Here is a 1,152,746-nt window from a genome sequence, read left to right as displayed (position 1 = left end):
AGAGCTGTACAGCAGAGAAGAGGTCCTCCAGCCAACTTGCCCATGCTGACCAAACAGTCAATGTGGGCTAGACCCATTTGCCTACATTTTTAGAACCTGTCCTTAATTTTTTTATAGAAATGTAAACAATCAACATGGTAACAGGCCCTTCCAGCCCATAAGTCCGTGCTGCCCAAATGCCCCAATTAACCTACAAACCCTATATATTTTGGATGGGTGGGAGGAAATCGGAGCACCCAGAGGACATCCACGCAGACATGGGGAGAACATACAAACTCCATACAGACAGCGTCAGATTTGAAATTGGGTCGGTGCCACTGCAATAGTACTGCACTAACAGCAAACCCTTCCTTTTCATAGATCTGTTTAAATGTCTTCTGAACATCAGAACCATGTCTGCTTCTACAGTTCCCTCAAGCAACTTGTTCCAGACATGGGCCATCCTTTGAATGAAAATGCAAGTCTTTTGTAAATCTCTCCTCTTTCACCTTAAACCTACTTTGTCTAGACCAAGAATTGTCTACCCTGGGAGAAAGAAAGACTGTGTGCATTTACTTTATCTATGCCCCTCATGACTTTATAAATCTCCATATGAACATCCTCAGCCTCCTACACTCTAGGGAATGATGATCCAGCCTATCCATTCTCTCCCTATAGATCAAGCCCTCTAGTCCTGGTGAATCTCCTCTGCACCCCTTCCAATTTATTGATATTCTTCCTATAACTAGGCAACTAGAACTGCACCCAAATACGGTCTTTGTCTACATACACCTAAAACATGAGGACCCAGCTTTTGTGCTCAATGAAGGCAAGTGTGTAAAATGCCTTCTTCACTACCCTGGGGAAAAAAAATATTGGGATAGCAGATTAGATGGGAACATGATCTGGGTTGGGGGAAGAAATCGAGGGGTGGAACAGAAGAAGATTTTGATGTGATCAGTGGTACAGAAGACATCAGAAGTCAGGGACTAATAAGCCTGGGAGAGGGGTGGCATGGAGAATAAGGGTGACATATAGAATTAGGCGTATTGAAGACTTCAGATGCTGGAATCTGGAACAAAAACCAAATTGTTGGAGGAACTTGGTGAATCATGCAGGATCCGAGAAATCAGAAGAATGTCAATACTTTGGAATGGGAACCTGCATCAGTCCCAAAATGTTGAGTGACTTTCTGAGTTCTTTTGCCAGAGAATTATGAGCAATGGGTAGAAGGCATGTGGAGTGGAAGGGGGTGAAGGATGGACAGAGATGCAGGATGTCAACTTGGTGGGCTGATCAATCTTGGCAAAGGGAAGCAGGGACAATCCCTCCAGATATGAAGATAAAACAGCAGCTTACCTTTAAAAAATGAACCCATCTTGGAGAATCTTCACTCAGCAGTTAGTCAGGTAGAAATGACCCTTTCAATAACACAGGAGATGTTTAACTTACAGATGATTAAATAAATCAGCAGTAAAGGCTAGTGCAACCACTTATAGGGACAAGAACATATGGTGCATTTAAGAGCATGTGCCCTATAGCCTCTAAGCCACACATGTCAAACTCTGGCCTGCGGGCCAAATTTGGCCTGCGATATAATTATATTTGGCCCGCAAGATCATTTCAAAAATGTATTAGAGGTGGCCCGCTGGCCGCCGCGCCAGTATAGCGCATGCACAGTAATACAACAAATCCCAGAATGCATTGGCGTCAGCCCGCTAATCGCCCCCACCTCCTCTGTTTACGTTGCAGGGTCTCACCGTGTACTCTGGTTTTGGGGCCTGGCCGGTGTCAGGGGAAGCCAAGGCCGCTTCCCAGCGTCCGGAACCGAAGGCCTCGGGCCTGACCTCGCCAGGACCGTTGCCCACTCCCCCTCCCTGCCGCAGGCCGACCCGCGACTCACGGTGACGGGGCCGCTGATCCGCCGAGATGCCGCCCTGCAGCGAGAGCCAATGTCCCTGCACTGTCGTTGTTGGGGTGTTGGAAGCTCAGTTGGGCAGATGGTCAAGGCCAAAAATATGGGGGGGGGGTCAACATTTACACTGGATTTACGGAAAATACATGATTTTTGGGACAAAAGGGGAGTGGTCAACTTTTATACAGGATTGACTATGACACGTATATAGGTGTCACAAGACGTACCATCAGGTTCAGGAACAGCTGCTACCCCTCCACCAAGACTCCAAAACAACAAACTCAATCAAAGACTCATTTAAGGATTCTTACTTTGTACATTATTTATTTCAGAATATGTAATTTTTATATATTGCACAGTCAGTTTGATTACATTTCTCTCTTTAGTATACGTATCTTTTTCTTGAGTTCAGTTTTTGCATTAACAGTAAGTAGAAATTCTGCCCGGCCTGCAGGAAAAAAAATCAGGGTTTTATGTGATGCCGTGTATCTACTTTAACAATAAATCAGAACTTTGAACTTTTGAACTTTGAAATCAGTTCAAGGGGAGAAACATTTCAAAATTACAACACAATTGTTACTGCCCTGTCTTGTTATCTATTTTGTAACTGACTTGAAACAAATGCTTTACAAACTAATTGTGATGAACAACCTTTATTTTGACCCCATATTTGGTAATCCAACAAATACATTTTCTACTTCCCGTGTATTTTCTTAAATAACTATAACTACTTTGTGGTCAGGTCTGAATTGAAAGGCATTTCACACTCTCCTCATAACCCAGGATAGCCCAGAGCAAAAGAACACTTTGCGGTCAGAGCCATTTATAAAATATTAAGTGATGTTCTCACAGTTCTTACAGGCATGTTGAAAACTATGCACAAGCCTTGGCGATAATATAAAGTAAAATTTGGGAAATGTGGAATAGTTCTTCACTCTTCATACATTATCTCAAAAAGATCAGAGATATCGAAGCGTGAAACAGGCAGCAAACTATTGAACTATATTAATCAATTAAAACAACATTTTTTTCAGATTGTGACCATGAATATTTATTTATCTATCCTTTTATACCAGAGCAACCTGATGTTCGCCAGTCCATAGTGCAGAACAGTGTCAATATGCACGTAGACATAACCCACATATAGATAAATGATACATATACCCAGTACATATGTACATATATTAAAATAAAAAAAATTCTTAATAAATAGTAGAGCCATGGAGAGTGTTTTTGCAGTCATTCAAGAATCTCTCTGCCTGCAGGAAGAAGCAGACGGCAAAATTAGTGCATCACTGTTACAGCGCCAGCGATTGGGATCGGGGTTCAGATCCCACGTTGTCTGTAAGGAGTTTGTACATTCTTCCCGTATCTGCGTGGGTTTTCCCTGGGGGTTCCAGTTTCCTCCCACCTTTCAAAAAAACATACTGGGGATTGTAGGTCCATTAGGTGTAACAGGGCAGCATGGACTTGTGGGCTGAAAGGGCCTGTTACTGTGCTGTACGTCTAAATTTAAAATTGAAAGCTGTTCCTCAACCTGGTGGTTCTGGCACTGATACTTCTGCATTATTTTCCTGAGAGGATTAGATGGAAGATGCTGCGCAGTGGGGGTGGTGGGGGGGAGGGCGGGGGGGGGGGGGGGGTGGTAGGGGTCCTCCCTGATTTTGTGAGCCCTATTTAAACAACGATCCCAGTAAATCGCATCAAATGGGGTGTGATTCTGCTGCTTTTATCATCCTGATGCTCTGCACGATTGAACCTAGGTCACCGAGGTAGAGAGACAAGAGCTCTACCAGTTGTACCAGTCAGCCTTCTTGAGAACCTCATGAATTCCATCCCCTTCATCTCTCATTTACAGCCTCTATCCTCAATAAGGTCTAACTGTAGGGTAGTGGATTTGGAAAGACAGATTTTGTCTTTCAACCATCCTCTGGAAATTGGGATGAACTATATCCTCCGTTCAAATTTTACTCACCTTCCCTAATTAAAAAAGCTATAGGAACAGTTAGACCTTTACTATATAAAGTGCTTCAGCAAGCAAAAGTGCAAATCACCACACATAACAGAGACAAGCACTGAATACATCAAAGCATCTCATAAATTGTTCCCTTGGCAAAATTGAAATGTTCTCTTTTAGTTTGTCCTTCCAATATTAAAATGGTCCATTACAATGGCAGTATGAAGCAGGTAGGATGCTAATACAGGGAGTGCTATAGCTGTATGAATAAAATCTCCAATCTAACGAAGAAAAACATTTGACTCTGCACCTACAAACTGTGAATAAGATGCATGTTGCTTTGTGGCTGCAGCCTACTCAATTCAAAAGACCATTTCTCTGTAACCTTTGGATAATCCATCCATAAATAAATTAGCCTTTCTTTAAAGTGAATGGCACAATGGTGAACACCTACATCTTGCACAATATTCCTAGCATTGATTGGAAGAAGTAACGAAGTAAACAGCATGGACCTCAAATCAAGTCATAAACATGGCCTGGTTCAACTCTGCAGTACACAAAAGTGCTGGAGAAACTCAGCAGGTCACACAATGTGGGATAAGGTAAGAGAGAGAGAGTGTCAGTGGAGGGACCTAACAGAAACTGAAGTCAATGCTATCGCCATCTAGTTGGAGAATGCTCAGACAGATTATTAGGTGTTATTCCTCCAATTTGCGGGTAGCCTTGGTTTAGCATTGAATGAGACCATGGACAGACATGTTGGTGTGTGAATTGGATATGGAATTAAATTGAACTGGATGGCAACTGGGATGTCCCCATTATTACAGTGGATAGTGTGAAGGTGATCAATAAAATGGTCTCCCATTCTGCGTCCAGTCTCTCCAAGGTAAAGGAGCCTATAACAGGAGCACCGGATGCAGTAGATGACCCCTGCAATTTCACAAGTGGTGTTGCTTCTCTTGGAAGGGCTGAATTGGGTTACTGAATAGAGGTGAGGGAGGAAATGTGGGTGCAAATGTAGCATTTCTTCTGTGTAGCAACACAGGGGTAGGTACTGAGGAAGCAATTAGTGGGAAGTCATGAGTGGATGATGAAGGGCTCTGGAGGGAGCAGTCCCCATGGAAAGTGGAGAAGGAAGGAGAACAGAAAATGTGTCTGGTGGTGGGACCATGTTGTAGGAGGCAGAAGTTACAGAGAATAATATGATGGTTGCAGAGGCTGGTGGGGTAATAGGTGTTTGTGTTGCATCTCGGGGTGGAAAGGACCAGGGAAGGTGTGCGGGAAATGTGGGTCGTGGCTGAGTTGATGGTGGGGTATTGTGTGGACTGCTTTCTATGTGATCTGCTGAGTTCCTCTAGCACTTTTGTGCTCCGCTCCTAAAGTTTTATTTTTGGTGAACTTTGGGCTTCAAGGAGGAGGGCTCTGCTTGGTACAGGAAATGAACCACTCAATACTGCAGGGAACATGGTCAGGCCATTTCCTCCATCCCTCTCCTCCATTCCCTCCATCTACAACTCCCACTGCATTGGAAAAGATTCCAATGTATTGAAAGACTCATCCCAACCTGACCACATACTCTTCATCTCCCTCCCATCAGGAAGAAGATTCATGAGTATGAGATCACGCATCACAAGATTCAAGTATGGTGTAGCAGGTGGTGAGTGACAGCAGCGAAAAGGCAGAGACATCAGGCTGAGAGCTCGAGTAACACAACTGCTTTAATTTGAATTTCGCGCTGCAACCTTTAAACATCTCTCTGGTTCCGCCCACAGAGTTCCAGCACTTATGTCATGATGACGTAAGCGCACACATGTCCTCTGTTCTGGACCAGAAGTGACGATCCCGCGACACCATCTTTGCCGTGGCTAGATGTGGCTCTCTTAGCAATCTTTCCTTTTGACTATTATCTGGAATACCACACACAAGTCTGTCTTTTATCAGCGAGTCGGTCAATCCACCAAATTCACACGTTTTGCTTCTGTTTCTCAATTCAGTCACATACTGATCAATACTTTCTTCCATTTTCTTTACACATGTGAAAAATATGTGCCTCTCAAATGTCACGTTACATTTATATATGTAGTATGACTCAAACTGTTATATTATTTTTTCCAGCTTCATTTTGTCTCCTTCTGCAGCAAATATGAAATTATTATACACCTCCAGGGCTTCGTTACCCACAACGTGTAAGGAAACTAATGTTTTCTCTTTATTACTTTTCTCATCAGCTCTGACTGCCACTAAATACAATCCAAGATGCTGTTTAAATCTGTGCCAATTTTCAGCCACATCACCTGTCAGCTGAAGTTTCGCTGGTGGATGTAATCCTTCCATTTTTCTCTGTGTTATCCTCTCTTCACTGAGGAACCAATTCTGAGGTTTTACAACCCAGCGAGACCCATCGGTGATGCTCGGTGTTGAGTGAGCACAGCGAAAAGACTGAGACAACAGGCTGAGAGAGCTCGAGTATCACAACTGCTTTAATTTGAATTCCGCGCTGCAGCCTTTAAGGTTGTATCTGGTCCCTCCCACTGCATTCTGGCACTTGCATCATGATGACTCAGTACGCATACGCCCTTCCAGTCTGGACCAGAGAGACAATCCTGCGGCGCCATCTTTGCCACAGCTAACCCACGTGTGACAAGTGGGGCCAGTTCACCGCTACAAACGTGCATCACCACAATGGTTTATTTCCTGCTTTTACAGTAAAACTACACTGATTTTGCTCCATACCAACTGGTCATTCTCTGTAACTCTGCACTCCTCTACCATGTCTTACTTGTACCAAGTATAAGATGTTGAATTGGGCAGCTCAGCCAAAAATCTCTGCCATTGCATCTTGAGCATGTGACAATGAATGAACGTGAATAGTGAATGGCTAAGCTTTTATTTCGTGGATGGGACTGGGGATAAAGGAATTTGAAGTGATGGCAGAAAATGCTCATCCAGCAGGATGTGAGTGATCAGAGAGATTTCAGATTGCATAGACAGACGAAGCTGTGAATGGACTTACTGGGATGCAGAGTAGGTTGTAATAGTATGTTTAGGAGATGGTCACACCACTAGCAAGAGGAAGAGAAGTAAGGGCAGGCATGGAGTGTGATCATGCCCTGTGGTCATTCCCCTCTTGAACAGGAGCACCATGTTGGATACTGTTGAGGAGAGTGATCTCATAAAATGGTAGCAGCAGCAGTGGTTGGCTCTGATCCAGAGCAGGGGAGGTAGAAGTGACAGTAAGCAGTGGTGGCAGGGTGATTTTTAGACTAGTGATCCTATGACTGCGAGCAAGATTCCAGAAAGGTATGGACTTGCATGATTTATCCTCTCAATTTCTCCCCTCCCTCCCCTCTCAACCTTGGTTCCAGGGCCAGGGATGTCTCAGAATGGCTAAAGAGTATTCTGAAGGGAAAGCGGGCAGAACTGGCAAAGATTGAAACACGTGTTGGAATCAATGATAGAGGTAGAAAGATGAATAACGTCCTGTAGAGTGAGCTTTAGAGAGGAAGACTAAAGGTTAAAAACCTGATGAGTCAGGACCTGACAAAAGTAGATTTGAAACTGATGCTTGAAGGTAAAAGCAGGGGTCTTTTAAAGAGGGTTAGTAACAGCTCCAGGCCAGCATGTGGCCCTGTGCCTCATGTTACTGAGGGTCATGGGGCAATAGAACAGATGAACGTGTGATTTAAGAGCTGGCGCAAGAGGTACTTGCACCTTCATTAGCCACAGTGAGGTGTTGGAAGAAAAGCGAATAGTGAATAGGGTTTCTTTCATTTCAGAAGGGCAACAGAGATAAAACAGGAAGGTCTCAAGGTTGTTGTAGGATAATTACTGGTGAAAATTCAAAGAGCTAGTATTCATTTACATGTGAAAAGTCAGACTGATTGTGGATTGTCACCATGGCTTTGTGTGAAGGAAATTTGAAGTTTTTTTTAAAGTAAGCAGGAATAATGAAGGCAGGGTGGTAAATGATATCTTCTTTGGACTTTAGTAAGATGCTTGCCCGCTTGGTAGAATGGTCCAGAAGGTTAAGGCATGTGGAATGCAAGGTGAGCTGGCAAATTGGATCCACAAATTAGTGTTGGGAAGTGGAGGATAGTTGTGAAAGAATGTTTGTCTGATTGGAAGTCTGGTACTAATGGTGCCCCGTGGGAATCGAATCTTGGACCTTTGATGTTATGATGTATATTAATGACTTGGCATGATCAGTAAGCTCCAGCTAACCCGAAAGTTAATGGTGTTGTGTATAGAGAAGTAGGCTGTATAAAGCTACAGTGGGATACATCAGACAGAAAGTTGAGCAAAACAGTGGCAGATGGAATTTAATCGTGACAAGTGGGAGGTGTTACATTTGGAAAGTCAGATAAATCGTAGGTTAATGAAATGAGGGGCTTTGGGATTTGAATCTTTAGTTCCCTGAAAGTGGTAACAGAGGTAGATAGGGTGATGAGAAGGCATATGGCATGCTTGACTTCATCGGTTGGTGCATAGATTAAAAAATGGGGACATCATGTTGCTCTTTTGCGAAACAATGGTTAGCTGCATTTTGAATACTATATGCATTTCTGGTAAGGCCGTGGTTGGGTTGAATAGAGTGCAGAGTACGTTCACCAGGATCTTGTCTGGATTGGAGAATTTCAATGATGGGGAAGTATTGGATCAGCTTGCTTCATTTTCTCTGGAGTGAGATGACCTGAAAGAAGTACACAAGTTGTAGATAGAAAGGGGAGGTAAGTTCATTTTTCCATTGTAGGGGTGTCAAAAAGAAGGCAGCTTCCTTTGTTTAAAAAAGGTGAGGGAGAATTTTGATAATTGTAGATGAGTGAGTCATGTCAGTGGTGGGTAAACTATTGGAGATGATTCTTAGGGACAGGGTTTATGAGCATTTAAAGAAGCATAGTTTTCTCAGGGATATTCAGGGATTGTGAAAGATAAGTCATGCCTCATGAGCCTAATTGAATTTTTTAAGGAGGTAACAAAAGAAATTGATGAAGGTAGGGTGGTAGATGTGGTGTATATAGATTTTATTAAGGCTTTTAACCAAGTCCCCCATGATAGACTCATTCAAAAAGTTATGAGGCATGGATTCCGTGGAATCTTGTCCGTGTGGATTCAGAGTTGGCTTGCCAGCAGAAAGCATAGGGGGGTATTAGCAGATGGAACATATTCCGAAAGGTTAGTGACTAATGGAGTCCTGCATGGATCTACTGTGGAACCCCCTGCTCTTTGTGACATTTATAAATGACCTGGACAAAGAAGTAGAAGAATAGATCGGTAAGTTTGCAAACGACATAAAGGTTGGAGGTGCTATGAATAGTGTAGAAGGTTGTCATAGGTTACAGCAGGTTATAGGCTGGATGTAAAATTGAGCATAGAGTGGCAGATAGAATTCAATCCAGGTAAATGTGAAAAGATGCATTTTGGAAGGTCAAACTTGAAGGCTGAGTATATGGTTAATGGTAGGTTTCTGTGCTAAGAACAAAGGGACCTTGTGTTCCAAATTCATAAATCACTCAAGGTTACCTTGCAGGTCGATTAAGAAAGGTTATAGTGTGCTGGCCTTCATTAGTCAAGGGATTGAGTTCAAGAGCTGTGAGGTTATGTTGCAGCTCTATAAAACTCTGGTTACACTTGGAATATTGGGTTCAGTTCTGGTTGCCTCATTACAGGAAGACTCTGGAAGTATTAGTGAGGGCAATGGAGATTTACCACGATGTTGCCTGGATGGGACAATGTGTCTATTGAGACAAGGTTAATAGAACTAAGACTCTTTGGAGTGAAAAAGGATGATGGGTGACTTAATCGAGTTCTACACGATTATGAGAGGCATAGATAGGCTGGACAGCCAGTGTTTTTTTCCCCCTGGGGTAACCATAGCAAATACTGAAAAACATTTGTTTTAGGTGAGGGGAGGAAAGTTCAGGGGAGACGTCAGGGGTACGGTATGTTTTTTTTTCACACAGAGGTTAGTGGGTTCCTCGAATGCTTTGCTGAGGGTGGCGGTGGAGGTTAGTATAATATGGAAATTTTAAAAATTCTTAGGCAGGCACATGGCTAATGGAAAAATAAATGATTATGGGTGTGAGGAAGGGAAAGTTTGTTGAGTAGGTTTATATAGGTTGGCACAACATCATGGGCCAAAAGGCCTATAGGTGCTATAATGTTCCATGTTCCATGTTTAGAGAGGAAAAAATTTGAAAGGAAATTTGTAAGTATTTTTTTAAATAGGGAGTGAATGATAACTCTACCAGTGGAGGTGAAAAGATCAGATACAATTCATGAATTCAAGAGGCATTTATACGAACATTTAAATGTGCAGGCCAAAGAAAAATATTGATCAAATTGAGGCAAGTTGGTGTAGATAGGCTAAAGGATTAGTGTGGTCATGGTGAGCTGAAGGACCTGTTTCTGTGCTGTACCCCTCAGTGACTCAATGAAGTCTTTCTGATGAACAACTGAAGCTCTAAGGGGTTTGGATTAACTAAGGATATATCTTGTGTAGACTCTTGTGATTATGTGGACATGCGAGAAGACACACCTTTTCCCCAACTACGATTAGAAATGTCAGAGATGATCCAAATATGAACCCCTGAAATGAGGACAGGACAATGGAAGAAAACTGTTGGAAAAGACCAAATATGACTACTGAGTCACTGAGGAGCACAGAAATGAAAATGCAGCCCAGAAGGCACCATTTGGACTATTTTGGTGCTGTGGCAGAGAAATTTTTCTCAGACTCTCCAATTCTGAGATGACTAAACCCCTTTCAAGTAAAGATTCTTTGTGCAGTGCCATTATGATCACATCTACCTGAATAACATGTTCTAACTCACATAAGAAGGCATATGGTCTGCTGGCCTTCAATAATCAATGTATAGCGTATAGGAGCTGGGAGGTGATGCTGCAGCTGTTTAAGGCATTGGTGAGGCCAGGTTTGGGGTACTGTGCTCAGTTCTGGTCTCCAAATTATAGATAAGGTGGAAAGGGTGCAGAGAAGGTTTACAAGGATGTTGCCTGGCTTACAGCTTCTGGATTACAGGGAGAGATTAAGGAGACTGGGACTTTTTTCATTGAAACATAGACTGAGAGGGGACTTGATAGAGGTATTTAAACTTATGAAAGGAATAGATAGACTAGACATAAACAATATTTCCACCATATTCAACATGTTAACTTCTAATGGTACATGCAATTTTCACATCATCTTTTCCCTCCTCCACTCCTCTATCTGCTTTGTCACTCTTATTCCCCTTCCCCTGCAAATCTAGTTTAAACCTACCAGAGCAGCACTGGCAAACCTCCCCACAAGGATATTAGTCCCTCTTCCAGTTCAGATGCAAACAGTTCCATCGGAACAGGTCCCACCTTCCCTTGAAGAGAGACCATTGATCCAGAAACCTGAAGCCCTTCCTCCTACACCAAGTCTTTAGACATGTGTTAAGCTACATTATCATCCTATTTCTAACCTCATGAGCATGTGGCATGGGTAGAAATCCTGAGATCATTACCCTGGAGGTCCTGTCCTTCATCCTAGTGTCTAATTAACTGGACTCTCCTTGCAGGACCTCCTCACCTTTCCTACTCACATCATTGCTCCCTACATGGACCATAACATCTAGCTGCTCTTACTCCCTCCTGAGAATGTCATCAACTCGATCTGAGTTATCTTGGACCCTGGCACCAGAAAAGCAACATACAACAGAACCACTTATATGTCCCCCTAACTATGGAATCCCCTATCTCTACAGCTTGCCTCTTTTCCTCCCTTCCCTTTTTAGCCACAGGACCAGATTCCATGCCAGAGACCTGATCTCTATGGCTTGTCATTGATAGGTTGTCCCCCACAACAGTATCCAAAAAGATATACTTGTTATTGAGGGTGAAGGTCATAGGGGTGCCCTGGACTGCCTGCCTGTTCCCTTTCCCTCTCCTGACTGTCTCCCATATACCCTTCTCCTGCCTCCTAGATGTGATAGTGTCCCTGTCACACCCTCTGCCTCCCGAATGATCCAGAGTTCATCCAACTACAGCTGCAATTCCTTAATTTGGCTCGTCAGGAGCTGCATCTGGATGCACTTCTCACGGATGAAGTCACCTAGGACACTGCTGGCTTCCCTGCTGACCCAGATTTTGCAAGAGGAGCATTCCCCTGCCTTGGCTGTCATTCCCACTGTTTATGGCTAGATGAACAAAATGTATGATATCTAAAACACCTTCCCTTTCCTATGCCTACCTGTTCCTCAAATAGGATGGCCCTTTCTGATTTCAACTCCAACTATTCCTCACCTCTTATCTGTTCTTGCCGCAGCTTGTTGAGCCAAAGCCCATTGTGAGAACTATCAAAGACAAAAATAAATAGACTAGACATAAACACACTCTTTCCCCTGAGGGCAGGGGAGGTTGTAACAAGAGGCCATGAGTTAAGGGTAAGGGGGCAACACTTTAGGAGAAATATTAGAGGTGGCTTTTTCACTCAGCAAATGGTGGCAGAATGGAATGAACTTCCGAATGAGATAGTTGCGTCAGGGTCCCTTCTGTCATTTAAGAGAAGGTTGGATGTGTACATGGAGGTGAGGGGGTTGGAGGGTTATTGGCAGAGAATGGGAGGTTTGAGCTAGTGGAGTTGTTCTAGTGAAATGGTGCAGACTCGAAAGGCCGACATGGCCTGTTTCTGCTCTGTAAATGGTTATATGGTTATAAAGTACATCAACAGAGATAGAAAGGGCATTACAAGTAAAACCACTCCATAGTTACTCACCTGGCCCAATGAGATGATTATAATGTTGATAAATATGCTTTGTGACATTCTGAGACATCTATCAAAGCAAGTTCTTTATCCTTCTTTCAGAGGTAAGTTTTTAATTATCTAATGCCTATTGGAACTCTAGCATCTGCAGAAATGTTGGTACATCCTGTAGGCATTAGATAATTAAAAACTTACCTCTGAAAGAAGGATAAAGAACTTGCTTTGATAGATGTCTCAGAATGTCACAAAGCATATAAAGTGGCATCTTTCACCACAAGATTTTTGAGGTCCTAATGGATTGGTTATCATGTGGTGTGATAGCAAAATGTTCACAATGATATAGCTAATTTTTTTAAGCTGGTTATCGCATCTGTGATCTCTATCTTGATCCTTCAGAAAACTTAGGCTCCTCAGCAAGAATTTATTTCACGTTTTTACGATTGATGCATGGCTGTGAATTCTTTATTCCTCCCACCACCCACTGTCCTTGATCAGCAATAACTTTCCCTGTCCATCAAGCCCTTGGAATAGGATCCATTGTCTTCCGCTTTAGTGCATCAAATGGTGCCACTTACATTAACCAGTCTGCAGACATTGGTAAACGGATATGAAGACACAGGCTGCGACTCCAAACATTGACTGACCATTTCTACCCACTGATGTTGCCTCATTGAAGCCCGTCCTGCATCTCATTGTTTGTTCAAGAATGTCCGTTCATTGCACCTGACTTTCTCCCAACGATTAGGACGATGAGCAACAATGAGAGGGTTACAAACAATATCAAACTCACAACTGATGCTTAATCCATAATGAGCTCGTTCTCTTTAGTAAAACTTCTTTGCAACAGATCACTGGAAAAGGGTACGAAATTAATGTTAGCTGACCTGATGATTTAATAGCAGTTTCAGGAACAAAGCAAAATATTGTCGGTGTAATAATTTAATTTATGAATTGCAATGCATCAACACTACTCCTTCATTGCGAGTGCTGTTCAAAATTTGATAACAAATGGTGTTTGACATTACTGCATAGAACAAAAAGAAAATAAATCATCTATCGTCCATCATTGAATGAGTGTCCTGTGGGCCATGTGATCTGGTAGGGACTCATGAATAGTATTAGATGCCCTTGTTTTTGCAATGCTCTCTGAAGTCTGAATTTGACTAATGCCATGGAAGACTTCCACAATTTGCATTGTTTTGGTGTGGAAAGAAATTAAATCCATGCCCTAAAGGTGAGAGATCAAGCAACTGACTTCAGTGCAGTTATGGCAAGGCACTTACCTCTTAAAACCACATTAAAGTTTGTCTGCAGAGGGTGGGGGTGGGGGGGGGGGCAATGTGGCCAAGCTAAGGAGCTGAGGAGGTGTGCTTTGAAAGAGCCAAAAAATATTAAGAAGACAGTTAGAAAGCTCAAAACTGGAATTTTAGCATCAAAAATGGATAAAACTAGCGCCAATTGGCCAAGACAATCAAAATCTCAGCCAGGAACATCAAGTGGAAGCCCAATGAGGAGTGACTCAGGAGGGGCCTTGAGACCGGCTGATGCCAACAGAGCTAGGGGGTAAGCCCAAGATATAACGACATCCTGAACAAGATGGAAATTTTATGTACTCGTTTTGTGAGTGTGGAATCAGCAATAATAAACATATTGAAAAAGGTAACAGAAATCAAAGAAGTCATGGAAGACTTATTGGAATAAATGACTTGTTCAGAGGCTGAGCTGGACAAAACAAAAGACAGGCTAAAGGCATCAGAAGATAAAGCAAAAACATGGGAGAATTCCAATAATCAGAGACATGATGACTTCAAGCTCAATCACCAATGGTTGAAGGCAGAACACAGGAAGTGTCAGCTTAAGAAGATAAAGCCTGGTCACTGTCCAGACCACGTTAATGGTGCTGAGGCGGAGATAGCAGACAACTTTAAGTTCCTGGGGGTAAACATCTCCAGTGACTTATCCTGGTCCACCACCTTGATGCAATGGCCAAGAAAAAGCACCAGCCTTTCAGAAGCTTGAGGAAATTTGCCATGTCACCGGCATCCCTTAACAACCTCTACAGGTGCACCATTGAAAATATCCTTTCAGGGTGGATGGAAACTGCTCTGCCCAAGACTGCGAGAACCTGCAGAGGGTAACGGATCGGTCCATCACGCACATCCGCCTCCTCTCCAGAGACTTCATCAATGACTATGATGATCTGGAAAGACTTATCACACTCTGGCCACATTCTCTGCAGCCCCTCACATCAGGAAGGAGATTCAGTATGACATATAACCAGTTCAAGGAGTTTCTTTCTCACCACGATCAGTTTCCTGAACTAGCCACAAAACAGTAAAATGACACTGCCTTTTCTCTGTATCTCACTCTGTAACTCTGCACTCCTGTACAGTATCGTACTTGCTGTACTATGTATGAGATGTCTACTGATCTACTCACAAAACAATCTCTCTCACTCCATCTTGGTAAACATGACAATAAACTTGAACTTAAGTTTTGAACATGGTATGCTGTTTGTTGTTAAAAATAACAGTAGAGCCAATGTACATCAGTCGCACCACTCAGTGCACAGTTCATCAATCATGAAGTAATCCTGCTGCCATTGTTCAGAGCTTTCTTCGAATCTGCCACAGCTTTCCCAAGATCTGAGGACGAATAATGATTAGGGGAGCTCCATTGAGCTTACCAACTCACAGCAGGACAGCCCCGATGGGAGATAAACGCACACATAATTTTAATTGTTGAATTTGCAAATAAACAAGTTCATATCCGAATTACGCACTGCATTATACAGGTACTGCTGCTGTGAAGCAGCACGCTAAACGTTCTGATGGAGATGAAAGGCTTCCTTCTGACAGCTGTGTTATTCTGTTTTTTTTCCCCATCAAGAAAACATATAAAAAACATTATTTGCATGAAACATTAACTTCATTAGGCATCTAGGGAGCAATGGGAAGACTAAGCAAGGACAAAGAAAAAAGTAGCAGGTAAAACCTCTTGCTCTAATGAATGAAACTTAGCCACTGACCCCTACATTGTGTAATTTCTGCTCCTGTCCATACTGGAGGTCAATGAGTACAAACTAAACTCACCATTTCACCCTCAGTGATGATTGGTCTGAACCTTGGAGTGGAGATTTTCTTGGCACCACCTTCTGGCAGGACATCCGTAATTGAATGGGAATGATGAATTGAAGAACTAGAGACAGTTACTCTCTCCTAAGAGGGGAATGGGATTCCTCTGTGAACAAGAATAGATTCGATCAGTCAGCTGGCTTCATTCTATCTCGTAAGGCAATAAGGAAGAGTGTCCACAGCTGCAAAATAAGCCAGATTTTCGATCAGAATGAGCTGAATGAGTGGTCAGTGACTGTCCTGCAACCACAGGGAACTGGAGTATAGGACCTTGTTGAATGCCAGGTTTTGGACATGACATTCCAAAGCCATCAGAACTCATCAGGCCTGTTGCAAAGTATAGGGGAAGCCTTCTCATTGGCTCCATATGAATACAACATCAAGTACTTTTCTGATGACAGCCACTAAATTAGATGAAGGATAGAAGAATGGGCAGTCATAAGAACCTCCTGAGGGGATGTTCTGATATGTATATAAAAAATCTACCATTTGTGTGCAACAACTGTTTGATCTAGTTTCTAATCTGAAATCACTCAGACATCTTTGGGGTGAAGGACACCGGTTGCCCAAAACTGGAGTACATTGCCCCCTGCTATAGCCGTCAACTGAGTGAAAACTGATTCCACCTTACTGCTGATCAAATGGTAAAGCTTCATTCACTCTCCAAGGTCCAATTTATTGATGTCAGCACATCATCAAACGGGTTTTGCTCTGCAGATGAATTAATTTTGATTTGCCTTCGAAAGCTAACATTAAAAAAAATGAAGGAAAAATTATTCCAAATCTATGTATCTGTACAGTGGAACAAAAGGACCTGATTTCTAGCAAATCAGGCACCATTGCCTTGATTTTTTAATCAACAATCTACTGAAGTAAATTTAGCAGGTCAAGCAGTATCTGTCAGGGGTGGTGAGGGGTGGGGGGGGGGTGGTGTGAGAGGATTTTTCTAAAAAAATAAAATTCAGCTACAATTAAAAAAATACATGAAAAGGGAAACTGCCAATTTTTTTTACATTCTTTGTATTGTTTTTTCTTTATTTTTTTTAAAATTTGAAATATAGCACACGATCCCACAGTGCCCAAATTCATCCATTAACTTACTAATCCTGTGTGTCCTTGGAATGCGCCATTTGGAGGAAACCCACACGGACACAGGATGAATGTACAAAAAACTCCTTATAGATAATGGCGGATTCAAATCTGGGTCTATGACACCAATAGCATTGTGCTAATCCAGGGGTCCCCAAATGTTTTAGATTGTCAACCCCTTCAGGGACCACGTAGTCCCTCATCGACCCCCAGGCATGGAATCTCAGTGCTAGACTGGGGGTGGGGGGTGGAGGGGAGATGGAGTGGTGGGCTGGATGGTGATGGGGCTGGACTGGTGGGGGGAGGGACTGGATGGGGGGTGCTGCCAAATGTCCGATTTTAGGCCAGACAGTCCAGCTTTTGACTCCTTTGTCTGTTCCCATATCCCTTAATTCATTGTATTCTTTTTTTTGAAAATTTTATTTTTGATTTTCAAAGACTCATTTTAAATTAAAACAAACAATACAATCTCTTTCAACAACAATATGACATAGAGTCTGTTTTTATCCTCTCCCACCTCCTCCCCAACAACTGAAAATCAAGTCACATAAATTATACAAAAAACACAATGACCCTTACAGAAGCCTAGGAAAAAAACAACCAAGGTGACTAAATAACAAATGGTAAGGAATAAGAGAAAAACAACTAATTGAACATGTTGTCTGCACCACGTCCCACTTCATTAATCCCAATTGTTTCTCTACTGGGACAAATTGTTTCAGTACCCTTATTCTAAAGGGAAATAGTCATATCTGCAAACCAATATATTTCAGATAAGGTTGCCACACTCCAATGAATGTGTCATATTTCCTCCTAAAATTGTACGTGATTTTCTCCAGAGGAATACAACTCTGCATTTCAGTATTCCGTCATGTAATATTTAGTTGGGAGTCAGACTTCCACGTGACCCCTATACATTTCCTGGCTACTGATAAGGTGACCTTCACAAACTGAATTTGATGCTTAGATAGTTTAAAACACACATTCAAAATGTTTCTCAGAAGGTACAATTCCGGAAAATCCAGCTTTGTAATTTTTTGCAGAATGTCCCCCAGGTCCTCCCAGAAGGATCTCACCTTTGTGCCCGGTCAGGTTGGATGGATAAAGATTCTAATCTCCACACCACACCTAAAACACATTTCTGAGATTTCTGGTTTGGATTTATGAAATTTTTGTGGTGTGAGGTACAGTTGATGCAAGAAATTGTATTGCACCAACCTGTACTTAGCATTAATAACTGTTGTCATGCTGCCCAGACACAGATCGGACCAGCAATGCTCATAGATTGTTGTGCCCAAGTCCGATTCCCACCTTTCCCTTGGCATGTTAAAGCCCAGTATCAGGCCAATTTATCATATACTTCAAAAATGTATCTGTCTGTGTCTTAAATACAGTTAATGAGGCAGCCTTCTTCTCTGCTTCCTTTGGCAGAGGATTCAACAAATTCACGCCTCTCTGGGAGAAGCAGTTCCTCCTTATCTCTGACTTAAATCTACTCCCCTGAATCTTGAAGCTATGTTCTCTAGTTCTGGTCCCACCTACCAGTGCAAACAACATCTCTGGTCTATATTATCTATTCCTTTCATTAATTGTTTCTATTAGATCCTCTCTTATTGTTCTGAATTCCAGTGAAATAGTACCAGGTGACTCAATCTCTCCTCTTAGACTAACCCCCTCATCCATAAAATCAACCTGGTGACCTTCCTCTGCACCAACTCCAAAGCCAGTATATCCTTTCCCAAGTCAGGAGACGAGAACTCCATCCAGTAATCCAGGTGTGGCCTCACCAGGACCCTATACAGTTGCAGAAGAACCTCCTCCTTTTAAATTCAATTCCTCTAGCAATGAAGAATAACATCTCATTTGACGTCTTGATCACTTGCTGTACCTGCAAACTAACTTATTGTGATTTATGTAGATACACTCCTATATACACTCCCAGGTATCTCTGCACAACAGCATGCTCCAATATTTTCACCAATGTTTTCTCCATCTTAATTTTCAATGATTTCATTTGAAATTTCGGGCAAGTGTTAGCACAGGACTTGGCACCCTTCCAGTGTTTTACTAATGCTGCAGATATTTTTATAATCCTCTAAATTCAAAACCAGAAACTTCGAAGCTGTTTGAAATTTCCATAGCATAATGATAAAGAAACCAGATCTATTTAATGCTGGTTGGCTTTTCTCTGTCTTGCCTTTCTTACTATTGTTGGGGTAAATCTTGACGTTCAGTGAGTTTTTTTCATTAAATGTTCTTTGACTGCATTGAACTCAATGGCAATTAATGCAGAATTGCACCATTTTAAAATACTACTGTTCAATCACCTATTAAATCGTCAGATTACTTTTCAGTCGAAAGCTCTGGGTCATACCCAACAATGCCAATATCCATCTGTGGTGAACTGCTGAACTACTGTATTCCTGATTACCTGGTTCCACCCCGTCCTGTTACTGTATCTGTAGCCCCTCCCTCCTTTGACCTTGTTTAAAGCCTCTAACACCTTGACTCTTCCCCAGAAAGCCTGGGTCATGGTATAGGATGAGATCCTAGTCAATTGTGAATAAACACCTGTAGATCAGTGATTCAGTCTCAGCCACTTGAGAGATTGAGGCACCATCAGGGCACTTTTCACTACCTGTACTAACATTTATTTGTGGTTTTAACACAATAAAATGAGCTTTGTTGCTGAGATAAATAATCTTTTAACATTGCTGCAACAAAAAATCCAACCTCACAGCAATTGTGAAGACAAGAAGGTTGTGAGGTGTGTGTTGGCTGTGGAGAAAAGAGCAGTAAGGCTGTGGAAAATGAAGAAAGGGTGCACAATGGCATTTTGAAAACTGAGAGGTAAAAACCTGGAAGCCAACAAACACTTTATAATGTCTGTAAAATATGTGAAATGTGGACTTTGGACAATCACCGTGGACCACTCAGGTGAATGTTTCTTTAAGAGCTTCTTTGACACTGTAACAATCCTTTAGTCTTGAAATGAAAAAAAAACTGAATCACTTAAATCATCAGTCTCAGCCAAAGTTGACAAGTATCTCTATGCCTGACTCCAGATTCAATTGCTCATTGCCAGATACATAATAGGAATCTTGATATCCTGTGAGAAAAACCTTGGTTATCCTTAACCCCAAGTGTCACTAAAAGGTGGCCTGACACAGAATTCTAAACATGACCTTCCATGCTAACTATTCCACAGAAGGAAGTGGATCTAGATCGATAAATGCTACACTTGCACCAACACCTCTTTCTTTACCACCATTCGGGGCCCCAAACAGTCCTTCCAAGTGAAGCAAAACTTCACTTGTGAATCTGCAGGGATCATCTACTGCATCTGGTGCTTCCGTTGTGGTCTCCTCGACATCGGAGAGACTGGACGCAGACTTGGAGATCACTTCATTGAGCCCCTTTGCTCTGTCTGCTGCAAAAGCGGGAATCTCTCAGTGGCAACTCATTACAATTCCTTGCACTATTCCCATGCCGACATGCCTGCCTATGGTCTCATGCATTGCCGGACTGAGACCACCCACAAATCGGAGGAGCAACACCTCATATTCCATCTGGGTACCCTCCAACCAGGTGGCCTTAACATCTACTTCTCTGCTTTCTGTGAGTCACCCCCATCTCTCTCTTTTCCTATCTCCATGTTTTCTTTTCTCCTTTCCTCTCTTTCTCTCTTTCTCCCCCTCTCCCTCTGTCTCCTTCCCTCATTCTGCATTTCCAAGGCCATCTTCCTCCATCAATCAATCCTCATCTTTCCTCTCCTATCCCCCTATCCAATTATCTCCTTTTCCCTGTTGGCCTGTACTCCTCACCCCCACCCCATCATCCTTTCTTCCAGCCATTTTATTCAAGCATCTGCCTGCTTTATTGCTCATACATTTATGAAAGACGCAGGGCTGAAACATTAGTTGTATAACTTTACCTCCTATGGTGGAAGCAGTGAGTCCTGCAAAGTTTCTCAAGTATTTTTTAAAAATTCTACCCAAGCCTCATTTACTTAACTTTCAACAATTAAATATCCCCTATAAAGCCAATTAACTTTCTTAATAAAAAAATTAGTAGCATGTATCTTTTGTCTGAACTTGAGTTATACTAAATCAGTAGTAACAATAAAAGGAGAGAAGAAATCAATGCACAAGAGTGCTGAAGAAACTCAACAGGTCACGGGGCTCCCATAGGATGTAAAAGCGAGTCGACGTTTTGGGCCTGAGCTCTTCATCAGGAATCTGGAAAATGGCTAGACTCTTGAGTAAAATGGAGGGGGTAGTTGGGGGGGAGAAGCAGGAGGGAAGAGGGGAAGGGGAGGAGTACAGCCTAATAGGTAAGAGGTCATGCAGATGGTAAAGAGAAAGAAGCTGAGGTGATGGGGAGAAGGCAGAGGGAGGACGGTGCCTCTCTGATAGGAGAAGGAAGTAGGTGGGGAGCTGAAGGCAGAGGTTTAGGAATGGGAGAGGCGGTTAATGGAAATTGAAGATCAATATTGATGCCATCTGGTCGGAGACTACTGAGATGGAATAAGGAGTTGTTCCTCCAGTTTGTGTAGCCTTGGTTTGATAATAAATGAGGCCATGGACAGACATGTCAGTGTGGCAATGGGGCGTGGAATTGAAATGGTTGGCTTCTGGGAGGTCCTTGCTGTTGCAGCAGACAGAGCACGGTGCTCATCGAAACAATCTCCCAGTCAGTGCCAAGTCTCCCCGATGCAGTAAATGACCCCTAAAGATTCGTAAGTGAAGTGTTGCTTCCCTTGGAAGGACTGTTTGGAGCCCTGAAGAAATCATTTTTATTTGTGTGTGGTGTATAAAGCTCAAGGCTTTTGGCACTGCTATTGAGCACATTGATTTGCCTGAAGTGTTGCCAAAAGAGTAAACTCTTGCCCTTGAATGCATCTTATCCATGAGCACACTTTACTGGATTCTCTGCAATCTGGCTAAGTTGGTTACTGTTCTGCATTCAGCGGCAACAGCTCAGTATAAAATTAGTGTGTAATGACCGCACTCTCTACAAAAAGGGCCATTGTGAGACGTACTGACTGTATTTTCTATTCATTTGAAAAGTAAATGGATGCGAGTAAAAGGTTAGAGTTCACTGGCAATTTAAGTATTTTACTCTAACAGGCTCTCGTACTTCTGCTTTAATTCAAGCGTACACAGAAGTGCGAATAATCAAACTGGATGATGCTCATCAGAAACCACAGTACCATGATGCATTGTGCTTGGTTTAAATGGTCATTGAAGCTTAATGACAAAAGACAATTTACATTATTCCTTTTCATTTGTATTCCACAGCTTTCTTCGCTGTACTCTGGCGCTGAGCTCCCTGTTCTGTGGTATTATTTCGATGCAAATGTTATTACACTGTGTTTGTTTTCCTCCTACATCCTATCCTTTACCACTGATAAAAAAGGAAGCCATCTAAATGATCTCTTCTCCCTCTGAAACTAATTGCAACAAATCACAGGTCCAAATGAAAACTACTGATTATAATTAATTAAAAGGGTTTGTTTATAAGAAAATAATTCCTGCACCTCAAACCCTGGATTAACAATTTTTTAATTGCCTGCAAGAAAAACAGCATTTGGAAAGAGGGAGAGGTTGCTTTTCAACATTTTCTGAACGGATGCATTCAAAAAGCCTCAGCCTTTAACCAAATTATGTATACAAGTGAATTACAGGATTTGTAATTCAGTGAAATTCCTTTCAGTAGAACATAATCATCATGGGGTGAATGGTTTATTGAGATACATGGGAGTGCACAGCTAAGGCTACTAATAGAAGTCCTCCAGGGTGTTTGGTGCATTTAATGTATGCACAAGCTAATTTATTATACTGTGACTAATTTCCATTTCTTGTGCTCACACTTGCCTTGCTAATTATTGAGATGTTTTCTTAACTTCAGTAATTATGCTCTGTGTTTGATACGAGCAACGGAGTAAATGAGAGAGGGAGCGCTGTGCAGCTCTCAGACACAGATGCACCCAGGCGAGGTGAAATGCCTGCCAGGCCTATCAAGGACAGCATCCGTAATCACAGTGCAAAGTGCCTTTGATCAACTGCACCAGGCTACACCGCAAGCAGTTGGAGAAATATTTTTTGATAAAACCATGCATAATTAGGTTGACTACCTTAATTGGGAAAACTTTTACCTTACATGGAAGCAATCATGTTGCGGCAGCCTGTGAAGGTACATTCTTGATACCAGGGGGTCTCCATCACAATGACCCCCTCCTGCTGCGCTGAACTGTTACGTTGTGCTTTCACTGGCCACTAGATCTTGAGATCTAAGCATAAATAACTGACAAATCTTGTCAAAGTAACAAAACAGTCCCTTCTTCCTTTCACAATAATAAAGCCCAACATATAAAGTATCTGTGTAAACATTCTTCATTTAGAAGTTTCATATCCTGCTTTAAAATGTGTATGCTTGCACAAGGGCTGCCACTGGGAGAGGTGGCATTTATTGCCCATCCCAATTGCTCGTGAACCAAATTAAAAAGGCAGACAGCATCATAAAAGACCCTCATCTCTCCGGTCACAATCTTTTCTTACTGCAACCTTCACGCAGAAGGAACAGAAGCCTGAAGCCTAGGTTCAAGAATAGTTCTTACCCAACAGCTATCAAGCTCTTGAACTTCCCTCAACTACCCTAACCCCAACCATAAACAATTCCAGGACCACCAAAAGATTCACCTACACTATTGAAACATCTTTTTTCATCTTGTATGAATTGCGATTGTAAATATTTATTTATCTATGCATTTATATTTATTATCTCTTTTTGTGTCTTGGGCATATTGCAATAATTTAGTTTATGCCATTATAATTGGTGTATACTTGGCTGCAGCAATTAAGAATTTTAGTGTATCTAAACAATGCACTTATATGTATGATGATAACCCCTCATCAACATCAGCTAACAGCCAATCACTTGCTATGGATTTGGAATCACACGTAAGATCAACCCAAGAAGTGTCGCCAGCTGCATAGCCTAAAATACATGAGTGAATCTGATTAGTTTTTACTAATAGTCCTGAACTCTGGTGGTCAGTTGAATTGTTTCAACTTCATTTAGTATCTACCTACTACCACTTGAATTCTTTTTCCCAGTTCATCAGTTCAGGCATCAATATTTTAGACCAGTAACCTAGAGTATACTGCATCACTGAAAGCCATACAACCATGCTAAGTTTAATTTCCAAATATGTACAGAAGAGGTCATTTACATCCACCCCTTAACCTACCTAGCAGGTGGAAGAAATCCATTCTCAACAGGGAACTACGTGTGAAGTACACAGAAAGTATACTTGCAGGATTCAACTTGCATCCCTAAATCCTTCAGGCAACAGTACTAACTGCTGCACCATCAAGGCAAAGATATGCCCATCAACAAAGAATCTGCTGCTACAAAGGGAACACATTCTACCTGGAACACTGATGAACAATTAATTGTTCAAAGCTCTTTTATTGTTATGTGAACAAATGCAAAAAAAATTGGTTTCCTCTGTTTTCCCACAAAGGCACGTGAAGTGGCGCCACTAGTCCAGTACCACTATCAAGATGAGAAAAAGAAGCAAAATAGAGTCTCTTCAGAGACACTACTGGGAGTCCATGCATCTCACCATCTCCTTTGAAACCACCGTGTTCTATGCCCACGTAATCTCCATAGTCACACAGCTGTCCGGTCCAGCATTAAGCCTGAGCTCCAGTTCTTCAAGTTACCCTCCCCAGCCCCTAATTCCCAACCCCCCAATACAGTCAGGAAGCTCTCTTTGTCCCTGGTTCTTCGGGATCCCTGCTTGCCATTGACAATTTCATGAATCCTGGTCCTGAAACTGATTCCACACCACCCACCCCCATAAAAAGATCTCCAGCCATACTCTTGCACCTGCACTACTCCATCCACTGAGTGCAAGGTCAAGGTGACTCAACTTCCATTCCAACTTCCTCGTACTTTCAAGCAACAAAAGTAGATCTCCGCTATGTCACCAACGACTGCCTCAGAAAGGTCCCTCTGACACTGTATGAGAGACAAAACTATTTTTTATGCTTCTCTTTCAAGAGGGAAAAAGAGAGAAGCCAGAATTGGCTTCTACTGCATTGTAAATAAAATTAGGTTGTTGTAAATAAAAATTAAAAATTAGGAAAGATGGATCTCAGGGAAGGGGATTTGGCAAGGTAGTCAGTTGCCCATTAACACAGGCAGCCATTGACTATAGTCTTCAACCTGAAACATTAATTGCTTCTCCCTCCACAGTTACTGCCTAATCTTCCGAGTGTTTCCAGCATTTATGGTTTTTGTTTCGATTATCTGATGTGCAGCTTTTGTGATTCACCAAAATTCTAACATTAGATTCATAATTTAATCTCAGTTGTGGACAATTTCTGGAAAATACAACCTGGAACAGCATTAGCAGTGGCTTCGACAAATGCAGATTGATGAGTCTGAACCAGCATTAGAGCATTCTGATTTAAAAAAAACGGAAAGGTGGCTGAAACTTCATAGGTGGTCTTCCAAATGGTATTTGACGAGGTGCCAGAAAATCAGCCTGTCATCAAGTCAAAGAAATGAAATAAAACAAGCTTCAGTAACATGGATATAAAATTGACTTAGTATTGATAGAAATTCAAGGAGGTCTTTTAAATGCAAATATATTTCATCCAACATAAGCTGCAAACTCTAATGCTGAGTGCAGGAGTGAATCATACACAGAGGAATGCAAGGAGTTCCCCCTGTGCTCAGGCCAGTATTTTCATCTCCATTAAAATGGACCAGATCTGACAATAATGTGCTTATAGGAGTGTTTCATCACAGGTAAAAAATATATTCCAAGGTAATTGAGAAGAGTATCATCAAACAAAAAAAATTACACCAAGGAACTTTTATTCAGGCATCTACCTAATTGCCACTTACTCATCGAATAGCTCATGCCCGAAGCATTGACTGCCTTTTGCCTCCTGTGGATGCTGCTGAGCTTCTCCAGCACTTTTGCACACTGCATTAGACCCCAGCATTTGCGATAATCTTGATTAAAACCAAGTTGGCATTTGGCAGCTTGTTCAAAGAAACAGGTTTAAAGGGAGCATTGCATTTTAAATAAGAAAAGAACCATGTCTTGTTTCTTCCCTCTGAGATTTGAGAATCAAGTTCTTCTTAACTTAAACCCACAAATCACTACAACCTCGTACAACAGCCAAAGTTCGCTGTTTGCCTGTTTTAGTCCGGCAAAATGCAAAATACGTTGGATACAAAGTTTGAAACGTAAGTAGAAAAAGCAAAAATATGTAGCAGATCAGGCAGCAAATCACAGATGCCTCTCGTAGAGTCACATAGCATATGACAGGCCCTTAGTCCACGCCAACCAAGTGCACATTCTGAGCGAGTCCCTTTTGCTTGCATTTGGTCGCTATCCTTCTAAGTCCTTCCTGCCCATAAATCTGTCCAAATGTCTGTTGAACATTGTAATTTAATTTCCTCTGGTAGCTCATTTTCCAGATACAGACAGTGCTTGAAGTGGAAAAGTAGCCTCTCCAGTCCTTCTTAAATCTATCCCCTCTCACTTTAAACCTACATCCTCTACTCTGTGAAAAAGACTGAGAGCATTCACTTTATCCATGTTCATCATGATTTTGTAAACCTCTGTAAGGTAGATCCTTGGCCTCCTTCGCTCTCAGGAATAAAGACCCAACCTCTCTCGATACTGTAAGTCATCCTCAAGTCCCAGAAACATGCTGGTGAATCTCTACTGCACCCCTTGCATCTTCCTTGCATCTTCAGGTCAATCAGTTTTAATGTTCTGAGAGAATGGCAGTACTCTTATCTCTTCAATTGAACACTTTTTCATTCATTGGGTTGGGACTATGTCGTCAGTGTATTGTGGGTTAACATGCAAGAAATAATCTCACATACTTGCCAGTCTCATACATCATTATTCAGAGACCAATTTTACATGGAGTGAAATACAAAAGTCTGCATATACTGTGATTGTAGTAAAAACACAGAAATGCTGGAAGAACTCAGTCGGTCTTGCAGTGACCACAGAAGGCAAAAATATCCAAAATGTCTGCCTTCTTCCACAAACATGGCTTCCCCTCCACCACTATCAACTCAGCCCTCACCCGCATCTCCTCCATTTCCTGTTCATCTGCCCTGTCCCCCTCTGCCCCCAGATGCAACAAACGTAGAATCCCCCTCATCCTCACCTAACAACTTACCATCTTCCACATCCAGCACATCCACTGGAATTTCTGGCACTTACTACAAGATCTCACCACCTGATACATTTTACCTTCTTCTCCACTCTCAGCCTTCCATAGGAACCACTCCCTCCGTGATTCCCTCGTGCACACATTCCTCCCCATCTATCACGCCCTCCACCCCGGCACCTTCCCTTTTTGCCTCAGGAGGTGCAACTCTTGCACCGATATCTCCTCCCTCACCACAGACCGGGGCCCCAAACAGGCCTTTCAAATGAAGCAACACTTCATTTGTATAACCACCAGCCTAATTTACTGCATCCAGTGCTCCCTTTGTGGCCTTCTCTACATCGGAGAGACTGGCTGCAGATTGGGGGATCACTTTGCTCACCACCTCTACTCCGTTCGCCCAGTAGCAAACCATTTAAATTCTGAATCACACTCCCATACTCACATGTCTATCCATGGCCTTATGTACTCTCCCACCCTGACCACCAGTAGATTGAAGGAACAACACCTTATTTTCTGTCTGGGCACTCTCCAGTTCTGTAGCATTAACATTGACTTCTCTCCCTTCTGCAAAATTTGCTCACCTTTTCTTTCCCCTATTGACATATCTAGGGTATGGCAGCTAGGGGACATGTCCTGGGTGCCACTTGGAGGGGAGCACCACGATCCTCGCCTCACCTGCCCAATATCCAAATCCATAGCCCTACAATGACTTTCCATCCCAAGGATGCAGTGTGGCCGGGGCTCACATGAGCGCCACGGAGCACCACTCTGGCACCTTACCAGGCCGTTCTAGGCTGGCATCTCATTGTGACACTTCATGGCCACTCAAGCACTACGTTCAATGTGGCATCAATGGGAAAAAAGACCGTCTTCTTTACCCATAATCCCCCACGCGGAGATGCAGGTAAGGAAGAAGGCCACTTTTCTCATTGATCCTGCATTGAGCGAGGTATCAGAGCGAACCCAAACAGCCCAATGAGATGCTGGCCCGGTGAGGTGCTAGAATGGCGCTCTGGTAGCTTTACTCCCAGGACCGGTACTACCATTAGGTGAATCAGACCTCAGAGAGGGCACCGGCAATCTCAGGTCAGACTTTATTTCACCCTGGAAGTGGCAGCAATGTTCATGTTTAAATCCCACAAAGTGCAAGAGGAGAGATTAAGTGCATGGAGTGGGAAATAAAGACCCGCACCTGACTTGCCCAATGTTTATCTTCACTGGGAAACTCCTTGTGTTATCCGTGGCCTGTAGCAGACTTTTGCAAAACAAAGGGAGAGTCTGAGTTTTCATTGAAATAAGTAGGAAATTGCTGCAGTGAGAATTCAAGAGTTCACCCCCAACCCCACATATGCACGCTCTCTTCCCCACTGAAACCAGGCAGAGTTATTCCAGGATGAGAAAGGAAGTTCAGGTACAGGCTGCCCTTCTCAGTTCAGCAGTCAGGCCGGTTCAGCTCGGCTTTGGGTGCCAGAGGGACAGAATTCAGTTGCCTCCGGTGCAATGGCAGTTAACGGCAATGCGTTTGCAGTTCTCCAGACTGCGCATTCTTGTGCCCGGCTCTGGAGTGGCTGGCATCAATATACTGTATATTCAACACTCTGGTCTCTCAAACAAAGCAAATGAGTCTAATTGCATGGCTGGCACAGATGCTTTAAGCAGAGGAGGGGGGAGGGAGGGAGACAGCAAGAGAGACTGCTTCTCCCTGATAAAAACTTTTCACCCGTCTCACTTCTAACCCTTTTACAATTAACCCGGTTGTGAGGAATGGTGATAATTTAGGGAATGGGAATTCATGACATCTGAGAAAGTCCCCAAGACACACACGGCCGATCTTCAAATGTAGTCCAATTGTGCGTGAAAGCCACCCAACTGTCAACTTTATGTGCGTTCTTTTAAACAGTGGTGGGGGGGGGGGGGGGGGGGAAGCAATTTCAGTGCTTGCCAAAGGTGCTATTTTACCTACACTCACCACTGCTTTCCCCTCCCTTTTATGGTTTTCTAGAGCTCCCCTTCCTTCCTCTTCTACCATCCCTCCTTTCTCCACCTATCATCTCATGCCTTTGCCACCCCCTCCCCAGTTTACTATTTACGAAGTGTCAGTTCAGTTGCAGCAAATGAGGATTTTAATGCATATGTCCATCATACAATGTGTATGACAATAAATTCATTATATGTTATTTTAACACTGCATTTTAAAATTTCTGACGGAAATGGTTAACGTAATTTAAAGGTGTAGCTGAAAAGACAAGAAAAAAGCTCAGGAAAGAGACCAAAGCAGCTAAGCTGGCCATGCCGATGCATTGAATCAACCTGAGTCGGCTCACTCTGCCTGACTGAGAAACAATTTGCTCAGTGGTGAGGCAGTCATCTTCTGAATTGTTAATACATGCCATTCTGCATTTGGGGAAAATAAATGAGTCTATTATTTCTAATGGTCGACCAATGAAGCAGTGCATTAGTTAGGGAGGCAGTTAAAGTTTCAACACCTCATGACATGAAGCATTTCCTTTCTGCAAAGGGCATTCTCCTAGCTGGATGATTTCAATTCTATTCATTTTGCTTGTAATGTTGAAGTCAGTGAGGTCAATATTGGAATCGGTTTCCCCATCAGTCACCACATTAAGAAGCTGGTGAGACTCATTCTATCCACAAATAATCAGCCTATTCAAAAATATATCTTAAACAAAAGCTTTTAATTTCTGTTGCTAGATTCTATTTTTGCTCCGTTTGCTATATCTACCCATCATTAGCTTGCTCTGTCCTAATGATTTTGCTCATTATTTTGTTTGATTATGTATATCAGTTTTGGCTGAAATATGTTAATCCTTTCAGAGATGACAGGGAAATGCATGGGTGGCAGTGGTGTAGCTGGTGGAGCTGCTGCCTCTCAGCTTCAGTGACTCTGGTTTAATTCTGACCTCCAGTGCTATTTGTCTGGAGCCTGAATTTTCTCCCTGTAATTCTATATGTTTCCCCTCGGGGCTCCAGTTTTCTCCCTCATTCCAAAGATCATTTGGGGTAACAGGGGCTACTTTAACTTGCCTCTAGTGTATTGTGGAATGCGCAGGGAAATGAGTGGATGTGTGGAGAATAAAATGGGATGAGTATAGGTTTGGCATATAAGAAGATTTCATGGTTGGCATGGATTTGATCAGCCAAAGGTCCTGATCCCACCTAATTTAGTGTCCTTGGACGTGCTTATCCAGGTTACAACATGTGTCAATGGCTCAAACTTTGGTCCACAAGAGATTCAGACAGATTATAACAAATATGATTCTTGTAGATGCAAAAGAGAGTTGGGTGGGGAGGGGGCGATGCATGCTTCACAAGAGACCATCAGAGAACTTGGGCTCTGTCATCTCCATCAATTACTTCCCCTCCTGTGGCACTTTCAATGCAGCCAACACCTTTCCAGTCATCCTTCCTCTCCAATCCAAAGGCCCAAAACTTCATTCCAAGTGGAAGACCTATTTCCTTGCACTTCCTTCAACCTAGATCAAAATTCCTTTTATTGTCATGTACTGAAACACAAAATTTGTCAACTTTTGCCCTCTGTAAAGCCACACAAATATGCACCACTAGTGTTCTCAATGTGATCTCCTCAACTACCAGACAGACCAAATAATTTTACAGAACCCTTGTCAAATAATCACCCAATTCTCCCACTCTCACACGGACCCTTGTGCATTATTATTATGAGGCCAAATGCATGCCCGAGGAACAGCACCTCATTTCCATCTGGGCATGTTGCAGCTTTCCAGATTCAATATCTAATCGGTAATGTGGTCCTGCAATGAGATTTCAGGAAGTCAGGCGCAAAGTTGGATGACAGGACTTCCAGGTGTGATTTCAGGATTGCTCCCTGTGCCACATGCCAGTGAGGTTAGAAATAGGAGGATAATGCAGCTTGACTTGTGGCTAAACACATAGTGCAGGAGGGAGGGTTTCAGATTTCTAGATCATTGGGATCTCTTCCAGGGAAGGTGTGACCTGTACTGGTGGGATTGTTTACATCTGAACTGAAGGGAACTAATATACTTGTGAGAAGATTTGTTGTTGCTGATCTGGGAATGGGGGGCGGGGAGGTGGATTGTGTATTAAACTAGTTCGGCAGGAGATGGGAACCAGAAGAGAATAGAGCAGATAGAACTATAGACCCTTAGAACAATACAGCACTGAAATAGGCCCTTTAGCCCTTCTAGTCTCTGCCAAATTATTATTCTCCCTAGTCCCACTGACCTGCATCTTGACCAATGACCTCCATTCCCCTCCATACCATGTATCTGTCCAAATTCTTCTTAAATGTTAAAATTGAGCCCACATTCACTACTTCAGTGAACAGCTCATTCCACACTCTCACCACTCTCTGCGTGAAGAAGTTCCCCCTAATCTTTTCCCCTATCACCCTTAACCCATACCCTCTGGTTTGCATTTCGCCTACCCTCAGTGGAAAAAGCCTACCTACATTTACTTAATCTAGACTCCTCATAATTTTAAATACCTCTATCAAATCACCCTTCATTCTTCATTTCTCCAGGGAATAAAGTCTTAATCTTTCTCTGTAACTTAGTTCCTGAAGTTCAGGCAACATCTTAATAAATGTACTCTTTCTTTTTTTTATTTATTTTTTTTTTTTAATTTTTTATTTTTCACACCATAAATCACAATAGCCATGATATACACTTTTTCTTTTCCACACATTTACAGTATAAATGTACTCTTTCAATCTTGTTGGTATCCTTCCTGAAGTTAGGTGACCAAAACTTCATACAATACTCAAAATTTGGCCTCACCAATATCTTGTATAATTTTACCATAACATCCCAACTCCTGCACTCAATACTTTAATTTATGAAGATAATATGCTGTAATGGAAGATTTAAACCGTGTTTCTTACTTTTGCAGCCAAGGCTGAGAACCTGCTTGTTGCATATGAATTAGTAGACACACCTAAATTCCACCATGGGGCCCAGGGATGCATATGAATCATAGACATTATCCAACTTCCACCATGAGGCCCAGAGATGCAGTTGTCTTTTGTTGGTCGCAGACTGCCAGGAGACCTTGAAAATAATTAAATCATTTGTTCAAAGAGATAAGATCTGAAGTAAACAACTTTTGGGTAATATAAGCCATGGTCCCACTGCTGAAGTTTGAGACTCTCCAAGAGGTGGCAACATCTCTCAGCAAGAAGAAGAACTTAAAGAGTCCAGCTAACGTCCCGGTCGAGGGAGGTAGAGAAGCTGCTACCGGCGCCCCGACAACCTATACAAGTGTGCAGTCGTTGCCTCACTTCGGCAGTTGGGACCAGTCCAGACGTTGATAAGTATAATTGGGAAGGGCTTGTATATTGTAGTGTGAATTCAGCTTTAGATTTAGTAATAAAGACTTGTATAAACTGAACTGCTCTTGGTGTGTGTCTATTTTTTTTCGGTAGCTCAAACACTGTGACCAATCTAAAACGATCAAAATGAGAGGTATAAGTTTACCCAAGACATATGCCAAAATTTCTCTTTACATTCCTATCTTCTTGTGACACCACTTTCAGGGAATTATGTATTAGTATTTGCAGATCCCTCTATTCTATGCACTCCTCATTTCCCTATCATTTCCCACGTATATCCTTTATTGGTTTGTTCTTCGAAAATGCAACATCTCTCACTTGTCTGCATTAAATTCCATCTGCCATTTTTCTGCTCATTTTTCCAGCTGGTCTAGATCCCTCTGCAAGCTTTAAAAACCTTCTTTGCTGCCCGCAACCCTTCCAATCTTGTGTTATCTGCAAACTTGCTGATCCAATTTACCACATTATCCTCCAGATCACTGATTTAGAAGGCAAACAAAAATGGACCTAGCACTGATCCCTGAGGCATACCACTAGTCACAAGCTTCCAATCTGAGATGCAATCATCCACCACTACTGTCTGGCTTCTCCTGTCTAGCGATTGTCAAATCCAATTCACTAATTCACCATGAATACCTAGAGTCTCAACATTCCTGACTAACCTCCCATGTGGGACCTCATTAAAGGCCTTACTAAAGTCCAGGTAGACAACATTCACAGTCTCTCCTTCATCAACTTTCCCAGTAACGTCATCAAAAAACTCTACAAGATTGGTTAAATATGACCTACCACCCACAAAGCCTTGTTGACTATTCCTAATCTGTCCCTGCCTATCCAAATATTTGTATATCCAATCCCTAAGAGCACCTTCCAATAACTTACCTTCTACTAATATCAGCCTTGCTGGTATATAATTTCCAGTAAAATGTTTGAAGCATTTTTAAACAACCAAGTAACATGAGCTACCCTACAATCCTCCGGTACCACACCCATTGCTAAGGACATCTTAATTATTTTTCCCAGAGGCCTTGAAATTAAGGTCCAAGGGAATATCTTATCAGGCCCAGGGGATTTATCCACCCTTAATTGCTTTTAGACAGCAAACACCTTCTCAATTTTAATCTGTGTGGGTTCCATGACATCATTGCTTGTTTTCTTTATTTCCTTAGACTCTATGCCAGTTTTCTGAGTAAATACATTTAAGAACTCCCCGTTTCTTCTGGTTTCATACATAGCTGACCATTCTGATCTTCAAAGGACCAATTTTGTCTTTTACTATCCTTTTGCTCTTAATATACCTTAGATTTTCCTTCACAAGCAATCTCATGTCCTGTTTTAGCCTTCCTGATTTCTTGCTTGAGTTTTTTCTTGCATTTTTATTCTCTCAAATACCTCATATGCTTCATGTTGCCTATACCTGCTGTACACCTCTCTATTCTTACAAACCAGATCTCCAATATACTCAAAAACCAAGGCTACCTATGCCTGTTTACTATTCTTCTTTAATCTTAACAGGAACATATAAACCTTGTACTCTCAACATTTCACCTTTCAAGGTCCTCCACCTGGCTTGCATATCCTTTCCAGAAAACAATTTCTTCCAATCCATGCATTCTAGATCCTTTCTTATTTTCTCAAAATTGGCCTTTCTCCAGTTTAGAATCTCAACCCGAGGCCCAGATCTATCCTTCTCCACAATTAACTTGAAACGAATGGCATTATGATCACTGGACCCCATATGTTCCCCTACACATTCTTCTGTCACCTGTCCTGTCTTGTTCCCTAATAGGAGATCCAGTATTGCACTCTCTCTAGTTGGTTCCTCTATATATTGATTTAGAAAACTTTCCTGAACAAATTTGACAAACGCCAAACAATCCAGCCTTTTACATCATGAGTGTCTCAGGTAATATGTGGAAAGTTAAATTCTCCTAATATCACAACTTTGTTTCCTGCAGCTGTCTGCTATCTCTCTACAGGTTTGCTCCTCCAATTCTCACTGTCTATTGAACATCTGTAATACAGCCCCATGAGCCTCGGAATCAGATTCAGAATTTATTGTCATGAATAAATCACAAATGTTGTTGTTTGGTAGCATCATGACAGTGCAAACATTCATTTAAACCACCTTACAAAAATAAATAAAAAATGGTGCACAAAATGTCCAAGTAAGCCAGTGTCGTTGGTTCATTGATTATACAGGAATCTGAAGGCAGCGGGAAAGAAGCTGTCCTTGTGCCACTGAGTGCTCATCTTCAAGCTCCTGTTCCTTTTTCCAGATGGTAAAAGAGGGAAGCAGACATGGTCTGAGTGGTGAGGGTCCTTGAGGATAGAGGCTGCTTTCTTAAGACACTGTCTCTTGTTAATAACCTTGATGGAGTGAAGTCTGGTGCCCATGATCCTGTATGAAACAGAAGGCATTATGGTGGGGTGGGGGGGGGGGGGAGGCGGTGGGGGGGTGGGGGGGGGTGGGTGGGAGGGTAGAAAAGTTAGAGAGAGAGAAAAAAAATGTGAGTATGGGAGGTAAGTCAAGAAAAACTTGAGAGTGGTGAAAATGTATGACTTGTTACTCCAAGGAGTAACAACTAGGATATACAGTAATTAAAGAAAAAATTAGTTAAACACATGATGGTGAAAATTAGTGAAATTATTTGAAGAAATAAGAGCTTACTGGCTCACAGCTCCAGAGACCTAGGTTCAATCCTGACCTCTGGTGTAGCCAGGATAGGATTTGCATCTTCTTCTTGTGACTGTGTGGGTTTCCCCTTAGGTGCCCTGGTTTCCACCCACATCCAAGTTAAGCAGTTAGGAAATTAGTTGTCCTTGGTGTGTAGATGACTGGCTGAACCTGTGCAAGATGATGAAAGCACATGAAGAATAAGTTATGAGGATAATTTGAGGAGAATGGGATTGCCTTGATGAGATGGCAAATACTCAATGGGTTGAAATGGCCTCCTCCTACAGAATGAGGAAATATGGAAATAGGCTGGGAGGCAGCTTTTGTAAGTTTGAAGACGACATTACACCAGTTGGGATAAATGACATGCTTCAGTACATTCTTTGGAATGTAAAGCAGATTATATTCAAGTTCAATATCAAAATAATTTTTGCCATCTGACAGTACGTATACAACCAGATGAAACAGGATTTCTCCAGATAACAGTGCATGCACATACAGCGTAGACATAAAACAAAGCACATAATAATCATCTATAATGTATACACAAAATAAATGTCTGAAGATTACAGGATGCTGTTCATCAATTTCACAGACTGTGGGAAGAAGCTAATTCCCAGCCTGGAAGTCCTGATTTTGATGCTTCTGCACTTCCTTCCTGATGGCAATGGGTCAAAGTCAGCATGTGATGGGTGGTAGGGATCCTCAGTAATTCTTTGAGCCATTTTAAGCAATACTCTCGGTAAATGTTGTCAATGGAAGAAAGGGAGACCCCAATGATCTTCTCGGCAGTTTTGCTGATCCCCTGTATTGACTTCTGGTCTGATGCTTTGCAGCTACCATAAACATAATGATGCAACCAATAGGACACTCTCAATGGTTCTCCTATCAAATGCTGTCAAGATGGGATCTGATAGCCTTGCCTTCCTCAACTTCCTTAGGATGTGGTAGGTGCTGCTGAGCCTTGCTGACTAATGAGGAGGTGTCATGAATCCAAAATGGATCATGCTTTGTATGCACACCAAGGAACTTTGTGCTCTCCACTGTCTCCACGATAGAGCCATTGATGTGTAATGGTGAGGGGTCAACTTCATACTCCTGAAGTCCACAATCATCTTTGCCTTGTCTATGATGAAACTCAGGTTTGTCCTCACAACATTTTACAAGCTGTCCAGCTTCCTCTCTGTAAGCTGATTTGTCATTGATGCTGATGGAGTCAACTTGATGACTCTATAAGAACTGAATCTGGCAGTGTAGTCGTGAGCCAACAGTGTTAACAGTAGCATGCTGAGCATACAGGCCTGAGGTGCGCCAGTGCTCAGCATGTTGGGACAAGATTTTGTTGCCAACCCAGACTAATGTGGTATTTCAGTCAAGAATTCCAGAATCTAGTTGTAGTGAGGACAGTTTATTACTAGCCTCTTAGGTATGATCATGTTAAATGCCTAGCTGAAATCAATGAACAGCAGTCTGGTATTGTTTTGTAGGTGGGTCAGAACTGAATGGAAGCTCAAGGCTATAGCATCATCCGTGGATTGGTTTGGATGGTAGAAAAATGGAAATGGCTCCAAGAAGGCTGAAAAAGATGAATGGACATAATGGGGCTTGCAAGAGTAAAGCCCTGAATTCCAAAATATCTTCTAAACTGCACCCATATTCTCAACTGTATTTAACAACTGATTGTTAATTTATATGAAACAAAAGAAAGCGAGGCCTCAAGAAATACCGAAATAGAAACATTTTTAGTGGAATTCAATTCCATTTCTATCCAAGCAGGACGGTCAACTCGATTATGAAATTGTAACAAGAACATAGGTTACATATATTAGAAAGCCCCAAACCACTATTCCTTTCAGTCTTTTGAAGATGAGCTTTATTTAAACAGGGGTGCTTTCCTCGCCATATGTAAGAAAATATAAGCAAATCAAACAAGTTAAAGAACAATTTAGGAATAAAAATTCGTGCAGACTGGAAGAGATATAAAAATTTAGCTGGAATGCTCCTTTTAATAGAATTAATATGACCAATCAAAGGGACAGATAAAGGAGGCCATTTCATTAAAGAGTTTCACTGGCTTAAGTGAAGCAGAGAATATTTCCCTATATACTTATGATTCTTTGTAATTTTTTAACATAACATAACAATTACAGCACGGAAACAGGCCATTAGGCCCTTCTAGTCCGCACCGAACCAAACACCCCTTTCTAGTCCCACCTCCCTGCACAATGCCCATAACCCTCCATCTTCTTCTCATCCATATACCTGTCCAACCTTTTCTTAAATAATACAATTGACTCCGCCGCCACTATTTCTCCCGGAAGCTCATTCCACACGGCTACCACTCTCTGAGTAAAGAAGTTCCCCCTCATGTTACCTCTAAACCTCTGCCCCTTAATTCTTAACTCATGTCCTCTTGTTTTAATCTTTCCTCCTCTTAACGGAAATAGTCTATCCACATCCACTCTGTCTATCCCTTTCATAATCTTAAATACTTCTATCAAATCCCCTCTCAACCTTCTACGCTCCAAAGAATAAAGACCTAATCTGTCCAATCTCTCCCTATACTCTAGATGCTTAAACCCAGGTAACATTCTGGTAAACCTTCTCTGCACTCTCTCCACTCTGTTTATATCCTTCCTATAATTAGGCGACCAGAACTGCACACAGAACTCCAAATTAGGCCGCACCAACGTCTTATACAATCTCAACATCACCTCCCAACTCCTATATTCCATGCAATGATTGATAAAGGCCAGCATACTAAAAGCCTTCTTCACCACCCTATTCACGTGAGTTTCTACCTTCAGGGAATGATGTACCGTTACTCCTAAATCTTTCTGCTCTTCTGTATTCCTCAATGCTCTCCCATTTACCACGTATGTCCTATTCTGATTCTTCTTACCAAAATGAAGCACCTCACACTTATCAGCATTAAATTCCATCTGCCATTTTTCAGCCCACTTTTCTAAGCAGCCCAAATCCCTCTGCAATCCTTGAAAACCTTCTTCATTATCCACTATTCCACCTATCTTAGTATCGTCTGCATATTTACTAATCCAATTCACCACCCCATCATCTAGATCATTAATGTATATAACGAACAACAATGGGCCCAATACAGATCCTTGAGGCACACCACTGGTCACCGGCCTCCAACCTGACACTACCACTCTCTGGCCTCTCCCTTTCAGCCAAGGTTCAATCCATTTGACTATCTTAAAATTTATACCTAAAGACTGCACCTTCCTAACTAACCTTCCACGTGGTACCTTATCGAAGGCCTTACTGAAGTCCATATAGACAACATCCACTGCGCTACCCTCATCCACATTCCTAGTCACCTCTTCAAAAAATTCAATCAGATTGGTCAAACATGACCTTCCTCCCACAAATCCATGTTGAGTGCTCCTGATCAGACCCTGTCTATCCAGATGTTTATAAGTACTATCTCTAAGAATTTTCTCCATTAATTTACCTACCACAGACGTCAAACTTACAGGCCGATAGTTGCCAGGCTCCCTCCTTGAACCCTTTTTAAATAACAGAACCACATGCGCAATGCGCCAATCCTCCGGCACTATCGCCATATCTAATGACATTTGGAAAATTACCGCCAGAGCCTCTGCTATTTTAATGCCAAGTAAATTGATCTTTCACAATCTTAAAAGGAAAATTATAATATGTTAGTATAGGTGAATTTAAAGGGAAAAGTTCATTCTTATGCAGATTTAATTTATATCCTGAAAAGTGACTAAATTGAGAAAGTAAGCATTGTATGGAAAGTAAAGAAGTATCAGTTTGATATGAAAAGCAAAAGGTCATATACATAAAATTCCCTTCTTATTGATCCCTGAAATATCTCTGCACTCTCAAAATGCAATTGCTAGAGGCTCTAAGTCCAATTTAAAAAGTAATGGACTTAGAGGTGTCGGACTCTGGCTTTACCTTACTCTTAATTTAGTCTATGTGTGGTCTGAGTCCAGCGTGTTCTTTGAATGAAGTGATAGGAGAAGGTATTCGGTTCAACAGTCAATTTATTACACAGCACAAGAATAAAACTTAACAGAGCTCTAGGTCAATCGTTAGTTCATAGGTCACCTGCACAGTGAGATACTCCCCAAGACTGACCCCTATTGTCCAGTTGGCTCAGTTTATATAGATCAACCTTATCATACAGAACAAAAGTTGGCTTCCTTTGCTAGATTTCATTATCATACAGAACAAAAGTTGTCTTCCTTTGCTAGATCTTTTTGCATAAGGGTTATCACAAGTCATCTCCTGTTTTGCAGATATCTGGGGTGTAGCACTCCCATCTTAATCCTCCAAGTCAGACTATCCTGTTGATTGGATCAGAAATTAATTCATCCCCAGATATCTCTAATCACCATTCTGTCCCTGTCTGTTTTCTTTAACACCTCCTCATGCCTTAATCTTCCTCCTAGACTGGTTTTCCATTCCCTTTGTTTCTTGCAGGCCATTCTTTGTTCTGGTCTGGCCTGTGTCTCCTGTGCTACTCACCACCTCCTTCAGTTTGAGCATTCCTCCTAAATCGTTTTATGCATTTCCTCTCCCTGTATTTGGGAGCAGACAATTTTGCTCAGCCAACTTTGCTCCATGCTGTGATTGCCACTTAATCACATTCCTCTTTTTCCCTGACTCATGCAGTACATATAAACTTATTAATTAATCATTTCTTCCATAATGTTTTAACCCCTAGATTCCAACAGAGGACAGCCTTGATGGGTACCCCATTGGAAAGTGAAAGGTTTTTATTGTTGCAAATTAGTAAGAATTGAAGCAGTAGGACATGAATATAATAATTTAATCCATTTTATAAAACATGGTCCAAAATTATTTTTATTTCAAGATTGTAAATAGATAATCCCACTCCACCCGGTCAAACACTTTTTCTGCATCTAACAAGAGAACATATTCTGGGACTGCCCAATGAACAATGTATATTAAAATAAGAATAACAACTTTTAATAAAACCAGACTGATCTTCCAAAATAATTGATAGTAAAATCTTCTCTAACCTACGATCCAAAACTTTGGCCAAAATCTTCATAGCAACATTCAATAAAGAGATTGTCCTGTAAGAGGAAGATTTGACTAGATTTTTTTTCCCTTTGTTGCCATGAGGGATACATTAGCCTCATTAAAAGATAGTGGAAGATTGCCCGTTTAAATGAATCAGTAAACACAGAACTTAATTGGGTTAGAAGCAATTTAGAAAAGGATTTGAAAAACTCTGCAGAATACCCATCTGGTCCTGGCGTTTCACGTGTCTGTAATGAAGAGATAGCAAAAATAATTTCATCTTGTGAAATAGCTTCTTACAAACTTAAACGATTATTCCAAGAACATATTGGAATGTTTAAATGGTCTAAAAACTGATCATTAAACTGTTATCATCAATAGACTCAGGGATATAGAGCCTTGAATAGAAATCCCTGAATGTATCATATTACCATCATCCACCTGGATCTTAGTAATTTGTCTCTTAGCAGCAATTCCTTGCAATTGATTGGCTAAGAGCTTGCCAGATTTTTCATCATGAATATATTGACTTTTGGACTTTAAAAGTTGATGTTCAATAAGGTAGTTTGAAAGAAGATCAAATTTAGTTTTACGTTCAACTTTCGTTTTATATAATTCTGGATCTTCAACATATGCATATTGTTGATCTATTTGTTTAATCTGATTAACTAAATCTAATCTTTCTCTATTAGTCTTCTTTATATTAGCAGCATAAGAAATAATTTGCCCTCTAAGATAAGCTTACATAGTATCCCAAACAATTAAACAATAAATCGTTGAAGAAGAATTTGTGTCAAAGAAAAAAATTATCTGCCCTTCTATAAATTTCAAAAATTCATTATCTGAAAGTATCGTGATGGATGATAGGGTCATATATCACTATACTATGATAGTCATATGATCAGATCAATGGATTATCTATTTAACAAATAATCAATGCATGAGTAAGTATGAGGAACAGTAGAAAAAAAGAATATTCTCCCCTAATGGAGTTTTAAAAAATCCCATAGATATGAGGTACCAAAATTTGATTAAAAAAAGAATGAATTACAGAAGCAGATTTGCTCAAAGTAGCAAGTTTAGAGGATTAACAATTTAAAGCAGGGTCTAACCAACAAGTAAAGACTCCCCCCAAAACCAGTGAGTAAAGTGTAGTACGTGGTGCAGTGAATAAAGCACAACAGAAGTTGTCTGTTGTTACCAACAGAACTGTTTAATGGAATATTCGCAGGAGTTTAAATAATTACAGTTGGTGCGCTATCACAATCACCTGACCTCTGAAGTCATTCAACTCCCAGAATTCTTTGCGCCCCTGGTCACCAGGAACTCCTGATCCTGCAGGGGCCTGCAACTATAGATGCTGCTTTAATAATGGAGTGATGCAGTTTGCCACGTAACCTCCTCCCCACAAACAGGAGTTTGGAGGTGGTACTGCAGTCTTATCTATATGGCTAAAACAGGCCAGCAGACGTTCCCTGTGCTGGGGGAATGCCACCCATACTGGCTGATCTAGGTCCACATGTGTCGGCTTAAGGTGATCTACTGAAACCATTTCTTGCCTGCCGCCAATGGCTAAAACAAATACGGAGCCGTCATTCCATACCATCTTGAAAGAACCTTAATATGGCTGTTGCAATGGCGTCCTATGTGCATCCCTGCACAGGAATATATAAAGGCAGTCCTTGAGCTCAGGTAAAATGTATGAAGGCATAGATCCATGACAAGTGGCCAGGGTATGTGTCAGTGTACTCACCTACTCCCTCAAGTGTGTGAGTACCGAAGTGGGAGATTCCTGCTGCCCACATGCTTCCAGAATGCAATCCCCTGGGACCATTGGTGGGGCTCTGTACATCAGTTCTGTGGAGGATGTAGCTAGATTTTCCTTCAGTGGAGTACAGATGCCTAAAAGTACCTAAGGCAGTTCATCTATCTAATCCAGTCTTTTAATATGTACCTTGAGAGCCGTTTTCATATGACAGTGAAAACATTCCACTAACCATTGGACTGGAGATGAAAGGCCATTGACTGATGCAGTTGAGTGTCCAGCCAATGAGCGATTGTGGACCATAACCCAGATGTGAACTGAGCTCTTCTGTCAGAAGATATATGCATGGGTAATCCTAAATACGTTATTCAATTGGCAATGAGGGCTCTTGCACAAGCTGAAGTGGAGGTGTCGGAGAGTGGGACAACCTCTGGGCATTAGTGAACCTATCTACTATGGTGAAGAGGTGAGTAGCAGCCTTGTACAGGGGAAATGGGCCCATGATATCCATGTGGATGTGATCAAACCTGTGGTGCATGGGTGCAAAAACCTGTAGTGGGGCTTTGGTGTGGTGCTGGACTTTTGAGGTCTGGAACTGGATGTATGCCCTTGCCCAAGTGCCGTCCAGCTTGCACAGGCCAGGCCACAAGAATTTGCCCACCATGAGCCTTGTTGTCATCCTAATTGAAGGATAAGCCAAACCGTGTATGGCATAAAACATCTGACGTTGCCACATAGCAGGTACAATGGGCCCCGGTTGACCGGTGGATACATCACAAAGTAGGGAGGCATTTTCTGGACCAAGACGTATGTCCTCCAATTTTAGTCCTGATATGACAGTGTGATACGCATTCATCTCTTCATCTTCCTACTGAGCTGCTACCAAAGCTGTAGTCTATACCGGGACCAGGTGAATGGAGGGAAACGATGGTGGTGTGGAACAGTGTGTTGGCATCTAGATTGTTCCTCCTGGTGATGTGTTTTATTGTGGTTGTAAACTCTGAAATGTAGCAGAGATGTCATTGTTGAGCTGACCACAGTTCTGACATCTTGACAAAGGCAAAAGTCAATGGCTTGTGATCCGTGTAGACCGTGAACCTACTGCCCTTTAGGAAATAATGAAAATCCCATTTGGCCAAGTAGAAGGCAAGGTGCTCCCTGTCAAAAGTATGGTACTTTTGCTTTGGTTATCTCAAATGATGACAAAAGAAAAAGGCTTTCCAAATGCCAGTGATGAGCTGTTCCAGGACCCCCGCCTTCACAATGCCTGTCACATCCTTCATCAGAACTGTCGGCGCATCAACCCTCGGGTGCACGAGCAGAGTTGCTCTCGCTAGCGCTCCTTTGGCAGTCTCGAATATGGTTATGGCCTTGTCATCCCATTTCAGTTCTTTGTGACGTCCAGACAAAAGTTTGAAAAGTGGCTGCATAACTTTGGCTGCAACTGGCACGAAATGATGGTAAAACTTAATTATGCCAACAAACTCCTGCAGGCCTTTAATGGTAGAGGGTCTTGGAAATTTGCAAATGGCCTCAACCTTGCAAGGTAGTGGAATTGCTCCGTGCTGATTGATGCCCATCCAGTTCCAAATTTGCAAATGGCCAAGGAAATCGATTGATGTAAGGCCAAGCTGGCATTTGGCCACGCTGATTACTAACCCATGGTCATCTAGCTGCTGACATAGTTTTTTATATTTTATTTTTCATTTGCATCAATAACAATTACAGTACTTATCTGTAACCTTATAGAATAATACAAAAAAAATGCAAGAATAAATAATTTTATTTTTTATCTCCCCCGCCCTCCCTCCCCAAAAAATTAAGAGAAAAAAAAGAAACAAGAAGGCTGTCTGAATTAATCATATATCCTTCATTGATTAATTAAATTTCAAATTTACAAATAATTTTAGACCTTAAATTAACTAGGGTGAGTTGGGGTGGGAGCAGCAGATGCCGTGGATGAACTCTTACCAATAAAATTCATATAAGGTTTCCAAATCTTATAAAATTTTTCTGGTTGATTCCATAAATTATACGTTATTTTATCTAACGGTACTTCGACACCGTGAGCAGGAAAGGGCTTTGGCAAATACTAGAGCGCATCGGATGTCCCCCAAAGTTCCTCAACATGATTATCCAACTGCACGAAAACCAACAAGGTCGGGTCAGATACAGCAATGAGCTCTCTGAACCCTTCTCCATTAACAATGGCGTGAAGCAAGGCTGTGTTCTCGCACCAACCCTCTTTTCAATCTTCTTCAGCATGATGCTGAACCAAGCCATGAAAGACCCCAACAATGAAGACGCTGTTTACATTCGGTAGCGCACGGATGGCAGTCTCTTCAATCTGAGGCGCCTGCAAGCTCACACCAAGACACAAGAGAAACTTGTCCGTGAACTACTCTTTGCAGACGATGCCGCTTTAGTTGCCCATTCAGAGCCAGCTCTTCAGCGCTTGACGTCCTGCTTTGCGGAAACTGCCAAAGTGTTTGGCCTGGAAGTCAGCCTGAAGAAAACTGAGGTCCTCCATCAGCCAGCTCCCCACCATGACTACCAGCCCCCCCACATCTCCATCGGGCACACAAAACTCAAAACGGTCAACCAGTTTACCTATCTCGGCTGCACCATTTCATCAGATGCAAGGATCGACAATGAGATAGACAACAGACTCGCCAAGGCAAATAGCGCCTTTGGAAGACTACACAAAAGAGTCTGGAAAAACAACCAACTGAAAAACCTCACAAAGATAAGCGTATACAGAGCTGTTGTCATACCCACAGTCCTGTTCGGCTCCGAATCATGGGTCCTCTACCGGCATCACCTACGGCTCCTAGAACGCTTCCACCAGCGTTGTCTCCGCTCCATCCTCAACATCCATTGGAGCGCTTTCATCCCTAACGTCGAAGTACTCGAGATGGCAGAGGTCGACAGCATCGAGTCCACGCTGCTGAAGATCCAGCTGCGCTGGGTGGGTCACGTCTCCAGAATGGAGGACCATCGCCTTCCCAAGATCGTGTTATATGGCGAGCTCTCCACTGGCCACCGTGACAGAGGTGCACCAAAGAAAAGGTACAAGGACTGCCTAAAGAAATCTCTTGGTGCCTGCCACATTGACCACCGCCAGTGGGCTGATATTGCCTCAAACCGTGCATCTTGGCGCCTCACAGTTTGGCGGGCAGCAACCTCCTTTGAAGAAGACCGCAGAGCCCACCTCACTGACAAAAGGCAAAGGAGGAAAAACCCAACACCCAACCCCAACCAACCATTTTTCCCCTGCAGCCGCTGCAACCGTGTCTGCCTGCCCCGCATCGGACTTGTCAGCCACAAACGAGCCTGTAGCTGACGTGGACTTTTACCCCCTCCATAAATCTTCGTCCGCGCAGCCAAGCCAAAGAAAAATACAATTTTGTAATTCTACTTACCGTCTATTCAACCCCACATTATTATCTAGTTTCCACGTTATGGCTATACATTTCTTTATTACTGCTATTGCTACACTTAAAAACTTCCTCTGATAAATATCTAACTTCAAATCATAAATATCCCCTAACAAAAATATTTTTGTATCCTTCGGAACTTGCAACTTCATAACTTTAACCAAAATTTTTTACTTCTTTACATTGCCAAATTGCATGCAAAAAAGTTCCCACCTCTTTATTACATCTAAAACATTGATCAGAGCAATTGGAATTAAGTCCGTGTAAGTTATATGGCATATAATATAATTAATGTAAAAAATTAAATTGTACCATGTGATATCTTACATTGATTGTGTGGGTTACACTTTCATAACATAGTTTTGACTCCACTTCTTGAATTTGTATATTTAAATCTCTTTCCCATCTCAATTTAGATTTAAATAGGTCTTTTTTCTACATAATCTATTGCAATTTTATATACATATTAGGAATAAATTTTTTTATGATAAACATATCTTCGTTTAGATAATCTAAAATTCAGTCCTAACCTTATCTTTGGGTATGATTTAAGTTAATAATAAGAAAAAATAGTATCATTTCGTATTTTATACTTGTCTTTTAATTGGTCAAAAAGTAAAAAAAAAAACCAAAAATAATCCTTTATCCTTTTTATTCCACAGTAATACCAAATATCAAAAAATGAATTAACTGTAAAGGGAATTAAAGGATTTAACTTTAATAACATTCTAGCTAATTGATAATTCTTCATTCCTCTTTTTGCATGAATTCCATTCCATACTTTAAGTATATGTTTCAAAACTGGAGTATCCATTTTCCCTTTCAACAGTTCTTCATGCCATTTATACAAAAGGTGTTCGGAATTATTTTCCCCTATTTTACTCATTTCAATCTCTACTCACGCTGTCTTTTCATTAATCTGATAGCAGGAAGACAAATATCTAAGTTGAGCTGCTTTGTAATAATTTTTAAAATTAGGCATTCATAGTCCCCCGATCATACTTCCATTTTATTTTTTCCAATGCCATCCTAGGCATTTTGTCTCACCAAATAAATTTTCTTACATTGTTATTTAAATCTTGAAAAAACTTTGTTGGTACAAAAATTGGTAATGATTGAAATAGGTACTATATTCTAGGAAAAATATTCATCTTCACACAATTTATCCTTCCTATTATCCATTGACATAGTTGACAGAGATGGGCCCAGTGCTGCTGCCGTGAGTGGCTGTCGATAAGGATGTTGTCCAAATAAATGAATACGAAATCCAGGCCCCGGGTCACCATGTCCATTAGGCCTTGAAATGTCTGAGTCGCGTTTTTTAAACTGAAAGGCTTACGGAGTAATTCAAATAGCCCAAAATGTGGTAATCAAAGCAGTCTTAAGAATGCCTTCTGAGTGACCTGGGATCTGATGGTACCTGTGCACCAGGTTGATTTTGGAGAAAATATTAGCGCTGTGAAGAATCACAGAGAAAACCTGTCTATGGGGTTTCCACTCTCCACTCTCCTGGTGCACAGGTACCATATGAAGCGGTGGTGCCCAAGGGCTATTGGAGCAGCAAAAAATCCCAATATCGTCCATGTGTCTGAATTCATCTTTAGCCAGACGCAATTTATTTGGAGGTAGCCTGTGCACTCGAGAATGCCGGGGTCATCCTTGAGTCAGAATGTGGTGCTCTACTTCATGTTTCTGTTGGGCCATCAAGAACTGCGGAGTAATAATGCTAGGGAATTCTGCTAGGAATCGGGCATATTCATTGCCTGAGAGGTACGGGCAAATCCACAGGGCAAGGCAAGGGACGCAAAAGTCTTCAAATTAATTCAAATTAACCTTTGAGATCTACTCGAAGGGAGAGTGCTCACAAGAAATCAGATCCTAGGAGTGGCTATGATACATCAGCAATGGTGAAGGACCAGCTGAACCATGACGAGCCAAAATTGAGTGGAACTGTCTGTGACCCGTACATCCGGATGCTGCTGTTGTTGGCGGCCATGACAGGAGGGCCCCTTCTTCTTGAGCGTGTGTCTGGGCTGGAGGAGGGAAACATGCTAACCTCTGCACCAGTGTCAACCAAAAACTGATGGTCTGAACGTTGATCCCAGAAGAAAAGAAAGTTGTTCTTGAGCTGTCGCTGCCACTACTCATGGCCGGCCTCAGTGTTTCCCAGATGTGTGCAGGGGAAATGGCAGTGGCAGACTGCAGCTCCTCATCTCTGATGGTAATAGCACCACTGCTCTCTGTCTGCGCTGCTTAGTGTGCCACAACTCATTAGCACGGGCTGCTAAGTGCAGGGGGTAATTAAAGTCTTCAACTGCAAACAGAAAATGGATCTTTTCAGGCATTTTCTTGAGAAAAATTTGCTCAAAAAGTAGGCAGGGCTTGAATCCATCCATGAGCAGCAGAATCTCGTTCATTATTTCAGAAGGAAATAGTGCTGCCCTGTTGTATTGGGAAAGACCAAAAATACGTATGAGCAGGACTTTGATGGCTTCATACCTGTGGTTGGCTGGAGGCTGGTGTAAGAAATCGACAATACTCCCTTCAATGTCTTGGTCCAGCAATGCAATGACATAGTAGTACTTTGTTGCAACAGCATTAATCTGGTGTAGATGGAACTGGGTCTCAGCCTGCTTGAACAGACCTGTGGCTGTGAGATTCAAATACTGGAAGTACTGGAAGTGCAATGGTGTTCTGCGCAAACATAGTGAGGTCCAAAATGTCGTTTGGACCATCGGGGTCACAAATGTATACATTAGTAAAAAATATTTTATTATATAGTTTGCCTGTAACAATAATGTATAGATAATTTTTATCTGATATAACATTGTGATTAATTAAATTAGAGAATCCCCTGGCTTTAGCATTGAGGAATTAAAAAGTTGGCCTCTCCATCTTGACATTAAACAAGAATTATCACAGCTATGAATATGTGTTTCTTGAAAGAAAATAATCTCAGATCTCAGTTGTTTAACATGTGCAATGACTATTCTTTGCTTAATTGGACCATTTAAACTTTTCACATTCCATGAGTGAACTTTGATAAGATTACTCATGTTTTTAAATTAATTTTATAAAGAAAACCTGGCACGAATTATCACCAAACCCCTGGGGGCTACCTTAAAGCTGAGCAACCACACAGCGTACACAGAACTAAAAGCCACAACAACCTTGCAAACCCTTTTTCCCCAATATTTTATTTGGTTTTTACATAAGAATACATACAGAAAAGAGATTAATGCAAAATAATGATACAACTGTAACAAAGTAAGCAAACTCACTGTAACAGAAAAAAATAAATCATGCAACACTATTAATTCAAAGATAAAGTAGAAAAGAGAAGAAAAAACAAATAATAAAATAATTTTATAATCCAAATCCCAAACCATTCCAAAGTTATATAGCTAATATAAAGAGAGAGTACATGACTAGCAAAAATAAAAAGAAACCCAAATCCACGAGAATGGTAGATTACCTACTTATCATTACCATTAAAGGTTATGAAAATTATTCAAAAAGGAGCCCCAAAGATTTGAAAATTTTAAATTTAAAACACTTGTTGAACATCTCATTTTCTCCAAAGTTAAATATGACATCAAATGATGTAACCATTGATTTTGAGTGGGTGGGATAGCATCTTTCCATCTTATCAAAATAACATGTCTTGCAATAAGAGAGACAAAGGCTAATATATGATGGTGAGATGAAGACAATTTTACTATCTTCTGTTCAACCATCTCAAACAAGGCTATTGAAGGATCTTGTGTTAGGTTTACAATAATAATTATTGATAAAGTATGAAAGGCCTCTTCCCAATATTTGACAAGGGTCGAACAAGACCAGAATATATGAATTAGTGAACAGTCTTAATTTCTCCATCTGTCACAATAAGAACTTATATTAGTATAAATACAAACTAATTTAATTTGAACAAATAAGCTCTCTGCACAACGTTAAATTGTAGAAATGGTGACAGGCACAAAGAAACGATGTGTTAACCAATTTAAAAATAGAGTTGAAATACAACAAACAACTAGAATCGGAAAGTTACCGTTTAGAGCAGTAATGAGCCCCAAAAAAGACACTTAACCCCAAAAATTCTTCTGCTGTAAATTCTAATTATAGCTCCTTTTTACAAAAAAGTTATTAATAATGATTCCAAACAATATAAACTTGTATTTAAAGCTACAACCAAAGTGAAAGACAAAGAAATTACATTAAAGATTCACACTCAGGTCTCTAATGCATGTGCATGAATATTCATACACCCTTTACCACAGTCGGCTATAAAATAAAATGTGTGCTTAATGCCTTAATGTCTCAAGTATTTCTAAGCACTAAGTGTCTGAAATAACAAAAAAAATGTGCCAATAATACTAAAAGGGCAATTTATGTATAAATCTCCGTCTACTTCCCATTTAGATTTGTTGGCTGAATAGAACAAACAGCCAAAACACAAACATAGCAAACTTTAAAGATTCCCACGCATAGATTGGACTATATGCGTATACATTATTATAACCATTAGCCTTGTTTCCCACGGTAATCTAATAACCTAAGCACTTAAGCATGTGCAACATTTCATGCGCAATTAATAAGTATTTCACTAAAGTAACAAATACCAATCACTATTATTAAGATAAAATTAATGTATTCAACTTGATACTCATCCAAAAAAGTAATTAAAATGTAATAAAATTAATAGAAAGAGAAACAAACTTAGATAACCACAAACCAAACAAGTACATTACCCCTTCGAATTAGCCAAAGGGAGAGAACAGTCCCATTATGTCCAATCATCATTTTCAGCCATCTTTGCAGGATTCTGCTTTTAATGGTTGGCATTAAACGCTTTAAATATCTGTTTATTGATAACAGTTTTGCATCTTTTGAACAATTGTTTGGAAAATTCAAGTTAACAAACGTTGATTTTTTCAGGTATGTACATATCAGGCATTATTATATTCAATCTCAGATCCCTGATTTTCCTAGAGCTCCTCAGGTGAATATTCTTGATACATTTTTTGGATTCAAACCTTTCAATAAAGGGTTAATATCTGTTATTTATGGTCTCAGGCAAGCTTTAGTTGAAATCAAGAATGCCTGGGAGCAGGATTTGAATTTTTCGCTGTCCAGTGAGATTTAGGACTCTATTTTCAAACTGATTAACATTACACCTTTGTGTGCTCACCACAGTCTGTTGCAATTCAAAGTGGTACATTGGGCCCACATGTCTAAACTCAAATTATCTCGTTTTTACTCAGATATGTGATAAATGCAAATTAGTTGCTGTTTCTTTAATCCATAAGTTCTGGACGTGTCCCAATTTGGAAAGATATTGGAGAGAAGTTTTTCAAACATTATCAGTGATTATCAGTTTAAAATGAGAACCAAATCTTTTAGTTGCTCTGTTTGGAACTCTTGGAGAAGATGATGTTTTACTAACTCCAATTAAATATCGCATTTTATCTTTTACTTCATTGCTGGGCAGACGTGCTATTTGGATTGTGGAAAGATAATACCTCACCTTTTCATGCACAATGGCTAAGGGATGTATTTTCGTGGTTAAATTTGGAAAAAAAATAGATATGCAATTAATGATTCAAACATTAGATTCTAAATGTTATGGGGCCCGTTTATGATCTATTATCATAATCTCTAGGTTCACAATGTTAATACAGAATGTTGGCACTGTGTTGTCCCACTTCAGAGTGAGCAACTTTGTTTCATCAACATTAACTTTCAATCTTGTTTAGGGTCAGGGATTAGGAATTTAAAAAATTTATTATGTCCATTTTTTATTATTATTGCTGTGGTTTGGGAATTTGTATGTAATGATTATTCTTGCAGTACTTTTCTTTGTCTTTTTTTCTGTAGCACATCCCATAATTGTATTGTACAAACTTATTATTAAAACAAAAGAAAAAAATGGTTCCAATGTTGCTGGAAGGTAAGATTTTATGCGTCCATTATCAGATGCTCAAAACACTTCATGACGGTTGAGATCTGTGTCACCGGGTGGTAGTCAATTAGTCCAATCACCATTGATCTCTTGGGCACCAGGATGATGGTTGTTCCCTTGACTCCTGCAGGCACAATGGACTGTTGCAGTGAGATGTAAAAAATACCCATCCTTCAGCTCTACGTCTCTACTTTCTAAGAGGACTGAGGAAGTTCAGCATGTCCTCGTTGTCCATCAACAACTTATACAGGTGCACCATTGAAAGCAGGCTTGCTGAATGCAACAGAGCATCCATCTAATAGACAGGAGCTGCTGCGCTACAGAAGGTGGTGAACACAGCGCAGAACATCGTGAAAACTTCCCTGTCCTCCATGGACTTCATGTATATCAACCACTCTCTCAGAAAGGTAGCCAATGTACTGAAGGACCCATTGCATCACAGACACACTGTCATTTGAGAGAACATAAGCAAAGCTCTGAAGGAAAAGCTCGTTAAAATTTCTTTCATTTTCTAAATTATTATTTTCTGTCTTATTTTTCTTCATCTATAGTTCAGTGAAGTGGAATTCAGATAGATGTGCACAGGCATTCTACCTAACTGGTGCTGTGGGTTATAGAATCATAGAATACTTCCATGCCATCCTTTTTGCCCATCCACACTAGACCCATGAAATCAGAATCCATGTATTCCTTGATTATTTAAGTGTCTGTCTCACTGCCTCTTAAATGCAGTAAATGTAACTGATTCTACCACCTCCCCTGGCAAGGCATTTCAAATATTAATCAACATTGTGTTAGCTTTTCAATTTTTCTCACTTCTGTCACGAAATTCAAATAGTAACCAATTATTCCCACTGAGGAAAGGCGAGGATCGATCATTGTGTTCAGTTTTAATGATATTACCTCCCACCCAAATCCTGAAGGACATAATTACCAAATTCTGACTGCCTCCTGGCAAGAAAAACAAATAGGAATTTACTTTAAATTTTGCAAAGGATAAAACTGCAGAGAGAGAAAAAAAAAACACTTGAAGTAACGAATCCACTTTTAAACACGATTAATGAGGGATGTGCCAGCATATTGCAAACAATCAGAAAAAGATAAAGTAACATATTTAAATCGGTGCTGCTGCTATTAACTAAGGTGGCTGTTGAATAAAACTACCCACATTCTCTAGCAAAATAAAATTTGCAGACATCAAAAATTGCCTTTGGTAAATATACATCGAAGTCTGCGACCCAAAATTTTATTCCAGAGTAAATGAAAATATTCGGCCATAACATTTTATTTTATTAACATTATAACTGCATCAATTCTCCCCAACAAAAATTACGCCTTTGAATTGTTGTAAAGTATTACATTTAATAAATCTTTTCAGAACATTTGAAAAAAATATATAAATCTGTAGCAAAAGGATTCCTTTCATTGGAGCTTCTAAACCATTTAGTTCAACACATGTGGTGCTCCTTCTGTACCATCCAGGTCAATTTATTTCTGCTCTGTACTCTCTTACACAGTCAAACAATAGTTTCTTCAGAAGCTTGAGAGCAGACTGCATTCAGCCTGTAGTATCAATCCAGAGGTGGCCTTGAATGCTTTCTCAAATAACATGTTGTTATTAGAAATGAATTTTGTGCTGACAATGTTCCCTTTATCAGGCAGCAAGTCAGCATTAAGGAAAATTAATATAAAATTAATAACAGGTAGGAGTTCTTCAATATATTGTATTGGACAAAGAATCTGTGTATCATACACCAAGGCTGCAAAATATATGTATATATCTGGAGTACAAAAAATGCTAGCTATGTAAGGGTCAACAACCATGGTTCCCTTCACAATTTTCAGTTCTCATTGAATTCAAATGTACATTTCTCAACATTAACTGACATCTTAGAACAGATTTATGAACTAATATTGTCAAAGTAGATCAGAGAATCATCTCCATGACACACTGGTTACTCTTTTAGTAACTACCCATGATAAAATGCTTTTGTTCATTGCAAGGCTAACAATAGCAACCTGCATCTACATAGCCCCTTCTCTGTGGTTTGGTTAATCCTGTGGAAAAATATTAAATGGAGCGACATCCGACCAGTAGTTTAGCCATATTTGAAAATGATGAACAGCAACTGCTTCACAAAGTCTCATTAAATCCAACATCTTGACCACCAGCTGATCCAAATTCCAATCTGCATGAAGAAAATTGATCCTGGGCAAATCCTACCAAACTGTACCCTCCCCTCTCCCCCCCCAACTAAGAGGACCCCCTCTCCAATATTCCCAAAATCCAGCCTTTACAAAATTCTTTTCATTAAATTAATTCTAGTACTACAGATAAATAATAATGTACAATAATTTATAGTAGGAAATGCTTTATAATGATACTTTCCATTAATTAATGCCACTTCTGATATCAGGAGAGAGAAGTGTGAATATCGTGTAGCCTCTGGATTTGATGCCCCACAACCCGAGCAGTATGCAATGCCAATTGTTCCTTCTGAAGTCCTTTTTTCCCTCCTGTTGTCGCAGCAAGTTGTTCATGTTTGGTGTCACTCTGTGGAAGAGGCTTGTCTGTCAAACAAGAACATTATTGTTCTTGGGGCTGCTTTCTGGAGCAGGGACCAGGAAAAAAAATGAACCATATTCATGATGGTGAAAAAGCTAGCTTTGTGTGTTTTGTTCAGTAAAAGTGGAAGGAAGACAATAAAGTTGATGGGAAATATCACCACAGACCTGCCAGAAGGTTAAAAGGACACTTTTCACCTATTGTGAGTATTTAACTTCTTTAATTTTCCTGACTAAAGAGGACAATTAAAGAAAAAAAAGGTTTCAGAAATGCAAGTAAATTACAATGGAGGAGATGAACAAAAATAAACACTGAGGTACTAAATACTAATGTTTAAAATAATGAGGAGAGAAGGTTGTGACTCTCACTCATGGGACTGTAAAAAATATTTTTTCCCATGGTCTTTTTTGTATACTGTTCCTGCATTATTTTCCAATCAGTTATTCCTTGTCCAATCAATCTCTACACATTCCTCTGCGACTGAAGAATGAGCCTCAAACAGCACATGGACTGTAATATTTCTGCAGATTGTACAGAATAGTGCTCGACATCCCTCGAGAAGTATGGGAAAAGGTTAGATTTACAATTTACTGAAATCGAACCTGTGGGCAATTAGCAGACAATTAGGCTAACCTTTCTCACGCTTCCTAGGAACACTAGGGTATTAAAGCTTAGAGTCCGAGGAGGAAGCAATATGTCTCACACTAAATCAAATTACCAATACTGCTGAATCCTGATAAACCGTAACTAGTGCACCATGAAATTTAGAGCTCGGACCAGGATTATGCTGGGATTAGGCATTCTGCAAGCATCAGACTATAATTGCTTATTTGCAAATCTATGTACTGCCAGCCATCCTTCACACTGCAACTCAATCCAATTAAAAACAAAACAAAACACTTCAATAGATGGTTGAGGCAAAATGGATCAGACTTCTAAAATCTGTAAAATTTGACACTTTGTTTTGGCAGCAATACCAGATTCTTCAGGACTCTAACAAGGATTCAACTCCTGGTCAGTGTTGTCCAAAAAAAAGCCAGTGAAGGTGCCCCTCCCGATCTTGGCTGTTATACATGTCTGATCTCCCCTTGCATCACATTATGATGAAATTCGTATATAATACAGCCAAACAGGTACATAATGGACAGCGCTGCAGCTATACTTTGTGAAGTATCCGAGGAGATTCAGTATGTCACCAAAAACTCTTGGAAACTTCCACAGGTTTACCGTGGAGAGCGTTCTGGCTGATTGCATCACTGTCTGGTATGGAGGCGCCAATTCTCAGGACAAGAATAAACTCCAGAGGGTTGTTAACTTGGCCTGCGATATCACAGGCACCAGACTTTACTCCATCGAGGACATTTACATGAGGCAATGTCTTAAAAAAGCAGCCTCTATCCTCAAAGAGCCCCATCTCCCTGGCCGCGCCCTCTTCATTCTGTTACCACTGGGAACAAGGTACAGGAGCCCAAAGATGAGCAGTTGGTGACACAAGGTCAAATACTTTCCTGCTGCCATCAGATTCCTGAACCTGAATCAATGAACCAAAGACACTGCCTTTCTTTTCATGCTCTATTTTTTTTAATTTATAGTAATATTGTAAGATAGTTATAATATAAATGTTTGCACTAAGATACTGCCACAAAACACCAAATTTCATGACTTGTTCATGACAATTCATTCTGATTTTGAACTACAATTGAATAAATCTATTTGGAACCCTAAGTTAGTCAGACCAAGAGATGGATTTCATATGTTCTGGAATGCACCATTGTAAGGAATGTTTGATGAAGGTTCATGAATAACTTTGAAAAGGGAATAATATATTTGAATTACATTATGGTAGGGGGTGTGGAAATCATTAGGATATCGAAAGGCACAGTAGATAAAGTGGCTTGCCTGATTGGTGCCTGCGTTGATGATCACCAAACCTTTCCCAATCTGTCGGCTTCTTTCTTCCTGATGGAACCTTCTTTGAACATTGATCATAAACAGCCATGGACAAATTAAACCCCAGAGATGGAATGGTTGCTGGGAAAAAAGAATTTGGCATTTCACAAAAATCTGTCTTGCTGAACAGTGATGATCTGTGTTAGTGCACCTCTAACCTCAGAAACTAAGGGAAACACAAGTGGACACTTTCTTGCCCAAGAATTAAGACCACTGCTGAACCCCAAGAGCATGAATTGAAATTATAACCACACTATGTTAAATTCTGTTCATCTAAGAGTAGTAATATAATTAGTTTGCATGAAATAGGACTAGATAATTTTCTTCCAATGGATTGTAATGCAAGTTGTGATATTACCAAATGCTTGTAAACAAATCTATTCTTTGATGATTTTATTGAATTTTAAATGACTATCAGAAAGACACAGTATTCTCTTACCACTTTAATAGTTTTCAAACCAGATATCCTGAAAGGCATTACATTGAATCGAACGAGTGCCAACACTGAGAGTCTCCAGGAACATTTCGTGATTACCCCAGGAACAAAAAGGAAGCCAAGGCCAAGTCTGTCCTCTGATTCCAGTGATCTGTCGACAGTTACTTCTCACACAATGTTATAAATATAAATTATCAGGTTAATACAGCAAAGTATGTGTGCAGATGAGCTGCTCTGATCCATAAATTACAATACTTCCAATCGAAAATGGAAAATGAAAGAGTCTTTCTCTTTTTATTTTTTCTTTCCTTTTTTTCTTTCTTTTTGTGTTTGCAGCATGGTTAATTTATTTAATTTAGAGATATAGGATGGTTACAGGCCTTTCAGGTCATGTGCCTGTCCAAATACACCAATTAACAAGCCCCGTACTTTTTGGAATGTTTGAGGAAACTGGAGCACCTGAAGGAAACCCAGGCAGACACAGGGAGAATATACTAACTCCTTGAAGACAGCATCAGATTCAAACCCAGGTCATTGGTGCTGTAACAGCATTGCACTAACTGTACTCTAACTATGTCACCCTCTCTGATACTGGGGACTTTCAGCATACAGCTGCTGGCATGAAAAAATAAACTAGGTCACATCACACTGCAGAAGCTGCAGAAGGCAACATTTGCGAAGCACTGGGAAAAGTCTCACGGTCATAGGTGATCAAGTGGTGTGCTGGATCATGCCAGTTCACCTGCACACAGAAAGCTCCCATATACTTTGCTGTACTAACCTGATAATTTATTATTGCTACATTGACCGAGAGGTAGATGTCGTCAGGTAACTGCAATTGGATCCTCTCTTCCATGGAATGAGATCTGACTGAACAGACTTGGCCTCAGCTTCATTTACCCTGTGTTGCTGGTAGCTGTGCCAGGGTTAGCACAAAATATTCTTGGATCCTTTCAGTACTGGCATCGCTCTGGTTCAAAGTAATGCATTTCATGACACGTGGTTTGAAAACTATTAAGGTGGTAAGAGAATGCTTTGTCTTCCTGATAGTCATCTAAAATTCAATAGAATAATTTAAGCAAGGAATAGGCTGACAAAATATTGGAAAAAAAATTTCAGGACCATGAAATCACTCAATTGTCGTATCCATCTGACTCACTAATTCCAGTGCCGCGACCACTGATGCACCAATGTTATCAGAACATAAGAAATGGAAGCAGGAAATTGGCCATTTGGCTTATTGAGCCTCCTCTTCAATTCAATAATATCATGGCTGATCTGACCATGGACTCATCTCCACCTACATGCCATTTCCCCATCACCATGCAAAAACCTAAGTAACTGTATCTTAAACATATTTAATGTGGCAGCCTCTACTGCTTCTTTTGGCAGAGAATTTCACAGATTCTCTGCTCTCTGGGAGATGCCATTTGTCCTCATCACAATCCTCAGTCGATTCCCCCCAAATCTTAAGGTTGCCTCCCCTAATTCCAGTCACTGACTCTTCACTGCTTCTCCAGTTCAAGAGAGAATAAAGGATGGACGATAAACACCAGTGAAGACATCATTCCATGAACTATGTAATCCTGCACAGAATCTGCCATTAACCTTCTGACCAGAGTGAGTGACAAATATCCTTGTCTTTCTCATTGGAAGACCATAGTCAGTACAAATTGGAAACGACGTCTTCTCCTCACTGATCATCAATGCAGATGCACCCCAAGGATGCGTGCTCAGCCCACTGCTCTACTCTCTATACACCCATGATTGTGTGGCCAGGCACAATTCCAAAGCCATCTACAAGTTTGCCAATGACACCACCGTTGTCACAGTGAGGAAGTGTACAGGAGGGAGATAGATCAGCTCATTGAATGGTGTAACAGCAACAACCTTGCGTTCAACGTCAGCAAAACCAAGGAGTTGATTGTGAACTTCAGGAGGAAGTCAGGGGAACATGACCCAGTCCTCCTCGAGGAGAGGGTCAAGAACTTCAAATTCCTGAGTGTCAACATCTCCGAGGATCTGTCCTGGAGACTCCACATTGATGCAATCACAAAGGAGGCTCGCCTGCAGCTCTATTTGTGAGGTGACTGAAGAGATTCGAATTGTCACTGAAAACACTCATAAACTTCTACAGGTGTACCGGGGAGAGCACTCTGGCTGGTTGCATCACTGCCTGGTATGGAGGTGGCAACTCTCAGGACAAGAATAACTCAGTCTGCGACATCACAGGCACCAGACTTCATTCCATCCAGGACATCTACATGAGGTGGTGTCTTAAAAGAGCAGCATCTATCCTCAAAGACCCCACCACCACCCAGGACATTCCCTCTTCAATCTGTTATCATTGGGGAAAAGGTCTAGGAGCCTAAAGACGAGCACTCAGTGGCACAAGGACAACTTCTTCCCCACTTCCATCAGATTCCTGAATGATCAAAGGCACTGCCTTACTTTTTGTGCACAATTATTGTTTTGATTTGATTTTTATTTTATTTAGTAATGTCCCTAGATGGTTCTAATGTGTATGTTTGCAATATGATGCTGCCACAAACACTGAATTCCATGACAATAAATCCTGATTTGGATTTTGATTCCGATTATTGCCATCCATCATATTTAGAATGTAGAGCACTGAATGTCAAATCAGGCATGGTATTAAATGGAATACAGATTAGGAACATTGGCATTGCATGGCTGAAGGAGAAGGTGATGGTAGATTTTCTTCAGTCCAAAACATTTCTACTTTCCTTGGTACCTTTGTCATTTCAAAGGGTATCCACCAGCGTTGTCTCCGCTCCATCCTCAACATCCATTGGAGCGCTTACATCCCTAACGTCGAAGTACTCGAGATGGCAGAGGTTGACAGCATCGAGTCCACGCTGCTGAAGATCCAGCTGCGCTGGATGGGTCACGTCTCCAGAATGGAGGACCATCGCCTTCCCAAGATCGTGTTATATGGCGAGCTCTCCACTGGCCACCGTGACAGAGGTGCACCAAAGAAAAGGTACAAGGACTGCCTAAAGAAATCTCTTGGTGCCTGCCACATTGACCACCGCCAGTGGGCTGATAACGCCTCAAACCGTGCATCTTGGCGCCTCACAGTTTGGCGGGCAGCAACCTCCTTTGAAGAAGACCGCAGAGCCCACCTCACTGACAAAAGGCAAAGGAGGAAAAACCCAACACCCAACCCCAACCAACCAATTTTCCCCTGCAACCGCTGCAATCGTGTCTGCCTGTCCCGCATCGGACTTGTCAGCCACAAACAAGCCTGCAGCTGACGTGGACTTTTTACCCCCTCCATAAATCTTCGTCCGCGAAGCCAAGCCAAAGAAAAAAAATAACCAAATGCAAAAAAGTGCAGGTTCCATAATCTGACATATTTTGCAAGTGGGTAATCATAAATAATGCCAACAAGAAGTAATTTACATCAGCTTGAAAGATCACTGAGCTCCTTCTTTCACAATTCATAAGTACCCTGCCCCTGCTTCCTTTACAAATTCAATGGCTGGCTAAAACTTTTCTTTAAAAACGCTCTCATACTTCACATTTCCAAAGGATGCGTTGGAGTTGATTGCTGCTCCCTGTATTGATATTCCATCTCTCAAAACCTCTCTAGTCAACCTACAATATTGATCTGAACCTATTGAATAGATCTGCATAGTTTCTATGTTCTCATTAACTCTGCTTACTGAGTGACCTCCTGAGTATTCCAGTACCTTCAGTTTTTACTCCATATATCTGCTGTCAGCATTTTCTTTGTCATTGATGGCACCATTCGTAGCGATTGCAAGAGATAATGCAGATGCTGGCAATCTGAAATAAAAACAGAAAATGCTAGAAGCAGACCAGGTAGCATCTGTGGACCAAGAAACTTTAGATCTGTTTCCAGCTTTTTCTATTTCAGAATTAGTGTTCCTGATTTACAGTTCATATATTTGACTTGTATTTTATCCAACTGCACATAAAGGGCAAATTAGGATGGACATCAGTTCTTGGTCACATGTACTAAATGTGGGACAAAATGGGAAACAACCCTTGTGTACCACTTGGGCTTGATATTGTCCAAATCGATAGAAGAATATTTTGTTCAGTGTTCTGAAATGGATTAGCACTGCGGTAAACCTCTGGACAAACTCGCATCAGAGTCCTTGGAATTCCTGATATTTCACCACCTGGCACAGTCACTGCTCTGGAATACAAGCTGGGGATCCATTGTGAATGTGGAGCTGGGATCCAGAGGGCTGCCAAGGATCCAAACTATGGCCATGGTTGTGGCTGGAGCCAAGGAGTCTGGGTCACTAGGGGTCAGGTGCATACCTGTGTCTGGAGCTGAGATCTGAGCTGCTGGAGTATTTCTACTCATCAGGTTCACTGGGAAATTTATTATACTACAGCCCAACATTTAAACATTGTGATATAAAAGTGTGGGGCTATTGGAAGTAACATGGAATAGTACAGGGATTATAGGTTAACTGGTAAATTTTGGGGGCAGGAGCTCATGGACTGGAAGGGTCTGCTATTGTGCTATAAATCTAAATTTAAAAAATTAAAGTACAGAAAATCTGCTCTTTCAATACTATCAAAGTCCCAAGTAAGCCAGATTATCACAATAAAAGGCACTACATCATTCTGCCAGAATCTAGGGATGCTGGTCCATCCAGAGTGGCAGAAAATTGCTTCAACTCGTTGCTGAAGCTCTCTGATTTGTGACCATCTCTCAGAGGCTTAGAATTCCATAGCGACTCGGTACTGTCATTCTGGAGAAGTTTACTGACTCGCTTTATTAACTTGTAAACAGAATAAACTGGAATAGAATCAACTTAAAACCCAGGTATTGCACCTCAAAAAAAATACCCTTGCACTCTATTTGGATAATTTGCAAAATTATCAATATCAGAAAAAAAGAGAGAATACTACCCAACTTTTTACTTAAGAAGAAAATTAGAAGTAAAATAATGCTGCCTACCAGACCTGTGGCACACTTGGATACCAAGATGGAAACTGCAAAAAAGAAAAAAAGAAATTTTTTTAACAACAATCCAAAAAAAAAACCGAATCTGGTCTATTGTCATTACTGGCTGAGAGATTGAGTTCACTTCATCAAAGCAGAGCTTGACAGGTGACACGATAGTCTGGTGCTGTGCAAGGAGGCAAGAAGATTAGCGGGGCACTGATATTATTTCTGCCTATCAGAGATTCAGCAGGGAGGCAATTGTAATTTCTGGGCTTATTAGTTTGCACTCTGAGGGAGAAAAATGAATGAGAACCCTTTTGGTGACAGCCAAGCAATCGTGCAGCAAGTGCTGTCATCGTGTCACATGCAGAGTGGCAAGGTGGATTCATCCTCATGCTAATGTAATGAAGTTCTCATCTTCAGCCTCACATACGGAAAGATTTACCCAGAGCCTAATTCAGACACCATCTGGAGTGTTGTTTCTGAACACTAACCTCAGGAAACACTTTTGGCCGGAGATTGTCTCCAGTTACAGGCAATGAATTTGTGCACAAGATCTGTATACTCAATGTGCTCTGTTTTGTGAAATTTGATTCGACTGATTACAAGAGTATTGAACTTTGGAATGGTTTACATTAGTATACCAATTATTGATCTTAATTTTCCCTTGAGCAAGCAAAATGGAAATGCCTTACAGCTTAAGTTCAAGTTTACTGTTGCATGTACCGAGGTACTGTAAAAAGGTTTGTTTTGTGTGCTATCCAGCAAGTCAACCCATATATATCAGTATGGCAAATAAAACAGTATGGAGTGTCAAGCTACAGAGAGAGATCAGCTGGATAGACTGTGGGCAAAATTATTTGAAACACAATCTGCTGGACAAGAGGGAGAAAAAGACTGGTTGATGTTTCGAGCTGAAACTCTTTATCAATACGGATAAAAGAGTAGTAGAGAAGCCTGAGCAAAGAGGACTGGGTGGAACAGGCTGGACTGACATGGTAGAAAAGACGAGGTGTAATGGATGATTAGAGACAAAGGCTGCCATTACTGGAATCTGATCATGGATAGTATAAAGTGAGACTGGATGGAACTAAAAGATGAGGAGGGGGTGGGAAGAGATGGGAATGAAGCCAAAGAGGAGAGGTAATGGAGGAGTGGGGGCTGTGTGGGGGGGGAAGTGGACATAAAAGGAAGAACAGGAGAGGTACAAAAGAGGAGAGAGTAGATTCATCATGTGAAATTAAAGAATTCTATGATCATACTATTGGGCTGTAGACAACCTTGGTGGAATTTGAGGTGGTGTTCCTCAATGTTTATTTTAGGCCTCACTCTAGCAATGGGGAGGGTCCAGGACAGACAGGTTGGTGTGACAGTGGCGAGGGGAGTTGAAATGGCAGTAACTGGGAGCTCAAGATGGGCATTTCGGACGGAGGTTAGATGGTCTGTTAAGGTCCCCAAGTCTGCGTTTGTGTGAATTTCACCTCACATTCACCTGCCTACCTGCCAATCAATCTGTTACGCTGCTGTTGATCAGTATCAGCAACATTGTGCGTCACATCTCTAAGTTTGGTATCAATGGCAAATATTAAAAGTTTACTCTGTATTCCAATTGGTAAGGCATTTGCATGCATATCTTAAAAGGCATTGGTTCCAGGATTCACAGAAACATTTAAAAAAAGGTGTAGGAGTAGGCCATTTGGCCCTTCAAGCCTACACCGCCATTCAATATGATCATGGTTTATCAGTGCCCGGTTCCTGCCTTTTCCCCTACCTCTTGATCCCCTTAGCTACAAGGGCCAAATCTAACCTACTCTTAAATATTGACAAGGAATCGGCCTCAACTACTTTCTGTGGCAAGGAATTCTACAGATCTATCACCCTCTGAGAGAAGAAATTTTTCCTCATCTCAGTCCTAAAATTCTTTCCCCTTATCCTTAAACTGTGACCCCTGGTTCTGGTTTTTCCCAGCATTGGAAACAACCTCCCTGCTTCTCATCTGTCTAATCCCTTAAGAATTTTATGTTTCTATAAGATCCCCCTCAATCTTCTAAATTCCAGAGAACACAAGCCTAGTCTATCCAACCTTTCTTCATATGTAAGTCCTTCCATCCCTGGTATCATTCTAGTGAATCTTCTCTGCACCCCCTCCATGGCGAGGATGTCCTTTCTTGGTAAGGAGACCAAAACTGCACGCAGTACTCCAGATGTGGTCTCACCAAGGCCCTGTACAGCTGTTGCAGGATCTCCCTATTCCTGTACTCAAATCCTCTTGCTATGAATGCCAAAATACGATTTGCCTTCCTCACTGCCTGCTGCACCTGCTTGTCCACTTTCAATGACTAATGCACAGCAACACCCAAGTCTCTCAGCATCTCCCCTTTTCCTAAACATATACCATTTATATAATAGTCCTCTTTCCTGTTCTTACCTCAAAAATGGATAACCTCACATTTATCCACATTATATTGCATCTACCATGTCTTGGCCCACTCGCTTAACTTGTCCAACTCACTCTGCACCCTCCAAGCATCCTCAACCAACCCTGCTACCCAACCGGGTCGTCTGCAGATTTTGAGATATTGCTATCTATTCCCACATCTAAGTCATTGATATATATTGTAAACAACTATGGCCCCAGCACGGAGCCCTGCGGTAGCCTACTAGGCACTGGCTGCCATTCGAAAAAGAACCCATTTATAGCTATTCTTTGCTTACTGTCCATCAACCAATTCTCTATCCACTTTAATACCATACCTCCCATACCATGCTTTTTAAGTTTGTACACTAGTCTTCTGTGCGAACCTTATCAAATGCCTTACTAAAGTCCAGATATACCACATGCACTAATTTCCCCTATCCACTCTACTGGTTACATCCTCAAAAAACTCTATTAGATTAGTCAGATATGATTTTCCCTTCACAAAACCATGCTGACTCCGTCCAATGATACCACTTCTCTCCATATGTACTGCAATTGCATCTTTAATAACTGATTCTAGCACCTTCCCTATGACCGATGTCAGGCTAACTGGTCTGTAGTTTCCCAGTTTCTCTCTCCCTCCCTTCTTAAAAAGTGGGGTTATGTTGGCCACCCTCCAATGCTCAGGAACTAATCCAATATCTAAGAAGGTTTGAAAAATGATCACTAATGCATCCACTATTTCCTGGGCTACTTCCTTCAGCACTCTTGGATGCAGACCATCTGGCCCTGGCCTTTAATCCCTGCAATTTAACTAATACAACCTCTTGACCTACAATTATTTCCTTTATACCCTCCCTCACATTAGGTCCCCTATCCTCAACAATTTCCTGAAGATTAGTTATGTCCTCCTTGGTGAAGACAGAACTAAAGTAGTCATTCAGACAGTCTGCCATACCTTTGTTCCCCATGATTAACTCACTCGTTTCTGTCCACAATGGAAACACCAATAGAAAAGCATTATCTTACATTCCTATTACATTTGGATACTTCCTTTTTATGTGCTGCATTCTCTCATTCCCAATGGAACTTACTGTTTTCCAACACAATTAAGTTCACAAGGTACTAAATTTTGTTCATCCAAACATTCCAGAGGCCAGCCTTTGTGGATTGTGATATAAAACCTTTGCCTTTATTGTGACCAGCTCCACACACCTCTGTGCCGAGCTATGTCAGATTTTCATCTTCTGCTCCCTTATTTATTGGAGGTGACATGCCTTCTGCAGGAGTGTGACCAGTGACCTGTTCATCACTTAAAGAATCAGAATTAGAATTTATTGTCATGAGTATGTCACGAAATTTGTTGTTTTGCGGCAGTATCACAAGGTGCAAATATTGTATGAATTACATTTTAAAAGTAAATAAATTAGTGCAAAACGAAGAGAAAGTGATATAGTGTATGTGAGTCATTGACATTACTATATGTTTGTCTTCAGGCTCCTTTACCTCCTTTCTAATGGTAGCAGTGTGGAGAAGGCATAGCCTGGGTGGTAAGGGTCCTTGAGGATCAAGGCTGCGTTCTTAAAACGTGGCCTCTTGTAGATGTCCTTAATGGAGTGACAACCGATGCCCATGATGGTGCTGGCTGAGTTCGCAACTCTCTGCAGTCTTTTTCTCTCCTGTGCATTGCCACCTCCATACCAGACAGTGATGCAATCAGTCAGAATGCTGACCATTGTAAGAGCTGTCATTACTTTGAAATGAATGGGTTGATACTTCCATTGAAATACCAATGGGGGACATGGAAACCCAACATACTCACAACTCTCGCCAGCAGCTGTTCATAAGCATAGCATCATTTGGTGAGTGAAAGTTGCCAAATTACAATAAAACCATTGGCCAAGGCATAATTTTTTGAAAATAATATATTTCTATTTTGCCAGTGTATTCATCATTGTGGATGTAAATATCAATGATTTATATGACACCAAAGTTGTCTAATGGCTTCTTAACTTTGTTGAGACAGTAAAATATCTTTCTGTTTAACATTGTGATGGGCTGAATGCTTCAGGACAAATAAATGGCCTCTCTGGTGCAATTTCTAGGTAATGACATTTAGATCCTATACGTATGTTCAAGTAAACTCAAAATCTCAGTACTTATTTAAGGATTTAAGTTTCTTATGTTTTTGTACATTGCTAATCTTTACAACATGAAGTAACATATAAAACTAAGCCAAATTTAATATCAGCTCAGAAGGATTGGAGAACAGACCAAAGGAGTAGTTGCTTTGGTTTTCAGGCTTCTAGATCAGTTAGCATTTGGTCAGTGAAAGTAAACTTACAGTGCCCTCCATAATGTTTGGGACAAAGGCACTTTTTTTCTTTATTTGGCCCTGTGCTCAACTGTTTTAAATTTGTAATCAAATAATTCACATGTGATTAAAGTGCATATTCCAGATTTTATTCAAGTGGTTTGACAATGTAGAAATCATTGCACTTTTTATACATAGTCCCCTCATTTCAGGGCACCATAATATTTGGGACATAACAATGGAATGTCTATTAAAGTAGTCATGTTTAGGACTTTGTTGCGTATCCCTTGCATGCAATGTCTGAAGTCTGTGATTAGTAGACATCACTGGGTGCTGAGTATTTTCTCTACTCCAGCCATCTTCAGCCTGTTTGTTTTGGTAGCTTGTCTCTTTAAGTTTTTTTTCATATGGAAGGCATGCTTAATTAGATCTAGATCAGGTGACTAACTTGGCCATTCAAGAACTTTCCAGTTTTCAGCTTTTAAAAAACTCCTTTGTTGCTTTAGCAGTATGTTTGGGTTCATTGTCTTGCTGTAGGATGAAGCGCTGTCCAATGAGTTTGGAAGCATTTGTTTGAACTTGAACAGATAAGATGCTTTCATACACCTCATAATTCATTTTGCTACTGCCACCAGCAGTTACATCATCAATGAAGATAAGGGTGCCAGTACCTGTGGCAGCCATACATGCCCAGGCCATTATAGATGAGGTGGTATGCTTTAGATATTGGCCAGTTCCTTTATGCCTAAACACTTTGTTCCTGCCATCACTCTGATATAGATTAATCTTGGTCTATCTGGCCATCCTGTTTCTGTGGCTAACAAGTGGTTTTTATCTTGCAGTGTAGCCTCTGTATTTCTGCTCATGAAGTCTTCGGCAGACAGAAGAAATTGACACATCCACACCTGGCTCCTGAAGAATGTTTCTGGTCTGTCAGACAGGTGCTTGGGGATTTTTCTTCATGATGGTGAGAATTCTTCTGTCATCATCTTCCTCGGCCTACAAGTCCCTTTGCGATTACTAAGCTCACCAGTACTCTATTTCTTCTTAATAAGGTGATGATGTTCCAAACAGTTGATTTTGGTAATCCTAAGGTTTGGGCAATGTCTCTTCTTGCTTTTCAGCCTCATAATGGCTTCTCTGATATTCATTTGCACAGCTATGATCCTCATTTTGAAAAATGGCACCTGCAGACTCCAAAAGAGACCAAAAGCTGAGAAGCAAGCCAGAGCTCTCTTATCCATCTACTAGTCAGGCAATTAAACATATCTAAGTACTCAAAAAAACCTGTGAAACCAAATGTCCCAAACGTCATGATGCCCTGAAATAGGAGAATTATGTGTAAAAAGGTGCTGTAATTTTTACATAGTCAACGCCAAAATATATATAAAAATATGTATACAAATAATCCTGAATAAAATCTGGAATGTGCACTTCAGTCGCATGTGAATTATTTGATTACAAATTTAAAACTGTGGAGGGCATTTTTACATATATTTTAGCCCCTCAATCAGTCAAACTGCACCAGCTTTGGGTCAGTTAATGCCTCTCTTGCCACTAAGTCAGAAGACTGCAGGTTTCCCAAACCTGCTGAGAGCCAGACCACAGGCCTAGAGATCCAAAAACACGATACAAGGAGCAGGTTCGATGAGCAAAGTAGAGATTCCAGATGAAAATGGAAGCAACAAAGGATATCCCAGCTACGGCAGGGCCTAAATGACATAACCTGCTACAAAACAAAATGCCGTGCAACAGGAGCCAGAAAACCTTCTTCACTCTCAGATAAACTCAATGCCATGTATGCCTAATTTGACCACCACACCGAGGAAGGCCTGCTGCGCATCCACATATCCACTGATGATCCTCTATGGTCAGTATTCAAAGATGATGCGCAGGCTCCTTTCAGGAGAGAAAAGCAGATGGTCTGAATTGAGTTACCTAGCCAACCAACTGGGCCAAGGTATTCATGGACATCTTCATCAATGGGACATGGTATCCAACTGTTTCGCAGGCTGTAGCACAATCAATGACCACGAAACAAGTAGTCAAAGGCTTTATTAACCATAAAACATCTGCATGCCTCTACATGCTGCTGGCTCATATCCAAGGCAGGTATGGAAGGAGGAGACTCTCAGCCTTTATTAGGGATTTCATGTGGAGGAGCTACAGGGATGGACGGCGGGCCAACCTGCACAGTGCAGTGAGGTCATGCCTGCAATATCGTGTTCTACCACACAGGCTTTGATTGTACCGGTGCCCAAGAAGAGTGTGGTAACCTGCCTAAATGATTGTTGACCAGTGGCAATCACATCCACAGGGATGAAGTGTTTTGACAGGCTGGAGCTGAAGCATGTCAGTTCATATTTGAGCAGTGACGTGGATCCATTCTAATCTGCCTACTGCAGCAACAGGTCCACAGCAGATGCCATCTCACCGTCTCTACACAAAACCCTGGAACACCTGGACAGCAAAGGTGCATATATCAGGATGCTCTTTATCAACTACAGTCCAGCAGTCAACACCATCGCCCCCCTCAAAACGGATCAGCAAATTCCAAGACCTGGGCCTCTATTCTCCAATGCATAAATAGATCCTGGATTTCCTCACTATTGAAATCAACAACAACAACAACAACCTCGCACTCAATCTCACCAAAACAAAAGAGCTAAATGTAGACTTTTGGAGGGAAGGCCAGAGCTACACGATCCAGTAATCATTGGGAGATCAGAGGTGGAGAGGGTGAGCAAATTTAAATTCCAGGGAGTCACTATCTTGGAGACATTTCCTGGACCCAAAACATGAAGGTCATCATAAAGAAAGCACATCAGCACCTCTTCTTCCTCAGGAGTTAGTGGAGGTTTGGTATGAACACCAGACACCCCGGCAAACTTATAAATTTCAGTCCATTAGTCCGTGATGCGCAATTTACACCCAATTAGCCTACACCCCAGATATGTTTTGAATGGTGGGAGGAAGCCAGAGCCCCCAGGGAAAACCCACATAGACAAGTGGAAAAAAATACAAACTCCTTACAGACAGAGCAGGATTCAAACCCCGGTCCCGATTATTGGCACTGTAAAGGCATTGTGCTAACCGCTATGCCAACTGTGCCACCCCAAGGTTTTCAACAGATGTGTTATGGAAAGTGTGCTGCCTGGCTGCATCATGGCATGGCATGGGGTCACTGTACCTCTGAGTGGAAAGACCTGCAAAATGTTGTGAACTTAGCCCAGGAGATCACAGGCAAAACACTCCCTACCACTGAAAATAATCTACATGGGATGCTACCACTGGAGAGCAGCAGCAATCATCAAACGTCCACGCCATCCAGATCATTCTGTGTACTTGCTGTCGTCGCCGTGAAAAAGGCACCGGTGTCACAAAACTCATATCACCAGGTTCAGAATTAGTTGCTACCCCTCCACTATCAGACTCCGAAATAGTAAACTCAATCAGAAACTCATTTAAAGACTTACTTTGCAAATTATTTATTTTAGAATGTTTATTTTCTATCTTTCACAGTTTACTTGCAGTTCATTCTTGTTTAAATTTCTCTCTTTTGCATACTTACCTTTTCTTGTGTACATTTTTCGTTTTGCACTAGCGTTAAGTTGGAATTTTGCTTTGCCTGCAGGAAAATGAATCTCAGAGTTTTTTGCAATGACAATATATCTGAACTTTAAACTTTGAGGTTCAAATCCCACCCAGGAGACAAGCACAAAATTATACATTGGGCCTCCGATGCATTATTTAAGTTCAACTGCACTGGCTTTTTTATGAGACATTAACCTACCCTCTCAAAGGTACGTAAGAGATCCCGTGACTATATTTTGAAGAGAAATATCTCTTCTTCAGTTATCTGAACTATCCAATCCAATTTATCCTTCAACCAAATATTATTAAAGCTTGTTATTCTCACCTTGATCAATGCACGTCACTAGCAACTGCATTTCTAAAGCATCTCATTGGCTCAGGAATGAGGGGTACTATAGCAACACAAGTGTTTACCTTTTTCAGTCTTCCTTTAGAGATTTTCCTTATACACTCTCTTATCAGAATATTTGGCAAGAGAAATGAATGAAATTCTGCCAATTCAAAAGATAACCAATATCCACTCAGTAAGATGCAAAACAACAATGAAACGATGACCAAGAAATATGATTTAATTAAATTGGTTGGAAATAGAATTTGTTCAGCACACCACTTGCATCCAATTTTTCATAGTTTTCCAATTTACAGAAACAGACCCACACAGACAGGAGGAGAACGTGCAAACTCCTCACAAACAGCGACAGCTTCAAACTTGTGTTGCTGGTGCTGTAAAAGAATTGTGCTAACCACTTCGCTAGCTGAACTGCACAGATTCAAATCAAGGTCTGATTTCATCAGCAAGGTCAGTGTTTAATGATCATCCCTAAATGTCCTTGAAGATCCACCTTCTTAGACCAATGCAGTTCTTCTGGTGCTTGGTGTTGTGGGGGAAGGAGACCGGGATTTAAACACAGCAATGATTGAAGATCAGTGATGTATTTGCAAGATGGGAATGGCTTGTAACTTGGAGGCGAATGTAAATGGTGTTTTCAAGAGTAGGTCGATGAGGTTCATCAATTTCTCCAAAATCAATGATAATGTTTATGGTGATACATTTAAGTATAAGTATAAGTATAAGTATAAGGATAAGGATCCCAAGATCCTGTTATATGGCGAGCTCTCCACTGGCCACCGTGACAGAGGTGCACCAAAGGAAAGGTACAAGGACTGCCTAAAGAAATCTCTTGGTGCCTGCCACATTGACCACCGCCAGTGGGCTGATAACGCCTCAAACCGTGCATCTTGGCGCCTCACAGTTTGGCGGGCAGCAACCTCCTTTGAAGAAGACCGCAGAGCCCACCTCACGAACAAAAGGCAAAGGAGGAAAAACCCAACACCCAACCCCAACCAACCAATTTTCCCTTGCAACCGCTGCAATCGTGTCTGCCTGTCCCGCATCGGACTTGTCAGCCACAAACGAGCCTGCAGCTGACGTGGACTTTTTACCCCCTCCATAAATCTTCGTCCGCGAAGCCAAGCCAAAGAAAGAAAGAAATATACACCAGAATTCTTACTTGCTGCAGCCAATTGATACTTTTGAAAAAAAAACAACCAAAATATTATACATTAAATTATCCATGTATGGAAAAAGATAATAAACCTAAAAGAAAGACCACTCCAGAGGGGAAGGAGTTAAACAGGAAAGTCTGTGATTGTAACGCCATGCACAAATGTGCTGGAGAAGCTCAGCAGGTCACGTAGCATCTAGAGGAAATAAAGGGAATTATAGGAGGGGTGAGGAAAACGCGGACAGGTGCCTGAATAAAATGGAGCAGGGAGGGGAGTGGAGTGGAGGGGAGAGAAAGGGAGGGGAGAGGAGCAGAGGGGAGGGGAAGAGAGGGGAGTGGAGCAGAGAGGAAAGGAGAGGAGAGGGGAGAAGGAGTAAGGGGAGAAACAGTTGGAGGAACAATACCTAATATTCCGTCTGGACACTCTCTAACCAGATGGCATGAAGTATTAACTTCTCCAGTTTCCATTAAACCCCCTCCCCCACTTCTCTCTCTCTTTCCCTATCCCTTGATTTCCATTCCTTCAGCTCCCCACCCCTTTCTTTCCCTCACCTATCACGTCTCAGCTATATTTTTACTCTTCTACCCTCCCACCTATGATCTCCCATCTTGTTAGCTTGAACTTCTCACCCTGCCCTTTCTTCCTTCCTCCTTCTCCTTTCCCCACCTTTTTACTCAGGCCTTATTTTTTGTTCATAATTTGACAAAGGGCTCAGTCCTGAAATGATAGTTACCTTTTACCGTCTATAGATGCTGTGGGATCTGCTGAGCTTCTCCACCATTTTTGTGTATTGCGCGACATAAGGGAAGGCACTTTCCAGGACTGCACTGAATGTGAGCTTGCAAAAGGCACAGAAACCTTGTATCAATTATGAAAGCAGTAGAAACCACAAACTACCCAACCATGCCTTCCCATTATATCGCTGCAGTCCAGTCCAGGGAAGATTTACCTCAGAACACAGAAAACCAAGTAGAAGGAAGCTTTACACAAGCCCGAGGAAGAAGATGGCCGGGTGGCTTGGGGAAAATAAACATAGCAGCAAAGCAGAGAAGCCCTGAAGGAGGCTAAACATGTGCAACATTAACTCACGTCAAAGCTTAGACTCCACAAACACTCCACAAAGCAGTGAGACACATGACATTTTTTGAGTCAGAAAGATAAGCTTTTGAACATCGACTGAAGTTTTCTCTGGAAAAGTTAAAATCAGGACAAATTTATTGTTGAAGAAATACAAGAACTTCAGATGCTTGAATCTTGAATGAACAATGAGAAGCTGGAGAGATTCAGTGAGTCAGGCAGCTCATGGAAATAAATGACCAGTCAAGGTTTGAGGATTGACCCTTTGTGGACAATGCCACACTAAAGCATTTCATTAATGGAATGACAGAGTTATGATAGGTTTGACTGCAAATCAAATCTGTAAGACTTTTCTTGGTGGTTAGCAGGACGCTATTACAGATCCGATGACCCTGGTTCAAATCCCCCACTGCGACAGTCGGGAGAATTGCACTGGTGTTGCTCAGATATAGGGTCGGAGGAGGTTACCAAGAAAGGGAGAGGGATTTGAAAACAAAGACTGAAGACCGCCACCTTCTGAAATTATATTGTCTGATATTAAATGGCTGAAGAAAATTATTAGCTCTGTATCCTTATCCCCTTTGCCCCTTTCTTTGTATATGCCTTAATGACAATTTTATGTAAACCATGAGGCTGATTATATAATGAGAGTTACTGAGCTTGTGAGTATAACATCGCTGAAATAAATTATAACATTAAGAAGACATGTAGGGTTAATGAGGTACTGATGTTAATTTAACTTCCCTCACACATTTCTTGCTAGTTACCTCTTTCATTGATGACATCTACCCATATAGTGTAAAGTGTGATACTCCCTTTCCAAGAAAAGTCAGGCACAAACAAAAATATATATTTTTTTTGCTTTGAATACAGCACTTTGATTGTGAACGTCTATTATTTTCACTGAAGTGTCAGGTTTTGCAATATAAATGAAACACGGCAACTGTCACAAAATATATTTTCTTCCTTATCATTTCTGCCCTACTTTAAATAATAATTTTTAATATCTGCAGTTTTAGGAATTATTAAGCCTACATAGGAGGGACATCTGAGAATAGTTTTTGGAGATACAATGCCCTTATGCCAGGCTCCTATCAATCATGGGCAAAGTGCGGGGGGACGAAGTCCAAAGGTGAAGTTGCATTCTTTGGATTCTTCACATTTATGACTTCTTAATTTATATTTATTTTTTAAATAGATTTATTTAATTTCGCAAACATTTTGGAGAGAAAAACATGCTTGGAAATTTAGCATACAAAGTGTTAACTTTAGCTGGCAAACACTGACACATCACATAAAACAAGGCTCAATTTCATCGATGGACTGTTTTTAAAAATCATACATAATTTCAATTTATAATAGTCCCTATTATTATTACAATTATGATCCCGCCAACCACTTTTACTAAGTCCCATCTGGTCAATAACCTTGCAACAGTTCACAGAATTATAGGAAACGGAATTCTTGACATACACTGATGCAATTCAATGCAGGGATTAATTTCATCTGTAATCAAATTATTACCCAGTAAATTATATTTTTTACATTCACATGAGAAACAACTTATTAAAACCTGTAATTTACCCTGTAAATGAAAACAAAAAAAAAATCAATTAGTTTTAAGCCTGTAGGTACATTTGAATTTATTAAACAAAAGGTTATGGATTGCAAACAGAACTATGCTGATGTCAGCCATTAATACTTCGTGGATGTAATTGGCTCTGCAAAAGTATTTTATCTCCACAGCTGTACGGACATATGGTCAAGAAATTCTTTGGCACAGGGAATGTTATTACCTTTATGTTTAGTTGTACAAGAAAGCGCTGCCTTCATTTCCTGTTCTAGGGAAGGGGAGCTGAATGGGGGTGGGGGAGGTGGGTGGTTGCGTTGGTGGAAACTGCTATTGTCCATTGATCTTTAAAGCAGCAAAAAAAAATTCCTGCCTGGGTTACTATTTTCTAATGACAAATGCTCCCTTTCTAAATTGCTTGGCTGTTAGCTCTCTTGAAAGTTACAGAATGGTGTGTTCTTCCTCAGTCTTATGCATACAATAGCAGTGTCTGATGAGTTTGGAGATAAATTGTCACTGTGAAGTTTACTCAATCAACAAGTCCTGCTCTTGGTCAAATATTGAGTAGTTGGAACAATCTTTCAGATTGATGCTGGTTTGTTGGTTTTGGTATTTTCATGGTTAAAAATATATACAAGCATTCAAACAAACATGCACACTCAAACCTGATAACATTGATTTGACTGGGACATCACAAAAGGATGGAAATAGCCATTGTTTGAAACTGGTAATAGGATTACGTTGGTTACTAGCTCTATAAATGGGAGCCCTAAACCATCCCTAAATTTTCACCTCTCATGGGGATGTGCTATTGTTACTTTGTACAGCTGACTACAGGCACAAGAAAGCACCAAGTGAAAAAGACCGGGATTACAGCAGTGATGGTTACAATGTACACAAAGGCTGACAGATCAGGAGAGCAAAGACAAGTCGAACATTTCAGTCAAATAGGATAGTAGCGGGGAATTTCACTGCCGCTTAATGCTTATAAATCTCATCTTACCGCCACGGAGAGGACTAATGTGGAATTAAGTGACAAGAAGGGGCACTGTTTATAAAATGGAGCACTAAAATAATATGGTTAGAACTAGTGCCAAAATTATATAACATTCATTGAATGCTCATCTGGTTTTTGTACTGGGTTGTTGCTAGCAAACTGCTTGGTTTTCATAAAACTAAAAGGAGAGTTCCCTTTAATTTTTAGTAATGTGGAAATATCTATTGAAACACATTAAAATGTCTGAGCCAAAGTTCATTAGAAATGAGACTGTAATGGTGTAATGTTTTGTTCAGTCCCCCGCAGATCTGTAGCTGTCCTAGTTGGCCCAATCTCATCACTTTAAATATTGTCACTCTAAACTGCACTTGGATTAAGCCCACGAGCTGTGTGGTACAGGTTTTTTGCCTACAGTTTGATAATTTTTTGAGCTATTGGCAACTTGGGAATTTCCATGCCTTATCACTAGGGTTCAGCTAACTTCACAAGCACTAATCAGAGCTCGAATCATTCATTCAAGGATTGCATGATCATGTTTTTCTTTAGCACTGACAGCTGTCTGGGCTACATTAGCATTGCAGATGAGCCTGTCTAATAGGTTAATGCAGAACACGCGTAAATTAGGTTTAATCCCCAGTGAAATAATCTAACAATTTCAAATTTCTTGATGTTGGGATAGAGACATCGCCAGTGACTCAATTAGATGTAATGCAGATCAAAGCAAATTTACCTTCTGCGTGAACCTTCCCAACAGTTTCGGCTCTGCTGTATCAGTGATAGCTGGCTGACAGGTACGTTTGCAGACATGTACCCAATGCGTGGAGATAGAAAGCAGAATGCCTTAGCAAATCTTTGCTGTCTTTTCTTTGTAATATTTAAGAAAGGACATTTCAGGCATATTGCCTTTTCTGTTTGAAAGAGAGAGCAGACCAAACATTATATAACCCTGTGGCCAAATTAATTCTTTTCTTGACATCTTAATTCCTAACCCCTGTGTATGTCAAATCGCATTGCTCAGAGAAACACAATCAAGCAATTATTCTAAATTATATTTGTTCAAATCAAACTGATTGGTAATTCATTTTTTTAATTGGGTAAGCTAATTAATTTTGAAGATATTACTTATTACCTTAAACATTATTTTTTTTTTTGTCTTCATCTTATCTGCTAGAACAAGTCCACTAATATTTCAGCTTGGTGTGCGCACTAAAGAAGCCTTAGCAACCCATACTATTCTATATTCAGTGATTAGTCACACATTTTTCATTAATTTTGATGTGAGAGCTAATAAGGTAAGACAAGATATCAAGATTTATCCAATGATATTTTCATTTTTCCACCATTTGACATCAATAAACAGAAACTAATGAAGATACATTAGACAGCAGACTGGGAAAAAAAAATGAACCTGGCCATGTCATTCAAACATCTATTCTTTTAAAGATGAAATTCAGGTTCTCACTCTGTATTGTATATCCAAATACAACACTCCTGCACTTGACTTCTGTATTTGCAAACAATAAAGAAATAACAGCACACTATATAATTACTTCATCACAGTTTAAAAAGCCTCATGCTAATTGTTCAAAGAAAATTGTCAGTGATGATGTATTGTATTATATTGAAACAAATCTCATTCTGTAATGGATGAAGAAAGAACTTATATTTTGCTCCAGCCCAGTTCAAAATGCCAACGAAATTTTCACAGATAAATAAAACACAAGACACATCCCAATTTTGATTTGTTTCCACCGTCTTATGTGAATTGCTTTCTTTATTATCTGCTTGAAAAAAACAGTTAATGTGATTATTGCTTCAAAAAAAAACACAAGATGTTTAAATGAAAGCACTTGAATAAAGCAATTTAGTCAATAATGAAGATGATCCTTGCTTTGAGTCAAACTATATCTGTGCCTCTGTAGCAGCAGTCAGGAACATTTAATTTGAAATAGTTGCAGTGCACCTTTTGATTTAGAGAGTAATGTAAATATTTTTTTACATCTAAAAACATACTCAAGACAAATGAGAAGACTCATGTTGCTTTTGTCTGAGATGCTGAAGAGCTCTACAAACTTAAAAGCTCAACCTCAATTAAGCTCATCTTCATCTGAAAAATGAGCAACATAAAGCTGAATACATTAGATAATGCATTCTTGTTGAAGAGCCTACCCCTTAATAGGCACTCGCTGTCTCCCATGTGCACGCATGTGCGCGCGCGCGCACACACACACACACACACACACACACACACACACACACACGTGCATGTGTACTCATATTTTCCCTTTCGCACACGCATATGCTCACTTGCATATTGTCACACACATCCTCTCTCTCGTGCATTCTTTCAGTCTTTCTCACACTCTCAAACATGCACATATACATACACATTCTGTCTCTCTTTCTCTCTCACACACACACACACACACACACACGCGCACACACACACACACACACACACACACACACACACACACACACACACACACACACACACACATTCTCTCTCTGTCTCATACAGGCACATGCACACTGTCTCACACACAGTCTCTCACACACTCTCTCTCATCACTCTCATGAAGTCTCTCTCACATTCTCAAACACACAATTCCGTCTCTCTCACACATGCACACTTTCTCACACACAATCTCTCTCACACACTCTCTCGCAACAAAGTCTCTCTCATACTCTCATACACATACACACTCCTTGTTTCTCTCTCTCTCGCACACACACACACACACACACACACACACACACACACACACACACACACACACACACACACACACACACACACTCAATAATCTTGATTATTGAGCAAGGGGCTGGACTGAGAGGTTCTAAATGCTAATATACTTAAAATTGTTTAGTAAAAACAGTATCAGGTATCCATGTTCCACAAAAGCTGAATTAATGGCAACCTTTTTCACAGTATTGCACACATCATAAACAGGAGAAAGTAACAGAGAAAAAAAAACAAAAGTAACTAATTTAAGGACAAAGGGATGACCTCTAGCATTTCATTAAAAGGAGCTGGATGAAAAAAGGAAGATTGACAGTATTCATCCCCATTCAATTCAACCAACCAATTTCCACATGCAAATTATAATCTGCAGATGTTGGAGCACGATATGTTTAAAATACCATCTCTCTCAATTTCAATCTATCAGAAATTTGAATTTAAAACAACATCAGGCCATGCCTCAGTGTGTTTAATAGTTATCTTGGAACTGGGATGTTATTTATGAACAGCTCACTTTGTTTTCCTCAGTTTAGCTGAATCTCAAGTGTTCACTGCATTGTAAAGGCAACATCATTTATTTTGTGTAAAAGAGCAAAGTTGCTTGTGAATTAACTTGGAGCTACTGAAAAAAAATGTCATCCTCCACTTAACAATATTTATACATAGTGAAAAATTAATTTCTTTATGAGGAAAATGGATATTATCTGTCCATATCTCTGCATTAATCACCGATTAATCACGTTCTGCCATTTCCACTGCTGTTTTCATTCTTTCAAATATGTTTCAATGTCTTTCACTGAGGAATAATTTCTTGTCTAAAAGGTGAATGTAACCATCCCCATCCAACACAATGTACACATACTGATACAATCAAGGAATAGTTATTCCTTGCACTGTTTGCATTGCTTTCTTACAATACAACTGGGCAATGTGATGGAAAAGCCCATTGGGCAATTTTATGTGTAGCAAATCTACAAAATCAACTCATCCTTCAAGTCTCACAGTCACATTTTACAACTTGTCACCAAAGGGAGATCTCAGAATCTGTCAGGTTAATGTCTGAATTTTATTACGATGTTAATGAGTTGCATTAATTATACACTATTTATTCCTATATTTATCATGTGCATACATATTAAGATGAATTGAAAAAATTATGCCGTTTTTATTGAAATCAGTGCAAAAGAATAAATATTACATATGCGTGTTCCTTCATTCTAACACTCCTATTTGCAGATCACAAACAAAATTAGACCCCTGTAAGTAAAGGCTTTTTCGTTAATGTTCATTGCATTTTGCAAAAACTTTTTACAACTATCTCCCAAAATGTGTTTTTATTTCTGAAATTCCCCTCATCTTTTTTTGCGTTGAAGAGGTTTGTTGCTGTGACTTCAGTCAGTCTTTGTGACTGATTCAGTTCCAGAGCTAAATTCAAGCTGCTGAGTACAACCCAAAGCCATCAAGTTACTGGGGAAATTCTCTAATAATTTGATGGAGCGACTTCAATTTCTCTTCGGACTGATTCAAATGGGCTTCTTGTTCCAGCATATTTAAACATCTTGGAGCACAAACAAAGCAAAGCCCTGGTTAGAACAAGCAAGACTCGTTGCCTCATCAGTCATGCCAAGTAGCCTGCAAATGTCAGAGACATACGAACCCAGCAGCTGTCCACAGACAAAATAAATGACTTCCGGGGGAAGAGAAAATTTCAATGTATTCATGGGTGTGTGGTGAAAGGGGCTTTGTCCGTTCTGTTACACAAAACATTAAGGGACCACTTCATGACGATTTTATTTATATTGGATAATTCTGTGAGAGAATCTATTGTTACTACTGACCCATCTGATAGGATCAGCATTTCAGGAGAGTATTTATCAAACACTATGACAATCCTAGCAGAATCACTATAATCCAAGATTATCGAAAGTGAACATTAGCTTTCCTTTTTTATTAGATGCTGACTTCTTCCTCACATTGGTCTTCTTTCACTGTGAGGTGGGAATATTTGGGTTGTTGAAACAAAAGCGGAAAAATGCTAGGAACACCCCGGAAGTTAATTTATTGTCATGTACAGTAAAATTCCTGGAATCCAGCCCCTGTGAGAATTGGTAGATGCTGGATAAGTGCATTTTCCAGTTGCTTTAGATTGTGTGTTACAGGGCTGGTGACCTAACAGCAAGATGCGCCAATTTTAAACTTCCGTACTTTTTACCTATGTATTTTCCGCGATATTTTGTGGTTGCTTGAGGCTGCCGGTGGCTTGAATTCTGGATAGCAGGGGTTTTAATGTATATAAGGGCAATGGACAGATGCACCAAAATTCTTCCTTGTAGCTTACCTGTCTGGCAGCAGCTAATAGGAATTTCAGTGCATCTGTACATCGTACTCACACATCACTTTCATGAACGTCTGGGGACAAAACCATGTTTAAATCGAAGATGGGCCTGCAACTGTTCTCACTAATCCTGCCTCACCTGCTGATTGTTTCCAGCTTTGTTTTGTTTTTTTCTTATTTCCAGCATCTGCAGTTCTTTTGACTTTCAAATCTGGACCTTGGACAGAGCAGTGATTCTGAATGCAGCTTCTGATGCTTTAAGAAGCAGGGCGGTACTGCCATGTTGCTCCTCTCCATCATCAGGCTCCCAATGCACCACTGCAAGATGATCTGCTCCAGCCACCTCATCAACAGAATCAATAGGACTCAGTGAAACCAACTATAATTAACAATGGATGCTCAAATTTGGATTTCCAACTCTCAAACTTCAGACCTTTCACAAAAGTTGCTGAGCCAACTGCATAAACTTCACTCATGAGAGAAGCACTAAGACTGCAGAGGCTGGAATTTTGAGCAGATGAAGGATTGCTGAAGGAGCTCAGCAGGTCAGATAGAGTCCATGTGTAGGATCAGTCAGTCCACCTTTCGGGTCTGGACTCTTTACCTCAGACGGAATCGGTAGGCTTTGCTGAACTCCCTTTGGAGGAAGGAAGAAAACTTCTTCAAAGCAGGCAGAATTTGCAATGGAGCAGGACAACAGAAAAACTGAAGATGAAGAAAACAAAAATATTAATGAAGCATATATCAAGAGCAGGATTTCTTTCCCATCTACTGCCTTGATGGAGAAGCTTAAGCATATGCAAGTTCCCTTCTGCTGTGTATGTTTTCACTTTGCTCCTGATGTGCATCTAAAATGCAAAGCACTGGCCATTCTCAAGGAGTCAGCTTGTGCAGACAACTGCACCCTGAAATGAGAGCTGAGAACTGTGCAAGTTGGAAATCCCAGGCAGCTGCACTAGAGATGGAAACTGGGCAAACATTTCAGATCTTTCAGTTGGAATGATAAAAGTTGAAAGCAGCCCCAAAAAGTGCAGCGTCAGCACTTTTCTACTTTCTCTCCCCCAGAACTAATTGATTATCTCCAGCCTTTGCTCCTTTTCCTTTAGATTCACAGTACTGCACATTTTGGCTTTGCTCCTAAGTCTACCTTCTCCTCTCCACGTTCCCTCTGCCACAACCTTCATCACCAACACCCAATCCTCACGGCGCCGTTTCATAAGGGATGCACCACTTGCCCAATTAAACTTGATAACGAGTCCAGACCCGAAACATTGACTGACCATATCTACCATGATGCTGCCTGACTCGCTGAGTCCCTCCAGCAGCTTGTGGATTGCTAATAATTCGTGTATTTCTCCAGTATTTCTCATCAGTCCTTTTACCTTTCACTTTGTCCTAACCTGGGATCCAAATAGTCCTTCCAGGAGAAGCAGAGATTCACTTGCACTTCCGACTGCATTTGTTGCTCATGGTCTGCTTGAAAAACGGCTTGGCAAGAACACCTTTGTCCATTCCAAAAGGCCATGAGTTTTGAATTAATTCTCCATCCCATTCCCTCCCTGATCTCTTTGTCTGACCTCTACACTCTTTCAATGACATCCAAGGCACACTAGAGGAACAACACACAACTTCAGTATGGACATGTTTTTATCATGGGAATACTGAAGCCAACAGTTTGAGATAATCATCCCTTCCTGATGTAAGGTAATTCACCCGTAACAGGTTATCTCTACACAGCCAATGTAAATATCATAATTTACAGTGTATTGGATGAGAATGAAAAAGGAACATCAGTTAACATCAAGCAATGGCATGGGTGCACTATATTCAGCAGGCTCATTGCTACGATCTTGACCATTCTCCCTGATGGGAGGAGGGGAAAGAGGTGTGTCCTAGGCAGTGGGAGATGTAGATGGTGTCTGTGGAGAGGAGGAAAGTTTGTGTTATGCTCTGCAGTCAGTTTATTACCTGTTTTCCTCTCTTTCCAGAGATGATAAGAAGGCGAACGGTATGCTGGCCTTCATTAACCATGGGATCCAGTTCAAGATCTGTGAGCTAATATAAGACCTTAGACCCCACTTGGAATATTGTTTTCACTTCTGATCAGCAAGGACATGGATGCTGTAGGGGAGATTTATAAGGATATTGCCTGGTTTGGGGTGCAAGCATTATGAGGATCAATTAAAAATTTAAATTTAAAAATAAATATAAATATAGACATTAAAATTTCTATATTTAAAATTTAAATGTAGACATACAGCACGATAACAAGCCATTTTGGCCCACGAGTCCGTGCCACCCAATTTTCACCCAATTAACCCATAACCCCAGTATGTTTTGAACAGTGGATGAAAACCAGAGCCCCCGAGGAAAACACACGCAGACATGGGGAGAACGTACAAACTCCTTAAAGACAGCATAGGTCCCAATTGCTGGCATTGTAAAGGCATTGCACTAACCGCTACACCAACTGCGCCACCCTAGGATAGGTTGAGTGAAGATGCTTTTTTCTCCTGGAGCGATAGAGGATGAGTGGTGACCTGATAGATGTGCATAAGATGATGAGAGGCATTGATCATGTGGATAGGCTGAGGTTTCTATCCAGGGACATAGTTTTTAGGTGCTTGGAAAAAGTGCAGGGGGATGTAAGAGGTAAGTTTTTCACACAGAGATTGAATGATGGTGGCAGCATATACAAGAGGATAATTTAAGAGATGTTGAACTGGGAAAAATGGAGGGGTGATGCAGTAGGTAAATTCTAAGCAGTTGTTAGAGTAGGTTATTAGGTTGGCACAATATTGTGGGTCAAAGGGCCTGCACTGTTCTGTCATTTTCTATGTTTCTTGCCCTCTCTTAGTTTGCTTGTGACATCTGGATTTTCTTGATCTCCAAACTAAAACAAGTATTAACAACTTACCACCTATGCAACTTATGGCCATCCGTACATACGGCCCAATTTTTAAAACAAATAAAGAAAAAACATAAAAACTACACATTTACTGGCAAAAGTCAGGCCTATCTATGGAAAGATGAGGGGTTTGGATGTAATATCTCCAAATTTGCAGACGACACTAAGCTAGGAGGGGCTGTGTGCACTGAAGAGGGGGTCAGGAAGCTCCAGTGTGATTTGGATAAATTGGGGGACTGGGCAGATACATGGCAAATGCACTACAATGTGGATAAATGTGAGGTTATCCACTTTGGTAATACAAACCGGAGGGCAGATTACTATTTGGATGGCAATAGATTGGGAGATGGGGAAGTGCAGAGGGGTTCTTGTGCACCATTCACTGAAGGTGAGCATGCAGGTACAGCAGGTGGTTAAAAAGGCAAATGGTATGTTGGCCTTCATATCAAGAGGGTTTGAGTATAGGAATAAGGATACCTTACTGCAGCTGTACAGAGCCCTGGTGAGACCACACCTGGAGTATTGTGTGCAGTTTTGGTCGCCTTATCTAAGGAAGGATGTTCTTGCAATGGAGGGAGTGCAAAGGCGATTCACCAGGCTGATACCTGGAATGGCAGGAATAACTTATGAGGAAAGATTGCGCAATTTGGGATTGTACTCGCTGGAGTTTAGAAGATTGAGAGGGGATCTCATAGAGACATATAAAATTCTGGCAGGACTGGACAGAATGGATGCGAAAGGGATGTTTCCAATGGTGGGGGAGTCCAGAACCTGGGGCCACGGTTCGAGGATAATAGGCAAACCATTTAGAACCGAGATGAGGAGGAATTTCTTTACCCAGAGGGTGCTGAATCTGTGGAATTCATTGCCACAGAGAGCAGTAGAGGCAGGTTCATTGAATATATTTAAGAAGGAATTAGATATATTTCTTCAGTATAAGGGAATTAGGGGTTACGGAGAGAAGGCGGGGACGGGGTACTGAACTTTAAGATCAGCCATGATCTCATCGAATGGCGGAGCAGGCTTGAAGGGCCGAATGACCTACTCCTGCTCCTATCTTCTATGTTTCCATGTTTCTAAAATAACTCCTCTCGCGAGAGTTTGGAAATGGTGGCCAACCTTTCATGAGAGCTGGCTTTGGTGGCCGCCGTGTTGTATTTGATGAATGATAGCAGGGATACTGTGCAATTCCAACATACGTCCATTTCAAGATACGACCGGTCAGCCAGAACAGAACATGGACATAAGTTGAGGAGTACCTGTATTCCTTTTGACCTCTGTCCTTCCCTATACTTTGAAATATGCCTGGGTTTCTCACTTTTCCACTTTTTCCTCAATAGATTAAATGTCAACTTGCGCTGCCATGTTGTAGCCTCGCTGGAGCAATATTTCCTTCCATCCCTCACTGTTGCCTTTTCCCTGATAACGATGCACCTCCCCCACCTCCCCCACTCTCCTTCCCCATCCACACAGACTATGCTGACTGAGGTGGCATTTTACCATTTTGAGAACATGGACTATGTTAAGTCACATTAGACAACAATTTTTTTTCAAAAGGTTTGCTTCTTGAAAGAAATTTGGGGATTATGATAGAGAACTTCAAGCTGAATACAAAAATAATTTCAGATTTGCTCTCTCACATAGGAAGTTAGAACAATATTAAATGAACCTTTATTGAATTTTGCATGTTTAATTGCGTAATGATGCTGACACACTGCATTAGTTCAACTGACCTAAAAACGCTTTGCTGTTGATTTTCATTTGTACTCAGCATCTGATCCCTCTCATGTCAGTGTCCAATAAGAGACAGCTAACGTTGATAGTTTCCAGTTGCCCTGATACTGCTTTTCCATTGTTGCAATGTCCTGGTGGAATCTTTCAGCATGTTCGTCACTGACTGCATCAAGAGCAGCAGGGTAGAATGCAGTAAATGAATTTTCAATGTCATGTGGCACTTCGTGGTTCTGTCTGCTTGAAGAAGACTTAAAATATGACAGGAAATCACAAAAATAGGTTGTATCTGAAAAAAAAACAGTGATAGGAACATTTTAAGAAGATTTTTGTGAGCATAAAACACACCCCAAAGTGATCAGGAAGAAAAATCTTCACTGTCCAATGTAATGTCTTGATGCTAAGCAAAGGATAGAACACAAAAGCATTGCTCAATAACATTACAATGTTTAGCTTTGCAGCATTAAGATGAGAAAGATTTATTTTAAAATTCTTTCATTATAAATAAAATTTTTAAAAGTTAGGTATGCAGGCATGATAACAGTCCCTTCCGGCCCTCAAGCCCGTGCCGCCCAATCACACCCAAATAACCTACAACCCCGTATACGTTGAAGAGTGGGAGGAAACCGCAGCACCAGGAGGAAAACCACACAGACATGGAGTGAACGTATAAATTACTTTCAGACAGCGCGGGATTTGAACCCAACTCACTGGAGGTGTTGCGCTCACCTCCACGCTAAACACACCACCCATTAATTACAAATTATATTTTGTTTTGAAAGATCACTAATAAAAAATTTACCGTTCCCTCTATTTCACATTTCAGTTGTAAAGCAAATCGGAAAACAATTTACTTAGCCTTTAGCTTATATATAAACAGGCATGACAATGTTGACTTACATATATATACATATATATATATCTCTAATCGGATGGGACAGAAGCAGTAGATTTTTTGCCACGTAACACACATGAATGGTCAGTTTCAGGCCTAGCAATGCATTGCTTATCGGAAGATGCACTATGTTGAGAGTGCTTTCGGTTCCATTGTAATCTCAACCAAATGACAACCTTTGACTTTTGAATGAAGTTCAAGTGTTCTCTTATGAGGAAGGCTGAAAAAGACAACCACTTAAATACCAGCTCTGGAACAAATTCAGATGCCAAGTCACTTGGGGAATGCAATATGTCAAAATACCACCTTGTTCCATTTTCAGAGAAAACCATGTCAAGTTGCTTCATTGGTGAACAAAGGAAAGCACAAATGTAAGAGGCAAAAGAGTGAAGAACAAATTTGGAGAGAAAAAGCATTTTGTACTTCAAGCTTCACCCTGAAACTCCCTCTTTGGGAACAATTTATCATATCTTATCCCATCATGGTTTGATTCGGATTTTCCTACTTGCTTTTTTTTTCCACTTGCTGGTGAAAAAATCTGCTATTTAACTCGGACCGTCTACTTATATGCTTCCATTCAGCAATTTTCCATGCCTTTTCACAAGATAAATCCTGAACATTTGAAATCTATTTTTTGAGGGCTAATTGCAATAAAATTTAAGATGAAGGCTGATAGTTTTTGGATATAAATTAGTCAGCACCAAGTTATCAGTGATCCATGATACCGAGTTGAGGCAAAAGTCATGTTCTCAGTGCAGAATGAACTATCAATGCATTACATTTCAATTAAGTTGCAAAATGTCATGACAGCCTGGAACATAGGTAATATTAAATGTGTTTATAAATTCCAAGTATCAAAATCCCTACAATTATTTTGACACTTTAAATTACATCACCATCAACCCTGTAGGAAATGTAGCATTGAATTAACATGACTAAATGAATTAAAAATAAAGACAGGAAGTGCAGGATAGAGCAAACCATAGAGAAAGCAGAAAGGTCAATTCCCAACAAAACAGGACACTTGAAAAAAATAAATTCTCAGAGGCAACAGTATTTATTTAAAGGTCAGTAAGAAGCTCAGCAGAGAATCCTGTGTCAACAAACAAAGACTGTCACAAACCCTTTAATAAAGGAGCATTCCATGCATTTCAATAGGTTTGGAAAGCATTGCAGGGAAGGTCCAGTAAGGGGCCACCTCACACACAACTCCAGGAAAAAAAAACTTGAGACACTACTGAATGGGAGCAGAAGAATGATAATTTTTTTAAAAAGATCTGACAGGTTTGGCATATGCCAGACTGCAGACCATACCAATCTGCTTCTATAACTTTCCCTGTGAAGAATTTTTTACTCGGCAGAATTGCAGTGACCTCTCTATGTTGTTTCCTTTTCCTTGGGTAAATGATGATGAAGAGAGTTTATTATCATATACAGAACTACAACAGACACACTGAAATTCTTACTTGCTGCAGCCACACAGGTTCATACATCAGAAGCAGAATTTATTGTCACGGACAAGTCATGACATTTGGTGTTTTGTGGCAGGATCATTAGTTCAAGCATACATATTATAACCATCTTATGACATTCTTCTTTCTTCTTCTTTGGCTTGGCTTTGCGGACGAAGATTTATGGAGGAGGTAAATGTCCACGTCAGCTGCAGGCTCGTTTGTGGCTGACAAGTCCGATGCGGGACAGGCAGACACGGTTGCAGCGGTTGCAGGGGAAAATTGGTTGGTTGGGGTTGGGTGTTGGGTTTTTCCTCCTTTGCCTTTTGTCAGTGAGGTGGGCTCTGCGGTCTTCTTCAAAGGAGGTTGCTGCCCGCCGAACTGTGAGGCGCCAAGATGCACGGTTTGAGGCGATATCAGCCCACTGGCGGTGGCCACTGGCCACCGTGACAGAGGTGCACCAAAGAAAAGGTACAAGGACTGCCTAAAGAAATCTCTTGGTGCCTGCCACATTGACCACCGCCTTATGACATTACTATAACAATAAAATAATGGAGCATGAAAAGTAAGGCAGCGTCTTTGGGTCATCGATCATTCAGGAATCTGATGGCAGCAGGGAAGATGCTGTCCTTGTGCTGCTGAGCGCTCGTCTTTAAGCTCTTGTACCTTTATCCTGATGGTAGCAGAGTGAAGAGGGTGTGGCCTGGGTGGTGGGGGACTTTGTGGATAGAGGCTGCTCTTTTAAGACACTGCCTCATGTAGATGTCCTTGATGATCTTGTCTTTATTTAAAAATAAACTTTACTCACAGCAAAAAATGGACATATACTTTTCACATTTGAAGTGTCAAATTCATTTGTATATTTTTTTTAATTGTACCTTAGAGCATCAACTATTTAATTTATGTTTTAAAAATGTGAACATATGGTAACAGGCTGTTACCCTTGCCATCCAAATACACCACCTAGCCTACAAACCCTGTATGTTTATATAGCACCATCACTACTAATGTGCCCCTCCCCTCCAGAGTTACTCTCCCTTCTGTTGTTTGAGGAACTTCTCCATCAGTCTCAGTCCTTGATTCCCAACAGCAGAAGGATCTTAGACTGTGATTCTTTGGTTGAACCAACCCTCAGTGTGAAATCCCATAGCCTGGAATGTGCCAGACAGCAGCATTCCTCACTGACATCCCATGTGCTGGAAGGCCAACGTAGTTCAAGAACAGCTTTAGCCCAACAGGTATCAGGGTCTTGAACCTTCCTGTACCATCTAATCCTCACCATAAACGACTCCGGGATCACTAGAAGATATATCTGCGCAATTGAAAGGTCAGTCTTTTTCTTTCACTAACTGAAACGGTATTTTTTTAAACTTAGACATGGCTAAATACAGCTACATGCCACCCAAATACATCAACTAACCTACAAATCCGTTGCAGCACCTGGAGGGAACCCACTTAGCTATGAGGTAAATGTGAAAACTTCTTATAGACAGTGCCAGATTCCAAACCAAGTTATGAGCATTCTACTAGCATTCCGCTAACCTCTATGCTAACTGCATTCATCCTTTTATATTTATTTCTCTTTCTTGGCATATTGTGGTAATTCATACAATTGCGGATGATGTATCTACCGTACTGGTGCAGCTGCAGGAAAGAGGAATTTCAGCGTATCTGCACTTTGCACTTATGTATATGACATATGCTCTGCCCAAATGTTAGTCCCCGTCAAAGGAATTGTACACAATGTGAAATTATTCTGCAAAGGAACAGAGGAGGTCAGAGCAGTGGTTTTCAAACTTTTTCTTTCCACTCAGATACCACTTTAAGTCATCCCTGTACCATCGGTGCTCTGTGATTAGTAAGGGATTGCTTAAGGCGGAATGTGAGTGGGAATGGAAGGTTGAGAATCACTGCTCCAGACCCAGTTGTTATGGAAATATTTTGCTTGAGAAAAATTGTCATTGGTCCATTTCCTTTGGAGTTATGAAACCGTGCACATAACAAGTCAATTAGGTACAACTAAAACAGAGGTTTTCAAAATTTTTCTTGTTTAAAACCACTTGGTTAGAGGGATCGTTGTTTTTAGATAAGGGGTAAAATAAATATCTGCAAGGTAATTGATATTTAGTTGAAAATGGATGATCAAAATATGAAATTGCCTTCAATAAAATACATTAATGAACCTCGTTTTATAAATATATCAAAATCTTCTTCTTTGGCTTGGCTTCACGGACGAAGATTTATGGAGGGGGTAAATGTCCACGTCAGCTGCAGGCTCGTTTGTGGCTGACCAGTCCGATGCGGGACAGGCAGACACGGTTGCAGGGGAAAATTGGTTGGTTGAGGTTGGGTGTTGGGTTTTTCCTCCTTTGCCTTTTGTCAGTGAGGTGGGCTCTGCGGTCTTCTTCAAAGGAGGTTGCTGCCCGCCGAACTATGAGGCGCCAAGGTGCACGGTTTGAGGCGAGATCAGCCCACTGGCGGTGGTCAATGTGGCAGGCACCAAGAGATTTCTTTAGGCAGTCCTTGTACCTCTTCTTTGGTGGCCAGTGGAGAGCTCGCCATAGAACACGATCTTGGGAAGGCGATGGTCCTCCATTCTGGAGACGTGACCCACCCAGCGCAGCTGGATCTTCAGCAGCGTGGACTCGATTATCAAAATAAACTGAAGAGAAATGTAGAGAAAAATATTTTAAAATGATAAATTCAATGATAAGGGGAACTGGCTAAAAATGTAAGTTGAGATTTATCTTCCTTTTTGAAAGATGTGAATGCTGATGACACTTGCCTCGCTTGTCACCTTGTGCTTCTGAGGTGATGAATGCTATGATGGGAATCTATAAATTTAAATGCACCTTCTTCACAAGTGTTAATGACATTTCATCAAAATGTGATTAACAATCCACACTCCTCCAAGTCCTTTCACATTTATCATGGAGAAACCATCCTTTGCTTGGTTACAAATCACCCTTTGGGAATTTCATGATTGTGTGCTGGGTACACAGGTCACAGACGCCTTCAACGATTTTATTAAATGAAACTGTTCAGCAATCAATGTTGCTGTTATAATCCCTCAGCTGTCTCACTGGTCATTTGGACAGTCTCTGCAGTAATCTAAAATGGTCCAGCATTTTTTCCAATAGAGAGCAACGCTTGTTTCGAAGTTACCATTCACCCAAGCAACATCAGAAATTGTTTAGAAATAGCAGTCTGTTTGAAGTTTTGCTTTGCACTGAACTGATTTAAACCCCTCTTTTTGTTAATTATTGAAGGTCTCATCCTCAGGCTGATTATAATAAATAAAGGATCAATCCTGGTTTGGGAATTTGTCTGCCCAGGAATGCAGAAGGCTCCAGAAGATAGCAAACATAACCAGATCCATCACAGTCTCTGACCTCCCATCCACAGAGGTCCTGCCTCAAGAAGGCAGCCACAATCATAAAGGACTACCGTCACCATGGTCACAACCTCTGCTCATTGCTATCTTCAGGCCGAAAGGACAGAAGCCTGAAGATCACCACCTACAGGTTCAAGGACAGATTCTTTCCAACATCTATCAGCCTCTTGAACCTCCCCTTGTTACACTAACCAGGGACTGCTCCGACACCACAAAAAGGACTGTCTGCTCTATTGCTAAGTCAATTTTTAAATTCTGGTATAATTGTGAATATTTATTATCTCTTTTTTGTGTATTTATTGTCTTTTTAATTCATTAAGTATTTAGTATGAAACTATTTTTCAGTTGTTTTATGGTTGTTCCCCCCCCCCCCTCCCCCCTCCCATAAAGTACCTGTTCAGCTGCAGCAAGAATTTTGGTACATTTGTACATTGTATAATGTGTATGACAATAAACTCATTATTATCATTCCTGGCAACTCCATTGGTAGACTTGTGAAAGCCAGGTGAAAAGGACACAGGTGGATATGCATGGTACTAATCTGTATCTGATGGTGCTGTGCCAACTGATCTTTGCTGGGGCATTTGTGGAACTGATCCATAGGGCTTGATTGTCCTTCGACTAAGGGTGGGAAAAAGAGCCATGAGTTTCCAGACTTGGCTGCAATCTTATAAGGTCTTCATGAAGATGTGTGTGTTGACATGAGTGTTGCCTATAACACCCTCTATAAGCAAACAGGCTTGATGATGCTCTTGAGAAAGGGTCCCCATAATACTTTGCTGCAGTCCACTCGCAATATCAGTTTAAAAAAATCTGCTGATAATCTCTACAAAAAATAATGGCATTTGAATTTTTTTCCTGCAAAATAAGATTGACTACAATTCTATAGTTTGTTAAATATTTTTGGAACATCTTCAGGACATGCAATGAATTATATAAATATTTTTGTTATCCAAATTTAAAACACACTAGCCTTGGCTTTGCATTGAATTGACTGCTCTTGTGTCTCAGGATGACTTAGTAATGGATCACAATGTGGTGCGCTGTTAGCTAGAATCAGACACACACAAAGTAAAACTACAACGGCTTTAATCCACAAAGACTTCTACAGAGCCAGGCTAGCTGTGGCTGCAGCAACTCTGAGTGAGGCCTCAGGAGGCCGACGCAGGCTTATAACCCGGAGGGACTTGATCCATTCAGGCCGACTGATTGACAGCCCGCCAGATGTTGTCCTGTCCCTTTACACTCCTGCAGGTACAGATGTTGCCCCCTGCAGTAGGCCGGTGGTGTACCACCACACACACTTGCATGATTATGAGATGTTTATTTCTCCCTTGCATTTGGATTGTTTTACATGAGTAAGTACGCCCCTGATACAGCACGACAAAATAAAAAGATATGGTTTTTAGACTGCAGACAGGTAACTGCACAATCAAGAAAGGAATGTGCAGGAATTTGGAGTCAATTCCTCCACCGCGATTTATTCTGCAGGATCCCTACAACTGCTTGGAGGAAGCCTGCAGTGTAAATCGCACTGGAAAAATTTGTTGACAGTCGTCCACTCTATAGCATGTCCAACCATTGGGACTGTTGCACTCAGGTACTTGCAGTCTAAAAAGGTGGCCAGTGTGAACGACCACACAGGCAGTAATAATGTTAATTATTTTCCAGGATTTTCCCAACATTGTGGTCTAAAAACCATATGAAGAATGTACATGAAACCATTCTTATTTGGAAGCACAAATATGGACCAAAAATTGCTTCAAAGTATAAAGAAAACAAAACTAAGTTTGCAGAGAGGGAAACAAAGTTGATGTTGTAAGTTGATTACCTCTCTCTCTCTCTCTCTGCAAATGTTCCCGGATCTGCTGAGCAATTCAAATGGCTTCCACACTTTTGTTGATCAGCTGTCTTTTTAGAATCACTTTAAAGCAGGTCATTCAGTGACAATTTTTGGATCACTACCATTGATGGGAGCACAGAACTGTTTCATGAAGGGCAAGACAATTGAGTCCAGAAACAATCCTGCTCTTTCCCCAAGATACATGAAGGTGTGCAGAGGTTGGAACCTGGAGTTAAAAGCAATCTCCTGGAGGAACTCAGTGGCTTGAGCAGCATTGGTGGGATAAAAGGCATGGTTGAAATTTCTGATCAGAACCCTTGGTCAAGATTGAGATTTCACTCATTTCCTTCTGCACTTTCGGTCCTCATGAATGGTTCTGGCCAGTAACTGACCATAAAGTAAGGTAATAGCATTGCACGGTGTCAGGTGAGAGATTACAGGGAAACACTTTCGATCTGTGGAATGTGGTTTGGCAGAAAGCCACCAGTAGTAGGAGAGTTCTGATGTGCACAGGGTCTGCATGGCAAAGTACTGAAGTGAAGTACTGGAAGGTATAAAATGGGGCCATGCCTTTGTGCACATCAAGACTTGTCCTTGGATGGGGTCACAACCAGTGCCAGGTGAACAAGAGAAAATTGCTGGATATATGGGGTTCCCACAGTGTCATATTGCTTTTCTCGAAAAGTATTCCTTTTCCCTCACACGTTTGCATGTTATAAATTAGTTTTATACCCTTTGACACTGTTTTGTGGCTCCTTCAGTTTGAGTTAACTCGTTGCTGAATCAGGAAAGAACTCAGGACAAAAATTGAAATTGTTTCATTGCACCACCCCAGTTGAGGCACAGTTGATATAGCAGTTAGTGCAACACCTTTACAGTCCCAGCGATGATCAGGACTGAAATGGGGTTCGAATCCTGTGCTGTCTGTAAGGAGTTTGTACGTTCTCCTCGTGTCTGCTTGAGTTTTCTCCGTGGGCTCCGGTTAAAACGTACCGGGGTGTTGGTTAATTGGGGGTAAATTGGGCGGCATGGACTCGTGGGCCGAAATGGTCTGTTATCGTACTGCATGTCTAAATAAATAGATAGATAATTTCTGTGAAATCCCAGCACATTGAGTTACATTTAAAAATTAAAGAATCCCTAAATTCTGAAACATTTGAAAACTTTGTTTATTAACAGCTCCAGAATCACAGTAAAATTATGCATTCATCTGATACACTGAGCCACTCACCCACACTTCCAGCTGGCCTGCATGTGCTAACGAACAAGCTCTCACTGTCATTTGCACAAACCTTTGCTGGTTGTCAGGGGGACTTTTGGACTATGGTTGAATTGTTCCTGAAAGGTTTGTGCTGAACATTTATTGCAGCCTGTACATATACAGCATCTATGCCATTTCAATAGCAAGGCACCTTAAACTGTAGCCATCCATCCCAAGGCATTTGTCTGGAGTACTATCATACAATGTTTGATCGATCGGCAAATTATAGAGTATTAGAATACTCAGGTAAATTGTTGATCAAAGGGCGATTTTAAGGAGCATCTGAGAGGAGAGGAGAAAGGCAAAGACATGGGAAAGTTTATGCTGTGAATTCCAATCACATATTTTGAGACTTCACTATGTGGTACAGAATGTCTGTCCTATCTTAAACGATGGTCTTCCCAGCCCTGTTCCAAACAGCTGTAGGTCTCGCAGGTTGCTCAGCTAAATAGTTTGGCTCTGACTTCCTCGTTTTTTTTGCTTGTTGATAACTTTCCTAAACAAAGTGGCCAAGTTGAGCAGGATGTGGGCTTGGCTCTGAGCCAGGGAGAAGACTGGGACGAGGCAACACGGCCAGTTCCGACTGCCTCTTTAAACCCATGTCACGCTTGACAACTAACAACAGCTCTTCTGTGCTTGTTTGAACTGTCCCTCCCAATTAGTGGTAATAAGTAAGTCTGTAAGGATGAGCAAACACAGTGTATTTATCCTTCCAGCCCACTAAATTCCCAAGAGCATAACCCTGCTCATTGATGGAGGAAGCCAACTGCATCTTGTGCTCTGCCAACAAGTGCGAGCAAAGAGGCAAATTAATGACAAGTCATTTGAAGAGTTTGGAAGAAATTATGTTGTGTTGTCTACCCACTGCAGAATTGATTAGTTTGTGTGCGATCAAAGCAGTTGAATCAATAAGCAGACGAAGCATGCTCCAGTCCAATTTATTCACTGCAATGTTTTTTTTGAAAAGTGGCATATAAATTACAGAGTACAAATTGCTGCACTCGGGCCAGGCCTATTTAGCACGACTACTAATGGCAAGCTCTGGGAAATCTGTACAATCATCCATCTCTCTGGTGAATTCAAGCCCAACATACAACCAATGTGACTCTTTCAGCCGTGGTGAAGACTTCCTAATATGTGCCTGCCAATCACTTTGCCACCCGTGTCGACCAGAGTTATGTGCAAGTCGTTCAGACTTCCAATAAATGAGACCATTCCAAACCTTCTGATCAGATGTATAGTCTGACACCAGGAGAGCTGCAGCACAGACAAGTAAGAAGTTACAACTTTCATGCACCTGCTCCCTCACAGGACATTCTCTTCAACGGTATTTTATTGGCTTTGGTATATCCCAAGGTAGAAAGGGCCTCATGTCATGAAGCAAGTCCAAAATCAGAGCAACGACAAATGAAGTTTGCTCTGACTTTTTGTCTTAGCGTCCTGTTCCCAGTCAGTACAACTACCCCTTGCCATTTGAGGAGCTCTGCACATTCTTGATTAATGAAGCACAGGCTCTGAGCAGAACTAGGACTGCATGCAATGGGTTCATAATTCTGATTGTGCATGCAGTTTTCACTTTGAGCTGTGCTGAATTCCCTCACTCCTGCCAAATTCCTATCTTCTAACTAGAAGTGCACATTTTGGACACAAGAATATTGGTGTCCCTGAATGATTCACCAAACACCAGGAATGCCTGGGATAATTCCATGTTACATTTCAAGATAGTCAATGAATGTTAATGATGTCAGAAGCTTTGTTAGGCTTTCTCTGGTCATGGAAAGATACTGGTTGCTGGAAAATTTTGTAAATGCTCCCTTAAATATGATAGTATGATGTTTATTAAATGCAAACAGCACAGGAGGATGTTTTTAAACTGTTGTCTTAAATTTTTCCAAGATGAGGAAACACAGTCTCCAAAATAATTTTACACAGTGTTCAATCTCCAATTTCTTGGCCAAGCTACATGAAGCTACTTTGAAGTTGCTTGACCGAAGTGAAATCAAAATATCAAGGCACTGTGCATGCAGTTTGGCTAGACCGTGTGTAATGTCGACGTACGCAGGACGATGAAGCCAATGGTGAATCAAATCATATTGTCCTACAGCATGGAAGCAAGCCCACTGGCCCAGCTTGCCACACCAAAACTACGTATCCCCTTGCTTTAGTCCCAGTTGCCCACATTAGGCCACTCTCCCATCATGTCGGTATCCAAGTGTCTTTTCTTTTAAAGGAAGCTAATGTACCTCCCTCCACCTCTTTGTCTGGCAGCTCATTCCATATCCCCACCACCCTCTGAGTGAAGAAATGTCCCCTCACTTTATTGATATGCATTCTCATCTTAGATTCTCCCACTCTGGGAAACACATTGCCACTAATTAATGCCTCATGATTTTAAAGACTTCAACAAGTAGGATCGCCTCTCAACCTCCAATGCTCTAAGGAAAACGGGTCTAGTTTTTCCGGTCTAATGTGTTTACTCAACTTCTGTCCTCCGGCAAAAACTTCGTTAACATCCTCTGTACCCTTTCCAACTTTATAATATCCTATAGCAAGGGAGAAAAACTGCACAATATTCAATATTCACCAAGGTTGTGTCCAACTTCAAAATGATGTTCCTAGTGCCCCGACCTTTGAAGAGAGGGAAGGGCAGTGGAGGGGAGGGGAGAGGAAAGGAGAAGAGGGGAGGAGAGAGGAGAGGAGGGAAAAAAGGGAGAGGAGAAGAGGTGAGGGGAGAAGAGGTAAAGGGAAGGTTGAGGAAGTGAGAGGAGAGGATAGAGAAAAGGAAGGGAGGGAAGGGGAGATGAGAGGAGAACAGAGGAAGGGAGAGGAGTGGAGTGGATGAGAGGGGAGAGACTGGGGAGAGGGGACAGGAGGGGAGAGCAGAGTAGGAGGGGAGGAGAGGAAAGGAAATAAATGGAGGGGAGAAGAGGAGAGAGGAGGGAAGAGTGAAGGGAGCTGAGAGCAAAGGATAGAACTTGAAGGGAGATGGAAAGAAAGGGGACAGGATGGATGGGAATGGAGATAGGAGAGGAGGGGAGGGAGCAATGAGAGGGGAGGTGAGAGAATGGGGTGGATAGGAGAGGTGGGGTGGATAGGAGAGGTGGGGTGGATACTAGAGGCAGGGTGGAGAGGAGTGGGAGGTCAGGAGAAGTTTGAAGGAGAGGAAGGGAGAGGAGAATGGGAAGGGAGAGGTGTAGGGAAGGAAGGGGAGAGGACAGAACAGCAGAGGGGAGGGGAGGGGATGGGAGAGGAGAGAATGGGATAAGAGGAAGGGTGGGAAGAGCAGGGATGGAAGGGAAGAGAAGGTAGTGGACATGAGAGAATGGGAGGGGGAGAGGGGAGGGAATGAGGTGCGGAATGGAGAAGAGAGTAGGGAAGAGGGGGAGATGAGAAATGAAGGGGAGGAGGGAGGGAGATGAGAGCAGAGCTGGAGTGTGGAGGGGAGTGGAGGAAAGGAGAGGAGAGGTGGAGAGGGGAGAGAAGGGGAGTGGGAAGGAGAGCAGTTGATGGGAAGGGAGAGGAGGAGTCAAGTGGAGGGGAGAGGAGAGGAGAGGAGGGGGTAGGAGGGGAGGGAAGAGGAAGGGAGGGGAGGAAAGGTGGTGTAGAAAAAATACCATATTGGATTAATCTCTTGCATCTTTTACTTTGGGACCAATCGATTTACCCACACTTTGAGATGGTCAGTATATAGCTAAGCTGCTCGAAGGGTATGGCAGCTAAAGAAGCTTCTTCAGAAAAAAACAGAGTGTGAATAGGACAAAAAAAAATGGGTTATTAATTTGAATCTATGAGAAAGTGAGTTCAAGTCAAATTCAATTTCCATTTTAAATGACTACATAAACCGTTTACGATTTACTTGTATCACTTGTGACACAATGTGAAGCAGACAATTGTATTACAGGTCTTATGAATCGCTGCCAGATATTCATTAGTCTCAGGATATTGTGGTGCATTTAGTTACATAAAACTAGAGTGTTCGGATAACATAATTGCAACGCATTCTCATGTTTTGCTTCCATAGTTTAATAGTTAGTCATCAAATTCTATCTCTGTTCTGTTTAACTGATTGGCACCTATACTGAGGGAGCTGGAATTGTCTATGTGGGTTTAATTTGCCCATGTTTCTCCTTTGTATCTCTTAGAGTGGGATAATCTTTCACTGATACCAAGGAGCCATTCAGCTGAAAGGCTCATCAAACAGTTTTAAGTGAACCTCATCTCATCTTATTTTTGGGTCTTATTCACAGAGGCATTCTCTGTGGCACAAGCCAATAAACAGCGGTTGGAAGTGGAGTGGAATTGGAACCCCTGGCTAGTTTTCCTGTCCCAGTGGAAGTCATAGCAAGTGTTGCACTAACCAGGAACAGCAAATTGAGCAGAAGCTTGAGGTCCAGTTTATGGTTTGCTTTGCTCAGTGGTTCATTTACCCAGTGAAGACTCTTGCTTCTCAATGAAGGAGAAAATCTATGTTCTAACTCTTCAGTTAATACACAACAGTTCCACTCACAAAGAGAACATATTTAATTGAAGAATGCCCTTACTCTCAACTACAGTTAAAAACTGGACCAGTACCAAAACGTGTAGATCCAAACAAATGGAGACTGAAAAGAAATTCAAGCTTGCATCAAACCCAGGTCAGCCACTGTTGTAGCACACCATTTATAGACCCACAATTGTGCCTTAGCTGTCTGGATGTTTAGCTCATGAACTTTTCATCATGCAAAAGTGAATAGCGCTTTCTTTGCTAAAAGGGTTGTCCATGGTTACCGTATCAGCTTGTCCGTGCTTAAAAAAACGGCAAAAGCACCTAAATGGACTCCTGTTTTTTTCCTGTCTTTGCCTCCAAGCCTTATTGTGCATTTTTGTTTTTATGCTTGATATTTATTTAAGCTTAAACTTATAGAATCTACATTTTAGTCAGAAACAAAAGTCACTGAAGGGCAGAAGATTTTTCCAGCGCTGTAAAAGAGCAGAGTTTCAATGACTGTATATGGTTCAGTTGAAAAGTTAAAATAATGGGAAGATCAAAATAAAAAGGAAACTGCCCCAACAGAGTTTAACTAGGTTTTCTCTTTCATTTACTACATTAGTGAGAAGCGACTGTGTATTTTAGTCCAAATTTGCATTTCATTTTATTATATTACTCTGCTATTCTTAACTGAACTTTTTGTTAATGTTCAGCAGAGCTGAACAGCATACATTTTCTTTCCTAAATGATGTTGCTGTGTTAGAGATTACTGAGCCTGTACACTGGTGGAAGGATTAAAATGGAGCATATTTTGCTCTTTAAAGGTGTTGCTCAAGATTAGATGCACAGTAAAGAGAAACTATCTCAAACATTCAGTTTATCTGCAGTCAGCTTTCTGCACCCCAGGCACAGCAACTGCTGCCAGCATTACCATCAGTCATGCCAGCATCTCATTAGTATTCAAAGCAGTGGCATTTGCCAGTCTGAGTGTTGCCTTGGTTACACTGCCCACACAAGTGATGATAAATGGAGCTTTCAGCTTCTTATCCTTCACAAACATTATCAAAGAGGTCAGAATTTCTTCGCCAGGGCTCAAACGCAGTGCAGAGACTGAAAGGGAGCTTGATCCAGCCGACAAGAGTAAAACAATTGGCACATGAGCTGGAGGCTTTAACAAAGATGTCACAATTTTCTATTGCAAAAATAGCAGCCCAGTCAGTCCAGTGCTCTGATATGTCACAGCTTATGATGGAAAGACAGGTTTGTTTATAACTTCTTCGTTAAATGTAAACGTGTATAAAACACTCTTGTAACCACACACTCATTGCTTGAACTCTGTCCTTGGCTCCTACTCCACAGAGAGGATTATTCCAATTCAAACAGATTAAGAGAGCAGTTGCATTGCAGCCTACTAGTCCCTCACCGGCCTCTGCAGAACCCTATGCACAGCTGGAAGACCAGAGTAATACAGGCAGTTGATCATCCTGACCTGTGAGCTTGGAAGTTTGTAAAGTGCCTTCCTATCGTTGACTGCCTTCCAGAAAGTCAGCGTGGGTGCATCAGATCCTCAGCTAAAAAGATTAGAGTCAAAGTTTAAAAATTTACACCTTTTTCAATGAAGGATCTGAATTTGATCTTAAATTCTGCAGCTGAACAGCCAATTCCACGCATACTCCTGAGAGAGTGAGCAGAGCCCAGGCACGTTCCGCTGTAAACCTCATCATGGTCAGTGAGATTGAATTCACACTCCATCTTTCCCTGCCATGCTCTCAGTACTGGATTGAAAGATGAATATTCTCCTGAAGGCTTCAGTGTCATATCTCCCATTAGACACTTTCTGTTTCCAATGTGGGTGAAGGGCTGCAGCCCCAAAACATTCTTTTACTCCCACTGATGCTGCTCGACCTGCTGAGTTCCTATAGCAGCTTGCTTTTTGCTCCAGATCCCAGCAGTCTCTTGTGTGTCCCGATTAAGGACAAACAGCTATTCTGTTTCTTCCTGTGCACTTGACTGAATGTCAAACCATTTTTTAGGTTACAACCAACCATTTGAACAGAGACCATTGCAGCACAGAACAGGCCTTGCATTCCATGATGTTGTTGAGTAAACCTACTCCACAATGATTGAATCCTTCCCTACCTCACACCCATAACCCATCTTTTCCTGACATCTATGAGCCTATCTATGAGTCTATTGCACCAGCCTCCACTACCATCCCTGGCAATGCATTTCAGTCACTTCCACTCTGAGAGTAAAACACCTCTGACATCTCCCTTAAACTTTCTTCCACTAATCTTAAACCGATGTCCTCTGGCATTTTCAATTGTTGCCCCAGGAAAAAGGTGCAGGCTGTCCACCCTATCCAAGCTCCTTATAATCTTATATATCTCTATTAAGTCGCCTCCCATTCTCATCGCTCCGAAACAAGAAGTCCTAGTTCTGTCAAACTTGCTTGATAAAACATATTCTTCATTCCAGGCAACACCCTTAAAAATTTCTGCACTCTCTCCAAAGCTTCTGCCGCTTTCCTGTATGTGGAAAAAAACCAGTTGCAACTGGTTCATCTCCTCCAGCAGCTTCTCAGGATTGTGGAGGACTTGCTTGTACTCCAGTGCTGGTTGATGAGGGCAATAGAGTTATGCCCAAAGGTGAGGCGGTGAGGCCAGTAGCTTGGGTGATAGTGCATCCCTGCTGGTCGTCAGCTGAGAGAGAGTGGTTGATGCCAATCAGGAGGAGGTTTCCAGAGAGGATGCGCTGACAGAATACCTCAAGTCTTCATGAGCTCTATTTGGTTGGGGGGGTGGGGTGTCCAAGGTCGAACCCTTCTTGACAACACACTTTCCCCTGTGGAATGCCAGTCCCTGCTGGCAGGATAGCATTCAATCAGAATGATGGTACTGAAATTTGCGACATCAGCCGAGCTTCTGTGAGTGTGAGTATGCCAAGCCAAGGCTTGTATAAATAGTTTAAGTTGCTCTTCCAATTTTTTACAACCCAGGTGTTTCATGATCACCTCCACTGTTGCTAGGTTTTCAGACATATTTCTTTAATAAATCAAATTTACATTCCCAGCTGCCGCGGGATTTGAACTCATGTCACAGGATCATTAGTCTGGCCCCAGTAACAACTGTTACACTACTCCTACTTTCTATTTATTACTTCAGAATAAATTTTCTTCTTCAGACCTTTACCTTGACCTTCCTTGAGGAAAAGTAATGAAGCAATCTATTGTGAGTGGCTTTTCATAAACCACAGGTAGCTTCATTGGCTGTGAATGGTCAAAAGGCAGCTTTCCACTGACACAATGAATGACATGAACATAACCTGTTACAAAACCAAATACAGTGAAGTAGCAGACGGCAAAGCTTCAATCCCAGAGGAATTCAATAGCTTCTATGCCCGATTTGATGACAGTAACAATGAGGAACCACCCCTGTGCACCCCCACGTCCCCTGATGATCCCATCCTGTCCGTACCTGAGGAGGATGCTCATGCTGCCTTTGGGAGAGTGAATCCAAGGAAAGCATCCAGCCTGGATGGAGTACTTGGCCAAGTAATTAAAATCTGTGCTGACCAGCTTACCAATGAATTCAATGACATCTTCAATATCTCACTCAAGCAGGGTGTGGTACCCACTTGTTTCAAACAGGCGTCAGTAGGAGTGTAGTTCCTTAATGACTATTGACCAGTAGTACTTATATCAACAGTGATGAGGTTTATTGAAAAGCTGGTGATGAAGCCTATCAGCTCTTGTCTGAGCGGTAACACAAATACATTCCAGTTCGCCTATCGTGGTGTCGAGCCCACAGGACCCCAAAACCCAGCAGCAATAGAAATTCACCAAGACAAATGGTTACTTTAACAAAAGTTGCTTTTAATGATCTTTAAACATGAAAATAGAATTACACTTTAACTTATCACTAACTTACTTAACCTAATCCCTTCTACTTCTAAGCACACGTGTATATAATGAGTGTGTAAGTTCAGAAGAGTTCTTGGGTTCACAGTCCAATCTCACTTCTCATTCCTCCAAGTTTGCTGGTTGCACGCAATTCTTATACCATGCACAGAATTTAACATGTATAAAGTTCACCAGGCTTTGGTGCTCAAAAGGTAAATGGTTACCGCTCAAGAAGGTTCTTGTTGGTTTTCAGAGAGAGAATTGTTGTTCCAGAACATCCACAACTGATGTACTTCCATCAGTCACCTTATCGTCTTGCCCTGTCAGGGTTCTCCAGATGATAACCTCTTTCTTTCAGGTCACCAAAGAGTTCCTTTTTGTTTCTCTTATTTCAAGTGAAACATTAGACAGCCAGTCCTATCCTCTTGCATGAACCACAAGAGCTTTGACCAGGCCGTCATCCAAACTGGCTGTGTGCAAGCTTGCCAGCTTGTCCTGGTCCAGTCCCAGCTACTTCTGCTGGCTGTAACATTGTCTCAGAGAAAAAGCCTGTTTGACTCTCTTGGCTTGCAAAACCACATGACCCTCTTACAACAGCAAGTTCTCCTTCCAGACAGCAGAGGCTCCAGCCTTCTCTTTCACCTGTTGCCTTTCGTAAACAACAATCCATTAAGTGAAGTCTCTTGAGCACACTGCAAAGCTCTTGCAAAAGGTGTGAGAAGCCACTATGTCTAGCATTAGCAGAGCTCCAGTATTTCAAATAAGGTCTGCTTTAAAGTGTTTGTATGTGACCTAATCTAACAAACCTTTCCCAATTTATTTCCCAAAAACATTTCTATATACTCTGTCACAGTAGTAACAGGCCTATGTCAGATGCCATCTCATTGGCTCTACACAAAGCCCTGGAACACCTGGACAGTAAAGATGCATACATCAGGATGCTCTTTATCAACTACACTTCAGCATTTAACACCATCATCTCTTCATATCTGATATGCAAACTCCATGACCTGGGAGTTAACACCCCACTGTGTAATTGGATCATGGATTCGCACACCTCCAGACCACAATCAGTGACGATTGGTAAGAACATCTCCTCCATAATCTCCATCAGTACCAGAGCACCAAAGGACTGAGTTCTGAGCCTCCTGCTCTACACAATTTACACCCATGACTGTGTAGCTCATTACGACAACAACACCATCTACAAACTTGCTGATGATACCACAGTAGTGGGTTGTATAAAGGAAGGGGTTGAGTCAGCACACAGGAGGCTGGATAGTTCACCAACAACAACCTTGCACTCAATGTCACCAAAACCAGGGAGCTGATTGTTGACTTCAGGAAGGGAAAACCAGAGGTGTACAATTCAGTGATCACTGGAGGAATCAGAAGTGGAGAGGGTGAGCAAATTTAAGTTCTTGGGAGTCACTATCTTAGAGGATGTTTCCTGGACCCAACACACCAATGGCATAGTGAAGAAAGCACATCAGTGCCTCTACTTCCTCAGGGGTTTGCAGAGGTTTGGTATGACACTAGAAGTCCTGTAAAATTTCTACAGATGCACGGCGGAAAATGCTGACTGGCTACATCACAGTCTGGTATGGGGACACCAATACCCTAAAGCTCTCCAGAAGGTACATCACAGGCAAAACCATCCCCACTATTGAGATCATGTCCAGGGAACGCTGCTGTTGGTGAACAGCAGCAATCGTCAAAGACCTAGACCACCCAGCACATGGTCTGTTCTTGCTGCTGCTATCAGAAAAGAGGTATAGGTGCTACAATACTCGCACCACCAGGTTCAGGAACAGCTGCTACCCCTCCATCATCAGACTCCACAATAACAAACTCAATCAGGGACTCATTTAAGGACTCTTACTTGTTCATTTTATTGATTTTCTTTTTTTATTCTCTCTGTACTGCACAATTTGTTCACAATCTATTTACAGTTCTTTATTTGTTTACATTTATATGCTGTGTACAGTTTTTTTTGCACTACCAATTAGTGGTGATTCTGCCACACCCACAGGAAAAATAATCTCAGGGTTGTATGTGATGTCAAGTACTGTATGTACTTTGATAATAGATCTGAAAGCTGAAGTGACTGCACTAGTATGCTAACCTCAGGGATCTGTTAAACATGACCTGGCCGTCTTGGTCCAGTTCTCCCCATAACATCAGACGACGCTTTCACACATCTGGAGAGCCCATCCAAGATCTCGTCAATCAATAACTTAATATTTTTCACCCTGAGCATTAAATCCATCAGCCACTTTCTCAGACTTTACTGTCACCACTAATGGATGCGTGTCATTTGAGTAAAGGAAGAAGCCTGGAGGGGGCGATGATGCAGTCAAGTGAATTTCTAACCCTCAGTCATTAATACTTCACACTTTATTCTTCAGATAAAATGAAAATACAGCACCTTTATCTTACAAAGGGGTTTTGATAACAATGACTTCTTCTACACAGAGTTGTGGGCATTAAGGGTGAACTTAATTATGATTTAACCCTAACCTCTTCTTTTCCCTTCCTGTGACCTGCATCCTCCTCTTTCCAGCTCACCACCCCCTTCTCTTCCTTCTTCTATTAAAGAGCATCTTTCTCAGCCCTCTGTCCTTCTTCTCCGATCACCTCTCAGCTCCTTTCTCTTCTTTCCAGGTGGGTTATGTCAGGGCTCAGTGACAACAATAATTTTTAATCTACATTAATGACATTTTTACAAATGACAAAGAAGGGAGTGGGTAGTGGAAGTTGGTTTAGACAATGTATTTTAAATGCCCTCCCCTCTCCTGCAATCACTAATCGGTGATATTTCATTCAAACAAGTTTCGAGTACTGTAACATACAGATGAAGCAAGGATAAATATCATGCACACTTGAAGACATGAAGACATGAAGACGTGTTTTTACCTTTCTAGCCTCAACTTTCAACAAAGTAGAGTAGCACCTAGCAAAATGACAGGGCATGGAGTAACATAAGAACTGCAGATGGTGGAATTTTGAGCAAACAATGAGCTGCTGGAGGGACTCAGTGGGTCAGGCAGTATCTGTGGGTAGAAATAATCAGTCAATGTTACCTTCGAAGACCTGCTGAGTCCCTCCAGCACCTTGATATTTGACAGAATGTGGAACTGTTTAGATCAACAGCACAAGTCCAAGAATACACCTAATAGACGTAAAAATATAAAATGCTGGAGAATCTCAGCAGATCAAACAGTGTCCTCTATGTAGCAAAGGCAAAAATACATAAGCAGTGTTTCGGACTTGAGCCCTTCATCAAGGTATGAGAGAATGTCAAAAGTATTCTTGTTGAAACGTACTGCATGTCGAAGATGGCATCCAGATCTGGTCCCTAAGTTCTGCAAAAGGGCCAAAAGATTCAAAGAAATTCATGAGACAGGGGAAAACCATTTGGCCCATCATATCCATGCAAGTGAAAAAATATGAGTTATTTTGAAATCACTTATTTTGCGGCCATTGGTATGAAACTTCTAAGTTGCACCTGAAAGATCATCTAGATACCTTTACCTATCTCCCTACTCTTTTAAGCAGTATCGAAAACTATCCACATCTCACTGACATAATGGGTGAAAGTGTTCTTCCTCCACTTCCCTATAATATTTATATCAATTAACTTAAATCTATTGGTGGCACAGTCAGTGTAGCAGTTAGTGCAGCAAGTATAATCTAACAGTATAAAGCAACCCAGGTTTGAATCTGGAGCTGCCTGCAAGGAGTTTGCATGGATTTCTTCCGGGTTCTCCAGTTTTTTTCCCCATCCTTCAAAAATGTATGGGGTTTGTAAGTTAATTGATTAATTGTATTTGAAGGTTAGGGTTAGGCAAAGGAGGAAAAACCCAACACCCAACCCCAACCAACCAATTTTCCCTTGCAACCGCTGCAATCGTGTCTGCCTGTCCCGCATCGGACTGGTCAGCCACAAACGAGCCTGCAGCTGACGTGGACTTTTTACCCCCTCCATAAATCTTCGTCCGCGAAGCCAAGCCAAAGAAGAAAGAAAAGAAGAATTTGAAGGGAGCATGAGCTTGTGGCAGGAAGGGCCTGCTACCAAGTTGTACATCTAAATTAAGTTATGACTAATTACACTGGATAACATAAATTTTGTGTGTATTTTATGGATTTTCGTCTGCTGATCACCAAAATCCCCTTTAAATTTTCCTATCAAGTAACCTTTTTATATATATATATAACCCATTTTTGTGATTTCCTGACATATTTTAAGTCTTCTTCAAGCATACAAAACCACAAAGTGCCACATGTTATTGGAAATTCAATTTCTGCATTCGTACTTGGATTTCTTCCCTGCAGATCCTGGTGCAGTCAGTGACGAACATGGTGAAAGGTTTCACCGGCACATTGCAACCATGGAAAAGCGGTGTCAGGGTAACTGGAATCCATCAATGTTGGCTGACTATAGTTGGTCACTGACATGAGAGGCACCAGATGCTGAGTACAAATTAAAATCAAAGGTAAAACATTTTTAGGTCAATTGAACTAACGGAATGTGTCAGCATCATTGTGGAATTAAATATGCTAAATTCAATAAAAGTTATATTAATGTTCTCCAATTTCCTACGTGATACAGAAAATATTAAATTATCTATGTGTTCAGCTTGAAGTTGTCTATTTTCAGGAAGAAAACCTTTTGAAAAAAGTTTGTGCTCCAGTGTTTTTGATTGCTAGTAACAGAAAGATGTCCTTCCTTTCAACGCTGCCTAGGCTGCTCATAATTTTGCGCATTTTCATCAAATCTCCCTCAGTTTTTATTGTTTCAAGGAAAATATCTCCAGCATTGCCATTCTTTCCTCATAATCATAATTCTCCAACCTTGGCACTAATCTTACAAATCTGCTTTGTGGCCTCTCTGTTGCACTCAAGTGACCAGAAATGTATATGTTGCAGTAATTGTAACCTAACCAGAGCTATATTACTGTTGCAGTATGAATGCATTGCATAGTTTGCTGAATGTTTTTTTAACCACCCTAACAATCTCCCCGGCAAATACTAACTGTGGATCTATACTCCCAAGTTCCCTCTCTGCTTCATATTTGTAAACCTATGGATACTCCCTGATTCACTGACTTCCTAAAGGTTTTTATTGTTTGCTTATAAATCCCCTTGCTTGTTTTCAAATTTTCAGAGCTCTCCACTTCAAATTCCATTTCACTTGCCATTTTTTTGTGCCCACTGGTAATCATTTTGTAGCGTAGAATTATCTTTCTATCAATCATACTCCCAGCTTCAATATCAGTGGCAAACATCTTAAACCAAGGCTTCTATATTTCATGTTCTAATCATTAATACAGATAAGATGGGTGGCACAGTTCAGAATCAAAATCAAAATCAGAATTTATTGTCATGAACAAGTCATGAAATTTGCTGTTTTGTGGCAGCATCACAGTGTAAACATTTATATTATAAACCATCTTACACCAATAAATATAAAAAAAACAAAAATAATTGTGCACGAAAAGTAAGGCAGTGTCTTTGGATCATTGATTATTCAGGGATCTGATAGCAGCGGGGAAGAAGCAGTTGATATAATGGTTAGTGCAATGCCTCTACAGCACCAGCGATTGGGTTCGGGGTTCGAATCCTGTGCTGTGTGTAAGGAGTTTGTACATTTGTGTGGGTTTTCCCCGGGGGCTCCAGTTTTCTCCCACCATTCGAAATGTATCGGCGGAATAAGTTAATTGTATGTAAGTTGGGCAGCCAACTGTGTTACATGTCTACATTTAACTTTAATTAAAGATAAGATAGATAATGATCCGATCCATTCTCTCACTCAACCACATTCCCCTGCCTTCTCCCCATAATCTTTGATACCTTGACTATTCAGATACCTATCAATCTTTTCCTGAAAATACACCCATTGATGGCCTCCACAGCCACCTGTGGTAGCAAATTCCAGAGTTTCACCACTCTCTGGCTAAAGAAATTCCTCCAAAACTTTGTTTTCAATGGACACCCTTCAATCCTGAAATTGTGCCCGCTTGTCCTCAACTCCCCAACTGTGGGAAACAACTTTGCAACATCTGGTCTGTCCAGACCTTTCAACATTAGAAATGCTTCTATGAAGCTTCCCTTCTCATTTTTCTGAACTCCAAGGAGTACAGTCCAAGAGACATTAAATGTTCCTCATATGCTAATCTCTTCATTCCAGGAACCATTCTTGTGAATTTTCTCTGAATGTTCTCAATACCAGCACATCCTTTCTTAAACAAAGGGGCCAAAACTGTGTCCCATACTTCAAGTGAGGCCTCACCAGTGTTTTATAAAGGCTCAATATCACATCCTTGCTCTTATATCCTATTCCTCTAGATACGAATCCCTATGAAAGGGATAGACAGAGTGGATGTGGATAGACTATTTCCGTTAAGAGGAGGAAAGATTAAAACAAGAGGACATGAGTTAAGAATTAAGGGGCAGAGGTTTAGAGGTAACATGAGGGGGAACTTCTTTACTCAGAGAGTGGTAGACGTGTGGAATGAGCTTCCGGGAGAAATAGTGGCGGCGGAGTCAATTGTATTATTTAAGAAAAGGTTGGACAGGTATATGGATGAGAAGAAGATGGAGGGTTATGGGCATTGTGCAGGGAGGTGGGACTAGAGAGGGGTGTTTGGTTCGGTGCGGACTAGAAGGGCCTAATGGCCTGTTTCCGTGCTGTAAATTGTTATGTTATGTTATTGCATTCTTGATGAAACACAAAGGATAATGTCCAGTGAAAAAAGGTTGCATTGACTCTACCTGTCGTTTCCACAACTTACCACTTCCACAAGCAATCCATTGCAGTTTAGTATTCCAATTCATCTAGCATGAGGAAGTTCACCTTGCTGAAATCTACAAAGATGCTATCATACATTTTGCCCTCATCAACCCATTTTCTTCGCTTCGCAAATAATTCAGTCAAGTTAATAGAGCCTATATTCCTTCGGCAAATCCATTAACCTATGCCTTTACAAAAGCCTGATATCCAGTTTCAAGCTTTGAGGCTATTTTTCTTGGAAACCTTTATACTAAAGAGTTTCTAATGATGTTAAAATGGTGTCACTTGCCTTCAACTCAAGACACCATGTTGGAAGAGTAAGTGAACATATGGCATAGAAAGCTATCAGATCAGTGAAGAGGCTGAAAACCACTCATTTGAACAATGCTGCAATAAATGATTCTCTAAATTGTATCCAAAAATGCAGGGGTGAATCTCATTGTTACGAGCCAAACAAAATCTGCTGGAGGAATTCAGTGGGTCAAGTAGCATCAGTGGATCAAAAAGAATGGTTGACCTTATCTCCCACAGATGCTGCTTGACTGCTGTGTCCATCCAGGAGATTGTGTCAGGCTTCAGATTTCAATATCTGCACACTCTCATGGGTCTCATTGTTAAAGGTCTGAGTAGAATTTTAAACTCTGCTTATACTTCTCGACGAAGGGCTCAAATCTAAAAAGTTGTGACGAAGGTTTCAGGCCAGAATACCCACCGTTCTTTTTCTCCCACTGATGCTGTTCGATCCATTGAGTTCTTCCAGCAGACTGTGTGCTGTTCCACATTCCAGCATCAGCAGGTCTCCTGTGTCTCTCTCTAGTCGATGCTTGCACTTCCCTGTTCACTTGCTTCTACAGAGTGACTGTCCAGACCACTTTTGAAGTAGACTTTTCAAGAATGTTGGTCAAGATGTGGACACTTTGTCAAGGATTCATCATCACCCACCACTGCATGGTCTTTTTGATGGTGGGGATTTGCTTGTATCTGTTGGGAACAGAAGATGATTGGGAGCAGCTCAGTAAGTTCCTGCAGCACAAGGAGAAGAGGGAGGACAACAGAAAGAGGTGGTCTTCCTGAGCACTGCGGCTTCCTGGTGCAATCCCCTCTCTTCTGTTCTTATGAAACTACATGACGTATCTTTGGCAATGGATTGCAAACAAAAGTTGAAACAAATCAATCTGATTTCAGATCCCAATTTATTGTCATGACACGTCACAAAATTTATTGTTTTGTGGAAGCATCACGGTGAAAATATTGATTTAAAACACCTTACAAATATAAGTGAAAACAGTGCACAAAAAAGTCAAAGTATGGGAATGGCTTTGGTTCATTGATAATTCAGGAATCTGATGATAGGAGCCTGTTACAGATAATTACTAATCACTTTCGATGTTTATTTCCTGCTTAGAATTTGGTTCCAATATGATGGTATAAAATAGTGCAATCAATAACTTGTACTATCATGTCATTGATTTCCTAGAACATGGAACACAACACAGTACAAGCCCTTCAGCCCACAATGCTGTGCCAACCAATATCAATCGACTCCACAACAATTTCATCCCCACCAGGAATCTTTTAAATGTCACTATTGTACCAGCTTCACCGCCACCCCTGGCAATGCATTCCAGGTACCCACCATTCTGTCCAAAAAACTTACCTTAGCCATTTCCCATAAACTTTTTCTCCATTTGCCTGAAACCGGAGTCCTCTGGCTGTCCACTTTATCCATGCCCCTTATAATCTTATACACCTCTATTAGGTCACCTCTCATCCTTCGTCGCTCCAAAAATAAAGCCCTAGCACCATAAATCTTGCTTCATAAGACATGTTCTCCAATCCAGGCAGCAGCCTGGTAAATCTCCTCTGCAACCTCCCCAAAGCTTTCAACACCCTTCATGTAATTAGATGAGCAGAATGGAACTCAATACTCCAAGTATGGTCTAACCAGAGTCTTATAATGTTGTACCAGAGCTGCAGTATTACCTCATGGCTCTTGAACTCAATTGCCTGACTAATGAAGGACTGCACACCATATGTCTTCCCAAGTCGACTTGCTTGGACACAAGATCCTTCTGTTCCTTCACACTGTTAAGAATCCTCCTGTTAACCATGTACTCTTCCTTCAAGTTTAACCTTCCAAAGTGCATCACATCACACTATTAAACTCCATCTGCTACTTCTCCAACCAACTCTGCATCTTGCCTATATCCTGGGGTAACCTACAACAAACGCTATATCCACTTGTTAATCATAGTTATTTTGATGTGCATAAAACAGAATCCTTGCTTTAAAAAAGAGGTCATACCTGAGGAAAATTTGGAATAACAGATGTGCTATCAGACATATTATCATCTGATAACATTCCTCAGAGCAAACTGCAGTATCAACCATGGAATATCACTGAAATTGAATCAAAACCTATCTTCAAAATAGTTAGAAAAGGAATATCAATAAATTATTAAATATTTCAATTAAAATTCGGAAGGTCGTGAGACTTCCTTTGCATAAAATCAGGACTGATTTATTTTGGTAAAGATTTGCTCTGTGTATTCTATATTTAACAGCCTATGTCGCTGAAGAAACAGACTCCTGGATGAAAGAGATCAGTTTTAACCTGTTATTAGTGCTGTCAGTCACAGAGACCACAATTTAGTCACAGTCCAGTTCTTCGTAAACACTGTGAAGTGATTGTCAAATAACATCAGTTTTCAGCTGGGAATCTGAAATTCAACAAACAGATAAAGGCTGAATCCTGACCCATTACAATTCACAGTGCCTTTATTGTGTGCCAACTCAAATGGGACAGGTTGTCAAGTATTAAACACAAGCAATGTAAGCCGTGTAATAAGCATTCAATTCAGCAGTCATCTGTAATGAGTAAATAAATTGGAGGGGGTCTTTAAAGTGCTCTCATCAGCTGTCAGCTTCCCCACCCCTGAGAAGCACATAGTTTCCTTAAATCAGCTCTGGACACAAATAGCAGTAATGGTCCCTAATCGCAGTGTGAATATCTTTTTCTTAAGCTGTTAACTGAACAGAGAGGAGATTTAAAATAATATCCACAACAAAGTATTATCAATTGCACGGTTTTTGGGGACTACAAAAACCTTCAACGCTGAAACACAGACTGTTGTGAGGTGAATTGTGATAAATGGATGGGCATTAGGGCAATGGCAGTGAATACCATCTGCAAGAATGCAGAGAAGGTAAGTGATGATATCATCAGTATGCAATGAGGATTTGTTTAGAAGCTAATGGCTTCAGCTTTGGTCTTCTCTTGACAGTAGAAAGCAAATACACACACCTAACAGCAACTTTACCTGAAAGGATCATCAACTCTCACAGATCAGTTGGAGGCACACTGGAGACAACAGATATTAGAATCTGCAGTATCAGTGGGAGAAGTAAAAATGTTGGTGCATTTATGCAAGATACATATGAATATAACAATAAACTCTCATCACTTCTCAAAGAAACATTTCAGACGGGCCAGGTGCAGCATCTTCTGCACAAACCAATCGGCCCCAAACACAGTCGGCGTGATCTGTGGCATCTGTGTACAGAAAGAATGAGCAGAAGTTACAAAGAGCAAGACAAGGTGCAAAAAGAGGGGGAGGAAGAGAAGGAGGCTCCCACTAGGTGGTCATCTTAACCAAGGATGGCTTAGGGAGCAAGTCTTCGGGCTAAACCTCAGTGAGAGCACCTTCACTTGATAAGAACTCTCCATAAAATCTGCCATATAGTCAGGCATCACAGTGCAGTTCTGACTGCAGTACCAGTGGCTATTAAAAATGGAAATAATATTTGGATCATTTAAGATTGAAAATGTTGAGGTTTGTAATATTTTCAAGCATGCTCTCCATTGCCACTGGACGAATATCATCAAGACTGTGTATTTGGAAAGAACTAATGGCTGGAATCATGTTGCTTTGCTGAGATGGCGAAGTTCATTGTGGCTCTCTGGTCTGCTGGTTCCCTGCAACATCGCTCTAATGAAGCAGCGGACCACTTTGTGCCCTATATGAACCAAAAATGACTTTCTAACTTCAGAGACCAAGTCATATGAGATCACATGTTGAGTCACCTGCTCGATACCAGGTCTACGTACTTCACTGACCCATCTGTCCCTGATCCATTACAGCAACAAAGGGGAGCTTCCACCACATTAGCAAGGGCTGTCTATAGATGATATCAGGTGAAAACTCTTGCATTAATCAGCACTGATAGAATGATAACAAGTTCATCGTCATGGGCCTTGAACATTGCACAATATGCACATGTGCACTGAAAGTCTGTAAAAGAACAATTAAATTGTATATACTACATTTTAAAAATGATTATAAATGATAGATAATAAATATTCACAGTTACAGTAATGCAAATGACATTTCAATATGATTCCTTTTGTATTGCTAGGATAGTTTATGATTAGGGTAGTATGGAGAGGTTCAAGAGCTTTTGGAAAAATACTGTTCTCAAACTTAGAGGTGCTGGACTTCTTCAGGCTTCTCTACCTTCTGTCTGAAAGTAGCAGTGAGGTTGTGACCAGGGTGATGAGGGTCTTTTAAGATGTTGGCTGACTTCTTAAGGCTGTGCCTCATTTAGATGTCTTCAGTGGATGGGAGATCAGAGCCTGTGATGAGACCTGGGTGCGTTTGCTTAACTACGTGTTCCTAAGCACTCAAATTACCAAACTAAACTGTAATGCACAAATCAGCATACTTTCCATAATGTACCTGTAGAAGTTTGATAGATTATTTGACAATATATCAGATCTCCTTAGATTCTTCAGAAAGTAGAGGCGTTAGTGTGCCTTTTTCATGGTTGCCTTAATGTGCTGGCTCCAGTTGAGTACTGTGCAAACAATATAAACCTACCACACAAGGGCTATCAGTGCATTTGCCTGGCCCTTTGTGCATATCGGACTCTTGATTCCAATTCTATTCCGAATTCTGTCACAGGTCAAGATCTTCTTGGAAAATTGTAACATCCCTGCAATCTTGGGAATCATTGGGCTCAGTAATTGGGGAAGGTGGATAGGAATCCGGCAAACAGTTTCTCTACGTTATCAGTCATAGCTCCAATAAAAGCAAAGTGTTTTTGCCAGATTTTCAACCACTCATCAGCTCCTGGAATGACAGAAAGTGGCAACTCGGGTGGAGAAGGTGGCGAAGAAGACACATGGCAAACTGGTCTTTATTGGGCTGGGTACCGAGTACAAATGTTGGGAATTCATGATTCATCTATACAAAGCATTGGTGCGGCCGAGCTTCGAGTTTTGGCCACCCAGCTGGAAGAATGATGTCAATAAATTAGAATGCAGAAGACATTCACCAATATGATTTACTCATGACTGTGTAGCCATGTTCATCTCCAATACAATCTAAAAATTCACTGACATCATCACTGTTGGCTAAATAACAGGAAATTATGTCAAAATACAGAATGTAGATTGAGAATCTGTTTGGGTGGTGCTAGAATAATAATCAACAGATCAAAGAAGCTTATTATGGATTTTTGGAAGGCCGAGAGACCACGCATCTGTTTACATTGATGGGATGGAGGTGAAAAGGATTGGTATCTTCAAGATCCAGGGAGTCCATATATTGGAGGAGCTCTCCTGGAGCCAGCACATCAAGGCAACAGTGAAGGTACACCAATGCGTCTAAGGAATGTGAGGACTTGTGGCATGACATCAGATACTCTTTCAAAACTTCTGTGAAAGTGTATTGACTGGTTGCAGCACCGCCTGGTTTGCTAACTCAAGTACCCAGGAATGCAGAAGACTGCAGATGGTAACCAACCTAGCCAGCTCCATCAGAGGCTCTAACCTTCCATCCACTGGAGACATCTATGTGAGGTGCCTCCTCAAAAGGTCAGCCAATGCTATAAAGGACTCATCACCATAGCCACAACCTCTTCTCACTGCTACCCTCAGGTAGCAGGTACAGAAGCCTAAAGTCTAGCACCACTAGTTTTTCTCCAATGGTTTTCAGGCTCTTGGACCTCCCCTTACTTCCTTAAACATAAAAACTACTCCGACACCTTAAAAAGATTTGTCTGCACAACTGAAACATCACTTTTTTTGTTGTGCAACCAGAATTGTGAATATTTATGATCTATCTTTTATATTTATTATCTCCATCCATCCAGTAATTTAATGTGTACAATTGGAGTTGTTTTCATTTTACAAAGTTCTTGTCTGGCTGCCGCAAAATGAGAATTTTGGGCATATCTACATTGTACTTGTGTGTATGACAATAAACTCATGTTACTGGAACTGGAGGGGTTGAGTTATAGGGAGATGTTGGATAGAGTAGGTCTTTATTCCCTAGAGGGAAGGAGGCAGAGGGGTGACCTGATAAAGGTTAATACAACCATTAGGGGCATGGATAAAGTGAACGTTCACAATTTTTTTCACAGGGTAGTTGGTTCTCGAAATGGAGGAAACAGGTTTAACATGATGCAGGAGCAAATTGAAGGGCAATTTTTTTCAATCATGGCCTTATTACACTGCCCTTAAAAGACGGGAATTAACTTCCTTTTAACCACTTCACTTACTTGTGTGAATTCAATGAATCTTGGTACGTAAGTACCAAGATAGGTAGTATCAGAGCTGACATGCTTTGCATTGGCTCTTTTGTAAAAAGCTTACCTGCCTTCCCAGGATGCTGACACTCAAATGCAGCAAGTCCTGTCTCCATTTGCACCGGGATGCCTGGTTCCTATGTGAAAGGTTGAACTGACCCGATTTTTCTTGGTTTAGTGTGAATGACCCCAGCTGGCTTTAAACACGGTCAATCACACGGCAATTAAATGGGATCGCTGTGTAAAAGGGCCACCAGAAAGTGGTTTGTATCCAGAGAAAACATAGAAGTGTGCACAATAACAACATTCAAAAGACACTTGGACAGATTTATGGATAGGAAAGGCTCAGATGGATTTGGAGGCAAATGTGACCGGCCTAGAATGCCAACTTGGTTGGCATGGATAAGTTGGCTCAAGGGCCTGTTCTGTGCTATAAATGAATCTGATTTACATGTTTTGTTAAAATGCTATAATTCCAGCTCAATATCGCCAGTTTTCTGAGAATTTTTAAATCCCAAATGGCACTGGAGGGAGGTGACTTTTTGTTCAATGCCTGGATCGCAAGCAAAAGTAACATTTTCACTGTATCTTGGTACACGTGAAGATAAATTAAACCCTGACATGTTCCTGTTGGATACTTATCTCCCTGCAGATACAGAGCATCTCTTTTTTTCATTGATGTCTCTGTTGCCATTCATTCTTAGACTGTTATACAACAGTGTTTCTCAGGAGTGTTTTTCAGGCCAGTCCCTGCTCCAGCCACAATAGACTTTCCCTTTGCAAGGTGCTGGCTGTCATCAAGCAGTGTACCTTTAACTGGGCACCACACAATATTAGCCCTATTCTTATTCATCTGCTTGTCAAACATAAGACGGAGGAGCAGTATTAGGCCATTCAGCCCGTCAAGTCTGTTCAGTCATTCAAAGCATGACTGATGTATATTTCCTCTTTAAATCGCACCCCCCCCCCCGCCTTCTCTCTATAACTGTTGACATCCTACCAATCAAGAACCTATCAACTTTAAATATACCCAATGACTAGGTTGCCCCAGACATCTGTGACAACAAATTCCACAGATTCACCGCCCTCTGACTGAAGAAATGTCTCCTTATCTCTGTTCCACAGGGACATCCTTTTATTCTTGAGTCAGCAAGGTAACTCTCACATATCAAGCTCCAGAGTACCATTTTCAATCCTGACATCTTGCGCTGTCTGAATGAAGTTTTCATGTTATCCCTAGGGAAGGCAAGTGAAAAGAGAACTAAAGTAGTGTTGACAGACGTGAGAGAGGAAAACTTGTATGGCTACATAAGAACATAAGAAATAGAACCAGGGGGAGGCTAACTGACCCATTGAAACTGCTCCCTCATTTGGCATGGCTGATCTGGTCATGGACTCAGCTTCACCCACTCCCTATTCGCCAATAACCCTCAATCCTCCTATTCTTTACAAACTTATATACCTGCGTCTTAACTGCATTTAATAATGCAATGCCTACTGCTTGCTTGGGAAGAGAATTCCAAAGATTTACTACTCTCTGAGAGAAGCAGTTCCTCCTCATCTCTGTCCCAAATCTTGAGGATACAGGAAATAATGAGAATGAGACAAAAGGATTTGCTTTGCTGAAAGCTGGAATGAATCTGTAGGGCCATATGGCCTCATTCATTGCTACAGTGACTTAGCCTGAGGTTAGCACTGGCCAGACACCAAAATAATTGAAATGAAGGAAGTTAGTGCTTCCCACACTATAATCAATGGGAATAAACCAATCGCATGTCATGATACCTCTGGGCTTTCATCAAAGGGCAATCAAATTTAGTCCCTTAACCGTTTCACCACAGTTAAAGGAAATTTAATTAAAAGGTAACCAACCATTCTAACTCCCGAATCAGAGCCAGATAACATTAGTATTATTATTGCTCAGTCGAGGGGAAGTGAGTCTGCAGGTGTTCAAATGCTGTCTAACCTTGCCACTCCGCTATCTCTTACTCTGCAAAACCTCTCTGCTTCCACCACATGTCCCTGAGTGCTTGCCCTATAATTTACCTCCATTTGCTGTTGACCTTTTAGCTTTGCCTCTTGTTCACTGTTTGATCTACAGGCAGTGAAATTGGTAGGTGTCAGAAATTTAAAAAAAAGACTAAACAAAGCGAAGATTATTTCATGTCAGTCTTAGAAGCATGGTTCATACCTTTTGGGCAACTCAATCCAGAGGCAATTAATTTAATACCATATGAATTAATGAAAAAGTATTTTAAAATTACAATAAAAATATTCCACAACTAAAATTTAAAAACTTAAATCGCCGGTAATTATTTTGTGAAACAAAGATCTTTATGCATCAACAACAAACCAATTATTGTTCACTATTATTTAAATTTACACCCTTGTGGCGGACTACACCACAACTTACCTCACTGGACCGTCAGAGTCACAGGCCTCTGCGGACCCAGGAGTTCCCGGGAGTGGCACGCCCCCGGCACGGGGGGTGCCCACTGGCCAATGCTACTCATGATAACAGGATTGGGGCATCAACTCCTCACTCGGATTCTGAAGGGAGCCAATGTGGCGGAGTTCACCACTACTTACGTCACCGGACCTTTGGAACCGCGGGTCTCCGTGTACCCGGGATATCCTGGGGGTTTCCGGAGACTAATGACTCTAAGACCTCTGGGAGCAGTGTCATTTCTGGGAGTCACCTGATGCGGGGAGCGCGCGAATCTTGGATATTAAAAACAACAATTAGAACGCCATTAAACTAGTCAGTTCATCTGCTCATAGCATCTCGTGTTCTTTGAAGCTTCACAACCTACTCCAGTGGTGACCGGCCACATTGATGACCCCGACAGTCCAAATGACTTTTTGGACCTCACTACAGATGCGCAGAATGATGTTGCGCTCAAACTTGCAGTATTTTGGACCTCGTAGCCACAGGTTTGTTTCAAGCAGGCCAAGGCCCAGTTCCATCTGTGTCAGATTACCACTGACACCACAAAGTTCTACTATGTCATTGCATCACTGGACCAAGACACAGCAGGGAGTAATGTTGATTTCTTATGCAGGCTTCCAACCAACAACTGGTATGAAGCCATCAAAGACCTGCTCATGCGTTCTTTTGGCCTTTTCCAATGCAACAGGGCAGCATGAGTTCTCCATATGGATGGCCTGGGTGAATGCAATCCTTCCGATCTAATGAACGAGATGCTGGTGCTCATGGATGGTCACAGGCCCTGTTTGTTTATCAAGCAGCTTTTTCTCAAGCAAATGTCAGAAGACATCCATTTGCTGCTTCTAGATGATGACTTCAATGACCCTCATCATCTATTAGCCCGTGCTGATGGGTTGTGACAAGTATGGAGGACTTTTGGTTGGGTGTGTAGCAGTGCCTCAGCAAAGGGAACAAACTCTGCCCACTCTGGATAGCGGTGCGGTGTCAGACTCAGCCAGATGCAGCTCAGACAGAGAGCAGTGGAGCTATTACCATCAGAGATGGGGAATTGCAGCAAACCGCTGATGTCCCCTCTACAAACATCTGGGAAACGCCGAGGCCAGCCATCAGTAGTGGCCATGACGGCCAGCCACAAGGGAAACCTCCTTTTCCTCTGGATCAAAACTCAGGCTGTCAGTTTTTGGTCGACACTGGGCCGGAAGTTAGTGTACTTCTCCCTCCGGCCCAGATACACGTTAAGGAAAGAAAGGCCCTCCCCTCACGGATGCCTACAACTGCAGCATCCAAACGAATGGGTCACGGACAATTCCTCTCAATTTTGGCTCGTCGTAGTTCAGCTGGTCCTTCACCATTACTGAAGTATCGCAGCCACTCCGGGGAGCTGATTTTTTTTGTGAGCACACGGTCTTCTTGTAGACCTCAAAGGTCGCCGTCTAGTTAATTCGAAGACTTTCGAGTTTCTCGCCCTGCACCCAACAGTATTGCCCACACCTTATCTCGAATTGGTGATGCTCTTAGACAATGAATACACCAGAATCCCAGCAGAATTACTCCACAGTTCACGACAGCCCAACCGAAACATGGAGTATACACCACATTCGAACTCAAGGATGTCCCCTGCATGCATGAGCTCGCAGGCTGCCTCAGGATAAACTGCAGTTGGCTAAAGACGAATTCAGAGACATGGAGGGAATGGGGATTGTTTGTTGCTATGACAGCCCTTGGGCATCACAGCTGAACATGGTACTTATGGTTTCAGGAGGGTGGAGACCTTATGGGGACTATTGGCATCTGAATGACATCACTAAGGCAGATCACAATCTGGTTCCCTATATACACGATTTCTCTGCAATCCTTCACAGCACTAGGGCTTTCTCCAAAATTGACTTGGTGCACAGGTACCATCAGATCCCAGTTCACCTGGACGACATTCCTAAGACTGCCTAATTACCCCTTTTGGGCTATTTGAATTCCTTTGTATGCCCTTTGCTTTAAAAAACGCGGCCCAGACATTTCAATGCCTAATAGACACAATGACCCAGGGCCATTTATTTTATTTAGATGACATCCTTATCGCCAGCCACTCATGGCAACAGCACCGGGCCCATCTCCATCCACTGTCAGTAGCTAGATGAACATGGGTTAGCAATCAATCTGGCCAAATGCCAGTTTGACCTCACATCAATCGATTTCCTCAGCCTCCTCATTGATCCACACGGAGCAGTTCCACTACCTTCCAAGGATGAGGCCATCTGCAAATTTTCCAGACCCTCTACCATCAAGGGTCTGCAAGAGTTCATTGGCATGATTAACTTTTACCATTGTTTCATGCCAACTGCAGCCAAAGTTACGCAGCAGCTTTTCAAACTCTTGTCCGGCATCCCAAGAAATTGAAATGAGATGACAAGGCCGTGGCTGCATTCGAGACTGCCATAAGAGGGCTAGTGACAGCCACAATGCTCGTGCACCCATGGGTTGACATGCCAATGGCTCTGATGGTGGATGCATTAGGGCACTGCAAAGGTGGGGTCCTGGAACACCTCATCAACAGCACCTGGAAACTGCTAGTTTTCTTTAGTTGTCATTTGAGATCACCGGAGCAGAAGTACAGTGATTTTGACAGGGACCTCCTTGCCCTCTACTTGGCTAAATGGCATTTTCACTATTTCGTAGAGGGCAGAGAGTTCATGGTCCACACGGATCACAAGCCATTGACTTTTGCCTTCGACAAGATGAAAATGGCTCTCGTGCCATATCTTAAGGACTAGATTAGATTGATGAACTGCCTTGGGTACTTTTAGCTCTCTGTACCACGCTGAAAGAGGATCTGGCTAAGTCCTCTGCAGAATTGGTGAACGGAGACCCCCTAACAGTCCCAGAAGATTTCATTCTGGCAGCATGTGGGCAGTAGGAATCTCCCACTTTGGTACTCACACGCTTGAGGGAGAAAGTGGGTACACTGGCGCCTATCCTGATAGCATCTCTTGTGCTCTTCGTTGCTTCACCTCCCATTATAGAGGTGACCCACCACACCTTTTTCTTTCAATCTTAATCACTTTAGTAAAGGTTGAATGGTGCACTCGCATAATGGCAGATTGTGGGCTAGCATGTGTTAAAGTAGGTACACTCACAAATTCTGCAGCATATTTCACTTAGGTTCAAGATTCAATTTATTGTAGTAAAATGGTGTCATGTTACATGAAATTGCTCTTGCCTGCTTAAGGCAGACAGATTCGCCATTGGCAGAAATTGCCTGAAGCGGCTCTTACAGTCAGAGAAAGGGAAGCAAAGGAGTCCCCCGTCCCCCCCAGAGTCACTGAGTGTCTGTAAATTCACTTCCAGCCCTTCAGCAGCCTCTGCGACCACCCAGAGTCAGTCCGAACCATTGGCAACCTGAGCTCCAGATCCAAACTGAGGAAGTCAGCTCATGCCTCTGAAATGAAATCAGGCTGCAAAAGAACACAGCAAAAATATCTCTTCAAAGAATACAGATTTTTATTATAAATGATCAATTCGTATACGGGAAGTGAGTAAGACTAATTAGGAGAGGTCAATTTCTGACACCTGTCTGAAGCCTTTAGCTCTCACTCCAAAGATGCAGAAATGTCATTCTCTATTTATACAATTTTAAATGGGTAAGGGGGTAGAAGTGATTCCCTTCACCTTTAATTTTATCATAAAAAGCCATGTTCTTGGCTGTTTTCTGGTCTTTATCTAACACAAAAGAATGGTACGTGTTTTTGTCTAGTGAATAATCAACATTACCTTGAAGAATAAAATTTTAATGATGTTTATGCAAGCTATCTTCTTACCTGACCTTGTAAAGCACATTGGGTGCAATTTCTCACAGCATGTTTTCAAGGTCATATTTGCAGCTGTCTAACTGTTTTCAGCCATATTATGACACACTAAAGATTTGTCAGCCATCTTATCTGTCTCTAAATGTTAAAAGCAAAAGTTTTAGCATTGAGATAATAAGCTATCCCTCCTTTTTATCATTTGATGCTAACTTACAGTGTGAGAGAGGCCGATACCCATGCCAGTATGATAGTACAGCAAACCTTCATGCAGGTAAAAGCAGCACAGAAGGCAACTAATACTATGGACAGTATCACAATTACATGCAAGATCTATGATCCCCATGATCTTCCGAATATCCACTTTAGCCAAACAAGCCACCCATCCTGTCCTGTGAGACCCTGTCTAAAACTGTCTAAATGATCCTGGATAACCAGTATTGCCTTAGAAATATTAATGGATTCACCTGTGACTTTAGTGATGCACTTATCTCTAATAATAGCACATAAACCACCCTGGGTAGCTAACTGGTAATCTACCGTATATCGGGCTTGTTGTCCAAAAAGTTTCAGTTCCACCAGGTCTCGATTAACAGCCAACAGCCCTGCCATAGTCTCATTACCTGATGCCGTCAAGCCACAAGTGAGATTATTGTGATTCTTCATAGCCATCATCCCTGTCAATTCTCCATTGAATATGTGGCCGAGCACTCCCCATCCAATGTCGGACCCTAGGGTTTTTGGACTATGATAAACCACACAGAATTCTCTTGTCATTCCTCAGGTGATGATCTGTCTTCTGGCTTGAGCATTCTCGAGGTCCTAACGTCCCTGTGACAAGCAAGGCAGGGAGACTGTTTCCTGTAATGGTGGTAGTAAAAGATGCATTAAAAAGAAATACATATCCTTTCTTTAACCTGTCACAGGTGGTGGGGTTTCGAAAGATGTCATGTTATTACCCTGCTGTCCTCCACATGTTTATATCCTTACTTTAACTTGTCTGGAGTCCGTTCTGTTTCAAAATCCATTCTATCACTTGCTGTTTGGGGTAGGGGATTTGAGCGGATACCTCCCGTTGAGTTGGTTAAAATATGGGAATAGACTCAACAGCTATGAACAATCATCTTATCAACATATAAGAAAGAAACAAGTTTAAGTACCTTGATGAAGGACTCAAGCCCAAAATGTTGGTAATGTATTTCTACCTTTGCTACATAAAGGACATGGTTTGACCTGCTGAGCTTCCCCAGCATTTTGTGCTTTTTTACTTCAACCATGGTGTCTACAGATTTTCATTATTTATCTTTAAGTGCAATATCTCTGAAAGTTGCAAGTTCCAGTACCCTCCTCCAGGAATTGAGCTGATGAACAAGGTTGGTAATTCAATGCAGTGCTTTGGGAGTGCTGCCTTGGCAATGGGGCTACCCTCAAATGGGAGGCAAACTTGGGAAGTTCTCTCTCTAGCCTGACAAACATTTAATGCACAACAAAGAAACAAGAGGCTGAAAATGATCCATGTCACATTATTTTACAATACCAAATAAATCATTTTTACAGGCATCCCTGGAAGTAGTTGAGAAAACACCCAATGGAATTTTATCCCCTGTGGATTCTTCAAATATCATTGACACTGAAGCATTATCGAACAACCACTTTAGACTGAGTTGTGATTAATAGGCTTTAATCACCATAAGACATCAGCACATCTCACATGTTGCTGGCCCAGTTCCAAGGCAAGTACTGAGGGAAGAGCTTGAGTGTAACAGCCTTTATGGGGATTCTGAGGGGGGGAGTCACAGGTGAAGAGTTGGACCAGCCCATGCAGTTCATTCATACAGAGAGTACTAATAACTATACAGTTGTTCCACCACAGACACAATAGAAGTTTGCTTTTATATTCCTGTAGATGGAGGACTGGTTGGAATTATCCACCAACTAGCCTTGCCCTTATTTAAAAACAAGCCACAGGGTGCTTGCTGGTTTAGGATGAACCTGCTGCATGCAAAGTTGTGAAGGGTAGCACAATGCATACAGATTTTCAACAGAGTTTGACCTTGGACCTTCTCTTCATCTGGATTAGGAAATGATCACCCTTATTCCATATTTTATTACAACATAGAAGGCCCTTTTAGTCTCTCAAAACATTCCTAGTCAACATTAATTTTCCTGGTAATCTATTCTTCCCACATTCCCATCATTCCACCCCCACCCCCCGCCCTCCCTATGCTCCCAGAATCTACCACTTACTCATGCACCAGGGGCATTTTAAAGTGCTTTATGAAGATATCAAACTGCGAGGCTTTGGAATTCAGAGCAAACCAGAGCTCCTGGAAGATACTCACACAATCACAGAGACAACATGCAAACTCCACACAAGGTTAAGACTGAAACCAGATCAGAAACACTGGTGAGATCAATAAAAGTTATTCAATGAAGTGAAAATCATTTAAAAACTGTATTCCTTAAGAGTCTGAAATGGCTGAGCAAGTCACCTCTTTGTACCATGGCCACTACATTCAAACACAGGAAAATTAAACCAAAGAAATACAAATACTTCAGTTAATGGAATATTGAGCTAACAATGAGCTACTGGAGGATGTCAATGGGGAAAACAGCATCTGTAGAAAGAAATGGACAGTCAACGTTTTGGGTCATGACCGTTTATCAAAACTAAAGGAAAAAGAGAGTGTATTTATGAAGGGACAAGAATCTGGGCCAAGAGTTGACAGTGCATTGAACAGGTGGTGGTAGAGGTGGAGAGGCAGGTGGAGGAAGTGACTGCTGGGAAGGTGGACAAAAGTTAGAAATAAAAGTACAGGAGTAGGTCAAGAAGAGATGGAAACAGTGGATCCAGCTAGTAGTTGGTGTTACCTAATATTAGAAAAATCAATATTCATGATGTCAGGTTTAAGGGTATCCAGGAGGAATAAGATGTGCTGTTTCTCAAATATCCCTAAGATATTCAATCCAACAATGAAGAAATAAAAATCAAACCTGGAGCACTTATCACTGTACAGATCAGTTCCATGATTACATTAGTAAAACAAGAAAATCTGCAGACACTGTGGTTGAAGTAAAAGCACAAAGCTGGAGAAACTCAACAGGTCAACCAGTGTCCTTTATATAGCAAAATATATTACTGATGTTTCAGTCTTGAGCCCTTCATTAAGGCATGGAAAAATGTCAGCTGGTGTTTGAACAAAAGAGTAGGAGGGGTGAGAGGTGGTCACAAAGGCAGGAGGTGATAGGTGGAGAAAGGAGGGAGGGGACAGCAGCGATAAAGGGGTGGAAGGATGCGGGTGTGTCACAAGATAATGTGGGGTTAGACTGCAAGTCCTTACTCTCCTCGAAAAAGTTGAAAAAAGTCAAAAAAGGATGAGAAAGTTAAGAAAAATAGAAGAAAAAAAAGTCTGAAGATTTAAAGAACATTTTAAGATGCCGCCAAAGAAAGAAAAAAACAGCTGTAGCAGTACAAGAAACCAAGCAAGAAATTATCAAGATAAAGAAGAAGGGCCTACCTTGAAGAAGGATCCAGGAGCTGTTCAGAAGGTACTACCCAGGGGAGATATGCTGGGAGCTAGAGAGACCTTTGACACTGATGTGCAGGGTCTCTCCTGACAATGGCTGCACGCTACGGGTGAAGAAGTGACTCTGAGCAAGGCCAGCAACATGTGAGATGTGCTGATGTCTTATGGTGATTAAAGCCTATTAATCACAACTCTCAATCTAAAATGGACAGGAGGAAGAGCAAAAAAAAAGTTTCTAAACAATGATTTATGGTTAGAATGATGAGTAAAATGAAAGAGTCATTTATTTCTATAGGTGATATCAAAAATTACATGGATAATTTCCAGAAATCTATGATGTCATTAAGGGAAGAATTTAAAAAATGTAGAGAGAGTATAGCTGAAAACAAAAATTTTACAAGTGGAAAATATGATGCAGCAGTGGACAAAAGATTTGAAGTTCTCGATGAAAATATTAAAATAATGAATTTGAAATTCAAGGCATTAAGGAAAAATGAAGAAAGTACAAGTGGAAGAGGCTGCAACAAAAGAACAATTAATGCAAAAATTAGATATTTTATAAAATTTTAGCAGAAGGAATAACATAAAGATTGTTGGACTTAAAGAAGCTGACGAAGGACAGGAAATTAAGAAGTTTTTACAGCGTTGGATTCCAGAATCTTTGGGGGTAACTGAATTTCAAGGAGACATTGAGAGACCACATAGAGCACTGAGACCAGAGCCATAGCCAGATCAGAGACCTTGTCTGATACTGGTTAAATTTCTTCCTTACGAAGTAAGAGAGAAGATCTTGGAACTGGTGACTAAACAAGCAAAAGAAAGACAGTCACCTTTGATTTATAATGGGAATAAGATTTTCTTTTATCCTGATATAAGTTTTGATTTGTTAAAAAAGAAAAAAAGAATTTAAAGCAGTTAAAAATGTATTATGGTAAAAAAAAGTTATGCCTTTTTCTTGAGGTATCTGGCAGTTTTGAAAGGTTTTGTTCCAGATGGGAAAAGCAGGTTTTTTTATGGAGCCTAATGAGGCAAAGGTGTATGCTGATTCATTGCCAGAAAGAGAGAGACAGGTGGTTGTTGACACTTGAAAGGAATCTATGACTGAATGAGTCAAGATGTAACTGAAAATTTTGAGTTTAGTTGGGAGGAGGGTTTTAACCTATAAGTGATCTATATATGTTTAAAAGAGTTATGAATGAATAAGAATGTATAGTCATAATGGAACAGGGGGCTCTATTGCATTTCAAGTGAATTAGTTGGGAAAATGGAGCTGACTACTATGGAATCATGTGAACAAGTGTGGTTCAACCATATCCCGTTTAAATCAGGGTTTTTCAAGATGCAAAAACATCATGCGCCTTTGGGGGGGGGGGGGGGTGGATATTTCTTTTCTCTTTTTTCTCCTTTCTATTGTACGCCTAGATTAATCAAGAATATTATGAGATATGTTGTTAATACTATGAGAGTCAGAGGACTGGAAGAGGAAGGGTGGATAGACAATGGATTTTATAAAGGTACTTGATGCCAGGGAAATTGAATTTTATTAGTATTACTATAAATTGAATACAGAATCCAAGAAAATGGGAATAAAAATTATTAATGTACAAAAAACAAAATAGATAGAGCTTTTTTACAAGAAACTCATTTGACAGAAAAAGAGCATAAAAAGTTGAAAAGAGATTGGGTTAGATTGGTATTGGCATCTTGGTTTAATTCAAAAGCTAGAGGTGTATCAATATTAATGCATAAAAAATTACCAGTTAAAATATTAGATACAACTATAGATATAGTGGGAAGGTATTTAATGGTTAATTGCCAAATTTATTCAGAATATTGGACTTTATTAAATGTGTATGCACCAAATGTAGATGATGGAAAATTTCTACAATATGTATTTATGCAATTAGCAAATGCAAAAGGAAAAAAAGAGGGAGATCTGAATTTTACCTTTGATCCAAAATGAGATAGATCAGGTGGTAAAATTATAAAAAGTAAAGCAGCTAACAGGTTTGATGAAAGATATGGGACTTAGAGATATTTGGAGAAGAACTCATCCAAGTGATAGAGACTTATCTCTTTATTCTTTTAGACACAAAACATATTCACATATAGATATGTTTATAAGTCCATGCACAGCTACAAGCTAGAGTTCAAAAGGTTGAATATCAAGTGAGAATTTTATCACATCATTCACCTTTAATTTTGTCAATTGCATTGGAGGAAGAACAAAATATAGGTTATAGATGGAGATTTAATACAATATTATTAAAGAGAAAATATTTTTGTGATTTTATGAGACAACAGATAATTTTTTTTCTAGTAACTAATAAAAATTCAGTAATGAACCAATTTATTATATGGGATTCTATGAAGCCATATTTAAGAGGTTAAATAATGCTATACTTCTAAGATAAAGAAAGAACATATAAAAGACGTAGACCAATTGGAAAAGGAAATATTAAAGTTAGAGAAGGAATTACATATTCAAATAAATGGAGTGAAAAAGAGATTATTTGAATCAAAAATTTTTAGATTTAATACAATACAAACTTATAAAGTAGAAAGAAATGTAATGTGAACATAACAGAAGTATTATGAACTAGGTGAAAGAGCTCATAAAGTATTAGTATAGCAATTAAATCTGAACAAGTATCAAGAACAATAATTTCAACAAAGAAGGAAACTGGTCAAATCATCAATAAGATGCAAAAAAAATGAAGGATGATAAAAGAGAAATATTTATTACAAGTTAAATTACCTATGTTAAATATGGATGAAACATTAGAGCTATCTAATCCTTTTTCTGAGATAGAAATGTATGAGCTTCTGATGTCATTACAAAACAATAAAGCCTGGAAGAAGATGGTTTTCCCCTGGAGTTTTATAAAGAATTTAAGGAATTGTTAACTCCTGTATTAATGAGAGAATTAGATCAAATGAGAGATCACATGATTTGCCAGAATCTTTTAAAATAGCATTAATAACAATTATTCCAAAAAAGGAAGTAATTCTTTACAACCTTCTTTTTATAGACCTATATCATTATTAAATACAGATTATAAAATTGTATCTAAATTATTAGCTAATAGATTAACTAAATATTTACTAAAATTAATAAATATGGATCAAACTGGTTTTATTAAAAATAAATCTGTAGATAATAGTTAAAATTATGTTTATTAAGTGTAGCATGAAATGAATAGAAACCAGCAGTAGCGGCTGTATTAGACGCAGAAAAAACATTTGATAGGTTAGAATGGGACTTTTTATTTAAAGTTTTAAGTACATTTGGAATTCAAATGCTTTTATAAATTGGATAAGAGCATTATATAATCAACCAAAAGCTAAAGTGGCCACAAAAATTGAATAGTATTGCAATGTACTATTTATATATTATTGAATATTTGTTTGTCATTGATACAAGTGATAAATAAAATTTTCAATTAAAAAAATGGGAGGGGGATGGCTGGATGAAGAGAAGGTGGGGGGGGGGGAGAGGAGAGCAGGTTAGCAAACACTGGAAAAATCGATGTTAATGCCATTTAGCAGTAGAGAGCCCAGACAGAAAATCAGGTGTTGTTCCCCAATTTGTTGGTGGTCTTGGTGGTACAGAGCATAAGTACATGGACACACATGCGAGTACGGGAGAGTGATGCAGAACTGAAATGGTTGGCCACTGGGACGTCTCTGTCACTGGTGTGAACAGAGCGAAGGTGCTCAGTGAAGCAATCTCCCAATCTGCACCCAGCTTCTCAGTGTAGAGAAGGCCACAAAGGGAGCAGTGGATATAGTAAATAAATTCTGCGGATACACAAATGAAGTGTTGCATCACTTGGAATGCCTGTTTGGGGCCCTGGACTGTGGTAAGGGAAGTGTGGGTGCAAGTGTGGTACTTTCTGTGGCCACAGGGAGTGTGATTGGTGAGGAGGGATGAGTGCACCAGGAAATCTCAGTCCCTACAGAAAGAAGAGAGGGGAAGAGAGAGGAAGATGTGTCTGGAGGAAATTGTGTTGGATCTGGAGGCTGGTGGGGTGGTAAGTGAGGATAAAGGGGATTCTACATTGCCTCTGGGGGCAGAGGGAGCCAGGGCAGATGAGTGGGAAATGGAGGAGATGTGGGTGAGTGCTGAGTTGATAGTGGTGGAGGAAAAGCCACATTTGTGGAAGGAGGTAGACATTATGGAAGATCTGGACTGGAAGACCTCATCTTGGGAACAGATGTGGCGGAGACTGAAATATTGAGAGAAGGGGAGAGAATCCTTGCATGGGACAGGTTGTGAGGAAGTGTAGTCAAGGTTAATGGGAGTTAGTGGGTTTTCAATATATGTCGGTGATGGAGACAGAGGGATCCAGGAAGGGGAGAGTGTTGTCAGAGATGGATCAGGTGAGTTTGAGATCAGGGTGGAAGTTGGCAGAGAAGTGGATGAAGTTAATGGACATCGAATGAAAATTTTGAATTTTATGGAAATCAAAAGGCCAAATTTTATTTAATTGCATCATATGTAGCACACATGCATGGGTCTACAAAGTTTAACTTCCAGCCCCCATTACTTCTAACATGAATGAGTTTGCAAATTTTTTTTGGAATCTGTCACTTCAAGCTAAAACTTCTGGTTACTAACCATTTTAGTTCCTTTCACCATTCTCAAATAGACCACGTCTGTCTCTGGCCTCATCCATTGGCAGGTTGAGTCAAAACGTGACTTGAGGAACAACTCCATATTCCTCTTCGATAGCCTTAAACCCAATGGTTTGAACATTGAATTTCCCCATTTTGTGTAACCTTCACCATCTATTTGGTTCCACTCTTTCCACTTCTTCTCTACTTGTAGGCTTTCCTCATTTTCTTCTCTATTCTGTTTCTCCCCTTCCCAGTAGTGCCTTTCTCTACCTATCTCTCTTTCCTTCTTCTGTCCAATGCTCTATTACTTGTGAACCTTTCCATTTCCCTCCTTTTTTGATCCCCTTGATATTTTCCTGTTCTACTTTCATCTTGATGAAGGGTTCCGGCCTGAAATGTTGACTGAGCATTTATAATGACAGATGCTGTCTGACCCATTGTGTCCCTCCAGTTTCTCTGTACAAAACATGAATCCATTCCCTTTACAAGAAGCTGATCTGTTTTCTATGTACCAACAGTTATTTATTTTCTGTTTAACTTCAACAATTTTTGTTAAAACCAATTAGTCAAAAAAGGTGGAGGATTAGAGATCTCTCTCAAAGCTCATTCAATGGACCAAATGTGGGTCCCCTGCACCTCAAGTTTCACAGATGTATCACTGGTATCTTATGCAAAAATACATGCTTTGGTTTCTATTGTTACTGCATCTGCTCTCTATTTCACTGCCAGCTATTTCTGAACTTGATGACTGCAGTAAATTAAAATTAATTAATTGAACTGTTCCCTTAACTGCATTACACCAATAAATTGAAATGATTATTCCCCAAAAATGGATTTTCTTCCTTTATGTGGCAAATAGGTAAAACCTGACAATTATAAAATGATCGCCACTCTTGCATCTACAATAGATACTTATAAAAACTACTACCTTATTCAAGATGCAAGAATATACTCAGATCACTGCTATCAGAGAGACATTAAACTTTCTTATGAAATATGAAAAAGCATGAAAATTGATTCTTGCAATTTTTTTCCAACAGCCCTTGAAACTCCCATTACCACCCTAACCACAACACCAGAACCAACAAATATTTGTTTACACCAGTGGTTCTCAACCGTTTTCTTTTCACTGACATACCACCTGAAGTAATCCCTTACTAACCACAGGATGCCATAGGTGCTTTGTGGTTAGTAAGGGATTACTTCAGGTGGTATATCAGTGGAAAGAAAACAGTTGAGAACCTCTGGTCTACACCATTGTCACATCTTATATTTTTCCACTAACTGCAACTGCCAATCTATCTTTTTACACATTATCATTTTGTTTATAATTTAATTTTTAATGATTGTTATTGTGCTTTATGTACCTGTGTAGATGAAGCAAGCAAGAATGTCAGTGCATCTGTATATTGTATAAGTGTGTTTGATGATAAACTCTCATTCACATTTAAGGGCTTCTGATCTTGCTAAATGATGGGTTTCCACAGATGAACTCACCTCTGCTCTCCCCACCATGCCCCTTGCCATGATTCTCTTTAGACCTATTTGCACACCCCATCATCCCTGTGAGTTTGTGAGCATTAAGTCTCTTCTTTTCCTCTTCTCAATGGCTCCCTCTCACTTGTTGTGCCTGTGCAAGCACAGCCCTTTCTCTCTGCTTTTAAAACCACCACAACACTGAAAGGCTCAGCTCAACTCGGCCACCTGGAAGCAGCAATGCAGCTTTCTCCCAAGCCTGGCTCCCTGCCAGTTGCCAGCTGTACCATTGTCCACAACCACCCTCCTTAATCTCATGCACAGTGATCGCATTAACAGTGTTTACAACAACCTTCTGCCCCACCCCCACCCCTCCTCCCACCCTGTACCATTCCCAATTGTCCTCATCTCCTCTTGTTGAATTCTGTTTTGCAAGTTATTAAGCTGGGGAAGTCCATTAATCACAGTTCAGGTCTGGTGTAAGCCCACACAAGGAAGAGAGAGAGTGGCGGGGAGGGAGGGGAAGGGAAGGCACACTCATTCTGTTGAATGAGCATAGACGGTGGTCCATTCAGATCTCTAACGAGATCATTACTGCTAACTAAATACAAACCTGACCCCTTGACCCACTGGGAAATTATGTAGGCCCAGTGCAAGGCACTAATATGGCTCTGCAGCTTCGCCAACCCCCCCCCCCAAACACTCCCTGATAAACAGAAAACTAAATGTGTGATCAAAAGAGGCTTAATCACTGCCGTGAGTGTGATAAACCAAGCCTGACAGGCATTTCTGCAAAGGCCTCAATAGCTGCAAGAGTGCCACCCCTGTGTATAAATTCTAACTGCCATGCCCTATAACAGACAGCAAGGAATTTCCCAACAGTCCTTCCTTGTGTCTAGCAGCAAGACCACCTGGGAGGCTGATTTCAATACAACACCAGACCTCTATTCCTACTTTGTCTCTAATACTCGCTCTCAGCCCTTGCTACACAAATGAATTCTGCTTAATCCACTAAACCAGCTGAGCATTTCTACTCTGAAGGAAGCCAGTTTTGACAAGGGATTACACGCTTTCAGCCCTGCCTAACCACACCTGAAGGGATCCACTGGTAAAAAAATTATACCCTTGTCACCATTTGCACCTATTTGACATGATTCATGTCAATCAACTTCACCTGGACGCGGCTATAAAACAATAACTGAGGTAACTTTCCACCGCTTAAAGCAGAGCAAATGATTGCAATAAGAGACACACAGGAGTCTGCATCTGCTGGAATCTGGAGCAGAAACACTCTGCTGGAGAAACTCAGCAAATCGAGAAGCATCTATAGGAGATAAAGACTCAATGACAATTATTCTTCCACCACATTTTTTTGAAAAATAAATTTTATTCACAATAAAATTATTTACAAAAGAAAAATGTGCAATCTTTTACATCATTAGTATCATATTCATATATTCCATTTCACTACATTGTTACATTCATTCTCAAATTAGAGAATTATGTGCCATTGCCAAAACTGTGGCCTCCTGCAGTTACTCTCCACTCTGTTGTGTGATGGATTTCCCCACTGGTCTCAGCCCCTCAATGTCCAGTAGAGGAAAGGTTCTGGACCGTGATCCTTCCCCATACTGCCTTCATGTTGGCTGCACCAAGCCTCAATATGTCCCTCAGCACATACTCGTGCAACTTGGAATATGCCAGTCGACAGCATTCCCTCACTGACACCATAGTGTGCTGGAAGAACAAGAAGTTTTGGGTAGACCAAAGGGCAAATTTCACTGAATTGATGATCTTCCAGCAGCTCTGGATATCTGACTCTGTATGTGTCCCCAGTAACAGCCCATAAATCAGAGTCCTCTGTTATGCTGCTCTGAAGAAGCCAGTGTTAACAAAGGATTTCATGCCTTCACCCCTGGCCTACAACACCTGAAGGGGGCCATTGTTAAAAATTTATACCACCTGCCACCATGCCTTACATCCATTTGACGTGATTCAGGCCAATCAACTTCAACTGGACACAGTTATAAGATCTCTCCATCATTAAAAAAACTGTCCTGATAATTGGGGTAATTTTCCACCATCTAAGCAGAGCAAATGATGGGAATAGGAGACTGCAGATGCTGGAATCTGGAACAACAATAACTCATTGACAATTCTTCTCCTGCCACAGATGCTGCTCTACCATCCGAATTCTTCTGGCAGATGATAGAATCAGTTGCTGCAGACCCTATCTGATTGCTATTAGCATTAAGGCAGTGTCACTTCTTTCTCTCATAGGCCCAACCAGTCGCTAATATTTGAAAAAGTCACCAAATTAAAAGCTGCTGAAGGAATGCTGTGTTCATTTCCTTGTTTTCAGTTTGCCATCTCCCTGTGATGTGATAGGCCTAAAGGTCAGACCATCAGGCTAATTAAATTTTATCGCAGCCTTTTCCTCGCCTCTTTCTTTCGCCATAGGTGAGCACACCAACAAATGCACACTCCCCAGCCCACACCGCTGAGTAATTAAATGAAGCAGAAATTATGGGAGTTTTGTTTCCCTGGCTTTCCTCTGCCTGCCTGTGAATATGAAGTGTAAATTTGATGTTCCCAATTGACAACATAGGCTTCAAAAACAGAAAGCAGGAGAAATTTAACTCGAAGAAAATGACCTCATGGTTTTGATTGTCTCTGGACTTTACTGGCAGTGAGCAAAAGGCAATGGTGCTTAGAGTATCATTTGCCAATTATTGAAGCCCACATACCTCAGTGCTCAGAAAGAATCACCCAAAATGCTTGCTTCTTTTTACCTTCACAGAACTGTATTAAGCCACTGTTCTTTTCCAAGTGATGATTGATTTGACCAGCTATTTGTTAGTCGGCCAAAATTTAATCAAAGGTCTTTTTCTTCTAGGAAGCATTAAAACACAGCTTTGACAAAGGAATTAGGTGTGAAGTTGCTTTCCCCACCTTGGGCTCCTGTTATTCGTTTCCTGCTCATGTACTAATAGAGAATCCTCAATTACAATACAGCAGCACACATCACTTAAACTCCAGACAGTTGAACTGCAATCACCTGTCAGCCATTGTTAAAATATCTCTGGTTTAGTGAAACACAAAAGCTGTAGATCCTGGAATCTTGAGAAGACAAACCATTGCTGGAGGAACTCAGCAGGTCAAAAGGCATATTACATAGAGCACATTACAGGCCCTTCAGCCCACAATGTTGTGCCAACCTATATAAACTTAAAAAAGAAAATAGATTCTACAAAAAAAAGGATAGAAATAGTCAGTCAATGTTTAGGTTCTGAACCCTATATCAAAGCTAATGTTTAGCATCTGATTCCCATCTTCCCGTCAACACATAAAGACCACAGCTCACAACTAATGTTAAATTTCACTACAGCTTGGTTCTCATACTCATTTTAAACACATTGTCCGTTATTGTGTGCTTAGTAATGAATCAAGTAGGCGGGTGAGGTAAACCAAATAAAAGACTTTACTGAACACAACCAAACAAGATAAACAGGGTAGAGAGAGAGAGAGAGCCCAGAGCATGGCATCTGCTCTCATATAGCACTCAATTCAACTAACGTGCCCTCGTGGTGCTCGTACATGTGCAGTGGCTGCAATGCGCTTGCTGCGGGTTCAGAGCAGCCAATGGCAGCTGCTGTCTATATCCCCTTTCTTGAGCTACCCCCCTACTACCCCCACATGATACAGTGAAAACTTTCACGTGCAACAATATATATATATTCAACTATATACATTCAACCCAGTTCAGTCCCAGTATTTTGAATTCGCCTTACAGTCACGCCCAGGACGTATTTTGTAATCGCCCTCTACTGAAGTGGAGACTTAGGGTACCTTGTCACTATGTGCTGCCACTATGAATATGTCATTTTCCTGTTCAAACCTATGCCAGTTTTCTGCCACACTTCCAACAAGCACCACTGGGTCAGGCCGCCTGAATCTGTCCACCATTATGGCAACTGTGCAAAATGTGGTTGTGGTTACTCACTGCAACCAATTTACAATTGGAGGACTTCAGGCTTGGGATGCTCTTAATCCCACTTCTGATGCCATGTTCATTATTGTGTGCGTAATAGCGAGTTGAGTGGCGGGTGAGGTAAGCCAAACAAAAGACTTTACTGAACACAACCAATCATGATAAACAGGGTAGGAAGAGAGGGAAAACCCACAGCGTAGTGTCTGCTCCCTGCTAGCACTCAATTCAACTAACACGCCCTCGCTGTGCTCACACATGCGGAGTGAACTGTTCCAAAATGGTGGCTGCAATGCGATAGCAGTGGGTACAGAGCAGTCAATGGCACTGGCTGTCTACACACATTGAGGGTCCAGTTCTTATAATCCCTGGAAACTCACCAGAGCTTCATGTCTTTTTTCCTTTGAAACTTACTGGGAAATTTATTTGTATTGCCACCTGAAATAAAGTGAATTGATCATTTGAAAAACACAAAAGCAGCAGATGCTGAGCGAACAATGAGAACTTGGAGGAAGGTCAGCAGGCCAGTCAGCATCAATAGGTAGAAAATAGTCCGTCAATGTTTCAGGTAGGGAACGCTGTTCCCTCTAAGCTGTACATGTGTGTACGCGTGCACACGTTTTGCAACCAGTGCACAAAGGAAATTAATGTGTGCACAAAAGATGAGTGGAACAACAAACTGAACAAAGTAGTTCAAAGTATAGAATAAAAACTTACTAAATACAATACTTCATTGAATGCAATCATACCTATATTAAAACATGCCAATACAGTTTTATTAACCATGAGAGAGAGGCTGTGCCAATATCATTCTTGATTTTTGCCCTCACTGACTACTAAAAAGTAGAGGTAACATTGGTCAGGACCCTTTATCAAGGTGGCTATAGAATTCCTCCAGTTGTCATTACCTCCAGTCTTGATGAAGGATTCCGGACTGAAATCTCGACCACTCCATTTCTCCCATGGATGCTGCTCAACCCGCTGAGTTTATCCAGCAGACAATATTTAGCCTCAGATTCCAGTGTCTGCAATCTCTTGTGTGTTCGTTGAACTGATAAATTGTTGGAGAACAAATAGGAATAATCCAGAAAATCTAATGGTTAAATAGGGATAAATTGTACATTTGAATTATGGATGCATTACCAAATTCAGAGGTGCTAGAATAAAAACAAAGGATTATAGAAATACTAAGGAGGTCAGGTAGCATGAGAGGAGAGAAACAGGGAAGCTTTTCAGTTAATGGCCATTCAACAGAATTGAGAAAAGTTGAAAATCAGACATTTAAACTTCAAAAAAGGGAGTGGGGTGGAGAAATTGAAAAGAATATCTATGACAGGGCAAATACTAAGAAAGACTGAAGTTGTCCAAATAATGAGATGCAGGAGGGACTCAATGGGTCAGACAGTGTCCATGGGAATAGATGATCAATTAATGTTTTGAATCGGGAGCCTTTATCGACACTGAAGAGTAAAGGGCAGATATCAACTATATCAGGAGGTGGGAGAAGCTGGAAAGGTGTAAAGTATTGAAAAAGGTGTAAAGGTGTAAAATACTGATGACAGTATTGGGCAGAAGGTAGAGAAATAGAAAGAAACCACTGGAAGAGGGGAAAGTCAGGGAGAAAAGTAAAAACAAGCGAGTAAAAGAAGAAAAATAAAAGTGGGACCAGATAGAGGTGGGGGTTGCCTAAAATTAGAACAAAATTATGTCAAGACTAAAGCGGTGCTAGTTCTAACTGAAACTGGATAATGAAGGCTTGTAACTTATCATTGATTATGCCATGGAGAAGTAAATCAACTGAGATGAATGAATATAGAGGAGAAAGGAAGCAAAGGAATATAGATCAGTGCTGGAACTGTTGAGATATAAGCTGGAGAACAAAAGCACAATATAAGCTGCAAATCACACATAAAAATAGAGAATGGTTAGCAGGTCAATCCACATATGTAGAGGGGAAACTGAATTACCACTATAGGTTGAAACCCCTCCAGCAGAACTTGTTAGTTCTGTACCAGCTGCAGAGGTTGAATTCAGTTATTTCAGATAACCAATGTCATGTACTGAGGCCTGTTAATTCTTCATGATAAGATAATAGTGAACATATTAGCTGGAGCAGTAGGCCCCTTGAGCATGCTTCACCTTTAGTAGATACAAGCTGAGCTGAATCATTATTCCTCTTTGGGCAGTAGCTCAACCAAGGAATTAATGTTGTAATCCATCGCCAACCTCCTGTCCATTGAAAACATCTAAATAAGGCACAACCTTATGAAGGCAGCCAACATCATAAAGGATTCACATCACCCTGGTCACAGCCTCTTCTTGCTGCTACCTTTGGGCATAAAGTACCGGAGCCTAAAATCCAGCATGTGCTGATTGGGTGTTGGTGATCCTCTTGACCATTCGAGGGTGTCAGAGACAGAATGTCCCATCTTGCGTTAGATGCACAGAATGAATGTATTCCACAAGGTCGTGAGTTGATAATAAAATATAAATAATACAAAAGAACCCATGTTTCTGTCTCACAAAAGAAGAAACATCACATGGTACCAGGAGTGGGTATCAGCAGGTAACATGGAAAGTGTGAAGCCACCTGATGCTGTGAATTGGACTGGGAATGTTGACCATGAATGGCAGTTGTTCATCAGCAATTCATGCAGTATCAATAGTAAACTGGATGCACAGAAGGTTGCACTGCTACTTACCATGGTGGGACTTCAAGCACTAGAAGCTTTTTAAAACATTTGTTTTTGTCAAGGCAGAAGACCAGGGCAAGTTTGACAAGGTAATTGAGATGTTTTATGGACACTTTTCGCCAAAGAAAAGGGAAACATTTGAGAGATATGTGTTTCACTCATGCACAAAGCTGCAGGCAGAGAGCTTTGATACCTTTTTAATGGACTTCAAATTGAAAGAAAGAACATGCAATTTTGGATTGCTGGAAGAGTCAATGACCAAATTGTGTTCAGAATTATTGTCAAGAAAGTGAGAGGGAGGTTGCTACAAGAGATGGAGCTTGTGTTAGCTGGACCTGTGAAGATATGCCATGCCAGTGAAATAGCTCTGCAGCACACAAAAAAGTTTGATGGAGTGCAAGGGCCGGTGAAAAAAAAGGCATTGCCTTAGTCAAGGTGTTTGCAAGCACATATAAACAAAAGAACAAGACATAGGAAGCAACAAAAAAATGGAGATACATTCCATTGTAAACGATGTGGCACTCAACATTCTCCAAAACAATGGAAAAGTCTGTAAAATGTGCAAAGGACAAAATCACTATGCAAAGCAATGTTTTTCCAAAGGGAAACAAAACATAAGTGAAAGTGTACACACTGTAGAAGAAACTGCCCATGGTGATACATTCTTCATGGGCATGGTAGCGCAAGATGATTTCAAACCAACAAACATTGAACAGCCAAGCCTGAACAGAGTTGTGCAGGACAAGAGACGGTGCTATTGCATGCAAATGGAGCACATATTCCTTTGAAGCTGAACACAGAGACAAAGGCCAATTTGATCTGTGAGTGCGACATCAGGGCAATGAAGATAAAGCCACACATCCATCCAAATTCTGTTCATCTCAAAGCTAACAATGATTTGAAACAAAATTTAACCACATTGACACAAAAAGCACATGTAGACACAAGGTGAAAGTTAAAGGTAAAGGTAAACACCTCATGTTTGTAGTTGTCCCAGATAGACATGTACCTGTGTTGAGAAGATCCATATACAATATCAAAGCACTCGACAGGCTGAATCTCTAAAAGAAAAAACTGCAGAAGTAAATGTTTGTGTCATTGATGTTTGTGTTTAACTTTAAATTGAAATTAATACTGTATTACCATATAATGTTGCAAGATTGAACATCTTAAGGAAAGGGGATGTGGTGATTGGGAGTTGGTGATCCTCCTGACAGAATGCCCCACCTCAGATTATATGGATGTGTCCCATGAGGTCATGAGTTGATAATAAAATATAAGTAATATAAAAGTATCTTTATCACAATAGAAGAAACATCACACAGCACCTCTAGGTTCAAGAATAGTTCTTTTTTTTTGCCAACAGTCATCAGACTCTTGAACCTCCCCGTACTACACAAATCCTAACTATAAACTGCTCCAGGACCACCAACAGATCTATAAGACTGTACACAATACTCCAGATGTCAACATGATACTGTGGGCCAAAGGGCTTGTACTGTGCTGTAGATTTCTATGTTCTCTGTTCCATGAGGGGCCACCAATGCCAAAAATAACTGAAATATAATCTACTTACTTTTGGATTTATTTTTACTTGCATTATATAATATAATGTTAGTTCTCCTTATCATTCACACACTTATATACAAGTGTTTTTTTTTCAAATAATGCACTGTTGCAGGCATCTCAGAGGTTTGCAATCACTCAGTGTTTAGGTAGTAAGCTTCTTTAATATATTATTTCTGTTGAAATGGACAATTTCACACCTTCTCACAATATATTCCATTTGACAGATATTTCCCATTCACTTAACCTTTCTCTATCCTGTTGAAGCCATGTGATGTCCCCTTCCTAACTTTGTATGGTTAGTAAGAAGTTGAAGATGCACTGCTGATCCCTTTGGCACACAATATTTATAGCTGGCCATCTGGTAACCCATTTTATGTCCATTCGGTTAGCCAGCCAACCTTTAGCATCAATTCCTTCTCCCAAAATCCACAGCTTTTCAGTGAAGAGAATTTCAAAGACATCACAACTGCCATCAAGAGATTTTCTTTTCATTTAACTCAGGAATGGACGACCCTTTACCTCTGGACTATGAGCCTAGTTTTGGAAGTCCATAACGGGGAAACATGACAAAACAGATGCCAAGCTGCTCAGAACAAAGTAGACCCAATCCAGTTCATCCTACTCCAAGACAAGCCCTTCATCCAGAAAAAAAAAAATCATGGATTTTTGACAAAAGTTTAGTTCATCTCATTTTATTTTAGCATAAAGTCTGCAAGCTGGAATCCAATGAACTTTGATTGGTTTATTTTATTCAATGAAATCAAATGATCCCTTGTCAAAATTATGAAGGGGCTCTCTGGAAAACCTCCTGCATTAAAATCCAATGTGTAAATTTCTGACAAGTAAAGGGAGATTTTTGCACAAATTTTTGGGAAAAAAAGGACTTCTACATTGAACATTCTAGTAGGTTATAATATTGCTGAACTTCCTACATTTCACAATTTAAGGTATGTTGTTGCATGTCACAGCATCATTATTTTCGTACCAAGCAATGCATTCTTGCCATTGATCCAACTCCATTTCGACATGGACAAGATTTTCGTAGATTTAAGCCAGAAATTAGTCTCACAGCAGAATAAGGCTTAGAAAACTAAAATAAAATTCATGTTTTTCATGCAAAGTGCAAATGCAGATGAAATAGTCTGCTCAAAATAGAAATCACTGAACTTTGGCGATGATGTTAATAACAGACTCTAAGCCAAGAATATTGTCTGCCACCATAAGAGGTACAGAATAGCAGCCATCGAGACAGCTTTCAATGTCTCCTGCCAATTCACTGCAAACTGACACTTAGGATAGGCAATCAGCATTTATTAGCTGTGTCACTGGGAAATGTATAAAGAACTCCAATAGATACTTGAAGAGAAAATTGAGCCTGCCAATATTGAATTGTTGATTGCAATGTGCACAGAGATACAGTGAAAAAAGGTTTGTGTGCTACCCAGGCAAATCAACCTCTCCATAGTACTGCAGATAGTACAAGAATAAAAACTTTATTACAATAAAACAAAAATGCAGGGAAGCAAAGCACAACAACTGTTTTATATTGCAGATAGGAGGTTTGCTGGATGAAATCAGGGATCCCGGTTGGTATGTTGCCTCCCAGGTTCCAGGGTCAGGGATGTTACTGATTGAGTCCACAGTATTCTGGAGGGGGAGGGCAAGCAGACAGAAGTCGTGTCTACATGGGGACACATGGCATAGTTAGAAGTGGGGATGAGGTCCTGAAAAGGGATTACATAGAGTTAGGGAAGAAGTTGAAAAGCAGGACCTCAAGGGTGGCCATCTCGGGATTGCTGCCTGTGCCACACGCAAGTGAGGGTAGAAATAGGAAGTTGTGGAGGATGAATGTGTGGCTCAGGAGCTGGTGCAGGGGGCAGGGGTTTAGATTTCTGGATTATTGGGATCTCTTCTGGGGCAAGTTAGACCTGTACAAAAGGGATGGGTTGCACTTGAACTGGAGGGGGACCAATTACCTGGTGGACAGGATTGCCAGAGCTTTTGGGAAGGGTTTGGTGGGGGTGGGGAGGGGGGCGGGGAGGGGGAAATCAGAATGAGAGTATGGAGATTAGGGAGGAAGAACACCTAGACTGGAAGGAATAAAGGAACAGAACAAAAATATAAATGAAGGAAGGAGGAAGGTAAAGGTAGTTGGGAATAAAAGGAATATATGTGGAGGGCAGTCTCTCAAGTGCATATATTTTAATGCAAGAAGCCTAGTAAATAAGGAGGATGAGGTTCAGGAATGGATGGCCACATGGAAATGCGACATTGTGGCCATCAGTGAAACTTGGTTGCATGAAGGGCATGTTTGGAAGTTAAATATTCCAGGATTCCGTTGGTTTAGGCATGATAGAACAGGGGGGATAAAAGGGGAGGAGTTACATTGCATATTAGAGAGAACATTACAGCAGTACTATAGCAGGATGGTTTGATGGGATCATCCAGCGAAGCTCTTTGGGTAGAATTGAGGAATAGGAGTGTATTATAGACCACCAAATGGGCTGAGAGAATTAGAGGAGCAAATTTGAAAGGAGATTGCGTATATGTGTAATAAACACAAGGTGGTGGTAGTTGTGAGAGATTTCAACTTACCAAACATTAACTGGGAGGCCTATAGAGTAAGATGTCTGGATGGGGTAGAATTTGTTAAGTGTGTTCAGGAAAATTTTCTTAATCAATACGTAGAAGAACCGACTCGAGAAAGGACAGCATTGATCTCCTATTAGGAAACGAGATAGGTCAGGTGACAAAGATTTGTGTTGGGGAACACTTTGGGACTAGTGATCACAATACTATTAGTTTTAGGCTAGTAATGGAAAAAAATAGAGGTGGGCCAAAGGTTAAGATTCTTGATTGGAAGAAAGCAAATTTCGAGGCGATGAGAAAAGATTTGGAGGACGTGGATTGGGATAGGATATTTTCAGGGAAGAATGTAGCTGATAAATGGAGAATATTCAAAGGAGAAGTTCTGAGAGCGCAGAGTTGATATGTCCCAGTGAGGATTAAAGGAAAGGTTAGAAACCGTAGGGAGCCTTGGATTTCAAAAGATATTGGGAACTTGGTTCAGAGGAAGAGGGATGTGTACAATAGGTATAAACAACAAGGAATGGATGAACTGTTTGAGGAATACAAGGAGTGTAAAAAAAATGTTAAGGAAATTAGAAAGGCTAAAAGGAGATATGAAGCTGCTTTGGCAGGAAAAGTCAAAAATAAATCCAAAGGGTTTCCATAGGTACATTAAAAGTAAAAGAATATTGAGGGATCAAATTGAACCCTTTGAAGAGGGGGGGGGGGTAGGCTCTGTGAGAAACCAGAGGAGATGGGTGAAATTTTAAACAATTTTTTTCCTTCACTCAGGAAAAAAATATTGAGACAGATGAAGTGAAGAAATATGGTAAGGAGCTCGTGGATAATATAAGAATTAATGAGGAGGTAGTGTTGGCTATATTGAAAAAGAACTCTATGTCCTGACAAAATATTCCCTTGGACCCTGAGGGAGGTTAGGGAACAAATAATGGGGGCGTTGACAGCATGCTGGAGGACTGGAGGATGGCTCATGTTGTTCTGCTGTTCAAAAAAGGATCCAAAAGTAGACCTGGTAATTGTAGGCCTGTAAGTCTGACATCAGTGGTGGGTAAATTAATGGAAAGTGCTCTTAGTGATGATATATACAACTATTTGGAAAGATAGGGATTGATTCAGAGAGGTCATGTTAGATCATGTCTAACAAATCTTATAGAGTTTTTTGAACTCTTCCTCTGAACCAAGTTCCCAATATCTTTTGAAAACCAAGGCTCCCTACGGTTTCTAACCTTTCCTCTAAACCTCACTGGGACATATCAACTCTCCACTCTCAGAACTTCTCCTTTGAATATTCTCCATTTATCAGCTACATTCCTCCCTGAAAATATCCTATCCCAATCCACCTTTTTACTAAAAGGTTGATGAGGGGAAGATGGTGGATGTTGTCTATTTGGACTTTTGTAAGGCTTTTGATAAGATTCCCCATAAGAGTTTAGTAAGGAAGGTGGAAGCATTAGGTATTAATGATGAAATAGTGAAATGGATTCAACAATGGTTGGATGGGAGATGCCAGAGAGTAGTGGTGGAAAATTGTTTGTCAAATTGGAGGCCAGTGATGAGTGGAGTGCCTCAGGGATCAGTACTGGGTCCACTGCTGTTTGTCATATTTATTAATGATCTAGATGATAGGGTGGCAAATTGGATTAGTCAATTTGCAGATGATACAAAGGTTGGCAGTGTTGTGGACAGTGAGGAAGATGATCAAAGCTTACAGGGTGATATAGGACAGTTAGAAGGGTGGGCTGAAAGATGGCAGATGGAGTTTATACTGATAAATGTGAGGTGATACATTTTAGTAGGACTAATCAAAATAGGACATACATGTTAAATGGTAGACAAATGAGAAGCGCAGTGGAACAAAGGGATTCAGGAGTCATGGTACATAATTCTCTGAAAGTTTAATCACATATGGATAGATAGGGTGGTGAAGAAGGCATTTGGTATGTTGGCTTTCATAAATCAAAGTAAAGAATACAGGAGTTGGGATGTTGAAATTGTATAAGGCACTGGTGAAGCCAAATTTGGAATATTGTGTGCAGTTTTAGTCACCAAATTACAGGAAGGATATAAACAGTATAGAGTGAGTGTAGAGGAGGTTTACAAGAATGTTGCCGGGGTTTCAGGGTTTGAGTTACAGGGAACGGTTGAGCAGGCTGCGATTTTATTCTCTGGAGCGTAGAAGGTTGAGGTGTGATTTGATAGAGGTATTCATAATTATAAGGGGGATGGATGGAGTCAATGTGGATAGATGTGTTGCATGATAGGTGATCTAACCACTAGGGATGCCAAATTTAAATTGCATTTTTTTCCTATTTATTTGCCACAATGTTTTTGCTGGTTATTTGAATTCCGGATAATGGGGATTTTACTGTATTCAGTTTGTCTGGCAGGTTCAAGATTCAAGGTTCAATTTATTGTCATGTAATAAAACAGTGTCATATTACACAAAATTGCTTTTGCCTGCTGTAAGGCAGACAGATTCACCATAGGCAGAAATTGCCTGAAGGGCCTCCCACAGTCAGAGAAAGAGAAGCAAAAGAGAGTCCCCCAGAGTCACCAAGTGTCTATAGATTCACCTTCTGCAGTCTTCTTAGCCACAAAGAGTCCAGTCCAAACCATCGGCAACCTGAGCTCCAGATCCGAACCTCTGACATGATCAGGAACCGTTCAGAGCCTTTGGCACCTCATCATACCCGACCTCCAATACCTGATACATCTACAGCCAGTTTGGAGCCAATTTCCAGCAGTCCACAGCCCGGCGCGAGTCCCCCAACGGTAGTCTCCAGCAGCCCACAGCCTCCGTGGGTTCCTGACCTCAAGTCGCAGGCAGCCCGCCTAATGTATGGGTCTTTCAGCTACAGAGCCCCCTCACTCATCCGCTGTCGTGGTCACTGTCCCATAGGTCATCTTCTCTGCTTCTCCTTCTCAGACGGGGGGGGGGGGAGGGTGGGGGGGGGGTGATCTCCCTGTTTCCCGGTGCCCTGCACATCTGCAACCCCTCATGGCTGCTGCTGATCAGAGGCGCTGCCATCTTGGGTGCAGACCCTGTGGTCAAAGCCTGTGTAGAGCTGACGGCAGTTGACTGGGTGTTGGACCCCGCTGAAGTGCTGTATCTCCACGGGTCTGCTCCAATGGAAGCATTGCCATTACAATGGCTCCGGCAGTGCCACCATTTCATGTGGTCGTACAAATTAAACATTTCCAAGATTCTAAAATGCCTTATTGTATCAAATGAAGCATTTTTCAATGAGGAGAATTAAATTAAAAGTTAGATAAATCCACATGTTAGCCATTTTGAACAATCAACACAATAAAGCATCATCTTATGGATAAATGGGAGGCTCGATCAAGAGTGAGGGGAGTGGAAATGAAGCACAGGAATGGGTAACATCTGGGAGTTGCCTGAGGTCAGACAGCATGGATACTTCTTTGGCTGCACACCAGTCTATGGGCATGGAGAGAACAATAATCTTACAACAAACAGATAAGGAAACAGTGAATATAGAGAGAGGGTGAAATTAAGCATGCAATACATAAATGTGCTGGTGAAATTCAACAGGCCATGCAGCATTCATAGGAAGTCAAGGGTAACAATATTTTGAGCCTTCGTTATACCTGATGAAGGGCCCAGGCCCGAAATGTTGGCAGCCCTTTATTTCTTACAAATAGTATGTGATGTGATGAGTTTCCCCAGCACATTTGCGTAATGCACTTGACTGCAGCAGCTGCAGACTTTCTTTAAGTGAACTTAAACATCTTTGAATTTTTCAAATTTTGTCTGAGCCATAACAAAGATTCTCCTTGCTATCACTGAAAAATTGTTATCTGTGATGCTAATGAAAGGCTCCTCTCTCCTGAGGAACAGGCGTTCTGTCTGTCTGCCACAGCCATGAGACTCAGCGGGGCAAGACAAAGCAGATGACTGTGGACTTTAGGAGGGTGCAGGTTGACCACTGTCCATTTCAATGTCTCCATCAAGGAGAGAGTGGAGAGCACAATGCTCCTCAGTGTGGAAATAATGGATAATCTAACCTGAACCCACAACACAACATTTTCTGAGGAGATTGAGATGTGCAAGGTGACCAGCCAGCCCCCATTCTCACAACTTTGTCCAGGAGCACCATTGAGAGTTACCTTTTTGGCTGTGTCATTGTGTGACATGGAAGCTGTGAGGCATCAACTACAAGACCCTACAGAAGACAGTAAAAACCACTGAGAAGTTCATTGGGGTTTCCCTTCCCCATTATAGATAACATTTACTGGGAGCATTGTAGATAAAGGACCTGAACCATTACTGAGGATTCCTACCAAGCATCCTACAATCTCTTTGATCTCTGATCTATTTCCATGAGGAAGGAAGTACAAGAGCATCAGGGCTAGGACTGTCAGAATAGGAAGCAGTTTTCTCCCTCAGGCTACAGCACAATACTCCATCACTATTGAGGTCTCTTTGATGAATATTTTATTAACTTTGAATTATATTTTATTAACTATTTGTGGTAATATTTGGCTTGATGTCATGTGTGTGTCATAAGGATTGGTTATATGTCATGGTCTGGAGAAGTGTTGTTTCGTGTGTGTGTGTGTGTGTGTGTGTGTGTGTGTGTGTGTGTGTGTGTGTGTGTGTGTGTGTGTGTGTGTGTGTGTGTGTGTGTGTGTGTGTGTGTGTGTGTGTGTGTGTGTGTCCTGTACATTCTAATATCAATAAACTAGAACTTGAACATCAAATGAATGGATTCAGAATATTCTAAGATTTATAACAAAAGCTGAGAGATGTTGTTGCTTCAACCCCAAGATTAAATATTTGGGAGTTGTGGTGAATAAAGAATATCAAGATTTATATAATTTAAATTATTTACCGTTATTGAATAAGATTAAAGTTGATTTATGTAGGTGGAAAGATTTTCCATTGACTTTAATTGGAAGAGTGAATTGTATTAAGATGAATATTTACCCCCCAGATACATTATCTTTTTCAATCTATACAGAGTGCAATACCAAATAAATTTTTTAAGGAAATAAATAAAGTAATTAAGTTATTTCTGTGGAAAGGTAAATTGTCAAGGGTTTCCATGCAAAAAATAACCTGGCGTTATGAATTAGGTGGTTTACAATTACCAAATTTTCAAAATTATTATGAAGCTGTGCAATTGAAATTCATTAATAGGTTATTTGATATTCACCAACCCCCAAGATGGGCAAAAATTGAGATGGATCAGATTTTTGAAAATAATATTAGTCATTTTATTCATAAATGGAATCCTTCATTGTTACAAATGTTTAGATTACCTGTGTTATGACATATAATGAATATTTGGTATAAACAAAATCAATTTATAGGTTCTAAAGGAAAAATATCTATAAAATTGCCATTACATCAAAATAAATTAATTCATTTCTCTTTACATAATCCCTATTTGAAAGCTTGGGAAATGAAAGGAATTGGTATGATAAAGGATTGTTTTGAGGCAGGAAGATTTTCTACATTTAATAGATTAAGGGAGAAATATGGCATTTTGCCAAATTCTTTATTTACTTATTATCAAGTTCAGAATTTTTTAAATTAAATTTTGGACAGCATTTGGTTTTGCCAAGTCAAACAAAGTTTGAGTTATTAATTTCAGATATAGGTAAGGGCTTTATTTCAGATATGTATAGGCTGTTACAGGAGAAAATGGAGAAAGTTGATATATACAAGATGAAGGAGAAATGGGAGAAAGATTTAGACATTGTTTTGTCATGGGAAGAATGTGTATTGACAGTGTTACAAAATTACTTAATGTAAGGTATAATATGGTTAATTATAATTTTAAACATCAATTATATTTAACTCCTGAAAAATCGAAGAGATATGTGTTGAGTTCTGTGTTGTGTATTGGCCTATGTGTTGTGTGGTTTTGTGTTGAAAACTGACAGTTTGCCTTAGAGAGTCAAGGTGAAGGTGGACTACTGAGAGAGTGGGAGACGGACTGAGTGTGTGCAGAAAATTATCTCAAAATTTCTGAACTTGGACGATAAACCACCACTGGGAGTGCTGTGGAGTGGAAGAAGGCCCAAAACATGAGTCGATGGCAGCTCCGGCCAAGATCGGGGTTAGCAATGGATGCATCAGATGTTCAGGCTTCTGGGCAGCCGGGGCCAGGGTGGAAATCCCCCATCAGAGGCATCAAGAGCTCCAGTCTGCAGTCAGCCAGTGTCGAAGGTTGCAAAGGCTGCAGTCTCTAGGGAGGAGAGATTCTGATCTTGATAGACACCGGGCAAGTATAGAACCAGTGGTGGATCCAGTGGAGGATAAATTGCAGGTGATGTCCATGGCAAGCCATGTCAAGTGAGGTCCAGAGGTGTGGTAGTGAGAGAGTGAATGTCTGCTAGTACCTTCACATGGTGGCGAGGGTGGTCCATAGAATTTGGCGATAGAATTGAAGAGAGCAAGAGTCCATGTGGTGCAGATACTTGAGATCCTGGTGGGGGCCAAACTGAGAGGACTGGAACCGGAGCTGAAGTCAAGAGATGCAAGACCTCTGAATGTTTGCCTTCCTCCACCAGGAAATCATATATTCTGATGGATCTAGGAGCAGAGTGGGATCAGGTATATGAGCGATATGGTCCCCCCCTTCAGAGTGAACTGTGTGTGAATGCTGGAGACACTGGCCCATGCAGAAGCTGCTATTGATTTCCCCATCCTGGTGATTGATTGATTCCCTCATCTTGACAATGGACTTGGAATGGTTTGAGGTGCCAACTCTAGGTGTCTCAGAAGCACACAAGAGGACCATGAGATTAGTGTCAGCTTAATGTCTTGTCTTCGCACCATCTTTCCCTCAATAAGTTGAATACTGTACTGGCACAGGCAATGGTGCATCTACGCAGAGGAGAAAGGAAATACTTAAGTTCTGGTTAATGTTTTTTTTAAACATCACTTCCATATGGAATAGTCTGAAAACATTTATGGGTTCAAAAAGATAGCATTACTGAACTCCCCACCCCCTGACCCATTGCTCATTATTAAAGCAAACAATTTGTCAGTATAGCATGTCACAATAAATCTGTATACTTACCAGACAAAAAATCTGCACAGATGTCCCAGCGGCAGAGAAAAGGCAATTTGGGTGGATGCAAGCAATCACAAATGATTTGCATTTGTGATTTGGTCCTGAAAATTCCCCGTGTCGGTGAATTTAGCACCAGTGTGTTGCATATTCCTCTTCAGCATGAAGATTCTAATGCATCTCCAAATAAGAGTCACTTCTATTGCAGAAGCAGCAACAATGTGATGTCACAAACCTTATATTGAACTGAAACAAAATTAAAAATAGAAGGAGGATTACACATTTGTTTCATTTTTTTGCAGAGATAAATATTGAGTCAAAGTCAACGATTAAGGCTGAAAATCTTCACTCAACAGAAAATATATTCATTTAATGTGCAAATAATATCCTACTAAGCATTTATATTTTCTTTCAAAGCACAAAGAGGCAATATTGGCTTACAAGAAAGAAATCCCAATACCCCACTGATTTTCCACGTGCCCCATTCTCCCATTAATCACCTATACACCGCAATTTCCAGTGGGTGGAAACTGGAGTGCCCTGAGGAAATACAAGCATTTACAGGAAGAAGATCCAAACCCTAAGCCAACAATGCTGGAGGTCAGGGTTGGATATAGATCCTTGGAGAGATGAGGCAGCACCTTTGGTACCTGAGCCAGCTCCCGATTCTCTCCCTTGGACATGACCTTTAGTGAAAGGACAGAGTAATCAGTGATTAGTAATGAGAGCTTACTGTCATATATGTACAGTAAGTGCAATGAGCAGATGCACCAAATGTTGACTTGCTGCAGCCAAACTGGGACATAAGATGCTCCAAATAAAATGGTAAACATTAAATTATTAAATTTTTCCAAGAAAGAAACAGAGACAGTAATTGTAAGAGTAGATAAATATTCACAGTTACTGATAATGCAAGAAAAAAAATGATGATTCAATTGTACTAAACAGATATTTTGGTGGCCTTGGAGTAGTTTATGGTTAGGGAAAGGATAGCATATGGTTAGTGTTAGTTCAAGAGCCTGATAGCTGTCGGATAGAAACTGTACTTGAACCTAGAGGTGCTGGACTTCAGGTTTCTGTTCCTTATGCCTGAAGGCAGCAGGGAAAAGATGTTGTGGCCAGAGTGATTTTAGTTCACTTAGACTAGAATTGCTTAAAAACAGAACTGCACTTTTGAAGACATTTTGAAATAGTTCAAGGATCTCTTAGCAGGAAAAGGTGAGGTGTGGATGGCCCAGGTTGCTGTGGGCTGCTGAGCACACATTGCATGAGAAATGGCCTTTTTTTTGTCGCTACAGAGCCCGTGAAGGGAATTAGATTAAGTCCAAAGCTGAGATTGGGAACTGGAGAGAGGTGGAGATGTTTATTTCCTGGCATGTTAAGAAATGTCAAAGTTTAAACACATTTATAGCTCTCTCTGAGCAGTGTTATCTGCAGAAATGTGCATTAAACTTAATGATAATAGAAAACAGAATTTGAAACACCCTGAAGAAATCAGTGGAGAAATTTGATTGTTGATTTTGAATCATGCTGATTTGTAAGTGTTGGCTTTGAAAAAATTACTTGTCTTTCCCTGAGTCCTCATTTGTGCTGAACACTTGATTCAGTCTTCTTAAATCAGGCATGTGTAAATTCACTGTGACTTTCCTTGGCATTAGAGATGGAAATGGTCATTTAAAATCTAATCACCATGTGAGGAGCCATCTTTTCTATATATTATCTCTTTTTAATGTAATTTTATGTAAATTATTGCTTTTTTTTAATGAAGTAGCTGTTCAGCTGTAGCAAGTAAAAATTTTGGCACAAGTACAATGTATATGACAATAAACTCATTATCATTATAACTGGGGTGAAACACAAAGTTCTGCAAAGTCTGTGATTGTATTAAAAATACAGAAATGTTGGTGGAACTCAGCAGGAGGTAAAGATAGAAAAATAATGTTTCGGGCTTGAGTCCTTCAAGGTGCGAGTAAAAATCAGGCAGGTGCCCGAATTAAAATAAAGGGCAGGGAGAGGAGTACAGACCAACAAACATAAGGTGTTAATTGGATTATGGATAGGAGGGCAAGTGAAAATTGATTTGGGGAAGGGGGAGTTTGGCTCGGTGAATGCAGAGTGCTAGAAGAAAGGAGAAATAAGTGGTGGGAGGGAGAATAAAGAAATTAGAGAAATCATTGCATGAGACCATGGAGAGACACATCGGCATAGGAATGGGGCAGGGAATTGAAATAGGTAGCCACTGAGAGATCTCCACTATTGCAATGGACAGCACCGAGATGCTCAACAAAGCAATCTCCCAGTCTGTGTCCAGTCTCTCCAATATAGAGGAGATAGCAATGAGAGAAACTGATGTAGTGGAGGACCCTTACAGATTCAGAAGTAAAGCATCCCTTCACTTGAAGGACAGTTTGGTGTCATAAATGTTGATTATGGAGGAAGTGTGGGCATGTGTAGCATTTGCTGTAGGTTCCAGGGAGGTGATTGGTGGGAAGGGAGGAGTGGATGAGGGAGTCATGGAGGCAGAGAACCTTGCAGAAGGTAGAAAGGGAAGGAGAGGGGAAGAGGGGATCACATAATAGGTGGTGGAAATGGTGGGGATGGTATGTTGGATGTGGAGACTAGTGGGGTGGTAGGTGAGGACAAATGGAATCCTGTCTTTGTTGAGCATGAGAGCAGAGAGGGACAGGGCAGATGTGTGGGTAATGAGAGATATGTGGGTGAGAGCTGAGTTGATGGAAGTAGAGGGGATGCCACCTTTTTTGAAGAAGGAGGACATCTCCAATGATCTGGTATGGAAGACCTCATCTTGGCAGCATTATCATTGCACTATCTAAGATGGAGTAGTTTGCTTCTTCCTGGACTCCCAACCCAAAGGTACTGTTGAAGTATCCCAACCACATGAGAGGGTAATGGTTTGACTAGTGGATCACCACAACCTTTTGAAGAGCATTTAGGGAATGGGTTGTGCCAGTAGAGTATCTGCATCCTGAAAACAAATAAAAATAACATTGGACCACAATTTTTTTTCAAAAGGTTTGATTCATGAAAAAAAAATGGGGATTATGTTAAATACCTTCAAGGTGAACACAAAGACAATTTCAGATTTTTTTGTATCACATATGAAGTGGGAGAATCATTAACTTTTATTGAGTTTAGCATGCTACAATTGCATAATGATGCTGACACATTGTATTAGATCAACTGACCTAAAAATGTTTTTCCACTGATTTTCATTTGTACTCAGCATCTGATGTGTCTTGTGTCAGTGTCCAATAGTCAGCCAACACTGATGGATTCCAGTTACCCTGATCCTGCTTTTTCAGTGTTCGCAATGTCCCGGTGAAATCTTTGATCAGCAGGGAAGAAGTCCAAGTGGGAATACAGAAAACGAATTTTCTATAACATGTGGCACTTCATGGTTTTGTAGGCTTGAATTAGACTCAAAATATGACAGGAAATCACAAAAATAGGTTATATCTAAAAAAACAATACATAATAGGAAAATTTTGTGATTTTTAGTGATCAGCAGTCCAAAATCCATAAAATACACCCAAAAGTGTTCAGGAATCAAAATCTTTGTGGTCATAGGGATGCTTATATATACTGCAGCAGGTTATGAATACAGCTCAGGCATCACACACAACCCCTCCACTCCATTGAGTCGATCTACAACTCCCACTGCCTTGGAAAAGCAGCTAACATATTAAAAGACGATACACCATCAACTACTTCAAAGACTAGAAGATATAGAGAAACTGATAGACTTTTATTGACAACAGACTGGAGGTACATCCATGCTGGTCGACTGTCCTGGATTCAGGAGGGGGCAGTGTCACAGTTGCCTTTATTCAGGGGTCTGTGGGAGGAGCCTCGGGCACAGTCAGCAAGGAGCGTGTCCTAACACAGCCGAACATATATACAGTGGTTTACCACAAGACCCATCACGTCCAGGCCGCATTCTCTCCACCACACCCCACTCCGGTCAGGAAGAAGATTTTCGGATGTTAGATCATGCACCACCTGATTCAAGGAGAGTTTCTTTTCTGCCATTTAAAACTCCTGAATGATCCTCAAAATAGTAAAACTTAAACTGCTTTTGCTCTGTATCAATTGATATTTCCCTCTAACTGCACTTTTGCACTGTATCCTATTTTTGAACCATGTACAAGATGGCGAACTAATCTGCTCAAAAAAACACTGTCATTGCATCTTAGTACTTGTGAGAATAAATCTGTATTGAAACATTTGTCAATGACAAGGATGCCCATCATACACAACAGGTTGAGAAAAGGTAACCTGTTTCAGCAGTTTGAATATGAAGCTGATGGGATGAATTTCACCAGGGATTTTCCAAATCATCCACCAAAGACTCAGCAGCGGGCCGGAGGAATAAAGAAAATAAAGCTGGCTGGTCTGCAGTCAGAGAATATTGACCACATTGTTCAGTGTTTCGCAATAGTCATAACAATGGACCTGCAACATCATAGCATGTCTGGAAATCACAGAACCTGCTATATAAATGCAAATTCTTTCATTTATATGCAGTTGGTCAACTGCTGCCCAATAATTAATAAGCTGCTTCAAAGAGGAACACAAAAGTGTGATGGATTGAACAAACATCATTTGTTATTTGTTGCTATCTGACTGATGACCAGGACAACCTTACCGTGCTAAAACTAAACAGGTGATGGTGACAATAAATGACTCAGTGGCAGTGACTTCAGTAGTCACTGAGCAAAGACTGCAGATAAATGAACACATTTATCACTGGGTAAGTGAACCACATTTAGGATCATGTTTTCAGGAATCCAACCTTCCACTGGAGTCATGTATAGAAATGTAGTCCTTGCCTTGCACAAACCACATCCACTATCTAAAAATAATATAAAAGACCAATTTCTTACCATGGTTCCACGAGCATCCACAAGTGACACCTGTCTGGATGCTGTTGTATGTTTCCGCTGTTAATCATACTCTGTGCTGAAACTCATGGTTAGATTTTTAAAATTTATTCTTTCCCACCTCAACTATTCTACGCAGACTATTTAATTTCTCTGTAATAGTTTTTCTTATCCTGACCCATTAATGTCAAGTCAGAGAAGAAACTGACTTCCAGTCAATAACTCTTTAGCTGTATATTCCTTCACACTTTTGAACTTGAGTGAATAAGTCAACAATTTAGGACAACCATGGTTATGCAGTCTTCTACCTGAAAAGATTGGACTCCTAGAATGTGGAGTAGCCCTTAGTCTAGTCCGGCCATCATTCCCACCCAATTTCATTCCTCCAGCTTCCCTCAACTCTCCCCGGTTCTATCAGTTGCCTAGACACCACAGGTAAGTTATGGTAGCCAATTAAACGAGCAATTTGTGCACTTTAAAAGGACGTAGAAGGAAATCAGAGAAGTCAGAGGAAACCTGTGTGCTGACAAGGTGAACCATGCAAACTCCACATGGATCAGGGCTGAACACGGGGTCATAGGAGCAGTGGGGTTCTGCTACTGTGCTGTCTGTAATTGATTAGACATAATCATTCATGTACCACTAAGAGGGCACGAGACTCGAAATGTTGCAACACTGTGAACACAGCTTTGCATAGATAAGAACTGTATAGTCTTGGCAGTAGTAATTTGAACATGGTTCTAGAAGTATTAATACAGTCACCAATATTGTATGGACTTACTGATGTGAGATATTTTTGGTTACTAGCACTGTTTTTTCCAGATTCCAGTTCAATTAAGTCAATTGCAATTTAACACTCAAAATTCATCTGCAATGCAATTTGCAACCACATTAATCTAGCTAATCACAGATAGAGTTCACTACCAGAAGAAACAGTTTCTATTAATGCTGAAGGCTCTTAACTCATGATATTTGAAAGGTCTGATGTCTTACTCTAGCATTTGTAGACAGAGATCAGAATACTTCTACCCAAAACATACCTAGTGTGGCTTAAACTGGGATCCCAATCATGACACCTCCCCCAATATGGTCCCCAACAAAAGGCAATGGCCAGAAATGCAAGAGGAAATCACGCAAATAGAGAAGTGTTTTCCTTATTTATCAAATCCAAATGAATGTAAAAAGAATGAAGAATGAAGATCTGAATGAAGAGGTGGCACCCAACACCTTCCCTCTCCCAAGCAAAACAGCAAGCTCCTTTTGTCTATATTTTCTGTGGTGGTAAGGGTCGAGGTAACAGAATCAAAGGGTTCTAGGAGTTCTAACCAATCAGTTTCAAAGCACAAATTTTATTTACAATTGGGAGCAAATGCAAAACTGGTGACAGTACACAAACAGATCTTGCTGCCATTACTAATGTACAAATTCCTATAAAAGTTATTTGGAACTTCCAGTGTTCAAACAAACAGTACCTGTTACCCTTCCCCACCCCACCCTTGATGTACAGGTACAGCACACCAATTAAAAAATGTATCTAGCTACAGATTATGAGTGCACAAGTTAAACTGGGTGAACCACAATGGTCCTCCAGTATAGCCCACAGATCACAAGTAGGAGTGGACTTCAGATAACATAGGGAAAGAACCATGCATGTGCTGCTTTTTAGTACTCCTGCAGGCCACAATTGGTCATCCTCTTCACGTGGCTTCATTTGAGGAGAATGACCAATTGGAAGGTAGCTTAGGTAGTGGGTGTGTCTGATTTTGATTGTTAAGGGGAAGTGACCCATGAGAGTGAGGTAACCTTCCACGTTCCAAGAGGAAACCTGTGCAGGCTGTCTTTGCACCAGAGAGTTTAATTACATCTGTGAAGCTCCAGACCATTTACACTGCTCTCAAAGTTAAAATCAAGGTGATCTCATTTTCAGAAACCATGCCTGAGGACCCTTCTCACCTGATTCTGCTCATTGGGCTCAGGAGAGGAGGAAGAGCCCACACATCTGTCACTTCTAAAATGCTGAAGTCGAAAGAGTAGATTATTTCAAATTCTAACTTAGGAGTAACATTTCCAATGACCTGACCTGGGCCAACCATGTTAATGTGAGAGTCAAGAAAGCATACTAACACCTTTATTTCTCAGAAGACTAAAAAAGTTTGGCATGTCCCTCATGTTCCTCAACAACGTCTACAGATGCACGATAAAAAGCGCATTTGTTGGATGCATCGCCGGATAGTACGAGAGCTGTTCTGCTCAAGTTCAGAAAAAGCTGCAGAAGCATGCTGTCATACACCTGGTCCTGTGTAAGACAGGCAAAATTAATGATCTCATAGGTAGGGAGCCTATCAGAAAAAGCGATCACTGTATGGTTGAGTTTCTGATACAGATGGGGGCTGAAAGAGAAGGCCACAGAGGGATGAGGGAGGAGTTGGCTAATATAGACTGGGAACACAGGCTATTTGTTGGGGCTGCTAAGGAACATTGGAAGACTTCCCAAGAAATTTTTCACTGTACTCAACAAAAGTATATTTCAGATTTAAAAAAAACAATAGTGAGGTTAGGGATAAACAGATATGAATAATTAAGTAAGCCTTCAAATTAAAAACTCATGCATACAAAGTAGCCAAGAGCAGTGGCAAACTAGAAGAATGGAAACACTCTAAAAAGCAGCAATCACAAACAACTAAGCAGGCAATAAAGAGAGATAGACTATGAAAGTAAACTTGCACAGATTATAATATGTATAATAAAAGATTTTTTTAAAAATAAATAAACCAGAAAAGTGTAGGTAACGAAAGCATAGGCCCCTTAGAAGATAAGAAAGAGAAATTAATAATGGGTAATGTGGAAATGGCCGATGCCTTGAATAAGTATTTTGTGTCAGTCTTCAGAGTGAAAGATACAGATAACATGTCAAAGAGTCATATCAGGGAGGCAATGGGAGGTAAGGACATTGATACAATCACAAACACTAAAAAGGGTAATGCTAGGCAAACAAGTTGGCCTAAAAATAGACAAGTTTCCTGGTCCTAAGTGAATACAACACAGGGTACTGAAAGAAATGTCTGAAGTCAGAATCAGAATTTATTGTCATGAACAAGCCATGAAATTCGATGTCTTCTGGCAGCCTCATAGTGCAAACATTCATATAATAACCATCTTATAACATGACTATAAATAAAAAAATTAAAATAGTAGTCCACGAAAAGTAAGGCAGTTTCAGCAAATGCACTGGTGGCAATTTACCAAAAATCTCTGGTCTCAGTGGATTAGTAGACAGGAAATGTGATGTCACTGTTTAAAAAAGGACATTGACACAAAGTAGGCAACTAGAGGCCAGTTACCTTAACATCCATGGTTGAGAAAATGTTTGAAACGACCATGGAGGAACAAATTGCGAGAAACCTGTAGAGAAATTCTTCCATCAAGCAAACACAATGTGGATTCAGAAAGGTCAGATTATGTATAACTAACTGACTGAGTTCTTGGAGGATATAATGAGCATAGTGGTTAGAGGGGACAGGTAGATGTGGTATAGTTCTATGTCCAGAAGACATTCAATAAGGTGCTGCACAAAAGACTTTTGCCTAAGATAAAGATCCACAGAGTTAGGGGAAATGTACTGGCATGGATAGAGGACTGGTTAACCAACAGAAGGCAGATAGTTGGGATAATTGGGTATTTCTCTGGATGGTAATCAATAGATAGTAAAGTACTGCAGGGATTAAGCTGGCCCACAACTATTCATAATGAACGTAAGTGACTTGGAGGAGAGGTCAAGTATCATGCACGTATGTTTATGGATGCCACTACATTGAGTAGAGGATGTGAAATGTCTGCAGGGAGATATCGATAGGTTAAGTGAGTGGGCAAAGATCTGGCAGATAGAGTAAAACATTGGAACTTGGAGGACATCCACTTTGGAAGGAAAATATTAAATAGAGGATGATATTTTAAATGGCAAAAAAATGGTGCATGTTATTGTGCAGAAAGACTTGTACATGAATCACAATGTTAGTTTAGAGGTGAGGCAGGTAATCATGAAGGCAAATGGGATGTTGTCCTTCATTGATAGAGGGATTGAATATAAGAGCAGGAAGATTCTGTTACCACTGTACAGGATACTAGTGAGACTGCACCTGGAGTCCTCTGTGTAGCTCTGGTTTCCTTACTTGGGAAAGGATATATTGGCTTTGGAGGTGGAGACCAGGTTGATTACGAAAAGGAGGTGTCAACTTATGAGGGTGTTAACTTATGAGGAGAAATTGGGACTATACTCATTTGGAATTTAGAAGGAAGGAGGGGCGGGTCTTATAGAAATATAAAATTATAAAGGGATAAGAAGATTGAAGCAGAGAGGTTACTTCTACTGGCAGGTGAGATTAGAACAGGTGAAATAGCCTCTGGATTCTGGAGAGTAGATTTAGGATAGAAATGAGGAGTAGGAACTGCTTCACTGAGAGAAATGAATCTGAGGAATTCTCTGCCCAAGGAAATAGCAGAGGCTTCCTCATTAAATGTATATTCAAAGAGAAGGGGGATGAAGGGTTATGGGGAAACAGGTGGGTAAGTGGAGCCGAGTTCATGGCCAGATCAGCCTTGATCTTTCTGAATGGCAGATCAGGCTCAATGGGGCAATTGGTCTCCTTCTGCTCCTATTTCTTATTTACTTATACTCACAAGTGTAATTCAGGTCGACCATCTGAAATGGTAGTGAGCTCCTGAGCTTCTTTTGCCTTCTCCATTATTTATCTTTCATTCAATACAGATGCTTTCAAGTTCACCTTTCCTGCCTCTCAGCCACATTTTCCATCTAAATACATACCTCGGATTGGTCTTTCAGTAGAGAGTTTGGCTCCATTTATTATTTCACCATAAACGTGTTCTGGCATCTCAACATTTCTTCTTGGTTCTGCCAGTGCTTGCAAACTTAATGGGAGTTACTGGGCTACTGGAGGTAGCTACTAAAGAATTTTAATGATCGCTGCATTTGCTGTCACTATTACCTCCTAATTTGGGTGCATACCACTCATGCTCAGCCGCCACCAGTCTGTGGTGAGCTTATTTGTTCTAATCTATTTCCAGCAACAATGACCAAGCCTTCAGTTATCCACAGCCACAAGACTATAATAATCTTTACACAGAAAAACACAGATGGTCAAATGCACAAAAGTATTTGCAGGCAAACAACCAGCTCTCTCTGCTGCATGTACTCCAGCACGCCACTCACTCGCCTGTGGGCTGAAAGAAACCAGGAAAGCCTACTTCGCCTACTTGAAATGTGACTGTTTCCCTGGGATTAACCCAATGACTCCAACCTCTCTCCTGGGATGGGATTCATGGCAACACTGCAAATGTTTTCCCTGGGCATAGCTTAATTCACCCACTAGTCCCTGGGTTGGCTCATTCGCTTTTCCACTGTCTCGCTGTTCCTTCCCAATGGACTCCAAAGGAATCCAGAGATGGCAAGAGTTATTAGCATGGATATCAGCACTGGGAGAAGGAAATATATGGCCAAGAGAGGTAAATATAACATTCACCGAAGAGAGGGTTGGAGCTACCATGCAGGAAAGAGGGGATAAATGGCTCTGTGAACAACTCAATTCTTTTCTTCCACTCCACAATCCATTGGGCTGTGTCTCAATCTTCAACTTGCTCTCCATTACATTGCTGGATCATTGTTCATTTCCCCATTGCTTTCCTGGACTGACAGACCTGACCAGGTTACCCCTCTTTTGATAAGGTCCCACACAGGAGATTACTATACAAACTTAAGGCACACGGTATAGGGGATATGGAATTGAGGTGGATAGAGAATTGGTTGACAGATAGGAAGCAAAGAGTAGGAATAAACGGGTACGTTTCGGAATGGCAGTCAGTTACTAGTGGGGTACCACAAGGCACAGTGCTGGGACCCCAGTTATTTACGATATATATTAATGATTTAGATGAGGAAATAGAAATCAGCACTTCCAAGTTTGCAGACGAGACGAAGCTGGGTCGGATTGTAAGCTGTGTAGAGGCTGTTAAGAGTGTGCAGGGTGACTTGGACAGGTTGGGTGAAAGGGCAAATGCATGGCAGATGCAATATAATGTGGATAAGTGTGTGGTTATCCACTTTGGAGGAAAGAATGGGAGGGTTGAGTACTATCTTAATGGTATCCAATTAGGAAAAGGGGAGATGCAAAAAGACATGGGTGTCGCTGTGCATCAGTCATTAAAAGAGGGCATGCAGGTGCAGCAAGCAGTAAAAAAGGCGAATGGCATGTTGGCATTCATATCAAGAAGATTCGAGTACAGGAGCAGAGAGGTATTGATGCAGTTGTATAGGGCCTTGGTGAGACCTCACCTGGAGTATTGTGTTCAGTTTTGGTCTCCTTATCTGAGGAAGGACATCATTGCCATGGAGAGAGTGCAGAAAAGGTTTACCAGATTGATACCAGGGATGGCGGGACTTGCATATGAAGAAAGGCTAGAACAACTGGGATTGTACTCGCTAGAATTTAGACGATTAAGAGGAGATTTAATAGAAACGTTCAAAATTCTTAAGGGATTTGACAAGCTAGATGCAGGAAGATTGTTCCCAATGTTGAGCAAGTCTGGAACCAGGGGTCACAGTTTAAGGAAAAAGGGGAAGTCCTTTAGGACTGAGATGAGGAAGAATTTTTTTCACTCAGAGGGTGGTGAATTTATGGAATTCTCTGCCACAGGAAGTGATTGAGGCCAGTTCATTAGCTATATTTAAGAGAGAGTTAGATTTAGTACTTGTGACTAGGGGGATCAGGGGGTATGGAGAGAGAGCTGGAACAGGGTACTGAGTGGATGATCAGCCATGATCAAAATGAATGGCGATGTAGGCTTGAAGGGCCAAATAGCCTACTCCTACACCTATTTTCTATGTTTCTATGTTTCTCTCCCTATCATCTAGGTTAAGTCACCTGGGGACTTCACAGGACTGTCCAGGTGACTTAACCTAGAAGATAGGGAGGTGGCACGTAGATTTCATAAGGTCCCAACCATTGTACTCAAGTCATTGGAACATTCTGGTACAAATGAATAAGACATTGGTGAGACTAAACTTAGAGTACTGTGAGTAATTCTGGTCACCCAGTTGTTGTAATTTAACTATGGGAATTGGCGTATCTTATGTTCCTAGTTGGCTGCAGCAGGTAAGCATTTTGGTGCATCTGTACATTGTAGGTATATGTATGACAATAGAATCTCATCGTCATCATCAATTAAAGAAAGGATATCAATCAGTTGGAAGGGGTGCAGAGTAGATTCACCAGGAGGTAGTTATAGGAAGAGGTTACATTAGATGGACCTTTTCGCTGGAATGGGCGAGGCTGAGGGCAAACCTTATAAAATCATAAGGGGCGCAGATAAAATGAATGCTCACCATATTTTCCCGAGGTTGAAGATCCTAAAACTGGAGGGCATTGGTTTAAAGTGAGAAACGAGAGATTTAAGAGGAACCAGAGGGGCAACTTTTCACTCAGAGGGAGGTCCATATTTGAAGTAAGCTGCCAGAGGAAACAGTAGAAATGACATTCAAGGGACATTTGGAAAGATTTTTAAAAAAAATTTAGACATACAGCATGGTAACAGTCCATGAGCTCGTGCCAGCCAATTATACCCAATTAACCTACAACCTCCAGTATGTTTCAAATGGTGGGAGGAAACTGAAACCCTCAGGGAAAACACATTCAGACACGGGGAGAACGTACCAATTCCTTACAGACAGCGCAAGATTCTAACCCAAGCCCCAATCACTAGTGCTGTAACAGCATTGCACTTACTGCTAGGTTAACTGTTCAAAATGTACCGGGGCTGTAGATCAATCAGGTGTAATTGAGATTCTTGAGCTCGTGGGCCAAAATGACCTGTTAGCGTGCTGTATGTCTAAATTTTAAATTGATGGATAGGAAGGATGAACATGATTCAAATGCAGCCAACTAGTCCAGAAAGTCAATTTGCATGGCATGGACAAGTTGAACTGTAGGGTTTGGTTGGTATTGTATGACTCTATGAATCTGTGTCTGAGCTACAAGAGTTGTTTATCTCCCTGGATGATTTTTTTCAGTCCTTAGTTCTCTGTGTTTTCCTCTTGGTAACCATCTTGACTGCCCAACCTGAACTGATTGGCTCTCTGTTCCCTTGGCTCCTGAATGGAGCCTCATGCCCTGCTGCCTTGAGAAGATGTTACAGGTCTCACCAGCTTACAATTGCACTGTTCTATATCTTGAGTCTGGACCCACACCATCACAGCCTCATGCTCTGACGTAGCACCCTGTGTCTTATTCTTCCCACAAAGTGATAGGGGACAAATTGGAAACCCCAACCCGCTTGAAAATCTGGGTTGGGATTGGGGAGCAGGAAGGGAAAGGAGAAAATAATCAGAACTTTCTTGACTTTGAAACCTCATGATCCTTATCAAAACCTCAATGATGTTCCAGTATGCAATTCTGCTCCTTCCAATTTCAATGTGACTGAATGCCCAATATTTCAAAATTCTCTGTACCAAATGAAAACAAGTGGAAAATTACAATTAATCAGCCTCAAGTATTGGAATATAATGGAATATAATTAAACTGGATAAGTTTAAGTTTGATAAAGATTTATCAAAACCTTAAACCTGTCTCAATCGAAGTCCCAACCCAAGACATTGACTGTCCATCCTTCTCTATGGATGCTTAATGACTCATTGGGTTTGGTCAGCTTCTTGTGAGATTTTCACAATATGCTCATGGTATATGTACAGTAAGCATTACTCAGTGAAGCAGAGCACTTTGAAAGTGCAATAGAGACAGCTTGTGGCAGAACATTAGCAATGCATATTTACTCCATCAACAGGCTCTAGTTGAACGTATCTGAATTGCAGTTTTAAACAAAATTTAATTCCTAAATGACATGAGGACAAATTACAAACTAAGCAACATGATACATATCCCCTTAAGAATGTAACACTATTGTTAAGCAATACGTATAAGTAAATATATTTCATTCTCCTCCAATGCATTTAAAATGGATGTGCAGATTTAAGACTGAAATTGACTATTACAATAATAAATGTTAATTTTTAATACTTAAAGCATGTTTATTTGGACATTAAGTTAATGAACATCATAAAAAGCAACTGTACCAGAATGTCCAAACTGAGTAACATGCTCACTTGAATAGATTCCATCAGGCCTGTTTTGTGACAGTTATGTGATCCATTAAACATTTTAAAGTCAATTTCTCCCATGATGAACTTCATATAGACATGGATTGCACTAATCAATGGACTCTCTTCAATAGAACACATCTGACCTTGTCCAATGAAGCCTTATTTTGGAAGAAAACAAAGCAAATGTACATTGAACCTTCCAAGGATATTTACGGAAAGTGAGACCAGTCTGGCTGAGGGCCAAGACTAATGGAAAGCTCATTAGCCCTTTGTAGTACAAGGCCCAGGAGACATTAACCCCCCCCCCCCCCCCCAGGATCCCTATATTGTCATTTATTTTCCAATAAGCAATGTGGGCAGTGGTGACAAGAACATTTTTTGACATTGGAATTTGCTACTTTATCTTTCAGAGGGGACAGATTAGTCAGGCAGAGGGGAGACATGAGGTTTTGGCATGGGGCCTGTAATTCCTTGTACATCAAGGTAATAATTTAAAATGTTACAACTTCTTCAAGCTCTGGATTAACTTTCTGACTGGTTTGGAAGCCACCAGCATTTCCCTCCATAGGAGAAATTTTAAGCTTGCCTTTTTGTAGATTCCCACGGTAAAATGTTTTCCAGGTGCTCAAGGTCTAACTTATTTCCTGGGATTTACTTGAAGTAACACATAGAAACAGAATTTATTTTTATACATTGCTGTGATTTTGAAAGGTAAACAAGAGAGACTTCAGATGCTGAAAAACTGGAGCGACACACAAAACACTGGATGAATTCAGAAGGTCAGGCAGCATCTATATAAGGCAATAACTAGATTATCAACATTTCTGGCTGCAACACAAAACATTGACCTCTATTGCAAGTGATGTTTCTTTTATTGTAATAAACAAATTTGGGTTCTTATAAAACAACTATACTTTATTAGCTAAAGTACACACATCGTGTGGAGGCATACATCTTGAATCCCCAAGCTGCAACCAAACTACTCTCTGACTCCCTATAGTGGTCAGAAGGATCACTAGCACTCTATCACTACATCCCCTTTACTTGAGATATAACCATATAACCATATAACCATATAACCACTTACAGCACAGAACAGGCCAGTTCAGCCCTACTAGTCCATGCCGCAGCAAATCCCCACCCTCCTAGTCCCATTGACCAGCACCCAGTCCATACCCCTCTAGTCCCCTCCTATCCATGTAACGATCCAGTCTTTCCTTAAATGTAACCAATGATCCTGCCTCGACCACGTCTGTCAGAAGCTCATTCCATATCCCCACCACCCTCTGCGTAAAGAAATTTCCCCTCATGTTCCCCTTATAATTTTCCCCCTTCAATCTTAAACCATGTCCTCTAGTTTGAATGACCCCCTTTCTTAATTGAAAAAGCCTATCCACATTTACTCTGTATGTCCCTTTTAAAATCTTAAACACCTCTATCAAGTCCCCTCTCAATCTTCTACGCTCCAGAGAAAAAAGCCCCAGTCTGCACAACCTTTCCCTGTAACTCAGACCCTGAAATCCTGTCAACATTCTCGTGAACCTTCTCTGCACTCTCTCTATTTTGTTTATATCTTTCCTATAATTTGGTGACCAAAACTGTACACAGTACTCCAAATTTGGCCTCACCAATGCCTTGTACAATTTCATCATAACCTCCCTACTCTTGAATTCAATACTCCGATTTATGAAGGCCAACATTCCAAATGGCTTCTTCACCACACCATCTACCTGAGTATCAGCCTTGAAGGTACTATTTACCATAACTCCTAAATCCCTTTGTTGCTCTGCACTCTTCATTTGTCTACCATTCAATGTATATGACCTATTTAAATTTGCCTTTCCAAAATGTAGCACCTCACATTTACCTGTATTAAATTCCATAATGTTTATTCTAACAACATGACACACTGATACAGTATTCATTTTAATTTAACCTTCAACACAAACATAAACACAACATCACCAGCACAAACTTTTAAAGTGTGCAGTTCTTTTTTCTTTTAGAGATTCAGTCTGTCAGGTACTTTGATAATGTCTATGGATCTTCTTGTGTTGGCTCTGCTGGTCCACTACTGTCTAGCACTGATGGTATTTCCTCTGTTGCTCTAGAGGCTGGATCTTCTGCATTTGTCTGTTCCTGCAGTGTCTCTTGTATTTTCAGCAGGCTCTTTTACTTCCTCCTCAGTAATTGATCATCCTCTCTTCTGATCGTGTAGGACCTTGGATTTACTTCCTCCAGAACAGTGGCCATTTTGTCCCAAGTGTTGGAATCTCTGAGTTTCACTGTGTCGTGTTGTGCCATTGGCCCTAAGCATCTTGCTGACATGTTATTGTTTGCTTTTTGTGTCCTTTGCAGATGGTTTTGGGCTGGCTTGTTCTCGTTTGGGCCTGCAGAGTAGGGAAGTGTCATGCATAGTCTACATCCCATGAGAACCTCAGTGGGTGACATTCCATGTTCAAGTGGTGAAGATCTGTAACTCAATAGAGCTAGATATGAATCTGAGCCACTGTCTAGTGCTTTCCTAAGCATCTGTTTAACTATGTGAACTTCTTTCTCTGCTTTGCCATTTGACTCTGGATGCAGAGGACTTGAAGTCACATGTTAGAAATCATACTCTTCTGTAGAGTTCTGGAATTCTCTGCAGTTGTAGCATGGTCCATTGTCACAGTAGACCAGGGGTGTCAAACTCAAATTCACGGAGGGCCAAAATTAAAAACTTGGACTAAGTCGAGGGCCGAACTAAATATTTATTGAAAATTTTCAACAACATCTGCATGTTTTCTCTTCTTTCAACATATGTAATGTTAAACTTTTTCTTATTAAAATAAATGTTTAATAATAGTTTTGGATAAACTCTTTCCAGAAGCATTAACAAATGAGAAATAAAATATTCAATAAATAATATTTCTCTATAGAGGATTTGTCAAATGTTGCTAGTGTGCTGTCGAATAGTAAAATCTGAGGGCTATTGAGAATGTTGGAGAATAACATGATTCCTGAAACAATCAAATGGGTGACTGATTGTGGGCATGAACTCTAGCAGGGTTATTTGCCATGCCCTTTTTCCATTGGTACAGATATCCTTTGATTTACACACTTTTCATGTCTAATGAGCTTGTATGCAGGTGCAGGACCATTTTTAACCAGGAATATATTTATCACTGTGACATGAAACTATTGGAAGATCATTTTATCCTGAGATTAAAGTTCATAATACTTACTCAGGCCTGTGTGCGGGAGGGCGGGGTTTGTGGGCGATCGGGTTGGACAACGACAGTGCGGGGGCATCGGCTCTCGCTGCAGGGCGGCATCTCGGCGGATCAGCGGCCCTGTCACCGTGAGTCGCGGATCGGCCTGCGGCAGGGAGGGGGAGTGGGCAACAGTCCTGGAAAGGTCGGGTCTGAGGCCTCCGGTTCCGGGCGCTGGGAAGCGCCCTTGGCTTCCCCTGACACCGGCCAGGCCCCAAAACCAGAGTCCACGGTGAGATCCTGCAACGTAAACAGAGGAGGTGGGGGCGTTAGCAGGCTGACGCCAATGCATTCTGGGATTTGTTCTATTACTGTGCATGCGCTATACTGGCGCGGCGGCCAGCGGGCCACTTCTAATACATTTTTGAAATGATCTTGCGGGCCAAATACAATTATATCGCGGGCCAAATTTGGCCCGCGGGTCAGAGTTTGACATGTGTGCTGTAGACAATTTGAGCAATTCTATGTCTTGCAAAGATTGATTTCATATATTTGATCACACAAGCAGCAGTGCAGTCTCCAGATAGTTTGATAGGTAGTCAATAACCAGCAAGTAACTTTTTCCATCCCTGTGTAACAAATCAGTCTCAACTTTCTGCCTTGGTTTTGCTGGTACATCAGTTATTATCATGGGTTCCTTTGCCTGATGTTTCAAACAGGTCTCACAGCTTGAAACCATCCTGCCAATGTCAGCATTTATTCCTGGCCAATAAGCAGTAGTTTTGGCCCTCCTCTTACATTTTTCCATTCCAAGGTGCCACTCATGGACCCCTTTCAGCATCTCTTGTTGCAGTGATTGAGGAATGAAAATTCTACTTTGAGTAGAACTCCATTGACAACATTCAGCTTTGCTTTGATGTTATAGTATGGTCGACTTTCTCCTCTTGGCTATTCTTCATTCAGATTCTTGATGACCTTTTGTAGAACTGTGTCCTTTTCTGTTTCAGCTGTGATCTGCTTGGATTTCATGTCAGATACAGAAAGAGATTCAATGATTTGTCTCTGTGGAATTCTCATTGTCTCACTCTGCTTCGTTGCCCTGGATAATGCATCAGCTAACACACAAGTTTCCCTGGTGTGTACACCAATTCAAAGTCATAATGTTGTAGCTTCATTATCAGTCTTTGGATTTGCAGTGACATTTCACTGAGATTTCTCTTGATTATGGCTATTAATGGCTTGTAGCCTGTCTCTGCCATGAATGATGGTAGACCATACATATAACTGTCGAATTTCTTGAGTCCATAGACCAGACCTAGACACTTTCTCAATGTGTGCAACCAAACTAGTCTCCAACTCCCTCTAGTGGTCAGGAGGATCACTAGCACGCTATCACTAAACCTGCCATGGAGGTCCTCCAGCACTTTGTATGTTGCTCTCATAATTTTGAAATTCTTAGTTGTCAGTGTCCTGCACAGTCCAGTTGTTAAATGCCAATCTGAAGACAAGTACAGCTGACAGTGAGTGGGAATTTGCCATGTCAGTGCAGGCAAAGGTGTCTTTTTGAGAAGGGGACTGCAGATTTAAAAGAGAAGTCAACAGGAAATGATATCGCCTCCTTGGTTAAAGTACTAACTGGCAAGAGAACAGGAATGAAAACTGAAAAGAGCTTCTCTGCTGGATTACTTGAAAATAAAAATGAAGGAATGAGTTTTTTTTATATGCAAGTATTTTCTTAAGTTAATCATTGTTACCCTGCTTTAACCTGTGACTAACAAAAGCAGTACTGTGCTCTTTTGGATGCTCTGGATCCAGTGGAACCTGGTAAATGATGAGCTCAGATTTGATCATTAATGCAAATGAAAGGCTTTCCATTGCCTCGCACTTGGAGAAGCCATGACAGCCGGGTGCACTCCTGGTATTAGGGTTTGAATACTTTCTTATGGAGGTGGTTACATTATTCCCATCCTTCTTTATATGCTTGTACTGTCCTTTCTCTTGGCAAAGCCCTAACTAATGGCAGGGCTTACAAAAATACCGTACCTATCAATGATTCATGCTTTTCAAGCAAGGAATGGCAAGAAAGCCTCCCTGTTTAGAATACACAAACATTGTTTCTTAGGACCCTTGAGGGAATAAAGAACATAGAACATTGAAATCTATAGCACAGTACAGGTCATCTGGCACATAGTATTGTGCCAATCTACTCTAACAACTGCCTAGACCAATGGTTCTCAACCTTTTTCTTTCCACTCACATAGTACTCACATGCCATTGGTGCTCTGTGATTAGTAAGGGATTGCTTAAGGTGGTATGTGAATGGGAAGGTAAGGTTGAGAACCCAATAAACCCAATTGTTACTGAAATATTTTGCTTGAGAAAAATTGTCATTGGCCCATTTCCTTTGGAGTTATGAAACCATGCACATAACAAGTCAATTAGATATGATTATAACTGGGTTTCAAACTTTTTCTTTCCACCAACATACAACCTTAAGCAATCCTTTACTAATCACAGAGCACCTATGGCATAGGGAATACTTAAAGTGGAAAGAAAAAGGTTGAGAACCATTGGCCTAGAATTTCCCTACTGCATAATCCTTCATTTTTCTCAATTCCAAGTATCTATCTAATTGTCTCTTTAAAGATCCTATAGTACCTGCCTCCATCACTGTGGCTTAAAATAATTAAAAGGTTGTAAGGTAACAAAAAAGTTCTTTATAGAAAGGTTGCCAGATTCCTGACAAAGGGCACAGATCTGAGACATCAACTACCTTTTACTTCCTGTAGCTCCTGCATGTTCTACTGAGTTTCTCCAGAACTTTTGTGTGCTGCACTAGACCCCAGTGTCTGCAGAATTTCTTGTTCAACTTTTCTGGTACACCTGTGATATTTCCCCAATTCTGCACAGTAGGACCGAAAAATAAACTGTGATGGTTGGTCCCTTTCCCAATGACAATGGCTGTTATTCAACAAGACTGACTTGATTTTGAAGTAATTTATCCATTTACAATTCAATTTTGCATTTCCACATACAGATATTATATATCAAACAGCAAGGATAAACAGTGTTAGCTGATTATCTCTTAGCTAGTGTGGTTATTACTGAATGTTGTACCATTTTCAGTGCCTGTGGCATAATAATGAAATCAAATGGCTTACTTATTAAATATTCTACATAAATTCTCCACAATTTTTTCAACCATCAGTAATGGCTTCTCCAAATGTATTAGCACACTTAAATGATTAAATGTGGGTGACTTAAAATGTCAAACTATTACTAGCTTGATGTTTGCTATAGGCTTTTAAGGCAAGGTCATCTTCCTCATGGGGAATAATTTGCCTAATCAGGTGCTTTGTGCCTGTACAGTGTTTGATGGGTGATCGAAAAAGGTGAGAACCCACTTAATCTGCTGAAAGAAAATCACTACCTCCAGTAACAAACACTCGTTCATACTGTTGGCTATTTCAAACAGATACAATGGGGCTCTGTTGAGATCATGCTCAATTGGATTGCCCAAAAACTATATATAACCATAAGCAATGTGGCATTAAATTGCAAATGATTTATTTTTGCAATCCACTCCTCTCCTTTTATTTTCTTCCTCCATTTGCGCTGTGTTCAAATGATCTCTCTTGCACAAATGAGTAGTGAAGTTTCTCCACCTGTAAACCTCAGTAGAAGGTATAATTAAATTAACTTTAGAGTAACAGGCCCTTCCAGCTCATGAGCCTGTGCTGGACAAATATACCAGTTAACCTACAAACCCAATACATTTTTGGAGTGTGGCCAGAAACCAGAGCACCACGTACAAACTCCTTACAGTCAGCCTTGGGTTCAAAGCTAGGTTGCTGGCACTGTAATAGCATTGTGCTAACTGCTACTAGAGGACTATTCAATTATGAGGACCTCTGAGGATGATCACAGACCAGCAGCTGGGTGGCCAACTGGAATGAAAGGGATTAAAAAACAATCTGCTGGTGAAACTCAATGGGTCAGAAGCTTTCATCAGGACTAAGAGCACAGAGATGAGAGAGCCAGTACAATGAAGTGAGAGGGGTTTCACTGTTTGAAATTCCAGTTACTTCCATTACAGGAAGGGTGAGGAGCAGGAAAGGTACATAAGAGGTCAACCAGGATGTTGTAGACACACAGGAGAATGCAGGTGCCAGAATCTGAAGATAAACATAATTCCTGCAGGAACTCTGCAGGATGAGCAGCTCCAGTGGGAGAAAAAGTATGGTCAACATTTAGAGCGAAACCAATATATCAAAACCAGAATGTTACCTGCTTTAGTGGGTTATGGAGAGGGATTGGACAAACTTATGTAGCTTTCTATGGATTGTCAGAGGCAGATGGAGGTTTATAAAATCACAAGAAGCAGGTTGACAATCAGAATCTTGTCCCCAGGGCAAATACGTCACACACTGGAAGACATGCATTGAAGGAGTAAATTGAAAATTTTAAGGGAGATGAGCAAAGAAAGCATTTTACATAGAAAATCTTCATTTCATTGAAGAGGCTAGACACCTGAATATGAAGGGGATGGAGGGATATGTATCAAGTGCAAGCACCAGAGATATAGTTTGACTCGGACATCATGTTCGTCAAAGACAAGTGGGCCAAAGGGCCTGTTCCTGTCCTGGACTGTTCTATGTTCTGTTAAACTTAATCCCATGACAAAGCAGCAGACTTTCAGGTAGATAAAATTTGGTAGGAGGGAGTGATAGCAAACCAGTGATGGTGAGGCAGGGAATGATGCAGCAAAATATTTGGATGGCTGACCGCTGAAGATGGTGCAATGGAAGAGAGAAGGGATTGCAAGGCTTTACTGTAAAAGGAAAATACCCCAAACTCACAGACGGAGTTACCTGCATAATATTCAGCATGAAACAAAAACACACATAAATAATAAATGGTATAATTCAAAGCAATTTTAATGTTCTGCAGTGCAGTAAATTATGACAACATGCAATAAAGCAAGATTAGTTCTTTTCTCAAAGCTGTTCCTTTGGCAAAATATGAACATTTGCTTTGCAAACGCTCTCACATCTTTCTTCAGCTCCAGGGGAGACATTTCTATGTAACTGCACTCCCATCACTTTCACAGCTTGGCTGGATTGCCTGCTTATGCACTTGCTCTCCCCACATACCCATACCCAACACCAAAAGCACAAGTGGGTATCATTCCTTTCAAACTTCACATAGAAACAGAACATCACTGAAACTCCACCACATCTTTTCAATGATGGAGCGAGCATTCAATAAAGCATTGCAGTTGCCATTGCACCAAACCATGCTGAATAATAACAAAAGGGATTGGCCAGCTACCTGTCACTCACAGCTTAGCGTGTTTCAACCTTGTGAGGCAGACGGCTTAATGAACTGTGGTTTATGAACATTTCATGGGTTTCCCCTCGTTAAAAGCTGAACAGCAACTTCGGTGGGCACCAAATACTGACAGGGCTTTAGTTGGCCAAAATGCAGATCGTTAGAACATCTTGAACTTTAGATACCAGCATATCTGACAAACAGCTCCATTGTTGGACTCACCATCAAGACCAGTTTTGTAGCATTGGTGTGCTGGAGAGGTGCTGATGCACTCTCCAGCTGGTCTTCATAGGTTGGCCTCTGTTCATGAAGGACCCCATAAGCATGCTGGCTCTGTGGAATAAGGTGCAGGGAAATGTTTAACTTATTTAAATTTAATACTGTAACAACTCCGTTATTCATAATTGAAGCAACTGGCAAAAAAAATCACGTAAAATAAATTGGTAAAAAATGCAAACATTTAAAATTGGCACCCTCTAGTGGTTAGATCACCAATCCATGTAACACGCAATTTCAAGCAACCAGAAAATTCATTTATCTGGCATCTACCAATCACCATAGGTGCTGGATATGGGGATTTTACTGTATGTTGATTTATATTTAAATAATTTGCAACAACTTAATAGGTTCTTAAATTTTTGTTTTATCAAATACATTTCGCAAGTTGAAAAGTCATTAACAGTGCTGATCCGCCAAAGGTTTCCTGAGTGTTCCAGGGTCAGGAACACCATTTCATTATCTGAGGCCTCCTACCACAGAGCCTGGGGAAGTACCCCATAAGCATGCTGGCTCTGTGGAATAAGGTGCAGGGAAGTGTTTAACTTATTTAAGTTTAATACTCTAACATCCCCGTTATTCATAATTGAAGCAACCGGCAAAAAAAATCACGTAAAATAAATTGGTCTCTGGGAACAGCCAACAGGCACAGAAGGGTAGATTGTTTGGCTCTGCTCATCCAGCAGGAGAAGATCATGCCCAGGAGTTTTACATTCCTCTCTTTGACAAGTGTGCAGAAAACAGAAAGTAATGAATAGACCAGGGCTTCCAAACTTTTTAACTCACAGAACCCTTTTGGAGAGCCCTTGGATATCACAGAACTCCAATCGTCAATTACAGTTTAAAAGACCTGGTATATACACAAGCATAGTAAGAAAGTAAATAAACTAATCAGTAGTGGATTAACTACTACCTAGGCCCCTGGCTGAGCATTAGTAAGGCCCCCCTGACCTTACCCCACAATGGGCCCTGGCTACTCCCGGCACCCTTCGCTCCCCACCGCAGCCCAGTCTGCCCCCACTGTCCCTTGTTCCCTGTCGTGGCCCAGGACACCCCTGCTGCATCAGACACTGCCAGCCACACACCCCTCCTGTTGTTCATTTACCGCAGGTGACAGGCTGGACACCAGTATTTCAGAGTCCCCTCCTCACACACACTGAAAATCTTCATGCTGTTGCCAGCTCCAAGAAACCACCGCGGCATCACGCTGGCAACGGCGCAGTGCCAACTCTGGCCCACAGTCACCAGCTTCACCTGCACAGATTGTCATTTCTTTCACAGAACCCCTATGCCTTTCCACTGAATCCTTGGGTTCTGTGGAACCTAGTTTTGGAAATGCTGGGAAAGACTAACAGCCTGACAGTCTGTGATGCAAACATTTCCTGCATGGTCATGATGTGGACTGAAGTTTCTGGTTCCCTGAGACTGGAAAGCTTAAAGTCACAGGAACAGCATCGAACCAATAATTTTTTGGCTGACTGAAGATTCAATATTCAAAATTCAAGATTCAAGATCCTTATATTGTCATGTAATAAAACAGGTGTAAGGAGGACAGATTCAACATCGGTAAAAATTGCCAGGAGCCACTACAGTTAGAGAAAGAAAAGCAGAAGAGAGCCCTCCATAGTTACCGAGTGTCCATGGAGTTACCTCCAGTGTCCCCACAGCTTCTGCAGCCACAGTCTAAATTATCAGCAAACTGAGCTCCAGATCAGAAAGTCTTCAGCGCCCTTGGCGCCCACTCACATCCCGGTTCCCATACCTGGAAACGCTTTGCCCAGTCTCCAGCCTGGTGCAAGTCCTTTGACTGCAGTCAACAGCAGTCTGCAGCCTGAGTGGGTTCCTCACCTTATCACCAACACCCCATCCCCACTGTCGCCCTCACTGGTCCACTGCCATGGTAACCGTCCTGTGGGTCGTCTCCTTTGCTTCTCCTTCTCTAATGGGAGAGTAGTCTCCACTGTGCCAGTCCTCTGCTTCCTTGGAGACCACAGGATTGCAAAACAAACCACTATTGGCTCTTTGAACAGGCCGTTTAAGGCCTGTACAGAGATGACAGTAGTTGGACTGGGTGGTAGAACCCAGCGGAGGAGCGCTGCACCTCCTCTCCTTGCTCTCTGCAGCTGCATTGTCATTGCAGCAGCTTCGGCAAGGCTGCCAGTTTTATTTTTGTGAGTCATTTTTTAATGAGGGATTATGGTTCAATGATAGGACACCCACAAAATGCTTATAAACCATAGAACAAGGGGCTCCAGTCTCAAGCACAAAGCTTGGATCTGACATCTTGGATCTGATATAAAAGAATGCTGTGACGAACTCAAACTAAATACTCAATGATGCTAAATGATACAAAATTTGGGCTCACTGTTGCAATTCCTCTGAGCGTTCTCTGTTATTGGAAAATCGCTGAAGGTGCATTTCTATTTTGGTACTTAGAAGGATTGGAATATAAAATTCAACAGTGTTCGAATTTCTTGGTTCCTAGGAACATGTAAATGACAAAAATAGAAAGTCTGCACATTACAATTAGAGAGCTCATCTTACATCTGTTGAGTTTTAAACCAGAAGCTTTAAAACAGGTTTGGTTATCTATGATAGAGCTTTAGTTCCTGCATAAGGAGCACTTAGGGTGCAATGTGTACTAAACACTATGGTCACCATGGCGCTGCACATATGTTCAAAGATCATTTGCACATGTCCACAATTGCCCACATTGAAGTCTATTCTCCAAGCAATTAAAAAGCTACAGAAATTGTGATTTTTAAGTGCTAATTTCCCATCACTTGAAAAAAATTGTATTGAGAAATAGGATAAAAAAAACATCCAAACATAACTAGATGAGCCTAATTGGAAGCAAGGCCAAACAAGAGGCAAGGCCAATGTAAGGTGTCCTTTTGAACATTTTTATCCAATAAGATGCATTCTGAAGGTACATTGAAAAGAAAAATACAGCTTCCAATCAACAAATAGCCAAAAATTAATCAATGAAATCACTGCATGAAATGAGAGAGTATGCATTTTGTTCATTTTCGCTGCAATTTAAATAATATAACTCACAATATTGAGATCTTCAAAGATATTTGGATAAAAAGTCTAGAAAAAAATTAGAAGGCACTTCTACCAACAATATGACAGAAATTTGTGTAATTGTCCAAATGAAACTTTGGTAGATTTATTAAATATACTTCAGAAAGAAATAAACTTGAAAGAAAACAATTTCTTTTGTGATTGTTGTTGTTGTTCGTCCTTCGTAGTCAAAGATGTAAGATTGGTGGCTGTGGATCCGGAAGTGACTGGTGAGACCAATCTGGGCCCTGACACAAGTGGATGAGTGCTGTCGTGGCAGTGGATGCTGCTCGGGCCTTGCACACAGCATGTTTTCATTGCGCCTCGATGATGCGCCTGACTTTAGCTGCACGGGCTCCTGTGGTGATCTTGCTGTGCCAAGCTGGACGGTCGAGGGCAAGCATCTCCCACATGTCGATGTCGACACCCAGGCCTTTGAAGGACACTTTTAGGCAGTCTTTGTAATGTTTCTTCTGCCCCCCGACTGAGCGCTTGCCCTGACACAGTTCTCTGTACAGCAGCTGCTTGGGCTGTCGGGCATTCTCACCACATGTCCAGCCCACCTGGCTTGGGCTTTCAGCAGGAGGGTGTAGATGCTGCAGAGCCCAGCTCGTTCCAGGATTTCCGAGTTGAGGACTTTTTCCTGCCACCTGATGTGGAGGAGTCTGTGGAGTAGCTCAGGCGAAAGTGGTTGAGCTGTTTGGCATGCCTGCTGTAGACAGTCCAGGTCTCACTGGCGTAAAGGAGGGTGGTAAGGATCATTGCACAGTAGACCTTCAGCTTGGTGGTAAGGCTGAGTCCTCTCTGCTCCCAGATGTTCTCATGGAGTCTCCCAAAGGTGGTGCTGGCTTTGGCAATCCTGTTGTTGACCTCAGCATCTATGTTCACTGTGCGAGAGAGTTTGCTACCCAGGTATGTGAAGTTGTTGACTGCCTGAAGGTTCTGGCCCTTCACCGTGATGCATGGCTCCTGGTATGGCATTCCTGGGCAAGTTGGTACTTAACTTTGGTCTTTTTGGTGCTGATAGTGAGACTGAAGTTGTCGCAGGCTTGTGCGAAGCAGTCCATTTCACGTTGCATCTTCTGCTCTTTGCTGGCGCTGAGTGCACAGTTATCAGCAAACAAGATGATGACAGTCTCTTGCACCTTTGTAACTGCCTGCAGGTGCCTGAGGTTGAACAACCTGCCATCAGTCCTGTACCTGACGTGAATTCCTTCTTCGCAGTTACGGAAGGCATCTGTCAACATGGCAGAGAATACCATACTGAACAGAGTCAGGGCAAGAACGCAGTCTTGTTTGACACCATTTGTCACTGAGAAGGCATCCAACTCATCTCCACCATCCAGAACTTTCACCATCACACCGTTGTGTAATTTTGTGATTACTGAAAATCTGAAAGGACTTTATAGCTAGTAAACCATCTTGAAGACCAGCAGTAATTAGGAATTCAGTAAATGCAATTTATTTACAGCAACTTGTCCAAAGATCAATCAGATCCTGGCCTGGTAATTACTGAGTAATTGGACCCATCTCTGTTTTGAGGGGGATTACACTTCACTAACAATGCATAACACAGACAACAAAGTGCGATTGTCTCCAAATAGCCATGTGATCATGTACGACTTGGTTTTACCCTACGACAGATACCCCCTTTGCTCTATGTTTACCCTGCATGCCACCTCCTCTTCAACATGAAACTACCCTTTTTTAATCTCTCTTTGCTACTTCTGACAAAGGATCTCAAATCCCGTTCCTCTTTCTACAGATGTGATCTGACCTGTGCTTTCAGATTTATTTCAAATTTCCAGCAGCTGCAGTATTTTCCTTGAATTTTCATTGCCCTGGAAAGTGTCCATAGACTCTGGACGTGCTTCGTCGATGATATATGGAAGAGATCAAGAACAGGGACTTGAAGCATTGTTTCTTGTCACTTCTCACCCCCATACCTGCACATTGTCTCAGTTGTGTTGCATCCAGGTATGGGCCAAGTCATTTTTGAAGAGTTGCAAATGGAATTGAACATTATGAAACCATCTCTACTTCTGACCTTCAAATAAAAGGAAAGTCATCCTTGAAATGACTGAAAATAGTTGGGCTTGGAACATTCCCTGATGAGTTTAGTGCATGTCGAAAGAACCAAAGACTTGTTGATCCAAACCAAGGCTTTTATTAACTAAAAGACTGGAGCATATCACAAGTAGGTCGACCAGTCCAGAATGGCCTGGTCTGGCTAGGAACAATCCTTTAAGACCTGCCAGTAGGTGTGGTTACACTCTCAGCCAACCACAGTCATCCTACATTACCATCTGTACATATGTACATATACACATTGGTGATAGAATCTGTACTATCACAATGAGCTCTTTCAGTCAGAATCTAACTCCAGGTTTATGGTCTTCCAACAACTAACACCATATGAAAACACACTGAAATGCTGGAGGATCTTTCAGCATCCATAGGAGACAAAGATACAGCATTTATCTCCTATAGATGCTGAAAGGCCAGCTGCTGAGCTCCTCCAGCATTTCAATGTGTTTTTACTACAATCACAGTGCCTGTAGACTTTCATATTTCACTAACTATAGCCATCTTCCTTTTTAAAGAATTTAAAAATTTTATTTATTTACAACCAGGAAGGAGCCAATTCCGACCATTGAAACCAGTGGCGCCCAATGACACACAATTAGCCTACCGATTCTGTGCATTTTGAAGGGTGGGTAGAAACTGGAGCACTTAGGGCAAACCTATGCAAGTCACAGGGAGAACATACAAACTCCTTCCATTCAGCATCAGTTTTGAACCGGGGTCGTTGGTGCTGTAATAGCATTGTGCTAACTGCTACACTAACTGTGCCGCTCGTTGTGTGAGGATGGACTTACGGGAGTGGAGTGTTTTCCCATGATAACCATTAACTAATTTTGCTGAATGTTAAAGGCATCCACTCTCACGTCATGTTGGTAGACTACAGCTACCAGTAACTTTGCTGCCTCACAGGTCTAGAGAACCCAGGTCCATTGTGACATCAGATGCTGCCTGTGAAAAGTTTGTATGTACTCCCTGTGTTTGCAAGGGGATCGCAGCCTTCCTCCCACCTTCCAAAGACATGCTGACAGCAATGTTAATTGGGTGCTTTAATCTACCTCTAGTGTATGTGGTTGGTAGGTAAATTGAGAGGGAGTGGGTGTTGATGGGCACATGTGGGAGAATAGGCCACAGAAAAATTAGCATGGAATGGGATTGATCTAAGATCCAGCACTGAATGTTTGTTCATTTGCTGTCAAATGCACCAAGAAGCAGTGATAAAATTTATTTTCTAAGTAGTCCAGCTAGATATCTAATGCATAGTAAAGTAAAACACAGAACGGAAGTGCTAAACCATTTGGAGAGATCAGTTAGTATAGACTAAAGGCACTGTAGTTTAACCATTGTGGGGATCATTCAGGAGTCTGATAACAGTAGAAAAGAAACTGTCCTTGAATCTTGTGGTACATGATCTTACACTCATGAATCTTCTTCCTGACGGGAGGAAGGGTGAACAGTGTGGCTTGGGTGTGATGAGTCTTTTAAGAGTCTTTTCCAAGGAAGCAGTGCCTACAGATGGAGTCGATGGAGGGGAGATTGGGGCGCGGGGGGGGGGGGGGGAAGAGGGAAATTGCATGATGAATTCACAACCCCCTGAAGTTTCTTCCAATCTTGGGAAGAGCAGTTCCCATCCCACGCAGTGATGGATCCTGACACGATACCGTCAACCTGTGGGAGCTGTTGAAGGGCGTGGGTGACAGGACAAACTTCCCCAGGGGCTCTGAGGAAGTAGAGATGCTACTAAGATTTCTTGTGCTGACCTCGATGTTTACTGCTTGGAACTTAAACCCTTCTACTATCTCCAATGACATTGAGGTGAAAATAGTAGAAGACTTCAAGTTCTTGGGAGTGAGGACTGGGGAGTGTGCACTTCTCGCTCCTCTGGAAGTCCACGACCAGCTCTTTGGGCTTGCTAACAGAGGGGGAGAGATTGTTGTCCTGGCAGAATGAGGGAAAAATACACCGAAGAGATTCCTTCAGAGGTAGGGAAATATGAGTAAAATAATATGAGTACATTAAAGGCTGTAATCTCAAGTACATGATGGGAGAGAATCAAGTTTTACATAGACATTACACAAGAGGTGAGATCCAACTAAAAGGTGCAATGATCATTGGATACTGCTAATAGCCTGTCATAGATCAACACTGGCAGAAATCTGCAAATTGTGGGGTCTCTGTCATTCACAATAATGAGTGGGCTGATCCAGAGATTATCTCACCATACCCTTTATCTGTTTATCATAACCATCCTAATTTTGCTTTGAAACCCCCTCAAATAAACACAGGAACAATCAGGAGAAACACAAAACCTGCAGATGCTGAAACCATGACCAAACAGTGAGCTGCTGGAGGGACTTAGCGGGTCAGGCAGCATCCCTGCGTAGAGATAGTCATTTTTGGATTGAGACCCTTTATAAAGCCTCAATGATTGCAGCCTACGGATGCTGCCTGACTCACCCAGTCCCTCCGGTAGCACACAATAATATCCTTTTATTTCTATTCATTTTGAGAATCATGCATATGGACATTATGCAAAGAAGCCATGATAATGTTCCTTGTAAGGTAAAATTGCCCCAGTGAAGTTCAAAATAAGCTTTAAGTATACAGCAAGAACAATAATATCCTCTCATTATAATGAAAAATGGGGTTTTGGATAACAATCTGAAGAAGAAAAAACATTCAAAGCAATGGTTCAAAATGTGGAATGTAAATTCCCAACATCAAACGTACCCACTTTATTCCAGGTTTGCACCACGTCGAAGGAGATAAACCTATATTTGATAATCTGTGAATCTAAGAACTAGATGCAAGTACCCAATATGTGACAGGAACAAGAGATGGTGCATTATCAACTTGAGATGCCCAGTTTAAATGCTGAGACAGTTAATGCATTCTGTGTTCTGAAAGAAGAGCAATTTGTCTTTTTAACTGCTCATTTCTTAGTGATATTGTGTTAACCATCAAGGACTCCTCCTGTTCCCCCCTCTCCACTTCTTGTCATCCATCAGTGAAAAGACATTGAACAAAGGAACACAGGGAAGATAAGAGATAAGCAAATGCAATCAACAGCACTAGTAAATTATCATTCTGTCACTGTCAACATCTCAACTGATTTGGCCTTCCCCCAAAAAAATGCGTGCAGCCTTATTCTTGTATCTGAAATTTTAAGGAAACACTCTATAATTCACATTCTATCATAGTAAACCTAATTGACTATTGAGCAATGAAGATTGCCAGCATCAAAAATGGCTCTCTTGCAAAACTACTAACACTGTGTGCTCCTGCGGTAGATGAATTTCTCTGCAAACATTATTGGGTCAAGCAGGCACAAATCCCCAACAGCAACAACCTGCAAGAGGAACTCAGTGGGTCAAGCTGCGTCAGTGCGGGAAAGAGAATGGTTGACGTTTCAGGTCACAACCCTTCATCAAGATCCTTTATCGGCCCTGATGAAGGATTCTGAGAGGCCGACCATTTTGTTTCTTCCACTGATGTTGCTCGACCCACTAAATTCCTCCCGTAGCTTGTTCGTTGCTCCAGATTTCAGCCGTTGCAGTCTGTAAATGCCCTGCATGTTGCCAACTTCCACCTCCGTTTTGCAGCACAGTGATGCAGCAGGTAGTATTGCTGGGATTCCAGGGATCCCGGTTCAAACTCGGCCTCTAGTGCTTCCAAAACCCTTGTGTGCTGGGTTGCAGGAGAATCAGGATGGAGTTGATTAGGCTTGTAAAATAGAGTAGATCACAGGAAAGGAATAATAGTATTGCTCTGAAGGGCCAAATGGCATTCTTCCATCATAAGGAAATATAATATGAATTTATCTTTAACTTCGATTATATACCATGGTTAGATACTCCAAAATTCATGTTGTGCTGGTACATAAAACATTTCCGAGAAACAGTTTTATTTGCTCACGCAAGAAGACGAAGGATTTTTCTGGGTTGTGTTAAGGATTGACTCAGTGGCAGTTTGAGTTACCTTTTGAATTGAGAGGTTAAAGTTCAAGACCTTCTTGAGAACCCATGCAGGATTTAGGCCTGACGCAATGTGATTCAGAGGCCTTGACATTCTGTCTTTTAGATGAAAAGCCAAGCCGAGGTCCTTTCTGTCTTTCAGACAGAATTGAAAGAACATTTGTTACGATTTGAACAGCACAAGACCTCTCCGGGATGCTTTGCACAGAATTTATTCTTCACCTTTTTTAAAACATATCTTACTTTAGATGCACCTCTAAAAGCTGAAGATGATGCACAGCTATAGCAACTATGGACTTTATTCCCGAGTGTGAAGGAGACTGAGGGGTGACTTTATGGAGGTTCACAAAATTGTGAGCAGCAGCAGGGATAAAGTGAATGCTCACAGTCTTTTTCTCAGGGCAGATGATTTAAGAATAGCTTTAAGGTGAGAAGGGAGAGATTTGAGAAGAGCATTAGAGGTAACTTTATCACTCAGGCAGTGGTCCTTAACTGGAACGAGCTGCCAGAGGAAACTATTGAAGTGGGCACAATAATTACATCAAAAAGACATTTGGACCGATATGTGCATAGGAAGGATTCAAAAGTGTATGGACTAAATATAAGCCAACAGGCAAGCCGAGAATGAAAACTTGGTTGACAGGGACGAGTTGGCCTGAAGAACCTGTTCTATGCTGCATAACTCTATGATACAATGGGGTTATGAGGAGCTTTGGAACATCCTAAGGTGAAAAGCATAATATAATGCAAATCTTCCTTTCAACCCAGACCACTGGCACACAGGTCAGAGGATCATCTTATTGGCATGAAATCTGGTTAAATGAAGATCAGCAATGACCATGCTTCAAAAATATTTTGTTGACTATGACAAGCTTTGGGCTGTAAATATGGCAATAAGTCCCAAATGGCATTGGTTGACTTGAGCAGAATGTACAAGGATATATCCACCCAGTTTAATATATCCTTGGTTTTAGGTTGGCCTGGCCATTTGATCTCTGGGATTGCAGATCCCATGTCAACTGTCCACATCACTGTCATGTTGGCAATGGTTCAGAATTTGAGCCTGAAGGATCAGCCCATAATTATCCAACTTGAAAGCACAATTCGCCAAATATCTAGGGAGAGTTGAAAGAAATGCAAAAGTATAAAAAATAAAATGGGAATAGATACAGAAATGGTAATTAATCTCTCTTCTTGTGTTTGTCTTTAAGCTGTTCAATTATGAAGAATATATAATTTGAAATGACATGTTTTGTTCATCTTAGTCACTCGAGTCTTTACCACCTCTGAATTAATTGGCTACCAGAACATCAGTAATATTTATGGACACTGACAACACTGAATTTTCCATCCCCAACATTGCTTCTCAGAAAACGTATCGGGCACCATCAACATGACCTCATAAAAATCAAATGACAACAAAATACTATAGGAGAATGCTCTTTGCACGCTTTGATCTGGGCACACAACAGGACCAGAAAAGTAGCAGAAGACCAGTTGTTAAAATAGGGTAAATAAAGGTTTGACAAAAATTATGAAGTTGGAATTGCTAACTGGCTGTTACTTAACTTCCGCACTGGCCCTGTGATTGTAAGTGATGTCAGTAATTCCATTTATTAAATCTGATCTACAACTGGTAATGTGAAGCACTTGAAATTTAAGTAATAACGTTTACAATATTGGAGAATACATATAGAAATCAGGTGTTAACCTCAGGCATGCAAAACTATTCATCTCCAAGAGGTAAGAGAGATTAAGCACAAGATTTCTATTCAAACCTTTCCCAAGTTCCTAACTTCAATAAAGCTATCAGGTATTGATTTTTTTTACCTTGTTTCAAGGCCAGGTATGCACGGTAAATCTTGTTGTTTTCAGATGGAAGTTCTCCAAATCCAGTGTATTATATTACTTATGAATTCAAAAGTCATCAGACATTATTTCTCATCGTGCAATCACTATACACATTTATAAAAGCTCTCTCATAAAATATTATTTTCAGACATACAAATTAAAGAGAATTCTGCAAAGTATATATACTCGATAGGAAAGCCACTAAACATGGCTTTTACTTTTCTATTGCACATTATTTTTTAAATCAGAAAACTATTTGTTTCAGGTAACAATATCAGATAAGAAGAAAACTTATGCAAGACTGAGAAAAAGAAGCAGAAGGAGCTAGCTGGCCTGTCGAGCCTGTTCCACAATTCAATTAGATTATGCCTGATCTGGCCATGAACTCCTACATTATCCCCACATCTGTTCCCCTCCACCCCCACATGAATCAACAGGATTCCCCTTGTCCTCACCTACTGCCCCACCAGCCTTTGAATCTAACATATCATCCTCCGCCATTTTTTTGCGACCGACTATGTGATCCCACCACCAGACACATCTTCCCTGCTCCTCCCCTCTCTGCCTTATGCATGGATGCTCCCTGCAAGACTCCCTCATCCACTCCTCCATTTCCATAAATTGCCCCCTTGGCATTTAACCCTGTGACCACAGGAGGTGCTCCACTTACACCCATACATTCCCTCCTCACCACCATTCAGGGCCCCAAACTGTCCTTCCAAGTGAAGGACTTTTGAATCTGCAGGGGTCATCTACTGCATCTGGTCCTCCCATTTCTACATCGGAGAGACTGGATGCAGTCTGGTAGATTGCTTCATTGTGCTCCTTGGCTCTATCTGCTGCAATATTGGGGATTTCCCAGTAGCCACCCATTTCAATTTCCCACCCCATTCCCTTGCTGGCATGCCTGTCCATGGTATCATGCACTGCCAGACTGACATCACCAGCAAATTGGAGGAACAACATCACATATTCTGTCTGGGCACCCTCCAACCGGATGGCAGTAACATTACCCATCCCCATGTCTCCTTTCCTTTAGCTCTAGCCCATTTCACACTCACAAATTGTCCCAGGAGTCAATGGCCAATCAGCCTTTAAAGTATCTAGTGTGAAAGGAAAATATTCTCAATGCCAGTGTCATACAATGTCATTTCATGCCAGGGATTGACAATCTTGACCTCTAGTACAATCCTTGATGTCTGCAGATGCCAGCGTTACAATCAGGCGTGTAGAATGGGTCATTGCATTGTGGGATTGAAATTACCCAAGTTTTTGCATGAGTGCAGGAACATGAAGGAAGAAAATATTAAAATGAAGGTATAAACTTTGCCATGGGAAGTCACAGCAGCAGAGAGGAAAATAAATAGCATGGGAAGGTTGGTAAGGCAACCTTACCATAGCACACAATTTATAATGACCATGGGAAAAAGCAATGGCGGGCCTGACTTCCCAGAATGCCATAAAGCAGAGAAGCCCTCTCCATGAGTGTAACATGCATGCAGCCATGCACACAGCCTTTTCTCTGTCGCACGGAATTCTGGGAGGCCAGGTCCATCATCACTTTTTCCCACAGTATTTATAAATTGACACGATAGTTTCCCACACTGTTTAAATTGTGTGCTATAGTGTTACCAACTTTGTCCGCTATTACTATTTTTATGGCTAGCACTTACCCACAGTCCCTTATAAAGGTTTATGTAGGTCGGCACAAGAACAACACAGGCTAAAGAGCTCATACTGTGTTGCACATAAAGCATAATTAGGCAAGATTAATTTTATTCAAATATAAGATCATAATACATTGATCAGGATTTAAGGCAGGTCCACCATCGCTCGATAGTGTCAATGGTAGAAGGTAGAACAGTTGTAACCCTGGGGACAGCTCCTTGCAAGTGTGAAAGCGTTCAGTGTCCCAGTTAGGAGTGGTCAAGTGTGAAAAGCCAATACTGCATTCCTATCCCGGGACACTGAATGGCTGATTTAGTAGGATGCAAGTGTGAAAAGGACTTCTCCCACTCTCTCTCTCTCTCTCTTTTCCCTTTTCTCCTTTACCTCAGTTCTGCATTCACAGAGCCAATGTCCCCCCCCCTCCCTCATCCATTCTCACCTTTGCTCTCATCCATATCCAATTATCACCTTTTGTCTGTTGGTCTGTACTCCTCCCCCTGTTATTTATTTTATTTAGCCACTGCCTGCTTGTTCCTATACCTTGAAGAAAGGCTCAGGTGCAAAATGCCAGTAAGATGTGTTTACCTCCTATGGATGCTGCGAGGCCTTCTGAGTTCCTCCAGCATTTCTGTGGTTTTACTCAGATCCATCTACCTATTTTGCTTCTATAATCCTTAATTCCCAACTATGCAAAAATCCATCTATCTGTGTCTTAAATACATTCAATGAAGCATCCTCTGCTGCTTCTGTGGGCAGAGAATTCCACAGATTCACTAATCTCTGGGGAAAGCAGTTTCTCCTCCTGGGTCTTAAATCTACTCCCCTTAATCTTGAGGCTGTGTCCCTCAATTCTAGTCTCATCTTCCAGCTACTACACAGGTTCATAGAACATAAAGTAAGAAGCAAGCAAATTATAATGACAACATGGTGGGAATGTGACAGCATATGGTTCAGCCTTTCATGCACTTTACAAGATTCCTGGTTTCCACACTTGATTTGTGCCAGTATTGGAGGCAACGCCATTTTGGAAAGATGATTTTTTAAATCATCCATGGCATCTGCCCACTCAAACAAATATTAGACCTCTCAAAAATAATGCTGATCTGATTACATGTGAATTTGCCATTATGGAACTAAAATAAGACAAATGCTCCTTACTTGACAGGATTAAAATCGAACTATAGGCCCAGGAGACTGATCTCCATTGAAGAATCGTGGACATTAATGGTGCAGAAGGAGGCCATTAGCTCCATTAGTGGTCAGGTCTTCTTCATTCTCCAGGGAGCGAGTTGCAGTCCTTCTGAATTTTTTTTCCCTCTACGCCTAACAATTCAACCAAGATAAACATCCCTTCATTATTGACATTTCTGCCAAAGGTAAAATTCACTTCCTGTTTAATTTTTAATTAAAAAATAATTTAATTTAAAAAATGCAATTTAGAAGTACAGCATAGTTATAGGCTCTTCCAGCCCACAAGACCCTGCTACCCAAATTCATACATGTGACCAATTAACCTCCTAACCCCATACGTCTTTGGAATGTGGGAGTTTCTTTCCTGCCATATCAGATTCCTGAATGAACTTTGCAATAGCGAAATTATATTGCATTTTCTCTCTGCCAACTTATCTCTTTCCTGTAACTCTGCACCTCTATACTCGGCCTCACTTGTTGGACAATAATGAGATGGCTAACTGTACTGTTCACAAAACAAGATGCAGTTCACAAAACTGCATCTTGGTGCATGTGAGAATAAACCTGAACTAATGAACTAGGACTACAGGAGAAAGATGATTGCTCTGGAGAAAGAGCATGAGAGATTCAAACAGATACTTCCAAGACTAAAAAAAAATGGTCATGAGAAAAGATTGGGTAGGCGCCATGATTTTCTTCAGTACAGTAAAGGCAAAGAGAAAATTTAGTTTGAATGCAGAAAACGATGAAGGATCTGGGAAGAGTAAATAGGAAGAACCAATTTCCCTTCATGAAACAAGAACCAGATACTTTAAGTAATCGGCTGAAAGATTGGTGGGGAGATGAGGAAACATTTTGTCATCCGGAGTGGGGTGAGAAGCGGAACTCATTTCCTGTTAAAGGAAGAAGCTCTAGACAGCCCTGACTTTCTCCAGCATTGTGTTTTAACTTTTGTTTTAATTACAGGAACTAACAGGCTGGAGTTTTTGCAGACATTTTCAACCTCTCACTGCATAGTCGGAGGTTCCCGTCTGCTTTAAAAGAATATGATTGAGCAGTCATTGAGATATTTGTCTGAGGAAAATGAATTCTTGGATGTGCAGCTGAAGAAGGGTAGCCTGCTGGAAGATGGGATTGCATGCTCATAACAATGCCCAACTTTTTTACAAGCAGAATGGATGAAAGGTCCAAATACCCTCCTTCTGCATCATAAACTTTCAATTATCTCATCTTATGGAATGAAGAACAAACAATTTTTAGAAGTTGTCCTGCCATGTGGTCACATGATTAAAAAAATTCAATTTCCTCAAATATCTCAATGGTATTCTTTTGAAGCAGATGGGAACCTCTGATTATGGCTGTGGGAGGTTGAAAATGTCTGCAAAAACTCCAGCCTGTTAGTTCCTGGAATTTAAAAAACAGTATAATCAAAATGCTGGCAAAACTCAGCAGGTCAAACAGGGTACTTTATAAAGCAAAGATAAAGATATAGAACCAACATTTTGGGCTTGAGCCCTTCATCAATGTATGTTGTAAGGTACCTTGATGAAGGGCTCAAGACTGAAATGTCGGTTCTGTATCTTTATCTTTACTACATATGTACACTGCTTGATCTACTGAGTTTTTTTTTGCCAGCATTGTGTTTTTACTTCACAATGTCTGCAGACTCTTTTGCTTTACTCCTGGTTCCTGAAATTGACTGCCAGGATTTATAGTGGAAGTAGATATGATAGTCATGTTTAAGAAGCTTCAGGATACACACATGAATATGCAGGAAATGGAAGGATGTATACCATGTGCAGGCAGAAGAGATTTAGTTTAATTTGGTATCATATCTGGCACAGACATCCTGGGCCAATGGGCCTGTTCCTGTCTATTACAGGAGACTGATAGTAGAAGATCAGCCATGATCTAAATGAATGGTGGTGCTGGCTTGACGGGCTGAATGGCCTACACCAGAACCTATTGCCTGTGCTATACTGCTGTATGTTACAGGGTCCTGCATGCCCAACAGTGCCAGCCTGTTTTTCTGGCTGCATACATGCTCATAACAGCAAGAAACTGGGCACCTCTGATGGACCTTAAAAGCATCACAACTTAAAGGGCTGCAGGTGACCAGGCCCATGAGTTGTGGTTACTGCCAAGCCCATACACTCAGCAATCAGGTTCACCAGTACAATTTAATTACCTGGGCTCAGGCTGTGGACAGCAGAAGGCTTAAATGAAGGACTGGACAGAACACCCCCATGGCAATATTTACATTGACAATGAAAAAATATTTCAACATCGAAGCCAGGAGGCATGCTTCCAGAACGAAGCTTCAATGATTCAACAAAGTTGTCAAAGTAAGGTTGCCTCCTTAACCTCAATCAGCTTCCATTCAAACTTCCACCATCTCGAGTCTCCATGCTCTCTTCTCTTTGCTCTCATACCGTCCCTGCAGCTGCACCATACCCTCCTTCTTGGTCTCTGTGAGCAGTTCTGAGTGCAGGGTTAATGTTCAGATGCATACAACATGGGGTCCAAATCCATACATCTCTCAAGATGGCAGGACAGAGGTTGATGGGATAATTAAGAGGGCCAAAGGGATGCTGGGCTTCATTAGTCAAGAGTCGAGAGGTCATGTTCAACTCTATAAATTTCTGGTGAGACCACAGAGAGTATTGTGTTCATTTCTGGTCAACTCATTATAGGAAGGATGTGGAAACTATAGAGAGGCTGCAGAGTAGATTTACCAGGATGTTGCCTGGATTGGAAAATAAGTATTATGAGGCAAGGTTCGCAGAGCTATGACTTTTCTCTTTTGAGCAAAGAAGGATGAGAGATGACTTAATATAGGTCTACAAGATTCTGAAAAACATAGATAAGGTAGACAGCCAGCATTTTCCTAGAGTGATAGTAGTAAATACCAGAGGACATCTGTATAAAGCGAAAGGAGGAAAGTTTAGTGGAGACATCAGGGTAAAAAAAAATAAATAGAGAGCTGTGAGTGCCTGGAAAGCCTTGCCACAGGTATTGATGAAATCTGAAACATGAGGGACATTTAAGAGACTCTAAGACAGGATCATGAATGAAAGAAAAATAGAGAGTTACGAGGTAGGAAGGGTTTAGTTTCTTTTGGTAGGAATATATAGGCTGGCACAACATCGAGGGCTGAAGGGCCTGTACTGTGCTGTAATGTTCTATGTATCTTTTGATACTTATTTTATCTTATTCTATCTTAGCATATTGTGATAATGTAATGTATACTCCTGTAATTGGTGTATCTGTGTGACTGCAGCAAGTGAAAATTTTGGTGCATTGTTCTTTGTACTTGTGTATATGACAACAAACACTCCCCTCATCTCATTACCCTTCTGACACACTACCCTTTATTTGCATAACTCCAAGGCCAATAATTACACTCTAATCATTTTTGTCTTTTTGGGACAGGAGATGGTGAACAACAAATGAGAAGGCACTGTGCAGAAATGTAGCAGGAATTTACAACGTGGAGCAATAAATAGACTGAGGGGAACTTGCACAGCACTCAGCAAAGACCCACAAATCAAAGAGTGGCAGGAAGAGTGCAGAACAGTTACTTGTAAGATGGGGCAGAGGGCTGAGGAGTCACTGTATCCAACAATTTCAATACATGGATAGAATAGGTTTCGAGGGATATGGGACAAATGCTGACAGGTAAGATTAATGTAGGTGAGACATTTTGGTCAGTGGTGGCAACTTGGGCCATTGGGCCTGTTTCCATCCTGTGTGACTCAATGAATCTGATTGATTTATTCCCGCTGCCCTACTGCAATCGACAGTTTTTCCTGCTCCTCACAGAAACAATTGAGTGACATCTACTGGGCATCACCAACATTGGCTTGTCATTTATTGAGAAATTATCAAATTGTCTCACTCATCCCTTAAAGCATTCTTGACTGATCATGCATTGATTAATTCTCTAATACACAAGTTTTAGAACATAATTAAAATCATGCATATTATGATGAATATATAAACAATTACATTTAAATACAGAATCTACAGCCAAATGCACTTCCAATGAAAACGGATGGCAGATTTTTTATATACTCTCGGAACATTGGAAGCTTGTATTAAAAATTGGAAGAACATTGTGGACTGTAGCAGTATAGATGTTCAGCAACATTAATTACTTTGTAATTGTACCATTCAGTCTTCTTCAGTGTCTGGGAATGTCACTGAGGTGCTATTTCTAATTCAATTTTCCCTTCTTCAATCGATTTCTTCAACTAGTATAGAAAATGTTAATCGGTCAAATCCAATGGTTTGTGATCTGCACAGTTTTATCTGTTGACATTTCAGTGCAATGGAACGTAGAACAGGACATCAGAGAAACAGGTTCTTTGGCCCACATACCCTCTGCTGAACATGATGTCTAAGTTAAACAAAAACTCTGCACCCTGCACATCATACAGATTCTTTCATCCCTTTCATATTCACATTGTATCTGCTTCCACCACTACTTCTGGCTGCCTGTTCGAGGCATGCACCCCTTTCTGTGTGTTTAAAAATATACCTATCACTCTTCCCTGAAACATCCCCCCCCCCCCCCACTCCTCCCCCTTTCCCACCCCTACTCATCTTAAAAGCATGTCTTCTCATATGTGATATTTTTTAGCCTGGGAGAAAGTTTCTGTCCACTTTCGTAATTTTATAAACTTGCACCAGTTCACCCTCAGCCTCTGATGCTCCAGAGAAACAGCCTAAGTTTGTCCAACTTCTTATAGCTAATCCAGGCAACATTCTGTTAAATCACTTCTGCACCCTTTCCAGAGCATCCACATCCTACCTGTAATAAGGTGGTCAGAATTGCATCCAGTATTATATGTGCAGCCGACCCAAAGTTTTATATACTTCCTTTTATACTCAGTGCCTGGCCAATGCAAACAGGCATACCATCCTATCTACTAATCTGGCCACTTTCAAGCATCTATTGAATTCTACCCCCAGATCCTTCTGCATATCTATTCTCTTTGGAGCCTTGCCATTAACTGTATATGTTCCCCTTACATTTGACTTGGCAAAATGCAACACCTAACACTTATCTGGATTAAATTCTATGGAGAAACTAACTGAAAGGGTCAACCATAATGCAATGGTCTGAAGCCACATACAGTATAAACTAGACCATGTAAGAAATGTCAATTTCTGTCACTAGAGGACTATATTTAACAATTTTCATTCACAGCTCCTCAAATAATAAGTGGATTCTCCCATTCTCCAAAAGGACTTGGAAAACATTCTGATAAATGACATAACACTTAGACAATGACCATTGAACTGATTCAATTGTTTGATTTCTTTTAGATGTAGAGTTACAGCCCAGTAACAGGCCCTTCCAGCCCAAAAGCCTGTGCCCCACAAATGCAATAATTAACCTACAACCCCCATATGTTTTTGGAGGGTGGGAGGAAACCGGAGCACCCAGAGGAAACCCACACAGACACAGGGAGAGCCCAAACTTCTTACAGACAGTGGTGCTTTTGAAGCCCTGCTGTTTGGACTGTAATAGTGTTGCGCTAACTGCCATTCAAAAAGAGATTATTGTCATTTTGTTTTGTATGTTATCCAAGCAACTCAACTTATTCTGAAGTACAACAAAAGACATGCAGAAGATTGCAGATGTAGGAATCTGAAGCTAAACACACTCTGCTGGAGGAACTCTGCAGTATCAGTGGGAAGAAAAGAATGATCGATGTTTTGGGGTGGAACCCTTCATCAAGTCTAGTGAATACAGAGAACAAAAGAGGACAAGGTGGGAGGACCAGGACAGAGGCCCGGATGGAAGGTGAAGCATGAATGGACAGAGGCAGAAGTTTTGCAGATTCTGGACAAAGGGAATGGGAGGCAAGATAAACCAAGGGGCCTGGTGATGGAAAATGAGTCACATAGGGTGGAGGGAAAGGCTGCCAGTTGGAATCTGAGAAGAAGGTAGAATGGTAAAGAGTCCAGATGGATCTCAAGCAGGACGGGCATGGGGAAAGACCAGGAGAATAGGGCAGTACATTTAGTGTAGCGTTAGCACGCTATTACAGCACCATCAACCCGGGTTTGAATCAAGCGCTGTCTGTGATCAGCTTGTACATTATCCCCATGACCTGCGTGGGTTTTTCCTGGGTGCTCAGGTTACCTCCCACCCTCCAAAATGTTGTAGGCTAATTGGGCAGCACGGTTTTCAATGGCTAGAATTGGGACCTAACATGATGTAGATGAATAACATTTAATTTTTTTTTAAAAAATCTAGTGGGCAGATGAGAGGGGAATGAATGGAACTAAAGAGGAGAAGAGATGAGAATGTGTGGGGGTTAGATGGGAAATGGGGAAAAAAGAAGGGAAGGACATGAGGAAGAAAGAGGGCTCATTACCTCAAGTTAGAAAATCCTTTGTCGAAGAAGCAAATCATATAAAGGGTTAATTAATTGTTTTATGTCTGATTTTTTTTCTACTAAGCTTGTAAATGAATTGGTCAGCTTGAAGCAATAAATACCTCCTTGTAGTTAATTAAATAACCTTTCTTAAATAGGATGCAGGTGCTGGACATGTGATTGTAAGTTCAGCAAATAGCCTTCAGAACCAGCCACTGTTTCTTCTTGTCTATCGTGAGCCCTTGTGTAACTGATATTCCTCTGCAAGTTTGGTCATGTCACCTTGTTTACTGCTGAGTATGAAAATATGATTATAATTTATTATAGAGTAAGCTCTGTACCCTGTTGCAGACTTTCCATGATATCATGTTTTCAATAAAAATGTCTTTGCTGTTTGAAGTCTCGTCTGTGGAATAAATTTCTTCAACAATTGGCTGTAGACTACCCAGATGGAAATGAGTTGTGGTTCTTCTAATTAATGTGGGTCCTCACTCTGGTAGTGGAGAAGGCCCAAGATAGACTGGTCAAAGTGGGAATGGGAAGGGGAGTTGAAGTGGAAGCAACTGGGATGTCCCCAGCATCTAACACTGAGGAGAGTTTATTGTCATAAACATAAGTACAACGTACAGATGCACTGAAATTCCTACTTGCTGCAGCCACACATATACATAATATTCTCCAATGCAATCATATAAATTAAATTACAATATGATAAGCCATAAAAAGAGATAATAAATTTCAAATAATAAATAAATAATATTCTTAGTTGCAGTTAGTGCAAGGAAAAAAATGGTTTCAACACTGCAAGCATATTTTTGTGACCCTGAAGTAGTTTCACTCAGCTTCACCTATCTGCCCATTCCTGAAAAACATTAAGTTATCTATTACTGAAAAATATGTGTAACTGTGCCTTAAATACATTTAATGAGGCAACCTCTGCTCTTCCATTATATCAAAGCATCCCTTGCGTCATCTGATAAATGCAACACTTAATGTGCAACTAGACCACACTGACAAATATCAACACTCTGCCTTGAATTAGGGGATATCAGCAATCTAAAGATTGAACATTCTGGAGCCTCAGAAAATAAATATATTCAGTAAACATTCACAATCGTGCAGACACGTGGAGAGTAAGATCAAGATAGTGCCATCTGTTTCAAGTGGCTGGAGAGTGGTCACTGAACCAATACAGGAAGAACAACCAACTGGTAAAGGGGCTAGACTGAAACTGCCACAATGGAACAATTGCACAATGAATCAAGGCCTTCATAAGTGGGAGGAAGGAACTAGAGGGGGAGGGAGAGTTCTAAAAAAAGACTTTTTTCCATTGTTAAACAGGAAGAGCTTCAAATACCAGCAATTATTTTATAATGTAATATGGAATAATGAGATGTCCCATATATAAGAAATGATAAAGGCCTTAATTGTGCCATACTTAGTAAAAGTGATGTATTCAGTAGTGCAGTGGGTCTGAAATTGTTGATGAATATTTATGCCATTGCAAAATCCCTTGCAAATTAATTGTGAAAAGGCTGAAAAAAATACCTGGAAATGACTAACAAGCAATAATTTCATGAAATGCCTGACTGAGCCCCATCAGATGAATCGTCTGACCTTAAGATATGATAAGAGCTTGAAATAACACTTAAAAAGCAATAACAATTCTGCTTGAATTTGCACTGTGTTGCTCTCATGTTAAAGAGTATATACTTCCTGCCTGGCAGCTGTGTCATGCAGAATTTGAATACAAGGGAGACATGTGGGCTGATAGTACTGTTAGCCTCACCCAATGCTACAGAAGTGTAAAAGAAGTCTGGGCAAACAAATAGATCACAATCATTTTTACAGAAAGGGTCCTGTAATATTTTGTCCATGTTAGTTGGTGGTGAAGAGGTTGAAACGCACACAAGAAAATAGGACCAGCAGTGCACCACACAGCCCATCAACCCTGCCTGGCTGTTAAACATGACCATGGCTAAGCTGTTCCAGGTCTCAATTCCCCTTCTGTTGGTAATTCCCCACAACCCCAAGTACCCTGAACTCTCAAATATTTACTACTTCCCTTTTAGGTACTTCCAATAACCCAACCGCTGCAAACTTCCAGGGTAGGGAAGTACAGAGATGTATCACTTATTCAATAGAAAATTCCCACATGCCTCCCTGTCTTAAATGATGACCCCCCCCCCTTAACTTATGCAATGTTTCTTGGCTACCCTCCATGCTCCCTTCTACATGTCAATAAGATCACCTTTCTTTCAGGATTCAAGATTTATTTTCTGTCAAAATTTATCAACTTTTGCCTGCTGTAAAGGCACCCAAAGAGATGCCACCAGCCCACTGCCCCCTTCAAGAGAAAGAAAACCAAAAGAAAGTCCTGTCAGAGACACCAAGCATCCATGGAATCACCTGCGCTCCTGCAATTTCTACAGCCACACAGCTTCCTGTCCTCTCCAACGCTGCACCTCCAAAATAATCAGGAAGCTGACAGCATCCGAAGCCTCTTTGGGAGTCCCTCTTGCCCTCGGCACCCTCAATTCTGGTCCCAATACCTGCTTTCTATGAGCCGATGTCCAGCAGCTTGCATCCTCCAGCTGCTGAGCCCCTCACTGGTCCACTGCCATAATCACATTTCCTGTACAGTTATCTCCCAGACTTCTACTTCTTGCTTGGAGAAAGGGAGGGGTGTGTTATCCCACTTTAGTTCCTTGCCTTAGTCTTCTGAACCCAAGGAGACAACAACCCCTTGTGGTCCAATGCCAATAATAGGTGTCACTAGCTTGGGCATGGACCTCCGTTGTTTCTGGATGTTTAAAAAAAACATAATTCTCCCATTTAACACGCTGTTTAAAACCTGTATGGAACCACTGGTGTAACAACCAGGCAGTAGTACCCTGTCTCCACTCCCAGGGGTATTGTGCCTCTGCTATCCTGGGCAGTAGGTGCTTTGGAGGAGCAGTACATTGCTACTCTCTGCCCTCCCGATCAGTAGGGCCCCAAGGAGGAGTTCTGTTTCTCTGCTCTCTGCTCTTCCAGGTCGACTCTAGAACTGCTGTCATTTTTTTTCAGATCCAATATCTTTAGATATTCATGATAGGACTATCTTCTCATCCCAGGAATGACCACAGCGTATCTCTTGGACTGCCTCCAATGTTCACATCCTTTCTTAAAGAAGGGGAGCAAAACTGTGTGCAGACCATGACTGAAGCACTGTTTCAAGTCAGAATTAGGGACAATGTTTGAAGCAAGATAACACATGATATGCTCATCAACTGGGGATCAGAGATGTGCTGTGGTTTGAGATGAAGGAATAAAGAGCCTCGGCTAAATATTTCATTCCCAAAGAACTCAAACTTATACAACATTAACAACATACTTAATGTTTTACAAATGATATTGTAATTTAAGGAAACCTTGCATGCACAACAAAGTCCACAAAACACCAATGAGCTAAAAAATAACATAATCTCTTTTAGATGTCTGAAAAATAAATGTTAGTTTGGATGGCAACATACAAATAGAGAATAAGTGCAGGAGAAGGCCATTCTGCCCTTCGAACCAGCACCACCATTCAATACAATCACGGCTGATTATATAAACCTCAGAACCCTATTCCTCCTTTCTCTTCATACTCCTTGAGCCCTTTAACCGTAAAGGTCACATTTTACTAGTTTCTGAATATCTCAAATGAACTGGTCTCAACAACATTTCGTGGCAGGGAGTTCCACAAGTTCACAACTCTCTGAGCAAAGAAGTTTCTCCTCATCTCAGTCCTAAATTGTTTTCCTTTTCCTCGTAGACTGTGACCTCCTTGTTCTGGAAGAGCAAGAGTAGTCTTTGGAATGCAGTGACTGGATAAGAAGGCAAACAGGATATTGGTTAACTATTTCATCTAAAAATAAAGACAGAAATTATGACAGTGCATCACTCCCTCAGGCCTGAGTTTACACTCAAACCTCTGCACTAGAAACTGAATCTATTAAAGAATGAAACATAAAAGTGGAATTATGCCATGGACCATCAGGTCTGCCCTGCCATTTCATCATGGCTCATTTATTATCCTTTTCAACCATATTCTCTTGCCTTCTGCCCATAAACATTGATTCCATTCCTAATCAAGACCTTATCTGCCTCTGTCTAAAATATACCCAATGGTTTGGCCTCCACGTTGACCATGGCAAGGGAATCTATGGGTAAAGAAATTCCTCCTCATCTCTATTCTAAAGGGATCTCTTTGTATTTGAGCTGTTCCCTCTGGTCCCAGACTCCCCACCATAGGAAACATTCCTGCCATGTCCACTCTATCCTGTCCTTTCAGCATTCAATGGGTTTCAATGAGATTGCCTCACCAGATCCAGTTCCAACATTGTCGTCAAGTTTGCAGATGATACAGTCATTGGCCTCATCAGCAACAATGATGAGTCGCACTACAGAAAAGAGGTGGAAAATCTCACGATATGGTGCAAGAGTAACAACCTGACTCTCAACATGGACAAGATGAACATAGGAACATAGGAAGTAGGAACAGGAGTAGGCCAAAAATGGCCCATCGATCCTGCCTCGCCATTCAATACAATCATGGCTGATCTAATTTATGACCTAACTCCACCTACCTGCCTTCTCCCCATATCCCCTAATTCCTCTATCATGTAAAAATTTATCTAACCGAGATAATCGTGGACTTCAGGAGAACCAGAAGCAACAACCCTCTACTACACATCAACAAATTAGTAGAGAGAGTGGAGAACACCAAATTTAACTAGTGATCTATCAAGGACACTCAATATCTCCACACTTGTTAGGAAGGTACAACAGTGACTGCGCTTCCTGAGAAGACTGAAGTTGGCAACCAAGGGCATCCTGGCTGGCTGCATAAAGTGTGGTACGGTTGCTGAAGATAAATGGATCAGAGGTCAATCAATAGGACCATAAGAGTGGCAGAGAGGATCAATGGAGTCTCCTTCCCCCCCAACAACGTGATATACTGGGATAGTTGTCTAAAGAGGGTGTGCAAAATCATTGAGGACTCCTTCCACCCTGCACACAGGATCTTTCAGATATTCCCGTTGGGGAAGAGATACAGGAGAGTCAGGCTGAGGAACAGCTTCTTCCCACAGGCAGTAAGAATGCTGTACAACCAAAGGAAATGCTCACTTTAACCATCTAGGACTCTCATATTCATGAAACAGCCATTATTTATTTATAAATAGAATACTTGTCCTGAATATGTGTTGTATGTGTGTTATGTCTGGTTGTGTGTCAATGTGTTTTGTACCAAGGACCAGAGATCACTACTTCATTGGGTTCACTTATAGATTAAAATGACAATCAACTGAAACATCCCAGAAAGTGCCCTTGAGAGAAAAAAAGTTAAGTGGACCCTTCCACCAACAAATCCATCTAACAGCAGCTCAGAAAGTAACTACACATTCAAACAATCCTGTAATGGTATGGCATTCTGCATCTCTGTCCTCTGTGGATATAAACAACTGCAGATCAGAAACTTACTTGTGCTGTGTTTGTGCAGACAGATTGCAAGGACGGAGGTGAGAATGGTCTCCCCATTTGTGCACCATGTATGAACAACATACAGAGAGCATCTTGCTGTTAAAGACCCTTGTAACTCCCATAGTCAATAGAACTTCACAGGAATCCAGTGTCCACCTTGGTCCTTTTGACCAGGATCCACAGGAACCTCCATTCATTGACATGCATTAATAAAGGAGAAATTATTTAAATAAACATAAATTAAAGAAATTTACTGGGAGGGAATATGTTTTTGTTTCCAATTCTTAATTGAGAGATACAGCTCGGTATTAGGCCCTTCCGGCTCATGAGCTCATGCTGCCCAAATACACCCTTGAGTCCAATTGATCTACTAACCCCATATGTCTTTGGAGCATGAGAGGAAACCAGAGCACCAGGAGGAATCCATACAGTCACGAGGACAACATACAAACTCCTTATAGGGAGCGGTGGATTTGAACCCGGGTTTTGCTGCCATTGCATTACTGTGAGGCTGTTTCATAAACTCAGTTTGAGTTAAACCCAAATTAGTTTGATTATTAAAAAATATTCATTAAAGCAACATCTATTTCACCAGAGAAACAGAAAAGCTGCTGGTGTTGGAATCTTCAGCAAATGAAAGACTGCAGGAGGAACTCAACAGGTCAGGCAGCATTTCAGATCCGATCCCACTTGATGAAGACGACAGGAAAGGGGATCATATTACAAATGTCCATGAGAGAAAGGAGTCAGGGGAGGGGCAATAGAACAGAAGGGTAAGAGGCGGAGGCAAATAGAGGGAGAAACCATGAGGAATGTTGGTGAGAAGAGGGGAAGAAAGAGAGAGGTAGAAAAGGAAAATACGTACAGGAGTAGGTAAAGAGGAGAGTGAGAAACAGTGGAATTGGATAGAGGTTACCTAAAATTATAAAAATCGCTGTTAGGTTTAAAGCTGTCCAGGAGGACCTGAATCAGCACAGTGCCTGAGATGCATTGATCTTCATTCCCCAACTTTATAAGAACTTCTCTTTGCAGCTTTATGGAGTTGGAAGCATTTCCATGATCCTCAGATGAGTCGAGATTGTATAACATGCCCTTTCCTTGCTGCAGTTGTGAATCAACTTATAGAATAAGAAACTACCCAAATTAACGCACCATTTCCCAAAAGTATTCCCAGGACCATCCCAGTTCAACCCAGGTGAGCTGTCAATCAGTGGCTTAGACTAAAGGTCATGAACTCAGGCCAGTGAAGCTTTGATGTTTGTGCCAGCATGTATGTAACAAGGCATTTTTGTGTGGGAAAAGACCACCAATTGCCTTATTTCAGTGTAGGTGGATTATCCTTACCAAAAAATATTCATTAGGCTCCCATATTCCTGTGTTTTACGAGTTTATTGTCAGACTTTGTCAAATGACGTTTTCAGTTTTGGGCTAATCTAAGATATATTTTTCTCTCTTTTTTCTTTAACTGCCTTGACACGTTCCGTGTCATTGAATCTGGAAAGATTCCGACAGGCTAGTTATGTCCGACAGTCTCAGTTCTTGTGTCTGTGGGTGGGTTTGCATTGACAATGCTAATTAAATATGCATGTAGTACAAGGCAGAAGTTCACAATGGTCGTTTTTGCAAATGCCCATACTGATTTACCAGCTGCCTCCAAACTGCTAACAGCATACATGTCGTATTTTAACCCACTCAGTGCCTTTCTTTTAAACATTGTTAAATAACCCTTAAAACTTCCCCAATTATTTTGTGCATCACTCACAATGATGGTGTAAACATGAGAAACATATTGTATTCCTCCTGGACAGCCTTAAACCCAAGAGTGGGAACATAATTTTCTAGTTTTAGGTAACCCCCACATCCACTGAGTTTCACTGTTGCCATCTCTTCTTTAACTGCCCCCTCCCCCCACTAAGTGATCTCTCCCTCAACCTGTGTTTCCACCTCTCCCACCTGATACCTTGTGACCCTTCCCCAGCCTCTCCCACCACTTGATACAGATGATATCTCCCCTTCCCGTTTTAGTCTCGATTAAAGGTTCCCAACCTGAAAAGTTCACTATTTCTTCTTATGGATGCTACCTATCTGTCCAGCATCTGTTTCTTCTTATGGATGCTGCCTGATCCCTCCAGCATCTGTTTTCCAATGGCTGTCTCTTCTGGTTCAAGATAAGTATGTTCTGATAAATTGGTGTGCAGAAGAATAGCCTCTCCTTTTCCATTTCCTGGAATGGCAGACACCACTGAGGATGAAGATTGTGTAGAGAGGAGCATGGGTGGAGGGGAAGAATTACATGGGGAAGAGTTAGTTGAAGGATTGAGGTATTGGAAAGGTGGTTGTGAGGGTGTCAAAGAGAAGACAAATGAGTTTGGTCTGATAAATGTTAAATAACTGGTCGAGCAATAAATGAGCTTGTTGAGGGTGTTGCTACCAAAATGGGGTAGACAATTTTCTTTGAAGATCATTATGTCCTGACTATAACAAATGAAAATTAAACCATTTCTCCAATGTATCCGCCAATCTGTGGCTTGTCTTATGTACTACTTCTTAGGATAGGCAGGCCATAGCTTGGGAGCCTGTGATGTGAATTGACCGAACACTCCATCACAGAAAACCAAGCCACAAGGAATCAGACTGAAGAAATAGATAGCAAACAAAGAATTGCTGGAGGAACTCAGCAGGCCAGTCAACATCCATGAGTAGAAATGGTCAGTTAATATTTTGGCTAGGGATCCTTTATCAAGACGAAGATGGAATGAGTGGAATTACATAAATAATCATCAAACATTACAGCACAATGCAGACCTTTCAGCCCATGATATTGTGCTGACTTATAAATACCAAGACCCCCCTCCCCAAAAAAATGAAACCTTCCCTACCTCATAACCCTCCATTTTTCTTTCATCCATGTCCTTGTCTAAAAGTCAATTAAATGCACCTATTGTTCCAGCCTCCAGTACCACGCCTGGCAACGCATTCCAGGTACTCACAACTCTCTGTGTAATAAACATACCCCTAATGTCTCTCCTGCTGTTGCTGCCTCCGCCGGAGGCTCGAGGTCCTGTTGCTGCCGCCGCCGGAGGCCCGAGGTCCTGTACCTAGGCTAACCTTGGAAGAACATATATAAATAATAGCAGTCCTCTGGAATGTTCCAGAAACTAGCGATAAGAAACTATTGTGACACAGTATTTAGAGCTGGTTTGGTAGGATTGTAGAGCAGGTTGCATACAAACATTTTAAAACACAGAATTTTTGCTCCATAACTGTGGACAGCGGTCGTAAATCTCCAGATATGGTTCGACCTAAAAGGGGAGGCAGGCCTCTTCAGCCCGGTTAAGCAACCTGCATAGGAGGAGGTCACTCCGATATAAAACGTACGACCCAAGGACCTCGCTGGCACTTCCCAGCTTGCTTGGCCATGGCACACGAACCATGGGTGTAAAGGGTGGGGCCAGTACTGCGCACACTGCACTCCACCTAAAAGCTCCTTTGCACAGGCCCGAGGACAGGTCCACGTCCTCCCCTTCAATCATGGGTACTCTACCAGCATCACCTAAGGCTCCTAGAACACTTCCATCAGCACTGTCTCTGCTCCATCCTCAACATTCATTGGAATGACTTCATCACCAATATCGAAGTACTCGAGATGGCAGAGGCCGACAGCATCGAATCCACGCTGCTGAAGACTCAACTGCGCTGGGTGGGTCACGTCTCCAGAATGGAGGACCATCGCCTTCCCAAGATCATATTCTATGGCGAGCTCTCCACTGGCCACCAAGACAGAGGTGCACCAAAGAAGAGGTACAAGGACTGCTTAAAGAAATCTCTTGGTGCCTGCCACATTGACCACCGCCAGTGGGCTGATATCGCCTCCAACCATGCATCTTGGTGCCTCACAGTTCAGCGGGCAGCAACCTCCTTTGAAGAAGACTGCAGAGCCCACCTCACTGACAAAAGACAAAGGAGGAAAAACCCAACACCCAACCCCAACCAACCAATTTTCCCTTGCAACCGCACCTGCCTGTCCCACACTGGACTTGTCAGTCACCAATGAGCCTGCAGCAGACATGGACATACCCCTCCATAAATCTTTGTCCGCGAAGCCAAGCCAAAGAAAGAAATGTCTCTCCTAAACCTTCCTCCTTTCACATTTTACAGATGTCCTCTGGTTTTTGCTACTCCCACCCTGGGTAAAACGTGCTAGCTGTCTACCTATCGATGCCTCTCATACCTCTCTATTAAGCTACATCTCATCCTTCTTCATTCCAAAGAGAAAAGCCCTAACTCTACTAACCATGCATCATAAAGATACATTTCCCATTCCAAGAAATATCCTGGTTAACCTCCTCTGCACCCCATCTCTAAAGTTTCCACATCCTTCCTATAATGAAATGACCAGAACTGAACACATTTCAAGTGTAGCCCAACCAGAGTTTTGAGGAGCTGCACATTACCTCCTGAATCCTGAACTCAATGCCTCAACTAATAAAGCCCAGCATCCCATGGGCCTTCTAAACTATCTTACCAACCTGCGCAGCAACCTTGAAAGATGAAGGGGAAAAGAAACTGGGGGAGGGGTCCAGTGGTGATTGATTTCAGGACAGAAGGTGGGAGAGGTAGAGAGATAGTAGAGGGAGAAATCACTGGAAGAGGGTGGGGAAAGAAAAGTTGGAGAGAGAGAAAGAATAGGTACAGGAATGAATAAAGAAGATCCTGGAATCAGATGGGGGTGGGAGGTGGGGGGGGGGGGGTTAACTAAAGATAGAGAATTCAGGCTATTAGGTTTAAGGCTGTACAAGAGGAATACGATGTATTGTTCCTCAAGTTTACTCGTGGCCTATCCCAGACAATGGATGAGATCAAGGACAGACATGTCATTGTTGGAATGGTTGGAGGAGTTGAAATGTTTGGCTACAGGAAGCTTGTTTTAGACCAACAAACAGAACTGAGGTGTTCGATGAAGTGGTCAATCTGTGTTTGGTCTTAACGATGTAGAGAAGAAATGTTTAGACCTATTTCCAGCCGGGAAGATATCACTGATCAGCAGAATCCAGTCCAACTGGGATCCCAAGGTTTCATATTAATTGAATGATACTGGTTTTAGCATTTCCAAATCTCTGAATATTAAAAGAAGAAAATGCAGCTTTCCAAAAGACAAAGTCGCTTCAGCGACCCAGACTGTGGGGCTTTTACCAGCCATGTGTGTTGTGGTGTGGTGCTAGAGAGCAGGGCTGACCTAGACTGCCATCTGGTCACTGTCTGCCACAAAATAGGAGCTGCATTTCATTGAGATTTTAGTTAGATGGATTAATGTTGACCTCTTATGGCCCTGTTCCCAGGAAGTGGAGGGTTTAGTGGTTTTAAACAGAGCTGTCAATTTACAGACTGCAATTAAGCTAAATAGCGTCAGGTTTATTATAGGATATTTCAGGAACATTACTGATCATATAGGCTCAGATTCTGTAACTGTGGTCATGAATCCATTGACCCTGATCAAGGTGATTTGAATATGTATCCAGAGTTGATGAGGTTGGGGAGGGGGAAGGGGAAGCACTTGAGAATTTTGTCTGTTTTTGAGTTAGCAAACATGGTTTCTGAGGGTTAGAGGGCATGAAGGAGAGGAGAAGAATCCCAGAGGTTTACCGGTAGCAGGAAAGGAAATTCGAAAGGATATGAACATTGGATAAGAGAAGTCATGAGATGTAAGGGAGGTTGGCTCTGAGATAAGCTCACTGGGATGGTGAGTGGGCAGATGGATCAGGTAGGGTGATGATATCAAAGAGTTAAAAGGAGGGTTATTTCTGGTTATTTTCATAGAGAAAAATCGCTGAGGTTTTAGCATTTCCAAATCTCTGAATATTAAAAGAAGAAAATGCAGCTTTCCAAAAGACAAAATCGCTTCAGCGACCCAGACTGTGGGGCTTTTACCAGCCATGTGTGTTGTGGTGTGATGCTAGAGAGCAGGGCTGACCTAGACTGCCATCTGATCACTGTCTGCCACGGATGTTGCTTGACCTGCTGAGCTCCTCCAACAGACTGATTTTTTGCTCAAGGTTCCAGTGTCTCCCATCCCTCGTGGGTCTCTTTTGTCAGATTACCTTCCATAAAAGCACTAATGATATTAAATAAATAGTTTAAAAAATTTTTTACAGTATTTTAAATTTAGAGATTCAGCAAAGTAACTGGCCCTTCCGGTCCAGGAGCCCATGCTGCCCAGCTTGACCCATGTGATTAATTAACCTACTAACCCCGAACATCTTTGGAGGGAGGGAGGAAACCAAAGCACCTGGAGGAAACCCATGCAAAAAAGGGAGACATACAAACTCCTTAAGGACAGTGCCGAACATGGGTCACTGGCACTGCAATAGCATTGTGCCAACACGACAATAACCGTGCCACATCCTACACTAACTGTGCCATTATTATACATAATCAAAATTTGGCTGCAAAGTATCAATCTAAAAAAATAAAATAAAAGATTAATGTTTGCCCATGTTCAACTGAAGTCCCCTTCAGAGTACATTTGATGTTGATTTGATATGCACAGCATAAAATGATAATGATTGTTCTTCCAGTTCAGAACCACCCCATTTACCCAAATGGGCTCCAGTTATCTGACATCAAAAGCCCTGCAATGCTCAATACTGCATGACTTGTGACCTGATGCCGAGCCTATGGTCACTGGACATTGTAGTGCATGTTTCTTCCTCTGATCCACAGACTGTCAAAGATGGTGTTGGCCATGAATCTCTGAGAGAGTGGAATTTTAAAACAGGCCAGTGTATGGATTGCAGGTGTGCCTGGTCATCTCTGTATTAGATGATTAAAGTGGCCAGTCTACATTACACAGCAACAATTCTCATTCCCCAAATTTGTACAAAGCTGCCCTTTATGTTAAAATTTTAATGCAGACAAGTTTATATGTGCTATGTTTTAGTACTCCCAGATCGTCATCTGATTGAACAAGTACAACCTGACGAAACAACGTTCTCCGGTCGTCGGTGCAAAGTATGCAGACACACAATCAGACGTAACACACATCCAGGCATCAATACATATGCAGGACAAGTATTCATATCTATAAATAAATAAATATTGTTTCATGACTACAAGAGCCTTAGATGGTTAATTTAACATTTCTCACTGCCTATGGGAAGAAAATTCTTTTGTTTTATTATTACAAGTAGAATATTTAAAATGTGTCTCAACATAACACTTCAATTGCTCTTGGGAAGAAAGTTGTGCAGAGGAAAATGTTTCTTCGATTTCTGCGGAATCATATTTTGATCATATTTTAAACTCATCTAAAATGAAGCAACAATGTTTTCAAGTTCAAGTCCTTAACTATTATGATACTTGAAATATTCTTTACACAGATACTGACTGAACTACTGAGCATTTTAGTATTTTCAGGTCAGTTTTGATTTCAAGAACCCGTGTCTTTTTTTTTGTTGCCCTATTGCGACTGAGTTCAAGCTGCAACCAATTCAGAATGTTGCAAAGTTCATTTGTTGGTAAAGGTTGCCACCTGCTGGAGAAGGAGCTGCTTTTTTTGAACGCTTACTGAAATTCTAAACAAAGTTGAAACCAATTTTTGCTGCAGAATTCATCAAATGCACAAATTTAAAAAAAATGTTTTTAAGCTGGAAAAAAATAAATTGCAATGAGAATTATATGACACAGATAATCTTGCATTCGTTTGGACACTGGATTCAGACATGGAAAGTTAATTGATGCCTCCCCTGCCCCTTCCCTCCTCCACAGCCTTTTTATTTAGGCTTTTTGCTCATACCTTGAAGAAGGGTTCAGGCCCAAAATGTTGGATTTGTATCTTTACCACCTATGGATGCTGCAAGACCTGCTGAGTTCCTTCCAAAGTTTTTAATTGATATTCGGTCGACTTTTTAAAATCAACTCAAATTTCTGGGTACTTGTGTCCAAATTAGGAGAGCTGTTCCAAATATTGATTTAGTCATACTTACAGAATCAAACCAGAGAGGCAATACATCTGGCTCCTTAATCAATGTCCATGCGTATGTCCTATCCTGCTTGAGGTAGGCACACCATAGTTAGAAGCACCATGGTGTAGAGGCAAGGAAATGGCTGTGGAAATCAATGGCACTGACCTCAAATGCATCAAGGTCAGACAAGGGCAAGGAAACTGTCCCGATTACCTCCCTCAGTCAGTGCTCTGCTGTGCCGAACAGGACTCAGAGAGCAGCCACAGTACAGAAGCTACTTCATTTGAGGTATCCCACTGTCTACTGCGAACATCAATTTGGTAAGCACCATCACCAGCCAGGCAACTTGGCTGAGTCCTGATGAGGGAGCTGCTAGATGTAATCAACATCAGGGATAGACTTTCTGGACTAACACTGCAACTGTGCATGAATAATTAAAACAGAGATGAGGAGGAAACTGCTTCTCACAGAGAGTAATGAGTCTGTGGAATTCTCCCCACAGGAAGCAGTGGAGGCTGCCTCATTGAATACATTTAAGACACAGATAAATAGATTTTTGAATAGTAGGGGAATTAAGGGCTATGGGGAACAGGAGGGTTAGTGGAGCTGAGTCCATGACGGCCAGATCAGCCGTGATCTTGTTGAATGGTGGAGCAGGCTTGAAGGGCCAGATGCTTCTGTTTTTGTTTCTTACTCCCTTACGTTGTTATCCCGAGGCAGATGGTGATAATCCTTGCTGACCTTGAACTGTAATCTGCTGGCTTGAGACAGCAGAGTGGTGACACAAATGGTGGCGCTGCCTCACCGATCCAGTGACCCTGGTTCAACTCTGACTCTGGGTGTCGTCTGTGTGATGTTTGCAGAATCTCACTCTGACTGCACTGGTTTCCTCCCCCCTTCCCAACAACGTGCTGGTTGGTAAAGTGACTGCCCACTGTAAAATGTCCCTGCCGATACACACTGCCGTGGTGGTAGAAATGATGTAGTTGTTGATTATGTGAGAGTATGGTATTGCACTGAGAGCTGGCATAGGCTCAATGGGCATCAAAGGCATCAAGCTATGTCATAAGCAAATATGAAATATGAAGATAGGAGTTCAGAAGGGTGAAAACAGATTTGATTGCAGCATAACATACTGAGGGGTTTTGATTGGATAGATGTGGAGAAAATGTTTCCTCTTGAGGGGCAACATCGAATTTAAAATTTAAAATTAGAGGCCATCCATTTGAAGCAGAAATACTGCAAAACTGTCTCTGTCAGAGACTTGTGTGTCTTTGGAATTCCTCAAAGGCCAATGAACCAGTCTCTGAATATCTTAAGGCAGAGGTAGGTGGATTTTTGATAAGCAAAGAGGAGAAATGTTACTGGGGGTTCAAAGGAATGTGAAGCTGAGTTTACAGTCAGATAAATGAGACCATAGGAATAGGAGCAGAAAGAGTTCATTCAGCCCACTAAGTCTGTCTCGCCATTCAATAAGATGATCTATTTTCCCACTAAGCTCTATCACCTGTTGCTCTCCCCATAATCTTTGATCCCTTGGCTAATCAAGAACCTGTCAACTCCACCCTTAAAAACACCCAACAATTTGCCTCCACAACCACCTGTGGCAACAAGTTCAACTTACACATATTCACTACCCTCTAGCTGAAGAAATTCCTCTGCATTACTGTTCTAAGTGGATGCCCTTCAATCTGAAGTTGTGCCCTCTTGCTCTAGACTTTCCCACCATGGGAAACAACCTTTCTGCATCTATTCCGTCCATGTCTTTCAACATTCAAAATGTTTCAATGAGATCCCCTCTTATTCTCCTAAATTCCAACGAGTACAGGCCATAATCTAACGTTCCTTATATAATCCTATCAAGATTCTTCCATTGTCATGTAATAAAACAGATGTAACATTACACAAGTTTGTATTTAGCCTGCCATAAGGCAGAAAAAGATTCACTATCAGCAGAAATTGCCTGGAGCCCCTGACAGTCAGAGAAAGAGAAGCAAAAGAGTGTCTGACTATCCGTGAATTTGCCTACAGCACTCCCATAGCTTCTCCAGCCACACAGACCAGTCCAAAACATCAGCAACCTGAGCCCAGATCCAAATCTCCAACACGATCAAAAAGACTTCAGCACCCAAAGAGCCTATCCTGCCCTCAGCATCCTGATTCTGAAACCTGGTACCCCTTCAGCCAGTCTCAACCCAGCTCCAGCAGTCCACAGCTTAGTGTGAGTCCTTTGACTGAAAGTCAACAGCAGCACGCAGCCTGTGTGTTGTTCAGCTGCAGGGCCCCCTCACTGGTCCACCATCATGGTCACCATCCTATAGGGTCACTCTGTTCTCCCTTTTACTGATGCCCTGCACCAGTCCTCTGCTTCCACAGAGTCTCCAACCCCTTGAGGCAGCTGCCACCATCTTGGACCCAGACCCCATGGTCACAGGATTTTAAAATAAAAGTGTCAGCTCCTTTACCAGACTGTTTAAAGCCTGAACAGAGTCATCGGTAGTAGATCTGGGCTGTAGAACCCAGCCATGTGGGGTACGCTGCCTCTCAGCTCCCCGCTCTCCCCAGATCCGCATCAATAGCTGTGCTGCCATTACAGTAGTTCCAGCAATGTCACCATTTTCATTCCTGGAATCATCCTTGTGAACCTCCTCTGAATGTCAGCACAACCTATCTGAAATGAGGAGCCCAAAATTGCTCACAATACTCCAAGTGAAGTCTTCTCACCAGTATCTTATAAAGCCTCAGCATCACATCCTTACTCTTATATTCTCTTCCACTTGAAGTGAATGCCAGCATTTCATTTGCTTTCTTCACTGCCAACTCATCCTACAAATTTACCTTAAGGCTTTCCTGCACGAGGATTCCCACGTCCCTTTGCAAATGAGTATTTTCAGTTTTCTCCCATTTAAAAAAGTCTGCCTATTTATTTCTTCTACCACTTTCCAATATTATATTTCATTTGCCACTACTCTGCCGATTCTCCTCATCAAAGCCCTTCTGCAGTCTTCCTGTTTCCTCCACACCCCCTGCTCCTCCACCTATCTTCGTATCATCTGCAAATTTGTCTACAAAGCCATTTATTCCATGATCTAAATCATTGATATGCAACATAAAAAGAAGGGGCTCTAACACCAACCCCTGTGGAACACCACAAGAACTGGTAACCAGGGGGACGTGGCAAGATGGCGCAGAGATCAGACGTGTAATCCCTGCCCTCTCTGGTCAGACTTTTAAAATCCTGTTTTTTAACCCTTTATTTTTAATTTTAAAACTTAAATTTTTAGTTTGATATTTTGGTGAGCCATTATGGCTACTAATGTAAAAAAACTAACTCTCAGTTACAAAAGAAAATACAGTTTTGAAGTGCAGAAGAATTGGGGGTTAAACAACTTGGAACAGCCTCGGATCCATTTTCAGCGATCCCCAAGCTTCAACGATCGCCGGTGGGGACAAAAGCAAAGGTAACAGTTACTCACCAATCTCAAGATGGCGCTGGTTTGACCCATTCTGCAGAGGAAGGAGCGTGCTCTCGAGATGTCAGGCACGAGGCTGGAGGCTTGCTACAAAGAACTCTCCTGTTGGAAGAGATGGGAGCGGGGAGGAAGAAGATTCCGACGGCAGACTATGCGCTTGGTTGATGCTGTTAATTACGGAGAACTCCGTAATTTTATTAAAAAATGGTCTGCGGGGGGACAGCAGCGACGACCCCCTGAGGAAGTCAGCGGGGTCGTTGTTGGGTGTCCAAATTCGCAGCAAAATGACTAGAATGCTACCTTTTGAAGAGCAACAAGAAGAAGACTTGCCTTACTCTAATGCTGAACAGGAAATGGAAGAAGAGCTGGAAGAAAGTGAGTTACAAATTATGGAACTGGATCCTGTAATTCAAACTGCACTTCAGCCTGTTTACATGATGTTTGAAGGTATTGCTTCCTAATTGGATATTATTACTGGTCAATTAAACAAGGTGGTTGAAATGAATACTGATATAATTTCAGACATAAATATGGTTAAGCCAGAAGTTAAAGAAAACTGGGAAAACTTCAAAAAATTTGAAGCTTCTCTTTCTGAATGTAAACAACAGGTACAATCCAATACAGAAACAATAATAAAGGTGGAAAATTCAGTTAAAGATTTAGGAGCCCGGTAAAAAGAATTAATTTAAAAAATGGACTATTTGGAAAATCAAAGCAGAAGAAATAATGTGAAAATTGTGGGTTTGCCAGAAGGTATAGAAGGTCAAGATCTCGTCAAATTGTTTTTTAATTGGATTCCCCAGATGTTGGTGGAAGAGTCCTTTCCTGACGGACTGGTATTGGAAAGAGCACATAGAGCCTTAAGAAGACCACCTTTATCTGTTCAGCTGCCAAGAGCTGTGATAGTTCGTTGTTTGAATTGTTTGGATAGAGAGACAATTCTTCGACTTGCAGTTCAAAATGCAAGACAAAGGCAAGCTCCAATGATGGTTCAGAATAGAAGAGTTTTCTTCTATCCTGATTTGAGTCAAGATGTCATCAGAAGCCGGTGTGAATTTAATCCAGTTAAAGATGTTTTATGGCGTAAAGGTTACAAATTTGCTTTTCGTTACCCTGCTGTGTTGAAAGTGTTTTATGGAAATTATCAGTTTCAATTCTTTGAGAGTGAGCATGAGGCAATGGTTTTTGCTAATTCATTACCGGATGTCAGAGGACAAAGAAAGAGTCCACCATTATCTCCTAAAAGAAAATCTGAGAGACTTGGAAATGGACAAAATGGCAGAAATGGAAAGAACGGGAATGGAAAGAGTTCATCTACTCTTGAAATGAGTTCACCATCTGGACTGGAACCTCAAGGCTGATTTTTTTTCTGTAATATGTTAATATTTCTGACTGGCTGGCTGGGAAGGAGGGGATTGCACTAATTTCTTTGATAGTCATCAGTCACTAGTGGGTAATCCACACCCAGTTTTTTTAGGGAGTTACTACCTTTTCTCTCTTATTAACAAATATTTTTATTTGGAGGGCCTATATATTTTAATTTGAGGGCTCTATATATAAAAAAAAATTCTTCTTTTTTTACTTTGTTATTATTAATTTTGTGACTATTTTTGGTATCTAGCAATTGTATTAGATATGTCGAATTTGAAATTTGCTACTTTAATGTTCAAGGATTAAATAATCCGATCAAGTGTAAGCGAGTTTTGGCTTACATTAAAAAGATGAAGATTGATATTGCTTTTTTACAGGGGATGCATTTGAATGAAAAAGAAAGTATGAAATTGAAGAAGGATTGGGTTGGACATGTTTTTTCTTCTTCATTTAATTCCAAAGCTAAGGGAGTAGCAATTTTGATACATAAAAATTTATCTTTTGAATTACAATCAATGGAAATGAATGCAGGACGTATTCTTAAGTTGAATTGTAAGATTTTTAATGAATTTTGGACTTTACTTAACATTTATGCACCGAATGTGGATGATGGAGCATTTATTTCGGATGCATTTCTGCTTCTGGAACAAACTAATGAAAATGTTCTGGTTGGAGAAGATTTTAACTGTGTTTTGGAACCTTTATTAGATAAATCTCCAAAAAATGTTTAAAAATCTAAAATGGCAATTCAAATTCGAGCTTTGATGAAAGATTTTAATTTAGTGGACATTTGGCGATGTCTTAACCCAACAGAGAAAGATTTATCTTTTTATTCATTTAGACATGAATCCTTTTCCAGAATTGATTTTTTTTTAGTATCGGCACATTTACAGGGGAAAATACTACAAGCAGAATATAAAAGTCGGGTAATTTCAGATCATTCTTTGTTGTATTTTACTTATTGGAGTTCTGAAAAAGTTTGTGCAACTTCTCGTTGGAGATTTAATATGATGTTTAAAAAAGTGGAATTTATTGAATTTTTTAAAAAACAAATTAATCTCTTTCTGGAAGAAAATGTTAACTCCGTTCAGAATAAATTTATATTGTGGGATGCTATGAAAGCTTACTTGAGAGGTCAAATAATTAGTTATACCTAAGGTTAAAAATAATTATTTGACCAAGAGTCTTGAATTAGAGAAACGGATTGATGAATTAGAAAAGAAATTTCAGAGAGATGTGACAGAAAATCAGAAGATAGAGTTGTCTAGATTGAAATTGAAATACAATATGTTGCAATCTTATCAATATGAATGCTTGATTAATAGATCTAAACAACGATATTATGAATGAGGTGAAAAAGTGCATAAGGTACTTGCATGGCAGTTAAAGAAAGAACAGGTATCAAGGGTTATTAATGCAGTTAGACAGAATTCAACTATTACTTACAAACCTCGTGAGATTAATGATGAGTTTTATTCATTTTATAAGAAATTATATACATCTGAGGAAAAACAGGAGAGCAGTTCAATTGACTCATTTTTATCAGTGTTGAAATTACCAGTATTAGGAGAGGAAGATATATTGGAGCTGGAGGCTCCTTTTACTGATTTAGAAATTAAATCGGCTCTGTTGGAAATGCCGAATGGAAAATCACCTGGTGATTATGGGTTTTCGGTTGAATTTTATAAGGTATTTTATGATGATTTATCTAGTGTTTGGAGATGTGTTACGACAGATTAAGGAACATTATGATTTACCTGAATCATGTTCTAGTGCCTTAATTACTGTAATCCCTAAAAAGGATAGAGATCCATTAAAGGTGTCTTCATATAGACCAATTTCTTTGTTAAATGTAGACTATAAAATAATAGCTAAAGCATTACTGAATCGATTGGCTAAATTTTTACCTAAGTTAATACATGTTGATCAAACAGGTTTTATAAAGAATAGGTATGCTTCAGATAATATTCTTCGAGTGATTAGTTTGATTAATAAACATCAACAGTGCCCTAACCATCCGATAGCGATATCTCTTGATGCAGAAAAGGCTTTTGACAGAGTTGAATGGAACTTTTTATTTAAAGTCTTAGAGAATTTAAGTTTGGTCCTTCTTTTATTGGTTGGATTAAAGCTTTATACAATAAACGAATAGCCAGGGTATTGACAAATGGTCAGATTTTGGAAGCTTTTAAATTAACTCATTCAACTCAACAAGGTTGTCCTTTGTCTCCAGCTTTGTTTGCATTAGTAATTGAACCTTTAGCACAGTTGATACGACAAAATACACAGATACAAGGTATGAGAGTTTTAGATGAGGAGGATAAAATTAATCTATTTGCTGTCGATGTACTGGTGTATTTAACAAACCCAGTTCAGTCACTTTTACACTTGAAGGAGTGTTTAACACAATATGGATCTTTGTCTGGATATAAAGTTAATTGAGAAAAAAGTGAAATTTTACTGATAGGTGAAGGAGATTATTCAGTTTATAAGAATATTATTAATTTGAAGTGGACTGATCGAATTAAATATTTGGGTATAAATGTGGATGTTGATTATCAATCTTTATATAAATTAAATTATGTACCATTAATGAAAAAGATCAAAGCTGATTTGATTAAGTGGAAGGATCTTCCTATAAATTTAATTGGAAGAATAAATACAAATAAAATGAATATCTTTCCACGTATACAATATTTGTTTCAGTCAATTCCATGTTTACTTAATAAGAATTTTTTTTGAGATTTAAATAAAATGGTTAGGGAATTTTTATGGAAGGGTAAATTTCCGAGAGTAGCTTTGAATAAGCTAACCTGGAAATATGCATTAGGGGGATTATGCTTACCACATTTTCAAAATTATTATGAGGCAGCTCAATTTAAATTTATTAGTTTATTAATCGATTTTGAACGGCCCCCTAGTTGGGCTAAAATTTAGATGGCGAATATTTCTGAATTTGAAATACATCAATTTTTGTTTTGGTGGAATTTAAATTTATTACAACAATATAATGTGCCAATATAAACATTTAATAAAGTTATGGATGAGGAAAAATAGAATGATAGGTTCTAAGGGTAAATTATTGACTTTAACACCATTATATAATAATCAACTTATTCCTTTTTCAATGTATAATCAATGTTTATTACATTGGAAATCTAAAGGTATAAAAAACTTGGGGGATTGTTTTAAAGAAGGTCAATTTTTATCATTTAATCAAATGAGGGAAGGTTTTGGTATTAATGAGAATTCTTTATTTGTTTATTTTCAACTTCGATCTCTAGTAAAACAAATATTTGGTAGAGATATGATTTTACCTAAATTGACTAAATTTGGATCTTTTCTTGTGATTGCACCAAAGAAGGGATATATTTCATTGATGTACCAAATATTACAGGAGTGTATGGAAAAAAAGGGATGGGATAGATCTAAGATTAAATGGGAAAGGGATATCAACTTTATTTTTTCTGAGGATGACTGGTTAGATATTTGTCATGATAGTGTTACTAGATTGATAAATGTTTGTTATGCAATGGTTAATTACAATTTTTTACATCAATTGTATTTAACACCTGAAAGGTTAAAAAAAATGGTTTTAGTGAATCAGATTCTTGTTTTAGGTGTGGTAATTCAGTTGGAACTTTTTTTCATGCTGTTTGGTTATGTGTACATATACAATCTTTTTGGAAAGCAATTCAATTGTTTTTGGAACGTTTGTATAAAATCAAAATACCTTTGGAATGGATCCAACAATATTTTTGTTGGGTGAGTTGAATCCTTTGAAAGATTTAGGATTAGATAAATTTCAGATTGCTTTTGTGTATTTAGCTTTATCTGTTGCAAAAAAATGTATAGCAAGTACATGGAAAAATGCTAATGTGATTGATATTAATAGATGGCATATGAGATGAAAACTTGTTTAGTAATGGAAAAAATTAAATATGTTTTACATGATAATTATTCTTTTTTTAATAAGTGGTCTTTATATTTAGAATATTTACATTTATATTTATCTTGATTAGATTTTAGTAAATATATTTCAGTTTTCTTTTCTCTCTCTTTGGCTATCCTAAAGAGAGTTGGCTGAAAGGGGGAGGGGGGATTATTATTTTTTTTTCTTTTTTTCTTTTTTTTATATATAAAGAAATTTTTTTATCGTAATATGTATTTTTCTTATTGTATGTAATAACTTTGTCGAATGAATAAATAAAGTTATGAAAAAAAAGAACTGGTAACCAACCAGAATCTGATCCCTGTCTTCCGACTCTTTGCTTTTTTGCCAATCAGCCAATGCTCTACCCAAGCTAGTATGTTTCCTGTTACACCATGGACTCTTTTCTTGTTAAGTAGCCTCATCTGTAGCACTTTGTTAAAGGCATTCTGAAAATCCAAATACACAACCTCCACTACATCTCCCTTATCCAGCCTGCTTCAAAGAATTCCAATAGGTTTGTGAAGCAAGATTTTCCCTGAGTGAAGCCATGCTGTCTTTGGCCTGCCCTATCATGTGCCTCCATGTACTTGGTAACCTCATCCAATATCTTCCCAACCACTGGAGTCAGGCTAACCAGTCTATAATTTATTTTCTGTTTCATCCCTCCCTTCTTGAATAGTGGGGCGACATTTGCAATTTTCCAGTCAACTGGGTCCATGCCAGAATCTATTCCTGAGAGATCATTACCAATGCCTCCTCAATGGCTACTGCTACTTCTTTCAGACCCCAAGGGTACAGTCCATTTGGTCCAGGAGACTTAGACCATTCAGCTTTCTAAGCACCTTCTCCCTTGAAATAGTAAGTACACTCACTTTCCTTCCCTGATACCCTCGGACATCCAGCACTCTGCTAATGTCTTCCACAGTGAAAACTGATACAAAATATGCGGTATGGTTAGTATAGCGGTTAGCGCAATGCTGTTACAGTGCCAGTGACTGGAGTTCAAATCCAGTACTGTCTTTAAGGAGTTTGTATGTTCTCTCCGTCTCTGCACAGGTTTCCTCCAGGTGCTCTGGTTTCCTATCAACCTTCAAAACATAGCGGGGTTTTAGGTCAATTGGATGTAATTGGACATCAAGGGCTCATGGGCTGAAAGGGCCTGTTACTGTGCTGTACGTCTAAATTTAAAATACTCATTTAGTTCCTCTGCCATCTCTCTATCTCCCATTATTATTTCTCCAGATCATTTTCCACTGGTGCTAAATCAACTCACTTCTCTTTTACACTTTATGTATTTGAAGAAGCTTTTTGTATCCTTGATATTATTTGCTGGCTTACTTTCATACTTCATCTTTTCCCCCTCCTTATGGGTTTTTTAGTTGCCTTGTGCAAGTTTTTCAAAATTTCCCTATCTTCCCTCTAATATTTGGTTCGTTTTATGTCCTCTCTTGCTTTTATGTTGCCTTTGACTTACTTTGTCAGCCACAGTTGTGACAATTTTCCATTTGAATATTTCCTCTTTTTTTTTGTATGTATTTATTCTACACCTTCCTTATTTCTTGCAAAAATGTCCTCAATTGCTGTTCTACTGTCCTCCCTACTATTGCCTCCCATCAATCTCCTCTGGCTGGTTCCTCTCTCATGCTAGTGTAATTCACTTTATTCGACTGAAATAATGACACATATGACTTTTGTTTCTCCTTGTTAAATCTCAAATTGAATTCGATCATATTGTGATCACTACTCCCAATGGGTTCTTTACTCCAACCTCTCGAATCACCCAATCCAGTACAGCCGATCCCCTTGTGAGCTCAACAAAAAGCTGAGCAAAAAACCCATGTTGTAGCCTTCTCCAAATTCTCTCTCTTGAGATGCAGTCCCAACCTGGTTTTCCCAATCTACTTGCATGTTAAAATTCCCCATGACTTCCATAACATTGCCCTTCTGACACGTCTTTTCTATTTGCTGTTGTAATTTGTTGCCCACATTCCAGCTACTGTTTGGGTGTCTGTATATCACTGCTGACAGTGAACTTTTACCCTTGCCATTTCTTAACTCAACCCCTAATGATTCTATATTTTTCAATCCTATGCCATCCTTTTCTTTTTCTTTCTTTTTAATATACTTTTATTGTGTTTAATATCTAAGCTTACATACAGTTTTAGAAAAGAAAGCACATAACACATCATTTACATACATGTAAGGACACAAAAAAGATGAAAATAAATCAAGAATTCCTGAATAAACATAAGAAACAAATAATTTGAATAGATTTGTAAAACCATGTTAAACCGGTTTGCTGAGTTAAGCCAAATAAAAAGAAGAAAAAAAAACAACTAAGAACTACATCTAATCTACCCGTCCCTCTAATCAAGGATACCTTGCATAATAAATAAAAACAAAGATGTGGATCCAATGGTGACCCCCAGACATCGGACAGTGAATGTCCAAAGCACACCATAATTCTTAATTCTTCCAATTATAATAAAATTCTAAGAATGGGCCTAGAAGTTTATAAATTGAAACTTACTTTCTTTATCATATTTAATTTTCTCCAAACTTAAATAGGACATTGCATCATAAAACCACTAGGTATGAGTAGGGGATGAATCATCTTTCCATCTCATTAAGATTGCTCATCTGTCTATCATTGTGGTTAAAGCTAAAACTTTTTCCTGAGATGCAGACATAGGTTTATCTTGGTCACGAGAAAAATCAATCAGAGCAATTAATGGACAAGGTTCTAAGTTAAGTCACCTTTTTCTAATGAATTAATGTTATTCCTTAAAACTGAGCCACAGTGACTCTTCTGCTTACCTGCTTATCCTTTTGATATACTGTGTATCCTAGCACATTCAGTTCCCAATGATATCCATCCTTTAGCCGTGACTCAGTGATGGCCACAAACATCCATTTTATTTCAAATGCTGTGTGTAGTTAAATACAAAACATTTAGCCCTGTATTTGTTACCTTTTTTTTTTGACTGTGCCTCATCCCCATGGCTGCAATTGTTCCCCATCTGCCTGTCTTTCCACATAAACTCCCTACCAGTTGTCTCTACTTGTGCAGCAACCACCTCTTCCTCTGCTTCTTCATTGGTTCCCAACCCCTGTGAATCCAGTGAAACCCTCCCCCCACAACCCCCACCACCGCCAACAGCATTAGCAAACCTTCCTTCTGGGATTGTGGTTCTTCTACAATTCAGGTGTAACCCACTTCACTTGTTCAGGACACCCCTTCTCAGAAAATGTTCCAATGATCCAAGTACTTGAAACCTTGCCCTTGCATCATTTCATCATGCACTCATTTGTCTGTGCTACCTGTGTGTTCTAACGTTGCCTACCTCATAGCACTGGGAGTAATCGTGACCTTTCAAAATGGGAAAGTAGGTTTGAGGAGGTGAGTGGCCCTATTCTTATTCCTAATTCTTATGTTTCCTGGACGGTTTTACACAATCAAACTCGGGTAACTCACCCTACCCCTGGACTCTTATTTAAGGGTTTAAATGAATGTTTTTATACTCTTCTAGTGTTCAGTCCACTACCAAAATGAGGCAGATGCACAAGCATTTCTTCAGCCCCCCCCCCCCACATTCCATTCCCCCATCCCAAACCCAACACCATCCATTGGTGACATGGTGTTCTCGACACTATATTCAGTCTTTGTGACCTGTTGATTGGCTCAACTGGATTTGCATCCTTGAGAAGTTGGTCAAATATTTTCAAAGGCTTTGAGATGCGCTGAAAAGATATGCAATGAAGTTGGAAGTATGGCAATGCACAGAGATGAGCCCGGAGCCCTTTGCGATCAGAGTTGGGTATTTTAAAGGAACAATGCAACATTCAAAATACCAAAATGTAAATGAACAGTGTCTACCAATGTTCTGAAACAACAAAAATGCAAAAGAATGGTTCCATCAGTACACAAACAGAAGACTTAGATAAAGTGGGCAATGGCTTCAATGAATTTGGAGGCTTAAATAGTTCAGCGGCCTTATTCAGAGATGAATAAGATTCCTTTGCTCAATCAAGTCAAAAGGCAAAGAATTTTGTGCAAGAATAGAAAAGTGATCTGATAAGTGAAAAATAAAATAGCGCTGGTTTTGTAGAGAAAGTTACAGTGAAAGTGGAAAGAGGTTTAAGCCTATGATAGAGGACATGAGTCCAGGGTGTCGTGACTTAGAATGAGTCACAGAGAAAACCGGAGTTGTAAATGTTACATGTCTTTATTCAGCGGGGCAAGCAGGTATTCTGGAAGAAACTCTCTCAGATGAATCTCGAAAGAATCTCAATAAATTCTCAGTGCATTGAACTTTTTGTATTCATTAAACACAAAAATAATAGAGGGTGATTAAATACAGATTCAACTTCAACATTTTGGGTGTGGGGATTTGTTGAATTACATATTTACAATGGGAGCAAATCTTAACTGATAAGACCATTGCAAATTCATATTCCTTTATAGGGAAACAAAACACACAAAGCAGCCACCTTTTATCACGCTCTTACATAACATAATTTTTTTTACCTTTCTCTAATTTTTCTTCTCCCCTACCCCCACTTCCTAGTGGTCTTTCCCTCTACCTATCTCTTCATCACTCACTCCTTCTGGCCCCTCCCCCAATTTCTTTCCCCTTTTATATACATAATTTCACCTTTTTAATCTGAGTCTTGTCAAAAGGTCCCAACCTGGAATGCTGACTGACCATCTCCCCTCCACCAATGCTAACTGACCTCCTGAGTCATTCCAGCAATTCTTTGTTTGCTGAAGGTTCTGAAGCTTTTGAATTTCTTCTTTCACCACTATCTGGAGTGGTGGATTGATGCAGACAATTCATGCTGCTATCCATGTCCTGGATTGAAGGCACACTTCCAGATTTAAAGAAAGTTTCTTTCCTGCCATTGCCAGACTCCTGAATGAACCCCACACCAGCAAAATAATGTTGCCTTTGCTCTGTTCTAACTGAGCTCTCTTTGTAAGTCTGCATTTTTAATTGTTCTTCTACTGATGTATTATGTATGGGTTGACCAGCTGAACTGCTCGCAAAACAAAATTTTCCATTGGATCTATGTGGCAATAAAATTGAACTTGAATGTAATAATCTGGGGGTGTGAATGAGGCTATCACAGATCATGCCTCCTTATCCCATGAAAATGAGTCACAGAGCATATGGGTCATGAAAACTCAACCAGCGTTGATTCTATATCCACCACAGAACACAGAAGTGGCATCTCAACATGGGAAACAGGTGCAAGAGGGTATTCAGACCTTCAAGGTTGTTTTACCCCACTGTTCAACAGGGTCTTGTTGGATCTTTCAACTCAGCACTAGGTATTGCTTTGTCCACATACTACAGTAATACTCAAGAATGCCTCCATGTCAAGGAGACATAAGAAATTGTAGATGCTGCAATCTACAACGAAAAAACAAACTGCTGGCAGAATTCCGCATTGTGTGATGTTCAGAATATCTCTTAAAAGGCCAGTGTAGTCATTGATAGTTTTGCAGCCAATATCATAAACCACCCACATTATCCTGATCACAATCTCTCCTCACTGCAGAACGTACAGAAGCCTAAAGGTTATGAACACCAAAACATGATGTCAACAATTGTGCAACTTTCCAGAGACATTCCCTCAGGTAATTGTGAAGTCTAACAATGAGACATTTTTCTTTTGTCAGTATACTGTATAAATGGGATGGGTTGCAAATATGTCTGTTGTGCAATTCATCTTGTGGAAATATATCAGGCTTGCCACTGCAGGTCAGGGAACTGGGTTTCTCAGACATCTAATCATCCTAGAAAGCTGGACATGATCCCACCAGTCCTGAGAAATGGAATTTAATAGAGCTGTTTTTAAAATCTAATACTGTTATCAGTTGATAGATTTATCATGTCCTAGAGAAATATTGCGCAGAAACAGGCCCTGATCCCACACTGACCATCAAGTGCCCATTTATACTCAATGTATAATAGACATATCTTCAAAACTTAATGGGGTTGTAGGTCAATTGGGTGTAATTTGGAAGCATGGGCTTGTGGGCCGAAAGGGCCTGTATTTCTACAATTTTAAAAATTTAAATTTAAATTTAAATTTCTATGCACCAAAATTCCTACTTGCTGCAGCTGGACCGGTACTTCATTTAAAAAAATAAAATCCTACTCTAAACCCAGCTAATTCTCTCCTAATTCTCCTCAGCCACCTCCAGATTTTACCACTCATGGTGCAACGTACAGCAGCCTTACAGCTTGCACACCTTTGGATGTGGGAGAAAACTGGAGCACTGGAAGAAACCCACGAGACCACAAAAGAAGTCCTCCAGTCCCGACCACAATCCCACTATGTGTTGATACAACCACAGCACTGGGCTGCGTGCCCACCAGTCTACTGCAGGGGCGACCTCTGTACCTGCAGGTAGACAACTTGGGAGGCTGACTCCACCTGGCTGGCTGTCAATCACCAACCTGTATAAAGACGAGCCGGCCCCTCCCAGGCCAGTCACACACGTGGATTCATCGAGATACTACAATTGGTATACAGGGTTTAAATGGATTAAAGCATGTAGTACAGTCTTTCCTGTATTTTGTGTCTGCTTGCTGCATCACAGCGCATCACACACTCTGCCTCAGAAGGCTGCCCGCTGCTGTGTGCACATGGTCTCCAGTTGAGTCTGCAGTGTTCCTTCTTTTGGTAACTCATGCTCTTGCTACCTGGGATGCTTCAACTGAAAAAAAAATTGGCAAACCTTAATCCTTCAATAAGCACTGTGTCCCAACGTGAGATCAGCACAGGGAGAGCAGACTCTGTTAATCCATTGAGTTTATTCTTGTCTCTCCCTTCCTGCACTTTACTGTCATGGATACAGTGTGGCATATCTCTGTCTCCAGAACAACTGGGAGTGCGAATAACACTAAATTACAACTCTGAAACTATCCCGCCGTACAGAGTTACCGCAACAGGTCCCAGCTTCATGGAACCCCGTAAAGGATTCAGGTCATTAATCTTCAACTTCTGCTCATTAAGATCTTTAACAATTTCATTGCTCTCACTCTTATCATGAAATTAAGTGGAATTATTCTCTCAAAAGCAAAGAGATCAGAGATGGTACTATATTAAAGAAACAAAACTCCAAAATCGATGTAATAATTATTGCAAACTTGAGAACAAATATTATATTTATTCAGAAAAAAGATATGCTGTGCAGTTTTGGCATATTTGTATTCTGCTTTATTTTCTCTCCTTTTGTAATTCTTGCTTTTCCCTGGTTGTTTGCATGAATGAATGAGAGTTTATTGTCAGATACATCGATGTACAGATTTAATGCTTTCCCACAGATTTTAATTAGTTGGCACACTTAGAATGATGGAAACATAGAACATTACAGCAGGCCCTTCAGCCCTTTTAATCTATTATTTCTGCCTAGAGCCACAGACCTGCACCTATTCTATATCCCTTCCCACCCATTTACCTATTCAAATGTTTCTTAAATATTAAAATTGAGTCCACATTCACCACTTCAGATGGCAACTCATTCCATACTCCCATCACTATGTAAAGAAATTCCCCCTAGTGTTCCCCCTAAACTTCTCCCTTTATAAATTTTAATTTAGATATACAACCATTTTTGGCCCACACATCCATGCCGCTCAATTTACACCCAATTAACCTACACCCCTGGTACATTTTGAACAGTGGAAGGCAACCGAACTCCCAGGGAAAACCCATGCAGACACGGGGAGAACATACAAACTCCTTAGAGACAGCACGGGATTCGAACCCCAGTCCTGATTGTTGGCGCTGTAAAAGCATTGCACTAATTGCTATGTCAACCATGCCACCTTTTTCTCTCCTAATCTATATCCTCTGATATCTCAGCTAATCTCAGTGGAAAAAGCCTTCTTGCATTTACTCTATCTATGCCAATCATAATTTTGTAAACCTCTATCAAATCTTCCCTCATTCTTCCATGCTCCAGAGAATAAAGTCTTAACCTGTTTAGCCTTTCCCTGTAACTTAGCTCCTCAAGTCTTGGAAACATAGAAGGGTTAGCACAGTGAGGGCAGCACAGTTAGTGTAGTGGTTACCACAATGCTATTAGAGTGTTAAACAACTCGGGTTCAAATTTGGCACTGCCTGTAAAGAGTTTGTACATTCTCCCTGTGTCTGAGTGGGTTTCCTCCCACTTTTCAAAAACAGTTTGTGGGTCTAAAGGCTTTAAAAAGCAGTGGGAGAGGTAGGTATGCTTTTAAATTTCTCCATTGGCTAATTAGCTGTTGCCAATTAAAAGAGGGGAAGTTCAAGTGTAGAGTGGCCAATGTGTTAGAGGGACTTTGAGGCTTTAGCTCACGAGGCTTTGGCAAGCAGAGTTTCAGGACATGCTTCTTACAGATAAGGTAAGATCAGGTAAGATATTTGCATATTAACAAAGAATGTCATGGAAATGGCAGTTAGAGCAGTGAAATGCTCCAAATGCAAGATGTGAGAAATCGGCGAGAGCACAATTGTCCCTGATAATTATATCTGCATGAGGTGCATCCAGATGCAGCTCCTTAGAGACCAAATTAGGCAGCTGGAGCTGAAGTTGGATGAACTCAGGATCATTCGGGAGACAGAGGGGGTGATAGAAAGGAGCTGCAGGGAAACAGTCACCCCCAAAGGTCAAGAGGCAGATAGCTGGGTGATTGTTAAGAAAGGGAAATAGGCAGTCAGCGCAGAGTACCCTCGTGGCCATTTTCCTCAACAATAAGTATTCCATTTTGGATACTGTTGAGCAGGATGATCTACCAGGGCCACATCATTGTGGTCATGTCTCTGGCACAGAGTCTGGCCCTTTGGCTCAGAAAGCAATGGGGAGAAGAGGAGACCAATAGAGATTGGGATTCAATAGTTAGGCAAACAGATAGGAGGTACTGAGAACGTTCAAGACTCCCGGATAGTATGTTACCTTCGAGATGCCAGGTCAGGGATTCCTCTGATCAAGTCCACAGCATTATGAAGCAGGAGGGTGAGTAGCCAGATGTTGTGGTTCACAATGACATAGATAGGTGTAGGGATGAGTCCTGAAGAGGGAATATTGGCAGTTAGGAAGGAAGCTGGAAAGCATGACCTCAAGAGTAGTAATCTTGGTACTGCAGCCTGTGCCACATACCAGTGAGGGTAGGAATGGGAAGTTGTAGTAGATGAATGTGTGGCTGAAGAAGTGATGCAGGGGACAGAGGTTTAGATGTGTGGATCATTGGGATCTCCTCTGGGGAGGGTCTGACCGGTACTAAAAGGATGGGCTGCATCTGAACTGGAGGGGGACCAATATCATGGCAGGCATTTTGCTAGAGCAGTTAGGGAGAGTTTACACTAGTTTGGCAGGGTGGTGGAGGGATGAAACACTAGGGGTGTTTAAGAGATTCTTAGATAGGTAAACGGATGAAAGAAAAATATAGAGTTACGAGGTAGGAAGGGTTTTGGTTTTTTTGCGGCCGCCGCCGCCTACCTTCTGCTCGGACTGTGGCCGGGGCCGCCGCCGCCTTCCCTGTGCCCGGACCGGGGCCGCCGCCTCCTTATTTCTGCCTGAACTGGGGCCACCGCCTGCTTCGCTCTGCCGAGGCCGGGGCCGCCGCCTCCCCCTTGCCCGGACCGGGGCCTCCGCCTGCTTCACTCGACCGAGGCCGGGGCCACCGCCTCCCCCTCGCTTTTTACATTTTACACCTCAGTTACACAGCAGTAAGAAAGGGTGTGACTCGGTCAACCCCGCCAGAATCCAACCGGGTCCCTGACCTACCTCAGAGGTAGTTAGAGAACCCAATTAAACTTACCTAGGCCATGTCCACAGGTGATTTGCGACCAGGTATGGTCCGATCTAGGAGGGGAGGCAGGCCCCTCCAGCCCGGGTAAGAAGCTTGCATAGGAGAAGGCCACTCCGATATAAAACCTACAACCCAAGGACCTCGCTGCCACGTCCCAGCTTGCTTGGCCACGGCACACGAACCATGGGTGTAAAGGGTGGGGCCAGTACTGCGCACACTGCACTCCACCTAAAAGCTCCTTTGTGCAGGCCCGAGGACATGTCTACGTCCTCCCCCTCCACGTCCTCCCTATCAAAAGATGCTCACAAACTCAAGCTAGCATGCTGGAACATCAGAACCATGTTAGACAAGGCTGACAGCTACTGACCTGAACGTCGGTCTGCCCTCATCGCACATGAACTCCTCAGACTTGACATCGACATAGCCGCTCTCAGTGAAGTCCGCCTGGCAGATGTAGGCATCCTCCAAGAACGCGGCGCGGGCTACACACTCTACTAGTCTGGCAAGCCTATGGATGAACGACGCCTATCTGGTGTAGGCTTCATGGTCAAGAACTCCATTGCCTCCAAACTCGAAAACCTCCCGACAGGCCACTCGGACCGGATCATGTCCATGCGACTCCCCCTTCAAAACAAGCATCGCATCACCCTCATCAGTGTCTATGCTCCAACCCTCCAGGCGGAACCAGCAGAAAAGGACAAGTTCTACACTGATCTGCGCAACCTCATTCAACGCATCCCTACAGCCGACAAGGTTGTTATCCTTGGCGACTTCAACGCTCGCGTCGGCAAAGACTCAGAAACCTGGCCAGGAATCCTGGGCTAGCATGGTGTCGGCAAGTGCAACAACAACGGTCGCCTCCTGTTGGAGCTCTGCACAGAACAGCGGCTTGTCATTACAAACACCCTTTTTCAGCAGAGGGACAGCCTGAAGACTACCTGGATACATCCCCGATCCAAACACTGGCACCTCCTGGACTACGTCCTGGTGCGAGAAAGAGACAAACGAGATGTGCTCCACACCAGGGTCATGCCCAGTGCGGAATGCCACACTGACCACCGGCTGGTTCGCTGCAAGCTCAACCTTCACTTCAAGCCAAAATCCAGGAACAGTAAAGCCCCCAGAAAGAGGTTCAGTGTTGGAAACTTGCAGTCAGACGAAGTGAGAAGAAACTTCCAGGCAAACCTCAAAGCAAAGCTCGAGAATGCAATCTGCCTCACAGACTCGTCCCCTGAAACCCTCTGGAATCAGCTGAAGACTACCATACTGCAATCCACTGAAGAGGTACTGGGCTTCGACAAAAACAACCAGGAAATCCAGGAGCTGCTGGCAAAGAAGTGAGCTGCCCACCAGGCTCACCTTGCAAAGCCGTCCTGGCCAGAGAAGAAATGAGCCTTCCATCGCGCATGAAGCCATCTTCAGCGCAAACTCCGGGAGATCCAAAATGAGTGGTGGACTAGCCTCGCCAAACGAACCCAGCTCAACGCGGACATTGGCGACTTCAGGGGTTTTTACGAGGCTCTAAAGGCTGTGTACAGCCCCTCACCCCAAGTCCAAAGCCCGCTGCGCAGCTCAGACGGCAAAGTCCTCCTCAGCGACAAGATCTCCATCCTCAACCGCTCAGTCCAAGAATCTGCCCTGCTCCAGCTCCCTCAACAGCCCTTAAGGCTAGAGCTGGATGAGGTCCTCACCCGGGAAGAGACATATAAGGCAATTGAACAACTGAAAAGTGGCAAAGCAGCAGGTATGGATGGAATCCCCCCAGAGGTCTGGAAGGCTGGCGGCAAAACTCTGCATGTCAAACTGCATGAGTTTTTCAAGCTCTGCTGGGACCAAAGAAAGCTGCCTCAGGACCATCGTGATGCCATCATCATCACCCTGTACAAAAACAAAGGCGAGAAATCAGACTACTCAAACTACAGGGGAATCACGCTGCTCTCCATTGCAGGCAAAATCTTCGCTAGGATTCTCCTAAATAGAATAATACCTAGTGTCGCCGAAAATGTTCTCCCAGAATCACAGTGCGGCTTTCGCGCAGAGGAACTACTGACCTTTGCCCTCAGACAGCTCCAAGAAAAGTGCAGAGAACAAAACAAAGGACTCTACATCACCTTTGTTGACCTCACCAAAGCCTTTGACACCGTGAGCAGGAAAGGGCTTTGGCAAATACTAGAGCGCCTTGGATGCCCCCCAAAGTTCCTCAACATGGTTATCCAACTGCACGAAAACCAACAAGGTCGGGTCAGATACAGCAATGAGCTCTCTGAACCCTTCTCCATTAACAATGGCGTGAAGCAAGGCTGTGTTCTCGCACCAACCCTCTTTTCAATCTTCTTCAGCATGATGCTGAAACAAGCCATGAAAGACCTCAACAACGAAGATGCTGTTTACATCTGGTACTGCACGGATGGCAGTCTCTTCGATCTGAGGCGCCTGCATCCCCGATCCAAACACTGGCACCTCCTGGACTACGTCCTGGTGCGAGAAAGAGACAAACGAAAAAGAGACAAGAGCAACTTGTCCGTGAACTACTCTTTATAGATGATGCCGCTTTAGTTGCCCATTCAGAGCCAGCTCTTCAGCGCTTGACGTCCTGTTTTGCGGAAACTGCCAAAATGTTTGGCCTGGAAGTCAGCCTGAAGAAAACTGAGGTCCTCCATCAGCCAGCTCTCCACCATGACTACCAGCCCCCCACATCTCCATCGGGCACACAAATCTCAAAACGGTCAACCAGTTTACCTATCTCGGCTGCACCATTTCATCGGATGCAAGGATCGACAACGAGATAGAGAAAAGACTCGCCAAGGCAAAGAGCGCCTTTGGAAGACTACACAAAAGAGTCTGGAAAAACAACCAACTGAAAAACCTCACAAAGATTAGCATATACAGAGCTGTTGTCATACCCACACTCCTGTTCGGCTCCGAATCATGGGTCCTTTACCGGCATCACCTACGGCTCCTAGAACACTTCCACCAGCGTTGTCTCCGCTCCATCCTCAACATTCATTGGAGCGACTTCATCTCCAACATCGAAGTACTCGAGATGGCAGAGGCCGACAGCATCGAATCCACGCTGCTGAAGATCCAACTGCGCTGGGTAGGTCACATCTCCAGAATGGAGGACCATCGCCTTCTCGAGATCGTGTTATATGGCAAGCTCTCCACTGGCCACCGTGATAGAGGTGCACCAAAGAAGAGGTACAAGGACTGCCTAAAGAAATCTCTTGGTGCCTGCCACATTGACCACCGCCAGTGGGCTGATATCACCTCAAACCGTGCATCTTGGCGCCTCACAGTTCGGCGGGCAGCAACCTCCTTTGAAGAAGACCGCAGAGCCCACCTCACTGACAAAAGACAAAGGAGGAAAAACCCAACACCCAACCCCAACCAACCAATTTTCCCCTGCAACCGCGTCTGCCTGTCCTGCATCGGACTTGTCAGCCACAAATGAGCCTGCAGCTGACATGGACATTTACCCCTCCATAAATCTACATCCGCGAAGCCAAGCCAAAGAAAATATAGGTCAGCACAACATCGAGGGCTGAAGGGCCTGTACTACGCTGTAATTTTCTATGTACAGGGGTTGTAGGTTAATTGGGGGTATTTGGGCAGCTTGTGCAATAGGGTTTCTGCCTAAAATATTGACTATCTGTTACCTCTCATGGATGCTTCCTGATCCACCAAGTTCCTCCAGCATTTTGTCCGTTGTTCCTGTTTTCCAGATGCTGCAGTAATTCCTGAAGCATACTGGGGCTCCGTGAATTTGACTCTTCGCTTCGCATCACAGGATAACAGGATAATATTCCTCCCATTAGAACTCATCTTAATCAACCTGAAAGCACGATTTCATGTGAATGATAAACTGAATTAAACGACTGAAAAGTACTAATTGTATCATAATAAATGGCCTCTTTAATCATTTTAATCCTCGTTGATTGCTAAAAAGTTATTTATTTACATAACCATCACATGCAGTGGTCAAATGAGAAAAGACCTGCCAAATTAAAATGCTCAGCTGTGTTAACCGGTAATTATGTTCTCAGAGCAAGACCTGTGGTCAGTGGACAAAAAGCCTTTTGTTCAACTTAATGAAGTTGCTGTGTGATATTTTTAATTGTTGTGAAGGCATATGTGGAAAAAGTAAGGATTGTTCTGTAGGAATCACTTTGTTCAAGAAAATTGTTAAACAAGAAACTAAAATAAATCAGTTGAATGTTTTATTTCAAGTTCAAGTTTACTATCATCTAACTGTACATATAACATCGCTTTGTGAGCTCCCAAGAGGGGGAAAAAAAAACATTGGTTGTTTAATACAATGGAGATTTTACCAATGTAAAATTTCTCCTGTTGCAATACGAATTTTGTTTTCATTGATGGGATAAAATGTTTATCTACATTTATGAATAAAATAAATATCATTCAGATACTTTTCATCTTTGTGAGGGTCATACCTTTGAAGTGATTTTTCTGAGACTGTGCTGCAGACACCAGTAATGTCATGGTTCCTTAAACATTGCAATGAATACAGAGTAGACAGACCATTAATGTTGAAGGTTGTTTATGTTTGGATTGAGGGATTTTTGTGTTTTCTGTGTTCTGTAAAGAGGGCAGAGATCAGTTATAAAGGAAAATATTCAATTTTTGGTCTTTAAAATATAATCAAACCCAATTGGTAAAATGAGCAATGACAGATATATTTTTCTACTTTCCAATATTTATATTGAAACCCACCATTTTATTCTGAAATGACACAAACAGTAGAAAGTAAACAAAGATGCACTCTTCTCTGCTGAATCACTTTCTTGAGATGAAGGATAACTTGATTCCACTCTGGTTTTATTGGTCCTGAGGTGGCAAATGAGGCCCATATTGGAAGTGGTCTGCCACAAAATGGGTCAAGAGGTGCCAGTTAAGGCATTGTAGTGCCACCTCTGCCACTCCACTTGCAGAACGGTCATATAGCCTTCACAATATGTTGTTTCAAGGTTCTCAATCCCAACCCTTTTTTTTTGTTTTGTGGTCTTGGGCTAGATTCCCAAGACTGTGAAGATATTGCATTTCTTGAAAGAAGTTCTGGGCTTTGTCTCTACCTATCTGGTAACCCCTCCTTGTGCGATAGACTTGGGGGCCTGGAGTCAGAGGAGTGAACCATGTGACCTGAGCAAGGTGGGTAACTGAGGAAGTGAGGTCTCAGTGCTAGGGAAGTTGGCCTGGGAGAGGACTCTGAAAGTTGCTTTGTTCATCGCTCCACTCAATTAGGAAGATTTGGCAAAGAAAATAGCTTCAGATACCCTGCTGCAGGTTCTCTGGGTTCAAAAAGGATGTAGGAGGTCAGAGATCAGTTATCCAGTCCTCACTGCTGTTTACATGCTCTCCAACTCTCCCATTTGCCTTGGCTAGCTCTGTCTAATCTTCATGGCTGGTGGAGTGTTCTTCATGTTCTGTCCATGTGTATTAAGGAAGAGCATAGCCAAGGGGACCAAGTTTCCAAAGTGGGGGCATGGGATAGAGGAGGTGGCATCCGTGATCAAGGGTTTTCGATAGCCTAGTGTAGCAGAGGTCGAGCGTGTTCAATCCCGTGGTTTAGCTGTGGCAGTGATCGAGAATGTACAATCCTCTGGTGTGGGAGGAGACATATTGGTGGTAGTTTAGGGATATCCTATTGAAGCTGGCATGGCATTGACTGAGAAGGCACCTGACTGAGAGACAGGCAGAGCGAGAGACCACTGGGGTGGGGAAGTTAGAGAGAGGGAAACCTATGTGTCTAATTATATCTTTAGATGATGCAAAATGAGCAAAGCTCAAGAATGTGAGTGTATAACAGGGCAAAGTTGATCTGATTCATCAGAACCTCACCCACCAGCACAAACTTTCCCGAATTCCATCACTAGCGCAGAGGCTGCTCGATTACTGAAGATTTCAATTTCCATCAGAAATATTGCTCACGGGGGTCATGGCGTGATAGCGTAGGGAGAAGATGTGGGAAGACACCTCCCCCTGGCAGAACTATCCAAAACCCGTTTTAAAATTATTTTTAGAAAGTTTTGAATCTATTGTTGAAGTATCCTAACACCAGCTAGGAAGAAAACAAAAGCTCAACCAGCAAAGAAAATGATTACTAAGCAGCTAACAAGAGCTGAAGAATTTTGGCCTACCATACAAGTGGAGCCTCCAGACTCGATTCCTCCTCACCCTCATCCACAGCGCCAGTCCTCCAGTAGGATTCAGTCTACACCGGTGACGACTTCACACAGTGCTGCGGAAGATGGTGCCGGTACTCAATATCATCTCCCTCTAGACCAAGAAGAACAATCATGCATGCGTGTTATGTCGAGTATGGTCCAGGCTGAACGGGGACCCAACCTTTCTCAGTCCAGTGACCCTGGGCTGACAGGAGCGGAGTCTGCACCCATAGTTGGGCTGAAGCGACTTCAATATCAATGGAAGAGAAGGAAGCAGTCAATAGAGGATTGGAAGAAGAAGACGATCAAGGTATGGAGCAAGAGGAAACTGTTATATACAAGCGTAGGATAAGCAGGCTTTAAAATTTAAGTCTGATTCTCATCATTCAGATTCAACATTACAAATTGATTTATTTTAGCAGATGGAAAATTTATCAATTCAGATGGGTCAAGGGCTTTCATCTGTGAAGGAACTGCTCACTGATATGAAGGGGGAAATAGGGGGAAATATGTTCTATTAAGTTGGATGTGGCAAAGTGCCTGAAAGTGGTGGATAAGGTCCAAGATAAATTTAAGAAGATTGAAGAAGAATTTCTTGATTCTAAAGATGATGTGGAACAATGTAAAGAAAAGATTGGACAGATGGAGGACTCATTTGCTGGCTGGGAAATTCAGAAAAGTGATTTGTTGAAGAAAATTAATGCTTTGGAGAATCAAAGTTGAAGAAATAATGTAAAAATTGTTGGTCTTCCAGAAAATTTTGAAGGTCTGGACCGGATTCAGTTTTTTTCAGAAGTGGATTCCTAAGGTTTTTGGAAAGGAATATTTTCTAAATGGTCTGGAACTGGACAGAGCTCATAAAGCAATAAGAAGGAAGCCTCTTCCTGGTCAAACTCCACATTCTATTTTGATTAGACGTCTACATTATCAAGATAGAGAGTTGATTTTAAGAGTTGCTGTTCAGGATGCAAGAAGTAATCAGTAATAATAGTCTTTATTTATGCTGAATTGAGTCAAGTAGCTATTAAATGTCGTAAAGAATTTAATTCAGCTGAGGCTGTAAGTTTGCTTTTCGGTATCTTGCTGTATTAAAGTTTTTTATGGAGATTATCAATCTCAGTTTTGTAGTAATGATTTTGAAGCTCTTACATTTGCTAATTCTTTATCTGATAACAAGCAGGTGCAAAGTTAAGAAAGGTTTCTTCAACAACCTGTTCTAGTTCTGAAGAGGAAGAATGGAAAGTGAGGGATGGAATGTCAGCAGTTAATTGATATTGGTATTGATGATTATCAAGATCATGGAGTTCTGGAGGAAGCATTTCATACTTGAAATTATTTTAATTTTTTTTTGTTGTTCTGTTCGGGGGAGGTGGTTCAGCTACTGATCCTTCCGAAGTCGTCGTCCACTTTGTGACATTGGTCACTCCCGTATAATTGGGGGGGGGGAGGTAATACTGCTTGCAGTTTTTTTTTGTTTGGGTTTCTTTTATATGGGGTTTCCTTTTTTTTTCTTTGAGGGGATCTTTTGGCCCTGTTTGTGTCGTTGCCATGGGGAGGTGCTTCACCATGTGTGGTAAAATGACTACTGTTATGCTTTTTAATGATGGCTAATTTAAATTTTGAAACTTTTAATGTTAATAGGCTTAATAATCTGATTAAGAGAAAAAGTGTTGGTGTATATTAAAAAATTGAAGGTTGATGTTGCCTTTTTGCAAGAGACATATTTGACTGAAAAGGAACATAGAAATTAAAAATAGATTTGGTTGGACAAGTTATAGCATCTTTTAATTCAAAAGCAAGAGGGGTGGTTATTTTGATTAATAAAAAGTTATCTTTTAAATTGTAATCATTTATTGAGTCAGTTTGTAGGCTTTTGATTGTTAATTGTAAATTTTTTTCTGAGTGTTGGACTTTAATAAATGTTTATGCTCCTAATATAGATGATGAGGAATTTATGTTGGATTTTTTTCTTAATTTAAGCCAGGCATATGATGGTAGGAGGAGATTTTAATTGTTGCTTGGATCCATTATTAGATAAATATCCAAAATCAGTAATTAGGACTAAAATACCCAAACAACTGATGATGTTAATGAAATACATTAATTTAGTAGATATATGGAGAAGGTTAAATCCTAAAGAGAAAGATTTTTTTTGTTTTATTCATTTTGACATGATTCTTATTCTCGAATAGATTTATTTTTAGTATCGGCACAATTACAAGACGGGGTATTGAAGGCTGAATATAAGAGTCAGATTTTATCTGATCATTCTTTGCTATTAATAATGTGTACTGGTTTGGAGAGAATTGAGAATGTTTATCATTGGAGATTCAATTCTCTGTTGTTGAAAAATGCTGAATTTTATAAATTTATAAGGGATCAAATACAGCTTTTTTTTGAAAATAAATATAGATTCAGTTGATAGTAAATTTGTTTTATGGTATGCTTTAAGGGGACAAATTAGTTATACTGTTAAAATTAAGAAACAACATATAGCTGAAGTTAGTAGACTGGAGGAGGAGATAGAGATTTTGGAAAAGGATTTACAACAAAATTCTACTGAAACTAAGAAAGCACATTTGGTTAATATGAAGTTATGATATAATTTGTTACAAATTTATAAATTTGAGAAATTATTACAAAGAACTGGAGGGAGATATAATGAATTGGGCATAAAGTATTAGCTTGGCAGTTAAAAACAGAACAAGCTTCTAGAACAATAAATGATACTAGATATGATTTAATGATTACATATAAACCTCAGGAAATTAATGATGTTTTGGAAATTTTATGAAAAATTGTATACTTCTGAAGTATTGGAAGATGAAGCTAAAATTGATAATTTTTAATCTGATTTGGATTTACCTTTTTTGAGTGATAAGGATATCAAGTATTTAGATACTTCTTTGAAGTAATAGATGCACTTCAATCTAGTGGGAAGTCTCCAGGAGATGACAGTTTTACTTCTAAATTTTATTTAAAAAATTTCAGGACTTATTAATCTCTTTATTGATGGATATATTAAAACAGGCGACAGGGGTTCATTCTTTTCCTGGTTCTTTTTCTAAAGCAATTATTACAGTAATTCTTAAAAAAGATAGGGATCCATTGAAACCAGGGTCTTATAGACCTATTTCTTTAATAAATGTGTCCTGACAATAACCACACGAGCAGTGCGAGTATAAGACAGCTTTAATAAACTAATATGTACACTAAGAGGTCTTGTCTCTCTGCAAGACGAACCTGGAAGGCTAGACTGTAGCTCTGGACTGCTTTGTATACAAGGTCACTGGGATGACCCCTGGTGACCTAGTGGTGTAATTACATATCACCACAAAATGTTGAATATAAAATTGTGGTGAAGGTTCTAGCTAACAGGTTAGCTAAATATTTACCAGGTTTAATTCGGGTAGATCAAGCAAGTTTTATTAAAAACTGATATTCAGCAGATAATATTGTAAAGTTGATTTCTTTAATTAATGCTTCTCGGGAGCAATCTAAGCTACCAATGGTTATTGCTCTTGATGCAGAAAGGGGCTTTGGTAGAGTAGAGTGGAGTTTTTTATTTAAAGTTTTGGAGAAATTTTACTTTGGCTCTTTTGTTTTAATTGATTGGATTAAGGGCTTATATAGAAGTCCTACTGCTAGAGTTGTGATGAATGGACAGTTATCTTCATCTTTTATGTTGTCACCAGCTCTATTTGCATTGGTTATTGAACCTTTGGCTCAGATGATTAGACAAAATAGTAATATTTAAGGTATTAAGGTGAAATCTGATGAATTTAAAATAAACTTGTTTGCAGATGATGTTTTGATATACTTAACACAACCTTTGAATTCTTTGAGGAATTTGCATGATAGACTGGAGCAGTATGGTGAAATATTGAATTGTAAAAGTAATTAGGAAAAGAATGAGATTATGCCTTTAGCTGAAATGGATTATTTTTCGTGTAGGCATTTTGTGAAATTTAAATGGTCAGATTTAGGTGTCATTCGATTGTACCAGTACAACCCAACGAAACAGCCTTCTCTGGTCTATGGCGCAGAACAGTGCAAATTATGCATACAGACATTACATACATACAGACAAATGATATATAAATATTATTAATAAATAGCAGAGTCATGGTGTTTGTTTTATCAGTCATTCAGCAGTCTATTCATGGGAAGAAGTTGTTCCTCAGCCTGGTAATTCTGGCTCTGATAATTTGGTATATTTTTTCCTGATAGGAGTTGCTGTAAGATGCTGCATATGGGGTGGTGAGGGACCTCTTTAAACAACAATCCCAGTAAATGACATTGATGGGGGGGAGGGAGATCCCAGTGATCCCCTTTGCCACTTTTATAGTCCTGTGGATTGACCTCCAATCCGATGCTCTACATCAACTGTACCACTCTATGATGTGGATGGCCAGGATACTTACAATAGAAAGTTGGCAGAATGGTTGCCAGTAGCCTTGCCTGCCTCAGGCTTCTAAGAAAGTACATTTGCTGTTGTGCTTTTCTGACAAGTGAGGAGGTGTTATGTGTCCAGGATAGGTCACTTCTTAAGTGGACTCCAAGATACTTGGTGTTCTCCACTACGTAACTATTAATGTGTAGTGGAGGGTGGTCCTTGATCCTCCTGAAATCCACAATCATCTCCTTGTTCTTGTCCAATTTGAGATTCAGGTTGTTATTCACTCACCATCTCACAAGATTTTTCCACCTCTTCTCTGTGACGTCATTGTGGCTGATAAGACCAGCTACTTTCGTGTTATCTGCAAACTTGATGAATTTAAAAAGGGGTGAGACAGCAGCTAGAAACTGATTGGAGTGTTCTATGGTTCTATCACTCTGTTGGGGCTGGATCTGGCATTACAGTCATGGGTCAGTAGCGTGAACAGGAGCAGATTGAGGACCCAGCCAGTGCTCACCATGTCAGTGGTCAACATTCTGCTGCCAACCTGAACAGATTGCAGTCTTAAGTTCAATTTTATTATCATCTTGCTGTACATATACAACCAGAAAAAATAGCGTTTCTCTGGACCATGATGCACACAAATACACACATAATGTTCAACACCTAATAATCAAATATATACATGAAAATAAAATACCAAATAAATATAGATAAATATATTGAAAAATATATAAATATTTTGGAATAATTTAGTTGTTTCATTCAAAATTACAGGATACAGTTCATCAGTCTCACAGCCTGCAGGAAGAAGTTGTTTCCCAAATTGGCTGACCCGATTTTGATGCTTCTGCGCCACCTTGATGGTAGTGGGTCAGGGATACTGTGAGCTGGATGCAGAGGTCCTCACTAATTCTTTGAGCTCTATTTAAGCCACAATCCCAGAGAATGAATCAATCAAGGTAACGGAGACTCCAGTGATATCATCGGCCGTTTTGATGATGCTCCGCATTGACTTCCTGTCTGATGCTTTGTAACAATCATGCCACACAAAAGACAGGCAGACACTCTCAATGTAATCCTGCAAAATGTTGTCAAGATGAGGGCTGGTAGCCTTGCCCTCCTTAAAATATAAAATTTTGTGTGGATATAGAAGTTAATTGGCCACTGTCATAATTGGTGGATGTAGGACACTGATGCTACTCCACTCCACTGAATGAGAAGTCCTAAGGCAGAATGTAGTCAGGACCTCCAGGAAAGTTTGAGACTGAATACTTCAGGCAACTCAACGGTTTAATAATATGATGTATTTCCAAGTTGCAATTACAGAACAAAGCAGATATATTTCTTTAAATTTGGGAACTTAAAATGAAAATAAATCATTTTAAAACAATAAATAGTATTTAATATATATGTCAATAAAAAGGTGAACAAATGAATGTAGTAAATACTGTTTCTTCTTAGGAAAACAATAAAAAGCTGGAGGGACTCCACATCAAGCAGCATCCAGGGGGTGGGGGGTGTGCCATGATGGTGTAAGGAGAAGATGTAGAAAATGCCTCTCCTGGCAGAATTAATTAATACCCGACTTTTTAGAAACTTTTAAAAATATTGAGTAATTTTAAAACTCAAAAAATCTTTTGCAGTCATCTTTTCAGACCTCTAGAAGATTACTCCAAAATGAATCTAAAACACAGACTGTAAAAAAAAAATGGCTATAACTGAAGATACAGTGATGGAAGAAGACTCAGCCTCTGATCCTGGTTCCTCTCCAGCGATGATCTACTAAACCTCCTCAGGTAAGGATTCAAACTCCAGCGTCACCTTCTCTGGGAGCTGGAGAAGTTGGGTCTGGAGCACGGAAGAAAACTACAGAAATGACTGAAGAATCAATGTGCACGTGCACTACGGAAGTGATTGAGTCAGAGCTTGCAGACCCGACTTCAACTGCGGTAGCAGGTCAAACGAGGGCCAAGCAGAGAGGCCGTCTATAATTTCAACCATTGGCTACATCTACAGAAAAAGAGGAGATAGGAGTGGAAGAGGAGAGTCTTGTGCCACAATCACAGGGAGAAGAATCAGAAGAAGATGGAGGAGATCAATATATTCGAGGTAAAATGGGTGCATATTGTTACCCCCAAAACCTCTTGATCCACAGATTATTGATAACATTTTTTTAAAAATTGATTCATGAAAAAATGGATGCAAATTTTGCAGGTGAAAGCAGATTTTACTACTCAGCTGGGAGCTATTAGAGAAAATATGACTGTAATGAAGACAGATATGGCAAAGTGTAATAAAACTTGATAAAATTAAAATTCAAAATTTTGAAGGAAACTTTCAGAAATGTCATATGGAGATAGAAGAATGTAAAGGTACAGTTAATAAGGCAGAAGATTATTTTACAGGGAAATTCAGAAAATAGATTTATTGCAAAGAGTTGATATGTTGGAAAATCAGAGTAGAACAAATAATGTAAAAATTGTTGGTTTTCCTGAGGATTTTGAAGGCACTAAATCCAGCACAATTTTTTCAAAACTGGCAGCCTGAAATTTTGGGATCAGAGAATTTTCCAAATGGTTTGGTACACCTCTAAGGAAAAAAATTGTATCCAGGACAACCATCATGCTCTATTTTGATTAAATGTTTACATTTTCAAGATAGAGAAATTATTTTGAAAATGGCTGTTCAAAAAACCAGAGAACAACAAAGCCCTTTTAATGATTCGTAACAACAGAGTATTCTTCTATGCGGATTTAAGTAACAAAATTGTTAAAAGAAGAATTTAACCCAGCAAAGTCAGTTTTGTGGAAGAAGGGATATAATTTTTTTTTTCGATACCCAGCAGTCTTAAAATTTTTTTATGGACAACTTCAAGCTCAATTTTTTGTTAATGAATCTGAAGCTTTGGAATTTGCCAATTCACTGTCTAATAATAAGCAGAATGGAAGACAACATTATTCTTCTCAACAAATGAAAGGGGATCAAGACAAATCGAAGACAGGAAGACAGCCGACTGAGGTTCAAGTTGAAATTGATGACGATCCAGTTATGAGAGACCTTGAAGAAGCTTATCATACTTGGTTGACCGATTAAAGCTAAATTTTGATATTCTGTCTGGGGGAGGCGGATTCTCTTTCTCTGCTTTCCTCTTTTGAGGCCTCGTGCCACTAGTGGCAAGAGCCACTTCTCATAATTAAGGGAGTGAGTGCTGACCTAATTAGTGATTTTTTTGGATTTATTTTTCTTCTTTTATTATTTTATTATTATTTGGGTTTCTTACTTTCAATCTTTGGAGCTGTTATATATTTTGAAAGTTAGCTGTGGAGATGAAACAACCTGGGAGGAGAAGGGAGTTGGGTATTTTTAAAATTTATATTATGGCAACACATAGTTTGAATTAAATGGAAAAGAGTTTTAGCTCATATTAAGAAGTTGAAAGTAGATAGTGCTTTCATGCAGGAAACCCATTTAACTGTGAAAGAACATCAAAAGTTAAAGAGAGAATGGGTTGGTTAAGTTTATAGCTTCATCTTTTAATTCTGAAGCACTAGGAGTGGCTATTTTAATTAATAAAAATGTTTCCATTTAAATTACAATCAACAGTTATTGATCCTGTTGGTAGATTTGTTTTGGTAAATTGTCAAATTTATTCAGAATCCAGGATTTTTATGAATGTGTATGCACCTAATACAAATGATGAAAAATTTATTCAAGATGTTTTTCTTAATTTAGTAGAAGTAAATGAAAATATAATAAATGGCAGAGATTTTAATTATTGCTTGGATCCAATTTTTGATAAATCTACAAAGTCTTTAATGAAAACAAAAAATGGCTAAAAGAATATTGATGTTAATGGACGATTTAAATTTGGTGGATATTTGGAGGAAATCGAATCTTAGAGAGAGAGATTATTCATTTTAGTCTTATTGGTTTGATTCTTATTCTAGAATATATTTTTTTTAAATTTCAGCTCATTTACAAGGAAGATTGAAAAAGATATTGGATCCTTTGAAAAATATTCATATTAATACAGTTCACTCTCCTATTAAGGTAATAGGTAAGTCATTCTATCTATTTAAATCATCTTTAATTTTATTAAATAGTGGAACATAATTTAACTTAACAAATTATCTAAATTTCTTTCAATTCTAATACCTAAATATTTAATCGGATTTTGTGTCCATTTAAATTGAGCTACTTGTTTACATCGATCATAATCTCCTTCTACTAATGGCATAACTTCACTTTTATCCCAATTAATTTTATAACTAGATATTCTCCCATAATCTTGTAACTTTTTATATAAAGAAATTAAAGAATTTTCAGGATCTGTTATATAAATCGACACATCATCTGCAAACAAACTAATCTTATACTCCTCCTTATTAACTTTAATTCCTTTAATATGAAAATCTTGCCTTATTGATTGTGCCAATGGTTCAATTGCCAAATCAAATAATGCAGGAATAAAGGACATCCTTGTTGAGCCGATTTTGTTAATGAAAATGAAGGATAAAAAGGGTTGGGATAAATCTAAAGTTAAATGGGAAGTGGATATTGGTTTTATTTTTTCTGAAGATGATTGGTTAGATATCTGTTATGATATTGTAACTAGATTGATAAATGCACGTTATGTAATGATTAATTACAACTTTTTACATCAATTATATTTGACACCTGAAAAATTAAAAAAATATGGTTTTAATGAATCAGATTTGTGTTTTAGATGTGGTAATATGGTTGGAACTTTTTTCATGCTGTTTGGTCATGTATACATATACAATTTTTTTGGAAGAAAATATAATCATTTTTAGAATATCTGTATAAGATTAAAATAGTTTTAGATCCAACAGTATTTTTATTGGGTAGTTTGCAACCTTTGAAAGGTTTGGGATTAGATAAGTTCCAGCTTGCTTTTGAATATTTAGCTTTATCCGTAGCGAAGAAATGTATTGCTAGTACGTGGAAAGATACAAATATGATTGATATTAATAGATGGCATAATGAGATAAAATATTGTTTAATAATGGAAAAAATTACATATGTTTTGCATGATAATTATATTTTTTATTAATAAGTGGGTGTTATACTCAGAATATTTACATTTCAATTTATATTGATTAGATTTTAATATGTATATTTATTTTTTTTAAATATTGTTTCTTTTTTCTTTTTTTATCGCTCTCCTTAGGAGAGTTGGCTGAAGGGGGGGAGTTCTTTTCTTTTCTTTTTATGTTCATGATCATGTTTAATTGCTGTATATGTCATATATTATTTATCTTTTGAACGAATAAATAAGTTTAAAAATAAATAAATAAAAATCAAAACTGTTCATCAGTAGGGGCCCACCAATATTGAAACATTTAATTGGAATAGGGAATAAAACTGATTATGAGATAGGTGGAAAAGAAAAGATTTCAGTGAAAATGCCTTTATATCAAAATAAACTTCTTCATTTTACTGTCAATAACCAGTTTTTAAAGATATGGAATCAATTGGGGATTTAAAAAGTTGAAAATTGTTTTGAAGCAGGAAAGTTTGTATCTTTTAATTGGATAAAGGAAAAAAAAATCAAGTTCCGAGTAATACTTTTTTTTGCTATTATCAGGTAAAAAAAAACCTTTTTATTGGAAAAATTGGGTCATAGTTTAAAATTACCTTGACAATCTGCTTTGGAATTATTACTTACTAAGGAAAAAACAAATAAGTTTATTTCTGAAATGTATAAGTTATTACAAAATAAAATGTCTCGGTTAAATGTTCATAAATCAAGATTAAAATGGGAATCTGACTTAAATAGAAAGATAGATGAAAATGTTTGGAGAAATTTATGTAAGGATAGTATGACTAAGGTTATAAATATAAGATATAGATTAATACAAAATAATTTTCTACATCAGTTATATTTAACCCCTTGAAAATTAAAGAAATTTAATTTAATTTCTTCAGATTTCAGTTTTAGATATGGAGAAGAGATAGGTACTTTTTTGCACTTGACTTGGACCTATTCTGTAGTTAAGACCTTCTGGATACAAGTTAAATTATTTTTGGAGAACGTATTAAAAGTGAGTCTTCCATTTGATCCAATTTTGTTTTTATTAGGGGACATTAAGTCATTTGCTTTCAGATTAAGATTGACTACATATCAAATTGAATTTCTACTTTTAGCTTTGGCTGTTTCTAAAAAATATTTGGCCATCACCTGGAAATCTCATTTAGTTTTGGGAATGCAAAGATGGCATACTGAAAAATGAAATCCTGTATTCCTTTAGAAAAAATAACATATAATTTGAGGGATTCATATCATTTTTTTGTAAAAGTATGGAGCCCATATCTAAAAAGTTTTTGGTTTGAAGATTTAATCTCTCATTCCGCTCCAGTGGGTGTCTTGGTTTCCACAGCTAAGTAGTTGAATATTGTTGTTTTTAAGTGATGGTCTCCTTTCTTAGTGGGTAGAAGGGGGAGGTAGGTGGGTGTTAGTAAGTAGATGAGGGAGGTTGGGGTTTTTTATTCAATTGTATACTTTCTGTATGAATGTTATTATTGATGTTATATAATTTAAAAATTATAAATAAAATATCCAAAAAAAGTAGCATCCAAGGAGAGGAGAAGAAAACCAATGCTTTAGTTATGGAGAGAAGGCAGGAAAATGGGGTCAAGATGAAAAATAAATGTCATGGTTTGAATGGTGGAGCACACTCGATTGGCTGAATGACCTAATTCTGCTCCTATGTCTTATATTCTTATGGGTATGAACCCTCCAGCGTCTCACTGTTTGCTCAAGATTCTTTCATTTCCAGCTCTTGTGTTTCTCTAATATTTTTATTGGGTTGTTTTAACTGCTTTCTGCACATTTGGTGGGGGGTGGTGGGGGGGGTGTGGCGCCTGGTGGCCAAGAATCCACCAGGTGGCGGCAAAGAGTAACATTACATTAATTGGTATCCTCAAAGTGATGTGCAGAATCATGATGTACAGTAGTAAAAACACAACAAAATGCTGGAGGAATTCAGCCAGGCTTTCAATGTCCATAGGAGACAAAGATATAGTGCCGACATTTCGTACCTGAGCCCTTCTTTCAGGAATAAGTAAAGAATAAGTAGAATCTGCAAAAAACAGGAAAGAATAGAGGCTGGCTGGTTAGAGTGGCCAGATGTCCTATTTTAGACTAGACAGTCTGGCTTTTGAGCAATCTGTCTTCCATCTGATGCCACCTCAATCCAGACATTAACTTGCTCTCCATTTGGGGATATAGGGGCAGAAAAGGCAAAGGAGGGGGGTGGGGGGTCACTTACCATATTAAATGCAGTTTCCCAGGGCCCGTAGGCCATGCACAGCCATGTTTCCTCTTGCACGCACGTGCCAGCTAGCACTGCACTGAGTATGGACTATAGAGTATGGGACACCGCATTTAATATGTTAAGTGTCCCCTTCTATGTGCGAATGCCGGCTGGCACATGCGCAATGGATTTGAGTACCAGGGACAGTAGCATAATTAGCGTCACTTCCATCAGAGGGAGGAGGAAGTTCAACGGCGACAAACGGAGGTTCTGGGCCACACCACCCCCCCGCCCAACCCCACAACTGAGAGAGCTTTCTGACATTGATCTTGCATGTCCTCCTTTTTAGGAAATTTGGAAATAGCTAGCCTATGGGTGAGGGAGGAGTCCAGAACAATGAAAGGTGGTCTGATAAGGGGAAGCAGTATGAAGCTGGAGGGTCCCTACCTGTAAGAATATAAGATGTAGGAGAAAAATTAGGCCATTCAGTCCATTGAGTCTGCTTCAGCATTCAAATCATGACTGATTTATTGGATATAAGGGGAGAGGCGAGAATTGATTTTGTCTGTATGAAAGGGGACAGGAAAAAGAGAGAGACAGACCAGGGGGATGGCAATGGGGAAGAAATGGGGGGTGGGGGGGTGGTTGGTGTTAAATCAGAGAAGTCGATATTAATGTAATGTTTTGACAATAACAAATAAATCACACACTTGGAGAGACCGAGTTGGGATCAAAAACATGAAGATACAAAATGATCAAGAAATGCTTGGAAATGTATTGCTTTTTCTTCATTGACATTAGGTCAATATTCCAGAAGTCCCTGTTCTGTTAGTCATCCCTTCCCACTAATCGTCCACTCAGTACCTACTCCGTGACCACAAGTAATGCTGCATTTGTGCCAACGCCTTCTCCCTCACCACCATTTGGGGCCCCAAACAATCTTTCTAACTGAAGCAACAATTCACTTGTGAAGCTACAGGAATCACCTACCAACTCTACATTGGAGAGAGAGAACACAAACTAGAAAATAGTTTTAATTCCACATGTCAGCCCAACACTAACATGGCTATCCATGGCCTCATGATTTGCCATACATAGGCTACCTGAAAATTAGAGGAACAAAGCCTAATATTCCATCTGGGCACTATTCAACCAAAAGTCATAACATTGACTTCTCCATTTTCTTGTCTCTTTCTCTTTCCGTATCCACCTGTCTCCTGTCCTTCAGTTCCCCACCCCGTTCCCTTCTCTTTCCCATTAGAGCACTACCCTCTCCCCTGTTGTTTCTCTACTTTTTCTCTTCTAACCTCCCACCTATATCCATCTATGACCTCTTACCTGTTAGCTTGTGCTCCTCCCCCTACCCCTTTCTCCTTTTTCTTCTCTCCTCGCCCTTCCCCCAAACCCCCTACCTGTTTTTTTCTCATACCTTGATGAAGGGCTCAGGCATGAATCATTGGTTATGTTTTACTTTTTATGGATGTTGTGTGACCTGCTGAGTTTCTCCAGCACATTTGTACATGGCACTACAATCCCAGCATCTGCACACTTTCTTGTTCAACTCCTTGCTCTGTTACTTGAAGGAACCTTCATCACACAGGCTACTGCTGTTCAAGTAAACTGCTCGTCACCACTTTTTCAAGAGCAAATAATTGCCACCCTTTCCAGGACCCTATGCACGAAAAGAGATTTTAAAAGTAAAGGAATTGCATCCGAAGCATGTCACAACATATTTTACAGGCAATGCATAGCTTGGACGTGTTGTCTCTGGATTGGCAGGGAACCAGGTGGGGAGCTGGATATAATAAGCTCTCATCATCATAATTTATCATATAACCTGATTTACTAATATTGATTGAGGGATAACAATGGCAGATCCACTCTCTATACCTTCTCTGCTCTTAGTCAAAAAATGTATCACTTGGAAGTTGCAATTACCTGGGAACTATAAGAAGCTTTAGTTTAAAATCCTATCTGAATGAAGTCACTTCCAAAGGATACGCAAAATGGCACAGCACACACCCACGTGTCTGCACCAAACGCCATGTCCCATCTGAATGAGACTTCTGCTACTTGCACGTGATTACATTTTCTTTATTCCCTGCAAATTCATGAGTCCCTCAAGAAGCCACAACCATGTTGTAATCTGTTTCCACCACTCCTCCTGGAAGTCCCTTCAGGCCCCCACCTTGCTCCATATAAAACAAAACTTGCCCTGTACCTTGAAATACCCCCACCCCCCATCTTCCCTCACCAAGTGTTCCACACCCCCTGAAACGAGCACTGGTTTATCCTTTGTATTTGAATCCCTACACTACATTTTGAATGCACAGTCTTGCTGACGAACAGGAAACAAATACACAACAGAGACACTCAGTGTGCAGTGATTTTTTTTTTCATTTTGAACTTTAATGATACTGCACGGTAGAAAGCCTTTCTGCTCTATAAAATCTGTGCCACCCAATTAACCTATAAATTTTGGAAGGTGGGAGAAAACAGGAACACCCGAGGGAAACCTGCACAGGTTAAGGGAGAATGTACAAGTGCCTCACAGACAGCCTCGGGTTCGAACCCAGGTTGTTGACACTGTAATAGCATCATTCTAACTGTAGCACCCATTTTGGAGGTGGTAATAAGGCTTCGTTGTCCACATTTGAGAGGGGGGTCACGAGGTTCCTCGGGATCTGAAGTTGGATCGACTCCAGGCTCCATGATTTCCAGTGGCATCATGTCTACCTGTAGCCACTTATAAACTGCAGTTGAGGCTCCAGGGGGTACTAGTCCTGCGGTGGAACAGGACATATCCAAGGATTGTGATGGAGGATTCTGTACATTGTCGGTAAGATTCGTTTCTGTGACTTCAACAATATTAAGCCGCTGCTCGATGAGACTGTGGGAAAGTGCTCCTTATTCTCATTCTCAGATGCTTCAAAAGGAGCCACCGCAACATCACAGCCAAAATCTTTGATGGTCATCCCAAATTATCCTTCATCTGCCCTATGACTGCAGTTATAATAAAAACTAGTTGCTGCTGGGCCATTGCGTCGGCAGGACAGGGACACAACTGGTTGAGTTCCTGCCTCACAACTCCCGTGACCGGTACTCTCTGTCTGGTGCTTGCATGTTCTCCGTGCAACTGCATGAGTTTATTCCAGGTGCTCTAGTTTCTCCTGCCTCCCAAAGACATGCCTGTTACTGGATTAACTGGGTGCTGCAAATTACTTCCAGTGCATGGCTGAGAGATAGAATCTGGGTGTTAACAGAAATGTGCAGGGTTAGTGCATGGATAGTGTAAATGGGTGCTTGATAGCTGGCGTGGAATCGATGGGCCGAAGGATGTGACTCTGTGCCCATATCGTTCAAACCAGTAAATAGAGTGGATTTAACATAATAACCTAAGAAAGAGGAGCAGGAGTTAGCCATCTGGTTTGTCGAGCCTGCTCCACCATTCAATAAGGTCATGGCTGGTCTGGCTGTAGACTCAGCTCCACTTATCTGCCTGTCCCAGAACCCTTAATTCCCTTATTCTTCAAAGATTCGTCTTCACACAGATAGCTCACTTGTGGTGTGACCACAATGACACCTCAGCAATTGAGCTGATGTCTCTCACCTAAAAAAAAATCTCCTGAGTAGAAATCTTTGATATTTAAGCACTGCAGAAGGTTATTGATTGACCCAAGCACTAAAGTTTAAATATCCTTAAAAGTGATCACAATATAAAGTCAAACAGTGACTCAAGATTGCAACAATGCAACCCCTACTGCTTCCTTGGGGAGAGAACTGCACACACTTCTTCCACTGAAAGACAAACATGATAAACCATTTATGAAGAGACATTGAACCAAAGACCAATCTGACTTCTTGGGTGGATGCCAATAACCCTGTGGCATGACTCTGGCTAACAATCCCACCTTACATGATGATTGGATTAATCGATCATTATCACCTGACTGTTGGTAGAATCTTGATGTGTGTTTATTGGTGAAAATGTCTTCCATGATGGAAGTAGCTTCATTTTGAAACCAGTCCTTATCCTGCGAGATTCTTTGGGACACCTTGAGATTGCGAATGGCATTTACTTTTTAACCAAAAAATTTGGTGATCAGAAATGACAGAGGTTTGAATTAAGGCAGCTGAACCTCATCATCTAGTCAAGCAGGTATTCACCAACAGATGGATCGTCATGAACAAGTAGGAACAATTTTATAAAAGATCATGCTCTCCTGACTATCCCTTGCCTCCAATGGTGTATTTCAACCATTGTTCACACATTCAGTTACCTCTGTTCTCATGTATGTGTTGTCTGGAATTGGGTTTGACCTTGTTGCCACTGAAACTGATCAAACAGAAAAAATGGGCTTGCTTTTAAAGGTTCTTCTCTTGCTATCAGGGTATGATAGAACCCTTAGATCAGGAAGATATCCATTGCTGTTATGAAAACCACACAATATTGACTGCACAAAGCAATGTCCTATTGATGGACATGTGACAATAGAAATCTACCATTTTGAGAATACTGATTGTGGGGTAATTGTTGGCTGGGTACTGGATGTACCTCCCAACACTTCTTGGAAATAGTCCCTCAGGATCTTTTATGCTGATTTGCTTTTACATTTCCATGGAATGACAACTCTTTTACCTGTGTGATCACCTTAGCACTGCTTTGAAACAGCAGCCTGGATTTTTAAGGGCTCCAGAGTTCTGTTGAGCATCAAAACTTTCATTATAAAGATTGCAATTGAGCTACGGTTGACAGCTTGTAAAAAAAAATTGAAGCACTTAATATTCCTGCAGTAGACAGAACAAAGATGGCAGTTGACAGATCATAATGACACACCAATCTGTGAGCTGATGTCGCTCACTTCAAAAAAAATCTCCTGAGAAGAATTCTTTTGATATTTAAGCACTGCAGAAGGTTCTTGACTGACACAAACATTAAAGTTTAAGTATCCCTGAAAGTGATCACAATATAAAGTCAAGCAGTGACTCATGATGGCCTATACAAAGAAAATTGGGGTAGGAATTTCTAAATGACTAAATGATGGGAACAAAACAGCATTGTGGTTCATCCAAATGCTGTTTCTGAAAGTCATGTAAAGATTAAGATTTTCATTGCGATGTGATGTCAGGTTTCCTTGAAACTGTTCTTGTTAATTTCAGCACAGCATTTTCTGTTGAACTATCACATATTCTCAGTGCTACTGGCATTTAGCCTGCAAACATAATCTTTGCAGTCAATTCTTTACGAGATACCTAGCGTTCAAGCAACGCTATCCAAGTCAGAGGCAATGTTGTTGCTGGGAGAAGGGGTGCAGAAAGTGGTGAGAGAGGTCTGATAGAATCTTTCCAGGGATCAGAGGGACCTTAACAAATTAGCAAAAAGCAATTTCCTGATGAAAAGATAATTACCTTTAACTTCCCGCGGATGCTGCGTGGACCTGCTGAGTTTCTACAGCACTTTTTTGTATGGTACTTGATCTCCAGCACCTGCGCATTTTTCCAAAGAACAAAGACAATAAGTGGTGTACTTTTTGTTTGGGGTTGGGATGGTGGGGAGCACACTTTGAAAGTTAATAAGACCTATATTTTTTCAGACCAGTAAATCTTACAGGTATTGAATTTTGCACTTGGCGCTCCTGTGAAGGCCATTTGGTAGACTTTTGCACTGGAGAAAGTCAGTGCTGGATTAAAGTAAGCACATGACCGGTCCTAAATAGTGCGGGCTGGTGCATTCATGGTGAGTTTCTGACACTGACCCTGCATGTCTACTTTGGTGAATTTGAAATAGTCTTAAATATTCTTAACAAAATGATCACTATATATTCAATGATTACCAGTGGTGAATCGAGGGAACATAGCGCCTATGGCGCCTATGGCAAGCACTGAAATTGTGCCCCCCTCCCTGTTAAAACTTGCACATTTTGAAATTACACTTACACTGAAATTACACTTTCACTGAGATTGCACCCCCTCCCCTCCTCCCCCCCACTGTTAAAAATTACTTCCACGTTTTGTTAAAACAAAACTTGCTGTGATAGTGGCAGCAGCTAGTCAATGCGGGATCAATGGCCATCTTTGTTACCCATAGTTCCACACGCAGCTGGAACCTCTACAGCTCATCATAGCTATCTGCAGCATGCAGTTCCCCCGACATGTAAATGAACAAAATAACCAGCTGGCTGAGGGGCTGAGGTGAGAATTAAGTTTTGTTCTGCTAAGGTGCATTTCCGTTTACATTTTTGTTTTCATCTTTGTGCAGCGGCTATGAGAAACAACACTAATAGTCTGTGTTAATAACCGATTAAAAGTGATAATAGGTTAAAGTCACTAACCTTTTAACACAGACTAATTTTGTACGGTATCTCATAGCTGCTGCACAAAGATGAAAACAAAAATGTTTGTCATGATTCAGACCACACAAACGCAGAGGCCCTCGAAAATCCGGGGCCTATAGCATATGCTACTATCGCTACAACGACAATCCGGCCCTGGAGAAAGTGTAAAAGGACAAACAATGATCCTCAGAGAAAAAATCTGAGGTTAGAACTCTTAAAACATCCAAAAGATTGTTCTATAATGGTTGAGCTGGTTTTCAAAAATATGGGTGTATTTCATCAGTGCGAGCTTGTGGACAAGAAGGGCCTGTTACTGATATGTAAAATTTATATGTAAAATTAAATTAAATTACATTTAAAATTTACTACACCTCTTTTTCTTTTTGGTTTTGGAATTGTATTCTAGGCCCTGAACTTTTACATTGAGGGGCGAGGAAAGAATGAGAAAAAAAAATGGATCCTTCCCTCTCTATTCACAGAGCTACTCCCTCTCCCTGTCACTTTTTGGCTTTTTTTTCCCTCTTGTTCCCTCCCATCCATACCCACCAATGACCTTATGACTGTGACTCTGTGCTCCTCCCCCTGCCCCATCTCCTCCATTTTATTCAGATTTCTGTCTGCTTTTAGCTCATACAAAGGGCTCAGGCACGAAACAGTGGTCTATCTTTACTTCATGGAGAGCGCTGCGTGACTTACTAAGTTTCTCCAGCATTTATTTGTAAACCTCAATATAAATCTTTTGTCTTCTATTAATTAGAGAGGAAAGTTATTAATGGTTTGAATTTAGCTATTCTTAGTTTTCAAACTAATTTTGTACGGCATGAAAAGCCTTTAATTCTCACACCTACAACACCAAAAGTGAAACTTTTCTTGCAATCCTTATCACTGTTGGTTGAGAGGTTACTTTCAGTTCTGTAATCATGGTGGAATTACATCAAGTGTAAAATTATTTTCAAAGGGTTATTTAAAAGAATTTTTAAAAATTAAAGAAAAACAATGTATTCCCAAAGATTTATTGTGAAGACCTATAACTTCAGAAATAATTTCATCATATAAAGCTGTCTGCCTCTTGAGAGTTTTCCCGGCATGAATTCTGCTGAATCTCAATGTCAGGAGATAGCACCAGCAATATTTGTTTTTCCTGTGTAAGAAAATTAATTTTAGCAATGATCACAGCTCCCTTGCTGCCTCTCACATTGTAATTTTGCATGTTTTATTAGTTTGTCATATTTTCAGGGGATGACAGATTAAAACATTTTAATAATGTTTGTCCTTTGTTAAGGACAATCCTCAAGTGCACCAAATACTTTCAGGTGGCAAATGGAAGCTGCAAATGCACAAGATATTTAATAGAATACAGAAACCTATTTGGATAATTTCCTTCATTTTATCATCATTTCTAGCCATTTCTGGAGTATTTTGCAATAATGAATCACATGCCTATTTAAAAAAAAAATATAAAATACAGTTTAAATTATGAACCAACCACTCTCCATATTGGACCTCGTATCTCCTCAGACCTCTCTCTCTTTCTCTCACACTAGTCATTATCTAATAATGCCACCACCACCCCCCCACCCCCCACTAGGGTTCTGATATCAAATTTGCACAATTTACATAACCTTCAGACATCAACACCTACAAAACAGTTAGACTGCCCATTTAACATAAGGAAACATCCCATGGTGAAATGTAACCAGAGCAAAATTGACACTAAGCCAAAGAGACATAGGAGACTGCAGATGGTGGAATCTGGAGCAAACAAAAATATCTGCAGAGGAACTTGGTGGGTCGAGCAGCATCCGTGGGAGAAAATAAATGATCCACGTTTCAGGATGAAACCTTTGACTATCTACACTAACTTGCTGTGTTTAAGTAAGGGTTGACTTGCCTGGATAGCATGCAAATCAATGATTTGATGCTCTATCATGGTCCACGTGTTAATAAACAAATCTACTGCAAAGAAAGTGGAACATACATCTTGATGAAGGATTCTGGATCAAAATGTTGACGATTCTTTTTCTCCCACAGATGCTGCTTAACTGAGATCCTCCAGCAGTTTTCCCAAAGGCAGTCTAGGGATTTGGTAAGAATTAAGCATAATGAGATGAGAGCCTTAAAATAACTTGAGAAAAGCACTCTTGGATCAGTGAGCACAGGATAATGGGTGAATCAGATATACTGTGAGGGAGAAAATAACCAGCTGATTTTTAGATAAGTTGAAGGTAAACAATGGAAGTGATTACATATGCCAAGAATTGAATTTGTAGATAGCTGGAGTGTTCCACAGGGTGCAGCCAGATAGGAAGAATGATTTGAGATAACTGGCAGAAAAAGCAGCAGAGGTCAGGAAAATGATGTCTTTATACATCACATCATGGAAAATTCAGTGCTAGAAATGCAGTGGATTTAAGTTGAATTTGCAAAAGCAAATTAGACAAATGAGAATATTACAGGGTTCTGGGAAAAGAGCAAGAAGAGTAGGTATCTTCTTGAATTGGATGATAGAGGACCATGTTGATGTGACAAACAAGAAAGGGTATCAACGTCTCTACTTTCTTTGTGGAAGTTTGGTAGGTTACCCCCCCCCCCCCCCCACCCTCAACAACATCAACAGGTGCACCATCAAAAGCAGCCTTGCTGGATGCATCGCAGCATGGTACAGGAGCTTCTCTGCTCAAGATCCATAGAGCAGCAGAAGGTGGTGCATGCACCTCAGAATACAATGCAAAATTCACTCCACTCTACATCTCCTGCTTCCTAGGAAAGGCAGCCAGCAATCTGAAGGACTCATCATAACCTGGACACACTCTCTTCTCCTTTCTCCCATTGGGGATAAGATTCAAGAGTGTGAAAGCCAGTACCAGACACAGTTAGTTTCTATCCCGCACCCACCAGGCCCTTGCTTGCTGTGAATTAATTGTAACTCTATATACTCTGTGCTCTTTACAGGGCTGCATGAATGTGAGAGATAACCTGTTAGACTTCTCACAGAAAAACCCTTATCACTGTACTAGGTATAATATGAAAAATAAACAAAATATAATAGAGGGTTAGAGAAATGGGCCTGAATATCACTCTTGTACAGAGGGCAAGAAGGTCAACCTTAGCAGATAATTCTCTGGACAGGTAAGATTGAGAGTGGTGGATTCAGGAAGAAAATGGGAGGAGTTGTTTTAGAGACACAGAGTCTTACAGCATGGAAACTGGCCATTCTGCCCAACTTCCCCACACTAACCAAAGTGTTCTGCCCAGACTAGTCCCACCTGCCTGTATTTGGCCAATGTCCCTCCAAAGCCATCCTATCCATGTATAGGTTTAAATATTTCTTAAACATTGCAATAGTACCTGGCTCTGGAACCTCGTCTGACAGCCCATTCCATACACACCACCCTCAATTAAAAAGTTACCTCTCAGTTTCCTATTAAATCCCTTTCATCTATGTCCTCTAGTTACCAATTCTGCTAATCTGGGAAAAGGAGTCTCTGAGTTCACCCGATCTATTCCTCTCGTGATCTTCTACACTTCTGTGAGATCACTCATCTACTCCTCACCTGCTCAACCTCTCCCTGCAGCTCAGGCTACCTGAGTCCTGGCAATATCCTCGTCAATCTTCTCTGCACCTTCTCCAACTTGACGACACATTTCCTGTAGCATGGTGACTAAAACTGAGCACAGTACTCCAAAGGGGGCCTTCCTCATAGGAAGGATGTGGAAGCTATGGAGAGGGTGCAGAAGATTTACTAGGATGTTACCTGAATTGGAAAATAAGTCTTATGAGGCAAGATTAGCAGAGCTGGGACTTTTCTCTTTGGAGTGGAGAAGGATGAGAGGAGACTTAAGAGAAGTCTACAAAATTATGAGAGACATAGATAGGGTGGACAGCCAGTGCCTGTTTCCCAAGGCAGGAATAGCAAACACCAGAGGACATGTGTACAAAGTGAAGAGAGGAAAGTTTAGGGGAGACATCAGGGCAAGTTTTTTTTATGCAGAGAGTTGTGGGTACCTGGAATGCCTTGCTGAGGATGGTGGAGGAGGCTGAAACATTAGGGACATTTAATAGACTCTTAGACAGATACGTGGATGAAAGGAAAATAGAAGGTTATGGGGTAAGAAGGGTGTGGTACTTCTTTGAGGAACGTATGGGTCAGCACAACATCAAGAGCCAAAGAGCCTGTACTATGCTGTAGTGTTCTACGTTCTATTTGGAAAAGCATGTTGTTAACCATACTGACAAGCTTTGCATGTTGACGAGGGAATCTTATATGCCAGGCCGCTATTCATTAACCAGCTCATTGTTTAATACAATAATTTCCCTGAGGCTGGTGGAGAAGTTGCCCTTGTTGGATTCAAAACCCCTCTCTGTAACTGGATTCTGGACTTCCTAACAGAAAGACCACAATCTATCTAGGTAAGTAGCAGAACGTCGAGCACTGTCACATTGAGCACAGGCGTACCACAGAGCTGTGGGTTTAGTCCACTCCTTTTCAAGCTACTGAACCATGACTGCATAGCCAGATCCAGTTCCAACAGAGTCTTCAAGTTTTCAAATGACACAACAGTAGTTGGCTTCATCAGCAACATTGATAATTCGCACTACAGAGAAGAGGTGGAAAATCTCGTGATATGGTGTGAGAGTCAATGTGAACAGGATGAAGGAGATGATTGTGGACTTCAGGAGGACCAGGAATGACTACTCTCCACTACACATCAATAACTCATTAGTGGTGGCTACCAGCCACCATCATGTCTATCTTCTACAGGAGCTCTATCGAGGCATCCTGGTCAATTGCATCACAGTGTAGTACATCTGCTGTATGTAGAGCATTAGATCAGAAGTCAATCTACAGGACCATAAGAGTGGTAAAAGAGATTACTGGGGTTTCCCCCCCCCCCACCCCCCACATTGATGTGATCTACTGGAATCGGTGTTTGAAGTGGGTTCACAAAATCATTAAGGATCCCTACCACCCCACACATTGCATCTTTCAGCTACTCCTGTTGGGAAAGAGATACAGGAGATTCAGAGCTAGGATCACCTGGTAGAGAAACAGCTTCTTCTCATGAGCAGTGAGAGTGCTGAACAACCAAATGAACTGCTCACAGTAATCATCCGTGGCTCTAGTATTTATTAGACAATATTTATTTATTTGCACATGTATATCTGCCCTGTGTTTGTGTTGCTATGTCTGGTTGAGTGTCTGAATGTTTTGCACCAAGGACTGGAGAACACGGTTTCATTAGGTTGTACTTGTGCAATCAAATGATAATGAACTTGAACTTGAACCATGGACTTAGTTACCTGCAAGGTCATTAGTGTCTTTAATTTGTGGCATGACAGGGATGAAAATTTGATGGTTGTGGTTCAAATATTGAGCTAGAAATAATTAGGAGGTAGTTAAACATTTGAGAACATTGATAAAGAAAAGATTAGAAATGGAAAAGAGTGCACTGCCTGAGTCCACATAAATCCTTCAGAATGCCTTCAGCAAAGCAGCCCATTTGGCACCATCCAAATAGAAGGGGAAGTACTGCGGAAAGAGTGGTAGGACTGCGTGAGAGAGTTGGAGGTACAGTTAGCAATGTGGTTAGCGTAATGTTATTACAATTCCAGTGAACAGGTTTCAAATCTGTTGTTGTCTTTAAGGAGTTTGTACATTCCCCCCATGATTTTCATGGATTTCTTCCAGATGCTCGTTTCCTCCCACATTCCAAAGACATGCGGGGTCAGTAGGTTAATTGGCCTCAAGGTGTACTTGGGCAGCATGGGCTCATGGGCCAGAAGGGCCTGTTACTGCGTTGCATCTCCAAAATTAAAATGAAAATTTATTGGATGTTGCAATGGAAATTTATAACAAACAACAGAGGTTTTCGAAAAAACAAAGATGCCAGATTAAAAGAAGGAAGGATTTGTGGAAAAGAATGGCTTTTCTTTGCTGACTATGAGAAAATCAGAGTTACCCATATTCCCCATTTCAGATTATATATCCATTGGTTAAAATACTTAAAAAATATTATCAGCTCAATGTATACATCATTTTCTGCTTTTTAGCCTGTCCTGAAATTGAATCAAGCAAGTCAAGTGAGTGCAGTATTTGGAAGAAACATATAATATTTCAAATTTTACTACCTGCTGCCCTGCTTTTAAAGCACTTCTTTGATCAGTAGAGCAGCAATTTGAAATCAACAATGAGACAAGATTAGCAATTGAATGTGGTTGGGCTAAAAATAGACCGTGCTAAAAATAATCCAGAACTGCAAATTGTCAAATGGTTCTCCTGAGTTTGTTTTCATAAGAAATGCAAGTACCTGCAGCAACTCTACAGGGTAACTGGTGAGGCTGCACCTGGGTACTGTCTGCAATTCTGATCTCCTTACTTACGAAAGGATATACCTGTACTGGTTTTGGAGGTGGAGCAGAGGAGGTTTACCAGTTTGATTCCAGAAATGAGAGTGTTGTTTACGCAGAGATTGAGTAGCCTCAGTCTATACTGATTAAAGTTGAGATGGGATCTTAGAGAGACATATAAAATTATGAAAGGAACATTCAAGAGAGAAGCAGGGAGCTTGTTTCCAATGGCAGATGAGACTAGAATGAAAGGAAATTCAGGGGAGTAGATTTAGGATGAGATGAGCAAGAATTGTTTTTCCCAGAGAGTAGTGAATCTGTGCAATTCACTGTCCAGTGAAGCTGTAGAGCCTATCTTATTAACTGTATTTAAGACACAGATAGATACATTTTTGAAGAATAGGAGAATGATAGGTCACAGGGAACAGGCAGGTAAGTGGAGGTGAGTCTACAGCCAGATCAACCGTGATCTTGTTGAATGGCAGAGCAGGCTTGGCAGGCAACTCCTGCAATGCGGTAATAACGGCTGGTTACATTGCAGCCTGGTTTGGTACTGTGAGTGCCCAGGAACATAAATGGTTACAGAAGGTAACAAACATCCCCAAGTCCATCACAGGCTCTGCCACCCACCTCCCCCCACCCCCCCCCCCCCCGCCCCCATTCATTCCAGACATCTATTTGTGGGCATTGCCTCTAGAAGGTAGCCAACATCATGAAGGACCCCCATCACCCTGGTTACAACCTCTTCTCACTGCTACCTTTGGGCAGAAGGTACAGAAGTCTGAAGACCAGCACCTCTCAGTTCAAAAACACATTTCCCATAGCTATCAGGGTCTATAAACTCTTAGTACACTAATAACTAATCAGAAAAATACTCCAGCACCCACAAAAGACTATCTGCACTCATGTAACACAATTTCTTTTTCTTTTTAAAGAAATGTAGCAGGGAAACAGACCCTTCCATCCCAAGAGCCTGTGATGCCCAAATATATCGATGAACCAACTAACCCATGTTCATCATTGGAACATGGGAGGGAATCTGAACACGCGGACACAGGTGAATAAACAAACTTATTACAGACAGAGGTGGATTCAAACCCAAGTTGCTAGCACTATAATACCATTACTTGTATTCTTGCACAATGGTATGTATTATCTCTTTTACAGATTCAATGTATTCTGTTGTAGTGTTTTAACCTAGTACCTGTTTGGCTGCAGTATGTGAGAATTTTGGTGCACATGGGCATTGTATAGTGCATATAAAAATAAACGTCTTACTCATTAAAACATGAGTCCATTTCCCTGCCCATGGTGTGTGTCAAACTGCAGAGTCTTTTGATAAAACTGAGACCAAAGAAGCAAAACAGGATGTTACTGGACAACTCATAAAACTTGAGGCCACACTGCAAATGCCAGTAAGAATGGAACTTTTCAGAAAAGCAAATGAAAAATGACACAGCAGTAAAAAAGTAAAGTGAAACCATCTGATATTGAGAGAGCTGAGAGTGCGCCAGACTGGGGTGTATTTTTTTAGAGATGCATCCAAGCAACAGGCCCTTCCTGCCCACAAGCCCACACCACCCAAATAAAGCAATTAACCTACAAATCCTGTGCAGTGCTATCGATCAACTACATTAGACTGAGAGTTGTGATTAATAGGCTTTAATCACCATAAGACATCAGCACATTTCACATGCTGCTGGCCCAGTTCCAAGGCAGGTACTGCACAAGGGATTTGGGTGTAACAACCTTTATAGGGATTCATAGGGGATGAATAACAGGTACAGGGGCAGGCCAGCCCATACAGTTCATTCATACAGACAGTGCTCATAGTTCCACCAGTAGTTCCACCATATTCACCGATTCTTTTGAATCAGAGTCCAGAGGGGTGAAGTGAATCAATGTCCATTACAGGTTCAGCCTGTCCAATGGTCTCATCTGTCATTGTAACTATCGCAGACAAATTCAGATATTTTGTGATACAAACTTGAACTCTGTGAATGATAATTATGTAATATGGGATGCTTTGAAAAGATACTTAGGGAAAATTATGTTTTCCCTTAAAAATCAAAAAGAGATAGATCAATTTGAAACAAATGATGGTTTTTGAAAAGAATCTTCAAAGAAGAGGCTCTGAAGATAAATGTAGACAACTAATTAACAAAAAACTTTATTATAATATATTACAAACACAGAACAGAGAAAGCAATTGCAAGAACTAAACTGAGGTATTATGAATTAGGCGAATGATCACATAAAGTATTTGTATGACAAATAAAAGTGGAGCAAGTTTTGAGAATGATTAATGTAATTAAGAATGACCCCAAAGTTATTAGTTATAAACTTCAAGAAATAAATGGATCTTTAAAAAAAAAGAAATAAATGGATCTTTTAAGAGTTTTTATTCTAAACTATATAGGGTCAGAATTTTTAAAGGATGATAATAAAATAGATAGATATCTATCTCAGATATGTTTACCAAGAACATACAAAATTGAATTCCCACCTCACACAGGTAGAAATGAGAGAGGTAATAAGTTTGTTACAAAATAATATATCTCCAGGAGAAGATTGCTTTCTGTCTGTATTTTACAAAGAATTTAAAGACATTAATTCCTATTTTTATGGAAATGTTAGATCAGGCATCCATAACTCACACTTTCTCAGAATCATTTTCAACAGCAATAATTACTGAGATACCAAAAAAGACAGAGACCCTTAAAATCTTAATCTTATAGACCCATTTCATTATTAAATGCATATTATAAGATTGTTGCCAAAACTCTGGCAAACAGAATGACAAAATTATTACATAAATTAATACATATGGATCAAACAGGCTTTGTAAAAAAAGAGACAATCTGCTGATAATGTGGTTTGATTAATTGGTATTATACATTTAGCACAAAAAAGAGACTTATGTGTTGCAGTGGCTTCAGATGCGGAAAAGGCATTTAATAAATTGGAGTGGGACTTTTTGTTTAAGTTGTTGGATAAATTTGGATTTGGACAGACTTTTATAGACTGGATTAAGGCATTATATAATGACCCTAAAGCTAATGACTAATGGACAAATGTCTGCTCAATTTCACTTGATGAGATCTAGTAGACAAGGATGCCCCCTATCTCCAGCTTTGTTCAAATTAACTGTAGAGTCAATTGCACAGACAATTAGGAGTGATTTGAAAATTAAGGGATTTAGGGTTGGTCAAGAAGAGTATAAAATTAGTTTATTTGCAGATGATGTTTTAATATATTTGATAGAGCCTGAGACTTCTTTGTGAAAATTATATTTTAAATTGGAAGAATGTGGAAAGATTTCTGATTATAAAATAAATTGGGATAAAAGTGAAATTATGCCTCTTTCAGAAGGAGATCATAGCCAATGTCAACAAAATACTCAATTTAAGTGGCCAAAAGATGGGATTAAATATCTAGGGATTCATATAGTTACCAATTTTTTTTTAATTCCAAAATTGAATTATTTATCATTACTTAAAAATGCTGAAGAAAATTTGAAAAAATTGACAATTTAACCTCTAACATTAGTAGGAAGAGTTAATTGTGTTAAAATGAATATATTCCCAAGAATACAATATCTTTTTCAAACTTTACCTATATTACTAACTCAAAAGTTTTGTTTTTTGGTTTTTTTTTTGCAGGAATTAAATAAATATACAAGGAAATTTATTTTGAAAGGTAAAATGTCAAGAATCTCTATAGAAAGGTTAATGTGGAAATATGAATTGGGAGCCCTACAGCTCCCTAATTTTAAGAATTATTATCAAGCAGCTCAAATGAGATTTCTTACTTTTTTTGAAGAAAAACTGGCATGGGTTAAAATAGAATTGGATAAAATAGGAGAGGGATCAGTAGAGGAATTCATATATAAATGGGATTCCAATTTAATAACTGGTGTTAAAGAAACACGATTATTGAAGCATTTGATTAATGTTTGGAATAAGAAAAATGAAGAAATTGGAATAAAAAGGATGTATATCACCTAAGATGCCTCAGATTCAAAATTGTCCTGAACATTTTTGAGAGGATAATCAATTTCAAACTCTATGTTCACATTGATATGAAGGCCTGAAGACAGATATTCAGAGATGTTGACACCCAAGAATTTGAATTTCTTTACTCTTTTCACCCTCAATAAGGACTGGTTCATGTTCTCCTGATTTCCCCTTCCTTTTTCTTTTAACTATTTTATTTAAAAACTTTTTCAAACATGTAATTAATACATAACAATAGAAACTTAAATTTAAGAATGTTTCAATCATTACATGATGGTTATAATCCCTCCCCTTCTCTCCCGCATCTTCCCCACTAAACCCCCCCCACCCCCAAATAAGTTTATATATAAGAAAAACATATAGTTATATAAAAGAAAACAAAAAGAAAAAGTTTCATGGATTGCTCAAAGGACTGCTATCCAACACACAGGATTCCACCAGAGTTCCTATATAAATTAATTTAGAGAAGAGTGTCACAGGTCTCAAGGAGCAGGAAGAATACTACTACATATTTATACCTAAGATTTGCATATACAGGTACCAGATTTACAAAAAAATATACCATATTTATTTCTCAAATTATGTTATTTTCTTCAAGGGAATACAACTTTGAATTTCTGCATTCTATCCTCCCATACCCAAGTTTGAATCTAATTTCAAAGTAACACATTTCAAATGGTATATTGATAATTTTAACTTAGGTCTTGTTCCTTCTATATTACCCTATAAAATTAAATTTTGATTTTGTGGAAATACAATATCTGTAATCTGTTTTTAAAAAATCCCTAAGTCCATCCAGAAAGGTCTTACCTCAGGATGTAACCAAGTTGAATGCAAGAAAATTCACATCTCCTCACCATACCTAAAACATCGATATAATACATCTGATTTCATTCTTGTGGTGTAAAGTATAGCTGATGTAAAAAAAATTGAACTAATCTATATCTTACATTAATAATATTTGTCATATGGTCTCATCAATTATAATATTCAAATCCAACTCCCACCTCTGTCTGGACTTATGAACTCCATGTTTAGGAGTTCCTATTTGTAATAAAAGATACATTGCAGAAGTAAATTTCTTAATATTTCCCCTCTTAATGAGAGTTTCCACCTCACTACGAATAGGTAACAACAAAGCTGGACCTAACTTTTCCCTTAAATATCCTCTCAGTTGAAAATGACAGAAGAGAGTATTTCTAGGTACATGCATGGAAGAGGTATGGAGGGTTATGGACTGGGTGTAGGCCAGTGGGACTTGGCAAAAAAAAATGGTTCGGCACAGACTAGAAGGGCTGAAGAGTCCTGTTTCTGTGATGTAATGTTCTACAGTTCTAATTGTAATTTATAGCAATTTTGCATCTGCAATGCATAATACTTCTGCCACAAAACAACAAATTTTGTGACACATGTTCATGACAATAAACCTGATTCTATTAAGGCTCTTGATTTTCCACAGACCTGTGCTGGTCATGGACTGGTGCAGAACTTTCTTCATTTTGTATTGAAGGGCATGCTGACCTTCAGAATTCCAATGAAAGTGTGTGCTGCAGTGTGCAATCTGTTAATGGGAAGAGATTACAGTGATCAAGATTTGAAAGGTTCTTGATTAGCCAGAGCATCAAAGGTTATGGGGTGAAGGCCGGGCAGTCGAGCCGAGTGGGAAAATGGATCAACTCGTGATTGAATGGTGGGGCAGACTAAATGGACTGAATGGCCAATTTCTGCTCCATGTCTTATGGTCTAAAATCCCTGCCACACATCATGGTGGAGGTAAAGACAGGCATCTGCCAATTTCCTGCCTCCCCATCCCCATCTGTCCATCATCCTCCACCCTTCCGTGGCTCACCAAATCTCTACTGTCTTCTGTCGATCCTCTCCCACTCTCTCCTCATTAGACTGGCTGACTCCTCTCTGCCCTCTCTCCCTCTTGGTGAAGGGTTTTGATCTGAAATGTCAATCATTCTTTTTCTTCCCTGATGCTGCTCAACTCGCTGAGTTCCTCCACCAGATTCTTTTTTGGTCCAGATTCCAACAACTACACTCTCCTGTGTGTCTGAAGATAGGCATCACATTGGGCATCAATGGTCTTTTGATGCTCACTGCACCATAAAAAATACTTGATGTGATTTGTTTATTAAAGCAAATAAAACTTTTCAAGATTGGTTTTGTAAGATAAGCAGTAATTTGAAGAGTGGTCCTTAACTTTTTACAGATACTGCATGACTTGCCAAAAGGTTCCAATATGTTCAGTTTTTATTTTGAATTTTCAGTATGTGTAGGCAATTAACATAGGAACATAGGAAGTAGGAACAGAAGTAGGCCAAAAATGGCCCATCGAGCCTGCTCCGCCATTCAATAAGATCATGGCTGATCTAATTTATGACCTAACTCCACCTACCTGCCTTCTCCCCATATCCCCTAATTCCTCTATCATGTAAAAATTTATCTAACCGAATTTTAAATATGTCTAATGAAGCAGCCTCAACCACTTCCCTGGATAGAGAATTCCAAACATTCACTACTCTCTGGGAAAAATTATTTTTCCTCATCTCTGTCTAAATCTACTCCCCCGAATCTTGAGACTGTGTCCTCTCGTTTTAGTTTCCCCAGCCAGCTCAAAAAACCTTCCTACATCTATCCTATCCATACCCTTCATAATCCTATATGTTTCTATAAGATCTCCTGAACTCGAGCGAATACAATCCTAGACAATTTAATCTTTCATCATAAGTCAACCCCTTCATCCCAGGGATCAACCTAATAAACCTCCTCTGGACCGCCTCCAAAGCTAGTATATTTTTCCTCAAATATGGAGACCAGAACTGGATTCAGTACTCCAGGTGCGGTCTCACCAGTACCTTATACAGTTGCAACATCACCTCCCTACTTCTGAACTCAATTCCTCTAGCGATGAAGGCCAACATTCCATTTGCCTTCTTAATAACCTGCTGCATCTGCAACCTAACTTTTTGTGATTCAGGCACAAACACTCCCAAGTCCCTCTGAACAACAACATGCTGTAGTTTTTCACCCTTTAAATAATATTCAGCTCTTTTATTTTTCTTGCCAAAGTGGATAACCTCACACTTACTAACATTGTACTCCATCTGCCAGACCTTTGCCCACTCATCCAGCTTAACTATATCCCTCTGCAGAATCTCCACATCCTCATTCCAATTTGCTCTTCCACTCAATTTGGTGTCATCCGCAAACTTGGCTACACCACATTTTGTCCCCTCCTCCAAATCATCAATGTAAATGATCAGTTCTGTTGGACCTGCCCCAAAATGGATGAGGCACTTGAACAGTCACCCTGTTCATTCATAAAAATAACTACAAAGGAGACGAGTGATTATGAAGTACACACACACACATGCACTCACAGCATTTATAATTTTTCTCAAATTACTTATGTTCTTTTTATTTTTATTTTTGACTTTTAATTTAATAATACAACATTGTAAACAGGCCCTTCCCACCCATTACTCCCTGCCACCAAATACACCCATGTGACCTATTATCCTACTAGCCTTGTACATCTTTGTTTGTTTGGATGTTTTCATTTGTGTACAAGCGTCTTGAGCCAGGAACATTCAGAGTTTTCATTAAGCAGCAGGTGCATGGGAGCAGCACATTCAATAGGTTTCTCTTGATGTCAACATGATCAAGTCTGCTTTGGAAAAATACATTTTTCACAGAGAATAGTATTGGTTTATGTTATTTCTTTTCTTTCATCAATACCCAGTCAAAATCCTGGAACACCCTACCCAATATAAAAACTGTGTTGGTTCAAAAGCTGGGTCACCACCACCAACCTACAACAAAAAAGAAACTCTATCAGTCCATGCCTTCTTCCAGCAAAACAATCCTATCTGTTCTTTCTCCTCTCTTCCTATTTTCTGTCTGCATTGGCCAGTGCCATCATGGTCATTAGTCTTCATTCCATTAAGGACATTTTTAAAAGACAGTGCCTCAGGAAAGCAACTTATATCATCACCGCCCAGGTCATGCCCTTTTCTCACTGCAACCATCAGGAAGGAAGTTCAGGGACCTGCGGACACACACTCAACATTACAAAAACAGCTTCTTCCCCCCGCCATCCGATTTTTGAACAGGCCATGAACCTATGGACACTACTGCACTTTTCCTTTTATTAAATAAATAAATTATTTATTTTTATAAATCTTGTATGTACAGAATTGTTATTGATAACAATTTTGCATCTTGTTCTGCACAATACTGATGCTGCAAAACAACAAATTTATTTTATTGTTCATGACAATAAACCTGATTCTGATTTTTTTCCCCCAAATGCCCATCAATTCACCTTTGATTTTTTTGGTCACAAGAAAACACTGAGAAATAATATAAGCCTCCTTTTCATGGCCAAATTACTGAAAATGAGTCGGAATATGGGATGGAGATTGAGAACCGGGTTGGGTAGTACCAAGAAGAGGCCGAGGGATTGGGCACCTATCTGCATTGACAGGACAGAGGCAAAGAGTGTTCATACCTTCAAGTTCCTGAGAGTCCATATTCCAAAGTCTTTCTCTGAATCCATCACATTGAGGCAATCATGAAGAGGGCATCCCAATGCTTCTACTTTTAAGGAGTCTGAGGAGACTGGACATGTCATCATATACTTCAAGAAGCACACTGTGTAAAGTATACTGGCAGGATGCATCACAGCCTGGTTTGAAAATTCAACCGCACAGGAATGCAGAAGGTGACAAACATAGCCAGGTCCAACCATCACAGGTTCTGTCCTCCCATCCATTCTGATGCCTATATGAAGTCTGAAGACCAGAACTTCAAGGTTCAAGAACATTTTCTTTCCAACAGCTATCAGACTCTTAAACCTCCCTTAACACTAATCAGGTCTGCTCTTACACCACAAAAGGATTCTGCACTATTGCCAAGTCACTTTTTTGCACTAAGATAACTGTGAATAGTTGCATTTACTTCTGACCTGCCTTGCTAACACTTGACAAGGGCAATTAAACAAGGGGAACAATTCTAGTATTAGCAACCATTTCCCCATTGAAAGAAACCATTAGAATGAATGAATGTTATTCCACTCTTTAAGAAGGGAGAGAGGCAAAAGACAGGAAGCTATAGGCCAGTTTGCCTGATTTTAGTGGTTGGCAACATTCTCAAGTCCATTATTAAGGATGAGGTTTCATTGAACTTGAAAGCTCAAGATAAAATAAGGCAAAGACAAAATGTTTCCTTCAGGGGAGAACTTCACTGGCACATCTGTTGGAGTTCGTTGAGAAAATTATGACCAGGATAGACAGAGAGTCAAAGGATCTTGTTTATTTGGATATTCAGAAAGTCTTTGAAAAGCTGCCACAAATGAGGTTGCTTTCCTATGGTGTTATGGGAAAGGTACCAGCAGGGATAGAGGATTGGCTGACTGGCAGAAGTCAAAGAGTGGGAATAAAGGGGGCCTTCCATGACTGACTACTGGCAGGGATAGATGTTAATCTCACTACTTTTTTTGCATATGTAAATTATTTAGATGACGGAATCGATAACTTTGTGGTCAAGTATGCAAAAGAAACAAAGATGGAATAGAGGGGATGGTAGAGGAAGCAGATAGTCTACAGAGGGACTTGGACATGTTGGGAGAATGGGCAAAAAAGTGGCAAATGCAATACAATGTAGGGCAGAGTATGGTCTCCCCATTTTGTAGTCTAAATAGGGAGATAATTCAGAAAGCAGAGGTCCAAGGGGACTTGGGAGTCCTAGTGCAGTATTTCCCAAAGGTTAACTTGCAGACTGAGTTAGTATTAAGTTAGGCAAATACAAAAACAAATATATAATGCTGAAGCCTTTAAGGGCATTGGTCAGACCACATTTGGGATATTGTTAACAGTTTTTGACCCTATGGATGTGCTGGTGTTGGAGAAGGTTCCGAAGAGATTGAGGAGAATGATCCCGGGGATGAGAGGGTTAACAATGATGAGAAGCATTTAATGGCTCTGGGCCCATACTCACTGGAGTTTAGAAGGATGAGGAGGAAACCTCATTGAGGGACTTAAAGGTTTTTGGGAGAAAGGAGGAGAAAGGAAAAATATATCAGCCATGATTCAAATGGCAGAGCAGTTTTGATGGGCTGAATGGCCTAATTCTGCTCTAAAGTCTAGTGGTCTTATTTGGGTTGTGAAACTAATTCCAGAAATAGCCTCAGGTTTGTCAGTGGAACTTGCATTGATACAGTATGTCTCCTGCCACATTTAAAATTGAGAGTTATGTCGAAAGTTCAAGATAAATATCTTTTTTTAAATTGGTAGGTTTCCTCTGCTGTGGTAATCTACCACTGACAGGGGTGATGATATTGCCATCGTGGCTACATGGGTCACTCTGGAGATAGAACCAAAGTTGCACAGAATCTACAGACAGGAAATCTGCAAACAAGATGCCTTATATTTCAGCTCTGTGGCACCTTTCAAGGGCAGCCTGGAGTTATTCCAGCTTGAAACTGTGAGCATGCAGATCATATCAACAAGTCTGGCCCCCAGCAGTTTTCATCGGCTTCTTAGGACTGATTACCAGAAATCGTTCCTCAAGTTGCTTTTGAGGCACTAGTTCAAAAAACACTTCTTCCTTCCTTCCTCAGCTCCTTAAACAGGATGTGTTCAGGAAGCCCTGGTCCTTCATTTTGATGACAGGCCAGATCAATGCAACTTCAAGATTTTGGAGATTCAACATTCCTCTTATCATGTGCACAAAAAGCACAAAAATAAATCCTTTGCTTCAATAGAAATTTGGATATATAGACAGGAAAGATTTGGAAGGATAGGGACCAAATAAAAGCAAAGGTGACAAGCCTGGAATGCAAATTTGGTTGGTATGGATGAGTTATGCCAAAGGGTCTGCCGATTGGCTTGAAGACTCAAAATGAACCCCAACAAAAAAACTCTGTTGAAAGCAAATTGTTGGGCGCTATTGGTAGCCCCAATAATGACGCAGACAGAACACTGAGGGGAATGATAGGCTTTATTGAGCTAGAGACTGGTGGCCTGCGTCCAGGCTAGGAAAATGAGCAGGAAGGAGAGGGGACTCGACCTTTATGGCCCGGGGTCACATAGGCAGGACTAAAGAAGGAGCTAAGGCAGGGAGAAACCCGGAGGGCAGGCCAGCCAATGCATACAATCATATCACCACACAAATAAATGCAAATATTGGAAATCTGAAATAACAATATAAAATGCAATAATACCCAGCAGTGTCAAGCAGTAACTGTGGACAGAAAAATAATTAATGTTTCAGATCAAGGTTCCTTATTTTCATGTACAAAAAATATACAAAATTTATTTTCTTTTTGTTTGCCCCATAAAACATTGACAAAGAGGAGTTACTAGTCCTGCACCACTATCAAGACGAGAAAGTCTCTTCAGAGATATCGAGTGCCCATGGATCCTGCTATCTTCTCTGATGTCATGGCCTCCTGTGCTCCCCATAACCTCAAAAATCACATAGCTTACTGTCTGGTCCAGCAGTGAACCTGAGCTCCAGACGTCCGAGTCACCCTCCTCAGCCCCTGGTTCTGAACCCCCAAAGTGGTTAAGAAGCTGCCTGTGCCCGAGGCTCACTTGAAGCACTGCTCACTAACTTATACTTTCAGCAGCATGTCCTCCCTGCTGTGTGGACTTGCTCAAGTATTGCAATGTCGGCCTTCTTGCCCTACTCATGAGTGCATATTATGGAGCAGAAGAGCTGCATATTAATTTGGTGCAGCCTCTCAATCTGCTGACCATCAGATGCATAGGGGAAAGGGTCAGTGAAAGGAATGTTTCCTGTGGTGCCTTCATAATCCTACATTGCAGATAAGTAATCATATTAGGATGAAATTCAGCTTGAATTTATTAGTGATTCATCATTTAACCACACAAAATCCTTTAATGACTATGATGTAGTGTATCAAATTCCAGAGCTGTTATTTGATTGACAAGTGTGAGCAATCAAAGACCAAATGTACTCAGTTCCATTTGAAAATCATAACTTGGGAAGCCATAAAACATGAACTGCTTTATGCACTGTTTGCATGCACGTTGCAGGATACGAGCTGATAAGTGTCAAGAGGCACTTGTGTGACACAAGTGAGAATGACGGTCTCAAAAAAGAGGATGACCCTCCATTTTCCCTTGACATCCATCAGCACTGCTATTAACTAGTCCCACTCATCAATATCTGCAGATCACTACTGACTGAGTACAGAATTGAACCAGCCATATAGAAATACCACAGCTACAAAACCAAATCATGCACCAAGTATTCTGCAGCAATCAACTCACTTCTAGATTCTCAAACGTTTGCATCTTCTGCAAGGCACAAGTCAGGAATGCTCTGTCAATAGAACAAAATGCTAATAGAACTGTATGCCTGGAAAAAGCTACCGATTGTTCAACAACCAAATCAACACCTCAACCTCAAAGGAAAGGAAAACCAGAGGTGTATGATCCAGTGATCATTGGGGGATCAGAGGTGGAGAGGATGTGCAACTTCCTGGGAGGGGGTGGGGTTACTTTCTCAGAGGACGTTTCCTGAACCTAACATACTAATGCCATTGTGAAGAAAGCACGTCAACACCTCGACTTCTTCAGGAGTTTAAGGAGGTGCAGCAGGACATTGAAAACCTTGGGAAACTTCTACAGATCTGGAGTGGAAAGTGTGCTGACCAGTTACATCACGGCCCGGTATGAGGGTACCAATACACCTGAGTGGACACAACCCATCACAGGTAAAACTCTTCCCACCATCGAGAACATCCAAATGGAACTTTGCCAACAGAGAGCAGCAGTAATCAAGGATCCACACCACCCAGGACATTCTCTGTTTTCACTGCTGTCATCAGGGAGGAGGTACAAGTACTACAGGACCTGTACCTCCTCATTCAGGAATATTTGGTACCCCTCAACCCTCCTGATTTTACTTGGAATAGAGTGTACACTTGTGGTCTCCCAGCTATAGTAAGGATGGAATTAAGTCAGAGAGATTTACCAGTGCGTTACTGGGACTCGTGCCATAGGGAGAGGCTGGATAGGCTGGGTTTTTATTTCCTGGAACATAAGGGGCTGAGAGATAAGCTTGCAGAGGTTTATACAACATTAATAGGCATAGATAAAGTGAATATTCAGTGTTTTTCCCTAAAACTTCAAAGCATGATCTTAAGGTGAAGAGAGAGTGTTTTAAGCATGGTTAAAAAGAACTTCTATTCATTCAGAGGATGTCTGTATCTTGAACAAGATGCCAGAGGGGTGCCATTTTGATATTGAAGGGATATTTGGACAGATCTAGGAGTCTATAAGCCATCTAAAGGTAAATGAAACTAGCCTAGAACACCAACTAGGACAGTATGGTTGAGTAGGGCCATGCAGCCTGTTGATGACTCGAAGATTCCAGAAACACTGAGTGTCCGTGGATCCCACCACCTTCTCCAATGCTGCTGCCTCCTGTGCCCCATGACTTCCATGGCCACATGGGCTCCTGTCCAGACCAGCAGTGAACCAGGGCTCCAAGCATTGAAGTCACCCTTCCTGGGACCAAACTCCTGATACAATTATACAATTTAGAAGCTTTCAGCACCCGAGGCTCTTTGAATGTCCTTCTCATTATTGGCACCCTCACGGATCTCTGTCCCGATACCTGTGAACCAGTTTCCAGCAGCCTCACTGCTGACATCTCCTACCTGTAGGGTCCTCTTCCCCAGTCCTCCTTGACATGGGGTGTCCTCTAATTCTGGTGCCCCTTGGGGGTCTTCTGCTCCCTTGGAGCCCACAACCCTAATTTTCTTGGCTGTCAAGTGTGGGCACGACCATTTTGGCCACAGACCTCCATGGGTCTACTTATGTGAAAAAATGCCATTAGCCCTGTCCTACATGTGGTTAATCCCGTGTAGGGCTGTCAATGTAACGACCAATCAATGTGGCCATGTGGAGGAGCACAGAACCTTCGCTCCCCACTCCTCTTAGGTCTGCACCAGTGACAGCTCTGCTCCCATTGCAACCTGTTAATAAGTTAGAGTTTGATCCTGTTTTCATGTTTAAAGATAATTTAAGGCAACTTTTATTTAAGTAACCATTTGTCTTGGTGAATTACTATTGCTGTTGGGTTTTGGGGTTCTCTGGGCTCATAACACTTTTCACCCCAATTTCTTTTTATTGCTGTCAAATTCCATTGAAAACAGGGGTGAAACCATTTGCATGCTCTGTTTAACCTAACACCAACACCCCTCAAAAGACCTTGGGACCACGAATCAGCAATATAGCTCAACCAAGACTGATATGACTAGCTATAAGTGTATGAAGTAATCCTTTGAGAAGATTGGCTCAGTGGTGTTGCTGCTGGATTTGTTACCCTTCCAATGACCCCCCCACTCCCAGTTTAATCCTGACCAGCAGAGCTGTCGGTATGGATTTTGGACATGCCCCAACCACATGGGTTTCCTTCCAGGTTCTCCAGTTTCCTTCCACATCTCAAACATGTGCAAGTTGAAATTAATGGTTTTATTGTCGGATGTAGCCAAACGCAGTGCTATTCCCAGGCAAATGAACTCATACAGCGGGTTGTGGAGTATTATCAAATAAACAACAAAAAATAGATCCAAGTTGTAAAGAGCAGTGTAACATGAGAAGTCAAATCATGCCAGGTACATAGAAAAGTGCAATTAAAAAACAGTGCCAAGGCTTAACGTTTTGCCAGTGAGTTACCCATTTAAGAGTCTGACAACAGCAGGAACAAACTATCCTTGAATCTGGAGCTTCACATTTTCAAGCTACTATATCTTCTGCCTGACCGAAGAGGGGAGAAGAGAGTGTAACCGAGATAGCATGTGTGGTGGTACACCACCGGCCTACTGCAGGGGGAAACCTCTGTACCTGCAGGAGTGTAAGGGGACAGGACAACACCTGGCTGGCTGCCAATCAGTCTGCCTGAATGGATCAAGCCCCACCCAGTCGGGTGTCAATCACCCTCCGGGATATAAGCCTGCACCGGACTCCCGAGGTCTCACACCAAGTTGCTGCAGACACAGTCAGCCTGGCTCTGTGGAAGTCTTTGTGGATTAAAGCCTGTTGTTCAGTCTTTACCTTGTGTGTGTCTGATTCTGTCTAACAGCGCACCACAATTTTATCCACAAAATTTTCCCACGGCTACCATGGAAAAACTCCTGAGTGCAGGGAGTCTCGAGGTCAACCCACACCACCCGGAAGCCCAGACACGCTTCTAGATCTGGCAGCATGCAATCAAGGCAATCATCGAGGCACACGAGGACATCCTGGACCCTGATCGGAAGAGGTTGGTCCTACTCCGGTCAAAGCTGGGTCCCCCCGCCTTCCAGGTAACTAAAGGCTGCTCCACGTACAAGAGCACAATGGATACTCTCGAGAACTTGTACAAGCCCCCCATGAATGTGGTCTGTGCAAAGTACCTCCACAACACCCAAGCCCAGCAACCCGGGGAGATGGCTGAGTCTTACCTGGGACATTTGCGAGAGTTGGCTCGACTGTGTCTGGCTGAACCCAGGGTGGGTGTAGAGGAGGTCGAGAGACTGATCCAGGATGCCTTCATCCAAGGGCTACGCTCAAGAGCCATCTGGCAGAAGCTGCTGGAAGACAACATCTATGCCCTAACCAGGACTGTGGAAGTGGTCCAAACCCTGGAAGCAGCAGCCGTGCACGTCGAAGCCTTCGATTCCAGGTTCCCCCAGGCTTCCTCATGACACTCTCACACTGCAGCTGCAGCCCCAGGCTGAGCTGGGGAGGAGAATGTCGCTGCGGAAGGTGCCCTGCGCCAATGTAAGTACTGTGGGTCCTGGTGTGGGTCAGATCGACGATCGTGCCAAAACTGCCCAGCTAGGAACCAGTATTGTTCCCAATGTGGCAAGAAAGCCCACTTTGCAAAAGTGTTCCTCTCTAAACCTGCCGGCAGCTCAGCAGCCCTCTATGACCTCCCTACCTCCCACACGGAACACCCCCCCCCCCCCACGTGCACGTGCTGGATGATGCCATTGTCCCCATGATGACTTGCACCTTCCCCGACTTAGACCGCACAAAATGCAGCCCTGCCAGTAACCGTCGCAGCATGTGCCCCGAGCATCTATACCAGCCCTTGTCATCGCTGCTCACTGAGAACTACAGCGACGTCACTTCTGGCTAACGGTGTGACGTCACTTCCGGCTAACATAATGATGTCACTGCAGCCAGCCGTGTTGATGTCACTTCCCCCAGTGCAGCGGACACGGCTGGGGAGGGAGGCCAGCCATGCAGTGGCTCCCCACGTGCCGCCGCCATCTTGGGCCAGGAAGCTCCCGACATGGAGGGCCCCCGACGACATTGAGAATGACGTGGTCAACACGGACGATGACCAGGCTGCCCTACCGATGCTCCCCACACCTCCGGGTGCCATCAGCTGCCGCATGTCGCACCCAGCGACCGATGGCAACGTGGTCAACATGAGCGATGACCAGGCTGCCCTACCGATGCTCCCCACACCTCCGGGTGCCATCAGCTGCCGCATGTCGCACCCAGCGACCGATGGCAACGTGGTCAACATGAGCGATGACCAGGCTGCCCTACCGACGCTCTCCACACCTCCAGAGGCCATCGGGTGCTGCACCTCACGAGCAATGTTGACATGGTCAACACAGATGCTCCTCATCCCTCCAGATAGCGATGACTCAGACTCCGAGATGGTCCTGGCCACCGCTGACCAGAGACATTCCCCATGATCTCGGGTGCTCGATGATGGATGTGCGAGTCAACGGACAGGTAACAAAGTGCCTGTTGGACAGTGGCAGCACAGAGAGCTTCATTCACCCAAGCGTGGCCCATTCCCTAAAGTTCCACCCCACCACCTGCTCGATTGCTCTCGCCACCTAGGATAAGACTGTTGGTACCCTCGGACGCTGCTCGGTCGATATATCGGTGGGAAGGGAGACTTACACAGGATTCAGGCTCCTGGTCATGACCAAACTCTGCGCACCACTCCTACTGGGCCTGAATTTTCAGTGCCACCTGCAGTGTCACCTTTGCCTTCAGAGGGCCCCAACCTCCACTCACATTGCACAGCATGCCAACCTGTGGCCTCTCCACACTGTGCATCACCCCACCTGCGCTCTTTCTACATCTTGGCTAGGCTACAAGCCAATCACCGCCAGAAATAGGAGCTATTGCGCTTCAGACAGGGACTTCATCAAGACGGAGGTGCGGCGACTCCTGGCGGAAGGCATTATAGAGCCCAGTAACAGCCCTTGGAGAGCCAAAGTCCTGGTGGTCAAAGGGGGAAGTAAGCCAAGGATGGTCATGGTTTACAGCTAGACCATTAATCGGTTCACCCAGCTGGATGCCTACCCCCTGCCAAGGATCACCGACATGGTCAATAAGATTGCCCGCTACCGGATTTTCTCCATGATTGACCTGAAGTTGGCGTATCACCACATCCCTATCCACCCGAAGGACAAGCCCTACACCGCCTTTGAGGCAGACGGGCACCTGTACCAGTTCTGCCGGGTTCCTTTAGGGGTCACGGACGGGGTCTCTGTCTTCCAGTGGGAGATGTATCACCTTAGGAGATGAACCCGCCCCCCCCACCCATCTAATACGACCCGCACACGTCGACCCTGGCCACCCCTCCACGCGGCACCACACCAGCCACACACGCACAACCCTGCTGCCAGGAGTATAAGGGGACAGGACAACACCTGGCCGGCTACCAATCAGTTGGCCTGAATGGCTCAAGCCCCACCCAGTTGGGTGTCAATCACCCAAGTATATAAGCCTGCACCAGCCCCCTGAGGTCTCACACAGAGTTGCTGCAGCCATAGCCAGCCTAGCTCTGTGGAAGTTTTTGTGGATTAAAGCCTGTTGTTCAGTCTTTACCTTGTGTGTGTCTGATTCTGTCTAACAGTGCACCACAGCATATGCCCTTTAATATGTTAGCTGTGGGAGCTGCAGACAAGGTGGATGGAGGGAAGGTGGGTTAATTGGTCAGTACAAAAACAAAGGCGAGAAATCAGACTGCTCAAACTACAGGGGAATCACGTTGCTCTCCATTGCAGGCAAAATCTTCGCTAGGATTCTACTAAATAGAATAATACATAGTGTCGCCGAGAATATTCTCCCAGAATCACAGTGCGGCTTTCGCACAAACAGAGGAACTACTGACATGGTCTTTGCCCTCAGACAGCTCCAAGAAAAGTGCAGAGAACAAAACAAAGGACTCTACATCACCTTTGTTGACCTCACCAAAGCCTTCGACACCGTGAGCAGGAAAGGGCTTTGGCAAATACTAGAGCGCATCGGATGTCCCCCAAAGTTCCTCAACATGATTATCCAACTGCACGTAAACCAACAAGGTCGGGTCAGATACAGCAATGAGCTCTCTGAACCCTTCTCCATTAACAATGGCGTGAAGCAAGGCTGTGTTCTCGCACCAACCCTCTTTTCAATCTTCTTCAGCATGATGCTGAACCAAGCCATGAAAGACCCCAACAATGAAGACGCTGTTTACATCCGGTACCGCACGGATGGCAGTCTCTTCAATCTGAGGCGCCTGCAAGCTCACACCAAGACACAAGAGAAACTTGTCCGTGAACTACTCTTTGCAGACGATGCCGCTTTAGTTGCCCATTCAGAGCCAGCTCTTCAGCGCTTGACGTCCTGCTTTGCGGAAACTGCCAAAATGTTTGGCCTGGAAGTCAGCCTGAAGAAAACTGAGGTCCTCCATCAGCCAGCTCCCCACCATGACTACCAGCCCCCCCACATCTCCATCGGGCACACAAAACTCAAAACGGTCAACCAGTTTACCTATCTCGGCTGCACCATTTCATCAGATGCAAGGATCGACAATGAGATAGACAACAGACTCGCCAAGGCAAATAGCGCCTTTGGAAGACTACACAAAAGAGTCTGGAAAAACAACCAACTGAAAAACCTCACAAAGATAAGTGTATACAGAGCCGTTGTCATACCCACACTCCTGTTCGGCTCCGAATCATGGGTCCTCTACCGGCACCACCTACGGCTCCTAGAACGCTTCCACCAGCGTTGTCTCCGCTCCATCCTCAACATCCATTGGAGCGCTTTCATCCCTAACGTCGAAGTACTCGAGATGGCAGAGGTCGACAGCATTGAGTCCATGCTGCTGAAGATCCAGCTGCGCTGGATGGGTCACGTCTCCAGAATGGAGGACCATCGCCTTCCCAAGATCGTGTTATATGGCGAGCTCTCCACTGGCCACCGTGACAGAGGTGCACCAAAGAAAAGGTACAAGGACTGCCTAAAGAAATCTCTTGGTGCCTGCCACATTGACCACCGCCAGTGGGCTGATAACGCCTCAAACCGTGCATCTTGGCGCCTCACAGTTTGGTGGGCAGCAACCTCCTTTGAAGAAGACCGCAGAGCCCACCTCACTGACAAAAGGCAAAGGAGGAAAAACCCAACACCCAACCCCAACCAACCAATTTTCCCCTGCAACCGCTGCAACCGTGTCTGCCTGTCCCGCATCGGACTTGTCAGCCACAAACGAGCCTGCGGCTGACGTGGACTTTTTACCCCCTCCATAAATCTTCGTCCGCGAAGCCAAGCCAAAGATATAAATCTGGGAGGAGTTGACAGGAATGCAAATTTGGAGAGAACAAAAATGGGAATAGTGCAAGATGAGTGGATATGGATGCTTGGAGGTGGGCATGTACTCACTCGGTGGGCTCAAGGGTTAATTTCTGTGGGTATTACTGTGAATCTAAGGAAATGCAAAGGAAAAGTTGTAACAAGATGTTGCAGCAAAAAATATTTTAAAAATCTGAGCTTAGTGAGTCCATCATGAGACTTTCTAGGGCAAAGCAATGGCATGCACCAAGGCTTTTCCTGTGTACCTGTTCCATTAAACCTTAACAAAGGTGTATGTTTGACCATCTGCAGATGGAACTTTGATTTATGCTGGTTAGTAAGCTTGCACTAATATTTTAACAATATAATGCAGAATCCTGAAATTAAGGCAGGATATGAAGAAACTTATCCCTCATGGAGCCAACAACATCACCGGAAGAACGCATGCAAAGGGACCTGGGGGTTATGGTACAGAGTTCACTGAAGGTGGATTCCCATGTAGACAGAGTGGTTAAGAAGGCATATAGTATGCTGGCCTTCATAAATCATAGTATAGAGTATAGGAGCTGGGAGGTGATGCTGCAGCTATTTAAGGCATTGGTGAGGCCAGGTTTGGATACTGTGCTCAGTTCTGGTCTCCAAATTATATAAAGGATATAGATAAGGTGGAGAGAGTGCAGAGAAGGTTTACAAGGATGTTGCCTGACTTACAGCATCTGGATTACAGGGAGAGATTAAGGAGACTAGGATTTATTCATTGGAATGTAGATGACTGAGAGGGGACTTGATAGAGGTATTTAAAATTATGAAAGGAATAGATGGACTAGACATAAACAGACTCTTTCCCCTGAGGGCAGGGAAGGTTGGAACAAGAAGCCATGAGTTAAGGGTAAGGGGGCAACATTTTAGGAGAAATATTAGAGGTGGCTTTTTCACTCAGCGAGTGGTGGCAGAATGGAATGATCTTCCAAATTAAGCTAGTTGCATCAGGGTCCTTTCTGTCATTTAGAAGGTTGGATTTGTACATGGAGGTGAGGGAGTTGGAGGGTTATTGGCGGAGAGCGGGAGCTTTGAGCTAGTGGATTTGTTCTAGTGAACCGGTGTTAGCTCAAAAGGCCGACATGGCCCGTTTCCGCTCCGTAAATGGTTATATGGTTATTACAAAATGTATTTGTTTTCAGAATATAATGGGTGCATGTTTGAAAAACAAAATCTTTACACAATTTCCCTGACCTTTAAACTTCATTGGGAATATTTTGTTTAAGTGCAAAAGATGCCTTTCTAACATTGAATTTTGAAATGTGTCAAAGTGATACAGAAACTCATGTTTGGTGTTTGAATATAAATGGCAATTGGACAAACAAAATTTGGAATTAATATCATCTTCTGCTCTTGCTTAATCCTTTTTCTGTCTGTCTCCTTTTACTTCTTCTCCCCTTACTTTCATTGGACTTCTGTTTCCATGGAGATTTTCTTCTGACTGTGGCTTGGAACTCACTGTTCAACCTTGAGAGTTATTATAGCACCAATCTAGATGAGCAGCTGTTGCTTGTAGATGCTTGAGGGACTTTGAAAGGAAAGGATACAAATAACACCAAACAAAATATCTAGTTTCTATCTTTTTTATAGACTTTTTTTTGTTGTGCTTGGTCCAGTTAAACCTAGTCTTACAGATGGCTATCTTTGTGACACAATGGAACTAAGCAGAACAATAGTTCAACACAATCTAGATGGGCTGAAGGGCCTGTTTCTATGCTGTAGTGTTCTATGATTCTATCCCCATTCTCATCCCATAAAATAACAACATTCTGACTGACTCCGAGCAGCAATTCTACTCTGAATTATCCATAAAATGCGTCCCCAATACTGAATTTCCAGAGTCCAAGGAGCTGTACCCTGATGAATGAAACATGACGAAAGAAATATATTCCGAGTAATATTTCTCATTTGTCAATTGCACTGCAATTCTAATTTTGATGGACTGACACTGTATCAAATGTAACAGTGGTACAAGGAGGAAAATGGCACTGGCGAGGCAAGGTAAGGTAAGGTCTTGCGAGTTCCTTGAATATCCACTCTTTTTATAAAGTACAATGTTTCTACTCTACTCTCTCTGTATCCTGTAAATTGAGTTCTGCTTTATACTGAGGTATGAGTGTTAGAGCTGACCTGGTAACTTCTCACAGAAGAACCCTTCTCACTGTACGAGGCATAAAGTGTCAATTAAACTTCAATTTCACACCCAAGGAGAGGAGTGAGTGGGCCAATTGCTACTTCATTGCAATTTTGTGTTCCATGTGGTGAGATGGAGGGTGATGAGTTCCACTGGTTATGCAGGAGTTAACCTTGAAATTATTTACAGATGGCACCTAACCTGTAGCTCAAAGATTTCCCCACTTTCTTCCTATTTGAGCTTTTCAAAGAATGGGAACCTCAATCAGTATAAATCAAAGTATGCCAAGCTCACAAGAGTATCCAAACCCTTCATTTGGAAACTCAAGCCCTAATCTCACATCCATTCATTACAGAAATGGGCAAACTATGAGCAGGGTGTGAGGATTGGGTTTAAGTTCAAACTCGTAAAATCTCTCCCATTCCCATCCCGCTGGTTCTTAGAGGATGACATTCATCTCATAATTGCTTTTCCTGAAGCCTAAAGGATTCAACAAATTTTCAGTGACTGAGTATCATGAACCCTGAACACAAGAGAGACAGTAGGTTTTTCACCTAAAGCAGGGATGGGAAACCTAATTAAGTCTAGAGCAGGGGTGGCCAACCTTTTAATTTTTAATTTAGATATACAGCACAGAAATAGGCCACTTTGGCCCATGAGCACATACCGGGGGTGAAGGTTAATTGGGCCACATGGATTTGTGGGCCGAAATAGCCTGTTACTGTGCTGTATGTCTAAATTAAAAATTAAAAGGTTGGCTACCCTTGGTCTAGGGGAAGCAGATCAGGAAGGCAATTATCCTTTCTTAGATACTATACTCGTCTCCTGCGCAAACCTTTCTGTGCTGAAACAGTCCTCTGAATAATACAATTAATCAATGATTTAACTTTTATTTGTGAAATTGCATTTGCAGTTTCCTCACCCAAGCTGAGACATCTTTCAATGTCTACTCACCGGCCAATAGAAAGCTCTCAGGATGTACCCCAATACATCAGGTTTGTTGGTTATTAAAGATCTTTTCAGATAAAACTGACCAACTAATATCCAAAGGAAATTTAAAGGAACCTTGATGTCAGGCTGATAAAAACATTTTTAAAGTTTCAAGTCCTTCTTTAAAGAACATATGTTCTTTCATAACATTCCTTGTGAATTATATTCATCACTTTCTTTCTAGATGTCATGGCTTAAACAAACAAAAATCACATCAAAGCAAATACCAAGCAGGTTGACATTCCACCTATAGCCCTCTTGCAAAGGCTGGACCTGACATTGTTGCCAGATAATGTTCTATTCACTTTTCATTTGTAGAAATGTATCTGTGGAAAAATAACTTTGTCCACATGTTCATCAAATGAAGTGGACAGTATGGAACTTCCTACTGGCCCTGTGGGAGAAAGCAAAGGTGAATCCAACCAGATGGTTCCAAGCGGTCTGTCAAAAACATTTGGCAGAATGCCTCATTGCCAGAACTCAACGACAATAGTGCATTAATTGAATTAAAAAAGAGACAAACATAAATAATAAATATTAATTTATTCTCGTGCAAACATTTTAAGTATATGATCATATGCATGTCCAATTATGAGCCTTTCCCAGGAATTAATGGGGAATTAACTGGGACAGGGTCCAGTGGAAAAAGAAAATTGTCAGCACGCCGGGGATTGATGCCCTAGACACCTCCTCATATCCCTGGCGTCAGCTGATGCCAGCATGCTGATTAAACCAATGGAAAAGGGACAACTTCCATCCCAGGACAGAAATGACGTGATTTTACACATGAGCACATTCAACCATGTACTGAGGCAATGTGCTGGAGTCAGGAGGTAAGGCTGGCTCTCAGCGTGGCTCTTCCTCTCCTCAATTAGAAGTGCAATCCAAATTATTGTAGTCTAAATATCGAGTGTGCATTATAAAAACTGAGTGGAGTAAAATCTGGTGTGCAGTTTTAAAAGATCAGATTCAGAAAAAACAAAATAAATTGTCTGCAAACTAGGGTGATAGAGAAGTGCAAGAGCTACTTGTGCTGAGGTTGGAGGAGGCTGTAGGGCAAGATTTGACGGACACCATTATAGATGGCAGGTTTTATGTGAGGATAGCACCCAAGTTCAGGGAAATTATGTTTAATAGGGACAAGTCTCTGGTATAAATAAGCTGAAGACTCTTAGGAGGCGGTTCCAGTCGAGTAGAAAGAGCAGATTGCACTGGCCTCATTTCAACTAGGCTTATAGTATCTGGGTACCAGCAAGCAAGCTGAGCCCCTTAACCTAGTAGTCAGGGGGGTGCTGCACAATCTCCTGAATACAGTTTGCAACTGGAGGAGGAGGAGGAGGGGGGCTGAACAGGATGCCCCCTTGTACATCATCTGCCCCAGTTGCATCCTCCCTCCACCACATCCACTGCCAGCACCTAGCAGACTGCCAGACGGCAACTGCCCAGAAAAAAGGGACCTCATCTGCTGCTGCACCAGAGGCTGGTAAGAATTGTATCTCATCTGTTCATCATTCCTCACTTGTTTATGAGTTCATGGACATGACATGGCATTTAAATCTCACATGTTGCACTTGTTATCCCGGAACCAAAGGGAGGAAGAAGCGCAGGAAGCCCACAAAATAACTCAGAGGCTCTTGCGTGAACTAGACCTAGTGGACCAGGAATGAGAACGGGAGTGTAGGGAGAGGCAGTCAACTGAATCTGGTGGAGAATCGGGAATGTGATGCCAACAGGCAGGAGTGCCAGGCAAACATGACTGATCGCTGAGATTCAGCCAGAGATATAAGCCCAGACATGCACAAGGAACTTGGAGGTATCGATCGATGTGCTTGCCTGCGTCCAGCCTTGGGCCTCCACCATCCAGTCTCCTTCCACCATTAGCTAGTTTTCTGCATCCTCCCTCCACCCTGCAGCATATGCCCCATTCAGAAGCCCTCCATCATCTCACCACTAGCAGCCATCCATACTAGCATCTTCCAGAACCTGTACCACTCCAAATTCCCTTCTCCTCCACTGCCAACTTCCTGCACCTGTGAACCTCATCTACATGCCCTCAGGGTGGTGATAATGTTGCTGCAGATGACTCCCTCATTTCCCTTTTCCATTCCTCTTACATCCAACTTATGCAGAAAGATGAAGGGTGATGAGAATGCCAAGCAAGCAATTACACATTATAAGATGTTTATTTCAAAATTCTTTAAGCTTACAATTATTCATAGTGAACAATACATGTTGGAACACTCTTCAGACGTAGAAATTTTAGTGCATCCTTCCCAGTTTTTATGAAGATTATGACCATAGATAAGGTCAAAGTGAGCTGGGCACTCTACAAATCTACTTCAACTAATCTGTAAAAGAATGTGTTGTTGAGGGACAGCAGTGGTGTTCATATGTAGATCTCCACACTAAGCATATTATAATTACACCAAACTAAAATGGTTTAAATTCATAGTCTTATATGCACCAGTCTTCCTCTGTGATGGCAAGGCAATGCATCCACTGTAGAAATGGTCCAAAACTTAACATCAACAAATCTTTTGTTCTTTAAAATTATGAATGATTTTATTCTACACACTGCACTTACTTGACTCTGTAGCATCTTCTGTGAAATTGTCTGCACCCAACTCATAAGGCTCTTCCGTAAGGTAAAGAAGCATATTTTTTTGCTTTAATTTCTTGAGTAAGCTGTTTGTGCACATTAACTTTTTGCTGACATTTATCCAAGCAAGACCTAGATAAATGAGCTTAAAAATCATAGCCGCAACACAAAAGTGTCAAGGATCACTTTCTCCAACAAGAGGACTCAGCCATCTATGTCATTACTGATATGCTATCAATAACTTCAGAAGTCTGAAAGTTACCAGATGACAGGCTTTTATTCCCATCAGACTGCACATGCACTCATGTTGCTGGCCTGATTCCAGGGTTTGTACTGGAGGAGGGACTTGGGCGTAACCACCTTTATTAGGGAATTCCAAGGGGGAGGAATCATAGGGTTAGTCAGAAGAGATAGTACAAATGAAACAAATAGCATTACCGTGGTATCTCCACAATTCTATCACCAACTCCTTCACCACTGATATCCTCCAGAATTAAAATTGATCCATTGATCAGAAATTCTACTACATTAGGTGCAGAGGTGGGCTTGATACTTAACTATTTTCCAAGGGCAGGGGAGAGGCTCAGTGAATGACTATCTCTTAACACCTCAAATCCTTTCCAAAATCTATGAGACAACATTATGAGAATGATGAAATATTCTCCATGGGCTTGAATTTCTGCAGCTCCAAAAACATTTCAAAAGCTCACATCATCCATGGCAAAGAACACTCTTGATTGACACCTCACTCACTAGTAATATTCAACATGTACAAAATGCATTAAATATTATTCACCTGAGCTCTACCAGTAGGTCAACACAGTTAGCATAGCAGTTAGGGTGATGCTATTACAGTGCCAGCGAGCTGGCACTGTCTATAATGTGTTTGTGCGCTCTCCCGTGTCTGCGAGGGGTTTTGTTGTAGGTTGATTTGGGTGCAATTGGGTGGCGTGGGTTTAAATAGCTGGAATTGGTTTCTACAGTACTGTGCTTTAAATAAATTTTAAAAATCCTACTTGTGTCCTTTCACACCATGGACATACACGAGGCTTTCAGGAACACCTTGAGCTGCAGATTCCCCTCTCAAGTCATACATTACCTTGTCTTGGGTCTAAAACCTGGACCCCGTCCTTCACTATGCTCCAGCGATACTGAGCAGGCATCTTCACCAGAAAAAATGCAGCAGTTCAAGAAGGTGCCTCACCACCACCTACTCAAGGACAATTAGGGTTGAGTAATCCAGTAAATGCTGGCCTACTGATAGCATTGAATTCTTGACAAAGGATACTCTCCAGTCAACATAAAACCTTCCTAAATATTTCACCAGCATTTAAAATGTCTTACATAATTGTATGTTTCAAGGCACTGTTTTCCCAGTCTAATTAATGCAATCAATTTTGAAAATTAAAAAAAAACTTTTTAATAATTATTATCATTATCATCTAAATTGTTGAGGATAAAATCATTTTATTCTCTTTTGAACTGATTATGGCAAAGCAGGTTTTCATTTGGTCTGTACCAAATAGACAATAGGTGCTGGAGTAGGCCAATTGGCCCGTCGAGCCAGCACCACCATTTATCGGATCATGGCTGATCTTTCTCTGTTAAAAACCAATCCCAGCCTTATCCCCATAACCCTCAACTCCCCTGCCCACAAGAGCCTTAACCAACTCTCTCTTAAATTAATCCAGCAAATCTGCCCCCACTACCCTCTATGGCAATTCATTCCACAGACCCACAACTCTGAGTAAAAAAAATTCTAATTTCTGTCTTAAATGGCCTTCCCTGTATTCTTAAAATATGCCCTCTAGTCCTAGTCTCTCCTATCATTGGGAACATGTGCTCTGATTTCACCCTGTCAAGCCCTTTGATAATCCTAAATACCTCAACCATGAACATAATTCATCAACTTAAAGATATTATGCTTCCTTCAGCACTTGCACTTGGAGTTATGTTACGAGCCCAAAGGACCTCAAAACCCAGCAACAATAAACATTCAACAAGACAAGTGGTTTTTTAAAACAAAAGTTATTTTTAATCAACTTTAAACATGAAAACAGAATCAAACTTTAACTTATCTCTATACTTAACTAACTCCCTTCTAATTCTAATGTGTGTGTAAATTTAAGAAAAGTTATTTGATTCACAGTTCAATCTCATTTCTCCTTCTTCCAAGTTCTCTGGTTGCAGGCAACTCTTATACTGTGCAGAGAATTTAACATGTATAAAGTTCTCCAGGCTTTGGTGCTCGAAAGGTAAATGTTTACCGCTCAAGAAGGTTTTTATAGGGTTTGCAGAGAGATTTGTTGTTCCAGGATTTCCACAACTGAGGTACCACCATTAATCACTACAATATCTCATTGATGAAATTTGCCCCATCAGGGTTTTCCAGATGGTAACCTCTTTCTTTCAAGCCACTACAGAGTTCCTTTCTGTTCCGCTTATTCCAAGAGAAACATCAGACAGATAGAACTTCCAGCCATCCACTGCTTTGGAACTTTGTTTCCAACCAGCTCTTCCTGGCTTGAACTGTTCAGCTCCTTTAGTGTCACACATACACACACTAGCTGGGAGAGCTTGTAACTTGTCTCTCTCTTTCTCCAACTTCCAACTGCCAGAGAGCCCATGTGACTCTCTCACTTGCAAAACCCTCACCTTCTTCAGCAAACAAAAGGAGTTTTTCTTCTTGGTCAAGATGTTGTCTTAGATAAACAAAACCAGGAGTGACCTTTCTGTGAGTACTTTTCAGAAAGGTACTTGTAGCCAGTTTGTCTCCTCCAAAACAATGGTCTTTCATTTTATGACGTCAGTTCAATTAGCACCTACTGATGAAATGTGCTTCGCATTCTCCATTCTTTCTGCAATGTTATTGAATATGAATTTTTCAGTCTTTCAAATAAGATCTGTTTTAAAATGTGTGTATGTATCAAAATCCCAAATATTTATAATCCATTACAGTTGAATTTAGGAAAAGTCCAGAATAATATTTTTCAACAAAATCTTGCACCCTCATAGGTTCCTTCAGTAATAATCAGAAATAATACCTGTGAAATTATGATTGACAAGAATTGTGCATCATTCATTAACTGATTCACCAAAACCTCTTCTTCTATCTAATCGGCCCAGGCCTTCATAACTATGGAACTCCTAATGAACCACTAGGTCAATTTACTCTTACATGCATCCAAAGGTTAAATTTTGGTTTATTTTATCACTAGTACATGACTCGTCTCATAACTTTCTTTTTGTCATATTGGTTCCCTTCATTAGAGTTTCTTGACATTTTATTTCAAAAGATCTTAAATACATAATTACACTACATTCACCTATGATTATGAAGCAAAACAACATAGGAGTAAAATTAGCCCACCCCACCATTTCATCATGGTTGATTCACTATTCTTTTCAAATGCATCCCTTGCCTTTTCCCCGTAACCCATGATTCCCTTCCTAATAAGAACTTATAGACTTCTGTCTTAAATATACCCAATGACTTTGCCTCTACTGGTGTCTGTGGGAATGAGTTCCATATATTCACCACTCTCTGGGTAAAGAAATTCCTTCTCATCTCTGCTCACAACGTACATTTTTGAATTCTGTGGTTGCGCTCTCCAGTCCTCGACTCTCCCACTACAGGAAGTATCCTCTCCATGTCGACTCTATCCAGTCCTTACTGCATTCGATAGGTTTCAATGAGATTCCCCCCCCCCATTCCTCTAAATTCCATTGAGTACAGTCCCAGAGCCATTAAATGTTCCTCATATGATAACCCTTTCATTCCCAAGTTCATTCTCTTGACCATCCTCCAGACCATCTCTAATGTCAACACATCCTTCCTTAGATAAGGAGCCCAAAACTGCTCACAATGTTCTAAGTGAGGCCTTATTAAGCCTCAACATTACATCTCTGCATATTCTTACCCTCAAAATGAATGCTTGCATTGACTTTGCTTTCCTTACCACCACTCTACGTGTAAGGTAACCTTCAGAGAAACTTTCTTAAGGACTCCCAAGTCCCTCTACACCTCCAATTTTTGAACTTGTGGCCCATTTAGAAAATTGTCTCCACCTTTATTCCTTCCACCAAAGTGCATGATCATACACTTCTCTTCGCTGTATTCCATCTGCTATTTCTTTGCCTAATCTCCAAACCTGCCTTAGTCCTTCTGCAGAATCAGTACTTCTCAACACTACCTGCCCTCCTCCTATATTTGTATCATCTGAAAAACTATCAATCACGTCACTAAAATCATTGAAAATCATCTGGTACCAGCATAAATCCCCATGGAACCTACTGGTCACCAACATCCAACCAGAAAAAAAGTCCCTTTTATCCCCACTCTTTGCCTCCTGCCAGTCAGCCAATCTTCCATCCATGCCAATATCTTTACTGCAAATATCATGGGTTCTTAACTTTCTTAGCAGCCTCATATGCAGCAACTTGTCAAAAGCCTTGTGGAAATCCAAGTAAACAACATCCACTTGCTCTCATTTAATTGTCCTTCCTGTTTATCCCTGAAAAAAATCCAACAGATTTGTCAGGCAAGATTTCCCCTCAAGGCAACCATGCTGACTTTCTCCTATTTTACCGTGTGCCTCCAAGTATGCAAAAAAACCTCATCTTTAATAATAGATTCGAACATCATACCAACAACTGAAATCATGTTAACTGGCCTATAATTTATTGTCTTTTGCCTGCCTCCCTGCTTGAAAAGTGGAGTGACATTTGCAATTTTCCAGTCCTCTGGAACCATTCAAGAATCTAATGATTGCCCATATTTACAAAATATTGGTTTACATGTAATGATTGATTCTTTGAAGACCTCACTTCTTGGTTACCTCCAATAGACTTTATTGTATAAATGTTTTTTATTTTCTTGGCATTCTCCAGTTTTTCTTTCTTTCTTTCTTTTCCTTTGGGGGGGGGAGGAAATGAGAGATGTGAGGTTGGGTTGGGGGGAGGAGATGGGATGTTATTTACCATATGTATAATTTCTTTTGAAATAATTTAGAATAGAATGTACTGCAACTATTATTGTGGTTTAAAAATTTATAAATAAAATATTTTTAAAAATATCTAGTGATCACTACTAATGATTCCACATTACCTCTAAGAACCCTGGGATGGAGTCCACTTGGTCCTGGTGAATTATTCACCTTCAGACTTTTTAAACTTTCCCAGCAACTTCTCCTATGAAATAGCAACTCCATCTTCCGACATACTGCTCGTGTCCTTCACAGTGAAAAACAGACACAAAATACTAATTGAGTTTGTTCACCATTTCTTTGTCCTCCATTACTATCTCCCCAGCATTATTTTCTAGTGGTCTGTTCATCCTTGCCTCTCATTTGCTCATGATACCAAAAAAATCTTTTCATCCTCTTTTGTATTTGACCTTTGTATTTCATCTTTTCTCTCCTTATTGCTTTCTTAGTTGCCTTCAATTGGCTTTTAAGTGTCCCAATCCTCCAGAGTCTTACTATTTTCTGCTATATTGTACACTCTTTCTTTCACTTTTATACTGTCTTTGACCTCTCTTGACACAGTTGCCTCACAATTATCATTATAATTTCATTATTAGAGTCTTATCATTCTTACTAAGATACAACTACATAACTGATCATTTTTATTGGAGGGCTTGAGTTACAAGGAGAGGCTGGATGGATTGGGACATTATTCTAAATTTAAATTAATTTAAAAAAAAATTAAATTTAGACATGCCAAACAGTAACAGGTAATTTTGACCTGTGAGCCTGTGCCACCCAATTAACCTACAACCCTCAGTACGTTTCAAATGGTGGGAGAAACTGGAGCCTCCAGACCCACACAGGCATGGGTGGATGTACAAACTCCTTATTGACCACATGGGATTTTAACCCTGGTCCCAGGCACTGTAACAGCATTGCACTAACCGCTCTGCTAACCATACCACTGTCTTGGGTAAACTTATACCTCTCATTTTGTTCGTTTTAGATTGGTCACAGTGTTTGAGCTACCAAAAGAAAATAGACACACACACACCAAGAGCAGTTCAGTTTATACAAATGTTTATTACAAATTCAAAAGCTGATTTCACACTACAATATGCAAGCCCTTCCCAACTATACTTATCAACGCTTGGACTGGTCCCAACTGCCGAAGCGAGGCAACGACTGCACACTTGTAGTTGGTTGTCAGGGCGCCGGTAGCAACTTCTCCACCTCCCCTGACTGGGACGTTGGCTGCACTCCAGAAGTTCTTCTTCTTGCTGAGAGATGTTGCCACCTCTCGGAGAGTCTCAAACTTCAGCAGCGGAACCATGGCTTATATTACCCAAAAACTGCTTACCCAAGCACCTATTCCCAGCACAGCAAGAAAGATAAGCAAGCAAGCTAGCATGCTAGGCTTCTAACGAATAACATAATTTTCAGCTTATCACTTTGAATACAATGGTTTATTTTGCATCAAGGTTTGGCCTCTGACAGTCTGTGACCAAAACAAGCAGGAAGATTAAATGTTCTTGGTACACAGATGTCCTTTCGTCAGATAACTACATCTCTGGCCCCTTGGTGGAATTTAGTTTATGTCTGCTGATTCTAAAACACAAGCAGGTTCTCAGCCTTGCAGAACCCAGAGCTGCAAGTTTAAAAAAAACAGGTTAGAATCTTCCATTACAACCACCCCCTATTCCCTGTAGCGAGGAGGCTGAAGGACCATCTTGTAGAGATTTTTTAAAAATCATAAGGGGTAAATACAAGATAAAATGTACCTTTTTTTTCCCCAAGAGTAGGGAATCTAAAACTACGGGGCATAGATTTAAGATGAGAGGGGAAATATTTAAAAGGGACCTGAGGGGCACTTTTTTCCACATAGAGGGTAATGGATATATGGAATTAAATGCAAAAGGAAAATGATGAGTTTATTGTCATATACATTGTACAATCTACATATGAACCTAAATTATTACTTGCTGCAGCTGAAGAGATACTTTTATAATAGTAGTTCAATTAAAAAGAGGCAAAAAAATTGATAGATAATAAAAATCACAGTTGTCCACTGCAAAGAAAAAGTGAATTAGCAATTGTGCAAATAATCCTTTTGGGGTGTCAGAGCAGTCCATGATTAATGTAACAAGAGCCTGATAGCTGATGGAAAGTAGGGGTCCTTGAACCTGGAGTTGCAGGTCTTCTGGCTTCAGGTAGCAGTGAGAAAAGTTTGTAACAAGGGTGATGGGGGTCCTTTCTGACATTTCCTGCCTTCTTGAGGCAGAGCCTCACATACTTGCATTCAGTGGATTATGTTTGCTACTTTCTGGAGTCTTCTGTGTTCCTGCTGTGACAGAGTATTTAGAGGTGGCTTGGGAGGAATTGCTAGAGCAGGTTGCACACAAACATTTTCAAAACAGAACATTTGCAGGACTTTTGCAGAATGCTTTTTTGCAGAGAAAAAACAAAGTAGCAACATTCAGGAGCTTGCCTGGGAGAGCATGTGACCTTTCAGAACAGTTTTGCTCTCGGAGAGGGAGGGTGCAAAACAGAGAGAGAAGGAGTCACAGAAATCAGTTCCAGAGGCAAACTTTGGAAGGCTGCCTGATCAAAGGAGAAGACTGGTGGTTTGAAAGGTGACCTGAAAGTAAGGGGATCATCTGGGGAACCCTGAAGGGGGCAAGTTTCGTCAGCAAGACTAATTGAGAAGGAATCAGTTGCGGATGTCCAGGAAAAGGAATCTCTCTCTGAAAACCAACAAGAACCCTCATGAGTGGTAACCATTTGCCTGTTAAGCACCAAAGACTGGTGAACTTTGTTAATGCTAACTTCTGTGCACAGAACAAGAATTGTCTATAACCAGTGAGATTGGACTGTGATCCAAATAACTTTTCTAATCTTAAATATACATTACGCACACCTGTGCTTAATATTAGAGGGGGGATTAAGTAGGTTAGGTAGGTTAAGTAATAAGTTAAAGTTCAATTCTGTTTTCTTGTTCAAATATTATTAAAAACTACATTTTGTTTAAGTAACCCTGTGATTTTTGGGGTTTTCTGGACTCCGTAACACTATGCAGTTGAATTCCCACACTAAGCTGTTATTCAATTACTACATTAACTATCGCCAGTGCACCTGTAAAAAGTTTAATAGAGCATTTGATGGTAGGACAAATCTCATCAGAGATTTTAGAACACAGAAGTGTTGGTGTGTCTTCTTCATGGTTGCCTCAGTGTAATGGCTGCAGGAGTGATCTTCTGAAATATGGACTCGCAGGAACTTGAAGGTGCTTACCCTCTCCACTTCAAGAAGCAATAGAGATAGACACACTTATAACATTTAAAATAAATGTATACAGGTACATGGTTAAGAAAGGTTTTGTCCAAGGGCAGATAAATAGGACTAGCCCTGGTGGCCAACTCAGTCAGCAAGGATGAGTCGGTCTTAAGGGCTGGTTTCTGTTGTGATTGATGGACAAACGATGCTATATTCAAGAATAAAATATACAAGAAGATTTTTAAGAATGGTAATTGGTTGCAATTAGAATTATTTGCACACTTGAAGGGGCAAGCAAAATCCTTTCCACTAACTGGATCTAAACAGTTACATCAATAAATTAATAGGCTGCTTGATCCTATGTATTGTCCAACACCACCATGTTTAAGGTCAGTTTCATTTAGAGTATGATTGGGCTTAGCATTCCCACATTGCAGGTGCTTAATGGATAAAAATTGGAATGAAAGAGCTAAGTCCATACTTGACCTCACTGTTTCCAATCTATCCTCTCTTCAACCGCCAATTCTACCCTTCTGTTAGTGTGCATTTTGCAAACATCTGTTGAATTTATAAATACACAATTTGTTAAGTTTACCCTGATTACTGCTTTACTTATGTAAAATTAATGCAGTAATTCACTTAATGAACAGTTTATTGGGAAAATCCAAACAATGAAGGAAATAAAGAATAAAGTTCATGAGAGCATTTTATGTCATAGAATTAAGGAATTTTACTGATATCTGTGTTAAGCCTTGAATGGCTGCAAACTATTGTAAAGAAGGAAAATGTTTCAAATTAACTTACCGGGAAATGAGTGACCATGAGAAACAAATACTTTGCAATCAGATGTTAGAAACTAAGTTAACTGTTACTTGTCCCACTTTTCAATCTTGGGTAATAAACAAGTAAAACTCTGCATGTAACTCGGTGGTATTGTTAAATAAAGCTAAAAACGTTCTTTGTTGTTTCAAGAAATGTATCTTTATAAAAACTGCTTTTGATATAAGAGGTGCATTTGATAATATCAAGCAAGATAAAGATTTAATAGATTGAACTCTGAATGTCAATTAGCCTGCAAGAATTTCCCAATTATGATGAAAATGCATGATGACTTCTTGGTTTATTGAGGTTTTTAATCCCATTAATAGCGAGGGAACAAGGAGCCAATCGTTTACATTCTTGCTGACTGCATCAAATGGAAAATCTGATATTTAGCAGCATGGGTAGCAGTAGATTCATTATTTGTATGCATAAGTCATCAACTGCAACAGTCCCAGACTAAGTGATAAACTGAAGCCTGAGGTATCAATTTACTCACTAGGGAACTCCACAAGTCATAACTTGGAATTAATCTTGTTGAGGTCCTCAATGACATGCTAAGAAATTGTTTCTCATGTCCTGTGCCAGGTTAAATCTGCTATGGGATTTGACTTACAATTGATTTTAATTGGGTCTGTAGATTAGGAAACAAGGTTAGGTGAATGCTTAGTTATTTTATTCAGAATTTAATAGTCTTTAAATGTCTCTGAAGAATTATTATAATCATTCAAGTTTAGTGATGAGCCATCAGCTCATTTTCTGGTATGCTTTTTATTGACTCTGCTTTGGATAACTGCAATCTTTCTATATCCAGAATATTTAAAAATAGGTTTGCATAATCAAGAGCAGGCTTACTTACAGGGAAATGTTTGCAGGATTAGATTGAGTACTGAATCTTGTTATGGTAATTGCACTATGAAAAGGGATGTTTTTAAAAAAGAAAAAGATGAAAAGAAATAGTTATACTTAGACAAAGAGGAAACAAGCAGCTAATTGAAATGGAAATCAAAATCAAGTGTTACGAGCCCAGAGGACCCCAAAACCCAGCAGCAATAGATATTCACCAAGACAAATGGTTACTTAAAAAAAGGATGCTTTTAATTATCTTTAAACATGAAAACAGAATCACACTTTAACTTATCACTATTAACTTAACTAACCTAACTTAACCCCCTTCTAATTCTAAACACAAGTGTATGTAATGTGTATGTAAGTTTAGAAAAGTTCTTTGATTCACAGTCCAATCTCACTTCTCATTCCTCCAAGTTCACGGGTTGTAGCCAATTCTTAAACTGGGCACAGAATTTAACATTTATGAAGTTCACGAGGCTTTCGTGTTTGAAAAGTAAATGGTAACCGCTCAGGAAGGTTCTTGTCGGTTTTCAGAGAGACTTGTTGTTCACTGGACACCCACAACTGATTCCTTTTAATTAGCCATTTCAGTGTCTTGCCGAAGAAACTTGCCCCATCAGACTTTTCCAGATGACAACCTCTTTCTTTCAGGACACCACAGAGTTCCTTTTTGTTTCCCTCATTTCAAATGAAACATTAGGCAGCCAGTCCTCTCTTCTTGCATGAACCACAAGGGCTTTGACCAAGCTAACTCACAACCCGTCTTCCAAATGGGATTTCTCCACAAACTTCTAGAACGGATCTCTCTCTCTCTCTCACACACACACCCCCACAGACTGAAAAACCTGTTTAAATCTCTCTGCTTGAAAAAACGACATGACCCTCTTAGAACAGCAAGCTGCACTCCCAGACAGCATTCGACTCTGAACTACTCCTCCAATCTCTTTTATCTGTTCCTTTTCAAAACAGCAACCCATTAGTGGTCTCTTGGGCACTCCCAAAAGTTTTTGCAAAGGCCCCCCTTTCTTGCTTGAGCAGAGCTCCAGTATTTTAAATGAGATTTGTTTTGAAGTGTCTGTATGTGACTTACACTAAAAAAACCTGCCCCAATTTATCTCCCAAAAACATATCTATATTAAATACAAACACAACATAATCTATCACACAAGGTAAGGCTCTAACAATAAGATCTACTGTTCAATGCAGAGACCATGGTTGAGGTATTAAATAAGGAAAGAGCATCAGAATTTACAAAGGAAGATGATTTTTCAAAGCCGATAGTAAATGAACGTTGTTGGGACACTGGAAAAAAGGAAATAGAAAGGTTTCCTGAAAAACTAAAGCTAACAAAATGCTAAAAATATTCAGCAGGTCAATCAGTATTTATGGAGAAAGGAACAGAGTTAATGTTTCAAGTTGTCAGAACCAAATAAAACCAATTTTATGTTGGAATAAAGGTCAGGTATAGAGGAAACAACATAGGTTGATTATATGATTTGGATCATGTGTGAATGAAGAACACAGTTATGGCAGTGTCAACTAACTGAATGAGAGTGGTAAAGGCAAGATATCCTATCCGACTATGGTGTAGGGGAAACTACAGTTGAAAAACAGAAGTACTGCTGTTGAAGGTGTTTTACAATGGATGTCATAGGAGAACTGAAAGAATGAATTGATAAGATGATTGAAAGATTAGGTCACGTGGGAATCCATAGTGAGTGTTGGTCATGAATCTATCCCTTGAGTAAGTACAGGGAAGGGTCAAAATTGACCAATTTAAGGTGGCTGTGGAATAGAAGTTATTTGAAAAGTAATGGAACTTTCAACATCTGTATAAGTAGAGGAAGCAGCATCAATACATTCCTTATTTTCTGTCTGGCTTTATTCCAGTAAAAGTCTGAACAGCAGTTCATGCCAAGGTGGTTCCCTGTGTGACTGGCTCAGGTTTATAATCAGGTCAGCTGATTGACAGCCAGCCAGGTAGAGTCAGCCCCTTAGGTGGTCTTCCTGCAGGTACAGAGATTGCCCTCTGCAGTAGGCTGGTGGTCATATCACCACATTCACTCCCTTCTTAAAATGAAGTCGGGGGTGGGGGGGGGAGTGGAGTGTAAAACGGTGCTGGTGGTATTTACAGATTCAGGCAGTTCGGCAGCCATCGGACTCTCGGGGACCGTCGCAGAGTTGGCTCCTGGTCAAAGATTAGAGAGGGTGTGGTTTCTGGAGGGTTGGCTGGGTTAGGTGTAGCCGTTGCGGGTGTCGGTGTGAGGAGAGTGGTGTCTATCTGTATGTCTGTCTGTGGGCAGGTGGCTGGGTCAGTCTGGTCTACTAGGAGTGGGGCCCTCTGGAGGGGCGAAGGAGGTCAGCCCCCAAATCCTAGGTGAACCAAGGGTACCAAGGTTGGACCAGGTAGACATGATGCTGGGGGGCGGGGGGGGGTGGTGAGGTTCCTGCTGGCCCAGATCCTGGTTGAGATGGTGTCCTCACGACCATTGGGGTACCTTACATAGATGTACTTCTGGTTGACGTGGAGGAGCACCTGTTTGAACAGTGGGTCAGACTTGTGGGCCCACACGTGTTTGCGGAGGAGCACCGGTCCCAGAGATGTGAGCCAAGTTGGGAGGGAGACCCCAGTCGCCAATTTCCTAGTGAACGAGAAAAGGCGCTCATGAGGGGTCTGATTAGTAGCTGTGCACAAGAGCGACCTAATGGCATGGAGTGCCTCAGGGAGGGCCTCTTGTTAGTCAGCAGACCAGCCTTTGGATCTCAGCATCAGAACTGCCTTCCAGATCACCCTGTTTCGTGCTCCACCTGCCTATTGCCCCTCAGGTTGTAGCTAGTCGTGTAACTAGTCGCAATGCCTCGCGCTACTAGGTACTGGCGTAGCTCCTCACTCATGAAGCTGGACCCTCGATCACTGTGGAATAATGCCGGGTATCTGAACATTGTGAAGATCTGCGTCAGTGCTCTGATAACGGTGGCTGTAGAGGTGTCGGGGAAGGGATGGTGAAGGGAAAATGGGAGTATTCGTCTACGACCACAATTAAGTAGACATTCTTGTCGTGGAAGGCAGGGGGCCTTCAAAGTCCATGCTAAGCCATTTGAAGGGGTGAGAGGCCTTGATAACGTGGGGCTGTGGCGGGTGGAAGTGTGGTTTGCATTTCACACAGACCCTGCATGACTCGGTCATGATCTGAACTTCTTGGACGGTGAAGGGGAGGTTCCAGGACTTGATGAAATGGTACAGGTGCGTGAAGCCTGGGTGACAAAGGGTGTCATGTAGAGCCTGCAGTTGGTCAGACTGCACAATGGCGCAGGCCTAGGATAGGGTTTCAGGGAAGTCATTAAACTTCCCTGGTCTGTACTGGATGTCGTAGCTGAACATTGCCAGCTCCTCTCTCCAGCACAAGATCTTATCATGCTTGATCTTGCCCTTATGGCTGGTGCTGAACTTGAAAGCCATTGCGCATTGGTCAGTAAGGAGGGTGAACCTCCTGCCTGCCAGGTAGTGGCACCAGAGGAGGATGCTTCCATGATCACGTGGGCCTCCTTTTCAATGGTCGAGTACCCGAGCTTGGAAATGTGGAGGGTCCTGGAGAAGAAGGCCATGGGTTGGCCCCCTTCATTGAGGGTGGCCGCGAGGGCAACACCAGAGGCATTGCACTCCACCTGGAATCGGGTGTCCTCATCTATGGCATGCATCGTGGCCTCGGCAATGTCCTGCCTGATGTGAGTGAAAGCTGCTTGTGCCTCGCGGGGGGAGGAGAAAGGTGATGTATTGGGCCAGTGGGCCGACCTTGTCCGAAAAACAGGAGACCCACTGGGAGGAATAGGAGAATAGTCCAAGGCACCCGCGGAGGTCCTTGAGCATGTGGAGGAGGGGCAGTTCCATTAGTGGATGCATGCGCTCTGGGTCGGAACCAATGACACCATGTTCCATGATGTACCTTAGGATGGCGAGACAGGTGGTGCTGAACATGCACTTCTCTTTGTTGTAAGTGAGGTACAGCTCCTCTGCCATCCGGAGAAATCTCTCCAGGTTGTCAATGTGGTCCTGCTGATTGTGGCCGAAGATAGTGACATTATCCAAGTACAAGAAATTCACTTAGGCTGTGCCAGTTTACCATACGGTCCATCTTCTGCTGAAAGACAGAGACCCCGTTAGTGACCCAAACGGGACCCAGTAGAACTGGTAGAGGTGCCTGTCTGCCTCAAAAGCAGTATATGGTTTATACCGGGCATGGATAGGGAGCTGGTGGTAGACCAACCTTATTGTCAAGAAGACCTTATAGCAGGCTGTCTCATTGATCACGTCAGCTATTTGGGGTAGGGGGTAGGCATTCAGTTGGGTGTACCGGTTTATGGTGTGGCTATGATCGATAACCATCCTCTGTTTGATACCCCCTTTCTTCCCGCATCGGAAGAGATGTGAGTTCCTCACTGGGCAGCCTTTGCGGGATTGCCTGATGACCCACACTGGGACCTGGAATACTTACAGGGGCAAGCTGCACCAGCGGCTGCGATCAACTCATCCAAGTAGGGCCCTTTGGTGACATCGATCGTTTGCATCTGCCAGGCTGGACGCTTAGGGAGTCAGGCATCAAAGACCTCTTCATGATGAGCTGCAGTCTCCAGGGAATGGACTACCTCCAATGAGGCAATATTTTCCTCCAGCATCTTCTGTCGGGCACTCCTCGAGTGCAGCCCTCACATACAGACATCCCAGATCAGTTGCTCCACTTCCCCTTCGGTCACCCCAGTCTCAGTTCGGCATGGGTGGGCTAGGCTATGCAGGGCCCCCAGATAGGCATCTATCATCTCACCTGGTTGCTGGACCCTGATGCTGAGCTGGTACCAGGCATAGAGCACGTTTGTCCAGGGCTTGTACATGCTCTCCATCACAGGCTCGCAGTCCTTGATGGCTTGGAAAACATGTGGGCCCAGCTTGGAGTGGAGCACCTACAGCTGTTTCTGGTTGGCGTTGATCACTTCAGCCTGTGTTAGGAAGATCGTCATAATTGCATGCAGATCTCGAAGCGTGCTTGGGCATCTGGGTGTTGGGGCTCCCGATCGTCTGAAACTTCTGAATGGTGTTACGAGCCCAGAGGACCCCAAAACCCAGCAGCAATAGATATTCACAAAGACAAATGGTTACTTAAACAAAAATTGCTTTTAATTATCTTTAAACATGAAAACAGAATTACACTTTAACTTATCACTATTAACTTACTTAATCTAACTTAAACTTCTTCTAATTCTAAGCATGTGTGTGTGTGTGTGTGTGTGTGTGTGTGTGTGTGTGTGTGCGCGCGCGCAAGTTCAGAAAAGTTCTTTGGTTCACAGTCCAATCTCACTTATCATTCCTCCAATTTCACTGGTTGCAGGCAATTCTTATACTGTGCACAGAATTTAACATTTATAAAGTTCACCAGGCTTTGGTGCTCAAAAGGTAAATGGTTACCACTCAGGAAGCTTTTTATTGGTTTTCGGAGAGAGATGCGTTGTTCCAGGACATCCACAACTTATGTACTTCTATCAGTCACTTCAGTGTCTGGCTGACGAAACTTGCCCGTCAGGGTTCTCCAGATGATAACCTCTTTCTTTCAAGTCACCACAGAGTTCCTTATTGTTTCCCTTATTCCAAGTGAAGCATTAGGCAGCCAGTCCTCTCCTCTTGCATGAGCCACAAGGGCTTCAACCAGGCTGTCTTTCAAAAGCTTGCCAGCTTGTCCTGTTTCAGTTCCAGCAACACTGGGTGGCACTGTCAGAGTTTCTGCTCTCTCTCTCTCACACACACACACACACAGACAGACTGAGAGAAAGCCTGTTTGACTCTCTCTGCTTGAAAAACCACATGACCCTCTTACAACAGCAAAACTCAGCTGCAGACAATAGCAGCTCCAGCCTACTCTTTCATCTGTTGCCTTGATAAACAATAATCCATTAATTACATCTTTTAAGCACTTTTCAAAGATCTTGCAAAAGGTGAGAAGCCACTATGTCTCCAGCATTTCAAATAAAATCTATTTTAAAGTGTTTGCATGTGATCTACTCAAACAATCCTTTCCCAATTTATGTCCCCAAAACATTTCTATATACTCTGTCACAATGGTCTCTAACGTTTTACTGGAATAAATTTGTGGTGCACTGAAGTAGCAGCAAGCAACCACTAAACTCAGAAAACACTGTTGAACAGTAAAAGTCTGAACACCAGCTCAAGCCTTGGCTCAGGAGGGGCCAGCTCAGGTTTATATTCAGCTCAGCTGATTGACAGCCAGCCAGGTGGAGTCAGCCCCTTAGGTGATCTTCCTGTAGGTAATAGAGATCACCCCCTGCAGTTGGCCAGTGGTCATACCACTTAAGGCACTTTCAGCTAGGTGGCCTTAACATTGACTTCTATGCTTTCAGCTGAACTTGCTTACTTTCTTTCCTCTCCTTCTTTGCCATTCTCCCCTCCTTTTCCCTTTATCATCCCAGCCATCCCTTCTCCCCCGTCTGCTGCTGTCCCTCCTTCCCTTCTCCACTCATCATCTGCCTCCCTCCCAGCTTCTGTTCAGACGCCTGCCGACATTCTATTATAGTGAGACGTCAGTTAAATATTTTTACCTTGGCTACGTAAAAATGGACCTGCTGAGCGTCACCAGCGTTTTGTGTTGTTACTTCAACTACAGTCACAGATGTACAGGAATAAAGGTGTCGCAGAGTGCCAGAGCAGACCTTGAATAAGGTAACGTCCCATACGCTCGCAAAGATCAGACTGTGTTCATTGAGAATGACAAAATGCTGTGTTAATAAACAGATGGGAAACATACAGTTCTAATACAATCAGCAATTTAATAATAATGAAAAAATAAGCTTCAGATACCCCTCCTCAGTATTTCCAATGCGCATGGTCGGTACTCCACCCTCTAAAAGTTTGACCAGACCTGCTGCAAGTTGGAATACACCAAAAGCTGCAACACCGGCTCGCCACATACGCGCAAGGGCGTCTGACGTCAGCACGCAGGTGCCAGGAGGAGGGGCAACAGGGCGGGCCCGATAGCGGCCAGTGGAGCCGGCTCACCACAGACGCGCAAGGGCGTCTGACGTCAGCGCGCAGGTGCCAGGAGGAGGGGTAACGGGGCGGACCCGATGGCGGCGAGTGAAGTCGGCTCACCACAGACGCGCAAGGGCGTCTGACGTCAGCGCGCAGGTGCCAGGAGGCGGGGTAACGGGGCGGGCCCGATGGCGGCGAGTGGAGTCGGCTCACCACAGACGCGCAAGGGCGTCTGACGTCAGCGCGCAGGTGCCAGGAGGAGGGGCAACGGGGCGGGCCCGATGGCGGCGAGTTCCGTATTTACACCCAAGAGGACGGACAGCAGAGCGCGGTCGGCATCGTTAATAAAAGAGGAAGGGGGTGAAATGGGGGGAAAGGGGAGGATGCATTTGGTCGCTTGAGAACGGCCTCCAACATATAATCCCGCAGTGAAAGGAGGGTGTAGGAGCAGATCACGAATCCAGCGGTCGTTTCTGCCGCTCGGCGGACGGAATGTTTTCCAGAAAGACTCATGGAGACGTCAAGAAATCTACACAGAAAGTTCTGGACCCAAAGAAGGACGTGTTGACGCGCCTCAAGCACCTGAGGACTCTGCTCGGTGAGTGAGGGGACACCTGCTGTGGCCGTGGACGTCCCTGTTGCGGGAAGGGTTCCGTGTGGTTCATAAGCTTGCCCTGTCTATATTCAGTCAAGGGAGATGCAGCCCGCCCTTCAGCCCTGACTGCTCCTCCGCTCAGGTTGGGCAAGGGGCATCGGAACCACCGGGCGAAGCCGGTGGGAGCGCGCATGCGCGTGCCAGCTCGCCTCGGACTTCCTGTCACAAAGATGATCAGCAAGCAATGCTGCTGCCCGACCACACGCTTTGTATACTTTCCCAAAGAACTGTTTCTTGCACCTTCCAATGAGTACCGTTTCGCAAGAAGCCCATCCTGGTGCAGTTCTTTTATTCTAGTGCAAATGGATTGGTGTGCTTGGCCATGTTTGAAAATGTTCCCCGGCATTGATCGGGCCTCAGTTGCACGGTTACTGAAACTCGGACGTAACTTAGGATATTTATAAACATTTGAGTTGATTGTAGGATTGAACAACTGTGGTGAAACCCGTTGCTGCAATAAGAATATGAACGGGTTTTGGTGTACTTGCAGTTTGTTTATGGCATTTTAACAAGCAAGAGAGTAATGCCCGTTGAAAGGAATTGCCATAGATGATCAACCTTGTGACTTGAAATACACCTTTTTTTTTGTTCGTTTTTAGTCTCAACTCCCTGATCAAATCTGCTTCTGCATTTATTTGAATTGGCAGTCAGTTTAAATTTATGCAGGCCACTTTCAGAAAATCCACTTTTTTTTCCTGCTGGATGTTGTCAAACAAAATAGCAGGAGTAGGCTACTCATTCACTCAACCCTGCTTCACCATTTAGTGAAATTACTACTGATCTGATTGCTGTCTTAGCTTTGTGTTTCTGTCTACCCATGGTGATTTTTATCCCTTGTTAAACATTTGCATTAAACGTACTGAAAGGCTCAGTTTACCTTCCTCTTTTGAGGAAGACCATAATCTCTTTAATGGAATTTTAAATACTAAAATCTTGTGCATGAAGAAAGCCCTTCTCCACAACCACCTTCTCAACACGTCTGAGTCCTTTGCGTACAGCCCTCTACAACTCTTCTGAACATGTCTCTCCTAGGTGTCAGTTTACCAAATGTTCTCTGAACTGTTACCAATGTATTTCCTTAAAATATATTCCTTAAAATACTCTTTCTGTAAATGGAGATCATAACTGTCCATAATTCTCATGAATCTCCCATGAAGTATAACCTCACTTTTATATTAATTTTGCTTCACAATAAATGATAACATTCTCTTTGATTTCATGTTCAGGTTTGTTTCATAAGCACAAAAGATGCAGATGCTGGAATCTTGAGAAAACAAAGAATGGGGCTAGGGGATAGAATAGGGCAGGTCAGACAGCATCCACGGTTAGAAATGGTCAGTGATCTTTCCATCTTTCTATAGTCTTGATAAAGAGTCCAGCCCAAAACAAATGATAATTTCTATCCTGGATGCTCTTTGACCTGCTGAGTTCTTCCAGTAATGCTTTGTTTGCTATTTTTCACAATGTACCTGATACAGAGAGAAAGGTTGCAAATGCTGGAATCTGGTTCAATAAACTTTCTGTCCAAGGAACTGTGGGTTAAATAGCATCAGGAGGATAAAATGAATTGTCAACCTTTTGGGTCAGAAACTTTTATTAAGACTGATGAAGTGTTCTGGTCTGAAATATGGACAGTTCTTTTTCTCCCACTGATACTGCTTGATCTCTCTGTCTTCATCTCAGAAGACAAACTCTCTATAGACATTTTCTACAAATCTACCAACTACCTCGACTACACTTCTTCACACCCAGTCTCTTGTAAGGATTCTTTTCTCTCAATTCCTCCATCTCTGTCATATCTGTTCCCAAGATGAAGCCTTCCATTCCAGGTGATCAGAGATGTCTTTCTTCCTTCAAAAACCATGGATTCCCCTCTATCAACATCATCTCAGCCCTTACCCGCATCTCCATTTCCTGACCACGTGCCCCAAGACACCTCAAGAAGAGGATTGCCTCTTTCCTCCTCTACCACCTCACCAGCCTCTGCATCCAACATATTGCCCTCCACAATTTCAGTCACCTGCAGTATGATCTCACCACCTAACATCTTCACCCTCTCTGCCTTCCATAGGGATTGCTCCCTCCATGTCTCCATTGTCCAGTCATCCCTTCCCACTAATCACCCCCTTGGCACCTTCCCCTGTGTAAAGTGAGTAGAGCAGGGGGCTAAGAACACAGCCCTGTGGTACTCTGGTACAGATGGAGATTGTGGAGAAGTTCTTGCCAATCTTCACTGATTATGGTATGGAGATGAGGAAATCCATGATCCAATTACACAGTGGAGTGTTAACTCCCAGGTCTTGGAGTTTGTTGATCAGTTAAATGTTGATCTGTAGTTGATTAATATGCATCCTGATGTGTGCATACTTTTCATACTCCACTCATTACATCTTTCCATTTGGGAAAAGACTCATTTATGCTTTTTGGCCAGTCAGTCTATTATCTATGGCAATCTGTACCCTCTATTTTCGGCAATACTATTTAATGAGTCATTGTTTTAAATACATTTTGGAAATCTAAGCTTAGTACATCTTTTGGACATTTATCCACAGCACAATTCACTTGATTTTGTGCAGAACTGAAACAAATATAGGTGCCTCACCTTTTATCTGGGATCGTCAGGACTGAACACCTACCGTTGTTCAGAATCTTCTGAATTTCAGAAACATTTTGATTTTGGTCCCTTTAAGCAAACACCTCATTCCTAGCCTCTACCGTCTTGCTGCACCCCACCCCCTACCCCGGCCACCTGTTTGTTGGCCCCTTCCCCAGACTATTTATACTAGGCTGGGCTGAGCGTGTAGGGGGGTTGGGGGAAGAGAGGAGGGTGGTGCCATACAGGAAGCTGTTGACCAGCACGTTGGTCAGGTGGAGGTTGGAGGCACGGGGCTCAGGCAAAAAGGCAGTCAGCGTTGGTTACTCAGAGCCAAAGGGCAAGTGAGACAGAAGGCTGGACACCAAGGGCAGAGCTTCAGGTGGAGTGGGTCGTCAGGGGAGTAGAGCCGAGTTGCAAAGGCTTTCAGGCGCTCTATTAGCTTGTCGGCCCGGCTGTCAGGCACACCAGTGCCGTCTATCATCCTGCCCCCCAAATCTAACTCCTGCCGCAGCAGCAGGACTGCAGTGCTGCTGAGCCCATAGTTTATGGTGTGCCACACCGGATTGTGGCGACGGCTCAATGCAGGAACAATGACTGTCTTCCTTACCCATAATTCCCCACACAGGTGGAACCACAGGCCAGCACCAGAATGGTTCCAGTTGTGTGTGGGAAGATTATGGAAAGGAAGACGTCCATTTCTCCTGCATTGAGCCAGCTGCTATCTGCTTCTCACCCACTGTGTTCTGGGGGCCAAGAATCACCTTTCCTTCGAGGGCACCGTTGGGGGTGACGGGAACTGGGGGGGGGGGTTTCTCCCTCTGAAAACAGAATTTATTATGGGACATTAACATTACTTGTGCATAATGTCATCTTCTGAAAAAATGCCTCTTTTTGGAGGTTGCCAGTATTTGGAATCCTGTAGTACAAATTGTAGTTGCACCTGTAGTACAAATTGCAGTCCAAATGTGTTAATTGTGCCTTGATTTTTCTGCCAAATGGTTGCAATTGGCACATGCATATCCCAGCTAGTAAATCTAGTGGGAAATCTGTGGAAACTGAATGAAAGTCGAGGAGTTGCTTGTGATTAAGGATGAAATCATGACATGTGGGCTGACGTCAGATACTTTTTTGAGAGAATTTTAAAAAAAGAGTTTAAGATTCTATTGAGATTTGTGCATTGAAGTGGCAGCATCTTTGTAATAGATGAATACATATAATCTAAGAATAGAAAATAATCTTGGAAGGTATATTTGTTTGAATGGGGCATTTTAATTCCGATGTAGGCTTGGTAAAGCAGACAAGCATGTGCCTGGAAGGTAGTGAACTTGTGAGTTCAGTCCAATTTCCTGCAGCATGTCCCAGAACTAACAAGGAAGCAGATGATAGATTATTGTGCAACGAGTCTGATTTCATTAAGCAGCCCAATGTTTTGTTAACATTGATCAAATGATGATTATTATATGGACTTTTGATCAGAAATAATGGCCATTTCAAGAGAAATCCCTCGATTAATGGAAACAAAAGAAAATAATGAAGAAATTAATGATATGAAAGTGGCAAATCTGAAGATCAAAGTGATTTGTATATCAGGAAGTTGCTTCCCTTAGCTCGTCTCCTGCATTCTGTAACTTCATGAGTTGTTGCATTCATCACTCTTGAATTCTGAAGCCAGCCAAGTAAACCAATATGATAAAAGAGCATGCTTAATGCGTTATCAGACAATAAACACGAAAGTCTGGAGACGCTGTGTTGCAGTAAAAATACAGAAATGCTGGACGAACTAAGTCAGCCTTTTCAGTGTCCAAAAAAAACAAAGATATATTATCAACATTATATCTTTGCATTTTTTTGGATGTTGAAAAGACCGGCTGAGTTCCTCCAGCATTTCTGCATTATCAGACGCATCTAAAAGAGGGCCGTACATGCATATTAACAGCTATGTGATAGAACTTGTGTGCTGTTAACAAAATAAAACTGTCACAAGAAATACATCAGGTAAGACCTTCACAGTCTTGTCACATCTGGTGGCAAAAGATAGTGATGAATTAAACACCTAATGGGAGGAGTTCCCTGAACAACTTCCTCTTCAAAGTTACAAAAGTCCAGGCTATGAGTGCAAAAGTGCCTTTTTGTACTTCTTCAGCCAGCTTAAAATTTATCTTGACCTCCTTGAGTCTGTATTACCACAGACTCTGTTAAAGCCAAGTAACTTCAATTCTTTTGAAATGGATGAATGTACTTAATAGGCTAGTTATTGTGCACCCTGCAACATTGCAGCCAAAAAATATTATTTTTACATAAACATTAGTACGTTTATCTTTTTTTTCGATAATCAAATTGCTTGGATAATTATTGTTCAGATAAATTAATCTCTATATAATCTTGCAATGTACTATATCTGCTCTCTTGTTTTTGCCTGTATCTTGGTATAGTTTGCTCATTTTGATTTTGCTTGGATGATTCATTGTTACCTGGAATAAACTGGTGCTAACAAGGCATGTGAGCATTTCTGATTAAAGGAGATATCAGCAAAGTACCTGTAGTTGCTTGAGTTCACTAAAAATATAGAATAGCAGCTTCTGCCTAATAATGACCTTGATTTAGTGATTGACTGTAAAATTTTAACTCAATGGCATGTGCTTTTGAAACTTGCATTGTTGGTACAAGGAAATACTATCATGACCTATGAACACAAAATATTATGATATTTTTATTTTGATTGGAAATGCAAAGGAACATGTCATTGGAGCTGCCATTATTTTCTGTTAACTGGTAAAAAGAACTATGGTTTTAAATTCACAGGAGTAATTATGTACTCTTCCCACCTCCACACATAAAATGCTTCATGTTGTCATGTGAAATTTTCATCATGTTACATGTGTTGCATGCTGTGTCTTCATGCCAGTTTTCTTTCAGTGCAATACTTGATTGCATTTTCTGCATAAATTAGTATTTCACCAGTATCTGTTGATTAATGAGAGAGGAGGAGGGCTGTTAAACAATATTTATGCTCCTAGTTGTTCTGGTGTACTCTCTGAAACATTTTAATGTATTGGCCTGCCCAGCGATTTGATTTTACTTTCATTGAAGGGATGCATTCATCATTAACAAGAAAGGCAATTTGCCAGACCAAGTAGTTCAGATCTTAAATCAAATTCTCGTATTGTTTATTTTTTTTGAGTACAGGTATACCCCGCTTTATGAAGGTGGAGCATTCCTGAGAAGCCGCTCTTAAACCGAAAATTCATAAAATGAAGACCCAATGACTACTTTTGGAGGCAGTTTTTATAAAAGCAAAAAAAAATTATAATTTCTTCGTATGTGAATTTTCATAAAACCAGTATTCATAAAGTAGAGTTTACCTGTAATACCTAAAATACGAGTCATGAATGCCGTCACATTATGACTGATGAGGCTTTGCTGTGAGCGTTAAATATACAAATTAGTTTCTTTTAATTGTTAACCCAAATATCTTTTGGATTGGTCATGAATTAAAGTGTTTGAAACCTATTCAGTCTTGGTTGCCTGAAGAATTTTGTGAAGATTGTGAAACTGGGTTTAGTTTTGCTTGGTTGCATTTTGGCATGGAGGTTGAGGGGCAAGAGAGAGTACATTTCAGAAATAGGAAATGTACTCCAGTAACTTGGGAATGTGGAAATAAGTTCATATTTCTATTAAGCCAGTTGTTTGAAAGTTATAATATCAATTTTTAAGAAACATCTGATTTATAATGCTAATTTTGGCACATGAAATCAAGTGTTTTCAAAATAAAATCTTTGGAGTCCCGACTCTCAACCCCTCCCCCCACCAGGCCAAAGATTTTTTTCTATTCTACCATTCCATTCTCATCTGGATGCTTGGTCCTAGCTGACCACATTAAAGTCATGGGAATGTGGTCCATTTACATTGAAAGAAACAAAAGATTGTAGAAAACCCACTATATAGAACAATCTAGATCTCCTGTATGCATTCCAGAATTAGTTTATATGTACAATGTTATTAAAATGCCAAGAGCGTTGGGAGTATAAACATGGGGAAAACTTGTTGCTACTGTACAGAATGTTGGTGGGACTATATCCTGGGTATTGCTTACAGTTTTAGATACCTTATTTAAATTGGGAGTATTGCATTGAGGACCATTTGAAAATGGAAATCTTAACAAAATCTATGACTCGTATAAGCCTTGATGAGAATGTTTCCTCTTATTGAGGAATCTAGCACCATTCAGGGTGTAAAGAGAAGATTTCAGCATGTAGCATCCTTCTTTATATGGCTGTACAAATACTAGAGTTGACCCATTAGTCTGCTTGTGGAAGACCCCTTCTCACTGTATCAGGGACAGTAAAATCCCCGTTATCCAGAATTTAAGCAACTGGGAGCCTCAAGCAAACAGCAAAAAAATCGCAGAAAATAAATAGGTAAAAAAATACAAAAGTTTAAGATTGGCGTCCCTTTGTGGTCAGTTTGCCAATTCATGCAACACTCAATCTCAAGTAACTGGCACATTCACTTCTCCAACATATTACCAATCTCCATAGGTGCCAGTTAATGGGGGATGCTACTATGTAATGTGACAAATAAACTATTGAAGATGGGGATGCAAAGAATTCTCAATCCCTGAGAGCTGTGTAGACTGAGCAGATATTTTTTTGAGTGGTAATAGAGTTGAAGGTTATGGGATGGGGTAAATGTAGAAAGGAGAGAAGCCAGGATCAGGTTGGCCATGATCAGTCTGAAGCAGCTGTATTGTCCACTACTTTACAACGTTGGCTGTCAGGCTTCTTGTATAACATCCTGTCCATGATCAGATCTTTAATAATTTGCAAAATTAGAGGACATGGAATGAGGTTAAATGGCAGAATAGGTAACCTCATGGAAGCAGTAGAAGAATTGGCTTGATTGAGATAAGAAAATGTGTTAGTTTCTACTTTTATTAGCTAACTGAGTAAACTATTTTGACTTCAAAAGGTGGTAGGAAATGGGGAAAGCTGTGCCAGATTAACTTTTGATGGATGACATGAAATTCGAGATGAAAGGAAGATGAACAAAAATTTTTTTTTTTTAAAAAAGCAAAAAAACTAGACCTGTGTATTCCGAGATCTCCACTATTTGAGGGTATGTCTTCAGTAGCCTTGTCTCTTGTACTGTAAATTTGCTTCCACTTCTCTTTCAGCAAATTCTCTTTGAAATCCCTCTTCTAGCACAAGCTTTGTCATTTGATTTGTATATTTTTTGATTATCTGCTATGAAGCACAAGGTATAACCTGTGGATACCACAGGTTGTTCTGTCCCTGCAGAATTTGTTGCAAATTGAACAAAATTTCAATAAATCTATTTAAACCTCTCTGTCCTGTCCAGGAGTGATGCAAAAACTGATGATTATCAAGCTTGCCAAAAGGGCCTGATACTGTTTTGTATTTCTAAATTAAAAATCTAATTTAATGTAGCAACTGTGTCGCAGTGCAAAATGAAGAACGAGAAAATGATCAGATGTAGTTGAGTTGGTTCATTAAAAGTTGTTTACTCAGTTGCATGTAGCTTTTGAAAATCCCACACATTTCAAATGACTTCATCCCATTATGACATCACTCAGAACCTCCTGAGCTGCTACCCACCTCCCCCCCCCCCACCAAAGAACCAGCAATAGGAGACTAAACCTCTAGTTCCATTACTGTCCACCGCTCTTGGGTGGTCATTTGTGCCTTCGCATCAGAGGTCATGACAAGGGCCAATCAAGGTCGAGATGAGTGGGCTTTAGTCAGTCAATCATAAATGTCTTTGGATGCCCCGGAATGTCCAGTATACAAGTTGTACAATTGTTTCATAGCACTCTAAAGGCACAAACACAAACTCACAGTCCCGGAGTTCCTTTGAGATGAAGGTTGTTGTTGTTCCATTGCCTTGATGTGGGAACTGGCACCAATTTTCTAAGCAGCTCAGGCAGTCTGCCTAAGACTTCAGTTGGTGACCCCTCCAGTATGTGTGCTGCAAGCACAAACTCCCCAGGTACAATGAGTGGGGCTTCATAAACTAACTCTGCCGATTGAGGAGTTGAGATCCTCCTTGGGCACCGTTCTTATTCCCAGGAGAATCGAGGGCAGCTCGTCTGCCCAATCAGGTTCCTGGAGGCGGGCCATCAGTACAGCCTTCATGTGCCTATGGAACCGCTCGTCAGGCTATTTGACTGTGGGTGGTAGGCTATCATGTGGTAGAGCTGCATTCCCAGCTGTCTCGACAAAACGACCTAGAGTGCAGAGGTAATCTGTGGGCCTCTGTCAGAGGTGACATGTGTGGGTCAGCCAAACCGAGAAATTCAGGCAGAAGTCAAAGTTCTGGCATCTGAATCTGTTGATGAATCCATGTGCCATATGTACATATCAAACTGTTATTCACTGCAGTGAGTGCTGGACCCACGCTCATGGTTCAGGTGTCAAAACCAGAAGGAGGAAGGACCTTAACCTTCATACCCATGCTGACTAGAAATTTGTGCTGAGAGTGTTCATCCCAGACATAAAGGAGGCTGTTATGGTGGCCGTAGCCATTAGTGACGACTGGCCTTGGCATTTTCCCAGAAAAGTGCAAGGGGGTTGGCAGTGGAGAGATCCAGAACCCAGTGTTGATGGTAAAAACACCAGGTGGTTGTCACGGAGTCGTGCTTGTCCGGAGGAACGTGCACCTTTGTCGCCGGTACTCGTGGAGCCTGGGCCTTTGGGAGTGACGCAGTACTAAATCCAACTGTGTCTCAGTGCAAAATGAAGAATGAGAAAATGATCAGATGTAGTCAAGTCAAAGTTCAGTAAAAGTTGTTACTCAAACAGTCACACGCAACTTTTGACGTCGCATTGTGACATCATACATCACTCAGAATCTCCTGAGCCGGTGGGCTGCTATGCTATTATTGAGTGTATATTGAAAGGTCTTCACTATTTGAAAAGTGACAGCCACATAGGATTTTTTTTTCTTGGCTCTTTGACTGATGAATGGGGAAGGCTATGGTAAATGGGTTTAATTGAAAGCAAAGATAACCATTTTAGAACTGAAAAGGATAGAACTCAGTAATTCTAAATGGTGAAAATTCATAGGCATTTGAAGTCCAAAGAAACTTGGGATCCATGCATATTAGAAGACCATGAAAATAATGTGGATGGTTTATAGCAAGCAAACAAAAATGCTAATGAAATATTGGTCTGTAGCAACCCGCGAACTGAGTCGCGACACAGCTTACAAAATGGCTGGCAAATGTGATCACGAGGACCCACCAGGGACCAATGGCTGTTGTCCCTCGTGACCTCTTGCACAGTGGGCAACGGTGGGAATGCCAGTCAGTCAGAGGCTGGCCCTGTGATGACTTCTCTCCTGTCATCAGAGGTAGGGAGTGAATATAAACAGAGCTGGTAGTACAATAAGTCATTCTTTGATCTCAACTCAACTATGTGTATGTCGTTTTTGCTCCACACTTCGCGTAGCACGCATGCTACATTGGTGGAATCCTGACAGGTGCAAATGGCAGTTGGACCTGAAGATGATGGACCAAACACCTCTCCATGTGATCTTACTAAAGCTGCCAACATTCTGTGTGGTTCCACCTTTGACAGATCGCTGACGACGACATCTGCTGCTACTACTATGTAGTGAGCTGGCTTGACCAGGATACTGCAGCAAGGGTTGTTGATTTCCTACTTCAGCCTCCAGAGCAAGGCAAATACAATGCCCTCAAAAAGCTTCTAACCCCCACTTTTGGGCTATCACAGCATGAGTGCACCGCCCATTTTCTGCACATGGATGGTTTGGGGGACAGAATCCCATCTGCCCTCATGAGCGAGATACTTGATCTCGCCGAGGGGCAAAGGCCTTGCCTGCTCATCAAGCAGATTTTCCTGGAGCTGCTGCCCAAGGATATCCAACTCTTGCTCGCCAACAAGGACTTCAGCAACCCGAGGAAAGTTGCAGGCCAGGTGGACGTGCTCTGGAGAGCGAAGAAAGAAAATGGTGCCTTGGTGGAACAGATCACCAACCCCCCACCCCAGCTGGCAACAAAGCCACAGCAGACGGAGAGGCAAGTGAGACACCCCCCACCCAGCCATATTGGTGTTATCATCAACAATGGAGTGCGGAGGCCCATCGAGGTTGCCCACCCTGTGCATTTCTGGGAATCAACATGGCAGACCATCATTAATGGCTGCAGCAGTTGGCCAATGTGACAGCCCCCTCCATGTGTGGTTCCTCGTGGATCCTGGTGTTGAAATAATTGTCATCCACCCCCTTCCCCCCCTCCCCCACCAAATCAAGGCCTACAACTCCCAGAATGCTAAGCCAGGCCCAGCACTGAGGGCAGTGAACAGAACCTCTATAAGAACTGTGGCACCCGCACCATGCCCCTATGATTTGTTGGCCACCAATTTAAATGGACTTCCATTATCATAGCAGTGGCACAACTATTCCTGGGAGCAGATTTCCTGTGCGCCTACTGCCTGCTTGTAGATTTAAAAGGGCGGTGTTTGATGCACGCCAGAACTTTTCAGACCATTCCCCTGGGAGGGAAGCCAAACTACTGGCCTCCACCTTGACTCTGTCATGCTGTCCGATGACACATACACACCCATTCTGGTGGAGTTCCCTGCAATTGTGGCGCCAAAATTCTCCTCCACAGAACTGAAACATGGGATAAGGCACCACATCCTCACTGCAGGGGGGGGGGTCCCCGCTCTATGCCAGGGTGCACCACCTTCCCCCACCGAAAAACTTGCCCTCACCAAAGAGGGATTTAAGAAAATGGAGGAGTTGGGGGTACTGCAGCAGTTGGACAGTCCCTGGGCCACCACCCCCACTCCCCCCACTTTGCAGCAGGAGGGTGGAGGTCTCAATGAGGCCACCACACTGGACAGATGCTCCGTGCCCCATATCTGGTGCATCCGGCCGTCAGAACTACAGTAAAGATGGTGGCCACCAGGTTCATCTGGCATGGACAATGCAAACAGGTCAGTCAATGGGCCAAGCTCTGCCAGGCATTCAAGGTGCAAACTCACACTAATGCAACTCCCCAGCCAGTGTGGTGTAGATTCAGCCACATCCACATTGACATTGACACCGGTTTCCCATGGGGTGAAATACCTCCTCACTATGGTTGAACACTCCACGAGGTGGTCAGAGGCAGTCCCTATATCTGACACGACCATGGAGACCTGACCTAGGGCCACTAATCAACATCTGGATGTCCAGGTTCAGAGTCCCGGAACATCTTGCCTCTGACGGGAGTGTAGTTTTTTTACCTCAGGGCTCTGGGCAGCACTAGCCAAACTGCTGGAACTCAACTCCACCATGCCATGGAATATCATCTGCAGGCCAATGAGTTGGTAGAGCAATTACATAGACACTTAAAATCAGCCCTGATGGCCCGGCTCAAGGGCCCCAACTGGGCAGATGAACTTCCTTGGGTCCTTCTGGGGATGCACACCTTGCCGAAATAGGGCTTCAATGTCTCTGCAGCAGAAATGGTCTACGACACACCCTTGATAATCCTGGGGGAGTTCTTGGAGGCTGGTTGGACTGAAACAGCTGAGGGAAAAACAGCTGAGGGAAAAACTGGATACCTAGCCCTTCCACATCCTCCCGCTGCATGGCCAGCCCAAATCTTTCATCCCCGAGGACTTGTACACTTGCGAATATGTTTTTGTGCGAAGTGGCGCACAATGGGCTCCTCTCCAATATGAGGGGCCGTATAAAGTCATCATGCATAATGAGTAACGTGTGTATTGGACATTTCAGGACCATATAGACATGAGCCAGCCAGTTGAGACACAGCCCCCATGACGTAGAGGTTGGCCGCTTAAAGTGGCAGCGAGCACTCTGATCGCTGGTTCGGGGGGTGGGGTGGTGGGGTCATGTAGCGGCCCGCAAACTGAGTCCTGACCAGCTCACAAAATTGTCTGCTAATGCAGTAATTGCAAGGGCCCTGCAGAGACCAACGGCCATCGTCCTTGGTGATTTCCCGCACAGCTGGAATGCTGGCCAGTCAGAGGCTGGCACTGCAATGAAATCACTCATCATCAGAAGCAGGGAGTGAATATAAATAAAACTGACAATACAATAAGTCGTTCTTTGACCTTGACTTAATTGTGTGTATGTGTGGGTTTTAGTCTACACATCATGCAGTGTGCATGCTACAGGTCGTTGTTTCTTGAGGATGGAAATACAAGACATTTGAAGTTGCTTTGAAGCTGTTCAAAGAATTAAGCCACATTCTGATGAAGGGTCTTTAAACCTGAAACAGTAAATCTGTCACCACTGATATTTCCAAGGGTTTTGCAATACTTGTTTAATATTTCCAATGTTTTTTTAAAATTCTTGAACAGTTTTAGGCATCACATTTTTGTAACAATAAGCAGTTTTTGGATGGAGTTCAAGGTATATTTTAAATAAGGAATTATACCAACCAAGTTTATATTCCCTGAAATTTGTCAAGTGGGAAGATTTGATCAAATATTTTAAAGGTATGTGAGAATGAATACAAATGATTGTACAAGTTGATGCGCTGAAGCAGGAGCATAAATCCTAACATTAGAACAGATCTTTGGAGTGTAAAGTTGGGCAGCAATTCTTCACACCACAGTAGAAAATTGAAATTTGCTTCTATATAATGAGCCCTTTTCATCATTCAATGAGATTATGGTGATCTGTGACTGAATTACAGATATCCAATTATAATATCTTTGTTTTCTTTTAAAAAAAATCGGAGTTACTAATTAACAAAATTTGGATCGGTTGCTCTTTGAAGAAGAAAATTCTAAATTTCTATTTTTGAGTGTTAGGAAAAAACACGTAACTACTTTCAAAGAACGACAATATAGTTTAGAAATTTCCATTGACAAGGACAGAGTATTAGAATTTTGTGATGGTGGGGTGGGGGGGGGGGGTGTTTGCAGCTGGTGTTTGTCATTATCTCAAGTAAGTTTTTGTGTTTCGAGGTGGATTTAAGGATTTATAATGCAAACGTCAATTGTGAATGGTTGTTGCTTCTCTTTGAAAATGCTTGTTGCTTAGTACTTGTCTGACATGAATGCTACTTTCCATTTGCTCAATTCAAAATTGAATATTTCCTTTGACTTCTGATGTATGACTGTTGTTACTGGAGAAGCAGTGGAAAAAGTCGAGCAGTGTGCAAGCATCAGTCAACGTTTCTATCTCATCCTATGATTTACTGGTTATTGGTGAAGGAAGTGAAAATCACTGAGTCAAGTAGCCCTGTTCACCTCTTACAGTGATGTCCTGGTCTATGATAGTTGAACTCCAACAATATTCCATTGTGTCTTTGGTGTGAGTGTAACTAGTCAAATGTTTTTCTCCTGATTTAAATTATTTTAATAATGATACTTGATGTCATACTTGCCTTGACGTCAAGGGTGTTTGACACCATTTCAGCTTTGGCATTCTTGATTATGGGTTTCAGCTGTAATGAATGCTTGAGCTGAGTGATCCTAATCGAGCCAAAACTGACCACTTGATCCATTCGTGTGAATTTGATGCTCTTCGCTTCTTAAAATTGGACCATCCTTTGATGTGTCCAATGTATTTATCCTCTACATCTTCCTTTTGCTGTTTATTTTTCCATTTATTGTTTTGCGTGAGGTGAAAAGAAAACCAGGCTTTTACTCTGAGCATAACAACTGGGACTTGTGACTCCAGAACAAACAGACAAATAGGAAATCATTCTTTTTACTAAAGATCCTTGGAGTGCAATGATATGAGAAGAATGAGTCATTAGGGAACTTAAAGCATGAAAACTTAATAAAAAGAACTTTAAAAAAAAAAATAATTCTTATCAAATTAAAATTTTAGTGAGATGCTTGATGCTCCTTTGGGCAAATTTTTTTGATGTTGGGCTTCAAATTAGGTTGTGATAGCCGAAGGTCACCTCTTGTGATCTTCAGTCTCTTCCTGGACTTTGTCAAGGAAACCACATTGCTGAATCCACATTCAACTAAGTATGTTGAGGGAAAGGCAATGAAAAATATTTTGCCCTTTTCCCATAGGGCAAGAATGATTTGGCTAAAAGCAATTTTAAAAAAATTGATTGAATTTGCCGCATGCGGTTTTATAACTCTAAAGGTCAATCCACCTCTCTTGAATATCTGTGTCAACATTGGTGGGTTGTTCCTCAGATGGATCTAATGTCTAATATGGATATTGAGTTTTAACAGGTCAATAAATCTTTCCCACAGATGTGTTTTTGCTTCAGGCGTTTCACATAAACAGTAATGTCATTATCATTCGGTTCATCTGTGTTTGTGTTCAGATTTGGAAATTGTAGAAATTCCCAATGTCTGATATTGTTCCAATAGGTTAAAGCTTTTTAAGGAAAGAAACAATGGTTCCCTCATTATTATAAATGAGGTTATTTTGTATACCCTGTAAGGTCTTGCTCAATAAATTAAGTTTGTCAAAGATATCTGCCAGATAAAATATGTTCACCTTTGTAGCAACGAATTTTTCTCCATGCTTGTTATATGACAAAAGGAAACAATAGTGTCCCAGAGTGCAACTAAATAATGAAGACCATTTCCTTTGAACAGTCATCAGTGTTTGGAAACGTTCATCATTTTCTTCAGAATAGTCTGTCTTGAATGAGATGTGATTTTATAAAGTTTACAGTCTTTGACAATTGCATGCAAAACATTGAAGTATCCTCCTATGTTTTGAAACCAACAAGTGCTCCCTATGACTGAAGCAATGAACAGTAAAGGCTGAAGGTATAACATTTTTTCAGGTGTGTGATGAACAGTTTGTATCATCCAACCATTGAAGTGGCACCATCAGTTGCACAGGCAACCATATTCTCAAATGGAACACTGTTCTTATTTATGTAATTCTTGTTCTAAAATGGTCAGTCCCTTAGTATTTATTTTAATCCTTCTGGCAAACAGCATCTTCCATCAGCTTATTAAAATGTTTTAATTTAGACAATCAGCACAGTAACCGGCCCCTTCATTCCACAAGCCCGTGCTACCCAATTGTGGTTTTTATTTGAGATCCCTTGACCTTGGCGTCTGCGCACAAGATGGCGGTGCCTGTTAATCAGCACCAGCTGTGACCTAGAGACTTTGGGGAAAGCAGAGGGATTGCAGCAGGGCACCAGAAAATGGGAAGAACAACCCCAGTCTGAGAAGTAGAAGCAGAGGAAGAAGATATGACCCATGGGACTGTGACCACGGAGATGGAAGAGTGCGACTGCTGGAGTCTGGCTCAACCTGGCCGGAGGGGTACCAGGTATTGGAACCCGGATGTGAGGAGATGCTGAGGGTGCCGAAGAGTGAAAGGTTCGGCTGCGGAGCTTGGGTTGCAAATGGTTTGGACTGCGGAAGTGCTGGAGGTGAATTGACAGACACTTGGTGACTCTGGGGGGACTCTCTTGCTTCTCTTTCTCTGACTGTAAGAAATGCAGGAGGTGCCTAGGTAATTTCTGCTGGTGGCGAATCTGTCTTCCTTGCAGCAGACAAAAGGGAATTTCATGTAGGACTGTTCTATTACAATGACAATAAATTGAACCTTGAATCATTTCTGGTTTCTGGCTTCCACCTTGTACAGATATAATTTTCAGAATTAATCTTTCGTATTTTCCCTTTTTATCTTGCAAAAGTCTTTTTCTCCAGTCTCGTCACTGCATTATTCTTAAATCTTTTTCCACCATCCCTCGACTATCTTCAGTCCGGATACTTGGTTGTTAACAATGGTGTCGCATTCACCTTTCAATCTGAATGATTATCACTTGTATAAAATGATCAGATGCTTTAACTGAACCTGATGCTTCCAATATGATTCTAGCAATTTCCCACTTGCCTCTGGTGCTTTTTAATTGCATTTGATAAAAGTGTTAATGTGGGCAATTAAGGATAAAATATGTAAATTTCCTTTAAACCCATGTAAATAATTGTTGAGGAATTGACTCTAAGGTTGTCAAATAAAAGCAAAACCTGTTTTATTTACCTTCCTCATTGGGAAAGATTCACAGTCTTGTTGCTGGCAAAGCCAAGAAGTTCTGTGAAATTATGAATCTTTCCAGAGGGAGGGCGATATCTTAGTCATGAGCAGCTATTGTAAGTAGGTAACGATGTCCCATTTCCATCAAACCAAGGATTGGGTTGTTCAGAACCTGTCCCATTATCTTAATTTTAATATGGAGCGTGGTACAGGCCCTGTTGGCCCACGAGCCCATGCTGCCCAGTTACACCCAATCGACCTACAATTCATGGTACACTTTGAACAGTGGGAGGGAACCAGAACACCCAGAGGAAACCCGCACAGCTAAGGGGAGAACATAATTCTTAAGATTTGGTAGTCTTTTTCCACCCTGATCAAATTTGCACATTAATTTTTATAAACCAATTCTTGACATCTTACCTTTCCAAAGAAATATCACATATTATTTTCAAGTTCGAAAGAAGAATTTTGGTACTTGAATGGGTAGTGATTGAAACAAATATTGTATCCTTGGATAAATATTCATTTTAATACAATTCATTCATCCTATTAACATTATTGGTAAATCTTTCCATCTTTTCAAATCCTCTTCCAATTTTTTATCAATGGCAAATAATTTAGTTTAAACAAATTACTTGTATTTCTACTAATTTTAATTCCTAAATATTGCTTCATTTTGCCATTTAAATTTTGTCAATCTTTTACATTGAGAGTAATCCATGTCCACCATAAGTATTACTTCACTTTTGTCAACATTCACTTTATAACCCAATACTAAGCCATACACTTTTAAAGATATTTCTGGTCTCGTTAAATATACTATAACATCAGCGAATAAACTAATTTTATGTTCTTTATTACCTACTTCAAATCTTTTAATTTCATTATCAGTTCTAATTACTTCTGCCAATGGTTCAATTGCTAATGCAAACAAAAAGGGTGATAATGGACAACCTTGTCTAGAAAATCTTTCAAGCAAAAAGGGTTGTAAGATTTAATTATTCGTAATCACTTTTGCTTTTGGTTGTTCATACAATGCCTTTACCAGTTTATTAAAAAAAGTACTTGGAATCCCAAAAGCATTAAGTGTCTCAAATTAAAAAAAAAATCCCATTCCAATCGATCAAATACTTTCACAATCATTTTTTTAAGTTTGCTCAAGTTGTGTGCAAAATTGTTTTGACACCACTCAACCAGCTGATCTATCTCACTCCTGCAGGCTCCCTCATTGCTATCCGTGATTTTGCCAAAGTCAGTAGTGTCATTGGTAAATTTGTAGATGACATTTGAATTGAGCCTAGTTGCACAGTCAGGAGTGTAGAGCAGTGGGCTAAGCATGCATCCTTAAAGTGTGCCCATGTGAATTATCAGTGAAGAGGAGCCATTGTTTCTGATATGTACTGACTGGTCTTTGGATGAGGAAGTCAAGGATCCAGTTGCGGAGGCCTAGATTTTGTAATCATACTCGGGGTATAATGGTATTGAAACTTGAGCTGTAGATGAAAAGCAGCCTGATCTACATGTTGCTGTTGTCTAGGTGATCCACTGCTAAGTGGAGGGCCAATGAAATTGCATCCACTGTGGAGCAATGATGGCAGTGGGTCCAGGTCGTTACTTAGTTTCAGTTAATTCTGGACATGGCCACTGCTTTTCATCACTGATTTCATAATTTCATTATCATGGAAAAGGATAGGGTCATACAGGGACCCTCAAAAGCCGGGTGGATATTGGATTAAAAACTTGCTGTTTGGATGCTATACACTCTTCCTTTTCTGGGCAATTAAGAATGTATTCTTAGTTTGCAGGTAGCATCCAAATCCCACAAATTATTAAGTAAAAATTTGTCTCTCTCCATGCTATCTGAAGCCTTAATTGCCTCCTGAAGCTACCCTGTCACCTGGATTGGACTTGTGAGATCATTTGGTTGTGTGTATCCAAAAGAGGGCAAATAAGACTATAAGACATAGGAGCAGATATGTAGGGGATGATGTAAGTGATGAGTTTGGGCAGCTGGCTTTTGCCAACGGATATGGGAACTTCTTTGCTGTATTATTTGTTTAAAAAGAGGAAAGGCATTGGCAACAGGGAGTAAATGAGGTGCTTGAAGAGTATTTTTTTAAAAATCCAAGAAAAATTTGTGACTGGCCCAGAGGACCCCAAAACTCAGCACCAATAGAAATTCACCAAGACAAATGGTTACTTAAACAAACGTTGCTTTTAATTATCTTTAAACATGAAAACAGAATCACACTTAAACTTGTAACGATTGACTTAACTAACCTAACTTTACCCCCATCTAATTCTAAATACACGTGTATGTAATGTGTGTGTAAATTCAGAAAAGTTCTTTGATTCACAGTCCAATCTCACTTCTCATTCCTCCAAGTTCCCTTGTTGCAGGCAATTCTTATACTGTGCACAGAATTTAACATTTATAAAGTTCACCAGGCTTTGGTGCTTGAAAGGTAAATGGTTACCGCTCAGGAAGGTTCTTGTCTGTTTTCAGAGAGAGATATTTGTTGTTCCAGGACATCCACAACTGATGTACTTCCATCAGTCACTTCAGCGTCTTGCTGACAAAACTTTTCCCGTCAAGGTTCTCCAGATGATGACCTTTCTTTCAGGTCACCACAGAGTTCCTTTTTGTTTCGCTTATTCCAAGTGAAACATTAGACAGCCTGTCCTCCCCTCTTGCATGAACCACAAGGGCTTTGAATAGGCTGAACTCAGAACTCACAAACTTGCCAGCTTGTCTTGTTCCAGCTGCTGCTGCTGAACAGTAGAACTGAATTCTACTCCCCCCATAATGAAATATTTCAATTTTTTTCTGTACTTTTTAAATTAACAGTATCTGATTTGTATCTGTTAGCTTTTACTTGTGGCTAGGCATCAGTGTGGCTCAGAAGGAAGGACATTGCTACATGATGTGTTTAAATTTAGAGAAGATTAAATGCTCAATATCTGATTTAAAGTTAAATTTTCAAATACTGTGGGGACCCTTTTTGAATTATTTTCAGAATCTCTGATTTGATATGAATTCAAAAGTGTTGACTAATGAGGTCATTTATCATTTTGATAAGGGATTTTTTTCTTCTCCTTGCCAAACAGCTTTGTTTTTGGTAGTGGGTTTAGATCTTTATATAATATTATAATATTTGTTTAATTTTGAAATTAAATGGATGAAATGGTCTAATTTAAGTGTAATGTACTACTTTTTGACTTTCAATATGTATTCCTATGCATTCAGTATTTTTCGACGTGGAACTTCAATTTTAATTACAATAAAAATACTGAAAAAGGACAAGGTCCTGCATGGGAGATTGGTCAAGAAAGTTCAGTCGCTCAGCATGCGGTAGTAAACATTGGCTTTGCAAGAGAAGTTGGAGAGTGGTAGTAGACCATTGCCTTTCTGACTGGAGACCTGTAACTAGTAGTGTGCCTCAGTGATTCGTTCTAGGTCCATTGTTATTTGTCATCTATCTGGATGATGTGGTAAATAGGATCAGCAACTTTGCCAATCACACAAAGAATGGAGGTGTATTGGAGAATGAGGAAGGCTTTCAAAACTTGTAACGGGGTGGAGATGATGGAGAAATGAACTTCAAAATGGCAGATGGAATTTAATGTGGACAAGTGTGAGGTGTTGCATTTTGGGAGGACTAACCAAGGTAGAATATGCATGAGAAGGCAAGGCACTAGGAGTGCAGTAGGACAGAGGGATCTGGGAATATAGATACATAATTTCTTGAAACTTGTATCACTGGTCGAGCTTTTGGCATATCAAAGTATTTAGTGTAGGGGTTGAGGTGTTATGGTAAAGTTTAGTGAAACATTAGTGAGGTCAAGTTTGGAGTATTGTGACATAACTAGACAAAAGATGCTTGAAAGAGTGCAGAGGAGATTTACAGTGATGTTGCCAGGACTTGAGGAAACAAGTTACAGGCAAAGATTAAACAGGTTAGGATATTTTCTTTCATTTCCTGCAGCGTAGAAGAATGAGGGGAGGTTTGATAGAAATTTGACAGTGTACAAAATTATGAAGGGTATTGATAGAGTAAATGCAAGCAAGCTTTTTCCACTGAGGTTCAGTGAATTAAGATCTGGAGGATGTGGGTTAAGGGTGAAAGAAATATTTATAGGGGACATTAAGGAGAACTGCGCAGAGAATGGTGAGAGTGTGGAATGAGTTGCCTGTTGAAGTAGTGAATGTAGGCTCAATTTTGACATTTAAGAAAAATTTAGATTAGTACATGGAGGGAGTATGGAGAACTAAGGTCCAAGTGGAGGTCATTGGGATGAGGCGGAATAATAGGTTGGTACAGACTGGATGGCCAAAGGGCCAGGTTTGGTGCTGTGGGGCTATCTATTTCTATGGTGTTTACTTGGCAACCGCTTGAAATAAATATTCACTTGTAAATGTTTTATTTTTGCACTTTTGCAAAAATAAACCTGAGAATTGAATCTTTGCAGGTCTTTCAAATCAAACACATTATTATGCAACTCCATAGGGTGAATGCAAAGGTAAAGATGTGCTGAATCAGAAAGCTTGTTATTTAAAGTTCAGTATGCAGATACAAAATACTAATTGTTGGGAATCAGAAATAAAAATGTAAAATGCTGGAAATATTCTCATTGGACAGCATCATTTGGAGGGCAGAAGCATTGATGTTTCAAATTTATGACATCTGAACTAGTGAGAAATAATCAATTTTAATGCCTTGATTTTTTTTTGGATACATTACTTATGAAAATCAAATCAAGTCCTTGCCAATCTCCTGGAGCTTGCTCTACCATCTTCCTTTCTCAGCTCTAATAGAAGCTTATCAGCCTAAAGCATTCCATAATTGTTGCCTGATGTGAGAATTATAAACATTTTGGGGTTTTTTTTTGGTTGACCCTATTGTTAACATCATCAAAATTGATGTAAAGGGGACAAATGAACATTTACTTTATGGTAAAATTTCTATATTGGTTCAAGAAATGGTACTGAAATGCTAGAATAGCGTGACTGAAATATCTGATATTTCTTGCACTTGTTCTCTCAAACCATTCCTACCAGCCTGAACAAGAAAAATGTTTCCCTTGTCATTACCTTTTGCCCTCCAAACTACAAATTCAGATTTTTTAAAAAACCCACAAAAGAACTTGCCATTCTGCTCTTCCTTTTCCATCAACCACTTTCTTCCTCCTGGCATATTTCTCAATGCAGGAGATGCAAAACCTGCCCTTTCATGGTCAGTATGCAAACGAAAGATCAATTTACTTGTACACCTTCCAATTTAATGTGTTGCATTCAGTGTTTCATTCCCTGTCTTCAGTCACCTGTATTTTTCCAACAGTGCCTCCAAAAAGTTGAAGACAACACCTCAACTTCTGTTGCAAATCTAGAGATAATTTCCAGTAACCGTATTGTTTACCCTCTGTCAATGTGGCAGTGTCTTTCTATTTCAATTGTTATTTTCTTTTTTTCACTAACTTTCTATTTGAAAATGATTTTTACCTGATTTCTTCAGTATTTATCTTTCACAGATATTCTCTCTGCACTCTCTCTCCCTCTGCAACATAAAATATTTCCACTTCTGGTGAAGGGTCTATGATCTGAAATGTAGACACTGTTTCGCTCTGCACAGATGTTCCGTGACTTGAGTTTTTTTTTATTTCCAATTTTTTTTGTGACATGTACTTTATATAAAAAATACATGGTCTTGCTGCTCAATACAAATTTGCAGTAGAAACTGATTTCTAAGAAACAGAAATTGATGTTATTTTGTTAAGAGATGAGTCTTAGAACTTGTTTACATTTTTTCTTTGGCTTGGCTTCGCAGACGAAGATTTATGGAGGGGGTAAAAGTCCACGTCAGCTGCAGGCTCGTTTGTGGCTGACAAGTCCGATGCGGGACAGGCATTACATTTAATATGCAGGGAAGATTTGTTTTCTGTTTTCTTTCTGTGATTGCAAATGTACACTGCCTTTGTACCCACAGAATCACAGAACACTACAGCATAGAAACAGGCCATTGACCCTTCTAGTCTGTGCAAAATATTATTCCACCACTCTCAGAGAAAATGTTCCCCCAAACATTTCCCTTATGCCCTAAAGCCATGTCCTATTGTATTTATCTCTCCTACTCTTAAGTGGAAAAAGCAGACTCTCATTTATTTGCTGACAACAGTGCCTCCAATCTTAGTGTCATCAGTAAACTTGCTGATCCAATTTCATCAAATTATCATCCAGATCATTGATATAGACAACAAACAACAATGGTCCCAGTGCCGATCCCTGAGGCACCCCACTAATCACAGGCCTCCAGTCTGAGAAGTAATCATCTATTATCACTCTGTCTTCTCCCATTCAGCCAATTTTGAATCCAGTTTACAACCTCTTCATGGACAGCTAGTGTCTGAACCTTCTGAACTAACCTCCGAGGTGGAACCTTGTCAAAGGCCTTACTAAAGTCCATGTAGGCAACATCCACAAGATTTGTTAAACACAACCTACAACCTACAAAGCCATGCTGATTATTCTTAATCAGCCCTTAGCTGTCCAAATACCTGTATATCCTATCTCTCAGAACACCCTCCAATAATTTACCTATTATTGATGTTAGGCTCACTGGCCTGTAGTTTCCTGGTTTACTTTTGGAGCCTTTTTAAATAGCTAAATATTTTCATTGTTCAGCCGTTCGCACAAATGAAATATTTAGAAGTAGGTTCTTTATTTTATTAGATCATCTTTTCTATTTTAACCGTCCTTAAGCCTGACAATTTCTCTTGAAATTTAATAATTATATTAAAGTGTGCAACCAGCTGCTGGAAGTGTTCAATTGTTTGAAACATAGTGACATGATAAATGCTATAAATTACACAGTTTCATTTCTGTGTGAAACCTTGTTATTTAGCAGATATATATTCATGCTTTTGGGAATATGGCCTTTCTTGTAATGTCATTAGTAATTGTATATGATTATACAGATTTGTATCTAACCTAGTAAGTCAATTGTCAGCAATTGCTGTGATTGCAGGTTTAGGGTACCTGAAGGAATTATTTCTGCTTCACTGCTATGAAGCGGGACTGCTATTAATTCATGTGACTTTTATGTGCATTTGTTTGGAAGTGGTTTAGAGTTATTCTGTGGGCTTTTTTTATGACTAGATGAATTAGCACACAGAGCATGAGTGTTTATAAATGCACAAAAATTAATAAACTGGAGTTGGAAATGAGGGTATCCTTGCTTTTTCAAGCATTAAAATTTCAATGATGATTTGAGATGACTTGAAAAATCTAATGTTTTGCATTATTCTATTATAAAGTCTGTTGGAGTTCTGCAAAATAATCACATGCATGAAGCCACAACTTGCACAAGCTCTGAAGTTATTTCATGTACTTCTACATTCCCATGAAGCAGGTTCTGTTGATGTGCAAAATGTGCCTTGTGTTATGTACAGATGTTCTCACCAAATGAAACAGATGAAGAATTTATGACCTGCAGTGGAAATTCCAACTTCCCAAATGGCTTTATAACCATCGTGCACAGTATTGGGATAGGTCCATCTAGCCTTGGAAAACCAATTGTCCCTGGAACCTCATGGTTTTCATTCTGTCTCATCTGACCTCCCATTTGTAGGCTTGCCAACAATTCCCAAAAATAACTTGGTTAATCTTGAAAGAAGCATCTAGTAGCATCATTTGGCAGAAGAACATGGGGACAAAGATCTCTGTGGAAATTAGACAAAGGATTTGAGTTGCTCGACTGTCCACTCCAGGGCCATCGTACAGGTTGTGCATGCCCAGTTAAATCTTATTACTTAAATCTAGAATTGTGCACAGCTCTTTTATTGGACAAGGCTGGGCACTTTTTTTAAAATCTTAGGACTCTGGGTGTTTCTGGCAAGGCCAACATTTATTGCCCACCCATATTTGCCATAAGAAGTTGGCTGTGAGGCATCACCTTAAATCACTCCAATTCTGTTGAAGATGCTCCCGCATTACTTTAGGCTAGGGATTTTAAGGATTGGGACCCACTGATGATATGTTGCGTACTTATAAGCTTCTGTGCATCTTGTAGGTGACAGATTCACAGTCTGTTTTCACTTGGCAGGACTGTTTGGGGCCTCAATTGGTGGTGAGGAAGAAGTTGTAATCCAACTGTCACAGGGTTAAGTACCGAGTGGGAGACTGATGGGAAGTGATAAATGGTTGAGGGAGTGGAGGAGAGAATGATTCCCCACGGAAAGAAGAGAAGAGAGGGGATGTGTCTTGTGACTGGAACACATAAATTGCAGAGAATGATGTGTTTTATTCTGAGGCTGTAAGGGTAGTAAGAATGAGGAGAACTCGGTCCTTGTTGTGAATGGGAGGGGGTGTGGGAATGGGTAAGGGGCCAGCATACAACATATTATTCTCTGCAATTTCTGCCACCTATGTATTCCTTTTTCACAATTCTTCTGTCTCTGCTGCATTTTCTCCCAGGTGGAGGGTTTCCATCTGAGATATCCTCCTCCAACAAGAAACCTACTTCCCCTCCACTGCCATTAATTCAGCCCTTGACTGCATCTCCTCTATTTCCTGCACATCTAGCTTTCTACTTCCACACTCTTCCCTCATGCCAGACAAAACAAGGACAGTGCTCACTTGCTGCATACAGTATTCCTGATGCACCTTCATCTACAACAGGGAGACTGGACACAAGCTGGAAGATCACTTCATCAAGAACCTTCGCTCTGCCTGCTGCAACTGCAAGGAGCTCTGTGACTAGCTTCTTCATTTTTACACCCCATTGCTACACTGACATGTCTGCCCATGACATCATGTATTGTAAGAGTCAGGTCACACATAAATTGGAGGAACAACACCTTGTATTCCAACTCAGCAGTCTCCAACTAGACAGCATCAATTCCTCCAATTTCCAGTAACCTGCCATTCTCTTGCTTTCCCTCATCCCTCTAATTCCCTTCCTCAAGCTCCCCAGCCCCTTCCCTTTCTTTTTCCTATTGGAGAACATCACTCTCATCCCTCTGCCCCCTCCCCATCATCTCTCAGCTCCTTTCTCTTCTTCCCCCATTACCTGTAATTCCCTATCACCTGCTTGCTTGTGCTCCTCCCACTCCCCTCCTCTCCTCTCCACCATCATAATCTGGCATCTTTCTGATTTTCAACATGTCGATTGCTTTCCATGGATGCTTCATGTCCTGCTGAGTTTCATAGAATGTAACTGCACAACACAGGCCATTCGGTCAAATGATGTTGTGCTGACCTGTGTAAATCTACTCAACAAACTAAACCTTACCTTACACATGACCTATTTTTCTTGGAACCATGTTCCCCTCTAAGTGTCTTTTAAATGTCCTTACTGTACCAACCTCCATTACCATCCCTGAAATGCATTCCAGTCACTCACTGCCCTCTGTATTTTAAAAAAAGAAATGTATCCCTGGTGTTTTTCCCCTAAATTTTTCTCCCCTTGCCTTGTACACTCAGGACTGCACTAGTCTCACCCCAGAATAAAAGAGCTGGCTGTCCACCCTATCTTTGCCTCACATAATCTTGTAGATCTCTATTAAATCACCTCTCATCCTTTTTTACAAAGAGAAAAGTGCTAGCTCTGACAACCTTGCATCATTAGATACGTTCTCCAATCCAGACAACATCCTGGTAAATCTCTGCACCTTTTCTGTACATCCTTATATTGAGCAGAACTAAACTCAATATTTCCAATGTATTCTTTCTTCTCAGAATATTTTTTATTTTCTAACATGTATATTAGTGTGTTCTAACCAGAGTTTTATAGAGCTTCCACATTACCTCATGACTCTTCAACTCAATCCCCTGTCTAATGAAGGCCACCATACCATAATCCTTCTTAACTATGTGGCAACCTTGAGAGATCTTTGGATTTGGAACTCAAGATCCATCTGTTGTTCCACTCTGTTAAGAATCCTGCCATTATCCATGTACTCTACCATCAAGTTTAACCCTCCAAAATGCATCATTTCACACTTATTGGGCTGAGCTCCATCTGCCACTTTTCCACCCAACTTTTATCCTTTTGTAACCTACAACCTTCTGCACTATCCACAACACCCCCAACCTTCATGCCATCTGCAATCTTACTGACCCATCCCTCTTTTCTGGTTATTTTAAATTTCACAAAAAGCAGGGATCCCAGAATAGATCCCTGGGGAACTCTTCCAGTCACTAACCTACAGGCAGAATACATCTATTGCTACCCTCTGCGTTCTGCAAGTAAGCACTCAACCAAGGTTCCATGGATCCCATGTCTCATGATTTTCTGAATGAGTCTACCATGGAGAACCTCGTCAATTAACTTAGTAAAATTCATATGCAGCATGTCGACCACCCTACCTTCAATTTCTTTTGTTACTTCCTTAAAATTCTCAATTAGGCTTGTGAGGCATGACCTAACCCTCACAAAGCCATACTGGCTATCCTCGTGAAGACTATACTTCTCTAAATGCTCATTTTTAAAAAAAAATGTCATTATCCAAGCTTCTTTAGCCAGGAAGGACACAAAACTCATTGTCAATGCCAAAACAACTCTTCCCTCCCTTCCTGTAGTAACTTGCAGTATATCTCATCCTGTCCTTAACACTCCTAATGTGCTTAAGAAGATTCACTAATTCCTCTTTCTTGACCTGAACATGCTCCAGCACACAAGCTTGTCCTCTCAGTGAACACTGAAGTAAGTATTCATTGGGGACCTCCCTTCCCTCCAGGTACATTTTGCTGCCTTTATCCTTCAACTGCCATTCTTCTGTTCTTCATATATACATAGAATGCCTTGGAGTTTTCCTTTATATTTCCAGTGTGTTCTAACCAGTTTATTCTACTTGCCAAGGGATACTTGTGTCTCTTTCCAGCTCACCCAAGTTTTTTTTTCTTGTGTTCCTTCCTGGCTGTCATATAATTCTCAAGCCCTTCCTGTCTTATGTTTCCTAAACCTTGTGCGTGCTTCCTTCTTCTTCCTAATCAACTGTTTCCAATCTTTTGCCAACCACATTTCCCTTATGCTGCCGTCTTTTCCCTGTCTCTGGAACCCCACACAAAAGTGATCCCTAAACTTCCTCCATGTTGCTTGTGTGGTGTTCCCTGAGAAGATCTGTTCTCAATGTACTTTTCCAACTTCCTGCCTAAACTCATCACAACTAGCCCTTCACCAATTAAACATTTTACCATTTTGTTTGTTCCTATCCTTGTCCCTATGTAGCACTCCCCAGGACTTTTGTCACTGTATGTTATTGGTGGCCATAGTTTTCAAGTTGCCATTAAGGGTAATTTTTGAGAACGGGTAAATATATAGTGGTCTGTAATAATCTTCAAAATGCCATCCCTGTCGTGTCCTTCTACCCAAATTTTATTCATGTTAAATATAGGTGTATTTGTGAATTTGAAGTACAGTGGGTATTAAAGGTGGACCGGAATTATAAGAGGAAAAGGGGAAGTTTGCTGTCAGATGCAATCAATTTTTTGCAAACATTTATTTATTTATGTGTATTTTTCTGGTTTGCTTTGAGCACCTCTTTGATTGTAACTCTATCCCTATTGACGAAAATGCGGTATGTCACTCCCAGGGCAGGCTGGGTCCATGTTCACCAGCTGGAGTATTGGACTGGTCTTTGCATAATTTCTTGTCCTACAGGATTTTCAAACCCAACTAATTGTCGTCTTCTTTTATCTTTGTAGCATAGCCAAATGTTTGGCGTGCAGGATGAAAATAGGAAGAAGTTGTTGTCTGCAGTGTGAGAACCAAAAGCTTACCTTTGGTTGTGGAGGGGTGGCATCCCGTTGGTCTCTGCAGACATCGGGGGTGTTCCTAATATCATTAGATTGTGCTAATTCTTGATGTCTACTGGGTGCGGGAACTGGCACGTGCATGCATGCAGTGCCGGAGGAACATGGCGGCTCACGCATGGTTGGCTCAGTGCCATCGAGAGAGCAGTTTAGCAAAAGCCAGTGCGCCCTTCAATAAGCATGCGTGCTTCACTCTGTGCCTGCATCTAGTGGTTGGAGCCAGGCGCCTGCTTGTTCAAAGGAGCACGTGCAGCATTTCGGTAGCATTTTAAAGGAGGTTCTTCAGCCAGCGTCGGCAGTTTGGAATCAGAAGGAGGGCAAGTTAGGGGTCTAGAATTTCTATTGACCATGTTCAGAATCATTTAATTATCAGTTGAAATATCCTTTAGGCCTCTTTAAATGTGGTGTTATTAAGAATAAAGGATTGAAAATGCAACTGAATTTGCATTAGAAATTATTGGAAACGCGTCACGGATAAACACCTAATTTAGCCTCCAAGCCACTTCAATAAAGTCGCTACACCCAGCACTCTAGTTTTTACAAGGTGTTCCTCTGTTTTTACCAGGATAAGGGTGTGGCTGAATTGGTAGGTCCCTATCAAATATAAGCAGTTGCTTAAAATACAAACACAAGGATTGTACTGAGGTGGTTTATTGTCCTTGAAGCAGAGGAAATGCTTGAGTAGTTCCCATTAGATTAATGATGGATGAAACATAAATGATGAATTGTCTTGTTGAAAATTGCCACTAACTCTTGTGCATTGCATAACAGGAAAGTGTGGAATGGTGAGATAAGGATAGTTTGCCAGATGTTGCTAAAAAGGCAGTTTTTCACGACTTCTTCAATCAACAAATAAACTTTATCATGTTTGTGTTCATTGTATATTCTTTCCAATGCAAAATCATCTGCATTACTCAAGTGCTGTTTGAAGAACCATTTCAAGTAGTTAATAAACAATGAAATAGTTTTACAGTAAAGAAACAGTCCCTTCTGCCCAACTTACCCATGCTGACTAATCTGTCTATTCAAACTAGTGCTATTTGCCTGCGTTTGCCTATATCTCTCTAAACATTTCTTATCCACGTACCAGTTGAAGTAACTTTTGAGTTTCACAATTGAACCTGCCTCTACCACTTCCTGCAGCTTGCTACATAGACCCACCACCCTCTGTGGGAGAAAGATGGCCTATTTAAATATTTCCCTCTGATCTTAAATCTATGCTATCTAGTTTTAGATTTCTTCACCCTGAGAAAAAGACTGTGACTATTTACCTTAACTATGCCCTTTGTGATTTTGGGGAAATCTATAATCCCCCCCCCAAGCCCGCTATGCTCAAGGGAGAAAAGTTTTGGCCGATCCAGCCTCTCCTTGTAATTCAAGCCTGGTAGTTCTGATAATATTCTCACAAATCTTTTCTGCACTTTTTAAGCTTCATTATATTTTTTTTCTATAGCTGGATCACCAAATTTGTGCACGATATTACGTGTAGTCTCACCAACATCTTGTACAGCTGTAGCATGATTCCAAGATTTATAAAACACAAATGATCTGAATTGGAGTTGAGCACCAGTTAACAAATGTTGTTTTCAGTAAATACACTGAAGTTGAGTGTAAATTTTGTAAAAGAGGCTCCCTTTCATCAAAATCAATGCAAACTGTTAAAGGAAATAAATAACTTGGTTCAATTTGTTATCTACACCTCATGGAATATCACATTTATGGTTGTTTCCTATTTGGGAATCCTTGTTCTTTTTCCTTACTCAACCTTGGATATTTCAGCACTAACTGGAGAAAACCTGACTTCTCTAAGTCATCTACAAGTGAACTTTCAAGCCTCTTTGTTTCATATTTGCCAAGGTGCTCATGCACTTGAGAACCTGCTGAAGCACTTCATGTATTCTTGCTGCAATGTCAGTACAGTTACTATGCTATTGTTCTTTGCTATAGTTTACTGTTCTCAATTGCATGCACTCATGAATATAATTGGCATGCGACTCAACAGGATTGCATCAAGTATTAATGCCCTTGTTTCAGCACGTTTCTCTGATCTTCAGAATAATGCTTGAAAGCATAAACACTTCATCCTCTGCTTTTCTGCATGGCCAATCTCCCTCCTATCATGCAATAATAGTGTATTTGTTTATAAAAATTTGGCCAAACGAAGCAGGTTCTTGTTTTGCAATCGTATTTCAATGCAAAAGCTCCTCAATCTCAAAAGTGCCACTGTGCAAAAGTCCATTCATTTGCTTACCATTCAAGAAATTGTTCTCATTACCAGAAATGCACTCAATGAATCGAAGCTGCAAAGTAAGCACACTTTTTCTTGGTTTCTGAAATCTATATTGCAAGTGGTATGGCAAGTGTAGTTTCTGTGGTTGTCAGAATTCTGGAACTCTAAACAGATTTCTGCTCCTCAATCAAATTTCTCATTATTACTGCACTTTGACTTTGTTTTCTAGCCAAGGAGCTGCTTTGGACACCACATTTTAACTGTTTCTAGAGTTTCAAAAATAGTCAGGATAATTACTTTTTTTCCCTGCAAAGAAATCCACATTTTGTAAATTATATTCCTCCTGCCACTTTTGCCCAAGGATTTGCATTTGTATCTTTGATTAATTGTATAGATTCGCTATGGAGGTCCGTGTGAAGAATGGTTGTTTTCTTTCTTGCCACATCCCGAATTGCAGTTAAAGAAGAACATCTGCAGATGCTGGGATCAAGTGCAATACACAAATCTGCTTGAGAAATGCAGCAGCTCACGCAAAATCCGCAGGAAGTAAAGGGCGACACGGTTGAAGTAACAGTTTACAGCGCCAGCGATTGAGACCAGGGTTTGAATCCCAGGCTGTAAAGAGTTTGTATGTTTTCCCCGTCTCTGTGTGTGTTTTCCCCGGGGCTCTGGTTCAGGGGCATAGGTTAATTGGGTGTAAATTAAGCAGCATGAACTCATGGGCCAAAATGGCCTGTTACCGTGCTGTATGTCTAAATTTAAAGTTTAATTTAAATTTAAAGGGTCTTTGGCCTGGGCTTTTTGTTGGGAATAGGAAAAATGAAAGGCAGATGTCTGAATAAAAAGGTGGTGGGAGAGGTGTGGAGGGAGCAAGGAGATGGAGGAGGAGTGCAGGTAAGAGATAATAGGAAGGCAGAAGAGTAAAAATCTGAGGTGATAGATGAGAAGGCAGAGGGCTAAAAGAGGTAGTTCTCTTTAGGGGAGTGGGTAAGGAACTGGAGGAAAGGAGACAGAGGGATAGAAAAAGAGGGACATAGTGGAGGTGGTTAATGAAGACTGGAAAAGTCAATGTTAATGATATCTGGTTGGAGTCTGCCAAGACTGAATAAGATATTCCTTATTTCAAGTGGTTTTGATTTGGCAATTCATGAAGCCATTGTAGGACATAGTGGTGTAGCATTGGTGTGTGGAATTAAGCCACTGGGAGGTCCATGCTGTTTCAGTGGACAGGCCAAAAGAGTTCAATGAAATTAACTCCCAGTTGTATCCAGTATCCCTAATGTAGAGGAGGGTGCATCAGGAGCCCTGGATGCATTAAATATCCCTGCAGGTTTACGTGAAGTATTTTCATGTGAAAAGACTGGGGTCCTGATTAGAGGTGAGGTAGTGTGTTGTAGATGCAATTGTAGCACTTCTTCTGGTCACAGAGGGCAGTTTGTGGGAAGTGATGGGAGGGAAAGGGAATTCTGGAGGGAAAGGTTCCTATGGAAAATGGAGAGGGGAGGATGTGTCTGATGGTGGAAATCCTGTTGTAGATTCAGAAATTAGAGTATAATAATTTGGATGAGGAGGGTGGTAGGTGAGGACAAGAGGTATTCAGTCCTTGTGGTGTCTCTATGTGGAAGGAGTTATTGCAGATGTGTGGGAAATGAGATGTGAATGAGTTTATGGCAGTAGAGGGGAAGATGCATTTTTTTGAAGAAGGAATTCTGGAATGGAAAACCTCATCCTGGGAGCAGATGTGGCAGAGTCTAAGGAATTGAGGGAAGGCTATAGAATTCTTACAGGAGTCAGAATGAGAAGAGGTGTAATTGAGGTAACTGTGGGAGTTGGTGGTTTTATTGAATACGTGGGTAGATAGTTTGTCTCTCAAGATGGAGACAAACAGATTGGGAAAGAGGAGAGTGTTGCCAGAGGTGGACCAAGTGAATTTGAGTTCTGGTTGAAAGTTGGCAGCAAAGTGGATAAAGTTGATGAGCAGGAGGCAACACCAATGTAGTCGTCAATGTAGCAGAGCAATACTAGGTGTGTTCAGAAGTAGAAAGAAACTTAGAGCAAGTACATAGTGCTCTTAGAAAGGAAGTTTAGTCATGTAGCAGCACAGTTTATGCAGTGGTTAGCACAAAGCTAATTACAGAGCCATTGATCAAGGTTCAAATTTAATGCTGCATGTAAAGAGTTTGTATGTTCTTTCCCAGTCTGCATGGGTTTCCTCTGGAGGCTTTGCCTTCCTTTGATGTTCCAAAGACTTGTGAGGTTGAGTAGTTTAATTGGTCACATAGGTGTATTTGGGCGGGGCAGACTCATTGGTCCGAGAGGCCTGTTACTGTGCTGTATCTCTAAATTAAAAAAAAACTTTCAGGGACAACACTTCATCCCTCCTCATATTCATTAAAAGGAATATTATGAATTTCTTGGTCTTTATCGCTCTTTCAGAAACCTCAGGAGCTGTTGTTTGCTTGATGTGACAATGCTTTTTCGTATTTTTGAATGTGCATGGAGTTTGTTGCAGGGATGGATGACAAGAAAGATAATTGACAAGATGTAACTTCTGATATTCCTCCATATAATTTGTAAGATTACTTATTTCACTTCGCGAAGTAGATTGGATGACGGCTTAACCAAACATTTTCATTGTGTCTATGGCTTCAAGCTCGAACTTCAAGCGGCCAAACATTTTAATTCCCCCTACCATTCTTATGTCTGTCCTCTGCCTTATCCTGTGCTAGGGTTGATGCCAATGATGTACATTTGAAACAGCAAATCATATTCCTCCTGGACCTTAAATCCAACATATATTAACATCAATATTTTTTCCTATTTTGGGTAACCCCAGGCTTCATTCCACTGTATCAATCTTTCTTTTAACTCTCTCTCTCTCTTTTATCTCTCTCTCTCTTTTATCTCTCTCTCTCTTTTATCTCTCACTCTTTTATCTCTCTCTCTTTTATCTCTCGCTCTCTTTTATCTCTCGCTCTCTTTTATCTCTCGCTCTCTTTTATCTCTCGCTCTCTTTTATCTCTCGCTCTCTTTTATCTCTCGCTCTCTTTTATCTCTCGCTCTCTTTTATCTCTCGCTCTCTTTTATCTCTCGCTCTCTTTTATCTCTCGCTCTCTTTTATCTCTCGCTCTCTTTTATCTCTCGCTCTCTTTTATCTCTCGCTCTCTTTTATCTCTCGCTCTCTTTTATCTCTCGCTCTCTTTTATCTCTCGCTCTCTTTTATCTCTCGCTCTCTTTTATCTCTCGCTCTCTTTTATCTCTCGCTCTCTTTTATCTCTCGCTCTCTTTTATCTCTCGCTCTCTTTTATCTCTCGCTCTCTTTTATCTCTCGCTCTCTTTTATCTCTCGCTCTCTTTTATCTCTCGCTCTCTTTTATCTCTCGCTCTCTTTTATCTCTCGCTCTCTTTTATCTCTCGCTCTCTTTTATCTCTCGCTCTCTTTTATCTCTCGCTCTCTTTTATCTCTCGCTCTCTTTTATCTCTCGCTCTCTTTTATCTCTCGCTCTCTTTTATCTCTCGCTCTCTTTTATCTCTCGCTCTCTTTTATCTCTCGCTCTCTTTTATCTCTCGCTCTCTTTTATCTCTCGCTCTCTTTTATCTCTCGCTCTCTTTTATCTCTCGCTCTCTTTTATCTCTCGCTCTCTTTTATCTCTCGCTCTCTTTTATCTCTCGCTCTCTTTTATCTCTCGCTCTCTTTTATCTCTCGCTCTCTTTTATCTCTCGCTCTCTTTTATCTCTCGCTCTCTTTTATCTCTCGCTCTCTTTTATCTCTCGCTCTCTTTTATCTCTCTCTCTCTTTTATCTCTCTCTCTCTTTTATCTCTCTCCTTTTAACACTCTCTCTCCTTTTAACTCTCTCTCTCCTTTTATCTCTCTCCTTTTATCTCTCTCTCTCCTTTTATCACTCTCTCTCCTTTTATCTCTCTCTCTCCTTTTATCTCTCTCTCTCCTTTTATCTCTCTCTCTCCTTTTATCTCTCTCTCCTTTTATCTCTCTCTCTCCTTTTATCTCTCTCTCTCCTTTTATCTCTCTCTCTCCTTTTATCTCTCTCTCTCCTTTTATCTCTCTCTCTCCTTTTATCTCTCTCTCTCCTTTTATCTCTCTCTCTCCTTTTATCTCTCTCTCTCCTTTTATCTCTCTCTCTCTCCTTTTATCTCTCTCTCTCTCCTTTTATCTCTCTCTCTCTCCTTTTATCTCTCTCTCTCTCCTTTTATCTCTCTCTCTCTCCTTTTATCTCTCTCTCTCTCCTTTTATCTCTCTCTCTCTCCTTTTATCTCTCTCTCTCTCTCCTTTTATCTCTCTCTCTCCTTTTATCTCTCTCTCTCTCTCCTTTTATCTCTCTCTCTCTCCTTTTATCTCTCTCTCTCTCTCCTTTTATCTCTCTCTCTCTCCTTTTATCTCTCTCTCTCTCCTTTTATCTCTCTCTCTCTCCTTTTATCTCTCTCTCTCTCCTTTTATCTCTCTCTCTCTCCTTTTATCTCTCTCTCTCTCCTTTTATCTCTCTCTCTCTCCTTTTATCTCTCTCTCTCTCCTTTTATCTCTCTCTCTCTCCTTTTATCTCTCTCTCTCTCCTTTTATCTCTCTCTCTCTCCTTTTATCTCTCTCTCTCTCTCCTTTTATCTCTCTCTCTCTCTCCTTTTATCTCTCTCTCCTTTTATCTCTCTCTCCTTTTATCTCTCTCTCTCTCCTTTTATCTCTCTCTCTCTCCTTTTATCTCTCTCTCTCTCCTTTTATCTCTCTCTCTCTCCTTTTATCTCTCTCTCTCTCTCCTTTATCTCTCTCTCTCTCTCCTTTTATCTCTCTCTCTCTCTCCTTTTATCTCTCTCTCTCTCTCCTTTTATCTCTCTCTCTCTCTCCTTTTATCTCTCTCTCTCTCTCTCCTTTTATCTCTCTCTCTCTCTCCTTTTATCTCTCTCTCTCTCTCCTTTTATCTCTCTCTCTCTCTCCTTTTATCTCTCTCTCTCTCTCCTTTTATCTCTCTCTCTCTCTCCTTTTATCTCTCTCTCTCTCCTTTTATCTCTCTCTCTCTCCTTTTATCTCTCTCTCTCTCCTTTTATCTCTCTCTCTCTCTCCTTTTATCTCTCTCTCTCTCTCCTTTTATCTCTCTCTCTCTCTCTCCTTTTATCTCTCTCTCTCTCCTTTTATCTCTCTCTCTCTCTCCTTTTATCTCTCTCTCTCTCCTTTTATCTCTCTCTCTCTCCTTTTATCTCTCTCTCTCCTTTATCTCTCTCTCTCTCCTTTTATCTCTCTCTCTCTCCTTTTATCTCTCTCTCTCTCCTTTTATCTCTCTCTCTCTCCTTTTATCTCTCTCTCTCTCCTTTTATCTCTCTCTCTCTCTCCTTTTATCTCTCTCTCTCTCTCCTCTTATCTCTCTCTCTCTCTCCTCTTATCTCTCTCTCTCCTCTTATCTCTCTCTCTCCTCTTATCTCTCTCTCTCCTCTTATCTCTCTCTCTCCTCTTATCTCTCTCTCTCTCTCTTATCTCTCTCTCTCCTCTTATCTCTCTCTCTCTCCTCTTATCTCTCTCTCTCTCCTCTTATCTCTCTCTCTCCTCTTATCTCTCTCTCTCTCTCCTCTTATCTCTCTCTCTCTCTCCTCTTATCTCTCTCTCTCTCTCCTCTTATCTCTCTCTCTCTCTCCTCTTATCTCTCTCTCTCTCTCCTCTTATCTCTCTCTCTCTCTCCTCTTATCTCTCTCTCTCTCTCCTCTTATCTCTCTCTCTCTCTCCTCTTATCTCTCTCTCTCTCTCCTCTTATCTCTCTCTCTCTCTCCTCTTATCTCTCTCTCTCTCTCCTCTTATCTCTCTCTCTCTCTCCTCTTATCTCTCTCTCTCTCCTCTTATCTCTCTCTCTCTCCTCTTATCTCTCTCTCTCCTCCTCTTATCTCTCTCTCTCTCTCTTATCTCTCTCTCTCTCTTATCTCTCTCTCTCCTCTTATCTCTCTCTCTCCTCTTATCTCTCTCTCTCCTCTTATCTCTCTCTCTCCTCTTATCTCTCTCTCTCCTCTTATCTCTCTCTCTCTCCTCTAATCTCTCTCTCTCCTCTAATCTCTCTCTCTCCTCTTATCTCTCTCTCTCTCCTCTTATCTCTCTCTCTCTCCTCTTATCTCTCTCTCTCTCCTCTTATCTCTCTCTCTCTCCTCTTATCTCTCTCTCTCTCCTCTTATCTCTCTCTCTCTCCTCTTATCTCTCTCTCTCCTCTTATCTCTCTCTCCTCTTATCTCTCTCTCTCTCTCCTCTAATCTCTCTCTCTCCTCTTATCTCTCTCTCTCTCCTCTTATCTCTCTCTCTCCTCTTATCTCTCTCTCTCTCCTCTTATCTCTCTCTCTCTCCTCTTATCTCTCTCTCTCTCCTCTTATCTCTCTCTCTCCTCTTATCTCTCTCTCTCTCCTCTTATCTCTCTCTCTCTCCTCTTATCTCTCTCTCTCTCCTCTTATCTCTCTCTCTCTCCTCTTATCTCTCTCTCTCTCCTCTTATCTCTCTCTCTCCTCTAATCTCTCTCTCTCTCCTCTAATCTCTCTCTCTCTCCTCTAATCTCTCTCTCTCTCCTCTTATCTCTCTCTCTCCTCTAATCTCTCTCTCTCCTCTTATCTCTCTCTCTCTCCTCTTATCTCTCTCTCTCCTTTATCTCTCTCGCTCCTTTCTCTCTCTCTCCTTTTATCTCCCTCTCTCCTTTTATCTCCCTCTCTCCTTTTATCTCTCTCTCGCTCCTTTTATCTCTCTCTCGCTCCTTTTATCTCTCTCTCGCTCCTTTTATCTCTCTCTCGCTCCTTTTATCTCTCTCTCGCTCCTCTTATCTCTCTCTCTCTTATCTCTCTCTCTCTTATCTCTCTCTCTCCTCTTATCTCTCTCCTCTTATCTCTCTCTCCTCTTATCTCTCTCTCCTCTTATCTCTCTCTCCTCTTATCTCTCTCTCCTCTTATCTCTCTCTCCTCTTATCTCTCTCTCCTCTTATCTCTCTCTCCTCTTATCTCTCTCTCTCCTCTTATCTCTCTCTCTCCTCTTATCTCTCTCTCCTCTTATCTCTCTCTCCTCTTATCTCTCTCTCTCTCCTCTTATCTCTCTCTCTCCTCTTATCTCTCTCTCTCCTCTTATCTCTCTCTCTCCTCTTATCTCTCTCTCTCCTCTTATCTCTCTCTCTCTCCTCTTATCTCTCTCTCTCTCCTCTTATCTCTCTCTCTCTCCTCTTATCTCTCTCTCTCTCCTCTTATCTCTCTCTCTCTCCTCTTATCTCTCTCTCTCTCCTCTTATCTCTCTCTCTCCTCTTATCTCTCTCTCTCCTCTTATCTCTCTCTCTCCTCTTATCTCTCTCTCTCCTCTTATCTCTCTCTCTCTCCTCTTATCTCTCTCTCTCTCCTCTTATCTCTCTCTCTCTCTCCTCTTATCTCTCTCTCTCCTCTTATCTCTCTCTCTCTCCTCTTATCTCTCTCTCTCTCCTCTTATCTCTCTCTCTCTCCTCTTATCTCTCTCTCTCTCCTCTTATCTCTCTCTCTCTCCTCTTATCTCTCTCTCTCTCCTCTTATCTCTCTCTCTCTCCTCTTATCTCTCTCTCTCTCCTCTTATCTCTCTCTCTCTCCTCTTATCTCTCTCTCTCTCCTCTTATCTCTCTCTCTCTCCTCTTATCTCTCTCTCTCCTCTTATCTCTCTCTCTCCTCTTATCTCTCTCTCTCCTCTTATCTCTCTCTCTCCTCTTATCTCTCTCTCTCCTCTTATCTCTCTCTCTCCTCTCATCTCTCTCTCTCTCTCCTCTAATCTCTCTCTCTCCTCTAATCTCTCTCTCTCCTCTTATCTCTCTCTCTCTCCTCTTATCTCTCTCTCTCTCCTCTTATCTCTCTCTCTCTCCTCTTATCTCTCTCTCTCTCCTCTTATCTCTCTCTCTCTCCTCTTATCTCTCTCTCTCTCCTCTTATCTCTCTCTCTCTCCTCTTATCTCTCTCTCTCTCCTCTTATCTCTCTCTCTCTCCTCTTATCTCTCTCTCTCCTCTTATCTCTCTCTCCTCTTATCTCTCTCTCTCTCTCCTCTAATCTCTCTCTCTCCTCTTATCTCTCTCTCTCTCCTCTTATCTCTCTCTCTCCTCTTATCTCTCTCTCTCTCCTCTTATCTCTCTCTCTCTCCTCTTATCTCTCTCTCTCCTCTTATCTCTCTCTCTCCTCTTATCTCTCTCTCTCTCCTCTTATCTCTCTCTCTCTCCTCTTATCTCTCTCTCTCTCCTCTTATCTCTCTCTCTCTCCTCTTATCTCTCTCTCTCTCCTCTTATCTCTCTCTCTCTCCTCTTATCTCTCTCTCTCTCCTCTAATCTCTCTCTCTCCTTTTATCTCTCTCTCTCTCCTCTTATCTCTCTCTCTCTCCTCTTATCTCTCTCTCTCTCCTCTTATCTCTCTCTCTCCTCTTATCTCTCTCTCTCTCCTCTTATCTCTCTCTCCTCTTATCTCTCTCTCTCTCTCCTCTTATCTCTCTCTCTCTCCTCTTATCTCTCTCTCTCTCCTCTTATCTCTCTCTCTCTCCTCTTATCTCTCTCTCTCTCCTCTTATCTCTCTCTCTCCTCTAATCTCTCTCTCCTCTTATCTCTCTCTCCTCTTATCTCTCTCTCCTCTTATCTCTCTCTCTCTCCTCTTATCTCTCTCTCTCCTCTAATCTCTCTCTCTCTCCTCTAATCTCTCTCTCTCTCCTCTTATCTCTCTCTCTCTCCTCTTATCTCTCTCTCTCCTCTTATCTCTCTCTCTCCTCTTATCTCTCTCTCTCCTCTTATCTCTCTCTCTCCTCTTATCTCTCTCTCTCTCTCCTCTTATCTCTCTCTCTCTCTCCTCTTATCTCTCTCTCTCTCCTCTTATCTCTCTCTCTCTCCTCTTATCTCTCTCTCTCTCCTCTTATCTCTCTCTCTCTCCTCTTATCTCTCTCTCTCTCCTCTTATCTCTCTCTCTCTCCTCTAATCTCTCTCTCTCCTTTTATCTCTCTCTCTCCTCTTATCTCTCTCTCTCTCCTCTTATCTCTCTCTCTCTCCTCTTATCTCTCTCTCTCCTCTTATCTCTCTCTCTCTCCTCTTATCTCTCTCCTCTTATCTCTCTCTCTCTCTCCTCTTATCTCTCTCTCTCTCCTCTTATCTCTCTCTCTCTCCTCTTATCTCTCTCTCTCTCCTCTTATCTCTCTCTCTCTCCTCTTATCTCTCTCTCTCCTCTAATCTCTCTCTCCTCTTATCTCTCTCTCCTCTTATCTCTCTCTCCTCTTATCTCTCTCTCTCTCCTCTTATCTCTCTCTCTCCTCTAATCTCTCTCTCTCTCCTCTAATCTCTCTCTCTCTCCTCTTATCTCTCTCTCTCTCCTCTTATCTCTCTCTCTCTCCTCTTATCTCTCTCTCTCCTCTTATCTCTCTCTCTCCTCTTATCTCTCTCTCTCTCCTCTTATCTCTCTCTCTCTCTCCTCTTATCTCTCTCTCTCTCTCCTCTTATCTCTCTCTCTCTCCTCTTATCTCTCTCTCTCTCCTCTTATCTCTCTCTCTCTCCTCTTATCTCTCTCTCTCTCCTCTTATCTCTCTCTCTCCTCTTATCTCTCTCTCTCTCCTCTTATCTCTCTCTCTCTCTCTCTCCTCTTATCTCTCTCTTCTATCCAACACTACTATTGATTGAACTGTTACTCTGACTCCCCTCAGCTTTTCATTGTGTGCTCAAGATTCTAGAACCTGTTCTTTTTATGCTTTAAGGAATTTCGAAGGATTATGTATTTATGTGCAATATAAATGAAACAATACTGTAATCATAAATCCTGTGTCAGTTGATTCAAATAGCTGTATGTCAAATGGTGTTGCATAGTTACTGTGCTGCATCAGAACGATCCCTGGTTTTTACTGGATTAATTTTAATGATCAAATGTTTCTTGGATTTATATTCATGGTGTCTGTCTTGAGCTTTTCAATCTCGTGATGATTTCCTCTCTGCCTCTCATTTATGGGAGTAATGTACTTGTGTTGCTTTAACATGAGTATTGACCAATCCTATTCCTATTGTTGAAGACGAAGATTTGTTCAAATTTTCAAAACCGTTAACTTCTCGTTTGTTATGATTTCTAATTTGCTTCAATACCGTGGATGATTTTCTGCAACATTGGTATAAATTTCTCCATTTCACCATGGGCATATGCTAAGGAAATAATTTTTTTCAATATCCCTGAGCATAAAGCCTTCCAAAAGATAGTGGTCACAGCCCAGGACATCACAGGCAAAACCCATCCCGCTATTGAGAACATCTACAGGGAATGCTGCTGTCGGAAAGCAGCAGCAATCATCATGGACCCACACCACCCAGCACACAGTCTGCTCTTGCTCCTGCCATCAGGAAAGAGGTATGGGTACAACAAGATTCACTCCGCCAGGTTCAGGAACAACTGCTACCCCTCCATCAGACTCCTCAACAATAAAGTCAATCAGGGACTCAATTAAAGACTCTAAAGTCACATTATTGATTTTTAAAAATTTTCTTTGTATTGCACTTGTCAGATTGTTTGTTATCTGTTTAGTTCTTTATTTGTTTACATGTATACGCTGTGTCCAGTTTTTAGCACTACCAATAAGTGGTGATGCTGCTTCGTCCATAGTAAAAAGAATCTCAGGGTTGTATGTGTATCCTCAGCCTTTTCAGGGATTCTAGTAGGTATTGTTTGGTTCTTCTCAAAGTGGGCATAAAAGGTGTTCAGCTCATTGGGTAGTGAAGCCTTGCAGCCATCTATAGTGATTGCCTTAACCTTGTAGGTTGTAATGGCCTGCAGTCCCTACCATAGCTGGTGTGTATCTAGTTTCTTCCAGAATTGCCACTTTGCTTCGGAGATGACCTTCTGTAGGTCAGTCGTACCTGGACTTGTAAAGATCTCGACCCCCCAACCTTAAATGCCTTTGTTTTTTTCCCTCAGCAGGTTACGGATGCTCTGATTCATCCAGGGTTCTGTTTGGGGAACACCCTGAATTTGCGTATGGGGGCTCACTCATCAACGCAGGTCTTGATGAAATCGGTGACACCTGTTGCATATTCATTCAAGTCTATGGCTGTTTATTGAATAAGTTCCAGACCATTGATTCAAAGCAATCCTGCATACACTCCTCGGCCTCCCTTGACCACACCCTTGCCACCTTCACTAATGTTGCTGTGGCCTTCAGTCTCCTTGTATGCTGGTAGTTGAAGTACAGTCAGGTTATCAGACTTGTTGAAGTGCAATCATAGTATGGCTTGGTATGTGTTTTTCATGGAAGTGTAGCAGTGGTCGAATGTGTTGGTTTCCTTGGTCTCGCATGTGACGTGTTGGTGGTAGTTTGTCAGAGACTTCTTCAGGTTGGCCTGATTAAAATCTCCCACAATGATCGGAAAGGCAACTGGATGTGCTGCCTCATGGCTGTTTATCTCAGTGCTCAGTCCGTCCAGTGCCAGCCTGATGTTAGTCTGGAGCGGAATGTACACTGTAACTAGGATGGTGGCGGTGAACTCCCTGGCATGTAGAATGGGTGGCATTTGATTGCCAGTAGTTCCAGGATGGGGTGCAGGACTGGAACATGACCATCATGTCTGTGCACCACGATGAATTGATGATGGCATAAATGCTGTCTCCCATGGTTTTTACCGATGCCAGTGTTCGATCAGCGCGATGGAAGGTGTAGTAGCCCTTGAGCTTCAGTGCCATGTTGGAATGTCCATGTTTAGCCATGTTTCTGTAAAACACATCACGTAGCACTCCCTGATGTCTCTTTTGATGTTGGCCAGGAGAATGGTAGGGAGCGGAAGTCTCAGGTTCTGGCATCTGAGCTTGACCAGTACCTCCCACCGCATCCATGTGGTTGGGTCTTCTTTACCTGGCTCGTGGCTCTGCTGCTAGAATTGTTGTTGTATCTTCAGGAGTTGTTGTACCTGCTTGAGCTGTTTTAAACTCCCACTGAGTCTTAAATTGAGATGTCTTAAATCTATACCCACAAAACTTGAGGCTATGTCCCCTAGTTTGCATCTAACCTGCTAGTGGAAAGTACTTTCTTGCTTCTATCTTATTTGTTGCTTTCATAATTTTGTATGTCTCTGTAAGGTCCCGTCTCATCCTTCTAAACTTCAAAGAATATAGTTCCTTGCTGTTCACTCTTGTCATATAAGGTAACTTGTTAATTTCAAGAGTCAACAGCGTGAAACTCTTGTGCACCATCTCCGAAGTCAGTATACCTTTCTCAAATAAGGAGCCAGAACTGTCTATGATACATTTACAGCAGAATCTCCTTGGGTGGGGGAGGGGGGAGAACCGGCAGCGTGGGTCATGGGGGGCGGGGGAAGGGAGAACCGGCAGTGCGAGTCGTGGGGGGGTGGGGGGAGAGGGGAGAAGGGAGAACCGGCAGCGTGAGTCGTGGGGGGGGGGAGAAGGGAGAACCAGCAGCGTGAGTCGGTGGGGGGGGGGGGTAGAAGGGAGAATCAGCAGTGTGAGTCGTGGGGGGGGGAAGGGAGAATCGGCAGCGCGGGTCGTGGGGGGGGAAGGGAGAACTGGCAGCGCGAGTCGTGGGGGGGGGAGGGACCGGTAGCGAGAGTCGTGGGGGGGGGGGGGAGAGGGGAGAAGGGAGAACTGGCAGCGTGAGTTGTGGGGGGGGGGGGGAGAAGGGAGAACCGGCAACGTGAGTCATGGGGGGGGGGCGAAGGGAGAACCGGCAGCGCGAGTCGTGGGGGTGGGGAGAAGGAAGAACCGACAGTGCGTGTCCGGCAGCACAAGTCATGTGGGGGTGGGGGGGAGAAGGGAGAACTGACAGCGCGAGTCGTGGGGGCGGGGGTGGGGTGAAGATGGCAGTGCGACTGGAAGGGGGTGGGGGTGGATATGGCAGCACAATTTGGGTGGGTATAAATATGGCTTTCCGAAATTCGGGACACACTGTCCCCCAAGGGTTCCGGATAAAGGATTGTGTACCTGTACACAATTCCTCTTGAAATGAATGCCAACATAGCATTTGCTTTCTTCGCTACCAATTTCACCTGGTCATTAACCACGGGGACACCCAAGTCCCTTTGCACATCTGAGGTCTGAATTTTCACCCCATTCAAACAGTATTCTGCTTGTTTGTTTCCACTGCCAAACATTTCTCTATGTTAAATCACATCTGCCATAATTTTGCCCAGTCTCCTAATCTGTCTATATCCTGTGGATTTTTTTTCCTCTGTTAAGAATAGAGGGGTTTTCTCATCTTTTGTCCTCTTTTATAAGCCACATATATTTGTATTGATTTCTATGATTTTTCGTCCTGTTTATTTTGTTGTGGTTCTAAATTCACAAATAAAATTTTAAAAAAGAAAAATAGTTGACTTGTTTCTATCAACCTATCCAGTAAATACTTTTAATTTTTCCAGTCTATCTTAGCCAACTCACTCTTCATTTATCTATAATTAACTCTATGTGGATTAATATCTAGTTTCAGATTCAATTATGCCGCCCACTAATGCAATGTAAATTTCATCAGTCACTATTCCTGTCAGGATCCATCACTATAATTCTAATTAACCATCTCTCCTTTACAAGACATGATCTAAAATAGAATGTTTCCTGTTTGGTTCATGGCACATTTTCTTCCAGACACTAATGAAATGAAGAATTTGTCAATCTTCAGAATGAAATTAAATGCAGTATTTATATTTGGGACAACCATTCAATTGCATTTAATCCTTGGATCCAAATGTTCAGATGAGCTGAGGGTCTCAGAAAGATAAAACCTGGGGAAGGAATGGCCCATAATTCATATTGGTATGGAGTCTTTGTCCATTGGAATCAGAAACCACATCTCCTCACTGGCAATCAACGCCAGTGCACTTCAAGAATGCGTGCTTAGCCCACTGCTCTATTCGCTGTACAAACATGACTATGTAGCTAGGCTCAATTCAAAAGCAATCTACAAGTTTGCCGATAACATCATGGTCATCATCTGGATCACAGATGGGAATGAGGAAGTGTATAGGAGGGAGACAGATCAGCAAGTCAAGTGGTGTCACAACAGTGATCTTACAGTCAATGTTACCAAAACTAAGAGTTGAGTGTGGACTTCAGGAAAGGGAAATCAGGAGAACATGAACCAGTCATCATTGAGGGGTTAGCAGTGGAAAGGGTTAAAACTTCAAATTCCTGGGTGTCAACATCTCTGAAGATCTGTCATGGAGCCTTTATGTCGATGTAATCATGAAGAGGGCCTATACTTCATGAGAAGTTTGAGGAGATTTTGTATGTCACCAAAGACTCTTGCAAATTTCCACAGGTGGATCATGGAGAGCATTTTGACCGGTTGCATCATTGTCCAGTATGGAAGTGCCAATGCCCAGGGTAGGAAAACTACAGGACTCGGCTAACACCATTATGTCCGACAGTCCTCACTCTATCAGAGATATCTACAAGAAGTGGTGTCCTAAGAAAGCAGCCTCTATCCTCAAGGACCCCCACCACCCAGGCCATGCACTGTTCACATTGCTACTATTGAGAAGGAGGTACAGGAACAACCAGCAGCACAAGGATAATTTATTCATCTCTGCCATCAGATTTCTCTGTACTCCAAGCCCTCCAGTAGATGATGGCTTCCCGGATTACCTTCCCGATGACTAAATAGCCCACCAAGGCACATCGCCTTAATGTTCCCTGGGAGGTGGAGCTAACAGATGCTCCCGTAAATGCCCACTCCATGACAATCTGCATCCCCACACCAATGATGTGCTACTGCAGCTGGCCATGTCGGCCCCATTTTAGGAGGGCAGGGAACCTGGGCTGGATCATAGTCTCTACCTGTTCCCACAGTATGGTGCCATAATTGACCCCTTCTGGCAGCACCCACAAGATGTTGGCAATCATCTGCTGGTTAGACAGACCATCCAGGGTGCCTGCTTCCTGATGAGAGAGAGAGAGGAATTGGGAGCCCACTCATTTCCCAACTGAAGCAGTGGGATGGCTAAGTGTTCACCTGCCATTGGACGTATCAGTGCCCTTGCTCAGTTGGTCCCTTCTCAGAGTAGTCCTGGGACTCAATTATCTCACAATGACCACCTACATTCCCACCTGAGGTGCCTCCATTGACAGCTACCTCCCTGTTTTGGAGATTCAGTGGGTGCCCTCATTGCAGATCTGGGACTGCATGGTCACTGGTCATTGGTAGCGAAGAAGGCTCGGGCACGCAGGGAGAAGGAAGTATGTTGTGGGATTCCTTTTCTCAATACCCATCCCCTGCTGGACAATGTGAGCCAAACTAGTGAAGTTCTTGCAGCTGCTGTATTTCAATCAGTTTCAATCAAACCTCCATGATTTTAAATCCTAATTTGGTCACTTGTTCTTGACCAATCTGCACAGCCTCTTGCAGTTCCCAACACTCATGTTGCAGGGATCCTATCTCCCTATCTTCCTGGGTCCTCTGACTACTTAACTCAGATATGATATCCCACTGGTGTCTAAGTAGGGATATCAGTAACTTTAGGGATTCACTATGACTTCTCCTTGGCCTTGGGAAACCCCAGTAACTCCAGGTGGGAGACCACGTGTTGCCCTATCTTCTTTTCCACAAGGGTCTAAGCTGTCAACACAATCGACTGGTATGACGTGGCTTTCCAGCCACATGGCCAAATGGCTGAACCCCTGACGATCATCGGTACACCCGGGGATTTTATAATCCGACCCTAGGTCCCGAAGGTTTGCCTCCTGCTGCCTCCATTTCTGAAATAAGTGATGTGGTCTCTGTCGGTGAACAGGTACACAATCGTGCAGTCACCTGCAGGATGCCCACACACACACACAATTAAGACTTCATGTGTGTCCAATTTTAACTCTTTGAACCCTGCTGGCAGCACCATTTGTTGTGTTTGCATAGGTTATCAGGTTCAGTGGATTCACAGAGCTGAGTCTGGACACTTGTATTAACACATGGGAAAGAAACAGATTATTAAATGGTACACAAATACTAATTCACATAAGCGACGGTACAGACATTCATCTTGGATTTCAGTTAAACTCCGATAACGGTAAACCTATATTCGTCCCCGCTCACTCACAGGGACTCCTACGCACATTCCCGGTTCTCTGATCAACAGGGGTGCAGCTGCACTGCAAGTATTGGTCTATTGCAATACTACAGCTCAGCTTCAGTGTAGTGCACACTTCACTCGTGACCCTTACAGCAACGTCCACAGTAGCAACCTGACGTGGAGTGGTGTCCAGAGCTTGGACCATGAGGCAGAGAGAGCAATTGTGCTCTGCACTGGTGCTAAATACAGTGGTAATCTGTGCTACTAGCCAGTGATGACCTTGGGTGATTTAAATTAGCAAGGTATGCACTGATTAATGGCTGGAGTCCAACCTTGACTGACAGGTGATGTGATTCTAAATAAGTTTCAGACGGGGACGACACGTGACTACCCGCAATACACACATTCCAGATAGGCAAAGAGGCACACCTCCACACAAAATTACAGACAAGTTTTTTTTTTATAAAGAAATGCATTTTAAAATATAGATATCACTGGGAAAACTGGAACCTGATGTGCCACTGTAATTGGCCTTGATGGGGGAGGGAGGTAAGTAGTGGCATGTTTCTAGTGATTTTGAATGGTGGAAGTTTGTTCGGTAAAGATGCTTCCAATACAGTACCCTTGGGTTGGGAGGTTGAGAAACTTTATTTCATGCGTCCTATAAGCGGTACAGATTTTAACCAAGCAAGAACACTTTTTTGATAAACACAAATTAGTAGATGCTGAATTGTTGAGCAAACAAAGAATTGCTGGAGGAACTCTGAAGGTCAGGCAGCATCTGTAGGTAGAAATCGTATATCAACATTTCACGTGTGAACAGTTTCTCAAGCTGGATGGTTTTTTTTTGTCCTATTTTCTTGAGGAAAGTATTTAATCACAGTTCTGATTTGTGCTTTGAAAACAGTGAGTCGTTTGGGGAGGGGGGCGGTCAAGCTGAAATGCTTGAAGAATGATGATCTTCTTCAGCAGAATCTGAGACTCCTTACTTCTATTCTGATTTTTTGGTCGATGAGGCCAATATGTGACCAGCAGGTCTTTCTTAGATAGGATAAGCAATGGCCCAATTGGGACAATGAGTGGTTTGTTTGTGAGTTGCTTCCATTGCTTTGGTAGGTCTTCTATGTACCCCTAACACATGATTGAGATGCTTAATATCACCCTGAAAGCTCCTGATGGAGCAGTCACAAGATAGAGACAGAGGGGCTACTACGTCAGGATGCATTGACTACGTCCTTGAATCTTCTCTTTGCTAATCTCTTCTTGTCATGATGTCTGGAAATGAGTGTCTATTTCAGAAGACTGGTGATAACGTCAATGTAGCTGACTGAGCTGAACTTGGACCTCAATACTGGAGATTGATAGCCTGAGAGAGTTCAGGGAGGATGCGTTCCTTACCCTTCCAGTAAATATTATTGAAAAGGCAGAATTACTTTAAATTTTGATGCTCTTGTGTCTGTCTGGTTGCCTCTTGTATTAATTGGTTTGAGGCATGATGGTTCTCCTGGCTGCTCACCATATGCATGAAATGCACTTAATTTTATTTCCAATATTCAAGAATTTCTTTTATTGTCGTGTAATAAAACAGATGTAATATTACATGAAATTGCATTTAGTTTGCCATAAGGCAGATGAAGATTCACCATCACCTCAAATTGCCTGTCACTCCTTGCGATTAGCGGATAAAGAGTCCCTTCAAGGTCACTGAGTGTCCTTGGGTTCATCGCCGGTGCTCCCAGAGCCTCTGCAGCTACACAGACTTCAGTCCAAACCATCAGCAACATGAACTCCAGATCGAAACCTTCGACATGATCAGGAAGTCTGCAGTGTCTTCTGCATCCACTCGCATTCCCGGTTCTGATACCTGCTACCCCTTCAGCCAGTCTCCAGCATTCCGCAGCCTGGTGTGAGCCCTCAGCTTGTGTGGGTTCCTCACTTTGAGTCACCACCAGCCCACTGTCTTCGCATTCTTCAACTGCAGAGCCCCATAGGGTTGCCTTCTCTACTTCTCAAACAACACTGGGTGGACTCCCTGTTTTCTGGTTCTCTGGATCAGTCCACTGCTTCCCTGGAATCTGCAACCCCTCGAGGCTGCTGCAGAACACCGGCGTCGCCATCTTGGGCACAGATCCCACAGTCACAGGATCTTAAAGATGTGACCGACATCAACCACATGAAACATGGTGAATGTTAAATGCAGGCTTTAATAGAGTGATATATACAGCTAGGTCTTGCCTCTGAACAAGCCCAGGTCAGAAGGAGGAGCATGAGCTCTAATTGGCTTTATATACAGGGTCGTCAGGTGGTGGCCCTTAGTGAACTAGTGGTGTAATGGCATATCACCACATTCACACCCCCCCTTAAAGGAATTTGACCACTCCCCTCCCCCAATCCCTGGCAAGTTCATAAGTCCAGGATCTGGCGGGCTTTCCTTAGTCTCTTGGACCTTCGGGATACTGGGGCAGGGGAGATGGGAGGTATTGGGGACAGGGGGTCCTGACGTGGGGTGGTTGAGGGTGCAGGGCTGCTGGTTGGCTGCAGAGTAGGGGTATGCTGGGGGAATGTAGGGCTTTCCGGATGGGTACTGGCTGTTGGTGGTGTTTCGGTCAGTGGTTTATTTTGGAGTGATATTGATGGTCGGTTGTCCTAGTGTCTGCTGTCCTTGCTGGTCCATCGGGGTCCATGGGGTCTGTGATCCTACCTTGTTGTACACGATACTGGCCGGAGCGATGTCCCTGAAGGCTACCGAATCTTTCCGTCTGTCCCTGAATGTGACGACCACGTAGTGGGGGTTCACGTGCCTCAACTCTACTGGCTCCACCAGCAGGTCTGTTTTGTGGGGCCTGCAGTTCTTCCGGAGGGGCGCCGGACCCAGTGTCATCAGCCATCTAGGCAGCACCATGCCTGTCATGGCTTTTCTTGAAAAGAAAACAAGCAGTCATGTGGAGTAATGTTTGAGGCATTTGTGATGTTTGTGAGCGTATCAAATGTAAAGCCTCCGGTAACACATCCTGCCATCTTGCCACAGTTAGATCTTTTGCCTTTAAGGTCAACAGTATTGTTTTACAAATAGTGGCATTTTCATTTTACAGTTGCCCATTACCCCTGGGGTTGTAGCTTCTAGTGCGGCTTGTGGTGACACCTCTGTTCCGTAGGTACAGCTGGACTTCTGCACTCAGATGGAACAGCCCTTGTTTACTGTCCTTACTTCCTCCACCGAGAACGGGAGATTGTGGATCCTTATGAAATGGAGCAATCTAGCGACCCTTAGGTGGCCCAGCTTATTGTGCAAACTCTGCAGCTGGGGCTTGTGATTGAGGGCCGCGCAGATGCCCCTGGACAGTGCATCTGGAGGCTCATTGAGCTTCCTGGGCTGGTATAGAATGTCGTAATTGTACGTGGACAATTCTATCCTCCTGCGCAAAATTTTGTTGTTTTTTTTTATTTTCCCCCTGTTCTGGTTGTCGAACAAGAATGCCACGGATCATTGGCCAGGTAATGACTCCAATGCCTTGCCGCTTCTACAATGGCCTGTGACTCCTTCTCCACTGCCGAGTGTCTCACCTCTGACCCCTGTAGGGTCAGCGAGAAAAAGGCTACTGGTGGCCCCTCCTGATTCAGTGTGGCCACCAGTGCTACATGTACCATCTCTATTTGGAAGGGGATCGTCTCATCTATGGCCCGCAGGGTTGCTTTTGCAATCAGGTCCCTAATCTCTGTAAAGACTTTGACAGCCGCTGGGCTGAGGGGAAACGCCAAGACTTTTATGAGCGGGCAGGTCCTGTTGGCATAGTTGGGAACCCACTGTGCATAGTACACGAAAAGTCCCAAACATCTCTTTAACGTTTTCTGTGAGTGAGGAACTGGGAGGTCTAGGAGTGGGCACATGTGGGCAGGGTCCGGACTGATTTCCCTGTTTTGAACTACATATCCCAGGATGGCTAGTTTCTTAGTGCTAAAGACACATTTGTCCTTATTGTATGTTAGGTTACGTTCCTTAGCTGCCTGGAAGAAGTGCTTGAGGTTCATATCATGGTCGGCTTGAGAATGGCTGCAAATGGTAACATTGTCGAGGTAAGGGAACACCACCTGGAGTTGATACTCGTCTACTATGCGGTCCATTCCCGCTGGAACAGTGACAGCCCATTAGTGATGCAGAAGGGGAGACTGAGAAACTGGTACAGTCTGCCATCTGCCTCAAACGCCATGTATATGCGGTCGCTCTCGCTGATAGGCAACTGGTGATACACTGCCTTGAGGTCTATAGTGGAGAACACCTTGTACTGCGCAATGCTGTTCACCATGTCCACTATGCGTGGTAGTGTGTAGGCGTCCAGCAGCGTAAACTTGTTGATGGTCTGGCTGTAGTCGACCACCATCCGCTGCTTTTCCCCTGACCTTACTACAACTAATTGGGCTCTCCAGGGGTTGGAGCTCTTCTCTATAATGGCCTCTTGTAGGAGTCTGCGAACCTCCGCTCTAATGAACTCTCTATCCCACGGGCTGTAACTCCTGCTCTTGGTGGCTATTGGCCTGCAGTCCGGGGTGAGATGAGTGAATAGCGGGGGAGGTTCTACATTCAGGGCTGTCAGGTTACAGAAGAAGCAGCGGGGGGACGGGGTCCATTATAAACCATTGTGATGCTCTTCAATTGACATTGAAAGTCCAGCCCGAGCAGGACGGGAGCACAGAGGCGGGGGAGAGCTAACAATTTAAATTCCTCACACTCTGTGCCTTGTACTTCCAACGTGACCTTGCAGAAGTGTGTCACTTCAGCTGTGTGGCTGTTGGATGCGAACAAAATCTGGTGGTCATTGGAGTATGTGTTTAGGGCAAGGTGCTCTACTAGCCCCCGGTCTATGAAACTTTCAGTATTCCTGCTGTTCATCAGGCAATTTACTTTCAACCCATTAATTTTAATACTAAGAGTCGCATTCAATAAATCGCATGGACTCGCCTGGTTCAGACGTAGAGAGGTTATAGAGAGGCCAGCATGGCATGTGTGCCGTTCTGGTATTCAGCATCCTGATCATAGTAGAACTCTGGGTCGTATTTCTCCCCCGATGGTGATGTCCTCTGTCCTACATCCATTGTTCAACATGGCTGGCTGCACATGGCACTCTGTTTCTGTCTACCTGAGGAGGAAGAAGAAGAGCTTTCCCGCCTCTCATTTGCATGAGAAGAGACTTTGGAGCCTTAGGGATTCTGCAGAATTTTTCATAATACCCTTTCTTTCTGCAGATTGAACAGCTAGCTTCTCTAGCTGGGCAGAGAGCTCTGGGGTGCTTGTGCAGCCCGCAAAAGAAGCACTTGGAGCGTTCCAGTGGGGATACTGCTGCTATATGTTGCCCTTGAGCAGTAGTGTTCCTCTCCCTCTGCAGGGCTAATGAGTCCAGCAAAATATACTTTTCCAGTTCCTTTCTAGAATCTTCTAGAGCCTCTGCGATAATTTCTGCCTCCTCCAGCCTGATTCTCCCCTTTTCTAGCAGCCTCTGCTTGATCTCAGTAGATCTGACGCTCGCTAAATCCTGTCTCTTATGAGTTCATTTGCATACTCTTGAGCAGATACAATTTTAAAAGTACACTCCCTAGCTAAGTTCTTCAGGGTGAGGATGAATAACAGACTCCCTGGCTTGCTGCAACCTGGTCATGAGCCTGTGTCTGGAGTGGAGCTTGCTGTGCCCTTTATTATAGTGTTTCTGTAAGGTGCTCATAGCCTCTTGATAGAACTTAGCATCCTGTATAAGGGAGTACGGGCGATTTCCCCCAGCTGTGCTAGCAGTAACCTAAGCATTTCTTCCTCCGACGCCCCATCAACCCCCACGTAGTTTAGGAAACACGTCTGCCACCAGTTGAAGTGAGTGCTTGCCACAGGGTCCTGGGGTCCAGTTCTAGCCTGTCTGGCCTCAGCACCTGGCTGAACTTGAGTCTCTGATTCTGTGGCTGTGGGGGCACATACCGAACCTGATGCCTTCCCTACGTGGCCACTCGATCTTGGGGAAACAAGGGCACCTTTGGGGAGTCGGGGTTAGCTGGGGTTGTCTCTGGGGAAGCGGGCTGTCCTCGCAGTCCTGGCGGTAGATCAAGGTTGGGAGGGATACTTGCCGTATTCCTTCTGCCCGGACTTGTCACAACCCTTGGCTATCGAGCAGGAGCCTAATGGGCTGCGTGGCTGGACCCGGTCCTGGATCGTTACTTAACAGACAGGATTCTGGGCCGTTCTTTACTTGCTCCCAGGTGCTTCTGTTTCTCTTGCAGTCCTCGGTCACTGGGTGAGTCCCTCTCTCCGCTGCGGCTTCGGTCCTGCGGCTCCCCACCTGGTCTGTTCTCAGCTGCACGTGCGTGGGGGACATCTCCATATTTGGATCCTTACATCTGGTTTCGGTCAAGTTGGGAGCGTGGGCGAGGACAGGAGTAGTTTCCATCCTGGAGATAAATCACTCTATTAAATTGCGACTGACATCAACCACACGAAGCAAAATGAAGGCTTTAATAGAGTGCTATACAGCTAGGTCTTGCCTCTGTGTAAGCCCAGGTCGGAAGGAAGAGCATGGCTCCAATCGGCTTTATATGCAGGGTGGTCAGGTGTGGCCCCTGGTGACCTAGTGATGTAATGGCATATCATTACAAAAGTAAACTACCATTGGCTCCTTTAACAGGCTGTTTAAAGCCTGTACGGAACTGTCAATAGTTAGACTGGGTGGAAAATCCCTGCGGAGGAATGCTGTGTCTCCGTTTCCTGCTCTCTTTGGTTCCACATCAGCGGAAGCACCGCTATTGTAGCAGCTTCAGCAGCGCTGTAATTTAAAAAAAATCTCACCCTTATTCATGGGTTCCTTGTTCGTGTCCGTTATCAGGTTCCTGGGTGATGTTCAATTTAATTCTTAATGGCTGTGACTCCACTTCACCTGGCTCATTGCTCATTTGTTAACTTATCGGTTGCTGTCTTTCTTCTGTTGCCCCTCTTTTGTCTCTTATCCCTCAGAATTGCTTTGATCATGACTGTCAAGGAACTCCAACAGCTGCTCTCTTGAAAACACCTTCCCTGCTCTACTTGGAAAATATTTCCTTGCTGCTTTGATGAACATGCACAAATTTATGAAAATAAACTTGTTTTTGACAGATCTTTGGCTTTTGAGGTTGTAACTTGCAGCATAGATAGTTATATTCGGTTTTTTTAATGGAGGGCTATAATTTGTGAAGTATTGCACTGATTAATGCTTAATCTCTAAAGCAATGATCATGGTGAGGGGAGGGAATGCAACCCAACAGATTGTTGATGTCTGGTGAGGAGGACACCGAGGTTTCTTGCAAAGGAAATTGAATTTAATTAATTTGGTAGCAAGCAGGTGAATGAAATGTAGAAGAATGTGAAGTTGTACATTTTTGGTCAGAAAATTAAACCAGAATATTGTTTTTAAAAGTGAGAAATTTGGCTTTTTTTTTCCCAGGACATGGGTGTCTAGATATACAGTTCAACTCTGATTATCTGGAATGGGCAGGGCAGGGCCCATTTCAGATCAAGCTTTTCTTTGGAGAACCGGCCATTTTTTCAAAAACAGCACAGTAGCAACAGCAAATCCCTTGTAACAGTGTTTAAACAACAACAAACAACAAGGTAAAGTTTTTAAAGCATTAAAATAATATTTAATTCTCATCCCAAAAAAATGCTGCCCACCGCTGATCACTGACACTTCCCTACTGAGGGTCCGCTGCTGCTGCCACCGGGAGCCCGATGTCCCCAGTCAGGTTGGCTCTGAAAAATAATTTAGATTAATGAAGATTTTGGAAAATCTGATTTCAGATAATCAGAGTTGGACTATATTTCCAAATTCATCAGACCTTAATGTCAGGAAAAAAACATTTCATGGGAGAGTTCTTGACTAACTGATGGTGAACCACAAAGAAATATTGATGAATTTCAAAGCTTTGGAAGCTAAGGCATAGTCACTAATGGTCATGCAGTCAAACAGTGATCCAGTGATATTTGTGAAGTTGGAATTGCAAGAACTCTTAAATTGTAAGGTTTCAGAGCTGGAAGAAGTTGCAAAGATAGAAGGGTGAAAGCAATTTGCAAACAAAGATGAGAATTTAAAATGAAGCATTGTTTACCCATTGATCACGGGAATAATTTGGCGTGGCCTTGGATTTAAAGGAGTGTCACAAGTGGGAAGCAATTCGGAGTGTAACAGAACAGTTCACGAGTAAGCAATTCAGGTGCAGATGAGTTGAAGCTGGGATTGAGTCAGACGATGTGGCGGTGGAAAGAGCCAGTCTTTGAAGTGTCATTAATGTGAAGTCTAAAACTTAATTATAAATCAAATGTTTCAACAAAATTATTAACAGTTTTGTTCCACTTGATGCAGTTGCAAGGGAGAAGAATGAAGTTGGTAACCCAAATAATCAAAAGTGTTGATGTTGCCTCCTCAATATTTATTTGGAAGAAATCTTTATTCATCTTCAATTGATATTAGACAGCTTGGGGGTGGGGGGGGGGGGGGCTCAAGAGAAGTGATCGTGTAAGTCAGGTGTCATTTTCTTGTATGTGGAAACTGGTGCTGCATTTTCAGAACTTGCAGAAAGGAAGCAAATAGCTATAAAATAGAAGGGGTTCCAAAGATGAAAAGTGAAGTCATCATGGATGATCTTTCTGTCTCTGTTGAAATTTGATTCTCGTGGAACAACTGAGAAAGCAAGTTGAAGTTCTGGTTTATTGTCACATGTCCTAAGGTACAGTGAGAATATTTGTTTTGCAAGCAAGGTATTGGTTAACCTATACAGCGTACAGCAATAAAACACAGTATAGAGTGCAGGATTATTGAGATAGATCAGTTAGAGTGGAGCAAAGGTGATATTATTTCACCAGTATGAGGCTTGTTCAGGAATCTGATAACAGCAGCAATAAATATATCCTTGAACCTGATGATGTATTTGATGGAATCCCAAATCTTCACTATGTTACTGTTAAGATTTCCTTCTGTCTTCTAAATTTAAGATGAATGGGAAAGGACACAAGATAAGCGGCAATCACTGAATCAGCAAGTTGCAAGTCTACAATTGCTTTTCCAAGAAATAATGGGTGAGATGTAGAGGAACAAGTCAGGTCATGTCACCTTTATTTGTCGTTCATACCATGCAAAGCATGATAAAGGTGAGATGGTGTTTCTCCTGGACCACGGAGCAGATTTACAGAAGTATAAGTTAGAAGTTAAAATATTAAGACATGTACAATAAAAGTCCACAGTACATTATCCACATATACTCTGGGAATTCAGGAGCCTGATGGCTTGGGGGAAAAAGATCCATTGTCCAATCTGGCTGCAGGTGTCTGAGTGCTTGGGTACCTCCTACCAGGTGGCAGAAGGGAGAAAAGTTTACGTGAGGGGTGTGTAAAGTCCTTCACAATGTTTATTGTGTCGTGAGTTGTAGATGTCCATCATGGTAGGAAGAGAGCCTCCCACTGATCTTCTCTGCTGAGTTCACTATCTTCTGTAGGATCTTATGGTCTGAGGTGGTCCAGCTTCTAAACCAGGCGATGATGCAATTGCTGAGAAGGCTCTCAATACATCCTCCATATTACGTAGTGAGGATGGAAGGTGGGAGATTGAACTTTCCTCAGCCTTTGCAGGAAATAGAGGTGCTGCTGGGATTTCTTGGCTATAGACCTAGTGTTAAGGGATCAGGCGAGATTCTTCAAGTGCATAGCAAGGAACTTGATATACTTGATGACATCAACGGTAGAACCGTTAATAATTAGCAGAGAGTGATTTCCCCCAGGGCCCTCCTGAAGTCAACATCCATCTCTTTTGTTTTAATAACATTCAGATAGGTTGTTGGCTCTGCACTAGTCCATTAGTGACTGCACCTCATCTCTGTTCACTGATTCATCATTCTTACTAATAAGGACCACCATGATCATGTCATCTGCGAACGATGTGGTTTGAGCTGTGTTTTGCTTCACAGTCATGAGTCAGCAGAGTGAACTGCAGTGGACTAAGCAGGCAGCCCTGGGAGCCCTGGTGCTCAATGTGATGGTCTCGGGAGTGCTGTTTCTAATCTGGACTGCTTAATTCTCCCCGACAGGAAGTCAAGAATCCTATTGCAGAAGGAGGCGTTTAGACCTGGCAGTCTCAACTTCCCTATCACGTACTGAAGTATGAATGTGTTAAGTGCCGAACTGAAGTCGATAAACAGCATTCGAACGTGCGTGTCCTTATTTTCCACGTGGGTGACAGCTAGATGGAGGGCAGTGGTGATGGCATTGTCTGTAGAGCGACTTCAGGGCTCCAGTGAATGGGGCAGCAGGAACTTAATGTACCTCATGATGAGCCTCTCAAAGCACTTCATGATGGAAGACACGAGTTCGACAGGGCAATAGTCATTGAGGCAGGACACAGATTATGTCTTCGGCACGGCGATAATGGTGGCAGCTTTGAAGCACATTGGGACCATGGCGCTTCTCAGGGAGATGTTAAAGATGTGTGTGAGAATGTCTGTCTGCCAGCTGAGCAGCATATTCCCACAGCATTCTGCTGGGGATATTATCTGGCCTGCAGCTTTCTGTGGGTTGACCTTGTCTTACAGTATGGTTTATGGAGGGAGACTCAGGAAAGAGGATGGCAGGGTGCTCTTTTTATTGAATGAAAAGGTACAGAAGACCAGAGTGAGAGAGTGGAAAGGGTTATGACTATAGGATAAAACTGATAAAAGTTTGGAAAATTAAAGGTCATTACTGGACAGAACAAACATATTTATTTGCTAAATGCAAACCCAATTTACACATTACATTAAAATCTATCACCTTTTAATTACCGCAACTGATTATCTGACATCCACACACATCTATGTATCATACATAAATTTGTAAAGTATTATTGAAACTTTGTCATCCTATTGATCAGCTGTTGGGTTAATAAGACATGAATAAACTTCCTGGATGAATCCAGTTAATTGATTTGGATTTAATGCTCTTAATGATGATGTGTTTCAAGAGCCCTTTATTGTCTTGTGCTCAAATACACAATGAGTAGAATTCCTTTGGTGACATTGAGTGTCTGTGGATTTTGCCACCTCCTCTGATGCCATCACCTCTTGTGATCCTGTAACCTCCATACCTGCACAGCCTCCTGAACGGTCAGGGCATCCTCTCTGGCCCATGGTTCTGAACCTCTGACATGATTAAGAAACTGTCAGCACCCAAGGGCCTTTTGGAGGCCTGCTTGCTATTGGCATGCTCACAAACCCCATTCCTAATATCTGGTTCCCAAAAGCTAGTCACCAGCAACATAGAGTCTGGTGTAAGTCCTACAGCTGATGAGTCCTGTGCTGGTCTGTTTCTGTTGTCCCTTCCCTGGTTGAGTCCTCCCCCAGGCTTCTTCTCAATGGGTGGAGGGTGAGAGTGAGTTCTCATGTACTGATGCCACCTGCTGGTCCGCCGCTCCCTCAGAATTCGCAGCATTGTGTTCTGGATTGCTGCACATCTCAGATACCAGACTCCGTGGATCTTCAAAGTAAAGAAAACTGCTGCCATACCATTTTATTGGAGGTTGTTTTGAATATTTTGGGGCAGGGAACTGATCTTTCTAAAATTAGTTCATTTAGTGAAGTGTAATATTTTTTATGATGTTATAATTAGTTTCTTTGTTGAGATTTGGGCTTCAATGACTTGCCCATCAATTTCTTGCCCATCTTTAATTGCCCTTGAGGTGGCAGTAATGAACAACTGCTTTAAACCATTACAGTCTTTTTGCTGAATGTACTTCCGTGTTTTTGAATTGAGAATTCCATAGTTTTAGCCCATCAGCAATGAAGGATCACCAGTACATTTCCAAGTTTGGATGACATGCTGCAACATTTTGTAGCTGTCATTACAGGTAATCGTTAAAGATTATGGTCAATAAAATTATTTTTCACACCAGTTGTTTTCTTTGATTTTCAGAGTATAATAATAAATAAAATCATTAGATATTGAAATAATGGAAGTAGATGTGTTGGCTTAATGTATATTCCAATTTTTTTTTGGCCTATGGATATTTGTGTAAAATTCATTTGATTATTTGGTTTAAACATGGTGGTATGTATTCTTTTAATTTTACAGATAGTTTGGAAAGAAGTGAACTGAAGCAGTTCTTTGAAACCAACTACTCTCAGATTTATTTTATATTCTTTGAAAATCTGTTCACACTGGAAAGTAGTTTAAAACAAAAAGGTAATAATTCTTTTACCATAAATTTGATTTCTTGGTTTATGTTTGAATTAAAGTTCTGACCTAAACTTTCAAAGTGGTTCAATTTGAACATTAATATACATTTAAATTATCAGAAGTGCAGCTTGTTGATTAAATTTTGATATTTACATTCTTGTTTTGGAAATAGGAACAAGGCAAATTTCGAGGAGAAGTGAAAGGATTTAGGGGGTGTGGATTGGGATAATTTATTTTCAGGGAAGGATGTAATAGATAAATAGAGGATATTCAAAGGGGAAATTTTGATAGTACAAAGTTGGTATGTCCCTGTGAGCTTCAAAGGAAAAGTTAGAAAATATAGGGAGCCTTGGTTTTCAAAGAATATTGGGAATTTGGTTTGGAGGAAGAGGATTGTGTATAACAGGTATAGTCAGCAGGGAATAGATAAGGTGCTTGAGGAATATAAGGAGTGTAAAAAAAAATAAATAAAAGAAAAAAGAAATTAGGCTAAAAGAAGACAAGAGGCTGCTTTGGCAGGCAAGGTTAAAAAAAAATCCAAAGGGTTTCGACAGGTACATTAAAAGTAAAAGAATAGTGAGGGATAAATTTGGGCCCCTTGAGGATCTGAGGGGTAGGCGATGTGAGGAGTCAGAAGAGATGGGGGAAAATTTAAAATGATTTTTTTGTTCAGTATTCACTAATGAAAGGAATATTGAGCAAGGTGAAGTAAGGAAGTCTGATAGTGAAGTCATGGATAATGTACATTAATGAGGATGTAGTGCTGGCTATTTAAAGAGAATAAAGATGGATAAATCTCTGGGTCCTGACAAGATATTCCCTTGGACCCTTAGGAAGGTTAGTGTACAGTGGGGGCTCTAACAGAAATAGTTAAAATGACACTGGCCACGGGGAGGTGCTGGAGGATTAGAGGGTAGCTCATGTTGTTCTGCTGGTTTTTTTTTAAAAAAAAAGAAGGCTCCAAAGTTAAACCTGATCTTATAGGCCTGTGAGTTTGACGTTGGTGGTGGGTAAATTAATGGAGAGTGTTCTTCGAGATGGTATATACAATTTGGAATGACAGGGATTGATTAGGAGTAGTGGTAGATCATGTTTAACAAATCTTAGAGTTATTCGAGAAGGTTGACTAGGGAAGGTTGTGGATGTTGTCTACATGGACTTCAATAAGGCCTTTGACTGGGTTCTGCATAAGAGGTTAGTTAGGAAGATTCAGTCATTAGGTAATAGTGTTGAAGTAGTGAAATGGATTCAACAATGGTTGGATGGGAGATGCCAGAGAGTAATGGTAAAAAATTGTTTGTCAAATTGGAGGCCGGTGACTAGTGGAGTGTCTCAGGGATCGGTACTGGGTCCATTGTTGTTTGTCACATATATATTAATGATCTAGATGATAGGGTGGTAAATTGGATTAGTAAATTTGTCGATGCTACAAAGACTGGTGGTGTGATGGACAGTGAAGGTGGTTATCAAAACTCGCGGTGGGATATAAGACTGTTAGAAGAGTGGCTGAAAGATGGCAGATGGAGTTTTAATACTGATAAATGTGAGGTGCTGAATTTTGGTAGGACTAATCAGCAAAGGTTATACATGTTAAATGGTGGACAATTGAGGAGTGCAGTAGAACAAAGGGATTTAGGAATTCTGGTACATAAATCTCTGAAGGTTGAGTCACAAGTAGATAGGCTTGTGAAGAAAGAATTTGGTATGTTGGGCTTCATAAATCAGAGTATTGAATGCAGGAGTTGGGATGTCATGTTGAAGCTGTACAAGGCATTTGTGATGCCAAATTTGGAATATTTTGTGCAGTTTTTGCTCACTGAATTATAAGAAGGATATAAACAGAATATAGAGGAGATTTACAAGAATTATGCCTGGGTTTCAGGGTTTTGAATTACAGGGAAAGATTGAGCAGGTTGGGACTTTATTCCCTGGAGTGTAGAAGATTGAGGGGTGACTTGATAGAGGTAATTTAAAATTGAGGGGGACAGATGGAGTCAATGTGGACAGAGTGGGGGAGATTGAAACAAAAGGACATGGATTGAGATTGAAGGGGGAAAAGTCTAGGGGAAACATGAGGGGGATTTTCTTCACTCAGAGGGTAGTGGGAGAGTGGAATGAGCTTCCAGCCAAAGTGGTAGATGCGGGTTTGACTTTAATATTTGAGGAAAAGTTGGATAGGTATATGAACGAGAAAGGTGTGCAGGGTTATGGGCTGGGTGCGCGTCAATGGGACTAGGTGGGATAAGGTATTTGGCATTGCCTGGAAGATCTGAACTGGCCTGTTTCTATGCTCTAATTGTTATATGGTTAATAGTTTTAATTCTTAATATTTATGAAGCTTTCTACCTTGAATGCCTACCACATTGGTTCACACATTTTGACTCTGCTGCTCTTTTGGTAATGTAGAGTCACAGAGTCATTGCATTTTACAGAATGGAAACAAGTCCTTTTGGTCAAAGTGTGCTGGTCAAATTGCCTTCCAGAGCTGATCTCATTTGCCCGTGTTTAGCCTACGTCCGTCTAAACTTTTCCCATCTATTTACCTGTTCAAATGTCCTTTAAATATTGTAATTGTACAGGTTTATACTACTTCTTCAGATTGTTTCATATACCTGCCATCCTTTATGTGGAAGATGTTACTTCTCAACTCCCCTTTCAATCTTTCCCCTCTAATCTTAAATCAATGGCTTTTACTTTAACATTGGGGAAAAAGACTGACTCTGTGCTGTTCATGATTTTCTATACATCTCTAAAGTCACCCCAGGGGTCAGCATGAACGAGTTTGTTGAAGGACCGGTTACTGGCTCCTACATTCCAGGAAATATTCAGCCTCTTCCTGAAAACTCAAACCCTCCAGTTTGGTTAACATTCTTGTGATGCTTTTCTGCACCCTTTTCAATATACAGCATTCCTTATGAAGCAAAAAATATGTTACCAATGTTTTGGGCCCAAGCCCTTTGTCAAGATATGGGCAAAGAGCAGCCAGGCACCTGGATAAAAAAGGTGGGGAGAGGGGCAGGTGAGGAGAACAGGCCCACAGGTATCAGGTGGGAGGACAGACGATAAAAAAAAAGCTGGGAAGGGGGATGGGTCTCTAAATGGTTTAGTAACTGGAGAAAAGGAGACAGAGGGATAGGGAAAGAGACAGACAGGGGAGGGACCTGAGAAGTTGATGTTAATGCCAATTGGTTGGAGAGTATCCTGACGAAATGTAAGGTGTTGTTCTTCCAACTCACAGGTGACCTCAGTTTGGCAGTGAATCAGACTGTGGAAAGACACGTTGGTGTGGGAGTGGGGTATGGAATTGAAATGGTTGCCCTTTGGGAGATCCCAAAAATTGCACTGGACAGAGCAAGGTTGCTCAAGGACACAATTTCCCATTCTCTATCAGTCTCTTTGATACAGTGGGAGCATCAAATGCAGTAGATGACACCTGCAGATTCACAAGTGAAGTTTTGCTTGTGGGAGGGGGAAGATGTGTTTGGTGGGATCACGTAGGTAAAGGTTATTTGTAGTTAGTTGCATGTTGGACCTCCAAATGGCCAACCATTTCAAATCCACGTCGCAAACCCACGTCGACATTTCTGTCCATGCCTCATGCACTGCCAAACAGAAGCTCCCACAAATTGGAAGGAAAAACTATCCAGGCCCTCTCCAACCAGATGGCACTAACATCGACTTGGCAAAGGGCTCAAGGCCAAAATGTTGGTTAGGTATCTTTGCTTCAAAAGGAAAACTGCATGACTTGCTGATTTTTTTCCAGCAGTTTTGTGGATTGAACTACCCTCACAACATCTGCAGAGTTTCTTATTTAACTTTCATATTTCTCCATGACTACCTTGAAGCTTTCTGAATTTTTAGCCACTATTTCCAAAGCGATGCTGCTCAGATATTTCTAGCGAGTGGCTATAATTCTTAGTTTATGGTTTTTAAAATCATTGAACTCTTTATTTGGTGTTTTCCAAGCCATGCATGCTTCTCTACATATTAGTATTTCAAAATGTTTAAATCACTTTTATTTTCTTTAATTTGGATTGGTTTAGGGAATAAGTCACAGAGGGAGGAGCTGGACTCCATACTCTTTGTATTTGAGGTAAGAGCTGTTTTGTTAAGTCTCAAATGTATGAAATGTAGTTCAAGATTTAATCCTTTGTAAATTTTAACTGCATTATATTTATGAATCTCTTTATCTGATGAGTATTTTCTTTAATGTTTTTTCATTGCCATACTTTTGTCTGAGACTACTGATTGTCAATTCTTGCTGTTTCTCTTGCTAAGAAGTGATCTTTGTTTAGTTATGACATTATTACATCATCTCTGGCATACCCTTGCTAAATCTTCCCTTGTATTGACACATTTAATTATTAGATGTTATTTTCAATTTTATATGCTCAATTGAAGAAGGACATAAAAGCAATAAAAATAATGTAGCATGTGCTCATTGAAATGATGGACTAATGTTATGAACAGAGATGAAGATTTATTTGGCTACAGTTAGAATTGTGACAGATTGAGTTTGCTGGTTTTCAAATGTATAGAAGATGGTGATTTGTTAGATGAATGTTCAGCACACTCCAGTACATTATTGTACACTAAGTTGATGCATCATGGATATTTTTGTTGCAATCAAAACTGTGCCCGCATATTATTTAAAAGTCGAAGTTTTTCATAAAAGCGAATCCCGACCCAAAACATTGATCTGCTGCATCATTCCATCTTCTTATTGTTTGTTCATTAATTACATTTGTTATTTTGCTGGGAAAATGTTTTAATCACACAAGAAATAACCCAAGTAACTGAAGTGCTCTTGTGATTACATAACTTGGGCTTCATAAATAGAACAAAATAAATAAGGGATATTTGGCTTAAATTATCTTTTTGAGATGGAGGTTTGTGGAATTTGGAAGGAGAGTGATTCAGATTGATGAAACCAGGAAGTTCTTTGATTGTTTTTTAAGCTTCTCTTCAGACTGCATGGACATCGTGAAATTTTCTTGACAAGAAAGAGTATGATGCTACAGTGATTTTTAAGTTGCAGGATTTGTGTCAATAGGCTGAAAGACTCAAAGTTAATTTTGTTAACCTGGAGTTTCAAACTAATAACAGGAAAAATGTCCACAAAACCACAGGATTGTTTTAAATAATGCTGTCATTATCTGTAGAATTACAGCAAGGGTTAACCCTTTCAGCTGTAGTGAATTTGCCATCCTTAAATCTAGCCATGTGATGAGTCATAAATGCCTTGTTAAAAATGGTTCACCCAGCCACTTATTTCACTGCCAACTGGGTATGACCAATGTATGGTAATATTGTCAGTAGCAGTCACCTTCTATGAAAGAACATTAAAAAAATGTTGTGAAATATTAGGTTGTATAAGGAGCATTGCACCAATGAGACTTACCTATAATTTTACAGGAATTATAATAAGGGAATTGCATTTTAATTTGAAGGCATTTAAAATTGAGAAATTTATTAAATTCCTGGCTACAAATGCCTTGCTCTATTACAAATCCAAAGTGGACTGCATGAGAACTGAATCCCCAGCCTGCAAATCATTCTTTCATTTCAGTGTTAGAGGTGCACAGTGGAGACTTGGTCAGAGCTGTGTCATCAGACAGTTAAAGTGGTGACATCTCCTGCCTAGGAATAGTGAGTGAAATAATTTCCATTGGTAATTATTTTGTTTACAGCAGCTTCGGGCTGGATCACTTAGTGTCATGTTGCATCTCCAAATTGTATAATATCCTGTTAATATACAGGATTATTATTATACTGCTTACTTCACAAAAAAATGATTTAAAGAGAATCGATTGTTTGTAATTGCAACAGTCTTTTCTTTGGCTTGGCTTCGCGGACGAAGATTTATGGAGGGGGTAAAAAGTCCACGTCAGCTGCAGGCTCGTTTGTGGCTGACAAGTCCGATGCGGGACAGGCAGACACGATTGCAGCGGTTGCAAGGGAAAATTGGTTGGTTGGAGTTGGGTGTTGGGTTTTTCCTCCTTTGCCTTTTGTCAGTGAGGTGGGCTCTGCGGTCTTCTTCAAAGGAGGTTGCTGCCCGCCAAACTGTGAGGCGCCAAGATGCACGGTTTGAGGCGTTATCAGCCCACTGGCGGTGGTCAATGTGGCAGGCACCAAGAGATTTCTTTAGGCAGTCCTTGTACCTTTTCTTTGGTGCACCTCTGTCACGGTGGCCAGTGGAGAGCTCGCCATATAACACGATCTTGGGAAGGCGATGGTCCTCCATTCTGGAGACGTGACCCATCCAGCGCAGCTGGATCTTCAGTAGCGTGGACTCGATGCTGTCGACCTCTGCCATCTCGAGTACTTCGACGTTAGGGGTGTAAGCGCTCCAATGGATGTTGAGGATGGAGCGGAGACAACGCTGGTGGAAGCGTTCTAGGAGCCGTAGGTGGTGCCGGTAGAGGACCCATGATTCGGAGCCGAACAGGAGTGTGGGTATGACAACGGCTCTGTATACGCTTATCTTTGTGAGGTTTTTCAGTTGGTTGTTTTTCCAGACTCTTTTGTGTAGTCTTCCAAAGGCGCTATTTGCCTTGGCGAGTCTGTTGTCTATCTCATTGTCGATCCTTGCATCTGATGAAATGGTGCAGCCGAGATAGGTAAACTGGTTGACCGTTTTGAGTTTTGTGTGCCCGATGGAGATGTGGGGGGGCTGGTAGTCATGGTGGGGAGCTGGCTGATGGAGGACCTCAGTTTTCTTCAGGCTGACTTCCAGGCCAAACATTTTGGCAGTTTCCGCAAAGCAGGACGTCAAGCGCTGAAGAGCTGGCTCTGAATGGGCAACTAAAGCGGCATCATCTGCAAAGAGTAGTTCATGGACAAGTTTCTCTTGTGTCTTGGTGTGAGCTTGCAGGCGCCTCAGATTGAAGAGACTGCCATCCGTGCGGTACCGGATGTAAACAGCGTCTTCATTGTTGGGGTCTTTCATGGCTTGGTTCAGCATCATGCTGAAGAAGATTGAAAAGAGGGTTGGTGCAAGAACACAGCCTTGCTTCACGCCATTGTTAATGGAGAAGGGTTCAGAGAGCTCATTGCTGTATCTGACCCGACCTTGTTGGTTTTCGTGCAGTTGGATAATCATGTTGAGGAACTTTGGGGGACATCCGATGCGTTCTAGTATTTGCCAAAGCCCTTTCCTGCTCACGGTGTCGAAGGCTTTGGTGAGGTCAACAAAGGTGATGTAGAGTCCTTTGTTTTGTTCTCTGCACTTTTCTTGGAGCTGTCTGAGGGCAAAGACCATGTCAGTGGTTCCTCTGTTTGCGCGAAAGCCGCACTGTGATTCTGGGAGAATATTCTCGGCGACACTAGGTATTATTCTATTTAGTAGAATCCTAGCGAAGATTTTGCCTGCAATGGAGAGCAGCGTGATTCCCCTGTAGTTTGAGCAGTCTGATTTCTCGCCTTTGTTTTTGTACAGGGTGATGATGGTGGCATCACGAAGATCCTGAGGCAGTTTACCTTGGTCCCAACAAAGCTTGAAAAACTCATGCAGTTTGGCATGCAGAGTTTTGCCGCCAGCCTTCCAGACCTCTGGGGGGATTCCATCCATACCTGCTGCTTTGCCACTTTTCAGTTGTTCGATTGCCTTATATGTCTCATCCAGGGTGGGAACCTCATCCAGCTCTAGCCTTAGGGGCTGTTGAGGGAGCTGGAGCAGGGCGGAATCTTGGACTGAGCGGTTGGCACTGAAAAGAGATTGGAAGTGTTCTGACCATCGGTTGAGGATGGAGATCTTGTCGCTGAGGAGGACTTTGCCGTCTGAGCTGCGCAGCGGGCTTTGGACTTGGGGTGAGGGGCCGTACACAGCCTTTAGAGCCTCGTAGAAACCCCTGAAGACGCCAATGTCCGCGCTGAGCTGGGTTCGTTTGGCGAGGCTAGTCCACCACTCATTTTGGATCTCCCGGAGTTTGCGCTGAAGATGGCTGCATGCGCGACGGAAGGCTTGTTTCTTCTCTGGACAGGACGGCTTTGTAAGGTGAGCCTGGTGGGCAGCTCGCTTCTTTGCCAGCAGCTCCTGGATTTCTTGGCTGTTTTCGTCAAACCAGTCCTTGTTTTTCCTGGAGGAGAAGCCCAGTACCTCTTCAGTGGATTGCAGTATGGTAGTCCGGTACCGCACGGATGGCAGTCTCTTCAATCTGAGGCGCCTGCAAGCTCACACCAAGACACAAGAGAAACTTGTCCGTGAACTACTCTTTGCAGATGATGCCGCTTTAGTTGCCCATTCAGAGCCAGCTCTTCAGCGCTTGACGTCCTGCTTTGCGGAAACTGCCAAAATGTTTGGCCTGGAAGTCAGCCTGAAGAAAACTGAGGTCCTCCATCAGCCAGCTCCCCACCATGACTACCAGCCCCCCCACATCTCCATCGGGCACACAAAACTCAAAACGGTCAACCAGTTTACCTATCTCGGCTGCACCATTTCATCAGATGCAAGGATCGACAATGAGATAGACAACAGACTCGCCAAGGCAAATAGCGCCTTTGGAAGACTACACAAAAGAGTCTGGAAAAACAACCAACTGAAAAACCTCACAAAGATAAGCGTATACAGAGCCGTTGTCATACCCACACTCCTGTTCGGCTCCGAATCATGGGTCCTCTACCGGCACCACCTACGGCTCCTAGAACGCTTCCACCAGCGTTGTCTCCGCTCCATCCTCAACATCCATTGGAGCGCTTACACCCCTAACGTCGAAGTACTCGAGATGGCAGAGGTCGACAGCATCGAGTCCACGCTGCTGAAGTTCCAGCTGCACTGGATGGGTCACGTCTCCAGAATGGAGGACCATCGCCTTCCCAAGATCGTGTTATATGGCGAGCTCTCCACTGGCCACCGTGACAGAGGTGCACCAAAGAAAAGGTACAAGGACTGCCTAAAGAAATCTCTTGGTGCCTGCCACATTGACCACCGCCAGTGGGCTGATAACGCCTCAAACCGTGCATCTTGGCGCCGCACAGTTTGGCGGGCAGCAACCTCCTTTGAAGAAGACCGCAGAGCCCACCTCACTGACAAAAGGCAAAGGAGGAAAAACCCAACACCCAACCCCAACCAACCAATTTTCCCTTGCAACCGCTGCAATCGTGTCTGCCTGTCCCGCATCGGACTTGTCAGCCACAAACGAGCCTGCAGCTGACGTGGACTTTTTACCCCCTCCATAAATCTTCGTCCGCGAAGCCAAGCCAAAGAGTAGTTTGCAACAGTGCAAATATAATAATTCATACAAAATCCAGGAGAATAGTTGCTTCAAATTATGACTGCAGTGGAACCCTGATTTAACGTGAATTCAGATATAATGTGATGAGTCATTGGACCCCATCATGTCCACATTCCATTCTTTGAGATAGGATGTTAAGTGAGCCCATTTTAAAAATGCAGAATCAGGGATGGCCACCCAGTTGTGCAGCAGATGTTTAGAAGTGGCACATCTAAATGATTAAGGTAAGTACTGTAATATTTATCTTGGTGGGGAATTCATCACATTGATGGGGGGGGGATGGTGTGTGTTGCTGAAAATGGGAGGGGGGGATGGTGGTGATTCCTGCTGCGAAAGGGGGTGTGGGGGGGTGAGAGCTGACGTGAACAGAGGGAGATGAGTGCTGTTGCGAAATGGAGGGGGAGAGTTGGGTGCGGCCACAATAATAACCCCAATTTAGCGTGACCCCGTTTTTTTTTTTTTTTTTTTTTTTTTTTTGCAATACAACTTTTTTTGACCCATAACTATAACAGGGTTCCATTGTATTTTGTTAAATTGCATTGTTTTCCTTGTCGAGGTGTCATCAATTTATTTTTAATACTGCTTACATTGCATTTCTCATTCACTTAAATGAATGAATTGATAGAAGTTTTGGATGTTCATCTGAGGGGAGGAAGAAGTTTAAAAATAGACTAAGCATGGGTGGGTCTTGTGCCCTGTTCCAATGACAGAAGTGGGATCAGCATTAGCGGCGGAGTGTCTGATCGATCCGAAGAATTTCTTCCAAAAAGTAAATTATTTACAACAGATGATTTGCCTGAATTTTATTAATAGAAAAGCTTTCAACATCGTTAACCCTTGATAACCATGGTGGTTTAACTTCTCGCTAATGAATGAAATGCTGCAGGTTAAATGGGTTTCAAATTTTCAGTATTGTACATTACTCAACCAGGGAAAATCTTTTCTGTTCACCTTTGTTAAAACTAAAAGTGTAATCAAACGTTGGTATTGAATCAGTGTCCCAAAAACATTTTCAAAATATAAACTGATAGACACTATGATTCGATTATTTCAGTGGTTCTCATTCATTTTCTTTCCACTCACATACCACTACTTAAATGTGAGTGGAAAGAAAAAGGTTGAGAACCACTGAAATTAACTAATGGCCAGGAGTTTCCCATCAACATTTGACTGGGTAATCTGGAATTATTATTTTTTGTAAAAGAAACATTATTTCATTGAAACAGCTGAAAATGGAGTGAATTTGTATACAAAACTATAAACAGACCAGCTTTCTAATCAATTATTAAATTTGCCCATAAATCAAACCAATTGCTTGGGCATGTGAGCAGAATAAGGCCATTTGGCCCATCAAAGCTGTTCCACCATTCAAATTATGCCAACGCCTCCTTCCTCAACCACATTCTCCTGCCTTTGACATTCAGATTTCATTACATTCGTGACATCACATACTACTCTGAGATTCTTTTTCCTGTGAGCCAGGGAGAATTACCATTTACTGGTATTACCAAAAAAATCTGTTCACCATGTCCATATGTAAACAAATAAAGATATGTAAACAAACTATGCAATAAAGGGAGAAAAAAGTAATGAAGTGTAAAAGCAAGTGTCCTTAAATAAGTTCCTGATTGAGTTTGTTGTGAGGAGTCTGATGGTGGAGGGGTAACAGCTATTCCTGAACCTGGTGGAATGAGTTTGTGGCTAATGAACTTCATTAGCTTCAAGTACTGAAAATTTGAAAACTCTTTAACCAACATTTCATTCATTAGTTAGAAATCAAATCACCATGGTTACCAAGGGTTTAAGATGCTGAAAGCTGTTCCATTAATAAAAATCTGGCAAATCATCATCCCATAAATAATTTATTTTTGAATATAATTCTTCAGATCACTGCTATAGATGTGACTTCTATTCTTATTCATGAAGCACCTAGCATCCTCTGCTTTAAAAATACTCAGTGACTTGGCCTCCATAGCTGTCTGTGGCAACCATTTCCACAGATACACCACCCTCTTGCTGAAGAAATTTCTCCTTCTCTCTGTTCTAAAGAGACATCCTTTTATTCTGGTCCTGAACTCCTACTACTGTAAACAACATCCCCACATCCACTGTATCCATCCATTTCAATATTCTTAGGTTTCAGTAACACACATCTACTTCATCCTTCTAACCTCCAGCAAATACAGACCTAGAACCTCATTCTTTAACACTCAGTATTATTTCTGGTATCATTCTTGTGTTTTGCCAATTGCTCTAATTCAGAAGTTATCATTACATTGGGATCCATCAGCGTGACTAGTTACTTTCAGGGTACTTCGGATTGCAACCTGCATCATTACTTCACATTTTCATATCACTGATGAACTTCCCATAGAGTTTTGCAATCAGTTTACATGCCAGATGCAGAGGGGTATTAATGTTATTGATCCAAACTGAAGCTCATGTGACTGTCTTTGTGCACACTAATAACATTAATTTTTGAAATATGCAAACAAAACTTTGAAGTTGTGATAGCAACAACAAAAAAAAAAATGTGGCTAGGACTCTGGCTAAACCTGAGCTGAGCTAGTAACGAAATGCAACTTCTCAGGAAATGTTGGGATAATACTGAGATACAAAATGCTCATACCCTCAAATATGTGCCTAAAGGCAATAAGGCATATGCTCACTTAAAGAATTTTTTTCCTGGAGGAAAGCAATCGTAAAGTTTCATGCTGGGGCCTAAAACCCAATTTGCAGATAAGAGGATCCCTGTGGTCTCCAACCACCTCTTCTATGCTGGGTTTCTAATTCTTTCATATATAGTATTTGGTGTAGACATCCTGGGTCATAACAAACACCATGAGCCAATGGGCCTGTCCCTGTGCTGCACTCCTTTTATACTCTGTATTTATCAAAATGGTGTTCATATGGTACTACGTATAAATAGAATTTTGTGAGGGTGAGAGAGCCATGATGAAAGATAATAATTTGCTGGGCAAGTTTGAGCTGACTGGAATTTCACCTGCTCCGAGGGGTGACTTTTGATATTTAAGCTTGTAATTTTAGCATTAGTTTAGTTATCCATGTCCTTGGTTTTGACACACTATTCTTTGTTTTATTTTTACCTTCTCTACATCATCCCGAGTAACACCTAAATATCCAACATCTCAACTAGATTGCTTGAGCCAACTCCCACTGTCCCTAGGCTTGCAGTTGGTACCATGCCACTTGCTGCTTGAATAAGCTGGTAATCATGCAAAATTCCCAATTGAGTTAGCTAAACCAACCACTCCCCCAAGTACATTTCCTGACACCTGCCTGTCATCAGTGTGCAGGGAAAGTTGCGAGTCCTGCTTTATCATTCTCTGATGGTGCACCTTTCTTTGGTTCACAGAAGATTTGTATGGAAACCTATGCTGACACCTTTTCCATATCCTTTTTGGGACTGCATCTCTTCTTTTTTCCCCCCCCACATAACCCCAGCCCACAGGATATAGATGAGAAGCCCATCATGTCCATGCCAACTATCAAATACTCATCTCCACATAAAAGTACACGGATTGACCTACTGAGTTTCTTCAGCATTGTGTTTTTACTTTATGAACTCACAACCCTTTTAATTATTTTTGGGACTAAAGGTATTTATTAGCACTAACACAGGAACAGCAATGGAAAATTCACCAAACAATGGTAAATTCAAAATAATATTTTTTTAAATTAAACTATCAATAAACATTACATTTCTTACTTATCTCTAAACTTTAAGTTTAACCCCACTATGAGTGTGTGTAATCTTTAAAAGTTCAGCATAATTTTAGTCTTGCTTGAAGGCCTTAAATTCTCAGTTCAGAAATAATGATAAAGCACTTTTAAACATCGTATCTTCAACTCTCTTTACTCATGAAGTGGCTATTTTCTTCCAGGATGAATTCACAAACCCAGACAAGTGGACATACACAAAAATAGACCGAGTATAAATCTGTCCTCTTTTTCAGAGAGAGCAAAATAGTCATCCTTATTTCGAAAGCCTCCACTGATTCAGTGTAATCTTTTCCCAGGAGTAACACACAACAGCACCAATTGTGGTTACTGCAACTCAACCCTGTCTTTCACAAGGTTTCAACTCCTGTGTCACAGGGGTTTGAACTTCTGTACTCTCCAAACTGAACTCTTCCAAAACTGAACTCAAAATGTTTGAATTTGGTAATATATTTTTCCAAATCATGTGATGGTTACATCATCACTGAATGAGTCCCAATTCTTGGAAACCAAATGACCATCTGTTTTATTTTTACCAAAATTCTGTTCCTTTTTCAAAACCAATCTTTATTGATAACAACCTCTAACCTCATCTCTGTTCAAGAGGCTTAAGTGGCTTTGATTTAAAATCAGATGGCTTCCTCAGCATTTCTTGAATAATTAAGACCCACATGAAAGCCATTAGCTCTGTCTCAAGACACATCGACTACGAGAATGAACACTTTTCTCAGAAAACAATGGTTTGTTAAAAATGAGGTGTGACCTGTTTGTGACCCAGTACCATCCCATAGCTAACTTGCTAAGAATACACATACAATATTTTAATTCTATAATTTACTTTAAGACATTTTTATAAAAGAAACATAGTTTATCAAAAGTTAACACAAATCCATTACATTTCATCCATGGCATTCAATGTCCCATTTAGGAGTGGTCAAGTGTGTAAAGCCAAACTCCCATTCCTATCCCGGGATACTGAATTAACAATTTAGAGGGATGCAAATGTGAAAGGGACTACGCTTTCACACTTGCAAGGAGCCATCCCCAAGTTTAGTACTGTTCTAACCTCTACTGGTGATGTCATGACATCAAGCTGTGATGGACCTGCTCTAAATCCTGATCAATGTATTATGATGTTGTATTTGAACAAAATTTATCATGCCTAATTATAACATAATTAAGCTTTATGTACAGAGCAGTATGAGTCCTTCAACTCCTGCTGTTGTGCTGTCTTATATAAACCTTTTATAAGGGACTGTGGGGAAAGTCCTAACAATAAATAGCAATAGCGGGCAATTATTAAACAGTGTAGGAAAGTTGGTAGCACTTTAGAGCACAATTTATATAGCGTGGGAAAATTTGTCGTGCTATAAGCACACAATTTTTATAGCGTGGGCAAAGTTGGTAGTATTCTTGCGTACAATTTATAAATACCGTGGGGGGGGAAAGCAATGGTGGATCTGCCCTCCCAGAATGCTATGTGGTAGAGAAAGGCCTGCAGGCACGGAGCATTCATGGAGGGGTTTTTCTGTCTCAAGGCATTCTGGGAAGTCAGGTCTGCCATTGCTTTTTCCCACGCTGTTTAAAAATCGTCCGCTATTGCTATTTATTGGTATCTATTTCTTTCCTCTCTCTCTCCCGCTTCAACTTTCCCATGGCAAAGTTATATGTTCATTTTAATCTTCCTTCACGCTCCTGCCCTCGCGCAAAATCTTGGCCCATTTCAATCCCACAATGCAATTGCCTGTTTCACACTTCCCTGATTGCAATGCCAGTGTCTGCAGATGCCAGGGATTGTACTAGTGTTTGAGGCCATCAATCCCCAGCATGAGATGATTTCATCTGACGCCAGTGTTGAGTTGATTTTGCTTTCACACTAGGCACTTTAAAGACCGATTGGTGGTTAATTTCTAGGATCACTTGCAAGTGTGAAAGGGGCTTGAGAGTATTAGAGCCAGATTTTCTGGTAGAGAGGGCCTTTTACAGAAAGTCAGGGATGCCACTGCAAATGCTGACCTCCTTGGGAACTCATTGCTGCAGTGAGAAATTTGTTTCATTAATACACAAAAATTGATGTAAGTCAGCTATCTTGCACCACAGTCAGTTGAAGATTTATTTTAATTTGACTGGTTTGCCAGTTTGGTTTGCTTTCTTGGAGTCTTTAAATCTGGGACATTTATTGATTTATCTGACCCAAAATGATGCCATTGCAGTGTTGCTCTCTCACTTTCTCTGTCAACTGCACACATTATCCATTAACTTTCTGAATTTTGTCCCTTTCTACCTTTTTGCTCCCTTCTCTTTCCCTTGTTTATATCACTGCTCTTCCCAGAAAAAAAATCCCACTTGAAATTCCTTTTAGATATCAATAAGCTAAACAAGATTGCACCTTTTGTTGGTGAGTTCACATTTATATATTATAAATTAGTTAAACCTTTGAAAAGGGCATTGGTTTTTTTCCCTCATAGTTTGAATGATAGCACAAGGAGCACCTACTTAAAATGAAAGTTGGGTGTTTAAGTGTGTTTATAAGATAGCATTTCCTCACATAAGCAGGAGAGGAAATTGGCTTCCCACAGACCAAAGCTTGTAATGGAGTCAAAATTTGAAGACAAAAAACTGAGGGATCTGTAATATTACGTGCGTATAGTTTCCCTGCCTAAGAAAGATATGCTAGTGGTGAAAGGATTGCAGTGGAGATTTGTTGAATAAATAATTTGAAACGTAGAATCTGGTTAAATCCCTGCAAGCCTGCAGCAGCCTGGCATGTTCTTCAGTAAATACCTGCCTCTCATGGCAGAATTTGCGTGTGGTGGTTAAAGGACTGGACTTGTGATCCAAGGGCAGTGGAGTAACTTGGACACCCCATTTCACAGCGGGCAAATGTAAATAAATCTGATAGAAATGTTGGTTTCAATAATAGAACCAGATTATTGTAAAGAAATCCAGCCGGTCCATTAGAAGCCTTCAGGTGAATAAACACTCCTTTCATGTGACCTTTTTGATGTCAAAACCCTATCTGTTTCCTGAAATAAAAAGCAGGATAAGTTGTCAGTTTGTGTAATTATCAGCAAAAGTACTTGACGGTGCTCTTGGCAATGTTTGTAAATGGCAAGTATTTATTAATAACCTGCTCAGCAATGCTCAACAAGCATGTTGCTAGCTCTGTTAGACTCCAGATGTCAATACAAGCTTTGGTCCAACAAGGACAACAAAACTAAACACTGCAGGTGAAGTGAATGCTCTTGGAGATCTTGGCTGGTTTCCAAACTGAGGGAGTGTTCACTTGGCCAAATCAAACTGACTCATTGTTGACAAATCCCAGTGAACCATTGGCTCTTGGTGATTTGTAGTGTGGCTTCAAGGAACCCTGAAGTTGGTCAGTAGAGGTTGGGTTAAAAAAAAACTCCCTGCTGGTTTGCACCTTGTGTAGCATGAAGATGATTGAAAGCCCGCCGATGTCACGGGTGTGAATCCAGCGATGCCCATAAGGCATCACCCCTGATCTGTGTGGGTTTCTTCCATAAGCTCCTGTTTCCTCCCACCCTCCAAAAAATGTATGGGGATGGTAGGTTGATTGGTGTATTTGGATGGCAGGAGATCATGCTCTGGAAAGACCTGTTTACTGTGCTGCCATTCAGAAAAAAATCAATGCAGAATTTCCATTCGTTACGAACTAACTGCACCCTCTCCCCCAACCCCGGTTCGACCTAACATAGGAGCAGCAATTTAAGATTCGCCAGACAGTGGTAAATTCAAAAATAATAGTTTTTATTAAACTATTAATTAAATAGCAGTTCTCACTTAACTCTAAACTTAACTCTAGGCTTAAACTCTGCGCAAATTTAATTGTATAAATATGTGTGTGTATTTAAATCCAGTTTAAACTTGAGTCTGAAAAGTTAGTTTTAAGGCTCAGTATTTTAAAGTCATGTTGAACTTGAAGGTCTATTAAATTATAGTTCAGAAGTGATTACAAAAATAGTTTAAATAGTTGTAGGCACCACAGCTCCCAGAAGGCTATGTGATGTTAGCGCGTGTCAGGGGCATGATTTGGGCTTTTAAAAGATTGCATGGGTTATGAAAAGTAAATCAGTTTGATTCACTCAAAAAAAAACGCCTTGTGTGGTTACTTCACTGAGTCCAGTGGCCATAATTTGTGATCCCGATGAGTCCAAAAACATATTTTTGGATAAACATAGACTTTGCAGACCTTGCTGTGAAGCTACCACCTTTCTGGACACCTGAGCCTGAACTGTGGTTCCAACAGGCTGAAGCGCAATTTCACCTTTGCAAAGTTGAGTTGGACACCACTCATTATTGCCATCGTCAGTGCCCTGGACCAGGATGTCACTAAGAGTGTCGGCGACTTCGTACGGGATCGACCACATACCAGCAAGTCTGATGTTTTGAAAGCACTTTTGTTACGGTATATGGTATGTCCCATAGGGAAAGAGCAGCCAATGGGGTTGGGAGTGTAAAGGTTAAAACATTGTGTTTTTGATTTATAGTTAATTTTATGACTATCCATTTAGGGAAAATTGTTGTTTGTAATGTTACCATAGTTACTATGACATCATATGTCATAATATCCGGGCGTATGGGGAGCTTGCTCTCATTCTTCAGAGAATCATGACAGCTCTCAAGATACTTTTCTTTGAATTTATCTTATTTCATCTTAATCATCTCTTGTTATTGTTTTATATCATTATGTCTTTCAATCTAGTCTAATGCTTTGTTTACTCATCTTTATGAAAATCTCAAAGCGAAGTTGTGCAAAATGTTTTATCAGCAAATTAGAGTCCACGCTGCTGAAGATCCAGCTGCGCTGGATGGGTCACGTCTCCAGAATGGAGGACCATCGCCTTCCCAAGATCGTATTATATGGCGAGCTCTCCACTGGCCACCGTGACAGAGGTGCACCAAAGAAAAGGTACAAGGACTGCCTAAAGAAATCTCTTGGTGCCTGCCACATTGACCACCGCCAGTGGGCTGATAACGCCTCAAACCGTGCATCTTGGCGCCTCACAGTTTGGCGGGCAGCAGCCTCCTTTGAAGAAGACCGCAGAGCCCACCTCACTGACAAAAGGCAAAGGAGGAAAAACCCAACACCCAACCCCAACCAACCAATTTTCCCTTGCAACCGCTGCAATCGTGTCTGCCTGTCCCGCATCGGACTGGTCAGCCACAAACGAGCCTGCAGCTGACGTGGACTTTTTACCCCCTCCATAAATCTTCGTCCGCGAAGCCAAGCCAAAGAATGCTTTGTTTACTCATCTTTATGAAAATCTCAAAGCGAAGTTGTGCAAAATGTTTTATCAGCAAATTAAAGCTACTTACTGTTGCAAATACAAAGTTTGATTCATTGGAAATAAAATAGTAATTCAGAATATCGTTGCTTATGTGAAGATGACATGTTTTGAAGTTGGGAAATACAAAATATTGGAAAGTGTCATCTATAGGGAGTCTGCGCCCTTTCAGAACCAATGGATGAAGTGCTATTCCTGGCATCTGGCGAAAGTCCCAATTTGCTATTTTAGCAGCTCTTTTTAGAGCAAATGCCAGATGGTATTAGGCTCATATTATCCAAGTGTTCATTTAAAGACCCAAGGGCTGAGGCAGCAGAGGCAGACATTCTATGGCTTGCTAAAAAGGACAAGAAGAAAAACAAGTCTGCACAATCAATCCCTACCCTCTTGACCCCACGTCTCCCTCTAGTGCTCTTAGCACATCACTCCCTACAAACAGACAACGCCCCAAAATGGGCAAGCAGCCTGTGGACACCTCGTCTTGGTGTTGTTATCACAGGCATTGGAGAGTAAATGCCCGCAAGTGCCTTCCTTGCTAGTTTGCAGGAAACGCCCAGATCAACTGCCAGTAAGGGCTGCAGTGGTTGGTGAAAAACCTGCAAGCCTACTGAATGTATGGGACCAATTGTCCCAGTGAAAATTTCTGGTGGATACAGATTCAGATGTTGGTGTATTTCCACTGTTAATGAGCAGTTAACAGTTTCAACATTCCAACCTTTGGGACCAGGAAGATGAATGTCAAGTTCAAGAATGATCTTTACACTTTGCTTGGTGCTGATTTTCTTCGGGCTCATTCATTCCTTGCTGACTTAAAAGGACTTCAGCTAATAGATGGAACTACTTTTCAGATCATTCCTCTGGCAGATGCTTATACCCCTGCTCTGTGCTTCCAAACATTAAGTAAATCAGTGGATGAATTCTCCAAGCTGTTGGAAGATTTCCCTGAGATTACTACTCTACAATTTGCTGCCTCCACTGCAAAGCATGGCATTATTCACTGCATTTGTACTAAGGGCCCGCCAATCCATGCTAAAGCATGTCCCATGTCTCCAGAGAAGCTGTGTTTTGCTAAGGAAGTATTTGCCAAGATGGAGGAACTAGGCATAATTTGTAGGTCCGCAAGCCCCTGGGTAGCCCCATTACATATGGTCCCAAAACACAATGGAGATTGGCGACTATGTGGAGATTACTGGCAGCTTAATGACGCCACCATTCCAGATCGTTATCTGATATCTCACATTCAGGATTTCTTGGCCAATTTGTATAGAGTGAAGATCTTCTCCAAAATAGACCTGGTGTGTGGCTATCACCAAGTATTGGTAGAGTCGGAAGACATTCCAAAAACTTCATTTACCTCAACGACATTTTAGTGGTCAGTGTGACCAAGGAAGGACATTTGGAACATCTTCATATACTTTTTATTCATCTTCAAGAATTTGGATTGACCATCAATCCAGATAAATGCATTTTTGGACAAGAAACAATTGATTTCTTGGGGCATAGGATTATTCCAGAAGGCATGACACTGCTGCCATCCAAAGTTGAGGCGACTACCAAATTCTCAAAACGTGCAACAGTTAAAAGCCTACAAAAATTCTTGGGAATGGTAAATTTTTACAGCTGGTTTCTTCTGGGAGCAGCTCATATCATGAAGCCTATTTTCAAAATACAGCCTGGGAATGCCGGAGCTATCCATTGGACTGAGGAGGGAAACAATGCTTTCTAAAAGATGAGAAAGAATTCCCACTCATGCCACTATGCTCAGCTATACAGTTTTAAATGCAGCCACTTGTCCTTTCTACAGACACTTCCAATATGGCCGTAGGAGGTGCACTTCATCAATATGTCAATGGGCAATGGAAACCATTAGCATTCTTCAGCCACCATCTTTGTGAAGCAGAGAAGAAATACAGTGCCTTTGACAAGAAGCTTTTGGCCATTTACTTGTCTATTCGACACTTACATTTTTTTTTGGAGGGCAGAGATTTTACTATGTACACCGACTGCAAGCCCTTAACACTTGCATTTTCCAAGGTCACAGAGCCCTGGTCAGCATCACAACAACAGCAATTATCATTCATTTCAGAATTTTCCACAAAAATACTATATATTTCCAAAAATGACAATGTTGTAGCTGATGCATTGTTCAATTCTGCAACACTCAAGCTTTTGTCTGTAGATCAAGGAATCGACTACACAGCTTTGGCCATGGCCCAAGAACATAACCATGAGACGAATGCTTATCAGACTGCAATCACAAACCTGCAATTGAAGGATGTCCAGTTTGTTCACTACTACTCTGTGATGTATCAATGGGACACCCATGCCCAGTAGTTCTAGCATCATGGAAACGTCAAGTATTTGACTCTACGCATAGTCACTCACATCCTCTATTAGATCAACCATTCGTATAGTTTCCAACAGGTTCGTGTGGCATGGTCTTAAAAAAGGTATTATACAAATGGCAAGGTCTTGCATTGCCTGCCAGAAAGCAAATGTTCAGCGGCATACTAAAGCACCACTGCAGTTACTTGGTGTTTTGCTCATGTCTACATGGACATTGTTGGTCTGCTTCCTGTTTAAAGGGTATACTGTTATCTCTTTACAGTATTAGGCAGGTTTACACCATGGCCGAGGCTGTGCTACTGCAGACACTTGTGCTCAGGCATTCCTCAGTTCCTGGGCATCTCGTTTTGATTCACCAGCACATGTTACTTTGGATAGAGGACCACAATTCACTGCCTTGCTGTATTCAACTTTGTCTTGCTTGCTTGGTGCAACAATTCATCATACAAGCGCCTATCATCCCCTGGAATGGTGGAAAGATTTCATCAACATCTCAAGTCACCCTTGATGGCTGAAGTGGGCTGATGAGCTGCCCTGGGTATAACTGGGCATTTGAACAACTCCAAAGGAGGACCTCCAAGCCTCATCTGCTGAACTCGTGTACGTTGCACCGTTGATGGTCCCAGGGGTGTTCATCCCTTACCATTCCAGCTCCAGCGATGATACTAAGGAACTGTTGATCAGGTTAAGAGAGACCTTAGAAAAATTTGACCCCTATGCCACCATCTTCACATGGAGAACACTCTTTTGTGCCCAAAGACCTCAAAAACTGTGAACGTGTGTCCGTCCATAAGGGAACACTTGGTCAACCTTTGCGGACGTCTTATGAAGGACTTTATAGGATACTCAGACAAACTTGGTCGACCTGTATTTTGGACATTGGAGGGAAGCCAAAGACTTTTGCTATTGATAGGCTTAAACCAGCTTTTGTGGACTTTTAAAAGGTGCGCTGATTATGAAGAGTAATTCAGTTTGATTCACTCAAAAAATGCTTTGCATGGCTATTTCATCATGTCCACTGATTCCAGTGGCCACAAGTAATGAAGCATTAATGAAATGTTTGTTAACACTGATTCAGTCCTTGGACTGTTCAAACTTACAAATCTTGTTGAGCAATTTTCTCAGTAAGAGATTTCTTCTTAAACTCTCACACTGGTGATCTTCAACTCCCCCTTAGCTTCTTGAAGGTTTCTTTCCTTGATGAGGCTGCAACCTTTATCTTCAAAAGAGCAGTCGAGAAGTGATCTCCCTTCTGAAATCCACTTAATTCTATAGTCCCCTTTTGTTAGGAGTCACATAACAGCACCTATTCTGGTTACTGTAATTCAGCCCTTTGCTTCACAAAGGTCCAATGCTGGTGTGTCCCACAGGGACTCTCCTCCCATTCTGGCTACTGTGATATAATACAGACCAGCTTATCCCTCTCTTTCTAGAGATTACTGTTTTACTCCTCTGTGCCTCAGGGTCTTCTCAACTCCTCCCGTCGCCTCTCTTCCCACGTGACCTGACATCACACAGCTTCAGTCCATTTTGCGAAACCTTTCATTCCAACATTTGATTTTGCGAAGTCTGCCATCTGTCACTCCGATGGATCTGGAGTTTGCAGCAGTGCCAGCACAAGGCTGAATGTATCTAATACAGTTCCCTTAAACCACACATTGTCTTGACATCTATGGTGATCCATTTTAATTCCATTATTGGCTTGTTTGCTATACTCAGCATTTTCAATCTAACATTTTCACAAGAGAAAGGAACAGAAGTAGGCCCTTGCTGTCTCTTAGTGCCATAGTGTTTGTCAAATGTAGTGTGTGTACTCCTCTAACCAAGCCAACTATATAATAGTTGGCATGGTTACAGGGGTATATAATTTTTTGTTAACTTCAAATATTATCAACACATCTGTTAAACCAGTGGTTCTCAACCTTTTTCATGCCACTCACATACCACTTTAAGTAATCCCTATGCCATCAGTGGTCTGAGATTAGTAAGATATTGATTAAGGTGGTATGTGTGGGAAGGTAAGGTTGAGAATCACTGCTGTAGACCCATTTGATACTGAAATATTTTGCTTGAGAAAAATTGTTATTGGCCCATTTCCTTTGGAGTTGAGAAACTGTGCACAATATGAGCCAATTAGATACCATTAAAACAGTGGTTTTCAAACTTTTTCTTTCAGCCACATATCACCTTAAGCAATCCCTTACTAATCACAGAGCCCCTTTGGCATAGGGAATACTTAAGATGGTATGTGAGTGGAAAGAAAAAGGTTGAGAGCCACTGCGTTAAACCATTGGACTAATTGCATTCATCTTGACTGTTTTGTCAGTTACCCTTTAACAAAAGGTTAGGCTGATCACTGATTGCAGTGTTTGCAGGACTCCGATAACATCCATATGTAGATACATTAATATTTTCATAATGTCACCATCAGCAGTTTTGGTCCTTTCAAAGTCGTGCCTCATTGCCAGCTTCAGAATCTTGTAATTCATATTGTAGTAGCATTGTGGGAGTACCTTCACCAAATGGTCTAGGATGACATGCTTTGTGGGCAATTGGAACTAGTGATATATGCTGAATTATTCAGAAGGCTCATATCCCATGAAAGAATGTGCAACAAATCTATTTTAAAAAAATCTGTTCTACTATCGATTAGATGTTTAAGTACTCTGAAGAATTGATCCATTGATCTTCCTATGTTTGTTTCTCCAAACAAGTTGCCAGTCTTTAGCTCCTGGATTACCCTTGCAAAAAGTTGAATTTGCATTTTGTATTTCTCAGAATATGAGATGTTTATAAGCCTGCCAAAACCAGAATTATTCATTTTGACATTACTGGATCAATTGGTGTCAAATGTTTTGCTGCAGTTATTGAAATAATGTTCGGATTGACTCATGTACGCAACACCAATAGTTGCTGATTTTTTTATTGATCAAACAACAATTGTTTTGACATGCTGCAGAAAAACTGGACTACACAAGGACAGTTATGAGGTAACTGTGGACTTTCCTCAAGCAGTCACCACAAAGCAATTTCTGTTCTATAATCCTGGTGCTTGACTGAAAGGATTAATAATAATTACATCTGTAAGAACTGAAGAATACAATTTTCATAAAGCCCTGACTGATTTCTTATAGTCATACATTTCCGTTCTTCCTCGTCTGCAGATATAAATCTACTGTAATTCAGATCATGAGTTAATATCAGTGGACAATCAATTCTGCAGACTATTTGAAGGCTACAATGGATACTAAAACAGATATTTTTTCCATACTTGTTCTATTTTCATTCATGGATGTAGGCATCCCTGATTAATCAAGCATACATTACTGGCTGATGATGACAAATCTCTTTTGAAACTATGCTTCGACATTTTGAACTTTCTCTTCAAGGACCTCTGAGTATCATTTGGATTCTCTGCAGCCTTTTATTTAGTTCCTAAGCTTGAACTTTTGCTGTGTATATATTTTTATCATTGAAAAATGAAGATGCTGTAATTCTGAAATGAAAACAAAAATGCTGGTCACCTCAGAGCCGATTAACCAACAAACAACCAACTCTTAGAGATATCGATGAAAACCATTGGAATTGTGCAGAGAACTCCACTGACAACGTTGGAAGTGCGAATCAAACCTAGAACACTTGAGATGTGAAATACTGTCTTGGGTAAACTTGTACATCTCACTTTGTTCGTTTTAGATTGGTCACAGTGTTCAAGCTACCGAAAGAAAATAGACACACACACCGAGAGCAATTCAGTTCATACAAGTCTTTATTACTAAATCTAAAGCTGAATTCACACTACAATATGCAAGCCCTTCCCAATTATACTTATCAATGCCTGGACTGGTCCCAACTGCCAAAGCGAGGCGACGACTGCACACTTGTAGTAGGTTGTCTGGGTGCAGGTAGCAGCTTCTCCACCTCCCCAGACCAGGACGTCAGTTTGGAATCTTGACGTTCTTCTTCTTGCTGAGAGATGTTGCCACCTCTTGGAGAGTCTCTCACTTCAGCAGTGGGACCATGGCTCATATCACCCCAAAAGTTGTTTACCTCAAATCCTATCTCTTTGAACAAGTGGTTTAATTATCTTCAAGGACTCCTGACAGTCTGCGACCAACAAATGTAAACTGCTCTGGGCCTCATAAGTGTAAATTAGATAATGTCTTCGTATTCAACTGCATCCTGGACCCCATGGTGGGTGTTTACTAAATATGCATCCTGGGCTCATGGTGGAATTTAGATTATGTCTGCTGATTCCAAACAGGTTCTCAGCCTTGCAGCTGCAGAAGTAAAAGACACAGTTTAAATCTTCCATTACAAATACCATTGTGCTTCTTAAAATTAAGACAGTATTATATTTTAAGCTTGCAACAAAGATGGTAAGAAAGCAATCATCTCATTAGTCCCGTTATGTGTTGGGAATTAACCTGAAACATCAACCCTGATATGCTGATCATGGCTGTTGCCTCTATTTTTCCCAGTAGTTCCAGCATCATCTTTTGATGATTTTGTAAAAATACTATTATTTTTAAAAGCTTGGATTATGGTAGGAATAGACATTTTGAACTTTATTATACCTACAGCATATGCACTTAAATGTTTTGGGTTTTTGTTCTCCACATTTCCCAATATACAAATTGTGGTTGCTTACTCGGTCATTTTTCATTACAGCCTTTGAAACCGATTGCTCACACTTTTAGCAATATTGCTGCTGAAGTTCAAAGCCAAATAAGATAATTCACCTTTGGTGCTTTCAAACAAATCATTTGTTTCATTGCTTTGCATCCAGCACTTATATCCTTATATGTCTATGTAACTGTTTTTTTAGGGGACTTGTGGATAATTTGAATTATGAGAACTAGCTAAATGCATAAAAATTGTAATTTCTTTTGTTGGAAGCAACAACATTGTTTGTTTTCAGAAACGAGAACTTTTTCATCTTGTGGCCTGAACTGTTGAGAGAAAAGCTTTAGTTTTTAATAACTGATTTGAAGACAGGAGTGTTTACAACTTGCCAAGATTAATTTCACTTTAATGTGTTACTCTTTAGTGGAACTTAACTACTAAATCTGCTCCATTTGTTTTACAGTTTGCAAAAATCTATCAATAACAAGAGTATTGACAGCAATGTTCTGTAGAATTTAAAGCTGTTTGTATTTTGGCCTGTAATATATTTTGACATCAAAATAGTTTGTTAAAATTCTGAAATATAAATAAAAATAACTTGATTTGGGAAGTTAACTTTGAATCAAGTATGGTCATTGTGGGTCATGTATTTAGAGGTTTTATATGAATATATACATTTCAGTTTGTACTTTGCTTACCTGAAACAGAAAATACTTCAACTTCTTCCTGAGAAGATCAACATCAGGTGGCAATTTCACAGCATAGGTAAGAAGAACTAAGTATATTTGCAGGCCATTTGTAAACTGCAAAATATCTTAAAAATTATGGACAATAAAGTTTGAGCTTTATTCAAAATAATTTTGTTTTCTGCAATCTGTATGATCTTAATTTGTGTAGGTAGTCAAATATTTTAGTCCATATTATAAATATTGAATTCTTGTGCCTGGTCTACATCAGAAGCAATTAGAATTTCAAAGCATTCTTTTGGTTTCCTTCTCACTAAAAAGCATAATATATCTTTGCCAAAACTTTTTATTTCTTGTTTCCATTTTAAACCTTATTTAAGTAACAGATATCCTTTATTTCATTCGGGAAAAAAAAATGCAATCTCTTGTTTCCCAAGTGCCTTGATTATGCTTTCTGAAGGCTTCATTTTGTGGCTCTCATTTTTGTTTTTGAGATTTTTCAGTTAAATTCAGTGGAATCTTTTTCCTGTTTTTATTTTAAATCAGCCTTGTAATTAACTGCTGAGTTTCTTGGAGGAATGACAGCTTGACAATAGATGTGACAAAAAGAATAATACTTGGAAGTAGTGGGTTAGGACTAAAGGGCAAAGGTTGTTTATTATATCAGGAAGACATCTGTGATTTGAGGATTTGCTTCGATATCAGGCAACAATTGATGTTAAGCTGAAAGAAAAAGTTAGGGGGGGGTGGTTCAGCTAAATGCAGGTGAGGGAGATGAGTTTTATTTTGGGTTTTAAAAAAGAAAAGAAACAAAATATTTATAGAGTCAGAATTCAAGAGGTCCAGTTCCATAGGCACAGTATTGGGCTGAATGGAGTAGAGGTGGGGCAGACACAAGAGAATGGAATTACACAAATCTGATTGCTTGCTTTCTTTTTATTCCATTATGACAGTTAAACATAAAGTCATTCCATCATTACACATGATTGAACTGGGTACCTTGGAAATAAACATGAATTCTAATTTTTAGGAGGAAATATTGAAAATTAGGATTTAAAATTTTCCTTTTGAACAACTTTATGATACAATTATTATAATAAGTTATTTCTTTTGTGTCTATGAAACCACATACACATTTGAAATGCCGATTTAAAAAAAAAAAAAAATTAAAAAAAATTTTTTTTAAAAGTGGGAAGTTGTTTCCTCTTGTCAAATTGATTGAAGGTCTGGAAATCACTTGTCCATTTATCAGAAACAAAATGTTTGCAGATATCAGAAATTGCTACAACTGGAAGGCAGGGCAGGTGATTTCTGTGCAGAAAGAAACATGATTTATGTTTCGGGTCGATGATTTTTCACCAGAATGCCAATCAAACCAGATCAGTGTTTCTCTCTACAGATGCTGCCTGATCTGAATATTTACAACATTTTCTTGTTACCTATTTGTTGTTTAATTCCATAGTAAGTACCTTGGTTGAGATTGTGGAAGCTGATCCCACTATTGATAGAATCTACACTGGCTTCTGTTTGTACTGTTGATTTTGTTACCTGTTTGGAGATGCTGTCTTGTATGAGATGTTGATCTATTATTTTTTAAATTATTGTAACACATCTGGAAGTGTTTGCAGAACTGTGACCAAGGTTCTGGCAGGTTGAGCAAGAACCTTGTGAAAAGAGTTGTTTGAAAGATCCATGCTCTTGAATGATTTTGGGGCAGAAAATGGAAAATTGGGCACCTCCAGATTGATTGGCATATAGAGTTTATGAAAAGCCAAGAAGATTGAAGCAGGTTTGCAGAATTGCAGGTTATTTGGGAAATTAATTTGATAGGTGAGATAAGGAATCTGTGTTCCAAGAAAGGTTGCCTCTAGGTTGAAAGTAGAACTATGTGACATAGTGTCAGTATTTTGGGGAGTAGATTTAAGGTGAAATGAGGAGGAAATGCTTTTTCCAGAGAATAGTGAATCTGTGGCATTATCTGCTTAAAGAAGTAGTAGAGCTGCCTCATTTAATGTACTTAGAAATAGTTAGATTTTTGCATTGTAGGTGAAATAAGGGTTGTGGGGAAAAGGCAGGTAGGTAAAACTGAGTCCATGGCCAGATCAAGCTTGATCTTATTAAATGACAGATTGCACCAGGGTGTAAAAATAGGAGGAGGCAGAGCAAAGGACAGTAAATGTATTAATTGTTAAAATTGGTCTAGATCTTTCAGTTAAGAACAGCGACATAGCAGTGCAGAGGTTTGGGATTCCTTGGCAAAGTGAGAAGCCCTGAATTTTGGTAGAACTGATCGAAGCTGCTAGGTTCAGTATGCTCTGCTCATTAAACTTGGAGAATCCAACCAAAGAGTGCATGTAGATTAATGAACCTGTGCCAAGTGCAGATTCACCAAGACCATTCGGTTCAATCAAAAGCTACTTCCCTCTTTTTGCAGAGATGATCTGGAGGAAGATGCATTTTTCTCACTAATTCCTGAGTGCTTAAGCAAACTCTGTTGCACAGAGGCTTACAAATCCAGCTGTAAATCTGAAGTTAAAGCTGGAATCTTTTTGCCTCGATTAAATTGGGTCCAATGTGATGGCTGGGTGGAAAGGTGCAAGGAGAACGGGAAAGACCAGAGGAGCCTTTCAGCTGAATTAATCTTACTGCAAGAACTATGGTAACTTAATATTGTGGGTTAATATTAATCTATTAATTTGTAATAAATACTGAGGATATTTTGAAAGTTAATGTAGGTATTTTGTGCTAAAATGCGTAAATTATAATTGCAAAGTTTAATTTTCACTTTATAAAATTTAGGCTCAATTTTGAAGAAACTTCTACACACTGGAAATTCTATTAAGGTAAGACATTTATTTTGTTTGAGACTGTTTGCTTTTGTGTTTGTTTATATCTCCTATTTTATGCTTCTTTTAGCTTAATATTATTGGTAGGTTAAGCATCTGAATCTTTAGGCTATATTGCAATGACAGTTAAGAAGTTTGTAAGAGAGCTGCATTATACAGTAGTTGCTCTGTTTTGAGGATACCTCTGAAAAATGTTCTTAGCTGAAATGCTTGTCCTTGTGACAGAATCCCAACATCATTAGGAATGTGTGCTTGACAGTTATGCTGAATATGCTTTAGAGCATAATTGATTTATTTTGAGCCTATGTTTGTATAGAAACAATATGCTGTATTGCTGTTAACCTCAGTGTCACTAGTCGTTGGATACGTAATGCAAAATTCCGACATTTATGTGTAAACTATTCATCATTTAATGTTGAAGTTCAGTTGCTGAATACAAATTACAATAAGTCACCTGCAGAGGTGATCTGATGCAACATGGCAGGTGAATTTGAATGTAGAAAAGAATGGTGGTGAACACCAAGATAAATCTAAAATAACTAAGTTTTTTAAGATGATTGCTTGAGTAGTTTTTATAGTTCTGAAGAGATTTTACTTTTATTATATTTAAAACATTTTATAAATGTTTGAATGTATATAGATATTTTTGAATATCTGAGATATTCAGACATACATTCAAAATGATAATCAATTTACATGCACAGCTATTGTGCCTTATATCAGCACTTTTTAGGAAATGTGTAAGAACTTCTTGCACAGCATTGCTGCAAGTAATAAAAAATTTATTGTACCTGCTCCAAAAATTTTGAATATCCATTGCTGGGTTTGCATTTCTCAGAATTGTCTGCTCAATTTCCAAGGTCCTAAACTATGAAAGATATTGCAGGCAGCGGTGTGTCAAAGATTGACAGTACAACAGCTTGTTCTGCTCAAAACATTGGCTTACTCATTGTTGGGTGAGGTGACTTTTTTTTATTTTGTGTCCATGGATTGGCAAATGGTTGCAACCATTTTTGTAAATTAGGCAGCTGATTTGAATTAAAGGGGATTAAAAGATGTGGGCGACTTTTAATCAGAACCTTGATGCAATTAGCCTTTGTGGTGAAGGTAAAGAATATATTTTTATTAAATTGACAATGATTCTCATTTTTTAATGCCAATGCCATTCTATTGAACTTGTGACCACAATGTGTAAATGATATAGGACATCAACTGGCTGCAAAAAAAATCTCCACATTGTTTGGAAAACTATAACCTTGTTTGCCCTGATCGTGGTAATCCAAATCCAGATGAAATTTAGCAAACATTTTGTGATTTTTTTTTTTTTTCAGATAAGATGTGAAGGAATACGCCTCTTCCTACTTTGGCTTCAAGCACTGCAAGAGAATTCTTCTGATGAGCAGCTGACGATGTTTGCTTGTCTTGTTCCTGGTTTTCCAGCTGTTTCATCGCAAATTGGACCATGTACTTTAGATACACTCATAAATCCTTCTTACAACATATCTGATGGTTAGTAAATGTGTCCAATACAAATTAGATTGAACAATGCATTACGCATTCAGAGTGACGGGCAGGTAAGAATCCAATGGAATAACTCCAGTATTAATTATTCTCTTCATTTGGTGGTCACTGCTGAGCTCATTGAAAGCAGACTCTGGCAATCTGTGGCATGGTGCTTCTTCTGCATTGTTTGGGTTGATTTCAGTGCCCTTTTGGGAGCTGAGAAGAGAATATCTAGTCTTCAATCAGTTCTTGCACATGCAATAAACGTGGTCAGTCCAACTATGTTTCTAGTTAGTTATACCAGGATATTTTTGTTAGCAGTTTTGGCATAGTTCGATGTCTGTGTTTGGATTAACAATGTAGGGAGTTCGAAACAGAATTGCCCTGACCGACTGCAGATTGGTTACCTTTAACTGCTGTCTGATACTGATGGGAGTCCAGACTGATGAGGTGGAGTTGGCCTATGTCTTGTAGTTGAGAAACTTGGACTATTCTCCACACTTCCAAACAGGTAATGTAAAGGAAGAGTTTGGCCAGGCAAGTGGTCAGTCCAAAGCATTTGTTTTTTTTCTGTAGCACATTGGGTAATTGTTTGGTCTGACAGCCATTGCTGTAATGCCAAGTTTCATTTTCCCTGGATTTGTACCTCATTTTTAGGCATTCCCAGAAATGCTCATAACACTATCTTTAATGATCATTAAACCTAATTTGATTATAATAGCACGTTGGCTCTGATTATATATTGTAGTGGAAGGCAATTCTGTTAATGCTGATGATTGATCCCTCCTGCAAGGAATGAGCAAAACGCAGGCAGGCCTCTGAATATAGAGGCTGGGGGAGAAGAGAGGAAAGGGCAGAGGGCGGAGTGGAGAGGGGACTACAGGCCAACAGACAAACAGTGATATGGATAGGAGGACAGGAGGGGAAAGGTGAAATTTGATAGGGGGAGGAGGTGGGTCTGTGAATTAAGAGCTGGAGGAAAAGAGACTGAAGGAAAGAAAGCTAGAGGAAAGGAGAAATCAGGATAAGGAATGGATAGAAGGCAGTGATGGGAAGGGGGCCTAATGGAAACTGAAGAAGTTGATGTTAATGCCATATGGTCAGAGGTGCCCAGACAGAATATGAAGTGTTCCTCCAATTTGCAGTTGGACTCAGTCTGGCAGTGCGGAAGATTGTGGATATACAGGTTGTCATGGGAATAGGGGAGGGAATTGAAATGGGTTGCCACTGGGAGACGCCTACTGCTTTTGTGCACACACCTTCTCTCTCACCACAATTCAGGGCTCCAAACAGTCCTTCCAAGTGAAGCAACACTTCACTTGTGAATCTGCAGGTGTCTTCTATGCATCTGGTGCTCCCGTTGTGGCCTTCCTCACATTGGAGAGACTGGACATAGACTGGGAGATCACTTTGCTCAGCACCTTCGCTCTGTCCGCTGCAATATTAGGAATCTCCCAATAGCAACCCATTTCAATTCCCTGCCCTACTCCCATGCCCAATGTCTGTCCATGGTCTCATGCACTGCCAAACAGAATCTGCAAATTGGTGGACCAACACCTCTTAATTCAGTCTGGGCACCCTCCAATTAGATGACATTAACATAGACTTCTCCGGTTTCCATTAGCCTCCCACTCTCCCTGCTGCCTCTCTCTTTCCCTTATCCCCATTTCTACTTTCCAGAAGCTCTATCTGTCTGTTTCTCTCTCTTTCCCTTCTCATCTGCCTCTCTTTCCTCCAGCTCTGCATTCACAGAACCACCCCCTCCCCGATCAATTCTAACCTTTCCACTCCTGTCCTCCTATCCATATCCAATTATCGTCTTTAGTTTGTTGGCCTGTGCTCCCCCAACATTCACCCCCCAACCATCTCTTCCAGCCCTTTCTTCCCTTCTCTCCCAGCCTTCTTATTTAGGTGCTTGCCTGCTTTTTGAAGAAGGGTTCAGGCCTGAAATGTCTTATTACTGAGATGTAAAAGAATGTCAAACAAGGAGGTTAAAAGTGAAGGAAAGGACCCAACTCTATTGTTTAATTGTGAATATTTATCTGCAAGGCTAGCAAATCTTTCAAATCTACAAATAGAGCAGAGGTCCTTTCCCTTAATGTTTGACTTCCTTGTTTGTCATTCTTTTACATGGACACTTGTGGTGATAACATGAGAACAGTACAGCACAAGACTATATTCATCAGTCCATGATAGCTGCACTGAACATGATGCCCAAATTAAACTAAGACTCTGCACTTATTAAATATTGCTCTTGCTTGCATATTCATGTGTCTATATGGAAGCCTTTTGAATGTTGCTCTCGTATTTGCTTCCACCACTACTCTTGGTAGCCCATTCCAAACACTTACCATTTTCTGTTTAAAAAAAAAACTTGTCCCGTGCAAGGCTTGAAGCTCTGAACCAAGACACTCCTCCCCATTTTAAATGGATGTCCTGTAGTCTTTGACATTTTACCATGGGGGGAATATTTTGACTGTCCTCCATGTCCATATAATACCATTAAAATCCCAGAGAATAAAATCCATGCTGTACCATACTTTGCTCTACTTCTGAGTATTATTGAACAAGAAGTACTAATTTGTCCATGGAAGAGGAGGAGGATGGGTGAAATCAAATGGATATCCTGCTCATATTTAATGAGATACCATGGTGTTTACATACAATGCTAAGAACTATCTAATTGTATGTCACAATGGGAGTCTTGAAGGAATAGACAAAAATATTGTGGTTCTATGATTCAATGTCAGGCCACTGTGAATGTTGCATTCAGCATCTCCTGTTCACACCTAATTATAGCCTGTAATGAAAGAAGTCAAAAAGCAGGACCTCAAGGGTGCTAATTTTGGGATTGCTGCCTGTGCCACACACCAGAGAGGGTAGCAATAAGAAGTTGTGACAGATGAATGCGTGGCTGAAGAGTTGGTGCAGAGGGAAGGGGTTCAGATTTGTAGATCATTGGGATCTCTTCTGGAGAAGGTCTGACCTGTACAAAAAGGACAGGATGCACCTGAACTGGAAAGAGACCAATATCCTGGTGGGCAGGTTTTCTTGAGTTGTTGGATAGGTTTTAAACTAGACTGGCAGGAGGGTGGGAATCAAAATGTGAGTACAGAGATTAGGGCAGAAAGTCAAAAACATGATGCTATGTATTCTGAGTTTGTGAGGAAGGACAGATGGGACAAAACATGAATGTAGCCAGTTAGAGGGGTTGAAATGTGTCTATTTCAATGCTGGGAGTATTAGGAATAAAAGGAGATGAAGCATGGATCAGTACGTTGAGCTACAATGTGGTATCCATTACAGAAACTTAGCTGGAGGAAGGGCAGGATTGGCTGATGCAGGTATCAGGGCGTTTAGTGTTTTAAAAGGAATAAGATGGGAGGTAAAAGAGGGGGGTGGGGGTGGAGTAGCATTATTAATCAGGGATAGTATCACTGCTATAGAATGGGAGGATGCTGCAGAGGGAGTGTCCACTGAGTTGGTCTGGTTGGAAGTCAGAAATTGGAAGGGAGCTATCACTGAGCAGGGAGTAATGTACAAGCCCCCAAATAGCCCATGGGACACCGAGGAGCAGATACCGTAAGAAGGCAGATTTTGGAATGGTGCGAGAAATACAGGGTTGTAGTTATGGATGATTTCAACTTCCCTAATATTGACTTGCACCTCCTGACTGCAAGAGGGATGGGTGGTGCTAAATTTGTCAGGTGGTTTCAAGAAGGATTCTTTATACAGTATATGGACTGACCAATGAGAGGAGAGCTCATACTGGATCAAGTTTTGCGTAAGGAACCTGGTCAGGCAGCAGACCTCTTGGTGGGAGACCATTTTGGTGAGAGTGATCACAACTCCCTTAGCTTCAGCATAGCTGTGGAAAAGGATAAAAATAGACAAAATGGGGAAGGGCTAATTACAAAGGGATGAGGCAGGAGCTAGTGAAATTAAATTGGAAACAGGTGTTCAAGGATGAAATAAGTAATATAGAGGAAATTTAGGGACCACTTATGTTGGGTTCAATATAGATTTGTCCCATTGGGACAAGGAAAAGATAGTAGGAAAAGGGAATCGTGGTTGACAAAACAGATGAGGTAACTATTCAAAAGGAAGAAAGAAGCATATATTAGATATAGGAAACAGGAAGGGTACATGAGAAGTATATGGTAGCCAGGAAGGAACTGAAGAAAGGACTTAGGAGAGCTCAAAGGGGGCATGAGAAGGCCTTGGCATGTAGGATTAAGGAGAACTGCAAGGTGTTCTATGCGTAAGTGAAGAACAGAAGGATGAGGAGAATGAAGGTGTGCAAACTATTGGAGAGGATTCTTAAGAATAGGATCTGTGAGCATTTGGAGAGAGCAGTCTACTCAAGGATAGTCAGCATGGCTTTGTGATGGGAAGGTCATGCTTTATGAGCCTAATTGTGATTTTTGTTGTTTTTTGAGGAGGTAACAAAGAAATTGATGAGGGTAGGGTGGTACATGTGGTCTACATGGATTTTAACAAGGCATTTGACAAGGTCCCCCATGAGAGACTCATCCAGAGGCATGGGATCATTGGAACCTTGCCTGTATGGATTTTTAAAAAATGGCTTTAGGAAGAAAGCAGAGAGTAGTAGTGGAAGGAAAGTATTCTGCCTGAAGGTCAGTGACTAGTGGAGTGCCTCAAGGATCTGTTCTGGGACCCTTGCTCTTTGAGATTTTTTTTTATATATAAATGACCTGGATGAAGAGATGGAAGATGGGTCAGTAAGTTTGCAAATAACATGAAGGTTGGAGGAGTTGTGGATGAAGCTGAAGGTTGATGTAGGATACAAGAGGATATAGACAGGATGGGTGGAAAAGTGGCAGATGGAGTTCAATCTGGATCAGTGTGAGATGATGCATTTTGGAAGGACAAACCAGAAGGCTGAATGCAGGATTAATGGTCAGTTATTTATGAATGTAGATGAACAGAGGGACCTTGGGGTTCAAATCCATACATCCCTCAAGGTCGCTGTACAGGTTGATAGGATAGTTAAGAAGGACTCTGGGATACTGGGCTTCATTAATAGGGGGATTGAGTTCAGGAGTAGAGAGGTCATGTTGCAACTCTACAAATCGCTGGCGAGACCACACTTATGAGTATTTTGTTCAGTTCTGGTCACCTCATTGCAGGAAGTATGTGAAAGCTATGGAGAGGGTGCGGAGAAGATTTACCAGCACGTTGACTGGATTGGAAAGGTTAGCAGAGCTGGGACTTTTCTCTTTGGAGTGTAGAAAGATGAGAGGAGACTTAATAGAGGCCTTCAAGATTATGAAGATAGGGTGGATAGCCAGTGCCTGTTTCCCAGGGAAGGAATAGCAAACCTCAGAGAACATTGTACAAAGTGAAGGGAGGGAGGTTGAGGGGAGACATTAGGGATAAGTTTTTTTTATGCAGAGTTGTAGGTGCCTGGAATGCCTTGCCAGGGATGGTGGTGGAGGCTGACTCTTAGACACATGGATGGAGGAAAAGGGGAGGACTACAGGATACGGAGGGTTTTGTACTTAAGGAATATATGGCTTGGCACAACATCGAAGGCTGAAGGTCCGGTACTGTGCTGTAGTGTTTTACATTAAATTGATAAAATAGGCTGGTCAGCATGGTTTCCTTCAGGAGGGATCTTGCCTGACAAGTCTGTTGGACTTCTTTGAGGAAGAAACAAACAGGATGGGCAAAGATGAGTCGGTGGATGTTGTTTACTTCAATTTTTGGAAGCCATTTGACAAGGTGCCACACATGAGGTTGCTAAACAAGATAGGAGCCCATGGTATAACAGGAAGTACTGGCATGGACAGAAGATTGGCTAACTGGTAGAAGAAAAGAGTGGGCTTAAAGGATCAAGCGAGGGAATAATTCCTTGCTTGGTGACGAGTTCAGAAGGGCATGCTGGAAGAGGCACTGTACATTTACAAATCCAGTGCTAACCTAGCCAAGCTTCAAAATGGGATTACATTTCTGGTGAGCAGCATATGCAGTTTTGCAGTAGATAGAGTGAAATGAGTTCACAATCAGCAAATCAAGTTTGGTTCTGCAGTCCCAACACATCGGACTATTTTTTGGTGGTGGACGATTTAAACAGGTGGCAGGAGAAGTCTTCATGAACAAAGTCTGCAAGGCTTTTGTGTTTCACTCAAGAACACTGGACTTGCATTCAAGTCTCATTACATTATTTTAATCTTGGGTGGTTTGTGAAACAGAAGTCTTTTTTTTCCAATAGAACACCAACACAGAAGTTGTATAAATACGAAAATTGTTATTTTGTGTCTGGAACACTTTCAGAATAGAAAAATGAAGATCTTGAAGAACTAATGTGGGCAGATCAGCTCTCCAAGTTGTATAGTTCATAGAAATTGTGTTTTTAATTTTTTTTAATGAATGGAAACAATTGCATCAACAAAACATTCATATTAATAATTGTTCTTTTCAACTTAGCAAAAATTGCTGCAGAAGACATTACTCCTCTATTGCCTTCAGTTTTGGGAGAAAAGATGTCAGAGGACCAAACTTCATATATACTTCAAAAGATTTTGAAGTACATGGTAATTCAGGTATGTAGTCACAATATTTGTAAAAAAAAATTACATTTGTTCTTGAAAGGGAGTGCTTCTTTGTAAATTTGGCTCTTGTGCAAGACTTAAAACTAAGGTATTAGAAATTTCATACCCTTGCACTGAAGAAGTGCAGAGGAATTCCAAGAACGTAAGAAACCAGATGGAGAATACATCCATGAATACATACTCAGTGAGATTATTGCCAACTGGAGATGCAAGAAACTGCAGATGCTGGAATCTTGAGCAAATGCAGTAACGCTGGATGGACAGTCCATTTTTGACTGACTCACTGGAGTTCATCAGCTTTTCTGAGATTACAGTTCTTTAATGTATTTTTCTTGCTCAATTAAAGTTTCCTTAATTATCTCAAGAGTTTACAGGGCTCTTTATCTTGACCTTGAAGTAGTACAATAATTAATCATCCACTGCTCCTTGGGTAATAAAATGATAATTCATTACCCAGTGGGGCTGCACGTCTAAGCATAGTGGTTAACGCAACACTGTTACAGTGCCAGTGAACATTGTTAGGATCTAGCGCTGTCTGTAATGAGTTGGTACCTTCTCCCTGTGTCTGTGTCAGTTTCCTCCCACCCAGCAAAGCATTCGGGAGCTGCAGGTCAGTTGGGTGTAATTGAGCGGTATGGGCTTGTCAGCTAGAAGGGCATGTTACTGTGCTGTATGTCTAAATATAAAATTTAAATTTCTCGTCATCTGTTTAAATTATTGACTCCTTAATCAGAAATCATTTCCAATACCTTTTCTTCTAAATTCCTGTGATAATACACCCATGGAGTTGATCACGCCTTACCAATGTACCCCTTCATAGAACTGATGAATTGTAAAAGCACAGTGGGAGGGCATTTGGCCCAAGATTCGAAGCAGAGCTGTCCTACTTGTGACATTTTCCTTTTCTTTCTCCATAGCAATGAGAGTTGCTCTGTCAATTTCCTTTTGAAAACTGATTTTTTTTTTACTCTAGAGGTGTTGTTCCAGATCACAATGAGTTCCCAAAGGAGCTCCATTTTGACAATCGGGATCAAATCTCCTGTTGACCTTTCTTATTTCCTTTGAGGACATCCACTCCTTTTTTAGTCAAAATGAAGAGATGAAACTTCAAGTCCCTACAAGTATTATCCTCTCTTTCATACCTTGAAATTTTCCCTGATGTAAAGTGACTAGAATGGAATACAGTAATCCATTTGAAGACTAACTGATGTTTTTCATGTGTTCAAAATAACTTCCCCACTTTTGGATTCTGCTTTTTATCTTTAAAGATTCCTCAAATCCCATACATTTTGGTAACCCTTTTCTCAGTGTGCTATACTGCATTCAAAGATGCATTTGATCCCTCTGTTTTGTTGTGAAAATAATTTGGTTTCTCCAGGTTTTCTTTTCTGCCACAGTACATCACCTCTCATTTCTCTGTTTTAAATTTTATCTTGCACTTGTGTTTCCTTTCTGGCATTTGTGTCATCCAAAATTTGGCAATTTTACCCGATGCACACATGTTTAAGTTATTATTATTATATATATATTTTAAAAAAGCTCTGTGGTCTTAGTACTAACTCCAAGAGAATGCTGCTTTCCACTGTCCTCCAAACTGAAACGTAGCCATTTTGCACTACTTTTCTTTTTGCCTGTTCACAACTTTCTTTCCCCTGCTGTTATTTTGATTTTATTTTGCCATCAATTTGAAAGGCAACATTGTAGTGTGGGCCTTTACCAAACACCTTCTGTAAATCCATGTAGACAACAATAACTACATTGCAAATTTCATCCTCATTAAAAGCATTAAATTAGGTGAGTCAAAAAAACATGTTTGACAGTAATGGTTCTCCTTTTTCAAGTATCTGATCCCCTCTTTCTCACACCTTTATTTTGTTTGTAAAACTTCCCACATCTGAGGATAAAGTAATTTTGATTCAAGGCTGCCAGTAATGTCCTTGCATCCATTGTTTGATCATTTGCCAGGTTCAAGCCCTTTGGCACTTCCTCCTCATCTGAAAGCAATTGGAAGAATATGAAATAAGCCCACTGGAATCTCTAATCCCCACCTCAAATAGCAATGTAGGATGCATTCCCTTTTTACCACATTTTGTTTACATTTGAGTATAGCCACCTTTCCTGTGCCTCAGCATCAGTGCTCACCAACTTGGTTATCTATTTATTTCCTTTTACTGAGATTTGTCTTTCATTCTTTTTGTAGTTTTGCACTGTCACTGAACGTGAATTATTTGTATGTGATTCCCTTCAAGCAAGTCATAAATATTGGTTATAAACCAAAAAAATGCCAGCAGTGATCAGTGACACCCCATTAACAAAAAGTGCCCCACTTGTTTCTAAAAGACAACCTGAGGCAAAGCTTTTTTTGCCTCTTTGTACAACCAGGCCTGCTGGCATGTTAGCAACACTCAACAGAGACAAATCAAAATATAATCTGATCTTAATTCTTCTTGATCCCTATGTTCAACTCCCCTTTTCTCCATCTTCTCTGCTACTGAAAACTAAATGAGGGTCTCAGACTCTAGTAGCTCATTGTTTACTCAAGTTTTCACCATCTACAGTTTTTTGTATTTTTCTTTTTGAAATATTGACGACTTCTATTTCCACAGTTACTGTCTGACCTGCTTCATGCTTGCAAGATTTTCTGGTTTTATTTCATATTTCCAATAGCTACAGTCTTCGGATTTCCATTTATTTCTTTGTTCATGTCTACACATCCTACACCAATTTGAATATATTTTCCTGGTAGATCTTTGTTCCTTACAATATCTTACATATTGCACCTTTTGAAAATCCAGCCACACTACATCAGTTGATCCTCCTCATTGTCTGCTCTGCTATTTGCATTACCACCTATTAAATGTATCAATTTTAATTTCTTATTCATAACGATAGACAACATTTTCAATATGCCCCTTTACCATTCCTTGTGGATTTGTTTTTTTTCCCCCCCTGGTAATTGATGTTAGGCTATGTATACTCTTGAATATAAATGCTTATAAACCAGAGGATTGTACAATGCTTCATATCCAGCCAATATATAATTCTCAAAATCTATTATTTCTTCAAAATTATGTAGCAACATTCAATAACTAATTGACAAGAAGCAAGGGCACACAAGTAATGAGTGAGACAATTGACAGTTTACTCAGTTTTTCAGTTGGCTGGAAAAATGAATCTCCCTAACATAACAAGAGAACTCTTATCTTGGTGTGCAGAGTGCCAGTTTATCTTTCACCTCCATTTGACTTTGAACAACATTATAATTCTTGACCTGCCGATACATGACGCAATGATAAACAGCTGTGTACATCCACAGAGGAAAATTGAGAGATTTTTCTAAGAAGTATGTTTTAAGATTCAGCTTTAATATTGGAATTTTACCATATCAGAAATAGCCAGAAATAATCTGCAAGTCCTTCACAAAATTTGTTTGTAGTTAATATATCATTTAAATAATCAATTAATTTGTCCAATATAAAATGCTTCAAGTTTTCACTTCATGGTGTACATTGGGAAACTGTTTAATTCTGGTATGGTTATAATTATGGGTCAGTTTTCTTGATTAAAAATAATGTGTGTTGCGCGTGTGTGCTTTTTTTTTTGAAGCATTTCCATTGCATTGGTGTCATTATCTTACCAATCTTTGTTCTCTTCCTAATTTGTAGGCTGCAAGCTTGGAATGGAAGAATAAAGAAAAACAAGAAAGTGGCTTCAAGTTTCTTTTTGCCTTATTTAAGAAGTTCTACCTTTCTCATTTATTTCCATCCTTCACAAAATTTACTAATCTGTACAATCCTGTACTTGGTGAGACTTTACAATACATTAGAGACCATTAATAGATGTTTAAACTGTTTTTTTTTTAAATGTTACTTGCTTTTGCATTCTCATTCATCCTCAAAGTATATACAAGTGCTGTTTACAAATTTAAAACCAATCAAGAAAACGGTAATTTTTTTTGGGGGGGGGATGTGTGCATTTCTGGACAGATCCCTGTTTATAGACTATCACAAATAGCCCATTGAGAAGGTAATAATGACAAATAAACAGCTCACAAGGTTAATTGTGGTATTTTGTATGTCATCCTGGGGTACATGTGGCCAGATAAGATAAAGATTGTAAACTTCCTCCCCAACAGGAAGTTAGTGAAACAGATGGGTTTTAATTTTCTGTGGTCATCATTGCAAAGACTAGTTATTGCTGTCTTTCCAAATTCCATATTATTTATTGAATTAAAATTCCAAAACTACTGTGATGACATGAGAATTTGGGCCTTTGGATTATTAATTCTGAACTCTGGATGACTGAATGACATAACTGCTACAAAACTATCATTACCTGAATCTAAAGGGTCATAGACCAATGCAATCTATCAATCTATCTACCTACCCATCATACAGACAGTGGAAAGCCACCAGCTTTTTTCCTAGGTCGTCAATGTGTTAAAAGTGAGCAGAGGAAAGTTTAGGGGTGATGTCAGATTTTTTTTATATACAGAGAAAGATGATACCTGGGATATGCTGCTGACTGCCAATCCAGCTGACTTCCATGAGGAGATCTGCCATAACCAAAATTCCTAGCCTATGTAGTTGAAACAAAATGTGTGAACATCCTGGGTTTCTGACCAAAAACATCACCCCACCAATTCTATAAACATCAAAACCTGTGTCTAGTAGCAATTTCTGATTTTTAAGTGGGCATGAAGTTACGTAAAATCCCACTTAACTAATAACTAATGTTGAGTAACCTAAAGCAAAATAAAATCACATGGGTTTATGATAGCACATAGAATGATCATGGATTTAGTGACATAATGTTGGAATGATTTTATTCATGTTTTATCATACCATGGTTATTTTAATTTCCAAAAGTAGTTTTACAATTTCTGCATTGAAGTTTAGAATTGATTGATTTTGCTTTTCGGATCAATCAAAAGTTGATAAAGTTGGAATGGGTTGCAAAAGATGATGTTCTTATTTTTTTTTACTAGAAATTCCTCAAATGAGGCCAAAACCACTGTATATTAATATAACACGAAACAACAAAGACGTTTACAGCACACGAGATCAGTACTTAGCAGCTCGGGTGACGTTTATTAAGTGGCTGGTGACATTTTTTTTGGAAAATAAATACACTGCTACAAGTCAGAACACTAAGAATAGTGGAGAGATGCTACCTAAAATCATCCAGGTATGTTTAAAAAATATTTATTGGTGTTAAAATGTTGATATTATAAATCCCTGTAAGAATATTCATGTAGTTTTATACATTTGTAAGTTGAACTCTCGTTTTATTGCATCTATTAAGCACCAGGGTGATTGGAAGAAATATATTGGTGTTGTGTTGTTGGGCCAGAAGAGCAAAGTGCCTCCCTCATGATAACCACTGGTTAGATCTCCCCTGTGTTGGGCTCATCCAGTAGTGAGATGCAGCAGGTAGGAGAGCACTGCTGGCTCCAGTGTTTGATCCCCATCTCTGGTGCCTGGCTTGTATGCAGTTTGCACGTTTTCCTGCACAGGTTTCTTCCTATAGCAAATATATGGTGGCTAGTAGGTTAATTGAGTACTGTAAATTACAACTTGTGTTCATGGGCAATAAGCAAGTTAGTATGGAATTGATGGACATTTAAGAGAGAATTGATTACAGGGAAATGGAATGGGTGGGTTTACTCAGAGCCTGGATAATTTGATGGGATAAATGGCTGACTCGTATGTCATAACTGAATATTAAGCTAAATTGCTTGATTTGTTACTTTTTGGTTTCCTGCATTCTGAATTTAAGGACTCTTGTGCACTTTATTGATTTTCTTTGTTCTCTCTGTATTGCACAGTCAGTTTGTTTACATTCGTATTCTATTTACAGTTTTGCTTACATGTTTGCACTGTGACCAGTTTTTTGCACACAACCAATTCGTGGCAGTTCTACCTAGACCACAGGAAAAAAGAATCTCTGTTATATGTGATGTACTCTGAATTTTCTTATTGTAATCTTCAGCAAAAGTAGCATTCAAGGATGATTTAATTGAAATCCCAATCTAATGTCATGTGTACTTATTTGGTAATGTGCCTGTGTTAAAGAGTACATTTTAAGGAAACGGCAGTGCTGCTGGAGCTGTTGCAACAGCAGCACTGCAGCTGGTGTAGACCTGCAGATCAACCGTCCAGTCAACAGCCATAAGCTCTGCACAGGCTTTGAACGGCCCATTAAAGGAGCTGATGGCAGTTTTATTTAAAATCCTAGAACCGCAGTTTCTGCACACAAGGTGGTGGTGCTTCTAATCGGCAGCAGCCACGAGGGGTTGCAGAATCCATGGAGGTGGAAGGCTAGAGCAGGGCACTAGAAAACAGGGAGACCATGCTTGTCTGAGAAGGAAAAGCAGAGGAGAAAACCCATGGGGCAGTGACCACAGTGTTAGACCAGTGAGGGCACTCTGCGGCTGAAAGACCAATGCATGAGGTGGGCTGCTGGCGACTCAGGGTGGAGAACCCAAAGAGACTGTGGCTGCTGGAGACTGCTGTTGGGTAGACTCACGCCATGTTGTGGACTGCTGGAGACAGACTCGAAACTGACTGAAGGGGATCAGGTATTGGAACTGCTAAAGATGCTGAAGGGTTCCTGATCCTGTTGTAGGTTCTGATCTGGAGCTCGGGTTACCATTGGTTTGGACTAGATTCTGTGTAGCTGCGGAAGCACTGGAGGTGAATCTACGGATACTCAGTGATTCTGGGAGGACTCTTTTGCTTCTCTTTCTCTGACTGTAAGAGATGCTTTAGGCAATTTCTACTGATGGCAAATCTGCCTGCCTCGCAGCTGGCAAAAGCAATTTCATGTAAATGACAGTTTTATTACAATGACAATAAATTGAATCTTGAATTTATACATTTTCTGCTGTATTAATAAATAATTTACTACTGTCCTTCCATACAGATTTAACCATTATATGCCTACATTTATAATAAAGTAATCATACAGCCTTTACCCATTCTAACTCTAAGGTGGGCACTGCAGTCCCTTCTAACAGGAAGGTAGTTTGCATTTTAAATGGGGACATAGGAACTTAGAATATGCAGAGCTGTCAAGAGTAACAGCTGATGGATTATTTTTTTTAAAAATTGTCAAGATATCCTTAATGTATCCTCAATGTATTGTTTCTAGATGGCAAAGATTTAGTGCCTTGTGTAACATCATTCTTTGGTAGGTTTTTCTTCTTGCCTCCCACTTAATAGCATTTGTGTGTGTTTATAGAAAAAAAAGCCCTTAAAATCTGCTGGGCTCTGCCAATTAGAATCTGAACTTGCCCTTTAGCAAGTTCAACCTCCTGATTGTGTATGAGGATACAAACCATGACTATTACACACATCAGTGGCATGTACAGATGATGAACCACATTTGGTAAAATTTGAGGCAAAATTATTTGAAGAATCTATCTCCTCGTCTGCGAGTTGAACTATAAAATACAGCTGACAATTTTCTTTAAAATCACCTCTGTACAAAACTGAACCAAGGAATTCATTAATACTAAGAATAATCAATTTGGGGAAGAAATTAATCTTTCTGGAGAATTCTTTGCTAAGACAGATTAATTGTCTGATGTAAAGTGTGATGCCTTGTGAAATATTTCTGGAACTGTTTTGGAAGAAGGAAGTATTTTACTTTATGCTAATACATTAAATAAACAAGTATATCAATTGTAGTTAATGAAGTTGTGTTAGTCTTGACTAAGTAAAAAAAAAAATCACTTTCAAAATCCAATCTAGAATAATGTTCATCCATGAGCTTCTTGTTTCATCTTGTAGATCCTGTATTCAAAAATTGATTGACTTGACAGGATAATGTGCAAAACCAACTTTTTCACTGTATTTTGATGCACATAACAATAAATGATTCAATAGCTTCAATTCAATGTTGAGTGACTTCCATAAATTGCACTACATTAATCGGGGAATTCAGGTTGCTAGAATAGTAAAACTCCAATCATATGCCATCCAACTCACTGGATCTGGTTCTCTCCTCACCAAGGCCCTAATTCCCATTCTTTGATGAAACCTGTTTGGTTCACTGGAGAGCATATTTATATTTCTATGTGCCCTGCCGCTTGTGAAATTGATGTGCTAACATACTATTTTAATAACAAACTAATAGCCCCAAAAACCTGCTTGAGCAGAAAGTCTGTAGTGTGTCAGATTAACAGAGTTGTGGAACATGGAATATTACAGCACACTACAGGGCCTTCAGCCCACCATATTTTGCCAAACTATGTAAACCTATTGTACTACAATCTTAATTTTTCCCTACCTCACACCCATCTCTCCTTATTTTTCTTCCATCCATGTGCCTATGCAAGTCTTTTTAATGTCCCTATTGTACCAGTCTCTGCTACCACCCTTGGCAATGCGTTCCAGGTACCCACCACTCTGAGTTTTAAATAAAAAATGCCTCTGATATTTCCCCAAAACTTTACTCCATTCACCTGAAACCAATATCTTCTGGTATTTGCTATTATCTTCATGCAGTTTAAGATTATTTTGTGCATTAATTCTTGTCATGTTGACTGTGCTTGTAAGAGATGGCACTCACTACTATATTTCTACTGAAGGTGAATAACAGAAAATATCTATTTCTCAAATTTTTTTTTTAACTTCATAAGCAGTCCGTAACTGCTAATCCATCAGGTCAGGAGAAAGCCACTGAAGTGGAAACAAATGGGTCTTCCGAACAGGATCGCACTCACTCCAATAGCAGCACGCTGTCAGACAGAAGACTCAGTTGTTCCAGTACTTGTAGTATCGAAGAGGAACATCAGACAGTTTACGAAATGGTTCAGAGAGTACTTCTTTCATCTCAAGCTAATGTGAATTTTATCAATGAAATTTTTCACCAGGTAAGTCGAGGTATTTAATAAATACTAACACCCAAAAATACGATTGTGATATTTTACTCCTTCCCTTTTTAGACTGTCCATTGTAATTTGTGAGCAGCAGTGATTACTCTTTGATTTTGAGGGCAGATAATTTGATCTGAACATTTCATATTGCTTCTTTTATTGTTCGTGGATTTAACATTCAGTTCTTGCTTGTTCCATAATTTGTTTCTGATTGGCTCAATCGTTTATCAAACCAGTTCTTAGTTTCTATTTGTTCATCAGTTGACCATGCCAGTCATAATTTGAGTGGATTTACTTTATAGATTCTCATGAGCTATGGAGGAAATCCTTTGTTTTGGATTTTTAACAAAGTGCTTAGATCTGATGACTTTGGAGCTCCATTAAACTTTCCATTCTTTAGAAATGTTGACATACTGCATGGTAACAGGCCATTTCGGTTCACGTGCAACCCAATTAACCTACAACCCCTGGTATGTTTCAAATGGTGGGAGGAAACCAGATTCCCCAGGGAAAACCCATGCAGACATGGGGAGAATGTACCAATTCCTTACAGACAGCGCAGGATTTGAACCCCGGTCCCAATCACTAGCACTGTAACAGCGTTGAGCTAACCATGCCGCCCATCCTGCCTCAGGTTTTAAATTGCCAGGAGATTGAGATCAAAGATCCAGAAGGACTTTTTTGATTTTAGGTGCTAGCAAGGGACATTGGTGAGGTCCAAGTGGATGAAGAGGAATTTTGGTTCCTGTGCATATTGTTTAGTATGGAGAATTACAATATTATGGCATATGAATGAAAGAAGGGTTTGTTTTTTAATTTGCACTTAAAAGGTAGATTGTGGGGGGTTATCCAAGAAAATCTGAAGATGCTGAGGTCTGGTGCAATACCCAAGTCATTCTGCATTCACAGGAAGTAAAAGGATAATCAATGTTTTAGGCCTAAGCATGGGAATATTTTTTTTTAAAAAGGCAGATGCCTCAATAAAATGGTCAGGTGGTAATAAAAAAGGGGAGGAAAAATCCAGTTTAAGATTTACTTGATTCCTGGGGTGGCAGGACTGTTCTATTGAAAAATGATTAAAGGTTAAGAAAGAGCAATAATTGGGTGTTAAGACTGATGATTTGCAATGTTAGTGTATAATGATGGAGCAGGCTTTATGGACTGAATAGCTTATACAGCATATACTGTATTTCCAATATTTTTATTACTTGAGCATAAAAAAATGTAGTTTTTCAGGTTGAAATATTTTTGCCATCCTAGAAATTGAACAGCTGAATAAATGAAGCACGTGTGCTCCATTTTGCCAAATCATTTGTGCTTTGCTGCAGTGAAATGTTTGACAGAAGTTAATTATTATGACTTAATATGGAAAATTTCCTGACAATTTCAAAGTTGTTTAATCCTTGGTTAGAAGTCTGTAATTAATTATGCCTTGCAATAAAGAAAGATCTGCACTTATACAGTACCTAGCATAACCTCTGGATTTTTGAAAATGCTTTGTATCGACTGAGGAACATCTTCAATGTTTTAATAGAAGCTGCTCTGCAGTCAATTTGACCCAAGTCCCGCAGCTGCACGAAGCCATTTTCTGGTTTAATTGTTGCAGATTGTGTGTTGTTCTATTCTGTACTAGTATCATGTTTCTTTTGATTATTTTCAACAACACTGAATCTCTGCAGCCTGAACTCCACTGCATTTTGTAAAAAGCAAGGTATATGTCTTTGGTTGGAATTTGCAAATATTGAAATTTGGAGTTCACAGGAGTGGAAATTGAAGATCTTTATTTAGGATGGGAATGAATCAAGAGAGCTAGTAGAAATTATGAACTTATACTGATGATCCTAAAAATTTCTGATTTCATTTTGGGTAAACATTAGATAATAATGAAAACCTAATGTTACCAGATGGTGTTTGTTACTTGAATGGTTCACTGCACTTTGAATGCTTTTTTTCAGTATTAAAATTTAGCTGAATAAAAATGCAAGAAGCAGAGCCATCTGGTCCATTGAGCCTGGACTGCCATTCACGTAGATCATGGTTGATCTGACTGTGAACCCAGCTTCACTTACCCACCATTTCCCTATACCCTTACTTCCCTTCTTCTTCATAAGTCTTTCTATGTCTTAAATTCAATTATTGAGGCTGCTTCCATAGGCAGAAAATTCTATAGACACTTTCTGTTGGTCATACAAGAGGTGTGTGATAGTACAGATTCTATTACCAATGTGTACATGTACAGATGGTAATGTAGGATGACTGTGATTGGCTGAGAGTGAAGCCACACCTACTGGCAGGTCTTAAATGATTGCTCCTAGCCAGACCAGGTCATTCTGGACTGGTCGACCTACTTGTGATATGCTCCAGTCTTTTAGTTAATAAAAGCCTCGGTTTGGATCAACAAGTTTTTGGTTCTTTCGACTTGCTCTACAAAGTGCTTCACATTCCTAAATGGCAATAATCAACCAATAGATCTGGCAATAGTTGGGCATCTTTCTTCATTTTCTTAAACAGTGTTCCACAAGTTACTGAATTTGTTGAATTAATAGAGACCAATCACTGTGGACTGTGAAAATATAATTTTCTGGCTTGCCAGACAGGCTAAAATTATATTGTAAATAAAATCATGACATTATTTGTTCTGAATACTCATGGTTTGAATCAGGATAAGTTCTACACATTTCCATTTAATATAAAAATCACAGCTAGAAATTAAGTTTATCTGATGATAACTGATGAACTGTGAACCATTTTATCACAAGTTCATATTATGAAGTTAAGCAGTTGGGTACTGAAAGGAAAAGAAATTTCTTCACATAAAGGGTGGTGAATCATTTGAATTCTTTGCCCTGAAAAGATGGTCAAGGCTCGTTCATTAACTGAATTCTAAATCTACTTTAATCCATTTCTGGATATTAGAGGAATTCTGAGATATTAGGATAGAACATAGAACACTACAGCACAATACAGGCCCCCCTAAAAAACCAAATCCATCCTACCTTATAACCCTTTATTTTCCTTTTGTCTATGTGCCTGTCTAAGAGTCTCCTATATGCCCCTAATGTTTCAGCTTCCACCACCACCACTGGCAAGGCATTCCAGGCATCCACAACTTTGTTTTTAAAGAGAAATTACCCCTGATGTCTCCCCTAAACTTCTCTCCCTTTAGCTTGTACAGATGTCCTCTCGTGTTTGCTATGCCCACCCTAGGAAAATGTCACTGGCTGTCTAACTCAGAATCGTGTAGACCTCTATTAAGTCACCTTTTATCCTTCTTTGCTACAAAGAGAAAAGTCCTAGCTCTTCTAACCTTGCCTCATAAGATTTGTTTTCCAATCCAGGTAACACCCTGGTAAATCTCCTCTGCACCCTCTCCATACCTTCCACATCCTTCCTATAATGAGGTGCCCAGAATTGAACACAATATTTCAAATGTGTGGTCTCACTGGAAATTTGTAGGGTTGCAACATGACCTCTTTACTCCTGAACTCAATCTCCCGGCTTATGTAGCCCAGCATCCCAAAGACCTTCTTAACTATCCTATCAACCTGCATGGCGACCTTGAGAGATGTATAGATTTGGACCCCAAGGTCCCTCTGCTTTTCCACACAGTTAAGGAGCCAACCATTAACTCTGCACTCACCCTTCTGTTTGACATTCCAAAATGTACCACTCACATTTTTATCCAGATTGAACTCCATCTGCCACATTTCTGCCCAATTCTGCATTTTATCTACATCCTTTAGTAATCTACAACAACCCTCAACATTATCCACAACTCCTCCAAGTTTAGTATCATCTGCAAACTTACTGACCCATCCTTCCCAGAACAGATCCCTGCAGAACTCCACTAGTCACTGACCTCCGGGCAATATACTTCCTGTCCACTACTACCCTCTGCTTTCTACAGGCAAGCCAAATCCAAATCCACACAGCCAAGGTTCAATGGATCCCATGCCTCATTACTTTTGAATTAGTCTCTCATGGCGGACTTTGTCAAATGCCTTACTACAATCCATATAGACCACATCTGCTGCTCTACTTTCATCCATTTCTTTTGTAACCTCCTCAAAGAATGCCATTAGGCTCGTGAGGTATGACCTTCCCCTCACAAAACCATGCTGGCTATCCCTGAGAAGACCGTATTTCTCCAAATGCTCATAAATCCTGTCCTTAAGAATCCTCTCTAATAGTTTGCACAGCATTAACATAAGACTCACCAGTCTATAATTCACAGGATTCTCCATATTACCTGTTTTAAACAAGGAGACCATTTTCCAATCCTCTGGCACCTCCCCTGTGGCAAGGATGATTCAAATATAACAGCAAACTATCTGTTCCCTCCCAACAGCAACCTGGAGTATATCTCAACTGGCCCCAAGGACTTGTCAGTCCTAATGTTTTTAAGAAGATAAACTATTTCCTATTTTCCAATCTCAACGTAGTCCAGCACACAAGCTTGTTCTATTATGACCTTGCCTTGACTGAGCACCTTTTCTCTGGAGAATACTGAAGCAAATTATTCACTTGGGACTGCTTAACAGTAAAGGAGGCAACCTGTGCCTGAAGGTGGAGAAGATCAGGGAAGTCATATCTTCACTTTCATTATTTTTCTGTTCTTTACCTATGCATAAAATGCCTTGGAGTTCTCCATAATCCTACTTGGTAAGGCCTTCTCATACCACCTTTGAGCTTGTAAGAATACTAATTCACCCCAATTTACAAACAATTAAGAATACACGCACTCGTTCTTTCAGCACACAATGGAGTCGACTTTCTTTATTGTCTTCGGACACAACATTGCATTCTTCAACTCCCCAAACATCACCCAGCCAAAACCCTCTGACCACCTTATTGGGTCACTGCCTCACTGATGATCCTGACACTTTCACTCTCCTCCCTTCATCCAAGATCCATCACCCATATACTGACCCTAACCACACCCGTGCATGCACACTATTACTCCCTTGCGACCAGCACTGCAGTTAAGTCCATGACCACGATAAGCTCTCCTAAGTCCTTTAGGTTCCTTCCTGGCTATGATATAGTTCTCATGAGCCCTTCCTTTATTTTGCTTCCCAAATCCAATGTATGCTTTCTTCTTTCTTTCAACTAGCTGCCTCACCTATTTTGTCAACCACTATTCCCTTGTCCTCCCACCTAATTGAGACAAATCTATCTATGACATGAAGCCCGTGAGCACTGTTGGCCAATGATCGTATCCCCTTTTCCAATGACCACCATTGATCAGTGCCAGTTGCAGCCCACTGAGTTAACAATCTCACTCAACCTCTGGGGTCATTCAAGAATTAGAACTTGCCCCTCCTTATCTATGAGCACTCCAAATAATCTCCTCCCAATCCTCCTCAATCTCCAAGTTTCTTTTCCTGGACAATACCATCAACCCATCCCACCCCACCCCTGTTTCATAATTGATTGATACCCTTTGGAACTGCTAAGAGCCCCAAAGAATGACCTTGTGAGTTTAGGCTGATTCCGCAACATTTGTTGCCTTAGGCTCAGACATTCCTGAATCTTAATTGGCACTCCCATAACTAAATTAATGTGACTATTAAATTTGCTAATTGTAACGTTTTACTTTTAGGCACCTGACTCTTGCAGGATCTGAGTTTCTAGTCTGTGACATGTCAGCGCCCTCTAGTGGAGCAGTCACATTGCAATTACTGTCTGATAAATATTCCTTTTTGCAAGTAATGTTGAAGAGGTAAAAATCAACATTTTGAAATATCTCAACTTAAAAATAATAGGTTAAACTTGTCAGAACTAGGAAAATAAACAAGATGTACTATAATGATGCATTAACAACACCATAGAACAAAGAAATAATAGAACCAAAGGACAAAACCTCAAGATTTGAGGGAGTAGATATAGGATGGAGGTGAGGAGGTACTGCTTTCCCCAGAGGATGGTGAATCTCTGGAATTCTCTGCCCAGGGAAGCAGTGGGGGCTGCCACATTGAATATATTTAAAACAAACATAGTTTTATGCAAAGTAGGGGAAATGAGGGTTATGGGAGCAAAGGCCTGTAGGTGGAGCTGAGGCCATGACCAACTATGCCATCAACATTAAATGGTGGAACATGCTGGTAGGCCAGATGTCCTTCTCCTGCTCCTGTTTCTTGTGTCGTTAAATGTAGTTTCTTTGTTTTCCAAGATTTCCTGTTCTCAGTCCACTTCATCCATTCCACATATTATCAAAGTTCTTAAATTGTTGGTTCTAATGAGTTTTTCCATTCACAGCTTTCTTGGTCTTTGGCCCAAATGTGTTTGCTTCTACTTCAAAATGTTATTGTTGCCTTGTTTTTCAGGAAGTGCTGTTTGTTTTTCCAGCAAGTTCTTGACATGGGACACAAGATAATTAAAAACAAAATTACTGTGGTAGTGTCAATCTCATCCATAGCTCAATTGGTAGCACTTCTCCTTTGAGTCATGATGTTGTCATTTCTGAACCAGCTTCAGAGGTGGGAGCATCAGAATCTTATTTGACATTTCAGTGCATTCATTATGGACTGTTGCATTGTCAAAAATGGTGTCTTTTGATTTGGCAATTTGAGTTGTTAACATAAGTTTACCTCTCTCAAGGTAAAATACTGCCAAGAAAGTAGGAAAGTTGACCATAATGTCAGTACATAAACATGAATTTTGATTGCTGAACATATGTTTTGAGGATTTATAGTCTAGTTTGTGTGAGATTTTGGTGCACAGATTGACTGCTGGATTTATTTTCAATAGCTAGATTTTGGAAATGATTAATTTCAGATGACCTACAAATATAAACTAGTCTTTGGTCAAGATAAACACAAAAACTGCAGATTGTAGGATGTTGAGTGAACAAAAGGAAGCTGATGAGACTCAATGGTTCAGACGTGGAGAGAAACCGTGAATTGATGTTCAGGTTGGGACCTTGCATTGAGATGAAAGTAGATAGGGGAGATATTAATTGTGTAAAGGTGGAGCAAATGAAGAGTGATGGATGACTAACATATTCCTTATTAAAAAAAAAAACTAAACCCTCCATAACCCATAACCCTTTTTTTTTTCCATCCATATGCTTATCTAAGAGTCTCATAAATGCCCCTAATGTTTCAGCCTCCGCCACCACCTGGCAAGGCATTCCAAACATTCACAAATCTCTATGCATATTTAAAAAAAAAAGTACTTATCCCTGATGTCTCCCCTAACTTCCCTCCCTTCACTTTGTATATATGCCATCTGGTGTTTGCTATTTGGGTGGGGGGGGGGGGCAGGAGGTGCTGGCTGTTCACCCTATCTATACCTCTCATAATCTTGTAGACCTCTATTAAGTCTCCTCTTATCCTTCTACGCTCCAAAGAGAAAAGTTCTAGTTCTGCTAACCCTGCCTCATAAGACTTGTTTTCCAATCCAGACAACATTCTGGTAAATCGCCTCTGCACTCTCTCCATAGCTTTCACATCATTCCTCTAATGAGAGGTGATCAGAGTTGAGCACAATACTCTAAGTGTGATCTTGTAAGGAATTTGTGGAGTTGCACATCACTTCGACTCTTGAACTAAATCCCCCTATTAATGGAGCCCAACATCCCACAAGCCTTCTTAACAATCCTATCGACCTGCATGATGGCCTTGAAGGATGTATGGATTTGGACCCCAAGGTCTCTCTGTTCATCCACACTCTTAAGAAACTAACCATTAACCTTGTACTCAGCATTCTGGTTTGTCCTTCCAAAATGCATCACTTCACACTTATCCGGATTGAACTCCCATCTGCCATTTTCTGCTCAACTCTACAACCATCTATATCCTTTTGCAAAATACGAAAATCTTCAGCACCATCCACAATTCTCCAACCTTTGTATCATCCACAAACTTATCTTCCAGCTCTTCATCTAGGTTGTTTATAAAGATCATAAAGAGCAGGGGGCCCAGAACAGATCTTTTCAGCACTCCATTAGTCATGACTTCCAGGCAGAATACTTCCCTTCCACTACTACTCTCTACTTTCAACATGCAAGCTAAATTTTGTTCACACAGCCGAGGTTCCATGGATCCCATGCCTCATGGCTTTCTGAAGAAGTCTTTCTGGGGAACCTTGTTAAATGCCTTACTAAAATCTATATAGACCACATCTATTGTGCTTACCCTCATCAATTTCCTTTGTTACCTCCTCAAAAAATTCAATTAAGCTGGTGAGGGACGATATTCCCTTCACAAAGCCATGTTGACAATCCTTGAGTAGAGTATACTTCTCCAAATGCTTAGAGACCCTATTCTTAAGAATCGTCTCCAATAGTTTGCACACCACTGATGCAAGACTTACTGGTCTATAATTCCCAGGATTCTCCTGATTTCCTTTTTTTTTTAAAACAAGGGGACCACATTTGTCTTTCTCCAATCTTCCGGAACCTCCCCTAGGGCCAAAGCGGACTCAAAAGATCATAGCTACTGCCCAAGCTATCTCTTCTCTCAACAACCTGGGGTATGTTGCATTTAGCCCCAGATACTTATCAATCTTAATATTTTTAAGTAGATCCAACATTTCCTCCTCCTTAATTTCAGTGTTATCCAGCATACAAGCCTGTTTAATTCTAACCTCCCCTTGATCCAGCTCATTTTCTCTTGTGGATACTGAAGCAAAGTATTCATTTAGGACCTCCCCAACCTCCTTCACCTCTAGGCACTTGTTGCCTCCTTAATCTTTTAGCGGCCCCACGTTCATTCTGATCATCCTTCTGTTCTTCACGTACGTGTAGAACACCATAGGGTTCTCTTTAATCCTACATGCAAAAGCTTTCTCATGCCCTTTTTAGCTCTCCAAAGTCTTTTCTTAAGATCCTTCCTGGCTACCATATGCTTCTCATGAGCCCTTGTTGTTTCCTGCTTCCTATATAATGTATGCTTCCTTCTTCCCCTTGACTAGCTGCCTCACCTGTTTCCTCATCCATGGTTCCCTTTTCCTACCATCTTTCCCCTTGGTCAGTAGTCTGTAAACATCCTCCACGTTAGTTTTGTACTTTCACCTTTGAACATCTATTTCCAATTTACTCTCACTAGCTCCTGCCTCATTCCCTCGTAATTTACCCTTCTCCAATTAAACACTTTTCCATTTTGTCTGCTTTTACCCTTCTCCATATCTATGCTAAAGCTCAGGAAGTTGGTCTCTCTCACCAAAATGCTCACCCACCATGTGAGCAGGTTCATTATCCAGAATTGGATCCAATATGGCCTTTCCTCTCATGGGCAGGACCACATTCTTTGTCAGGAATCCTTCTTCAACACACCTGACAAATTCAGTCCCATCTATCTCTCTTGCAGTCAGGAAGTGCCACTCAATATTAGGGAAGTTGAAGTCCCCCATAACAACAACCCTAAATTTCCTGCACCATTCCAAAATCTGCCTGCTTATCTGTTCCTCTGTGTCCTTAGGGCTATTTGGAAGCCTTTAGACTAGTCCTATTGCAGTAATTGCTTCCTTCTTATTTCTGACGTCTACCCACACAGTCTCAGTCGACACTCCCTCAGCAGTGTCCTCCCTTAATACGGTCGTGATACTATCCCTAACCAGTAATGCTACTCCACCCCACTCTCCCTCACTTCTCATCCTATTTCTTTTAAAACACCTAAACCCTGGGTACCTGCATCAGTCAATTGTTTTCTTCTGCCAGCCATTCTCTGTAATGGCTACAACATCATAATTCCATGAAATGCTCTGTTCACCTTCTTTATTCCTAATACCCCCTGCATTGAAATAGACACATTTCAAATCCTCGAAATTACTATATTTATGCTTCCTATCCTGCCGGAGCCTCCTCACAAACTCCGAACACATCACATCATGCTTTTGATCTTCTGCCCTATTTTCTGCACTCATGTTCTGGTTCCACTCTGCCAAAGTAATGTTTGGGACAAATACACATTTTTCTTTTATTTACCACTATGCTCCACAGTTTTAAATTTGTAATCAGATAATTCACATATGATGAAAGTGCACATTCCAGACTTTATTGAATATTATTTGTATACATTTTGGATTGATCATGTATAAATTACAGCACTTTTTATACATAGTTCCCCCATTTCAGGGCACCATAATGTTTGGGACATTGGCTTCACAGGTTTTTGTGATTACACAGGTATGTTTAATTGCTTCATTGGTTCAGGTGTAAGAGAGCGAGGCTTGTTTCTCAGCTTTTGATCACCTTTGGAGTAGGGAGTTGCCATTCTTCAACATGAGGACCAAAGTTGTGTCAATCGAAGTCAAATAAGCCACAATGAGCCTGAAAAACAAGAATAAAACTAAGAGACATTTTCCAAACCTTAGGATTGCCAAAATCAACTGTTTTGAAAATCATTAAGAGAGTGTACTGGTGAGCTCAGTAATCACAAAGGGACGAGTTGGCAAGGTAGACCTCCACTGCAGATGACAGAAGAATACTCATCATAATGAAGAAAAATCCCTAAACACCTTAAAGGCAGATCAGAAATACCCTTCAGGAGGCAAATATGGATATGTCAATTATTCTCTGCAGAAGACTTCATGCTACACTGCAAGATGCAAACCACTTGTTCGCCACAGAATGGAGGTGTTGTGGCCTAGGCCATGTATAGATGCCACAGGTACTGGTGCCCTTAACTACAATGATGATGTAACTGTCGATGGCGGTAGTAAAATGAATTCTGAGGTGTATAGAAACATTTTATCTGCTCAAATTCGAGCAAATGCCTCCAAACTCATTGGACAGTGCTTCATCCTACAACAAGGCAATGATCCCAAATATATTGACAAACACCCTTTTCAAAGCTAAAAACTGGAAAATTTTAGTGGCCAAGTCAAAATTGAGGGAGCTATGTATAAAAGTGCTGTAATTTCTACATGTTTAATCCAAAAGGTGTACAAATATCCTTGAATAAAATGTGGAATGTGCACTTTAATTACATGTGAATTGTTTGATTAAAACTGTGAGGCACAAGGAGAAATAAACGGAAAAAAATGTGTTTTCCCAAAACATTATGAAGGCACTGTATCTGTTCAAGTGCCTGTTGAATGTTAAAATTGTGTCCACTTCTACAGTTTCTTCTGGCAGCTCGTACCAGATACAGTCCAGCCTCTGAGTGAAAAGTTGCCTCATGGGTCTCTCTTTAATTTTGGCCCCTCTCACCTTAAACCTGTGTCCTTTAGTTCTTGAATCATCTACCCTATACATAGTCCTATTATTTCAGGGCACTATAACGTTTGGGAGAAAACAATGGTATGTATATTAGTCATGTTTAATACTTTGTTGCATATCCCTTGTATGCAGTAATTGTTTGAAGTCTGATTCATGGGCATCACCAGGTACTGAGTATCTTCTCTGGTGATGCTCTGCCAGGAGCTTGTCCCTTTAAGTTTTCACTTCAGCATATGGAAGGGGTACTCAATACATTTTGGCCATTCATGAATTTTCAAACCAAAATCTAGACAAATAACCTTGAATAAAATTTGGAATGTGCACTTTAATCGCATTTGAATTGTTTGATTATAAACTTAAAACTTTGGAGCACAGGGGCAAATAAAGGAAAAAGTGTCTTTATCCCAAACATTATGGAAGTCACTGTATATGACATCCAATATTCATTGAATTTTCCAGTTTTAGAAAACCCCTACCTCTTTGGTTCCATTGTTATCATCTCTTTCTCTATTCCAATTCTCACTGCCTTGAACCTTGTCAGCCCTCCCTCCATACCACCTTCCCACCAGTCCTCTCCCTTTTCCTGTGTCTCTACCTCTCCCATCTTCTTTCCAATATCCTATAGCCTCTTTGGCATTCCCCAGATCCCCATCTTTTATTCCTTACTTCTTTTATGTACTTGATATTTTTCCTTCCCATTTTATTCTCAGAAAAGGGTTCTAACCCAAAATGTTGGTTGACCATTTATCCCCATAGATGTTGTCTGAACCACTGAGTCCTCCCATCCTCTCTTTTTCACTCTAGTTTATGTTTAGTTTCATTCCTTTTCTTTCTCCCTCATGTTGTCAGTTATTGAATGGCGGAGCAGGCTCGATGGGCCATTTTTGGCCTAATCCTGTTCCTACTTCCTATGTTCCTATGTTTTAGTCTTTCGTATTTTTTCTTGGTGTCTGAAATAGCATAAGTAATTGCTCGAGAAGATTGAGAGGGCTTGAACAGATGGATGGCCCTGCCCATAATGCTAGTAGGCAGGGTTAACTGTGTTAAAATGAATGTGTAGCTGAAACATCAGTACACATACACAATCCTTTATCCAGAACCCTTGGGGGACAGTGTGTTCCTAATTTCGGATTTTTCTGGATTTCAGACAAAAGCCAGCTGCCTCAGATTTAAGCCCACCCGAATTGTGCTACCGTATTTACCCCCTTCCAGTCACGCTGCCGTTTCTCTCCCCCCCCCACCTGAATCGCACTGCTGTCTCTCTACCCTGCACCCATCCAAGTAATACTGCTGTCTCTCTCCCCTGTGCCCACCCAAGTCGCGCTGCCACCTCTCCTGCGCCCGCCCGAGCCGCGCTGCCGTCCCTCCCCCGCCCGCCCGCGCCGCGCTGCCGTCCCTCCCCGCCCGCCCTAGCCGCGCTGCCGTCCCTCGCCCGCCCGCCCGAGCCGCGCTGCCGTCCCTCGCCCGCCCGCCCGAGCCGCGCTGCCGTCCCTCTCCCGCCCGCCCGAGCCACGCTGCCGTCCCTCTCCCGCCCGCCCGAGCCGCGCTGCTGTCCCTCTCCCGCCCGCCCGAGCCGCGCTGCCGTCCCTCTCCCGCCCGCCCGCCCGAGCCGCGCTGCCGTCCCTCTCCCGCCCGCCCGCCCGAGCCGCGCTGCCGTCCCTCTCCCGCTCTCCCGCCCTCCCGCCCGAGCCGCGCTGCCGTCCCTCTCCCGCCCGCCCGCCCGAGCCGCGCTGCCTTCCCTCTCCCGCCCGCCCGCCCTAGCCGCGCTGCCGTCCCTCGCCCGCCCGCCCGAGCCGCGCTGCCGTCCCTCTCCCGCCCGCCCGAGCCGCGCTGCCGTCCCTCTCCCGCCCGCCCGAGCCGCGCTGCCGTCCCTCTCCCGCCCGCCCGAGCCGCGCTGCCGTCCCTCTCCCGCCCGCCCGAGCCGCGCTGCCGTCCCTCTCCCGCCCGCCCGAGCCGCGCTGCCGTCCCTCTCCCGCCCGCCCGAGCCGCGCTGCCGTCCCTCTCCCGCCCGCCCGAGCCGCGCTGCCGTCCCTCTCCCGCCCGCCCGAGCCGCGCTGCCGTCCCTCTCCCGCCCGCCCGAGCCGCGCTGCCGTCTCTTTCTCTATCTTCCTCCGCTGTACCAGCACCAGGGAAAAAAAAGCTGGTTTTTGGAACTTTCCGGATGTTAGATGTCTGGATAAAGGATTGTGTACCTGTACTTCTTTCAGATGTCGTCCATGGTGTTGCCCCAGAGATTCTTTCAGAAATTACTTTCTTGCGTGCAAAGATTTTTACAGAATGGTAAGGTGGCCAGCGTTTCTATGGAGAAATTAACTTTGGATTTCAGTCTGGGCGGATTGCGATTGCCAGACTTTAAGAAATATTATTGGGCATTCCAGTAGAGATACATCATCTCACTATTTCAGGGGGGAGGTATACCATCTTGGGCACAAATTGATATGCACGTGGTGGGGCAGAAGGTAGCAGAGGACTTTATTTACAAGTGGAATTCTAATTGCTATCCAAAAAGAAAAGCAGTCCTTTATTAAAACAAATAATTTTAATTTGGAAGAGAATTAATCAACATATAGGTCTCAAGTTGGGGCTGTCTCCAAAATCACCTCTGGTTCCGAATAAACTGCTCCCATGGACTGTGGGTAACAAGATCCTAGACACGTGGCATTGTAATGGCATCCAATGCATAGAGGACTGTTATGAACAGGGGCAATTAATGTCATTTGAGCAGCTTAAAAGTAATATATGGTGCACCAAATAGGATGTTCCACAGCTATCTACAAATAAGATATTTTCTGAGGGACAAACTTAGTCCAGCTATGGTCCTACCAGAGTGTAGTGATATAGAGACCCTGATTCGAAGGGGGAACACATGGAAATTTATTTCAGCAATGTATTTCCTACTTCAGGTGGTATGGGGTGGTGGGGGGGAGGGGGTTGCGATGCCTAAACCAGGCCTTCACAAGTCAAGGCAGAGGTAGTTAGACTTGGGAATAACAATTGATGAATGGTGTTGGTTGGACCTGTGTCGGATCAGCATAAATGAAATCATTAACACGCAGTATAGGCTGTTGCAGTATAACTTTCTTCATCAGCCATATCTGACATCGCAAAAATTGAAAAGTCAAAGATCAGAAATCTCAGACCAATGCTTCAGATGTGACATTGCCACAGGATCTTTGTGCATGCTACCTGGACATGTACCAAGGTGAGGCCCTTTTGGGTGGATCTGGGGAAAATTATAGGCCAAGAATTCCCACAGGAGCCAGAGTTGTTCCTGTTGGGAAATATAAAAGAAGACTTATAATGAAGCTGTCCAAACTTCAAATCCAATTTGTAATGGTCATATTGGCAGTGACCAAGAAGTGCATAGCAGGCACCTGAAAGTCCAACTCCAGCTTGAGCATTGCACGCTGGAATGCAGAAATGCAGAGCTGCGTTCACCTGGTGAAGATCACTTATAATCTTAGGAAAAAGTACAGCACTTTCCTTAAGATTTGAAAACCATACCTAAACTTCATAGGTGCACATTTAAAGGGTGTACCGTGCTGTCTCGCAGCCCAGCCCCATCCCTTCCCAATGGATAATGGCCGGGTCCTGGGCTGCTGGGGTGTAACAAATACACATGTTTATGTTTTTAACCTTCGTGTGAGCGTCTTGAAAGCCATTTGTTATGTGATCCATTGTGTGTGATAATGGGGAGGGAGGGATGGAAAAAACGGGCTCAAACTCAATGGTGAAACTTGTACAGAAATTATCATTTTAAGTTTTGATGAACATGAAATTGTTTGAAAACTGATAAATAAAATATTTTAAAAATTAATGGTAAATAAAGATTTATAAAGTATATATATTTGTTCCTTGATTAAGAGGTATATTCATTAGAGGAGAGTAAAGGTGGCACAATTGGTAGTGTTAAACAAGAAAGATGCTGGAGTCAAGTGCAAAACCTGATAAAGGGCCCAGAATCTGGTTACCCTTCCTATGAATGCTGTGTGACATGTTGTGTACCAGCATAATTGTATATCACAGTTGGTAGAGCTGCTAATTCATGGCCTCAAGCAAGCCAAGTGATGCTCTGGTGCTGAATATGTGGAGTATTCCCAAATATGTGGAGTATTCCCCTTGTAACTGCATCAGTGTCCTCAGGTGCTTTGAGTTCCCAAAGATGTGCTGTTGATAGGTTAATTGAGCATTTTAAATTTAAATTGTTCCCATTTTTTTGCTGAATGGTATATCTGGTTTTGTGGGTTGATATGAATGTGGGAAGAATAAAATAACATTCGTGCCAACGGATGCTTCATAGTTGGTTCTGACTAGTTGGGGGTGGGGGGGTGGGGGGGGGTGTTGGTGGGGAGAGAAAGACCTGCTTCTATGCTTTACAATTTTTTGATTCTATCTGTGATCTGATATAAAAGGCATATTGGTAAATTACTACATTCTAGATTTATATACACTTGAATCCTTCAATTTCTAAGTAAACTTTTCCAGAAGGATGATTGGTAATGAAAACTAATCATATTAAAATTTAATTCTATCCTGTAATTTTTAGTATTCTGATTTCACCCTTGGAACAGTCAAGTGGACTGCTTTGTTATTTCTCCCACAGTTTGATTTTTTTTTCAGTGTTGAAGATGAGAGATATTGGACAAAAATGTCCCCAATGTTGCCATTATTCCATATTTGGTTGGAACCCCAGTATGTTATCCACCATGCAGCTCCTCGTGCATTAGAATAATTTAAAGGAATTCCTGTTTTTAAAGTGATTGTTTTCAGAGAGGGTGTCTTTAATATTCTGGAAAAAAAAGCAAATAAATTGAAGATGATGTTCACAAATCTCATTTAAATTTGTCATTGCATCAGGGTTAAAGGCGATATGCCACTTTACTACACATTTAGCTGAGTGGAAGATGGCAGATTGAAGAATGTGCATGTAAATTTGTCTTTCTAACATTTAGGGTTTTCTGTTGCCTTCTTGTGAGGCTTCATCGATAAAAAAAGTTGTGAGGGTTTATCGGAAGTGGATTTTGCAAGAAAATAAACCTCTATTTATGGCAGAACCAGAAATAAATGACGAAGATGAAGATGTGACCGACCATTCGGAACCGCTTTCTCTAACACTGCAAGATAATAAAGAGGTAAACCAGTAACGTTTCATATTGAATACAGAATCTAGTAGTTTTAAAAATATTTTTCATGTAGTGTTGTTTGCTTAACAGATGAGATTAACAACATATTTAAAACTAACAGCTGATTTCTTTTTTGGCCTGTATGTCCTTTCTTGAAGACTCCAGAGCTTTGGATTCAGTCCAAGTACAAAATAACAATAATCTTTCGAGAGCAGTCACAAGATTTGCCTTTTAATGAAATTTGCAGGTTCAGAAGTGAGTGTGTTTTGAAGACATTCTTGGGTGTTTTACAGAGAGGATATTCGACATCCTGTCAAGTTTATCTTGACCTTTTGAGTGCTTTATGGTGATCATGAATGGAAAAGTGTTTCTTGAGAGTTGAAACTTGTAAAATTTCTAACCCAGCAGATTGCTGCAAAAAGTAATTTTTAGAGAGTAATTTCTTTTGTATGTCCTTGTGATGGACAATTATGTACAAGTCTGGTGTTTGTATTTCAGAGAGGATGTCATAATACATTTGACACTTCAAAGAAAGGACACAGCAATTACAGAAATATAACTTGTTGCCTTATTGTGTGGCACAGAATAGACAAACCTGGTTTGTTATTCTAGACTAATCAGATTAGGCTTTATAGAAACTGTATATAATTCTCCATGCATGAATAGCACATTCGTGTGTTATATGATGTATTGAAGGCTGAAAGTTTCTAGAAAGATTGAAGCTTTGGCTGTCTGTCAATTAACATTTGCTTAGAGAGTTTGTTTCATTTACAGGATTGTAAACCTCAATATGAATGTAATATATGATTTTATTTTTCGACCTGTTTTTAAAAGTCCAATCAACAGTCAAGGCATAGGCGTGCATCCAGCTGGGGAAGAACATATTCATTTACAAATGCTATCAACCGGGGGTGTATATTTGAGGAGGAAAATGGAAATGTTCAAGCTGGTATTCAGTCAACGTTGCAAGTGAGTGTTGATCAAGATCTTTAGAGAGCAACCCTATTTTATTTTTGAATTTTTATATTGATCATTTATGAAAATGGCAATAGCAAATCTAAATTGTGCTTTAATTTCATCAGATTTTCTTTTGTAGCGGGAAAAGGTCTATTAGTCCCTCTCATTATAATGTGTTCAAGATTGTATTGGCACTGGATGAGATGTTTATTTCCTATCTAGAACCCAGAATTGTACAGCACAGGATCATTAGGATTATACATATTATTAAAGTATCCAGTGAATTCCTGTTCTGAATTACATAGCCATAAAGGGTTCTGTTTATAAAATAATACTTGATCTCTATAAAGAAAACTTTATATAGGACCATAAGATATGGGGGCAGAAATAGACTATTCAGCCCATCGAATCTGCCCTACCATTTAATCTTGAGCTGATCCATTTTGCCACTCAGCTCTACTGCCCTGCCTTCTCCCCATTACATTTGATGCCCGGGCTACTCATATCATTGCCTTAAATGCACAACCACCTCTAACAACAAATTCCACAGATTTACCACTCTCTGGCTAAAGAAATTTCTCCACATCTCTGTTCTAAGTGGACATCCTTCCATCATGAAGTTGTGTCCTCTTGTCCTAGATTCTCCCACCATGAGAAACAACCTTTCTCCATCAACTCTGTCCATATCTTTCAATGTTAGAAATGTTTTAATGAGATCCCTTCTCATTCGATTTTGAATTCCAGTGAGTACAGGCCAAGAGATGTCTTATGCTCCTCATATAATAACCCTTTTATTCCTGGGGACCTTCTTGTGAACCTCCTCTAAACCCTCTCCAATCAGCATATCCCTTCAAGTTAAGTTTGTCATCTGACAAACCTGACAAAACAGTTCTCCTGTCTTTGCTGCAAAACATGCAGATGACAACCAGCCAAACATGCATAGAGACAAACAATACATATGTAGGACAAGTATTCATGAGAGGGAGAGAGAGAGGTGTGTTTGTGTTTCATAAATGTGAGAGCTTGTATGGTTAGTGTGTGCAGTTCCTTTGGTTGTTCAGCATTCTCACTCTTCCTCAGCCTGGTGGTGCCGGCTCTGACACTCCTTTATCTTTTTCCTAATGGGAGAGCTGAAAGATGCCGTGTCTGGGGTGGAAGTGATCCTCAATGATTTTGCATGCCCTCTTCAGACAATGATCCCAGAAGATCACGTCATTTGGGGGCAGAATCCTCCCTCGTGATCCATTCTTATCGTCCAGTGGATTGACCTCTGATCCATTTCTCTGCAGCATTCATACCACATTGTGAAGCAGCCTTGTCTGCTTCAGGGTTTTCAGGAAGTGCAGCCTTAACCGAGGAGCCTAAAACTGCTCAGAATGCTCTGTGAGGACTCACCAATGCCTTTATAAAGCCTCAGCATTGCATCCCTGCTCATATATTCTATTCCTCTAAAAATGAATGCCAACATTTGCTGCCTTATTTGATTACACTTCTCAGCAGTTTGTTGTTAGTACTGTAGAAGAATAAGGCAATGTATGTTCACCTATATACTTGAAATGTGACAATTTCTGCCCTCTACAACTGTTATTAGGCAGGGAGTTTAAGGGCAATGACATTTTCTGAGCATGTATTCTTTTTAATATTAGCTCTGCTCTAATCCTTCAAATTAATACCTTAAATTATGATATTGATCCCTTTGGTCAAGGGTGTACTTCCTGTACACACCATGCAGTCCTATTTTTTTTCCACCCTTGGATTTTATGGTGTTTGTCATGTAAAACTGGCTCACCTCTCTAACCTTGTAAATGTTTTCAGTATTTTTTCTATTTCAGACATAAAATGCCCTCCATAATGTTTGAGACAGACATTTTTATATTATTTTCTCCTGTGCTCCACAGTTTGAAATCTGTAATCAAACAATTAACATGTAATTGAATTGCAGATTCCAAATTTTATTAAAGGTTATTTGTATACATTTTGGTTTGACCATGTAGAAATTGCAGCACATTTTATACAAGGCGCATAATGTGTGGGACATATGGCTTCACAGATTTTTGTATAAGACAGTAGGCTTGCTTTGAAGCTTTTGAACACTTTTGGATTCTGTAGTTACTATTTTTCAACATGAGGACCAGAGTTTTGCTGATGAAAGTCAAGGAAGACATTGTGAAGAAGAAAAACGAGAAGAAAAAAGTAAGACATCACCTGAACCTTCGGAATACCAAAATCAACAGTTCGGAAAATCCTTAAGAAGAAGGAGCATATTTAGTGAGCTCAGTAATTGCATAGGGACTGGTATACCAAGCACTGCTGACGAGAAAAGAATACTCATTATAATGAAGAAAAATCTCCAAACTTGTGTCCGACAGATCAGAAAAATTCTTCAGGAGGCTGGCGTGGCTAGGTCAATGACTTGTTTCCGCAGAAGACTTCATGACCAGAAATACAGAGGCTACACTGCAAGATGCAAACCATGGGAAAGGTATCTTGGACAATTCCTTTACACCTCCACACTTTGTTCTTGCCATCACTCAGTTAATCTTGGTCTCATCTGTCCAAAAGACCATTTTCCAGAAATTATACAGGTTCTTTTAAATACTTCGTGGCAAACTGTAATCTGGCCATCCTGTTTCTGTAGCTAATCAGGGGTTGCAGTGTAGCCTTATTATTTCTTTTCATGAAGTCTTCTGTGACAGTAGTCTTCTGATGAGTGTTTCTGATCTGTCTGACACGTTTGTGATTTTCCTTCATTATGAAGAGAATTCTTCTGTTATCAGCAATATGCTCTTTCTTCTTAATGATGTTCCAGTTGATTTTGGTCATCCTAATGTTTGGGTGATGACTTACTGTTTGATTCTTGTTTTTCAACCTCATTATGACTTTCTTTGGCAAAACTCTGGTTCTCGTGTTGAAAAATAGCAACTACAGACCCCAAAGCTGATCGAAAGCTTAGGAGCAAGCCGAGCTCTCTCGTACCCACACCAATGAAGCAATTAAACATATCTAACTAATCACAAACACCTTTGAAGCAAGATGTCCCAAACAATATGGTGCCCTGAAATGGAGGAAATATTTATAAAAAATGCTGTAATTTTCACATGGTCAAACCAAAATGTACACAGATAACCTTGCATAAAATCTGGAATGTGCACTTAAATTACATGTGAATTGTTTGATTACAAATTTAGAAATGTGGAGCACAGGGGCAAATATAGGAAAAAAATGTCTTTGTCCCAAACATGGAGGGCATTGTATAACATTTGTTGTCTTTGTATTAATGCTCTGTGATTATGTCTGTATATTTCGAATGAAATATTCAGGAGATGGGCTAGAGAATTATAGATAATTTGGGTCATTTTGTTTTTGTATCTTTTAAAATGGAATTAATCATTGTGCTGTCTGTATTGTTTTGATTGTTTATAGGATTGTTTGTTTCTTTGGAAGTCAAAAAAGCATTAATAAACATGTAAATAAATTTTGATAGGTCTTTTTGACTAATTCTGCAAATGTGTTCCTGTTGGAACCTTGCAATGATGTCTTGAAGATCCTTGATGAACAGATTGATGTGTGCAAGGCAGTCCTTAGTATCTATAGGCACATGATCATGGAATTAACCATGACGAGAAAGACCTGGTGAGTATTGCCATCTGTCTTTGATATCTTAAATCTTCTTGCATTTCAAGTCCTAATTAGTTCATAATTTTCATTTGTATACATTATGTCTTTTAACATAATAAAACCATCTCTCGGCCGTCCAAAGGAACATTAACAAACCAAAGAAAAAATATTCTTAGGACATATTACCAAAGACCTGGTAAAATAAGTTTTTAAATCTTACCTTAAAGGAGGAATGAGGTTTCTGGTCACTTTGAGGCTTTGTGTAAGTACGCCAGACCTAGTGTTGGCTAGAACACACACTGTGATATTAGAAAGACAGAAGATTGGTGTGAAATATCCAAAGGATTGCTGTGTGTTTGAAAGTTGGAGAACTAATGAAGATTTCAACAGCAGATAATGTTATCATGATGGAAATAAATAGATTTTACGATGGGTTAAATATTAGGTCCAAAACTCAGTTCAAGATCAGAAGTGAAGAGTCTCGTTCAATGTTTCCAGGGTTAAGGTTAGAATCTGTTAATAACTGAACTGAAAGTTACCTTTATCTAATTAAATATTGGGAGGTCCTGCTCCTTCAGTACTTGATGTCAAACAAATGCTTTGGCAGTTTGAAGACAGGCAAGATGTCTGCAGGTCATGGTGAATTAAAGCCAGATGTCATCAACATGTGCATAATTAACCCAGTATGTTTGGATAATGTTGATGAGGGCTAGTACATAAATATAATTAGGAAGAGCTCAAAGGTAGGACTTTGAGGCATACAAAAGGAACCATCTGGGAACAGAAGAGAATCCAAAGGTGATGGTGGCTATGATTCAGTGGCAAATCATGAAATTAATTTGTACAGTCCACTTAAAAATGAGAGGCAAGTATTAGAACCATACGGTAGGTTAAATGTTCAAGGTTATTCTCATCTGACTGTCCATATACAGTGTTTCTCCAGACCATTGTGCACAGGTGTATATATAATACACAGGACATAATCATCACATATATACATAAAATACAAGATAAAATAAATATTTTGGAATAATTTAATTGCATCATTTATGAGACCCAATGTTACAGGATGCCATTCATCAATCTCACGGTCTGCAAGAAGAAGCTATTTCCCAGCCTGGCAGTCCTGATTTTGATGCTCCTGTATATCCTTCCTTATGGTAATAGGTCAAATGATACTGCATGATAGATGGTCAGGATCCTCAATATTTCTTTGGGCTCTATTTAACGAACACTCCTGGTGAATTTCATCACTAGATGAAAGGGAAACCCCAGTGATCTTCTGGGCTGTTTTAATGATCCTCTCTATTGACTTCTGGTCCGATGTTTTGCAACTACTGTACTGTTGCAGCCAAAGAAGACACTCAAATGTGGTCCTGTAAAATGTTGTTAAGATTGGGGCCAGTAAACCTTCTCTGGTGTTGGACCTTGATATGTACGTGATGGCATTGATGGGGTTCCTTGGTATGGCTGTGATGGCATTGGTGGAAATCATTGCCTTATTATTGGTTCTTCAGCAACACGTGGTTGAGACGTCAGTTGTTGAGTATGATCAATTTGCATGGTTGAACCTGGTTGAAATGCTCTTCTTTCAGGAAGATTCATAAATTATGCATTCAGGAAAGATAGAATGTTGTGAGCCCTTTCCAAGGGTTGCTCATTGACATACGAGCACCAGCAGCGCCACCCGTGGCTCTTTGCTCAAGTATACTTGTTTCTTGTGGCTGCAGTATCCATTGACCTGCTGGTGGCTCCTTGGATACTTCAGGCTGAGTGATAGATCTTGCAGAAGCCTGAGCTAATGCTTTTACTCTGGCAATCTTCATAGCATGTCATTCTTCAAGTTCTAGTCTTTTCTTTTCTCTCTTCAATAATCTTTTTTGTTCTTGCTGAATCTTCATTTCAGCTTCTTGAATTAATTGCTGATTTTTCATTTCAGCTTCCATATCTTCTAAACCATGTTTTTTCACAAACAATTCATGTTGGGCACAGATAGTAGCCAAGTCTGCTTGTGCCTTAGCATGCATGGCCAATATGCTTAATGCATGCAAAGCTGTTCTTGCTCTAGATGCCTTTGAAGATCCTCCTACACTCATAACCCTGGAAATATTATCATCAGAATTCACATCTGAACTTTCAGATACTGTTGATTGAGTCTCTTATCTTCAATATTTCGCTCAGTACAGCAGCAATGGGACTTTGCAATGTACATTCATCTGTTCTAGTTCACTAACCTCTAAACCAGCTATTGAGGTCTGCAGTGCCTTAACAGAATCTTCTTCCTGTTTGGTAGTTGAAGCTGCTTTTTCTTGGTCACTGACTCCAACCTTCCACAAAGCCTTATTCATTTGCCTTGCTGGCTCAACTCCTGATTAGAAATCTCCGTGAGAGGAACTGCTTGCTCGAGGTCTTTAGCCTGATGAGACTTCTTCTTTTCCATCTTGAATTCTTCACACTGCAGCTTGTTTTCTCCTGGCTTCTTCTTGGAACTGTAAACAAATTTTTGTTTTGCATGGTCCCTTTAAGAGTATTTCTTAGTTCTGTGTTCTGCAAACTGGCTGCATCATCTATGTTTATGAATCTGGGCTTCCTGCCATTGGCTCCTTACTTCTGCTAATCAGATCTCTCTTTCAAGGTTACAGGTTCCTGCAGTCAGACAGACATGCTCTAACTGTACAATTCCAGAGATGTTCATGTAGAAACTTCCAGAATTTTCAAACTGACTTTCTTTAAATCTTGACTTCTTTCTTCCAACCAAATTCACAATTTTATAAAACACTTTTCTTTGAATAAAAATGTGGATGACACTTCCCAGCTCTAATATTTTTCAATCTCAAAACATGTTACCTTCCAAGAAATGTAAGCTTCGATATTCCTAATTATATCTTATTCATCCAAATAAATCAAACTTCATAATTGTAGCTGAAAATAGCTTTAATTTTTCATTGATAAAAGTGAATAAGCATTTTCATAGCTTCGCACTTCATAACAATGAGTAAAACAAAGCATATTGTAAATGATAATGATACTCAACTTCAAACAAATATAAATGAATTAAAATGATAATAAATGAATAATAATGATCATGAATAATGATAAATTCAAAGAAAAGTTTCTCAAGTTATTCCAAGAATGAGAATGAGCTACTCTTCAGCTCGAATATTACGACATATGGCATCATAGTAACTCGGGTAACTACAAAAACAATGAATCCTTAAAGGGAAAGTCATAAAACAACCATAAATCATAAACACAAGGTTTTAACCTCTACATCCAGGAACTGATTGGGGATAGTCAACATGGCTTTGTGCGTGGTCGGTCATGTTTAACCATCCTTATAGAATTACAAGGAGGTTACCAGGAAAGTTGACAAGGGAAAGTCTGTGTATGTTGTCTACATAGACTTTAGTAAGACCTTTGATAAAGTCCCACATTAGAGGTTAGTCAAAAAGGTTAAGATGCTCGGTATTTATGGTAAAGTAGTAAACTGGATTCAACAATGGCTAGATGGGAGAAGCTAGAATGTAGTTAGGGATGATTGCTTCTCAGACCAGAGGCCTGTGACTAGTGGTATGCCTCATGGATCAGTGCTGGGGCCACTGTTGTTTGTTATCTATGTCAATGATCTGGATGATAATGTGATAAAATGGATCAGCAAGTTTGCAGATGATACAAAGGTTGGAGGTGTGGACAGTGAAGATTTTTCAAAGCTTTCAGAGAGAGCAGCTGGAAAAATGGGCTGAAAAAAAGGAAGATAGAATTTAATGCAGGCAAGTGTAAGGTGTTGCATTTTGGAAGGACAAACAAAGGAAGGACATACACAGTAAATGGTAGGGCAGTAAAGAGTGGGGTAGAACAGAGGGATCAGGGAATAAAGATATATAATCCCCTGAAAGTGGTGTCACAGGTGGATAGGGTTGTAAAGAGAGCTTTTGGCATATTGGCCTTCATAAATCAAAGTATTGAGTATAGGAGTTCAGATTTTATGGTGAGGTTGTATAAGATGTTGGTGAGGGCAAATTTGGAGTATTTTGTGCAGTTCTGGTCACCTAACTACAGGAAAGAAAGTAATAAGAATGAAAAAATGCAGAGAAGATTTACTAGGATGTTGCCTGGATTTCAGGAACTGAGTTACCAGGAAATGTTAAACAGGTTAGGACTTTATTCTCTGGAGTATAGAAGTATGAGGGGAGATTTGATAGAGCTATTTAAAACTATGAGGGGAATAGACAGAGTAAATGTAGATAGGCTTTTTTCCACTGAGGGTAGGTGAGATATAAACCAGAAGATATGGGTTAAGGGTAAAAGGGAAAATGTTTATGGGGAACATGAGAGGAAACTTCATCACACAGAGAGTGGCGGGAGTGTGGAATGAGCTGTCAGCTGAAATGGTGAAGGCATATGCAATTTTAACATTTAAGAATTTGGTCAGATGTGTGGATGGATGTATGGAGGGCTATGGACTGGGTGTATGTCAGTGGGACTAGGTAGAAAAATGATTCAGCAGAGATTGGAGGGCTGAAGAGGCCTATGGAATGTGAGAATTTGTAAAATTAAGATTTGTGAAGAGAACACAGTTGACTCTTTGTGGGCAAAAAGCATTGAAAATATATTGTGGAAAAAAAATTATCGTGTTTGAATGGGATCTAAAAAGTGATTGCTTTTAAATAAAGATCAAAAAGAGTGGAATATGATGATTTGTTTTTTTTTGAGGAATATGTCCCATTAGAATAAGGGAACAGAATGAAAACACAAAAAAAGTTACTGCATGAATGGAGTTCACGTCTGTTGAGTCTGACCTGGCTCTGCACAAGAGTTGTCCCATTCCACATAGTCCTTGCCTTATGCATAATGTTTGGAACAAAGGCACATTTTTTTTTACTTGATTTGCCCCTGTGCTCCAGTTTTAAATTTGTAATCAAACAATTCACATGTGATTAAGTGCACATTCCAGATTTTATCAAAGGGTATTTGTGTACATTTTGGTTTGACCATGTAGAAATTACACCACTTTTTATACACATTTCACCCATTTCAGGGCATTTGGCTTCACAGATGTTTGTGATTAAGCAGGTATGTTTAATTGCTTCTTTGATGAAGGTATAAAGGAGCTAGGCTTTGTTTTAAGCATTTGAGGTCTGTAATTGCCATTTTTCAATACCAGAGTTGAAAATCAAAGAATCAATGAGGCTGAAAAACGAGAATAAACAGTAAGAAATATCTCCCAAACCTTAGGATAACCTAAATCAACTTTATTGAACATCATTGAGAAGAAAGTGTATTGGTGAGCTCAATTATCACAATGGGACTGATAGGCCCAAGGAAGACCTCCACTGCTGATGACAGGAGAATTTTCATCATCGTGACAAAAAATCCTCAAGTATCTTTCCAACAGATCAGAAACACTCTTCAGGAGGCAGGTGTGGATGTGTCGATGAAGACTGTGGTCAGAAGAATTCATGAACAGAAATACAGAAACTACATTGCAAGATGTAAACCATTTAGTTGGCCACAGAAACAGGATGGGCAAATTACAGTTTGCCAAGAAGTATTTAATAATTTAAGAGCCTGCAGAATTCTGCAAAAACGTCCTGTGGCCAGATGGGATCAGGATGAACCTGTATCAGAGTGATGGCAAGAGCAAAGTGTGTTGGTGTAAAGGAACTTCCCAGATCCAAAGCACACCACCTCATTTGTGAAACGTGTTATGGCCTGGGCATATATGACTGTGGCAGATACTGGCACATTTATCTTCGTTAGTTATGTAACTGCTGATGGCAGTAGAAAAATTAATTCTGAGGTGTAGAGAAGCATCTTAACTGTTTAGGTTCAAGCAAATGCCCCAAAACTCATTGGATGGCGCTTCATCCTATAGCAAGACAAGACTATAGCAAACATAGTGCTGTAGCGCTAACGGACCAGAGGTTGAGATCAATAGGCTTTAATCGCAATAAACTTACAGGCCTTGCAAGCTGTTGGCCTGTTCCCAAGGCAGTACTGAGTGAGGGGATTGGTCGGTAATGCCTTTATTAGGAATCCTGAGGGGGAGGAGTTACAGTATCAGGGGCGGGCCAACCAGTACAATGCATGTATTACAATGTTCCACTACAAATGCTAAAGCAACAAAAGTGTTTTTCAAAGCTTAAAAACTGTAAAATTCTTGAATGACCATGTCAGTTACCTGATCTAAATCCAATTGAGCATGCCTTTTATATGCTGAAGAGAAAAGTTAAGGGGACAAGCTCCTAAAACAAGCAGGAGCTGAAGATGGCTGTGGTAGAGGCCTGGCAGAGTATTATCAGAAAAGATGGTCATGAATGTCAAGTTATGTCCATGAATCACAGACTTCAAGTAGTCATTGCATGCAAGGGATATGCAACAAAGTATTAAACATGACTACTTTAATATACATTCCATTGTTTTGTCCCAAACATTATGGTGCCCTGAAATGAAGGGACTATGTATAAAAAGTGCTGTAATTTTTACATGGTCAAAGCAAAATGTACACAAATACCTTTTAATGAAATCTAGAATGTACACTTAATCACATGTGAATTGTTTGATTATAAATTTAAAATTGTGGAGCACAGGCAAATAAAGGAAAAATTGTATTTGTTGCAAAATTAAGGAGGATACTATGTAAATACAGAGAAATTCATGACTTTCCCTCAGAATTTTGGCATGTTGGAAATTTATTTCCATGATGCAGATGATCTAATGTTTTGTTCAGCAAATATTTAAAACTCTGACAGTAGTTTGCTATTTCCATTATATGCATTATATGACTATTTAGCTCAAGTCTCTTGCTAAGATGTATTGTATGTTATTAATGACTGGGCTTTTCTTTAATACAGGGAACAACTATTGCGAGTATTGCTCAAGATCACTGAAACAATTATGCAAAAGCAACAGGATTTGCACAAACGGGATATTTTTGCAGAGCACATGGCTGAACTACTTTTTCGGGTAAATTATGTCAATATTTTAATGGAAAGCCATGTAATAAATGTGTAATCATTTTGGGTGTGGTAAAAGCAAATTCTGGAAATATTCCCAGGCATAATCTGTCGCAAAATTAGAGTTAATGTTTTTCCTCCCTAACCCCTTTCCCTGCACCTTAACATCTGTGGATCTGTAGGGTTCCCAGTTTTGATGCAAAGCCATTCAGTTAAAATGTTAGCACTGGGTTTTTCTCAATAGTTGGTATTAGACTTGCTGTGTGTTTTGCATTTGACTATTTTCCAACATTTTCTGTTTGTGTCAGATTTCCAATATCCAGAATACTCTGTTAATCATTTCCATTGTACATTACAATGTGAAACTTATTTTTTTTAACTTATTTTTTTCAAGATCCTCTTTGTTGTCAGGGCATATGTGAGACAAAATTGCAGTTGATTATAGTTTTTTTTTTAAAAAGAGGATCTTGTGCCAATTGGGACTTGATAGCTTGTGTTATTTACAGTATCCAATGAAAATTATAATTTGTTTTTTACCTGTGCCTTTCTTATTGGTTGAAATAAGTTGCCATGATGCATGTCTGTGTGGATTCGTCTTTTTTACATTAGATGTTTTTATTTGTAAATTAATTGACTTCTCCACTTTAATTTCCCCATTGTAGCAAGTGGTTCACTGAATAAAGCACAACAAAAGTTGTCTGTGAGCTGAACCAACAGAACTATTTAATGAAATCTTTGCATGAGTTTAAATAATTACAGTTGGCGCGCTATCACAATCATCTGACCTCAGAGGTCACACAACTCCCAGAGTTCCTTGTGTCCCCTGGCCACCGGGAACTCCTGATCCTGCAGGGACCTACAACTACGGACCCTGGTTTGATAATGGAGTGGCGCATTTCACCACGTAACGCCTTCCTTCCCCCCCCACCCCAAAGAGGTGAGACCACAGTCTCCCCTATATGGCTAGAATGGGCCAGCGGATGCCCCCTGCGCCCGAGGCATGCCACCCATACCAGCTGATCTAGGTTTGACATGTACCGGCTTAAGACGATCTACTGAAACCATTTCTTGCCTACTGCCAATGTCTATAACAAATGTGTAGCCATCACACCGTACCACCTTGAAAGGACCTTCATAAGGCAACGCATCCTGTGAGCATCCTTGCGCAGGAATACAATTGCGGAGGACGTAGTTAGATCTTACTTTGGTGTGGTACGGATACCTAAAAGTACCCAAGGCTGTACATCTATCCAATCCAATGCCATGAGAGCCTTGGGAACTTTTAGGTATCTGTACCACTTCAAAAGAAGATCTAGCTATGTCCTCCGTAGAATTGGTTTATGGATTCCCCTTAGCAGTCCCAGGGATTTCATTCTGGCAGGCAGTGCCACATGAATTTTCCTGCCACGAGCCTTGTTGTTGTCCTAATCGAAGGATGAGCCAAACTATGTATGGCATCAAACACCCAGTTGTCGCCACATAACAGGTACAACGGGTCTTGGTTGGCCGATGTATCGTCACAAAGTAGGGAGGCATTTGATGGTCCAAAACATATGTCCTCCAATTTCAGTCCCAATATGGCAGTGCGATATGTGGCCATCTCTTTATCTTCCTGCTGATCTACAGCCAAAGCCATGTAGTCTATACTGTGAGCAGGTGAATGGAGTGAAGCAATGGGGATGCGGGATAATGTGTAGGTGACTAGATTGTTCTTTGCGTTGGTGTTTTATGGTAATTGTAAACTCTGAAATATAGGAGAGTTGTCATTGTCTTGTTGACCACGGATCTGATATCTTGGCAATGGCAAAAGTCAATGGCTTGTGATCAATGTAGACCTTGAACTCTCTTCCCTCTAGGAAATAGCAAAAATGCTGTATGGCCAAGTAGAGGGTAAGGAGGTCCCTGTCAAAAGCACTGTACTTCTGCCCTGGTGATCTCAAATGATGACGAAAAAAAGCCAGGGGTTACCAGATGACGATGATGAGCTGTTCCAGGACCCTGCCTTCCATAGTGCCTGATGCATCCACCGTCAGAGCTGTTGACTGGCACGCCAATCCTTGGGTGCATGAGCATAGTGGTTCTTCCTAGCGCTCCTTTAGCAGACTCTAATGCGGCCCTGGCCTTGTCATCCCATTTCAGTTCCCTGGGATGTCCGGACAAGAGTTTGAAAAGTGGCTGCATAACTTTGGCTGCATCTGGCATGAAACGATGGTAAAATTTAATCATGCCAACAAACTCCTGCAGGCCTTTAATGGTAGGGGATCTTGGAAATTTGCAAATGGCCATGACCTTGGAACGTAGTGGAACCGCTCCATGCTGACTGATGTGGTGGCTGAGGAAATTGATTGATGTGAGGCCAAACTGGCATTTGGCCAGACTGATTGCTAACCCGTAGTCATCTAGCTGCTGACATAGTTGACAGAGATGGGCCCGGTGCTGCTGCCACGAGAGGCTGGTGATAAGGATATCATCCAAATAAATGAAGACAAAATCCAGGCCCTGAGTCCATTAGGCATTGAAATGTCTGGGCTGCGTTTTTTTTTAAACCAAAAAGCATACGGAGGAATTCAAATTGCCTAAACGGGGTAATCAAGGCAGTCTTAGGAGTGAAGTCTGGGGGGAACTGGGATCTGATAGTACCAGGTCAATTTTGGAGAAAATCTTAACACCATGAAAGATCGCATAAAAATTCTCAATATGTGAACTGGGTAGTGATCTGCCACATTGTAATGTTGTTCAGATGCTAATAGCCTCCACAAGGTCTCCACTCTCCAGATGCCTTGGGTACCAAATGCAGTGGTGATGCCCAAGGGCTGTCGGAGCAGTGAACGATTTCCATTTCCTCCATATGTCTGAATTAGTCTTTAGCCAATTGCAATTTATCCAGAGGTAGTCTGCGCGCTTGAGCATGCAGGGGGCATCCGTGAGTCAGAATGTGGTGCTGGACTCCATGTTTTGGTTGGGCCATCGAAAACTGTGGAGAAGTAATGCTGGGGATTTCTTCTAGGATTCTGGTGTATTCATCATCACAGAGCGTCACCGAGTCAAGGTGAGGTGTGGGCAATGCTGCGGGGTGCAAGGTGAGGACTCAAAAGTCTTTGAAATAACTACGTGATGACCTTTGAGATCTACTAGAAGGGAGTGTGTTCACAAAAAAAACAGCTCCCAGGACTGGCTGTGATACATCAGCATTGGTGAAGGACCAGCTGAACCATGATGAGCCAAAATTGAGTGGAATTGTCCATGACCAGTACATCCAAATGCTGCTGTTGTTGGCGGTCATGAGAGGAAGGCCTTTCCTTCCTGAACGTGTGTCTGGGGCGGAGGAGGGAAACACGCTGACTTCCACTTCAGTGTCGACCAAGAACCACCAGCCTGAGTGTTGATCCCAGAGGAAAAGGAAGCTGTTCTTGTGACTGGTCGTCACTTCCTCTACGGACGGCCGGCCTCGTTGTTTCCCAGATAAAGCAGGGGAAACAGCAGTGGTGGGCTGCAGCTCCCCATCTCTAATGGTAATAGTACCATTGCTCTCTGTCTGCGCTGCAAGCAGCAAACGGATGTCTTCGGATGCTTGAGGAAAAATTTGTTCGAAAATTAGACAGGGCTTGTGTCGTCCAGGAGCTTGTTCATTAGTTCGGAAGGAGTGCAGTCGCCCAGGTTGTCCATATGGAAAAGTCGTGCTGGCCTGTTGCGTTGGGAAAGGCCAAAATTATGTATGAGCTGGACTTTGATGGCTTCATACCTGTCGTTGGCAGGAGGCTGGTGTAAGAAATCGCCAATACTCCCCGCAGTGTCTTGGTCCAGCAGGACTTTGATGGCTTCATACCTGTCGTTGGCAGGAGGCTGACAATACACCCTGCAGTGTCTTGGCCCAGCGATGCAACAACATAGCAGTGCTTCATTGCATCAGTGGTAATCTGGTGTAGATGGATCTGGGCCTTGGCCTGCTCAAACCAGACCTGTGGCTGCAAGGTCCAAAATACTGGATGTTTGAGCACAGTGGCCTCTGCACATCCATAGTGAGTTCCAAAATGTCACTTGGACCTTTGGGGTCTCCAATGCAGTGAGTGATGCAGTGAATAAAGCACAACAGAAGTTGCCTGTGAGCTGAACCAACAGAACTGTTTAATGAAATCTTCGCAGGAGTTTAAATAATTCTAATTGGTGGGCTATCACAATCACTTGACCTCTGAATTCATGCGCTTCCCAGAGTTCTTTGTGTCCCTGGCCACCAAGGGCCTGCAACTACGAACACCGATTTGATAATGAAGTGGTGCAATTCGCCACAATTCTCAATAAAGATTTTCAACTCGGTGTCAACCATTGTTTTATTCTGGCTAATGCTGCTTGACCTCCTGTGTTCTTTCATTGGGGTGTTTAGCTAATTTTTATTTTTAAAGTTCAGTTTCTTTTAATCCTTGCATTTGTAATAACTTCTCTTTTTGCTCTAGCCCAACCTGCCTCTACCCCAGCTCTATAATCCCCATTACTACAAATATGCAGCACCTATTCCATTGCAATACAAGTTGGAACTCATCTGAAACTGGTATACTTTGGGATGCAGTAGAGTTTCTAATCTGCTGTTGAAGCAAAATTTGATGTTCAAGCAGAGCATAGCTTGTAAAGGGTGACGCAGATGGAGGGGAAAATATTGTGCCTAAAGAATTAAATTTCTACCTTTCTTTATGAAAGATGCATAAAATAACTGATATGGGTGAGCCCTGCAGACAGCCGTTCCGATCACTAAACCATATAACCATTTACGGAGCGGAAACAGGCCATGTCGACCTTTCGAGTTCGCACCGGTTCACTAGAACAACTCCACTAGCTCAACCAAACTTCTTCCTTGCAGTTCTTCGGGAAGGTTGATCGAGAATTTTTAGCATTGTTGTTTCTTTTGTTAGTTCAGATTTCCAGTATGAGAAACACAATCCACTTTGTGGCGATGATACTCACATCCTAAACCAATATGCGGACAGGTTTTATAAAATAAAGGTTTCCTCTTTAAATTATCCAGAGGCTGAATGACTGAGTTACTTGTGGTGTTCACCTATCATCTAGGTTTGGCCATCAGATTATTATAAATATATTAGAAATGTGACCCTCTTCCCCTACATCACCTCCTTCCCCTACATCACCTCCTTCCCCTACATCACCTCCTTCCCCTACATCACCTCCTTCCCCTACATCACCTCCTTCCCCTACATCACCTCCTTCCCCTACATCACCTCTTCCCCTACATCACCCTCTTCCCCTACATCACCCTCTTCCCCTACATCACCCTCTTCCCCTACATCACCCTCATCCCAAACATCACCCTCTTCCCAAACATCACCCTCTTCCCAAACATCACCCTCTTCCCAAACATCACCCTCTTCCCAAACATCACCCTCTTCCCAAACATCACCCTCTTCCCAAACATCACCCTCTTCCCAAACATCACCCTCTTCCCAAACATCACCCTCTTCCCAAACATCACCCTCTTCCCAAACATCACCCTCTTCCCAAACATCACCCTCTTCCCAAACATCACCCTCTTCCCAAACATCACCCTCTTCCCAAACATCACCCTCTTCCCAAACATCACCCTCTTCCCAAACATCACCTTCTTCCCCTCCATCACCCCCTTCCCCTCCATCACCCCCTTCCCCTCCATCACCCCCTTCCCCTCCATCACCCCCTTCCCCTCCATCACCCCCTTCCCCTCCATCACCCCCTTCCCCTCCATCACCCCCTTCCCCTCCATCACCCCCTTCCCCTCCATCACCCCCTTCCCCTATATTCACCCCCTTCCCCTACATCACCCTCTTCCCCTACATCACCCTCTTCTCCTACATCACCCTCTTCTCCTACATCACCCTCTTCCCCTACATCACCCTCTTCCCCTACATCACCCTCTTCCCCTACATCACCCTCTTCCCCTACATCACCCTCTTCCCCTACATCACCCTCTTCCCCTATATTCACCCTCTTCCCCTATATTCACCCCTTTCCCCTACATCACCCCTTTCCCCTACATCACCCCTTTCCCCTACATCACCCCCTTCCCCTACATCACCCCCTTCCCCTACATCACCCCCTTCCCCTACATCACCCCCTTCCCCTACATCACCCCCTTCCCCTACATCACCCCCTTCCCCTACATCACCCCCTTCCCCTACATCACCCCCTTCCCCTATATTCACCCTCTTCCCCTTCATCAAAAATTCACCATTTATGTAATTGACATATTGTTAAGTTGAATTTTAATTTGTATAATAAAGTTTCCCCTCAAAATTCATGTGCGAATAAATTATTTTTTTAACTCTCTTGGTGTTGGTGAAGATGCTACATTACAGTTAATGTAACAGAAAATCTCCTTCTCCACTGTAATGTGGGGCCACTTGTACCTTGAATAGTTTAAAAATTAAATCTGTCGTGTTTTGATCATTTTCATATAGACGCCATAGAACGCTAAAACACAGAAAACAGGCCATTTGTCCCTCATAGTCTGTGCTGACCATTATTTCACTAGTCCCATTGACTTGCTCCCATTCCGTAATCCTCCAGATCTCTCCCATCCATATATCTATTAATGGATTCTTAAAACTCAAGATCGAGCTGCATTCATCATACTAGATGGCAGTTCATTCCACACTCCCACCACTCTGTGAGTGAATAACTTTGCCCTAATGTTCTCCCTTAACCTTTCCCCTTTCATCTTAAAACTATGGCCTCTCGTATTAATCTCCCCAAATCTAAGTAGAAAATGCTGACTTGCATCCACTTTGTTATATACCTCTCATAATTTAATAAACCTCTATCAAATCTCCCTTCATTCTTCTTTGCTCCAAGGAATAAAGTCTTAACCTTTTTAATCTTTCCCTGAAATTCAACTCCTGAAGACCTGGCACATACTGTTTCTAATAATGGATTGGGTTCTTGTGTTGTTTGCATCTATTCCTGAAACACAAAAAAAACTAATATTTTTGCAGTTTTGTATTTTAATTTGGGAAAAATGGATAGGTTAGGACTTGTTTTTCCCGTAATGAAGGAAGTTCATAAAATTATGAGGAGCATAGCTAGGGAAGATAGTCGCAGTGAGAAGCTTATTGGTTGAGGGCATATGTTTAAGGTGAGAGAGAAAGGTTCAAACGGGATCTGCGAGGGAGAGGATAGATGCAGTGAGCTGCCAGAGGTGATGGTAAAGGTAGGTACAATTATACTGTTCACTAAAAATATTTGGCATGTACATGAAAGGGAAATGGCAAAATACAGTTTATTTTCACATCTTGGTCAACATGGATGAGTTGGGCCAAAGGGCAACTTTATATGTTGAATAACTGAATCCATTCAATATTTGATTGTGTTTTGGGGTACTCTTTCTGTATCAAACACAGTATATTTGATTTTATGGTAAGATGTACAAGAGTGGTTCTCAACCTTTTTCTTTCTACTCACTTGCCATTTTAAGTAATCCCTATCCTATAGTTGTTCTGAGATAAGTATGGGATTGCTTAAGGTGGTATATGGTTGGAAAGAAAATGTTTGAAAACAATTGTTTTAATTGTCCCTAATTGACTCATTATGTGCACAGTTTCATAACTCCAAAAGGAAATGGGCCAATGACCTTTTTTCTCAAGCAAAATATTTCAGTAACAATTGGGTCTAGAGCAGTGGTTCTCAATCTTCCCTTCCCACTTGCATACACCTTAAGTAATCCCTTACTAATCACAGAGCACCGATGGCATAGGGATTACTTAAAGTGGTATATGAGCTGCAGGACATTTACCCCCTCCATAAATCAATGAAGACGCTGTTTACATCCGGTAGCGCACGGATGGCAGTCTCTTCAATCTGAGGCGCCTGCAAGCTCACACCAAGGCACAAGAGAAACTTGTCCGTGAACTACTCTTTGCAGACGATGCCGCTTTAGTTGCCCATTCAGAGCCAGCTCTTCAGCGCTTGACGTCCTGTTTTGCGGAAACTGCCAAAATGTTTGGCCTGGAAGTCAGCCTGAAGAAAACTGAGGTCCTCCATCAGCCAGCTCCCCACCATGACTACCAGCCCCCCCACATCTCCATCGGGCACACAAAATTCAAAACGGTCAACCAGTTTACCTATCTTGGCTGCACCATTTCATCAGATGCAAGGATCGACAATGAGATAGACAACAGACTCGCCAAGGCAAATAGCGCCTTTGGAAGACTACACAAAAGAGTCTGGAAAAACAACCAACTGAAAAACCTCACAAAGATAAGCGTATACAGAGCCGTTGTCATACCCACACTCCTGTTCGGCTCCGAATCATGGGTCCTCTACCGGCATCACCTACGGCTCCTAGAACGCTTCCACCAGCGTTGTCTCCGCTCCATCCTCAACATCCATTGGAGCGCTTTCATCCCTAACGTCGAAGTACTCGAGATGGCAGAGGTCGACAGCATCGAGTCCACGCTGCTGAAGATCCAGCTGCGCTGGGTGGGTCACGTCTCCAGAATGGAGGACCATCGCCTTCCCAAGATCGTGTTATATGGCGAGCTCTCCACTGGCCACCGTGACAGAGGTGCACCAAAGAAAAGGTACAAGGACTGCCTAAAGAAATCTCTTGGTGCCTGCCACATTGACTACCGCCAGTGGGCTGATATCGCCTCAAACCGTGCATCTTGGCGCCTCACAGTTTGGCGGGCAGCAACCTCCTTTGAAGAAGACCGCAGAGCCCACCTCACTGACAAAAGGCAAAGGAGGAAAAACCCAACACCCAACCCCAACCAACCAATTTTCCCCTGCAGCCGCTGCAACCGTGTCTGCCTGTCCCGCATCGGACTTGTCAGCCACAAACGAGCCTGCAGCTGACGTGGACTTTTACCCCCTCCATAAATCTTCGTCCGCGAAGCCAAGCCAAAGAAGAAGAAATCTTCGTCCGCGAAGCCAAGCCAAAGAAGAAAGAAATATGAGTGGAAAGAAAAAGGTTGAGAACTACTGATGTACAAGAAAAATATATGAATTAGTTGCTTCCACTGCATTTTTGAGGGTTCTAGGGTGACTGATAAGACCAGAGTGGATATCACAGACTCTTGCATGGAATACTGAGAATGGTTTACTTAAGGATGTTAATGGAAGGGATTTGGGTAATGTTTACTTGAATGACAGCTGGAACCAAACAGATTGTCGTATGAGTAGTATGTGTCTGCTAGAATTTAGTGGAATGAAAGGAAACTTGATGTGAAAAATTAGATCCTGAGAAGACCTAACAGGATGGATGTGGAGAGGATGTTTCCTTTTGTAGAACTAAGGGCCACTGTTTAAGGCTGAGATGAGGTGAATATATTTTCTTGTGTATTTTCCTCAGTGGGCAGTGAAAGCAGAGTCTTTAAGGCTGTGGTTAATAGCTTTTTGATGAACAAGGTGCTGAAAGGATTCTGTGGGTAGATATTCTGTTGAGGTAGGAGTTGAGGTATAACAAAATCCGACAGATTGTATTTGCATGGCATAACAGAATTGGAGTCTATGCCTCCCATTTCAAAAGTTTGTGTATCTATAGCATTAATAAGTCTGAAGAAGAGATTTTATTCTTCAAGCTCCATTGCAACCAGTTAGAGTGGAGTGGGGAATTGATAACAGGCCACTGGAAATATAGAATAATTCTTGTGAACCTATTGAAGATGTTTTACAAAAGCATTCACTATATCTTTGATGCAGAGGAGGTCCCATCAAGGATTACCAAATGTTGAAAATTGCAGAAGAAATACAGCTCAATCACTTCACTGCTTCATCTTGAAGGACCGTTCAGGGTGATGCAAAAGTCATTTGCCCAGGAAGGTGTTGTGAGAAGGAGAGACCTACTGGTGGAGATGGAAGAGTGAATCCGAGTATTATGGGAGAAAGTATTCATTTGAAGAGCTGAAAGTCCTGAGGAAGATAGCAGCCATGTTGCTGGAGGTGTTTCAAACAGATCCAAACCACGTTTGGATGGACAAAAGGGCGAGAAGCAAACATGGAAAATGGAATGTGTTAACTATAATAAATGAGAAGCTATGGTAGAGAAGGAATAAATACATTTTGAAAGCACTAATGTGGAAACTAGCGTTGTCAAGACAATGCAATTAATATGTGAGACTGGCATAAAATAAGGGAGTCCTTGCGCAGAGCAGAATTGGAGGAGATGAAGTCAAAGTAGCTGTGAGTTCTGGGAAATGCTGTGAATACACCTATTTAATGCTAAAGTTGAGAAGCGGAAGGGCCGTCAAAAGTGCACCGAGAAAAAGCAGGTGCAGGTAATTTTCCAGCTCTTTATTTAAAACTTTTTGCATTATACTAAGGGAGAGATAAGGAAATATTGCCCTTCAAAATTGAGAACTCTCACCAGTTTCAGAGCTTTTACTACAATTTTTTTTTGTTGCTGTCTATTTTGATCCTCTGTTAGTTAGCAAAATTTTTACATTCAAATTGAACATTATATTTGGTTTTAAGGTATTCATGATTATGCACACATAATCTCTACGCATTTTTTCATACGTATTTATTCCTGCTCCTTTCATGAAATTTGCGTGTCTGCTTTCTCAACCAAATTTTACCTTTTCAAATTTGTGGCAGTGTTTGAATGACATTCAAAGCTGCTGCACAGATTGATAGTATTGTTCAGAAGGTGTATGATGTGTTGGCTTTCATTAACTGTGGGATCAAGTTCGACCCATAAGGTCATGTTACAGCAATACAAGACTTTGGTTGGACTTCGTGTTGATTTCTGGCCACCTCATTACAAGAAAGATGTGGAAGTTATGGAGAGGGTGCAGAGGAGATTTACAAGGATGTTGCCTGGATTGGAGTATAGGTTGAATGAGTGACAGAGGGGAAACAATTCTCCCTACTAATCTACCCTTCCCTCGAAACAATATATACAGATAACCTTGTTTAGCGGGAGGGAGAATTTTTTTCCCCTTTTTTTTTCTTTTTCAATATTAAGATTAAAGGCGGGTGGTTTAACTACCAATTGCAGATCATATCACAGAACAGCATGATCAAATCAGAATTATAAAATATCTTGTGTAAAGGAATTTTATGTGTACTATTTGTATCATTTTCAGTACAGGTCCTTCGGCACATATTGTTACTTCACCAACTGCCTAGAATTTCCCCACTTCATAACCATTTTTCTGTATATATATTATAAATATGGAGGGTTACGTAAGTTTCCACATTCTAAAAATAATTGTTGTACAGGTACACAATCCTTTATCCAGATATCTAAAATCCGGAAAGCTCTAAAAACTGGCATTTTTTTTCCTGGGGCTGGTACAGTGGAGGGAGAGAGAGAAAGAGACAGCAGTGTGATTAGGTTGGGTGGGGGGGGGGGGAGGGAGAGACGGTAACACGACATGGTTGAGCAGGGGACAGAGATGGCAGCACTACGTAGATGAGCGGGGGCAGAGATGGGAGCGCAACACGGGTGGGCGGTGGGGAAGAGAGACGGCAGTGCGACTCAGGCATGAGAGAGAGAGAGAGACGGCAGCGCGACTCGGTGGGTGGGGGGGAGAAAGACGGCAGCACGACTCAGGTGGGCGGGGGGGGGGGAGAGAGACGCCAGCAGGGGATGGATGCAGCAGCACAATTCGGGTGGGCTTAAATCTGGGGCAGCTGGCTTTTGTTCTGAAATCTGGAAAAATCCGAAGTTCGGAACACACTGTTCCCCCAAGGGTTCCGGATAAAAGATTGTGTATCTGTATAACAATTGTTATACAAATTGTTGTATATTATAAATGCAGCGGTTAGCACCTTTTGCACATTTGAAAGCGTTTTAAGTTTGTTTTCTGGTGAATGCAGGCTCAATTTTGACATTTAAGAAAAATATGGACAACTACATGAATCAGAGGGGATATGGTCCATGTGCATGTCAGAGGGACGAGGCAGAATAATTTTGGCACAGACTAGAAGCGCTTTCTTTTTCAATCTTTTTATTAAATTTCAGATTAATAAACATAAGAATGATACAAAGAGATCGGGAATTGCATTAACAATGGGTAACATATACAAACACAGACATCGGGCAACATATTTCAACTGACCTTCCCAATCTCTTAAAGGCCAAACATGAAAAGGAATCAAATTTTCTTTTTAAAATATTTTTAATCCATATACAAGTTATTAATCTAGTGAAGCAATAAAATATACATAGCATATAATTAAAGTGAATGCACAATATGACAAATTTTAAATTTCATCCCTAATTGTTAAATGTGGTTGTTAAAATGATTATACATAAAAATCAGTTAAATAATAGCATAACAACCCTCATTATACCTTTTTATAGTATCTGAAAAAATATATCATCTAGGATAATTATGAAACCCTATAAATCTATCAAAAATAAAAAAACTAATACTAATGCTCCCTCTAATGAAGGTTACAAGAAGAATTCAAAGATGAATCAAGTTGCAATCTCCAGAAGACCGACTGATGAGCTCTAGAGCTCCCATATCACCTAAAACTGCCAATTATGGTTGTATTCTCAGACCATTTCAAACTGAACAAATGTAATTACAAAATATCTCCCTAACTAAGAAACCAAACAATAAAGAAAACAAAGTCTACCATATTTCATTGGTTTAACAATTATTTTGTAGTTGATTCCTCTCATCTACACTCACCAAAAAAAATGTTGAAAAGTATTTGGAAAAGATCAACTTGCATCATATGAAAATATTGAATGAATGGCTTCCATGTTTCTTCAAATTTAACCGAAGGGTCAACAGTACCACTTCTAAATTTTTCCAAATTTAAACATTCTTTAGTTTGGGAAAACTATTGAAACAGTAGGTGGTTTAGAGTCTTTCCATTGAGTAGAATGGATCTCTTGACTATTAAACTAACAAATGCAATCACATAACAAGCTGAAGCCAGAGTCCAAAACTTGTCATCCAAAAAGTGCAGTAACAGGATGAGGTTGTAGGTCATTGAGCAAAACTGCTAAAATGATATCAAAAATAACTTTCCAATAGTTTTTCTGGAAAGGACAGGACCAAAACATATGTGTTAGGGAAGCCGCCACAGAATTACATCTGTCACAGATAGGGTTGATCTGGGAGTAAAAATAAGCTAGCTTGTCCTTGGACTTATGGGCCCTATGAACCACCTTAAACTATATCAAAGAGTGTCAAGCACACATTGAAGAAGTGTTAACTAATTTGAGAATTTTCTCCCATGTCTCTATTGGTAAAGGCATCTGACAAGAAGTGCCAAAGGGCCTGTTTCTGTGCTGTAATGTTCTGTGGTTCTAAAATTTGTAGATAAGGGATATGTTTAGCTCATGCAGTAGTCCTCCATTGAAAATAAATAATTTTAAATGAAAATTATATGTAACGCACAAACACCAACAGTAGTAGTAGAAATTCAAAGTGTGAATATCCTAAAGAAATAAGTGAACTATAATAATGAAATTTCACACAAATGCAAAAGATAAGGTTGTAAAACTCTAAATTTACTGATTGCATTCACATGAATTTTGTACCAGTGTAGTGAAGTATTGTTGCATTCTGAAAGTCTTATTTTAACATGTGAAGATAGAACTTTGAAATATTTTGGATTTTTTTAATATAATGTGGGATGGAGGGCACCTCATTTAACAGCAAGTGATTAGATTAAAATTTAAATAAATTATGTGTAAATATTTAATAAAATTAAGTAATAAGTGCATGCAAACATATAAATTAGGAAGAGTAAGCTATTTAGCCACTCAAACATGTTCAACTAAAAAGAAAGTTAATCATATTGTCATCTCACTTCTACAAACCCTCGTTAACTTTCACAGCCTTGCTAATAAAGTTTCTAGGTAACTATGCCTTGGAACTATTTAAAGACTCTGCTTCCACCAACAATTGAGGAAGAGAATATTTATGATTCAAATTTCTGAAGAAAATTATTTATTTGTCTTAATCACCCATTATTATTAAGCTGTGACCCTTGTTCTATATTTTCCTATAAGATAAACTGTTTTCTCTTCATCTATTCTGAGAAGACCCCTCAGGTTTCAATCAAGTTCTCTCTCCAAGAAATGTACCTTTTAAGAGAACTTGCTCATTCCAGGTGTCATTCTAGTACATTTTCTCTGAATTGCCTCCATTGTAATTCCATACTTAAAAAAATAAGACTAATATGTTACCCCAAATTAGGTCACTCTCTCATTCTCTATATAACTGAAGCATTACCTCCTTTGTTTTGTATTCAGTTCCTCTTACAGTGAATGATAGCACTCCCCTAACTTTCTTTCTTTTTTTCTTTCTTTTTCAATCTTTTTATTATTATTATAATTTATAAACACATACAGTTCAAAGAGATATAAAAAATACATAGTAAGTAATGAATTAATACAGAGATATTAAACAATAATATTACAGAATAAAAATATATCATAAAAAAATTTTAGATCAGTTTAGGGTGTGAACTATCTCTAAAAAAAAAGATATAATTAATAACAATATATGAAAAAAGAGAAAAAAAAACCCAAAAAAGAAGAAAAAACAAATCTGAATTAAAAAAAACTTTAAAATAAAACCTACAGATATAGCTAAACCACGCCGATCACTCCGATCTCATCTTACAGCCCAATTATCATACATAATCATAGAAAGAAAACAGAGCCAGATCAACTCACCACAAATGAAAATATTGAATAAATGGTCGCCAGGTTAACTCAAACTTAGAAGGGGATTCATAGACAGAGTTTCTAATTTTCTCTAAATTTAAACATAGTATAGTTTGGGTAAACCATTGGAAAACAGTGGGAGGATTAACCTCTTTCCAATTCAATAGTATAGATCTTCTAGCCATTAGTGTAAGAAAAGCAATCATACGATCTGCAGGAAGAGATAAATAAGTCAAATCTATCATAGGTAATCCAAAAATTGCAGTAATGGGATGTGGTTGTAAATCAATATTCAAAACAGTAGATATAATGGAAAAAATTTCCTTCCAATAATTCTGTAAAGAGGGACAGGACCAAAACATGTGTAAGGGAAGCTATTTCCAATTGACATTTATCACATATAGGATCGATATGAGAATAAAAGCGATGGATTTATCTTTAGACATATGAGCTCTATGAACAACTTTAAACTGTATTAGTGAATGTTTTGCACATAGAGAAGAAGAGTTTACCAGTCGCAAAATTTTGTTCCAATTTTCATTGGAAATATGAAGGTTGAGTTCTCTTTCCCAATCATTTTTAAACTTTTCAAAAGTCCCAGAATTTATTTTTGTAATTATATTATATAATTTAGATATCACACCTTTTGGAGGGAATTTTGAATATAGTATATCCTCTAAAACAGTCGTAGTCTCCCGATTGGGAAAAGAGGGTAAAGTCGAAACTAAGAAACTCCTAATCTGCAAATATCGAAAGAAATGAGATCGAGGTAAATCATATTTCATGGATAATTGTTCAAATGACATGAAAGAGTTATCCAAGAATAAATCTGAAAAGCATGTTATACCTTTAACTTTCCAGAGTAAATAAGCTTGATCAATTAGAGAGGGATGAAAAAGGAAATTTAGTACGATAGGAGTTTCCAAGATAAAATGACTTAGGCCAAAAAATCTCCGGAATTGAAACCATATACGTAGTGTATGTTTCGCCATTGGATTATCAATTTGTTTATATAATTTAGTAAGAGTAAAAGGGAGAGCAGCTCCCAAAATAGAGCTAATTGAAAAATTTTGTATCGGTTTAATTTCTAAATTTACCCAATGGGGATTTAGAGATAATTCTGAATAATTCAACCAATACCTTAAGTAACTAATATTAATTGCCCAGTAATAAATTCTAAAGTTGGGTAATGCCAACCCTCCCTCTAGTTTAGATTTCTGTAAATACCCTAACTTTCTTAATTACATTCTCCATCTGCAGACTAGCCATGCACTGGATACCCAACCAACCCATCTGCAACTTGGACCTCTTCAATCTCACCATTTAGATAAAATGCTTTATTTTTTATTGTTATCAAAATAGGTTATTTCCTGGTTCCCCACCAACATCATAGCTATATCCCTTGATGAATGCCATGTTCACCTATACTATACCATATTTGTTGTGCATGCACTCACACAATTAAGACTCTGAGATGCGATGCTTTCTCATCCTTTACTTCTATTAGGCTAACATGGCTATTAACACACAGGGTTTTATATATATAAAGTGTTCAGGTGGTCTTCTTTTGGACTGCCTCGGTGTGGTTTGCTGTGCTGGTCTTCAATCAGGATCCGTAGGTAGTCAAGTCAGCGGTGACTGCCTGTCTTCGCTGCCCTTCTGACTGAATGTTTCGTTACTGGACTCCTCAGCTCCAAGACAGTCTCTGCCCCTACCCCCTCACTCGTCCTGAGGGGTGGTATGGTTGGGGTAGGCCACGGCAGGTCTGGTTCCACCTCCTTCAGCTCATGAAGCAGTTCATGGACCTTAGTGTCAGTCATTGCTCGTAATTGGTCAATATGTCACTTCCACAATTGGTCCCCCACTAGAATAGAGGATAAGCAGGGGCTCAATTTTTGTAAGATTACTCCTACCACCAATAGGTGATTATATTGTCTATAATCTTGTATAGGACTCTCTCGCCCACTTCCAATGTTCTAGGTAAGGTTTGTGGTGATGCTGTTTTATGCAATCGGAGACCCAGATCTGGATGAATTGTAGACAGCCTGGTCCGCAGGTTGCAGCCAAACATTATTTCTCCTGGAGTGCATTTTGTAGTAGAATGCGGCATGTTTCTGTACCCCAGTAGGAAATCTGCCATTTTGTATGACCCAGAAGGCATTTAGAAGTTTCATGATTTTTATTGCTTTTTTGAATGTTTGTACAAAACATGCTGCCTCCCATTAGTACTTGGGTGGAAGGGTAAGAACAAAATATGTCTGATATGGTTATCACGCATAAATCTTTTAAAATGTTCGGATGTAAATTGAGGCCCATTGTCCGTAACTAATTCATGAAGTTGTAGCGGCAGCTACACTGCTACTGAAAGAACACACAACCAGACGGGTTGAGCTTATTGAGCAGAACTGATTTATTGCAGGCTGCTGGGCTGGACTTGTACTCCCAGCCCGGACCTGGCTGAGAACCGCGCTGGGGGGCGCTGACTTCACTTGAGCATCACGTTGTCCCCCAGCGCGGGCTTCTGAGCCCTGTGCTGAGAAGGGGAAACCCCCAATGGTGCCATTTTAGCCAGCTGCCCCGCCGCGTGGATTACAAGCGGGGCCGGTTCGCCTGCCTAGTGGTGTTACGCCACAAGGCAATCCATAAGTGGCAAAGATAGCTCGTCAATCTTAGGATCTGCTTTGGTGTTTTTCAGCTGTGAAACTTCTGGCCATTTGGAGTGTGCATCCACAGCTATTAAGAAAGTCTCACCCATAAATGGTCCAGCAAAGCCCACATGAATCTGATGCCAGGGTTTGGATGGCCATTTCCATGGGTTAGCTTTGGCTTGCGGCATTTTTGTCTGCATTAACAGACATACTTTGCATTCTCTCACTGTTGTTTCAATGTCTCTGTCTATGGAGGGCCACCAGACATGCATCTGGGCGAGTGCCTTCATTCGTATCATTCCTGGATGGTTATGGTGCAGTTCTCATAACATGGTAGTTTTCCATTTGGCTGGAATAATTGTACGGATACCCCATAGTAAATGTCCTTCTTCAAATGTGTGTGGTAAGGTTTTAGATCTTCTGGAATGACTTCAGATTTGGGCCATCCATTAAGGGTGAAGTATAGGATCTTGCTTAATGTTGCCTCTTTTTGGGTTTCCTTTCTGATCATCTGAGCTGTTATGGGCAATTGTTGAAGTTTTTGGTTGATGGCTGCTACCTCTGCTGTCCATTTAATAATTTCTTCTTGTTGTTCTTTCTCGGGTAGCGGTATGCGTGATAAGGCATCTGCATGGCTGTTGAGTGTTCCTGGTTTATGTTTTATATCATAGTTATATGCCGCTAATATCATGGCCCATCTTTAAATTCTAGCCACAGCTAATACTGGTATACCTTTGTGTGGCCCCAGGATTAAACTAAGAGGCTTGTTGTCTGTGATCAGGATGAATTTTCTTTTGTAAAGATATTGGTGGAATTTTTTTACACCAAAAATTATTACCAATCCTTTTTTCTAGTTGGGTGTAATTGCGTTCATTTGTGGTTAATGTTCGCGAAGCATATGTGACTGGTTGCTCAGATTTTTCTGTGATTTGGGATAGTACTGCTCCTCGTCCCACTGGTGAAGCATCCATGGCTAGTGTAACTTCTTTACTAGGGTCGTAGTGGATCAGCACCTTATTTGTTGATGTTAGTATTTCCTTTAGTTGATTGACTGTGTTCTTAGTTTCTGTATTCCAATGCCATGTTTGATCTTTCTTGAGTAATTGATTAACAAGTCCTAAAAAGTACTATAATTCTGATTTGTTGGTTGGGTATGGGGCCTTGCGAACAGCTTCTTTTCTTGCTGGATTCATTCATACCCCCTCATTATCAATTGTAAACCCAAGATATTGAGGGGAACATGAGGACACATTTGTCCTTTTGTAATCGTTGTAGTCTGGTTAAAACTTTATCAAGGTTTTGTATGTGTTCACTGTCGTTTCGGCCTGTGATGATGACGTCATCGAGGTAACACCCAACTGAGAGTCCATGTAGTAATTTGTCCATTGTTGCTTGAAAAATCACAGGTGTTGCTGAAACTCCTTAAGGCCCGTCCGTGTATAGATGAATAGTCCCAGATGGGTATTGATTGTCACATATTCCCTTAATTTTTTTTGTCCAATTCTATCTGTTCATATGTTTGTGACAAATCTAGTTTTGTGAATTGTTACCCTCCATTTAGTGCTTGGAATAATTCAGTGCTTGGAATAATTCTTCTGCCTTGGGCATGGGGTGTTCGGGTATTTTGAGTGATAGATTGATGGTAACTTTGTATTTGCCACAAATGCGAATCTCACCATTTTCTTTTCATACGCCCAATCGTTGTATTGTATTGGTTTTAATATGCCTTCATGTTTTAGTCTGTTTAATTCAGTCTCAATTTTTCCTTTCATAGCAAACGGGATTCTTCTGGCTTTGAAGAATTTTGGTTCTGTATTATCTTTTAATTGCAGTTTGGCTTGAACACCTTTGATTTTTCCCCATTTCTTGTTGGAAAACCACTGCATGGTTGTTGAGGATTTGGTGTCTGTGTGGTTTATATTTAGTATTGAATCAATTTCCAGCCAGTCTAGGGGAATGTGTTGTAACCAGTTTCTTCCGAAAAGTGCTGATCCCTGGGTATCCATGATGTAGAGAGAGAGTGTTTTTAGTTGCTGTTGTTTGTAATGTACTTGGACCGCACATATTCCAAACACTTTGATTCTGTCTCCTGTTCAGATCTTAGAGTTATTTCCATTGTTTTACTGGGAGGCGTGGTCGCAAGTGTTTCTTTACATGTTAACAGCATTAGGAACACCTCTGCCCCTGTGTCTAACTCCATCTTCAGGAGGTGTCTGTTTATTTTTAGCTGTATTAAGATTGCTGTGTTTCCTCCATTTATTCCTCGAATGTGTAATATCTCAGGAGCTGAAATTTTATGAACTTGAGTGCTCCACCACTCAAGGTCAGTCGTTGGCTCTTATCATCGTCGCTAGGTTGCCTCTCTCCGCAATTGTTTTGACTTTAGCTGCCTGCTTATTCGCAGGCCACCACCTGTGCTTTAGAAGTCAACATTTAGCTTTGATATGACCTTCTATTTTGCAATAGTTGCATTTAGAATTTTTGAAGAAACAGTTTTCTGGTCAGTGGTTGTATTTCCCAGAATGGAAGCATGTTGGTGGAAGACCTCCTGACCAGTCGGTCTGGTTGATCCACATCCAAGTTTTTAACTGCCATTTCAGAGCTGCAGGCAACTCTGTATGCATTATGTAATGTAACGTCTTCATCCATTGCTAATAATTTTTGCCTTGCTTAGCGATTTGCCAGCCCCATCACTAATCTGCCTCGCAGTGACCGATTTCGAAATTGTTCAAAATGACAGTGCTCACCCAGTTTGCGCAATGATGCCAGGTATTCACTTACTGATTCTCCCTGGTTCCTGTCTCCTTTCATAGAATTGTTGCCTTTCTGCCATAACTGGTGGTTTGGGGCTTAAATGGTTCCTTAGAGCTGTGCATAATTTGTTGAATGTCGTCGTCCCTGGATCCTCCGGGGCCAGCAAGGTCTTAAGGAGATCAAATGTTTTACTGCCCATTATACTGAGGAAAAGGGCACATTTGTGGTTTACTGGACCTTCCACAGTATTGTGGGCTACGCAGTAGTGGTTAAACCGTTCTACTTTCTTCTACTTTATTGAATTCCCCAAACTTTCCCTCCGCCATCTTGGCGTGCTTTCGCCTTGATCTTTTGGCAGGTATTTGTTGGGGTTCTTAGGTAGTCATTTTCTACTTCTGTTATTTTCTTTCTCACGGTTGGTGCATGGAGTATGTGTAGGGTTCGTTTTGTTCCTCGTCACCACTGTTGTGTATACACTCGCACAATTATGACTCGGAGACATGATGCTTTCTCATCCTTTACTTCTATTAGATTAACATGGCTACTGACACACAGGGTTATATATATGGAATTGTGACATCATGACATGGGCGTCATGATATCCAGCAGAGGGCGGGCTTATACCCAACAATATTCATCAACAAAATAAATAAATATTGGATTATTATAACTTATTCTTTGCTTTTCGTGTACCTTTAATTTATATTTTAAGGCCAATTTGTGTTAAGGTAATCAAAATCTTCATTTAGTTATACCATTCATGTTTTCCTGGTGTTTACTCAGGATGGAAAAAAAGAGGGTTATAAAGAAGGGAAGGTTTAGTTTTTTGAGTAGGTTTATATAGGTCAGCACAAGGTTGTGGGGCAAAGGGTCTGTACTATACATAGAACATTACAGGACACCTTTAGAATAAGAAAAGCGTAATTTCCTAATCTTGCACTTTTCTGTGCCTCTTGCAGTTGTTATCATTTGAACTTTATCTGAAATGTATTTTCTTTTGCATAGACTCTCATTGTTGCTTGGATCCGGGCTAATTTGAGTGTGTATATTTCAAGAGAGCTATGGGATGAACTTCTGGCTGTGTTGTCATCTCTTACCATGTGGAATGAACTGATCACTGAGTGGGCAAAGATCATGGATTCTCTTACGGTGGTGTTAGCAAGATGTGTCTACACTTTGGATATGAATAATTTACCATTGGACAAACTGAGTGAGCAAAAAGAAAAGAAACAAAGAGGGAAAGGTAATATAATTGCTTTGTTTCATTTTTGTGGAAGGCCATTCTTCAGGGAGTTGGAAGAAATGTGACCCAATTGCCAATTGTTATTCATTAGTATGCTAGATGAACTATTGCAGTGGTACTCAATCTTTTTCCACTCACATACCATCTTAAGTAATCCCTTGCTAACTACAGACCAGCTATAGCATAGCATGCACTTGTTCTCCGTCTCATTCCTACCTATTTACCCACCCAACAATCAACCTCCTTCTCAATATGAATGGGTACAACTGGAAGGTGAAAATATTGAAAAATGATCAGACCTTATTCCAAATATCTAAACAACGCAAGAAAAATCTGTTCTTCTCAGTATGAATGGGTACAACTGGAAGGTGAAAGTGTTGAAAAATGATCAGACCTTTTTCCAAATATCTAAACAACACAAGAAAAATCTGTTGTTCTCGGTATGAATGGGTACAACTGGAAGGTGAAAATGTTGAAAAATGATCCGACCTTATTCCAAATATCTAAACAATGCAAGAAAAATCTGTTCTCAGTATGAATGGGTACAACTGGAAGGTGAAAATGTTGAAAAATGATCAGATCTTGTTCCAAATATCTAAACAACGCAAGAAAAATCTGTTCATATGTTTGTAAAATCACCTCCCAGATCCTTTCATCTTCAGTATTGATATAGAGACATTAATGTACTACATTTTTTGGTAGAACTGCAATGTTGTATTGATATATTGAAAAAATGTAGATATTAATTGAAAATCTGCAGAGCTAATTTTAATATATTTTGTGCATCTTTAATTTTAAGGTATATATCAAGATCTTAGTAAAGTAACTGGAGTAGGTAGGTCATTTTCTCTAAGTTGGAGAAATCAAGCTGATGGCACACAAGAACATATGCGATTTAGAAGTGCGACTACCTCAGGTGCCCCAGGTGTCGAGAAAGCTAGAAACATTGTTCGTCAGAAAGCAACAGGTGAGCTGCTGGAGGGCTTAATTATTCATGAACTCTGTGATAATTTGTGTAGCATGGATATTTTGTAATTAAAAGCCAGCTAATTTTGTGTTAGGTACTGACTATGGATTAGCTAAGTTTTGATTTCATTTTCACAGTTAAGACCTGAATTCTTTTTAGTTTCTGGTTTCTTCCTCACCGACTTTCCTTACCTCCATCTAATTTCTTTTGCTCCTTACAAATAACTTATTTTCCTTATAACAATAGACATAGGATACAGAATCAATGATGCTTGAGTTAAAATTTCAAAATTACCAATTAAACATCAGATGAGATTTTGAAACATGTCTGAACATCCCATTTCAAGATAGATTGAAGAGAAGGTTCATCTACTAGAGGGGCTGAGTGTTAAAGTGGCGCTTCTGTCAAGATACAAAATGTACAACCAAAGCACACAGTACAATTCAAACACACTTTATTCAAATAACTCTAAGGGGAATGAGCAGTCTGTAGTGTTGGGTAGACAAGGTCACCTCACTAAGATAGTTTGGTCTCATTCAAAGAACACACTCACGGGACAATATTTAAGGGATTTTCCTGCATACCAATTGGATAACATTTCTTTGAAGGAATTACAGCTTATGTTTTACATTTTGCATATCCTCTTCCTAAAGACAGAAATGATTTGTTGTTGGTCATTTAATCTCATGCACCAATTATTTATTAAGAACATTCTTCTGGTATACAGAAAATTAACAGAAGTCTGGAAGAATTTCTCATAGTACATATTCTCATAGTATCTATTCTCTGCCTGTCTGGTTTCCAATTTACACATGTAAATGATTAATTTCGTAGTAATCTTAGATTCTTGAAGTTGACAATGATGGCCAAAACTTCAACATTGAAACAATGCTATTCAGGGACTGAGTGATGCTGGAAACTTATTGCAGCCTTTGGATTGCATCTAACAGGTAGTAGTCAGCCCTATTGTGTTAAAGAGATCAGGCAGGCATTAGGATATGGCTCAGTCGAAGAGGTGAGAATGTATTCCTGGCTGGAATGTCCTTGGTTACTCTCTCTCTCTCTCTCTCTCTCTCTCTCTCTCTCTCTCTCTCTCTCTCTCTCTCTCTCTCTCTCTCTCTCTCTCTGGTTCTGTGGTTCTATTAGTATGATACCCAGGATGAGCAATTTCAATTATGTGAATTAAATGGAAAAGCCAGGATTGGTCTTCAATAAGTGAAGCTTAAAAGATTTAATAAAGGTATTCACATTTATGAAGGCTTTGCTAGGGTAAGGAAGGATAAGCCGATTTAATTGTGAATCAAAAATCCATAAATTTAAACTGACTGGGGAATTAAAAACAAGGTAAATACATTTTTTTTAAAAAAGTTATTATGACTGGAATCAAACTCCATAAAAAGGTGATAGATTCTGATTTAGACTTTCAGAAAGTGATTAACCATGTGACAAACAAAGACATTGTTCTCATCTTTTCCTACTTCCATATTAATTTTAATCCACATCCTCCTCTTTGCCTGTCATTATCCCCAATATTCTCTTGTCACATGTTCATAATGCAGATTCCCTTGCTTTGCCTCAGGATTGCTTTTTCACCAAATACTGTAAGTCTGTCTTCTAGCCATTTTATCCTATATTCCCTTATTAATGCTGTAGACAAAGAACGTTTCAAAAATAATTTCAGTCGTAGAATGTAATCAATAGATTGCACAATCTTTTCAAATTGTGAATTGGACATGATATTTGAAGTACAAAATGCCATTGATATCATGTTAAATTTTTATGATTGTCACTTGATTGCAATAATATGACTGAACAAGTGGCTTTATTTCTTACAATTAAGTTCTATTTTATCTATTTAGTATTTTATTTCTGTTGAATGGTCGTGTTCTTGGTGTCCACTAGAGCAGAGGTTCAAACTTGTGTGCGATGTTCCAGTGGGGTGTTCAATTATTATGACATTAAAAGATCCATGAAGCTTGAATAATGTTGAGATAATTTAGTTGGAAAGGTGATCACAGAGATGTAAACCTAGAGTCAACATACCACATGCTGCAGTAATTGGGCTTCTAACAGTCCCAAGATAGTGCCAAATATTTAAAATGAGTGACTTTACGTCAGATGCTTACAGGAAGGCAGGGGGCCACAAATTTTAATAAATGTGATTAGTGGGCTTCCATTCATAATGCTTGGAAGGCACAGCACTTGAACATTGACATTGAATTGAAAGGAACTTTGGTGAAAGGGCTAGTATGAAAGCAGATAGAACAATGCAGCAGGCTACAAGCCCATTGGCCAACAATGTTGTGCCAACCTGTGTACACCCACTTCAGAAGAATCTAATCCTTTCCTACCTTGCACTTATAACTGTTTATTTTTCTTACATCCATGTGTCTAAGAGTCTTTTCAATGTCTCTATTGTCCCTCCACAACTACCACAGTCATGCATTTCAGGCACCTCATAATCGATCGATCTCTGACATCTCCTTAAACTTGCCTCCACCTACCTTAAACAGTATCTCTATTAACTTACCTGTCATCATCCTTCATTGCTCCAAAGAGAAAAACTTCCTTGATAAATTATGTTCTTCAATCCAGGCTTCCTGTCATGAGAACACCAGATCTGAATGCAATACCTAAAGTGTGGTCTAACCAGAGTTTCAAACATTACTTCATGGCTCTTGAACTCAATTCTGCCAACAAATGAAGGTCAATGTGCCTTAACCACCCAATCAACTTTCACGATAACCTTGAGAGATCTGTGGATTTGGGTCCCAAACAGATCCCCTAATCGAAACAGATTTGCATTGTGTATTTTGTAGGTTATGAAATCTTGTTAATTTCAGAAAAGTGGAACAAAATAAGGTTCATTTTGTTTATTTTTGGTGTGGCAGAGATTTATTCACAGAAATCCTCTTTTGTTTGCTGTGTAGGCTTATTGAGAAATTTGTGTCCTGCTGGCTACAAGGAATTTTTTTTTTCTCTTATTCATGAAATAGTGTATATCCATCTTTTTTTTTCGTTGTAAAGAGTGCAGCCTAGAGATAAAAGGCAAACAGATGGTGCATATTTGCCTTCTCAGGTGCCATTTCTGGCTGACAGAGTTACAAAGCTATTGGCAAATAAACTTATCCCCATTGACAGTTAACAAATTGGTGTGATTAGCATGTTTGCTTTTCATAAGCCCCATGGCTTTCACACTGGATCATGTTTGCAATCCTTCCATTTTTTTTTCAGTTAAGGCCAAAATTTGTAATTTTTTATGAAGTAATGACCAATGACAGACTTCTTTCACAAGACCCTTTGTGCTTAATATCTCTATTACTGTGATTTGATGGAATTAGTTGTTGAAAGATGTATACATTTGCCAGATGGACAAGTCTTTAATAATGAGTGCTGTTTTTTGAAATATGCTGCATCTGTCTCCATGTGAGATGAAATAAATTTTTGCCACCTCCACTTTCTCTTGTGATGAATCGCTTGTCTAATTGAATTTTCCATGCAGTGAACATCAGAGTATTATGTTTTGCTGTATATGGGGTCTGGCGGAGAACCAATTTTCTTTGTCCATATAATTGAAGATGCCCTTTGAAAACACTGATGAATGAATATACAACAGTATAATCATTGACTAAAATGGCAGATGTTTATTGCATAAATTTCATGTAATGTAATTCAGATTTGACCCATTTCTCTAACTTTAGCCAGAAATGCATAATGAATTGTCGATATTCATCCAAATGTTTTCTTCCTATTCATTCAGTATTGTATGGTACTATTAGATAATCAGTTTTTCTCAATGTTTTGCCATTGTATTATTGCAATTTTTATATGGTATATGCAAGTAACTTCAACTCAAACTTGATTAACTGAATCATAGAACCAGCCACTGACAATACTAAGTAAGTACTTTGTGTACAATGTTGAGCTCTGCCCTTAAATTTCTAATTTGTGGATTTATAATAAATATTGTGTTACCATTTTCTTGAAGTTTATGACTCTCGGGTGTGGAATCACAATATCTCCTTGAATAATTCTGTCCACTTAAATGTTACCATGTGTGAAAACATTACACATTTACAACTACATCCTCAAATCTCTATCCTCGACTTCAAACCACAATAAGAAAATTTCTTACCATTTTTGCCTTTGGTACATTGCATGAAATCATGTAAATGCAACAACACATTTAAAATTAATGATCATACATGTGCAGGAAAATGAAACTTTGATAGGATTTTAAAAAAAAACTCAAAAGTATTTTAAATTACTGTTTCCAATAAATGTATATCTCAATGTATTTTAATTATTTTTGCCTGCTTTATTTCTTTGGAAGCTAAGAGAAGTCAATCTATCAGCAACTGTGTGCATCTTTATGAGGCATTGCCAAGCACTAAAAGTGTACCTCTGCTGCTTCATACTGTGAGCTCTCTCTTACCTGGCATCACTCATGCCTCTTCCTCTCAGAAACTGTCAGGTACAGTACTCAAAACTGTATTTCTTCATAACTGTCTGGTTTCCTTACTTTGAATTTCCATCTGGCATTTGTGAGAAGATTAAATTGATTAATTATCAGCCTGCAGTAAAATTATTAACCACTCTTGCTTTTCCCTAATGCTTATTTTTTCCTGCTACACCTTGATAATTTTTTGTTTTAAAAATGCTGGGGATTGGATATGCATTTGGATGTACTACAAGCTTTATTTAAGCATTTAATGCTTTTTCAAAATACAAGTGCAATTAGGGATGGATGGCTGGAGATGAGAGTTATTTTAATTATCTCAAACTTACTTCAACATTGCTTCTCTTGAACTTCTATTCGGTGTTTTCATTTTAGAAAATATTGATTTTAAAATGTTGACTTTATATTTATATCTGTTGCACATGGACCTTGCCAACCATTGCCTCTGCCTGTTTCTTAAATGGTTAATGTGTTCAATAAAATAACTCTCCACAGGCAAACAATGCCTCTTTTGTGCTGTGTGAAGTATTGTTTAGAAAAAAGTTGACTGCAGCTAGATCTTGAAAATCAGCCAGGTTTGCAGTTCATTATTCTTTTATAACTCTTGCTTTAAAGTCATTATCAGTCATTCAAAATTTATTTTGAATTAGAATTATTTCTCAGATATAAATTTATTCAGTTGTTACAGTAATCATAGTTTAATTGAAGGCAAATTTACATTACTAAAGTGGACCTGATTTATTCAGGCTCATCACCGTGAATTGTGGCCTGCCACATCCCTACGTGATATCAGGCTGAGAGGGCCTATCATGCTGACCAGAATTGTTTTTCATTTATCGATTCGGCCTGACTCCAATGTGTTCTGAGGAAGCCTGACCTGAAACGCCTTGAAAGCTTTGCCCTCACTTTTGCTAGGTGTAAAAAGCTGTCAGGTTTATAATATTTTTCAAAAGTCTGATAATAATTGAAAAATAATAATATAATTGAAATTATTTGGTAAGCAAATCTACCATATAATAATACATTATGTACAAAACTACTTTCACTGTAATTACTTTGATTTTTGAAAGGTGAGTATTTTTCTCAATTAAATAATGATGGGTTTTATTCAGAACTATGTTTCTGCAAGTATATAGTTTCTATTTCAAAATGAAGCTTATTTTGAGTTTAGACTACAAATAGTATTTGTAATTCCGTTAATTTCTGAATGTGCCTTTTTATTTTTATGTCAGTTGGCATCTCAATTACACAGAATATATTCTACTTACCTCAACAGCTTGAATTTTTATAAAGTACTTCCATGATACTTGAAGATACTTATATTGAGGGTTGTATGTTAAACTTGAATTCCTTGATACAAATATTTTTTGTTTGGATAGATAAAAAGTTGTATTCAGACTGCTGTATGCAAGTCTGAAGAGATATGAATTAAGTGCAACATACAAGACAAACAATTCAGATGCCGTCTGAATTTGATTTGTAATTCAGCATGTAATTAAGTTAAAACCAATTAGTTAGTTTTGAGCATCCATATCAAAACAGGTTGGGAGGTGGCATTGTTGTGAGAATGTCTCATCCTTTATGTGTACATTTCAAGTGCTCTTTTCCATAAAGAGCACCTTTTAAGGAAAACAAACTTCTTTAAGCTGAATTCACTCACTCATTCCTCTCCTGTTATGTGCATATAGAAGATGAAGAGCCCCAACAACCAGATGCAGAAGAAATGAATGCTGGTACAGCATTTGAACAAGAACAAAAGCTCACCCATAGCAGCAGCACTTCTGACATTGCTGGACAGCTGTATGCTGACCAGATGCAAGGTAGTGTGAAAAATAATACAGAATTTAAGATTAAAAAAAGTTACTTTTTATTTGAAGAGTGTTCATACCTGTAATTATTTCGGTATGGAACCTGTAATGAGAATAGGAATAAGGTTAAATTATGAAAAAAAGAGTATAGAATCCATAAAGTCTGAAAGAGCTATTTGAATGAATTGTTTGAGTCTTCAAATATAGCATTTTGCAAAACATACCTATATCCTGACAATTAAACTTGAGTTGTAGGAAAACATGAGAATTTGTCAGCTTTTTGAGTGGTGTGCAAATATAGAGCTCCAGTATAAAATCCTGAATGAATTTGAGTTCCATTGTTGGCAGAATGTTGACAGGATTTCAAGGTTTGAGTTACAGGGAAAGGTTGTGCAGACTGGGGCTTTTTTCTGTGGAGCATAGTAGATTGAGAGGGGACTTGATAGAGGTGTTTAAGATTTTAAAAGGGACAGACAGAGTAAACGTGGATAGGCTTTTTCAATTAAGAGTGGGGGAGATTCAAACTGGAGGGCATGGTTTAAGATTGAAAGGGGGAAAATTATAAGGGGAACATGAAGGGAAATTTCTTTACGCAAAGGGTGGTAGGGATGTGGAATGAGCTTCCGACAGACGTGGTCGAGGCGGGATCATTGGTTACATTTAAGGAAAGACTGGATAGTTACATGGATAGGAGAGGACTGGAGGGGTATGGACCGGGTGCTGGTCAGTGGGACTAGGAGGGTGGGGATTTGTTACGGCATGGACTAGTAGGGCCGAACTGGCCTGTTCTGTGCTGTAAGTAGTTATATGGCAGACCTATGCTGGGTAACTAACAGGCTGTAAGGATGCCATTTGATTTTTTTTTAGTCCTATTATTCTTTGAAAATCTATGTTTTTTTCCCAGATGTGCACCATGCTTCCTGGGATCTGATTGCAGGTTATTATGGGCTGTCTAATAAAGTGTAGGGGTTTTAGAAAAGAAATATTCCAACCAATGGAGTGTATTTTTTAATCTAGTTATTTATAAGTATTAAATAATTTGGATTAAATATCCTGAGGAAGTGGGAACCATCTTGTGTCTAACATTTTTAAATTAGTATATGATACTGAATGGTACAATCAAATAAGTGTTCTCCTTGTGTACAGAACAAATTTGAAGTTTACTATATATGTGAATATCCATTGGTTGAGGCATCATATTTCAAACTTATTGCATTTATTGCAGGACCAGGAAGGGAATACTCATCCAGTTTCAGTAACTCCGATTCAAAGATTATTGTTGCTGAAAACATAAGGCCTGGAGGGAAAGAAAATGAGGCTCCAATTGTAAGATGATGCATATAACAACATTAACTTCTGTAGTACATGTTAATTTGTAATTAAGGAACAATCAAATTCAAGCAGTGTCTGCCAATGCCAAATAAAGTTAAATAAGAAATCAAAGGGTGCAAATTTTAAAATGTTCATTGAGGCATTGACTTTATTATTCAATAAATGCCTGTTATATTTATACATGAAAAAAATCAATTTTTATGACAATAATTGGAATCATTTCAACATTTGAAAGTTTTATTTTTGGCATTATTAAAATTAAAAGATCAATCGTTTTGTAAATTTGCTTAATTTCTTTGAAGGTGTGAAAGCATAAAAAGAGCACAAGGTGTTGCAGGAAGTGTGTTAGCATCATTTAAAAACTGATCACTATGTGGAAAACAGAGTTGGAATAAATAAAACAGAATAATGTTGATAGTCTATTTCTTTCCATGGTTGCTGCCTGATCCACTTTGTTCCTCCACCATTTTGTGTTTCTCCAGTTTTCCAACATTGGCAATCTTGTGTATCTTGGAATAAAGAGATCCTTTCAAGCTGGAAGGATGTAGCTTGTAGATTTCTGAAGTGATCAGTTCTTGTGTCTCAATCATTTACAATTAATTTTATGGCCTGGAGAAGGGAACCTATCTAAGTTTAATATACAAAAGTGCTGCAGAGACTCAGCAGGTCACACAGCATCCATTGGAAGAAAGGCAATCAATGTTTTGGGCTTGAGCCCTTCATGAGGAATCTGGAAAAGAGCCCTTTATGAGGAATCTGGAAAAACATGTAGATGCCTGAAAAAAAAGTCAAGAGGAGGAAGGGAGGAGCATAGGTTAACAGGTACAAGTGGATATGGGTGGGAGGGTGGAAGAAAAAATGAAGCTGAGAAGTGATAGTGGAGAAGACAGTAGGGCAAGAAGGGTAGTTCTCTGACGGGAAGGAGGTGGGGGAGAAGGAGGAAAGGAGATAGAGGGATAGGGAAAGAGAGGCCAGTGGTCAGGGATGGGGGAGGGGAAGTAGTTAACAAATTGGAGAATTTGATATTGATGCTGTCTGGTTGAAGACTGCCAAGATGGAATGTAAGGTGCTGGTGACCTTGGCTTAATGGTCACTGAGGCTATGGATAGACATGTCAATGCATCAATGGTGTGTTTAAATTAAAATGGTTGGCCACTGGGAGGTCTTTGCTGTTGCAGCAGACAGCGTGAAGGTACTCAATGAAATGACTTCCCAGTCTGTGTTCATTCTCCATGGTACAGAGGAAGCTGTGTTGGGAGCACCAAATACAGTAAATTACCCCTACAAATACTCAAGTGAAGTGTTGCTTCACTTGGAAGGACTGTTTGTGGCCCTGAATGGTGATGGAAGAGGAGTAAGTGCAATTGTAGCACTTCTTAAAGACATGGGGATGATTAGTGGGAAGGGATAAGTGGACAAGGGAGTCACAGAGGCTGGTGGGGTGATAGGTAAAGACCAGGGGAATCCTCTCCTTGTTGCATCTCGGGGCAGTGGGGGCAAGGTAGGTGTGTAGGAAATTGAGGAGATGAGTTACTGGCAGTTTTCCAAAAAAGGAGGAAATTGTCTTGGAATGGAACCTCATCCTGTGGCAGAGAGGAATTGAGAAAAAGGAACAGAATCCTTGCAGGAATCCGGGTAGGAAGAGGTGTTTTCAATGTATCTGCAGGAGTGGATGGGTTTACTGAAGATGTCTTAGATAGTTTGTCTTCTGAAATGGAGACTAGAGAGATCAAGAAAGTGAAGAGTGTTGGCAGAGATTAATCAAAGTCCTTTTCCCACACATCTGCCCTGGCCCCTTACTGCCCCCCCAGACACAAGGACAGGGTTCCCCTTGTCCTTACCACACCACCAGCCTCCATTTCCTGCACATCTACAATGGGATTCCACCACCAGACGCATATTCCCCTCCCCTCCTTTACTCCACTTTCAGTAGGAATTTGTGATTCTTTCATCCATTCATCCCTTCCTACCAATCTCCCTTTGGTACCTAATGCTCTGACCACAAGAAGTGCTGCACTTGCACCACACCTCCTCCCTCACAACTATTTGAGACCCAATACAGTCATTCCAAGTGAAGCAATTCTTTACTTGTGAATCTGCAGGGGTCATTTACTATATCCAGTGCCCCCAATGTGGCCTCCTCAACATCAGGGAGATTGGACGCCTACTGTAAGATCGTCTCATTGAGCAACAGGAAAGACCTCCCAGTAGCCAAATATCTTAAATCCACACACCATTGCCACTTTGAAACTGCAAATATTCTCATACGTAAAGCATAAAAAGTCAACAGGCATGTCCAACAAGTATGCAAATGACATTCACTGAAGGGATTGGAGTTTAAGAAGAGGGAAGTTTGTTACAGTTGCACAGGGCATTGGGAAGGCCAAATTTTGCCCTGCTTGGTCCCCTGACCTAAAAGGAATATTGTATTAATTTTTTTGTAATTAGTCATAAAGCACGGTAACAGGACATTCCCATTCATGAGCCAATGTCACCCAAATACCCCAATTAATCTGCATTCCCCAGATGTTTTGGGGATTGTGGGCAAACACCAGAGTACCTGGAAAAACCCACACAGACACAGGGTGAATGTACAAATTCCTGACAGACAATGTCTGATTTGAACCCAGGTCGCTGGTGCCATGCATGAATCAATCATGCCGGCCATTGGAATTTTAGCTACAGAAGCAGTAGATTCACCAGGATAATTTCTGGTATCATAGAAAATAGATGTGGGAGAAGTCCATTCAGGCCTCGGAAACTACAGTACCATTCACTATGTTCATGGCTGATCATGTGACTTCAGTACCTTATTCCTACAATCTCTATACCCTTTGATCCCTTTAGCTATAAGATACATATCCAATCTCCAATTCTAATAAGCTGGCCTCAACAACTTTCTGTGGCATGGAACTCTAAGTTCACAACTTTCCAAATGAATAAGTTTCTTCTTATCTTAGTACTAAATGTCTTCCCCTTTATCCTTACATTGTGACTCCTTGTTCAGGACTTCTCCAGTATCAGGAACATTCTTCCTGTATCTAACCTGTCTAGTACTGCCAGAATATTGCATGTCTCAATGAGATCCCTTTTCATTTTTCTAAATTCCAGAGTCTATTCAACAACTGTGCCTATTCAGTCCTTCTTTGGGAATCATTCTGGTGAATCTACGCTGCGCCCACACAATAGCAAGAATGTCTTTACTCAGATTAGGAGACCAAAATTGCACACTATAATGAATGAGAAGGTTTTCCTATCAAGAGAGGCTAAGCAGTTTAGTTCTGTGTTCCCTTCAGTTTAGGAAAATGAGGGGTGGACTTGTTCAAACATAAATTCTTAAAGGAGATGTTGGGTATTTTCATTAGCAGGAGTGTTGCCTGGAATAGGATATGGATGCAAAATAAGGAACCAGTCCTTTTAAAACTTGAGGTGTACAAAAATGTATTTTCTCACAGCAGTGAATATCTGGAATCAGATGATGGTGGAGCCTTGATCATTTAAAATATTGAAGATGGGGATCTGGCACCAAAGAGGAGTTCAGACCCGTATAGATCAGCCACGATCATATTGAATGGCAGGGCAGGCTTGAGGGGCCTGGTGGCCTTCTCTTCTCCTATTTTCTTGTGGCTGAAACACATGATTTCAGAATGCAATTGATTTTGAGAAACGAGGAGGGAAAAAAAAATGTCTTTTGCAAATGAGAGTATCTCTTTACATTCAAAACGTCAATTGGAATCGGAAAGTCTAAAGTTTGAAAAGATTTTTGATAAAGGAACTTCTGATATTTAAAACCATACACGATCTGCTAGAAGAACTCAGCAGGTCATGCTGCGAGAGAAATAAATGGTGGATGTTTCAAGCCTGAACACTCCATCGGTGCTTTTGCTCAGATAATTCCACAGACTAGCATTGAGGCCCTGAGTAGTAATAGGGCCCAGGAGAAGTAAGGTGGATGAATCAGAACCAGCCTCTGGAAGGCTTTCAGCAACTGGAAATGTCCCATCACTTGCTTTACTAGATTTTAAAGCTTTTTTTAAAATGTTTTGGAATGTAAATGATGAGTGTTAAGAGGTGATTATGAACAATGGGCTTGGGAATCTTTTTTTCCCATTGAACTTGTACAAATTGGCAGCTACTTTAAAAAAAACAAAATCTATTTAACAACCATTAAGCATTGACAGATGGTAACTTGAGTTGATGCTTTTTTCTCAATTTTTCTAGATGCTTATTGTTTTGACATATGTTCATCAACATGTGCTAGGTGCAAAACTTTTAATGGCATTTTAATTTATTTTGCAATGGAGTTCATTTACTGCATCATTTAATTCCCTTCTGCTTCCTGCCCCCACCTTTAAAAAGATATGGGTAATATTTGGAATGGCCTAATTAATTGCAGAATTTTGGCACAGGTAGTTGTAATCACAGTCAGATCATTATTACAGGAATAGTTTATAGTCGTAGAAAGGTTACGAAAAGGACTGCTGCAAATGAGTATCAGAATGCTTTCCTTAAGCAGCTCCTGTGCTTATTTTTCAAAATAACGACTGTTGCAAAAGCTATTCTGGTTATATGCATTATAAAATAAGTTGTGCATTATATGTTTTGACACTCCCATTACACTGGCCAAAAAACCTTTTCAAAAGGTTTGCTTCCTGAAAAGAAATTGGGGATTATGAAAGATAACTTCAAACTGAACATAAAGGTAATTTCAGATTTGCTGTATCACGTAGGAAGTTGTAGAAACATTAAACATATTAAATTCAATAAATGTTAATGTAATTGCTTAATGATGCTGAGCCAAGCTCTCAGGTTAACTGCACATGTTGCACAACAAATGTAGGGAACCCAGGATTTTTTTTTGGTTACCAATTTTACAAAGTAGGGCTCATAGGCTTTCTTAATGAGTGCAGTCATGTTGCATCTTTGAATCTTAAGTGCATACTTGCCACAAATGTAACAGAATGTATCAGCTGTTCTGGCATTGACAAGACATTTTGCATGTGCATCAACATGTGTTCAATCTATATCAACGTCTGTATATGTAAGCTGCTTTTGTAGCTTGTCTACATTTATCCTAACTGAGCATGCCTAAGTCTAAGACAACATTTGCTTAGCATCTGCACTGCATGCATGTCCTGACATGCTTGGACTGACCAAAATAGATCACTTAGTGGCCAATATACTAGTAGACTGACTTAAATTATGGCAGGAAATCACAAAAACAGGCTGTATCTAAAAACCAGTGTTTCCTCCAATTTTTACTTGAATAATATCAACCACCTTTCTTCAAAATCAAGTCTAGTTTGTAGTCACCTGATGGTACAAGGACAGCCTGATAAAATAGTGTTCTCTGGTCTTCTGTGCAAAACATGCAAACACACATACAGACAAGCAATACATATGCAGGACAAGTATTTCATCTATACAAATACATAAATAAATATTGTTTTGTACATATGAGAGTATGATGGTTAGTGTGAGCAGTTTCTTTGGTTGGCCACCATTCTTGCCTGTGGGAAGTAGCTGATCCTCAGCTTGGTGTTGCCAGTTCTGATACTCCTGTATTCCATTCCCAATGGGAGCAGCTGAAAGATGCTGTGAGCGGGCTGGAAGGGGTCCTCAATGTTTTTGCACGCCCTCTTCTCACAACGATCCCAGTGGATCCTGTCGATGGGAGGGAAACTCCGGTAATCCTCAATTAACCTCCATTTATCTGCAGCAACTGTACCACACTGTGATGGAGCCAAAGCAGTTGGTTGGGGAATCCTGGGAACATGTTTTGATATAAGAATCCCACTTCTTCAAGAAAAAGAAAGATTATTCCAGAAGAAAGAGTTAAAATTATTGCTGTTGCTTTTTTGGTGAAAGAAGCTTCTATTGTTTAAAGCTTAATCGCAACCTGCTGGGAGAACTCAGCAGGTCAAGCAAGCATCAGTGGGAGAAAAAAGAATGGATTTGATCAAGACGTGTGGTTCAGAAAATCAACCTTTTCTGATGCTGCTTGACTTGCTGAGTTCTCCCAGCAGGTTGCGTTTGGCTTCAGATTTCAGCATCTCCAGTCTTCATTGTGTCTTGTTGTTTACATTTTTGTTTCATTATTTTTTAAAAAATTGCAATCTTGCTACCTCCCATGTCAATCTTCAGAAACTTGGCATTCCCAAGTGAATGTTCAAGTAAATAACTTTTGTTGAAGATATAGTGAGCATACTGTGCATTGACATGAGTGTCAAACAAATGCTAAGATTTGTTCTGGGTATCTTAAGAATAGTAAAAAAGTGTACTTGTTTATTTTTTGTTGCAGATTATGATTTGTAGAAGCAATAGCCCTGGTGACCTTGAAAATGATCCATATGAACTTCAGATATCTCAAGAAAGATGCAAATTAAGAGCTAAAAGTGAGTCTTGAGAACAATAATGTTTTGGTTCATTGGTCTTAAATCATGATTTTGAAGATTTTATTTTGCCAGAACTCAGGAGGATCTTCAACTGTGATTACTTTCCAACCATAGAGAATTTGTTTTCATGAACATTTTCAGATCAATCACACTGACATTTGAATATCTTTTATGATAACTTCTTTCCAACTCTAAAACAGGACACAGGAGTTTACAAAAGCATTTGCAAGAGGTTTTTTTGTGTGAGTGAACCACTTTCAATACTTTCTGCTTGACATGATCAGGTCACTCGGATCTGATGTTCAATCTAAGCAATGAAGATAGGAATATGTTTTTTTTTCATATGGAGAGCTTGAAGCTCAAATATGTCCGCGGCTGTTTCTTTGAAAATTAAGTTTAAAAAAAAAATCTCGATGCTGGAAACGAAATGGAAATGCACTGGAAGTCCTTGGGTAAGGCAGTATCAATGGACTTTTTAGATCAATGACATCATCACTTCACTCGTGTTCCTTTCTTTCCAGATGATGCCTGCGCTGTTGACTATTCCCTCCCCCCCCCCTTTGTTTTAACTACTTTGCATCATTTTGTAACATCAATCCTATACACCCATTATCCACTAGATCCCCAAATCTGGCATTTTTATTTAAAATTGTTATCTGCTTCCTGCATTTTTAGTATGGATCACTGGGATCAAAACTATCCTATATTTCTTACAGTGCAAAACAGGATTGTTTTTCATTATGCAGATGACCAGAGAGCTGTGACAATTTAATACTGCTTATATGGCAGCAGTCACAGCTAGAGAGGATGTAGAAATCAAAGTTAATTGGTATAGTGATGTTGGCAGACTAAACTTCTTTAAGGACAATAAAGAACTATGGTTGAGTGAACCATGACATTAATGAAGCCACTGGGTATCGAGCTTTTTTTTCAAAATATTATTTGAAGTTTCTTTGCACTTTTGATGGAAGTATGTGATTTGTTTCCAAATTCTTATATCTTTCTAATTGTGGATCAGCACATGAATTCTGTGCTAGGGAATAGTATAAAACCTTTAGAAGTATAAATGTTTAGAACAATTTTTGGTTCAAATTCCTTGATAAGCCATAGGTTTTCCAGTATGAAGTGCCAACTATGAAATATTTGAAGTAACTTTTTTTTAATTATAAAAAAATTTGTGACTCTGGAGCATATACATTGTGAAAACATCTTTTTTTAATCTTAACATTTAGGTGAGAGTATTACTAGTGAAACATCCAATGGTTTTAATAATTTCAATGAAATGGAGATTTCGTTAACTCAATGGAAGACATTTGATGAAGGATCAGAGATTGGTGGAGTGGATGTTGCTATTGATGCAGATGAAGCTAACAGTGGGCACAAGGTGAATTTTTCCAAGGCTACTGTTCTTACAGGTAGGAGTTATAAAGGGCGGAATTAATGGTTTAATCAGATTAAATCCTTTTTGGTGCATTTAATCACTTGTGCTTTTTGTATATTGAAGAAATACGGTGCATCTGCATGTTGTATTATATCAGACAATATTGTTTGCAGTTTTGGAGTCCAGGGATGAAGACAAGATCCTCAGAAAACCAACATATTTACAATGATAAAAAGAAAGAGTGGTAATTAATAATTGACTGTAGCAGTTGCAGTTGGACCTTATAGGAAAGTTCAAAAATGTTCACGAATTTGGCATGAAAGATAATTGTGAATAGTGAGCAAGGAGTGCTAATTGTATGAGTGGTGTGAAGATTCCTTGCACAAAATATAATTGGTATAAATTGAAGAAAATGACAACATTAGAAACTACCGTCCAGTGGCACTGACCTCCACCATTATGAAATGCTTTGAACGTTTAGTGATGGAATGTTTCAAAATGCACCTCCCAGAGAAAGTGAACCCATTTCAATTAGCTTACAGGTGGAACTGTTCCAGTGACGATGCTACAGCCTTGTCCCTCCACTCTGTTCTGACCCACTTGGAGATCGACACCTCATACATTAGGCTGCTGTTCATTGACTTCAGCTTGGCGTTTAATACAATTGTACACCAGAGGCTGGTGGAGAAGCTGTCCTCACTGGAACTCCTCTCTGTTACTGGATTCTGCATTGCCTAACTGAAAGAGCAGAGTTTGTCTGGGTTGGCAGCAGAACATCAAGCACCATCATGCTGAGCGTTGAGCACCACAGGGCTTTGTGATCAGCCTGTTGCTGTTTGCATGACTGACCCATGACTGCAACACCAGATCCAGGTCCAACTGAGTCAAGTTTCCAAATGACACAACAGTAGATGGCCTCAGCAAGAACGATAAGTCACACTGCAGAGAAGAGGTGAAAACTCTTGTGAAGTGGTGCAAAAATAACAACCTGAGTCTCAACGTGGACAAGATGCTTGTAGATTTCAGGAAGACCAGAGACAATTACCTTCCACTACACATTTATAGCTCGGTAGTAGTGTAGATAGCACCAAGTTACTCAGACTTCACTTCAGAAGTGACCAATTCTGCACACATAATGTCTCCTCACTTGTCAGGAAGACACAACAGTGACTACACTTCCTTAGAAGACTGAGGCGGGGAAAGCTACCGGTCACCATTCTATCAATGTTCTACAGGAGCTCTATCGGGAGTGTCCTGGCTTGTTGCATCAAAGTGTGGTAGAATTTCTCTAGAGGATTGGATTGGAGGTGAATACACAGGACCATAAAAGCAAGAGGATCACTAGGGTCTCCCTTTCCCCTGCTCCCTACCCCCCCCCCAACATTAGTTATTTACCAGGATCATTTTTTTTAAACAAGGCTTGTCAAATCAGTCAGTGAGGACCCCTTCCACCCCATATGCAGCATCTTCCAGCTACTACCGTCGTGAAAGAGATACAGAATTATTAGAACCAGAACCAACAGGGTGAGGAGCAGCTGTTTCCCAAAAACAACTCTCTGAGGTTTCACTATTTATTAGTAATATTTATTTTAAATATGTATACATGTACTGTACTTGTCATCTGTGTGTTATCTGTATGTGTTTGCATTGTTTTGCACTGTGGACCAAAGAATGCTGTTTTGTCAGGTTCTACTGGTATAATCAGATGTGAAATATACTTGAACTTGATAAAAGAAACAATTTAATAATGATTTGAAGAGAAATTTTTCATATTTCTAGAGTGCATAAAGTGAGCGCTAGCATCCTATCTTGTTACTTATAATAGCAGTGCAGGATATGAACTGAGTTAGCATTTTCAAGATTGCTGTGATGTGTTGAGACAATTTCAATTAAATTTTGCTTTAAATATAATCCATATAGTTTCTTTTCTTTCTCCTGACTTTTATTGAAGGGTGCTTGGATCAGAGCTCATTAACAGTAGGTGACGTCACAAAAATTAGGAACATATATTGTCCATCTCTGAATGCCTTTGAATGAAGAGGCAGTAAAGTGCGAACCATAAGGGAGTTGTTTATAAGCCAGACTGGGTAGGATGGCAGATTTTTGTGGACCATATTGATTTTTACAACTTTATGTATGCCAGGTTCCTTGCTTTAATTCCAGATTTTTTTTCTCTAAATTCCACAATGTCCTGTTGGGACTCAAATTCAATGAACACCATTTATTTAAAAGTTTAATTAGGTGTGAATTATCTCATTCAGACTGAGATTCAGGTCAGTCCTTAGAAGAAAATTGGCGATGAAGTTGTAAAATTGGTGTGTCAGGATGCAGCCTTTCCATTGTGTTACAAAGTGAAATTGGGTGTATTTAATGTGCAGATAGAAATTGATTACAGTGTTTCACACAAAGGAGTGGACCAAAATAACTAATCTCTCGCGTACCTAATGCAGATAGCACTTCAGAATCACTCAGATCTAACTTCTTGTTTCTAATGTCAGATATCTTTCTTACCCATTCATTCTCACTGATATTCTAATCTTGTAACAAAATACATTGTCTCCTGACAATGATGCTACCAATAAGGGTTAAAACCTTGTGTTTTTGATTCTAAGTTAATTTTGTGCCTGTCTCTTTTAGAGAACTATTGTTTGTAGTGTTACAATAGTGACTATGATGTAATAGGTCATAATATCTGCCCAGGCTAATGGCTTGCCTTTCATTCTACAAGATGTGAAGGAAGCATGAGCATGAGAAATTTTTCTTTGAACTTGTGTATCTCTTTAAAAGCTTTTGTATCTCTTTAAGCAAGTATCTCTTTAAATATCTTTATCATTATACAGTAAATGCTTTGTTATTCATCGTTATGAAAGTCTTAATGCGAAGTAATGCAAAATGTTTACCAGTTTTATCAATGAATTAAAACTATATAAAATAACAGCCACGGAGTTTGATTTATTGGATTAAAGAGATCTAAATTTGGGATATCACAGCTCATGCTCTGAAATTAGGATATATTAGAATAAAGAAAGTGCCATCTATACTGCCTCTTAGCCCAATGCTTGATTCAGCATCTTTGTGAGAACAATTACAAAAAAAATTAAAGCAGGCCTCCTCCACCATTCCCTAAGATCGATTGCATCTGTGCCATTTTCTTCCATGATTCAAACAATAATCAGTCTCTATCTTGAACTTTGAGCTAACTGAGCTTCCATAGCTTCCTTGAGAAGAAAATTCCAAATATTCTAAACACTGAAGAAATTTTTTCATCACAAATGATGACTCCTTAGTTTAAGACTTTGACATCTGATTCTAGGCATCCCAGCCAGGAAAAAAAAAATCCCTGCATCAAGTTCGATGATGGGATTGGGATTTTATTAAAATTACCTCTTGTTCTTTTAAACTCTGGAGTGTACACCTGAATGTTTGATATCTCTAGATATTAGTCTGGTCATCTATTTGGTGCTTCCTCTGTCATATGTATAGCGAGTCCTGTGCACAACATTCCAGATTCTGTCTTAAAAGATCCTTTTGTCAGTAAGCATCTTTAATGTTTTGAACTACTTGTAATAAACATTTGAACATTGAGTTATTCAATTTCAGATAATGAGCCCCTTCTCTCTTTTTCCAAGCTTCTTCTGTTCTTTCCCCTTCTGCTCCCTGACCTATTTTTCACCTCTTTGCCACATACACCCAGACCCAGACCTCTCCCCCTTCTGGTTCCATCCTTTACCTTAATATCTCCTTTCCCCCTTTGGTTCCCTATCTGTCCTTCATGTCTCCCTGATAGTTTCCATTTTATCATTATTATCACCTTCTTTACATCTGATTCCTGGACTGCTAGCTTTTGTTTCCACTTATTCCCTATCCAACCATGCCGTGCATGACTCATCTTTCTCCACCTGACCCATTTATTTTTTCACTTGCCTTGCTATCCATTTCTATGGCATCTACAAAGGGATAGCAATCTGCTGCCTCTGTCTCCCAACTCGTCGCTCACTCTCCCCATCTGTCTGTTATCCTTCACCCATGGTGGTGTCTGTCCTACTCTGTCCTCATTGTACTGGCTATCTTCCCACTCTCAGTCTTGATGAAAGATTCCAACCTAAAACAGCGACAGTTTGATTTCTCATACTGATGCTGCTCAACCCACTCTTCCTCTAGAAGATTGTTTCTTTTTCACTTGCAATAAAGGTTAACCTCCCTTTTGCTTTCATAGTTACTCGGTGTACTTTCACATTAACTGAAGTGTTTTAATGTAGATGAAGCCAAGGTCCATCTAAACACAATTCCTTGGGAAATTTTACCATTCAAAAAGTGAATGATCTTGTGTCTTTCTGCATTGTGTTCCATCTGCCGCACCCTTGACTGCTTATTAAATCTCTCTTTATCCCCTTGCACCCTCTTTGTATCCTCCTTGCAACTGACAGTCCTGCATCGTTTTGGAACAAACCTTAGATATACTGTATTATACTTGGTTATCTCCTTCAAATGAAGTTTGTTTATGATCATCTGACTGTACATCTGCAATCAGCCTAAATAACTTTTCTCCAGGCCATAGTGCGCACGCACACTCACAGAGACACCCAGCGCATAATAATCAAATATACAGTAAGACCCCGGGTGAAGAACGTCTTACTTATGGACAACTTGTACTTACAAGCTGACTACATGCAGCTTCAGTGGTTCGTTGGCTTGAGGAAGGAGTATGCCATCCGCCATTTAAAGTTGGATCATGTTGGCGTTAACACTGTGTTGAGTGTGTAACTTTGTATTTGGCGAAAATTTTTCTCTTATACCCTTGTAATCATGCCTCCAAAGTGTAAATCCGACGCAAGTGCTGGTAATTCATCAAATAAAAGGAAAACAATCATGATGGAAAATAAAGTGGAAATAATAAAGTGATCAGAAAGAGGTGAAAAGCCATTGGTCATCGGAAAAGCATTAGGCTACTTTGGTCAATGATCGGAACAATTTTAAACGATAAAGTGAGAATAATGAGGTGTTCTGGAGGGATTATAACATCTATGATGCCATGTCGAAATTACAGCAGTTTATACATAGTGTTTGGGACAAAAACACTTCTGTCCTTTATTTCCTCTTGTGATCCACCATTTTACATTTGTAATCAAACAATTCACAAGGCAGCTTCCAGATTTAATGCAAGGTTATTTGTTAACATTTAGGTTTGACCATGTAGAAATTACAGCATTTTTTATACACAAGTCCTCTCATTTCAGGGCACCATAATGTTTGGGACACATGGCTTCACAGGTGTTTGTGAGTACTGACATATGTTTAATTGCTTCACTGGTGCAGGTATAAGGGAGCCAGGCTTGTTTCTAAGCTTTTGATCACCTTTTGAATCTGTAGTTGCCATTTTTCAACGAGGACCAGAGTTGTGCCAATGAAAGTCAAAGGAGCCATTATGGATCTGAAAAACAAGGATCAAACACTAAGAGATATTACCCAAACCTTAGGATTACCAAAAATCAACTATTTGTAACATCACTAAGAAAAGGCATGCTGGTGAGCTCAAATAATCGCAAAGGGACTGGTGGGCCAAGGAAGCCCTCCACTGCTGAGGACAGAAGAATTCTCATCATAATGAAGAAAAATCCCAAACATATGTCCGACAGATCAGATACATTCTTCAGGTGTGGATGTGTCGATGACTACTATCCATAAAAGTCTTCATGAACAGAAATACAGAGGCTTTACTGCAAGATGCAGACCATTAGTTAGCCACAGAAACAGGATGTCTAGATTACAGTTTGCCAAAAAGTATTTAAAGGAGCCTGAAGAATTCTGGAAAAAGGTCTTGTGGGCAGATGAGATCAAGATGAACCTGTATCACAGTGACAGCAATAATAAAGTGTGGAGGCATAAAGGGACTGCCCAAGATCCAAAACACCACCTCATCTCTGTGAAACATGGTAGTGGGGGTATTGTAGCTAGCCATGTATGGTTTCCACAGCTACTGGCACACTTACCTTCATGTATGATGTAACTGCTGATAGCAGTTGCAAAATGAATTCTAAGGTGTATAGAAAATCTCATCTGCCCAGGTTCGAGCAAGTGCCTCCAAACTCATTGAACAACGCTTCATCCCAGCAAGACAATGGTTCCAAACATATTGTTAAAGCAGTAAGAGTTTTTCAAAGCTAAAAACTGGAAAATTCTTGAATGGCCAATTGAGCATGCCTTCCATATGCTAAAGAATAAACTTTGCAGATAAAATTGTATCCCTTCTGAATAAAGAAAATGCAACAATCTGTGCCAGTAGTGAAATGATTGAGATCAATGAAGTGGGCCATAACGCAGATGACGTGCTCTTGTATTTTGTTCCTAATATTTTTTTTATTTTAGGTTTCTTTGGGTTTTTCTTAAGTTCCCCTAAGGGTTTGTGACTTTACCAATTTTTTTTTCTTTGTATTTGTTTAATTTATATAATCTTTTCTTTGCTATATTAGGGTATGGGAAGAAGAGGAGAGGGGTAGGTGAAAAAATAGACTTTGTATGTTATATACTGTTGTTGAAGGATTGTGTTTGTTTGGATTTGTATGACTCTTTGAAAATCAAAAATAAAATACTAAAAAAAAGTAAACTTAAGGGGACAATCCCCCCCCAAAAACAAAGCAGGAACTGAAGACGGTTTTAGTAGAGGCCTGGAAGAACGTCACCAGAGAAGATACAGCACCTGGTGATGCATTCAAACTCCAAACAGTCATTGCTTGCAAGGGATATGCAACAAAGTGCCGAACATGACTACTTTAATATACACACCATTGCTTCCTCCCAAGCATTATGGTGCCCTGAAATGAGGGAACTGTTTAAATGGTGCTGTAATTTCTACATTGTCAAACCCAAATGTATACAAATAACTTTGAATAAAATCTGGAATGTGCACTATAATCACAAGTGAATTTAAAACTGGAACACAGGGACAAATATAGGAAAAAAGTGTCCTTGTCCCAAACATTCTTTGCTTCATATGGACACTGGGACCAGCTGAGTTTTTCCCAGCATTTTTGTGTTTTAATTCCATTGCTCACGTTCTTTCTTTTGCATTGGCAGACTCCCTCTTGTGGTCTTTTCAACATTTGTATCTTTTATAGAAATTGTTAGAATGGTGCCACCTTTTTGAGTTATTTCTGTGAAATATTGTTTCATGCAGTTGTTACAAAACCATGTTAATCATTGTTTTCTGAAGGAGAGGTTGAGGATGTGATTTTAGCTCACCGTGTAAATGAGGTAAAAAGTTCCGTGGTGCACTTGGATAGATCCGAGGATCCTGAGGAATCACAGGAAAATTGATTTCCAGTGCTCCATTGAGTTTGGATGTGTACTGAATCATTCAAGGGCAATCAGTCACCAGCACCCTTAATTTTTGTTTTAGAAAGAACATGGAGATGGACTTGAATCAACTAATTGAAAAACTAATTAGCCATATTTGGAGAAATGGTAAAGTGTTTAATTAAATAAGTTATCACATATATTTTTAAAAAGTAGTAAAATGTTGGCAGAATGAATCTTATCAAACCAAAATCTTGTGTTCCTTCAACTTATGATTGGTATCACTGTTTGATGAAATAGATCCTCTAATAAAATGCAAATGAATGATCGTGGGTTTATTGTCATACACACAAATATGACATATGCACCAAAATTCTTTCTTGCTGCAGCCAAACAAATATTTCTTGTGGGGAAAATAACTCTTTTACAATATATTACATTGTGTACAAAAGTGATAGTAAACATAAAAAAAAAAACATTCACGGTTATATTAGTGCAAAAAAAGTGAAATTTTAGTGTGTGTGAGACTGAGAATGGGAAAAAAAATTGTGCAATCATTTTTCCATTTAATTTTCCAATTAATTTGTAGCCATTTGGCATTTTGGAATCAAAATCTTTCTTAAAATATTGTCATCCTTAACTATTTTTTTCAATATTTTACAAAATGAAAACATTTGGCTCAGCTGTTTTCACCTCTATCCCTTTCCATTTCTCTTACATTCAATTAATTTTTTTTACCATTTATATGGCTTACCATCTTCAGACATTGGAAAATTGAAGCAAATTATCTCTTCAACTCCCTTGACATTAATTTTTTTTTTACATACAGCACGGTAACAGGCCATTTCGCCCCACGAGCCTGTGCCGCCCAATTAACCTACAACCCCGGTATGCTTCGAATGGTGGGAGGAAACCCATGTAGACACATGGAGCATGTACAAACTCATTACAGGCAGCGCGAGATTCAAACCCTGGTCCCAATTGCTGGTGCTGCCGTGGCATTGTGCTGACCCCCTGTGTCAACCAGACCACCCCTAATGTGCAGTGTAATCTCAATTCTTCGTAAAAAGTGTCCTTCTATCATCTTGATTATGTTCAGTTCTTTACTATTTAAATCCTTGAATAGAAATAGCTTTTCAACGTAGCATTAAATAAATATTTGGAAATCTCACTTTCTTAACGAACCCTCACAGAGTCATTAAATGTTATTCTATACTTTTTTCACATTCTGACAACATTTTGTTGAAGACCTCTTAATTCTGTACAAGAACAAATCTCATCAAGCATCACCACCTCTTCATGCAAATCTTTGGGTCTCCATTTTTGTAAATGAGGCATCATTCTCCCAGCTTTATACAAACCATAAACTTGTTAAATTTTAAATCATAAATTTGTTCTACTATCTCCTTATTTATCATAAATGCTTTGCTCCTATACATAGCTTTTTTACATTTTTCAAATCAGTTGTTCCATCATAGATAATTTGTTCCAACCCATTATATTTTATAAAAATTCTTAGATGATATGGCAGGGTTAACACAAAGTTTGTTAGAAAAGAAAGGGAGTCAAGAATAATATGGGTCCTTTAAAACAATGGAAGACAGTAAAGTTGACAAAACAATGAGCAAACTTGGGGCGGCTCAGTTGGCATAGCAGTTTATGCAACGCCTTTGCAGTGCCAGTGATCGAGACTGGGGTTTGAATCCTGCACTGTCTGTGAGGAGTTTCTGTGTCTGCATGGGTTTTCCCTGGGGGCTTTGGTTTCCTTCCACCATTTGAAATAGACTGGGATTGTAGGTTAATTGGGTGTAACATGCCTTGTTACCATGCTGTAAGTCTAAATTTAAAAAAATTAAAGTGACTAAAACAAGTATTAAAGACTCCCTAAAGTTTATGCAGATTTCCGAAAGTTAATATGTTATGGAAAATTATTACACCAAAGACATATTTTCAATGTTGATCATTTCAATCATAATCTTCCAAGGATCTCTTGGGAATATTCTTTTTTAATTCTAAATCTATTTCTTCTTGAATGTGCAAAATCTTAAGTACCTAATGTTTTATTACATTAACACCCTTTGTTATACTATAGAACTTTCCTTTTGGCCTTTCTCTATGACTTTTGAAAGTCATTCACTTAATAGTTTGAAAGCTGCATTGAGGATCATGCATTGTTCTGAAAGTTCTCCAAAATATGAATGAAAAATAGAATTTCATTAGTAATAGTGGAATGGATTAGTGAGTAAGATATGAAAGTGTATATTCAAAGTTGAGCAGTACAACTTTTCCAGTAGATTTTCTATTTATTCTGATTATTGTAATCAATTTCACTCTTGTCGTTAACCAACAAAAAAATGATGGAATTGTTTTTAATCTAGAATCAATGTACATTTATATACTTGATATAAAATTGTTTCTGTTTTGTTTCTATTAATCTGGAGATTGAATTACAATTTACTCTCATGAACAAGTCATGAAATTTGTTTTGTGGCTTCATCACAATGCAAACATTCATGTAAACCACCTTACAAAAATAGTGCAAAAACAGTCAAAGTGTCTTTGGTTCATTGATGATTCAGAAATCTGATGGCAAAGGGGAAGAAGCCGTCCTTGTGCACTGAGTGCTCGTCCTTGTGCTTCTGTACCTTTTACTCTATGGTAACAGAGTGAAGAGGGCATGGCCTGGCGATGTGGATCCTTGAGGATAGCTAAAGATTTCTAAAGATACCATTCTTGTAGATGTCACAGGTCAAGATAACTACCCTTTGGAATTTTTTTTGTCTTGAGCGTTGGCACCTCCATACCCGACAGAGATGCAACCAGCCAGAATGCTCTCCATAGTACACCTGGCAGAAGTTTTTGAGAGTTTTCGGTGGCATACTGAATCTTCTCAGACACCTCACAAACTATAGCCTCTGGCGAGCCTTCTTCGTGATCGCGTCAACATGGAGGCTCCAGGACAGATCCTCTGAGATGTTGACACCCAGAAGTTTGAAGTTGTTGACCCTCTCCACTACTAAGCCCTCGATGAGGACTGGATCGTGTTCTCCTGACTTCCTCCTGAAGTTCACAAACATCTCCTGAGTTTTGCTAACATTGAGTGAAAGGTTGTTGGTGTGACATCACTCAATGAGCTGATGTCTCTCCCTCATGAACTCTTCCTCATTGCCATTTGCGATTCTGTCGACAACTGTGGTGTCATCGGCAAATTTGTAAATAGCATTGGAATTGTGCCTGGCCACACAGTCATGGGTGTATAGTGAGTAGAGCTGTGGGCCAATAAAACATAATTGAGGTGTGCTTATATTGATGGTCAGTGAGGAGACATTGTTTCCAATTTGTACTGACTGTGGTCTTCTGATGAGGAAGTCAAGGATCCAGTTGCAGGAGAGGGTACAAAGGCCCAGGGTTTGGAGCTTCTTGACCAGCAGTGAGGAAATAATGGTTTTGAAGACTGAGCTATATGAAGAGCAGCTGTGTGTATGAGTTTCTGTTTTCATGGTGATCCAGAGCTGAGTGGAGAGCCAGTGATGGTGCATTTGCTGTGAAAAGATTGTGACAACAGGCGAATTCCATTGGGTCCAGTCCTTTGTTTAGGTATGTGTTAATTCTGGCCATGACCAACCTCTCAAAGAATTTCTTCATAGTAGATGTTGGCGCTACTGGGTGATGGTTGTTGAGGCAGCTCACCCTACTCTTGTTGGGAACTGGGATGATTGATGCCCTTTTGAAGCAGGTGGGAACCTCTGACTGCAGCAATGTGTGTCTGTGAACACTCTGGCTAGTTGGTTGGCAGGCATAGATTTTCGTACCCTGCCAGGTACGCCATCAGGGCCTGATGCCTTGCGAGGGTTCATCCTTTTGAATAATGTTCTGACATCAGCTTCAGAGACTGCTGATCACAGTCCTCAGCCTTTGCAGGGTTTCTCATAGGCAATGTTGGGTTCTCCTTCTCAAAGTGGGCAAAGAAGGTGTTCAGCTCATTGGGTAATGAAGCATCACAGTCATTTATGATGTTCACCCTCACATTGTAGGCTGTAAAGGCCTGCACTCCCTGCCATGGCTGGTGTGCATTTGTCTCTGTCTCTATCTTCCTCTGGAATTGGCATTTGTTTCAGAGGTGGCCTTCTACAGTCAGTACCTGGGCTTCTTGTAGAGATCTGGATCCATGGCTTTAAACGCCCTTGATCTAGCCCTCAGCAGGTTGCGTATCCTTTGTTTCTGGTTGAGGAACAAGCAGGTCTTGATGAAGTCGGTGACACCTGTTTCATATTCATTCAAGTCTTAGGGATGAGTTCTTGAATGTAGAGATGTGTGATGATTATTGCAGTAAACAATGATTTATGACACAATATTTTACTTTGTGTTTTTAATAGTAATTATTGAGCATTTTGAATCTGAGTATTTTTCAAGTCAATAAGTGTATTAGAAATTTTTAGATTATTGTCTGTTTTTTAAAAAAAAAGCACTGTTACTATGAGTGTATGAACCTTACAATAGGTTACAATCGATTACACTACTGGAAAGATTATTCAAAGTTTCCTGACATCAGTGCTAAATGTACCTTTGGCTTTGTTTAAATCTGTGACCACACAGGTTATAGTTTAATTTGATGTTATGTTTTAGATATTGAAAATAATAAAAGATGATAAAAAGCTATATTTCTTCAAGGTCAACCCTCATTTCTCTGTTCCAAGTCTGAAAATGTGAAATTTATAACATCTGTGACAGATTGTTTTATTTTATATTGTATATAGATATGTTTTAAAGGAGATAAAATTGTGGCAGGTTTTTTAGTGTAGGTCACACATAGATACAAGCACTTCAACACAGATCTCATTTAAAATGCCAGAGCTCGGCTCAAGCCAGACAGTCAAGCTCCGAGTGCCTTTGCAAAAACTTTGAAGAATGCCTATAAGACTTCACAAGTAGGTGTTAATTGGACATGCTGTGGAGTAATAGATTATTGTTTTGGAAAGCAACAGATGAACAAACTCAGAAGATTAGGTCGAGAGCCACAGTCTGTCCGAGTGTAGTTGGCTGTTCTAAGAAGGTCATGTGGTTTTTCTCTGTGTGTGTGTGTGTGTGTGTGTGTGTGTGAGAGAGAATTCAGTTCAGCAGCAGCAGCTGGGACTGGAACAGGACAAGCTGGCATGTTGAAGACTGGTTGTGAGTTCTTGGTTCAGCCTGGTCAAAGCCCTTGTGGTCCATACAAGAGGTGATGGCTGTATAATGTTTCACTTGTAATAAGAGAAACAGAAAAGGAACTCGTGGTGATCTGAAAGAAAGAGGTTATCTGGACAACCCTGATGGGGCAAGTTTCTTTGGCAGGACACTGAAGTGGCTGATTGGAAGGAATCAGTTTGTGTCCGATGAGCAACAAATCTCTCTCTGAAAACTGACAAGAACCTTCCTGAGTGGTAACTAAATACCTTTCAAGCACCAAAGCCTGGCGAAATTCATAACTGTTAAATTCTGTGCACAGCATAAGAATTGCCTGATACCGGAGGAGTGAGAAGTGAGAGTGAACTGTGAATTAAATAACTTTTCTGACCTAATACACACATTGCATACACGTGCGCTTAGAATTAGAAAGGGGTTAAGTTAGGTTGTTAAGTTAATAGTAATAAGTTAAAGTTTGATCCTGTTTTCATGTTTAAAGATGATTAAAAGTAACTTTCGTTTAAGTAACCATTTGTCTTAGTGAATTTCTACTGCTGCTGGGTTTTGGGGTCCTCTAGCTCCATAACACATCTTTCACCATGAGTGGGATTATAGTCGTATTGTGATGATGCATTAAATCCTTACACGAATTATGAATTTTTTAAATACAAATGTATAAAATTAATTTTTGACTTGGGACAAGTCAAATTCTGAGATTTTCCAGATTTGATGTGCTTTCCGGCTTGCATGCCATTCTTACGTTTGTTTATTTATTGCTGTTGGCTATCTTCGACAGTGCTTTTGCTCTTCGTAATCAATGGGTTAGTCATTCTAGTGGTGTCTGGGCAACCTTTCTACCTTGGCGGAAGAAATTGGATGTGGTGGTGTTGCACTTGTGTTATATAGAACACTTAACCACAATTTTGAGAAAAAATATCATTGTTCTGTGCCCATAACAATTTGACATTCTCCTGATCCCTTTGTTTCAAATTACTATTTTTAATTTTAAAGTTGATAACCAAGCACTTTCCAATAAAAATAATTCACTTCAAAAATTTTTTGTAGAAACCAACACACAACTTCAATTCATTCATCACTGTACTTGTGTGTTTATTCCAGAGTTTGTTGTTGCATTCAAATGTGATTATTGTTGATTTTTAAAAAAAAATGCTCAGGTTGGAATTCTGATGTGCTGGAAATACTCAATAGGACAGGCAGCATCCATGGAGACAGACTTTTTGAGTTGTCCTCTCATTGAATTAATGTTTTTTAAATGTGTGAATCCTAGTTGATATAGGAAATTATCTTGGAGGTGATCAAACAATTTTAAGTTTTTATCAATGTATTTGCTTTTTTCAAGATTTTATTTTCATTTCTTACATTGATTTAGATAAAATGATATACATTTTTCTTTTCCTTAGGGTCGGGTACAACATTTCTAACTTCTGCAGAGCCACAACTTCCCAGCATTTCTTCAGTTTACTCCATACAACCTGGGCCTAAGGATTCACCCACACTCTTGGATGAGAAACTACAAATTCCTGATGATCTGGGTACTTTAATTATTTCTACGCCTTTTCTTTTTTAATCACTTGGTTGAGGGACATTTGTGTATTGAGTTGCCTAATATAGTTCAAATGTTTTGTGCAAATAGCATTGTTGTTTCCCTGCAGTAATGCGAATTAGAGAATAATAGAATTATCATTTTACTGTTAGCGGGCAGGCAAATGTGTAACATTTTATTAAAACACTAGGATTTAACTGAGGTGAATCTGTATTAAAATTAAAAATTAACCAACCAGGGTTGTGAGTTCATATTTCTAAACTGAAGACGATTAATGGATGCTCTCTGGTAGTTTGACCTAAAATAGCAATCAGAACGCACTTGAATAGCAATCAGAACTTGCACTCGAATAAAGTCTAGTGTTAACTCAGAGGAAATGAGCTCTGAGGATAAAAATTATTCAGTGAAGCAAAAGTTACTGCTGAAGTAGCTGCTCCTCCTCTACTTTAGAGATTTGAGGGACAGTACAGAACATATCAAAAACTCTACTACCAATGACGTCCAGGATCAGATCAAATTGAAAACAACAAAACAATCTTTGGCTTGACATTATCTTATTTGTAAGAATTTGGAGAAGAGTTTGATATCCATTAATAGTAGGTAGTAATGAAGAGAATTTTTTTCTCCCCCTAAGCTGTTTAAGTGAGCATTTTGTTAAAATTTTCTACTTCATTCAGAAGCAAAGTAGCACTGCCTTCTGACTGAAAAGGCAGACGGTGAATAATGTTGCGTGCTCATGTCTGTAGTAGTTGGACATAGCCTGCAAGTTTAATGTTGCTGAATGTTCCAAAGATTTGAAATATTTGGGGAAGGAGATTTCATTGGAATGGCAATTCGACAAGTTTGCTATGTTGCCAAATTAATGGTTCGATAATGTGCAGCCATAATTTGAGGAAGATTCTGAATGTGCAGAATAAATAGAAAGATGAAAAGTTTTAGGAATAAAATTATAACTGAGATAAAATAGAGCTAGGGAAACCATCATGAATAAGATGTTTTGTAAGGGAAAGTCAGAGGTTCCATGTGCTTCAAAAGGGCATCAATTATCCCAGTACCCCAGTAGAGCAGTGTGAGCCGCCTCAATGACTATTGCCCAGTAGCACTCACATCTACTGTGATAAAATGCTTTGAGAGGTTGGTCATAGCCAGAATTAAGTAAAGATATGGATCCACTGCAATTTGCCTACCATCACAATTGCTCCACAGTAATATCACTAGCTCTCCACTAAGCTCTGGATCACATACATTAGTAACACATATATCAGGCTATTCTTCATCGACTGCAGCACAACTTTCAACATCATACCCCCAGAGCTGGTCAACAAGCTCCAAAACTTGGGCAACTATACACTTTTCTGCAACTAGTTCCTTGACTTCCTAATTGGAAGACCACAGCCAATATGAATCGGAGACATCTCCTCCTCACTGACTATCAACACCGGTGCACCTCAAGGATGCTCACTGCTTTACCCTCTTTGCACCCATGACTTTGTGGCTAGACACAATTGAAATACCATCTACAAATTTGTTGATGCAATACTGTCGTGGGCAGAATCACAGACAGCAATGAGGAAGTTTACAAGGAGATAGATCAGCTAGTTGAGTGGTGCCACAACAACCACCTTGCACTCAACGTTAGTGAAGCACGATCAATTACACAAAGACTGAAGTTGCTGAGACTGAAGGCTTTTATTTACAAGAGATGGTCCCCAAGATGGTGGGCCCCATGGCACGCACACGGCCCCGTCATAGTTCGTCAGAAGAGAAGTGGAAGGAGGCGGAAGTAACATTATCATGGGCATCGGTCTCCTTGGAGTGCGTGCGTGGTTTTCCCAGGTTGGCGGAAGTGACGGCATCGAAGATAGCTGTCCCCACTTGCACGCGATGCTACTGGAACTTGGGATTGGTTTTGACTTAGACCTTTGTGAAGTGCCATTTCTTCCTGCAGTTGAGCACCTTTTCCTCGGGTGCTTAGCTTGCCCACAGAAGTAGCATGTCGGGTATCCGCTAACAGCAGTAGTGGTCAGTTCAGAGTGGGAGAAAGTTTGCGATGCCGCCTCCCAAGATGGCAGCCCCCATGTTCCCCACGAGGTGACTGCATGTTCTCTGGCGAACAATTCAGCGTTTTGGATGGCTACCTCGAGAGAGTGTTCACCACTTCAATGGTCTGAGGTAGGCTCAATTGTCTCTGTTCGAGTAGCCTCTACCTCATATAGTTGGAGTGGACGCCTATTGCACAGACATCTCTGATCAGTAGCTGTATGTACTATTCTCCACTCACAACCTGACAGTTGCAGTCCCTCATGAGTTCCTACAGAGCTCTGACAAAGTCATTGTGTTTCCCCCAGTTGCTGCCTGCGTGAGTGGAGTACATGCCACGCATAGACCTCAATCACCTGAACTTTATTCTGATCCTTCAGGGTGTCCATTGCAGCTCTGTATGTCTGGCAACCCCGGACCATCCAGTAGACCCGGTGCCTGATGTATGAGTACAGCTGATGGAGTTTGTTCTTGTCCTGGATAGCTGCAGAGGCTGTGAGGAACTTTTCAAAGCAGCGATGCCAGAGTGAAAAACTTGTTGGCTCTCTTGGTTTCTCTCGGGTTGATTTCCAGGCGATCCAACTTCATGTACTTGTCCATGTTTAAAAAAAAAGTCTTGTAAATAAAATTGAAGCACAATTAATTACACAAAGACTGAAGTTGCCAAGACTGAAGGCTTTTATTAACAAGAGATGGACAGCATTCCTGCGTTGGTCACTCACACTGACCCAGACTTGAACTGGGGCAGACTTTATGGGGAAAAAAGGGGGAGGAGTCACGAGCCAGCCAGTGAGAGCAGGGTCAAGCAGGAAAGGTCATGACATTTACATATGGCAAATATATAAACTAGTGTTTTCACCACAGTTGTGTACTTCAAGAGGGGGAAATTAGGAGAACAAGAACTAATCCTCATCGAGAGTGGAAAGGGTTTACTATCTATAACTTCCTGGGTGTCAATATCTCTGAAGCTCTATCCTGGGAACTCCATGTCGATGCAATCACGAAGAAGGCTCTCCAGCAGCTATACTTTGTGGAGAGTTTTAGGAGATTTGGTATATCATCAAAGACTTTTGCAAGTTTCTACAGGAGTACTGTGGACACCCTTCTGACTGGCTGCATCACTGTGTGGTATGGTGGTGCCAATGCATGGGACAAGAAAAAAACTACAGGGAGTCATGAAATCAGCAAGTGCCATCATTTTCCATTCCATTGCAGGACATTGACAAGGTGTTATCTTAAGAGAGCAACTTCTATTCTCTAGGACCCTCACCCCCAAGGTCATGCCCTCTTCACACTGCTACCATCAGGAAGGAGGTACAGGAGTCTGAAGATGAACACTGAGTGGCACAAGGACAGCTTCTTTCCCTCTGCCATCAGACATGACCTTTCTCTTATTTTTGCACTAATTTATTTAAATGTGATTTTATTGCAATACTTGCATGGTAATTTTGCCTCAAAACGTCAAATTTTATGACATATTAATGACAATAAATTCTAAAAGCAAAGATTTTGAAATGAATGAGCAAGACTGGAAATAGTTGCTGAAGGAAGTGGATGAAGCAATATCAAGTGGTACCCCATTGAAATAAAGTGGTAACATAAGACTTAGCTAAGTTTGGAATTTGTTGGGCTTAGAATTTAAATGTACTGGAGATGTCAACTGAAATACATCAAAGAAAATGGAGACGAGGGCCTTTGCCTACAGTTTATGTTGGGGATCATATGTGAAATGCAGGGAGTTTGAAATGATCATCTGGATTTTGGTAACTGGAATAGTAGTTTTATTTGTTTCATTAATTTTGACACTGTGAAAGTCAATGTCAAAACAAAACTGTATTCTGGTGAGATTTGTTTAGATTAAGGTATTATTTATAGATTATGCAAGTGTTACCTAATACATTGGCTCTCTTGCCAAGAAAAATCTACAATATGTCTATACTGACATGGCAGTGTAGTGGAGAGTGTTCACGTGTTCTTTGAGGATTTTGCTGCTTTGTCTGCCCCAAAATTATTCAAAATAAAACAATTAAAATTAGATATGCAATTGAGTTTTTGAAATTGGAATATCTTTAGAAATTGATCAGAAAATATTGTAGATTCAACTTTTTTTTCCCTCACCTAAAAAAAATTAAATTTGAAAGGCAAGCTCGTTGTGTAGGTTATCATCAAAATAGAATAAATCACAAATGTTACTTCCCCAGTCCTAGAGCTTTTGAAAAATCCATTAGTGAAACTAAATAGCTGTAATGAAAATTAATTCATAATATGTATCTCAAACCATGTTGCCTGCTTGCTTATGCTAGATGCAGCATCATAATTTTTGTAATATACATTGTATTAAAAATTGACTTGAGAAGCAAATCTTAAAAATGTGTATGGGAGGAGAAATAGTTTATATTTTGGGTCAAGACCCCTGCTTCAGAACTTCAAATGTGAGAAGATAGGCATGTTTCATAGCTGAGAGGGTGGAGAGAAGACTCCTCTTCAGTCAGCAAGGAGTTCCAGCTTTCTGACATTTCAGTTATCTGTCGAACTCCCACTTTTTCTCCTCTGTATTCAGCCCCCTGCATTTCACATATGATCCCCAACATAAACTGAAGGCACAGGCCCTCGTCTCCATTTTCTTTGGAAGTTATTATTGAATATATTAATTTCAGGCAATTCCTCTCTCTGGCTATGCCAATTTCCTTTTTGCGCCAATCTGTTTCATTTTTTTAAGCTTCTATTTGTTAAAGTAATAGTCACCTTGACACCTTTGATCTTCCCCATCACACATATTCTCTCTGTTCACCCCATCTCTCCCTGCTACACATATTGTTTCCAAACATTTCCAGTCGGTCCCTTGACCTGAAATATGAACTGTTTCCCCCCCCCCCCCAGCCAATGCTGCCTTACCTGCTAAGTGTTTCCAGCATTTGATATATTTTTTTTATTTCCAGGATCAGCAGTTGTTTTGTTTCAGTGCATGTCTGTGTTGGCACACTGAGGTCATTCAGTTGTTGAAATGTTGCCATGGAACACTTTAGTCATGATTTCTCTGGACCAAATTTCAAAATTGATTATTTCTTTGAACTTTGAGTATGGTGATGGAAGTCTCAGAAAAGAGGCAATATCTTTTCACATTTGTGTCTACATACATAATATATTCTATATTTTTGAAGATTTGGAGTTAAAATATATTTGAAAGGGAGAGATGTGTGACTTCGGTGATTAATAACATGAAAAATATCTATTACCAGGAGTTGTACTTGAATTCCTCTCAATTAATTTAGTTTCAAATATTCATGTTGAACTGAATAAGTGCATGATTGTTTTGTCAGAACTGCAGAATATCTGGACAAAGAATTGGACGAGCATGATCTATATTCTGATCAAGGCTTGTTTTCATCTACAGAGAGTGGTGAATATCTTGCCGATGAATGCAGTATCATTGCCGGAGGAAACCTCACTGGTTGGCATGCTGATGCAGCTGCAGTGCTATGGAGAAGAATTTTGGGCATTTTGGGGGATGTGAATTGCATACGCTGCCCTAAAATCCATGCCATGGTATTTAGATATTTAAATGAACTGTGGCACAAATTAGCTAAGGTACTTTATGAAATATTATTTGTTTTTCAAGAAATGCATTTACAGTGTTTGTATATTTATAGTCCTGTCATTTCTGGAATCTGACATGTAGGCTGTTATGAAAATTATATCCTTAACCTTCAACCAAGCACAATTTGAAAACTTCTAACTATCAATCCCAATTATCTAAGTTTAATAATATTCTTGACAAGCTCATTCTACTAATTATCCCTAAGCAGCTTGCTTTTATTAAACATTTTATTGTAGAAACATGGTGAGGCACCGCATAAACAGGCTCATCTGTTCATCTAATTCACTGACCATCAAGTACATTATTCCTGTCAACTCCCCCAAATTTTTCCATTCACCTACATTTGGGCAGCAATTTATAGTGGCCAATTAACTTAACCAAAGTGTTATGTTAACATCTATAATGTTGGGATTCATTTCCATTGTTTGAAATTTTATTTTTAAAGAAGCATGATGCCAAATCTTGCCCTCCCAGAGTTTTTAAAATGTAACTGCTGCAAGTTAGACTTGCTCTTGTATGTTTTGAATATTTTCTTTACAGTCATTGCAAGTGCAAACAGAATTGCAAAGGAAACAGAATGTGGTCTTGCAACGAAAAAGGCATGCAGTTGAAAAACTTACAAGTGGTGGAATTGGTAAGGAAGCTCAAGTTAGTGTGGCAAATTCAATAGCAAATCATATATTGAAAGAGAAGTCTAGACCATAAAAAAATGCATTGTTGGAGAAAAAAATCAAAGGAAGCAGAATTGGTGGCTCAATGTGCCAAGGTACCATTGGTTCAGACATGAACAAGGAGAAAGGATGAAAGGAGGAGGAGTGACGTTGCAAGTCAGTAAAAATGTCACGACAAATGCTCAGACAGGACAGACTGTGGCAGTATGAGTGGAACTGAAGAATGAGAAACACCATATTCATTGGATATTTATTATAGACTATCCAATAGTCAGTGTGAATTGGAGGAGCATATTTGCAGAGATGTAGAAGAGAGTTGCAAGAAACACAGATTGTGATGGTAGATAATTCTAACTTTCTATATATTGATTCGATTTCCATACTGTAAAAAGGTTGGATAGGTTATAGTTTGTCAAATGTGCTCAGGAATAGAGGATTTCATTAAAGAATGTGCAATAGTGGAACTCCTATTAAGGTTCAAGGCAGGGCAAGTGACAGAAATGTGCGTGAGGGAGCACTTTGGATCTAATGATCATAATGCCATTAGTGTCAAAATAATTATGAAAAGGGAGAGGTCTGGTCCTTGGGTTGAGATTCTAAATTGGGGAAAGGCCAATTTTGATGATATCAAAAAGGGTCCTGGTAAGTGTGGGTTAGGACCGGTTGTTTTCTGACAAAGGTGTGCTGGATAAGAAGGAGGCATTCAAAGAGGAAAGTTTGAGAGTATGGTGTTTGTATGTTAATGTCAGGATTAAAGGCAAGACTAATAGGCATCGGGAATGTTAGTTTTTGAGAGATTCTGGTTAAGAAGACGATTGAAGTGCATTGCAGGTAAAAGCAGCAAGGAACAAATGAGGTACTTGAGTACAAGAAATGCAAGAAAACATTGAAGAGAGTAATCAGGAGGGCCAAAGAAAGGCATGCGGTTACGCTGACAGACAAGGTGAGGAAAATCCCAAGAACCTCTATAGATAAATTAAGAGCAAAGGGGTAGCAAAGGACAAAATTGATCTTCTTGAAGATAGGAGTGATCAACTGTGCAAGAGGCCAAAAAAGATGGGGGAAATCTTAAATTGAATTTTGTGCAGCTGTATTTACTTGGGAGATGGATAAAGTCCATGGAAGTGAGGTAAAAGAGCAGTTCATGGTTTCCATATAGATTATAGAGGAGGAGATGCTTGGTATTTTGTGGCAAATAAAGGTGGATAAATCCCTAGGGCCTGACATAATATGCACTCTGCCTTTGAGAGAGCTAGTACAGAAATTGCAGGGTCCCAAGAAGAGGTATTTAAGACCTCCTTGACCACTGGTGAGATGGCCTGAGTTTGTTATTTAAGAAAGGTTCTAAAAATAATCTGGAAAATTATAGGCCAGTGACTCTGACATCAGTAGTGGATAAATTACTGGAAGAATTTTTCAGGGAGTGGATATACAAGTACTCGGATAGATAGATTAGGGAAGTTCAATATAGTTTTGTACATGGAAGGTTGTACCTATCCAATCTTAATTTTTTGAGTTTACCAGGAAAGTTGATGAAGACTAAATAGCAAACTAAAGATTGAAATGCCCAAATTGTACATAACTATTGGACATCTATAATTAACAAACCACTATACTACTCATGCATCTGACCTGTATTAACTGAATGGCTTGCTACCCCCAACACCGTATGGTTAACAAAAGTTTTTTTAAAATGTAGTAACCCTGAAATTTACCACTTTTTGTCTTCCTTCATTTTTATAAATGACCATTTCTTCAAAAATCCCGTGTTGTCTGTAGCTCAGTTAAAAGTTTGTTTAAAAAGATCATTTTCATTATGTCCTTGCATTTAGTTGTTTGACTTCTAGAGTGGGAGAAATTGTGCACCCTGGTAACCCTGTATGTAGCAATTATAGTAACATTCAGTTGTGGATGATAGATTACTTAGTTCAATTGGATCCAGATAGATTATTCAAATAAATCAAGGAATCATTTCATATTTCTGTCCTCATCTGGAGAGTGACTTTTCATGTGGTTATTTCAGCCATGCTGTGGGATAGAATCAAATTTGATCCTGGCTACTGTCCAGCATTAATGCCTGCACTCCCTCCTCACTACTTCCAATGCAGAAAGCCTGACAAGCTGACAGATCCCAATGACTCAACAGGTGTCTAATGAGGTAGAGTCTGAAATCCAAATTAGTGTCAAGCATTCTATTATCAGAAAGTCGTGTTGACTTGTGCTTGTCAACTGCTGTAAAATACTGTGAACAGTTTCTGAATATCATGGAGGCATACAGCACAGTAACAGACCCTTTGGCCCACCACACTCGTACTACCTTTTTGCCCATTTACATTAAAATCGTCTATGCATGGTTTGATGAGATGAACAGGAAGGCACTGAAGAAAACTCCATATCCCCTTGATGAATGGGCCTTCTACATAGCCCGGCCAAGATGAGGAGAACCCTATCCAAGGTGAATCCACACAAGGCAGCGGGACCAGACAACATACCTTGTCAGGTTCTGAAGGACAGCGCAGACCAATTGACACAGGTCTTCATGGGCATCTTAACACCTTACTGCAGCAGTCCATTGTTTACGCAGGTTTCAAGACAGTCACCGTCATCCTGGTATCCAAGGGGGTGTAATAACAGGCCTCAATGACTGCCGTCCTGTGGCACTGACCTCCACCATTATGAAATGTTTTGAGCCTATGTTGATGGAACACATCAAAGCAGACAGCACAGAGACACTGGACCCATTTCAGTTCACCTTCAGGTGGAACCCTTCCACCTATGATGCTATAATCTTGTCCCTCCACTCCGCTTTGACCCATGTGGAGAACATCGATTCAGGCCAGACTGATGTACATCGACTTCAGCTCGGCGTTTAATACAATCACCAGAAGTTGTCCTCGCTGGGACTTAACACCCCTTTCTGCAACTTAACACCCCTCATTGTAACTGGATTCTGGACTTACTAACAGAAAGACCAGAGTTTGGGTCAGTCACAGATCGTCAAACACCATCATGCTGACCACTGGCACACCTCAAGGCTGTATGCTCAGCCCACTCCTGTTAACTCTACTGACCCACAACTGCATCGCCAGAACCGGCTAAAATAGTGTCATCAAGTTTGCAGATGACACAACTGTAGTTGGTCTCATCAGCAACAACAAGTTGCACTACAGAGAAGAGGTGAAAAATCTTGTGATATGATGCGAGAGTAACAACCTGAATCTCATCGTGGACAAGATAAAGAAAATGATCGTGGACTTCAGGGTGACTAGGAGCAACCACCCTCTATGCCACATCAATAACTCGGAGTGGAGAGCCCCAAGTTCCTTGGAGTTCACTGAACTAGTGACCTGTTGTGGAAGAAAGAGATATTGAGGAATAGGGAGAGATAGTGAGGGAGTAAAAACACAATGCTGGAAAAACTCAGCAGGTCAAACAGTGCCTTTATGTAGCAAAGGTAAAGATACATCACCAACGCTTCGGGCTTGAGCCCTTCATATGGGGGAACATGAGAGATGACCGAACAACCCACATGTTCATTTGGTGAAACCTGGGTTTGAATTTGGCACTGACTACATTCTCCCTGTGTCTGCATGGGCTTCCTCGAGGTGCTTTTGTCTTCTCCCACCCTTCAAAAAGAGTTGTAGGTTAATTGGAGTATTTGAGGAGCATGTGTTTGTAGGCCAGAAGGGCCTATACTGGGTCATGTCTAATTTTTTTTTAATTAAAGCGTAACTTTCATTCTGTGGAGTAAAGTCTGACATGATGTGTACAACTTTAGTGAGACCATAGAACACTACTGCACAGAATCAGGTCCCTTGCCTAACTTTTTTTTGCCTTGTCCCACTGACCTGCACCCAGTCCAGAACCCTCCATACCTCTCCTATCCATGTACCTGATCAAATTCTTCTTAAATTTTACAATTGAGCCCACATTCAGCACCTCAACTGGCAGTTCATTCCATACTCCCACCACTCTCTGTGTGAAGCAGTTTTCCCTCATGTTCCTCATAAATGTTTCTCCTTTCACTCTTAACCCATGTTCCTCTGGTTTGTATCTCACCTAACCTGAGTGGAAAAAGCCCATCTGCATTTACTCTGTCCATCTCCCTCATAATTTTAAATACCTCTATCAAATCTGCCCCCCCATTCTTTTACACTCCAGGAAATAAAGTCCTAACCTGTTCAACGATTCCCTTTAAGTCCAGGCAGCATCCTAGTAAATATTCTCTGCACTCTTTCTGTCTTATTGATATTGTTCCTGTAGTTAGGTGACCAAAACTCAATGGCATCTCTAGGTAAAATAGTGCCCCCTCATTTAAAAAAAATCTGCAAATAAAGTTGCCAGTTGGGCGATTTCCACGCACAATTGGGCTAGGTCTGAAGATCGGTCGTGTGTGTATTGGGCGTAGTTTCTCTTTATGTCAGCCAAAATTGCTAAAAGGAATAAAATTTCCTTTTATAAGGAGCGAAAACTTCCCTGAACAACGTTGCAATTCTGTTTATCTGCTTGCCACTATAGTGCAGGCAATTGCCATTGGCTATTTTTTTTTACAGCTTGACGTTATTAATACTTGTCCATCACTTCAATTAGGACCAAAAAAGAGAGGGCTTTGAAATGCAATTGTCTTGTTAAGGAGAACACCTTAAATTGGGGTAAATGTGTGAGCTGGACCACCTGTAGGGCATTCAAGGGATTTCTCTATGTCCAAGCCTCTGCTTGCAGTCTGATCAACAATACAGAAAACGCTGTTTAAAAGACTGTTCCCTGTGTCATCTTCTATTTCCCATGCTCAAATGCCCACTGGCATTATTCAACCCAATTTGTTTTAAAAAGTTTTTTCCTATCATTAGTCCTGTACCAATTAAGAATATTGGTGATTTCCTGATAGGAGCTGTTCTTTTCTCGATTAACAGCCAACATGCCTTCCCAACCCAGGTTATTGGACTCCGCACATTTATATATGAATAAACATACTTTATTTGTTGAAGTACATTTTAAAAATACTTGTCACTACTCCTTGTGTATTTAATTTAATCTAGATGGGGAGAATGTACCAACTCTTTACAGACAGCACGGGATTCAAACCCCGATCCCGATTGCTGACGCTAACCATTACGGCAACTATGCTGCCCGACACGTCCTTGTAAATTTTACACATTTCATTGTAATTTATCAGAACTTTAATTTTTAAAATATTATCAGTAGATCTAATCTTTTACTGATCTAAAATACGGGCTAGGTAGGGATCAGAGACAGCAAGGCTGAGGCGGACAGGTTCAAGAGTTAGATGGGAGTACGGGGAACAGTTGGGGCTAGTAGCGAGCTTAGGAGTTAGATGTCAGGCTTGGGAGTTCAATATTGGGCGAGTCCCCTAGATATGCTATGCCAAAACTGCACACCGTATTCAAAATGTGGCCTCACCAATGTCAACCCAACTCCTATACTCAATACTTTGATTTATGAAGGTCAGCATGCCATAAACTCTCTTTATAACCCTATCTACTTGTGATGCCATTTTCAGGGAATTATGTATCAGTATTTGCAGGTCCCTCTGTTCTACTGCACTCCGTAGTGCCCTACCATTTACCGTGTATGTCCTTTCTTGGATGGTCCTTCCAAAATGCAATGCCTCACACTTGTCTGCATTAAATTCCATCTGCCATTTTTCAGCCCACTTTTCCAGCTGATCCAGATCCCTCGGAAAGCTTTGAAAACCTTCTTTGCTGTCTGCAACTCCTCCAAACTTACTGTCATCTGCAAATTTTCTTATCCACAATAGTCCCATTACTGATCCTTCAGGTACACCACTAGTCACAAGCATCCAGTCTGAGAAGCAATCATCCACCACTACTCTCTGATTTCTCCCATCCAGCCATTGCCAAATTCAGTTTACTACTTTATGAATAGCTGGCATTTGAATCTTCGTGACTAACGTCCCTTGTGGGACCATGTCAATAGCCTTAATAAAGTCCATATAGACAACATCCACAGTCTTTGCGTTATCAACTTTTTTTTCTAACCTCTTCAAAAAACTAAAATTGGTTAAACATGACCTACCATGAACAAAGCCATGTTGACTATCCCTAATTGGTTTTTGGCTATCCAAATAATTTGTATATCTAATCTCTTAGGACACCTAATAATTTACTTACAACTGACCTCTGGCACACCGGCCTATAATTTCCAGGGTTACTTTTGGAGCCTTTTTTAAATAACAGAACAACGTGAGTTACCCTCCAATCCTCTAGCACCTCACCTGTGGCCAAGGACATTTTAAATATTTCTGCCAGAGCCCCTGTAATTTCTACACTAGCCTCCTTCAAGGTCCAAGGAAATATCTTGTTAGGCCCTGAGGATTTATCGACCCTTGTTTGTTTTAAGACAATAAGCACTTCCTCCTATTTAATCTGTGTAGATTCCTTGTTTTCCTTGCTTCCTACAACTATGTGCCCATTTCCTGAGTGAATACTAATGGAGAAAAATAACATTTATGATCTCCCCCCCATCACTTTTGACTCCATACAAAGCCAACCACTCTGATTTTCAAGGGGACCAATTTTGTCCCTTACTATCCCTTTGTTTTAATATACCTGTAGAAACCCTTAGGATTTTCCTTCACATTGTCTGCCAAAGCAACATCATGTTTTCTTTTTGCCTTCCTAATTTCTTTCTTGAGTTTTTTCTTGCATTTTGTATACTCCTCATTTGTTCTATGTTGCCTATACCTGCTATACACCTCCCTTCTTCCAAACGACATCCTCAATATCCCTCAAAAGCTAAGGTTCCCTATGCCAGCTAACCTTGCCTTTGATCCTGACAGGAACATACAAATTCTGTCTTCTCAACTTTGAAGGTCCTCTACTTACCTTGCACATCCTTGTCCAAAAACAACATTCTTTTAAATTACAACATCATACACACAGCAGCAACAAAAACAACAGCATGTGCTTGTAACACGTGCAGGCGAAACCACATGATTTGGAGAATCATTGTAATTGGGTCATAATTACAGCTCCAATTGGAGCGCATTAGAAAGTTGAAAAAGTAAATTAGCATGGAGTTTTATCTCTAGGTGTATTGATGCATGTAATCTGGTCTTATGAAAAATGTTTTTGTTGTTACAACTAACTATAAGGATATTTTTATAAAAATAATACATTTCTGCTGAAACACTGCACAAAAATTTTATGAACAGTCATTTTGGTGTTACCACTCTGATAGTATCACCCAGTTTGCACCCTGGCACCCTCCTAGTGATGCCAGTGAATAAGGTGAATGGTTATGGCCTTCCCCTAGCATAGAGGAGTCTAAAACCACAGGGCATAGACTTAAGGTGATAGGGGAAGGATTTAAATTGAACTTGAGAGACGATTCTTTTTTGCAGAAGTTGGTGGGTCTGTGGAACTATGATAGAGGAAATGGTAGAGGTGGTTTCAATTACAATGTTTAAAAGCCATTTGGACAGCCGCATGGTTAGGAAAGGTTTGGATGGATTGGGGGGGGGGGGGGGTGGGGGGGTGGTAAATGGGACTAGCTTAGATAAACACATTGGTTGGCATCAATAAGTTGGGTTAAAGCATTTGATTCCATAACTACATTGTAATCTGTTATTCAGTTTTCAAATCTTGCATTTTTGGCTTTATAGCTTAGAATTTGCTTTCAAAATAATGAAAGGTGAATTTATTACTGTAGAATAATAATGACAGAAAATATTGGAATTACTTAGCAGCTCAGACAGCTTGTGTGGAGAAAGCAACTTCAACTCCATGAGTATTTATTTATTTCTGTTCTGTTTCTATTTTAAAGTCTGTTTACACCAACACTGCCACCTGCCAAAAATTGCTTCACTTTGCTCTGAGGCTTGAAGTCATTTGTAAATTATTAAGCAAATACACATTTTTCTCACAATCCTATTACAAATATACAATCTTTTTCAAAATGTTTGGCTAATGCACACACAAACTTTCCTTGTATGGTTTTATCTACTTTAAAATGCAATTGTTTCAGCATCAATTATTTGTCTTTATGTTTACTGTTGTCAGTAATAGAAACCTATGATTAATATCAAGTATAAAATAAAAAAACTTCATTTGTAAAGTGTTTTTACACGGGACATTATAGCATCACGGGTGCGCACAGGCAACAATCCTGAGATTACTACCCTTGAGGTCCTGTCTTTCAGCTTCCTACCTAGCTCCCTGTATTGTCTCTTCAAGACCTCGTCCCTTTTCTTACCTTTGCATTGCAACCTATATGTACCATGACTTCTGGCTGCTCACCCTCACATTTCACAATGCCATGGACCCAATCTGAGATATCCCTGATCCTGGCACCTGGGAGGCAACAAACCTTTCGGGTGTCTCTTTCATGTTTTAATGAGAATTTGTATTAAAATTTAAATTCAAATTTCAACCAGGAATCATTACGTTCCTGCAATACTGTGCAAATATCATGTTATTAATTAGAAGTGACTGATTGGATATATTATTCTTGAGTCATTTGATCCTTTAAACAAGATTAATAAAACTGATTTTTTTTTCCAGATCCGAGACAACCTTGGTATCAGTTTAGATAATCAGGTTTCACCACAATCTCCAATTTTGATTCCACCCCTTCGCATGTTTATGTCCTGGTTATTTAAGGTAAACTTGTACAACTCCTTTTTTTAAAAAAAAATGCATGTAAAAAAATTGAAATGTAAAATAAACTGCTAAAAATAAATGAGTCTTTAGCAGCTCATGGTTCCAAATATAATCTACTTATAAGTGACGTGAAAAATAATTTCAGCAGTTTGAGACAAAGAAATGGAATTAAGCAACTTTTATTAATGGAAGGTTTTAATTGCATTTATGTCAACAATTGATGATACCAAGGTCACACTTTATTGATTTATTCAAGTGGTACCTGCAGTGAGAAACAATTAATATTTCAGTTCTGCAATATTTCATCTGATACTTTTTTTCAGAAGTAAAATTAGATAGGTTTAAACATGAGGTAAATGGAGGTGCATTACATTTACTTTATCAATTCTGATGACCTATTCTGTCCGGATTAATTTGAAACAATCGGTATCAAAATACTTCTGTAACTTTCTTCAGGCAACGACTCTGCCCGATGAATACAAAGAAGGAAAACTACATGCATACAAGCTGATCTGTGACATTATGACTAAACGCCAAGATGTCTTGCCAAACTCTGATTTCCTGGTGCATTTTTATCATGTGATGCACAGGGGCATTGTATGCGAGGATCAGGTAATACTACTAGTTTCTTCCTTGAAACAATGGTCTTCTAAATTAATTCTTTCAGAGATTCTGACTTAGAAATGCAATCTTCCAAGTGTTAAGTTGTTCTCTTGTGCTTTATATTCTGTTTTTGGATAAAATGGAAGTACATTTTAGTACATCTTAAGTTCCATTTTAAATGTTCATGTGAAAATGTGATCTTCAATACAGGTATGAAAATTTGATTTATATCTATTTCTACTTTTAGGAAATTTGAAATGTTTACTAGCATGTGTTAAACCTTAAAAGCCAAGGATAACTGGATTGGCTTCACATTCTAAGAAGCATAATATTGTTTGTTGATCTGTTTCCCACACATCAGAAATATAACCAAAAGAAACAAAGTAGATAAAAGCATTAAGACCCGGAAAATATGTTGCTGTGGATTAACATTGGATTGTTAGACTTGTTGGGTTTATGGCTTTCTGTATCCTTAATAACAATAAATTACTGTCTCTTTGATGGTTGTTTTACAGGGCAAATTGGAAAAGCTTATTTTCAGATAATGCAGTATGTTAGATGCTGGCAGATGTTGCCTTAGTGACAATACAAGGTCTGAACTTTTTGTTAAAGCAAATTTTCAGAAAGAAATTGTTGTCTGAATCTAATCATAAAGCTGTCTTTAGTGAATTGATGATTAATTCCCAATATAACTTGGCCATTTAGAACAGAGAACATACCAGTACAGGCCCTTTGGCTCACTATGTTGTGCCGAGCAAAATAAACTACTCAACAATCTAAACCTTCCCTAACTCACACCCATAACCTCTATTTTTATTGAATTCATATTCCTTTCTAATAGTCTTTTAAATGTCCCGATTGTACCAGCCTCCACCACCACCCCTGCCGATGCATTCCAGGTACCCACCACTTTGTGAATTTATAAAAATAAACTACCCCTTGACATCTCCCTTAAACTTTCCGCTCCTCACCTTATACAGATTTCCTCTGGTATTTGCTACTGACACCTTGGGTAAAGGTTTCTGGCTGTCCATCCCATCTTTGCCTCTCATAGCCTTGTAGACCTCTATCATCTTTCATCCTTCTTCGCTCAAAAGATAAATGTCCTAGCTGTGTTAACCTTGCCTCATAAGATTAATTCTCCAATCCTGATAAATCTTCTCTGCACCCTCTCTAAAGCTTTCATATCGTTCCTGTATTCAGGGGCACAATATTCCAGGTGTAATCTTACCAGAGTTTTATAGAACTGCAACTTAAATTTAATACCCCTCCTACTAATGAATGCAAGAATACCATAAGCCTTCAATCTGCGTGGCAACCTTGAGAGATGTATGGATTTATGGACCTCAAAGTCCCTATGTTCTTCCACACTTTTAACAATTCTGCTATTAATCATAAACTCTTCTTTCAAATTCAGCCTTCCAAAATGCATCACTTCACACTAATCTGGACTGAACTCCATCTACTACTTCTCCACCTGACTTTACAACCTGTCTATGTCCTGTTGTCACCTATGGCAATCTTCTTTTCTTCTTTGGCTTGGATTCGCGGACGAAGATTTATGGAGTGGGTAAATGTCCACGTCAGCTGCAGGCTCGTTTGTGGCTGACAAGTCCGATGCGGGACAGGCAGACACGGTTGCAGCGGTTGCAGGGGAAAATTGGTTGGTTGGGGTTGGGTGTTGGGTTTTTCCTCCTTTGTCTTTTGTCAGTGAGGTGGGCTCTGCGGTCTTCTTCAAAGGAGGTTGCTGCCCGCCGAACTGTGAGGCGCCAAGATGCACGGTTTGAGGCGATATCAGCCCACTGGCGGTGGTCAATGTGGCAGGCACCAAGAGATTTCTTTAGGCAGTCCTTGTACCTCTTCTTTGATGCACCTGACTATACACAACACTACTCATGTTCATGTCATCTACAAACTTACTGACCATCCTTCCAATTCTTCGTCCAGGTCATTTATAACAGGCTCTGTTAAACTTACTTCATAAATACATTCTCCAATCCTGGTAAATCTCCTCTCCACCTTTTCTGCAGCTTCCACATTGTTCCTGAACTGAGGTGACCAGAACTGAACACAATATTCTGTTGTGGCATCATGCCTATGCATGTTTTTCATGGGACCTGTCACCGCAGATGAATCACCGGAGGCAACACTCAGGAGTCCAGACGTGCCTGTGCAGGCCATCCAGTTGAGAGCAGCGACAGTTTCGTGGTCATGTGCAGGATGTAACTAATGGGCAATGCGGGGCAGGGTTTAAGCCGTTAGTCCTGTATGGAGCCACAACTCATAAACAAAATACGCAATGTGGCTTGCTTAGTTTATCAGTGTTTGCTCTTTATTCCTTGGTGAGATTTAGCAACGCCAATATCTGGTGTCCTCGATATCACACAAATGCTTCTTTGCAAGTATAGAAATGGCTGATGATAGAAACATGGTTTTTGATCCTGGAGACATGGTTCCATTCGCTCAGTGTCACAAGTCTGAGGATGAAGTTTGGCTTTCTCGCAGCTCGTCAGCTTACTCCTGATGAAATGTCACCGTATGCCACACTTAAATCTGCCATTAGAGTGAATGCAACCCTCGAATCAAGCCATCATTTTGGAGTTGCTTGTCCACGCATTTAACAGGCATGTTTCAATTGGCCAGCATCGACAAATACACAAAACAGGCCTATTTTGTCATGGAGACAACCTCTGCAGTGCAGGTGAAAGCAACAACCTTTAAGCCGGATAAGACAGACTGACTGTGCAAGTTGAGGCTTTGATGACCCAGCAAAATGATCCCTGTTACCTATTCAACTCAAATCCTGTTTCAGGGACAGGGCAGAGGTGGCACACAAAGCATTTGCCAAGTTGTGCCAACCTCCTTCCTCCTTCTACAAACAGCACCCAAGAAACAACGAGGCCTGGCAGAAGAGGCAGCTGCTGCCTGTGGGGACAACCAGCCACCACCCTTTTCTCACCAATCTTCTCTCTGGTAAACAATATCTCATTAATTCAGACATGGAAATATATGTTGTTTCTTCCATTTGCCAAGAATACCATAACCATAACTCGTGATGTGCTCTTGTCAACACCAACAATTCGATAATTATATATTTGGCCAGCGGTAAATCACGCTTGATTATTGGCCTCCAAAAATATGTTCAGTGCATTTTCACCATTGTGAACTTTTCAAAATCCATCATCGGTGCGGATTTTCTTTCACATTTTTCCCTGGTGGATTTAAAGAATTGCCGTTTCATAAATTGGCGCACACATGTACAGGTGAACTGTATTTGGTGTCCCACAACGGCCATCACTCACCTAACCAGCCTCCACCCTAGCACCTGCCCATTACCAGATTTGCTCAAGCAGTTCCTTCTCTGGGTCATAACAAAATCAGACATTCAATGACCAACCACATCCAGATCCAGTTTCTGCACGAGCGCGCAGGCTACCACCTGATCGCCTAAAGATCACAAAAGCTGATTTCACTCATATGGAGTAGCTGATGATCTAGGAGTTGCTAGGTTTCACCTCTGCATATAGTCCCGAAGAAGTCTCCTGGAGATTGGCTGCCTTGTGGAAGCTACCGCACCCTGAATATCGTCACCATCCCAAATCAATAATGCATCCTGCACTTGCGGGATTTCTCAGCAAACCTACACGGCAAGCAGGTGTTCGCAAAGATCTACCTTGTGTGCCCCTTTTACCAAATCCCGGTTAAACTATCTTATATTCCCAAGACAGGTGTGATTTCTCCATTCGGTATGTTTGATTTTCTACAGATGGGGAATGCAGCCTGATCATTCCAGTGATTCATAGACTATGTTCTCTTCAGCCTCTATTTCCTCTATGCATCAAGAAGCGGAGCATAGAAACCATATCAGGTTATTGTTGCAGTGTTCAGAAGAATATGGGATTATAAAAAACACAAGCAAATGCATTTTTAATGCTCTGAAACTCATTTTTTTGAGTCGTCAGTTGATGGAGAACAGCATCTTGCCAGAAGAGGTAAAGATGCAGGAAATTTAAAATGATCGTGTGCCCAATTATGACAATTTTTGGGGATGATGAATTTCTATTGCTGTTTCCAACTGAACTCTGCTGAGTCCCTCCTTTCCACTGACCAACCTACTCAATTGTTCAGCCAAAGTGACTTCCAAGAAACCATGTATTTACCCAAGAAAGTGGTTGAGGCCTACAACAATGTGAAGAGAACTCTCAGTGATGCTACTATGCTTGTCCACAGAAATCCAATGCCTTGCTATCACTCATCACAAATGCCACCATCAATGCTATGGGAGCTGTTTTGAAGTAACAAGTGTGACAGTATATAGATATGACTTTGGGAAATAAATTGGGGCAGGTTTTTTTTATTGTAGGTCACACAAACATTTTTTATTGTAGGTCACATACAAACATTTCAAAACTGATCTCTGCTCAAGCTAGACAGGTCGGCTCCATGTGCCTTTGCAAAAACTTTGAAGGCTGCCCAAGAAACTTCACTAATGGATTGTTGTTTTGAAAAGCAACAAATGAAAGAACTCGGAGGAGTAGGTTCAGAGCCGCAGGCTGTCTGGGAGTGCCGTTTGCTGTTCTAAGAAAGCATGTGGTTTTTTGCAAGCAGAGATGGAGTCAAACCGGCTTTTCTCTGTGAGAGAGAGAGACAGACAGACAGAGAGACATCAGTTCTGCAGTTTTACAGTCAGCAGCACCAGCTGAGACTGGAATAGGACAAGCTGGCAAGCTTGTGGAAAACCCCATTTGGAAGATGGGTTGTGAGTGCTTAGTTCAGCCTGGTCAAAGTCCTTGTGGTTCAAACAAGAGGAGAGGACTGGCTGCCAAATATTTCACTTGGAATAAGAGAAACAAAAGGAACTCTGTGGTGATCTGAAGGAAAGAGATTATCATATAGAAAACCCTGATGGGACAAGTTTCTTCGGCAAGACACTGAATTGGCTGATTAAAAGGAATCAGTTGTAGGTGTCCAGTGAACAACAATCCTCCCTCTGAAAACCGACAAGAACTTTCCTGAGCGGTAACCATTTACCTTTCAGGCACCAAAGCCTGGTGAACTTCATAAATGTTCAATTTTTATACAGGTACACAATCCTTGGCGGGACACTGTGTTCCAAATTTCAGATTTTTCCGGATTTCGGAAAGCCAGATTTAAGCCCACCCGAATTGTGCTGCCAGTTCCCCCCCCCCCCACCAATTGTCCGACTCGCGCTGCCTGTCTCTCCCCCATCACCCAACTCATGCTGCCAGTCTCCCCCTCGCCCGCCCAAATCGCGCTGCTGGTCTCCCCCCACCCCCCATCACCTGACTCGCACTGCCGGTCTCTCGCTTGCCTGACTTGTGCAGCCGGTCTCCCTCCCCCCAATCGCCCAACTCGCACAGCCAGTCTCCCCCCCCCCCCCCCCACCATTGCCCAACTCGCGCTGCCAGTCTCCCCCCTTCACCCGCCTGATTCGCGTTGCCGTCTCTCTCCCCAGTTGTCGGATTTTGGAGCTTTCCGGATTTCAGATGTCCAGATAAAGGATTGTGTACCTGTACTGTGCACAGAATTACCTGCAACCAGTAAACTTGGAGGAATGAGAAGTGAGATTGGACTGTGAATCAAAAAACTTTTCTGAACTTACGCACACATTACATACACGTGTGCTTAGAATTAGAAGGGGGTTAAGTTAGGTTAGTTAAGTTAATAGTAATAAGATAAAGTTTGATCCTGTTTTCATGTTTAAAGATAATTAAAAGCAACTTTTGTTTAAGTAACCATTTGTCTTGGTGAATATTAATTGCTGCTGGGTTTTGGGGTCCTCTGGGCTCGTAACACAAGTCAATGGCATTTTGGAGCCTCTGCCATTTTTTTTCAGCAGAGCTATGAAATGAGGCACAGTATGTTCGGATGAGAACTCCTGACTAGTTTCTTTTCCGTCAAGCATTTCTACGATCTATTGGAAGGTCATCCCTTCACTATTTATACAGACCACCAAGCACGTACCTCTCACACAAGTGTACAAAACCATTCACTGTGGGAAATCTGCCACTTGAACTTTGTCCTGCAATTCTCCATTGATATTAGGCACATCCAAGGAAAAACAAATCCTGTTTGTGACGCTCTATCAAGACTAGAAGTGGATGCTCTTCACATGATTACAACAATCAATATTAATGCAATGGCTCGTGCACAACGCACTGATCCTGAGCTTATCTAGTGCTAACAAAACGATACAGATCTCAAACTTGAAGACTTCATATTAGTGACACAGGTGAAATGACACATCCACCATGGGCCCTTTGTGTCTATCGTGATGTGTCATGAACTTATCAGTGTGCTCTGCAAACTCTCCCATCTGGGAAAGAAAGTGGCAATCAAGCTGGTTACTGAACATTTCACCTGGCCACACATCAAGAGCAACAAAGGACTATGGGCGAAGACCTGCTTGCCATGACAAGCGTCCAAGGTCTTCAGACACACCAAAACCCCACTTGGAGATTCCCTGTTCCAGATTCCTGCCTCGAGCATGTCCACTGGTTGATCCACTTATTTGCTCACTTGTGAAGCTCAGACTACAAGATGGCATGATGAAGTTGCCCAGGCTTTCATTGGCCAATGAATTCTGGCATTCGGTGTCCCAGGTATGATTACAACGGACCGAGGAACCATTGTTTGAGTTGGCGGTCTTACGAGCACTTACCAACCTTTTGGGCATCAACTAGATTTGGGCAATGACTTACCAGTCACAAGTAAGTGGCCTCATTGAACATATCCACCGTCAACTAAAAACAGTGTTGACAGCTGGGGGAGAAGCATCCCAGTGGAGCGAATGGGTGTTACTGGTCCTGCTCAGCATTTATACGGCAATAAAAGCAGACCTAGGATGTTCAGTGGATGTAATAGTCTATGGCGCCATCCTGACACTTTACAAGGCCAGATCACACGATTCTGCTGATTAAATCTCTGGCAAACAATGCAATTACTCAGGCAGAGGCAGCAAGCAGTGACAACAGTGTACATGCCAGCCGACTTTCAAAGCTGTATCTATCTTGATTTGATATGATATTATTCGCTGACCTCTACAGGAAGCATACAATGACCCTTACCAGGTCATCAAACGGCAGCCTAAAGGTTTCATGATCTATCAGAATGGAAAGACAGCTTAAAGCCAGTATACGTCGAGAAGCAGGTGACTACATCACTCATCAAACCAACAAAGTCACAACACCCCAGCCCTTCCCATTGACGACTGCCCACACTTCATTACGAAAGAAGATCAGTCTGAATCATCAACTTGCAGACCAGTGTGTGGCAGGATAAAACCAGGCAGTTGCCACCTCGCATGACTCAGAGGCCTACATGTGTTCCATATCGGGCCTGTTGCCATTGGTGACTCACCAGAGGCTCCACTTGGGAATCCAGATGCACCTGCGCAGATCAGCTGAGTCTTAACTTAGTCTCTTCCTCTTCTTGCCGAAGCTTCTCAAGCCAAAGACTCAACTCACCACTCTAACTCTGATCCACTTACATGACGGCTGCTCCACTTGTACCTCTCATTTGCTTAAATTGTCCCACTCTCACACACGCTTGCTCCAACTCCTGTTTGCTGAAAAGGAAACTTACCGGCACAGTGCTCACCACTGTCCCACTCTCATACACTCATGCTCTATCTTCTGTTCATTTGTCAGAACTGGTCATGTCAAATATTTTAAGTGAAGATAAAATCCATAAGTTAGTAATCCAGGCAACAAGAATCCAAAGATAGTACTGTTTTAGTGAGGTAGATAATAGTGATTGTCAAATTCATCAGACAGACATAAATTGCTTCCATCATCATCTGGCTCTGGCATTGGAAGCCATGACACTTTATAAACAGCTTGAATATCACTGTTCTTGAATTAGCTCTAATTTGTTCTCACTTGGTGTGAAAATGACCCTGAATAGCTTTTATTTTATGTGACAAGGTCAACTGGCCTCTCTCCACCACAATGACTACCAAAGTCACCAGAGATATCTGCCATTGGCTTACAAAGCAAAAACACACTGAAAACATTGTAATTACCAGTAATCAAAAACTCTTTCAGTAGTTGTCTTTCATCAGTAGAAACTTACTAATAAATCAGGTGGAAACAAATAAAATCATTTTTACCAACGTCATTTACTTTATATATAAAAGTGCAAAATATGTTTGCTGTTTACCCTTGGATTTGACTCACAAGTAAATAATACTATGCTTGATTTTGTGGACTGGGGTGAATACTGTGCTAGATTATTTCTGAGGTATACACTTTTTGAATAATTGACTGTTTTATCATATTGTACATGTATTTTTATCCAGACTGGCTCTAATTGCTTCATTTCTTCACTAATTCAAGAATATTCTTACACAACAAACAAAAGATTGCAATTATTTAGTACCTTTAGTATGATCCCACTGACGAGACAGCAGGTTTATCAAATAAAATGTGATAATGAGCCATGTGAGGAAATATTAGGACAGGTGACAGAGCTTGACCAGTTTTAAGGAATGTGGTTCATGAATGCATGGAGTTCAGAGACCTGAAAGCACTGTCTTCAAAAAGGCTCTGAAGGCAACCAAATCCTGGGATGAGGTATTGGTAATATTATGGTGGTAAAAGTACATGGTCCTGGTGATGAAGTGGGTTTGAGTCAGATTTCCAATTAACCAAGATGAGTTCAGCTTTGGGCATTGACCTGTGGATTTTGGTCTTCTTTATTTCAATCATTCTCATTCAGTGTTAGGTATTCGATGAACAGCACAACAAATAATTCAGTGATAGTGAGGAGAAAAGCATGTGTTCATCCCACTAATTCCATCATTTTATTTTGTAACAAATCACAATTGCTTTCATATCCTTAATTAGGCCCTGCATTCTCCAAAATGCGTCCAATATTTCTGGGGGATTTTTGTCATCTGGAGACAAAATATTTTCTTAATTTCTCAGCCATTTCTATGTTCTCCGATATAATTTGTTCAGTTTGTGTTTTCCAATTAATATTCCCATGGAAGCATTTACCATGACAATCTAAGCATTTGTAGGCTTCAGGACTTGCTGCTTCTGAATATGCTGGGTGGCTGTTTCTGGATCTTTCCTTTCTTGGTGAGCATTTAGATATTTTCCCTGTTCTCTCTTTATTAATTCAATCCTTGATGCTTTCTACTTTAATGCACTTTGTTTGCTACCTTGAAGGTGTTTTGACCTTCAAGTTATTTATGTTTATTTTCATATGATAAGCAGTTCTTTAAGATACTGACCATAACTCCAGACAATCGATTGGGATGACAATTCTCGGATAATTTGATAACTTTTCCAAAAATCAGGGGAGATTTAATTGTTCTCAGCAAGGTCATCTAATCCAAATTATTACTTTGCAAAAGGCATTAGCCTCCTCTATCTCTTGAGGAGGAGGAAGAATTGGGGGAAGCCCTCCTTGTCATTTTCAAGTCCCCACGTATTCTGCAAACCTTATTTTTCAGGTTTTGAGGCTTTTTCTTGAAAGTCAAAATCAATCGAAGGGCTTCTGGATTCATTTGACATTTCCAAATATCTTGGATACTTTTCGATGAATAATTGGATTTTTTTTTGATTGCTAAAGTGGCCCGATTTAACTGTTTGTACTCTGTGTCCAGGTTTTCCAGGACTGATTTTATACTCAACCATGCACTTTACTTCATTGCAGTAAAGGTTTACCCACAGACCCAGTCTCAAAGGTTAAACATGGCCGGGTCTAAAGGGTTAAGTTCTCACTTATGCAAGCAGCATCGACTTGTTGGATAAATTGCTGATGCAGCTGAAGTAATCTTCGTGGCCACTGATGTGGACTTGATTTTCGGACCTTCAGTGACCTTTTAGATTTCTGGTAGATAGGCAGGAAAGGCTAATTGATTGGCATTTTACATCCTTATTGACTGAACTGCAGTTTTATAACACACAGGCTTTTAAAGATTCTTCTAATGGAAGGAGATATTCTTGGAAAGTAGAGGTCAGTGAAGTTCTCACCACTGGAGCAGAATTAAGGGATGACTCATTCCACTGGTCCAAAATCACCAAAATTTTTCATTTTTTTAAAAAAGAAAACCTGTTCTTTTCAATTATTCACCGTTGTGCTTCACTGCTTAAATTGCTTTAATGGGAATCTCAAAGAAATTGCAGCAGATTGTTTCATGTGGGCAAGGGATGACTATTGTTCATTCTTGGAACTCTCAAAATAATTTCTATACCATATATTTTGATGTACAAGTCGAGTCATAAAACCCTCAAAAATCACTCAAAAAATGGGGGTCAACTTAACCCCAAATATGCTTTTGAGACCTGTAAATTCAAGTCAAGAACATCAGTTTGACTCCGATTCAACATATAAGTCAACCCTGGAATCGCCAATTTGGTGTATTATTCAACCCTGGAATCGCCATTCGGTATATTAGTCGATCCTGGAACACCTCGCTGGTGCCGCCATTCCCTGACACCTCCTCACAGCCAGGCGCCACCATAATCCACTCAGATATTCTACAATTATAGAGCCTGAGGTCCCCACTCCTACCTTGGAGCATGAGGTTGCTGCTCCTGCCTTGTAAGGTGAGGCTTCCGCTGCTGTGGGACAATGAGGTCACCGCTCCTGCTCCAGAGAAAGCGGTCGCTGTTTCTGCCATGTGGCAGAAGCAGCAATCTTGTTCTCCCAGCAGGAGGTTCCCGCTCCTGTTTCTTTTTACTTGCTTACAGTAATTTACAGCTTTGTTACTTGACGATTGGGATGCTTTATAAAAAAAAAATTGGGTTGTTTCTGGGAGACCCAGGAGGCCATAAAATTGGGGTTGACTTGTACACTAGATATACCATTAAACCATTAAAATTAGGCTAAAAATGGGGGGTCCACCTATCTGCCAGTCGACTTTTATGCTGAAATATATAGTAGTTACTTTCTTCAACCAATCAAGATGTGTAAGGAAAGTTTAGAAGCTACTATATGGTGAAAATCACCATTAAGGCTCTTTTTAATTTGTCTTTCAGTGAGGAAATACCTGGCAATTGTTTATCCAAATGTTCTTGCAGGTGTCTTGCAAAGGAGCAAAGTTGTGTTGCTTTTGAGATAATTAAAAATGTAAAATTTGTGTCAGAAATTAGGTTTATTTAAAATAGACACTTTTGATTAGACATGCTAAAGATTAAAAAGATTAGATTTCCACTCCATATTATGTCCATCATTTTTATTATTCAATTTGTCATGATAATACAGTACAACTCCAATTATCTGAAATGGTCAGGACCGGGCCTATTTCAGATAAATAATATTTTTGGATAACTGGTCATTTTTTAAAAACTGCCCAGTAGTAGCAGCAAATCAATTGTAACAATGTTTAAACAACAACAAACAACGAGGGAAAGCTTTTTAAGCCAGTTTTCAACCAGTATCAGTTCTGCTCCAAAACAATTTTGGATAACTAAGGATTTCTGATTGTTTCAGATATCCTCATTTATCTGAAATTTTTTGGAGGTGAAATGACATCACTTTTGGATCCATAAAAAATCTCGGATAACTGAGGATTTAGGATAATCCAATTTTGGATAATTGGAGTTGTACAATATCATTATTTCTGTGGCCACTACAGTGAATTGCTGAATGTTGCTTGCCAAGAAAGCGTATGGATTGACATACAGTCTTTGAGTTGTACAATGTTTTTCTACCACTACCTATGTATTGGTGACCATCGGCACTGCATATCATTATTTTCTGTTTAAAAAAAGAAATGTTATATTTTTAAAAAGTACATTGCAAGAGGTCATACAGCATCTTTAACTTTTTTTGGTAGCTGCACGCATTGTAGAGAATAATAAGCTCTGAAATTAGTGATAGAAATGGACTATTTCAGAAATGGAGATTTTGAAATTCTCGTGTGAGAATTTGTATTAATTTGGAGCAAGAGTTGCTATTCGAACCCAGTAAGCCTATTCTATTGGTTAATAAGATGATTCTGCATTGGTGTCAACCTATGGTAACCTTTCACACTCTACCTAATTAAGTATCTAGATCAGATGAATGAACAGTGACGTTGTTTGAAACTTGAGTGGAAGCTTTCCCCTCCTGGTATTTATTTTAAAGGAGTTCTAGTTCATGCACAGCTTGATGATAGTCAGCAGGGCATTGTTCGTAGAGTTTAGTGCTAACATAGAGATGAAGCTTTTGTGTATTTGAAATGGATTTTTATGGGTAGTGTAAAAAATTAGAATGTACAACAAAGTAGATCATATGACCCCAAAACTCAATAGAATGATGGGACAGATGGTCATGTCCACTTTCCGATGTGAATCCCAGATTTCTTGATCTGAAAATATAATTTTCAGCCTTGAATGCACTGTTCTACTAAACTGTCCTTTGGAGAAGAGAATTGAAAGAGCTTTAGCTCTCTAAGTAAAGAAGTCTCCCTTTATTTGTCTTCATTGGTCAATTCTTTATCCTGAGATTCTTGACTCTCTTTTCAGTAATGATCTCTCAGCATTTAATTTCCCAGTACCTCTCAGGATTTTTCATTTTATTATGATCATTCTTTACAACTCTAATGAACACATCCATCTTGCAGACTTGTTCATGAGGAGCAAGAAAGAACTATACAAGGAAATTTGAAGTTTACTGTGCAGCATGGGAGATGCACATATTCTACTGTGACAAATAGCAATCCACATTGCTTAACATTGCCTGCTATTTTTAATTTTAATTTAGAGATATTTCTGCAGTTTTCTATATTTAAGGATTTTAGTTTTATCATATTGACAAAAATTAAAATCAAGAAAAACTGCAGATGGTGGAAATAGAAAATAAAAACAGAAAATTCTGGAAATATTCAACAGGTTGGGCTGTATCTGTGAGAAGAGAAACAGTGAATATTTCAGGTTCAAAATTGTGCAATGGAACCAAAAGGGACACAGAAGTTGTTCTAAAGCTGCAGGAAAGATATGACAAGACGGTGTTTCTGGGTGTACATCTTAAATTTCTCATTCCACTACTACAATAAATTAACAGTCTGTGACTGCCTGGACTATCACAGAGAGGCTCAACACAAGTTTGAGAACATTACAGCCTTCAGTATTGAATTAACCATCTGAAGGTATCTTGATTTCTTTGTCTCTACAAGTTGACTAGCTTTCTTTTTTTCCACACTTTCTGGAAGTGGAGGTCATGTCCAGCCTCACCTTCTGGGCATCTCCCCTTGCTCTGCATTTTGCAACTCTGATGTGCTTTTATCACTGTTCTCACTGTTCAACAGCTGCTGTTCACTCAATAACGGGTGAATCTTGTTCACAACTTATCCCCATGGTCACCTGGTTAGGCCCTGTCAGAGACACCTTTATGGTGTTTTGCTGCATTTGTTGTGTTATATCATTCAATGCTTTCATTTGCAACTCTTACTACATGCTTTTGATAACTAGTGACAATTGTGATGCTATGGATTAAAGTCTCTCTCCAGAGTCTTGGTTGATCCTAAAGTAAAGGAAGAGTGTACTCATAGTAGAGAGGTTCCATTTTAAGTTCCAGTTTACTTATCATCTGATTGTACCAGTACAACCCAACAAAGCAGTGTTCTCTGGTCCACGGTGCAAAATAGTCCAAACACACATAGCATGCACAGACAAACAAGACACACAGTGCCCTCCATAATGTTTGGGACAAAGACACTTATTTCCTTTTATTTGCCCTTGTACTCCACAGTTTTAAATTTGTAATCAAACAATTCAAGCGCACAGACCAGATTTTATTCAAGGTCATTTGTACACATTTTGGTTTGACCATGTAGAAATTACAGCACTTTTTATCCATAGTTTCCTCATTTCAGGGTGCCAAAATGTTTGGGACATTTGGCTTCACAGATGTTTGTGAGTTCTTGGGTATGTTTAATTGCTTCGTTGGTGCAGGTATAATAAAGCTAGGCTTGCTTCTAAGCTTTTGATCACCTTTGGAGTCTGTGGTTGCCATTTTTCAACACGAGGACCAGAGTTGTGCCAATGAAAGTCAAAGAAGCCATTATGAGGCTGAAAAACAAGAATAAAATAATAAGAGTTATCACCTAAACCTTAGGATTACCAAATTCAACAGTTTGGGACATAAATGAGAAGAAAGAGTGGACTGGTGAGCTAAGTAATTGCAAAGGTAAGCCAAGGAAGATCTCCATTGCTGATGACAAAATAATTCTCATCATAATGAAGAAAAATCCACAAACGTATGTCCAACAGATCAGAAACGCTCTTCAGGAGGCAGGTGTGGATGGGTCAATGACTACTGTCCACAAGAGATTTTGTGATCAGAAATACAGAGTCTACACTGCAAGATGCAAACCACTAGTTAGCCACAGAAATAGAATGGCCAGATTACAGTTTGCCAAGAAATATTTAAAAGAGCCTGCAGAATTCTGCAAAAAAGGTCTTGTGAACTGATGAGATCAAGATTAATCTGTATCAGAGTGATGACAAGAGCAAGGTATGGAGGTGTAAAGGAACTGGCCAATATCTAAACCATACTACCTCATCTGTGAAACATTGTGGTGGGGTGTTGTGGCCTGGGCATGTATAGGTGCCACAGGCACTGGCACAGTTGTCTTCATTGATGTAATTGCTGATGGCAGTAGCAAAATTTATTATAGAAACATCTTATCTGCTCAAGTTTGAGCAAATACCTCCAAACTTATTGAATGGTGCTTCATCCTACAGCAAGACTATAATCCCAAATGTACTGCTAAAGCAAAAAAGGAGTTTTTCAAAGCTAAAATTCTTGAATGGCCAAGTCCATCACTCAATTTAAATCCAATTGAGCATGCCTTCAATACGCTGGAGAGAAATTGTACGGGAACAAGTTCCCGAAACAAGCAGGAGCCAAAGATGGATAGAGTGGAGGCCTGGCAGGGCATCACCAGAGAAGGAACTCAGCACATGGTGATGTCTACAAATCGCAGACTTCAAGCAAGGGATACGCAACAAAGTACTAAACATGACTAATATACTTTCCATTGCTATATCCCAAATATTATGGTGCCTGAAATGAGGGGACTTTGTAGAAATTGCAGCACTTTTAATGCATGGTCAAACCAAAATGTATACAAATACTCTTCAGTTAAATTAGGAATGTGTACTTTAATCACATATGAATTGTTTGATTACAAATTAAGAACTGTGAAGCATAGGGACAAATAAAGGAAAGAAAAGTGTCTTTCCCAAACATTATGGCGAGCACTGTATACATAGAACCTATACCTATATACATAATATTGGTATATTTATTATTAACAAATAGCAGTCATGGGGAGTTGTTTTAGCAATTTTGCTCAAGAAGAAGCTGTTCATCAGCCTGGTGCTCTGACTCTTCACACTTCAACAATATTGGTAAATCTCATCAGTTGGGGGAGAGGGGGGTTGATCCCCTTTATCACTTTTATAGTCTTGTGTCCAATCAGATGTTAGACAGCAAGCTTACAACACTGGATGGAGCTAGCTGGGATGCTCTCGCAAGATCTCCTGTAGAAATTTGACAGAATGGTGGCTGATAGCATTGCCTGCCTCCGTCTTCTAAGGAAGTGCAATGGCTGTTGCGCCTTCCTGACAAGTGAGGAGATGTTGAGTGTCCAGAATAGTTCATTTCTTGTGTGGACGTAGAGGAACTTGGTGCTCTCTATTCGCTCTACTGCCGAGCTATTAATGTGAAGTGGAGGGTGCTCATCCCTGGTCCTCCTGTAATCTATAATCATCTCCTTTGTCTTGTCAATGTTGAGATGCAGGTTGTTATTCTCACACCATTTCAAAAGATTTTCCACTTCTTCTCTGTAGTGTGATTCATCGTTGTTGCTGATGAAGCCAACTTCTATAGTGTCATCCGAGAATTTGATAACTGTTGGAACTGGATCTAGCATTGCAGTCAGGGGTCAGTAGCGTGAGCAGGAGCAGGCTGAGCACACAGCCCTGAGATGTGCCAGTGCTCAATGTAATGATGCTTGATGTTCTGCTCTCAACCCAGATAGACTATGGTCTTTCCATGAGTAAATCCAGAATTCTGTTACTGAGAGGAGTGTTGAGTCCCAGCAAGGACATCTTCTCCACCATCCTCTGAGATATGATTGTATTAAATGCTGAGCTGAAGTCTATGAACAGTAGCCTGGCATATGAGGTGTTGTTCTAGGTGTGTCAGGATGAGGCATTGTTTTAGGTGTGTCAGGATGAGGCGTTGTTCTAGGTGTGTCAGGATGAGGCATTGTTCTAGGCGTGCCAGGATGAGGCGTTGTTCTCGGTGTGCCAGGATGAGGCGTTGTTCTCGACATGTCAGGATGAGGCGTTGTTCTAGGCGTGTCAGGATGAGGCGTTGTTCGAGGCGTGTCAGGATGAGGCGTTGTTCGAGGCGTGTCAGGATGAGGCGTTGTTCGAGGCGTGTCAGGATGAGGCGTTGTTCGAGGCGTGTCAGTATGGAGTGGAGAGACAAGGCTATATTATTTCATAATGGTGAAGGACAGTGCCATAGTTGTCAAGGCCTCTTACTGTTGCCCTCCTTGGTACCAGGATGAGGGTGTCTGCCTTTAAACCTGCGGGAATGATGGACTGCTGCGATGACATATGAAAGATTTCTGTGAGGACTTTCATCAGTTGGTCTGCACAATTCTTCAGTAATCCTAACTCTCGTGTGTGTTGTCTGGTCCCACTGCCTTGTAAGGGTTCACCTTGGCTAGCATTCTCCTTACCTTGGCTGCAGCTATGCAAGGGGTCTGTTCTTCAGGGGAAGACAGAGCTTTTTTTGGTGTCCACCTGTTCTTCACGTCGAACCATGCGTAAAAGATGTTCAGACCGTAAACTAAAGGAACGGTGTGCTCATGGCAGAGAGTTTACCCGAAACTAAAGAAAAAGTGCATTCATGCTGGAGATTTTTAAATAAACCTCCCCCTCCCGCTGATCTGCGCACTCGCATGGATGTAATCACTGATGTGGCATTCTTCAGAGAAGATCTCCCTTATGTACTGAACAGTGTACATCCAGCAAAATCATAAAAAACATTTCAGCAATAACCATAATAACCAGATCTCTGTGTTTCAATTCCAATTTGCTGCTTTTTCTTCATTGCATTCAGAGTTGATTAAAAGGGCAGGAGACGTAGCAAGATGGCGTAGAGGAAAGACGTGTGGTTCCACCTTCCCCCAGTTAGACTTCTAAATACCTGACTTTAAAATTAGTAAAAGTGGTTAAAAATAGTATCTACAGATTTTGGAATAGTGAAGGATTGAAATGGCTGCAAACGCGAAAAAATCAAAAGCTCAATTGCAAAAGAAACTAACTTACAAAATTGTTGAAGAATTGAGGCCTACCTATCAAGTTGAAGCCACGGAGTCGTCGACTGGAGCCCCCAAGCCTCAGAGTCTCGCTCACTTAAGTATTACACCGGCGCCGATCGCGCATCCGCAAGATGGCGCCAGTTCAGCGCCGAGCTTGGCCGGATCTGACTCGCGCACTCGGCCGAGCGAGAACAGACCTGTGAGCCCGCACCATTGCCTGGTGTTCTGGGGGCGTGCAGTGTAGCATTGGAAGACGCACCTGCGCGGTCGGTTGTTCTGCCGGGCATGCGCGTTGCATTGTGAGTCCATGAATTACTGGATAAAGTGTGGGCTGTGGGGGAGCCCGAGCGACGGTGGGCTGACAAGGTCGGCACTCTGTCATCGGGTGTCCAAACTTGCAGCCTCACTGGAAGAGGACCTACTGTGTTTGAGGAGGAAGAGAGCCCAACTTTATTGGAATTTACACAGGAAGAAATGGGGACTGACATCAGAGAAGGTAGGCCTCAAAGGGAGGAGATGGAACCTGGACTGGATTCTGTGTTTACAATCTTGGAAGGGATTGCTCATCAAATGGAAAAAATATCAAAGCAGATATCTATCAGATGACTCAAGGATTTATGGAAGTGAAAACTAAAATGAATACTATGTGTGAAGAAATTACTTTTATGAAGCAAGATATTAATGTAGTTAAAAGTGATGTTAGTAAATGCATAAAATCAGTGGATACCGTACAAAATAATTAAAAAAAAGATTGAAGAAGCTTTTTTTGAATGTAAGAATCAAGTGGAGTGTAATAGAGAAACAATGGAAAAAGTGGAGAATTCTTTTGTGGATTGGGGGATTCAGAAGAAGGAATTATTGAAGAAGATTGATTCATTAGAAAATCAAAGTCGAAGAAATAATGTAAAAATAGTAGGTCTTCCAGAAGATATAGAAGGTTCTGATCCGGTAAAGTTTTTTTAAGAAATGGATTCCTAAGGTCTTGGGCAAGGAGTTCTTTCCAGATGGTCTGGAGTTAGATCGGGCACATCGAGCATTAAGGAAGAAACTGTTTCCAGGCCAATCACCACGAGCAGTTCTGATTCGTTGTTTGAAATATCAGGATAGAGAAATGATATTGCGAATGGCAGTGCAGTAGGCACGGCAAAACCAGGCTCCAATGATGGTTCAAAATAACAGGGTGTTTTTTTATGCAGATTTGAGTCAAGAAATTATTAGAAGGCACCGAGAATTTAATTCAGCTAAAGAAGCATTGTGATATAAATTTGCCTTTCGTTATCCGGCAGTATTGAAAGTTTTTTATGGGAATTTTCAATCTCAATTTTTTGAAAATGGTCATGATGCATTAATCTTTGCTAATTCATTGCCAGATTTATGAGGAAATGGTCAATCACCACTATTGTCACCTAAGAGGAGGGTAAATGGCAATGGAAATGGGAAGAATGGAAAACATGGAAAAAATGGGGAAAAAAGTTGAATTGATGCAGTCTGCTTGATATTGAGGACAATCACTGGGACTGGAATCACTAGGTTGACTGTTTTTGTCTAGATACTTTGTGAAAGTCTGACTGGAGTGGGGGGTGGGGGGGTGGATGACACTGAGACCTTTAGTCACCCACCACTAGTGGATTTTCCCACACCCAGATTTTAAGGGGACTATTACTTTTTAGTAGTTTGTTTTGGGATTGTTTTTTTTTCTCTTATTTTGGAGTTTTTAATATAGAGGGGATTGGAATATTAAGCGAATTAGAAGGGGAGCATTATTTTATAGTAGTGGAATATATTATTAGATTAAGAAATGTCTAATTTGAATTTTGCAACTTTTAATGTCCAGGGTTTGAATAACCCAATTAAGCGCAAACGAGTTTTGGATTGTATAAGAAAAATGAAAGTTGATATTGCTTTCTTGCAAGAAACACACTTGACCGAAAAAGAGCATTTGAAATTGAAGAGAGAGTGGGTTGGTCATGTGTTCTCTTCTTCTTTTAATTCTAAGGCGAGGGGTGTTGCGATTTTAATTCATAAGAAATTACCATTTGAATTGGAATCGTTTGAGGGAAATGCTGGGAGGGTTTTGATGGTTAACTGTAAAGTTTTTGCTGAATCATGGACTTTGTTAAATGTTTATGCTCCTAATGTAGATGATGAACGGTTTATGTCAGAGGCTTTTTTATTGCTTAATCAGGCCAATAATAATATTCTGGTTGGGGGAGATTTTAACTGTGTTTTGGATCCTTTATTGGATAGATCTCCAAAAACTATGAGGATATCAAAGGTGGCAATAGAAATAGGAGCTTTGATGAAAGATCTGAATTTGGTTAATATTTGGAGGAGAGTAAACCCTATAGAGAAAGACTTTTCTTTTCATTCATCTAGACATGATTCATTTTCTAGAATAGACTTTTTCTTGGTTTTGGCGCATTTATAGGGTAGAACACTACAGGCTGAATATAAAAGTCGGGTTATATCGGACCATTCCATATTATTTTTCTCCTGTGTGTCCAGAAGTGGTCCAATTGTCTTATAGATGGAGGTTCAATACAATGTTATTGAAGAAACCAGAGTTTATTACTTCTATTAAGGAGCAGATTACTTTGTTTCTGGCTGAGAATGTCAGTTCAGTACATAGTAATTTTATACTGTGGGATGCTTTGAAAGCATATTTACGAGGGCAATTTATTAGCTATACTACAAAAGTTAAAAAGCAATGTGTGGCGGAAAGTTAATATTTGAGAAACAAATTACTGAGTTGGAAAAGGAATTTCAGAAAGATGTTACATAAGATTAAAAAAAAGCTGCTTTATTGAAGTTGAAATTACGTTATAATACATTACAAACTTATCAGTATGAGCGTTTAATTTATCGATCTAAGCAACGTTATTAGGAATTGGGTGAGAGAGCTCATAAGGTACTAGCATGGCAGTTAAAACAGAACAGATATCCCGAACTATTAATGCTGTGAAAAAGAATTCAACAGTTACCTATAAACCTCAGGAAATTAATGACCAGTTTTATTCATTTTACCAGAAATTATATACTTCTGAGGGAAAGCAGGACGCTGGTTCTATTGAATCTTATTTATCTAAATTAAATTTACCTGTTTTAGGGGAGGAGGAGGTTAAGGAATTGGAAGCTCCATTCACGGATTTTGAGATTAAAGAGGCTATACAGGAGATGCCAAATGGAAAGTCGCCAGGAGATGAAGGATTCTCAGTTGAATTCTATAAAGTATTTTATGAAGACTTATCTTCTGTATTTGGAGATGTATTGCAGCAAGTAACTGAGGAGCAGTTGTTACCAGAATCTTGTTCGAGTGCTATAATTACTGTGATTCCTAAGAAAGATAGGGACCCATTGAAAGTGTCTTCATGTAGGCCTATTTCTTTATTAAATGTAGATTATAAAATTATAGCGAAGGTGTTGGTGAATAGACTTGCCAAATATTTACCTCAGTTGATATATACAGATCAAACAGGTTTTATTAAAAATGGAAATGCATCTTATAATATCCTCAGATTGATAACATTGGTCAATACATTTAGACAGCAACCCAACCACCGTTGCGCTGAATGCAGAAAAAGCCTTTGATAGGATTGAGTGGAATTTTTTTATTTAAGGTGTTAGAGAAGTTTAATTTTGACCCTTATTTTATTGGTTGGTTTAAGGCTTTATATACAAATCCAATTGCTAGAGTGGTGACAAATGGCCAAATTTCTTTATAATTTAAATTAATGCAATCGACTCGACAAGATTGTCCATTGTCACCAGCCTTATTTGCATTGGCTATCGAACCATTAGCTCAGACAATGCGACAGAATGATAAGGTTAAAGGAATGAAAATTGTGGATGATGAATATAAGATTAATTTGTTTGCAGATGATGTGTTGGTATATTTGACAGAACCAGAACAATCTTTGAAATATTTACAAGATTGTTTGTTAAAATTTGGGGAGTTGTCTGGATATAAAGCAAATTGGGATAAGAGTGAAATACTGCCAGTTGGGGATGGAGATTATTCAGAATATAAAAGTATTAAAAAATTAAAGTGGTCAGATAGAATTAAATATTTAGGGGTGGTAGTAAATGCAGATTATCAATCTTTATATAAATTAAATTATGTTCCTTTATTAAAAAGGATTAAAAATGGATTTGACTAAATGGAAAGATTTGCCGTTAACATTAATTGGTCGAGTAAATTGCATTAAAATGAATATTTTTCCTCAAATTCAATATTTGTTTCAGTCTATACCATGTTTACTTTCAAAGGGTTTTTTGGGAGGATCTGAATAGAGCAGTGCGGGAGTTTTTATGGAAGGGAAAATTAGCACAAGTAGCTTTGCATAAACTTGCATGGAAATATACATTAGATGGATTGCAGTTACCTCATTTTCAAAAATTATTATGAAGCAGCTCAGTTGAAATTTGTTAGTAGATTGATGGATATGGACCAACCTCCGAGTTGGGCAAAGGTGAAAATGGCTTGTATATCTGAAGTTGAGATACACCAGTTTATATTTAAGTGGAATGGGAATTTATTGGAGGAATGTAATATGCCGGTACTAAAACATTTGCTAAGGATATGGGTTAAACGAAATATGGTTTAAGGATCAAAGGGTAAATTATCAATCCAAACCCCGTTATATCATAATCAGCTTATTCCTTTTTCAATGTTTAATAATCATTTAAAGAGATGGAATTCTAAGGGTATTAAGATAGTTCAGGACTGTTTTGAAGAAGGCCAGTTTCTTTCCTTTAATCGACTGAGGGAGAAATATGATATATCTGTAAACTCTTTATTTGTGTATTATCAACTTAGAGCTTTGATAAAAGATAAATTTGGTAAAGAGATGAATCTACCCATGTTGACGAAATTTGAGTCTTTGATTTCCTCTATTCCTAAGAAAGGTTATATTTCGGGTATGTACCAATTGTTACAAGATGTGATGGATAAACCGGATTGGGAGAAATCTAGACTTAATTTGGAAAGTGATTTAATTTATATTTTTCCGAAGATAATTGGGAGGCTATGTGCCATGATAGAGTAACTAAAGTGACAAATGTACAATATGGAATGGTTAATTATAATTTTTTGCATCAGTTATATTTGACTCCAGAGAAATTAAAAACATATATGTTTATTAATTTGGATTCTTGTTTTAGATGTGGATTATATATTGGAATTTGTTTTACATGCTGTCTGTCTTGTGTTAAAATACAACCATTTTGGGAAGGAATTAGATTGGTTTTGGAAAAATTATTTAACATTAAATTGCCATTAGACCCATCAATTTTTTTTTTGAGATGTACGGTTTCCTTGAAAGGAAGAGGGATGGATAAATTTCAAATTGCATTTGTAGGTCTAATGCTGTCTGCAGCACGGAAATGTGTAGCTAGTACTTGGAAAGATAATGTGGAGATTAATATAACACGCTGGCATAATGAATTGAGAACTTGTATTATTATGGAAAAAATTCCATGTAATTTACATGATAATTATTCGTTTTTTGTTAAAATGTGGTCTCCTTATTTGGAATATATGAATTTGGAAATACTTTGAAATATTCTTTATTTTAACTGTATTGTTTTTATATTTGGCTCCCCTTAAGGGAGCTGACTGAAGAGGTGGGAGGGTGGGTGGAGGTTTTTTATATATAAAAATTTGTTCTTTGCTTTTCTTTGTTATGTTTAACTGTATTTTGATTAAAGTCTTTAAATAAAGTTTTCAAAAAAAGAATTGATTAAAAGGGCCATAAAATAACAAGTCTGTTTTTATCTTGGAAATTAGAAGCATTAAATCCGATAAATATGACTGTGAAAAGGTTCAGAAAGGTTTAAATTTCCTTTATTTTCTATATTTGCAAGTCAGTTTGATCAAAGATGATCACTGTTTTGATTTCCATAAAGGTAATGGTTAAATGTAGTAAGTTGATGCACAGCAAACTATAGATTATTATCTCATTGTTTTATTAAGTTCTACTTCCAGGTGGCACACACGGCCACAAGAGTGTATGCCATGCTTTACTTATAAGTGTATGGAATTTGATCAGAAGTTTAATTTAGAATGGTATGTTTCATCTAAACTATTTTAATGCAATCGCAAATACTTTGTGCATTCACACCAAGGAAGCTAAATTTTGTTTCTTCTGCACTGCAACATTTAATGAAAATCTCTAAATTAGTTACACAAAATTATATTGAAGTATTAAGGCCAATAAAATATAAAGAGGACTTGACTGCAGTTATATCATTTGATAAATGTTAACTCTATGTGAAAACTTAAAGACTGAGAAAAGATTCAGGTATCCATTGAAACAAAAGGGCCACATTCATTGAAGAGTTAAGATAGTGGCATTTTTACCTTTCATTATCCAGGTCTTTCTAGATTATTTTTTTTTCTGTTATTTGTTTTCAGATGCACCTCTCCTGGATTGATTTGGTGCAATATTCAGATTTTCCGACTTTACACTAAATTCCCATATGTTGCAGAGTATTCTTTAATTATGGTTTAAGCATCCTTACAATTGTTGGGTAGCAATACCATCTCAGAGGGTAGCAGATGGCTGGGGTATCAACAGCTAGTAATTAATTGTAAATGAGTAATTGCCAATGATAAACTTAGGGGTGTGAATTAAAACAGCAGTTCGTTATAAGCATTAAAGGACTCTTAGATTGCACAGCAACCATTAAATGATCATTACTTTTAAGAATACCAAGAAACTCTATTAGCTAGAATTTCTTGGAATGGTGCAAACCCATTTGTAACATAAATATTCATTCTTCCAATTGAATTTCTTGATTGACCATATATTAAAAAAAATACATGATTTAATAATGAATGAGTGTGAAACTGATGTATTGGGAATGTTTATGACAATAATCAATACTCCCTTTCCTTTCATGCTTAGTTTATTTCTAGGCCAATATACCGTATATTTTACTTGGATTTGTTTTTGTAGTTACCATAAAATGTTCAAGCAGCAATATCATCAGGCTCTGACAATATCATAACTGCTAAGTGCAAACCATATAGCATAATATTTTCACCATTTAAATGCAAAACATGATTTGATTTCTAAATAAAGATATCAAAGTTTTAATCAGGCATTTGTGTAAAGTTTTGTTGAATTGGGTCATTCTGCTTTAACTCTTGCCCTCTTTGATTAAACTTGGCATGCTAGATTGGTGTGCACTATTTTGGTTGTATTGCCATTGCATAGTACATAAGGAGTAGTTTCTTAAGTTAGGTAAAGACAGCTGTCCAACTGGGTACCGAAAGATCATTGAAAAGGAGTAATTGTTTTGCATGGCCATATGGTTAACCTCCAATATTTGTATCCTGAAACAAAAGAAATTCAAGCAATTATTATGGAGTTTAAAAAAAAAAGTCGGCAGATATTGTGTTTGCAGTTCAATGCACAAAAGTGCTGGAGAAATTCAGCAGGTCTCGCAGGCTTCTTCATATGGCAACATTATTTAACCAATGGTTTGGGACTTAGCTCTTCATCAAGGTATGGGCAAAAAGCAGGCAGCCATCTAAATAAAATGGTGGGACAGGGGGGTAGGAAACCGGTGGTACCCACCTGTCATACTGGTGCACAAGAGTGTGGTAACCTGTGTGACTGACTATCGACCAATGGCACTTACATCCACAGTGATGAAGTGTTTTGAGAGGCTGTTGTTGAAGCATATCAGCCTCTGTCTGAGCAGCAGCATAGATCCATTCCAATTTTCCTACTGCCAGATGCCATCTCACTGCCTCTACACCAAACCCTGGAACACCTGGAGGGCAGTGCTTGAAATTGACTACAGTTCGGCATTCAGCACCATCACAACTGATCAGCTAACTCCAAGGCTTGGGCCTCAGTTTCCCACTGTGCAATTGGATATTTGATGATTTCCTTACCTCCAAACCCCAATCAGTGAGGATTGGCAAGAACATCTCCACGATCTCCACTAGTTCCAGAGCACCACAGGGCTGTGCACTTAGTCCCCTGCTCTACTCTCTTTACACCTATGACTGTGTGGATCAATACGATAATAGGACCATCTACAAATTTGCCGACAATACCGTGGTAGTGAGATATATAAAAAGGGAGGATGATAAGTCAGCATACAGGATGGAGAATGAAAACTTGGCTGAATGTTGTACTAACAACAACCTTGCACTCAATGTCACCAAAATCGAGGAGTTGATTGTAGACTGTAGGAGGGTAAAACCAGAGGTATATGATTGAGTGGTCATTGGGAGATCAGAGGTGGAGGGGGATTGAGCAAATTTAAATTTCTGGAAGTCATTATCAGAGAACAATTCCTGGATCCAAGAAAGCACATCAGCATCTTTACTTCTACGTGAGTTTGTGGAGATTCAGTGTGACACTGGAAAGCTTGGCAAACTTCTACAGATGGGTAGTGGAAAGTGTGCTGACTGGCTGCACAACGGTATGGTATGGAGCTACTAATGAACGGAAATGGAGACAGCCCAGTACTTCAGAGGCAAAACTCTCTCCACCATTGAGAAAATTTTCATGGAATGCTGCTGTCAGAGAGCTGCAGCAATTATCAAGGATCCACACTACCCAGGATATGCACACTACTGCCCTCAGGAAAGAGGTACAAGTGCCACAAGCTTCATAATACCAGGTTCAGGAACAGGTGCTACCCCTCTAATAAACTTAGAGACTCATTTAAGGATTCTTACTTTGCACATTATTTATTACTGATTTTTTTCTGTATTTGCACAGTCAGTTTGTTTATATTCCTTTCTTTGTTTAAATTTCTCTCTTTTGTGTATATCTTTTCCTTGAGTACAGTTTGCACGACCAATGAGTAGAAATTCTACCTGGCCTGCAGGAAAAAGAATCTCAGGATTCTATTTGATGTCAGATATGTACTATGACAATGAACTTGAACACAGGTTCACAGGCAAGAGGTCATATGTGGATATAGGTGAAAGGGTAGAAAAGGAAAAAAAAGCTAGGAAGTGATGGGGATAGCTCTAAGAATGAAGAGGGAAGGGGGTGGGAAGCTGGAGGAAAGGAGTCAGAGGGATAGAGAAAGAGGAGGGGCCAAATGGAAACTGGAGAAATCAATGTTAATAGCTGGAGATGGAATATTAGGTGTTATTCCTCCAAGTTGCGGGTGACCTCAGTTTGGCAGTGCCATGGACGAGCAAGTTAGTGTGTGAATGGGGTACAGAATTGAAACGGTTGGCCACTGGGTGATCCCCGCTATTGCAATGGACTAAAGGAAGGTGCTAAATGAAACAATCTTGTAGTCTGTGTCCAGTCTCTCCAGTGTAGAGGAGACCACATTTAACGAGGATGCAGTTAATAACACCTGCATATTCACAAGTGAAGTGCTGCTTCACCTGGAAGAACTGTTTGGGGCCCTGAATTGTACTGAGGGGGGAAGTGTGGGTGCAAGTGTAGCATTTTCTGTGGGATGATCAGTGGGAATGAGTTTTTACTTTTCTCAATACTAATATACATTCATTCTTGGGGCTTGAGAGCTGAGTTCTATATATCCAACAACTGCTAGTTACCTCAACTACACCTCTTTATACCCTGTCCCTAGAAATGTTCTATTCCTTTCTCTCAATTCCTCTGTCTCTGTCATATCTGCTCCAAAGATGATATCTTCCATTGCAGATCAACTGACATGTACTCCCTATTCAAAGAACAGAGCTTCCTCTCTGCCACCATTAACTCAGCCCTTATCTGCATCGCCTCTATTTTATGCACATCTGCCCTGGCCCCCTCTGCCACAAGTGGCAACAAGGATAGGATTCCCCTTGTCTTCACCTACCACCCTACCTGCCTTCACATCCAATGTGTTATCCTCAGCAGTTTCTGCAACATGATCCCACTACCAGACACCCTCTCCTTCCCTTTCTGCCTTCTGTTGGGGTTGCTCTCTCCATGACTGCCTTATCCATTCATCCATTCCCACTAATTGTCCCCTTGGTACTGACTCCTGTGACAGCAGAAAATGCTATACTTGCACCCATCACATCCTCCCTCACCACCATTCGGAGTCCAAACAGTTCTTCCAACTGAAAAAAAACTCTTCACTTGTGAATATGCAAGGGTATCTGGTGCTCCAATTGCGTCCTCCTCTACATTGGAGAGACCGGACATAGACTGGGAGATCGTTTTATTAAGCACATGTCCGCTGCCATAGCAGGGGCATCCCAGCTGCCAACAATTTCAATTCCACATCCTACTCCTGTGCCAACGTATCTGTCCATGGCCTCAAACAATGCCAAACAAGTCCACCTGTAAATTGGAGGAATAATAGCTAATGTTACGTCTGGGCACTCTCCAACCAAATGGCATTAACATCGACTTCCAGTTTCCATTAGGCCCCTTCCTTGCCTCTTTCTTTTCTTATCCCTCTCTCCTTTCCTCCAGCTCCTCACTCCTTTCCCTCTCCATTTGGAGAGCTATCCCCTCCCACTATCACTTCCTAGCTTTTTTCTCATCTGCCTTTTCAACCATATCCACCTGTGTCCTCTTGCTTGTGGGCCTGTGCTCCTCCCCCTACCATTTTATTTAGTCTGCTTTTTGCTCATACCTTGATGAAGAGCTCAGGTGAAAAGTTGGTGGTATATCTTTGTTACATGAAGATTTAGCTCCATGACCTTCTGAGTTTCTCCAGCACTTCTGTGTTTTGAATGAGCTTCACTAAACTTTTGTTTTTTTAATGTATTTGTATTTTAACATTTAGCTTTATTCATAACTCCATATTAAATGTTAAGATATCAAAAAGAAAACGATACTTTGGAAAAGAAAATACTGCTAAGTTTAGGTGCAGTAATGTTTTCTCAGTGAGGTGCTTGGAAGAGGAGTGTAGGAGGCTGTTTTCCCTTTAACTATTCTTCTACGGATGGTTTTGTTGACAGCAATTTCCTCATGGCAAGAGCCATTTTAGTTTATGGTTTTTTATGGTGATCAAGGATAACACTGGGTGCATTTGCAACACTCTCATTAAGTGGTATCAGTTTGCTGCTTTTTTAAAAGCAAGGGACACACTCTAACCATTTAAAACAGCTGCTGGTTTGCATGCTACAAAGCAAACTCAGTTTTGTACTGTTGACCTTTCTCTTGCCCTGAGGCAACAGTAGATAGCATCATAGCAATTCAGTCCTGCGACATATGAAGATTTGCAATCCATCTGTTTGTATGAATATGACCCTTTATTTAATTGTGGACATTATCCACTGTCATTCAAATCTTGAAGGTTGAATTGAGAAAAATAAAGTTACTTTCTCAGCTGCAAAAAAAATCATTGTATGGAGGATCATTGCAGCTGTCAGCGTCTGTCAGGTCTGGCACGATGCCAGGAGGAATCCAGTTTCTGCCAACACGACATGAAATGAGAGAGTTTACTTGCCAGTTTGGTAGAGATTCTTGATAGAACACATTCATACTTATGGTAAAACCTAAGTAGAGCAAATTCTGCATAGATTGCTTGGAAAGGCTTCATTTCTAAGACTAAAATCTAACAATGGGATTTAAGTCCCTAATTAAGATCAGCAAGGGGGCAGAAGGCCTGAATGGCCCAGTATTAGGTCAGACCTTTCTCGGGTGCCCTTGCATTGTTTTTTTCTTCATGGATCTTTATTGAACCCATTTTATCCCCATGAAAAGAATGAAGCAAATTCCTGTGTCTCACTTTATTGCCCATTTCTCTGTCTTTTTCATGTAATAGAAACAGAATTCTATATTTTGATCATCAAAATGAACAAGTAATTCAAAACCTGATGTGGTGCCAATTAATAGGTGTATATTTGTTTTTGTTTTGGCATTTTAAGCAAATTTACTTTGAATAGTTTTAAAATTTGCCCATTTCATCAGCTGGGTTGATATTTGCAAGTTTATGGCAGATATATCACATTTTAAGAAAATTGTACTTCATCTTGCCACTGGGAACATAAACACTATCTGTATCTCGTGTGCTTTTGTTAAAATCTGTACAGTATTTGGTTTTGCAGGTAGGACAATTAACTGGAAAACGTTTGATCATTTTGTAATAAACATTTGCTGAAATTGTTCATTCTTATGTCCCTTTAAGAAGATCCCCTGACAATGTTGGACAATATGTTTCACAGTTTGGAAAGTTGGCATCATTATCATGGGCAGTCCCTCAGGATCAGGGATGTCGTGGGTTTTTAGAGTTCAAAAGGAACTAATGTGAAAACAGCAGTCTCTTCCACAGATGGGGCAGTAGGTGGCAGAAGGACCACATGAGTGGGGAATTAGTGAGGCGTGTTCCTTTTTGCCATTTCTGCCTGGCATGGAACTTCCTAAAGCTCCCTCTCCTTTTTCAGTGGTCATCAGCCAAAGATTTCCAAAAGTCATTGGGGATATAGCAGACTGAGTGTTGAAGGGTTATGGGGATAAGGCTGGAAAGAGGTACTGATGGTAGTGATCAGCCATGATCTGTAAAATGGCGGTGCTGGCTTGAAGGGCCGAAGGGCCTACTCCAGCTCCTATTGTCTATTGTGCATGGAAGGGGTGTGTTTAATAATAAACTGTTATAGTGATGACCTGGATATCTACAGCAAGGAAGCTGGCCCTTCAGTCCAATTTATCCATGCTGATGGTCAGTACAGTTTGCCTTTCCTATCCATTCTTTGTGCTTTTACCACTTTCTCTGGGAGCTTTTCTTTCCATATAGTCTCCTCTAAATCTTTCCCTATCACCTTAAATTTATGTCTTCTACTTTTTTAATTACCCTGGGAAAAGTCCAAAGATAATCTATGCCCCTCATTATTTTATAAAGTTCTATAAGGTCACCCCTTAGTCACCAGCAAGAAAAGACTCAACCAATCCAGGCTCTCCTTATAATTCAAGCCCATCAATCCTGGCAACATTTTTGTGAATCTTATCTATACCCCTTTCATCTTAATGACGTATTTCCTATAGCTGGGTGACCAAAGCTACGCAAAACATTGCTAGAACATTCTTGTCAATGTCTCGTGATATCCTTGCTCCTGCGCTGATGCTCTGATTGATGAAGGCAAACATGCCAGATGCCACCTTCCTCAACCTGCCTGCATGCATTACAACTTTCATGGAACTGTGCATTTGCATCCTGGGTCTCTTTGTTCTCCAACACTCCCCAGGGCTCCATCATTCACTGTGCACATCTTGCTCTGTTTTAACCTACAAAAATGCAACACCTTACACTTGCCTGAGTTAAATTCCATCTGCTGTCCTTTTTGCAGTTTATGTCGATCTTGTTGTGATCCAAGATAATCTTCTGCACTCTTCATGATACCATTAATTTAACTACATTATCATCCAACTTGTAAATATAGATAACAACCAGAAAAAGTTTTTGTATATAGAAATATTATGTATTTTATCTATATCTTGAAAATGAAAAAATTCAATATGCATATTTATGGGAAAAAATATTCAAACAAAAATAAATATAGATATCAACCAACAGTTGACAACAGCAGCACCAATCTCTGTGGTGCAAACACTGGTCACATGCTTCCAATCTGACTAGAAATCCTCCACTGTCACCCTTGTTTTATCCCACCGTCAAGCTAATTTTGTATTAAATTGGCCAGCTCACCCTGGATCCCATGCTGTCTGACCTTGTCAAAGGCTTTGCTACACTCCATGAAAATAAAATCTATTTCCCTGCCCTTAACAATTTTCTTAATCACTTCTACAAAAAAATCAAACCATGTTTTTGAAATATAATTTCCCATGCACAAGCAAAATTATCCCTAATCAGTTCTTGCTTTTCCAAATGCAAATAGTTTCTCAGAATCTCTTCCAGTCACTTAACCACAAATGATGTTCAGCTCACAGACTTCACAAATTTATCCTTGCAGTCTTTTTAAAATAAACACATTTTAGCCAACCTCTAGTCTTCTAGCACCTTATCTGAGCATAATAATGAATCAAATATCTCTGCCAGGACTCCTGAAATTTCATCCTAACTTCCCATAATGACCAATAATGCCCTTCAAGATTCAATTTATTATCATAGTAATAAAACAATGTCATATTACATGAAATTTCTTTTTCCCTGTCCTTCAGTGCACTGGGCACCTCCTCGATTCCCGGTTCTGATACCTGGTACTCCTCCAGCCAGTTTGAGCTAGTCTCCTGCAGCCCACAGCTTCTGTGGGTTCCTCACCTCAAGTCGCCAGCAGCATGCCACATGCATTGGTTCCTCAGCCGCAGAGCCCTTCACTGGTCTGCCACCGTGGTCACCGTCACCGTGGGTCGTCTCCTCCACTTCTCCTTCTCAGACGGGGAGGTGATTTTCCCGTCCTCTGGTGCCCTGCTGCAGTCCTCCGCTTCCCCGGAGTCTGCAGCCCCTCATGGCTTCTGCCGATGAATGGGCACCTCCATCTTGGGTGCAGACCCGCGTTCACGGGATTTCAAATAAAACCACCACTGGTTCCCTTAACGGGCCGTTCAAAGCCCTGGCAGAGCCAACAGCTGGCGGCTGGACCCTACGGGACTGCTGCATCTCCACTCCCTCGCTCCCCCCAGTTCTTGCACCAGCAGCAGAGCTGCCGCTACGGTGGCTCTGGCATTGCCAGGAATTTATCTGCCTTTATGTGTTTTATGAGTGAGAGCACATTAGCGATTTATCCCCAGCTTACTCAAGGAACTCATGAGATGAACATTTCACAGTGATCCTTTTCTCCTGATCTTCCTTATTCTTGAGGACGAGGAATCACAATTCCAAGGTTGGTCAAGTCCAAATCTCAACATTTATAATACCTTTAAAATTCTCTTTATTCTAGAAATAAGTGCTCATGCAATAATGTTTGTTGATTTCTTATTTAATTGATTGTCTTTTCACCTCAATTAAAAAGTGCACAAATGTAATATGCGAAAATTATAGTAGGCAAGATAATTTTGTGATTTTTTTTTTAATTATTGTGTTCATCAATGTTTAATCATCCAGGAATGAAGAGATTGTGGTGGTAACAAAGTGCAGTCACAACTGCCTTTTTCTCCAGCCATATGTTTTTGCACTGTGTACAAAGCATTCATTTAAGGTGATTCATTTACCAGGTATCAAGCAGCATGCTGGATTTCATATTTACTGAACTGTGCTTTAAAAGGGAAGAAAAACATGCATGTATTGAATGAGTTGATTTTTATCATCCCTGCTGATAAAGGGCAGATGTTCTCATTTTGTGGTTTTCCCATGCAGATTGTGGCTTTCAGATGAGTTGGATAGTAACAGATTAGTCTATCCAGGGTAGTTATGGAATATCTGTGTTTGCTCGTGCTGCACTATGTATCACTTTAATGAGCACTCCTGACCTGTGATATTATATTATTATCATTTAAGTACTCATTACAACATTCTGTTTATAGGAAGAACTTGACTAAGCTGAAAAAGTAAAAGCACTGCCACTGAAAATGTAATAGAAAATTCTGGATCCATTGTCCTTTGATTGCTTGAAATTTTGATTGCTGCTATTTGCAGGTTAGGAAGAATTATAAATTAGTTTTTAAGGAAACCCAAAAAATTTAGGATTGACCATGAAGTTATTGACAATTAGAAAAATAGTTTTCATTTTTCACACCAAAGTAGCATTGGTACAAAATGTTGAAAGAGAAGCTGAAAGGACTGGGAATTTTTTTTAAACTTACAGAGACCAAGTAAGTCATTAGGAAAGAAAAGATGACATATGAAAGGAAATTGGCAAATAGCATACAAAAGGATACTAAGACTTTCTTCAAATATATTAAAAGTAAAAGAGAGACAAGGGTAGATATAGGGCCGATTGAAAGTGAAGCAGTTCAACTAGAAAGTCTGCAAATGCTAAGGTTGAGTGCAATACACACACCTGCTGGAGAAACCTAGCAGGTCTGAGTTAGCAATAATACAGTCATTTTCAGGTGACCTTGGGTATCATTGTTGGGAAAGTAGTTACAATTTGGAGGGAGGAAGAAAGAAAGTGTACGGCACCTAAATTTTCAGACCACACAAAAATAGACAAGAGGACAAAATGAGAAGAGGATACAGGTAGTTTACCAAAATTGATAGGTCGTGAGTGGATACAGCACTAATAAATGCAATATAAAGTGTGAAACTGCGAAGTTCATGTTGAAAGGAAGAACTAAAGAACTGCATCTTTATGTATATTTAAGGCTGAGTCTAATTCTGAAAGATAAGGAGAATTGAGGGTTTTGGGGAAGTGCTGGAAAGTGGATTAAAGGAGTGCAGGATCAGCCATGATCCTGTGAACTATCAAGCAGGCTGGGGGAGGTGGGGGGTGGTTGCACTGTTCCCTCTATGAAAATTGCTTCAGGATTTTATGGGCCAACACTTCTATATATTTCAGTTAATGTTTTTAAAAATTATAAATGCTACTTTAATTTTCTGCAGGGAAACCATACCAGCACTTCAACAAATTTTAAGTAATTTTTTGTCACGTGTTTCTCATTTTCTACTCTTTCTTGAGCGACGTCTTCTCCACTGGACTTCCATATTAATATATTGTTTTCTCTTCAACCTGACAAACCTGCTGAAGTGAAATATAGTGTTAACTTTCTCAGCCATTACTAAAATCATCAGTCATCAATTTTAGTAAAATAAATTTGATGTTTTCAATATTTTGTGCATTCTAAGCCAAATGAAGTCAATCTCATTACTGAAATAACAAGTTACATTTAGCTGACTTGTTTTTATCTGAAAATATAGTGTTCACATGTAAAAACATGATGTTGGAGAAACTTAGCTAGTCAAACAGTATCCTTTATATAGCAAAGATAAAAATACATAACCGATGATTCAGGCTCTAGCTCTTCATCAAGGTTAGCTACAAGTAACAAATGTAACTGTTGACTTGTCTTGGTCTAGTCTGGTCGATATGGAGTTAAGCTATTCTCTCTCTTTCCCTGTACCTCTGTCTCCTTTTGTCCATCTCCCCAGCCCCTCCCTTTCCTTCTCTTATTGATAGGGCCCTCTCCCCTATCAATTCTCAGATTTTTTTTCTCTTCTACCCTCCCACCTGTATCCACTTGAGTGTTAGCCTGTGCTCTTCTCCCTTCCCCTTCCTCCCTCCTCTCCTTCTTCCACGCAACCATGTTTTTATTCAGGCACCTGCCTATTTTTGCTGATGAAGAGCTCAGGCTGAAATATTGGTAACATTTTATTTCCTCTGGATACTGTATGATCTGCTGAGTTTCTCCAGCACATTTACGAATTACATTGGTTAATGTAGTACATGGATTGTTCTCAAAAACACCTTTCAAATTGTGCTGTTTTCTCCATGCATAATTAACAGTACATATCAAAAGATATATTCTTTGTCTATTCATTGTATATTATAAAAATATTTTATATATATATTGCATATTATGTCTTGACTAATTTTAACAGAATTTCTGTCTTTGGAAGGTTTATGCATATTTAAGGAGGGATGTAAATACATTTCAAAAACATAATTTTTCCTAAGTGATTATGCATACTATAGATTGAGAAATGGACAACACTTTGTTTGATTTGGAGCTGCTGATATACAATTATAAAAACTCAGAATATGCCATTGTAAAAATACTTCTGACAACAATGGTACAAGACGATGAATAATTGTAATGGTAGATGTGATACAAAAACGACACATTAATCAGCTCTTAATCAAACAGGTGGACTTTTGTTATGCCTCAGAGTCTGCATTTTTTTTTGTACGGTGTATTAATGAATTCCATCTGCTGCCTTTGAGAATGTTTAGCTCTGAAATTGAACAATTGAAATGCTTCGATGTGATCAAAAAAAATTAAACTGTAAGAAAGGTATTCAGATGCCATACATCAAAAGGAATTTCCAATAAATATTATATTTGCAATAGCAACAGAATCCCAGAATATAATCTTCTGACGTAGATTAAGTGTATATCTGAACATTTTAGTGAAGCAATAAATCGGCAAATGCTGGGGTAGAGTCCAATATTCAAACGTACTAGAAAAACTCTGCAGATCATGCAGAATCCATGGGAATTAAAGAGTAACCAACATTTCAGGCTTGAACCCTTCATCAGGAATAAGAACAAAACCTGAATGAAAAAGTCAGGGGAGGAGGAGAGGAGAAGACTGGCAAAGGGGGAGGATACGAGGTAATAGGTGGATACAGATGGGAAGTAGAAGAGCAAGAAAAGCTTCATTGCTGCATCCATTGCTCTCGATGGGATCTCTTCATCGAAGTGACTGGAAGTTTCATTGAGCACCATCACTCTGTCCACAACAACAGTAAGGACTATCCAGTGGCTTGCAATTTTAATTCCACACACCCTTGATGCACTGACATAGTTTACAAAGGCCTCATATATGGCCAAATCATATCCATCTCTGCAATTTCCATTAGTGACCTCCAATTTCTGATCTCATCCTCCCCTGGTCTCTCTCTTTCCCTATCCCTCTGTCTCTCTTCTGAGAGCTATCTTCTTAGCCCTCTATCCCCCAATTACTTAGTTTCTTTCTCTTCTGCCCTCCCATCTGTATCCACCTATTACCTCTTGACTGTGCTCTTACCCCTTCCCTTTCCTCCCTGATCTCCTTTCCTATTCCCCCTTCACCCTTCCCCCTTTTTAATTCAGTCATCTACATTTTTTCTGATTCTTGATGAAGGCCAAGGCACAAAATGTTGGTTATCTTTTACTTCCTTTCCCAAAAAATGCTAACTTTAGAACATGACCAGGTAGTATGTGTGTTTTTTTTTTAAAGTACCTATTTCATCACCACATCTAAAACCTTGATCTGATAAATCTGATTTCATTTTATGTAGTTTTTGAGGTGTTAAGTATAATTGATGTAAATAATTGGGACTATTGTTGATGTTATTAATGACAATGTGCAGCAAATCCAACATAATCCATTTTAAATATTTTAAAGTTTTACTGATTTTAAAAGAAAATCTTTGTCAGTTGATTGTTTTTTTTCTAACAAACCTATTTGGTTTCTATTTTTACAATATCTAGGATGTGCTGAACATACTAACTAAGCACTGTTCTCCTCGCTTCTTCCTTCTTGGTTTACCTGGTTTAACCATGATGATCGGAGATTTTGTTACAGTTGCCACTCAAGTCCTCAACTCTGATTTGCCAGATGTAAGTATGAGCATAATTCAGAAAGGGCTAAATTGCATTCAGCATTTGGATTTCCTTACTTGTTTGTTCAATAGTGCAATGTGAAATGGATACCATGGCAGCAATGTGACAGATGCAGGGTGACAATGAAGTAGCTTAAAATATGTTTCATCAAAAGGCTAGACTAGGAAATCCAACATAAACCTTAATACTACTACACCTTTTACGCATTGCAGGTCATGAATATTATTACCTATTGATTTTCAAAAATAATTAATGCTAAAGTCTAAATATTGACATTTAAGTGCTCTTGAGAATTATTTGAAAATAACCTGTTGTTCATTACACAGGCTCCACGTTGTGAAGCTCAAATTCTTCTTGGATCCCTGGTTTGTTTTCCTAATCTGTACCAGCAGATGTCACTATTGCAGCCTGTTAGTGGTTCTACTGACATTATCACAGGAAATGAGGATATCAAGGTAAGGCTGGAATAGAGGGAAACTTCTTGAGCCAACATTTTGACAACAATCTTAATTAGCATGATACTTGCAGTTCAAGTTTATTGTTGCATGTGCAAAATGCAGTCAAGGTTTGTTTTGCCAACAGGCCAGTGATACATTTCATACTAAGTAAGGCACAATGCTAAAGTGCAAAGTTACAGAACAAAGGCAGCGTAGTTTTACTATATTGAGGTTTAGTCAGAAGTCTGATAACAGTGGGAAAGAAACTACTTAAATTTGGTGGTGTGTTCTCATACGCGGATTTTCTTTCTAAATGTGATGGGTGGTGTGAAAGGAGTGTCATTAACTTTCTGTAGTATGGTTACTTAATTTGTTAAATGCGCAACAATAGGTAGGATAAGCAATTTATGAAGAGGTCACAATAGGCTACAAGGGGTGAAGAAGAAAGAGGGATAAGGTGAGTGGGCAAAGATCCAGCAAATGAAATGCTGATAGAGAAAATAAAAAATCCTGTGAAGTTATCTAGGATGAACAAGTCTGTAATTTGCAAAAGACAGATGGAGCCAAGTAATTCAGAAAGCTCGAAAAGTTACAGTTATTGCTGAGGGACTTGAAATAGGAAGACAGAATTGTCAGATCACATTGGAGTAATACAAAAACTGAGGTACAGTTGAAACAATATTTTACTACTTCTGAAATCCAACCCACTTGCAATAAAGGTCAGTGTGCCATTTGTCTTCCCAATCATTTGCTGCATCTCTCTGCTAACTTTTTGTAATTTATGCTCAAGAATATCTAAATCCCTCTATAGATACTTATTTGCAATCTTTCTTTATTTAGATCATTGTCTGCCTCTAAATTCCTCTTACCAAAGTGCACAACCTCACTCTTCCCCACATTTAGCCCAATTTGTCAATCAAACTACATCCAGTTGCAGAATCCTCATTATCTTCATCACAACATGCCCTCCCATCTACTTTCATGTTATTGATAAACTTTCATGCCTCCTTCTGTTGTCATCATCAGGTCATTCATGCAAAGTGTAAATCCTTCCAGCCTGAAAAAGACTCCTTGTTGTCTTACCCAATCTTCAATCCATGTTCGAACACTTTACTTCATACCATGTGCTCTTACATTGTGCACTTGCCTTTTACATGGCATCATGTTAGGTGTATTCTGGAAATCCCAATCCAATAGAAAACAGGCTTACTTCTATCAGGACTACTTGTTACATCCTTGGAGAATGCCGGTAACTTTGTCAAATGTGATTTATCTTCCATAAAACCACTTTAAGGTACTTCTTCCACAATTCTGTAACTAAATATTGCTTCAATGCTATTTTTAAGTTTGCTGACAGGACCACAGTCATAGACCAGATGTCAAATGATGATGAGACCAAATACAGGAAACAAAGGTCTAGAGGTTTAATGCTAAAATAACACCCTCACTCTCAATGTCAACAAGACAAATGAGCTAATCACAGACTTGGGGTGGAGCCAACAAGCCCTGTCCACATCAGAGCAACTGAATGGAGACAGTAGATAGCTCCAAATTCTTGGGAGTAAACATTTCCAGTGACCTGACCTGGACTGACCACATTGACAGTCAAAAAAAGTGAACACTCCACTTTCTTAGAATACCAAGGAAATTTGGTATATCCCTCATGGCCCTTAACAACTTCTACAGGTGACAGACCTCTTGGTGGAGGAGCATTTCAGTGAAAGTCAACACAATACCCTGACCTTTAGCATAACTATGGACAAGAATAATTCAGACAAAATGATAAAGTGTTTAATTGGGAAAGGGCTAATTGCAATGGGATGAGGCAGGAGCTAGGGTAAGTAAATTAGGAACAGATGTTCTTGAGAGTAAGCACAGAAGTAATGCAAGGGATGTTCAGAGATCTCTTGCGCGGGCTTCTGGATAGGTTTGTCCCACTGAGAAAGGGAAAATATGGTAGGAAAGGGGAACCATGGTTGAGGAAACCGGTAAGGCAGCTAGTTAAAAGGAAGAAGGAAGCATACATTAGTTTTAGGAAGGAAAAAAACAGGAATGACTCATGAGAATTACATGGTAGCCAGGAAGGAATTTAGGAAAGCTAGAAGGGGACATGAGAAGGCCTTGGCAATAGGATTAATGAAAATCCTAAGGCTTTGAATGCATACTTGAAGAACAGAAGGACAACGAAAGTGAAGGTAGGGCTGCTTAACGATAAAGGAGGCAATGTTTACCCGGAGGCAGAGGAGGTTGGGATGGTCCTGAATGAATACTTTGCTTCAGTATTCACTAGAGAAAAAGACTTTAGTCATGGTGAGGTCAGAATAGAACAAGCTTATGTGCTGGATAATGTTGAGATGAAGAAAAAGAAAGTGCTGGATCTTCTTAAAACATTAGGATTGATATGTCCCCGGGACCAGACGAGATCTGCCCCAGGTTGCTATGGGAAAGGAGGGAAGAGATTGCTGGGGCATTGGCAACAATCTTTGCATCCTCCTTGGCCATAGGAAAGTGCTAGAGGATTGACGAATGGCAAATGTGGTCCCTTTGTTTAATAATCGGGAAAATTCTTGGAATTCAGTGAGTTTAACATCAGTGGAGGACAAACTATTGGAGAACATTCTTAAGGACATGATTTGCAAGCATTTAGAGAAGTACAGTCTTTTCAAGGATAGTCAGCATGGTATGAGAGGAATGTCATGCCTCATGAACCTAAATGAGTTTTTTGACAAGGTACAAAAGAAATTGATGAAGGTAGGGTGGTAGATGTGGTGTACATGGATTTTAATATGGCATTCAACAAGGTCCCCCATTGGAGACTTATTCAAATTGTCATGGGATCCATGGAACCATGGCTCTGTGTATTTTGAATTGGCTTTCCTGTAGAAAGCAGAGAGTAGTTGCGGATGAAAAATATTCTGTCTGGAGGTCAGTCACTAGAGGAGTTTTGGCAGGGAACTATTCTGGGACCCCTCCTCTTTGTGATTTTTATTAATGAATTGGTCGAAGAAGTAGAGGTCAGTAAGTAGAGTTAGTAAGTTTGCAGATGTTACGAAGGTTGGAGGTGTTGTGAATAGTGTTGAAGGTCTGTCAGAGCTTACAAGAGAAGCATAGTTAGGTGGCAGATGGTGTTCAATCTGGATAAATGTTTGGTGATGCATTTTGGAAGGTTGTACTCGAAGGCAGAGTAGATGTTTAATAGTAGATACTTAATAGTGTGTAAAAACAGAAGGACATTGGGATCCAAATCCATAGATTCCTCAAGGTTTTCACTCAGATTGTGAGAACAGTTAAGAAGCCAAATGGGATTCATTAGTCGTGGGATTGAATTCAGGAGTCGTGAGGTAATGTTGCAGCTCTATAAGTCTCAAGAGAGAGACCATCCTTAGAATATTGTGTCACCTCATTACCTCATTGAAAAATATGTTTTATAAGGCAAGGTCAGCAGGGCTAGTGGTTTTCTCTTTGGAGTGAAAAAGGGCTACAAGATTATGAGAAGCATAGAAAAGGTAGACAGCAGGACCTTTTTCCTGGGAGGCAGAGAAAGTAGCATACACCAGAGGACATCTCCAGAGTGAAGGGAGGAAAGTTTAGGGGAGACGTCAGGGTAATTTTTTTTTACACAGTTATAGGTACCTGGAATGCATTGCTACAGGTGGTGGTGGAGGGTGAAATATTAGGGGTATTTAAGAGACTCTTAGACAAGCATGTGGTTTAGAATTTTTGGGGGGTAGATATCCCCCAGAAGCTGGTAGAGAAGCTGTCCTCGCTGGGACTCAACACCTCTCTCTATAATTCGATCCTGGACTTCCTAACAGAAAGACCACAGTCTATCTGTAGCAGATAGCAGAATGTTGAACACCATCATACTGAGAACTGGCGCACCTCAGGGCTGTGTGCTCAGCCTGCTCCCTTTCACACTCTGATCCCTGACTGCATTGCCAGATCCAACTCCAACAGTGTCATCATGTTTGCAGATGACACAACAGTAGTTGGCCTCATCAGAAACAACGATGAGTCGCACCACAGAGAAGAGTTGTAAAATCTTTTGAAATGGTGCAAGAATAACAACCTGAGACTCAGCAAGACGGAGAAGATGATCATGGACTTCAGGAGGATCAGGAACAATTCTGTCGTGGAGAGCACAAATTCCTTGGAGTTCACTTAACTAGTGACTTATCATGGACACTCAACATCTCCTCACATAACAGAATCCAAATCAGGATTTTTGTCGCAGCATCATAATACAGACATTCATATCATAACCATCTTATGACATTACTATAAAAGATAAAATAATAATAAGAATAATATTACACATAAAGTAAGGCAGTGTCTTTGGTTCATTGATTATTCAGGAACCTGATGGCAGAAGGGAGGAAGCTGTTCTTGTGCCGCTGAGTGCTTGTCTTTTGGCTCGTCTGATGGTAGCAGAGTGAAGAAGGCATGGGCTGGGTGGTGGGGGTCTTTGATGATTGAGGCTGCTTTTTTAAGCCACCACCTCATATAGATGACGTTGATGCACTTCCAATGCACAACAGTGGCTGTGCTTTCTGAGAAGACTGAAGCAGGCACCATTATGTCAACCTTCTATAGGAGCTCTATCGAGTGTCCTGGCTGGCTGGACCATAGTGTGGTACAGTTGCTGCAGAGAAATGGATTGGAAGTCAATCCACAGGACCATAAGAGTGGCAGAGGGGTTAGCAGGAGTTTCCCTCCCCCAATCAACATGATCTGTTGGGATTGTTGTCTGAAGAGCAAAACCGTTGAGGACCCCTTCCACCGTGCACCCAGCATCTTTTAGCTGCTCCCACTGGGGAAGAGATAAAGGAGTATCAGAGCCAGCACCACCAGGCTGAGGAACAACTTCTTCCCACAGGCAGTGAGAATGTTGAACAACCAAAGGAACTGCTCACAGTAACCATCCAAGATGCTCATTTGTCAAAATAATATTTATTTTTATAGATAAAATACTTGTCCTCCATATATATTATTTGTCTGTATGTATGTTATGTCTGATTGTGTGTCTGTGTGTTTTACCCTGAGGACTGGAGAATGCTGTTTTGTCGGGTTGTACTTGTACAATCAGATGACAATAAACTTGATATATAGGGTAGGTCAGTATATATGGTGAAGATGAGAACTAAGCTGCACATCTTAATAAATGGCAGCAGAATTTGTGGTAACTCGAAAGCTTCATGAACTGGATTTATGAGTGAAAGATGTATACTGTGCTCTAATGTTCTATGTTCATACTTGCTGGATGCATCACATTGTGGTGTAAAATCTGTGGAGCTGTTCTACTCAAGATCAGAAGATTCTGTAGAAGATTGTGAATGCAGCTCAGAATGTTGTACTGACCTCCCCACCCCCCACACTATTTCTTTAACTCCATCTCCACTTCCCGCTGCCTCGCAAAAGCAATCAACACATCCATCTACCTCCTCCTATCAGGGAGAAAATTAAAAATATAAAATCATGCACCAATAGGCTGAAAGGCATTTTCCTCCTTGCAACCTTCAGGCTCCTGAATGAACACTCTGTGGTGTGGTCTTGGTGTGTATGAATTGATCATTTTATTGTAATATCACACACCGTAATGTGCTCTCGCACTTTGACTGTATGTTGCTTTATGTGTGTTAAAGTTGACATTGGACAGCTCACGGAACAAATCCTTCTCACCATACCCCAGATATGATTTGACAATAAACTTGTGTTTGATATATCATTTCTGCATTGGCAGTAGTCTTGATTTTTAAAATATTTGCATTACAATCAGTCCCACAAATTTGAATCCTCTTGCTGATGAGAAATATTGCATTCCATTTCATGTTTTCTTTTTTTTTAAATGTAATTCAGCACATAATGTGAAATGCTGTGCATTTCATGACTCTGGTACAGAGCAACAATTTAATTCAATAATCTAAACATTTGGGGGGAAAAAACAGAGAAAATCAATTTGACAAAATCTAGCTCCATCCTGGACATGAGAAATGTAATTATTGAATAAGAAGAATTTGGAAAATCTTGTCCAAATGCATTCTGTATTTGGCTGACTTGAAAAGTAGAAGGATGATTCCATCATAACTGTTAAAAGTATAAAACATTCTGCACACTAACAAGTTAATTTATCTTCCTTATTTCTGAAATGATTTCTACTCCTGTACTTTATAATTTTGCTTCTTGTATTGCAGTCTCATTTGCTCCACCATGCGAGGGCTTTCAGAAACTGCAACTTGCATAATAAGATGTTCCAAAGTCATTCATAATGATGTGAAAATGTAAAATGATGAGTCCTCAGAGTTTTAATAAAAGGATATGAAATTGGTGGAAGATGAGACAGGAGAAAGGCATTCATGATAGAAGCTCAGACAGCTGAGCATATCACTGGAAACTGAGGATAGATGTTGTTCTAAAAAGTGAGCAGTTGAGGGTCAAAGTTGGAGAGATTGAAATACAAAATTGAGAATTTTAGATTTTGAGATGGGGAAAGGAGAACTGCGCTGCACAGAATAACTGGCTACAGAGTTTGCGGTAACTCAAAAGATTCATGAACTGGATTAAATAAGAAAATATTAAAGCAATGGAGGTTGCAAAGAGAAGCAAGGATGAAAGTCTCCATGGGATATAGACTTAAACTGAGATGAGGCAGACCATGACTACAAGGAGTACTAAAGTATGAAAAAAATGGTAAAAAGAAGTGAGGCAGCCACCCCGTCTATGGACTCTATTTCGGACCTTCTGAACAGATACACACATGAAATAACCAAAACAATAAGAGAGTCAACAGGAAGTTAAATCTATACTCAAAAAAGTTTTGCAGTCAATATCAATATTTGATGAGCACTTGGGATCTGTGGAGGAAGGTTTGAACGCAGTTATTGATCATGTGGCCAAATCAGAGGTTCTTTGTTCTGAACTGTCTGCCAACCATTTCAAATTTGTTTTGAAAGATGTTGATTTGGAGAGCAGAAGCAGACATCAAAATATACGATTCTTGGGCTTAGTTGAAGATACCGAAACTGGCCAACTGACTAATTTTTCAGGACTACTTTAGAAGTTTTTGGAAAGGAGTTCTTTTCCACTAAGTCGGAGCTTGACAGAGTACATCGATCCTTGATTCCCAAGCCAGTTTTGGGATGCCACTCGCCTTCGGTTATTCTCTGGTTTCACCAATATCAAGTAAAGGATCATGTTATTTTTGAGGCTCGTCAGAGGAGAAATCCTCAGTGCCAGGGCAACAGATTAGATTCATGGAAGATTTTTGCCCTGAAGTTATGAATCTGCGCAGACGATGTAAGATGTCATGTCTGAGCTGTATCAGAAGGTTTCAAGCCTGCTTTGTTATATCCAGCTAGCCTCTGGATTACATTCGCTGATGGTCACAAGAAGTTTTTGAACTCAGTGGAAGAGGCATGTAGAGTCTTGAATGATTTTCCCTCAACATCATTTCTCTATTTGGCATCTCAAGCTTTTCATTTTGCTTTGGTGAAGGTTGGCTGTTTTCTCTGTTAATGGATGGGGTAATGTTCTTGTTTGGTTTATAGTTTTGTAAGCTTGTTTTTTCCTCTGTTTTTAAATTTTATTTTAGTTGTTTTTTTTTGCATGAAAGATTTTCTTCAATCTTTTTATTGGTTTTAACATGTGTAAAATGCTTAGGTATATAAGGTAATAAATAATAATAATAAAGCAAATTAATATCAAATTACTAGTATCAAATAACAATAACCCATGTTATTAAATGGAAAAAAGAGCAAGAAAAAAAAACAAGTTAAGGAGTCCACTACTAATAATAATAACTATGAAGGTCATGAAAAAAACCAAGAGTAATTAATGTACAAGTTTTGAAAGTAATTGAGAAAAGGACCCCAAAGAGAAAAAAAAGTTAAGATCCATTGCTATAGTAGAACACCAATTTTTTTTCTAGAGACAGACATGCCAACACATCCAACAACCACTGAGTATGAGTGGGAGGGACAGTATTTTTCCATCTCAGCAAAATGGCCTTTCTAGCAATGAGGGAAGCAAAAGCCACTACATGGGATTGTGAAAGAGTAAATATTATATCGATTGGCCCATTCACTCCAAACATAGCAATGAAAAGGCTACAAGCTGAGTTAAAATTAAGAACTAAAAATAAGGTGCCAGAAATTAAAGAGAGAAGGACATAGCCATAGCATATGATATAAAGTATTTTCCTCAGTTATGCATTTATCACATTTAGAGGAAATATTGGGATATATTTTAGCTAACTGAATCTTGGGAAAGTGTGGCTGATGGAAGATGAGTGAACGCCTTTCAAAATAGAATCTCATGTAGTTTCAGCAAATGATTTTTGAAAGATGTTGTTCCCATGTTTTCTTAATGCCACCCAGGGAACTATCCAAGATCTTAACAGTAATTCATAAAGAGCAGAAAGCATTCCTTTATGGTTAGGTTTAAAACTATATTCTTCCCAAATAAGGTTAAGATCTAAATCCTGGGGAAGCTTCAGTGTTAAAGAATTTAAGAAGCTCCATCATCTTTAATGAAAAAAATAATGTTTAGATATTTTAAATTTAATAGATAAATGTTCAAAAAAGTAAAATTTTGGTCAATATATAGAGTTAGAAAAGATTGAATACCCAAGCTTAGCCATTGAGTATAACCAGTATCTTTGACCGAAGGTAAAATAAAAGGAGTTACATAGAATAGGGCTTAAGGAATAAGGCAAGGGTGCTCCAGGTCTCGAAAGGAGAGAATACCTTTCAGTAGACAATCTCTAGGTCAATCCATCTTGAAGCACCTTGTTATTCATTATGATAAATCCAAATAGTAATATATCTAATATTTGCTGCCTAGTAATAAAATCTAAAATTAGGTAATGCCAAACCTCCGTTTTTTTTTAGTATTTTGAAAAATTTATTTTGAGACGGGGGCACTTGTTTTTCCAAGCAAAAGAAGAGATGAGAGAATCTAATGAATCAAAAAAGCATTTAGGAACAAAAACCAGTACAGCTTGAAAAATATATAAGTATTTAGGCAAAATATTATTTTTGATAATATTTAACACATCCAATTAATGTCATTGAAAGAGGAGATCTTTGAGATAGGGACTTCTTAACATTATTCAGTAGGGTAAGGAAATTTTCCTTAAAAAATGATTAAACTTTTAATAATAGTAATATCTAGATAGTTAAATTGATTATTAACAATTTTAAAAGGGACAAAGGAATCTAAGGAGCAGGAAGAGTTCAAAACGAACATGTCACTCTTCTGCAGGTTTAATTTATAGCCTGAAAACTGACCAAATTGACTGAGAAGTAGCAAAATATATGTGGAATCGAATGGTCAGGATTGGATATGTATAGCAGAAGATCAGCAGCATCGAGAGATACCGTAAAGATTGCTGAAAAGAAAGTACTAATGGTTCCAAAGCCAAATTAAATAAAAGAGGGCATAAAGGACAACCCTGTCTGATTCAATGATGCAGTTTAAAGGGTTTGGTTTTAGTTAAATAAGAGAAAATTGAAGATGTAGGTGATAGATGTATCAATTTAATCCAATTAATGAATCGAAAGCCTAGGTTAAATTTCTCTAGTACACAAAATAAATATTCCCATTCCAGTCTATTGAATGCTTTTTTGGCATCTAAAGAGATAATATATTCAGAGGACGAAACTGTGAGAGAGTAAAGAATACCTTGAATTGTTAATGAATCCCATTTCATCCTAAGAAATAATTAGTGGCATAACATTTTCTAACCTAGAGGCCAGAATCTTCGTATCAAAATTTAGAAGGGAAATTGGTCTATGAGGAACAGTTCAAGGGATCCTTATTATTTTTTAAATATTTGAGATAGCTTTCCACTAATTGAAGAATGAGCAAAGACTGAGTCCAAATAATGTATCAGCAAGTGAGAAAAACATATATAAAACTCTGCTGCGAATCCGTCTAGACCAAACTTTTGCCGGACTCCAGAGAGTTAATAGCTGTCACTATCTCCTGCTGAGGGAAGCTGTTCCAATTTAAATTTCTATGAAAGATTTTAAGTTGAATATATTAATTTTACCTTAATAATATTTATTTTAATTTTCTACTTTTGTTACTCATTTAATAGCGCATGTAGTGTTATCTGTGTTTTGTGTTTAGTTTATCACACGACCGTGGGAAAATAAGGTTCATGTTAATAATAATGCACACGTGCATAGTCTATATTACATGCGGGAAACTTTAAAGTTAATCATGCATCATTCTTGCTCCATCAAGCCTGCAAAGTTAAATAGGGAATGTGTATGGGTCTCCATATTTTCTGGGGTTTTTTTTACTATTAATGGCTTGGGGTGGGTGAGTTGTAGTTTTTCATTTCTATATTATGGGCTTTGTATAAGTTTTTTCTTGAAAATTTTAAATAAAGTTTAAAAAAACAATGAATGGCTTAATTTTTTTATTATTATTTTGAATGCTTGCTATTTAGACATGTTTGTGAAGGTTCTAATGTTATTTTAATGTATTAGTTTGGATTCTTTTTCTTTATTTTTGACCGTGAGAAGGGGAGATGGGAATTTAACACGCATGCACATGTATTGTTATCTTTATTGTAAATTCTTTCTTTCACTTTGGTTGTATTCTTTCATACAATTTTTCATTACCTGGAAAAATTATTAACAATTATTCTTTTTTTAAAAAGGAACTATATTTAGAATCTTCAGCAGAAGTGTTTGGGGCTTAAAATGTTTTTTTTTTTACCTTGTTGCTGTCCTACCTTGTTGCTGTCCTACTTTCCAAGTTGGGGTGTTTGGGAGGGAGTGTGGATTTTTGGGTTTAAAGTGTTGGATTTTCAAGGTTGTTCAAATTTTGTGTAAGCTGTGTAATTGCACGGATTCGAAGTGGCTGCTTGGAGGTTGGTAATGGACTCTACCTGGTTCTTCTCATAACATTAATTTTAAAATTATGATTAATTTTATCAAAGCTATCTCTTGGAATGTGTAATGTCCAAACAATCCTATTAAATACAGGAGAGTGTTTGTGCAGTCAGACATCTTAAAAGCTAAGATTGTCTTTTTACAAGAAGCTCATATCTGAAACTGTGATAATACCTGTCTTATGTCAAAGTGGAAAGGACAATGCTTTCATTCTTCTTTTAATGCTAAAGCTAGGGGAGTCTCTATTTTTAGTCAATCAGAACATTCCTTTTGTACATCACAATATTATATCAGACAAAAACAGTTGATATATTATTGTTACAGGCAAATCACATAATAATATGGTAGTTTTTGCTAATGTATTCACACTAATATTGATGATGCAGGGTTCTTTGAAAGGTTTTTTTCTCAGCCCCACCGGATTTGAGTCTTCATTCATTGGTGTTGCATGGAGACTTTAATTGTTGGTTAGATCCTGTCCTAGATCACATCCCCTAAATATGTAACTTTGAGTAAATCTGCTTCTGTAATTCATTCTTTTATAACAAATTTTGGTATTTCAGAAGTTTGGTGTTTTATTTACCACAATAGGAGAGAGTATTTTTTTTCTAATGTTCATTGTACTTATTCGCGAATTGATCCTTTTTTAATAGATAACTGATTTCATGACCAAATAATGTGAATATCAGAGTACAGTGATATTTTCGCATGCTTCTATCATACTGTCTATGAATTTTCCTGATTTCTGATCTACAAAGAAGCATTGGTGTTTTCATTCTATTTAATTTTCAGACAATATTTGTTTTGAAATTTATGGAGGAGCAGATTAATTTCTTCTTTAATTCAAATTCTTCTTCAACAATTTCTAGCTTGATTGTTTGGCACACTTTGAAAGCATATCTGAGAGAGCAAATTATTTCTTATACTTCTAGTATAAAGAAGAAGACTAATAAAGAAAGATTAGATCTAATTAATCAGATTAAACAAATTGATCAGCAATATGCAGGAGTTAAAGATCCTGAATTATATAAAGTGAGAGTTGAATTTAAAACTAAATTTAATCTTCTTTCTACTTATCCCATTGAACAGCAATTTTTACATTCATGGTGAAAAACCTGGTAAGCTTTTGGCCAATCAATTGAAAGGAATTGCTGCTAAGGCAAATTACAAAGATTTGGCTGGATGACAGTAATGTTATCAGAGAGTATTCTAAAATAAATGATACATTTAGAGAATTTTATTCTAAATTGTGTACTTCTGAATCTAATAATGATAATAGTTTAATGATAGATTTTTGGTCCGCTTAAATATTCCCATTCTTTCTCAGAATAGTCATATGAGTCTGGAGGAGCCTATTTTACAAGAGGAAATACTTTTTGCTATTTTTTCATTACAGTCAGGTAAATCTCCAGGACCTGGAAATTTTAAAATCTTTTTCTAAATTGTGCTTCAATTACGTTCTGTGTTTACTGACTCATTAAAAAAGGGCTTTGGCAAATACTAGAGCACATCGGATGTCCCCCAAAGTTCCTCAACATGATTATCCAACTGCACGAAAACCAGCAAGGTCGGGTCAGATACAGCAATGAGCTCTCTGAACCCTTCTCCATTAACAATGGCGTGAAGCAAGGCTGTGTTCTCGCACCAACCCTCTTTTCAATCTTCTTCAGCATGATGCTGAACCAAGCCATGAAAGACCCCAACAATGAAGACGCTGTTTACATCCGGTACTGCACGGATGGCAGTCTCTTCAATCTGAGGCGCCTGCAAGCTCACACCAAGACACAAGAGAAACTTGTCCGTGAACTACTCTTTGCAGACGATGCCGCTTTAGTTGCCCATTCAGAGCCAGCTCTTCAGCGCTTGACGTCCTGCTTTGCGGAAACTGCCAAAATGTTTGGCCTGGAAGTCAGCCTGAAGAAAACTGAGGTCCTCCATCAGCCAGCTCCCCACCATGACTACCAGCCCCCCCACATCTCCATCGGGCACACAAAACTCAAAACGGTCAACCAGTTTACCTATCTCGGCTGCACCATTTCATCAGATGCAAGGATCGACAATGAGATAGACAACAGACTCGCCAAGGCAAATAGCGCCTTTGGAAGACTACACAAAAGAGTCTGGAAAAACAACCAACTGAAAAACCTCACAAAGATAAGCGTATACAGAGCCGTTGTCATACCCACACTCCTGTTCGGCTCCGAATCATGGGTCCTCTACCGGCATCACCTACGGCTCCTAGAACGCTTCCACCAGCGTTGTCTCCGCTCCATCCTCAACATCCATTGGAGTGCTTTCATCCCTAACGTTGAAGTACTCGAGATGGCAGAGGTCGACAGCATCGAGTCCATGCTGCTGAAGATCCAGCTGCGCTGGGTGGGTCACGTCTCCAGAATGGAGGACCATCGCCTTCCCAAGATCGTGTTATATGGCGAGCTCTCCACTGGCCACCATGACAGAGGTGCACCAAAGAAAAGGTACAAGGACTGCCTAAAGAAATCTCTTGGTGCCTGCCACATTGACCACCGCCAGTGGGCTGATATCGCCTCAAAACGTGCATCTTGGCGCCTCACAGTTTGGCGGGCAGCAACCTCCTTTGAAGAAGACCGCAGAGCCCACCTCACTGACAAAAGGCAAAGGAGGAAAAACCCAACACCCAACCCCAACCAACCATTTTTCCCCTGCAGCCGCTGCAACCATGTCTGCCTGTCCCGCGTCGGACTTGTCAGCCACAAACGAGCCTGCAGCTGACGTGGACTTTTACCCCCTCCATAAATCTTCGTCCGCGAAGCCAAGCCAAAGAAGAAGTGTGAGTGTGGAATTTTAGCATTGTGTTGTCCCACTCTTGGATTGTGCCACTTTGTTTTATTAACGCTAATTTTCAAACTTGTTTAGGGGAAGGAATTTTGAAATTTGATTTGCTTTGTTATGTTCTTATTCTATTTTATTAGCATGATTGTGTTTTGTTACTGTTATTTATGATCACTTTTGTTACTTTTTTATCTTCTTGGTTTTGTAGCACATTTTATAATTGTATTGTTCAACTTCATTGTAAAATAATGAGCACATGGAAGCAAATTTGTCTAATCTCTTTTAGCCATTCTCAATTTTTTTTGGGTATGCACCCCCCCCACCCCCCACCCCACCCCCATTTCTATGACTGCTCAATGTTTATGGATCCCCTTCCCAGTGAAGCAGTCAAGTTTACTTGATTTCTTTCATGTTTCTCTCCATTAAAAAATATAAAAATATTTTATGATTTCAATATGTGCCCCCTACCCCCTGGGGGTGCTGCATGGCCCCGTTGAGAATAGTTGATCCAAGGTAGACCAAGATGATATTCTAATTGCAGCATCACTTCAGAAATGATTTAATGACATATAGTGACTGCAAACAACAGTGCAACATCAACAGTGACTAAGTGCTTTGAAAGGCTGGTGTTGAACCATTCAGCTCCCATTGGATGGCATCTCACTGGCTCTACACTAAACCCTGGAACACCTGGATATCAAAGATGCATTCATCAGGGTTCTCTTTATCAACTACAGTTTGACATTTAACACCATCATCCCCACAAAACTGATCAGCAAACTCCAACACCCCACTATGTAATTGGATCATAGAGTTCCTCACCTCCAGACCACCATCAGTGAGAACATCTCCTCCACAATCTCTATCAGTACCGAAGCTCCACAGGACTGCGCTCTTAGCCCCATCCTCTACTCACTTTACACTTGCGACTGTGTGGCTCGGTACAACATAACTCCATCTATAAATTTGCAGATGATACCACTGTAGTGGATTATATAAAGAAAGGCGATGAGTCAGCATATAGGAGGGAGATTGAAATGAATGGCTGAATGGGGCACCAACAACAACCGCACTCAATGTCACCAAAACCAAGGAGCAGATTGTTGACTTCAGGAAGGGAAAGCCAGAAGTATTCGATCCAGTTTGGGGGATCAGAGGTGGAGACAGTGAGCAATTAAGTTTTTGGGAGTCACTATCTTGGAGGATATTTCTCCGATCTAACTCACCAATGGCATTGTGAAGAAAGCACGTCAGCGCCTCGGCTTCATCAGAAGTTTGCAGAGGTTCCAGAAACCCTAGCAAATTTCTATAGATGTGTGGTGGAAAATGTGCTGACTGGCTGCATCACAGTTTAGAATTGGAACACAAATACCCCTAAGCGTAAAGCCATCCAAAAGGTAGTGGACACAGCCCAGAACATCACAGGCAAAATCCTCCCCACTATCGAGAACATCTACAAGGAACACTGCTGTCTGAGAACAGCAGCAATCATCAAGAATTCACACCATCCAGCACACACTGTTCTTGCTGCTGCCATCAGGAAAGAGGTCTAGGTGCCACAAAACTCACACCACCAGGTTCAGGAACAGCTGCTACCCCTCCACCACCTGATTGCTCAACAATAAACTCAATCAGGAACTCATTTAAGAACTCTTACTTGTGCACTTTTTTTAATTGTACAGTCAGTTTGTTATCAGTTTACTGTTGTTTATTTGTTTACATTTACAATTTTCTTAGCATTATTATAGCTCCATGTTAGGTACTGTGATATTTCCCATTGTATACTACACAATTCTATACTGGTTTAGATGGGTTACTGTTTCACCATAAAGGTTAAAATCTAGATGGGATTTTGTTTTGTATATGATGTCTCAGTTTCCTCAAGCTACTATGATTTGTAGAATGTTTTTTCACAGGTGTATTACTTTATATGCTCAGATATTAAAACTGTGGATTGTATTTGATTAATCACATATTGATTTGAAAGAAATTTTACCCTCAGTGTTGCTAAGTCCAGCAGGACAATAAACTACCATACTTTTTCAGAATGACCTTCATATTTTTATCACGGTTTAAAATATAAGCCTGGTTTTCACAATAATCCTATCATCCACAGTATAAAGGTTTATGAAAATAATGATAGAAATGGAATTTATACCTTAGAAATGTCATTTTCATCATAGGATTTTAATTGAATTGGTGGTCGTTAAATGCACTTTACAGTTTGAAGTGATATGATCTGCCAAATAATTGCCCTTCATTCGTGCTTTCAAGCAAGCATCTGTTCCTATGAACATTTGACTGTTTCATGTCAATTATTTCCTTCAAAGAGTTATTCTTAAATTGACATATTTGAATGCACATGTCCCAGTAAAATCTATAATTTGTCTCTCCCTACAATAGCACTAGATTTCCAAAACACTGAATTTCTGTTTCTAAAGCATGTTAATATTTTAGATCATCGCATTAAAATGATTTTTTTATAGTTTAAATTTGCCTAACCAAATGAAGTTTAGCGATAATTTTCCTACATCTGTATACCTTGATAATGTAAATAACAAGAAGGAATATTCTTAATTATTGTACTTGTATTTGTCTCAGGATTACTTGGTAAATATTCTGATGAAAAATGCAAGGAATGAAACCTGTGAGACTGCACGGTAAGTATGAATGTGTCTTATAATATGAAATAATTTAGAATTCTACTAGAAGTAATAAAATCATGGGCCATTAATTCCAGCAAAACTTTGGCTGAGCTTAATGCTAGTCTTTGCTAAAATTTATCATACAATTATTGTACATTTACCTAGATTACTCAAGTTGAACTTAAAAAATCCTCCCCATAAACGTCTGGAGACTGAGGCCTAAATTAGAAGAGATATCCAAAAGACCATAGCAAACACCTTAATATGACAGCATCATGCTCACAGAATAGCTTGCAGCCAAAGTTTCTGGCGACAATGAGTCTAACTTGCAGATCATGTTCCTCTTCTTTTGGCCATGTCTGGTACATAGGAGGGAGTTTTCTGAGACTTCTCCCCATTGAATTCCAACTTTGTGAGGTCTCATTCTATCAAGATAAAAATGGGCAAAGTAAACCGAGAACTCCTCTACATTGATGAGACTGGTTGCAAACCAGGAGATCAGTTCATTGAGAGTCTTTGCTCTGTCCACTGTAATAATGGGAATCTCCCAGTAGTCGATAATTTTAATTCCACATCCCATTCCCACATCGACATGTCTGTCCATGGCCTGAAACCAGGCTATCCACAAATTGGAGAAACAAAAGTTAATTTTCCATCTGGGCAATCTCCAACCAAATGGCATTTACATCAAATTCTTCATTTTTGTTAGCTCCCTCCCCTGCCTTTTGTTCATTCCCTATCCCTCTGTCTCCTTTCCTCCAGCTCCCCACCCCTTTTCTCTCCATTCAGAGAGTTACCCCAACCCCCATCACCTCAGATTTTTTTCTCTTCTTCCTTCTCACCCTTATCCACCCATGACGTCTTGACTGTTGGCCTGTGCTCCTCCCCCTGTCCCTTCTTCCCTTCTCTCCTCTCTGCACTCCACCTTTTTTATTCAGAAGCCTGCCTGCTTTTTGCTCAAACCCAAAACATTGGTTACCCTTTACTTCCAATTGAAGCTGCATTATCTATGTTTCTCTACCATTTTCGTGTATTGCAAACCTATAACTAATTGTCATTCATCAAAAAGTGAACTAATCATTACTAGTGCGTGTGCAGAAAGTACTGGGAGCAGGAAAGGCACAACATTTATTTTAGATAGGGGGGTTTAATTGCCCAACATCAGTGACACCAGCACTAACTAATCTGGCTGTCTCCTGAAGTTCCTGCTGAAATCCTGCATCTGCAATAGGTGGCCAAGAGATAGACCTACAGGACTCAGTACATCAGCTATTTTGATTTCTTCCTCATAACATCAAGCAATATTATCCTGTTCAAGTGAATGGCTCCAATCCATAACTTTCCCACCATGCTCACTTTGAGTTTATCCAGGGCAACTTGGTTCTCAGCCTCATTCCAGTCCAAGTAACTGAATTCTAGAAGTGAGGCACGAGTGCCTGTCCTTTGCATCAAGGAAGCATTTGACAGGAGCCCTTGGAAAATTGGTCAGTGAGCATCAAGGGGAGATCACTACTTTGGTTGAAGTTATACTTTGCATAAGGTTATGTTTATTGAAAGTTAATAATCTCATCTCTGGGATATTACAGCATGTGTTCTTCATGGCACTGTCCATGTCTGACCATTTTCAGCTTCTTCCTTCATGAGATCATAAATAAAGATGTTTGCTGATAATAGCATAGTGTTCAATTCTTTTGGTAACTGCCCAGAAAATTAAGTTTCCATGACTGCATGCACCAATGCCAAAATAGACATGGACTTGTCAATGGAAATGTATATTTAACCCAGAATTCCTAGACCATGACAGTGGACCTTTGCAATCCAGTGACATAACTGTTGCTTAACTCCCATTCTCATTATCCTGTTGACCAGAACCTCAGCTGAATCACCTGCATAGGTACCAATTCTACTAGCGTTTTAGAGGCAAGGTGTCTTTTAATTGCTATCATGGTGACTTACCTCCAGGTACCCCAAAGACTTCCTTTCATAAAGGAGACTCAAGTGAGCAACATAATGGAATAATGCCCATATGCTTTGAAGAGTGCAGCTCCAGCAACACCTATTCACCACCACAGTTCCTTCTGGTACTGATGTGCAGTGGCTGCAATGGGTACTGTCTACAAAATACATTGCAGCTGCTTGCTCAGGTTCTTAAATTTGTCCTTGATGGGCGACATCACAATAGCAGCATGCATTTGGGGAGGCTCTACCAGCAGGTTCCCATTTCAAGTCACAGGTGATTCTGACTTTAAAATATTTGCATTATTTTATTGCTGGGTTTAAATCTCCCTACATAATATTTAGAAGTCATTTAGATGTAGAAGAGCCACAATAAAAATGTTCCCAGATAATACATGCATTGGGCTCTTCAGCACCTGTACAGAGCAGTACAGATGGGTTAACATCTGACTTCTCAATTTGTCCAGGATGTAATACCAGGCATTCTTTGTTTATTGAGGTCAAGAACTAAATGCACTTTGTATCTGATTATTTTGGCTTTAATATAAACCCATTTATTAATTTTCAAGGTTAAAGTGAATTTGTTTTAATTTGCTTCCCAGTTGTATGTAAAGTTTTCAGCAAAAGAATTTAGAGAAAGAGTCCACCATCAGAAAGCCATCTACCTCCTGCAACCTAATTGTCACTTGGGCAGCTCTGCTTTCCAGGATGTCGCAACAGTGATACCTATAGTGGACTGGGAAACACCAATCCAAGAATGACCCCAGAGTGGGGAGGGGATGGTTGGAGACTGTTGAAGCATTTCTAACTCATCAATTAAAATCAAACTAGTTTCCGATAGGTTTCATTGACATTATATTAATTGCCTCAAATTTTAATTTCTAATAATGGCAAAACTGAGAGCTTTTGGTCAAAGTATGAAGCTTTGTGTGTCAAAAGTTTTCACTTGAACCTCTTGGATAATAAGGCCTAATAAAATTACAAGATGGAGAAAATACACTCAAAAGTTTATTCTCTAAGTATTGCACAGTCAGTTTGTTTACAATTTGTTATTTGTTTGCATTTTTTTTTTACATTTGTACAGTTTTTTTGCCCAAGCAATAAGTGGTAATTCTGCATCACCTGCAGGAAAAAGACTCTCAGGGTTGTATGTGATGTCATGTATATACTCTTAACAGTAAATCTGAAATCTGAAACTTCATTTTGCCTGATGCCACCTTTTTTGATTTTATTTAGCTGCATCGCAATGTGTAGTCTTGGAATCTGGATTAGTGAAGAACTTGTGCAGAGCACGAACCATGCTCTGGTCCAAGATGCACTTAATGTATTAGGTGTGACGCTCAAGGTAAAAGCTAATCCTCTCTGAAGTAACTTGCTCATTTAAATGTTTGAAAAAAGGAATCAAAGAAAATAACTTCTCTATCTATTGTTTATCTGTATTGCCCTAGATTTGTATAGCTAAGCTTCTATGGCTTACTTGTCTAGATCAATTCAAGGAAATGAAAATGTCTATTGCTAAATATACCACAGCAGTATAAGTATATTGCCGCTTGTTGTGAGTGAGCACAGCGCAGAGACTGAAGTGGCAGGCTGTGTGCTCAGGTATCACATCTAATTGATTTTATTTGAAACTCGCGCACAGCCTTTAAACCCGACTCCATTCTGCCCCTTATGCACCAGAGCGAGTGTCACGATGACATGAGCACGGACGCGCCCTTCTGGTCTGTATCAGAAGAAACGGTCCCGCGATGCCATCTTTGTCGCTGCTGCCCCGCCACCCGCGTGTAACAAGCGGGGTCTGTTTGCCGCTAGACCATTTTAATATATTTTCTCCATTATTATTGATAGAGTTTAGAGGAAAAGGAATGTATACACCAAGCACCTCAATAATCACTGAACCATTCTCTGGAATTCCCTCCCTAAATCTCTTTTTTTTAAACCTCATAACATTGAAGTGTGACAGAAAATGAAGAGGCTGCTGATCCCATGGCCACCATGCTGGTCCTTTGCAAAGCTCACTTTCACTACACCTCTGCAATCATGGAAAGTGTATTCTCTCAAATTAACTTTTGGAATCTTTGAATGGTTCTTTTTCCTACACTCTTCTTTACTGTGAGTTCCAGTTCATAAGCATCCTTGATTTTTTTTTAATTTCCCCCATCCTGTATCTTTTGACCATTCCTTTGGATCTTCTGGTCCTTGAAACAGAGGCAAATGCGAATGACTTCATGACTTGGCCTGTTATAATCTTGGTCATCTCTGTCAAATCGCTCGGCTTTCTTTCCTGCACAGACAACAGCACCAAATTATCCAGTGATCTTGTTAAAATCCTTCCTTGATGGAATCATTCTAGTAAATTTTCCTGCACTTCATTAGGAATCCTTCAGTTTTGTTTTAAAGAGTGTATTGAGATTTGAAAACAATATTCCATTTGTGGCTGAAACCAGATAAAGGTTTCAACTTTTTATAAAAAGGTTCAACTTAACTTCATTACTTTTGCAATCTCTGTGTCTTTTTGTGAAGCCAATGATCTCGTACGCTTTACTAAACTGTTCTGTTAATATGTCCCGTCAATAACAAAAATATAAAGCATTAGGATTTTGTGTTTGTACACATTCTTAAAAATTGTGCCATTTAGTCTGCATTTGTTCTTTCTGCCAAAATGTATTATTCCATCCTTGAATTAGATTCCATCTGCTCCTTGTGTCAGCCATTTTGTCACCCATTATTATCCCCATCATTGATGGTCATCTGTACCACATTTATATCACCGACAAATTTTCCTATTTTATCATTCACACTCGTTATTCAACGATGAAAGAAACAGTGGCCCCTGGGAGCAATATTATTCCCGTAACTCTGTTATCTGTCCTTAAGCCGTTTTGTCATCATGCTGCCTCCAAGCGTTTTGATCCATGAGACTTTTTAAAAAAATTTAATTGGGCCCCAATCTCTGCAGGTTTTATTTGGCAAATGTGGATGTATTCCAGCTATATCATAGGATAATGAAAGCATAGCCAGCTTTTATGGTACCACCTTTAACAGAGGTGTATAAGTTTATGAGAGGCATAGATAGGGTGGACAGCCAGTATATATTTTTTCCCCAGGTCAATGGTAATAAATACTGGAGAACCTCTGTTTAACATGAGTGAAGGAAAGTTTAGGGGAGATGCCAGAGGTAAAATGTTTTCCATAGAGCCTTTTTTAATCAGCAGAACAACATGAGCCACCCTCCAGGCCTCTAGCACTTCCCGCATGGCCAAGGACCCGGAGATTCTCTTTAAAATAGCCAGCACTACATCTTCATTAATCTATATATTATCCATGACCTCACTACCAGATTTCCTTACTTCACCCAGCTCAATATTCCTTTCCTTGGTGAATACTGGGCAAAAAAATCATTTAAAATTTCCCCATCAAGGGGCCCAATTTTATCTCTCACTATTCTTTTACTTTCAATACACATGCAGAAACCCTGTAGACTGCCAAAGCCGTGTCTTATCTCCTTTTATCCTTTCTAATTTATTTCTTAAGATTTTTTTTACACTCCTTATATTCCGGAAGCTCCTCATCTATTCCCTGGTGTCTATACCTGTTGGACATATCCCTTTTTCTCTGAACCAAATTCCCAATATTCTTTGAAAATCAAGGCTCCTTATATTTTTGAACCCTTCCTTTAGTCCTCTCAGGGGCACCCGGACTCTGTACTCTCAAAATTTCCCCTTTAAATATCCTCCATTTATATGTTACATCCTTCCCTGAAAATAAATTATCCTAATCCACACCCACACCCTCTAAATCCTTTCACATCTCCTCGAAATTTGCTTTATTTCAATCAAGAATCTCAACCTTAGGCCCTATCCTTCTCCATTATTAACCTAAAACTAATAATATTATCACTAGACTCAAAGTGTTCCCAATCAAAACCTCTGTCACCTGACCTATCTCGTTCCCTAATAGGAGATTCAATACTGCCCCATCTATAGTTAGTTCTTCTATATATCGATTTAGAAAACTTTCTTGAACACATTTGACAAACTCCAACCCATCCAGTCAATGTATGGAAAGTTAAAATATCCTATAATCATCATCTTATGTTTATTGTACATATCTCCTTACAAATTTACTCCTGTAATTTCCTCTGCCCATTAGATGGTCTATAATGCACTTCCATTAATGTATTCATGCCTTTCCCATTCCTCAATTCCACCCAAATAGCCTCACTGGACGAGCTCTCCAATCTACCTTTCCATAGCACTGCTGCAATGTTTCCTCTAACAAGCAATGCAACTCCTCCACCTTTTATTTCCCCCCCCCCCCCCCCCCGATCTATCACACCTAAAGCAACAGAATCCTGGAATATTTAGCTGCCAATTATGCCCCTTGTGCAACCAAGTTTCACTGATGTCTACAATATCATATTTCCATGTGTCAATCCATGCTCTAAGTTCATCCACCTTTCTTGCAATGCTCCTTGCATTGAAATATATACACCTGAGAAAATGTCCCCCGATACCCTCCTTTGATTACCATCTGCTCTTACCACCCCACCCCTTTCATTAAAGTTATCATTCTGACTCCTCTCTCCCTTCAAATCTAGGTGTTCTGCCTTCTCATTCTGATTCCCACCCTTCTGCCAAACAAGTTTACATCCTCCCAAACACCCCTTACAAACCTGCCCACCAGGTTATTGGTCCCCCTCCAGTTCAAGAGCTGCCCATCTCTTTTGTGCAGGTCAGGCCTTCCCCAGAAAAGTTCTCAATGATCCACAAATGTGAATCCCTGCTCCAACTCTTTAGCTACACATTCATCTGCTACATCTTCCTATTCCTACCCTCTTTTGTGCGTGGCACAGGCAGCAATCCTGAGATTACCACTTTGACTTCTTTCTTAATTCCATATATTCTTTCTTCAGGACCTCATCCCACTTCTATCTATGTCCACGAAATCTGGCTGCTTGCCCTCCCTCTCCAGAATGCTGTGTACTTGATCAGTGACATCCCTGACCCTGGCACCTGGGAGGCAAAATGGCACCTAGGAGGCAACATACCAACTGGGAGCCCTGATCTCATCCTATCTGCTCCTCTAATCACCGAGTTCCCAATTACAAGAGCTCTCCTCTTTTCTCCCCTTCCCTTCTGAGTCGAGGGGGTAGCCCCCATGCCAGAGACCTGACCACCGCAACTTGTCCCTGATAGATCAACCCCCTCAAAAGTATCTGAAACAGTATACTTATTGAGGGGAACAGCTGCAAGGGTTCTCTGCACTATCTCCCCCCTTTCTTCAGTCACCTTGTTAGTTGACTCCTGTCTGTTTGGGTGACTGACTCCCTATAACACTTATCTATGATTGCCTCTGCCTCCCCTTATGATCTAAAGCTCATCCAACTGCAAATCCAGTTCCCCAACATGATCTCCCAGGAGTTGCATCTGGATGCACTTTTTGCAGGTCCAGTCATCAGGAATATTTGTGCTGTCCCTGACCTCCCACATCCTGAAATCGGAGCACAGGACCAACCCAACTGCCTCCATAACCTAAAATTAAATTAGATTAATTAAAATAAACTTACCAACCTTCCCTCACTGGGAGCACTTCCTCAGCCTCTGCCCGCCAAAGCCTCTCAAGCCAAAGCTTCGAAGTCACACTCCTTCACTACATCGCTCTCCTCCGCCTCTGTCTCTCTTCCGGCTCTGCTTACACTGATAGGCATAGAGGCTCAAAGATCCTTTCAATAGTTATATAAGTAATTTTTTTGGAATAAAATCAACTTTGAGTTGTTAGAATTTTTAGACATCAATCATGACAAATACCAGAGCTTCCATAAGACATTTTTTTTTAATTGCGCGTTTGTTTTAAGAGGCAACTTGTGTTTTATTTTGCTTAAGTTTTAAATCTATACACAAATGGGAAACTTGTATGTGCAGAAGATGCTGCTTCATCAGATATGCTGATTAATAAATGTTGACATTCTTGAAATAAAATTTAAGGTTCATTAAACGTCGGTAATTTTCCTCTTAAGTTACAGATGCAAAGGTTTAAAAAACTGAGGGTGTATCATTTCAAATACAAATGATTTTTGTGTAGCTTCATGGATTTGGGTAGGAAAAAATATCCATAAATAAAAGTTAGCATTGGGACAGGAACCTTAATAAGAACATAAATAGGAGCAGGAGAAGGTTATCCAACCCGTCGAACCTGCTCCACCATTCAATCAGATAATGACTGATCTGATATTTGGTTCATCTCCAAAAATTTCTTAATTCTCCTATGATGTAAAAATGTATCCATCTTGTCTTTAATATATTTACTGAGATAGCCTCCACTGCTTCAATGGGCAGTGAATTCCATGGATTCACCACCCTCGGCAAAAAGCAGTTCAACACTACACCAAATCCTGAAGTTTTGTCCCCTAGTTCTAGTCTTCCTACCAATGGAAGCAACACCTACCTCTGTCTTATCTATGCCTCTCATAATTTTATATGATTCTATAAGGTGCCCTCTCATTCTTCTAAATTGCAGTGAGAGCAGTCCAGACAACTCAATCTCTCCTCATAGGCTAGCCCACTCATCTCTGAAATCTACTGGGTGTACCTGTCTGCATCGCCTCCAAAGCCAGTACATCATTCCTCAAGTAAGGAGTCCAGAACTGCACACAGTACTCCAGATGCAGCCTCATCAGCATATTGCGGAGTTGCAGCATAATCTCCCTGCTCCTAAATTCAATTCCTCTAGCAATGAAGGCCAAAATGTAATTTGCCTTCTTGATAGCCTGTGGCACCTGCAAACAAAATTTTTGCGATTCATGCACAAGCACTCAAGTCATGTGTAGTAGCATGCTACGAATGCTTTCCGTTTAAATAATCAGATCTTCCATTTTTCCTAACAGTGGATAACCTCACATTGACCAACATTGTACTATATCTGCGAGGTTCTTGCCCACTCACTTATCCTATCTATATTTCCCTGCACACACCCCGTATCCTCTGCACAATTTGCTTTAACACTCAATTTAGTGTTATCAGCCAATTAAATGCACTACACTCTGTTCCTTCTTCCATATCATTAATGTGTCTTTTCAAACCTAGTCTATCAATCTTTTATATCCTTACCGATTTTCCTCAAGTCTATTTTTATATTCATAGACATAGTTCATTAATATTAATTAGCACATGAATGCACGAAGAAAGCGTTTTTCTTGTATAGTACCTATTGGTGGAGTGTGGTGCACAAAAAAAATAACGGAACTGATTTGTTGTTGTTATGCATTTCCCAAGCTTTATTTTAGAGGCATCTTTTTTTAATTCTCTGTGTTACCAAACAAGAGCTAAGAATGATATTTGCTAGATAATTCTGAATTTACAAGAAGTCCAGGTACAACCTGCAAAAGGCCATCTCTGAAGCAAGCTGACAATTCCGGAGGAAGCTAGAGACAGAGACAGCTATGTCAGGGAATGCAGGCCATTACAAAGCAAAAAAGCGAACACTATAGATAGCTGTGATGCTTCACAACCCAATGAGGTGAATACCTTCTATGCCCGCTTTAAGAAGAACCAAACAGTGCCTACTAGAATCCCTGAAAAGGCTGATGACCCTGTTATATCTGTCTCTGAGGAAGACATCAGAACAACATTCAAGAGGGTGAACCCTCTCAAGGTGTCAGGCCCTGACGGTATACCTGCCAGAGTACTGAAAATCTGCACTAGCCAATGAGCTGGAGTGTTTACGGACATTTTCAACTCCTCATTGTGCAGTAAGAGGTTTCCACCTGCTTTAAAAGAACATTGTGTGCTGCCTCAATGATTACCACCCAGTAGCACTAACTTCTACTGTAATGAAAAGCTTTGAGAGGCTGGTCATGAGCAGAATTAACACGAACCTAAGCAAAGTTTGGACCCACTGCAATTCACCTACCGTCACAATCACTCCACAGCAAATGCAATATCACTGGCTCTCCACTCAGCTCTGGATCACCTCGAAAACAGCTCAGCCTTCAATACCATTATTCCCTCAGTGTTGGACAAGAAGCTACAAACTCTGAGCCTCTGAAGCCCCCTCTGCAACTGGATACTTGACTTTCTCATCGGAAGACCATGGTCAGTATGAATTTGAAACAACGCCTTCTCCTCCTCATTGATTATCAAAACAGGTGCACCCCAAGTACAAGTGCTCAGCCCACTGCTCTACTCATTATATTACCCATGACTGTGTGGCCAGGTATAATTCCAATGCCATCTACAAGTTTGCCAGTGACACAACAGTTGTCAGTAGAATCACAAACGGCAATGAGGAAGCATACAGAAATGAAATATATCAGCTGATGTAACTACAATAACCTTGTGCTCAACATCAGCAAAACTATGTGGACTTCAGGAAGAAATCAGGGGAATGCAACCCAGAGTTCAGTAGTGGAGAGGATCAATAACTTCAAATTCCTGGGTGTCAATATCTCCAAGGATCTGTCCTGGACCCTCCATGTTGATGCAATCACAAAGAAATCTTTGTCAGCGGCTATACATTGTGAGGTGTCTGAGGAGATTCGGTATGTCACCAAAGACTCTCATAAACTTCTACAGGTGCACCATGGAGAGCATTCTGGCTGGTTGCCCTCTTCACTCTGCTCTCATCAGGAAAAAGGTACAGGAGCCTAAAGATATTTAGCAGCACAAGGACAGGTTCATCCCTGCTGTCATCGGTTTCCTGAATAATCAATGAACCAAAGACACTGCCTTACTTTTCATGCACTTTTTTTTTATAATAATGTTGTAAGATGGTTATAATATGTATGTTTGGACTATGAAGCTCCAGCATAAACAGAGAATTTCATGACTTGTTCGTGACAATAAATTATGACTGATTCTGATTTTGTTGCAGTTGTTTGATGGCTGTGAAGAATATCTTTATTATAGAGATGCAACTTCTGATTTTCTACTGAGCAAGTAAATGTCTCAGTAGAAAATAGCTACTGAATTTGCAAGCCAGCTGTTCTCAATTGTAATGCAGAATTATGACATTGTGCCCATTACTAAATCTTGGTTGTAGGAGGGGCAGGACCGGCAGCTCATTGTTCCAGGGTCCGTTACTTCATATGCGATAGAGCAGGAGGGATGAAAGGGGGAGGAGTGGGATTGCTTGGCAGGGAAAATATCACAGCTGTGCTCAGACAGGACAGACCAGAGGACTCATCTACTGAGCCTATATGGAGCTGAGGAACGCTCTTGGGGGTTGGATTATAGACAGCCCAATAGTCAGCAAGAATTGGAGGAGCAAATTTGTAGAGAGATAGCAGACAGCTACAGGAAACATAAAGTTGTGATTGTAGGAGATTTTAACTTTCCACGTATTGACTGATACTCCCATATTGTAAAAGGGTTGGATGGCTTGGAGTTTGTCAAATGTGTTCAGGAAGGTTTTCTAAATCAATAAATAGAGTGACCAATGAGAGAGTACATTACTGGATCTCCTATTAGGGAACCAGACTGGACAGGTGACAGAAGTATGTGTAGGGGAACATTTTGAGCCAGAGATCTTTCAAGTTAATTATAGATAAGGATAGGTCTGGTGTTCAGTTTGAGATTCTAAACTGGAGGAAGGTCAATTTTGAGGAAATGAAGAATCTATAAAGCATGGATTAGGATAAGGTTTTCTGTCAAGAAAGTGGAAGAGCTTCAAAGGCAAATTTTTGAGAGTACAGAATTTCTGTCAAGGTTAAAGACAAAGTTAACAGGCATAGAAAACCTTAATTTTCAAGGGATATTGGGGATCTGGTCAAGAAAAAGAGAGAGGTTTATGGCAGGTATAGGCAATAAGGAGCAAATGACGTCCTTTGGAATATTTTTTTAAAATTCAAGAAAAAAACTGAAGAAGAAAATCAGGAGAAAACATGAGGTTGCTTTGGAATCCTAAGGGTTTCTACAGGTATATTAAGAGCAAAAGGATAGTAAGGGACAAAATTGGTTCCCTTGAAAATCAGATTAGTCTGCTAAGTATGGAGCCAGAAGAGATGGGCGATCTTAAATTGTTTTTTTTTTTGCCTCAGTATTTACTCAAAACTGGCACAGAGTTTAGGGAAGTATGGAAACAGGCAGTGAGGTTATGGAACTCATACATGTTAAAGAGGAGGAGTGCTTCCTGTCTTAAAGCAAATAAAGGTAGATAAATTCCCAGGGCCTGACAAGATATTCCCTTGGACCTTCAGGGAGGCTAGTGCAGAAATTGCAGGGGCTCTGGCAGAAATATTTAAAATGTCCTTAACCACCCAAGGTGTCGGTGGATTGGAGGGTAGGACATGTTATTCTGTTGTTTAAAAAAGACTCCAAAAGTAACGCAGGAAATTATAGGCGGGTGAGTAGTAGGTAAATTATTGAAAGGAGTCCTAAGAGATTGGATAATAAAATATTTGGATAGCCAGGGATTGATTACAGATAGTCAACATGGCTTTGTGCATGGTAGGTCATGTTTAACCAATCTTCTAGTTTTTCAAGGAGGTTACCAGGAATGTTGATGAAGGAAAAGCTGTGGATGTTGTCTACATGGATTTTAGTAAGGTTTTTGACAGGGTTCTACGTGTGAAGTTAGGAAGGTTTTAACACTCGGTTTTTATGGTGAGGTAGTAAACTGGATTTGACATTGGCTAGATGGGTGAAGCCAGAGTGTGGTAATGGATGATTGCTTTTGAGATGAGAGGCCTTTGACTAGTGATGTGCCTCAGGGATCACTGCTGGGACCATTGTTGTTTATTACCTATATCAGTGATTGGATGATAATGTGGTAAATTGGATCAGCTAGTTTGCAGATGATACAAAGATTGGAGGCTGTGGACTGTGTGGAATGCTTTCAAAGCTTGCAGAGGGATCTGGACCAGCTGGAAATACAGACTGATGGAACTTATTGTAAACAAGTGCAAGGTGTTGCATTTGGGAAGGACAAACCAAGAAAGGTCACAAATGATAACTGGTAGGGCACTGAGGAGTGCTGTAGAACAGGGGGATCTGGGAATACCAATACATAATTGCCTGAAAGTGGCATCACAGTTAGATAGGGTTGTAATGAGAGATTTTGGCATATTGGGCTTCATAAATCAAAGTATTGAGTACAGGAGTTGGGATGTTATGGTAAAGTTGTATATTGCTGAGAACAAATTTGAAGTATTGAGTGCAGTTTTAGTCGCCTAACTACAGAAAAGTTTTACTATGATGTTCCCTAAACTTCAGGAACTGAGTTATAGAGAATGGTTGGGTTTTTATTCCCCGGATCGTAGAAGAATGAAGGGAGATTTGATAGAGATCTTCAAAATGATGAGGGATATAGATGGAGTAAATGCAAGTAGGGGATATGGGTTAAGAGAGAAAAGGGAAAAATTTGGGGGGAACATGAGGAGGAACTTATTCACACAGAGTAGTGGGAGTGTAGAATGAGCTGCCAGCTGAAGTGGTGAATCCAGGCTCAATTTTCACATTTAGGAAAAATTTGAACAGAAACATGGATGGGAGAGGCATATAGGGTTATGGGCTCAGTGCAGGTCAGTGGGACTAGGCAGATTAATAGTTTGGAAAAGACCAGAAGGACTGAATGGCCTGTTTTCTCTCCTGTCGTATACAATGGCTCTAATTGCAAATTGCATTTACCTCATGTTACTTAACCCACTGATGTATAGAGAGAGAGTTCATTCATTGCATAAGATTCTGAGAAACTAACAATGTCATAATAAATTCAAATACATACAAACAGAACCCCTTGATGTTTGAGAATGCATGTCTCCGCAGGCTGAGATGTGAAGCCTTTTACTTTCAAACAATATTAATTTGGTTGACAGAATGCTTGTTTCAGCCAGTGCAAATTTATATGATAACATTTTTCATTTGCTTTCAGTTACCAGCGTATTGATCACTTTTTGTTTTATTCTATTCGGAATCACCCTTGTATGTTTTAATTTTTCTATGGCTTCTGAACTTTGCAAATCAGCTCATAAGCTTAGTTAATCCAAAACTAATTATTTCTCAATAATCATGGTTAGATTCTGGTAATACTTGTGTAGCTCTGGTTTATATTTTCGGTGATGTGGTTGTTTTTTTAGTTTTCCAACAAAGTGGTGGCTGAAGTGGCTTGTGACATGCTGAAGTTGTTAGTTGCTCATATGGAAAGGCTTAAGAAGTACGAATCGCAGCTTCCCAAGAAAATTGCTGAGGTAACTTGCTTTCTTGAGAGTTTTTTTTTAAAGTGAGAGTGATAATCACATTGTGCCATTGAAATGGATTGAAGTATGTTAAGCATGAGTGTTTTATCACTTTAATAATCCTGAATATTTTTCAATGCAGATCCTAGTTGCTACCATTGCGTTTCTCCTGCCCAGTGCAGAACATTCAACTGTGGATGCAGACAGAAGGGTGAGCATGGCATATGTTGCTCTTTTTTCAGCTGAAAGCAACATTTCAAACTGAGATTAATGTGGAGCACTGCGTTATATTTCCCTCCCTTTCAGTTAATAGTATCTCTACTACTTTGTCTCTTGGATTGGTGTATGGCAATGTCTGTGGATGCCTTATTGGAGCCAATCAGTGCAACTTTGATGGAAGACCAAATGGCACGCCGTGCACCATTACTGGACTATATATACAGGGTATGTACGTCTTTGTCAACTAGTTTAGAACTTCCACAACTGGGATTATTGAATAATAATATTCATTTTATGAAAGTCTGAGACAATCAGTAATCTCAAACAAACTGCGATCATATATTAATCATGCATGTACCACCTTAGTGTATCTGGAATGTCTTTACATTAGTATTAGAATGGCATGGGGCAGGGGACATTTGGAGAAAGAGGAATATAGAAAAGGGTAAGTTTGTGTTCACCCGGATGGAGAATTAAATCTAAATACAATAGAAAATGATATTGATTTACATGTGTTTTTCTACCTGCTTTAGCTTTGCTGCCCTTCCACAATAACAGTCAAAATCTCTAATCATTAAATGCCTTATCTATTGCAATTGCTCCCAAATTTTGTGCCCTCTGTTCAGGAGACCCACAAGAGAATGCAGGTATTGGAATCGGGAGCAAAACACAATCTTCTGGGGGGGGGGTCTCAGCATCAGTGGGAGGAAAAAGTAGTCAACGTTGTAGACTGGAACCCTTCATCAGTCCAAAACACTGGCGTTTTTTTTAATCTCACTGATGCTGCTCCACCCCACTGAGTTTCTCCAGCAGATGGTGTTCTGCTTGTGAACTCTATTGTTATCCTTGAGCCTTATCACAGACCTCTTTTGACAAATTCATTGAGGGCAAAATAATTGTGGTGAAAACTTGAGCACTTAAACCTTGAAAAAGAATGCTGACATTCACTTCATGAAACATTGAGAAGAGCTTGTTTACGTGTTGATTGATTGGATAAATTTTCCTCCTAAATTGCACTGTGCTAAATACAATAATATGTTCACTAGTTTACCTTGAGAAACATTATTGAGTAACTGAAGATTTTGCCAAATTTTATCATTTTAAATGGAAATAGGCAAATTAATGGAGTTAGTGCATTTGATTCAGTCCTACAAAGATAACTAGCCTTCAAGGAAAGAAGCATAATAAACTATGAAATTACATGTTGAGATCTAGTACAATTTTGGTTGAAATTATGAATGCCGAATAGCAGAGTGAAAAAAACAAGAGGAAGAGAAAAAGAGAATGATCATTTTGAGTTTATGATTCTTCATCAAAATTATTCAGGTCATGAAACTGAAACTTTTTCTCTTTACAGAGACATTGCCTGACCTGTTGATAATTTACATTTTTATTTCAATTTTTTAAGCTTTTTATAATTTTCTTCTGTCATAGACTGACTGAAGGGGTAGGGGAACCAAATTAGTATATTTCAAAATATATTCAATGAATATTTGAAAAAAATGTAGAGCTTTTGGAAAAGAGCAAGAATTTAGGATATCATATCTACCTTTAAAAGTGCAAACTGATGTTATGCTTTTGATGGTTTCTTCGCTTGCTTTGTTTTATGTCGTTAAAGGTTGTGTTAGTCAGTGGTTCTCAAGCATTTTTGGGCTGCCACCCCTTTGGCCTCCAAGCCACATTCCAAGCACCTCACATACAACAGCACGGTGGTGGTGGTGGTGGGGTTTAGAGGTGGCATTGAGCTGAGGGGGTGGGGTTTCGAGATGGTGCTGAGGGGGGGGCTAGTGGCAGCGCTGAGTGGAGGGGACTTGTGACAGAGGCGCTGAGAGGGGGTTGGTGGCAGCACTGAGCGGGGTGGGGGATTGGTGGCGGCACTGAACAGGGTGGGAGGGGTGGAAGCAGGCTGAGAGGGGTTGGTGGGTTAGTGGCAGTGCTGAGCGGGGTGGGGCGTGGTGGTGTAGTGGTGGCACTGAGTAGGGTGGAAGAGTAAATGTCAGCACTGAGCAGGGGGCTGGTGGCAACATTGAGCAGAGGGTAGTGGCGCAAGTACAGCATGGCGGCCACCAAGACCAGATCACTGTTTATTTTGCTCACCACTGCCACCCCAGGTCTGGCCAGAAAATTACTGCACTGACTTCTTCATTAAACTTTGCAACAGCAAACTGAATAATAACAAGACTGAAGATTCAGAACGTCCCTTTTTCCTCATTGCCCCCTGACCATCCCCTTTTCCCTCACCACACCCTTAGATCTTTCCACTGCCCATGGCGGGGGCGGGCGGGGGGGGGGGGGGGTGGGGGAAGGAGAGTCCCAGCACTGACTTTAGGAATCACTGTATTACACATACTTATCATTAACCTGGATATTCATTTTCCTCAATGTTTTCTTCAGTATAGTTCATGTACACTAAAGTCTGTATTTATATGCTTATTATTTGTCCTTAAATTGTTTCTGGAATACGTAATTTTAAGGTGCTCCTTTTTGCGATAAAGAATTAATATCTGTAGTCTGAGCAGAGTTTCAATTGGCTTGAAGTGTGCTGGAAAGTGTTGATTTCTCTCTGCAAAATTAACAACTCTTTCTTGTTTCTTTGTAATCTGTCAATGAGTAAAATCTAGTTGTATTTTTTTTTCATTTTGCTCCTTGTAGCTACATATAGATTTGTTTAGAATGGAAAATGGACATTATGAAAAACAGTTTAAAAACCAACCTCAGTAATTATGCTATCTTACAAATCGGAGTGACATCTTGCAGTTACATTAATAATGCTGCTTTCTGGCTGACTCACAATAGACATTTGGTCTTTCTTTATCAGACAGAACAATTGCTGTAGCAATACTCTAGTAAGGTTATCCTCTGTCAACATTGGAACGTTATTTTGTGGCCTTTCATTTAGCCCCAGAAAAGCCCCTATGAAAGGGCAATCAGCAGATCATGTTTGGGAGTGAACTTCAATTATATAATTACTGAGAGAACCAACAGCTGCACTGCAATGAAAATCCGTTTTAAAGAAGAGCAGACTGCTGAGATTGATCATTATATAGCATTTATTTTTTTAAAAGAAAAAAAAACAAAACTGATGTTTAGTAAAGGGGAGAAATTAAGTCCTGAACAAAATGTTCCTTGGCTTAATGTAATTCTCATTCCTGGAATATGTTGTTCATGCCTGTAATTCATAATTTCAACCTGACTGTCTTGTGTTTTACTGTATCAAATTTTCACTGCTTTTTTTTTGTTATTTTTCATCTTGCCATTCCTTTCTGTCTGTACCTGCAGTCTGTCATTGCAAAATTACTCATACAGCAAATCCTTCTAGGTACTGGGAACCTGGTACATTGACAGTGAAAATTATAAATTTTGGTTTATAATGTGGATAATTGGACTATTCTAGCTAATGTACATTTTAATCTTTTGAATTTGTGACTTTTGAATTGGCTAGGCAAAGCCTTCTTTTACAAAATAGTTGTGCAATTATTCCCTTCTGCAACGTATCTGAATCTCTTACTATCACTTATTAAACCCTCATGAGACTTGGAGCAAGCTCATTAAAATATTGCCCATTTGAAGAACATTACCTTTCTCCATTGAGGTCACATTGAACACCCCATTCTTAGAGTGTGGCCCCTCATTTCCTCCCAGTGCACCAAGTATACTGCTGTTTCTTCTGCTCTGTCCAAATAGGAGCACCTAATATTAATAGGAAGTTAATGGATTAGAAGAGGGATAGACGAGAAGCGATGAGCAGATATGAGCGTTAAACAGGTGGAGTTGGCAAGATCAGAAAAATATGACCTATGTTCCTAAACCTTCAGCACAAAGATCTGATAATCATATCATTTATTTTTTAAAAAAACTCAACAGTAATATTCTTTACCCAGTCATTTTTTAGGAAATGCAATTTCAGTCCAATACAAATTCCACAATACAATTCCAATTGAACAAGCATTCAGCTATGTAATCAAAATATTCCATACATTGAAAATGCATCCTGGAGCTTCCCCAGTTTAAATCAGCATATTCAGAGTTGATGAGCTGAAATTTTGCAGCATACTTATTTGCAAGAAGAACTGAGGTTTATTAGTACCTGGATCATCACTGGGTAGTGAGTTATCCAAGAGAAATATGCAATAGTTGCAGATCACAAGCCATCACTGAATCAATGTAGCATTTTATCCATTAAAAATTGTTCTTTTTGGCGGAGGTTTCTAATTATATTGGTGGTTTAAAACATTGATTTTTTTTGCACCAGGCAGCCTGAACTCACTTTAAAAATAACTGCTATTGCTGTGAGAGGAGCTTTTTCATAATAGAGATTCAAACCCAAGTCTTAGTGATGAAAAGATATCAGCAGCAAGGTCTCAATGAGATAAAATGTTTGTATTTTAAAACAAATGATTGCTGGAATGTATTTTAAAGTACCATAAAACATTTTGCTTAAAATTGTTTCAATTTTTATTTTTCTTAAGTTTTCAATCAAAGCTAGATTCCAAAGAAATATCACCTTGAATATCCATATCAAAATTTTGAACCAAATGGATTTGAAATGCACATCTCACCCTTATTATTACCCATTCAGAAATAAAAATATACGTGATTAGTGGAATTATTAATAATTACATAAATGTTATGCAGCATTTCATTAATTATCAAATTAAGAATTTGCCTTGTCTTTATTTGTTAAGGATGAACTTTATTTTGTTCACATGGTTGCAATACAGTACCAAAGCTGCGATTTGTCGCCTTGGGTTGACTTTGCTTTTAATTGGGACTTAGAGGAACAAACAACATGGGATTGACTGAAAAGAAATGGTGCAGGCATGTGCTGTTTATTAAATGAGCTAACTGTAAACAGCACTGTCAGGGAGGTAAAACTTTAAAAAAAAATTTGGAGAGATTGAACATGTCAAGTAGCATCCATGGGAAGAAATCGTTAGTCAACGTCAGGACCCTTTATGGAGACTTGTATATGTCAAGGAGGAAAAAAGAGGAGGGGGTGATAAGTTGTTAGATGAGAGATGGGTAGAGGGAGAGGTCACCAGAATGACGGAAAATTAAAGTACGGATGGGAGTAGATAAAAAGATAAAAATAGTGGAACCAGATAAAGGTGGATAATACCTAAAATTGGAGTTCAAAATCTTTAAAAATAATGAAAATTGAAAATATTTTCAGCAAAATGTTTTAAACTTGCTTATTATAAATAAACGTTACTTAAAAATAGGTTCCAGCCACCTAGGACTATTTTTTGAATATTTTATTTATGTTTCATGCATGCATTAATATCTAGATGTAGAAAATATCCCACATATGTCTCAGATCAATAATACATAATATATCTGCCCAACCTCTCCCTTCCCCAATCATCCTAGCCCCAAAACATAAAAAAGAAAGAGAAAAAAGAAAAAATACAAGAAATGAAAGAAAAAAATCTGTTTACTGAAGTTAACATTCAATCAAATTTTGCCTTTACATGTTAATTTCAAGAAGTTGATAAGGTTCTTGAGGTTTAGGGGATAGTTTTCATCATGTAATATCCACGATATGTAAATATAGGCACCAAATCTTTAAGAAAATACCATATTTATTTCTTAAATTATATGTAATTTATTCAAGAGGTATACAACTATGTATTTCAGCATACCATCTGTCCATTCCCAAATGTGAATCAGATTTCCATGTTGCTGTTATACATTTTCTTGCAACCACTAATGCAATTTTCACGAATTCCTTTTGAAACACATTCAATTTCAATTTTGGTCTTATCCCACCTATATTACTGCCTAAGAAAAGCATTGGATCTTGAGGAAATTTAACTTTGGTAACCTGTTCTAAAAAATACTCTTAATTCCATCCAAAAAGGTCTCCATTTTGAACATGACCAAGTGGGGTATAAAAAGGTACCTATTTCTTGATTTCTGTGGGGTAAGAACCAATCTATAATCTGACATTTATTGTCATGCTGTCCTGACACAGTTCCAACCAATTTTTCTCACTAATATCAACAATTAGGTTAGTTTCCCACCGTTGTCTAGATCTATGAATTTCTTGTTTTCTTATTATCTTGATAGATTTATTACAAATCAAACTTTCTATTTCACACTTTTCAGGTAATAAAATTGTTGGACACAATTTATCCCACAAATATGCTTTTATTTAATAATAACAAGATAGACAAAAAAATCCCGCAATTAATGTTATTACAATAATGCACTACAACATTAACGTCAAAGCCAGTTACACACACATGATTCGGTAGATGTCAGTCCATTTTTCTCCTGCTCCCCTGAATATTCATTTCTACTTCCATTCATAATTATCTATTATGTTCAAAAAGAATTTCATGCTCCTGCTTGCTGGGCTGCTCTCTGATCAACTTCTCGACAAATATCCAGTAAAACATCTCTGTACTCTTCTGCCCGCCCGGGGCTGTAAATAACTTATTCAGTCCTCCTTGGACAAAAACCTTAAGATTTGCAGGATGATATAAGATAAAGCTGTAACTTTTTTTTCCCTCCACAAAGTATTCTTCACTGGGTTAAATTCTTTCCTTCTCTTCGATAGTTCAAAATGAATATCAAAAAAAAAGAAAATCTGATTTCCATTATATTCCAATGGTCCCTTTCTTTCCTTAACTTGCTTTGCTGCAAGTTCCAGCACTTGTTCTCTAACCTGTGTGGTGTTATGACCACCAGCCGTCTGCAGGGAGGGGGGGGCGATCTCTGTAGCTGCAGGAAGACCACCTAAGGGGCTGACTCCACCTGTCAATCAGCTGACTTGAATAGACCCCCTAGGGGGCAGACCTGAGCTGGGCCTTCCTGAGCCAGTCACACGGGGAGCCACCAAGGCATGAACTGGTGTTCAGACCTTTACTGGAATAAAGTCTGTTGTACAGTCTTTCGAGTTTTGTGCTTGCTTGCTGCTACCTCAGCCACACCGCAATCTGTTAACGAAGAAACTTTATCAATATAAGCCACAGTTTTTGTTCAGGTGATGGCTTTGGTCTTAAAGCCCAATGGGCCCTCTCTATTTCAATATCTCCTTGGAACTTATTTTGTACAAAGACTGCTGGGATCCAACATTAGAAAAAAGTTATTATATTATCCCCTTCATCACCTTACGACCAATAATTTTAATATTATTTCTTCTACTGAAATACTCTAATGAATCCAACTATTTATTAACAATAGGTAGAGCTGTTTTCCATTTTATCCATTCTTTCTTGTACCACGTCTAGATCAAACTTCACATTCTTAACTCTCTCTCCACATCATAAAATATCTTTTGCAATTTATTCACTGTATCATAAATCTTCTTAGTTTTTTTCAACTGATATCTTGATGTTCATTTTCACTTTTCAGCTCTTTCATTATAATCATAGGTTCTGTATTTAATTTCTGAATATTTGTTGACATTTGTTACTTTAGTACCTCTTTTAACAACAACCTTTTCTGTTTCTTCTTGCTTCTGTTCTTCTTCCTCTTCATCGCTGGCCTGGAGTTCTATCAAGAATTCAGTTTCAGAAGGGAGCAGTTCAAACATGCTGCCTTCCTTAATGATCTCTTCATATTCAGGTCTTCCGCACATGCGTAGTGACGTATCCTCTTCTTCTTCATCGTCCCTCCATTGCTGCAACTCCGTTAGTGCTGAAGTTCGTTGAGTTACTGCTTTTGGAGCTCTTGCCACTCAGATAGGAGCCTTCAGCACAGCTCCTGGATCTATCTGTAAGGAAGGCCTTTCTTCTTCTCCTGGCTGTTTACTTGGTTGCACTCCCTATAGGCCAGCGATCTTTTTATCCTTTTTTGTAAAATGCACTGTGTCTATTTAGGAATAGGTTCCAGAAGTTTAATTGTGGTCTCTTCATTTTTTTTCACTTTTTAAATTTTTTTTCTCAGGAGAGCTAGATTCTTGGATCCTGGCTCTACCTCATCACGTCACCGCCCCCCACCCCCCCCCCCCCCCACCCCAAACCTTGGAGTATTTTTGGAGTAAATTTTGAGTATTGTGTGCAGTTCTGGTTCCCTAACTACAGGAAGGATATCAGTAAGATTGAAAGAGTGCATAAAAAATTCACTAGGATGTTGCCAGGTCTTCAGGACTTGAGTTACAGGGAAAGATTAAACAGGTTAGGTCTTTGTTCCTTGGAGTATAGAAGAATGAGGGGAGATTTGATAGAGGTTTGCAAAATTATGAGGGGTATAGAGTAAATGTGAGTAGGCTCTTTCTACTTTGATTAGGAGAGATAAACACGAGAGGACATGGCTTTAGGTGAAAGAGGAAAGGTTTAGGGAGAACATTAGGAAGAACTTCTTCACTCAGAGAGGTGTGAGTGTGGAACGAGCTGCCATCTGACATGGTAAGTTCAGGCTCACTCTTAAGTTTAAAGAATAAATTGGATAGATACATGGATGGGAGAGGTCTGGAGGGTTAAGAACTGGGTGCAGGCCTGTGGAACTAGCAGAATAATATTTCAGCACAAACCAGAAGGGCCAACTGTTTTCTGTGCTATTGTGTTCTATGGTTCTAACTTGTTTTGAAGAACAGTTATCTTCTTTGATTATTCCTGAATGTGTCTTCATCACTGGATCTTGGGTTTGAATGCATATTTGCTAATTGAATGAAAAAAAGCTATCCTTTCCCCTCCATATACTTGATATCTCACCTTCCAACTTTATTTTCTATTAAAAGGACCCAAACTGAAACACTTGAATGACCATCTACTCATGGATGCTGCCTTACCTGCTGAGCTCCTCTATCTTCTCATTGTTTGCCCTGCATTCCAGCATCTGCAGTTTTGTTTTTTTTTGTTTTTCTAACTCCTGAACAATTCAATAAATCAGATGATGGCTGTGTGAGGTTCATTGTACCCATCTGTTGCCTTTTGCAGGTCTTGCATTCTTGTGTTTATGGCTCTCACCTCTTCACCCAACAAAGTCAATACCTCCTGACTCTTGCTGATGTCTCCTCTACCGAATATGACCCATTTTTGACATTGGGAAATGTCAAGAACTCTGAACCAGCATATTCATACGTCTCAAAGGATTTTGGCACTCTTCTTACTGTCACAGAAAGTAAGTCTTTCAGATTTAGAATATCTCAGGATATCTTCTATTAAGCCTGTTTCTTCTATGTTATTAAAGACTATCGAAATTTTATGAAAATTAACTTTCTTCCTAAAGATATTAATATATTGATTAAAAATTGTTGTTAGATACTGTCACAGAGACATTAAACTTAAGGGAAGTAGTTTTCAATGTGGCCTCTATTTTCCATTAGGAATTATTTTAATTCAATTAATTCAATTCAAAAAAAATAGGTTGTGTGAATGCATTGCTGATTGGAAACCTTAGATGGAATGCCCTTTTGTTTGCAAGGATTTTTAAGTTGTGTTTAAATGCCACTTTCTTGTACAATCAGTCATGGTTCTTGACTGCTTACTGATGATTGTTTACAAGTGAATGAAGTATTTATTTCATATGTTTATTTGATTTATATATTGGTGCAATGCATTTGCAGCAATTCTCGATGATTTACAGTGAGGAATCTACTCTCAGAATTTGTACAAAGATTATAATTTTCAATTTATTTAAATTGGAGGCAATGACACCAAAAAATTAGTTCAACTTTATTATCACATGTACCAAGATACAGTGATAAGCTGTTTTGCAATCAGTCCAGCTAGATATACATACTACAGCAAGTAAAACACAGGACAAAACTTATAGAGAAAGATTAGAACTGAGGCAACAAAACAATTTTACGATAGTGAGATTCATTCAGGAACCTGATAACGGCAAGAAAGAAACTGTCCTTGAATCTAGTGTAGCGTGATCTTACACTCATCAATCTTCTTCCTGATGGGAGGAGAGAGAAAAATTGTGGCTGTGATGGGATGAATCTTTTTTTTCGAGGCAATGGGATGTATAGATGAAGGGAGATAGAAACTATAGGTGCAGATAAGGGCAAGTGGTTATAGTTTTTCTTCAAACTTTTAATTTTATTGTTTTAAGGCTTTTACATTTATCATAATTTATTAATTTGCTGCTGTTATTTTTGGAATGTTTCTGTACATTAGAAACATTTGGTTTTAACATCATTAATGTCCAGCCAAGCTTATCCATATTTTCACTTTTTTTTTTTCATTTGTGTCACTGAGATGGATGGTTGGGAGTGAATAAGAATATCCTTTGAATAACTGCCTTCATCCTGCAATCCCCTGCTTGGGCATACAGATGTGTTCAGCAGAAACAGCCTGGACTTCAGTAGTGAATGTTTACATGTCAGTGTTATCATGTGCAAATATTAATCAATGGACTAAACTATCCATTTCAACTAACCCCTGTAGTTAAAATGACTTTTATTTTATTTTTGGGGGTATTCAAAATCGTGAACTATAGTCTTGCAGTTATGCACCAGCATTCTGTCCTTTGCAGCTGTTCCCTTTTTCCAAGCCACCTGAGTAATAAGTACAGCCATATTTGGAGTAATAGCTTAGCATTGCATTGCACACAAGATATCACCAATGAAAGAGGTGTGTCATGTCATTGGCTCTGTGCTGGCGGGACTGCTTTTGGGATTCAAATGCGTCCCACGTGCTGATGTAAACTCATTTTGAAGGTATTTCATTTCAATTGATAAGGCATAATTTTGTTTACAAACAGGAGCAGACAATAGTTGACTGTAAAATTATTACTCTCAACAAGAAATGGAAAGGTGATTTGCTAAACCATAAAATATATGTAATATGTTTTTCTTTTTTGCATGTATATTAGTGCTTCCAGATAAAAGCATGGTTTTGTGCACTTACTGTGGTCTGCAACCCAATCATCTCCATGTGATTAACTAAAACAATATTGTGAAAAAAATGGAACAGTGAAATTATCTTAAATGGTGAAAGGGAAAATATGGTGAAGTCATTGTACCTCATAACTGCTACGTTTGCAATAATCACTTCCATTGAGGGCATTCCCTGCAAAGAACTTCAATTTCATGGAAGTGCACATGCTTGAATTATAAATTAAAGAACTTGGTGATATGCATTTAATCTGGATTGGTGCAGCAAAAGAGGCCCTGATCCCAACTGATCTTGAAGTCTGGATATCATTTTGGTGAGCAGTCAAAGAATTCCTGGAGAAACTCAGTATTTCAGACAGCATCCATGGGTTGGGACTTTTTAATCAAGATGAGAGGGAAGGGGTTGATATACAGTTAATAAAGGGGTAAAGAAATAATAGAAGGGTATAAAGGTGATAAGACAGAAGGTGTGAAGTGAAGAGACAGGTAAGGGAGAAATGATTACATCACCCCCTTCCATCTTGTTTGGATAAAGGGTTCAGAACCAAACATTGATTGACCTTTTCCACTCACAGATGCAGTCTGACCTACTGAGTTCCTCCAACAATTCTTTGTCTACTCAAGATTCCAGCATCTACAGCTTTTGTGTTTGTCTTTCACTTGGGTGATTTAAATTTACGCGTACAAACAGCGCGATAACAGGTCCTTTCAGCCCACGAGGCCATGCCACCCAATTACACCCATTGGCAATGATCTTACAGAAATCAATAGACTCTGGCATGATTCCAGGGGATTGAAAGGTTGCAAATGTGGCTCTGTGTTTAAGAAAGGTGGGATACAGAAAAAAGGAAACTATAGGCCTATTAGTCTGGCATCGGTGGTTAGGAAGATATTAGAGTTGATCCTCAGGCTGAGGTTTTGAAATACCTGGAGATACATGACAGGATAGATCGAAGTCATCATGGTTTTTTAAAGGGTAGTTCCTCCTGACCAACCTATTAGAGTTTTTTTAAGAAATCTCAAGTAGGATAGACAAAGGAGAGGCTGTGGATGTTGTATATTTGGATTTTCAAAAGGCTTTTGATAAGGTGCCACATGTTAGGCTGCTTAATAAGATGAGGGCCCATGGAATTACAGGGACAATATTAGACTGGATAGAAAATTGACTGATAGGCAGGAAGCAAAGGGTTGAAATTAAGGGATCCCGTTCAGGATGGCTACCTATACCAAGCGGTGTTCTGCAGGGGTCAGTCTTGTGGTCACTGCTGTTTAAAATTTATATTAATTATTTGAATTATGGAATGAATGGTTTTGTGGCTAAATTTGCAGATGACACCAAGATAGGTGGCAGAACAGGAAGTTTGAAGTTGCAAAAGGATTTAGACAAATTAGGAGACTGGGCAAAATTATGACAGATGAGATACAACATTGAGAAATGTATGGTTCTACATTTTGGCAGTGGAAATAAACAGGCAGAATACTATTTGGGTGGGGAGAAAATTCAAACCTCAGAAGTGCAAAGGGACCTTGGCGTCCTTTTACAGGGAAACCTAAAAGTTAATGTCAGGTGGGATTGGTAGAGAAGAAAGTGAATGCTATGTTGGCATTCAATTCAAGAGAAATAGTGTATAGGAGTAAAGAGGTGTTGATGGGGCCCTGGTGAGATCTCATTTGGAGTATTGTGTGCAGTTTTGGGCCCCCTATCTTAGAAAGGATGAGATATTATTGGAGAGGCTGCAGAGGAGATTTATTAGGATGATTCCTGGAATGCAAGGGCTAATGTATGCAGAACATTTGGCTCTTGGATTGTATTCATTGGAGTATAGGAGAATGAGAGAGAATCTCATAGAAACATTTTGAATTTTGAAAGGTTTTGACATAGTGAATGCAGATGTTTCCCTTGGTAAATCAAGAACAAGGGGTCATCGTCTTAGAAGTTATCCATTCAAAACAGAGATGAGAAAGAACTTCTTTAGTCAGAGGGTCATGGATCTGTGGAACTCACTGCCACATACAATGGTGGAGGTCAGATCAATGGGAGAATTTAAACAAGAAATTGATAAGTATCTCGTTAGTAAGGGTATCAAGGCATATGAGTAAAAGGCTGGAAATTGGTACTAGGTGTGAGCATAGTTCAACTTAGTGAGGAATCACGGAACAGACTCGATGGGCCTAGTGGCTTGCTTCTGTTCCTCTATCTTGTGACCTACACTTCTGATATGTTTTTGAATGGTGGGAGGGAACAGGAGCCCCTGGGGAAATCCACAGAGACATGGGCAGAATGTACAAAATCCTTACAAAGTGGGATCCAATCTCGGTCCTGATCACTGGGGCTGTAACACATTGTGCTACTACACAAACTGTGCCGCCCCATGATGATGTCGACCAGAAAATCTTGACACTTGTCATTTGGCTTACTTTCACTGTTCTGCAAAGTTTTCAGGTACATCTGTGTTTTCACTCAAATCTGAAGGTAGGCAGGCGATCCATTCAAATCATCTGATTTATAAAATATAAATGGAATCTTATTAGGTATGGAAAAGAACAAAATAACTATAAAGGCTGCTCATTTTTCAAATGGTTTTAAAATAAGATGTGTTGTTTTATATACTTTATTATTTGCTTTCATTTGTTACAGGTAAGAGGAGGAGAAGTTTGGAGTTGATCCCTCTTACAGCACGAATGGTGATGACACACCTGATTAACCATTTAGGTCACTATCCACTCAAAGCAGGCCCTGCTATACTTCATAGTCTCATGAATGAGAACCATGACAACCCTTGCGTTGAATCATCAGATCTATCTGCTGAGGTTTTCAAAAGCCCAAATTTGCAACTTTTTGTACTTAATGACAGCACCCTAATCTCCTACCTTCAGATTCCTGCTGAACCAATGATGTTAAAAAAGACTTCTGGTCATGAGCCAATTCTTCCTGCATCAGATGTGAGGGTCATTGTACGTGATATCTCTGGAAAATATTCTTGGGATGGTCGACTCCTATATTGTCCATTTAGCAACTCAATGAGTTGCCCTAAAGACTGTCAAAATATTAATGTTGCAGTTGCTGGTCAATCTAACATGCAGAAGACTGACTGCTGTGCAAACCAAAGAGAGCAAGATGAACTTGATCAGCTGCTTGAAGACATAGTTGACAGCAGTCCAGAATGCTTGCCACATCCAAGGCTGGGATTCAGTGAGCCAGCACCACCACCAGTTGGAATGAATCATGATCAAGAAAAGAACATCATGGATGCTATAATGAGACAAAGCAATCTGGAGGAGGAATACATTTGCAGGTGGAGCAAGGATCGTTGCATGAGTGTGGCCAGTCAAAAAGAATCGACTCATCGTGAACCTCAGGCTCCCTTTTACTACTGTAGACTGCTTCTTAATGACTTGGGGATGAATTCTTGGGACCGAAGGTAAGCTGTTAATCTTTTGAATGTCTTCAATTTAATCTGTCATTTCAATCAGTGGAAATCTTTGGAGGCATTTGAGGCAATATGCTGGTCTAATGCAACAGCATTGTGAAAATTGACAAATTCTATTAATAAAATGACAAATTGTATCCATAAAAATCTGGAGGAAGCATTAACAAAAGTAATTATTACATGCTTATGCAATGAATGTGCACTTCACTTGGTGCAGTCCATGATGTGTATAGCTGGAAACAGCTTTTGTTTTATTGATCAATGGCAGGTCAATAATATAGAAGTTTGAATTTTCTGGTGATGAAAACTATTTTTGGGCAATGCAAATTAATTATATTGAAGAACAAATAACGAACTTGGTTGAAGCAAAAGCAAATTTTAAAATATGGTTGACGAGGGTAAGGCAGTGGATGTTGTATATGTGGATTTTAGTAAGGCCTTTGATAAGGTTCCTCAGGGAAGGTTGGTTAAGAAGGTTCAATCATTAGGTATCAACATTGAAGTAATAAAATGTATTCAACGATAGTTGAATGGGTGATGTCAGAGAGTAGTGGTAGATAACTGTTTGTCAGATTGGAAGCCTCAGGGTTCAATATTGGGTCCATTGCTATTTGTCATATACATTAATGATCTGGTTGACGGGGTCTTAAATTGGATTAATAAGTATGCAGATGATACTAAGATAGGTGGAGCTGTGGATAGTGAAGAAGAGTTTCAAAGCTTGCAGAGGGATGTAGGCCAGTTTGAAGAGTGGGCTGAAAAATACCAGATAGAGTTTAATGCATATAAGTGTGGTGTTACATTTTGGTAGGGTTAATCAAAATAGGACATACATGGTGCATGTTAGGGCATTGAAGAGTGCAGTAGAACAGAGGGATCCAGGAATAATGGTACATAGTTCCCGTAGGTGAAGTCACATGTGGATAGGGTGGTGAAGAAAGCTTATGGTATGTTGGCCTTTATAAATCACAGCATTGAGTATAGGAATGTTATGTTAAAATTGTACAAGACATTGATTGGTGAGGCCAAACTTGGAGTATTGTGTACAGTTTTGGTCACCAAAGTATAGGAAAGATATCAATAAATTGAAGAGAGTGGAGAGAAAATTTACTAGAATGTTGCTGGGGTTACAGTGCCTATGTTATAGGAAAAGGTTAAATAAGTTAGATCTTTATTATTTAGAGCATAGAAGGTTGAGAGGGGATTGGATTGAGGTATTTAAAATTATTAGGGGTATTCAGAGTTGATGTGGCGAGGCTTTTTCCTTTAAGAAAGGGGGAGGTACAAATGAGAGGACACGAGTTGAGAGTTGGGGGCAAAAGTTTAGAGAAAACATGAGGGGGGAACTACTTCACTCAGAGAGTGGTGGGTGTGTGAAATGAGCTTCCAGACGAAGTGGCATAAGCGGGCTCGATGTTAGCATTTAAGGAGAAGTTGGATATGTATATGGATGGGAAAGGAATGGAGGGTTATGGGTTAAGTGTAGGTCAGTGAGGTTGGGTGGGAGTAAGTGTTCGGCCAAATTGGCCTTTTTCTATGCTGTAATCGTTATATGGTTACATATCTTTTGATTCTGTCATAAGACAGGAAAGCAGAATTGTTGAAGGATGCATGGTATTTTAATGAGATTATGAAGTCAAAAATCATATTCAAAGTGGGCAAAGAGCAAAGATGTTTAAAAATGTAAATAAAATTAGAAAAGGAAGCAGATTGCATGTTAATGGGAAGTGATCCCATTTCATAGAAGGGTTATACAGATATTAAGTCTTGAGTACATATTCTAAATTTGTATAGTTCAATATCAGCTTGGTTTTTAAACAACATGAAACATGATAAATCATGTAAATAATTCCAATCTCTTGTTAGCCCAATTCACTTTAAAAAAAATTATACAAAGCAAAGTAAAAACAACCAGTGTATTTTCAGACTCTTTCTTTCGTGACATTTTTTTCCCCACAGAGCCTTTGAGATCTCCTGTGTCTTTAAAGTCATTTGATGAAAGTTAATTCACAATATTGTATTTGTCTATTTGGCACAGCCCTTATTTGGAGACTGACAACTTATCTGTGGGTCAAAATATCAAGCCTCAGGAACAGTTTGAGACATTAAAATGATAAAATTGGAAATGTTGAAGATATATTGCAAAGGAAATACAGTGAAATATTTATATTTTCTGTGTCCATTTTTAAAACTTTATTTGGAGATGAGAAATTTGCATTGGTGACAAAAATGGCAGCTGGAAAACATTTTCCAAAAGCATTTTCTTTGGGTTAATAGATCTTTGTGCATAATTGCTGTCAACCAAGAGCATGTTTTAGAGACAAAACCCATTACATTTGAGGACAGAAATAGTAATGAGGAAACATTGAGCCAAATTATGACAGAAACCTGGCAGCAGGGAGTCATGTTGTGCAGGAAGAAGTGCACATAGTGAAGTTCTTTATATACACACATGTCTAATGTGATTAATCTATTTGATCCTCTTTGTTCATTGTTCATTACTTAATGCCTCCCTTTGGAGCAATATTTTGTCATAACCATATATCCACACCATCAATGAGACTACTTATTATTCCACCTCAATCAATTCCCTACTAGTGTCAATACAATATCTCCAATTCTATTGGGTCAACTTACTCTTATCAAATGTTTTCTGTAAATTCACTTAATCCAAAGATGTTCTTTATCTGCCATGTTAGTTTTATCCTCATGAATCTATGTTGACTCCTTCCACTTGTGGTTAATTACTCTGTTCTTAACAAAAGGAGCCAGTGCCACTTCCACAATTGACATTGGACATATTGAATTATAATTTACTAGTAAATTTCTCTTACCTTTCTTAATTAATACCAATTGGAAATTTTCCAATCTTTGGAATATAGTGTTGAAACATCTATAATTTCCAAATCTACATTTTTTTTAAATACTTTAGAGCTGTAAATTAACAAATCCTAAAGAAAGCTCTTCCTTGGGCCACATTATTTTCTCCATGTTTATCATATTTATTTGTAGTAATTACATCCCTTCTATTTTAATTTTTCCACACTCATGTTGTTCTCTGAAAACTAATAGAAACTAGGTTAGCAAGCCTGTCATTTCCTATTCCCCCCCCCCTCCTCACCCCCCGCCCCCCCCCCCACAATTGCAATATCACTCACCTCTGTTTTTAGTGATCCAGATTGCTTTTAGCAATTTTTTTTCTCTGAGTATGCCTGAAAACCTTTATATTCTACCTGTATTCTGTTCAAAATGTTTTCATCTTTGCAATTTCTGCATTCTTGACATGGGCATGACTCTCTGGATTGGTGTTTATTACATATCCCTAATTACTAGATCATTTTGGAGGGAAATGAAGAGTCTACTCTTCTTGTGAATCTAGGGAAAGATTGCGTAAGAGCAATAGGTTTGTCTTGCTTGAAGAAAATTGGTGAACCTGATAGATTTTATTAAGTCAATGTATTAGTTTTGTATTGTTACTGATACTGATCTTTTCAAGCAAAAATACTCAGATTTAATTAATTACCTGCATTTAAATTCACCCAACTGTCGTGGATGCTATACAGTGCTCTCCATAACTGTGCTCCATAGTTTTAAATATGTATTCAAACAATTCACATGTGATTAAAGTGCACATTCCACACTTTAATCAAAGTTATTTGAATACTTTTTGGTTTGACCAAATGTAGAAATTATAGCACTTTTTATAGTTTCAGGGCACCATAATGTTTGGGACATTTGGCTTCACAGGTGTTTGTGATGTGACAGGTTATATTATATTTTATATTATATATAAATATGTCCAAAAGAGATAGATTGTGGGGGGTTTGGGGTGTAGGTCACTTCACAAAAGAGATCTCATTTGAAATGCAAGAGGTATGCATAATATCATTAGAGCTTCAAACTCAGATTGGAATTCTCCTTGTGTTCTGGTACCTAAAACAGATGGAATTGTTAGATTCTCTACAGATTACAGGAAGGTTAATTCAGTAACTAAAATGGATGCTTATCCTATTCCTAGAATTGATTGTATTGATAAAATTGGGAAAGCTAAATATCGTACTGAAGTGGATTTGTTTGTTGAAGGGTTATTGGTGTGTGCCTCCAACAAACAGAGAAAGAATTATTTCTGCTTTTGTGACACTGTCTGGTTTGTACAAATATAATGTGTTACCTTTTGGATGGAAAAATACTCCTGCAACATTTGTTAGGTCTGCTTTGTTTGAGAATGAGTGAGTCAGTCACCAGACTGAGTCGAAATCAAGGTTCTTTATTACTGGATTGTAACACTTGCAACTAACAGTGTTAGTTGGAGAAGGCGCATTCTAACGATATCAGCAAGTGGTGTTTTTTTTATACCCCAGGACACGCACTTAGTAAATTATCATACCATTACGTTGTCCAATGAATAAGCTGTTGCTACCCTTCTCTGTTAGTCTGCTGCACATCATTCTTGTTATTGCCACACTTATCTTGAGCGTACAAGGTCACACCTGCATCCTGTTACTCCTTAGTACTGGGTGACTCCTTCTCCGGTCTCAACTCATGATGTTTTTACCTTACAATCCCTCCTTTGTCCTCTTTAGAGGACAATCTTGCCCTGACTATGCTACCACCGTGTTACATTAGTTCGCCTATTATTGCCAAGCTCTATACAGGTTCTGTTCACGGGGTTTTTCGGCTGGTGGGCGAGGGCTCCCCCCAACCCTCTTTAGCGTATACCCCCCATCCTTTTCCCCAATCCCACTGCCCGTTTACAAGTTTCCTCCCCGTTTTCCCCCAAGCAAATAACTGGCTATCCCTTCTAAGCATTTGTAATTAGTTAAGATAAAAGTTAACATTTGTGCTACAATCTATTTTGTAATATTTGTTCTACAATCTATTTTATAATCCCTCCTCCCTGTCGCATTCTCCATCAGACTCCGGATCGAACTCAGCATTTTCTGACGCCTCCTGTGACGTGAGAAAGACCCGCTCCGTAGCTTGTAGAGCTTGATATTTTGGAGGCAGCTCATCGCGGTTGGCAAAGGCTCTCTCAATGGTCCTCGTGACCAGCGTTCAAATGCATGGAATACAACAACAGCCGCAAGTGATAAAAATGGATACAGAAATGAACAATCCTAGGAAAAGTTGTCCCAACATTGTGCCCCATTTCCCAAACACTCCATGTAACCAGGACAAAACAGGGTTAGAGACTCCAGTCTGGGCTTTTAATTCCTTCGCCAATGCCTTAAGTTTTGTCAGCCCCTTAGTGAGTGACCCATCTGGCCCTGTGTTATTAGAGATAGAAGTGCAGCATAGATCGAACTGGAAGGTGCTATCCTTGTCTTTATCTATCTTCAGAATAACTTTGGCCCCGCATGGATCCAAACTACTCTGTTGGCTTGTTTGGCAACCCATCAGCAGGAATGCCCATAGGGCCCTCGGCATTGTCCACATGAGTCTCATCATATTTTCCAATACTTGCTACTTGTTGTTTTGCCTTGGAGCAAAAGGCAAAATGATGCCAATTATTATTCCCTGGTTTGTCAATTCTTACCGACCTGTCTGTCATGGCAGTAACAATGTATGGTCCAGTCCATTTAATTTCAGTCCAATGTACCTTCCCTGGTTTACGGATATACACCAGGTCTCCCTCCTTCACTGGAACTCCTTCAGTGTCCGGGTTCTCCTTATTTGCATTCGCCACCTGTTGTGAAACTAAAGCAACCATATTACCCAGCATCTGCATATAATGGTCCAGTTCCACTTCCCTTTCTTCCCAATTCTTTACCCAGGCTGGATCAGTCTTTGGACCGGGCATGGGTCGACCTGTTAGAATCTTGTGTGGTGACAGGAAGGTATCTTTGGCCTTCTCTTGTCGCATAGACATCAGTACTAATGGCAATGCCTCGACCCAATTCAACCTGGTCCCACCCAAAACCTTTCCTAATTTGGATTTTTATCGTCCTGTTTGCCCTTTCTACTGGCCCCTGGCTCTCAGACCTATAGACACTACCGAAACGGTGTTTGATCCCTAAGTATTCTTCAACCTGTCGGATTAGCTCATTCTTAATGTGGGACCCATTATCAGAGCATATTCTGCTGGGGACCCTGTAGCGGGGTATCAACTCTCGCGTCAGCCAGCCTATTACACTATCCGCATCCTCCCTCTTCGTTGGGACAGCCTCCAACCACCGTGAGAACCTATCTACCGCCACTAAGAGATATCGGTATCCTTCCTTTGTCCTAAGGTCAGTACCCATATCTGTATAGTCAATATAGATCTCTTTCCATGGGGATGTCGGTACTGGAAATCGTGAAAGCGGGTGGGGTAAGGGGTAAGGTGATCCTTTGGTTATGCCCATTGCAGATAGTACATTCAGCTCTAAAGTTGTCAATGTGCTCGCATAAGTGGGGATTCCACCAATGTTGTTTAAGCGTATTATAAGTTTTGGTGGCGCTAATGTGAGTCGGCCCATGTGCTTCTTCAAATAATAGCGGAAGTAATTGGCGGGGGGCAACTATCGTACCTATCGGGGAGCGCCAGATATGTACTGTCCGATTGTCATAGATGATCTCTTGTCGTGTAGCACCGCGTTTCATCCATTCCTCTTTCTCACTTGGACTAGCTTTTTCCTGTATTTCTATCAGGTGTTCAATATTTGGTGGGGGTCCCTCTCCCTCCTTCTCTTTTTGGTCACTCAACTTACTACTATTTTCTCTTCTCTCTAATTCCTCTTTTTTGCCATGGGACCTCAGAATCATCCCCTGTATAGGTTCTTGATATCCAGTAACCTGTTTGGCTGCTCTGTCAGCCGCCGTGTTTCCTTTCCCTTCCTTTGTGTTTTGTAGGGAATGGCCTGCCACCTTAATTAGGCTTAGAGCCCGGGGAAGCATGACTGCCCTGACAAGTCTCTGTAAAACCAGATCATGTCAGAGAGATTTATTGTCAGAGTTCATACATGACATCACATACATCCAGAGACTGTGAGAGAGAGCGAGAGAGAGAGAGAGCATAGCGAGAGAAAGAGATAGAGAGGCAGATACACAGAGCACGAGAGATAGAGAGAGAAAATGCCTTGCACTGGCCCCACTGGGAGAAAAGTCTTCAGAATAACACTTCCGTTTCATGGTTACACCTTTAAAAGGTTCTCATCCTGTGATCACTGGTCTGGATCAGATTGGGTCTCCCACCACTGGGAATCACCACTCCTTCCTTCCCTCCCACCTTGAGTGAGCTACACGTCAGCCCACATCGTCTACCCTGATCCCACAATGGTGGGGGTGCGGGAAAGAGGGAGGGAGAGAGGATAAAACAGGATCCCATTTGATGCGGAGCTGGAATTGTGGGCACAAAATTAAAACCAAATTGTATTTCTCTGCCCTGCCCCACCTGGGGATTTCAGGGCAACACCGCCACAGATTGGGATTGGGAGGGGGAGTGGGTGAGAGAGGAGGGGGGGGGAGAAGAGAGAAGAGGGAGAGAAGAGAGAGGGGGGAGGGGAAAGGAGGGAGGGAGAGAGCAAACCCGGACACTTCGTGGCTGGAAACCGGAAACAGGCACTTTTCCTTTCCCTTCTGTGTTTTGTTTCTTCCAGCTTTTCTAAGACCCTATGCTTTAGAATTTTGTTTCCCTCACCTGTCAGGAACATCTCGGCGCTCCCGGGTAACCACCCCATCTTCCTCCAGCGATCTACACATTTTCGGAGAATTCTTTGTTTCTCCAATGCCTCTTTACTGGTATTTCGCTTCTCTAATTCCTGATTAATTTCCCTAATAACTTGGTCAAAGGTCTTAGCAGGCAAATGTGCAGCCATTGCTGCGGGGTCGCTTCCTAATGCCTCTCTTAATTTAGGTTCTTGTCCGTTTAGAGGATCTATGTTAACAAAAATCGCCTTTAAAAATGTCTCCTTGCAAGCCGGATGACAAAAGTTTTTTAGTGAAACAGTCTCCAAGTCTGGTCCTCCGGTGGACCTCAGACTGTCCTGTATACTCTGATTGCTCGTCTTCCACTCTGTTTTCCCAAATAGGTCTGAAAGTAAGGTTACAACTAGGAAACCAAGTTTTTGGGCTATATTTTTGTCCAGTTTCCCTGTACCAATCTATGAATTAACGTAACTTTATCTCCTTGGTGATGCTGGGAACACCTTCATTTAACTTGTCAAAAATATTTCGAATAAACCGTGTGTCTCTTAAGATTCTGTCAACTTTTTCATTGATATCTCCTACCTGATCCGGACACAGCTTTTGCAGTCTTTGGTCGTCGCCCTTGTTCACTAGGCAGGTATCTCTGAGTACTCTTTTTGTCGTCTCAAGGTCTCTAATGTCCACTGTGGTATTCCACCACGGCGAATTTGGGAAATAAATTCTTAAGTTTTCAAGTGTACAGACATTATCATACCTACCGGACATTTATAAGCGAGTCTTATACAATGGAGACCAATAAGCCTGAACCTTCGTTTTCTTTCAAAGCCCAACCTTCACGTGGGAGATTTCTCCTCTTAATAACCGGTTTAGGGCAGAAAACTCAGGTCCCCAATTGTTCTTAGACCACCTTCTCACTCTATTTGACTTTGCAACATCACAATAAAGATTTTTTAAACTCTAGTAGTTTGTCGGCGAAGCACTTATCAAATGTCACTAAAACACCTTAAGGACTTTTATAGTTTTGTCTGTAAACACTTACGTGTTACAATCCTGGCAGGTGACGACCTTCAATTATGATCGTCTAATTTGTCCGATCTCCAGTTCTTACTGACAATCATAAAGATTTTAAGAGAGAGAATTTTGTTAAAACAGGCTTCTCTGGACCTTTTTGTCAGCCGGCTGAGATGATTGTCAAGAAAAACAGAAACCATCATCTAGTGTCCACTCACCCATCACGTCGGGGTCACCAAATTGTTAGGTCTGCTTTGTTCGAGAATGAGTGAGTCAGACACCAGACTGAGTCGAAATCAAGGTTCTTTATTACCGGATTGTAACACTTGCAACTAACAGTGTTAGTTGGAGAAGGCGCATTCTAACGATATCAGCAAGTGGTGTTTTTTTATACCCCAGGACACGCACTTAGTAAATTATCATACCATTACATTGTCCAATGAATAAGCTGTTGCTACCCTTCTCTGTTAGTCTGCTGCACATCATTCTTGTTATTGCCACACTTATCTTGAGCGTACAAGGTCACACCTGCATCCTGTTACTCCTTAGTACTGAGTGACTCCTTCTCCGGACCCAACTCATGATGTTTTTACCTTACACATTCCAAGAGATGATTAGTTCGGTAATCCAAGATTTGACACATAACAGATGCTTATATTGATGACTTGGTCACAAAAAGTGACACAAGGGAAGAACATCTGAGGGAATTGGACAAATTGTTTGCAAGATTATCCAAAGCAAACTGAACTGTCAACTTAGCTGAAAGTGAATTTGAACATGCTACTGTGACAGTAGCATGTGACAGTAGCTTGCACCCATTCAAGCTAACGTGCATGCAATTTTTGAATTTCCTATTCCCAATGGCAAGAAAGCAGTGAGAAGGTTTTTAGGAATTGCAGGATATTATAGGAACTTCTGCAGAAATTTTGTTGAAGTTGCTCTTCCTTTAACCAATCTGTTGAAGAAAGGTGAGAAATTTGTGTGGATTAAAGTTTGTCAGAGAGCTTCAGAAATTTTAAAGGAGATGCTATGCCATTACCCTGTGTTAAAATCTCTTGAATTTGACAGATAATTTTCTATAGTAGTGGATGCCAATGAGGAGGCAATAGGTGCAGTTTTGTTATAAAAACGTAATGAAATGTTCATCAAGGGAACTATTCCACTATTGAGAAGGAACTGTTGTCTATAATACTTGCTCTGCCGAATGTTGATGTGTATCTGGGTACCACTCATGAACCAGTTGTGATATTTACTGACCACAATCCTCTGGTGTTTTTGAATAAAATGAAGAATAAAAACAGAAGATTGTTAAACTGGAGTTTAATATTACAAGAATATAATCTGTAAATTAATCATATCAAAGATACAAATAATGTAATAGCGGATGGTTTGTCAAGATGTTAAAATTGAACATGTAAAGAAATATCAACTCAACATTGGAATATTTTGTTATAACTTGGTATATATTGTATTTTGTTATTATTGTAGTGATTATAAAGTCAGTTTAGTTATAACTCAATTTTAACAAGAGTTAAAATTCCTTTGTGGGGGAGAGTGTGACGGATTATATTTTATATTAAATATAAATGAGGTAAAAATCAGCCAAGATCACTATTTAATTGAATAGTGGAACAGATGCATTTGGTTGTTGGACCAACTTGTATTTTCTAGGTGATGTGGACATCAGAGTTCATCATATTTTCAAGGACTTAGAACAGTAGTTTTGAAGGGTTGATGCTTATCTTCCCCACTACTCCTTCACATTTTTAAGGTGAATCAATTTTCTACTGGAAATTGAAGATTTTTGAAACATTAGTGGAAGTAATTTTGGCCATATGCTGAACCAGACTTTTTGAATGAAATCTATTTTCCTTTCCAAATGATGCAAAAAAAAATCACTTTTTTTCAAGAGTAATATGCATTTTGTTTCCAACAGTTTCTGATGATGTGTTGGAACATGTAGCATTTTCATTTTTTTTAAGACAGTAATTTAAAATAATCACCTGGTCTCTTCCCCGCCATCCACCCCCCCCCCCCCACCCCACCCACCAAAACAAAAATACTCATCGGTGATCTATGCAAAACAAAGATCTGTTATCCTTTACTTTTGTAGAGTGTTAGTGATATCTTTTCTATCTAAATAAAAATAGCATGACTTTGTTTCATCTGATGTCTCATATCCTGTGGTATAAACTTTTGAAAATCCTTCTACATCACCTGCAACTGTCTGCAGATCCCATTTCTGGGATCTTATATAATTAAAGCTTTAAGACTTTGTCTCTCTGAATCTTAAAATCTAATTTGCATAAAATTGGTATTGCCTCTTTGCTTTTAGACTTCATTTATAAGGCAAAAATCTGAGCTGTTTCTTCATTGTTCATTTCATTGCAAAGTCTTGTATTTGTGTCCACATTTCTGTGTTATCTCTCCTTATAAAGCTTTATTGAATGCAGTGTTCATCTTTTCCATGTTTAAATTTTACTTTCTGTCAGTTTTTCTGATCTCCCAACTCTTTATGATCTCAGATGGTTTAAAGCCATTTCACAATTCACAATTTTCTGTTTCAACCAAATACATATTGCATAGGTGGCAAATAGTGAAAATAAATCATTTTTACAACTGTTTCCCCTTTAAATACTTCCATAACCAAATGCCTGCTCATACTGTGGTTTCCATTTAACAACAATTGTGATATGTGTAGATTGAGCTATATTAGTACAGAATAACCTGCCCACAGAGAACTGTAGTGCAAGTGCAGCATGACACTTTCGATAACATTGTTTATTTATTTGTCATAAGATGCCTAGTACAATAAGAATCTTCTTCTGTGAACAGACCAACATGTTATATCATGTACACAATTTACAGCCATCCACAATTTACAGAGTATAGAGAAGATGTATAAGGATGTTGCCAGGACTTGAGGAACTAAGTTAAAGGAAAAGGTTAAACCGGTTCGGACGTTATTCCCTAGATCGGAGAAGAATGAGGGGAGTTTTCTTAGAAGTGTACAACATTATGAGGGGTATAGATGCAAGCGGGCGTTTTACTCTGGCTGTCGACTCTGGGTTTCCGTGGGTTTTTTTTGCTCACAGCACCGGCAGCGCAAGTCCGGCAGGCAAGGGGGAGGCATCGGCAGTGTGAGTCGGGTGGGTGACGGGGGCGAGGGGGAGGCACCGGCAGTGCGAGTCGGGCGGGCGAGAGGGATAGACCGGCAGCACGAGTCGGGCGGGCAGGAGACTGGCAGCACGAGTCGGGCAGGCAGGAGACCGGCAGCTCGAGTTGGGCGGGCAGGAGACCGGCAGCGCGAGTCGGGCAGGCGAGGGGAGAGACCGGCAGCGCCACTCAGGAGGTATCCACCATCCAAACTTATTGCAGCAGCGATGCCATAATGTACATCTCGCGCAATGGGTTGATAAGTGTGCAACATACTTTAGGAAATGTTTGGTTTACTGTCAGGGTTGTTCTTTTTTTTATTTGCGCTGTCAGTGGTACAATCAACAGTCCAATTATTCAAATGAAAATTGATTGGGAACCTGAGGGATGCAGGGTGAAATTCATTTGTACAGCCGCAAATAAGAAATGCGCTAGATGCAAACTCAAAATATACCATTAATTTGTTTGTTTTTTTGGCTGAGCTCTTTTTTGTGTCTTGATAATTGTTTGTCAGTCATGCAAATGACTGTGGGACTAGGCCACAGTCCCGATGAGCCGGCAATCGCTGGTAGACAGCTATCCATCAGTTGGCACGTTCAAGTGACAGAAAGGCATCCTCTCCGCAGCTACCTGAACGTGCCAGCTGCACTCCCCTAGCCGCAACTGCCGGCCTGTGATCTTCCGTGAAACACCTGAAAGTGCCTACTGAGATTAGGTGAGACAAGAACTAGAGGGCATTGATTAAGGGTGAAAGGTGAGATGTTTAAAGGGAACATTAGGAGGAACTTCATACAGAGAGTGGCAAGAATGTGGAACAAGCTGCCAGTGGAAGTGGTGAATACAGGCTCGATTTTTGACATTTAAGAATAGGTATATGGATAGGAGGGGTACGGACAGCTATGGTCTAGGTGCAGGCTAATGGGACGAGGCAGAATAATAGTGTAGCACAGGAAAGATGGCCCAATTGGTCTTTCTGTTATGCAGCGCTCTATGGTTCTATTGTCCCCAGGAATGTTGGGGACATTTAGCTGAAATTCTCTTTTTTTTTCCAAATTGATCTGCCCTTTTTTCCAAATTGATCTGCCCTTTTTTCAGCTTCTCCTGTGTATTCATCATTGGTTCTTCCCGTTAAATTTCCATGGAAAGTTTTTTTTAATCAATGAGAAGTTACTGGGTACGCTATGTCAGTGTGATCTGAAATTTTGTGTGTACTTCCTCCATTGGTGCTTCTGCATGGTCATTTATAAACCCAGATGATACAATGTCTGGTTAGGACTTTATGGGAATGTCAGCAATTTGAATCCATGAAGACTCCAGCACAGAGGAGGAACTGGCTGGACTCCTCAGTTTCTGAGCCAGGTTAGATCTGGCAAAGGAACTGAAAATCCATTGATTTAAATGGAACAAAACAGCTGTGAGGAAGAAGGGCAAATAAAACACTATTTGTTTTAATGCATGAAGTGTGGTTTAAAGTTCTTGATCATTTAACTTTATAATGTGTTTTAATTTTCTTAATTGTCTCTGAATGTTCCGGACTTTCTGATTAGCAGGTGATGAAGAAGGAAGCACAGGGTAAAAAGAATGGGACAAGTGCTGACATCGACCCAGTGGGTTATCCTTGTGTTGTGAGAAAATATGGGAAATTAGTTGCAATGTGCTAAATGTTGATTTCATCATCAAGGTGATGGCACACAAGCTCAAAACTAAGCTATGGTTCCAAAGGCAGGTGTAATAAGCTTTGCATCAGATAATGGGAGGGAGACAGGAAATTGGATTGGAATCTGCTGGCTTGTTTTTGCTTCTCCTTTTCCATCTGCTTGTGGTCATCCATTAGCAATGTTCCCAGACTGATGATTATGCCTTTTAGAGTGGGATAAGTAATAATGATAGGGAGGTCTGAATGGTGAAGGAAAGGATTATTTTGCAAATCATTGAAATTTCAGGCTAGATTATTGGTTTAATCGCCTCTGCAAAAAAAAACCTTTTTGAGCATTTACCTTCATTTTCTTTCCAAATCTCCCTCCTGAAACATAATATGAGGTGAAATTAATGTCTAAATTTTCAGCCTTTGGTTTAAGAGTAGTGAATGCAATAATAATACAGCTACAAGATTGAATACCAGATAAATCTTTTCATGGACTTCATGTACCTGTAATCCAATCCTTGGCCATCTGTTGTTTTGAGTACAATATGTTCAGGTTCCTTTTTCTGCTTGCCTCAGTTAATTGATTAAAAAAGTGACTTGCACTACGTCAGAGGAAGGTAGCTATACAAGATGTTTTTTTCTAGGTTGTGAGTGCACTGGCAAGGCATGTTCTAGAATGATGATTAGAGTATTAGCACAGTTGTCAGTTCAATTTCCAAACAACGTATGGTTGTGCAATTGAAACATGTTGTAAAGAAGATTGCTTCCCTTATTTGTCGAGAAAATATCACCACATATTTGTGCATTTGTTAATTTTTCTTTTCCAACTGATCATTCATGTTCCAGACCTGGGTGTAATTGGGCAACGATGATAACTGCAAGCATTTAAATAGCACCTCCAAAAATCATTCAAAGGCACTTCACAGGGCCAAACAAAAGCATTTCAACATTTGATGAAAGCTGAACTTTAATAAGAAAAAAAGCTGTTGAGAGTTTCGTGGAGGGAATTCCAGAAGCCTTGATGGCCAAAGACATGGCTGATGGTGATGTTAAATTTGGAAATATTCTAAATACTAGAATTTTCGGAGTACAATTATTTCCAATGATCATTGAGCTGGAGTAGATTGCCAAGATAAGGAAGGATGACAATGGAGAGATTTTAAAAAGCAACTTGAAAATTTTAAATCTATAATATTGTTCTGGCGCTCTTGAGGGTCTGAGATGATGGGTGGATAGGATTTAATGTGGATTTGGGCAGGCACCAGAGCTTTGGATGGTGTGAGGCATTTGGAGAATTAGACAGACAGACATTGGCCAAGGTGACAATGGAATATTAAATTCTAGAGATATCAAAGGCATGGATGAAGGTTTCAACAGTAAACAAGCAGAGGGAAAACAGAGTAGAGCAATATAAGAGGTAGAATTAAAACAAACTTATGGATAACATAGATATGTCACCTTGAAGCTACTAAAAGTCTCATTCAGTTTCAAATAGTTGTGCAGAGAATTCTGGTCTGTGTTTAAGGAAAGGAGTTTGCAGCATGAACTGGGGTGGGGGGGATAAACAAAGGTGACTATCTTCTCAATATTTCATGAGAGAAAAGTACAGTTATTCATGATTCTTGTCAACATGAAAATATTGGAGATGGAACCCCTTTACTGATAAATTAAAAGACCCAAAGAGTATAACAATCATAACATTTTTCAGATCACTGCAAGCATTTGCAGACTTGTTTGCAATTAGTATGAATCTGTCAAGTCGGAATTATGTTTACAAGTGCTATGATTGCTCATTGGTTTAACTGAGCCAAACAGCCTGACATAATATTGACCGGTCGCAGAATAACAGTGTTTAATTTGCTGCTGCACCCTGAACTTGGGATAGAATATCAGTCATGGTTTCTAATCATAGCTGTTTGTCCAGTGTCCTGTTGGAATTATCCACTACACAAAATAGTGTACAACTTTTCAATATCTGGTTTTTAACATTTAAAAACATTTCCACACATGTAATGAATAAACAATTAATATATAACAATAGAAATTTAAATTTAAGAAGGTTGCAATCATTACATAATCCCACCCCTTCCCCCACCCTGTATCCTCCCCCTTAAACACCGCCCCCCCCCCAAAGAAGTTTATTATAAGAATATATAGTAATGTAAAAGAAAAGAAAGAGAAAAGATTAATGGATTGCTCAGAGGATTGCTACCCAACACAGAATTCCACCAGAGTTTCTATATAACGAATTTAGAGAAGATTAGCACAGGTCTCAAGGAACAGGAATACTACATATTTATACCTAAAATTTGAATATAATGGAGCCAGATTTGAAAAAAATATACCTTATTTATTTCTCAAATTATATGTTATTTTCTCCAAGGGAATACAACTTTGAATTTCTGCATTCTATCTTTCCAAGTAACTGCAATATATTTCCTTTTCACTGCTAGTGCTATTTTAACAAATTTCAATTGGTATATTGATAGTTTTAATTTAGGTCTTGTTCCTTCTATATTCCCCTATAAAAATAAATCAGGATTTTCTGGAAATCCAATGCCTGTAATCTGTTTAAAAAAAAAAAATTCTTAAGTCCATCCAGAAAGGTCTTACTTCGGGCCATAACCAAGTTGAACGCAAGAAAGTTCCCAACTCCTCACCACACCTAAAACATTGATCTGATAAATCTGATTTCATTCTGTTCAATTTTTATAGTGTAAGATATAGCTGATGAAAAAGAAATGTTGAACTAATCTGTATCTTACATTAATAGTGTTTATCATATGGTCTCAACAGAGATCTGACCATCTTTGCTCATCAATTATAATATTCAAATCCACTCCCTCCTCTATCTGGACTTATAAACTCCATGTTTAAGAGTTCCTGTTTGTAATAAAAGATACATTGCAGGAGTAAACTTCTTAATATTTCCCCTCCTAATGTGAGTTTCCAACTCACTGCAAATAGGTAACAGCATAACTGGACCTAACCTTTCCTTTAAATATCCTCTCAGTTGAAAATAACAGAAGAGAGTATTTCTAGTTATTCCATGTTTATTCCTTATTTGTTCAAATGACATCAATTGGCCTCATTCATAACAGTCTTCAATATTTTTAATCCCTTTTCAAAACCAAGTATTTAAAAAATTGGTTGTCCTTTGAAAAAGGAACAAGGCAATTTTGAATCAGAGGCATCTTAAGTGATATACCTACTTTTGTTCCAATTTCTTCATTTACCTTATTAATCAAATGCTTCAATAATGGTGCTTCATTAACGCCAATTATTAATTTTGAATCCCATGAATTCCCCTGCTGATCCCTCTCTTATTTTATCTAATTCTATTTTAACCCATGCCGTCTTTTCTTCTCCTTCAAAAAAAAAGAAGTAAGAAATCTCATTTGAGCTGCTTGAAAATAATTAGGGAACTGTAGGCCTCCCAATTTATATTTCCATGTTAACCTTTTTATAGATACTCTTGACATTTTACCTTTCCAAAGAAATTTCCTTACATGTTTATTTAATTCCTCAAAAAAATTTAGAGGTAATAATATAGGTAAAGTTTGAAAAATATTGTATTCTTAGAACTATATTCATCTTAACACAATTAACCCTTCCTACCAATGTTAAAGGTAAAATCAGACATTTTTTAAAATCTTCTTCAATCTTTTTAAGTAATGATAAATAATTCAATGTATAGAATTTTTTTTTTAATTATTCATATGAATCCCGAGATATTTAATCCCAACTTTTGGCCACTTGAATTGAGTATTTCTTTGACATTGGCTATAATCTCCTTCTGTAAGAGGCATAATTTTACTTTTATCCCAATTTATTTTATAATCAGAAATCTTTCCATATTTTTTCAATTTAAAATATAATTTTTGCAAGGAAGTCTCAGACTTAGTCAAATACACTAATTTTATGCTCTTCTTGACCAACCCTAAATCCCTTAATTTCCAAATTATTCCTAATTGCCTCTGCAAATGGCACTCATTTGAACAAAGCTGGAGATAGGGGACGTGGCACGATGCCATAGAAGGAAGATGCGGAAATGCCTCTCCTGGCAGAATTAATTAATACTTGAATTTTTTAAAAATCTTTTTAACTTTAATTGCCTTTAAATACGCTTCTAAGATGTCTCAGAAAATGGTTATGAGAAAATCTAAACAAACTTCAAAGAAAACTATTACAACTGAATTAACTCTGTTGGAAGATTCTGGGCCTATCTTGAAGATTCAGCCTCCGATTTTAGTTCCACTCCAGCCACGGTCAATGAAGGCTTCGCATGTAAGAATCCAGGCTCCTGTGTCTCCCTCTTGGGGAACTGGGGAGAGCAGCGCTGGAGCACAGAAGAAGTCTGTTGAGATGGCTCCAGAGTCAGCTTCGCGCATGCGCGCTGTTGAAGCAACTGCTGCGGGGATCAAGGACCCGACCTCAGCAGCAGTGGCTAGATGAACATGGGCGAAACAAAAAGCCTGATCAGAATTTCAGCTTTTGACAACCTCTACAGAGGAGGATGAAGAAGAATTGGAGGGAGAGGAAGAAAGCTTTGTGCAGCAATCTCAAGGAGAAGAAACAGAAGAAAATGTAGGAGATAGGTGAAATAGATGCATACTATGTTACCCCAACTCTTCTTGACCAATAGGTCTTTGAAAAAAATGTTGAAAAATGGATTTAATTAGCCAAAAAAATGGATCCCAAATTTGCTGAGGTTCAAGCTGACTTTAGAAATCAATTGGGAGTGATTAAAGAAGAAATAACTGCATTAAAAACAGATATGACAAAATGTAATAAATCTGTGGATAAAATTAAAATAAAAGTTCAGAAAATTGAAGAAGATTTTTATGACTGCCATATGGATGTGGAACAATGTAAGCATATAGTTAACAAGAATGAAGATTCTTTTACAGAAGTTGAGAAGAAGGGTTTATTGCAAAAAGTTGATATGTTGGAGAATGAAAGCAGAAGAGATAATGTGAAAATTGTTGGTCTGTCTGAAGATTTTGAAGCCAATAATCCAGTGAAACTTTTTTCAAAAGTGGTTACCTGAAATATTGGGACCAGAAAACCTTCCAATCGGCTTGGAGCTTGACAGGGTACATTGAGCTCTAAGGAAAAAACCATATCCAGGGCGACCGCCACGCTATGTCTTGATTAAATGTCTACGTTATCAAGACAGAGAAATTATTTTTAAAATGGCAGTTCAAAGGGCAACGGAACAACGAGGCCCTTTGGTAATTCCGAATAATAGAGTATTTTTTCTATGCCTATCTCAGTAATGAAATTGCTAAGAGAAGAAAAGAATTCAATCCAGCTAAATCTGTTTTGCAGAATAAGGGTTATAAATTTGCATTTCATTACCCAACAGTCCTTAAAGTCTTTTATGGTCAATATCAATCTCAATTGTTTTCCTAATGAATTTGAAGCTTTGGATTTTGCCAATTCATTGCCTAACATCAAGCAAAATGGTGGTTCTTCATCTGTATTTCAAAAAGAAGGGGATCAAGAAAAGATGAGGGAAGAGATTTCATCTGGAGGGCTACCAAATGAAGTTCAAGTTGAAATTGATGATGACCAAGTCAATAGAGACCTTGAAGAAGCTTTCCATACCTGACTCACTAAAGTTTAATTATGATATTCTGTTTTTTAGTAATAAAGGATTCAGTCTCCCATCTATAAACTGATTTCTTTTATCAGGCATTACATTTATCATTAGTAAGGGTGAATGATCAGACGAAATTATTGGTTTATATTCCTCTTCTGTGCTGAAATTAAAATAAATCAATTATAGAATAAGAATCATGTCCACTTGAATAAATTCAAATAACCACTTTTGAAAAAAGTTTCACTGGATTATTGGCTTCAAAATCTTCAGGCAGACCAACAATTAAATTCAAATTGCAGGATCAGTCACAACATTTTGAATTTTAATTGGAAGATTCTTTTACATTAAAATCGCAACCTATATTGCCATAGAATTAAACAAAGAAACCACTACATACCCAACCCAATCTCTTTTTAATTTCAAATGTTCTCTTTCAATTCAATGGTTTTTTTGCAAAAAAGCTGTCAACTCCCATTTTCTTCATATATGAATACTCACTTTTTCTTCACCAACCCATTTAACTTATTTACATTAAAATTTACAATTTTAACTGTGTTACTAATCTTAATAAACCATATTCAAACCTTTTAATGTTACTTCCTCCACCTCTACCTGCATATCTCCTCCCCTTATCTCCATTACTCAATATCCGATGTGTCAACATGCACTTCCTCTGGTAATCCAAATAAAGAAAAAAAAACAGATAAACAATTAAAGAATATATGTTCCAACATTTGTAACAATATATTAACAGAATAATACCCCCTCCCCCGCCCAACAAATGTTGTTTAAATTATACACATATAATCACCACCTTTCTCTATTATGGGCTACAATCAAAGTCACAAATACACACATGATCCAGTAGTAGTTAGAACTCAACTCTAGCCCATACCCCCACCCTCCCTCAATGCCCTGATACATTTACCATTTTATCTTTAATAATTTAATTCAGAAATAAAGATTTTCCAAAAATCATCTCGGAGAGAGTAATCATTATTCTGAATTATTTAGTCCAGCAGAGGCATTGAAAAACTTCAGTCCATCTCAAACATAGTAGCAATAATTGAGTCTCTAATTCTTCATTCCACTTGCGCTCTTGGAAGATCTTGCACAAATTCTTCTGCTTGTATGAAATTTGAAAAGAACTTAGTTTGACCTCCAGGCAAGAAAGCCCTCAAGGTTGCAAGATGACGCACTGCGAATCGATATCCCTTTTCCCAAAGAGCCTTCTTAACTGGATTAAATTTTCTTCTTAACTGGATTAAATTTTCTTCTCTTTAATAAATCTGTACTTGTATCAGGGAAGAACAGAACTTTACCCCCTCATACTCAAGTGGGCCTTTCCTTGTTCTTGTCCTTGCTGTCGCAGGGGTTAAGATCTCTCTATCTTGATATCAAAGGGATTTAATTTTCACAGAATGCAGTTTCTGATTTGGAAGTAGTTTTCCTCTATGAGCTCTTTCAATCTCAGTAGGGTATTCAAAATTCCATGTTTCCAAAACTTAAAGAATCAATTTTTTTTTAAAAATCTAATTGGGTCTTGTTCCTCCACTCCTGTTTTAAGACCCACTATTTTAATATTATTTCTTCTACTGAAATTTTCAAGTATGTCTACTTTTTGTTGACACTTTTGATTTTCCATAATCAAAACAGGAGTGCCTTCCACCTTGTCGCTCCATCATCAACATGGTGCATTTCTTCCTGCATCTTCTTTATTTTCCCATCCAGTTTACCTAATTTTCGCTTCATTTTAATCACTGCATCTAAGACTGTTTATTTTTCATTTCATTCCTTGAAGTTCTCGTAATTGTTAAAAATTGGTTGCATCATCTATTTTACATTTATTTTTGCTTTTAAAAATCTTAACTCTTTCAATGCCTCCTCTTCAAGTTGCCATTCTTCCTCTTCTTCATCACCTTCTTTGCTGCTAGTCCCTTGCAAGCCCAACTCCTCTTCTTCCGACACTGTCACTGAAGGTCCCGCCTTCTCACGCACGTGCAATACTCTTCCGGGTTATTCCTTGACGCCCTCTCTCCATAACTGTGGGAGAGCAACGTCGGCAGATGAACCCTCTGCAGCTTCACTTACCCAGGGAACGGCTCGATTGCTAATTTCCTGCTTAAAGCTCAATGAAGGCCTCAGATCTCTTCTAGTCTTCTCTTCACATCGGGCTCCAGGTAGGGCTGCAGCAGTTTTTACTTTCTTCTGAGGCATTTTTAAAGTATTATTTCAGTGTTTCAGTATAATTCAAAAGTTGAATTACTTATTTTGTACTTTTTTTAAACTAGTTTAACAGGAGAGTCAGATTCCTACGTCCTAACCCTATGGCATCACATGATGTCCCCCAATTTTTCAATATCTTGAAAGAGATGTACACACATGCACACAAATACAATATCTACATCCATTTTATGATGACTGGTATGTCTTACTTATATATTAGTGTTTATTGTTTTTTGTTCACTTAATATTGATTTTGATGTTTTTCCTTTTTCAAGCAATTAAGCATTGGGGCTGATTTTAAAAATATAAATTTGTATCAGTTGCTGATCAATTAAAATGTCACATTACATATAATGTTTGCATTGGAAGTTTGTTAGATAATAAACATATTGATTTCTAAAATCTGTGCTCCAAATTTATCATATGATGAACATAAACTTTCAACAAAGATAAATTGTTGTTGATATATTAAGCATTTTAAAAATTGAACTCTATGTTATGAAGGAAATATTATTCAGAGATGTATTAAAACTTAAATTACCATGTTGTAATTAATGGCTTTGAACTTTTAACCATATGCCCTTTTTATCTACTGTAATGAGGTGAGAAACTGAGATAAGTGGTTCAAGAGTTTTAGAATTAGCATCACCTTGAGAGAACAGAAAAACAATAGAATTAGGAGCAAGAGGAGGTCATCTGGCCCATTGAGCCTGTTCCATCATTCAATAAGATCATGGCCGATCCAGCTGCGTCACAGCTCTACATATTTTCCAAATATCCTTAATTCTCCTACTATGCAAACATCTATCCAACTCAGTCTTGCATATACTTAATGAGACAGACTCTACTGCTTACTTGGGCAGAAAATTCCACGTATTTATTCTCTCGAAAAGCAGTCCTCCTCATCTCTGTCCTAAATCTACTCCCCTGAATCATGAGCTATGTCCCCCAGTTCTAGTCTCACCAAGAAGTAGCAGGAAAGACATATAGGTTGTACAAGACTCATACCACCAGGTTCAGGAAGAGCTGCAGCCCCTCTGCCATCATACTCCTCAACAACAAACTCAATCAAGGACTCTTACTTTTGCATTTTATTAATTTTGTTTTATTCTCCCTGTAGTGCACAGTAAGCTTGTTTAGATTTGTTGTCTGTGTACAGTTCTTTATTTATTTACATGTATATAGACATTTTTGCGCAACCAATAAGCAATAATTCTGCCTCGCCTGCAGGAAAAAGAATCTCAGGGTTGTATGTGATGTCATGTATATACCCTGACAAGAAATCTGAAGTGGAAACAACTTTTCTGTCTCCGTCTTATCAATCCATTTCTATAATATCAGATTTTAGGTTTATTGTCAGAGTACATTCATGACATCACATAAAACCCTGAGAATTTTTCTGTGGGCGAGGCAGAATCACCACTTATTGGTAGTGCAAAAAAAACTGTACATAGTGTGTACATATAAACAAACTGACTGCAATACAGAGGTAATTAAAAAATGCACAAGAGTCCTTAAATGAATCCATGATTGTGTTTGCTGTTGAGGAGTCTGCTGGTGGGAGGGGTAGCAGTATTCTTTTGAATTCCATCAAGCATAGTCCCAGCGACTCAAATCTCTCTTTGTAGGCTAACCCCTTCATCTCTGGAATCAACCTGGTAAATCTTCTCTGCACCACCTCCAAAGCCAGTATATCTTTTTTTCCAAATGAGATTAAAACTCCATACAATCCGCCAAGTGCATTCTCACCAGTACTCTATAAGATGCAGCAGAACCTCCTGCTCTTAAATTAAATCCCTCCAATATTAAAGACCAACATCTTACATTCTTGTTTACCTGTTGCACCTACAATCTAACCTTTTGTGATTCATGCACAAGCACTCCCAAGTCGCTCTGCACATGTTGCTCTTTCTGTTACTGAGCTCTTTTAGAAATATTTCTGAAAGTATTTTTTTACCCAGGTGCTTAAAACTTTCAGGGCAATCAAAGAACACAGTTTGGATTCTGTCCAAACACTGCTTTATTCACACAAACAGACACAATCAATTGTGCAATGCTTATCTTGTAGTTTAATTACTGGCCAAATCAAATTCACTATCCATCACGCTTTGGGCTGGTCGCCCAGAATCCAGGATTCTCTGTTCTTCAGGAAGGTTGGTGTCCTGCCTTTGGCAGGGTTGGTGCTGTCTTTGCTCCCTTGGTTGGAGAAGGCTTCGCTCAACTCTGCTGACTTCACTGCTGACCTCCAGAATGTTTTCTTGGCTTGACCAATCAGGGACAGCATAGGAGGGCTGCTTCTATCAATTTTCTAAGGATAATGAGTTGAGAGGGAAACTTGAATTCTGCTTGGGTTTCTACTGTCATTATCTCAACTTGTTTTAAATAGCTGAAAAAAGGTGGTGGTTAACACTTATTTTTGCCAGTCTCACTAGCCTGAGCTCATGTCTGTCCCAGCTAGTTTGTGGATAAGAACTTACACCAGTATCTGGGAACAGATTGGTCAACCATCCCATGATTCTTAGCTCTACATTCTGCTTGGCCACAACAGCAGTCTGTCTTTTCACCATTTAAATAAAAATGTGATCAGCTATTTTCCCTTCCAAAGTGGATGACCTCAAATTTACCAACATTTTACTCCATCTGGCATTCCTTTGCCATTTCACTTAACTTGTATATATCTTTCTGCAATATTTCCATATCCTTCTGCTGCATCCCTTCCCACCAACCACTCCCTTGGCACTGACCTCTGTGGCTGCAGGACGTACTGCACTTGCTTCCACATTCCTTCTTCACCATCATTCAGAGCCCCAAACAGTCCTTCCAAGTGAAGCAACACTTAGAGTCTTGTCCTGTGGTTAAGAAGGGAAGAGAGGAGAAGAAGTGAGCTGTAGTGATGGTGGATTCCATAGTTAGGGGGACAGATAAGAGTTTCTGTAGATCAAGTTTGCTGGTTGGTATGTTGCCTCCCTGATCCCAGGGTCTAAGATATCTCAGATCGAGTTCACAGCATTCTCGGGAGGGAGGCTGAGCAGCCAGATTTCATAGTCCATGTCAGAACTAATGTGATGGGTAGGAAGGTTGAGGAGGTCCTGCAAGGAGAGTTCAGGGAGTCAGGCACTATGTTGAAGGACAGGACCACCAGGGTAGTGATCTCAGGATTTCTACATGTGCCATGTGCTAGTGAGGTTAGAAATAGGAGGATAATGCAGCTTAACACGTGGCTAAAGTCATGGTGTGTGGTGGGGGAGGAATTCAGGTTTCTGGATCATTGGGCTCCCTTCCAGGGAACGTGGGACCTATCCTGATGGGACAGTTTGCATCTGAAATGGAAGGGGAATAATATCCTTGCAGGAAGGCTTGCTAGTGCTGCTCCAGTGGATTTAAACTAGATTTTCAGGGGGAGGAGAAGAGAGTGCCAGAGCAGATAGAGCAGTGGAGGAGGGAAAAGATAATGTTAAAATTACATGCCCCATTAGAAGTCAACGGGTTGTACGTGGTGGATATGTTCTCTGGTGCATCTATTTCAATGCCAGGAGTATTGTAGGAAAGACAGATGAGCTTAGACCATGGACTGGCACATGGAATTATGACATTCTGGCCATTAGTGAAACTTGGTTGCAGTACGGGCTGGACTGGCAGCTCAATGTTCTGCTCTTCCGTTGCTTTAAATGCGATAGAATGGTGGGGGGAGGGGGGAGGTAAGGGGATAAAAGAGGGAGGAGTGGCTTTGCACATCAGGGAAAATATCACAGCTGTGTTCACACAGGACAAACCAGATGACTCGTTTACTGAGGCTATATGGATAGAGCTGAGGAACAGGAAAGGTATGACCACACTCATGCAGACTGCATGAGAATTGGAGGAGCAAATGTGAAGAGAGATGGCTGACAGCTGCAGGAAACAAAGTTATGATAGTCGGAGATTTTAACTTTCCACATATTGACTGGGACTCCCATACTGTAAAAGGGCTGGATAGCTTGGAATTGGTCAAATGTGTTCAGAAAAATTTTCTAAATCAATATATACATTAAAAGTACCAACAAGAGAAAATGCAATATTGGATCTCCTTTTAGGGAACGAGACAGGACAGGTGACAGAAGTATGTGCTGGGGAACATTTTGGGGCAAATGATCATAATGCCATTAGTTTCAAGTTAATTATGGAGAAGGATTGAGATTCTAAATTGGAGAAAGGCCAATTTTGAGGAAATGAGAAAAGACCTAGAATGTGTAGACTGGAATAAGTTGTTTTCAGGCAAGGATGGGCAAGGTAAGTGGAGGACTTCAAAGGTCAAATTTTGAGTTTGTATGCTGTGGTTGGGATCAAAGCCAATGTTGGAAGGCATAGGGAACCTTGGTTTTCGAGGAATATTGCAGATATAGTTTGGTAGAAGAGAGAAGTTTATAACAGGTATAGGCCACATGGAGCAAATAAGGTTACTTAAGGAGTATAAGAAATACAAGGAAACCACAAAAAAGAATTCAGGAAGGCTAAAAGAAGACATGAGGTTGCTTTGGCAGACAATGTGAAGGAAAATCCTAAGGGCTTCTACAGGTTTATTAAGAGCAAAAGGATAATAAGGGACAAAATTGGCCCCTTTGAAGATCAGAGTGTTTGGCTTTGTATGGAGCCAAAAGAGATGGGAGAGGTCTTATTTGTTTTTTTTTATTCATATTTACTCAGGAAAAGGCCACAGAGTCATTGGAAGTAAGGAAAACAAGCAGTGAGGTCATGGAACCAAACAGGTTAAAGAGGAGTAAGTGCTTGCTGTCTTAAAGCAAATAAATCCCTAGAGCCTGACAAGATATTCCCTCAAACCTTGAATGATGCTAGTGTAGAAATTGCAGGGGCTCTGTCAGAAATATTTAAAATGTCCTTAGCCATGGATGTGGTGCCACAGGATTAGAGAATAGCTCACATTGTTCCATTGTTCTAAAAAAAAGCCTCCAAAAGTAATTCTGGAAATTATAGGCAGGTGAGCCAGATATCAGTAGCAGGTAAGTTTTTGGAAGGTTTTTTAAGAGATTGGATAAACAATTATTTGGATTAGGGATAGTCAACATAGTTTTGTGCATGGTATGCCATGTTTAACCAATTTTGTAGAGTTTTTCAAGGAAAGTTGACGAAGGAAAGACTGTAAATGTGTGTACATGGACTTTAGTAAGGCCTTTGACGAGGTCCCACGTGGGAGGTTAGTCACAAAGGTACAGACACTAGGTATTCATGATGAAATAATGAACTGAATTCAACAATGGCTAGACAGGAGAATCCAGAATGTAGTTAGGGATGATTGCTTCTCAGACTGGAGGCCTGTGACTAGTGGTATGCCTCAGGGATCAGTGCTGGGACCATTGTTGTTTGTCATCTATATCAATGATCTGGATGATAATGTGGTAAATTGGATCAGAAAATTTGCAGATGACACTAAGATTGGAGGTGATGTGGACAGTGAAGGAGTTTTTAAAAACTTGCAGAGGGATCTGAACAAGCTGGAAAAATTTTCTGTAAATGGCAGATTGAATTTAATGCAGACAAGTGTGAGGTGTTGCATTTTGGAAGATCAAACCAAGAAAGGACATACACAGTAAATGGTAGAGCACAGAGGAATGCAATAGAACAGAGGGATCTGGAAATACAGATACATAATTCCATGAAAGTGGTGTCACAGGTGGATATGGTTGTAAAGAGAGCTATTGGCTTATTGGCCTTCATAAATCAAAGTATTGAGAGCAGGAGTTGGGATGTTACGGTAAAGTTGGATAAGACATTGGTGAGGCCAATTTGGGAGGATTGTGTGCAGTTTTGGTCACCTAACTGCAGGAAAGGTATCAATAAGATAGAAAGAGTGAAGAGAAGATTTACTAGGATGTTGCCCCGACTTCAGGAACTGAGTTACAGTGAAAGGTTAAACAGGTTAGGACTTTATTCCCTGGAACATAGAAGAATGAGAGGAGATTTGATTGAGGTATTTAAAATTATGAGGGGATAGGCAGAGCAAATGTAGATAGGCTTTTCCACTGAAGGTAGGTGAGATAAAAACCAGAGGACATGGGTTAAGAGTGAAAGGGGAAAAGTTTTGGGAAACATGAAGGGGAAATTCTTCACACAGAGTGGTGGGAGTGTGGAATGAACTTATAGCCAAAGTGGTGAAAGCAGGCTCAATTTTAATATTTAAGAAAAATTTGGACAGGTTTATGGATGGGAGTTGTATGTAGGGCTATGGACTGGTTGGAGGTCAGTGGGACTAGGCAAAAAAAAATGGTTCGACACAAACTAGAAGGCCTGTAATGTTGTATGGTTCTATCTGTTTGAGCATCCAATGATCTCGCTGTGCTCTTCCTTACATCGGAGAGATTGGACGCAGTCAGATAGATGGCTTCCTTGAGCACTACAGCTGTTTGCCGCAATAGTGGGGAACCCCAGTGGCCACTCATTTCAGTTCTTTGCCCAATCCCTTGCCGACATATCTGTCCATGCTCTCATGCACTGCTCTACTAAGACCACTCGTAAATTGGAGGAACAGCATTTCATATTCTGTCTGGGCATCCTCCAAACATTAACATTGACATATCCGGTTTCCATTGCCTCACCCCTACATTCTATCCCTATGTTTCCTTTCCTTTAAGTTCTGTCTCTCTTCCCTTTTCCCTCTCTTTCCTTTCCCCCAGCTCTGCATTCACAAATCGACACCACCCCTTCCCCCATTCAATTGTCACCTTCCTTCTTTCAATATTCAATCAACACCTTTTGTCAGTTGGTCTGTACCCTTTCCCTTGCCCTTTCTTTGAATATAGGTACCTGCCTAATTTTTACTCAGCCCTTGAAAAAGAGCCCAGCACTAAAACGTTGGTTCTCTATATCTTTCCCTCCTATGGACGAGACCTGCTGAGTTCCTCCAGCATTTCTGTGTTTTACTACAATCACAGCTTCTCCAGAATTTTGTGTTTCACTTTTTCTCCACATACTTCACACAGTTTGCTTTTCTATTCAATTTAGTCTCATTAGCACCCTAAGATAGACAATCCTTGGTCCCCTCTTGCAAATCATTGATATATATCATGAACAGTTGTGAGCCCAGAGGACCCTAAAACCCAGCAGCAATAGAAATTAACCAAAACAAATGGTTACTTAAACAAAAGTTGCTTTTATTTATCTTTACACATGAAAACAGAATTAAACATTAACTTATTACTATTAACTTAACTTAACCCCTTTCTAATTCTAAGCCTACGTGTATATAATGTGTATATAAGTTCAGAAAAATTCTACTCACTCCTCCAAATTCACTGGTATCAGGCAATTCTTATACTGTGCGCAGAATTTAACATTTATGAATTTCACCAGGCTTTGGTGCTTGAAAGTTAAATGGTTACTGCTCAGGAAAGTTCTTGACGGTTTACAGAGAGATTTGTTGCTCGTTCAACACCCACAACTGATTCCTTCCAATCAGCCACTTCAGTGTCTTGGTGAAGAATATTGCCCTATGAGAGTTTTCCAGATGATAACCTCTTTTTTTAAGGTCATCACAGAGTTCCTCTTTTGTTTCCCTTATTTCAAGTGCAACATTATACAGCCAGCCATCTCCTCTTATATGGACCACAAGGGCTTTGACCAGGCTGAACTAAGAACTCACAGCCCGTCTTCAAAATAGGATTTTTCCACAAGCTTGTCAGTTTACCATGTTCCAGTCCCAGCTGCTGAACTGATTTCTCTCTCTCTCTCTCTCAGAATAAAACATGATGCTCTTAGACAGACTGTAGAGCTAATCTTGCACGTTTGTTCATCTGTTGCTTTCCACAATAATCTATTTTGTCCAATTAGCACCTACTTGTGAAGTCCTTATTGGCATTCTTCAGTTTTTGCTTTCCAAAACAATAATCTATTTTGTCCAATTAGCACCTACTTGTGAAGTCCTTATTGGCATTCTTCAAAGTTTTTGCAGGAGGAAAGGATTCAGAGGGCTTGGGAAAGTGGGAGACCAAGGGTGGGAGTTACCGGAAATTGAAGAAGTCTATATAGATGCAGTCTGGCTGGAGACTATTGCCACACATGGTCCATGGCACCATGTAATGACAAATGGAGGCCACCTGCAAATTGGAAGACAACCTTTGTATTCCATTTCAGCAGTCTCAAACCAGATGACATCAGTATTGACTTTTCCAATTTCTATTAACCCCCTCTCCCTGTTTCTCTTTCCCTATCCCTCTGTCTCCTTTCCTCCAGCTCCCCATCCCATCCCTTCCTTCTCATGTCAGAGTTAAAATCTTTCTCACCCTCTCCCCCTTTACTTAGCAGCTTCTTTCTCTTCCACCCTCTCCTGCATACGCATGTTACGTGGTACCTATTAGCTTATGCTCCTCCCCCTTCCCCTTCCACCCTCCTGCCCTCCCCCACCTGGTTATTTGAGTGTCTGCCTATCTTTGCAGATTTCTGAGAAAGGACTCAAACCTTAAATGCTGATTGCCTTTTACTTCGGATGGATGCTGCCTGACCTGCTGAGTTCCTTCAGCGTGTTTGTGTGTTGCACTCAACCCCAGCCTCTGTCGACTTTCTTGTTTAACTCCATAGTTACCTACCTTTGGCCAATATCCTTTTTTTAAAACAGTGACATGATGTTGCTATTTTCCAATCTGCCAAGTTTAGAGAATATTACAAATACCTCCACTTATAACTCTGCAATTTCTTCCATCACTTCTAGCGCTTCCCTGTTAATGATAGCAATTATAGTGAAGTCGTCAACATGTTAGAAATTCACTCAAATAACCCCAAATAGCCCTCAGGATGCAGACGAGCAGATAAGCAGATAGATTTTGAAATGGTGTGGGAAATACAGGGTTGTAGTTATGGGTAATTTCAACTTCCTTGATATTGACTGGCACCTCCTGACTCCAAGAGATAGATGGGGCTGAGTTTGTCAGGTGTGTTCAAGAAGGTTTCCTGACACAGTAGGTGGACTGACCATATTGGATCTGGTTCTGGGGAATGAACCTGGTCAGGTGGCGGACCTCTCGGTGGGGGAGCATTTTGAGAGTGACCACAACTCCCTGAGCTCAACATAGCTATGGAAAAGGATAAAAACAGTCAAAATGGAAAAGTGCTTAACTGGGGAAAGGCTAATTATGAAGGGACGAGGCAGGAACTAGTGAGAGTAAATTGGAAACAGATGCTTAAGGATGAAAGCAAAAAAGTAATGTGGAGGAACTTTAGGGACCACCTGTGCTGGGTTAAAGATAGGTTTGTCCCACTGGGACAAGAAAAAAAATGGTAGGCAAAGGGAACCGTGGCTGATGAAACAGGTTAGGCAACTAGACAAGAGGAAGAAGGAAGCCTATATTAGATATAGGAAGTAGGAAACAGGAAGGGCTCATGGGAAGTATATGGTAGCTAAGAAGGAGCTTAAGAAAGGACTTTGGAAAGCTCAAAGGGGGTCTGAGAAGCCCTTGGCATATAGAATTAAGGAGAACCCCAAGGTGTTCTATGTGTATGTGAAGAATAAAAGGATGGTGAGAATGAAGATGGGGCCGCGGAAGGATAAAGGAGACAAGATGTACCTGGAGGTGGAGGGGGTTGGGGAGGTCCTCAATGGATACTTTGCATGAGTATTCACAAAAGAAAAGGACCTTGATCAGGGTGAAGATGGAATAGAACAGCCCTGTTTGCTGGGACATTGTGGAGATTAAGAAAGAGAGTGTTGGATCTTCATGGAAACATCAAGATTGATAAATCCCCGGGGCCAGACATGATGTACCCCAGGCTGCTGTGGGAAGTGAGGGAAGAGACAGCTGGGACAGTCGGTATGATCTTTGAATCCTCTTTGGCCATATGGGAGGTGCTGGAGGGTTGGAGAATGGCAAATTTAGTCCCCTTGTTTAAAAAAGATAATAGGGAGAATCCTGGGAATTATAGACCACTGAGTCTTATGACAGTGGTGTGCAAACTAATGGAGAGGATTCTTAAGGATAGAATCTATGAGCATTTGGAGAAGTACAATCTACTCAAGGATAGTCAGCATGGCTTTGTGAAGGGAAGGTCATGCCTCACAAGTCTAATTGTGGTTTTCAAGGAGGTAACAAAATTAATTGATGAGGGTACGGCAATGGATATGGTCTACATCGATTTTAGCAAAGCATTTGACAAGGTCCCCCACAAGAGACTCATCCAGAAAGTTATGAAGCATGGGATCAGTGGAACCTTGGCTGTGTGGATAAAAAATTGGCTTGTAGGAAGAAACTGGAGAGTAATAGTGGAAGGAAAGTATTCTGTCTTGAGGATCTGTTCTGGGGCCCCTTCTCTTTGTGAATTTTCTAAATGACCTGGATGAAGAGGCAGAAGGATGGGTCAGTAAGTTTGCAGATGACACAAAGGTTGTAGGAGTTGTGGATGGTGGTTAAGGTTGCTGAAGGTTACAAGAAGATATAGACAGAATGCAGAGATGAGTGGGAAAGTGGCAAATGGTGTTCAATCTGGATCAGTATGAGGTAATGTATTTTGGAGGGACAAACCAGAAGGCTGAGTAAAGGGTTAATAGTCGGTTACTTAGGAGTGTGGATGAACAAAGGGACCTTGGGGTTCAAATCCATACATCCCTCAAGGTTGCTGCTGAGGTTGATAGGATAATTAAGAAGGCCTATGAGATGCTGGGCTTCATTAATGGGGGGGATTGAATTCAGGAGTAGAGAGGTCTCTTTGCAACTCTACATATCTTTGGTGAGACCACACTAAAAGTATTGTGTTCAGTTCTGGTCACCTCATTGTAGGAAGGATGTGGAAACTATGGAGAGGAGATTTACCAGGATGTTGCCTGGATTGGAAAATGAACCTTATGAGGCAAGGTTAGCAGAGCTGGTACTTTTCTTCTCTTTGGAGCTCAGAAGGATGAGAGGAAACTTAATAGGGGTCTACAAGATTATGAGAGGCATAAGATTATGCGGTGGACAGCCAGCATCTATTTTCCAAGGCAAGATCAGCAAACACCAGGGAAAATATGTACAAACATAAGAGAGGGACGTTTAGGGGAGACATCAAGGGTAAGTTTTTTACACAGAGAAATGTGGGTGCCTGGAATGCCTTGCCGGGGATGGTGGTGGAGGCTGAAACATTGGGGGCATTTAAGAGACTCTTAGGCACATGGATGAAAGAAAATTAGTGGGTTATGGGGTAGGGAGGGTTTAGTACTTTTTTTTTAAGAAGGAATACTTGGTTCGGTACATCATCGAGGGCCAAAGGGCCTGTACCTTGCTGATATGTTTTATGCCTTCCTTGATTTACTGTTATCCAAGGCTTGCTTTCTCCACACTTGGCTGTCAATGAAGTATACTTGACTGGAATATTTAACAGCTTTTAACTAGAATATACTGGATAGAGTTTAAACAAGTATAAGAGGAGACACAAAGCATTAAAATCCATTTTCTTCTGTTTTTATTGACTTCTTGAACATTATATTATGAAAGACCAATGTTAATTACACACAGATATCAAACAGAAAATGGTACTGTATAACAATTTACCAGAAGTCTCTGACACTAATGCATTGTGAGAAAACAAAGATGATGGTCTGTTTGTTAGGAAGTGGATTGATCTGATTTCCATGTTAACTGCGCATTGATAGGGTTTAACAATTTTAATTGGAACTGTGCACCCCTTTTTTTAAAAGATTTATGGACAGAATTTGATACACTATTTGATATTCATCTTGTTACACTAATCAGCAACTGTTTCAACACCACAAAAAGACTGACTGTGCTATGGCTACCTCATTTTCTTTTTGCATTCGAGTAGCTGTGAACATTGTTATCTATTTTTGCATTTAATGTATCTTTTTAATTCAATTGAGAATACAATTGTAGTTAGTTTTTAGTTGTACATTTTTTTTCACTAAGTACCTTTAAAGCAGTAAAAAAAGTAAGAATTTCAGTACATGTCCACGACAATAAAATTCATGGTCATTATCACAATTAAAATCGCTTGCAATGTGTCACTAACACATTCACTTCTTCACAGCTTTGGAGCCAGAAAGTTCAAGCACTAACCAAACCTTGTCAGAATTATCTGTTCTTTCATATTTTGCATTATATTGTGAGCCTATACATGTTCTGTAATATTTTCTTATTAATTTAGATGAGTTTCAATGGGTCCCCAAATCTTCACCTTGACTGAATACAATCAAATCAGTCAGGTGGAGGCGATTATAAGATCACAGGATGGTTTCCTCCAGGTGAATTGCTACTCGAGTAGAGTGTGCTCAGAAAAAAATAATCCTTGGATAGCAAGGGGCTCAAGTAATATTTTCAATGAGAAACTCTAACTTCAGTTTTTTAACAGAAACTTTCTTTCAAATTGAACTTCGTATTAAGTTGCTCTTTTCTGACAATATTAATCGGTTTTGAAGCATTTTAACAAAATTGAGACTCAAAATGGTTAAATCCCAGAGGAGGATTGTTTGGAAAAAATCATTTTAAGCCTTGGCATTTTTTTAAACAATTTGAAAATTCTGCCCTTAAATATTTAAAATGACTGGTTCTGTATAGAAATGGTATAAAATTAAATGGTAACAGAAAGAAAATAGCTGTGTTATGATTTTGATTTAAAGAATTTATGTGTTTTTCTTCATCAACATAAGGTATGTACTGGAGTACTTTGTTTGGCATTTATAAAATCTTAAATCGTTGACTGCCTTTCCATGAGGTCCTTGCTCTCCTCACAAATCTGCTCTCTTCACCACTCTAATAATTCCAACTTTGACCATGAAGTCTTTTCAAATTACTGGTCCATTTCCAAACTTTTTTTCTTTTTCTCAAATATTTAACCATGTTGCCCATTTGTTGATCTATCCTCATCCTTTCCCATATTTCTGTTCCTTGCAGCTAATTTTCTTTATCGTGAACTGCTTGGGGAAATGGCAGAAGCAGGTGCAATTACAACATTTTGATAGGTTCATGGTTAGGAACTATTTAGCAGAAGATGGAGCAAATGGGACCAACTCAGAAGGGCACCTAAGTCAGCATAGACAAGCTGGGTTGAGCAGCCTTTTTCTGTGTTGTCTAACATTACATGGTACTCAAATGACCCATATCAAGTTACAAAATAAATTCTATATGACTAGAGTAAAATATCCCTCTTTATTTTTCTATCTGTTCAGAGCCTTTACCAACTTTATTTGCTGGATGTTTTTGTCTGTTTATTTATACCCAAGGGATCATTTCCAAACGTTTCATTTTCTTCTGCTCCCAAAGTCCCCAAATATATCCTTCTTGCAAAGTCTCTTGGAGGCCACCTACAACAGCACAAAGACAGGCTCTACAAGTAGATTGATAGCACCAAGTTCCATCTCACCAACTCCTTCATTCCTTGTTTGCGTCCAACGTTTCTAAAAGTTCAAGCAACAATGACATTCATCGTTGAGGATCTGATGACCACTTATTTTCCACTTATTCCAGTTGTCTTGATAACCAAACATTTATCACTCTGTCTCAAATGTGCACAGTGACAAAGATCCACAGCCCTATGAAGCAGAAGAATCCATGGACTCACTATTTCTCAGTCTGAAATGTCCAATCCCTTATTTTGAGACTCTACTTTGGTTTTAGACATACCGGCCAAAGAAAGTATCAAAGCTGTATCTCTCCACTTTTCCACCAAGTACACTAGTAACAACTGAGCAAGTCTGATCTTCATTAGCTCTTGGTCCTGCAATATTTCTCTTGTAACATTTTCATCCTTATTTTTAATTTTTCCATTGTTTTACTCATTACCCCCATGACATCATCTTTAGCACAAATAAACTTTTGAGTTCTCTGTTCATTCCATTTCTGGCAAATTTGTTCCTCCCTAATTTTGATCACTGATATTAGTGGTCATGTCTGGGTCATAATCCCTGGAATTCCATTCTTAAATTTTTTGGTCTCTGTTCCAATCTTTTCTTTCGACTACCAAACCAAAAATAAAAGTCTCACAGAATTTCATTTCATTTTTACAGTGTGAAAGTAAGAAATGATGGTTGTTTTGTAAATTCCAACAGTATTTGTAAGGTATAGAAATTCAAGCAAATGTTATTCACATCTTGTGGTTTTGCAGTTGCACATGAATTTTAAATGATTTGTGTAATTTTTTTAAATGATGTATTAATGCTTGTTGGAGAAAATTACTATTTCTATTTCAATTCTATCTTAAGGAATAGTTTTCATCTTTTGAAGAAAAATTCAAAGCTACTAAGAGAACTAAAAAATTTGGATTCAAGGCAGTGGTGAGTATTTAATCATAATTTGATGTATATATTGTGAAATTGTGCTTTTCAGTTTATCCTGCAGTTCAACCTGATAAAGAAATTAATTATTTCAGATTGTACATAGAATATAGAAACCTTGTCAAATTTACCACCATAGCCCTCTGTGCCTTGACAATTCAAGTGCTCAACTAGATTCCACTGAAATGTTGCGAGAGGTTTCTCCTCCTCAATATTCGCACATTGTGATCCTGATTCCAAACCCCCTTCTCCGTGTAAAAGTTCTTCCAATAATTCCTCTGAACCTCTTTGCTTTTGCATCATGCATTTTTGTTGCTATTTCCAGACATGTTTAGAAGATTCCCCTGCAATTATCTCTTTATTTTTGGAATGTGAATCTCTAATAGGTTTACAGATTTCATCCTACAGTTAGAGCTTGGAGGTGAAAAGGCACCTTTTTAAACTTGGTTAACCTATTGATACTCTTTGCATTCTGGCGGATTTTAGTAATTATAATCAGCTTCATCCTACATTTGGATGGAAGAGTGGGCTAGGTTTTGAGAGTACTATTTGTTCCTCATCGTTCTTGATCAACCATATAATAAGTGCCTTGATTGGAGATAAGTGAAGGTTGGATTGGATTTAAATGGGATGATCTCCTATGGTTGCAAAACTTGCTAGCAGTCACTGAAATGAGTCAAAGAAAACAGTAACCACTTGAGTAAGGATCAAAGGTAATGACACCTCATGTGTTTTTGGATGCAAATTAAAAATCTCAAATAAGATGTAGCATTTTTGAATGAATATTGTAAGGTAAAAACATCATGAGATGGGACCGGAGAAGGAGTCACCCAGTACTAAGGAGTAACAGAATGCAGATGTGACCTTGTACACTCAAGATAAGCTTTGCACTAACAAGAATGATGTGCAGCAGACTAACAGTGAAGGATAGCAACAGCTAATTCATTGGACAATGTCACATCTGCATTCTGTTACTCCTGTTACTCATTCATGAACAAAGCAGACCTAACAATTCACAAAAGTGCTGGATAAACTCAGCAGGGTTCCTCATGGTCCATAAGAGGCAAAGTTATATAACGAATGTTTCAGTCCTGAGCTCTTCGTCAAGATATGAGCAAAAAGCAGTAGATGCTGGAATAAAAAGGGCAGAGAGGAGAAAAGAAGGGGCAGGGAGAAGAGCATAGGCCAATGGCCAAGTGGACAGGGATAGGATGGCAAGAGAGAGAAAATGAGAATTGATCAGGGGAGGGAGGTAGTTCATGAATGCAGAGCTGGAGGAAAGGAGACAGGGATATAGGGAAAGAGAAAGAGACATACAGAGTTGGAGGAAATGAGACCGAGGGATATAGGGAAAGGGAGAGATGAGCGGTTACCTATGGAAACTGGAAAAGTCAACATTAATGTCATCTGGTTGGAGGGTGCCCAAACAGAATAGGTGTTGTTCCTCCAATTTGCGGGTGGTCTCATTTGGGCAGTGCATGAGACCATGGTCAGACCTGTTGGCGTGGGAATGGACTGGGAAATTGAAATGGGTTGCCACTGCTATTGGAGCAGAGAAAGCAAAGGTGCTCAATGAAGCGATCTCCCAGTCTGTGTCCAGTCTCTTCATTGTAGAGGGAGCCACAACAGGAGCACATAATGCAGCAGATGACCACTGGAGATTCACAAGTGAAGAGTTGCTTCACTTGGAAGGACTGTTTGGGGGCCTGAATACTGGTGAGGGAGGAGGTATGGGTGCAAGTATAACATTCCCACAAAGATAGGTACCAAGGGGGAAATTGGTGAGAGGAGAAGAATGGATGGGTGAGTAAGGAGGGAGCAGTCCCTGCAGAAAGCAAGGGAGGATTTTTGCATTAATGCTTTCAAGTTCCTCAATCCTGATATTCATTCATCCGTTGGGTTGCAGCCATTTTTTATTATCCAAGGCTAGTGATAATTTTTGGCATTTTTGTATGACTTGATTTGATCATTGGAATATGTGAGCAAGTTTTTAAAAATATCTAACCAAAAATGTTGTTCACGTATCTGCAACTTCCAGAAAACAGTAAATTATTTTGAAATTATTTCAAAGGAGTAATTCATGTTTTATAACTTAATAAGTCAGTAACTGATGTAAAAATTATTCATGTACATAATGTTTCAAAACAGCATTTCAGTTCAATGCATATGTACTAAAAGTTATTCAGAAGACTGGGATGATAAAAGTATTCTGTATGTTAACATGAAGCTTGAGAAAATTCCTCACATTATCTCTCATTTTCACTTCTTAAAAATTTTGAAACTTAGTGAGATTTAGGAAAAAAAATTTAAACTCCAATGCTAATGTCCATCTGTTATTTGCTTCATCATTCTTTCTGTTATAGTAACGTAGCTACTCTGAAGAATGATGCAAGTTAATAAACATGATTTGCCAAATGAATCATTTTTAAACTGTCAGAATATCTATTGGAGTACTAAGAAACACTTTTGAACTCTTATTTCTAATTGAATTGAAAAGAAATGATGAGTTGGAAGAATGTATTATGATTTATGTACGTGATGCTGAGATATTTCAAAGCCCAAAACTTGTGTAAATTTACATTGTGCTCTCTTTAAGTCGGGAAACTCACAAGATTGCAGTGTTCTACATCATGGAAGGACAGGAAGACAAGTGCTCAATTCTCTCAAACACTGCAGGAAGCCAAGCCTATGAAAATTTTGTCTCCGGACTAGGCTGGGAGGTATAAGTGATTTTCTTTGTGGAAATGACTGGATAATCTTCACAACAGTACTACTGTTTATGTTACTTCAGAAAATATTTAAATTTATGACATTAATCATATAATAAATTTGGTATAAAAAGGTTGGCTACTCAAAATGACTCTAGAAATGCTTTCATCGTTTTTTTGATTAATTGAAGTCTGTCGAATGTATAACCTAAGTCATCTATTTTATGACTTAATTATCCAAAAATATTTCTTGGGTATGTTGGAATAATACTATTGCTGGAATCCCTTCTACTCAATGCACATGTCAAACATCTTGCCATACTTTCTCTACCTGGACCAGAGTTGACAGGGTGTGGCAATGGAGAAGGAGGGTTAGTATAGATGATAGTGCAAAATAAAATGAGTGTTATAGCCTTAAGATACATGTTAGCCTTCTGCTTCCTATCAGAGACCCAAAAGTGCTGAAGCCAAGAAGGTGAATTCATTAGTGACACACTTTTGTCTGATACATGTTTGAAAATCAGACACTTAGGCAAATTCTCATTCTCGCTCCTCTGTGTGTGCACATGAAGAGAACCCCAAATGTATGTAATAAAGTCTAGTGATGTGCAAATTGTGCCACTTCCATAATGTCAAGTTGTGCACTTGTTGGTGCCATAGGCAGAGGAAAATTATTGGTGCAGGTGTGAATTCTGCTTCTTTTAACTTTGAGTATGGATCTTGCTGCAATAATCTGGACATGTAATCTTCACATGTACTGTGTTTGAAATGTTCTTCCAGAAAAATTGTGACAAATTTCTTTTGTGCATAGATTGGGAATAAATCCCCATCAAATTAGAAGATTGAATATGAAGTTTAATTTTTGGAGAATTAAAATTTATACATTACAAAATGCTTCAGTTAATGGACTGAAGATCGAGCCTTTTTCTTATCAAGTGAAACAATTTTTTAAAGAAACAGGAATGAACATTTGGAGTACAAATTGTGCTTATTTAGGAATTTTTTTTGCTATTTTTGATATTGTGTAAGAGAGTATTTTGTCATTGATTCACGTTTGTTGTTCTGTAGATTGACCTCTCTACACATTGTGGTTTTATGGGTGGCCTGCATCGTAATGGAAGTACAGGCCAAACTGCACCTTACTATGCTACCTCTACAGTGGAAGTAATTTTCCATGTCTCAACAAGAATGCCATCGGATTCTGATGATTCAGTAACTAAAAAGGTAACTTGCTGGAATGAGAGTAAAATATTTCTGACTGCATTTGTTTCCTTCGAACTTTCAATAATTTGGTCAATGTTGCTATTTACTTTTAAATAGCTTCATGCCCTTGATTAGAATTTAATAAGACATACAAATGTTGGGAATTAGTAGATCATATACACTTGAATTTGAATTCAGAGACAACCCATAAATGTCAGCCATCAAATTTTACAAAATAGTTCTGAGAATGTTGCTCTCAGTTTGTATGGCTTCATTTTAGGTCAGTGGTTTTCAAACTGCCCCCCCTAAACAAGGTCAAAGCTTACTGGCCATTTGAACTTAATTTTGAACAGGTACTGATGAGCTACTGCAGGTGTGTGATTAAAATATTGCCAAGGTGCTGTTTCACAGAATCTTCCTGGATTTTGACTGATTTATGTCCAAGAATGGATGCTGTGTCTTGAAGAAGGACTTCCTTAATTAGCCAGATAGTTGAGATGGAGAAGTCACATCAATTAATGAAAAATGCTGTGAATGGTTGTGGGAGCAAGATTAGAGACTGAAATGAGAGTGTGAAAGAAGAAAAAGAAACCATTCATTGGACATGTATAGACACTAGCAAGAGCTGAACCACAGATGTAGATTATGGATTAGAAGTGCAGGAAGAGGATAATTGAAATGAGATTTCCTTATGATTTTCTTGTCAGGGTGGGTTTGATGGTTTAATTTGACACCCAAGTGTTATGCTAATCACCATCTATTTAAAAATTGGGCACATCAATAAACTTGGAAGGATGTTTGGATGTAATGTGACATTAACAAAATGGATACCATGATGAAAGGCTCAAGTCTGAAATGTTTGTTATATATCTTTAGCTTTGCAATATAAAGTACACTGTTTGACCTGCTGCCTTTCTCCAGCATTGTGCTTTTATTTCAAACATGATGTCTGCAGACTTCCATGTTATACTCCTATTAACAAAATGGATATGACATTGAGTATTGGTGGTTTGTGCCAAAGAAGAAACATCTTTTGTCTTGAATGATGCACCTTTTTGAGAATATATGGAAAGCATTTATATCCACAATTGGGTTCAACTGCCCAATCTTGAGATTCTTGTGAATTTAAATTTGTGTAAAATTACATGGTTTTTCTTCAATCAATTTATTTAAGTCAGTGGTTTTCAAACTTTTTCTTTCCACTCACATACCACCTTAAGAATTCCCTACACCATATGTGCTTTGTGATTACTAAGGGATCACTTAAGGTGGTATGTGAGTGGAAAGAAAAAGTTTGAAAGCCGCTGTTTTAATTATATCTCATTGACTCGTTATGTGCACGGTTTCATAACTCCAAAGGAAATGGGTCAATTACATTTTTTCTCAAGCAAAATATTTCAGTAACAATTGGGTCTAGAGCAGTCATCCTCAACCTTTTTTTTCCCCATTTACATATCTCCTTCAGCAATCCCTTACTAATCACAGAGCACCTATGGCATAGGGATTGCTGAAGGTGGTATGTGAGTGGAAAGAAAAAAATTGAAAACCACTGATTTAAGTCAATGATTTCCAGTACTAAAGGTAGTTCTTGCAATATCTCCAAAAAAAATCAGTACAAAATCATTAACTACTTAGCCGATGAATTCAAGTAATAGTTTAAAGTTCATTGCCAGCTATAACTTGTGCTTCACACAGCTTGATTTCAGTGAATAATCGCTGTTATTAACCTAAAAGCATAAGAAATGGAAGGAGGAAGAGGCCAGTCTGCTTCCTAATTTGATAATGTCGTGGAAGAGCCAGCCTAGCCTTAACCTACACATCTTTTCAGTCTCATATATTTAAATAACTGTCAGTTACAACCTGTAAAATGGATGAGGGGGGTGTTTTAAATTCTTTTATCAACACTACAAAGGGGAGATTTGTTTACGTTATAGATATGCTATTATTTTTATTTCAATTTTGTTACTTCTTTCTTTAATTGGGATTGTTGGAAACTGTGTGTTATGGCCCAGAGGTAAAAGATTGATGGATCTATGGGGGGAGGGGCATGAGAGGAGGGGCAAGGGGTAAAGAATTTTGCTTGATGAACCTCTGAATAGATGAGTAACACAGTGAAATTTATTAGTTTTAATGTTAATAGCTTGAATGGCGCAGTGAAAAGAAAGAATACAGACACATTTTAAAAAAAAACCTGGCCTTCCTCCAAGAAACTCACTTAATTGAAAAAGAACATCAAAAATTAAAAAGAAACTGGGTCATAAGTGTCATGATAATGAATATGTATGAGATGTACCGGAAGTCACGTGGTATGAGAGAGAGATAAGAGCACAAGCAAGAGAACAAAGGAAACCGGAGAATAAAAAGACACTAAGAAGTTTACCTGATAAAACTTGTGTTTAATGTTTTATTAACTTCACATTTCGGGCCACAAATGTGACATTGGCGACGAGGATGAAAGAAGCTTGAAGAAAATTAAAGACTAAACAAGATTACAGAGGATTAGAGACAACTTCAAGGTGATAAGAATTTTCTCTTTGTCTCAGTACTTTTGGGGCTGGAATATTTCCTCATGGCTGGTGCAAACTGTGACTTTCTAACACATAGTGGAATTGCTCATTTTGACCCAACGGGTGATGCAAGTACTGTAAGTGTGAAGTGGAAGGCATGGCTGGAAGAATTTGAATCCTACGCTGACAGTCGTGGCCTATTTTTAGATACCGGTACAGTTGAACAAAAAGCGCAGAGGAGGGCGTTACTTCTTTTCACTGCAGGACCCTCAGTTCGGGAAACATTTAAGACACTTATGAATACTGGAAGAAAGGATGAGTACCGGAAAGCGGTAGATGCATTAAATGCACACTATGTAGTGACACCGAATGCTACATTTCAACGCCATTTGTTTCGGAGAACGAGACAAGAAGATGGCCAGACAATCGCTCAGTACGTGACGAGACTACGCCAGCTAGCTGTTGGATGCAATTACATGCCAGCTGATTTGGACAACCAATTATTGGATCAAGTCGTACAGCACTGCAGATCAGATAAACTCAGAAGACTTCTACTGGAAAGAGGGAGTGAGTTGGAACTCACCGATGCTTTAACCATTGCTGCTGCATTAGAGGCTGTTGAAGGGCAATTTCATACCATGACCCTGAAAGACAACTCAAGCCAGCAAATTAAGAGGCTCTCACATCGCCATAATCAGTCAAGATATACGTCGACACAGGACGTGGAGTGTTATCGATGTGGAAACCGAGGTCACTTTGGAAAAGACCCATATTGCCCGGCCAAAGGCAAAGTTTGCAGAAAGTGTGGAGGTAAGGACCATTTTGCAAAGAAGTGCAAAAGCAAGTCCAATGCAGACCAGAAGAGGAAGAGTACAACTTCCAAAGGTAAAGCCTGGGGGAAAGGAAAGTATCCTGGAAAGAAAGATACCATTCGCCAGATAGACGGTGACGATGATGATACCCAGGAGGAACAGAGTTGTTACCAATTTACGTTGAATGAAGTACATCATGAGAAGGTCCCAGTGATCATTGGTGGAGTGACAGTTCAGGTCATTGTAGACTCAGGCAGTGACATTAATGTGATTGATCGACATTTATGGGAGAAGTTGAAAAGGAAAAAAGATCATCTGTACCTCAAAGAAGTGTTCCAAGAAACTGTATCCATACACCGCAGCAAAGCCATTGCAGACCATTGGATGTTTTACTGCAACTGTTGAAGCTGGAGATAAGTACACTGAAGCAGAGTTTATGGTCATAGAAGAGAGGGGAGAACCATTGCTGAGTAGAAGCGCAAGACCTGGCAATACTTCATATTGGAGCTTGTGTCAATTCAATTCAGTCATACGAGGATATGAAGCAAGAATTCCCCGCAGTCTTCCAAGGAGTAGGAAAGCTGAAAGGTCGACAATTGAAGCTAGCGGTATACCTATAGCGGATTTGAAATAGTCAAACCCAAGGCACAACCAATGCGCCGAACTCCGTTTGGACTTCGTGGGAAAGTCGAAGCCAAAATTAAAGAATTGATCGAACAAGACATTATTGAACCGGTGGAACATTCGACACAATAGGTCAGTCCCGTAGTGATTGTGCCCAAACCAAAGGGTGACATAAGACTATGTGTTGACATGAGAGTGGCCAATGAAGCTATAATTAGAGAACGACACCCTATACCAACAGTGGAGGAAATACTTCAAGAACTAACTACCAGCAAGGTATTCTCAAAAATTGATCTGAAATGGGGCTATCATCAATTAGAGCTGGATCCACGTTCCCGAGATGTAACTACATTTGTGACTCACTGTGGATTGTATCGTTACAAGAGACTATCATTTGGAATTAATGCAGCTTCGGAGATCTACCAGTATGAAATCCATCGAGTGATTAAAGGCATTCCTGGAGTTGCCAACATTTCTGACGACATCATAGTCCATGCACCAACGAAGGAAGAGCATGACAAACAGTTGAGGCGTGTACTATCTAGACTACAGGAGGCAGGCCTTACCATGAATGGAAACAAGTGCCAGTTCGGTGTGTCAGAAATGGACTTCATGGGACACAGACTTACACGGGAAGGACTAAACCCTGCAGAGGCCAAGGTGAAAGCTATTGCAGATGCACGTGCACAAATATGATATCATATCACAAATATGATCTGATATGCAGCTGACCTGTTGTAGTGAGTACAGTGCAGACTGGAATTGCAGCAATTTACCATTGAATTGTGGCGATAACTTCCCTTGTATTTGCAGAAATGCATGTGGTAAAACTTCATGCACTGTTGTCATGTTATATATTGGAAGAGATGCTCAATTTCCCTGGAATTTCCAGTCACTTTCTTTTCTGGGCCCTAAGTGGAGGCTTCCACAGGAAGCTTGTTCCCAGTAAGCCACTGAAGCCCTGTGGCTAGCTACGTGACATGAACACTGTTGCATGTGGTGACGACCAAGATCACTTGTTAAGCTTGCTGGTTAAGTTGAATGTAAATCATTTCAATGTTCATAAATATTCAGAGTTGCTGAGGACCTACTAGATATCAAAATAGTTAAAACATTCAATCTTAAAATAACTACCACATCAAAACTAATTTGATTAAGTCAGATAAAATGTTTACTTGTCATTTTCATGGCAATCAGTTTCTCCTATTCCCTCTACACAAGCAACAGGTTAACCAAATGAACAGCAAAGAATCCTCACAGTGGGCACTCTGCAGAGCAGAAAGCTGCACTAAAATCTCTTGGATTTGCCCAATTGTAGTTATGTCCGACAGCAGATGAGTAGGTGCAACTCATTAGATGTACTGCTTCATATTTCCTCTTTGCCTTGTACTTACAAATTGGGGATGGACCAAAATGTTTGCAAGAGAGACTGTAGATTCAAGTATCTAAATACAGTCTCTTCTACCCAACTAATTGTTATTTGGATAACAAAAAGAGCGAAAGCTGGAAGTGTTCATGTGTCAGACATTGTGGAAAGAAATTGAGAGTTCTGATTAAAGTTCATTGAAATGAAGCATTAACTTTCTTTACATATGCTTCTTAATCTGTAGAATATTTCTAATTTCTTGTTTTTACCTCAGATGTCTGACCCCCATTTTATTTATTATTGATTAGAAACCTTGGATTTTGTACATTTAAACAAGTCAATTTTATTGTCATCTGATTGTACAAGTACAACCCGAAGAAACAACATTCTCCAGTCCTTGGTGCAAAAACATGCAAATATACAACCAGACGTAGCACACATACAGACAAATAATACATATGCAGGATAAGTATTATATCTAAACAAATAAATAGATATTGCTTTGTACAAATGAGAGTCTCGGATGGTCAGTGTGAGCAGTTCCTTTGGTCATTCAGCATTCTCACTGCCCATGGGAAGAAGCTGTTTCTCAGCCTGATGGTGCTGGCTCTGATCCTCCTGTATCTCTTCCCCAACAGGAGCAGCTGAAATATCCTGATTGCAGGGTGGAAGGGGTCCTCAATGATTTTGTGCATCCCCTTCAGACAACGATCCCAGTAGATCACATCAAAGTTGGGGGGGGGGGGGCGGTTGCGGAGAGGGAGGCTCCAGTGATCCTGTTAATTAATTTAGAGATACAGGATGGTATCAGGCCATTCTGGCCCACAAGCCCACGTTGTCCAAATACACCCATGTGACCAATTAAACTTCTAACCTGTACATCCTTGGAATGTGGGAGGAAACTGGAGCACCTGGAGGAAACACAAGCAGACACTGGGAGAACATACTCTTATAGCGATGGATTTGAACCCAGCTTGCTGCCGCTGTAATAGAATTATGAATTACTCTAATCACCAGCTTCATATTCTTTTGTATTATGGAAATAGTCTGCCATCTTCTGTACTGGGCAAGTTTGTGAGTGGCTTCAAAATGAAAAACAGGATCTGATGCACCGAATTTAAAAAAAAAAGTAATTATTAGGTGGATACAATGGGACAATTTTTACAAATAATTTCAGTTGTATTGTCAAGTATTTGTTTTTGCACATCTTTTTTTAAAAGAGCCAAGCTATTAAAGTATTTAAGAGTTTTGCATGTTGAACAAAATACAGTCATTTGTTTGTAATTCTAACCAGGCTAACAGTATTCGTTCAACAAACATAATCTTGTGTTGCACAAAATAACATCAGGCACATAAATCAATGACACTTGACAACCTTTGTCCCTCACTATTTTCTTGGAAGTTGATTAGTATTCAGTTGTGCATGAGCATATTGACTCTGAAATGTGAGTAAGTCAGAATAGATCTGCAATTCGATTTTTGCTTGTTGATGTTGGAAAAGAGATTAAAAGAAGATATAAATTGAAGGAAGCAATCTTATTTAAAATCCTTGCTCATTACACACACCTCTCAATATAGGTATTTCCTCTTTTAAACATTTATTGTCCGTCCCTGGCAAGAAACAGCTTTGTCTAATCAATGGTAGTGTCAAGCAACCTGCCTTGGTAATTAATAGACCAACTAAATATGCAACCTGAGCCACCATCAATTCAAAATTTTGAAGTAAAATATGTTGACAACTTAAGAGGGAAAAGCTCATATAACTCTTGAGGTTCTTTAGAATGTATCTTTTAATCATTTACTTCATTTTGGATAGGAGGTGTATTTATTTATTTCTGTATTATAGATAAAGCACTTTATTTGCTTAAACATGCATTACATAGTTCAAGTAAAAATATGAACTTTACTTAATTATTCATGGTTCACCTTTGCTAAATGCAGCAACAATTTTCCTGGGAAAGCTATCCATAAATCCTACTGGCTAGGATTTTCTTGATCTCTTAATTCTTCCCAGACATCAGTTTGAGCATTTCAGATTTCTGAATGGAGTTAAACAAAAAATCTGCAGATGCTTGGATGGAGTGAAACACACAAAAGTGCTGGAGAAACTCAGCAGGTCACGCAGCATCCATGGGAAGTAAAACTTAACCAACGTTTTGGGCCTGAGCCCTTGTCATGAATCAGGAAAGACAAGTCAGTCTAAATAGAAAGATGAGGGAAGAGGAGGAGTAAGGAGGGGAAAGTGCGAAGAACGCAGGCTAACATGTAAGAGGAGGCTACAGATAAATTAGAAGAAAAGAACCTGAGAAGTGACAGGGAGAGAGAGGGCACAGGGTCAAGAAGGGTAGCTCTGTGATAGGAGAAGGAAGGGAAGGGTGAGCTGGAGGAAGGAAGACAAGGGGTGAAGAAGGAGAAACTGGGAATGGGGTTAACAGAAATTGGAGGTCAATATTAATGGCATCTAGTTGGAAACTGAGGCCATATCGGGAGCACCAGATGCAGTAAATGATGCCTGCAGATTTACAAGTGTTGCCTCACTTGGAGGGACTGTTTGGGAGCCCTGAATTAGTGAGGGAAGATGTGTAAGTGCAGATGTAGTGCTTTTAGCTGTCACAAGGGTAGATACTGAGTGGGAAATTGCTAAGAAGGGTTGAGTGGATGAGAGAGTGTCCCGAAGGGAGATGCCTCTACAGGAAGCAGAGAGGGGAAGATGGGTACCTGCATGAGTTCCAGCTATGCCTATATTTTTGTCACATATGTGGAGCAATCCATGTTAGGAGCCTACAGAGGCAAGGCTCCTCAACCCTCCCTTCATTACATTGATGACTACACTGATGTTGCCTCTTGGACCCATGGTTAGCTTGTCACATTTATTCCTTTTGCTGCCAACTTTCATCCTAAATGCAAATTCACTTGGTCCTTCTCTCGTGGCACTTTTGCCTTTCTTGATCTCTCTGTATCCATCTCTGGAGACCAACTATTTATAACTCCATGAACTCCCACGGTTACCTCAACTACAGTTCAACATTTAACACCATCACCCCCTCAAAACTGAACAGCAAATTCTAAGACCTTGGACTCAACATCTTACTGTGTAATTGAATCATGGATTTCCTCACCTACAAATCAGAATCAGTGAGGATTGCTAAGAACATCTCCACAATCTCCATCAGTACCGGAGCACCACAGAGCTGTGTTCTAAGCCCCCTACTCTACTCACAATTGTGAGGCTTGGTACAACAATAGCACCATCTACAACAGTGGTTCTCAACCTTTTTCTTTCCACTAACATACCACTTTAAGTAGTCCCTATGCCATAGGTGTTCTGTGATTAGTAAGGAATTGCTTAAGGTGGTATGTGGGTGGAAAGAAAAAGTTTGAAAACCCCTAGTTTAATCATAACTAATTATTTAGTAGGCTTCAGCTTGGTTTTAGTGTTTTGTGCCTTCATTAACTCGTATTCACATAGTACCTTCATGATCTGGTCCTCTAGCTTGGTAGACCTGCAGGTTTTGGTTTTTCTTGCATTTAACAGGTTTTTTTCGATTGTAGACAAGATGAACAAAATAAGAGATCGCACATTTGAGTGAAGCTGAAGTGGCCACTGCAACCTTTGAACTGCCATTTTTTTTCATGAAAGCATATAATAAATTGTGAGCTCCCTGATGGGATAAGGAAGGAAGACAAGGGGTGATTATTTTGTAGTTGCATTTTTTTCCTCATCAGTATCATGAACCATGATACTGGTATTGCAAGATATCACAAAGGTATTCCCCTACAATTACAGACTTGAGGTTTTGTAGAATAGTTTCATTTCACTGTTTCTGCTCTCAACATGGAAATGGAGACAGCTCAGAGCCTTCCAGTAATCTGTCATCATCGATTCAGCAGTTATCACTCTTCACCAAGTTGTTTTGGTCCAGTTGAGCATTGTCATATCTTCTTCTTCTTCTTTGGCTTGGCTTCGCGGACGAAGATTTTTGGAGGGGTAAATGTCCACGTCAGCTGCATGCTCGTTTGTGGCTGACAAGTCCGATGCGGGACAGGCAGACACGGTTGCAGTGGTTGCAGGGGAAAATTGGTTGGTTGGGTGTTGGGTTTTTCCTCCTTTGTCTTTTGTCAGTGAGGTGGGCTCTGCGGTCTTCAAAGGAGGTTGCTGCCCGCCGAACTGTGAGGTGCCAAGATGCACGGTTTGAGGCGATATCAGCCCACTGGCGGTGGTCAATGTGGCAGGCACCAAGAGCTTTCTTTAGGCAGTCCTTGTACCTCTTCTTTGCTGCACCTCTGTTTCGGTGGCCAGTGGAGAGTTTGCCATATAACACGATCTTGGGAAAGCGATGGTCCTCCATTCTGGAGACGTGACCTACCCAGCGCAGTTTGATCTTCAGCACCATGGATTCGATGCTGTCGGCCTCTGCCATCTCGAGTACTTCGATGTTGGTGATGAAGTCGCTCCAATGAATGTTGAGGATGGAGCGGAGACAACGCTGGTGGAAGCATTCTAGGAGCCGTAGGTGATGCCGGTGGAGGACCCATGATTCGGAGCCGAACAGGAGTGTGGGTATGACAACGGCTCTGTTTACGCTAATCTTTGTGAGGTTTTTCAGTTGGTTGTTTTTCCAGACTCTTTTGTGTAGTCTTCCAAAGGCGCTATTTGCCTTGGCGAGTCTAACACTGAAGTAAAGGACTGCAGGGGTTGTAATTCAGAAAGGGTATGCCCCAAATTGAATCTTACAGTTTCCTAATTGTTGTTTTGGACTCTGTTTTTACTTTTTGTTTCCTAAATGTGAATTTTATATCTGCATGGTCCAGGGTGGACTCAAAGGTTAAGCTAGTTTTGTGCAGTGAATAAGATGGCATTGTTCCAGCTGATACTAACTTTTAACTCTGAAGGATTCACTTTTAGGAATTTCTCAGAGAGATTGATCTATGATTCTTTGGATCTGGATTGAATTGATTAATATCAGAGTAGATAAACTCATCTGCTTAATGAAGCTTATTATAATATGCTTGTTTGGACATTGCTGAGCTAGCAGGCTATTGTCAGTCTTACTTTTGATGAAGCTAAGAGTTTTTGGATGCATTGGCTAGTCATTTTTTTATAAATGTAGAGCATGGATGCCAATGCAGGTCATTGGGGTGGGTTATATTTTCCATGTGTGAAGCTAATTGTCTCTCATCCTTTCATGGATCATCCAAAGGATCATTCAATAATTGATAAGATCATAGGCCACAAAGCGATTGATTAGAATAGTACTGCTGACTAGATTTATATTAAAGCCACCTGATTGAGTAAGATTTTACACCTGGCAGGTCCATGATTTGTCTTGACTAGTGAGCTACCTGTTTGGGACAAGTTACTTTCTCAAATGAATGAAAACCAATTCAAATTCATAAAGTTGGTTGAGGTAGCAAAGTTGAGGTCTTCAACCACATAATTTGTAAACAATTAAAACTCAGGCATTAAGCAGTCTCTCACCTAAATTTGCTTACCTTTGACACTCTCCATGGCATTGATAGTGGTTTCCACTTCAGCTATTATGAAGTCCTAATTAAATTTTTTATCCTCTTATATTCAGCTTTTGCAATTAAAAATAATCTTTGCCTGTCTGCCTTTCCAAATGGAAAATGGCTGTCCATCTCTTTAAAATCACCTGCTTCTATTTCACTCAGGAAATTATGTTTCTTACTCACCTATCTGTCTATAATAGCCCAGAGAGAGCTACACTGGCTGAAATCTCAGGTTTTGAGTGTGCACCATATGTCATTGCTATTACCTTTGTATCCCACTGAAGAAAACAAGGAGAACAATTATTTCTTTTTCCAGCAATTGTTAATTTTGGAGGAATTAATTTTCCTTTCTTGCTGAATTGTTGGAGGTATATTCCCACTTTGTTGACTTGGGTCATAAGATTTTTATACACTCCACTGTAATTGTGCCAAAAGAAAACAGATTAAGTTATTTTAGAGACTGTGTATATGTAAATTTTAAAAAATATATATATTTTGGTTTGCATCTTATATATATATTTGGTAACACCAGACTGAAATTGTTCCCTCAAACAGTAAATTTGACAATGAATTATATTTTCAGGTTGTAATCATTCATGATTACTTGACGGCGTACCTGGCAGGGTACTGAAAATCTCTGCCAACCAACTAGCTGGAGTGCACACAGACATGTTCAACCTCTCATTGGTGCAGTCAGAGGTTCCTACCTGCTTCAAATGGGCATCAATCATTCCGGTGCGCAATTGGATAAGAGCTTTGTATAATCATCCAAAACTAAAGTGGTCATGAATAGGCCAATATCTAAACCTTTTCCATTAGAAAGCTCTTCTCGACAAGGATGCCCATTTCACCATTTTTATTTGCATTGGCTATAGAACCATTGGCAGAAGTAATAAGAAGAGATAGTGAGATTAAATGTTTTACGATAGAAAATCGAGAACATAAAATTAGCTTGTTTACAGATGATATATCTTACAGAACCAGAAATATCATTGAAGAAAATAAATGTACGATTGGCAGAATATGGTAGGAAAGAGTGAAGTGATCCCTATGAATGATGGGGACTATACATTATGTAAGCAGGTGATGAAGTTTAAGTGGCAAAAGGAAGCAATTAAATATTTAGGAATTAATATTGATAGAAATTTAAATAATTTATTTAAATTGAATTATCTACCATGACAAAAAAAATTAATGAAGATTTAAAGAGATGCAAAGATTTACCAATAACTTTAATAGGAAGGATAAATTGTATAAAGTTGAATATTTTTCCAAGGTTACAATATTTATTTCAGTTGTTACCCTTTCCTATAGCAACAAAGTTTTTTCAAGAATTAAAAGTGTAAGAAAATTTATTTGGCATACTAAAATACCAAGGATAACTTTGGAAAAACTAACTTGGAAATTTCATCAGGGAGGATTACGGTTGTCGAATTTTTTAAATTATTATCAAGCAACTCAATTAAAATTTCTATTCTCCTGTTATCAAATTGGGAAGAAGACAGTGTGGGTATGTATTGAAATGAATAACATAGGAGAAACTAATCCAGAACATTCTTTTGTATAAATGGAACAAGGAACTTTTGAAAGGAGTACCAATTTTAAAACATTTATTCAAGATATGGAGTGGAATTCATATACAAAGAGGAATTAAGAACTACCAATAGCTGAGATGATGTTAAAGCAGAACCCACTTATTCCTTTTACTTTAAATCATCCTTTCTTTGATATCTGGCACAATAATGGGATAAAGAGGATAAAAGATTATTTCTTAGGTTCTTTTTTCTTGACATTTGAACAAATGAAAGAGAAATACAATATACCAAATAAAACTATTTTTTTCATACCATCAGCTTAAATCAGATTTTAAAAAGAAATTAGGCATGAATTTTAGACTTCTAGAACAGAGCCTATTTTGCTATTTAATAATTTATACATTTATTGAGACATTTATTACTAATATGTATTGTACAATTACAAGACACAATGCAGAAAAAGGAACCATTTGTCAAAAAAATTTAAATATACAAATTAATGATGAGGCCTGATCAAGGTTGTGCCAGGAGAGTGTAACCAATACAATTAATGTTAGATATCAAATGGTACAATATAATTTTTTACACCAATTATATTACACTCTGTATAAATTACATGGACTTGATTCAAATTGCTCTGACAAATGTTTCAGATGTAACAAAGAAACAGGAACCATATTACATGCAATTTGGTTTTGTGAAAAAGTGGTAAATTTTTGGGAAGATTTGAATATATTATTGGGACAAATTATGAACATACAGATATCAAAAGATCCCAGAATATTTTGCTTGGTGATTTATATAACACTGAAACTAAATTGAAGTTGGACAAATATCAACGAAAATTTTTGAGTGTAGCAATAGCAGTGGCACGAAAATGTATGGCAGTAACATGGAAGTCAGATAATTTTACACGGTTGGATAGATGGCAAACGGAAATTCAAAATTGTGTACTATTGGAAAGGGTTACTTATAACTTGAGGAATCAACCTGATAATTTTTATGATTTGGAAACCATCTATGGATTTTATCAGTAAGAGTCCATCCACATCATCCATAACACCCATTCTTCCCAATTAATATGTACAGGACAGAATAATATGTTAGGAATATACAATAGTGAATAATAAATAATGCAGGTTTTTTTCTTTTTTTCCTTTTTTGGGGAATAAAAAGAACAATTTATATATCATTTTGTATAATTTTTATTACATTATATTGTTATATGATGTATTGATGCAAATGAAAAATAAAATTTTCCAAAAAAAATCATCCCGGTACCCTAGAAGAGCCCAGTAAGACCAACATCTATTGAGAGCTTGTCCATGCATAGAATCAACACATAGCTAAGCAAAGGTCTGGATCCACTGCAATTCACCTGTCGTCACAATCGCTCCACAGCAGATGCAATATCACTGGCTCTCCACTCAGCTCTGGATCACCTCGAAAACAGCAACTTATACATACAACTCCTTTTCATAGACTACAGCTCAGCTTTCAACACCAATATCCCCTCAGTGCTGGTCAAGAAGTTCTAAATCCTGGGCCTTTGCACACCACCCCCACCCCCCCCCCCCTTCAATCCCCTGCAACTGGATCCTTGACTTCCTCATCGGAAGACCACAGTCAGTGTTAATTGGAAACAATGTCTCCTCCTCACTCACCATCAACACAGAACACCTTAAGGATGCATTCTTAGCCCACTGCTCTACTCACTATACTCCTATGACTGTGACCAGACACAATTCCAATGTTACCTACAAATTTGCTGATGACACCATGGTCATCGGCAGAATCACAAATGGCAATGAAGGAGTGTACAGGAGGAAGATAGATCAGCTCGTTAAGTTGTGACACACCAACAGCCTTGCATGCAATGTTAACAAAACCAAGGAGATGATTGTGGACTTCAGGAGGAAGTCAGGAGAACATAATCATTGAGGGATCATTAGTGAAGAGGGTCAAGAACTTCAAATTCCTGGGTGTCAACATCTCGGAAGATCTGTTCTGGAGCCTCCATGTTGATGCAATCACAAAGAAGGCTCACCAGTGGCTATAGTTTGTGAGGTGCTTGAGGAGATTCGGTATGTCACCAAAGGCTCTCGAAAACTTCTACACATGGAGAGCATTCTGGCTGGTTGCATCACTGATCCAGAGGTGCCAATGAAAAAAAACACAAAAAAAAAACATGAAAAAACTCCAGAGGGTTGTTAATTGGCCTGAAACATCATAGGCACCAGACTTCACTCCATTGAGGACACATACAAGAGGCAGTAACTTAAGAAAGCAGCCTCTAAACTCAAGGACCCCCACCACCCAGGCCATGCCCTCTTCACTTTGCTACCATTGGGGGGAAAAAGGTACAGAAGTCTAAATAAAAACACTCAGAATGCACAGCTCCTTCCCCGCTGCCATCAAATTCCTGAACGATCAATGAAACAAAGACACTGCCTTACTTTCACTTTTTGTGCACTGTTTTGATTTATTTTTGTACGGTGGTTTACATGAATGTTTGCACGGAGATCCTGCTGTAAAACAACATGGTGTTCATGACAATAAATTCTGATTCTAATGTGTCTGTGAATTTTGAAAGATTGGTAAAAGCAGCAATGTTCATTACAAGTTTTGATTGAAGCAGTATCTATAAATACAAAGAAGTATTAGTCAGAATAAATGTAATTACTTTCAAAGTTTTATGATTAGTACATACCAATTGGTTTACAAAAAATATGGGTCAGACTGTTTCATAGAGCTGCAACATCTGGCATCATTACTTTAAACTTTTGATCAGAGCGTACACAAAAGTAAAAATCAATTTGTGCACCAGCATGCTGCCATCTTCTGACTCTCTCTCAGTGAATCATACTTAATAGTTTTTAAAAAATGAGCAGCAAAAACTAATGAGGTGATTTAGCTTATTGAAAAATGTTTAAAAGTACTAAGCTCTCGTTTTTGTTATGTGCCTCCAACCCCATGCTGAACCCTGTGCTCTTAGAGTGGAAATTAGTTAGCTTTGTTCGATTGGATTTTTAGCAGCACAGAGGTTGCAAGCTGTGACAGAGCTGTGCTATTGGATTTGTACGATTCATTTGGCTCCACGAACTGTAATTGCACTTGTGTCTTACAAGGCTTTTTTAGCCTGAGGCAGGACTGGAGCAGGAAAACAAATTGGCAGGGTTACAGTAAGAGTGGAGGCGAATGAAAGGCACATATTATCAATCTCCAGGCTGTGCTATTCCTCCAGGAAGTTTCTTGGTTAATTTACAAATAAAACTCCTTTTTTGAGGATGAATACACTGTAGTGCAAACAAAGGGGGTGGTCAAGCTTTCGAGTGACTGAATAACAGGGCCACCATGCCTTCATGACAACAGGAACTTTCAGCCAAATTGACGACTCCATTCTTGAAGCAGCTGGCTTTTCTAATGCAATTAGCACCAAGGGGGTCAGGCTGCTGGGTGCAGTGCCTTGACCAGTGTCATCAATAGTATACTAGCCACCCGGCTAACAGCTTGCAGAATGATTCACATGAGTAAATGAGTTCTGTGGCACATGTCTAATTAGACAAGGATTCGGATGTTTTTATTGGTCAATGGAATCTATTTTTTTTCTGTTCACTGTCTGCTTTATATGTTATTCACAAAGGAATATCAACATTTTTTTGAATAAGGTCTATATAAGGTGAATGATGTGAAACATCATTCAATACTGTATCTATTTTCTTTATTGGTTGTAAGAAAATTGGTGTCTGATAGCTAATCTTTAAGAATGTTTTGAAATTTCCATTGACAGATTACATTTTTCCCCATTTTTAAATACTTTCTGTATATTTAGAGACTTTTACTCAAATTCTTTTTTTAATTGCAACATCCCTGAGCTGAAGGAGTTCATTGAAATGTGTTTAACAATTTCTTAATACTTTATAACTGGAAATGCCCAAATGAGATAATTACAATGAAAATAGTTGTGACCATTCCATAGAATCAATAGATTCTGGTACAATGGAGAACAGCAGCTCATCCCAGTATGAAAAGCCTCATTTGTTTTTCAAAATATAAGAAACAAAAAAGCAAACTAGTTGAATGATGTATTGAATGTCACTTTAAATCAATGCTCAAGTTCCTGTCATTGAGTTGACAGTTATTTTGATACTTTTGCAGCACCTTGTTGTCAGCACCCAATTTTGCATACTTATCAAATATGCTTAGAAGTAATCACTCATCATTCATAGTTTGTGTAATAGGAGTACAGTAAAGAAATAAAGCCCAGGCACCATTGGACTGTTGTGTTAAATCCCTAAATTGAATGCACTCCAATCATTTTGACCTTAATCACAAGTAATCTGGAATAATGGCCAGAGTGTTGCATCCATTTGAACTGATAGTTTATGGGTGACAACCATGTTACATTTTGGAATACACTACAAATCAGATTTATTGAAAAAATAAATTAACAAGTAAAAGTCGGAAAGCATTATGAATGAATCACAACAGAACTTGTTACAAAGTAATAAAGCAAATTTAAAATTCTAATGCATTTCCCATTTATACAATGGCTATAAGCACCTGTGTGCATGATCTTAAATTTTTTGTTCAAATGACCAGACTCTCTTAGTGTGGACACTCATGGCAATTAAATAATTAAGAAGATGTGAAATTATTTCAGTCAGTGACTAAGCATTGAACCATCAGTCGATAGAAACATCAGATACTTTTGCTGAAAATTACTTATGGATTCAGCCATCCTAACCAATTACCTGTCTCCTCAAAGCAGAGTGTTCAGGAAATTGTTTTTCTGGACAGAGAATGCATCAATAGCTACCTACTTGTAACTAATTAATTGCTAGATCAAATGATCTGATTTGTTTCCAAGCTGTGTTTCGAATAATATAGTCTGAGATCAAATCTACAAATTTATAAAATAAAGGTGGGAAAAAATATAATGTTTCAATGAAAATTAATTCCAATAAGTATTTTTATACAATTGCCTAATTCATTCAGATACATTAATTGGAAAAGTTTTTCACCTTGTATAGTTTTGTAAGTTAGAGCCATTGAGTCAAATTAGTGCAATTGATATATGTTGTCAGCATAATGAAGAACTAATATCACTAGACTACAATTAATTGAGAGCAAATTTATCATTGCAGCTTCGTCACTTGGGAAATGATGAAGTTCACATCATCTGGTCAGAACACTCTAGGGACTATCGCAGGGGAATCATTCCTACAGATTTCGGTGATGTCTTAATCGTCATCTATCCAATGAAAAACTGCATGTTCTACATTCAAATTTTAAAGAAACCAGAAGTAAGTATAATTTCATTCTGATTTACTGAAAGCTGCAGTATAGTATTAACTGTGGTTCATTTTAAATATCAGGCAGTTTCCTAATTAATTTACATAAATGCTGTTGTGCAAAATTGAACCCCTGGAATAAAAGAATGTGTGGCAATGGGAGTATCAAATAGGCACAGAAAATCAAACATTGTGGTAAATATTTGCTCTTTGGACGAGAGGAAAGTCAACTCAAGTTAAGTGCACGGGGACACAGAAGGCTACGGAAAGTGGCAAAGCTACCCAAGTCCATCACAGGCATCGACTTCCCACTCATTTAAGATATCAACATGAGACATTGACTCACAAAGGACCCACATTGCCTTGGTCACAACTTATGAAGGTATAGAAGTTGCCAGCACCTCTGACTGATTCCTACCTCACCCCCAGCCATCTCCAGGCCAGCACCACCATTGCCATGCACTTTGTGTGTTGCAGCAGAAGCCTTAAATCTGGCCCTTGGTTGAAGAACAGTTTTCAAAAATTATCAGGCTCTAATTCCAACCATAAACTAGACCAGGAGCATTAAAAAATGTCTACATAATTGAAACAACACTTTTTTTTCCCACTAACTGCTCCTGTGAATATTTATTTCTCTATTCTTTTGCATTCTTTTCTCTTTTTATGTCTTGTAGCCTATTGTAATAATTTTATTTCTATTATTGTATACGGCAGTGAACATATTCATAGATTGTGGTGTTTCCAGGAATTGTAGATTTTATATCACATTAATCATTGCACGGGTTAAAACATAGAACTTGTTTATGAATCTAAGTTGCAGTCGACAGTGAAAATACACCAAGAGGGTAACTTTGCCACTTTCTGTAGCCTTCTGTATCCCCGTGCACTTAACATGAGTTGACTTTCCTTGTGAAATGTATAGACAAGTGACATGGAATTTAATATGGAGGATTGAAGTGATGCAATTTTGCAGAAAGATACAATGAGCTAAGAAGCACAATTATCTGGGATGTGTAGGAATTCTGAAAGTGACAGGATAAAACAAGATTAAAACCTAATTTAAGAATTATAAAAACTCGCATGCTCAATAAAATATTCATCTCCATCGAATATTTGCTTATATCAGAAGTATACAAGCAATTTAACATAACTTGTTGGATTGCAGTAATAGATGTGTGGTCATCAGTAATTTAATATCCATCTAACAGGTTCTGTATTTTATTTTCAACTGACACAAGGAAAGGTGATGCATTGGAGACAGATCATTATTTCATATGATTTCAATTCTCTCTTTCCATAACAGTTATGTCATTACTATTAATTCTATCTCTGTTAATGATGATTGGAATAAATCTCTCAAAAAATGATGCTGCATTGATCCTTCAATAGTAGTTTTAAAAATGACAAATGCTGTATTTTACTGGCTAGTACCAGTGATGTATATTTTGGATACTTTTTAACAACAGTTGTCTAGAACCTTGTAAGTAAATTATGTGTTTGTGTCATATATGCATATAAGTATGTATCACGCACACACATGCATATACATGATAAGTGAAAGATAGAGCCACTGGCGGAATTGGACCAATGTCAGTTTCAGTTTGTTCTTCCAGTGGTATCTTGATCAGCAAAGCCATCAAAGTGAATCTTAATTTTATTTTGCATACGTTTCTTCACTTTTAAAAGTAAAACAATTTGTCTGCTCATTTAGCATTAGCTTTACCAGCATCGCTGCGGCCTAATGAGTGGTTATATAGATCCTGAAGCAGATGCTTGAACTTTAATTAATTTAGAGATACAGCAGGATTACGGGTCCTTCTGGCCCATAAGCCCATCCCACATGAATACCCCATGTGACTAATGAACCTCCCAATCATGTATATCTTTGGAATATGGGAGGACACCGGCGCACCTGAAGGAAACCCAAACAGACAAATTCCTTACAGGCAGTGGTACATTAAAACCCAAGACGCCAGCACTGTAATAGCACTGTGCTAACCACAATACTAATGTGCTGCCCCAAAAGACAACAAAACTGATTAATTTTTATTCTACTCAGCTTGGAGCTGTGGTTATTTATCATTTAAAGCTGAAGCAAAAGAGGCTTTTTTTAGCAATGTTTTCAATGTTCATTTCTTGTTCACTAATTTCATTAGTTTTTTTTAGACAGCGGTTGGAAAAATCTGAGAAAAATGTAACATAAATTAACATAATTATTCACCAATATGAGGAACCAACTCGGGAGCAGGCCATTTTAGATTGGGTATTATGCAATGATAAAGGGCTAATCAACAATCTTGTTGTACGAGGCCCTTTGGGTAGGAGCGATCACAAGATGATCGAATTCTCACTCGACATGGAGAGTGATGAAATTAAAACCGAGACTAAGGTCCTGAATTTAAATAAAGGGAATTATGATGGTATGAGACGGGAGTTGAGTAAGATTGATTGAGTGTTGTTTATGGGGGAGTTGACTGTGGATAGACAATGGAAAGCATTCACAGATCTAATGGAGAAATTGCAAAAATCGTTTATTCCGGTTTGGCATAAAAATAAACCAAAAAAGGTGACTCAACCGTGGATGACAAGGGAAATTAGAGACAGCATTAGGTCCAAAGAGAGAGCATATCAATTAGCCAAAAAAGTACCACAACCGAAGACTGGGAGCAATTCAAGATGCACCAAAGGAAGACAAAGGGATTAATCAAGAGAGCAAAAATAAATTACGAAAGTAAGCTTGCGGCAAATATAAAAACCGACTGCAAAAGCTTTTATAAATATGTCAAGAGGAAAAGATTGGTGAAATCCAGAGTAGATCCCTTGCAGTCGGAATCAGGGGAATATATAATGGGGAATAAGGAAATGGCAGACCAATTAAATTCTTACTTTAGTTCTGTTTTTACAAGAGAGGATACAAATAACCTCCCAAGGATGTTGGGAAACATAGAGACTAATGCAAGGGAGGAACTGAAAGAAATCAGTATCTCTAAGGACATGGTCTTGGGGAAATTGATGGGATTGAAGGCAGATAAATCCCAAAGGCCTGATAATCTACATCCTAGGGTACTTAAGGAAGTGCCATTCAGATAGCAGATGCTTTAAGAATTATTTTCCAGAACTCAATAGACTCAGGATCAGTACCCATGGATTGGAGGGTAGCTAATGTTACCCCACTATTTAAAAAGGGGGTAGAGAAAAAGCAGGGAATTATAGGCCAGTGAGCCTTACATCAGTAGTGGGCAAAATGATGGAATCCATTATTAAGGATGTAATAGCGGAGCATATGACTAGCAGAGAAGGGATCGGACGGAGTCAACATGGATTTACAAAAGGTAAATCGTGCTTGACAAATCTATTGGAATTCTTTGAGATGGTGACAGGTAAAACAGATGGGGGAGAACCAGTGGATGTGGTGTACCTGGACTTCCAAAAGGCCTTCGATAAAGTCCCGTATAAACGACTGGCTTCCAAAATCAAGGCTCATGGGATTGGGAGCAAAGTATTGATGTGGATTGAGAACTGGCTGGCAGGTAGAAGACAGAGAGTTGGGATAAATGGCTCGTTTTCTGAGTGGCAGGCGGTGACCAGTGGGGTGCCACAGGGATCTGTACTGGGACCCCAGCTGTTCACAATTTACATTAATGATCTGGATGAGGGAATTGGATGTAATATCTCCAAATTTGCAGATGACACTAAGCTAGGAGGGGTTGTGTGCACGAAAGAGGGGGTCAGGAAGCTCCAGTGTGATTTGGATAAATTGAGGGACTGGGCAGATACATGGCAAATGAACTACAATGTGGATAAATGTGAGGTTATCCACTTTGGTAATACAAATCGGAGGGCAGATTACTATTTGAATGGCAATAGATTAAGAGATGGGGAAGTGCAGAGAGACCTAGGGATACTTGTACACCAGTCTCTGAAGGCGAGCATGCAGGTACAGCAGGCAGTTAAAAAGGCAAATGGTATGTTGGCCTTCATATCAAGAGGGTTTGAGTATAGGAACAAGGATACCTTACTGCAGCTGTACAGGGCCTTGGTGAGACGCACCTGGAGTATTGTGTGCAATTTTGGTCACCTTATCTAAGGAAGGATGTTCTTGCAATGGAGGGAGTGCAGAGGCGATTCACCAGGCTGATACCTGGAATGGCAGGAATGACTTATGAGGAAAGATTGCGCAAATTGTGATTGTACTCGCTGGAGTTTAGAAGATTGAGAGGGGATCTCATAGAGACATATAAAATTCTGGCAGGACTGGACAGAATGGATGCAGATGGGATGTTTCCAATGATGGGAAAATCCAGAACCCGGGGCCATGGTTTGAGGATAATAGGCAAACCATTTAGGACCGAGATGAGGAGGAATTTCTTTACCCAGAGAGTGGTGAATCTGTGGAATTCACTGCCACAGAGGGCAGTAGAGGCAGGTTCATTAAATATATTTAAGAGGGAATTAGATCTATTTCTTCAGTATAAGGGTATTAAAGGTTACGGAGAGAAGGCGGGGACGGGGTACTGAACTTTAAGATCAGCCATGATCTCGTTGAATGGTGGAGCAGGCTCGAAGGGTCGAATGACCCACTCCTGCTCCTATCTTCTATGCTTCTATGTTTTTGTGGTCATTTACACTGCGCCCCTAAGTTCCTGTGCGCTTTAGTCCCGGTGCTTTTATGTGGAGCAGCGTGGCTCGAGTCATCATCAGCTGGATATCGAATTCACGAGGTGAGTTCCCCAAAAAAGTAGTAGAGTTCCTGCAGGATAAATCACGGTGCAGGAATTGACTAAAAAAATTCCAAACTCTACACACATTAGTGAATAAGATTTCATATTTTTCAGATTTATTGTCAGAGTACATAACATCACATATAACCCTGAGATTCTTTTTTCCTGCGGCTACAGCAGAATTACCACTAATTGGTAGTGCAAAAAAAAACTATACAGCATAAACATGTAAACAAATAAAAGAACTGTAAACAGGTAAAGAATGTAAACAAACTGTGCAATACAGAGAGAACAAAAGAAAATCAATAAAGTGCATAAGTAAGATTCCTTAAATGAGTCTCTGATTGAGTTTGTCATTGAGGAGTCTGATGGTGGAGGGGTAGCAGCTGTTCCTGAACCTAGTGGTGCGAGTCTTGTGGCACCTAGACCTCTTTCCTGAAGCCAGCAGTGAGAACGGAGCATGTGCTGGGTGGTGAGGGTCTTTGATGATTGCTGCTGCTCTCCAATGGCAGTGTTCCCTGTAGATGTACTCATTAGTGGGGAAGAGTTTTGCCTGTGATGTTCTGGGCTATGTCCACTACTTTTTGGAGGGCTTTATGCTCAGGGCATTGGTGTTCCTATAATCAGACCATAATACAGCCAGTCAGCACACTTTCCACCACACCTCTGTAGAAATTTGTCAGGGTTTCTGGTCCCATTTAATTAGTAGTTGACAATGTTTTTTTTTTATATTTTATTTTAGTTTTCACAGACTTACAAAACCCAATAAACAAACCCATTCATGTACATATTCATATCCAAATTCTGTATTTGTCCCAACCCCACCCACCACAGTGAATACATTCCAAAAATTTATCTCGATCCCTCTCATCATGGGGCACTCAAACCCTATCAAGTCCTTCAATGAAAAGAAATCACAATGGCAATGCCATTCAAGAAAAACACTAAAAAGAAAAGAAAAAAAAACTCAAAAGAAAAAGAAAACTAAGGACCTGAAAAGAAAAGGGCAGGTGCGTCGTCTGCACCAAGTCCTATTTCTGTAATTACGCCTCTGCCCGTACTGTGATCATTTAACCTTATCCCTATTTTAAAAGGGGGAATCAATCTATCTGAGAACCAATGTACTGCAAATAAGGTTGCCATACTCTAATGAATATGTCACATTTCCTCTGTAGGTTATATGTGATTTTCTCCAGGGGAATGCAACTCTGCGTTTCCATATTCCATCGTGTGGTATTTAGCTGGCAGTCAGACTTCCATGAAACCATTATACACTCTCTGGCTACTGCCAAAGCGACCTTCACAAACAAAATTTGGAATTTAGTCATTGTAAACTGCACTTCTCCAATAGCCCCCAAGAGGAACAGCTCCGGGTCCTGTGGAAAATCCACTCTTGAAATTATTTTTTAAATACCCCCTAGGTCTTCACAGAAAGGTCTCACCTTTGAGCACAGCCTGGTAGAGTGGATGATAGTTCCCACCTCCACACCACACCTAAAACACGTTTGTGAAATCTGAGACTTTGATCTGTGTTGTTTCTGAGGTGTAAGGTACAACTGTGGCAGGAAGTTATGCTTCACCATCCTTTATCTGGCATTGACAACCCCCGTCACACTGTCCAGACACAGGTCCTGCCACCATTCTTCCTTAATTTTTGTACCCAAGTCTGACTCCTATCTCTCCCTCAACCTTTGTAGGCCCGGTTTCAGACACTCACTTTGGAATATGTAATACATCTTAGAAATAAATTTACACACATTCCCTTTCAAATTAGAACCTCCAGGTCACTACATTCAGGCAGAGTCATTGCTGGTCCCAATTTTTCCCTCAAAAAAAAATCTTATATGTAAATAGCAGAAGAATGTTCTGTCGGACAAATTATACATGTTTCTCAATTGCTCAAATGACATAAGCTGTCCCCCTTCATAACAATCCTTGATACACCTGATTTCCCTCTGGCACCAGGTGTCCAGGATCTTATTACCCAGAGTCAAGGATATTAAATTATTCTAAGTCAGGGGCATTTTGGGGGATATTCTCACCTTCCACCCAATGCCTTGTTTTATCCTTTTCCAGGTCTGAAGTACATGTTTTAGGATGGGGTTATCCGTTTTCTTTAAGAGTAGTTTTACATTCAATTTATAAATAAATTCTTTGGCTATCTCTTCACCTAACGAATGCAGCCCAATCTGTGTCCATGCTGAGGCCCCTTCTCCCTCAAATAGCAAGGCGATAAATCTCACTCTTTAAAGTCAGGTAATTTTAACCCCCCCCACCCCACCATTTATAATCCATCATTAACTTTGCCATGAAGATTCTACCCACTTTCGCAGTCCACAGAAACTTCCTGACACACCCGTTAATCACCTTAAAAAATACAAGACTGAGGAAATGCAATGGGTAGCGACTGGAAAAGGTGATGGAGTTGACGATGTTGACCATTTACTGTTGCATCATCATGCTGCTATTAATGCTATATAACTTAGCAACCTACTGTTTTTGATAATACAATCTTCTTAACAGAAGTGATTCAGCTATGGATGTCAGTGGATGATACTTGGCTGTCTTTCAATCACGCTACCTGACAAGTATTATAATAAGACCCCTTATAGAAGCATAATCTTCTCAAGGACAGTCAGCATGGTGTTGTAAGAGGCAGATTGTGCATCAGGAGCCTCAATGAATTTTTCAGGAAGTCGACAAAGGAAATTGATGATGATGAGGTGGTGGATATGTCTATATGTCTTTTGGTAGGGCACTTGACAAGGTCCCCCATTGTAGGTTCATTCAGGAAGACATGCGGCATGGGATCCATGGAACCTTGGCTGCTTGGATCCTGAAATGGCTTGCCCGCAGAAAGCAGATGAAGCTTTTCACTTTGGAGCAACAAAGGATAAGAGGTGACTTAATAGCAGATTATGAGGGACTGAGATTTGGTGGGCAGTCGGCATCCTTTTCCTGGGGTGACAATAGCAAATACCAGAGGACATATGTTTAAGGTGAGTGGAGGAAAGTTTAAGGAAGTCTTTTACACAGGGAGGGGTGGGTGCCTGAAATGCATTGCCGGAGATAGTGGTAGAGACTGGTACAGTAGGAACATTTAAAACACTCTTAGATAGGCACATGGATATATGAAAAATAAAGGTTATGTGTGTGAGGTATGGAAAAATTATATAGTTGTGCATTCTGCTGTAATGTTCAATATTCATAAAGCTCCCTTTACAAACAGTTTAAATGAATTAGAAGCAGAGATTTAAAAATTGTCTTGTAAGTCTTTGAAAGCCGTATGGTTACAGGCTCAACAGCTTTGTAAGAACTATGATTATATGTTAACTGACATTAGGATAAGATATCTAAAATTATCTTTTTACCTATGTAATTAAGAAAAAAGTTTTATTAAGGTGTTCTAATTTTCTGTACAAGACAAAAAATGTTGCACTTTTTAAGAGGATACAAACAGGTTAAAGAATCAGCTTACAGTTAGGATGTGGACAGCTATAGCTATATCACCATTGAAGGAAGGTAGAGGAGCCAAATTTATAGAAACTAATCTATGATTTTTAGGTGGTGTTCATTAAATAACTGTAGATATATCAGCCTGAACAAATTTTCAAAGCAGGTCATTCATTTGTGGCCATCTCTCAATCTTTTGCTCTTTCCAGTCATCAGCATCAATTTTTAACCCACCTAAAATAAAGCTTTTGTTTTCTGTGTTGCCTTTGCAATTTTAAATCACATTCTCTATCCTTTCTGAATGTGTTACAATTATTTGGCTTCATAATGTGCATCAGCTTGTGTCACAGCAGGCCAGAACCAAAGCCTCCACTATATTTTAATGCTTTGTGTGTTCTCATTTCTTTTGGAGAGCTTAGAAATTGATGTTCCCACAGCTTGAATAATCCAAAAGTCTGGATATTGAAAGTTGTGTTGTCAAAATTGAGATAACACATCGAGCATTTCCTCTCCCCACACACACTGCGTAGTGCTAAGGAAATCAGGAAGGGTGAAGTTTTGATAAGAAGCATATTAATGGCAGCACTAAAGAACGTACTAATTCTTCGTCTCCGAACGTTTCTCACAAACCGCATACTTGGAAAACTCCAAATGAAGAGACATCGTTTGCAAGATGACTCTTTGCCTCAAAGGTCTTTGCTCGTTTCCCTTTGGGGTGCTCTTCCGAGAGCTCACCAAGAATAAAGGCTTCTGTTTGGAGAAATGTGAAGATCAATAATTTGGAACCACTGGAACCTTGATCTCTGGTAGCATGAAGACATGCAATTTCTAGTCATGGACAAATCCACACGTCTCAAAATGTTCTTCAACAAAATGAATCTTTTAAGGTGTAGCATTCTCCTGTTATAAATGCAACAGATTCAATTCTGATGATCCAGTAAAGTAAAATGTTACTTAGATATTGCACATCTTGCATTCAATGCTACAATATCTGCTTCATGATTTATTAAAATATATGGTCAAAGAATCAATATGTATAGTAATTATTTCCCCTCTACCTCCATTTTACATGCATGAATTGCATCTCTATTTCAAGTGGAAACAAAGAGCGAGGAAACCCATAATCATAATATACATACTGAATAACGCTGCCTAAAAATATGCATTTCCTGTTTTTTGGCTGAATTAAAGGGATCACTACTAATATGTAACAAGTCTGATGTCATACTGCCAAGCCTTATTTTTACACAAAAAAAAATTTGTTCTTTAAATGTAGTTGTTCATATTTAGACCACTTAGATGTGGATGAGCTGATAAGATGAACAGACTAAACATGAGTTGAGCTTTTTTATACACAGAGAAAGGGCAAACGTCATTGAGTTTCCACAAGCATTTATCCTTTAGTGTCAAAAGAGTTATTCCAGGGTTGACACCAAGATGAAAGAAAGAGAATAGTTAAGAATAATACATATTGTGAAAGAATCGTACATATCATCATTTTTGTGAACTCCATCATTAAATTGCGTTTCTTAACCAAATGGGTTCCTTTATGTGGTTACAGAATCCATGGAAACAGCCATAGCTGTGGACAGGGTTTCAAGCATGCTGCTTATTTGTTTAACTGATGTTTGTTGACATACAAGATATGTGTGGACAAATGTTAAAGTGAAACGACTTTGAAAAATTAAGCACATTAACATCAGAAGAGGTTTCTGGTAAAATAGCATTTACTATTTGTTACTGATGTTCGCCTTTCTTGTCTTTATTCAGTGCTTGGCAACCATGCATTGATTTGCACTTTTTTTTGTCTTCATTAATTAAGTGATGCAATTATCATGAACTGCAACACAATCCTTCCTCAAACAAAACCTTTTACAAGAAGAATAGAAAGTCTGCCAATGCAACAAGCGTCACAGATGTATAGAGGACAGCGAAAACAATAACTGTAAAAGCTGCTTACAGAATGGGGCTAAGAAGGTTGGACAAGCTTAGTTCACTGCAAATGGCAGTAGAAACGTACTATGGGTTTCCATGAACACAATACCATTTAGTTTGCAGTTAGTGAAGTGAAATTAATGCTCAGCCATTTGGCATCGTTTATACTAATTCAGACTCCTTTGGTCAACGTTGTCAGACTTCAACCAAAATAGTTATAGCACAGAATTTGAATGCAAAAAAAACTTTTATTTTAAAAACATAGGCAAGGCACGCATTTTTCATTGGTTCCACATATGAGAATAAAGATAGCAGCTGAGGAACTCAAAGTTGATGCTTCAGGTAAGCCCATTAGGGAAAAATACCTGCATCGGAAAATAATACTGAATTGTACTTTATTTGGAACTAAAGATATAAAGTTTTTAACCTTAAATCTGCAAAATATCATTTGTTAACCCAAAAATCAAGAGTAAATAATGCTGTAACTGATTGTTGAGAAAGATTCTCATTATGTGGTATGAAAGATCTGGGCTCAAATCTATTTGCAGTAAAAAATAGAAGATGCAGCCCCTGGAATAAGAAGTGGGAATAGATGTGGATGGATTTGTTCCATTCAAAATGTGACCTTAGATTCTGTGATATCAACTGGAAAGAACTGCCCTTAAACTCTCTTTTGCTCTGCAGCAATTCAGTTACACTGTACAGTATTTATAAGAGAGTCTGAGTATAAACTGAAACCTCAGAGATTATTTTACAACTAATGTTATAAACTTGTTGGAAAGCAACAGTAAAGCTACATGAAAGGAAGTCACAATGTTCATTTGTTTTATTTTGGACTCACTTTTTAATTTGATTGGAATTTTGTCGTTTCACTCAAGATATTCCACCTGAATTATATTGATGAGAATTGCTTGGAAAGGCAGCTGTCAGATGCAGATGTTAAATAAAATGAAATTCCTGTTGAAAATTCAATGCCAACTCTAATGAGAGGAATTCCCTAAGCGCTGAGTTTTTTTAAAATTCCTTTTGTCTGCTTATTCAATGACTGTCTCAGTCATCTGGGAGTAATTGCATGACAGGAGAATAATAAGTGGCATTTATTTGTTCAATAAGTCCATGTCCAGATGGAAAAAAATTGTGGTTTGAAATACTGATAACGGTCAGTAGGCTCTCCTTGTATTGTATGAACTTTTTCCCCCAGAGCTTTGCAGATGTCATGCCAAACAAAGCAACTGTGGTATGAGATTTTTTTAATCATTTTTATATGTTAACAATACAACACAGTAGAAGGCCCTTCGGCTCATACATCCCGTACAGCCCAATTGCACCCAATTAACCTTCCAAGCATGTATGTTTTGGAGGTTGGTATGAAACCGGAGGATCTGGGGAAAACCCACACAGGTCACTGGGAAAACGTACAAACTCCTTGCAGATAATGCTGGATTTGAATCTGGGTCACTGGCGCTGTAGTAGCATTGCATTAACGTGTAAAATACTACATTTTTTTCTTTCCTGTGCCACCTTGGACCCTAAAGTCAAATAATGCTGCAGAATATGTACGTTAAATAAATTGAATGTAACAATTGTTTCCAGTATCATTCATATTTCTATAATTATCCCTTGTATTAATTCTAGTCTTGTTTGCCCTGGTTTTGCATCCACTATATTGGTGCTTATTCACTAGAAAACATTCAGGTAAAATAGTATAGGTTGCTCATGCTGTAGTTTAGCATTAACTGTAGATAATCGGAGAAAGTTTTAAGCAATCATGTCACCAACTTAAAATAATTTGTTTCAAAACAAGTGACACTACCACCAGACAATGGGTCATTTGTATTGCCCAGATCAGATTTAAATTCTCCTAGGCAATACAGAGTTTACAGATTTGCAGACTCCCCTTCCCAGCTGTTAAACTATTTAGTATGCTGAAAATAGAGGGAGGATAATAAGGTCTCTCTCCAAGGAAATCTGTTTAAAAAGTGCTTAGTAGAGCTGAACTAGTGATTCCAAAACTGGTTTGGCATGACAATGAAGTTCAGCTCCTTATAGGATCAAGCAACAGCTATGCTACGCAACACTACTAGGTGGCAAATCTCAGGTCTAGGAAATCCATGTGAGTAACAAAGCTCACCCACCTATGTCCTTCAACGTCTGATCAGGTTATCAAGATGCATGCCTCAAATCAGACAGGTGCTAATCAATTTACTGGAAAATATTGATTAAAGACAGAATTTGTTCGAGGATCAACAAAAAATAGAATAATGATAAAAAGAAACAGCTTGTACCACTTTATTATTCATTTTATGGAATGCAAGCATCAGTGGACTTATTTATTGCCCTTGATGGTGAGCTGCTTTCTTGAATTGCTATGAAGGTTTCCTCGCAGCTCTTTGAGTAACAAAGAAAAGACAGGTGGCATTGAATAGAATCAGAAGGTGGTGTTCCCATGTGCTGGCTACCTTTGTCCTTGCTGGTAAAAGTCACGAGTTTAGGCTGTGCTATCAAAAAAGTTTCGGAAAATAACTGGAGTTCATTTTATAAATGGCACACACTGCAGCCACAGTGTATGATTATGGAAGGAATTAATGTTAAATATTGGTAGGTAGAGCACCACTCAAGCAACCTATTGTTCCTTGATGTTGGCAGACTTTTGATTGTCATTCGAACTGCAGTCATCCAGGTAAAAGTGGGGAGTATTATGTCCTGGATCGGATGCAAGAAGATGATTGAGATCCTGCATGAATACCGGCCGCTGAGACAGGTGTTTAAAAAAAAAAACCTATTTGATCAAGATTTTGGTCAGGAGTCCGTCTATCTTCTTTCATGACAGTGTCAATTGTTTATAAAAAGTACAGGGAGACAGAAAAGAGTGAAGAACACAACATGGTCAAGTCCACTGGGCCTGAAGATAAACCCTGAAATCCTTGTAGATAAACCTTGGTTAAGGATCTGGGTTGAGTGTTTGAAGAGCTTTGTGGGATGGCGTAGGTTTGGATATGCAACAAAGATGATTGATCAAAATACTGTTTAGGTGGTGAGAAGAGGGAGCATCTGATGATGAGGGTATGGGATATGACTGAACTTCAGTTGAAGAAAGGGCTCAGATACTATTATGCTAAGTAAAGAGGATTGGACTTTGCTGAGCAAGAATTGTGTTGAAAATAATATGAATTTGGAGCACAAATTGGTTCTTCACAGCCTCAAAGCTGCTCTGCCATTTATTAGTATTGTAGTAAATCCAATTTTTGATATCAATTCTGCAATTATGTGTAGCCTTGATAAACCTTTCATCCTCTTGTTTTTTTGAATACCTTTCTAATTATACCTTGAACTCATTCACACATTCTATTTCTATTCCTCTTTGTATAAGAGTTCCCAAAACCCACAACCATCTAAGAAGAAAAAAAATGGCCATTGGTGTCTTGAAGGGCAGTGCAGTTAATGTAGTAGCACAATGCCATTACAGCGCCAGCAGCCCAGGTTCAAATCCAGCACTGTCTGTACGGGGTTAGTGGGTCACATCGGTGTGTTTGGGTGCCACGGTTCATGGGCCAGACAATTCTATACTTCTAAATTAAAAACAATTTTTAAAAATAATTTTAACCCCATAGATTTTCCCAAGTGGAAACATTCTCTGCATGCTCATTTTGTCAAGGCCCCTCAGAATTTTGTGTGATTTGATTAAAGTGCCCTCTTGCACCTCAAAACAATAGTTAAACACAATCCTCAACTGATCGTCTTTTCCTTGTAAGACAACCTGTTCATTCAGGATATAGTCCAGGAAATCTCTGAACTCTGATATTAACAGCCTTGAAAAAGAGGATCAATAGACTACACTGAACCAAAAACTGTCTCACCTGATATAATTGTAGTGCAACCTCCATATTTTAGTTTTGATTAACATTGGAAGATAACTTACTGTTAGCTTTTCTAATTACTTTTTTTTACATGCATACTTGCCATTTGGAAATGGTGTTTGGCCATACAGACCCTTTTATTATCTTGTCTTTCTCCCATTTTTCACCTTTTGGATATTCTGATTCTCTTTAATTTAAAACTTTATTTTAATTTCACATATTACTCTATTCTCCAGATTTTTAACACTCATTGAAACTATCTACATGCCAGAGGAGCCTCTATAAATTCTCTTCACAACATACTTACCTACCCATCTTTGTGATGTTAGCAAATTTAGTAACTATATTTTCGGTGCCTTCATTCAAGTCATTTAAATGAATTGTAAAATCTTGAAGCCCAGCACCAATCCATTGTAGTGTCATGTGTTTGAATGTTTAAAAACCATATGTTCTGCATCGATTGATTAAGTACATGGAATCACTTAACCATCAAGGTGTTTAATATGTTTCAGGTCCCATTTTTTGGTCCTCTATTTGATGGAGCCATTGTAAATGGAAAACTTCTGCCAAGTCTCGTTCGTGCCACAAGCATCAATGCTAGCCGAGCTGTGAAGTGTCTGATACCCCTCTACCAGAACTTGTATCCTTTTTCTTTTAAAACGGTGTGGTATGGACTTCATTAAGGTTTGTTTAAATTTCTATCAACTTTTTGATGAAATAATGTCATCTTCCTGTCAGAATGATGGTCATTAATGTGTTACTGTTTATTTGTTCATTGTCTGTGAACTATCCTGTTGGTGCTTGTGTAGATTTTGGATTCATTTATTCTCACAATGATTGTAGCATATTCAAAATTCATGAAATATGACAATAATTTGCACCCATTGATTGTTTGAAGAATTGCTGAATTGAATGGGAAATCATTTTGTACTGGCATTTATAGTAGAGTAACTAAAGAAATGCATGAAATCAGCAATGTTTGATTGAAGTTAACTTTTATTACATTTTCCTGAAATTCAATAAGTTTAATCTTCCCTAATAATGAAAAGAGTTAGTTAAATGACATAGTTAACAGAAGAGATAGAGGTACTATTACACAGCATTGCATTGCTGCATGGTTTTACTTGAACATCCCATTGGGTACTTTATTTAGTGTGCGTTTAGTGCACATTATGATGAAGAAGTAATAATTTGTTCTTTAAATTTGTATTTTTAAATTAAAGTTCTTAACATAAAACCCGAATTGAGAACCTTAGCACAGAAAATTAAAGTACATTTGTGGGCTAGTTTTTAATGTGTTTCACAAGCTGTTAGTAACTGTAAAACTGACGAAAATGCCTGCGTGATATATCTTGCCCTTTTCATAATTCATCTGTGAACAAGAAGCACTCCCTCATTGTGACAGTTCTTCTTGCTAAAACTATAAACTTTGATTACATCTGCACTTGACAGTTAGATTAAGGAGAATTTAATCAACAGAGGAGATTAATTTGCATTTCAATTGGAGAGTAGTAGAAGAAAGAAGGTTACACTCTGCAGCCAGCAGGTTGCAGAAGAAATCTGATAAAATACAAAAGCCTACACTGGATACTACAGCTGAGTGAAGGACAATATCGAAGGATGTGTTACCACAGCAACTTAAATGTTCGTTGCTCTTTGTTTAGCCCAGAGTGCGTTTTGCATTCATTTGGGCAAAAAGTCTACCAGCATTAAAATTTACAGGCAAAACAGTTATTTTCTGTTTTAGTCAAGTCTAACACCAGCAAGTTTCATTTGTACAAAGGAATTGGGTGAACATGACGATTTAGATTGACAATGGGTAAATTAGTTTAATAACTAATCTGTATTACGTTTCTTGTAAAGGAATACCTGTTGATCTCTGACGTACCCTATGAATAAGTTTGAATTTTCATTCTCTTCTAGAAGTTAGTTTAGGGAAAAATATTTGTGTACAATGACAACAAATCCATCAATAATTAGCGTCACCACAGTTTCAAGTCAAGAAGATGCGACTTCATGATTTTTCCTCTGTACAAGGTCGAGCTCTACATTGTATCCATTTATAGTGAAATCTATTTTTAATGATTTTACAGAACCGAGGTAATTATATTTCAGTGATTCAATGTTGATTGGCATCTGTGAGCCATTACTTTTTATTGGCTGTACATACCTATGGTGCAACTAAATAGTCCATTTATTTGTGCAATGTGTATCACAATTTAAGTCTTTCTAACATAACTGCACTTTAAGCTCGTCTACCTTATTTTGTTCACTCCTTGCATTTAGATACAGCACCTTTGGATCCATGTTCACCACCCTTCTCATATTTTTATCCATGTTGTCCTAGTTAAAATTCTTACCCTTTTCTAAACTTTCTGGGGTTTTTTTTTGTGAACTTCACTAACCTGTTCTGTGCTCACCTTTCCTTTGAAGCCTTCTCTACAGCCCCAGTTATGTAACTCCAAAATCTCATCAAGCTTATTACATGTTTGGGTCTGCTTTTTAATTAAGACTCCAGTAGCTCAAATTCCCTCAGTAGAACCGCTTTCCTATTTCTGCCATTGTCATTGGTACCAAATGGACCACAACAACTGGATCTTTCCTCTTCCTCTCTAAATTCCTCTGCAGGTCAGACGAGATGTCCTGCACCCAGGCACAAGGCAGCATCGCAGCCTTTTGGACTCTTGCTCCTCGTTACAGAGAATAGTGTCTCTTCCCCTCATGAAACAATTCCCTATTACCGCTACACTTTTTTTCTCTCTCCTGCCCCCCCCCCCCACCCCGAATGGCTCTGTTAACCATGGTGCCACAGTCAAGTAAGTCCCTCCATTCTAATACACAGGAGCAAGAATCTCTGATCTGTTGGATGAGAAAGCCTGAGGCTCCTCCAGCACAACCTCTTGGATCCCTGTACGTAGCTCAGCAGTCATATCTTCTTTTCCCAAACCACAGACCAAATTTGAAGCAGTTGATCTTCAGGGTGTGAGTGTGTGAGTATTGAAACAGTGCCGAGGTAATTCTCCCTTCCCTGATGTGTCACAGTGCTTGAAGCTCAGTTTCCAGGTCATCAATTTTGAGTCTGAGTTCCTCGAACAACCAACATCTGTTGCAAATGTGTTCAGCTGGGACCTCAATATCCCAGATCCTGAAGCTACAGCACATCATCTGTTCCTGCATTTCTGTTTTATTTAATTAGTTGTAATTTGATGTTGTTTATTTAATTGCTATGTTGCCAGTAATCTTGTTTAATTTCGAGTCCTGGCCCACAAGAGAATTGGTGCATTTGAGTAGTTTAAAGAGGAAGGTTTAAGGATCTTACCTGATTCCTTGTGAAGTCCCTTCCTGCTGAAGCCTCTCATGACAAAATGTCCAAGTCCAACTGGCACGCTGGGCCACTCTCACAATGGCTGCTCCACTTGAACTTCCTGTCTTTTTGTTGGCTGCAGTTCATTAGCAAACCTCAGCACACTTTTTCCGGCAATTTCGAAATCTCCCTCTAGCTCCAAATCCTGTCTCTGGAAAGGAAACTTGCAAAACGATCCTAAACATGGATGCTCTCTGACTCACTGAGTCCCTCCAGCTTTTCATTGTTTGCACAAGATTCCAGCATCTGCAGTTCTTGTGTTTCACAATGGGTCACCGTTTGCTAAAGGGCATTTACTGCTATCATAGAACAAGAGCCATCAGGGAATGCATCTTCCTTTGCTTCCAAATCAAAGGCTTTGGAATGCTGCTTTTGGAGAGCAGCAGCAATTATCAAAGATCCGCGCCACCCAGGATAGGCTCTGTGCTCACTGCTGCCATCAGGAAAAAGGTATAGGTACCACAAGACTTGTATCACCAGGTTCAGTTGCTTCCCTCCACCTTCAAACTCCCAAACAACAAGCACAATCAGGGACTCATTTAAGGACTCTGGCTTTGCACATTATTTATTACTGAACTTTTATTTTGTATTGCACATTCAGTTTGCTTACATTTCTTTCTTTGAGTAGATTTCTCTCTTTTGATACACATATATTTTCTTGAGTTCAGTTTTATTTTGCTCTACCGATAAATAGAAATTCTGCCTGGCCCACAGAAAAAAAAATCTCAGGGTTGAATGCACTCTTACAATAAGTTTGAACTTTTGAGGTTCAATCCCCAGTGGCAAAAGTTAGGCATCTGAATAATTGTAGTGGGAAAGAAGGTGCAGTGTTTGGCAGTGGCCCACAGGAAAGATTAAATGCTGAAGCCAATTCCACAGTAGTGTCGGGACACAAACTTTGCATTAATCTGGATATAATTTACCAATATGATGCTCACAATATGATAAAATTTTATCTACTTTCTTGGAATGTGCATTATCTACATAGTAACTTCTATTACCAAGAAATTAGGAGTCACAAGAATGGCACGACAACAGTGCAACAGCAGCAAACCAATGGCATTATTATCCTGCTAGAAACTTGAGTCATCCTGGGTACTACGGGCAGGCTTTACAAATTATTGCTTTTTGGTAGTCCTCACTTATTCCCAGTCTCAGGCAGACATTGCTTACAGACCTCTGAGATCGTTCAATGCCCTGGTGTGATGTTGAGGGAGCATCGGAGCCCAATATTTGGTTGAGCGAGTTTAGAAGGGAAATTGGGAACAGAAGGCCAGGAGTTGATGTTTAGAAGGAATGTGAGATGGGGAAAGGCTCAGCATCTGGATTCTGGAGGGGACTGGGGATTGGAAGACTGCCATGTTGGGGAATATCAGATGGGCTCTTTTTGCTTGCAGCAGGTAGATTATGGGGGTTGGGTCGATGCAAGTCAGGGGATGCCTGAAGAATCAGTTCTGCATGAACTAGGTGTCCAAAGAATAAATTCAAGTCATTTGCTCACCTTCCAAAAGCAAATGGAGGACAGAAAGCTGTCGTGCCAATATATTTCATGTGGAGATCATGTCAATATGACAGTGATAACTCATGTGGGGAATTGGCTGATCCAATGTTGTAGGTGATATGAATTGACCTGGAAATAGTAATCATTATATTTCTCTCACTGGGGAAGAAGGAGGAAATTGGATGCATCACTACCACATGATCATTATTACTCAACTCCTGTCACAAAGAAAGCAGTGGGAAAGATTGGCAACAAATTGCCTGCACGAAGTGTGAAAAAGACGAATCGAAGGAATTTCATATTGTTATGTGCACAAAGTGGAACTAAAATTGATTTAGGAATTCTTCCTTCGATAATTTAATTTTCTCAAGGCCTAAATTAATTCCAATTTGAGTGAATAAAATAGTATTTTTTTTTTAGCATTTGTATTTTAATCATTTTAATGCATTAGGTGTGTGCTATCAGTTAAGCTTATGTCATGAAATTTGAATCAGGATAGAAAAAAATAATTAAATATTTAACAAAGCTTGCTCCAGTTAATTTGACCTATGATTGGAAAATGCACTTCATGCTGTATGATTTAACTGTGACACTGGTACATAAATTTTCTTCCTTAATATTCAACTGAGCAATGATGGGAGACCGAGAGATGTTTTCTTGCTGGCCCACACATTCCTGTGTGCTTAATATATACCTCAATACCTTTGCGTTCAGAAGTTTAAGCGAGTTGGAATCTGAGATTTTTATTTTCAACAGACATTAAACTTAATGATTTTATTTTTAACTTGTATGATGCATATTTATCTTGCTTAAAGTGATGTCATTGTTATCCAGCAATTTCAAAACCATTTGAATTTGAGAGAAGAACCAACTAAACTTTAAGTACTCAAATGGACAGAGGGAGCCCTGTCCTTAAGCTTAATTTCTTCGCATTCCTTCCTATTTGCTCAAACATTCTTCATCTTAAGCTGAAATTGTTCTTGCAAAAATTATGAATTGAAAGTAAAAACAGCAGGACAATATTTATTGTTTACTCAAGGAAGTTAATGTAAAGCAGGGATGCTATTAATGATCCCTTTTAAATGCTTGTGTTTGATATTGAAAACTCAGCGCAGCTTCAGAAGATGCACGTTTTTTGACAATGATAAATTTAGACAGTTTTCTGACTTGTTTTATCTCATTGGTCTCTGTGGGCATCTACCATGTTTTATTTACTGATTCATCACAGAAAGCAGTTCCCAAGTTAATGCTGCATACCTCATCATTTGTGTCCATTCATATGAATGTAAGAAAATAGGAGCAGGAAGAGGCCATTTGGTCCATCAAGCCTTCTCCACCATCAATAAGACCATGGCTGATCTTGCCATGAACTCCTCTATTTACACACCTGTTCCACATAACTCTTAATTCTCTCAACAATGCAAAAATATATCAACCTATGCTTTAAATATATTCAGTAAGGCAACCTCTACTGCTTCCTTTGGCATAGAATTCTACAGATTCACTGCTCCCTGTGAAAAGCAGCTCCTCCTCCTCTCTCTCCTAAATCTATTCCCATGAATCTTAAGGCTATGTCCCCTTGTTCTTGTCTCACTGCCAGTGGAAACAACTTTTCTGCCTCAGTCTCGTCTATCCTTCCATAATTTTGTATGTCTTCATGAGATCCCCCCTCATTCTTTTGAATTCCAGTGAGTGAAGTTGATCTCCACTCAGAGGCTCACCCATTCATTACGGGAATCAACATGGTGACCTGCCTTTGCACCACCTCCAATGCCAGTATATCTTTTCTTAAGTAAGGAGACCAGAACTGCACACAGTGCTCCAGGAACAGCCTTGCCAATACCCTGCACAGTTGCAGCAGAATCTCCCCACTCTTTAATCCATTCCATCTAGCAATGAAGGCTAACATCTAATTTGCTTGATAAACTGTTCCACTTGCAAACCAACCTTTTGCAAGTCGAGCTCAAGCCGATGCAAGTTCCTTTGTTCAATAGCATGCTGCATTTTTTCTCTATTTGTATAACAAGCTGATTTTTTTTATTCCAAAGTGGATTACCTCACATTTATCTACATTGGAGTTCATTTGCCAGACCCATGCCCATGCCCTTAAACTGTATGTATCTCTAGAAATTCTCCACTTCCTCTGTACAATTTACTATTTCACACAAATTAGAGTCACCAACACTTGGTCCCCTCTTCCAAATCATTGATATACATCGAGAACAGTTGCGGGCCTAGCACCGACCCAGTGGTACTCTGTTCACCATTGATTGTCAATGAGAAACACCCAGTTATCCCAACTCTGTCTTCTATTGGTCAATCAATCTTCTAACCACACATACTTTATACCAACTCCATGCATCCTTAAGGATATCTTTTATGTGGCACCTTACAAACACCTTTTGAAATCTCAAATACACAACATTCCCCCTATCCACTTCACTTGTAAATACTTAAAGAACTCCAGTAAATTTGTCAACATGACTTGGCCTTCCTGAATCCATGCTGGGTCTGCCTGATGGAACAATTTCATCAATAGCATTTACTACAGTTTATAGCTTTCTCTGGGGGAAAAAAAATCCTGATTTCATATTTTTGAACTATTGGGGCTAAAAATGAACTTGTGGCCAAAATCTTTGGTTGCCTGAGCCTTCCACCAAATTCAACATCATGCTTCATTTGAATATAAAGAGTAAACTAAATGTGACAAATAGGAATCTTGATGCAACTTTTCATGTTTCCTTACATTGCAGAAGATGGTCATTTATCCCACTGAATCCATGCCAACTCACAGAATGATCTCATTCATCACTAGTTCTCCCTAAAACCTATTCTCCCCACCTTTTCACCATCTCCTCTATTTACCTACCAATTACCCATGCACTATGAGCAATTTAGATTGGTCATGTAGCGGACAAGTCTGCACACCTTTGGGTTGTAGAAGGAAACCTGAATACTTGGATGATGGTCACAGAAAGAAATTTTTAAAACTCCACACAGACAACACCGAAGAGTACAATCTTCTTTTTTTCTTCTTTGGCTTGGCTTCGCGGACGAAGATTTAAGGAGGGGGTAAATGTCCACGTCAGCTGCAGGCTCGTTTGTGGCTGACAAGTCCGATGCGGGACAGGCAGACACGGTTGCAGCGGTTGCAGGGGAAAATTGGTTGGTTGGGGTTGGGTGTTGGGTTTTTCCTCCTTTGCCTTTTGTCAGTGAGGTGGGCTCTGCGGTCTTCTTCAAAGGAGGTTGCTGCCCGCCAAACTGTGAGGCGCCAAGATGCACGGTTTGAGGCGATATCAGCCCACTGGCGGTGGTCAATGTGGCAGGCACCAAGAGACAGGAGCCATAGGCAGCCATCTGGTCTGTTGAGCCTGCTCCCCCATTTCATAAAATCATGACTGATCAGGCTATGTACTCAGCTGCACTTGCCTGTCTTTTTTTTCATAACTCTAACTCCTTTACTATGCCAAAATCTATCTATCTGTATTTTAAATATATTTAATAAACCAGGTTCTACTGCATCCTTAGGCAGAGAGTTCTATAGATTGAGCCCAGATCACTGGTGATAGGAGGCAGCATATCTATTAACTCTTGCTTCTCTTTCTCCTATTGTTTGGGCAATGAAGTTGCTATGTACATTACATTTTTTAATGTATTGTTATGTGACAATAAAAGGAACCTTGAACCTTTATTGACTACACCAATCCAGGGAAGTGAAGCACCAGTGTGATGGGTTAGGGAACACTTGGACAGAGTTCAGTGTTAGGAAGAGAAGCTGAATGTGAGGAGTCTGGCTGTGGGGAGATCAGAGGGCATCAGCAATCAGCAATATGACAGTGAAAGTCCAAAAATCTGGATGCCAGAAATCGGACCACCTGAGCATCAGGACTTCTTAAACTTTTTAAATGAGCAGGCTTTTGTGTGCATGCATGCACGAGTAAGCACCACAGATAAACAGAAATCATGGAAATGAATGAGTAAATACTTGTATTTTAGAACTTGGTTTATTATTGAAACTTTTTTCATATAAAATATAATCAAAATGTACTTGTTCATCTCTGCTTTATTCTCCTTAAATTTGAATTTTAAAAGTACTGCCCGCAAATCCAGATTGACCCAATCCCCAATCAGTCCAGTTTTTAGGACTTTTACTATTCCTATAGAGCTAGGAGGATGATTTATGGTCCACCAGGCAGAACAAAAAATGTGACTTCAAGCAGACAGTTGAGATAACTGTAAGGGTTATTAGTTAGGGCAGCCCAGATCCCTCTGCACTGGGAAGAAAACAAGGCACAAACCTGCTGAATCTTTGAGGTGGATTCCTTACAATTTTGAATTTGAGGTTGGTTTACTTATTAAAGCTGCTATGTGTCTGTTTCCAATGGACAAATCATTGCATAACCCTATAAGACTATCAGAATGTGACTCTCAAGTGAAGGATATGAAAGTCAGCAGATGCTGGAATCTGGAGCAACATGCAATCTGCTGGAGGAACTCAGCGGATGAAGCAGCATCATTGGGAGAAAAAGAATGGTTGTCTTTTCAAGCTGGAATGCTTGTGAAAACTTGAAGGGTTCCTCCAGCAGACTGCTGGAATCAAATTAACCACTTGCTTAATTGGAGTGGTTTTTTGTGTCTTCTTCCATACTCCCCAAGTTGTTTCCCTTGGAGCAGAGGAAGCCGAGGTGAGACCTGATAGAAGAATATGAGATTATGAGGGACATATCAGGGATGAAGATTCTGAAATGTTTCCTTATTACAGAGGTGTTAAAAATCAGAGAGCATCCAGTTGTGGTAAGGGGTTTAGAAGGAATCAGATTAAGAACTTTTCTGCCCAAGCTTTTGTTGTAATCTGGAGTGCAAATGGTGGAGGCAGATGCTCTCACAACATTTGAGAAGTATCTAGATGAGCATTTCATTCATCAAGGCACAGAAGGCTATGAACCAAGTAGTGGTCAATTGGATGAGTATAAAGAGGAGCATCAAGTTTTGCATGGAGTTTGTTTGCTGAAGGGCCAGTTTCTATGCTGTGTTACTGATTCTGTGATCCTCTAATCCTGCATATTCAATCCCAACCATGCTCTGTGGACTGTTCATTCCCAACCATGGCCTATAAGTGAAAACTGGATTTTGATTGAATCTAAAGCACTTGTAAACTTACAACTTCAACTTACAACAATGCAATACACTGCAGGATTTAATTTGTCATTTATTTCAGTTTCTCCTGTGATCTGAATGAATGGAATAGTTAGACTATCCAAGTAATTACCTCATGGATGGATTAAATTCAGCATGATTCTTGGTCTTTTGTGGTAACTTTCAAAACTGAAATAAATGTTAAAATGGAAAAAGAAAGCTTTACACAATCATATTTTAGAACATTTGAGAAATATAGAAAGGTACTATTTTGAAGTTGTTATTCATATGATCTAATGAATGCAGAAAATATTGCTGTATTGGTTGAATGGAATCATGAGATTCCAAGCAGTGTAATACTACATTATTGTAAATAGTTAAAGCATAACCAGATACTAACCACTGTGGTCAATAATGACAAGTATTGAGGACAATTTTGTTCGTCATAGTTTGGAGCGTGTACCCTTTCATAATTCCGTTGCAGAAATGATGAGGACAGTGCTCAGAAATCAAACACAGCTGATAAGAAAGAAAAAGAATAATATTTTTGATTTTAGTTTGTTTCATTTTTGGAACATGCTCTAGTATAATTAAAAAGAATATATATAGACTGTGATATGGATGACTGTGGCGGTATTTAATTGAACATCTAGCAGTGTAAAACTCACTCCATGGAGTATGCAGTTTCTCCATGTTTTTAACTTTACCATATTACCACATGTAGCTAATCACAGTGTTAAATTTAAAAATTGTGTTCTAACAGATAATGAATGCCTTAAAATAAAAAATGACACTGAGGTAATTACATGTCAAGTATGAAAATGCTACAATAGAGGATCACACCAACTGAAGTTTATGTGACGTTTTAACTCATTGCTTGGAGCAGTATAATCAATAATTTTGGTAAATGTTGCCATCCCCCAATTTATTTCTGCTTACTTGTCCAATGAAAAGTTGAAGATTTAACATGCCACATACACCTATGGTGTCAATCATTATAAGCCCTGATAAGTAGACTACTTAATGCTTAGGCAAGAGCTGAGGCGAGCCACGCTTGTCATGGTACGCCCTGGTGAGCACTCTGCCAGCCAGTAATACTTTAATAAAAGTGTACTGACCTTCATTTTTGAAGTGCTGGTTCCCTGCCAAGAAAGATCAATAGTTTAGCAAGCTGCTTGTGCTGTTTACCATGTTCTGATGCTGAGACCCATCTCCAGGCAGGAATCAATAGCTTTAATCTGTTCTTCTCTATAATAAGTCACGCAAGGCAGAGCTTTCAGGTGGCATTACATGGTTTATGGAGGCAGTTATTTAACTGTGTGGATTTGAAGCCATGTTGTAAATTTTCATTTTATATTCTTTTTCTCACCTAGGCTACTGACCATAATATATTTTCTGTATGCATATTTTTTTAAACCAGCTTTGAACTTTTTCTTTTATACATTTTTTAAAATATTGCATCGTTTCTATTGCAACTCTTCTGATAAATGGGCACACGGAGTAGAAGTGTTGTTTCTTTCGAAGCTTTACTATTGATTGAAGCTATTTATGTGGTGATGGTCAAAATACCTGTCTCCCTAATAGGACTCTCCGCAGTACAAGAATGGTAAGCTTTCAGGTTAGCATACTGCTGTTCAAAATTATTAATTTTAACTTTTATAGCATGATTTTGTGCCTGAGAGTGCTGGGAACACTTGTACCCAGAAGTTTAATACTGAAAAGTTTATTTGGAGTTGTATCTCAATGGTGAAATCTGGGCCTGAGGACCTTAACTCTTGCATACTCCATGATCCTTAACTCCCATTGCATTTCATATCTGCTCAAATATAGCCTTGTATTTTCACCTCCTTTTATTTTGCTGATATGATACTCAACTTCCAGATCTTAAACACGTTCCAAACCAAGCATTATAACTTGCACTATCTTGCCGGTATAGCCTGAATGAGTCTGCTCAGATCCTAAGCCCAATCGAATATTGCCTTTGGGATTTTTATTTTTATTTTATTCCCTTTATAAATTAGTCCTTCATTTCACCATTGCCCAGAAATTCCATTCAATGGAATTGTACAAACCTAGAGGCTTGGTCTTCATCAAGACTTATTCAAGAAATACAAATGTTATTCTCCTGTTCAAGAAAGAGAATAGAGATAACCCAGGAATTTATAGACCAGTGATCTTACTTCAGTGGTGGGCAAGCTGTTGGAAAAGATCCTAAAAGAGAGGGGGAAAAAATGGCAGTGCAGGTGGCAGTGGTCACTTTAGCTACTTATTTAATTTACAAGCGTTTCAAGAGGCATCATTTTGATTAGGGATCATTGGTATGGCTTCGTCAGGAGAAGGTCAAGTCTCACAAGCCTGACTGAATTCTTTGAGGATGTAACAAAGCACATTGATGAAGGTAGAGAGGTGAATGTAGTGTATATGGATTTCAGAAAGACATTTTGATAAGGTTCCCCATGCAAGGCTCATTCAGAAAGTAATATTGCATGAAATTCAAGAAAGCCTTGCTTTTGGAGTCAGAATTGGCTTGCCCATAGAAGGCAGAGGGTGATTGTTAATGATTCATATTCTACATAGAGGTCATAGACCAGTGGTGTTCTGCAGGGATCTGTTCTGGGACCCATGCTCTTTGTGATTTTTATAAATGACCTACCTGGATAAGAAAGTGAAAGGGTGGATTAGTAAATCTGTGGATGATGCAAAGTTGGTAGTGTTGGAGATAGTATGGAAGGTTACCAGAGGATACAAAGGGTCATTAATAGGATACAGAGCTAGGCTGAGAAATGGCACATGGAGGTTAACCTAGAAAAGTGGAGTTGTTAATTTCAGAAGGTCAAAATACAATGTTAATGGGAGGACTCTTCAGCAATGTAGAACTGAGAGATCTTATGTTTCATATCCATAGGGCACTCAAATTTGCTGGACAGGTGGATAGAGTTATTAAGGCATATGGTGTATTGGCCTTCATTAACTGTGGGTTCAAGATCAAGAGCTGTGAGGTAATGTTGCATCTATACAAAACCTTAATTAGATGCCTCAGAATATTGTGTTTACTTCTGATCACCTTGCTACAAGAAGGATGCAAATGCTATAGAGATGGAGCAGAGGATATTTACAAGTATGTGTCGGGATTGGAAAGCATGCCTTATGAGGAGAGGTTGAGTGAACTTGGTCTTTTCAGCTTGGAGCAATGAAAGATGAGGGTGACCTGATAGATGTGTACAAAATTATTAAAGGCATTGATTGTGTGGCTGTTCACAGGCTTTTTCACAGGGTTGAGATGACTAACATAAGAAGGCATATTTTTAAGGTGCTTGGAAGTAAGTACAGGGAGTTAAGTTTTTTCCATACAGAGAATGGTGGGTGCATGGAATGAGGTGCCAACAACGGTAGTGGAGGTAGGTACAATATGATCTTTTTGGAGCTATTAGATAGGTTCATGGAGCTGAGAAAAATGGAGGGTTATGCAGGAAGGAAATTTCAGGCAGAGTCGGTTATTAGGTTGGCACAACACTGGGGGTTGAAGGGTTGAGGCTTCAAGAAGTTGGCATGACATTGGGGTGTGGACAGGGTTTGGCCATTGGGATAACTCTCCTTCACTCATTGCTAACATGCCTGGGCAGAATGTTGGGAAGTCAGAGAACTGTGTGTGATATTAGGATGGAGGGAGAGCAGGATGGCAGATACTTCTCATGCATTTTTTTTTATATAGTAATGTCATAAGATGGTTATAATCTGAATGTTTGCACAATAATACTGCTGCAAAAATCCCAATTTCATAACTTGATCATGACAATAAATTCTGATTCTCTAGAAAAAAATGGCATTTGTTGAGGAGGAATAAATCAAGGATGTGCATTCATTGAAATGAGCTGTACTTCAGGGATGAGTGTGGCAGTGGACTGTGATGGTTGTAATCGGAAGGTGATAGTGCCTGGGGAAATGGAGCATTTTGGTATGCTTACTTCCTATGGGATTATGATAAAGGTAGTATCCTGCAACTCAGTGCACTGGGTCAATATGCCCCAAGTCCCCCGACGTGACTCCAAAAGGAACTGTGCCCAGAGAATGGCAACTGCACAAACGTGTTAGGTACAGAAATTTAAATCATGATTGGTGTAGTTTCAGGCCTCAACCCCTTGTCAGGTATAAGCAAAAGCAGACAGGTTTCTCCAGCATGTCTGTTGCTGGTTACAAACATGATTTAATCCAAGGTACACCAGTTTATATGCATAAAGATATGAAATATATATATTAGAATAATTTGCTCAGTCAGAGGATGCCATTCATCAATTTCATAGCCTGTGGGAAGAAGCAGTTTCCCTGTCTGTCAATCTTGATTTTTGATGCTCCCATATCTTCTTCCTGATGGTGCTCTTCTTTTATATACTTAATATAATTTTTAATAACTTTTTCATATTTAATTCATATTTTGCCAAGTTGATGAAGTTTTGCATTACTGCTGTTCCACTGCCCATGTAGATCTCCACAGGAATGTCATCTGGTCATGATACAGTCATTGGTTCTTTATCATAGTGACATACAGATTTCTTGAGAAGCTGAGGAACTACAAGAGATTTAATTGTGGGCTTCCACAATACAGGTTCCATCATAGGGTCGTGTTTATACTGGAACAGTAATTGGAGGTGCCGATCTTAAGCACTACACCCAGAATATTATCATGGCATGTAGATTTCTCTGCCCTGTACATGCAACTGGCTCTTAACATTGAATGTCATAGATAGACCTTTGCTCTTTTGGGGACCTCTGGAAGAATCTGAGATGAACAGCTGGTTGAAGATGTTTGCAGACACAAGCCTTTTTTTAGTGCTTATTTTTTGGACTCCCTCATTCAAAGAAGGAATGTTCATGCTAATTTAACCTCCTCCCGCTAGTTCCTTAATAATTCAGCACCATGAGATATGATGAGTCTGCAGGATTTCAACATGATCCACTTGCACAATTACTTAATAACGTGAGGCTTCCACTGTTTAGTATGCATATAGCTCTATGTTTTTCTTCACCAAACTTGACTTCATGGTAAATTAGAATTGGTATCTAGCCTGCTGGTTTTGAAAGATGGAAATGTAAGTACTAAATTGCAGCACTCAGGATCTCCCGGATGCCCATTTATTCAATATGAATATTTTTGAATATTTGTTAATGAATAAACAGTTAAAAATTAAGTTAATTTTAAAAAAAATTTAACTTATTTTACTAAATTCTCAGTCACAAGGCCACAAAAATACCAACATTTAAATCAGTCAAAGCTTGGTAACGTATTTATAACTTGCCCATGTTCTTTGCAGTTATTTCTCTCAATGGAGATTTATGGATTTTTTTTCCAAGATACATCTAGTCTAATCCAATGTTCTTGTTTTGAATGACATTTGGGATCAGACACTTGAAAGTTCTCGCATTCATGCATATCCATGTGGGAGTTCCACTGCATTACAGAGGTAAAAGCTAGAAGTTCTGCTCAGAATCATCACCTTTTTGTGCAAACTTCATATTAGTTTTTTTTCCCCCTTTTATATTTTTTGTTTAGTCATTACCTTTTTCCTGGCTCTAGTTTTTCTCTGGGTCATTGAGCTGTAATTCATCATGTGGTTTGCCATCATTTCTTTTGTTATTTTTAATCTGGTTTCTTTATCATTCACATTTCACTAGAAGAGAGAGGGAAGGAGATAATTATACTTCACATTCAGAAGATCCCAAATGGCCTATTGTCCTGTCAAGCACAAATAATTTCTGAAAGGTGAGGTTAAAATCTAAATGACTGTGTTTACTGCATCTCGTACTCAGCCAGTAAATTCCAGGCCATTCTCTCTGAAAAAAAAATTGGGAATCAGATTGGATTCAGGGTTCAATATACTTTGAAAATCTGGTGTCTGATTTCATCTCTGATTCAGATCAGGTACATTTCATCCTACAGAGAGATTGCTATTAAGTATGAATAGTAACTACAGTATATTATGACCACCTCTGCTAATACATCTATCTTTCACATCTGTTATAGAAAACAAATTGCTCTTTGGATATTGCATGCAATCTTTGAAATGCTCCATAAAGATAGATTTTTTGAAGTAATGATGTCCATGGGTATCTTGTATTAAAATAATCTTAAAGATACAATTATCAATTGTGTCGTTAAATTTTGAATAGACACTTTTTTTTAAATGCTTTCAATTTAATCAGAATTTAATCCAAAGTAGAATATCCATTTCTAAAAGAAAATTAAAGCATAGCAGTCCTGTAAATTGCACTCTCCACTACTGGTTACTCTAGCTTACCAAATTTTATTCTTGGCTTAGCTGTATGTTAAACTTCTTCAGAAATAAGTATGATAAATTATAGTTAAATCTATTTCTGCTTCAGTTTGGGAAATCCCTCGCAATTGTCTGTTGAAATCCATGCACTGGAAGTCATTACAAATCACATTGTGTAAAGTCCATATCTAAGCAAATATTTTATTTGATCAATTGTGCTTGATTTTGAAAGCCTAAACTTTCCTCCCAAATTGAGCTAAGCACAACTTTGGCCCTCTTCAATCATATAGTTTTGCACTGTTCTACGAATCTTGAGAGTTTGGTTTAGAATTTATTTCCCATTCTGTTAATGTGTAAGAAAAATGTATCGTCATTTACATAAGTACAATATACAGATGCACCGAAATTCTTACTTGCTGTAGTTAAATAGATATGCAAGATACACCAACTACAATAGTATGCATTATATATGCTGGCTGAAATAGTGTCTCTTTTTTTTTACCTTTGACATTTCTGACCAGCTGTGCCTCGGGATTGTTGCAATATCTAACATTCACAGATCCCCAAAATCTTACTCTTCACCTCATTGAGGAGACAGTGTTTCCATTGGGATTACCAATGTGTCTGGTTCACAATGATAGCACAGAATAAAGTAATGGAGTCTCCGCATGGCATATGGTGTCTAGCTTCATACAAAATGCAAAAATATTCTTCAATCACTGACACAAAATTTGACTCATTCCATTTAATTACTCATAAAACTGCTTTGCACTTTTAAGTTTGCGTCATGCCTCAGCAGCATGCATTGTGAAGATTATTTCCCAATGGATTCCGAAGAGAATGCAATTTTTTATAATATATACAACAAATGTCTCCATTTAAATTTAACAAACCTGAAGAAACTTTGTTTTTACTTTTCCAAAATAATTCATTATTTCCTTGTAGCTTTTAATAAATATAACCTTCAAACAAATGCAGATTCTCATTATTTTGGTTGCAATGTTCATGATATATAAAATAAAACTTTGTTCAGATAGCTGCTCAGTATGTTCAAAGTTATTTAAATTGTAATGGTTTACAAACCACTGAATTGTTCTCTGCAGAATGCAGAAGCTTGCTGCGTAGCCTGGCTTGGCTTTGTATCTTGAGTGCAAATTGATAAATGCTGTCAACACAGAAATATTAATTCTGAACAAATTGAAGACATTGTGATACTTTACTATAATATCTTTCTTTCTTTGGCTTGGCTTCGCGGACGAAGATTTATGGAGGGGGTAAAAGTCCACGTCAGCTGCAGGCTCGTTTGTGGCTGACAAGTCCGATGCGGGACAGGCAGACACGGTTGCAGCGGCTGCAGGGGAAAATTGGTGGGTTGGGTGTTGGGTTTTTCCTCCTTTGCCTTTTGTCAGTGAGGTGGGCTCTGTGGTCTTCTTCAAAGGAGGTTGCTGCCCGCCGAACTGTGAGGCGCCAAGATGCACGGTTTGAGGCGAGATCAGCCCACTGGCGGTGGTCAATGTGGCAGGCACCAAGAGATTTCTTTAGGCAGTCCTTGTACCTTTTCTTTGGTGCACCTCTGTCACGGTGGCCAGTGGAGAGCTCGCCATATAACACGATCTTGGGAAGGCGATGGTCCTCCATTCTGGAGACGTGACCCACCCAGCGCAGCTGGATCTATTACACATTTAATTAATTTGATCTTTCACAGCATAAAATTATGTGTGTATAAGCATCTTTATTATGTTTTGCTATGCCTGTTGGTTTCTTATCAAATTTCCTGACCTGTTGCAAGATGATTCAACTCTTCTTGTAGGACTCTTTTAATTGTGATTGATGTGCAATTAGCTGTTTTATTGAACCTCATTAAGAACTGCAAGCCTCTGCTCCTGCTACAAGTAATTAGAGTCCAGCTAGCCAGTTCCATCTGTTTCAGGAGAACAGTTTAATTAATGAACTTTTACACATCTATTGCATTGCCTCTAGCAGTCTGTTTTCAGAGCCCTACATAGGTTTGCACGCTGTCTTTTCTCTACGCAACGATTTGTTCTTTTTTGGTTAGTCATGCAGCTGTGTTAATTACCAAAATCCCACGTTCTCTTAGTTCCTAGACTTTTTAATATGAAATCTACTCTAAAGAATGTGTCTGAAACCATTGTGTGATAAGATACAGCAGCAGTTAATTATTTATCATTTTCACTTTGATACAATTTTAAACAGTTCAAAGGCCATGGTAATGTGTTTGGTCTCCATCACATTCCCTGCCTTCTGCTGTAGAAAAGCTTTCCCCTTAGAAAGTATTAGCATTCATGTGAAAAATGCATTTCTGCTCAATCTGTGCATAGATTTTCAGGAAGATTAAAGTGTGCATCATGCATATTTTAACCTTACAGGAAGATGGGCTTTGAAGTGCTAATTATTTCTTTCCTTTCTCTTTCTTTCCATTCAGAAATGCTGTCTATTATTTTGAGCTACAGAAAAGAGCGAGCTGCATATGGGGATTTATTTTTATTGGACATTCTGAACTCATTGTACAGATGAACAGATAATTTAATTGCTGAAGAAATCTGGTTAACTTCTCTAAAAAATTAGACAGAATTAAAGAGATGAAAAAGTAAAATTGAAGAGTAAAATAATCATTAGTATTGCAAAAAAAATTATCATAAAAAGTTGTGAATATGCCAGTCATATCAGTTGTTATTTGTGTGGGCTATATAAAACAAAAAGTAATAGAAATTATAAACTGACAGGCTGAGAAAACAATTCAACAGAAATATCATGGCATAAGTATCTGGGATGCATTCTCCCCTTTTTTACTTGAAGATGCAGAATAGTTGTAGGTAAAAAACAAATAAAATTGGAAATGCAACAGCAAGTTTTAACTTTCCTGTGAAAATATTTTCATTATTTTATTGTAAATATTCCATTAATTTCCACTTCCATCAATCAGATTTTATTCAAGTTTACTCCAGAGCAAGCATTTTTTCTTGGTGAATTACAAAGATATCAAACGTTCTCCTCGTATCTGTGTGGGTTTTCCCTGGGGGCTCTGGTTTCCTCCCACCATTCGAAACGTACCGGGGTGTAGGTTAATTGGGTATAAATTGAGCAGCATGGACTCGTTGGCTGAAATGGCCTGTTACTGTGCTGTAGATCTAATTTTTTTTTTAATTATAAAGCATTTTGGCAATTCATTTGCATGAAGGGATTTTTAATTTTAATTCTTGGATGAAGAAAATTACATTTTTTACTAGTATGTGAAATATAGCTTTTTAAGGAACTTGAATGAGCAGGAAGAATGGCCTTTATCGTCCCAGACTGGCAGGCAAGTGTTGAGAGCCACAGCCACTTGCAGGGAGTTGTTTGCAGTCAGCTGCCACAGAAGGCTCAGGATTGTGAGTACCAGGTGTTCTGCTTAGGCCGCCTAATTGTTGCCTTGTAATAGACAGCCTGACTGCACAGTATGGCTTGGGGCAAGGATTAGAAGGCTGTTGCAAATGTGCAAGTTGCCTTTCATTCCTTCCGTCCTTTTTACTTTGCTCATGTGTGCTTCTCTAGTTAGTTCAGGTATAATGTGACACTTCTATATCTTCCGTATATCATACGCTCTTTTGATTTCAACATGAGGCAATAAAGTCTTGGCATTTTAGTCTAATTATCCCTGATTGAACAGTTCATGCAAAGTGATTGCAGATCCCATCTGCTAATTACTGCACCCCTCTGACAGCTATACATACCATTGTTACATTTATACAATAAAAGAAGCAGATCTCTTTTGTGAACAATCTGAAAATTTTGTTTGTGTGATTGGGTATGAAGCAAATACTTGCTGTTTGCTCTGGTACTCGTTGTATTGCTGTTTGTGTTGGATACAATATCCAAATATCTTAAATGATGTGCCAAGCTTCAGACAGTGGAAGGGAGATGATTTTTTTTTTATTTGTTTTGAATTAAAAGTGATCATGAGCAAATTGTAAATTTTCAATGAGCAAAAACCCATCTGCTAAAGGAACTCAGCTGACTGAGCACCATCAGTGGATCAAAAATGTTTTGAGTCAAAATCCTGCATCAATGGTTAGAAGTAACTTTCTATAATTTATTTATTGTCATTGTTCCCAGATACATATTGTCAATTTAAATATCCTATGTTCCTGAAAAAAAGTGAAGAAAGTTATTTTTGGCAAAAGTTGCTTATAGCCAAGCAATTGCTTGCTGTAAAGCTGAAGCAGTAGATCAAAATTGTGAAAGATTTGCAGCGTGCTGCTAAGGTTGAATGGATTGAGCTGGTAGAAACTCAAATTAAGACATAATAGAGGCCATTACGTATTGGAAGAGTTTAATAGAGTGCTCTTGAAGCTCTGCTTCCACCTCTTGGGTAACTACATCAAGAAGATATTATCAATAGATTACAGGTAAGAGATAAGATTCACAAGAAATTTCTGTACTCCACAGTAATAAGAACTTTTTGCCACATAGGCAGCTGATTATTTTTCTACATTAGTGGTCCTCAACCTTTTTCTTTCCACTCACATACCACTTTAAGTATTCCCTATGCTATAGGTGCTCTGCAATTAGTAAGGGATTGCTTAAGGTGGTATGTGGGTGGAAAGAAAAAAGTTTGAAAACGACTGTTTTAGTCATCCCTAATTGACTCGTTATGTGCACAGTTTTGTAACTCCAAACGAAATGACCATTTTTCTCAAGCAAAATATTTCAATAAAAATTGGATCTAGAGCAGTGATTCTCACCCTTCCCTTCCCACTCACATACCACCTTAAGCAATCCCTTACTAATCACAGAGCATCTATGGCATAGGGATAACTTAAAGTGGTATGTGAGTGGAAAGAAAAAGGTTGAGATCCACTGATCTAAATGCACATTTAAGGGGTACCTTGAAGCAGGTACTTCTACTTTACATCAAAAATGCCTCTGAAGAAAGATAAACTGCCTACAACTATGTCTGGAGCCTGACGAGAAGAGATTTTGAGGCCTACCTTGAAGGTGAAACGTGGAGCTAGCGCTCAGGCTGCCCACCCCCCCCCCTCAACTGAGTGATCCTTTAAAAGGGCTCTGTAGTGATTATGTGTGTGTGTGTGTATATACATATATATATATATACTGTTGCTGCTCTGTGTATAAGTGGCTGGCCTGCCCACTGATGACTCGACCCCATGTAACCCCTCCTCCTGTGACCTGGCCATAAAGGTCAATCTCCCTGCCCCCTTCCATTCATTCGAGAACATAGAGTTGGGCCAGCTGAAATCTAATGTGTATTAAAGCCTATCGTTCTTCACTCAGACTTTGGCGTCATTGATAGAGCCTATCAATTTAGTTTTTTGTTGTTTTTTAAAGAGACCAAGTCTCACTGTATTGAGCAGGTAGCACTGCAGCTCTATCTGCGGACACCGTCAGTCTCGTTGGCACAAGACTTTTTTCTGGCTTAAGCCGATTATTCGGCCCTCTTTATACAAGTTGGTGATGACCTGCAGCTGTCACCATATCGATGCCTAACTGAGTGAGGGACACTCGCTCAACACAGGTCGCAGCAGCCTAGAACTCCTGATCTCAAGCGATCCGACAGCCTCAGCCTCCGAGTAGCCAGATTACAGGCGCACGCCACTGCGCCTGGCCCTATCAATTTAATACGCATTAATTTTCCACATGTGTTGGACAAGCTGCTGAGACCCGACAGACTCTAAATCGATTCACAGACGCCCAGAGCTGCTGAACAGTACAAGCAGCGGATCGCCTACTTCATAAATTTCCTCGAAGTTGCAGTGGACTGGTGGACTCAGATGAGAAGAAACTCAAGGTCTACAAGCTAGAGTTGGCCACTGAACGTATCTGGCGATCTGGAACTGCACGACTTACCCAGAGGCCATTGCTGAACTCCGCAACCTCTACCGACCCGGGGTGAACGAAGTGCACTCAAGATATCGACTGGCTTCGAGGAGACAGCAACCTGGTGCATCCATGGATGAGTTCCTCCGACCACTGTACGACCTGGGGAAAGACTGCTGGTACACTGCTACAGCCTCCGTGCCCATAGCCAAGTGTGTGGAGGAGCTAGTGCGAGATGCCTAAATTACGAGGATATTATTTCAGTCTTTATCAATGATTTTTAAGATTGAATTAGATCCAAGCCCTTTAATTGCCCTGTTTGAACCAGATAAACTGTTATCGGCACCTCAAGAGAAAGTTTTAGCTTTTAGCACCTTGACAGCCAGACAAGCAATATTAATGAAGTGGAAAGATGAACTCGCACCAACTCATGCACAGCGGCTACAGGATGTAATGACATATTTAAGTTTAGAGAAAATTAGTTACAATATTAAAGATATTGTAAAATATTAATAATATTACAGTGGGCTGGAGTGGGATCTGACTACATTCATCAGTGACTGCTCGAGGAGGACAAAGTGCCTCTGAAAAGAGTTTTCCAGCTTGCCATGATCCTCAACTCGGCCTAGCACAACACTGACGAGATCGCTGATAAGAACAGGGCCTCCACATGCAGACCCTGGATGCCGCCGTGTTTGGACCCGGCATCAAAGACGGCCTCTTCGATAGCGAGCCACAACCCCACCGCCACTGCCATCGCAATCGGACACCCGAGGTGCCATTTCTGCGGCCACAGCACCCCGATGACTCTGTTCGGCTAAGGAGACAATCTGTTCGGGATGCAGGAAGAAGGGATGTTACCAGCATGTCCAAACCTTCCTGAGCGAGCAGCGCGATGCTGATGTCACGTCCAGCCCCGAACGGCTCGAACATAAGCAAGAGTTTGGAGTTGCCATCTCACCTAGCGTCTCCTCCACCCTCCTGGATGTTGTCACCTCCACCTTCTGCCGCCCAGATGACGTCACTTCTTCCTCCTTCCTCCGATGCGACAGCATAGTCAACATAAAACGAAGAGGAGGTTGGAGAAAATGGATGAAAAAATTACAAGAGTACAGGATGATATGCAACTTGTTAAAGATAGGGTGGAAAATACAACTACTGGTTTAATTACAGTGACTCAAAAGCTTTGAGAGAAAGTGGCTGTACTGGAGAATTTCACCAGAAGAAATAATATTAAAATAGTAGGCCTCATCTTTTCAAACTAAAACTTTTTATCTTTAATATTGTAACTAATTTTCTCTAAACTTAAGTATGTCATTACATCCTGTAGCCGCTGTGCATGAGTTGGTGCGAGTTCATCTTTCCACTTCATTAAAACTGCTTGTCTGGCTGTCAAGGTGCTAAAAGCTAAAACTTTCTCTTGAGGTGCCGATAAAAATGTATCTGGTTCAAACAGGGCAATTAAAGGGCATGGATCTAATTCAATCTTAAAAATCATTGATAAAGACTGAAACACATTCTGCCAATATCCTCGTAATTTAGGACATTCCTAAAACATATGTATCAGCGAGGCTTCATAAATTTTACATACTTCACATAATGGATCAACATCCACATAGAAACGGGAAAATTTGAGTTATGGGGCCCATTTATAGAATGCTATCATAATTGGAAGTTTTAGGTGATATCGGTGCTTGAGTGCTGAGCTGTCTGTCTTCCGGAGGTCAAGTCTAGACAAGTTGCATTTATTTGTCATTTACACCATAAACCTTGCAGTGTTCAGTGAAAACAAGATGGTGTTTCTCCGGTTATTTACATGGATAAATTACCTTAGATATAATTTTTATAAATAACATATCATAAATAGCATATCACTTATTAAATATCATGTTACATATCCGAGCCCTGTGTCCCCGGAATCCAGAAGCCTCACGATTTTGGGAAAAAGCTGTCTTGTAATCTGGTCAAGAGGGCCTGAACGCTTTGGTACCTCTTCCCGGATGGCAGGAGGGAGAACAGATGGCAAGAGGGGCGTGTGGAGTCCTTCACAATGTTTCTGGATTTCCGCAAACAATGGCCATTATGGATGTCCATCATGGCAGGAAGAGAGACACCAATGATCCCCTCAGCAGTTTTTACTATCTACTGCAGGACTTGCATTCTGAGATGGTAGTTTCCAAACCAGACAGCAATGCTGTTACATAGGATGCTCTCAATGTATCCCCTATAGAATGTAGTGAGGATGGAAGCTGAACTTTCCTCAACCTCTGCAGGAAGTAAAGGCATTGATGGGCCTTCTTGACAATGGATCTGGTGTTGGGGGACCAGGAGAGAACCTTCCTCAGGTGCATGCCAAGAAATTTGGTGCTCTTGACAGTGGACCCATTGACGATCAGTGGAGAGTGGTCCCCCGGGCTCTCAAGAAATCGACTACCATCTCCTTTGTCTTAATGATGTTTTGATTTAGGCTGTTCCATTAGTGATTGCACCTCCTTTCTGTAAGCTGACTTATTGTTCTTGCTGATGAGCCCTACTATGATCGTATCATCAGAAAACTAGATGATGTGATTAAAACTATCTTGCTGCACAGCCGTGGGTCTGCAGGGTAAACAGCAGTGGGCTGAGCACGCAACCCTGGGGGTGCCCCATGTGTGATGGTGTTGGACATGCTGTTTCCGATCCGGACTGCCTGAGGTCTTCCGGACGGAAGCTTAAAGATCCAGTTACAGAGAAAGGTGTTTAGGCCCAACAGGTTCAACTGCTATATGATTGTGTTGAATGTGTTATGAGCCCATAGAACCCCAAAACCCAGCAGCAATAGATATTCACCAAGACAAATGGTTACTTAAACAAATGTTGCTTTTAATTATCTTTAAACATGAAAATAGAATCACACTTTAACTTATCACTATTGATTTAACTAACCTAACTTAACCCCCTTCTAGTTCTAAGCCCACATGTATGTAATGTGTGTGTAAGTTCAGAAAAACTCTTTGGTTCACAGTCCAATCTCACTTCTCATTCCTCCAAGTTCACTGGTTGCAGGCAATTCTTATACTGTGCACATAATTTAACATTTATAAAGTTCACCAGGCATTGGCGCTTGAAAGGTAAATTGTTACCACTCATGAAGGTTCTTGTGGTTTAGAGAGGGAGAGATTTGTTGTTTCAGGACATCCACAACTGATTCCTTTTTAATCAGCCACTCCAGTGTCTTGCTGATTAAACTTGCCCCATTCAGGGTTCTCCAAATGATAACCTCTTTCTTTCAGGTCACCACAGAGATCCTTTTTGTTTCCCTTATTTCAAGTGAAACATTAGACAGCCAGTCCTCTCCCCTTGCATGACCAACAAGGTCTTTGACCAGGCCGAATCAAGAACTTACAACCCGTCTTCCAAATGGGGTTTCCACAAGCTTGCCAGCTTGTCCTGTTCTAGTCCCAGCTGCTGTTGCTGGCTGTAACACTATAGAACTGATCTGTGTGTGTCTCTCTCTCTCTCTCTCTCTCTCTCTCTCAGAGAAAAAAGCTGTTTAACTCTCTCTGCTTGCCAAACCACATGACCCTCTTGGAACAGCTCTAGATAATCTGTGGTTCTGACAAGTTCTTTCATCTGTTGTCTTTTTGTAAACAACAATCCATTAGTGAAGTATCTTGGACACTCTCCAAAGCTCTTGCAGAGGCTGTGGGGCCGATATGTCTAGCATTAGCAGAGCTTCAGTATTTCAAATAAGATCTGTTTTAAAATGTTTGTATGTGACCTACTCTAACAAACCTTTCCCAATTTATCTCCCAAAATTTTAATGTTAATGGGTTAAATGGGAAAATAAAAAAGGAGAGTCTTAACATATATTAAGAAAATGGGAGTTGATGTGGCCTTTCTTCAAGAAACACATTTAACTGAAAAAGAACATTTGAAATTTAAATGGGATTTGGTTAGACATGTAGTGTCTTTCTTCATTTAATTCTAAGGCAAGAGGTGTGCAATTTTGATTTAAAAATCTTCCAGTTCAAATTCAAAATGTTGTGATAGATCCAGCAGGGAGATATGTAATGGTACACTGACAAATATTTTCTGAATTGTGGACTTTTTTAAAATCCATATGCTCCAAATACTGGTGATAAGAAGTTTATACAAGAAATAATTCTTAATCTAGCAGAGGCACATGAGGATATTTTAATAGGAGGAGATTTCAATTTTTGTTTATATCCATTATTAGAAAAAACTACTTGAGTAATGATGAGAACAAAAGTAGCTAAAGCTACATTGATTTTGATGAAAGATTTGAATTTAATAGATATATGGAGGATGATTCATCCAAGAGAAAAATTATTCATTTTATTCGATTTAGTATGATTCTCGTTCTAAAAATGATTTATTTTTGATTTCGATACAAATGCAAGCTAGGATTCTTGAAGCTGATTATAAAGCGAGGATTTTATCTGATATTTTCCCTTTAAGATAATAAATAACAATGGAAATACCTGAAAAGGAAAAGATGATTTATAGATGGAGATTGAATTCTTATTATTGAGAAGAATGATTTTTGTGAGTTTCTTTGAATACAAATTCATACGTTTTGTTATACAAATTTGAACTCAGTAAATAACATGGCATGCTTTAAAAGTGTATTTAAGAGGCCCAATTATGTTTTACTTTTAAAATTAAAAAAGATTATATGAGAGAGATTGATCAATTAGAAAGAGAAATAACTATTTTGTTAAAAGATCTTCAAAAATGGAGTTCTGAAGATAACTGTAGACCATTAATTAACAAAAAACTTCAGTATAATACAGGTACACAATCCTTTATCTGGACATCTAAAATCTGGAAAGCTCCAAAATCCGGCAAGTGGGACCGGCGGTCAGGGAAAGGGGGAGACTGCCGGGCGGCTGAGGGAACGGGGGTCAGGGGAGACTGCCGGGCGGACGAGGGACCAGCAGTTGGGGGAGGCGGCCGAGGGACCGGCAGTCAGGGGAGACTACTGGGCAGCCGAGGGACTGGCGGTCGGGGCGGGCGGCTGAGGCACCATGGTCGGGGGAGATGGCCGAGGGACCACAGTTGGGGAAGATGGCCGGGGGACCAGCGGTCGGGAGAGGTGGCCAGGGAGACTGCCAGGCAGCTGAGGGACCGGTGTTTGGGGGAGGCAGCTGAGGGACCATGGTTGGGGGGAGATAGATGGCTGGGTGACTGGATGTGGGTGGGGGTGGATACGGAAGCACAATTCAGATGGGCTTTCCGAAATCCGGAAAAATCCAAAATTCGGAACACACTGTCCCCCAAGGGTTCGGGATAAAGGATCATGTACCTGTACATTGCAAACTTTAAAAACTGAGAAAACAATTATAAGAACAAAACAAAGGTATTAAGAATTAGATGAGAGATCGCATAAAGTATTAGCTTGGCAATTAAAGTTGGGACAGACCTCAAGAATAATCTATGCAATTAAAATGGATAATAATGTAGTCACTTACAAGCCTCAAGAAATAAATGAATTATTTTAAAAAAATTATTTAAAATTATATAGTTCGGAATCTATAAAAGATGAAAATATAATAGTTATTTATTACAGATAATATTACCTAGTTTAAATTTGGAAGAGTAGACTGAGCTGAATGTTCCTTTTACAGAGGTAGGGGTAAGAGAAGCTTGGGTTCATTGTAGAATAATAAATCTCCAGGATAAAAGAATTTCTGCCTGAATTCTATAAAGAATTAAAAGATTTATTAATTCTGATATTTATGCAATTATTAGATCAGGCTATGGGCTGATAACGCCTCAAACCGTGCATCTTGGCGCCTCACAGTTTTGCGGGCAGCAACCTCCTTTGAAGAAGACCGCAGAGCCCACCTCACTGACAAAAGGCAAAGGAGGAAAAACCCAACACCCAACCCCAACCAACCAATTTTCCCCTGCAACCGCTGCAACCGTGTCTGCCTGTCCCGCATCGGACTTGTCAGCCACAAACGAGCCTGCAGCTGATGTGGTCTTTTTACCCCCTCCATAAATCTTCATCCGCGAAGCCAAGCCAAAGAAGATCAGGCTATGTAAACACATACTTTCCCAGAATCATTTTTGATGCCAATAATTACAGTGATTCCTTAAAAGGATAGAGATCCTTTAAAACCCTCATCTTATAGACCTATTTCATTATTAAGTGTGGATTATAAAATTGTTTCAAAAATTTTGACAAATATATTAACTAAATTGCTGCCTAAATTAATAAATATGGATCAAGTAGGTTTTGTAAAAAAAAGAGAGACTCATTATAAAATGCTGCTAGATTTCTTAGTATAATTCATTTAGCCCCAAAAAAAGCTGATTTGAGTGTTGCAGTGGCTTTTGATGCAGAAAGAGCATTTGATAGATTGGAATGGGATTTTTTTGTTTACTGTGTTGGAAAAATTTGGATTTGGATTGAATTTTGTTATTGAATTAGAGCACTGAATAATAATCCTAAAGATAAAGTAGTGACTAATGGACAAATATCTGCACCATTTCAATTAGCTAAATCAAGTAGACAAGGATGCCCTCTATCTCCTGCTTTGTTTATTTTAGCAATAGTACCTCTTGCTCAAGCAATTCAAAGTGATTTGAAAATTAAGGGATTTACGGTAGGTCAAAAAGATCATAAAATTAATTTATTTGCAGATGATGTTTTAATATATTTCACTGAACCTGAGGCATCTTTATGAAAATTATATGTTCAATTGGAAGAATATGAGAAATTTTCAGGTTATAAAATAAAATGGAATAAAAGTGAAATTATTCCATTAATAGAAGGTGATTATACTCAATGTCAAAGGGATACTCAGTTCAAATAGCCAAAAGAGGGTATTAAATATTTAGGTATCCATACAGATAATAATCTGAAAAATCTGTACAGATTGAATTAATTACTATTACATGAAAAGATTGAAGATAATTTTTTTTTAATGGATAAATTTAAAGTATGGGAATGGTTAATTGCATTAAGATGAATATATTCCCAAGAGTACAATATATTTTCCAAACATTACCTATTTTAACAACTCAAATTTTTTTCGAGAAATGAATAAATATGAAAGGAAATTCCTCTGGAAAGGTAAAATGTCAAGAGTTTCTTTAGAGAAATTTACATGGAAATATAAATTAAGAGCTCTACAGCTTCCTAATTTTAAAAATTATTTTCAAGCAGCTCAAATGAGATTTCTTGGTTTTTTTTTGAAAGGAAAAAATCAGCATGGGTTAAAATAGAATTGAAAATAGAAGGGAGAAAAGCAGAAGAATTTTTATATAAGTGGGAATTGAATTTAATGGTTGGTGATAAAGATATACTATTATTGAAACATTTGATTAATATGGAATAAAATAAATGATGAAATTGGTATAAGAGGAGGTATATCACCTAAAATGCCTTTGATTCAAAATATTCATATCTTTTTCAAAGGGTAATCAATTTCTGGATATTGATTTCACAAGGGGGATTATAAATGTTGAAGATTGTTATGAAAGGGGTCAATTAATGTCATTTGAGCAATTGAGAAATAAATATGGTATAACTCATAAACTCTTGTTATTTCCAACTGAACGCATATTTGAGGGATAAGTTAGGAGCATCCATGTTGTTGCCTTGTTGTACTGAAGTAGGGCTTCTTATTAGGAGATGAATTGTTAAAAAGTTTACTTCTATGATATACTCCTTATTACAAGTAGGAACTTCTAAACGAGGAGTTCATAAACCTAGACAAAAGTGTGAAATAGATCTGAATATTGTAATTGATGAGCAAATATGGGCAGATTTATGTAGGGATTGTATGACTAATACCATTAATGTAAGATATAGATTAGTTCAGTCCAATTTACAAAATTGTACAAAATAAAATCAGATTTATCGTATCATGTTTTAGGTTTGGTGAAGATGTAGGAACTTTCTTGCATTCAACTTGGTCTTGTCCTAATGTAAGATCCTTTTGGGTAGATTTACAAAAATTTTTGGAACAAGTTACAGGAGTCATTGTTATGCAAAATCTGGCCAATTTTAATAGGAAATATTGAAGGAATAAGGCCTAAATTAAAACTATCAATATGTCAATTGAAATTTGATAAAGTAGCATTAGCAGTGGTGAGGAAATGTATTGCAGTTACTTGGAAATCAGATATTTTTTAGGTATGCCAAGGTGGTATGCAGAAATTCAAAGTTGTATTCCTTTGGGAATAATTACATATAGCTTGATAAATAAATGTCCTATGTTTTTGCAAATATTGGTGCCCACATAACCAAATATTAGGCTTAAATTTGTAATAATGTCCTTTCTATCCCTTTAGACCCATGAGAGTCTCCTTTACATTGTAACAAAGAATTGTTATTCAGGTGTGTTAGATAACATCTCTCTGCAATCCTGAAAACTTTTTTTCTTATTACATTTATATAGCTATATTATATTTTTATATTGATTACTTTGAGGGAGGGGGTTACGGAGGAAGGGGTTTCAGAAGGGGTTGAAAACTATCATATAACTTTTGATTTGTTTCTTTTGCAATTCGTATTATATTAATTCACATTACTGCATGTATGGAGAAATTTTTTAATAAAATATTAAAAAAGAGAAATTAAGTAATGGAGTCTCTCCTTCCCTTCTTTAGAATATATTCTGGGCATGCATGAACCATATTTTTTAAGTCAGTAAGTTTTAGGTTCTATTACAGGGTATGTACAAAATTCTAATATAAAGCAGTTATTATTTCTATTAATAATTACTGCCTTAGATGACAATTCAAGCAAGAGGTCTAATGGTGTTCATGCTATTGTGCAGACTCATTTCTTCAATATTCCTCTTCCAATATTTCCACAATTTTAACATGTTCTGAATTGTAAACTTAGAATAAATGAGCGAAGTCCATGTTGTAGACTCCTCAATGCTTTAACTGAGTTCAGCTTACACGTAGCTCTTAGGTAGAACAGTTTGCTGTCATGCACTCCACATGACTGAACTGAATTTCCAGCCTACATCCTTTGCATTGGCTGTTCTCAATGGCAGCATATAACCCCCACCCACCCCGGAGATCTCAGCACATTTAAGGGAAGACATTTTACAGACTGAAATCATAAAATATTTTTTATGTAGTCAGTAGGAGTGAAGTACCGAAGAAACCAACTAAACTTGATTGCTTCACAGGGAAGGGGGCCCATAAACAATGAGCAGAGTCCAAAGAGGGCCTTAGCCAATAAGAGATAGAGAATGGTTGCTCTACACCATCAAAACCATCTTTTCTCCATGTTTGTGGCTGAATGATCCCTTTGTTTCAAAAAGACCAAATCATTTCAGTTCTCTTCCAACCATGCCCCCCTTTTTTTATTCTCTGTAATGATGTTTATTCAAAACACTGGTGCTTTTGTAATGCAGAGCATTTCCCATTTGCTTATTGGTTCTTCATTGACATTGGCACCTGGTGCAACGAAGCTTCAAGATTCTCAGTTGCATATTCCAGCTCTAGCCCCTCCCAATATCCATACCCTCCAGATCTAGATTCCTCTGAGAAGTTTACATTCCTCCATCTCTTCTGCCCATCCTTGATTTTCTTTGTGTTGCCATGTTCTCATTGGCTTAGTTTCTGAGCTCTGGAATTGATTCTCTACCTCTTTAAAATGGATTTTTTTAATACTTTTAAAAATTTTGAATATACAATACAAATAAATACCTCATCCCTCTTAACCCATCCTTCTCCCCATCCCAAATAAACCCCAAAGAAAAAGAGAGGAGATTTAAACCATCAAAAGCACAAAAAGGACTGCCATGAATCATAGCAACACCACCATGGTGAGCTCTAGAGAGTTCAGCATTTTAAATCCATATAGTCCAAATAAGGGCTCCACACTTTAAAAAAAAAAGATAATTATCATGTAAATTATATGTTATTTTTTCCAAAGGGATACATGATCTCAATTCTGAACGCCATCTCTGCAATCCCAAATCAATCTCATTTTGCCAAGTTATGGCTCTACATTTTCTTGCCATAGCCATTGCCAACCTTAAAAATGCAGTTTGGTATTTAGTCAATCTCAAAGTCAAACTCAACATTTTAACATTACCTAATAGAAATAATGCTAGGTTCATTAATAATTGAATTTTTAAAACTCTCTCTAAAAATTCCTTAAGTTGTATCCAAAAACGTTTAACCTCATCACATAACCAAGTCGAATGTAAAAAGGAACCTACTTCTTTAGTACATCTAGAACATAAATCTGAAGAAATTAAATTGTTTCTCTTTAATTTCTGAGGGGTTAAATACAATTGATGTATAAATTTTACTCTTAATAATCAGTTTTTGAAAATATGGAATCAGAAAGGAATTAAAACCATTGGAGATTGTTAGGAAGCCAGATATTTTATTTCTTTTCAAAGAATGAAAACAAATATGAAATTCTGAATAATATGGTTTTTTTTTGTTATTATCAAGTTAAGGCTTTATTGTTGGATAATTTTGGACCTTCTTTAAGATTACCAAGACAAACTACATTAGAAATTTTGCTTACAGAAGGTAGTACAAAAAAGTTTATTTCGGAAATGTATTTATTATTACAAAGCAAGATGCTAAATTAGATATTCATAAATTGAAATTAAAATGGAAAAATGATTTGGGAATACTAATTGATTAAGACGAGTGGAGATCTATTTGTGGGGATAGTACGACTAAGATTATTAATGTTCGATATAGATTAGTATATTATAATTTATATTTAACCCCTCAGAAATTAAAAAGGATATTTTTGATCATCCCTTCGTCTAAATATCCAGCAAATTGTGTTTACTAATTGCCCTGAGTAAAATTATGAAATCTAGTGCAGTTTGATGTTGCTTCATCATTCGTTTCATTGCACATTTTGAAAATGCAAATGTAAATTAATTGCAGTTGATCCTGAATCACATTGGACTCTGACTAATTCTCAAGTTTTTGTTCCAGTCAGGGACTGAAGGTAAGGTGATGGGTTTACTAGAGGAAAAAAGGAAAATGCCAAATGAAAATCTTATTAATGCCCTGAAGCTCTTGTTTATAGCAGAAGCTGTACTCTTGTAGAAAGAAATAATTATTTGTGTTTTGGGCTCTGGGCTTAAACACTCAGGCTGCAGCAGTATTAGGTTTGGAACTGAAGTACAGTGAATAAGTTGTACCACAAAAAAAATGTTGAGGCGATGAGACTATTTTAGTATTCATTATTTACAAAATAACATTCTGCTAATTATAAGGAAAAATATTGAAGCAAACATCTCCCTGTGAACAATTACATAGTATCTGTCTCAAAACAACCACATGTGAAGCAAGGTCAGCAGTTTTAATTATATTTGGATGTGGTATAAATATGCAAATATTCTCAAAAGCATAGTTGTGTTTCTATTAATTAATATAGAATTTCTGTTATATATTGTTTTAAAAATTATTTTTGGTTGTTTATTGCTTTAAAATAATTCTGAGAATCAGAATCAATCTTGGTCTTTGTTTTACTTTTTACTTTTCCCTTGTAGTGATCATTTTCCTTTATAATCACTTGGAGGATATTAGAATGTTGTTGTTGTTGTTGTGGTTGTTGTCTGTGACTCGTTCAATCAAATCTGTACTAAAGTTGAGTTTTCCAGAGTTTATTAAACATTTTTAATGTTATTATCAGTTGCTATACATTGTTACAAACTTTGTTAGACAGTGCTAAAAATTTGTTAAACAGTGAATAAAATTGTCGTAACAAAACTAATTCCTTCCATTTTGTAGAACATAGGAAACTAAACTAACATGTGTAATCTCTAAGAAACCATAAGACCTTGGCTTGAAGACTTTGCTAAGTGACACTCAAAAGAACATGTAAACAATTGCTACCCACAGACTGCTTGCAACTTGTGATTCATTTTAATCCTTACATTCTTTATGGCAGCTTTTGCATCATTACCAGTCCGTTGTTCCTCATCATCACAGCAACAATTACCACCAGTCATTTGCTATCTTAAGTCGCTGTGAGGCACTTGTCAAAAAATCTCTACTTGGTGCTGATTTTAGAGGTATCAACTCTTTACAAGTGTTTCTCATTGTATTTCTAATTGCTGAGAACCTTCTCGTACTATTATGCTTTCCTTGCCCCCAACTCCTCAACAGTCCTTTCATTTTTTTTATGTTTCTTGGAAGATACACATTAACATTGAGAATTAAATTTGGTAATGTTTCTCACAAAGTCATCAGAATCCTTGTGGGATATCTTGCATTTTTTTTTGTCCTGATCGTGCAATGTAAATGAATAACAGATAAAGGGACTAGTGTTGTCACTGTGAAAAGATTACATTTAACTAACAGCTCAACTTTTATAGTTTTTACTTTGATATTGAAACTCAATTACAGCTTCCTTTAAACAACAACAGATAGAATTAGAAGTCTGCACTGGAATATAGCACAGAATAAAAGAGTTATTCTTTCTTCATAATATTAGGGGCCTCTTATATTGAATATATAGGACAGATTGCTGTCAGTAATTCTCTTAAACAGTTGTGATCACTGTTCCCTGTAAGCTGTGTGTGGGCATGTGTTTGCAACCAGCGCACAAAGGAAATTAACGTGCACACAAAAGGCAAGTTACCTAAAATAATGTAGTAATTAATAATTATTGAAAATAATCTCTTAACTAACTTCTGTTTTATTCGCAATGAGAGATATGCTGTGCCAAAATTATCTTGAAACAATTTCAAGTTTACATTTGCACAAATATTCAGTGCACACATACTTTTGTCACGGAGGGGGGGAAAAATGGCACAACGTAAGATTTTTGGGCATACCAACTGCTGAAAATTAGAGGGAATGTTGGTTTTGAAGTCATTGTATACACAAGTTTAAAGTTCAAACAGGGTTGTAAATATGAGCAGTATTGCTAACTCCTAGATGTTAATCTTGCAGCTTTTGAAATAGGATATATAACTTCCTGTTTTTGTTTCTTGGTGGTGTGACACAGGCATGAAAGTATTAAAAAGAATGGTGCAAGGTGATAGCTTGTAGCAGTCATTTCTTGATGCCATGCCAACTGTTCTCACTACTTTGCAAAATGGTATCGTCGTCATTGTACATTCAAAATCTTATGGCACCAAACCTGCCTGTACTAACAAGTTGTGTCTATTTCATGAATTTTCATTTTACATACATTTTAATGACTCGAACATGTACAGCCTCATTTCTGGTGTTGGTACAAAGGAATAATGTAATTTCTCAGAGTTAGTTTAATTTAATTTGTGCCTTATTTTAAAGACAATATTTTGTGGAATTGATGATATAATTTTGTCAGGGAGGGCATTGGTGTCATGTTCCCTCCTTTGAAAGCCAGATGAAACAGTTATCATCAATTTTTAAGAGCTGCCATGCAAATAAACAAGGATAGAAGGGAATTGCAAGAATCCTCTTTGTGGTTTGTCTCATATACTCTGAATGACTATCATATGGAATAATTTTTAATTTCAAAAAAGGTAGCTGTAACATCCACAATTATTTTGATCTTGCTTTGGAAGATTGGCCAAATACTCCTGTGGTAAAATTCTTGTCTTGAGTAAACCACGCGATTATATCAATGAAACCATTTTTTTGTCAGCTGATGAAAATAATAAATAGTTGACTGTTCTGATTGTATCAGCTTTGTGTTTAAAAATATGTTATTGAGCAGTAATGGCTCAGATGTTAGACAATCTGTTTGCAAATGTAGCTGAATAACAGTTTTAAATCGCATAGGAAGCAGCAACAGATTGTGTCAAAGCATGTGGGGTCATGAGCAAGACAAATGCCATGTTTTCAAGATGCTTCTATTGTGTTTTGATATCAGTAAAAGAGCATTAAAATAAAAGTGCCTTTGGAGAATTAGGAGCTGTCCATTGTGCCTAGTGAATCTAAAACTTTTAATAGATGTGGTCCTTTCTGAAGCTTTTGCATTAACACATGCCTCTAGGAATGTTATGGGCAGATGCTAATATGAATTAGGTGCATTCTTTCCTAGATTTGTGGTCATCTCAAGTAATGGAGAGGGATTGGAATCATTAGTACATAACTTCAGGCATTGCAGTGCCACTGATTGATAATGTTTGGCTGTTGTTGTAAGTAAGGACAGATGCTCTGTCTAAAATAAATTGAATCAGTCTTTCTATGTCTCGCTTGAACGTGGTTTATTTTGTTGTTTTACTCAACTAATTTAATGTTTTAGATGTTTGAATTTGTAATATAACCAGAGTATTAATTGCTTTTGACACATATGGCCTTATCATTAATTCCTACTAAGGCATTGTACAGATGCTTTATCTTTGATTAGATAAATTCCCTCACTGCATGAACAAAATAATGAATGATTTCAAATTCTTTGTCTGTGTACAAAACCCAAAAGGATTATCTGCCAATAGTGTAATGGAAAATAATTAAAATCCTTGCAACTACCTTTTTGAATATTTTATTTCAGGGCAAATTGATTGTATTGTGACTTTTTTTTCTCAAAGAAAGTGGACCATATTAAGTTTCTTTTAATTTTAGGACATTTAGTGATGCCAACTGAGGGATTCCAACATGGCTTACATGACAAAAAAAAAATCCCTAAGGTTCAATTAATCTGCAGTCACTCTGCTGCCAAAAAAGCTTGGGAGAGAAGGCTCATTAAATATTGGGCCAAGGTATATCTCATCAGCAATTTAACTTAGATTAGAAACTTTAATAAAGCACACTGGGATTTCTGTTGCATGGTTACATGTGGCCTTTTTCTTTCTTTTTTTCCCTTGATGCAAGCCTCATTCGTAGAACATGCCAGATAATTAGACAAATGACCATCAGTACCTCCACGCACACTGATAAAATGGGGCATTTACATTGTTGTACTGATCTCAGAGGATGGCCAACCGAGGGACTTGTTCTCGTAATTATGGGAAGAAGCAAGTGCTTTCTGCCTGATCTTTCCTGAGCTCTTCATGAAGGCTGTGTGTGACAAGTCCTTTTCTCACATGCCTGACAATTGCCAGTCAGCACCTGCTCATCTCGCGCAAATAGCTTTCAGGTATCTGAGCTCTGCTGATTGTGAAGCGAAACAAGCATTTAAAAATCAAAGTGATAGTCAAGAAATTGTTTTAAGTGCAGTTCAGGCTTTGTTTGATTTGGTTATACAATTAGAAAAGCAGTCCTATGGTTCTTTCTAAAAGGATAAATTTACTGATTCTTAAATGGGTGGTTTATTTGTAAATTAAAATAAAGTGTCTGTACAGAATTTTGATTTTTTTCTGCATAATTGTTGTTTAATTTCCTTATTCCTGAATTTGACAATATTTGAAGGAAACTCATGCAGATAGATCACTTGTCAAATGCATTTGGATTTTCAAGTGCAATAGTTTTACATTTTCCCAAATAAATGAAGTCTTTCAGTTCATCTGCTTTAGCACCTCATGGAATTACTGGAGACATCTGACAAAAATCTTGAGCTTGCTCTAAAATAAAGCTTCCCATTAATATATTACTATATCTTGCAACATTCGACCAAATGCTTCTTTGGCTGATTTGTAAGTCATTTTACATTCATCCCATTTTACATTCAACATTTTACATTCAAACAAGTTTACAATCGTTTAGATATTTTTTCTTTTACAGTTCCCCAGTGTTACATGTTGACATTTCCACATTCCCCCTCTCCCATGAAGAGTCTTGTTGCTATACCTGATGAACCTATGGCAATTATATTTTGTCTTTAAACTTTAGCCAAAAGTAGATTAATAAGGAAAGTTTCTCCTGTTCCACCAGAAGCATCCAAAAACATATGATTCCTTAGTTGTTGTAAACAGCCTCTATAATAGTATCGAAGGTATTTCTTTGGTATCTCACTAAATCAGGTTCGTTTTCCTCATATATATTCATCTGATCGTAGCTGCTTTCCCACAGAAACACGATACACAAATTTTAATTTTTTTCTTGTTCTTCAGATGGAATTAGACTGAAAATCAGATCCACCAAAATATTTAGTACCACAAAAATAGATCTGAAAAAAAATACCCACAAATTTTTATTGGAAAAAATTAGCACCACTATGAAATTGTCTTTTGAGACAGATAATGTTAAACGCAGAGAACCTTAAGTTTAAATTTTGAAGTTTTAATTGATTTATTCAAAATGAAATAGAAATAAAACACGCACGCACGCACACAGAGTAGGGGGACAGGGATAAAGACAATAAAAGCAGACCTTAAACTTCTATGTGCAGTACAACCAATGCTTCATACACAGAACGTGCTGGAGGAACTCAATAGGTCAGCCTGCATCCATGGAAAGCAGTAGACAGTCAATATTTTGGCCCAGAAAACCTTGATGGTGAAGTGCTAAGTTCCTCCTTTTTTTTCCCAGCATCTGCAGGCTTCTTGTTTACATCAAATGTCTTATTCAGTATGTCACCCTCAAACAAAACCTTTTTTTAAAAAAAAACAAATTTTGACTGTAATTTGGAAGTGTTTTTTTAATTTTATATATATATCAGTAATCTTGCTTAAAAAATATCTCATTGGCCATAAAACATTCGGGGCATCTTGAAATCATGAAAAAAACCTCTAAATTAATATGTAGATTCATATTTGGAAGAAGAAACTTCATGTGAGGTAAGGTAGATGTATTGAGAGACCAGACTAATACGAGAGTCATGGGACTACAGTTTATAGACAATGGAAGGAATGGACTGATCCCATGTCCTAACAGAATATGAAAGGAATTTAATCTGGAATCTATCCTGTGGCGATAGATAGGGCTTTAAAGTAACTAGTAGATGATGGGTCCAAACGATTGGAAAAGTATAGATAAAGTTAAAGGGAAGGAGAGTGCAGAACAGGTTATTGAAGTTTCCAAAATATGAGCCAAGTTCAAAAAAGCATTAGAATCTTGCAACACAGAGACAAATGTGAAATGGGTTCTGTTCAAGGGACTGAAGGTGTTACATTTGAGTAAGCACAGTGTACGAAACAATGTAGAAGAGCTTAAAGTGCCCTTAGAAATTGGCAGGTATGACATTGTTGGCTAAAGGAGGATTACAGATGGGAACTAAACATCCAAAGATACATAGCCTATCAAAAAGACAGCAGGAGGATAGCAGGGATTGTGGCTCTGTTGGTAAAAAAAATTTTAAATCAAATCCTTAGTGAGAAGGGATATAGGATCAGAAGATGCAGAATCCTTGTGGGTAGAATTGAGCAACTTCAAGGTTAAAAAGAACCTGATGGGAGGTACATACAAGACTCCAAATAGCAGCCAGGATGTAGGGTAGAAATTACAATAGGAGTTAGAGAATGCATGCAAGAAAGGCTATGTTACAATGCTCTTAAGAGACTTCAATATGCATAAAATATGGGAAAATCAGGTTGGCGCAAGATCCCAAGAGAATGAATTTATGAAATGCCTAAAAGATTGCTATTTAGAGCAAGGAAAAGGCAATTCTGGATTTAATGCTATGCAAGATTTGATTAGGGACCTTAAGGAGGCAACGAATGTAATATGATAGAATTCATTTTGCAGTGTGAGAGGGAGAAGTTAAAATTGGAAATGTCGGTATTACAAATGAGTAAAGGTGACGGCAATGGTATGAGAGAGGAGTAGGCCAAAGTTGATTGGAATGGGACCATAGTAGGGAAAAGAGTGGTGCAGCAACCAAGGGCAACAAAAAAGGAATAAGGGGAGAAAATATGAAAATGAAAGTAAGCTAGCCACCAACATAAAGAGGACATCAAAAAGTTTTTTTACACATGTATGAAAAGTAAAAGAGAAGTAAGAGTGGACAGTGGACCACTGGAAAATGATGCTGGAGAAGTGGTAATGCAGATCAAAGAAATGGCAGATAAACTGAATAGGTATTTTGCATAGTTGTTCACTTGGAAGACACCAGCAGTGTGCTAAAAATTTGAGAGAGTTAGAGGATAAAAAGTGAGTGTAGTTGCTTTTACTAAGGAGCAGGTGGATGGATACGTCTCCTGGACTGGACGGACTACACCTCAGGGTTCTGAATGAGGTAGCTGAAGAGGTTATAGAGGCATTTTAGGAATCGGAATGGTTCCAGAGGACTGGAAAATTGTATCACTCCTCTTAAAGAAGGGAGAGAAGCAAAAGTAATGAAATTATAGGCCGGTTAGCTTGACTTCAGTGGCTGGCAAGATTCTCAAGTCCATAAGATAAAAATAAGATGCCTGGTTTCCTTCAAGAGAGATCTTGCTTAGAAAATCTTTTAGAATTATTTGAGGGAGTAACAAGCAGGACAGACAAAAGAGAGTCTATGGATGTTGTTTGCTTGGTTCTTCAGAAGCCCATTGACGGGTACCACACGTGAGGTTTCTGAACAAGATAAGAGCCTATGGTATTTCAGGAAAGGTATTAGCGTGGATTGAAGATAGGCTAACAGGCAGAAGGTAAGGAGTGGGAATTAAAAGGGTCTTACCTGGCTGGCTGCCAGTGACTAGACAAGTTCCATAGTGTTTGATTGACTGGGGTACTTTCCACTTGTATGTTAAGGAAATTGATGGCTTTGTGGCCAAGTTTGAGGATGATGCAAAGATAGGTGGAGGTGCAGGTAGAGTTGAGGAAGCAGGGAATCTTCAGAGGGACTTGGACAGATTGGGAAAATGAATAAAGTAGCAGATGGAATACAGCGTAGGGAAGTGTATGGTCATGCACTTTGGAAGAAGGAATAAAGTTGTCGACTATTTTCTAAATAGGGAGAACATTCAGAAACAGGAATCCTGAGGGACTTGGGATTCCTACTGGAGGATTCACTAAAAGTTAAATTGAAGGTTGAGTTGGTAGAAAGAAGGCAAATCTGACATCAGCATTCATTTTAAGAGGACTGGAAAATAAAAGCAACAGTGTAATGCTGAGGCTTTACAAATGCTAGTGAGACCAACATTTGGAGCATTGTGATCAGTTTTGGGCCCCATATATAAGGAAGGATCTGGTGGTGTTGTAGAGAGTCCAGAGGAGGCTTACAAGAATGATCCCTGGGATGAGGGGGTTAATATCAATGAGAAGCGTTTGATAGCTCTGGGCCTGTACTTGCTGGAGTTTATGGGGGTGAGGGGGGGGGGGGTGAGGCATCATAATTTTATTGCAACACACCAAATATTGAAGATATTTCTGTTAGAAGATGAGTCTAGGATCTGAGGGCACAGCCACAGAAGAAAAAGACATCCCTTTAGGACAATGCATGCTAGTATCACCAAACAGAGAGTGGTGAATCTGTGGAAATTGTAGCAACAGACAGCTATGGAGGCCAAGTCATTGGTTGATAGTGAGAGTGTCAAAGGTTATGGGGAGAAGACAGGAAAATGGGATTGAAAGGAAGAATGCATCAGCCTTGATTCAAATGGCAGTGTAGACTCAATGGACCCAATGGCCTAATTCTGCTCCTATCTCTCATGGCCTTTAGCTGTTCAAATTCTTTCTTTTGTGCAAAAAAATTGATAAATTCTGTATGGTAGATAACCTATTTGAAATTTGCTGTTAAGATTTTAGTGTCCATTTGTGTATGGATCGAACACAGTCTTACTTCTGAAGGGAAAACTTATCTAGACGAGAAATAAATCTGCCAAAAATGCAGTTTGGTTGAGAACAAAGAAAAGACAATTGAAAGCCTGTAAATTTTGATCCCAAAGCAAATTCATTAATTGTTGTGTTGTGGTAATTGCAACCCTTCTTAAGTGCTGTTCAGAAATTGGATCAATCAAAAATGAGCTTCGGACAGAAACAATAATCTGTTCTGAGGCATCATAAAATATATGAGTTGTTATCCTGCTTTTGAATGCTTGGAAAAGGAATTTTGGTGATGGTGTCTTGTCTGTCTTCAAATGATATGGACTATTTCAGCATATTTGTTTTCTATTTATATTTGTGGAAGATGCCTTGATAAATGTATCAATTAAAATCTAGTGTTAAAACTGATGTCAGTTATTTTTTTGTGGCCCTGAATGATTACTGTGATTTCAGTGAGGTATACTGTATAGCGCCTTTGGAAGACTACACAAAAGAGTCTGGAAAAACAACCAACTGAAAAACCTCACAAAGATAAGCGTATACAGAGCCATTGTCATACCCACACTCCTGTTCGGCTCCGAATCATGGGTCCTCTACCGGCACCACCTACGGCTCCTAGAACGCTTCCACCAGCGTTGTCTCCGCTCCATCCTCAACATCCATTGGAGCGCTTACACCCCTAACGTCGAAGTACTCGAGATGGCAGAGGTCGACAGCATCGAGTCCACGCTGCTGAAGATCCAGCTGCGCTGGATGGGTCACATCTCCAGAATGGAGGACCATTGCCTTCCCAAGATCGTGTTATATGGCAAGCTCTCCACTGGCCACCGTGACAGAGGTTCACCAAAGAAAAGGTACAAGGACTGCCTAAAGAAATCTTTTGGTGCCTGCCACATTGACCACCGCCAGTGGGCTGATAACGCCTCAAACCGTGCATCTTGGCGCCTCACAGTTTGGCGGGCAGCAACCTCCTTTGAAGAAGACCGCAGAGCCCACCTCACTGACAAAAGGCAAAGGAGGAAAAACCCAACACCCAACCCCAACCAACCAATTTTCCCTTGCAACCGCTGCAATCGTGTCTGCCTGTCCCGCATCGGACTTGTCAGCCACAAACGAGCCTGCAGCTGACGTGGACTTTTTACCCCCTCCATAAATCTTCGTCCGCGAAGCCAAGCCAAAGAAAGACTGTATGTATATTTGCAGCAGTATGGATAAGGTTATTCAGCCCATCAAGGCCATGTTAGCTCACAGAAGCCCAATCTTGCTAAGTACCATCCACTTTATTTCCCTGTACTCCTGCAATATAATCTCCCTGAACATGTTCATCAATTCCTCTTATTTTTTATTAATTGCCAATTAATCTACCAGCACATCTTTGTGAATATTTATATTGGTGATGTTGAAAGTTCACAGAATCCATTAGAGAAAGTTCTCTCCTCTAACTTCAGAGTTCTATTCAAGTGCCAGCAGATGGATTCAAGTGAGCCCTCCTTTTTACCAAAGTCACTCAAATGACTGCAGGTGATGGAATCTGGAGAGAGAGAGAAAAAAGCAATCTGCGGAAGGAACTCGGCTGGTTCCATCAGCAACCAACCATCATGGAGGTGGTACAGGAGCATCAAAATCAGGACTGACAGGCTGGGAAATAGCTACTTCCTGCAGGCTGTGAGATTGTTACTTTGGGTCACTTCAAAATGAAACAAGTAAATTATTCCAAAGTATTTATTACATTTTATGTATGAAATGTTATTATTGTGTGATGTGTATGTGTGTGCACCATGGTCTGGAGAAATGATGTTTCATCTGGTTGTATATGTCGAGTCAGATGTTAATAAACTTGGTTAAGCAATATCAGTGGAAGAAAAGGAATGGTTATTTGGGCTGGATTGGGGACTAATAGGTTTTATTATGCCACTATTGTCACCTTCTGTTGTTGGATTTCCAGCACCATTCCCCTTTGCCCTTGGATGACTCTTCTTCCTCCTTCTGACCCCTTTGCCTGACATCTGCCAATCAACTTCCTCTGTCTGTCTTCCTTCAGCACTCCCTGGTTCATCAATCACCTACTGGCTCCTGTCCTCATTATATAGGCCATCTCAATGGGAATCATTGAAAATGTACGGGGTGTCGATGAATTGGATTATTTGTGCAGCTCAGACTCGTGACCTGGAAGGGCATGTTACTATGCTGCATGTCTAAAATTTAAAAACAATATATAAAATGTAATTCTCAGTCACTTCCGAATCCTGCTGGAACTAACAATTTCTGAGAATTAACTTCATTAAGATTTTCCACTTTACAGGAAGAAGTGAATCTGTTGCATTGTTCAAGTGAATCGGCGTGGACTTGAAGGGCCGACATGGCCTGTTTCCACGCCGTAAACGGTTATATGGGTGCTACTTTTGAGCACATTGGGTATATTAACCAAACAACCTATGATCTATCTTGTTTCAGATGTTAAGGAACCAAATAGATGAGCCTTGCAAAGATGTAAGGATGTTGGAGAGAAATACTGTTTTTTGCTGTATTTTATATCCTGATTTTTTAATTTCATTCATTTATTCCAGTTTCTTGATCATTTTCTTTAAATGTTTCTTGCTGTTATTTTGTTATAGCAGGTAACTGTTAGACATTAGTAGACTCATCTAATAAATACCATCTGGTTTTGGACAGTTATTTTTACCTGAGCTTGTGAAAAATTCAAAATGCCTTTACCAAAAGAAATAAACTGGGAAATATTTGTTACAGAGTTCAAATGAAGTGAAGGAAATGAATTGAATATAAAAAAAATTGAAAGAAATTAGTAAATGGTTGATTACACTTTTTCCTGAGTCAGTAAAGGAGAATAAAAAATTCATATTAAGGTTTCACAATTTAGAAGGTCACAAATCCAAATCAGGCAAGAGGTGCTAAAAGGAGAGAAGGTATTGATCATCACCTCAACAGAACCAGAGATTGTTTATGGGGCAATCGTGCAGTAAAAAAAAAAGTGAAAATAAAAGCAAAGAAAAAGAGTGCAGCGGACAAATCTTATGAATATTCTTCGTGCAATAAAAATAAGGCATTGTAGTGTGCTGTGCGAGAGCAGGTGAACAGACTGGAGACACAGGCTGTTGGTTTGAGTTTCGCAGCAGTGTCTATTTAAACTTTGCCCGCTCACTTAAAAGCTTGGCAATTGGACTGCACAGCCGCCCCGCTGTCTGCATCACACCAACGCAAACGCGCATGCCAACTTCCACTTTGGGCCGGAAGAGAAGGGTGCACACCGCCATCTTAATTGCGACTGCCCTGCTGACCACACGCAACCAGTGGGGCCAGTTTGCCACAGCAAGGTCACGGGTCGCCACACAACCCCCCCCCCCCAGAACCGGCACCAGGGTCGCTCTGGTGTTTCAGAGGCCTGCCCCTGCGTGCTGGCTTCTGCACCTGGACCGGCTGTGTCTTGCCCAAGTGAGCCAGCATCAGGCGGTCAACTGTGTCGCCAATGACGAATGTGAAAGTTGAGCTCGTCCAGTTGGGCCCCTCGTAAGGTCACTGGAGAGGTGCTTTGTGTCCTCCCCTGCGGACGAAGACATAATGACGACATTAAATCGTGGAGAGTATTGGAGGTGGGTGTACCATGGTGCGTGAAAGGGGGTGGGATGAGAGATCCCAGCTTCTCCTGGACATGGACAACTGTGGCTTCCATGTCCTGTGCTGGACCACTGTGTGGGGGAAGGAACTGTCCTGGGACAGTAAGGGCCTGTTAATATAGGAGCTCTGCGGTGGAAGCGTGCAGGTCCTCCTTTAGGATGGTACGGATCCATAGCAGCATCCAGGATAACTCATCTGACCATCCGGGTCCCTTGAGGCGCGCCATGAGGGCAGCCTTGAGATGCCAATGGAAATGCTCCACCAGGCCGTTGGACTGCGGGTGATAGGCGGTCGTGTGGTGGAGTTGCATCCCCAGAAGTTTAGACAATTCAATCCACAGTGATGTCAGAGGGGATGCAAAATAAACTACCCAGGTGGCCAAAAAAAGCTCTTGCACAGGTGTCTGCTGCAATGTCTGGGAAGGGGATGGCCTACGGCCAACGGGTGTACCTGTTGACCATGGTGAGGAGGTAGTGGTTGCCCTGCAAGATGGGAAGTGGGCCTACAATTTCCATGTGGATATGCTGGAGACAGTGAGGGCAGTTGGAACTGCTGGGCGGGCAGACGGGTATGGGTCTAGACATTCGCCATCTGCTCACTGACCTGCGTGTGGAGGCCATGCCAAACGAAATGGGCTGAGACCATGTGGACCATTGCGCAGATGGAGAGTTGTAACAAACTGTGTATGAGGTTAAATACTGCTTTCTGCCATTTCACCGGTACCAATGGGCGAAGGGAGCCAGTCGGGACATCACAGAGGATGGTGTCCAAGCCCGGGTATAAAGGGATGTCTTGGAGGTAGAGGCCCATGACAGCCATGCAGAAACAGTCCATCTCCGGGTCAGACTATTGTGCTCGGGCCAATTCGCAATAGTTGATGCCATGCAAAAGGGAACAGACGACCAGTCTCGAAAGAGTGTCAGCAACTATGTATTTTCCAAAGAGGTGGCAAATCGAGATAGTGAGCTCAGAAACGTATGATAGATGTCGCTGCTGCCGGGCAGACCATGGATCGGAGGCCTTGCTGAAGGTGAAGATCAGTGGCTTGAGATCGATATAGACGATGAAATCCCTGCCTTCCAGAAAGTAGAGGAACTTTCGGACAGTGAGGTACAGGGCAAAGAGCTCCATGTTGAAAGCACTGTATTTATGTTTTGGTGGGCAAAGGTGCTGGCTGAAGAAGGCTGGGGCTTCCATGAGTCGTCAACCCATTGAGGACTGCGCGCCACTGCTGTGCTGGATGTGTCCACTGTGAATACTTTGGGGGAGTCCATGCGTAGGTGCATGAGCATGGCGGCCAAGGCGAGGCCTCCTTGGTGGCATCAAAAGCAGAGGCTGAGTTGTCGATCCAGTTGAGGTCTTGCTTGAAAGTGGACATCAGATCGAACAGGGGGCGCATGATTGCAGTGGCACTGGGGATGAACCTTTTGTAAAAGTTGACCATCCCCACAAACTTCTGTAGGCCTTTAAGTGTGTCAGGCTTGGGGAAATGGTGGATGGCGTCTACCTTGTCGGGTCGAGATACTGCCCCCTGAACGGTGATACGGTGTCCCAGGAAATCAATCTGCTCGCAGCCAAACTGGCATTTGGCCAGGTTGATTGTGAGGCCAAACTGGGCTAGACAGTTAAAAAGGCATCGGAGGTAGGCCATGTGTTCCTCCAGCATGCTGCTCACTACCAATCCAGGTAAACAAATAAGCCGCTAAAATGTCTGCATTGCATTTTTGAGTCTGAAAGGCAATCAGAGAAACTTGAACAGGCCAAAAAGTATGATTATGGCTGTTTTCGGTACATCGACTGAATGAACCGGTATTTGATGGTACCACCCAAATCACATTAACCTTGGAGAATAGCTTCGCACCGTTAAGATTTGCCGTGAAATCCTGGATGTGAGATATCTGATAGTGGTCTGGGGCTGTAACATCGTTAAGGCGGTGGTAGTCACTGCATGCTCACCATCCACTGGTGGATTTCGGCACCATGTGTAGGGGTGAGGACCATGGGCTGTCTGACCTGCGGATGATACCCAACTCCTCCACGCAGGTGAACTCCTCCTTGGCTAGCTTGTGCTTGTCGGGTGCCAGCCTACAAGCTCACGAGTGAATGGGGGAACGAGTGGTCTGGATGTGTTGTTGAACATCGTGTGGTGGCTGCATGGAGGAGAACTAGGGGTGTAGAATGACTAGCTAATCCGTGAGCAGGCAAACATAGCAATTGTCACTGGTCTGCACTGTGGCCAGTTCATTGATGATGCTTCAAACGTTTGTGTGTGGACCAGGTGTTTGTCTTGCAGGTTGACCAGCAATGAGTGTGCCTGGAAGAAGTCTGCACCCAGCAGAGGTTTGTTTACAGCCGCCAACGTGAATTGCCAGTTGAAGTCTGTATCCCAAAAACGCAGGATACACGTTTGCGACCGAACATTGCAATGGTGGAATTATTGGCTGCTTGCAGGTTGGGGTCACGTGGTGCTGTGTGCAGCTCCAGGGGAGTGGGTAGAATGACGCTTATTTCAGCACCTGTATCGACCAGGAATCTGCGGCCCGTGATGGGGTCTCATACATGGAACAGATTGTTGCTCTGGCCAGCTGCCACGGACACTAACAGCGGTTGGCCTGCTCATTTCCCTGAAACGAGCAGGGTTGGTGGCACTTCCTCGCCCCAGAGCCCCAACATTAATAAAATCACAGGCACTGGTCTGTGGGGGGTCTGCGATGGGTGGTTGGTGCAATGCTCTGTTGCTGGGCTGAGCTTTTGGGTGGGTTCATGTTGTGGTTTGGCCACTCGTGAACTATTTGAGGGCTTTCACACTTGGTGCAGTAAAGGATGTCAGCTTTTTCCACGACCTTGCAGGGGTCGCTGAAGTCAGTGTCGGTGAGCCTGATGTCTTCTGGCATTTGCTCTAGGAGGGCCTGCTCAAACATGAGGCAGGGTTTGTGACCCTCCACCAGTGCAAGCATCTCATCCATTAATACCGACAGCATTCTGTCTCCAAGACCGTCTAAGTGAGGCAATCTGGTGGCCCTGTCGCATCAGGATAGGCCGTATGTGCTGATAAGGAGGGTTTGCAAGGCTGCGTATTTACCTTCCTCAGGTGGAGCTTGAATGAGGTTGTCCACACGAGCAGCGGTCTCCTGGTTGAGCGAACTAATGACGTAGAATTACCTGGTGGAGTTGGAAGTTATTTGCTTGATTTGGAACTGGGTCTCCGCTTAGCCAAACCAAGTGTGGGGCCGGTTGGTCTAGAACATTGGTAGCTTCAGTGCAACGGCGCTGAGCACTGCAGAGTCCATTGTGCAGAGTCTTTAAGCCGTGAAGACTCGTTGGGGTCACCACTGTAGTGTGCTGTGCGAGAGCAGGTGAACAGACTGGAGACACAGGTTGTTGGCTCAAGTCTCACAGCAGAGTGTTTATTAAAACTTTGTGTGCTCACTTCAAAGCTTGGCAGTCGGACCACATGGCTACCCTGCTGTCTGGGTCACGCTGACGCAAGCGCCCACACCAACATCCGCTTTGGGGCAGAAGAGAAGGGTACGCACTGCCATCTTTGCTGCGACTACCCCGCTGACCACGTGTAACCAGCAGGTCACCACAGCATGTTGCTTCACTGACTCTTTCTAAAGCCAAGTAAGTAAATGCAAAAGGTGCAGTGAATAAGGCTGACAAGCTACACATATGGATAACACTGTGAGGTTGCGATACAAATGCTCTAATGGAAGTATGGCTTAAAAATAGCAAGGATTGGTTGTGAGATGGTTGTCGATTCACTGTTTTGGGAAAAGACAGAAATAGAACATAATAGTGATGTGCCAGTCTTGATTTTGCAATTTCTGAAAGAGAATGTGTTGTGAGAACATGGACAGAATCCATTTTGTTAGAGTTGAGAAGCAAAAGGTCATACTATTGGGGCAATTTTATTACCCTTCATATAGCAAGAGAGGTGCAATCTGTAGGCAAGTTGTTGGGATGTGGATAAAGTATTGATTGATCATATCAGGGTACCTTTTTTCCCAAGTTTCTAATTTGTGTACTTGTTGGAGAGGGGGGGATGGGAAAATTTCTGAAATCTATTGTAGTCCTCGCTCAGCAAATAAGGAAGTGTTGATGCATCTGGTCCAGGGCATGAGTTTGACCAAGTGTCTGTGAGGGAACATTTGCATCAGTGATCATATTATTGTAAGGCTTAGATTGGCAATGAAGAGAAAGCAAGGAACAACATCAAGGTTACTTTCACTGGTGCTGGAAGGAGATAGGGTGTATCAAGGATTGTTACTATCAAGGGCAGCTTATGTCATTCAACTAAGTGAGGACTAAATATGAGTTCTTGAATAGTTCATTCTTAAACTTTCTACAATTAAGAGCTTTCCTAAGAGACAAACTAGGATCAACAATGATTCTGCCTGACTGTAGAGACATGGAGACTCTCATTCAAAAAGGGAATGTGTGTAAATTTGTATTCCATAATCCAAAGGGAAGGCCTGAAACTGGGGTTACATCGGTCAAGGGAAAGATGGGAGTCGGACTTGGGAATAACAATTGATGAACGATGGTGGGAAGATTTGTGTTTGAATAGCCTGGCTGGAATTGTTAATGCCAGACACATGCTGGAGCAATATAGTTTCTTGCATGAGTGATACCTCACTGATAAAATTAAACAAGTCAAAGCCAGAAATTTCAGAAATGTGCTTTAGGTGTGGTGTGGAGGTTGGAACTTTTGTCCTCTTCACCTGGCTGTGTACAAGGGTGAGATCCTTCTGGGAAGACCTGGGGGACACTCTGGAAAAAAAATTACATAGGTGGATTTTCCACAGGATCCGGAGTTGCACCTTCTAGGAGACACTGGGGAAGTACAGTTTAGACTTTCCAAACACCAAATTCAGTTTGTAAAGGTGACCTTGTCGGTAGCGGTTATGTGGAAGTCTGACTCCCAGCTAAATATCAATGATGGAAAATGGAAATACAGTGTTGCATTTCCCTGGAGAAAATCACCTACAATGTATGGAAGAGATATGACACATTATTTGAAGTGTGTCAACCGTATCTGAGGCACATAGGTGCACAGATATAAAACACACACCGCGCCCCTCCCCGCCGAATAAGAGAAAAGAAACAATCCGTCCCAGCAGGTAAAGGATTAAGAGTATGAAATGGGGAAAGTGGCACAGACGACATGTGTTTTTGCCCCTACCTGTTTTTATTTAGCATCCGAGGTCCTCTAGTCTCATGGAGGATCATTGTCTTGGTTGGTATTTAGGTGGTTTTTGTGATTTTATATTTTGGTATTTGTATAATTTAAGAGATAAGGAGGGGAGGGGGAAAGGGGGGAAATAAGGACTCTGTAAATCATATTACGTGGGAAGAGAATGTAATATTTTGTTTATTGGACTTACATGAGTCTTTGGAAAATCAAAAATAAAATATTTTTAAAAAGAGGGTTTATTTCAGTGAATTGAGAGAGAATTTAGCCAGGTTAAAATGGAACTGAAAATTAACATGATGGAACAATGGGCCTCCTTGCAGAAGGTGTTTCAGGTGCAGGCTGAATTGATTCAAATGAGGGAAAGTTGTGGGAACTAAAGACAGGCTTCCTTGGATGAAGACTAAGATAGGGTATCATGGAATAAATCTCTTTACAGATATTATTCACTGCAATTTTTTGTCAGATAAAAATCAATAAAGAAGAAAATAAGAATTGCAAAGAGAAAACGAGAATGGAATGGAAATTAAAGAAACTTCAAAAATCTTTCATCAGCATGTCAATATTGAATGGGCAATGTAAAGCAGGATAGGATTTGTTCCAGACTAGGGTGTTGATTATATGTTCAAGACAAGGTAGAATCCATGCTGAATATTTTCTATTGTTGTTTAATAAGGAACTGATAAAATATCAATATAAGCAGGTCATGGGGTGTGATAGAGACACAAGAACTGGAGGAAATCAGTGGGTGTAAGTGGCATGAGGGAAGAGATGCCTATTGCTTCCCATCCCACCCCCACAGATCCTGTTCGACCCTCTGAGTCCCTCCAAAAGTTTGCTTGTTTATTGATAGGAAGATAGACAAATTACCTCATCCCATGGTTTGTATCTCTTTGCAAAGTGGGGTTGGAGACAGCAAAGGGATTTTTCGTAATCTTCCCTGGAAATGAAGTGCCAGAGGTTGGGGAAAGTAGCTCATGTTACTAGTAATTGCAGGACAAATAGTTTATCATCAGTGGTGGATAAGCTTTTTTTAATTTTATTTAAAAGTTTTCCATATAAGTAATTATAGCCAGATATAAAATATATAGTGATGAAAAATCAATATCAATAATCCATTACATGATTATATAAATCCCAACCCCTACCCCCCAAACCCCCTTCCCCCTAAATAAACCCCAATAGCAAAAGAAAAAAGAAATAAAGAAAAAACAGAAAAAGAATAAAGAGAAAGAAGTAAGAAAGAAGAATAGAAACCTGGGTGCCGGAGGACCCCTTCCTCCTCCCCCCCCACCCAATTCACCACACGGCATCAATCATTCATATCTTTAATACATCTAAAAGGAGGTTGACGAAGGTCAAAGATTAAGGAAAAGATTTCTAAATTAATTCCCTAAATTTGTAGATACAGGCACCAAATTTTCAAAAATACATCATTCAGATTTCTCAAATTATAAATAAATCTTCACCAAAGGAATGCAGCTGTGCTCCTCTCTGTTCCACCTTTCCATACCCAGGTGGGTGTCTGATTTCCATGTTACTGCTCTACATTTTCTTGCTACTGCTCTGGCAATCTTTAAAAACTCTTTTTGATATATAGATATTTTCAGTTTGGATCTTATCCCTTCAATATTATGTAATAAAAATAACATTGGATTTTGTGGAAATTTAATTCCTATAACTCATTCCAAATAACTTGCCAAATTTAACCAAAAAGGTTTCACTGTGGGGCAAGACCAAGTTGAATGTAAAAAAAAGTATCTATCTCCTAATCACATCTAAAGCATTGATCTGATAAATCCAACTTCAGTTTATGTAACTTTTATGGTCTAAAGTATAATTGCTTTAAAAAAATTATATTGAACCAATCTATTATCTAACATCTATAATATTTGTCATACTATCCTGGCACAATCCGTCTAATTTGATTCATCAATATTAGTATTTAGCTCTGTCTCCCTCCTTTGTCTGGGCCTGTGTATCCCCTGTTTAAAAGTCCCCTTCTGCAACAAAGTATACATAGCTGAGATAAATTTCTCAATGTATCTACAGGTAGTCCCAACTTACGACTGTAATGAGGACCAAAGGATTGCTTGTAATTTAGGTTGGTCATAAGTCGGGAAACGGGGACCTCGGGCTGTTATGGGGTAATGGGGACTTCAGGTTGCTGAAGGGGAACAGGGACTTCACCGCATTTTTGTAACAACATTGTAGGATCCAATTTATCTCTTAAATAAGCCCATAGTTGATAATAACAAAAGAGTACATTATTTTGTATCCCATATTTATTTTTTAATTGTTTAGATGACATTAAATTCCTTCCTTTGTGACAACCTTCTATCTATCTAATTCCTTTCCAAGACCAAATATTTAACAATTAATTATCCATTAAAAATGGAATAAACTGATTTTGAATCAAAGGCATTTTAGGTAGTGGAGCACTCCTCATTTCAATTTCATTATTTACGTTATTCCAAATATTAATCAAATGTTTCAACAAGGACGCTTCCCTCTCCTTAGATAACAATTTTGATTCCCATTTATACATAAAGACTTCTAATTTCCTCTCTCCTATTTTATAATTTTCTATTTTAACCCCAAGTTGGTTTCTCTTCCTCATCAAAAAAGGTCAATCGATAAGCTTTATGAAAATTATAATGGGGAAAACAAACTTTCATAATGAGAGAAACTTGAGGTAATGAAAGAAATGCTTGCACAGATCTGTGAAAAGCAGATTGTGTTTGACTAAATTGTTTATTTTTTTGTTAAGGACCAGAACATTGGTGTGCAGAATACAGAGGATGATGTCAATATGGACTTCAGGAAATAGTAAAATTATGTCCTTTTTGCTCCACATTATCTGATCTCTCTTCTGTCTGCACTGTCTTTCTTGTACTCTGTATGAGATGTCTGACTGGTCTGCTTGCAAAATAACCTCTGTCACTGCATTTTGGTACATAGAGAGTTGGGGAAGGCTGATTGAAATGCTCAACAGAGAGTTGGCATGACTCAATTGGCTGAAACATCTGTGTTGCAACAGGATTTTGCTTTAGCGCTCCCTTATTTATTTCAACAGTTCAAAATCAAATCAGGGAGCTTTTGCAATCTCGGGGTCCTTTTTCAATGCATTTAATTATGACCTCAACAATGAAGACGCTGTTTACATCCTGTACCGCACGGATGGCAGTCTCTTCAATCTGAGACGCCTACAAGCTCACACCAAGACACAAGAGCAACTTGTCCGTGAACACTCTTTGCAGACGATGCCACTTTAGTTGCCCATTCAGAGCCAGCTCTTCAGCGCTTGACGTCCTGTTTTGCGGAAACTGCCAAAATGTTTGGCCTGGAAGTCAGCCTGAAGAAAACTGAGGTCCCCCATCAGCCAGCTCCCCACCATGACTACCAGCCCCCCCACATCTCCATCGGGCACACAAAACTCAAAACGATCAACCAGTTTACCTATCTCGGCTGCACCAATTCATCAGATGCAAGGATCGACATTGAGATAGACAACAGACTCGCCAAGGCAAATAGTGCCTTTGGAAGACTACACAAAAGAGTCTGGAAAAACAACCACAAAGATTAGCTTATACAGAGCCATTGTCATACCCAAATTCTTGTTCAGCTCCAAATCATGGGTCCTTTACCGGCATCACTTACGGCTCCTAGAACGCTTCCACCAGCGTTGTCTCTGCTCCATCCTCAACATTCATTGGAGTGACTTCGTCTCCATCATCGAAGTACTCGAGATGGCAGAGGCCGACAGCATCGAATCCACGCTGCTGAAGATCAAACTGCGCTGGGTAGGTCACGTCTCCAGAATGGAGGACCGTCGCTTTCCCAAGATCGTGTTATATGGTGAGCTCTCCACTGGCCACCGAGACAGAGGTGCACTAAAGAAGAGGCACAAGGACTGCCTAAAGAAAGCTCTTGGTGCCTGCCACATTGACCACCGCCAGTGGGCTGATATCGCCTCAAACTGTGCAGCTTGGCACCTCACAGTTCAGCGGGCAGCAACCTCCTTTGAAGAAGACCGCAGAGCCCACTTCACTGACAAAAGACAAAGGAGGAAAAACCCAACACCCAACCCCAACCAACCAATTTTCCCTTGGAACCGCTGCAACCGTGTCTGCCTGTCCCGCATCGGACTTGTCAGCCACAAACGAGCCTGCAGCTGACGTGGTCTTTACCCCTCCATAAATCTTTGTCCGTGAAGCCAAGCCAAAGAAGAAAGAAGAATTGGTGACAATCCTGTCAAAAATACTGGATTTAATTTATCAGTTTGTTAATTATTATTTTCATGATGGCCATAAGAGAACTCATTTTGGCCAGTTTATTTTGCTCTGAGATACAAATGTTGGAATTTTATAATTTCTTAAGCTCTTATGTAATCACTTACAGTGTGCAATTTTTAGGGAACAATTCTGAGCTTTTAATGATGTTTGCTTTTTATTTAAGAAGCATCGTCCATTAATAAAATTGTGTTAATTATGGTCCCTAATTTATACAAGCATTCTTTATATATTTCTACATCAGGAGGGTGTTTTCTAGTTAGCCATTCTCACTAAGCTGCTGAACACCTTCTCAGCAACTATTCTACTATTGTGATCTACCTCTTTCTCTGTGTTCCCCTATTTAAATTGAAATGGGGGGAATACAGAAAGAGATAGATAATAATAGTAACCTTTGTGCTATCTTCAAAAAAAAACAATATTGGCTCCATCTGTCTTTGTAAACTAGTACATCATCTCAAACCTTACTTTTTGTTCCAAAATACTCAAATGTGCTACTATATATTGTTGCTGATCTTTTGTGGATCTCCATATAAAGTTTTCACTGCAGGATTTGCACCTAATCAAGGCCAAAGACTGCAATCTCCGTGCACTTTCTTCCCATATCCTTGCCAACTTGTCAGTAGCCTTTCACACAGTTTGCCATCCTCCACTGTTCATGCTCTTCCATTATCTGGAAAAATGGAACTGAGCTTCAGCCCATTTTTATTCATCTTATCATAGCCAAAAATGATCATGCAATGGCTACTCTTCCCAATTCCACACCTTCACCTTCTGGAATCCTTTGGGATCTCATCTACATAATGCACCTCAGTGATATGATTTGATAAAATATTATAGATTCTCCAGATGCACTGATCCATCTCCCATGCTCAGTAAACTTGGATTCAATCAAGTCTCTTCACACAATTCTGACTTGCTCCAGGGCATGTTCAACCATCATCTCTTGGACACTTGCATTGGCTCACGCTTTAGCATTGCCCCAAGTTTAATATTCTAAATTTAATATCTCAAGTGACCTTCCCGTGTTCTTTGTCATCTCCTCTAGCCTTGTATATCTCCAAAAGTTAAGCTTTCTTCCACATTGTGTCCTTTTGCATTATAGATTTCCTTTGATCTCCTTATTGCTGCCAAGATCCTGAACATTGAAATTTGTTTCCTGCCTTCCTACATAATGCAAGTCCAGATAGTTACTAAACTTGAAGTAACTGTGCTTGCAACCTTACTCAAAACTTACATTTTGTAGGAAAATTAAGCTTTTTGGTTTACATATTTATAAAATTTGAAAAAGTTGTACATTCAATGCTATCATGGTAAAAACTTCAATGTTAATTTAAATCTGCTTATGTGAATATTCACTTTATTTCAATTCTTTCATCTTGGATTAAATGATTCCTGTATTTGTTCAGAGAGTGCGATCCATCATCAACCATTTGCTATTGCCTCATTTACAAAGAGGACAGCTTTCTTCTTTGTGAATAATTTTTCTGACGACCATATCTTTTGGTCATTCCCAATTAATTAGGCTACTGTTACATGAATCATATACTTGAACATCCAAATCAATCCTGAGATAGTTGACATAAAGAATTAATCAATAGTTTACATATCAAAAGATTATGTTCAATGTGTGTTCAGTAAATCAGCATTACATTATAAATGTTCTTTTTCAAGACCTTTGTGAAGAAATTGAATACTCATAAGCATGCTATCTTTAGCAAGCTCATTATGTATTTATTTCAGAACTTTATTTTACATACATGTGTTGGCATTTTTCAGCATTTCTTCTTGCAAAACCACTGTGAGGGAAATATTTTATCTTCAATTTTCCATAAATTAAAGGTTTTTTGATACTTAGTCTTATACTTTTTAGATTGGATTCTCTGTCCCTTGCTATTCTTCTCCATCATGACCCTCTCTCTTATCCCTTCCCACATGCAAGCATTCATTTTTTCCATGGTTTTGTGTGCTCTTAGAATTCTATTCTTTCTGAGGGTCTCTGCCTCCAATTTTCTCTCTCTCATTCTTCCTTTCTGGCTCTACCTGTGATAAATAATGTAAGCAGAAAGGTTTGGAACTAATCTAAAAGGCTGATTGTGAAAGAAGCACCAGGCCACATGGTCCCCAGCAACCAGAAAATTAATATGATTCACTGTTGTAATTAGATTAGCTCACTCATCCAAGATATGAAACTAATTTTATTCTTCAAGACAAATCAGATGACCAAGAAGGTGCAGTAAGGTGCAGTAACTTTGTTAAGGATCGTTGTTGAATTCACTTTTACCTTTCTCCAAATACCCCTCATTAATGGAAAATCTGCTCATGTATCCCACGTATACCTGGTCAAAGTTATGGTTATGCTCGGAATAGGAGAATGAGGAAACCAGCAAATCCTACAACAGGCTGTTAAGGAGATGATTGTCATGTCAAGTGAGTAGGTGTTTTGGAGAAGGTCTTTCTGCTGTTCTTGCTGCACTTTATTTACTATATTCTTAACAAAGGGTCTCGAGGAGCTCTGTGAGATCCCATTTGCGCCTTCCACATTTTGAGAGGTCATGCACAAGGGATAGTGAAGCAGAGAGGATGTTAATTTTTTTTTCCAAAGGAGGTTTTGAGACGAGAATTGTTTCCTCTGTCCACCTAGTAATTGTTTTTGTTATGTCAGAGCTAGCCCTATGGGTATCTATGAGTTTTGGAATACGCCCTTTCTTGAAACAATAAATGATAAAAAATTGACAAGGTTGAGAAATAAGGTTGTTCAATTTTGAGAGGGCAGTTAAACCCACACCACAACATCTATGAAATGCATTTGCATTGAAAAATCAACTATGGCAGAGTAGTGACTTAAACAGGAAATATTACAGAATCAACACAAAAAATAATGGATGTATGTTTTTAATTGGTTTTTATTGGTCATAATTATGGATGTTGGTGCTAGATTTATCAATGTTACAGACAATGCCCCACACACACTGCTAAAATATTTTGGGTATATTCTCAGATATCCAGGGAAAATTTATGATATATGGTTATCAATATTAGATTTAAGCATATTTAATTTTAATGATACTGTAGAGTACAAGGCCCTACTGACCCACGAAACCAGTGCTGCCCAATTACACCCAATTAACCTACCAGCCCCCCTACACTTAGATCTATTTCTTCAATATAAGGGTATTAAAGGTTATGGAGAGAAGGCGGGGACGGGGTACTGATCTTTAAGATCAGCCATGATCTCGTTGAATGGCAGAGCAGGCTCGAAGGGTCGATGACCTACTCCTGCTCCTATCTTCTATGTTTCTATGAGAATGGTCAGAAAATGGAGCACCCAGAGGAATCCCATGCAGGTCACGGGGAGGACGTACAAACTCCTTACAAGCAGTGCTAGGTTCGAGCTGGGTTGCTGGCACTGTAAATATTTCTCAGAGTTTCCATTTTTAAATAATATTCCAATAGTTTTTTCCTCATTTTGCTAGTGACCTAAATGTATAGTAGCTGACTGTTCTGTTTCAGCTTTTACACCAAGAAAAGTTTTATTAGAAGTTTATTTCATCTCCCACTTGCACAGCTAACATCCTGTGAGAATTGAAGGAATAAACAGGAAATTGGAATATTCTTGTCATAAACATATCAAAATTAATCACTGAAATTGAATTATGCAGTTCCTTCAAGTACATCATTAAGTGAGCCACCAGAGAAAGTTTGCTGCAACATGAAGCTTTTAGTGTATGTTAGATTATTCTTTGCTAAGATCCAAAGACTTTGTCCATGTCCATATTTCCCCTTTAAAATGAAGTTATTTTATCACTTGCTCCCTAATTTACCATCTTTTTCAGATCTTGTGGAATTAATAGACCAAGCTGTTGCAAGATGTATCCTGTAAATGAACAATTTTTTCATTATAAATTAGTTTCTCAGATTGAAATGTACATTTATAATTCTGAGCTACCTGCTGAATAAGAATCTTGTATTGGGAATCTGATATTAAATGGAGGAATAATGTGGCCATATGGAAAGACTGTACTCTATTATTGAATACCTGTTGGAAAGGAAATTGGATTATTTTACTATACATGAAAGGAGCGCCATATGCCTCTTCCCATTGCAATGGCTGTTAACACTTCATTAGGGCTTGTGAGCTGATGAAATTAATTAGATGTTTACAGCATTCTAATGACTTGGTGGGACACATTCCGTGCAGGATATGGGCATCTGTGGTATGTCTATTAATGCTTTCACACTGGCATGGTTTATTCTGTACATTAACTTTATTTTTGGTTCACAATTACTTTCCTGCTGAGGGGAGAAGTCTTTTATCTAGGAGCTGAAGTAGAATAAGATTTTCACAGAAAGTAAAGGGTTAGTAAAAGTAAGCAGGTATTTAAAAAAAGATGGTATTTACTTGTGAAATGATGGTGTAACATTGGAATAGGGTTAATTGTCAGGTATTTCTTTGTAAGTAATAAATCTTCCATTCAAGTATCATACATTGTATCCTACTCCATTGAGCAATCAAGTATTTGTTTAATATATGTAAAATCTGTATTTTCTCTTTCAAACACTGGTTACCATTTTAGCCAGATCAGTGCAGCACATCTGACATCGAGCATGCATGCACTGTGATTTTATGCAACATTGAAGAAATTGGCCAAGCTCGAATGTTTGTAAATGGATTCCAATCAAACTTGATCTCTGTATTCGTAACTACACAATAACCGTCTGTCAGCAAATGCCATATTTCTTGAAACTACCATGTCGCCTCCATGATGCACCATTCCATCTTCATTGATCATGTTGCAACTCCGTGCAGATTTGCTTGCTGCCTGCGCAAAGATGAGGCATTTAAAATAAAGACTGCTGGCACCAATAATGAGCAAAAAAAAGCTGTCAGTAAGAATGTGATTGACCAAGCACACTGAGAATGCACAAGGTGCTTCTTTGAATCTGCTTGCTCCTACACGTGAACCACAATCAGTGATTTGCCATCTCTGTAAAACATCTCCAATATTTCCAAGAGATTGAGAATTAAGTAAGTGAGGTGAGAATGAAGAGAGAAAGGAAGATGCCAAAAGTAAATGCCCACATTGCTGTCCACGAACCCTTCATCATACAAAGATCATATATCTCACACAGTTCATTAATCCATCCACTTACTATCCAGTTGCCAGACCCTACCCCCAACCCACTTGTGTGATTTGCCTTACCACATGCCTCGCCATTCTACACACATTGAAAGATATTTTTGACATGTGTTAAATAAAAATGTTCCTTACCACAACATGATGTTTATGCATTGGAGAACCAAAACTCTTAACAGTCAATCAAATTTATCTGAACATGCACTTGGATATTTTTTGCCATTGCTCCCATGGTGTAACTCCTGGGGTTTAAAAAGACCTGGAGGCAGCTGCTTGTGTCCATCTCGTGATGGATGAGATGCTCTTGGTTGTACTCAAAGTATAAATTCAGTTATTGCTCTGCAATGGTGTATTCCATCTGCATCTTACTTGGTCATTGGAATTGTTGGGATAGAGAGTTAATCTGTAGAGTGACAGAGGAGGATGAGGGTGGAAACAAGAAGGCTATGTTAGGTGGTGTATCAGATGAGGTGCACAGTCTCCTGTCACACTTTGACATGCTACATCTGTGTAACACTGCTACACAGTTGTAGAACCGTTGCTTTACTGCTCCACCAGCCCATGTTTGCTCCTGATCACCAGTGCTTTGTGTAGAGTTTGCATGTCCTCCTAGAGACAGCTTTGTGTTCCTCTGGGAGCTGTGGTTTCCTGTCATGTCCCAATTTGCTTATGTAAATTTCCCCTTCAGTGAGTACTGATGTGGATTTGTACGACTGTACTCATTGGGATTTCAGAGAATGAAAAGGACACTTGAATGGGGGGGGGGGGGGGGGGGATCTCATTGAAATATTTTGAATGTTGAAAGGCATAGACAGAGTGGATGTAGAAAGATTGTTTCCCATGGTGCAGGAATCTAGGACAAGAGAGCAAAACTTCAAGATTGAAGGGAGTCCACTTAGAACAGAGATGCTGAGGAATTCTTTAGCCAGAAGGTGGTGAATCTGTGAAATTTATTGGCACAGGTATTTAAGGGGAAGATTAATAGGTTCTATTAATGGCCAGTTATTCTCAGGGCAAGGTCCGCATTGTAAAGGTGCAACCCCCAAGTCATTCATGTTTGAGGTCTCTCAAAACATTTGCAGTCTAGGATGCCTGCCAATTCATCACTCAAACTGCTGCTGCTTCTGAGGTTTATCTCCTCCAATGACCAACATTGGAGTACTGTGTCCTCTGAAGGACTCTGTTTCTATCCCTGTCCGCTCTTTCTTACCATGTGTGCAAGTTTTCAGAAGAAAACACCTTGTTTGATGTATTGAAATCTGAGCTGGTATATAATAGACAATTTTCTCAGTGTGACAATTTTCTTTACATTGGTTTATCATCATGTTACATAGCAGATTAAAGATATGAATTGGAGCAATCATTATACATGTGATTATTTTCTATGTGGGACTTTTCTCTATGAAATGGGGCTGGATGAGAGTGTTGTGCCCACAGGTGGTTGTGATGCTCCATTTCCAATGGTTATGCATTCCATGATGCTAGTTATCTTCTGGGATGATTCCTCTAATGTGAATTCTGAGATGGTTGGAGGGATATCTTTGACCTTGTGCCTCCTGTTAGTTTTGAGTAGGTGTTCCTCCTGTCAGGATGGGGACATGAGACACAGCATGGAATGAAGCAAGGCATTTATTAATGATAATCATACAGGAGAGATGTGCAATTACATGAATGTGAGGTTGAAAGACAGTGCTGTCTCAACTGATGAGGGCATGAGTAAGTGAAAGGAAGGGTCTGGGGGTGCCCATTGGTGCACATTCAAGATTTGAGGACTGATGTCAGATTGAGAGAGTATTGAACAATGGAGATAAAAATGGCACATTTCTCATCTCCACTGATCCAATGAGTTCATTAAACTGCTTTGTCCAGGAGCAGGAGCACATTCCTGTTCCAGCCACAATTTTCATCAGCAAGAATGTGATGTTCTTGTGGATCCTTCCAATTCCTGCCATGATATCCAGGGTGTATCAGATAAATACCAGATTTGTTTTCTTCCTATTTTTGTATGGTCAGTTTCAACATCCATCCAAATCTATGCTTGCAGTAAATCTTCTGATCGTGAACTGAAAATGACCAGTCCATATAATCAACATAATTACTCAGCGTGATTGTTCTTGAAATCCTTAAATAACACATTCATACCTGGCCTAGTTGAAGTGCATGTGTTAAGTCTGCTTGCTGCAGAAAATTCTGGTTCTTCTTGCTGATAGCCCTCACATGTTTAGAAGGTTTAGTCAGCCTATTCAATCACATGTATAAAATAATCTTTCAAGTATTGCAGTACACTTGTTGCTAGTTCTTCTTTAATTCTCAACAAATTTTGGAAATAGTATTCAACTGGATTCTTTTACATTTTATGTCCTATCATAATCTTTGGGCAGCTCACTCAACCTTATTCTGGGTTTCAAACTGAAACACTGATGTTTGCTCAGCCTGCACAGTTGCTGCCTGGCCCTCTGGTTCCCTCTAGCAGTTTATTTTTAATTTCTTTTTCAATCTTTAAATTAAGTTTCAGATTAATAAACATAAGAATGATACAAAGAAATCAGGATTCCATTAACAATGGTTGACATATACAAACACAGACATCGAGCAACATATGTAAACTGAGCCTTCCAATCTCTTAAAGGCCAAGCATGAAATGGAATCAAACTTTAGTACAAAAATATCCCCCTAACTAAGAAATAAAACAAAAGCTAGTCTACCATGTCTTATCGTTTAAACAATTATTTTGTGATTAATTCCGCTCATCTACACTCAAGGGAAAAAAAATATTGAAGAGGATTTATAAAGAATCAACTTGCATCAGATGAAAATGTTGAATAAATGGCCTTCACATTTCTTCAAATTTAACCGAAGGGTCAATAGTACCACTTCTATTTTTTTAAATTTTCTAAATGGGGAAACTATTAAAACATAGTAGGTTGTTTAGGGTCTTTCCATTTCAGGAGAATGGATCTCCTGGTTATGAAATTAACAACTGCATGACAAACTGAAGCAGGTAAGTGGCCAAGGTCCAAAACTGGTCATCCAAAAAAGTGCAGTAATAGATGAGGTTGTAGGTCAATGAGCAAAACTGCTGAAATAAGATCAAAAATATTGTTCCAATATTTTTTCAGGGAAGCCACATCAGAATTACATCTGTCACAGATAGGGTTTATATGGGAGTAAAAATGAACCAGCTTGTCCTTGGGCTTATGTTTATTTTGCTCATTAGAAAAAGCTCAAGTTTGGGTATTGTTATGGGCCCAGAGGGCTCCAAAAACCAGCAGTAATAGAAATTCACCAAGACAAATGTTTTCTTTAAAGTTATTTTTAATTATCTTTAAACATGAAATCAGGATCAAACTTTAACTTATTACTATGAACTTAACCTAACTTCTAATTTTAAGCGCACATGTATATAATGTTCAGAAAAGTTCTTTGATTTACAGTACAATCTCAATTCTCACTCCTCCAAGTTCACTGGTATCAGGCAATTCTTATCTTTTCTTTCTTTGGCTTGGCTTCGCGGACGAAGATTTATGGAGGGGTGTGTCCACATCTGCTGCAGGCTCGTTGGTGACTGACAAGTCCAATGCAGGACAGGCAGGCAAGGTTGCAGTGGTTGCAAGGGAAAATTGTTGGTTGGGGTTGGGTGTTGGGTTTTTCCTCCTTTGCCTTTTGTCAGTTAGGTGGGCTCTGCGGTCTTCTTCAAAGGAGGTTGCTGCCTGCCGAACTGTGAGGCGCCAAGATGCACGGTTGGAGGCAATATCAGCCCACTGGCGGTGGTCAATGTGGCAGGCACCAAGAGATTTATTTAAGCAGTCCTTGTACCTCTTCTTTGGTGCACCTCTGTTTCGGTGGCCAGTGGAGAGCTCGCCATAGAACACGATCTCGGGAAGGCGATGGTCCTCCAGTCTGGAGACGTGATCCACCCAGCGCAGTTGGGTCTTCAGCAGCATGGATTCGATGCTTGCGGACTCTGCCATCTCGAGTACTTCGATGTTGGTGATGAAGTCATTCCAATGAATGTTGAGGATGGAGCGGAGACAGCGCTGATGGAACCGTTCTAGGAGCCGTAGGTGATGCCGGTAGAGGATCCATGATTCGGAGCCGAACAGGAGCGTGGGTATGACAACGGCTCTGTACAGGCTGATATTTGTGTGTTTCTTCAGGTGGTTGTTTATCCAGACTCTTTTGTGCAGTCTTCCAAAGGCACTATTTGCCTTGGCGAGTCTGTTGTCTATCTCTTTGTCGATCCTTGCATCAGATGAAATGGTGCAGCCGAGGTAGGTAAACTGGTTGACCGTTTTGAGTTCAGTGTGCCCGATGGAGATGTGGGGGGGCTGGTAGTCATGGTGGGGAGCTGGCTGATGGAGGACCTCAGTTTTCTTCAGGCTGACTTCCAAGCCAAACATTTTGGCAGTTTCCGCAAAACAGGATGTCATGCACTGGAGAGCTGGCTCTGAATGGGCAACTAAAGCGGCATCGTCTGCAAAGAGTAGTTCACGGACAAGTTGCTCTTGTGTCTTGGTGTGAGCTTTCAGGTGCATCAGATTGAAGAGACTGCCATCCGTGCGGTACCGGATGTAAACACCATCTTCATTGTTGAGGTCTTTATTGGCTTGTTTCAGCATCATGCTGAAGAAGATAGTAAAGAGGGTTGGTGCGAGGACGCAGGCTTGCTTCACGCCATTGTCAATGGAGAAGGGTTCAGAGAGCTCATTGCTGTATCTGACCCGACCTTGTTGGTTTTCATGCAATTCTTATATGTGTACAGAATTTAACATTTATGAATTATGAATTTCACCAGGCTTTGGTTCTTGAAGGGTAAATGGTTACCGCTCAGAAAGGTTCCTGTCGGTTTTCAGAGAGAGATTTGTTGCTCGTTGGACACTCATAACTGATTCCTTCTGATCAGCCACTTCAATGTCTTGCCGAAGAAACTTACCCCTTAAGGGTTTTTCCAGATGATAAACTCTTTCTTTCAGGTCACCACAGAGTTCCTTTTTGTTTCTTTTATTTCAAGTGAAACATTATACAGCCAGCCATCTCCTCCTGTATGGACCACAAGGGCTTTGACCAGGCTGAACTAAGAACTTACAACCCATCTTCAAAATGGGGTTTTTCCACAAACTTTCCATATTGTCCTGTTCCAGTCCCAGAACTGAATTCTCTCTCTGTCTCTTTCTCTCTCTCTCTCTCTCTCTCTCTCTCTCTCTCTCACACACACACACACACACACACACACACACACACACACACACACACACACACACACACACACACATGCACACACTTAGAGAAAACCACATGACCCTCTTAGAACAGCAAACTGCACTCAGACTGCAGCACCGGACCCAATCTTCTGAGTTAGTTCATCTGTTGCTTTCCAAAACAATAATCCATTACTCCACAGCATGTCCAATTAACACCTACTTGTGAAGTCCTTATAGGCATTCTTCAAAGTTTCTGCAAAGGTACTCGGAGCCTGGACTGTTTGGCTTGAGCCGAGCTCTGGTATTTTAAATTAAATCTGTGTTGAAGTGTTTATATATGACCTGCACTAAAAAAAACTGCCACAATTTATCTCCTTTAATACATATCCATATACAATATACCATAATCTGTCACAGTATCACTTTCAATAATAATTCAGGCAAAAGTGAGTTCATTACTAAAATTGTGTTATTGGCAGGAGTGAATATTGCAGCCATATTTGTATAATGATTTGAGATTTTAATTCTGTTTTCCCACCAAATAGTTAATAAGTATTTCTAAGGCAGTCCCTTGGGATTGAGGATATCTTGCTTCCACACCCCATATCTGTGGGTTGCGAGATGACTAATGATACTGATGATATAGGTCTTGCTTCAGGAGGGTAGAGCATGCTTGGCACAGCAGGCTGTTTGAGAGTTGGTACTGCAATACACAAAAGTGCTGGATAAACTCAGCAGTTCGTACAGCGTCCACGGAAAGCAAAGAATCCCCGCCATTCTTCAAGGTATGGGCAAAAAGCAGGCCGATACCTGAATAAAATGGTGAGGGGAGGAGAGAAGTAGAGGTGGTTCATTCACCATTTATGCTGGGCTTCTGACATGTTAGCACTCGTTAATTAAAAAACTGTTAAATTAATATTTCTGGATGCTTTCTCGTTGAACGGTGTATTGACAACAACCTTGCGCTCAACATTAGCAAATCCAAGGAGATGATTGTGGACTTCAAAAGAAAGAAAGGGGAACTCGACCTAGTCCTCATCGAGTGCTCAATAGTGGAGAGAGCAAAGAATTTCAAATTCCTGGGTGTCATCGTCATCGAGGATCAGTCCTGGAGCCTCCATGTTGATGCAATCACAAAGGCGGCTTGTCAGTGGTAATACCTTGTGAGGTGTCTGAGGTATGTCACCAAAAACTCTTGAAAATTTCTACAGGTGTACCATGGAGAGCTTTCTGGCTGGTTGGATCACTGGTATGGAAGTGGCAACTCTCAGGACAAGAATAAACTACAGAGGGTTGTTAACTCAGCATGTAACATCATAGGCACCAGACTTCACTCCATTGAGGACATCTACTTGAGACGGTGCCTTAAAAAAGCAGTCTCTATCCTCACTCTGCTACCATCGAGGAAAAAGGTTCAGGAGCCTCAAGACGAGCATGCAACGGCACAAGGACAGCTTCTTCTCCGCTGCTATCAGATCCTAAAGAATGAACCAAGGGCACTGCCTTACTTTTCGTGCCCTATAATTTTTATATTTTTTAATTATAATAATGTTGTAAGATGGTTATAGTATGAATGTTTGCAACTAAGATGCTGCTGCAAAACACTGAACTTGATGACAATTCTGATTCTGTCTCAATACCTGTAGAACGAAAGACTCAGAAACAATTAACTTCCATGTCTTTATATATTTGATCTAGTTTTATGCAATCTAGTTGAAATCCACAGCCATGACAGAAAATGACGAAGAAAATAAAATCCCTGAATGAAGCATGTCTGACAACAATCTTCGTAAGGTTACTGCAGGCATGGATTGAAAAATCTGCAGGGTTGCAATGATGTGATACACCTCGTGTTCAGAAATTTACAAAGAGAAATTGATTGCAGACTTTCTTATTTCACACACAGAAATTGGATTCTTTCATATATTTTTAAATGGTAATTGAGTGCTCTGAAATCTGCAATTTGCAGACATGTCTTAATGGAATTTCTTCAAAGATAATTAAGAGAGGCAGGAAAAAAGAAATCGTAATTTTGTGGGATTAATTGTTCTAATGTCTAAAGTAATAGTTGTAAATCTATTCATAGCTCATTGTTTTAAAATGGAAGTAACACAGTATTTTAAGGTGAAATGTTTTCCGTGCAAAAAAATTGAAGTATTTCAAAAGAATCTTTTTCCACTGTTAAATGTAAAAGACAGTGCCAAAATTCCAGATGGCTCTGTGATTACAAATAAAGAAATTCTGTTTAACTGAGCCCAACTGATAATGATGATCAGCGCTGATAGATATGAAAAAGTTGCCTTTTTACTTCCAAATTTAGTACTGTAAGTTAACTGTGAACACACTCATAGATCCACATTTTTCTGTACAAGCTGGCAGGAAAACTGTGGCTTCCATGCATGGTGTTCTTCCTAATCCTTAATTCATATAACATTTTATTTGAAAAATCCTGTGCATTGGGTACAGACAAGTTAACATTAAGGAGTTGGTTATTGTATGCACATAGTTGTACCATTTATGAATCTTTCATTAGAGTGAGAGTTGATTTAATAATTTAACAAGGCTGCTAGTTATTACAGAGCAAAAAATTTGAAACATAATTTTAAATATTTTCCATTCTCAGAATTGGGTGTAATGCATCTGCTTAGAATATATTTATGGTGTTTATTTCTGCTTGCAAATTTCAGTCCGGATAATGTGCATTTATGAAAAATAGCTGGTTGAGAGATGAGGATTATAATTTATTTTTGTCTGCAGTAGCTATGGGTAACCTTGGAAAATAGGGCAATCATATTGGTTTCAGTGAAACAAGGATAAAAGCAATTAACATAGCTTTCTCATCTCATTCATTTGGCTAGGCTAACCGGAGCTTGATGTGTAGCAGACTGCACTCACTGTTATAGGCTGGGAAAGCAAAAATACTTGAAAATGCTTCTCACATTTAGTCAACTGATAATATTTCTGCCACTCTCAGAATACTTACATCTGCTTGCTAGATTTTTCTTGATCATTTTTTAGAATTAAATATGTTCTTCTTTCCTGTAACAATACATTCTATTAGGTTAAAGTTTTTTTAATACAGTTTATTTAAAATTTTTCACCATACATGCAGTCTTACATTTAAGTCTGATTCCCATCTCTGATGGGCTTATGAACCCCTTGTTTGAGGGTAAATGATACATTGCTGAAGTAAATTTTTTTGTATTTCCCTTTCGAATCAAAGTCTCCACATCACTACAGTTTGGTAAAATTATTGTTGGGCCCAATTTATCCCTTAAATAACAATTACAAAATTAAAAATACAAGGTACAAATTAAATCCAGTATTTACTCCATGATAGTTGTACCCAACCACCATAGAAATAGCCCAAAAGAAAAAGATAGAAATGGAAAGAAAAGCAAGAAAAAGATAAAGAAATAAGAAAGAAAGCAGAATGGATTGCTGAGAAGTGCCACACATTCCACAGATCATATATTCATATACTTTTTAATTTTCTTTGGAGAAAATCAATTTGAGGAATAGATAGAACACAACTACAGATTTACACCTGAAAATTGTAAGTATGGATGCCAAACTTGTAAAAATGTTGTACTTATTTCTTAAATTATACAAAATTTTCTCAAGGGGAACACACCCATGTATTTCTACATTCCAATGTGCCATACCAGACTTCCACGCAACTGTTATACATTTTCTAGCCACTGCCCATGCAATTTTAATAAATTCTATTTGATGTTTAGATAGTTTTAGTTTAGGTCTTATCCCTGTAATATTACCCAGTAAAAATAATTCTGGGTTTTGTGGAAATTTAATTCCTGCAATCTGCTCTAAGAAATGTCCTAGATTGACCCAAAAAGGACTCACTTTAGAATATAGCCAGGTTGAATGTAAAAGAAGTTCCTACCTTTTCGCCACATTTAAAACATCAGTCTGATAAGTCTGAAATTGGTTTATTTAATTTCTGTGGTGTGAGAAACAATGATGCAGAAAATTATATTGCACTAATCTATATCTTACATTTGTCATATTAGTCAAACTATCCTGACATTGTTCAGACCAGGTTTCCTCATCTATTCTTACATTTAAGTCTGATTCCCATCTCTGATGGACTTATGAGCCCCTTATTTGGGGTTCCCATTTGAAGTAAATGATACATTGCTGAAGTAAATTTTTTTGTATTTCCCTTTCGAATCAAAGTCTCCACATCACTACAGTTTGGTAAAAATATTGTTGGGCCCAATTTATCCCTTAAATAAGCTCTTATTTGAAAATAGCATAAGATTGTATTGTTAGGAATTCCATATTTAGTTTTAAATTGTTCAAATGACATCAAATATCCCCGCTCATAACAATCTTCAATATATCTGACTTCTTTGCATGACCAAATTTCAAAAATTGGTCAATATTTTAAAAATGTGGTTACTCATTGTACAAGGTATAAGTCTGTTATAAGTCAAAGGAGTTTTGGGAGATAAGCCTGCCCTTGTTCCAGTATCACTATTTATTTTATGCCAAATATTAATTGTGTTTTAACAAAAGGGTTTCTCTCACACTTCTTATTAATTTTGCATCCCTTATATATATAAACTATTCTGCTATTCTCACTTCTATTTTATCCAGTTCTATTTTCACCCATGCAGGTTTATCTCCTTCCTCAAAAAAATAAGGTAAGAAATCTCATCAAAGCTGCTCGATGACAATTTTTTTTTAAATTAGGGAGTTATAAACCTCAAAGCTCATATTTGCAGGTTAGTTTTTCAGGTTAAGGTATTTTTAACTATGTGTAAGAATTTCAAATTTGTTCAGAAATAAATAGAAATCTGACTAATTATGAGAGGTGCCATTTCAGATTGGGAGAGGCATGACATGGAGATAATAAGGTCCTGTTTGAATTCTTGCTATCCTAATCCTGCATAAATGATCCAAATATCAAAGTTAATATGTAATGTTGGTGGATTTGATGAAAACTGAAAAGGCAAGAACCATTTAAAAGATTTCATGCAATAATAATTGGTGAAGATTTGCTTAGTTTGATGCTGACAAGCATGAATTGAGCAAATTGGTCACAAGACAGATGGTTTTGGAATACAAGGTAAGAAACTAATCCAGGGAAGCTCAGGTGACATTGATCTCCAGACAGTGCTGCCAAGCTATAGTTAAATGTCAATGACATGCTCGTGAACACTAAAATATCTATCCATAAAAGTAAAAATGTATTACAATATACAAGTTAGCTCGTACTGAAAGGAATGGGAGAAAAAAATATTTAAAAACTTGTCAAATTAATGTAGCAGAGAATGGGAAAAAAAATCATAGAGGAAATAAAATGTAAATGGGTGTTAGTGAAATATTTATTGACACCATGATTCAACAGTGAATGTATAGAGCATAGAACAAGACAGCACAGTACAGGCCCTTCAGCCCTCAATGTTGTGCCAACCCATATATTCCTTTTTTTTTAAAGTACTAAACTCTCCCAACCCCATAATCCTCTATTTTTCTTTCATCCCCAGCAAGGCATTCCAGGCACCCACAACTCTCTGTGTGTAAAAAAAAAAAAAAAAAATACCCCTGATGTCTCCCTTAAACTTCCCTCCTGTGACTTTGTACATCTGTCCTCTGGTGTTTGCTGATCCTGCCTTAGGAAACTGATGATGATGGTCCACCCTGTCTATGTACCTGATAATCTCAGACTCCAATCAAGTCTCCTCACTTCTTTCTACGCTCCAAAGTGAAAAGTTCCAGCTCTGCTAACCTTGCTTCATAAGACTTCTTTCCCAATCCAGGCAACATCCAGGTAAATTTCCTCTGCACCATCTCCATAGCTTTCACATCCTTCCTATATTGAGCTGGCCAGAACTGAACACAATACTCTTAAGTGTGGTCTCACCAGAGATTTGTAGAGTTGTAACATGACCTCTCTACATGTGAATTCAATCCCCCTATTAATGAAGCCCAACATCCCATAGGCCTTCTTAATTATCCTATCAACCTGTGAGGAAACCTTGAAGGATGTATGGATTTGCACCCCAAGGTCCCTCTGTTCATCCACACTGACCATTAACCCTTCTGGTTAGTCCTTCCAAAATGCATCATCTCACAATTATCTGGATTGAAATCTATCTGCCACTTTTCTGTCCAACTCTGCATCCTGTCAATATCTTCTTGTAACCTTTGACAACCTTCACCTCCATCCATAACTCCTCCAATCTTCGTATCATTCGCAAACTTACTGACCCATCCTTCCGCCTTTTCATCCAGGTCATTTATAAAGATCACAAAGAGCAGGGATCCCAAAACGGATCCTTGTGGCACTCAATTAGTCACCAACCTCCAGGCAGAATACTTCCCTTCCACTACTACTCTCTGCTTTCTTCCGACAAGCCAATATTTTATCCACACAGCCAAGATTCCACTGATCCCGTGCCTCATGACTTTCTGGTTGAGTCTCTTGGGGGACCTTGTCCCTATATATGGGAAGGTATTTATTCTAATATGGGAAGGTATGCAGAATAAATAAAATTCTGTACTGAATCAGGAACTTCACTTTGGTTGTAATATGAATGAACCAAATATGACAAATAACAGTCTTATTTGTAAATATTTATAAAATGGTTTATGGTTAACAGCACCTGTCACTACCTTGGTTGATACTTTCATAAGAATAATCAGGAGGAATCCAGTTGCCCCCTTGTGACAGTTCTACCAATCAATAAGAAACATGGTTAATATTTTGCATTAGTGCCACTTACTTGCACTGATCCCTTTTTCCTATATTCACTTAGTATCTAAAAAAGTATATTGTCTAATATCAATAATGGGAATAAGCAATGAAAAAAAGCAAGGAAAATGATAGTTAATTTTTCTCCATACACACTCAATTTTATGCAAATACACATCTTTAGAGATATTCTGCTACTGTATAAAAATATAATCTAAATGTTCTCCATGTAAACACAGGTACAAGTTGTAAATTTGGCGAAAGTGTTGGGCTTTGCATAAAGCCTAACACTGGTGAATATATTGTTAGACAACCAAAATAGTTTGAAGATTGAAAGAGTACAGGGAAGATTTGCAAGGATCTTGCCAGGACTTGAGGAATTACAGAGAAAGGTTAAACAGGTTAGGACTTTATTTCCTGGAGTGTCAGAAACAAGGGAGGTATGATAAAGGTGAACAACATTATGAGGGGTATAGGTAGAGTAATGCAAATAGGCTTTTCCTACTGAAGTTAGGTGAGACAAGAACTAGAGGACACAGGTTAAGGGTGAAAGATGAGATAAACATTATGGGGAACTTCTTCACGCAGCATGGTGAGTATGTAATGAGCAGCCAGTTGAAGTGCTGAATGTAGCTCGATTTTTAACATTTAAGAAAATTTTGGTAAGTACATTGGTGGAGTATGGAGGACTATGGTCCAGGTGCAGATCAATTAAACTAGGCAGAATAATGTTCAGCATGGACTAGATGGGATGAAGGACCTGTTTCCATGCTACAGTGTTCTATTGTTCTATGTTTTCCTGTCCTAAATTCTGCTTGTTTGTTTTGTACTTAATGTAGAATCCTTCCACTGAAAAGCCCCTCAATAAAATTACTACTTTCAGTTTTTGTAAGGTACTTTCTAGAGAACTTGTTTCCAAGTACGTACTAAAATGCAACAGTGTTTTTTAGCCTTGTCCAGCTTGGAAAATGTGACCTCTCCCTTCATCCAAAACATTCCTTGCTTTTTCTTAATGAGTGTGAAAGTACAATTGAACAACAAAATACAAAGAGAAAAATGGGTGTTGTTTGACAAATCAGAATAATTGAACAAAAAAATGCTTGCTTCTGCATTTTAAAGTGTTCTGTTTATTGTCATTAAGCTGGTCAGAATTCCCCTAGAATTTCAGGCATTGACGTGAGATTCTGAAGACCTACATCAGGTAGAGATAGTTGATGATACTTGGATCAGTTAATTGCTCTCTAAAGCTGTTTTAAAACTATTTGTTCAGCTAATAATTGGAAAAACAATTAATAAAATAATTGAATAAAATATTTTCAAGTAAGCGGACTACCAAAAAAGCATAATGATTTTTAGATCAAGATTTGACATATTCTTTTTGACCCTTTTGCCGAATTAACACAGTCAAGGGAGACTGAATCAAGCTAACAAACATCCTTGCCTTTATTACTCAATATCAGAATTAGAATTTATTATCATGAACATGTCACAAAATTAGTTGTCTTGCGGCATCATTACAGTGCAAAAAATTATATAAACCACCTTACAAAATAAATAAAAATAGTGCAAGAAAAAGAAAAAATCAAAATAAGGTCGTTTCTGTGCTTCATTATTCATTCAAGAATCCAGTGGCAGCAGGGAAGAAGCTGTCCTTGCACTGCTGAGTGTTTGTCTTCAGGCTCCTGTACCTTTTTCCCAAATGGTAGCAGAGTGAAGAGGGCATGACCTAACCGGTGGGGATCCTTGAGGATAGAGGCTGCTTTCTTAAGCACTGCCTCTTGTAGATTTCCTTGACAGAGTGAAGACTGGTGGCTGTGATGTCGCAGGCTGAGTTAACCCTCTGGAGTATTTTCTTGTCCTGAGCATTGGGGTCTCCATAACAGACAGTGATGCAACCAGTTCACATATGGAAGTAAGCCTGTACTTCTGTATTTACAACAGTCATTGCCTAAAATAGGATTTAGTCTCCAAATAAAATTTTGGTAAATGTTACCATAGATACCAAAAGCTTCTGCTATATAATGATGATTATTTTGATTTGGGAATTACACAGTAAAGGAATAAGCAAAGAATAACTTCTAGGCCTGTAGGTATAATAAGACTGAATGAGAAATACAAAAGCAAGTAATTGCTTGAGCTTCCATTCCTGGATTGGTCATGTCAAGTCAAATTTATTCTCATCTGATTGTACAAGTACAAACCGACAAAACAGTATTCTCTAGTCCTCGATGTAAAACACACAGACACATAGCCAGACATAACTCACATACGGACAAACAATACATGCGCAGGACAAGTATTCAGATATACAAATAATATTGTTTTGTAAATATGAAAGTCTTGGATGGTTAGTATGAGCAGCATGTAATAGTCATACATTTTATACATTAACGCAACAAAAATCATCCTTCAAACTATTTTAATTGCTTTATCCTAATTAATTTCTATGTTCCAGTGGTGTCATTAGGGTTGGTGTCACCCACCCCACCCCCCCATGGACCTCTTCCCGTAGCAGACCATACAGAATCCTTAGTAATTTTTTTTTTGTACTCATGTTACTCCTTAATTTTTAATTCCCATGTATCGCTGAATGAAATGGCAATAGTAGTGAGATAAGTAACTAGCAAAATTAAAATTACACCTTTAAATTACAATATCATACACACAACCTAAATGTATTTACAAATACTAATTACCACAATATTGTCGCTAAAATACCAGAAAGTTTGACAAAAGCAGCGACTATAAAAATATGTGCATACGAAACTACGTGATTCAAAGCATCGTGGTGATTGGGTAATAATGACAGTGCATTAGAAGGTTCAAAAAGTAAATTAGCATAGAATTTTATCCTTGTAGGTATATTTTGATACATATACGCTGGTCTTACGAAAAATGTGTTTGTTGTTTATAACTATAGGGATATTTTTATAAAAATAATAAATTTCTTCTGAAGCACTGCACAAAAATTTTATAGACAGTATTTTGGTGTCACTTGGTGCAATCTGCACCCCCGCTAGTGACACCAGTGCTATGTTCACCTGTTCAGCCACAACAAAGATAATGTTTGTGGCAAGTTTGGATCCAATTTGCAAAAATGTTTCAAAGCAAAAAGGTCAATTTACATTGAATTGAATTATTTATTGTCACCTCTATCAATGTACAGTGAAATGATTTATTTTGTGTGTTGTTCAGGAAAGTCAACCGTACTTGGGTACAGCTGGTAATTAAATAACAAAAGTTCAGGGTGTAATGTTACAGTATGTCAAAGACTGCAGGGTACACTGTTACCCATGCACACAATATCCTAATTTAAGTGCCACTTTACTTCCCAAACTGACTTCTTCCATTTCAGTGGTTGTAATTGGCCCCAGGGTTTACCAGAAAAAGAGCAAGGCAATATTATTCGGTGACTGGTCTGTCATCCTCTTCACAGGCAGGTCTGACTCCATGAAGGTGATGGGAATCTGGTAAAGCAGGCCAAGGGATGCAGGGAAAACTGGTTTGGAGACAATAGCGAAGGACCACAAGAAATTGAGCCTGTAGGAGCGGCGCTCCCTCCCAATAAGGGAAGAATCTGATCATCAGGTGCAAAGTGCTTTCAATCAATGTGGCCCATCCCCACACTTCCACCCTGGCGGTCACTAGCAGTCTTCCGATTCACTTGGGAATCCAATATGGAAAGGGTCTGAAGGGCTGCCTGTACAAGTCATCAGTCAAAAGGGACAAGGGCGTACCCAACATGGCCCTCATCTTGATGACCACCTTCATGTGTAGCTGCATCAGGCTGTGATGGTACAAGGTACAAGGGGGACCAAGTGCCACGATGTGCTGAGGTTCTACGTGTCCAAGGTGTTGCAAAGGATGGGCCTGCCCTGTGCCATACAATGTTCTAGTCACCTGGACATTGCCATGCTACCTGTCCTTTGTAGAAAAGATTTTCAAACACCTTTGACCACAACGTCATCGGCAAGAAATGTGCTGTGGATACTGAGGGACAAACACTCAAAGGATACTGTGGGATGGTTCCCCGAGCAGACAGTCCCGGACATTTGACAAAATGCCTCATCACCTGAGCTCAGTGACTTGGCCTGTTGGCAGTGAGACGAACCCTCCAGGTCGGGTCCTTCCTGTACAAACAGAATATACTCCACAATGCACATTGTCCGCAAGATCAGAATCATGATTTATTCTCATGAACAAGTCATGAAATTTGGTGTCTTGCAGCAGCATATTGTAACCATCTTACGACATTACTCTAAATAAATAAAAATAATAGTGCACAAAAAGTAAGGCAGTATCTTTGGTTCATTAATCATTCTGGAATCTGACAGTAGTGGGGGAGAAGTTGTCTTTAGTCTCCTGTACCTTTGTCTGATGGTAGCAGAGTGAAGAGGGTGTGGCCTGGGTGGGGAGGGGGGGGGTGACTTTGAGGATAGAGGCTGCTTTATTAAGACACTACCTCATGTAGCTGTCCTTGATAGAGTTAAGTATGGTGCCTGTGATGTCACAGGACAAGTTGACAACCCTCTGGAGTTTATTCTTGTCCTGAGCATTGGCAGCTCCGTACTAGACAGTGATGCAACCAGCCAGACTGCTTTCCATGGTACACCTGTAGAAATTTATGAGAGTCTTTGGTGACATACCGAATCTCCTTAAATACCTCACAAAGTATAGCTGCTGATGAGCCTTCTTTGTGATTACATCAACATGGAGGCTCCAGGACAGACCATCTGAGATATTGACACCCAGGAATTTGAAGTTCTTGACCCTCTGCACTACTGAGCCCTTGATGAGGACTGGGTCATGTTCCCCTGACTTCCTCCTGAAGTCTACAATCATCTCCTTGGTCTTGCTGACATTAAGCACAATGTTGTTGTAGATACACCATTCAACAAGCTGATCTACCTCCCTCCTGTATGCTTCCTCATTGCTGTTTGTGATTCTGCCAACAACTGTGGTGTCTTCGGCAAACTTGTAGATGGTGTTGGAATTGTGCCTGACCACACAGTCCTGGGTGTATAATGAGTAGAGCAGTAGGCTAAACATGAATCCTCAGGGTCCACCTATGTTAATGATCAGTGAGGAGGAGACTTTGTTTCCAATTCATGCTGACAGTGATCTTCTGATGAGAAAATCAAGGATCCTGGAGCAGAGAGGATACAGAGGCCTAGAGCTTGTTGTCAGCACTGAGGGAATAATGGTATTGAAGGCCAAGCTGGAGTCAATGAAGAGAAGCCATGTGTATGAATTGCTGTTTTCGAGATGATCCAGAGCTGAGTGGAGACCCAGCGATATTGCATCTGCCGTGGAATGATTGTGACAATAGGCAAGTTGCAGAGGGTCCAGATCTTTACTTTGGTGCATGTTAATTCTAGCTATGACCTGCCTCTCAAAGCATTTCATCACAGTAGAATTTAGGGCTACTGGCCAGTAGTCGTTGAGGCAGCTCACACTACTCATTTTGAGTACCAGGATGATTGATGATCTTTTGAAACTGGTGGGAACATCTGACTGCCACAAAGAGAGGTTGAAATGCCTGTGAACACTCCAGTTAGTTGGTTGGTGCAGATTTTTAGTACCCTGCTAGAAATGCCATCAGGGCATGACACCTTGAATGATGTTCTGACGTCACCACCAGAGACAGATATCACAGGGTCCTCAGCCTTTTCAGGGATTCTAGTAAACATTGTTTGGTTCTTCTTCTCAAAGCGAGCATAGAAGGAGTTCAGCTCATCAGGTAGTGAAGCATTACAGACACCTATAGTGATCACCCTCACTTTGTAGGCTGTAGCTAGTCTGTATCTGTCTGTCTCTAGCTTCCTCCGGAATTGCCAATTTGCTTCAGAGATGGCCTTCTGCAGGTCATACCTGGACTTCTTGTAAAGATCTCGATCCCCAACCTTAAATGCCCTTGATCTCGCCCTCAGCAGGTTGCGGATTCTCTGATTCATCCAGGGTTTCTGGTTGGGGAATACCCGGTATTTAAGGAAATGTGCACTCTCATTTACGCAAGTTTTGATGGAAGTCAGTGACACCTGTTCCATATTCATTCAAGTCTATGGATGAGTTCTTGAATATGTTCCAGTCCACTGATTCAAAGCAGTCCTGTAGACGCTCCTCCGCTTCCCTCAACCATACCATCACCGTCTTCACTGCTGGTGCTGTGGTCTTCAGTCTCTGCTTGTACAGCCAAGTGATCAGACTTGCTGAAGTGCGGTTGTGGTATGGCTCGGTATGCATTCTTCATGGAGGTGGAGCAGTGGTTGAGTGCATTGGTTCCCCTGGTCTCGCATGTGCTGTGTTTGTGGTAGTTTGTCAGAGACTTCTTCAGGTTGGCCTGATTGAAATCTCCCACAGTGATCAGGAAGGCAACTGGATGTACTGTCTCAGGGCTGTTTATCACAGTGCTCAGTCCCTCCAGTGCCAGCCTGATGTTAGTCTGGGGTTAAACATACACTGTGATCAGGATGATGGCGGTGAACTGCCTCGGCAGGTTGAATGGGTGGCACTTGATCGGCAGATGTTCAAGGTCAGGGGAGCTGGATTGGGACATAACTGTCACTTCTGTGCACCACAATGAATTGATGAGGACACAAAAGCCACCTCCCCTGGTTTTTCCAGATGCCGGTGTTCGATCAGAGCATGATGGAGGGTGTAGCCCTTGGGTTGCAGTGCCATGTCTGGAATTACTGCATTTAGCGATGTTTTCATAAAGCACATCATGCAGCACTCCCTGATGTCTCTCCTATGTTAAAGTCTGGCTTTGAGTTCATCAAGTTTGTTTTCCAAGGACTGTACGTTGACCAGCAGGATGGTAGGGAGCATAAGTCTCAGGTCCTGGCATCTCAGTTTGACCTGTAGCCCCTTCTGCATCCATGTTGTCGTATCTTCTTTACCTGGCTCGTGGGTCCACTGCTGGAGTTGTTGTTATATCTGCATACGCTGCTTAAAAGTCCCTTCGGCCCTATGGAGATTGCCAATTTTGCCAATTCCAAACAATCTTAGGACCTCCATGCTGTCGGGCAAGTTTGATTTTATATTTCTCATTTTTTGTTTGATTTTCATGAGTTCTGAAGGGGAATATTTGATTATTCTCGTCAGAGCTAATCGCAAAGAGTCATTGCTGTAAGGCTCCAATTTGCAAAGTGGCACCTTACAGCATTTGAGTGGAGACTCTTTGCAGACTGGGGATTTGCGAAGTATATGGAGAAGGATACAAGTGTCCATGTCACAGTTCATCCCCAGCAACAGCATGAAAGTTGGCTCTGATTTACTGGCTGTCTCCAGGGTCTAATGCAGAGACAGACATCCAGAGCTGCTGGAAGATCATCACCTTGATGAAAGATGCCCTTTGGTCTGTCCAAAACTTGTTGGTCTTCCAGCATTCTACACTGTCAGTGAGGAAATGATGCCGACCAGTACATTCCAGGCTGCGGGAGTATGTGCTGAGGAACACGCTGAGTCTTGGCACAGCCTATACATGAGCTCTGTGGGGAAGGACCACAGACTAGGATCCTTCTGTTTTTGGCTGAGATTGATGGGGAAGCCCCTTAAACAACAGAAGGGAAAGTAAATCTTGGGGAGGGGGGGTGCACATTTGTGGCAATGGAGCTATAAATGGTTAATGCTACAAGGTAAAATGATAGTAAGTAGAATGACGATGAAGGTTCCTTGCAATGTATAAATATTTTTATTGTGATTAAATTTTAATTTGAATTTTTTTTTAATTGGTGATCTCAATCCACATGCCTCACTTGAGAATATTAAGCATTAATGAGCTCTCCATATTGCCTCTTTGTCCTCTTTCTCAATCCCTCTGTTTTCCATCACAGAACAGATTCTCTATCAGTATTTCTAATTTTTGTTTTAAAAATAAATGTCTACCTGAATATGTAGCAGATCTTCATTTCATATACAGTATATCTCCGATTATCCAAAATGGTCAGGACCAGATGTATTTCTACTTATTTTCTAAAAACAGCCAAGCAGCATCAGGAAATCATTTGTAACAGTGTTTAAACAACAAGGGAATGCTTTTTAAGCATGAAATAATGTTTAATTCTTACCAAAGAACAACCTGAACAAAATAAGATAAATCCAACACTTATACCACTATCAAGTTTCTGTTGTATGGACAGACATAAAGGTTTCCTCTTTTTATTTTTGGTCGCATCCACAGATCTCTTTGCCATTGCAAAACCCTCAAGTGGAATCCAAACGGTGTCTCAGAGAAAGACATGAGCATGCTGGATTTAAAAATGTTTTCAACCTGTGATGTCAGTTCGGCTCCAAAAAAATTCCAAAGTACTGAGGATTTCTGATTGTTTTGGATATCTTCATTTCTCTGAAATTTTTTGGAGGCGAAATTACATCATTTCACCTTCAAATTTTTACGGTAAATGAGGATTCCTGATTTTTCTGAAATCCTCAATTATCTTTAAAAAAAATTGGAGCGGAACCGACCACTTCCAGGTCCGAAAAGATTTTTGATAACTGAGGATTTTGGATAATTTGATTTCAGATAATTGGAGCTGTACTGTAATAGATGGTACTGAAAAGCATGAAAATTACAACTTTAATGACTGCTATCCATCTTTTTTGGGGGGGAAATAGATATCCACGTAATCAACCTCAGGTTCAAAGCTTCATGACTCTCTTGAGTTGGTGAACTGAGCTAGGTTCAAGGACTCGGTGGCAGATCTGTATGAGAAGGCCTCATTACTGACTTTCATCAGGAAGTGAGTGGATGATTGAGTTCCTACAAAGACTAGTCAGGTGTTCCCTAACCAGAGGCCGTGGATGAACCAAGAGATCTGCAACCTGTTGAAGACCACATCTCTGGCATTCAGATGATTCAGAAACATAGAGGAAGTGCAAGTACAACCTCTGGTAGGCCATTTCCAATGCCAAAAAAAAAGCAATTCCAGACCAGGCTGGTGTTTCAGACAGATCTTTACAGCTGTAGTATGGCTTGCATGCCGTTATATGTAACAAGGTGCAACAAGGTAGTGTCATTACTGTGAAACATCTCTTCTAGAGGGGATCTTCTCGCTTCAAAAGGGAAAATAATGATAATCCCAAGTGACTCTGTGCTCCCAATTTCTGAGGCTCATGTGAAAAGGATCTTCAGGAGAGTGAATCCTTGGAAAGTGTTTGGCCTAGATGATTTGGCTGGAGATTTCCAGACATTTTTCAACCTCTTACTGCTACAGTCTCAGATCCTCACATTGTACCGGTGCCCAAGGAGAGCAAGTGCCTCAACAACCATCAACCAGTGGCACTGATGTCTACTGTGACAAAGTGCTTTAAGACATTGGTTATGGAATGAATCGTCTCCTAAAACCATAGAACACTACAACACAGAAAATCCCCATATGGCCCTTTTAGTCTGGGCTAATCATTGTTCAGCTAGTCCAAATTATCTGCTCCCATTCCATAACCCTCCAAACCTCTCCCATCCATGTATCTATCCAATTTATTCTTAAAACTCAAGATCGAGTCCACACCCACCATATCAGATGGCAGTTCATTCCACAATCCCACCACCTTCTGAATGAAGAAGTTCCTCCTAATATTCCCCCTAAACCTTTCACCCTAAAGCCACGTCCTCTCATATTTATCTCTCCTAATCTCATTGGATAGAGCTTTCTCACATTTACTTTGTCTATATCCATCAGAATTTTATAAACCTGTATCAAATCTCCCCTTATTTTTTTTCATTCCAAGGAATAAAGTCCTAACCTGTTTAATCTTTCCCTGTAACTCAACTTCAGAAGACCCAGAAACATCTTAGTAAGTCTTCTCTGCACTCTTTCAATCTTATTGATATCCTTCCTGTAGCTAGGCAATCAGAACGGCGCAGAATATTACAAATTTGGCTTAACCACTGTCTTACATAACTTCAACATAACATCCCAACTCCTATACGCAATACTTTGATTTATAAAGGTCAAGATGCCAAAAGCTTTCTTTAGAACCCTGTCCACCTGCGACACCACCATCAGGGAACAATGCACCTGTATCCCCGGGTCTCTTTGCTTCTCCACATTCCTCAGTGCCCTACCATTTACAGTGTACATCCTTCCTTGATTTGCTATTCCAAAATGCAGCACCTCACACATGTCTGCATTAAACACCATCATCCATTTGCTGGTCCATTCTCTCAGCTGGTCCAGATCCCTCTGCAAGCTTTGAAAATCTTCCTCACTGTCCACTACGCCTCCTATCTTTGTGTCATCAGCAAACTTGCTGGTCCAATTTACCATGTTATCATCCAGATCATTGCAAAAACAACAAATGACAATGGTCCCAACACAGATCCCTCAGGCACACCACTCGTCACAGGCTTCCAGTCTGAGAAGCATCTATCCACTACCATTCTCTGTTTTCTTCCACACAGCCAATTTTGAATCCAGTTTACAACCCCTCTATGCATTCCTAGTGCCTTAAGCTTCTGAACTAACCTCCTATGTGAGACCTTGTCAGAGGCCTTACTAAAGTCCATATAGACAACATCTACAGCCTTTCCTTCATCTACCTTCTTGATAACTTCCTCGAAAAACTCTACAAGGTTCATTAAACATGACCTTCCATGCATAAAGCCATGCTGACTATCCTTAATCAACCCATGGCTGTCTAAATACCTATATATCCTACCTCTCAGATGTCAGGCTCACTGGCCTATAGTTAATCTTGGCTTACTTTTGGAGCCTTTCTTAAACAGTGGGACAATATGAGCTACTCTCCAATCCTCCAGCTCCTCTCCCGTAGCTAAGGACATTTTTAATATATCCGTAAGGGCCCCTGCAATTTCAATACTTGTCTCCCTCAAGATCTGAGGGAATATCATATCAGGCCTAGGGTATTTATCTATCTTTATTTGCTGTAAGGCAGCAAGCACCTCCTCCCCCTTAATCTCCATATGTTTCATGGCACTCCTATTTGTTTCTATTCCATCCGTATGCACTCTGCCAGTTTTCTGAGTAAATATTGATGCAAAAAAACTGTTTAAGACCTCCCCCATTTCATGAGCCTCCACACATAGTTGACCACTCTGATCCTTAAGGGGACCAATTTTGTCCCGTTATTCTCTAACTCTTAATATACTCGTAGAAACCCTTTGGATTTACCTTCACATTATCTGACAAAGCACCCTCATGCCTTATTTTTGCCTTCCTGGTTTCTTTATTATTCAGTTACATTTTCTATACTCTTCAAGTACCTCATTTGCTCCTTGTTGCCTATACCAGTTATACACCTCTCTTCTTCTTAATCAGATCACCAATATTCCTTGACAACCAAGGTTCCCTATGCCTGTTAATTTGCCTTTAATCCTGGTAGGAACATGTAAATTCTGCACCCTCAAAATTTCGCCTTTGAAGGCCTGCTACTTGCCAGATACATTCTTGCCAGAAAACAGCTTATTCCAATCAACTCTTCCAAGATCCTTTCTCATTTCTACAAAGTTGGCCTTTCTCCAATTTAAGACCTCAACTCAAGGACAAGACCTATCTTTATCCATAAATAACTTGAAACTAATGACATTATGGTCACAGGACCTAAAATGCTCACCTACACAGACTTCTGCCCCCTGACCTGCCTGGCTCCCTAATAGGAAATCAAGTATTGCATCCTCTCTCTTTGGTATCTTTACATATTGATTTAGAAAACTTTCCTGTACACATTTAACAAACTCCAAGCCATCCAGTCCTTATGAACGTTCCATTCAATATGTGAAAAGTTAAAATCTCCTACTACCACAACTTTTTGTTTCTTACGATGGTCTGCTATCTCCTGACAGATTTGTGCCTCCAATTCTCTCAGACTACTGGGCAGTCTATAATACAAGCCTATTAGTGTGCTCCCATCTTTCCCGTTTCTTAGCTCCAACTATATGGCCTCTATAGGCAAGTCCACAGTGCTGTACAGTCTATGCACAGCCGTGATATTTTCCCTAATTACCAGTGACCTTTCATCCCTACCCCTCTATCACATTTGAAACATCGGAACCCCAGAACATTGAGCTACCAGTCCTGCCCCTCCTGCAACCAAGTCTCACGAATAGCAATAACGTGATAATCCCATGTGCAAATCCACACCCTAAACTCATCTCCCTTACTGGCAATACTCCTCGCATTGAAATAGATACATCTGAGATCATTTCTATCATGTGCAAACCTCTGCTTTCTGTCTTTACATGCAGTCTTCACATGACCCTCACCATCCTCCACCTCACTATCTGCTCTATCACTCTGGTTCCCCACTCCCTGCAAATCTTGTTTAAACCCCCCCCCCCCCCAGAGCAGCACTAGCAAACCTACCCACATGGATGCTAGTCGCCTTCCAGTACAGATGCAAACCGTCCCATCAGAACAGGTCCCACCTTCCCAATGGTCCAGAAACAAGAAGCCCTCCCTCCTGCACCATCTCATTAGCCACATTTTAAGCTGTATTATCTTCCCATTTCTAACCTCACTTAGCACATGGCATGGGTATCAATCCTGAGAATTCCACCCTAGAAGTCCTGTGCTTCAACTTTGCACCTAACACCTAGCAGGACCTCCTTTCCCTTCATACCCACATCATTGGTCCCTACGTGGACCACGATATCTGGCTGTTCACCCTCCCTTCTTAGAATCGGGAGAACTCGAACTGAGGTATCTCAGACTGTGGCACCAGGGAGACAACAGGCCATCCGAGATATTTGATCTCTCCCACAGAACCTCCGATCTGTCCCCCCTAACGATCAAATCCCCTATCACTACTGCACTCATCTCCTCCCTCCTTCCCTTCTCAGCTGAGGGTCCAGTATCCATGCCAGAGATGTGACCACTACAACTTGTCCCTAGTAGGTCATCCCCACCAAGAGTATCCAAAATAGTATACTTATTATTGATGGGAATGGCCACAGGGATACTCTGCTCTCTCTGCCTCTTGCCTTTGCCTCCCCTGACAGTCACCCAACTGGCTACCTCCTGACTCTTAGGGGGTGACTGCCTCTCTAAAACTCCTCTCTATCACTGTCATTGCCTCCCGAATTATCTGAAGTTCATTCAGCTGTAGCTCCAGTTTCCTAACTCGGTTTATCAGGTTTCAAGAATGACCTGGACCCACTTCAATTCCCCTACCGTCACAACAGGTCAATGGCAGATGCCACCTCGCTGGACCCTCCACTCTGCTTTTGAACACCTGAACCACAAGAACACCAACATCAGGCTACAGCTCGGTACTTTATACCATCATACCAGCAAAACTAATAATCTCACTCCGAGAGCTGGAAATCTTTTCCTCCCTCTGCAACAGAATCCTCGACTTACTCATCCACAGACTCCAATCAATGCAATTCTGCAGCATCTCCTCCTCCTTCTTGATTCTCAACATGGGGGCATCTCAACTGCTTAGTCTTCTGCTCTTTTCCTTATGCCTTCACGGTTGCATACCTTATTTAGCGCCAATGTAATCTATAAATTTGCTAATAATCCCACTGTTGTTGGGTCAGAATAAAGGGTAGAGATCAAGAATCTCGTTGGTTGGTTGGTGCCAGAACAACACATTTTTTTTTCTGTATTTTTGGAAGAGGAAGCTGAGGTTCCATAATTCTGTCTTTATTCACAAAATAGCAATGAAGAAGGCTTGTTCCTTCAAGTTCCTGGGAGTCCATATATTGGAGGACCTCTCGTGGAATCACCACATCAAGGCAAAAGGCACACCAATGTCTCTACTTTCTAAGAAGTCAGAGAAGATTTGGCATATTTTATTGACCTGAATCTGCATGTTACAGCTTGACTACTCCATCGACCTTCTACAAATGCACTGTGGAAAGTATACTGACACTTGCAGTATGGCTGGTTTGGAGGCTTGTAAGTAGGATTGTAGAAGGCTGCAGAAAGTAGCAAATCTTGCCAAGTGCGTCACAGACTTGGAACTCCTGTCCATTCAAAGCATTTCTGTGAAGGGCTGCCGACATCAAAAATAACCCATATCACAACCTCTTTTTGTTGCTCCCTTCAGTAGAAGGTACAAAAGCCTGACATTCAGCACCTCTCTGTTCAAAAGCAGTTTTTATACAACAGCTATCAGACTCTTGAACCTTCTGTACGATCCTAACCATAAACTTCTTTGGGACCACCAAAAACCTCACTTTTTTTCTGCAACTGTAAATATTTATTTATCTTTTTATATTTATTATTTCTCTGTCGTAGCATATTGTAATAATTTATACTATTCATTCTTTCATGCTTTGTACTAAAAAGAAGGCCACTTGTGAAACTATATGCCTTTTCTGTCACGAGAATGTGTTCCAAGCCACAGCAGCTTTATTGGCCAAGATCTGTATAGCTTGGATTTTGCAATCAATAATAAGATTATTGTGTTCAATGGTAATCTTAAAGAAAGTTGGCCACAAAAATCTAACAATGTCTGTTGTGTGGATTTCCCCTGTTCCAACATTATTTGATGTCAAGACTATATTCTAGGGGATCTCTGGTACATACCAACCATATCACCAGGCTATCCAAGCAGTTACTTTATTGAAATCTGAGTTTGAGAAATGGAAACTAAAAAAAATTTTTGTGGCCGAATTCCAAATAGATCAGACCTGGAGAAGGCCAGCAAACAATGGAGAGGGAAATTACTGACAGTATTTTCTGCTGTCTTTGATTGCAAAGGCCAATCATCCAGAAGTTGCAGTCAGTTTAATCATATAATGACAGGGAACACTGATAGCATTGGTATTTTATTATAAATGGAAAATCCAAGTCAATTGCAAAGTGGTTTTGCTTCTTCTGAGCTGTCCATCTAGTGGAGATGCAGGATAATGTTTCACTCTCCAAAGTACTTCATTGTTTCTTTTGAAACTTTTTATTTTTTATAGGGCATGTGATCAAGCAATTGCAGTTAAAATATGTGGTTAATTGGTCACCAAAAATAGCATTGGACATCCATGATGTTGCTACTTAGTATTGTATTGCAAAAACAGCAAAGGTTATGTTGATTGTATATTACAACACATCTCTCCAGCTATGAGTAGACATCCCAGTGACTTACTCTGGGATAGTTTAGAAGTAGAAGAAGATAAAAAGTATCTCCAAAGTGACTATCAATCGAAGTTCACTCGAGCTGAATCTGAACCCCCTGTAAAGTGAGCAGAATCCTAAACTTTATTGGTGTTGAAAATGACAGCTGTAGAGACTACGCAAGCTAATGACCTATTGATCATGGGAAATAATTTAAAAATTATTTGATCTTTAATCTGATTTTTATAGAACTTGGTGCTTGCCATAGTTACTGCTGTCTCTTCCATTTCTATATAATAATAAAACTAAAGCTGTTAGGAACAATTCTGTTTATTTAGTGAACTACCACATTAAATATTTACAATAACAAACAATTTCCCATTTAATTATGGAGCAACTTGATATTTATGTGTTGCAATGAATCATATTGTCGCACATCCAAAACAAAAAACATTGTTTATTACAAAAGTTATATTATGCTGGAAAAATTAATATCTTAAAGGAAAATTATCTTCAAATTTGAAGGCATTTCTCAATACGTCCCAATTGAAATGTTTATTTAAGTAAATCTTTTGATAACATTACAGAAGCAAAATAATTAGTCCTTTATTAAGATTAGTGCATTTGCTGGAACTCAGAATTAAAAATTCATGTCAGAAACAAATGGAGAGTTTTGGCTTTCTTCCTTTATGCACTCCATTTAGGTATGCATAGATTTATTTATGCAGATGAGCTACATTAGGAAATAAATGTCTTTCTGAAGACTTGTTTCCAATGGGCAGCTGACGTGGACATTTACCCCCTCCATAAATCTTCGTCCGCGAAGCCAAGCCAAAGAAGAAGAATTGATATAAATACTTGCTCCTGCATTGTCGCTCAAATTCTCCCTGCTAAGTCATAATGTCTGACTCTAAATTTGCAAAAATTATGATACTTGTAATCTTTGAGAATATGATACATCTCCAATTGATTAAAATTGTTGTTGGAAAATACTGAAATCTTCAGGTCACCAGTGGAGAAGGAAGGACAGATATAAAACAGAATTAAGGGGATCCATTCTTGCCTCAAAGTTTATCTTGACATGTGAAAGCATTTTGAGGCAGTGGGTTTGAAAATTAGTTGGAAATCCATTATTCAGGACCATCACAGAACCTATTGATTAACCTCTTCCAAATCTGCACAAAATTTGGGCGACTTTATAGGTGGTTCAACTTTACCACCTCATTCCCCTTTGAAATTTATTGATCATGAAAACTGGCTCTGAGCACATTGCTGTGTGACCATCTTATTAGATCTACTGATTTTTGTTATCATGTACCTTTTGGAAGCCAGGACTCGATGGGTTTGTGTAAATGATAGCTAATTGCATAGAAAATTCCACGATCCTACCCAGTTAAAGCCTTTGAGTTGGAAGTGCTTAATTTTGTTTTGGTTGTATCAAATTTGCCTGAATTACAGTAAGTAACTGTCTCGTACTTAACCACATAGTGTGAAATTAGAGAAACGTGAAAATCAGTCATTTATTTCAATGATTTTCTGAACAACCTTTAATCTCACGGTTATTGGTATTTGATTATAGTTTCATATTTCTAGCTGCCATCAAATACAGATTGAGTAATCAAAATAGATCTATATTTCAGACTGCTAATAGGAAAAAATTTATTCATTTTAGATCTTTGGAAGTTGATAACTGGGTAATATTTTTGTTTATTTTCCTCTCAATCACAACTGCTGCATATCCTGGGAGTACCTCTCCCCTGTCCTCATCCTTTGCAGGATATAAAAGCTATAGTACCCTCCATAATGTTTGGAACAAAGGTGCTTTTTTCCTTTATTTACCGCTGTGCTCCACAGTTTTAAATTTGTAATCAGACAATTAAATGTGATTAAAGTGCATATTCCATATTTTATTTCAAAGTTATTTGTATGCATTTAGGTTTGAAGAACACCGCAGAGCCCACCTCACTGACAAAAGACAAAGGAGGAAAAACCCAACACCCAACCCCAACCAACCAATTTTCCCTTGCAACCGCTGCAACCGTGTCTGCCTGTCCCCCGCATCGGACTTGTCAGCCACAAACGAACCTGCAGCTGACGTGGACATTACCCCTCCATAAATCTTCATCCGCGAAGCCAAGCCAAAGAGAAGAGGTTTGACCACATAGAAATTACGGCACTTTTTGTACATAGTCCCCTCATATCAGGGCACCGTGTTGTTTGGGATATTTGGCTTTGCCGGTGTTTGTGGGTACTCGGGTCTGTTTAATTGCTCCATTGGTGCAGGTCTAATCTTTTAGTTTTGAAAATGTTATTTGTAGTTTTACGGACTCAAATTGTACAAACATCACAGGGGATCAGTTTATATTGAGCCCTTATTTCACCCCCCTTCCCTTCCTCCCCCAACCTCCCATCTCCCTTCTCACCCCAATCTTAACAAAGAAAGACGTACATCATTTACTAAAGATGACAATGTAAATACACTTTAAAAAATAGTAGGGTGGAGGGGTGTCGCTTCTTAGCTTTTGATCACCTTGGGTATCTGTAATTTCCATTTATCAACATGAGGGCCAAAGATTTGGCAATGAAAATCAAAGATGCCTTTATGAGGCTGAAAAAAAAGAATAAAACAGTAAGACATGGCTCAAACATTAGGATTTCCAAAATTAATTGTTTGGAACCTCATGAAGAAGAAAGAGTGTACTGGTGAGCTCAGTAATCGCAAAGGGATTAGTAGCCCAAGGAAGACCTCCGGAAGAATTCTCATCATCATGAAGAAAAATCCCCAAACGCCTGTGCGACAGATCAGAAACAGGTGTGGTTGTGTCAATAACCACTGTCCACAGACTTCATGATTAGAAATACAGAGGCTGCACTGCAAGATGCAAACCACTAGTTAGTGACAGAAGAAAGATAGGCAGATTACCGTTTGCCAAGAAGTGTTTAAAAGAGCCTGTATAATTCTGGAAAAGGGTCTTGTTTCTCCAGGTGAGAAACCAAGATTAACCTGTATCAGAGTGAAGACAAGAGCAAAGAGAGGAGGTGTAAAGGAATTGTCCAAGATCTACCTCATCTTGATTCTTCCCCCATTGTTTGAATTCTGAGACTTTCTGATATATCCTCTTCTGCCTTTTCTGATTTTTCCTTGAAGGGCTCAGGCCCGAAACATCGGCAATATATCTTGGTCTTCTATAGATGCTGAATAGACCAGCTGAGTTCCTCCAGCATTTCAGTTTGTTGATTCAAGTATTAAACATTATTGACTACTTTATTATACATGCTATTGCTCTGTCCCAAATGAGGGGATCATCTATAAAAAAATGCTGTCATTTCTACATGGTCAAACCCTAATGTACACAAATGCCCTTTAATAAAATCTGGAATGTGCACTTTAATCACATGTGATTGTTAAAAATTTAAAACTGGAGCAGAGGAGCAAATAAATGAAAAAATGTCTTTGTCCCAAACATTATGGAGGGTTCTGTATATATATATATATATATATATATATATATATAGTAAAAATCCTTGTCTAGAATTCAAGAAACCGGCAGCCTCAAGCAACCAGCAAAAAAATCGCAGAAAGTAAATAGGTAAAAAATACGGAAGTTAAAATTGGCATGCCTCACCGGAAAATTCACATCCGGCATCTAGCAATCCCCATAGGTGCCAGATACTAGGGTTTTACTGTATATTTTATGGAAATATTCATTTTCTCTGATAGCTTATCAATGAATGCTATAAACAGAACTTGTTCCTATGATCTACAAGTTCTATTTCCCATAACAATAATGTGTTGCACTGGATTTTGCTGTTATTCTATTTAGAGAAAATGCAACATTCTTCACTGAGTGTGCATAGACTCACCTCCAGTTTTCTGTTCGATCCATTGACATTCCAAGCTATGGATCCAAACTTACGACATGGTCAAGAAGCCTTCAGCGACCAAGGCCATTTGGGAGCCCTCCTTTCCCTCAGCACCCTTTCGAATCCTGTCTCTGATACCTGTTTCCCATGAGCCAGTCTCCTGTCCACAAATCGCCCGCAATCTGCATGGATCCCTCAGCCACTGGTCCAGTGCTGTGGTCCCCATCATGTACTGTTGTCTCCTCTGCTTCTCCTCAGCAGGGGGTTATTCTTCCTGTTTCCAGTGCCCTGCGCTGATCTGCTGCTCCCCCAGAATCTGCAGCACCTCATGGCCACTGCCAAGCACAGGCACAGTCATCTTGGGCACATCGTGGTGGCAGGATTTAAGTTTAAAAGCACCACCTGTGCAGAACCGCCAGCATTCGGACTGGGCAATTGAACCCTTGAGAACAGTGATGTGACTCCACTGCCCACTCTCCTGGGTCCACATCAGCGATAGTGCAATCATTACAGCAGCTTTAGAAGTACTATCATTTTTTGATCCAACGAAAATATAAAATGCATAAAATATTTTTTAAGTATTGTATAAATTTCCAGGATTTTCTGTTTTTATTTCAGTAATTAATGGTCAGATTAAATTGAGTATTATCTACAATATCAAATATTGTATTTGTAGATATTATCTACAATATCAATTCTGGCATGTACGATTACATTTTATGTCTAATGATGTGATAAGAGGCATATATTGCATTTAAATAACTATAATTCAGCGATACATTCATTAAATGAGATCCCCCATCATGGCTCAATTGTCCTGTATAAGAAGGACTTCTGTGGAAATTGGATAGTTTTAAGCTTGCTCACAATAATGTCTTAGTTTTTCAACCAAGCAAATTCGATAATATTGCCAATTTCAGAATCACTTTCTTGTGTCTTAATGGATTAAAACCTAGCATCTTGTGTAATGAATAGGCAAGAGTCCATTGTTAGTTCACAGCAAGTATGAGTCCTGATTACTTTTTTTTCCTTCCTCTCCAATTTATAGTAATTCTTTCCCCACATCAGCTGTAGCAATTTAATCGAAAACAGGAATTGAACCTTGTGCTTCCTGGTTATTGCATACGATTCATAATTCAGAATCTTATATTGCACAATAAGTACAATGTTGGGTTCTCATTTAGAGTTGCTTTTCAAATTTACTTGAAGTATAAGGATCAGTAACTTGAGAATATTATTGTTTTAGCTTTCTGTGAAGCAAACGGGCAAATATGCAGTTTAAAAAATGCTTTTCAGTATGCATTGTTTCAGTTAAATTTATTCACTGTTATATTTTGTAATGTTGCAGACTGTTCAGCTTAAAGCAAACAATTTTCCTGTGTAGGTGTATCATGTCTGTTCTTACTCAGGTCAATATTTAGTCAAGCAATCTCAGTAGCAACCATGTTGAATTTATCTGCAATTATGATAATAGGGCCCATGTGGTTTTATTTACCTTTTGTCCTTACCTAATTTGTTTTATTGCCTACCCTCATTTTGTGAGAGAACTCAATTTTTAACAAGGCCTGACAGAATTTCTGTTCTTAATGCCTTCCACAGTTGTACTTTTCACTTTGCTGAGGTAATTATTTGAGATGCATTTCTCATGGTGGCCTTTTTTTGGATGGCTGTGTGTTTATGATCTTTGCTAATGTACTTGCTCAAAGTGACTCATTTTCAGTGACATCAGTTACTATGACAACAAGACTTGATGTGCTTTTTCCATTCTTGTTATCCGATGAGCTGCAACGTAAGGAGTTAATTGAATTGTAAAGGAATTTTTTCATCCATTATTTGATAATTATTGTTTATTTAAAATTCATTTAGGTATCAAAGAAAGATGGTCAGCATATCAAATATCATCAATATTCTTCATATTTATAGTCTAAATGTCTGCATCCTGAAATATATATTAATTATGATTGTGAGCATTAGCCAGTTAATTATGCTTCTATGATCTATCTTCTCTTTTTAAAAAAAGCTATTTGTGTTTCATGCTGTTAATCAATGCTGCAGAAAGAGTTAGCTGAACCACAGAAACACTGCAATATCATTTTCTGTAGAAATTTTAAAGGCTAATAAATAACAATGCCCTTTGCAGTTAAACAAGAAAATCTGCAGATGCTGGGGGTCGAGAGCAATACAAAAATTTGCTGGAGAAACTCAGCAGGTCATATAATATCTATAGAAAGTAAAGACTAACCAATGTTTCCCCAAGGCCCCCTTGATATGGCTTTTTCATGTATTTTGGAAATTTTGAAACTTACACCAATGTTACTAATAAAAGGAACAACAGTTATGGTCTTAAGCATTCAATCTTTATCTGGATTCAGCTTATATTTTAAAATTTGTAGTCTCACAAATAAACATTAAGATCAGTAAACATGAATATTAAACTTTCTATCCCACTATTTTCGTCAAAGATATAAATCAACCACAAAAATGGTATATTACAAAACAGTGTGGTGACCATCTTAAGGTTAAAATATACATTGTGCAAAATCCTAATACATGCTGTATGCTATCATTGTTCCTACTTTTTCTTCCAGACTTGAATGCATGTTGTCACGGTTCACATTACGCCTTCCTGCCTTCATGAGCGAACTGGCTATTGTATTAGATCATTTGGGTCTACGTTAATTTGGTGTCCCTGGTCTTACTGTCTTTGCATACATTATTTAGTGAATGTCTCTGTTTTGTTAGCTGTTGCGTGCTGCATTGTATTCTTATGTGTTAGTTATGCAGGGCCTTTCATTAAACAGCAGGGTGTTATTAGCCATCGCCTGAAAAAGCTATATATTGTTGCTGCCTTGTTTAAACTGAGCGCAGAAGCTGACTACAGACTATTGGCCAAGCAATGAATTGGCAACCGATGACAGGCCCATAGAGGGCCTGAGGCTCAGGTGGCTCACGGCCTCAACTTTAGCTCTGCTCTTTCAAAAATTTGTCACGCCCAAGACTGCTCCTGCTGCGCCAGCACGTGCCAGCTTAGTGTCAGAGCGCCTGTTCACCAGAAGGACACACCAGCCCAATAGCCTGCTGTTGACGAGGCCAGTAGCTTGCTGTGGCAATATGGAATGGAGAGACCCAGCAACAGCCTGCATGCATTTCAGAAAAAAGACGACTTCTAATGACTTACGAATGGCATCAGTTGGTCCCTAAAGAATTAGCAGAAATGTGTGCCTCTGGTCTTACCAAATTAAGTAGGCTATTCATTAAATGGGGTCATCAAAATTTAAGACTGCAATAAATAAGCTCACAAGGTCCATATTTCAATTCTGACACTAAATAGTGAGCATACAAAATAATTTTACTTTTAAAGAGCATTATAATGCACTGATCAACTTTCCACGAGTCTTTAGGTTTGAGAACTCTTTTTTTACACTTTCATATTGAAATCTTTCTTGTTACTTTCCATTGTGGTATTATTCCAGAAACACGACTTTGATTTTATTAGCAACACCAACCCTCTCCAAGCCAACCCTGGAATAACTTTAAGATATTGAAAGAGGAGTTTATCTAATTTTATGGGAAGAATATTTTACACTACGACTCCTAATAGTAACAATTAATTGCATTCCCATTTCAAGGTATTCTTGTGCTGTGGTTCTAGGCATTTGTATTTTGATTCCCAAATTGGTAGTCAACTTGACTTTTTTAAGGGGCGCTAAAGATATTTGGAAATTTTACTTGTTTTTGTATGTGATTTATAACTGTGTTTCCAACCTCTTTTGTGGAGTGTGAAACTTTACACAAAGAAGAAAATTAAAGCTCTCCATAGTGTGCTATGAAAAGCAGCTACAAGCAGGGGTCCTATTAGGGCAGCTGGAAGGTTGTTGAACTCTGTCACGCTTGTAGTTTATTGGTGACTGGTTTTTGATTACTGCGGCAGTTGCAAGTTTTACCCTGGTCATAGGGAAGCAATTCAGTGGTGTTTTATTGCAGATAATGTAATCAAGATTTTTGACAAGAGTGTATCTCGTGCGTGGGGTTTGTTGTTTGTTCTTAGAGCTCCTAGTCTTAAATAATATTTTGTGGCAGGATAAGGATGTGCTGATTATTAACTATGGCACACAGCAATTGAAAACTGTTCAGCAGTGCAGAGATGTATTCCAAAGTGTTTATGTTAAATTAATTTTAAATCGGTTTGATTGATCCAAAGTTTTACAGCATGTTGCAGGGAGATTTCTGTTCAAATTGCATGGCTAGGTCTAAACATTTCTGCACCTGGGGGTTGCATTGCTTATACAGTGATCACATATAATGAAAGAATATCCATAATAGAGCTTTGAGCTCTGACTTAATTTGCTTGTTCTATTTCCCTGCGCATTCTGTTGAATGTTTTTAAATCTGTTAAACTCTGTGGAAGGGCACAATGGCGATTAGATTGCAATTTAAAAATTGTAAATCTTTGTTCCACCATCTGTCGTTATTACGAGTTTGTTCCTTCAACTGAATGAATTATTTATTTCTATTTAAATATACAATAATACCTTATACTAGATGAGAGACTGTCTGTTAATTAAAAATGATTACTATATGTATTGTTTAACTAACATTGATGATGAAAAGTTTTCCAAATTCTGTTTGAGATTTTTTTAAATTTTGTTTTACCTTTGGAATGATTAAAAAAATATTGATGACAGCATAGTCTTTAACAGAAATTTATTGGAACTGTGTAAATATTCTGCGGCTTGGCAGTTTAAAAGATGCATGTGTAAGAACTGGCATTTTCATGTCTTTCAAAAGATTTCTACTATGTTCACCTCCACGTATTTTGGATACTTCTTTAACCAATTACACAGTTATGAAGAAAGAGCTCAATACGTTGAAGCAATAGTTCAGCAACACAAAGAGATCATGTCATTTGAAGATTTTGCAGCCCAAGTCTTCTCTCCCTCCCCAAGCTACACGTTCAATAACATGGGTAAGTCAAAATTATTGCTTTGTTTTCTGGATCACTTCAGTGACAGATGTACAACTATTTTCTGGAGATGAATGTTTAAAAAAAAATTAAAGACCGCCTTTCTTATTTGTAATAAATTAATAAAAATCAAAAGAAATTAAAGTGCATTTTGTGTATATATCAAACTTATCCTTCATCCATTTTTATGCCTTTCCCCTCAGCTGGCTGTTAACTTTTCAAACTTGCTCAGAATAATGTCTTCACACTGACTCATTGATTCACATTGTTTGTTATACATTGAATGTCCAATACAGAATCTGAGCTGAATATGTATTGAATTGAGGGAAAGGGGTTATGCAGCGTAGAGGTTTTTGAAGCTCCATGAGTTTTTGTAGAACAAGAAATATGCTTCAGGTTCCCAATAAAATTATATAAATCAGGTTGAAGGAAGTAAAATCAAACAAAGGTCATTATTAATATTAGTCTGCATTCACTTCCTGTGGATTTTTGTCGAAAGAATATCATAATATACAGGCATCTTCAAAAAGACTATGAAATTTCTCTGGATTCTATGTCCTCAAATGTAATGTTATAAAAAATTGTAGTTCCTTGTGTTATAAAACTAAAATACATTCTTTTTCAAACAATTATGGTGAAAAAACTTGCATTGATAAATTAGTAAAGTAAAATACATGACTGATTTTTTTTTATTTTGAGGGGTTTAGGCAGGTTGTTAAAAATATTTGCTCATTGTGGTGTTAATTTCAAATCGAAACAATTTACTAAAATTTATTATGAAAATTACAGAATGGAATCTGAAGTTTTAATTATAGTCAATAACACATTTGTTGATTAATTTTATTTGTATTCTTGTTTCTATCTTGAACAGAGGCATTCATTTTACTCAGGACAAACCAATTGTTTAGTTGATTACACAGATTTTCCATTTGCTCCCCGAGTCCAGTTTTGTTCTGAACATATGCCTTATCTCTTGAAATCAACGATATGATTTGCATTTATGGCAATTCTTAATAACATGCTATATGTTTATCTCTGCTCTGTAGGCTAACTTTTAAATAAGTCCATTTTGCTATTGAAAGCCTTGTATCTGCTTGAACCAAATTCAACAGTGGAACTTGTAGTATATATGGAAAAAATGATCCTCATAATTTACTATCTTTTGTAGTGTTCCAACTGTTATCTTTTACTCCATCCTCAAACAGACTCTGTGATGACCATAATAGCACACAATATAACCTCATCTTTATCATTGCAATAAAAGAAATGGATGTTGGTTTCAAGAATCTTTCTGCTACACTCACTGAATTCATGAACAACCAGTTGAGTTTTCCCAGTTTCCCATAAATTGGCCCAGCTTCCTTATGCTGTTTCAAATTGTAGTCCATGTTGTGTTTTTGAAAGGAGTTGAATAATATTTACTTATGTGTTAATTTCAAATGAAACTGAATATAAATGCATTTAAAAATTAAACTTTAGTATTTTCTCATGTAGCTGTGTATCCTTTCTGTGCCATAATATAATAATTTACTTGTCTCCATCTGTGTAATAAGAAACTTTTTTTATTGACATTGCCCAGAGGCCGTGTACCTGGCCTGAATCAAGGAATACCATGGGATACATCAGCTATTCTCAACTTTTTGTTGACTCTGGCCCCCTTAAGATTCTGCTCAAAGTTTATGGGCCTCCTTCCCTCTGAAACAATCAAGTTTCATTTTTTTCTTCCCTATTTCTCACCTACCAATGCATTAAAAACATTTTGTTACATAAGGTGAGTGTAACAACCGTGGTTTGTGAATCCAAAACAAACAGACAAATAGGAAATCATTCTTATTGAACAGATAAAAAAGAAAAAAACATGAACATACATATGAAAGAAAAATTTTAAATGATTCTTGGAGCATAATTATTTGTACACAATGAATCATTAGGGAACCTTGAGCATAAACTCAAGGATGTAAGAACTAATGAAAACAACTTTAAAAACTAATTCTTATAAAATAAAGATGTTCCTCGGCAAAATTTTTGGTGTCAGGCTCCAAACTGGATAATGATAGTCAAACGTCAGTACTTGTTATGATACCAAGCCTGTTCCTGGACTTTGTCAAGGAAACTACCTTGCTAAATCCACATTGTTGAGGGAAATACAGTGAAAAATATCTCAGAATTGTCCCATAATTTTGAAAATTTATTCAGCAGGAAACTCTTAACCCAAAAATATTTTTTGTAAATTGATTGAGTTTACAAAAGTTAATTATTTCACTTTAAAGATAAATCAATCTCTCTTGAAATTCTGTATCAAAATCGGTGGGTTGTTCCTCAACTAGATCTAACATCCAATATGGAATATTGAGGTTTAACAGGTCATTAAATCTTTCCTGCCTCTTTTCAATCTTCTTCAGCATGATGCTGAACCAAGCCATGAAAGACCCCAACAATGAAGACGCTGTTTACATCCGGTACCGCACGGATGGCAGTCTCTTCAATCTGAGGCGCCTGCAAGCTCACACCAAGACACAAGAGAAACTTGTCCGTGAACTACTCTTTGCAGATGATGCCGCTTTAGTTGCCCATTCAGAGCCAGCTCTTCAGCGCTTGACGTCCTGCTTTGCGGAAACTGCCAAAATGTTTGGCCTGGAAGTCAGCCTGAAGAAAACTGAGGTCCTCCATCAGCCAGCTCCCCACCATGACTACCAGCCCCCCCACATCTCCATCGGGCGCACAAAACTCAAAACGGTCAACCAGTTTACCTATCTCGGCTGCACCATTTCATCGGATGCAAGGATCGACAATGAGATAGACAACAGACTCGCCAAGGCAAATAGCGCCTTTGGAAGACTACACAAAAGAGTCTGGAAAAACAACCAACTGAAAAACCTCACAAAGATAAGCGTATACAGAGCCGTTGTCATACCCACACTCCTGTTCGGCTCCGAATCATGGGTCCTCTACCGGCACCACCTACGGCTCCTAGAACGCTTCCACCAGCGTTGTCTCCGCTCCATCCTCAACATCCATTGGAGCGCTCACACCCCTAACGTCGAGGTACTCGAGATGGCAGAGGTCGACAGCATCGAGTCCACGCTGCTGAAGATCCAGCTGCGCTGGATGGGTCACGTCTCCAGAATGGAGGACCATCGCCTTCCCAAGATCGTATTATATGGCGAGCTCTCCACTGGCCACCGTGACAGAGGTGCACCAAAGAAAAGGTACAAGGACTGCCTAAAGAAATCTCTTGGTGCCTGCCACATTGACCACCGCCAGTGGGCTGATAACGCCTCAAACCGTGCATCTTGGCGCCTCACAGTTTGGCGGGCAGCAGCCTCCTTTGAAGAAGACCGCAGAGCCCACCTCACTGACAAAAGGCAAAGGAGGAAAAACCCAACACCCAACCCCAACCAACCAATTTTCCCTTGCAACCGCTGCAATCGTGTCTGCCTGTCCCGCATCGGACTGGTCAGCCACAAACGAGCCTGCAGCTGACGTGGACTTTTTACCCCCTCCATAAATCTTCGTCCGCGAAGCCAAGCCAAAGAAGAAAAGAAATCTTTCCTGCAATTATGTGTGTTTTTGCTTTTGGTATTTCATATAACGTAATTCGTGTTCAGATTTGGAAATTGTAAAAATTCCCAACGTCTGATATTGATCTAATAGCTGTGAGCTTTTTAAAGAAAGAAATAATGGCTTCCTTACTATCAATAAGGTTATTGGTTTACTCTGTAAGATTTTGTCAATAAATTGTCTATAAGTTATCTGCCAGGTAAAATATGTTGCCTTTGCAACAATGAGTTTTTCTCCATGCTCGTTATGCAACAGAAGGAAACAATCATGTCCCAGAATGCACTAAATGACGAAGATAATTTCTTATGGACAGCCACCTCACCCCTGTCTGCAGTGTTTGGAAATGTTAATTTTTTCACATGGTTGCAGGAATACACTATTTTGAAGGAGATGTGATTTTATAAAGTTTACAGTCTTTAAACATCCTCTTAAGTTTTTCGCCACTAAATGTTCTCTGTGAATGATGCAATGAACAGTAAAGACTGAATGAAGGTATAACATTTTTCAGGCACGTGATGAGCATCCAATCATTGAAGTAGCACCTTGAGTTGAGTTGAGCAGCACCTTGAGTTGAGTTGAGCAGCACCTTGAGTTGAGTTGAGCAGCACCTTGAGTTGAGTTGAGCAGCACCTTGAGTTGAGTTGAGCAGCACCTTGAGTTGAGTTGAGTTGAGTTGAGCAGCACCTTGAGTTGGGTTGAGCAGCACCTTGAGTTGAGTTGAGCAGCACCTTGAGTTGCACAGGCAATCATGTTCTCAAATGGGATATTGTTCTCATTTATGTAATTCTTCTTCAAAAAGAGTCAGTCCCTTAGTATTGGTTTTATTTATTCTGGCAAATCATATCTCTTCCGTCAGCTTGTTCTAGAATCTGGCAAAAGCCATTAGAAGAGTGTTGATCTCTTGCAAAGTAGATTTGTCTAATTATAAAGAAAATTTATTATATCATCATTAAATGACTCACTGGTTTTCAATGTCCCTTGCCATCTCATCAATTCTAGAAACAGTGACATTATTCAAAGGAAGTGCCTGAATAGTTTCTTTGGCATTTAAGTTCTTGACACTGAAGGCAAAGTAAGTGACTCAGTGATGTTTTGACAATTTCCACTTTTAGCAATCAATTCACTTATCATATAAGAAGACCATTTCCTCATTTATGTGATATTTCCATATCACCTGTTTGAATGTTGGCCTTCTCTCAAAATTATTTTAAAGGGTTTTGAAATAATCCAAGGGCTTATCCTTCTTCTCTTTATGTATGGTCTCTAAATATTGTTTCGGCTTTCGTGACCTCGTGATTTCACTTCAAACTGTATTCAAACAAATCAAACACATGGGTAGAGAATCCGTTTTGCAAAGAGGTAATGAAGCCATATGATAAGTATTCCATTGAATAATAACAGTACTGCTTTTTTGCCGAAGAACTCATGAGTAAAATCCGAAAGTAATAAAAATTAATTATTACAAAACAAAAGCATTTCTTACAATGGTTAGTTCAAGTCGGCTTAAATTTTATAGAAAATAATAAGCAACATGTTCCTTCTTCAATAAAAGCTAGCAGAAAGAAAAATGTGAGAATGAAGATTATATAAAATTATAGCTGGAGATGAATGGGGGATAGAAAACAAAAATGGAGTCAGGAAGGGTTCCGATTTGCAATGTTGATCATTCTTTTTCTTCCACTGATGCTGCTCAACCAGCTGACTTCCTCTAGCTTGTTTGTTGCTCCAATTCCAGCATCAGCAGTATGTATATCTGTATGTCTTAAATTTAGGGGAAAATGGCCTGAATCCATCAGGGAGAACATAACTTTTATTTAGATTTTCTTTCTTTTTTTTAAATAAATTTAGACATGCAACACAGTAAGAGGCCCTTTCGGCCCACGAACTCGTGCCGCCCAATTACCCCAATTGAAGGGTGAGGGAAAACAGAGCCCCCCCCCCCCCGAGAATTTTCACACAGACACAGGGAAAACATAAAAACTCCTTACAGATAGCACAGGATTCAAACCCTAGTCTTGATCGCTGGCACGGTAATAGCATTGTTCTAACCATTACGCTAACTGTTCCACCCCAATTGATAGTAAAGAAGATGAAGCTCATGGAGATGTGAATTGGACGTGGTGGTCTAAGCTTCTGCGTCTAGACGGCAAGGTTGGCGTAGCGGTTAGCACATTGCCTTCACAGCACCAGTGATTGGGACCAGATCGGGGTTTGAATCCCACGCTGTCTGAATGGAGTTTGTACATTCTCCCCATGTCTCCTCATGTTTTCTCTGTGGGCTCCGGCTTCTTCCCACCGGTCAAAACGATTGGAGGTGTAGGTTAATGGGGTGTAAATTGGGCAGCACAGACCCGTGGGCCGAAATGTCCTGTTACCGTGCCGAATGTCTAAAAAAAATTAGACATTAAGTAGCTTCTGTTCTTTCCCCATCAATCTTTCTGCTTGTGGATTCATGTCTCCTTCCCTGTTTTCAGTTGTCTCATTATTCAAATCCTGCTGCCTGTGGTTCAAAATAGATATCCTGTTAAAGTGAGGGCACTTAGTCATGAAGGAGGAACTTGCTCCCACAACTGGATTGGCTGCTGTTTATTTGTATTGTCTTTAGTCACAGACAAGGTGTCAGAAGACCTGACATACATCATGGTAACAGGACATTTCGGCCCACGAGTCTGTGCTGCCCGATTTGGAGCCTGACAAAGTTTGCAGATGACATCAAAATTGATGGTATTTTGGACAGTGAATATATGATTACAGCAGAAATTAGATCGACTGAGAAAATGACCAATGCATAGCAGTTAGAATTTAACTTGCACAAATGTGAAATAATGCATTATAGTAAGTTAAAGCAGAGCAGGATTTGCATAGTAAATGGAAAGGGTAGGTGGGGGAGGGGAGGGGTGGTATGAAGGCCAAAACAGGTAAATGAGACTAGCTGAGGTGGCCAACTTGCCTGACACCAGAGAGTTGGGTGAAGGCCTATTTCCATGCTTTATGACTGAGTCTTCATACTTGAGATCAAACTATTCAAAATAATAGGTCAATGCTGGGGAATTGGATTAGTTGAAGAGCTGCTGCCAAGACCAGCATTGTCACCTATTCTGCATTGTTGAAGTAGATCAGTGATATTAAGTTCTTTATTTTTTTCAGATTTCCTTGGAGTACTCAAGGTTGTAATGTTGTAGGATGTTGAAATCTCTTAATTAATCTGGCAGTGAAATATCAACAGTTCTTCCTATCACCAAGACATTATTACATTATTTTGCACTTTAAATAGGCTTATATGTTTTAGGCTAGGCAAGTCTTCACTCTTTATGGTCTTTCATTTGTAAGTAATTTTTAAAGCATGGATTTAAAAAATCATTACCGAATAATTCATTTTCAAAAGTAATTTTCTCTTCCTTCCCAAGAATAACAGAAGGTTACGTAAGCCAAAAATGACCCAGCAAATAAACAAAACACAAATCTGATGAATTTTTTGCTCAGAGATGTTGGGCCTAGTGAAATTATCAAAACTAGGAAAACTATAAAAGTCTCAAAACTTCAGTGAAGGTTGGAATCTTTGGTCATTTATGGCACCAGACCCATCTCATGCTACCACTGACGGCTCGACCTTTGAGGTCAAGATCAAGAGTATCAGTTTCCTCGGAGTGCTCTTAGAGGAGAATCTCACCTGGTCCCTTAACACCAGCTCCTTGGCCAAAAAAGGCCCAGCTGTGCCTCTACTTCCTGTGAAGACTGAGGAAAGTTCATCTCCATCCTCGCTACATTCTACAGAGGATGTACTGAGAGCATCCTGTGCAACTGCAGCACTGCCTGGTTTGGAACCTATACCACCTTAGACCACAAGACCCTGTAGAGGATAGTGAAGTCAGCGGGAAAAAATATAATTGGAAGCTCTCTTCCTACAATGAAGGATATCTACAACACTTGATACAGGCAAAAGGCAAAAAACATTGTGAAGGACTCCACACACCCCTCATGTTAACTGGTAGGAGGTTCTGTAGCACTTGTGTCCTGACGCCCATATTGGGCAACAATTTCTTTTGCCCCAAGCCATTCAGTTCCTGAATTCCCAGAACATATGTGGATAGGTTACTATGGACTTACACTGTATACGTCTTAATATTTTAAAATATCAATGTGTTTAACTTCTATTTATGTAAATACAGTACAACTCCAATTATCTGAAATCAGTTTCTCGGAAATCTTAATTTATCCAAAAAAATTTTTAAATTTTGAATAAGTGAGGGTCTCCAAAACAAATCAGAAATCCTCAGTTATCCGAAATTTTTTTCGGACCCAAACTGACCTCACTGGTTGAAAAAGAATTCACCCAACATGAAATTAGAAAGATGACTGTCCTCGTTTCAAATAACTCCCTCTCTCCTCTCTTTCCATTTCTGCTTTACCTTCCCCTATTGACTTTTCTCTCAAACGGTCCCTCTCAAACTGTGTGCCACTTTCTCCGAGGCAGAAGGGGTGGGAAAAATCCCTTGTCCCAGTGTCATCAAGGAGAGCAGCCTCCCAGGCAGGAGCAGGACCTTGGGCTCAGTGGCATTCCCGTTCCTCCCTCCCTCCTTGACACACTGGAGCTCCTGACGCCGACTCTGAACCCCCCCCCCCACCTCAACCTACTACCACACACGCATACCAGACTTCCCAGTGTGCATTAGGCCTATGGGAGGATGCGGAGTTCGAATTCGGCCATCGGGAGCTCCAGTGACCAGGGAGACCGGAGCCCACTGACATGTTAGTGGATGTTCCACTGGTCTGATAAGCCTCTCCAGAAATCAGCAGCAGCAGTGGGGACGTTTCAGTGATCGGCAGCAGTGTTGTGGCCAGCATTTTTTTGCTGAGAATTAAACATTATTTTAATGCTTAAAAAGCCTCCCCTTCTTGTTTGTTGTTGTTTAAACATTGAAATAAGTGATCTGCTGTTGCTACTGTGCTGTTTTTAAAAAATGACCAGTTCTCCGAAAAAAATGTTTATCCAACGTAAACATTTCAGATAATCGGAGTTATACCATATGCTCCATGGTCTTAGAGAAATGCTAACTCATCTTTACCGTGCAAGCATGGTATGAATGATATATAAAGGTGACTTGACTTGAACAACAGAATACAAGTCAGGAGTGGAATGAACAGCTTTGCTCTTCCCTGGATGAATAACATGCAAGAAGCTTGAGACCATCCAGGCAAAGCAACTTCTTTGATTGTCCATAACCTACTCTTTCCCCCCCCCCCCCCACCCCACCTCATCTTTCCTATTGACCTTTACAGATGCAAATAAATGATACCTAAATTTGGGAAAAACTAATGATAAAGAGTTTGTTGTCATATACATGTACAATGCGCATATTTCTTGTTGCAGCTGAACAGATACTTTGTGAAGGAAAAATACAACCACAATTATATACGTTAAATTAAATTAAAAAGAGGTAATAGTAAATAAAAAATCGATTAAAATATTTTATAGTTATATTGCAAGGAAAAAGGTGTCAGTCATACCCGCAATTGAATAATCCAGATATTTGATCCTTCCCTAAGATTTTGGTTTTCAACTAATTATAGGTTCTCAATAACGCTTTACAATTTCTTTCCCAGGCTTGTCATCTTGTTGCTTTAGAATTATACTTCTACATGACCATTTCAATAATTTCAAAATACTTTGTTTCCAAATCTAAGTACATTAGAAAGAGGGATAAATTATTATTAAAAACAAAATGATTAGGGTAACATTTTCACCATCCACTTGAAAAGCAGCATTCTGAGACATTAATGATCAAGTCCTAAGGCTCAAATTAAGTCCAGTGAATTATGTAATTATGTGCTGTTGTTCAATTTTACATATTTTTAAATAAATACCCTTCATTAAAGCCATATAATTAAGAATACAAATTAAATTCAGTGCATCCCAGTTAGAAAATAATTTTGAAGTGAAATGTTGACTAATAAGATGAGTCATGTGTAATTGTACAGCATTGCTCTCTGATGTCAATGTGCATTTGTAGCTTTGTAAGCAGATAAGAGTTGCATGTTTGTGTTGGTTGTCAGTAGCAGCAGGCTTACAGTTAAGCTTCCTGACACTGGCAGAACCAAAGGGAGTCCACATTATTGCACATAATCTTTTCCTTATTGTCTGGAGAAGTGAAGACAAAGGGCTAGTGAACCTCAGTGCAACCTCTACATGCTAAAAGAAATCACAGATAAAGATTTAAACATTAGATTTTGCTGCTGCTCCATAATAATACAATTGGTTTTCTTTCCACCTATATCTTTGCTCAAAGTATAAACTGATATTTGATAAATTGGGTATCACATAATATAAAACTGCAGACTGTCAAAACTGCGCCTATAACAACTGGATAGATTTTGCCAATTTTTGTCTGATCCACCATATGTTGCAACTTTTGATATTGAATATTTCAACTGTTTAGGTGCAGGAGAGTGCCCCAACACACATTTTAAACTCTCAGCTCCAATATATTGGACATCTGCATTTTTTTTAATAGAGGCAAAATACTTCTATAAGATTCTTCTGAAATAATTGATTTGATTTTGCCAGCAAGGAGTTTCAGAAGGGCATGAATTTTGACTGACATTTTTTTTAAGATGCTAAGCCGATGCTGTTACCATAGTAGCATCTTAGGCTGTTGTGAATGGTTACCAATATCACACTTCATCCCCACAACCGGATGACATAATGCCTTTAATTCCAGGACTGAACTATTGATGCACGTTAAAATGTGTTGATAATCTGTTGCTGGTATGTTCTCAATCTGCTGTAGCAGAAGGATGATTTGGTTAATGAGTCATTGTCAGGTTTATTCACACAATTGGCAGAGAGACCATGTTGCTCCGGTTTCAGGAAGGTTTGGCAAATATTAAAAAGAATTGAAAGCCTTGTTCTGAGTGCACGAGGGAGAGAATCTTAACAGATCAATCTCTAAACAAAAATCAGACTATAACCAGGAAAATCTATAAGTGATACTCAATTATATGTGTAAAATTAAACAGCACTTCTAACTTTAGGGGTCCATTAAAACTGAGTCTTGACTGAATTATCTAAATTCAAAAACTCAAAGTTCAGCTTTATTTTCACTGTACATTCACGACCTGACATAAAACCCTGAGATTCTTTTCCAGCGGGTAACACAAAAAAATTGTACTCAAGAAAAATTATGTATACAAAAGAGAGAAATGTAAACAAGAAGGAAGTGAAAACAAAGTGTGCAATACAAGAAAATTAATATATAAATAATGTGCAAAGTAAAAATCCTTAAATTGTTTAGGAGTCTGATGGTGGAGGGGTAGCAACTGTTCCTGAGCCTGGTGGTTCACTCACTTACTGATATGTCATACACATAAGGACTATGCACTAAAATTCTTACTTGCTGCATCTGAACCAGTATTTGGTAAAAGCACAGTTGTAATAGGATGCATTAAATTAACCTAGTAGAGAAAAGTGATAATAAAAATAAACTATAGATAATAAATATTCACAGTTACAGTTAGTGCAAAAGGGGAAAAAAATTAGCATTTCAATAGTGTAGAGAAGACTTTTCTGTGGTGCCAGACTAGTTTATGATTAGGGAAGTAAGGGGAGGTACAAGAGCCATTGAGAAAAACACAATGCTGGAGAAACTCAGCAGGTCAGAACAACATACTTTATATCGTAAAGATACATAACCAACATTTCAGGCTTGAGCCCTTCATCAAGGTATGGAAAAATTTATAAATATTTACCTTCAATATATACATCTCTGCCAGACAAACTCAATGCCGTCTATGCTCACTTCAAATGATGCGCGTCCTCACAGCCCCTACTGACTCTGTGCTCTCAGTTTCTGAGGCTGTCGTGAAAAGAACCTTCAGGAGAATGAATCTTCAGAAAGAGGATAATCCACATGGTGTACCTGGCTGCATCCTTACAACATGAGCAGACCAAGTGGCTGGACATTTTTCAGACATTTGCAAACTTTCGCTGCTATGCTCTGAAGTCCCTACCTGCTTCACAGAGAAGGCCAATTTCATGGGAAGAGAATAGATCTAGCCCAGATAAACTGGAACCAAGGTTTGGTTAGCAAGTCTGTAATTGAACAATAGAGAAGGTTTGGGTACATTCGGAGGAGATAAATGAGGAAATTAATGTCAGGTTTCCCTGAGTGATTGAATGTCACCTTGGAGTGGTCCATATCTTTTGTCACTGCCTTTGTAAACTTATGATATTATGATCTAGACTCTAAATGTTTTCAATCATGATCCTGAGTGTTTGCCCACTGGTACATCTGGAAAATAAACAGTGGTTCTGGCTAATTTCTCAGAACCAAGTCCAGCAATATGCCTTCCTTTTTGGGCCAGGAACAGAAATGAGCAAGAAAGGAAATGCTGATGAGCTTGGGAAAGCTCACAGCAGCTTCCAAAATACTGACCTGGAAGTAAAGAGGAAAATGTAAACAGTGATAGAGGGAATATGGTGAAGGCTGGAAGGGAATGCAAAAAAAAAACTAAAGGCAGGTTGTTGAGCTAAGTAGACAACCAAAATATCTGGAAAAATTAACATTATTCTCAAAAACCCATAGAGCAGAGAAACAGGCCCTTTGCCCTGACCTGACTGTATTGATCAAATTACCTATCAGAGCTAGTCCCACTTGCTAATGCTTTGTGATGTTCCTCTAATCCTGTCCTATCCATGTGCCTATCCAAATATATTTTAAACGTCATGATTTTGCTGACCTTTGCCACATCCTCTGGCAGCTTATTCCATATATCCAAGACCCTTTGTGGAAAATATTGTCCCTCAGCTCATTTTTTTAAAATTTTCCCCTCTCATCTTAAACCTACGACCTTGAGTTTTAAGAATTTCCTCGCTGGGGATAGGTATGCGGCTAGTCACCATATCTATATGACTCATGATTTTTTTAAACTTCTATCAAGTCCCACCTTAGACTTCGACACAAACGTCCCAGCCTGTCCAGCAACTCCTTGCAACTCCAAGCCCTACATCCTCATGAATCTATTTTCCGTCTTTTCCAGTTTAATGACACTCATCCTGTTGCTACACAACTACAGCAGCACACAGTATTTCCAAATATAGTCTAACTAATGTCTTGTACATCTGTAACATGACATTTCAAACTCCTCTGTTCAATGCCCTGATCAATGAAGGCAAGACCTTGGAGCAGAGGTCTTTGACTAAGATTCTCAAGAGTTTACATCAGCCTTCACCAAAGAAGTTGTTGTTGCTCGAATATCAGAAAAATAATTACTTGTATTTGAGATTCTGATTGGTTGAAGAATTGTTTAAGAGGAGGTACTAGAACAGTTTGCTGCACTTAAAGTGGAAAAGTCAACTGCCCAGATAGTTTCTGAAGTAAGCAATAGGGGAAATTGTGGTGATTTTATCTGCAATCTTCCTGGATACTACAGGAGGACTGAAAAATGCAAATATTTCACCCTTGTTCAAAGAAATGATGCAGGGGTAAATCCAGTAGTACAATCTAATCAGTTTAACCTTTCTGTTGGGGAACCTCACTGCTTTTCCTATTATAGGTGTGAACGATTTGGGCATGGGTGTACAGAATGCAATTTCCAAACTTGCAGATGGCATGAAATGGAGATAGGTGGTGAGTGAAAAGTGCTGCTGAGAGATGTGAAGTTTTACCTTCAGGCAGTAAGAATGAGAAGGCCCAATACCAACCCAAGGGCACAATTCTAAAAGAGGTACAAGAAGAGCAAGATGTATAGTTAAATATGCATAGTTTAAGTGAAAGAACAGGTTGAGAAAGTGGTTAACAAAGCATTCAAGAACAAAAGCAAGAAAGGATTGGTGAATCTTTAAAAAACACTGTTTGGCCACAATTGAAATATTGTGTCCACTTCTGGGCAATATGCTTTTTAGAAAAGTTGAAAGGCTTTGGAGACACTGCAGAAGAGGTTTATTAAAGTTATTCCAGGACTGAGGATCTTCATTTTTGTGCTCTGTGGTTATTCCAGTTTCCAGTAATGGGAGAGTGTAGAAGCAGTGGGCACAGCCTCAAAATAAAAGGACGACCCTTCTGAACAGAAATGAGGAGATATTTATTCAACCAGAGGGTGCTGAATCTGTGGAATTTGTTGTCACAGATGGCTCTGGAGCCAAATCATTAGGTACCTTTAAAGCAGAGGTCATTGTGTTCTTGATGAGTAAATGTGTCAAAGATTATGGGAAGAAGGAAGTATAGGTGAGGATGAAAGGAAAAGTACATCAGCCATGATTTGAATAGTGAAGCAGACTCTTTTCAATACTCAGTATGTTGAAGAGCCCAATTCTTCTCCTACATCTAAAGAAATATGAAAAATAAAAACTCATGACAAAAGAATCAAAGCCATTGTGAGAAACAATAAATAGTTAGGGTGTGGAAAGGACGGCCAGGTAGAGGCAGATTGAATTATAATGTTGAAAAGGGAATCTGAAAAGATATTTTAAGAAGAATTAGTAACATGCTTCTAAATCTTATTAGTGAGAAATCACCAGGCATAAAGAAGATATTAGGATATGGATATTTTACTTAGCTTCACCTGGGTCCACATGAGGAAAGGAAGCAAACTATGAGGTGGCTAGAGCAGCACTAGTTATTCCAAGAAAGATGGAGAGGAGGGTTTATGTATTCACCTATCCCATGCTTGAAGGGGTTGCGTTGCCAAGGAAGTGATCCCAAGAATAATCTCCTTGTAGCTGGAAAACTGACACATTGCAGCAAAGCCAGACCTGTTCTGCCTGTGGTGTTCAAGCTCACATTAAGACTTCCCTGCTAAGTTCTTGCAAACTTTAAGACCAGCACAGGTGATATTGTCGAGCGACTACACAGTCAGACAGGCCAAATTGCCACCCCAGTCAATTGGTGCAAAAAGGCACGGGCCCCCATTCCCTTCTCAGGAGAAGCCCATGTTTAGCGACACATGTTGCCTGGGAGATGTCGCCACGTCCTGGTTGCACGTCGCAGTGACTCTGCAAGGCACTGACGTCACTCCCATAAACTAGCATGCCCAAGACAGGAAGTGGGTCATTCACTAAAAGCAGTGCGAAAGAATCAATTGAAGTCAGTTAATGGTTCACCTTTGGACGTGCTTCATTTCAGTAGCACTGCAGTTAGCAGGCCGCTACAATATTTATCTCGATAGAGAACATTCCTTCAGAGCTGAGACTGAAGAATAACAACATTTCATTCTTTTGTCACAGGAAAGATTGGATGAGGAGGAGTCTGGGTTCCACTGGTTCTGTAGGATTATCAACACTTAATGCAGTCGTTCATTGCGAGTTATATGAAACATGAAGGATCAGACTAATTGTCTTGTAGTGCATCTTGCAGGCTGCCAGGAAGCTTCCAGTAATGTATTTATAATAATATAGTCATTCACCCTATAGATCTTTGACTGCCAAATAACGCACATGGCTTGTTTCTTAACAACTAAGAACGCAAGAAACCATGAGTTTCAACACTCCTGTGAGAAAATTCAAGCACTGACTACAATGGGATCCAATCAGTCACCAGGATGATTTACTGAATAGATGGATTTAACTTTCTCAAATTTTTAGATGCCTTGATCAGTTAGGATTTACCCATACTATTCAGCAGAGAAGGTCCCCCAAATCCTGAGGTGATGCCTCCACTTTTCAGGATCTGGTATTCGAAGGCCGCACAGTTAGATTAGTGATTAATGCGCCTCTGTTACAAATGCCAGTGGCTCTTGTTCGAATCTGAAACTGTAAGGGCTATGTTCCTGTACATTCCATTTTATATTTGCATTAAAAGTAAATAAACATAAAGACATAACTTAAACTTTGCACCCTGATTCTTCACCAATTGTGTACATCTAAGCTTATTTCTTCTGAATCTTCCACAAAAACATTGCCCAAGTGACCATCCTAGATGAGGGAGGTATATACTAAGCTCTGGAGAAGGTTGTTCCGTTTATATTAAAATTGTGATTGATGGTGCTACGTTACCTTGACCTGGGTAGAGGGGTCTGAGCCCATGATGGCGATGCCTATTATCGGCAGCAGCCAAGAGGCATTGCAGGCTCCAAGGAAGCAGAGGTCTGGTACAGGGCACCAGAAAACGTGGAGACCACACCCTGTTTGAGAAGGAGAAGCAGAGGAGATGGCTCACAGGACAGTGGCCATGGCAGTAGACCAGTGAGGAGCTCTGAAGATGAAGAACGCACAGGCAGCAGGCTGTTGATGATTCGAGGCAAGGAACATAAGGTTGCAGGCTGATGGCGACTGGCTGAAGGGTACGAGGATGAGATGGTGCTCGAGGCTTCCTGACCGTGTCAGAGGTGTGCATCTGGAGCTCGGTTTGCGGATGATTTTGGACTGAAGGCTGTGTGGATGAGGAGGCAGTGGGAGCACTGGAAGCGAAGGACAATCAGTGACTCTGGGTGGACTCTCTTGCGTCTCTTTCTTTGGATGTAAGGGGTGCTGGGAAATTTCTGCTGACAGCGAATCCTTGACTGCCTTACGGTAGACTAAAGGAAATTTTGTGTAATATCACATTTTCTGTTTTATTACATGACAGTAAAGTCATCTTGAAATTTCTTCTGCTACACAGGTTGTTGGCCAACACCTCAATTGCAGTCTCCTCTCATGTTCATAAAAATGGTCTTTGGTTACCTTCCTCTTTCCAGGTGTGTTTGTATGCCACATTATGATGAGTTTATTGTCAGTTTATTGTCAAACGCACAAGTGCAATGTATAGATGCATCAAAATTGCTGCAGCTAAAGCAATACATAAGATGCACAACTACAATGGTTAAAAAAAATTAATTACCATGACATACCAAAACAAAAACAAGTTGATAATAATTTTAAGGGATAGATAACTATTCTCAGTTGATGTTCAGAATCAGAAACAGAATGTATTGTCATGAACATGTCACAAAATTTGTTCTTTTGTGGCAACATCACAGGTGCAAAAATTGCAATAAATTACATTTTAAAAAATAAATGAGTGCAAAGGAAAAGAAAAAGTGAGGTTGTGTCTGTAGTTTATTGTCCATTCAGAAATGGGCACCATAGTTGGCATAGCAGTTAGTGCAATGCTGTTACAGGGCCAGTGATCAGGACCCGGGTTCAAATCTCACACTGTCATTAAGGAGTTTGTACGTTTTCCCGTGTCTCTGTGGGTTTTCTCCAGGGACTCTGGTTTCCTCCCACCGTTCAGGACTTACCAGGTATTGTTAATCTATTGGGTGTAATTGGGCGGTATGGGCTCATGGGCCAAAAGGGTCTGTTACCTGCTGTATGTCTACATTTTTTTTAAATTTGATGGCGGAAGGGAAGAAGCTGTTTTTATACTATTGGGTGTTCGTCTTCAGGCTTTTGTACCTCCTTCCTGATGGTAGCAGGGAGAAGAGGACATGGTCTGGTGATGAGGGTTCTTGATGATAGAGGCTGCTTTCTTAAGACACCGCCTCTTGTAGATGTCCTTAATTAAAAGAAAATTAAGGCCCATGACAGCTCCCTGCAATGGCTCCTCCATACAAGTCAGCGATACGCCCAGTCAGAGTGGTTCCCACGGTACACCTGTGGAAATTTTCAAGTCTTTGGTGACATTCCAAATCTCATCAAGCTCCTTATGAAGTATAGCCACTGGCCAGCCTTCTTCTTGATTGCATTGACATGATGGTCCCAGGATAGATCTTCTGAGATGTTGACATCCAGGAATTCGAAGTCCTTACCCTTTCCATTGCTAACCCCTCAATGAGGACTGGTTTGTGTTCTCCTGGTTTCCCCTTCATGAAGTCCACAATCAATTCTTTAGTGCAAGGTTGTCATTGTGACCCCACTCAACTAGCTGATCTATCTCACTCTTATATGCTTCCTCATTCCCACCTGTGATTCTGCTGATGACCGTGGTATCATCGGCAAATTTATAGATAGCATTTGGATTGTGCTTAGCCACAGTCATGGATGTAGAGAGAGTAGAATAGTGGCTAAACACACATCCTTGAAATGCGACTGCAGCAATGATCGTCAGTGAGGGGAGACATTTTTACTAATTAACTATGGTCGTCTGATGAGGAAATCAAGGATCCAGTAGAGAGGAAGGTGCAGAGGCCCAAGTTTTGTACTAAGGGGATGATGATGTTGAAAAGTGAGCATGGAGAGCCAGTGAGATTCCATCTGCTGTGAAGCAATTACGGTAGTAGTAAAAACACAAAATGCTAGAGAAGCTCAGCAGGTCAAACAGTATCCTTTATGTAGCAAAGACAAAGATACATTATGGTGGTAGACGAATTAATGTGGGTCGAGGTCTTTACTGAGGTACAAGTTAATTTTGGCCATGCCCAATCTCTCAATGCATTTTATCACACTAGATGTGAGAGCTACAGGGTGATAGTCATTGAGGCAGCTCACACTACTCATCTTGGGCACCTGGATGATTGATGCCCTTTTGAAGCAGGTGGGAACCTCTGACTGCAGCAATGAGAGGTTGAAGGTGTCTGTGAACACTGCAGCTAGTTGATTGGTACAGATTTGCAGTACACTGCCAGGTACGGCATCAGAGCCTGGCACTTTGCAAGGATTCACACTCCTTAAAAGATGTCCTGAAGTTGGCATCAGAGACAGATATCACAGGGTCGCCAGCTTCTGCAAGAATTCACATCGGTACTGTTGAATTCTCCTCGTGCAGAGACACCCGGTATAGTTTATGCTTAGAGTTAGGGAAGTACAGGAAAGTTTAAGAGCTTGATAGCTGTTAAGTAAAAACTGTTTTTGAACCTAGAGGTGTTGGAGTTCAGATTGGACCTCTGACTGAAGGGAGCAGTGAGAAGAGATTGCGATTAGTATGATGAATATCCTTTATGCCTTCTTGAAGCAGCTCCTCACATAGATATTATCAATGGATGGGAGATTAGTGTCCATGATGGACTGGGTTCGGCTGTCATTTTCTGCACCCTTCCCAGGCACTCTAGTTTCCAAACCAGGCTGTAATGTAACAAGTCACCTGTAGAAGTCTGATGAAGTATTTGACGACTTGCCAAATCTCCTCAGACTTCTTCAATAGAGAAGCATTGGTGTGCCTTTCCCACAGTTGCCTCAATGTGCTGAAAATTCTAACCCACTCCATTGCCATCCTATCAATAAATAAAAGAAGGAAAAAGAAATTGAATGTCATCTTACATTATTGTTTTGTTGCTTGTCTGCTTCACTGAACATCAACGTGGAAGTCCCATGGTTGATGTCAGCTGTCGTGGTATCTTTCACAACTGCACTCTGATGTTGGATTCCCCCTGGAGTAACCAGTTGGGACGAGTGCCTGATAAATGTTTGAGAATTAGCACAAACAACAGCTTCTGGCAGGTTAAATCTGGCAAAGGCACAGCTTTTCTATTGACTTAAATGGAGGAGATTAGCTGCACGAGGCTGTAGCAGGTGTTGGTATTTTCATTTTGAAGTTGTATTTGAGTTTACTTTAATATTTTCAAGTGTTCTTTTTTTTCTTATGGTTCTATGCTGTAGAAAGAGCTCTATACGCAGTCAAGGCTATGGCTGACCTCGAAGTTTACCCATCAATCATATTCCTCACCAATCATGCCCATCAACACGTCAAATTCTCCAATCACCTACTAACAGAAGGGAGTAATTTATAGCAGGTGTACATCAGAGTACTTGGGGGAAAGCCCCGTGCAGTTATAGGGAGACTGTGAACTAGACACAGACAATGCCTGAGTGAGGACTGAACCTGGAACACTAGGGGTGTGGGCAGCAGTCTTAACTGTGGAATCAATGCAAATAATGGTTTCTTCAGAGGTTTTATAGGCGGACCTTCCTCTTCACACCTCACACTTGATGCCATATCCATCATGAAGTCCTTGCTGCTGCAAGACTGCCTGTCCCCTCTCAGCACATTCTCAGGGGGGACAGTGAGTGCAATCTTTCTTTAAAGGTAACCACATAGTTGGGATGTTCATGTTTGCCACATATTCTGGGGCCTTTTTTACATATAGAACAAAGAACATTATAGCACAGCATAGGCCCTTTGGCCCACGATCAACAATTTAATCCTTTACCTACCTCACACCCATAATCCTCTATTTTTCTTCCATCCATGTGCCTTTTAAATATCCCTATTGTACCAGTAAGTTTTCAGATGACATGAAGATTAGCCCTGGCAATGCATTCCAGTCAACCATTTTTTTCTGTGTTTTAAAAAAAAAAAATCCCTGACATCTACCTTCAACTTTCCTCCCCTCACCTTGTTCAGATGTCCTCTGATGTTTGCTACTGTCGCCCTGGGAAAAAGGTACTGGATGTCTATCCTATCTATGCCTCTCATAATCTTGTAAACCTTTATTAAGTCATCTCTCATACTTCTTGGCTCCAAAGAAAAAAGTCCTGGCTCTGTTAACCTTACCTTATAAGATTATTTTTTCAATTTGGGCAATATCCTAGTAAATCTCCTCTGCATCCTCTTTAAAGTTTTCACATCCTTCCTCTAATCAGGCGACCAGAACTGAATGCTATATTCCACGTGTGGTCTAACCAGAGTTTTATAGAGCTGCAACATTATTTCACAACTCTTGAATGCAATCCCCTTACCAATGAAAGCCAGCATACCATCAGCCTTCTTAATCAGTCTATCAACCTGTGCAACAACCTTGAGTGAGATCTATGGATTTGGACCCAAAGGACCCTCTGTTTTTCCGCACTATTAAGAATTCTGTCATTAACCATATACTCCACCTTCAAGTTTAACCTTCAAAAATACACCACTCCACAGTTATCTAGATTGAACTCCCATCTGCCACTTCTCTGCCCAACTCTGCATCCTGTCTATATCCTGTTGTAACCTATGGCAACCTTCTACACTGTCCACCACACTGCTAACATTCATGTCATCTACAAACTTACTGACCCATCCCTCCAATTTTTTGTCCAGGTTGTTTATTAAAAGAACAGATTCCTGGGGAACACCATTTGTCACTGACCTCCAGGCAGAATACTTTTCATTTCCTACTACTCTCTGCTTTTAGCAGGCAAGACAAAGTTGAATCTGCACAACCAAGGTTTTGTGGATCCCATGCCTCATGACTTTCTGTATAGACCACATCTACCATTTTACCTTCATCAATTTCTTTTCTTACTTCCTTAAAAAACTGAATTAGACTCATGAGGCACAACTATTCCTGAGCTGGCTCTGCTCATCACAATGTTTGTAAATCTTGCCCCGAAGAATCCTCTTTAATAGTTTGGACACCACTGACTAAAACTCATTGTTCTACAATTCCCAGGGTTCTCCTCCTTACCATTTATTAAACAAGGGGACTACATTTGTCATTCTCAAATCCTCCAGTACCTCCCCTGTGGTCAGGGAGGACGCAACGATCATTATCAAAGCCCCAGCAATCTCTTCCCTCACTTCCTTTAGTAACCTGGGGTATATCTTGTCTGGTCCCAGGGATTTACCGATCCTAATGTTTTTAAGATCATGGACTTCTTTCTTAGCCTCAATTTGTTACAGCATATAAGCTTGTTCGATATTGACCTCACATTGTCTAAGGTCCTCTCTCTCTAATGAACACAGAAACAAAATATTCATGTAGCACCTCCCCTACCTCTTCTCCCTCCTTAAGCAGCCTTACCTTCACTCTAGTAATCCTTCTGTTCTCTATGTATGCATAGAACATCTTTGGGTTTTCCTTAATTTTTCTTTCCAAGGCATTCTCATGCCCCCTTCCAGCTTTCTTCAGTCCTTTCTTGTATCCCTTTCTGACTACCACATAATTCTCATGAACCCTTCCTGTTTTTTGCTTCCTAAACCTTATGTATGCTACCTTCTTCCTCTTATCTAGTTGTCCTAACTCTTTTGTCAAAGGGATAAGGATCCCTTATCCTTTTTCAGAATCAAAATTTATTGTCACGAACAAGTCGTGAAATTCATTGTTTTGTAGTAGCCTCATAGTGCAAACATTCATATAAACCACCTTACAAAAATAAATAAAAATACTGCATGAAAAGTCAAAGAAAGGCAGTGTCTTAGGTTCATTGATCATTCAGGAATCTGATGGCAGCGAGGAAGAAACTTTCCTTGGGCCCTGAGTGCTCGTCTTTCAGCTCCTGTACATTTTCCTGATGGTAGCAGAGTGAAAAGGGCATGGCCTTGGGTGGTGGGGGTCCTTGAGGATGGAGGCTGATTGTAGATGTCCTCGACAGAGTGAAATCTGGTACCCGTGAAGTTGCAGGCCAAATTAACAACCGTCTGGAGTTTTTTATTTTCCCGAGCATTGGCATCTCCGTACCAACAGTGATGCAACCAGCCACAATGTTCTCCACAGTACACCTATAGAAATTTTCGAGAGTCTTAAGTGATATCCTGAATCTACCCAAACACCTCACAAAGTATAGCTGCTGGCGAGCTTTCTTGAGATTGCATTGAAATGGTGGCTCCAGGACAGATCTATGGAGATGTTGACAGCCTAGGAATATTAAGTTCTTGACCCTCTCCACTACTGAGCCCTCAAGAAGGACTGGTCCTAACATCTTTTCCCTACCTCAGTGGGAAAACCTATCCAGAATCCTGTGCCTATGGTGTTTAAACATCGTCCACTTTACTTCTGTGCTTTTTCCCAGGGACATCTTTCCAAATTTACTCTGAGTGAAACACAAATGTCTGCAGATGTTGTGATTGTAGTAAAAACAAATGAAGGGCTGGCGGAACTCAGCTGATCTTTTCAGCAATCATAAAAAGCAAAGATATATCGGCAACGTTTTGGGCCTGAACACTTCTTCAAGGAATTAGCAGAATGCCCATTCCTTGAAGAAGGGCTCAGGCCTGAAATGTCAGCAATATATCTTTGCTTTTTTATGGATGCTGAAAAGATAGACTGAGTTGCTCGAGCATTTTGGTGTGTTTTCCCAATTTACTGTTCCCAGTTCCTGCCTAATCCCTCAAAATTAGTACTTCCCCAATGATACACTTTACCATTTTGTCTACTCCTATCTTTGTCCATAGCTGTGCTAACAGTCAGGGAGTTGTGGTCACTCTCATCAAAACACTCCCCCACCAAAAGCTCTGTCATCTTACCAGGCTTGTTACCCAATATTAGATACAGTATTGTCTCTCCTTCTCCTCTCATTGGATTGTCCATATTCTGTGTCAGGGATCCTTCTTGGACACCCCTGACAATTTCTGCCCCATCTCTCCCTCTTGCAGTCTTGTAGTTCCAGTCATTATTAGGGAAGTTGAGGTCTTCCATAACAAAAACCTTGATGTTTTTGCGCCATTCTACAATCTGCCTATTTATCTGCTCCTCAATGTCACAAGGGCTATTTAGGGGTCTATAGACTACTCCCAATAGATTGATCGCTCCCTTCATGCTTCTGACTTCCACCCACAGTAATACAATAGACAACCACTCTACAATATCCTCCCTTTCTGCAGTGGTGATACTATCCCTGCTTGGTAATACTCCTGTTCTTGTGTCACCCAAATCTTTGTAATGGCCACAACATCGTAATTCCACGTACCGATCCATGCTCTACATTCATATCCCTTATTCCTAATACTTCTTTTTTCTTTGGCTTGGCTTCGCGCATGAAGATTTATGGAGGGGGTAAAAAGTCCACGTCAGCTGCAGGCTCGTTTGTGGCTGACAAGTCCGATGCGGGACAGGCAGACACGATTGCAGCGGTTGCAGGGGAAAATTGGTTGGTTGGGGTTGGGTGTTGGGTTTTTCCTCCTTTGCCTTTTGTCAGTGAGGTAGGCTCTGCGGTCTTCTTCAAAGGAGGTTGCTGCCCGCCAAACTGTGAGGCGCCAAGATGCACGGTTTGAGGCGATATCAGCCCACTGGCGGTGGTCAATGTGGCAGGCACCAAGAGATTTCTTTAGGCAGTCCTTGTACCTTTTCTTTGGTGCACCTCTGTCACGGTGGCCAGTGGAGAGCTCGCCATATAACACGATCTTGGGAAGGCGATGGTCCTCCATTCTGGAGACGTGATACAAATACTAGAGCGCATCGGATGTCCCCCAAAGTTCCTCAACATGATTATCCAACTGCACGAAAACCAACAAGGTCGGGTCAGATACAGCAATGAGCTCTCTGAAACCTTCTCCATTAACAATGGCGTGAAGCAAGGCTGTGTTCTGGCACCAACCCTCTTTTCAATCTTCTTCAGCATGATGCTGAACCAAGCCATGAAAGACCCCAACAATGAAGACGCTGTTTACATCCGGTACCGCACGGATGGCAGTCTCTTCAATCTGAGGCGCCTGCAAGCTCACACCAAGACACAAGAGAAACTTGTCCGTGAACTACTCTTTGCAGACGATGCCGCTTTAGTTGCCCATTCAGAGCCAGCTCTTCAGCGCTTGACGTCCTGCTTTGCGGAAACTGCCAAAATGTTTGGCCTGGAAGTCAGCCTGAAGAAAACTGAGGTCCTCCATCAGCCAGCTCCCCACCATGATTACCAGCCCCCCCACATCTCCATCGGGCACACAAAACTCAAAACGGTCAACCAGTTTACCTATCTCGGCTGCACCATTTCATCAGATGCAAGGATCGACAATGAGATAGACAACAGACTCGCCAAGGCAAATAGCGCCTTTGGAAGACTACACAAAAGAGTCTGGAAAAACAACCAACTGAAAAACCTCACAAAGATAAGCGTATACAGAGCCGTTGTCATACCCACACTCCTGTTCGGCTCCGAATCATGGGTCCTCTACCGGCACCACCTACGGCTCCTAGAACGCTTCCACCAGCGTTGTCTCCGCTCCATCCTCAACATCCATTGGAGCGCTTACATCCCTAACGTCGAAGTACTCGAGATGGCAGAGGTCGACAGCATCGAGTCCACGCTGCTGAAGATCCAGCTGCGCTGGATGGGTCCTAATACTTATAGCATTGAAATTAACACATTTCAAACACTCCAACTGATTGCATTTATGTTCTTTTCACTGCCTGTCCTTCCTCAGCATCTCACCACACATTGCATCAACCTTTTCACCATCTGCTCTTTTCTCTGCCATATCATTCTGTTTTCCACCCATACCAAACTAGTTTAATCCCTCCCCAATACCTTTAGCAAACTCTCCACCAGGGTATTGGTCCCCTTCCAATTCAACCTGTCCTTTTTTGTATAGATTGTACCTTCCCCAGAAGAGATTTCAAGGATCCAGAAATCTGAACCCCTATCACCTGCACTAGCCATGCATTCATCCGCCATATCATCCTATTCTTAACCTCATTGGCATGTGGCACAAGCAGCAATCCTGAGATTACTACTATTGAGATGTCCTGTCTTTCAGCTTCCTACCTTGCTCCCTGTATTCCTTCTTCAGGACCTCATCCCTTTTTCGACCTATGTCATTGATACCAATATGTACCATAACTTCTGGCTGCACACCTCTCCCTTTTCAGGATGCCTTGGACCCGATCAGAGATGTCCCTAACCATGGCACTAGTGAGGCAACAAACCATCTGGGTGTCTCTTTTATGTCCATAGAATCTCCAGCCTGTCCCTCTAATTATTGAATTCCCTAGCATGACTGATCTCCTTTTCTCCCTCTTTCCCTTCTGAGCCACAGAGCCAGTCTCAATGCCAGAGACCAAGTTGCTGCAGCTTTGCCCTGGTAGGTTGTCTCCCCCAACAGTATCCAAAGCAATATACCTATTATTAAGGGGAACAGCCACAGGGGTCACTGGTCCGACTCTAACTCTGACCCACTCATACATTAACAACTCTGTTTATACCACTCACTTATCTATTAAAGCAGCCCACTTTCGCACTCTTTCGCTCCAACTCCCATTCTCTGCAAAACAGTGCTCAGCACTTTACTCAATTATTTAAAGCAGCCCACACTCTGTAACTCCAACTCCTATTCGCTGGAAAATAATTTATGATCTTTGAGAAAAAAAATAAAGTTAATATTTCAGGTTGATGACTTTTTAATGTTACAAGACAAAAATTTCTTCTATAAATGTTTATAGATTTTCAAAATATTTTCAGCATCTTCTGTTTTTATTTTTGATATCCTCTTGCAGTGTTTCTTTTTCCCTTTTGGTTGTTGATTAAACTTGTGGGCAAAATAGGTTTAATTTTATTGTGTACCATGGATAGAATAACATCATATTCATTTTGATTTGTTCAATACTAACTATATAAATGCATCCCATAAAAGTGAGATGTGAATGGTTACTGTTCTCCAGCAAATGATGAGCGAGTTGTTGTAGTGAGAGTTGTGGAAGAAATGAAGAGAGGCCAAATGTCTCCAGGAAGTTGTCTCAGGGCAATTGTGCAAGAGTGTATTGGCAGAGACCTGAGGATGGGTCAAGTGCCTGACCACGAAGCACAGAATGGTTCATAAAGTCAGAGGATCTTCATTAAAATAAAAATGATATTTTGGTAATATCATCATTGTTAGTTTTGCAAGAATGTTGTGTGGAACATAACAGTTTGAATCCTTTAATGTTTCGCATTGGTTGGTCAATTCTAAATGATTGCAGTAAAAGAAATAGCACATCTATAGAATTTTATTGTGATTTGTTTAAACATATATAATCCTTGTACTTGCCACATATAAAATGATTTAGCCATTTCTCTTTATATGCAAAGAAGACATCCATGCCAAACAAGTGAAATAGCTTATAGGATAAAATTGAAACAAAATGTGGCCAAAAGAAAGCTAAAATGCTTTTGTTGCTGTAATAGCCATTACCCAATAGGTGTCAAGTAGTTGATTGAGTAATAATTTCTACCTATACATTCTCCAAGCTGTAGGGCACGACCAGTAACCACAGAGACAAGTTGAGGAAACGATAGGTTTTAGTACACAGAAGAACTTTGCTGGCCCGGATCTCAGGATAGGAATGGCGGCAAGAGAAAGGTGGCTTGACCTTTATGGCCCAGGACCACAGGGGAGGAGTCATAGGGTATGAGTCATCCATGGGTGGGCCAGTTCCTTATATACAACCGACAATGATAACTATAAACATATCATCACACAAACTAAGAAGGTTACCTTGAAAATGCAGGTCATTACTAATTATGTTGATATTCATTTGAATGTAGACATTTAGACATGTACACAGCACAGTACAGGCCCTCCTAGTCCACCACCCTGTGCCGCTCCATTACATCCAATTGACCGTCAAACCCTGTACATTTTGAAGGGTGGGAGGAAACCGGAGCACCTGGAAGGAACCCACACAGACACGGGAAGAACATACAAACTCCTAACAGACAAAGCCAAATTCAAACCTGGGTCGCTGGCACTGTAACAACATTGGGTTAACTGTTATGCCAACCATGCCACCTAAATCACAGCATATTTGTTAGATTTAACAAAAGATTAGTGATATTTTCTGTTCCCCTTGTTTTGACATGTGTGAGCATAACTGAACATAATCTAAGGAAATAACCTTTCAGTTAACCTGGAGATCTGTTGTGTTGTCTTAAAATATAAAGGTAAAGGTTCCATTATTGTCACGTAATACTACATTTAGAATGTAACATACGTGAAATTCTTTGACTTTTGTCTACCTTAAGGCAAACAAAGAATCACCACTTTGTCCAGCGCCCCTCCCAGAAACCCACAGCTCCTGGTGTTCCGAGGCGATCATCCTTCAAAGTACCAACCAGTCCTGAGCCTGCTTAGCTTCTGAAATCAGACAATCTCAGGTGTATTCAAGCTATTAGGTGCTGTATTCAAAAAAAATCCAAGGAATTCTGCACATTTCCCCCCCAGAATTATCTAAAAAGACTAACAAGAGACAAATATTTTTTTTTTGTCCTACAAATTCCAGAGATTGAGGACCTCCAGTAAAGGAGAGCCTAATTATTTCCCCACCCTTCCATTTGACATTTAATGACCACACCACTGAAACTCCCTACACCAATATTGAGGGATATTTTATTTGTCAAAAACTCAACCAGAGTAATCACAAATATGCAAATGTTTCTGCGATGCTGAGATTAGGTATTCTGTAACAATGACTGGCTGACTTAATCCACCAAACTCAATCTGGTGTTGTTGGATGTGATGGCTACAATCCAGGATTAATACCATCTGGAACAAAGCATTTGGCTAAACTAGCACTTCACCCAACAGTTTAAACAGCCACTTCTCTGCCCTGCTATACTCTTAAATATGGCACAACTGCATTACGTGCCAACTGCATTACTCAAAACTAATTATTGCACTCAATATTCAATGAAGAATTATTTGATATTCCTACTTACTGTAGATGATGCCATGTAGGTTTATATAAACCAATGCAACTTCATTTTTTTCAATAAATCTAAATATAAATAAGATTACAACAATGAAAAACGCAATGTATCACTGGATCTGAATTGATTTCTGGATTTTGATTCCTAAGATTAGAGGGAAGACCAGAAATTTGAAGGCGTCTGCAAAGAAGGTTTCAATGTTGTATCACTTCATCTTCCCCCGACTATCACCCAAAGCTTGAACATTTCTTCTCAGAGCCATGACGTTTGACATTGAGATTGATAGTTTTAAAAACTGTAATTCCTTTAAGCCTTTTAATGACTGAGGATTAATTGATTCTAAACACCTTACAAATAAAATCTCAATTAAAAGATTGGGTAGAATGTGTTGGCAGAATGCATCTTGAGGTGTGGCTGGCTTTATTATGAGTTGGTATGTTTAATGTAGTGGTTAGCACAACGTTATTATAGCTCCAGCAGACCAGGTATGAACCTGGCACTGTTTGTACATTCTCCGTGTCTGGTAGGTTAATCAGTCACATGATTGTATTTGGGAAGTGCGGGCTTATGCTGTATCTCTAATTTTTTTTTAAAGTAAAATAAACATTTCTGAAGTCAAGCGGGTTTATTCCCACCTGAATCTGTGATCAGACTGCAGAATGCTTTTATAGAGCAACCATATCTTCGATGCAGGTAGGTCAAGTGTTGAGCTCCATTCTTCCTTTTTTTTTCCAAAACTTTTATTATTTCATCTGTCATGTTCTAAATTTAAGAAGACCAGAAATTTACTGCATGTCAGGAAGATTGTCATTGAAGATTGTCATTAGAATGATGCATTTTTTTTACCCGTAGAACTTTTCTTTTTTTTTTAAATTTTTTTTAATTTTTCACACTATAAACCATATTGACCAAGATACATACAGACATTTTTCTTCTTAAATATATACAGTGTCATTTCTCCCCCTTTTTCCCCCCTCCCTTCCCTCCCTCCCTCATCCCATTCCCCGTTTATTTGAAGTTCAATCTATAAGATACATTAAACCCGTTAAACAATGTTGTCACTTAATAAAAATAAACAAGAAATTTTACTGAGTCAGTTCTTTTCGTTATCTTCTCCTTCTGTCATTTTAGGTGGTGGAAGTCCATGGTAGGATTTCTCTATTGTAGTTCATGTATGGCTCCCATATTTGTTCGAATATTGTAATGTTATTTCTTAAATTATATGTTATTTTTTCTAATGGAATACATTTATTCATTTCTATATACCATTTTTGTATTCTCAAGTTGTCTTCTAATTCCCAGGTTGACATAATACATTTTTTTGCTACAGCTAGGGCTATCATAACAAATCTTTTTTGTGCTCCATCCAAATCGAGTCCAAATTCTTTGTTTCTTATATTACTTAGGAGGAAGATCTCTGGGTTTTTTGGTATATTGCTTTTTGTGATTTTATTTAATATCTGGTTTAGATCTTCCCAAAATTTTTTCACTTTCTCACATGTCCAAATTGCATGAATTGTTGTTCCCGTTTCCTTTTTACAGCGAAAACATCTGTCTGATACTGTTGGGTCCAATTTATTTAACTTTTGAGGTGTGATGTATAGCCTGTGTATCCAGTTATATTTTATCATGCGTAACCTCATGTTTATTGTATTTCTCTTAGTTCCAGAGCATAGCTTCTCCCATGTTTCATTCTTTATCTTTATGTTTAGATCTTGTTCCCATTTTTGTTTAGGTTTACCGTTTGTTTCCTCATTCTCCTTTTCTTGCAGTTTGATGTACATGTTTGTTACAAATTTTTTAATTATCATTGTGTCTGTAATCACATATTCAAAATTGCTTCCTTCTAGTAACCTCAGACTGTTTCCCAATTTGTCCTTCAAGTAGGTTTTCAGTTGGTAGTATGCAAACATTGTATCGTGAGTTATATTATATTTATCCTTAATTTGTTCAAAGGATAATAATTTATTTCCCGAAAAACAATTTTCTATTCTTTTGATCCCTTTTCTCTCCCATTCTCTAAAGGAAAGGTTATCTTGTAAAAGGAATTAGCTGATTTTGCGTCAATATTAGTTTTGGTAGTTGGTAATTTGTTTTATTCCTTTCTACATGAATCTTCTTCCAAATGTTGAGCAGATGATGCAATACCGGTGAATTCCTACGTTGCACCAATTTTTCATCCCATTTATATAGTATATGTTCAGGTATATTCTCCCCTATTTTATCTAGTTCTAATCTGGTCCAATCTGGTTTTTCCCTTGTTTGATAAAAATCTGATAGGTATAAGGCAGGGATGTCCACTATCTCCCTCACTGTTCGAGTTAGCTATAGAACCACTAGCAGAACTGATAAGAACAGGAAATAAAATAAGAGGAATAAAAATAAAAGAGAAGGAATATAAAATCAGTCTATTTGCAGATGACGTTATAATATACTTAACAGAACCAGAAATATCAATAAAAGAATTACATAGGAAATTGAAGGAATATGGAGAAGTATCGGGGTACAAGATCAACACAAATAAAAGTGAAGCAATGCCAATGAATAATGCGGATTTCACAAAGTTTAAGAAAGAATCGCCATTTAGATGGCAAACACAAGCAATGCGATACCTAGGTATACAACTAAATAAAAACCTCGGCCATCTATATAAACTTAATTACCATCCATTAATGAAAAAATTACAAGACGACTTAGAGCATTGGAAAGACTTACCACTAACACTGATAGGAAGGATAAACTGTATTAAAATGAACATTTTCCCAAGGATACGATACCTATTTCAGTCATTACCAATACACCTAACAGAGAAATTCTTCAAGGAGTTAAAAAAAATAACCCGTAGAACTTTTCATTGCATGATTTTACTTGGATTCATTTTTGCTAAGGACCCACATGTAATTCTTTTTTGAACAAGGTATTGGTTTGGAAGTATTAGTGACCTATTATGGATACTCAATATCTCCTCACATGTGACTGCACTTGCTGAGAAGACTGAAGTGGGCAAAATTACCAGCCACCATTATGTAAACTTCCAATAGGAACTCTATCGATAGTGTCCTGGCCAGCTATATCACAGTGTAGTTTGGTCGCTGCTGCAGAGAAATGCCTCCCTCCCTGCCCCCCCCCCCAAATTAGTGTGATCAACCAAGATTATTGTATGTAAAGGGTGCGCATAATCATTGATGATCTCTTGCTCCTGTCATGAAAGAGATATGGGAGTATTAGAGCCAGTATTACCAGGCTGAGGAACAGCTTCTACCCATGGACAGTGAGAATGCTGAACCACCAAAGGAACTGCTCACACTAACCATCCAAAAATCATATTCATGAAACAATATTTATTTATTTGTATTATTACGAGCCCAGAGGACCCCAAAACCCAGCAGCAATAGATATTCACAAAGACAAATGGTTACTTAAACAAAAGTTGTTTTAAATTATCTTTAAACATGAAAATAGAATCACATTTTAACTTATCACTATTGACTTAACTAACCTAACTTAACCCCTTTCTAATTCTAAGCGCACATGTACGTAATGTGTGTGGAAGTTCAGAAAAGTTTTTTGGTTCACAGTCCAAACTCACTTCTCATTCCTCCAAGTTTACTGGATGCAGGTAATTCTTATACTGTGCACAAAATTTAACATTTATAAAGTTGGTGCTTGAAAGGTAAATGGTTACTGCTCAGGAAGGTTCTTGTCCATTTTCAGAGAGAGATTTGTTGTTCTAGGATATTCACAACTGATTCCTTTGTAATCAGCCACTTTGGTGACTTGCTGGCCAAACTTGCCCCCTCAGGGTTCTCCAGATGATAACCTCCCTCTTTCATGTCACCACAGAGTTCCTTTTTGTTTCCCTTATTCCAAGTGAAGCATTATACAGCTAGTCCTCTCCTCTTGCATGAGCCCCAAGGGCTTTGACCAGGATGAACTAAGAACTCATAACCCATCTTCCAACTGAGGTTTTCCATAAGCTTGCCAGCTTGTCCTGTTCCAGTCCCAGCTGCTGTTACTGTCTGTAACACTGCAGAACTGATCTGCGTGTGTGCGTGTGTGTGTGTGTGTGTGTGTGTGTGTGTGTGAGTGTGTGTGTGTGTCTCTCTCTCTCTCTCTCTCTCTCACACACAGACACACACACAACTCTCTCTGCTTCCAAAACCACGTGACCCTCTTAGAACAGCAAGTTCCCTTCCAGACAATATGCAGCTCCAACAAGCTCTTTCATCTGTTGCCTTTTAGTAAACAACCATCTATTAGTGAAGTCTCTTGGGCACTCACCAAAGCTTTTGCAAAGGCTCTGAGGCCCCGACATGTCTAGCATTAGCAGAGCTCCAGTATTTCAAATAAGATCGGTTTTAAAGTGTTTTTATGTGACCTACACTAACAAACCTTGCCCAAATTTATCTCTCAAAAGCATATCTATATTCTGTCACAGTATAGATGAATACTTGTCCTGCATATGTATTGGTTGCTTGTATGTGTGTTATATCTGGTTGTATGTCTGCATGTTTTACACCAAGGACCAGAGAATGCTGTTTTCTCGGGTTGACAATAAACTTGCCTTGGGTTGACTATTAAAACTTGTACCATTTAAAGTATGAAACAAGAGATGAGATTGGCATCCTTGTTTTTCCATTTTGGGTTTTGGAATAGTTATTTCTGACAGAGTGACTCTGTCATATATATGATATATGATATATATCATAATGGTTGTTGAACTCCAATGAAAGTTGGCAAGCAAAGGAGAATTATAATTGAGTCATCATAACTATAATGACAATTTGTTTTTACATTTTTACTTGCCTACCCATACATTTTGATGAATCAAAATATATTTATATGTTTTAACAATGATCTAACATAATGGTTTTCAAACTGTCCCCCCACCACCAAACTCACATTCCACCTTAAGCAATCGCTATGCCATAAGTGATCTGTGATTGGTAAGGGATTGCTTAAGGTTGTATGTGAGTGGGAAGGGAAGGTTGAGAACCACTGCTCCAGACCCAATGGTTACTGAAATATTTTCCTTGAGAAACATTGTCATTGGTCCATTTTCTATGGAGTTATCAAACTGTACACATAATGAGTCAATTAGCTGCAATTAAAACAGTGGTTTTCAGACATTTTCTTTCCACTCACATCCCACCTTAAGCAATCCCTATGCCGTAAGTGCTCTGTGATTAGTAAGGGATTGCTTTAGGTGGGATGTGAGTTTAAGGGGACAGTTTGAAAATCAATGATCATCATTTGTTATTAATTAGAAATGATAATAATGTAATGGAATATATATTTGGGAGAGAAATTGGTAAAAAATTAGAGTAGGTTACACACATACACACATTTTGGAACAGATCTTATTTGAAATACTGAAGAATTCATATTCAGTGGACTTAACAGAAACTATGGAGAAGGCTATGCACATTTCACAAGTAGGTGCTAATTGAAATGATGTCATAAAATGAATAGACTATTGTTTGGACTGGAGACACTTTGGCTGATTACAAGGCTTCTGACTTTTCTACAAAGTGCTCACAGAAAGGTCACTCCTGGGTTTGTTTACCTAAGACAACAGCTTGACCAAGAAGGATAACTCCTGTTGTTTGCTGAAGAAGATGGGAGTTTTGTGGAAAGTGAGAGAATCACATGGGCTTTCTCGCAGTCTCAGTTGGAGAGAGAGAGAGAGGTGAAACAAGCTCTCTCAGCTAGTGTGTGTGACACTGAAAGCAGTTGAACAGTGCAAGCCAGGAAGCTTGTTGAAACTGAAGAAAAGCTCCAGAGCGGCAGATGGCTGGAAGTGCTATCTGTCTGATGTTTCTCTTGGAATAAGAGGAACAGAAAGGAACTCTGTGGTAGCCTGAAAGAAAGAGATTATCATCTGGAGAACCCTGATAGAGCAAGTTTCATCAGCAAGACATTGAGGTGACTAATGCTGATACCTCAGTTGTGGAACTCCTGGAACAACAAATCTCTGTGCAAAGCCTATGAGCACTCCATTGTTCTTGAGTTTCAATTAAAAACACTTCAGTTCCATTATGGCTCTGCTTTCCAGACATGTTGACTGTGAAAATGAATTCTCTCTCTGAGTATAATGGTTCACTATAAATGTGCTGTGATGGGTGTGTGATCCTGTATCCAGCCCACAATTCCCTCACTAGAAATATTTTTAACTCTATAACTTACTAAGAAATATATATTAAATATAGCTTAACATTAATCTAAATATTAATATTAACATAGATCCATTACAGTGAGCTTCAACATTAGGAATCAAACAGTAAAACTATTTTTTTTTAAGATCACCTGACCTGCTTTCATATCAACCCCATATTGTATGTATTATCTCCTTTCAATCAGTTTTAATATATGTGGAATTGCTTGTGTGGTGAACAAACCTAACTGACAATAACAAATATAGGAAAAATTGAAGGGTTTGCCTTCTAGAACACCTCTCAAGATATTTTGGAAGACAACTGAATCACAGAAGAGATGCGTGACAACTTCCACAATGCCCTCATTGTGGCTCTCTACAAGAATAAGGGAAACAAATCAAACTGCGGAAGCTACAGGGATATCTCACTGCTGTCCATGCGGGCAAGATTTTCACCTGCATCCTCCTGAATAGACTTGCCACTGTCTCAGAAAGGAATCTCCCAGAGGCACAGTGCAGCTTTCGGCCAGAATGGAGTAGAGTGGAACAAGCCTCATTGACTAGATAAAGGCATTTGACAGTGTAAATGGAGGCTTTCTGGATTATCCTGCGACATTGCGAATGCCAAAGAAAATTTGTAAAAATTATTCAGCTGCTCCATGATGGAATGATAGGACCGGTCCTCTGCAGTGGTGATATATCAGCTGCTTTTACCATTTCTAATGGGTGAAGCAGGGTTATGTACTACCCCCAGTCTTGTTCAATTTGTTCATTTGCATGTTATCACATGCTGTCCAAGGTCTGGAGGAGGGAATGTACATCAGGTACCTCTACGCAGTCATTCAAGAAGCACTTTTTGCTGATGCCTGTGCGCTCTTGGCACACAAAGATAATGATCTACAGTTAATGCTGAACAAATTGTCAGATGTTCTTTGGCCTGACCATCGACCTGAACAAGACTGAAGTACACTGTCTCTACAAAGCTGTAAGTCTACAGAGCTGTGGTCATCCCTTCTCTCCTACACGGATGTGAAACCTGGACTCTGTAGACTGATGTCACATCAAACAACTGGAATAATTCCACATGCACATCCTCCGTTCCATCCTTGGCATTCATTGCCAAGGCTGTGTCTCCAACCTGGAGGTCTTGGGTTACACGAAGTCCACAAGCATTGAGTCCCCTATCATCAGAGCCCAGATGGGGTGGGTGGGACATGTCATCAGAATGGATGATCCCTGTATGCCTCATGAACTTCAAGGTCATCTACACAAGTACTATAAAGGTGCTGTGAAGTAAACCCTACACTTCTGTGACATCCAACCAAGAGAACTAGAAGCTGTGGCTGCTGACAGCACCCATTGGTGAGGCCTGTGTTATGAAGCCTACACCAGTTTTGAATCTAGGCGCTGCCAAAACTGTTAGAAAACCATGAACAGCGTCACAAAGCAGCAGCCACAGTTATTACATCAGCAGACTTCCAGTGCCCCCATTGTGCTAGACTTTGCACTTCCAGACTGGGACTGCAGAGACACCTTCGCATCCACAGATGAACTACACAACAATATGACTTCTTTGAACCAAAGGACTATCAAAATATAATATATAAACTATTTTGCTTAAGAGCAAGGAAATTATTGTTAACTAATAAGATGTTCGATGATGATGAGACCAACAAGACAGTGGAATAGACTATATCATGGCCTCAGAAATGTGGAATAATCATTTGATTTCCCAGCAATCGTCCTGATCCAGAGAAGAGGACTTAATATAATGAGTTTATAACCATCCTACATGTGATCTAGTTAAAATTACAAGATTAACTAGCCAAATAGGAGCCTAAAAACCAGTTGCTACACTAATACAAAATTAACTGAACACTCCAAAAGTGTGTTTGCATCGAGAGAAATTTGCCATTATTTGTGTTGATACAAATCTGATATCTAAAATGTTTTACCTGTCCACATAACTTGGTATATTATCTTTTCAACAATAGCACCTCTGTAGCTGCTAACCTTGTCACAGGGACCTTTATTTATAGTAATTATTCCGGGCTTAGTCACCATGAGATGATAGCCAAATAATTGGCTAGAAAAAATTTGAACAATCATTAGGAGTAAATTTTAATGCTCCTGTTTTTAGCTATAATTATATAATGATATATTGACTCTATAATTTGTATATTTCATGATCAATAATACTGTGAATATCACAGAAAAGTATTTTAATCAAGGTCATTTAGATCTGCAGAGTAAGTCTACAAATCACTCATCAATTCCGTTATTTCTTGTAGATTTATCAAGAGTCCATCAATGTGCTTTGATAAATAATTAAATTTAATTTGTATTTGAATGAGAATCCATTCATTTTCATAATACAGTGCAAAATCTGATTAATGCATATTGTACTTTGTTGAATAGGAGTGGATTCTGTGTCCAAAATGATTTATTGAACTATCCCATTTAACTATGATTTTGTTTCAAATTCAACACAAGCTGAGATGATAGAAGTCTTTCTACTTTAAAACCACAACTAAAGATGGTTAAAGACCAAAGATAACTCATTCCTCCTGATGTCTTAAAATATCAAACAGTACAGCAGAGGAACAGCTCTTCGACTCATATAACTGTACCAAACATAATATCCAAATCAAACAACTTTTGCTGCTTGCACATGATAGATATCTCCCTGTCCCCTTCATATTCATGTCTATCTGGAAACCTCTTCATTACTACTCTTGTATCTGCTTCCACCATTCCAGTCACCCACTACTCTCCATGTAAAATATTTGCCCTACGCATCTCCCAAAATATCCTCCCCTCACTTTAAACTCATGTCCTCCAGTATGTGCCACTCTTACCCTGAGGATAGATTCTGACTGTCCACCCCATCAATGCCTCTCATCATTTTATAAACTTCTCTCAAATCTGATAACTTTTCAAATGTGCATAAATCCTATCACTCAGTTTTGTTTCCAGTTTCTTCCCTACCACTGCTGTGAGATTTGTTGGCCTATAATTTCCCAGATCATCCTTTTTTCTCCTCTTGAACAAAGCTATAACATTAGCCACACTTCAGACCTCTGAGACCTCTTCTGTTGCTAATGAGGATGCAAAGATCTTTGTCAAGGGTGCCACTTTCAATAACTGAGGATATATTCCATCATACTCCTCAAAAGACCCAACGCCACTTTGTTTTCAATCTCAAAATTCCCTAACATTCTCCACGTTATGCTCCCTATTACTGTCCATGTCCTTTACCATAGTAAAACTAATGAAAGTACTCATTTAATACCTCATCCATTTCCTCTGACTCCAAGCATAAATTCCCTCCTTTGTCATCCTTTTGATTTTAATGTAAGTATCGAATGTCTTTGGATTTTCTTTAATCCTGCTCACTAAGGACATCTCGTGGCCCTTTTTGTCCTTCCTAATGCCCTGCTTGAGTTCTTTCCTGAAATTAGTGGGTCCTTAAACATCTCTCACATGTCAGTTATAGGCTTGCCTGATAACAACTGCTCTCAGTTAACTCCCCTTGGTTCCTGTAATAATTTGCCTTGGTCCAATTTAGTTCTTTTCCACAAGGCACAAGCTTATCCTTGGTGGGAATCTGCTGAGAATCTGAACGAGTACACCGAGGCTGTCACATACTTTATCAAAACAGCTGTGGATGAGTATGTCCCCACCAAATCATTCAGAGCTTTCCCCAACCAGAAGCCCTGGATGAACAATGAAATCCAGAACTTGCTGACAGCCAGATCACAGGCATTTAAGTCCACAGATCCAGATCAGTACAGCAGTACAATGAGTGAGTGGGAGGTTCTGACAAAGGTGGAACAAACTTGACTGCACTGGCTACTCCTGATCACAGATTGCTGCAAGAATTTAGATGTTTGGAACCATGAACAATTTTTAATAGATGAAAGTGGACATTGGACTGCAGGGAGTCAAGTGTTGCCAGTGGAACACACCGAATGGAAGCGGTTCTGAGCGTATGCTGCAGAGTTGTGGAACTCACTCGACAGAAGTATCGAGCTTCAGACATGGCTGAAAGGAGGAGGCCGAGCCGCCCATGTCATTGGTGACCGGTGGTTCTTCGACTCTTTGGAGCGTTAACAGAAGTGATTTTTGTCAGCCTGGAAAGGACAAGTGGCGGAGTTGGAGACGGCATCTGGTCCAAAGAGTGTTGCAGAGTTGTTCCAGGCTTGGAGGTCAGGAGAGACATACCTAGGTCTTGTGAATGAATGGGGGACTTGGAGGTTGCAATGTTTGGGCCTCACAGGAGGGACAGTGCTGGAGGGCTGCGTGAACTTATGACTGGGAGGTGGTTGGGTTCCCTACCGCTCGTGGACTTAACATCAGTGGTGACTCCAACCTGTTGAAGGCTGTGCAAACAGAGCCCGCAGTGACCCTCAGGCTCAGGGGAACATTCTTCTTCACCCGAAACTGGTGGACATTTTATAACACCTGACTGTAACTTGTCTCCTTGTACCATTTTCTAGTTTCTGAAAATTGATTGTATGTTGCATTGTATTGTTAGGCAGTTTTTTGTACCAGGTCAGGGGAACACTATCTCGGTTTTAATGCTATATGATGTTAATTGTGATAAACAAACAATACCTGATACCTGAGGAGCAGGTATGACCTGGAGAAAGCTATCTCCTAGGTGAAATGGAGATTCCAGATGAAAATGGAAACAACGAGGGACACCTGACAACTGTGGTAGGCCCTAAATGTTATAACCTATTACAAACCAAAACTGGTAAAGTAGAACACGCCAAAGCTTCTCTCCCTGAGGAATTCAACGCCTTCTACACCCGATTTGATGACAGTAACAGCGAAGAATCACCCCTCCGTACCCCCATGTTCCCTGATGATCCCATCCTGTCCATATCTGAGTATGACATGCATGCTGCCTTCAGGAGAGCGAATCCAAGGAAAGCATTCAGTCCGGATGGAGTACCTGGCCGAATATTAAGAATCTATGCTGACCAACTTACCAAGATATTCGTATATATCTTCAATATCTCACTCCAGCAAGGTATGGTACCCACCTGTTTCAAATAGGCATCAATCATACCGGTGCCCAAGACAAGTGTAGTAACCTGGCTTAATGACTATCAACCAGTAGCATTTACATCAACAATAATGAAGTATTTTGAAAGTCTGCTGTTGAAGCATATCAGCTCCTGTCGAAGCGGTGACATGGATACATTCTAGTTCGCTTATCGTAGTAACAAGCCTATGGCGGATGCCATCTCTCTGGCTCTATGCAAAGCCCTGGAACACCTGGGTTGCATACATCAGGATGCTCTTTATTGACTACAGTTTGGCATTTAACACCATCTTACCCCCAAAGCTGATCAGCAAACTCCAAGATTTGGGAGTTCACACCCCACTCTGTAATTGGATCATGGATTTTCTCATCTTCAGACAACAATCAGTGAAGATTGGCAAGAAATTCTCCATAATCTCCATCAGTACTGGAGCTCCAAAGGTCTTTGTTCTTAGACCCCACTTTACTCACTTTACATCTACGATTGTGTGGCTTGGTGTGACAATAACACCATCTACAAATGTACCGGTGATACCACAGTAGTGGGTTATATAAAGGAAGGGGTTGAGTTAGCATACAGGAGGGAGATTGGAAATTTGGCTGAATGGTGCACCAACAACAACCTTGTACTCAATGTCACCAAAACCAAGGAGTTGATTGTTGACTTCAGGAAAGGAAAACCAGAGGTGTACAATTCAATGGTCATTGGGGGAATCAGAGGTGGAGAGGGTGAACAAATTTAAGTTCTTGGAAGACACTACCTCAGAGGATCTTTCCTGTATCCAACATACGAATGGCATCATGAAGAAAGCACGTCAGCACCTTTACTTCCTTGGAAGTTTTCGGAGGTTTAGTATGACACCAGAAACCCTGATAAATTTCTATAGAGATGAAGTGAAAAGTGTGCTGACCGGCTGCATCACAGACTAGTATGTGAACACCAATAACCCTGAGTGTAAAGCCTCCAAAAGGTAGTAAACTCTGCTCAAAATATCACAAGCAAAATCCTCCCCTCTATTGAGAACATCTACTGGGATCAATGTCATTGGAGAGCAGCAGCAATCATCAAAGACCCACACCACCCAGCACATGGCCTGTTCTTGCTGCTGCCATTGGGAAAGAGGCATAGGTTCCACAGGACTTGTACCACCAGGTTCAGGAACAGATGCTACCCCTCCATCATCAGTCTCTTCAGAAACAAACTCAATCAGAGACTCATTTCGGGACTCTTACTTGTGCACTTTATTGATTTTCTATTTATTCTCTCTGTGTTGCACAGTCAGTTTGTTTATATTCGTTATCTGTTTACAGTTCTTTGTTTTTGTTTACACACTGTGTACAATTAGTGGTAATTCTGCCATACCCACAGGAAAAAGGAATTTCAGGGTTGTATGCAATGACAATAAATCTGAAATCTCAAACACATTAGGCTGCAGACACAAGCTGGAGAAACTCAGCTGGTCTTTTCAACATCTATAGGAGACAAAGATATATTGCCAACATTTCAGGCCTGAGCCCTTCTTCAATGAAAAATCAGAAAAGGCAGAAAATCTCAGAATTCAAACAATGGGGGAGGAATCCAGACCAACAAAAGGTGTCAATTGCATACCAGGGACTAGGTTGAATTTATCATGTCTGTGTGAAAGAAGACAGGGAATGGAGAGAAGATGAGGGAAAAAATGGGTGGGGAGGGTTTAACAAAGCCAGAGGAGTCAATATTAATGCTATCCGGTTGGAGGGTGCCCAGTCGGAAGATGAGATTTGTTCCTCCAATTTACAGGTGGTCTCAGTCTGGCAGTACACGAGACCATGGACAGATTCATTTGCAAGGGAATGGGATGGAGAATTGAAATGGGTGGCCACTGGGAGATCCATGTTACTGTGGCAAACAGAGCCAAGGTGCTCAACAAAGCAATCTCCCAGTCTCTCCGATGTAGAGGAGACCATAGTGGGAGCACTGGATGCAGTAGATCCCCTTGCAGATTCACAAGAAAAAATGTTTTTTTCCTTTGGAAGGACTGCTTGGGGAATGTGGAGGGGGGAATATGTGTCTAGTGGTGGGGTCACATAATGGGTGGTGGAAATGGTGGAGGATGTGTTGGATGCGGAGGCTGGTAGGGTGATAGGTGAGGACAAGAAGATTCCTGTCCTTGTTGTGAGTGGGGGCAGAGAAGGCCAGGGCAGATGTGCGAGTAATGACAGATATGTGGGTGAGTGCCGAGTTGATGGTGGTAGAGGGAAAATTACATTGTTTGAAGAAGGAGGACATCTCTGATGATCTGGCATGGAAGTCCTCATCTTGGGTGCAGATGCGATGGAAATGGAGGAATTGAGAGAATGGAATGGAATTCTTAAAGGGTACAGGGTGGGAAGAGGTGTAGTCGAGGTAGCTCCTATTTCTTGAGAGGAATTACTTATAGCTATCTCTTCATTACAATCTGATAAAGCGCAGGATCAAATAGATATCCTTTGAATTCTATAAATCTTTTTTTCAAATAGCTTATACCTCACTTAAGTTCTGTGTTGGATGATTCATTTTGGGATGGGAAACTTTCTTCTTTTAATGAAGCAAGTATATCTCTCATTTTGAAGAAAGGGGAGGAACCAACTGAAAGTGCTTCCTATTGACATTTCATTACTTAATGTAGATATGAAGATTGTATTTAAAGTTCTTGCCCATAAATTAGAGAATAGCTTACCATTAATCATCAATACTGACCAGAGAGGTTTTATTAAAAATCATTACTCTTATTACAGTATAGATTATTTATTGAATATTTTATACTTGCCTTTTATTCCAGTGGCTGAATACATTCTCTCATTGGATGCTGAAAAAGCAATTCATTGAATTGAATGGGAATATATGTTTGCTACTCTAAAGAAATTTAATTTTGGTCCAATTTTTGTAAAGTGGATTAAACTAATGTATTTATGCCCTAGTGCTTCAGTACATTCAAATCTGCAACAATCAACATTTTTGAGGCTTAATAGGGGAACTCGACAAGGTTGCCCTTTAAGCCCTTTGGTTTTTGACCTGAGTTTGGAACCTTCAGCAGTTGTTTTGCAGGACAATTGAGATTTTTGTGCTATTTTTAGAAAGGGAATCGAACATAAAGTCTCCTTATTTGCAGATGATCTCTTGTTTCATTCCAACCCTGAGATCTCCTTACCAATTATTTTAACTTTGCTCAATTTTTAGTCGGTATAAAATAAATTTTCATAAAAATGACTACCCATAAAAGGCCCTTCAGTAATTTATACTAATTTCCCTTTCAAAATGGTTAAAGACCAATTCAAATATTTTGGAATTATAAAGAGTTGTAAGAACTTGTTAAAAGAATTTTTTTAGGGTTAATTAACCAGAATGAAAAGGCCATCTCAGGATGGACATCTTTACGTCTAACAATGATTGGACTTATTAATGCAATTAGAATAAACATTTATCTAATTTTTTGTATATGTTCCAATCTTTACCAATTTTTATTCCTAAAACTAATTTTGACTCATTAGATTCAATTATTCCTTTGTATATATTGCAAGGCAAACAGCTCCCTATAAATAAGGCCTATCTTCAAAGGACCAAAAGGAATGGGGGCTTATCTCTTCCAAACTTTAGATATTATTATTGGGCAGTTAGTAAACAAAATTTATTACTGCTATATTATACTTTAATACTTCAGATGGGTAGAAATGGAATTGAGTTTTTCTAAAATTTAGCTATGTTGGCAGTTCTAGGTTTTTCTCAACCCTTTTCATTTTTGAAACTGACAGATAATCTGATATTAAGATATAAATTAAGAATATGGGCACAATTTAGAATTTTCTTTTGGCTTTCTCAGTATTTCTCTTGCTAGCCCTATTATTAAGAATTATCTTTTATAACCCTCTAATTTGGATGTAGGTTTCAATGAGTGGGTCAGATTGGGTATTAAAAGTTTTAGGGATTTGTACATTTGAGATAAGTTCACTTCATTTGAACCATTAACAGTTAAATTTAATCTTCCTCAATAGGAATTTTTTTAGATACCTACAAATTAGACATTTTTCTCAGTCCACACTTCCTAATTTTCCTTGAATTTCTGAAACCAATATCCTTGATTTACTCTTTGGTATAACGTTTTATCATGGTGGATTGGTGGCAACCATTTATAATAACCTGATGGATCTAAAAATATGTTAAGGGAGAGGAATCAAGAATGAATTGGAATGAAATTTGAATATATCAGTTGTAGATGAAAACTGGGATATTACTCTTGACCTGATTAATAATACCTAATTTTGTGAATGCCATTGTTTATTACAATATAAAGTGGTACAAACCTAAACTATCTCATTTTTATTCTGATGTTGATCCATTATGAGATAAATGTGAAGTCTTTGAAGCCTTTCTGATTCATATGTTTTGGGATTGGACAAAACTAAAAAGATTTTTGGGAACAATTTTTCCAAACTCTATCTGAGATTCTTAGGATCAAAGTGGAATCATGTCCTTGTATTGCTTTGTTTAGTTATTCTCAACAGGACAATATTTCCTTGAATGTGGAAAGATAGTTTACCACCCATTCATATGCTTCAGCTTGGAGAAATTTAGATATAACTTTAAGGAGATAATGATTGAATTTGACAAGATATGGGGCCCATTGATGGGCTATTATCATAATTTGATTACTTATTGTGGGTGGTCTGGGGGGTTTCCTGTCCATTATCCAAGAGCCGAGACTCATTTCTTTACATATTATTTGCTAGTGACCATGTTTAATGAGAGGGGTAAGATTAATGTGTGAGCTTTTTTTCTTTTTCTCTTTTTTTTTCTTCTTTCTTTTCTTTTTTCCTTTCTGTTTCTTTTTTCTCTTTATAAATTGAAGAGACCACTTTAATTAGACAATTCATCATGAATATGTTCTAATAATAGAATATGAGCTGAAGTTTTCCTAAGGGAATTTTTATTGTATTTGAACATTATATACAAGACAATGTATACATTACTTATGATTCATATTCTATATTCTATTGTATTAGGCTGTGTAACTATCGTATGTTCACTGTGTAACATGTAATATTTATCTATTCCAAATCAATAAAAATATATTAAAAAGAAAGAAGTAGCTGTGAAAGTTGGTAGGTTTATAGAAGATGTCCAGCAAAAGTTTGTCTCTTGAGAAGGGGACAGAGAGATCGAGGAAAGGGGGAGTGTTGCTACAGATGGACAAAGTGAATTTGAGGTTGGGGTGGAAGTTGGCAGCAAAGAGGATGAAGTCAATGAGTTCATCATGGGTACATGAAGCAGCACCAAAATAGTCATCGATGTAGCGGAGCAAGATTTGAGGGGCCTTAACTGTGTAGGCTTGTTATTGTTCCACATAACAAAGGGACAGGCATATGTGGGGTACCCCTTTAACCTGGAGAAAGTGTAATGAATCAAAGGAGAAATTATTGAGGATGAGGAGAAGTTCTGCCAGCCAAAGGAGGGTGGAGGTGGAGAGAGACTGGTTGGTTCTATTGTCTTGACAGAAACAAAGGGCTTTGAGGCCTTCATTATGGGGAATGGAGGTGTATAGGGATTGGATATCCAAGCTGAATATGAGGTAATCAAGTTCAAGGAACTGGAAGTTGTTGAAGTGATGGAAGGCATGTGAAGTGTGTCGGATGTCCAACTAGGCACTCTCCAACCGAATGACATTAACATCGACTTCTCTGGCTTTCGTTAAAAAAACCCTTCCCACCCCCTTCTTCCCCTGTCATCTTTCCATTCTGTGTCTCCTTTCGCACAAAGATGATAAATTTTACCTAGTCCCTCATATCCAATTAACACCTTTTGTTGGTCTGGATCCCTCCCCCATTGTTTGAATTCTGAGACTTTCTGATATGTCCTGCTTCTGCCTTTTCTGATGTTTCCTTGAAGAAGGGCTTACATCTGAAACATAAGACCAGCTGAATTCCAGTGTGTTCACTATTTCCAAACATTTCCCCATTGAAACTCCAATCACCTTGCTTGCCAGTACAAGATCTAGTATGGCACCCTTCCTGCTCAGATATCTATATGCTGCTTCAAGAAACTCTCCTGGATGCCCTTATCATATTCTGCCCCATCTAAGCCTCTGGCCCTAAGGATGTCCCAGTCACTATTGGAGAAATTAAAGTCTCCCACAATGGCAATCTTGTTGGTTTTACAACTTTCCATAATCTGTCTCCATATCCGTTCCTCCACCTCTCATGACATCAGAGACCTGATTTTTTTATGGATATCAAATTCATGGTACATGTGTGCTATACCAAGCTCCGTTTAGCAATAAAAAGGAAGGTGTTGTATTTGCAAGACAATGCTTTTATCCACAATGGTGGGTGGATGTGTGTGTGCCTCCAAATTATACTATTTTGTTTCAGTAAATTTTAGTATTGCTTTAGTGAACACTGCTCTGTTTTGCGTAAAAATTAATTGTAGAATGCAACTCACATTGAAGGTAATTTTTAAAAATTCTTTAGTGATCATGTGATTGCAAAAGCAGCAAATCTTTTGGTCTATTTAGGTGAAAAATTGTGTTGTACCTGTATATGAGCACGGATGCAACTAATTTCAAAGTGAGTTTGAATAACTTCACTAATATGTTATTCATTCTTTCAATGAGCACAGTAGAGAAAGTTAAGTTTCTCAGATGTTAAATGCCTTTTCTGGAGGTCATGAAGAATACAGTGTGAATTTTCAAATGAAAACAATCAAAATCAGGCAAATAAATATCAATTTACATTTTTCATTGTAAATAAATAATCTTTAAAGGGCACATTGAAAGAAATGCTTTTTCAGTCCTATAATCTGAATCAAAGAAACAAATTTCCTGAGAAACTCAGCAGGTCAATCTGCGTCTGTGGAGGCAAAGAGATAGTTAATGTTTCACATTACGTCCCTCTGCATCAGGACTGAGTGTATGGAGAGGAGATGGCTTGTACAAAGAGGTAAGAGGGATGAAGTATGGCTAGTGGTTGATAGGTTGGACCAGGTGAGGAGGGAGATGATGAGCAGATGGAATCAGGTAGGAAAGGGAGAGAGGGGGGGGGGTGTCATTCATTTTTTGTTGAACTTGATAGGGGCTGAAAAAAATCTCCACAAATATTTATGAACTCCAAATTTGGTTTGTACAGTTTAAATCAACCGTGTAAGAAATTGTTTATAGTAAATTGAAGTTTTTACTGACTAGGTAAGGTTTTAAAATATTCTTAAATTCTTATAAACTTGTAACCACACTTGGAAGAGTATGTTACTGAAAACATTAAACAAAACATTTGTAATAATTGTGCATCATTATACAACTGGATTTCTTCCCTTCATTTTATACATAAGGATGTACCAGGTCTCCAATGAATATGCAGTTCTATTGGTGTTATTTTAACACAAGGGAAAATATATTCACACTTCCCTTAATTTAACAATATTACCCACAGCTGTTTATTCAAACTGCCTAAGTTTGGAACTCTGATGACTTAGTTGCATTGGTGTTTAAAGTAGATATAAAACATTTGTTTTCTGGAAATTACAGATTGTTCATTCAAGTAATCTTTCTTGCTGTCAGCCTGGAAATTGTACATTGATGGGCTATATAGTGGCAGCCCAGCTGAGCCCAGTTCTACCATCTCCAAACTTCTACATGTCAGTTATAGGCAGCTGAAATCAAGCAAATCCCTTCAGCAGTATAAAAGATAGTGAAGTTCATTTGAGAGGGTAATAAGGAGGAGTATGAGATGGCTTTGGCACAAATTGGTTAAGGAGAATCCAAAGAGATCCTACAAGTACTTTAAAGGCAAAAGAGTAACAAGGGAAAGAATACAGCCCTTTAAAAATCTTCAAGGTCATTTATGATTGGAGCCACAGGGATGGATGAGGTCTTAAATGACTATTTTACATCTCTTTTTACCAAGGAGAAACACATATAGGATAGGGAAATTGGAGAAGTAAATTATGATCTTTTGAATACATCTGCATTGCAGAAGATGAGGCACTAGAAGTCTTCCAATGCAGAAAGGTAAATAAATCCTGGAGGCCTGATCAAGTGCATCACAGGATGTTACTGTGAGGGAGATATTGAAAAAGCTCTGGAAGAGATATTTGTATCACAAGAATGTTTCCGGGGCTTGGTAGGTTTGATTTTTAAGGAGAAGTTGGATAGGCTGGGACTTTTCTCCCTGGAGTATGAGAACAAGGGAGGACCTTATCAAAGTCTATAAGATCATGATTACCATAGATAAGTGAAATAATCATAGCCTTTTTCCCAGGTAGGGATATCAGCAACCTGGGTTCAAATCTGGTGCTGCCTGTTAAGAGTTCATATGTTCTCCCCATGTCTGTGTGGCTTTCCTCTGGATTCCTCCCACCCTTCAAATGGTATGGGGGATGTCGGTCATTTGGGGTATTTGGGCTACACAGGCTTGTGGGCCAGAAGGGCCTGTTACTGTGCTGAATGTCTAAATGGAAATGTAAAACTGAAGGCCATAGATTTCAGGTGAGAGGACAATGATTTAAAAGGGACCAAAAACCATTGCCTAAAGTGTCACAATAAGTTAACCTCCAAACCATTTGCACATGTTCCATTCTTTCTTTGGCTTGGCTTCGCGGACGAAGATTTATGGAGGGGGTAAATGTCCACGTCAGCTGCAGGCTCGTTTGTGGCTGACAAGTCCGATGCGGGACAGGCAGACACGGTTGCAGCGGTTGCAGGGGAAAATTGGTTGGTTGGGGTTGGGTGTTGGGTTTTTCCTCCTTTGTCTTTTGTCAGTGAGGTGGGCTCTGCGGTCTTCTTCAAAGGAGGTTGCTGCCCGCCAAACTGTGAGGCGCCAAGATGCACGGTTTGAGGCGATATCAGCCCACTGGCGGTGGTCAATGTGGCAGGCACCAAGAGATTTCTTTAGGCAGTCCTTGTACCTCTACTTTGGTGCACCTCTGTCACGGTGGCCAGTGGAGAGCTCGCCATAGAACACGATCTTGGGAAGGCGATGGTCCTCCATTCTGGAGACGTGACCTACCCAGCGCAGTTGGATCTTCAGCAGCGTGGATTCGATGCTGTCGGCCTCTGCCATCTCGAGTACTTCGATGTTAGGGATGAAGTCGCTCCAATGAATGTTGAGGATGGAGCAGAGACAACGCTGGTGGAAGCGTTCTAGGAGCGCCGTAGTTGATGCCGGTAGAGGACCAATGATTCGGAGACGAACAGGAGTGTGGGTATGACAACGGCTCTGTTTACGCTTATCTTTGTGAGGTTTTTCAGTTGGTTGTTTTTCCAGACTCTTTTGTGTAGTCTTCCAAAGGCGCTATTTGCCTTGGCTAGCCTGTTGTCTATCTCGTTGTCGATCCTTGCATCTGATGAAATGGTGCAGCCGAGATAGGTAAACTGGTTGACCATTTTGAGTTTTGTGTGCCCAATGGAGATGTGGGGGGGCTGGTAGTCATGGTGGGGAGCTGGCTGATGGAGGACCTCAGCTTTCTTCAGGCTGACTTCCAGGCCAAACATTTTGGCAGTTTCCGCAAAACTGGACGTCAAGCACTGAAGAGCTGGCTCTGAATGGGCAACTAAAGTGGCATCGTCTGCAAAGAGTAGTTCACGGACAAGTTGCTCTTGTGTCTTGGTGTGAGCTTGCAGGCGCCTCAGATTGAAGAGACTGCCATCCGTGCGGTACCAGATGTAAACAGCGTCTTCATTGTTGAGGTCTTTCATGGCTTGGATCAGCATCATGCTGAGGGTTGGTGCGAGAACGCAGCCTTGCTTCATGCCATTGTTAATGGAGAAGGGTTCAGAGAGCTCATTGCTCTATCTGACCCGACCTTGCTGGTTTTCGTGCAGTTGGATAACCATGTTGAGGAACTTTGGGGGGCATCCGATGCGCTCTACTATTTGCCAAAGCCCTTTCCTGCTCACGGTGTCGAAGGCTTTGGTGAGGTCAACAAAGGTGATGTAGAGTCCTTTATTTTGTTCTCTGCACTTTTCTTGGAGCTGTCTGAGGGCAAAGACCATGCCATCATCATCACCCTGTACAAAAACAAAGGCGAGAAATCAGACTGCTCAAACTACAGGGGAATCTCGCTGCTCTCCATTGCAGGCAAAATCTTCGCTAGGATTCTCCTAAATAGAATAATACCTAGTGTCGCCGAGAATGTTCTCCCAGAATCACAGTGCGGCTTTCGCGCCAACAGAGGAACTACTGACATGTTCCATAATTCCTTGTAAACTGCATTGCTGCAATTTTCATGAACCAATCCAACTGCCATATGGATTTCCCCAGACCTGAAGTTTGTCATGTTCAACAAAATTCACTTTTTAATTTTTTTTACATTTTAATGATAGAGCATGGTAGAAGGCCCTTCCAGCCTATGAAACCTTTGCTGATCAATTACACCCAATTGGCCTATAAACCCTGTACATTTTGGAGCATGCAAGGAAACCAGAGCACCTGGGGAAAACCCATGTAGGTTACAGGGAAAACATACAAACTCCTTACAGGCAACGTCCGATTTGAATGCTGGTCGCTGGCATTGCAATAGCATGGTGCTAACCACGCTCCCCCAACATGCCGTTGGATCCAATATACACTTTCTTGAGGAACTGTTATGAGAAATCAATTTGAAAGGATATTTTTGAAATTTCCAAGTTGTTAACCGCTACCCTCTTTGAACAAGCAGTTAATTTGTGGTTGTTGAATTGTACTAATGATTCGCATTGGTGTTTCATCAACTTTCAGGCTCTAGAAGACTGTGCAAATTCCCTTCCACCTGTCTCCTGACCCCAATTCCCAGCATCCAATATTAAAGGCTTCCTGTCACATTCATCTTTGCAGTAATCTGCAGGTGTCGTACCCACTGGCCTTGATCGTATCCAGAAAGAAAACTTGTCATGTCACGCCTTTCACAATCTCAGAACATTCAGAAAGGTGGTTTCACACCAAATGGACTATTTCTCACATGTAGGAGCTTTTGTGTGGATGAAAACATGCCAGCTAATTTGTACCCAACATGGTCCCACACAAACTAAAATAAATGGCAAGGTGACCTGCCATCAGCTTCAATCATTTGGGAATTTTTTTTTAAATTTTGGACACTGTATGAACTCTGCTCTTAAAGTATTGAAGCATAAACCAAAACATCAATTCAGCATCTCATCTGAAATACTGATTTCTCCTGCACATCCAGCAATTATGTCAATATTAAAAGAATAGGGCTTCAAACAAATTGCTAAAATTTCATATAAAACAGTTTTATTTTAAATGGCCACAAAATGCAATTAAGTTAATTATTTAACAAATGTTCCTTTTTTTTTAATTTGTCATATTCCTTACACAGCAGTTTTGAAAATCTCACATTTATTTTGCACATTAAATAAATAATGGTATTACTTTTTTTTAAATATTTTAATGATTGTAATTGAGACAAATAAAAGTTGTTGGAAACCTGCAAGACATTTTCACACCAGTGACCAATAAAGGCCTCAGTGGTGACGTGTAGCTGAAGGTTTAATCTTACTCTGTGGCTTGGTTTGTTACTTTTAATTACATCTTAACCAAGACAGCAGCTTAGTTGTTCAGGTTTTGTTTACACAGTTATTTGTGGTTCATCCATAATGCATGCTTGAAAGCTGCAGCTCGAGTAAAACAAAGCCAATCCAATTTCATACATTATATTGTTACTGACATGTTCTATCTAAAAGAGATGATTCAAATTTGTATTTTTCTGCATCAGAGCAGAAAAAGCACAAGAAAAAAACCCTCTGTTGTTGATTAAAATTCCTAATTACTCTTGTTGTTATGAAGTTTTAACGGTGCACAGTATAAATCATTATTCTTTGGCATTACAAAAGACCTCTTCACAATTGCTCAGATTGGAGTGCGCTGAAATTACACAGCAGGGCTCCACAGCTATTCCCAGGAGGGAAGATGGCTTACAACTGACAAGTATTATTAATTATCACTTTCTTTTCATAACGCAGCACCCTGTTTAATTGTTTACCTGGAAGTTGCATGTGTATTTTCATATGCTTTCAATGTGGTAGTTTTTAATTGAAAAACAACTATTGGCAATATCGCTTTGTTACATGATATAAGGAGAACCTGGAGTCCAATTTGTGATATAATTTTCATGTAAAAGTTGAAACAGTACTTGAAAGTACCCAAGTTGTGCATTTCTGTGGGGTGCTTGTGTTTGGAACAGCTGTCAATTATGTGCAGTTGCTTATATAATTCAATAAGTTGTAGTCTGATGTCATATTTTACACATTATTAAAACATATAATCATCTCTATCAAAGAGCATCCAATTGGAAATTAATATTATGTGGAAAACAGTCTCTCTGTGAACTAAAGTTGATTCGAACAGACGGCAAAATAACTCATTCAATAAATAAATTTGTTAGTGGATTTGCCATGTTAATCTTGAAGAGTACATCTCCATTGAATGAGTATGTCATTACAATTGCTTTATTCAAATTGTTTTGATTTCTACAATGTATTTAAACATTTCATCACTCCAGCGATTAAATTCCTGGTGAAAGTGATTTTCAAACAGTTTAAACTGAAAGCTTCTTCCAGTATTAAAATGCAACATTTAAACTGACTGATGGTTATTCTGTTACCGTGTATAAATAATTGTGTAGTGCTTTTGCACTATATTTGGAATAATTGTATATTTTCTGTTTTTTTCTTTCCCTTCAGATTTAAATATTTAAAGGTCTGATTGCAGTTATTGTTAAAGGTAAGCCTGTCACTACATTGGACACACTATGTCTCAACGAGTTTGTTGATGGAACTTTGCTAATAAACATTCTTTACGCTGTTAGTAAGTATACTTGGCCTTGCTATTCTTTATTGCTCCTAATTTGTAGTGATGCATTTACGAACAAGTGGTGCTGGGAATTAACACCTGACTAGGTAGCTGCATTAACAATACTGCTGTCCTAATGGTACTTCCCTGTTTCTGCATGTCTGAGCTTTAACTGAAAGCTAATACTTTTGTTGTGTGCCTGAGGCTGAATCTTAAACTAACACCTGCCATATTGGAGAATGTCTTTGTCACTCATGCTTTTGTTTGAATTGCTTCAGGGAAGCCAATGAGAGTTAAGTCCGTTTGTGTTTTGTTTTTTAAGCACCACGCAATTGGATTTTGAAACTGGATAGATTAGAAGCGGCACGTGCTGAGCCTGTCTTTTGAGCCAGCTTGGCTTAATAAGTAGTTTCAGGAGGGCAGATTGCTGAGCCTCAGTCTTTGAATGGAACAGCTGGGGGAGGAAGGGAACAAAAAGGACCTGCAGAATTGTGGGTGGGGCTTTGGACATAGAGAGCAGACCGACCACACGCCAGGTGTGACCTTTCCGAGCTCGTTTATTCGGCTTGTTTGTCTGTGCAATTTCAAACTCGCTGATAAAAATGAGGGAATGTGACAGTCTGCCTGTGCAGCCCAGAGTAGGAGGAGCCTGGCTGAAGCTGATGGACCTCATTGATTAACCCTCTAAGGAGTGTATTAGCATATTAACACCTTATCTAAGAGCATGACAGGTGTAGGAGTTTTCAACGATGTTAATCCGTTCCTTGCCACATTGCCATTTTTTTGTAATATTAATTCTTAATGTAATGACCAAGCCTATGCAGCAGATGTTGCCATGTCAAAACGACTCCAAACAACAATAGCAGAATGTAGACAGCTTGCAGCAAATTCAAAGCAATATTTGGACTAAGAATTGGTAACTACCTTGCTTATGACATTGTGGAGCTGGGTAATTCAGTGATCAGTCCACATAATTCCACAATCAGATTGAAAAAGAGGAGAACTGCAGCTGTGAAGCACAGTTTGATCACAAATCCATTTATATGACTCAATGAAGATATTAAAAAATGTGGTCAAATATATATTATGCCATTTTGTACCCTGTGAAATTATATTATTTGTTAAAATTGTTCTTTGATTGTGAAGGTCCTAATTGATTTGGAAATGTTCAGGAATAAATTGTACCTTTTATCAAAGAGTAGTGGTCTCACAGTTCGGCAGGCAGCAACCTCCTTTGAAGAAGACCGCAGAGCCCACCTCATTGACAAAAGACAAAGGAGGAAAAACCCAACACCCAACCCCAACCCACCAATTTTCCGCTGCAACCGTGTCTGCCTGTCCCGCATCGGACTTGTCAGCCACAAACGAGCCTGCAGATGACGTGGACATTACCCCTCCATAAATCTTCGTCCGCGAAGCCAAGCCAAAGAAAAGAAAAGAAAAAAAGTGGTGGAATATTGGGAAGAATCCTTTTTGAAATGGCAGATTAGATTCTGTTTACTAAGACAGAAACAACAAATGATATTTAATGCATTGCATTTCAAGCTCCAAGTTAATTTAAAATGTCAACAAGCCATCGCAATCATGGTTTGTAAGAGTCAGGTTATGGATCAGTGCTGCAGGAAATGGCAAACAGAGATCCATTTGCAGGAAGTTGTCTGATTATGGTCCAATGAAGAGCTTTGAGTTGTTCAGCTATGTTACAGCCACTATATAAATCCGTGTCGCTGATGATTTTTAATACTAGACCTTATACTTGCTCAAGGCTGTTTCCATTGAAGCAGAAAAGTCTGAGAGAAGTTGTGATCGAAGAATAATTAGAGTAGAGGTGATATTTAGAAGCTGATCCCTTTGATGGAGAGGTTGAGAACCGAGGATCACATTCTTAAAGGGGAGGAAAATTAAGGCTAATGCATGGCATGCACTTGGACACTGCATACCCTGTCTGCAGACTTGGTAAAGAGGGAATTGGAGTGAAGAAAAAAAACTGAAAGATTATGGAGAAAGGGCAGGTTGGTAGAAGTGCAATTGCTCTGGATGACAGCCTGCACAGAAGTGTTGGGCCGAATGTTCACCTCCTCTGCTATAACCTCATTATGATTCTCTGATGATCAAGCTCCAGTGAGCTATTCTTTCTGATCTCATTGGAGGAATTAAAGCTGCTTCACCGCCAGAACAAGTATCCATCCCTCAGGACAAACACCAAAATTTCACATGGAATTCCAGGTGTGACGGCAAAAAAACTTTGTACAATTGTAAAACTGAAAGACAACATCTTGTGATAGAACCCATTTATTCATCCTAATCGTTTATAAACCTCTTTGTCAGCAGGCTTGATGTCCTTCTTGGAAACATTACAAGCCATTTTTTTCCCAAATGCTACTCTTAACCTCATTAGTTAGCCACATACAGCTCCCTCAAAGAAAATGCGCACCTGCCGTCTGTCCACACTGATCTCTCAAGCATCCAGTTGTACGTTTCTACTCCAGTATTGACCTGACTGTCTTTGGGCTTTCTCCATTTTCACAGAGAAGCCAAGTACAAATTGGTCAAGCAGTATCTCATTTTCTGCTAAGGTAGTTTTAGCCAATGGTATGAACTTTGAGCTTTCCAACCTCAGTTGACCCAGACCCCCTTGTGTTCTCCTCCCACACATACTCACCTATCCCTTTAATTCCTTCTGGCTTTCTTCACCTTTCCCATCCTATTCCACCACCTGCTTCTATCTGTTCACCATTCACTATCACCTATAACCCCCACATATTATCTACTAGCAATCCTTCCTATTCCCTCTCTGTCATGTTGCAAGCTCTCTGCCAGATATGTTGACTTCCACATTTTAACTCTTATTATTGCTCTCCACAGGAGGAGAAGGGGTGAGAGCAGAGGTGCAGGAAATAGGTGAGATGCAGTCAATGGTTCTGACTGGGACAAAAGGGAAGACACATTTAAGGAAAATGGAAGATAATTCAGAGGAATCTGTGAAAATATCAAATCATTATAAGGAAATAGAACAGAAAAGGGGCAACTGAGAGAGGAAGCATCATCCAGGTAACTAGGGTTGTCATGAATATTGGTGGTTAGCCTATCCTTTAAAATGGAGGGGTACAGAAAGGGAAAGAGAGTTAGAAATGGACTGTGAAGTTGAGAGCAGGGTGGAAATTGGCTGCAAAAGTGATGATCAAGTACTGTTTAAGTGCAGGAAGCAGCACCAATGCAACCACTGGTGTTCAGAAGAAAAAAAATGGGGGGGGGGGTGTGCCCAATCTAAATTTTACATTTGAAAGCAAGAGGAACCCGGGCCAAGATGAGAGAACAGTTATCGGCTGAAATATCTAAGTTGGGAATAGATTTGAGGGACCAGAATGTATGTCTCAGAGAGGGCAAGAGGAGAGATGCTGGAGAAAATTTCAGGGTTAGGGCAGGTGACAGTTCAGAGGAACTGTAACTAGATGGGCTAGAAAAGGGAATGGAAATGATTGTAACAACTATACAAACAAGCTTGAATCAGACTCTTTGGCCCTCCACATCTATTTTGCCTATTTTCATTCATACTCTTTTCTTCCATTAGGTCTGTAGCCTTCTGTGCCTTGCCGATTCAAGAACAAGCCTATATGCTACAAATGCCATGAGTGTTTCATGTTGCTCCCCATTACAGAAAGGACGTAGAAGCTTTGGAAAGGGTAGAGAAGGGGTTTACCTGGTTTGGAGGGTATGAATTATGGCAAGAAGTTGGACAAACTTGGGTTGTTCTCTCTGGAGCATTGGAGACTGATAGAGGTTTATAAAATTGTGAGATAATCAATAGGATGGACAGTCAGAATCTATTCCCCAGGGCAAAAATATCACACTCCAGATGATATATGTTTAAGGTGAGGGGGAAGGAAGTTTAAGGGAGATGAGCAGGGCAAATATTTTACGCAGAATGGTAAGTGCCTGGAACAGGCTGGCAGGAGTAGAGGTGGAAGCACATGGAATAGCAGCATTTAAGATGCTTTTCGAAAGTCTCATGTAAATGAAGAAATGGAAAGTTATCTATCAACTGCAAGCAGCAGATTTTGGGTTTGATTTGGACATCATGTTCAGCACAGACATCTGGGCTGAAAGGCCTGTTCCTGTGCAGTACTGATCTGTGTGCAATACTGCATCTGCCTCCAGCACCTCTTCAGGAACACATTCCAGACCCCAACCATACCCACTGTGAATACCTTTCACCTCAGATCCTCTCCAGGCCTCTTTTCTCTCACCTTAAACCTTTTATCTCTCAAGTTACATTTCTTAACTCTCATTTAAACCTCTTTCCTCTGACTTTAAACCTTTAGCCACTCACTCGCCCTCTTTTCTTAGGCTCCTCTTTGCTTATTCATTCAGAGAGTGGTCCTTATCTGGAACGCGCTACCAGAGGAAGCTATAGAATTGGGTACGATAACAACATTCAAAGGACAGGACGGGCTAGACACTTACTGTCCAAATACAGGCAAATTTAACTAGGCAGAATACTATCTTGGTCAGCATGGATGAGTTGGGCTGAAAGGTCTTTTCTCTGCTGTGTGATTCTATGATGCCACAGTGGGAAAAAATATTTTTATTATCTATTCCCCCTCAATTTTATCTGCCTCTATCAGAACATCCCTCAGTGTCCTCCACTCCAAGAAAAACACACCCATCTTATAACTAAAATGCACCAATTTATGGCTTCAGTCTTAGCTACAAAGAATGCTGTGAACTCTTAGATACTTTTAAAGCTGAAATTAGGTTTTAATAAGAGAGGACTAATAGGAAATGAGAAGAATTGCAACTATTTTTTTAACCCAAAATAGACTTTATTCGCAAGAAAATCATTTACAAACAGAAAATCGTTTGAAGTCTCTTCTCACCCTTAGTTCTATGTCCATGCATTTCCATCATTGTACATTGTTACATTCATTTCTATGTACACCATACCGTCACTCTGTCACCTTGCCATTACTTCCCTCTGTTGTTTGAGTGGCTCAACCCCTTAATGGACACTAATGGAAGGACTCCAGACTGTGGTCCTTCCCCACAGTGTCCTTGTGCTGGCTGTGCCCAGTCTCAGTGCTTCCCTCAGCATGCCCTCCTGCCAGTCAGCAGCATTCCAACACCGACATCCCCATGTGCTGAAAGATCAACAGGTTTTTCACCGAGTTGGTGATCTTGCAGCAGTTCTGGATGTCTGACTCTGTATGTGTTCCCAGGAACAGCCTGTAAATTAGAGAATCCTCTGTAACACTGCTGCTGGAATTGAACTGTGACAGGACCCTTGCATACATCTCCACACACTCTTCGCAAATCTGCATTCTGCAAAGAGGTGGACTACTGTCTCTCCTCCACTGCAGTCGTGTTCTATTGTCCGTCGAGTCCTCGTCTCTCAGTGTCTATAGGATGTTCAATGCTGACTACTCCCTGAGGGTGTTATGGTCAAAGATGTGGTCTGGAAAAAAATTTACACAAAGCATAGGTGGTGTAGCAAAGTCCAGCTGACTGGGACATTGTGCATCCACAGAACTAGACTCATCTTTCGCAATGCCTGGGACAGATAGAACATCAGCACATAGTGGCACTTGGTGCCCTCGTACTTTGGTTCCTCGCACAGCCTGATGCAGCCACACGCGAAGTTGGATATGAGGATGAAAAGCGTGTTGGCTACACCCTTGCCCCTAATGCCTGTAAATGGAACCCTTCGGATCCTTTCCATCTAGGATCCCCATTGGAACCAAAAGACTGCTCTGGTGATGACTGCCAGGACAGAGGTGCAGGTGATTGGTCACACCTGTGCCACATTGAGCAGTACCAAGAGTACCTCGCACGTGATGGCAGGTTATTGAGAGGGAATACCATATCCACAGACCCAATTTCTGGTGGACCTTGGAGACTGGCTCCATCCAGTTCTTGTTGCATGCCTCAGCCCCTCCAACTCCTGGTTAGTTTCTGGTTACTGATTATAATCAGTAATTACTCATTGAAAGCTTTGGCATTGTGACAGGCTTCTAGTCTGCTTTCTAAATACACATACAAATTGTGTAAATGGATACAATGATTTTATTCAGCTAAAGCAAAGGAAAATAAATAAAACCCCAAGCACCTAAGTGTAGCATAATAAAGGGCTGAATAATTAGAGTTTGTACTGAGCAGATTGCAGGTAGAATTATATAGTAATATTTTATGAAAGGAAGCATTTATCAGTTGGTGGTTATCATTTGTCTATTCTGCAGCTGTTGCCCTAACAGTCACTTTTTTTTGGATCACAGAGTGTTTCAAGGTTGATTGCATGGCATGAGTAGCCAGAAGGGAAGTTTGACTGATGGAATGTGCAAAAATAAAAGGCTAAAGGAATGCTGTGGGTGGTTAAACCTCACTAGGTGTGTCTGCAGTATATATACTTGCCTCTATGTGCCACATTACTTCTAAGTGCAATCAGTCTCTTTGTTGTGAATGATCTTGCATGGACATTGCTCATGCTTGCCTGATAGGGGTGAGTTTGGACCATCTGCCACTTCAGTAAGTACACGACCTAACAGGCCAAAAGCAGAAGTCTGTAGCCAGTTTGCTTTTGCAATTAAAGCAAAAAGTAGATGCTCAGCATAACGGATAAGAGGAGCTCCTTAGATCTTTACATATAGGTGAATGTATTGGAGAGGGTATTTTTCACTGAGCCCTGTGTTTCACTTGAAAATAGCACACAGGAAGTAGAAAATCAGTGTCAATAAAATATTTTTTCTCTCGATGCCTTTGGAGCACTTAAGGTGTACTGTACAGCAGCTGAGATTTCATTGTATTTCTGTGAATTAAAATGCACTGTGTATGGTAGCTATTATTCATTGAGCCTCTGAGAGACTTTGAACAAAATGGATAAATTTGCACAATAGTTATGCAAACTTGATGAGCAAGTATCTACGTGACCCAATTAAAATGCTTTCTCTAGGATGGCAAATAACAAGATAATAGAGGCATTTACAGTATATATCCCTGCAGCACCTGTTCATCATCTGGTTTGGAACTTGTATACTACAATAGAAAAAGTGCATGTTCCATGTTTTTACACCTGCAGATGGTGTTCAGCCAAAGTAACATAATTTTACATAAAATTATACTAATCGCATAGTATATTTGACTAAAAATATAAATGTGTTCACTTTTTATTGTCTCCTATGACATTTTGTTACAATTTAACCATTATGATATGCTTTCACATAAAAATAATTCAATGAGGGATAAGTGCTGACTGAAAAGAGAACAAACAGGGAAGCTCTGCGAAAAGGTGAAGGGGAACTGCCAGATGGAGCGGTTTGGATCAAGTTTCTTGGTCTGCGGATGAGACGGGCTTGTAGGCTCTGGAGCCACATAGTTGGTGAAGTGAAAGGATTTAAGTGAACGAGCAGGAGTGCAGAGAGGGTTCAGGCATATGGTAGTTGAACAAGAATGAGCAGTGGTTAATAAACATACAAAAGACCTAAGTAACTACAGGGAAGGGAGGATAGAGGATGAGTGATGGCAGTGGATAAGACAAAGGGAATGAGAAAATATTTCCAGGGAAATGGCAAATACGTATAACCAGTAGACATGGAGAAGCAGCTGGGCGTACATTGGCAAACTGAATGAGGTGCGCCGTTTGCGATCGTGAAAGCTGTTCCAAGTCCAAGACCCAATAATTGGAATTAGGGATTGCTGGCAAAGGAGTCCTGGTTGATAGTAGTGAAAATTTGATGTTGGTCAAATAGAATCAAATTATTATTTTCAGAACGGTTACTGGTTCAGCACCGAGGCATATGAATAAAAGTGGACAAATGTGTTGACAGATTAGTTTAAAACTAGCCAAGCATTGGGTCTAGGTGGAGAGCGTGAAGGCTTTCATCTAAATCTGGTGGTCATGGTCAGAACAAGCTGAAAGCCTTAATCTGGAAGTCTGGGTCAACTTGCAGTTGAAGAGCCCCATGGATGTTGTTGTGGCAATGTCTGGGGATTTGGGAGAGGACCAGGTGGACATTTTCTTTTGCCCACCTTTATTTTTATATCTTGATGGGGTGCCAGGTAGAATGTGAAAATTGAATTTTAGTTATACACAGCAGATGTAAAGGGCCTTTTTGTTTGAAGGATCATAAAAGACTTGTCATCTGGAATTGATGAATTTCCTGCATGTAAAATCACTGTCCACCTACTACTTACCACTGATCATTGCACTATTCCATCCATCATACAAGTTTTAGAGTAGACAGAAATGTAAGATAAGCATTTTTACAACAAGAGTTGGAATACTTTCTGATAAATTAATTCCGTGTAACTCAGGATATAAATATGAAAAGATTTTTAACACTACTACTTGAAAGCAGACAATGGTTGGGCCACATTTAAAACAGTTAAACACATACAGAATGAAACACGAAAGTCTGCAGATGCTGTGATTGTAGCAAAAACACAAAAATGCTGGAGGAACTCGGAAAAACAGCAGATGAGTAAAAGCCCAGCAACCGCCATCATCTTATCACAAGCTACAATCCAATGGGTAATTAAGCATTTATTATTTTACAGACCATTTCTAAATGAGCAGAAGGCAGGTGCTGCCATTCGTGTCAGACAGACTACCTAGAGTTTAGGCGGGTTAAAAAGGATTGTCTTGTATAAATCTTTTGCTTGTTATTATACCAAGTGGCAGTTATCTGAAGGATTTGCCTCATTAATTTCATTGATTAATGATCCTTCACTTCTGTTTTTCTAGCAGTGCTTTTCCATGATGAATGTTATCTGGTGTATCATATCTTGTCTGCAGTGTGAATTCTCCACTAGTTCCCACAGACTCCCAATTCTGAATAACCGCTCAAGCAATATTTTAATTATTTTTAGTGGCTATGTTTGTTTCAATCATGTACATTTCATAACAATGGACAACAATTTTTTTTAGGTTTGCTTCCTGAAAAAATTGGGGATTATGCTGGACAACTGATGAACACAAAGATCATTTCAGATTTGCTGTATCATGTAGGAAGTTGGAAAAACATTAAATCAACCTTTTTTGAATTTAGTATGTTTAATTGCACAATGATGTTGGCACATTTCATTAGTTAAATGACCTAAAAATGTTTTGCCGCTGACTTGCATTTGTACTCAGCATCTGATGCCTTTCGTGTCAGTGCTCAACAAAAGTCGGCCAGCATTGAAGGATTCCATTTGCATTGATTTTCCATGATCGCAATGACCTGGTGAAACATTTCACTGTGTTTGTCACTAACTGCACCAAGATCAGCAGGGAAGATGTCCAAGTGCGAATGCAGAAAATGAATTTTCAATGACATTGCACTTTAACATGCTTGAAGCATGTTAAAAATATGATAGGAAATCACAAAAATGGGTTTATCTTTAAAAAAAGCTACATGATTAGGAAAATTTTAAGGTCATTTTCATGATCAGTAGCCCAAAATCCAAAAAAAATACACCCAAAAGTGTTCAGGAAGCAAAATCTTCATTGTCCAATGTAATTATCCATTTGTCATATGTTAATTGAATTACTTGATTGATTCACTCAAAGAGATCGTAAAAACGATGTATGCATTGAAAAACTCATTTTAAAGTCCATGGAAGGTGAAATTGATTCAAACTTCACAGGTCAGAAGATTTGTGTTTTGTATTTAATATACATGTATATTGTATGATCTTCTTGCTTTTACAAGAACAAAACAAAACTCCTGTATCAATTAATAAATAATCATTCACTGATTAAATGAAGTGATAATTGTTAACTTTTTCTGGGTCTACACGTGAGAAAAATCACATAATTTGGTATAATTCTTAAAAAGGAGTACCATTCACAATTCCCTGCACTGTTTTAAGAAGTGGAGGTTACTTCAATTTCTCTTTTTTGTTTAATCTGCTTAATCAATTCTTACAACAATAATTCTCTCAGAGGGTGGTGTATGTTTCATAGTTTTTAACCCCAGAAATCTGTGGAGGGCACGTCACTGTCTGCTGCAACAGCAATTACCTCTCTGGCCAACTGCTTTGATTCCACACCCCATTGCCAGGTTGACATGTCTGCCCAAGGCCTCGTGTAATGTCAAATTGAGGCCAACCTTATATTCCACCTGGGTAGTCTCCAACCAGAGAGCATTAATTATTGACCTCCAATTTCCATAAACCACTTCCCCCATTTTTCCCGCAACACTCTGTCTCCCTTCCTCCAACTCCCTACTCTCTTCCCTTCCTTCTCTTACAAAGCTACTCTTCTTAGCCCTCTGCCCTCTTCCCTACCATTACTCAGCTTCTTCTTGTCTACCCTCCCATATGTCCACCTATTATCTTTTAACTGTTAGGCCACCTTTTTTTCAGGCCTCTGGCTGATTATCAATCATTCCTGATGAAGGGCTCAGACCTCAAATGTGGACTGCTTTTAACTTTCTATGGAATCTATGTGAACTTCTGAGTTTCTCCAGAACTTTGTGCACTGCACCAGACCCCAGCATCTGCAAATTTTCTTGTTTGCTTCCAAGACTGAAGCAGTTCTTCTTGGCCTACAAGGGAATCAAGGGGTATTGGGAACAAGCTACTAAATGGAGCTGAGGCTAAGATCAAAGTAACTAACTAGGAGACTAGGTTTGAGGAGAATTATGGCCTGCTCCTGCTGCTTTTTATGATGTTGATACAGTCAGTGAAATTGTATTAAGTTTAGTTAACCACAGTTTCATTAAGGTGAGCCCACTATCAATTTTGCTGCAGTTGTCAGCTTGTTTCCCAAGCTGTAATCTTCACTATCATCCTATTGCAGTCATGGTGCCTTGTGAAATTGCCCTCATTCGGACCTGAAAGTTATCTTTCTTTGCTAAATAACTCCCAAGTTCACCTGAAGTAACTTGCTCCATCTGCAATTCCAGTATTCTGTCTTTGAATAGAAACCCATAGATTGTGTAAGCAAGATGTTCACTGCCAAAAAGCTTCACAGTAAAGTGTGATCCCATTCAGCAGTTTCATACTTGTGCAGGCTGGTGCTTTTTACCTTTCAATTAACCAAGGGTCGTCTCATCTGAATCTTGAATTTCCAACAAGTCTTCTGAAACAATACCTAATTGTAGAGGCAATGTGAGACCAATAAAGATAGCAAAGCTAAAATTGAGAGAATTTTTAAAGAAATACAAATAGCTGGAAGAACTCAGTGGATCAGGCAATCAGAGAGGTTGTCAACGTTTTAGCTCGAGACCTTGCATCAAAACTGGGACTACAGAGAGGAGATGGTCAGTAATACAGGTGAAAAGGAGGAGCAAGTCAGGGACTGGCAGGTGATAGGTGGAAACTAGTGAGAAGACAGATTATACCAGGAATGAAGGGGTGGAATTGGGTGATAGGTAAAGATAGATCATGAGAGACAAAAAAAAGAGAAATAAAAAGGGGTAAGTGGAGCAGGTGATGAACAGTATACACAGGACTGACAGCACTGTTAACTTAGAATTAATATTGTATTCCAGTTACAGTGGCACAGTTAGCGTAGCGGTAGCACAACGCTTTTACTACGTCAGCGACCCGGGTTTGAATCCACCACTGTCTGTAAGGAGTTTGTATGTTCTTCCCGTGACCATGCGGGTTTTTCCCCAAGTGCTCCGTTTTCATCCCACCCTCCAAAACATATGGGATTGTAGGTTAATTGGGGTAATTGGATGGCATGGGTTTCAATGGCTTCTACCATGTTGTAAATTAAATGTAAAATGTTAAAAAAATTTAAAATATTGTCTTCAGAAAATAATGACCTCAAGTGTTGAGTTATGCCTGGACAAGGAACAATGTATTAAGCAGTACTGTGTCTGGGCAGCAATTAAAACTGAATTTCCACTGAACCCAAATCATAATTTTATGAAGTAAATATAGAAAAGCATAAAACCTTTTAAAATGCATAAATGCCAGTGTAGGACAGATTATTTCACAAATATTCAATTTCTGCTTTCAATGTAGTTTTGGAGAGGTCATTTCATCAGCACGAATTGAAAGGGTTGGGTTTCATTTATAGTCAGCATATAAACAAGGTGTAAAATCAATGCAGGGTTATCATGTAACAGATATTTTATGGCACCCTGTGTTGCCTTTGAATATTGATTTTTCTTTGACGGTTCTCTTTGGACCAGTTCATTGCATTTTAGAATGTGGTACTAATGGTTTCCTTGGTACATTCTTACCATTTACAGTGGGCTAAAATTACAGTGCATGACGCAGAAATTAATCAGGATTATGTTTTGTAGTAAGATGCTTGAAAAGGCCATTGAAGTCAGGCTGTTGGTTCCATTTTAATACCTACATGTTCATTTTGGTGTGTTTTGCGTCAGAGCAGGTTTGCTGAAAAAAATGGCTGCATATTTTAAAATATTGGTATTTCTCTCATGCATGTCACAGATCAACCACGATGTCAGTGAGTTGCAGAAAAGGTCTGAGGATCTACTTCTAATCCTATTCACTCCTCTCTCCACCCTGCCCTTTCCCCAAACCCCAGACCTAATTAATTGCAGTGCATGAACCATGGTAACATGCCTCTTTTAACTCTGTTAGTGGAACTAAACAAACTAGATCATTTAATTGGCCAATCATTTTCGAAGAAGAAGCTAAAACATTATAAAACATTATTATGTAGTGCCATCATAAGTATCAAATGTGTTTTTTTTGTACTGTGAAATATAATATAATCTCAGCAAATACATCTTTATGTAACTAGCCCAATGTTTTAGGTGGCAGTTGTTTTTTTCCTTACTTTTTCTGTAGTTAATTTATATATTCACTTTTCTTCTTTTGAGCTTTTGCATTGCACCAAGACATTTTAAGCAATGGTTATCAATACAATCCTTCCACTGTTCATTCCATTCCATTGGATTTTCTCTTCACAACCCCATCCCGCATCTTCCTACCTCACTCCACTTCATCCTACGCTGCTGTCAATACCCGTCTACCAACCTGCACAAAATTCACTTCCTCAGCATGATAGATTATATGAAAATATGGTCTTACTGTATCCTTTCCAACAATCCAGAACGAATACAGCAAGTCGTTTGTGAAATTTAAAACGCAAATTAAACATTCAAAAACTTGAATAGCTTATTGTTTAAATAATTTCAAGTGACAATAGTAGAGACAAGAAGTTATGGAATATTTCTCGATTCATGATATTAATAGACTAAATATCTGTTCAATTTGTATTTATTCTGTTCACATATATGTTTATAATATCAAGAAAAATATGGTTTTTCTTTTTATAATTGTTCAAAGACATGTTGATTTGTAAAATCCTTTACTGTGGGTTTAAAAATAATAGAATATTATTGCCCCTTCCCAGTTGGGCTATGAAATCCTTTCCTAATCAACTACTCAAGCTTGTTTCACTGTATTGCTGATGGTGGAATGATGAACGGTGAAATAAAAATAATGTATGTGTCAAAATATACATCTATAAAACTTTCTAAGGAAACCCCAATATCAGAGGTAATATTTGCAAACTAAAATAAGTAAAAGAAATTGTGAAAATATTCATAATTTATCTGAGATATAAATCACAAATAAGTAAATACAGCAAATCCCCTGGTATTCAGCACCTTACATGAGGGATTGATCGATGTCGGATAAGCACGTTTTCGGTTCCTTGAGACTCACACTTGTAATGCCTAATTCATATACCTGCATGAAGAATAAACAGTTTAAAAGACAACAATACTGTACTATAATGTACTGAACAAACTTCACTTGCATGAATATATAAACCTTAAAGCATTTTATTTATTTTCAGTCACACTCTTTGAAAGCATTTAACTGTCACTGCATCTGTAGGTGCTGCCTGAAAAATAAACAATAACATCATAATTAACCCTCAAGTTTACAGATAAGCCCTTTATCTTTATTAATATTATTAATAATATTAATATTAAGTATATTAATAAAGACTCTTACTAAGCAGGGATAAGGAGATACTTAAGAGAATCATCCCAACAGCGAACAGCATCAACTGGCTCTTCATCCTGGGCAATGACATTTTATACAAACATAACTTTATTCAAACAGCTTCTACAGGCAAAACTCTTCATCCTGGGTGACACCATTTTATTCAAACAGCTGGTACAAGCAAAGCACGAACAAAGCACTCTACTGGCTGAATATTTGCTCCCATCTTCATCAAAGGTTCATGTGCTACTTCAGATAACATTTACTTTTAAATTTTTAAACTTTTATTTACATTTTTATTTATTCTTGTTTATTCTGAATGTATTTATTTATTTTTCTTATTTTCCTCTTTTTTTTGCTGGTTGCTTGAATTCTGGATAACAGGGTTTTTGCCTGTACTTGGAACTGACCAGAGTGATTTCCATAACACAAACAAGTGTCCATCTCCATGGAAGACATCCCACCGATTTCATGAATTTTCCTAGAACAGTAGAAGTCAAAAAATCCAGATGCCAGAAATCTAGACCACTCAAGTATCGAGGCTTTTTGAAAGCTCTCAAACCTTTTAAACTTAGCAGGTTTTAGTATGGGTGCATGCATAAGTACCTCAGATTCACAGCAACAACAAGCAGGCCATGCCTGATTGACTTTATTTTTCTTTAAAGCTGCTCATTATGATAAATGAAGCATGGTGAATTTGCTAATGTATAACTATCAAAATTTACTTCTTCATCTCTTTTTTATTCCTACTTAAATTTGAGTTTTAAAAGTACTGTCCAAGATTCCAGAAAATCCAAAAATTCGGACTGATCCATTCTCTGAACAGTTTGGATTTTCAGACCTATTGAATCTCTCTTATTCAGATTCGGCTTTCATTTTGATGCCATCAAACATCCAACCCAGTCTTGCCCATACCGTATGTCTGCTTAAATCAACCAGCTATAAAAATAGTTGTTTGTTCCTTTGACTTCCTCAGTGACAGGTTAGATTCCCAGAATATAATGCTGTCTGGGTGATTGAAGCTTTCACTGATACAAGTTGAAGTCTTTTGGTGACACAGTGAGAGATCACTATTTCTTTAATCTAACAAAGTTCAGTCATTATTCCTGATTTGGTTTTGGTATTATCTTGTGAAGGCCATGATATCCAAGACAGGGCCCAGAATCAAACACATAACCAACATTCATCACAGACCATAGAAAATTGCATTTTAGTTATGACAAGCAAAATTTTTAAATAATTTATACTCTCCATCCAGTGTTGTCTATTTTGCTATTTTCCTTACCTGGTATGATTTGGATTTAACAACTAAAGCATTTTATCCTTGCACAAAACTCAACTAAAGGATTTATACAAGATCTGTATTAAAACAAAACTTTCCAACCTCATAAGGGTTCCCCTAATTCACATGTAATGGATTATAGATCAAGTTTTATGCAATTTATAACATTCCAAGTTGACAAGGAAAAGAAAATGTAATGGATCATGCAATCTATGAAATTTTCTGAATTCTATCTGTGTTGACTTAAGCCATTAATGGTGTAAAACAATGATATCATTGCTTCCTGCTTACAGAGGGTGCAGGAGATGAGATGAACAAAGATGTTCTTTTCATTGGTAATCTCCTCATTTGAAAGATGTGGGATCAAAGCATAATTGCTTTTCTTTGTAAAACTACGTTCTGCTAATTGGCCGGGTTAATTGTTGGATCAACTCCACAGGTCAAGCAGCATCAGTGGGAGAAAATGAATGGTTGATGTGTCAATGAAGGTTTCTGGCCTGAAACATAGACCATTCCTTATCTCCCACTGTTACCACTTGATCCACTGAGTTCCTCCAGTAGATTGTGTTTTTTGCTCCAGATTCCAGCTTCTTTTTTTTTCTGTCCTTGGTTATTAAATCAAATTGATTATAGGTTTGATTAAAAATGAAATATAATCATTAATATTTTCATCTACAAAGGGTCATCTTTATTAACCACGAGAAGCAATTTGGGAAGAATTGTGATCTGATTTTCATTCTGTTCATTTGAAAAGTTGTGGGATTATTTGGTGTGTACCAGCTAACCTTTTCAACTAAATAGCTAAATTGTCAAAAATGACTGATATTTTTAAGTTTTATATATAAATATTTGGACTTGTTTATTTTACTTTCCATGTGGTTGTGTAACATTTGTTACGAGCCCAAAGGACCCCAAAACCCAGCAGCAATAGACATTCACCAAGACAAGTGGTTTTTAAACAAAAGTTATTTTTAATCAACTTTAAACATGAAAACAGAATCAAACCTTAACTTATCTTTATACTTAACTAACCCAAATTAACCCTTTTCTAATTCTAAGTGCACGTGTGTGTATAAATTTAAGAAAAGTTCATTGGTTCACAGTTCAATCTCACTTCTCTTTCTTCCAAGTTCTCTGGATGCAGGCAATTCTTATACTGTGCACAGAATTTAACACGTATAAAGTTCAGCAGGCTTTGGTGCTCGAAAGGTAATTGTTTACCGCTCAGGAAGGTTCTTATAGGGTTTGCAGAGAGAGATTTGTTGTTCCAGGATTTCCACAACTGAGGTACCACCATAAGTCACCTCAAGGTCTCGCTGATGAAACTTGCCCCATCAGGGTTTCCCAGATGGTAACTGTAGAGCTCGTCGAAAGAATCAAAGACTTGTTGATCCAAACCAAGGCTTTTATTAGCAAAAGACAGGAGCTCTTCACAAGTGGCCGACCAGTCCGGAATGATCCAACCTGGCTAGGGACACAACCCTTTAAGGCCCAGACAATAGGCGTGGCTTAGCTCTCAGCCAATCGCTGTAAGCACAGTCTAGATACAGTAACTATATACACTATGTACATTGGTGATAGATCTGTACTATCACAGTAACCTCTTTCTTTCAAACCACCACAGAGTTCTGTTCTGTTCCTCTTATTTCAAGAGAAACATCAGACAGATAGTGCTTCCAGCCACTCCACTGCTCTGGAACTTTCTGTTTCCAACCAGCTCTTCCTGGCTTGTTTCAGACGTTTTCAGTGTTACACACACACAAGCTGAGAGAGCTTGTTAACTTGTCTCTCCCTCTCTCCAACTGCCAGAAAGCCCATGTGACTCTCTCACTTGCAAAACCCCCACCTTCTTCAAAAACAACAGGAGTTCTTCTCCTTGGTCAAGATGTTGTCTTAGATAAACAAAACTCAGGAGTGACCTTCCTGTGAGTACTTTTCAGAAAGGTACTTGTAGCCAGTTTGTCTCCTCCAAAACAATGGTCTTTCATTTTATGACGTCAGTTCAATTAGCACCTACTTGTGAAATATGCTTAGCATTCTTCATTCTTTCTGCAATGTTACTGAATATGAATTCTTCAGTCTTTTAAATAAGATCTGTTTTAAAATGTGTGTATGTATGTAACCCACTAATCTTGCCAAAATCCTCACAATATTATAATCCATTACACATTGTATATTTGAATTTAACAATTTGAATTTTGATTTACGTAAATAACTGTGTTGAAAGAGATTCAATTGATTTCACAATGGTCTGAAAATGGAGCCAGCTAACAGGCCAAAATTGAATGAAACAGCTACACTCTAAGTAACTGTTACTAGAAAAAACTACAAATACAACAAAATATTGGACCAATTATTAGTCATAAAGCACTTTGTTTCACCACTGTGTCTCTTGGTGTTGATCAAAATTTTATTTTACCTTAACAAAAAAGAGGCAAAATAAACTTAAATTTGGTCCAGTCTTCAAAATATTGTACATTTTAAGGACATCACAACTATTGTATCAGTTTGTGCTGCTCGTGTGTGCTTTTTCTAATTTTCTCAAGAATTTTGACTTACTGAAATACCTGTTTAGTTTCTGAACCTTTCTGCTGTTTGTGCAGTATGCATCCTGATATCAGCTATTTAATCTTATGGGTAATGCCTTCAGCTGCACGTACTGTGCTCAAAACTGAGGGGCCAGATTTATCTCTAGATTCTCTAGTCAAGTACTATATTTGAAATACACTATTAGTCTCTACCAATTTTTAATCTTTTTTGGAAGTAAATTGAAATAATGCATAATTGTTTTAATTCCTTAAAAACATTTGGAACATCTTCAAAATATTAATCTCTAATTTGATGAAGTGTTCTAGTCTGAAATGTTGACTATTCTTTTTCTCCTATTGATGCTGCTTGATCATTGAGATCATTCAGAAAAGTGTTTAAATATCTATTGTGTTAGATTTGTTTCTTGCATTTTGATCTTGAAGTACCCAGGAGTCAAGTTTTTACTTGAGTATCAGCAAATCCAGCTGAACAGCAGAGAATAAAAATCAGAGGATTCTAAATCAGATTGAATTATTCCCCAAATTATTTAGATTTATGATTTAGTGTGGTTTCAAAATATAGTTCATCTAAATAAGACCCACTCTTTTCCTAAGGCTGTCAAAAAACATTCTTGGTCCAGTCCACTTTTACATTGGTTCAGAAATGTTTTTCAAATTGTTTTTTTTTAATGAATTATAATAGTTTAAAGTAATTTTCAGGCCCAAAGTATTTAATTTATTCAAGGGCAGGAACAAGCTGGCACAGTTATACTATTCAATAGATCAAGGGTTGGTTTTAATGTAACCTCATCTTTATAGTAACTGGGAAAGAGTGTACATTTGTAAATTAATGTTATTAGAAGTTTAAGACCTAATCCAATCAGTGCAACTTCAAGTATGTTTTGAACAAAATTTGCTGATTTGCGCCCACAGAGCTGATAGCATCACCGCATCAATACACTTTAAAATATGTAATTAAAATTGAACAAGAACAGTAATTTGTTCATTTTGTTCCATTTTTCAGGTGCTCCTGATGGAAGTCAAAGCTCTGAAATTCCCATAGATCCAGCAGTTCAGCTCTCCCCAACACTGCCACGTGCCACAACGTACATATTCTCTGGGAAATCTTGCTGTTCTAACAGTTCACCCAATAAATGTGCAAACAAAAGAATCTTACAGTGGCGAGTTGCAAGCTGAGGCTTGCTTTTCAGATTCTTGATTTATACACTTTACAGTCCTTCGAATGCCATTCACTTTTGTTATGATTTGAACTGTCTTTCTTTGATATAGAATTGAATTTCATAAAAGATAACTTGTCCTTGGATTTCCTAATAAAATGCCAACAATATGAAGCAGTTAAAGTCGAGTTACAAAGGTTATATGTCAATCTCTCCACCACTCTTGGGATCACTATACATCATACCTTCTACTGGCTATATTAAGAGACCAAATGACGACAAGCATACTCTGAGACTATCACAGATAGTCTTATAATAAGGCAATTCTCGTTCAGTTATGGCAATACCAAGGATTCCAAAATATATTAAAATCATGCCCTTCAGTGTTTCCAATTGATATTGTGCCACTTAGGGAAAGAAAGCTTAATAGGATTTTACAAACCCGATGTAATTCCCTCATTAGAATCGTGCTGTGCAATATGTGCATATAAGGATGTTTACTCCTCTTTTGGCAAATGTTATGCACTGCCTTCCAGCCATTACCTGCCTCCTTACTTGCATTCCCACCTTATTAATTCCATAAAATGTGATTACCGTAGCAAGCAAGCCTAGGAATGTGAATTATTAGTTTAGAGAAACTCTGCTGCTATGGACTTGAACATTAGGTGAAGCTCCAGAGTCAGTGAACTAGCTACATGCATGTGCACATCACGTGGTGTCTCTGTATTTACACTCTGTATGAGTGACCATGTATGAGTGAAGCCCCTTTTTGAATTTTTGTTCATTGTAAAATCAAAGAAAGAATAAAGTTCAAATGTATACCTAAGTTTATATGTTAACTTTAAACTATTTGCTCTTTTCAGATTATAAGTACAAATACATCAGGAGGATGATACAAAACAAGTATCTGAGCTACTTTGGCAATGGATCGTAACATCCATAATTTATCTAGTATATGGTTTATTAATGAATAAAGGCTTATTTGCAATTTTGACACACTTTTAAGCTAAAACTCTTAACTTACTACCCCCTTCATATCATACTGAAGCAAAAAAAACATTTTTAAAAAGAAAGTGGAGCATTATTATTACAATTTTAACTGTTCCAAACTTTCTATGCAGTTATTTGCCTCGTTTTCATGCTTTATAAGTATTTCCTGATATTTATGGTGTTGTCATTTTAGAAAGAAAGATGGCTACCAATAACAAAATAATTCTAAGGTGCTGCATTTATCTTGATCAAATTCTGAATAAACACCCATCAGGCTGTTAAGGATCTTTGTGAAGCAAAATTACACATTATCCCAAAGCTCTAAAGCACTGGACCAAATACTTGATGTTTGTTTTCATTTAAATGCATTGAGCCACTAAACAGCAAGAAAATCCAAGCAAATCACTGCATGCTTAAAAACTTAATTTGGGACCTTTTTGAATAATGATTACTAGTCACTTCTTGTATCTTAAAAATTATGACAAGTAGAATTATAATTTTATGAAAATTTTGTATGTTTGTGTGTTTGCAGCTCATTTCATTTTATATCATACTCCTGAAAATCTTTGTCTTCCTGTATGCCTCAATCAGCAATTGACATATGGGTTATCTGGACTATTTATTACTCAGATTATGTTTTGTTCGAATACTCTAGACAGAAAAAAAAATAATTAATTTGATTTTTCAAATTCTGTCAATGTCTACTGATTTTCTTTTCCAATGACACAACATCATTGTTCTGAAGAGATGTTCTTTTGATGTTCATCCTTTAGTTACAAGGCAGCACTGTTTCCATTGCACTTTGTGTACCAGTCAAGTGAATGTGCTCTTTGGTTGTCAGATGCTTTGTATGATGCTTTATTTTTATTATAAATGTAAATAAGGAGTAATATTTGATAAGCAGAATATAAAAAGAAGCCTTTGTTTCAAGTTGGTGTTGCTTTTGTCAATTATTGTGGTCACTTTAAAGAAAATGGCCAGAGCCTCCAGTGATCTGTTTTTGGCATTTGATGTGTGAATTTGAGATGCATTCTTGCAGCATAAGATGGTAATTTGTGTAATTTATCCTGACTTACCAAATCACAGCTGAGATTGTACCTTCTATAGTACATAATTTGTAAATCATTACCTGTAAGTGCACCTCTGTTTTATTCATTTGCTTGATCTGCAAGTTACTTTTAAAATATATTTCTCAATAGGAACATCTTTGTAGCCTTTTTTAATGTTTCTTTAAAAATCTGTAACTTTACAATGTAAAACAAAATTAAAGAAGTGCACCCTGTTTCCAGACATTTCCAATTTGCAGTGTTCTCCTTCTGAACCTGAAGAGTTTTACAAATTTACTCCTTATAGGAATCTTCATTTCCTAAAAGGTTAAATAGTGTCTAGCTAAAGATTTACTATATTTCAATGCTTACCTTATTCCTAAATTATAACATAGTTACTTGATTTGTGCACTGATATTTTGAACTTGTTATACTGGTGAACAATTTTCCATATGAATAATTTAATTTATGGAGTTACAGAAAATCTAGTTTAGATATATAAGTAGCTCATCAGGGGAAGTGTACTTTCATTAAAATGCTCCATTTTTTTTATTAATGCCAAGGGTTTCATGCTATTATTTTAATGCAGAAGATGTCTTCTTTTCATTGAACAAATCTGCCCTCTTCTGACTTTTCTTTCGTAGTGTGTCACTGATATAATTGACTAAATTCTATGTGCATGACTCCCTCTCGAGATTCTATTATTCAGCAATATTTAACATTTATTTTGTTTGCTTTGTGAAGGGTGGCATAGTTAACGTAGTGTTTAGCGCAACGCTGTTACAACGCCAGCAACCCAGGTTTGAATCTGTCTACAAGGTGTTTGTACTGAGTGGGTTTCCTCTGGATGCACTGGTTTCCTCCCACCCTCTTAATATCTGTGGGGTTTTTAGGTTAGTTGGGTGTAATTGAGCAGCACAGGTTTCATGGGCCGAAAGGACTCTCTCCTGTGTAGTATCATTAAAATTAAAGATTAAAATTAGTCACATTCAAAAGCAATAAAAACTGAAATTATCTTTGTTGTTGCAGTGTGTGTCTGTAAAGTGCTTACATATTCTAAAATTGGAAGGAATCTAAAACTAGAGGGCATGGATTTAAAATGAGAAGGAAAAGACATAAAAGGAACTTGAGGGGCACCTTTTTCCACACAGGAAATAGTGGGTGTGTGGAATTAACTGCTGGAAGAAGTGGTAGAGGAAGGGACAATTGTAACATTTAAAAGCTATTAGATAGGCATATAGATAGGAAAGATTTGGAGAGAATATGGACTAAATGCAGGCAAATTTGGTTAGCTTGGATGGATAATTTGATTGGCATGCACAAGTTGGGCCAAAGGGCCCGTTTGTATGCTTTATGGTTCTATGACTCTATTCATTAGATTATTTCTGGCACTTATTAATGCATCAGCAAATGTCCCCAAAAGTTTCATGCAATGCTGGACAATTTTCTAAATCAGTTTCCAAAGATGACTGACAAAAATGACTCAGTGTAGTAATTTTGTGATGACAGATGAAGCTGTCACCCAGATCTGGACCAATTTCATATTTGTGTTCCATCAAAAAAATTACTTGACATTAAAGAAATCATTTCCCAGTAAAGATTGAGAACAAAATATTCTTATCTTCATCTTAACCTTTCTCCTAAATGTAAATACTCAAAAGTGGCCATTGACTAATATGGTTCCATACCATAAACTATTGATTCAGGAATCCACCTGTACTAGAGAAAGTGTAAACCAGGAAACATATAATGTTTAACTTAAAAGTACTTTCTGCACAAATTGAAAATAATACTCATATTTCAGTATATAATTCGATTGTCTGAAATTTATCATTTTTTCTGTTTGAATTCAGAAACAAATGTTTATGTAACTCCATAAACATTTACACAGTTTATCTTTTGTCAAACTACATTTCTTAATACCTTTCTAAAAATTAGGCATTTGAGCTGATATATTTTGGTGGATATTGCAGTGTTATGTTTTTATATTTATGCATTTAGACATTCCAGGTTCACACTGCCCCTGTAGAAATACCAAAGTAGACATGAAAAATAATCCATTGGTGGCACATTTGTTTCATAAATTTAAATAATTTCTAAACAGAAATGTGACCATTAATAATACACTGCTGTTTGACTTTTTTTTAAACTTCTTCCTCACTTGTCTCCCATATCCATTTTCACAGCTGTTCTCAAGGTTGAAGATCGAGAAGTTAAAATTTCACTGTCTCTCTTCTAAAATTGATGGAGTTGTTTTTTCTAAAAAATCAATGTCCGAAGAGCTGGGTCTAGCAGGCCTTCCTGAAAATCTTTTGGAAATGGGAATCATGTTACAACATGCTGTTCTAGGTTGTAGGTAAACCCAACTCTGGTAATCATTTGATTCTTCAGTCTTTCACAGCTTCTACTGTGGGGCTGTTTGCATCCAATGCACGAGAATATTGTTTTCTGAGCTCATTATTTTTCTGTTCCTCTATTGCAGCGTTTCCCAAACTGGGTTCTGCGATTTCCAAGTGCTCCCCAAAGGATTCCATGAGTTAAAAAGTTTGGGGAGCCCTGCTCTATTGGTCATATAATGTTATTGTTCAAATGATCCTACATTTTTTTCAAAGGATAAATGAATGTAATAGTGTGCGATGCTGACTGTATGGATTAAATTTTTTTTTTTTAATTATGAAGTAGATTTTTACATTAGTTCACTGCAGCATGACTGCCTTAGTGAATCTTTCCTGTGAAGACTGTAACAAAGCACCACCTTGTCATCTGTCAGAAGGTGTGAAGAAGTGTGAAGATGGTGCAAAAGCCTTTCTAAAATGGTTCTGCTAAATAGATTTGTTCAACATCCTGCCAACTCCCTCTGAATAAAACAGAAGTATTTTAATGTGTGCTTTCTTTTTTACACTCATCTCACATCCAAACATTGTCACAGTTTGCACTCAATGTGAAAGAAAATTTGTGTTTGTAGAATGAACGTTATACTATTTGTGAAGGAAAGGCAATTCTATCTTTATTCCCTCTCCATTTAAACATGTCAACTGATGAAAATAATAAAACTTGAATCTTGTTTACTAGATGCAGAACCTATATAACTTCGACTAAAATTTAAAGGTGGACATCGTTTTTCTCTATTTAAATGTATTCTACCAGTAAGGATTCCTAGATAATTTAAATATAACCAAACAAAAGCAATGTAGTGCATCCATAATTATTTAAAATGAAAGTTGCTGTCATGCATTCAACGACAAAAGCTGAATGAAAATCATGCCTCTTTCAGTTGAATTTCATGGTGTCGTCCTTCTGAACTAATCTTGGACACTATTTGAATGAAGGAATTTTTTTTATAATCCTATGGTTTTGGAATTATTTTTGAAATGCAAACCATGAGAAATGTGAAAGGGGTTTGTCCCTCTCATCATTTGATTAAAAATAAAGTGATAAAGTTCATAAAAAACACTAATAGGATTTTTTTAATCCACACATTGAAATACGAAGATGTCTGCTTTGGGTTCACTGATTGAATTTACTATTACTGTCTCAATGCGTTCATCCAGTCATCACATGATCATTAAGAAATTGCATCTCTTCTCTTTTTCAGATGTTCCATATCACCACAAAATGAATTATTTTTTATTAAAGACTTATTTTCAAATCTCTGTCATCAGTATAGGTAAATTCATGTTCATACCATTCATTTTGGAGTCTTTTTTGTTTCTTCATTGTAAAACAACAACTTTTAAAAGGAGGAAGCTTCATAATAGATTAAAATATCAAATGTTTTAAGATGTAATTTCAGGTTACCTTTGTTATGTGAATTGTCGTGGAGAGGGAATTCATTAAAAATTATGATTTCAATGCAATTAGTTTATTATTATTGCTGCACAAAATTAAATTATTTAATTCAAGATCCACTCACTGATGTACTTTGTAAATTTTTCCAGTTTTATATTTAGTTGATATGATCACTTTAAAAATATTGAATGATAACTGAAAGTTAAGGTTTTGTGTCAACTTTTAATGTATAATGAGGAGTCACGTGATGGAGTAGTAGCCGGTAGGGTAAAACCAGCCCTCTCCAGAAAAGAAGAAAAAAAGTTAAGAAAAGACAAAGTTCAATAAATACAAAATATAAGAAATAAAAGATAAAGTTGTAGAAAAAAGAAAGAAAATGGCACCCAAGAAGGAAAAAGTAAAAACAATGGGGAAAAAAAGAAGAAAAGACACCGGAAAAGAAAGGAGAAGGCCTTACCTGCACAAAGAAACAGAAAGCCGTGGTGGAGAAGAGCACCCAATCTCCGAGGTTGGTGACGGCCCTGCAGAGTCACGACCTGCCCCCGCCCCCACCCCCCCCCCCCCCCCCGACTGCTGGACGACTGCAAAAATGGCTATCTGAGCCAAACAAGTGCACAGTGTGCAAACTAAGGAGAAGGAGAACACCGACGGGAGAGGGGCTCAGCTGAGGAGCAGGTAACCACAGCGCAACCAGCTGAGAGATGCCTGACACCAGGGCTCTCAGCTGGAAGAAGAGGAAAGCAGCAGGGGTGGGAGTGAAAGGAAAGAAGAGCAGTAGCAGGAGGCTCAGATGAGCAGCTCAGAAGAAGAGAACCAACAGCAAGAGGCCAAGCAAGAAGAGGCCCGACAAAGTGAGACAAGCAACTCGTCAGAAGAGACAGATACAAAGAAGAGAAGAAGACACAAACACAGGTACAGAAACAGAAGAAGAGGAAGAAGAAGACCAAGATCTTCACAGAGAAATAGAAGGTAAAACAGATGGACAGAATATAGATAAAGCTTATTTTCAAGAACAAATGAGAGCATTAAAATAACGGTTGTCATTAGAATTTAGTGCAATTAAAAGAAAAATAAAAAGAACAAGATAAAGTGCAAAGATTAGAGCTAGTCATGACAGAAATAGGGAAAAGAGTAGAAAATGTGGAAGAACAAGAAACGGCTGTAGAATTGGAAGTAAATGACTTAAGAAGAAAATTGGAAGAAAGTGATAAAATTAAAGAGTCACAAGAGTTGTTAGCTCAGAAAATTGATATGTTGGAAAATTATAGTAGGCAAAACAACATACAAATAATGGGTCTAAAGGAAGATGAAGAAGGCACAGATATGAAGGAATTTATAAAAGAATGGATCCCAAAGGTCCTGGGAATGACAGAAATGCAGGAAGGAATGGAAATAGAAAGGGCACACAGAACACTAGCTCCGAAACCACAGATACATCAAAAACCAAGATCCATTTTAGTAAACTTTTTGAGATATACGACAACAGAAAATATACTGGAGTGGGCAAGGAATAAAATTAGAGAAGACAATAAACCATGAGAATACAAGGGTCAAAAAATAATTTTTTACCCAGACATAAAAGTTTTGAACTCTTAAAGAAGAGGAAGGAGTTTAATACAGCAAAATCGATCCTATGGAAAAAAGGTTATAAATTTATGTTAAGATATCCAGCAGTGCTTAAAATAGTTATCCCGGGGCAGCAAAGCAGACTGTTCTGGATCTGGAGAAAGCACGAGAATTTGCAGAATGCCTACAAGATAGAAAGAGAGATGAAGAGATGTAACAAGAACAAGAATCACAATAAACTTCATATAAAGAAGAAAAATAATGTATAAGTAAGAACTAAGAAGGGGAAGAAAGGAAGTAAGGGGGGAATTAAGAGAGTGAGCTTTGTTATATATGAAGATAAAAGTCTTCTGGGGGCCTGGGTAGGAGAGAATAACAGTCACTGCGAAATCAGTTGACGCTTGCAAGCGGGTTCGCAATCCAAATGGAGAGGAGAGTTGTGGTTGCCTGGCAAGGGACAAGGGGAAACTCAGAGAGGGGGGGACATTTGGGGTTAAGGGAATTTTAGATGTGGGAATATTTTATGTTTTAGAAGTGTTGTCTTACAGCGTGTTCAAAAAAAGAAAACAAATGGATAAGGAGGAAAGGTGGTGATGAGGAAGCGGAAATGAGAGGTAAACAAAGTATGACTATAAATATTAACAGAATATATAACTAAATCAAAAGGAAGAGGCTGTTAAATTTACTGAAGAAAGAAAAAATTGATATAGCATTTGTGCAGGAAACACATCTAACTGAAGTGGAACACAAGAAATTAAGGAGAGACTGGGTAGGGCACGTAAGGGCAGCATCATATAATTCAAAAGCCAGAGGAGTAGCTATATTAATCAATAAAAATGTACCAATCAAAATAGAGGAGGAAATAATAGATCCAGCAGGGAGTTATGTAATGATAAAGAGTCAGATTTCTTCAGAATTTTGGAATTTGCTCAATGTATATGCACCTAATGAAGAGGATCAAAAATTTATGCAAGATATCTTTTTGAAGATTGCAGATACACAGAGGAATATACTGATAGGAGGGGACTTTAACCTTAATTTGGACTCAAAGATGGACAAAACTGGACAAACAAACTAGCAGAAAGCAACCAAATGTATGGTTAAATTGATGCAGGAAATGCAACTTTTGGATATATGGAGGAAACAACACCCAAAGGAGAAGGAATACTCATATTATTCGGATAGACACAAAACATACTCAAGGATAGATCTGTTCCTGTTGTCAGCCCACATCCATGGGAGAGTTGGAAAAATGAAATATAAAGCTAGATTGTTATCGGATCACTCACCCCTGTTATTAGAAATAGAGCTGGAGGACATCCCAGCGAGAACGTATAGATGGAGATTAAACTCCATGCTACTTAAAAGACAGGATTTTAGAGAATTCATTGAGCGACAAATTAAAATGTACTTTGAAATAAATACGGAATCAGTGAAAGATAAATTTATACTATGGGATGCAATGAAAGTGTTCATCAGAGGACAGATAATAAGTTATGTAACTAAGATGAAGAAGGACTACAATCGGGAAATAGAACAGCTGAAAAGGGAAATAGCAAATATAGAAAAAGAATTCGCAACAAGGAAAGATACAACAAAAAGAAGAGAATTGGCAGACAAAAAAATAAAATATGAAACACTACAAACGTATAAGGTGAAGAAGAACATAATGAAAATAAAGCAGAAGTATTATGAGCTAGGAGAAAAAATGCACAAAATACTAGCTTGGCAACTTAAGACAGAACAAACTAAAAGAACGGTATTGGCATCAAGGAAAAAGGACAAACAAATTACATATAACCCAACAGAGATCAATGAAAACTTCAAGGAATTCTACGAGCAATTGTATCAAACTGAGAATGAAGGGAAAGAAGACAAAATAGATGAGTTTCTAGCTAAAGTTGAAATACCGAAATTGCAAGGAGGACCAAAATAAATTAATAAAACCATTTGAAATAGAGGAAATACAGGATATATTTTAAAAAATCTACCGAACAATAAAATGCTGGGAGACGACTGACTCCCAATAGAATTTTATAAAACATTTAAAGACTTATTAATTCCTCCTCTCCTGGAAGTAATGAACCAGATTGAAGAAACACAAAACATGCCAGAATCATGCAAAACAGCAATAATTACAGTAATACCAAAGACGGGGAAAGATCCACTAACACCAGCATTGTATAGTCCAATATCTCTACTCAACACAGATTATAAGATAATAGCTAAACTATTAGCAAACAGATTGGCCGACTGTGTACCAAAAATAGTAAAACTAGATCAAACTCTTAATCCATGCAGTACAAGGAAACAAGATGCCAACAGTGGCAGTTGCCTTAGATGCAGAGAAAGCCTTTGACAGAGTAGAATGGAATTATTTATTCAAAGTACTACAGAGGTTCAACCTACCAGAGAAATATATTAATTGGATTAAAGCAATATATAAGGGACCATTGGCGAAGGTGACAGTAAATGAATATATATCAAACCAATTTAAATTTAATAGGTCAACTAGGCAGGGATGTCCACTATCTCCCTCACTGTTCGCGTTAGCTATAGAACCACTGGCAGAACTGATAAGAACAGAAAATAAGAGGGATAAAAATAAAAGAGAAGGAATATAAAATCAGTCTATATGCAGATGACATCATAGTATACTTAACAGAACCAGAAATATCAATAAAAGAAATACATAAGAAATTGAAGGAATATGGAGAAGTATCAGGGTACAAGATCAATGCAAATAAAAGTGAAGTGATGCCATGAATAATGCGGATTTCACAAAGTTTAAGAAAGAATCACCATTTAGATGGCAAACACAAGCAATCCGATACCTAGGTATACAACTAGATAATAATCTAGGCCATCTATACAAACTAAATTATCAGCCATTAATGAAGAAAATACAAGACCACTTAGAACATTGGAAAGATTTACCACTAACACTGATAGGAAGGGTAAATTGCATTAAAATGAATATCTTCCCAAGGATACAATACCTATTCCAATCGTTACCAATTCACCTAACAGAAAAATTCTTCAAAGAGCTAAAGAAAATAATAAGGAAATTCTTATGGAAAGGGGGGAAACCGAGGATAGCACTAGATAAATTAACAGAATGGTACAAACAAGGGGGCTTACAGCTACTAAACTTTAAGAATTATTATAGAGCAGCACAATTAAGATACCTATCAGATTTTTATCAAACAAGGAAAAAACCAGATTGGACCAAATTAGAGCTAGATAAAATAGGGGAGAAGATACCTGAACATATACTATATAAGTGGGATGAAAAGCTGGTGCAATATAGGAATTCACCAGTACTGCACCATCTGCTCAACATATGGAAGAAAATTCATGAAGAAAGAAATAAAACAAATTATCAACTATCAAAATTAATATAGACGCAAAATCAACTAATCCCATTCACAATAGATAACCTTTCCTTTAGCGAATGGGAGAGAAAAGGAATCAAAAAATAGAAAATTGTTTTTCGGGAAATAAATTATTATCTTTTGAATAAATGAAGTGCAAATATGGTATAACTCATGGTATAATGTTTGCATACCACCAACTGAAAACCTACTTGAAGGACAAATTGGGAAGCAGGCTGAGGTTACCAGAAGGAAGCAGCTTTGAATGTGTGATTACAGACACAATGATAATTAAAAGATTTATTACAAACTTGTACATCAAACTGCAAGAGAAAGAGAACGAGGAAACAAGCTGTAAACCCAAACAAAAATGGGAACAAGATCTAAACATAAAGATAAAGAATGAAACATGGGAAAAGCTATGCTCCGGAACTGTGAGAAATACAATAAACACGAGGTTACGCATGATACAATATAATTAGTTACAAAGGCTAAACACCACGCCCCAAAAGTTTAAAAAATGGGATCCAACATTATCAGATAGATGTTTTCACTGTAAGAAGGAAATGGGAACAACAGTACATGCAATTTGGGCATGTGAGAAAGTGGAAAAGTTTTGGGAAGATCTAAATCAGGTATTAAATAAAATCACAAAAAGCAACATACCAAAAAATCCAGAGATCTTTCTTCTAAGTAATATAAGAAGTAAAGAACTTGGACTGGATTTGGATGGAGCACAAAAAAGATTTATTATGATAGCCTTAGCTTTGGAAAAAAATGTATTATATCAACCTGGAAATTAGAAGAGAGCCTGAGAATACAGCAGTGGTACATAGAAATGAATAAATGTATTCCATTGGAAAAAATAACATATAATTTAAGAAATAACATCACAGTATTCGAACAAATTTGGGAACCGTACATGGAACACAACGGAGAAGTCCTACCGCGAACCTCCACCACCTAAAATGACAGAAGGAGAAGAAGACGAAATGAACTGACCCAGTATGTAAAAGTGGATGACACAAATTTCTTGTTTATTTTCATTGTGTGATGACATTGTTTAATGGGTTTAATGTATCATATATGTTGAATGTTGAGTGGGTGGGGAGGGGGGGTGGGTGATGAAGGGAGGGAAGGGAGGGGGAAAAGGGGAGAAAATGACACTGTGTATATTCAAGAGGGAAATGTGTATTTTGGTCAATATGGTTCATAGTGTGAAAAATAAAATAAAAGATTTTTAAAAAGGACAAACAAATTACATATAATCCAATAGAGATTAATGAGAATTAAGGAATTTTATAAACAGTCGTATCAAACTGAGAACGAATGGAAAGGTGATAAAGTAGAAGAGTTTTTAGCTAAAATTGAATTGCTGAAATTTCAAGAAGATGAACAAAACAAACTGATAAAACCATTTGAAATAGAGGAAGTACAGGATATATTAAAAAAGCTGCTGAACAATAAAATGCCTGGAGAGGATGGATTCCCAATAGAATTCTATAAAACATTTAAAGAGTTATTAATTCCTCCTCTCCTGGAAGTAATTAAACAGACAGAAGAAACACAAAACTTGCCAGATTCAGGTAAGACAGCAATAATTACAGTAATACCAAAGACGGGGAAGGATCCACTAACACCAGCATTATATAGACCAATAATAGCAAAATTATTGGCAAACAGATTGGCTGATTGTGTCCAAAAAATAGTAAAACAAGATCAAACTGGATTTATTAAGAAAAGACAAACAGCGGATAATGTCTGTAAATTTATATTAATAAATATATTAAATAAATATAATTCATGCAGTTCAAGGAAATAAGAAGCCAAGCATGGCTGTTGCTTTAGACACAGAAAAAGCCTTTGACAGAGTAGAAAGGAATTATTTATTCAAAGTATTACAGAGGTTCAATCTACCAGAAAAATATATTAATTGGATTATATATTATATAATGGGCCAATGGTGAAGGTAACAGTAAATGGATATGTATCAAACCAATTTAAATTAAGTAGGTCAACTAGGCACGGATGTCCATTATCCCCCTCACTGTTGGCTTTAACAATAGAACCATTGGCAGAACTGATAAGAACAGAAAAGAAAATAAAAGGGATAAAAATAAAGAAGGAGTATAAAATCAGTTTATTTACAAATGACATCATAGTATACTTAACAGAACCAGAAATATCAATAAAAGAATTACATAAGAAATTGAAGGAGTATGGAGAAATATCGGGTTACAAGAAAATAAAAGTGAAGTGATGCCAATGAGTAATGCAGATTATACAGAATTTAAAAAAAGATTCACCATTTAAATGGCAAACACAAGCAATCCTACACCAGGTATTAGGTTAGATAATAACAAGCCGCCTGTACAAATTAAATTATCAGCCACTAATAAAAGACTGCAGGAAGACTTAGATCATTGGAAAGAATTAGCACTAACATTGATAAGGAGGGTAAATTGCATTAAAATGAATGTCTTCCCAAGGATATAATACTTATTTCAATCATTACCAATTCCCTTAACAGAGAAATTCTTTAATGAACTAAAGAGAATAATAAGGAAATTCTTGTGGAAAGGGGGAGAAACCGAGGATAGTGTTAGATAAATTAACAGAGAGGTACAACCAAGGTGGTTTGCAGTTACCAAACTTTAAAAATTATTATAGAGCAGCACAATTAAGATATTTATCAGATTTTTACCAGACAAGGGAAAAACTAGACTGGACTAAGATAGAACTAGATATAAGTGGGATGAAAAGCTGCTACAATATTAAAGCTCACCAGTACTACATCATTTATTCAATATATGGAAGAAGATCCACTTAGAAAGGAAAAACTCGAATTACCAAATACCAAAATTACTATTGACGCAAAATCCGCTAATCCCTTTTTCAATAGATAACCTTTCCTTTAGAGAATGGGAGAGAAAAGGAATCAAAAGAATATAAAAAATTTTGGGGGGAAATAATTTATTAACATTTGAACAGTTGAAGTACAAATATGGAATAACTCATGGTACAATGTTTGCATATCGTCAACTGAAAGCTTATTTAAAGGAAAAATTGGGAAACAGACTGAGATTACCAGAAGGAAGCAGCTTTGAATATGTGATTACAGAAACAATAAAAGATTTATAACAAACATGTACATTAAGCTGCAAGATAAGGAAAAGGATGAAACAAGCTATAAACCCAAACAAAAGTGGGAAAAGGATTTAAACATAAAGATAAAATATGAAACATGGGAAAAGCTATGTTCTGGAACTATGATGAATATAATAAACACAAGGTTACACATGATACAGTATAATTGGTTACACAGGTTATATATTACACCCCAAAAGTTTAAAAAATTGGATCCAACATTATCAGGTAGATGTTTTCACTGTAAGAAGGAAATGGGAACAACAGTACATGCAATTTGGGAATGTAAGTAAGTGAAAATGTTTTGGGAAGATCTAAATCAGATATTAAATAAAATCACAAAAAATAACATACCAAAAAATCCAGAGATCTTTCTTCTAAGTAATATAAGAAATAAGGAATTAGGCCTCAAATTGGATAAAATGCATAAAAGATTTATTATGATAGCCTTAGCAGTAGCAAAAAAATGTATAATATCAACTTGGAAAATGGAAGAGAGCATGAGAATACAGCAATGGTACATGGAAATGAATAAATGTATTCCATTGGAAAAAAAATAACATATAATTTAAAAAATAAAGTCACATTATTTGAACAAATTTGGGAACCATACATGGAACATAACAGAAAGGGCTTGCCTCGACCTCCACCCCTAAAATGATAAGAAGACAAAACGACTTGATCCAGTGTGTAAAAGTAGATTACACATTTTTCTTGTTTAGTTTTCATTGTGTGAAGATATTGTTTAATGGTTTTATTGTATTGTATATGTTGAATATTTATTGGTTTTGGAAGGGGGGGAGGGAAGGTGGGTGGGGGGGGGGGGGGAAAGGGAGAAAATGCCACTGTGTATATTTAATGAGAAATGTTTGTATATATTTTGGTTGATATGGTTCACAGTATGAAAAATAAAAAATTATAAAAAAATTAAAAACTGTTAATGTATAATAATAATGAGCAAATGAATAGATGTTCAAATGTTGACAAGGTCAATAAAAAGAAGAGAGCTATGGGCATATTAAAGCTTATTTCACCAGTATTCTCACTCTTCCAGTTATAGTCAGAGGCTTTGTGCAATCCTTTTGCATACCCCATTCCAAGCTATTTTCTTTTTTTTTTGACAAAGTACTTGATATTTTTCTTTATACAGTATGTCCTTTACTGCACTGCCAGATCCAGATCTAACAAAGTCATCAAATTTGCAAATGATACAACAGTGCTTGGCCTCATTGGCAACAATAAGACAGCATATAAGGAGGAGTTTGGAATGCTCGTAAAATGGTTTGAAAACAAACTGAGTCTCCATGTGAATAAGACAAAGGAGATGATTGTGGACTTAAGGAGGATGAAGGATGGTCACTCTCCACCTCATATCAATGGTTTCGTCATGGAGAGCAAAAGGTTCCTTGGTGTGCATATAAAGGATGACCTGTCATGGACCCACAACACCTCCTTGTTAGCAGCACCTACCCTTCCTAAGGAAGTTGGCTGTTGGCTCTCATCTTGACAACATTTTACAGGAGTGTCCTGTCTGGCTGCATTATTGTGTGGTTAGGCAAAGTGTCGGATCATCAAACTGGCAAGAAGATCACTTGGATCTCCCTTTCCTTGAATAACGACGTTTACTGGGAGCATTGCTTAAGTAGAGCTCAAAGAATTATTGAGGACCCTTTCCATTCATCACACAGGATCTTTGTCCTACTACCATCAAGAAGGTGGTACAGGTGCATTAAAATTAGGGCTGTCAAGCTGGCTTCTTAACTGACATCCTGTAACTGAAAAATTATTACAAAATATTTATGCATATTTATTTTCAATTCTATCTTTATTTGTGATTATTATGTACTGAATATTGTATGTGTATGTGTAGGCACCATGGTCTGGAGAAATGCTGTTGTGTATGTACAATGAGATGATAATGAACTTGATCTCATTCCTACTTAACATTGCTCAGGGCTACCTGTGAGCAGTTCCTGAACTACCACTTCAATAAGTGAAACAATAAGGTCTGCAGATGCTGTTATTGTAGCAAATACACAAACGTGCTGGAGAAACTCAGCAAAATGTACAGCATCCATCGAAGGCAAAGATATGTAATGGATGTTTCGGGCCTGAGCCCTTCTTCAAGATATTGGCAAACAACAATCAGATACCTGAATAAAATGGTGAGAGGAAGAGAGAAGAAGGGGCAATGGGGAGGAGCAAAGGTCAACAGCCAAGAGGCCATGAACAGAAGGGCCGGAGAGAAGAGCTGAGAATTGATCAGGGGAGGGGAGTATCTCTGTGAATGCAGAGCTAGGGGATAGGGAAAGAGAGAGAAATAAGAGGGAGGGAACTGGAGGAAAGGAGATGCCCTTACCTACCACACCACTGGCCTCCACATCATCCCCCACAATTTCCACCACCTACAATATGATCCCACCACTAGACACATCTTCCTCTCTCTGCCTTCCACAGGGATTGATCCCTCCATGACTCATTCATCCGCCCATCCCTACCCCCTTCGTACCACTTCCTGTGACCACAGGAAATGCTACACTTGTACCTGCACCTCCTCCCTCACCACCATTTGGGGCCTCAAGCAGCCCTTGCAAGTGAAGCAACACTTCATTAGTGAATCTGCAAGGGTCATCTATTACATCCAGTGCCCCTGTTATGACCTCTTTGGGAGAGACTGGATGTAGACTGGGAGATCACTTTGTTGAGCATCTTTGCTCTATTAACTCTAATAGCAGGGATCTCCCAGTGGCAACCCATTTCAATTCCCTTCCCCATTCCCATGCCAACATGTCTCATGCAGAGCCCAACTGAGACCACCTGCCAATTGGTGGAAAAACACCTTGTATTCCATCTGGGCACCCTCCAACTAGATCGCATTGACATCAACCTTTGGTTTCCATAAGCCCCTCCCCCATCTCTCTCCTTCTCCCTATGTCTTCTTTCCTCCAGCTTCCCACCCTTTGTCTCTCTCTCTCTTTCCCTGTCCTGTCACATTTTCTCCAGCTCTGCATTCACTGAACTACCCCCCTCCCCGAATCAATTCTCATCTTTTTTCTCCTGCCCTCCTATCCATGTACTGCTATGGCTTTTGGTCTGTGCTCCTCCCCCTGCCTCTTCTTCCCTCCTCCCCTCACCTATTTATTCAGGCACCTGTCTGCTTTTTGCTCCTATCTTGATGAAGGGCTCAGAACTGAAATGTTGGTTATATACCTTTTTGCCTCCTATGGGACATGCCGAGTTTCTCCAGCACTTTTGTGTATTTACCACTTCAAGAACCTTTCTTCCTCAAAAGTTCTGTGGTGAATGTTCACTGATGATTGCATACAGTTTACAGCTCAAATAACGTAGCGTTCCTGCTCACCTTGTAAAGAGATCTTTAACAATATTCAGGTTTGTACTTACGTTGGGTGTGAATGTTACTTGTTAATAGTCGGAATACGTCTGGGATTGTCTCATCTCAGAAGCTAAGCAGGCACAGGCCTGGTCAATACTTGGAGGAGAGACCACTCTGGAACATCAGGTGCTGTGGGTTTCTGTGAGGGGCGCTGGACAAAGTGATGACTCTCTGTCTGCTTTATGGTAGACAAAAGTTAAAGAATTTAATATATGTTACATTCTAAATGTGGTATTACATGACAATAATGGAACCTTTACCACATCCAAACAAAGACATTTAATCACTTAAACTCTTAATGTTCTAAAGTATGATCTTTGAAGTCTAAATGTGAATGTAAGCTGATATAGGCCAGCTAAAAAGTCGTCAATGTGATTATTTCAAATGGATTAAATCAGCAGTAGTACAGTGCAACCATATTACTACAACTTTAAATTACTTTCACTTCTCCAACAACCTGGATGAGCTGACGTTAATTATGGTTAATGTCCAGCCTCAGAAACACCGCCCTCAAAAGTGCCAAGCTCAGGTAGTTTATGGATTATAACTCTCTTGACTTCCCAAAGCTGTTCTCTTATTTACAAGGTACAGTCCAGGAATAAGTCAAAATACCCTCAGTTTACCTGAATTTAATTTAGAAACTGTTCCTTTACCCTGATGGGTAGCCAGAGTCATCAACCCAAGATATAAGTTACTGCATGTCCTTCATCCAACGCCCCGTTGTTGTTAACATGGCAGAAAATTGCACATCTTTTAAATAATGAAGCATAAGGCATTCAATAGGTGCAATCTTAGTATTAATAAATCACTTTATAAACACTGAGCTCGCTATTTAAAAAGTTTAAAACTGTTTATATCAGGATTTTAAGGGTAGCTTGTCCAAATGGTTAAAACTACAATGACAACATCTCAAAAAAAGTCATACCTTTGATACTCCTGAAATAATTGTCCCAAGTGCACACTCTAGCCTGATGTAGGATGTTTAAATTGGCAGTGTGTGGAATATGGAGGCCTCCAATCATTTCACAGAGATGTGATAAACAATTCTTTCTTCACTTTAAATGTTAGTTTAATGATGCAGTTTACCACGCAAGATACTGTCATCAATCACATTCCATCCCCATGGCATCAATAAGTAACTGCAAAGGGAAATTTAATGGACATCATCAATTTTGATTGTGATTTCCTATTATGACCACACATTCCCACTGGATGTGCATCATTTTCCTGTTTCTTCAATTCTAAATGTTTTACATATACAAGTGAAAACTACAACGAGAAATGTGAAAATAACTGCACTTAAAATGTTGTGGCTGTAGACATCTTTTTAGTTGAAAATTATGAAAAAAATTAACTATGACTATTTTTTATCTTGTTTTATTTTTTCTGGACTTCCTGTTTTTTTAAGCCAGGTTCTCCCTTGTCCAACAGCTCACTTGCTCTCTCTCTCTCTCTCTCTCTCTCTCTCTCTCTCTCTCTCTCTCTCTCGCCCCCCCCCCCCACCTCCCCCCCACCCCCCCGTGCCTCTGGGATGCATAAAATTTATTAGGTCTACATAATGATGCAAAGTCCAGTGATGTGTGGCACTTTGTCGTAGCTACAGAACCTCTCTGAGGCACTTTTCAGACATTTTTATTATCATAAATGAAAAGGCTATAATAAAACTCTGAGGGAAAAGGTTTATGATGTTAGCCATTTCTTCCACATTTTAGAAGAATATCCAGGTATATTCTTGTATCTTCCCACATTGACATGGGAATGTTGTAAATTATCGCACAAATAATACAAGATATATTCATTTTTCCAGAACTTGAAACATTTTAAGGATGTATTTAAACTCAAGCTCCTGGTTTGAGGATTGTAACTTCAGCTCAGGATTTCAGCCCTCACCTCACTTCAATCCAACTCTGATTCTGAAAGAAACTGGAGAATTTCTCCTCCCTAAACATTTACATCAAGGTAAGATACACAGTTTCCAGAGAAAACTAGTGTAAATCTGTGTGGTTGAAAACTAGTTCTAAGTGGACATCAGTATTGTGCGCAATTAGGATTGTTTGGGTCCATCCAATGGCGCACATGGTAACAATGCTGTCTTAGTATCTCCAGCAACTTCCGGTGCTGTCTGTGGAGTTTCCATGTTCTCTTTTACTACATGGATTTCCTGCCACATCCTGTCTACTATAAATTGGCCTTAATGTATAGATCATTGATAAATTCTGGGAAGGGACTTGATGGGAAAGTGAGAGAATAAATGAGATGAGTGTGGGATCAGTATAATGGGTGTTTGGTGGTCAGCACGAACTTGGTGGCTTTGCTGGTTCACTCTGACCTTTGGATAATCTCACTTTCCTTCATTGTCACCCTGAGTCCCAACTCTATTTCTTCCATGACATTTGAATCTGATCTAAAGACTCACAGGAGCATGTGGATGCTGGCATCTGAAGCAAAAACCAGTCCCGCTGGAAGAATTCAGTGGGTCAAGCAACATCAAAGAAGGGTCAATGTTTTGGACTGTAAACCCAAGTTGGCTATTCTTTTACTCCCACTGATGCTATTCAACCCACTGAGTTCCTCCAACAGATCCAATTGAGCCAAGGGTTCTCATGCAACTCCCATAACCTCATTGACTGCATTTGGTTCTCCAAATGTGGCATCCTCTACATCGGTGAGACCAAATGCGAGCATCTATGCTCTGTCCACAATTCCAGTCCTGAGCTCCTGGTTGCATGACAGTTTGACTTCCCATTCCTACACTGACCTGTATGGCCTGGGCCTTCTCCACTGCCAGAGTGAGGGCCAGTGTCAACTAAAAGAACAACACCTGCAGTCTGCAGCCTAATGGTACAAGGATAGAGTTCTCTAATATCAAGTAGTGAACACCCTCTTCTTCTGTATCCTTTCTGCTCTCCCCCTTTCTTGCTGTATCCTTTCTGCTCTCCCCCTTTCTTGTCAGCTTCCCCCCACCCCCCCCCCAACCTTTCTCATCTTTGATTCCACCCCCATCGCCCCACGGGAATTTGTTACTCCACCCCTTCCTCCTCTATTTCCCTTTACACTACCATTCTCATTAGGTTCCAGCACTCTCAGCTATTCACCCACTCCACTGAGTGACTCATCTTCTTCCTCTTGTCTTGTTCCTCTCTCTCCCCCTTTGGCATCTGCCAGTCTACTGCTTCTGTTCATCATGTTTCGCCTCTCCCTGTCCCTCCCCTCGCACCCTGCCCTCTTTACAGTGACACCTCCCCAGTCTGGATCCAGGGCTTGGGCTCCAAACGTTGACCATTCTTTATCTCTCACTGATACCGCTCGAGTTTCTCAAGCAGATTGTGTTTACCTCAGACTCCAGCATCTGCAGTCTCCAGTCTGTCGCGAGTAGATTATGTTTTGAAGCCGAATGACCTTGCTCTACCAGTGCCACCTTTGTTTTCAATTCCCACGTTTCTGCCTGCAAGACTATTCGATTCCCCCCGACACAGATGCCACATTGTAACTGGAGACACGCCTGAAACTTTGCCCACTCTTTCTCCCACTGAGTCCCTCCACAGGTTATGTGTGTGTGTGTGTGATTTTTTTTGCTCCAACTTAAAAAAATTGGATTATCTTCGTGGGGTGAAGATAATGCCCGAGATTCAATCTCGTAATAGATGAAATGTAATCGATTGTATCACGTTGAAAGTGTGGTCACTCTCAGCCTTCATCGTCCGGTCCTTGAATGTATTCCTTCTTCTGATTTTAGTAAAATGGAGCAAAAACATCTCGGTGCGTTTAGATAAGAGAGAGATTCGGTTTCACCACCACATTTGATTTATCCTGATCTGCCAATACGATTCGCAAGCTGTTCAAATATGAACCTCTCCACTCCACTCAGTGGAGTGGGTGAATCGAGACGGGGAAAAGTTCCCTTTGTGAACCACATTGCAAACTTGTGATTTTGGGGGGGAATAACTGCTCTGTACCCAGTGCTGTTTCGGCAGGCGTCTCCAAGCCGCACTAGTTGTTCCGCCGTATGTTCTTGTCAATGGGCTGCGGGTTACACCGCGCTTGTTCATTGTTGACTTTGTAACCGAGGTGGGGATGGTTCGATCAACCTCGCCTCCTGAAACCCGGGATAATAATCCCCCGATTTCCTCAGCGGGCTGGAGGGAGGCTCCATGCAGGTCGAGCAGTAAATGGGCATCTGGCAAATTTGGAAGTGAATGAGATGAGAGTCTATTATCAGATACACCTACCGATGCACCGAAATTCTTCCTTGTGCAACGACGACAGGTTCAATTACCACTATATGCCCATACAGAAAAGAATATAGAAAACGCTGGATAACATTTAACTTCCGCCGAGTTCCCCTGGTCAGACCGATCCTTTGGTGGGCCCGGAGTCGAGGTTCAAGACTTCTTAAAGCTAGGAGATCTTATTACAAAGAATGGAAAATTGAAACAGGAAGGGAGGTTCTTTGGAACCAGAAGGTGCAGGAACCTTAATCTCACAATTGACAATCGTGTTAAATTCAATAGCAATAAAATTAAGCGAGGGTGTGTTTTTATCAAATGGGATTGAGAGACAATCCTACAGGTGTGGAGAGGATTCAACATTAACACCTTCCCAAACGCCCCCCTGCTTGTACCCTGCAGTTTAACTGATCATTAAAAGACAAAGGAGATTTTGATATATAGGAACAATTCAATTCCCGACTGATTTTAAATGATGAATGGCTATTTAGTGATTTTAATCCTGTGATTTACATGGATTTTAATTTGATTTCTGCGAATAGAACGTCAAGACACGGGATTTTCTGCGTGGTCTCATACATTGGATTCTGTTGAATTTATTTTTGGATTGAAACTAAAATGGGATGATCGAATCCGGAAAATGTATAGCAAACAAATTAATCTAACAACCAGTGGGACTGTGGAGTGGTCAAACAGAGAGGTTGGGGCGAAGCCGTCATCCCTGTGTCAAAAGGGCTGTCTCAGCCGTGCCTTCAGCTGCGTTCTCCTCCCCCACTTCGGTTGTAGCGGACACAGGGCGATGCTCATTTTCCCGTCGCATTTCGACACCACGTCGATTCCAGACAATATCCGGAGTGACGTGCGTCAGCAACATCGGCCCTGTTCCGTCCTGCAAACCCCCTTTCAGTCAAGGCTCTCAGTGGTCAACGAGAGTGGCGGGCATTTCCATTTTACACTATGCCTGGGGGGACTGAGAACGGCCAAGATCAGATATCTGTCGAGCTTTGCTCCATCCATGCACAGTTTTCAGTGAGGAGAGGGCCATAAAACCAGCGGCTCATTGATGTTTAGATCTTCAGCAATCGTGGGAGGAGGGTGGGGGCTGGTTTGCCAGGTGGCAACGAGGAGAGACGATCTGTTTTAACTATTTTCTTCAACACCCCTTGCAAGGGCAATGGCGTGTGGGTATTAAAAGACTTACTATTTGCCCCCACCATCCCCAAGGGACTGGGAATCTTTCCCACTTGCCTCACTTCGCCCCCACTCACGGAGGATGCAGTAATCAGATGCAATAGTGCTCTCGGTCCCAGCAAAACGGAAAGATTGAATTCTTATTGCAAACGAGTCTTTTCGAATCAGAATGTTTACTGTCTGGAATCTTGAAAAATGAAATTCCTATTGACACCATTGTAAGTACCTTGTCACGGATATTACCCTTCAGCCTTTGTCCTGGGAAAGAATCCTATTCGTACACCGAACAGAGTATATTCTTCGATGTTTAAGTCAAAATTGTAGGGGCCGGAAACAAATTAATTAGGTGTAGCAACTGCAGAACCGACCGAAAGTATTAAACTCCAACCCAACTCACTACACTCTCTCTCTCAGGGAATGGAAAATAATTACATGGCAAGCATTCTCTGCAAACATCCCGAGACACACGGTTTGATTAAAATTGCACCTTAATTCTGCTGTCCACCTCTGATTTACTCTTCGTGTCCAACGCCCTTAGCTTTATTGGGAAAAGGCTTCTCAAACTCGCCATAAACGACTAAACGCTAAAAATCAACCTCAGCCGCATCGGCTAATCTGGCTGTGTAGCTTCAGGTTATCAACATCGCCATGATCAGGGTGGTTTAAACTGGGAATCGAAGTCCCATCGTCAGGCCTATCCGCTCCATCAGCCCACACGAAGAGAACATCGAGGCAACGCAGAGAGAATGAAAAGTATTAACAATTCCTCGACTCTTGGCGTGGCGGTGTAAGAAATTGTTTTTAAACACTTTCGTTACCGATTTTGACGTAAGGAATAATGGCTGTTAAAATAATTATAGAGGCCCAACATTGTAAGGGATGGTCGCGATTCCCATGCCCAGGAGAACACTCCATCGACTTCATTGCCCCCAAGAGACCAAGCATGGCCTAGTTTAAACCACCAAAATGTAAATTTAATCGAAATTACAGGAATCCGATTGCATCGATCATTTCTTTCCCTCAGCCGGGGTTGTTGAAAATATGCCCGTTGATTTTTTTTTAAGAAAACGTTTTATTCTTCATAAATACTGGGCAAGAGACAACACACTGCAGCGCAGGTGCCAACATCTCTGGGATTGAAAGTGTCTATTGATGAACTCCTAGGAAGAAAGGGTTAACCATCGAAAATCTGAGAACAGCTGCGGTTCTCACAATTCATGGCAACTCCATCATCCACGGATCTGCTTCAGCATGGCTCTAGGTGGTAATTCCTGAAATGACCGCCACTGAATGCCAGGAAGTTCAAGACCAAGTCTGGGGCTATCGCCTCATTTGGGTCTGAAACACGTTCATCCGTGGCGGGGAACAGGTGTAATCTTTGGACCCTTTCCAATTGTGGAGTCCGTGTATTAATTAAATCGTGGCGACACGGTGATGACTGATCATCTCCCCACGACCGAGTTTCAATCACGACTTGGGAAATTAGCATTTGCATCGTATGTGACAATGGGGAAATCCGCGCCGAAGTAACTTTGTCCAAATCATTGGATAGATCCGATTTATAAATATAACACGGCGGGCACTGCCCCAGTCCAGATCACCTGATCCATGGACGGATCACGTTGCCTGCAACTGCGCACCCTAATTCACCTCTGCATTGCACAGAACCCAACTCAGCTTCGGACGAAGGCTTTAAAAGGACACCCAATTTCTGTAAAGCACACTTGAAGTTTATAAACAGTTCTAGACCCTGTCTCGGGCATTTTTCAAACTAGAATAACCATGAACACGAGGCCACGGATAATTTATACGTATTTAATATATTTAAATATTCAGTAACAAACACAGTAAAGAACATACATTTGGAACCACTATATAAAAGCTAACAGTTAAGAAAATAAGTTGTGTAGAAAAAGGGATTGCATTGAACAGCTGTCAGCTTTACACGGGTCTGTGTAGCAAAATCGATCAACCAAACTCCATTCAAGATCGTACAAGAAACGTAAACATACTACATTGGTTTTCGAAAATGAAAGTCATTCTGTAAACGGAACATAACTTACTGAAACGAACACGCAACGTCAAAAATAGATAACCAAAGTATACAATAATCACGATAGCTTTTATAAATAAATAAAACAAATAAATTATAAAATGTATTCACTGAGCAACCAATACATAGATTCAAACAGTAAAATTATATCCAACGAACTCATCATTTACGAATAAGGAAAGACGTGGAAAGCTTCGAAAAATTAAGGCATTTACATCATCTTACTGAAATATCCGGGTCAGTAATCCAAGGCATTTGTGGCTAATCTAAAGGAATGTTCTAATACCGGCTTTGTTCAGACAACCGACGTTCTCTGTCCAGTAAGTCACAAAGCTACATTAAAGCTGTTTGTTGTTTGGAACCCATAAAGGTGTGGTTCGAGGAAAAAGTCTGATACACCAGGCGTGTAGCAGGAGCGAAGAAGCGATGCAGTGGGTTGACGTCTTCAGCACGGGGCAGGATAGCAATGGTCTGGGTGATCAAGGCACGGTGTGTCGCCCCTCTCTCCTGCCCGTCCCCCCCTAACAGGCTGGGCGCACTGGCACCTGGAGCAGGATCACCTGCCTGTTCTCTGACGGGTGGCATTTGTTGATGTGCCTCGTGAGTCCCGGCGAGCTGTAGAAAGTGGCCGCGCAGTACTTGCAGGGGAACACCTCGGCGGCGTGCAGGCGGAGATGGCGCTCCTGGCCGCCCTTGCTGGCCAGGCTCTCCCCGCAGAGCTGACACTCGGGCCCGGGCGGCAGCTGGTCGGGTGAAGGCGGCGGCTCGGCGCGGTGAGCCAGCAGATGCTTCCTCAGGTAAGCCTGGCGCTTGAATCTCTTCCCGCAGCGGCAGCACTCGCAGTGGCCGCCGTCCTCGGTGCCGCAGTCGGTGAGCGCCGAGCCGGGCTCGGGGCTGTCGCGCTCGGCATCGGGGCCGGGCCCGGAGCGGGGTTCGCTGCCCGCCTCGGGCTTGGGTGGGTGAGGGGGTCGGGGTTTGTGCCAGCGGCGGTGAGACGCCAGGTTGGCCGGGCAGCTGAAGACCTTGTCGCACTCGGGGCAGCGGTAGTCGACTCGCACGATGCGGGAGCACTTGTGCTGGGCCAGGGCGAACGGGTCGGCGTATTCCTCCTTACACAGCTGGCAGATGAATTGGCCCAGCGGGCGGCCAGGGATGAGTCCTGGGGCCGGACCCGTGGCCAGCCGGCCCGCCTTGCCCTCGCCCTCGGGCGGCGCTTCCTTGATCCTCAGCCCCAGCACGGGCGAGGTCGTCACCTCGTCCTCGAAGGCCAGTTTCCGCACCGCTTTCACTCGCCGCGCCGCCGCTCCCGCCACCGGCTTGCTCCTGCGCTCGGTCCCTTTGGTGGCGCCCCCTGCCCGGGCGGCCGACGAGGATGAGCCGCCTCCGCCTCCCAACTCGACGCCACCCGGGGCCGCGAGCAACAACATGCGGTCCAAGGCGCTGAAAGTCGCTGCCGGTCCCGGGAACGATTCGCCGGTGACCGGCGAGCCCAAGCTCACCGTCCGCTGGCCGTACAAATGTTCTCGGCTCACGGGGCGAGCCGGGCTGGACGAAGGCTGCCCGGGACAACCCGCCTCCGGCCTACCGAACACCTGGGCTCCGCCCGCCTCAGGGGCGGCTCCTCCTCCCCCCGGGGCCAGAGGCGGGTCCGCCGGCGGATGCTGCGCCGGGGAATCAGCAGCTTCGTGGCAGCGGATGCGGTAGGAGATGGGCGTAGATCTGCGGCTTCTCTTCACCAGGAATCCTCGCGGCATCTTTGGAGACAGCGGGCGAGCGACGAGAGATAAATAAATCACGTGATACTTAAAACTATATAAAACCAAAATTCAGTAGAAGGCACTTTGCATCAAATAAATAAATAATACACTGCGCTCGCCGGTCAGGAGCCCCCGTCGCTCCACACTAGGTGCCCGGCGCAGCCCGCTGCCTGCATGGCATGGCGCCAGACCACTGCCGCCAGCTTCCCCCACCCCCCCGGCCCCGCCCGGCCGGCCGGCCCGCCCGCCCGCCCGCTGCTGCTAACCCGGGCTCGGGGCTCCGGCACTCGGACTCAACCTCTTCCCCCGGCCCCTGCTCCCGCCGCTCCCTTTAAAGGCAACCACCCGCTCCCATTGTCCTCGCCCGCCTGGCCGAGAGGCCGCGCAGCCAATAGCAGGCGCGGCTGACTCGAGCGCAGCCAATGGCTGGCCGAATCTCTCTCCTCTCGGCCGTGCGGCGGACCGGGAGGGGCTGCGAGAAGGTGTTCTTTAATTATGACGGTGCAAACGAGAGAGCCAGAGAGGATGCGCTAGGTTCAATTTCCATCCCACCCCCCCCCACCCCTTCGCATTATTCAACATCTGAGGGGCTGCACTCACACCTGATCACTACCCCGAGATATTTTTTCCCCTCCCTACTTGTTCTTACATGAACAGCACACGATGGAGAACATTGACCCCATGCTACCGAAGAGTTTTGAGCGATCTAAGACTGGTTGGAACTCGTGTCATCTCATCCCAAGAGGACGAGTCCCTTCCAAAGATTCCGAACTAAACCATCCGCGTTGGCAGATTTATTTCCAATCAGTGACGCCGCTTTCCAGGTTAGGGAGATATAACCAGATGCAGGGAAGAGAGTGGGGGGGGGGGGGGGGGTTTGAGAGTGGGAAAGGGAACAGGTGGGAGTGGAGAAGAGCCGATTTCTAGAGGGGCAAATGAAAGACAAGTTCCGCAAGTTGAGGTGTTCGCGGAAGACCGACCTCGCATATATTGATCCCCGCGTTGAACGCTACACGCTCAAAGGGACCTTGGTGAAAATCCAGTCGTCCAGTCTTCAAACATTGATTTTCTCCGCTCGGACAGTGCACTGGGTGGAAACATCATCTTCAGCTCAGATTCTGCTGTGTGTGTGTGTGTGAGCCAGAAGGTGTATGAGAGTGAGCGATAGAAGGTGCGTTTGTGTGTATGAGAGTGTGAATATGTGAGAATGTGTATAAGAGAGAGAGAGAGAGAGTCTGTGTGTGTTCGGCCTGTGGCTGTTGCCACACGCCCGGCTCCTCCTCTCTTCGGCCTGACACGCGTAAGCTCTTTGTAGGGGAGCTGGAACGCTGCCAACGGGAGCCGTCCATCACCATCAGCACCGCACGGCAACCACACACTCTCTCGGCAGAGAGAAAGAAAGGAGGCCGATGTCTAGGGCAGCACAAAAGCTCCCTCCGCAGCCCTGGGTCGGGCTTTGTGAATGAAATTAACCTCTGCCCATTGAAACACGAGCCCAAACAATGAAGCCAGCGGCCGCGCCGCGATCGCTTTGCATCGTGAAGGGCAGGCAGAGTGCTGAAGGAAAGAGCCACATTCCCACCTCAGTCCTCTGTCCCCGAGAAATGGGGAACACCAACTTTCCACCATCAACGCGAGGTTAGGGTTCAACTCAACAGTGTCCTTGACAAAGCAGTGGCTCTCACAATTATTTAAGCCCTTCCCCAGAGTCTCTGACTTTATCTCAAGGAGGGTTTTCGGAGGACACTGTTCTTTACACCAGCTCCTCCGCACTGTCTGTCAGAAGTTAAAGTTCGATTCAACACTTACAGCTTCGTTCGCTTTGACCCCTCACTTCCATGACGATCTCTCAGAATCAGGGTTAAGTTTTAAATCCGCCCTCCTCTTCAAAGAAATATGTTGGCCACCCATCCCCACCCCAAACTACGCAAGGAAACAGCCCCGAGAACGCTGAATTGGCGCATTTTATTCCCATCAGATTTGCGAAAGGACCTTATTTCCACTTGTGAACTTTTTCTTAAAAAAATCAACATCGTTAACCTCTGATGCTCAATGTGTCTGGCAAGTAAGCACATAAATAAATAACCCCCTTAGTAAAGAGAAAAAGTAGAGGGAGGGGAGAGAGAGAGAGAGAAAGAGAGACTATGCATAAAATATGCAGAGATGTGTCGCTTTTGTTGTGCTAAATAATTGAGTGTGCTGTGTGTGTGAGAGTCTCCGGGTTGTTTGGGCCGGCCGCGCTCTGTTGACACCAATTGCTTTTATCTCGCTTTTGACCAGAATATTGAAGGGCACGCGAAAGGCACGCGGAGGACACAGTTATTGTGTGGGACATTAGCATAAAGCTGCTGGACAAATTAAGATAATTACACAGCAAATCCCAATCTTGCAGGGATTTACTCTGTGTAAAAAAAAAACACCACTTGGCAAGGGCGAAAGCCTGCATTGTCAATCTAATGTTCGCAAAACAGCGGGTCTGGTAAGGCGATGCACATTCGTTTCAGATGCGCACACTTTCAAACGCAAGGCTGGGCGCGATTAGCGGGAGGGACACTGTGCGCCTTTCAGACAGATGCGGGTTCGAGGGTCAGGACTGGGGATGGAACGGGGTGGGTTCGTTCATTCTCGGGTAACTGTTCCATGAAGATAAATCCGATTTCACCCCAATCAAAAACCCTCGCAATCTGCTCCCAGCCCCCGAGATGCCCTGAAACCCTTTCTCGAAGGAAAGGGAATTTAAAAAAATTGCTATCCTTAGAATTTGAACAAATTGCGTCTGTCCAAGAACTCCTGCTCGTAGACTCGTGCAATCCATTCGGCTGGAGCGGGTGATGGGGTGCTGTTGGTTTGAAGACGATTTGTCTATTTTGTTTACATTTCTTGGCAGCTTCGGATAGTTGGAGGTGTGTTCAACTTCAAATTATGCCTTTGGTGGTAAAAACAAAACAGTTGTACGTTATCGTGTCCGCTTTGCAAAGCTTATTATATACCATTCTGTAGAATTAAGAAAGGTATAGATTAGAACAGTCGTTCTCAACTTTTTTCTTTCCACTCATATGCCACCTTAAGTAATCCCTTACTAACCACAGAGCACCTATGGCATCCTGTGGTTAGAAAGGGAATGCTCCATGTGAGTGGAAAGAAAAAGGCTGAGAACCACTGGATTCGGGGCAGGAAAGTTGTTTCCACTGGCAGGTGAAACTAGAACGAGAGGACAGAGCCTCGAGATTCAGGGAAGTCGATTTAAGACAGTTTTAAGGAGGAACTGCGCCTATGCCATAGGTGCTCTGTGATTAGTAAGGGATTGGTTAAGGTGGTATGTGGGTGGAAAGGAAAAGTTTGAAAACCACTGCTTTAATCGTCCCCAATTGACTCGTTATGTGCACGGTTTCATAACTCCAAATGAAATGAGCAATGACAATTTTTCTCAAGCAAAATAATTCAGTAACAATTGAGTCTAGAGCAGTGATTCTCAACCTTCCCACTCACATACCACCTTAAGCAATCCCTTACTAATCACAGAGCACTGATGACACAGGGATTACGCTGCCTCGTTAAATGTAATGAACACATGCACAGATTTTTTTTTTGCATAGTAGGGAAATAGGAGCCGAGTCCTCGGCCAACTGACGGTAGAGGCCCAGAAGTAATAAAGGAAAGAAGGTGTGAAAGGTGGAGAGACGGGTAGAGGGGAACACCATTAGGAAGGGGGGAAGAGGGGGGGGGATGGAAACAGGTAGGGGTGGGGAGCAGGCTTGGGGGGCCGGATAGCCTCCTCCTGCTCTTATTTCTTATGTTCTTATTTGCTTAACATCGCTGCACTGACACACCATAATGCTATCTGCATTTTACAACACGAAGTGTATTTTGCCTCATTACAATCCGGTTGATACTGCGCGCTCATTACAAAGCTGATTGCGCTGTGTTGTTCGCGAGTGGAGGATACAGGACTGCGTGCGAATAACAGCGCTGATCAGCACGTTACAATGCTGTCACACAAAATCCACTTTGAACAGAATTCGGTTTTAATGGGCTGCAAAGGTTAGAAGTCCAATTAAATGTGGGGAATCGAAGAAGCCATGGAAAGAGATGCTGCGTGTTATTGTACCTAATGCAAATAGGATTAAACTCGAGGCAAAATAACAACCCTTTGATTAAATATCAACGGACTTTGCTCAATGTTTTGTGTTGATCTGGAAGATTGTTTAGTTTTTGCTCCATATCAGTGCAGACAGGCTGGTCTCAGTTCATTTGAACGGCCACATGCAACCATGGGGTGGGGTAGGGGAAATCCAGCAGACATCGGGACTACCGCACAAGTTGCAGATGCTGGAATCTCGAGCAAACACTGAATTGCTGGAGGCAGCATCCTTGGATAAAAATGGCCAGTCAACGTTTTACGTCGAGTCGACAACGTTTATTAAGGGTGGAATTACATGTATAAGGGCGGGGGTGGAAAGCTGGGGTAGAGGCCCAGAGGTGATAGAGTAAAGGAAAGAAGGTGTGAACGGTGGAGAAACGAGTAGAGGGGAAAAGCATGGGGGGGGGGGGGAATAATAAAAGTTAGAGAGAGGGGGTGTAGAAGAGATGGAAACAAGAGCAGCAGTTCCCGCCACCACCATGGTACATAGGCATTTCTATACCCGAAGAAAGGCTCAGGCCTGAAATGCCGTCTGCTGGTTGCTTTCTCTAGATGCTGCCTGACCTACTGACTTCCTCGAGCACTTGTGTGCACTGCACCATGCATTCATAAGGTTGGGTCATGTGGATAATGTTCTTCTGGTTAGCCCACACTGTTTTTTCAAGTGTCCTTCATTGTCATGTACACAAATAAATAACATTAGACGACTTTTACCTCTGTAAAAGCACAGGAAGAGGCCCCACCAGCCCAACGACCCCACCAATCAGAGAAACAAGAATCTGGAGAGAGCCCCTTCAGAGGCATTGCGTGTCCGTGGGCCTGTCTGTCTGTCCCGCGTTTCTGCAACCTCCGCAGCTTCACGGCTTCCTGTCCGTTCCAGCGGTGACCCTGAGCTCCTGGTTCTGAACCTCCGATACGATCAGGAAGCTGGTAAAACCCGAGGGCCTTCGATAGCCCTGCTCGCCATGCTTCGTCAGGCAGAGGAGGAATGGCCGAGAAAGGAGCAGAAGGTGAGAAACAGGAGAAGGGAGAGATCTTGACCTCCCACGGGAGCATGATTGAATGGCTCTTCTGGCTCTTGGTTTGTGTTGAATTGGAGTTAGGCCAGTGTTACCAAGTTAAGACAATGTAAGTGAATTCCAAAGTAAATGAATGTTACAGCAATGGGACACATTCAGGGAGGTGAAAGTTAACATCAACCATGCGATCCCAAGAAAAAGGAAGGGGGAATTTACAAAACTGACCACCACCATTCCACATCTGGATGTCAAGGAACAAAGGAGGTTAGCATAATCTTTTAAACAAGGAAGAATTTATGACAAGTGCCGAGAGCCCAGCATTGCAAAAAAAAACCCTAGAGAAGTAGGGAAGATGGGCTTGTGACAAAGAAAACTTAAAGAAAATAGAAAATAAAACCAAAGTGAAATCTAAAACATTTTATACATTAGAAGGAAAAGATCAAAATGAAAGATCTGTATGATTCTAAAAAAAATACCTCGAACCCGTCCTCACAAAAAAAAAGAGACAGGAACGATATTGCCATTAAAAAAAAAAGCAGAATGCAATGTCTTGAAATTTGTAAGGAGAGAGATAAAAAGGGGGAAAGGGACGATATAGTGAGTGGGCTCAGATCTTTAAAACTTGGCAAGTAGCTCGCCCCAGATTAAACGTTAAAATAATTCTGTGAGGCAGTCCTGCTCTGACCGTCTAATCCTTTCCAGTGATGCCTGCATACTGGAAGAATGTTGTGCCATCACTTTCAATGGAAGAAAATACAGTAACTACAAGCTCCCAGCCTAACAGTGATGGACAAATTATTGGTAAAGATTCAGAGCAATGTTTATGTTAATCATTAACACGATGGTCAGCATGAATTAGCTAAGGGGCGACCTTTTATGAAGTTAGATTCAAAGTGTTTGTTTGAAACGATACATTCAGAACACAGGCTATCATCTTATCTCTAATTGACCTTGCTCTTTCATTTGGTTTTTTTCCCCCCTCTTTACATAGTTGAAGAAAAAAATGAATGGTTTCTTTATTATATCTAAATATTTTTGTAGGCTTTCTTTGTCTTCCTGATTTGCAATTCAACCCCTGCAGCTTCTGCATCCCACTAGGTTTCTGTGTTCCTGAATATAATTTGGTGAATGCACCTTAAAATGTTGTTTTATTTGATCACATTAATATGATAATTCTGCCTGCATTTACTAAGTGTACACTACAGTGCTGACCAATTTTCCTATATATGCATGATATTGACATTTCTTATTCTGCCTGCTTCCCAATGTTGGATATGTCATGCACTCATTATTTAAAAAATAAATTTATTGTCATATTAATACGTGCAATGTACAGATGCTCAAAAATACCTGCCACAGCCAAACAGATAGGTAACTACCATAGTGTGTGTTAAATTGTCCCAGCATGGAAAGAAATAGAAGTATAAAGGATAGATAGATCAATAAATATTCAGTTATAGTTAGTGCAAGAAAAAAAGTGGTGTTTCAATACTGCAGACACATCTTTTGGGTGGTCACAGAGTATGCATGACAATATCGTCCACACAATAATATTTCAAATTATAATTCTTAATTTTCTTTGCAGCAGCACACAACGATCTTCCTTACTAGTGCATATAAAGATCCTGATTGAATTTTTTATATGCTCATTGCAACATAGTTGCTACTAACATAGGTGCACATTACAATGTTGAACGTGCATGGAGCACGTATGATTCCTCTTGATTCTGGGTTTAATTCAGATGTTTGTTCTCTATTGTGCACACTGTTATAACCTAACCATCTAACCCTAGCCCTGACTGTACATTTCCATGTGCACATTAGAAGGTTGGTTATACGTTTCTGCCAGCATTTTACAGTGGTGATCGAATACAGAAAGTGTTGGAAATATTCCACTGTAAGGGGCCCTGGGCAATACTATTGGCGCCTCTTTGTACAGCAGGCATAAGTTAAAGTATATCATGTAGGTTACATTTTAACATGTGACAATAAAAGGAATCATCAGTCAGATCAGTCATTAGGGTCTGTGGAAAGAGATATAAGGTGAATGTTTCAGATCAATAGCTTTCATTAAAGGGTCTTGATTGATAATGGCGTTGAATTCAGGAGAATGGGGTTGAGAGGAAAAATACATAAAACATGATTTGAATGGTCGAGCAGACTCCATGGGTTGAATGGCTAAATTCTGCCCCTATGTCCTTCTGGTTTATCATTTGCTGGGATCATCATCCAGAAGGTGGTGTCAGAAAAGTGTAAAGTTAAGGTCAGAATGGCGTTTGGCAGACTTGCCATCCCAGAAACCAACCCCATAAATTTTGCTGACACTTCCTGTTGCATATCTATACTTTTAAAGCAAGGAAAATAAAATGGTACAAAATATTCCGGGGCAGTCTGGTCAAATCCCTACAGAATGCAAGCAAGCCATCTTTTCTGGTGGATTGAGATATAGTAGCAATAAAGGTTCTTGGTGAACAAAGTACTGCAAGTTTGATCGATGGAGTTCAGAATGAGTAACCGGAGTGGAACAACTGAGACGCTGGTTGGACTTGCGTGTTTTTTTTTAAAAACTGTGCTGTCTCAATGTTGTCATCTAATTACAATGCAGACTGTATTTTACGAGGTACTAATTAATTTGTACGCACGCTGCAATTCATTTTAAACTTTATTGGTGATTGTGTTTTGAGGAGATGTTCATGCTCAGATGAATTTGCCATTTGTACATTTTCATTTTTCATTGGTGCCTGTACTCATAAATCGCCCTTTTTTAAAAAAAAAACATTGTACAACACCGGTTCCCTCCTCTCTGTCCTCTCAGACTCTTCAGTCTTTTTTTTGGTGCACCGTTCCAACACTGGGTCGATGCGCGGAGTCTCGATGAAGAGTTCCAATCCGAAACGTTGACCGTTCTTTTTCTCCTCCCTATGCTGCTCGAGCAGCGGTTTGTTCCAAATGCCATCTCTTGGGTGTCTCCCGCATGTATTTTTGCCGAGGAGTATTTGTGTCCGTCCTTTTCATCGCTGTGTGCAATTTCCTGTGTGTCGATTGCACTGACATGGATGGACATTAAATGGCTGAGTGTGTCTACATTGCCACGTCTCCCGAACTTTACTATGTGCCATTAAAATCGGGCTGATCTTTACCGTAGCTCACGTACGATGCTCACGTTGCAAAGCTGTTGTGCTTTATTAAAGTAATGCCGAGCTCATTACGATGTTTTGTTGTCTTTTCTCACAATCTCTAATATTGCAATGCTGCGGTTCATCGTGAGTACGAGGTTCGTAAACGGACCTTGATTGTGTTGGGAACTGTACAAGGCCCGCCGTACCTGTGTTTATTCCAGGCTGACGATACTTCACAGCGGAAGATGAGACTGCTAATTGTTCCATACCGTTTGCGATGTCCAATGTTCACATCATTTTATTGGCTTCCAATTCGGACTGCATCGTGCGCTCATGACAAACCGCGCTTGGTGCCTAATTAGATCACATTCGTGTGGGGGGGGAGGGGGGGTGGGGGGGAGAGTTGGAGATTCGAACCGTTTGGATAAAAAACATGATCTGATCAATGATGCGGATATTATAGGGCATTTTTTAATAGAGTGTGTGGTTCTATAAAGTTTGAATTATATTTAATTCTTCTATTTTGCCGGGATTTTGCTCTAAACACTTGTTTCACTTGATGTGCCCTGAACTCTACTCCCCCCACCCCCCGGCCAAGTATTTACCTTTCCCTGGAACACGGCCATTTTCGACGAACCAGAGGCTTATTTTGTGTTGGATGAGGGTTTGATTTCTCCTGGGGCGTTATTGGCCAGTGACTCTGCTCAATGTCCGGGTTGGATTTTTAGGGCGGTCCGGTTGCAGACGCGGATTCATTAACATACAGCTGGAGACGGCTCTGTGGCTTAAGGCTCTTTCCAAAAGTACACACCAGGACTGATCAGCACAAGCCGAGTGTGTACAGCAGCAGTCAGACAGACCGCGAAACTTCCAGGAAGATCCACACCTGCCGCATACATGACAAGAAGTGGACCCCTCACTGCTGAGCGTTGTTTTTAGGTCCAGCGGTGCAAGTCTGTCACACGCATCGTTAAGGGACGCGAAGAAGCAACGTGAAGCTGGGGGAGCTCAGCGAGCCAGGCAGTCAGTAGAGGAACGTGATTGTCCCGATGTTGCGTGCAAGCGCATGAGTGATTTTCCCCACAGAGCGAAACGTGGGGCAGGTCGCTGGCCGCAGGGCGTTGGGGAGGGAGAGGGAATTGAATCAAGGACCAGAGTCAGAGGAGCGAATACCAGGCGGGAAAGGGGGGTGGAATTACTCTGGGGGATGAAGAACTCATTCCGATCTATCAGTAAGACCCATACGCCTTTTTGCCGCTTTAGCTCAAAGTCATTTCAGAGAAACTGGAAAGGAAGGCATTGCCCTCTCTGCCTGGCTGCAGTCCCGGTCTCGGTTTAGCCTTGGGATTTGCAGGCGGAGCTTCCAGGAATGAGACACGATACCTCGTCACACCTGCCGCTTCGTTGCTTTGTGTCACGGTGGGAACAACCCAAGCACCACGCCTTTTATCCCAGTGAGGTCCAGTTTCAGGATTAAAGTGGTTCAGAGCCGGTTTTCGAGATGGCGCTCGGTCTTCCCGAAGGGTCGGGGGCTGTTTGGGCCGAACAAACTCGCGCCTCAACCCCACTTTCTGAGTTCCTTTCCAATGCAAGGTGTGGATGAGTGAACCAGCGCTCGAGGTCGGCGCTTGGGGTGGGGAGCGACAAAATGAGCATTGGGGATAGACACAGAGATTCCTTTATTCTTTCCGTGTTTGAAAAAACATTCTCGTGTATTAAACGAAACGTTGAAGGCGATTTGACTCAACCCCCGCGCGCCATCTCCCGGAGAACTCGGGCAGAAGCGGCACGTCGTCAACTCATTAATCCCTGTCACGGGGGTGCAGCCGGACGCCGGTGTCTGTCTAAACGACGCCGGGCCATGCAAACATGGGCAAGTGATCGCTGTTGTAGCGCAGGTAGTTCAGGAGGCTCCTTTCGATCAGCTTCTGATAACCATGTTTCTGAAATTGCTTTTCCAAAAATTCCTTTGTATTCTCCGGCACCAACAGCTCACCATCTGCTATCTGACGAATCAGCTCTTCGATCGGCCTGGTGACATTGAACTTTAGGGTGGACGGAAGAAGAAAAATATATTTCACTCAAGTGGTCTAGGAAGAGCAATTTTCCCCAAGACTAAAAGCGAACAAAACTGTTGAACCCCGCGTGGGTCAATAAGCCTGGTTTTAATGGGGGGGGGGGGGGAGGTGCAAAATAGATATGATCCACTAACTCGTTTTTACATTGGTCAAACGCTTAATTAGAGAGATCGCGGATGGAGATGGCTGAAGAATTGATATCGGCCGGGGCACAGCCTCGCTTCCCTGAATAACACCTGGCCAGTATTTGCAGCCATGGGACCTCAGCTCAGGAAAGTGAGATATACTTCAGCAACAGAAATTAGCGTACATTTTCCAATGGACACCTTTTTTCTTCCAGGTATTTTACTTCATCTTATTTTAGTGCACACAGCAAGCGTTTAATAACCCACGAACCTGTTTCAGGGTATGATCATAGCTGCTTAGTCAGCCCTTGAACCATTCTACCAAATGGTTCCTCCCAAAAACAGGCAATGATCCATTTAATCTGTTTTAGGGGATTAAGGGGTAAATGATACAATCGCAAACGTGCGGTAATTGAGCTCACTTGACCAGATAGGACAATTTATATTAAATAAACAGATGGAGTTTTTAGTATCTTGTCTACAACTGCAATTCAAGGCTTCTTCCACTTGTGGATCGCAATTATGGGTTGAAATCTGCGATAGCCCTTGAAATAGAAACCTGCAGATTCGGGTTAATTCCTTTTTTTTTGCTTAACAATACATCAAATTAGGAGTCTTTACCACATAAAGGATGACAAAAGTAAATAGCTAAACAAGAAAGTCTGCAGACGCTGTGATTGTAGTGCAATGCACAAAGGTGTTGGAGGACAGACGCTGTGATTGTAGTGCAATGCACAAAGGTGTTGGAGGAACTCAGGACACGCAGCGTCCAGAGGGACGGAACCATCACCCACGTTTCGGGCCTGAAGCCTTCGTCAAGTTTTATGCAAACGCAGGCAAGCGTCTGAAGAAAAAAGGTAGGAAGAAGGGAGGCGTTCATGGTCATTGGTGCATGTGGGTGGGAGGATAGAAGAGTAACAAAAAACCGAGAAGTGATGGGAGTAACTCTCTGAATGGAGAGGGAAGTGGATGGGGATCTGGAGGAGTGGAGAGAAGGAAAGGGAGGGGTTTAAACTCCATTTTCTCCTTAAACCAGGACTTTTTGTGTTTTGTGCTTAAAATGTACGCGTGTGTGTACATGGTATTGTGAATCGGTTGAGTGAAAATTGTTGAAATCCAAGCTAAAGGCAATCAGTTTCCAATCAGTTAATTGTGGACTAAAGAATGCTTCCCTCTCCAGTGTAGTGCCCGTTCACTTTGGGGAAAATGTATCTAGGAATTGATTGAACGGCCGTGTGCAACGTAATCATGCATTGAAATGGGAATGGGTTAAGTTGATGGAAATTTACTTCAAAAGCTTTAGGGTTTAAAGGTTTGGAATTTGGTTGACTTCAGAAACAATGTGGCGAGGCGTCCAAATGACAACAGTGGAGAGGCTTTGGAGGTCAATGGGCTGGAAGTGGCAGTCATCCATTCTGCTGAGAAGTGTGACTGGTGCTGCAGGAGAGGTGAAAATACAATCAGAAACTTGGACTTGCTGGAAAGATGAGAATTTTAGAGGATGGAACTTTGTAATAAAAAAATGTTTCCTACACAATAGTGCAGAAAGAAACTATCAACAGTTGATACAGTTTTTTTTTTTGTTTTCCTTTGGATGTGGTACTATTAATGACATAATCTGAAGTAAATGAGCATCAAAGTCTGCAGATGCTGCAATTCTGAAGTATAACCTGAAAAAAAAAATGGAAACACTCAGTACTTCTGGATAGCATCTGTGGAAAGATGCTCTTTGTAAAAACTGAGAGCAAAAACCTGTTAATATCTAATTGGAGGGAAGGTTGGGGAGGTGTGTCCAGGACAAAAAGAGTGATAGGGTAAGGCCTAGGTTGCCCTGGAATGAACTATAAATGGAGAAGGTTTGAGAGCAGAGTTAGAGGAAATAGATGAGGTGCACTCAAAGATTCTGTTAAACTTGTTGGCAGGAAAGCCACAGTTTTGGAAGAAGGAAGACGTGTCAGAGACAAACTTGTGGAAAAGCCCATCACCAGAACTTGTATGATGGAGATGGGAGTAACCAGGAGATTGGAATAGAGTCTTTGTCAAAGGCACGATGGGACAAAGAGCAGTAGAGATAGCTGCAGGGCTCCATGCGTCTGCAATGGTGTTGGTTGCCAGTGTATCCTCAGAGAGTGAGAGATTGAGAAAGAAATGGCAAGAGACAAAAATTGACTGTGAAAATAGTATATTACAACAGAATACAGGTTTTTCAGCCCACGATGTTGTGCCTACTTGTATAAACCTACTCAATAATTTAAACTTTCACTACCTGACACCCATAATCCTCTATTTTTCTTGTATCCATGTACCTGTCCAAGAGGCTTTTAAATAACCCCATTGTACCAGCTACACCACCACCTCTCGCAATGTATTTTTAGGCATTCACACCTCACTTTAAAAAAAAACTTACACCTGATGTCTCCCTTAAACTTTTCTCCTTCACCTTATACAGGTGTCCTCTGGTATTTCCTACTGACAACCTGGGAAAAAGATACTGGCTGTCCACCCTATCTATGCCTCTTATAATCTTGTAGACCAGGGGTGTCAAACTCAAATTCACGGAGGGCCAAAATTAAAAACTTGGACTAAGTCGAGGGCCGAACTAAATATTTATTGAAAATTTTCAACAACATCTGCATGCTTTCTCTTCTTTCAACATATGTAATGTTAAACTTTAGGATATAACTTTAGGAGGATTATGTTACAGGTCAGGAGTAGGTAGCTCAAGTTCACCCTTTGCTTGACCTGAGGGAAACCTATTTGGTCCCTGTGGAGATGTAGTCAGCATTCACAGGCTGTGTCCATTTTGGCCTGCATCAGGACTCAGCATTTCCTGCTCACTCCTCAGGCTCTAGGCCTCTATTCACCCTTGACCCACCATCCCTCTACCTGACCAGTCCTTTACCCAACCTCTACTCACCCCTCACTCCACTCACTCTGCCTTTACCCACCCCATCCTATACACGCCCCTCTACTGCCTCTCCCCTCAACCTGTTCCTCCCTCTACCCATCTCTCACCCTCTAATCACCCCTCCCCTACTCACCCTGCCCCTCCCCTTTTACCTCTTCCCTATCCACCCCTCCTTCTAATCCCTCCCTCTAACTGCCCCTCGCACCTCCATAACTTCCCCTGCCCATTACTCCTCACCTACACCCTCGGCCCACCCCTGCTTACCCACCCACTCAGGCCCAGCGCGCTGCCGATCAGCCTTTGCGGACAGCCACCATCTCTCTCTTCACGTGCAGGGCTGAACCAGCCGTCCCTGGGGTCCGCGCGGGTGCAAGTGCTGAAGGCCGAGGCGACTGGGAGAAGTGCGCTCGCGCTGTGGAAGGGCCGTCCGGTGCCAGTCGCGCGGGACTCGCGCTGCCCGGGGGCTGTGCGCAGCCTGCCATGTCTGTCGCACCGACAGGAAATCACAGGCGCTCGCCAATCCGCCGCACCGCTCGACAGGTGGGAGAAGTGACTGGTTGTGCGGGGAGCCTTCCAACCGGCTTGCCGGCTGATGACATCGACAGACTTCTCGTGTTACAATTTCTCGTGTTAAAATGGGGAAGGATGTGCAATGAAGGGGGAGGATGGTGGGGGTGACATTACCAAAAAACAGCATCGGCTCTCGCTGCAGGGCGGGCCACCTCTAATATATTTTTGAAATGATCTTGCGGGCCAAATATAATTATATCGCAGGCCAAATTTGGCCCGCGGGCCAGAGTTTGACATGTGTGTTGTAGACTATTAAGTCATCTCTCTTCCTTTTTCGCTCCAAAGGGAAAGGTCCTCTGTTAACCTTTCCTCATAAGACACATTCTCCAATCCAGGCAAAATCTTGGCAAATATCCTCTGTACTGTCTCCAAAGCTTCCAAAATTAGGTGATGAGAACTGAAGACAATATTCCAAGTGAAGTCTAACCAGAATTCTATAGAGCTGCCACATTACCTCTCGACTTTTGAATTCAATGCCCCTACTAATGAAAGTCAGCATACTATAAGCCTTCTTAACTACCCTCTCAACCTTCATGGTCATCTTGAGTGATCTATGGATTTGAACCCTATGGCCCCTCTGCTCTTCCACACTAAGAATCCTGCCATTAACCATATACTCCTCCTTCAAGTCTGACCTTCCAAAATGTATCGCTTCACACTTATCTGGATTGAACTCCATCTGTCACTTCCCTGCTCAATTCTGCATCCTGTCTCTCTGCTTTACAACTATCTTACAACTCTGCATTCTGTTGTAATCTATGGCAAACGTCTACACTATCTAAAACACTACCTACACCACCCAAATCACCTCCGACTTTCAAGTCATCTGCAAATTTTCTGACTCACCCTTTTAATTCTTCATCCAGGTTATTTATAAAAATCAGAAAGAGCAGGGGTCTCTGCTCCACTTGTCACTGACCTCCAGGCAGGGTATATTTAATCTGCTACTACCATCTGCTTACTACAGCAAAAGTTCAATGGATCCCATGTGTCATGACTTTCTGAATGAGTCTACCATGGAGGACATTGTTAAATGCCTTGCTAAAATCCATATTGACCAAATCTTCAATTTATTGGTTACTTCCTGCCCCTACGCATCCTCTCCAATAGTTTGCACACCACTGACCTAAGACTCAGTGGTCTATAATTCCCAGGGTTCTCACTCTTGCCTTTTTTAAACAAGGGGACTACATTTGTCATTCTCAAATCCTCCAGTACCTTCCTTGTGGCTAGGGAGGAAGCAAAGATGATTGCCAATGCCCCAACAATCTCTTCCCTCACTTCCTTTAGTAACCTAAGGGTCATCTTGTGGTTCTGGGATTTATCAATCATAATGTTTTTAAGAAGATCCTGCACGTGTTCTTTCTTAACCTCAACTTGCACCAGCACATAAGCTTGTTCTATACTGACCTCACATTCTCCAAGGCCCCTCTCTCTGGTGAATGCAGAAGTAAAGAATTCTTTTAGGACTTCTCCTACCTCCTCTGCCTCCAGGTGCTTGATCCTTAAGCAGACGTACCTTCACTCTAGTTATCCTTCTGTTCTTTCTTGTGCATAAACTGCCTCCTTTGGGTTTTACTTCTCATGCCCCCTTCCAGCTCTCCTAAGTCATTTCTTCAGTTCCTTCCTGGCTACCATATAATTCTTATGAGCCCTTCCTGTCTTTTGCTTCTTAAACCTTGTCTATCCTTCTTTCTTCCTCTTAACTAGTTGTCTTTGTCAACCATGGTTCCCTTATCCTGCTTTCTTTTCCCTATCTCAGTGGAGTAAACCTATCTGGAACCCCATGTAAATGGACTGTAAACATCCTCCACATTAGCCTGTTATTTTGCACCATTCCACTATCTGCTTAGGTTTGTAATCTATACACATGTAACAGACAATACTGTGTAAAAGTCAACCTCTTATTTTGACCTAAAAATCTGGTATTTTCCATATATCACATGTAAAAGTTGACCTCCACCCCTTATTTTTCGCCCAGCTTCCCACCCAACTGAGCTCCCAACAACCTGACTGGCATCTCTTGACCAAGTCCCAGATGGCCGCCCATCCAACGGCCCAACCACCATCTCTTGCCCAGATCCCGGCTGCCTGGCCATCTGCATTTCTGAAGCCCCAGCTGTCCATGGATTTCTGCCTAGGCCCTGACCGCTGGCCAACACTCGTCTGAGCTCCTGACATCCCGAGTGACACAGGTACTTACTATGGTCAAAAATGCATGTGCCTACCTAAATTTTACCTGAAAAATTAGTCCATAAATTTTGACTATTACCTGCCTATATGTGGTACTTATCTGCTCCTCAATTCCCCAAGGGTTATTTGGGGGCCTATAGACTACTCCCAATAGAGTGATTGCTCCCTTCCTACTTCTGACTTCCACCCACTCTGACTCAATAGACAATCCCTCTGCAAGGTCCCCCCTTTCTGCAGTGGTGATACTGTCCCTGGTTAGTAATACTACTCCTCCCACCTCTTTTATCTCCTTCATTATCCCTTTCCAAATATCTTAAACCAGGTACATGCAACAGCCAATCCTATCCTTGCATTAGTCAAGTCTCTGTAATTCCATGTACTGAACAATGCTCACAGTTCATCTTCCATATTCTTAATATTTCCAGCATTGAAATAAACACATTTCAAAAACTTCAACTAACTGCATTTGTGCTCCTCCTTCTGCCTATCCTTCTTCACCATTTCAGTGCATCAACCCTTCCACCATCCGCTCTATTCTTTGCCCTATCAATCTGTTCCCCATCCCTCTGCCAAACCAGTTTAAACCCTCCACAACTTCTCCAGCAGTCCTCTCACCTGGATATTGGTTCCCTTTCCCTTCCAGTTCAGGTATAACCCAATTGGCAATAAAGTTCATAAAATCTTTTGAGTTTTGTATTTATGTGTAGCAGCCCTCAAGACACTCATCTGGGGCTTGGACAAAGGGTAGAGAGATAGGTCTCAAGAAGGAATGAAGAAGAACTATCCCACACTTTATTTTAAATGACAGGTAAAGCCTTTGAGCTAGAAGAAGAGAAGAGAGTTAAAGAAATACTTTCTGAATGTGAAGATAATTTCAGCTTGGCAAATTGATGTGCTGCAGGAGGACCTGCTGTTTGCTCATGGATGAAGTGGAGGGCCCTCTCCCACATCCTAATGTAAAATGGAGATTAAATTACATTGTATGTCCATTGTAACGATGAGTCAGTTGAAGACCAGGGAATTGGGAATTGTCAAAGTGGCGGAGGGCATTGCAGGTGAAAAAGATGTAAATGGGAAGAGATCTGGGCAGGGGAGAAAGCAGAAGCAAGTTCAATGGCACAAGTGTAGACCGAACCAAAGAGTAGGCCACACCTGTCCTGCTGGTGGATCTTGGATAGGAGATTAAGCAATCAATGTAGGGCTTGGAGACTCAAAAGTTAGAAGCTGTGGAGGGAAAATCCTATTACCTTCTGGGGTTGGTGGATTGATGCTGAGTTATGGAGTAGTGGTCCTGAGGGAGGGATGCAGAAGCGTCCAAGAGCTGACATTTGGCCTCTGTGATTATAAGAGGTCAATTCAGCAGATTAAAACAGCACCAATCGTTGTCAAGTTGATCTCAAGTTCATTGCAGTTTTAAAACACTATTAAAATGTAATGGACTACAGTGGCTTAAGGTAATTCATTGTCACTTCTCAGGTAATTAGAGGGGAGCAGTTTCTTTTTTTACAATATTTTACAGTATAGCTCATAAAACAATACAATTATACAATATGCTACAAGATTAAAAAATATTTAGAAATAATTCTCATGATGAGGAAATTCAGAGCACAATTGTGACATTAAGGCAAAAAAAAAAATGAAAGGAAAAAAAATTTCAAAACCCCTTCCTCTAAGCAAGGTTGAAAGTTGATACACATAAATCAAGTGACACCAACTTGGAGGGGACAACACAGCACCAAAATTCCAGAAACACACTAGATCTTGAGATTATGAGAAAAGACCATAAGTAGGCCCCATATATTTTGGAACTTAACATTTGAATCCTCGAAAGCTTATATAATTTTTTTTTCTAGAGTTAAACAAGCCATAACATCTCTTAGCCATTGTGCATGTATAGGTGGAATATTATCTTTCCATTTAATCAAAATTGCATGTCTGGCTATCAGTGATGTAAAAGATAAAAATTTGGCTTTGAATTGAAGTCAACATCTTGAGGTGATCCAAAAAGAGCAATTAAAGGGCAAGGCTCCAATTTTAACTTAAGAATTACTGATAGTGCTTGGAAAAACATCTTTCCAGAAAATAAATTAAAGAAGCCTCACCTATTTTACATTTGTTACATAGAGGATTTATATCAGAATAAAAAAAAAAGCAAGACCACTTTATGGACCACTTTAAATTGCAGCAAACATGCTGTACACAAAGGAAGTAGTGTTAATCTAATTAAAAATGGAGTCCCTAACACATCAGACAATTAAAGGTTCAAATCCTGCTCCCATGCATTCTTGATTTTACCCAACAGGGCAAGTCTTCCATCAGCCAAATTGCCATAAATAAGAGATATTAAGCCTTTATGGGAAGATAGATTAAAAAAAAAAGTATCAAGAGCAGTCGCCTCAGGAATTCCAGGAAAATCAGGGATATGAGATTGAACAAAGTGTCGAATTTGTAAATATCTAAAAAAAAATTAGTTTTAGGTAAATTAAATTTTACCACCAACAGCAATTAATCTTGGCTTTGCTCGGGATGTTCATTTCCTGAAAATTGAATAAATACATTGCCCATTGGAAAACAATTTCCTTTTAAATTTGAATGGTATGAAAGAAAATGTTTTGCCTTTTTTAAGCTTTAATTATGTAATTTAATGATCACTCCACCAGTGTTCCAAAAGATATGTGGCTCCCTCTGCATCATGACTGTATAGCCAGACTGTGTCAACTGTACCAGTCAAACACAATCTTCAAATTCACAGATGACCCAGACAAAAGCCAAATATCAATTAATGATGAGTTAGATAACAGAAAGGAGATTGATAACAATCTCAGCATCATTAACAGAAAGGATCTGATCATAGATTTCAGAAGACTGGATAAAGCCCACAGCCCTGTCCACGTTAGTGGTGCTGAAGTGGAGACAGTAGATAGCCTCGGGTTCCTGGGAGTAAATATTTCCAAAGACCTGCCCTGGACCAACCATATTGATGTGGCTGGCAAGAAAGTGTACAAACTTCTTTGGTCTTTTGAGAAAGTAGAGAATTTTGCACATCCCATCACATTACTAAACAAGTTCTACAGGTGCACACAGCGTGAGCTGGGAGCTGCTCTACTCAAGATGGGGAGAAGCTGCAAAAAGTGTGAATGTAGCTCAGAAAATCATAAATTTCCCACCCCTCCCCTCCATCAACTCCACCTATATCTCCTGCTGTCTAAGAAATGTAGCCAAAACACTGAAGTATCCATTCCACACCAGCCACATTCTTCTTCCTCCCATTGGGTGAAGGCTCAGAGTGAAATCAACCATTAGCATACTTAAAGGCAGTTTCTTACCCACAACCATCAGGCTCCTGAATGAACCCTTTTCCAGTTCTATCATGTTCCCCTTGCTGTGATTTAATTGACCTTTCTCTGTGTGATCTTATGGTCTGTAACTGTGCTCTTGCACTGCTACTTTAAGTAACTCAATGAATGTTAGAGTTGATCTGCTGGTCTGTTTGAAAAAGAAACCTTCTTACTGTACAAGGTATAAAGTGAAAATAAAAAATAAACTTCCCATCTCTAACACTATATCCTTCACTGTTGCTTGGAGATAGATTTCTGCCTCTCTCCAATTCCAGCCTTTCTCTTCACTCCAGTGTTGGGAACTGTGATTACACTCATTACACCCAGAAGTAGTTTTATGTTGTATGAGATGATGTAAAGCATGGAAACATGGAGAGACAGAAGAATGAGTGACAAAGCACAAGATACCTTCCACCTTGATATGACAGGTACATCAGGCAAGGCCACATTGAAATAAAAATTTGGTGTAGTTATGTGATTGAACCTTATCTGTGATTGCGCACTTGGTGTGGAAGCTTCAGATTCCCCTCATGCAGCTTTATAGATTAATGCAAGACACTGGAAGGAGGGAGAGTGAGGTGACACTGCAATAGAAATAGAAAATGGGAACCCTTGTAAACAAAGTTTGACAGCAATAAGGAAAGCTGCCAAGACTAAAAGGTATCCTCTGATCCAACATGTGGTAGTTACCTGAATGTCTGATCTTTGGATATCATCTTTACCAGTGAGTTGAAGATGTGCTCATCCTTCTGGAGCCTTCAGGCTTGTTATGCTAAGAATTTCCTTTTTGCCTTCTGATCTAGCTCCAGGAGGTAGAAGGATGATGTTCAGTCAAGTACCCGTGCTGCAGTTAAACAAGATAATCTGCAGATGCTGGGATCAAGTACAGTTCACAAAAGTGCTGGAGAAACCCAGCAGGTCACATAGTATCCTTGGAGGTAAAAGCTAACCCACATCAGGAAAAACAGGTTGGGGAGGAGGAGAGAAAGAGAAGAGGAGAACAGTCTAATCAGTAAAAGGTGGAAGAGAAAGCTGAGAAGTGACTGGGTTGAGGACCTCTCTGATAGAAGAGGAAAAAGAAGGGGGCTAGGAAAGCCAGTAGAAGAGGAAAAAGAAGGGGGCTAGGAAAGCCAGTGGAATAGAGACAGAGGGGTGAGGGAAAGAGAGAGACTGGGGAGGGGGTGGTGGTAAATAAAATTGAAGGTCAAAATTAATGCCATCTGGTTGGAGACCACCCAGATGGACCATTAGGCATTGACCCCCCAGTTTGTTGGTGGCCACAATTTGGCAGTACTTGAGACTATGGACAGATATGAAGATGTGACAATGGTGAAGGAAATTGAAATAGTTGGGTACTATCTCTTTTCAGTTGCAGGAGACAGAGCGAAGGTGCTAATGGAATGATCTTGCAGTTTGTGTCCAGTATCCCTGATGTAGAGGAGCCTATAATTATTTGAGACTTATTTAAGCAATACTCTGGTAAATGTTGTTCACAGAGGAAAAGGAAATCCCAGTGATCTTCTCAGTCATTTTGATGAAGCTCTGTATTAACTTCCATATCACACAATGGCACTATCATTTGTGGTCCTGTAAAATGTTGTCAATGTGGGGGGCCAGTAGCCTTGTCCTCCTCTACCTCTTGCTGCTGAAGCAAGAGGTGCTGTAGGTCCATTATAGGTCATTTTTATATGCATACCAATAAACTTTCTTTCCAGGACAGAGACATTGAGTAATGGAGAGTGGTTGACATTCATCCTCCTGAAGTCCACAATCACCATCTTTGTCTTGTCCAGTTGAGGCTTGGGCTGTTGTTCTCACACCATTTTACGAGCCTCCTAACCCCATCTCATTAAGCTGACTCATCATTGTTGCTGAGACTATCATCTACTGAAATATCATCTTCAGACGATGATTCTGTTTGAATTGAATCTGGTAATGCAGTCATGAATCAGCAGTGTGTATAGGTTGAGCTCCAGGGTGTATTTACAGAAAATAGTGCCCATGGCAGGGCACTATTCCATGTGTCAAAATGGTGACAAGGAGGTCTTTCGAGAGCTGGCCTTGGTAGCTGCCATGTTGTATTGGGTTTCAGTCTTTTAATAAGTTGAGAGCGAACAGAGGACAAAGTGGAGAAGAAGTTTGTGTTCTTTGTATATTGGTGGGGTGGAAATCAGGCCTTTGTCTATGTTAATTGTGCCTTCTTCAATGCACCACTTCTAGTCATTGGGGGAGGTGTGGGGACCACCAGCAGTACAGGGCAATGAAGGAGACCACTGGGGACAGAAACTGCTCAGTGTTCGCCTCCCCCCCCCACCCCAAGTGGCATCCAGGGCATTTGCCATACTGTAGATATGATCCTGTGTGATGGGACAAGGTTTTCCTACCAACCCTGACAAAATGTGATCTTTTGGTCAAGAAGCCCAGAATCCAATTGCAGAGAGGGATGTTGAATCCCAGCGAGGATAGTTTATCAACTGACCTGAGGTATGATTGTATTGAATGATGAGCTGAAGTTGATGAACAATTCTGGCGTATGAGACATTGTTTTCTAGGAGGGATTGGATGGAACGGAGAGTCAAGTCTATAGCATCATCTGTGGACCAATTTGGATGACAGTCAAACTAGAATGGGTCCAATGTCACTGAAAGGTGTGATTTGATGCATTCTATCATTTGCAAAAAGCACTTCCTGATCGTGGAGGGTGTTAGACATTTAGATGAAGGGTTCCTTTTATTGTCACGTAGTTATTCAAAAGAAATGAATATACCTGATATATTTCAACTTTTGCCTGTCATAAAGGCAAACAGTCACCACTAACACCTCCAATAATAAGAGAAGAGAAGCAAAAAAGAGTCCCTTCAGAAACACTGAGTGTCTGCAGATTTTCCTCCCATGCTTCTGTAGCCTCACAGACTTCTTATCCATCCAAAGGCAACCCAAGCTCCAGAACCAAAACTTCTGAGACGATCAAGAAGCTTACAGTGCCCAAGACCCTACGAGAGCACTTCTTTCCCTCAGCATCCTCTTGAAACCCAGCTGCAATACCCGGTTCCCACAAGCCAATCTTTAGCAGTCCGCAGTGTGTGTGAATCCTTCAAGCACAAGCTACCAACAGCCCATGGCCTGTGTGTCTCTTTACTATTATTCTCTTGGGCACCAGAATGACGGTAACTGCCTTGAGTCCTACGGGAACAGTGGATTGCTGCAGTGAGATTTGAAGATGTCCATTAGGACCTTTGTCAGTTGGGCCACACGGCACCTGACCAGCTATGTTGTCTGGTTCTTCTGCTTTTGTGTGGATTTATCCTGAATAGAATCCTCCTCATATCAGCTGTGGCTATGTAAGGTGCCTGTTTTTCAGGGGGAGACGAGGCTTTCTTTGATGCTTTCTTCATTAAACCATGCATAGAAGGAATTCAACAAAGGGAGACATCGTTGTCACTGACCCATTGGGATGACTTTGTAGTTGGCTATGCTTTGAATACCCTGCCACATGTGCCTCGTGTTGCCATTGTTTCACAGGTGTCTGTGGATTCTCTGTACGAACCCCTGTTTTGCCATTCTGATTGCACGGGAGAGTTCAGTCCTCACTGATCTTAATGGCATCTTGTCACCTGACCTGATGTCTGTCTAGACATGGTTTCTGATTTGCCTTGGCTGTGTAACGTTGTATAACAGATTCACAAGTGTAGCTTTACTTGGAAGGCCAGTTTGGGGCCCTAAATAGTGGTGAGGAATGATGTACAAGTGCAAGTATATAACTGTGGGAGATGGTGGGTTTATAGGAACAAAACCTTGTAATTCATCTCAGCAGTCTCTAACCAGATGGCATTAATATGTACCTTCAATTTCCTCCCCAGCCACTCTTTCCCTACACCCTCTCTCTTCTCAAGCTCCAACCCCCTTTTGTTCCTTTTCCTTACAGAGTTTCCCTTCTTAACCCTCTGTCTGCTCCCCCATCACTTCTCCGCTTCTATTCTCCCACCTGCATCCACCTGACCTCTTATCTGATAGCTAGTACTCCTCTCCCTGCTCTTCCTCCCCCCTCCCCCCATTCACCTGATTATTTAGGCATCTACTTGTCTTTCCTGATTCCTGATGAAGGGCTCAAATATTGGTTACTTTTTACTTCCTATGGATGCTGCGTGACCTGCTGAGTTTTTCCAGCAGTTTGGTGTATTACAACCATGCTCCAGTCATTAGATTGGTTTTCCCAGTAACAAGGGTCAGCCTCTGTGCAAACCATACACCAGGGTCCATGCCATTGGGGACCTCTTGGGAACCTTGCAGAACTTCATGGTAGGTCTGAGTATACTGCTCCATCTAACCCTAGTACTGCCTGTGAATTATTGTGTTAAGAACCCAACATGTATATACTATATGAAGCATTTATTTCACCTTTTTATTATTGTGTAATTAGTTTAAAATATTAATTTGTACTCTCATCATTCGATCACATGAATGTCAATTAATTGCCAGCTTTTTTTGGTGCTCCATTGTATTGTGACAATATATTTTCATAATAAAAAGGTAAACTACTGTGGATGTGGATATTTCAATATTTCACCTACATTTAGCATGCAGCAATATTTAAAGTTCTTAAAATTCCATGAAAATGTCTTCAGGTTCAACATAAAAGATGATACAAAAGAATTGCATACCTTTTCAGATTCTACTAACTGCCGCACTTCCTGTTTGAACTCCATAAAACGATCATGGTAGATACAGAGGGACCAAGGCTCCTTAAGATAACTGAAAATAGAAAAAAAAATCACTGGGCTACTTTCTGCAGACAAATGCGTACACATTACTTTTGTAATTTTTATCAGTGGAAGCTCTGACTATATCCTTGGCAAATGTCCCCTTAGAATAGTCTGGTTAATCATTTCTTGCATCAATAATGACTATTTACAAAATATTCTCAGCAACAAAAATATTTTTTGTGTAAATTTGCAATCTTTTATTTGTTTGAAGGCATGATATGGCCCATTCAGTTAATGCCTTATTACTTCACGCAGGTGGGCACCATGCTAGTGGCTTGAGAAAGTCCTACTGGCAATTTGTTATGTCATATTGGGATTTTATAGTGGGAGTTAAAATCATAATTGTCTTTTATCACTTTATCCATTTATAATTAGTCAGTGATACTAATGTGATAGGTTAAAGTAATCACCTAAGGTAGAAAACTACTAGAAATTAATGATCAAAAGTAACAATAATCTTCTGGAGCTTACATTGACTACATTTTGGAAGACAGGATTTCTCCAATTTTCTTTCACTGAATTTATATAGGATTTAAACACTTTAAATCTGCAGCAGATTTTATGATTTGGCCATGAATAGGGACACTGGCAGCCATGATACTTAGTTCTAATACATATGTCTTGGGATGGGGTTGATGGGTCTGTTTTCTTTCCTTTAGACCCTTAGTGTGCTTGTATGGCAATAACAAAGTTAGGGTAACAACAGAAAGTGCATAAAGGTCATAGGTTCAATTTAAAAAAAAAATGGATGTCTAAGAATTATTGGTACATTAAGGAAATAAATTGGGGGAAAAAATCCTAAAATGATTATTTATTATTGTCAAATAATTTGAAATATTTTGTCAAGAAAACTGTAGTTTTGTTCATTTAAAAAGTAACATAAACACAGCTGTTTAATTAGATCTCATTTTAAATTCTAAAATTGATTGATGAAGTTGGTTAGCTGAAAACAGTACACAGGATATTCTTGTAGATTATCTATTCTAAAGCAAAGTTAAATTATTTTAAAAAGGGTTCAATATTATTTAAAGACCAAATTTGAAATGTGATGAGAGTTTTATCATCATTTACACAAAAGTATAAATGCACTGGAGATTCTTGCTGCAGCCAAACAGGTACATGAGGTACACAACAGTATAAATTAAATGACAGAAAAAGATAAAAATAAACATTAATCTGTAAATAAATAAATATTCATGGTTGCAGTTAGTGCAAAGGGGGGGGGGGGGGGAAATCGACACTTCAATAGTGCAGGCAGATCCTTTGGTGGTCCCGGATTAGTTTGGGGAGTATGGGGAGGTTCAAGAGCCTGATAGCTGTTGGATAAAATTGGTCCTTGTTGCTGGACTTCAGTTAGAGAGTACAGATGTCTGAAGGTATCGAAGAGAAGATATTGTGACGTGGATCATTTATGGCATTGGCTGCATTCTTAAGCCATAGGATGCTTCAATAGATGGGAACTCGGTGCATGAAAGGAGCAAGATAACAAGACACTGTTGTAAGAACTTCTCACTAACATTTGTTTTTCAATGAACCTTGCATGTAATGAAATCTCTAAAACTTTGCTGAACCAGTTGGTATATACGGTATGTGATTTTAAAGCATCACCAGCACATTATAATTTATTAATCAGTCAGAAATCTGGCAACTGCAATGAAGTTGTCACCACTTTCCAGTGGTGTCAATAAAGAAAAGTGACATTAGCATGAAAACTAAGCAACTATTTCTAACATTTAAAAGTTAACTTTACAAACTTTGTTCACATAGAAATACTGTTCTCTCTGGTCCAAATCTAATTTCAGGTATTTCTGGCTCCACCACTCCACAATCTTTAAACTTGTTTAAAATTTACCTTTTGCATACCAGTACAATACACAATTTTCATTTAATATTACATTTTCTGCTTTATTACATGACTCAAAAAAAATCTCAGTGCTGGAGGAAATCAGCATGTCACTTGGAAAGCAATAGGGTTCAAAGGTTATCATTATCACATTATAATACATTAATAATGTAATGTACAAAATATAATTCAACTTTTGTCTGCCATAATGTAAAGAATCACTATGCACATTGCCCAGCCCCCTTAACAATAGGAGAAAGGGAAGCAAAAGAGAGTTCCTTCAGAGATTCTGATTGTCCATGGATTTGCCTCCATCGCTCCTGCAGTCACAAAGACTCCACTTCATACCATCGGCAACCTGAGCTCTAGATCCAAACCTCCAATATATCAGGAAGGCTTCAGTGCCCAAAGCACTTTGGGAGCCCTTCTTGCCCTCAGCACCCTCTGGAATCCCAGTTCTGCTACTTGGTTTTCATGAACCAGTCTCCAGCAGCCCTCAGCCTGCGTAGGTCCTTTGTCAGCAAGTCATTCAGCTGCCGAGCCCATTGCAGTTCTGCTGTTATGGTCCTGGAGGACCATGCTTCTCCTTCTCAAGGTGGGTTGCTTTCCCCCATTCCTTGTGCCCTGCGTCAGTCAGCTGCTCCCCCAGAGTCTGCAACCCCTTGTGGTACGTGGCCCGGCACAGGAGTCGCCATCTTGGGCACTGACCTCATGGTGACAGGATTTTTTAAAAACACAGCTTTGCCTCCTTTAACAGGCTACTGAAAGCCCATACAGAGCTGTTGGCATTGGAACTGGGCAGAAGGACCTTGTGGAGCAGTACTGAGTCTCTGCACTGTGGTCTCCCAGGTTCACAGCAGTGACAAGGTTGCCGTTGCAGCAACTCTGGTAGTGCTGCTTGTTTTTACATTGGCAATAGACAGTCAGCATTTCAGGCCTGAGCACTTCTTCAGGTATGAAAGCCCATTGCTTTCTGTGGAGGCTGCGTGATCTGCTGAGTTTCACCAGCACTTTTTTTGAATTGCACTAAGTTCCCCAGCATCTGCAGACTTCTTGTTTATCTTTTCATTACCAATATCCCAGCACGATGCAATTGAGATCACTCTCCCTTGTGTGCTAGTTCAGCTTTTGAGCAAACTACTGCCCCAGAGCAGTGCAGAAGATGTGTAACACTCTCAGGGGAGTTGCATTTGAGAGGGGATGTGAAATTGAGTTGTCACCTGTTTCTTCAGCATGCCTAGAAGAATGCACAAGCCAAGCTTTGCAAAAAGCTGAGAGAGTTCTACCTGATGACCTAACCAATATTTATCCTTCAATCACAATAAAAAATGCTCATTTGGTTGTTATCATATTGCAGCTTCTCCAAATTTATTTCCATTCTCAACAAGGGCAGCATGGTTGATGTAGCATTTAGTGCAAAGTCATTGCAGTACCAGTGATCGGGACCGGGGTTTGAATCCCTGCTACCTGTAAGGAGTTTGTACATTCTCCCTGTGCCTGTGTGGGTTCCTGTGGGGGCTCTGGTTTCCTCCCACCATCTGAAATGTACCAGAGATGTAATTGGGTGGCATGGGCTTGTGGGCCGAACGGCTTGTTACTAGCTGTATGTATGTCTTTTTTTATAAAAAAAACTCTACTTGTCTATAAGTGTAGTGGTGAAGAAAGATGTTATTTAATGAATGCCTTTTTGGTTTAGTGAAGATTTTTATTTAACTGCAATGTCATGGTGTACTGAAGATTGGTTTTCTACATTAAAGGTGCTATGTACATGCAATGTGAATATTTTTTGACTCCTAATGTGTTTCAGCACTTAATGGAATCCATAAAAGATTAATATTCATATCCTCACTGTTAGCATCAGAGATTTCAGTAATGGCTTGAGCACAGCTGAGGATAAAGAAGCAACATGGTCTATCTCTCAGGAATAAAGGTCTAGGACTAAGAATGTACCAAAACTTGACATTTACATAAAGGTCAACTGCTCTGGGTGCTGCTGTGCTAATATCACTGTAGGGAAAGCAAGGTATCACAGCACTGCAATTAAACAGAACAGACTGTGTTAAGATCACAGGAGTTAAATAGGAGAAAGCTGTGCTTCTATTACCACAGTAAAGTAGCAAAACAGCAGTCACTTTGCTACAAACCATGAATGGTGTAAATTAGTTGTAGTGTGGGGTGAAAATTTGTGGCTATTCTAGCAAACTCCTGCTGTAAATTTGAAATGTATTAATTACACTGGGATTTGTTGTATCCTGACAGACTAAAGAAAGAGATTCTAGGGTGCCAGTCTGTGATATCAGGTGCTTCTATTTCCAAATGAGATCAATAAGACCAAATGTGAACAGTCATGATAATTCTGCTCTTCTCAACCCAAGACCAGCAATAGTTTTGATATTGTATTAGCCCAAATCAGAATCAGAATTTATTGTCATGAACAAGTCGTGAAATTCATTGTTTTGCAGTAGCATTACAGTGCAAACCACCTTACAACAATAAATTTAAAAAAGAAATCCTACACCAAGTAATCCTGCAGCAAATACCAACCTCACTGCTTTAACTGGAACTGAACTACACTAACAAAGGAACAGCAATGGAAAATTAGAAACATAGAAAATAGGTGCAGGAGTAGGCCATTTGGCCCTTCAAGCCTACACCACCATTCATTCTGATCACGGTTGATCATCCACTCAGTACCCTGTTCGAGCTCCCCCTAGTCACAAGTACTAAATCTAACTCTCTTAAATTAGCTATGGAACCGGCCTCAATCACTTCCTGTGGCAGAGAATTCCATAAATTCACCACCCTCTGAGAGAAAAAATTCTTCCTCATCTCAGTCCTAAAGGACTTCCCCTTTATCCTTAAACTGTGACCCCTGGTTCTAGACCTGCTCAACATTGGGAACAATCTTCCTGCATCTAGCCTGTCAAATCACTTAAGAATTTTGAACATTTCTATTAAATCTCCTCTTAATCGTCTAAACTCCAGTGAGTACAAGCCCAGTCGTTCTAGCCTTTCTTCATATTGCAAGTCCCGCCATCCCTGGCATCAATCTGGTAAACCTTTTCTGCACTCTCTCCATGGCAATGATGTCCTTCCTCAGATAAGGAGACCAAAACTGAACACAATACTCCAAGTGAGGTCTCACCAAGGCCCTATACAACTGCATTAATACCTCTCTGCTCCTGTACTCGAATCCTCTTGATATGAACGCCAACATACCATTTGCCTTTTTTACTGCTTGCTGCACCTGCATGCCCACTTTTAATGACTGATGCACAGCGACACCGAGGTCTCTTTGCATCTCCCCTTTTCCTAATTGGATACCATTAAGATAGTACTCAGCCCTCCCATTCTTTCCTCCAAAGTGGACAACCACACACTTATCCACATTATATTGCATCTGCCATGCATTTGCCCACTCACCCAACTTGTCCAAGTCACCCTGCACACTCTTAACAGCCTCTACACAGCTTACAATCCCACCCAGCTTCGTCTCGTCTGCAAACTTGGAAATACTGTTTTCTATTTTCTCATCTAAATCATTAATGTATATCGTAAATAACTGGGGTCCCAGCACTGAGCCTTGTGGTACCCCACTAGTAACTGACTGCCATTCCAAAAAGTACCTGTTTATTCCCACTCTTTGCTTCCTATCTGTCAACCAATTCTCTATCCACCTCAATACCATATCCCTTATACCTTGTGGCTTAAGTTTGTACAGTAATCTCCTGTGTGGGACCTTATCAAAAGCCTTCTGAAAATCCAGGTAAACCACATTACTGGTTCTCCCCTATCCACTCTACTAGTTACATCCTCAAAAAATTCAATAAGATTATTCAGACACGATTTTCCCTTCATAAAACTATGCTGCTCTGACCAATGAATTCACCACTTTCCAGATGTGCTGCAATCACATCTTTAATAACTGACTCTAACATTTTTCCCACTACCGATGTCAAACTAACTGGTCTATAATTCCCTGATTTCTCTTTCCCTCCCTTTTTAAAAAGTGGAGTTACTTTAGCCACCCTCCAGTCCTCAGGAACTACTCCAGAATCTAAAGAGTTTTGAAAAATTATCAACAATGCATCCACTATTTCATGGGCTACTTCCTTTAGCACTCTGGGATGCAGACCATCTGGCCCTGGGGACTTGTCTGCCTTTAATCCCTTCAATTTATCCAACACAACCTCATAACTTGCACTTATTTTCCCTAGTCCTTCCGTCACACTAGCCCCATGGTCCCCTATTATTTCCTGAAGATTATTCATATTTTCCCTAGTGAAGACTGAACTAAAGTAGTTATTTAATTGGTCTGCCATGGCCTTGTTCCCCATGACCAGTTCACCTGTTTCTGACTGCAAGGGACCCACATTTGTCTTTACTAGTCTCTTTCTCTTTACATATCTATAAAAACTTTTGCAGTCAATTTTTATGCTCCCTGCCAACTTTCTCTCATTATCTCTTTTGCCTTTCCTGATTAATCCCTTTGTCTTCCTCTGTAGAACTCTGAATTTCTCCCAATCCTCTGGTATTCTGTCTTTCCTGCCTGGTCTATACGCTTCCTCTTTACACTTGATACTCTCCCTGATTTCCCTTGTTATTCAAGGATGTACTACCCTCCTTGAGTTATTCTTTTTCCAAACCGGGATGAACAAACGCTGTATTTCATCCAGGTGATCCTTAAATGCTTGCCATTGCCTTTCTACAGTTAATCCTTTAAGTAACATTTGCCAAACTAACTTAATCAATTTGCGTTTCATACCCTCAAAGTCACCCTTCTTTAAGTTCAGAACCTGAGTTACAGATTAACCCCATCACTTTCCAGCCTAATGTAAAATTCCACCATTTTGTGGTCACTCTTGCCCAAAGGGCTTCGCACAACAAGATTGTTAACTAACCCTTCCTCTTTACTCAGAACCCAGTCTAGAATGGCCTGTTCCCTCGTTGGTTCTTCAACATACTGGGTTAGAAAATTATCCCATATACCTTCTAAGAAATCGTCCTCATCAGTACCCTTACCAATTTGATTCATCCAGTCTATATGGAGATTAAAGTCACCCATTATAACTGTCTTGCCTTTGTTGCACACATTTCTAATTTCCCATTTAATGCCATCCCCAACCTCCCTACTACTGTTAGGTGGTCTATATACAACTCCCACTAATGTCTTCTGCCCCCTTGAATTTTGCAGCTCTACCCACATTGATTCCACATCATTCAAGCTAAATTCCTTCCTTTCTATTGCTTTTAACTCTCTCTAACCAACAATGCTACCCCACCTCCTTTTCCTTTCTGTCTGTCCCTCCTGACTTCTGGCTGCTCACCCTCCCCCTCCAGAATGCTAGGGACTTGATCTGAGACATCCCTGACCCTGGCACTTGGGAGGCAACGTACCAACCGAGATCCCCAATTTCATCCAGCAAACCTCCTATCTGCTCCTCTAACCCTCTTTCACAGGAGGTTTAATTTCTTCCAGTTTCAAAATGTCTCTCTGGAATCATGTGACACAACATTACTTGTTTCAGTTTCATTTCTGTACAAAACACAACTTGTCACTTCACATCCACAAACTTCAGACCTCATCTCTGTTTAAGAGGTTATATGACTCCGTAAAGCAGTGATTCTCAACCTTTTTCTTTCCATTCACATGCCTCTTTAAGCATTTCTTATTGCAATAGGTGCTGTGTGATTAATAAGGGATTGCTTAAGGTAGTATGTGGGTGGAATGAAAAAAGTTTGAAAACCACTCTTTTAATTGTCCCTAATTGACTCGTTATGTGCACAGTTTCATAACCCCAAAGGAAATGGGCCAATGACCATTTTTCTCAAGCAAAATAATTCAGTAACAATTGGGTCTAGAACAGTGATTCTCAACCTTCCCTTCTCACTCACTTACCACTTTAAGCAATCCCTTATTAATCACAGAGCACTTATGGCTTAAGGATTCCTTAAAGTGGTATGTGAGTGGAAAGAAAAGGGTTGAGAACCATTGCCGTAAAGTCTACACAGGTAATTCCAATGGTACTCGAGTTTTGAAACCGCTGCCAGCATAATACTGAATGTACACAAAAATGCTTTTAAAAACCACACAGAATACTTGAGTTTTCATTTGGAAACTACTTCAGCTTTATGGCTTTTTTTTCCAGACGCATCGACTCTGAAAATGAACTCTGAATTTCTGTAAATGTAATGTGATCTGAGTGTGACCCTGTATCCACAAACTAACTTACTAAGAAATGTATATTTTATAACTAAAGATGAACACAAATCTGATACAGGTGGTACGGTGGGCATAGCGGTTAGTACAACGCTTTTACAACACCAGCAATCGGGATTGGGTTTCGAATCCCCCACTGTCTGTAAGGTGTTTGTATGTTCTCCCTGTGTCTGCGTGGGTTTTCCCTGGGTGCTCTGGTTTCCTCCCACCTATCAAAAAGGTACTGGGGTGTATGCTAATTGGGTGTTAATTGGGCAGCACTGACCCGTGGCCCAAAATGGCCTGTTACTGTGCAGTATGTCTAAATTAAAAAAAAATTTTAAATTAAAAATAAAATTTAAAGAACATGACGTTTGTTTTCCCTCATGAAACTCGGTTGCAAAGTGATGCTTAAAAGATGTTAGCTTCTCAAGAATAGTTTTTGTACAGTGAATACATTGCAATGAACTCTATCACTAATTTACATATTTTAATCAAAAGTACAGTTAATCACATTTTCCTTGTTATCATAGTTTCTTTCTTTAATTAAGTGAAAAGATTTGCATTCATCTGGGATTCTGCTGTTTTGAACTAGAGGAGAAATTTCCTTACTGAAACTGAGTGTCATAGCCTACGTGTAAAGATACATTTTTATCATAGGGAGAGTTATTAATATTAATGAAATAAGTGCACTTCCTTTTCCCACGACTGGTGAAGAACAACAATTTAAAGAGACATAAGTTATGTTGAGAGTTCAACTACAGTCACATTCCAAACAGCAGTATGGGGAGAATAAAATAGAATTAATTCAGGGTTAACAACCTGGATGCTTGATGTAGATTTGGGCTGAAGGGGCATTTCAAGAGTTGTCTGTTTATCCAATTTTTTTAATAGGAGAGGTGATTTCCACAGACCTATGCTTGATTATGCTTTTGTACACCACCCCAAAAAGATCATTATTAAAATGATTTTTTTCAGTGCAAGGGTGGAATCATGAGCCCATTCTTCTGGTTATTGCCAATTTTATAGCCAATGGCAGTAGCATAACATCTGTGCAATACTCAAAAGTGCTGGAGAAACTCAATAGGTCATGTGTTGTCTGTAGGAAGTAAAGAGATATAACCAACATTTCGGGCCTCAGTCTTTTGTCAAGGTATGAACAAAAAGCAGGCAGGCCCCTGAGTAAGAAGGTGGCAGTGCGGTGGTGGGAGGAGGAGAGGAGAGGGATTTCTATTCCTTAGTTAATTTTCCTAACTTGGGTATCCTTCCTCACTGTCTGCTACACTACAAATGAACTAATCATGTTAACAAGACTGTCATCCAAATTGCTAATAACAGTAGACACAATACCGACCTCTTTGGCATCCCACTGCCCATGGGGCTCCAATCAGCAAATCGGGTCTCTTCGACTACCCTTTAACTCTTGCACTAAGGTAGTTTTGAATCTTTTTGGCCAGCTCAAATTGGATCCCCTGGGATTCCAAATTAGCCTACCATTGAAGGACCTTGTCAAAGGTCTTACTAAAGTCCACAGAGATTGTGTCCATTGCCCTGCCCTCATCAATCCACTTGTCATCTTTTTAAAAAAAATCAATTTAATGAGATATGATCTGACAAACATAAAACCATGCTGACTACCTCTAGTCATTCCCTGCTTATCCAAATGCAGGAAGATTCTGTCCCTCAGAATCCCCTCCAGCAACTTTCCCACTACTAATATCAAGTTCACCGGCCTTTAGTTCCCTACCTAGTCCTTGCAATTCTTTTTAATGAAGTCTTCTGGCAATGCACCTAAGGCTAAAGGTGATGCAGATATATCTCTGCAAGGGCCTCTGCAATTTCTTCTCTAGGTTCCCACAAAGGTGAGGGTGCACTTGGTCAGGCCCTGGGGATATGTCACCTTAAGGTCTTTGAAGCAAAAGAGATGTAATTAGGAATTGTCAACAAGTTATTTTGGTCTGGGTATTTAAACTGGGCAGTATACAATACAAAAGTATTGTACAATACAATACAGTATACACAAAAGAGTCTGGAAAAACAACCAACTGAAAAACCTCACAAAGATAAGCGTATACAGAGCCGTTGTCATACCCACACTCCTGTTCGGCTCCGAATCATGGGTCCTCTACCGGCACCACCTACGGCTCCTAGAACGCTTCCACCAGCGTTGTCTCCGCTCCATCCTCAACATCCATTGGAGCGCTCACACCCCTAACGTCGAGGTACTCGAGATGGCAGAGGTCGACAGCATCGAGTCCACGCTGCTGAAGATCCAGCTGCGCTGGATGGGTCACGTCTCCAGAATGGAGGACCATCGCCTTCCCAAGATCGTATTATATGGCGAGCTCTCCACTGGCCACCGTGACAGAGGTGCACCAAAGAAAAGGTACAAGGACTGCCTAAAGAAATCTCTTGGTGCCTGCCACATTGACCACCGCCAGTGGGCTGATAACGCCTCAAACCGTGCATCTTGGCGCCTCACAGTTTGGCGGGCAGCAGCCTCCTTTGAAGAAGACCGCAGAGCCCACCTCACTGACAAAAGGCAAAGGAGGAAAAACCCAACACCCAACCCCAACCAACCAATTTTCCCTTGCAACCGCTGCAATCGTGTCTGCCTGTCCCGCATCGGACTGGTCAGCCACAAACGAGCCTGCAGCTGACGTGGACTTTTTACCCCCTCCATAAATCTTCGTCCGCGAAGCCAAGCCAAAGAAAGAAAGATACAATACACTTTGAATCCCACCATAATTTATGCGTGCTTTCGGTTCTTTGGCTCATGGACAGCAAGGTGCAATTTAAAAAAAAAGATTACATATTTTGAGATTTTTCTGGTTAAATTGTAAATATTTTGGTAACAATGAAAAGAAGGGGAATGTATGAAAAAATGTTTGCAAAATTTTCCTATAAATCAACATATTCCTCTGCTGTTTGTTTTAATGAGCAAACAACATTTAAAGTTATTGTGACTTTATCAGTTAAGATGAAGAGCTACTGGGAGGGAAATTGTGAAAATGCTGGCTAATTCAAAGATGCATATTTCATTTAGATGTTCTGAATAATTAAGATGGAGTTACAGTGATGAAAAATTTCATGAACCAAATTTAATTTTAAGAATTAATCTTTATTATCAACATTATAATAATCTCCTAAAATTAGGAGCACGTATTACAATGCACAATAACTGATGTAGCTTGCTTCTGATGAAGGAGGCCTACTAATATTATGCTGTGATCTCATTTATTGATTGTTACAAGCAGTGAGGACTAACTGAACTTGACCAATTTTGTGGGTCATAAGGGGCAGTTAAAGCTTGAATGCATTAATTGAAGCCAGCCTACTTGGAGGAAACCTGCAGCGAGGCAACAGCATTTGCTGCTCGTCTTCTGAATCTCATTCTGGTCTGGGAGATGTTGAAGAATGGCTTTTACGTCAGAATGAGCGGCCAAGCTTCATTGTTTTTCAACACCCCAATGAGGCTTTAGTTGAAAAATATACCAAGAGTAAGGATTGGCCAGACCAGTTTGTGGCCTGGTGTCAAGCCTCATGGACTTTGATAGAGTTCCATAGCCTTGCACTTATTATAAAGGTTGGAGAATGAGTCTTCAAATGTTGTATCCCAACATTTGTACAAGTGACATCAGACGTGGTGAATGCACCACAATCATATATCTTTTTATCTATCGAAATCGGTATCTGCCATCATACCCCAGACACTTTGTGGACTGAGCGGTTCAATCAATAAAGTGACAGCATTCCAGCAAATGCACGATGCTTGCATGCTGCGGTCTCTCTCACAAGAAAGAATGGGACATAATGGGCAAGAGTGAATTCACCACAGAGCACTGTTGCTTTAATTGGAGCAGCCATAATTTAGTCTACATCCTGTGTAGATAATGGGATCTCATACCTAATCCTGCTTCTTGTATCCCAGTTCCCTTTGTCCATAGTCTCTTCTAATATCTAAGTAGTAAATTGTGTGAACGCTTGCTCTGGGATCTTGGAAAATTACCAAATAAAATATGCCCCAAGTTTCACTTAAGTTTGTTTCCCCTTTAAAACGGCCAACACAGTTTGTGGTAGAACAATTAAAAAATGTGATGGAGTACTCTCAGTGAATTTCCCTGCCGCCAGTTCTGATATTGACTCTGTGCAGTTTAGAATGTTAACCCGGAGTCAGAGATTGCATGACAGAAATGGGCAGGGAGAAGGCAAGAAGAAAAAGGTGGAACAAAAATAAACTCTTAAGGAGGAACTTTCTGCAAGCGCTTCTCCATATCAATGGAATAGGGAGTATTTTTGAAAAGGCCCAGATTCTCTAGGGATTTATTTGTAGTATCTGTCACTTTGGCTGCAAAGCAGGGCCAGAAAATTTTGTCAATGGTGAATTTATCCTCCAAGATTGATATTCTACATTTCCAACTTCTATGGGATGATGCTGGAGATGTAGAAAACAGCTTGTAATTTTTAGGATTCCAGCATATTAGAGAGGAAATAAATGTTCTCCATTCAAGGAGGACTAAATTCATCTTCCTTTGGATCAGGCAGGGTCCTTTGACTTTGCTTTTTAAGGTGCCAGATTCTGAGATGAGCAAAAATGAAAGGGATTCTATTCCTCAAGTACTCAGCTGATGTATGGCCTTGCCCGCCAAATTTCCCCTCCAAGTACTGACCAGGCCTGAGCCTGACTAGCTTCTGAGATCAGACAATCTCAGACATATTTAGGCTGTTAGGTTTCTGTGGAATGGTTACAGTTTAAACTTTTAAATTTAATTCAGGCTACACTGTTAGTGCAGTGGTTAGTACAACACTATTACAATGCCAGGGACTCAGGTGTGAATTTGGTGCTGTATGTAAGGAGTTTAAATATTCCTTGTGTCTGAGAGAGTTTCCTCCGGATGCTCCAGTTTCCTCCAATATTTCAAAGATTTAGACGGGGTTAGAAGGTTAATTGGTCACATGAGTGAATTTGGGCTGCACAGGCTTTTGGGCCAGAGGGGCTTGTTACCACGCTGAATTTCTAAATTAAATAAAAAATCCACATCATTCTATGTGCAGTCTGTGATATGCAGCATATACTGTATAAATTGGCTGATTATATGCTTAAGTAGTTCAGGATGACATTAATTTAATCTTCATAGACTGAGGAATCCAGGCACAGAGGCATGGCTGCTGCTTGCTGAGTATGTGGCCTTGATAGACAACATACTTATCATACTAATGGCTAAGAATGTCTTTGTAATGATGTGACAGAAATGCTTATTTTCACGAGGCAGCAAAAAGTGCACCATCTTTGTTCAACTGCAGTCAAAATAGTCCTCAAAACTAAGTTCGCATTTCTATCTATAAACATTTTCTGCCAAATTTTCTTTTTAATTCAACTACAGCTTGGTGTATTTGCAGAGCAGTAAAATCATATAAACTTAACCTGCAGGTCAGGGAAGTTTAGATAAGAGACATAGTTAATGTTTCTGCATGGACACCCTTTCTCTTTTCATAGATACTGTCTGAGCTGCCAGGTGTTTCCAGCTTATTTTATTTGCTTCAGACATCCAGCATTTGTATTTTCATTTCAAGTATTCCAAATCATTGATTCTGCTTTCCCAAAATTCCCTCCATCAGGCTCAAAGTCACAGTGTGGAAACTTGCCCCTCGGCCCAACTTGCCCCTCGGCCCAACTTGCCCCTCGGCCCAACTTGCCCCTCGGCCCAACTTGCCCCTCGGCCCAACTTGCCCCTCGGCCCAACTTGCCCCTCGGCCCAACTTGCCCCTCGGCCCAACTTGCCCCTCGGCCCAACTTGCCCCTCGGCCCAACTTGCCCCTCGGCCCAACTTGCCCCTCGGCCCAACTTGCCCCTCGGCCCAACTTGCCCCTCGGCCCAACTTGCCCCTCGGCCCAACTTGCCCCTCGGCCCAACTTGCCCCTCGGCCCAACTTGCCCCTCGGCCCAACTTGCCCCTCGGCCCAACTTGCCCCTCGGCCCAACTTGCCCCTCGGCCCAACTTGCCCCTCGGCCCAACTTGCCCCTCGGCCCAACTTGCCCCTCGGCCCAACTTGCCCCTCGGCCCAACTTGCCCCTCGGCCCAACTTGCCCCTCGGCCCAACTTGCCCCTCGGCCCAACTTGCCCCTCGGCCCAACTTGCCCCTCGGCCCAACTTGCCCCTCGGCCCAACTTGCCCCTCGGCCCAACTTGCCCCTCGGCCCAACTTGCCCCTCGGCCCAACTTGCCCCTCGGCCCAACTTGCCCCTCGGCCCAACTTGCCCCTCGGCCCAACTTGCCCCTCGGCCCAACTTGCCCCTCGGCCCAACTTGCCCCTCGGCCCAACTTGCCCCTCGGCCCAACTTGCCCCTCGGCCCAACTTGCCCCTCGGCCCAACTTGCCCCTCGGCCCAACTTGCCCCTCGGCCCAACTTGCCCCTCGGCCCAACTTGCCCCTCGGCCCAACTTGCCCCTCGGCCCAACTTGCCCCTCGGCCCAACTTGCCCCTCGGCCCAACTTGCCCCTCGGCCCAACTTGCCCCTCGGCCCAACTTGCCCCTCGGCCCAACTTGCCCCTCGGCCCAACTTGCCCCTCGGCCCAACTTGCCCCTCGGCCCAACTTGCCCCTCGGCCCAACTTGCCCCTCGGCCCAACTTGCCCCTCGGCCCAACTTGCCCCTCGGCCCAACTTGCCCCTCGGCCCAACTTGCCCCTCGGCCCAACTTGCCCCTCGGCCCAACTTGCCCCTCGGCCCAACTTGCCCCTCGGCCCAACTTGCCCCTCGGCCCAACTTGCCCCTCGGCCCAACTTGCCCCTCGGCCCAACTTGCCCCTCGGCCCAACTTGCCCCTCGGCCCAACTTGCCCCTCGGCCCAACTTGCCCCTCGGCCCAACTTGCCCCTCGGCCCAACTTGCCCCTCGGCCCAACTTGCCCCTCGGCCCAACTTGCCCCTCGGCCCAACTTGCCCCTCGGCCCAACTTGCCCCTCGGCCCAACTTGCCCCTCGGCCCAACTTGCCCCTCGGCCCAACTTGCCCCTCGGCCCAACTTGCCCCTCGGCCCAACTTGCCCCTCGGCCCAACTTGCCCCTCGGCCCAACTTGCCCCTCGGCCCAACTTGCCCCTCGGCCCAACTTGCCCCTCGGCCCAACTTGCCCCTCGGCCCAACTTGCCCCTCGGCCCAACTTGCCCCTCGGCCCAACTTGCCCCTCGGCCCAACTTGCCCCTCGGCCCAACTTGCCCCTCGGCCCAACTTGCCCCTCGGCCCAACTTGCCCCTCGGCCCAACTTGCCCCTCGGCCCAACTTGCCCCTCGGCCCAACTTGCCCCTCGGCCCAACTTGCCCCTCGGCCCAACTTGCCCCTCGGCCCAACTTGCCCCTCGGCCCAACTTGCCCCTCGGCCCAACTTGCCCCTCGGCCCAACTTGCCCCTCGGCCCAACTTGCCCCTCGGCCCAACTTGCCCCTCGGCCCAACTTGCCCCTCGGCCCAACTTGCCCCTCGGCCCAACTTGCCCCTCGGCCCAACTTGCCCCTCGGCCCAACTTGCCCCTCGGCCCAACTTGCCCCTCGGCCCAACTTGCCCCTCGGCCCAACTTGCCCCTCGGCCCAACTTGCCCCTCGGCCCAACTTGCCCCTCGGCCCAACTTGCCCCTCGGCCCAACTTGCCCCTCGGCCCAACTTGCCCCTCGGCCCAACTTGCCCCTCGGCCCAACTTGCCCCTCGGCCCAACTTGCCCCTCGGCCCAACTTGCCCCTCGGCCCAACTTGCCCCTCGGCCCAACTTGCCCCTCGGCCCAACTTGCCCCTCGGCCCAACTTGCCCCTCGGCCCAACTTGCCCCTCGGCCCAACTTGCCCCTCGGCCCAACTTGCCCCTCGGCCCAACTTGCCCCTCGGCCCAACTTGCCCCTCGGCCCAACTTGCCCCTCGGCCCAACTTGCCCCTCGGCCCAACTTGCCCCTCGGCCCAACTTGCCCCTCGGCCCAACTTGCCCCTCGGCCCAACTTGCCCCTCGGCCCAACTTGCCCCTCGGCCCAACTTGCCCCTCGGCCCAACTTGCCCCTCGGCCCAACTTGCCCCTCGGCCCAACTTGCCCCTCGGCCCAACTTGCCCCTCGGCCCAACTTGCCCCTCGGCCCAACTTGCCCCTCGGCCCAACTTGCCCCTCGGCCCAACTTGCCCCTCGGCCCAACTTGCCCATGCCAACGAAAATATCCCACTCATACTTGTCTCACCTGTCTGTGTTTGGCTTGAATCCCTCTGAACCCATCCTATTCATGTCGCCATTCATTTTTTTTTCCTGTAACATTGCAATAGTATCTGCCTCAACCACTTCCTCTGGCAGCCTACTCCACACACCCACCACCCTCTGAGTTTTAAAAAAAAGTAACCCATCTCGTTCCTGTTAATTCTCTTCCCTGATCTTAATCCTTTGTCTTCCGGTTACTGATTCCCCTACTCTGGGCAAAATACTCTGAACGTTCACCTGATCTTGTACATCTCTGAAATGACTCCTCATCTTCCAAAGAATAAAGTAAAAACATGATGTCAAAAAGAAACTTAACAGGTCACACAGCAGACTTTATGTAATAAAGATAATGCCACAGTGCTGACATTTCAAGCCTGAGCTCTTCATCAAGGTATGATCAAGGCAGAGAGAAGGCCAGCAGGAGGAACACAGGTCCACAGGCACGTGGCCATTGGTGGAAATGGGAAGGAGTGTCTTGGGGGGACCAGGGGAGGAAGTGGGAGGCAGGGGGGAGGTCAGAGGGGAGAGGTGGTAGGTAGGGGATGTCAGAGGGGAGACTTGGCATGCACGGGAGGTCCGAGGAGAGTTGGGGGGGGGGGGAGAGAATGAGAGGATTCAAGGGCTATAAGGATGAGAAGAAAGAGAGAGCTCAAAGAAGTAGATGGGAGGTGAGCTTCCCTGCCTGCCACTTCCACTGGCCATCCCAGCCATCAACCCCTCTCCCCACCTCCTCCCCCCCTCAGTCCCATAACTCCCTCCTTTGTGCTCTCCACCCATATCCACCTGTGATCTTGTGCCTGTGGACCTATGCTCCTCCCCTGCCAATATATTGATTATATATTGATGAAGGGCTCAGGCCTGAAACTTCAGTTACGTCTTTTTTTGAATATTTTTGATTTTACAGACTAGTGCATTTCAAACAATACAGGAGAACATTCATCCTTTTTTACAGAGTATATTATACCAAGTCTTTCCCTTCCCCTCCTCCCCCACCCCTCACCCCCTCTCCTACCCCAAAATGATAAATCAACCAACACATACTAGTTACAAAAGAAAATAAAACACAATAGAATAACAGTGGTTACAAATGGGTCACAGAACTAATCCAAAGGTAACATAAACAAAGAAGATACCCAAGAAACCTAAAGTACTCAGGAAAAAAAACAAAACAAAAAGAGGGAATGCAAAAAAAAACCCCAAAACTTGGGGCATGTCAACTGGGTCTCAGTGTCACTTCTTAAATCCTGGCATTCCGGGACTGCCAACAACTTACCATCCACCCCTCCTTTTAAAGAAAGGAAGTGGGGGAGGGGGGGGAAGAGTGTAATCATACCTGTATTCCAATGTACCGCAAGTACAGTTTCCATTCTTCAACATACGTGCTATACCTCCTCCTCATATTGTAGGTGATTTTCTTTGGGGGAACACAGCTCTACATCTCCTGGTGTTCAGCTGGGAGTCAGTCTTCCAGGAAACCACTATACATTTCCTGGCCATAGCCAAGGCGACCTTTACAAACTGATTTTGATAGTTGGACAATCTCAAACTCATGTCCATGATATTCTCCAGCAGGAACAGTTCTGCTTCTGATGGAAAGTCCACCCCTGTGATTTTTGTTTTCCCCAAAATATCCCCTAGTTATGTATCTTCATAAAATAAAGTACACCATGTTGCCTGCTGAGTTTCTCCGGCATTGTGTTTTTACTACAATCAGAGTACCTGCAGACCTTCATGTTTCACTCCAAAGAAGTGCTCCACTTCTCCCTGTAACTTGGTGCCAATTCCCCCCACCACCCGAGTCCCGACAACAGCCTTGTAAATCTTCTCTGCACCCTCTCCAGCTTGACAACATCTTTCTAAATTTAAATTTTAAAATTTAAAATTTTTTAGATTTAATTTAAAAAATATTTCCAGCACGGTAGAATCCGATTCCAGCCATTTAAACCCATGCCGTCCAATTATACACAAATTAATCTACAACCCTGTATGATTTTGGAGGTGGGAGGAATCTGGAGCACCTGGGGAAAACCCATCCTGACACAAGGGAATGTACTAACTCCTTAGAGACAGTTGGGTTGCAGGTGCTATAATAGCGTCACACTAAACGCTACGCTAATTATGCCGCCATTCGCGCTGACAAACTGACCAGGATCCTACTGCAATCTCTGGCAACCCCCTTCACTTTTCGCAATAGCAGATACCCAGTGTCATCTGCAACTTTGCTAATCATGACTTGCTTAGATCAGCCATTCTCAATTCCACCCCCTCCCCCCACCCACCCACCCACCCGGGGCCACAGCACATTTAAGCAAAAGCCTCATTTACTTTTCCCCTCAAGTAACATAAATATTTTTGGTTTTTATGTTAAGTTGGTAGAAGTGCGGAAATCAAAACTTGACCACTTCACAAGGAAGGGGGCCCATAATTTTTTTGAGCAGAGTTCGAAGAGGGGCATGACTAAAAAAAAGTTTGAGAAAATGGTTGGCTGATCAAAATGACTAACAGCATGGCCCAGCATCAAAACCTATAGTGCACCTCTAGTCATAGGCTTCTAGTTTGATTAAAATAACAAATTTTACTCCTTTAGTCAAAAAGATTGAAAGCAAGCAACTACAGTCCACTTAGCTCAATATGTGTCAAAGGAAAAATGACAGAAATTTAATTAAGGATGTTATAGTGGGGCACTTAAAAATTATGGTAATTAGGCAAAGCTAATGTGGTTTTGTGAAGTTAAAACCCATTTGGCTAACTTATTGGAGTTCTTTGAAGAAGTCACACGTGAATAAAAGAGAAGTGGTGGATGTATTAAGATTTCAAGAAGGTATTTGAGATTTTGCATCAAAAAGTTATTTTGGAAAAGAAAAGCTGATAGGTGGTAATATATTGGAATAGCAAATTAATTGGGTAATAGGAAATGGTGTAGACATAAATGATTTTTTTTCAAGTTGACAAGGTGGCGTGCCTTTGAGTTGGGACTTCAATGTATTATCATGGATCTTTGGTGGGGGGAGGAACAGAACTGTGTTATGCAGCAGGGACAAATTGGTGGAGGACCTTTGCACATATTAAACGTGAGGTCTATCCTATTGTATGCGCCAATGAACCAAATGTGGATGTCCGAGCTCGTATTGGTAGTATGCTGCAGCTCGTTACCGACATTAAAGTGAATTTCGTTTTGGAATGGAGATGTTGCGGCTTGAAGTTTCTTATTTGTCTTGCAGATCAGCAGCACCAGGAAGAAGCTTGAGGTGCAGCAAGAAAGATTGAGGAAAACATTAGGATCATATTTTGAGCAGGGCTGGTTGTGGCCTGGATAGAGAAATATAAAATCATGTCATAGGAGCAGAATTAGGACATTTGGCCCATCAAAGTTATTGCACTATTTGAATCATGGTTGACGTATTTTTCCTTTCAACCCCATTCTCTTGCCCTCTCCCACAACCTTCCCTAATCAAGACTATCAACCATTGCTTTCAACCCCATTCTCTTGCCCTCTCCCACAACCCTCCCTAATCAAGACCAATCAACCACTGCTTTAAATCTACCCAATGATGGCTGCCACAGTAGTCTGTGGGGCATAGAGAAAGTAAATAGTCACATTTTTTTCCTTAGGAGAGAAGAGTCTACAAGTAGAGGGAAAAGATTTAAAAGGAACCTAAAAAGCAATTTTTCCACAAAGGCAGTGATGCCAACATCAAGATCGTTACAGTTGTATCACTCAAAAGACATTTAAAAGAGGGAAATGAGTCAAATGCAGATAAATGGGACTAGCTTATGTGGAACACTTCATTGGTATGAAGAAATTGTCCGCAGTGCCTGTTTCCATACTATATAGCTTGATGACTTGTAGATTAAGATCATAACTTGAATGCAGAAAAAAAGATGGAGGCTAATTTCTGAGGGCAATCAAACTTGAAAAGGATGTTCCTCAGGTTCTCTTGAACAATAGTCAAGGACCATTGCTGGATTTGAAATGTCAGAAAAAAAGACACAGACTATTTTAGATAATGCATTTTTCTTGGAGATGATGTGCTGTAAGATCCTGTCTTTTAGAATCCATACTGTGATTGAGGAAGCAGTTCTTTGGCTAAAGGGAGGTAACAGAGGACCATGGGACGACTTTCTCTGTGGCATTTTTGAAAATGGTCAAGATTATGCTGTTTCGGATGTTCCCTTGCATGAACCCTTCTTCCAAGAAACAAGGTGTATATTGAGATTGTAAATGTGTGTCTTGAGTTTCTCTTTCCTCAAGATTTTGACCAACAGGCCTCTGTTCCTGAGGACTTGTTAGTTTATGGCACAAGTTATGTTTAAATATGCAGGCAAATATCTCATCAAAATATTAGTTTTTAATATCAAAAGCAACAAAGTTAATTGTAATGGGTTTTAACCACCTGAGACCCAAAGGAAATAGAAGTACCACTGATATTTTTCAATAATATTTGAGTGCTTTATATGAAGATCAAGTATCACTCAAAAAGCAAGGAGAACTAACATTTTTGATGAGATGTTTGTTTGCATATATACACATTACCTCGGCCATATTGATTTACATATTTATTAGTTTACCACTCACGTCTCTTTATAAAGAATGTCAAATTGCAGTCTTGGTATTATTTTTGTCTGATATGAGAATGCAGGAATATTCAAGATTCCATTTATTGTCAAGTACACCAAATAAACAAAAATCTTTTTCCTCTTTTTCCCCGTGGAGACATAGAGATTGCACTAATCCAGCGCCCCTATTGAGACAAGAAGCAAAAGAGAGTCTTCAGAGACACCAAGTGTCTGTTGATCCCACCACCTCCAGTGCTGCGCATCCTTTGACCCCGTAACCTCTGGAGCTGCAAGGTCTTCTGTCCGGCTCATGGATGAACTAGAGCTCCTTAGCTCCTGGTTTTGGACCTCCCCCCAAAGTAATTTTGAAGCTGTTAATGCCAGAGGCCCTTCAGGAATCCTGCTTGCCTTCAGTACCTTCCCAGATCCTGATAACTGATTCTTAAAACCGAGAGTGTTCTCCTGCTCTAGTGCTCTGCACTGCTTTCTTGGAGCTGCCACCCTTCATGTTTGGGTTGCCAAATGTGGGTGCTGCCATCTTAAATCCCAACTGTGGATTGTTGTCAAAGATCCAGCCCTAGCCTGCTCTTCAGGCATATTGTGAGTGCTGCTGCATGAATAATTCTGATGCAAAGTCCACAGACTGTACAACAGGCTTTAATTAGCTTAAACTTGTACACACCAGGTCTCACAGCACTCCTGGCACCATGTGTCTGACTGCTCCCAAAAGGGACCAGCTCGAGTCTTTATACTGGCTGATGATTGACAGCAGGCAGGTGGGGCCAGCCTCCCAGGTTGCCTACCTGCAGATACAGTGGTTGCCCCCTGCAGTAGGCTGGTAGGAGTGCAGCCAGTGTAATGGTTGTATCACCACACATTTAAAACTGCAGGGGTCTCTCTTGCAGGACAGCTGAGTAGTAGGACCCTGTTCAGGAGCACTGAAAGATTGTGTCCCCGCTTGCTGGGTCCATACCAGCAGCAGCACTGCTGTCACAGCAGTGTGTCCAAAAACAGGCCACTGGAACTGCCTGTGTCTCCAGCAATAAAACTTTGTAATCGCAATGGTGCACTACATTTGATCAAGATACCTTATCATGCAGGTGTGAATGTTGAAATATATTTCATGCCATTTTATACATTTTTAATTTTAACCAAAGCTCTTATTTTGTTGATATTGGGCTAACTTAGCATGGTTGAGGATAAAAGTAAAAACATGAACGAAACACTCAATACATCAAGTCATTCCCCTGCTTGTGCACATGTATTACACCTTTCTCAATGTGTTCGAAGATCATAGAACTAGTGAAAACATCTCAGATGACCTTTACTAGTTTTTGAAGCTTTTTCCTCATCTTTTTCACATAGATCATGCAGTTAAATAAATAACACAATTTAAGCAAATAACACCAAATGGATATAATACAGGTTTACAAATGGAACATACCGTAAATGACATTGCTCTTGGCTCAGAGCCAAGGTTCACCAAATCAGTTTGTTGAAAATGGAACCAGATTTTAAAAAGAATCAAAAAAATTACTGTAAAACATAGCAAGCCCCACACAATCGAGTGCTTTTGAAAAAAGAAATCTTAATGTTAGAACAAAACTTCAGTAATTTATCAGACTACCCATCTAATTTACCATCTGAATGTGGGTTATCCTTAATTCTTGAACCCAAATACCAGCCTGCACAAGGTTCAATATACATACTCTATATTTCCTGAAGAAAATGCATTTCATGACTGTTCAACAGTTATGTCTAACTTACCTGTACAAATCTGAGATTAATCCCTCATCAAAGCGAGAACACAAATTATTAAGAAGACGTTCATGTTGTCCATACAAGCAGATGTAATTGGAGACTGGTAGAGGTGTCAGTGATAAACAAGTTATGGAATCTACTGTGCTATATTTGTTCAAATGGATTTGGAAGTAGTTCCCAGTACTTGGACTACCTGTGACTATGTCTCGACCCTGTGGAAAAATATAAACAAATGAAACTTGGCAATACCATCATTGTTCCCTGAATGACATACAACATTGATTTTTGAAGAGGAATGGAAGGTTTTGTACAATACATCAAGGATTAAGGAATGATTTCTTTGCTTATGTGGTCCTATTGAATGGATGTACCTGTATTGAAAATTAGATAAAAGATTGTGAAGAAACTCCTTTCACAAAGGACCAGGATTCTCTGCAGCACACAAGCAGAAAATGGTGGAAACACTCAGCAGTTTAAGAGCCTGAAAGGGACAAGACTGTTTTTTGTTGAAACACCATTTCAAACACGATCGAAACTGGGAAGCATAGCTAGCGTTGGATTTAGTGCAACATTATTACATTGCCAGTTGACCTGGGTTTGTATCCAGCGCTGTCTGTAAGGAGTTTGTATGTTCTCCCTGTGACCTATGTGAGTTTCTTTTGGATTCTCTGGATTTCTCCCTCTCTCCAAAAACATACAGGGTTTGTAGGTTGATTGGTGAAATTGGGTGGCACTGGCTCATGAGCTAGAAGGACCTATTACTGTACTGTCTAAATTTAAAAATGAAAACCGAGAAGGGTAAAGTGGAACTGAGGTGGAAAGCAGCTTTGAGATCTGGTGAATTTGTGCTATTGCAGAAATAGGTCAAGGGAGTGCATTGAGCCAAGACCTCAGGATGTGAAGAGAACCATGAGTCTTTTTAATATTTTGTCTTCACTTCAGATTTACAGCATTGGCCATATTTTTTCTTTATGCTTCATTTTCCTAAAACTTTATCTGAAGAGATTGTGGACATGTTCAGCAGTGATGAGATCTAATTGTTGATGAGGTATTAATTACTTATTTTTTATTCCACTGAGTATTGTAACCATTTAATTAATGCAGGATGACAATCATCCTTAAGATGTGAGAAAGCAAGAAATGAAGCCATCAATCATTGAAAATTACAATTTGAGAATATTGATACAAAAATCTGAATGCAACAACAGTATTGAGTCCTAAAGACTAAACCTAGAATAGAACATAGAACAATTCAGGCCTTTCAACCTATAGTGTTGTGCTGGCCTAATAACCTACTCTAACTACTGCCCAGAATTTCCCCACTGCATAACACTCTATTTCTCTCAATTCCATTTACCTCTCTAGTAGGTACTAAGTGTAAAGGTTAAAATCTTGTGTTTTTAATTCTTAGTTGATTTTGTGCCTGTCTCTTTAAGAGAACTATTGTTTGTAGTGTTACCATATGATGTAATATGTGGTAATATCCGCCCAGCTACTAACAACTTACTCATTATTTGACAAGATGTAAAGGAAGCTTGAGCACAATAAATTTTTCTTTTAATTTTTGTACATCTTTAAAGTTTGTGTATCTTTTTAAAAACTTTTTATATCTTTTTATATTTTCATTATACAGTAAATGCTTTGTTATTCATTATTATGAAAGTCTTAATATGAAGCTATGCAAAATGTTTATCTGTTCTATCAACAAATTAAAATTATATAAACAGCCACAGAATTTGATTTGTTGGATTAAAGAGATCTAAATTTGGGATATTGTAGCCCATGCTTTGGAAGATGATACTTTGAAATTAGGATATATTAGAAGGTAAGTGTTAACTATAGTTTTATTCAAAGAAAAAGTTAATTGTAAACTTTGTTTGGGGGGAAAAAAGGCTCGTGAAATTTGTCTAAAAGAATTAACAACATGATTTATAGTCAAGAGGTATCCACACTGTCATAATAGAATATTCCAGAAGTCTTTGGGAATATGTCTGTAAATTGCACAGTTTGAAACTGGTAAATTGCACAGTTTGAAACTGAGCCAAGGTCTGGCCAGACAACTGTGACCTTGAAACTATAAGCCAGAGCTTTGGTAGCAGAATTGGCAGGAAGCCCAGAAGATGTTCTTATCCAGATAAGAAAAGTTGTGTGCATATCCACAGAGACAATTCAACCAGCAGCAGGCTTTCTTAAAAGGACCAAGTAAGATACAAGATTTAATTACAGTTCCCAGGAACCAGGAGAAACCAGTACCGAAGCCAGGATGCAGTGTGAAGAACTCAAAGATGGATAAGAAATCGTCTCATTGGGCTAAAGACATCAAACAAACAGCTCCTCTCAAAAAATGGTTTGATCGTGAGTTGAGCCAGCAAGGAGAACCAACCATGCTTGGCAGAAGGTTGGAGCCAGTAGCCAAAGAAGCGACTTCAACTAGCAAGCAAGAAGAAGATCCTGTCAAGGCACTGCAGGCCTCATTCACTGGCTTAAAAGTCCCATTGATGCTGTACCAAGCGAAATGCAGAAGATGGACTCAATCAGCGGTATCTGAAAGTTCAGAAGTGAATCCTGATTATAGTATTTTCAAGATTATGAATGGAGGAAGATCTTCAAAATCTTCAAAGGCATCTAGAGCAAGTACAGCTTGGCATGCTTCAAGCAATTCAGCTATGCATGTTAATGTGCAAGCAGGCTTGACTACTGTATGTGCACAACAGTGGTTGGAGAAACGATATGCTTTCGAGGATAGGAAAGTTCATATGAAGAATTGGCAATTGAGGCAAGAAGCTGAAATCAAGAAACTGCAGTTGGAACAAGAAGAGCAACTTAAAAGGTTACAAATGACAAGTGAAGAACAAAATAGATTATTGAAGAGAGAAAAGAAAAGACTAGAGCTTGAGGAACAACGTGCTATGAATATGGACAAAGTAAAAGCATTAGCTCAGGCTTCTGCAAGATTTGTCACTCAGTGACAAACCCAAAGGACTAGCATCTAACCTTCCAGGAGTGGCATGGGTAAAGCAGTTACAAGAAAAAACTATACTCGAGCAAGGAGCCACAAGTGTCGCTGCTAATGTTCAAACCACAATGGCCAATCCTATGGAAAGAGCACAATCTTTCCAGAGCACACAATATATGGATCTTCCAGAAAGGAGGGCATTTCAAAAAATTCAACCTTGAAAGTTGATCATACTCAACCAGCTACAAGTCAAGGATCTCCACCAATGCCATCATTTACAACCCAAAGATTCCCATCAATGCCATCACTTACAACCCAAGGTCCTACACCTATGGCATCAGTTCAAGATCCATTTTCTCCATTCACCTCAGGACAATCAGTCACAAACCATGGTGGACAAGATAATATAATATCACATAGCAAAATAAAATCAGAGGACACAAAGGGTTTACAAGCATATGCACTCTTTCTGAGAGGATATTGTAATGCAGTGGGAAGTAGTATACATTTTCAAGAGCTGAATTTGCTTGCTAATTTGTCGATTATAACCATATAACAATTACAGTTTGGAAGCAGGCTATCTCGGCCCTTCTAGTCCGCACCAAGTTAAGTACTCTCCTCTAGTCCCGCTTACCTGCACCTTACCCATAACCCTCCATTCCCCTCCATCCATATACCTATCCAATTTTTCCTTAAATAACAAAATGGACCCTGCCGCCACTACTTCTCCTGGAAGCTCATTCTATACAGCCACCACTCTGAGTGAAGAAGTTCCTCCTCATGTTACTTCTAAACATTTGCCCCTTAACTCTTAACTCATGACTTCTTGTTTCAATCTTTCCTACTCTCAATGGAAAAAGCCTATCCACATCAACTCTATCTATTCCCCTCATAATCTTAAATACCTCTATCAAATCCCCTCTCAACCTTGCGCTCCAAAGAATAAAGACCTCATTCGCTCAATCTTTCTTTGTAATCTAGATTCTGAAACCCAGGTAACATTTTCGTAAATCTTCTCTGCACTCTCTCTACCCTGTTGATATCCTTCCTATAATTTGGTGACCAGAACTGCACACATTATTCCAAATTTGGCCTCACCAATGCCTTGAACAGTCTCAACATCACCTCCCAAATCCAGTATTCTTTGCTTTGATTTATAAAGGTCAGCATAATAAAAGCCTTCTTCACCACCCTACCCACGAGATTCTACCTTCAGGGAATGATGAACTGTTATTCCTAGATCTTTCTGCTCCACTGCATTCTTCAATGCCCTCCCATTTACAACGCATGTCCTGTTTTGATTATTCTTTCCAAAATGAAGCACTTCACACTATCAGCATTAAACTTCATCTGCCATCTTTCAGCCCACTCTTCTAAGCAGTCCAAATCCTTCTGCAATCTTTGAAAACCTTCTTCATTATCCACAATTCCACCTATTTTAGAATCATCCACATATTTGCTAATCCAATTTAGCCCATCATCCAGATCATTAATGTAAATGACAAACAGCAAGGGACCCAATACAGAACCCTGAGGCACACTACTTGTTACCACCCTCCAGCCTGACAAACAGTTATCCACTACGACTCTCTGGCATCTCATTTCCAGCCATTGTTGAATCCATTTGACTATCTTATCAAAGGCCTTTCTGAAGCCCAGATAGACAACATCCACTGTTTTCCCCTCATCAACATTCCTAGTCACCTCTTCAAACTTACAGGCCTATAATTGCTAGGCTTGCTCCTCGAGCACATTAGCAATATGCCAATCCTCCAGCACTATACTCATCTCTAATGACATTTGAAACCAGACCTCTTACTACTTTATTAGAGGAATTTTGGGGGACTAATCTATTACTCATGGAGGTCATGGCTTGCACAGAGGTGGTGAGTTTCAATTTACAAAGCTTGTTATTTTATTCCAGTGATCAGAAAATAATGTACAGGATTAGGCATGACCTAATGGAATGGGGGAGCAGGTTTGGTGAAGTGCTTGATCAATGTCTGGTCCTAGTTTATAAGATGTTTAATCCATCTCTGGGCTTTAGCAAATAGAGCAGGTCCAAAAATGGAAGAAGGACTGAATTGATGAGGTGAACTATGATTACAACTTTGCTTGTGGGCTGGGGAAAGTAGAGCATTTCCGCTGGTTCACCCTTGCTTGATGCTGATTCATTTTTATTGCTATCCTACACCCTGTTTTGTGGTTTTTGCATGGCTGTCTGAATGTTAGTGATAACCCATTTGAATGCTCGCTGAACAACCCTTCTAGCTCCACTAGGTATTTTGTGACCAAAAAAAAACAAACTAAATTACCCTTTTCCCACCGAACTATGGCTGATTACCCTGATTTCTCATTCTCATGATCTCCCACCACTTCCTTGCTTTCGTTCCAACTATTCATGCTCTCCTTGACCACCCTGTACCCTAAGACAATAATCTATATTCCCAATTAAAATCTCTCTTCCTATTCAAGTCCCTCTGGACTTCCCTCCCAATCATCTGTTCATTAGTCTGGCACACTCAAAAGTTGAAAGACAGTTGGAGGATATCTGCAACATCTGTACTTATTTTGTGAGGGAGGGGAGTTCTGGAAAAGAAAAGTTGACAATCTTTCAATTATAATAGTGGACCACATTACAACTACACATATTCCTTTGGCCTCTTCCCATTTCCTAATTCTGCAGAAATCCTGAACTACTGGCCGCTACCTATCTTTACACTGCTGCCAGATTAGGCTGCCTCAGGGAGCAGTGTAAGAGCCTGCAGAGGTTCCCCAGAGCTTTTCAAGTTAGGTTGAAGGACACATAGATTTCCAAGAAAACGGTAAGAAAAAGAAAAATGAACTTTTTACATTTGTTTAATGTTTTTAATTACTTATGTGATTATAGTTTACTTTTAACATTTTTATTTAATTCTACTTATATTTTAAAAAGCCTTTGTGGAGTTTTGTAGATAAGACTAGAACTGTTATTTTATTCCAGTGATCAGTAAATAATGTACAGGATCAGGCATGACCTAATGGAATGGGGGAGCAGGTTTGGTGAAGTGCTTGATCAACATCTGGTCCTAGTTTGTAAGATGTTTAATCCATCTCTGGGCTTTAGCAAATAGAGCAGGTCCAAAAATGGAAGAAGGACTGAATTGATGAGGTGAACTATGATTACAACTTTGCTTGTGGGCTGGGGAAAGTAGAGCATTTCCGCTGGTTCACCCTTGCTTGATGCTGATTCATTTTTATTGCTATCCTACACCCTGTTTTGTGGTTTTTGCGTGGCTGTCTGAATGTTAGTGATAACCCATTTGAATGCTCGCTGAACAACCCTTCACTCAATTCATCTTTCAAGACATTGAGACAGTTTTCTAGACTTTAGCCCTCGACTCAAGGAGTGTCTGGCCTTCTAAATTTGACTGAGATACATGTGGTGACCACAGCTGTTGAGGACAGTTATTGCCTGTTGCTGTAAAAATAATCCCATCATTCACAATAACTTTAATCTTCACTTCCCTGATGTTGATTACCTGAAGAATTTCTTGTATCTATTCCATTTACTTTACTTTATACTGTGCATCTGGCCTCATAAATAGGGCAAGCAAAGTTTAAAAATCAATAATCTCCTCCTGTTCTCTTTTAGATGGTTTAAAATATTGTTTTAAAATCTCTCATTCTAAAAGTATGGCTACCTTATTCATCTTCCTTCTAAACACTAAAGTAATTTTTTTTTAATCTCTGCCGTACCTCTGAGTTATTTTGTTTAAACCTTATTAACCCTAGTTTTTCTTTTATTATTATGCTCATTGTGGATCTCCATAGCCTCCTATATTTCATTTTATAGCCTCACTTTTTGATTTTTCTAATTTACACCCTCTTTTCTTGGATGTTTGTACATTCACATCTGCCTTTAATATCAGTTCTCTTGTCATTATTAATTGATAATTTCTTGTTGTTGCCCAGGCTGTTCGTTTAATGTGTTCACTTCTGATATTCTGTAATTTGGCTCTGTTGGACAGAAATGGTTGGTCTCTTGCGTTGTAATTGGCACCAGGCCTCAATATATATTTTTTAATAACTGAAATGTAGAAAAGGAGCCTAACTTACACATGACATCATACTAATAACTTATTTTGATTTATTCAATGTACTGTAATGATATAACCACATTGTGTTTTTAATATGATTGTTGCATTGTTATGTTAAAATATACATGGTCAGTAAGGACTGCAAATGTATAGCTTTTCATTGTAAAATTAAGCTATACAAATAGAATTGATTGGACATTGTATTCATGCAACAGCTTTGAAGGCAATAGTTGAATTGTAATTGTGTGCATTACAGAGAGAATTCATTTTACAGGACAATACAATATTTTGGAATTCAATGTAAATACTGTTTGACACTGAAAATGAAACTCATTTTCTTAACATTTGAAGATATTCATTCCGGTTACTGGTTACTACAAAATAGCAGATGCTCATCTTTATGGGAATGGAACTGCAACGTGAACTGCCTCTGAGAGAGCTAAAGGTGATGAACCTTATGGCTGTGAGAGATCACTTTCACATGAGCAAGTCAATTAGCATCATTTAAAAAAACTGTTAGTCCCCTCTGCACCAGTAAACTATATTTGCTGCAAAATGGTGTTAGATATTATTTGGTTCAGCATCAGAAATTTCCTTCTTAATAAACCTCCCAATATAATAGCAATCCATCATTAGATTCAACAAAATACGATTAGAATTTCTGGATGACATTTCATGCTGTTTTTGGCTAAGCCAACTTCCTCACTGGATAATTTTAACCATCAATGTGCCACAAAATATGTTGGCTAGTTAGTGCCAACAACTGAGGACGTGACCTTAGTCGGATTTCTGAAACTTGGAGGATCATGTCAATGTAAAACAAGATGCTAACATTCTTTGAATAAATGTAATGTGTAGTTTAATATAGTTTTTATTTCATTTATAAAATCATATTAACAGATCTACCATTGTCCAGCTTAACCTTTCGGGACAAGATTAGACAATTGTAATAATTCAATTGCAATTTTTATTGAGTTGCCTCAGAAAAAAAATAACTTGTAAACTGTTAAATACATAACATGAAACATTACAAGCCTCATATACTTTGTAATCTGCTGAAACACATTTTATTAGATCATTTGCAGCATTGTTCACATTGAGAGTGTGTGTTCCTTTTGTTTCAATAATAGTATTTTATTAATGGGGCAGTAAAATAAACATATAAGGATACTGGCAGATGTAGTTTCTCACAGGTAAGTGTGTAATCATCAGTTTGGACTAAAATTCATCTGAATATCATTTAATTTGGCAGAAAGATGTAGGGGCCTCTGCATATACTAATAATATGTTGTCTGGTAGAAAGAAATCATTCTACAGTCTGATAGTTTGTAAACTACTTTAAGTTTGCAATATACAGAAAAAAGTCTAGCTACAGGTTAAAAAACAAAATCCTGGTTAGATTACATCTGGAATATTTAGATCTAAAGAAAAGACCTTTTAAAGTGACATATTGATCTGAAGGAAGGCTTCAGTGATTGAATTAAGAAGAGAGGTGTAAAAAATGGCATCATACTAACAACTTATTTTGATTTATTCAAAATATGTCTCCCAGCATATAAAAGATAAAGGGGTAATTTTAGGGAGGTTTATACAATTTAACAACATAAAAAGGGTTAAAAAAATCCATGATCAGGGCAAATAAATGTTAAAATTCAGTATAGAAATGACAAAGGATTTCACACAAAGGATGGGAAAAATTAAGAAAGGTCTACCACCTGAAACAGCAGGAGTTAGATAAATTAATCATTTTAAATATGAGATCAATAGCCTTTTCCCAGATAAAGAGGTTTAGATGTACTTGGTATGCTGGTTAGCCATAAATGTGGCTGCCCAGGTAAGTTCAAAGGGCTCAAAGGTATGATCCTATTCCTGTTTCTAAGATTTGGAACACCACAGGATATTGGAATTAAGAATAGAAGTCATTCAGAGACCTGGTACACATGCATGGTTTCCTTCCTGCAATCTACAATTCTGTAAATATTCTCTACATGACAATGCACTCAGCTTAATTTTTAAAAAAACAGATTGAACTATTTTAACATAAATGTTTAATTCTCAGATTTGTTTGTAGTCCACAAGCTAATAAAAATTGATGTTCCATTCTAGTAATCAGTACTTACATATTCAGGCTTTCCCTTCTGTATGTCCAGACAAGTCATTGGTCCTGGTTTAGAAACATGCAAGTAATGGTAATCACCTGGCAGAATACATTCTGTGTTAAAGAAAGGACAAACACAAATTATTCATTTTCAAATGGTAAGAAATAAGAAAATTTAAAATGGAGAAGACAACATTTAAATCACAATGAGTAATTTTCTACTAAATTAGTAGCATTGATTATTCAAACAAATGTGTGATGGTGAAGTTTGGAATGAATCGCTGGTTCCTGTTCTCAATAACATCATTGTGGCAACTCAGGCAAGGTGCTGAGTAGGGGGCACATATTAAATGAACTGATCCAGGCAATTTCCCAAAGAATGAGGAAAAATTGGAGAGAAACCTAACCAAAGATAACATTCAGGCACTTCCCAGCTGCTGTCTCAGCCCAAAACTGCAGAGGCCTGGAGCAAGTTACCCACCTGTCCTCAAGACTGCAATTGGCATGTGACCCACAGTGACTAAATGACATGGGGGAAAAAAATCTCACCTTTTGTGCGGACAGGGGTGGTGTGGGTGGGAAACAAAGGGGTAAGACAAATATAATACAAAATAGATTTTTTAGGTCTGCTGTGTGTCGGTGAAAATGAGAAATCATTCTTAGAGGGAATTATTTTAACAATCTCCTGCTTCTTCCCTGCTGTGTGCTACCAGCAGGATCACAGCTGTTATGGTGCTTCTGTGAATATGTTCCATACTGGAACTTGATTTAGTAACAAAGATTGAAAAGATTGCACTTTTGTTTCATTTGCATAAAGAAAAATATTATTTTCTTCCTGAATTCTAATAAAAATGATCATTAAAATGCAGTATTCAATGCGAGAAGGTTTTGTGTTTATCTAATTCGTATGCACCTCAGTGGAGATATTGCATTGTTTCAGATTGATTTGGAAAAATATTCTTTTTTGAAAGGGGTTTTATCAGTAAAATGTGAGCTATCAGAGATTTGTAGGAAAAATTGGTCTAAAATACCATAATAAACTGAAGAATTTACAATGACCAACCTTCACTTGGCATCCTTGTTTGTTTTTATAATTCATTGCAATTTAATTCTTAGTAATGAAATTTAATCCTTTGCTGCATCATTCCATTTATATTGAACACTACCGGTGATTGATCACCCAGGTCTGGCCATTGTAACGATAATGAAAATAATGTTGTTTTTTTTTTTTTTGCTGCATTAAGAAAGTAAGAGCAATCTCTATAAATGTGAAAATCTGGAGGCTGTGGTTAGTCCTTCTCTGCTCCTCCAAAAAAGTCCACTATTATCCCTTTCAGTATAATCTTTGAAATTAAGTGAATTGACAAGAATTAAGTGTTTACGAACTAAAACTCATTCACATATTCTGTACTTGGGATAAAATGATTTTCATAAACCAAAATGGTTCCATAACAGGTGTTTTTTTTTATTTAAAAAAAACCTAACTTCTTAGATATGGATTTCCATTTTCCTTAGATGTCGATTTCATAATACTATGCATTTTTTAAAAAAATCCTGTGATATAGCTTGCCAATGTTTCATGTACTGTAAAATAAAGTATTAATTAAAGCTGTGGGCTTTTTTTTAATGCAGGTGTATTATCTTCCGCACGCTTGCCTGTTCAATCTGCTGGAAGCTATTGTTGTTGAGGTGGTAAAGTGACAGCAACTTGCATCAAAAAAGGTGAAATAAATGTATATCACAAGGTTACAAAAACCATGTGGGGAGCTTCATTCAGGATGAGCAGTTAATATAATCACTCCAGTGCTGATTGACGAGGTTGATACAAGTGTGAGTTAGATATTAATCTTTGGTTTGTTTATTATTTTAAATATTTGTGCATCCTTTTGTTTTTCTAAATTGTTATGCTGAGGCATATTTTAATGAAGTCAATAGCTCATGACAACTGAAGTTGGCCTTAAAAATGTATAAAGGACTGATATAATAAGGATACTATGAAAATTGGGTTTGTCATAATTTATTGCCTTTCAGAATGTTATAATGTGAATTAGCTTTTTGAATAATTGCTTTATGCCACAAGAATAAAAATCTAAAATGACATATTATATTTCTTTTGAACGGTCATACAAAACATAATTAGTACTGTTAGAAACAATATAATTCAATATTTATAATAACCATATAACAATTTACAGTACAGAAGCAGGCCATATCAGCCCTTCTAGTCCGCACCGATCTACGTAAAACTCCATTAGCTCCACCTACCCATTCCCTTGCCCATAACCTTCCTACCCTCTCACATCCATGTACTCATCTAATCTCCTCTTAAATGACAGAATTGACCCTTCCGCAACTACTTCCGGAAGATCATTCCACTCAGCCACCCCTCTCTGAGTGAAGAAGCATCCTCTTATGTTACTCCTAAAGTTTTACCTCCTAACCCTTAACTTATGACTCCTTGTTCCAATCTCCCCTACAGTTACAGATCATAATTTCATTTGAAATTCTTACATAAAAATGATAGTGATTGAACATCAAAAACATGGAAGGTTCTGTTCATTGTTTGTGATTAGGACATTGAGGATGGGTTATACTCATCTTCTCCTTGGAGATCGATGCCATTTCTGCTTTGCACTCCACACAACACAATGGAAGCTCTTTGTTCTTATTTTTTTTTAACTCGCTTGCCTCTGAATCCCAGAAACATTTTAATGCTAAGAGAGCTAATATTTAAAAAATAGCTTAAAGCAGAACAAGGAGGTTTGATTCTAATTAAATCTGTGCAACCTGGGTAGCACAATAATTTCAATTGCAATCGTATTACAGTATTCTGTTTCCTTTTTAACTAGGATTCATGTTCACCAAACTTAAAGGCTCAGCAAATGTGTGTTCTGCCAATTCTAATGTGATATCCTGTTCAATTATGTCAAACATTTACCAGAAATAAGGCATAGGAATGAAGCAAAATTATTGCTGTATAGGTGATAGAGAAAAGCTTGTGTGACTGGAATAGGATGTTAACGAGGTGTTATGCTGAGTGAGATGACAAGATGTAGCACATTAACTGCAGAATTGACATAAGAAATTGAACTTGCAGCAAACAGCTTGGAGTGTTAACTGACTCCATGATTACAAACTAATATGAAGTAAAAACTTTAATTACTAGTTTAGTTTATTTATATAGCACATTTAAAACAACTCTCATTGACCAACATGCAGTACAGATCATAAATTGCATCTTAAGCAGCTATTTAAACTGCAGTATAAAATGGGTACCCAAGGTTTAGAATTATACATAATGCATGGTAACAATCAACAATCCCCTCCAAATGCTTGTGAGTAAAAAAAAACTTCAAACTGGATTTAAAGAGTTAAAGGAACGGGGTGATTTGATGGAGGGAGGAGTGTTGTTCCACAGTTTGGGGCTACAATAGCGAAGGCATGATCTCCCCTGAGTTGGCGATTTCAGTATGGAACCACCAAGCACCCTACAATCCAAGTCGCTTTGCAATAGATATTGAGAGATTTTTCCAACTCTTTTTCTTCACTTGGTCGCAGCTTTTTACTGTTACCTCCTTCAATTGTCATTGGCAAGACAAACCAGAGAACAAGCAAGAGAAAGGTTTAAAATAAAGTAAAGTGATTGGCATAAATAAATACAATAATTTCTTGAAGACTTCTATCAAACATATCCTGTAACCTTCTAAATTCCAGGGAATGCAAACTTGCTCTCTGTAGCCTTTCCTTTAAATGTACTATTTTATGAGACCAGATACCATTTCTGGTAAATCTATGGTGTGCTTCTCTTCAACTACGCTATCTTCACTGTGCTTCAGATGTGGTTTGATGACAATATCCCTTGTGCATTTCTTCCAGTCCATTTTTGTAGCTCTTGTCATCCTGTTACTTCTCCTTGCTTTTTATTCTACTCTTTTGTAAGTGCAATTTTTGCTTTATTTTGTCCATAATCTCCCCCCCCCCCCAACTCCCTGCTTTAGTTCTTGTCTCTTAATTGACATGTATTGATCTGTCATCTTACCAATCAACCCATTTGTGGGCAGCCTCTGTCTCATTGAATTCAATTCCACCTTTGCCAAATGCAGATTCTTTGCAGCTATTTTGTCTCTCTCCCTTTTCAAATGTCGCATTGAAATTTTAATGGAAGATTGCTATTAAATAAATGATTACATTTGGCTGATCACTTATTATTAAAACTAATCTACTCAGTTCCCTTGCTGGCTATAGGGGGTATGAATATTTTTAAAGTTATTTTGAATAAAATCAAGAAAGTTGCCTTTTCACCACTATTCATTTTACTTCATGCACTCCTAGTCTACTTCTCACAGCACTGAAAGAAAAAAAGTAATGTCCAATTTTGAATAGACTCTGTCTGGAAAAGATCAACACTACAACCATTTTGAGTCTTCCTCATTCACCAAAAGTACTTTCTGTAGCATTTCATTGTAGCAACAGTACTGTTCCAGTGTGGTATTTTACAACAATTTCAATAATATTATAACATTGATTTTTAGCCTTTGGCATGATTTACTCTCAGAACAACCAACCAGAGGTGCTGAGGATTCTCTGCTTGGAGGACCACTCCCATTCTAATTACATTTTACTAAGCACGTTGAGAGCATCCTGCCAACTTGCTGCTTGCTCTATGACTATTTGTCTACATGTATAACTTCATTTGCTGGATGACAAGGAAAAGGAACCTAGGCATCAGAGACACTACAGCCCATGTAGAAGAGAGCACTGAAGAACTTGCCAGTCAAAGGTTTATAGGGATTGAAGCTTGTAACTAGATTTCTGTGCGGTTCTATGCAGGCTATACATTCAACAAGGCTATCCTCTTTGAGATTTGTGTCCTCCTGCAAGCTCATACTTCTACCTCGACTGTTAGCTCAGTTCAAGTGGAAGTCCTTTTTAATCTCAACTCCATTGCCTCAGACTACTGCAGCTGACGTGTGTGCTATACTGCTCCATTATTAAGGTAATCAGCTAATCCCTTCTCTCTCCTAGCTCCATTCCTCACACAGCACCACTTATTGGTAATTGCAGTGACCATCTTGTTACTGTGCATCAGCCCTCTTACAAATGACTTGATTGCAACTGTGCTGAGAGTTGTGTAATGTTGAAGACCTTCATTTATTAGCATGGTTTAATTGCGCAGTTGAACTAAGGGAACTTGAGAATACCATTTGACTAGGGGCATATTTAAAGATTGTAGTGCTAAGGACACATGAAATTAAGAAAATGAGCATTGCCCTGCTGGTTTAGTGTACAGAAAAGAGGTAAACAGTTTTTAGGCTCTCAGTTATATGAAGAAAGATTATTTAGAATATCTTCTCTAAAGATATTTCTTATTTCTCATTTCTCCCTTATCTTTAGTTTTCTCTTGATCCACTGTATCAAAAGTAGAATTTCTGTCTATTATCATTCTCTGTATATTCTATGGTCATTTTTTTTATTTTATTTGCACTATCATTTATATTGTAGCTCTTACCATGTCCCTCCCCTGCTGGATTAATGTCCCAGTGACTGTCATATCCATCTTTTCTGTTCTCTCCTCTTGATCCAGTTCAAGTGAGTCATCATGCACTGGTAGAGTTGATGTTTTCCCCAATCCCATACTGGTGCCATTGCCCCATTAAAATCGAACCCCACTTTCTCACCCATCTCCTTCGGATGCATGTTCATTTCATTAATTATGTTAGCCATAGTGAACAATTAATAATACAGCGACTTTAATCTTCCACGTCTTGAATTAACACAAAAAGAAACTGTTGGAAAAACTCAACAGGAGAAGAAGAGGTACTTCTCAGCATGGAGTTCAATGTGGGTAAAGAAAGTTTCAGCAATCTCCTTCCATTTACGATGGATTTCATGCAAGTGCCCAGAACCAGGTTAAAGTGTAGGTATCCTAAAGCATTTCAGCTATTTGTTAGTTATTAAATTTTTAATAATTTTTCAATATTTTTGAAAGCCGTTAAATATCAGAAACTAAGTGTAAAGTTTTGTGGCTTTTTTTTCCTATGTGGAGTTTGCAGTACATCCCACAGTCTCTATCCAACCTCAAACCTACAAAATCAAAGAAATGTACAAGTTTCTGACACCAAATCACAAGTTCTTGCCAGGGGTGCTGCATGAGGTAACTTCAATCTTGTACAGCTTTCGGTGGTGAATTCTGGTGATAGCAAATTCTGGATCAGTATGTTACAAACCATTTATCAACTCTTAGAAGATAGAAGTAAAATCCATTTAAATATTTCTGGCACCTACCTTTGACTTTACATCCAGTGTAAGTGGGAACAAGTAAATCTAGTTCTGCAGGTGGCTGAGTCACTTGTTCCAGAGTTGGATCAAAAAGATGCAGCATTAGCGCAGCGAGCTGAAATCCAATTTCCTTTGAATTAAAATTTTCATGGGACCACTGATCAGCATAATACCGGCGTGAATATTTAGTAAGTGGCCCTGCTGATCTAATTGTTATGTCATTGGTATGAAAAGTGGAATCGATGACTAGTTTTCCATCAAAGACAAGACATGCCTTATTTATAGCCTTGAATGCATCATAGTCCACTTTCTTCTTGTCAAAGTTAAAGAAAGCCTGCAAAATCAAAAGTATAACTTTTATTGAGCCATAGAATGCTACAACACAAGGCAGAACTGTTAACATAGAGGTTGGTACAATGCTATTACAGAGCCATCGACCTGGATTCAAATCTGCTGCTGTAAGGTGTTTGCACATTCTCCCTGTGACTGCATCAGCCCATCTAGTCCATGACAAACCATTTATTCTGCCTGGTCTCATTGAGTTGAATCCAGACCATAACCCTCCATACTTCTCTAATCCATGTTTTGATCCAATCTCTTCTTAAATGTTGAAATTGAACCTGCATCCACCACCTCCTCTGGCAGTTTGTTCCACAGTCTCTCCACTCTTTGAGTGAAGAAGTTCCCCTAAAACATTTCATCTAATACCCTTAACCCAGGTCCTTTAGTTCCTGACTCACCCAAACTTGGTGGAAAAATCCTGCTTACATTTACCCTATCTATACCCCGTATAATTCTGTATATCTCTTATCAAATCCCAACTCATTTTCTATTGCTCCAGAAGAGAAAGTTCTGTTCAACTCAGCTCTTCATCCAAGCAACATTCTTGTAAATTTTCTCTACACTTTCAGTCTTATTGATATCTTTCCTGTGGGTTGGTGACCAAAACTGCACATAATACTCCAAACTTAGCCTCACCAATATCTTATGCAACCTTTCTACTACACCAATCCAAAGTTTTGACTTTTACCAACTAGAGTTCATTAAATGCTAGCAGAAAAGTATTTATGAAAAAAAAGTCTAGAGGAATGGTAATGTGCATCTCAAAAGGTAGCAACACAAAAGCTATATTTTAGTTCTATGGACCCATTGTACTAAAAATTAGGGACCATATCATTGGTCTTCAAGGGAGTACATCAGTCATCGTAATCGTTTGTTGATTTTCAGCCTTGTGCGTTGACAGCTAGCTTGATAGCTGCATTATTGACACTCAACATCTAGGGTGAAAATCAACAAACCATCAAAAATGAGAGGTTCTGTCCAGTTCAGAGTTTGGCAGTAAAAGTAGATTTGGCTTAAAGCAACAGGATCAGGACTTTATATATATTTTTTTTACCTCAGTTAACACTTGCCTGAAATGATTCGCTGTGCTACCAGAAATGCAGACATAAACTGTTCATGTTTTAAATTCAGTGAGGTCAGTGAGGGTGGGGACATACAATGTATGAAAGGGAGGGAGAGAAACAACAGGTCAAGCAGAACTAATGGAAAAAGTAAAACTGAGACAATATACAGATGGGTGAATTATAAGAGAACTTGATCAGTTCTGATACAAACAGAAACTTCTAAAATTTGCTATTGATCCACAAAGCTGCAATATGTCCAGATGGAAGATGAGGAGTTATTCTTCAAGGTTATTAAAACAATGCAAGAGGCTGCAGACAGATATAATGGAAATGATGGAAAAAATTAAAATGACAGGCAATGGGAAGCTCAGGATAGCCCATGAGGACAGAATGCAGGTGCTTCACAGAGTATTGCATTTGCTTTCTCTGCAGAGATGCCACTGAGATGTCTTCTTCCTGAATCACAGTTGGCACTTTTATTTCCTTTTTGACCTCCTCTTTCATCTCCACCCCCCCCCCCCCAATTTTCCAGAGTTACTCTGATCTACATTTTCTTTCAGTGAGATTCCACCATGTGTTACACCCCTTTCAACATTCTGAAGAGGTTGGCTCCCAACAAAAATTCCCAATTTACTCCTCTGTCTCCACCATCTTCTTACAGCACTTTCCAAAGCAATGACAGGAAATGTAACATCTGTCCATTCCCTGCTGTCCATCTACTGATTTAAGTTTTCCAGGTGAGGAAGCAATTCATTTGCATGTCTTCAAACCAATATACTACAAGTTGTACTCACAACATGGTCTCATTTTCTCTCGAGGAATCACGTGCAGGTTGAGTGACAGCTTTGCAGAGCACCTATGATCTGTCTGCAGAACTATCAACAGCCTCCTGCTGCCTCGACTTTAATTCTCCATCAGGCTCCACTCTGATGTAATAACATAGTGCTGGAGAAACTCAGTGGGTCAGGCATTAACAATGAATGCAATGGTAAAGTTGGTATTGAAATAAATGCCCTTGAGCTTTGGTTTCAGCAAAATTTGGTTTCATTATTTTGTAAATTATATTGGGTTCTAATTGTGTTATAGGGTCCCAATTCACTGTCCAAAAAATTAATTCTGATACTTACCAAAAAATAAAATAAAATTAAAGGGCAGCACAGTTAGTGCAGCAATGAGCATAACAATGTTACAGTGCCCAGTGACCTGGGTTTGAATCCCCCGCTGTCTGTAAGGAGTTTGTATGTTCTCCCTGTGTGGTGTGAGTTTCCTCGGGGAGCTCAGGTTTCCTCCCAGATTCCAAAGGTGTATGGGGTCTGTAGGTTAATTGGTCATATGGGTGCACTTGGATGGCACGAGCTCATGGGTTGGAAGGTCCTGTTACCATGCTGTATCTCCAAATTAAAAATTAACTCCAGGTAACTCGCTTTCTTTGCTTATAGCTAGTTCTGCTGTATGTTATCCATCTGTAAAATTATATCACTTTTTCACAGAGCAGAAAAGAAGGGATGGATTTGGGTAGAGAGAATGCCAACTGAATTAGTTTAGTTTATTTGTTTATGTAGCACATTTAAAACAACTCACATTGCTGTTCAGATCATAAATTACATCTCAACTTAAGCAGCTATTAAAAGCTCAGAGTACTGAGGTTTAGAATTGTACATGCAACATGGTAACAAACAACCATCACTTCAAAACACTTGCAAGTAAAAATACAACTTCAGCCTAGATTTAAGAGTTGAAGGAAGGGGCTGATTTGATGGAGGGAGGAATATTGTTCAACATTTTGGGGGTTGATATCACGAAGGCACGATCTCCCAAATTTGTGATTTGAACATGGAACAACCAAACACCCTAAATTAGCTGATCTGAGGGGTCTTGAAGTGGAGTAGGGCAGTAGGAGATCAGTGATGTTGGTGGGGGCTAGTCCATTGATGGCTTTGTAAAAATACAAATCCTATTGTAAAAATAGGATGATCTCTGATTTGCCTTCGGTTAGCTGCAGGAAGTTTTGAGCCATCCAGCACTTTATGTCCTTCAGACAGTTGATAAGGCTGGTTATCTTTGCTTGATCATTGGGCTTCAGCGGGAGATAGAGCTGACCGTCATCAGCATAGCAGTGGAAGGAGAGACCATGTTTTTGGATTATGCGTCCGAGGGTAAGCATATATAAGGGGCTCAGAATAGACCCTTATGGGACCCTGGAAGAAAGGGTAGCTGATAAAGATGAACATTTGCCCATGTTGACTGAAAAAGCCCAATCACTAAGATAAGATTTAAACCAGTTCAGGTCTGTGCCATTGACACTGACCCTCTGCCAGAGGCGATCTATTAAAACAGCGTGATCCACTGTATTGAATGTTGCACTAAGGTCAGGGAGAATTAGAATGGCAGAACTTCCTGAGCCAGTGGCGAGGAGCATGTCATTGTATACTCTTAGTAAAGCTGACTCTGTGCTGTGATGGGCCTTATAACCTGACTGAAATTTTTCAGAAATGTTGTTTTGATATAGGTAGGGCAACAATTGGCTAAGAACAACTTTTCAAGGACCTTTGACAGGAATGGCAGTTTAGAAACAGGTCTGTAATTTTTGGGTGTGGAGGGGTCGAAGTTCTTTTTTTTTTCAGAAGGGGCTGGACCACAGCACACTTGAAGCAAATTGGAACTGTTCTAGTGGCTAATGAACTGTTAATAATAGAGAGGATGTTAGGCCCTGCTGCATCAAAAACATCCCTCAGGAGGAAAATGGGGATAATGTCAAGGAGGTAGCTTCATGGCGAACACAGTCTTACTAACCCCCTCCCCCCCTAAGAGTGATTGGGCTAAAACAGTCCAGGTTGGATGAAAGGAACTGTGGTACAGTTAGATTGTGGGTGGGGGGGGGGGGTGGGGGAATGAATTAATTCTGGGACTATATGAAGAAAAAAACAGCAACAAATGTTCATCATTCACCATGACTATCGAAGGTATATATTGTCCTGGGATGACTGTGAAAGGTGCAGAGCGAGGGGGAAAAAAAAACCTAACAGGGACCAATAGTTTCTTCAAGTATATTTAGATTTTTCAAGACATTATCTGGAATCAGCTTCACTTGCTGATAGATTCACCCCTCCCCTACTTATGCATTTCATTGAGGTGTATACAACTGCTTCTATGACATGTATAGATTCCTTCAGGTTCATTTGGAATAATTGAAACTTACCACACATCTAAGAATGAGTGGTTCAGATTCAGTGGTGAAAGTTGAAACCGTTATCTGACCATGGACCTTCCCATCGTTCCACTGGGAAAGAAGACAGTTGGAATGCACAGAAACTTTAGCCTTCTCAAGTGCTTCCTCTACTGCAGTTTCTACCAGAGAACTATTAAAACAATTGCTATTTGAGTTTGTAGGTGGTTTCACCAGATGAATGAGAGATCCATCGATTCCAAAAGACAGGATCGTATTTATTGTGATGTAAGCTTCAATTGTGCTCCCATATACTATGATATTTCCTAGAAAAGAATAGTATTAATAAAGGATGCAAATAAGTATTTTAAAATACAAGCTAAAGTGACAATAAAGTGAGGTACAATGAAACACAGGAACCTTGATTTGTGAGTTGGTCCTATGTTATATTCTTAACCAGAGAGCCATTAACTAGTTTGGATGTGACTGACAAACATGCTGGCATTGGGCTTGTGTAGTAACTATCTAGAGGAGGCAGTGGATAACCAATTTAATTTTTCTGCATTGCTCTTCACTGGATTGCAAGAGATCTTCCAACATATTATGTACTCTCCATAGTCAACCTGCAGGGTACTGAAGTGGGAATTTGAGTGTTTCAGACACATCTTACAGACCTGCTCCTCACCTTGAAAGGGGAAGATTTTTTCCCCCCCATGGAGAATCATAATGTTGACTAAGTAAGTACACGTTTCAAGGGGGTTTGTTGGTTTTCCAGTGTATCAATGATTTCACTTTCGCTCAGGGAACTCGGGTGAAGCCAGAGTGCCATGTGAAATTTAACCTGTATTGTAATGGTAAGATTTTCTCTTCAAGTGAAAAAGCAAAATTAGAAATAGTAATTTATCATCTCTATGTCCTTCCACTTTGAAATCAATGGAATCTTGGATCCTGAATGAGTTCCGATACAGCAGAACAGACTGCTAAATCTCTCCAAAACATTCCAAATTTCTGCAGAAGTTCATGACTATAAGTTAAATGGCTGAGTACAGCAGTTCTATTCACCATAGCCAGCTATATCCAACCTATTAATTTTATTTTCTGCCCAGAAAATGGCACTCAACAGTAGAGAAACAGCCAGCTTGAAACTGGGGTTTGCCGCTCCACCTACTGTCATTATTAGGAAAAGCTTCCATCTATATCATTGGTTAAGGCCGCATTGTTGTGTCAAAGCTGGAGGCCACACACAGTAGGAAATATGTGGGCATGGTTCCTTCCTTTTCTCCATCTAATTAGTTCTTCCAATTACACATTCGCACACATGCACACTGAGCTTGTAAAACCTGATGGTGTATTATTCCTTCCACTCAGGTTGGCTCTGAAATGACATCTTTAATCTTAACCCTGGGTCCAGTAGGAAGGAGCAATCTGTTAATTCCACCTTGTAGATAAATCTCCAAAAATGGTTTGTTCATATCTTGCCAAACACCAGCACAGAAATTGGCAACTTGTGATTTTGAGTTAGTTGGATGTGTTTTGAAGAATTTATTGAGTAGAAATAAGTAGAGGTGAATTGGAGGGCCAGTTCACATTTTAACTCAAAGATCATAGAATCACTGACAAAAACAAGTCCAATGACCCTGTAGTAACTGTTGGGAAAAATAAGCAACCAGCCTAACATTACCTTCCACCCCAAGGTCTGAAGGACATGTGTTTAAGTATACATTGGTGTTCCATCTAAATATGAGAACAATTCTCTACCACCATTTGAGAAAGAGATCCCATACCCCTGCTACACACTGGATAAGAAAAGAAACTTCTCTCTCATTTCTTGTGCACTTCTGAGAATTGCAGATGTATTCTCCTAAACATAAAAAAGGTGTTCTCAAACTAAATTTACAACAGCAAATCGATTTTCTTTTTATCACTGCTCCAGTTTCTCTTTTTATCCAGAGTGTAATTTAAAAATTTTCTTTTTGGAAAAAGGTCATTCCTAACAAAGGGTGAAATAAGTCAGAATGAACTTCAGGTAAAACAAGTCTCCTAAAGCTTCGTACAGGTTAATCCAAAAACAGCTATAATAAATTCAAATACATCTTTAGATTTACTGGACTGATGACTGACAAATAGCAAAAAATACTATAACTTTCAAAATTAAGGTGAAAATTGCATAGATTTAAGTTGTATCACCACATGCTCTTCCCTGTTTCAAGAGTGGCTCTGATGACCAGAACTCAAAGCTGCCTGAAAACTATATTGAATGGCAAAGTATGATAAGTTGTTGAGACCAATGATCACATGATTTTCATGAAGCTTTCAAAGATGATCCTCCCCCTAGAAAAATAACCTTTTCCCCATGAGTTTCAACTCAAATATTGATGAAAAGATCAGTTGTTTTCATTGTAAGATGGATAATTTGCTTGATGGAGCTAAAAATGGACACTGTCTGAGAAGAAAGAGACAAGTGAATATGTTTCAGTGCTCATACAATTATAGAGTTGTGCAGCCCAGAATTGGGCTCTGTGACTCACCAGTCAATATGGAAGATTGTACTTTTCTCTGCCAGTTCCAGTTATCTGCATTTGGTTTGTAGCCTTCTATGCCTTGGCAATTAAAGTTTTTGGTAAGACACTCTTAAAATGTTGTAAGAGTGCCTGACTCCACAGAGTGCAATGAGAATATGTTCTAGAGCACACATGTCAAACTTAGGCCCACGGGCCAAATTTGGCCCGTGATATAATTATATTTGGCCCGCAAGATCATATCAAATATGATTTAGAGCTTGCCCGCTGGCCGCCGCGCCAGTATAGCGTATGCACAGCTAATACTACAAATCCCAGAATGCTTTGCAAATGCATTGGCGCCGGCCCGTCAGCCCGCTAATCGCCCACACCTCCTCTCTTTACTTTCATTAGTATCTGCGACCTGTCGCCTAACTCACATGTAATAAACCCCTTACGAAAAATGGCCAAACGAAAGACAGAAAACAGGACCTTTCAAGACAGGTGGGAGGAAAACTCTGACCCCAGAGTTTGATGAACTTGCATCTAAGAAGAGATGCCAAGTATCTGGTTTAGACCCAGGTGCATCAGAGTAAATCACAGTGTAGCAAGCTAAGCTTGGATTCATATTTTCTTTGGTTAACTTTGGACTGTTCATAGTTGAAAGATTGGATTTTCATTGAAGCAAGTTGTTATTTTTTTGACTTATTGGCTTGTGAAAAAAAATACATTTAAAAGGAGCTTAAAGGCTATAGAGAAATATTATTTATTGAATATTTTATTTCTCATTTGTTAATGCTTCTTCTGGAAAGAGTTTAACCAAAACTATTATTAAACATTTATTTTAATAAGAAAAAGTTTAACATTACATATGTTGAAAGAAGAGAAAACGTGCAGATGTTGTTGAAAACTTTCAATAAATATTTAGTTCGGCCCACGACTTAGTCCAAGTTTTTAATTTTGGCCCTCTGTGAATTTGAGTTTGACACCCCTGCTCTAGAGACATTGCACTCTGCATGGAAAAACATTCCTTCTAATCCCCTCCATACTTCTACCCTTCAACTTATACTTGCAAGCTCTTGTTGTAGACACTCCCCTATGTGAAAAAGAAAAAATAAATACACCCTTGCAGGAAATCTGGAAACTTTGTAATCTCCTCCACTGCAGGATAAACAAACTAAGCCAGTCCAATCTCTCCTTATAACTGACATACTTTCATCAAGACAACATCCTAGCATTCCTCTTCCTCTGCATTATCTGTAGTAAAATCATATCCTTCCTATAATGTGGCAGCTAGAACACCACACAATATGCCAGCTGTGGTTTAACCAATATTTTATAAAATCATAACATAACATCCCTGCTCTTGTATTCTGTTCTACAGCTGATGAAGGCAAACATGCCTTGTACCTATTCTGCCTCTTTCAGGGATCTAGGGACTTGGACCCCAAGGATCAGTTGTTCATTAACATTCCCTAGGAATGCACCATTTATTGTGTCTGTCCTATCCTTGATTTGACCTTGCAAATTGCATCATTTTGCACTTGTCGAAGTTAAATTCCACCTCCTTACTAACTACAACATGAAAAAAATGTTTGTTTCATATGTTAAATGTTCATGTCATCTTTGATGTTCCTCCAGTCTAATTTTATATACACAATCCTGGCTGTTCCCAAAAGATGTGGTACTGTACTTCAATAATATTCTTTATCCATTAGCCCACTGCACAACTAAAAATAGTTTCAGAGCTTTATGCTGGGTTTATGTGCCTTTCATTCATTACACAATCAATACTTTTGATCCAATTCAGAGTACAGTTTTATTTGACTGGAATGTTATGCCATCTATTGTCTGTTTGTCTGCCATTGCACCTTTGTTTTTCTCCACATCATTGCTCTATTCATAAATCTGATTATTCCAGTGTTTATTCTATAATTTTGAGATGCACAAATAAATTAAAAACTCTTCATTTATTCTATTTGCTTTCATAACCTCTACCCTTCCACTCCAATGAAGTGTTTACAGTCTATTCTCATTCCCAGCCCTTGTAATCCAAAATCGTTTGTGTACATTTATCTTGGTAATTGAACATTCCTGCTAACATTTCTTTGTTTTCTAATTAATCTCAGAATCCAGCATCTCCCACTCAACCACCTAATGTATTTGTTAGATTCTGGAAGATCCAACTGGATCACACCTATGGTCCACACCTATTCTTTGAAAAGTAAGAAGCAACATTATCTTTAATTCCAGAATCTAACAGCTCACAAAATGTCTTGTCCCAGTCTCACAACCTACTATGTGTGCATTCCAATGCCACAAGCACTTCTATACCTTGAATAATCCTAAGCCTCTATCACCTACAATGTAGTCCCAGGGGAGAATGCAACCAAAGACTCCAAACTTGTGCATTATATTCCATACAATTACAACTAGTTTCACCTTCCTCAAATTTATCCTCCTTACTTTCAACACAAAATATGGTAGAGAAATAGTAAGTTAGCCAAAAAAGAATTAGCTCATAAAGGAAATTTGCTCATAAAGGAAAATAATCATTCTTGTTTGTCCAAAGTTTCAATTCTGTTCTTGATATTGCAAAATAGTGTATCATGTGATTCACTAACAATTCAACAGGAGCACTCCTAGTATCTGTAATAAACTGTATTATTTATTATACAAGATAGCACAAGGATGAGGAAATCAAATAATAGATTTCAGTTCAATAATCTAATTGATTAGCAACAGTAATATATCAACAGCAGACGGTTGTGTTGGATACTGCTAAGTGACAGACAATGTACTATAAACATTTAATTCTTTAAATTGATATGTCAAATCCCTGAAATATCCTGTGAACATTAATAGGTTTGCTTAAAATGTTTTCCTGATCAAATTTGTAGACACATTACATGAATCTTAAAAAGAACCCGGCAGATTGTGTTTAAGGTATTCATATGTGGATAATATGAACACTAATTAATAAGAATTAAATTGCACTCATTATCAAACTTGGATTTATGTTAGCATTGAAAATGTCTCTCCATCCTTAGTTTCTTAATTAAGGAGAATCATTTGAATGTTTCAAATAAATGTTAGGTAGTTACAATAAATTATCCTTTAATTAAATTAGTAGGTAATTGCATAATTAAATGGGCTTACATGTGCATTCTTCAGTATATCCACTCTAAACAACATTGCAAATTAAAATATATGAAATATTTGTAAAACAACAGACTATGCCTCCATGACAAATTAATTCTGGAAATAAACTGGGAAGCAAAACAAGATGAAGCAAAAATGCCACCAAGCTAACAATACAATATTCAGTAGACTGCATGAAAATAAAGCACATCTTCAAATTTCTTTGTATTGTAGACTGTTGAATATATATTGAGTTCATTTGTTATTTTCCTAATCCCTGTCAATTGAATGTTTCCTTCTTTAATCCTTGTGCTCCTGGTATTTTTTTTTCCCAAGAAATTGGTCATTTCTGACCATTTAACCATTTATTGTCCATTTCAGAATGGAAATCCCTTATTTCAATGTTTTTTTTCAGCATTCCACCATAAGATTTGAAGTTACCGCCACCATGAACATGCACACATCTGGGGACCTATGTTCATTTGTACGTCATACATATGAAGGTCCTGGATGAAAAGTATAGGCTTTCCAATAAATTTTAATTAGTTGATTAATTTTAAAGCTATTATTTTTAGAATGAATGTATATAAATTTATTAAAATCTTTGATAAAGTCATGAGTAATTTACAGCTAGTGGACTGAACATGAATTCCACAGTAGCTGGGCAATTTATATTTAAGTCATTCAGTACATTTAGAATGAATAACATTCATATTAATAATAAGTAACCCTGAAACTGTCACATCGTTCATGGGTGTCCTTCAGGGAAGGAAGTCAGCCATCCTTATTCGGCCAGGTTAACATGCAGCACCAGATGTAGCTCAGTCTTGGAATGGCCAATAATGACCAATTCCTTTGGAAAAAATACCAGGAGCGCAAGGATTAAATTACAAAGATAAATTACATTGTACGTGCTAGGATTTCATTCCATTACTTCAGAAGGTTAAAGCTGATTTGATGTTTTCAAGACATAAATTAAACTTGCAGAACAATAAAATGGAAACGATATCCTTGAACTGATAAACAAATAGAGGCAAGTGTTTTGGAAGTGAATTTAGGAAACTCAGCAAGACTCAAAGGTGGTTATGTTGAAGCGCTCTTCTTTAGATAGTAATTAATGCTGTCAACACATAATATTAAATTGTGTATTTACAGATTGTTAATGAAAGTATTAATGAAAAATGAGACTATGAATATATGGCCCGTTGTGCCAAATGTTATTGTCCCGTTCCTAATTTCAATTTCATTTTTCTATGTAGTAGAAAGAGACGGGGGAATTTTGAAGTCTGCTCAAATTGAGAGAAGAACAGGAGGACAAGTAGGGGGCTACCAACTTCTTCAGTGGTCACAACATCGGGATCAAGCAACCCAAAGGTAGCTTTACTATCTTCTCTAATAGGGAAGCAAATTCCAGTGCACTCTCAATTCGTGCGACTTTATCCATTTGAGCACCACAAATTATTGCAACAGAGCAGAGTCTTGCAATGTTGTGTGTTGCAATTGTCATGAATAGTTTGCAGAATGAGCCAATTAAAATGTGGCTATGGGACTTGTTGCTGCATATCCAAGTCCGGTTGCATGAAGGATATGAACTTATTGGACAGGTTATGAAGGGCCACTGAATTGAATTTTGCTGCCATGGACAGGATTTAATACTTTGAGATGCAATTACAGATCAGTTCATTGAACTTCTTGCAACATTGCATCCAGGTCCTTGGGGTTTGACTCCAGGACTCTGCTATATCTGTCTTCTGAGTTCCTGTTTGGATATTCTCCTTTTTTTCCTCTGGACAATAAAGTATATCTCCCTATGCCAGTCAAACTACTTTGGCAGCTTTTGCAGATATTTTAACAACAGAGAAGGTGTGGCGTGACCAATAACCACAAGCAGACATGTAGCCAGTGATTAAAGGCTTTAATATCCAGCAATATCGGGCATATCTCTATATGCTGCTGTCCTGAATCCAAGGCTGGTATGGAGGGAGGAAACTAGGGCTATTGACTTTTAATGAAAATCTACAGGGAGGAGTTACAGGATTGAAGGCAGGCCAGCCTGTACAGTCACCACCACATTCACCACTTCTTTTCAGAAAAAGTCTGGTGGGGTGAAGCGGGACAGTGTCCATTGTTACTGGTCGTGCAGTCTTTAATAGTTCACAGATTCAGCCGGTCCGGTGGCTTTATCCTCCGGTTGCGTCATTGGCTCCTGCAGGACGGTGACCTGCATGGCGGGCTGAATGTCCAGGAGCTAAACTGGGTTGGTCCAAATGGATTTCCGGGGGGTGTGGGGGATGTTGGTGGTTCAGTTCACGGTTGTAGGGGTGGGTTTCTGGGGGGGTATGGGGGTGTTGGTGGTTCAGTTCATGGTTGTGGGGTAGTGGGTTCAAATGGTCAATTGTCTGGATGGTACATGGGACAGGCTGGTCTCGGATGGACGCTATGTCTTCCCGCCCATCCAGGTACTGTACACAGGCATACTGTGGTTTTGCATGAAGGAGATGGGCTTCCTCAGCCAGCAGGTCTGCCTTGTGAGTCCTAACATATCTGCGGAGGAGCACCAGCCCTGTGATCATCAGCCAGATTGGCCACGTGGTTCCTGATGCTGACCTTCTAGAGAAGGAGAACAGTTTCTCATATGGAGTGGCATTCGTAGCAGTACACAGTAGGGACCTGATGGTGTGTAGTGCCTCCAGAAGGACCTCTTGCCACTGGGAGATGGGCATTACCTTTTGGCTTGAGGGCCAAGAGGATTGCCCTCAAGATCATTCTGTTCTCCCTTTCTACCTGCCCATTCCTGAGAGGGTTGTAGCTGGTGGTTCTGCTTGTGGCTATACCCTTGGACAGGAAATATTGGTGCAACTCCTCACTCATGAATGAGGATGCCCCCCCCCCCCCGATCAATGTGAATGTAACTGGGGTATCTGAACAAGGTGAAGAGGTTGGGGAGGGCTTTAATGACTGAGGGCATGGTCATATCCAGGCAGGGAATGGGAAATATAAGTACTCGTCCACGATATTCAGGAAGTAGATGTTCCGATTCATGGATGGAAGGGGGCCCACAAAGTCCATTCTGAGATATTCAAAGGGGTAAATTGCCTTGATCAGCTGAGCTTTCTCCAGCCAGTAGAAGTGCGCTTGGACTCCACGCAGACCAAACAGTTAGAGTCAGCTTCCTGATCTTCCCCTACAGAATAGGGGAGGCTGTGGGCCCTCATGAAGTGGGAGAGCCTGGTGACCCCGGGGTGGCAGAGGCTATCGTGGAGGATCTGGAGGCGATCTACACGTTCCCTGGGACAGGGCATCGGCTGGCTCATTGAGCTTTCCAGGCTGGTACAAGATCTCATAATTGTAGGTGGACAGTTCAATTCTCCATCTCATGATCTTGTCATTTTTAATCTTCCCCTGCTGTTTATTGTAAAAAGAATGTGATAGCTCTCTGGTTTGTCAGCAGAATGAATGGCCTGCCAGCCAGATAGTGCCTCCCATGGCGCACAGCCTCCACTATAGCTTGTGCCTCCTTCCAGTTAGCCGAATGCCTGAGTTCAGGGTCCTGGAGGGTCTGGGAAAAGAATTTCACGTGCCTGCCTGCTTGGTTCAGCATGGCAGCGAGGGTGGTTGGAGGCATTGCTCTACACTTGGAAAGGGATGGATTAATCAATGGCATGCATGGCCACCTTGGCAATCTCATCCTTGATGCCCTCAAAGGGGCCTTACGGGCCTCCACCGATGGTGGAAATGTTGTGGTCTTCTCTAGGGGGTGAGCCTTGTCTGCGTAATTAGGGATCAATTAGGCATAATAAGAAAAGAACCCCAGGCACCTTTTCAAGGCCTTGAGGTTTTGGGGCAGTGGGAAGGGGACGCATGGGGTCAGGGGGATTGATCCCACACTCTACCACATACCCCAGTATTGGCAGACGGGAAGTGCCTCCTGGTTCTGACTGCAATGGTGACATTATCCAAGTATAAATATGTGGTTTTTAACTCATTGTCATCCACCATGTGGTCCATCTCCCGTCGGAACACCGACACCCCATTCGTGAGGCCAAATGGGATCCACGGGAAATAGTAGAGGAAGCCATTGGCCTCTAACACTGTGTATTGATGATCCTCTAGGTGGATTGGGATCTGGTGATATGCCGACTTGAGATCGATGGTGGAGAAGACCCGGTACTGGGCTATCTCATTCACCATGTCAGGGGAAGGGGTAGGCATCCAAAAAGGTGAACCAGTTGATGGTCTGGCTATAATCAATGACCATCTGGTGCTTCTCCCCACTCTTAATCATCACCACTTGTGCCCTTCAGGGGCTGTTACTGGGCTCAATAATGCCCTCCACTAGCAGTTGCCCTATTTCAGCTTTTATAAACTCCCTGTCTCCCAGGCTGTATCACCTCCATTTTTTGATGGCAGGTTTGCAGTCTGGGCAGAGGTTCTGTGGGGGTGGGGTGGTTCAGAGGGACCCCGTAGGGAGGTCAGACCACAGGTCAGGTGCCCTGGATGGTGTTCCTGCATCTGATTGGTTGCGTTTGGAGGGAAGAGCAGACCCTCCAGGAATTGGTTATTCCTGACCGTGAGGGGAGGATGGGGCCCAATCAAACTGCATCAGCAAGCTCTTAAGCTGACACTGGAAATCCATCCCCAGTATGACAGGCATTCACAGAGGTGGGGCATCTCAAACAGCTTTAAGTTTTTATACTTCGTGCCCCTCACGGATAAGGTGCAGCACCCAGATTTCCGTGGAGTGGGATTTGGATGCTTGAGCTACCTTGAACTTTGCAGGGGACACTATGTCAAATAGGCAGCCCATGGTGCGACCATTTACCTCTGTGTCCATCATAGAGTGCGCCAGTTGGTATGGCTTGTCCTGGTTCAACACAATGGAGGCCAGAGTTAGTTCATTGTTAGAGTCGCTGTTGCTGTAGTGTCGAGACGGCTGCTGCCAAGATGGCCACACCCATGGATTACACGCGGTGGAGTCTGGAAGTGTCACTGGATGTGATGTCATCCTGTGTCATCTTCCTCCTGTTCCCGTCGTTCAGTCCTCGGCCGCCGGAAGTGAGTCGATCCAAGATGGCGGGGCAGATTGCGGTCTGTATGCAGCACTGCTGGAGGAAGGTTTAGAATGGCATGCCTTGGGTTAGTGCCCCTTCCTCTTGCAGTTCGAACAGGTCATGCTACGGGCTGGACATTACTTCCTCGGGCACTTGGTCTGGTCGCAGTAGTTGCACCTTGTGTACTCGGCAGTGACAGTGGCCATCAGGGTCTCCAAGTCCCAAGATGTAAGCACCAATGCTTCCCAACTGATGGGTGCATGGCTCGCAGTGTTAGCCTCTGCAGTCTTCTGGGCTACTTTCAGTGACCGAGCCATCTGCATGACTTCCAGTAGGGTCTGATTGCCCTTCTACAGGAGTCGCTCACAGATGTGATTGGAACGGAAGCCAGTCATTAGCCCACCACTGATGAGCTCCTCTATGTGGACCACCGCAGTCAAATCCACACACCCACAGGTTTGTCCTAGCTCCCTCATGACCCTCACAAAGTTGTCGACGACTCACTGGGGGCCTGGTTTCGGGTGACCAGCTGGTATTGTGGATACAGAGAGTTCATGGGTGCCCCGTATCGCTGCTGCAGCAGGACCATTGCGTCCTCATACTTTTTGCATTCCCTTATTATTTAGCAAGGCCAGTGGCCCACCAATGAAAAGAGCAGGTTGTATTTGTCTATGTTTTGGAGATCTCATGGCATCTCATGTAGGCCTTTAAGCAGTGCAGACATATATCAAATTTGATGGAGGCCTCTGGATCCCTGGGGTCGGTCTCTAGCTTCTCCACTCAGATCGCCTTGTCTATGGCAAATACACTAGATATTAAATTGTGGTGCAATCAGTAACCACAAGCAGAGACGAAGCAAGTGGCTAAAGGCTTTAATATCCAGAAACTTCGGGCATGTCTCTACATGCTGCTGGTCCATATCCAAGACTGGTATGGAGGGAGGAGACTAGGGCTATCAGGTTTAATTGGGAATCTATGGGAAGGAGTTAAAGGGTCAGCGGTGGGCAGCCTGTATAGTCTAGTGAGGTCCCACCTGCATTATCATGTTCCACCACAGAAGGAGAGATAACAAACACATTGCTTTAGCCCAGTGGTTCTCAACCTTTTTCTGCTCACATACCACCTTAAGTAATCCCTTATTAACCACAGAGCACCTGTGGCATAGGTTACCATAGGTCTGTGTGGATTTCCTCTGGGTGCTCTGGTTTCTCCCACCCTACAAAAATGCATGGAGTTTATAGGTTCATTGGTGTATTTTGGCGACACGGTCTCATGGAAGAAATTGAAATTCTCAGAAGGCTGACATCATCACCACACGATAGACCTGGCACTGCAGCATAAATCTTGCCTCCAATTGAGGGCAGCAGCAAATAGCCTGTCACTTTGGTAAGCGTTTCTTGTGTATCTGGAGGTGCAAACAAAGTTAGCCCTCCCCAGCCTTGGTCCTTTCCACTTCATTTCCCCATAACCAACCTCTTACAAACCTACTTCTCTCTCTGTTAACATTTGTTATTTCTCCAAGTTTCCAGCACTGACTTCTTTCTTTCCATTAATGACCCTGAGACAGCAGTGCTGGGAGAAATTCACTTGTATTGATGAAATTAAAGTTGTACCTTTAGTATTTTCGGAATGATTTTTGAGCCAATCCAATGCATTTTCACAATCATTATGATTATTCAGAAGGAAAAAGTTGGGGGGCACATTTTCTGAAAATTGCTTGTCAGGATCCACAATTACATCTTTGTTGGTGGATTTTGTATCAGCTCCTGTGAGATATGGAACCTATATAAGTGGAAAATAGAATGTGAATCAGTTTGAGTTTTCTTGCATTCACTTCAAATATACTTTTATTCATTTAGCACTGGAGCCAGCTGTGCACTTTTTCCTCACAGTCACCAGGAAAGATGATCTTTCCATCCCTATCAACATGTCATCTGCACGTGACTCTGTAGCGGACAATGGTGTGTCTGCAGGCGACTTCCCTCTCCTTGTTATCATTGCAAGTAACTGCAGAAAATACTAACTCCATCCCACCCCAGTCTCTCCTCTCCTGTTGTGTACAAAAGTTGCATGAATTTCAAAACACAAGCAATCAAATTCAAGGACTGCTTTTTTTCCTGCCTTTATCATAGGAACCGAAGTAGGCCAAAAATGGCCCATCGAGCCTGCTCTGCCATTCAATAAGATCATGGCTGATCTAATTTATGACCTACCTGCCTTCTCCCCATATCCCCTAATTCCTTTATCACGTAAAAATGTATCTAACCGAATTTTAAATATGTTTAATGAAGCAGCTTCAACCACTTCCCTGGTTAGAGAATTCCAAACATTCACTACTCTCTGGGAAAAACTATTTTTCCTCATCTCTGTCCTAAATCTACTCCCCCGAATCTTGAGACCGTGTCCTCTCATTTTAGTTTCCCCAGCCAGCTCAAAAAACCTTCCTACATCTATCCATACCCTTCATAAACCTATATCAGACCTTCCAATACCTAAAAAAATTCTTTCTTCACAACACTACCTCAATGAGGATCTTGCACTGTTTTAACTGCACTTTTCTCTGTAACACTGTGATGTACGTTTGGTTTATTGTGCACTGTCTGTTGTACTTGAGTATGAATTCACACGCCTGGATAGCATGCAACACAAAATTTTTCTCTGCATCTTGATACATGTGATCTTTCTTTGGCTTGGCTTCGCGGACGAAGATTTATGGAGGGGGTAAAAAAGTCCACGTCAGCTGCAGGCTCGTTTGTGGCTGACCAGTCCGATGCGGGACAGGCAGACACGATTGCAGCGGTTGCAAGGGAAAATTGGTTGGTTGGGGTTGGGTGTTGGGTTTTTCCTCCTTTGCCTTTTGTCAGTGAGGTGGGCTCTGCGGTCTTCTTCAAAGGAGGCTGCTGCCCGCCAAACTGTGAGGCGCCAAGATGCACGGTTTGAGGCGTTATCAGCCCACTGGCGGTGATAATAATGAACAAAACAACATCAAACTACATGCTTTCAAAGACCTTGAATCTGCTTGTATTGCTTCATCATTATGCTCTCTATTCTCAATCATTTGAGAACCTGATAATTATGGAACTACTCAGTTAAATTCATTCCATAAATATACTGCAAAAAAAGTGATTCTATCCTCAAAGCAAAGTCCTCACTTTACACCTCCCAAATCTATGTCCCACTCCAACAGAAATGAAGAGAAATTGTTGTGATTTGAAACAGGTAACATATGATGGTACTGAAATCAGATTTCATGGTAATATTAGAAAGTTAATTAGACATATATTTGAAGAGCACTAATTTGCATGGTTTAGGAGAGTGAAGATCAGATATGGGATTAAATTTAGAGTTAGTACTGGCATGAAGAGGACAAATGGACTCCTTTACAATAATAATCTGCAACTGTGTATCAAAGTTAAAAGTGAACATTGATAAAGGGCTCAAGCCCGAAACTTCGGTCATGTATTTTAACCATTGCTACATAAAGGACACTGTTTGATCCGCTGAGTTTCTCCAGCATTGTGTTTTTTCTTCATTACAAAGTTCCTTGCTACACTACATTAAAAGAGATTAGAAATGTGCATAAAATCCTACATTCTTTAGTTACTAGTGAAAGGACTTTTCTGAATAGAGAAACATTGCTAATTTCCTCCATTGGAAATAACACATTTTCAATATAATTAGTAGGAAATGTGTGATAATGTTAATTATAAAAAGACTCACCTTGTATAATTCTATCACTTCAGATGCATCTGAATCTAATTCTGTTATTTTTAAATGTAATTTCTTTTTTCCTTTTGTGTTAACATTTGTAAAACAGATTTACTCATTTACATTTTGCACACTGAAGTTTTCAATTTTACATTGTATCCTGAAGCTTTTGACTTCATGTTTAAACATTGTGTTAATAATTAATTCCTTAGCTTCTGCCTTCATGCGTTGTAGTGAAGGGTATACTGATAAAGGCTACAAAGAGAATGATTCCTGGAATTGTCACAAGGCTAGATAAGTAGACTGGAAGAAAGAGTGGTGATCTCATTGAAATGTACAAAATTCTCAGAGGCTTGACAGAACAAATGCAAAGTTGGTCTTTCCTTTGGCTACAGTGCCTAGAACCAGGAGTTATAGTCTCATAATAATTTGGAGATCATTCATGGAAGCTATGAAGAGAAATTTCTGCACACAAGAGTTTGGGGGTTTTTTGTGCAATTCTCTACCCGAGGCAGAGTATTTCCAAGTCAAAGATGCTTTTTTTGGAGCTATTAGGATTACTGCAATACAATTTTATGCACCAATTATACCTTACACTGCAAAAATTACAGTTTAAGATCTGAAATTCCGGATTTATGTTTTAGGTGTGGTGTAGAGGTGGGAACATTTATACAATCAACCTGGCTATGTGTGAAAGTAAGATCCTTTAGGTATGATTTGGCAGAAATTTTGACAAAAATTATAGAAGATGATTTTCCATTGGAACCAGAACTGTATTTATTGAGCAATCTTACAGTTATTGGCTCAAAACTATTGTACTAGTGGTAGCCAGGAAATGTATAGCTGTAACATGGAAGTCCAACTCCCCCTTATTACTCACTGGAATATGGAAATCCAAAGTTGTGCCCACCTGGAAAAGATAACGTAATCTGAGAAAGAAATGTGATGTGCTTGTTAAAATATGGCAACCTTATTTGAATCATACTGGCTTAAGGATATAATTAACTTCCCTGAGAAGGTTTACAGCGTGGAATTCCTGAAGATCAAGATGTAGACTAATTAATGATGGCAGGTTCAAACACCCCTTTTTTTTGGACAATTTTTTTAATATTAGAAGTTGGGGGGGGGTAGGTGAGATTTGGGCAATTGAATGAGACTCCATAGTTTAAAAATACTATTTATTATAACGTATGTAATAATGTTCTATATGAGGCTTGAAAAATTAAAATATAAAAAGAGATAGGATAACTGCAGAAAAGTGGCACCAAGATCAGCCAATGCAGGATGAGGCAAGAGAGTCTGAAGGACTTGCTCCTGCTTCATGTTCTCATGCTCTTATTTTCTTACGTTAACATACAATGAATGCAGCGGTTTTCTCAATTCAGTGAAGAAAACTGTTCCTACAAGATCACAAGAAAACAGAAGAAGGAGTAATAGAGGAGAAAAAATGATAAAAGGCATTGATTATGTGGATGGCCAGAGGCTTTTACCCAGAGCTGAAATGGCTAACTCAAGGGGCATAGTTTTAACCATTTGGAATCTGACCATTTTTAACCTTTCATGGTATATACTTTTGACTAGGTCCATGGGTTAACTACCAATATGAACCAGCTGGTGGTTGGGTATAAAACCAGTCCCATAAACAGGGACAAGGAGTATATGCACTATTAGGTCAGCAAAATGCAGGGTTATGCAGTGGTTCTCAACTTTTTTCTGTCCACTCATACCACTCATACTCCCTATTCCATAGATGCTCTGTGATTAATAAAGGATTGCTTTAGGTAGTATGTGGGTAGAAAGAAAAAGTTTGAAAACCAGTGTTTTAATCCTACCTAATTGACTCTTATGTGCACGGTTTCATAACTCCAAAGGAAATGGGCCAATGACAATTTTTCTCAAGCAAAATATTTCAGTAACAATTGGGTCTAGAGCAAGGATTCTCACCCTTCCTTTTCCACTCATATACCACTTTAAGCAATCCCTTAACTAATCACAGAACACTGGTGGCATAGGGATTACTTGAAGTGGTAAGACAAAGGTTGAAAACCACTGTGAGTAGGGAAATTCTGGGCAGAATTTCTCAGGTCAGCACAACACTGTGGGCTGAAGGACCTGTACTATGCAAAATATCTTTGTTCTTTATAAGCCTGCCATCATTCATTATTCTCATAGTTAATTTATACTGGCCACAACTACTCTTCTGTCCCACTTCTTATAACCCTCATTTCCTGTATCTTTCCAATATTTATCTACCCTCTTAAATATTTCCAAATGTCTTGCCTCCATCACTCTCCAAGGTAGAATATTTCAGAGATTCACTACCTCTAATAGAAGACATTTCTAAGCATCTTGGTCTTAAATGGGCTCCTTATCTTATAATGACGTTCCCTTGTTCATGACTCTCCCACAAGTGAAAACACATTAACATCTGACCTGCCAAGACCTTTCAGGATCATGTCTTGAATCTTCCAAGCCTCTCTTGACAAGGCAACCCTCTTGAATAAGAAATTAGCTGATTCAATTTTCTTTGGACTGTCTCCAATGGGACTATATTCTTTTGTAGATAAGGGGATCAAAACAGTGCACAACATTTTTGGTATAGCCTAACCAGCATCTTGTAATTATAACAAAACCTTCAAACACTTCATAATAAAGGGCAAGCTGCTATTTGCTGTCTTAACTACTATTCCCTGTCTATTGTGCTTGTGTGAAGAAAAATTGTATGAGTGAAAAGAAAAAGGTTGAGAACCACTGAATTAAAACCACCTTTGAAGATAAATGAATAGAGGCTCTTTCAGTCTTACATTTGCATGCAAAGCCATGCAAAATTAGGGTTGTTAAAAATATTACCTGTACTTCAATTTTTGTGTCAGAGGGTCAGTCATACAGCATGGGAACAGGCACTTTGGCCCGTTACCCACGCCGACCAATATGTCCCATCCAAACTTGTTCTACAAGCCTATGTTTGATCCATATCCTTTAAAACCTATCCTATCCATTTATCTGTCTAAATGTTTCTTAAATGTTGCATTAATACCTGCTTCAACTACCTCAGTGGTTCTTAACCTTTTTCTTTCCACTCACATACCATTTTAAGTATTCCCTATGCCAGGGGTGTTCTGTGATTAGTAAGGGATTGCTTAAGGTGGTATGTGGGTGGGAAGAGAAGGTTGAGAACTACTGCTCTAGACCCAATTTTTACTGAAATATTTTGCTTGAGAAAAATGGTCATTGGCCCATTTTCTTTGGAGTTATGAAACTGTACACATGAGTCAATTAGATACAATTAAAACAGTGGTTTTCAAACATTTTCTTTCACTCGCATACCACTTTAAGCATTCCCTTACTAATCACAGAGCACCTAAGGAATACTTAGAGGTATGTGAGTGGAAAGAAAAAGATTGAGAACCACTGAACTACCAGCTCCAGCAGCTTGTTCCATACACCTACCATCCTCGGGTTATTCCTTGGGTTCCTATCAAATCTCTCCCACCCCACCCCACCCCCTTCACTTTAAACCTATGACCTCTGGTTACCAATTCCCTACTCTGGGCAAAAGACTGCACATTTATCTGATTTGTTACATAGAATATTATCACATAGTACAGGCCATTTGGCACAAGAGGTTGTACCAATCCATATATACCTACCAAAAATAAAACTAAACCCTCCCTACCTCATAACCCTTTATTTTTCTTTCACCCATGTGCCTAAGAGTCTCCTATATCCCTCTTCCATCCATGGCAATGCATCCTGGGCACCCACAATTCTCTATGTTTAAAAAAAAAAATGCTGTTTTTAAAAATGCTCTAAAGGTAACCCTGGAAATTACAGGCTGGTGAGACTGACATCAGTAATAGGTAAATTATTGAAAGGTGCTCTAAGAGATCAGATAAACAATTATTGTCACCGTGGCTTTGTGCATGGTAGGTTATGCTTAACCAATCTTATAGAGTTTTTCCGAGGAGGTTACCAGGAAAGTTGATGAAGGAAAGGATGTGGATGTTGTCTACAAGGACTTTAGTAAGGCCTTTGACAAGGTCCCACATGGGAGGTTAGTCAGGAAGGTTCAGATGCTAGGTGTCCATGGTGAAGTTGTGAACTGAATTCAACAATGGCTGGACGGGAGAAGCTAGAGATTAGGGTGGATGATTGCTTCTCAGACTGGAGGCGTTGACTAGTAGTGTGCTTCAGGTATCGGTGCTGGGACCATTGTTATTTATCATCCAGATCATAGATATAGATGATAATGTGGTAAATAGGATCAGCGTTTTTACAGATGAAACTAAGATTGGAGGCATTGTGGACAGCAAAGGTTTTCAAAGATGCAGAGCGATCTGGGCCAGCTGGAAAAATGGCTGAAAAATGGCAGATTGAATTTAATGCAAGACAAGTGTGAGGTGTTGCATTTTGGAAGGACAAACCAAGAAAGGACATGCACAGTAAATTGGATGGCTCTGAGGAAAGTGGTAGACAGAAGGACCTGGGAATACAGACAGACAATTCCCTGAAAGTGCGTCACAGGTAGATAGGGTTGTAAAGAGAGCTTTTGGCATACTGGCCTTCATAAATCAAAGTATTGAGTATACGAGTTGGGATGTTATAGTAAAGTTGGATAAGACATTGATTGGTGAGGCAAAATTTGGAGTATTGTGTTCAGTTTTTGTTACAAACCAGAGAACATGGTTTAAGAGTGAAAAGGGAAAGGTTTAGGGAGAACGTGAAGGGGAACTTTTTCACAGAGAGAGTGGTAGGAATGTGGAACAAGCTGCCAGCTGAGATGGTGGATGCAGGCTCAATTTTAACATTTAAGAAGAATTTGGACAGGTACATGGATGGGAGAGGTATGGAGGGCTATGGACTGAGTGCAGGTCACTGGGACTAGGCAAAAAAAAGTTCAGCACCGACTAGGAGGGCCAAAGGGCCCCCCGTTTCTGTGCTGTAGTGTTCTATGGTTCTGGCACTCTAATAGCTTTGGACTAACTGTGCCACACGAGTTTTAATTGCTGCGTGACCAGGCATCCTGGGCTTGAGTTGGCTCCCAGCAAAGATGGAACCTGAGGACTGTCACAGGTTCAGTCACTGAGTAATTGATCTTGTAGGCCTCTATTACATCACCTCTCATCCTTCCTAACAGATAAGTCCAAGCTCCGCCAACCTTGCCTCATAGGACACATTTTCCAATCCCGGCAACATCCTGGTAAATCTCCTTTGCACCCTCTCCATAGCTTCTACATATTTCCTGTAAAGAAGTGACCAGAACTGAACACAATATTTTAAGTGTGGCCTCACCAGAAATTTATAGAGCTGAAACATAATCTTATGACTCCTGGACTCAATCCCCCAATTAAAGAAGCCCAGAATACTATAGGCTTCCTTACCTGTCCTATCAATCTGTGTGGCGACTTTAAGAGATCGATGGATTTGGACCCCAAGTTCTCTCAGTTCTTCCACACTGTTAAGTATCCTACCATTAACCATGAATTCCTTACATAATTTTGTACACCTCCCAAGAAAGAGCTCTAGCCTGGCTAACCTCTCCCTATACAGGTCCACAAGTCCTGGCAACATCCTCATAAATCTTATCCAGCTTGGCAACATCTTTCCTGCAGCTTGGTGACCAAAACTGAACACAAAACTCCAAATAGTTTCTCACCAATGTCTTATACAATTGCAACATGACCTCCCAACTTCTCTATTCAATACTCTGACTGATGAAGGCCAATGTGCTGATAACCTTTTTTGACCACTCTATCTACCTGTGACACCACTTTCAAGGTACTATATAACTGTACACCTCGACCCCTCAGCTTTACAACACTTCCCAGCTCCCTTCCATTCACAGTGTAGGTCCTACTCATGTTAGTCATCCAAAGTCCAAAACCCCACATTTTTTTGTATTAAATTCCAAAATAAATTATCTTTATAGTGTAATACCTGTAGCTTAAATGCCTCAGTTATATGTGACACTTTAGTTTTATTTTACCTCCAAGATAGAAAGAATTTACAGCAGGGCATTGTAGCTTCACCCTGCATAATTAAACAAATACAATGGCTACATTTCCATATGAATATTTGTCTAAAATGGACTGTGCTGTGTAATCATGGCTTGGCTTTGTGAATAAAGATTTATGAAGGGGACTTTCCATGTCTGCTTCAGGCTCGCTGGTGGCTGAAGAGGCTGATGCGGGACAGTCATGCCCAGCATCAGTGGCTGCAAGGGAAATTCTGTTCTGGGTTTGGTGCTGCTGTATCATGGTTCTTCCTCCATCTCCTTTTGTCCTCAAGGCCAGCCCTATGTGCATTCCCAAAGGAGGAGATAAACTGGTGAATGGTGTATCGCCAGGCTGCGTGATCGGAGGCTAGAGCAGACCACTGGCAATGATCAATGTGACAAGCACCAAGGAATTTCTTCAGTTCTTGTATGTTCTTGTCATGGTGACCAGTGAAGAGTTCACTGTACAGCACAATCTTGGGTAGGTGATGATCCTCCATCTTAGAGATGTACCCTCCCCAGCATAGCTGTGACTTCATCAGCATGGTCTTAATCCTGGTAACCTCCACCAGTTCAAAGACTTCAGTGTTGGTTACGAAGTCACTCCAGTGGATGTTGAGAATAGTGTAGAGCTCAAGGAGGTGGAGGTGGGGACCTTAGGTGTACCACAACTCAGAACTGTACAGGAGGGTGGTCAGTACCACGGCTCTGAACACACTGATCTTTGTGTCTTTCTTCAGATGCTTGTTGTTCCGATTCTTTTGTATAGCCTGCCGAATGCACTGTTTGCCTTTGCCAGTCTGTTGTCAACCTCTTTATCGATCTTGGCATCTGACGAGATGATGCACCCCAGGAGGCTGAACTGGTGAATTGTTTTCAAGTCAGTCTTGCTGATGGTTATACGGGGAGGGTGGTTCTCTTCCTGAGGTCCGTGCTGATGGAGAACTTCTGTCTTCTTCAAGCTGACTTCTAGTTCAAAGAACTCAGCAGCCTTCGCAAAACAGGATATTATACGCCGCAAGGCTGTCTCTGTATAGGGCAGCAACACTGGCAAAGAGTAGCTCTCGAATGAGTTGCTCCATTGTCTTGGTGTGGGATTGTAGTTGCCTCAGATTGAACAGGCTGCCATCGGTGCTGTATTGGAAGTAGATACCAATACTGTGCAGTGTATATACATGAAAACGAGCCACAATTTAATAGAATTTTGACTTATATTCCTAACATTTTCACCTTCATTTCATTTCTTGAAATGATTAGGTGAAGTAAATGTGATGGGAAGAGACAAGTGGTTCACAAACATAAGCTGAATAGCTGGAGGCACACAGGAGACTATAGATGCTGGAAATTAGATCAATAAACAATTTGCTGAAAGAAATGATTGGGTTGAGCTACATCAGTTGAAGGGAAAAAAAAGAGTGGTCCATGTTTTGGGCCTGAAACCCTCATGGAGATTTGATGAAACATTCCAGTTGGAAACATTGACTATTCTTTTACTTCCACTGATGCTTCTCAACCCGCTAAGTTATTTGGCAGATTGTCTGTTGTAAGCTGAATAGCTGTTGGACATGGGTCAATAATAAGAGGGGCTTCATTGTGACCTATGGAGAGAGGAGAGAGAAACCAAAGACGGAGAGTTCAACTTCAGAGCTTAGGTAAGGGAAAGTCGGTGACGGTGATGTTTATCACTATGGGCAATAATTTTAATCAATTTAACCATGTAGAAAATCTCTGCACAGAGCTTTCCACAAATAGGATTAAGATAATGTCCAGATAAATTACTTTGGTACTTTGCAATTAAGCAGTCATCAGCACACAGAGCTAGCTTTACATGTAATAAATGCCCTTTTCATACTTTCACCAAGAAAGAAATCAATGCTTTCAAGGGAATGGTATAAGTACATTTTGTAAAAACAGGAAATAAATGAGAATGATTAAGTGGCATCACATTCATTAATCATATCCCTTGTTGCACTAATCAGAGACTACTCCAACACCACAAAGGCTATCTGCACCATGGCTAAATCATTTTTTTTTTTTTTTTGCACACTATTAACTGAATATTTATAATTCACATTATTTACTTTAATTCAATTACGTATAATATTGTAATTTTTTTTATCTGTGTAATTTTCTTTTTACCATGTACCTGTTCAGCTGCAGTAAGTAATAATTTTGGTACATATGCAAGGGCACAATGTATATAACAAATATCATTATCGAACTACAAATTTGGTTCATGAGTACTTAGACATACCTGGAACTGTTGTCCTGTGCATAGAATTAGATATTCATATGGTACCTTTGTGCCTCCAGTTACAATGACATGTTTGGCAGCTCTGTCAATACCAATCATCTTACCAACCACCATATTAACCCAAGATTGCAATGACATTAGTGTATAATCATCATGTTCGTAGCTGTGACTGCAGAGGGAAAAAAATGTTTTTCATTGACTATTTCATTTTCAAAAATTAATTAAGCATATTGTCATTATGCATTTAATTAATCATGACAACAAGTCCATAGTTTAAACTGTGATGGATTATATAATATTTTATATTGTAAATAGATATGTTTTTGTTTTTGAAGGAGATGGATTGTGGGAGTAGTGTAGGTTACAAACAAACACAAACACTTCACAAAACAGATCTTATTTAAAATTCAAGAGCTTTGCTGAAAGTGAGTCATGCAGGCACCAGGAGCCTTTACAAAGACAATAAAACAAGGAGAGTGCTTTGCTAAAGAATTTCAAAACCAGGTGTAAATGGAAGCACTGCAATCTCCAGATAGTTCGATAGATAGTCAAAAACCAGCAAGTAATTCTTTCAATTCATGTGGAGCAGATCAGTTCCAACTTTCTGCTGGTATGTCAGTTATGATCATGGGTTCCTTTGTTTGCTTTGTGTGGTGTTTAAAACAGGTCTCACAGCTTGAAACCATTCTGTGAAATATCAGCATTCATCCCTGGCCAATAAACAGAAGTTCTGGCCCTCCTCTTGCATTTTTCCATTCCAAGGTGCCCCTTGTGCACCCTTTTCAGCACCTCTTGTTGCAGTGATGGGGAATAACAATACTGCTCTGTCTGAGTAGAAGCCCATTGACAACAGTAAGCTCAGTTCTGATGTTGTAGTATGGGTGACATTGACCTTTAGGCCAACCTTCATTCAGATTCCTTTTTCTGTTTCAGCTGCAATCTGCTTGTAATTTTCTTTTTACAATGTACCTGTTGAGCTGTAGTAAGTAATAATTTTGGTGCATATGCAAGGGCACAATGTATATAACAAATATCATTATCGAACTACAAATTTGGTTCACGGGTACTTAGACATACCTGGAACTGTCAGATACAGGAAGTGATTCAGTGATCAGATTCACATGGAGATTCGTATCTGTCTCTGTGGAACTCTCATTGTGTGCTTCACTCTGTGTCATTGCCCTGGATAATGACTCAGCTAACACAATAAGTTTCCCTGGTGTGTACACCAATTCGAGTCATAACGTTGTAGCTTCATCATCAGTCTTTGGATTCTCAGCAGCATTTCACTGAGATTTTTCTCGATGATTGCTATTAATGGCTTGTGGTCTGTCTCTGCCATGAATGTTGGTAGACCATACACATAACTGTGGAAGTTTTCAAGTCCATTCACCAGACCTAGACACTCTTTCTTGATTTGTGCATATCGACATTGAGATGTGGTCATTGTCCGTGATGCGTATGCTACTGGCCTCCAAACTTCTCCCATAGCCTGAAGTAGTACGGCAACTATTCCATCTTTTGAAACATCCGTAGGTAAGTTCATTCTTCTGGATGCATCAAAGAACATCAAAAGTAATTGTTCAGTCATTAAAATAGTCTTCAGCCATCCCATTCTTCCTCATTGTTGGCTGTCCACTTGAATTCATATTTGTCCTGTCACAACTTCCTTGGGTACATTGGTTTGGAAGACAGGTTTGGTATGAATTTACCAATGAAATCAATCATTCCCAGCACTCACAATATGCCTTTTTTTGTCATTGGGTCTGGGCATTTCTAAAATTGCTTTCACTTTGCTCTTGTCTGGCTCCACTCCTGCCTTTGACAGTTTATCTCCCAGAAAGGTGATCTCCTTCACACCAAACTGACATTTTCTCTGTTTAATCTTAATACATAATTCTGGATGCATTGTAGCACTTTGATGAGCCTCTTAATGTGTTGTTCTTGTATGAATCTGTGTACACACTTATGATGTGCTCCATTGTCCTGTGGAACATGTCTGGAGCTGAGTAAATTCCACAAGGCATCCTCAGACAGGACCATTAGCCAAACAGGGTATTAAATGTACAGTATTTTGTGCTATCATCGTGCAGTTTTACTTTTCAGAAGCCCTAGGATGCATCCCAATTAGGTGAAAAACTTTGCACCAGCCATCTCATTTGTAATTTCATCCCTGGTTGGAATCTGATAATGTTCTCTCTTTATATTGGCACTCATGTCTTTTGGGTCCATGCACACACATAAGACATCATTTTTTTAATACACACCATTGAATTCACCCATTCTGTAGGCTCCTCCATTTTCTATATAACCCCTAGTCAAAATCCTGCTTGAGCCTTTCTTTGAGAGGCACAGGAACCACCTCAGGGCATGCACTACTGGCTGTGGGTACTCCTTTAACTGTATCTTATAGGTGAATGGTAGATCTCCAAACCCCTTGAAGGTGTCTGGAAATTGATTCAGTATTTCCTCTACGCTGTTTCATGCATTGTCGCTGTTAATGTGGTACAACCTCTTGAATAGGATTCGTTTTTCACATGCTTTGTTCCAAGCAGTGATTCACATCCATCTGGGTCTACTGCGAACCTGAGGTAGTGCTCTTTATCTTTAACTTTCACCTTAAATTTACATGTACCTTTTGTGTTGATATCTGTCCATTGTAGGCTTTGAGCTGTACAGGATTTGCAGTGATGTATGGCTTTATCATCATTGCTTTGATGTCACGTTCACAGCTGTGTCCAGCTTAAAAGGAATATTTGTTCCATTTGTATGTAATGATACCTGCTTGACTCTGTTCATGTTTGGCCAATGTGTCTGTTGGTTTAGAATCTTTCTGCACTACCGTGCCCAGAAAGTGTGTATCAATGAGAGCAGCTTCTTCTGTAGTGTATATAGTTTCACTTCTATTTTGTTTCCTTTTGTAAAAACATTGCTTTTTATAATGATTCTGCCCTTTGCACTTATTAGACTTTTCTATGGGATCGGCATCATTTTGGTGCAAGTTGAGTGCCTCATCATTTGCACTTGAATGTCTCTCCATCTTTTTGTTGTTTCCTATATCTCGTTTTTTTATCTGTGTGTGGACACACACTGTGGCTATGGCTGTGCCCTCATTTTCACTGGTTTTTGTATTCGCATCAAACTTTTTCACGTGCTGCAGAGCTGGTGTAGCGTATATTCACAGTTCCAGCTAAAGTAAGCTCTGTCTCTTGCAGCAACCTCTATCTCACTTTATCACTAACACTCTATCAGTACAGTCTACATGGACTTTAATAATGCCTTTGATAGGGTCCCACATGGGAGATTAGTCAGGAAGCTTCAGATAATAGGTATTCATGGTGGAGTAATGAACTGGATTTGACAATTGCTGGACAGGAGAAGCCAGAGAGGAGTGGTGGATGATTGCTTCTCAAATTGGAAGATTTGAATAGTGGTGTGCCTCAAGGGTCGGTGCTGGGACAATTGTTGTTTATCATCCAGATAATAATGTAGTAAATAGGATTAGCAAGTTTGTGGATGACACTAAGATTGGAGGTGCTAAGGACAGTGAAGAAGGTTTTTCAAAGTTTGCAGATGGATCTGGACCAGCTGGAAAAATGGGTTGAAAATTTGTTTTCCAATGTGGGGTGGGGGGGGGGGTGGGTATGAGCAGTGGGTGGTATTCGCGTTGCTGGTTGCATGAGTTTGGGGAGGCGAGGAGGTGTTTCAACAGTTGGTCATTATGGACCATGAGGGAGGGGTGGGGTCCGTCATAGTTCCATCAGAACACTTAAGATGGCACTGGAAGTCATGAGCAATTAAAATTCTTGTATTTGGTGCCACGCACAGTTAGTGTTACTGTGCAGCTCCCTTGGATTTCAGTTGAATGGGACTTGGAGGCCAAAAAGATTTTTACAATGGAGTGCTGTACATTACCTGGGTGTATGAAGCTTTTGGTGCTTCCAGTGTCGAACAAGCAGTTTGTAATGTGGCCATTTACCTCAATGTCCATAGTGGACCTTGCTAATTGATGTGGGCTTCTCTGGTCCAGAGCAATGGATGCCAGTATCAGTTCACAGTCTGTTACTGTTATGTGTATGTTACTATTACTGTATGTGTGCATTGGTGATCTCCAAGATGTCCACCCTGAAGATGGCTGCCCTCATGGTTCGCACGCAGATGCTGCTGGTATTGAAGCCGGAAGTGATGTGTCCTCGCTGAGCTGTTCTCTGTGACCAGAAGTGACATGGTCCAAGATGGCCATGGCCACTGGTCGCATGCAGCACTGCAAGGGGAAGGTCTGGACCTACATAGCCTTGCATAGTGTCTTTTTCTTCTGGCAGGACGGTTCTTCCGCAGGTGCTTTGCCTGGCCACAGTAATAGCACTTCAGGTGCTCGGAGATAGCGGCTGCTCTTTGGAACCCATGTCCCAAGTTGGCAGCGCCTGAGCTCCCCATGTGGAGGCCGCTCTGGCGGTGGAGTAAGCTTCTGCATTCTGTTGGGCCATCTCTAGTGCTTTGGTGAGATTGACCAAATCTTGCAGGGTCTGATCACTCTTCTCCAAGAGCCTTTGTCTGATATGATCAGACTGGAGACCGACCATACAGGTGTCCCTGATCAGCTCCTCCTGGTAAACAGCTGCCGTAATGTCGGTGCAGCCACAAGCTCTACCCAGCTCATGCAAGGCTCGAATTTATTCGTCAATGGACTCACCGAGTGCTTGTCGACAGCTGCTCAGGAGGCATCTTGCATAGATTACGTTCTTTGGGGCCAGGTACTGCTTTTTCAGGAGCCCCATAGCGGCTGAGTAAGTTTCATAGTCTCTAATCATCTGGAAAACGTGGTGGCTGACCTGTGCAAACAGCAGGTCTCTCTTTTCGACTTCTTCCCAAATATCATGTTGTCTCATAAAGGCATTCAGGCAGTGCAGCCACTGATTGAATTTTACAGAGGCCTCTGGATTCTTGGGGTCTTGGTGATTAAATTGTAGCGCTATCAATTAGACTCGACAGACCAGAAGTCGAGATTAATAGGCTTTAATCGCTATAAACACAGTTATTATCTTACATACTGTTGGCCCGATTCCAAGGCAGTACTGAAGGAGGGGATTGGACGATACCGCCTTTTATTAGAAATCCTGGAGGGGGAGGAGTTACAGTATCAGGGTGGGCCAACCAGTACAATGTCTGTAATAGTGTTCCACCGAAGGATATTGCCAAGATTTGGGGATCTGACCTAGAGGGAGATATTGTGCAGGCTTGGGCTTTATTCTTTGGAGTGCAGGAAGATGAGGGGTGATCTCACACAAAATTATGAAAGGAATAGGTCGAATGAACATAGAGATTATTTTCCCTGACCATATGTTTCAGGTGAAGGGGAAGATTTAACAGGAATCTGAGGGGTAACTTTTTTAAACAAAGGATGGTGTGTGTATTGATGGGGACACTGGAGGAGGTGATTGAGGCAGGCACTATTGCAATGTTTAAGAAAAAATTGGACAGTTACGTGGAGATTGTGGGTTTATAGGGATATAGATCAAACACAGGAGATACTAGTATGGATGGGGCTTTTTGGTTAGCATGAGCAAGTTGGGCCAAAGGGCCTGTTCTGCACTCTATGACTCCACTGAAACAACAGGCAAAATACCATTGTAAAGTCTGACTCATAGCCATTTGACAAGAGATAGCTGTGCTATTTACTGAGCTAAATTGCTGTTTATGATAATCAAAATTATACTTGCGCCAATGGACACCAGGGAAGGGATAAAATTTCTGTGGTAAGGATGTAAAACAAATTAGAATATATTTTTTGTTCTTATTTTGTTAAATATTTCTACCTAATGAAATTCCAAATAATATTTTCAACAAGAACTTCTCATTGCCTAAATGTAATTTTTGGCGCTATTTCTTAATAATTTGTGCAATTTGTTATCCTCCTCTAAATTAGTACTTGAAATAAAATATGAGCAAAACCTATTGGATAATTATTTTCATTGGTGAACGTACCTCCTGGCTTGAAATCTTCTACATGAGGTACTTGAATGAGATTCAGGAATGGCACATGTTGAAATCAATGTAATGTTATTGAAGCGCAGGTGTGGGCTGAAACAATACATCAGATAGAAGAATGTTAGAAAAAGGAGCAGGAATCAAGTACCTGCCTCGTCGAGCCTGCTCCACCATTCAATAAGATCATACCTGATCTAGACAAGGACTCAGTTCCACTTACCTACCTGATGCCCATAACCCTAATTCCACTATTATTCCCAAATCCAACTATGTCTTAAATACATTCAATGAGGCAGCCTCTACTGCTTCCTTGGGCAAAGAATTCCACAGATTTATTCCCTCTGGGAGTACCAGTCCTTCCTTATCTGTGTCTTAAATATAATCCCCTGAATCTTGAGGTAATAAATCGAGTCTGACCTGCCAACATCCCTGGTTCTATGTTATCTATTGCTTCTATTATTTCATGTTTCTATAAGATCCTCCCTCATCCTTTGAAACTCCAAAGAGTGTACACCTAGGCTCTTTCCTCATAAAGTACCCACACATTTCTGGAATCAACCTGATGAATGTCCTATGCACCAAATCCAAAGCCTGCATATTCTTCCAAGGAAGGAGACCAGGATTGCACACAATACTCCAGGTGGAGCTTCACCAGACCCTGTTCAATTGCAGCAGAATCTCCTATTTCTTAAACTCAGTCTTTCCAACAATGAAGCTCAATATCCTATTCATCTTCTTGATTACCTGCTGCAACTAGAAACTAAATTTATGAAATTCCGTATAAGCACTCCTAGGTCTCTCTGCACAAAATCACACTCCTATCATTTACCATTTAAATATTAGTTCAATTTACTATCTTTCTCTCCAAAGTGGATGACATGACATTTACTGACATTGAACTCCATCTGCCACACCCTTGACCACTCACTTAACCTAACTCTATCTCTCTGCCAACTCTACACAATTTGCTTTTCTACTCAATTAAGTGATTTATATATGAGAAACAAATTAATTAAGCAAGTCAGCAGAAATCAACATTGAAATAAAGAGGGTGATTGGGAGAGGAACCTGCATATGCTATATATCCATACCAACATGAAATATAGCAAAACACCCAGGACAATAATTTGGTCTTCATACAAAACTGGGGCTGCTACCCCCTATAAGTGTGCCCTCTTCCCCCTATAAATGCATAATTCAATGGACCACATAATGGAATCCAAACTTCAACACAAATTTGATTGTGATATCTTTGAGGTAAGTATCCTTTCCAGAAAGGCAAATTGTGGCTTGTGAATCTTTTTATGTGTCGGTCCAGCCATAGTCAAGAAAAAAAGCACTGCTAAGCCTTTTGGAAACTTGAGGAGAAATGTGGTGATTTTTGCCTCAATGTCAGAGCTATATGCAAAATTACTTGGAACGCTCTCAGGTAGATTAGTAATGTGATAAAAGCATTGGAGGGGACGGATGGCGAACCTATAAATTAAAACATTACTAATCTGTCAGGAACAGGTTAGCAGGCATTGAATGCTGGCATGTTTAGCTAACATTGCTGGTTATGATCTTCTAAAATTTACTAGATTCTAAAAAGTCCCAGAAATCTGGAATAATGCAAATATAATTCATGATAAGAGGGAGATAGAAAGTAGGAAACTATAAGACAACTAGCTTAATATCTGTCATGAAAATACAAGAATACATTGTTAGAGAAATAATAGCAAGACATTTAAAAGCTCATTATACGTTTAAGCAAAGCCAACAGATTTTATGAAAGGAAAGTTGTGCTTGACAGTCTTATTAGATATTAGTAAAGAGTTAACAGGGTGAATCAGAGTATATGTGGATATACCATATTTGGATTTCCTGTCCCCTTTACTCTCTTGTAGGTACGGAGGTTGCCCCCTGCAGTAGGCTGGCAGTACACTCCTACAGGTACAGAGGTTGCTCCCTGCAGAAGGCTGGTGGTGTACCACCACATTCACCCCCTTCTTTAAAATTTGTCCCGGGGTGGGGGGGTCGTAAAAATGAATCATACCCACTATACAAAATACACTATTTACAGATTGAGACGATCAGCCAGCCACCAGAGACTCTGTGACCGTCGTAGGACTGGCTCCTGGTCGTCGGTCAGAGGGGAAGTGGGGGGGTGCTGGTGGCAGGGGTCTGAATGACTGGTGTGGTGCCACACAGAGGAGTGGCCAAGGGAGCCAGGGTCGACATGTGAGAGTCGTATTGGATAGGTAGGGGGGCAGGTTCATCCCCCACACCTGAAGAGGACCCCTGTTGATCAAGGAGGTCCTGAGCACCCCATAGCTGCGGGGATGTATGCCCAGTAGGCATAATCCTGGGCTGAAGGATGCAGTTGAATGGTGGGTGCTCCTGCTGGTGCCAGGTCTCTGTTTGAGACTGTGTCCTCCCTGCTACTGCCAAACCTGCAGGAGAAAAACCTGCTTGACCAGGGGTTTGGCCTTATGTGCCCGTACGTGCTTACGCAGGAGCACCTGTTCCAGGGATGTGAGCCATGGTGGGAGGGACATTCCAGTCGCTGACTTCCTGGGGACTTGCACGTCCATAATAGAGCGCCCGAGGTCATGAGGGATGTCCCTGGTCAGAGTGGTGACAGCCAGGACCATCTTGGGGTTGGAGTTGTCGCTCTCCGGCTGTGTGCAGCGATTTATGGTGCCCAGAGGAGAGGGGAGCATTGGTGGGGCACCCTGGTCATCGCCCGTGTTGACCAAGTTGTTCCTGTCGTCATCGGGGGCCCTCCATGTTGGCCTCTGCCCAGCCCAAGATGGCGGCGCCACACAGGGGCCTGCAGCATGGCTGGCCTCCTTCACCAGATGTGTTCATCGTGCTGGGGGAGGTGACATTGTGGTTGCTGGTGGAAATGATGCCAATGTAGTTTTCGGCGAGCGGTGCTGGCGAGGGAGGGGGCTGGTCCAGGTGCACAAGGTACACGCTGCGATCGTCACTGGTGGGGCTAGATGCTGCACCATCGGGGAAGGTGGAAGTTGTAGCAGGGACAATGGTGCCACCCGGCACGCGCACATGGAGGGGTCCATGGTGGAGGTGGGGAGGACATAGAGGGCCGCTGAGCTGTCGGCTGGTTTTGAGAGGCACACTTTAGCAAAGTGGCCTTTATTGCCACATCGGGAACAGTACTGGTTCCTGACTGGGCAGTTTTGGCATGATCGTCAGTCTGATCCACACCAGGACCCACAGTACTTACAGGAGCGCCGGATGCCCGCCGCAGCGATGTTCTCCTCCCCAGTTCGGTCTAGGGCTGGTGAGGTGGGCATGAGGGAGCCTGGATTCGAAGGCTTTGATGTGCAGGGCTGCAGCTTCCAGGGTTCAGACCACTTCCATAGTCTTGGACAGAGTGTAGATACTATCTTCCAGCAGTTTCTGCTGGATGGCCCTCGAGCATAGCGCTCGGACAAAGGTGTCCCGGATCAGCCTCTTGATCTCCTCTGCACCTACCCCGGGTTCAGCCAGACACGGTCGGGCCAATTCTCGCTGGTGTCCCAGGTAAGACTCAGCCACCTCCCCGGGTTGCAGGGCTCGGGTATTAAGGAGGTACCTTGCAAAGACTGCATTCATGGGGGTCTTGTACAAGGTCTCAAGAGTGTCCATTGTCCGGAAGGCGTGGAGACCCAGCTTTGACCCAAGTAGGACCAGCCTCTTCCGATCTGAGTCCAGGATGCCGCCTACGTGTGCCTCGGTGATTGCTTTGACCGTGAGCCGCCAGATCTTGAAGCGTGTCTGAGCTTTCGGGTGGCGTGGGTCGACTTTGAGGCTCCCTGCACTCAGGAGGATTTCCATGGCAGCCGTGGGAAAAAAAAAATACTTTGTGGATTAAATTGTGGTGCACTGTTAGACAGAATCAGACACACACAAGGTAAAGACTGTACAACAGGCTTTAATCCACAAAGACCTTCATGGAGCCTGGCTGGTTGTAGCTACAGTAATTCTGAGAGACTTCGGAGGCTGGCGCAGGCTTATATCCCAGAGGGTGATTGACACCCAACCAGGTGGGGCTTGATCCATTCAGGTCGACTGATTGACAGCCAGCTAGATGTAGTCCTGTCCCCTTTACTCTCTTGCAGGTACAAAGGTTGCCCTCTGCAGTAGGCCGGTAGTGTACCACCACAGTCCCTTTATTTCAGGGCACCATATTGCTTAGGACATTTGGCTTCACAGGTGTTTGTTTAATTGCTTCATTGATGCAGGTATAAGAAATCTAGGCTTCCTTCTAAGCTTTTGATCACCTTTGGAAACTGTTGTCATTTTTCAACATGAAGATCAGAGTTGTACCAATGAAAGTCAAAGAAGCAATTATGAGGCTGAAAAACAAGAATAAAACAATATGGGACATTACACAAACCTTAGGATTACCAAAATCAACAGTTTTGAACATCAATAAGAAGAAAGAGGGTACTGGTGAGCTCAGTAATTGCAAAAGGACTTGTATTCCAAAGAAGACCTCCACTGTTGATAGTGAGGTCATAATGAAGAAAAATCCCCAAACCTATGCCCAACAGGTCAGAAACACTCAGTGACTATCTACAGAAGATTTCATGAGCAGAAATACAGAGGCTCCACTGCAAGATACAAACCACTAATTAGCCACAGAAAAGATGGCCAGATTTCAGTTTACCAAGAAGTATTTAAAAGACCCTACAAAATTCTGGAAAAATGTTTTGTGGACAGAGGAGACCAGGATTAACCTGTATCAGAGTGATGGCAAAAGCAAAGTGTGGAAACATAAAGGATCTGCCCAAGATCCAAAGCATACCACCTTCGCCATGGTTTGCATTTTGCAGAGTAGCCTCTGTATTTCTGTTCATGAAGTCTTCTGCAGACAGAAGTCCACACCTGCATCCTGAAGAGTGTTTCTGATCTGTCGGACATACGTTTGGGGATTTTTCTTCATTATGATGAGCATTCCTCTGTCATCATCAGTGGAGGGCTTCCCTAGAATACCAGTCCCTTTGCGATTACTGAGTTCATCTGTATGCTCTTTCTTCTTAATTATGTTCAAAACTATTGAAATCCTAAGGTTTGAACGATGTCTATTACTGTTCTATTCCTGTTTTTCAGATTCATAATGATTTATTTGACCTTCTTTGGCACAACTCTAATCTTCGTGTTGAAAAACGGCAACAAAAGACACCAAAGGAGATCAAAAGCTCAGAAGCAAGCCTAGCTCTCTTATTACCTGCAGCAATGAAGCAATTAAACATTCCTGTGTAATCACAAACACCTGTGAAGCCAAATGCCCCAAACATATGGTGCCCTGAAATGAGGGGACTATGTATAAAAAGTGCTGTAATGGTCAAACCAAAACATATACAAATAACCTTGAATTAAATCTGGAGTGTGCGCTTTAATTACATGTGAATGGTTTGATTACAAATTTAAAACTGTGGAGCACTGGGGCAAATAGTATTTGTTCCAAATATTATGGAAGGTACTCTATTAACAGAGAAGAAAGGATCAAGTATATCGTAGCCAAATTTGCTGATGGCATACAAACAGTTGGGGAAGCAAGTGGTGAGGAAGACACAAACTGTTTGCAAATGGATACAAATAGGATAAATGAAGTTTGTCACTATAGTAATCCATGGTAAATGAAAGGAGCTCACTATGGCAGAAAGAATGGAAATACAGAATATTGTTAAAATAGACAAGTAGTGAAAGTTCAGCATCAATGTGTTCCTGAGAAAGTGAAAGGTAGGGAAGGCAAGTGAAAGGAATCCATGTATTCCAAGTGATATCAAGGACAAATATCACAGAACAGAGCACAGCAAACAGATGTATCCCTTCAGGAGCAGATAATGTGTAGAAGGTACTAAAATTGGCTGACAAGATTGAGAGCAAGAGAATAAACAGGAAGAGAGAAGGGCTCAGAAGGGACCAAAAGAGCAATCTGTGGGTGGAGCCAAAGGTTATGGGTGAGATCTGATGAATACTTCTCATCTACATTGATAAGGAGAAAAGTATTGTGATTGCAGACCACAAAATGGATATTAACAAAGATGGATTAGATTACTTCAGGGAGCATAAAGGTAGATAAATCCTAGGATTTGATGAGATGTATCATTGACTCCTGAGGAAGGCAAAAGAGGAGATTTTGGAGCCCTAATGGAGATTTTTATATTATTGGCCATACTGATGACGTGCCAAATGACTGGAAGACAACAAATATAATACTATAATTCAAGAAGGGCAATAGGGATAGTCAAATAATTACACACCTGTGAATCTAATGTCTGCAATAGTTACAGGATTAATCTACATTTGAAAAAATTAGGAAAGTGCTCAGACATTGTCAGGACAGTTTTGTTGGTGGGAGAACTTGACTAACTAATATGATTTGAGTTTTTTGAAGTATAACATACATTAGTGTTGATGTAATCTACAAAAGCTAGTCCATGGCATCCAAGTAAATTAACAAATTGGATCCAATGTTGGCTTGATACAAGGGGTCAGAGGGTGATGATTTTGTGGTGGGAAGTCTGTAGCCAATGGAAATGAGGAAGGTAGTCTCAACGATAGAATAATACAAATTATCTGTTCGACGGAGAAATGGCAGATGGAATTTATTTTTAATTTATATTTTTAATTTTAACAATACAGAATGGTAGCAGGCTCTTCTGGCCCATGAAACCTGTACTACCCAATTGACCTATTAACCCCGTACTACTTTGAAACACAGGAGGATACTGGAGAACCCGGAGGAAACCCACACAGGTCATGGGGAGAATTACAAAATCCTGTGCCAAATTTGAAGCTGTGTTGCAATAACGTTGTGCTAACAGCTATGCCAACTGTACCATCCCATTTATTCCTATAGTGTGGTGCATTTTTGGAGTTCTGATAGGATAGGACATAGATAATAAATGGTAGGGCTTTAAACATTTTTTATAAAACTTTGGTCTGGCCACAACTGAGGCACCATGTGCAGTTCCAGTGACCCACAATACAGGAAGGATATGAATACACTGAAGGAGGTGCTGAGGAAATTTACCAGGATGCTACCTGGGATGGAACGTCTCACTTATAAAGAGATACTTTTCAGGCTTGGCATGTTTTCTTTAGAGTGAAGAGGCTGAGGGGAGACTTGATTGCTGTATACAAAATCATGAGGAGAATAGATAGTAGGCAGAAACAAACTTTACGTCACTGCAGAGATGTCTAAAACCAGATGAGAGGAGAATCTGAGGAAAAGTGTCTGAGGATAGTTGTTTGACCCAGAGTGTGGCTGCTATCTGAAAGACATTGTCAGAGAAAATGGTAGAGGCATGTACTCTGACTTCTTAATATTTAAGAAGTAAGGTTGAGGGGGTCTTGATAGAGGTATTTAAAATTATGAAAGGAATAGATAGACTAGACTCTTTCCCAAGGACAGGGGATATTGGAACAAGAGGGCATGAGTTATGGGTAATGGGGCAAAACTTTAGGAGAAATATTAGAGGATGCTTTTTCACTCAGCGAGTGGTGGCAGAATGGATTGATCTTCCAAAAGAGATAGTTGTGGCAGGGTCCTTCTGTCATTTAAGAGAAGGTAAATGGAGGTGAGGGGGGTTGGAGGGTTATGGGCGGAGAGTGGAAGAGTTGAGCTAGTGGAGTTGTATAAGTGAACCGGTGCGGACTTGAAGGGCCGACATGGCCTGTTTCCGCGCTGTAAACGGCTACATCACCATAAGAAATGAATTGTCAGGCCATGGATGGTTATAGACTGAGTGCTGGTAATCAGGATTAGTATTGATATGTACTTGATTATTAGCATGGTCGCAATAAGCTGAAGGGCCTATATCTATGCATATTGAATTATACAGTTGCTGCTCTGAATTGTGGCAGGGTTTGGAAATGTATAATTGATCCTGATAAACATGGAGACAGGAAGAAGTCAAATGATTGGGTGAGATTTTCAGATAGTTAGCATCCAGTCATAAGAGAAAGAGCACAGGAACAGGCCCTTCAGGCCACCAAGTCCACCCCAACCATCAAACACTGATTTAAACTAATCCTACGTTAATTATTATTTTATCTGCATTCTGTTAACTTTCCATGGATTCTGCCACTCACCTACACATGAGGGGAAATTTATACTAGTCATATAACCTAATGTCCCACATGTGAGGAGCTGGAGTACGTGGAGGCAACTCATCCTATCACAGGGTGAATAATGTAAACTCCACACAGGCAGCACCCACGATCAGAGTTGAATCCTAGCTTCTGGCATTGTTAAGCAGCAGCTCTACTTGCAGCAGCACTCTGCAGTCCCTGCACCAGTCAGTGACTAAAATGCAGGTATGCATATAGGATGCTAAACAAGTATTGCAGATTTCATATGAATATCATAGATGAAATGAAGGCACTTAATCATGGCTGTAAAGGGTTGGCACCATTCCTGGATTGGCACTTTAATGTGAATTAGCGGTTGAAAAAAGGAAGAAAAATTGAATATGTTACTAACATGTTAAAACGCAAGAGTGAAGAATTTAATTAATGAAAATTGTTCGACCAATGTTCAGAGGATACTCCCGCTTTATTCTTGAAGTTGATCACAACAATTGCACCTCTTTGTGTGCAAAATCTCACAGACATTTAAAATGGAGAATTATATTACCAGAAGACCAAAATGTAGAAATGTAAAATTCAAAATGGAGAGTTATATTACCAGAAGACCAAAATGTAGAAATGTAAAATTCAAAATGGAGAGTTATATTACCAGAAGACCAAAATGTAGAAATGTAAAATTCAAAATGGAGAGTTATATTACCAGAAGACCAAAATGTAGAAATGTAAAATTCAAAATGGAGAGTTATATTACCAGAAGACCAAAATGTAGAAATGTAAAATTCAAAATGGAGAATTATATTACCAGAAGACCAAAATGTAGAAATGTAAAATTCAAAATGGAGAGTTATATTACCAGAAGACCAAAATGTAGAAATGTAAAATTCAAAATGGAGAATTATATTACCAGAAGACCAAAATGTAGAAATGTAAAATTCAAAATGGAGAGTTATATTACCAGAAGACCAAAATGTAGAAATGTAAAATTCAAAATGGAGAGTTATATTACCAGAAGACCAAAATGTAGAAATGTAAAATTCAAAATGGAGAATTATATTACCAGAAGACCAAAATGTAGAAATGTAAAATTCAAAATGGAGAGTTATATTACCAGAAGACCAAAATGTAGAAATGTAAAATTCAAAATGGAGAATTATATTACCAGAAGACCAAAATGTAGAAATGTAAAATTCAAAATGGAGAATTATATTACCAGAAGACCAAAATGTAGAAATGTAAAATTCAAAATGGAGAGTTATATTACCAGAAGACCAAAATGTAGAAATGTAAAATTCAAAATGGAGAATTATATTACCAGAAGACCAAAATGTAGAAATGTAAAATTCAAAATGGAGAATTATATTACCAGAAGACCAAAATGTAGAAATGTAAAATTCAAAATGGAGAATTATATTACCAGAAGACCAAAATGTAGAAATGTAAAATTCAAAATGGAGAGTTATATTACCAGAAGACCAAAATGTAGAAATGTAAAATTCAAAATGGAGAGTTATATTACCAGAAGACCAAAATGTAGAAATGTAAAATTCAAAATGGAGAATTATATTACCAGAAGACCAAAGTTTCCAGGAAGGAAATCCCAATTTCAGAAGCACCAACCACCACTATTCGTGAATTAATAGTTACTTTTGGCTCCAGTGTCAACTTTCGGTTGATGTGATTTAGGGCATATTTTGGCTGAAAAGAAATGCACAGAAAATATAAAAAGCACTTACTTTAAGAACATAGAACAGTACAGGCTAGGAACAAGCCTTTTGGCTCATGGTACCCAAATTAAATTAAAACTCTGCTACTTGCACATGAGAGATATTTTAAATTTTTCAGACTATAAACCATACTGACCAAAATACATACAGACATTTTTCTTTTGAATATATAGTGTCATTTTCTCCCCTTTATCCCCCTCCCTTCCCTCCCTCCCTCATCCCCCCTTCCCATTTATTCAAAGTTCAATCTATAAGATACATTAAACCCGTTAAACAATGTCGTCACTTAATAAAAATAAACAGAAATTTTTGTCTTTTACTTTTATAGACTGAGTCAGTTCATTTTGTCGTCTTCTCCTTCTGAAATTTTAGGTGGTGGAGGTCCGTGGTAGGATTTCTCTATTGTATTTCATGTATGGTTCCCATATTTGTTTGAATATTGTGATATTATTCATATGCTGTCTTGAAGCCTCTTAAAGCTTTGAGATCACGGTTATGCTGCAATAGCGTGGGTCTCTCAGTGGCGGCCACCCACTTCAATTCTCCAACCTATTCCCTTGAGACAGGTGGTCTCATGCACTGCCAGACTGAGACCACCTGCAAATTGGAGGAACAACACCTCATCTTCTGACTGGGCACCCTCTAACCTAATGGCATTAATATTGACTTCTCTGGCCCCTCCCTTCTTACCCCAGCTCTGCCTCACCATTCCATTTCCTTTCATACAAACATGATAAATCCTCATCCTTTATCATTGGCCAATAAACACCTTTTGTTGGTCTGGATTCCTCCCCCAGCCAGCATTGTCTGAATTCTGAGATTTCCTGCTTCTGGCTCATTCTGCCTATTTCTTGAAGGGTTAGGCCTGAAACATCAGCAATATATCTTTGTCTCCTATAGATACTGAAAAGACTGACTGTTCCTCCAGCATTTCAAGGTGTTTTTACTACACCACAGAGTCTGCAACCTTCTGTGTTTATTATCACACCAACTTCTAAAATTTTATTTCTAATTTTCTCTTGCCTTCCTCCTAAACTATTGAACCTGCTCAAATATTGTTAATAGAGGCACTGCTGGAACTGTTGTAACGACAGCGCTGCCGCTGGTGTGGACTCACTGGAGCAGAGATACAGTGCTGCTCCAAAGGGCTCAACCACCTGGTCCTAATGCTGGGATTAATCAGCCCGCTAAAGGCTCTGACTGGGTTTGTAAGTAAAATACTGGACCAATGGTCTGTGCAAAAGGATGATGGCACCTGTTCTTGACAACAACCACGAGGGGTTGAAGGATCTTAGCATTATAACTGGGGAGAACCCCCCCCCCTGTTGAGACAGAGAAGCTGAGGAGACAACCCTACTGGACCACGGCAGCAGATCTGTGAGGGACTTGGCACCTGAGGGACTCACACAGGCGACGGGCAACTTGCAAGCAGGGGACCCGCAGGGGTTGCAGGTTGCTGGAGACTAGCTCATGGGAACCAGTTATTTGAGTCGGGATTTAGGAGGTTGCTGAGGGTCCTGAAGGCTTTCTAATCATGTTGGAGGTTTGGATTTGGAGCATGGGTTTCCGATGGATTAAACAGCAGTCTGTGTAGTGACAGAGGCTGTGGGAGTACTAGAGGCAAATCCATAGACACTCAGTGACTCTGAAGGAATTCTGCTTTGCTTTTCTTTGTCTCGTACTGTAAAGGGCACTGGGCAACACTAATGACGACTCTGTCTGTTTTATAGAAGGGTATTTTGTGTAATATTACATGTTCTGTACTATGACAAGACAATAAAGGAATTTTGAATCATTAGGTACAAGGTCCAGATGAAAGTGCAGAAAGCAAGAGTTTAACAAATGAGACAAGAATACTCACAATATCAGAAGGAATAACTATAAGAGCAGTAGAAAGGGTCACTGGGGTCTCCCCATCAATGTGATTTACCAGGATTGTTGTCTAAAGAGGGTTCACAAAATTAGCACACACTCTTCTCGTTACTCCCATCGGGAAATAAATTTCAGAGTATCAAAGCCAGATCCAACCAGGCTGAGAAACAGCTTCTTCCTACGGGCAGAGAGACTGCTGAACAACTGATGAACTGCTCATATAAACCCTCTGTGACTATATTGACTTAACAATAATATTTATTTATTTTAATATTTGTGTATACATACTGTGTATCTGTATCAATTGTTTGTATTAACAGTATGTCATGTGCGTTTGCAGTGTTTTGCATAGAGGACCAGAGAATGCTGTTTTGTCGAGTTGCACTTGTACAATTGGATGATAACTAAACTTAAACTACACTCTTGACCCGATTATGGTGTTTCACACAAAATCATGGCTTTTGTAGATGACACTGTTGGTTTTTCCACCTTGCAAGTCCTTAAATACTGGAACTAAATAAAGTAATTAGAGCCCCCACTGATATCTAGTAATTGAGCAGACCAGAGATGCCATCAGCAAACCTTTGGTAAGCATTGCTTTGTACCAACCACCTAGTGGGTTTGTCAGCTTGGAGAAATGTTGACGTCCATCAAATACAGAATTGTTAATAATGCTTCTCCTACGGTATTCATGGCATGATTTAATGAACAAAGATTTAGGAAGGGGGTTGTCCACGTCTGCTGCAGGCTCACTGGTGGTTGACTAGGTTAATGTGGGACAGACATGCCCAGCTGCAGCGGCTACAAGGGAAATTCTGTTCTGGGTTTGCTGCTGCTTTATCACAGTTCTTCCTTCATTTCCTTTTGTCCTCAAGGCCAGCCCTGTGTGCATTCTTGAAGGAGGAAACAAGACTGGTGAATGGTGTGATGCTAGGCCACATGATTGCAGCTAGAGAAGACCACTGGTCAATGTAACAGGCACTAAGGGATTTCTCCGGAGTCCTTGTACCTCTTTTTTGGAGCCCATCTGTCATGATGGCCAATGGAGAGTTCACTGTACAGCATAATCTTGGGCAGGCGAGGATCCTCCAAACTAGAGACGTGCCCTGCCCAGCGTAGCCAGACTGAGGTAGTTGGACTTTTTTCTCATTCTTGTACAAGGTGATGACGTCTGCATCACAGAGGTCCTGTAGTAGTTTGCTTTGTTCCCAGCAGCCGACAAAGAACTCATGAAGTTTGGCGTGCAACACTGGGCCCCCATGCTTCAAACCTCTGGTGGGATTCCATTGACTCCTGTTGCCTGCTCAGCTGCTCTCTGGCCTTGACAGACTCTTCTAGGGTTGGAATCTTGTCCAGTTCTATTTTCTCAGGCTGTTGTGGAAATATGATGAATTGCTGAGTCTCGGTCCATGTGGTTGCCTTGTCTGTGTAGAGCGCCTGACCACCTGCTCTGTGCAAGGGATTCTGGACCTGGTGTGAAGGACTGTACACCACCTTCAGGGCTTCATAAAACTCTCTGTGGTCACTGGTGTTTGTGCAAAGCTGAGTTCTCTCTGCAAGGTTGATCCACCATACGTTCTGAATCTTTTGAAACTTGCGCTGGAGATTGCTACATATGAAGTGGAAGGTTGTTTTCTTATTGAGACAAGACAGTGGGCAAGATGTGTCTGGTAAGTAGATCTCTTCTACTCCAGCAGTTCTTGAATCTCCTGATTGTTTTCATCGAACCAGTCTTAGTTCTTCTTTGCGGAAAATCCTAGGAGTTCTTCAGAAGTCTGCAGGATGCTAGTTTTTTTGTGTTCCCAAAGTACTTCTGGAGAGGGGTCTGTGGGGAAACTGGGATCCTCAAGCTTTGACTGAAGATTTACCTGGAAGTCAGCTTTCACTTCATTTGACTGGAGATTGTCAACTTTAAACTTATTCCTTGGAGCACATCCTCTCTTTGGCTTGGGTTTGAAGTGGAGACTGAGTTTGTTGCGGACAAAATGATATGTGCTCGGCATCACTCGGGTGAGTAAGACATCCTGAAGATCTTTCTGTTGCACCAGTCTATAGTCTATTGAGGTGCCAATGCTTGGACCAAGGATGCATCCAAGTTTTCTCCAGACTGTCTTTCTTCTGGAAGATGATGACGGTGATGGTGAGTTGCTGCGCCACACAAAACTTTAACAGAAGGTGCCTGTTGTCATTGCAGCTTCCAACACCATGTTTACTAAGTACTCTTTTCCAGGCTTCAGGATATTGGCCTACTCTGGCATGAAATCACCAAAGATGATGACCTTGTTGTCTGCAGGGGTGTTCTGTATGAGATTGCACAGATCAGTGTAAAACTTATCTTTTTCTGCAGGATCGCTTGAAGAGCTAGGGAATACACACTGAAGAGTGTGGCATGCTGCTTGGTTCGAAGTGGGAGGTGCATGGTGATAATGCAGTTGGAGTGACCCATTGACAGGTTTACAAGTTTGGAGGCAATGGAATTCCTGACCATAAAGCCAATGCCAGAAAGGCATTTCTCAGTCTCTGGCTTGCCTGACCAGTACAAGGTATAGCCGGTGCCATTTTCTTGAAGGCTGCTTTCTTCTGAGAAGTGGACTTCAGTGTTGTCAATATTCAATCTTGAAAGTTCATGTGCAACTAAAGCGGAGAGTCCATCTGGTTGACTACTATCTGCTATATCGAACATGGTTCTGTTCTTACAGCATGCGAGCTTTAATCCTTGCACACCATGTGAGGCAGGTGTGCATCTTTTTTTTTTATTGTTCAACCGCATTTGAGGATTCCTGTTGACTGCGGCTAGCCAACTGGGGGAAATGGAAACAAACTTTGGTTAGGCCACTTATTTTAGGCCCCTTTCTATATGGATTAAGCAGTGCTGTCCCTAGAGAGGCTGCTTGGTTGTTCAAGTGCTGCCGTATAATGTTGTCGTCTCTGGGATCAGCATCAGACAACCCATACATCTGAACCTCCTGCATGCAGGATCAGAACTGCGGCTTCCAGTGTCATCTTCCACCTGCCACTTTCATCCTTTTCCCCATCACTGCAGGGCTTAATGAATGGTCGGGGAGGATGGTCAAAGACGTTGGAATGTCCTTTGAGCCTGCTCAATTGATTTTTTAGTTTGAGTGCAGAGTTGCAGTACTTGCCTCACTCTTTATACCTGAGGTTTGTCTTCTATGGCCCAGCACGCTGGGATGGTAACAGCCAGGTCCTCAGGTCATGGGTGTTATGTCAAAGTGTCCTTCTCCTAGATGGATGGCTTGACAAGGCTAACAAGCCCCATCTGCCCGGGTTTGAAATCAGAGTTGCCTTTCTCTTAGGTTGACTGCCAATCAAGGCTAACCTGCAAGCATCCTTGGTCCAAGCATTGGCACCTCAAAGACTATATCTTGGTGCAACAGAAATACCTTCAGGGTGTCTTACTCACCTGAGTGATGCCCAGCACATATTGTCTTGTCCAGTTTTAGCGCCGGACACTTGGTCGCACCATGACATAGAAAACTCAGTGAAAACTGGGGACACTGATGAGAAGGTGTTGCTACAGATGCAGGAATGTAGGAGAGGCCATTTGCAGTGACTTCCTGCTTGGTAAGCCAGGCAGTGGCCATAAAGGTGAGGCAATTATTCCCTGGGTGAACAGGACCTCAGGCTCAGATCTCTTCCACCCCCCTACTGTGGTATTGGTTAGTTAATTGCTCCTGTGGTTATAAACCGGAATGTAATTATTCTAATATGCGCTGCACAATTTATCATTCTGCTCCTTTATGAGGAGTTTGAATTAAGATAGCATTTCAAATATAGACTATAAAATCTAATCATGAGATCACTTTTTGAGGTTGTTTAATATGAATAAGGTATATGAAGGTGCAGGTAAACTTGAAACTTGTAGACTGATAGGTGCTTCCAAACTTCCACTCGAGGTCAACGTGAAATGGCAATATTAGAGTCAGTCATAAAGAGATACAGGATGGAAGTAGATTCTTCAGTTCACCACATTCACCTGCCAACCCATATCCATTTACACAGCTGACGTGGACATTTACCCCTCCATAAATCTTCGTCTGCGAAGCCAAGCCAAAGAAGAACATTAGTACTGTTTTTCCTTTTCTTTTTAAAACATTTTTATTCATTTGATAGAGAGAAATATTACATGTATATATTGTTAAGATATTAATTATATAGTTTTTAAATAATGCAAATCAGAATATGAGTTTATATATAAATTATACATTGTCTTATAATTATCAAAAAAGTGTAAAATCCTTGAGAATTTCACCTCATATTCTAATATTGAGATATACATTGTGATTATTCAAATAGACCAATCTCTTCTAGTTGGAGAAAAAAAAACAAAAGAAAAAATCTTTTGACATTTTAAAGTTTCATAGCTATGAACAATTGGGTGGTTAGCGCAATGCCTTTACACTGCCAGCGATCGGGACCAGGGTTCAAATCCTGCGCTGTCCGTAAGGAGTTTGCACATTCTCCTCGTGTCTGCGCGTGTTTTCCCTAGTGGCTCCAATTTTCTCCCACCATTCAAAATGGACCAGGGATGTAGGTTAATTGGGTGGCACAGACTCATAGGCTAAAATGGTCAGTTACTGTGCTGTATGTCTAAATTTAAAAAGGAGTAATTTAAAAAAAAACATGTTCTGCCATTCATTGATTTAAGTTTCACTATTATTAATGAATCATAGAACTACCATTTAGATATAAAAGAGTGGATTATGATATCAGTTACCTGTTCAACTCCCTCTCAATATTCTTTGTAATGACTTCACAGGAGACTGTACAGAGTATTAATTTATTGGTTGAATAAAATAATTCTATTACCTTTGTGTCAAATCTTTCTTCTTTTCATTGTCATCCTTTGAATTTCAAAATTTATTTTATGGTTGTTTGAATGTGACACCTTTTGTTCTTTGCATCCCTTTGAACCACCAGATGCATGTTAGATTTTTTTTTAAAACTTTGCATATTCTGAAATTCCTCTAGTATTCAAATTGAACATTTAAAATTAAGTTTCAGATATTTGATTTGTCACTTAAAACTGGCAAAGGTGCTGATGTGTTCATGCAATCTTCAATAATGTACAAATTGTGGCAGATCGGGCTGGCACAATGTGCGGTAATAAACAGCGGCATAATTCACTAACGCGACCTCTAGCATGGCGAACCAGCGCAGTTGGAAGCTGGGCAGTACAAGGCCAGCAGCCCTAAAGTGGCACTGGCCAGGCTGCCCAGCTAACAGAGCTACACGAGGCTGGGGAAGAAAGGTATTCATATGCAAGAATGTTCCCACAGGTGGGAATCCCGTTTTTGTTATTCAAGCAGCTGATGTCAGCCAATCAACCAAACGGTGGGAACTCCAACTATATAAAAGGAGCATTTCTAGCCTCAATCACTTTGGCTTGGCTTCGCGGACGAAGATTTATGGAGGGGGTAAAAAGTCCACGTCAGCTGCAGGCTCGTTTGTGGCTGACCAGTCCGATGCGGGACAGGCAGACACGATTGCAGCGGTTGCAAGGGAAAATTGGTTGGTTGGGGTTGGGTGTTGGGTTTTTCCTCCTTTGCCTTTTGTCAGTGAGGTGGGCTCTGCAGTCTTCTTCAAAGGAGGCTGCTGCCCGCCAAACTGTGAAGCGCCAAGATGCACGGTTTGAGGCGTTATCAGCCCACTGGCGGTGGTCAATGTGGCAGGCACCAAGAGATTTCTTTAGGCAGTCCTTGTACCTTTTCTTTGGTGCACCTCTGTCACGGTGGCCAGTGGAGAGCTCGCCATATAATACGATCTTGGGAAGGCGATGGTCCTCCATTCTGGAGACGTGACCCATCCAGCGCAGCTGGATCTTCAGCAGCGTGGACTCGATGCTGTCGCAATAAAGTCACAGCTTAACCTCCCACACTGAGAGTGTGTGTGTGTTCCTTCATAGCAGACGGCTACAATTGGTGACCCCAATGGTTTAGACGGAATTTAAACCCAGCGATGGATAACAAAGCAGCAATCAGCATAGTTGCCCTCAAGCTCCTGATCTTCTGGACAGTTCAACCTAGCGTGTGGTTCAACCAGTCTAAGACCCGGTTCCAGATTTGGGGCATCACACCTGAGACCACACAGTACTTCCATGTGGTCAGCGCCCTGGATCCAGAGACTGCAGACAGAATGGCCAACTTCACCCACAGGCCACCATTGGAAAGCACTTACACTGCCTTCAAAGAGCTATTGACCGAGACCTTCAGACTCTTGCAGCGAGAGAGAGGGGCACGGTTGTTCCTCCTGGATGGGCTAGGGGACAGATTCCTGTCAGTGCTCCATGAACAAGATGCTGGACCTCCTGGGAGACCACGATCTGGCATCATGATCAAGCAGGCATTCTTGGAGCAGCTGCCCGAGAACATCCAACTGCTCCTGGCTTACACGGATTTCAGTGACCCCCGGAAAGTTGCAGCATGGGGGGACATTATGTGGAAGCAGAAACAGAAGAGCTCGGCTCCCATGGGGCTCATCAACAGGTCTTGCAACCAGACCAAGGCAGGCCCGGGAAATGAGCAGCAAGCAAGAGTCCAAGGAGAGATGGTGCTTCTACCACCAAAGATGGGTCACCAAGGCCCACCAATGCCAGTCACAATGGGAGTTTCAGGGAAACAACAAAGCCAGCCGTCACTGATGGCTGCTGCAGCTGGCCATCAAGGGAGCCTCCTGTATGTATGGGACTGCCTGTCCAGAAGACATTCCTTAGTGGATATAGGAGCGGAGGTCAGCGTGATGCCCCCGACAGGTTTGGACACTAGATGCAGGCAAGCAGGCCCCACATTGAGGGCTGCCAACAACAGCAGCATATGACCTATGGCATTTGTATGGCCGAGCTGCAGTTCGGAGGCAGTCACTTCTCATGGGAGTTCACGCTCGCTGCAGTGGAACAACCACTCCTTTGAGTGGTCTTCCTGTGGGCCCACAACCTCCTAGTGGACCTTAAGGGCAAGAGACTCGTACACACGGAGACCTTCCAAACCTTCACACTGAGGGGTGCTAGGCTCCCGGCACTGCATCTGGTTTCCATCCATAGCTCAGAAGACGAGTTCTCCAAGGTGCTAGCCGAGTTCCCGGCAATCCTTTCCCCTCAGTTCATGGTGGAGATGGCTCAACATGGCGTCAGGCATCACATCCTTACCAAAGGTCCACTGCTCCATGCAAGGGCGAGACGACTTCCCCTGAAGAAGCTTCGACTGGCCAAGGAGGAGTTCTGCAAGCTTGAAGAGTTAGGCATCATTCGGTGGTTGGACAGTCCATGGGCTTCTCCCCTGCACATGGTGCCTAAAGAATCTCTGGGCTGGAGACTGTGCAGTGAATACCACTGGCTCAACGAGGCCACCACTCCAGATCGTTACCCTGTGCCGCATATCCAGGACTTTGCAGCAAATCTACATGGAGTGACAATCTTCACCAAAGTGGACCTGGCGCGAAGGTATCACCAAATCATGGTGCACCCTGACATCCCCAAGTCGGCCATCATCACTCCATTTGGGCTGTTCGAGTTCCCGAGGATGCCATTCAGGCTCATTGATGCGGTGGCCCAAGACCTGGTCGGCACCTTTGTCTATTTAGGTGACATTCTGGTGGCGAGCAGAACCCGGCAGGGACATCTACAATACCTTTAAAACCTCTATAATTGCCTACTTGAGTTCAGCCTTTCTATCAACCTGGCCAAATGCCAGTTCTGACTCAGCACAATTGACTTCCTGGGCCATACCACTAACCAGCAAGGTGGAGGCCATCTGCAACTTCCTGAGGCCCAGTACGACCAAATGACTACAGGAGTTCGTAGGGATGATCAACTTTTATCACAGGTTCATCACTGCAGCTGCTCGAGTGATTTCCCCCACTTTTCACCCTGATGACCGGCAAGGCAAAGGACTTGACCTGGGACGACAATTCCGCACAAGCATTCATGGAAACGAAGGAAGCCCTAACTAATGATGCACTCCTGGCCCACCCCTGGTCAGACATACCCACAGCCCTCATGGTCGATGCCTTAGGAACAGCAATTGGCGGAGTTCTGGAGCAGCAGATAGAAAGAAGTTGGCATCCGCTAGCTTTCTTCAGTAAGCATCTGTGGCCCCTGGAACTAAAGTACAGTGCTTTCGATAGAGAGCTACTAGCACTGTACTTAGCCATCCACCACTTCCGGTTCTTCCTTGAGGGAAAGGCTTTCATGGACCACATACACACTGGATAAGTTGCTGATCCCTGGTTGGCTTGCCAGCAGAGGCACTTGTCTTGAGTCTCGGAGTACACCACTGACATGAGGCACATCTTTGGAAAAGATAAGGTAGTTGTGGACGCCTTGTCAAGACCGAGCATCTACACTGGCCAACGGGTGGAGGCACAGCAGCAGGATGACAAGATGCCTCAGTACAGGACCACTGTCATGGGGCTGCAGCTTCAGGACATCTCAGTCGGCACAGGTAACACTACCCTCCTATGCGACATGGCCACTGGACAGGTTCGACCTATCATCCCAACACTATGGAGGCGATGAGTTTTCAACTCCATCCACAGCTGAAACATCCATCGATTAGGACTATGGTCCAGTTGGTTGCCAGCAAGTACACGAGGCATGGATTGAGGAAACAAGTCAGCAGGTGGGCCAAGACATGTAAGCAGTGCCAAGCAGCTAAGGTACGGTAGCACACCAACGTTCTCCCACAGCCTTTAAAGCCAACATGGACATAGTAGGGCCCTTACCAGTCTCTACTACCTGTTCATGGTGGTCGACTGCTTTACCTGGTGGCCAGAATCAATCCCCCTGGCTGACACATCCACCAGGTTCTGTGCCAAGGAACTCCTCTTGTTCTGGGTCGCAAGGTTTGGACTACTATACCACATAACCTCTGACAGAGGCACACAATTCACCTCCAGCCTGTGGACCGACATTGCCAACCTGTGAGGCGGTCAGCTACACATGTTAGCATACCACCTGCAGTCCTGTGGAGTGCTTCCACAGGCACCTCAAGGCCACCCTTATGAACAGACTCAAGGACCCCAACTTGGTGGACAAACGAACTGCTGGGCATTCGTACAGCACCAAAAGAAGTCCTCCACGTATCCTCTGCCAAGCTCATCTACAGAATGCTACTCATGGTCTCTGTGGATTTTGTCCCACTGGCCAGTGGTCAACAGGAGAATACAACCACCTTCTTGGATAAGCTGCGTGAAAAGGTCGGTAACCTGGTTCAGATCTCACCCTCCAGACACGGATAAGCCAAGTTCAACAACTCCAAAGACCTCAAAGACTGTGTGTACGTGTTCGTGCGCAGAGGGCCACACTGTCCACTGCTGCAGAAGGCTCTTCTGAGTTGTCTGGTACAATGGGCCACCTTCGAGTTGGACATCAGTGGCAAACCAGAGGTTTTCGCTGCAGACAGGTTCAAGCTGGCACACACAGACCCGACACAACCTGTGGAAACGCCAGCACCTTAACACAGAGGCAGATCTCCAAAGACATTGGGGACTGCATCCACGGACACTAATGAACTGTAGCACTGGTTCTGGGGGGTGGGAGGACAGCCCTAAAGTGGCGCCAGGCTGCCCCGCTAACAGAGCAACACGAGGCTAGGAAAAAGGGTATTCATATGCAAGAATATTCCCGTGGCCAGGAATCAACTAAACAGCAGGAACTCCAATTGTATAAAAGTTGCATTTCCAGCCTCAATAAAGGCAGAGCTTAACCTCCCACACTGCGAGAGAGTGTGTGTGTGTGTTTCTTCGTAGCAGACCGGCCACAAAATAATCATTATGCACTGGGTTTTATGTCATGGGACAAATCTAGCATTTCCAATATTGATACTATTTCAAAGATCAAGCATGAATAAGCTGAAAACCTTTTGAAAATCACACTCAGGTGCCATTTTAGCTTTATACTTTTCCAGTATTAGGTCGATTACATTCTCAGTGGAAATCAAATCTTGTTGATGCATAATGATATTTACATAGGAGCATCAGTAACTTAAATATTATCTCACTAAGTTTCTTTAAATGTTGTATCTACCATTCTATACAAATTCTCTTTTGCATTTGGAATTTTGATGTGATTCAATTTCTTCCATTATGATTGATAATAATTTGAAATGTTATGTTGTTTCTCTGAAATAGAAAGTATCATTTCAACATTTTTCTCCCCTGTCACATATCACATATTGAGGGCATCAATATGTGATATGGGAATTACTCCACCTAACACTGTGGATGACGATAGGACAGATTGAGAAACAGAACACCAGATTCCAAGCACATTACACAATTCCTTGAAGATTACAACTGTCATGCTTCAGTAATCAGTCCTTCTTCCAGTTAAGCAAGGCATACATTAATTGGCCTCAGAGAGTTTAAGATTAGATGGATTGCTCCCAGGACACACCTTATTTCAAAAACCCATGAGCAGAATGAACTGAACTCAAATGAGTGAATAAGCTTGATTGCTGGCAAGATCAATGTAATGTTATTTTTCTTTGGTTTTTACAAAATTGAGTTGCTTTTCATCCCCCATTATCCCTCGATGGGTTGCATGTGTACAATGATATAAACTTGAATTTATTTGTATCAGGGTATTAATCTGTTTGTTTTTGTGCTTTTTTTTCATCTGCTTTTTTACTTCTTCCTTTGGTGAATCCCAACTGACTGCATTACATATTCCTAATAAAATTGTATTTAAATATAATTATATTTAAGACAGTCCAGTTAAATATTTTCCATTTTAATACAATAATAAAGGACCTGCAAATTAGGCTGAATTTCCAGAAATTGTGATTTCCAGAAATTACCATCATTTCCTTTGTGAAACAACATGTCTCAATGGGCTAAGAAAATACACCAGTGCCTCTAATTCCTCAAAAGCCTGAGGAAATTTGGCAAGTCTCATACACCCCTGAATAACTCCAACAGATGCACTGTTGAAATCATCCTATCAGGGGGCATCACTGTGTGGTATGGAAACTGCTCCGCCCAAGAAAGTACACCAGTGTCTCTAACTCCTCAAAAGGCTAAGGAAATTTGGCATAATTCAAACATCCCTAAATAATTCCACCAGATGCACCGATGAAAGCATCGTATCAGAGGGCATCAATATGTGATATGGGCACTACTCCACCTAACACTGCAAGAAAATGCAGAGGACAGTGAATGCAGCTCAGACCATCACACTTCCCTTCCTATCCATTAACTCCATTCATATCTCCTTCTGCTTTAGAAAACCAATTAACACGTTAAAAGACTCTCCCTGTTCTGGCCACTTTCTCTTCACTCCCCTCACTTCAGGAGGAAGATTAATGAAATTAAGATCACTTGCCACCAGATTGATGGTGTGTTATACTGATGGCTGGCTCCACCCTCATCTACCCATATATAACCCTGGTTTCCTGCCTAAACCCCGAATCCCTCTGAAGTCTACTATAAGACCAATAAAACCATATGTTCTCCCTCCTGTAGCTTTTATTCACGCTACAAATTCATTAGCTTATTCCCTAAATGATGGAAGCGCTACTCAGCCTGATATGCTGCTGATAGACCCTCTGTCCCCCGACACGGCTGACAAGTTCACATAATGGCTAGACTACTTCCAGGCCTACCCGAACACGACCAGAAATGTCTTCCACACCAATTAACTCAAAGTCAGCACTTGTTTCGAGGATAGGAACAAAAGGGTATGTAGTCATCAGGGACTGCACTACCTATGCTGCTGGCATTGACACTTTGAAGACTTGGTACCTGAGGTTGCAAAATGAAGTCCTAGTGAGGCACCAACTTGCTCTACGTTGCGATCGACCAGGAGAGACCGTCGATAACTACCTGTTGGATCTGTGGACGCTTGCCAAGAAGTGTGGGTATGAAATGACAATGGGCTGTGTTCGTGAAGAACACATCTGGGACACTCTAGTCGCGGGGGTCCACTCGAGGTACATGAGGCAGCGACTGCTCGAGTCGGGAAAGAAGGACCTGGCTAGCTACGTATAACTGGCCAGATCGTTAGAACAGGCCAATCTCGAAGCTACTGAGCTCGCTCATCCAGGTGACCCCTTCCAAAGACTGGCTGCTCCCACTACCCATGCTAGTGAGTGTTCCTGCACGAGGAAGTCTTTTTTCTGCGGCAAGAGCCAGCATCCCTGATTGCATTGCCCGTTTAAAGATTCAGTGTGTTCCAACTGTGGCAAGAAAGGGCATTGGGTGAAGGGAAGCCCGGGGAAGTCTGCAGACTGCACTGCTCCCAGATCCGACTCCAGCCCCAAACTGTCTGTCCCAAATTCACCCAAACCCATTTGCTGTGCTAAATGCTGATGGAGGGTGGCAGTGAGGAAATGACACAAAAAGGCTCAGTGGCCATCTTGCCGCCAATCAAATTCAAACTTGTCAGAGGAGGAAGGAGGGTGGCCATCTTGCCATACCACAAGGTTGACGCCATCTTAACCATAGGCAACCCAGGATGGTGGGGGCCACTTGAGTGAGGAGTATGGAGTCTCCAGCATCCTAGTCTCGATAGTTCTAGATCAGGATAGATCTCACCAGCTCAGCAACTCCATAATGACTGTGAAGGTAAATGAACATTCCACTAAATGCTTAATCGACACAGGCTCCACTGAAAGCATCATAGACTCACGGACTGTGCAAGAATATAACCTAAAGATGTATCCTTACAATTATTGCAATTCCTTGCATCTCAGTTGCACTCTACAGGTATTCAACAACATTGTACAGTACATCTGACGTTTGAAATGGGGGGAATTCTGCAAATTTTGCTTATATATACTTGATGAATTGAGTGCTCTGGTGTTGTTGGGTTTGGACTTCCTGTGTCACCTTAAAAGCGTGACATTGGAGTATTCTGGTCCCCTCCCTCCATAACAGTTTGAAACTGAGGGTCTCTAATATCAGAACTTCCATGCAGCCTTTCCACACTAAATATCGACACCCCCCCTTCTCTCTTCCCGAATCTGTCCTCTGACTGCAAATGTATTGCTACCAAGAGCAGGAAGTACAGCACAGCATACCGAGATTTCATACAGTCTGAAACACAGCATATGCTTGATAAAGGTATCATCGAACCTAGCACCAGCCAGTGGAAAATACAAGTGGTAGTGGTAAAAGGGTACGAGACCAGGTTAGTAATTGACTATAGCCAAACCATTAATAGGTCCAAGCTCCTGGACACATACCCCTTCCCTCGAATTTCAGACATGGTGAATGATATTGCGCAGTATCGGGTCTCTTCAATCACTGGCCTGAAAGCTGCTTATCACCAGCTGCCAATCCGTTCCAAGGAACATCCATAGACTGCATTTGAGGCTAACAGTCATTTCTATCAATCGCGGTCATTTCTATCAATCGCGGAGGCTCCCTTTCAGTATTACTAACGGGGTTTCTATCTTCCTGTTTCTCCATACAGCAAAAGCTCTGAACCTCACATAACTTTAGCTATCCTTGGCGTCATGGTCTTCCAAGGTATGGCCACAGATGGTGACATTATTGAGGTAGGCGAAGGTAGCCTTCAACCCATACTCATCCACCATTCTGTCCATCTGCCTCTGGAAGATAGAAACCCCATTAGTAATACCGAAAGGGAGCCTCCGCGATTGATAGAAACGACCGTTAGCCTCAAATGCAGTCTATGGACGTTCCTTGGAATGGATTGGCAGCTGGTGATAAGCAGCTTTCAGGCCAGTGATTGAAGAGACACGATACTGCTCAATATCGTTGGCCTTGATTCCAATAGGATGTGCCCCCTGTTGGAGCTCCCCATCCCAGGACCACAAAGGCTTTGAAGAGATGCCTCAATATGCTAATAAGGTTCACCCTCTCTTAAAAGTCACTATTTATCCCCTCTCGGCTGAAGCCCAAACAGCTTTTAACTACCACCAAAATCACATTGCGAAAGCTGCCATGCACGTCGTAGATGTACCTTTCCAAGTGGAAAGCGATGCTTCGGACGTAGCCCTGGCCGTTACCTTCAACCAGTTGGGCAGGACAGTTGCATTTTTTTCCTTGGACATTGCAAGGCCACTAACTCCGGAACCCCTCTGTGGAAAAGGAGGCTCAAGCCATTGTAGAAGCCACGAGGCACTGGAGACACTACTTTGCTGGCAGGAAATTTATGCACCTCACTGACCAGTGCTCTGTTGCTTGCAATGTTTAATAATGTCAAGAGGAGCAAAATCAAGAATGACAAGATTGGTAGGTGGAGGATCGAGCTCCCCACCTACAATTATGACATTGCCTATCAGCCAGGAGCTCTTAATGACCCTCCAGATGCCTTATCCAGAGGAAGCTGTGCCTCTGCACACACCGGCCAACTATGGTCTCTGCATAATGAGCTCTGCCATCCAGGGGTTACCCGCATGGCTCTTTTGTCCAATCTGCCCTACTTCATGGAAGATGTAAGAGACATGACCAGGTCTTGCCAAGTCTGCGTGGAGTGAAAGCTGCACTTCTACCACCCTGCAAAGGCGCACCTGATCAAGTCATTCAGGCCCTTCAAACAGCTCAGTGTCGATTTTAAGGGACCTCTCCCCTCCATAACGGGAACACTTTCTTCCTCTCTATCACTGATGAGTACTCCTGCTCCCCATTCGCCATTCTGTATCCAGACACGTCCACTTTGTCAGTCATAAAGGTCCTAGATTCCATTTTCACCCTGTTTGGGTATCCTGGCTATATTCATAGCGACCAGGGATCATCCTTTATGAGTGATGAGCTACATCAGTACCTGCTGATGAGGGGCATTGCATCCAGCAGGACTGCAAGCTACAACCCCCAGGGGAACGGGCAGATTGAAAAGGAAAATGTCACAGTCTGGAAGGCTATCAAATGGGCCCTGAAGTCAAGAGGCCTTCCAGACTCACGCTGGGAGGAAGTCGTTCCTATGGCACTCCATTCTATCCAGTCACTACTATGTACAGCGACCAACACTACTCCTCATGAGCTCCTATTCAATTTAGAAAGAAGGTCACCATTGGGAACTACACTCCCAACCTTGCTTACAACTCCATTCTCAGGAAACATGTGAGGAGAAGGAAGACTGACCCCTCCTGGTGGAAAGGGTAAAACTGCTCCATGCCAATCCCACGTACGCCTATGCGGAGTATCCAGATGGCAGGGAGGACACCATCTCCATCAAGGACATGGCACCTGCCAGAACAGAGTGTCCGTTGCCTCAAGTGCCCTGCGAGCCATGGAGCTCATTCCCACCACCCCCGAGCAAGGGAATCCGGTTTAGGAGGGAAGTGCATCCCTCTCCACCATAGAGCCAGTGACCCTGCCTAACACTCCTCCCCCACAAGGAGACCAGAAGACTCAAGGAGCCCAAGGCCCTCCCATGCTTAGGGACTCCACCAGGATCTCCAGACCCCCAGACCACTTAAATTTGTAACTAACTGTATTTTTTTTTCTGAATCAATGTTCTCTGTCTTCATCCACATACCCTAAATTCTGCAGGAAGGGGTGAATGCAGTGAACTGAGATTCACTGGTGGTATGTTATACTGATGGCTGGCTCCACCCTCATTTACCCATATATAACCCTGGTTTCCTGCCTAAACCCGGAGTCCCTCTGAAGATCACTGTAAGACCCTATCCTCTCAGTTATAAGCTGATATAAGCATTTGTTCCCCCTCCAGTCGTGAGAGCTTTTATTCACACTAAACAAATTCAAGGACAGTTTCTTTCCTACAGAATGATTTTCAGAATTATAAAATTATGATGTCTTTACTCCATAGCAACTGATCTCACTCTGTAACAATGCACTTCTGTATTGTGTCTTAAACTGTATTATGTATGAGATGTCTAATCTGTCTGCTTGCTAAACAACCTTTATCACTGCATCTTGGTAAACATGATAATAAAAGAACTTGAGAAAAAATGAATTTGTATACAGGGCTATAGAGATGAAAGCTATAAAAATATTTAAATAATCATGCCATAGTGCTGTAATTGTATCACCACAGCACTGCATACATAAACGCCTGCTCTACTTGCTGCAAAACGAGGTGGCTCAAAACAACAACAGCACCATTTACTAATTTTCTGATGATACTACAGTAGTGAGCTCTATAAAAATGGGTGATGAGTTAGCATACAGGACGGAGATTGAAAACTTGGCTAAATAGCGTACTAACAACAATCTCTCACTCAATGTCACCAAAACCAAGGTGCTGATTGTAGATTTTAGGAAGCGACAACCAGAGGTGTATGATCTAGTGATCATTGGGTGATCGAGGGGGAGAGGGTGAACAAATTTAAATTTCTGGGAGTCATCATCTTGGAGCACCTGTCTGGCCTGAACAAACTAATATTATAATGAAGAAAGCACCTCAGCTTCCTCAGGAGTTTGCGTAGGTTTGGTATTATATCAGAAACCTTGGCAAACTTCTACAGATGTGTAGTAGAAAGTGTGCTGACTGGCTGCATCACAGCCTGGTACAGGGTTACAAATACTTCTAAGCAGAAAGCCCTGCAAAAGGTAGTGAACACAGCCATTACATCACAGCTAACAGTCTCCCAACCATAGAGAAAATCTTCTTGGAACACTGCTGTTGGAGAGCAGGAGCAATCATCAATCAAGTGTCCACATCCACCCAGAACATGCTCTGTTCTTTCTAATGCCATCAGGAATAACGTATAGGTGCCACAAGGCTCACTTCACCAGGTTCAGGTACAGTTGATCATCAGAAGCCTAATAGCTGGAATATGCCAGTGATTGTCTTAGGCCTGGTCAGTACTTGGAGGGGAGACTGCCAAGGAACACCAGGTGCTATAGGTTTCTGTGAGGGATGCTGGACAAAGTGGTGACTTTCTCCCTTACAGTAGACAAAAGTTAAAGAATTTCATACATGTTACATTCTAAATGTAGTATTATGTGACAATAATGGAACCTTTACCCCTCGATCATCAGACTCCTAAATAACAGGCTTAATCATAGACTCATTTAAGGACTCTTGTTTTGCATATTATGTACATGTATCTGGAATTCAAGCAATCGGCAAAAAAATAGGAAAATAAATTAAAAAATTAAAATAAATAAGAATTAAATAATAGGTTAAAAAATGCAAGTTTAAAATTGTGAAAAGTAAAAGTGACGCATAAAACTTTGGTGAAGATGGGAGCAAATATTCAGTGGAGTGCCTTGGTCATGCTTTGCTCGTAGCAGCTGTTTGAATAATGGTGTCGCCCAGGTTGAAGAGCTGGTTGATGCTGTTTGTCATTGGGTGACTCTCTTAAAGTGTTTCCTTATCCTTGATTTGTAAGAGTCACCCTTGTCTAAGGTTTTATCTGTAAACTTGGGAGAAAGGGTTAAATATCTATAATGTCATTGTTCATCTTTTGGGCACCTCCGTGGAGGGGAGGAATGTACAAATGCAGTGATGGTAAAATTATTTCAAAGAATGTGACTGAAAATAAAGTAAAATGCTTTAAGGTTATTCTTTTTCTTTTTTCTTTGGCTTGGCTTCGCGGACGAAGATTTATGGAGGGGGTAAAAAGTCCACGTCAGCTGCAGGCTCGTTTGTGGCTGACCAGTCCGATGCGGGACAGGCAGACACGATTGCAGCGGTTGCAAGGGAAAATTGGTTGGTTGGGGTTGGGTGTTGGGTTTTTCCTCCTTTGCCTTTTGTCAGTGAGGTGGGCTCTGCGGTCTTCTTCAAAGGAGGCTGCTGCCCGCCAAACTGTGAGGCGCCAAGATGCACGGTTTGAGGCGTTATCAGCCCACTGGCGGTGGTCAATGTGGCAGGCACCAAGAGATTTCTTTAGGCAGTCCTTGTACCTTTTCTTTGGTGCACCTCTGTCACGGTGGCCAGTGGAGAGCTCGCCATATAATACGACCTTGGGAAGGCGATGGTCCTATATACCATAAATATTCATGTATAATGCGGAAAACAAATTCCCCCTTTTTCCCCTCAAAAATAGGGGGGGGTCACATTATACTCGAGAGTAAAATTTTTTTTTTTTACTTTTCTGCAGGTGAGCGGCAGTGTGACTCGGGCGGGCAAGCGGCAGCGCGACTCCGGCGGCCGAGGGGAGGGGAGGTCGTGAGATGCACTAATGCGACTCGGCGGGTGAGGGGTGAGGGGAGGGGGAGTTTGTGAGAGAGACACCAGCGTGACTCAGGTGGGTGAGGGGAGGGTCGTGAGAGACGCCAATTCGACTCGGACGGGTGAGAGGAGGGGGTTCATGAGAGACGCCAACGTGACTCAGGCAGGAGAGGGGAGGGGGGTCATGAGAAACGGAAGCGCGACTCAGGCGGGCAGGCGAGCGGCCGGAGATATGGTAGCGTGACTCAGGAGGGTGAGGGGAGGGGGTCATATTAAACATGGTAAAATTTTTCCCCCTTTTTCCCCTCAAAAATGGGGGGGGGTGTCGCATTATACACGAATATTTATGGTATATCCATGCAAGTAAAGTTTGTTCAATGTAATAGTATTTTTGACTTTTAAACTGATTTTTCTTAATGCATATATATTGGTTAGACATTGTAAAAATAAGTCTCAAGCAACCAGAAAACACACATATCCATCATCTACCAATTCCCATAAGTGTCGGATACCAGGGATTTTCCTGTATTACTGAATATTTATGTTTTTCTGTATATGGGAACATAGTCAAAAGGTATTGGATAAAGATACCAGAAGTCAAGAATTCAGTTCCACAAGAGATAACTTTGCACAAGTAACCATCAATTAATACATCCTTAAAGTACTTATTTAATCAATTGTACCATTGCTTAATTCACCACATACCATACCAGTGATACACACCACCCAAAAATATCACCCAGGGCTCACATCTATAAATCCATTCATGTGTAGTCCATTACATGTTTAGGAATAATGTCTTTGTCTTTGCCTCAGAATTGGAACAACCCCCAACTATTCACCCATGATAACCTTATACACACTGCACAATGATGCACTTTATTGTCTCATTCAGTGCAAGTTGCTGCACAAAGAGCCAGCAGGATCTGGTGGGGAGGTTCTGGCATAGTTGCATGTCTTAATCCTATGGAGGGGGCAGCCAAGGACATAGTCTTGAGGAGGTTACGATGGCCAAGTTGAAAAATTAGATGCTATCCTCATCCTTAAATTGTCTTTTCCAATTTCACCCACCCCCACATCTTCTAATTTATGAACTACAGATAATGGATGCATATTGTACTTCTACACCACAACAACTCAGATTTATTTTTCATTTCCATTTGTCAAGGAATAGAAATGTGGCCAGATGGAAAACTTCTACTACATATAAGACTTCTGTTTGCATTTGGTGAAAGGGTAGACAGACTCACCAAGGCAAATAGCGCCTTTGGAAGACTACACAAAAGAGTCTGGAAAAACAACCAACTGAAAAACCTCACAAAGATTAGCGTATACAGAGCCGTTGTCATACCCACACTCCTGTTCGGCTCCGAATCATGGGTCCTCTACCGGCATCACCTACGGCTCCTAGAACGCTTCCACCAGCGTTGTATCTGCTCCATCCTCAACATTCATTGGAGCGACTTCATCCCTAACATCGAAGTACTCGAGATGGCAGAGGCCGACAGCATCGAATCCACGCTGTTGAAGATCCAATTGCGCTGGGTAGGTCACGACTCCAGAATGGAGGACCATCGCCTTCCCAAGATCGTGTTATATGGCGAGCTCTCCACTGGCCACCGAGACAGAGGTGCACCAAAGAAGAGGTACAAGGACTGCCTAAAGAAATCTCTTGGTGCCTGCCACATTGACCACCGCCAGAGGGCTGATATCGCCTCAAACCGCGCATCTTGGCGCCTCACAGTTCAGCGGGCAACAACCTCCTTTGAAGAAGACTGCAGATCCCACCTCACTGACAAAAGACAAAGGAGGAAAACCCAACACCCAACCCCAACCAACCAATTTTCCCTTGCAACCGTGTCTGCCTGTCCTGCATCGGACTTGTCAGTCACAAACAAGCCTGCACCTGACGTGGACATTACCCCTCCATTAATTTTCATCCGCGAAGCCAAGCCAAAGAAAAGAAGATGCTATGTGTAGGGTGACTGTAGAAGGACATTAAGTGGATGGAACATAAAATGCAGTAAGTTGGATGAGATGAAATAGATGTACTTTAATGCATTAAGGATAGAGCAGATGAACTTAGAGTGTGGGTCAAAATGTGGAACTATGACATTGTGGCCATTACTGACTTGGCTATTTCAGGCAAGAATGGCTGATGAACATGCTGGGCTTTAGATATTTCAAAAAGGACAGTTATAGGGGGAGTAAAAAAATGTATTGGAGTGGCATTGCTGATCAGGATATTGTCATAGCTGCAGAAAAGGAGGAAGTAGTGGAGGGATTGACCACTGAGTCTGTGTAGGTAGAAGTCAGGAACAAGAAGGGGACAATAACCCTAACTGGATGTTTATTATAGACTCCCCCCACAGTAACAAGGACATTGAAAAACAGATAGTGAGGCAAATTCTTGAAATGTACAAAAAGAATAAGGCTGTAGTGATGGATGATTTCAATTTTCCAAATGCTGGTTGAAACTACCTTTAGAGTGAATGGATTAGATGGAGAATAATTTATTAAGTGTGGTCAGGAAGGTCTTCTGACTCAATATGTAGATAACTAGAGGAAAGGCTATACTTTTTTTTGAATATTTTATTTAAATTGGAGAGGCTATACTTGACCTGGTATTGGGAAATGAACCAAGTGGGTGAATATTTCAGAAAAAATTATCAAAATTCTCTCTTCTTTACTTTGGTATTGGAGAAGGAAAGGAATAGACAATTTGGGAAAACATTTAATGGGGGTAGGAGAAAATATGATGCTTGGAGATAAATTTGGAGTAGATGTATGACAGAAAAATAGTATACGTTCAGAGAATATTTACATGGCATTCTGCACAGAGAGCATTTACATGACGCTCTGCACCATAGTTCTTTCACTTTACCATATTAAAACAGGACTTAAAAGAGCTAGAAGGGGCAATGAGAAAGCATTGGTGAGCAAGATTAAGAAAAACTTCGGTTGATTAAACATGGCAGAACCAAAAAGACGGAAAATAGCAAGGGAGTGTCAAAAATTTCAGTCATTGTGGGAAAATTAACACAAAGGGAAGTGTGTTTGTTTGATTTGCAATGAATCTATTAACTTTAACAGCTAATCTTTAATGGCCTATCTACAGATTTACACATTGCATCATAATAATTAAGGTGAACTCTCAGGCCATGAACTGTATTCAGAGAGTTGTGAAGGAATGTTGGAGACTTCATTGTCCCTTTCTTGATCTTTTTTCCTGTTATTTTGCACCCAGCTTTTTATTTTGCACTGCGTTTTGAATGAGAGTTGTAAAATATTATATTGTATTAATTTAAATTTAAATTGAGAGCAGCAGATACAGAAATGCCTACTGTAATATGTGAGCACATCAATAAACTACCATATTGTCAACAGATAAACTGTTCAGTAGTATCTTTATTTTGATAGAAAATGAATTTATGATGGCACCGGGGTTTTCTGTCTAACAACACAGTTTTTCTTGCAGCTTAATTGGTTGAAAACTGCTGAGCTTAATATTGTTTGGCATGTCACTCCTTATATTTTTCTGTATGTAACCCACAACCTAAAAAGTTTGACCACCCCTGGTCTGGATTGTTACTAGAGATTACAAAGCACATTGATTGAATGCAGAGCTGGGCTGAGAAGTGGTAGATGGAGTTTAGCCAAGAGAAGCATGAAGTGGTTTATTTCAGTAGATTAAATTTGAGGTCAGATTACAATGTTAATGAGGACTTTGAGCAGCATGGACAAACTAAGAGATCTTGGGGTCCATATCCATGGGATACTCACAGCTGCTGCATAGTTTGATATTGTTGCTTAGAAAGCACAGAATGAATTGACTTTCATTAACTATGGGATCGAGCTCAAGAGCTGTGAGGTAATTTAATAGCTATAAAAGACATTGGTTAAACAAGGAGACAACCCCCCATTTGAGAAGGAGAAGCAGAGGAGACCACCCATGGGTTGGTGACCATGGCGTCAGGCCAGTGAGGGGCTCTGAGGCTTAAGAACACACAGGTAATGGACTGTTGGCAACTCGAGGCGAGGAACCTGTTCAGGCTGTGGGCTGCTGGTGATTGCGGTCAAGGGATTTACGCTGGGTTGCAGATTGCTGGAGACTGGCTCAAGACCGGCTGAAGGGGTACCAGGTATCAGATTTGGAATGCAAGAGGGTGCCAAGGGTACTGAAGAGTTCCTGATCATGTCAGAGGTTCTGGCTGCTGATGGTTTGGACTGGACTCTGTGTGGCTGCAGGGACACTGAAAGTGAATCCATGGACACACGGTGACTCCGGTGACTCCAAGTGGGCTCTCTTTTGCTTCTCTTTCTCTTACTGTAAGAGGTGCTTCAAGCAATTTATGTTGATGGCAAATCTGTCTGCATTACAGCAGACAAAACAAATTTTGTGTAATATTCCACTGTCTTTATTCCATGACAATAAATTGAATCTAGAATGTTGAATATTGTGGTTCGGTTCTGGTCACCTCATTACAGGAAAGAAATGGATGCTATAGAGAGGGTGCAAAACAGATTTATAAGGATGTTGCCTGATTGGAAAACATATATTATGAGGATAAGTTGAGAGAACTGGTTCTGTTTTTCCTTGGAGAGATGAAGAATGAGGGGTGACCTGACAGGTGTATAAGTGTTATGAGATTCATTGATCATGTGGGTGGCTAGAGGATTTTTCCCAGGGCTGAAATGGCTAACATGAGGAGGCATAGATTTTAGGTGCTTGGGAGTAAATACAGAAAGGATGGAAGAGGCATGTTCTTCACATTGAGAATGTTGGTGCATGGAATATACTGCCAGCAATGATGGGGGAGGCAGGAACATTAGGATTTTTAGACTGTTAGATAGGTACATAGATCAGATAAAAATGGAGGTTTATACAGTTGGGATATTCTTGGTAGTTGTTAAAGTAGGTTATTAGGTCCGCACAGTACAGTGGGCTGAAGGCTTGTACTGTCGTGCAGATTTTTATGTTGTATTTTCTATGTTCCAGTCCAAGGGAAGGATAAAGATGGAAGGTTAACATAATCATGATAAAATAAATGTAAGCACAAGTGATTGAAAGAAAGTGGCTTTCTTCTAAACTACCATAAAGCTACCTCTATTTGTTGAAGTAGAAAGGGAACACAATGTTTCCATTATTTGCTGCAGCCAAACAGGTACTTTTAATTGCTTTCTACCATTCCCTGTTCAGATCTGTGAATTATCAAAATAATTCTTTTTTAAAAACAGTTTAATCATTTGGACAGTAATTCAATAAAGCAATGCAGTATATTGACCAAGTTAATTGGAGAAGTCTTTCTCATGAATGAAGATGACAGTCTCAGAATTATAACCATAAATATGATTGTTGTTTAGAAAAATATTTATCTTAATAATAGTTATGCCTGACAAAAGAGAAAGAAAATCAAGCAAATGACACTGAATGTTTCAAGAATGCTACACTCTTACAATATGTTTTTCTTTTAGAAGTGAAAATAAGGACAGTAAATTGCAAGGAAACTCCCATGAAAAGTAAATGGCAAAAAGAATAGAAATGGTAATACTGATAGACTAATACTGTGATAGACTTCTGCATTCAAACTAGGATGAAGCTAATCAACACAGAGGCTTCTGCAACCATTCACAAAATGGGAGCTAATATCATTGGAATTTTATTGCATTTAGGTATAAATTGCTTGCCTATCAAAGTTTGGATCTTCACTAGTTGATGAAGAGATAAAATACCAGGTTTTACAGAAAGAGGGAAAACACAATTTGTGTATTCTCAATGATGTAGTAAAGATCTAAAATGGCACTCTAATAGAAAATGGAAATCATTGCACCTATTTATATATTTAGCTGTACTAACAAATAGTGCACAGATCAATTTCATAGAACATAGAGCACTACAGCACAGTACTAGCCTTCGGCCCTCGATGTTTTGCTGACCCATATATCCCTAAAATAAAGTACTAAACCCCCTCTACCCCATAACCCTCTATTTTTCCTTCATCCATGTACCTCTAAATGCCCCTAATGTTTCAGCCTCCACCGCCATCCCAGGCAAGGCATTCCAGGTCACCCACAACTCTGTTAAAAAAAAACTTACCCCTGATATCTCCCCTGGTCTTACCTCCTCTAACTTTGTGTTTATGTCCTCTGGTGTTTGCCATTCCTCCCCTGGGAAACTGGCACTGGCTGTGCACCCTAACTATGCCTCCCATAATCTTGTAGACCCCTATTAAGTCTCCTCTCATTCTTCTATGCTCCAAAGAGAAAAGTCCCAGCTCTGCTAATCTTGCCTCAAAACTGGTTTTCCAATCCAGGCAACATCCTGGTAAATCTCCTCTGCATCCTCTCCATGGCTTCCACATCCTTCTGATAATGAGGTGACCAGAACTGAACACAAAATTCCAAGTGTGGTCTCACCAGAGATTTGTAGAGTTGCAACATGACCTCTCTATTCCTTATTGCAATCCCCCTATTAATAAAACCCAGCATCCCATAGGCTTTCTTAACTATTCTATCAACCTGCGCAGAGACCTTGAAGGATGTATGGATTTGAACCCCAAGGTTCCTCTGGACACAGCCTTCTGGTTTATCCTTCATTAACTCACACTTATCCAGATTGAACCCCATTTGCCACTTTTCTGCTTAACTCTGCATCCTGTCTTTATATCCTCTTGTAACCTTCAACAACCTTCAACTCCATCCATAACTCTTTCAACCTTTGTGGATGATAATGTGGTAAATTGGATCAGAAAGTTTGCTGACGACACAAAGATTGCAGCCATAGTGGACAGTGAGGAAGATTTTCAAAGCTTGCAGAGGGACCTGGACCAACTTGGAGAATGGAAAAGTAAATGGATGATGGTGTTTAATGCAGACAAGTGTAAGGTATTGCATTTTGGAAGAGCAAATCAAGGAAGGACATACACTGTAAGTGGTAAGGCACTGAGGAGTGCGGAGGAGCAAAGAGACCACGGGATACAGGTGCATTGTTCCCTGATGGTGGTGTCGCAGTTAGACAAGCTTGTAAGGAAAGCTTTTGGCATCTTGGCTTTTATAAATCAATGTATTGAGTATAGGAGTTGGGATGTTATGTTGAAATTATATAAGATATTGGTGAGGCCAAATTTTGAATATTGTGTGTGTAGCACCAAGCTACAGGAGGGATCTCAATAAGATTGAGAGTGCAGAGATTTACTAGGATATTACTAGTCTTCAGGAGTTGAATTACAGGGAAAGATTAAACAGGTTAAGACTTTATGCCTTGGAACAAAGAAGAATGAGGGGAGATTTCATAGAGGTTTATAAAATTATGAGGGGTATTGTGGAGGAAAAATCATACCTTCCAAATCTTCCAGCATAGATTGCTGACATTTAAAACATTTTTCCTGGCAGGATGGTTACAGGATTGGTTCATAGTCTTTTCTTAACAAATAGCTGAGGGATGTGTCAGGTCAGCTAGCCACAGCCTCAAGCTGACTGGGATAAAGTGTGAGGCTATTGACGCCAGTTGGGAGATGGAACCGTTTTACCTTGTTAGGGTGATAAGGGGAAGCAACTTGCTAATTGTTTACTGCTTGGGGCACGATGTAATGCCTCTCTTGTCCTTTGCCTTCAACTGTTTTCTCTTTTGCTTTTCTGATTATAAGTTTGTGTGTCTCTTTTACTCAGGGAGAGACTCAGAGCTCCGCTTTTAGGATATAGACTCTCTCCATGGTATCACATTTTAAAATAAAGGCTTTCTATAAGCAGCATTCCTCTGTGTCTGAGATTTTTTCCACAACAGGTATAGACAGAGTAAATGTGAGCAGGCTCTTTCCACTGAGATTAGAAGAGAAAAATACGAGAGGACATGGTTTTAGAGTGAAAGGGGAAAGGTTTAGGGGGAACATTAGGGGGAACTTCTTCACTCAGAGAGTGGTGGGAGTGTGGAATGTGGAATGAGCTGCTATCTGATGTGGTGGGTGCAGACTCGATCTTGAGTTTTAAGAATAACTTGGATAGATACATGGATGGGAGAGGTCTGGAGGGTTATGGAATGGGAGCAGGTTATTGGGACTAGCTGAACAATGGTTGGCACAGGCTAGAAGGGCCAAATGGCCTGTTTTCTGTCCTGTAGTGTTTTATGGTTCTAAACTTACTGACCAATCTTTCCGCCTCTTCATCTGGGTCATTTCTAAAAATCACAAAGAGCAGGGATCCCAGAACAGATCCCTGCGACACTCTACTACTCACCAACATCTGGGCAGAATACCTTCCTTCCACTAGTACTCTCAGCTTTCTTCCACACAACCAAGGTTCCACTGATCTCATGCCTCATGATCTCTCATGGGGACCTTGTCAAATGCCTTGCTAAAACCCATGTAGACCACATTCTCATCAATATCTTTTGTTACCTCCTCAAAAAACTCAAATTAGGCTCATGAGGCATGGCCTTCCCTTCACAAATCCATGCTGACTATCCTTGAGAAGACTGTATTTCTCCAAATGCTCATAGATTCTATCCTTAAGAATCCTCTCCAATAGTTTGCACACCATTGATGTTCGACTCACCAGTCTATAATTCTCAAGATTCTCCCTATTATCTTTTTTAAATAAGGGGGCTACATTTGCCATTCTCCAATCTTCCAGAACATCCCCTGTGGCCACCTATCTCTTCTCTCACTTCCCACAGCAACCTGGGGTATATCACATCCAGCCCCAGAGACATATAAATCTTGATGTTTCTAAGAAGATTCAACACTTCCTCTTCCTTAATCTCCACATTGTCCAAGCCTGATCTATTCCAACTTCACCCTGATTTTACCCTTATTTTATGAATACTGATGCAAAGTATTCATTTACGACCTCCCCAACCTCCTCCTCCTCCAGGTATATGTTGCCTCCTTTATCCTTTAGTGGCTCCACCTTCATTCTCTTCATCCTTCTGTTCTCCTTAATCCTCCTTAAGCCTTCTCATGCCCCCTTTGAGCTCTCCTAAGCTCCTTCTTGGCAACCATATATTTCTCATGAGCCCTTCCAGTTTCTTGCTTCCTATATCTAACTTATACTTCCTTCTTTCTCTTGACAAGTTGTCTTACCTGTTTTGTCAGCCACGGTTCCTTTTTCCTACCACTTTTTCCTTTCCAGTGTGACAAACCTATCCTGAACCCAGCATGTGATCTGATCTATCTGCCTAGCTATTCCCCTTCCCTCTCTAATAGTCATCCAGTTACCTGTTCTCCTGACTTTTAGGGTGACTGTCTCCCTGAAACTCCTCTCTATCACTGCTTTGGCCTCTTGAATGATCCTGAGTTCATCCAGCTCCAACTCTAGCTCCCTAACACTTTCTCCCAGGAGCTGCAGCTTGATGCACCACTTGCAAGTGTAGTCATCAGGGACAATTGTGCTGTCCCAAATTTCCCACACCCTGCAAATTGGAGCACTCAACTGCCCTAATTGCTGACTCCATTCATTCCTCCCAATTTAAATTCATTCTTTTATCACCTAGAAATATGTTACATATTTCATTCATAATGTTGCATTAGAAGCCATTCTAGCTGATAACACTAATATAAAGATTCCTCAGGCATTGGTATCTAATTCTTTTTTTCTGGATAATAGTTAAAAACCACATTTGCACAACTGTCTCCTCTACATGTAAAACACGAAAATCTGTAGACACCGTAGTTGAAGTAAAAACACAATGCTGGAGAACCTCAGGAGGTCAAACAGTGTTCTTTATATAGCGAAGGTAAAAATACATAGCCAATATTTTGGGTTTGAGCCATTTATCAAGGTAAGAGGTATACCTTGATAAAAGACTCAAACTCAAAACATCCATTATGTATTTTTAGCTTTGCTTTATAAAGGGCACTGTTTGACCTGCTGAGGTTCTCCAGCGTCGTGTTTTTACAGAGTCCTTGACGTTCCTTAACATTGGCTGCCATGGTGCCATATCCCTCCAGCATTGCCTAGCACCCACCTTTTCTTTGGTGATCCGTTTTGATGGGGCATTAATGCCAAGTTGCTCCAATGGATAGATAATCTGTCGTCTCCGACGTACAGGAACAAGGAAGTGAAGGGCAGATGTCAGGGAATGAACATGTGGACTCTGTACCTGAGAGTAAAGGTTTTTATAATTACTTCACTCTAAACACCTGTAAATATACGCAATTAGTTTCATGGTAAATAAATCTAAATTCAAAGAATATTTCCTTACTAGTCAACAATCTATCTCTTCCTTAAAGACATTCAAAGATTCTGCATTCACCATCCTTTGAGGAAAAGAGTTCCAAAGACTCACTGCCCCATGAAAGAAAAAATTCACCTCATCCCTGAAAGAATTAGGCAATCGCTTATTTTTAAACCGTGACCCCTCTCTTTTCAAAAAGACTAAATATCTTTTACCCACCCACCCCATCAAGACTGCTGAGGGTGCTGTGTGTGTCAATAAAATTTGAAACAATAATTTAAAATATCACAGGCGCTTAGGAATAAATCTTCCAGTATAACAGGCACTTCTGAAATTAAATACAATGCATGCATAATGATATTAAAGTATCTATGAAAACTTTCTGTAGCACCACCAATGTATGGGAATTTTTTGATAGAAAGTAAAATCTCTATGCTAATCATAATTTAGTCATATTAAGTTTAAAAGTAAGTTCAATATTAAGACAGATCATTAGTGTTAATATCCATGTTGAATAAAATATTCCACACAGAGTGCAGTATACTCTTGAAAAAAAATATTAATCATCCTATAAATATTGCATTGCCTTATCCGTTAAACATGGTTTTGACATTATTTTACCTCGTTCTGTGAAGATTTGGGATAAACAGGGTAATAAAGACATGACTTTAAAGTAATTCGGAGTATCTCTTTGAGAAAATGTCTGGTGTAATGGTAGAAAATTGGGTTTAAAGCAAAGTGATAGAGATGACCATGTTCTTCACGTTGATGATGGTTGAAGTAGATGAAATTTTCAATGTTATAATGTGAACGGATATATTCAATATTCTGCAAAAGAGAAAAAGTGACATGGAAAATAAAGCAAACAAAAATAATGACATCAATTGAATTGAATTTTTTTATTAATACATGCACTGAGATACAGTGGAAAACTTTGTTTTGTGTACTATCCTGACAAGACAACTGATCCTTGAGTTCTACAGCTTTTTGGCTCAATTTGCCCATGCTGACCAAGCTAGTCACATTTTCCTTCAATCATACCATATCCCTCTAAACCTTTCCTACCTGTGTACTTAACGGTCTCTTCCATGTTACAATTGTCTCTGCTTCTACTACTTCCTATGGCACCTTGTTCCACATACCCAACATCCATTGTGATAAGAAGGTTCCTCACAGGTCCCATTTTTCTTTTCCCCTTGCCTCAAAACCTTAGTTTTATATTCTCCTACCCTGAGAAAAAGGCCGACAACTATTCACCTCATCTACGTCCCTCATGATTTTACAAATCTCTATAAAGGAACTCCTTCAGCCTTCTACATTCCAGAGAGTAAAGTTCTAGCCTCTCCGACCTTTCCTTATAATTCAAACCTACCTGTTTTGGCAGGATTGTCATGCATCTTTTTGACACCCTTTTCAGCTTAAAGATATTTTTCCTACAGCTGGTGACCAAAACTGCACAAAATACACCAATTGTAGTCAGTTGTAACATGACAGCCTGGCTTTTGTTATCATTGCCCTGACCAATGAAGGCAGAAAGCATGCTAAATGCTATCTTCACCACCCTGCGTTATCTATTTCAGAGAACTATGCACAAGCATCCACCCCCCCCCCCCAGTCTTTTTGTTCTAAAACACATCCGAGGGCCCTATCATTCACTTTGTAAGTCTTGCCCTAGTTTAACCTACTTAAGTGCAATAGTTTGCTCTCGTCAGAATTAAATTCAACCTGAAATATCCTTGGTTGGCTTTTCCAGTTCATCTATATCCTGTTGTAATCTCAAATAATCTTCTTTATTGTCCACTGTACTATCCCATACATTAAGTATCAAAGATAGTGCAAAATAAAACAGAAGTGCAGCGTATATTGTTACAGAGAAAAGGTTCAATTAACACAGACAAGGCAGCATTATTTTACTAATGAGATGTCCAATCAATAGTCTGATTATAGCAGGGGAGAAACTGTTCTAGAATTTACTGGTATGTTTACAGCATGATTTAATCTGTGGATAACAGTTTGAAACTTGATTTGTTGTAGATAAGGCTTTTTTTTGTTAATTTTCTGTACAGTACTGTATTGGGAAGGGCTGTGGCTGTCATGTGACAGTGCTGTCCCCCACCTAGTCGGAGGACACACCAGCTGCCAATCAAGGTTTGATTCCGTCCCACCCATTAGTGTACTTGCTGTTGGCCACATGTAAATCACCTGGACTCCACTCTCCAGTCTGCCTGTATTTGGCCTTGGGCCATTGGCTGTTGTAACCAGATTAACCCTCCTGCCACTGAGCTATTGGCCCCCAGTAAATGATGTGGGCTTGTCCCTCCAGCACTATAAAGGTGCCATGTGCTCTTTGTTCTCTCTCTTTTCCAGCTTGGGACCACCCTTCTTCCCTCCAGGCCGAGAAATGTGGAAGGGTGCTGGAGAAAATGTTGGTAAGATGTGCACTGTTAAAAGGGTGGAGAGTGTTTAATTAGTGTCCCTTGTAGCATAGAGCTGGGCCTGCACTGAGTCGAGGGGTGGTGGGGTATCATAGTGATTTTTCCCTGATCATTGTATGTACCAGTTCATTGTGTGTGTTGTGTGTGTATGTGTTCTGCATCAGTGGCCTTCTGTGAATAAAATCCTTCCCTACATCGAAAATGTGTTCAGAGTCCTTGCCTTTGAGACCTACCAAACCAGTTTCCTCACTCACAAGTACCTGGATAAGGCCAGCTAATCTATAATATCCTTGAGAAGATGGTGGTGAGCCACCTTATTGAACTGTTGAAGCTCCTCTTTTGCAGGTACATTCACAGTGCTGTTGCACAGGGAGTTCCAGGATTTAAATTCATAAGACAATGAGAAATATTTCCAAGGTGGAATAGCATACAACTGGGAGGGGAACCTGCAGAAGATAGTGTTTTATGCACTGCTGCTCCTTTCTTTCTTGGTGAAAGAGATCTTGGAGTACCCTGGGCAAGTAAATGCGTTCTGCAGATGGTCCACACAACGGCATCAACACACTGTTGGAGGGAAGGAATATTTAGGGTGGTTGATGGGATCAATCAAGCTTTGTCCTGGATGATGTCAGTCTTCTTGTGAGTTGGTGCTGTACTCATCCAGTCAGATTACAGATATTCTCTTCCTGAATTGTGCCCATGTCACTCACAACAGAATACTTGGTCTTGCACCCACAGTATTTATATGGGTAGATCTATTACAATAACAAAGACTTGATCAACAGAAGTGATAATCATAAAAAAGGGAAAAATGGGCCCTTTTGCAATATTTTCTCTCAATTTTATTACATCTGGGTGGCATGGTTAATGGAGTGGCTAGTGCAACTCTGTTACAGCACCAGGGACCAGGGTTTGGACTCCTTTCTGTGCAAGGACCTTATATGAACTTCCTGTGTTAGTGTGGGTTTCCTCCCACCATTCAGAAATGTACTGGAGGTGTAGGTTAATTGGGTGCATTTGGGTTGCACAGGCTTGTGGGCCAAAAGGGCCTGTTACATGCTGTATGTCTACATTTAATTTAAATTTAATATACATTCATTTTAACATTGCACCAGGATTTCTCAAAATTAAATGGAATAAAATACATTTTACTTAACCTGAAAGAAAAAACCTTAATCTGAAAGAAAAATGCAGAAAATATTGAAAGCACTTAACAGTTCTGATGAAAAGTCATTGGTAAAGGTTCTATTTTTGTCATGTAATACTACATTTAAAATGTAACATACATGACATTTTTTTAACTTTTGTCTACTGTCAGAGTCACCACTTTGTCCAGCACCCCTCACAGAAACCTATAGCACCTCATGTTCCAAGACAGTCTCCCCTCCAAGTTCTGACTAGGCCTGAGCCTGCTTAACTTCCGAGATCAGACAATCTCAGGTGGATTCAGGCTATTTGGCTTCTTATTATTAATATTATTGATCTGAAACATTAACTTTATTCTTTCCTTTACAGATATTTCAGGATCTGTTGAGTATTTTTTTTTTGCATTTTTCATTTTTTGTTCTTAATTGAAACATTTGGATTGTGATCTTGATCTGAGATCATCTTTATAAATGTAATCCAACTTCTGTAGACTTTTTACAATATAGTCCTGAATTTTACAGTATACTCCAAATATGATCTATATAGAGCTATATATTTTTGATTTTCATTAAATGTGATCTACTCAATATTCTTATGGGCTTCATACTTTTTGTTTTCATTTCTATTCTTGCAGAAATGAATACTGGTGTTTCATTTGATGGATTATAACCCTAAGCTGCATTATTACATATGGCGATTACTAATGATTACTGATTTTTTTATTCCTAGGTCCCTCTGATTCTAAGCAGGATGTGGCTTCCTTACTCCCAAACATTAACACCTCACATTTACCCATTTTGAAATTTATCTTCCAATTACACACCCATTTGGCAAGTTAAAGAATTACATCTTAACTCACAAGACTATATTTTATGAAAAATTTATTTACAGCTGTTATAACTTTTAATTTCTACAAGTGGTACAATCCCTTCCCACCATCGAGAACAAATGCAGGGAATGTTGCCATTGGAGAGCAGCAGCAATCATCAAGGATCCATGCCACCCAGCTCACGCTCTGTTCTCACTGCTACTATCAGGAAAGAGGTCTAGGTGCCACAAGACTCGCACCAGCAGGTTCAGGAACAGCTGCTACCCCTCCATCATCAGACTCTTCAACAACAAACTCAATCAGGGACTTATTTAAGGACTCTTGCATTTTATTGTTTGTTTTTTTTTCTCCTCTCTGTATTGCACAGTTGTTTACATTTGTTTGTTTACATGTGTACATATTTTTATGCTACCAATAAGTGGTAATTCTGCCTGGTCCACAGGAAAAATTGAATCTCAGGGTTGTATGTGATGTCATGTATGTACTCTGACAATAAATCTGAAATCTGGTAAGAAACTGACAGGCATTCAAATGAATGAATGTATGACTGGTTACTGATTACACACTGCAACTTGGAACCACCAATGAAAGTTAAAATGGTCCATAGATATTTGTTTGGGCATTCAATATGATCATTTGTAAAATATATGTGAAAAATCATGTGATATTAGGTGAAATTATTGGCCTTTAATCTCTGTATCCCCTGATCAATTCATTGAAATAAATTTGGGTGGTCTCTATCTATATTCTCATATTTCTATTTAATGTCATTAATATTTAGCTAATGCTGGCCTGCCATTAACCTGCATACTGCATGACACAAAAGTGTTTATTCTCCATAGATATTCTGATTATAGGACATTATGCCAAAAAAAGTGATAGGAGATCAAAAGAAAAAAATATTATGTATGGGTGCCGATGTTCTTTGCTAGTTCATCTATTTATGGGAATCCATCCATTATCTCAATTGTAGTGATTGAAGTCAAAAGTGCATATATAATATGACTAAATATGATTCTTTGATAGTATGCTTTTAAATTTAATGTATGTTTAAGATCTATCAGAAGAGAAAAAATACATTAAACAGAAAAGCAGGAAGAACGGAGGCCAGTTTAAAAAAAAAACTTTCTGAAACTCCATGGAATAAATAACCTTTGATATTTACACAGGTCATCCTACTTATTGGACAAAAAGTTAGCATCCCTTTACTAATGTTTATACCTCTTCATTCCTGATCACGGCAATCCCCACAATTTCTGACAAAACATCAGCAACAATGACCTGAATCGGCGTTCCGTTCTGGAAAAAAAGAGCAACAGTATGTAACATTCTCTGTTTAGTTAATGAAAAAAAAATGTTTTTTTGGGTGTCAAATTGTTTGTTAAAGATTTAGGGTGAATTAAAATGACAAATTACAAAATATTTTAATCTAATAAATCAGAAACAATGTCAATTGTATTAAAAGAAATAAACGTTTCTTAATCTCCATGTCACTAATTAATATTGTGTTTGAATTTCTGACCAATTGTGTAAAATAGAGTGGAAATATATCAGATGTCATGCTTAATATATAGGGCAAGTATTGCTCAGGACCCACATGATGCAGTCACTGCAAAACAATTTTTGTGGAGAAATTTTCAGAAATAAAAATCAAGGCTCGTGCTCATTTTGCATAATTTTCTTCCTAGATGATGATGTGCCTTAGGCAGAAACACATGGAGGTGGCCAGAAATATGCAATGGCAATATATACATGGATGCCACTTCTGTAATTTTTATCTGTACATGAATGGCTCACAAAAGGTATGGCCTTTCATACAGAAACACCTATGCAGTGCACATGAGTCCTCTTTACTGAGATTTAAAGGCAGCCTGCTTAACAATAGAGATTCCTGATGAAACTCGCCTCAGCAAGTTGAACAAGATAAATAGTTAAACTTCATAGTGGCCCTCTGTATGCTACCCTATGCCTGATTGCAAGTCTGACACATACTCTCCAAACCCTGAGTAATATCCTGATGCTCCACTCTAATCCGTGTCGAAAGAACCAAAGACTTGATCCAAACCAAGGCTTTTATTAACTAAAAGACTGGAGCATATCACAAGTAGGTCGACCAGTCCAGAATAACCTGGTCTGGCTAGGAGCAATCCTTTAAGACCTGCCAGTAGGCTACACTCTCGGCCAATCACATTCATCCTACACTATCATCGATACATATGTACATATACACATTGGTGATAGAATCTGTACTATCACACACTCTACACCACTTCCTGGGTCTCTAACCCTCACAGTTATTCCACACCCTTATAATAACTGAAATAGACCTGTAACTGATTTGTTTTCCTTTCTGTCTTCTGCATTGGGGAAAAGCTCCATCTGTAACTGAATATTTATTATACATCTTTTATATGGATTATCTCTTACTGTCTTCTTCTTTGGCTTGGCTTCGCGGACGAAGATTTATGGAGGGGGGTAACTTACTGTACTGGAGTATTAAATAACTTAATGTCTACAACTGGAGTGGTACCTGCTTTTTACAAAGAAATGGTCAGTGCAATGCTGTTACAGTGCCTGCAATTGGGACATGGGTTCAAATCCCACACTGTTTTGTAAGGAATTTATACGTTCTCCCCATATCTACATGGGTTTTCCCTGGGAGCTCTGGTTTTCTCCCACCTTTCATAAATGTACTGGGGGTGTAGGTCAATCGGGTGTAATTGGGCAACATGGGCTCCTGGGCCAAAAAAGGCCTGTTACTGTGCTATATGTCTAAATTTTTAAAAAATAAGTAAGAATTTTGTTGCAAATGTACATTAACTGTCTGTGTATGACAATAGGCTGATTATCTTTGCCATTATCATTAAAACATCAGATCTTCCACTACATTAATTGTGAAAGGGTTGATCTCTAAAACACAGCACTTTGGGTCTTATGCCGAAGAATTCTTCTTCAACAGATCTTCAAAATAATATTCATTGGCCTGTTACACACCAAATAGCCAATTCACTTTTCCAAATCTCAACCTTTATTGAAAGTAAACTTTTATTTTATCATAATAATGAAACAATTGTAGGTCCAGCAGTTGCAAATTCTAATATTTTAATTAGTATAATTGCAATCGAACTAAAAGGCTCAGACAGGATCTTGAATGCTTCAACACTAGCCCCTCGAAACACTTCATCATATGGATGTGAGTGCCACTGGTTGGTCGTCACTTGGGCTGGTTACCACACTCTTCTTGGGCACCAGTACTATTGAGACCTATTTGAAATAGATGGGTTACCACACTCTTTTGTACTGAGATGTTGAAAATATCCATGAATACATTGGCCGGTTGATCAGCATAAGTTTTCAGTACTCGCTGGGTACTCCATCCAGACCGGCTGCTTTCTTCAGATTCACTCTCCAGAAGGCAGCCCAGGCATCAACTTCGGATACTAACCATTGTAATCAGGGGATATGAAGGTGTACAATAGTTCTTCCTTGTTCTTGTGGTCAAAACAGACTTAGAAGGCATTGAGCTCATTTGGGAGTGAAGCTTTGCTGTCTCCCATTGCACCAGATTTAATTTTGAAGTAGGTTATTTCATATAGGCCCTGCCACAGCTGTCAGGTATTCTTTGTTGTATCTTTCATTGTGACTAACAGTTTTATCTCAAGTTACTGAGGCCATAAATAAACCAGCAGACCAAGTATTATGGTTAATTTCTTGAGGAATATAATTGAATAATAGAGCCCAGCATTAATCCTTGGGGAACACTGCAACTCTTAAATCTATTTGCAAATTTTTAACACTTTTTCCAACTCTCTACTTTCTGTTCTAAAACAAGCCAGTCATTTATTCTGCTTTCATCCCTTCTTTGACTTCTATTAGTCTATGGTGAACCTACTTAATATTACCATCATTATCTACTTTTTTTATTACCAGATGGTGGTCCCCTATCAGCAATCTCTTTATTTCACTATGAGCACTAAGTGGTGATCTATCACTCTTGTGCTAACTGTAGCTTACATCATATGATTCTGGAAGTTGACTGAGAACACATTTGTATGGACGACGTGTCTGTGCCACGACTGAACACTTTTAATACTTATGTGTACCTTTAATATGATACTTGGAATGGCACCAACTATAATGTGTGGTGGTTAGCTACAATGTTCAGTGAATAAAATTATTGGTGCCTCTAACCATGTGTCTACTCCAGATTTATTGCTCGTGATCTATTGCCAACAAGGCTTTCTTCCTCATTCCTTTATAAACATCAAACTATTATTTTCCTTCATCTAACAGCTCTGCAACACTCAGTATCTAGGCTCATTTTCTTCAGCCAGTCACTTCAAAGCACATGATGAATTCTGTATTCCCATGACCACCAATAAATGTGCAGTAAGAGAAGGGGTTGAAATGAATGCATTTTCCAACCATCTAGGCCTGAGCAGGTGACTACTTGCAGTGCACCTGCACATTCAGGAAATAGAGCCAGCTCCACAGTCAGGCTTTCCACTGTGGCTACTGATTGTCCAACCTTAGTTTCCTGTTTTACCTTGGTTTGCCAGCCTTCATTCAGAAAACAGACAGCTGATGAGCCCAACACCTGTATTTGCTCCAGAAAAGGTCAACCAGAATGACCATCACTTATGCCATATTATTAAATGAAAGTATTATAGTGTTTGGGAAAACATGTGGGTCCTTCTTCAGGGGTGTCTCCTGAAGAAAGGCTCAGGTCCGAAAGGCCTATGTCCTTGTGCTTTCGAAGGATGCTGCGTGACCTGCTGAGTTTCTCAATCACCTTTGTGTACTGTTATAATTTTGTCTGTTTGCATGTTGATGTTATGGGTACTGCTCAGTCTCAGTAATCTATTGGCCCTTCATGTTCAGTTGTCATCATTCAGATATGGGAACTAATTGATGACAATTTAACACTTGGGATTTAAAAGAATTGGGGAGAAAGATTCGATATCTATGGCTTGTAATCTTACAAAGTTCCCTAGATTCTGGAAAGGTCCCAGGAGATTGGATCCTATTCATAAAAGAAGGATGATTGGTCAGCTAGCCTAACATCCATCATTAGGAATATGATGGAAATTTTTTAATTTATATTTAGTCATACAGCACGGTAACAGGCCCTTTCGACCCATGAGCCTGGCTGCCCAATTAAACGGGGTTGACCTATAACCCTTAATTCTGAAAGGTGGGAGGAAACCAGAGCCCCCAGGGAAAACCCATGCAGACACAGAGAGGACGTTAAAAACCCCTTACAGACAGTGCAGGATTCGAACCCAGATCCTGATCATTGGCGTTGTAACAGTGTGGCGCTAACTGTGCTACCTAATCTATTATTAAGGAAGTGGTAACTGGGCAGTTAGAAAAAGATACTATAATCAGTCAGGCTCATCATGTTTTTATGAAAGGAAAATTGTGTTTGACAGGTTTATTAGAGTTCTTTGAAGATGTAATAAGATAGATAAAGAAGAACCAGCACGTCTAGTTCATTCAAAAACCCAATAAGCATATGATAAACTGCTACATAAAAGATTACTGCACAATGTAAGATATCATGGAAATGGGAGTAATAAATTAATACAAGTTAAGGAAATGGCCACATTAGTAAAAAGAGAATCAAAATCAATTGTTTAATTTTCAAGCTGGTAAGCTGGAGAGCCTCAGGAATCGTGCTGGAGCCACAACATTTAACAAATGATAAAATTGGATTTGCTGATAATACAAAGGAAGGAGAGTAAGCAAGTTGTGAGGAGAATATGAAGGGTCTGGAAAGGACTAAGTAAGTGTGTGAAAATTTCCCAAATGGAGTATACTTTGTGGAAGTGTGAGGTGATCCACTTTAGCAGAAAGAGTAGAAAAGTGGAATATTGTTTGAATGGCAAAAATTACAGATTGTTATTTCATTGAGGGATTTAGATGTTTTTACACAAGGATCAAGGAAAGTTAGAATATAGGTACAGCAAAAAATTAGGGTGGAAAATGGAATGGTCCCCATTATTGCAAGAATAGATTATAAAGGTAGCATCCTGTAATTGTACACAGCATTGCTGACACTAGATTTGATATACCAAATACAATTGTTATCTCCAGATTACCTTTTGAAAAATTAAACACCCCTTGAAGCCACAATTCTTATCCTTATTAAGAAATGTAGATGGCCTACTAGTGGGTTTGGTCACTTGTAATATTAAGTAAATCATAATTCCACTGCTGAGATATATAGCCAATGAACCTAACAGTTAATATTGGCTGCATGCACTGAACATATAATGAACATGCAACATAAAGTCAAGAAGCTGCCTACATCAGGAACAATGTAGGAGGATTAAGTGATCCCTCAGTTTTAGACTCCACACAACTAATCTTCAATTTATGATTATTTCCAAATAAATGCCAAACAACCTAACAATGCTGGCAAGAAAATCCACAGGGGATAATTTGATAATAAATATTGCAACATTATTAATTGGTCTAGTGGGCTTGGTCTTTTTCACTGAAGTATTCAAGAATTGTACACAGAATTATTACTAAGAGAACTATTACAACTTCCAATTAGCACAAGAAGCGTGTGTAGAAGTGGGCTGTGAAGTAACTTTCCTGACATAGGAACATAGGAAATAGGAACAGGAGTAGGCCAAAAATGGCCCATCGAGCCTGCTCCGCCATTCAATACGATCATGACAAACAATATTGTTTTCTTTGGTATGTGGAGGGGAGCCCATGTGCTTGATGCTGCAGACTTCAAAATGACTGGAATAATCATGAATCAAAGAAAAATGTGACAGATACAACTATCTTTCAGAAACGTGTTGCATCCTTTTTTTTTAAATGTCAACTAACAGTATTAAATCTTAATAATTTGCAAATTAAATAATATGTAAAGCTTTTGGCAACAAAATCCAAATTGATCAAATACTTACTACATCTCTGCGGCTCTGATTATATGTAGATAAATCAGCCAAAATACTGTGTTGCAATTCAAGACTTCTGACAAGAAGTTCAATCCCTTTGGTGTCATCAAATGTTGCAAGTCGTACCACAAAGGATCTGGGAAGTAGAGATTGTTGACTGATTACTAAAAACAAACAAAATATGTGATATCTCTGCTTTGCAGAAACAGCCTCCAATATTTACATGGAGGTTGAGAGAGTAGCAAGGGAACCAAAAAAAAAACATCAGTAAGGAAATGGTATGGGGTATCATACTGAACTTAACATTATGTGGAGTATAGGAGAGCCATAAGGGCAGAAGAAGAGAGACAAGTGAAGCTGTGTGTGGCAATGGCCAGAATGATGGGCTACTTAAGAAGCAGGGGTGAGCACATAATCCTCCTGATTCACAAAAATGTTGGAAGAGCCAGCAGATCCTGATGCCCTTAAAATCACAGCTTTCTTGATCACTAATAGGCAATAATAACATTTAAATTGGGTTTCCATTTGGGCTGTGGGAGTCTGATTTGTCTACATGAACTTTATGACATCCTTTTCATGTCAATGGCATCTCCTGATATATAAAGGTAACAGGCAATGGGGATGTCCCCTTGATGCTTTTGCCAGTTTTCTTCAATAATGTTCCATCCAACCATCTTCCATTTGCCTTGAGGTGGTTAATATCGAAGCTATGGATTCACAAGTGATTAAAAGTAATAGCTCAGTTTGACAGTGCAATAAGACTGCAAACTGAGCTCCGCTTGTTGTTGAAGGCAAAACTTTGAAAAGTAAAGCTGGGTAAATTAATATGGAACTTCAGAGAGTCTGGACTGATGTTCAGAGGTCTTCATTGTAAAAGTGTACAAGCAGGTAATCCTCAACTCTAGCAAATTGAGCTGGTCTTCCTGCAGAGAAGAGGCAAACTTCAAATCTTAGAACCAGGTCCTTGAGGAATCCTTATTTTGTAACATTGGTTGAATGGAGAGGTAACTGATAGATTTGAGAGGGGGCGGAAATTGTATCCCATGTATTTCATTAAGATATTTGTGAAGACATTTGGTGTTCTCAGCTTCCTTTAACTGCAATATTTCCAAAGGAAATCCAGCCCAGTTTCTGTTAAACCATCAAAGCTCCCTTGTCCCATTGAACACTTAAATTATTAATCTGCCTTCTTTGTCAGGTTGGGATCTAAAATAATTGAAGCAGAAGTAGTGAAAAACATCAAAATAGATATTTAATGTTTACATTAATTTTATAGACTTTGCCATTGTATAAAATGTTTCTTTTGGTATAGATTTTTCCATGGGTGACTAATATTCCTGCAAAATCTAGTGGCATATTTGTAAGGCAATTTTAATGATGCACAAAAGCACTACAATGAAGAGCACTTGGCTAATGACGAGTGATTATTTGCTCAGGAGCTGAACATCAGTGGCTTAACAGTAGAAAATAACATAATCAGATGTAGGTCAAAGCTCCTAGTTTGTGCAATAGCAATGGTGTCTTTGTTAGGGATTACAAATCCCAAAAAGAAGGAAAAGGGAAAAATAAAATATAATCATGTATGCAACTGAGTAAAAATTAGCAGGCAAAGAGTAATGGTGACAAAAATTACTGAAATTTGACCATAGAAGGTAGAGCAACAAAATAAACAGCTTTAGCATCAAATAAGGTGCTTTGGGGAGCAACAAAATTTGCACTGATATCTATGCAATTTTATCCAATTTAACAAAAAAAATCCCTAAAATTTTATTACTTAATCATGTGACTCAATAGGGTCCTGATGTGCCATGGTATCAATTTTTGCTTGATAATGTTTTAGTAGGTCCTTTGTCGCATGATTGAACTTTAAAAAGATTGTGTGAATGGAGATTTACTCCCAGTGACCATGTGGGCTTCCTCCAGGTTTACCAACTTGCTCCGACATCCCAAAGCCACGTTGATTGATGATGTAATAGGCCACTGCAAAATTTGCCCCAAGTATGTGGGTGACTGATACATCCTGTAAAGCTCTGTAGTGAGCAGAAAATAGGTTTGCTATAGGATCAGTGTAAATGGGTGCATAGGTCTTGGATTCTTTTCACCCGAGTATGAGAAAAGATTCACTGCTGTCTTTATTTCTCTGCATTAAGGAACTGTGAATAAAATAAGTTACATGGGTTATCTTAAATGTGGCTGAGTAACACACCCCTTGGGTAATAGAAGTGTGAAAAATAAGCAAGATTGAGCACTGTAACATTTGTTGCTCACATTTGTGCCTGGAGTTTACCCTTCCATCTTCAGAAAGTTATCAATCCTTTGCTTATATATAAAAAAAAGGATAAATCACATATTGGAAAGTGGAAGATATAACTCAATCCTGAATGTTTTTTCATTCTTTTCTCATTATACTGCTACTCTGGCACATTTAATAAAAGACCGTTGTTCTATTCAGCTAAAAAACATTTCATTGGGTTTGCAAGATTTTTAACTACTGGTTATGAAGAGCTTGAGACCCATGACATTTATTAATACTAACCCAGGAGCGTAGTTCATGTCAAATTTAATCCTCCTTCTGCTATTATTCAATAAATTGATTTATTATTGTTATGTTCAGAGAACAGATCCTCAATAAACATTATCAAACGCACTCTAGGTTTCAGTTATCTGTTCTTTGTAATATTGGTTTCATGACCATGGATAACATTTGCAATAACTTATGGTAGGAAATAATATTCATTTAATGATATTTTATTGGAGGAAGTTATTTTCTTTTTCAATGTTCTTTTAGCTCAGCTCATTATTTAGTCCTTAGAAGACATAAACCACTTCCTTGATCAAAGGAGCAAGAGAACACAGAAATATTACATGGTCCTGAAAGTACCATCATGTCAGGCACAGAACTGATGAGAAATTTTTTTAAAGCGTGAAAACTAAACACACACACATAATATATATTAAAAATATAAAAAAATAAAAATAGTTAAAAATAGTTTAACATTCTTTCACATAATTTTCAATAAGCAAAGCCACAGGATGAGTCACAGAACACTTTAGGGACATGCTAAAAAGTCTAAACATTCATTCTAACTTTGATGGACACTTTTGTCAGCCTCAGTTAATGTTTGGAGAAGGTATTCCTTTTAGAAAGCATTAATGGAAATAGTGAAAATTGGAGATGAAATGCAATATAAATCCTTTGCTTTCATCAATGTACGAAGAGCAGGTGTAATGGATCTGTTGTAGCAAACAAAGACACAGTAGTTGGTGTGAGTCAGTTTAACTGATTTTACTAGAACTCCCAAGTGAGCTTATAAGTACAATCCCATGATACTTTTCTGCTCCTGAGACCATTGTGACATCAGCCTGCAGGGCTGGCAACGCTCCCACTGTCTCGGTGCTCTCAGCCCTGCGCGAGTCTGCACCGTGACCCAGTTCACTTGCCTATCGGCGCAGCCCACTACATGACCGCCCATTACATGACCCCCCCCACCCCCCACCCCAGAATCGGTGTCAAGAGGTGACGAATCCATTCATTGTATAATGTTCCTTCGTTTAGGCAGGCGACCTCTCTGCTGTGGGCACACTACTGACACCTGCTGCTTCAGGTTGACGTGTGCTGGCTTGAGGCTGTCAATGTCCAGTACACATGTCATTCCATTGTGTCAGAGCTCTTTGTAAGGGCCCTCTTACAGCCACTGAAGAGGAGTTTGATGTGTTCACCCTGCGCACAAACATGCATTGGCAGTCCTAGAGTTACCTTGGGATGTAGGAGGCAATCAGACCATGACATAATGTTGGGACAGGCGGCCAGGGTGCCGACTTTCTCCTGAAGTCACATCATGAAAGCTGTGAGCGGTTCTTCCTGTCGTCAGGCCGGTGGTATGAATTCACCCAGGACTGTAAGCAGGGCTCCATATACGGGTTCAGCAGAGGACAAGGCCAGATCTTCTTTTAGCGCCATGCAGATTCCTAGTAGCACCCATGGCAATTTGTCATTTCAACTGGGGCCATTGAGTTGAGCCATCAGGGCAGTTTTCAGTTGGCAGTGACCATTGGCTGCAGGTAGTAAGCCATGGTGCGATGTAATTGGGTGCGAAGGAGCTGGGGTAGGGCTGATCATGGTGTCGAGGTGAACTGTGCCCCTTGTCTGTAGTTATGTCCGTTGGTAGCCTGAAATTAGCTATCCAATTAGTGATGAGAAGGGCCCTTGTGCAGTACGTCGTGGATGTGTCCGAGAGCGGTACTGGCTCTGGCTATCTGGTAAACCTGTCAACCATGGTGAACGGGTCACAGTGCCTCTGGAGATCAGCAGGGGACCAATGATATTGACATGCAAGTGGTCAAAATGCCTGCCCTTTAGGGGAAACAACTGGAGCAGGGCTTTGCCTCTGAATCTTGGGGGTCTGGCAGTTCTGGTCCAGTGCCCGAAATGTTAACATGGTCCATGCCACATAAACTTGTCAGCAACTAGCTGCGTTGTAACATTTATGATGGGTGCGCTAAGCCATGAATGGCGTCGAACACACAATGCCTCCAAACCACCAGTACAATGGGTCTTAGGTTTCTGCTGGATACTTCATAGAGAAGCGTAGTCTCGAAAGGTCAAAACCTCACATCCTCCAGTTTGAGGCCTGAAATGGCAGTATGGTAGGGCAGTATCTCAACATCCTGTAGCTGCACTGCTGCCAGAGCAGTGTAGTCAATCCCAGGAGCCAAAGCGTTGATCAATTGAATGGACGTATGGGAGAGTGCATCTGCCATGAAATTGGCCTACAATCTCTACAATGTGCCTGATGGTAGTGGTGTATTCAATGATGTAGGAGAGATGTCGCTGTTGTCTTGTGGACCACAGATCAGACCTCTTAGCAAAGGCGAATGTCAGGGGCTTGTGGTCTGTGAAATCCTTCTCTTCCTGGAAGTACCATAAATAGCGGATGGCAAGGTAAAGGGCCAAGAGTTCTTGGTTGAATACACTGCATTTCTGCTCCGATGGCCCCAACTGCTGACTGAAAAAGGCAAGTGGCTTCCAACTCCCGTTGGCCAGCTGCTCCAGGACACCTCCTACAGTTGTGCTTAACGCATCAACTGTGAGGGCCATGGGCACATTGACACAAGTATGATGGCATTGGCCAATGTATCTTTTGCCTCCTCATTCCACTCTAGGTCCTTGGGCTGGTCAGAAAGTAGTTTGAAGAGCAGTGGCATGGTCCTGGTTCATATTGGTAGAAAGTGATTGTAGAAATTTACAATGCCTACAAATTCCTGCAGCTCTTTAATTGTGGAAGGCTGGGCGAATCTGCGTATAGCTTCCACCTTGGAAGGAAGCAGCACTGCCTCATGCTGGTCAATACGGTGCCCAAAGAAATCGATGGTTGTAAGCCCAAACGGGGATTTGGCAGGATTGTCAGCCATTCCATGGAGAGCTGGTACAAGTGCGGCCTGTGGTCCTGATGGGTGTGGCTAGCAATAAGAATATCATCCAGGTAGATTTACACGAAGTCCATGCCCAAGTCAATTAGCCTCTGGAAGGTTTGTACCACATTCTTTAACCCAAAAGTCATACACAGGAATTTGAACAGCCCATTCTTTAACCCAAAAGTCATATACAGGAACTTGAACAGCCCAAAGGGAGCAATGAGCATCATTTTTGGGACATCATCGGGGTGCCCTGGGATCCGATGGTAACTCCTAACCAGATTGATTTTTGAAAAGATCTTTGTGCCGTGAAGAATGGCGGTGAAATTTTGGATATGGGGAACCAGGTATCTGTCCGACATCGATGAGCCAGCGATAACCACCACAAGGTCTCCAGCCACCAGATGCTTTTGGTACCATGCGCAAGGGGGGGAATGCCCATGAACTGTCGGAGTGTTGTATTATCCCCATTTCCTCCATCTTGCAGAACTCCTCCTTGGCAATGTGCAGCTTGTCAGTAGGCAGCCTGCGGGCCCATGCATGTACAGATGGTCCCTCTGTAGAGATGTGGTGCTGGACGTCATGTTTCAGCATGGCTGAGGAGAATTGGGGGGGCTGACTATGCTCAGAAACTCCGCTAAGATCTTGGCATAAGCATTTGTGAGAGTCAAGGTGAGGTGCCGGTAGAGTGACCTAGCATAGGGAGAGGGACTGAGAGGTCTTAGAGTTCACTAAGTGGCACCCTTTCAGGTCCTTGAGAACGCATTGGGCTCAGAGGAAGTCTGTGCCCAGCAAGGGTTGCAATATGTCTGCCAGTGTAAAGTTCTGTTTAAACTGGCAGGGGCAGAATTCCAGAGAGATGGTCCGCACTTTGTATGTTTGGAAATTGCTACCATTAGCCATAGCGAGGCAAGGCTTGCTCTTTCCCGTAAAGTGTCCTGGCTCATGAGATGTCAATATCCTGATCTCTGCTCCCATGTCGACAAGGAAACACCGACCGGAATGTCGGTCCCAAAGGTAGAGCAGGCTGTTTCTGTGGCCAACCATTATAGCCATCAATGACGGCCAGCCAAGGCATTTCCTGGATGCAAGCAAGGTGGGCAGCAGAACCCCAGCACTGGTGGTAGTAGCACCACCGTTCCTTCTCTGAGCTGTCCCCAGCTGTGTTAGGCTTTCTCTCTGGCACTGAAACAATACAATCAACGTGGTCTATAGCTGCTCCGCTATATTGGTTGGCCAGTGTCATAGCAACGTAGTTGATGGCAAGTCCACCTTGATGTTTAGCCTGCCACAGAGTGTCGGCTCAGGCAGCCAACCTGGAAGTGTTGCCGAAGTGGTCATCAGCCAGGAGCATGGAAATGTCCTCCAGCAACTGTTCCAGGAATATCTGTTCAAACAGCAGGCAAGGTCTGTGACCGTTCATCAGCGCCAGCACGTTGCCCATGAGGGCGGATGGTGTGCGGCTGCCTAGGCCATCCATATGCAACAGCCTCGCAGCTCACTTGCAGTGGGAGTGCCTGAGAGGAGCACTTTGAGTGCCTCATACCTGTCTTTGGTGGGGGGGGCAGCTGCAGGAAATCAACAATCCTGCTGGCAGTGTCCTGGTCTAGAGAACAGACCACATAATAGTATTTTGGGGCATCAGTGGTGATTTTCCTAACCTGAAACTGACCCTCAGTCTGCTGGAACCAGGCCACAGGCTGAGAGGTTCAGAATGTAGGCAGCTTCAAGGAGACTGCATTAGCATCATTCATCATGAGGTCCAAATTTGCTGATTTGGGCCATCAGGGTCACCAAATGTAATGAACAAAGACACAGTAGTTGGTGTGAGTCGGGTTAATTGATTTTACTGGAACTTCCATGTGAGCTTATAAGCCCAAACCCTTTGATACATTGCCGCCCCCGGGACCAGTGTGACATCTGCCTGGAGGGCTGGTAATGCTTCCAGTGTCTCGGGGCTCTTAGCACCACACAAGCCTGCACTTCTGTGACCCAGTTTGTTTGTGGATCAGTGCAACCCACTACACGGCGCTAATATTAAGATTAATATCAAGCTACTTCTTTTAAATATATCTTAGGTTAGCTGTGGGTTGGTTACAGGGTTACACACATTCATACCTCAGAAGTGAGGTCATCTTTCGGAGTCACAGCATCTAGAAAGAAAGAGCTAAGGGAACTGAAGTGGGTCTTAATTATTCAAGGACAATGGAGTGTTTGCTTTATTTAAAAACTTAAATACTGAAATACTCACGAAGAACTGTTGAGGGAAGCCATCTGTTTAAACAAAAACAGGTTTATTAGACTTTCCTGAATCATAAAACCACTTAAGCCTCTTGAACAGAGATGAGATCAGAGGTTGTTATGAATATGGAGTGGTTTTGGAAAAGGCAAGAAATTTTGCAGAAATGAAATGAATAGTCATGTGGTTTCAAAGAATTGGGACCATCCTCATTGATAATGTAACTGTCACATGATTTGGAGAAATATATTATCGAATCCAGACATTTTTGCATCAGTTTCAGAAGTCAAAACCCTGTGACACACACAGGAGTTTGAACCTTGTGGAAGACAGAGTTGAATTACAATAACCAGAATAGGTGCTATTATGTGTTACTCCTAATAAAATGGGGACACAGAATTTCAAAAGAGAAGCCTATTTCTGACTGTCTCTTTAAGATAAAGAGGGCAGTTTCATTATTTGGGAACACAGATTCCAAAGTCTTCATTCAAGAGAAGAAGATTTGACCTCCTGGAAAGACAGGTCTTGTATTGACCTATTCACAGGAGATACATTTGTGGCTGAGAAGATGGTCATTTCTGTTTGAAGAATTTCTTTCAAAGAAAGGATTGTGAATTTAAAGAGGCCTGAAGGTGTGATGTTTAAAAACCACTTTATAACTATTTCTGAACTGAAAATTTAAGACCTTCAAGCAAGACTAAAATGATGCTGAAGTTTTAAAATTGACTTTTCAGAGTTTGGGTCTTTATCCACACACACATTTACATTTGTGCAGAGTGGGGTTCAATTTAAAGTTTAGAGATAAGAAATTTGCATCCTTAAGAGTTGAATAGAAAAAACGATTATTTTGAATTTACCACTGGTGAAATTTCCATTGCTGTTCCTTTGTTAGTGCTAACAAAGGCCCTTTAGTCCCAAACAAAAATTAAAAGGGTTGTTAGTTCATCACACTGGAAAGACAGAAAAAATGTTTTGTGATATTAAAGGTTCTATTTGCTGCAGCACATCATTAAGATCTTTTATGTTAATAACATTTATTGCAATAATATGATCAAATGGGATTATCAACACAGCTCCCTTGCCTGTCTTTTCTTTCTCTCATTAACCTATAAACCAGATGGCTTTATCAACTGATTGTCACCACAGAAACCCCAGCATCACCCTATCAGCAAAGTTCCCTTTCACCCCTTATTCTGCCCCCAATTTCTTGCAACTGAAAACTCACTTGTTCTGTCTCTTTCCCTGCTCTTACAAGAGACCTTTGACCTGAAACATTAACTATTATGACTTTTACATGGCGGGAAATTTGCGCAAATTTCCTGCAATGCAGGCTGTGTAAAAAGGTTGGAATGGAAATTAGAAGCTAATTTCTATCCCAACATTTTTCCTGCCAGACCCCTAGATATTTTCTAGACATTTTTGCTTGCAATCTGAACTGAACTGCAGGCGATCCACAAAAATGGGATAATAAATGATGATTCCTGATGCTGCGCGATTACAGGCAACATGGGAGTTTTAAATCTGCAGCAAACCAAGGAGACATTCGACTTCTTTTTAAAATATTTTTATTGAGTTTAATATATAAATTTTACAAAAAGCACATAACTAATCATCTTGTATACATACAAAAAAGGATGGAACAGTTCCATTAAGGTTCGTTCACATAATGCTAAACGTACACACACTGCCACCTTTAATATGATCTGTGGATTGAGAGCCATTTTCCTCTTCCTTCTGGAGGCCTTTTAGACGCAGGTTAATGATGTCAATGACGATGTCAATGCAGTGAAGCTGTGCGTCAGACTTACGTTGCACACCTGAATTGACGTCAACCCATGTTCACCCTCCGACTATCACCACAACAGAGGAAGTCAGTGTAAATGTGCTTCCTCTGTAAATGGCCACTCCTGAGGTAAGTTTGCAAAGTTATTACAGTGCATTATTGGAACTTGTGTGTAAAAACCATATATGTTTCTCTTTCCACAAATGCTGCCTAACCTGCCAAGTGTTTTCAACACATTCCATATTTATGTCAACTGTTGACCTGGTTATGATCTGTACAGATTATCGATTGCATATGAAAAATAAAAACACTTTACTTGATATTAAACAGGCATTAAGTATTTCTTACTTTAGCAAACCTTTTCGATGAGTGACGTACAACTCATGGGATAATGTGGTCTTGCTGTAAGGCACAACTCGGACAAATTCCTTCAGCAGGGGAAACTCAGGGACTACATGAGGTACAGTCATAATGCAAAAGTCTCTGTCCTGTATTCATTTGTACCAAAAAAAGTTAATAATAGTTTCTATATCAATGCATTGGCCATCCTCATATCTCAACAGAGTGCTATATTCATTCATTTTTTAAAAATCACAGTTAATATTGAGTAATTGAGCACCTTCCATTTATTTTATTTAAGTTATTCATTTATTATTTACAAAGACAGTTCTCTGGGACAACAATAGGCATGCTAATTTATAGTTATGTTAAAACATACAAACTTGATAAAGTCTTAAGAATTGACTACTGATATATTGAATTTAGAAATTTGCAATCCAATGACATTCTTTATGCTTTTCAATAATCCACTCATTATATCACTAAATATATTTTAATTTTTTTTAAATTTAGAGATACTGCATGGTAATAGGCCATTTTGGCTCACGAGTCCATGCCACCCAATAACCTACATCCCGGTACATTTTTGAATAGTAGGGGGAAACCAGTGCCCTGGAGAAAACCCACGTAGACCACAGGGAGAACGTACAAACTCCTTACAGACAGTGTGGGATTCGAACTCCGGTCCGGTCACGGTCATTGGCACTGTAAAGGCTTTGCCCTAACCGCTACGCCAACTGTGCCACCCTTTATGCAAATAGTATCCAGTCAAGGCATGACATGATTTAGCAAAGCTCTCTAATTTGTTCCAATGAAAGATCATTAATCTGAAATATTAACCCCACTTACTGCTCCACACATGCTGCTGACATGTTGAATATCTCCAATATTTCTTGTTTCTAATTGAGATTAATGCTTTTGGTCTAACACAATAAAAATAATCTAATCAATTGGTTTATAGATGTTTACTTACATATTGTTCCATATATTTAATGAGCTTCAGTTTATAATACCATAAGTGAAAATAATTTAGGAGTCACTTACTGGATAGAGGTTAAATATATAGGGCAAAAAGTCCTGAGATCTGCAAACAAAGAAGAGACAAATAATATTTACCGCTCGTGGTCATGGACTTTAGCCAGATGATCAAAATGTCTAATATCTTGCATTTACTTTGTATGTTTGTATATAAATATCCTCAGGACATTTCTGATAGCAGCTTTACTACTTTTTTGGAAGTGCTTAAGTTATACAAATACAGGATCTGACTGGGAAAAGTAACCTAATGTTTTAGTAATTTTTGTGACAAACCCTGTACCATTATTCCCTTTCAAAGTTATACAGTATTCACCAAGCCATAAATTTTGCCTAATGCAAATCTGAATCGCAATGAGCAGGTGAACAGATATTACCCATTGGGTGACATGGTTAGCATACCAACGATGTTACAGCGCCAGAAAACAGGGTTCGAATTCAGCGCTGTCCATAAGGAGTTTGCACATTCACCTCATGTCAATGTGGGTTTTCTCCTGGTGTTCCAGTTTCCTCCTACCCTTCAAAACATACAGGGATGTAAGTCAATTGGATGGCACGGGCTCATGGACTGAAAGGGCCTGTTACCATGCTGTATGTCTAAATTTAAATTCAATCGTGAATGCAAAAATAATATGGCACCTCATGGAAGGTTCACACCAATTTATCACAGAAAATTATTGTGTATAATGCATATGGAGTGCAATGGCTTGAGAGTTCAATGAGAATGCTCGAAATTCAAAGCTTTTCAAGTTGTTCTGGTTGGGCTGTTTGGTGTGGTCAATTGTTATCGACTGGTGCAAGTGTTGAACACCAATATGAACTTCACGTTTGAATTGGATTGTTGCTTACTTTGTTGCTTACCGATGAGCAAAAGACATTTATTTCAGGAAAATTCATTAATGGGTTGCAGTTCTTCATTTTGATGTACAAAATTCTATTTCAGTTCTGTGCTCTTGCAATGCTGCTCAACCTCAAATTACTTTTCAAACTACAAGGATAGTCAGCTTAACAAAAATAGTTATTATTTTTTTCTTAAAATTTTGTAGCACTTCAATGTCCAGCAACTGATGGTAGATACTTATTTTTAGTAAAAGAATTTAATCGAAATTTCTTCCAATTAAACACCAACCTGACTGTGACCAAGCTTGCCAGGCCATCCATTTTTTCTACATTACACCTAAATATGAGGCATCGTGCTCTGCTCTCCACCTCATTGACAACTTCCTGCTACTATTTCTCCAGTGGACAAAGTACAACCTTCTGCCTTTCTAGTTTCTGCACAAAGGCTGCACGTGTAAAAAGGGTAGAAAGTTCGAGCATACTCTCAACGACTTTCAGCTCTTTCTTGAAATAAAACATTGCTTTAGATATATTTGAACTCAATGCAATGGCCCCTTTGAAAAGACTTACATTTATAGAGTGGTTTTCAGAACCTAATGGCTTTACAGGTAATATGGTATTTTCACTCTTGTAACATAAGAAACTTTTGACAGATAATTTGCACGTAGTAAGGAATCACAAATAACTATGAGATAATGATCAAATAATCTTGATTACAAAGACAAGGAAGCTGGTTTTCTTCAATGTAGTGCTATAGAAAATTTTCCAAGCCAAATAGGAGATGAAAACTTAGTTTAACTTATAAAGCAGCTTCTCCTGCAGCGCAGCATTCTCTCAGTAAGATAGATTAATGTCAGCCTTGGATTGAAGGGAGATGGGGACACAGCCTAATACACAAGACCTTTGGTGATTATTCCAAAAAGCTCCATACTTGTTTGACTCCTGATACTTCCAGCCATAAAAGCAAAAAGGTACACACAAGAGTCTGTAAAATCAGCAGTAAGATTGGTGAAGGGCTCGTGACCCAAACATCGGTTACCATTTACTTCCTATAGCTGCTACGTGACCTGATGAGTTTTTTCAGCATGTTTATGTATTGATCAGGTAGTAGAGTTGTCTGCAAAGGCATTGTTTATTCATGATATCATTAATTTAAGATATTTATTTAATTCTAGATGACCTAATTTCAAGAAGAACAAATTTAAATTCCTCATCATTAAACTACTGTTACTTCACATCACCAAACTACTGAATCATATCCAGTTTTATGACTTGGCCCTGAGTCTGCTGCCTTATGCTTTTCCATCCTCCTGTACTTTTCCTCTTCTTCATTTTGCAGCAGAGCCCTCTAAATGGTCTCACTCCACTTCCTGAAAGCCTTTATTTTCACATTTCTATTTTAAATTCACAAGAAATTGTGTTTTCAAATGTACTCTTACAATTTACATGATCCTGGTACTTACCTTGTTTCATATTTCTCATCCATGCAGAACAACTGTATACAAAATACATTTGGTGCATCTGTCAGTCTGGGGGAAACCACTTGGCTGTTCTCTGCTCTTTCAGTGACTTGATTTCTGATATCACTATGTGGTGCTCTATTAGTTTCATCCTGGTTGGTCTCTTCTTTCTGCAGCAAGAATAGGTGAAGAATGACATATCATGCACAGTTATATTGTGTACAGGTACAGTCTCAATAAAGCAGTCTGACCCAAAACATTCACTGACTATTTCTTTCCATGGAAACTGCCTGACCTGCTGAGTCCCTCCACTGTCTCCAGCATCTGCAGTTCTTGCATTTTTCAAGCATAGTTATGATGGAATTGCTCACATTTTTAGACAGTACATTATTCTCAGTAGGCATTACCTTTTAAGAACAGCAACTAAAAATGTGAAGATGTATTAAGTTTTGGGAATCATAGCAAGGCTCGCAAAAACAAGTGTACACTGAAGGAATTATCATCATTTAAATATGCACATTGAGAAGCCCAAACTGTACTGATGGTAAAAAAAATACATAAAAATGGCAAATAAAACTGTGATCACTTGACAAATAAAAAACTCCAGAATAAATTATTAATAATGCTGCCACAACCGATTGTACTTGAACAGGTAGAGAAATGTAACTTTGGTGGTGACCACTCCTAAAGCTATATTTTTGATTCAAATATTTTTAATACACCTTAATTTGCTTTATTCAAGGTATCTTACCTTTTCATCTGCATTGTCTTCAGAATGTGAAGGTAAAATGTCTTCCTTTACTGTCAATAGAAAAACAGAATTTTTTCAATTAACCATTGTCAGAACAGGGTAATATATATTTTATTTGCTTATAATCAAATAGCCTTGGTTTATACATATTTTATATTTTAATTTACACTCCTTCCAAGCATCAATTCCTCATAATAATTATGGAAGGTCAACAAAGCTGCTCACAAGTTATATTCACTTCTCTACCAAATTGTCTGGGAGAGATTAAATTATTTCATCTGCTTCCCATTCTTCATCTTAAAGCCTGCCTCTTTGACCAAGATCTGGGTTATCAAATCTAATTCTTCCTCCTTTTGCTTTGTGCAAAGGTTTTTCTCCCATAAAACATCTTCAGATGTTACAGGTCAGGTACCCCTTATCCAAAATGCTTGGAACTGGACGTTATTCGGATTTTGGGTTTTTTCAGATTTTAGAACATTGGAACTAAGCAGCACAGTAGCATTATTAGAACACCATCAGTGGTTAAACAGCAACAAAAAACAATGTCAAGCTTTTCAAGTGCCAACATGATGCCACAAGTGGAAAATCCACATGAAATAATGTTTAGTACTTATCAAAAAAAAACTTGATCTCTACTTACAAAAAGAGACTACCTCCCCACCGCTGCCAGTCCCCAACTGCCATTGCAGGTCTTTGGCTACGGTCCCCATTCCTACCCAGGTGCAAGAGACACCTTCTTCAATGCAAACGGCACCACACCTGGTGTTGAGAATAGAGTTTCCGTCACTGACTCCGGTTGCAGCCAATGCTAAAGACCAGGACCCAGCTCAGTTTGGTATCTTCCCGACCAGAGCAAAGATTTCTTTTTTTTTTGCTGTTGTAATCAAACTGGTGCCAACAGAGTATCAGAGCCCCACATGGGCAAGTCAAGTGTCAAATTTTTTTTTCACTTGTGACATTGTGTCAGTGCTCAATTATTCATTGGTTTTTGGATCTTCGGATAAGAGGTACTCGACCTGTATAATGCTTTAATGGCATTATACAAAAGGTAAGTTCTTGCTGTAGTAATTTTGTGCAAAGCTAAACCAATATTAACACCTTCCATGTCCATAATATCAGTGTTAGTACAATGCCATTACATCCATGTCAATTATTGATCTCCTCTGGAAATTTCCAATGTATATTCCTCAAAACAACAAGCCTGTTTTTTCTATTGTTTCCTGTTATAATCTGAACTGCTTTCAAACTTGACTCAATGCTAAGCACTGCTTTTATTTTTCTTTAAATCATTTTTCTTGGCATTCTCCTTTCAAATGAAAAACTATCTTTTTTTCAAACTAGTGAGTTCAACCAGTCAGATGGAACACTCACCACATCTAACTTTATGTATTTTTGCTCCCCTTTCTATCCACCATGATAGATCCTACTTAACATACTTTTACTCCAGTTGCCAAGAATCATTTTTGGTTATATCTACCATCAACAACATTAATAGGATTTTGAAGTGAACATTACCTCCTGCACTCCTTGGTTTAATTATACATCACTTCTTACACCTAGTTCCCTTCCTGTGACTGAGAGCCATAACAGGAGATCAAATCATCTTCATCACTTCCCATCCACAGGCTAGGACATTAAACATATTTTCCACATGCATCTATCTCTCACTAAATGTTGGAACAAATGTATATTGGGATCATTACTATGCTGAATCCTTCCATAAATTCCACAAATGTGACCATGATTTCTGATTACTTGTCATACATATCCTCTACCTTATTCCCTTATGTCCAATGAAACTCAATAATTGTTCAACAAAAGTTGACTTCATCTTTCAATTATACATATCACAATTTGCTGGCCTCAACATTAGACTTTACCCAGTTTTCCCATTTTCTCGACCAGGGTAAGGATTCTGCTCTACCAGACACTTTTTTTTTTGTTTTGTCACCTGGCTTCTAATCATTCACTCGTCTTTTATCCCTCGTGTTAATTAATCATCCCTGCCCAGCACTGTATCACCCATTTATTTCTTTTGTCCCCTTGTTCTCCACTGCTTAGTTATTAAGTCACATTAAGTCATGTAGGATCACTGCCCTCTCAGTAAAGACATTTTTTTCCTGACCTTGGTTTCACATTCTCCTTTTCTGCCTTTCATGTCTTTTCATTGCTTAGTTTCCCATTTTAAATAGCAAACACCTCTGAAAGACAATGGTCCAAGTCCTGCACACATTCAACTTCTCCAGAATATACTGGTGCCAATATCCCATGAATTCCAATGCACTACCTGTACAGCTATGTATTCATCTGATATATCTTCCTATTTCTACTACAGAACTATAAAATTGAAAGTGGCAAGTTTTCCTATCATCACTCTGGACTACAGTTAATCTTTTCATATTTAGAATAGGTGACAAAAATTCAAAGATATGTTCATCAGTTTAAGCATTTGCTTTGATGTTTTGAGACAATGGGAAACTTCATACCTGGTGATTTTGCTGTTCTCAGAGTCAGCGCATTCAATTTCTCAGAAGGACCTTTACGAAGACCGTGAAATGGGCGCAAATCAAAGCAGTTGTTCAGTAACTCAACATTTACTTCACTGCACAGACTTATGAAACCCACTGCAGTGTTGTTTACCTGCATGCCATATAAAAACATGATTGAACCTATTATTCCTTTGCATGCTTGCAGAAATAAACTAAATTGTGGCTATTTACAACATATTTATAAATGGAATAACTGCTAAGTTAAAAATCCAACAATGTGTCTCTCATTTTTATGACTTTAAATATATTCACCCATGGCACATTTAGCAGAGGAAGAAATGGACAAGATATTTGCACATGCCTTAGGTAAACCTGCCAACAAAGGTCTCAATGTGTGTATGTGTACTTTTAAGTATATAGCACATAAGAGTGAATTTCTGGCCCTATTTGAAGTTCCCCTGCACAAAAACATTCATCAAACTGATTGCTGGAATGCCAAATTTGCTGTACAAGGAGAGATCAAGTCAATTCAAGTTTATTGTCATCTGTTTGCACAAGTATAATCTGACGTAACAGCATTCCCCTGTCCTTGATGCAAGCATGCAGACACATAGCCAGACATAACACACATACAATACATATTAAGGAAAATATTTAAATTGATGAAGTAGATAGAAACAATCAAGAGGTGATCTCAAGAGACATACAAAATTCCTAGGAGACCTGAAAAGCAAGAAGTGGGAATAAAATTTTCCTTGGGCAGAGTTAGAACCAGAGCTTAAAAATAATGTTGGTTTTTAGTTTTCTACCAATATAGCTATGGAGGCTTAATCACAGAACATTTTCAAAGAGAGGAATCAATAGATTCCTCAATATTAATGGAATTAGGGGACATTGACTAGTGTTGGAAAGTGGTAGGTAATAAGTCAACCATGATTTTATTGAATATGGGAGCAGAAAAATTGAATCGAGTAGCCTACTCTGTTTCTTATATTCTTAGATTTGAGCATTGAATTCCTGAAATGATACTCACAATTGGAAAATTACGCTGTCTTTACTCTATACTAATTGTTCTCTCTGTGTAACTTCGCACTTCTGTATCATACTTTGTATATTATGCATGAAATATCTAGCTGGATGGCTCACAAAACATTCTCATTGTATGTGACTGAACATGTGGCTGTAAACTTTGAACTGTATAAATATTTTTCCTCACTAAATTTAGCTCTGAAACAATTAATTCCTAATCGAATTGACATTTGATTTAGTCAATACTGAATACTATAATCAGAGTTTATTGCCATACACATAACATAGAAATACACCAAAGTCCTACATACTTGCTGCAGCAAAACAAGATACACCAACTACAATAGGATACATTAAATTACCACAACATGCTTTTAATTATCTTTAAACTTTAACTTATTACTATCAACTTAACTAATCTAACAATCCCCTTCTAATTCTAAGCCTACATTTATGTAATGTGTATTTAAATTCAGAAAAGGTCTTTGATTCAGGGTCCAATCTCACTTCTCACGCCTCCAAGTTTACTGGTTGCAGGCAATTCTTATACTGTGCACAGAATTTAACATTTATGAAGTTCACCAGGCTTTGGTGCTTGAAAGGTAAATGGTTACCGCTCAGGAAGGTTCTTTGTAGGTTTGCAAAGAGAGATTTGTTGTTCACTGGATACCCACAACTGATTCCTTGTAACTAGCCACTTCAGTGTCTTGCTGAAGAAACTTTCCCCATTAGGGTTTTCCAGATGATAACCTCTTTCTTTCAGGTCACCACAGTTCCTTTTGTTTCTCTTATTTCAAGTGAAACATTAGGCAGCCAGTCCTCTCCTCTTGCATGAACCACAAGGGCTTTGAACAGGCTAAACTAAGCACTCACATCCCATCTACAAATGTTTTTTTTTTCCACAAGCTTGCCAGCTTGTCCTGTTCCAGTCCCAACTGCTGCTGCTGACTGTAGCACTGCAGAACTGAATTCTCTCTCTCTGAGAAAAAAGCCTGTTTTTCTCTCTCTGCTTGCAAAACCACATGACCCTCTTAGAACAGCAAGTTCCACTCTAGACAGCCTGTAGCTCTAAGGAGTTCTTTTATCTATTGCCTTTTTGTAAACAACAATCCATTAGTGAAGTCTCATTGGCACTCTCCAAAGCTTTTTCAAAGGCTCTTGGAGTCGTCCTGGTCTAGCATGACCAGAGCTCCAGAATTTTAAATAAGATCTCTTTTAAAGTGTTAGTATGTGACCTACACTAAAAAACCTTCCCCAATTTATCTCCCAAAAACATATCTATAATCTGTCACAATACCAAGCCTACAAAGTCCCTCTTCAGGTTACACATGATCCTGAAATGAAAACAGAACACTCATTTTCCATTTTTATGGGTGAAAATATTGGTCTCCCTACAAGAAGTACTGAAGACGGACCTTTACTGGCAGTTCAAGGAGTGACTCATCACCAGCCTCTCACAGAGAATCATGGACAGCTAACAGCCATTGGTCATAATGACAATTATATAAAAGAAAAATTGCAAGCTCCAACATTGCAACCACACGGATTTTAAAAGCCACCTTGGAGGTACATGAGCAAATAATATATACTGCTTTCTGCTGTTTTGTATATTACCTGCAGTTGAACTTAATATTTATTACTACCTTTTCATACCACTGGTTTTTAAATTCTTCATTTAATCCACTGGAGTTACTGGTACATATTCTGTGCTTTATATATTGTGATATAATGTAAGCACCATCCACAATGAAGAATAAAATTCAAAACATGGAGATCATTTAACCTAACTTGAAATGGTGTCTGTGGCATGATAGAAACAATCCACTTGAAAGATAAAATACGTACCTCACAGACAGCAGCATGGTTCATTTCATCTTGAGCTTCTATTAATTCTGCTAAGAAGTATTCACCATAAATGGTTCTCAGTGTGTCAGTCATTTCATTAAAAATAGGAGTGATATCATCACGATCCTCTATCCTGATGAACCAAAGATCACAGTTCAGAAATGACTCAGCTCCCTTTAGAAATTACTTCATGGTATTGACATAATTATGCACCAAGGCTTTAACAGTAAACAATATTTTATTACAAAACAAATGATCTCCAAATTAATTCCTTGCAGTGCACAGGATTTTGAATTTCCATTATCTTATTCCAAAGTGACAACACTAGGAAGAGTCTGAAAAATCATTACTGAAATATTTGTAAAGATGTAGTGGAATTTTCCAAATGTTAGAAGACACAGAAGTCAGATGATTTTCAGAAATATTTAGAAACAGTGGAAGAAGCCACAAAGAATCTTGTCTGTGGTCATTTGCAGTGGTCCAGGAGTAAACAGAAACAATCAACAACAAATGAAAACCTGTTTTCATACCGTCATCCAGGCAACTCTGCAGACTTTCTAATTCTACTGTTGAACTCATGGGACAAACCCAAACTATTTGAAATATCACTGTGTGGGCTGAGAACCGAACTTGAGAAATCTCCTGCCACTGACCTGAACTCATGGCAATATCCCCATATTCGCTAATTGTGTGCTTTTTATGGAAATTTGATATTCATCAAGTCAGGTCCTTGGAGAAACTCAGCTCAGAATGCTTTGCTGCCAAGCTGTGTTAAAAAGTCTTTTTTCCATATCTAAGCATTCTGCAACTATGTACAGCTTCTTGCTATAGACTTGGATATTATATCCTTCCACTTGTACCAATTAGCCTTTGCCTCACTTGAATCCTGCATGGAGCTGATATGAAGAATTTAGTGCCTTCAAGATAATGATGCAGACAGGATGTGAGATTCTTTCCTGCAGTATTTGCAAATTGCTTAGCAACCTAATCTGCTGCTAATTTCTGAAATTGCTGGATTCTTTGTCTGATTGACCACAGCTAATTTCAAGCATCTTCAAGGTTGTAGAAATAACAGCTTGAAACCTCATGAAACACAGCCAACATTTCAACAATTCAGCATTTACTTGTGGTATCATATACTTTAAAGTTAATTTATTCATTTCATTTAACCTCAACCTCAGCAATAACTAGCTTAGCCAAGGAAGATCCATTGTTTTATTAGTGCTTTATCTTCATTACTTTCAGGGTCCATAATTCTAATAGTACAAATTGAAGAATGCTACTTTCCTGAATAGTGCTGAGTGGCAACATAATGATGTGTTATGCTTGAGTACCAAAGCAATGGTCCCACTGCACAAAACATAGGATCCTGTGCTGTAGTCAAATCACTGCTGTAATCACTAGTGATAATCACTAGTGATAATTCTGATCACTAGAGGGAGTCAGAGATGTTGCAGCTAGGAGGAGATTCAAAATGTATGCCTCTATGAAATTTTGAGTGAGTACTGTAGCTAGTATAGTTGCTATAAAAGAACCCAAGTTTTTTATTACCATAAAACAAACATCACATGGTACCAGGAGTGGAAGAAATACAAGGAGTGTGCAGAGTGAGAATCAGTCAATAGCAGCAGAAAACATGGAGAGTATAAAGACTCCTGACTCTGTAAATTGGACTGGAAATATCAACCACGACATTTGCTACTTAACATAACAAGACTTCAAGCACTAGAGGTTTTCAATACATTTGCTTTTGCCGAGGCAGCTGACCAGGACAAGTTTGACAAGGTCATTGAGATGTTTGATGAACACTGTTCACCAAAGAAAAATGAAATATTCGAGAGGTACGTGGTTCATGTGCACATGCAACGGTATGCAGAGAATTTTCATACTTTCTTAATGGACAAAACTAAAAGGAAGAATGTGGCATTGTTGATCTCAGCAAGATTCAATGATCAGTGATCAAACTGTGTTCAAATTGTTGATCTCGGCAAAATTCAATGATCAGTGATCAAACTGTGTTCGAATTATTGATCTCGGCAGGATTCAATGATCAGTGATCAAACTGCATTCGAATTATTGATCTTGGCAAGATTCAATGATCAGTGATCAAACTGTGTTCGAATTATTGATAAGAAAGTGAGTCAGAGGTTGCTGCGAAAGACAGAGCTTAGCTTAGCTGGAGCTGTGAAGATATGCCTGTGATAGTACAGATCTATCACCAATGTATATAGTTACTGTATCTAGACTGTGCTTACAGCGATTGGCTGAGAGCTAAGCCTATTGTCTGGGCCTTAAAGGGTTGTGTCCCTAGCCAGGGCGGATCATTCCGGACTGGTCGGCCACCTGTGAAGAGCTCCTGTCTTTTGCTAATAAAAGCCTTGGTTTGGATCAACAAGTCTTTGATTCTTTCGACGAGCTCTACAATGCCATGCCAGTGAACTATATCGGCAGCATGTGAAAAAGTTTGTTGGTAGTGCAAAAGCCAATGAAAATTAAGGCATGGTCATAGCCATATTGTCTGGACACACAAAAAACAAGATATAGGAAACAACAAAAAGGTGGAGAGACATTCAAGTGTAAATGATGTGGTACTCACCATGCACCAAAACACCTATGAAAAAGTAAGTAATAAGTGCAAAGGGAAGAACCATTATGCAAAGCAATGTTTTTCAAAAGGGAAACAAAACAGAAGTAAAAGCGTCCACACTATTCAAACTATAGAAGAAACTGCTCTCAGTGATGCTCTCTTCGATGATATGGTAGTGTAGAAAGACACTGTCAACAGACACTGAATAGCAAAGCATTTACAGAGTCGATGAGGATAAGAAGACTGTCATTGCATACAAATGGAACAAATATTCCATTCAAGCTGGACACAGGGGCAAATGTCAACTTGATCTGTGAGTGTGACATCATTTATGCAAATCCTGTACACCTCAAAGCCGACAATGGACAGAGCATCAACACAAGAAGTGTAAGTAAACCAATGGTTTTCAACCTTTTTCTTTCCACTCACATACCACTTTTAAGTAATCCCTCTGCCATCAGTGCTCTGTGATTAGTAAGGGGTTGCTTAAGGTGGTAAGTGAGTGAGAAGGGAAGGTTGAGAATCATTGCTCTAGACCCAATTGTTATTGAAATATTTTGCTTCAGAACAATTAACATTGGCTCATTTCCTTTGGAGTTATGAAACCAAAGGACATAACGAGTCAATTCGGTATGATTAAAACAGTGGTTTTCAAACTTTTTCTTTCCACCCACATACCACCATAAGCAATCCATAACTAATCACAGAGCACCTATGGCATAGAGAATACTTAAAGTGCTTTGTGAGTGGAAAGGAAAAGTGATGTAAACTCAAGGTGAAAGTTTAAGATAAAGAACATCACCTCATGTTCATGGTAGTCCCAGAAGGACATGAATCACTGCTTGGTGACAAAGCATGTGAAAACTTAAGCCTAGTCAAGAGGCTGTACACATCAGGGAAACTTATTATGTGAGCTGATGCATTATCCAGGGCAATGGCACAGAGTGAAGCACACTGTGAGAGTTCCACAGAATCTGATCACTGAATCTCTTCCTGTCTCTGACATAAAATCCAAGCAGATCACAGCTGAAACAGAAAAGGACAGTTCTACAGAAGATCATCAAGAATCTGAATGAAGAATAGCCTAGAGGTGAATGTCAGCCATACTTCAACATCAGAGCTGAGTGCTGTCAATGGGTTTCTACTCAGACAGAGCAGAATTGTAATTGAAAAGGATGCACAAGGGGCACCTGGGAATGGAAAAATGCAAGAGGGCTAGAACTGCTGTTTATTGGCCAGGGATAAACACTAACATTGACAGGATGGTTTCAAGCTGTGAGACCTGTTTGAAACATCACGCAAAGCAAACCCATGATCACAACTGACTTATCAGCAGAACCAAGGCAGAAAGTTGATATTGATCTGCTCCACAAGAATGGAAATAATTACTTGCTAGTTATTGATTATCTGTTGAACAATCCGGAGATTGTGTTGTTTCCTAACATGTCTGCTGCTTGTGTGATCAAACATATGAAATCGATCTTTGCAAGACATGGAATTCCTCAAATTGTCTACAGTGACAATAGACCATGCTACAGCTGTAGAGAATTCCAGAACTTTGCAGAAGAGTATGATTTTTGACATGTGACTTCAAGTCCTCTGCATCCACAGTCAAATGGTAAAGCAGAGAAAGGAGTTCATATACCATATTTAACAGCAATACAAGACCCACTGACATACAAGGCCCCCCATTTCAGCTGGGAATATTAAGAATTTAAAAAATTTTAGTGTACATGTTTTAGTGTATTTATGGGTTAGCAGATCCATGTTTTAGTGTATTAGAGGTAGGCCAGGTCTTGCTAGGATGAACAGGGAAGAGTATGTCTATGTCCAGAGGAGAAGCAGCGGTGCTCAGGTTGGGGGGGTGGTTAGTGTTAGGAGCAGTAGTGCCACTCGGGGGGGGGGGGGGGGTTAGAGTTAGGAGTGGCAGTGCTTGGGAGGGGGTTTAGTGTTAGAAGCAACAGTGGCACTCGGTGGGGTTAGGAACGGCAGTAGCAGCACTTAGGGTGGCTTCAAGTGGTGCCCCGGGCCCTGGTGGGCTCCCTCCATCCCTAATTCTATCCCCTGGCAGCAAATTGAGGTGGACAGAAGGGGATCACTCACTCCCTGATATCAGGGCCAGGCAGAAATACTGGGCAGGCAGTGAGGGATCTTTCCCTCCCTGATACTGAGGTCAGGCAGCAATTCTGGGCAGACAGTGGGGGACCCCTCCCTCCCTAATACTGGGGCCAGGCCCCAATACTGGGTAGACAGCAGGAGATCCCTCCCTCCCTGATTCTGGGGCCAGGCAGCAATTCCCTGCTCTCCAAAATGCCACCTTCATATACAAGTCCTGGAACAGTTTCTCGGGTGTTTTTTGGGGAAAAAGCTGGTGGTCTTATATGCCATCAAATAATATAGTTAAACAGTTGCTCAAGAAAGCACAAGACAGTGGCTCAGATCCTTATCTAGCTCTATTGAGTTACAGAGCTTCACCACTTGAACATGGCATGTCACCCGCTGACCTTCTAATGGGACATAGACTACACACCTACTCTGGAGACACAAACAAGAATGGAGATGTCGAAGATGTCGAATGAAAACAAAAGTATCTGTAATGGAGACAAAAAGCAAACTATGACAAGTCAACAAGAAGCTTAGGGCCACTGGCACAACACGACACAGTGAGACTCAGAGATTCCAACACTTTGGACAAAAAGGCCACTGTTCTGGAGGAAGTAAATCCAAGATCCGACACTGTCAAATACTGCAGATGAATTGAAAGAGCCTGCTGAAAATGCAAGAGACACTGCAGGAACAGACAAATTCAGAGGATCCAGTCTGCACAGCAAAAGAGGAAACACTACCAGTGCTAGACAGAGTAGGCCAGCAGAGCCAACACAAGCACCTGTGCTAAGAAGATCCGGACACACTATCAAAGCACCTGACAGATGAATCTCTAAAAGAAAAAGTGCACATTTTAAAAGTTAGCGCTGCTGATGTTTGTGTTTACGTTTGTGTTGAACTTTAAATTGAAATGAACACTGTATTAGTGTGTCACGTTGTTAGATTAAGCATCTCAAGGAAAGGGATAATGTGCTAGTGAAATCCTTTCCACTAGAGGGAGTCAGATATTAGTGTTGCAGCCAGGAGTAGATTCAAAATGGATACCTCCATGTGGTTGGGAGTGAGAGCTGTAGGAAATAAGGTATAGTTGTTATTAAAGAACTCAAGTTTCTTTATTACAATAAAATAAACACCTCAACTGACACTTAAAGAAACAAGCAGCCAAAGCAGGAATGCATGCCCTCTTGCTGTGGTAAGGACAAAGTGAAATTTAAAGGGAGTTTCAATCATTTCTGGTACACCTGGATTTCTGGCAGGTCTGAAGTGTTTCATATTTGGGATTATTTCCATTTCCAGGACAATCTTCACCTCCTTCACTGGAAATTCAATGCTCATGATTACCACCTATTGTCCTATCTTTGTACATTTGTCTCATGAGGGTAGTGTTTTGACAAACCTTCAAAGAGTTCATTTTGTTTTTACCGTACAATGCTGCAAGATGAGAACAGAGTATTTTGCAAGTGATGGATTTGAACTAATGAAATCTTTCAAGCCTGGATATATGTTAATGATACAAATTTGAGCTTCAAGACTGAAGCTGCAGAATGATACCAAACACCATTGTAAATAAAGCCAAGTGCAGCAAAGATATGCATAATTCTTTCTTATTTTTCCCTGGGTGGTGGGGGGGGGGGGGGTGGGGGGGTGGAGGGTGAGGCCTTGTTTTTTTTTCTTATCAAAATCAACATTGAATCATAAGATTATGTTTCTTTTATGCAATTGATTAATTTCATGTTTTCAAGTTGATTTGAAAATATAAATAAAACAATAAAAAAAAGGAAAAACGATTTCTTTCTATGAAATGCAATCCTAACAATTGTCCTAGACATCCAAAATTTTGTTTTAAATATACAATGAGCAAAAGCAAAATAATATGTACAGTAGGAAAGTTGGCAAATTTATCCTACAATAACATACTATATACTGACACAGGCTTTAAAAAAGTGTAAATGTAAAACCAGCATTTTTTTTCCGTCACCAGTAGTTTCATGAATTCACATCTTGTGAAAGCTCTTTTTAGGATATGGTATTTGGTGCCCTCTACTGCTCATCACAATAAGCAGACAAACTGAAGAGAACAAGCATTTTTCACATAAAGATAAACATATTCTCCTCACAAAATTATCTTTATTAACCATCTAGATTCTACTCTTGAAGGCTCATAAAACCACGACCAAACTTTCTTGTAGAATAGTAACTCTCCAGCAGACAAACATCAGGACAATTATGAACAAGTTTTCCCTCACACTATTGCAGCCTAGAGTAATAACCAAAGAGAGTGAGCAAAGAAATTGATTCAAACATATCTTACAACCTGAAATGTTGCTAGCAGTAATGTAATGAGAAATTTGAGGCAAATATAGAAGTTAACAGCAAGCAAAATTAGTAGGTAGGACACACAAAGGCAATTCAGGGAGCAAGGAAGGTCTGATAGGCTAAAATGCATTTAATTAATACAAGATGCTTAAATGGCAAGGCAGATGTACTCAGGCCATGTATAGGCACATGGGACTGGGACAGCTATACAGAAACATGGTTTTGGAATGGTAGGACCAGCAACTCAATGTTCTGCAGTGCCACAGGTGAGATATAAATTTGGACATATATTTAATTTTTAGTGTTAAATTTAGACATATGACACGGTAACAGGCCCTTTTGGGCCACATGCCTGTGCAGCCCAATCACACCCAATTTGGAAGATGGGTTGTGAGTGCTTATTTCAGCCTGGTACATTTTGGAGAATGGGAGGAAACCAGAGCTCCAGGAGGAAACCTACACAGAACTTGGGAGAACTCCTTAAAGACAGTGTGGAATTCAAACCCCGGTCCTGACTGCTGAGACTGTAACAGGATTCCACTAACCACTATGCTAACCAAGGTAAGAGAGGAAGGAGAGTTGCACTTTTGATTAGAGGGAATATCATGGCAGTTTTCAAGAGATTATTCCTGGGAAATGTTTAGTGGGGCCACATGAGTGAAACTTAGAAATAAAAAGGGAGTGATCACTTTGATGGGATAGTACTATAACTCCCCCAAAATCAGCAAGAAATAGAGGAATAATATACAGGAAGATCACAAATGGCTGTAAGAATCATGGGATTGTAATGGGAGATGATGTTTGCTTCCCAAATATTGACTGGGACTGACAAAGTGGCAAGGGATTGGATGAGACAAATTTTGCTAAGTTTCCAAGAAAATTTTCCCAAGAAGTATGTTGAAGAGCCTACAAGAGAGTTGGACCTCCGATGGGGAAATGAAACAAATCAAGGGAATGAAGTGTCAGCGGAGGAGCACTTTGGGATCAGTGACCATAATTAAATTTGTTGTAAAGTAGTTATGGAAAAAGATTTAACAGTTCCATAAGTTAAAGTCCTAAATTGGAGCAAGGCTCATTTTGATGGAATTACACAGGAACTTGCAAAGGTCGATTGGAAGGAAGCAGTCTGGTACGCAAGAGTGTTTTAAAAAAGAGAGTTCAATTCTAGCATGTTTCAGATAAAGAAAAGGGCAAGGCTGGCAACACAGGGAATGTGGTTAATGAGGAAGATTGAAGCTCTTGCCAGGATAAAGAAAGATTAGTATGTGCAACAGAATATAGATATGATTTTGGGAGATAATTTGAGGCAGGTTTTATTGTAGGTCACATACAAAAACTTTAAAACAGATCTTTTTTTAAAATACTAGAGCTCTGCTCCATGCTGTCAGGGCCAACAGTCTTTGAAGATGCTTTGGAGAGTGCCCAAGAGACTTCATTAATGGATTGTTGTTTACAAAAAGGCAACAGATGAAAGAGCTTGTTGGAACCGCAGATTGTCTGCAGTGGAACTTGCTGTTCTAAGAGGGTCATGTGGTTTTGCAAGCAGAGAGAGTCAAAGAGGCTTTCACTCATGGGGAGAGAGAGAGAGATCAGTTCTACAGTTTTACAGTCAGCAGCAGAAACTGGGACTGGAACAGGACAAGCTGGCAAGCTTGTGGAAAACCCCATTTGGAAGATAGGTTGTGAGTGAGTGCTTTTTTCAGCCTGGTCAAAGCCCTTGTGGTTCATGCAAGAGGAGAGAACTGGCTATCTAATGTTTCACTTGGAATAAGAGAAACAAAAAGGCACTGTGGTGACCTGAAAGAAAGATGTTATCATCTGGAAAACCCTGAGGGAGCAAGTTTCTTTGGCAAGACACTGAAGTGGCTGATTTTTTTTTTAAATAGTTGTGGGTGTCAATGTACAACTAACCTCTCTGAAAACTGACAAGAACCTTACCACACTCACACACGTGCGCTTAGAATTAGAAGGGCGTTAAGTTAGGTTAGTTAAGTCAACAGTGATAAGCTAAAGTATGATTCTGTTTTCATGTTTAAAGATGATTAAAAACAACTTTTGTTTAAGTAACCATTTGTCTTGGTGAATATCTATTGCTGCTGGGTTTTGGCTCATAACATATGTCAGGTATAGGAGGCTGGGATCAGGTGAATTCCCCAAGGAATATAAAAAAATGTAGAAATACATGATGAAGATCAGGAGAGCAAAAAGAGAACATGAAATAACCTTGGCAGACAAATAAGAGAGATCTTGAGAGGTTTTCGAAGCATATTCAAAGGGTGAACCAGGGAGAGAATTGATTCCCTTAAGAATCAAAGTGGTCATCTATTGTAGAACCCCAGGAGATGGATGAGGTCTTAAAAGAATATTTCTTTTACTGTTAAAGTAAGTCATGGAAGCTAAGGAATTCCAGGAAGAGAATAGTAATGTCTTCAATTATATCTTCTTTAGAAAATATGAGGTACTAATTGTATTACTAATTGTATTAAAGGTAGATTAATCCCAGGGCTTGATTGAGTGTTTCCTAAAACATTGTGGAGGCCAGAACAGATACTGCCAGAGCCCTGGCAGAGACATTTGAATCACTGGAAGATGAAAATTGGGCAATGTGGTGCTTTCATTTAAGAAAGACTGCAAGGACAAACCAGAATCTGAGAAACAAGCTCTACCTGCATTTGAAAAGACAAGTGAAAAGGCAAGGGCTGATTAGGGATAGTCAGCAAGGTTTTGTGTATGGGAAATTGTGTCTCGTGAATTTGATTGAGTTTTTTGATGTTTTTGAAGAAGTGACCAAGAGAATTGAAGAAGTCAGAGTGGTCCTGCATTGCAAGTGGGTCAGGAAGGTTAGATCATATGGCATCCAGGGTGAGCTAGCCAGCTGGATTCATGATTGGCTTCATGGTTCAGGTCAGAGAGTGGTAGTGGAGAGCTGCTTTTCATATTGGAAGCCGAGGACCACAAGTGTGCTTTTGGGATTAGTGCTGGGTTCACTGGTGTTTGTTATCTATGTTAAAGTTTTGGATGGAAACATGGTTGATATAGTTAGTAAATTTGCAGAAGACACCAAACATGGTAGTGTAGTAGACAGTGAAAATCGTTGTCAAAGATTATAACAGGATATAATGGGAAAGTGTCAATGGATAAGAAAAGGTTACAAGAATGTGGTTCAAAAGCAAGCAAATGGGACTAACTCAACTGGGCAGTTTAATCTGCAAGGATGAATTGGACCAAAAGGCCTGTTTCCATGCTGTTCAAGTCTGACTAAGTGCAGTCATTGTTTGAAAACAATTTCCCCATAAGAACAATGTTATCAAATCGTACATGGTTTCGTATAATTACTGAAGCAGGTAACCACCTAATTTTGCGAAGTATATATACTTTGGATGCACATTGCTTATTTTGCAAAGATTCCATGGGATTATTTAAGAAGGTTTGGAGTGCACCAAATACTCTAGTCAACGTTTATCACATCTCTAGCATGACAAGAACAAAGTCAGTCATTACATTCTATGAATCTTGACCTGCACAAACTGGCTACTATATTTAACTGATTCGCCACAGTGACTATGCTTCGAAAAGTAATTTGTGTAGCTTAAATTACTTTGAAATGTCTGAGAACATGAAAAGCATCAACTTCAAATTCTTCCTTTATTTTGCTATCAGTTAAAATACATCAAGAAATTATGTTCATTTTTGAATATGTAAATATTGTTAATCATTGCAATTGCCACAGAAGATGCAGAGAGAGGGTACCCATCAGAATATTTATTACCTCGCTTTACGAATATGTAATACTGGAACATAATCCTTTCTGTAACACACAGTGACTAAACACTGCACACCATACATCTTCTTAAACTGTGGCAAAGGTATAAACAGGAGAGATAATGCTGGATCTGAAGAGAAAGTAAGATAGAAAATATTCAAAAATTGATTTTAAAAAAATAACTATCAGAATTGAACATGACAAATTAAGGTTTTGAAATTTCACTTAAAAGTTCTTTTACCCAAGTCGACTTTCTTTTCAACAGAAAGAATTATGAAGTGTAGTTCTTGGACAGCATTAAAGACGGTCCTAAAGCAGGAGTGAATGAAGTAAATGGAAACATTTCATAATTAGACACTGGTATTGCCTTGTGAAGTAATGAGCCAAATGTCATTCACAAATTGCAGCAAGATAAATAATTTCCATTAATTCTACAGCTCCTTTCTAGAACGTTAGCCATTATTTAGCAAAAAAATAAACAAATAGGCTGGCTTTTGGAAATGCACCAGCTATAGCATCTTATTCCCATGAATTGCAAAGCAGAATGACAACATTTGACTGCAAACATACTGAGCTGGGCATTTGGGTGCATAATATATCATTTGAACTCACATTGAAAAGGTAGCATTCAAGTCAGTGATGTTTGATTTCCTTGTCTAACTTAATTTGAAAGTTTTTTTTGATAATTTCTATTACTTAAATATGCCTTCAAATACATTTATTATGTAAATATTTTTCTTTATTTTAAATTAATTTGAACTGTTTTTAATTATCTCTGATTATTACTGACATTTGAAAGTAGTTAAAATGCCTTTAACAGTAAAGAACTGCAAAATATCGGTACACGACCACAGGATCCACCAGTTGTGACCTAATTGCTTCTTCATAACATGGCCACAGCAGAAGCAATGGCTGGATGATGTTTGGACAACAAATAAAGATACCTGTTAGAATACTATTGGCTGATTGTGAAGTGTGGCCTAGATAGAGAAATCTGGCTCATTGAATAATCAAATTATATATAGAAAGGTATTTAAAAAGGTGGGGGAAAAAACTTCACAATACTACAATTGACAAATCGTGTGCACACTAAAACATAAGACACATGACATTTTGTATGAAAGCATGTTGCCTCACTTTATATTTTCCTGTATATATTTCAAGTAAACCATAGAACCATGGAACATTACAGCACAGAAAACAGGTTCTTTGGCCCTTCTTTTTCTGCCTATTCCATTGACCTGCACCCATTCCATTGTCATCCATACTGCTCCCATTCATGGACCTGTCCAAATTCTTCTTAAATGTTAAAATTGAGCATGCATTCAGCACTTCAGCTGGCAGGTCATTCTACACTCCTACCACTATCTATGGGAAGAGATTCCCCCTTTCTCCCTTATCTCATATCCCTTAGTGGAAAAAAACCTATCTAAATTATTTCTGTCAATACCCCTCATCATTTTAAATACCAGTATCAAATCTCCCTCATTCTTCTATGCACCAGGGAAAAATGTCCTATCCTGTTTAACCTTTCCCCGTAACTCAGTTCCTGAGGTCCAGGCAACATCCTAGTAAATCTTCCCTGCACTCGTTCAATCTTATTGATATCTTTCCTGCAATTAAATGACCAACTGCACACAATAGACAAAATTTGGCCTCACCAATGTCTTCTACAACTTTACCATAACATCCCAAATCCTGTACTCAATACTTTGATTTATGAAGGTCACTATGTCAAAAGCTCTCTTTACAGCTCTATCTACCTGAGATGTCACTTTCAGGGAACTATATATCTGTATTCCCAAATCTTTCTGTTCTACTGCATTCCTCGGTGCCTTATAATTTACCGTGTATGTCCTTTCTTGGCTTGTCCTTCAAAAATGCAACAGCTCACACTTGTCTTCATTAAATTCCATCTGCTATTTTTCAGCACATTTTTCCAAATGATCCAGATGCCTCTGCAAGCTTTGAAAATCTTCTTTGTTGACCACATCTCCAATCTTAGTGTCATCTGCAAACTTGCTGATCCAATTTACCACATTATCATCCAGATCATTGATATAGATGACAAACAACAATGGTCCCAGCACTGATCTTTGAGGCACACCACTAGTCACAGGCCTCCAGTCTGAGAAGCAATTATCCACCACTGCTCTCTGGCTTCTCCCTTATAGAAAATGTTGAATCCAGTTTACAACTTCACTATGAATACTGACCATCTGAATCTTCCTGACTAACTTCCCATATGGGACCTTATCAAAGGACTGACTAAAGTCCATGTAGTCAGCATTCATAGCCTTTCTTTCATCAACTTTTCTGGTAACTTCCTTGAAAAACTCTATCAGATTGGTTAAACATGACCTACCACTCATAAAGCCATATTGACTATCCCATGTTGTCTGTTCACCAGAGAAAAATGAAACCTTCAAGAGGTATGTGTTTTGCTCATGCACACAGCTGCAAGGAGAGAGCTTTGATACTTTTTTTAACAGATTTAAAATTAAAAGCAAAAAATCCAATTTTGGATCACTGCAAGATCCAATGATCAAATTGTGTTTAGAACTAATGATAAGAAAGTGAAAGAAAGGTTGCTACAAGAGACCTTTGCTGGAGCTGTGAAGATATGCCAGGCCAGTGAATTTGCTCTCCAGCATGCAAAAAAGTTTGGTGATAATGTAAAAGCCAGTGAAAATGAAGGCATCGTCGTAGCCACAGTGTCTGGATACACACACAAACAAAATATGAGGTACAGGAAACAACAAAAAGACAGAGAGACATTAAATTGTAAATGATGCGGCACTAAACATGCACCAAAGCAATGCCCAGCTTAAGGGAAAGTCTGTAATAAATGCAAAGGGCAAAATCACTATGAAATGCAATGTTTTTCCAAAGGGAAACAAGTAAAAGTGTACACACTATAGAAGAAATTGCTCTCAGTGATACACTTTTCGTGGGCATGGTAGAGCAGAAAGTGAACAATGTCGAGCAGGATAATTGGACTGTGTCATTGCATACAAATGGAACAAATATTCCTTTCAAGCTGGACACAGGAGCAAAGGTCAATTTGATATGTGAGTGTGACATCAGGACAATGATGATAAAGCCATACATCCATGCAAATCCTGTACTTCTCAAAGCCTACAATGGACAGAGGATCGGCATGAAAGATGCATGTAAACTCAACATAAACATTAACGATAAAGAGTGCCACCTCAGGTTCACAGTAGTCCCAGATGGGGATTATTCACTGCTTGGTGGCAAAACATATGAAAACTTAACCCAAGTCAAGAGGGTGTATCACATTAACAGTGACAATGCACAGAACAGCAGAGAGGAAACTTTGGATCAATTTCCAGACATCTTCAAGGGGTTTGGGGTCCTACCATTCACCTAAAAGATACAATTAATGTAGCATGTACAGCCAGTGGTGTATACCCCAAGGTGGGTTCCTGCACCATGAAAGAGAAGCTCAAGCAGAAGCTTGACAGAATGACAGCACTAGGGGCCATAAAGAAAGTGGAAGAGTTCACAGAATGGGTGAATTCAATGGTGTGTGTGTCAAAAAAGAATGGTGACCTAAATGTGTCCATGCTCCTGAATACCAATATAAAGAGAAAACATTATCAGATTCTGACCAGGATGAAATTACAAGTGAGATGGCGTAGCAAAGTTTTTGCTAAATTGGTGTATCCCAGGCCTTCTGGCAAATGAAATTGCATAATGATAGCACAAAATATGGTATATTTAAAACATTATTTGACCGATACTCCTGTCTGAGGATGCCTTTTGGAATTTCGTCAGCTCCAGAAGTGCTTCACAGGACAATGGAGTATATCATAGAAGGTATATATGGGGGAACATGTGTGCATGGATGGCGTGATCCCATGGGGATCCACATAAGAACAACACAATAAGAATCTCAAAGTGCTACAATGCATCCAGAAGAATGGATTGAAGTTAAACATAGAAAATGGTCAGTTTGCTGTGAAGAAAATCACATTTCTGGGAGATAAACTGTCAGAGGCAGGAGTGGAGCCAGACAAGAGCAAGGTGAAAGCAATTTTAGAAATGCCCAGATCCACTAACAAAAAAAGGCATATTGAGAGTGCTGGGAATGATTGATTTCATTGGTAAATTCATACCATGCCTATCTTCCAAATCAATGTACCTAAGCAAGTTGTAAAAGGACAAATATGAATTCAAGTGGACAGCCAACCACGAGGAAGAATGGGGTCAACTGAAGACCATTCTAATTAAAGAAGCAGTACTTTTGACGTTCTTTGACGCATCCAGGATGAAAATATCTATAGACGCTTCAAAAGATGGAATAGATGTCATACAACTTCAGGCTGTGGGAGAAGATGACAACATCTGAATGTTGATATGCACAGATCGAGAAAGAATGTCTAGGTTTGGACTATGGACTCGAAAAATTCCACAGTCATGTGTGTGGTCTACCAACATTGAGACCACCAACCATTTATAGCGATAATCAAGAAAAATCTCTGTGAAATTTCATCGAGAATTCAAATACTGGTGATGAAGCTACAATGTTATGACTTTGAACTGGTGTACACACCAGGAAAACTTATTGTGTTAGCTGATGTGTTGTCAAGGGCAATGACACCGAGTGAAGCACACAATGAAAGTTCCACAGAGACGGTTGTGAATCTCCACTTGAATCTGATCATTGAATCTCTTCCCGTATCTGACATGAAATCCAAGCAGATTGCAGTTGAAACAGAAAAGGACACAGTTCTACAGAAGGTCATCAAGGTGCAGAAGTGTAGAAGGTTGTGTTCATAGGATAAATGTAGAAATGTAGTAAGTTGTGTTTATATTAAAAAAAAAGCACAAGTTTTACTCAGTTAAGAAGCTCCCACAGATCAGGTTTATAAATTTAAAAACTAACAAACCTCCCAGACAGGTATCATTTCTCACCTGCTTGGCCCTTGCCTTTTCACATCAGAGGGAGAGGGTGGTCTGGGAAAATATCCTGGGGCCGCGACCCTACCTACGAGGTAGGGCCATGGACCAGTTTAAAATTCTTGTCAACCTTTTCACACCGCAGGTTCATGGGAGGGTTCCCAAGAAAATTTCCCAGGTATCTTCATTTTACACTTTGGTGTGAAAAGGCCTAAATGGCTCAGATCCGTTTCTAGCTCCATTGAGTTACAGAGCTAGTGTAATTGCCAATAAAATGATAGGACAAAGAAGTAGCAGGGATGGATCATAGGTTTGCAGATGATATGAAGGTTAGAGCTGTTGTGGATAGTACTGAAGACTGTCGTAGGTTACAGCATGATATAGATAGGATGCAAAGTTCAATCCGGGTAGATGTGAGGTGATACATTTCAGAAGGTCAAACTTGAAGGCAGAGGACATGGCTATTGGTAGGATACTTAACAGTGTGGAAAAACAGAGGGACCTGGTGGTCCAAATCCATAGATCTCTCAAGGTTGCCGATGATAAGCTGGGCTTCATTAGTCAGGGGGATTAAGTTAAGGAGTTGTGAGGTAATGTTGCAGCTCTATAAAATCTCTGGTAAGACACAACTTGGAATATTGTGTGCAGTTCTAGTCACCTCATTACAGGAAAAATGTGGAAGCTTTAGACAGGGTGCAGAGGAGATTTACCAGGATGTTGCCTGGATTAGAAAATATGTGTTGTGAAGCAAGGTTAGCAGAGCTAGGGCTTTTCTAATTACAGTGAAGAAGGATGAGAGGTAACGAGGTCCACAAGATTATAAGAGGCATAGATAAGGTCGACAGCCAGCACCTTTTTCCCAGTGTGGGAGTAGCAAACATCAGAGGCCATCTGTACACAGTGAAGAGAGGAAAGTTGAGGGGAGACATCAAGGGTAAGTTTTTGTTTTTATATACACGTAGAGTTGTGGGTGCCTGGAATGCATTGGCAGGGGTAGTGGTGGAGGCTGGAACAATAAGGGCATTTAAGATACTTTAAGACAGGCACAGACTAAATAAAAAAAGGTTATGACATTGGGAGAGTTTAGTTTTTTTGGGGGGTAGGTATTTATAGATCAGCACAACATCTTGGGCTATTTTCTGTGTTATTGGTGAAGAGTAAATTATATATTTGTTACAATTTTAAAAAGAATAACCTGAATTTTACTCAAATTATTTCTCCATTTGCTTTTTACCTCTCAGGTCTTCTCCAACCATGTCTTTCATTTCTATTGCAATCCCATTGCTCTTGCTTTAAATTACTTACTTCAAATAGTCTACTATCTGCTGCACACCATAATGAAAATTAATATATTTGACAAGTAAAGTGAATTTGCTTTTTTAATATATTATCCAAGTTAAACAATTCCTACCTGATAATCTCTCTAGCACAACCAGCTGCAAAGTCTGGTTTGGCCACAAACAAATGCATAAAAAGTGTGTTCAAAGGCTGCCAAAATATTTAAAAAAAAGTTTTATGAAAACATAAAATCATCTGTGGAAAAATTAAAAGCAATGTATTTTTTAGATACTTTATCATTGTTCAAAATTAATGCTTATAAATTTGGAGATACTAGCTGATTACTTTTTATAATCAGAAATAAACATGATCTGTACAATTCAAGCAAGTAAATCATGTACAAATTGAACATACTCATGATTCATGTTCAGCAATATCAAATCAAAATGTCTGGTTAAAAATTAAAATGAAAATCACAGTTGACCCACTGTACAGTATTTGAGCATTTATTGTTGTGGAGAAAGGAGAGGGGGGAAAAATAGAGAAAGGTTGAATAAAAGGTGGTTTGAAAGGAAAGGTGATTGAAGGAAGGGAAGAAATAAAAGGGAAAAAGGCAAAATAAAATGGGGAGAACAGAGGAGAGGATGAACTTTAAATAGAAAATTTTGACATTTCTTCTATTCTCCTGTTTCATCCCCAACTTTTTTTTAACTACTTTTCCATCTCATTTGTTTGATATTCTCTTGTATTTTCTACCTTTTCTCCAACATACTCTCCAATTCCTCATTTTCTCCACTAAAGCAGCATGGTTGGTGTAACAGTGAGCACAAGGCCATTACAGTGCCAGCAATCGGGACCAGGGTTCGAATCCAACCTGTCTGTAAGGAGTTTGTATGTTCTCCCCTGTCTGTGTGGGTTTCCTCCAGGGGCTCCATTTTCCTCCCACTTTTTGAAGCATACTGGGGGGTTGTTGGCTAAAATGGCCTGCTACTGTGCTGCATATCTAAATTTTAAAAAATTTTTATTATTGAATTTAAATTTTTAAAAATTAAATTTCTCCTATCTCCCTTTCCTCTCCCCCCTCAACAACTCTTAATCATTCTCTGCATCAGTTTCTTCTCAATCTAACTTCAAATCATCCAAAAAGAAAAAAAACCTTCAGATGTTGCAAATCTAGAGAAAACACAAAAATGTTTTAAATTCTGCAAGTCAGACATCATCAATGAAGAATGAAATAGTTAATGGTTAACATCAGAACAGTTATGATAAAAGATCATCAACCTGAAATGTAATTTTTTTTCTGCTCTCCTGCATTATCTGTTACTACTTTGTATCTTCCTTTCCATCATTCAAAGAATCATTGCGAAATAAAGCACAGACACAGTTCCTTTGCCCACCAATCATCAGCTGCTAATTTCCACAAATCATACATTAATCCTATGATTGAATTTGACAAATTATGTGGCCCATTCATGGATTATTATCACAATTTTTATAACCACACCAGCAGTGTGAGTATAAGACAGCTTTAATAAACTAATATGTACACTAAGAGGTCTTGTCTCTCTGCAAGACGAACCTGGAAAGCTAGACTGTAGCTCTGGACTGCTTTATGTACAAGGTCACCGGGATGACCCCTGGTGACCTAGTGGTGTAATTACACATCACCACATTTCCCACTCTTTCTTAATTCTCCCCAATTCTCATTAATTTCTCCCAAATTCTACTATTAATGAGGGAAACATGCAAGAGACAAATTTCAGGAATAAGGATAATAATGTGGAGTTGCTAAAAGTCAGGGGAAGAGATGCACAAGAGGAGGATGGTACAGAAAAAATGTGATAAACAATCTAGTGGGAGAGTGGCAAAAATGATTTGAAAAGAATATGAAGGTAAATCTGGAGAAGGCAGGGGTGGAAACTGCAGGTGGGAAGATGATGGTGATGAGGTTCCAAGAATCTTCAAAAGGATGTATTGGACTTACAAATTTACACACATATGGAAAATTAGTGGCCAATTAATCTACCAACCCACATGTCTTTGGGATGGTAAACAAAACAGAAGCAACTGGACAAAACTGATATAGTGATAGGGAGAATGTGCAAATTCCTCATGAAGATCAGGATTGAACCTGGATCTCTTGAACTGTGAGGCAGCAGCTCTATTTGCTGTGCCATTGTGCTAACCTAAACTGTTCAAATTCTATTTTGCAGTGATGATTACATTCCTTATCCACATTTGTGAAATTGATTCAGTCTATTCAAGTTAACACATGCTTGTTGCACTCAATGGATTCGTTGTTACATCTTTTGTAAATAATCTCAGAACAGGGATCCCAAAAGATTGTGCATCACCATTATAAACTAAGGATGTGTCACAGATCATTCACAGATTTTTGTTTAAATTTTATATCGAGCAATGGGACTTGAATTTCCAAGCATGGTATTGACTGTCTAGCTCACATTCATACAGAAGTTTGGGAGAGATTCCCTTATCTAAAGATCAGCAGAATTACATCTACTGAGTAATGCGTCAACTACAAGGATCACAAATCTATGGATGTTAACCCAATCAGTATGGAAATCTCCAGAAGAATTTTTTTATGAGTAACTTTTAATTCTTAAACATGGATGAAATGTCAATATATGTTAAGACTAAAATTGATCTCCTAGAGAAACACAATAAGTCGAGCAGAATCAGTGAGGAAGAATAGTTGACATTTCAAATCAGAACCCTTTATGAAGACTCCAGATGTTGACCATTCTTTTTTTTCCTACTAATGCCCCTTGACCCACTGAGTTACTCCAGCAGATTGAGTTTTACTTTTCATTCCAGAATCTGCTGTCTCGTGTGCCTTTTGTACATGTTAGTCCGGGAAATAAATCAAAGGGTTAAAAACAGTTCTGCCTCAAAGTATTGCACCAAACTGAGTTTTCCAGGTAGGATAGCACATATTTTGTAGTCCATGGTCAAGAAACAAAATCTGCTAACTCCCATTGTGATAAAGTTGGTGGAGGCAAATAGATAACCATGAATCACAAACAGTGGGAGTTGAAACTTTTTAAATATTTTATTTAATATAAAACCACTTAACAAACATATCGTGATATTTCAAATTTAATCCAAATACATGTGGTATTTTATATATAAAAAAAGTTAAAAATACAAAAGAAAGAAAAGCTTCCTCTAATTTCCCCCCACCCCCTCCCGCAACAAAGTAAAGGAAAGAAAAAAAGAAAATGGACAAGAAAACCACAACAGGAGCACTTCACTTTCCAATACTTTAAACTTGTATTCATAGAGACCCATAGGAGAAAGGGAATGTTTAAGATTCATTTACATTTTAATACCAACAGTTTATAAATATGGGGTCCATATTTTCACAAAAAAATGTTATTTATCTCTTAAATTGTAAGTAATTCTCTCAAGTGGGGTACAGCCCTGAACTTCTGCATGCCATTTGCCCATTCCCAAATCAATATCCAACTTCTAAGTTATAGCATATATATTCTAGCTATTTGAACAAATTTTATTTGATACATATTCAATTTTATTTTAGGCTTAATTCCTCTAACATCTCCCAGTAAAAAATAAACATTGAATCCTGTTGGAATCTTACTCCAGTTATTCTTTCTAATAAATTACCCAAATCAAGCCAAAAAGATTTAATTGTGGAACACTGCCATGTCAAATGCAAAAAAGTGCCAATTTCTTGTCCATATCTAAACAAATCTGAATAAATATAATTCATGTTATATAATGTCTGTGGTATTAAATGTAACTGATGAATAAAATTATGTTGAACTAACAGATATCTCACATTTATTGCACTTTTCATACTCTCTCTACATATCTGAATCCATCTACGTTAATCTATTTGCTTATTTAAATCTACCTCCCATTTATGTCATGATTTATGAATTCCTTTTTGAACCTTTTGTAATAATTTATACATCTCTGAAATAAATTTCTTGACATCCCCATTACTTAATAATAATTCTACTTCTGTCTCAGCTGGTAATACTAAATCTTGACCAAAATTTCACAAAAAATCTCTTAACTTGATAATAATAAAATTTTGTATTTTCCACTATCTTACATTTTTTTTTTACTTCATTCTACTAAAAGTAATCAATTTCCTGGCTTCAAAAGAATCTTAAATTTTCCTAATACCATAATTTTTCCAGATTTTTAAAAAAATTTTCATACAAAATAGAATAAGTCTACTTTGAAATAAAGGTGTTCTTCCAGACATTAAACCTCTTCCTCAAATCTCTATCAATTTTATTTTGAAGTTCAATTAAATGTTTCAGCATGGTGTTTCTTTATTTGCTATTCACAATTTCTCCTATTTTATCAATTTCTAAATTTACCCATGTTGGAACATTATTTAATTCACGCATTACATTAATAAACCTCAACTGTGCTGCTTTATAATTTTTTTTTTACTTTATTTATTCAATCAAAAAACAAATAATATGACATATGCAGTAATTAAACATGAACATGAACTTTTTTTCTATATATAGAAAAAAAGAACCCCCCCCTTCAGCTAACTCTCCTAAGGAGAGCCATAAAAAAAATATTAAAGAAAAAGTTATACCTATTAAAATCTAATCAATATAAATTGAAATGTAAATATTCCAAGTATAACAGCCACTTATTAACTAAAAAATTATAATTATCATGAGAAACATACATAATTTTTTACATTATTAAACAATATTTCATCTCATTATGCCATCTATTAATATCAATCATATTTGTATCTTTCCACATACTAGCAATACATTTTTTCGCTACGGATAAAGCTAAATATACAAAAGCAAGCTGGAATTTATCTAATCCCAAACCTTTCAGAGGTTGCAAACTACCCAATAAAAATAATGTTGGATCTAAAATTATTTTAATCTTATACAGGTATTCTAAAAATGATTGAATTTTCTTCCAAAAAGATTGTATATGTATACATAACCAAACAGCATGAAAAAAAGTTCCAACCGTATCACCACATCTAAAACACAAATCTGGTTCATTAAAACCATATTTTTTTTAAATTTTTCAGGTGTCAAATATAATTGATCTAAAAAAATTGTAATTAATAATTCCATAACGTGAATTTATCAATCTAGTTACACTATCATAACAGATATCTAACCAATCATCTTCAGAAAAAATAAAACCAATATCCGCTTCCCATTTAATTTTAGATCTATCCCAACCCTTTTTATCCATACCATCCTGTAATATTTGATACATAGATGAAATATAACCCTTCTCTGGTACCTTCATAAGAAAAGTCTCAAATTTAGTCATTTTAAGTAAAATCATATCTCTATCAAACATACATTTTACCAAAGATCGAATTTGATAATAAAGGAAGAGTTCTTATCAATACCAAAATCTTCCCTCATCTTTAAAACAATCTCCCAAATTGTTCACACCTTTAAATCTCCAATGCAATAAACTTTGATTATGTATTGAAAAAGAAATAAGTTGATTATTATACAACGGAGTCAAAGCCAATAATTTACCCCTAGAGCCTATCATTTTATTTTTATTTATCCATAACTTCATTAAATGATTTAGTATAGGCACATTATATTGTTGTAACAAATTTATATTCCACCTAAACAAAAATTGATGATTTGCAAATTCAGAAATAGTTGCCATCTCAATTTTAGCCCAACTAGGAGGCTGTACCAAATCCATTAATAAACTAATAAATTTAAGATGGGCTGCCTCATAATAATTTTGAAAATGTGGTAAACGTAGTGCCCCTAACTCATATTTCCAAGTTAATTTATTCAAAGCTACTCTCAAAAATTTACCCCTCCATAAAAACTCAAAATCTTGAAAAAAAATTTTATCAAGTAAATATGGAATAGATTGAAACAAATATTGTAGATGCAGAAAGATATTCATCTTAATTGTATTTATCCTTCTAAATTAATAGGTAAATCTTTCCATTTAATCAAATCAGTTTTAATTTTTTTCAATAATGGAGCATAATTTAATTTATATAAAAATTGATAATTAACATTCAAAATTATACCCAGATATTTAATTCGATCAGTCCACTTCAAATTAATAATATTCTTATAAACTGAATACGCCAAGACTCACTTACGCTTAATCGTACTATTTAATCCTCGAACATTAAAAGTAGCAAACTTCAACTTTGACATATCTACAATTATTACTAAATACCAATAATATCTTTATATAAAAACTCAAATCAATGTATATAGGCCCTCCAATAGAAAAAAAAATCACAAATTAAAAACTAAATAAAATGAAAATTAAAGAAAAAAAAGAAAATCCCCCACACCAATAAAAAAACCACCAAAAGGTAGTAATCCCCTAAAATTGGGTGTGGGTCACCCATCAGTGGCTGATGACTAGTAAAGAACTTAGTGCAAATCTCTCCCTCCCCAGCCAAACAGTCAATAACATCAAAATATCATAATAACAAAAGAAAAAAATAGAATAAGAAAATTCTTTTTTTCATACAGAAGATTCCAATCTCAAAGATCCCATTTCCCGTTTTTCTCATTTCTGCCATTTCTTCCATTTCCAGAGCAACCAGATTTTTCTTTAGGAGTTAATGGTGGACTACATCTTTGTCCCCTTATATCTGGCAATGAATCAGCAAAAATCATTGCTTCACGATCAGTTTCAAAAAACTGAAATTGATAGTCTCCATAAAACACATTCAACACTGCAAGGTAATGAAAAGTAGACTTATAATCTTTACGCCACAAAACTTCTTTAACTGCATTGAATCGACGTCGACGTTGAATGACCTCTTGACTCAAATCAGGATAAAAAAAGACTGCTATTTTGAATCAATAATGGGGTTTGTCTTTGTCTCGCATTTTGTACTGCAAGTCGAAGTATTGCTTCTCTGTCCAAATAACTCAAACATCGAATTATTACTGGTCTCGGTGGTTGACCAGCTGAGGGTTTTCTTCTTAAAGCTCTATGGGCTCTTTCCAGTACCAATCCCCAGAGAAAAATTCTTGCCCTAATATTTGCGGAATCCAGTCTTTAAAGAAACGAAGAGGATCTTGTCCTTCCATACCTTCTGGCAAACCAACAATTTTCACATTATTCCTTCTGCTTTGATTCTTCAAGTAATCTATTTTTCTTTCTAGCTCCTTCTCACATTCTCCTAATTCTATGATTGATTTTTCCACCTTCAACACTTTTTCTGTTAGAAGTCACTTGTTGTTTACAGTCCAAAAAAGCAGTCTGAAATTTTTTTAATTCTTCATAAGATGCATCCACACGTGTCTTAACCACATTTAATTCTGAACTTATACCAGCATTCATTTGAGCCATTTCATTCATTTGAGATGTCAACAAAGGTTTTATAACAGCTTGAATAACTTCATTTAATTGCATGCACTGTGATTCAGTAAAACTCATCTCTGCTCTCTCTGACAGTGGCAGAACAAGGTAACTGCAGCTCCTGCTGCAACTCACAGAAGGCATTTTAAAAATTTTACTGCAGGTCTGGACTCCCAGTGATGGCACTCCGACTTTGTCAGGGAGTCGCCGCTGGTCTCCCCTCTTATCTCACTGCTTTTTTCATCAATTCACGAAGAAAAATGATTTCTTCAGATTTAAATGCTGCCTGATGCATTTCCAACAATGGAATAGTCTTCCTGTATGCTCCCTCCATTGAAATGGAAAGGCTTTCTAAATCGGGGTCCACTTCTTGGGAACAGGCACCTTCTTCCGGAGAACGGGTAATTCCAGCGCCATCCTTCATTTGGTGAGTAATAGGGTTTTTTTTTCAGCCCCCACAGGCAATCTTTGGGGTTTAGACAGTGAAGAGATTGAGCCTGGGGCTGTATCAAGTCGTCTAGGCCCCAAATTTTCAACACTTTGAAAATGTAACTTCTTCTGAACTTGAGGTTTAGTCTTTTTACTAATAATTCCTTAATACTTTAAACTAAAATTTAAAAAGTTTAAACTTGAAAACAAAGGGTTAAAAAACAGGTATTTAAAAGTCTGGCCAGAGAGGTTGAGATTGCACGTCTAGACTCTATGCCATCTTGCCACGCCCCCTGCTTTATAATAATTCATGAAATTGGGGAGCTGTAAACCTCCTAAATCATATTTCCACATTAATTTCTCCAAAGAAACCCTTGCTATTTTTCCTTCCCATAAAAATGTTCTAACAAACATTTAATTCCTTAAAAAAATTGAGCACTTGAAATTGGAATCCATTGGAATAAATATTGTATTTGAGGAAAAAACATTCATCTTAACACAATTTACTCTACCCATCAAAGTTATATGTAACATATTTCATTTTTCTAAATCTTCTTTCATTTTCTTTTATAAAAATATTTAATTTAATTTAAATATTTTTGTTAAATCTGATTGTATGCGAATACCTAAATACTTTATTCCAAGATCTGGCCATCTAGATTTAATTACTTCCTTCCATTTCTGATAATCTCCATTAACTAAAAATATAATTTCACTCTTCTCCCAATTTATTTTAAATCCCGATATATCTCCATATTCTTTTATTCTAATTTTAAGTTGCTGTAAAGAATTTAAAGGATTTATTAAATAAATCAAACCATCATCTACAAATAAATATATTTTATATTCTTCTTGTTTTACCTTAGTACTTTCTTTCAATCTTTGAATCTCATCTTATTAATTCTGCTAACGCTTCTATTGCTCAAATAAAGCTGGTAACAATGGGCAACCTTGATTTTGTTAATTTAAAAGATGTTGAAATCTGCCCTTTTTGTCACTTCCTTTGTAATAAGTTTTTTTATACATCATTCTAACCCAATCTACAAACATTGAACCCAATTTACATTTCTCTAAATCTTTAGAAAAGGAAATCCCATTCTAATCCATCAAATACCTTTCCAGCATCCAAAGTGACTCCCACACTCAAGTCTCCCATTTTTTTTTTAACCAAATCTATTAAACTAAGAAGCCTCTCTGCATTATCTGCAGATTTCCAATTCATAACAAATCCAATTGATCCATATGTATTAATTTCAGTAAATATTTTGCCAATCTATTTGATAATGTTTTAGATAATATTTTATAATCAACATTTAATAATGAATTTGGTCTATAAAGATGCTGGTTTCATTGAATCACTATCTTTTTTTCAGAATTATCATAATAATTGTCATTAAAAAGGTTTCAGGTGGAGAATGTACCTTCATACATAATTTAACACCTCCAAAAATGATATTAAAGATCTTTAAATTTCTTATAAAATTCTACAGGAAATCCATCTTCTCCTGGCAATGTATTATTTTGCACTGAACTCATTACCTCGTTAATTTATTTTGTCGTAAATACTAAATTCAAATCTTTCTGTTCCCCATCATTCAAACTAGGTAAAGTAATTTGACATAAAAATTTATCAATGTTATTTTCATTATGTACTGATTCCAAACAATATAATTCAGAATAAAATTCCATAAATACATCATTTATTTCTTATGGTTTGTATGTAATAGTTCTTGAAGATTTTTAAAACTACATTAATGACTCTAGATGTCAGTTTGGCTTTCAATTTCCATGCTAAACTTTTATGAGCTCTTTCACCTAATTCATAACATCTCTGTTCTTTGAATTAATTTTTCAGTTCTATATATCTGGATAGTGTTATATTTAAGTTTTTTATTAATTATTTGTCTTCTTTATTTTCTTCAGAAGTATTATTTTGTAAATCTTTTTTCTAATTTGCCCATGTCCTGTTCTAATTGGTTTGTGTCCATTATATATTCCATTTTAATCTAAGTCAGGTAACTTATTATTTGACCTTTTATATATGCTTTTAATGCATCCCAAATAATACATTTATTATCTATTGAATTAAAATTAACCTAAAAATAATTGAATTTTCTTTCTTCTAAAAATCACAAAAATCTACTTTTTTAAAAATGCAGTATTAAATTTCTATCTATAGAGTATATTTTCTTCCTCTAAAGTTGAACATATCAATAAAAGTGGCGAGTGATCAGAAAACATTCTTGCTTTATACTCATTTAGTAATCCTTCTTTGTAGCTGTGCCAATAATAAAAAAAACAATCTTTCTTGAACAAGAGTCATATCTATGCAAATAAAAAGAATACTCTTTCAACTAGAATTCAACTTTCACTAAATATCAACTAAATGTAATTGCTTAATAAAACTTAATATAGACTTTGCTGCTTTAGCTCTTATTACTGTTTGAGTTGATATATCCAATAATGGATCAAGACAACAATGATATCTCCTCCTATCCACCAAGAGTTTAAAAAGTATTCTTTATAGAATCTTTATCATCTACATTTTGTGCATAAATATTCATGTGTGCATATTTGAGAAGAACTCTGACAATTAATCAAAATGTATCTCCTCACAGGATCTATTATAGTATCAAAAGGTTTTTACTGGTAATTTTTTTTTTAAATTAATATAGCCACTCCTCTTGTTTTAGAATTAAAAGATGAAGCAATAATTTGGCCCTCCTAATCCCTTTTTAATTTAGAATGCTCTTTTTCTGTCAAATTAGTTTTTTGTAAAAATGCAACCTTCAACTTTTTCATATAACATAATATTCTTTTCCTTTTAATTTTAATATTTATCCCATTAACATTAAAACTAAAAAAAAGTTTAATTTATTTTTAGCATCCATTATCCCACATAAAATTCTCTTCCAATTCTGCTCTCCCAGGTCTCTATCAACTCAAACCAACTTCTGTGTGGGAGATGAAACTATTTGAGAAATGACAAGTTGGTTTGGGAGGGCAAGACAGATCCTGAGAAAGCCCAGGGATGGGTATTGGTAGATCACAAAGACTCTTATCAAATGGGTCAATTAGCTTGTCCAAGTGTGATGCAGATGCCCTAAAAAAAAAAAAAAAAAAAAAAAATGCTCTGGATGGGTTTGGTAATATGGAATCAGATAAAATCTTAAAGTGAATCTTACGAAAGATACAGTGCCCTCCATAATGTTAGGGACAAAGACACTTTTATCTTTTATTTTCCTATGCATTCCACAGTTTTAAATTTGTAATCAAACAATTCATATGTAATTAAAGTGCACATTCCAGATTTTATTCAAGGTTATTGGTACACATTTTGGTTTGATAATGTTAAAATTACAACACTTTTTTTAATGCAGTTGCTTCATTTCAGGGAACCATAATATTTGGGACATTTGGCTTCACAGGTATTTGTGATTACTCAGGTATGTTTAATTGCTTCACTGGGGAAGGTATAAGAGAGTTAGGCTTGCTTCTAAGCTTTTGATCACCTCTAGAGTCCGTAGTTAACATTTTTCAACACGAGGACCAGAGTTGTACCAAAGTCAAAGAAGCTATTATGAGGTTTAAATCAAGAATAAAACAGTAAGAGTCATCACCCAAATCTTAGGAATGCCATAATCAACAGTTAGAACATCATTAGGAAGAAAGAGCATTCTGGTGAGCTCTATTATTGCAAAGGGACTGGTATTCCAAGGAAGACCTTTACTGCAGATGAGAGAAGAATTCTCATCATAATGAAGAAAAAATTCCCAAATGCATGTCCGACAGATCAAAGACACTTGAGGAGGCAGGCGAAGACATGTTAATGACTACTAATGGCAGAAGACTTCATGAACTACAGAGGTTATACTGCAAGCCATGGCAAAGGATGCTTTGGATTTTGAGCAGTTCCTTTACGCCACCACACTTTTCTCTTGCCATCTCTCTAACACAGACTAATCTTGATCTTATCTGCCCACAAGAGCTTTTTTCCAGAATTCTGCAGGTTCATTTAAATACTTCTTGGAAAACTGTAATCTGGCCACCCTTTCTTTCGCTGATGAGTGGTTTGCATATTGCAGGGTCCCTTTGCAATTATTGAGCTTACCAGTATGCTCTTTCTTTTTAATGATGATCTAAACTGTTGATTTTGGTAATCCTAAGGATTGGGTGATATCTCTTACCATTTTATTCTTGTTTTTCAGCCTCATAATTGTTTCTTTAACTTAATTGGCACAACTCTGGTCCTCATATGAAAAAATGGCAACTACAGACTCCAAAGGTGATCAAAAGCTTAGAAGCAAGTCAAGCTATCTTATATCTGCACCAATGAACTAATTAAACATACCCGAGTAATCACAAACACCATGAACTGAAATGTCCCAAACATTATGATGCCTTGAAATGAGGGGACTATGCATAAAAAAGTGTTGTAATTTCTATGTGGTCAAACCAAAATGTACACAAATAACCTTGAGTAAAATCTGGAATGTGTACTTTCATGACATGTGAATTGTTTGATTACAGATTTAAAACTGTGGAGGGCAGGGGTAAATAAAGGAAAAAAATGTCTGTCCCAAACATTATGGAGGGCTACAAGTCTATAAGACCAAAAGACATTGCAGCAGGAATAGGCAACATAAAAAGTGGCCCGAATACCGATTCCTGAGCAACAACACTAGAAAATGGCAACCAACCAAAATATGATTTCTGTATTCTACCAATCAGCCAATGGTCTATCCATGTGAGTATGTTTCCTGTTAATACCATGGGCTTTTATCTTAAAAAGTAGCCTCGTGTGTGTCACCTTGTCAAAGGAAATCTTTCTGAAAATCCAAATACATATTGCCTCTCCTTTATCTCATCTGCTTGTCCTTTCTTCAAAGAATTCCAATATTGCTTGTCAAGGAAGATTTTCCCTGAAGGAAACCATGCTGACTTTGGCCTATCTTGTCATGTGCCTCCAAGTACTCCATAACCTCATCCTTGAAAAATCAACATCAACATCTTGTAACCACTCATGACAGGTTAACCAGTCTCTCTTTTGAATAGTGGAGTGACATATGCAGTTTTCCAGTCTTCTGGAACTATGTAAGAATATAGTGATTCCTAAAAGATCATTACTAATCTCTACAGCTACTTCTTTCAGAACCCAATGGTGCAATGCATCTGGCCTGGGAGACATATCTATCCTTGGACCATTCAGCTTTCTGACCACCTTCTCCTTTGTTATCGAAACTGCACTCAAGTCAACAAATCAGATAAGCCATCTCTCTTAAGTTAAATCCCATGCACTGTGATAGCCTGATTATGTAAGTGGCATGTCCCACTCAGGTGTTACACAAGCACAAAATATTTGAGGATAGAGCATCAAACTGTGTGGTGGACACCATTTGACAGCACATTGGCCTATGTGATTCTGAACATCAAATGCTCATCTGCCCTGGAGTGATGGCAATGTAACTGGATAAATATTGAATGAGGAGTGCACATATAACTGAAATACACAATATCCAAAAATACTTATATATGTTTATTTAAAATCCAAACTTTATTAATACATGTGATTATTATATACCGTGTATTGAATGTGCATCATGGTCTGGAGAAACAGTATTTTGTTGGGTTGTATATTTACAGTCAGATGATAATAAACTTAAACTTGAACTAAAGTTTTCTAAATCAAATAGAAAATGAGCCTTTCATAATAATCTGGAAAGCATTACTATTGTTGCCATTTATTTGTCTTTTTTTTTTAAAAAAAGACATTTACTGGTAACTGAGCACCCTAAAATATTCTATCATTCTCTTAGTGACAAATTTATTAAACTCATACTTCATCCCAGTACTATTTAGCTCAAAATCTATTACAGAGATACAGAAAAAAAGTTTGATTTTTCACATATTATTTAAAATTCAAAATCTTTGTTAAAGTATGTACATACCCATCAGCACACTTCATTTAAATTCTACCAACAACACTGAAACAAAAAGATACTACTCCCAAGATTCACTTTGTTATTAACAACAACATCAACAGCAAGTACATTTGTCATAATCATTTTTTTCCCCAGTTCATTAGGTGCAATAATTAGCATTTTGAAATATTGAGCAATTTGTGGTTTGAACTCACTGTGCATTTTGAGCTATTACCATACATATGCAGCCAGGGTTCCCAGTTGTTTTGCTCAACAGACTTTACATTTGGATAATCTAAGAATGCAGCATGAGCTATAACTTCATTCTTCTCATTTTCTACAGTCACAGCAAGATTTGCTCTTTCACTAAAAGTACAAGAAATCAAAAACAGAAATGTTAAAAAATGAACATTTATTTGCATTTATCGACTTCTATGACCTTAAAACATTCTAAGGCATTACTCAGCAAATGTAATACACTAAATGTATATTTAATGTGGCAATATAGGAAACACAAATGCCAGTTTGCACCCAACTCTTCTTCCCAATGTACCATCCTGGAAAATACAAAGCATGCAATATTTGTTATTTCACCTTTTATTCTCCTAAAACCAATGATCCCAGTCACTCCAACCCGCATTTCAATATCTGTTCAATCACCTTCAAAAATTTAAGAAACTGATCAGGTATTTTACAGCTTTTTCACTTCAAATTAGTTCAAAATTTGTACCATTTTGTGAGATTCCTGTAATAGTGAATGGTTCTGCTGTGGCAATTTATACATCCTTTAATTTTTTAATATAATATATATATTATTCAATTACTAACTCATTTTTGTCTCACTACATATTCTCTTTTGTCATTTAGTCACTTGTTTGCAAATTTAAAGCATACTTTCTCTTACTTTCTTCTACCAACTCCTATCTTTTTCCACAAATATTCAGAGGAAACTCAGCAGGTAACACAGCATCCATAGAAAGTAATGAGTAACCAATGTTTCAGGCTGGCCCTTCACTTTCGACGAATGCTGCATAAGGCTGCTGAATTTCTCCAGCCTGCACTCAAACCCAGTATGTGTGGACTTTCTCGTTTAACTCATTTTTCCAATTAGTTACAAGTTATAAAGAGCAAAGTGGTTGTGTTTTTTAAATAACTAACTCTATTTTTCTATTCACATCTGCTTTTTGAACTATTAGGTGATTCTCATAATTTCTGTTTAGATTTTGTAAAATCTAAGGTCAGTGTGGTTTCAGATAAGGAAAGGTAAAGGAAAATAGGATGTCCTTTATTAAATAGGTGCATCACATTTAATCTCATTACAGATGTTTGCTATTTTTTCCATTCTGTCTTCATCTGAGCCATAATTATTTTCAACGACTGACAAATTTGCCCTCAATTTTGCAGTTCTGCAATTAAATTACGGACCAAAGTAAATAAATTGAATGCATTTATGAACATGATAATAAAGGAACCTTTTTCTTCTTATGTTAGGCAAGGAAACAAGACTTAGATGCTGGGTATTCTTTTCACACTTACAGCAAATGGAGGATATTAATTCTTCCAAACATATTGTTTGTACTGGGGGCGAAGAGTTTCATAATCTGATGAGCATCTCGAGATTCTGACCTCCTTACATTTATTGTTATGCTTCCTCCACTTGCACCATATATGTATGTCATTGTTGCTCTCTGAAAGAATGTACAGTTGAGGTCATGAAATTTATATTATTTATAAGCATATTTTCTCAAGTTCGTTTCAAGTGTTATTCAGCAGACAGTTCTTATATTTCAACCTGTCTCTTCTGTAACTATGGCCAGCCTCTGAAAATCAATGCATTGTGGCACTTTTAAAAAAAAACATACATTTGTGTGTAGCTGGAGATGTAGAAGAGAGTTTAATTCTGTGAATTCTCTCTGCCCTGTAGGGATATAGTGGCCCAAGATGGCAGCGCGGCAGTTGCTTGCGGCGGCCTCTTCAGGACCTGGTACTTCTGTTCCTACGCTGTTTGTAGTTGCTCAGTTGTTTTTAAGTAGCACCGCGGGTTTGGGGAAATGTTTTTTTTTTTAAAAGCCACAAAGCATACTACTACTATGACATGTCCTCATGTGCAAAGTAAAGGTTATGATAAAAGCTGGACATCAGTGAATAAAGGACTGGATATGGCAATAAGCACCAGTAATCAGTGGAGGAGCTGACCACTTCTGGTGTATCCACACTAGATAATGGAGAACCTGGACAGTGGGGATTAATGTAGGCATTGATAACTGGGGAAATGGGAAACCAAAAACTGAACTCTGTGGAGGCTGGTTATTACTGGTAACAAGCATGCTTGTTACATGGGGAAGTGGGCACTAGAGAAGATGGTCTCTAGCCATGATACTCAGGTCATTGAATGACACCCAGGGAACTGCACATTGCACATCAACAGTGGGAAATTGGCCAGTGTGGACTCTTAACACCTTTGAGCATCACACTTGACATCAAAGAACAACATAGCAATAGGGGAAGTGAACACTGTGACCTGGTCTTTGCGACTGGGGTAGGTGGGTTCTGACTTGGATCAGAATGTTGGCTGAATCAACTGTAAATTGGGATCTATCCACAGAGGTGACATGGGGAGTAACAGGGTACAAGCAATTGAACATCAACAATCTGCATTAGGATGATGAGGGTGACCTCATGTGGGGTAAACATATGGTCACAGTCCTTTTTTTTTTTTACATATTTGGAAAATCTAAAACTAAAAGGCATAGATTTAAAGTGAGAAAGGAAAGATTTAAATGGGACCCGAGTGGAAACTTTTTCCACAGGATGGGTGGTAGGAAAATGGAACAAGATGACAAAGGAAGTGGTGGAGGTGGGGACAATGATAAGATTTTTTTGAAAATGTTATTTTAAATTTTGCAAAATACATATAATAATCCTCTACAAGTACAAATATACTATTAACTACAACCCTACCCCACCCCCCACCCCCCGACTAAACAAAAAAATCCCTCCTCTCTCCCCCTTCAAAGCTTAAAAGAAAATTATATTAAATGCTCTTTGTTTGGAGTGCCATTCACTTAACTTCTAATGACATATGCTCTAAATACAAATTCCACATTTCAATAAAAAAATCATTTTGTAAATTATGTTACTTTTTCTAAATATAAACACGATTGCATTTCATTATGCCATCTTTGCAAACTTAATTTTTCCATGTTATACAGCAATACATTTTCTTGTAACTGCTAATCCTAATCTTAAAAAAGTTAAATGCGGTTTAGTCATTTGTGATTCTATAAAGGGCAAATTAATATAATCCATTAAACACATCAATGGATCCAATTGCAAATCTATTTTGAACAAATCTCTCAAAAATTTTATAATTTCCTCCCAAAAATATTTAACCTTCTCACATAACCAAACTGAATGTATAAAAGTACCTTTCTGCTTCCTACACCTAAAGCACAAATCTGTTAAACTAAATCCATATCTCTTCATTTTTTCAGGAATCAAATATAATTGATGCAGAAAATTATAATTAACCATATTATATCTAACAGTAATTAACTTTGTAACACTATCTACACATATTTTAGATAATTCTTCCCATGTCGAAACAATATCTAAATATACCCTCGTGTACAATTCCTCTTTCAATCAATACCGTGTTTACTACCAAAAAAAACTTTTAAGGAAATAAATAAAGCAATTAGGTTAATTTTATGGAAAGGTAAATTGTTAAGAGTTTCTATTCAAAAATTAATCTGGCGCTTATGAGTTAGGAGGTTTGCAGTTACCTAATTTTCAAAATTATTATGAAACAGCACAATTGAAGTTAATTAATAGATTATTTGATATAGTACAACCTCCTAGATGGGCAAAGATAGAGATGGATCAGATTTCTGAAAATAGTATTGCTGGTTTTATTTATAAATGGAATCCTACATTATTACAAACATTTGAGTTACCTGTTTTAAGACATATAATGAATATTTGGTATAACCAAAATTGACTTATAGGTTCTAAAGGGAAGATATCTATAAAGGCACCATTATATCAAAATAAATGGTAAGATTTAAAAGACATTTAGACAGGCACAAGGATAGAAAACATTTAGCAGGAAATAGGCCAAGCGCTGGCAAATGGCACTAGCTCAGCTGGGGAACTTGGTCATCATGGATGAGTTGGGCTGGAGGCTTTGTTCTGTGCTGCATAGCTTTCTAACTCTGTGGCTGGCTACCTAAATCAGAATTTATTTCTCCCAGATGTTAAATGAACTCTGAAGCATAATAGGACAATTAAAAATCACTGTAGAATTGTAGTGCGCTGAGGTAGCAGAAAGCAAGCACAAAACTCAAAAGACTGTACAACAGGCTTTATTCCAGTAAAAGTCTGAACACCAGTTCAAGCCTTGGTGACTCCCCGTGTGACTGGCTCAGGAGGGGCCAGCTCAGGTTTATATTCAGGTTGGCTGATTGACAGCCAGCCCCTTAGGTGGTCTTCCTGCAGGTACAGAGATCGTCCCCTGCAGTGGGCTGATGGTCGTATCACCACAAGAATCATGATTATACTTTAGGTCATCATTAAAGAAACAGCAGAAAAACTCAAATGCTATGTTTTCTTTCCAGTGCAAAACAACACCCAGATTGGCAAGATGACTTTGAAATTCTCATGCAGGCAATTTCAACAAATTCCACTAGAATTTTCCACAGAGCCAAGCTGACCCACAAAGAACATTTCTCTGGCAGTTCCTTATGTGATACAAAGAAAAGGTAAACATTTTGTTCACATATCTAGTCTCTACTAGATAACAAAAAAAGTCAGATTTTGGCACATTATGTAAAGTATTCCTTCTGAAGTTCTAATTTATTTTCCAACTCCATGCCTTGCCTCTGTGTATTTCGACAACATTGGATATGCATGCAGGGCTCCAGTGGACTGTCTATTTCTGAACCAGACTGTCAACAGCCTGCTATCTAATATGTCCAGGAGATGAGCTTTCATCACCATTCCTCCTCCAACAACAACAAGCCCCACTCATAAAATTATGATGTCTGAAACTAGCTCAGATCATATGCTACTAGAATACCAGTCCATGTATTGTTCCCATTAAAATCTTGTATTCCAGTAAACCTTAGCTAGCCTCACATTTTCAATGTTTCCAAAACCCTTAACTGGGAACAACAATTTGTATAACCTCATGAACTTGTCAACTCTGTGCTTGCTGCCCCAGTCTTATAGCAAATCACATTTAAAATCCTCACTTCTATTTTCAATGCTTCATCCTTCACTTTGTCTTCCTGCTTTCCAGGCTTCATGTATCACATTGATCCAAAGCTTGACCATCCTTGGTTTTCATCATGCCATCCCTAATTTCCAAGTCCTCTGGAATTTCTTCGCTAAACTTTTTCACTTCTCCATTTCTCTCTGGTCTTTCAAAATGTTGTTTCAGTTATGCTGGCAAAAACAGATAAGATGCCACTCTATGTTGTGACCCTAGTGCATAAAACCGATGGTAGAGCAGAACTACTGGCAAGCTCAGTGCAGAGAATGACTGCTGAAACAAAAAGCTGTAATGTTCTCACCAAACCTACATGCCTGGCTGCAAGAATATTGAGAATCTGGATCTCAAACCACTCCATCAGAGCCCTGCTTGCATACCAAATTTTATGGTAATGCAGAGTCTGATGCCTTGAAAATATTGGAAGTTGCTTTTTGTTAATAGATTAAATAAGCTGGCAGGGAAGGAGTACAGGAGATGGGAATGGTGAGAGTTAATCCAAGTTGTAGAGGGAGGAAAGACAAGCATACAATGAAAGTGTTCTGTTATACTCCTCAAACAACAGTCCCACTATTGCATGTTCTGGACTATGCAGCACACCATGGTAATGATGCTCTAAGTACTATACATTTCATATATTAGAAGTCAGAAATAGGAAAGACAAATGGCATTAACATTTCAAATCAATGGTTCAGTCCAGCACTGCCTGTAAGGAATTAGTACGGTCTCCCCGTGTATGCACAGGATTTTCCCAGGTGATCCAATTTCCTCCCACCCTTCAAAATGTATGGGGTTGTTGGTTAATTTGGGTGTAATTGGGCAGTAGGAGTTTAAATGGCTGGAATCGGATTTTACTGTGCTGTAAAAAAAAAATAAAGTGTCTTGAGAATTGATTTTAGATGAGCAGATGTAAGCATAAAATATTAGGTATTAGAGTAGATTTAGAATTTAAAAAATTATTTAAATTAAATTATTTATAATTATTATTTAAAAATTAGAAGATTTAGAAAGATGGGATGTATTGCCTATTATGTTAATAGGTAGGGTAAATAGTATTAAGATAAATATCTTTCCTAGAACACAATATCTTTTTCAATTGATTCGAATTGATATTCATCAAAAAAATTTTAAAGAATTAAATGCTTATGTAAGAAAATTTTTTATGGAAAGGAAAAATGGCAAGAGTATTATTAGAAAAATTAACATAGAAATAAGATCTGGGAGGTTGGCAGCTCCCCAATTTTAAGAATTGTTATAAAGCTACTCATCTGTGGTTTATTAATGCAATGTATAACTCAGAAAAAAAAATTCCAGCTTGGATAAACATAGAACTTAGTAAAATAGGGGAAACAGCCCCTCACGCTTTTACTTATCAATTGAATGGGAGAATGTTAATAGCAAGTAAGGAAACTTTTATTTTAAAACACTTTTGGTATTATGGAATAAAGTTGATAAGGAAATAGGAGGATCTGATTGGATGTCCAGGAAAGCACAGCTATTTCAAAATAGATTCATTCCTTTTTCTATGGGGAATCGATATCTAAAGATTTGGCAACAGAATGGTATTAATAAAATTGAGGATTGTTTTGAGGAAGGTAAATTTATTATGTTTAACAGAATGATAGAAAAATTTAATATATCTGAAAAGACTAGATTATGTTATCAACTTCATAATTTAAAAAAATATTTTTATGAGAAATGTTTGGTCAAGATTTGAAATTGTCACCCAGAAACAGAGGTAGAAACATTGTTATGTAGTGGGAATGTAAAGAAATTTATTTCACTAATGTACAAATTATTACATTTACAAAAGAAACCTATGAAATTAGGAATTCATAAATCAAGAAAAAGATGGGAAATTGATTTGAATATACAAATAGATGAGAGAATATGAACTGATAAATATATATATATATGAAAAGTGCAATAAATGTGAGATACAGACAGATTCAATACAATTTTATTCACCAGTTATATCTGACACCTCAAAAGATAAATAAATTGAATCAGATTTACTCGGATTTATGTTTTAGATGTGAACAAGAAGTTAATACTTTTCTGCATTCTACTTGGCAATATCCTAAAGTTAGACCTTTTTGGTTGAAAATAGTTAATTTTTTAGAACAAATAACTGGGATTAGATTCCCACAGAATCCATTGTTATTTCTATTCAGAGATGTTAAAGGAATTAAATTTAAATTAAAACTAAATTAAAAATCAAGTTAAATTTGTGTGAATTGCATTAGCTATAGCTAGAAAGTGCATAGCCCTATCTTGAAAATCAGGTATAAATTTGGGAATGGAAAGATGGCATGCTGAGGTCCAGAGCAGTATACCATTTGAGAAAATACATACAATTTAAGAGATAAATATTATATATTTTTGAAAATATGGAGCCCATATTTACAAAAGGTGAGTTTAAAGGTGAGTTGTGGGATATTTTATTTCTTCTAATATATATACAACATTATGAAATATTATGGTAATAAAATTCCTGTTGAAGAACTCTGGTCCCTTTCTTTCTTTCAGTAGGGAGTTAGTATGGGATGTGGGGGGGGTGGTGTGCAGTCTGGGCAAATCTATATTTCTTTTTTTTTTCTCTTTTTATATACCACATGTATTGGATTTGAATTATGTACTTGTAAAATGAATTAATTTTTTGTGGCTCTAAATCTATAAATAAAATATATATTTTTTTAAAGTCTTGAGAACTGAAAAAAAATTAAAATGAAACAAACCTAACATTACTGTACGGAGAAAGAGGGGATTGATGGAGAAAACAAGAGAGGGCTTGTGAAAAGAACAGGAGAGAATGGTGCAGGAAGTCTCAAAACTGTTTTGTATTATTTATAAACAGTGTTTGAATGCGCTTCATGATCGTGCCATTTCAGTCAGGTGACATACATTTATTTTGCAGTTTTGTGTCTACATGGTATTGCCAAAGAGTCAGATGCCAGAAGGTTTTACTTCACTAAAGTGTACTAGATTTTCTGTCCTGGCAACCTGTTGTGGTGCCAGACTCACATTTTAAGTTGCTCACATATCTTCAAAATTCTGTGACTATTTTAAGACCACTAATTGACATTTACCAAGAGTACTCGCACCTTCAATTTCAAAAACCCCGCGCAATGGTTCCTTAAATGATTTCCTCTCTTGAGAGCTTATCTACTTATTTTCTGTGCTCTCTGTCAATTTTGAAAGTCACTGAGTCAGTCTGCCAGTATAGTACACAAAATATGTATAAATCAGTTTTAAGTTGGGGCAAACGATGGTGGTGGTAGATATTAATAAACTGCTCAAAACACACAAGACTAAAAATAAATGTTTCAATAAGATTTGAATACATCCATGAAAGTATTCTATTTCAATTATTCCACAGGCTGGAAATAAAAATATAGCCACAAGTTTTGTTTGGGCAAAACAACTCCGTAATGCCTGTTATTTCAAAAGATTATTAGCGTGGGTAATTAAAAAAAAACTACAGGCTTTTATTTGTGGAAAAATGCACTACAATACAATATACATTCTTTTCCTTATATTGCTATGCAATTTTGGAATGGTTTAGGATTTGGATTAGAGAATAATATTTTTTCTCTCTCTTTGTTCTCCCACCCCCCCCCAAATATAAGGATTTTTTTCTTTTAACGAGTTTACTGACATTGTTACAGCTGTATGCATCAATCTTTTTTACTGAATATTATATAGAACTTAATAAAGATGTTGAAAAAGAAAAGAATACAGTGGACAGGGCAGGAACATCAAAGGCTAAGAAAATAAATGTATTTTTCTTCCTGGAAGTAATACATTGAGAATATACAGTATTAGCAAAGGAAAAGGTTACTTTACCTGACCACAAGCCTCCGCAACTTGTTAAAAGTGGAACAAAAAAGATCATGCCCTTATTTCCTTGTTGCCGCAACGAAGCCGAGCGTCGGTGTCATAGCAACCGGCGTCACCGTCACGTGGGGTCGCCGTCGGGTCGGAGGTGAAGACGTGCAGGCAGCGTGACGTTGACAGGGAGTTTCTGTTCGTCTTTTTTTTTGTGTGGGGGGTGGGGGGGAGAGTTGTTCATTTTAATCGCACGGCGAGGGGCGAAATCGTAGTAAGTCATGGCGTCGACAGCGGCTGGAAAGCAGCGGATACCCAAAGTAGCGAAGGTAAACGGGGCCTCGCCGGCAGGAACGTCAAGGCCTTGCCTTGGGGAGGGTGACCTGGGATTGGGCTTGGTTTCACGGATGGACTGGGGTGGCCGGGACTGTGCCCCATCGGCTGTGAACCGGGCTGATAGGCCGTGTGAAGTGTCCAGGCAGATCAATTATTGTTGCACTTGGAATACAGTGTGCAATTCTGGTCGCCCCCTTGCAAGAAGGAGGTGGAGACTTTGGGCGGGGTGGGGGGGGAGGGGGAGGGGGGGGGGGAGGGGGAGGGGGGGGGGGTACAGTCCAGATTTACCAGGATGTTGTCTGGTGTGAGTTATACAGTATGTCGGAGACTGAGGGGTGACCTAAAATTATGTGAAGCATTGGATAGGGTAGACAGAATCTTTCCCAGGGGGAAAAATATCACACACGAGTCGACAGGCATTTAAGGTGAAGGGTTGGGGGAGGGGAAGAGTGTTAACGAGACATCTGGGGCAAGATTTTTATGCAGACTGATAGATACCTGGAATGGGCTGCTTAGAGTAGCGGTGTAAGCAGAAACAATAGTCATGTTTAAGATAGACAAAAGGAGACAACATGTGCCTGGAGGCAGAGGAGGTTGGGGAGGTTCTACATTAATAACTTTGCTTTAGTATTCACCAGAGAAAAGGACCTTGATCAAGGTGAGGTCCTAATCGAACAAGCTTGAGTGCTGGACCATTTGATTAGGAAAGAGGAAGTGCTGGACCTTCTGAAAAACATTAACATTGAGAAGTTTCTGGCACTGGATGAGGTTGCTGTGTGAAGGGAGGGAAGAGAGAGCTGGGATGTTGGCTATGATCTTTGCATCCTCATTGGCCACAGGGAGGTGCAGGAGGATTGTTGAATGGCAGATGTGATCTTGTTTAAAAAGAGTAATGGGGAGAATTGAGTGAGTCTTGTGTCAATGGTGTGCAAACTATTAGGGAAGATTATTAAGGATAAGGTTTACGAGCATTTGGAGAAGTACTGTCTTTTCAGCGATAGTCAGCATGACTTTGTGAGAGGAAGGTCGTGCCTCATGGCTCTAATTGAGTTTTTTGAAGAGGTTACAAAAGAAATTGATCATGGTAGCGTGGTAGGTGTAGACTACGTGGATTTTTAGAAAGGCATTTGACAAAGGCCCACACGAGAAACTCATTCATAAAGATGAGAGACATGGGGTCCATGGAACTCTGGCTGTGTGGATTCAGAATTGGCTTTCCTGTAGGAAGCAGAGAGTAGTAGTGGATAAAAAGTATTCTGCCTGGAGGTCAGTGACTAGTGGAGTTCTGCAGAGATCTGTTCTGGACCCCTGTACTTTGTGATTTTTATAAATAACCTAGAAGAAGTAATGGAAGGATGGGTCAGTAAGATTGCAGATGATATGAAGGTTGGAGGAGTTGTGGATAGAGCTGAATGTTGTTGTAGGTGACAAAAGAATATAGAGTTACAGAATTGGACAGAAAAGTGGTAGAGTTCAATTTGGATTAGTGTGAGGTGATGTTTTTGGAAGGTCAAATCTGAAGGCTGAGTACAGGGTTAATTGTCAGGGTTATTAACAGAATGGAAGAACAGAGGGACCTTGAGATCCAAATCCATACATTTCTCAAGGATGCCATGTAGGTAGTTGAGGCAAATGTGGGCTTCATAAGTCAGGGGATTGAGTTTAGAGTCTCGAGATCATGTTGCAACTCTACAATCTCTGGTGAGACCACACTTGGAATATTGTTCAATTCTGGTCACCTCATTATAGGAAGGATGTGGAAGCTATGGAGACAGTGCAGAGGAGATTTATCAGGAAGTTGTCTGGATTGAAAAATAAATCTTTTGAGGCAAAGTTAGCAGAGCTAGGATTTTTCTCTCTAGAGCAAAGGATGAGAGGAGTCTTAATGGAAGTCTACAAGATTCTGAGCAACATAGATAAGGTAGACAGCCAATGCCTTTTTCCCAGGGCGGGAGAGCAAACATGAGAGAACATCCGTACAAAGTGAAGGGAAGGAAGTTTAGGGGAGACATCAAGGGTAAGTTTTTTTTACACAGAGTTGTGGGTGTTTGGAATATCTTGCCAGGGATGGCGGTGAAAGCTGAAACATTAGGGGTATTTAAAAGATACCTGGACCGGTACATAGATGGGAAAAAAAATAGAGGATTATGAGGTGGGAGGGTTTAATTTTTTTGGTAGGAATATGTTGGTCGGGACACATTGATATACATATAAAAATGATGGGAATAGATCAGTATGTGTCATATGCAAGCAGCGAAGCTTAAGTATAAATTAGGCATTATGTTGGGTGCAAACAAGTGGGCTGTAGGGCCTGTTCACTCTGCTGCACTCCTCTATGTCATATGAGTGGCGGAAAAGGATTTAAAGCTGCCCTTTACGTACCAGAATAATTTTGAATGAGTATGAATTTATTGTCATGCACCCAACTAAAAAGCACAGATCCACTGAAAGGCACAAAGAGAAATATTAATAATAACATGATAGATAAATATTCACAATTGTAGTTAATATATATAAAAAGGTATATTTTCAGTAGTGCAGATAGATTGTTTGGTGGTCCCAGAGTGGTTTATGGTTAGGATAGTATGGTAAGTTTCAAGAACTTGATGTTGCTGGAGTGATAATAAATTTCTTGAACCTGGAGGTGCTGGACTTCAGGCTTTACCTCAGAGGTGTTGGAGCGAGATTCAAATGCAATTTGAATGAATGCATGAAGGGGAGAAATTGCAGGGCAGCTATTAGGAAAGAATGGGGAATGGGACTAGTTATAAGGGTTGAATTGCCACCTGTGGTGGAATTATTCTACAGTTTTGTAACTAATGTGGTGTGCAGTTGGATTCTACAGAAATCCTAGCTGTATATTTTTTTCCTCCTGAGTGCAGCGACAGATATTTGGTCTGAGAATTAAGGCCTGATATTTCTCTTTTTTAAATTTTCATTTTATGAATGAGAGGGTTCCAGACATTTGCTCTAATGTAGATTTCAAAAGAGAGAATTTAATTTAAACAGTCTTTTTCTGATATTTGGACATCCTAGGCCAGAGGTTCTCAAACTTTTTTCCAATCAGTACTTTATGCTTAGTAAGGGATTACTTAAGGTGGGATGTGAATGGAAAGAAGATTGAGAACCATTGTCCTAAACAGCTCCATAGCCAAGGAAGCATTTCTACAATGCAGTAAATTAAGACATTTGTTGCATCTGCAACCTTGATGTTGCCAGTGCAAAGCAAGTTGTCTTATGAAATCTCAGATATTCTCATGTCTCTAACAACTGTTAAGGAAATTATGGACTGAGAATAGCTCTCAGAAGATGCAATTTAAGATTTAATGACCATTGTGACGGAACTTTAGAGATATTAAAATTTACTGCTGCAATATATGTGAAAACAAATTTATTTCTGCTATACCTTCTTTGTTTTCTTAAGTATCTTAACAACACTATAAAATGCTTGGCATCTCTTGAGGTCAAAAATAAATCTGTGCTCTGCAGTGTTGTTATAGTCCATCTCAGTATCTGTGATCAGAACTATATGCAGAACTTCAGATGCGACCTTATTGAAGCATTGCATATTGTTAAGAATTTGAACAATTGATTTTCACTGTAACATAAAGTTCTGTATTTAGAAAGCATTGCCCCATTTGGCATTGTGGAACTGTTATCAAACAAAACAGAAATGCCTAATGGTGTGAGATATTAGAAGAGATAACAGATAAATAAATTGTATGAAATATCCTCAAGTAAGAGAAGGAACCAATGAAATTGTGGAAGGAATTCCCAGCAAAATAATTTTGTTTCCCACAATGTGAAGCACTGGTTTTATTGTGTAGTGAAGCATAGCATTGTCAACTCCTGGTGATTCTCCATGTAATAGCATGGAGGCAATTAAGAGCACAGAACATAGAAATCTATAGCACAGTGCAGGCCCTTTGGCCCACTGTGTTCTGCTGTCCAAATCTACCCCAACAGCTGCCTAGAATTTCTCTAGTACATAACCCTCCATTTTTCTCAGTTCCATGTACCTATCTAACAGTCTCTTAAGCTATCCTATTGTACCTACCTCCACCACTATTGCTGGCAGTGCAAAAACTCACCTCTTACTTCGCCCCGTACTTAAAACTAGCTGCCCTCATATTAGCCATTTCAGTCCTGGGGAAAAGTCTCTAGCCATCCACACAATCAATGCATCTCATCATCTTATGCACCTCTATTAGGTCACCTGTCATCCTCTGTTACTCCAAGAAGAAAAACTAATTTCACTTGACCTATCCTCACAAGGCATGGTCTCCAAACCAGGCAGCATCCTTGTAAATCTCCTTTGCTTCCCCCACCCCCCTCGCTATAGCATTCACATCCTTCCTGTAGTGAGGTAACCAGAACTGAACACAACTAAAGTTTTGTATAGCTGTGCAACATTACTTCACGGCTCTTAAACTGGACCCATGGGAATGAAGGCCAACACACCATGCACCTTAACAAAATTATTAACCTGTGCAGCAGCATTGAGTGGCCAATATCCCAAGGCCTCTCAGTTTGCCAATACTGCTCAGATTCCTCCCAAAAATATTGTATTCTGCCTTCAAATTTGACATGCTGAAATCAACCACCTTACATTTTTATGGGTTGAACTCCATCTGCTACTTCTCAGCCCAGCTCTGTATCCTATCAATGTCTATCTGGCAACCCTTTTGACTATCCACATCATCCCTAATATTCCTATCATCCATAAACTGAGTAACCTACCTAATCCACTTCCTTATCAGGTCATTCGTAAAAATCACAAATAGGAGGGGCCCTGGAACATCATTGGACACTGAACTCCATGTATAATATGAAAGATCTACAATTACCCTCAGCCTTCTTTGGGTAAGCCAATTCTGTATCCACAAAGCAAGGCTTTCTTGGATTCTATGCCTCCTTACCTTCATGGAGAACTTGTCAAATGCCTAACTGAAACAAATGCCTTGCGCATCCACTACATCCACCAGTCTACCTTTATAGCAACATCAGACAATTTACGTACAATGGGTGTATGTAGACGGAATGCAGATGTAATATGAGGCTTCAATTTAATCATGCATGTTTTTAAAAAAAGAGAAACTAGTTCATTATTCTTACATTCTCAATATTTTTTATTGTTGTTTCTTCTTTTACCTCCACGGCATTCTTTGCCGAGTCACATGAGTTGTTGCAGTTTAGGTGTCCTTTTTAATTGCATTTGTACAGGTTGTACCTCTTTAATCCAGCGACTTTGGGACCTGGCCATTGCTGGACCACAAAAAATGCTGGAAATCAGAAATTGACCCCTATGTAAACATTTCAAAGGTAGAACAAAGCTTAAAACAATAAATAATACTATGGGGCAGCACAGTTAACATCGCGATTAGCGCAACGCTTTTACAGTGCCAGCGAGCGGGACATTAGTACAAACTCCTTACAGACAGCGCGGGACTCGAAGCCCAGTCCCAATTCCTGGTGCTGTAAAGGTTGAATCTGCCACCATTAGTACAAACTGCTTATAGAGAGTCCGGGACTTAAATCCCGATTGTGGAAGATTCAACCTTTATAGCGCCATAAATCGTGACGGGGGTGCCAGACCACAGAGTGCCGAATAAGAGAGGTACAACCTGTATTTAGTTTTCATTATATATTACCTTTCCTCAAATATGGCCAGTGGAATGAACATTGGAAATGTACATTCAAAAATACCATTAGTATTGGAACTAAAAATGTTAGCTAAATAATGCCATGTTAATTCCATGACACATTTTCTTGAGCTAAATTATTGCTCTTAATCATTTTTTTTGGGAAGGACAATCAAGTAAATCTGTTCAAGGAAAAAAACTTTTTTTCCCCCACAGGTGAAAAATAAAGCACCTGCTGAATTGCAAATTACAGCTGAACAGCTGCTAAGAGAAGCAAAAGAAAGGGAACTTGAACTCCTTCCACCACCACCAACTCAAAAGATCACTGATGAGGAGGAATTGAATGACTACAAGCTACGAAAAAGAAAGGTAAGTAAATTGTTCAAAGAAAAGTTAAATATTTCCCCCTCATTTATCAGTATAACAAATCAGATTGTTGTTTCTACAGTATAAGTAGTTGACTTTTTTTTAATTTGTTGCCATTTGGAAATAGACTTTTGAAGACAATATACGGAAAAATCGAACTGTTATTAGCAACTGGATCAAATATGCACAATGGGAGGAGAGCCTCAAAGAAATTCAGCGGTAAACATGTTAAGAGCATTGAACAAGGTACATTCAGAATTTTCAAATTTTTGAAATTGCATTTCATGTTAAATCTTCAAATATATGTTTCTATTCACTGAAGGGCGCGTTCAATTTACGAGCGTGCATTGGATGTCGACCACAGAAATATCACCCTGTGGTTGAAGTATGCGGAAATGGAGATGAAGAACCGACAGATTAATCATGCCCGTAATATCTGGGATCGAGCAATTACCATTCTGCCTAGGGTCAATCAGTTTTGGTAAGTTGACTGCTGGTCAGCAATCATATTTTTCTAGCTTTTCGTCCAATTTCAAAATATGGAAGTGGGTGTGGGGAAAGGCCATTTATCCTTTCAGCTAGCACCATCATTCCGTACAATCATGGCTGATCACATGACTTCAGTATCCTATTTTTGCTTTCTGTCCTTATTCCAACCAATATATTCCTGAGCATAGTGTGGAATTATTGTTGGTAAGCTTGGTCTTCATTTGTTATAACTTTGTTAAAGCCCTTGGGATGTTAGTGGTGTACTTAAGATTGAGTTGAGGTTCAAACTATATACACACTGCACTGCCGCTCTTCGGCTGCTGATGGGGCCATCATCCATCCATTTATTATCAATAAACTAGATAATTACATTGCTATCCTGTATGGCCTCCTGTCCCAAGCTCTGCTGATCTAACTTAATCATATCTTGTTCACCTTTTACTCCTTTTTTTTCCTACATTTATTCCTAGTTTAGCAATAACTTGGTTTTAAAATCCTCATTTTCAATTTTGAATTTTTCCATGATCCTGTTCCTTTTTCTCTAACTCGCTCTATTACTACACCCCTCAGGTATCTATTCCTTCTTATTTCTGGTTTCATTTGCCCTTGAATTTAATCATTCCAGCATTAACAAACTCCACCAACAGTTCAAATTAACCCACTAAATTCCCCCTTCTCTCTACCTCCTGACTCCATAAACAACATCCTTGACCAAACTATTGGTCATCTGCCCTAACATCACGTGGCTTTCTTAATTTTTGTTTGATAAGGTTTGTGTGATGTTTTGCTGTTTTGATAACTGTTGGTATTAATATAATTCTATTTTCTAATTGTTTAAACACCTCAAATTCACCTGCAATGAATGTCAATTACAATTATTAATTTTCAAATTCAACCATGTTCCACATTAATGGTTTGCGTGCCATTAAGTATTTATTTTAGAATATAAAATGAGTTTTGGATGAATGTGATGTTGGTCTTATTAATTGAAGAACATTTAATTTAAAGATGTATTTCTGCTTCTGTTTCCATGACTATTTTGATTTTTTTAAATTTAACTTTCCTACTAATGAATTCCACACGTGTTCGAGAAAGTTTTCTAAATAAGTATATAGAGGTACCAACTAGAGAGAATGCAATACTGGATTTCCTTTTAACGATAGAAGTATGTGTAGGGGAACATTTTGGGTCCAGTGATCATAATGTCATTAGTTTCAATTTCATTACGGAGAAGGATAGGTCTGGGCCTCGGGTTGAGATTCTAAATTGGAAAAAGACCAATTTTGAGGAAATGAGAAAGGATCTGGAATGTGTGGATTGGGATAAGTTGTTTTTGGGTAAGGATGTACAAGATAAGTGGAGGACCTTCAAAGGTAAAATTTTGAGAGTACGGAGTTTATATGTTCCTGTCAGAATTAAAGGCAAGGTTAGCAGGCATAGGAAAACTTGGTTTTCAAGGGATATTGGGGATCTAGTTCAGAAGAAGAGAGAGGTGTATAGCAGGTCTAGGCAACATGGATCAAATTAGGTACTTGAGGTGTTTTTTTTTTAAAAAGCAAGAAAAAACTCAAGAAATTAATCAGAAAGGCTAAAAAAAGACATGAGCTTGCTTTGGCAGACAATGTGAAGGAAAATACTAAGGGTTTCTACAGGTATATTGAGCAAAAGGATATTAAGGGAGAAAATTGGTCCCCTTGATGATTAGAGTGGCCTTCTATGGATCCAAAGGAGATGGAGGAAATCTTGAATGTTTTTTATATATAAGTATTCACTCTGGAAACAGGCACAGAGTTGTGGGAAGTAAAGAAAACAAGCAGTGAGGTCATGGAATCTATAAAGAGGAGGAAGTCCTTGCTGCCTTAAAGCAAATAAGGGTAGATAAATCCCTAGGGCTTGACAAGATGTTTCCTTAGACCTTGAGGGAGGCTTGTGTAGAAATTGCAGGAGCTCTGGAGGATGGGAGGGTAGTTCACATTGTTTATAAAAGGCCCCAATAGAAACCCTAGAAATTATAAGACAGTGAGCCTGATGTCAGTCATAGGTAAATTATTGAAGGTGTTCTAAGAGATCAGATATACAACTATTTGGAGAGCCAGAAACTGATAGGGATAGTCAACATGGCTTTGTGAATGGTAGGTTATGTTTGACCAATCTTGTAAAGAGTTTTTTTGATGTGGTTACCAGGAAAGTTGACAGAAAGGCTGAGGATGTTTTCTACATGGACTTTAGTAAAGCCTTTGACAAGGTCTTGCATGGGAGGTTAGTCAGAAAAGTTCAGACGCTAGGTATTCATGGTGAAGTAGTGAATTGGATTCAACAATGGCTGAGAGTAGTGGGTGATGATTGCTTCTCAGTCTGGAGGCCTGTGACTAGTGGTGTGCCTCAGGGATCAGTGCTGGGACCTTTGTTGTCTACATCAATGATCTGGGTGATAATGTGGTAAATTGGATCATATTTGCATATGACATTAGGATGGGAGGCGTTGTGGACAGCAAAGAAGGTTTTCAAAGCTTGCAGAGGGATCTGGACAAGCTGGAAAAATAAGATGAAATTTAATGCAGACAAGCGTGAGGTATTGCATTTTGGAAGGACAAACCAAGAAAGGACATTCATGGTGAATGGTAGGGCACTGAGGAGAGCAGTAGAACAGAGAAACCTGGGAATACAGATATATAATTTCCTGAAAATGATGTCACAGGTGGATAAGGTTATAAAGAGAGCTTTTGGCATATTGACCTTCATAAATCAAAGTATTGAGTATAGGAGTTGGGATGTTATTGTAAAGTTGTATAAGACATCGATGAGGCCAAATTTAGAGTATTGTGTGCGGTTCTGGTCACCTAATTACAGGAAAGATATCAATAAGATAGAAAGAGTGCAGAGAAGATTTTCTAGGATGTTGCCTGGACTTCAGGAACTTAGTTACAGGGAAAGGTTAAACAGGTTAGGACTTTATTCCTGGAGCATAGAAGAATGAGGGAGATTTGATTGAGGTATTTAAAATTATGAGGGCGATAGAGTAAATGCAGATAGACTTTTTACACTGAGGCATGGTTGGTGTCAGACAATTGAGGGGCATTAACGTAACTGCGGTGGAGGGGGGGTTCTCACAATCTGCCATTCAAAAATTAGCTCAGCAAGGTGGGAGGGTTGGTGATGGTGGTGGTGACTACATGCCATGAACCTTCTCCATGCACTGTTGTTACACTTCCCCTTCCCTCCAACGTAACAGACAAACACGCTACTTATATCACATGGAGACTAGTGACGCTAGTGTTGCCGGTGGGGGGGAGGGGGGGCACAATATAACTCATTTGGGGGAAATGCCCCCCCCCCCCCCCCCGGCGCCGGTAGTGCATTGAAGGTAGATGAGATACAAGCCAAAGGACATGGGCTAAGAGTGAAAAGAGAAAGGTTTAGGGGGAACCCTCTCCACACAGAGAGTGGCAGGAGTGTGGAATGAGCTGCCATCTGAGATGGTGAATGCGGGCTCAATTTTAACATTTAAGAAGAATTTGAACAGGTATGGAGGGCTATGGACTGGGTGCAGGTCACCTAGGGGGGGGGGAAATGGTTCGGCACAAATTAGAAGGGCTGAAGGGGCCTGTTTTTGTACTGTAGAGTTCTACGGTTCTATGTCATTTTTGTTCATTTTTTTCCAAGACGGACATAAAAGTCTAAAAACATCAGTTCTGTTCAGCTAGGAATTATTTTTACTGATCTGAGGTTTTTCCATAATTTGAAGATATAAAAATTCCTTGCTTCCATTTTCCAATTTACAGCTACATCCTATGCAATAAAAATGACCAAATGGTATTCTCTTGCTATCCTTTGCAGTCACTTCTGTGTCTGGATCATTAGATTTGCAGCAGGATGAAAACCAGATAGGGGAGTGGAGGGGGGAAAATATGAAGTAAGGATTGCATTTAATGGGATGAAAATTTTCTCGTCCATCTAATGTCTGGGACAAAGACACTTTTTTCCCTGTGCTCTGCAGTTTAACATTTGTAATCAAACAAATCACGTGATTAATGTGCATGTTCCAGATTTTATTCAAGGTTATTTGTATATGTTTTGGTTTGACCATGTAGAAACTACGGCACTTTTTATACATAGTCCGCTCGTTTCAGGACAGCAGGTTTGTGATATTTGGCTTCACAGGTGTTTGTGATTACTCAGGAGTGAGCTGCAGCTGAAGTGGTGAATGTCGGCTCAGTTTTAACATTTAAGAAGAATTTGGATGGGAGGGCTATGGAGGGCTACAGTTAAGGTGCAGGTCAGTGGGACTAGGTAGAGTTAATATTTCGGCACAGTCTAGAAGGTCAGAAGGGCCTGTTTCTATGCTGTAGTGATCTATGGATCAGTGTGGTATTCTTTCAAGACCAGGGAAAATCTGATTTCCAAAGTGGCAAGGCTCAATTTTAGACTGCCAGCGGTGCTAGATCTAATTAATGATGTATTCATGTATGTTCTGAGAGTAAATCTAAATGCTATACATTTATTTTATACAGATATTCTGTTAAATTTACTTTTGCCAGGTATAAATATACCTACATGGAGGAAATGCTAGGGAATGTTGCAGGAGCAAGGCAGGTCTTTGAAAGGTGGATGGAATGGGAACCTGACGAGCAAGCTTGGCACTCCTATATTAATTTTGAACTCCGGTACAAGGAAATTGAAAGAGCACGACTGGTTTATGAAAAGTATATCCTTTTAAAATAAGATTTTATTGAAGAAATAAGGTATTTTCATTTTGTAAATTATTCATCTTTCATAAAAACAGGAAATCTCATAAACCTGAGGTTTGGTACGTGCAATCATAGACTTGACAGAGAAACTCTAAGCTTCTAGCAGTTAGAACCAATGTTTAATTGGAATAAAATTTTCTGCAATGAAATTGATGGTAACATTCTTGGGGTTAATTTTACTTAGTTTGTTTTTTGTTTCCCTCTGATTAATTGGGAGCTAATAGACACCTCAACAATTACTGACTATTTGTGAGGTGTTTTGGACAGAAATGGAAGAGACTTTTCTTGAGGTCAGCATTTCAGTCAGACAAGAAATGCTGGAAGCACTTTACATGGAGAAACAAACAGTTGACATTTCAGGTCAAGGACCCTTCATCAGAATTTGACCCACTACCATCAGGAAGAAGATGCAGGAGCATCAAAATTAGAACTGCCAGTCTGGGGAATAGCTTCTTCCTGCAGGCTGTGAATAGATTAATGGTATCCAGTAACCTTAGATTTCCTATGAAAGAAACTGAGTAAATTATTTCTGGATCTTTATACACATTTATATTATATTTTAGTGTATGTATATGATTATTATGTGCTGTGTTAGAAATGTATTGTGTGTATATGTGTATAATGGGGTCCAGAGAAACACTGTTTTAACTGGTTGTGTATGTACAGTCGTTTGATAATAAACTTGCAAAGATGAGAGTCCACATGGATACCACCTTCAACCCAAACATTGAGAAAAGTGAATTGAAATGAATTGCTTGCTGTTATGAATGTAGAGATCGAGTAAATATCAGTTTTTCCTGCTATCCGGACAAGTCAACTCATACAGTTGTGAAATAACAAATAAAGCAGTGTAGGGAGTGGTGATGTAGTAAGTTAAATAGTACAGAATATAGAGAAAAGTACAGTTTAAAAGGGCATCATCTTTTGCCAGCAAGAGATCCACTTAAGCATCAGGTAATTGCAGGAAAGGAACTTCTTATAATTTGGAGTGTGCATTTTCAGGAATATGCTCTTTCAACCAATGGAAGGGAGGAAAAAGAGAGTGTGTTACTCAGGTGTGTTACTCATTAATATATGTGAGCAGCTTTCCCATGACAGTAGGTACTGTAGGCAGTCGATGGAGAAGAGGTCGATTTGTGTGGTGGCCTGAACTGTGTTTTCACAATTGTAGGAGAAGATCATACAATGAAAAGAGTTGTTTTTTTAAAAGCCACTAGTGGGCACGGTTATTTTCATGCTGTTTTTTTTCTCCTTAATTCCACTACACTTGTTTTTATCCATCCTGACGTTAAGAACTGGATTAAGTATGCAAGGTTTGAAGAAAGGCATGCGTACATTGGACATGCCCGAAAAGTATACGAAAGAGGAGTGGAGTTTTATGGAGAAGATCACATGGATGAGCAACTCTTTGTGGCATTTGCAAAATTTGAAGAGAAGCAGAAAGAAGTAAGAAATTGGAGCTTCTTTTTAAGGCTGGTTCAAATGCTCATCATCACTGGCTGTTACTAAGATGGAGTTTGAATTGCGGACTACATGATTCTTTAAATTTTAAATTCACACAGACAGCGTGGCAACAGGCCCTTTAGGCCCACAAGCCCTATGCTGCTTCATTAGATCCAATTGACCTACAACCCCCCAACCCCGGAATGTTTTGAACCCCTCAGTAGGTTTTGATTCTTCTGCATTTGAATCAACCTACTGATGACTCAAAATCTCACCATGCAGCAAACATCACTAAGAAATAAATAATATTACAGTGTAATATTACAGTGTTTATTTTCCTAGTTAGAACTAAAACCAGGTTTTCAATCTTTTCCCATCATTGCTATTTACAATGTAATAAAGCTTGAAATTTCATCGTCAATTCTTCATTAATTATGGAATGGTGTTTTATTTATAATATCTTTTGATAAGGCCTCCTTCAAAGGATTTTTGAAATACAAAATATTTCCTGTGTAACATGTCATGCATAATATCTTTTGATAAGGTCTCCTTCAAAGGATTTTTGAAATACAAAATATTTCCTGTGTAACATGTCATGCATAGACCAGTGTCCCATTGGTTGCTTCGATCAAAACTATCAGGTAACCTGTTCACACTGAGAAAATTGAGAGACCATTCTAAATATTTTGTTGCACGAGCAAACTGCAAAATCGAGGTGTTGCAAAATTGTACCTTGACAGATCAAACCCCAAAGAGTGTGCAAAGTGTCAGCCTCTAACCCTTGTACTTTTTTTAAAAAAAAATGAATTGTATCTGATTTATATTTAATCCTTAACCAACATTTACAATCAGGGAATCTTGCACTGCTTTGAGTATTAGAACATAGGTCACACTTGAAGGCTTTTGAGCAGATTTCATTGAAAGTTGTTGCTTAGCTTGGAAATAAACTGTTCGTCATCAACAATTTTATTTCCCCTTTAACACCAACCATTGCGCTAACTGTTGTACTAGCCGTGTCGCCATCTCCCCACCACCCCCCCCCCCAAAAATTTGGAGATTAAAGCCTTAATACCAATAACGTTAAAGGTGGTTACTAGGCTAGGATAGGGAGACACTTTTGGAAAGTTACCCCATTGGCAAGCAGCATTGATCAGCTCTTCATGCTGGGCCACCATCCATTTTATTCAACTGCAACTTTATGCAAACTTTGTTCAAACGGCTGCTGCAGATGGGAAGCTCCACTGGCTGAACGTTTGCTCCCATCTTCAATCTTTTATTTAATTTTAAAATGTATTTATTTCTTTTTTTTTTGCCGTTTGCTTGAATTCCAGATATCTGGGATTTTACTGTATATTGTAAATTACAATTCTTTCATAATATCTTGAGAACATGATGATGCGTTGACCTAAATAAAGGGCGGCACAATTAGCTTAGCAGTTAGCACAACTCTGTTACATCACTAGCTATCAGGGTTTGAATGTGGGACTGTCCGTAAGGAGTTTTTATGTTTTATCTGTGTCTGCATGGGTTTCATTCAAGGTGTTCTGGTCACCCCAACCCCCACACCATTCAAAGCGTACCGGGGCTGTAGGTCAGTTGGGCATAATTGGGCGGTGTTGGGCTAAAGGGCCTGTTAAATGAATATCTACATTGGAAAAAAAACCTACTTCATGTAAATTTAACCCACCCACCACAGCCTCCCACCATTTTTCTAACATTTACATTCATATCTAAAAATCTTTGAAATATCCCTATCAGCTTTTACCACCACCTCTGAAATGAGAGGACAATACAAATTCATGGTTGCTTTTTAGATAAATGCTGAAGCTGCAATTATAGAAATTATCAGAAGCAAGATGTGTAAATTTATAATGTATAACAATATTATCCAGTTTATAACTTGAGCTGTGTCAGTCAAGATTCCCTGTTTCAAGGTGGAGGTGCAAAATACTTTTGCCCTGAATTGCTGTTCTCTTTATAATTAGCTAGAAATATCTGCATAAGTTGCACACTTGCTGTCGTTAAGCAAATGCAAATTAAGGAATAGTTCTAATTCCTTGAAGAATGAAATGTGTGTCAATTCCTTCAATAAAAATAAACTAGAATTTTAAAAAATGAAGCCATATAGTATGCTCTATTGTTAATAACCAAATTTGGTGGTCAGAAAATGTTTCATCTTTTTTCAAGTATTTCAAGTCATGGTAATGCATGTAAATGATAATCCAAGGTTCATGTTATTAATTATACAAAAATCAAATTGTGAGATGCATGGCAGACCTCTACAGATAAGTGTTATCCTCTATTGTTGTTCACCCAAATGCTTTACTGGCATTTCTACTTGCTGCTGAGACTTTGTTCATTTCTAGTTTGATCGAGTGAGGGTCATCTACAAGTATGCACTTGATAGAATTGCCAAAAGTCAGGCCCAAGAGCTCTTCAAAAATTATACAGTATTTGAGAAAAAATTTGGGGACAGAAGAGGTATTGAAGATGTCATTGTGAGCAAAAGACGGTTTCAGTATGAAGAGGAAGTCAAGGTAAGATCAATTTTATCTATCATCTTTTGGGAAAAAAATAATACATTTAGATGCTTCTCCATAATTCTGTGTGTATGTGAAATTATGCGATCTAATAGATAATTTTGGAGAACCTTGCTCACTGTGAGTGTGATTAGCACGTTGGAATCAATTATGCATTCCAAGAACTAACAGTTTATAATTATCAAGTACTAAATGGTCAGATGAAGAAAAGGTGTTTGCTCCTATTTTCCTATAGATTTTTTTTGTGACATCTAGTTGAAAGTAAATGCTATTTTAGCATGCAAGTCACCAAATTACCACAAAAACAAAATGAGGTAGATTGGGATATTAGAAAAAAATTATGTACTCGGTAAGTTATCTTATGGAGATGGGGGAAATAAAACAACTATTGTTTTAGCTATGAGGAAAGGTTGCTGGCACCTCTCTCAGCATCAAAGCACTGTTAGCGCATATTTCTCTTATTGCTGAGTTTGTAGTATTGAGCTCAACCCCAAGCCAAGTAAATGAACAAATTAAACATTTTTTCTGGAACAGAATGTTAGATTATTAATCAAATATAAATACAGGGAAATTATTAATTGCAAATTACTAGTTTGACCTTGGCAAGATTGACGGTTTAGTTCTGTTGAACCACATTAACTGACAGGATAAGGTCTTGGAGGGAGTGCAGAAGAAATACTGGAATATAAAAGGGGCTGTGGGGATTAATTGCATGGAGTAGCTAGAAAAAGTCAGTCTTGGAGTAAAGATGTAATACTTGAAAATCTATTCATCACTTTAATAGAGTAAACTTGAACAAGGAGAAATCTAATAATTGAAAGATCAACCAGAGGACGTGCAAAGAGCCAGAGGCAAAATACAGATGAAAAAAATGCGCAGTGGGTTTCATGGTCTAATTAGTGCTACCTGGAAAGGTTATAAAATAAAATTATGAGAAATAGCTAAAAGAAAATTATTTATGCATTGGGAGAGTGGAAATTGGCACTAAAGGAGCAAGAGGCATGATGGGCCAAATTGTCTCCTGTTGTTGATTTTGAAAGCCAAAGATTCCATAAAGTATAAATGGGAATTAAAATCAAAGCAAAATTTGAAAGCACAGCAAAAGGTTGAGCAACTAGCAAAAATTATTTTTCAAGATACGCTAGATAAACACTAGGATGAAAGGAGTAATCGTATGCGAGTGGAGTTTAATTAGGAGCTAGGAAGACACTTCTGTAATCCATAAATACCAGCAATTAATTTCTTGGGAGGGGTGTGGGGGACAAATAGAATATTTCTGTGTTGTGAAAGGTGGAGAATGGAAAGGTAATTAGTGTTGTTTTAATCAGACTGTATGTCAGATGTTGCGATTTGTTTTATGTAGTCTACAGCACAAGGGTGAGATTAAAGTCTTAGTGGTGCAAAATACCATAATGGTTGATATGTGGAACAAAACTTACTCATGCCTTTTACCCAAACTGATTAACAATCTTTTTGAAGTATGTAAGAGAGGAAAAGTTAAAGGATAAAGCAAGTCTGTAAGATTTAAGACTGCAAAAAGGAAGTTGAACCATAGAACGCTGCAGCACAGAAAACAGGGTCCTTCTAGTCTGCCAACCATCATTCCACTAGACCCATTGACATGCTCCCATTCCATAACCCTCCAGACCTCTCCCATCCATGTATCTATCCAATTTATTCTTAAAACTAAAGATCAATCCTGCAAGCACCATATCAGATGGCAGCTCATTCCAGACTCCTTCCACTCTCTGAGTGAAAAACTTTCCCCTAATGTTGCCCTAAACCTTTTCCATTTCAGCTTAAAACTATGACCTCTGGAATTTATCTCTCCCAATCTAAAGGGAAAAAACCTACTTGCATTTACTCTGTCTATTCCCCTCATAATTTTGTAAACCTTTATCAAATCTCTCCTCATTCTTCTACACTCCAAGGAATAAAGTCCTAACCTGTTTAATCTTTCCCTGTTTCTCAACTCCTGAAGACACAGCAAAATCCTACAAAATGTTCTCTGCACTCTTTCAATCTTATTGGTATCCTTCCAGTAGTTAGGCAACCAGAACTGCACACAATACTCTAAATTTGGCTTCACCGATGTCTTAAACAACTTTGACATAACAACTCAACTTGTATACTTGATACTTTGATTTATGAAGGCTAAGACGCCAAAAGATTTCTTTACAACTCTGTCCACCTGCGATGCCACCTTCAGGTATTCCCAAATCTCTTTGTTCCTCTGCACTTCTCATTCCCCTACATTTACTGTGTATGTTCTGCCTTGGTTTACCCTTCGAAATTGCAAAACCTCACACTTGTCTGTATGAAACTCCACCTGCCATTTTTTTGGCCCATTCTCCCAGTTGGTCGAGATCCATCTACAAGCTTTGAAAGTCTTCCTTACTTCCTCCTATCTTTGTGTCATCAGCAAACTTGCTGATCCAATTTACAACATTATCATCCAGATAAATGTATAGACAACAAACGACAATGGTCCCAACACCAATCCCTGAGGCACACCACTTGTCACAGGCCTCCAGTCTGAGAAGCAACCATCGACCACAATTCTCTGTTTTCTCCCACAGAGCCAATTTCTAATCCAGTTTACAACCTCTCCATGGATACCTAGTTTCTTAACCTTCTGAACTAGCCTTCCAAGCGGGACCTTTTCAAAGCCTTTACTAAAGTCCATGTACACAACATCCACAGTCTTTCCTTCTTCTATCTTCTTGGTAACCTCCTCAAAACTCAAAAAGGTTTGTTAAACATGATCTATCATGCATAAAGCCATGCTGACTGTGCTTAATCAGCTCATGGCTGGCCAAATATCTTTATGTCATATCTCTGAGAACTCCTTCCAATAATTTTCCTACTACTGACATCAGGCTCACTGGCCTACAGTTAACTGGTTTTTTTTTTGGAGCCTTTTCGAAACAACATGAGCTACCCTCCAATCTGTGGCTAAGAATATTTTAAATATTTCTGCCAGGGCCTCTGCAATTTCTACACTAGTCTCCCTTAAGGACCGAGGGAATATTATATCTGGTCTGGGGTGTTTATTCGCTATAAGGCTGCAAACACCTCCTCCTCCTTATCTCCATATGTTCCATGACCCTTCTGTTTGTTTCCCTTTCTTCCTTATGCACTGTCAGTTTTCCAAGTAAATACTGATGCAAACAAAAGTTTAAGATCTCTTCCCCCCCCCCCCACATTACGTGAGACTCCACGCATAGATGACTACTTCGCATTTTCTGTACTCCTCAAGTACCTCATTAGCTCCTTGTTGCTGATACTTGCTATTCACCTCCCTCTTCTTAACCAGATCACCAATATCCTTTGAAAACCAGGGTTCCTGATGCCTGTTAACTTTGCCTTTTATCCTCAAAGGAACATGCAAATTCTGGACTCTCAAAATTTTTCCTTTGAAGGCCTTCCACTTACTTAACACACCCTTGCTATAAAGCAACATATCCCAATCCATTCTTCCTAGATCCTTTCTCATTTCCACAAAACTTGCCTTCCTCCAATTTAAAATTTCATCATGAGGATCAGACTTATCCTTTTCCATAATTAACTTAAGCTAATGACATTATGGTAATTGAACCCAAAATGACCCCCTACATGTACATCTGTCATCTGACTTGTCTTGTTCCCTAATAGGAGATCAAATATTGTGTCCTCTCTCATTGGTACTTCTATATATTGATTTAGAAAACTTTACTGAACACATTTCACAACTCCAAGCCATCCAGCACTTTCACTGTATGGGAGTCCCAGTCAATATTTGGAAAGTTGGTGGGGGGAGTCATGTGGAGGACATAGGATGTGGGATCCTAAAACTCACGGGAAAATAGAAGAAAATGATAATTTAATTGAAGTAAATGGAGATTAAAATACAAAGGAAGAATATAAGAATAGTCCATTTACTTTTTAAAATGGCTTCGGAGAAAGGAATTGTTGTTGCTGGAGCAGATGAAGGTGTTTGTTCCTGTACATGAAGAGAGGCCTTTGATTCAGAGAAATCCCGGATCTGGAGTGATAAGCAAGGCCTGTCAGAGAGTTGAGTTGCTGGGAGCAGCAGCGAGTGTGACCAGCCTGTCGTCTGGGGAAGATGGTGTCAGGCCAAGGAAAACAGATTCTTTAAGCAAGGTCAGAGTGTTGAGTTTGAGTGATATGATTGATTTCAGTGGTGAATTTGCAAGTGTTATGGAACAAGGACAGAGAAGATTTGGAGAGGTTGGTTTAGTCTATGAAGATGTTAAACAAGTTAAATGTAAAACTAAGGCTATACAAAAGGATAAAGAAACACTGATGGTGAATTGCCACTGATGGTATGGGAAATGTGGGATTATATCAAAATGATGTGGGAAGAAATAAAATATCTAAGATCTGAGGTTAAGGATATGAATGAAAAATACAAGCAGTTATCAACAAATATGCAAGTACAAAACCAAAAGAGTGAGAATATTATGAAAGTTTATCGAAAAGTTAAAAATGTAAAGGAGAAGCTGAAAATTTTGGAGTCTGAATTTAAAAAAGATATTGTTGAAAGGAAGATAAATTCAGAAAAAATTGACAAGATGGAAAATTTTAATAAGTGAAACAACATTAAGATTGTTGGCTTTTAGGAAAAAGAAGAAAAGCAATGACATGATTCGATTTTTCCAAGGATGAATGCCTAAGGTTCTGGGGGTAAATCAATTTGAGGCTCAATTGAAATTGAAAAAGCACATAGAGCCCTCAGACTACAACCGCAATCAAATGAGAAACCTCGCTCTATGGTAATTAAGTGTTCAAAATATCAAAACAATGAAAGGATTTTAGCTTTAGCAGCAAAAAAAGTAAGAATAAAGAAAAGTCCACTTGAATATCATGGTTCGAAGGTTTTCTTTTATGTGGATAAAGAGGAGGCAGTTTAATGAAATTTTTTGAAAAGGGATACAAGTTTACATTATGTTATCCAGCAATGATGAAGATTGTATTACTGGATGGCAAAAATCAATTTTTTATGGATTACAAACAGGCATCAGATTTTTGTGGAAACTGTCTTTTAATAGGCCGAGTAAATGAGAAGGAATTGTTTGGAATGACACAATGGACGAGTAAATTAGGGTCTCTGTTCTGATGTAATACCTGGGAGGTGAAGGGTTCCAGAGTCCATCGGCTGCTGTTCACGGGCTCATTTGTGGCAATGAGCCACATCCCGCATGATGAAGGGGGCGGTGCTATATTCATTAGCGCCAATAGTGGGGTTCTACTATCTATGAATGGAGTTGTATTGATTATATTGATGCTGTAGTGGCAGCTCCACTGCTCCTGCAATAACACACACAACCAGACAGGTTGAGCTCAGTGAGCAGACTGGGTTATTGCAGGCTGCTGGGCTGCACTTATACTCCCAGCCCGGACTTGGCTGAGAACTGCGCTGGAGGGCGCTGATGTCACCCGGGTGTCACGTGGTCTCTAAGTGCGGGTTTCTGAGCCCTGAGCTGGAAGGAAGGGAAACCTCCTCGATGGCACCATTTTGGCCGGCTGCCCCGCTGCGTGGCTTACAAGCGGGGCCGGTTCGTCTGCCTTGTGAGCCGCCACACAGAACCCCCCCCCCATAACCGGCGCCAATTGCCTTGGCCAGCCATTAACAGCGGCCAACCTTGCATTTCCCTGGAACGAGCAGGGCTGACGACACTTCCGGGCCTTGGCTCCTCAGCACTGGTGGTAAAAGCAGAGGCCTGAAGCAGATGTTGCGGCCTTGGTTATGCTCTTGGGGGCCCCTGCAGGGGCCAGGTGCTCTATCGCAGTGCTAGGGCGGGCTTGGCATGGTTGTGGCCATGCCTCATGACCTGCTGGACCACTGAGCCTTCCGACAATCGTGCGAGCCATGGCTCTTGGGCCCTCTGGGCGACCTTCCTCGGGTCAGTGAAGCTCTCCTGAACCAGCAGCTGGTGGATGTCCCCGGGCATATGTTCGAGGAAGATGCGCTCGAAAAGTGGGCAGTTGGTGTGCTCACCTATGAGCGTGAGCATCTCATCCATCAGTTCCATCAGGGACCTATCCCCCAGGGCGTCGAGGTGTAGCACCTGAGCGGCACGCTGGTGTCTAGATAGTCCGAGGGACCCGGTAAGCACTTGCTTGATGGTCTCATACTTGTCCTCGGTGGGTGGGTACTGAACAAGGTGCAGTACGCGTCTGGCAGCGGCCTGGTCCATGGCAGCGACCACATGGTAGAATTTGGTCGTGTCGGACTAAATCTGGCGGAGATGAAACTGGGCCTCCGCTTGGCCAAACCAGGTCTCCGGCTCTTGAACCCAGAATTCAGGCAGTTTTACGGCTATAGCGCTGATCCCAGGCTTGCTCATGATGGGTTCAAAGACATTTGAACCAGACCTGGCTGAGAACTGCGCTGGAAGGCGCTGACGTCACCCGGTCGTCACATGGTCCCCAAGTTGGGATTCTGAGCCCCGAGCTAGAAGGAAGGGAACCCCCGACGGTGCCATTTTGGCCGGCTGCCCCGCCGCGTGGCTTACGAGTGGGGCTGGTTCGCTTGCCTTGTAGTGAACTGCCACAATGCTTTATTTTACTTTAGAGAATTGATTCAACACGGAATTTAAATTGGATGATGCAAGAGATGTGAGATTCTTAATGAACCTATGATTAATTTGCATTATTACTAGATATATTGGAATTTAATATTTAGAATTGATTTAAAATATAAGAGGTCCAATTGAAATTGAAAAACCACATAGAACTCTCAGACCATGGCCATAATCAAATCAGATTTGGTGGAAACTTTGCCTTTTAATAGACTGAGTAAATGAGAAGAAATTATTTGAAATGCCGCTGTTTGAGGGCTCATTGGTGTCAATGAGCCACATCTCGTATGATAGAGGGGGGTGGTGCTATATTCTTCAGTGTCATAGAGGGAGTTATATTATTAAATATATGTTTATGAATAGAGTTATATTGATATTTTATTTTACTTTAGAGAATTAATTTTACACATAAATTCAATTCGATGATGGAAGAGATATGAGATTAATTAGGATTAATATTAGATGTATTGAAATTTAACATTTAGAATTGATTTAAATGTTTGGATATGTTGTATCATGTTGGTTTTATGTAATCTTTATCAATTTTTTTTAATATCCATTCCATTTTTTTCTCTTAAAGTTTTTTTTCTAGTTTTTTTTCCCACTGGGTGACTTGGGCCCTTTTTTATCTTAGGATCTTTGGGGGGATTGGGTGGGTTGGGGTGGGGGGCTTTTCTTTTTTTTCTTTCTATTTTCTTTTTCAACTTATAAAAGCTATGTATGACAAATTGTGAATGAAATGTATGTAATATAATTGATTGTATGGCATCTATAAATGAATTTTTTTTAAAATATTTGGCAAGTTTAAAATCTCCTACTATCACAACTTTCTGCTTCTTGCATCTGTCTGCTATATCTCTATAGATTTGCTCCTCCGATTCTCTCTGAATATTGGGCAGACTATAATATGACCCTATCAGTATGGTTTCCCGTTCCTCAACTCCACCCATGTGGCCTCTGTAGACCAACCCTCCTGGCTGTCCTGACTTAGCACAGCTGAGATATTTTCCCTGACTAGCAATGCCACTCCTCCCCCTTTCATCTCTCCCTCTCTATCATGTCTGAAGCAACAGAACCATGGAACATTGAGCTGCCGGCCTTGCCCCTTCTCCAACCAAGTCTCACTAATAGCAATAATGTTGTAATCCCACGTGTCAATCCAGCCCCTAAGTTTGTCAGCCTTTCTAACAATAAATGCCTCTGGAAAAAATTTCTATCACTTATAAACCTTTGATTTCTGTCTATACATGCAGTCTACGCATGACCTTTATCCTCTTCCTTCTCACTAACTTCTCTAACGTTCTGGTTCCCCTCCCCTTGCAAATCTAGTTTAAACCCATCGAGACAAGACAAACAAACCTACCCGCAAGGTTATTAATTGCCTTCCAGTTCAGATACATTCCGTTCTGTCGGTAAAGATCCAACCTTCCCTGGAACAGAGCACAGTGATCTAGAAACCTGAAGCCCTCTGTACCACACCGTATCCTCAGCCATCTATTAAGCTGCCTTAACCTCCTATTTCTAACATCTCCAGCACTTGGCACGGGAAGCAAACCTGAGATCACTACCCTTGAGGTCCCCTTCTTCAATCTAGTGCTTAACTCCCTGAACTCTCATTGCAGGACCTCCTCACCCTTCCAACCTATGGAAGGGTCCCTACATGGACCATAACATCTGGCTGATCACCCTCCCAGCTAAGAATGTTGTGAACTTGATCTGAGATATCCTGGACCTGGGGTTCCCAACCTGGGGTACAAGTAGCCCCCAGTGGTATATTTGAACTTTTTAGGGGGTACATTGGGTCTGAGAGAATAATCACTACTGTACAATACATGGTGTTGTAATCTGCAGTCAGATTGCACAATGTCGTTTTTTTTCCCTTAATTTTTAGGGGTACACGGGAACCTATAAAAATGCCCAAGGGGTACAGAGGAACAAAAAGGTTGGGAACCGCTGTCCTGGACCCTGGCACCAGGGAGGCAACGTACCATCCGGGATACATTATCTCCTCCACAAAACCTCTCAATGTCTTCACAACTATGGAATCCCTTATTGTGACAGCTTGTCTCTTTTTCCACCTTCCCTTCTTAGCCACACATCAGACTCTGTGCCAGAGACCTGATTGCCATGGCTTGTACCTGGTAGGTAATTTCTCCTCCTCCCACCCCCCACCACTAACAGTATCCAAAATGGTATACTTGTTTTTCAGGGAGATGCACAGGCAGGCAGGACATGGGAAGTGGAGTGGTGATGGCTGCTATGCCTGCCTGTTCTCACTCCCTCTCCTAACTGTTTCCCTCTTCCTGTCTCTGAGGTACAATAGTGTCCCTGTAACTCCTATCTGTAACATCTTCTGCCTCCCGAATGCTCCAGAGTTTGTCCAACTCCTGCTCCAAAGCTTTGTAAGGAGCAATGCACTTCTCATATTTGTAGTCACCGACTTCCCAAACAATCCACATCCTACAAGAGAAGCATTCGCCTGCCTGAACGCCATGCCCACACTCTCTCTCTATCCCCCCTCGTGCTCCCACCATTGCTCCCCCACCCCCACCCCCTCACTTTCAAAAATTTACTTGCAGTGGCATCGACTTCCATCTGAAAATAGTTAAACCAAAGTGCTGGCATGCATATATTTTTGTTACATTATTGCCTGAAATGGATTGGCAGTTTAATCTGTTCTTTCATATTTGATTAGTTGCTTGACAGGTATTTATTGAAGAATCAACTTAATCAGCTTTAGAGAAGCTGTGATAATATTTGGACTGATTCTTGGCATGTCAGAAAAATTAGCAGCTTTTTAAAACAAAACTATCAATGTCTATACTGAGTTTAGCTGACAATTAGTGTGGTTTTAAATCGATTACTGGTACATCAGTACCAAAATAATCTGTGTAATGCTTCAGAAACTTTTAAAAAATGTAATACTTTGGCATGATTTCAGTAATTTGTGTACATAACCTTTACGGAAAAGAATCATTCCTACACAAAAACATTTCTAAGGTGAAAATTTTCAGTTTGTACTATACAATGAATGTTCTATTTCTTCATTTGACTTTTTTCCCTCAACTCACGACCTGTATTACATTTAGAACTATTTTCAGTGACCATCATGCCACAAAGAACATGTGAAATGAAGAGGTTACAGAAGTGTGCATGCTAATGTGGCAGCAAATTGTGCTTCTGTACATAGTAGTATGAAAAAGTATACTTCAGATTAAAGTATACTTCAGATTAAAACAGAAATAGTTTTTTCTATAAAATAGTTTTAAGCAGTCTCTCTACCTTGATTATAGTTTGTATAATTTACTATCTTGTAGTGGCGGCGGAGTCAATTGTATTAAGAAAAGGTTGGACAGGTATATGGATGAGAAGAAGATGGAGGGTTATGGGCATTGTGCAGGGAGGTGGGACTAGAAAGGGGTGTTTGGTTCGGTGCGGACTAGAAGGGCCTAATGGCCTGTTTCCGTGCTGTAATTGTTATGTTATGTTATCTTATTTATGTTATCTTATTTTTCAAAAAGGCTAATCCACATAATTATGATGCCTGGTTTGACTACCTCCGCTTGGTTGAGAGCGACGGAGATCCCGATACTGTTCATGAAGTATATGAGCGTGCAATAGCCAATGTTCCGCCCATTCAAGAAAAGCGCCACTGGAGGAGATACATATACTTATGGATTAATTACTCTTTGTTTGAAGAATTGGAGGCAAAGGTACACATGTCACAGCAAAGCAGTTTATGGGCAAAAAATTTTATGTAAGGATATATTGCTGCTCCTGTGCCTGTATATCCTGTTTCGTAGTCTATTCAGACTTCAGTACGCAAGAACAATATGTCATCCTATGATGTTATGTTTTATCTTGGTTGTTTCTGTTTTCTTTTTAAGCCATTTGATTTTTAATACTCAGAGTATTGGAATTAAATTGTTAAAACCAAGTAATATTGTTTTCCCTTTGTATTGCAATAAGTATAGAACTTTACAAATTTGTGTTTTTATATTGTACTCCAACCGAGCAGTTTTGGTTGGAAATATTTGTAAGGTGAAATTACGTTTCCAGTTTTTCTTTTGTATTCTGCTTAAGCTATATACATTTTCTATCCTTAGTATATTATTGAAAGTTCTGTAACTTCAGTTTATCTTTCTGAACAGGATCCAGAGAAGACTAGGCAAGTTTATCAAGCATGCTTGGAACTTATCCCCCATAAAAAGGTACAGCTCTATAATCTTAAGCTAACAATAATAATTTTGATGTCTGTTCCATTGATACTGCTCCACATAATTGAGGAAACTGAAGAAAATATTTTACAAATTAACACAAGATCATAAGAAATAGAACAAGAATAGGCCTGTTCAGCTTGCTCTGCCATTTAGTAGGATCATTGCCTGGTCTGGCCATGAAATTGGCTCCACCTGTATTTTGGCACATCATCGGGGCAACGGATGCCACTACAGCGGCTAAAGTAAGTGAATTTATTGGCCACCACCTGACAGAAAACCAATACACCAGGTTACGGCAGTTTCCTGCTTCCCGGAAATCCTCAAATCCCCTATGATATAAATATCTAACTGTATGAAATGTATTTAATGAGGTAGCTTCTACTGTTAAGTTGTTTTGAATTGGAAATATACAGAATATTCCAATGATTTGACTCCAAAGTTGCTTGATATTAGCTTAAGCTCCATGGTAACACTTAGGACAAAATGGGCCAAACCGCTGCCTATGCAGCTGGCTGAACAGCCGCGCAGCACTGCGGGCCAAATTGAATTGCACGAGGGAGTTCGATACTCACCTACAAGATGGCATGGGGCTCCCGTTGTCTTCACTTTAAGCCACGCGCCCTTCAGGTTAGTCGCAAGCAGGGGGTGATGTCATTTCCGGTCCCGGGTGTCTGGGCCGAAAGTGATTTAAAGGGGGAGGTAAGTTTGGCTATACTTGGTGACCCCCCCCTCGACTGCAAGATTCAGCCAAAGCTTGAATTCACAGTCAATGTGGACGCACCAACAACAACAGCAGCTGCTGCCTCAGCTGCAGTCAGCGAAGTTTGCATTCACCCACCCCCTTTCTGGGCCCACCAGCCTCGAGTGTGACTGAACCAGGCTGAGACCCAGTTCCGCCTTAGTGGAATAACAGCTGAAGACACAAAGTTTTGGCACATCATCGGGGCAACGGATGCCACTACAGCGGCTAAAGTAAGTGAATTTATTGGCCACCAACAGACAGAAAACCAATACACCAGGTTACAGCAGTTTCCTGGACATCCTGGAATTAACCAGGCATGAATGGGGCATGCAGCTTTTGAATATAGATGGGCTAGGCAACAGGAATCCATCCAATTTAATGAATGAAATCCTCGTTCTAGCGGATGGCCATTCCAATTGCTTTCTTTTTGAGACCTTATTCCTGGCAAAGCTCCTGGATCATGTCTCCATACCAATAGCAAACATGGACTTTAGCCATCCCCATGACGTGCCCCCGGAGGCTGACAGACTCTACTGGACGCCAAGGCAAGAGTCTGCCCATATATAGCCCGTGTTCTCGGCAGAGACATCTCCCGTGCCCTGTTCATCACCCTTAGCTGAGGGGGTGAACATACCGACAGGTGCCGAGAATGGTGTTTTTACCACTGCCAGAGGGGTAAAAATGCCCATAGATGCGTCCCCTTGTGTGGCTACCACGGCGGCAGTGGCAAGCCTGAAAAAGTTGTCAGGATATGACAGAGCCAGCTGCCAGTAGTGGCTTTGGCAGCTGGCATGAGTACTGGCCTCCTCTATCTTCATGATGACACTCGTGAGTGCAAATTTCTCGTGGACATAGGCACTTGACTCAGTTTACTCCCACTGACATACTTTGAAAAGACACCTAAGCAGCAGGGACTCACCCTTCAAGCTGCGAACAGAACCATTCCCAGCTTTGGCATGCGATGTGTCACAATTAAGATAGGGAACGTCGCATTCCATTGGAATTTCATTTTGGCTTCCATTGCACAGCCCACCTTGGGTGCAGATTTCCTCTGGACCCATGACCTGCTAGTTGATGTTAAGTGAAAGAAGCTAGTCAATGCCACTGCTTTCCAAACGTGTACCCACTGCCAAACTTCCAAAATACAGCAACACACCAAGGTACCTCTCCAGTCTTTCCCAGCAGTGCGCTGATGTTTTGAGCATGTGCATGTAGACCTGGTCAGATCCCTACCAGTGTCTCAGAACATGAGATACATCCTCACAGTCATAGACAGATTCATGCGATGGCCAGAAGCCATCACATTGCCATCCAGCGAAGCTGAGACATGCACCAGAGCGTTCATTGCCAAATGGATCTCAAGATTTGGAGTTCCCACACATGTCACCTCAGACTGTGGAGCGCATTTCACCTCTATGTTATGGACTGCCTTTATACGCTTTTGTGGCACACAACTGCATCGCACCACAGCGTCCAATGGTCTTGTGGAGCGTTTCTACCAGCAACTCAAGACGGCACTCAAAGCCCGACTCACCGGACCCAACTGGGTAAACGAGTTGCCATGGGTTCTGCTGGGTGTGTGCTGAAGGAAGACATACCAGCGTCATCCGCAGAAATGGTTTACAATTCAGTTCTCTTGTTTCCAGGTGACATTCATTTCTCATCCGACTCCTGCTCTTCCGATCTGGATGTGCTTCAGCAGCTTTGATACCACGATGCAGTAAGAAAACCTATCCAACCGACTGGCATGGACCCTCCAAACAGCATTTGCCTCCTGCCCTCTTCAACACTGACTTTGTGTTTGTGACAGACCCCAGGAACACCAATGCAACAGCTTTTTCCATGTGATCAAAAGGGATGGGGTTGTGTACACTTTAGACATTGGGGGACATTATCAACTGTCACCATAGACTCAAACTAGCACATGTGGATCCTACTACCCCTATTCACTGCCCCCAGCTCAGGAAGTGAGGGCATCAGCCTATGGCAAGCACAGCAGTTTCATCTCCTTTGGGGGAACGATTCTGTGGGGGTTGGTACAGCAGGCCGAGCTGCCGCGTAACACAGTGGGCCGAACTGCTGCCTGTGCAGCTGGCCAAATGACCATGCAGTGCCACGGGCCTAATTGCTGCTCACTCACCTGTCCGAAAATACCGCACAGCACTTCAGGCCAAATAGCATTCAACTACAAGATGGCGTAGGTCTCCTGTCATCTTCACTTTAAGCCACGCGCCCTTCGGGTGAGTTGCAGGCGCAGGGTAATATCACTTTCGGTTCCGGGTGTCTGGGCCGAAAATGATTTGAAAGAGGAGGCAGGTTTGAATAAACCTGGGTTTATTCACTAACCACTGGGTCTGGTGAATTGATTTAGTAGCTCTACTGGAGTAGTCACTATAATGTCATGAATCCTATTGCAGGATGTTATTTTAGTATAATAGTTCCAGAGCTACCATCTTTGACATTAGATATTAAAACTAAGCCATACCTGTTTTAAGGTAGCTACAGACATTCCTGTGGTACTTCTTGATGAAGAGCAGGAAAGTTCTGTAAATCTCCAGGCCATTAGTTATGTTGCTTGAGGAATGTTTTTTTTTAAACTTTGTTTACCTTCAAGATTCATGATAATAAAAACAGTGTAATATTACACAAAATTGTCTTTAGTCTGCAGTAAGGCAGACAGACTAGTCATCAGCAATAATTGCTGGGTGCCTCCTACAGTCAAAGAAAGAAAAGCAAAAGGGAATGACCTCCAGTCGCCGAGTGCCCATGGATTTCCCTCCAGCACTCATGCAGCTTCTTCAGTTGTACTGACTCCACTCTAAAGCATCGGCAACCTGAACTCCAAATCTGAACCTCTGGCATGATTAGGTACCCTTCAGCACGCTCGGCACTCTCTTGCATCCTGGTTCCTATACCTGATATCCCTTCAGCCAGTCTTAAGCCAATCTCCAGCTGTCCAAAGCCTGCATGGGTTCCTTGCCGCAGAGCCCCTCATTAGTCTCCCCATTTTCTGGTGCCCTGCATCAGTCCTCTTCTTCCATGGAGTTTGCAATGTCTTGTGGCTGCTGCCGATCATTAGGTGCTGCCATTTTGGGCAGTTGCCGGATTTTAAATAAAACCATTATTGGCTGTTTAACTTCTAATAGTATACTGTGGAAAGTATGCTGACTGGTTGCATCATGTCTTGAAAGCTGGAGTGTCCAGGAATTATCAGGTTCTTGAACATTCCCATACTACCCTTACCATTAAATACCACCAAAATATTTGTCTGCATTATTGAAATATCACTTTGTTGCACTAACTGCAACTGTGAATAATGATCTCACATTGGCGTATTATGGTAATTAATTTGCACTATTGTTATTGGTGTATCTTGCATACCTGTAGGGCTGCAGCAACTAAGAATCAGTGCAACTGTTCATTGTATGACCAAAAAAATTCTTCTTATTGTTTGATTATAAAGCAGTGAAAGGTGGCTTGTGAATGTCGTAGCACATCATGAAGTCATTGAACTATCATGTTTGTCTCTGCAACTTAATATTGCTTACTATATTTTTTTTAATTCGAAGCAACTAGGATCCTGTCCACTAATTCATCCTCACCTTTTGATCATGGTATCTTACTTTTACAGTTTACATTTGCCAAATTGTGGTTGCTTTATGCACAATTTGAAGTTCGACAGAAAAATCTACCGCTTGCCAGGCAGGCTTTGGTAAGTGCTATATATGTACTTCCACTTATAGTTTTGAATTGTAACAACTAAAATTGTTAAATTGCACTTTTGCTGTTGCATTGTACTTAAAAAGAAATTTCACACATCTCAGTTTAACAATAGCGAGGTGACAAGGCCATTGGTATTTTCTTTGTCAAAAATGCTATTTGTTTTCTTCAGCTTTGTAAGGTTCTACAAGGCCTGGGCTCCCTCCATTTCAAGTCTCACAAAATACATCAAAAGATGCATTTACAAAGGATAGAATTCTTTGGATTGTAGGGTGGCAAATGTGACCCAATTTAAGAATGAAGGAGTGAAAATGGGGAGTTAATGATCTGTAATTTTACAGTCAGTTGGAAGGGAAATGCTGGGCTCAAGTAAAGGAAATAATGACAAATGACAATATCTTGTAAAGAATAGGATAAATGGAAGTATGAAAATAAAATTAGATATAATTAATTTGATGGTGCTCTTTCAGAATGATTAATGGAATAGATCAGGGATCTGAGTGAATGTAGTGAATTTGGCTTTTCGAGGTTGGTCAGCAAGCTTGGAGTGTATGGAATTGGGGAAACTGTACTGATATAGTTTGAGAATTAGACATGGGGACAGACCAAAAAGAGGAAGTAAACAAATCCTTCTCAGATTGGTGGATTGTGATTAGAGAGGTACCAGAGGGATCAGGACTTGGGTTACAAGATTACATTAATGATTTGGTTGTGCAGATTAAACGTCACATTTCCAAATTTGTTGTACCATGGTGTGATTTTTGAGTAGTAGAAGCAAGGACTATGTAAAAAGGTTTCAAGATACATTAGGGAAATTATTGGGAAAAATTTCCAAGGACAGGATTTATGTTCACAAAGACTGATTAGGGGTAATCATCGTGGCTTTGTGCAGGAAAATTCTGTCTCTTAAAGCTGAGTTTTTGAGGAGGTAACTAAGAAAATAGATGAAGGCAACATGGTTTATGTGGATTTTAGCAAGTCAAAGTCCTACACAGTAGGCTGGTCCAGAAGGTTAAGCCACATGGGATCCAAGGTGTGTTGTAAAACTGGATTCAAAATTGGTTTGGTGAAAGGTGGTGGGGGTTCAAGGGGTGTTTTCTGGCCAAAACCAGTGGCTACTGATCACTGCAGTATTCAATTCTGGATAATCAGGAATTTAGGGAAAGTGCTGGAAAATGGCTCTGATCTTCTAATCAGCCATGTTGTTCAAGGCTCAAATGACCAGATGCCATGTTCCTAATTCTGCTCCTTTCTCTCATGTTCTTTTATTTTCTTGCCCAGTCGTCACCCATTACTGTATATAATTTGCCACTGTCAAAATTATATTCCTTACTGTCGAGAAAATGAAAATCGATAAATTGGGAAAGAATATGTGGATACATATCCACATATTCAGTCACCCTGACAGCTAGTGTTACTGACTAGAAGACGGACAAAATAAAACATTAATTTTCCCTTGATTAGTGTGAGGATTCTGAACCAATTTGACTTGGCATTATTGCCACCCTAGCTGATATCAGCCAAGTCATTAAAAATAAGAAAAGACTATTCTGTTGAGTTCAGCCTCTTAATAGAATTATTTTGGTGAAAAATATAATATTCTGCCACTGTCAACATTTTATTCCTTACTGATGAGAAAATGAAATGCTGATAAAGTGGGAAAGAGTATGTATAAATAAAAGAATTTCTATGCTGTATTTTTTTAAATCTTTATTTTCAGCCTTTTGTAAATCATGACTGGCAATGTGTTGTCTTCAGATAAAGCTCAGATTATCCATTAGTACAGTCTGAATAAAGAACCAATAACTGAAAATGCTGGAGTACAGCCTTTTAATAATAAAAATGAAATACTAAAAAAGAAATGCTTTATAACCTCTTCATCAGAAACATTTTATCGTAGGTGTCTACTAAAGAATGGAGTAATTGTTTGTATTTTATTTTCCCCAAGCACATGAAGGTCACGGTAACCTAATCCCACCACACACCCACCATCACAGTGTCATTTTTCTGTTGTTGAGAGATGAGCACTTACTGTCACAAATTAAACATGATTTTTGTTTGTTCAAGATGCTTTCTTTTTTTCTACATTTTGAAATTACATTTTTATTATGCATTTTCAGGGTACTGGCATTGGAAAATGTCCAAAGAACAAGCTGTTCAAAGGGTATATTGAGTTAGAACTCCAGCTTCGTGAGTTTGACCGGTGTAGGAAACTCTATGAGAAATACTTGGAGTTTTCCCCAGAGAATTGCACCACTTGGATCAAGTTTGCAGAATTAGAGACCATTCTTGGAGATGTTGAACGTGCTCGTGCAATCTACGAGCTGGCAATTGGTCAACCTAGACTCGATATGCCAGAGGTAAGAGATTTGATCAGTTCTCGTGATCATTAGTAATTTTTTTTACAAAAGCAATCAAATTTAAAATCTATGGATAATGATTTAAAGAGAAATATGCATTTAAGAATTAGGTGGTTCCTCAGCAATCCTAATAGGCACTTATTAGCCTTAAGATGAAATCTATTTTAACTACATTATTTACTGTTAACTGCTACTATTTTATTTACGCTTCATGGAATTGGAACAGGTGATTTTTTTTTCCTTTGTGTCTAATCTTTTACACATTTTTAACATTCAATTGTAGTGCATAAACACGTAACATTTTCCATCTATCTGAGATTTTTTTTAAATCGTCCCTTTAATGAAATGTGAACAATTCGATGTTTCTACATTTGAATACTAACCAGTAACCTTATTTTTTATTGTTTAGATGCATTTTCACTAATATATATGAAACTCCCTATTCTAATTCTTTCCAATATAGTGCAAGGTTAGAACAGTACTTGTGTTCAATAATGTGCTTATTGTGACATGGTAGTCATTTTCACTTTGTCAAATAGGAAATTTGATTCTCTCTTCTGTGCAATTTCCCAGCAGGTTGATTTCATCTCCTCATGATTCTTCAGATAATGGGAAACAGCACAATTGAAAGAGCCATATATTATGTTTAGGCTGATACTGGTTCTTTAGGGGAGCTATCAAATCTAGTTACAATTTCCTCTGTCTTTTAATACTCCTTCAAATCTGCGTCACTTTTTAATTGGTTTTATCTCTGTGACATAAATCATAATGCAAGAGTTTTTACTTGAAGATCAATCAATTAAATTTCAGTTTTCTCTGCCTCTTGAATTTCTACATTAATTCATTTGTAGATCACCATGCATGTTATTTGTTATGTAGTCAACACGATCAAACCACACCTAATAATGTAATTTTTAAATGTTTTAAATTTTAATTTCAAGAATATTGCTTGATTTATTTAAGAATAACATCTTGCATTTGGATTAAGTAAGTTTCACAAAGCTAAACATTTTAATCCATGCCAATCCACAGGCCTGTAAGCATTCTATTATTTAATATTTAAAGAAAAGAATGATAGGCCATTTGTGTGTGTCTGTCTAATATTTTATATACACACACATACAGGTATCTCCTGCTTTTCAAAAGTTTGCTTTTCACCACTTTGCTTTTACGAAAGACTTACATTAGTACCATTTTTCGCTAACCAAAATAAATCAAAAGAGGATTTTTGCTTTTACGAAAAAGCTAAAAAAACAAAAATAGCATTTGGCGGGCTGTCGGGAGAGTGCGGAGCAGTGGGATCAGTGTGGGGACTTATAGCAGGCTGTCAGGATAGCACAGAGCAGTGGGATCAGTGTGGGGACTGATAGTGGGCTGTAAGGAGACCACAGAACAGTAGGTCTAGGAAAACTCAACATTTTTTTTCCCATACAAATGGTAATCGCCTCTTTGTTTTATGCCATTTTGGCTTATGAAAGGTTTCTACTTTCAGAGAGCGGGGGATACGTGTGTGTGTGTGTGTGTGTGTGTGTGTGTGTGTGTTTACATATTATATAGATTTTAAAAATGTACACTTGAGGAACAAGACCTCAACTTGCACATTGCACAACTTCACTTGGTTTCTAATTTTGTGTTAAAACTGGACATTTCCTCCTACAACTGGATTTCACAGCTTTTACATTCCTCAGTTTATCTTTTTACCTTCCTTCAATCAGATGATTTCAGCAACATATGTCCACTGCAAACTTGGCCACAGTTCTACTGGAGCTATTCTCTTTTTTCTATCCATTCCTCTTCCACTCTACTTGCAGTTTAAAATTGACATTTCTTCTTTTTATTGGTTCTGAGAAAATATCTTCAATCTTCCACAGTTGCCGTCTGATCTGCTGAGCATTTCCAACATTTTCTGCTTTTATAACAAACTTGTATTCTTTTAGTACAGGGGATATAAATAGTTTTGTGTGTTGGTCAGGCTTCTATAGAAATTGTTTAAACTATTTTAAGGATTATAGTTCAAGTTACACCATGATGAAAAAGTTGCATGTGGTGTTTGGGCTGGGGAGTGGGGAGAAGGTAATTATCCAAATATTCTTCATTTTTTCCAATGTTAATTTTAAGCCTTTTAAGATTCCTGATTATTGGAGGGAATTTTCACTTTTTACTCTATTTGTGACCACTATTAACTCTTCATATACTGTGGCAGGAAAAATAATTTCCTTAACTGCTCTCATATTTTGTTTTTTTGGAGTGAATCTTCAATATACTCTTAATATTCTTTCCTGGTGAAAACTGACAGTATTTCATTTGTGACATACTCATTTTCCTGAAATCTTCACTTTTTTTATTTAAGATCCTTATTTGACTTTTTTTTCAGCTCCCAGCCCATCCTTTAAAATAAATTTTTATTTTCAAATACTATCTCTGGATTTCTGCCAATTAAAACTCAAAATTCTCCCAATAAGGTTGGGAATTCTCTATCCAGAAGAGTTAGAGTTGGTCAATTGTTAGTTTGCACACAGGATAGAAATCAATCATTTTTTGGGCTTTAAGGTCTCTAAAATCAGGCCAAGTAGTAATTGGCCATGAATGGGAAATGGGCTGGCGAAGAACCACATTTACCGAATACGGCTCTTGTTTCTAAGTTTTCACTCTTTTTCCCAAAATATCAAATAACATCAACTAGCTACTTTGGAAGCTATCATTTTGGCATCACCTGTTCATTCTGGCTTTGCATGCTTTCTGGTCATCATTGAAGTCATAATGAAGAGTCAGCTTTTCTTCTTGTCAGTTGTGGAGGCATGCTTAAGATCATCCTTGATTAATCGCTGCATTCTATCTGGGTACCCTGTCATGAGATCTATTAACATATGAGAGAGGGCTTCAAAATATCTGGAATTACATTGTTAGATCTGTTTACATTGTGGTTCTGCTACAAAATTAAGGCCTATTTTGTGTTTTTAAAAAATTTGTTGCCCACAACGGTGGTCTTGAATAGAAGATAAAAGGGGATTTGTGCACTGGATTCTTAAGTAAATACAGTTAAGTTCTTGATTTGTTTGCCAAAAACATGTTAATGTAGTGGTACTGATCTACATGGTAGCATCCAAAATAGATTTTCTTTTGCATCTCGTTGATATGTAACTAACTGAAAATGGCTTGTGCTCTAAGTAACTTGATTACAGTTGAATATTGTTAGGTAAAAACATCATGAGCTGGGAATGTAGAAGGAGTCACCCAGTGCTGGGCCGTAACAAGATGCAGTTGTGACCTTGTACTCTCAAGATAAGAGTGGGGATGACAAATTGATGTGCAGGAAGCTAGCAGAGAAGGATAGCAACAGTTTATTCATTGGACAGTGTCATGGTATGATAATTTACTAAGTACGTATCCTAAGGTATAAAAAAACACCACTTGCTGATAACGGCAGAATGCGCCTTCTCCAACTAACACTGTTAGTTGCAAGTGTTACAATCCGGCAATAAAGAACAAAGAACCTTGATTTCGACTCAGTCTGGTGTTTGTCTCACTCATTCATGAACAAAGCAGACCTAACAATATGAATCTAAGTAATTCCCCTTCAAAATTCCAGATTGATTCATCTGAGCAACTCAGAATGAGAGGACGACCAAGGGGGAAAAATGATCAATCAATTAGAGGGAAAATTTGGAGTTCAATAAATTATCTTTTTTCCTTCTGGGTTGGCCAAGCCTTTAGAAATTCCACTAATAATTTCATCGATGGTGGAATGAGGCAAAGAGAGAAGAAATTATTGAACAGCTGCTGGACAGATTAGTTTAGGAGCAGTTGTTGTTGGGTAAGTCCATATCAGAAACATGGGAGTAGTTTAAAAACTAGCAGATCAGAATTTAGGACGGTTGTGTTCCAATGAGAAAAAGACAAATTGGCAAGGTTTAGGAACCTTGGATGATGAGAGATTATGTGAATTCAGTCAAAAAGGGAAGGATATAAGCTTCAGAATTTACGAGGCAAGTTTTTTTTTTAAAGGGTGTGGTAGGTACCTGGAGTGTGCTGGCAGGGGAATGGTGGAAGCAGAAACAGTAGTGATGTTTAGTTAGCACATCCACATGTGGTGAATAGTTGGGTATGGATCATGTGCAGGCAAATGGGATTAATTTAATTTGGCATTATGGTCAGTACAAATATCGTGAGCCAGAGCCTTTTCCTGTGCTTTAGTTTTTTTCAAAGCCAAACCCAACTGCATCTGCAGTTAGAAGATCAGCAGCATATTTTAACCCAGGAGTTGGCACTTTTTCAATGATCTTGGAGCTATAAACCCCTTATTTTATTTTAGGTTTTAAGTATACCAAGACTTTCTGCAGCCTAAAATATGGGTACTCTTACAATTTTAAACAGTCATTTATTAAAATAAAAAATAGTCATATGTAGGTTCGATAATGTTGTGGAGTTTCACTATTTTTCAGGTTCTGTGGAAATCCCACATTGACTTTGAAATTGAACAGGAAGAATATGAAAGGACGAGACACCTTTACAGACGCCTACTTCAACGGACTCAGCATGTTAAAGTGAGCTACTATTAAATTTAGACATACACGGTAAAATGGCATTTTGGCCCACGAGTCCGTGCCACCGAATTAAATTACACCCCGATAAGTTTTTGTATGGTGGGAGGAAACTGGAGCCCCCAGGGAAAACCCACGCAGACTCGGGGAGAACATACATACTCCTTACAGACAGCACAGGATTCGAACCCCATCCCGATTGCTGGCGCTGTAAAGACATTGCACTAACCACTATGCCAACTGTTAAAAATAATTTTTTTAATCAGGCTTGTGTTAAAGCAATAGCTTTTTTTTTTAAAACAATAAACCAAAAACCAAATTTGGATTGGATTTTTAATTAAGTATAAACTTCAGAGGGTTTGACAATAATTAATTATCACTTTATCACTCACTCAGGTGTAATTTATTCTTTGCTGGTCACCTTTTGCTCAGTAATAATAGTGTGTGAAACTGAGCAGCAATGGAAGTAATTATCTATACACTTACATATCTGTGTGATCAAAACTTCTAAAAGATTTCTTGCTTTTTGACAGGTATGGATCAGTTATGTTCAGTTTGAACTTTCAGTGGATGCGACTGAACGTTTACCTAGATGTCGACAAATTTACGAGGATGCCAACAGATCTTTACGAAACTGTGAGGAGAAAGAAGAGCGACTCATGTTCTTGGAGTCCTGGAGAAACTTTGAGACTGAATTTGGCACAGAGTCTTCACAAAACAGGGTTAGCAAACTCATGCCAGAACGTGTCAAGAAGAGGAGAAAGTTACAGACAGAAGATGGGGTAAGGTCATTTCTTAAAGTAACTTTCACCAAAGTAACAAAAAAAGTTGTAGTTGGGGCAATATGCAGTTAGTCATTAGTGTGGAAATAGGCCCTTTAGCCCAATTTGCTCACATGGACCAAAATGTCCCAGCCATACAAATCCCACCTGCCTGCATTTGGCCCATATCCCTCTAAGTCTAAGCCCATCCCAACCATGTATATGTCCAAATTTTTCTTAAGCATTGCAATGGTACCTGCATCAAACACCTCTGGCAGCTTGTTCCATACATTCACCACCCTCTGTTTTAAAAAAAAGTTGCCCCTCAGGTTCCTGCTGAACCTCTCCCCTCATCTTGCGTCTGTCTCTCTCCCCTCGTCTTGCGTCTGTCTCTCTCCCCTCGTCTTGCGTCTGTCTCTCTCCCCTCGTCTTGCGTCTGTCTCTCTCCCCTCGTCTTGCGTCTGTCTCTCTCCCCTCGTCTTGCGTCTGTCTCTCTCCCCTCGTCTTGCGTCTGTCTCTCTCCCCTCGTCTTGCGTCTGTCTCTCTCCCCTCGTCTTGCGTCTGTCTCTCTCCCCTCGTCTTGCGTCTGTCTCTCTCCCCTCGTCTTGCATCTGTCTCTCTCCCCTCGTCTTGCATCTGTCTCTCTCCCCTCGTCTTGCGTCTGTCTCTCTCCCCTCGTCTTGTATCTGTCCTCATGATTTTCTTCACCTACAATGAGATAACCCCTTATCCTCCTGCGCTCCAAGGAATAAAACCCTAGCTGGCTGAATCTCTCCCTATAGCTCAGGCCCCTGAATGTTCTCTGCATCCTCTCCAATTTGACAACTTTCCTATACCATGATGAGGCTGCTTTTGTCTTGTGATAAATGTCATCTTTAACATTTAATCCATTTGGTAGTTAACAGCTATCCACATGCTTAAACAGATCTCTTAGTGTGGCAGTTAACACAAATGCTATTAGTTTCAGCGACCTGGATTCAAATCCGCTGTTCCCTTTAAGGAGTTTGAATGTTCTTCCCATGACCATGTAGGTTTTCTTTTGGTGCTCTAGCTTCCTCTAGCATTCCAAAGATACATGATATCTGTAAGTTAATTGGTCACATAGGTGGTGTGGGCTCACGGACTGGAAAAGCCTGTTACTGTGCTGTATCTCTAAATAAAGTCAATTATAAATCTTTGTGGGAAAACTTATCAAATTGATAAAATTTGGTTCATATGAAGTACACATTAAAAGCATTTTCTTTTCATTTATTGAAAATACTCCTGAAATTTTACTACCTATGTTATTTTTCAATATAATTTGAGCAAATTTAGTTTATTTCTGAGTACAAATGATGTGATTTTATTGCAGCTGAGAATTCAGAGAACCCTATTTTTGTTTGTTTTTAGTATGGTTTTCATGACCCTTTATTTTAATTTGTGACAATATACTCTTTGCAAACCTCGTAAGGATTTTGCATTTGACTCCTTTTGGGCCTTCTGTTTTGTTATTTAGTTCACTTTCATCAGGCCAACTCATAGATTATTGAACTGAACACCAGAGGGTTGTCTTATTCTTTTCACTTGGGCTGATGATTCTAACCCAGTTTTCCTGAGCATCTGTCATGAATCTATAAATGTAGTGTATTTTGCTTGGTGATTTGGTAGTAAGGAGCAGCTCAAGCTTGGAAATTTTACTATTTTGAAAATAAAATAGATAATTTGAGTATGGTCTCATCAAATAATATCTTCCAATTAATTCCTTAATGCAGTCAGATGCTGGCTGGGAGGAATATTATGACTATATCTTCCCAGAAGATGCTGCCAATCAGCCGAACCTCAAGCTGCTTGCTATGGCCAAGCTCTGGAAGAAGCAACTGCAGGAAGAGAAAGAATCAGAAGAAGACCCTGATGAGAATACAGATAAGACTGAGAGTGAATCCTGATGAATGGACTTTTTTTTTAGATGCTTCAATTTGCTTTCTCTTTTAGAACTATGTACAATACTTGAACAGCTGGAGCTGTCTAAAGGGTTTATAAAATTGGTTTTTGTATTGCCTTTTTTTTTGGCATTCCTTGTGCTACATCATGATCTCACACCAGTATCCTCAGTTGAGGTCAGAATAACTTGTCATTACCTCCTGTATTGGAATAAATCAATTCAGTAGATCTCTCTAGATGACGAACAATCCAAAATTGGTGTATAATATTTGTTTTTACATATAAATAATACAAAATAGTTAACTGAGCAGATAAAGTTTACAAATAATTGGCCATTATTTGTCACCTTTGGAAATTTTCATGGTGGATATTAGATGATACATCTTGAGTGTATTTTTGAATGAAAGTTCACTTATTCATATTTGACATAATGAAATTATTATTGTGTTTAAGTAAGCACATTTAATTTTAGACCCAAATATATCAAAACTATCCTTGCCAGTTACATGAAATTGCACCCTCTTAACCTGAGCATATAAGCTTTCATAAGTGATAGTCTATTTGGCATTCTACAACAGCAAGATGTGCAGAAATTATTGGGTGCATTGTTTGTTCTGAAGTTTGAATTATCACGAATGTGGTGTGGGTGAATCCCGATAAGGTTAGAAAGATAAGAATGATCCTTTTTTTATATAAAAAGATGTTAGGGGCAGCATTTAGTCCTGTAGCAGGCCAAAGGTTTTGGTATCCATCTTCCTGAAAGTACCAATTATAAAATAAAATGTTTTTGGAGGACTGGGGAGTTCACAATTCTGAATCCTCTTTGCAAAACAACCAATACTCCGATTAAAAATTGACATCTGAAGATGGTGGATCTGAGCTCTTTTGTATGGTCTGAATTTTTTAAGAAATGCTATTTTTGCTTTCTCATAGCAAGGAAAGCTGATGTCTTTTTCCTCAAACTTGGTGTCTTGGGGCTTGTTTCCAAGAAAAGTATAATTTGCTTTTCTTAGACCCTACTGCAGTATATTTGTGATAGTTCGTTGTAGCTATTGACTTGTCGCAATGGAAAGATTCATCGTCTTCTAGAAAACAAATTATAACTAAAAGCCTCTCAGTTGCTTGATTTGCCAAAGCAACATTGTGTATTTATAAAAAATTTTGATTACAATAAGACTAACTCATTTGCTCATAAAAGGCACCTAACTTCAGATGAAGGAAATATAGTTACTTAAATTTTTCAACCATAAGTCCTTCATTAATTTCCCACATTGTTCCTGTTTACAATTTTTAAAACTTTGCTGTATGTGACGATGCAGTTTTTGACAGTGTTTTTTGTATACTTTCCATTATTCATGAATCACAGTGAAATATTACTCCGTGGGCAACTTTTTTGTTTGAAGTGATATTAAATCCTCTTTTACCCATTGTAAAAAAGGTGCGATCATATGCAATAAGGGTTCCAAAGGTAACTGTTTGTGGTCTTTAACCCTGTTTTATCAAGAAGCAGCCTCCTCTTCTCCCATTAGCTGTTATGAAAACATTGTTTTACAACTAATTTTTTTCCCAGCTTTCCTACATTTTATTTCTTGTCCTTCACTTGTTCAACAGTCGACACTTTAGTCAGCAGATTGTCTCAACTATTTAATTACTTTTGTGATTAAAAGTGAACACAGAAAAGAAGCTTCACCATTCTTCCCTTTTGGTTTACGTCCTATTTTTGATCTTGGTTTCTAGTTTTGGAGTGTTTGTTTTCCACATGCCTTTTAATTTGCTTGGGTTCAAACAAACATTTCAATTGACCCAGTCATGTAAATTCTAGTACTGGATTGCTGAGTTTCTTTTGTGCACAAAAGTTGAAAGATTTGTTTCACGTTACAGTTATTAACAGATTTCCACAATATTTTAATTCTGCAATGTTAATTAATAGTGCCTTGTACTTTTTTTGGTTTCGAACTATACAATGTGCTTCCCTTTGAAATTGTACTCCAAAATTACTTCATGCACAAGAACTAGTACATCTCTTTAAAATAACTTTCCTCTCTCCTCACATTACAATTTTTTTATTGTCTTCAAATGAAAGCTATGATAACATCTGAAACTCTGCTTGTGACAGTTAGGATGCCACAGACATAAAGCTATTTCCTTGAAGTTCTCTAAACCCTTGTGCTGTTTTCCTCCCCTTCCTCTTTCAGTCTCTTCAAAATTAATACCATATTGCATTTTACTCGAGGCTACTAAACTTTGCCATTGAGGGCACCTTTGCACCTGTATTTTCCATCTTCTTTGCTCTTACTCCTCTGGCACCTTCTGAAGGCAACAGCACTTTGAAATATGCTAAGGTTCATCTCAAAAACAATCTCCTGGGTAGAGGAGGCTGGTCAAATTTCAAGACTGCTGTTATTCAAATCTTGCAATAGTTATGATCACAATTTGCTCCCAAAAGATTTTTAGAAACTTACTGTTGAAAACCAAACAATGCAATGTTCCTGAATTTCCATACCAGGTAAGTTTAATTTTATCAAATTTGTCTTTAAAATGTTTTTAACAATGTTCCACAACAATTTTTCAGTTGAGAAGTAAGCATTGGCAATAAATAAGCTATAGCTTCATGTATTGATGTAGCAGCAAAATGCCACATGTAGCATATGGGCCAGCCTGATTAATGTAATGGTTAGTGCAGTGCTATTACAGCACTTATTTCATTTACCATGCTCCATCTAATTGCTATGAAAACTGAATATATTACTTTTGATTCATTCAAAGCTTTGATTATAGATCAGTGGTTTTTGACCTTTTTCTTTCCACTCACATACAGGTACACGATCCTTTATCCGGACTTCTAAAATCTGGAAAGGGCCAAAATCTGGTAAGTGGGGGGCCAGGCGACTGGAAGGGGGTGGATACAGCAGCTCAATTCGGGTGGGCTTTCCGAAATAAGGAAAAATCCAAAATTCGGAACACACTGTCCCCCAAGGGCTCCAGATAAAGGATCGTGTACCTGTATCATCTTAAGGAATCCCTATGCCATAGGTGCTCTGTGATTATTAAGAGATTCCTTAAGGTGGTATGTGAGTAGGAAAAAAAGGTTGAGAACCACTGCTCTCTATACCTGTTACTGAAATATTTTACTTGAGAAAAATTATCATTGGCCCATTTCCTTTGGAGTTATGAAATTGTGCACATAACAACAGTGGGTTTCAAACTTTTTCTTCCCACTTGTATATCACCTTAAATAATCCCTTAATAATAACAGAGCTCCTAAGGCATTGGGATTACTTAAGAGGTATGTGAGTAGAAAGAAAAAGGTTGAAAACCACTGATCTAGAGTCAGGTTTACAAATATTCAGGGTTTTTTTTAAAATCCTCAATACATCAAAAACACAGCAAGTTATTCCAGATCAGAATGATTTATTGCCCATTACAGTAAAAACCATATACAGGTATTAATTGGAACAAACTTTTGACGGCACTTCAAATTATGAAGTCTATGGAAATGTTAATTTGTAATGTTTTCCCCATTGAAACTATGTTCTTTTAATGTTTCTATAAGAGATATTCACCTTATATTAAAGTGAAAATTCCAACATTACCAATATCAATTCATTAGATGGTATTTTTTCATGAATTTTAATGATCTCCCATGACTCTGTTCAAAAAAAAATTAACTTCCATCTCCAGTAAACCTGAATAATATCCAACTGCACCCATGCAATTGAACATCTAGCATTGAAAGAAGCTGTCAACATTGTTTTTCTACACTATCAAATATGTCTATTACACTAACCTTTATTAATTATATACAAAAAAAATAGAATATGTACACAGTACATCTTAAGACTGGCTGTTATCTGCAAGGGGAAATAATAAATATTTCCTGCTAATGCTTTGGCTCTTGAGCCTACAAGGTAAATAGAGATTGGCAGGTCTCAAAATTTATTTACATATGAAACACTGAGACAGATTTTTCATCCAAGAAAAATATTTAAAATTACCTTGCAATTTTCCTCAAACTACTCATCTTGAAATTGTGCACTGCCTAAGAACCACAGCATAAAGCTATTCAATATCTTCAGGCCTAACTGGGTGAAGAAGTGGTATTATTGATTTCTTCTCTTTATCTCTTGATAGGGCTTTTCTCATATCTGTTAAAAATGAAAAGTAATCAGGGTTAAGTCACTAAAATATGCAAACCTTAAATTATATTCAACATTTTTTTAATACAAATGCAATATATGGTATCTCTAGGATGTAACTCATGAAATGTCCTTCCAGTAATTATCAGTTAAACTATGGTGTCATTACTGGAATAAAGTAATACAGCATGGAAATGGGCCCTTTGGCCCAACTTCCCCACACCAATCGAAATGGCCCATATCCCTCTAAACCTATTCTCTTTTCTTTTAAAATATCTTTGAGTTTAATTAAAAAAACATAGACCTATTAATCCAATACATGGGCTGAAATACAAGACAGATAATTTGCACTTCTCAAATCCATTTTATCAAAAGAAAAAAAAGGAAAACCACTCCCACTAAACAAAATTACCTAATATAGATAGGAAACAAAAGACAACACTGCTCAGGAGCATCCAAACACCCTAATTCTTTAAATTATGGTAATAATCCACACTTGTAAAAATTCACCTTCACATCTTTAACATTATATCTGATTTTTTTTCTAAATTTACGAAGAACATAACCTTCTGTAACCACTGAATACGAGTAGGTGGAGTACTGTCTTTCCATTTCATCAAAATTACCCATCTCGTTATCAATGAGGTAAAGGGATTTTCCACGGATTTCTGAAGTAAATATTCTTGATTTACTTTTAGATTTTCAATTTTTTCATAGAAGCCTAATATTAATTACAGTATGATTCCGATTATCTGAAATGGTCGAGACAGGGCCTATTTCAGATAGTTTTTTTTTGGAGAACTGGTTAAAAAAAAAATTAAAACAGCCCAGTAGCAACAGCAAATCACTTGTATCAATGTTTAAACAACAAACCACAAGGGAAGACTTTTTAAGCATTAAAATAATGTTTAATTCTCACCAAAAAAAAAATGCTGGCCACGCCAATCACCAACACTTCCACACTGAGACGCTGCTCCTGCCCGGGAGCTCGAGGTCCCCGGTCAGTTTGGCCCCCAAAAAATTTTGGATGAACTGAGGATTTCTGATATTCCCATTTATCAAAAAAAATTTTAAATTTCAGATAACAGGATTTTGGAGAATCCAATTTCAGGTCATCAGAGTTGTACTGTATTTATAATAATTTGATGGACTTGAGAATAGCTTCCGCTAGTTAAGATCAAGAGTGATTGGGAGCATGACTTGGATTTGTCACCTAATGAGGTCTGGGATACTGTTCCAAATTTGATTAATGGATCCTCCTTCCGTGTGCAGCATTGTTGCAATTCAAAGTAGTGCACAGAATACATATTTCAAAAGTTAAGCTATCTCACTTTTATTCTGATATTGATCCATTATGTGATAAGTGTAAAATTTTCAAGGCTTTATTAATACATCCAATTTGGGAAGAAAATTTTTGGAAAAATGATTTTAAAAATATCAGTCATTTTTAGAATCATGCCCCATAATTGTTTTTTCTCAAGAGGAAATACTATTGACTCCATCTCTAAACCTATTCTATCCATGTATCTGCCCAATTTTTTTCATAAACCAGCCCTTTTCATCCAGTTACCACTTCCTGTGTAAAGTTATCCCTTAGGTTCCTATTAAAACTAGTGAAACACAAGGGTCTGCAGAGGCTGTGATTGTAGGACGAACACAGAAATGCTGGAGTAACTCAGCAGGACTCACAATGTCCATAGCAGGTAAAGAATAAAAAGCTGGCAGGGGCCTGAATTAAGTGGGGAGAAGGTAAAAAGTGCAGGAGCACAAACCAACAGAAAAAAGGTGTTAATTAGATATGTTAATGGAAGGGGAGGGGGGTGGAGGCGTGTTGATTCTGCGAGTGCAGAGCTAAAGGTAACAGAAACTGGAGAAATTGATGTTAATGCCATTCAGTTGGGAGATGGCCAGATGGAATGAGTTGTGGTTCCTCCAGTTTGCTGGTCGTCTCAATCTGGCAGTACATGAGACCAGGGTCAGGCATGTCAGCAAGAGAATGAGGTAAGGAATTGAAATGGGTGACCACTGGGAGATTCGGCTATTGTGGTGGACAGAGCCAAGGTGCTCAATGAAGTGATCTAGTCTGCATCCAGTTTCTCCGATCTTGTTTGTACCTGTACTCTTTATATTCCTCAAGCACCTCATTTATTTCCTACTCTCTATACCAGTTGTACACATCTCTCTTCCCCTGAACCAAATTCCCAATATCCCTTGAAAACCAAAGCTCCCTATATTTTCTAACCTTTCCTTTAATCCTCACAGGGACTTACCAACTCTGTACTCTCAGAATTTCCCCTTTGAATATCCTCCATTTATCTGTTGCATCCTTCCCAGAAAAAAAATTGTCCTAATTCACACCTTCTAAATCCTTTTGCATCTCCTCAAAATTAGCTTTGTTCCAATCAAGAATCTCAACCTTAGACCCACTCCTATCTTTCTCCATTATTAACCTAAATTTAATAGTATTATGATCAGTAGACCCAAAGTCTTCCTCAACACAAACCTGTCACCTGACTTATCTCATTCCTTAATAGGAGATCCCTCACTAGTCAGTTCTTCTATGTATTGATTTAGAAAACTTTCCTGAACACATTTGACAAATGCCAGCCCATCAGCCCTTTTACCGTATGGGTGTCCCAGTCAATTTGGAAAGTTAAAATCTACAATCATCACCTTATGTTTACCACACATGTATTGCTGTCTCCTTACAAATTTGCTCCTCTAATTCCCTCTGTCCATTAGTACACCCCCATTAGTGTTTTCATGCCTTTCCCATTCCTAACTTCCACCCAAATAGCCTCACTGGATGAGCCCTCCAATCTATCCTGCCATAGCACCGCTGTTATGTTTTCTCTAACAAGCAATGTGACTTCTCTACCTTTTATCCCCCCTGATCTATCACGCTTCAAGCAACAGAATCCTGGAATATTTAGCAGGCAATCATGCCCTTCCTGCAACCAAGTTTCACTGATGGCTACCATATCATATTTCTATGTGTCCATGCTCTAAACTCATCCACCTTTCTTACAATGCTCCTTGCATTGAAATAGATACACCTGAGAGAATGTCCCCCACATACACTCCTTACATACACTTTTTACTACCCCCTCACCCTCATGAATTTTAACATTCTGATTCCTCTCTCCCTTCGAATCTAGTTGTCCTTCTACCCTAATCTCTGTATTCTCAATCTGATTTCCACCCCCAACAGATCTAGCAAAACTGCTTGCCAGGATATTAGTCCAGTTCAGGTGCAGCTCATCTTTTTTGTAGAGGTCAGACTTTTCCCAGAAGCGATCCCAATGATCCACAAATCTGAACTCCTGCTCCCTGCACCAACTATTTAGTCATTCATTCATCTGCCACATCTTCCTATTCCTACCTTCTCTAGCGTGTGGTACATGCAGCAATCCTGAGATTACCTCCCTCAAGGTCCTGCTTTTTATCTTCTTTCCTAACTCCATATATTCTTCCTTCAGGACCTCATCTCCACTTCTACCTATGTCATTGGTATCCACATGGACCACAACATCTGGCAGATCGCCCTCCCCCTCCAGAATGCTGTGCACTTGATCAGAGATGTCCCTGGCACCTGGGAGGCAACATACCATCTAGGAGCCTTGATCTCATCCAGCAAACCTCCTTTCCACTTGTCTAACCAACGTTCCCAATTACTATCTCTCTCCTCTTCTCTCCCCCCCCCCCCCCCTTTCCCTTCTGAGCCAGGAGCCAGCCTCTGCCCCAGAAACATGACCACCTCGACTTGTACACCTTTGAGATCATCCCTAATTCTCCTGTGCTCCAAGGAATAAAGCCCAAGCCTGCTCAGGCCACTAATTCTTGGCAACCTCCTTCTTAATCTTCTCTGTGCCCTTTCCAGCTTTGTAAAATCATTCCAATAGCATGGTGACCAGAACTGAACACAATACTCCAAATGGGGTCTCATACAACTGAAACATGGCCTCCCAACTTCTATATTTAATACTCTGGTGAAGGCCAAAAGCTTTTTTGACCACCTTATCTACCTCCACCCCTAGATCCTTCTGCTCTACAACACTCCCTGATTCTTACCACTCACTGTGTTGGTCCTATTCACTGTAGATCTCCAAAAATGCATCATCTCATATTTTTCTATTAAATTCCTCTGCCCAACTGATTAAGATCCTGCTGCAATCTTTGGCAACAGTCTTCACTATCTATAATACGACACTATTGCATCATCTGTAAATTTGCTAATCACGCCATGTGTTTTCATCTAAATCATCAATTATAGATGACCAACAGCAGTGGGTCTGGCATGGTATCCTGTAGCACACAACCAGTCACAGGTCTCCAGTCTGAAAAACAGCCTTCTACCATCACTGTCTGTTTTCTACCATTAATTTTCTGCCCATTCTGCTATCTTACCTTGGATACCACTGACCTTTTACATATGTAACTCAAAAATTCACAGCATAGGATTTCAAAGTAATCAACACAAACCCAACATGATCTACCAAAAATCACAAATTTTGGGTAAACTTAAAGAAAGTTATAATCATACCATAAGCATCTTCATCAGGTTCTCCATTGCTCGCTGAATAGTACTCTATCACAGTCCTGTAGACACTGTAGCCAAGCTGTTTGTACATGTTGACTGCCACTTGATTCGATACTCGTACAAACAGATCCACAAAGAATCCACCTTTTCTATAGAAGACAACACAATGTTCATCTATCCCTGATGAAATATGCTATATAGAATAGCTAAAATAGTTACCAACCTTTCAGATATCTCCTCCAGCAGTTCCATCAGTTTAGCTGCGAGCCCCAAACGTCTAAATTCTGGAGCTACAGATAATGCCGTTACATGTCCATGCCATTCTTCTCTTGCCACTGATCCTTCAGCTTTCCCCATTACTTAAAATAAGACACAATCAGAAGGTACTTTACAGTCATCAAATATTTATGCTGAGTGCAAAGCAGCTGCATTTAATAATCACATTGCCTCAAGGTGCATACAGAGTCCCTGATAAAGGAAGGTTTTTTTGAACTTAAACACAAGCAGTGCTGGAAATACTCAACAGGACAGGCAGGATCTGTGGAAAGAGAAAGTGAGTTAATGTTTCGGGTCAAAATAGTTTGACAGTGTTTGGTCCCAAAATGTTCATTCTGCTTCTCTTTCCATGGTTGTTGCCTGACCTATTGTTTCTAATATTTATGTTTTTGTTTAAAATTTCCATAATTTTCAGTTTTTAAAGCTTTGTCTTGTGCTGAAAAGGTTGTATCTTAGAGGGATCCAAACTGACCCTGAAAGTCTTCGCATGCCTCTCCAGACAGACAGCAGGATTTCAAAAATTTGCATTCAACACTGCTGACCTATTTTGCTTCATCAAAACATTTTCTGCATTTAAAAATAAATTGCTAGTTTTTCACATATTTAAATAAGAATTTTTAACCCGTTTCAAGCTTATACAGTTGCTTCCAACAGAAGTTTGGTCTTAAGACTTCCATCTTTTATAGGAAATATGTATGTTTGGGTATGGTACAATGAGGCATATTTGCTCCAATATCAATTGCACCACAACATGTAGTTATTATAGGTGCCTAACCTTTTATCCGGGATCATTGGGACCTGACACCTGCCGTTGTTCAGAATCTTCTGGATTTTGGAATCATTTTGATTTCTGTCCCTTTAAGTCCGTAAGAGTTGTGCTGCCATCTCCGCCCCCTCACCCGAGTCACGCTGCCGTCTCTCTCTCTCCCCCAGCCCTGTGCTGTACCAGGGGCAGGAGAATGGTCCCTTTTTCGGTTCCCCTGTGCTGGCGCTGGTAAAGCGGTTTCAACTGCACGGGGGATTGTGTAGCGATAACGGCCATTGAGGCGCCGCTGGACAGGCATCAGTATAGGTGATTTGGAAGCGCTTATAAAGTAGCGAAACACAATGGAATACAGGGGAGTTGATCTAGGGTCACGTCAGATCATGTTTGGTGCCAAACAACATCTTTGATGAGCAGATTTCATCTACTGAAAAAAAGTGCCGGTTTTTGGAGGTTTCCATTTCTGGATACAAAGTTAGGCACTTGTACTGCCATTTTCTAATTAAAAAGCATCACGTTTTTAATTAGATTAGTTTCCAATTATGTTCAGACACACAAACACATTTTAATTAAATTTTAAATTTAGACATACAGCCCATGCCACCCAAATACCCCAATTAACTTACAACCCCCTATGTTTTGAAGGGTGGGAGAAAACCTGAGTGCCTGGAGGAAACTTGCAAACTCCTTAAAGAGAGCACTGGTGCTGTAAACCTGCTATGCTAACTGTGCCACCCAAATTTTTAAAAGGGCATGGAATTTGTACATAAAGCAATTAATATTTTTGAAAGTTGTTACATCTGGGTTCTAATTAACTTTGAATAAATTTCTCAATTAAAATACTGATCACTTATTAAATGATCTTTTCTCACCCAGCTTGATTCCCATCTGATAGGGAAAACAGAGATTTTCACTTTGCAATACCCATCATGGCACCTTCTCATGCAATCACTGTAGATGCAACACCCGCATTCTTACCATCAGAGACAACAAACACTTATTCCAGCTAAAGTTATGTTTCAGTTACACTTCGTCAAACTTAGAGGTCAGAAACTAAATGCAGATTGACAACAGTTTATAGAACACCTCCATTGATTCTGCAAGGGGGTCCTGAGCTTTCAACTCCCTGACACTTTTAATCTTCATTCCACTCCCATTCCTGCTTCTTGTATCATTTCAATGAAATCTAATATTAACTCAAGGAACAGAATATCATTTTCTGACATTGCATGTTAGAACCATCATGATGTAATAATTAATTCAATAATTTCAGATAGCCAGTCTGCAGAACTGTTTAGTTCTGATGAAAGGCCATATTCTCAGGATTTCTCACTGAGCATTCCCAGTGTTCTCCTTTTGTTCAAAATTTCAAATTTCAAATTGAACTTTTGTTCAAACTGCTGCTCTTGCATGGATTATTTTTCTCACTTCCTTTATCTCGTTTTTATGTCCTATGGGTCAAATCAGCTCCTAATATCAAATACTCCCTTCTCTGCTGGCAAGAACACCTTCTGTTTCATTCAATCACTCTTGGCCCCCAACTTACCCCAGATTTTTTATATTCCCTTCGCCATGGCTTAAATCATGTTTGACTTTTGACTATTCTTACTTGTAATGAATAGTCAGCAATCTGAAACATTAACAATTTCTCTCTCTCTATGGATACTACCTGACCTATTGATTATGTCCAGCATTTTCTGTTTTCATGAAGTTTTCACTATCTTTTTTTGAGCATAAAGTTGTCATATAAAAGAAACGATAGCAAATGGGAGGAAGATTGGGCCAATAGTAAATAGTCAGTTTGAAACTGGCATCTCTAGTAATAATAAAGTGACAAGTATAAAGAAGTCCTTGGAACTGAATAGTTAAGGAGTGCTCTGCATGAAGCTGAAAATGATCAGATTAAAGAAATAAAAGCATTAATGGAAACATGGCAATGGAAAGTGAGTGTTATCTTTCACTGAAAAGCCTCTGTATTGCATTAAAAAAATGATAAAACAGGACCAGGGCAAATTCATGTGTTTTACATAAGCCTTTATCATAATTTGTATTGACAATGTACTGTTTCATAGAACTGCAGTGATTACAATATGTGGTTCAGGCTTATGTTAATAAAGTAAAATTCTGAAATTAATCCAGAATGTAATACATATCCAAAACATTGTCAGACATGATTAAGATGCTCCAGAATTACAATGCTTACAATATTAGTAAGTTATTTTTCCCTTCAAATTTCTGATTTTTTGCCTTTATATATACACTTTATCCTAAAATATGGCACAACAATGTGAATGCAATACTTGGAGAGTGCTGGAGGGGTGAAATGGGCAGTTACATAACATGAAAATTCTCCATAACACATTCACAGAAGTGTCACAGAAATGGAATATTACTCCATGCTAAGTCCAGGTATTTAATGGTTTACCTGACTTCTGTTAAAGGTACACAGAAACAATTAATAAAAGCAACAATTAAGCCAAAAGAACACTCTTGGAGACTTCCTTGTAAAAACTAATGGAGACAAGATAGACTATTATAAAAAGTCTAATGAACCAGGTCAAGAATTTCAATTAAATACAGAAAACAATTATAGCCAATATTAAAATATAAACTTGAAAATTAAGGTTTTCTAATGAAATTATAGTGCATTTAAAATAAACACTGATTTCTTACTGTATCCCATCAACTCTCCTCCAGGAGCTTCGGCAACAATAAAATACTCCGGCCAATGAGCCAAATACTGGAGGTAGAAGGGGATCCCATACTGTGCATGACTTAAGGAAAATACACTAACAAGTCTGCAGTTTTTAAATTAGCATCCAATATAAAACAGCTCCACTTTTAGTAGTAGACACAAAAGAAAAACTGCATTTTTCAATCAGCTCTTCAACTGTTTCATTTATCTAGCTATAAACTTAAAATGATTACAAAGAGTATGCGAATTTCTGGATTTTGTCCAAAATTCATGATCCCTTGATGGCACTGAAAATAATACAGCATCTCTACACAAAATAGTGTTTCCTTGCCTGGCTATCATGAGGCCAAATAAATTGAAACATGATTCTGCTGTTCATTTTGAAAAGGTTTAGTAAGAGGATGGTCACGAGGATCATCACCCTTGTAAGGTCATCAGAGATGACAAGAGGCAATACTAGAGTCCTAGGCAAACCTCACAGACACCTGTTAATTGTGACAAGGCAATGCCATGCCATTACAGGCGACAGAGAGAAGTCTGGCAGAATTCCAGGCAGCAAAGCATTCTTATGTTCCCTTTGAACAGAAGGTCAAGTTGACGTTAATCACAACAGCTTATTTTTTTTTGTAAGTGGGTTTTTTTTTTCTCAAATATATTATTAACTTTATTAATTCTTCACTCTTTATTTTGGGGGGGGAAAAGGGGGGGTTGGACTAATTTGAGTTGGGTTATTAATGTGTAATAATTATTGGGGAGGGTATAGTTTATTTAGATTACTGATACTGTTTTGTAATTTTATTATTTTATTCTTATTTTTTTTTAATGTAATCCTATATGTTATTCATGTTATAAAATCTTAAATAAAGTTTAAAAAAAAATCACAACAGCTTAGGTGCATCTACTTGCACGGTTACCAGCACAGACATGAGATTGGCCTGAGAGTGAACCCGTGGGAAACAACTGGCCCTGGCCACTTCTTGAGAACCTGCGTGGATCTAAACTAAAAAAAATTAAAAAGAAAGAGTACAAGAGGAATTAATGGGACAGAAAAGCTTAGTTGCCAAGAATATTAAGATGGAGATGGATAGATTATTTAGATATTAAGGGAATCATGATCCAAGGGATTAGTTGGGATTGTGGCACAAGTTAAAAACCATCCATAATCTTACTGAATGGTGGACTATTCTTGCTTCTGATTCTTATGTTCTCATCTCAGAGAACTAAATAAGACTAAATGAATAGCAGAACAGAATGATGTAACAGAATAGGAGAATTTTATTTTTTCCAAATAGCACTAACTTTTGTTGATTCATCAGAAGTCCTGCTATCATGAAGTAAATAGAGTTCACCAATTTAATTTGTGTTATGTACATCAACAAGCAACCTAAAGGATTTGATATGTTTGGGCATATTCCAAATCTGAACTGTCTTACTTTTGAGAAAAGAAATGCATGTTCAGTCTAGTATCCTTCCTCTCAAGAATCAATGGATTATTTTGCTGTTAATAAGGATACAGTTTCTGTAAGTGGATCCAAATTTCTGCAAAATAAAAACAAATGACAAATTACTCACAAATTACAGTTGATTTAGTGGAGTGGAGTATTAGATTAATGAAATATATATTTTCTCTAAAGAAACTTCCAAAAAGGTGATGTATGGCTTTTAGTCAATGGGGAAAACTATGTCGTTTGAAATTATAGGTATCACTGGAAACAAACTTTGTCAGAACTTATGGCAACTGAAGTGTCATAATCAGGATTATTGCCCCAGGTAATGTGGATGATACCAAAATCCCACTACAGTGGTATGTTTTTTTGAAGCGAGTCAGTTATATTCTGGTCAGCCACTGGTTGATGTTTACACATGCCTTTCATGTGGGATTTACAAGAAGAAATTCAAATGCTTTTAGCATCCCCAAATTTACAATACATCCTGTACTTGAAAAAGCAGGATGCAATTTTTATGCACCTCCTTAGTACACACGTACAAGAACTAGAAACAAGGTTTAATCACATACTACATTAAGACTTCTGAGAAGCTGTGAATGGTTTATTTGTGGAATCAAATGCTAATGGATGTTATTTTAGCCAGTTGTAACATCTATAGCCAGCAGCATATTCCAGTAGTTGGCAGTTATTGAAATGAAAGCAATAATAAGCATATCTTCTTATACCTTGTCATCATGAATTTCGGGAGAAATTGCCTGTGTAAAAATTCAATTAAAGGCCTAGGTAATATACACAAACAGGTAATTTATCCATCTCAAAATCAGCTTAATTATTGCTGGTGTTAAATAGGCAATGGTGCCTTAACATTCCACATAATAAGATCTATAAAGAAGAAATAGAGAGGCATCTGGAGCAAAATGTATCTATCAGGCAGACAGATCAGCGTGGATTCACCAAAGGCAGGTCCTGTTTGACAAACTTACTGGAGTTCTTTGAGGAAATAATGAGGACAGCACAGGTACACAATCCTTTATCCAGAACCCTTAGGAGACTGTGTGTTCCAAATTTCAGATTTTTCTGGATTTCAGAAAGCCAGATTTAAGCCCACTCGAATTGTGCTGCCGTATCCACCCCAACCCCCTTCCATTCACACTGTCATCTCTCCCCCCCCCCCCCACTTGTCTGCCCGACTCGCGCTGCCAGTCTCTCCCTCTCGCCCGCCCAAATCACGCTGCCGTCTTTCTCCCCACTTGCCGCTTTTTGGAGATTTCTGGATTTTAGATGTCCAGATAAAGGATTGTGTACTTATAGAGGGAGCAGATGAATGTTGTTTACCTGGACTTCCAGATGGCATTCTATAAGATGCACATAAAAGACCTATTGTGATCATCAGGGAAGGATGCATAGAGTTGGGGTGATTTATTAGAATGGATAGATTACTTAACCAATAGAAAGCAGAGTTGAGATACAGTGGTTCAAAAACAGTGCTGAGCGGTGTGCCACAGGGGTCACTGTTGGGCCCACAACTGTTCATGATATATATTAATGATCCAGAAGTGGAAACCGAGTATAATGTATCCAAGTTTGCTGATCACACTAAATTAAGCGGAAAAGCAAATTGTGCAGAAGATAGAGAATCTGCAGAGAGATAGGATAAGTGGCTGGGCATGGGTCTGGCAGATGGAATACAATGGTGGTAAATATGAAGTTATCTACTTTGAAAGGAAAAATGGAAGATCATATTATTTAAATGGCAAGCAATTGCAGCATGCTGCCATGCAGAAGGACTTGGGTGTGTTTGAGTATTAATCGCAAAAGATTGGTCTGCAGGTGTAGCAGGCTATCAAGAAGGCAAAGGCAAATGGATTGTAGGCCTTCATTGTCAGAGGGATTGAATTTAGGAGCAGGGAGGTTATGCTGCAACTACACATACTGGTGAGGCCACATCTGAAGTTCTGCATACAGTTCTGGTCTCAATACGTGAGGAAGGATGTACTGGTTTTGGAAGCAGTCCAGAGGAGGTTCACTGCGTTGATTCCAGAGATGAGGGGGTTAGCCTATGAAGAGAGACTAAGTTGTCTGGGACTGTTCTTGCTGGAATTTAGAAGAATGTGAGGGAATCTTAAAGAAACATACAAAATTATGAAAGGCATAGATAAGATAGAGGTAGGAAAGCTGCTTCCATTGGTAGGGAAGACTAGAACTAGGGGACATGGTCTCAAGATTCAGGGTAATATATTTAGCACAGAGATGAGGAGGAACTGCTTTTCCCAGAGGGTGGTGAATATATAGAATTCACTGCCCATTGGAGCAGTGCAGGCTAACTCAGTAAATATATTTAAGACAAGGTTGGAGAGATTCCACCATGATCTCATTGAATGGTGGAGCGGGCTCGAAAGAAAAATGGCTTACCCCTGTTCCTATTTCTTATGTAAATATAAGCTTGTTTGCCTGAAACACTGTTACCCACATTATGTACATATTTTGTATCCATCTCGAGAAACTGCTTGTCTGATTCTGCATTATTCAGAGATTATTTGTGTCACAATTATGGCGACAAAGTGGTAAATGAAATATTACTGACTAGAGCCATTAACTTTTCTGCTATCTTCACTAATGCTACATGACTTGCTGATTATTTCTAGCATTGCTTTGACTGCATCCAGAATGCAGGTTTGATCTTAATTAAGGAAGGATGTAGTGCAGAGAGGGTTTATAAGACAAGCGTCCAGAATTAGCAGGTAGTCACGATGAAAAGCTGGACAACGAGGCCCATATTTATTGGATGTAGAAGAATGGGTGAACTTTATTGAAATATACAAGATCCTAGATAGCCTTGACAAGGCAGACATCTAGACAATCTACAACTAGGATGTGATCTTTTTAAAAATAAGGGGTTGCTTTTTTTTGAAAGTCAGGGAAAACAGAGATTTGGGGTATTTTTAAAGCAGGGGAGATAAAGACTCGAGAAACAGGGAGGTTCTTTACTGCATACAGACAGGAATGCAGAGTTTAAGTTTACAATCACGTTATTGATCATCTTATTGAATGGCAGAGCAGTCTCGAGAAGCCAAATATTCTCCTCCTGCTCCAAATTCCCACATTTGTAAACATATACATCTGCAGCTTTCTTGGTACATTTAATAAGTGACCTCCAGAGAGAATGTGGCATACTCCTTCCACTCATCCTACACTCTCACTTCACTGCCTTTCCTGTTGTCCAGCTCAATGGAAAGACTCTCAAAATATACTATTCCCTTTCTGAGTGGAAAGAGAAACAAACCTACTTAATTTCTCCATGTTGCTTTCATTCACACTACCTCCAAACATGCCACTCAAGTCCAGAATTCAGAAAACTGTCTATACCTCCCATTGCCTCAGAGAAGTTATAATATCAAAGGAGCCATCCCACCCCTTACAATACTCTTCTCTGTTCCATTGGGAAGAAGATACACAGGTTTGAAAATATAAACCTCTGGATTCAAGCTCATCAGATTCTTCATCTCTCAGAACTCCCAGGGTTCTTAACTCAGCCTGTGACATCACAGGCACCAGACTTCACTCCACTGAGGACATCTACATGAGACGGTGTTTTAGAAAAGCAGCCTCTATTCTCAAAGACCTCCATCACCACCTAGGCCATGCCCTCTTCACCTTGCTACCATCAGGAAAAAGATAGAGGAGCCTAAAGACGAACACAAGGACAACTCCTTCCCCTCTGTAACAGATTCCTGAATGATCAATTCACCAAAGACACTGCCTTACTTTTTGTGCACTATTATTTTCACCTTTTTTTGATAGTAATGTTGTAAGATGGTTATTATATGAATCTTTGCCCTTTGATTGCTGCTGCAAAACACTGAACTTCATAACAATAAATTCTGATTCTGATTGTGAAATGGCTTTTGCCTAAAAAGACAGCCAACATCATAAAGGATCCCCATCACCCTGGCCACAACCTCTTCTCGCTGCTAACTTTGGTTAGAAGATACAGAAGCCTGAAGTCCAGTGCCTCTAGGTTCAAAAACAAAAATAAATTTAAAAAATGGCACTGGTAAATACAGCAACTTTCTGTGGGCTGCAGAAATCCTAACTACCCATTCTTTTGAATAATCACATTCTAAACTACTTTCACTGCAATTAGCAGCATGCAGTTCTCTTCCCAAGGGACTGCTGAACCGCATCAAGAATCTTCAGATCTCCTGAACGACAACTGAGTCAGGAATGGGCCAACTGGAATGCGGAGCTCTTAAAGGACTAGGCCACCACCAAGGTCAAGGCAGAAAATGTGGTGCGAGGGCCAGAATTCAAACCAGACTGAAGCACAGGAGACTGAGACCTTATCTACCAACCAAAGTTACTGGCCAATGTTCAGTAATTAGAAAATAAAATTGACAACCTCAGGGTAAGGCTTCTTTATCAGACAGGTGAGACAAATTTTATTTGCTTGCTGCAACGAGACCTGGCTAACAGAGAAACATCAGATCCAACCAGAGGGTTTCAGACAGGTTGGTAACTCAGATTCTGGCAAGGAGAGGGGGGGTGTCTCAATTGCAGACCCTTCTATCTACCCTGAGAGTTCTCATCGGTGATTCTCACCAGAGTTCGTATCCTTCCCAATGCCGATTACAAAACAGGAACTCACAGAACTACATGATTTGGTCAGTAAACAAGAGATGAATCTACCGCTATGTGCTACAAATCAGTCAGCAACTTTAACAAAGCCTGTTTGGTGATGTTCAGAGTGTTGGTGAGGCCAAGTTTGGAGTATTGTATGCCGTTCTGGTTTCCAAATTATAGGAAGGATATCAATAAGGTAGAGAGAGTGAAAAGAAGTTTGACGAAAATGTTGCCTGGATTGCAGTATTTTGAATACGTAGAAAGATTGAGTGGACTGGGACTTCATTCATTGGAGCGTAGAGGGTTGAGCGGGGATTTGATAGAGGTATTTAAAATTATCAAGGGAATAGATAGAGTAGGCTCTTTCCCCTAAGGGGAGCAGAGATTGGAACAAGGGGTCATAAGTTAAGGGGAAAAACTTGAGAAGTAATACAAGAGGATGCTTCTTCACTCTGAGTGGAATGATCTACTGGAAGAAGTTGCGCCAGGGTCAATTCTGTCATTTAAGATGGATTCTCCACTGGCCACCGTGACAGAGGTGCACCAAAGAAAAGGTACAAGGACTGCCTAAAGAAATCTCTTGGTGTCTGCCACATTGACCACCGACAGTGGGCTGATAACGCCTCAAACCGTGCATCTTGGCGCCTCACAGTTTGGCGGGCAGCAACCTCCTTTGAAGAAGACCGCAGAGCCCACCTCACTGACAAAAGGCAAAGGAGGAAAAACCCAACACCCAACCCCAACCAACCAATTTTCCCCTGCAACCGCTGCAACCGTGTCTGCCTGTCCCGCATCGGACTTGTCAGCCACAAACGAGCCTGCAGCTGACGTGGACTTTTTACCCCCTCCATAAATCTTCGTCCGCGAAGCCAAGCCAAAGAAAAAGAAGAAAATATGAGTACATGGATGTGAGGGGGTGGGAGGGTTATGGGCAAGGGAAGTAAGTAGGTGGAACTCGTGGAGTTTCACGAAAATCGGTGCTTTAGGTGCCATAAGCAAGTTGGCTCTTTCTTGCACTCGACTTGATTATGTGAAACCTTTCTGGGATAGAATCAAGGAACTTATTAAAATTTAAACTTTCACTTGATCCTAAGGTATTTTTATTGGGTTATATGAAGAAATTGAGTTTAGAATTAAAATTAGATGAGTTTCAAATTGCTCTTTGAGATTAGCTTTAGCTGTGGCTAGAAAATGACGAGTATTCAATGGTGGCATTCAGAAAGGAGGTCTTGTATTCCATTAGAAAAGATAACGTATAATACAAGCCTCGTCTACCAGTGGAAATATTAAACAGGCAGAATACTATTCATAGTCTGAAAATGAGAGGTTATCCATATAAAAGAGATTAGGAAGAACTTCTTTAGCCAGAGGGTCGTGAATGTGTGGAACTCACTGCGGCATACAGCAGTGGAAGCCAGATCACTGGGAGTATTTTAAAAAGAATGACAAATATCTCATTAGTGAGGGCGTCAAGGGATTATGGGGGAAAGGCCAAAAATGAGAACTAGTGTAGAGTAGCTTAGTGTAGATTTATGGAACAGACTCGATGGGCCTAGTGGCCTGGTTCTGTTCCTTTGTCTGTGATGACAAAATCCTGCCCAACTATCATCAGCCTGCTGTACCAGAGGTCCCAGCACACTCGATCACTGCTACACCAAGATAAGGAAAGTCTATTGTTTCCCGAGAAAGCATTTTGGCAAGTTGAATCACCTGGTGATGCTCCTTCTACCTGCATACAGACAGAAGGTTAAAAAAAAGGGAGGGTCCAAAGATGAGGATAGGAAGCTGAAGACAGGTTACAGGATTGCCTAAATTTAGTAGATTGGGTGGTGTTCAAGGACTCAGTTGAGGATCTGAATATTTACACCAGAGCCATAAGGGACTTTATTAGAACAGCTGTGGATTAGTGTATCCCCATCAAATTGTTCAGGGATATAGTTCTGGTCTCAATACTTGAGGAAGGATGTACTGGTTTTGGAAGCTGTCCAGAGGAGGTTCACCAGGTTGATTCCAGAGATGAGGGGGTTAGCCTATGAGGAGAGACTAAGTTGTCTGGGACTGTTCTTGCTGGAATTTAGAAGAATGTGAGGGAATCTTAAAGAAACATACAAAATTATGAAAGGCATAGATAAGATAGAGGTAGGAAAGCTGCTTCCATTGGTAGGGAAGTCTAGAACTAGGGGACATGGTCTCAAGATTCAGGGTAATATATTTAGCACAGAGTTGAGGAGGAACTGCTTTTCCCAGAGGGTGGTGAATATATGGAATTCACTGCCCATTGGAGCAGTGCAGGCTAACTCAGTAAATATATTTAAGACGACGTTGGATAGATTCCGCCATGATCTTGTTGAATGGTGGAGCAGAATATAAAAGGTTAGATTACACAAAATCTAAGAAAAGATATCAGCATGGAAAGAAAATTGGCTTCACTGAAGAAAGAATGTGATGGTGGAAGCTTGTTTTTCAGACTAGAGGCCGATATTGAGTAGTGTGCCAGAGGGTTGGGGAGTAGGCCCATTTATATTTATATCAATACATTTGTCATTTATATTGACAATTTTAATGAAAATGTACATGGCATGATTAGCAAGTTTAATGCACAGAATTGCTGGAGAAACTCAGTAGGTCACACAGCACCCATAGGAAGCAAAGATAGATAACCAATGTTTCATGCCTGACCCCTTCATCAAAATATGATTTTCAAATTTGTGGATGATACTAAAGTCTCTGATATTGTAGACAGTGAAGATGGCTGTCAAATTGTTGCAGGATCTTGAGAGGTTAGGCAGGTCGGCAAAGGAATGGTTACAGAGAAATGGGAGATCTATCGACAGTAGGACCTACACAATAAATGGTAAGGATCTAGGAAATGTTGTCGAGCAGTGGGATTCATAATACCCTGCAAGTGGTGTCAGAAGTAGATAAGATGGTTTTAAAAAAGACTTTGGCACATTGGCCTTTTGTCATTCAGAATATTGAATTGGGGGGTTATGTTGTCGTTATACAAGACATTGGTTATTTGAACAATTGTGACTGGCCTACAGGAAATATGTTCTCAAGCTGGAGCAGGAACAGAAAAAAAAATTAGGAGGATGTTGCCAGGCTCTTAGCAGAAGGGAGAGATTATTCCTCCTTTCCCATCGCCTGCTTTTTGCCCAGACCTTGACGAAGCGCCCAGGCCCTTCACATCTCTCGACCTGTTTAACTCTGCACAGATACTTGCATCGGACCAGGGAGCACAGCCATCACTGGACCCACCCGGTGTTGCTCTAACCCCCACCTCGGCCTCTCGGTTACAGCGCGGGCAAAGCCATGCGGCGCCACAAATCCGGGCATCGCCTTCACGCTACGCTTTACTCACATGTTGTTGAAACGAAAAAGATCATCGCAACAAAACGCGCGCAGCGACGTCATGCCGGCACTGGAGAAGCTCGACCGGACCCCTTCGCCCCGAACCGCCGGTCTCAGGCGCAAAATACGGCGGGACGAAGCCGACCTGAAGTGTCTGACGTCGGCCGGGAGGCGGGGCGACGTTCCCGCGGAGCGCGCGCCGGGCCGAAGGGTGACCCTCCCCTCCGCGAGGAGCTCGCGGCCTGCTCCCGAGGTTTGCGGGCAGTGCGCACGCCCGGTTGGGAAGGGGGTGAGCCGAAGGGGGGCGCGCGGGAGCAACAGATTCGGCACAGTTGGACCTCAGGCAATGTGCATGAGCGTGAACTCTAAATAGACTTTGTTAGCGATAAATTAAGAAAACCGTTCAAAGTCGCTTCCCACCTTTAGTGTGGTGTGCATGCATTCCTATTTAGCAGCATTACCACCACAAACAACTTTCGTGGGTTTCACACTCCGCCGACTTTATTTTCCGACGAGCTGCTTTAACAGACGACCACCAACAACCCTTCAGATGTCACTTCCTGTTCTGCCCGCGTGCTGGGAAATGTAGTTCTCCGTGGCCCTCGCGGAACAACACAGTGGTACCTTGTCCTGCCTCCCTCCTCCATTGGTGGAGGCGCTTCCCCTCAGCAATGACCAGTGACCGAAGGACTCGAGACGCGGCCCTTCCCCGCTGCGTCTGTACTCCTGCAGTCTGGAGTGTGCCAGTCAGCAGCAATCCCTCGCCGACATCTTGGTGGCTGGAGGACCAACAAGTTTCGAATCAGATTTATTATCATGAACAGGTGTCGTGAAATGTGTTGTTTTGCAGCAGCAGTATTGTGGAGGAACCCAACACCCATCCCCAACCAACCAATTTTCCCCTGCAACCGCTGCAATCGTGTCTGCCTGTCCCGCATCGGACTGGTCAGCCACAAACGAGCCTGCAGCTGACGTGGACTTTTTACCCCCTCCATAAATCTTCGTCCGCGAAGCCAAGCCAAAGATTGTGCTGAACAAGGCGCAAATTGCATTTTTGTAAATAACAGCATGTTTTAAAACGTGCAAAAAAAGAGGTAGTGTCCATAGGTTCAATGACAGTTCAGATGTCTGTTGGCAGAGGGGAAGATGCTGTTTTTGTAACGTTCAGTGTGTCTCTTCAGGCTCCTGTACCTCCTCCCTGCTGGTAGCAGCGAGAAAATGGCCTGGGTGGTGAGGATTCTTAAGAATAGAAACTGCTTTCTTAAGGCACTGCCTCAAGTGGATAATGCTGGCAAGTTTACAACCTTCTTGCCCTGGGCATTGGCACTCCCATACTATACAGTGATGCAATCAATCTCCACAGTAAATCTGCAGAAATGTGAAAGTCTTTGGTGACATACCAAATCTCCTCAAACTCCAAACAGAATATAGTCTTCATGAATGCATAAACATGATGGTCCCAGGACAGGTCTTCCGAGATGTTGGCACCCAGGAATCTGAAGTTTCTAACCCTCCACTGCTCACCCCTTATGACTATTTTTTTTTCCTATTGGCTTCCCCTTCCTGAAATCCACAATCATTTCCTTAAATGTTGAACTGGAGTTGAGGGCAAGGTTGTTGTTTTGATACCACTCAACTAACCAGCTGATGATTCTCACACTTGCATGCTTCCTCATTGCTATCTATGATTTTGCCAGCAACTATGGTGTCCTCAGCAAATTTGAAGATGGCATTTGAATTGTACCAAGCCAAACAATCATGGGTGTAGAGAGAGTAAAGAAAGCAGTGGGCTAAGCATGCATCCTTGAGGTGCGCCTGTGTTGATTGTCAGTAAGGGGGAGGTTGTTACTGATCTGCACTGACTGTGGTCTTCTGATGAGGAAATCAAAGGGGAGGTACAGATGCCAAAGTTTTGAAGCTGAGGGGATGATGATGATGTTGAAAGCTGAGCTATAATCGATGAAAAGCACCCTGATGGGGGTATTGCTGTTGTCCAGGTGATCTAGTGCGTTTCGGACGGACCAAAGGGCATCTTTCACCAAGCTGATGGTCTTCCAGCAGTTCTGGATAATTGATTCTGTGCGTGTTCCTGGAAAAAAGCCCATAAATCAGAGAGTCCTCTGTCATGCTGCTGCTTGGGATGAAAAGTGGCATGGTCCCTTGCATCCTTCTTCACACACTTATAGCAAATCTGCTTTCGGCAAAGAAATGGATGGCACTCCACTGGAGTCATCTCAGGGACAACATGTGTTGTGGGTGATGTTCCAGTTGATCTGGAAAGATTTGACCGGGAGGACACGTATTACTGCCAGCCAGGCCAAGTCCTGGAACTTATTTGTGAGCACTGGCAATGAGGCATTTTGCCAGATGACCTGGACGGTCTGCTCAGGGAATCACCACACCGTGTCATCGAGTACTAGTCTCCCGCTATTTGCAAGTTGTTCCGTGCTGTCCATGGCCAGATGGCTTTGTGGTTAAAGGTGTATGGTAAAACTTTTTCAAGAAGGATATGTTTGTGGCAAAGAGTAGCTGAGTGGGACATTGAACAGCAACGGGGCTAGGTTCATCCTTCACAACACCTGGGGCAGGTAGAACTCAGCACAGAGGCACTTGGTACCCACGTACTTTGGTTCCATGCACAGTCTGATACAGCTGTGGTGATATGTAATTACATCACTAGGTCACCAGGGGTCATCCCAGTGACCTTGTATATAAAGCAGTCCAGAGCTACAGTCTCGCCTTCCAGGTTCATCTTGCAGAGAGACAAGACCTCTTAGTGTATATATTAGTTTATTAAAGCTGTCTTATACTCACACTGCTGGTGTGGTTATTGTCAATATAACAGCCATACATGAAGGTAGTCATCAAGATGAGGTCCACGTTGGATGTCCCCTTGCCCATGTCGTCTGGTCCCTTCAGACCCTTTCCATCCTGGATACACATGTGAACTGGAAGACTGCTCTGGTGACTGCCAGGGCTGAGGTGTGGTGGATGGGCCACACTTACAGTAGTACTGATAGAACCTTGCATCTGATGACCAGGTTTTTCCGTTACTGAGAGAGAGCACCATGACATTGAAGCCAAATGTACTGAAATGTGTGGTTCTGCGAACAGGAGAGGAGGAGTTGGCTTGTTGTCCACACATTGCACACACGGAACAGATTCTCCCAGAATCACAGTGCGGCTTTCGCGCAAACAGAGGAACTACTGACATGGTCTTTGCCCTCAGACAGCTCCAAGAAAAGTGCAGAGAACAAAACAAAACAAAGGACTCTACATCACCTTTGTTGACCTCACCAAAGCCTTCGACACCGTGAGCAGGAAAGGGCTTTGGCAAATACTAGAGCGCATCGGATGTCCCCCAAAGTTCCTCAACATGATTATCCAACTGCACGAAAATCAACAAGGTCGGGTCAGATACAGCAATGAGCTCTCTGAACCCTTCTCCATTAACAATGGCGTGAAGCAAGGCTGTGTTCTCGCACCAACCCTCTTTTCAATCTTCTTCAGAATGATGCTGAACCAAGCCATGAAAGACCTCAACAGTGAAGACGCTGTTTACATCCGGTACCGCACGGATGGCAGTCTCTTCAATCTGAGGCGCCTGCAAGCTCACACCAAGGCACAAGAGAAACTTGTCCATGAACTACTCTTTGCAGACGATGCCGCTTTAGTTGCCCATTCAGAGCCAGCTCTTCAGCGCTTGACGTCCTGCTTTGCGGAAACTGCCAAAATGTTTGGCTTGGAAGTCAGCCTGAAGAAAACTGAGGTCCTCCATCAGCCAGCTCCCCACCATGACGACCAGCCCCCCCACATCTCCATCGGGCACACAAAACTCAAAATGATCAACCAGTTTACCTATCTCGGCTGCACCATTTCATCAGATGCAAGGATCGACAACGAGATAGACAACAGACTCGCCAAGGCAAATAGCGCCTTTGGAAAACTACACAAAAGAGTCTGAAAAAACAACCAACTGAAAAACCTCACAAAGATAAGCGTATACAGAGCTGTTGTCATATCCACACTCCTGTTCGGCTCCGAATCATGGGTCCTCTACCGGCATCACCTACGGCTCCTAGAACGCTTCCACCAGCGTTGTTTCCGCTCCATCCTCAACATCCATTGGAGCGCTTTCATCCCTAACGTCGAAGTACTCGAGATGGCAGAGGTCGACAGCATCGAGTCCACGCTGCTGAAGATCCAGCTGCGCTGGGTGGGTCACGTCTCCAGAATGGAGGACCATCGCCTTCCCAAGATCGTGTTATATGGCGAGCTCTCCACTGGCCACCGTGACAGAGGTGCACCAAAGAAAAGGTACAAGGACTGCCTAAAGAAATCTCTTGGTGCCTGCCACATTGACCACCGCCAGTGGGCTGATATCGCCTCAAACCGTGCATCTTGGCGCCTCACAGTTTGGCGGGCAGCAACCTCCTTTGAAGAAGACCGCAGAGTCCACCTCACTGACAAAAGGCAAAGGAGGAAACACCCAACTCCAACCAACCAATTTTCCCCTGCAGCCGCTGCAACTGTGTCTCCCTGTCCCGCATCGGACTTGTCAGCCACAAACGAGCCTGCAGCTAACGTGGACTTTTGCCCCCTCCATAAATCTTCATCCGCGAAGCCAAGCCAAAGATTGCTGTGCCAGTGATGCGGGTTCAAATCCTAAATCCTCAGCTGTCTAAAGAGTTTGTATGTTCTCCCAATGACTAGCGTGGGTTTTCTCCGGGTGTTCTGGTTTCCTCCCACATTCCAAAAATGTATAGGGTTGGTAGGTAAATTTGGTGTAATTGGGCAGCACGCCTTTCATGGGCCAGAAGGACCTACTGTGTTGTATTGTTAAATTGTATTGTTCTTTAGTATTTGCAGGAATGCAAAATTGGAATGAACATTACTGAAAGTTTCATTATAATTTAATTACATTTGATCTGTGTACCTGAATTTGTGATGAACAGGATGGAGGTTGATTCTTGTTTGTGTTGTTACTTTGGTCAATGTATTATGCAATTATCTTTTTTATCTGTTCACAGGATGTGAGTGATTTTGGCAATGCAGCTATTTCTTATCCTCCCTGATTCTTCGTGAACTGAATAGCTTTTAGGTCACGGCAGAGGGAAGTTAGGAGCTATCCAGATTGCTGAGTTGGAGGCTGCACATGGTCCAGGATAGATAATGAGAGTTGATTTCCCTCTTTGCAGGATTCTCCCTTCAGAGGATCAATGAAGCAGATGGGATTTTGCACAATTCCGTACTTTCATAGTTACTGTAAAACAAAATAAATTTCCTCAAAAAATTATAGAATAGGATAAATAAATAATGTAACTTTATTTTAAAATAAATACACATTATAGTGGGTATAGATGGAGTAAATGCAGGCAGGCCTTTCCCAGAGAGGTTAGGTCAAATAAAAACTAGAGAACATGGGTTAAGAGTGAAAAGGGAAAAGTTTAAAGGGAATATCAAGGGGAATTTCTTCATGCAGAGTGGTGTGAGTGTGGAACAAACTGCCATCCAGTAAATGCAGGCTCAATCTTAACATTTAATAAAAATTTTGAATGATACATGGATGAGACTGGAATGAAGGGATAAGGTCCAGGTGCAGATCAGTGGGACAAGGCAGAATAATAGTTCAGTTCAGACTAGAAGGGCTGAAGGCCCTGTTTCTGTGCTGTAATGATCTATGATTCTTAGCGAACACAATTACAAGTAAGTAGTTGTCACTGAGCATTATGTACTTTACTAAGATAACAGGAGGTATACAAATATCAGTCTATCTTTCATTTAAAATTTTTTTAAATGCATACACATTTACACCAGGAAAGAAATTTGAAAGATTTGTTCCATATTTTTTCAGTTTGAGGTTAAATTGCTAAAATATCTTAGTTGTTCAAATGATACACCTCACTCTCTCAAACTGTGTTCTTCTCACTTTTACTTGACAAACTCCTCATCCAAAATATATGAGGTCAAGTTTAGAAATACATTGATGCCTTTCCAGAGGCACTTAATAATAGTACACAAAGGTCCATGTAATGCATAAATGGTGTGATTCAGCAAAAACAGTTTGCATTCTTATTTTGGGAGGAAGGAAGGAAAAGATTTATGAGAAGGCTTGAGGAAATTTATGGGAACTCAGTTATCAAATTATAAAATGATAATACGTGATCTACACTCGCCCTGCCAAGACAACCATCATGACCGCCCCCACCGACAACCAGACCCCACCCCCTAGACCGATAACCAGACCCCACCCCCTAGACCAACAGCTTTTTACCCCCCCCCCCCGCGCCTCAAGACACCCGACCAACAACTGAGCCGACCAGTACACCCCCAGTGGAGCTGCACAGGTCACAGAGGCAGAGGAAGCCACCTGACCAGCTGAACCTCTAGGACTGGGTCTTGTTTTTTTTAAAGATGGGGTTAATGTAGTGCTATGTATATACTGCTGCTACTCTGTACATAGGTGGCTGGCCCGCCCACTGATGACTCGACCCCAGTGTAAACGCTCCCCCATGACCTGGCCATTGAGGTTGAACTCCCTGCCCCCTTCCATTTATTCGAGCACATGGAGTTTGGCCATCTGAAATCTAATGTGTGTTAAAGCCTATCGTTCCTCACTCATGTTTTTTTGAGTCATTGATAGTGTGTATCACAGACTACATGTCATAAAGTCAAGGATCTAGTTGCATGGGTGGGGGGCAGTTTTGTGTGAAAGAAATCACCTTTCTGGGAGATGAACTGTCAGAGGCAGGAGTGGAGCCAGACAAGAGCAAAGTGAAAGGAATTTTAGAGATACCCAGACACACTGACAAAAAAAAAAGGCATATTGAGAATGCTGGGAATGATTGATTTAATTGGTAAATTCATACCAAACCTGTCTTCCAAATCAATGTACCTCAGGAAGTTTTTACCGGACAAATATGAATTCAAGTGGTTGGCCAATCATGAGGAAGAATGGGGATGAATGAAAACCATTCTAACTGCAGAAGCAGAGCTTTTGACATTTTTTGACGCATCCAGAAGGACGAACATGTCTACGGATGCTTCAAAGATACTGTATCACTTCAGGCTGTGGGAGAAGATTGGAGGTCAATAGCAAACGCATTAAGGACGATGACAACATCTGAATGTCGATATGCACAGATAGAGAAAGGGTGTGTAGGTCTGGTCAATGGACGAGAAATTCCACAGTTATGTGTATGATCTACCAACATTCATGGCAGCACAAGCTATTAATAACCATAATAAAGAAAAATCTCTGAAATGTCACCGCAAATCCAAAGACTGATGATGAAACTACAACATTATGACTTTGAATTGGTGTTGTTATGGACCCTGGACAATTTTGTTTTAGGACCAGGGACAGAACTGAACCTACAGGGGAAAGAAAGGATTGTGTGCTGCTGTGAAGCACTGAAGTAGCACTGGGAAAAACTGACAGCTGTCAAAAACACAAGAGCTACACACTGGAAGCTGGTGAGCTTGCGGAGAGTGCAACCACTACTGTCAACTTCTCTCCACCAATAGGGGAGCTGAAGTCATGCACCAAGGCAGTTGAAGAGCTCAGCATGCTGAGTTGTTGAATGGGTTTGTTGATTGGTTGGAGGGCAGTCAGTCAAAATGTCATGTACTTACCCAGTAGTTTCAGTAGGAGAAAGGAGACTGAATTACTTTGGCTGCGGGTGCCAGCACTGTTGTCATGACAGCAGTTTGCGCCACTTTGATACCCAGATATGTGTGTGACCAACCTGGGCTTCCCCAGACCCCTTCCAAGAGGAGAACTTCATGTGACAGGAGTCACTTGATGATCCAAGACAGGGTGTTTAGAGGGGAAGCTCTGTGTGACTTATTAACCCTAAAGTGGGCTTCGGGGGCATGAACCTTGTATAGTGACTAGGAGGTCACTGGGTGAAAATTCCCATGTGAAGAAATCAAGGTGGTCGTTGCCGCATTCAAAACTCAGGAAAGTCATAAGTCTACAGTGATCACAGCCATCTGTCTCCACGTCCAACTTAAAGACCTGCGTGCAATTAAACTAAGAATCCCAAGCCTGGAGACAAGACTCTGCAAGTTGTTCCCTTTTGGCTGATGGATTTGACATGACTGACGAGGTTTTGTTTTGGGAGTTTTCTTTTGGGGCATTTTAAGCTTGGACTGTAATGGGCTGTGTTCCCCCCCCCCCCCCCACATAAACCTTATAAATAGCTGTCATTAATGTAGAGTCGCCATAAAGGCTTATGTTCAGGGGTTAACTTTATTGAGGTAATTCTGTTGTTAATTTGTTAATAAATTTTGTGCTAAACTTAACCCTTCTGTTTATGCATCTCTCAATTGCTGTTAGTGAGGCGTAACAGTGTGCACATGAGGCAAACTTATTGTGTTAGCTGATGTGTTGTCTAGGGAAATGATGCAGTGTGAAGCACACAATGAGAGTTCCACAGAGACAGATGTGAATCTCCACATGAATCAGATCACTGAATCTCTTCCTATATCTGACATGAAATTCAAGCAGATCAATCTGAAACCAAAAAGGACACAGTTCTGCAGAAGATCATCAAGAATCTGAATGAAGGATGGCTAAGAGGTGAATGTCAGCCATACTACCACATCAGAAGTAAGCTGAGTGTTGTCAATGGGCTTCTACTCAGAGAGAGCAGAATTTTTGTTCCTCAATCACTGCAACGAGAGATACTGAAAAGGGTGCATGAGGCCCACCTGGGAATGGAAAAATGCAAGAGGTGGGCCAGAACTATTGTTTATTGGCCAGGGATAAATGCTCACATTGGCAGGATGATTTCCAGCTGTGAGACCTGTTTGAAACATCACGCAAAGCAGGCAAAGGAACCCATGATCATAACTGATGTACCAGCAGAGCCATGGCAGAATGTTGGGACTGATCTGTTCCACATTAATGGAAATAATTACTTGCTAGTTATTCACTATCTATCAAACTATCCAGAGATTGCACTGCTTCCTAAGATGTCTGTTGCTTGTGTGATAAAATATATGAAATTGATCTTTGTAAGACATGAAATTCCTCAAACTATATACAGTGACAATGGACCATACTACACCTGCAGAGAATTCCAGAATTTTGCAGAAGAGTATGATTTTCTACATACAACTTCAAGACCTCTGCATCCACAGTCAAGTGGTAAAGGAGAGAAAGGAGTTCACATGTTAAACAGTTGCTCAAGAAAGCACTAGACTGTGGCTCAGATCTGTATCTAGCTCTACAGAGTTACAGAGTTTAGCCACTTGAACATGGCATGTCACCTACTGAGCTTCTGATAGGACATAGACACTCACCACACTTCTCTACTCTGCGGACCCAATCAAGAACGGACATATCGAAGATGTTGAACGGATACAAAAGTGTCTGCAATAGAGACAAAAAGCAAACAATGTCAAGTCGGCAAAAAGCTTAGGGCCACGGGTACAACACGACACAGTGAGACTCAGAGATTCAAACACTTGGGACAAAAAGGCTACAATTCTGGAGGAAGTAAATCCAAGATCCTACACTGTTAGAACAGAGGATGGTCAAATACTGAGGAGGAATCAAAAGAGCCTGCTGAAAACACAAGAGACACTACAGGAACAGACAAATGCAGAAGATCAGCCTGCACAGCAACGAAGAAAACACCACCAGTGCTAGATAGTGGTGGACCAACAGAACTGACACAAGCACCTGTGTTAAGAAGATCCACATGCATTGTCAAAGCACCTGACAGACTGAATGTGTAAAAAAGAAGTGCACATTTAAAACGTTTATTCTGCTGATGTTTACATTTGTGTTGAACTTTAAATTGAAATGAATACTGTATTAGTGTATCACATTTTAGATTAAGCTTCTCAAGGAAAGGGGATGTAGTGATAGAGTATTACCAGTAGAGGGAGTTGGAGACCGGTTTGTTGCAGCTCGGTGGGATTCAAGGTGGATGCCTCCACATGGCCATGAGTTCTATAGCTAATAAAGTAAAGTTGTTTTAAAGTACTCAAGTTTCTTTATTACAATAAAAGAAACATCACAGCTAGAGCTCTGAAATAACAATCAAGGCTCATTTTCCTCTTCAATTTTTTTTTCGTTTGTGACAAAACACTAAGTTGACTTAGTTCAAATGCAATGCAAGGATCTTACTAATTCCAAAAAGCTTAATTGCATGCCATATAGTACAAGCTAAGCTATTGGGAGTTGGGTTACCAGCTCTCATAAAAAGATTGAGTGGCACTGTAATTTTAAATCTAGCCTGGTACCAGAGGCTGACTCACCCTCAAATGGCTTCTGGATACCACATGCTTTAAGACTCAAAATGCTTCTTTGTGTAGCCTGCTGATTGAAGCAACGTCTTCCTGGAGCACTTCACTAATAACTTATGCAAAATAAGACCAGTGCATTGCAACAGGCCACAGGGAAAAAAAACTTCCTTTAAAGAAGCAAGCACAATTCCACTTCTATCTCTGAGTTCAACTTAAATCAGGAGTCCCCAAAATTTTTAGGCCATCGACCCCTTCAGGGACTGAGTAGTCCCTTATCGACCCCCAGGCTTGGAATCTCGGTGTTGAACAGGACAGGAGAGGTATGGGCTGGACGGGGGCTGAGGGGGGGAGGGCTGGATGGGGGTGGGGGTGCTGGGTAGGGTGGCCAGATATCTGGTTTTAGGTCAGAAACAGGCTTTTGAGTCTTTTGTCCTACGTCCAGCACCACCTCGAACCAGATATTAATTTGTCCTCCATTTTGGGGGTATAGGCCCTACACCCCCAAATAGAAGACAAATTAAGGGGTAAAAAGAGCACTTAACTGATAAATGAAAAGTCCCGGGGTACGCAGGCTGTGCGTGGCCGGCCAGCACATGCACAATGAAGGGGAAATATGATAGCAACACTCAAAATGCCAGCTGGCGCATGCACGATGAGAGGGAAGCACGATGGTAGCACACAAAGGTTCATGGCAGGTAAGCCCCCCTCCCCCACCCCATGCTTGCGGGTGGAGAGGGGGAGAAAGAGTGTGGTGGCAGCTGTGCTGGACTGGGTGAGGGAATGGGGAGGCACTCCCCAGTGTTATTGACCCCCTGCATTTATCGACCTCCTGGATAGTCCCATTGATCTTTATCTTGGGTCAATATCAACCACTTTGGAGACCTCTAACTTAAATCAACATCAAACAGGAGCCAGAGCTACTAACACAAGAGGGCACCTCTGCCATGCCTTAAGAAGGCTTTTAAATGGATGCAAACAAGCCTTTGCTGTGTTGCACCCAAATGAATTACAAGTGACCTGCACTTCATACCACTTACAGATTCTGACATTCACAGCAGAGCTTCAGTGAAAGAAAACAACTTTGAAAACATTGCAATGTCACATCACTGGCTTTATTTCATATTGTCTGGCATTGCACACTTCCTGCAGTTTTTTTTTTATTGACTGAAGTGAAGTCTACATTGCCTGTTTAAATCTAACTGTCAGCTGTATTGTGGTCACTGGAAATTGAAGAGCCTCTGATTCCTTCCTGACCCAACATCATAGGAAATTCTAACGCTATCTTCCCAACACCCAAGGATAAATTATTCACAAGAGCAATTAACTATTATTATTGAAGTATGTTGAGTTCAACACACAGTGCATCTCACTTCCTCACCTAGAAGACTATCTTGATCTCCCATCAGCTTAATCCCATCAGTCCCATTTCCACTCCCTATTTCCATGTGCCCGTTTTTTCATACACATTCATCATCTTTCTTTGATTCTATTGCCACTTACGAACATGAAGTGGTAATGTGCAGCTCTCAGTTAATTCAAAGTTCAAATTTATGGTCAGAGTCCATACATGACATCACATAAAACCCTGAGATCCTTTATCCTGTGGACTCGGCAGAATTTCTGCTTGTATGTAACTGTAAACTGTACTCAAGAAGAAAGATACATATACAAAAGATAAAAAGATAAACAAATAAATGTAAACAAACTGATTGTGCAATGCATTTTTAAAAAATAGAGTAAAATCCCCATTATCTGGAATTCAAGTAACTGGCAGCCTCAAGCAATCGGCAAAAAATCATGGAAAATAAATAAGTAAAAAATACAAAAGTTATAAAGGGTGTCCCCAAGTGGTCAGTTCGCCAATTCATCCAACACACAGTTTCAAACAAATGGCAAATTCTCATTCAGCATCTACCAATCCCAATAGGTACTGGATACTAGTGGCTTTACTGCATTCAATAATAAATATGTGCAAAGTAGGAGTCCTTAAATGAGCCTCAGATTGAGTCTGTTGTAGGAGGGGTAGGAACTGAACCTGAGCCTGGTAACATGAGTCTTGTGGCACCTACACCGCTACAGAGGTGAGAAAAGAGCATTCCTGGGTCCATGATGATTGCTCCTGTTCTCTGACAGCAGCATTTCATGTAGATTTTCTCAAAAATGGGGAGAGTTTTGCATATGATGTATGAAGCTTTGTCCACTACCTATTGTGGGACTTTCTGCTCAGTGGTATTGGTGCTCCCATGCAGCCAGTTAGCACACTTTCCACCTCACATCTGTAGAAGTTCTACAGCATTTCCAATGTCACACCAAACCTCCGCAAACTCATGAAGAAATAGAGGTGCTGATGTGCTTTCTTAATGATGACATTAGTATGTTGAGTCTAGGAAAGATCCTCCAAAATAATGACTCCCAAGAATTTACATTTGCTCACCCTGTCCACTTCTGATCCCCTAGTGATCACGGGATTGTACACCTCTGGTTTTCCCTTCCTAAAGTCTACAACCAATTCCTTGGTCTTGGTGACACTGAGTGTGAGGCTGTTGTTAGTGCATCATTCAGCCACATTTTTAATCTCCCTCCATATGCTGACTTATCGCTCCTTTCTATATACCCACGACTGTGGTATCATCAAGGAATTTGTAGATGCTGTTGTCATACTGAACCACACAGTCATGGATGTAAAGCGAGTAGATCAGGGAATAAGTATGCATCACCTTTGGTGTTCTGGGGCTGATGGAGATTGTGGAAGTGATGTTCTTGCCAATCTGCACTGACTGGGGTCTGGAGGTAAGGAAATCCAGGATCCAATTACACAGTGGGGTATTCAGGCCCAGGTCTTGGAGTTCGCCGATTAGTTTTGAGGGGATGATACTGTTGAATGCTGAACTGTAGTCAATGAAGAGCATCCTGATAGACCATAGAACATCACAGAACAATACAGGCCATTTGACCCATGATGTTGTGTCAACCAATATAAACCTACTCAACAAACTAAATCTTCCCTACCTCACACCCATAACCATCTATTTGTCTTGCATCCATGTGCCTGTCCCAATTGTAGCAGCCTCCACCACCACCTTGGCAATGTATTCCAGGCACTCACTTACCTCTGAGTAAAAAATTTACCCTTGACATCTCCTCTCAATCATGTCGACCACTATAAATTCACCTCACATCCTTCTTCACTCCAAAGAAAAAAAGCCTTAGCTCTATTAACTTTACCTCATAAGACATATTCTCTAATCCAGGCAAAATCCTGATAAATCTCCTCTGCACCCTCTCCATAGCTTCCACATCTGTCCTGTAAGGAGGTGACCAGAATTTAACACAATATTCCAAGTGTGGTCTAACCAGAGTTTTATAGAACTGCAACATTACTTCACGGCTTTTGGCCAGCATACCATAAACTTTTTTAACTGCCCTATCAACCTGTATAGTAACATTGAGAGGTCCATTGATTTGGACTCCAAAGTCCCTCTGTTATTCCATACTGTTAATAATAATGTTATTAACGATGTACTCTACCTTCAGTTTGACCACATTTCACGCTTCATCATGAATGTCTCCCCTCTAGCAAGCTTTGCTGTACTAACATTGGCTGTGCATTATCTCTACTGTTAAGGACACTCCCCTTCAGTATAACTGTATATGTACCTATTGTCTTTCATTATTGTACCATGAGTTTCTGTAATAAAAAACATGATTATTGTTTGACCATATCGTGTTTGTCTACTTCATCAACTGGCACTTCACACCCGATCTTGCGGACCAACCTTGAGGGCGGCCAACGGCTCCACCATCAGGACCTACGGCACCCACAGATTGGGAGGGAGAAGTTCCACTGGAGGTTCATACTAGCCTCCATGGGCACTGTGCTGTTGGGGCCAACTTCCTGAGGGCTCACGGTCTCCTGGTCGACATGAAGGACAAGAGGCTGGTCAACAGCTGAACGTTCCACTCCACACGACTGGACACAGCAGATTCCTCCAGGCCCGAAATTGCTGCCATAGCCGCTGCCAGAGATGAGTTCGCCGACATTCTCTGCAAGTTCCCTGCCATCCTAGAGCCATGGTTCAACACTGCCATGCCCCAGCATGGGGTCTTCCACCACATCGCCACTCAAGACCCTCCGCTGCATGCTAATCCAGACGGCTACCACATGAGAAGCTCCAGCAAGCAAAGGAGGAGTTCTCCAGACTCCAAGAACTCGGAATCATCAGGTGCTCAGACAGTGCCTGGGAATCACTGCTCCATTTGGTCCCGAAATCATCTGGGGGCTGGAGACCATGCGGGGACTATCTTCGGTTGAACGAAGCAACCACCCCCAACAGATACCCGGTGCCCCACATACAGGATTTCTCTGCCAACCTCCACGGTGCACGGATCTTCTCCAAGATGGACTTTGTACGGGGATACCATCAAATCCCGGAGGATCCAGACGATGTGGGTAAGACGGCCATTATCACCCCTTTCGGCCTCTTCGAGTTCCTGCGTATGCCCTTCAGCCTAAAGAAGATGGCCCAAATGTTCCAGCGCCTCATTGACGCAGTAGGGAGGGATTTGGTCTCTGTGTTAATTTACCTGGATGATATACTCATTGCCAGTTGCAGTCACGATGAACACAAAGCCCACCGCCACACCCTCTTTGCTTGCCTGGTGGATTTTGGCCTCACGGTTAACATGGCCAAATGTCAGTTCGGCAAGGAGACCCTCCAATTCTTGGGGAACACCATATCAGCGGCTGGGGCCGCACCAGCGCTGGAGAAGGTGGTGGCCGTGCAATGTTTCCCAAACCCCCCACCCTAAAAGGCCTTCAGGAGTTCGTGGGGATGGTGAACTTTTACCATCGTTTCATCCCCAGAGCTGGTTGCACCATGTGCTCATTGTTCACACTGATAGCCATCAAAGAAAAGGCTCTATCCTGGCCGGAAGAGGCAAATAAGGCTTTTGTCGCGACGAAGGAGGCCCTAGCCAATGTGACACTACCAGTGCACCCACAGCCAGAGGCGCACACGGCACTCTCCATGGACGCCTCAGCTATGGCAGTGGGGGGGGGGGGGGGAATCCTGGAACAGTGGCTTGATGGACACTGGCGCCCGCTGGCCTTTTTCAGCAAGCAGCTGCGCCCACCAGAACTCAAATATAGCGCCTCCGAATGGGAGCTCCTGGCGCTGTACTTGGCCATCCGCCACTTTTGCTACTTCCTCGAGGGCAGGCCGTTCACAGTCTTCACGGAACACAAGCCCCTCACCCAGGCACTGGCAATGGCCAAGGATCTGTGGTCTGCCAGAAAACAGCGCCACCTCTCGTACACGTCGGAGTTCACGACTGACATCCAACACAGGGCTGGTAAGGACAACGTGGTGGCGGATGCACTCTCACAACCCGCCATCAACACTCTCGCCCCCGGCCTAGATTATGCTCAACTGCTCCAGGCCCAGAGGAACGTTGCGGAGATGCAGGCCTTGCGGACCGCCATCTTGGGCCTCAAACTCGAGTATGTCCAGTTGCCCCATATCCTGGACACACTGCTCTTCGATATGTCAACAGGTACGCTGCGTCCGGTTGTCCCGCCGCACTGGAGAGAAAGGGTCTTCAGCACCCAGCTGTGAAGATGACAGTGCGTATGGTCGCAGAGCGTTTCGTGTGGCATGGGCTCAAGAGAGATGTAACAGAGCTCACCAGGAACTGAACCAGGTGCCAGACCTCCAAAGTCCACCGACACACGCAGGCTCCCATACAGAACTTTGACTCAGCCGCTCGCAGGTTCCAACACATCAACGTTGATATCGTTGGACCCCTGCCGATGTCAAGGGAGGCTTGTTACCTCCTCACGATGGTCAACTGCGCCACAAGGTGGCCTGAGGCTATCCCGATTAAGGAAGCCTCTGTGGAGACGTGTGCCAGGACTCTGGCACATTTGGAGACCCAGAGCACATTACTAGCGACAGGGGTGCACATTTCACATCCGCCCTGTGGACCCAGATGGTGACACTCCTGGGGGGTGAAGCTCCACCACACTATGGCATACCACCTGCAGTCCAACGGGTTGGTGGAGAGGTTCCACAGGCACCTGAAGGCATCACTCATGGCCAGGCTCTCCGGACCAGATTGGACGGATGAGCTACCCTGGGTCCTCCTCGGGATGAGGACGACATCCAAGGAGGACCTACAAGCCTCGGTGGTGGAGATGGTGTACGGCACACCGCTTTCCCTACCAGGTGAGTTTTTGGGCTCAGACCCCGAAACTGCAGCCACCGACACAAACCTACTGGTGGACCTCCGCAGGAGACTGGGTTCCCTGGCTCCCCCACCCCCAGTACCACAACACCTGGCCAATCCACCTCCCCAAGAACTCGATTCGACTCAGTTCATTTTCGTGCAAAGAGGGCCGCAGGGTGCACCGCTGCAGCGACTGTACGAGGGGTCGTACAATGTCTTGCACTGGACCAACGGAACCTTCACCCTAGACATTGGGGGGAGGGAGGAACATTTTACAGTGGACCGTCTGAAGGCGGCCCATCTGGACTTATCTCAGCTGGTGCACACAGCCAAGCCCAAGCGACGGGGCCGCCCACCCAAGCGGCAGGACGCGTAGCCGGTTCTGGGGCGGGGGGTGTTACGTGGTGGCGCACTCACTCAAGGTGAACCGGCCCCGCTTGTGATGCCACGTGGCCGGGGAAGCCCTGGGAAGATGGCGTCATCAGGGGTTTCTTCCCCAGATGAATCTCCCGCATGGCGCGCGCCCCAGGTAGCGTCTGTGATGTCATCACACACCAGGTGACCGAGCCAGCGCTGCCCTTAAAACAGTAGTTAACAACCCTCAATGTGGTGGCTGTGTCTCTCTCACTGCTCATGCCGCAACAATACATTACTTTTTAGATTAATCGTAAAGTAAATTTAGGGGTTTCAAGATGGATGAATCCAGAAATTAAATCCTCTAAAAAATATTCTCTTCTTTTTATGCGTGGAGCATCTTTACCTTTTTGGCCTCCTAATTAACTAATCATTTTGTTGTTAGAAATACATTAAGAATCTAGTTTCAATTTAGGAAACATACTGGGAACCATAGATTTTTATTAATTAGTCCTATTTTAGGTATTTTTTAAAACTTTTGTTTAAGATATCGGTTATTCCTCATATTTAGATATTTTTACTGTTCAAAATCTTTATCCACCAAATTTAACATACCTCAGCACAACTTTTTTTATTATTTCGAAGTTGGGGGATAATATGATTGGGATGATTTATAATTTTCAACTTAATTATAAAAGGCTGGTGTCTGACATTTATGAATTACTTCTAAATTCTAGAGATAGTTCCCTAGACAGAATTTAAAAAGAAAACTATGGGAACAGGATTTTCAACAACCATTTTCTGAAACTACATGAAAATCTATTTTGAAGCGAGTGTATTCATCCTCTCTTTGTGCTAGACACTCATTATTACAGTTTAAGGTAGCACATCGGGCCCACTATTCCAAAGTCCAATTGGCTAAATTCTGTTCTCTCTTCTAAATGTGACAAATGTATAACTGAAAAAGGTACACTTTTTATATGTTCTGGTTAGTCCCTCTATTTCCAATTTTTGCAAAGGTGTGTTTCATGCCTGGTCTTTAGTTCTTAACATTACTTTGACTCCAAATCCTTTTATTGCTCTCTTTGGAATAAATGGGCCAACAGGCCAATCCCATGTAGTTGCCCTTGCCTCCCTTATTGCAAGAAGGGCCATAATAATGAGATGGAAAGATGCTGTCCCATCCATTCATAATCAATAGATGTTTTTATGGAGCAACGCCACTTTGAGGCCAGCTCCTTTGGTGGGGGGTGGTGGGGGGGGGGGGGGGGGTAAAAAGACAGACTTCCATTTTATTGAGAAAGCCTATAAGGCTGCTCCAGCGTTGCTTTTATAAAGAGCAGTGTCGGGTGCCGCCTTCTGGAGCTGAGGGAGGCAGGGAGACTGGTACAGTAGTACCGTCCATCACTGTTATGTCAAACATGCGTGCCAAACAATGGCTGTCATCGTTACCCATAATCCTCCACACAGCTGGAACCACTCTGGGAAATGCAGCTGCATGGGGGATTATGGGTAACAAAGGCAGCCATTGATTCTTCTTCCAGCTCCTCTGCCTAGCGCTGCAACTCAGGCATGCCAAGCCTCACTCTGCTCCCCTCTTTTGTCCATTGGACTCCCCAGCTCTGGTTCTCTGTGTCCACTCCTCAGCATCTCTCCTCCTTCTTCCTGGCCGTGGAGCTCAGCACCCGGGTTCCTTCACTCTCTGGCCATGGTGGCTCGACAGGCTCTGATTCTCCTTGCCCCCACAGGGCCTCTATGCTCTTCGGGCCAGACTCCCTCCACTCCCACTCACCTTGCATGTTCATTCCTTACTCTTTCCGGCTCCACGCTGCCCTCTTGCTCCTTAGTCTTGGTGACTTTGTTGAAGGAGCGAGGGGCAGAGGGGGAACGGGAAGAGGACATTTCTGGGTGGCAGGAGGGAGCCCTAACCCCAGAACCAATCACCATGGGACTCCTGGTGATGGCTTCTGGGTCATGGACTGACAGTGTCATCATGACATCATCAACCCACCCCAAGGCAGCCACCTTGAATGGCATTACCTTTATGGAGCGAGGTGGAACGACTTGCTTCACCTGTGAGACTACCCCCTGGATGGATCGAAGTCCGCATCCAGCATGCACCATCGGCCTTTTTATAAAGGTAGGTGAATCGATGTAAAGGAGAATATCCACCTTTACGTTCACTCTTTTTTTCCCCTCTATAAAAAGCCTAATGATTGTCTGATATAATGGCATGTTTGACTTTGGAAAAAATTAGTCGTTCCTCTACTGAAATGAATCTTAATTTTATTTCTTTATGGGGGTTGTTTCTTAATTACTTTCAAAATTTGTAAGATTAATTAGTTTCTGGTTTTTGATCCCAATGTTTACCTTCCTTTTTTTTAATTAGTAGTGGACTGTTTGTGTTAAGCCAGTAGCTTCCAAAGGGAGGGGATTGAAATTTAGATGATTAGTATCGTGGTTTTCTTTTTATTATGTAAAATTGGTTTCATTACTATTTGTATTGGTATATAACATGTTAAAACTGTAGCAGCCTGCGCATGGAGACGCGAACCCACTCGCAAAATGGCTGACAAACATGGTGACTGTAGAGCTCGTCGAAAGAACCAAAGACTTGTTGATCCAAACCAAGGCTTTTATTAGCAAAAGACCGGAGCTCTTCACAGGTGGCCGACCAGTCCGGAATGATCCGACCTGGCTAGGGACACAACCCTTTAAGGCCCAAACAATAGGTGTGGCTTAGCTCTCAGCCAATCGCTGTAAGCACAGTCTAGATACAGTAACTATATACACTATGTACATTGGTGATAGATCTGTACTATCACATTCACCCCTTCTTGGAGAATTGACCCGGGAAAAAAAAACAAAAACGAGGGAGAGAATGAAAAGGAAGGGGTAGGTCAAGGACTGTAGCGGTCAGGGGGTCTGACCATCCGGCGTGACCGCCGTGGTGCCGGGATTGGGGTCGCTGGAGTGGTGTCACCAGCGGGCTCATCGGGTGCGACTGCTCCGTCACTCAATTCCCCAGTCGTTTTGTCGGCAGGGTGGCCCGAGTCATTGGGGTGCTGTTGGTCCTTCTGTTGCGGCACGGGGCCTGGAGCATAAGGAGTTGGGGGGTTTGCTGGGTCTACCGCGTCCTGAGCTAGGTCCCGCACCGAAACAGTGTCCTCCCGACCGTCTGGGAACTCCACGTATGCGTAATGTGGGTTCGCGTGGAGTAGAGTCACTCGGTCGACCAAGGGGTCGTTCTTTGAGTGCCGGACGTGGCGTCGCAAAAGGACGGGGCCAGGGACGGTGAGCCATGCCGGTACAGTGGTTCCCGATTCGGATTTCCTCGGGAAAAGGAACATCCTTTCGTGGGGGGTGGCATTTGTTGCAGTACATAGGAGGGAGCGGATGGAGTGTAAGGCGCTAGCGAGAACCTCCTGCCAGTGAGAGGTGGGGAGACCTTTAGACCGGAGAGCCAGTGTAACCGCTCTCCATATGGTGGCATTCTCCCTCTCGACCTGGCCATTACCGCGTGGGTTATAGCTCGTGGTCCTGCTTGAAGCAATACCACACTCCAGAAGGTACTGTTGCAGCTCTGCACTCATGAATGAGGACCCCCTATCACTGTGGATGGAATTGGGGTACCCGAAGATGGTGAAAATACTGTGAAGGGCCTGTATCACTGAGGTGGCAGTGGTGTCTGGGCAGGCCACAGCGAATGGGAAGCGGGAGTATTCGTCGATGGCCGTAAGGATGTAGGTATTACGGTTGGTCGACGGTAGGGGTCCCTTAAAGTCTACGCTAAGACGCTCGAAGGGGCGGGTGGCTTTGATGACGTGGGAGTTATCCGGACGGAAGAAGTGGGGCTTGCATTCGGCGCACACCGAACAGGCTCGGGTCATGGAGCGGATCTCCTCAACTGTGTAGGGTAAGTTGCGCGCCTTGACAAAGTGAGCAAACCTAGTGACCCCTGGATGACAGAGCGCCTCATGGAGTTTCCGTAGTCTGTCCATCTGTATGCTGGCGCACGTCCCCCTGGAGAGCGCGTCAGGCGGGTCGTTGAGCTTACCAGGCCGGTACAGGATGTCATAGTTAAAGGTGGAGAGTTCGATTCTCCATCTGGCGATTTTGTCGTTTTTTATCTTTCCACGCTGGGTGTTGCTGAACATGAAGGAGACCGCGCGTTGATCAGTCAACAGTGTAAAGCGCCTCCCAGCGAGGTAATGTCTCCAACGACGTACCGCTTCAACTATGGCCTGGGCCTCCTTCTCGATCGAGGAGTGTCTACTCTCCGGACCCTGGAGGGTTCTGGAGAAGAAGGCTACAGGCCGACCGGCCTGGTTCAAGGTGGCTGCCAGGGCGAAGTCGGATGCATCGCTCTCGACTTGAAACGGGACAGACTCATCGATCGCGTGCAGCGTCGCAGCAGCGATGTCAGATTTGATTCGATCGAAAGCCGCTGTGGCTTCGGTCGAGAGGGGAAAAGAGGTGGTCTTGATAAGAGGACGTGCCTTGTCGGCGTAGTTTGGAACCCATTGGGCGTAATAAGAGAAAAGGCCCAGGCAGCGTTTGAGAGCTTTCTGGGTATGTGGGGGGGGTAAGTCCATTAAGGGACGCATGCGGTCAGGATCTGGCATGACTATCCCGTTTTCCACCACACAACCTAGAATAGCGAGTCGTGTGGTCCGGAAAACACACTTGTCCAAATTGTAAGTCAGGTTTAGCTGACGGGCAGTTTGAAGAAATTTGTCTAGGTTGGCGTCATGGTCCTGCATGTCGTGGCCACAGATGGTGATATTGTCCAGATACGGGAAGGTAGCGGTTAGCCCGTTCTGGTCCACCATCCTGTCCATTTCCCGCTGGAAGACCGCGACACCATTTGTGACCCCGAATGGTACCCTGAGAAATTGATATAGCCGCCCATTCGCTTCAAAGGCCGTGAATGGTCGGTCCTCGCAGCGGATCGGGAGCTGGTGGTAGGCCGAACGTAGGTCAATAGTGGAGAAAATGCGGTACTGGGCGATCTGGTTCACCACATCCGTGATGCGTGGCAGGGGGTACGCATCCAGGAGTGTGAAGCGGTTAATGGTCTGGCTATAGTCGACCACCATCCGTAGTTTTTCCCCATTCTTGACAACCACCACCTGGGCTCTCCAGGGGCTTGAACTGGGTTCGATGATGCCCTCATCCAGCAATCTACGCACCTCACTCCTAATGAATTGCCTGTTTTCGTAACTATATTGCCGACTTTTGGTGGCCACAGGCTTCCAGCCAGGGGTGAGGTTTGCGAAGAGTGCTGGCGGGGCAATCCGGAGTGTGGAAAGGCCGCAGGATTGGCCCCGGGGCACGGGGGCGGGTTGCTCGGGTGCTTCGGGAGTGGGGCGATGGCAGACCGAGAGGGGGGCGTGGGGTCCCCCAAAGTGTAGGGACACCGTTTGGAACTGACACTGGAAGTCTAATCCCAGCAACACTGGGGCGCACAATTGGGGAAGGACGAATAATTTAAAGTGGGTGACCGTCACGCCCTGTACTTCCAGCGTGGCGATGCAATACCCCTTTATCCCAGTCGAGTGCGACCTCGTCGCTAATGAGATCCTCTGGGTAGTGGGGATAATGTCAAGTCCCCAACGGAGGGCCAGATCTGGCTGGATAAAACTGTCAGTTGACCCAGAGTCAAATAAGCAATTGGTGTAGTGTCCATGCACTTTAATCAGTTCCATTGCTCTGGTGAGGGGATGAGAGCATTGCTGGTTTAATGTTATTGAAGCAGTTGACAGGCGAGTTTTGCGCGATGACGTCACGCAACGGGATGACGTCACGCAACGGGATGACGTAGTCAACGCTCGAGGAGAAGGTTGGAGAACCTCCCGGAAGTGCTGTTGTGGCAGGTGAATGGTAAGTAGTGGGGTTTGTAGTTGCTCGTGATCGGTGGTCGGGCCCTGGCGGTCGTCAGCGATGGACGCTAGGGTGAGCACCTGGTTGGCCGCGGGGGTGGCTGCGGCGGTGGTAGCGTCGGCCCCGGAGGTGTCCGTGGCGGCGGCAGCAGCGGCGGTAGCGTCGGCCCCGGGGGTGTCTGTGGCGGCGGCGGCAGCAGCGGCGATAGCGTCGGCCCCGGGGGTGGCTGTGGCGGCGGCAGCAGCGGCGGTAGCGTCGGCCCCGGGGGTGTCCGTGGCGGCGGCAGCAGCGGCGGTAGCGTCGGCCCCGGGGGTGGCTGTGGCGGCGGCGGCAGCAGCGGCGATAGCGTCGGCCCCGGGGGTGGCTGTGGCGGCGGCAGCAGCGGCGGTAGCGTCGGCCCCGGGGGTGTCCGTGGCGGCGGCAGCAGCGGCGGTAGCGTCGGCCCCGGGGGTGGCTGTGGCGGCGGCAGCAGCGGCGGTAGTGTCAAGTGTTCCGCACGGGGGCGAGAGGCAGGCCATCACCATGGTTGCGACGGTGGGTTGCCCCTTCCGGGTTCGGCGTCTCCGTGACGTCAGGCGTTGCCGTGCAGGGGAGCCCTCGCTCTCATTGGACGAGAGCTCTGGGGAAGAAGAGTTTGAATGGGATAGTGGCGGTTGAGCTTCACACGAGGCACTGTGTTTGCTGGCGGCCATTTTAGACCTACAGACTGCAGCAAAGTGGCCCTTTTTAAGGCACTTCTGGCACCTGGCTTTTCTTGCTGGGCACTGGGACCTGCTGTGCTTGTCCCTCCCGCAGAAATAACATTTCGGGTTCGCACGGGGCAGGGTAGCAGCAGCCGACAGGCCGTCAGGGGTAGGGTAGAAGGGCACTTTACTCACATCAGAACGAGGGGTCCAGTCCCTAGAGAGCTCGGTGGACTTTAAGGCTGCATCCTCCATTGTGATTGCAATCCGGGCCACGTCCTCTAGTTTTTCTACCCCTTGTTCGAGCAAACGCAGCCTCACTTCGTTTGATCGGAGCCCGGCCACATAGGCATCCCGGACGAGGTCGCTAGTGATCTCGGCAGCAGTTTTGTCCACACAGTTACAGTCCTTGCCCAATGCCTTTAATACTTGTAAATATGCCCTGCTGGACTCACCGGGCTGTTGTTTCCTCGACGCAAGCATGAGCCGGGCATGAACTCTGTTCACCGGTTGATCATACAGTTCCTTCAGTACCTTTATGGCTGCGGTGTAAGTGGTCTCATCCTGGATGTTCTCGTAGACTCTCAAGGACACCATAGACAGCAATGCTGTTAGACGCTGGTTATCCTCCTCTACCTGAATGAATCTCAGGAAGTTTTCAAAGTTCAGCAGCCAGAAGTTAAAGGCTTTGAAGGCTGTAGCTGACTGTGGGTCGATATCAAGTTTTTCTGGCCGAGTTAAACGCTCCATCCCTTTCAAAAAAAATTCTTTTTGCTAATAAAATTGTAGAGCTCGTCGAAAGAACCAAAGACTTGTTGATCCAAACCAAGGCTTTTATTAGCAAAAGACCGGAGCTCTTCACAGGTGGCCGACCAGTCCGGAATGATCCGACCTGGCTAGGGACACAACCCTTTAAGGCCCAAACAATAGGTGTGGCTTAGCTCTCAGCCAATCGCTGTAAGCACAGTCTAGATACAGTAACTATATACACTATGTACATTGGTGATAGATCTGTACTATCACAGTGACCACTTGGACCTGGGGGTGACATCGGTTGTCGTCCCAGGTAATCTCCGCATGGCGGGAAGATGGGGAATTCTGGCGGGAATGCCAGCCAACCAGAGGTCAGCCATCCGATGACATGGGGCACTGACGTCAGCGCCAAGGCCCATATAAGCAGAGCTGCCAGTGCAATAAAGCAGGCTTCAATTTTGACTCCTTGCATGTGTGTCTTCCTTCCACACTCGTCGTAGCGCATATGGTACATTGGTGACCCCGACCAGTTCAACAGGCAGTTGGAGCCAAAGATGACGGATCAAGTGAAGCCAGCAATCATCCATGTGGTCTCTCTCAGGCTCCCGATGTTCTGGGTGTTGCAGCCGCACATGTGGTTAGAGCAGGTCGAGGCCCACATCCAGCTTCGCTGCATCACGCCAATGACACCTACTACTTCTATGTCATGAGCACCCTCGATCAGGACACAGTGGCAAGGGTCATAGATTTCCTACGGCAGCCTCCAGAACAAGGCAAATATACAGCCTTCAAAGAGCTACTAACCCGCATTTTTGGGTTCTTCTGGCTCGAGTGTGCTGCCCAATTGCTGCATAGGGAAGGACTGGGGGCAAGGGCCCGTCTGCCCGAATGAGTGAGATGCTCGCGCTCTAACCGAGCGCCACAAACCTTGCCTGCATTTTGAACAGATCTTTCTGGAGCAGCTTCCTGAGGATATATGGCTCTTGTTCACAGAAGAGTCACTGCCCAGGCATGCTCCGGAGAGCGAAGAAGGATGCCAACGCTGTCGCTGACCACATCTGCAAACTCTACGACAGCCCCTGGCAAGATCAAGGCCAGCAGAGAGGCAAGTGAACTCCCCAGGACATCTATGCTACTACCACCAGTGATGGGGTGCGGAGACCCGTCCTGTGGGTTTCCGGAAAATGCCCTGGCCAACCATCATTGATGGCTGCGGCGGATGGCCCAAGTGATAGTCTCCTCCATGTCTGGGACTCATTGTCGGGCAGGCATTTCCTGGTCAACACAGGTGCTGAGATAAGTGTCCTAATGCCCGCAGGCCTCAACACCCGCTGCGGCAAGCAGGGCCCAGCACTGAAAGCAGATGGCAGCTCCTGCATTCAAACATTTGGGACCCGCAGCATTCCCCTTCGTTTCCGCAACAGCCACTTTATTCCTGGGGGTCAACTTTCTTCATGCCCACTGCTTGCTTGTCGACTGTTCTGGGTGCACACCAAGACCTTTCAGACTCTGCTTCTGGCGGAAGCCAAGCTACCTTCCCCCCACCTGGACTCTATAACACTCTCGGACAATGAGTTTGCCCACATCCTGGAGGAGTTCCCCTCGATAAATAGCCACGTGATGAGTTGCTTGTATGATAGTGGGAGCATAAAGAGTTTTAAACATCCGGACACAATGCGGCGTCTCTCCCTTTGAACTTCCTGTGGGTCCCCTTTGGTGTCACGAATGGCATCTCAGTCTTCTAGTGTGAGATGGACCGTATGGTGGATCAGTACGAGTTGCAGACAACTTTCCCTATCTCAACAACATCACCATCTGCGGCCATAGTATTCAGGACCATGACGTCAATCTCCAGAGATTTCTCGAGACAGCCAAGCTCCTTAATCTGGCATACAACAAGGCCAAGTGCGTGTTCCGCACAACCCGCCTGGCCATCCTTGGCTGTGTCATAGAGAATGGCATAATTTGTGCGGACCCAGACCACATGCGACCACTCTTGGAGCTTCCCCTTCTACACAGCCTCAAGGCCCTGAAGAGGTGCCTTGGGTTTTTCTCCTACTATGCTCAGTAGGTCCCCAATTATGCAGACAAGGCCCATCCCATTATCAAAGTTACGTCCTTCCCCGGCGGAGGAGGCTCGTGCAGCCTTCGACCACATTAAGTTCGACATTGCCAAGGCCTCGATGCATGGTGTGAATGAATCCATCCCTTTTCAGGTGGAAAGCGATGCATAAGACTTCGACCTAGGAGCCACCTTTAATCAGGCTGGCAGGCCATTTGCATTTATTCACCCACCCTGCATCGCCCTGAGCTTAGACACTCCTCAGTCGAAAAAGAGCCCCAAGCCATTGTCGAGGCAGTATGACACTGGCACCATTACCTGGCCAGTAAGAGATTCACCTTACTGACTGATCAACACGCTGTTGCGTTCATGCTCATCAATGAACAGTGGGCCAAAATCAAAAATGGTACAATACTATGGTGGAGAATAGAATTATCCACCTATAACTATGACATCCTGTATCAGCTGGAGAATTTTAACAAGCCACCAGACACCCTGTCTCGTGGGTCTTGTGTCAGCACCCAAACTGACTGACTACAAAACCTCCATAATGATCTGAGTTACACTGGAGTCACCAGGTCTTTCACTTTGTCAAAGCACATAACCTGCTGCACTCCATTAACGAGATCAGGACCATGACAGAGAACTGCCAGTTCTGTGCTGAGTGCAAACCGCACTTCTACCAGCCAGACAGGGCACAACTTATTAAAGACATTCACCCCTTCGAGCAACTCAGTGTCCACTTTAAAGGACCCCTGCCCTCCACTGACCATGACATATACTTCCTTATCATCATCGATGAGTACTCCCGCTTTCCATTTGCCATCCCCTGCTCAGACATGAACGCTACCACAGTTATTAAGGCCCTGCACAGCCTCTTCACTCTATTTGGCTTCCACAGTTATATCCACAGTAACTGGGAGCCTTCCTTTATGAGTGATGAGCTGCACCAGTACCTGTTGGCCAGAGGCATTGCCATGAGCAGGACCACCAGTTACAACCCCTGGGGTAACGGACAAGCGGATAGGGCCAATGCTATGGTCTGGAAGACAGTCCCCCTGGCCTTGCAGTCAAAGGGCCTCCCTGACTCCAGCTGGCAGGAGGTTCTCCTGGAGGCCCTCCATATCAGATTTCTGCTGTGCACTAATGCTTCCCCACACGAACGTATGTTTCCTTTTCCCATGAAATCTGTGACAGGGACCACACTTGATGGTGACCCACTTCAATTCCAATCATTTAGGAAAAACTTTGAATGCAGTATTGAAATTAAGAGCTAATTTTTGGAGATTTGTCTATATTGTTTGGAGCAGTTCACAAGTGGACAACCACATGAACTTGTAAAGAGCTGCCATCATGCGTCCCCGAAAGGAGGATTTGAAAAGACTAAGTTTTTACTAAAGAAGCATTTTGGCAACAAGCATAAAATTGCTACAGCTTATGTACAGAAGGCTCTTTCATGGTCGTCATAAGACCAGATGACACAAAGGGTTTACAAGCTTACACCCTCTTTCGAAGAGGGATGTTGCAACGTCATGATGGAGATTGGCCATCTGCGAGAGCTCGATATATCTACTATTATGCTAATCATTTTAAATAATTTACCCTGCTAGAAGAACTATGGAGAAGTTCATTGTGGAATACCAGAAAAGATGTGATAAAATGGGAACTGCTAAGGATTTGGTGGAGTTCATTGAAGGGCAAGTGGACGTTGTCACAGATCCAGTGTATGGAAATATCAAAGGCACTCAGACAGTAAGTAAAGAAGTTGAGAGGTCCAAATCGTATCCTCAACCAAAATTTTAAAAACTTTTGTTTGTCACTCCCTGGCAGTGGCAGATAAAGACATTAAGGAAAATGTAAGTTTGCCTGTTGCAAAGAAATGTTTGTTCTGTGACTATAAGCATGCTTTGGAAAAGTGTGTACTGATGGAAAAGAAGCTGCATAGTGAAAAAAATCACTTTTTTGAAGGAAAATGGAATAAGTTTTGGCTGTCTGTGTAAAGGACACATCAGCAAAAACTGCAAGTGACTCCGATGCGACATAAATTAATCAAAGACATCCCAAAATGCTACAGAACTTCCAGGAAAAGAGGACAATGAGAAAGGAACAAACAACAAGAAAAGAAGCAGATGGAAACAGTGCTGAAGCCTTGGTATTGACAAATGGTCTTACTGGGGCTGGAGAGAACAACTGCAAACATTAGTACCTGTGCAGGTCCAGGCCAAGAAAGGAAGTGAAATAGTGCATACTTATTCATTTCTTGACCCAGGAGGAATTTCCATGAAGCATCGTGGGGCTAATGAATAAGATTAATCTTCAAGGAAGAAGGTCAAAAATTCTATTGAGAACAATAGGTCAAGTTAAACATAGGTCAAGTTAAACTATAGGTCAAGTTGTTTTGGGCCTAGTCATCGCTGGACTGGATTGTAACAATTTTTGTGAACTTCCAGAAAACAGCGAATGCTCAGAAAACTATGCTCATGTATAAAGGAAACATCCCACATCAAAATGACATTGAATTGTGGACGCATTTGAAAAATGTTTAGTTCTACAAAATCAACTCTAAGATTGAGTTTCTGATTGGTTCAGATGTATCAAAATCTCTGGAATTACTAGATATGATAAGGAGTGCAGGAGATGGACCTTACACTGTCAAAACAATGCTTGGTTGGATGATTAATGGACCCATTAGGAGGAAGAAAAGAGATTCAAGATCAGTCGATTCTAAATGTCAACAAGATATCAATTGTTAAGCTTGATAGGCTGTGTGAGCAGCAATTCAATAATGACTTTCCTGAGTGCCTCAGGGATGACCAAGAACCTTCAAAGGAAGACCAGTTACAAAAACTACTAAGGTAGTTAATAATTATTATTGCATTACATTGCCTTTGAAGAAAAGGAAAGTATGCATGCCCGATGTTACGAGCCCTGAGGACCCCCAAACCCAGCACCAAGACAAATGGTTACTTAAACATAAGTTGCTTTTAATTATCTTTAAACATGAAATCAGGACCAAACTCTAACTTATTACTATTAACTTACTTAACCTAACAACTCCTTTCTAATTCTAAGCACACGTGTATGTAATGTGTGTGTAAGTTTAGAAAAGTTATTTGCCTCACAGTCCAATCTCACTTCTCATTCCTCCAAATTCACTGATTGCAGACAATTCTTGTATGTCCACAGAATTTAACATTTATGAAGTTCACCAGGCCTTGATGCTTGAAAGGTAAATGGTTATCACACAGGGAGACTCTTCTTGGTTTTCAAAGAGATTTGTTGGTTCCTGGACACAAATGGATTTCTTCTAATCAGCCACATCAGTTTCTTGCTGAAGAAACTTTCCCCATCAGGGTTGTCCAGATGATAACCTCTTTCTTTCACGTCACCACAGAGTTCCTTTTTGTTTCTCTTATTTCAAGTTAAACATTAAGCAGCTAGTCCTCTCCTCCTGTATGGACCACAAGGGCTTTGACCAGGCTGAACTAAGCACTCACAACCCGTCTTCAAAATGGGGTTTTTCCCCAAGTTTGCTTCCTTGTCCTGTTCCAGTCCCAGCTGCTGCTGCTGAACTGTAGAACTGAATTCTCTCTCTCTCTCTCTCTCTCTCTCAGAAAAAAGCCCTGTCTGACTCTCTCTGCTTGCAAATGGCACATGACCCTCTTAGAACAGCAAACTGCACTCAGACAGCCTGCGGCTCTGAACCTAATCCTCCGAGTTTTTTCATCTGTGGTTTTTCAAAACAACAATCGATTAGTGAATTCCCTTGGGCACTCTTCAAAGTTTTTGCAAAGGCACTCGGAGCCGGGCCTGTCTGGGTTGAGCAGAGCTCCAGTCTTTGAAATGTTTGTATGTGACCTACTCTAAAACCCTACCACAATTTATCTCCTTGACAACATATCCTTCTCTCTTCTCTTTGGCTTGGCTTCGCGGACGAAGATTTATGGAGGGGTAATGTCCACGTCAGCTGCAGGCTCGTTTGTGGCTGACAAGTCCGATGCGGGACAGGCAGACACGGTTGCAGCGGTTGCAAGGGAAAATTGGTTGATTGGGGTTGGGTGTTGGGTTTTTCCTCCTTTGTCTTTTGTCAGTGAGGTGGGCTCTGCGGTCTTCTTCAAAGAAGGTTGCTGCCTGCCGAACTGTGAGGCGCCAAGATGCACGGTTTGAGGCGATATAAGCCCACTGGCGGTGGTAAATGTGGCAGGCACCAAGAGATTTCTTTAGGTAGTCCTTGTACCTCTTCTTTGGTGTACCTCTGTCACGGTGGCCAGTGGAGAGCTCGCTATATAACACGATCTTGGGAAGGCGATGGACCTCCATTCTGGAGACGTGACCTGCCCAGCGCAGTTGGATCTTCAGCAGCATGGATTCGATGCTGTCGGCCTCTGCCATCTCGAGTACTTCGATGTTAGGGATGAAGTCGCTCCAATGAATGTTGAGGATGGAGCGGAGACAACGCTGGTGGAAGCGTTCCAGGAGCCGTAGGTGATGCCGGTAGAGGACCCATGATTCGGAGCCGAACAGGAGTGTGGGTATGACAACGGCTCTGTATACGCTAATCTTTGTGAGGTTTTTCAGTTGGTTGTTTTTCCAGACTCTTTTGTGTAGTCTTCCAAAGGCGCTATTTGCCTTGGCGAGTCTGTTGTCTATCTCGTTGTCGATCCACTTACAATATAAAATACAACATAATCTGTCACACTGATAATTGAAGTGTTACTGAACCACATATACTGAAGTTAAAGAGAAGATTCAAGAAAGATTATTTCATTCAGACTACAATGTGTGTGACATGGTATTTTAAGGTTATGTAGAGAAAGTACCAGATGATATCTTGGAACATGATGATGGCAAAAAATGGTACTTTCCACACCATGGAATTTTGCATCCACAGAAGAATAAATGTAGTGTGGTGTTTCAGCAAGTTTCACTAAATTCTCAATGATTATAGGGTCTTGATTTAACCAGTACGTATATAGGAGTCTTAACTAGATTCTGTAAAGAACCTGTATCCAAACTTGTATGTCAAGTTCAGATCAAGACTTTCTGAAAAGACCAATTACCAAAATCTGTTTTTTACAAAAAACAGAAAGCTTTGATCATTGACTTTCACTTTCATTTGAAATTTGACTGATATAGACGACTATGTACCATGCTTGGTTTTTTTTTCCTTTGTAAGGGTTAAAATGAATTGGAATTTGTAACCAAATTCTCTATGTAGCTTTCAAGATGTTGTTTTCATAAGCTTTGAGGGTGTCTCCTTTGCAATGTTTTTGAGCCAAGGCCCTACAGCTTGTTAGAGATTACATGTTAGTTTTTCCTTTGTTCAATGAAATGGTAAGGAATTAAAATGATCCAACAATTTTCTAGACCATTTAACAAAGTTTTATCACTGTCTAACAAAGTTGTAATGGCTTGTAACAATGTACAGCAACTGATGTTAATGTTTAATAAACTTTGGAAAATTCAACTCAACTTTAATACAGATTTGTTTTAACAAGTCATAGAAAACAACATTCTAATATCCTCTAAGCAATTATAAAAGAAAATAGTCACAACATTCTGGTTTACTCCCATGCTCCAAAAGGTACAGATTTGGTATATTAATTGGGTGTAATTGGGCGGAACTGGTTTCATGGCCAAAAGGGCCTTATCATTTTAAAAATGCTGTATCATTTTAAAAAAGGAGAGAAATTGTCACTGGAGAAATTGGAACTCTTGTTTTCCCAGGCCTCCTTTGGAATTTCACAGCCAATCATAGGTGTCATGTCATACAGATACGGGAACAGAGAATGGGTTCCATGTCCTTCGGACCGACACAGAGCACAGGACATGTACTATGGATCCAGCCATTGGAAAATTCAAGCTGCAGGTGTTGCAACTAAATTCTTAAATTGTAACCAACAGCTGCCTAAAAATGAGGGGCTGTCCTTCTGATATTGGTTGGTAATCTGCTTCCGTTAAAAGTGGACGGTTGGGGTAGTTTCCTTCTTCCTCCAAAGCCAACTCCATGGCCAATATATCTCCTCCACCTATACACTCTCAGGAAATAAGATTCAATCTCTTGTCCCCATCTTTAATTTTTTTTTAAATCAAAAACCGAATAACTAAACTCTGAAGACCTTCATCTACTCAAATCTTACTCAGGAGATGTGCTTTAGCATTTCCCTCAATCCTCTGTTGTGCAAAGGAATAATCTAGGCGAAATGGCATGTTTTTAAATACACTTCACACTACTCCCTGCATTGTATGGGAGCTTTACAAAGAGCCGTGTTTATATAGTGTTACTGCTATGCGTCATGGTTCAAAAATTTTCCTCCTCTTGTCCAAAAAAAAACCCAGATCCTGTCCAGGCACATATGCACCTTCCTGTTTTCAAGAGATGAGTGTTCCATTGAAACTGCCTTTCACTCACAATTCTCTGAGATGTCTTGCCTTTGAAAGAATGTTGTCAGAAAAAGAAGTTGCTAAAGCAAATAGATTTAACCAGCCACATGAAACAAGGTTATTGGGAAATGCATAATAACTTTATATGGATCTGAATTTTGTCTTAGTATAAGATTTTTAAACAAATACAACTTCACAAGCTGGAGAAACAAATGCAGATGTAGAAATAGGGAAGTGGCTGAAATGATGACTCATCTGACTGAACAGATGCCTCTGTGTTACATTAATTCCATTCTTGTGTTTTTCACACAGATGCACAATGTTCTGACTCTAATATACAAGAAATTTAAAGTTCTAGCGAATGGCCATTGACCTGTAAAGTTAACTCTTTTTCTGTCCCTACAGATGCTTCCTGAAGCACTGGATATTTCCAGCTATTTTAATTTAGGATTTCCAAGTTTCTAAAGTAGGGTTTATCATGGGAATTCTGCCAAGTGTGACTGAGAGAATTGTGCCTGGAAATACAATCTTGGAGGCAGTAAACATCTATTTTTGCCAAGGATGGATTTTGAATCTCCCTGCAACAGATGGTGTGTGGGGGGGGGGGGGGGGGGGGGGGGGGAGGAGGGAAGAGGGAGAGGGCTTGTAAGATTGTACATGGTACCAAAAGTTAACAAATATCAGACAATCACAAAAACTGCAGATGCTGGAATCTAACGCACCGAGCTGCTGGAGGAGCTCAGTGAGCCAGGAAATATCCATGGGTAGATGTGATCGGTCAATGTGTCGGATCGGGGTCCTTTATTAATCCAAAAATAAAAAGGGGATGATATTGTGTATATAAAGGGGGAAATGAGGTGGGGAAGCACAGAAGATTAAATTGAATAGCAGGTATCTGTGCCCAAGAAGTGTCGTAACCTGTCTAAATGACTACTGTCCAGTGGAACTCACATCCACAGTGATGAAGTGTTTTGACAGGGTGGTGTTAAAGCTTTTCATTTTCTGTCTGAGCAACGTGGATCCATTCCAGTTTGCTACCACATACAGGTCTATGGCAGATGCCATCTCACTAGGTCTACATAAAATCCTGGAACACCTGGACAGCAAAGTGGTATACATCAGAATGCTCTTCACAATTCAGCATTCTACACCATCATCCTCTCAAAGCAAAGTCCAAGAACTGGGCCTCAGTACTCTTCCTAATCCTGGATTTCCTCACCTACAGAGCACAATCAGTGAGGATTGGTAAGAACATCTCCTCCACAATCTCCATCAATATCAGAACACCACAAGGTTGAATTCTTAGCCCCCTGCTCTACTAGATTTACATCTATGACTGTGGGGCTCGGTACAACACGAACACCATCTATAAATTTGCTGACAATACCACGTAGTGGGTTGTATAAAATGAATGATGAGTCAGCGTACAGGAGGGAGATTGAAAACCTGGCTAAATGGAGCACGAACAACAACCTCACACTCAATATCGCCAAACTAAGGTTTTATTGTGGACTGCAGGAAGTGGTGGATGATCCTGTAACAATTGGGGAATCAAAGGTGGAGAGGGTGAGGAAATTTAAATCCCTGGTTGTCATGATCTTGGAGGACCTTTCCTGGACCCAGCACATGAATGTCATCATGAAGAAAGCACATCAATACCTCTACATCCTCAGGAGTTGGTGGAGGTTTGGCATGTAGTGGAAAGTGTGTTGACCATCTGTATCACTGCCTGGTATGGGGGCACCAATTATGTTAGAGCGCAAAGCCCTTCCAAAGTTGTGGACATTACAGGTTAAACTCTCCCCACCATTGAGAAAATCTACATGGAACATTGCTGCCAGAGTGTAGCAGGCCCTCATCAAGGATCCACACCACCCAAAAGATTCTCTGTTGCTGCTGTCCTCAGGAAAGAGATAGAGGTGTCACAGAACTCACATCACCAGGCTCAGGAACAGTTGATCTCTCTCCAACATCAGACTGCTAAACAACAAAATCAATCAGGGACTCTATTTTTTATTCATATGATTTATTATTCATTTTTTGTATTGCACAGTCAGTTTGTGCACATTTTTTTTCTTTGTTTACATTTCTCTTTTGAATACAAGGTTGTATGTGATGTTATGTCTGAACTCTGCAGTTAATCTGAATTTTGAGAGGTGGAGTGACAGGAAAAGAGAGAGACACTATTGGGTGGGGGTGATTAGAGAAGTACAGGGGTAGGTTTAAAAAAATAAATGGAAACAATTGAAGTAGATGGAGGTGGCGGTTACCTAAAAGTAGAAAAAAAAATGATGTTCGTTGTTTTAGATTTCAGGCTGTCCGGGAGGAATTTGCTCCTCAAATGTTTAATATCAATTCTCAATCTCATTTCTAAATATTGGAAAATGCTTGGTGAAGAAGTTTCAGTGAAGGAGCAAGAGCTTGGAAAGACATTGAAGCCTGTGTGAAAAAAAATTGCTATTGGAGGCAACAAATTCATGAAAGTCACAGGTTTGAGAGTTTGATAATACCTTAAAGACAGGCATTAAAGATTTCTCCTTCCTATGACATTAGTGTCTGGGCAAGCTGAGAAATGAGCTCCCAGGGAAACAAGGATGTGCCATTTCACGAGGAGGCATCATTGCAGTTAATATTTATTTCTGTATGGCTCAGAATACATAGGTTGGCGTGTGAATGATAGTATCAAAGGTTATAGTTTACAACAGGATATAGACAGGATACAAAACTGTGTGGAGCAATGGTAGATGGAGTTTAATCCAGATAAGTGTGAAGTGATGCACTTTGGAAGGTCGAACTTGAAGGCAGAGGATGTAGTTAATGGCAGCATTTTACTAGTGCGGAGGAGTAGAGGGATCTTGGGTTCCACATCCATAGATCCCTCAAAGTTGGTGTGCAAGTTGATAGGATGGTTAGAAGGTGTATGGCATAAGTAAGGAACTGAGTGTGAGAACTGTGAGGTAACGTTGCAGCTCTGCAAAACTGGTTAGACCACACTTGCAATATTGCGTTCAGTTCTGGTCGCTGCATTACAAGAAGGATGTAGATGCTTTAGAGGGAGTGCAGCGAAGATTTACCTGGATTGGAAAATGTGTCTAATGCAGCAAGGGTGACAGAAGTAGGGCTTTTCTCTTTGGGGTGATGAAGGATGAGAGGTGACTGTGAGGTGAATAAGATTATGAGGGGCACAGCCAGCATCTTTTTCCTGGGGCGACGATAGCAAACACCGGAGGACATCTGTTTAAGGTGAGAGGAGGAGAGTTTCAGGGAGATTTCAGAGGACAGCTTTTCACACAGAAAGTGGTGGGTGCCTGGACTGGAGACTGGCACAATAGGGACATTCAAAAGATTAATAGATAGGCACTTTGTATTCAAGAAAAATAGAAGGTTATGGGTGTGAGGTAGGGAAGGACCAGATTGTTGTGGAGTGGGTTTACATAGGTTGGCACAATATCATGAGCTGAAGGTCCCGCATAAACGACTGGCTTCCAAAATCAAGGCTCATGGGATTGGGGGCAAAGTATTGATGTGGATTGAGAACTGGATGGCAGGTAGAAGACAGAGAGTTGGGATAAATGGCTCGTTTTCTGAGTGGCAGGCGGTGACCAGTGGGGTACCACAGGGATCTGTACTGGGCCCCCAGCTGTTCACAATTTACATTAATGATCTGGATGAGGGGATTGGATGTAATATCTCCAAATTTGCAGATGACACTAAGCTAGGAGGGGTTGTGTGCACGGAAGAGGGGATCAGGAAGCTCAAGTGTGATTTGGACAAATTGAGGGACTGGGCAGATACATGGCAAATGCACTATAATGTGGATAAATGTGAGGTTATCCACTATGCTAATACAAACCAGAGGGCAGATTACTATTTGAATGGCAATAGATTAAGAGATGGGGAAGTGCAGAGAGACCTAGGGGTACTTGTACATCAGTCTCTGAAGGCAAGCATGCAGGTACAGCAGGCGGTTAAAAAGGCAAATGGTATGTTGGCCTTCATATCAAGAAGGTTTGAGTATAGGAACAAGGATACCTAACTGCAGCTGTACAGGGCCTTGGTGAGACCCCACCTGGAGTATTGTGTGCAGTTTTGGTCACCTTTTCTAAGGAAGGATGTTCTTGCAATGGAGGGAGTGCAGAGGCGATTCACCAGGCTGATACCTGGAATGGCAGGAATGACTTATGAGGAAAGATTGCGCAAATTGGGATTGTACTCGCTGGAGTTTAGAAGATTGAGAGGGGATCTCATAGAGACGTATAAAATTCTGGCAGGACTGGGCAGAATGGATGCAGATGGGATGTTTCCAATGATGGGAAAATCCAGAACCCGGGGCCATGGTTTGAGGATAATAGGCAAACCATTTAGGACCGAGATGAGGAGGAATTTCTTTACCCAGAGGGTGGTGAATCTGTGGAATTCATTGCCACAGAAGGCAGTAGAGGCAGGTTCATTAAATATATTTAAGAGTGAATTAGATATATTTCTTCAGTATGGTATTAAAGGTTACGGAGAGAAGGCAGGGACGGGGTACTGAACTTTAAGATCAGCCATGATCTCGTTGAATGGCGGAGCAGGCTCAACTTTAAGATCAGCCATGATCTCGTTGAATGGCGGAGCAGGCTCGAAGGGTCAAATGACCTACTCCTGCTCCTATCTTCTATGTTTTTTCTATGTTTTTCTATGTTTTCTAGGTCAGATATGCCTGCTACAATGGTATAAATTAAATATACCATAAGAGCATAGGATGTAGGAGCAGAATTTGGCCTGTTAAGCCCAGTCTGCCATTCCAGCATGAGCTGATCCATTCTCTCATTCAGCCCCACTCGCCTGCCTTCTCCCCATAGTCTTTGATAGCCTGATGATTCAGATGCCTAACAATTTTTGCCTTAAATACACCTAACAACCTGGCCTCCACAGCCAGTTGTGGTAGCAAATTCCAGAGGTTCACCACTATCTGGCTAAAGAAATTCCTCCGCATCTCTTTTTTAAATTGACACGCTTCAATCCTCTTGTCCATGACTCCCCTACCATGGGAAACAACTTTGCCATGTCTACTCTGTCTAGGCCTTTTAACATTTGAAATGCTTCTGTGAGATTTTTCCTCATTCTTCTGAATTCCAAAAAGTAGACCAAGAGCAGTCAAACATTCTTCATATGCTAATCCCTTCATTCCAGGAATCATTTTTTTAAAAAATTTCAATCCACATGGAGTTACAAGACAAAATAAAAGTTTAAAAAAAATCACAGCTATATACAGTACAACTTTGATTATCCAAAATTGGATTTTCTGAAATCCTCAGTTAAACAAGGATATACAAATCAGAAATCTTCATTTATCTAAAATTTTTTGAAGCTGAACTGATCGGGGACCTCGGGCTCCCGGTGGCCAGCAGCGGGGACCCTCGGGCTCCTACCACGAACAGGGCTTCAGTGGGGAAATGTTGGTGATCAGTACAGCCAGCATTTTTTTTGGTGAGTATTAAACATTATTTTAATGCTTAAAAAGTCTTCCCTTGTTGTTTGTTGTATTAACACTGTTACGAGCAATTTGCTGCTGCTACTGGGCTGTTTTTAAAAAATGACCAGTTCTCTGAAAAAAAAGTTTATCTGAAATAGACCCAGTCCCAACCGTTTTGGATAATCAGAGTTGTTCTGTATAATAAAATACCAGAACCGAACTACATGTTGATGTACAAAGAGGGAAGAATCAATACGTTACAGATGATCAAATTCTGCACTATTGTTTATAAATACAACAAAATTGCACCCCATGCTGATTCTTTAAAAGTAGGAATCAGAAAAAAGAGACAAAAGAAAAAGGCCTCCCTTCCCCAAAAAAAAGGAAAAAAGAAAAAGAGGTAATTCTCCCACATGGTGACAAAATCATCTGTTTTCCAAAAGCATTAATTACATTCAAATGAAACATTACGTGATTCATCCAGATCTCCCTCCCCAGGAGTCATTCTTGTGAATCTTCTCTGAAGCCTCTCCAATGCCAGAACATCTTTTCTTAAACAAGGAGCCTAAAACTGTACCCATACTCCAAGTAAGGCCTGATAAAGCCTCAACATTGCATCCCTGCTCTTGCAGCCTATTCCTTGATTATGTGAATGCTGCCATTGCATTTGCCTTCATCACCGATACAACCTGGAGATTAATCTTTCCTGTACAACGACAGCAAAGTCCCTTTGCACTTTTGAATTTTCTTCCCATCCAAATAATTGTCTGCCCTTTTATTCCTTGTACAAACTCATTAGCTTTGTATTCACATGGTGAAGCAGTTGGTTCTTGGGTGTGGAGGGTGGTGCACCCAAAGTCGATAGGAGTTCAATTAAAGCACTCAAGCATCCAATCACTGAGAGGCCAGGGAATGTTTTGGTGAAACACTCATTGGTGGAAAACAAAATGTTGACAAGGAATTAAATGGCAAAGTCTGCAGACGCTGCGCAATACACAAGAACACTGGAGAAACTCAGCAGGTCACGCAGCATCTCTAGGAAGCAAAGGGATATAACCAACATTTCACGCTTGAGCCCTTCATCAAGTGTGAGCAACAAGCAGGCAGGATTCTTAATAAAAAGATTGGGGAGGAGAGGAAGGAAGAAGGGGCAGGGGGAGGTACACAGGACAACAGGCAAGAAGTCATTGGTGGATATGGGTGGGAGGGCAGAAAAGACCTCAGAAGAGTTACAGGGAGGAAGGGAGTGGGGGCTGGAGGAAAGGAGACAGAGGGACAGACAGACAGGGGATGGGCCTAACAGTCACTGAAGAAGTCGATGTTAATGCCTTCTGGTTCTAGGAATGCAGACTAGGAATGTACTTTTTCACAGTATCATGGAATCATACAGCATGGAAACAGGCCATTCAGCCCAATTCATTCATGCTGACCAGTGGGCACCTTTCCATATTAATCCCATCACCCAGAACCTGGTCCACAGTCCTCCGTGCCTTCAGTAATTCAAGTGTGCATCTAGAAATGTATTAAATGTTGTCAGTGACTCAGCTTCAATCTCAGGGAGTGCAGTCGGATATTTCTGGATAAAGAGGGTCCTTCTTACATCCCATCTGAATACGTTCTCTCCCTCTATATCTCATCGAGTGTCTTCATTTTATTTTTAACCAAAGGAAGGAGCATTATGAATTAAAAACACAAAAATGCTGGATGAACTCAGCAGGACTCGCAGCATCCAGAGAAGGTAAAAGGAGAAAAGTTCTGGAAAACATGAGGGTGAACATTTTTTCACACAGAGTGGTGGGAGTGTGGAATAAGCTGCCAGCTGAAGTGATGAAGGCAAGCTCAATTTTAACATTTAAGAAAAAAATTAGGACAGGTATATAAATGGGAGGACTCTGTACTGGGTGCAGATCAGTGGGACCAGGCAGAAAAATAGTTTGGCAAAGACTAGAAAGGCCAAAGAGCCTGTTTTCTGTGCTGTAAAGTTCTATGGTTCTAAAGTGCATGAATGTACATTTTATTTCACTTACCATTTCTTTGCCTGTTCTCCTCATCTATTTACTGTATATGCCAGTAGCTCAGTGGTTAGAGCATTGGTCTTGTAAACCAGGGGTCATGAGTTTGTCTCTCACCAGGGCCTCATTTCTATGAGGGGTGCTGGACAAAGTGGCAACTTTTTGTCTTCCTTACAGAAGACAAAGTTAAAGAATTTCATGTAAATTGCATTCTAATATACTATTATGTGACAATAATGGAATCTTTACCGTTTACCTTTACCATTGTATAGGATGACACTGAAATCTCCACCTATAATGTTGGTTTTGAGCGATACCCTTTGAATAAGATGATCCACCCAAATCTGGACACTTACTGCTGACTTGTGGATGCTGTTAAAAGCAAATCATATTTTAATAACAAATGACATCTGGCTAACTGGTCAATAATTTCCTTTCTGCTGAATTGCTCTCTTCTAGAATAGTGGGGTGATATTTGTGATTTTCCAGTCCCCTGGAGCCATACCAGAATCTATTGATTCCTGAAAGATAATTACGAATGCCTCCACAATCTTTACTGCTACTTCTTTCAGAACCCAGTGTGTAATATCCATTTGTCTGAGAGTCTTATCCATCCTCAGACTATTCAGCTTTCTGATCACCTTCTCCCTTGAAATAATAACCCTTGGACATCGAGCACACTGGCAATGTCTTCCACAGAAATGGGAACTGTGATATAGATTTGTCACTAGAAGTTCAAAACCAGTTGGGTTAAAGGACACAACCTGTTCATTAAGCAGGAATAAACAGGAAATCATACCATTAGTATGTTGTTCAAAGATTTTGGATTATATTAACACCAGAGGCACCAATATATTGCTGATATTAATCAATACAGCATGGAAATAGGTCTGTTAACACACCATCAAGCAGGTATTTATACTAATCCTATTCTCATCCCATTCTCACTAACTTCCTTGGCAGATTCCATCACTCACCTGGATTTGCTATGGGCAAGTAACAACGACCAATTAACCAATCAACCATCACACCTCTCAGGTGTGAGAGGGAACCAGGTAGCTGGAAGACATCACAGGGAGAACATACCAACTCCACACAGCCAGCAATGGAGATCAGGTCTGAACCTGGGTCACTGGAGCTGCAGAACTGCAGTTCTACTTGCTGAGCTACCCCATGTTCAAGTAGGATTTAAAATATTGTACTATGTTGGAATAGTTCCATTGAATTAAATGCTTTTTCAAAGTGTGATCATGACTTTTGAAGTTATAAAAGTGTTGATGTATGGGCAGGACTGTCGATAAAGGTTTCACCTAGTACAACCACATAGTACCGGGAATAGGCCCTTTTGAAAAAACCATGTCCAATTCAAGCAACATCCTTCCATCCCATTTATATTGATGTATCGATCGAGAAGCCTCAAAAATACTATCTTTGTCATCTGCTTTACCGCTAATTCTGGGAGTCTGTTCCAGGCACACACCACTCTCTGTGTAAAAATAATTAGCTCTACACATCTGCTTTAAACTTCCTTCCCCTCACCTTAAATACGTCCTCTCGTATGTGAAACTTTTACCCTGGGAAAAGATTCTGACTCCCCAATCAACACCTTGTGATTTTATATACCTCCATCACGTCTCTTCTCATTTCCTTAAGCTCTTATAACCCGACGTTTGTTCTATCGCTCCCCATAACTCATACCCTCTAAACCAGGAAACATTCTGATAAACCTCTTTTGCACCCTTTCCAAAGCCCCCATATCTTTCCTGTAATGGGGTGACCAGAATTGCACACAGTATTCCAAATGCAACTGAACTAAAATTTTGTATGGTTACTTTTGTGCTCATTGGTTACTTTCCACATGGAAAAAGGCTCAAGATCAGAACAAAAAATGGATACTGACTTTACGAGGGAATTTTACGTCCTCATCCATTGTGCATGGGGTTAAAATCCTATCTGGCTCCATTGCTTCAGACGTGGCTTCCATTTGACGAGGTGAGTGCAATGCATTTCTGTCGGCAGCACAGTGATGCAGCTGGCAGGGATGCTGCCTCACAGATGGTGATCTGGGTTTGATACCCACCTCCAGGTGCTCCAGTTTCATCCCACATCTCAAGGACTTGTGGGTTGGCAGGTTTGTCTCTAGTGTGTAGGAGCTC

At 40.3% G+C, this 1,152,746-nt stretch overlaps 5 protein-coding genes and 4 long non-coding RNA genes across 21 annotated transcripts; 3 read left to right on the top strand and 6 right to left on the bottom strand.

Moving 5' to 3' along the window:
• Positions 1-284,619: 284,619 nt before the first annotated feature.
• On the bottom strand, positions 284,620-296,703 carry LOC138759912 (uncharacterized). The gene is made up of 4 exons (XR_011355219.1): positions 296,557-296,703; positions 296,298-296,448; positions 284,891-285,015; positions 284,620-284,696 (listed from the first exon to the last, which is right to left on the bottom strand). It is a non-coding gene; the product is annotated as an uncharacterized lncRNA (long non-coding RNA).
• Positions 296,704-297,012: 309 nt separating this feature from the next.
• On the top strand, positions 297,013-818,330 carry ralgapa2 (Ral GTPase activating protein catalytic subunit alpha 2). 7 transcript variants are annotated; one of them, XM_069932376.1, is made up of 41 exons: positions 297,014-297,325; positions 356,072-356,182; positions 360,220-360,269; positions 382,139-382,196; positions 384,917-384,960; positions 386,295-386,472; positions 392,917-393,032; positions 396,707-396,845; positions 398,029-398,228; positions 401,686-401,919; positions 418,039-418,218; positions 419,044-419,178; positions 422,651-422,799; positions 429,639-429,750; positions 450,765-451,002; positions 451,802-451,969; positions 458,117-458,248; positions 459,462-459,562; positions 465,870-465,963; positions 467,196-467,378; positions 481,222-481,353; positions 486,799-486,992; positions 496,217-496,315; positions 496,772-496,927; positions 533,188-533,316; positions 533,646-533,774; positions 550,070-550,128; positions 553,306-553,414; positions 564,143-564,253; positions 564,384-564,452; positions 564,548-564,685; positions 573,346-573,529; positions 577,891-578,674; positions 614,123-614,194; positions 616,791-616,914; positions 617,971-618,126; positions 635,608-635,766; positions 650,233-650,360; positions 745,248-745,369; positions 797,038-797,077; positions 806,064-806,842. In XM_069932376.1, exons 1-40 carry the CDS (start codon positions 297,220-297,222, stop codon positions 797,049-797,051), a joined length of 5,796 nt encoding a protein of 1,931 aa, XP_069788477.1. In that variant the 5' UTR covers positions 297,014-297,219; the 3' UTR covers positions 797,052-797,077; positions 806,064-806,842. The 7 variants fall into 7 exon arrangements, 5 of the variants coding, with proteins under 5 accessions (XP_069788477.1, XP_069788475.1, XP_069788474.1 ...); XM_069932375.1 differs by lacking the exon at positions 806,064-806,842 and adding an exon at positions 815,895-818,330 and having other exon boundaries at positions 297,015-297,325; XM_069932374.1 differs by lacking the exons at positions 797,038-797,077; positions 806,064-806,842 and adding an exon at positions 773,302-773,766 and having other exon boundaries at positions 401,689-401,919.
• On the top strand, positions 317,853-328,627 carry LOC138759911 (uncharacterized). Its single transcript, XR_011355218.1, has 2 exons — positions 317,853-317,909; positions 328,386-328,627. It is a non-coding gene; the product is annotated as an uncharacterized lncRNA (long non-coding RNA).
• Positions 810,697-834,484, bottom strand: LOC138760966 (uncharacterized). The gene is made up of 3 exons (XR_011356001.1): positions 834,280-834,484; positions 833,363-833,532; positions 810,697-810,799 (listed from the first exon to the last, which is right to left on the bottom strand). It is a non-coding gene; the product is annotated as an uncharacterized lncRNA (long non-coding RNA).
• Positions 834,485-840,572: 6,088 nt separating this feature from the next.
• Positions 840,573-842,786, bottom strand: insm1a (insulinoma-associated 1a). Its single transcript, XM_069932372.1, has one exon. It carries the CDS (start codon positions 842,576-842,578, stop codon positions 841,346-841,348), a length of 1,233 nt encoding a protein of 410 aa, XP_069788473.1. The 5' UTR covers positions 842,579-842,786; the 3' UTR covers positions 840,573-841,345.
• A 2,639-nt stretch (positions 842,787-845,425) lies between these two features.
• cfap61 (cilia and flagella associated protein 61) lies at positions 845,426-1,048,447 on the bottom strand. Of its 6 annotated transcripts, none has more exons than XM_069932358.1 (26): positions 1,048,294-1,048,446; positions 1,040,715-1,040,866; positions 1,039,394-1,039,544; positions 1,025,609-1,025,685; positions 1,019,513-1,019,580; positions 1,019,278-1,019,401; positions 1,008,500-1,008,632; positions 1,005,623-1,005,776; positions 1,003,137-1,003,186; positions 1,002,389-1,002,555; positions 1,000,095-1,000,134; positions 999,060-999,199; positions 989,284-989,410; positions 983,579-983,656; positions 978,569-978,775; positions 977,738-977,872; positions 947,684-947,811; positions 938,026-938,121; positions 932,041-932,209; positions 921,697-921,865; positions 909,427-909,719; positions 904,828-905,155; positions 898,565-898,656; positions 889,416-889,621; positions 866,734-866,824; positions 845,426-845,507 (listed from the first exon to the last, which is right to left on the bottom strand). In XM_069932358.1, exons 2-26 carry the CDS (start codon positions 1,040,855-1,040,857, stop codon positions 845,502-845,504), a joined length of 3,372 nt encoding a protein of 1,123 aa, XP_069788459.1. In that variant the 5' UTR covers positions 1,040,858-1,040,866; positions 1,048,294-1,048,446; the 3' UTR covers positions 845,426-845,501. The 6 variants fall into 6 exon arrangements, with proteins under 6 accessions (XP_069788459.1, XP_069788462.1, XP_069788458.1 ...); XM_069932356.1 differs by lacking the exon at positions 845,426-845,507 and adding an exon at positions 852,505-852,905 and having other exon boundaries at positions 1,048,294-1,048,443; XM_069932359.1 differs by lacking the exons at positions 845,426-845,507; positions 1,040,715-1,040,866 and adding an exon at positions 852,505-852,905 and having other exon boundaries at positions 1,048,294-1,048,445.
• Positions 1,048,448-1,048,476: 29 nt separating this feature from the next.
• On the top strand, positions 1,048,477-1,089,566 carry crnkl1 (crooked neck pre-mRNA splicing factor 1). The gene is made up of 14 exons (XM_069932368.1): positions 1,048,477-1,048,604; positions 1,054,470-1,054,622; positions 1,054,747-1,054,838; positions 1,054,942-1,055,100; positions 1,059,647-1,059,813; positions 1,061,124-1,061,302; positions 1,063,666-1,063,836; positions 1,073,945-1,074,136; positions 1,074,575-1,074,634; positions 1,079,017-1,079,097; positions 1,081,226-1,081,465; positions 1,085,908-1,086,009; positions 1,086,540-1,086,788; positions 1,088,519-1,089,566. Exons 1-14 carry the CDS (start codon positions 1,048,557-1,048,559, stop codon positions 1,088,690-1,088,692), a joined length of 2,067 nt encoding a protein of 688 aa, XP_069788469.1. The 5' UTR covers positions 1,048,477-1,048,556; the 3' UTR covers positions 1,088,693-1,089,566.
• A 2,512-nt stretch (positions 1,089,567-1,092,078) lies between these two features.
• On the bottom strand, positions 1,092,079-1,110,791 carry naa20 (N-alpha-acetyltransferase 20, NatB catalytic subunit). Of its 2 annotated transcripts, XM_069932369.1 has the most exons (6): positions 1,110,527-1,110,791; positions 1,102,612-1,102,636; positions 1,101,076-1,101,166; positions 1,097,587-1,097,722; positions 1,097,367-1,097,512; positions 1,092,079-1,092,832 (listed from the first exon to the last, which is right to left on the bottom strand). In XM_069932369.1, the coding sequence occupies exons 1-6, from the start codon at positions 1,110,577-1,110,579 to the stop codon at positions 1,092,747-1,092,749; spliced, it is 537 nt and encodes a 178-aa protein (XP_069788470.1). In that variant the 5' UTR covers positions 1,110,580-1,110,791; the 3' UTR covers positions 1,092,079-1,092,746. The 2 variants fall into 2 exon arrangements, with proteins under 2 accessions (XP_069788470.1, XP_069788472.1); XM_069932371.1 differs by lacking the exons at positions 1,102,612-1,102,636; positions 1,110,527-1,110,791 and adding an exon at positions 1,102,531-1,102,608 and having other exon boundaries at positions 1,101,076-1,101,176.
• A 4,631-nt stretch (positions 1,110,792-1,115,422) lies between these two features.
• On the bottom strand, positions 1,115,423-1,150,811 carry LOC138760961 (uncharacterized). The gene is made up of 3 exons (XR_011355998.1): positions 1,150,606-1,150,811; positions 1,119,826-1,119,895; positions 1,115,423-1,115,779 (listed from the first exon to the last, which is right to left on the bottom strand). It is a non-coding gene; the product is annotated as an uncharacterized lncRNA (long non-coding RNA).
• Positions 1,150,812-1,152,746: the final 1,935 nt, after the last annotated feature.

The sequence above is a fragment of the Narcine bancroftii genome, chromosome 4 (genome assembly GCF_036971445.1).
Source record: "Narcine bancroftii isolate sNarBan1 chromosome 4, sNarBan1.hap1, whole genome shotgun sequence".
Lineage (NCBI taxonomy): Eukaryota > Metazoa > Chordata > Chondrichthyes > Torpediniformes > Narcinidae > Narcine > Narcine bancroftii.
The sequence above is the reverse complement of the archived record's forward strand: the minus strand, read 5'-3'. Positions and strand labels throughout refer to the sequence as shown.

Excerpts from the sequence above, each read along its gene's own strand:
- ralgapa2 (XM_069932373.1), top strand. The coding sequence starts at position 297,220 with ATGTTTTCCAGAAAGACTCATGGAGACGTCAAGAAATCTACACAGAAA. Across the intron at positions 419,179-422,650 it reads GTATTCAGTCAACGTTGCAA|GTCTTTTTGACTAATTCTGC; the intron begins GTGAGTGTTGAT and ends AAATTTTGATAG. Across the intron at positions 573,530-577,890 it reads TCTTCTTACTGTCACAGAAA|GTAAGAGGAGGAGAAGTTTG; the intron begins GTAAGTCTTTCA and ends CATTTGTTACAG.
- insm1a (XM_069932372.1), bottom strand. The coding sequence starts at position 842,578 with ATGCCGCGAGGATTCCTGGTGAAGAGAAGCCGCAGATCTACGCCCATC.
- cfap61 (XM_069932356.1), bottom strand. The coding sequence starts at position 1,040,857 with ATGACATACATATATGGTGCAAGTGGAGGAAGCATAACAATAAATGTA. Across the intron at positions 1,025,686-1,039,393 it reads GTAATAGCTCAAAATGCACA|CCTTTGAACACACTTTTTAT; the intron begins GTGAGTTCAAAC and ends ATATTTTGGCAG. Across the intron at positions 989,411-999,059 it reads CATCGAAAAGGTTTGCTAAA|ATCCTTTGTGGTACGACTTG; the intron begins GTAAGAAATACT and ends TCTACTTCCCAG.
- crnkl1 (XM_069932368.1), top strand. The coding sequence starts at position 1,048,557 with ATGGCGTCGACAGCGGCTGGAAAGCAGCGGATACCCAAAGTAGCGAAG. Across the intron at positions 1,054,839-1,054,941 it reads AGCCTCAAAGAAATTCAGCG|GGCGCGTTCAATTTACGAGC; the intron begins GTAAACATGTTA and ends TATTCACTGAAG. Across the intron at positions 1,081,466-1,085,907 it reads CTAGACTCGATATGCCAGAG|GTTCTGTGGAAATCCCACAT; the intron begins GTAAGAGATTTG and ends ACTATTTTTCAG.
- naa20 (XM_069932369.1), bottom strand. The coding sequence starts at position 1,110,579 with ATGACGTCGCTGCGCGCGTTTTGTTGCGATGATCTTTTTCGTTTCAAC. Across the intron at positions 1,101,167-1,102,611 it reads TGGATCCACTTACAGAAACT|TATGGGATCCCCTTCTACCT; the intron begins GTATCCTTATTA and ends AGTCATGCACAG. Across the intron at positions 1,097,723-1,101,075 it reads AGGAGAGTTGATGGGATACA|TAATGGGGAAAGCTGAAGGA; the intron begins GTAAGAAATCAG and ends TCTTATTTTAAG.